The 1,153,433-nt window shown below is 39.0% G+C and overlaps 7 protein-coding genes across 22 annotated transcripts; 3 read left to right on the top strand and 4 right to left on the bottom strand.

Moving 5' to 3' along the window:
- Positions 1-3,960: 3,960 nt before the first annotated feature.
- Positions 3,961-137,406, bottom strand: LOC120535937 (endothelial cell-selective adhesion molecule-like). Its single transcript, XM_039764147.1, has 7 exons — positions 136,949-137,406; positions 25,224-25,357; positions 20,945-21,155; positions 17,966-18,121; positions 11,942-12,064; positions 9,567-9,696; positions 3,961-5,789 (listed from the first exon to the last, which is right to left on the bottom strand). Exons 1-7 carry the CDS (start codon positions 137,013-137,015, stop codon positions 5,351-5,353), a joined length of 1,260 nt encoding a protein of 419 aa, XP_039620081.1. The 5' UTR covers positions 137,016-137,406; the 3' UTR covers positions 3,961-5,350.
- A 17,654-nt stretch (positions 137,407-155,060) lies between these two features.
- LOC120535936 (myb/SANT-like DNA-binding domain-containing protein 2) lies at positions 155,061-176,340 on the bottom strand. Of its 3 annotated transcripts, XM_039764144.1 has the most exons (5): positions 175,313-175,892; positions 163,096-163,233; positions 162,499-162,751; positions 158,495-158,558; positions 155,061-156,384 (listed from the first exon to the last, which is right to left on the bottom strand). In XM_039764144.1, exons 1-5 carry the CDS (start codon positions 175,751-175,753, stop codon positions 155,538-155,540), a joined length of 1,743 nt encoding a protein of 580 aa, XP_039620078.1. In that variant the 5' UTR covers positions 175,754-175,892; the 3' UTR covers positions 155,061-155,537. The 3 variants fall into 3 exon arrangements, with proteins under 3 accessions (XP_039620078.1, XP_039620080.1, XP_039620079.1); XM_039764146.1 differs by lacking the exons at positions 163,096-163,233; positions 175,313-175,892 and adding an exon at positions 176,136-176,340; XM_039764145.1 differs by lacking the exon at positions 163,096-163,233 and having other exon boundaries at positions 175,313-175,886.
- Positions 176,341-242,463: 66,123 nt separating this feature from the next.
- Positions 242,464-630,519, top strand: robo3 (roundabout, axon guidance receptor, homolog 3 (Drosophila)). Of its 5 annotated transcripts, none has more exons than XM_039764139.1 (29): positions 242,464-243,004; positions 497,180-497,506; positions 558,413-558,570; positions 561,889-562,009; positions 562,515-562,653; positions 564,316-564,443; positions 565,130-565,141; positions 572,508-572,632; positions 573,294-573,465; positions 578,087-578,292; positions 583,653-583,734; positions 584,237-584,405; positions 588,155-588,321; positions 590,375-590,496; positions 595,942-596,158; positions 596,264-596,388; positions 597,209-597,380; positions 601,859-602,053; positions 604,495-604,518; positions 604,608-604,650; positions 604,860-604,999; positions 605,321-605,596; positions 606,682-606,841; positions 610,625-610,849; positions 610,951-611,135; positions 611,958-612,071; positions 612,431-612,616; positions 614,783-614,937; positions 629,677-630,519. In XM_039764139.1, exons 1-29 carry the CDS (start codon positions 242,842-242,844, stop codon positions 629,686-629,688), a joined length of 4,320 nt encoding a protein of 1,439 aa, XP_039620073.1. In that variant the 5' UTR covers positions 242,464-242,841; the 3' UTR covers positions 629,689-630,519. The 5 variants fall into 5 exon arrangements, with proteins under 5 accessions (XP_039620073.1, XP_039620075.1, XP_039620072.1 ...); XM_039764138.1 differs by having other exon boundaries at positions 242,465-243,004; positions 610,622-610,849; XM_039764142.1 differs by lacking the exon at positions 242,464-243,004 and adding an exon at positions 452,514-453,210 and having other exon boundaries at positions 610,622-610,849.
- A 15,003-nt stretch (positions 630,520-645,522) lies between these two features.
- Positions 645,523-734,635, bottom strand: robo4 (roundabout, axon guidance receptor, homolog 4 (Drosophila)). 3 transcript variants are annotated; one of them, XM_039764136.1, is made up of 19 exons: positions 734,219-734,635; positions 705,552-705,872; positions 683,109-683,266; positions 682,408-682,528; positions 679,768-679,906; positions 675,127-675,254; positions 674,697-674,812; positions 671,848-672,067; positions 668,528-668,649; positions 668,258-668,429; positions 666,389-666,574; positions 666,259-666,301; positions 666,048-666,163; positions 664,618-664,911; positions 662,966-663,073; positions 659,673-659,817; positions 656,663-656,896; positions 655,819-656,177; positions 645,523-646,263 (listed from the first exon to the last, which is right to left on the bottom strand). In XM_039764136.1, the coding sequence occupies exons 1-19, from the start codon at positions 734,412-734,414 to the stop codon at positions 645,977-645,979; spliced, it is 3,465 nt and encodes a 1,154-aa protein (XP_039620070.1). In that variant the 5' UTR covers positions 734,415-734,635; the 3' UTR covers positions 645,523-645,976. The 3 variants fall into 3 exon arrangements, with proteins under 3 accessions (XP_039620070.1, XP_039620069.1, XP_039620071.1); XM_039764135.1 differs by having other exon boundaries at positions 655,819-656,180; positions 734,219-734,633; XM_039764137.1 differs by lacking the exon at positions 734,219-734,635 and adding an exon at positions 710,886-711,135 and having other exon boundaries at positions 655,819-656,180.
- Positions 734,636-763,108: 28,473 nt separating this feature from the next.
- Positions 763,109-777,306, bottom strand: tmem218 (transmembrane protein 218). The gene is made up of 4 exons (XM_039764134.1): positions 776,937-777,306; positions 775,529-775,641; positions 773,054-773,156; positions 763,109-764,696 (listed from the first exon to the last, which is right to left on the bottom strand). Exons 2-4 carry the CDS (start codon positions 775,636-775,638, stop codon positions 764,562-764,564), a joined length of 348 nt encoding a protein of 115 aa, XP_039620068.1. The 5' UTR covers positions 775,639-775,641; positions 776,937-777,306; the 3' UTR covers positions 763,109-764,561.
- Positions 777,307-782,333: 5,027 nt separating this feature from the next.
- pknox2 (pbx/knotted 1 homeobox 2) lies at positions 782,334-1,061,299 on the top strand. 7 transcript variants are annotated; one of them, XM_039764127.1, is made up of 14 exons: positions 782,334-782,414; positions 860,594-860,679; positions 889,394-889,461; positions 948,697-948,778; positions 973,365-973,473; positions 990,053-990,189; positions 1,015,095-1,015,266; positions 1,019,294-1,019,479; positions 1,037,865-1,038,000; positions 1,038,699-1,038,796; positions 1,045,585-1,045,704; positions 1,046,564-1,046,640; positions 1,048,728-1,048,906; positions 1,060,341-1,061,299. In XM_039764127.1, exons 5-14 carry the CDS (start codon positions 973,387-973,389, stop codon positions 1,060,580-1,060,582), a joined length of 1,434 nt encoding a protein of 477 aa, XP_039620061.1. In that variant the 5' UTR covers positions 782,334-782,414; positions 860,594-860,679; positions 889,394-889,461; positions 948,697-948,778; positions 973,365-973,386; the 3' UTR covers positions 1,060,583-1,061,299. The 7 variants fall into 7 exon arrangements, with proteins under 7 accessions (XP_039620061.1, XP_039620063.1, XP_039620065.1 ...); XM_039764128.1 differs by lacking the exon at positions 782,334-782,414 and adding an exon at positions 783,175-783,338; XM_039764129.1 differs by lacking the exon at positions 889,394-889,461.
- Positions 1,061,300-1,072,580: 11,281 nt separating this feature from the next.
- Positions 1,072,581-1,088,151, top strand: panx3 (pannexin 3). Of its 2 annotated transcripts, none has more exons than XM_039764125.1 (6): positions 1,072,581-1,072,659; positions 1,077,219-1,077,410; positions 1,081,130-1,081,272; positions 1,082,040-1,082,254; positions 1,082,411-1,083,138; positions 1,086,669-1,088,151. In XM_039764125.1, exons 1-6 carry the CDS (start codon positions 1,072,593-1,072,595, stop codon positions 1,086,728-1,086,730), a joined length of 1,407 nt encoding a protein of 468 aa, XP_039620059.1. In that variant the 5' UTR covers positions 1,072,581-1,072,592; the 3' UTR covers positions 1,086,731-1,088,151. The 2 variants fall into 2 exon arrangements, with proteins under 2 accessions (XP_039620059.1, XP_039620060.1); XM_039764126.1 differs by lacking the exon at positions 1,072,581-1,072,659 and adding an exon at positions 1,076,237-1,076,500.
- The last annotated feature ends 65,282 nt before the right edge of the window (positions 1,088,152-1,153,433 follow it).

Raw genomic sequence — 1,153,433 nt, 5'->3', positions numbered from 1 at the left:
ACCTGTTGGAAGGATGACGGCTCACCTTTAAGTACAACAATAACCTGAAGCATTCAGCCAACACCACAATGGAGTGGCTTTGGGACAAGTCATGACTGTCCTAGTGTGGCCCAACCACAGCGCAAACACAAACCCCTTAGAACATGTGTGCGGAGACTTGAAGACGTCAGTTTATTGATGCTTCTAATTCAGTCTAGCAGAGATGGAGATGGTCTTCTAGGAAGAATGGGTAACCTGCCCAATTCCAGATGTGCAAAGCTTGTACAGACTTACCAAGAAGACCCGAAGCTGGAATTGCTGCCAAAGGGGCTTCTACAAAGTCCTGAATTAAAGGTCTGAATGCTTCCACAAAGTATTGAATTAAAGTTCTTAATACTTACAATACTGAATATGAATGAGAAATGTCAGTGTTTGATTTGTAATAAATTTTAAAATATTTCAGAAAACCTGTTTTCACTTTGTCATTTTTGGGTATTGAGTATAGATTAAATTTCCCTAATGTAAATTAAATTTACAACAAAATAAAGTGTGCAGAAAGTGAAGTGGAATACTTTGTGGATCTACTGTACACACACACACACACACACACACACACACATATATATATATATATATATATATATATATATATATATATATATATATATATATATATATATATATATTTATATATATATATATGGCTAATTCAATGATAAGTATTAAAGAAACCCACAGCCAGGACCACCCATCTCAAAAAGCAAAGCAGCACTTTATCCTATTCAGTACATTTTCAAATAAGTATTCAGTCATTATGTAGTTACAAATTTCATTTTCATTATCTTATTAACAAATGCATATATAACATTTACAGTAGAAGAGAGAGTGCAAAAGAAGACAAAGCAGAAGCTTTCCTCATCAAAGTGTCCGCACCAGTGCCTAAGCTAGAGCTCAGAATAATCCTGCATCAAGCTTTGCCCTTCTACACCCTCAGAAGTGACCAACAATACCCAAAATAATCCGAACCTCCAAAACATACATGTATTTTCTTACCAGTTGTCAAATCATGATGAGTTGCTGTTTCTTTCTGAATCTGACTGACACTGGGTACAAAGTAGGAAAGCCCCCATCCCGAAAGCCAACTTATCAAATTGTTAGAGTGTACAATCATCTCATGTACTTTACATATGATACTTCCAATATTTCTAAAATAAGCCCCTGCAGTCTGAAGGAAGCACAAGTGCATCCTTGGCAATGTGATGGTTTGGCTCTCATTTGTAATGTTGTGGATTCTCATGCAGAGAGTGCTCCTCTCATTTGTAGTAATATGGATTTTACAAATAAGGATTCCCTCAAATGCACTGAACTCATTTTAAAACAATTTTAATTCTCTACTTATTGCTCCTTTGGTGGACAATTCGTACATTTGTATTGTAAAAACTGCTGAATATAAATCACGGGATGTTATGCCTAGACTATATAATGCACTAGTGAGACCACATCTGGAGTCCTGTGTGCAGTTCTAGTCACTACACTACAAGAAAGACAAAGCAGCCATTGAAACTGTGCAGAGGAGAGCAACCAGGAGCATCTCAGGACTTATGGACTTGTCCTACTGTGACAGAGTCAGAGGATTAAACCTGTTTAGTCTTGAGCAGAGGCCGCTGCGTGGGGACCTAATCCAGGTCTTTGAAATCCTCAAACTAATTGATACAGGAGTTCAAGCAGAATTCTTTTGATTAAATGATGAGTGGATGCCATTGGAAATTAAGGGGAAGTGCATTGACGCCAGAAAGCACTTCTTTACTCAAAACGTCAGGTAGTTGAATCAGAAACCAAAGAATCTGGATTGCACTGTATACTGGGACATCTTAGCTGTTAACTCAACCTGTGTTTCTCAACCACTGGGTCCCAGCCCACTTTTTGGTCACAGACTGTCACTGGTGGGTCACAAGTGGGTCACCTGAGTGATTGACATGGCTGGGTGATATTTAGACCCCATATTCATTGCCACTTGTGGGTTGTGAATACACTTAAAAGGGAAAAAAGTGGGTGGGCTGCAGCACCAAAAAGGTGGAGAAACACCAAGCTAATCAAATCAAAGCTTGACAGACTGAAAGGCCTTCTCTCTGTAGTCAAATTTTTATGTTATATCTTTGACATCTTGGATTGTCAACCTGTAGCCTCCTTAAGGGGACATTTTTTCCCATCATGTGCATTTCCCAGCTACAACCTTCTGCCCAGCATGCTAGCTGTGGCCTCCTGGGAAGGAAAGTATTCAAGTCTGCAGTAATCAGAGTGCTCAACATGTGGCTGACTGCTCTCATTTATAAAAATCTGGATTCTGTACATCTCGCCTCATGCAATGGATGCTGCCCTTATCTTGTAGTAACACAATATGCACCTTCTTGTTTTCATTTCATTGATCTGAACTCATCAGATATGGGGTCCTGCAGATAGTGCCATGCTCACTTATTACATTTTGCATTTTCCACACATGGCTTCTTGCACCGAATGCGGCTCTCATCTATATATATAAAGGAGAGTTGGGATCCGAGAGACTGTGTTTGTGTGTTTGTGGAGGGATTGTGAGTTAAGGCGGGTGGGGGAGTCACGTGATCAACTCCCTTCCCATTCACGTCATTTCATTCCTTCAATTCGCTCCGAGCTGAGCTCCGGTGCTGACGCGGTGTTGTCGCACTTTTTCCTTAGTGTTTAGTCCTTTCACCTTTACTAATTTACTGTTTGGTACACGTGGTACTTACACAGTCACTCATAAAAGGGGAGAAGACTCCGTGCAAGAAATGGGTATTGAAACTACCTTGGAAGACATGCAATCAACGAGGCCATTAAACTGATCTCAAGAGAGGTCTTCTAGGATAGAAAAAAAGCGCTTGGCTGCCAAAACCAGGCGATTAAACGAATCTCAACAAGAAACGACTTCTACGTTAGAAAAAAAAGATTCGCTGCCAAAATCAGGCGGTTAAACGAATCTAAAGAAGACAGGATTTCTAGATTGGGAAAAGGACGATTGGCTGCCGAAACCAGGCGGTTAAAAGAATCTGAAAAAGACAGGATGTCTAGATTGGAAAAACCACGATCCGGTTAAACTTGCAGCGAAGCGCGTCGGGTCTGCTAGTTTGTAATAAATCGAAGTCTCCATCTCTGACCTCCTGCAGAACGTGTTGAATCACGTAGGTATTGTCTCGTGTAGAAGGTGCTATTCTCATTTGTTCAAGTCGATATCCTTCACAGGTGACTTCCTACACAGGGCTTTACTCTCATTCGTTATTTTTTTGAATTCTTTATCTGCTGTCAAGCTGTAGGGGGCGCTGTGCTCATGTATTACATTTTGTGTTATTAAAACAGGGGTTCTTAATGTCGGTCCTGGGGACCCCCTGACGCTGCAGGTTTTTGTTCCAACCAGCTTCTGTTTTTAATTGAACTCCTGGGCTAATCAAGTGAACTGATATTTCCCAAGTTCTGTGTTTAAGGAAAAATATATTAATTAGAAAACTAAGTTTGCTAAAAAAAATATATATATATTAAAATGTACCAAGCAGTTATATAGGAATAATGTATATATTTTTTGTTTTTAACAGTATTTTCATCTTGATTTTCATTTTACTTTTCTAGGTGTTCTAATTGTTTAATTAATCCATTTTTACTAATTAGTGGGTCTGACTCTAAAGTAGCTGCAGCCTTTGATTATTCAGTGTTGTTTGCCCGGGTGTCTGCTCTGCTCGTCATTATTGTTGTCAGTATTAAGATAAAATGAAGGGGGAAAACTGCACAGAGAAAGGGCAAAGTATAATGAAATCAACAAAAGAGAGTTAAGCATTTAAATCTACAGCAAAAGCAGAAATATTTATAAATGTCTTATAAAAGTAAAAATCATGCTGCTATGCTTTTCTGAATGTCGAATAAAAGAAAAAAAAAATACCAGCTAATTAAATGAGATCAGTGCTATAAAGTGTTGTCACTGATTAGGAATCTGGTTGGAACAAAAACCTGCAGCCACAGGGGGTCCCCAGGGCCGACGTTGAGAACCCCTGTATTAAAACATGGCTTCCTGCAGAGGATGCTGTTTTTCTTTTATAATATCTTGGATTCGCTACTTATGGCTTCATGAGAGGGGTTGCTATTTTAATGTATAATATTTTAAATGATCTACTTATGGTATCCAGTATTTATCCACTCATTTATTACAGTTTGAATGATCCAATTATTGTTCTTAAACAAGATGCTGCGCTCATTTATTAAAAAATACTTTCTTCATGTAATGCCTTCTGCAGAGGAAGCTGCCCTCATTTATATTGTTTTCAATTCTCTGCCTGAAGACTCCTGCATCGGGCAGTCTTTGAATTTATTGCGTTTTGGATTCACACATGGCCAGAGGTTGTTGGTCTCATTTATGTTTTGGATTTTCTACTTGTAACCTCCTACAGAGGGCACCATTTTTTACTGCTTATCTGGGTCCAGGTCATGGGGGCAGCATTTTGAGCAAAGATGTCCAGATGCCCCTTTTCCCCACCATCTCTTACTCCAGGGGGATAATGAGGCATTCCCAGGCCAACTTGGGAGATATCATCTTTCCAGCGTGCCCCAGGTCTGCCCTGAGGTGTGGTTTGGACAGCAAGTGCCTCAGCGAACCGAACCCCACTGACTCTAGAAATATGGAATTTGACCTCTCTAAGGGCAAAAAGCTGGGAGGTAGAGAGGTACCATCAAGAAATAGTTTCGTATGGAACCAAATTCCTGGAGAAAGAGCGGATTGAACCCCACAGTGGGCGGATGTAGGTGCAAATATCATTGATAATATAATGAACTCTCCACCTATGACCTCTTTTATGGAGTGCTGCTCTCATTTACTACATTTTGAATGATCTACCTATTGGTGGCTGTAGGAGGTGTCAGTTTCTTTTATTCCGAATTTTGCATATATAGTGCTAGTATTAGTAGTGCACAGAGTGTAGTAAGATTCCTATTTGCATACTCAACTGACAGGCACCACATCCCCATTTTGTGGTGCCATGATAAAGAATAATGAAGTAAAATGCATAACCTTATATAAATTAGTACATGTGATAGATCTGCTACCAATGATCTCCTATACTGTAGAGGATGCCCCTCTCTTATTTAAAATATTCCGGTTTCTCTGAACTCAGTGCTTAAAGAAACCCACCATTGGTCTTCTTTCTGCCCACGTGGGTCCCTGAGAGGCCAACAAGCTTGCCAGTTGCACAAACATCAAAACGCTAGCGTAAAGCAGGAGTGTCGATCAGTTTTTCTCTCCCAGAAGAGTTTTGTTCAGTGACTCAACTGTACAATAATTTACAAGGCAAAGCAGAGCCTGTCCATCAGCCGAGGTCTACACTAGGGACCCTGCCTGGCTCTGAGCTGGCACCATCACTGGGATCCCACCCATGCGCATGATATTAGAAGACGTGACAGTAGAAGTGAGGACTGGTGCCCGTGGTGTCTGTGGCTGGGCACCGTCAGTTCTGGGCACAGTGTTTCCATTGGCAGTAGGAATAGTGGATGAATATTCACTTGTTTGCTGAAGGGTGTTATGGTGGTATCCTGGTAAGCCATGCATGCTCACTGCGACACCCGGCGGTAGATGGGAGGGCCTGTATCCCATTGTGCTGCCCGTTGCAGTGATGATAGAGGCTGTGTCTGAGAGTGGCTTCTGTGGGTACTGGTGAGAGGTTGTGGTAATGGATGACAGGGTGCCATTCTTAGAAACAATGTCCGAGCCTGGGCCGTTCTTGGACCATGAGGCCCGCTTGGGTGCTTGGGCGTCCTCCCTATAAGTAGAAAAATGACAAAATGGCATTAGGGAAATTCACCTTAGCATATGAGTCAAGAATGTTCTTATCTTTTTCTGTTACTAAGTATGAATAATAGAAACTATCACTATGACACACGTTACGTATCCCAATCAATGGTATATATTAAAAATAGCAGCAGCCCTAGCACTGCCCCCTGCTGGTCACCACTCTTAACATCGGCCAGTTCTGATGAGGGTCCTCACACCATCACCCTCTGCTTCCTGTGTCTGAGCCAATTCTGCACCTTTCTGCACACCACACCCTGAACTGCCACTTCTTTTAGTTTGATGCCCAACCTCTCATGTGGCACCTTATTATCAAATGCTTTCTGAAACTCCAGATAAATAATATCATATGCACCACTCTGATTATATCCTTTTGTTGCTTCCTCATGGAATTTCAGCATATTAATGAAACGCGACCTTGTTACTTGGATCTGCTCAATCACTCTTTTTATATTACATCACAACATGCTAGCTTATAAAGCTCAACATGCTGAGGGCATCAAAGTTGTTTGCAGATCTGCGTGAGTCGTTGATGAAGAAATGTATTATTTAGTAAACAAAGTTATTTATCTATATCTATAATCGAAAAAAAATCTGAAAGTAAGGCAAACAGTCATACACAAAACAGACAAATCCAAAAAAGGCAAAAATGGTCTAAAAATGAGCAAAGGTTCTTTCACAGGAAACCTCTTGTGATTTTAAACTGCAAACCTCAAGAATGGTGTGACCACTACAAAGAGACCCTGAGGCGAACAGTCACTAAAGGCCTGTTGTCCACAAAATCACATAAAGTGGGAGAAGAAACCAACAAAACCTCTGGCCCAAATAAATAAAACCTCACTTAATCAATTGAAGAACAAATCCAATAAAGCAAATGAATCCAAAAATAACATTAGACACACAAAGATCTCCAAAAATGCAAAAGTAATCACATATCACAATTCTGAAGTAATCAAAGAATTTAAAATATTAAAATTAAATACTCTCCAAACAAAAGGGTATCCAAAAATGACCAAAACAAGCCCACAAAGGCAAAAAAAAAAAAAACTAAACAAACAAAATGAAAAGGATCAAAATAATCAGAATGAAAAAAAATCACAATATTTGGGAAAAGCAAGGCCAGGCAATAAGAGCAAGGAGAAGCTGGCTAATGTCGCAGCAAAGAGCCGGTGGCATATACTGATTGGGCTTCTTGAGATGCCACCTGAAGGCTCTCACTGTCATGTAGTTGTTATGAGACACAAGCTGCTGAGTGTACTGACTCGAGGCAGTCAGTTAAAGTGTTTTTAGAATAAAAGACTGAGAGGAAAGACAGAGTTCAAGAAACAAGGTGTAGGTCAAAACTGAAGTCAGACGCGCGATTGGCAAAGCCCAAGATGCTAACCAAAAAAGTCAAAAATGAACACACAAGAAGTCAAGTACCAAAAGTAGCATGAAGATTGCATACACAAATTAGTAGCTTTTATCAAATCTTGGATATCAAGGAACAGCTTGGGTGACCTTTATACTGGCACAAAGTCATCATTGCACTGTCCCAATGTATTGATTTCCAAGGAAATGGGTGACAACATAATGTGCATCGTCAAAACAAAATGATGTCTTGGCTAATGTTAAAAAGTGAGAAACTTTTCAGCAGTGTTTTAAATCAAGAAATCAATGCCAGACAAAGTTTCTCTGTGTATTAAAACCCCCAAAAAGGTGTATAATGTAATTTAAAAACACAGAGAATCCAGGAAAAATGATAGAAAATGTAAATCAAGAGACCAAGGATCATTGTGAGCAAAAAAACAAGAAGGTGACATGAAAAGCTAAGAGTTGTAGTCAAAAAGGGAAAGCGAGGGTCAAAAAATACTGGGAAGCAAAACAAACCCGAGCAACAATAACCAAAGTACAAGGCACAGACTGAAAGTGGAAGTTCAAAACCAGACTGTCCAAACCTGACATTGAGGTCTATTTGATAAGAAGCCAAATATCACTAAAAATGAGAGGCTTTTGTATCCACCGTAGAATAACCTGAAGTGACAATGCCATAATGTTTCTTTGTAGCAATGTGAGACATCAAGCAAGATGAGACGAATAACATAATGGCACGTAATTAATGAAAAACAAGATGGTAAATATTATCCATCCATCCATTTTCCAACCCACTGAATCCAAACACAGGGTCACAGGGGTCTGCTGGAGCCAATCCCAGCCAACACAAGGCACAAGGCAGGAAACAATCCCGGGCAGGGTTCCAGCCCACCGCAGGACACACACAAACACACCCACACAGCAAAGTCAATTTAGAATCGCCAATCCACCTAACCGGCATGTCTTTGGACTGTGGGAGGAAACCAGAGCACCTGCAGGAAACCCACACAGACACAGGGAGAACATGCAAACTCCACACAGGGAGGTAAATATCCATCCATCCATTTTCTAACCCGCTGAATCCGAATACAGGGTCACGGGGGTCTGCTGGAGCCAATCCCAGCCAACACAGGGCACAAGGCAGGAACCAATCCTGGGCAGGGTGCCAACCCACCGCAGGACACACACAAACACACCCACACACCAAGCACACACTAGGGCCAATTTAGAATCGCCAATCCACCTAACCTGCATGTCTTTGGATTGTGAAAGGAAACCGGAGCGCCCGGAGGAAACCCACACAGACACAGGGAGAACATGCAAACTCCACACAGGGAGGACCGGGGAAGCGAACCCGGCTCTCCTAACTGCGAGGCAGCAGTGCTCCCACTGCGCCACCGTGCTGCCCATATGGTAAATATTATGAATTTATTAATTTCAATTCAAACCATTAAACAAACAAAACAATTTGATTTTACACTTGATAAAACCTTAGCAATGCAAAAACACAAAAACAGAAAGGTATAATACAATAGTGAGGAAAGAGGCTGGGACAAAATTACTTGCAAAATTTACAAACAACACTTAAAAAAAGATACAATTCTACGAATACCTACATGAGATGCAAAACTCAGTGATTCCAGGAACAGAGGCAAAGGTCTAAAAACCCTAAGTTGTAGAAAGGGAAAAAGACTCTAAAACTACTCAGCAAAAGGGAGCTGTAGATATTCTGCTGCAAAGGTAATTGAACACACAGCATCTGAACAAAGTGCCATCTGAACTTCACCAGTTTATGTTCCCTCCCACTCTGTCATGTGACTGCTGCATAGTAAGTATTGCATAGCAACAGGAAGAGATAAGAGCCAATCCCAGACATGACATTATGGCTAGGGGCGGTCCCAGCCGTATGCCAACATAGACATTTATGCTCGTGTCTATTATACAAGTAGTAAGAACCTTAACTATCACCTCTGCTGCTACTCACATACTGTAACTAGGACAGCATATACATGCCTTAATGGAACCTTAAGGGTATCATTGTACCCTGAAGTCAGCAGGAAATGATATCACACTGGTTAGATTTACTCTACTAAATGAGCTGGATTGTATTGGCCTCTTAATCCCCATATCAACTTGGATTTTGGGGTCTTAGTCCCCAGAAAGGACAGGCTTGGATATGATTCACCAAGCCTGGGCCATGAAACCTTGATGAAACATGGCTAGGTGATTCAAGCAGACCATCTCAAGGTATAGCACAAAAATCACTCCTTGGACTGGGGCACTGGCAATCACCGAGTGCTACTTGGATTCCAAAGTCCTTACATTCAAGATCTCTCACTAAACACTCAAACAAGCATCAACAACAATGAGTGATATCCTCACAATCTCCACTTACTTAATATCATTGGCCATTTCCTCTTCTGCATCCCGGCGGCGCTTCAAATATAAGCCAAGGAAGATGAGTGCAGCCAGCAGAAGAAGCAAGACACTAACTACAGCACCAGCGATCACTCCGGAGCTCACCGCTGTTGAGACAATGAAAAAAAAAAACAAAGACAAAGGATTGTTTAGGCTACATTGGATAAAACTGGACATCACTGACCCCAGCTTTGGCAGGAATAGGCCATTTTACTGTTCATGTGTTCCTCATACTCCAAACCAAAAACCATAAGGAGTACTCAACTGGTGCTCCTGTGAGTTCTGTGTACCACCTGGTGGTCATCCATGAAATGCAACATAGGCACCTCTTACTACCCTAAGTAAAAAAAACAGAAACACCCTATGTCCTTGTCTGGTCGTCTAATTCTGGGGTTCTGTAGTCTAATCCAAACTAACACACGAGTATACAACTACTGTACAGAGCTGCACAACAGTTAGAGAGGTGAGAGACAGACAGAGACATGCTGATGGTGACACAGTGTGACAGATAAGATACAAAGGCAGTGACCAAAAAAGAGAGAAATCCAGAAAGTCAGTATGGAAACGGAGAGGACATCTAAGGGACAGACGGATATACAGTGGATTCAGAAAGTGTTCAGACCCCTTCAGTATTTTACAGTTCGTCATGTTGCAACCTTATGCTAAGGTTATTTAAATTTGTTTTTCTCTGTTTCAAGCAACACCGAATACCCCAGAATGGCAAACCAAAATGAGTACTCTAGACATTTTGACAAATGTATTAAAAATAAAAAACATGAAATCTCACTTGACATAAGTATTCAAACAGTTTACTCAATTTTAGTTGAAGCTTCTTTATTCGTGATTCCAGCCTGGAGTGGGTTTGATTCTTCTCAGGTCTGATGTGACTAGCTTCACACACCTGGATTTGAGGATATTGCTGCCATTCTTCTCTGCAGATTTTCTGAGGCTCTGGCAAGTTGCATGAAGATTGTGAGTGGACAGCCATTTTCTGGTCTCTTCAGAGATGATTGATTTAGATCAAGTCCTGTCTCTGGCTGAACAACTCTAGGACATTTCCAGAGTTGTTCCTAAGATACTCCTGTGCTGTCTTCTCTTTAGGCTCAGACCCAATGTTCTGTTGGATGGTGAATCTTCAGCCCAGTCTCAGGTCCAGAACTCTCCTTCCAGAAATGTGCATTATGGATACCTCTGAACATTTCTCTACTCAGCTTTCCCTCAACCATGTTAAGTCTTTCAGTCCCTGCTGGTGAAAAACAAATCCTCGGCATGATGCTGCCTCCACAATGCTATATTGCTGTAATAGTATTATACAGATGCTGAGTGGTGCCTGATTTCATACAGACATGACACTCATCTTGGTTTCTTCGGACCATAGAACCTTGTTTCTCAAAGTACGAGAAGTTCATTTGTTGCCTTTTCGAGAACTCCAAGTGGGCTGCCTGGCCACTCTGTCATAAAGCCCAGATCGGTGGTGTGTTGCAGTGATGGTTGTCCTTCTGGATGTTTCTTCCATCTCCGGTTTGCTGGAGCTAATCCAGAGTGACCTTTGTCTTCTTTGTCACATCTCTTACCATGGTCCTACTCCCATGACTGATGTGTCTAGCCAGGTGGAGTCATGGCTGTTTCAAACTTTTACCAGCTAAGAGTTATGAAGGCCACTGTACTCTTGGCTGACCCTCAGTGCTGCAGGAATTCTTTTGTAGCATTTCCCAGATCTGTGCCTCGGCACAATTGTGTCTCTAAGCTTTGCATATAATTCCTTTGACCGCATGGCTTGGTTTTTGCTTAGCTGTGTGATTTTCTATAGACAGGTGTCACGTCCTAATCCTAATCACGTCCATTCAGTTGAATAGATGGAGCAACATCTCAGCGATGATCCTCAAAATCAAACACATCTGAGACATATTACAAGTGGGGAAGCAAAGGGTCTGATGCTTTTGTCAATATTATATTTAAGGTTTTCTTTTTAAATACATTTGCAATAATTTCTAAAATCTTGTTTTTGCTTTGTCATTCTTGGGTATTTATTGAATGTTGCTTGAAAAGGAGAAAATGTAATTAAATGATTTTAGAAAAAGACTGAAAAAAAGCAAAATGTGAACAAAAGGGTCTGAATACTTTCTGAAGGCACAATATAAATTAAATACTGATGCATATACAGCATGGGTACTAAGAATTCTGTACATAGAGAGAGAATGAGAAGCACCATATTATAGATAGATAGATAGATAGATAGATAGATAGATAGATAGATAGATAGATAGATAGATAGATAGATAGACAATTGACAGGCGTTCATGCAGATGCTATTGATCTGCAGTCATGCAAAGATAAAGATTGAATACGTACGTGCAGAAACCTCCAGATTGATATAGCAGGACTCAGTGCCAGCTGTGTTTGAAGCATCACATACATACTTTCCCGACATTTCTTTCGTCAGATTGGTCAGCAGCAGAGTCCCTTTCACAGAGTCTACAAGTGTACAAAGAGAATTAGATGTTAATTATGATCTGGACACCCCAATAGGTATTGATGAAGGTGGGCAACTATTGAGAAGCAAGCTGCTTGACCTTTGACACTCTTTTTTGTGTCACTTTGACCAGTGTTCTTTACCCTCCCTCTAAGCGGTCCTCACTTCATGCAGGTGACAAGCTGAAACTCAACCATCTACAGCTCTCCAGAAATATAATGACTTGAATATTTTTTTTTCAAATCTCTCTATTGTATTAAAAAAAGTTTTTCGCCATATCCACGATATTCAGCCTTGACCAATCCCCCCCACTCCGCTTGCCCAATCATTACTCCTACTTCGCACATCTTCTCTCTGTACCACCCTGCGACTCTCTCAGTGCTAACTCACCCTTTAACTCAGTCGGTTATTATAATGGCAGGGCGGAAAAGCAAATTATCTATCCAAGAGCGTTGAATTTTAGCGTTTTTCAAGAGCTAATAAAGAATGTCAAAAAATGGAAAATGAACAAACAAGAGCTGCATCTAATAAAAATCAAGAACAAGAGAATCGTCCAATAAACGAAAAAGAGAAAAAATATCCCGAACAATATGTGAACTGAAATGCAAAAAGGAAACGTTTATAGAATGAAAGTTAGAGGGTAAAGTAATTCATAATAATGTTTTTGACGATGCGTTCATTTAATTTTTTTTTTTTTACTTTTTATTGCTATGTTTTACTTTTTTTACTTCTACTTTTTTTCTTTTTACTACGTTGTATTATTCATAGGTATTTAACATAGACAGTTGTAGTGAAATACGCAAGTAACTGTTTTCCTATCTATAATAACTAAGCACCAAACCGTCTTCCTCCCGAGCCCCGCATACTCTTCTCTATACCACCTCTTTAAATACAATCGCTTTCTCTCACGGAGGAGCGCCCCGACGCCCTTCGAGAGGCTCAGCAGCGAAACAGCAGACACCCGGCGCCCGCCCCCGGGATTGATGAGTTTATCGAGTAGTGGGCGGAGCCTCCTAGGATTTTATGAAATAAAGATTATTGCATCAGTATAAAGGTATTGATGACTTTGTCGCAACGTTTATTATGAAAATACTACTGTTCTCTAAGTAACTCAACAAGCCTTACTTTAACCGTGCTTGCTGCTAAAGTTGCTAAATAACTGCAATGAATCTTTAATATACAGTATTTTGTTATAGGACTTGATGTATATATACAATTTAGAAAACATTTGTAGGAAGCTTTAAATGATGCTTGTTTTAATAGATGTTATATTCCATTAATATTATATGACTAATATTATTTTTAAAAGTAGTTTGCAACAGCACTGCATATAAAAGGCTCCATAGCAGGGGTCCTCAATGTTTATTCCCCTGTTTACCCCACGGAAGTGTTTCTCAACCTTTAAGTATTTGCGACCCGAGTTTTCATAACAGTTTTAATCGCGCCCCCCTAACGTTTTTTTGAAAGGAGCCCACTAATACCAATTTGTTCTTTTTTAATTAATGATATATCATAGATGCATATTTTATTATACCTACTTAACTTTTATCAACATTTATCTAACTCTATATTTATTTTTCTAGTATCAGAATGTAGTTTAAGTTAATTTGTTTTGGTTTCAATAGATGTATTTTTCATATTTTCGATTCTTGTTTTTTTTTTTCACATCTTCGCGCCCCTTTTTTGTTACTTTGAGCCCCCCCATGGGGCCCGCCCCACAGTTTGAGAACCACTGCCCCATGGCAATTTTTGAAAGCTATTCAACCCCTACCTTGTTTTATTCAGCAATTTGAGTTTATATTTCTACCATAATAATGGGATCAACAAAGGAGAAATTTAAGATACTGTTTTTCACATTTTTATTTTATGTTCAAAGAACAATAACAATAGCACATAGTAATGCTATTTCACAAAACAGGTCTACTTCAGATTTTTCTCTCAATTTTTGAGCAAATTTACACCCAGTTGGAACACCTGCTCTGTATTATGTAAAATAAATATTATTTGACATTAACTTGAAAAATGCTTTTTTGCAGTGGTCATTATGAATCTTACAATATAACAGAATTCTTACTTAACTGATACAAATCACAGTGTGAGTAATGCTCATGGTAGATAAAGACCACTAACTGCACGTTGGCACAGCAGAGCTCTAAAGCACTGGAGATTGGATTCAAAAGTCAGTCTGTTTGCTTCTTGTATGCTTCTTCTTGTCCATGCAGACTCTCCTTTGGGCTCTCCTGGTGTCCTCCAACATCCCCTAACACAGCAGCTTAGGTTAACAAACTGACCTGGTAAGAGCAACTGTGGGCGTGTGCCATCTCACCTGTGGTTGGCTGCAGCATTGAGCCAGATTAGCTGGGAGAAGTACCCACTCGTATGTCGATGTAATGGAAGAAGCATGTTTCAAAAAATGGATGGTTGTCATTTATGTAATTATTGAACTGTTTTGCAATAGGGTGTAATAAGAATGGCACCACGCAAAAAAAATATTGAATGGTTTGTTTGTAAAGTGCTTCATGAATATAACCACTATGAATGAGATATATCAAATAAAGATACATTTCTGATAGAGCTCATTTTGATAGACAGTATAATAGTTTTATTATTGGCTTGGTCAGTGTCCCCGTGGAGTCTGCATGTTCTCCATAGGTTTCTGTCAGCTTTTTCTTACTGCACTCCCATTTCTCTCCTATGCATGTTAGGTTAGCTGGTGTCTCTAAACTGGCCTGGTCTGAGTGAGTCTGAGAGTCTGATTATGCCATGTTATGGACTGGCACCTGTTCCAAGGTTAGTTCATGGATTATTAACAATGCTGCTGGGAGGCTCTGGCTTCTCAAAGCCCCATAAATGAAGTGAATTGGTTTCCAAATAGACAGATGGATGATTGATACAAATTTGTAAAGGACATTATATCATAAAGATCACTGCAGAATATAAATTGATACAACTTTGTATAGTGTTTACTGATAATAGTCATCAAGGACAGCATTACATAATACAATGATTATTTTATCAACAGTAATTTTCAAGTTAAAATGTGGTAAGAAATCATGAATGGAAGTTCATAATACAAAGAATCTTTGTGAGATAACAAGCTATGAAATGCTGTGTTTAAAGGTTTTTAGTACCTTTAGTGCAGATTGTGCCATTTAAAACAAGAAACAAATGATTATACCTACCAATACAGTTACAATATCTTTCAAAATGTGTTTACAGCTCTAAATCTAAAGTCTGTTAAAAAAAACATTTTATAAAAATATAAAACAGTTAATCTGGCCACAAGAGTGTGGATTTTAGGTGATTGGCATGTAGGAGGAGGTTTGGGTGGGCAAAACGAGGATTAAATTCTAGAAGAAAATAAATTCTAGAAACATTACAATTTAGATTATTCTCCCCTTTAAAATCCTTCTCACATATCCGTATGGCTGAAAAATTCAAGGCCAACAGCTGACTGCATTGTCAACAGTGCCACCTGCTGGATGTGAGAAGAAACTGTAAAGGGGAAGCTGCGCAGGGGACACACGTCACAACTGCAAAGGGGAATCGGGAGACTTCCTCCAAAACAAAGCCAGAAACAGGTGAACTAATCACATCTAACCTTACCCAAGTACCCCAGGATTAGCTGGGGCTGGGGACAGGTCCTCCAGGCTGCGAGCAGAAGTGGGGGAAAGCAAGAAAAAATTAAAAAAGCGTAAGAAACGCATGACATGCTGGCAAGTGGGCTCAGCATGGAAGGTGGAAGAACCCAGAGAAATTAACAAGAAACAGCAGTGAAAATTTATACTTATTTATTTTTTACTCATAACTACTCTCACCACCATTTACTGCATTATTTGTGTACTGGGTGTTTGGTGGATGCCTTTATTCTTTGGAGATATATAAGAGTAGGAGATGTTACAAATGCTTGCAGATGTTCCTTTACAGACAGAGCACAGGTAGGTCAAGTGAGACTGAGATGGAAAATTAACTGGCAGCGAAACAAGACCCCTAAAGAAAAAGACAAAAAGAGCACTATAATATGGATACTGCAGATGGATAGATCGGTGTGAAAGGCGCTATATAATAGGTACATCTACATTAATCAGTCCTGCGGGTATCACAATGCAGGAGGGAGCATGGAAACTCTTTGGATCATCTGGGATTAGAACTGAGGGCTTCAGATCCTTTTTGCCTTCTGAATACCAAGACCTTCTGACCTTATCTCAGGCTCTGAGAATGTGGCAGTCAGGCCAAAGAACAACATGGGAAATGGCTATCACCTGATCTGAGTTGTGGAAAGTTGAGCTCTTTTGCATGACATTCTTGATACAGTTTGCCTAAGGGATCCTGCCCAGTGCATCCACCTTTTTCTGCTGGGGCAAGGTTGCCTTTCTAGCATGCTCCTTGTTCCAGAGAAATGGGACCCTCAAGTACATCCTAAGCAGTTGCCTGAAAGCACTGAGTGAGGGGCACTATCGATACTGTCATGACCTGGTACTTAAGGTAATTGCACAAACCATCCGTCGTACCAAGGACCAAACCGAGTGCTTCAGACCAGTGAGGCAGGGGATTGCCTTTGTCGGAGCTGGGGAGAAGCCCAAACATCAGCTATGGGCAGTGGTGGGGCTATTGGGAAACAGTGCCTGATTAGCATTTAATGGGGAAGCAGTTTTGATTCCCAGACAACATTGCAGAGACCACCTTGAGGCCTGACATGGTCTTGTTGTCTGAAACTTCTGGGCAGGTGGTAGTTCTGGAACTTACAGTTCCTTGGGAGGACTGGATGGAAGAGAGCCAAGTACTTAGGGCTGGAACAGGAATTACACAGACAGGGGTAGCAAACATGGTGTGTGCCAGCAGAGGTGGGCTGCAGAGGCTTTGAATCTTTATGTCTATGTAAGACCTAAAGTCTTCTGGGTATAATAGGTGTGTGAAAGAGTAAAACCATCAGAACCATCTCAGAGGCAGCAAAAAAAAAAAGCCTCCTGAAGACTGTGGATTAAGAGGAAAGTACCATAGTCACTTGCTACCTGGGTACGTGCCAGGGACTGGTCACTTCTAATTGTGTCACCTGGGGGAAGGTGTCTGATGTTAAATGATCCCATCACTGATGAGATGTCCAAGTGCATCAATAGATGTAAAACCTGTCATTTTCTCATTGTCATAATCTCACACCGGTCACTTTGAAAGGCACTATATAAAAAGTGACACTACTGCTGTGTTTGTCAGGATGAGATGGGCACAATGGCAACTTATATCTGTCTTCAAGAAGGCCAGTTTCAGTCTTTGCATTTAAGTCCAAGTTATTGTCATGTGTATAATGTACGATTCAAAATCGTACTTTATTATTGGTTTAAAGGTTATCTTAAAATTTGATCATTCCTTAATGGCATTATATATAAAAAGGAATAACCGATGTCTACTGGTAGGAAGTGATTTCATGCTTAGTTCTGATGTTGAGACTAAATGTGAGGCTGAAAAAACCTCATCTTTGTTTCATATCCCATCTCTATCTAAAGTTATGCTGATAATGTAAAGACTGGGTGTCCGTAATAAAAGGCACTATATTAAGTGAAGGTTGATTGACTGCAAAATGTGTGAGCTTGTGTTGTCTTTTATGTAGATGATAGCCAGTTCTTTGAATTGTGATATACAGGGCGCACCTGAGAAGTGTGGGTAGGTGAGATTGATGGTAGTGTTAGGATTATCAATGGACACTATCACCTGCTTGAAGCTAAGAAATAAATATGGCTGACATATTATGAGGTGGAGGGTGCTGCGTTGTATGACTAGAAGATTAATTCTGTCAGAGAAGTTTCTGTGGGGTTGTAGATGAAGGTGTAGCCCATCTGTGAGTTGACTGTAGATCAAAAAGTGCACCAGGACTTGAAAACCTGACTATAAAAAAATTAGATACTCACCCTCCATTGTGGGAATGAAAATCTGAGAGGTCGGTGATGTCTTCTGCCAATGGTAGATCGGGACTGGCTTTCCAGAATTCGAGCGGCAATTCAGGGTCACAAAGCCACCCAGCACTGGCTCACCTGATGCAGTGCAGTCAGGGATGGACGGAGGGACTGTAGAAGAATCAGAGAAGCCAAATCAGTCTAGAACATTCCTGTCTTAATGTAGTGCTTTCTGGTCTGATTGCAAACCACTTGGCCTGAAGGTTTACTAGATGGAGATGGGCAACAAATGGAGCACAGTTATACTAGAGTGGGATCAAATATGGAACCTTAATGCACACAAAGTATCTGGAAGAGCTGAGAATCTAACCCATCAAGATCAGGCACACAATCTGAGTGGTGACCTAATGATTAAGGAGGTGAGCTAAAAATCAGACAGTCAGTCACCCTAATGGTCATATTGGCATGAAAATATCAACGTACATGACTAACTGCATGACTATTACAATGAATCACCTCATAAATTAACAAGCAAAACCAAAGTGGAGCGGCACTTGGCACACATCTTCACAAGACTGGGTCTGAATCCTGGCCTGGTCACTGTCTAAGTAGAGTTGCATGTGGCACATGTTTGCCTGGGTATTTCTCTGAATTCTCTGGTCTTCATCCAAAAGACATGCATGGTACTGGTACCTAAAAACTGGCTGCATATGAGTGTGTGAAGATTGACTGTTGGGATAGCCTTCAGCTCGAGGCCACCCTCAGCTGTGTTAAGGGGGTTTGATAACAGATAAAAGAGATAAAGAACCATCAACAACATATCAAATCCAGCCATCCATCCATTATCCAACCCGCTATATCCTAACTACAGGGTCGCGGGGGTCTGCTGGAGCCAATCCCAGCCAACACAGGGCGCAAAGCAGGAAACAAACCCCCGGGCAGGGTGCCAGCCCACCGCAGGGCACACACACACACACACACACATCAAGCACACACTAGGGACAATTTAGGATTGCCAATGCACCTTTGGACTGTGGGAGGAACCCGCAGGAAACCCATGCAGACACGGGGAGAACATGCAAACTCCACGCAGGGAGGACCCGGGCAGCGAACCTGGTCTCCGAACTGCAAGGCAGTTAATAATATATCGAACAATTATTATAAAAGTGAAGTTGAATAGATTGGACTCTGCAGCTGCATGAATAAAAGAAAAACTCAGGGAGGTCTAAAACGCTGAGATTAATCAAAATCTTGAAATGGAATTTAGGGACCTTCACAATACTTTACCTATACTTTGTGTATGAGAAAGTAAAAAAAGGGAAATGTAAGCACTTAGTCAAGTTAATAATGCTAATTAATAAATAAATTAGCTAATCAAATTGTCACTCAAGGAAACACTGAATTATAAACATAACACAAAGAAGAAGATTAACACTACTTTATAAATATGATATCTAACTACTGAAACAGTAAGAAAGTAAAAAGATAGATACATATGAATATACTGTATTATATATAATAGTGCCATTAATAATAATGAATTATATACAGGGCGGCATGGTGCCACAGTGGGTAGCGCTGCTGCCACGCAGTAAGGAGACCTGGGTTCGCTTCCCGGGTCCTCCCTGCGTGGAGTTTTCATGTTCTCCCCGTGTCTGCGTGGGTTTCCTCCCACAGTTCAAAGACATGCAGGTTAGGTGAATTGGCGATCCTAAATTGTCCTTGGTGTGTGTGTGTGTGTGTGCCCTGCGGTGGGCTGGCATCCTGCCCGGGGTTTGTTTCCTGCCGTGCGCCCTGTGTTGGTTGGGATTGGCTCCAGCAGACCCCCGTGTCTCTGTAGTTAGGATATAGCGGGTTGGATTATGGATGTAATTATATACTGTATTATGTATATTATTATTAATAATAGTATTATTATTTAAAGTATCCCAGGGCAAGACAGTTTTATGTGGCATGTCTATATATTATGTGCATATGTTTTAGGGGACTGTGTTTGTCATGTCATATTATTTTCTAACTCACTTAATCCTGAGCCGGGTTATGTGGGGCTAGAGCCAATCCCAGCAAGCATCAGGCACTAGGCAGGATAAATCCCATAACAGGGTGCCTGTCTATTACAGGGTGAACGCACTCAAACACACATCACACACACACACGCACACACACGCACATACACACACAGACTATGCTTGTATTAAGGAATTTCTGCACTATGTGATGTGTTTAAAGTGTCTACTTTCTGTAGTTTTATGTATGTCTATTGGCTTATATGTAATGTCTGTAGATTTCGTATAGGGTATGTGGGATGACAGCAGTGGTTGATACAACAATGGGTACAATGATCACCCCTGAAAAAAGCCATAGCTGTTTGAGTCTGATGATGTGGTCCACCACTCTGTAGAACAGCTGTTGCAGTGGCCATAATGCTGCTGCTCTCATCAGCCACTTTTTGAATGTGGGCCTGTACCACAAAAATGTCACCCTTTTTGCCCTGGGTGAAAGCCTAGTCAATATGAATTTCATTTCTTGATATAACCCTCTTTCACTTAATATTTAATATTTCTGCTGGAGTGGGCAGTGGTCCAACTTTAGTTTGGACCCTTCCCCACGACCTTACTGGCATGGGTGGCCCTACAAGGAATAGATAGATAGATAGATAGATAGATAGATAGATAGATAGATAGATAGATAGATAGATAGATAGATAGATGTGAAAAGCACTATATAATAGATAGATAGATAGATAGATAGATAGATAGATAGATAGATAGATAGATAGATAGATAGATAGATAGATAGATAGATAGATAGATAGATAGATAGAGTTGAGGGACACCACATAATGACTAAATGCTCCTTCCTCATGCTCCAGTCCTCTTTTGTTCTCGGCTCCAAGCAACATCAGATATATTTGGACATGTCCTCTTAATCCTAGAGTATCTCATTGATTGAAAGCTCAACAAACTCTTGGCACAGAAGGCAGGATGAACATACCTACAACATTAAGGCCAACTGAAAGTACATCAGTTTTCATTCCAGGGACTATAATATTGCAAGTGTACCGGCCAGAATCTTCCTCCATTGTTTTATTGATGAAGATGGAGACATTGGCGCTAGGCATCTTATGTACAAACCCTACTCGACTGCTGAACTGTGGGTCGCCATCGCTCTGCTGACCAATGGTGTATGACATCACTGAATTCACCTAAAAAAGAAAGAACAGAAAAAGTGATGCCAACAACAGACATCTTGAAGGCTGTGATCAGAGACAAGACTTGTAAGATGGATTGCTCATAAACAGTTGGATTCTGCAACTAATACAAAATCCTGGTGTGGTCTTCAAGCAGATTTTTAGGTAGACACTGTTACAGAATTCAAGAAATCTTTTACTAGCATTAATAAGAAGATGTTACACCACTTAATTAGATTAATATGTCACCTTTTAAAGAAACTTTGTATAACAAATGACAAAGCAATGTTACAATTCTTATTGACATAATTTCTAAAACTATCATCCAGTGCAGTTTTCACGTTCCCCAAAACACCACACACGTCTTTGTAATTTACTCAGCATCTCTATGGTTCTCTTTCTCAATAAAAACTTCTTATCATTTGTGTGAAATTTACCCATAAGCAGCTTGTATCTGTGCTCCTGTGTTGCTGAAGAATTGATTTTAAAATAACAGCTGGGATCCACTGTACCAGTTCCTTTCATAACTTGTAACACTTCAATCTTGTCTCCTTGTGCCCTCTATCTAACAGGTTCAGCTCTTTCCATCTCTCTCGACAGCCAATACCTCTCAGGTCCAGAATTGGCCCAGGTGCTCTTCTGTGGAGTGTTTCTAGTCCTGCTATGTCTCTTTTCATAATATGGAGACCAAAATTGGACTAAGTACTTGAAATGAGACCTCACTACTGCACTGCACAGTATAAGAATTACTTACACTCAATACATTGGATTGCGTAACCAGACATTTTATTGGCTTTCTTTATGACTTCTGGGGGTGAACATTAACCAGTCCTTCTCATAAAGTCTACTCCAGAATAGGACTAGGCATTGTATTTGCTACAGCAATGGAAAGCAGTATGTGGTGGGCACGGTGCTAACTGACTGTGGGGTGCATTTAAGTTAGATTCACATGGAACACCTTCAAGTGGACTCCATTCATCCCATTATGTTACTTCTGAAGACAGCTTGATCTTCCAGAACCTGTTTAGGGTGTCATGACCCATTAGCTGAATATAAGTTTTAGACATTTTATTCCATTTTTGTAATTAAACTTATCTTTAAAGTTGTGTTTTCACTTTATGTTATACAGTTATTTGTGTTGAAAAACTGCATCTAAATACTCTAAGGTTCTGTCTTTATTGTAACACACGAACAACACATGGCAAGAACAGGAGTGTTAGTGAACAGTCAGCATGGGATCAGATGAGGGGGTTGTGTTTTACTAAAATGCTGGAATTTTAAAGGAACAAAGCGATACAATCAGAGTGGAGCATGTGATATTATTTATCTTGACTTTCAGAAAACATTTGATAAAGTGTCTCATGAGGGGTTGGCCATCAGAATAAAAAAATGGGAGTGTGTAGGTGGGTGCAGAATTGGTTGAAACACAGGATGCAGAGGGTGATGGCGCCAGGAATTAGAATTGGCTGATTTTAAGACTGGTGTCCCCCATATTTTTAATATATAAATAATTTGGATATGAAACTTATATGTAGGGCGGCACGGTGGCGTAGTGGTAGCGCTGCTGCCTCGCAGTTAGGAGACCCGGGTTTGATTCCTGGGTCCTCCCTGCGTGGAGTTTGCATGTTCTCCCCGTGTCTGTGTGGGTTTCCTCCGGGCACTCCGGTTTCCTCCCACAATCCAAAGGCATGCAGGTTAGGTGGATTGGCGATTCTAAATTGGCCCTGGTGTGTGCTTGGTGTGTTTGTGTGTGTCCTGTGGTGGGTTGGCACCCTGCCCAGGATTGGTTCCTGCCTTGTGCCCTGTGTTGGCTGGGATTGGCTCCAGCAGAACCCCATGACCCTGTGTTCGGATTCAGCGGGTTGGAAAATGGATGGATGGATGGAACTTATATGTAAACATCTACGATTGGAAGTGTGTGGGTCTGTCTGTCCAACCCAGAAGTCCAAGGCGGCCCAGAAGTGCGAGGCTACAGCATGAAGCTCAAAGAGCTGGCAAGGCGGCCCCAAGTTAACGAGTCTGAAAGAAGAACGAAGTATGAGGCTACAGCATGAAGCTGAAAGAAAGTGACTCTGTCACCAAAGTGAAAGTGCCGGAGAAAAACAAATGAAGAGAAACTTGCTTAGCTGCTGATAGACATGGGGGGCGAGCACATCAGCAAAATGGAACCATCTACTCTGCATTTAATTTTTCTGACGATTTCAATAGTTTTTAGAAACCTGGCCTTTTTACAGCACAGGCCTACACAGCCAGTATAAAACAACAAGATTCCAAGAATGGTGGATTGGCATATAATCTTGAATCAGTTGAATCACTACAGAGGGACTTGGACATCATACAGTCTTGAGCAGGTCTGAGGCAGATGAAGTTTAATGTTAATAAATGTAAAGTATTACATGTAGGAAGTAAAAATGTTAGTTTTGAATACACAATGGGTGGTCTGAAAATCGAAAATACACCTTATGAGAAGGATTTAGGAGTCATAGTGGACTCTAAGCTATCGACTTCCAGACAGTGTTCAGAAGCCATCAAGAGTGACTTGGACAGCATACAGGCTTGGGCAGATTTGTGGCAGATCAAATTTGATGTCACTAAATGTAAAGAATTACATGTGGGAAGTAAATATAGTACATTTGAAAACACAATGGAAAGTCTGAAAATTGAAAGTCCACCTTATGAGAATGATGTGGGAGTCGCAGTGGACTGGACAATTGCCAGACCGTGTTCAGAAGCCATTAAGAAGGCTAACAGAATGTCAGGTTATATAGCGCCTTGATGTATGGAGTACAAGTCACAGGAGGTGACGCTCAAGGTTTATAACGCACTGCTGAGGCCTCATCTGGAGTACTGGGTGCAGTTCTGGTCTTCAGGCTACAAAAAGGACATAGTAGCGCTGTAAAAAAGTCTGAAGAAGAGAGACTTGGCCGATTCTGCAGTTTCAGGGCTACAGGGGATGAGTTGTGTGAAACAATTAAAAGAGCTGAGCCTTCTCAGGTTAAGCAAAAGGGCATTAAGAGGAGACGTGAGTAAAGTGTTTCACATTATTTCTTCACACAGAGAACCACAGACCCGATGAATGAGTGGCCAGGTGGTGTGGCAGACAGTTGGACTTTAACTCGACTTGATGTTATTTTGGAAGAATTAAATGGACTTGGTGAGCTTTGTTGGGCTGAATGGCCTGTTCCCATCCAAATCTTTCTTACGTAAAACAATAAAAGTTCAAGGAGATACATACAGTGTTTTAACAAATCTTCACTCCTTGGAAGACCTCACATTTTATTTTTATACTTATAATTTTCCGTCTCAGTGGATTAGATTGGGCTTTTTTGACACTGATCAACAGGAAAAGACTCTTTAATGTCAAAGTAAAGACAGAAAGAAATGTAATCATTTCCAAGGGTTGAATATTTTTTTTTTTTTACGCACTCTACTTGCCTGACTCATTTATCCAAGGTGATTTACACATTTTTACCAATGGAGTGCAGACAGATTCAGTGACCATGTGTCACAAGTGCAAACTGAAATCGCAGCCTTGGAGTTTAAAGTCCCCTGCCTTAGCCATCAGATTATATCACCTGCCTACATTCTACAGAGACAACCAATTTGCAGAGAATTATTTAACTGACTGCTTTGGGTGAGAAAGTGTGGCAGCGGTGGGATCTCAAACCCCATCCTTGGGAACTCAAGGCCAATTCATTCAGCTTACGAGAAAAATGTCTTGCTGTAAGTTGCTCTGCTCCTGAGCCCTCTTGGAACTCTTCAGGACGCTGATCACTGTACGAGGTGTGAACTTCTTTGAACGTGTGAACTGTACTTTTACTATTTCCAAAAGAGCCACAGCCAGTCTTCCAGGGTCCTCTTTTTGAGTGGGCTGAAATGTATTCTTTGCTATGCAGCTTTGCTCTCTGGTATTTCATGGCATTAATAAAAGCAGAATCCCTTAGCTTTTGGCTAAAGGGTAATCATTAAGAAAACAGAAAAATGTTATTCAGAAATCTTTTTTATTTGTTTTTTTAATCTTTTTGGGAACGTCATTCATTCAATGCCCACTATACCCGGAAAACAGGTGCTAAACAGACTAACCTGACTGGTCGTTGAAGACAAGAAGTTCCAGGTCACAGTCATTTTGCTGAGGTCAGAGATGAACTTGGATGAGACCGGCAGGATTGCTGTCCGTCCCTTTACTACAATAATGGTTTCTTCGGCTTTCATCTTACCTGTAATAAAACAACATGGAGAGACTTGAATGAGAGGTGTGCACCATAAACAAGAAGTAAGCTTAGTCACCATCAGAAATGGGAGTTCAGATGGTCGCCTTAGTCCAGGACATATTGAAGTGGATGGTCCCTCAAGGACTTAACATTTATCCATTATCCAACCCGGTATATCCTAACTACAGGGACACGGGGGTCTGCTGGAGCCAATCCCAGCCAACACAGGGCGCAAGGCAGGAAACAAACCCCGGGTAAGGCGCCAGCCCACCACAGGGCACGCACACACACACACCAAGCACACACTAGGGACAATTTAGGATCACCAATGCACCTAACCTGCATGAGGAAACCGGAGCACCCGTGGAAACCACGAGACATGGGGAGAACATGCAAACTCCACGCAGGGAGGACCCAGGAAGTGAACCCGGGTCTCCTAAATGCGAGGCTACAGCGCTACCCACTACGCCACCGTGCTGCCTCAAGTCAAATGAGTTCACTCCAGGATGCTGCACAGTGGCACAGTGGTAGTGCTGCTGCCTCACAATTAGGAGACCAGGTTCACTTCCCAGGTCCTCCCTGCGTGGATTTTGCATGTTCTTCCCGTGTCTGCGTGGGTTTCCTCCCACAGTCGAAAGACATGCAGGTTAGGTGCATTGGCAATCCTAAATTGTCCCTAGTGTATGCTTGGTGTGTGTGTGTGTGTCCTGCAGTGGTTTGGTGCCCTGCCTTGTGCCCTGTGGATTGGCTCCAGCAGACCCCCATGACCCTGTGTTAGGATATAGTGGGATTCTGGGAATCTGTGGCCAACTCTAGCATCAAAAGGGGGTGTTTGCATGGGAAGCCTCCAACCCCTACTCCACTGACTCTTCACACCAGGTGCATTCTTGATAGTTACTGCCACTGTCAGACCCCCAGTTTGATTACTGGAGCACTACTGGCCCTGGGTGGTGAATGTCATTTTCTTGCAGTTGATTACAACTTTACCTTGGCCTCATACAAGAATCAGACTTCACTTGGCTTTGCACGTTCTTGCACAAATTGCTGTTGCAAGTTATGTAAACCGATTACTCCATCTAATTCAGGGCTGCTGGGAACTGATGCCTATTCTGGAATCACTGGGCACAAGTTGGGAATCTTCCCTTGCCAGGGTACAAGTCCAGAAGGAATAAATCGACATTGCTCCTTTGTTAGGAGTTCAAAAAGCAGACTTTAAAGACAGAGAGAGGCATCAGGGTCATCTACAAGATTGGTCTGACCACATGCTTGACTAACCCTACTCGTCTCAAGGAACTTTCTGCAAACAGCTGTGAGCATTGCAAGTTAAGACCATTCTTGTAATCCGGCATTATGCCAAGGAGGCAGCAGCAGTATTATGTAAGAAGCTCCTCTCATCTGCACTGCTTCCCACTAGGATTAGGAAGGCATTGGAGGGTTTGCATGTCTGCGCCCAAACCTATGAATGTTAATTTAACGTCAATATGACTCAAATAGAAGGCAGAGCAAATAGGCAAACAGTGCTGCCATGTACTGGAATGCTGTAAGTAGGTTTTGGATTTAGGTAGATGGAGGAGTTTCAATGTACAGTATTTATTTGAATCCTATATTTAAAAGTAATATGTAATACTGGTCCTGCAGTTTTCAGGTTGTCTGGCAAGTGTCACCAATCTATCCAGTTGTCTGCTTTTCCAATTACAGGATTACAGAAAGCTGAAGCGCAAAGCATTTCTCTGTCCTCCAGAGGGCGCACACACGCCAAGACACGTTATCTCTGTGATTAGTTGTACAGTATTTCTATTAAATTGAACCCACCACGAAGCCACACATTAAGGAAGAAGAAGGAGATGGGAAGGAATATGTGAGGGCAACCTGCCCAGTATAAATTTTAACTGCTGAATTTAGATTCTAAACTCCATTTTTCGCTGATGCCTATAATCATTATCGGACAGATAATTCGAGACAAGATTATTCAACAATAGCTAGAAACTGATTGATCTGCTTATTATTAACCTACATTGTTAATACATTTTCATGCTGGAAGAAATGCTGCCAGTAAAAATAGATGTTAGATATATAATGGAAGTACTTCATTCTGGATTTACACAACACAATTGAAATATATCGTGTTGCGTGGTGTACCTGTACTTAAAGACACCCGGACCAAATGCTTAAGAGTAAAACGTCTTCCAAATCAATTGTTCAATGCCTTGGCAACCTTTAAACGTTTTTACTTGAACGTATACGAAGTATAGGGAAAGTATTGGAAACGTCCAAAAATTCGATTGCGAGATTTAGATGAATCTTGGCGTTTTAGTCCTCCCGAGTACAAAAATACAATTTTTAAAAATTATATCTGTGTGTCGGGGCGCAGTGGGTAGCGCTGCTGCCTCGCAGTTAGGAGACCTGGGTGCGCTTCCCGGGTCCTCCTTGCGTGTGCCCCCAGTCCAAAGACATGCAGGTTGGGTGCATTGGCGATCCTAAATTGTCCCGTGTGTGTGCCTTGCGGTGGGCTGGCGCCCTGCCTGGAGTTTGTTTCCTGCCTTGCGCCCTGTGTTGGCTGGGATTGGCTCCAGCAGACCCCCGTGACCCTGTAGTTAGGATTTAGCGGGTTGAATAATTGATGTGTCTGTGCAAACACGATACCTTGAGTACGCTTTCATTTAGGTCAACCAAATTTTACTTACAAGTATTAGGTACAAAACCTAGATTTCTATCAGCTTTTGAGCTGTTTCCACTAACCAGAAGTAGTACTTTACATGAACACATACTCGATTTTTTATTTACTCATGCAGCTGCAGAGTCCGATTTATTAAACTTTACTTTTATACTAATTGTTCAATGTATTATTATTTTAATTTCATTTGTTGATGATGAATATAAAAATATAATCATTGTCTTGCAGTTTACTCCTCAAATAGCCTTCCCCATTTCATTTGCCGGGGTTTTGAGTATGAATATAAACCAAGCAGCGCCACTTAAGCGTAATTAATGTACATTCTTCATATAGCCACACGGTGGCAGCACAGACAAACAGCTGTCAGGTCTTATGTACCACAGATTGCTCCTAACGGTCATATGCGTAATTTATTTTTTAAAATTGGTTTATTTGACAGCTCTGAATGCAAAGCAGGGACCAACCAATTAATTGCAGGGCACAATTCTTCAGCAAGTTATAGAATCAGGGTGGCACAGTGCACTCTTAAAAATATGGGTTCCTTATTGGCACATTATGGCTCCTTACTGGGTTGTGTGGTTCCTTGTAGAACCATTGCTTGACAAAACACCATTTCATTCTGGGAGGGGTTCTTTGTATACAAAGTTAGGTCTCCCTGCTTAAAATAACTTCCTAAGATGTAGGAAGAAAATGTTTAATGTATGGTAGGCTACCTAGCAAAACACGAACAGATTAGTAAAACCTATACTTAGCTTGCGTGATTATATGCAGCAAAAGTCCTTTTAAAAGTATGACCCATTGGTATTTCACAAATCTGCTACCATCTAGTCATGGTTATTTACTGTATGGAGCCTGTTACAGATCTAAATACGTAAAGGTTCTTTCTGGAACCTTCTTCTGGATGGGTCTTTTGTGAGCTGAAAATGGTTCTCCTATGGCATATTATTTTGAAAAGTGTGGATAACGCTGTTGTCTCAGTATTCTGGGAGGGGATCTGTGTGGGGTGCCCACATTCCTGCCGGAGCAATAAAGCAGATAATGAGTCAGAACAAATCAGTAAATATTCTGGGCAGACCTTATCTACCTGTTCCAGTGCAAAAATTATAGCTCCTATTTCTGTGGTGAATATTAACAGATTACTGCGGTGGGCTGGCGCCCTGCCTGGGGTTTGTTTCCTGCCTTGCGCCCCCCGTGACCCTGTAGTTAGGATATAGCGGGTTGGATAATGGATGAATGGATGGATATTAACAGATTATCCAACAGTCTTTTCTTAATGATAAATTTGAAAAACAGGAGGGTACATTGAAGCCCCTGTCACACGATCATTCAAGACTTCTGTAGTATCCTGCCACTTGGCCTACCATATATTAAAGATGTCAGTTTTGTCCACATATTAGGAACCTTTTCAAAGCTCATATGTAAGAGGATGCTGCACAGAATGAAATGGTTCTTTGTCTACAAGAAACCACACAACCCAATAAAGTGCAATTACGAGAGCTGTTGTTTTTAAGAGTGTACCAGGAGAAACCCAAAAGTACAGAAAGTGTTTGGTCAATCGATTCTTTGGAAACTGAGGCTTGAATGACTTTTGGCGATCAGTTAAATTTTAACACTTAACTCTTTAGAAATGAAAGATTTGAGAACTCAACTGAGCTTTTGAATTGTAGACCCTCTTCTCCCCTGATTTATTGCTCAAGAGTCCTGTCTTCAATTCAAAAGCATGACCTGTATAAAGGATCCTCCTATTTGTTGACTGCTTTTATTTTCCAGAATTATCAAGTGAACAACATTGCATGCGTGTTGCCAGTTGTGAGCATACACCTGGACGGCTTGACATGTGCATTACACAACAAGAGAAGTGTGAGATCTTTGGTTTGTTCAGTGTTGGTCACCATATTGCTCCCCTTTTATCAGCATCTCCATGAAAACACAACATTTTTTTTTTTCTCAGCTATCACTACAAACCCCATGAGGTAAGCAGCACGTAAAAAAAAAAACTTTTGGAGGGGCACACATACTGTATACCTTTAATCTCCATTTTAAGGCCCCACCGCACTCTGGTGCTCTATGCTGCCACCTAATGACCAACACTGGTGTAAGAACCATTTTCCTAGTCTAGTTCTATAAGATTCATAAATATCTTACTAGATGACAATGCATAAACACGGGAGGTTCCTATATCCCCCCATAAGTACAATTGTATTGATATATTCTTGCCATTTCTAACAGCTTTGGGTAAACATTATTATTCAGTTAGTTAGTGACAGTCTTACCATGTACAATGTGGCATACGGTTTTTAACCGTGCTCGTGCTTGTGATCGTGCTCGTGCTTGTGATCGTGCTCGTGCTTGATGGCGTACGGGCTCTTTGAATGTGTGAAGTAACACGCAAAGAAAACGTGTTTATATAACTGATGTACCGTACAATTATGGCGTATAGAAGAAGAAATTAAGAACTTTTAATTATAGAAATAGCTAAAGTTTCTCAAGAAAGATTAAGTTTATAGAAGAAACATTTTTCCTTTTTTTTTGCCTTTTATTCTACGTGTGTAACTATTTTTTCTTGTATTCTTGTGTGGATTATTTGCTTTTAACTTTCACTAAATATTTGAAAACGAACTTTTGGACAGTGAGATTTCTTTCGACACGCGTTTTACCCGTCCTTGACAACGCCTTACGCCTCGGCGGCTACAACAGGTAGACATCATCTAACAGCGCTGCAAAGTATTCTTGTAAATCAAATTAACTGTGCATTTTGTACAGTAAAAACTTATAATACATTTAACAAGTAAATGTTTTAAAACAGAAAAATGTGTGGCTATTTACATTTAGGTAGTGTTTTAGCTGACAATATTAATTCATTGTTTCAATGTGCAAGAATATTTTATAGATAATTGTTGTATTGCTGTAGACGTAAAATGATGCTGTTTTTAAACCCTGAATGTTTGTAAAAATATTGTAATGTGAAAATATTTTAGCATTCATGTTTTGTATACATTTTAAAAATTTTAATTATTTACTACATTCATTTTTGTGGTGTAATCAGAACAGTGGTCTGTGCTTCTAACATGTTTATGACAGTTACAGTTACTGCCCAGAAGGAAGGATGGGCATCCCAGCAATGACCGAGGAGAATTTCTTGCCCAGCTGGGAAGCCAAAATGGAGGGATGGACAAATTGCGGGCACTACCTGGCCAGGATGCTTTAGAATTCCCATCCTGACTGGGATACTAGAAGAAAGAATAGACTGGTGAGAGCTGGAACCCAGAAGCAGTTCAACCCCCAGATTAATAGGTGGCAGTCTGGACACCATCAGGGCTTCATGGGGTTCAAAAGCATAGTCCTGTGGGGGTCCTTGGGTGATGATAGAGGGCGCTACCTCCCTGCCTGGCCCGGAAGTGCTTCTGACATGCCATGATGTGCCACAGGAGGTGCTCTCGGGTTCAGCTTTAAAGGAGCCCACCACCATAACTTTGGAGAGGCAGAGCTGGGAGGTAATGGGTGAAACTCACTGGAGGAGAGAATAGAAATGGAGAGAGAGAGAGAGAGAGATAGTATTTAAATCTGTTTTTTGGTTGCATTCATTGTTATATTTAATCTGTGTGGATTACAAATCCTTTATTTGAACCTGAAGTGGTGCTGGGCCTTGTGTGTCTGGGGTTTTGGGACTCGGTGGTGCCCCCTACTGGTGACACAGTAAATGATTAGGAGTTCAGCTGCCAGTCAATTAACTGCTAAATTATAATAGCTCCTTTACTGTGTGTAGCAATAATAATAATAATAGTTCATTGGCTGATTCCTTTACCAAGGCGACTTACTGTGCAATATCTGAGATACATGAGGTTGTATTACTTTTGTTTTTCCAAATGGAGCAGAGGCGGGTGAAGTGGTCACACAGTGTCACATTTGAACTCACAGCCTCAGTGTTTGCAGTCCAAAGCCTTCACCACTACACCACCCTGGCTGCCATAATTGTACTGTAATATGCTTCACTTATATACAGTAGTACCTTTCTCATGCTCAACATGCATCACAAATATTTAAAGGATTGCAACAGGAATACATGTGAAGGTGACATTATAGCACAACATACAAACTAATATCAAACATTGAACACCAAATTATAGATAAATACATAAGGAACAAAGTTCTGAATGAGATTAAGAAACAATAAACTAGAGAAAAAAGAAGAAAGCCATGAAGCCAATCTGTGCACAATTACATGTCAGCCTGTTACAATCACCCACAACGTTAAGGAACGACAAATAGGATAAGAGCGGATTTCATCGTCGGTCTTAGGGCCAAATGCTGGGAGGACGTCGGCCGTTCAATGGCTGCTCATTTGATGTCCCGTTTAGGTCTAGCAATTCCAGGCAGACTGCCACCCTCACCTGAGCCATGTGCCACTGCATGGACTGGCCACCTGTGCCCAGAACTGCCAGGTTGAGCTCCAGCTGAATGCAGCTCTCAAATGACTTGATTGGGATTGAGAAAGAACAAATGATTTATCACTTTTAACTGTTCTGTAATATTGTAACATTTGGTTTTAGATATTTCAAGTCCATGCCTTCAATAAGTCAATTACATTTATTAGAGATATCCACCTGTTAAATAAATAATTTATTGTACTGAAACCATCTGCTTCACCAGTCTCACAGAGGAATTAGGACGTGTTACTACACACATGCCAATCTGGTGGCTGCAGTGTAAAACCCACACACCCACACACAGCCATTCACATATTGACGCTGGTTAATTTCAAGAAGCCAAGGCTGCAGGATTTTGAGGTTTTAAACCAAGCAAACGTCTGATGACTCTGAGTGCAGAAGTGTTGAGAGTCCTGAGGTCCAGAGTGACGGTGATTTTAGGGGCCAGTGGGGCTTGATGGGTGACTTTGGTTTTCTACGTTCCCACACTTCCTTTGACAATACTCGAAGACTTGGGGTCCCTGCCATGTATGATGGCTTCCTACTGTCCTCGACTGCAGTGAGGTGAGCTGTGAATTTGTTAAGGGTCCATCTTTAAGACTGATGTTTCAGATGATGAATACATTCAAGAAGGCTCCTTTAAATTGGATTACATTAGCGTAATTTCCAAAGATATTTTAAGCAATTTTGAGAGTGCTATCTCATCAGACAAGCCTGAAATCCCTCTTAAGTTTTTGACTGCGTTCAAATTAATTTTTTCATGAGAAATCCTTGGCAGGGACTTCAGACATGGCCTCACTCACCAAGGCATTCATGGGGAAAATCAAAAGTAGCCTCATCAAGCTGAGCAATGAAGAGAAATCATTTTGGAGACAAGGGTATTTAGTGCCTGCCTTCCTTTTAGGGTGAACCCGTAAGATGCCAATGGTGACACCAGTCTGTTATGAGCGCTGTGGGAGCCAAGTGGGGTCATGGTCATGGTGGGTTATGTTGGTTTCATTTAGAAATCAGACACAACAGTAACAATCCTCTTTCTGAAGTTTGTCTAGAGGAGCAGAACCCAAAGTCTGTCTGCGTAGCTCCGTTAGCCATAACATGAAAAACTCAGAATGAAGAGCTGCATCTCTCACATGGCATTGTTAGATTATTGTGGGGATTTTTGTTGTGCTTTTGTTTAAGTCTCATCCTTCTGATATTGCTTAACTGACTTTACTGAGCTCCTTACGAGTCCTCTTAAGCACCAGTCACACCTTCTTTGATGGCCTCATCTGAAGTCAGATGTTGACTGATGGGTGACTAGTGCTTATTGGCCAAGGTGCCTCATAAACTATTGATTGACTTGTAATTGTACTCCTGATTCTTAATGCACTGCCTCTATGAAGAGTACCACACAAATATTGAAATACGTCTTATGATGACCAAGCTGCGTTTTGTGATGGCGACCACATGCAAACACGGTGTTCAATGTCAAATAAGAACCGAATGTTCCGAATATGCTTTAGACTTTGCATCAAACATTTTTTAATGCTAAATATGAAAAACACTACACACAAAATACAGATAATGTTGCACTTCATTTTCTTGTCTTGTCTTTTCAAATACACTACAAACATCTGACAGAAATATTTGTATTCATTATTTTATAATGTGTTTGTTTGCAAGCATCATGAAAAGAATTTTATAAAACAGTGATCGCACATAAAGTGACTTGATTCTCAGTATTGCCTTTTGACATTACAAAGAATGATGATATATATCGAGGAATAGTCAGTCAGTCAGTCATTGTCCAACCCGCTATATCCTAACACAGGGACATGGGGGTCTGCTGGAGCCAATCACAGGCAGAACAGGGTGCAAGGCAGGAACAAATCACTGGGCAGGGTGCCAGCCCACTGCAGGGCACACACACCCACACACCAGGGACAATTTAGGATCGCCAATGCACCAAACCTACATGTATTTGGACTGTGGGAGGAAATCAGAGCACCAGGAGGAAACCCACACAGACACGGGGACAACATGCAAACTCCACGCAGGGAGGACCTGGGAAGCGCCACCGTGCCGCCCTATTGAGGAATATTTGTGAGAAAATCAAACAAACACATATATTGTGAAATCTGCTGCCTCTTAGTAAAGAGGGAAGGTTTTTGCATCCTGAGTCCTCCCTGTGTGGAGTTTGAATGTTCTCCTCATGTCTGGATGAGTTTCTTCCCACAGTCCAAACACATTGCCGATTAAGTGGATGGGCGATGCTAAATTGGCCTAATGTGGTGTCTGTGTGTGTGTCTGTGTGTTCACCCTATGAAAGACTGGCGCCTTTTCCAGGTTCTGTTCCTGCATTGTGCCTTATGCTTGCCCCTCCTGACCCTCCTCCAGATTAAGCAGTTTTAGAAAATGGTACATTATGCAAATATAAGTAAATAAATGTCTCATGAAATAAATGATTTTGTTTCTCGTTTCTTTCTGGATTTATTAATTTCTTCATGTCTTTATTTCCATGATGTTGCATGCATCATGAAATACACCTTGAAATAAAACTGTCATTTTCACCCATCAAAGTGGTGGGCCCTAGTGAATGCTGTTTTGTGATTGGCGAATCATGGGTACAGAGGAAGCTCATGCTCACAACTTTGTACATGTCATTTGGCCCTAGGATTCCCAAAGTCAGGGCTATGCACAACAGTGGCAGTCGGAGTTCATTTTGGGCACTAAGGGGGTTGACATCCTTCATTGTTCAATAGCAGGTAGTCGGTATTATTAGACGTCAATGACTTGTGTTACAGGTCCTCCTCAGTGTTCTGTGCATTGTAATGCTCTGGTTTTTGAAAATAAAATAAAATGCATACTATCACACACATATGCTATGGAGATAACTTGATGGCTTATCAAATGATAATTCCACCCCAAGTTGAGGTTGTTGCCCAATGCTTCTCCTCCTCTCTCCCCTACCGATCAGATGACCGGCAGCATCAGTGACACCACGTCTGGCTTTTTCTTAAGGGGTCGTTGTAAGCCAGTCTACCTGTTGACTCCAGTCTGAAAAGACGTCTCGTTATCCTTCAACCTTTTGTTATTTTTCCATTAGCTAAATGGAGTTTGCCTACAAGGTGTCCCCAACTCTTCATCTTGTTTCTGTGTTTTGTTTTACAATACATGAATAAAAAGAAAACAAGAAAATGTGCTAGAGAAATAAATGTTGTACTGAAGGGGGTAGACAGGTTAATTACAAAAAAACTTTTATATGGTACCTTTCTATAGTGTACCATCCCATAGTACTAAACTCTATAACCGTACATTACAAAATATTTGAAGGATTCTCTCCTTTAGTGAGCCTGATAAATATACTCCTTGTTTGTCTCTGGGTCTGAACTTGGCAACTTGTGTTACAGAAAGTTCTCCAGCTTTAAGCAAACACATTTTTTTAAAAATAAGAGACAAGAGGGTGCCAACAAAAGCAAATGCCAATACTATGATGAAGTTCTGCCATCAGGCTTAAAAATTCACCCTGGCTTCCACGATGATTTGTGAGGCCGTGCTTCCTCCCTATTGACTGAGCATGCAGGTCCAATCCCATGGCTCCCACCTTTATGCTGAACTACAGCAGTCTGCCTTTTCTTCTTTTCAATCCTGCTCCTTGTTTTGAGTAAAGTAGAAGACAATAAACAGCACCTCCTGATGGTATTGCCATTTGCAGCAAAGTTCTTCTTGAACATAGCATTCCCATTTAATCTTTTATCCATCCACTTTCTTAAATCAGTTGGGGCAAATCCCACTGATATGAAATGGAAGGAAGAAACCATCATTGGCAAAGGCGCCAGTCGATCACAGGGTAGGCGCACCCACTGACAGACACAAAGGGCTAAGTTAGAAACACCAAATGACCTAACACACACATGTCTCTGGGATGTGTCTGAGACGCTCCTCAAATGATAAAATTTAATGAATTTCGAGGGTGGAAAAAATATCAGCATTTGTTATCTAACTCCAGCTTTCCAATTTCCACTTTGAAAATGTTCAGAAATGATTATTTTAATTACAGGGCAAAGGGTGCTCTTTTCATCTTCTGCATCTGTTTCATTTTCCTGGGTTAAGGAAGCTGCTATCTGATTTGCAGACTGATAGGCCCCGAGTGAGCGCGGGCTGCGAGTGGGGGGACGGAGGTTAATTGAAGCTCTAATTACACGGCAAGGGCTCCATGATCTGATTCACCGCATTCATCATATTACTAAATTAAAGCTGTTAGAATTAAAGGAGTTAAGAAAAAAATAATAATGTTTGGATATGATAGGAACAAATGAACAAAGCAGGAGGGGACAAGTGCAGAGCTGCAGTATAGTGCATGTTGGGAGTCACTGGAAAAAAATGACCAAAATAATGTCAGAGTGGCTTATCTTCCATGTCGGATGCCCGCCTTACCAGTGGATTGCTTGTATACTTAGCAGATCCTGAGCAGCATTCATTTATCCATTCAGTTTTGCAAATCAAGAATGTTTTGGGGTGGGATGTCAATCCATGGCAGGGCACACTGACACACTTGAGTAGTTAACATTCAGTAAGCTCATCTTCCAGATGTGGGAAGGAAGCAAAACAGGGAGAACATGCAAACGCCCCACAGAAAGTATCTAAGGTGAAATTTGAACTCAAGGGAACTGTTATCGGATCATACATTCTCAGTTGAAGAGTTTGCAATAGTGAGAGGCAGACCCCCGCTAAAGTCGCTTTGCTTTGAGTTCAGCAAAATCATGGCAATGATGGGGAACTTTGCTGCACTCAGTGAAATGCATTGCAGTCAATAGGGTAGGAGGAACTGAACTAGTCTACAAATAACCCAATTGTGCTCCACTCACTTAGAATCTGGAACCAATGTAGAAAGCATTTTAAGACGGAGAAGCTTCTATCTGTGGCACCTCTGCAAGAGAACCATTTCTTTCAACCGTCACAAACATATGCAGTTTTTAATATCTGGAAAAAATTTGGAATTAACTTGCTTAGAGATCTTTATATAGACAACGTCTTTGCTTCCTATGACCAATTACATTCCAAATTTAACATTCCAGCTACACATTTCTTTCACTATCTTCAAATCAGGAACTTTGTTAAACAGAACCTTCCAGATTTTCCTCATCTTGCACCCTCATCCATGCTGGAAAAAATATTGCTCAATCTCAAGGACTTAGACTCCATCTTTACAATATATAAAATCATTTTACAATCCCTCCCTTTCAAAGATCCAAGAGGACACTGGGAAAAAGATCTCTCAATTAATATATCAGAAGAGGAGTGGAAAGTAGCAATGCAGAGAATTCACTCGAGCTCCATATGCGCAAAGCATACAATTATACAACTTAAAATTATTTATCGAGCACATCTGTCTCGACTAAAACTCTCCAAAATGTATCCAGGGCATGATCCAACCTGCGAACGCTGCAAATTAGTTCCAGCCTCACTAGGTCACATGTTCTGGGCCTGCACCAAATTAACATTATTCTGGACAAAATTTTTAATTACCTTTCAGACAGCCTTGGATTCACAATCCCTCCTAACCCATTAACAGCCGTGTTTGGGGTTCTTCCAGAGGGGTTTAAAGTGGAGAAAGACAAACTAATTGTGATTGCATTTACTACACTGTTGGCACGCAGACTGATTCTGATAAACTGGAAGAACCCAAACTCTCCTCTTTTAAGTCAGTGGGAAACCGATGTGTTATATTATTTGAAATTGGAAAAATCAAATACTCAGTTAGAGGATCCGTACAGACGTTTTTCAAAACATGGCAGGATCTAATCAGTAATATTTTAAAATAAGTTCATGAAGCATAGAGAATTTATTAATTTAGGTATGTTTAAAAGCTGTAAAATTTTTATGCCGTTTGGCTTGCTCTCTCTCTCAAGGGTGGGGATCGATCTGCTCTTAACTCTATTTTTCTTTTTGTAAACGCTTGATTGCTTTGCATGGAGTGCAATAAAATTAATAAAAAAAAAAAAAAAAAATAGTGATAGGCAGACCCCCGCTAAAGTCGCTTTGCTTTGAGTTCAGCAAAATCATGGCAATGATGGGGAACTTTGCTGCACTCAGTGAAATGCATTGCAGTCAATAGGGTAGGAGGAACTGAACTAGTTTTGTGTGGATTATAATGGTGCAGTGGTCTTCTAAGTGTCCCTGAGTGCTAGAAAACAACTGCCAACCATCCTGGACCAAATATTGTGGCCAAAAATATCACCTGAGCTGTGAGGCAGTAGTGCTAGCCATGGCGCCACTGTGCTTCAAACAATAAAAGATGCAGACAAAGCATAAACCAAAAACAAAAAATGGTCAAAAGTAAAAAATATATTTATATCATTGTGCAAATGGAATTCCAATCTTTGGTGCACGTGATCTTGATTGGCCACACGCAAACAGCATTTTCTTCAAGTCATGTTTTGGCCAGTATGCGCAACTAACCACATGGGTTGGCACTTTATGAACTGCACTTATTTATTACATCAGGAACATAGAAATGCCTTGTAAAAGTGTAATCCCCCAAGTAAATCAGAAACGTTCAGGGGAATACTTGGGGAGCTAACTGGCTACCACGTTTAATCTTGCAACAAAAACAAAATAAGTGCACGATGGCACCACCTAAACAAAACATAAAGCGGTCTCTAACCGGCGTCTTGAATTTAAAGTGGATCAGATTGGGAACTCTGTCCTGTAGTAGGCTCTGGTCCAAATGCGACATCTTCTTCCAGGGATGTCCGTTTTTATTAAATCTCCAACCAGAACGGGGTAGCGCCTTCTCTGGGCATGTCATATGCCCTCATTGGACGTATTCTCAAAGCTGCAGAAGGAAGAGATGAGCTAGCTAGTGGCAGGGCCTTATCTTGTCCTGGAGTAATATTAAAGCCATGAAGGTGATCCTCAGGCACCCATACATGACAATAACAATACGTCTTCAGTTAATATTATTATTTCACAGTGTCTCAACTGTTTTCTGACTAGGTGGGGGGTGCTAATTTAAGGTTTGTTTTGACTTGTCACTGTGTCACATGGCTAATTATGCATGCATTTGGGTATCCTAGTGGGTGCAGGTTGAAGTGACTGGGAGGGAAACCAATTCAAGGAGGACCTGATGGGTGAGCGAGGGAGACAAAAGAGAGAGCATAATGCTCGTGGGACAATAGGCAGAAAGAAAACCCAATTTGATCTCTATGGCTTTTATTTATGAATTTTGACATTCCTTTGCATTATTTATTGACTGATTTTTTAACTCCCTTCAAAAGCGCTTGTTTTATAGATAATTTATTGGAGGATTTATTTACAGCACTGCACAAGTCCATCTCTATAAAATGACTATCAATGTCCCAGGTGATTGATAATGCCAAAGCAGTGGGCACATGGGGCATCACAAGTAGCCAAAGGAAGCCCAAATAAAGACACAGGCAAACTCATCACAAGATTTGAACCCATGCCCAGGAAGCTATGAGGCTGCACTACTTAAGCATTAATCCATCCATTTTTTATAAAGTCTTACATTTTCTATTACAGGTCTGTGAAAGGCTGAAAGACTTTCTGAATAAAACAGTGACCAGCCATTTACAGGACACTGGTAGGGCACACTCACACTCACTCATACTGGGATTCCACTCAGTCATCTTTACATATCTTGTTAGAGGAAAGTGGAATAGTCCAAAGAAACCAATTGGACATGGGGGAATATGTGTAAACGCAACATAAGCATTGACTGGGCCAGGATCTGAACCCAGGTCAAAGGAGCTATAAAGCTGCATGTTTAATCTGTGTGCCACCCAGCATGAATCTTGTCTTGTCTTACATTTCCTATTATAGGGTTGTGAAAGACTGAAGGACTTTGGGAAGAAGGCAATGACCAGCCATTAATCAGATTCAATATCGTGGTAGGTCGCACTCACACTCACTCAGATTAGTGTTGCCACTCAGTTATATTCACAGATCTTGTTGGAGTAAAGAGGAGTAGCCCAAGGAAACCACTTAGACGTGGGGAGAACATGTAAATGCAGCATAAGCAGTGACTGGGCCAGGATTTGAACTCTAGTTATTCAAGCTATGACGCAGCAGTTCTGGTCACTACACCAACAAGGCCATTATTTAATACAAAAGTCTGTATTGTTTATGAACTGAATCTTTATTACTCCAAAAATTCACTCAGGCTTTCTTTTACACTTTTATCATTTTTAAACCGCACCTCCACTTAGAAAGGATGAACATTGTCACACATGTGAGCTTTGGAGGCAGACAAAGGGCGCAAATCGGGGCACTGAGACACAAGACAAACAGTTGGTGTCAAGTATTAACACCTTTTCTCCTCCCTCTACAGAATTCTGGAAGAAAAGACCACATGAACCAATCACTTCCGCCTGACCCTGACCTGACCTCACTTCCGGCCCTGCTGATGACGTCACTACTGGCATCCTCAGATGACCTCACACCACTTCCTTCCTATAAACACGCCCTTCCTCCTCCTCCACTCTAAAAGTCTGCTGTGTTCACTTGCCATCAGTCCCAGTTTTGGAACTCCCAGAGATCAGTCCTTAAAGATTACTCATTAATACTGCACAATATCTCCAAATCTTTTTGATTTGTTGTGTGCTTTATGACAACATTTTCTATACAAGATTTTATTTCGTCCTGTGCATGATTCAAGACAAGGGTGCAAACAGGAGTGTGCACTACAAGATCTGCCAATCCCTTTCAATGCATGCTGATACTGGGACCAACTTCCAGGCCCCCATGACACAAAGACATGATGGTACCCTATACCAGAAATTGAGTTGGAGTCTAACAGCTATAAGGCAGCTGAACTGCTTGCTGTGCCACCGCTCTCTGTTTGTTACCAACTCTTTACTAGAACATGTATAAGAACATAAGAAATTTGACAAACAAGAGGAAACCATTCATTTCATCAACCTTGTTTGTTTAGTTAACAGCTAAGTCGTCCAAAGATCTCATCCAGATTCTTCTTAAAGGTTGTCAAGGTTTGTACTTCAACTGCATGTCTTTGTAGTTTGTTCGAGATTTACACAAATCTTTCCACAAACAAGTGCTTCCTGACTTCAGTCTTAAAGAGATTTCCTCTTAATTTCCACTGATGTACTCGACTATATGTGATTCTCCATTAAGCTGAAGGAGTTCTGCTGGGTCAGCTTTATCGATGGCTTTGAGGATTTGGAAGGTCCACATGTAGTCTCCTCTGCTTGAGACTGAAGAGGTTTAACTCTCTGAGTCTGTCACAGTAGGACATGTCATTAACTCCTGAGATGATCCTGGTTGTTTTCCTCTGCACAGTATCAAGTGTTGCTTTCTCTTTCTTGAGGCGTGGCAACCAGAACTGCACTCAGGACACCAGATGTGGTCTCACTATTACATTATATAGGCTGAGCATAATGTCCCTTGATTTTTATTTAGCAGTTTTAACAATGTATCCTATAATTTTATTTGCCTTACTTTTTCATTTCTTCTGCACATTTCTTAGATGATGAAAATGTTGTGTCAACATAAACAGTGGCTCCCATCTTGCAATTATAACTGACGTTCCTTCCATCCATGTGTAGTACTTTGCACTTTTCTACATTCAACTGCATTTTCCAAGTGTTTGCCCTGTTCTGAGGCTTTTCCAGATCTTCCTGAATTGTTTCTGCAGCCTCTTCAGTGTCTGTCAACCCTCCAGTTTTAGCGTCATCAACTACACCAAAATCTATGCTATTAATATAAAAAGACAAAATCAATGGTCCAAAGACAGACCCCCTTAGGAACTCCACTGATGACCTTACACCACTTGATGTGCTCCACTCTAACCCTAACCCTAATCCTCTTATCTGTACTCTTTGCCTCCTGTTGGTTACTAAACCCATTCAATAAATTTTAGGTTTGCAGAGAGATGAAGGATCATAGGACACAAACCAAGAGCCATTCCTAGACAGGATGCCAGGCACTAACACTCAGCAAATTTACAGTCACCATTTGTCCTACTCTGTGTGTCTTGAGGATGTGGTAAATACACCATGTACACAAAGAAAAAAGAGAAGAAAAAAATGAGCATTCCTGAGACTAAACTTTGCCTTCTGAAGCTAACCACTGTGCCATCATAAGCTCCCACTGCTTGGATTACACGCTAATACTCTACTTACCAGCATTTATAAAAGAAAGAAAGAAGCCATTGTGTGCCCACAATTAAAGCATTCAATTGATATTAAATTACAAGGTTTGCAATTCTTCCAGGCAAATATGATACAGGTGTAGGAACAGTGGCACTCTGTCTGTAAGGAAAGGGGCACACCATTGTGTCTGGACAGGGACGACTGATGTGCTTTTGAGAGGAACATTTAAGAATAAAGAAGGAGCTTCTTCATCTCAAATTTGAATCATTGCAGGTGGACTGATAAAATAAAGTGGAGGGGTTGGAGCTTTTTAGTATTGACTAGGGTTAGTCATTGAAGCCTCCATCTCCAAGAACAGACTTGTCTCATAATCACAGAGTGATGAAAAATACTGACACTCTCTGATCGTGGCCGAACTCAAGCTGAATGCCTCACAGAACAGAATTCAAAATGAGTGAAACAATACAGAAACATCTACCATGGTCTTCTTTGTATTAATATGGCGACTGCCTGAATGGTGCAGTTAAAGGGAGGGGGAAGTCTGGCAATCTGCAACAATATGGACAGAAGTCAAACAACCCCATGATGACCTACACTCTTAAAAATAAAAGGTGCCAGATTGGTTCTTCTGCGGTGGGCTGGCACCCTGCCCGGGGCTTGTTTCCTGCCTTGCGCCCTGTGTTAGCTGGGATTGGCTCCAGCAGACCCCCATGACCTTGTAGTTAGGATATAATGGGTTGGATAATGGATGGATGGATGGATTGATTCTTCAGAGTGAAGCCGTAGGGGAACAAAAAAGATCCATCTATATAAAGGTTCTAGAAAGAGCCTTCTATGTATTTACATCTATCTATCCATCCATCCATCCATCCTCTTCCGCTTATCCGGGGTTGGGTCGCAAGGGCAGCAGCTTAAGCAGAGATGCCCAGACTTCCCTCTCCCCGGCCACTTCTTCCAGCTCTTCTGGGGGAATCCCAAGGCGTTCCCAGGGCAGCCGGGAGACATAGTCCCTCCAGCGTGTCCTGGGTCTTCCCCGGGGCCTCCTCCTGGTTGGACGTGCCCGGAACACCTCACCAGGGAGGTGTCCAGGAGGCATCCTGATCAGATGCCCGAGCCACCTCATCTGACTCCTCTCGATGCGGAGGAGCAACAGCTCTACTCTGAGCCCATCCCGGATGACTGAGCTTCTCACCCTATCTTTAAGGGAAAGCCCAGACACCCTGCGGAGGAAACTCATTTCAGCTGCTTGTATTTGCGATCTCGTTCTTTCGGTCACTACTCATAGCTCATGACCATAGGTGAGGGTAGGAGCGTAGATCGACTGGTAAATTGAGAGCTTTGCCTTACGGCTCAGCTCCTTTTTCACCACGACAGACCGATGCAGAGCCCGCATCACTGCGGACGCCGCACTGATCCACCTGTCGATTTCACACTCCATTCTTCCCTCACTCCTGAACAAGACCCCAAGATACTTGAACTCCTCCACTTGGGGCAGGATCTCTCCCCCAACCCTGAGAGGGCACTCCACCCTTTTCCGGCTGAGGACCATGGTCTCGGATTTGGAGGTGCTGATTCTCATCCCAGCCGCTTCACACTCAGCTGCTAACCGATCCAGAGAGAGCTGAAGATCACAGCTTGATGAAGCAAACAGGACAACATCATCTGCAACAAGCAGTGACCCAATCCTGAGTCCACCAAACCGGACCCCTTCAACACCCTGGCTGCGCTAGAAATTCTGTCCATAAAAGTTATGAACAGAATCGGTGACAAAGGGCAGCCCTGGCGGAGTCCAACTCTCACTGGAAACGGGCTCGACTTACTGCCGGCAACGCGGACCAAGCTCTGACACTGGTTGTACTGGACCGAACAGCTCTTATCAGGGGTCCGTACCCCATACTCCTGGAGCACCCCACAGGATTTCCCGAGGGACACGGTTGAATGCCTTTCCAAGTCCACAAACACATGTAGACTGGTTGGGCAAACTCCCATGCACCCTCCAGGATCCTGATAAGGGTGTAGCGCTGGTCCACTGTTCCGCGACCAGGACAAAAACCACACTGTTCCTCCTGAATCCGAGGTTCGACTATCCGACGGACCCTCCTCTCCAGAACCCCTGAATAGACTTTTCCAGGGAGGCTGAGGAGTGTGATCCCTCTATAGTTGGAACACACCCTCCGGTCCCCCTTTTTAAAGAGGGGGACCACCACCCCGGTCTGCCAATCCAGAGGCACTGTCCCGATGTCCATGCGATGTTGCAGAGACGTGTCAACCAAGACAGTCCTACAACATCCAGAGCTTTGAGGAACTCCGGCGATCTCATCCACCCCCGGGCCCTGCCACCAAGGAGTTTTTTGACCACCTCGGTGACTTCAGTCCCAGAGATGGGAGAGCCCACCTCAGAGTCCCCAGGCTCTGCTTCCTCATTGAAAGGCATGTTAGTGGGATTGAGGAGGTCTTCGAAGTACTCCCCCCACCGACCCACAACGTCCCAAGTCGAGGTCAGCAGCGCACCATCCCCACCATATACGGTGTTGACACTGCACTGCTTCCCCCTCCTGAGACGCCGGACGGAGTACCAGAATCACATTGAAGCCGTCCGAATGTCGTTCTCCATGGCCTCCATGGTACCTATCAGCTGCCTCCAGAGACCCACAGGACAAAAAGGTCCTATAGGACTCCTTCTTCAGCTTGAAAGCATCCCTGACTGCCGTTGTCCACCAACAGGTTTGGGGATTGCCACCACGACAGGCACCGACCACCTTGCGGCATTTAATAGCGACAGTTTAATAACTATGACTTGATGGTAAAAGATTTGTGAAACACCAATTTGCAGTATGCAAAGAACCATTCCCAGAATGAAATGGGGCTTTGTGAAGTAATGGTTCTACAAGGAACCACACAACCCAGTAGAAGTGCTATTAAAAATTATTTTTAAGAATTTTACTTCCCTACCAGTTTATTTTATATAACATTTAAAGATGAAATGGCATGTACAGCAGCAGCAGCTCAGTGACTTTCAGTATTAAAGTATCTATCTATTGAAGGTGTAGTGTATAAGCGATCCAGCTTGGGGTCAACACCTTTCAGAAAGAAAGAAAGAAAGAAAGAAAGAAAGAAAGAAAGAAAGAAAGCCTGGACACCTCTACACGGGAGGATCGGGGAAGTGTGGCCAGATCATTTACCTCCCCAGGGACGCTACATGGCAAAACCCCTGGGTTTCAGGGGTACCTTGGACTAACGCAGGGCTTCATGGGAGTCGGAGTTTGGCGCAGCCTGTTGGTGGCTGAGCCCTTATGGACACCCGAAAGTGCTGCCGGAAATCAAGCACCTGGAGCACTTCAGGGTGCCTTATAAAAGGAGCCAGCAGCTGAGCCAGTCAGGAGCAGGAAGACTAAGCTTGACCAAAGGAGAAGGAGAAGATATTGTCTGAGCATTGTGATGTGCTTGGACTGTGTTGCTGAGCTTGTGGGAGACGGGGAAGATGTTTCCCACAACGGAAAAGAAAAAATAAAAACCAGTGTGTGCTTTTAACTTGAGTCCCACGCTTATCTGTGTCGGGTTCAGGTGGCGGTGCCAGCATGGTGGTCCACACTGTTCAACACAATACACAACTGTTCAGCCCTTCAAGCAAATACCACATGGAAGACTTCCTTTTCTGTGCATTACGGTCCTCGTGGATTTTCAACGGCAGAACAGCTGCGAGAGGCAGGTAGCCGGATAAAATCGGGATAAAAATGAGACAAATCTGTAACACACACCTCAGAGAGTTATTTGGCGGTGCTAAAATGGTGTATAAATGCATGTTGTGTCCAAAGCAGCGCTTATAAAATCCATCGCACGCATTGCCACGTCGATCCAACAAACTTTCCCTACACCTCTAGGGTTGTAGCAAACCTCAGTAACAGAACAAAAATCCTCATGGTGTACGTATAAGAGTGTTCAGAAAGGGAATGGACGGACGCATCAGTGAATCCCAGCATTTCAGCGGTACCCCATGCACTTAAATGCAGTTTTAGTGTCATACCGGAAATTAAAAACGGAGAGGAGCTCCTCGTCAAAGAAAAAGGTTGTGCTTAAAAAAAAATCACAGCTTGAAAAACCAGTATTTCTGGGAAAAAAACACCTCAGTGTTAACTCTGATAAATTGCTCAGCTGCTAAGAAGCAATTTATCTAATCTCGAAGGCTAGTGTGTTTAGAAACTGTAAGCGCATTTGATAAAAGGTTTTATATGATCTAGCGTGGCTCGTCAAAGCCAATAAGAGAAAGCGGCATGATTAAAATGAAGCGGTATCTCTGCAGGCAGGTGGTCACCCCGCTACGAGGGTTAAAGAATTTAGCAGGTGAATCTGAGCTGCAGTGCGAATGAGATTAGGGCTTGGGAAGGACTCAGCGGTGGAGGTCTGGGTGGCTAGTCGAGCTGAAGAGTGACGGCAAAAGCCTGATCCGACGTTATGGGGTCATGGCTGATCTTTACATTTAATCATTTATTTACCTCAACTTTATTTTTTAGAACACCTTTAACAATAGAGGTCGTGATTGTTTTTTTTTTGTTTGTTTTTAACTATAGCGGACCTCCAAAAAGGAGGTTGGCATTCCGTTCCCGTCATAACTATGACATTATCCCTCATAGTATTAGAAACATATTGTATGTGGTTTTCAAAGTAGTGTAAAGCCGAAGGTATTGTAGGCCACAGTACAATTTTCCCGAGATCGCTATCCCAATCAGGCACCGATGTAAATATAAGTACTGTAATTAAGGTTGTATAAATATAAAACAATAAATGCCATCCTGCAGTAGTAGTGCTAAACCTAAAGTATATATAAAGCTTTGGAAATGTTAAAGGGTATACCGAAAATTATACCATTACATCACATTCACATTCTCAAACCTGTTCAAGATAACGTGTTTGCCAGAGTCTTTCACAAGGTAGGAAACAGTCCTGCACAGATCGACAGCTCTTCACACGCGAACATTAGGTCAACCTAGAATCACTGATTAAATAACCGAAAAGTTCTTAGACAATGGGAGAAATATACCGTACAGACGCGGAGAACACGCAAACATTACACAGGAAAAGAAGTGACGCACCTCACCTGACTGGAACCGAGGATGGTGCATTCAGTGTTTGCTGAAGGGTACATGGCGCTAATAGGTGGCAGGATGATCCCTCTATTCGTTAAATATATCGTATTATATGGATGGTACCCCTTCCACCACACCCCCCTTGGAAATCGGTGCGCGTTCATATACTCGTATGCATGCTATACGCTCGACGCGACATAATGACATCCGATAGCAGAGCTGGATAGAAACGTTTTCTTTGTTATAAATGAAATCGAGGTTTTGTTTCCTGGTCCCGCGGTCCCCGTCCCCCCGGACGTCGGTTAGGGTACAAATGTATGTTCGTGATTCCGTTAGAATAGCGGGTTTGGGTTGGGTGGGAGTGAACGGGAGTTGCGAAAGTGGGTCGCATGTATAAGCCTTCTCACCACTCAAGCCATTGCTCTGCAAGCGTCGATCGATTACATATCCCTTTTCTGCTGTGTAATGTTACTATTAATACCCAGAAAAAGAAAAAAAAGTAACATTTGCGAAGAAGGGCCTACGAGTTAGGCGATATGAAATATATATGGTCTATCATACATACACGGCAATGAGTGGCTAAAGCACTGCATTTTAAACTACACATATGCAGGCAAAATCCATACCGTTGTCTCACACTGTGACCCTGCGCTCCAGCTATAACACAATATCTGTAAATAGATTTGATACGTCTTGTAAGCCGCTTTAGTTAAAAAAAGGCTTGTTTAATGTATTGTGGTTATAGAAACTGAATCTGCGTCGCCACAAGGAGTCAGATAAACGCCAAACGAAGTTTTCAGGCACGTCATGCTAAAATCCTCATGTTGGGTGTTTCATCAGATAAGTGAATGCAGTGGTCCATAGGTGGCCTTCCCTATTCGAAACGGATTGAACGATTTGGGGGAAGAATGCAAAGATTTATATTTTTTTAATTGTTCGAGTCTTAGAGGTCCAAGTACTGTAGTCTCTCATTGCAACTTCATTATGATCTGATACCTTCGCAGGTGTGTTTCAGGATTATTGTGGCGCCAGCGTTTGATGAGAGCGCAGATCGGGGATTATTTATGCACTTCCATAAGAACAGTTTCTAGATGAACAAATATTCGTAGACGCTTATTGACTGCTTCAAAGCTCCAGCGACTCGATTTCAATTCAAATGCCAGTGTCTTCCTTTGTAGAGTGAGCACATTCTTCCAAAAGTGACAAAAGTGGTTCTTTACAACGATGCCATTGTGGAAACAACCACGAGAAGGTTCCAGAAAGAACCTTTATTTATGTAGATCTCTAACTTGTTCCATAAAAATCTATAAACTTTACCAAACTATTAAATTGTCCAATCCGGCTTTATCTTGAGCAGTGCCATAGGACGCATACGGGAACAATCCCTGGACGGGGCGTCAATCTATCACAGGGTGAACACACTCACACTCACACATATTAGGGGGCAATTTAGAATCGCCAATCTACCTAACCCACTTATTTTTTGAATGTGGAAGGAAACAAATGGTCATATAGATTGTGAAGTAACAATATTTAATGATTTTATGGATCCTTGTATATAATAACACAGGCTTCTTCTTATTATTCATCTTTTCCTGCATCTGCTATAATCCTGTCAGGTAGCCTACTGTACATTAAAGCCTTCTGTCTGATGCTCATATTAGGCATATTTTCAAAACCCAAAGAACCAATGTCATATGAAAACAAAAATCTCAAAATGACATGACTGTTAAGCAAAAATCAAACGAGAAACCATACAACCCTGTAGCAAAGTGATACAACCAGCATTTTTAAGAATGTGCCACGGCGGGTTCTCCTCGGGTACTTGCTTTCTACCCAAGTTCAGAAGACGTCCTTATCAGGCTCTTTGCCATCTGCAAACACGCCCCCTACCTGGTTTTCGCCCTGCTTTGCATTTATTGTTCCTGTGAAGACATTTCGCTCTACTCTTCCTCTATGAGAATAAGTTCAAACACCGGGTGAATGAGTGGTCCACAGTTCTGTACGTTTTGTCTTTCATGACGTGACTTAGCGCATAAATCAACTGGGCACCTTGAATTTGACAAGACTACCACAGTTGAAAAGGCGACCCAACACGGTGAGAGTAAGTCATGCCTGCGAACAATGGTGTAAAGATGTGCGCTCTCTTTCAAAATAAGAGTATCGATACGTTCCTGATATATCGTTTTTTTAGTTTCCCCCTTTACCTGGCTGTGTCTTTGTCTTGAAAATATTTCAAACTTTGTATTTTGCCGCATTCATTATTTTTCATAGGCTCCGCCCCATTGCTTTGTGCGCGTTCCAGAATGGCGCATGTGCAATGAGTGAGCTTTTGAACCCGTTTGCTCTCCGTCTGTTATTAGCTGTTCGTTACGTAATGCAAATAACATTGACACATTTTCAAGGGACTTCACTAGATAAATACAACAGGCATCATGAAGCTAAGATAACATCAAATGAATAGAATATCCAGGACCTCATCCATCAACAGTCTATCAAAAAGAAGCTTGATACTATTTTGAAGTTCAATTTCCTTATTAGAAAATGAAGAAGAAAAATCCATATACCCCAAACATCCATCTATTGTTCTTTTAATGAAGTCTCTTTTTTTATCGGCTCTTCTTGCGATCTTCTATCTGTAATTAAAGTCAGCCTATATTAGGTGACCTCGAACCAAATTACTTTAAGCCGCAAAGTAAATTAGCCAGAGAGATGTACAAATCTCCGATAGTTCAAGGGGAAAGGAGATTGTGAAGTTCATTATTTGTATTTTTTTTTTTAACTTCGAATTTAAACAGAACTCATAGTTTCATTTTTTAGCTCACACACGAGCCACTTGCCGAATAAATTGCAGGTTAATTCCGTCTCGTTAGTGTTTCTTCAGATAAAAGTGGTGAGTAACAAATGTTAGATTTGAGTTGAGTAATCCTGCAAGGATCAGCAGGTATGTGCAAAAACATAAATGAGCAGCAGCAATTACTGGGTGACGGCTGGAACAAGTGCAAAGACAATGAGTCCTTTATGTTTAAGGTTTTCTTCGCATTTCTATGGTGTCATTTTTAGTCAAAATTAGGGGTTGTTGTCTTCGGGTTTTAAACGAGTAGACCTAACAACGTGAATGCTAAAATCAGATGTCATACTGGGAAATGATGTGTTCTGTCTTTTAATAACTATAAAGAACAGTCAAGGAGAAGGTGAAGCACTTTAGAAATGCTAACAGCAAGCTAAATACACAGACATTAAACAACACATGTCCTAAACCTTTATTTTCTTAAAGGAATGCTTTACCCCCAAAATGCTATTTCTTTTATGTTATTTATGTTGTAGTTGGTTTAGAACATTCTTAATCTCATGTTTTCATTCAGAATGGCCTTTAAAAGGTTTCTGATAAATACTGTATATTAATATATACATCAATGGTGATTTTACAATAGCAAGTGTAACGCATGGCATGGGCTGGCATCCCAGTTGGGATTGAATAGAGACCCTTACCCATCTGGGAGGCCATTGCAATGGAAGGACTGGGGGAAATGATGATGCTAGATATATTAGATGGCAGCACCCCTGGGTTAGGATTCCGGCTCTGGCATGCTGGGACCTATAGTCCTATTGGGTTCCATGAGAGCGCCCAGGGGGAGCTGACAGGATTCAAAATCCCTACTTTTAGGAACTTCAGTTTGACCCAGAAGTACTTCCAGTGGGCTATACCTTAGCACCAGAAGTGCTTCTGGTTCATAGATAAAAGAAGCCACTCAATCTTGTCCAGGTGAGTCAGAGTCAGGAGAGGAGTTGGACACCAGTCACCTTGGATGAGTCAAGGAGGGAGAAGAGAGTTTGCTTTGCTGGGCTGTGCTGTACTTTGAACAGAATAAATCTCTTAAAGGTACTTTATTAAATAAAAAGAGTGTATTTGAGCCTGGGATGGTGTCTGTGAGGATGTGTTCAGGGTTTTAGGGATGCGGCTATGGTCCCTACTGGTCAGTGAAGCAAAATAACATGTCCATGAATAAATCTCTCTACTGTATGCTCGCAACATCCCAAACACATTTTTACTAGAATATTGTTGAATCAGTCACTCCTGGAAAAGACTCTTATGAACTGAAACTGCTATTTTCAACAGTTGGTCATTTTAGATTTTTTTTAATCTCCATTCTCCATGATAACCATAGAGAACAGAAAACCTAAGGTTACATTTTCTTTTTTTGGCCATCACTACAAACAAGGGGTAAGTAACATAGAACAAGAATTTTTGGGAGGAATATTCTTACAAGACTTTCAATGTGTTATATACTGTATGTATGTATATACTGCTCAAAAGAATTAATGGAACACTTTTTAATCAGAGTATAGCATAAAGTCAATGAAACTTATGGGATATTAATCTGGTCAGTTAAGTAGCAGAGGGGGTTGTTAATCAGTTTCAGCTGCTGTGGTGTTAATGAAATTAACAACAGATGCACTAGAGGGGCAACAATGAGATGACCCCCAAAACAGGAATGGTTTAACAGGTGGAGGCCACTGACATTTTTCCCTCCTCATCTTTTCTGACTGTTTCTTCACTAGTTTTGCATTTGGCTACAGTCAGTGTCACTACTGGTAGCATGAGGCGATACCTGGACCCTACAGAGGTTGCACAGGTAGTCCAACTTCTCCAGGATGGCACATCAATACGTGTCATTGCCAGAAGGTTTGCTGTGTCTCCCTGCACAGTCTCAAGGGCATGGAGGAGATTCTAGGAGACAAGCAGTTACTCTAGGAGAGCTGGAGAGGGCCATAGAAGGTCCATAACCCATCAGCAGGACCAGTATCTGCTCCTTTGGGCAAGGAGGAACAGGATGAGCACTGCCAGAGCCCTACAAAATGACCTCCAGCAGGCCACTGGTGTGAATGTCTCTGACCAAACAACCAGAAAGACTTCATGAGGGTGACCCAAGGGCCCCATGTCCTCTAATGGGCCCTGAGCTCACTGCCCAGCAGCATGCAGCTCGATTGGCATTCGCCATAGAATACCAGAATTGGCAGATGCACCACTGGTGCCCTGTGCTTTTTACAGATGAGAGCAGGTTCACCCTGAGCACGTGACAGAAGTGAAAGGGTCTGGAGAAGCCATGGAGAACATTATGCTGCCTGTAACATCATTCAGCATGAGCAGTTTGGTGGTGGGTTAATGATTGTCTGGGGAGGCATATCCATGGAGGGTCACACAGACCGCTACAGGCTTGACAAAGGCACCTTGGCTGCCATTAGGTATCAGGATGAAATCCTTGGACCCATTGTCAGACCCTATGCTGGTACAGTGGCTCCTGGTGCACGACAATTCCTGGCCTCATGTGGTGAGAGTATGCAGGCAGTTCCTGGAGGATGAAGGAATTGATACCATTGACTGGCCACCACACTTTCCTGACCTAAATCCAATAGAACACCTCTGGGACATTATGTTTTGGTCCATCCAATGCCACCAGGTTGCACCTCAGACTGTCCAGGAGCTCAGTGATGCCCTGGTCCAGATCTGGGAGGAGATCCCCACAACACCATCTGTCATCTCATTAGAAGCATGCACCGATGTTGTCAGGCATGTATACAAGAACACAGGGGCCATACAAAGTGCTGCGTATAATTTTGAGTTGCTGCAATTAAATTTTGGCAAAATGGACTAGCCTGCCACATAATTTTTTCACTCTGATTTTTGGGGCATCTTTGAATTCAGGGCTCTGTAGGTTGATCATTTTCATTTCCATCAAACGATGTGGCATCCTTTCATTCCTAACACATTACCCAGTCTATATCAGTATAGATATCCAGGAGGATTTCTTTTTCCCATTGAGATCTGATGTGTTTTCAAAGTGTTCCTTTAATTTTTTGATCTGTTTATATATATATATATGTAAATATATATATATAAAATAAACTTGAAATTTCTCCCAAACATAGAAAGAAATGGTGGGACTACAGAGTTCCACACCTTTACATTTTGTAATGTTCATATTTTTGCCTGTTAGCTACCTGTTTGACATTTACACATCCTCTTGATGTCCTCAAGAGTTTTCTATGATTAATTCCTTTGGCATCTCAAGGTTGTGTATAATGGCTGCATGGTAGCTGCAAATTGGTCTGTACATACAAGAAAAACACCAAATTCCTTTAAGTTTACATTTTTAAAGAAATCAGTGATGTCCTAAGAATAACAGGGACTGCTAAGGAGGCACTCACTAATTTGGAAATTCCATAGAGAGAGAAGCGCTACTTAGCTTAAATAGGCTGAACTCTAATAAATTGCCAGGGCCTGATAAACGTTTATCGTAGGGTACTTAAAGAGGTTTTAGAGACCATTGATTCTTAATTTTAAAAAAATAAATAAATAAAAAGAAAAGTGCACAATGGGGAAATTTCATAAGTACTAGAAGCTAGAAAAAAGTAGCCCATTGTATGAAAAGGGTGGCCGGGCAGACCCAAGTAACGACAGGCCAATCAGCATAACAGGCATCACAGGTAAGTGAATGATAGAAACTGTTAAGAAAAAGATGAGCATCACATGGAAAAAATAGGTATATTAACAAATAGTCAGAAAGGGGTCCATGATTAATATGCTGGAATTCTATTAGAAAACAACAAAAGCATATGATAAGAGAGGTGAGTATAATATTATTTACTGTATCTTGTGTTTCAGAAAGCTTTTGATAAGATCTAATATGAGAAGCTAGTGATAAACTAAAGGAGGTGGCAATTAAGGGTGTTATGTATAGGTGGGAACAAAATTGGCTTAAAAACAATGGAGAAAGGGTTGTGGTAAGAGGAACCTTATCAGAATTAGGTGATGTGGTTGTCCCTTAGGGTTAATCCCGAGCCCACTGCTCTTCGTAATATACATAAATGATCAGGATAAAAATATAAATAAAGAACTAATTAAGTTTGCAGATGATACCATACTAGGAGGAAGGGCAGATAAGGCAATTCAGATAAATGGTTGCAGAGGAACCTGGACAACATTGAGGCTTGAGCAGATTTTGTGGCAGATGAAATTTCATATAAGTAAATGTAGGAAGTGAAAATGTTAGATTTGAATACACAACGGAGGGGCTGAAACTGGAAAAGTACAACTTATGAGAAGGACCTCAGAGAAACAGTGGACTAGTGACTATCTACATCCAACGTACTGAAGCGATCAAAAGGGCTGAAAGGATGGTAAGTTGTAGTCCACGCATCAGGCTAGAGAAATCAAGGGAGGTTCTGCTTTAGTTATATAACACACCAGTGAGGCTTCATCTACAGTTCTGTGTATTGGTTGGGTCTCCATATAACAAAAAAAAAATGTTACAACACTAGAGAAAGTCCAGATTAGAGCAATTCCAGGACTCAGAGGTTTGACCTATGAGGAGAGATTAAAGGAGTTGAACCTTTTCAGTTTAACCAAACAGAGATTAAGAGGTGACATGAGTGAAGTGCTTAATATAATGAAGGGGGTTAGTATGGTGGATCCCAGCTGTTATTTTGAAATGAGTTCCTCCCCAAGAACATGAGGACACAAATACAAACAAGGTAAGGGCAAATTTCACACTCATGTTACATTTTTTTTCATCCAAGATAAAACTACCGACACATGGAATAAATGACCAAGTAGTATAGTGGACAGTAATTTTGGAGAAATTAGGTGAGTAGGATTGGCAGGCATTCTTGGGCTAAATGGCCTGTTCTCATCATATTCTTCTAATGTTTTAATATTCTATTGAAATCTTTAAGAAACCGAGACAGAATTGGGAGGGAACCACAACCTAACACAACAAAGCACAACTGGGGTGTGGACTGAAGGACTTGTGTTTAGTACGTAAAGAAGATATGGCACTGAATAGATAGAAGGTATGACTTGTTTTTCATACAAAGTGGCATTCATTGTTTACTGTCAAACAAAATGATTTGTTTTAATACCATATTGGAAATAATGTCTCATTTCGGAGATGAGGAGTTCTGGGACAAGACAAAGGAAATAAAGTCAGACACTCATCATGTGGATCATTTATTTAGTTAAGACAATTAGGAGCAAAGTGTTTGAACTGTCAAAACCTGAAGACTTCTATTACTCAGAGAGTGGGAATTGGGACTCAATAGGGAGATTACAAGTGCTGTGATGAGTGCACAATAGAAGACAGTGGTCCAAATGGGAGATGAGGGCTTCTGGGAATGGAACTCACAACTCACATGGGAACAGTTTCCAAAATCCAAAAGAGGGACAACTGGATTAAAGATACTAAGGGGGTAAAATGTCTAATCCAAGATAATCAAATATTGAACTTGTCTTAGAGAGAGAGAGAGACAGTGGGAGTCAATGGTTCAACTGAGAGATGAGGGCTTTTGGGGCAAAAGATCACAGAACAGCAGAGTCAGGAGTGAACAGAAAAGAGAACTTGGTGGAGGTCAGTCAAATGTTTTAGTGTACTGCTCACTACCAAAAAGCACATAATGGTGCTGAATAAGGAGATGATGGTATCTGTGTGTGATAGATATACCCTGGTAATCAGCGGCCCTATGGCATTTGTGTTCATTACGCACTGGGAGACAGTGCCAGTTAGATAATGTTAGGAGCTGCATTAGGTACACAATGGAAGACATTGGTTCAACTGAGAGATGAGGAGTCCTGGAAAAAGAAGCGACAAAGAAATAAAGTCAGACGTGAAGCATAAGAATAACTCAATAAAGCACACCTAGGTGGAAAGTGAAAGGACTGGGAAATGAGAAGATTTGTGTTAGGTCCTCAAGGGCAATTATGGAGTTGAATGAGGAAGTCTTAGTATTTCTGTTAGTTACATACCAGGAGCCTAACTGGGAGATGGCAGGATCTGTGGTGATTAAAAACTAGGAGTCAATATCTATATCGGGAGATGGCGGACTTGTGTTATGTTCTCAAATAATTTAATGGGCCTGAATGGAGATATAACGAGACCTGAGTCAGATACACAGTGGTAGTCAGTGGTTCAACTGGAAGAAGGATGTGAGTTAGTTAAGAATATGGTGCCAGCACTGGCCGATGAGAGGACTTGTGTTGGGCTTGTTCCCTTGCTTATGTTTATTTTCCTTTTTTGTGCCTTTTTTGTTTATTTTTAAGTATACGTTTTATGTGCCTATGGTAATTATGTGTTTGCTTTAAATATTATTCTCTTTATTTATTATTTTGCACCTATGAATTGTGCTTGTATGCTCTTTTATGTTCCTTGTGCTTTGTGGGTGGCACCCCAAGAAGACCGGCCACCGTGATGTCACTGTTGAAGGACCGCCCCCTGGACTTTATACTCTGAAGCTAAGAGTGAATCCTTCAGTAGTCCACTGACATTTAGAGAGTTCTACTCAATTGTGAGTACCATTTTCTGGATTCTGGAGTTTTGCTTCTGTTTGGTGGTTTCAGTTTAGGATTTTGTAGTTGGACTTGTTTTCCTTGGAGTGCCTATTTGGACAAATCCTTTTGCCTTTTTGACAATTTATGCTCTTCTTTTGTTCATTATAAATAGATTCTTCTTTTACAAATATTCTTTGTGGATATGTTTTTCATGTCAAAGTCTTTTTCTGACTGCCCATGCCCTTGCAAGGATTTTGATAAATTTTGGGACAATTAAATTTATTTGAAATATAAACGCCTGCTCCCCATTTTCTGTGTCCATTTCAGGCTTGAAGCCTGCCTGCGGAGTTAGAAGTTCAGGAAGCCTAGGGTGAGGCCTGTTCTAGGAAGTCTAGTTAAGGACCTCATATGGTTTTATGATTCTTTTAGTGGTCTCAGTCATCTTTTCTATTTTGTGCACTGCTCCATTACAACAGTTGCACGCACAAAGGAAAGTATGAGGCTTAATGGGGAGATGACAAAACTTGAGATACTGTAGGTTAATCACTGGGAGTCAAGGGTTGAACCAGGAGACAAAACAAACTGGATTAATGATACACTGGGAGTAAACAGCTGAACTGGAAGATGGCTGAACTTGAAGGAGAGAGGATGTGATGAAGGGGACATGGCCACCATTTAGTAACATGGGATTTGCAGTCCTTTAACCTGTTCTAAATTAAGAAAATGGTGTTTTCAAGCTGGAGGTAGAGCCAAAAATGAATCCTAACTCTGAGGAAGTACAACAGAGGGATTTAGAGGATCAAGGACAGCCACATAAATTCCCAGCTATAAATAATTTTTCCTTATCTAAATGACACAGTGCTGCAATCCATACTGAATCCCACTCTTTCTGGAATCTGACGATTGAGAGGTCATGGACCTCGACAAGGCATTTACACAGTACAGGAAATCATTTAAAAATCAAGTAAAATTTAAGAGCTGTAAGTGGAAGATGGAATGAGTTATTGCTCAAGCAACATCAGTAATTTACCACCTACAATAAACAAAAGCTGCCTGAGCATCACAAAAGGCAATTTAACTTAATAGCTTGTAAACTAAAATAAATGTGTTTGAGGAGCAACAGCAGAAGCACTCTTGTTTGGAGATGGCTGGAGGACTAAAGATCAACTAAATTGTGGAACAGCACAGGAGGGAATCATTACATCAATTCATCCATCAACATTACACACTGAAGCTGTAACAAGGCTAGAAAATAAAAACAATAAATGCTCCAATGTTTATCCTGACGACATGGGGTACACAGTATTAATCCACCTTGAATGGGGTGCTATGATACGCACAATCATCCACTGGTCCATTTACCGAATCCTCATAAGCATATCCAGAAGAATCAGTTGTACGGCAGGAACAAGCCCTTGCTGGGATGCCACTAGTGTATCACTGGGTGGACAGACCTGCATTCTCATGTGAGACCAATTTAGAGCTGCCAGGCAACCATAAAACTAATAATAATAATAATAATACAGGGCTTGTCTCAAAATGCTTTACATAGACAGAGTGGGACGTATAATATCTAGAAACCATCCGGATGATGAGATGGTAGCCATTATTGTGCCAATACCATCATCACACATTACAACAACAACAACAACATTTATTTATATAGCACATTTTCATACAAACAGTAGCTCAAAGTGCTTTACATAATGAAGAATAGAAAAATAAAAGACACAGTAAGAAAATAAAATAAGTCAACATTAATTAACATAGAATAAGAGTAAGGTCCAATAGCCAGGGTGGACAGAAAAAACAAAAAAGAAAACTCCAGACGGCTGGAGAAAAAAATAAAATCTGTAGGGATTCCAGACCATGAGACTGCCCAGTCCCCTCTGGGCACATTAGCTATTATGTGGTGAAGGGGTGAGAGAGACAACCAATTAGTGACATGGGATGATTAGGGGGTCAGAATAGATGAGGCTGTGATGGGTAATTTAGCAAGGACCTTGGGGTCCTGGGTAAATTCCCCCTGTGGGCCTCACCAACACCTCTTCCAGTAGCAACCCAAGCTTTTCGTAAATGGTCTCCCATCCAAGTACTGGCCAGACCATAACATGCACTGTTTCAAGTAGATCGCCTGTTCTGAAGCACAAGGGGTTTGGCTGCAGAAACATCTTTTGAATGCAGAAGTAATCAACCTTAGAAAACCATTGAGGGCATAAAGAGGATATGAAAATGTCAAACAGACAGTAACTCGGCCGGAACTTGAAAATTACAAAATTTAAAGGTGTATAACTCTTCCAAAAGTAAAGAGCAACAGATTTATGAAATCTTTTAGTCCTAGAGTTATAAGCATTTTAAATTCTGTTACTTGTAGGGATGCTACTAAATGTTAAATTCTGCATTATTATTTGTGTATTGTTGAAAGTAATTGTTCTTCTTTGTATTGATCTTGAGTGTGTGCTTATGCAATAACATTGGTTGTCAAATGTCGTGTCTTTGGTTAACTTTTAGACTTTTAGCAATGCCTTCTGTTTTAGTTCCTGCATTCCTGTTCCTGTTACAAACAAATTTCCCTCTGGGATAATAAAGTCTACCTAAACCTAAACTCTGTGTTCCCACCACTTCTTTTTACCATTGGGAGATATATAACACAATGAAAGTCCTACTTGTAGGAACACTCCATTCAAAATTTAAATATTTTATATTAAATTCTCATATTTTTATGGAAAATGGAGATAACAACATTTCTGACAGAATAGGCCTCTATGAAGACCAATACTGGAGTACAGCAAACAATGTAAAAACATCTCTGAAAAAATCTTGTGTGACTCATGTTGCATAATTCACATCAAGTCATCAAGTTGTATGCTCCTAATGTCTCAAACACATGTTTTTTTGTTTTTTTTACTAAAATATGATTAAATAAACCATTTTTGGAAACACTCTCATAAACAAAAATGGAATGGACTCATATGTGAACATACATTTGAATTGTACCCTCTTAAAACTACTTCTTTTATGGCATTTTGTGGTTCTTCACTGCATTTTGTGGTTCCTCAAAGAATAATTGCTTGACAAAACACCATTTCATGGGAAGGGTCTTTGTGCTTTGAAGAAAGTCCTAATATGTACGTAGAAAGAAAGCTGAAATCTTCAACATATGGTAGGTTACCTAGCAGGATACTAACAGATTAAGAAATCCCGGACTTGGCCTGTGCTATTGTATGCAGAGAGAGTCCTTTTAAAATCAGGAACCCATTATAATTTCAAAAATCTGTTACCCTCTAGTCATAGTTATTAACTTTATGGAGCTTGATACAGATCTAAATAAAAAAAATGGATCTTTCAAGAACCTTCATGTGAATGGGTCTTTTGGGAACCAAAAACGGTTCTCCTATGGCATCATTCTGAAGGACCTCAGTGGCACATTTATTTTTAGGAGTGCAGAGTTGCCTCCCTTTGTTACATTTCAAGATTCAAGATTAAAGAGTATTTATTGTCATTTAATCCATATACAGTAGTACAGCATACAGTGAAACAAAACAATGTTCCTCCAGGACCATGGTGCTACATAGAACACAGGACAACAAAAAATCCATGACACATAACATAAAGACACATAATATATAACAAGGTGCATGTGAGTCAAATGTGCAAACATGTGCAACATTGCAGAGCAGAACACATATATCAGATATCAGATCGGTCCATGAGTGTTCGGGAATCTGACTGCTTTGGGAAAAAAACTGTTACACATTCCAGTGGTAAGGGCCCGAATGCTTTGATACCTTTTTCCCAATGGCAGAAGTTTAAACAGTGAGTGTGAAGGATGTGTTGGGTCATTCACAATGCTGGTGGCTTTGCGGATGCAGCATGTGGTGTAAATGTCCATGATGGAAGGAAGAGAGACACCGATGATCTTCTCAGCTGTCTTCACTATCTGTTGTAGGGCTTTACAATCCCTGACCGTGCAATTTCCAAACCAGACAGTGATGCAGTCGCTCAGGATGCTCTCTATGGTTCCTCTGTAGAATTTTGTTACAACAGGTGACGGAAGATGGGCTTTTCTCAGCCTACGCAGGAAGCAGAGCTGCTGCTGAGCTTACTTGGCTAAACAGCTGGCGTTGTAGAACCAGGTGAGGTTCTCTGCCAGCTGGACACCCAGGAATTTGGTACTATTGACGACCTCCACAGTTGAGCCATCAATGCTCAGTGGCAGATGGTCAGTCTTAGTCTTTCTAAAGTCAACAATCATCTCCTTTGTTTTGTCAACATTCAGAGACTGATTCACTATTGATATTGATATTCACTATTGGAGTACCTCAGAAGTACTGTATTTAGTGGCAGGCTGTGAAACTGCACAGCTGAATCCCTCTTCTGCTTGTTGAAGCTTCATGGATTTGCACAAATCCATGATGATAATGTTTTCCCCTTAAGGTTTTCTTTACATTCACTCTTTAGTTGTATGTGTCTCTGTGAACTTTGCACTGTCGATATCACAAGTGCAATGTTAGCCAATGAAACCACTGTTACTGGGCTGGACTCCTGACAAATGAGGAGGGGAGGCAGGTCTTCAATTCAAATGCTTGGTTGCATTTCAGTGCTTTTCTTTTTAAGTTCATGGGAGTGTTGTCCATAAATTATTTATTTAACAATATTATAGGGAAATTACAAGTATTTGGGGCACTGTAAGTATTCAACTGAAAAATCTATCACGTCCATTATGTGACACAAGTATTGTGACATTTCTTCATGGATGTTTTAACATTAGTTGCTGTGACCTAGAGCTGGTCACAATGGACTCCTATTCTACCAGATGTTTTTCTTTACAAAATCATGAGATTAAAAATCTTTCTCAGTCATCTCTACAAATTACATGGTTTAGTAAAATATGTTAAAAAATAAATCTTAAATGGAGTATTCATTTAAGTTTAATCTAAAATGTGAAATTCCATATTTCAATTAACTAATTAAGAGAGTCATGCTACCAGAATAGTCTCTGGGCTTCTGCAGCCTTGTATTGGATTATGTGGGTTTGTAAATGTTATGCCATGTTATGTTACATAGGCACAGATTTCATGGTTTCTGACATCTCAGTTATTCCTGTGAATGGTCATGAAATCAGCTTTGAAGAAAATGTGAAAAAAAATATATACATATTGTCAGAGACGGCTGGGGAGGCGACCCGGCCGGTGCACCCAGGAGGACCGGAGGAGGGCTTGCACCTTCCCCAGACCATGTGGGGACGACTGCCCTGGTTGCTTTGGGGACCACAGGTAGGGAGCTTGGAAGTTCAACCCTGTAGGAGCCCGTGGTCACCGGCAGGGGGCACACCGCTGCCTTCAGAGCCCTGGACCTCAGCACTTCCGCCAAACCCGGAAGTGCTGGTGGGAAAAGGAAAGGGGACACCCGGAGTGTTTCCGGGTACACAGCCGGTGCTTCCGCCATACAAGGGCGTGTCGGCAAGGGTCACTGGAAGACACCTGGAGCACATCCGGGTGGATATAAAAGGGACCATCTCCCTCCATATGATGGCTGGAGTCGGGTGGAAGAGGACAGAGCTCAGAGGAGAGGAGTGGAGGCAGACCAGAGACAGGAAAGGCATTGTGTGAAGGCCTGGACTTAAGGGGTGATTGGTGCTGCGGCACTGGGTTGGTGCACTGTATTATATTGTAAATAAACGTGTGTGGCGATCAACATCATGTCTACCTGTCTGTGTCCGGGCTGTACCCCACAATATATATATACATATATACACATATACACATACATACATATACATATACACACATACATATATACATACATACTGTGGTACATGGCCGGTCGTTCATCCCGGCCAATACCCCCAGGCCACCAGATGGAGCCCTCCTTGCAGCATGGAGATGCCCACGAATGCCAGCAGGGAATTATGGACAGTGGACCTTTAATGCACAGCCCTGCTGGATACCATGGGGGCCACCAGGAGTCGCTGCAGGGAGGCCCAGGGACTATTTTCCCTACACCCCGGAAGTACGTCCCAGTGACATGGACAGAAGAAATGACGTGCTTCCGGGATAAAGAAAAGGAGTTTTTACCTGACCCGGAAGTGAAAGAAAGTCACATGGACTGAGGGACAAACACTTTCGGGTCAAGGACTATAAAGGACTCTGGGAAATCCCAGACGGACGAGCTGAGTTGGGAGGCAGGGTGGCTAAGCGTCTGGGAGTGGAGGATTGGATTATTGGTTATTGTTATTGGAGTATTGTGGAGAGGAGGGTGCTTTGTGCACATTATTATTATAATAAATCAATTATTTGGACTTTTATCTGGTGTCTGACGTGTGGTCTGAGGGTACAAGTGGTTGAGAAAGCCCTAATCTGTCACAATACATACATACATACATACATATATTCACTACTATACAGCCACTATATAGGTAATGGAACTGTATGTCTGGTGAAGACAGGATTCCTTAAATAACTTGTTGATTGTCAAATAGACGTTTTTCCCAACTGGTAGGCCTTTTGCACTGAACTTGCATAACATAGTGTTCTCCGGTCTAGCTCAATTCAGGGCAGGGAGAATGGAGACAATTTCATCTCCACCAGGGGCAAAGTAGGAACCAACCCTGAGTTAGTTCCATTGAAATATAATGAATGCAGAGAATACAAATAAATGAAGAATTTGCTCTATTTTAAAAGCAAACAAAAATAAACAGATGAAGAAGAGACACAATTCTCACCACAATCATCTTTCATTGTATGTTACAAAGCTCTGTACAGGTCTTCAAAAGCTCTGCATTACCCAGCAGGTGACTGCATGAGGTGGAACGAAGCTCTGAACCCTGGCGCCTCACAACTCTGTGGCTGTGGATTGCATAATACAAAACACAGTCTAGCAAGTCAGGCAAAAATCTTGCTTGCAGAGACATGGACATATTTAAGATATCAGAGTTTAACAGTTACATCAGCAGCAAGCGCCTCAGCAGGAATCCAAGAGACACTTCCTGGCACCAACTGCACTCTTCAGAAAAATGAACTCTCTCAAGTGATTCTCTCAACCCGCCATGTTTGGATACAAAACTGCCTCCTTGAAAGACTTTTTAAAGTAGCAAGGGTCCTCCTCTACATTTGGTCAGTGTGCCTCAATACATAAAAATGCGAGTCTCGTTAATAAACATTTAGCATTAAATGTTCCAGCATAACTCAGATTACTGACTCCAAGTTACAGACATCTTCACTTGTACTATTTATAACATCTGATGTCCTGTTTTCTGAGAAATGTTGCTACAGTGTCATCTCACAGCTCCAGGGGCTTCCGTTCAATACCGATCCTAGACAGTGTTCGTGTGGAGCTTGCATGTTCTCCCCACACATTGACTTTGGGTTCACAGAAGCCTGGAAAATCTGAGTTCAGAAATCAGATGCCATCTCTTTCTACAGTTAAATCACTGCACATTCAAATCCAGCTCATGGAAGATCACGGGTATTAAACATCAGGGTGTTTGTGAGCATTCAAGTCTCTTACAAGCTGGAAAAATTACTAAAGTATGGATTTAGAAGTTACACCATCGAGAAAAAGTTGAGATCAGTAAGACTAACTTTTGGCACAAAGTCTCATCTCACAGGATGTGAATTCTTGATAATTTTTAGTTTATAATTTAAAAACAGAATAAGAATCTGAAAATCCAGTAAAATCACATTAAAGTTTGATAAATTCTGAAAGAATGATACCAAACATATATATGTAGGATTCAAAATAAGCCTGATTTAAAGCATGAAAAAAGTGACATAAAAACGTCCCCATTGCACTTTTAGGCTTAGGATTTTATATATAGAGAGTATATTTATATAGATCTTATTCAACTAGCTATGCCTCAGCTATGTCTAAGTGACAACAGCGCTCTAAATTAATGGTAACACTTTATGTGCCTCAAAAATGCATCTATTACTCATTTATTGTTATGTAATAAGACCTTAACAAAAGCTTCATTTGGTGTTCATGACATGGCTAGTCATCTCTAGACAGCATCACATTTGATATTCTGCTAAGATAACTTATACATATGAAGGACTCACAGGTTTGATACTGAAGTATCAAGAGATACATGTCTTATTTAAGGCACCTCTGACCACTCCAAAGTGAAGTTATTTTAGTAGGACCCATTGCACAGATGAATAAACACTCTGAACATTAACAAGCCAAATTAAATCCAGTGTGACTCAATGCCGTATAATACGATGTGGAAACATCCAAATGTTATAGATGCTGCTTATTTGCTCAGGTTGTACCATTCAGAATGTAATAGGTGTGTATGGAGGGGGGCACAATCTGACAACCCAAACTCTTTGCAGGCTCTCCTTCTCGCAGATTGGACAATATTCCCTTTGCTGGGTCACTAAGCTGTTTCTAAAGTGTAATCCTATTAGTAGCCCAAGCTGTCTTTGCAGCAAAGGATCTGAGGCCAGGAGGATTGCAATGCATAAGCAGGACCTTATCTGTAATCTGATGACTCTTTGAATAATTTTACAGAACAGTTAAATTAAAGAAGGGCAGGGGGCTAATTAACTCTTAAAGGCAGAGCACCCCTCCATCTGCAGACATTTGGATTGGTGGTATGGTTACCTGCCATGAAGGAAGAGACACTTTGGAGGAAAACTGTCACTTATATGTGCCCAGCCATTCAGACTCTGTATGCTCTTCCACATTGTTAAACAGCCAATTTTCAAAAAGTTTTCAGTGTATTTATGGCACATTATGAAGAGATGGAGCTAAGCACTGACGTGTTGGTAGGAGAGGTCTGTGGTCTACGACAGGAGATCTGACTAAGTCTTCCAGACCATTAGATGGCAGCTTTAGTGAATGTACTGATATTAGGGAGCTGCTATGCTAATAAAGGAGTCAGGCAACCCAAGAGAATGCCTGGGTGTACGGCTATTTTAAAAAGAAACCAGCGCTTAGGGTACGGCTGAGTCCCAGCAAGCTATACAGCACAATTGCTTAGTGACTCCAGGGTTTAATTGGACCACCTTGGCTCTGGAGGCAATCTCAGAGATACCCTGGAAGTAAATCCTGATTTTGTGTGAAATGAGCCACAAAATTGGGTCAGAATGCACATTTTAAATTGTAACATAGAATATTGAGATTCTGAGTTACAGGCGGGAGGCACGGTGGCACAGTGGGTAGCGCTGCTGCCTCGCAGTTAGGAGGCCCGGATTCGCTTCCTGGGTCCTCCCTGCGTGGAGTTTGCATGTTCTCCCCGAGTCTGCGTGTGTTTCCTCCGGGTGTATTGGCGATCCTAAATTGTCCCTAGTGTGTGCTTGGTGTCTGGGTGTGTGTGTGTGTGTGCCCTGTGGTGGGCTGGTGCCCTGCCCGGAGTTTGTTTCCTGCCTTGCGCCCTGTGTTGGCTGGGATTGGCTCCAGGAGACTCCCGTGACTCTGTAGTTAGGATATAGCGAGTTGGATAATGGAAGGATGTGTTATAGGCTGTCACACATGTATATCTTAGGACCTCCTCGCAAGCTCAGTTGGGGTATGTATTAACTCGATGAGACTACTGGGGGCATTGCTGCTAACGCTATCATCTCCTTCTTTTACCACAGTGCTGAAAAACTGCCCAGTGAAGGCATGTAACTCCGCCCCTTCTGGGCCATCCACCATAAATTCCCAGGAATCTTGGAAGGAGGCGTCACTACTGGCCAAAGCAACCTACCAGATTTAGTTCCGCTAGAGCAACTGCAGCCTTTGTTCTTTTTGTGAACCCAGCTTACGGGATGCACGCTTACAAGAGTTATTTTTGCCTGCATTGGTTTGATTTTACTATCCCCGGACAATAAATGAGATGACCCAGTTGGCACCACAAAATTTCCTCAGTGCAACTAGACCTGTCATTCTCGCACCCAGCCACAGCGCTCGGTTTTAAGAGATGTAAGCATTGCGTCATAGCAGCTAAATAACTGGATTGTAGGGTTCAATCCTTGTCACTAAATGCTGTGTGAGCCTGAGGGAGTTGCTTAATCTTTATAGTCATTCTGCTACTGAAATATGGAAACTGTTGTACACCATAGTTGCGATTTGCAAGGCAGTTTGCACGCCTCTTTGGATAGAAGTGTCAGCTAAATAAATAATCAGCATAACATTCTCAAACATCCTTAATCCGATTTATTGTTGCAGGGATAAATAAAAAAATAAATATAAAAGACTGACTTTTAAATATAATCTGAAGACTTTGACTGTAGGGCAGCACCCACCATCCATTGAATACAGTAATGCAGTTTAAGGACTGTGAGGAGCCAGACGCATCAGGCAGGTGCCAGCACTGGATGGGACAGCACCTTTACACCTGTTAAGTTTTGAGGTTTCAGTATGTGGATACTTTATATTCTTAAATGTTTTAGGTACATTTATATATAATGTGAAAAGCATCTGCTGGGATATCCATGTCTGCCTGCCTGTCTGTCCACCTGTTCACAAGAAAAACCTTGGCTCCCACTTGAGCGATTTGCTTGAAACTTGGCACATTTATTTTGAAGAACATTTGTCATAGCAATTCATTTTTTGAAGATATCTAAAGTACAGCTCGCTGTACAAATTTGAGAAATTTCAAAGTCAGTTGAAGAAGGGGCATGAGATGCCTCAAAAGCTTGCATATTGTAATCTTTTTAGTTAGCCAATAAAAGGTGCCATTTTGCTTGACTTCTCACTACATTCATAATGGCTAACATGGTACAACACCCTAGTATTACAAAATCTTCTATCGAAAAGCATTTTGGAAAATACTTTCTTAAATAAGAGAAACCATTCAGTGCGACTTCCAAATACAAACTAGTTTACTATTTCAATTTTACCTTGAGATCAGTTACTTCAGCTTACAAATATTTACATTTTATTTTTACGTTACTTTTTACTCGTTGAAGAGCTGCTCCTGGCAGCAAAACAGTTAAACACCTACAGTCGTACGTGCTGAAGCAGGACATGGGATGGGGCGGGGTCAGATGTGGGCAGGCTCAGATGTAGGTGGGGTTAGATGACAGAGTGTTACCATATAAGGAAGGTATGACATTTGATGTGTATTTATTCAGTCAGTTCACTAATAATGATAGATATGTATTTATATATTTAATTTGCTAATCACAATATTCTTTATTTATTCAACACAGTAGTAATGATTTTACTTATTTATTCATCATGATATTACATAAGTAACATCTCTTATGATATCAGAATGCAGCAGAAGGTCTTGTTAAGAGTCCAATTTCTACCTGTGCCCCATTCCAGGCTCATTTCTACATCTGCATGGCATCTTGTGCAACCCTCAGCCACAGCTGCTCATTTCTCCTTCTGCTTGAAATCGAAGTGTGTAAGGTGACAAGACATAAAATTAACGTAAACGTAAATTAGGAAACACTCAGACCTCCAGTCCTCAAAGAATGGAGGTTCATGCATTTATCTTTTGTGTTTATTATCACAGAGTTCTCCTGAAAGCTGCTGTTTAAATTCATGCCATGCACTCTGTCCCGTGATGGCTGTCTGGCTAGGTGATGGGCCAAGGTGTTAGCAAGCTGCTCTGTGGCTCTACATTCAGGCTGACATCTCACTTGGGTTTGCGTGGCAGTGTCCTGTTGTCTTATTGCTTGTTGTTTGTCATGATTAGTGAGAAGGTTCCTCCTTTTGGATTGGCAGATTTTGATGTTTTTCATGGCATAACAGTGTGGATGACTTTCAGTCGGAGCATTTAACTTTTGATTGCGATAAGATCGACCAGTCTGCTGTAAAGACTAGAGCAGACATCAGTTTGTGTAGGCCTGCGTAAAGTGTTTCACTCTCAGCAGATGTTGCTGTCATTCTTTTCATGTCAGCTTGTTACATTTCAGGCACATTTCTACCCCAATCTGGGGCTGAGATATCTCACGTGTGTATAATTTGTTCATTCTTTATGTTAACACAGCTGATTATTTAGTTTCTTTATGTTTACGTATCTTGCCTTTGTCCATGTGTTTTGTGGGTGGTTCCCCAAGAGGTGGGGCCAGGCCACAATGGACTGCCCCCGGCCCTATAAAGGTGGGGGCAACCCACAGTCCCTTGTAGTTGATTCAAATGCACTTGGAAGTTAATGAGCTGTTCTGCTGTGATTGTCTATGCTCTTGATGTTTTGTGATTTAGTGAATTATTTGAACCCGTACTCTGATTTCGTTATATTGTTTTCTGTATTCTCTTTTTTGACTGTGTTTTCTTGCATCACCTTCTGTTCTCAGGCAACTGGCTTTTGCCTTTTGTGCTTGACAGAACTTACTTTTATTCAAGAGAATTTCTGAATAATACATATTTTCTTATATATAAACGTCTACACGTGGAAGTGTGTGACTATCTGTCTGTCCAACAAGGAAGTGAGAGGTGGAGTCGGGGTAAGGGCTCCACCTCTGAGGAAACAGAAAACTCACTTAGCCGTTAATAACACAAGCGGGGCCAGCACGTCAGAAAAACGAAACCTCAGAAGAAAGACAAAGTCGCTTAGCTGCTAACATCAACAAAACGGTATTCCTTTTACTTTTCCTCTCGCCACTGATGCACAAGTGATGCAAGCACGTCGGCAAAACTAATCCTCCTAGGAGAGAGATGCCCAGAGTAGTTCCTTTCAAATGCCTGACATCTTTACATTTCAGATGATTTCAATAGTTTTTAGGACCCCAGGCTTTTTACAGCATGGGCTTACACAGCTAGTATTTTATAACAGAGCTGTGCTGCATGGCCATGCTGCCACTTGCCATGAGAAGGACCCAGACACCTGTTACCTGCCAGAGGTTGCCTGCACGTTCTTTTAGTTGTCTATGACTTCCTTTTTCACTTGGTGTCTTAGTAGTTAAGGTTAAGGCATTGGACTTCAAAGCCTGTGGTTTTGGGTTTAAATCCTGCAACTAACACTTTATGACCATCAGCAAGTCACTTCACCTTCCTGTGCTCCAATTGGAAAAACAAAATTCATGTAACCAGTTGTATCTTTTAAAAATTGTAAGTCACCTTGGGTAAAAGCATCAGCTGAATAATAAATAGAAGTAATGACCTTTGTTTTCAATAAAAATGATCAGTCGGCATAAGCGATGTGTTTCACTGTCAATTGACGTAGCTGTGGTGCCTTTCCTGTCAGACATGCCTCATGGCCGCGCCACCCTCCTATTCCTGCCAGACACGGTGCCCAGCTGTGCCATTCGTGAGAACAATCCAAAGCTCATTGAGGTAGCCTGCACCTCCAATACTTGGGTTGCGTTATGTGCATCATGTCATAAGTTCTCGATTAAAACCAAGATCAAAGTTTAAGGCCCAGGGGTTTGCTGTTTTTGTATGACAGATGGACAACTCTTAGAATTTTATATATACACTCAGCAAAAAAAAAGGACTGTGTATTTCAACAATCCAAATAACTTTACAGATCTTAATTGTAAAGGGTTTAAACAATGTTTTCCATGCATGTTCAATTAACCATAATCAATTAATTAACATGCACCTGTGGAATGGTCGTTAAGACCTTAACAGCTTACAGAAAGTAGGCATTTAAGGTCACAGTTCTAAAAACGCAGGACACTAAAGAGACTTGTCTACCGACTGTGAAAAACACCCAAAGAAAGATGCCCAGGGTCCCTGCTCATCTGCGTGAACGTGCATTAGGCATGCTGCAGGGAGGCATGAGGACTGCTGATGTGGCTAGGGCAATAAATTGCCATGTCCGCACTGTGAGACGCCTAAGACAGCACTACAGGGAGACAGGAAGGACAGCTGATCATCCTCGCAGTGGAAGAGCCCGGATCTCAATCCCATTGAGCACATCTGGGACCTGTTGGATCGCAGGGTGAGGGCTAGGGCCATTCCCCCAGAAATGTCCAGGAACTTGCAGGTGCCTTGGTGGAAGAGTGGGGTAACATCTCACAGCAAGAACTGACAAATCTGGTCCAGTCCATGAGGAGGAGATGCACTGCAGTACTTCAAGCAGCTGGCGGCCACACCAGATACTGACTGGTACTTTTGATTTTGAGCCTCCCTTCATTCAGGGACACATTGTGAAACATTTTTAGTTTATGTCTTATGGTGTTGACTCTTTTAGTGTTCATACAAATATTTACACATTAAGTTTACTGAAAGTAAAAACTGTTGAAAGTCAGAGGACGTTTCTTTTTTTGCTGAATATATATATATATGAATAACTTTCATAATGACACAGCAATAATTCAAAACACAATAAAACACATATTATGAATCTACATGTTAAATAATACAGGAAACATCCCAGAATAACATACAGAAAAAGACATTTTTCAGTAAACAAATGGACTTTCTCTGTCAGTTTCTAGTCGTTTTCACTTTTGATTTTGCTTTTTATTTCGTTTGTCTGTAAGCTTATCTTGTCCCATTCTTCTGAGTGCCATTTTCTCACACTTGCTCCTGCTCTGCCCCGTTGGTCCTTCCTGGTTTTCCTACATCACTCGTATTTGAAAACTGATCTGTCCTTTATGGGAAATTTAAAATAGTTACGATATGTTTGATATGCTGTGAATAAGACTGAAGAACTACCCACATGGGCACAAGTAGAACATGCCAACTCGACTCCATAAAGACTGTGCAGGTTTTAAACCCACTCTCCTGTGGTTTTGCAATATATTCAGGAGCGCAGGACCTGCCCAGACTCTTATCACTACCATCTACCATGTGTGATGACGATGTGTACTTTAAACTGACGTGAGTGTGTTATGCGCGGTGATAAAAAAGAACTGTTTCAAACGCAGTCTCATTCACTGTTGTGACTACAGAGCATTAGGAAACAGCAGCCCCCCTGGCAGGTTAAGTGCCACTGTGTAGGAAGAAGATATGGCTTTGCCCCACCCACTCTGTTCTCAGTAAAGCACAAAGGGACAGGGAACCTGAGGCGCCATAATGGCTGAAAGGGGCCTTCATCGAGTTCTAACTGAAGAAAGGATAGGTGAATTTTTTTGGTAATCTTTGAAGCTGAAAGATTTTGTTTCCTTTGTTATGGTGTGTCGTACGTAGTCGGGCAACTTTCAGAATAATTGTAACAACATGAGAGGACTGTTAGCACAGACTTCGATCACACCCAAAATTATAAATAGGAAATATTTTTTTAACTGTTTAGAGGATTAACAAGGAAATGGAAATACAAAAACAAGCACAAGCACTAACAGTACACTTGCCACCATAGGCCACCTCCCCGCTTTTACATCTCTGGCTTAGGGAAGTCTTATAAAGCCCATCATGGAGTCAATTGACTTGATTTCATTTGGACCATAATATAAAAACTACTGAGATTATTGCACACACTGAATTTCTTTTTAAGAGCTCCAATAGTTCCTGCTTTGATGCTAGGACAGACTCTTTCTCCTATGACTAAGAATTTGGTTAATTTGGGTTCAGCAAATGTATAGATGGTTTAAAATGCCAGCCTTTCAGGTTCAAGTGTGGGCAAACTATTGGGTACCATCTGTCTAGGTGATGACTGTAATACTTTGGGAAATGTCTTATAGCTCCTAGCGCTTCTTTGTGTGAACATTAGAACATTAGAAAAAGGTTGACGAGAACAGGACATTCAGCCCAGCAAAGTTTACCAATCCTATCGACTTATTTCTTCTAAAATAGCATCAAGTTGAGTTCAAGTTGAGGTCACTAAAGTCCTACTGTCTTCCAAACTAATTATTCAGTGTGCCTATAGTTCTCTGTGTGAAGAACACTTCCTAACGTTTGTGGGAAATTCACCTGTGTCCCTGTTTTTGTTGAACTGATTTTAAAGTACTTGTCTCGATCCACTGGACTAATTCCCTTCATAATGTTTAACACTTCAATTAGGTCACCTCCTAATCTCCATTTACTTAAACTGAGAAGGCTCAGAACTTTAAATTTTCCTCATAACTCATCCACTATAGCCCTGGAATGAGCCTAGTTACTCTTCTCTGGACTTTCTCTAGCGATGTTATGTCCTTTTTTTTGGACTGGAGACCAAAAACTGCACACTGTACTTGAGGTAAGAGTTCACTAGCATGTTAGGTACCTTTTGTATAACCTCCTTGGTCTTGTACACTACACATCAGGGTGATATATAACCTAACATTCTGTTATCTATTGTAATGGCTTCTGAACACTTCCTTTTTTACTAGGATTCCTAATTCCTTGTCATCTGCAGTTCTTTCAAGTTTCAGACCTTCCATTGTGTATTCAAATGTAACATTTCTACTTCCTACATTTAATACTTTACATTTACTCACATTCATTTTATCAAGCCTGTATGCTGTCCAAGTTCCTCTGTAATGATTCAACAGATTCTAAATGATCTTACAGTCCATCTAGCTGCACACCTATCTATATGGTTGTTTATATTCCTATACACGTTATTTATGTGTATTAAAAATAGCAGCAGCTCCAGCACTGACCCCTGTCGGTCACCACTCTTAACTTCAGGTAGTTCTGATAAGGTTCCTCACACCATTACCCTCTGCTCCTTGTGTTTCAGCCAATTCTGCACCCACCTACACACAACACCCTGAACTCCCACTTCTTTTAGTTTGATGACCAACCTCTCAAATGCCTTCTGAAATTAAGAAAAATAACATCATATGCAGCACTCTGCTCATATCCTTTAATTATTTTCTCATAGAATTCCAGTGTGTATGCTAACGTGTGGGCTGATAGGTCCAAAACCTAATGTTTGATAAATTATAGGTACCTGTTTGTGTATGAATTACGTGGTATGTGCATTTCATAGAATTTTGAGCAGATGGTATTCTGTGTGTTTGAAAACGTCCGTCCATTATTTTCTAAGTCTGCTTATTCCAATACAGAGCTTAAAAACTGGAGCTTATCCTGAAGAAACCCGCTGCGAACAGGATACCATCGCACAGCCATACCGGGTCAATTTAGTGTTGATATACAAACCCAAAACACACATCTTCAGACTTTGAGGATGAAAATGGAGTCCCTGGGACAAACCCACAAGAGCACAGGAAGAATGTACAAAGTATATACCATAGGTGTTTGAATGATCAGTTTTAATTGGATGTTCAAGAGCTGGAAGGATATATTGTATTTATATCCTGACTCTTAAAATATCACTCAGCCAATCTGTCTTTTAATTTATATAGTGTCCTTCCACTTAGTGCTGAGGTTAAGAGTGGTGTGCCACAGGTGTCAGTGCTGGGGCCACGGCCATTTTTAATATAAATAAATGAGTTGGATGGAACAGAAATAACAAGCTGGTTAAATCTGCAGTTGATACGAAGCTGGAAGGATTGACAGATAATCTTGAATCTGCTGAATCATTACACAGGAACTTGGACAGCATACATAACTGGGCAGATTTGTGGCTGATAAAATTTAATGTAAGTAAATGTAAAGTATTACATGTAGGAAGTAAAAATGTTAGTTTTGAATACACATTGAAACGTCTGGAACTGGAAAGTACCCTTGATGAGAAGGACTTAAGAAGAAGGTTCCACTAGACGTCATGGAGGAGAACTACACTGTTTATGCCATACTGTGGATAGATAGATAGATAGATAGATAGATAGATAGATAGATAGATAGATAGATAGATAGATAGATAGATAGATAGATAGATACTTTGTTGTCCCCATGGGTAAACGAAAACTTCACAGAAAGAGAAAGAGAAAGAGAAAGGAAAACAAATTTTTCATTTTGAGTTATTAGTTTTATGTTCTTTTTATCATTTTTATTTTGAGTTCTATAATCATGTTCTGTCTCTTTAAATGTTTTCTCAGTCATTGCTCTTGGTGGGTGGAGCCACAGGAGGTGGAGCCACACTGACATCACTTCTTCTGTGCCCTTACCCTGGCTATGTAAGTAAGCTGAGAAGGGTCAGGAGCAGATCACATGTTCATTGTGGAGTCCAGAGAGTGTTGCTTTTTCTGTCTGGATTTGCTGTTTTGTTGATTTTTCTTCTGCTCTGTTCTTGGATTATTCTTTTAGCTTTAACTAATACTGATACTAATACACTCCCATGGCATAAACCACCCATAAAACCTGTACTGCCTCCTTACTGGACTGTCGCACTTCCATGCTCACATATTCAATGCTTTTTCTACTGTAAGCACCTCTCTCTGTTTTTTCTTGTCCAGGTCGTATCCTTTGGGACCTAGATTTGTGCTTGAAGAGTATCATGCCCTCAGACTTGTAGGTGCTGATCGTCATCCTGATCACTTCACACTCAGCTGCAAACTACCCCAGTGTGCCTCTGAGGTCACCACCCAATGAACTTAGGAGGACGATAACATCTGCAAAAAGCAGAGATGTGATCCCTGGGTTTCTGAAATGACAAATCACTACCAACCTCCTGCTAGCTTCTCATAATACATCCATCCATCCATTATCCAACCCGCTATATCCTAACTACAGGGTCACGGGGGTCTGCTGGAGCCAATTGCAGCCAACACAGGGTGCAAGGTAGGAAACAAACCCCAGGCAGGGTGCACACACAAACACACACTCACACCAAGCACACACTAGGGACAATTTAGGATCGCCAATGCACTTAAACTGCATGTCTTTGGAATGTGGGAGGAAACCGGAGAACCCGGAGGAAACCCATGCAGACATGGGGAGAACATGCAAACTCCATGCAGGGAGGACCCGGGAAATGAACCCAGGTAGCTGCGCTACCCACTGTGCCACCGTGCCGCCCTCTCATAATACATCACCTTTTATTTTGCAACTATTTTGCAAATCAATAATATAGTGAGAGGGAGGGCATGGCACAAAAAACTCCCTAAACCAAGGGTCCCCAACTCTGGTCCTGGAGGCACCCAGTGTTTGTAAGTTTTCATTCTAACCGTTTTCTTAATTAGTAACTTGTTTTTGCTCCTAATTAACTTCTTTTGAATTCATTTTATTGACTTGCTCTTGAAGACTCAGACCCTTTAATTGTTTAATTTTCCTTAATTAGCAGGCAAACAATAATAAGATATTAAATGAGCCAAAACATGATCAGCAAAACATGACCAACATTGTCAATCATACAATATCTGAAAATAAAGAAAGGTGAAGGTCTCAAGAATGCTGATCTGCTCAGTTCTCCAAAACATTTCACCAGCGCTCTTAGAAAAGAGAAAATCAACAATTTCAGAAATTTCTGCTATTGCACAATGAGAGCCACAACAAGGCATGGAATTAAAGAACGGGTTTAATTAACAACAAGAATCAGCACCTAATTAAGCAACTGGTTGGGGTTTCAGGCTTCACATTTCATTTCTATTTGGGTGCCACTTAAGGAAATAAATGAAGAAATTCAGAAGAACGATGAATACATTCAGGAGAACAAATCTTACAAAAACAAGTCAATTAAAATGAATTCAAAAGAAGTTAATTAGCAGCAAAAACAGGTCACTAATTAAGAAAAGGGTTAGAATGAAAACCTGCAGCCACTGGTTCTCTCCAGGACTGGAGTGGGGGACCCCTGCCCTAAACTGTACAGTTCACTGTCTGTTTAAACATTAATTCAGTGATTCCTTTTACTAGAACTGTTTTTTTCCACTATGGGATTCCTGGGTCTCAAACACTGTACTGCACCAGCTTTGGACGGGTCATCAGTCCACCCTAAGGCCCACTTACAGATCTACTAATCACTCTAACATACACAAACATGAAGAAAACATGCAAATTCGACACAAAAGGTGCTCCAGATTAGAATTAAACCAAGGTCCAAATCAAAGTCCTAAGCTTTCAAAGCAGCAGCAGCACCCCACCATGAAACCTTTAATTTAATTCCAATTCAATACTATTCTCATATAATAAGGGGCAACTCTACGGTAAAAGCGAGATCTCCTCTGAAATGTGACGGAACATCTCACACTCCGAAAGGTCACCAGCAAATGCTGAAAATGAGCACAAAAAGCACTTTAAATGAAGCTTTTCCAAGGGACTGCAGCAGATTGTGTTTTACTCCCCACTCACAGATTTCTGCTTTTGTTATTGCATAAATATTTTAAAAACTTTGAAGAGTATGAAAATTAAATTCCTGTGCCCCCACCCCCAACTTAATTGCATAAAGTTAAACACTCTTGTTAAAATAATTTCCATGTTGACATGATTATAACAGAATGTGAGGAGTTATCTCTCCACACCAGGCCACTACAAACAGGAAATGGGATCTGAATGCAGGAAGGGGACACAATCGGCCACTTCCCAGCAAATTGATTCATTGGGCGGTGTGTGTGTGTGTGCATCTGTGTGCTGGAGGGGAGTTCAAGATAGGAAAGGAAATAAGTAAACGTTCGAAAAGAATAGCAGGAAAACAACTGACGGGAACTGCTTATTGGGAAAGAATCCTTTTAGAGGGGACGCAAACAGAAGCAGTTGGATGTGTGTGGGATTGCTGTCATGTTGAATCGACGCAGTATTTTGTCTCTCTGTGACTTGTTATACAGCGTAAATATCTTGTATTTCACCTTTTTTTTTGCACATTGCCTTGTAATGGCATACACATTGAAAGGCAGCCTATAAAATGAAAGCTGATTACTTCTGAATTCTCCACACAGAATGCACTTAAGTTTATGGAAATTGTACTTTGAATGAAGCTTTGTATCACTGCTGTGCTATTTCAAGATAAGAAGAGTTTTTCTCATTTACCACAGAGGATGTCTCTATGATAGAAATCATAATTACATTTGGAAGAGTTTTCCATTTGCCACCCATTTTAATTCATGTTACAGTTATTGGGTGGTCTGAAAAAGAGAAATTAACTGCACTAGGATACAGGGATAGGCCATAGCACTTTGTGACAATTTGCTAGAAATGGTGTGTCTGGAAAATGGATGGATGTATGGCTAGGTAGTGAATGAATAGGGTACAAAAATATGTGTGTTATGTGTGAATGGATGGTTGAATTAATAGTTGGTCAATGACTGGGTATATTCACAGTATTTATATGTGGATGGATGGATGGGTGGAAGGTATGGATACACATTTAAATGGATGAATGGATCAATGGCTGGTCAATAAACGGGTATTTTTACAGTATTTATGTGTGGATGGATGGTTGAATGCATGGGTAAGGAGTGGTGAATATATGCGCACACAGTGTACAGAAGAATGAGTACAAAGTAGAAGATTAACTTAAATCACCTTATGATTGGATATGACTGACTTAGTATGAAGGTGAAAGTAATAAAATGAACGCCTGCATGCATCATACAGAATTGCATGGGTCCAAACAGCATGTAGGCAAATACATAAATTGAAACCATTACAAAAAACGTAAATGATTTGTATATATCCTGATTTGAGCTGAAGTATTGCATGGTAGAGAGTCAGTCTTAATTACAGCACCTATAAAAGTATTTACCCTTTTGGAAGTTTTCACATTTTACTCTTATGCTGCAAAGGATTAAATTTTGGCTTTCTTCACAATGATTACGAGGAAAAGTGGGAACAGATCTCTGAAATGTGATCTCAATGAATTACAAATATAGAACACACAATAATCAATCTCATAAGTATTCACCCTCTTCAAGTCAGTATTTGGTAGATGCAGCTTTGGTGGCCATTCTAGCCTTGAGTCTGTGTGCACAGGTTTCTTTCTCGATTATCTCTGCACATCTGCACTCTGCCATTTTTCTGCATTCTTCTTCTCAAAAGTGCTCAAGCTCTGTGAGAGAGCATGTTGGTGGTGAGTGATCAGCCCTCATCAAGCCCAGCCACAAACTCACGGTTGGATTGTGATGTGGACACTGATTCAGTCATTCAAATTTCTACTTTGAAGCCATTCTTGTGTAGCATTGGCTTTATGTTTGGGGTTGCTGCCTTACTGGAAAACAAATCTTCTTCCAAGGCAGAATGTTTTGCTACATTCATTTTACCCTCACAAGCCTTCAAAGACCCACAAAGAAGCATCAACCACAGCCTGATGCTGCCACCACTTTGGTTCATGGTGGGGATGGTGTATTTCTAGTCATGTGCTTTTAGTCTGATAACCAAAAAGCTCAATTCTGGGTTCTTCAGACCTTAGAACCTCCTTTAAGCTGTCGTCAGAATCTCCCCTCTGCCTTCTGGCTAAGACAAGTTGAAATGTTGTGCGTGTTTTTTGTCTTTACCAGTGACCAGTGAAACACCAGGGCAACAGTTGCTGTCTCTCCAGTCTCATCCACTGTAGCTTGTAACTCATTCAGAGTTTTCAGAGGTCTCTTGATGTCCTCCCTCGCACATCTTCTTCTTGCACAATCACTCAGTTTCTGTAGACAGCCTGCTCTGGCAGATTTGCAGCTGTGTCATACTCTTTATAGGTCTTCATTATTGATTTAACTGGAAATTCAGTTATTTACATATTTTCTTGTCACATTCCTCTGAGTTTTTCCAATTCCCAGAGTTCCTTGGAGTGTTCTTTTATCTTCATTATGTAAGTTAGTCCACCATACTGATCCACCATAACATGGACCTTCCACATACAGGAGGATTTAGACAACAAGTTAAATCCCAGACAGGTGACCTCCATTTAAATAATTCTGGGACCAGAGATGATTTAGGGTTGTCCTATTAAAGGGGAAGACTACTTGTGACATCAATTACTTTGTGTTTTATATTTGAAATTAGTTTAGACCACTTGGCAGAGATATGTTGTCAATTTCACATGAAAGTCTTTATCTGTTGATTAATGTCAACAAAGCCAAATTAAATCCACTGTGTTAATAATGTGTAGCAACAAAATGTGAAAGCTTCTAAGGGGATCAATTCTTTTTATAGACATCGTATACAGTGCATCCGGAAAGTATTCACAGCGCATCACTTTTTCCACATTTTGTTATGTTACAGCCTTATTCCAAAATGGATTAAATTCATTTTTTTCCTCAGAATTCTACACACAACACCCCATAATGACAATGTGAAAAAAGTTTACTTGAGGTTTTTGCAAATTTATTAAAAATAAAAAAACTGAGAAATCACATGTACATAAGTATTCACAGCCTTTGCTCAATACTTTGTCGATATACCTTTGGCAGCAATTACAGCCTCAAGTCTTTTTGAATATGATGCCACAAGCTTGGCACACCTATCCTTGGCCAGTTTTGCCCATTCTTCTTTGCAGCACCTCTCAAGCTCCATCAGGTTGGATGGGAAGCGTCGGTGCACAGCCATTTTAAGATCTCTCCAGAGATGTTCAATCGAATTCAAGTCTGGGCTCTGGCTGGGCCACTCAAGGACATTCACAGAGTTGTCCAGAAGTCACTCCTTTGATCTCTTGGCTTTGTGCTTAGGGTCGTTGTCCTGCTGAAAGATGAACCGTCGCCCCAGTCTGAGGTCAAGAGCGCTCTGCAGCAGGTTTTCATCCAGGATGTCTCTGTACATTGCTGCAGTCATCTTTCCCTTTATCCTGACTAGTCTCCCAGTTCCTGCCGCTGAAAAACATCCCCACAGCATGATGCTGCCATCACCATACTTCACTGTAGGGATGATATCGGCCTGGTGATGAGCGGTGCCTAGTTTCCTCCAAACGTGACACCTGGCATTCACACCAAAGAGTTCAATCTTTGTCTCATCAGACCAGAGAATTTTGTTTCTCATGGTCTGAGAGTCCTTCAGGTGCCTTTTGGCAAACTCCAGGCGGGCTGCCATGTGCCTTTTACTAAGGAGTGGCTTCCATCTGGCCACTCTACCATATAGGCCTGATTGGTGGATTGCTGCAGAGATGGTTGTCCTTCTGGAAGGTTCTCCTCTCTCCACAGAGGACCTCTGGAGCTCTGACAGAGTGACCATCGGGTTCTTGGTCACCTCCCTGACTAAGGCCCTTCTCCCCCGATCGCTCAGTTTAGATGGCCGGCCAGCTCTAGGAAGAGTCCTGGTGGTTTTGAACTTCTTCCACTTATGGATGATGGAGGCCACTGTGCTCATTGGGACCATCAAAGCAGCAGAAATGTTTCTGTAAGCTTCCCCAGATTTGTGCTTCGAGACAATCCTGTCTCAGAGGTCTACAGACAACTCCTTTGACTTCATGCTTGGTTTGTGCTCTGACATGAACTGTCAACTGTGGGACCTTATATGGACAGGTGTGTGCCTTTCCAAACCATGTCCAATCAAATGAATTTACCACAGGTGGACTCCAATGAAGCTGCAGAAACATCTCAAGGATGATCAGGGGAAACAGGATGCACCTGAGCGCAAAGGCTGTGAATACTTATGTACATGTGCTTTCTCAATGTTTTTATTTATAATAAATTTGCAAAAACCTCAAGTAAACATTTTTCACGTTGTCATTATGGGGTGTTGTGTGTAGAATTCTGAGGAAGAAAATAAATTTAATCCATTTTGGAATAAGGCTGTAACATCGCAAAATGTGGAAAAAGTGATGCGCTGTGAATACTTTCCGGATACACTGTATATTTATGTATCAGTAGCATAGCCAAAGGTGAGTGTGGATTGGCAGTCGCCCACCCAATCAGAGCTTCCGTCCACCCAATCAATTTCCAATTTGCCTTTGTTTGGCCACTAATGGTCAAGTTCTATAAACCATCTACTCTGGGTGACATTTTATTCATCCACCTAGTTTTTATATTTGCACACTCACCAACAAATGTTTGGCTCTGCTATTGGTATTTTTTGACAGATGGAAGGATGAATGAGTGACTGAATCCGAGACATTTGCATTTTAATTAAGAATGAAGCCCTGTTTAATTTCTCTGAAGGTAAATCAAATCATTTAGGTGTAAGTAAAAGAACTATATGACATAGCATTCTATTCTCAAACCGGCTTAATACACTTCTGGTTCACAGGTGGGCTTTAGACTATTCCGGTAGAAGGGGCCAGATTTGGGCAGGGAAACCAGTCTGCTTCCCTTTACACACCCACACTCACACAGCCGTCCACAGGCACACATGGAGAACATGGAGTTATATAAATATTACATCCAAATAAAGAATCCATTCATCAGGGGAACATAAAAAAGTTAGGTGACAATGGGGCATGCAAAGGAAGGCACCAAGCCTTCTGCTCAAGTCTCCACCCTGTACAGTTTCTTTTGTGGAAAACAAAGGTCACAGGCATTTATAGACTGGGTAGGAGGCAGAAACAGTGAAAGCATGGCAGGATTCTTCAGACACTGAACGTGTGTGCTGAGTTTCACACTGCTTCACTCTCCCTTCAGTAAGACTCGTCACGTGAACGTCCGCCCTGTTTGCGCCTTCAAATGTTCTGGAATGTTGTGAGTTTTAGAGTCATTTATTAAAGAGGCAAGTGAAGGGCGTAACACCAAAGTCCATAAGGTAAGTCAACAGCCATAACTTTATAAGCATGGCTGAGCAGAAACAGTCAGGCTATTGAGTCAGGCTATTGGGACAATCAGAGAAATATGAAACAACCAGCTTTTTCAAAAGGTTGAAAAACAGAAATCTACTATGGGGCAGAGTAGCATAGCAAGAAAAGGTAGTGCGGCAAGTCGAAATAAGATTGCCAGGCTTGGAAGTGGGACAAGAAAGTCAAAGGGACTGGTAGGAGCTCAGTATAAGATGGGTCCTACTAGAGGAGCAGCAGACCCCAGTTTCTGAATGAACACAAACTGTCTTAAAAAGAGGGCTGCCCTTTGTCACCAATTCTGCTCATAATTTCTATGGACAGAAATTCTAGGTGCAGCCAAATGCTGGAAGGGGTCAATTTTCGGGGACTTCAGGATCACATCTCTGCTGTTTGCAGCCGATATGGTCCTATTGCCTTCATTAGTTGCTGGCCACAGGTGTGCACTGGAGCGGAGTGTGGCCGAGTATGGAGAAGTCGGGATGAGGATCCTCACCATCAAATCTGAGGTCATGATTCTCATCTGGAAATGAGGAAAAAAAGAAGCAAAAGGTCAACAGAAAGATTGGAGTGGCATCCACAATTATGCAGATGTTCTACTGATCAGTCATGGTGAAGAGAGAGCTGAGTCAAAAGGTACAGCTCTCAATTTACTGTTTGATTTATGCTTCTACCCTCACCGGTGGTTACAAGCTTTGGAGAGTAACCAAAAGAACTAGGTTATGGATACAACCAGCAGAAATGAGCTTCCATTGCAGGGTGTCTGGGCTCAGCCTTAGAGACAGTGAGGGTGAGGATCGCAGGGATTTGGTAGACACTCAGCTCCTCCACATCGAAACGAGCCAGGACATTCCTAGAGAGATTATATCTTACAGCAGCCCTGGGAATGTCTTGGTACGGCATCCCCCTGGGAGGAGTTGGAGAAGGTGGCCTGGTAAAGGGACATCTGGATATCTTTGCTTAGACCGTTGCTACTGGATAACAGGTAGAAAATATATGGAGAGATAGCACAAGAAAGAAAGAAAGAAAGTGTGGAGGATTGGTTACAGGGGTCTAGGCTAGAGGCTGCTCTGTTTGATGGCTTTAAAGGTGGTCACTCTTTATTTAGGAACAGACAAGCTCGCAGTGCAGGCCCTCTGCACCAGGATTCCCACAGAAAAAGCCAGGCTATTTGACAGATTGTGACCATAATCTAAATGAAAGTAGACTGGTGACATGGTGGCCTAGTGGTTGTCACTACTGCCTCACAGATTTTGGAGGCTGCATTTGAGATGTTGGCTGGTCACTGTTGGTGTATAGTTTGCAAGTTCTTCATGTGTCCAATTTCTTCCCATACCCCAAACACATGCTAAACTAACCCTTTGTCAGTGAGTATGCCCTGTAAAGACCTGCCAGGCATCCCATTCAGGGCTGGCATGTGCCTGCTGCCATATTGCTTAGACAAAATCAGGCTCTTGTAACAGTGAATTGGATAAAAAGCGACAGACATATAGAGCTTCAGATGAAGGTCTGTTACATAAGTCAAATGTCTGCCAAGCACAGAATGATAAAGATAAACAATTAGCCATCAACTAAGGTAAAAGAGGAGAAACACTCAATACTTGGACAAAATAAAAAAGAAAAAATGTGAAGGTAATCATCCGAAATGCAAAAAAAGTAAATGAAGATGACTGGCCACTTCAATAGCAAAACAGGATGTGTCTAAGAATGACTGGCTACTCCACAAGACAAAGGAGGACAAACTTCCTGCTAGTCATCAACTAAGAAAAACAAATCATTTATTTGAATTAAAAGCCACTACAGGTAGGAAAGGAAGCAAAATATGATAAGTCAGAATTAATGGCAACTTCAGAAACAGCTGGCAACTAGCAAAATGAAACAGCAAAAACAAACTGGTCAGTACGGAGAAAAACTGACCCCAGCTACGGTGGAAGCACAACCTCTGAAATCCAAAGGAAAAGAAAACTCCTGACATGATGAGTAATTAGTAGTACTCAGCTGGCTACTTCCTTTACTCCACTGCTCAGGCGCATATGACTGGAGGTGACATGTCCAGCTGCGAACATAAACGGCCTCCATTACATACATTGAATAACACTTAAAGGACTGGCTTGGGTTCATTAACAAAGAGAAGATGAAATGCTTGTGAAGAAAAAAACATTAGGCACCCCATGGTCAACTTGACAGACATGTCTAGTGTAGAAATGAGGAACTTAAATTAACTAGATGAGGAGTTTGCAGATTGTCATTGATTTAAACACTTCAGCATACAGTATTTTATGCAAGAGAGTAAATGTAATTCTTTCTTTCTTTCTTTCTTTCTTTCTTTCTTTTTCTCTTTTAAAAATCTTGCCTAATTCCAAGAGGTTTCAGCAGCAGTAGATCACACGTTATTTCAATCTCTAGAGAACATCCTCCTCTAATCCACGTTTGTCTCATCCTGGTGATTTTAAATATATTTAAATCTAATCTTTATTCAGATAGCTTGCTGGTGCTCAGCCTCCTCCTCCTCCTCCTCCTCCTGCTGATGATTTTTTTTTATCATGTTTTTTGATGAGAAGTGAATGCATCTGCTGGGGCAAGCGCACTCACTCCTGTGGTCAGAGCCATGACTTCCTAGTGTTTATTTCTTACGGATGAACTTGTATTCAGGTGATTCCCACTGGGCTCTTCAGCTCCACATTGTCTGGTTATGTGTACTTTCAGGTGGCCCTGAAGAAAATTAATAGTACACAGATGTGCAGGTGTGCTAATGAAGGAGACACCTGTGGGAAGAAGGGGCCATCTTTAATCACCCACTTTTTGGTAGTGATCCTTACCTAAACTGTGTTGGCAATTATGATCTTTTGCATATCTACTAGTAAGGTGTTAACATCCATCCAGGACCAGGAATTAGATTAAACATGTTGGAAAATATTCATTTATACTAGATTGTGGTTGGCAGAAAGAGGCTGAAGATGCATTAAAGTTGTTTTCTATTATATATAGCCACCTGTTTAAAAGTATGTGTACACGCTCACACTAGAGCTCATGATTATTGTTATGTTTCAGCCAGGGTGTATTACCTATTTTATGTTTATCTTCCTTTGCTGTGTCTGTTTTGTTAATCCTAAAGTATTATTTTTCAAGTGTTTCTTGTAATTATGTTTTTTTGTTACCATTGTTTTGTTAATGTATTATTATTGCCTATGTTCTCCTGTGTTCCTTTGGTTTTGTGGGTGGAGCAGTCCCAAGAGGCGGGACCAAGCTGACATCACAGTTGAAGGCCCGCCTTCAGTCTATATATTATGAAGTTAAGAAGTGGATCCTTTAGTAATCCTTTGTTGTTTTGAAAAGTGTACTTATTGTGAGTACTGCTTTTTTGCTTTAAGATTTATGGCTTTTATTTTTGTCTCTTTGATTGTTGGATTATGTTTAGATTGCTTTTCCTTGTTAAGGAAATAAATATTTCTTCATTAATGCAGATTAAAATTCGGACTAGGGTGGCATGGGAAGCAGTAGTAGTGCTGTTGTCTCTCAATAAGGAGACCTGGTGCTACCTGAGTGAAATCTGCATGTTCTCCATGTGTCCATGTGGGCATCCCCTGGGTTTTCCAGTTTCCTCTTACAGTCCAATGGTATGTGGGTTAGGTGAACTGGCGATGCTAAATTGGCCCCTGTGAATGTGTGTTCACTCTGCGATGGACTGGTGCACTGTCCAGCAATTGTTCCTGTACTAATTGGCGACAGACAGTAAAGGAAAAATGACCAGGCTAAACATAATCAGAGAATAGGATAATCATCAAAAACAGAATATAACCTCAACAAGCATCAACACTAAAATGAGAACCAGAAATCAAAGTCAAAATCAAGAACTGGTATTCAATTAACCTGAAGGACAAAAATAAAGTTTTTTTAGCACAGAAAAACAGGTTTTTCCACCAAATTTGAATAACCTGGAACCACTGATGATCATCTTTAAACTGTTGCTCTGATAATGTCACGTTTGAGTGCACCATAGAGCATACCGGAAACCATTGCCACAGAGAAGGCTTTAAAATAGCAGCATTTATAGAAAAAACAAAATGGCCACACAACCAAATGTAAGCAAAAGATGAGCTTTCTACATATGCAAGATACTGTACACCATTCCTGAGCAAATATTCAGAATTCCTAAGTGTGAAAACCCCTGATTTCATATACTGTACAGATTATTTGGATTACAGTCAGTAAGGGCATAAATAATTTATGAAAATCAGAGATTGTAACAGTTCCTGCCATGATCTCAGTGTTTCAGCTTCCCTAAGATCCTACTCAGGATATGCAGGTTTAAAAATGGATATATGGACATATGGATTGTATTTAAACTTGTCTTTCAAGCCAGAGGATTTTATAGTTTCTCTCCCATGTGGGTCATTTATGTGTATTCCTGATATATTTGGGACATTTAAATAATTTAGTATTTTTAAGTCAAATACCGTCTTTGGGCCCATGTAGGCCAGACCCTGCCTGTGGTGTTTGGGGTCAAGCTGCCTGGTGTGAGGCCTATTCTAGGCACGCTAAGGAAAGCCCTGGTCTAGATTGGAGTGTTTAAGAAATCTCACACCTTTTTGGTTTTTTGAATGTACTGAATCATAACAATTAAACACACAAATGTCCACAAATGTAAAAAAATAAATCCAACACACAAGGCTAATCCACACACTAAAGTAGATTTTTACACAAAAACACATACATCCCCAGCAACTATATAGAAACTTGTCTACATGCAAGCATGCAAAACAGACACACAAAATGTGCACCCCAAGCAGATGCCAAGGCGCATGCTTACCCATGTATGTGACATCATATATTGTCACCCACAAGTGCTACAGGAATGTTTTGAGGGCTCCACTCAGACACTGGTTAAAGGAGAAAGGTACAGCACAGTTACTAATGCATTTCCCCCTTTGCCTTTAGACTGGAGGAAGCCACCACTGACAATGTCTGATGTCTCTTCTGCTTTATACCTGGAAGCCCCACCCCCTCCATCTATAACACTCTTTAGAAGTAAACTGACATTCATTCTCAGACCCACATCTATAGGAGCCATTACTATGCCCTCATTACTTTCACATACACCACAAATTTCTACATTAAATGGGGATTCTGACTCAGACCCCAACTCTTTTCCTTGTCCTCTTTGAGTCTGTTACAATATGCAGAAACATATACAATCATGCACACACGCTATCTATCAGGAGACACATACATGTTCATCCTGCAAACGCAGACACATAAAGGCACATATATATATATATTTTCTCAGTGGCCACATAGCCACACAGACAGGTTTCCCAAGATGACAGGTGCCGATTCCACTTTTTCATATACTCTTCTGCTCTCAAACGTGCCTCCTCTGGTTGTTTCTTTGCACTCGGCCCAGGTGGAGCCTTAAAGATGGTACCTCCAGTCCTTCCTCACCCCTTTGCACCCTCCACCCCTTCACTGCCCTTTATCACATTTTACTTTTTCTCTTTCCCTGTGGCAGACATCTGACTTTTTATTTTGACTCCAAAGCGTTCATTCTCACTCAGTCAGGTCACCTCACAATGACCAGATTCTTGCTAAATGAACCGTGAAACACAAGGCTCACCTTTTTCTCAGCTGGAGACCACTTAGCAAGCCAAGTGCATCTCTCCCACAATTCCTCAGGTTGGAATGAGTGGCAGTGCCTCGTTCAGTGCCGCTGTCCCAATGTCACAGCATGAAGCTCTTTCTATCTACTCTTTTTCCTTGTTCTTTTCTGTCAGCATGTGACATCTAATTTTCTTTTCAGGTCTCATCCTGGCTGACCAGTTCATCTCCTGCTATGCAGTTATAAAATATGAATTCAGCAGATATTTAGCAAAAGCAGTGTACTCTGAAATGTGCTGTGTAAAATAAAGTTTGAAGAACAATTCTTGCTTGCATCCAAACAATTTACTAGGGTAGAACATCTATCCTGAACATATGGAGGATGAATGCACTTTAGATACTTGCAGTGCCTCCTATTTGCAATATGCAGTCATTCCTCTATTACTCCCAAGTTAGCTTCACCACTTCACTGCAACCCATCCCCACCTCTAATTGTAATACAGAGATCATATTTTACAATATTCTTTAGGTTCTATCTGAAAACATTTGGTCCTGCAAGACTCAGGTGACTTGATTTTCTACACTGACCCCAAGGTACTTGTCACCATTTTTAATAATTATGGCCACAAAGAAACAAGGCCCTCCACTCCAGCTCCAGCTCTTCTGAGCCGCTTTATGGGACTGCTGGAGTTTTAAATAAAGTCTTTAATCTGTGCAGTACAGCAGCTGCTCTCAAGGGCCGTCCTCTCTGTCTCTCCGGATGCCAGGCATGCTTGAATTAGCCTCAGCTGACCAGCCTTGCAGCTTCCCAAGCTGTTTCATCCCCTCTGTCCTGCCAGTTGGTTAAGTGGGAAGGAGGTGTGTGCTGCAAATAACCTGCAAGACGGCTCTATCAGGTGGACAGCACACAAATCCTGATTTAGGAGTGAAGTTTGAGTTTTCTATTCTCTGCTGATGGGTGGCAGTTCCTCTGCCAACACACAACATCAGGGGGAAGAAAAGGAAAAAGGAATTTCTAGTTAAAGTAATATTCTATTTCGTGAGGCAGATCATTTTAAACATGTGCTTCCCTCAAACCAGCTTTTCTTTTTTTCTCTTTCCTAATCCCATGGCAACAGCCGTGGCTGGCAGTATCGTGTAAGGTTTCAAACTGAAGGGGATTAGCATACTGTGAGTGGCGCTCCTCCACCAAGAAGACAGCAGCCGGTGCCGAGTTGTTTAATCAAATCCCCTCCAGGCTCACGAAATTCAGCTTGAAGAAAACTGCCATCCAACATCACCCATTTCATATCTTCTGCACCACACATAGGATTTGGTAGACTATAAGTGTTTATGGAATCTCAGATAAAGCAACAATAGACCAAGTGAGTCACCCAGTCACTCACTCGTAGTGTGTCTCCACACCATGGGCTTGATGGCAGGTTGTCCTTGAGTTCCACTTTCTGTTTAGAAAGTGTCCCATAATGCTTTTTTCGGCCAAGTTTCTTAGCTTACACTCATTAAACATGGTGACCTCAACTCTTAGGATTCTTGGTTGATGTGCCCAGAGAAGATATCCTCACCAACCAGGTTAGAAGCTGATCCCCTTGTTTCCCAGTTGAGCTAGCTATACCTAGTGTGTCCTTAAATCAAATGTACTTCTTACTTGATGAGCCATGTGTGTCCCTGAACATGGTGGCCTTAACTTTAATTTCAGAGTGTGACTACCACTGTACCCAAAGCAAATTCAGCTTCAACTCCCACTTCTAAATTGGACAATCATTGACTCATTGAGTTGAGTGCCCCTATCTCCCAATTTAGCCATTTACACCTAATATGCTCTTAAATCTGGTTAACTTCAACCATGGCCTCCCAGTGTGTTCCTGAGAAACAACACCTCACCTTTAAGATCTGAAGATGATTCAAACTGTGCCCATGGACCATGTGCACTCCACCAGAGTCCATTTGTGTATGATACCTCACCTCCAGGTTCACCAAATGACTTCCAGTGTTCTCCTAAATTGAATTCACTCTTTTTCACTTGGGCGACAGAGTCTTAATGTATCCCTCACCTCCCAGTTCAGCCAAAAGAACCTTAAAGCCATTGAAGCTGCTGGAATCCAGGGTGTCCTTCATGTCTGAGTTGTAGAGCTTAAAGGAATACTTCACCCAAAAATGATTTTTTTTTTTTATATGTTAGTCGCCCTGTGTAGCTTGTAGTGACGGCAGAGAAGAAAATTTAATCTTACATTTTAATGCAGAATGGACAGAAAAGTTTTATAGCATAATATAAGTCAATAGAGACTAATGCTGTGTTTGAAAATTGTCCATGGAAGAAAGAAGAAATTATCTCTTATTACTTGTGTCACAAAATCCACATTAATCATAACAGTTATCCAGTTGTATGCCCAAGACACATCAATGCACAGCACAAACAGAAAACCAAAGCTTCATGGGATAGCTTGTTGAATTGAAGACCAGTCTCTCTCCCTCATTCATTTGTCAAGAGTCCTATTTTCATGTAAAAAAGGTGACTCTCATGAGGCTTTACTTTCCTGTTTATGATGTACGCTGATTATTCCGGAAGTATGTATTTAACAATAAACTAAGTATGTATTTAACAGAATGTATTTAATGCAATGTGTTTAAACAATAAGTTTAGCAAAAAAAAAAAGTGTTTTGCACATTTTGTGAGTATGACTGGTAACAACAATGCAATACAATACAAATATAAAATATAGAAATGTACACCCCACTCCATCATAAGACACATTTATATGGGCCAATTTAGAGTCACCAACTAGCATGTTATGCACATTTTTGGAATATAGAAAGAAATCAAGCAGTGAACCAAAGGTGGCAAAGTTAAACCAGTGCGTTATCTGTGAAGGGTAATCGAAGTAGACCTCAGCATTTACGTTTGCAGTGTACCTTGTAATCTGTATGTTTCTGTTATGTGCCATTTGGTATGGGATTCATAAAAGCAGTGTTAATGTTTGTGATATGTCATATATCTATCTATCTATACAGTATGCTGCTGCTGGAGTATGTGAATTTCCCCTTGGGATTAATAAAGTATCTATCTATCTATCTATCTATCTATCTATTCAGAGAATCCGTGCAACACTGCTGGGTTATGCACATCAAAACCATAGTGAATAATGAGGGTCCGGGCAATAGAGCTTGTGACAAATGAGGAAAGGCTTATGAAGAATGGTGAAGGCACACATAGGGCATGAGATACTAAACACTTTTACATTTATTCCATTACCTGTCTTTGACTGATAACATGACCAATATATATATATCATTTTTGATGGAGTATTCCTTTAAGCATTATAATGGACTAGTGAGACCTCATTGCAGTACTGTGTACAATTTTGGTCTCCAGGCTACACAAAAGACAGAAGCATTAAAAAAAGTCCAAAGAATGATGAACAAGACTGATTCCAGGAATACAGGGAGTGAATTATGATAAAAGATTAAAAGAGCTGAGCCTTTTCAGTTTACACAAAAGAAGATTAAGAGGAGACCTGAGTGAAGTGTTTCAAATTATGAAGAGAATTAGTCTAGTGGATTGAGATGGTTACTTTAAACTGTCAAAATGAGTTCATCAAGAACACAGGGAAACTACTAGATTAAATTTCAACAGACATTACGTTTTTCTTCACACAGAGAACTGCAGAAACATGGAAAAAGTGACTAAGAAGTGTGGTAGAACTTTGAGACCTTCAAATCTCAGCTTGATGTTATTTTGAAGAAATTAGGTGTACAGGATTGGCAAGCGTATTGGGATGAATGGCCTGTCCTTGTTAATTTTATCTAATGTTCTAATGAGTCATTCTCCCTCACTGTTCTCCACTTACCTACTAGTCCAGTCACCATCCTCCAGTATCTCACCAGTTCAAGTTATTGTAGGTATCCTGTTGAATGATTATGAGTCTCTGTTAAGAAGGGCATTGTAGGTACCATTCATCCTCCATCCATTTTCTATACCTGCCTTATCCTGAGCAGGGTCACAGTGATTATTATTATTATTATTATTAGCCTTAGAGCAGTCTTAGCTAAAGTAATGAACTATAACAGGGTCCATTCAAACAAAAAGGTTTACTATTTTCGCATATCCATGATCAGTGAGAAGCAGAATAGAAAAGGTGTCACAGTGTTTAGCATTACTCCATTATGGATCCAATGTCATGGGCTTGAAAGGAGATCCTGGTAATTGTTTAGGTGGAGTTTACACTTTTTCCTGTGTCTATTTGGATTCTCCTCCAGGTACTTTCATGTTCTATTATACAGTGCCTTTCCTTTCTAGCTGTTTTCATTTAATATCTATCTGTCTACATCATCATTATTATTATTAATTACAGACATCACTTCTCAGCACTCTGCTTGCATCTTTCATTTCTCCACATATTTGACGATGCTGGCTCAGTCTTTGGAGATCATCGTGTTGGCCCACTTAAATATACTGTAAGCAACCTAATCCTGGCAGGGCAGGTAGTCAATGTTGAGTGGCAGCGCCTGCAGCACCCATCCCATCATCCTGTGCAGCGACCTAAGTGCAGGTGTTTGTGACTAATGTGCAGGGACGGCCGTACTTTGTCCCTTATGCGGCTCATAAATCATGCCCCATTACTCTTGGAGTGAAATAATGGCAAATTAGCAGCCCATGAAAGCAACAAAGTGAATACAAGCTGCTGTGTGGGGTATTGTCAATGCCTGGCACTGCCAGCTTCTCAGCTCCAATCACTGACAATAAGTGCTAATAGAACAAGAGCTATTAAAGCATTTTAGTGGCCAAATCAATATCTCTCGCAAACAATCGTCCCTAATTAAAGTGAGTGAGGTCGGGCACGACCCTTAGGCAGGGACAATAATGATAAAAACAGTCATTTTTTTAGTACTTTTCAGTGACATATCAATTAGTTTTTGGCTGATCTGGGAGGCGAGGTCACCTTGCTCAGTGGCTCAAATAAGAAAGAATGTGCTTAACTTAGGAGGACAGTTTTATATTGGCGTCCTCTTTTGGCAGACTGGGGCAAATGAGCAAATGATGTTCCTTTTTATGTTATGGCTGTTTTAAATGAATGTCATGTTTCCCCAGGAGCATTTGGTCCCGTTACAAAATGTCAGGTATTCCAAAAGGTTAAATAGGAAATGGCTGCATCACCACACACCACACTCACTGCGTTTAACTGGCCCTCTTGATGCTGTCAGGCAGAGCTGGTCAGTCTATTAGTGACAAATTTGGCCGCCTAGAGTGCCATCATTTGAGGGGCACCATTTATGAAAGTTAAGGGGTGTGCACTCCAGACACCAATGGGGGGGGCAGTCATTGAACTTTGATGATACTGAGTGAGTGCCGTTACCTGCCTGGAGACATTTATGAAAGAAAAAGTCCATGATATAAAGGGGCACACACTCTAGACACCTAGAGGGAATACCCACAGGTCTTTGAAGTCTAATTATACCAGCTACCTGCTATGGACAATGAGGGGTGACTTAGGCTACATCCACACTACTATGTTTTTATTTAAAAACAGGATTTTTAAACAAAAATGATCTTCACCTATACTAGTGTTTTCATGTAATTTACAAAAGTATCTCCATCCACACTAAAATGACTGACAAAGCTTATGACATAGACATTTGCCTACACTGGGCACAAGTACATCGGTGGAAAAATTCTTGAAGGGATGGTAACACTGCCGGCCACAAGATTTATTACGGAAATGTACCAACTGTTAAATTATTACCTTTTGTACTTGTAAGCAGCGCTCAAACTGTACAAAATGCAACTTAGATGTATACAGGTAAGTAACCCAACAAGCACCTTGAAAAGCAACTCCACTGTGCCTGATATGTGGGAAAAATACTTTCTTTCATGAAGGCAACCAATCAGGTAGTGTAGTGAGACATTGCAATGTGTGGGATCCAATCAGGGAAGGGCTTTGTAGTAAAACATGAACCAATCAGAGCATGGTTAGAGTCTGCTTTTTCAAACCTCTCCAGTTTCACCCATCCACTCTACAATGCTGAGTTGAAAATCAAGCAGCATGGACATAGCCTTAGTGCTTTGCAACTGTGGCCACACCGCCAGCCAAGCCCTTATTTTTTATAATACTGTCAGCATATTTAGTAGTTACAACTGACAAGTACCAATTCTTCAGTTCAATTCCCTTTACTGAATTACAATATATATGGTGTAAGACACTAGGGGTCACGATCACCCCTTAACCCCAACAGACAGATACACTGGGCACAGGTTAAAAGCACCAACATGATTTTAATGCCTTTCTTCTTAATAAACCGTTCCCTCCAAGCACTACAAGCACAAGAACAGGCAATAAACACAATAATATTAACAATACACAATTCTTCTCTCCTCCACACATCCCAGCAAGCTCTGTCCTACTCCCTCCCAACTCTGGCCCACTTTCTGGGTCTCCAGCAGTCCGTTATATAGTCCTTGACCCGGAAATGCTTCTATTCTTCCTCCCACGTGACTTGCCAGCACTTCCGGGTCAGATGGAGAATCCCAATTCTTTAATCAGCCCGGAAGTACTTCAGGGCTTCCATCCTCATGACTTCCTACGACTTCTGGGTTGCAAGGGAAGCATGACTCCCCAAGTCATTTCACAGCTCCCCCTGGCTGCACCCATGGTACCCAAAAGGGCTGAGTAACCGAACTCCAAGAGCCAGGATGCCCTGCGGGAATCTGGGGCACCACTACACTCCAGGGGAGCTACCATCTAGCGTTTTGGGGTAGGCAGCGTCCACAATCACAAAGGATTTATATATATTTATTTAATGTAACTGTATTTATTTATATATAAATTATTTGTGTACCTTCTTAAGGTGCCCAGGTTCTTCACCCTGGCAGCATTTGTTGCTCCTGCTCTCATTTTCCATTTCCAACTGCCATGCAACTCACACTGCAGCACAGATTTGCCTTTGCACCTTTCCACACAATTCTAAATGCAAAATGAATCACCGTCACACTGCTTTACATTCAAATCTTGTTTTTGTTTTATTCTTAGTTTGCCTTTCATTATTTGTGCCACACCCTGTGTGTTCCAACACACAATCACTTTTCTGTTGATTTATTCTCAGTAGTTGAACACAAAAGTCCTCACAATGGGTGCTGAGGCAAACTTCTCTGTGGGAATGATTGATTAGATGTGGGCTCATCTTACTTTGTGGTCCAATGTTTGTACAAGTAAATACCAGATGTCAGCTTATTGGTAAGAATGACCTGACTCAGGCCCTGTATAGATTATCTTTTGGACAACTCTGTCTGTCTTGCCAGTCCTGAAAGAAGAACCACTTCAACCAAGCAAGCCCTTCTTCCAGATCAGTGGTATAGAGTCAGGTTTTCTATAAACCACATCACCCAAACTGATTTGTGAAAAACTGAACTTAGGGCACCTCATGGTTACAGGCAGCATTAAGTCTGAATCACAAGCTTACCTCAATCAAGCACAGCTGATAGATAGATAGATAGATAGATAGATAGATAGATAGATAGATAGATAGATAGATAGATAGATAGATAGATAGATAGATAGATAGATAGATAGATAGATAGATAGATAGATAGTCTGTCAGTGGAGCAGGATGGTGACAGCAGTCTGTCGCTGAAGCTGCTCATCTGTCTGGAGATGATCCTGTTCAGTGGATGCAGTGGATTCTCCATGATTGACAGGAGCCTGCTCAGCGCCCGTCGCTCTGCCACGGATGTCAAACTGTCCAACTCCTCACCAGTTTGTCCAGAAGTGAGGTGTCCCTCTTCTTTATGCTGCCTCCCCAGCACACCACCGCATAGAAGAGGGCGCTCACCACAACAATCTGATAGAACATCTGCAGCATCTTATTGCAGATGTTAAAGGACACCAGCCTTCTAAGGAAGTATAATCGGCTCTGTCCTCTCTTACACAGAGCATCAGTATTGGCAGTCCAGTCCAATTTATCATCCAGTGCACTCCCAGGTATTTATAGGTCTGCACTCTCTGCACACAGTCACCTCTGATGATCACAGGGTCCATGAGGGGCCTCCTAAAATCCACCACCAACTCCTTGGTTTTGCTGGTGTTCAGTTGTAGGTGGTTTGAGTCACACCATTCAACAAAGTCCTTGATTAGGTTCCTATAATCAATTATTAATCAATGTTCATTTTGTATAGCACCTTTCAGAGTGAGAATCCGCAGGACATAGTAGGGCTGCCTAAGATTTTCTACAGTTATAACACTAATGAACTAAATGACTCATTCAGGGTCTCATAGTGAGTCAACGATGGACAATAATATAATCACCTTTGTGATTTACAGTTTATTCCAACAGGGGATCACACTGCATGGTAAAGTAAATTATAAATCCTGAGCAAAAGAAATCAATTACATCTTTTGTAATAAGAGGGGTATTGTGAGATTTACAAGTATTGGAAATTAACATATACTTTATGTTTTCCGCATCTGTATATGATTACTTTGTTTAATTCACTGCTCCTTTCCAAAACAGTAGCTGCTCCTTTCAGGGCCATTTGTACTGAAGTCTGTTTAGCTCATTGTTAATTGCCTATATTTAGATACAATTAAGAAAGTAAACTCCACAAAAAACAGTAAATTAAAAAAAAAACCAAAGTAATAATATAAAGATATAGAAAACATACACATATGTCTTGATTTCCTATAAGTGTACACCTGACAGTACTGCACTTTTATAAATGCAAGATAAAAGGAAAAAAAAAATTTCACTTTAGGTGAAAATGACTGACTGATTGAGAAGTTGGTAGGAAAGCAAAACCTGTAGCTGCAGAGGACCACCAGAGCTAAATGTTAAGACCACCAGGCTAGAAAACACATAACTATCTAAGAAACACAGAAGGAGTTATAACTATAATAAGTCTTTCCCAAAGGCCATTAAGTTTCATGGGCTCATTAAATTTATTTTCCTTTTTTGGTTATTTTTTCTGTTCTTGAATTATTTTTAATATGTCATTTGATTTTATGTAATACTGTTATGTTTAAAAATGATGTAATATTTACATAATGCGTGTATCTAAGTTGTTTTCTTCAGTTCCTTCTATTTTGGGTCTGTAACCAGTGTTACATATTAGTATAAAGTTATGTGTATTTTATGTTAGATAGATAGGTAGAGCCCTGCGGTGGGCTGGCGCCCTGCCTGGGGTTTGTTTCCTTCCTTGTGCACTGTGTTGGCTCCAGCAGACCCCCGTGACCCTGTAGTTAGGATATAGCGGGTTGGATAATAGATAGATAGATAGATAGATAGATAGAGGAAAACAAATTTTTAATTTTGAGTTATCATTTTTATGTTCTTTTTATTATTTTTATTTGGCGTTCTATAATCATGTTCTGTCTCTTTAAATGTTTTCCCAGTCATTGCTCTTGGTGGGTGGAGCCACAGGAGGCGGAGCCACACTGGCATCACTGCTCCTGTGCCCTTACCCTGGCTATATAAGTGAACTGAGAAGGCTCAGGAGCAGAGAGTGTTGCTTTTTCTGTCTAGATTTGCTGCTTTGTTGATTGTTTTTCTGCTCTATTCTTTCTTTTAGCTTTTTTAACTGGGATTACCTCTTGCCAGCTCCCCATATTTGGGCCTCCTCCAGTTGAACCTAGCAAGTTGTATTCAGAGCCTAGCCGAGTTCAGATAAGCCTTTGCTGGGCCGACCAGTGAAGATCTTGCCCCTACTTTGACAGCTTCTCTTTGGAAGCCTCACAAATATATTGCCTTGGTGAAAACTCCATATCATAACACTAAAGGCTTGGTTGACTCTGACGTCACTGCTGATAATTGGAATACAATTTGGACTTGTTAGCTTTAGATTGACTTTACAGGCAAATCCTTTTTCGGTTATTTTTGCCTTATTTTGATTTGCTTTGCCATTTTTGATCTTCTTTTCTTTATATACATAAATCATTTATTTATAAAGATTCTTTGTTAGCCTTATATTCTTAAGCCAGAGGTTTTAGAGTTTATTGTTTGTCTTGTAGGTAATTTTTGTTAATTGCATTTTAAATATCTTTTGAAATTTTAAAGCCTGTGCCCCATTTTGGGCTTGGTCTGCCTGTTGAGTTAGTGGTCAGGCTACCTGGGGTGATGCCTATTTTGGGGCTGACTAGTCAAGGCTTATTTAGGGCTTTTGTGTATATTGCAGCCTGCGTCCTCTTTTGCAGCCTTGTGTGCTGACGTTCATAACACACGGTGCTAGAATCTGTCCCCATCACTCTTTAATTTCTTTTAACCCTCCCATCATATAACTTCCACCCCATTAATGTTATACAACAATAGGGAGTGTATGGAGGAGTAAAGAGCCAAGTGAAGGCAAAAGGAGTGGCTAGGGTCGAGCCACAGACAAATGCCGACATTGGAAGGGAACTGAAACTCTTGTGATTTGTAACTTAACTTCTTATCCACTAGGGGGCTGCACTGCATGCTAAGGTAAATTATAAACCACAAATGTACAACAAAGATTAATTGTTTCTATAGTTCTTTAATGTAAGTCATAAAGGGTCAAGCTGACACTGTCAGGGTGGGGACAAAACTGGCAATTGCGAAATTTATTATCTATCTCATTGAAACAGGAGTCTTGCAAGTGTAACTGACTCACTTAGGGAGTCAAAGAAGTTTGTGCTATCTTGTGGAAACTTGAGCCCAAGCCAAGGAACCCAGCCAAACCCCCACTAAATTGAAGTCAAAGGCAATTTACTCTCACTCATTTCCCTCTTTGTTCTTCGTGTGAGTTCTGAGCAGCTCTTGGCCAGACGGGTACTGCCTTAATTATATTTTTTGTTAGTTTATACCCTTGACAGTCTGTGCAGTGCTCCAACTCTCTGAATAGTGATATTTACAAATAAACTGACAATCTATCAATTGGCATCTGATGTCGGCCAAGGCATTAGATCAGCATAGGCAAACTCTAATTAGTCTTCCTTCTTTATGAACCCATGTAGTCATTCTCTTCGGAGCCGCATGTAGGAACCAGCTTAAAGTGTGACCAAGCTGTCTTAACTTAACCACCTCATCAACTAAACCTGTATACAGTAGACCATTTCAAATAATAGCCACAGCCTGTTAAGTCATTTGACAGCCACATTTATTTACAGGCCAAGTGTGGTTAATTCTGCCTACACCAGTGTGATACTCATCAAATAGCTATACATCATCTAGAATAATTCCTGAGTCACCTTTGGCCACCCCAGACCTTTATAACCACAACGATTAGAGCAGGCTTGTTTATTTGCTGATTAGATAGGTCTGTCCAACCAACCACGACTGGCCAGACCTAACACTATAAACCACAGCATCAGTGTATGCCTGTTCATTTTTTAATAAGCAGGTCATTCTGTTGACCATAACTGGTCACAATTAATCCTTCCACCCACAATTGTCTGATTAATACTGTTCACTCATTCATTAAGCACTGATAGGGGTGGTCACAGACAGCCATTCCACTAAGTTTTTGGAATATTCCTGTTCACTTACTCTTCAAAAAGTTCAATCCGTTGACCAAAACATGTTAGTTCTGAACTGTGCACTACATAAGAATATATTGAATTGAATTGTAAATCATATCCATTGGAGGTAGGGAGGTATCCCTCATGAATACATTGAGAACATTAAAACTCAAGCCAGAAGGCAGGAAACCACAGGTGAAAAAGCTGCTGTACCTCTGTGTGGGACTGTGCAATAGATTAATGCAGACAGGCTGCTAAGTGTGGCTTGACGGATAAGGGAATGGACTCTAAATCACAAGGTTGCCCAGTTCTATTCTAGCTAATTCGTGTTGAGCGCACTGTTGCTAAATGGCTGCTGTCACTTCCTCCAAGTGGGTGGTACACATTGGTGGTGGTTGAAGTATCTCCTCGCTCTCTATGTAAAATGCTTTGAGTAGTGAGAAAAGAATTATTATATTATTATACTCGTACATATATAACTGCCAACAGACTCCTACCAGAGTGCAATGGCTGACAGATCCGGATATGTCTCAGCCAAGATTCAGCTCTGTCATGCCTGCTGTACTGGAAGCCATAAATGACTGAACGTGGCACTAAATCCAGTTTCCATATGCTGAGGGTGTACAGGCCAACATAAAATGGCAATCTTCAGCAGTATCCAGTATCCTTATCTAAGGTAATTAGGGCAATTGATGCCACTCATCCTCTTCAATAAAACCCCTGTGTGCGTCCAGGTGTCCGTGTGTGTGTGTCTTTTGGTGAAGTGCGCATGCGTGAGGCTTGGTGCGACACGCACGACCGGCATTGTGGACGCACACACACTGGAAGCTGGGCACACAGTGAATGGCGTACCTGCAGCCGCGCATGATAACCAAATAAAGGACAGCATTGCTAGGAAGAGTGCTGATTGGGTAGTCGCGGCCGCGCACATAAAATCCATTGCTGGGGAGACGCCACACATACTGCCCCGTGCATGTTTACTAACTAACTATCTACTAACAACATGCCAACCAAAAAAAAAGACACGTCAAGTAGGACAAAAGACAGACAGACACTCAAATCGTATATAAGCAACATCTCCTGGAAGAACGGTCAGCTCAGCAAGTAAATATCAACAAAAGAAAGGCTGAAAGACAGAGAAAAATACGAGCAAATAGATTGATTGTAAAAAAGAAAATGAGCCTCAGAATATTCCCCGTATTGATTTGGCTCTATCCTCTACTAATTTACCCTTTACCATAAGAAGGTGACAATTTCCAGTTACATTATCCTTTGCCATAACAATTAATAAAGCTCAAGGGCAAACCTTAGAAAAAGTTGCCATTTACTTGCCAGAACCAGTATTCAGCCACGGTCAGTTATATGTTGCATTATCAAGAGTTAGAAGTTTTACAAATGTTGTTGTCAGCATTGTAGATGGTCCTGAACAAGAGTGTTTACAAAAAATGTTGTCTATAATGAAATTTTACTGAAAAATTTCCTGAGGTAAAAAAATAAAAACATTTTCCTAAATATCTTCTTCAGATATTGTGTATTACAGATTGTTATAAAGTTTTACACTAAGGCAATATTAATTATACTTACTGTATTGGCATATAAGTTTCTATTTTATTTTTAATATTATTTTACTTTAGGCATCTTGCAAAAATATTTTTAACAATAAAATTAAGACAACAAACAGAATGAGGTCAAGGTCCCTTGCCATTTAATATAGACTGTTCCTAATAATATTTATGCAATACTGTTCTAGCGCCCGTTATTGTAACGGGCTTAATGTCTAGTATTGCAATAACAGCTTTTGTTAACTGTAAGCAGTGACATTCAGTTACAGCACAAGTCATCTGTGATGCCAAGATGACACTGACAAACATTGTGGCTCGGTGGCCTGAGTCAACCTGTGATTCATTTATTTTGAGGCTTTGGCAGATGACTTGCTGATAATGTTGTACATGATGGCAGCCAATGAAGGTCTGCAGCATCATGATTGCATGTGTACAAAGGTTAATTAGCAAAGTCCATATATGGTTATTTTATGACGACAACCAGGCTGGTTCACGTGTTCATATTTACAAGATGAATATGACTAATAAAGGGTAAATGGCACACAAATGTGCATACGCCAAGATTTATGAATACATTTTTTTAGTGTATGCATTTTGCTATTTTTTGGTGTACCGATACCTTCACAGTCTTCTTTTTCTTCTTTCGGCTACGCCCGTTAGGGGTCGTCACAGCAGATCATCTTCCTCCATATCTTACCCATACCTTCACAGTCTAATCCACAGAAAGTTTTTATAAATGAGACCCCAGGCCTATACTGCACTGGATTAAGACACCTTCTAGACAAAATTGAAAGCTGATTGAACCCAAACAATATCTAAAAATAGACTTTCAAAATATAAAGTGAGAAAAGTCAGACTGGTGGAAATGACAGTAATGGAATGATGATGCCATTGTACATTTGACAAGATGAGGCCCTGGAGGCCTCCTCCCCCTCGGGCATTTTCCTGTTCCTGAGGAGAAACTTGGTGAAACAGCAATTAGAGAGGTGCTCTACCAGTGAGAAGTGACAGCATCACTTTACCCTAATTAAAACCAGGAGGCTGGTCGTGATTTATCAAGTTAAACTTGTCTCATGTTTTTGACATTCCAGGCCAGTGGATCCAGCCTGCCATCACAAGCAGCCCTGGCAATTTCGACAGACATGCACATTCTGCAGTTCTCAGAGTTTCAGGTACCCATTTTTATGCACATGTTTCATGTTTCTGTAATCCATGTGTCGTTTCTATTTACTCTTCAGTGTCGGAGCTGAAAAACCACTGATGTGCCATCTTTGCTGTCGAGAGGAGAGAGTGAGCAGATGGATGGAACTGCCTGCTCTCTGTTTTTGCTCTTCAATACTAAGACAGTTTGTGTCAAATGTAAGTGTGGTAGCTAGTGTTTCTGTCTCACCTAGATTCATCTCCCAGCCCAGGTACTGCCTATTTGTAACTTACATGAGTTCTCACTAAATACTCCTGCAGGTAATCCAGTTTTATCCCACATCCCAAAGATGTGTGTGTCAGGACTCTAATTTGACTCCATACAAATGAGTCTGGTTGTGGTCCATAATAGATGGACACCCCCCACTTTTGCCCGATGCTACTGAGCTGAAAATCTGACACCCAATGAACCTGAAGCAGGTTTCATAATGGATGGATGGATGAACAGACTGTACAAGGAAGTGAGACCTTTCAGGGAAAGGCACCCTGTCCAGGTTGGGTTCTTACCTTCCAACCACTGCCTACTGGAAAAGACATTAGCTCCTACAAACTTAAACTGAGTAAGTGACTCAGAAAGTGAATGGAAGAAGGAATCATAACTAAACGTTTAGATGACTGCAATTAAAGGGGGTGCAGTAGAATACCGATTATCCATGCCCTGAGGCTCCACATTATCTAAGGCAAACCTCTAAGTATAATACACTACTTTTCTTATAATTCAATTAAAAAATGTAATAGGTAAAGAGTGAGCAAAGAATATACTTTTAACCTCAACTGCACAGAGCGACTTTGTGAATGTGGGAATGTGGCTGTGACTCGCTCACCCCACCTGAACTTCACCCTTTGGCGGTTGTCAGTGTGACGCCAGCACTGACCGTTTAAAGGTGCTCTACCAGTTCGTTCACTTGGGATTTTTGGATTTATACAATGATGAGGACTGTACAGAAAATCCACATAAGATTTCTCACACAGGTGGTCTAAATGCCACCTCTACTGCACTTTTGTGTATTGAACAGCAGGGAGACACTAACACCTTAGCATCAAAATGTTAGTAGGTGAACATTTTTGCGGCAAAGGAGAAAGGAACATTAAATTCACTATGCTATGAAAAGAGGCTTTAAAGTGACGCAGTGCCATATAAATTGGTAACATTTTTTATATCCATAGTTTTGAATCCAAAAATGGCAGCAGCTGACCGAGATAGCATCGGTCCACATTACCTCAGATAATCGGTGCTCTACTGTATATAAGAATCGTTCAAAAAAAACAGGAGACTCTTCATTCGTTTCGGAAAGCTATAATGACCTCCTCCATATGGGCAGGATCTTTCCTTCAAATTCATGAGATTATAGATTGTATCTTATGATCCTTTTTATAAAGTAGTATATTGTGGTCTCCACTTTGTATGCACTTTTACTTCATACCCCCAGTGTTCTCAAGTACTAATTAGTCATTTACTATTAATTACTAATTCTGTGTTTACTGCTTTGGTGACAGAATTCTGATGGGATGATTTAGGAGTCTAGAATTTAGCAGATCTGCTCATATATAAAGTAGGAGTAGAAACAGAATTAGTGATGGCCCCATGTGTCCTCAACATTGATTGTGCCTTCCCTTTCATTTTATACTTTCAGATTCTTTTCTACTGATCTATTTGCGTCATTCGCTACCGATTTCATGGGCTCCTGGAGTTATGATTGTTGGTATTACAGGAAGATTTTCTTCCAGGACTTAATTCTGGACTCATTTTAATGGATGTAAATGTGATTCAACTGGAACAGTGAAATGTGGCTTACCAGAGTGGGCAGACCCACAAAGTATACACCCAGTTGTGTCACATCTTCTCTATGCCCTTCCTCTTCACCTGTCTTCTGTCTTATTTCCATGGTCTGCTTTTCATCCATCTGTGTTTCATCACTTCCACAACATACTCATTCATTGGTCAAGAGCTCTGTCTTCAATTGAAAGAGTCATTCCCATGGGGCTATAGTGTCCTGTTTATGATGTGCACCGATTAATCTAGAGGTGTATATTAGCGATGTTTTAGCAGAAAAGCATATGTTTTGAGCATATGACTGTATAACTGACATGAGGATATGTATAATGAGAGTTTCTTTTTTCAATGAATGTTTTTCACATCATTTGCCTTTGTACAGCATTGGTAATTCTTGGCTTCTTTTACATCACAAAGTTTTTTCTCTCCATTCTGCATGAAAACATGACATTGAAATTCAGACTTCGTAAAAGAGAGAAATGGCCATTGTCCACTAGCTGTTAAGAACTTCCGCCTTATTAAATGAAGGCTGTCCAGTGTCAGTAAACAATAAAAAATTCCAGACTCAGTAAAAGCAGACACTGACGTATATTCCTCTGTGAAAAAAGTACTTCAGTCTTAGAAAAGCAAAACCAGCCAATGTCAATCAGCTTTTACGAACTTAAGCTCTTAGAACTTAGTTACTAAAAGAAGAAACTGACCAAAGAAAAACAATGATAAAGAACTTTAGTCTCAGTAAGGCACATGGTGGCTAATGTCTACCGTCAATTAAGTACTCAGTGCTACTAAATGCAGAAACTGGCCAATGTCCATCATGGATGTAGAATTTAGCTCTTGTTAAATGAAGAAATATTTGCCATCAAATAAGGCTTTAGTCTTTGATAGCAAAACATGGAATGACCAGTAGCCACACATTAATGAGCATCAGTGAAAGCAATGAGCCTTTTCTTTTGCCAAATGAAGCTTGAAAGTGCCCACCAGAAGTGAAAATGTCTTCTAGCTTCGTGAATATCTGTCGGCATTTAATATGTACAGCAATATAACAAGTTTCATTTTATACAGCACCTTTCCTGCTGAGGCTTCACTTTTTCAAATGCACATTTATTTTCCATAAATACAAAGCAGGCCCCTGATGTGTCCATTAAGCTATCTGTAGTATTCACTCCAGTGACCTGATGGTCTCCAGTGCAGAAATCAAACACTGCTGGCCACAATGCATCTCAAAGAAACCGCAGGCAAAGACAATCCGATGAGAGTCTGTGGAGATTTTTTTTCCTCACATTAAGTCAGCACAACTCCTAAAATGAAATGGACTGCCACTCTCTAGTACCTGCTACCATCACCCTGGAACTCCTACCTTTATCAAGCAGCATTTTTTTTCTGCAACAGAAAATCTCCAATAAAAGCATCTGTGTCTGCTCTCCCAGAAGTAGGCCCCACATCAGTCAGGGAGCGCTAATCCCCTAAACTGCAGCCTTTAATCAGAGGAGACGCCCCGGCACTGACAGGCCATTCTAAGACGATGTGGCATTAAATGATGGGGGTTGGTGGTGGTGGTGGTCGCAGTTTCATCCTTCGCTGCTTCTATAAGATTTTAGTCAAATTCTTTTAAAGACCTAAGATAGCCACAGTCAGGTGAAAGCAACACCTTTAACAGGCTGGGTCGCAGGAACCTCTTAGGAGCAAGCACTGTAATCTAAATAAAAAAGCTAGGGCAGGTAAAAAGCAGGGTGAAGTGCCAGGCCGAGTGTGCTCACCAGTGAGCTAAGCTGCCACAACCTTGAGCGGGTCATGAGCAAGTAACTTTGAAGGGATTATCATCCCTTACTGCAGACCCTGCCATTAAGGCAATTAGAGAAGTGCAGCTCTTATTTCCGTGCCTTTCAAAACAATCAGAATGAAACAGGCATGCAAGCTTCACATGGTCCAGATCAGAAGCCATTCCTTATTTTGTTTAACATATTTTTGAGGTTTATAGTTTATATCTGAGGTGCCGGAATCCATTTACACAAATTCAGTGCTGCAGGGGTCATTGCCTATTCCAGCTACACTAAGTTCTTGGACAAGGCATAAGTTCATCTGAAAGCCCATGTCACACACACCCACAGTCACAATGGGATAATTTACATTTGCTTATTTGGCTTCCATTTGCATTTCTTTAGTTGGAATTGGAACACAGGCAGGTGAAGGGCCTTGCTCAGGGTTACAGTGCGAGATTTGAACCCACAACCACAGGTTTGAAGTCCAAAGTCTTAACCACTACACCATGCTGCCTGCATTTGGAATGGCCTATTGATCTAAAATCTGTACGTCACTGGGGATAGACGTAGGCAGAACAGTCAAGGGATTTCAAACCATGAAGCGGGAGCACTGTCCACTGCAGCATGTTTTTTTAATATGACCTGATTTACTTATCTACCATCTACTATTAATGGATGATTTATGATAATATATTCTCTGTAGTGTCAGCAGCTCTAAAGGTAAGGTTGTTTAAACAGCCAATCACAGTGCTGTGCTTTTCTATCTCTCACTATTACTCTTATAGCTGATTCTGCTCTCAGAGTCACAGCAACCTAAATCATTACTACGGTACTTACAAGTAGGCAATTTTGATTAAGCCCATTTTAAAGTTGTATATTATCAAATAATATAAAAAGGGTGATCAAGCTAATCCAAGTATCTTTAGGCCAGTAAGCTTAAAGTCCATCATATTGATTAAAGGAGTTGTTAAGAAAAACATTGAGATCAGTCAGCATGGGTTCAGAGGAGGGAGGTTATATTTTATCAAAATTCTGGAATTCTATGAGGAAGCAACAAAAGGATATGAACAAAGTGGAGCATATGATATTATTTATCTTGACTTTCAGAAAGCACTTGATAAGGTGCCACATGAGAGGATGGTCATCCAACTAAAAGAAGTGGGAGGTCAGGCTGTTGTGTGTAGGAGGGAGCAGAATTGATTGAAACACAAGAAGCAGAGGGTGATGGCACCATGAACCCTATAAGAATTGGCTGATGTTAAGAGTAGTGTCCCTCACAGGTCTGTGCTAGGGCTCCTGCTATTTTTAATATATATTTAAATGATCTAGAGTAGAATGTAAATATCAAACTGGTTAAACTTGCAGATGATACCAAACTGGGAGGAAGGGCAGATAATCTAGAATCAGCTCAATTGGTACAGAAGGACGTGGACAGCACATGGCACAGATAGTGTCCTTCCACAAAACACATCCTCTCTTGATGTGATGTTAAGAGTGGTGATAGGAATTAGGCAAACTGAAACCTGGATCGACTCAGTTTGTTTAGACAATTCGGCTACTTCTGATATGGCTTCAGTCTCTCCAGGTCCCACTGTAGTCAGTACACGACCAAAGTCAGCAGCACCGATTCAGCCACAGGGCGAGTGGGTAACAGTAGGACAGGGGTCTAAGAAGCCAAAATTTAGTCCCTCGGCACCCAGGTCGCCAATTCAGACCCAGAACAGATTCTCAGCACTCTGCAGCACACCTGTGGAAACTGAGAATAAGAAAGTGCTCCTAACTGGTGATTCCACAGAGCAGAATGTTAAAATTCCAAACTATGTTAAACCAGCACTTAATGTTAATGCCTCGCAGAGGCCAAGATTTCTGACATAGAGGCTGCATTGAACAGTGTTGCCGACGAAGTATCAACCTTATTGCTGCATGTTGGCACTAATGATATTTATTTACAGCAATCTGAGGTATTAAAGAGGAACTTCATCTCTCTATGAACCAAAGCTAAAAGAAAATGTCAGGATTTAGTAGTATCTGGCCCATTACCAAGATTATATAGAGGGAATGTGATTTACAGCAGATTGCATTCCCTTCACTGCTGGCTAGAAACCTGGTGTGCAAATAAAAGCATAGCGTTTGTGAACAATTGGGATGATTTTTGGGAAAGACCTGGATTTTTCAAAAGAGATGATCTTCATCCTAACTGGAGGGGATCTTATGTATTATCCCAAAATTTGGTAGCAAAACTGCCTGGTTGACTGATTAGAGCACCATCCAGGCCGCAGTCATGCGATCTTAAATCACAGGCCGTTGTTTATCCCACCTGTTACTATCCTGAAGCTGTTACCCATAATCCCTGTTGTGGGGCATCCAGTAAATTTAGTCTTGATGCAAACCTTAAATTACTTGACAAACAAAAAATAAGGTGTATAATTAGACCAGACCCTTCATCAGAGGCATCTGTAATAGAAATTTACTTCAAATTAAAACAAAAAATATATCACCAGTTCAGAAAGAAGCATACAGTTTTAAATGCTGCTTATTGAACATTCACTCTCTTGGCAGTAAAGCTGTTTTGTTAAATGATATTATATTAAGTACAAAATCTGATCTGTGTCTTCTCACTCAAACCTGGCTTAGTAAATGTGACACTGTTCCCCTAGTTGAGGTGTCACCAGATGGATACTCGTTCCTTCATAAGTCTAGAGATTCTGGTTGAGGAGGAGGCCTTGGAATAATTCACTGTAACAAAATGCAAATCACATCTAAAAATTTAGGCGACTTTACATCCTTTGAGGCATTCATTTTAAATATTAAAACAGATTCCAACACAATTATAGTGGTAGTCTACAGACCACCAGGGCCATATTCATTGTTCATGACTGAATTTAGCAACCTTTTATCTGATTTGGCTATAATTTATGATCATGTAGTACTAATGGGGGATTTTAATGTACACATTGATGTGGAAACTGACACTTTTAGCAAATGTTTTACTTATTTGTTAAATTCAGTAGGATTTTGTCAGATTGTCAAAGGTCCAACTCATAATCAAAACAACACATTAGATTTATTTATATATCTAAAATATTAAAAAGTAGAAGCCAATCAGCTTCAGTCACACCTTACGCATTACAATTTATTTGAGAAATTCCAGTCTGGTTTCCATCCATCCATCCATCCATCCTCTTCCACTTATCCGAGGTCAGGTCGCGGGGGCAGCAGCTTAAGCAGAGGCCCAGACTTCCCTCTCCCGGCCACTTCTTCCAGCTCTTCCGGGAGAATCCCAAAGGCGTTCCCAGGCCAGCCGGGAGACATAGTCCCTCCAGCGTGTCCTGGGTCTTCCCCGGGCCTCCTCCCGGTTGGGCGTGCCGGAACACCTCACCAGGGAGGCGTCCAGGAGGCATCCTGATCAGATGCCCGAGCCACCTCATCTGACTCCTCTCGATGCGGAGGAGCAGCGGCTCTACTCTGAGCCCCTCCCGGATGACTGAGCTTCTCACCCTATCTTTAAGGGAAAGCCCAGACACCCTGCGGAGGAAACTCATTTCAGCCGCTTGTATTCGCAATCTCGTTCTTTCGGTCACTACCCATAGCTCATGACCATAGGTGAGGGTAGGAGCGTAGATCGACTGGTAAATTGAGAGCTTTGCCTTACGGCTCAGCTCCTTTTCACCACGACAGACCGATGCAGAGCCGCATCACTGCGGATGCCGCACCGATCCGCCTGTCGATCTCACGCTCTATTCTTTCCCTCACTCGTGAACAAGACCCCGAGATACTTGAACTCCTCCACTTGGGGCAGGATCTCTCCTCCAACTCTGAGAGGGCACTCCACCCTTTTCCGGCTAAGGACCATGCTCTCGGATTTGGAGGTGCTGATTCTCATCCCAGCCGCTTCACACTCAGCTGCGAACCGATCCAGAGAGCTGAAGATCACGGCCTGATGAAGCAAACAGGACAACATCATCTGCAAAAGCAGTGACCCAATCCTGAGTCCACCAAACCGACCCCTTCAACACCCTGGCTGCGCCTAGAAATTCTGTCCATAAAAGTTATGAACAGAATCGGTGACAAAGGGCAGCCCTGGCGGAGTCCAACTCTCACTGGAAGCGGGCTCGACTTACTGCGGCAATGCGGACCAAGCTCTGACACGGTTGTACAGAGACCGAACAGCTCTTATCAGGGGTCCGGTACCCCATACTCCCGAGCACCCCCACAGGATTCCCGAGGGACACGGTCGAATGCCTTTTCCAAGTCCACAAAACACATGTAGACCGGTCGGGCAAACTCCCATGCACCCTCCAGGACTCTGCTAAGGGTGAAGAGCTGGTCCACTGTTCCGCGACCAGGGCGAAAACCACACTGTTCCTCCTGAATCCGAGGTTCACTATCCGGCGGACCCTCCTCTCCAGAACCCCGAATAGACTTTTCCAGGGAGGCTGAGGAGTGTGATCCCTCTATAGTTGGAACACACCCTCCGGTCCCCTTTTAAAGAGGGGACCACCACCCCGGTCTGCCAATCCAGAGGCACTGTCCCGATGTCCATGCGATGTTGCAGAGGCGTGTCAACCAAGACAGTCCTACAACATCCAGAGCCTTAAGGAACTCGGTATCTCATCCACCCGGGGCCCTGCCACCAAGGAGTTTTTGACCACCTCGGTGACTTCAGTCCCAGAGATGGGAGAGCCCACCTCAGAGTCCCCAGGCTCTGCTTCCTCGTGGAAGGCATGTTAGTGGGATTGAGGAGGTCTTGAAGTACTCCTCCCACCGACCCACAACGTCCGAGTCGAGGTCAGCAGCGCACCATCCCCACCATATACGGTGTTGACACTGCACTGCTTCCCCCTCCTGAGACGCGGACAGGTGGACCAGAATCTCCTCGAAGCCGTCCGAAGTCGTTCTCCATGGCCTCTCCAAACTCCTCCCATGCCCGAGTTTTGCCTCAGCAACAACCGGCCGCGTTCGCTTGGCCTGCGGTACCTATCAGCTGCCTCCAGAGACCCACAGGACAAAAAGTCCTATAGGACTCCTTCTTCAGCTTGACGGCATCCCTCACGCGGTGTCCACCAACGGGTTCGGGGATTGCCGCCACGACAGGCACCGACCACCTTGCGGCCACAGCTCCGGTCAGCCGCCTCAACAATAGAGGCACGGAACATTGCCCACTTGGACTCAATGTCCCCACCTCCCTCGGGGCGTGGTTGAAGTTCTGCGGAGGTGGGAGTTGAAGCTACTTCTGACAGGGGACTCTGCCAGCCGTTCCCAGCAGACCCTCACAACACGTTTGGGCCTACCAGGTCTGACCGGCATCTTCCCCACCATCGAAGCCAACTCACCTCCAGGTGGTGATCAGTTGACAGCTCCGCCCCTCTCTTCACCCGAGTGTCCAAGACATATGGCGCAAGTCCAACGACACGACCACAAAGTCGATCATCGACCTGAGGCCTAGGGTGTCCTGGTGCCAAGTGCACATATGAACACCCTTATGCTTGAACATGGTGTTCGTTATGGACAATCCATGACGAGCACAGAAGTCCAATAACAAAACACCGCTCGGGTTCAGATCGGGGGGGCCATTCCTCCCAATCACGCCCTTCCAGGTCTCACTGTCATTGCCCACGTGAGCATTGAAGTCTCCCAGCAAAACGAGGGAATCCCCAGAAGGTATGCCCTCTAGCAACCCCTCCAGAGACTCCAAAAGGGTGGATACTCCAAACTGCTGTTGGCGCATATGCACAAACAACAGTCAGGACCCTTTCCCCACCCGAAGGCGGAGGGAGGCCACCCTCTCGTCCACCGGGGTAAACCCCAATGCACAGGCTCCGAGTCGGGGGGCAATAAGTATGCCCACACCTGCTCGGCGCCTCTCACCGGGGGCAACTCCAGAGTGGTAGAGAGTCCAGCCCCTCTCAAGAAGATTGGTTCCAGAGTCCAAGCTGTGCGTTGAGGTGAGTCCGACTATATCTAGCCGGAGCCTCTCAACCTCGCGCACTAGCTCAGGCTCCTTCCCATTCAGAGAGGTGACATTCCACGTCCCAAGAGCCAGTTTCTGTAGCCGAGGATCAGACCGCCAAGGTCCCCCGCCACCACCCAACTCACACTGCACCCAACCTCCTTGGCCCCTCCCATAGGTGGTGAGCCCATGGGGAGGAGGACCCACGTTACCTCTTCGGGCTGTGCCCGGCAGAGCCCCATGGGTGCAGGCCCGGCCACCAGGCGCTCGCCATCGAGCCCCACCTCCAGGCCTGGCTCCAGAGGGGGGCCCCGGTGACCCGCGTCTGGGCAAGGGAAAACGTCGTCCAAAGGTTTCGCCCATCATTGGAGGTTTGTTGCACTGGTCATAGTACAGAAACAGCATTAATGTGGGTTGTAAATGACATTCTGATATCCTCTGATGAAGGAAACTCCACTGTAATTATGTTGTTAGACTTAAGTGCAGCATTTGACACCATTGACCATTCTATTGGACAGGAACAATATATTCATGCTAATCTGAAACAGAGGGTGCGGGAAGAGGAGAAGAGGAGGTGTGACGCCAGGAGTGGGCAGCCGGGAAGAGCCCTCTCTACTGTCCTGTTTCACTACTACGCGGGTGGAGCCGCGGGGAGGGCTAGTTTAATATATAAATGATCTAGATAGGAATATAAGGAACATTAAGTTTGTAGATGATACTAAAATTGGAAGAACAGATTATGTATAATTAAGCAGATTGTTACAGAGAGATTTGGATATCATGTAGGCTTGGATAGATTGTGGCAGATGAAGTTTCATGTAAGTAAATGTAAAGTATTACATGTAGGAAGTAAGAGTGTTAGATTTGAATACACAATGGGTGGTCTGAAACTTTAAACTACATCTTAGGGGAAGGACCTTGGAATCATAGTGGACGCATCCCTATCTGCATCCAAACAGTGGACAGAAGCCATTAGACATTGTTAAGTTTTATGGCTTCCGTGATGTGTAGAGTACAATTCAAAGGAAGTCAAGTGAGACCTCTTCAACAGAACTGTGTACAGATTTGGTCTCCATCTTACAAAATGACGCAGCAGCGCTATAGAAAGTCCAGAGAAGGGCAATTAAGCTGATCAGAGGGGACATAAGCTGTTAGGAAAAATGGAAGGACTGAACCTTTTCAGTTTAAACAAAAAGCAGATTGAGAGGTGGCATGACTATAGAGTTAAAATTATGGAAGAATCAGTATAGTGGATCGCTGTTGCTACTTTACAATGAGTTCTTCAACATGAACATAGGGACACTGGTGGAAGCTTGCAAAGGGAAACATCCATCCATCCATTTTCTAACCCGCTGAATCCGAACACAGGGTCACGGGGGTCTGCTGGAGCCAATCCCAGCCAACACAGGGCACAAGGCAGGAACCAATCCTGGGCAGGGTGCCAACCCACCGCAGGACACACACAAACACACCCACAAACCAAGCACACACTAGGGCCAATTTAGAATCGCCAATCCACCTAACCGGCATGTCTTTGGACTGTGGGAGGAAACCAGAGCGCCTGGAGGAAACCCACGCAGACACGGGGAGAACATGCAAACTCCACGCAGGGAGGACACGGGAAGCGAACCCGGGTCTCCTAACTGCGAGGCAGCAGCGCTACCACTGCACCACCATGCCGCCCAAAGGGAAACATTCACACCAATAATACAATGTTATTCTTCACACAGAGAACCAAAGGGAATTAATGACCAGGTAGAGTGGTAGAGAGCAGGACTTTAGGGACCTTCAGATCTTGACTTGATGTTATTATGAAGAAATAAGGTGGATAGGATTGGTAAGGTTTGTTGGGTTAGATTGCCTGTTCTCATGAAAACCTTTCTAATGTTTAATGTTCTTCAAAGAAAGAAAAAACACTTTTATCAGCAACAAGACAAAATGTAATAATAACAACCCTCCTGTCTCCATGGAGGTCAGTTGTTTAATTTGCATAAGAGAGAGGTGAAAGGCATATAAGATGGGGGTATCAGGGTCTGTATTTACGCAGGCTTGGATCAGCGCAGCACATAATGTGTTTACATGGTGGTCCAGTCATGAACAATTGGAGAACCTGACAACCTATAGAAATGTAAATTGTAAGAAGTTAATGGAATGTTTGAGAGGAGCTGCATAACATTTTGGAAGACTGGCCAAAGAAGTGTTGGACATGTTGGAGAATCTCAATGAATACAAAGGATAAATTTGTTAGGGTGAAGAGCCAGTTCTCATCATAATTGTCCTAATGTTCTATTAATGTCTAGTATACGGATGGCCAACTCTGATCCTGGAGAGCCGCAGTGACTGCAGGTTTTTGTTCCAACCCAGTTGCTTATTTAGAAGCCAATCCTCACCAATAACAGATCTTGATTAATTTCAAAGTTTGTCGGTGTTTTACTCTACTATGTCAGTTCATTCTTAAATATTTTTTTTTCCTTTCTAATGATACATATATCATCCAAGTGATTTGAAGCCGAAAGTGGATGAGCAATTTTCAGTTCTTCAATTTCCTTCTCAGTACTTAATTAAACCAAACACTGAATGATGAATACACACAGTAGGAAATGGAGACAAGCAAGATGGAGAACGGCTGGTTCCTTTGTCATCTGCATCTTATTACTAATAAGGAGCAGTTAAATCAATGAATACAGCTATTTAAGACTAAAATAAGCAATTAATGGTTCAAAATCTTAACAAGTGAGACCACTAAAATGAAACAGAAATATGTCACTTGAGCCATAAGTGCTTCATCAGAAATGAATGATTTCTCATGAAGCAATTGGGTTGGAACAAAAACCTGAAGCTACTGTCATCCTCCATTACCGACATTGCTCAGCCCTGATTTAAAGGGTCTGAGCCTTAAACAGCAAATAAATTAAATGGAATCAATTAGTAACAAAACTAATCACTAATTAATAAAATAATTAGAATGAAAACATGTAGCCACTGTGGCTCTCTAGGATTGGAGCCAGCCACCCCAGTCCAGTGTCTAGCATGTTTCCCAAGGTGCCAGGCAAAGACATCTATTGACTAGGAGAGAACCAACATGGTGACGCACACACTTATAACTACTGTGGACAAAATAAATAAGAAACTAACTGGCACAGTGTGGGAAAAAAAATCATACACCACTCAAAAGGAAAGGGCGTTCGTGTTGATTCAGAGGCAGTCCATTTTTAAATGTAGTACCTTTCTCTGCAAACAACATGATGATTAGCATTATACTCTTTGTAAGAGGCCGACGCTTCTCGATGAAAATTTAATAGAAATGCATTGGGGCTTTTTGAATAAGGATTATCTGCTAGGAATGTGAAGAGCTTGGGGACATGGTTTGAAAAAAAAAACAGAAAGAAACAAGGAAAGAATGGATGAGCAATGGGTGAATAGAACAAGAAAGAAAGAAAGAAAGAAAGAAAGAAAGAAAGAAAGAAATATAAAGCTGACAACATGAGAAATGGCTCTCAGATTAAACAGACACACACAAAAACCAAGGAACAGGACAGATGTGGGGGGAATAAACAGAATGATACAGACTGTTGCCCAATGATTTAGCCCTGCAATCAAAAGAAATACAAGGAACAGTTTGAGAGCTGGTAGTTTGGCCAGAGATGACAGATGGGCAGGCAGGCAGGCAGACAGACAGGCAATGTGAAGGACATAAGCAGATGCCCTGTCTGATTGGTAGTGTGATAGGTCACCAGCCTGTTACTATTTACTTCTTCTTTCTAATGCTTGGAAACCAAAATGTCAGAAATTATCATCTAAATGACATTTTGCTTAAGTAGCAGGAAAAATAATCCTCCAAAAAATGTTTGGCTGAAATCAACAAAAAGCCACACTAAACAGCTATCTAGGCAGCACAGACCGAGCACCATGATCTGTCACAATGCAGCTGACATGGCCAAGTGTCACAGTCCTCTCCTGTATAAGACACAGAGGGACACTTGACAAAAGCAGACTGTATCTTTAAATCAAACGCTACTCCCTACTGTTTTTTATACAGCACCCTTCAGTGAGTCCTTTGTCTTGTGATTCATTAAAACATACTGCAAGTATACTTAAAAAAAACAAAAAAAGAAAGAAATGGGAATTTAGGGGGACTTGCTTCCACGTGGGTGTAACCGGGCTGTTGGTTCAAATCGCACTTCTCACTCAGTAAAGACAGTTGGCACTCTAAAAAAGAATAATTAAGCTTTTTGGGGTGGAGATCATTGAGAAAGGTACAAAATAGCAGAAGGGCTTGTTGAGCACATCTAATGTGACAATATGACTAATATGTGCCGGTCTGCTAGAAAACATCAAATCAGATGCTGCACTGTCATGTACCTTGTTCAGCTCTTGACTGCAGCTCCTTTCATTTGCTTACTTTAACTCCCACTGTCCTCCCATAATTTCCCCTTATCTTGTATGTTTTGACCTCCAAAGCCCCGCCCATCACAGCAGACTACAACTTGTGCTGCTTAAAATATACTTGGCCTCTGTCAGTGTACAAGATTTAAAAATGGAGCAGCAAGTTGCAATTTGGCAAGTAAAGTTGGGTCAAAGACAATGAGTCAAATTCCTCCTACTAGCTGGGTAATGTGTTAGGAGTAAAAGTTGTGCTCACAACTTTAAGCAGAAGACTGAAAACATGCACACACACACACATACACAGAGGCCGTTCTCCGAGCATTTCCTTTTTAAGAGATTGGGATGTTTTTCTATAAGAAAGTCCCCACGCCAGACTTGGTGTTGGGAATGTCGACCACTGCTTTTCTCACGACCCAGGGGCAGCAGGGAAACTGGCTCCCCCAGGGCTCTAGGAGTCATCTGAATATGTGACATCTGCAGAGGGACTGACGGCAGCCTTGGGGATAAAGAGGATTGCTTACTAATGCCTATGCAGTGACCCCCAGAAGGTGACAGACAAGTCGTGAAGTGTGGCAGGATGCCACATGGTAAGGAAATGTGCTCAGGAAACTTTGAAAAGTCCCTACCCAAAACCAAGATTCAGAAGCAGGCAATTAAACAGTGCAGCCACCTTAAATTTACGCTGGTCAAGGACAAATAAGGAGTGGGAGAAGAAGGTAAGGAAACAGAAGCCACCATTAAGTCCATCCAGCTCACATATGTGCACAAAAGTCTTGCCAGAGACCCCAGTAAATGGGGACACATCTGAGATGACTCAGTGGCCATTCAGTGGTTGTCCAAGAGCCATACAGAATATATTGGCAACTAAGCAACCATGATGTTTACTTTATATAGCTACTTTCTGTAGAGAACTTCATCATAGGGCACTTTATTATTACAGAATTAAAATTTTATACTTGCAGTATAAATGAGTATAAGTGACTTTGTCACATAGTAAATTAGAAGTGGGTATAGAAACTTGGAATTTACTTCATAAAGCTCCTTTCTATAAAAACAATACAATTTGTTCCATATTTTACACACATACATATATATATATATATATATATATATATATATATATATATATATAGTATATATATATACACACATACATATATATATATATATACTCGTGGATAAGTCTGGATTTTACTGTATAATTTCTGGTATTTTATAACGTTGTCGTATACGTCGATTGTGGAAAACCCACGCTATTAGTACAAGGGATTATGATATGGTAACGCCTACCTGAGAGAGTAACCATGGAGCACACTGCCTTTTATTTTATGTGGGTGCAGAAAATACGCTGTATCAGTGGGTGCTCCTAACCTCTCTCTCTCTCTCTATTGTGCCCACGTGGTAATCCCGAACCATTCTGAAGTGACGTTTGCACTATTTTATGGTTTTTTGTATCTCACACCCTCATACACCTTTATCATAAGAGCATCCCTTATCTACAATGGAGTGTTTGACCAGAAGAAAATATGAAGCTGGTTTTAAATTATAAGTTGTTGAAGTGGCAAAAGAAATTGGCAACTGCACTGCTGCAACAAAATTTGATGCGTTTGAGAAACTGATGTGAGATTGGAGGAGGCAAGAAGATGTGAAAAAAAAGAAAGTGTTGCTCTTTTGAACGGGCGTACAAGTCAGGGTCTGATTTTATGATCGATCGTTCGGGTTTCAAGACCCGACTTATACATTAGTATATAACTTCAAGGCTCTGAAAAGGCTAGCGTTTCCTCCCCGAGCTCAAAGGGGGCACCAACAATAACACACTCTTCTTTGTACGCAGATCAGAAGCTCAATGACTGGCAGAGCCCTGATATATCATATACTGTTCTAGGACCACAGTATAAAAGAACCAGTCTGACCGGATTGAACCAGGAGATCAGACTCTTCACTAATCTTTCTCTCTTTTGTTACTTATCTTTGTGCCAGCTTGGTGGAACTTTTTACACCCTTGTATTATTTTCTGTATTTATTTTCTCAAAATTATACAGGATTGTTAATTTACTCCCTAGTTAAATTAGTCTTCTTGCTTAGTGTCATATCATGAAAATTTGAGCATGGAACACCAAACCTGAGGTTTAATGGATCACTTTGTTTTATATAACATCTTTTAATTCAGTTATTATTATTATTAAAAATACTACATTTTGTCTGTCTGTCACATGATTACACCCAAACTACTTGACCTAGAACCTTGATCTTGGTCTTAATTGAAAGCTTATGATCTGACATTTCCTGGAAATGCTAAAAATGTTAGGCAGCAGCAACCACAGAAAAGTGACCAGAAGTGTGTGTTTCTAGCAAAGTGATCGCACAACCACCATTGATTTTTATTGGATATCTGGCTTGGATTGTGTATTGAGACTTGTTTCTTTTGGATTGCCATTTCGGCAAATTTTTTTTTCTTTTGAGCATTTATTGTTTTATTTTTAACTTTCTATAACAGTCCACCATTTTTGTGGCCTGTTTATGCCAAAGCCTGGGGACTGGCTGTCTTGTTATGAGCCTCTTTTTGATGAGTTAGTGAAGTTCCTGGCCTGCTTTGTGGTTCTTTTTGAAGCCTCAAGTCACTTTTCACCATATTTTAGACACTCATATTCAGCAACATTAAGAGACAATGTGCCTGAATGTTCGTGCCTTGTTCATTCAGTTGCACAACACAATGCATAGAGAATCACAATGCAAAAGCTATAGATGATAAATGGAGTCAAAGCCAGAGCACAGCAGTACAACACAGGTAGTGAACACCGGTTAGATTGTACTTTGTTTCTAGATGCAGACTCAGCTGTGAATATATGTATTGAGAGTTCAGTTGTGCTCCACAAGTTGTGTAGTCAAGGTGCTCTGCTTTATTTGTGCCCCATGTGTCTATCTCTTCTGAAAGTTCAGTTGAGTTCTGCTTGATTTGCAATCCATATGGTGCAGTGTCGTCCCCTTTTCAACATACAGATGTGAGATTTATGGCCAAGACGCAGTTACGCTTCATAAACGTTTGGTTGTGCTTTACAAAGAATGTGCTCCACTTCTGCTCCAATTCTAAGTCTACTGAAAGTTTAGTTGAGGTCTTCTAAATGTGTGGCACCACATCTACCTCTTGTGAAAGTCTGCTCTCAATTCCATTTAAGGTTCAAACTGAACATGGAGGATATGGGGAGGCACAAGGGAAATGTGTATGAAATCCTTAAAATTATTAAATTTTTTTTGGCTCCAGAAAAGTTACTCAGAAGCAGGTGTCCCACCATGCATGTCACAGGGCCATTTTTGATGGCTTCTTCTCACATTTTAAGTTTTCTATTTTTCTCCAGAGTTTTCCTTTGTTTTTACTTACCATAAAAGTTCATTTTCTGAAGGACTGCTTCCTGAGGAGATGTGGCCATTCTTTATCAATTTCCTTCCTTCCTGAGGTCTCCAGGCGGTGTAGCTGGATAAACCTGGGCCAGCCTGCCGTTGTGAAGAACAGCTAGAGAGGCTGCTTGGCCCTGACATCCCCTTCCTGTTAACATCTTGGACTCATTCATTGTTCTCATAATATCTGTTCCTTTGCCAGAGGATGTAAGTGTCCACCTGGTGACCTGTGTGGCCAGATGGAATCCTGACTCTTTAGGTACATTTATTTTCGTAATATCAATTACTTTCCCAAAATTATGCAAAACAATTGTTCCAAATGAGATAAATAAGAACTGTAAAAGGGTGTCCAGTCAGTCACCAGGACTTGACATCTGCAGCTATGGCAGAGGAGAGGAACTCCTCTTTAGTACCCGACATCCATCCATCCCTTTATGAGTCTATTATGTCGTTTGCATATTCAGTTCAGGATCACGAGGAGCCTATGTCTATCCCAGCAGGAAGGTGGAGAGACAAATCTCCATCACCGGGCATGTTCATGCACACTCCCACTTACTCACATTGGGTAGGTTTAGAAACTCTAAACAACCTAACATATACTGAAGGTCTTTGTAAAGTGTGCATAAAACCAAAGAACCCTGAAGAAAAGAAGTGAACTCAAGGGAAACATACAATTCAGGCAAGCTACAGACTTGATCAAAGGCACCAGGCTCACTCGTGTCATGCTAGACACTTCATTACCTTAACACATACCAAATTCCAGCAATTAAAGAATGTGTCTGGAGTGAGCAACAGCCCTTCAAGTAGAAGGCCAAGTGGTCAGATAGTGCCTGCCATTTGCAAAGCCTAACAAGAGTCACAATGACTTGGAGGGTGTGGACCTTAGGGTGAAGAAATGGCACAAGTATCTATGAAGAAATGAGCCATCAACAGTCTGCAAATAAAAGAGACCTGATCTATTAACATGTCAGCACCTTTCTTAGACCGGGTCTTCTTTCAGAAACCATACATCTTGCTTGAAGATGGGGTCCAAGTTGTCTTGAAAGCTTGCATATTGTAATATTTTTAGTTAGCCAATAAAAGGTGTCATTTTGCTTGACTTCTCATTACAGAAACCATAAAGAAACCTCCAGAAGTCACTTCCTCTGACCAACGATCTTAAATACATAAGGAAGGGACAGGTCGCTGCTACCATCCAAGAAATAGCAAAGCATAAAGAAATGAAAAAATTAATATTCACTTAAGTGAACTGAAAACATAAGTACACCGCATAAAATGTTGTTTTTTTAACATATGTGGGCATATCCTGATTTGATCTTCATTTAAACTGTGTCTATAGATAAAGGTGGTATAATATAACAAATTAAATAAAGAAAAATGCAAAAATGTTGCTTATGGAAAAAGTATGCACACCTTCCATTTATCACTACCCCAAACACCTCACATTAGAATCAGGCGCAAATAATCAGAATGTCTGTAGGAAGGATTTTGTGTGACACGGTCCAGTTTAAACCTCAGACATTTAGTATGGTGTGCTCTCTGTGGTTGAGTTGTGTGTTATCACCATGACTCGGACAAATAAGCTCAATGAGGAATTCAGAAAAGTAGATTATAGATGCCTATGGGTATGGAGAGGAATTTAGAAAGATCTCCAAACAACTGGAAATGAACCATTCCAAAATTCATTATCTACTAAATGGAGAAGATTTCAAATAACTGTCAACTTGTCCAGGTCAGGCTTCCCCAGCAAGTTCAGCCTGAGAGCAGTATGCACAATGCATAAAGAAGTCTCTAAGAACCCCAGAATTTCATTATGAGACCTACAGCTAGCTCTCTCCACTGGTGATGTCCGAGTGCATGAGTCTACCATTAGAAAGAGACTATACAAATTAGATCCACATGGGTTAGGTGAACCAGAAGGAAAGCTCTACTGTTCAGAAAGAACATCAGGGCCAGTACTTTTGGAACAATCTGCTCTGGGCAGACAATGCAAAGATATTTGAGTTATTTGGACACAGTACCAGAAGACATGTTTTGCAAAAACCAAAGACACCATTTGATCAGAAGAGCCTGGTACCAGCTGTAAAGCATGGTGCTGTATATACTTTGGTCTGCTTTGCTGCCTCAGTGACTGGGTATCTCACCCAGTCATTGTAGCAGAAGGTACTTAACTATGATGTGAGATCATCTTCCAGAATATTAAAGCTCAACTCAAAAGTGAACTCTAGAAAATGACAATGACCTTAAACATCCCAGTAAATCCATCATGGAATGGCTGAAAAGAAAGAACTGGAGGGTCCTGGAATGGTCGATTCAAAGTCTGGGTCTGAATCCCATTGAAATGCTTCGGGAAAATTTGAAAGGGGCTGTGCGTGCATGATACTCTCAAATGTGGCACAGATGAAAGAACTCTTCATGGAGGAGTGGGAAAAAAACTTTCTCCTTGATGTCAGAGACAAGTAGGCAGTTATAGGAAATGTAGACTTGAGGGGGCAATACCAGCTATTAGAACCAAGGGCGGACACACCTTTTCCACAGACAGAAATGGCATGTTTGTTTTTATTAAACTAATTATTACAAAGTCAATTTTTCACTCTTTTTTTCCAATTACATCATCTTTATCTAAAGATAATATTTAAATAAAGATCAAATCTTGATATGTCCACATACTGCATGCTAAAAAAAGAAAAAAACACTTCATGGGGTGGATTTAATGAATATCAGCACAAAAAAACAACTCAACTGCCAGCCCATCTGACGTCTGGAGGACAAAGCAAATTATTACCTGATAACAATAATATCACATATCAGTTTTAAACCTACTGAGCCTGACTGAGTGTTGCAGGTGGGGTGGGCAATGTCTATCCCTGAAGCGCTGGACACAAGGCAAAAAATCCACCCTAAACAAGACAATGGTCTGGCTATACACCTCACACTTGGTCCAGTTCATCACTTCTCCTACCTTCCATGTTTTGGGGAGTGCGGGAGAAAATCCAAAGCACTTGGAGTACAAGCAGCACAGACACAGGGAGAACGTGCAGACTCTACACAGAAAACAGTAATGGAATTTGAATCTCATATGCAAGATCTTTAAGGTGGCAGTACGAAGCTCTGTATCACCCAGCTAGCCTCTTGATAATAGTGCCTCTGCACTTCAACACTTACTGTAGATAGGCTGCTCTGTAGACGTAATTGATGCTTTCTTTCTGCTATTTTTCCTAGTTAGGCATGTGAAATGCAGAATACGGTGAATTGAAAAAGTCCTTTCCCCAGAATACCAGTAACCTTTGACTCACAGACAAACATCTCACTAAGATGGCTTTTCACAAAACCACCTCAGTATGACATCTGACCTTCAGCAGAAATGGACTCCCTTTTATGAGACGTGCACAGTGTTTGCCATCCATGCATTTCCAAGTGCAGAACTTTCATCTCCTGCATAGTGTAATTGAGTCCATGAGATAGAGAGCAATGGACGAATGATTACAGGGTAAGAGCGAAAATCGGGAGGAAATCGGTCCAGTCTGCCTCGGAAATGTCATTCTGAGCAGTCATTTAGGGGCCCAGGCTTCCTCTTGTTATTTAGCTTCAATGCAGCCTGGTGAAAATCATTTCAAAGTGTTGGAACTAAAAGCAGGAAATCAGACAACATTCATTAAAGCACCTTTCATGTTGAGCATCACAAAGAGTTCATCACCCTGTGTTTTAAGATGTTATCACAAAATGCACAAATAATCAGACTGACGCTTTCCACCTTGTTGTTTTTTTTACTACACATGTAAGAATTTCAGCATTGCAAAGTGCTTAACATAAGGAGGCAATCGGCACGTGTCTTAAACTACAGTAAAGTGCAGGCTCTCACTCATACTGATTACTCACTCGCCTGCTCATGAACTTTCCCCTCATCTTGAGAAGCTCACTCACACACACACACACACACACGCACACACACACACAGAGTCACATCGCCACTAACTCACTCACTCTCTCCTCTCACGCTGGCTCACGTAGGCACATTAACTTAGTCTGTTACTGAGTATAAGTGTAACTCACCCCACAGGATCAGTTCTGTACACACACTCTCACCTTCATTTCCAATTACATGCTCATTCTATCCCAAACTGACTCAAGGGGTTACATGTGCACTTCTTTAGGTACTCAATTACATGGGTGCCAGCAAAGCTAATTCTTCTCCTTTTGTCATTCATTTCATGTTTACATACACACACGCTGGTTCACACAAATATTCACTATCTCATTCACTTACTCAGTCCCTAACCTGCTCCCACACACACTTATGTGATAAATTAATAGTAGTAATAATAGCAACAATAATAATAATAGCAATAATAGTTTTGATTTATATATCACCATTCCCTCACTCAAAGCACTTCACAGATATTTCAGATGAGCAACAGGGAATCTATAAAATTGCATACAAATATGACATTGTGTTGTGTAACACCAGAAATTAGGAAGTGGAGGGGAAGATGGAAGAATGGAGAAGGGCTTTGGAAGATAGAGGACTGAAGATGCATAGGAAGATGACAGAATATGTGAGGTTTAATGGTGATCATGATACAGGAATTAATCTGCAGGAAGAGCTAATGAAAAGAGAGGATATGTTTAAATATTTAACAACAACAACAACAATAATAATAATAATAATAATAATAATAATAATAATTAGTGCTTTGCTCGCTAATTAAAGTGCAATACATAGTGAATGGAGAGACACTTCAACCACCACTAATGTGCAGCAACCACATGGATGATGCAACAGCAGCCATTTTTTAGCCAATTAGAGACAGGAAATGATTAGGTGGCCAGAATGACCAGGCCATGGTGGACAATTTAGTCAGGACATTTGGGTACACACTTCTCTTTTCAAAGGATGCCCAAAAATTTTTTATGACCACATAGAGTCAGGACCTCAGTTCTATTTCTTATCTTAAAGCACAGTGTCCCCCATCACTACACTGGGGCATTGGGCTCAACATGCAGACCGCTGGGTGTGCCCCCTGCTGGCCTCTCCAAAACCTTTTCCAGCAACAACTCAAGCTTTTCCTTGTTGGCCTTTTATTCAAGTACTGGCTTCGCCTGAACATGCTAAGCTTCAGGTGGATTACCTGTTCTGAAGTGAATGTGGTATGGCTGATCTAGGATCAGTGGTGGCCCAAGATGGAGAATTCGACAATTTGCAGAGATAACCACAGAGTGTACTTTGAAAAATTGGAAGACGTTATCAGTTGTATTGTTTGATCGAAGGATTAAGGTGAAGGGTAAAGTTTTTAAGGCAGTAGTAAGACCAGAAATGATGTATGGAAATGAGCAGTAAAGGGAGGATAGGAGAAGAAATAAGATATGGCAAAAGTGAAAATGTTGAGATGGATGTGTGGAGTTATAAAGAAGGACAAAATTGGAAATGAGGAAATCAGAGATACAACAAAACTGTAAGAGACATCTAAGAAAGTATATCAAAATAGGGTATTTGAAGAGGAGAGACAACAAATATGTGAGTAAAAGAGTGATGGAAATGGATGTACAGTGAAAGAGAAAGCAACTGAGACAAAAGCAGAGGTGGATAGATGAAGTTAAACAAGATTTGTATGAATTGATTTGATTGGGGAGGAAGTGCAGGACCGAGCTGTATGGAGAAGGTTGATTAGTGTGATTAACCCCACGCAAAAGTGGGAAGAGATGAAATGAATGAGAAGAGGAAGAAGAAGATGAAGGAGGAGGACACGATAATATCCACATAAAACACTAAATAAAGATAAATACAGGAAGCACAAAGCTTTGAACAGAATAAAAGATCATAATAAATCATAATAAAAATACAAATGACAGCTCTGAACAAATAACATACTTTATGATACAACACAAACCATCTAGAGCAAATAGACAGAGAAGGTAAACTGAAAGAGGAGTCAGAATGTCAGAGTAAGTTATGTGCCATCCAGAACAGATTGGTTTTAAGTTGTTTCTGGAAAGAATGAATTGAGTTGGCTGATCTAACTAATTCAGGGAGGTCATTCTGAAGTCTGGCAGCAGTAGAGGTGAAGGCTCTGTCATCCATGGAGCGCAGGTTATTTTGGGGCACAGTGAGATCGATGGACCTTAGTGGGAGGACAAGAGCATAGTGATGGAGGAAGTTAATGATGCAGTTCAAAGTAAGGCCCATTAAAGCTTTATAGGTTACTAATAGAATGTTATAATCAATCCTGTAAGACCCAGGGAGCCAGTGAACGTAGAGCAGGATGGCTTTTGGTTGCTCGCTGTTGTGCGTCTGTATAAGGACGCTTACAGCAGAGTCCTAAACCAGCTGGAGCTGTGATAAAAGATTAGAAGGGACACCTGCCAGTAGGGATCTCCAGTAGTGGATGTGGGATGTAATAAAAGCGTTGAAAACTTTCACAGCATTCAAAAAAGTAGATGAATGAGCAAAACTGGGATATGTTTTAGAGGTGCAAGTATGAAAGTGATTTATGTGGGTAGAATAAGGATAAATATGGAGGAAATTTGTTGGTAGAATTCTGGGGAATCAAAAATGACACCAATCCTTTCTGGCAGAAGAAGGACTGACATTATTAAAGTGGCTGAAAAGGAGCTCATTTTCTTAGGCTGAGCAGTCACTCTCATGTTTGCACTCTTATTTGCTTAGAGGCTTGTGTTTTCACACACCGGCTCCAGGGATGTCTTAACAGCAATATAGGCTCTCTGGGCAAAGCAGTGCACTGGTGTCCCTACATACACAATCATTCAGGAAGTCACAACATACATAGATTAGCATGGGGCCACTATGCTCGTGGGGCCCCCGGGAAACTGCCCAGCATGCCCATAACTTAAGATGACCCTGACTGGATCACTCTCTCATGTGCATACTTGCTCACTTCTCGTAATAGCTCAATCACTCACACACTGGCTTGTATACAGTACCTCCAACCTCAGTACTAATACATATAGTCACTGGTATTCTCTCACTCCTCATCTTACTGGTTCACTCGCTGACACTCTCACACTCACTTGCTTACACAGTCCTTCAACATGTCAATATCTGCTGACAGTATGGCCCAGTGGCTAAATGGACACTAAGATCAACCCAGTCATCACAAAGAAGAAACCCAGAACTAAATGAAATGGCAGAGACCCTACTTCACTGAGATGAACTTTGACTCTCATCTGTGGTATGACACAAAGCACCTGGATTATCTTCAGCACTTTTGTACTATGGACAGTTCTGCACGGACTCCATGGGTATATCAAACAAAAAACACTGTGCTTCATAATTATGAGGGTAATTATCCATACATTTGTGATCATTTTGCTTGGGTGGCTGTACAGCATTCTCCAAACACTTGTGGAAATATAGTGTGTCTGTGGTCATAGTAGTAAAGTTCAATCTTGATCAGTCAGTTTTCTAGGAGTAAACATGGTCACGTTCTCCATTTGAAGGAAATGTGAGCAGTGATCAAAATTGTACAGGCTGAAGGTTTAAGTTTATAGTTAAAATATTCATTTGAATCCTTGTGATTGCCTCAATATATTTAATAGAGGCTTATTTCATTCTTTCGGTATGGATGATATTGCTTCCACAACAAAGCCACAGAATTTGCTAATTCAATGACACATGATGCAGACCCTTGGAATCCAAAGCAGTGTGAGTAAAAATGTGAAAAACACTGACATTTTTCACCTGAACTGCAAGCTTTCCCCCGGGGCCCCCCACACACATCTCAACCCAAGTTCTATTTTTTTTCCCTTAATCTCAGCTCTTAACAGGATTACATGTGACCTGCCATCACCGCTGTGCTTTTCAAGCCTTGTGCACGATTGCTGGAGGCAACCAAGAATTCAAGTGGCTATCTACTGGGAAGGAAGAAAAGCTAGGACAGATTGCAAAGCATAAAAATTAGTGATGTTGGGAAAAAAAAAAATACTCCAAGTGATCCAACAGGAAGATACTGGATTGAATTTGTAAGCTTGACCTTAGAATGATGGAAGTGATCCCACACTCTTATAAATAAAAGTGCCAGAGTGTTTCTTCAGACCAAGGTCCAAAATAACTATCCACATGAAGGTTCCAGGAAAAAAAAGGAATGTAAAAAGTTCCATAAATGATCATGAACAGATGGTGACAGATTTGTGAAATACTGGTGGATTCATAATTTAAAAATAACAATAACAGGCTAAGTTCAGGATTTCCTGTTCTGTTACTATTCTGCTAGGTAGTCCACTATAAATAAAAAAAAATCTTTTTTGGCACTGGCATTACACTCACTGACCACTTTATTAGGTACATCTGTCCAACTGCTTGTTAACACAAATATCTATACAACCAGTCACATGGCAGCAATTCAATACATTTAGGTATATAGACTTTACAAGATGACTTGCTGAAGTTCAAATCAAGCATTAGAAGGGGGAAGAAAGGTGGTTGAAGTGACTTTAAATGTGGCATGGTTGTCGGTGCCAGATGGGCTGGTCTGAGTATTTCAGAAACTGATGATTTTTACACACAATCATCTCTAGAGTTTACAGAGAATGGTCAGAAAAGGATAAAATATCCAATGAGCAGCAATGCCTGGGTGAAAATGGCTTGTTGATGCCAGAGGTCAGAGGAGAATGGCCAGACTGGTTCAAGCTGAGAGAAAGGCAACAGTAACTCGAATAACCACTTGTTAAAAATGAGGTATGCAGAAGTGCATATCTGAATGTACAACACATCGAACCTTGAAGCAGATGAGCTACAGCAGCAGGAGAGCATGGCAGGTGCCACTTCTGCCAAGTAAGAACAGGCAACTCAGGCTACAATTTGCACTGACTCATCAAATTTGGACAATGGAAGTTTTGAAAAATGTTACCTGGTGTGATGAATCTTGATTTCTGCTGCAGCATTCGAATGGTAGGGTCAGATTTTGGAGTCAACAAAATGAAAGCATGGATCCATCCAGCCTTGTATGAATGGTTCGGGCTTCTGGTAATGGTGTAATGGTGAGGGGGATATTTTCTTGGCACACTTTGGGCCCCTTAATACCAAATGAGCATCATTTAAATGTCAAAGCCTACTGGAGTATTGTTGCTGACCATGTCTGTCCCTTTATGACCACAGTGTACCCATTTTCTGATGGCTACTTCCGGTAGGATAATACACCATGTCACAAAGTTCAGATCATCTCAAACTGGTTTCTTGAACTTGACAATGAGTTCACTGGACTCAAGTGGCATCCACAGTCACCAGATGTTAATCTAATAGAGCACATTTGGGATGTGGTGGAACAGGAGATACACATCATAAATGTGCAGCCAAACAAATATACAGCAACTGTGTGATGCTATTATGTCAATATGGACCAAAATCCATGAGGAATGTTTCTAGCACCCTGTTGAATTCATGCAATGAGTAATTATGGCAGTTCTAAAGGTAAAAGGGGGTCCAACCGGGTACTAGCAAGGTGTACCTAATAAAGTGGCCAATGAGTCCAAATCCACAGTTGATTCCCACCCATGCCTGATATCGACAGGATAAATTCCATCCTTTTACAAGTTTGTATTGAATTAAATGAATGAATGAATACCTTAAACATATGTTTCAATTCTTAGATATTTGTAGATCACTGGAATTCTCTTTCTAGCTTCATTTCTCACCATATTTATACTGTATTGTAGTTTCCCAGTGATTAGCACTTAAATGAGTTCAGCTTGATAGCTAGCTATTCCTTTCTTTTAGACTAAATAATGTTTCTCCAATGATAACCCAGCCTCCAATTTGAAACCGGTCCTAAACACTGGTAAATGAGGAGGGTCTGTGTTAGGAAAGGCATCAGGCCATACAAATCATGGCAAAACCTCTATTGGAGGAGTCTAGTAAAAAAAAAATAGTGAAACCATATAAAAATGGGAATAGCTAAAGCAGAAGAAGAAGAAAAAGAAGAAGAAGAGATCTAATGAAATGAGCCACCATCACAGTCAGTAGGCCAGTTAGTCTTTTGAACTGTCAGATTTCTTCTCCTGCTCAATGGGAATTTTATCAAGAACCAAAGATTTTTTTAAAAACTCAGGAACATTTGTAACACTCCCACCTCAGGAACCTGGGTGACTTGTAGTTCCAAGTAGGTGGTTCCCAATTCTTATTTTAGCTCCTACTCCAGTGTACGTACTTTATGTTCTACTGGGAACTATCATTAGGGGGTCAGGTGATGAATTGTGCCGATTGGTTGACCACAAACAATGGCACCATCTGACAAATCTGTTAGTACATTGGACTTCAGAAAGTTATCTGTGAGGATAGGGTACCACAAATTCAACCGTTTTAGTCTTCATAGCCGCCTCCCCAGTGTGCAGCACAATATATGACAACAAAGCAATAATCCTCTCCTTGTGAAGTTGCAATCACTTTGAGGCAATACTGTGGAGGGACCCCACATAAACGGCCAATCAAGCTGCACCTCTCACTTAATCACTCTTCATATCCACCTCCCTGATGTGCCACTCTATGTACCAGTGGCGGTGTTACCATGTGATCTCTTGAGTCATGTCACTTTGCACCATATCACTCTTCTTTGCACGTCACATATTTTGCATAAAGATTACAGATCCTGTTGTACGGTAACAATGGAAAGCATGAAAGTGGACAGGGTCTACAAGTGGCCCAGTGTATACATCATACAGGAACTCATCGGTTCCTGAAAACAAAGTTCATGAGTTGGTAAAATGACTATAGCTGCTTAGCACCCACCAGGGAGCTAGAATGCCCCAAGCAAAGTGAACTTCATTAGCTTTTCATGTTATATCCTGAAGGTCCTAGTTTCAAGGCTATTTCCCCCAAACATGCAGAATTCCTCTCACAGCCCAATGACATGCCATTAAGTGTGCCACTAACTCAAATTTTGACCTAATGCGGATGTGTTTGTTATGGTAGACTGACATTTCATGTACCCTCATAAAAATAATGGTTCTAATATGGCACTTAACTGGGTTGTGTGGTTCATCCAAGAACCATTGATGAAGAACTATTTCATTCTGGGAAGAGTTTTTTGCATACATTGTTTGCATGAAATTTTTGCAAAATTGGTTCTTTCGGCTTTGAAAAAGGTTTCTCGTATAGAGATGAAATATAAATTGTTAATGTCTAGTAAGCTACTGCAGATCAAGAAAACCTGAAGTTAGCCTAAGCTGTATGCTGCAAGACTCATTTTAAAATCAGGAGTTCACTGGTATTATACAAATCTGTTATAATCTATTCATGGAGCCTGTTATGAGTCTTAATAAATAAAAGGTTTTTTTGGAACCTTCATGTGGATGTAGTTAGGGATCCATAAGTGATTCCCATCCAGCAGTGTTCTGAAAAACCACTTTGGCACCTTTACTTTTAAGAGTGTAGTGGTGCTCCCTATTTTGTCCTGCAACACAAGTTCTTATGTTAGAGTAAAGTGAACTTGGAAAATGAAAGCATCACCTTATTCCATTTTCTGTTTGACTAGGCGGGCACAGTGGAGTGTGTGTGTGTGTGTGTGGGGGTTTTGGTGCCATTGGGACGTTGAGAGCACAGTTACTGGTGCAGACATGCCTGACGCATTACCACACATTTCGGCCATAATGTTCAATATTCTTTTCAGCAATGCGAGTTAATGCCTTCATAAATACTGGCTGGGCGACAACTAAAAGGATGAACTCTTATTGTTTCTATCTTATTCAATGTTACCAATATTTTAGAAAGTCCATAAATGGGATCAGCAAAGGCTTGAACGACAAAATTAGATTTGCTCGCAATCTTTGTATGTATGAGAGGGAGACAGAGACTGAGATTCATTTACTGTCTGCAATACACTCAGCCACACAGAGGTGTCTCTAACTAGCATTTATAAAAACTCACACACGCACACATAGACAAGCTAATGGAATTTCTACAGTCTTCCTCATTAAGAGAAATCTTTAAAGCGTCCATACTTTGAATTCACAAACCAGCAACAATGTGACCGAGGCATTGTTTAAAAATATGCACAATTGCTCTCAAGGGTACATTTTACAAAGAGTTCAAGTTCAACTTTATCATCAAGTACACTCTTAAAAATAAAGGTTCCAGAGAGCTTCTTTAGAACAGTACCATAATGAAACCATTTTTGATTCTCAAAGAAATCACCAATATAAATGTATTAAAAAATAACGTTGTTTATTTAGAACCATAACAGGCAATATAAATAACAGGAATAAAAGATAACACATTTGTAAAAAGACTATCGCTGCGTAGAATCACATGGGCTAGTATTCAACATACTATACTTTAAAGATTTCTGCATTGTCCAGATATTAGGAACCTTTTCTACATCTAAATAACTCTTTCAGTAGTTTATTTATTTTTTTGTCAAGTAATAGCATAGGAAACCACAAAACCCAGTCAAGTGCCATTTCAGAGCCAGCATTTAAAGAGAGTACGTAATACAATGGCATCTTTACTTGAATGTCTCCAATATGAATCCTGGTGTGCAACTTTAAAACTAAAAATGTACAAAAGGACAGTATTCAAGTTGCTACAGGTAAACACACAATAAAATATCAAACAAAAACTCTATGGCTTATCTAAAACAAATTGAGCAGGTTTACTTTTATTTACTGTATATATTTTTCTCTTTTTTTTGAAAAGCAATGAAGGCTCTGTTGATAAAACTACAAGTCAACAGTGCACTGACCTTTACAAGGAAAGTAGATTTGGTTGTGGTGTGTCTGTGAGAGGTGTTACCTAGAAGGCTGTTTACCTGAGGTCTGATGATACGTTTAGAAATGTACTCACTACATTCTTAAACATACTGGTTCTTTAATGGCACTTTATGCTATTGCGTCATGTGGTTCCTTGTAGAACTATTGCTTGACAAAGACCCATTTCATTCTGGGAAGTGTTCTTTGCATCTGATGTTGGTTCTTTATGCTTTGGAAAACTTATTAATATGTAGAAGAAGCCTGAAATCTTAAATGTGGAGTGTTGTGTAAGTTTGCATACAAGCTGATAAATATTTTGTGTGTCTTTATTTGTAAGTTAGACAAAGCAATGTAATATTAGTGTGAAATTATTGATAATAACAGCAATGGTTTGATGGTTTAAGAACCCCTTTCAGGAATGAGTCTCTTTGTAACTTTACGACAGGGTTGGGGAAGTGCCTAAAAACAAGTTTGACCAATATTTCTCTGCTAAAGTCTCTCAGTCAACCCCCACAGGAAAGCCAGGCTGACTAACTGCCAAGCTTTACTTTAACACTTGGTTTGGAGGGCAGGTTTGAAGGTTTTCTGTCCCCCTCCCATTGGTCTAAAGTATGGCTGTTTGGAACTGTCTTGTATCAAAAGACTCTAAGTACCACGGCACCTTATTGGCTCTAGAGGTTGGACAGAAAACCTATAAATTTGCTTGCTTTAGCTCATCCTCTCTCTCTTACCAAACTGATAAAAGAACATCACACATCATGAACTGAAAAGCAACAGACAATGAAGAGCACAGCTTGGCAGCCATATTGAGACAGGCATGCAGCCTGTTCTGAAGAAAGCTTACCACAAAATGATGCCTTAACTAGAGACATTTTAAGTAACTAACAGGTTGTATGGTTGCCAATATTCAAATGTACTTTGGAAAATTTTATTACTTATGAATATTATCAATAATACATTGTTTAAAGTGTAACTTCACTCCTGCTGGTCTTTTACTACACCTAATTGCCTGAGGTTATAAATGTAGAAGGGAAGGTGGGGAGAAGTTATATGGCACAATACCTTATAAACAGTGATAAGTCTGTGAGATCGAAGGCATTCTGGCAAAGGCTAATTATTAATAACACAAAAGTGGAAAGTAGAGTAATATATACTCAAGACAAAACATGGAGTAAGGCTATCTAGCAGGGCATAATAGATTAAGAAAACATTGACATAGAAATTTCAAGAGTCCTTTTAAAGTCAGGACCCATTGGTATTTTGCAACTCTGTTACAATCTATTTGTGGTTACTGTATAGAGCCTGTTAAAGATCTAAATAAATAAAGGTTCTTTCTGGAATCTTCATGTGGATGGATTTTTTATGGAATCAAAAATGGTTCCCCTGTGGCACTGGTACTCTGGCACCTTTATTTTTAAGAGTGATACTAACTGGCTAACTGGCACAAGCAAAAAAGTAAGCACTATTTGCATGAAAATGCAAAAAAGTAACATGATTGTCACAATCAGATCCTCTAGAAAATATCAGGCCAAAGAAATTGGGCCAAATATAAGCCATTTTTTGGGGGCATTGCATTAATCCAGTCCACAGCCAAACGTGCCAGGCAGGTTAATGGGTAACTGAGTAGGCCCTTTTGAGTGAATGTATCTGGATATGACCTGCAATGGGCTGATGGACAGGTGTCCCATCCAGGGAAGCCCCCCTTTTTGGGTATATGCTCACCCTGTACTGCATAAGGTTAGAAATTTGATGAATTCATTGTTAGGAACTAGAATCCATGAAGTAATTCTCTATAAAAGGTGACATGTAAAATCCATAGGTGCTAACACTGTAGATGCCGACTATAACTTAAGTTCTTATGAGACCAAGAAAGAAAAAACCTGACAGGATGCAGCGCTGCGAAATTAAATAAGCACAACATTTCTTTGTTATTGAAGAGACAGCGATTTTCCAATGATGCCATCAGACACACCGAGAAGAATCATTATTTCCCGTTGTAAAAAAAAAACCAAAACACTCACTCCCACCCCCGTCTCAAAACAACACACAGCTTAAAACTAATAGTTCTTTTAAGGAGCATGTAAGGAGAAAATGAAAAAAATACCACATGCGAATAACCCCGAGGCGAACTCCTCTTTTATGATGATAATAAGGCATCCGTCTAGTGTGCATTGCGTTTTCTTGGGATTATAAACCCAGGTGACATGCATTTAGGTAAAAACAAGTCGCCCTTAGCGTAATAGTAGCCTGTGCCAAAGAGATAAGGAGACGGGGAAACGGCTTAGCTCTGGGAAACTCATCCCGGTAGAGAAAGACGCACACGGCTGCCACTTTCTGGCGTCTCTTAAATGGCACATTTACCGACCACAATCAGAAAGATGCCGAGGCAGGTGATGGTATCATAGCGCCTTTTCATCCTTTATTCCGACAGAAAGAACACGTTCAACGATAACTTTGTGACTGCTCTAATAATAATAACAATAAAAAGAGGAAGAAGAACGGCACCCGTGATGGTTAATTGGACTAAACCGGTTCACTATAGTTGATGGATGACAAAATGAAAACTACCTATCCATTTCTTCATTTTCTTGACCCCGCTTTTTTTCATCAAAGATTCTTGTAGACGATTGAAGCCGTCCTGCTGGGCAGGTAGTTAATGACTGCACCCTTCTTCCATCCATCCATTATCCAACCCGCTATATCCTAACTACAGGGTCACGGGGGTCTGCTGGAGCCAGTCCCAGCCAACACAGGGCACAAGACAGGTAAGAAACCCCGGGTAGGGTGCCGACCCACCGCCACTGCACCCTTCTTTCACAGAAAAATTAGAATTAAATATTGCTATGCTTTTTTCTCTGTAACCCAACAACTCCCATCCCCAGTAAAACGTCTTCCACATCCAAATACATTAAGCTCTTATCTTCGCCATTCAGTCTTTTGTTAACTCAGTGTCAAGCTAAGGCAGGAACCACACAAGAGACACTGGGCACTTCGAGAACGTCCACGCCCTTTCCCTACAGCCGCCAGTTAAAGGAACTATAGAAAATAATTACACTTTTCGGAGGAAAACTACTGAAACATGAAGAGAAGGCATAGATATATAGAATGATCAGCAACTAAAAAATCGAACTGTAGTCCAAAAGATCCGAGGCAATAACGAGATGCACTGTAGCGGGTCCTGCCAAATATCAGAAATAATACGTTATGGCACGGACCTTGACAATCTTATAAATAAAGTTCCCAAACGGTTTTTCAGAGTGATGCCATAGGGGAACCGTTTTTGGCTCCCATTATCCATATGAAGGCCCAGACAGAACCTTTCAAATTTGTAATAGATTCCATAATCATGAATATATATGATAATCAAAGACTTCATAATTTAAAAGGACTCATAATGCATAGAATTGTTTAGGCTAGATTCAAGTCTTCTTGGTCTGTTTTATTCTTCTCTAGGTAGCCTACTATACATTAAATCTGTCCCTTTTGTCACATAGGAACCTTTCCAATATTCATATTCAAAGAACCCTACACAGAATGATTTTTTTTTTTTTTAACAAGGAACCACACAACCCAGTAAAGTGCATTTAAAGAACCGTTATCTTTGATAGTATGCGTACTTGATAAATTAAATCCATTGTACAATATAAACAGCAAAAACTAGTTATAATGTAGAATGGCTTATGCTTTGCACCTGACCATGAAATTGGAAAAGCTTCACGACTTGAAATAAAAGGTCACAGTTGCGCAAACAACCCGTCCATCAGTACTGTACTTTAAAAACACAGAAGGGATTTCCGGGAAGTCGGGGTGTATCCCGCAAAAATCAAAGCAAAATCATTACAAATCAGGGATGGTACTAGGATGGTACATTTTGACATTCTATCAAAAGGAAACAATTTAGAGTTTAAATAAACGGGCAATACACAAACACCAAGAAGTAATCAATCTGGTAATGAAACTGGTGTACAGTGACGATGAGGCGACAATTGCGTACAACTGATAATGTAATTGTGAAAAAAAACCCTCAAATGAACAAGTATAGTTCTTTTTGTTAATGCAAAACACTTTTGCATGATGGCGCAGCAGTTAGTACTGCGGTGTCACAGCAAATGTGTAAAACTATGTTCATAAAATATATAGTGAACTGGAAAACAGTAATACTGATTAAAGCAAAAAGACCTATAGTCATGAGAAAAGTGGAGTAGTATGATGTCTTCTTGGTGTTTTAACTAGAACCCACGTTAATAATATTTCACATTTTTGTAAGGTGATGTATTGTGCTGTAAAAACATTACTTTGAATAAAGTTATTCACATTGCATGTGGGTCACGTTAATATTAATACACTTATCCTCTCATTGGATTCTTGGGTTAAAAAAACACTCTTCGTTACTGCTAATAACAGGGACAGCCAGAATTATTATATTTGCTGTTGCTTCCAGAAATAAGCATTCTTTGAAATGGTTGACAAAAATAACGACCGAATTACTAACAAGCAACCATACTAAAAGTAATATTACAAAAGGCACATCGTGTTACATTCCTTTTAACAGACATTTTTCATTTCATGTCTTCCACACACCGGTGACTTCCTATATTGCAATCAGAAAGTTATTAATGGTCGGAGATTCCATGGAAGGTGCCTATAGCAGCGATATAAGCATTGCTCTTATTTTATATTTGCTGTTTTTATCCGGCTGTTAAAAGTCACTGCCATTTAGTTTAATTTTGATACAGAAGTGTAAAAATCTGTTAATGAAAGATAGATAAATCTGATTGTTGTCACACCTTTGATCCTTTGAGGTTCCCGTTAAATTTAAAAGAAGTAGGTTGATTCACCGCGTCACGCTTTCCAGATTATAACGCTGAGCGCGATTGTGAGTCTTGGTAAAGTGGTTTAATGAAAAAAAGAGGACAAAAATATTATCACTTACCCGCAAACATCCACAGCAACGCCATCAGCAGCAAAGTGTCAAGTTTGCTGGGTGTCCTGATCTCCATAGCTCTCCGGACTGATGAGTGAACCGCAGCTATCACCGCTTTCAAGAACAGCAATTCTTTAGTAAGCTCGTCCCCGCGCGGCGCGCTCACTTCACTTCTCTTCTCTTCTCTTCTCTCTCTCTCTCTGTGTCTCCCCCAGTCACTGTCAAAGGACGAAAAATCGAGGAAGCGTCCCGTTTTCTTATTTCCTCTTACCAAGGGGATTTCTCCAAGGACCTATAAGTCACTCGTATTTTTTCCTCTCAATTTCTAGCAGGTTGTTACACGACAGAAGACGGTGACTTTAGAGATGCCAGTGCGGCTCAGGTTAGGCGATGAGCCGCTCTGTTGCTCTCTCTCGCTCTCTTTGCGCGCTCTCTCTCTTGATCCTTGGAGCTGACAGGAGAACACACGTTGCCTCCGCCCCCTGTCCTTCTTCTTCACCTGTTTGTCTGATATAACTTACGGCGTCATGGCTGCCAAGAGACGCCAGCTCCGCCCCGCCCAACACCTGAAGTTAAATACGCCCCTTTCTGATGACCATACCCATTCACAGTCCAGCCCCCTTCTTCTGACTTCGAAATCACCTGTGAACTCAGGTAACGGGGACTAATTCTGTACAGGCAAAGAACCATCCACCAACTTATTTAGTTTAGGGTCAGGGAAGCAGTAAACAGATAAAACGAGAAATCATAAACACATTACTAGAAGTCATGCCTGTATATTAGAGCAAATGGTACTGGTGGAGTAAATATGACTATTATTCTGTTGTTCATCAAAATAAGGATTGTTTCAAATCAAGAAATTCTGATTTCATCCCACATGGCGCTCATGTACTCTGACCCAATACTCAATGAAGCACGCTTTACAAAATTAAATAGACTTGACAAAGCATTTTCCCAGAAGGTCCATCATTGTCATCCTTTTTAAAATACAGTTTGAAGACAAGCTTTATTTTATAGAGCTACGCTATATTAATGAAAACTATATATATATATGTGTGTGTGTGTGTGTGTGTGTGTGTGTGTTATCAGTCAAAGACTGGTAATAGAATAAATGTAAAAGTAGTGTGTATCTCATGCCCTATGTGTACCTTCTCCATTCTTCCTAAGCCTTTCCTCATTTGTCACAAGCTCTATTGCCTGGGCCCACATTATTCACTATGGTTTTGATGTGCATAACCCAGCAGTGTTGCATGGATTCTCTAAATGCATGCATGTGCAACTATAAATATATGATATATCACAAACATTAACACTGCTTTTATGAATCCCATACCAAATGGCACATAACAGAAACATACAGATTACATACTGCAAACTTAAAGGTTGAGATCTACTTTGATTACCCAACACAGATAACACACTGGATTAATTTTGCCACCTTTGGTTCACTGCTTCATTTATTTCTATATTCCAAAAATGTGCATATCATGCTAGTTGGTCCATATAAATATGTCTTATGATGGAGTGGAGTGCACATTCTGGGCCCATCCCTTGTGTCTAATGTAGCCAACATAGTTCCACCTTTTTTATGTTCGTTTTTTTTTTTTTTTCATTTTTGTCTTTGTTAAGAAAACTCTTTCTTATACCTTCTTAATTCAGTTCAAGATCAGAACACTGGGTGTAAGTCGATTGAAGAGTCCATATAAGCACACATCCACACCGCTAAATTGGGAGTTGCTGCACCAAATAACCTACACGTTACGTTGGGGAGGAGAAAGAAAGACCTGAATACTCAGAGGAAAACCCACGCACACACGAGAAAAATGTAGACTCTAAGAACACCCCCATTCTGGAGCAGTGCCGCACAGTGCGTCTCACTGCGCCACTGTGCATTCTAAAGAAAAAAAAAAAACAGCGTTTACACACTCACATACTACTTTGGTTCAAGATTTGGTTGGCTTCTGCGCGAGGATATCGGATAATGTGTAAGCAGTAGTTAGAGCAAAAAATCATTTTTTTTTAAATTATTTAAAAAGGAAATAGGAGCAACTAGTAATGAGAGGTCTAGGGGTGGAGGGTGGAGGAGGAAAAAAGAAGCAGTTGATGTAGCTCAGCGTTATATATACACTGTTGTCTTATTAAAAGAATCGACAAGTATAGTCCACAAACTTTGGTAAATATGTCTCTGTGGTTTTCTACATATCGAGGACTCACCTGCTACGCTACCGAGGTTACACCAAGAAAGAACTAAACCCGGACCCTGGTAAGGTACAAATAGCGGACACCCTTCACTCTCCCGAACAGCAAGCTTTTCAGAAGTTACAGATTTTACAATGGAATTTGATTTAGGCTCCTACACGTGTAGTAACCTGCAGCCCTGACTTAGGCGGCTTGATATCCCCGCAAGTCCTTGATGAATATTTTACAACGGCAATGAAAGCATAAAGATGATGTGTGGAATTAATGAAAGGTAAAACAAACAAAAAAAAAAAAATCTCCCGGGGCTCGTCCTGTGAATTTTGTTTTCTCCAAGTGAATTTCCGAAGTCAGTTCCATCCATGTACGGGGCACTAGGAGCGCACTGGTAAAGCATGTAATTAGAACAGTTAAATTGTACAGTAAGTGCAGGGTGTCGTACGTGTTTTATTTTCATAATTACCTCCTTAATGTCTTTCAAATTATTGTTTATTACGGTGATTCAGGTAACGATAGGTTCTTTACTGTGTTATTAAAGCTGCCTGGAAGCGAATGGCTTTTATTTTTTGATTATATAATTATCGCGTCTCGCTTGCTGTGAAACGTTACGGTTATGGCGATGCGGCGTAGAAAGTTCTCGATCAGCGGGTTTTATGCCAGGGATCATCCTGGGTTCCAGGGAGTGGGGGAAATAACCACCTGCAAGGCTCTCTCTTCACCAGGCACATAACATTTTCCATTGCGAGTACCAAGAAAGAGGGAAGCGAGGTTCAAAGAAATGGACCAATATGATGTTATTTAATCAATGTCATGAAGGTTGACAAGTATTTGTGATTAGTTTATTAAAGACGTTTTAATGTAACATAGACAATATAATAATAATAATAATAATAATAATAATAATATTCATCATCATCATCATCATCAACATCATCATCATCATCATCATTATCATCATCCCGTAATGTCTGTAAAATCTCAAGCAACAGGGACAATACTCATCTCTCTAACATTTCCAGCAGATTGAGGAACATAATTGTTTACAGAATTATTAGCCTTGCCCATTCTAATCTCTTTGCAAACACTTTTAACTTTAGCAATCCTAGAATTTAAGTGTCTTCACATGACTTTAGTCAGCGTTTGACCAAATGCGCTGAGGTCCAAAAGTCTTGCAATAATAATAATAATAATAATAATAATAATAATAATAATAATAATAATAATAATAAAGCATCTTTTCTTCCCACACCTGTAAAGCAATGAAAACATCACTGAAAGCCATAAGCTCCCCATGGCAGGCATGTGCCATCTTTATAATTCTGGGTACTTTACTGTATCATTGCGGGTGATGACATACACACTACATGTAACTGTGAAGACGTCTTATAGAGAAATACCATAAAGTGGGTGGCACATCATCACTATTAAAAATAAAGCTGCAAGAGTGGTTATTCAGGGTGATGCCATAGAGGAACCCTTTTTGCTTCCCAAAAGAACCTTCCACATGAAATTTCCAGGGTAAGCTTTTATTTATTTAAATCCATAACAGGCTCGACAAATTACCATGAATAAAGCACAACAGAGGATTCTTGCTGAGACAGACTGTGCCCTGTCCTGGATAAGCTGGTTATGGAAACAGATTGTTGGATGACTAGAGGGTTACAGATTTGTGAAACACCAATGGGATTCAGATTTTAAAAGGTCTCTCGCTGCATGCAATAACATCAAGTTCAGGTTTCTTGATCTGACAGTATCCTCCTAGATGGCCAATGCACTATACACTCTTAAAAACAAAGGTGCCAGAGTGGTTCTTCAAAGAGATGCCACTGAAGAACCATTTTTAGTTTCCAAAAGACGCATCCACATGAAGGTTCCAGAAAGAACCATTATTTATTTAGATCTGTAACATGTTCTATACAATAAATACTCATGATTGTAACAGATTTGTGAAATATTAACAGGTCATAATTCTAAAAGGACTCTTGCTGTAGACAATAATGCAGGCTAAGTCAATTTTTAAAAAATCTGTTAGTATCCTCTTAGGTAGCCTCCCATAAGATTTCAGATTTTTTCTAAATATTAGAACTTTTTCAAAGCACAAAAAACCAACTTCATATACAAAGAACCCTTCCCAGAATTAAATGGTGCTTTGTCTAACAACGGCTCTGTGAGGAACCACACAACCCACTAAAGAACCATAAAGTGCCATTAAAGAACACTTGTTTTCACTTAAAGATTTCTGTGTTGTCCTCTTCTTAGGAACCCTATCAAAACCCAAAGAACCAACTTCATAAGCAAAGAGCCTTGCAATGAATGAAATAGTGCTTTGTCAGGCAATGAACCACACAATTTGGTGAAGGGACATTCAAGAACCAGTATTTTAAAGAGTGTGCTAGCCACACTGGGGACCAGGTGTTTCAAGCTGGTGTAGTAAATGTCACACGTATGTTAAGGAGATGTGCCCAAGTACATATCATACTTGAAACTATGTTTAGCAGGTGCTGTTGAGTGTTGGGATACATCTCACATACAACTCTATGGACATCTAAAGAAGGGAAACAATGCTCCCTCTGCTTAGCTGAAACATGACATTTTTATGACTAAGGTGAACAGATGTTACTGGTTGGAGGCATAAGCAAATTATGAATCTGGTGAGGTGATATTGGTTGTTGGCACATTGTGTTTTGTCACTCTGTGAACCAGGTGGAATACATGCCATATGTGATCCTGAGAACATTTATTGATAACATGTTGGATGCCGCCAACTCGCCTGGCACACATCATGCTTGCCACTCTATGTGCCAGGTGTTCCCAGTTAGTGAGATAAATGCCACAAGTAACCCTATGGGTGCCTGGTATCAAGATATCATATGTGAACTGGTCAACTGGCAAATTGCATATTTGTCACTTTTAATGCCAGTCACTGCTGAGTGGAGGAGTGCACGTCACTACTTACACACAGTAATTCTACATGGAAGACATTGGATGCTCCCAGCTCACCTGGCAGATGCCATGTATGTCATTCTCTGTTGCAGGTGTTCCCGAATGCTTATTATTCTCAGCCAGTCTGAGGTGCTGGATGCCCTCTGCTCAGCTGGCACATTCCATTTTTTGTTAGTCTGGGGACCAGGTGTTTCCAGGACAGCAGTGGCAGGGTTCATGTATTATATATATTGTTCAGGGTGCCAGGTGATGCTGCAAGCTCCCAGTGGCTGGCTCACTCAGAGTGTGAATGTAAAAAGCTGACAGCCCCCGTTTTCCAACTGAAGCATTTAAAAGCAGTGGACTGAACGCAGTGGCCTTAAGGTAAATCTCTTCTTATTATTTGTTGGTTGATTTTGTTTTTTTTTTTCTTGGCGTATTTTCAATAGAATGCAGTCAAATCAAATTCGCCTCAAGGTTTTTCTTCTCCTTCAGTGGTGAGCTTCAGACCACATGCAGACCAACCTCCTGGCATTAGAAGCGGGTACAGGAGATGTCAGGGCCACTCACCCAACACCACTAAGAGAGTACGCTAAACTGCCATTGGTGCTGACAGAGTCTCAGCCTGGAACAAAGTGCCTCTGAACTTCAGTCTGTCAGAGGGAGAAATCGGCGGCCATCTATGGCAACCGAGAGTCATCAAGCTGAGGCAGGCTAGCCTGCAGAGGTGAAATACCTTTCAACGTGTTTCTGGGGGTCTGGGCAGGTTGTCATAGAAACCAGGCTGAAGTTAATGCACCAAGACTACTCCATTATTATAGGAGGATGAGCTCCATTCCCTGATTTGATCTAAGTTTCTAATCCGAGTTTCAGAATTTACAGTGAAATCAAGAGAGAGAGAACAACAAAGGCGGAGAGAGGAGGAGGAAGAAGAAGAAGAAAACGTTGTGAAGTGGTGGAGGGAGTGTAAAGGAAGGAAAGGAGTGAAATGAGGCAAAGGTTAACGTATGTATCAGGGGTGGTGTGCTCTTTAAAAGGCTCCAAAAGGAAGACTTCCTGTAAGTGCATAAAAAGCCGCAGGTGGCATGACAGAAGTCTGGACTCAGAGATCTCTCTGAGCATTGAAGAAGGCAAAGAAACCACAAGCATGAGGTGGATCTGCAAGGAACAAATATAGTGAAGAGCAAGAAAATGTTAGGAGAAAGAGGAGGAGAGAAGGTTGCAGTCTGAATGAGACATTTGCACTGTTGCTAGAAGGAAACCCTGCAATGTGTGCCAGAGTGACAAAGGGGTACAGATGTTGGTGGTCTGGTCAGCAATGCACAATGTTGACTTTAGGGCAGTTTCTCTATAATTTGTGTTGCATCAGAACTGGATAGATATAACGTCATCACAGTAATATCTGAAACCACCAGATGAAAAACTGTGTGAAGAGAAGTGATTCATGGTGACAAAATTAATTGCTTTGTGTCATTCTGGATTTATGTTCCTGAGAATAATTTCCATCCATCCATCCATCCATCCATTTGGCTCTTTATATATATTTCTGTTTGTAATCCTTCCATCGATCTTTTATCCATCCATTTTCCAACCTGCTGAATCCGAACACAGAGTCACGGGGGTCTGCTGGAGCCAATCCTAGCCAACACAGGGCACAAGGCAGGAACCAATCCCGGGCAGGGTGCCAACCCACCACAGGACACACACAAACACACCAGCACACCAAGCACACACTAGGGCCAATTTAGAATCACCAATCCACCTAACCTGCATGTCTTTGGACTGTAGGAGGAAACTGGAGCGCCCAGAGGAAACCCACGCAGACACGGGGAGAACATGCATTGACATAAATCTTTGTTCTGTTTTATTCACTCAACCATTCCTGAGACTACATTTCCACATTTTCTAAGTGTTTCCCACACATACATATATACAGTATATTGTTCCTGCACCTTATGCTAGCTGGATTAGGCTCTAGTACCCCCCACGATCTAGTTCAGGAATAAGCATGTTAGGAAAATGAAAAAAAAAAAAAAAAATATATATATATATATATATATATATATATATATATATATATATATATATATATATATAACTTGCTGCTTCTTTAATTATTGTTCCATCAGAGCTCCAATCCTCATGTTTTAAAATTATTTCTTTCTTTAGGTAATTCATATTAATGAAGGCCTCTTTAGTGGGTCACCCTTCCGATGCTTATTATTGTATGAATGGGGTTATTGCCATCTACTGGGGAGAAAGGATTAGTACACCTGTACCAGAATGTTTGGACCAATAAAACGTATAATTATGCTAATGTCCGGTATATATATATATATATATATATATATATATATATATATATATATATATAAACATTTGCTGCCTTATAGATCCAGTGTTCTGCATTTGAATCCTGCACTCGGTCAGTGTCTGCACTTTTACAAATCAACCCACCAAACTGATTCGGCTCTAACAAGACCCACTGGTTGTTGTGAGCGATACAAAAGTGGAGTCAATTTTGTTTCCCAAAAGAACAACCCATATGAGAGTTACAGAAATATACTTTATTTATATAGACCTGTATTTATATATGATCTGATAGATCATAATGAACAGGGGTAAGAGATTTGAGAAATACCAGTGGGTTCCTGATCTTTAAAAAGGACACTCGGTACATACAATGATATTCGGGGTTTCTTTATCTGTTATTATTCTTAAAAAGACTATTATTCATTCAACCTTTGCAAAGCCTGAAGAACCAATTTCATATACACAGAACGCTGTAAAGAATGAAATGGTTCTTTCCAGCAATGGCTTAACGAGAAACTACACAACCCAGGAAAAAAAAATCACGAACTCATTGATACTTTACAAATCTGTTATTCTGTTCGTTGTAATTTATAGGGGCTGTTACTGATCTGAAAAAATGTTACTGTTGAAAACTTCACGTGGATGCTTCTCTTGGGAACCAAAAAAGTTCCCCAATTGCATCGTTCTGAAGACCCACTTTAATTTTTAAGAGTGTGGTCTCGCCCCCTAGTGGCTCCTCATGTTTTCGTAAGAAAATGCATAGACCTAAAGCGCCGTTTGACGCGCTGTCTGTCCAGGCTGTCCGCTGGATTTTGTTCAGTCCTCTGGTTTAAAAGGAGATTTTCTCATATTTACCATAAAATTAATAATTTAGTTTAAATTGCATAAACGTTCAAGGTTTCTTTCCCTGAAAACTATCGACTTTGAGTTGGGAACGGAGACAATTAGCGCATATAGTTTTCAATGTATGTAAAAGAAAATATATTATTTACTTTAATCACTAAATGAACAACTCTTATTTTGAGTTTACAAGCCGTATATATGTGGCTATTATATACATACATACAGATAGATAGATAGATAGATAGATAGATAGATAGATAGATAGATAGATAGATAGAGCACACAAGCAAGCTTCAGAATAAAGCAGCAAGTGCATCATGCCTAAAGGGCTTAAATTGAGATGGAAGTAGATAAAGATTTGTAGACAAAAGGAGAGTAATTCAGTTCGATGCAATTAATTTGTGCATAGCACTCCTGACTCTTAATTGGCTCAGAGTGCTGCACAGTTATTAAAAGTTCTATACGGCACAAACTGAAATATGATGAAATGAAGAGCAGTACAAGATTATTTTAAATATAAAAATAAACGACTTGCACAAAACATGAAAACAACTGAGATATTAAATGAAACTATTGATGAACAAAAAAAAAAAAAATTTGAAAGCTTTACCCGTACAATATGTAATTACAATAATTATGAGAAGCCAGGTCTCATTCTCGCCTCGTGTACAGAGCGGGGGCCTTGAATGCCCCGCTTCAATTATTACAAGGCACCAAATACACATCCGATTTTTAATTATTTCCTGAATTAAACAAAAACGTTTCATTGCTAATAGATGCATGATGTCATTTCTATGAAAGGATATGATTACAGGGTTTTCTTCTTTCTATAAAATACGGAAATACACGAAAAAACAGACTTGGTCACGTGTATTTATTTATCTATTACGATTTCTTTCATATTTCTACTGGCACTCAAAAATAATTCTTAATGCCAATCGTAAAGCCTGATTAGAGTTAATAGTTTTCAGCCCTGACCTAAGATTTGGGCCTAATATTTGAATTTTTCCAGTCTACGTCTACAATTGCGCCACACACGTAGGGTCGTTTTTTACTCTAACTGAACTCAAAATGAGACACTGATCTACGTGCTAATTTAGAGTAAATTCAGATTTTTTCGTCATTCTTCACTTAAGTAATAAATGGCAGAATAATTAATTGTGAGGTGAAGTAAAAACAGTGACGCTCCTGCGTTGCAAATGGCAGCAACACATTTAGTCGGCGTACAGTAGAGCCGTTCATCCTTTCATACTCATTTGTACACTAACTCTTTGAGCTACTGGGTAAAGGGTGCAAATGTAAAGTTAACTAAAACGATTTTAAGATACGCAATAAACATTAGTAAATCTCCGTGTAAATTAATATTCATGATCAATGACTGCCGGGTTGCCTTTCTAAATTACTATAAAAGCACCGGAGAAGGGCGATTAGGCTGATTCCTAGGACTTGAACCTTTTCAATTTAAGCAAACAGACATTAAGAGGGGACATATTTGGTGTGCTTAAAATTACGAAAGGAATCAGTACAGTAGATTCCAGTTAGTAGTAAAATAAATTCTGCAACAAGAACCCGGGGACACAGTTCGTTGGAATCTTAAGTAAGGTGACCATCCGTCCCCGTTTTCGGACAACTGTCCCCACTCAGAAACATGGCCCCGTTTTGTCCCCGGTTTATGATTTCGTCCCCGGTTTCAGCTGGTTCACTTTTTTGAATGTATCTCATCACCAGGATAATTTGAACTCGGCGCGCATGCGCGGTGTTTTGACGGAGGTTATGTTTTACCTCATCCTGCAACTTTGGCGACAAATCACGTGATAAGCTTTCGCTTTGTATATAGACTACGCTCCTCTAAGTCACCCCCCTCCCCCCCGCCATGTCCCTGGATTGGCCCAAAAAAATCTGGTCACCTTATCTTAAGGGTAGATTTCACACAATTGTACGACAGTTTTCCTTCACGCAAAAACACACATTTTGAATAAATGAACAAGCATTGCGGTGGAGAACTGGACGTCGGGGAACGTCAAACCCTGACATAGTATTTTGGACAATCCAAGTGAATAGGATGGAAGAGGATGTTGCACTGAATGGACTGTTTTCGTCATATTTTTTCTGTTGTAATGTTCTATAAATACTGGTTCTACAACAGCACTATACTGTGTTGTGCAGCTCCACGTGGAACGATTGCAAAGCACCATTTAATTTTTTGGATGGTTGTTTGAATATAAAACTGGTTCTTTGGGCTTCGAAAATGTATCATAATATGGGCAAACCCCAAAATCTTTAATGTCCACCTTTCAGGTTACTAACAGATCAAGAAAACCCGAAGTGAGCGTGTTTTATTACATTTACAGAAGCCCTGTTAAAAGTTGGAGCGCCAAAGATCCGAGGCTTAAGCCTCTGAAAACAATGCCAAGCTCAAACCCAAGCCCCCCACCCAAAACAAAAAATCTCCGGAGTAAACGAGAAAACTGAATACGGTTCTCACGATCGACAAAGAGTTCATGCAAATGACACTGGCAGAAACTAAGTGCACGTAAACAGGACGCGCATGCCGCTTAGATTTTTGACCAATGAATGAAAGGGAGAGGCGGGTCTTTAATTCAAATGCCCAATCCCGTGTGAAGGGGCTTTCTTTTTGTGGAGTTCTTCTTTTAACAATATTTTAGCAAAAAATACATGAATTTTGCAAGTTGTTAGGATACGACTGGATGACCTAACGCATGGATTATGTGATACGAGCAAGGCTAAGATTTTTTTCATGGACATTTTTTGATTTTGTTTGCCATTATACCTGGTCACCATTGGGTCCCATTCTATCAGAAACTACGTACTTCTCCTGAAAAACGTGATTAAATATTTGCCAGCCGTCTATACAAACTATTTAAGGTAAGTAACATTTAAATTATAATATTTTGGGGTAAGAAATAAAACCAGAACAACTTAGGAAATGGGGCGAAGTGATGCATATTACGTTTTCAACTTTAACGTTGTTTTGCAAACATATCCGACTAAGCCTTATGATAAACCAGTTGCATTTCGGAAAAATAAACAGTTGCGTCAGTTTAATATTTGTATCCAAGGTTCAAAATACACATCGAAACCATGATCATATTCGGGATCTGTATTCGAAAAAAGCGTGCGAGGCAGCGTTTAAATTGCCGTCCAGTGCGAAGAACGCCAGACTTACGAAGAGAGCGCTAAAAGCTTTCGTGCCTGAGCTGTTGGTAGGGCTGCCTTCCGCGTTCTTGCTGCTGAAGTGTCGTGTCTTTGATTTTCCACAATTATTTTTGCCCTTTAATTAAAAGAAACATGTTTACAGAAAAAAAATGGATAAGAAAAGTGTAACCGTCAACCTTCGTCCTCTCGCCACCCAAACCAGGTCAATTTTTTAACTGGTAAGTAACCTTTTTTTTTACATTGCTTTATTTTATTTTGCGAAGCGTTATATCCATTCATTATTTTCAATTATTTATATTACTCATCTCCATTTCAGTATAGAATGAAATGTTTGGTATTCTATACCAAAATCCAAAATGGATGGTATGGTGGTTACTTTTGTACTGCTACTAAACATACATTTATTGAGACTATTACGTGTTAAAAAGTTTGTAATTGGTGTTTTAAATGCTTTATATAAGAAGAAATTATCTTCTTATATTCTTCCTCTTCTGATACTTTGGAAAACTATTTACTTACCGAATTCCGCAGTTTTTGACAGAATCGCTCACATTTTATTGTGTGACATTACATTAAACCTTGAACTATTCATAAGAATCCATCCATTTCCTAACCCGCTGAATCCGAACATAGGGTCACGGGGGTCTGCAGGAGCCAATCCCTGCCAACACAGGGCACAAGGCAGGAATCCAATCCTGGGCAGGGTGCCAACCCACCGCAGATTCATAAGAATGATCTTGATTAAAAAAAAAACCAAAACAAGTGATTGACGTTCCAACCCGTGCCTGAGAAGGTCACTTGATTGACTGTCGGTTTAGATGACACTTGTCCGAAGTTCCAAATGAAATAACATAAGTCACCAAGGCCGCAGGTTAAATTAATCAATCAACAGAAAAGTAACATCAATATAAAACAGCTTTCGTAAAACGGGGCTAAGATGATGGCAGAAATAAGCTGGATTCATGTAAGTCTTCTCTTGATTTTTTTCCACTGTTGTAATTTGTGCATAGCACTCCTGACTCTTAATTGGCTCAGAGTGCTGCACAGTTATTAAAAGGTCTATACGGCACAAACTGAAATATGATGAAATGAAGCGCAGTTCAAAATTATTTTAAATATAAAAATAAACGACTTGCACAAAACATGAAAACAACTGAGATATTAAATGAAAACTATTGATGAAGAAAAAAAATTATATAAAACAGCTTTCGTAAAACGGGGCTAAGATGATGGCAGAAATAAGCTGGATTCATGTAAGTCTTCTCTTGATTTTTTTCCACTGTTGTAATTTGTGCATAGCACTCCTGACTCTTAATTGGCTCAGAGTGCTGCACAGTTATTAAAAGGTCTATACGGCACAAACTGAAATATGATGAAATGAAGCGCAGTTCAAAATTATTTTAAATATAAAAATAAACGACTTGCACAAAACATGAAAACAACTGAGATATTAAATGAAAACTATTGATGAAGAAAAAAAATTATATAAAACAGCTTTCGTAAAACGGGGCTAAGATAATGGCAAAAATAAGCTGGATTCATGTAAGTCTTCTCTTGATTTTTTTCCAATGTTGTAATTTTACAAAAACATTCTTATTTTTCTGAAAAAAAGAGATCTAAACTAGACTTTAAATTAGTTACATACAAATTTCAATTAACAAAATCAAAGAAATAATCTGTAGGATTAGTGTATTATGGCAAAACCACATTATTCAAAAATATTAATAACCTTGAAAATTATAAATGTTCAACTGAATTTGTAAAGCATTCAAAAAGTCTAACCTCACCCCTGACGAAGTTGGAAATGCTGAGTTTCTATATACCTAGCCTTTTATTTTTAAAAACAGAACATTCTAACTTTACTCTATTGTCTTCTTATACAAAACATCTCTGAGTGATTGTATGTTCCCCCAATGTCAATGGTAACTTTTTATGACTGACAAGCTCACCACAGTGTCCCAAAATTGAGGAAAGCTCACAGATAGTTGAACTTGACAGAGGTCAGTGTGCTCTCTTGGTTAATGAAGTCTCTTGTTCAAGCCATGTCTGTCACCATGTGACTGACACAATTCTGGTTATCTGCTCTCAGTTATAATACAATATGTACCACTTGAAGTTGGATTTGAGCAGCACTTTAGAATTAGTACAGAAATTAAGGTTACTACGTGATATTGCTTTAGCATAGTTGCTAGCAAACACACAGCCCTTGCTATGCATTTGCATAACTTGCTTAGCCTGATACGTCAAAGGATTGGGCATAAGGCTGGAACCAATCATGAATGAAACACCAGGCATACATTCAAACTCGAGTATTTTAAATATGCCAAATACTGATATATACATCTTTGGGATGTAGGAATAAACCAAAGTACCCAGCGGAAAACACACACACACACACACACAGAGTGAATGTACACATCTCACACAAACAGGGAGCCACCCTTACTATAGTTGCAAGGAAGCGGTGACAAACACCATGTCACCTGGTGACAGGCACAGTTAAAATGTGAACATACATTATCTCGGGTGATGCCCTTTAATGTGCCTTTAATCCCCATTCTTAGTAGTCTAGTGACTAATGTCCATGGTGAACATTGGTATAAAGTACCACTAGGTACTAGGTGGAATCTTTATCTGTCTGTTCCCAACTACAAAATGTTAGTATCCAGAACCTTGTACTATTTCATTTTGAAGAACAGATTGCATAAGAGGAGGCTGTTCATTTTTAAGGGATCCATAGTAAATTGACAGCCTTCCACCTGGTAAAGGCTGCAGTCATTGTGGCACAAAAGTCAATAGCTGACAAATCCAAAGAACATAAAAACGTTAAAAACAGACCATGGAAACCATTTTCTTGCTCATTTATGAATTCATTTTTAATAGACCACTCACCCTAGTTTCACATTTTCAGTGAAGAAACAGTTTAAAACTGTTGATCATTTTGTTTCATGAGGTAAATGAACATTAAGTAAAAAAATAATAATTCACATCTACATGATTGGCACCAAAGACATGTAGTTATATTTTTTAAGCTGTCCAATTTCAGATTCCACCCAGCATTTGAAAATATTTTAACTTTTGAGGTATCATTTAATCAAATTCTTAAGAAATAAAAACACTTCTGCCTGCTCACAAATCCCATGGCCTGCCAATTTCTCACTTTATTGTTCATAATTTCTAGGTTAAGGTTAAAAATAGATGTGCAATGAAATATCGGTTACAGTCTTCCAAAAAACAAAGTGACTTAAATTGGACAGTTATGTGAAGACCATGTAAGCCCACAGTAGCAACACTATTACCATCTCCAATCTAAGATGTATGCCATACAATTCTGGTAGAGACCTCACCCTTACAAACTTGAAGCAGCAAGCACTGCTGTTTAGATTATGAAGGGCCAGGTGATAATTTTGACAATAGACTTCAATTTTTCATTTTGCTGTCTGATTGGAGAGCATCACAGTGCAGAAAACTGGGAGCTGACCAAAGAGTTTTCTAATTACAAGTGGACTTCAGAAATTATTCACAAAAAACCTCAAAACTGGATAAACTTACCACTAGCAAAACATGGACTTCCAACAAGACGAAGAGTTCACCATTACAGGCTAGCAGCTCTTGATGGTTTATACAAACTGAATATTTTAGTGTCCTTGAAGGGTTACACTAACTAAGCCTAATTTAGAGGAATGAGATTTGGAGGAAGTTCATCTCCCAGTGATTCTGAATATGGATGGGTTTGAACTCATCTGAACACCATTAATGTCTTGCAATTATAGGATCCACATCAATCTTGCACATCAGAGCACCATACAGGAATGTGTACGGTCTTCCTGTTAGGAAACCTTTCAACTGTGATTTCAGGAAGCAGTACCCTCAAACTGTATGTGCTAGTACTCTAGAAGATAAGATTGTTTGATGAAAAAAGACCACTTATATAAACTTTTTATTAAAAAAATACAGATTTCTGATTTTCAGCAAATATCCTTTTGTTTTAAATATGTCACTATTTAAATGGTTTTACAATGAGAGATGGGTTAAGGTTAGTCAATCAATGTATATTTTTTTTCATATAAAAATTACACAGTCATTGTTTAATTTACTAAAGCCCTAACATACCAATATACAATTAAGTGTTCTGCAACTGTTTTAAATTTAAGCCATATATGTAGCATTGGGTTGGCCATGGTGCTTCACTGTTTAATGGTCCTGCCTCAGCAAATCCTATATTTGGTTGTTGTCTGTGAGACATGGATTTCTTTTTAATAGAGTTGTAAAATTGGCCCTGTGTGAATGTCAGTGTTGGTTCCCACCTTGTCCCTAATGTTGTCAGGTTAAAGTCTGTCTCCTTGTGACAATGAATTGGATTAGGCACAACATTCTCTACCTCAATATGTTGTCTTAAGTTTATAGAAATACTTGGCTTTAAATTAAACTGAAACAAACAAAAAACAAAGCCCATCAGGAACCAAGTTTGACATCTTTGCATTAAATGTATGGTGGCATCGATGATTAAAATTATCTATTTGACAGCAGTTAAAAAGAGGAAGATCAGCATGACAGGTAGAACAAATCTGTAGCTATTCAACGGAGTATGAGGTCACTGTGTTTTCAGTACTAACATTTGCTCTGAACATCACTTGAAAATTATAACAATCTGCAGGATACATATGTTTGGGTGACAAGTAGATTATTAATCTTGCTGCTTCTGCAAAGTTTAACTAAAAAGAGAAGACCAAACATCTTGTAACATTTTATCACACAGTTCAAACAAAAGCAAATACATCTTGAAACTTCCACACCCTTTTGTCACTCAATCCAGATTAAGAAAGGGGCACAAGTGACTGGATAAGGTCAGAATTTCTCTCCAACTCTTTGAAAATCATGGGTTGTGGGGCATAACCCCACAATCCCAGCAGGAACATCCTATTTGTAAATATGATGCACAAAATTTAAAATCACAGTACATGACAGACTCTTGCAGCCCACTAAGCATTAGTTCTTGGGCAGTGTTTCACTGAATTTTAAATCAGATTGGTTTCCGTTGATTATGCAAGCGCAAGAACAGGCAGGAATGTAAGCATTAATCCAGTTATCACTTTTGCTCGTTGTTCTGAACAAGACAGTACAGTAGTGGGGCTTGAAACAAACATGTGTTAGAAACAATTCACACCTCCTAATGAACCATCCAGTTCTTACAATGCTACTTCTCTTTGTGTCTGTTTTACTAGAAAAGGCTTGCTTAATAAATGCTTCCATATACCAGTACACTTAAAGAGCCTTAAGATGGAAATCCCCTTAAAAGGCACTATATAAAATTAAGATTCATTGTCGTAAATGTACACTATAGGGGTTACAAGTAAAGAGTGTTTTGATGGTGATTTATAGGAAAGGTGCCATTTAAAATTCAGAGTGAATATACAGTACCTGGGCCCTGAAGTCTACCACAGTAGTGACCATGTCAGAATTTGTGCTTGCTTGCCGCTTTTGAAATTACATGCCTTTGACCACATTAGTCAATAAAATCTGGCAGACTATTTAAGGTCACATAAACATTGTATTCTTGCCATGCAATTCACAATGTAAGGTCTCCCTCAAAATCTAAACTTGAAGGTTTAGGGGTTGATTTATTGCTTTTTATAGCCATTCACTTTCATCACTGCAATCTTCAGCCTACTTCATTAAAGGCAGTACAGGTTTTGCAAGAAATCCCCTTTATCTATTCATCTCTTCAATGTCATTTCTCAAGATTTACAGTAAATTCCACAAGATGAGAAACTTAGCAGACTGAACAACGGGCTCAGTGCTGAAGAGTTAACCTTCTCCCCCTCAAAAATACTCAATGATGGCATTTCATACAAAACAGATTAAACAATAACAAATGGCTACCAAATGCAAATGTCTCATCCTGCACCTCCAAACTTTCATCGACAGACATGTGGCTAGCCAGACCCTGGAAAACCTTCTGATTGTCATCAAATAGGAACAAAGTTACCTTATTCTCTCCTTATATACCTATACCCCACAATCTCAAACTGGTAGGCAGTGAAAATTATGGGGAGTTGACTTCAATATCTGGAAAAAGTAAAAAAAAAGGATTGTGGCATTCTGTATTAATCTGTGATACCCAACAGCATTAAAGAATTATCCAGATGACAAAATGGCATGACCTGGAAATACGAGTTGCATAAAAAATGATCATGAGATTAATTTTCCCTCAATATGCACCCTGCAAAGTGTTTAACAAACAGGACTGCAGCTATAACCAGCCCAATCCCATCCAAGTCTCCAATAAGCTGTGAAAGTTATTTTGAATGACAAAATATGCCTCACCTGCAGATAGGTAAAGCCATCTTTTGAAAGGCTGACAATGCAACAAGAAACATGGGGAACCTCTGCTCATGGGAGCATTTACAATTCCAGCAGGATCAAGGCAAGGACAAAAACAGCAGAGCGCTTCTCTATTAAAAGCAGGCAAGAGCTGCTCTGACAACACACTACTCTCAACAGTCTGCTTCTTATTTATACTATAGACTTTAATAAGAGCCTGCCGCTGTCTGAGCCTAATTTAGAATTTAATAAGAACATAAAGTGTGTGACTGGGAGGGGGGTGGGATGTATAAAGAATTAAAAAAGGATAAAAAAAAAAATACTGTGCTTACAAATATAAAATACATTAATAGTAGATAATATTTTATTACAGCAATTCTTTATATGAAATGTCTGGAAATGCTGGAATGTTCACATTAATATATCAAAGCAATAGACACTCATTATTTTGTCATGGTATGCTATCTAAAACTCCAGCACAGCCTGTTCATAATTTGCTTTTCAGTTTTTTTTCCAGTTTCTGTTGTTGCTGGCACTCTGGTTGAAGTATTAGATTGAATTTAAAAAAATAAAAAGAAGACTGTTGGGTCCAAAAGGCAGCGTTGCAGCAAGAGGCTCCCATGAAGGGAACTCTGTGGGTTGAGTTAAGTCAGTTCCTCTCCCCCCCATCCCTAGTACTCATTGGGTGGGACTGCCCTTCTTTTATAAAGAAAAAAAAAACTCTCAAGGAGAGTCAGTGTAGCTGCAACCAGACAGGTGACACAAGTTGCCTTCCTGCAAGGCTTTGTCGCTCTCCTGAAGCTAATATTCCACACCTCAGGCCCTATTTGTTGAACTTTAAGGAGTATCCAATTGCTATTTCCAAACACTCCACTAAGGATCCTGCAGACAGAAAATCCAGTTCCACCTCAATGAACTTAATGTAGATGTTTTTCGGTGGTGCTGCCCCTTCCTCCAGCTGTGCATTGCAGTTCCCTGTGAGGAACTTGGTGACGGCTGATGGCTCTCCTCTGCCATAGTACTTACCACCGTTCTGAAAGTGTTGAAACAGGCACTGCTGGAGTGTCCGATCCTCAGCAATGCCAAGGAAACAGTAAGTCACTTTGGGAACAGAGGATTCAGCATGCTCTCTGCTTTCCCCTTTCTCAGGGGATCTGCCCGTTTCCCCTTCATTGTCCCCACACTCCGAGGCAGATGGGGTGGATGCCTGCTCATAGCCTATTGCATACAGGCCATGAGTCTTGGGGATACCTCCAGGAAGGAGATATTGCACATTATTGGTGCTCCCTGTTGCTCGTGAGTGGGCAATAGGAATCCAGTCTACTTCCATGTGTAGCTCCAGGCAGCGTGCTTCACTGATAGTGATGTCCAGGAATTTGTAATAGACATTCTTCCAGTTCATTTTCTGCACCTTGGTCATAATGACACGGCCTTCACTTTTCTCTGGATTAAAGTACTCACGTAAGCGCTTTCCCAGAGGCACCTGGGAGCTGATTTCAGCATAGTGGTAACGAATCTCCTCTCGCCAGCGAGTATTGTAGCCCACCCCAAAGATGGCTAACTTGTTGGAGAGATGTAACCGAGAAAAATCAGTCCACGTCTGGAAATGTTCCCATTTGAGCTGCACCGACTCTAAGATACGCACCACGTTCTGCATGATGTCATGCCTCCTAGAAAAAAAGAAAAAAAAAAAAATTAGTAAAACAAAAAAGGAAATGACAGTCTGTCTTCCTATGAATACTTAAGTTAATTTCAACACCCTCAGCCATGGCCGCATAGAAGCCCCCCTTTGTGATAAGATGTTCTGCTTAGATATGATGCATTTGAAGCAGAGTTCCCTCAGTCCAAGAATAAGAATATTTACTTCCAAAATGCCAAACTCATAAATCTTTTATGGAGAATGTCACTGGAGGCTACTTATTCTAATCATTTAGATCTTTGCCAATTGAAATCATTCTAATTGCAACCGGCCCAGCTCATATAGTTCAAAATATTCAGCATGTCTCCTGCATGTACTCTCCCTCCCTTGAAAAGGGAAGCTATGAAAAAAGAAAAAAAAAAACCAACAATACAGCAGATGAAAGGAAAGGCTGCTCAAAGACATCATGAGAGCAGTTTTCCCTGATCAGTAATATCAGGTCTCTTTTGTAAACAGAACAAGGATTTAAGTGAAGGAAGCGGGGACAGAGATACATTAAAGATAAACTTTGGAAATTAGTCACAGGGCAGGGAAGTGTAGTAATTCTTACAGAAATACACTGGAAATCTGGCAAAGATGGGAGCTTGATTTGGCTCATTTCACTGGAAGAACAGAGGCCACACTTGGAACGGACATATCACCATGTCTGGGAGTGAATTATTAAATTGCAAGTTACTGTGAATAAACCTAGATATATGCAGGCGGTCCCTATTGAGAGTGAATATGACACATCTTGGTTTGAGAACATATCAAAAATGAGTTGTGGAATAGGGTGAACACTTTGCTGAATGAGAAACAATTGGAGATACTCACCGTTAGCAAGTATTCATTTAAAACTTGAATTGGTCAATTCGATTTACTGTCAAAATAATATACAGCAAGCTAAAAGCATTTATTCCTTGGCCATCTGGTAAACACTATTGACCAGTCCCTCTGGTATTTATAAGTCAGTAAATTTCTGGAATGGGTTGCATGGCTGTTTCTTAAGCAGTAAATAAGCTCCTGGTTAGAGCTGTGTGACTCTATTCATGTTGGATAAAGTGACATACATTAGCCAGGATGAAGATGAACTTGAACATGAAAACAGAGGTGAAAAACCTTGGCACAACTAACAATGTGGACTTCTAAGGGGTAGAATAGTGAGACACTTTTATAGAATATCTGGCCATGTTTTGGAATAGATTGATCTCATCAAACAGGACAGCCGGCATTATAAATTAAAAACACTAGGAAGTCAAGGTTTCAGCGATCACATAAAATTTAAGTATATAAATAAATCATTTAGAAAAACAAAATATGTTGAAAAAGCCAACATTAGAATTGATAAAAGTCTAAAAATTACTTGTAATGCTAGTGGAGTTGCATATTGCAGCACATAAATTACATTAGAGTAACAACATAAACATGTCCAAATTGATGGAGAGGAGTACAGTTTAATGGGAGGCACTCATCATTGGATTAGTGGCCATTTTCCAAGATTACTCAGGTTAGCTGGTTGCCACCCAAATAGTTTTCCTTTACTTTCTATGATCCTGAGCATCCTTTGGAGACTCATTCTTTTTGTATTATCCAATGTCACCTATCTCATCTCCTCCTTGGGCCTCATACCACCCATAACCACCATGATACACATTTTCCTCAGTTACCCTCTGTCTTTCAATTTACATGCCCAAACCACCTTATTCTGATGCTCCTCAGTACAACACTTATTGCCTCTACAAAAAAAAAAAAAACTTTCTTCTGAAAATTCACACATCCACCTTATCATTCACATCTAAAATCTTTTCAGCTTTGTTTCCTAATGGGATATACTAATTTAAATAAATACCCACTCAAAAGCAAAATTGAACAGAGGTCAGATATCAAAAGGAATTTAAAACAAGGCTCTTTAAAGGAAGATGTAAAAGAGAACTAAACTGGTTGCTCAAAATCCTAAGGCCTGCCTGGAGCACAGCTTAGAGCCACTGTACACAAGGTGTTAAGTGAACAGCTTAAAAGAGAAATCTGGTCGCTCAATAGCTCGCCAGCATAAATAAAGACAAACACTGAGGTAACAAATGCATTTCTCAAACAGTACTTACTGGAGTTCCTCTGTAGATTCTTGCCGAAGCTGCACTGACCTTTTTTTTGAAAAGCTCAAATCCTCTAGAAATATACAAAGAGTTTAATTATAAAATGACCATTACACCAGAAAATAGACAAAATGTTGAAGAACAGAAGTTAAATAAGTAATGGATTGTCTCCTATTAGGCCAAGATACATCCTTAGCCCAAATTCAGTGGATTTACTATCCATTCAGGCATACAGTTAGATCAAAATGTATTTGGACAGTGACATAATTTTCATAATTTTGGCACTGAACACCACCACAATGGATTTGAAATTAAGCAATTATGTGGTTGAAGTTTAAAGGTCCAGCTTTAATATAAGCAAGTGGTTTACCAAAACCGTTTGCTGAAATTCAGCCAAATGCTGTAAAACTGATAGGATGACGCTTCACAGTACAAATGGGCAATGAAACCAAACATACTGTGAAAGGAAACTAAGTGCTTTTCAATGCAAAGTAGTGGAAGGCCAAGTCAATCAACTGACCTCAACCCAATTGGACATGCATTTCACTTGTTAAAGACAATACTGATGGTAGAGAGTTAAATGAACAAGAAGCAAATGAAGAGAGCACCAGTAAAGGCCTGGAACATATCACTAGGGTGGAAACCTAGCACTTGGAGATGGCCATGGGTTCCAGACACAAGGCAGTCATTGACTGAAAAAGATTTTAAACCATATATTGAAAATGATCATTATATTTATGATTATGTTGGTCCAAATACTATTTGAGCCCCTGGAATTGTGAGAGATATGCAGAAAAATGGCTGTCATACCTCAACGGCTCATATGACATTTTTGGTAGACACTTTAAATTAAAGCTGAAAGCCCACACTTCAATCATAAAATGATTATTTAATTTCAAATATATTTTGGTGGTATATTGAGCCAGTATTAAGAAAATTGTCACAGTACAAATAATTATGGACCTAACTGAATGTTTCACTTTAAAATTTAGAATACTTTATTACCCATTTATGCACTCCCACTAAATACAATTCCTTTGTGCTTCTATAATTCATATTGAGGTAAAAATGTAACTATCTACAGATGTTACAACAGAAGCTAGGACCATTTTGGTTTCTTTTATCTAAAAATCTAGGTTAAAGATGATGATTGTGTAGAGACACTTTTGAAATGCAAGAAGCTATCCTTTTATTATAACACAGTTGATTTTATTTTTTATAGTGCAATTGAGAGCAGACAGCCATGAAGAGACTTAAAGCACACACAGTTCAAAGCAGCAAGATAACAAGTATAGCAGTTCTAGAAATTATGCGTTTACGGGAATATATGCCAACTCTCTGGATAATTAGACTATATTTGAAAAAATAAGACAACAAGTATGCCAACTGTGAAAACGTAGCAAGGAATTCCGACTGATGCTGCATGGGAAAATAACTCAAAACAAATACAAAATAAGTTAAATGAGAAAAGCCCATGCCCATTTTTCTAAAAACGCCATAGTTACAGATTATGCTATCTTTTTCTAAATGGACAAGATCAGTGCTTTTACTAGATGATAAAGTTCTAACATTGATTTTTGAAATGATCATTCATATGTTTCAAAAGATAGAGAAAAGCCAAGCAAAATGACACCATTGGCTAACTAAAAAGATTACAATATGCAAGCTTTCGAGGCAACTCATCTTGCCTGAAGAAGGAGCCTGAGTTGCCTTGAAAGCTTGCATATTGTAATCTTTTTAGTTAGCCAATAAAAGGTGTCATTTTGCTTGGCTTTATTCTACATTAATAATGGCTAACACGGTACAACACCCTAGTATTTCAAAAGATAGAAATACAGTACCTATTAAAACTAGTTATCCCTTTAGAAGCTTTCACAGTTTTTCTTGTACAACACTGAATCACAAAAAACCTAATTTTGCTTTTTTGCAATGGATCAACAGAAAAAGACTCTCTAATGTCAAAGTGAAAACAGATCTCTGCAAAGTGGTTTAAATTAAATACAAATATAAAACACACAAAAAAAACGCATAAGCATCCATCCCCTTAAATCTATCAGCTACTTATATCTGGACACAACTTTCCCCCATTCTTTGCAACACTGCCTAAGCTGTGTCAGATTTGTTTGGAGATCGTGAGTGAGCAGCCTTTTCTAAGTCCAGCCACATACTGTATTCTCCTTTTGACTGAGACTTGGATTCGGCCACTCCAGGACATAAACATTGCTTTTAAACCATTCCTGTGTATCTTTGACTTAATGCTGGGGGTTGTTATCTTGTTTGATAACAATATTTTCTCTCAAGGCACAGGTTTCTCGAAGATTCTTTCAGGTTTTCCTCAAGGATTTCTCCTGTATCTTTGGTACATGCATTTTGCCCTCTACACTCACGTACCTTTCAGGGCTTGCTGCACAGAAGCATCCCCAAAGCATAGAACCTTCTTTCAGCAGACTTCACAGTCTGCCATGTACCTTTTTCATACCCTTCTCAATATGTAGTGAACATTTTTTCTCTTTGTCACTCTCTCAAAAAGCTGCAACTGCTGAAATAGCAATTCCTTCATATTAATCATTGGTCTCTTGAAGGCCTCCCCCTGCTTGTCTTCTTTTTACACAATCATTCAGTTTTTGTGGTCTGCCTGATCTAAGTAGATTTACAGCTGTGCCATACTTTTTCCATTACCTATTGACTGATTTAACTAGACTTCAGGTGACATTGTGACAGATATTTTTTGTCTCAATTCCCAAACTTCTGCCTTTCAATATCCTTTCTATAGAGTTGGTTGCAGTGTTCATTTGTTTTTATCGTGTAGGCTAGGCCATAACATGGACACACCACAAGCTGAATCTTCCAGATACAGTGGCACTTATATTGCAATCAATTGAAACCCTTTGACTTCACACAGGTGCTCTCCACTGAACTAACTGAACTGGGACTTCTAAAACAAACTGGCTGTACCAGTAAGAATTTAGGTGTGTCACTTTAAAGGTACTGAGATAAATTCAATTTAGATCGGTTAGAAGAGATTTGTCTTCACTTTTGGTATGAAAGACTTTTTTTTTCTGTTGCCCATTGTCAAAAAATCAAAATTAAAAATCTACATTAAAATCCAAATTAAATCTACTGTGATTCAGTGTTGCATAACAATTAAATGTGAAAACTTCCAAGAAGATAATACTTCTCATATGCAGTGTATAATGGTGTTGCTCAAATTCCTCTTACACAACTCAAGATAAAAAGATGGCAAATCTTTTACATTTGTTTGTTTTGCCTTTATTCTGCAAACCATTCTGCTTACTTATCAAACATGGCCCTGGTTCCAAGAGTTCTACATATTTCTACATATGCTCTCTAATAAATCCTTAAAATTTAAATTTTTGAAGACAAAAAAACTGCAGTCAGTCAAAATATCTTACTGTAAGGCTGCCTGCAGTCCTATTGCTGACATAAAAACAAACTTGTGAAATGCAAGGAAAAGTGACACACCTTTTGTCCAGCAACTTATATCAACTTCAGATAAAGAGGCGAGTGTTACTAATCAATAAAATGTTAAGCAAAAATTTACATTTTACTATGAAGCTGATTTTTAAACATACAGGATCAGTTCTGATCCTCTTAAAAAACAATTACTTTAACAATTGTGATTAATGTCCCATGAATCTGCACTGTTATGCAAAGATTCTTTGCTGGTGGACACTTTTCAGCTATCTATGAATTGGATGTTTTTTATTTAAAGAGTAAAACTACAAGAAGACTGACAGCTGATTACAGTCTGAAGGCAGTCATAACAGCAAAGAACAAAATGAGAAATGAAAATAACCTAACATTACATTTCTGAATATTCTTGAAATATTCATCACTGCATGCTCCCAAGCATCTTCCAGAGGTGTTCCAGTAGCATCCTAACTACATACCCAAACCATCTCAACTCCATCACAGGACCTGAATCATTATGCCGTCACTCAAGCAGAAAACAATTACTTAGAAAGATAGATGCTTTGAGAGAGTTTTCTCACCTGTGTCCAGCTCTTTCTCCTGGAAGGATGGTAGCTCTTGGTTTACCCAATCCTCTTGGGAGTAATCCTCCATTGTACTCCCATCAGACTCCATCTCCTGGTACAGACCACTGCTGTTTATTAATACAGGTTGACAGGTTTGTGAGTCCCAACCTCCCTGCCCAAACACCTTTTCCAGCTGCTCTATTGAGTAACTGCTTTTCCGTTTGCCAATACCATGTTCTTTGACACGACTGTAACATCGTCTTAAGGTCTGGAAAAATATTGAGAGGAGAGAAGAAAAAAAAAAAGAGAGACACTGTAACCATATAAAGGGGAAGCACAGGGACAGTTTTTGACGGTAGTGTTTTACAGAAAGGAGGTGAAGGACACTAGAGCAAGTGCTAATGACTACTGATCTACAGCTTTGCCAATTATTTGCATGGTTCAAGATTTTGTGATTTGCATCTCTTACCATCTCTTCTGAGTTCAAGTCTAAAGTTGATGTCATTTACACAAGTTCTAGTCATTGGGTGTCCAAACTACTATAATACAAACACCAATTACAATTATATTTATGTTTTAACAATTGTTACAAATACAGATTAAGATACTCACGAAGGGTCTTTCAACAAGTACATAGCAGGAAACAAAGCTGTTTCTTTTTTCTTTTTTTTTTTGACATCTAGTCCAACATGTTAGCTGCAGAGAAGCCACTATGTCCACATATCTTGGCACAATGTACTGCATATGAACCTGTTCAAATTAAATCAGACTGATTATGTTTTTTTTTTTATCAATAATTAGAAGAGGCCTCTCAAACTCTTTTCCAGTGACTGCCTCTCTGATTGAATAAAGTAGTACCCAAATATTTTGGCTTAAAATAGGCTTTTTGATTTAGCAAATGAATGTGTGTGGTTGACTTACTTTAGTAAATGGTATGATTCATATTTTTTGATTTATACTTTTAATATCCAGTGCAATCCCTTAAAGCTGCAAATTAACACTGGTGGTAAAAATAAATGCATACATACATACATAAATTTAAAAGTGTAATTGAGCAAGATCAGGATTTCATTTGCAAACATCCTCTATAAGGTCCTTGCAAAGGCAATGCAATTCTCTGATATTTGTATATTAACTCTTTGTTTTGGTATTCTTTTTGTTAAACTGACTTCAGGTGAGTGCTGCTGTCTCACAGTTTGGAGACCCGGATTTGCTTCCTGGGTCCTCACTGCGTGGAGTTTGCATGTTCTCCCTGTGTCTGCGTTAGTTTCCTCCGGATGCTCCGGTTTTCTCCCACAGTCCAAACACATGCAGGTTAGGTGCACTGACGATTCTAAATTGTCCCTACTGTGTGCCTGGTGTGTGTGTGTGTGTGTGCGTGCCCTGCGATGAGATGGCGCCCTGTCCAGGGTTTGTTTCCTGCCTTGCGCCCTGTGTTGGCTGGGATTGGCTCCAGCAGACACCTGTGATCCTGTAGTTAGGATATAGCAGGCTGGATAATGGATGGATGGATGGATGACTTCAGGGGAAGTAGGAGACTATTCTCTATTGTCATTTTCCTTTGTGGACCGTCTTTTCTATGTAAGCTGGGTCTGCAACAGGTTAACAATACTATACCAAGAATAATGAAGACCACAAGTCCGGGCTTTTGTTTGAAGTTAATCCTTTATCTTTCATTTCTTAAGAGAGTCTTTTGTAGGTTATATTGAACCCTCAAAAGAATGCTTCCTTTTCAGATGCAGCCATACTCTGCTCTGGAGAAAGTTTTCATCATTACTGATGTTGAATTGTGAAAAGTGCATTTGCCGTCATCATCATTACCATCACCATGACAGGTTTAATAGCCACTTTCCAGGTTTACCAAGGTAGGCTATTTAAATATTTTTCCCTACACTCTCTGTGGTCCTGAGTATCCTTTGGGGTGAGATGCATTTTGCTCATGTCTTGCATATTGTAAATTCAGAATAGCGTCATTTTTCTTGGTTGAAAAAATGTACATGCAATATCTGTGTATATCTGCACCTAATTCACAGCAAGACTGCATCAGTTTGGATGAAACAATAAATTTCTCTTCCATGACAGCTTCATCACTGCTTGAATATTAATTTTATAAATATAATCGCAGGGACAAACTATTCAAATTTCAGACTGTTAGAAACTAAGTAGTGATCAGAAAAATAAGAAGTAGGAGGTGTAATTGTGACTTCTGAGTTGTTGTTTCCTTGCCTTGATTATGTCAAAAAATGAGCAATACATAAATTAAGGGGTGAATTTACAAAATTCTGCTTTGCACAAGTAAATAATACGCTCACTAAGTTCAAAATGTAATAAGTCAAAGGTACTGCATCTGTCCCAGATTATTTCAGATATACCATAAATACAGTAAGTTACACGACAATATGCTTCTTAGCAAGCAGTCTAAGTTAAACCACTGAATATCTGGATGATTCGGGAAACCTCAGTAAAACAAACATGTGTCTCAGCTTGCCCTCCAAGATGGTTTATTTAGACCTACAGATGCCTTTTATTATACTACTGCTACATTTCATCCTTTATGTGGTTTTTTATTAATAAAAACAAATATAATACAGCCATCAATGCTGTTCATAGAAACTTAAGTATAGTAATGCCTTTGAATGCCCCTTTCCCAGTAAAACAAAAATCCATCATCCCTCCAAAAATTCTTTGTATCAGTACTAACCCACATTAAACTGCATCTATCCGTGCTCTGTATTTTCATTGTCCTCAGCCATGTAAGTGGAAACGAAAGCAAAACAGAAAGCGAGACATAAAACCAAGCCTCCAGCATTTTTGGGATTTAAATTACTTCAATAAAAAATGCCAGCATAGCATTCACTTAATGCAAAACAAAACAATAACTGATATACAGCTGCATTTTTATCAACACTGGGAACAGATCAGAACAAGGTTACACCTGGCTCCAATTTTATTTCCATTGCCTCTTTTTACCCCCAATAGACTCCCAGACTCCCTTCAAAGCATGGTTAGTTCCAGCTCAGTATGTGCAACTTGTGCTGGACTCATAACAACTTCAGGTATGTTTCTATGTAGTTGTGAATACGCTTTCAAATCTGTTCATGTCCTGTTTATAAACTCTTGCTTGGTTGTATGGATTAATTTTGTGCAAAACCAAGTAACACGGGCACAGGGCCTGCAGACAAAATGGCAAGGACTTACTGAGAATACTCAAAAGTGACTTGGACAGATTGATCCATAATAAAGCGACGGGTATGTTGAAAATCAATCGATAAGATAGAAGACAGGAGAATACTTGACAGTTTATAAAGATAGAAAAAATACATAAAATAGCAACAAAAGGAACAATTAGATTTAGGGAGGTCACAAGAACCAATATTTATGTGCCAAGTCAATTCCAAAGTTCCAAAAATGTAATGGTACCAGCTTTTTTTCTGTATCGGTAATACAGAGTGAAAGTTAGCACTGTACTTGTTTGTGATTGCAAATAGATGAATTACTCGGGAAAGCACAAGACTATGTTAGTTAGAAAAACTTGACTCAGAACTACATATAAAAATGACTCACAGTGGTGAGGATACAGTACCACATAAACAAATATCAACATGAATAACAGAAGAGGTCTTGTCTAGAAATGGTTTGTGTTCAAAGCAGGAGAACTGCATGGCTGTGCAAAAAATTGTGAATGTTTAAAGAGTGAAATGATGTGACTGAACTAGTGTGAGTTCAACTTGTAGTGTCACAATGTTGTAAGAAGAGACAAAATGATGGGATGATGAATCACTTTTTAATGCCGTGTCCTACACAGTATCTAATATTGAATGTCACCTTCACATTAATTATGGAATTGCACTGAACTTCTTCACAGATGTCCATTTAATCATCCATCCATTTTAACCAGTTTAAACAGTTCAGTGTTGTGGACCAGAACTCATACACCGACTGTTATGCATATAGGACACTCTTAAAACTGCACACTGGCAGCACTAACATCATCTGTAGCAAATAAAAAAAATCGAATCACGTTTCAGACAAATTAGCCATTTGGCTTGACGGCACAGGTGACAAAATTTGCTGCTCTGTTTGTTAATACCAAAATAAAACTGGTTTAGTGGTGCGATTATGCCAGTTAGCGGGAAAGGCAAAATAGCATACGTCATTAATAATTATTAATACACAAATGCCAAATTTGTGATATTTGTTTGGATTTTGAAGTTTGGAGTCATACTATTGCTCTTTAATATAACACCTAAAATGTGATTGACTGACTGACTGTCAAACTCACTAATCGACAAAAACACTATTTCTCATTTGGCAGGTATCCACTAAGAAAGGAAATTTCAAAATATCAATATTTAGGGGTTAAGAAAAAAAAAATGAGAAAAACAAAATACCCAAAAAACTCAAAAGTGCCTTGGCTGATTTGACTGAAATTTGGTGATTTTTTTTGTAGATATTCGTTAATAGTACTTTAGCGAGTGGTACAGCCTAATGTACTGCACCTCGTGTTTTGCCACAGTGCTGGCGGCCACTTGGGATCTCACTGAGAAATGGGGTGTGTCAGTTTATGCAAATGAAGGATTGCCCAACCGATCCAGTAAGAGTGGTATTAAACATATACTATCGCTCCCTTCTTCATCTTATCTGCAACATTTGTGCAAATGCTGATTTGATGACTACAATTCCCATCAGCGCTGTTCCAGGCAATATTATCAGCGCTTACAATGTTTAAATAAAAGCAACCCATCAAGAAAACCTGTAACTTCCTTTTTTCCCCCCTTCCATAAACCACATTTGGATAACAATTTCATTGTCTCGGTGGATTACAACTATCTTTTTAAGTTTCCTGACAACGAACTGACAGCATCTGAAGAGTGGGTTTCATTCCTCCTTTCGTGAATAAAGTGCTATTTGGGTCCTGTTGGTGATCAGTTAGAAATGGGTAAAAATATCATGCAGTGCTCTTGATTGCTTTGGCGAACTGGGGGTATGTAACATGTAACAATTATTCTGAGATAAACTAATTACAGTACTTTTTTTTAGCAGTGCATGGCATTGTTTTTGAAAAAGCCAACACTGCTGTTCACCAGCAAATCACAATGACGTTTGCAATACCAATCTTCCAATCAATACCAATATCAATCTTCAGTGTTAGGAACTTTGTGAAGAAAAAAGTAAAAAAATAAAAATGTAAATGTAAAAAATGCAAATCAACTGACAGTGCAAGCTATAATTGAACAGAATGAAACAATGGAGATGTTGTTTTCAAAATGTAATAAACAAAGAAGAGAAAGTTGCTTTCAAGTGAGTAAACAGTAATTAATAACTTGTTTTATTTGTTGGTACACATTTATTCAAACACAGCGTATACAAAAGCAGTACTAATTTTAGGCTTTGATGCTAATAGAGAGTCAAGATTCTGACCAGATTTTAACTTTGAATGAATCAACTTTAAATTATCTTTGTAACATTACTGAATACCAGTATTGGTGATATCCTTTAATACAGAGTTCTGCTGCATCCCCAAAAACTGTATGCAGCATGTTCAGCAAGTCAAGTGAGCTAATATTAGCCCTTGAGGAGGAAAAAAACTATTGTATAGATAAAAGTACTTTGTTAATTACATAGTATTTCTGATACATTTAATTAACCAGTGGCACTATAACTGAGGCCCACTGACTGGGCAAAGTCAGGTAACATAGCTAGTGTGTCATATATTTGAATGGTACGTTGACAAATGTAATGCTGTGCACCAGTGACACTGCAGGTTCAGTTAACATTGTAATTCTCAATTTGCAAAGAGCCCAAACAATAAAGTCTTATCACTTGTATGAGATAATTTGAAAACAACACAACAAAGGGTGTTTTACAGGAGTTCTAAAACAATGAATGAATGTAAAACTAATCAGCTTGGTTTCACACAGAAATAAAAATTTGGACAAATATAAAATTAAAAAAAAGACAGATTTGGAAAATTAAAGCACCAGGATTTTGTGACATTTAAAAATTGAATCAATTTGCCTCATCCATCAAGCATTAGTCTTTACAATTACATTACACTGGAATTCACTATTTCGGCAGTACAGATCTAATAATGTTTGAATTGTTATTTTTAGTACTGATTTTACACACTATTTCAATTAATGAAGAGAACATATCAGAAATAATTTGGAATGTGCACTTGTTAAGATAAATAGGGCAGTCTGTGACAATTTTATTCTTTATAAATACTATGGTGAAATCCTCCCAGTTGTTGCATTGGGGGAATCCCCATGTCTACCATCAATCCATTTTATTCAGGGGACTGCAGGGGAAGCAGTGCCCAGACCTCCTTTCTCCCTGCCATCTGCTCCAAATTCTCTGGGGGATTCAGAGGCATTCCCAGGCCAGCTGACAGACATAATGTCTCCAGTGTGTCTTGTGTCTGCCCCGAAATCCTCTCCCAGTTGGACATACCCGAAACACTTCCTAGGGAGGCTTGCAGGAGGCATCCTAATGCAGAGGAGCAGCAGCTCTACTTTAAGCGCCTCCCAAATGTCTATGTTCCTTACTCTAAGGCTGAGCATAGAGACATCCCTGTGAAGGAAACTCAGTTCTGCTGCTTGTATCTGCAATCTGATTGTTTCTACCGTAGCTCGTGACCATAGGCAGGGTTAAAAACACAGATCAACTGGTAAATCAAGATTTTCAACTTTCAGCTCGACTCGCTCTTCACCTTAACTGACCAGTACAATGTCCACATAACGGCATATACTTCTTCAATCTGTCTGTTGATCTCCCATTCCCTTCTTCCCTCACTTGTGAACAGGATCCCCAGATACTTAAATTCCTCTACTTAAAGCAGCACTCTTCCCAACCGGGAGGGGGACCCCACTCTTTTCTGGCTGAGAATCATGACCTCGGACTTAGAGGTGCTGATCCTTATCCTGGACACTTTATACCTGGCTGCAAACTGCCCCAGTATCTAAGGTCACAGTCCAATTAATCCAGTAGGACCACATCATCCACAAAAAGTAGAGATGCGGTCCTGAGGTCAACAAACCAGACACCCTCCACTCTTTGGCTGTGTCTAGATCCATGGGGAATGAGCGCAATGTGAACCAAGATTCTGGTGGTACAGTGACGGAATAGCTTGCAAAAGCAGGCTGGGTATCCCACACTCTTGAAGCACTCTATGGCAGACGGCCAGCTGCTTAACCTGGCTGGGATGCCCAAAGAAGAGAAGGTTGGGGGAAGGCAGCTACTGAGGGGCACTGCATCCCTCAAGACGCCAGATGGCGAGTTACCTTCAGCATAGCGGTGCCCTGGATTCCCGCAGAGCATGATGGGATCTGTAGTTTGGCATCACAGCCCTGCTGGGTACAGTTCTGACAAGTCACGAGGTTGGAAGCCCAAAGAATCTCCGGGCTGAAGAAAACCTCAAGTCCTCCATCTGACCCGGAAGTGCTGGCAAGTCACGAGGACGGCCGAATAGAAGCACTTCCGGGTCAAGGACTATATAAAGGACTACTGAAGACACAGTAAGTCAGCCGGAGTTGGGAGGTAGAGGACAGAGCTTGCTGGGAGGTGTGGAGGAGAGATTTCGAGAACTAAATATTATTGTGTTTGTTTATTGTGGTAGGTTTGCGTTGGGCACTATTTACTGGAAAAAGAAGAAATTAAACTGCTTCTTGGTGTTTTCGTGTATCAGTTTCTGTGTGTCGGGTTAAGCACTGGTATAGCGTCATCTAGTGCTACACACTCCAAAAGAATACCCTGAGGGATGTGGTCGCATGCCTTTTTCCAGAGTGCAAAACACATGTAGACTACAGTAGTTGAGCATATTCCCATGAACATTCCAGAATCCTTGTGAGGATAAGCTTATCCAATGTTCCATAGGCAGAAAGAAATTGTTACTTCTGAACAATTCCTTCTGCATCTGATCTGAATCCTCCTTTCTAGAACCCTGGCATAGACCTTCTCAGGGGGGCTGGGAAATGTGATTCCCCTAAAGTCAGAATACACTCTCCAGTCCCCTTTCTTAAAGATGGAAAACACAACCCCAGTTTACCAATTCAATGGCAATGTCTCCCGTCCCCGCACAATGTTAAAGAGGCATGTCAGCCAAAACAGCCCAACACGAACATCACCTACCCCCCAGAGCCTTGTCACTGAGGTGTATTTTAGCTTACCTCAGCTCCATTGATGGATGAAGTGTATTAGAAGGATTTAAGAGATCCTTGAACTGCTCCTTTCCTCAGCCAACTATATACTCAGGCGAGGTCAGCAGCACTCCATCCACATGTCTTTTACACATTAAAATTCAAGCCCTGTATTGCATTGTGATATTTATGAATGCCAATACTAGTTTACTTAAAAGATAGTTGGGCAACTACGTAATGGATATAACAGCATTTCAAATTTCCTGTTACTATTAGTATTGATATTTATTTATTTTTTACAGAAAAAGGCACAATATTGTTAACTTGAATAATGGACCTATTTTTAATAAAAAGCCATTGAATGGGATTTCTGTGTTTTGCCTTGGTATCAAATATTGTGAAATTTCATTGGTAATGGCATTGAATGCAGCAATTCTGGTTTTGTGGCCTACCTAATCAGCAGTACAATAATTATTTTAGTATCTTCCACAGGGATATGTATTCCAGTGTTTATTACTTAACCCTTTCATATTGCAATTGAAAAATATTTGGAAACAGACAACATATCAGTGTGGTCACTAGCATCCCACACCTGGACAAACTTGTTAAGAAGGCAGGCTCTATTGTAGGAGTAAAGTTGGACAGTTTAACATCTGTGGCAGAGCGACGGGCATTAAGCAAACTCCTGTCAATCATGAAGAATCCACTGCATCCACTGAACAGTGTCATTTCCAAGGCAGAGGAGTAGCTTCAGTGACAGACTTTTGTCACTGTCCTGCTCCACTGACAGACTGAGGAGATCGTTCCTCCCCCACACTATGCGACTCTTCAATTCCATCCAGGGGAGTAAATGCTAACATTACTCAAAGTTATTGTCTGCTTTTACATGCATTTTTATTACTATTTAATATTCTTTTTTGTATCAGTATACTGCTGCTGGACTATGTGAATTTCCCCTTGGGATTAATAAAGTATCTATCTATCTATCTATCTATCTATCTATCTAAAATGGCTGTTAAAATTCATATGAGAACTTGAAATATATCTGGATGTTTATTTAAGTTCAAAATTCAAAAGTGAAATAAAGTCCCCAATCACTATCCTGTAATAGCTGACATCATTGTACAACATTGTAGGATTTTCTAGATCATCTCATTATTAGTAAATCACATTTCAAAAAACGGCATATTATTTTTTTTTTTTTTTAGGTGGACGGCTGCTAATGCCAGAAATGGAATTGACAACTTTCGGTCAAATAAAAAACGTCTCCCTTTCCACTTCAAACGTAGGGTGGTCCACAGCGTCTCTCTTTCAGTGTACAACTGGCTGTTGTGACAACCTCAGTATCCAAACTTCTGCTGATAGGCACACTTAAATTTCAATTTGTAGTGAGAACACATTTTTAGCGAGTTTAGTAAATCATTTATTGTGGAAAATGCATTAACAGTTTCATCACTAACAATATGTACTTAATAAAGCGGTGTACATGTAGCTCCCTGAATGTTTAACTTATTTTTTTATTTATTTAATATAATGCATATTTTTAATATTAATAATTCAATTGTGCTATTCAATCAAGTAGCAGCCTAGTTTCTGGTGTGTGTAGTAGAGTAGAAATATTACTAGATACAAGGTATTTTAATCAGCAGGCTATTTAGATATTCTACATCAATTCATACTGACAACTGTGGTTCTTATATCTGTATTTAATGAATGATGTTGCATTCACTGTCTGTTGATATTGTACTACTGTCATTTGTCTGTGGGAGACATGCAAGTACTCTGTACACATGATAATCAATGTGAACTTTAAATATTTGTTTTCCTATGTGCTCTGCATGTATGATGTCACACACACACACACAATCCCTATGTCATTTTGCAAAAAAAAACAAAAAAAAACAGTCTTAGACGTTCAGTTGGTGGGCTAAGTTAGTTGCAGTGCACCAATTTCACAATGGACATACGTTCACTCGGTAGTGGTTGCCATACAGCATAATTACATACATAATAAAAACTAGCGTATCCCATAATGCTAAACATGTGCTTCTTTTTGAGAAAATACCCAAGTAAAATAAAGAAAAATTATACTAGTGGTATAAAATTGAATTTGGCAACCCTGTTTCATGTCACTGCTGGCATTTTCTGACCTTTCTGACCATTAGATTTACTACAAGCTACCTTTTGCCTTAGCACAATTTTGTGTGCCAGTGCTGTGAATAATATATTTCAGGTAGATGGTTAGTGCATTCATGGAACAAACATGGAATGAAGAGAATTTTGGCAACTTTTTAAAGTGCATTACTTTCATCTTTATAGGCACAGATATTATTTTACAGCATTAATTAAATGTAAAAGAATGTCATGCAAAGTTCAAAGATTTAAAAAACTTGAAACCTCTGATAAACTAGCAAAATTATAATGGCAGATCTGACAGCGAAAAAATGTATTAGTAGTGTCATATGCAAGCTTCTATAGGTTGTGCAGAAAACCCTTGTTGCAAACTGTCTTTCTTCTTCATTTCCATAATGTAACTACACTGAAGAGTTGTTAATGTCAGTCACAGCCACAACTGAACATGTGCAGAATTATAATAAAAATGTCTTATCTGGAATACTACCATTCTAGCTACAGCAGGCAAATACGATAAGAGCTGACAAATAGTGGCTGAGGACACAGTCTCTTTTTGATATACTTAACACATGTATAACACCATCTCTTGATTAATCTGGGTATCTATCTATACAGTACCATTCTTGATGGTGTTGTTAATTGAATTTAACACAATTTAAGATTTTCACAGCTACTTAACCTAATTGGGGGTCACAAGGGTTAGAGCCTTTCCTGGCAGGAATGGACACAAGACTGGAACTCACTATGAATGAGGCATCAGTCCAATCACACAAATACACCCAACCAAAATAATTTTGACCTGACAAGCAACCTAAAGTGCACGTCCTTGACGTGTGCAAAGAAACCCTGAGTATGGAGAGGAAAACCCACATAAATGCAAAAGAAAATGCAAATGCCTCACGGATAATCATTCTGTAATCAGTCTTCTAGCAAATAAGTAATATTTGTACATACCATCTTTCATTGAAATCACTGTTTCAAAAGCACCTTATTTGAGTAATAGAGTACAGCTTGAATATTTTATACATGGGCGTAGAATGGCTAAGAAAGGATTCAGTTTAACTAAAGCAAGACTTACACATCAGAACTACTAAGTATCATTAAGACTCTAAACCACAACATCAACACTCTGCATATAAGAATTTTGAAATTATACTTAGTGGGGCGCAAAATTAAAAAAACCAATACATTTTAGCCATACCACCTTGAATGATGAGAGTCAGTATGTTGGCAGAAGACAGCAAAGATACACCGGTCAAAGTAAATAATTCTGTTATAATTTATATACTGTAGCACTTTACCTACCCCTTTGAAAACAAGGTGCATAAGTAACTAAACACAATTTATATGAAACCCTAACTATTACTGTGATAACAGGATTGGTGACGTAAGGGTTCAGAGTGAGACAATTCTGCATTGTGAACATTTTTGAGTATATGCTTTTAAATCAAGATCACTAATGACTCGCCTATCCAAGGTCATCACTTCTTTCAAAAAAAGCTTTATATCATTAAAACTAAAAGCAATAGAGGGTTGTTTATTTCCCTGAGACACAGCCCTCACAAACCAGTAATTTAGCTTGTCCTTTCATATACAGTATATAGGTATGGGAGGTGTGTGCGTGTGTATGCACATGAATTATATTCGTGTACATGTACTTTATACACGCACGTTTCATTTGCACGTCTCCTTTATAATGGCACTATTCTGCAACATGTGATAATGCATGTTGCTTACCTTATATTATTTGTATGTGATGTTGGTTTCAGTTATATGCAACTCCAAAGCTACCAAGATAAATTCCCATACATTAAGTACTGACGAATAAAAGTATACTGGTCGCCTCAGATCAAAGCACGAATGCGCAAATTTTTAAAAACAATGACATTTTTTCAGAAGACTTTTTCAAAACAATAACCGAAAATATATATGGACACCCAACTGACAAATCACGAGGAGACCTAATTCAAAACTGACACATAAAACAAACCAGTTACTTGCGAGAGATCAGTCAGTTGGCGTGCTTTCTTATCGTGGCTGTCATAATCTGCGGGACAGATTAGTACTGACAGACAAGCCTGACTTTATACAAAGAAACGTTCCTTCAGCCCTTTGTCGCTCTCTCACTCGATCACTGACAACCGTGAAGACGTTTCTGCACCTACTGGTCACTGATCCTTTATCCCCCTAAAGCAGATTTGGCGTTTTCTGCATCAGTGCTAACCTTCATGAAATTGAAGCGCAGCACCTCCTTTGTTTAACTCTTTGTTTCGTCCTGCACCTTTGCTTCTCGCATTGCATTTCTTCCCATTCGATTTGCTTCCTCGGTGTTGGCAGTTTTTGTCTTTGAATTAAGGCATCTTTGAGCACTGTCTCGTTCCCTTTGTGTCGTATAACAGCTGTTTAATTTTACCTTCAGCTTGGATCTCCTGATATGGACCTGTCTTCACATCTCAAACTAGCCCTCCCACGACTGCCTTTCTATGGTTATTAACTTGTCTTTTTTAATTTCGCAATGTACATCCAAGAAGCGGCTATCTTCTATGGAATCCACATACCTTAATTCGTTCTCGACACTGGGAAGGCGTTCTCTCGTATCCAAGCTCACCCAGGGCGCGGGAGACCCGTTCATACATGGCAGGCCCCGGCGCCTTGCCGGAAAACACCGTGCCAGCCCCTTCAAGCTGCTGCATGCGCGCCTCAGCCAGTCGCTCGTTGCCCCAAACGGCGATCAGCGCGTTCGTTTCCGACGGTGTCCAAGACATCCCTCTGCAGGCGGGAAAGCTGTTGGAGGCGGAGGCCGAGCTACCGCGGCCTGCGATCGCAGAGCTTGGGGTACCCAAGTTCAAAGGGGAAAAGCGGGTAGGAGTCGACGGGTTGGAATGGTACGGATTTCCATCGCTCAGATCAGGTGATTCCGGTGACGGGGCCTCGGTCTTCGGGATCTTTAACTGCATTGATATCCCGGGCGAACGATCCGCGTTACTGGGCGCCGCCATCTTGGTTGTGTTGCTAGGGGGAGGGGGAGGGGAGAGCGGATACTGGGCGGGCCAGAGGGTGTTGCATGCCGGGATATTGCAGGGCAAAGAATAACGCTGTCTCGCTTAGCGGACATTACCCGCAAAAATATGGCGGAAGGCGTGCGTCGATTAAGTTTGGATTAAAGTAAATACAATACAGTTAAATCATGGCGTTAATTCGATAGTAATATAAGTACCAAACGGTTGTACAAAGTAAATGCATGGCATTACCATTTCATTGTACGAAATGTGAATGCTTGTTTAATTAATCGATTGAAACCTAATATTATTAAACATAAAATATGATTTCATAGAAACTGTGTGACACAAAGATTTTTTGTAATTTATCAGAGTTACCTACATCAGTGTCACAGGCTGTCGCATCTACCACAGCATTGGATTGATGACTGAAATAATCCCCTGGTCGCCAGTCCATCGCAGAAAGCGCACACACACATCCACACTGCCAATGTAAAGTCGTCAATCAGGCTAACACGTCCGACCTAAACCGGATTACCCGTAGAAACGGACAAGTGCCACATAGACTGCAATCCGACTGGGAATGAAGACAGCAGCACAAAACAGTGCGAAAGGGTGTCATTTGCCACTTTTGTTTGCGCTGAATTACCCTGTTTATACGTCCATAAATGAGACATGACATAGGGCTGCACGATAAGAATAGCCAGAGGCGGGTGGGCGTATTGAAAGCTTCACTTATGGGGTCTCTTAACAGAGTATGGCGGGGTAGGATTTGTGGGGGGGCGTATTTCTACTTGAAGAATCGGTCCCGCTGAAATACCCCACGTTGTATCAAGAACTTAGTAACATGGGCCCTCCTTGGAGTTTCTATTTCGTGTACGCCCAAACTCAAGAGCGGAGAATTGGGGTCCCGCTCCTTGGAATTTACCCACATTGTTTTGAAAAATATTGCACCCCAGTTAACGTATTAGTGGTGAAGTTGAACATCACAAATACTTTAATTAAACACATGCTTATAATTAAAACCGTTAAAAGCTGAAAAATGGTGATTGGTGTTCAGTCATTCTGACTTTTGTAAGTAATTACAGGAAATCCAATTACAAAGCTAATTAGAGCAAGGGTTTATATATATATATATATATATATATATATATATATATATTCATAGTGATTTTCCGTGAAAATGAGATGTGGGTAACATCCATTTTCCTAAGCCACTTTTAATGAAAGGATCGCGGTAACAGTCAAATATAATGCAAAGATTACCATGATTGCTGGTCATAAATCATATTTATATCAGTTTAAATAGGCGAGGTTAGTTATGCCGATTGATACCAAAGGTAAATTATTTAACCCAACCTTTTCTAAAGCAAGTTAAAAGTTTAATTTCCGTTATGTCGAGATATTCCCTATTCTACCACTAGATGACAGTGTATGCAATTTTATCTATATGAGGCGCATGAATCAAGATTGAGTTTACAGCAATCACTTCTATAAAGGAACGGCACAGTGACGCTGCGGTTAGTGCTAATTTACGCCCCATGAGATTAAACATTATAGCCTTATTTTGATTATGCAGCTCCTGATCCAAACCAAAACGGTAAGGGTTCACATCAAATATTAGGAAGAAATGGTGTGATAAATTCCTAAAAATCCAACAAGTAACAGTATATTCGACTGCAGGGTTGGTGAATACGAATAGAGAGAGAGGGAGAGAGAGAGATTTTGGAAAAAATGTTAAGCAGTAAAAATTATTATACAGTATTTAAAACAGTAAACGTAAGAGACTTTTAACACGCATTGCGAATGACACCTTAGTTCCCAGAAATTAAGAATATTTTAGAAAATGGAATAATCAGTATGTAAAAAATGCAATGTGCATAGATGCCGACCGAACATTAGTATTATTAAATATTTATTTAGCCGACGCATTTATCCATGACGACTTACAAAGCAAATTATGATATATACAAGAATAACTTGAAGGTGCAAACATCAAAAGCAACAAAGAGCAAGGTGAAAGCCGAACAATATGGAGTCGTAATGCTACTAACTACATAATTACACGGCAACTAAAAATCAAGATCCCAAACTCTTTCACAGTACAACTCAGCTATCCTGTAGATATTGGGAGCAAAAAAGGATACATTGGGTTACAACATACAGTAGATAAGTCGTAAAGCTACTACTTTCATGATTACACGGTAACTAAAATTCAAGATCTCAAACTCTCAGTATAAAAGCTACTCTTTAGATATTGGGATCAAAAAAGTATACAGTGGGTTACAACATCGATAATAATCCGGTAACATTATCAACATTATTAACAAATAATAGTAATAATAATAGACATGACAACATAAAATAAACAATCAACAATGCAACAGGACTGCAGAAGCAGACTTTGAATACATTAGTAAAGATTTAGTTCAGTACAAGCAGGTCTCAAATGATCTTACATTAAAAATTGCATTAAAAGCCCACAAATATTGTTCGGAGTTGTTCATCATCATCAACAACTTGATGATTATACTCTTCACATACATTATAGTTGCATTTTTACCATTTTTGAGTTTTTTTAACACTGCTCTAATATTTCTCACAATTTTTAAAATGTGTAAATAAAATGAATATTAAATATTGTCATAGAGGAGTTGGGTTGGCTGGCATCCTGGTCAGGTTGGATGGTTCCTGACCCAGCTGAGAAGCTTTTATAATGGATGGATGGAGGGACCATGTGCTCTTCCAATATAGTATATGGCAGCATCTGTCTGGAGGGTTTTCAATATCCACACCTGCTGGGCTGCAGGGGAATTGTTGTTGTAGTCCAAATAGGGGGCAATTCTGAGTTTCTTGGAAGCTGCCTGGGAGAGCTTCAGGGAGGTGCCTGCCTAGTTTTATGGCAATAGACTGTAGTTGTGGGCTCCCAACGCTCCACTCCATTGTCTCCATTGACTCAAGTCAAATAAACCAAGTGACAAAAATGTGCAATCCAATTGGCTGTCCAGCAAAGGTGCTGAATCGTGAAACTGCTGAGGTCTGTAGCTGGTCCCTTCTTTTTTAAGGAGGCTCTGCTAGACCTGGAAGTGTTTTCAATGCACAATATGGTGACACCTGAAGTACTCCTGGGTCTGATATAAAGGAGGCCGCTTCACCTCACACAAGAAAGTTGGAGCCAGGGAAGGTGTTGAGGACAAAATAAGGAAAAAAGTGGTGCTTGTGCTTAATTAATGAAAAAATATGTAAGGAGGTATTTGATTTTAATTTGATTTAATAAAATATTGTTTATTTGAACCTGGGACTGTCTTTGGTCTAGTTGTGTATGGGGTTTGGAGGCACTGCTACACAACACAATCTGTAAAATAATACAAGTATAAATATTCTTATTTCTAACACACTAAATATGTATTTCAATTTAATTTTGACTCATAAAGAAGTCATACAGATATCTTCAGTATTACGTTTTAATATCTTTTAACAGTCTCAAAACTGCTTAATTCAAGTTAGGGTTGTGTTGGGCCAGTAGTATATGGAGCAAGACAGTACTCAAACATGGACTGAATATAAGTCTGTCATAAAGCCCATTCACACAAACCACAATTTAAAGTCTTTAGTAAATCCAACACACATCTTTGGAGATGTGGGAGGAAAATATTAGTACCTAGAGAAAAAAAAACAAAACATGGGGAAAATATGTCAACTACATACAAACATTGACCAGGATGGAATGTGAACCCAGGCCTGGCTCCATGAGTGAGCAGTGCTAACTATTGCACTACCATATCAAATATTTTTTTTTGCTAATCAAAAAGCAGTTAATTATATCTCCAATTGGAATTATGATCATTCCAAATTTAGAAATGTATTTCTAAAATATAAATTAACGTGATCTGAGGCAGCTTGACATACTGGGTTTGAATCATGGCTGTGTCACTCTCTTTCTAGATATTTTACATTCTGCCCATGTCCATGTGGGTTTTTCTTTAAACGCTTTGGTTGTCTTCCCATATCCAAAAGACTGAAAGGCTAGGCTATTAGGTGAATAAATTGTACCTGTCCTAATGAATGTAGATGCAAAGGACTTTGACTCATTTAGTTTTAGTTCCAGTTTTGCACCTAAGCTGCTGGGATAGCCTTTAACATCCTAGAAACATATGATGTTTGACTAAGTGATGAATGATATATATAAACAGCTAAAGAGAAATGTTCAGAGCTGGGAAGAACTGCATTTTAATCACAATAGTATCTTACAGAGGAAACAAAATTACAATACAGAATCAAGAATTTTTACAGAGAATCTTGTTTAATAGCGCCCTGCAGTGGGCTGGTGCCCCGCCCGGGGTTTGTTTCCTGCCTTGCACCCTGTGTTGGCTGGGATTGGCTCCAGCAGACCCCCGTGACCCTGTAGTTAGGATCTAGCGAGTTGGATAATGGATGGATGGATCTTGTTTAATATTTTTCACTAAGACCCTAATAAAATCACCTTGTTTCAAGTAAACAGAAATTGGCAAGTCATTAGCAGAATAAAGCGTAAGAGCAGTTATTGTTCAAGCTTACATTTATTGCTTCTAATAAGTCAAAGCAGATTGGCACCATAAGAAGGTTTGTTTTCTGCTTTGTGCCCAGTGTTGATATGATGAGCTCAGGATCCTTGGATACCTGAAAATGATAAAGGAGTTTCTGTAAATGGATAGATGGAAAACAAGGCCATAGGAATGATTAAAAATATATCACTGTGGGTAACAGTACCACCTCACAGCTCTAGAAAGCATGTTTGACTAATGGCTGTGGTGACTTCTGTGTGGAGTTTACATGATTTCCTGGAGTTTACGTAGGCTACTATCAAGGAGACTTGATTATTCTGAAGACGTGAATTTAGACTGATTGGTGTCATAGAGATGCTATGATGTGCATCATATACCATGTTCCATTCAAAGATTGTTCATGTTTGTGGCCATTGCTTTGGCTCCCCCGAAATTGTATAGGAAAAAAATGGTTCGGCAATAAATGAACAGGCTAACTGAAAACATTTTATTTCACAAAAGAATGTTCCAGAAGCAAGGATAACATGTACAAGAATGTAAACTGTTAAGAGATTCAGGGGATGCTGAGAGAAAGTCAGCTGAGCTTATGTACTTCAAACCATTAAGAAACATGAAATATGAGAAATGGAAAAAAAACATTTAATTTTTGCTTGCTTCAGTTTAGCATTTTATTTAGTAAAATAGTTATAACCTTTACACATTTATTCTCTATTACATTTTAAAATAGAAATTTTGGTTTTCATTTTGATCTGTTGTTATGGTTTTTACTCCTCTTAAAGTTTTGTCTTGCTCACTTTTCTGTTTTGTTTATATCCATTCTTATATATGTTTAAATATGTGCTGTATATCATCATTGCATAAGGAGCTCCTTGAAGCTCTGTCCTTGGCCCACTGTATCTACGTGTGCCCCCTAGGCCACATTATTTGTAGCTTTGGACCAAATTATTAGATTAGATTAACATTATTAATCCCTAGGGCAAATTTAAATGTATATACTGTAGTGGAAGGAACATTAAAAAAAAAACAAAAATTAAGACTCACAGGATGAATAACACAATTAATCAGTAGATAGATGGACAATCTACAAACAGTAAAATGAGCTTAAAGAGTTTAAGCATTTAGTTTGGGACGTCAGAAGGAAGCACTGAATTTCCTGATAGCAGCTGGCAGAACAAATCCTTAGAGGTGCTTTTTAGCACACTGTGGATGAATGAGCCTGTAACTAAAAGTACTCCAAGGAGCACCTCCTTGAGGGGATAGAGGATATTTGTTCAGGCATTGTGTGACTTTTGAACTCAGGATGCTTCTCCAGTGGACCATAATGTAGAACAATACACTGGCTGCTATGGACTGGTAAAACATTTTCAGCAGTTTGCTTCATACATTAAAACACCTGAGTCTCCTCAGGAAGTAGAGTCTGCTCTGGCTCTTCTTGTACAGCATTACCGTGTTGTCAGATCAGTCCAATTTGATGTTCATGTGAACCCCAAGGTACTTGGGGTACACTACAAGGTGAAGTCCTCCACAATCCTCCTATACTCTGACCCGTCTCCATTATTAATATAGCCTTTGATGAAGGAGTCATCTGAGAATTTCTGTAGATGGCAAGTTCTGGTATTGTAGTGAATTCCATTGTGTAGAATGTAAACAGGAAGGGAAAGAGGACAGTTTCCTGAGGTGATCCAGTTTTGAACACCACCATTTCAGACACATGGTCCCTCAGCCTCACAAACTGCTGTCTGTTGGTTAGGTATTCCTTGTACAAAGTACTGAATTAAGAGTCTCAATACTTATATGTAAGAGTGATTTCAATCTTGGATTTTTAATATTTTTGCAAACCTTTCTGAAATCATGTTTTCAGTTTTTTCACTTTTGTTCTGTAAGTAACTGATATGATCTGTAAATCATATTATGGAATGATTAATAAAATAGTAAACGTTTTATTAGTTAAAAAATGCAATAAGGAAATAAAGTTCCATCAAGTTGGATCCTAGAATTCCAGTGTCAATACTGAACAGTCCAGCATTTTGGAAGCAGACTGTGCATGGATTAACAGCTGCATGATTATAAGGTGCCACTTAAAGCAAATAACAAGGGTCCTGATACCATTAGAAGAACATCTTTTTAAGCCTTACATTAGACAAACTGTGCATGATTCCAGCCTCAGGTATAGTTTCCAGTTTCACCATGGGATATTAAACTAGATATTAACATTATCTGTTATTCAAAAACCATGCCCTCCCATCTACGAATGTTGTGCACTGTCAAATGTGCTATGGATTTTAAAGTTATAGCACACAGATAAAGAAGCACCAATCTGTTGTATAGAATACATGCATCTGCTCACTTCTGTTGGATGAAGTGAAGTTGTGTATTTTTGTGTATTCTTGTGTATTATGGTGCCTGAGAGTGGTGGTATGTTGGTTAGACATGAAGGAAAAGCTCATCTGTACTCTGTACATGTGACAGTATTACTCCTGCTATTGCTGCCTAGTAAAATACCTACAGAAGAGGGTGTGGATCTTCAGATAGCTTGTGTTATGTGAAGCAAAGCAATCCTGGCAACCTGGCAGCAGATGTTGCATTTTTAAGGAACATGCATCAGAAGGCACACAGTGTATGTGGAGACCTCTGAAGGTGTTGTGACAGTTTTTAGATAGGTAAGTTTTACCTCACATTGTATTAAGTCAAATATTAAGTTATTTAGATTGGTTACTTCATAAGATTCAGATTCAACTTATCAACATCAGATTCTTAAATCACCAAGCTGGAATGCTTTAAGCACCTATGTTAACATACTAATTTTTGTAATTCACAAAAAGTGATTCTTTGAAGAAAGATGAAGCTTTCCCACCATTCTTAAAAGTCTGTTAGCTGCAATTTCCATAAAGTCACCAGTTTCTCAATGTGGATAAACAATGAAGAATATTAATATTCAGTGTGTCACTGTGGTCTGTGTATTTATTAATAAGCAGTAAATGATGTGTATGTATGAGTTTGGTATTATAGTTTGTTTTCATCATATTTATTTTATTTATTTTTGAAGCTTAATGCTTTCCCTTGGGTACAAGTAAAGTATTATCTATCTATCTATCTATCTATCTATCTATCTATCTATCTATCTATCTATCTGTCTGTCTGTCTGTCTGTCTGTCTGTCTGTCTGTCTGTCTGTCTGTCTGTCTTCTATCAGTCCTTGGGCTCTGCTGAAAGAGAAGCTGAGAAAGTTATTTGTTTTACAGAGGCTTCTAGAACAGAAGGAGCCATACTCCTAGTTAGACATCAACTGGGTTATCGTATTAAAACAATACTATTTTAAAGTTATAAAAAGTGCTACCACATTCTGGGATATTGAGCACCACAGCTGCTACACTACTTAACCCCTTGGACTTTTGAATTACAGCTGTCCATAACCTACCAGCTCCAAATTTCTCCATACTTTGCAACTTCTGGAGAGGACAACAGATGGAGCACCAAGGAAACCTTGTCTGACTGTTGCTTTCATCTTTTTTGGTCATAATCTCAGGTCTCCTGTCAGAGCCTATCTGAATATTTATATGCTGAAAGATTGTTTAATACTAGCTAAGTTTAAACTTACTATATGTATTGTGGTTGATTTGTGTTGTTTTTGTTGTTGTTATTTTGTTACCGCTGTGGGTAGGTAGCACTGTAAACTGAGCAACCTTTCCATAATGTGATTCCTAGTATTCAACTTATTCTATCTGAGGAGCTAGCGCTCCCTGCTGAGCATAGTCTATTACAGTAGGTGATTGGTGGAGGATTATGAGTGCTTTGAGATTTTGCACCCAAGTGTTTGTGGCAGTGGAAATTTAATTGGGAGTCACAACTTCTTCATGACCATGGTAATATTTTTTAGATGGGATTAAACTATTTATCTGTTTTTAAAAAGTCAGTGACATGTTTCTTGCAGAAGTTCTGCCTCCTCATAATATTAATGCTGTCAAAAGCTTGTGTTTATTTTACTGTATATCTTTGCATACATATTTATAAAAGCATATTATTTGTATCTTTGGACCAAATTATTAGATTAGATTAACATTATTAATCCATAGGGCAAATTTAAAGACATATAGTAGAAGAAACATAAAAAAACAAAGATTCAGACTCACAGGATGAATAACACAATTAATCAGTAGATAGATGGGCAATATACAAATAGTAAAATGAACTTAAAGAGTTTAAGCATTTAGTTTGGGACGTCAGAAGGAAGCACTGAATTTCCTGATAGCAGCTGGCAGAACAAATCCCTAGAGGTGCTTTTTAGCACACTGTGGATGAATGAGCCTGTAACTAAAAGTACTTCAAGGAGCACCTCCTTGAGGGGATAGAGGATATTTGTTCAGGCATTGTGTGACTTTTGAACTCAGGATGCTTCTCCAGTGGACCATAATGTAGAACAATACACTGGCTACTATGGACTGGTAAAACATTTTCAGCAGTTTGCTTCATACATTAAAACACCTGAGTCTCCTCAAGAAGGCAAGAAAAAAATGATGAAATTTGTGTTCTTCTCCATCTTTAACACTTACCACAATGTCTTAATGTCTCAAGTTTTAAATGTAGGCTGGAGATTCACTACTTCAGTTTAGAGTGTACTTATGTTTGTTAGTTGTTTTGTGTTACATCAAGTGTCAATTATTTAGCTATTAATATTACTGTCCGCTCTGTTTATCTTGCTGGTATCCTGCTATGGTACCCTGTTCCAATGCTACCCTGACAAAGCAATTGCTCCTGGCCTTGGAGTGGGATATTAGGGTGTTTGGGAAATTTAGATATCAACAGCTATTGTCACAGGCCAATTTTTTTTAACTATAAGTATGAACTTCAGCATGTGATGTTTGAAATCGAAGTACGCCTAGAAGGAGGTGGCAGACCAGTTGGACCAAGTGATGCAAACTCTGCCTTTTTTCAAAGGACTTTGAATACCTTGGAGTTTTTTTTTCTTTAGGAGTATTTATTTTTCAGTCCTACATATTCAACTGGCCCTATCTTTTGTTAGCTAGATCTTCTGTTACCATGATTCAATTGTGTTCTAGGCAAAGGTTATGGATTTCTCTTATATATGCAAATGTTGTATGGTTATATACTTTTCTGCTGCTGTATTATAGTATAAATCCATATAAGCAGTCATCCGTGTCGAGTACTGTACAGTATAAGAATAAACATTCAGTCCATGCTTTCTTAGACTCTTTTATAAGGTGCCCCCTGGCCACTGTAGTTAAAAATGTAATGCTCAAATATTACAGTGTGAGGTACAGCTAAACACACACACACATAAATTATTCACCAATTACACTTAGTGAAGGTGTTGTAATGACTTGTATATTTTCTCAGGATGATTTTAGAAAGTGGAAAATTACCAACAAAAACTATTTAGACCAAAATGAGCCACGTTTAAATCCTATCTCATATACCTTCCTAAGCAGCTGATAACATTTCTATAAAAGTGCACTGTACTCATCATAGAAACTACTCCCAAGATAATGCTCTTCACTGAAGATGATAATACCAACTAAATCCAATATATTTTCAATAACTGACACCAGAAAATAGTGGAGTGAATTCATGATCAATTTTATATTGATATCTGTATATCCTAACTACTGTTTGTTTATTTTCCATAGTCTCAAGCTGTCAGGATTATGGTTAAGGTAAAATCAAAAATGAATACATTTTAATAATATTGAACTTGTCAAGAATCATTTACCTTATAGCTGTTTGGCATACACCTCAGTGATACAGCAAAGAACTTCAGGAGCTAAAGAAGCTCTTGTTGTTCTGCACACCTTAGGTGGATTTCGTTTCATGCCCATATCCCAATCATATTCTTCTGGTCTCCAGGCTTCACACACTGCCACCTCCCAGTGTTCATTTGGCACAGAGCCGTGCATTTCATGCTGTCAATTTGCAATTCATGTCCGGGATCTCCTAGCAATTTCCACTGTGCAAGGAAAGGGTTGCCATTTTTTTTTTTCTTTTTTCTTTTTTGTCTGAATCCCTGAGGTGCTGCAGAAATTTGCAGGAAGAGTTGATTCAGACTCTTATCAGGAGACATTAACACTTGAAGTGCTGCTTTTAAATTATGTTTTGTTGTCATATAGTATTTAAGACTTAGGATACTGTCTTGACCTATCATTTTGATGGCAGGATTGTTTTTAAATAACATAACAAGTAAGATCTTGATATCGTAATTGGTGGGGTGTTCGGCAAACTTTTGACCCAACACTATCTAGTAAAGGTTTAAACTCCTTCATACTGGAAGCATTTTTTCATGCAGTTGCATTATTCAGAATCAGTTCCCTTTTCCCAATTTTTAGAGTGAGGCCTATTAGAGACATTAATTGTCTAACTGGCAAGAAAACGATATAATTTCAATCCTCATTCAGCAGAGAGGAGTCCTCTTCACTGTGCATATTTGGCTTCTCTGATCCTTTCTGTTGTGATTATCAAACTGTCCTTCCTCTTTTCTGGCTCTCATTTAGAGCTCTTTTGGGTTTCATATCATTTAATGTGTCTTCTTGCTAACTCATTAAGTAATTAGTAATTTTTTTTTTGAAGTTTTATTAATTTTATTGCAATCATTCCATACAAATCAATCAATCAATTTTTATAAAAGGTAAAATTGAGTTAAGAACAAGTCGACCCCCACCCCTGAGAGAGAGAGAGCAAGGCAAACGGCGTAAAATTTAAGGCTTGTAAACATACCTAAATTAATAAGTTTGATAAGTCAATAGAGATGAATGCAGAAGACAAAGAAATACAGAAATAATTGCTTTCTCTGTGCTTTAAGAGCTTATTTTAAAATATTACTGATTAGATCCTGCCATGTTTTGAAAAAAGTCTGTACAGATCCTCTAACTGAGTATTTTATTTTTTCCAATTTCAAATAGTATAAAACATCGGTTTCCCACTGACTTAAAAGAGGAGAGTTTGGCTTCTTCCAGTTTAGCAGAATAAGTCTGCGTGCCAAAAGTGTAATGAATGCAATCACAATTTGTTTGTCCTTCTCCACTTTAAGCCCATCTGGAAGAACCCCAAACAGCTGTTAATGGGTTAGGAGGGATTGTGAGTCCAAGGCTATCTGAAAGGTAATTCAAAATTTTAGTCCAGAATGATGTTAATTTGGTGCAGGACCAAAACATGTGACCAAGTGAGGCTGGGACTTGATTGCAGCGTTCGCAGGTTGGATCATGCCCTGGAAACATTTTGGAGAGTTTTAGATGAGACAAATGTGCTTGATATGTAATTTTGAGTTGTATAATTGTATGCTTTGCGCATATGGAGCTCGAGTGAATTCTCTGCATTGCTACTTTCCACTCCTTTTCTGATATATTAATTGAGAAATCTTTTTCCCAGTGTCCTCTTGGATCTTTGAAAGGGAGGGACTGTAAAATGATTTTATATATTGCAGAGATGGTGTCTGAGTCCTTGAGATTGAGCAATATTTTTCCAGCATGGATGAGGGTGCAAGATGAGGAAAATCTGGAAGGTTCTGTTTAACAAAGTTCCTAATTTGAAGATAGTAAAAGAAATGTGTAGCTGGAATTTTAAATTTGGAATGTAATTGTTCATAGGATGCAAAGACATTGTCTATATAAAGATCTCTAAGCAAGTTAATCCCAAATTTTTTCCAGATATTAAAAACTGCATATGTTCGCGAAGGTTGAAAGAGGTGGTTCTCTTGCAGAGGTGCCACAGATAGAAGCTTCTCTGTCTTAAAATGCTTTCTACATTGGTTCCATATTCTAAGTGAGTGAAGCACAATTGGGTTATTGGGGCACAGAACAGGGAATATAAAGAAGTACTGCATGAATTTACTTCTATTGCAGACCAAGCCTGTGTATGTTCTTCTATTTGTGTCCAGGTTTTTATCGCTTGTATATTTGCTGCCCAGTAATAAAACTGGAAGTTAGGTAGAGCCATGCCACCTTCTACCTTTTGTCTTTGTAGGGTCGCTCTTTGGATACGTGGATGTTTTGAGTTCCAAATAAATGAGGTTATTGTTGAATCTAATTGCTTAAAAAATGATTTATTGATGTATATTGGGATGTTTTGAAATAAAAAAGGAGCTTAGGAGGAATATTCATCTTAAAAATGTTAATTCTTCCAGCTAGAGTGAGATGAAGGGTTGACCATCTATGCAAGTCTTGCTTAATTTTTTCCATGCAGATGGCGAAATTTTCTTGATAAAGAGCTTTATGTTTACTTGTGATGTTTACCCCTAGGTATTTAAACTGTTCTGCAATGATAAAAGGTAGGGTGTCTATTCTAATATTATATGCTTGAGAATTCACTGGAAAGAGTACACTTTTATTCAGATTAATTATGAGACCAGAGATCTATTGAAATTAAATTAAATTGTAATTAGTAATTTGTAAAGTTTGTATTTGTATCAACCTGTGAAATCGACACAACAGTTTGCACCGAGTGAAGAGCACTATACTAAAATAAATGGAACTGAATTTCCTCTGACCTTCTTTGGTTGGATCTTCTCTGTGGGACATCCGATCATCCCTATGGGTTGTGTGCTTCCTTTCTGCAAAGACATAAGAATAGATTTTGAAGCTTCATTCTCAACCTTTACTTCCTAATGGCTTCTTCTGTCTTCTTAGCTCCATTTACCCAGAGATATAGACCAAAATATAACAGTATGCACGACCAAATATATGGCAAACTAGTCCACTGACCTCAACAGTTTCATCTAATAAAAGTGTGGTTAATCATAATAAGTTGATGTATATCTAGACACCTGGCCCTGATACAGGCTATAAAGAAACAGACTAAAACTTTCAGCAAGAACAGTCGAAGAAAGCTCAGACATCAAGCCTTGCCAAAGTGTTGTACACTAGTGTCCACCCTAGAAAGGCAGGCCCTTACTGGTCTGGAAAACAATCTATTGTCAAAAAACCAGAACTTAATTGATGCTATAAAAATCTAACAATGACAGCAAAGTTGACTCTTTTCCAACCACAACCTGCCCAGAAACAATCAGTGTTAAAACAATCACCTTTATCAATGACCTGTGAAGATAATAAGGATAAAACACATTTTCCAAAAATAAACTGTCCCACAGGATATGCACTTGTGACAGAATAAGCAAGTTAAACTTCCATACTCTGATAACAATTCTAGGTAGATTGTGAAGATATTCTTTTAGGGGCTTTTATTAGAATAACAATGGCATTTTTAAGCCTTGTAGGTTTTAAAGACAGTTTCCTACTTACTGTCTCTGCTAGTGTTTGTTTTCAATGTTATCATGGATTTGAAGATAGAATTGTCAACCTTTCATTTATAATATTTATAAATGGGTTTATACAGTTATTAAAACAGTTTAGATTTTTTTTTTTTTGCATATACATATTGATAATAACAAACATTAATGATAATTTACAGTGAACATATGCATAATACTTTGTTTTTACAATCACATTTGATTCAACTCATTCTAGTGCTAAAATTCCTCCCTGGTGCCTCTACTTACTTTCAGTTACCCCCATTCTTATTCTATATCATTCCAGTGACCTCATCATATTGAAAACAGTGGGTCCAGAAAGTATTCAGACAACTTCACTTTCTGTACATTTCAATGTGTTATAGTTCCAGTTTTAAATGGATGAATATTTGCCCATCATACTGCATTCAATACCCTAACATGTTTTCAGAAAGCTTTACAAATGTATTAAATATCAAAAATTGAAATCACTCATCCATCCATCCATTTTCCAACCCGCTGAATCCTAACTACAGGGTCACGGGAGCCAATCCCAGGGCAGGAACCAATCCTGGGCAGGGTGCCAACCCACCACAGGACACGCACAAACACACACTAGGGCCAATTTAGAATCGCCAATCCACCTAACCTGCATGTCTTTGGACTGTGGGAGGAAATCAGAGCGCCCGGAGGAAACCCACGCAGACAACATGCAGACTCCACCCGGGAAGCGAACCCAGGCCTCCTAACTGCGAGGCAGCAGCGCTACCCACTGTGACACCATGCCACCCACGAAATCACTCATTCATTAAAGTATTTAGACCCTTAATTCAGTACTTTGTAGAAACCCCTTTGGCAGTGATTCAACCTTTGAGTCGCCTTGGTAAATCTCTACAAGCTTTGCACACAGGGGTTTGACCAGTTTATCCCATTCTTCCTGGCAATCCGTTGGATTGGAAGGGAAGTGTCTGTAAAGTGCCATTTTCCGACCTCTCCACACATGTTCTTTTGGGTTTTAGACTGAGCTTTGACTGTTTCATTCAAGGACAGTTAGAGACTTGTCCCAAAGGCACTCCAGGGTTATCTTGGCTGTATGCTTTGAGTCATTGTCATGCTGAAAGATGAACTGTCAGCCCAGCTTGAGGCTGTGTGCACTCTGGAGAAGTTTTCATCAAACCCTTTTTGTATTTGGCTGTATTTATCCTTCCTTCAATTCTGACCAGTGTTCTTGTACTTGTCACTGAGAAGTACCCCCAAACAATAGCATAATGCTGCCACCACCATACTGCACTGTAGCAATGGTATTAGGATGATGATGAGCGGTACCTGGTCTTCAGCAGACATAGTGCTGGGTGTTCAATGTTTTGTTTTCATCAGACCACAGAGTAATTTTCCTTATGCTCTCAGTGTCCTTTAAACAAACACTCCTTTTTCTACAAAACATTAAATTTATTCTCAGTATAGTATAACCTTAATTATAGGCTAATAAAATAGTACATTTTCTTTTGTATAAATATCTAGAAAAAAATAAACACTGAGACAGCCTCACAAAAGTTGCCATTTTCGCAGCATATTTGTGCCTTTAATCTCAATATCTCCAGAACACAATGTGATATCCATGTGACTGTTACTTCAGAAGAATTCTAACTGATTGTGTAATGAAACAACTCCAGTCTAAGGTGTTTATGTTTACCACAAAAAATACTGAAAAGTTTCAAATATTTGAAAAAGAATGAGATTTGTATGTTTTCCACACAATAATTCTTTACTCTTGATCATATCAGAAATCTGTTACCTGTTTTCTGAACAATTGATTTTATGACAAACAAAAAAAGTCATATTTAGTTTGGTGTGAAGAATAAGTGAGCAAATCTTGAAAATTGAATTGAAAAAATCTTTTGAGATGGCGCAAGTGAGAGGGAAAGGACACTTAAAGGGTCCTCTCAGGAGCTCTGTTCAGGGAGTGTTATGATTGGAGCAACAACAAAACAAGGTAAGGTTAAATAGTCGGGAGGACAGGAAAAAAAACAAGAACAAAAAAATAAAAAGAACTCCAGTTAGGCTGGAGATAAAAACAAAATCTGCAGAGGTTCCAATGCCAAAAGACCACCCATCCCCCGGACTAGGCATTGTACCTAACATAAATGTTACTAAATCAGCCCTCTTTGTTTTCATGCTTCACATGATAGGATTCTGATGAAGTTGGTCTCGAGGACAGATGAGAAACCCACTTTCATTCCATTGTCAGTGTGCTACATGGTGCTTTGATCAAGAGGTGTTGGCACAGATCGCCACCACAGAAGAACCAGAAAAGACAGCAGTTATAATGGAGCAGTGGAGTGGTGCGCAGTGAATGGTGATAGTGTGACTGCTAGGTAGGGAGAATTTAAGTGTCTTTACCAGTTAGGACATCATGATCGTGCCCTGTCGTCTCATGCTATAACATCATGGGTGTGTAATTTCAACAAAATGGGTTCAGCCTTAAAGGAGAAATCCCCAGGTGAAGCCACTTTGCATACTGGAAGCTATTCGACGATTGTTTGGAAGGCGCATCATTTCATGCACTGGTGATATGCCATGGCCTCCGAGATCCGAAGACATGGTAAATAACTATAAATATCACAAAAATAAAGTGAAGGACTCACAAAGAGATGTGTCACCATAAACCATCGGCTTGATCACAAAAAGGGGTAACAAGGAATCTTAACATAAAATATTTATTACAATAGAAGTAAATCAAGTACAAAAGCTCAAAAAGAGCACAAAGGAGTTGTTTAAAAAGGCAATTCACATTCACGAGTCCCAAACAGATCCCAAAAAATGTCAAATAGCTAGAAAATCCAGAGAAAGAGTATTCATAAAGAGAACTCAACAGCACCAAGTGTATACAATGCACCACAGAAACTGCAGTTCCCATGAGCCTTTTTAGGACTGGGAATAGCCCCTCAACAGAGACTGACAAGTGGCTCCACCACTCGGGGAACCAGCCACTAAACACAAGTGGAATGGCAGAACAAGCATCCCTACATAAAAACCAAACGAAGAAATTTTATAAAATATATATGGCACCCTGCCCGGGATTGGTTCCTGCCTTGTGCCCTGTGTTGGCTGGGATTGGCTCCAGCAGACCCCCGTGACCCTGTTTTCGGATTCAGCGGGTTGGAAAATGGATGGATGGATATTTTAATGCAAATAATGAACATAAATAAAAATACATTTAAATGATAATGTTTAAAGGAAAAAATATGATTAAAAAAAAACCCAAAAACACAGACCAGTGGACGACACATGGCTAAAACATAACAGGTAGGAGGAGAAGTAAATGTGTGCTGATTGACCCACAGTTGTCTCTCAGCATTTAAGTTGTAAGTGGTGTGGTCGATTGTACTCGCTTAAGTACACTTCAATATTATCACTGAATTTTTGAGATAATTACTATTACTGTTTTACGAATTGTTCTTTGCTGCAAAATTACCTCTATTTCTTTAAATCTTACACTTAATTTCACAGTAAAACTGCACAAAGGCTTAATGTTTAGTTAGAAACACTAGATGCTAGATACACCTGAAAAAAGAAATATAAAAACAAAGAGGACATAAGCGTCAGATCTGCATTTTTTTTATATTTTACATGTAACATATATTTCATCACTCTTCCAGGTGAAGCCGGGTAGAACAGCTATTGTTATAATATAATATAATATAACATAGGATTATTTTGGCTTTTTCACAACATGGCTACATTATGCTGTATTTGGTACTGCATTATACATTGGGCAGCAATTTGTACTTATTATTCTCTCAGGTATATAATAAAGTTCTGAAATGTCTCCTTAAGTATTAAATTGACTATGTGAATTTGGTTAAAACAACAAAACAAGTGTTTTCTTTACATAAAAACCTGGGGAGAGTCAAGGAGTGAAATGTTTACTAGGGTTTATCAGTTTTTCTAGTACAGTTACTAGATAGTAATTGTGAAAGTAACCTGCTTAGTGAAGAAGCACAGCTTTTGAATTTTTTCCCTTCTGTCTTCATCTACTCACCCCAGAGGTAGTAACAGCAGGCCTACTGCTCTATTGAATGAATGTTATTTTATGGACTGAATCCAAGACATCCATTGGTATCTGTTTACAGTTTTTGTAACTTTGGATTTACAAAGAGTAATTAACAAGGATTGAGATTTCAATTAGTAGACAAGTGAATGCAGGGTGGCTGCTTATTTGGAATCAGTCCAAGAGTTTTTTAGTCAAAGATGGAGTCAGTCTTTGGTTTGCAGATGGATGTGGAAGAAGTGTAATACAATCCTGATGGAATATCATTTCTTATACAGTCTGGCAGTCTTTAATTAGACATCCAGCTGAGATCCCTGTGTCGTCTACCTAAACCTAGCCTTGCCAGCTGTCCACTGTATCGGTCAACTAACCTTTACTTGGTCTGGAGGGTCATGGTCTGGCTGCAAAGCACATGAATATCTTGACCTCAGGATCTGAAAAGTTTTTGAAGTCCATAAGGTAGTTGTCATCTAGAAGGTCAGGATGAGACATGAGAAATGTGTGGTCTCTTCTTAATTAGGAAGGCTGTCATCTTTTATGCTGTAGATGCTAATCAAGCGTTCTGGTGGATATAGCACAGAGGCCAGGAAGAGGTCATTAACGCCTTTCCAGAGGTTATTTTTTTTATTCAGTAGAGGGAATTACTAGATACTACTATATCAGAAAAGCAATAATAAAAAAGCAAAGTGAAATTTAGAAACAGGTGTTATATGTAGCCTGGTGGTTAATGAAGTGAAGTTAATTGTGATCCCCACACACTGTTTTCATTTTTGCGCAGGTAGTGTGGTAGTGGTTAAGGCTTTGGACTTCATACTGGGTTCAAATCCTGCTGCTGACACAGTGTGGCCATGTGAGTCACTTCACCTACCTGTGTTCTAATAAAGAAAAAAAGAGAAAAGTAACCAATTGTATCTTTCAAGTATTATATGTTACCTTTGATAAGTGTATCAGTGAAATAATAATGACATGCAATGCAGAGTGATGGTCTTCTCTGGTTCTCTGCTTCTCAGTTAACTCATTCCTTAAGGGACAATGCAACTGAAGCACAGGTTAATATTCCAACTGTGCAATATAAGGCAGGGGAATTATGTATATACAAAGTGTGAAAATACACAAAAACTGCTCAGGGATGACCTTTTTTTTTTTTTTTTACAATACTTCACTTTTCATTTCAAAACCAATCATTTCACATATAATGTATACAAAAACTATTACTGTATATAACAAACAATTCAAAAACATTTAGTATTTTCCTTCTCCTTTCTTTAGGTTTTGCATAAGATTCATGTACTATATACACTATGATGAAACAATGTTTGATTATCCATCCATTTTCCAACCCGCTGAATCCGAATACAGGGTCACAGGGGTCTACTGGAGCCAATCCCAGCCAACACAGGGCACAAGGCAGGAACCAATCCTGAGCAGGGTGCCAACCCACCGCAGGACACACACAAACACACCCACACACCAAGCCCAATTTAGAATCGCCAATCCACCTAACCTGCATGTCTTTGGATGGTGGGAGGAAACCGGAGCGCCCGGAGGAAACCCACGCAGACACGGGAGAACATGCAAACTCCACGCAGGAGGACCCGGGAAGCAAACCCAGGTCTCCTAAATGCGAGGCAGCAGCGCTACCACTGCGCCACCGTGCTACCCCTGTTTGATTATCATGTTTGGTATTTTAATGCTTGAAATAACAGTAAATCTTCATACAAAAAGAAATGAATGACTGTTACTACTAAAAAAGATTGATAGTGGAAATGATAATAGACAAAAATTAGGAAACATTGAGTTTGATGTAATGTAGATTGAACTCTAAATTACAAGAAACCTAAAAAATAGAAAATTGATCCATTCTTTTTATATATACAGTACATATGATTTGATTTCTGTCAGACATTCAGTTGACCTTCCTCCTAAATATTATAAGTTTTAAACTGTTACTTCATTTTTGTTAAAAACAGTAATATTTAAGTTGCTCACAATGTGGCTGTTAAAGCTGACTTTATATTGCTATGTTGTTCCATAACTGCACACTTTCAAAATGACATAACATAACATTCATAAACCTGCAAAATCCACCTCAGAGTGGACTTCAGAGTAACATCATGCACAGATGAAAAAAGATGACCTCTTGGCAGGACACCAAGGCATCGCAGGGTGCACATACGCAAAGCCCATTCACTCAAAGCCAATTTAGACTAATCAATGTGTGAGGAAAATCTGAATATCAAGAAAGAAAACAACACAAACACAGAGAAAATCTGCAAACTCCATGTATACAATTACCAGCTGTGCTAACCGCTGTGCCAAGCCCTAAAAAATGAGAACATGTTAATAATATGGGATATTCACAATACATTTTCTGTGAGAACTGAAGTTCCCACAGGTTTATTTTTTTGAAATACTTAATGCAAGTGTGGGTGTGTATTAGTCTGTTAGGAGGCAGTTTTCACCATATTCAGTCAGGAAAGACAGACGCAGCTGTGGAACATTAAGTATAATTTGGAGTTTTTTGTGAGTATTGCATTTATTGTTATTTTCCTTCTGGTTTCTGGATTTTAGATTTGATAATTGCTTCTGGGTTACATACTGGATCATGTTTGCTGTGGGTTGCCTGTTTAAGCAGGTCCTTTTGCTTTTTTTGCTCTGTTGAGATGTTTGCTTTATTTTCTCTTTTGTTAATACGAGGGGGAGTCAAGCTAAACTTAGAAAATGGGATTTATCACAAAATGGACTGAACCTTAACAAAACTGGTAATATCATTTCTCAATGTAGTCTCCATCCTTCTCAAAGCACTTGTGCCACCTGCCTGGATGTTCCTGGATTCTAGCAGAATAAAAGGTTTTGCCTTGTCCTTGCAACCACTCGTGCACTGCTTTCTTCATGTGATCATCTGTCTTGAGTTGATAACCACCCAGATGTTTTTTTAGCCATTCAAAAAGGTGGAAATCACACAGTGCCATATCTAGCGAATAAGGAGGATGTGTCAATACCTCAGACTTCAGTTTCTCCAGACAAGCCTTGGTATTCTTAGTAGTGTGTGGGCAGGTAGCAAAAGGACTCCTTGAGATAGCAGTCCCTGCCTATTGGATCGAATAGCATGCTTTACATTGGTCTCCAACAAGTCACAGTAACTTGCACTAGTGACTGTAGTACCCTTCAACATGTAGTGTTTGACAATAACTTGGGTGCATGAGTGGTTGCGAGGACAAGACAAAACCTTTTATTCTGCTGGACTCCAGGCACTTCTAGGCAGGTGGCACAAGTGTGTTGAGAAGGGTGGAGACTAAATTGAGAAATAACATTATAAGTTTTGTTAAGATTCATTCCATTTTTGAATAAATTCCATTTTCTGACTTTAGCTTGACTCCAACTCATAAATCTTTGTTAATAAGGATTTTTTTAATGAGAAGTCAAGCAAAATGACACCTTTTATTGGCTAACTAAAAAGATTACAATGTGCAAGCTTTTGAGGCATCAGGGGCCTGAGTTGCCTCGAAACCTTGCATATTGTAATCTTTTTAGTTAGCCAATAAAAGGTGTCATTTTGCTTGACTTCTCATTAAACCCATAATGGCTAACATGGCACAACATCCTAGTACTAAAGATTCTTTTGAAACTCAACTCTGTGCAAGCCAGAATTTAAAGTTTTTTCTTTCTCTTGTGAGGTATTTTTACACTGCTCGCAAAAATTAAAGGAACACTTTAAAGAAACACATTAGATACATCAGATCTCAATATGAAGTTGGATATCTATACAAATAACGACAGGGAAATGTCTTAGGAACAAAAGGATGCCAAGTCTTTTAATGGAAATAAAAGTTTTCTGCCTACAGAGGGCTCAATTGTGCAGACACCCTAAAATCAGAGTGAAATGAAGATGTGGCAGGCTAGTTCATTTTTTCAAAAACTTAATTTCTGCTACTCAAAATGCTTTTCAGTATCTTGTGTGGCCCCCACGAGCTTGTATGCATGCTTGACAATGTCGGGGCATGCTCCTAATGAGACGACGGATGGTGTCTTGTGGCATTTCCTCCCAGATCTGTATGAGGGCATCCCTGAGCTGTTGTACACTCTAAGGAGCAACCTGGCGGCGCCTAATGGACCGAAACATAATGTCCCACAGATGTTCTATTGGGTTTAAGTCAGGGGATCGTGAAGGCCATTCAATTGTTTCAATTCCTTCATCCTCCAGGTACTGCCTGCATACTCTTGCCACATGAGGCCGGGCATTGTCGTGCATTAGGAGGAAACCAGGACCTACTGCACCAGCGTAGGGTCTGACAATGGGTTCAAGGATTTCATCTCGATACCTTATGGCAGCCAGAGCACCATTTCCTACGCAGTAGATGTCTGTGCATCCCTCCATGGATATGCCTCCCCAGACCATCACTGACCCACCACCAAACCTCTCATGTTGAACGACGTTGCAGGCAGCATATCGTTCTCCTTGTCTTCTCCAGACTCTTTCACGTCTATCACAGCTGCTCAGGGTGAACCTGCTCTCGTCTGTAAAAAGTACAGGGCGCCAGTGGCGGACTTGCCAATTCTGGTGTTCTTGAGCAAATGCCAGTCGAGCTCCACGGTGCTGGGCAGTGAGCACAGGGCCCACTACAGGACGTCGGGCCCTCAGGCCATCTTCATGAAGTCTGTTCCTGATTGTTTGGGTAGAGACATTCACACCAGTGGCCCTCTGGAGGTCATTCTGTAGGGCACGAGCAGTGCTCAGCCTGTTCCGCCTTGCACAAAGGAGCAGGTATCGATCCTGCTGATGGGTTGAGGACCTTCTACGGCCCTGTCCAGCTCTCCGAGAATAACAGCCAGTCTCCTGAAATCTCCTCCATGTTCTGGAGATTGTGCTGGGAGACACATTAAACCTTCTTGCTGCAGCACGTGTGGATGTGCCATCCTGGAGAAGTTGGACAACCTGTGCAACTTCTGTAGGGTTAAGGAATCGCCTCATACTGCCAGTAGAGATGATTACTCAAGCCAAAACTAGCACGAGTGGAAAACCAGCCAAAAAAGATCAAGAGGGATAAACTTGAAATGACCTCCACATGTAAAACCAGTCCTGTTTTGAGGGTTTTCTAATTTTTGCCACTTTAGTGCACCTGTCGTTAAGTCCATGAACACCAATACAGCTGAAAGTGATTAACAATGACCTCAGCTGCTTAACCAACCAGAAAATTATCAGACAGGTTTAATTGATTTCATGCCAGGCCCAATAAAAAAAGTGTTCCTTTAATTTTTGTGAGCAGTGTATATATCATGGGAACTTCTTGTACACTGAACTTTAAAAGCCAGCAAATAGTATTTGGAGCCTGGTTGAATTTAGGTGAGCCTGTACCGGGTAGGCCAGTGGAGGTCCTGGCCAGCTTTATGGGTCTTTTGGAGGCCCACAACGTCCATTTGCCATCTTTGTGATTCCAATACACATATACAGTACACACATACACATACAAATATACTGTATGTATATATGTATGTTTTTGCCACCTAGCAATGGGCTTGACAAGTCAAGCCTTTCACTTTATCAATATTTAAAAATAGCATCTGTTAAATTTTGAATAAGGTTTCCACTTACCGTCTGTATGGAGGTGCACCTTTTACCGAAATAGAATAGTGGAATCACTATTCATACATATCACATACAAATATGTCATTAAATGACCTGACAACAAAGTATAATGGAGAATTTGACATTCATCATAAAGTGCTTTAGAAAGTTTTAGAGGGAATCACATAATGTAAAGAAAACATACATGTAACACAAAACAAAACAAGTAAAATAAATTTGTTTAACAGTAACAAGGGCATGCATCTCAGTCAACAATGTAATGTTGAGAGTTAAAAAAATAACATTGGAGACATCAAACATATGAAGAGTGTCTCTAACACCAGGAAATACAGGCAGAATCATGACTGCATTTTTAACAAACCTCTGAGTAATACACTTTGCATAGTTTAGAAAAACCTGTGATGTTAAGCAATTCACGTTCTCAAAGCCTTTGAAACGTGCAGATGAATACACTTCACGGTTATCTGCCCTTTAAATAATGCATGAAAACAGAACTATATTAATACAGGGTATTGCAAAAACTTAGTTTATTCCTGGGTTTTAAGATCACATTGCTTGCCCTAAAATAATGAATGCAAATACATATTTCTCTTAATCCTATGAAAAAATTAAACTACAGTTAAAGAAAAAAAAGAAACAGTTGTAAGAGATAACATCCAGGGACTTGCATCCAGGCAAGGAGTATACAAAGATCCTTACCCAACCAGGATACCATACGCTATGAGAATCTGTGGTCCCGCAACAGTTAAAGTAATGACAAGTTTAATTTCAAAGAATTCAAAATTCGGTCAGGTGTATATTTATGATCACAGAGAAGCGATGCAAATTTTAACAGGCGAAAAATGAAACAATTCCAAATGAAAAAAAGCTTTTAAAATTGTATATCCAATTAACCAAACACAGGGATTGGTGAGCAAAGCGAGCAGGGGGCAGAGCCCTCTAGTCAATTATAAGAAAGTCTTAGACCAGCATGTAGAGGGGATTTTTGTTGCATTCGACTTTAAATTTCAATTGCTTAAGTGTCCAGATAGGTATACCTGACACAATAAAAATGAAAATTTTATGATGATATCACAAATAGCTATGCATCCTTGCTTTGTAGAGACTGCATATGTATCCTGTGGTCAAGTGGGATTCCTCCAGTTGCTCAGGTTTTCTGCCACAGTCCAAAGACATGCAGTAGTGTTAAATTGGCTTGTCTGTTTCTTTGTGTTTGCTCTGTAATGGATTAGCACACTGTCCAAGGATTATTCTGCCTTGTGCCCTGTGCTTGCTGGGATAGGCTTCTGCCTCCCAATGACCCTCAGGATAAAGCGAGATGGATAGATGGATGACAAATAGTACTTTATTTGAGAAAACCAATTTTGTTTCCTTTGTATTGGTTCTGCTTTTAATTTTTCATTATCCTGTAATGTAGGCTTCTTTAAAAGTCATCAAGTGTGTTTTATTTCACTGATTACTTGCAATGGCAAATACTCACTTTACTAGAGTATCATCACGGGATGACATAACACAGTGATATAGTGGTGATTACTGCTTTTTTACAGTTTCTCTTTCTTGGATTCAAATCTTACACCCTGTTTTTATCTGTGTGAAGTTTGCATGATCTCCTTTTAAAGTTTGTGTTGGGTAAATTGGCCAGTGTAAGTTAGGCCTAGTGTGGGTGTGATTTTCCAGTTTTTGTATACAAGTCAAAAGGTTTAGTACACCCACATTTGTTCAGCAGTTATTGAAATGTAATCAGTTCAAGTCCAGTTTACAAAGGGAAGTGATAAACTTCCAAAACGTTAAAAATAATAGTTTAGGTTACCAAAATTTAAAAAAATATATAATTTTAGTCACACAAAAATACCTTTTTCAGCAAACAAGTAATGGGTTAATTACTGCAGCTTTTCTGCAGTAACAAAAGTTAATCAAAAGCAGCGTTGGATCAAAGTGTGTTGCTACACCCTGTACGGTATTATTTGGACAACATTGCACTGTATATTGCTATCATAATAGTGAGAAAAGGCAAATAGCAACGGAAGACATTCTGATCTTTACAACAGTAACCTTTAAAAGTGTGGATCTTACTTTTACAGTAAGCCAAGGTATCAGTGAATACAGTGTCCTACACCATCAAAAGGAACTTGGAAAATTGAGGAAAACTTGAGGAAACTCTTGAGAGGAGTAGGTATGGCAGACCCAATGCCTCAACAGAACCATAAGACAAGTTCCTGAAAGTTAGCAGATTGTGTGATAGATGCTTCACAGGACAATAGGTTTAAACATAGTTTAACAACTGTGCAATATCCATATCTCCTATTATTTATTTGTTCAATTCTTTCATTTCAGAGTCCAGTTCCTGTTCCAGGCAAGCCTCTTTTTCTAATTTTGCAATTTTAGCATGGCTTTCTTATCAACTTGTTCAACCACACAGTTGAAAATTTTTTGTTTTTTTTTCACAGTTGAAAGTGACAGTTGCTTCTTCAACCTCTATGAAGCTGTTGTAAACCCATTACTTGCTTCCTGAAAAAGACCTTTTTGTATAACTCCAAAAATTTATTTGTCAATGCTTCAAAGATAGTCCTCAGGCTGCGCTGCCCCAGATTGAATTAAGTGAGTTTAAGAACTGTATGTTGTATTTTTAAAAGCATACTTTATTAGAGTATTTTGTTTTCACACATAACATAGAAAGGAACTCATATTATATACACAAGCAATATTTGGCTAATTAAAAAAATCTTATAAAAATATTAAAAAAAAAAATGTGAACTCATTAAAATTGCACAATGCATTATTTTCATGCCATACATTCTTAAAATCCTTAGCGTTTATAAAACTCAAAAATCATAGTTTTCCTTAATATATTAAGACCATTTTGTACATATGAACAGTAAAGTCATGAGTCTTATTTTAGGCCATTATCCATGCATCAAGTTTATTTAGACCAGAAATAAATGTTGCAAGTTAAAATGTTATGTTTCTTTCATCACAGTAAGACAAACCTAATGTTTCACCTCTGACATAGACAAACACACTGACTGATGACCAGATTTGTCATTGACAAGTTTAGATAAATAATTAGAAGTCCATATTTAAATTATGTTTAATATAAATGGTTCAAGTAAAGTTATTTCAACATAATGTTTAACAAATTTCACTTAAAACTGTTTAAAGCTGTAATGTATATATTACTTTAATAACTTAATAATTGGTACAGACTAAGAAATTATGAAGTATTACTGAGCAGAAAAATAAATATACATTATATTTATATGAAAAATTGATCTTTTTTTTACATAGTAAAAATAAAGAAGTGCTAATTATTTTTTACTATACAGCTTACATGTATAAACTTAGGGCAGAATGTATATAAGTCTAAAATAAAAAAATGTGTAGTACAGTTTAACAGAGCTGAGAAAGACTAAGTTAACCTATTAACTATTCAACAAAAATATGTCACATTTTTCTGGTATGTTCTAAGCATAATAAACTCTTTTTAATTGCATACATTCATAGCGTTTATAATTGCAGATCCTGCTACATTATTTCCCTGACAGCAAATGATCATTTTTCACTATTACTCTTTGTTCAAAGGGGCATAAATATTACAAACTATGCCGACACTCACAGCAGTGCATTAATAAATGTGCACAAATTGCACAACACGCCTGCAAAGTTCATTTACATCTAGCTGTCAATTAAATGTTGAGGATCGGATCTCTTTGTTTCAAATTCTCCTGCATCCTTCTTCGGATGTCATGGATGAGCCTCGATGCTTCACTACCTTAAGCAGCGGATACCCTTTCGCTTCCCCAGCTGGGCCAATTCCCTTCCCTGGGGAGCACTGACAGCCCTCATGTCTTTTCCCCCAAGCGAGAGAGGACCAGGTGCTGTCCAGCATCCAGACGGGAAAGTAATTCGCCACCACTGCTGCTAACACACGCATTTTACTAGAGGTGTTTACATCAAACATCCTCATTAATTTGATGTGGACGTGGGGCAGGCTAATGAGAGATGGTGTAATGACTGCAAACATCTGATCTCAAGGCTAATAACAAAACAGTCTGGATCCCAGGGTCAAATCCTTGCTTATATTGTGTCTTTCCATTGCAGATCAAACGGAATTTCACTTGCGACTTTGTAAAAGCCCACTTTATTGACTAAGTCCAAGGCTTTGTTTTTAAAGTCCCTAATGTATTACAGCAGACCTTAAGTGACTTCTTCATGCTAAAAAGTCAGAAAAGTGTCTCTCTGTAAGTGTTTTTCCCTTTCATCCAAAAAAATCTTCTAATTATAATACTGATTGTAAAATGCATCACATTAGAATTTATAGCTATTGCATTGCTGCACAAATCAAGTTGCTAAAAACTAGGCAAAGGAATGAATTCCTATATTTTTGTCTTAGAAATGTTGCTTTTATAGTAGAAGCCAGAACAAAGCGCTGTATTGCTTATTAAAAAGACATTGCTTGTTGAGAGATAACTGAAAAGTTTATCATCTGTTAAGTTAGTGCCACATTAAAAGTTACACTGACTCCCCTAGCATTCACTACTGGGGGTAATTTATTTAAGGTATTAATAAAGTGACGTTGCTTAAGCCCTAGTTATTAGTAAATTGGTTAAATTAATGCTATTCCCTAATTATAGTGTGAACTAAAATTAAGAAAGTAGATTCAAGAATAATGTAACCAAATTATTAGGAAAGCCTCAAAGAATCTACAAATAAGTACTGTACACATCAAAACACGGCATCAAAGTATACTCTTGTTGTTAATAAAGAGGGATCAAGAATGATGTGCCCTCATACAAAGTGTTATTCCAGAAGAGCTAAGATTATGTTTTGCTCATTAATAAAGTGGGGTTAAAATGGTGTTCCCTACTTATTAATACATTAGCACCAGGAATAGTTTGCCTAAACTAGTACTAGACTAACATTTGTTAAGAACTAATAGTGATGTGCCCATTTGTTAATAAAGTTTTAACAAAAAAGTACCCTACTTATTAATGGGTAATGTCACTGGCAAATTGAGAAATTTAAAGATAATAGTACTTGATAAATAAAAAAGGTTGACTTTAGTTTCAATAATATACCAGTGCCAAAGATTGGATATAAGTATAAGTTTCAGATAAAGTGGCCTTGGTGAACGTCTGTGAATAGCGTCCTCTAGCATTTATCATGGTGATAGGTTTGAATGAGGATAATTGAGGTATTTTTTATCACAATGTCAAATTTTGAGGGCGGAGAATGTTGCATACTAGTCATTAATAAAGTGTCATAAAAAGAAGAACTGAGCCGGGAGAGCTAGAATTGGAGAACAGATAACGGTTTGTAAATGAAGTATACTTAATGGAAATCTAAGAATGGTAAGCTGTAATGTTTATTAAGGCAGTTTAGTACAGAATGTATTAATTTGCCAGTGGAAATCTAATAAATCTATAGCCTGTTCATTAGTAAAGTGACATAAGTGAAGAGATTTGAATGGTGTGTCCTAGAATTTATTAAGGTAAAAGAACTTGAGAAGTACTTTAGTATTTATTCAGATGCCCAATGATAGCTGCACTAGTGTGCTATAGTTATTCGTAAAGTAACACCACAAAAGACATCAGAATGGTGTACCATAGCCTTTAATTCGATGCTTCAGGGCTTATTAGTGTACTAAGAATTCTGTAGCTTGGTTATTGTTAGAAATGTAATCCCTTGAGAACTGACAATGACACGCTTTAACATGTATAATGGTTGAATTAATCGGGATATGGCACTAGCGTACCCCACTTTTATATATGAGAACAGTACACCTAAATATGCCTTGAAGTGGCATAAGTAGAAACTGGTAATGGAATATTAAAACATTAGTCCTTTTATTTCTAGAACAAAGAATGTATAGTGTTAAATCAGCAGATGTTAAATAAACCATCAAACTCAGTACACATGCCATTGAAGAGGCCCAGGACTCTGCTGGATACTGCAAGGTTTCTACTCAAGGCCTGAAATATAATTATGCACCAATTAATAGAACCTGATTTTGTAATTAAGTTGTAGTTCCAGACCCATTAATTTAGATCAGTAATTATTGTATGGGAGATTTTTATTCATCATTTGAAAAAGACTCAAGACAGTCATTCCACTGAGGCATTTGCACAGGACAATTGATTATGTTGACAGAAATCCTTTAAAATTATCTCTTGGTTTTTAAAAATGGCTCTGTAATCTTATAATCACTTTAAAAGACTGTAGCATTCTATATTAATGAGAGAATCTTTATTTTTAATTGAAATACATTAGTTAATACCTGCATTTTCAGTCAAGGAATGGACTCAGATCCTGACAGACCTGATAATGGAACAGAACATGACAGCGCAGGTCACTGACAAAGACAATGTCACAAGATTCTTCTACAATATGGGATTTGAAGAAAGTGGAATATAAAGGCAGAGATTCATGTCATAGACATACATACAAAGTCAGGGACATAGGTATGGGCAAAGAAGAAGAGATATTTGCAAAAGATGTTCTGAGTGATCATCACTGATAGTAGTAACACATGTACAAGAGATGTTAAAATCAGATTCACCCATTGTTAGGCAACAACACAAAGACACTTTAGCACAAAGACAATCATGAAGAAGAAAATCATTTTAGGCAAAGTTAGATTGGAGCATGGGGAAATATATCTCAGGATAAAGGCAATATGGAGTCATGGGCAAACTAAAACAAAATCATGGAGACAAATCTGCGATTTGGGCAAAAACAAAGACAGTTAAATAATGAGGGGTTTTGTACTCAGACTGACATACTGTACATGTGGTCAACAATGGAATGCCATTAATAAGGATATGCAGCTAAAGACAGACAGATTTTCCATAATGGAGTCAATAAACTGATAAAACAGAATTGTAAAGTACAGGCAATCCAATATGGCCTGAAACAAAGAGAGACATAGGTAGTCAGAAAAGGTTTGAGTAGAACCACTGGCATGCAGTAGCCGTAAGCACAGAGAGTTTGGTGGGCACTGACATTCAACTACTGACTTAATTCAGTCCTGAAATACCCTTTGTGAAGTGAATTTTCATAATGGGAAAATATAATTTAAATGGAAAACAATGTCAATGTGGTTAAAAATATGTCTTTGTTCAAATAGCACCAAAACACATGAACATTGACAACATTATGTTAATAATGCCATTATTTATCAAAACATACCTTAATGAGACATTTTCCCTTTATTAACTACTGTTTTATAAGGCTCTTTAGCCTTCACTTCAAGTTTCGCCTTCAAAGTACTGGCCTTTAGATCTTTTTTGGGCTTTTCCATCTCTTTCACGATACTTGTGTAGCCATAATCCTCAAAATAATGTGAAAAGGCACCTGAATGACACATCTGACAAATTGAGTTAATAACTGTGATTACACATCACCATCATCCAAATCTAGTTCAGATATCCAAATAGACTCTAAACATCCAACCAAACTCTGGTCACAAGGCTACTTTAAGGTAGACTTTTAATGAGAACAAAAATGATTAAGTGTTAGCACTACAGGTGCATGTTTGAGAATTGTCTCATACTGGGTCTTTGCAACCATGAACATTCAGTTTTATTGTTGTTCCCAAGTCTATAAAAGCTATCAAATAACTCTTTGTGTACCAGAACTTTCATGAGGTGGTTATTCATAATCTGGGGCAAGCATGTATTGTCTGATAGACATGGGCACTTTTTTTTTGTTCTTTATGTCACTTTATACAATTTCTTGTATTAGGAATTTGTTAGTTTTTGCCTACCCCTTGGGGTCAGAGTGCAGGGTCAGCCACTGTACAGTGCCCCTGGAGCAATTACAGGTTAAGGGTCTTGCTCAAGGGCCCAGCAGAGTAGGATCACTTTTGGCAGTGACAGGGATTCGAACCGGCAACCTTCTGGATACTAGCACAGATCCTTAGGCTCAGAGCCACCACTTCAAAAACATGAAGAAAAGATATATATAAAAAAAATCGATAAAGAAATTACTGTACTGGTCATATCTATTCAAATAAGAGGCATTGGCATTCAACAAAAAGATTAGAGAAAAACATGGTAGTATTGTAAGCATAAATAGGAACAAATATTAGCAGTCTTTGGGAAAGAGGGAAACACAGGCACTTAACACAAATTCAGGCAATGGCAGAAAAGGATGCTCTTATATCTAATTCCTCTGCCATACCCAGGAAATTAGAAGTAGCAGTACTGATATGTTTTAAAAAAACAAAGTACAGTAGGCATGAATGTATAGAAAGAGGGAACACAAATTACAAATAAACAACTCTGCTGCTGGTGCCACTGTACAGGTTTTAATACCTAGACTATCAGAATGGTTGTCTCATCCATTCACCAACTATTTCTTTCTCTCTTTTTTCTCTCTCTCCTCTGTCTTTTTCTTGACTCTGGCCTGTTCATCCTGTCGGTATCCTTCATCCCAACTCACTACTTGACTCTAGATTCAACAATACCTGAGACTTTATGCCAGTTTATACCTCCTACCAAAGTCAATTCTGGTCTAGCCCCTTGGGCACGTTTGGCAAGGCAGACTATAAGATAGACCTTACACTTGTGGAATCTGGGAGATCCTGACTACCTCAGTGTTCCCAAAACTGTTAAAATAGACAACACAACCAGTTTCCATTTGTGCACAATACATATATTTCCATTTGAACCATAAGTTCTATAGCAGTCATGGTGACTTCTCACTCATGCCAAACCTGTTGCACCTGGCTGGTGACCTCTATTTAGTGTTTAGTACATATACAGTATAGGATGTACCCTTTTGTAATCAATCCTTCTCTTACCCACTGGCATGTGTGGGAGCCTGTTTACTTGCAATGTGATTCTCTCTCCTACTCTCATCAAGGTCTGGTCCAGGCCTTTTCCTTTTCATTCAGAGACTTATGAACATTACATACTACAGTCAAGACAGAAACTGATATGAGTGTCTGATACATGTTTGCATTGGGACAAAAGTTTAGACGTAAAGGAAATGCCATATGCTGGCCTTAAAATGTAACATGACAAAGAGATAGCGAGAGAGAGATTTGCCCGATGCACAGATATACTGTAGACATATTGAAACAGATAATGTCAAATGCATCTTGTAAGGTAATTGTGGTAACAGAGAGACAGACATGGACACTTGAAACAGATGTGAGCAGATATATAGACAGTCACTCAGTCATTGTCCAACCTGCTATATCCTAGCACAGGGTCACAGGGGTCTGCTGCAGCCAATCCCAGCCAGCACAGGGTACAAGGCAGGAAAAAATCCCGGGCAGGGCGCTAGGGCACCACAGGACACACACACACACCCACACACGCCAGTGCACCTAATATGCATGCCTTCGGATTGTGGGAGGAAACCGGAGCACCCGGAGGAAACCCACACAGACACGGGGAGAACATGCAAACTCCACGCAGGGAAGATCCTCTTACTGCGAGGCAGAAGCGCTGATATATAGATAGTGAGAGAAATTATCAGGTGCTGTAGTTAAAATACTGTGTGAAAAAAAAATAATAGACTGGACAACCTGGGAACATTTTTGGGCATAATTACATAGTAGAATTAGAGATGCAGAAAAAAATTGGCAGGTGTAGCTAGTCAAGCAGCATCTGAAAAAAGAAGGGGCTGATCACCTGGCATAGGAATTAGAAGAAATGTAGACATGTGATTAAGAGAAAAACATTATTAGACAGGAATCTCTTCTGAGACAGAGAGACAGAGAGAGAGACTTGTGCACCTCACACTGAATTAGGCCAAAGCATAGGCTTACAGTAGGATACGTATTATCAGAAAACCGAGGGATACATGAGCACTTCTTACTAGCATAATCTGAGAGATGTACAGTAGGCATAGGCACAGAGGAAACCCTTGATAAGTGTACACGTTTAAGCATTGTCTGAGACAAGCCACGTTTGCATTACCAGGGATCAATGCCCAAATCAAAATTGGTGAAGAAATTTACATTACATGGTCTAAATGTACCTAGAGTATTTACATACACATTCAGCTTCTGTAGAATGTATGCACTTTGTATGTGTTATGACACAGGTAAGGTATAAACAAGGATCCCTGCATGATTGTGCTGCCAATACTGTTATACTTCTGTGTTTTAGAAGCAGAGCTAATTTGGCAAATGGTGATTCAGCACAGAAGCATTATATCATTATGTACTGTACCTAAGCATTTTCTGCTGCGATTTGCCCCATGTCCATTTAAAAAATAATTTATTTATATAACAGGAGTCAAGATTGGTCGGAATTGTATTGTTAACTGCTTTGATGAATGTATAAAATTTTGACCGAAAATCTGATTGTTTAAACACAGATCGGATATGGGGGAACAGAATTGAAATTGAATTCCGTATCACATATGAAAGTGGCCTCTGTTTTTTTTTTAATAAAAATTGATCATTTGTGGTTTTGGCCGTTTTATTGTTTTATGAAAAAATTAGAATTAGCTAACACCAGAGTTGTAGTGTTGAAAAATGTGACTAGAGACATAAGTATGTTTTTGAAACGGGCAAGTTTTTTTTTTTTCTTTTCTCTCCGAGGAAGTGGTGTGCTGAGATTAATACTGCACACCTTAACTTTTACACTTTCTGTACAAATGCTAAATCAATTAATGTCCCCTCACTGAGCAAGGTGCTGTAGAGATAAAACAACAAAAAAGTAATGTATGCACTCTGCCATCCTTGTAAGAAGGCATCTTATGCATCACTGCAGAGCACAGGAATAGTAAAGAGAGAAACTCCAGCAAGCCCAGCACCTTGGACAGTATTTGGACTTGCTGCCACAGAAGCAGGATATACGGAACAAGAGCGCATCTTCCTTTTAACATGATTCTTGTTTACAGGCATCATGAAAGTGAGACAATTGCCATCGATTCTTAGTGGTCGTCACTCTGATGTATAGCCCCACTTAAAAAAATTCAGGGACAATCATGAAAAACTACTTGAGCGATGAACTGTCCATTATTTCATTGTCTGGGTAATCCAGAGACAGTTCATTATATATCCCTGATGTGGGCTGCTTTTGGTCTAAGTGACCCAGCTGGACAGCAGCTGGACACAGTTGTATCACCTCCTCTGACAGTGTATTCCTTTTCATGGAGGAGCCAAACAGTCAATATTTCATTATTGCCATACACCTGCACCGGCAGCTCTGCTGAAGTCTACTACAACTACACCATAGGCTGAGGATGGCTAGTCACTGGACAGAGCTGATCAGTTTCAAGTATCTTAAAATAAATTTGATGACTCATCTTTGACACATTTTTGTTTTATTTTAGGGAAATTTCACAACAAAGCAGAACACAAAATCTTTCTATAGTCAAGTGGTGTAAGTGTCTTCAACATGGCAGATTTGTGTTGGCCTTAATCCCAGTAAGGAGAGCCTAGAGAAAATGCAGGAACATAGAAAAACTCATCATCTTTTAAGTGCTGGCCATTAAAGTCTGAAATTTTCTCCTTTAAATGCCCTCTTGACTTTTGTGCTGACAACTGATTATTGTAACAAAGGATGTAACACTTTCATATAGCACTTACATTTGCTATAAATACTAACTGATGTTCAGAAGTCCTCAGTCTGATACTTTCAGTTGCTGCATATTTTAGATGGGTGAAAAAAGATACCTAGGATTGTGTTAAACTTTTTTGATAGGAATGTTGCCAAAATGGGAAAGATTCTTTTTCTTTCTTTCTTTCTTTCTTTCTTTCTTTCTTTCTTTCTTTCTTTCTTTCTTTTGTTAAAATACAGTTTAGTGAACAAAAAAAAACAACCTAAAATAATTAGTCACAACAAGCCTAATCAAAACCATAAACATATTTGTGTTACTGACTTCAATCATTGCTATGAAGCCTATACTGTAGATCTGTTCTGAGTATTCCTCAAATCTGTATAACTAATAATATGATACTATTTTAGGGATGCAAATAAATAGGCTTTTTGTTTAAAAACAATATACTATGGAATGAGTATCCTTTCATCTGTCTATTCTATGATGCCAGCATAGCCCACTAAAACATTACCCAGTTGTTTTTTTAAACAAAATGATCTCCTATTGATGAAATGACAAAATAAAATGACTTATGTGAGTTAAGGTAGAAATAAAGGGACAAAGAAAGAAAGAATATATTTGACAGTCCCATTTGTCAGAACAAAAGCTTTTATTGTATGTAACATTTTCATATACTGTAGAAAATCACAGTCTATACTGTATCATTTTAGTATTTAGAGCTATGCATAAAGTGAAATCATTTAGTTTTTTAAAGTTGAAGTATTCATTAGAAAGGTGAAATGTTTTATTCTGAAACCCACTGTAAGTTTGAGGCCAAAACAGGACTAGTAGTGTTACATTTTAAATCATAAGGCCACTCTCAGTTTACATATATGGTTAAAAAATGAAGTAGGTCATTTATGCTACCAAGGGTGAGGTCAATGAGCTTAGTTAACTTTTGCACATACTTTTAGGTGCAGAATGGTACATGAAATGCAGTTATGTGAGGCCAACTATGCCAAATAGATTCACTTTCCAGGTGTGAATGAAGAAAAGAGAACGAGGCGTTGCTGCAGGCAAACGTTGTGTTAGGACAAAGTCAGTTTGGTTTCACAACTTGTTTTTGTATTTACAATAAAAGTGTAAAAGACCTATAAGAAAGAATACAGCAGACTGAGAAACTTTTGTCAAAGAATGATGCTTAATTTCTATTTCTAATGTCATTATATGAAAGATGTGAACTGCATAGATTACCTGTAGGTGAACGGCATGGGATGCTCTAAATGTTCAAATAAAAAAATCATGCGTAATTTATTAACTTCGATCAAACATATTTCAGCACACTATCACAAATCACTTTACAAAGCAAAGTACAATGTAAAGTGGCAAGATAAAATACCATATCTTTCAATACAGGATACATTTCACGAAAACAAAGAAAAACTGGTGAGAATCTATTGATGGTAGTAATTGACAGTAAAAAGGAGACATCCTTGCAGTATTTCTGATTGATACCATGAAATTGTTGACATATTAATGTGAACTTCTTTACCTTTTTTCTTGTTTTTCATTAATACTTATATGTTGACATGATAAATTAATAAGGAATATCAAAGGTGTGTTCAGCCTTTAAGTGTGACATACCATTGTATTGTATGGGGTGCACAGGAGTTAGCATGCTACATCACAGCTATAGAGCCCTGAGTTAAAATCCAGGCCAGTAGATTGTTTATTCGGATTTTAAATATACTTTCCATATACACAAACATTTTCTCAGAATACTCAGTTAAGCTAGTTAAGTTAATTGCTGACTTGAACAAGAATAATTCCCATATTGGATTGGTTTTATGCTCAGACCTAGTCCATACCTTATGCCTGGTTTCTCATGAACTGATCGGGATGAATGGGCTCAGAAAATTAATATATTATAACATGTAGCACAGTGGGTTACCTAATGGTGTTGCAAGGTTTGAACTCCAGATTTATTCCAGACATTGGGCTCTGCATTGTGTAAAACAGTTTGGGAACAGTGTTACCTCGGCTTGTTCAAATAATGATGCTGTAACCCTAAAATGGATTTAAAAGTGAAGACAAATGAATAACATACAGTACTACTGTATATAATGAGTATATCTGAAGCAGACAGGAACAGACAGATTAGAAAATACAATCCTGATGGACATTTCTGACCATGCAATTTTACCCAGCAGTAGTAACTAACTGTCAGTAGGAAGATCCCTACTGACAGTTCATTTAGTTGCTGTTCAGATAAACAAAAGGCTACACAGCTCTCTGAAAAACTCTTGTGGTCTCAGTTACCAGGTTAAACAATAAAAAAAGGAAAGTGACACTTTACTGGACCAAATCCTAAAACACTGACATCCCATTTAAGAATGATTTTCGCTAAAGAGTAAGTTTTAACCAGCCTTAAGCTTAACATCTGGTTGTAATTGTCATCTTAAAAAATCATTGAGAAGCACATGGACTGTTTTTCTGACCACTGAACATTCGACTGGCCGAAGAAAAAGTGTTTGGACATCTCTTTTGTTTAAGGCCAGGTCACGACCCCTTATACTACTGGACAGTCACTCGTATCCTTTGGGAGTGTGGGCATAAGTTACTTTGTGGCTGGGATGGTGCAGTGGGAGGTAGCACGTCAACTGGGGAGAAAGGAGCGTGTGCTTAGGAAGCCTTCCTGCTGTGAGTCTAATTAAAAGAGACTGGAAGCAGAGGTGATAGCTTTGCATGCTGCGAGGCAAGGACCACCCCCGCCTTTGATTAATGATGTGCTTGAAGACCTCAGAATGCAGACCCACGTGTGTCCTGAGTGTCTGTCAATGGGTGTGCTTGCTTGTCTGTGTGTATATGTACACGAGGAGCACAAGGTCAGGCTTTCCTTTCTCTGCATCTTCAGTAAGTTGTTGTCTCTTAGCTGAACACTTCAGAAAGAATTGGAAACAGGGAAGCTGGCAGGAAGCACAACAGAAATCAGCACCCATGTTTACAAAATGTACAGAAAGAGAGAAAGTTCATTGCTTTGCACTTTCATGGAGCTTCTACAACTGCTAATGAGATTGCAGGGAGAGAGAGAGAGAGAGAGTGGGAGATGAGAATGAGAAGATCGTTCAGAGTTTAGTTTGGAAATAAGGAATCATTCTGTCCCAGAGATATGTTAGAGACTTATTGTAGCAGGCTGTCATTTTTGTTGGAAGTAACGCTCTTAATTTCTTTATATTTTGTGTATATTAGAAGTAATTTAACTTTGCTGGCAATGAATGAACTAGTCCGTTTTTACTTTAAAAAGGATTGTTTCATAGCTGGTTACCTAACATGGGTTTATGTAAATTAATTTTACAATAAATGTATACCTGACAATCAGAAATATTTACAATATACTAAAATAAACATGATGTAGACACTTTGTTCAGTGCATTCAGTTTTGGCCCGCTATGAGGCTATACTAAAAATGCAGCTTCAGAATAGGAATGGATGGTTTGGCAAATGTTACAGAAAAGTAGAGTTAAACAAACTCAAAGGCAAGACAAATTGAAGTCAACAACCAGTCAGAATTGTAATGCATGTGAACATTTTTTAATTTATCTTTGTTTCATTTCTTCTATTTGGTAGTTATGTATGAAGTAGTTGTACTGTTTTTAAATATTTGTAAAGATTTTCTTTCTTTCTTTCTTGGTGGAAATAAAAATAATCGAGGTGAATGTCAGATTGGTAATTTCCTCATCAGGCTGGCCAATTATAAAATGAAGTCAAGTAAACAACATGGCATGATAAGAATATTTCATGAACTTGTAAAAGCCAGGGTGTATATGATTTCAAATGTAATATTTTTGAGGATAAATGGAGTGTTCATGAGGCAGGTTGTAAACTTGAAAATAAGTACTCGATTCTTCTTATTTACATATGAAATAAGTATTGTTTTCTTTTTGTAAAGAGTTGGGGTTCTCTTTGTTTGCTTTACTTTCAAAACTGTAAATGATTTGTTGAGTATTAATTAATAAAGTTCAATTCAAAATGTAAAAAAATCTTTCTTTCTTTTCTTAAGTAGAGTGCCTATTTTCATGTTTGCTCAAGCTCATCATTAAATTCTGTTAAAGCGTCTGCTTTAAGTAAGAGGTGGGTGGAAACGACCCACAGTTAGGTGGTGGCCCAGATGATTTTGGACAGGATCGTCCATCACCCAGCGCTCAAAGCTATTTGGGTCTGGCACACACTGTATAATCACTGGGTCTCTAAATCAGAATAAATGTGTCTCAGGTAATAAAATGACTTCTCCCTCCTTTGTTATTCTGAACGATATATTAGAATTTGTTAATAAAGATGTTCCATGGGGATGTTTCCCAGGAGAAATTATAAATGAACCATGCTAATGTTGCATTTGGAACAATGAAGCAGGAGTATCTGTCTGTCTGTCTGTCTGTTTTGGCAACAAAATGCTGTTTGTGTCTCGCTGGCACTTAACTTTCTTCTTCAAATGAAGGTGAATAAAATAATTATGAAAATGTAAATGGAGTTCTGTTTGAGGTGAACAAAGTCTTTTAATTCTCACCTGAGTGTTTACTGATGTAAAATATGAGGACTGAACACCACTAGATAACAACTTTATGAAAAGCTTTTTATGGTAGTGTTCACTGTGAAAGGTGCTAAATCAATAAAGACTTAACTTTGTGAAGAACACAGCTAGGAGCACACAATGTGAAATGAAAACCGATTGATTTTTCTATTGGCTTCTCTATTGTGCCTTTATTGTAAAGTTTTATATCAAATAATGTGTCATTGATTAATTTTGTAAAGGACTATAGGACAGTAGTAATTATGAAAGGTACTTTACAAAATGAAGACGGAAAGTTTAATGTAATTTTTACAAGATAGATCACTATATAAAATAAAGATTGACCGACTTTTTCATTGAGTGTTATTTTTAGTAATATTTAATTTATTTATTAATTGATTAATGTTTTTAAGATGTGTATGATAGCATTCGTTATGAAAGATGCTCTATAAAATAACTTTGTTGTGGCTTTGTGAGTATGAACTTTGTAAAGTTTTAGGTCAAACAATATGTGACTGATTGATTAATGTATTGGTTGAATGATTGATTGATTTTGCTAGGTTCTTTATGGTAATATTCACTGTGAAAGCTGCAATATAAAATCCGGATTCACTTTTTAGAAAACTATGTTTTTAATGTTTTAGTGCAAGGCACTGTGTAAAATAAAGGTTAGTTCTGCTGCTAGCTTTGGAATTGTGTTTTTATTGTAAGGTGGTATACCAGACATGCTAGATTGATTGAAATGGTTTTAACTTTGTAACTGTACTCATGTAGAAAGGTGCTATATAAAGTAAATTCATTTTGTGAAGTGTTTTGTAGTATCAGTGTCTTTGAAATGAGTTCTGTAAAATAGCAGGTTTAAGTTAACCGTTCAATCAGTCCTTTAATCATGTTTGCTGACAAGATGTTATATCTGCTCCATTTTCTTATTGGCTTCACTGGTGACTCCAAATCACGATACTAGATGAAGCAGACTTAAAAGGTCTCATAATTGGGCTAAATTGGATTTCACCACTTACGATTACGCTGGTTTCATTTCTTCCGCTGTTCTTAGCTGTACTCAGTGAAGGGCATGATGGGATTTGAGAGACACACATGCCCTGTCCACTTGAGAATGTAATGTTCAACCAAAGATCTTCTTCAAAGCAAATTCTCTGTTAGCTTTCCACTGAACTGGGGTCAAGTGGACTTGTGTTTGTCAGGGAGCCTTTTTCTATACACTTCTTGTTTTTTTTCAAGCACTGAATGCTTTTCTCAAAATGTCACTACGTCATGACTGTCACTAATGAATCTGATATGGCACTTAGTCAGTTTGCAATCCATAAGATATTTTTCAGAAGACTACTTCTAATTCAGATCGGCAGCTAACTAAGACTTGGAGAGTTACAGAATGCTTGGTTGACATAGCCCCAGCTCCAGATATATTTTGGGCTGCTTTATACCCCTTATCCCTCTCTTTTATCATTTGTATCAAACGTCTTCTATGTACACAGTGCACTCTCTGGAACTGTGAATCCATTTTTCCACCCCTCTTTTTACAAATCTAATCCCAGTTTAAGAAATCTGTTGCATAATATGAGGTTATCTGGTTATCACATTAACTTAATAAGGAACAGCAGGCAGTACTTGTTAACAATGCAGCATTTCATTTATGAATGTAATATAGTGACTGTTTTAACTGCCTAAAGAGCATGATTTCTCTGGCAGCTGGTGTTGGGGGCAGGGATATTTGTTTAATTTAAAGTCTTTGTAAAGTTTGTATCTTTTGTTTGGACCGCTCAGCCAATGGTCATTGGAAGAAGTTGAGTCAGAACCAGCACTGGATGTTTCAAGATTCAGAATTGTAATTTTTTAAAGGGCAGTTAGAGGAATTTTTTTTTAAATGTATGCAGTTTAATGTATTAAAGTACTCTGTAATTAAAGCATTGAAAGGGAGACTTGCTTACTTCGACCACTGTTAAGATGTGTGTGAAGCTGTTGTCATGTGTGGCACCTATCATACAAAGCTGATGAATTTCACAAACTTGTCTTCTGATTCTGTTGTGGCTGTGCCAGATCTGTTCCTGTCAGAGTTTCTTCCAGTTTCCAAATTCCTTTTGAAGGTGTAAGAAATTGTACTCACTGACATCTTGGCTTTCTTTGTAATTTCTCTAAAGGAAAGATGTTTACTTTTAAGGGTTATAATGGCCTGCTTTCCTTTGTTATCTGCCCTTTTCTCACCATTATGAGAGCAATCTACTACTTTCAGGAGTGCGAAATTGTCCAAATAATTCTTCAGAGGATATAGCAAAACAGTTTGCTCCAAAACTGGTTTTATACAGGCAGAGAATTTTTTAGAACATTAGAACTTTAGAATAATTTAGATGAGAACAGGTCATTCAGCCCAACAAAGCTCACCAGTCCTATCCACTTATTTCTTCTAAAAAAACATCAAGTCGAGTTTTGAAAGTCCCTAAAGTCTTAGTGTCTACCACACTCCTTGGTAGCTTATTCCAAGTGTCTATGGTTCTCTGTGTAAAGAAAAACTTCCCAATGGCTGTGTGAAATTTACCCTTAACAAGTTTCCAACTGTGTCCCCGTGTTCTTGATGAACTAATTTTAAAATATCGGTCTCAATCCACTGTACTAATTCCCTTCATAATTTTAAACGCTTCGGTCATGTCACCTCTTAGTTTTCTTTTGCTTAAATTTGTAAGTAATCAACAACATTTGGGGTACCGGTAGGACTTGTTTGCATCAACTTTAAAGGATTAATTAAGTTTCATTGTTGCAGAAAAGCAATAAACTCTTAACCCATTACCTCTTCTCTAAAAAAAGATCATTTTGTAAAATATCTAAAAATTATATTATTTTTCATCATTTGATAACCTAATGTTTTATAACCTCTGGCAGTTTACTGCTTATCTTTGGTTATATATTTGCTTATATATGTATGTGATGTGGTAAAAAAACTAGAGTACCTGTAGACAAACCCACTAGACACAGACATTATATGCAAAGTTCACATATCACTCTGGAGGTTGTGAGACAACAAGACACAAGATGAGACTCAAATATGTTGTAAAAAAAAAAAAATTTGCAGCTCTGGGTCTCATTCCCATTTACATTTACCTTAAAATTCTGCTTGTTTTTTTCTTGTTAAAGTTTAAGATCTCTTCAAATTAAGCAATATTCAATGTGAATGTTTTCAGGCACATTTTATTACAAAGCTTTATTAAATTATTAAAAACCTTTGATTGTATCATTTTTCTCTGCTGTTATTTATAATATTTATTTTCAGCAAAAGACAGAAAAATAGATTTAGGGAATTCTATATATGTATATTGCTTTCCGTTATGAAAGCATTAATGATAAACAGTTCCTAAAACTTTTACAAAACCATTATGCAAATATGGACAGCAATTTAAGTCATGAAGTAATTTCCAAAGCTCCCAATCAGCAAGCTTGCTAGGTCAGGGATGCATGACAGAGGGGTTTCTTTTATTTATTTTTTGTTTTCCATGCTTCCCAATTGCTTGGGACGTGGCTAACTAAGCATTAAGTTATTTGCAATGCAAAGTAAAGTGAGACTAAATAGCAAAATAAAAAAAACCTTTAGATAATGAAAGAGTCTCTTTAGAGATCTCACTTGCACGAGGTTAATTATCCTTTCTGCCCCTCTGGCTTCAATGACAAAATATAAAAGAATACAAAAGAACAATTTTGGATGGCCCAGCTGTGAATACCCAACCCATCATGCAGACAATAGTTGAGGGACGGCTCCAATAATTCAGCGTGTGATAACTAACACGCCTCCCTCACTGCTCGTCTTTGTCCCTCCGGCTCGATGTCGCTCCAGCGATTGCACTTCCAGATGGGTTAATCCATAATGCAAAGGCACAATCAGAGCCCCAAACACACACACATATGCAGCGGCCGGACAGCCCTCTCTCCCATTCCCCCATTAGAGGCCAATCACAGCTCCCTTTCCACTAATTAAGCACAGCTTTCTAGCCCTCCTGTACGATGAGTTCCTGACCCCTGAGCATCCTTCCACACCTGGGGACAGATGCTACCTGTCCCCTAACTAACACCCCTCGATGCAATTTTGTTCACAAAATTAAGCCCACGCTACTTAGAGCATCTGCTCCCACTTAACTAACAAGTTTAAATCAGTAATACTGCAAGTTGGTAAAGACAGAAAGGAGAAGAACTTTATTGCTTGTTACTTCCCATCTTGTGGCAACAATAAATCAATCCTTTTTTCTTTGTGATCTTTACATGGCACTTTCAAAAACAAGCAAGACTACAACTCAAAGTAACAAGATTGCTGGAAATTATTATTTGGCATGGTCCATGAGGAGCAAAAGAAGAACTGACTGGGAAGAAAAGAGTATGACATACTACAGGATTGGGGTGAGGGGATGATACAGAATTCTGCCAAACACACAAATTCATTAGGGAGAAAGGGTACCGAATGAGTGTTTTCAGTGTATCAGTGAGATGCGTAAGAAATCTGAGGAGTCTGCTAGTGGAATACACACTGATTGAGGGCTGAAGAGCGTATATACATGGACAAATGAGAGGGAGTACTAAAATTATCAACTGGATCTCAGAGTTGGCAGTCTGTAGGTGAGAGGGGAACTGAGCTGATGACTGAGACTCTTACATAAAACAAATGAGACTTAGCAGGACGTTCAAGTAAAACGGCTATTATTGAAACACCACACAACCTAAGAAGTGAGGACATCCATTTCAGATATATTTAAAATGGCTGAGACTTATGATGACTGATTAGAGTGTTCAGGTAAAGCAGGGATAAGATTGGAGTGTTTCTTACTGAAACAACACACAGCCTAAGTGGTGAGAGTGTCCCATTTCAGACAGAACTAAAACTGAGAAATAGCACTGAAACATTGAAATTTGGCACAGATTGAGAAATCCATTCATAAGGTAAATCACAAATGTTTTAAGGTACTGGTTACAAAATTCCTTAACTGTTTTTCCACAAGCACGCAGAACTAGGCAGAATGAGGTTAAGTCTTGTTTCTGTCCTATTTCCATTACCTTTTCCCCTAAGGTCCTGTTCATTACGTGGAGCCTTTGCTGACCTGTAAATTACTTAACTAGCCTGTTAGAACACTCTGGTCAGTGATTGGTTTCACCATCTGTTATCTTGCAGATGACTGCATTTTATTAAAGCCTTGTTGTTATGTTTTTAACATTTGCTTTAGTTCTCTGAAGACTTTTTATTTTGTTCAATAGTCACTTTTTTGTGCAAAGTGTCTCTAGAGAATTTCAAGTACACTGGATTATAAACAAACTGCAAGCAGTTTGAACTATACACAGTGTTTACCAAGATTTGGAAACTTTTTTTCATTATGTAGCATGACTTGTAAGCGAAATGCAAGCAACCAGGAAGACACCACAAACTAGGGCTGAGAAAATATCAAAATTAACATAGGTTTCTGAAAAAGCAGCAAAATGAACAATTTGCTCCTCTGTAATTTCTTCCCCAGAGGTTATTTTGCAACTGTTGAGAACTGATGTTTGATGTACAAACATAAATTTTATTTTATAGTCATTGCTTATAATGAAAAAAATCTAAAACCCACACCATATCACTCATTTCAGCTTTTCAGTTTAGCAGCAGGCATCACTTGCCACCTATAAGGCATGACATTGAATAAAATATGTGCCCAATACAATAAACGGGGATTAGATATTTGGAGGTCTGCTAGTAAAATGAAAAACTAAAGGACTAGTTATGATGTCTAGCTAAGGTGGGGCAGAGACTGAGGAATCGATTAGGCAAATGAGACATTAATCACATAGTTAGTGTTTATAATAAAGATGGGTCTGAAATTACGGAGTTAGTCAAGTACGCGTTGGAACAAATTATACATTTTTGCAAGTATATTAAGTCACTCACCCTTCTTCAAAACACGCTTGCCAGGATGATCAAAGAAGAAAAGTACTGTATTGAATATTGTTTTTGGTTTTTGCTTATTTGTTCCTATCAAATTGCAAACGATACATTAGACAGAAGATACAAAGACTACGAACTCATTGAGACCAAGCACAGAATGAGGGACAGTAACTGTGGAACAATTATTGTGGAGCCTGCTAATGAAATGCACCACAGATTGAGTCATTAAGGTGTATATCTGTGATGAAACAAAGATTAAGTGGAGATTGAGAGGTTATCGTGTATATGTGAGACTGGACAGAGATAAAGATGGTTTGTCATTGAGACCACAAATACGGTGCCCCGAGAAGGAACAACATTTGAGTTTTCTGTTGTTTCATCTTAAATCGGCAGAGATTGGGATGTTATTTAGTTCCACAGAGTTCAGACAAAGAGATAAAGTATTCTTAGGCATTCACTGACTGGACTGCTAAGAGAAGCTAAAAACATAGGGAAAATTTTAGAAATATCAGAGTGCCACAAAGCAGTGAGTGCCAAGGCCTGTAAATCTCTTGATTTGTCCAGGAGAAATGCTGCAAGGACTAAGTAAATAATGACTGTCAATTATGTAGACAAGAGTTTCCAAATTAAGATGGTAGCTGACCATGCATATAAAAATGATCTTTTGCATGTTTGCAAATTACCCTTTGTCTTCTAAAAATATGGGCCAAAAATCCATAAAAATGCAAATGTCCTAAGGGTTTTAATGACAGAGTCTGTTTTCCCAGCTAATATCCTAGAGATAGTGGCTAATTGTCCCTTTGTTACAGGGGGGACTTTGTGTGCTCAAGGTTTAAGAAGACAGCGGCAGCGGCTGCAGTAAGAGTTTATTTAAGTCACTTCTAATGTTTTGGATGATAATGCAAATAATCCCTGGCTGAGCCTGGCAGGTCTAAGTGTGCTTAAACAAATCATATCTTTCCAGAGTATAGAAGCATATGTAATTGTGACCTCTCTGCAAAGATCATACTTTTAAAAAGCTTAAAGTGACAAGAATAGGTGAGGCCAGTCAATGGCACATTCAGGGCAGACACCAGAAGTGGAAGTCATGTTCTGGCAAATGCAATGCTAATAATGAAAAACTCTATATTTGGCCATTCAGAATTTAAGAGCATCAAAGCTATAAAGTTCTTACTACACACTTTCATTCATTGGTAACATGACTGTAGAAGTGGGCATGGGTTTGTGAATGTGTGCCAGTTTCTGCTTTGCATCCTACCCTTATTAAGAGGTTCTGAATATGGATGGATGAATAGATAGATGCTTGTTTCCCACTGCTATCTATTGTCTAAAAGGATGTGTTGTATTTTCCTGGGTCTTTCAGGAGACATTTTCTTCCAAATGAGGATGTCTGTATGTGTATGGTGATGTGTGGTTACCAATTATATTAGCAAGCATATGGGGTTCATACCTCAGGTATACCTAATGACAGGATGCCAAATGCTTCCAAGCTAAAGGTCGTCCCGCTTGAGGGAGGCAGCCCGCTCCTGGTAAAGGCTAATGCCACTGCTTGGAGCTGGCAGAATGTCCCAATTATGGGATACTCCCTGGGTGGTGTGGCTTTCCAGCTGTGGACTTTGAAAGCATGCATCCATTGTGGGGGAGGCTGGTACCCCTGGCACCACCTGCCCCCATAAGGAGTGCCAAGATGCCAAAAAATTGGCTATGCACTAGAGAATTGCAAATCCTGCCTCTGCCCTCCAGGAGAAAAGATACAGTAGCAAAGCTGCTTATTGTGCCACCAGTGTGTACCACAGGGAGCTTGAGTTACTTCACCAGCAGCTGTGCTCGAGGCTCTGAGTGCCAAATGGGCACCTCCTGCTTTACAGACTGCATGTTAGTAATAGGGTTTCATTGGTTTGCTCATTGGGAGGATTACACTTAGCTCAGAACAAAACAAGTCAACAAAAATTAAAATAAACTGTAAGTGAGGGGCTGGGATCACTAAAGTCAATATGTTGCAAACAATTAAAGATACAAATATACTAACAGCTATATAAATATTGTGTCATTCATGGGGTTTATAAATGTAATAAAATGAATGAGGTTTATAATTCCTAGCCGTAAAAGCTTCTGGGAACAGAGGAATGATGATTAAGCTCTGCATGTTAGATTTTTCATTTTTAGCTTGAGTTTTCAGTCTTAAAGTGTATCCAATGTGAACCAATAATGTTCTTCAAAACAGGTACATTGTGAAACAAGTTTCTATTCATTATATCACAGTTTTTCTTAATAAGTAGTGTAGCATGAACTTTATGGCTTATGTAAGACAGTTTAAACAGGTGAGGTGTATGGATTTTATACTAGAGAAGATGCTTATACACAGTGTAACAACCACACATGGTTGTACACAAGTAAGGCATATACATCAAACACAAAGGACAGGTTTATGAATTGAATATTACAAATGAGATGTATGAAGTGTATGACACTGATGAAAGTTAGTGTCAGTTGGCTGGGGGGGCAACCTGACCGGGACGCCCGGAGGAGGGTTTACGCCTTCCCCAGACCATGTAGGGGCGGCCGCCCTGGTACCTTTGGGGGCCACGGGTACAGAGCCTTGAAGCTCAACCCTGTAGGGGCCCATGGTTACCGCCGTGGGGGCACTCCTATGTCTTTGGTGCCCTGGACCTCAGCACTTCCGTCACACCTGGAAGTGCTGGGGGGAAGAGGAGCAGGGACACCCGGAGTGCTTCCGGGGATGTAGCCGGCACTTCCGCCACACTGGGGCGTTTCGGTGGCAGATTGTCGGGAAACACCTGAAACACGTCCAGGTGATTATAAAAGGGGCCGCCTCCCTTCATATGATGGCTAGTGTCGGGAGGTCGAGAGACAAGGTCTTGGTGGAGAGGCAAAGAGGCGGCCTGAAGAAGGAAAGGCATTGTGTTTTGGCCAGGACTTTGGGGACTTTGGGGTTGTGTGGCACTGTAAATATGAGCAATAAACGTGTGTTGGGTGACATTGATGTGTCTGCCTGTCTGTGTCCGGGCCAGTCTCCACACAGTATAACATATGTTCTATTTGTATGTGAGATGTATAAGTTACATAGCATAAAATGTCTTGGCATTATATACAAGAGAGATTTATAAATTACTGTATATATTGTACATCAAGGGATTTTTATACACAGTATATAAATAGGTGTGAAAACAAGTATTGTCTTACACACAAGACCTTCCCTGTAAAGTATAAATACCAAGATAGTTCAAATGCCAGTGTAATATTCATCCCATCCATCCATTATCCATCCCGCTGAATCCAAACACAGGGTCATGGGGGGTCTGCTGGAGCCAATCCCGGCCAACACAGGGCACAATGCAGGATCCAATCCCGGGCAGGGTGCCAACCCACCGCAGGACACACACAAACACGGGCCAATTTAGAATCGCCAATGCACCTAACCTGCATGTCTTTGGACTGTGGGAGGAAACTCATGCAGACACGGGGAGAACATGCAAACTCCACGGAGGGAGGACCCGGGAAGCGAACCCAGGTGTCCTAACTGGGAGGCAGCAGCCCTACCACTGCGCCACTGTGCCGCCCGTGTAATATTCAAAAATGATTAATTGTTCAAGTGTATTGTCACATGTACAGAGTACAGTGAAATGAAATACTGTACACTGTAGAAAGTTCCAAGGTACCATACATTTAGGGTAGGGCTTATGGGTTGTATGAAACGTTATATTCATATGCAGCATTCATAGACGATCTTTGCAGACTGCTTGGATGAGAGTTATTGTATGTATAATCTATGCAGATGAACTTTATGACTTTAATAAAAAATGTGACTTAGACACAAAATACCCTTCCAGGGTTTATAAATTGTACCACATAGGTGAGATTTACTTACACCATACAGTACTGGGAACTGTAAATTGTAAAGCTCAAAAGATATTTGAACAGTACACGAGGGTTAACATACTGTTTTCAAAGGCAAAATTTTATGGATTGTATAAAATAGGTGATATTTATAAATTTACATTGACTTCAACTGGAGACGGTTGTATGTGAGGAGCTCCTAAACTGGTGATATAGCTTTATCTTCAGAGGCAGTGCCATTAACATCGGTTGGGTTTGGATCAATCACTGTGGCTAAGAAGCTGCTGAGTGGCAAGGCCACAGGCAGGGGTGTAATGCAAGGGGTGACACCAAACCAGAAATACTCAATGCAGTGGGTAGTGTGAGGGTATTTTGACTAACTTGCCACTCCAGTGTTTTTTGAAAACTAAAGACTGTGACATGTGAATGGAAAACTGAGGTAGGTAGCAGTCATCAGTTTTACAAAGTGAGGCAAGAATGTGCTTGAATTACTTAAGTCCTCAACATCTCTGGAAAAGCCTGTGTTAGTGTGCTGAAACAGAGTTCACCTGATTTTCAGATTCAGGTTAGAGCAGTTTCTTTACTGTCCTGGCCATGGTATAGTGGACAAATGACTTATCCTTGCACAGGTTCTTGAGGTGTCATGGGAGTTTGATAATCCTGTCAAGTTGAGCTTTTTAGACTTAGGGAAAAAGGCCATACCCTGTATGTATTTAAATAATATGTTGTTTAGTTACCCAAAGAAATTAAACACTGTTCCTTCTAAATCTATAATCCATATCTCCTCTTGCCTATTCAGATTTACTCAGAGCAAGAGCCCATCATGCTGCACAAAGAGGTGCAATCCTAGATGTGAAGTCATTCCACGGCAGGGCACTGCCACTGTCTGAACAAACTAGTCTTATGCTGTTACTGTGTACCTCATAAACAGAATTCCCTGACAGCAGGTCTTGCAACAATACATGGAATGTGCATCATTAACTTACAAAGCAAGAGTGTTTTTTTTTTTTTTGCACGCTCAGTGATAAGTTGAAACATTCAGTGTGAATGTTGGACTCTGCCAATTAAGAGTCTTACTTTCACTCTTGTTCTTAATTTTCATGGACAGTTTATCAATGAGCAGCTGAGGTTTGGTGAATAGTCAATCAGAGTATCTAACAGTTCTCATTCCCTATTTTTCTGAATGATACTGGACTTTCGGCCTCATCAGACTGATCTTTCAGTGGACTGTTTGTAATGATGTTAAAATGGGAATTACCATCTCCAAATATGAGGTAATCTCATTTTCTAGAAATGTGAACCTTGTTCACTGCCTAAAATGAGTCTGCAATTGCCCAAAGTTGATGACTTCAAGCACCTTGAGATCTTATTTACAGTATGAGTAATTGTAGAAGTGATCATAAGAATGACAAAGGAACCAGTGCTGTAGCAGCAGTTTTGCAGATGTTGTACCGAACAATGGTGGTACAGTGGGAGCGAGGCCCTGAAATAGAGCTTGGAATTTACTGTAGTAGTCAGTATATATTATATTATGACTTATGGTTACAAGCCCAGGGTAGTGACAAGGGTTGATTGGCGAAATTGGCGAAAGTGTTTTTACAGCGTATTTCTGGGTGACCTTGCTCACCATTTTTCCCTAAAAAAATTTGCCCTGTTGGTGGCTTAGACAAACCTTTTTTCTCAATGCCCCATGATGCTTTGTAAGGCCAATGTAATACAGTGTCACAGAACTCTTGCAGCCATGTTGGACAGGGATGAACTACCCAATCTATGCCACCTGCCCAATTTGCGTTGCACATGGGGAGAACTTTCATGCATACACACTGTAAGCATACTTCACCTTACACTTCCCAATTCAACCTAAATTCATGCATGCATAAATAATTTACAGTATACCGTATAAACCAATACATGATGTCACTATCCTATCGGTATTCCAGCTGGATTTGCACCTTGCATTTGTTAAAAAAAATATAAATATATAAATAAATAAATAAACAAACAAACTTGCAGTATTTACACTTCAGAGGTACATTAACTGATCAGAATGAGAATATTATGAAAAGTACTTAATTCTTCTGCATAAATATATTGTACGTTTTGCTTTCACTGTAAGCATGTTATGCAGCTCATTATGTATCGCAGATTGAGTAATGACAGGGACAGTTCCCCTCAAGTACGTAATGCTAATACCAGCTCTCTGGGTGTTAGGTTAATCATAGTGATAGGAGTGCGGTACACAAAGAGAGAGATGCAATCCATTCAAAACTAATTCAGTTTCTCCTTCCTAATTGACTTCAATGCATTTTGTAGAGATCACCGAAATTCCTGAACGTTTCTGATCACTTACCAAACACAAATTCAGCAGGGTTCAATTATCACTTATGGGCAATGAAAAAGCAAGATTGGGAGTGCAAGTGACCAAGGTCCTTGTCCAGTGTTTTTGGACACACTTTACTATATCTGACAGAGTATAGAGTTCAGAAATATGCCAAGACCAGGGACTAGAACTACTGCTCCTCCAGATTAATTGGAGCTAGATGGGAGAGTTAAGACATATCGTTAACATGTCCCTTTGGGGGCTGTGCTAGCACAACCCACTGAAAGAAGGCATGCAGGAGTTATTTTAACATTCAGCTGATGTTGGAATTCCCCAGGAGGAGCTGAAAGATGTTACAGAGAACATTAAGGCCTGAACGGCTCACCTTATCATGTTGCCGATGTGACTTTCACCAAGTTTTATAAAATGAAGGTGAAGAGAAAAAGCCCACACAGGTGTTATTTGTATCTGTATGGTATACAAAATAGAGACATTTGAGCAGTATGCACAGATGAGGATAATGGATAAAATAACGCAGGTTACTTTTTGCAAATTGTGCTGTACGTGTAAACAGTGGAATTTTACTGATTGGATAAACACAGTATGCCCAGTGGAGGTTTACGGTTTACCAGCGGTGTGCCTGGCACTGCCTGGGGTGGTTGTAGCAGCAACTAAATTTCAGAATGAAGCATAGCCTTTGATGTTCCCCTATACAAATGGAGAACCTGTGCAGACTGTGGAGGAGATTGGTTCATCAATTTAGATTTGCATACTGGACAAATACAGACGCAAAAACACTTTTGGTTTTAAATTTTAGATTTAACAGTGGTGAGATTTAAGGATTATAAAATACAGTTCAGATTTATAGAGCTTATAGTCACAGGAGGCACATGAAAAATGTAAAGATTGTATAGCATACCCATATTTATGACTTGTATCATGACTGTGTGCAGGATATGACTTTTTTGGACTGCATAACAGTATAGTTTGTACATTTGATACCTAAACGCAGTATAATGTTGGCAAATAAAGTAATTTCTTGGTTGTATAATGCATGAGAGGTGTAAGGAGGGTAAGATTTACTATTAGCATGTCAGTTAACACTAAGCTGCTTCATAAACTGTGGGAGGCCAGTGATGTTTACTACTGATAAAGGGCACACTGAGAAGCCCCTGGGTTCCTGTATATCAGTAGTCTCATGGCTGCCATGTGACACTTGCAGAAAATGTCTCAGAACGTGCCCGCCAACAGGAGCTTACACATGTGCATCTCAAACATACCGAGTACTCCATTTATCTACCATCTACGTTTTTTTTTTGATTTATCAACAGGGTTCCTTATAAGACATTTTTCAAATGTATTATAGTTAATTGCTCAAGAAGATAATTGTGATGTAATGAATTGTTCTCCCAGACTTCATGAGAGCTCAGCTGTGTTAAACCTGTCAGCCCATCTTGTGACTTGCCAGTCTCAGAGTGACTTGATTTCTCTCAATGAACTGTTGCCTATTTTGCATTGTTTTGCCAGGTAAATCATGTGTCTGTGGAGGCATTTTCCAGACAAAAGCCTAACACCAGTCAGATTTGAACATGAAGCTGTCCACTTTTTGGGCTCTGTTTTATAGAAAAGACAACTTTTTTTATGCAACCCTACACTCAAACTCCTTACATTCAATGAAGATAAATTTGGCAAGTAATACTAGTGGACAAAATTTATCAGAGCAGGGTGGTTCAGTTCAGAATGTTTCCAATTTCTAGTTATACCAGTCAGCATACCCTGGGAAGAAGAAATGAGCTGGTTGATTAATAAAACATTTTTACAGCTCTTTAACCACTTATCCCCTAAAGTCTTTGCTTGAAAACAATATTACCGCAACAGGCATCTCAGGGCCTCCTCCGTCCTTATGACTGATGCTGATGAAATAGGTTCAACTGTCTGCAACACTTGACTAGATTGAGGGAATTTAAAAATACACATAAACAATTTATTATTTTCATATAATTATAATTTATTGTTTTCAGATTCAGAAGTTAGCAGAGTGAAATCTTAGCCATCCCACTTAAGTGTGACCCTAATCACACCATCCAAAGCAGGTGAACTTTAATAGCATTTTGACAAAATAACCATTAATGGATTGATGTAATACTCTGATATTGATCCTAAAACTAGATTCAGTGGGTTTTGCATATAAATGATGGGCGTATTGCTTTGCTTGAGACTGTCTAATACAACTTTCTTTCATTATCTGGATTTACTAATACAGAAAATATTTCACACATCCATCCATCCATTCATTTACCCATCGATCCATCCAACTATTTTCTGTTCATATTTTACCTTAACAATTAAATGAAGAGATGGAACCTACAAAGACAACATAAACTGCAGGATGACAGTTTATCAGAGAACACAGTCATACACCACCCATATAGGGTCCGTTTAGTGTTACTGTATAAGCTAATATGCACATCTATGAGATATCAGAATTAGGCAGAATAGCTTTAAAAAGCAAAAGCTTCAGAAGATTTAGTAAACTATACACCTAGTGACCAAGCTAAGAAATGAAGCCAGGTCTTTATAGATGTGGGGAAGCAGAGACAGCCACTATGTCACTCTTCAATGAATCATTCAAGCACCCATTTTGTAATGTAATGTTTTCCATTTCAGTGCAGTAGACTGCCTGCCAGAGGAATAGGCACAAGGCATGCTCAAAACCTTGGTGAGATGCTAGTCTGACTCAGGGTACATTCATGCTCACTCATACAGGACAAATTTGGACATGGCTGTTAAACCTAAAACATATCCTCTGAAGTGTGAGCGTATAATGGACAGCACACAGTAGTTCACATAGAATTGAGGAGAACGTGTAAACTGCACACAGACAGTGACCAAGATGGAAATCAATGCAATGTCCTTGGAGTTGTAAGAAATGTTGTCTATTGTGTCACTCCTAAAAGAATCAGCATGTTCATTTTATTTTACAATACAGAAAGGAATAAATTACATTGAAACCAATGCATTTGCAGCAGGCACTGCCTATAACATTTTCATGAAGTTTACCGTACAAACCAAAAAAGACTTGATTGGGTGCCCTCTGCTGGAGCCTAAAATGATATGACTTGTAAAGAGAGGGCCTTTCTGCTTGTCCAAGGTTTTCTAATCTAAAGAATCACTTCCCTAGTCTTCTCAGGGTTTTACATCTTGCTCAATGAGATGGTCACTCCTAAATATTTTAAAACGTCAGTCTTTAAGAAGACTGAGGTTGCTATTAAATTATACATCCAAAGATTCAAGTAACACAGAAAGAAATGGTAGGTGTTGAGCGGCTTACTTCTGTATTTTTATGAGCTATTTTCCAATAACTGGTATATTATTTGATTGTTATAAATATTGCAGCTTTGCTTTTATCTAGAAATTTTAAAATTGAACAGTGGAATTTCTCTCTAATGTGTGTGGTCACCTTTATAAGTGGCTGATTTATAATAATTTGAAAAATGTAACCATAGGTGATGCTGTTTCAGATATTATATCAGATAAAAATCCCTGTGCTTTGTGATAATTTTCATAATACAAAGACACTATATTACAAAGACTAATTCCTAATTAATCTGCTAGTTTCAGATTATAATTATAGTCTTGATTGTTTATGATGTATTTTATGACAGATTATCAGCATTGCTGAAATGGTGGACAAATTAGCACAAAAGATAATTACAAGGTAAAAAAAAACATTAAGACATTAAGTTGCCCATGTTCATATAGAGGGTTTTTCTGTTAGACATAGGCTAAGCATAAGAATGGCTAATTTATACGCAGCCCCTTCAAATTGAATGGTGTGAATGAGGAAGCACTCGCAGGTGAAGGGAGTTAGCTCAGGGGTATGGAGGGAGGCAAAGGGCGAGTCATCTGGGCCCTAGCCCTTCTCACAGTCCAGCTCACGAACTACTCCAGTGAGATGATTTGGCTGAAGGGTATAAGAAAATAGTGGCAGAACTTGGAGGTTATGTAGCTTGGAGCCAGTTTGATATAGTGAGATTTATCAATGACTCACTAGGAGACACTGGCTGGGCTTGGGATTTTAATTAAAATTATTCTCTCATTGGGCTTCATTTAAACCAAATAAGGAGAAGAGAACATGTGGCACAGAAAGCAAGTGGAAATTATTGTCTGCAGATGAATTTGCATTACAATTGCTGAGTGCAGTTGTTCAGTTGCCTTGCATTTATCTATCATAGAATTTTATCTGAAGATAATTCTCAATTATTAATACATAAATACAGAGCATATGCGAGGGGAAAACACAGGCACTAAACCACAGGTGCTATGTTAAATTATTCCAAAAGTGTTAGAAGACAAAGTTTATCCTAATTTAGCCATTTATTCTAAGCTTTCTAATGTATATTTAGGAAAGCATTAAATGCATGGTTGAAAAATATAGTGCAGATGATTACAAAAATGAGATTATTAAATACTATAATAGCTAAAGGAGAACAAACGTTAACAACAATCTGGAGTAATCTTTCTTGCTGGGTATGCTAGCCTCTCAATATTAGAAAGATCACTTCTACAATAAACATCAGGACATCTAAGATACATCAGAGAGTCATGGGTCAGAGGCTAAATAGTTATATACTGTATTAGAAATAGGTGGATTTTTCACACTGTCCTATTTGAAAACTAAAGAAACGCAGTGGATTCACAAATTATTCAGACTCCTTCACCCGCTGCACAACTTGTTGTGTTGTAAAATTAAATTTAAACCAATAAATTATATATTCTCAAAATTCCAAAATGACAACGTGAAAACATGTTTTCAGACTTTTTTGCAAATTCATTAAAAATCATCAACTGAAATATCTCCTTCATGTAAATATTCAGACTCTTTGCCTTAACACTCCAGATTGGGATCAGGCACGTTCAGTTTGCTTAAATTCACCTTGAGATATATCTAGAACTTGATTGAAGTCCACTTGTGGCAAACTGAATTGATTGGGCATAGTTAGAAAGGCACACACCTGTGTATATAAGGTCCCACAATTCACACTTCACGTCAGCACAAAAACCAAGCTATAAAAGTCCAAGGAATTCTTTTTAGGTGTTTGTGATAATAACGGGATTAGGTATAGATGAAGGTAAGAAGATAAAACCAGTTCTAAAGCTTTGAATATTCAGGAAGCAGAGTGGCCTCAATATTTTTGAAATGCAAGAAATTTGGAATCACTAGGACCTTTCCTAGAGTTGGACATCTGGCCAAAATGTGTAACCGGGCAAGAACGACCGTGTCAAGGAGATGACCAATAACCCACTTGTCACTCTGACAGAGCTTCAAATGCCATCTGCTGAGATGAGAGAATTTTTTGGAAGCACTGCCGTCTCAGTAGAATTCCGTAAATTTATATCAGAGTGGCAAACTCCTCCTTTGAGTTTGCCAAACAGCATTTAAAGGACTCTGAAAGTATAAGGAAAAAGATTCTATGGTTTGGTGAGACAAAAATAGAACTCTTTGGGCAGACCACCAAGTAGTATGCCTGTCAGTGGCGACCAATAGCAAGACATGAAATCACACTAGGCAAGACAGCTATGAAAAGCTTGAACTAAGTTTTTAAGGGCAGAAATGCGTCCTTGCAAATAAAAACTGGACTAGTTCAAGCTATGGCATTTCCACTTACATCATATGGGTGTAAGTGTTGGACAGTTTTGAAGCAAGAGAAGAGATGCTTTTGATCTGTGGTGTTGACAAGGAGTATTACGCATACCATAGATTGCCCAAAGAAAGAATCAATTGGTTTTAGTGGAGACACAACAAAAAATATCCTTGTAAACTCAAATATCCAGAATTAACTCTCTTACTATGGACATGTTATATGAAAGGAAAGATCATTAGAGAAGAACATCATGCTTGGGAAGATTGTGTCAGTGCAAAAGAGTAAGACAGATATTGAGGTGGATTGATACAATAAATGCATATCTATGGCCAACCGTTTGATGGAAGATTGAATATTGTTCAGAAGAGCTATCCAGGAGGTCATTATGAGGCAACATCAACCTGAAGGCACTCAACTAACTATGACAATAGGTCCTGTTTATTAAATAATTCACTTATTGGATTATATTTTAGTCAAGTATATCTGAAACAAAATCATCCTCTGCACTGTCTAGTGAATAAAAGAAATTAAGCTAATAGATGATGTATTTTGAACAAATTCTTACTTGGCTCATATGGCTCTGTAACACATAGTAAAAAAAGAACACCTTACAGAAACTACATTTTTCAACCCTGTGACTTTTCCACATCTTGTCCTTAGCCAGCCAGAATGTAGCCACTGCCACTTCTATTGCCAAGTAGCTTTAACTTTGGATTCAATTGGTCTCAACTACATTCAGTGTAAATCTGACACAAACAGATACAGTATCTTCAAATTCTTCTCTCACTGAAACATATACATTAGCTACAATTAAAGGTCACAATGTGACAAAATGAAGTTTTCTCAATGGCTGAAGATGTGTAAAGGCGCAGTTAGAGTCAGTGACAGAGCTTACCAGGCAAATAGGTATTCCTAGAATTGGAGTCCTTACCTACTTCGCCATATTGTCTTTGATCGTCTCAGAGATGCATAGTGTTTTTGATCAGAGAAAGGTTCAGCTGGGAGACGAGGAGATGTGTGTTCAGAGGTGTCACAGGATGACTGAGAGGAAGTCATCCATCTCTCTCTCTGTGTCTCATTTTTTACTCTTTAAACTCTATTTAGCATTTAATGGACCAGCATGCAAAATGAAATTGTAGAAAAATGTGCAGAACCCCCCACCCCCTTTTCTCCAATCAAGCTCATCAGTGTTATTGTAATGCTGAGAACACGGCTGATTATACTGCATGAGAAACAGTTATATCAATATAGCTGCCACCCACTTACATACAGTACATGATTATATGATCATTGCTCATACACAGAGAATAATAATTGTGTGTAATTTGTAGAGCCCGGCTGTAAAAATGCCTTTTTTTATATTGTGTGTTAATTACCCCAGTCTATCCTGTAGAACTTTATAGTGCAGCACCTTTGTAGATCTCTTTTTATGAGATGAGATAAAATTAGTATGATAAAAAATGCAGTCATCCTATAAAGGTTTTCCTACAGCACAGGGTGGGAATCTGCACCATACGGATGTAAAGCTGCTTGTGAGAAGCACTATGCCATAACCAGCAAGGATTGTAGTCTAGAAAATTAAATTATTTAGAATGCAGTAAATTTGTTCTCAATGGTCAAGTAGCAAGCATAATGAATAGTAGAATGCGTGCCACAAACATGTTGAATTTCTGTTAATGTGATGTGAATTAATAGGCAATAAATTCTATGTGAGATATTTTGATTTGGGTCTTTACACCATCTTCATACACTACATTGTGCAAAAGGGCAAAAAAAGGCATAAATAAAAATGCTTTTCTGTAGCAACTGGAAATGTTAAATGGATGCCAACTGCACAGTGCAGAATGCATATAGACAAACATTTATTTTCAAAGAGGCATACCCATATCCATGAGTCCTACTGAATGACCAACAGTATGCACAATGTACTCACACAGTATCCATCCATCCATTATCCAACCTGCTATATCCTAACTACAGGGTAACGGCGGTCTGCTGGAGCCAATCCCAGCCAACACAGGGCGCAAGGCAGGAAACAAACCCCGGGCAGGGTGCCAGCCCACCGCAGTATAAAGTAAAATGTTAGATATAATTTCATTATTGTAAGGTGCCCACCACAGGGCACACACACCCACATACAAAGCACACACTAGGGACAATTTAGGATCGCCAATGCACCTAACCTGCATGTCTTTGGACTGTGGGAGAAAACTGGAGCACCCAGAGGAAACCCATGCAGAGAACATGCAGACTCCACGCAGAGAGGACCTGGGAAGCAAACCCAGGACTCCTTATTGTGAGGCATCCGCGCTACCACTGTGCCACCGACTCACACAGTATGCACAACAAATTTACCTGTACATAGCTGCAGATACATACACACTCTTCAACCCATGCAAATAAAACCAAACCATAAGCAGGCATGCAGTATATGTACGAGTGTGGTTACATTACAGTGCTAAGACACACAAACACTTGAATAATGCACATGGATATACATTACATAGACCAAGATGCAAGTGTAAAGGGATATGCTAATGCACATTTTTATGTGCTGCTAGATATGCATATACAAATTAATACACTCAGCATATACAAATTTCTAATCAACCCATACTACATCTATACACACACTCAAGAACACATGTTGAATCAGATCATCTGAAACAACTGCTGATATGTACGCATACATTCACATACAGGTACATCATGAATGTGCAGTTTTAATTGTATTCACATATACCTGTATATCCATGTGTGTATTTGCATTTATATATACAGCATATGTATATAAATTACTGGTCAAAAGATCAAAAAAAGTTTTAAAATACTTCAGTTTTTCTAGTTTTAATGGAAATGCACACAGTTTAATGTCAATGTTTAATTAAATCAAGGCATAGAACAAATAAACAATGGCAAATAAAAAATATTTTAAGGTATCATTATCAGCAAATAGGTATCAGCAAATTTTTATTTAAATTTTGATTCATCAGAGTAGACACCTTTTGCTGATATAACAACCAAACACATGTGGTCTTCTTTCTATAAGGGAAATCAAATATTGGTAAGAAAGATCTCCCCAACAACGTGTTGCACTTGTAAGTTGCTTTCCTTTCACCTTTCTATCCATTTCATCCCAAACTAACTCAATGGGTTTTAAGTCTGGAGACTGTGCTGGCCATTCCATGATTTGTGTACCTTGTCTTTTAATGTAGTTCTGACATAGCATGGGGGTTTGTTTTAGGTCATTGTCTTGCTGTAGCATGAACCCCTGACCTACTAGACGCAGACCAGAAGGTACTGCGTAGCACTGCAAAATGCAATGGTAACCCTTTTGATTCAGAATGCCAGTCACTCTGTTCAAATTACCAACCCTGCCTCAAACAAAATAACCCCAGAGCATCACACTTACTCCTCCATGTTTGACAGTGACAACTGAGAGGACATGGTGGATGTTTGCTGACTGTCTGGCCAACCACCAGCGTTATCTGGTAGATAACCACCTAAATAATCAGATTGCGATTCAGAACTGAGAAAGTAATACTGTACTCCAATCTACACCCTGTCAAATAAGCAAACCAGCTGCAGTGGCACAATTTCAGTGGCTTCACCTCAGGTGCTGATGTACACCTGATTAACATCATTAAGGGTGAAACACGTGTACTCTTTGTATTATTTGGCAGATACTGTATGATATATTTATACTTTAATATGTACGCATAGCTAGTACTCGGTTGCACCCTCTTTTGCCCCCAGAACTACCGTAATACTGTGCTAGTGCTGGAAATATTCCTCAGGGATTCTGGTCCTTATTGACATGATAGCATCATGCAGTTGCTGCAGATTTGTTGGCTGCATATCTATGATGCAATTCTCCCATTCCACTATATCCCAAGGGTGTTCTATTGGATTAAGATCTGGTGACTGTGGAGACCATTTGAATACAGTGAACTCATTGTCATGTTCATGAAACCAGTTTGAGAAGATTTGAGCTTTGTGATATGGCATGTTATCATCCTGGAAGTAGCCTTTAGAATATTGGTGCACTGCTGTCATAAAGGGATGGACATCATCAGCAACAATACTCAGGTAGGCTGTGGCATTTAAACATTGCTCAATTGGTGATAAAGGGCCAAAAGTGTTCCAAGAAAATATTTCCCATACCATTACAACACCACTACCAGCCTAAAACGTTGATACAAGGCAGGATGGATCCATGCTTACATGTGGTTGACACCAAATTCAGATCCTACCATTTGAATGTTGCAGCAGTAATCAAGGCTCATTAGACCAGGCAATGTTTTTCCAAATTTTTGTTGTTCAATTTTGGTGATCCAGTGTGAATTGTAACCTTAGTTGCCTGTTCTTAGCTGACAGAGGTGCCACCCAATGGGGTTTCCTGCTGCTGTAGCCCATCTGCTCCAGGGTTTGACGTGTTGTGCATTCAGTGATGCCCTTCTGCATACCTCCATTGTGACAAGTGGTTATTTGAGTTACTGATGTCTTTCTGTCCACTTGAACCAGTCTGGCCATTCTCCTCCAACCCCTGGCATCAACCAAACATTTTCGCCCAGAGAACTACCACTTACTGGATATTTTCCTCTTTCCAGACCATTCTCTATAAACAGTAGAGATTGTTGTGTGAAAATCGCAGTAGATCAGCAGTTTCTGAAATTCTCAGACTAGCCTGTTTGGCACCAACAACAATGCCACATTCAAAGTCACTTCAGTCACCTCTCTTCCCCATTCTGATGCTCAGTTTGAACTTCAGCAGGTTATCTCAACAATGTCTATATGCCTAAATTCATTGAGTTTCTGCCATGTGATTGGCTGATTAGACAAGCAGCTGAATAGGTGTACCTAATACAGTGGCTGGTAAGTGTATATACCAGGGTGGCGCAGGGAAACAGGACATTTTGGAACTAGGTTTTGGCGACCCTGAGGAGTCGGCAGTTGTTTGGGACCAATGTGAGCTTGTTTAGAACCCATTGCCATTAGTCATAATGGAGCAGTAAAGTGGTGCACAACAACCATTAGCTGTGAACGCCTTTTATAGGAACGGTGATAGTGTGACTGCTGCGCAAAGGGAATTAGGGCATCATTATCAGTTAGGACATCAAGATTGCGTCATGTCTGCTCATGCGATTACAACATGTTTGCGTAATTTCAAAGAAACAGTTCAGCCTTAAAAAAAGTAGTTCCCAGGTGGAGCCACTTTGCATATTGCCCGACAATCGATGGCAGCTATTCGACGATTGTCTGAAAGGCATGTCATTTTACGTAACGTGACATTCCATGGCCTTCAAGATCCCCTGATCTCACTGTTTGTGATTTTTTTCTGTGGGGACATCTTAAAAGCCAAGTGTACCACACACGTCCTGCAACAATTACTGAACTAAAAAGGAAGATTGAAGAGGAAATCGCTGACATTCCTCTTGACATGTTAAATCAACCAATGCAGAATTTCCACAGTAGGCTGACAGAAAGTGTACAGAGAAATAAACAACACCTTAATGATGTTTTCTTCAAAACATAAAATGAATATTGAGGGCCATCATTAATTGCATATCCTTTACAATACATTTCATTATTAAATGTATTTTGTAATGTGTTTATTCATGCATTGAACGTCAATTGAAAATTTCCTGTTTCACTGCGCCACCCTGTGTGTGTGTGTATATATATATATATACAGCTGTGCATTTATTGCATGAACATAAAGGGTAATATGTACACACAAAGACACAAGTGACACACATAAATAAGTATGTATACTCAAGTACATAGTCACATTTTCAAGCATAGTCCCCACCTTACACAAAATGTCACCATGAGCATTAAGCAACTTGTAGTAAATTATATTCATGTTAGTTTTAAAATCATATTTACACCATAGATGGTTTGCCTTTTCTGCCCTTTTGCAAGAGAGTTGGCGTGGAAGTTAATGTGCTCTGTAATGAACTGACCTGCCATCTAGGGTTGTTTCCTGTCTTTGACCTCAAAGTACCAGGATACTTTTCAGGACCTTGCCACCTTGGAATGGAACAACTAACTCTATGTATATTAGTATGTTCTTATTGTATGGTGTTTATTTATTGTTGTTGAGTCCTATTTTGTATTTTATATGCAAGTGCACATATGTATGACACAGTCAAAAGTGTGCTAAATAACAATATACAGCCCTTAGACAGCCCTTTAAACCAATTGAATATGGGTTTGGGTACATTTCTTATACCAGGCTGTATGCCAGCCCTTTTGTTCTAATGATTTTAGCGGCAGCACTTTTGAAAAACAAATGTAAGTGGAATATGCACAATGAAGTTCATCTATGCTAAGGTTTGAAAACACTTTTGCTCTGAAATTTTGTAATATATATGGGCATAGTATGCCAATTTCTTGTAGCAACACATTATGCATGTGACATGTTATTGTGGTCTTTTTCTGAAAGCTAAGAAAGTTTGGCCGGAGTTGATCTTGCATGCCCCATAGTGCATAATGGGATAACTTATTTTGTTTGTAAATGTTTAGGTGCTCTATTGAGTCTTCCTACTACTCTGTTAACCCAGCTCGTTTATTTAAATCAAATACATAAAGGCACAAGTGTGACAAAAGAGAAGTTTATAGTATTATCAAGTGACCTTTGTGCATTTTCTATCATTTCACACCAGCCTAATCCACATCCAGAAACATAAAAAAATATTGCTCACTCCAGTGCCCACATACAAGTTTTCTTTACTTGATCCTCTAACTCGATTTATGACCGTGGCCTTCCCATGAATGCAAAGCCCCTGCCAATGAAGCAAGATGTGGATAATTTCCAGGGTGCTGAGTAAGGGGTCGTCATGGTGGCTTCTTCACGGTAACTATTCTCATTGAGAGCGATGTCCAAACAGAACATGTTAATTGGGAGCGTGACTAAATGGGCTGTCCCCTTTTCTCAATTTTGATAAACTGGCTATTTGGTAAAGAAAGATTTGCCTATGAGCCCCATCTTGCTCCATGGCTGGTCACAATCTCATTTTTGAACTGTTACATCTCTGCATTCTTTAAAATTGTACCCAGCTGTTGTTTATGTATGAAAGGAAAAAAAAATAAACTAACCATGCTGTGAGATGTCTTCGGTTTTCTCTGTAAATAAATACCTCTCCCTGAAGGACTTTCATAGCTTGATTTTCTAACTTGAATGGTGTGCATTGTCTTCTCAGCAAAGATACTCTTTTAGGGTTGAGGAAATGACCAGCACAGACCAATGCCTATGTTATAAACTTTCCATTTTGCTTTTCTGACAGGTAAATTCTGGAAGAAAATGAGTTAAGAATCAAAGTGCACATCAATTTTTCTTCAGTTTTGTTTGGTTAAATGAAAGCTGCATTCTCTTTATCAGACAAGGTAGCACAGGCATCTTTGAAGAAGTTGAACTAAAAATCATGAAGACAGTGTTTATATGCTTATTACAAAATCATTTGATAAATTCATTAAACAAATTGTATTATTTTAGAGTAAGTCTCCTAGAACTCCCAAAAGCTTGGAAGAGCCATTGCTAAAGACTGAATGCCTTTAGGGCATTGAGTAAATCTATCTTTTCTATTAACAGGTTGAGAAATCCTTACAATAGGTGTGCTGGCAAATACTGCATTTATTTTCAAAGATCTGTTATGTAACATGTTTCACACTAAACATTAACCCATGGCTGTAACCCTATCATTTACTATATTTGTAGCTAGTTGAATGTGGTGAAACAACTTTCAGAAGAATTGTGCCCTTGTGTTTCTTGATTGTATTATACACAGATGAATTGGTGAGAGCAACAGAGAGTGGATTGTGGAGCTCTTTTGTGGACAGCAGTTGTTTTGAAATTATCTGAGACCTTATGACAGTTTTCCATTTCTTGCAATTTTCAGGAATTTAGCAATATTTAAGAAAATGCATGACCTAAACAAGAAAGAAAGATTTGCTTATATCCAGTATGGGTAAGTACAATCAAACATAAAGGCTCATTAGGTGCTGTAAACTACTAACATCTTCAGATTAAATTTTAAAACTTTTGTTATTTCAAGCCAAATTCACTTTCTAAACCTGCTTTATCCTGAGCAGGGTTGTGGGGAAACTGGAGGCTTTCCTAGCAAGCATAGGACACAAAGCAAAAACGATCCCTGGACATGGTGCCAGTCCATTGTAGCGTGAACACACAGATATAGTCATTTTAACAATGCCAAGTCTTCTAACTTGCATGTCTTTGGAGTGTAGGAGGAAAATGGAGCAAGCTCACTTAGACACAGGAAGAACATTCAAATTCCATTCAGGGAGGACCAAGGAGATGAACCCCAGGCCTCCCTTTTGCAAGGCAACAGCACAACCACTGTTCCACCATAACACCCATTATTCTAAACCATCCATCAGTACATTTTCTGTCCCACCAATCCAGTTCAGGATTATAAGGAGCTGGGATACTTATCTCGTCAGATTTTGAAGCACACTGAGAATTTCTCTGGTCAGGGTTCCAGTCTATTGCAGTGCACACTCATGTACACACATCACTCGCTCATACAGGCCAATATGGGACTTGTAAATTCACTAAACTTGCACACATTTCGAAGGTAGTTAGAAAACCTGATGGGAAACCTACAAGCACATGAGAAGAACTTACAAGCTCCATATGGATAATGCCATTCATTGCGTTTGTTGCAAAAAGAAGTGGAAATCACTGCAAGCATGTTTAGATTCAGTAATTAAATTAACCATATACCCTGCCATTCATTTTCAAAATCCATGTTTGTGGACAGCCAGAGATGAGATTATAGTTCATTGTAGAGTCATATGCACAAACTTAAAAAACTATAAGCAAATTTTGAGCCCGTACCTAACTCTGGCAGTGACCAGAGTGTAGTCAGAGTAAATCTCATACAGACATCAAGAAATATGGAACTAGACCGCAAAACCCACACTGCCACCATGCAGAGGTTAGGCCAAGAAACAAAATCTGGTCCCTGAAGCTATGTGCAGCAACACTAATCTCTTCCTTCTTATTCGTGCTGCCTTTTGGCTTGCATAAATAGAAATACAATTGATATTTCTTATGGAAACAATTTTATTTGTGTCCAATTGAAAGAAAGAAAGAGAAACTTGTGCACGCCTGCATAATCTGGTTCCTACTCGCCTATATTTCTGATCAGCTTGTATAGATGAGATAGACAGAAAGTGACAGTATATTGCCTTCCAACTCGTTCCTCTAGGGATGATTATTAATCCAATAATTAAACATTTATTGCCGCCAGCACCTGCTCTCTCACTCCACGGAGACCCCTCGGGAGCCCATCACACGCTTGCAGGAAACTATGCAGCGGGGAGTGAAGCGAAGAGAGAGAGAGAGAGAGAGAGAGAGAGAGAGAGAGAACGTGTAATGCTTGTGGAAGTAAGGAGTGGAAGGGGGAGGGAGGAAGAAAAAAAGAGCATCCCTTCTGAAGGGTCATCAGATTGTCGGATTCTTTCACACCGGCGAGATGTTTTTCCAAGGCATAGTGTGAAGTTATGTGACAGAACGTGAAGACAGACTGACAGACGAGAACATAGGAAGAGCGACAATGAGGACGTGTTGAAAACAAAATCTGCAGTCCCCGATGAGCAAATCTTAACTTTACCGAAAGTGACAAGAGAAAAAGTTGACATTAAATTTGGACTCTATTTGAGCGCCGTCAGTTTTATACGCCCACGTTAGCCATTGTGTTTAATATGTCTATTCATTGTGTTACTTTCAGGTCCTCAATCTGACTTTAGAGTATACTAATTCTAGTTGAGATTTTTTGTGGACGCATTTTATTGGTTTCAAGACACATAAAATCAGCAAAGAAGTCAAATCAGCATTTCTCTTCTTTACCAAGATGCTGCGCTACCTGCTCAAGACACTGCTGCAGATGAATCTCTTTGCAGAATCGGTGAGCGGAGACCCGTCCAATAACACTGACCTGCTCCTCAACCTTACGGCGGCGCTGCCTACTCTGGACGGGACACTGCTGGAGTTCGGAAACCTCACAAGCCTTAACGGTAAGACGGACTTATAGTACACACACGCATTCATCACCGTAGTCCTTTATGCCGCGCAGAATCATCGTTTAAATGAACTCTTATTGTTTTAAACTAACCCTGAAAGTTGTATAGGTGTGCTTCCATAAATAAAGTCTAAAATAGCACTAATTATGTTTTCTTTGTGAGAGATTCATCTTGCAATGTCATTCTTTTTATGCTCCAATTGAACTTTTTATTTATTTTAATATTGCTACTTCTAGTACTCATCATTATAATGTCAGTGCTCCATTAAGTCGAGAGGTAAGATTATTGTCCTTATTGCTTACTTGAAAAGTTCTCTTAAGAACAAACGAATGGAAGCAAAACTGGAGAATGGTGGGTATGAATGACCTCATTTTACAACCTACCCATCAAAAAGTGGGTATCCAAGAAATAATGTACCTCTCAGTGTAAACTGCTTGTAGACTGACATTTGGTTCAAAATAATAATAATTAATGGCTTAATTAAATCAATCAAGTTCCTCAGATATTCAGACACATGCAGCATGACAGAACATTGCAATTCTTACGGCTATGACGTACTACTCTGCCATTACGATTACAAGAAATCGTGTTAATAATTGAAGCCCATATATATGTGACATTCTTTAGTTAAAAGATAAAACTTTTGGTGCTTTCCTTTCTGCATTTTCAAGGAAATCCACACTAAGGTAAGATTTATAGTATATTACGGTCTTAACGTCATTTTCGAGGTGAGGTGTAAGGTGTCATTTTTATGTGCACATATCCGTTAGTCTGTAATTTCATTTTATTTTTTCCATTTTCTTTAACTTATTTTCTGGACTGTATACCATTAATATGGAATTTGTTGAACTTTCACTGAAAGATTCGTGAGGTACAGTATTTGCTCCAGTCCCGCGAATTCGTACCTTACGGTTGTAAATGTCAGCGCTGATTTAATGTCACCTTAAGCAGCAGTGCAAAAACTATATATTGGTTTTATTATAGTTTGAGGTTTTATGTGTGAGTGTATAATGGTATTTTTAAGTGCCATATAAAATTTCTCAGAACTGCTGGTTTGTTTTCCAGCGACAGGTCGTCCCCGGTTGTTGAGTACAATATTTGGTATTGATCAGCAATATCCCGAGAGGTGGTAAGTCGTTGAACCGGCAAGCTGTTCGGACTTTAAGTATTATGGGATAAACAAGGTTTTGTAATGGCTTATAAAATATCCTCCAGGGAAAACAACAATAATTATATATTTAATTTACGTTCTGTGTGTTTATTTTGGGTCTTTTTGTAAATACAAAGTGCGTGATTTATTCATAAACCTTAACCGTAGCAATTATAAAGCGGTGGTATATGAATGTGTCTGTGTGTGACTGGGGGTCGTTTTTCCGGATTTCAATTTTATATATGCGTAGTATAGTTTAGTGGAAATCTATGAGGTTATCCTGTTAAACCCGAGTAATGAACAACTCGCGATTCAGCAATATTGGACTCTTTGGTGCGGAGATGACAGTCACCTTAATGTGATTGTAATTGTATTTACGGTAATAGACATGGTCATTGATTTCAGGTAAAGTTTTTCCTCCTCCAGCACAAGCGAAATCAATAACCCTAACGTTGTTTTTTCATCCGGTGTTCAAACTTTAGTGTCTAAAGAGGAGTCACAGATCTTGTTGGAAATACTGTTACTCAAATCTAGATTAATGTTCGAGAGTAAACTCACAATGAAAACGGTTGCAAAATAGTTCGTTAAATAAATAATATCCGCATTTAGATGCATCTGGACACGCTGTTTTGGTTGAATGGAGTCTAGGTATCATGGACATCAGTTTCTTAAGTCTTCCCAGCTGTGCTAAACTGCAGACAAAGTCTCGTTGATTTCGCCAACCTCTAATCAAGAATACAAAGACAAGACTGCTTGGCGTGTGGTACAACGTAATTGGGTAATCACGGAATTGTCTGCGCGCGTTTTTATATCTGGAGACACGTGCACGCGCACTGTTATGAGCAAATCGAAAAAAGTTAGGAGGGGACCCAGGGCTTTCTTTCTTTCTTTCTTTCTTTCTTTCTTTCTTTCTTTCTTTCTTTCACTGTTGTTTACTGAAATCTCGATTGTTTCGGAGTATTTGTTAATCATTACCGAAAAGGCAACGATGAATGAAGTCGTATTGAAAATGTTAAGAATAAGGAGTTTGAGGTCAAATTTCACAGCCTTTATTGTTTATTTATTTATTTTTATTAATTTAAATTTTTGATATATAGACTATTCATTCTATAGAAAGAATGGGATAATAATCAGCAAAATGTATGGGGTTGAACGATTTTGAGGTACCCTTACTATGAATTGTATTCAGCTCTGCGTAATGATGACATAGATTAATGAATGTTTGTAGAGATATGAGGTTCCTGTAATTTTTCTTTCTTTTTGTAAAGCATGTAACTCTTTTGCTCCACCCACTAATAGTGGGTGGCCATAGTGGCCATAATGATTGACTGGCCATAATGATTTTTATTACATGTAATATGCTTAATTTTAGTTTATATTTGTGAAAGAAAGAAACTTCAAATAATAAATAAATAAACTATGATTTAATGGAACTGCAAAACAATTAACCTGTTTGTATTTGTTTAGGCTCAAGTGCAACATCTAATAATGGTGAAGTGTTTTTTTTTTTCATTTTCAGAACAGTATCTCTTTAATAGGATCTGGGAATTTTGTTTTATTACTTGTTTTTTTTATATTCATCACTTATTCTAGACCAACTACCTGCCTGATATATTTTAATTACAATAGACTGTTAATTATACATTTTACACCTTCTGATCCAAAGCATGTGTTCTTTCCACTTCTAGGAAACACAAAAGAGTTGTATAGCGACACACATCCTAAGAAGGAGTTCTCATTTCATGTGGTGTTGGGGTGGTTAGGTTTTTTTCATGTTTAGGCAATGGAAGGTTTTTGTAATGAATATTTCAAAAGACTGTTCATTAAGGGAATTGTCATATACAGACAAATTAGTGACAAATATATGGTGTAAGGTAGCATGTAAAGTTGACAAAGTGATTGCATATCATAACTTGCAGTTTATTTACTAATGAAAGAACAGAATTATTTGTCAAAACAGAAAAGTTAAATCACAATGAGACATACAACATGGGTAACTCCTGGACAAAGCAATGAGGTGACCCACCTGGAGTCTCTTTCTTTCTTTCTTTCTTGCTAATGTCTGTCTGTGGTTTAAAGCTTAGCTGCTTAGGATAGACTACAGAGGTTTCTTTCAGGATATTTGTAAATCATCAATTAGCAACTACAGTATATATAGCAAAGAAGGTTTTGGTAGTGAACATTTCAAATTACTGTACAATCATTAGAGAAATAATACAGACAAATTAGTGATGACCTGAATATATGTAAGGTAAAGGGTATCATGCATTTACTAAAGGTTGACAAAATGAGTACATAGTATAGCCTGTAGTTTAAACACATAATGTTTTAAACAACATAATTATTTGGCAAAACAGAAAAGTTGCCTAACACTGAAATATGTGTAGTTATTTTGAAGGGCATTCTTAATAGCGAGCTCAGGTGAATCTTTTCAGGAATGCTTTTCACAACACTTAATCAAGAAACTCTGAGCTGCTATTTTAACCAGATACAAATACAAACTCCATAACCAAAGTGTGTAAAATTAACTAGTATCTCTAGTTAAACCAATTTGATTTCAATTAACCATTTTATGCCACAATGGTTAAAAACAACACTAAAGAAAACCTAAATGATTCCAAATACTCTTTTCAATAAATATATATTCATAGCTCATGTTTTATGGTAAGGTTTGCACATTTGTTATCACTTCTGCCCCAGAAATCCAGCATTCTGTATTTGAATCTTGTTCCTGTTGCTGTCAGTTTTCCTCCTTGAACTTTACTTTTTTACTATAGGTTAGATTAGTTTGTGACTCTACCTGATTGTGGGTGTAATCATGGGTGCTCCAGTCCATAGTTGCTGCCTGCTTTATGTCTACTGCTGCCAGAATTCATCCTGCAGCCCATGCCCCTGATTTGGATTTATCTGTTTTGTATATCGCTGTGTACATAAAATGTGATGAACTGTGTCATTATAAAAACCCTTTTAAGTCTAGAAAAAAACATACACAACTATAAATGTGGTGAACAGCTTTCAAAGCAAGTGAATGGAAGGGATGGAAGGGTGGATGGATGGATGCCTTAGAGTAAGACACATGGGAGCTGCCTGTGCATGCCACATGGAATGAGGAAAATAATCAAACATATTCATAGAAAGAACAAAGTTACCCCTGGGAATCAAGATGAAAACAGTTTGGGTTTAGAGCAAGAGTGTGCTCCGTTTCTTTGTACTCTTGGGAGTAATAGTTAAGGTGGTATAGCAGCGGGCCAGGAATAAGCATGTAAAAAGTAATTGACTTTCTATTTGGGGGTGAACATTAGGACTAGGTGACAATGAATGACCTTCCAAGAGGAGATGTATAAGCTAATGTTGCTTAGCATAAGAGGACTGATCTTCTAAACAGCACTTGTAATAAGTGTTGCACTGATAATAATGCAAAAAGTCAACATCTATTGTCCAAATCTGCTATATCTTAAGCAGAATTGTGGGGAAGCTAAAGCCCCAACGTGAACATATTTTATTAAACTATCAGATGCAAAGAAGGCATTCAAGTGAGGGAAACAGTTTGTTAAAGGGAAAGCCAAATAGCCAAATGGGATGCCATATCATAAGTTTTTTTTCTCTCTCTCTCTCTTAAGGAGATAGATAAGTTGAATGAGTAAAAACTCATGACTTTTTCAGAACTTAAAACGAGGAACTCAATTTTCAGCAACGAATAAGGGGCCAAGAAAGTCTCAGTAGTACAAAGAAAAAAGGGGAAAAATCAATGAAACCTTGACAAGTCATTTAGAAAATAATAGGGAATTTACTGAGGTGTGTTCACAGTTGCTCGGCAGTGCTTTACAATAAGCAACTGCATTATTCTCTGTAACAACTCTTTCGAAGTCCCGCGTATCTCATTTAGTAAAGGGAAGATGCTGTGCGGATGAATTAATATTCCCGGTTAGAAGGGAGCAAAAGAAAAAAGACACGGCAGCAGGAAAATAAAGGGCAAGAAAGGTGTGCTGGAGGATCAACTCTTTCCCAAAATGGAGAGTTTGTATTTTACGTATCAATCACTAAAACTTTAATTGTACAGTATGAAACAACTAATTGGGTGCAAAGGCAGTATCGTTAGAAATCAGGAGCTCGCATTACCTTTATATCTGCAAATAGACTTTCTTTACTTCTTCAAGTAAAATATGTAACTGTTCTAATAAAAAAATTAGGACAGTGAAACGCTAAATCAAGCCGTTGCTATCCTGTATTCTGAAACCGATATTCCATGTGACGGTCCCGGTAAGCAGGAGGAGATCGTGATCTTCACCAGCAGACGAAGAGGACACGCACACATTCACTTGCCCATTTTAGAATTGTTTTTGGATTTAAGACATGACCGGAGTGCTGTGGGAAAAACACAATTCTCCACCAAGAAACTGACCAGCCCCTCTGCTTTGATGAGTTTTCAGTTCTTTCAAAGCCCGTTTTCCATGCAGAATGTCTCAAGGAACGAAATTGTATTCCGTGAAAACTAGACACAAGAACCAGCCAAGAAGTGAATGTCAGCTAATCGCACTGTTTTCATAACGCATTTCCTTTTTGTATGTATTTGTCTATTGTAATGAAGTCCGAGTCAAGCAATATTTCATTGATGTCAAGTTGTTTGATTGTTCATTTCATATAACAATCTATTTGTTGAGCCCGGCTAATTAAGTGTTAGCGGAGGGCATAAGCCACATTTACGCATTCATTCAGTCTCAATTCCACTTAAATTAAAAATATTTTTAGAAAAATGTTAAACATGGTATATACATGTTAAAAGTCTTCTTAAATTCGGCTGAATCCTTATCTGGTCTTTAATAAAACATAACACAACGGGGCGACTGTAAAAAGCAAAAATTCATTCCAAAATAAATTTAAAAGATATCAGCTTATAATTATGTTGTACCTATAGGTTAAAGGGTGAAGAGCAAACTGAACAGAGCGACAGATTATATTGAAGAATCGGGATTAGTACAGCTATTAGAACAGGGTATTATAGGAGTTCATTTACTAAGAAGAGGTAATTATTGAAGCGACATTATACAAGAATTCACCTACGGACCTTCCTAATAGACCTGGGGAGACACTTCCAGAAAGCAGGGGCCACAAAGATGAATGAGGACCCAGCCCGTGCTGGCGGAGAGTGAGGTCGAGTCAGATGAAGGGGCGTGTGCTAATTGCGTTTGGTGATTGATGTTTCCAGCAGGTAGACCTTTTAAAGGAGAACTACAGTAATTTGAGCGGGAGGCGATGAAGCCAAAAAGGGATAGGGTGGGTCTGACCCTCATGGGAGTGTTCTGTAAGCGGTACAAAAATATTTTTTGACATTACAGCAAAGGGTAGGCGCAAGACTGTCCACGTTTTTTTTTTTTATTTAATTTTCACAAATGCAGACATTTACTGGGCCCAAAGTCCAGTAAGATATTAGCAAGCCTTTCATGATGAAAATAAGCAAAAAAAGTTACGTTTTGCGTGTATTTGGAAAGCAGCAAATGGCTATCACGGAGTTTGTAAAATAATATTTTAAAACTACAGAAATGAAAACTTAACAAATATCTCCTCCTGTTTGACAATATTTAATAGATAATCATAATACCTTTCATGTTACAAGACAATCGAATTTCTGCATACACCTTAAGTGGGGCGGGATGGACCTATATCTTTGTAGGGAATGGGGATTGATGTGTTTTATGGCACTCCAGCCTATCACATCTGGGTTCTTATCCTTGTCCGGACTGCGTGAAATTTACACATTTTCTCCTGGTTTCCATGATTTTGCATTATGCATTCTTCAGAAGGCTTAAATCTCTTTTAGGGGTCTGGATACTGTCCAGCTGTTTTTGACTCACAGCTATTTTGAACCATCTTGGAAAGACAGAAAGACAACAGATGGCACTATATAATAGGTAGATAAGAACAGAACAGGAAACATTAGATAGACATGACTGACTCTAAGATGTACACAGTAGATATAGATGGACAGATTGAAAGCATTATGTAATAGACTGATAGATATGAATGTCACTAAATATGATAGGTGTATATGAATGATATTCTATAAATAAATAGAAAATGAAAGCCACTATATAATAGATAGATATTAAACTACATACAACACAGATGTAAATGACAGTATGATGAAAGGATAGACAGGCAGACAAAGAGTTTGGAAAATCAGTATATAAAATAATTATAGTTGTGTCAAACATACTTTTAATAGATAAAGACTGCTTGCCAAATATTTATAAGTACATCTAAAGAAGTATGCTTGTTCAATGCCACTGCACATCCCTCAGCCTTTTTTGTTTTTTTTTCTCATATTCAATACTTTTCCAGTACAAGCCTTTGAGGATTCAGAGCACATTTATACCATCTCAGGTGTTTTAATTCTGTCCTGCAGGATGTGGAATCGAATGGCGACATTCACCCCCACCTCATGTTCCCGTATTAATAATGCACATCATAGCATGTGAAGTGACTTTCTGGATGTTTGGGCTCATTAGCTGAGCCCTTCATCAGCTGTCAGGCAGGAATCAGAGACTGTGATCATTTTAGAAGATGCTCTTTGCTTATTCCTGGCACTGCAGGAGCTTAATCCCTTGTTCCCTAATTGGCAGTATGGTTGTCAGGGGCAATGAGTTCATTGTAAAACGTACACGGCATGGGCTTAATCCCTCTGTGCTAATGTCTCGATTTGTTGCCTTATTGGGGTCAAGTGAGTCCCTAATACTCACAGGGCTTTCTTCTTGTTTCTTGGACTGTCCCATTACATTATTTTCTCATTCATATTAAGTTCAGATATTTTGTCAAAGACCTGTAATGGCTGAATGGCTATCAGAATCTTTACACTCTGCCATGGGTCCTTTGCTTCACTGAAGATCTCCATATCAGTGCCTTTAAATTTCCCTTGTTCATTCAGTGAGAAGGGATGACACCTATTTTTCTATTTGTATTCATGATTAAGCAACAAGTTCAACATCATACTACATCAACCCATTATCTGTACAAATACTGGAGTTCTGGGATTGGTGTGAATAATCCCAAAAATTAAAAAAGTAACAGTATACCCAACAGTGTTTATGGGGAGGTTGAGCATGTTTGGAGGATGGGGGATAGCCAGGACTGGTCTGTATCTGCCTATCCAGTTGAGGGTCCATCCCACCAATATTAGGCATCAGGTAGGACGGATCTGTATAAGGTGTGTGTACTTGGCATGGCACATTCACAAGTACACCCTCACTCATAGCTGACTCACTCAGAGTCGGTAACTAACTTAAACATGCATATCTTTGTAAATGTGGAGGAAACTGGTTAACCCAAGAAGAATATTCAAATTTCACAGGAAATGACCGTGTCAGGTTTTGATACCACATTTAGCATTTTATATCCATTTAGCAAGCCTCAGTGTCTATAAGGCTTAGGAAATAGCAGATGAATTAGTTTAGACAATGAATTAGTATAAAAATTAATATGCTACTTACACAGTAGTTTAATTTGAAACAGTATTCACAGCAGTGTTACAGGAGACTTAAATAGCTGAATGAGCCATTACTGTTTGAGTAGATTTTAAAGTCTTAAGTTGCTGGGATGCTTATTTTCTTCTGCCAACAGCAGTAAAAAGTCACAGTCTGAGTTGAGTAGCCATATGATTAAATAAGGTTGATATAATGGGATAAAGAAATAATCAGGAGGTCAATATACCACAAAAAAGCTAACACTAAAGCAGAATCACAGTTAAAAACCAGTGCAAAAGGATCTTAACCATGAACACTTAAGAATGGAACAGACATACTGATGTTTGCAGAAAATCTGCAATCTTGGACAATCAGGAAGTGTGTGGCACTGACTTTTTAAACTTTCTCAATAGTGACATCATATGCTGTGCACTTCTGGTTGTTCTAGCCTAATAACATTGTAGCAATAGCACTTCAGAATGGTGATGTTGTGAAACTGCAACACAAACATGGTGAAAATGATAAACAGACCCCCGAATACTACCAACCAGACCAGCACTTCACTAAGTTTGAATTCAAAGTACGCCTCAACACAGGCAGCCTAGCCCCAAACTGAAAAGGCAGGCTTCAAGCCCTTCAAAGGCCAAGGAATGGGGCTCAGCCTTTTAAAGTAAAGAAACATACTCCAAATACACAAAAATGTTATTTGAGGGAGATGACAATTGCATATCTATGGCTTGAGAAGATGAACAAAGAATGTCTATAAATAAATAATTTATTTATACAGTGTAAGCTAAAAGAAGCATAAAATGGCAACAACGGGAAAATAGCAAAATAATGCAAAAAGGATTTGCCTAAGAATGCAATCCAAAGCTAACATGACCAAATCTACAATACAGTACTCAGAATCCAAGATGAAAGCAAAAAAATAACAAAAAACCTTAAAAATCCAAGAAAATACTATGATCATCTTCAACACACAACTCCATGACTGTCTGTCGAACTTAGCCCTCAACCAGAGTATAAGGCTGAGGACAGTCCTAAGCAATGAAGTCACAGTGTGCCCACCTCTTTGGGATCTACCCACAAAGTGCATGGGACACAGACAAACAACATAAATTCACCATACACAAACTACTAAATAATAAATGAACTTAACAATATTAACAGAAATGAATAGCAACACATTAATAATAACAATTCAAAACAACAGAAATGACCATAAACACACACAAAAAAAAACATATGCCAGGTTAGAAACCTTGGCCAAAACATAACAAGTAAGCACCCTTGGAAAAATATAATAGCACTAGAAAAAATGTAAAATATTTTCAAAAGCTTTAAAATTAAATAAAAACTAAATTTCAATGTGAATTCTATTCAAGTAGACTTTACAGGTATCATGTACACCAGTGCCTTTTAAATTCGTTAATAAGAGACTGATAAGTTAATTGACTCAAAGAAGGTGCCAGAGCCCATGAATTGTAAGGTCTCAACCCATAACCATTCTATGTTGCAATACAACTCTTTTGCCACAAGGAGACCATACAGCCTACTGCAGATGTGGATGAATCCACTTTTAGAAGAGCTGGATTGTCTTCTGGTTAACAGCTTTACTAGAAACTGATGGGAAGCTCTTACCAATCTTCTGTACTGGTTAAGCCACTTTTCAGAAATATATGACCATTTCAACCTGCTGGTGACACTAAGGAGAACTCCTATTTCAGAATACATTGCTTGAGCTGGGGCAGCTTTTTAAAGAGTGGGCTACTCATTGGCGCTCCCCTGCAGGGAAAGTGTGCAGCTTTTTAAACATCCAGCATTAAAGATACATTGTACCAAATGAGCCACTCACATTTCAAGAAGTGAAAGGAGGTAGGAGTGTGGTGGGGGGTTAAGAGGAATTAATGCTTCGGTCTGAACTCAGAGCCACTGCTGTGTTTATCTGTATTGACTAAGCCACCGAGGAGTGTCTTGGCTTATTCTGAATATAATCGACAATATTTGGCCTCTTTCCTTCTGAAGAAATATGAACACCCTTGGCTGCACTTGTTTTATTGTTTTTCCATGCCTTTATTTCTGCAACATTTTGCAGGCTTTGTGTTTTTTAAATTTAATGATCATTGAAGAGACAGAAACTCAATGAGCATTAAGAAAACAGTATGCTCAGCTAGCAGAGTGCGACTGGCAGATCATCTGAATACTTTACAAACTGCTGTGCCTCAGCATACTTGATCACTAACAGCAGATTGGCTCATTTAATTGAGTACACATCTTACAAAAACTGTATCTTTAAAAAGAAGTATCTACTGCATGTCGGTTTATACATAACAAAAACATACAGTATGTTTGACCTTTATTATGATTTATGTAATGCCTTTAATCTATAAACTTCGGAAAAATGTTCAGAGAGTGAATTTTACAATTTTTCACATCTCACAGAAAGTCAAGCATACATAATAATAATTCTTTGCATTTATATAGCGCTTTTCTCACTAGTCAAAGCGCTCAGCAATTGCAGGTGAAGGGCCTTGCTCAAGGGCCCAACAGAGCAGAGTCCCTTTTGTCATTTGCAGGATTCGAACTGGCAACCTTCCAAGTGCCATTGCAGATCCCTAGCCTCAGAGTTACCACTCCGCCCATGCAGGTTTGTACTCTGTGACACACACTGTAGAATTCAAAAAGTCTGAATTGCAAAGTGAGGGAACCTTAATGAAGTTATTGTATGTTAATAGTTTAGCCCAGAGGTGACAGTGGTAAACGTAGGGACATAATGGAGACCACTCACTCAGCTCAAAAGTAATGGTGGCAAAACTCAGGGATAAAGTGAAAACCAGTTTATGAGCTGAAGGGGTACTGTAAGAAGAACTGTATGGTGGTAAAAAATAAGGAGACCTACACACAATAATGACTGGAAAGCATTTAGAATAAGAGTAAGAGCAGTAATAATTATGGTAGTAAAGAGGATGAGTAGAGAGGACAGTGAAATTCTTACTTGCAGGCCCAACCAGCACACAACACATCTCCACTCTCGGTTAAATGACGAAAGTGTTTTCATTCAGGATGCCTGAGGTGGGTGCTGGTGGGTGGGTGGTCCAAAACTGAACTGGTGCGCATGCCACTCAGGTACACAGTGCCCAAATTAGGAGCACTTTGGTTTTCTTCAGTGCAAACATGTTTTTATTTATTTCTAGTAAACGGTTGTCCACTCTCTCATTCTTAATGCACCATTCCTTTCGTGGATTCAAAAGTATGTCTCTTTGCTCTTTTGGGACTTTGGGACTTACTGTAGATGGCTCCTGTTCCACACCACCAATATTCCTTTATGTTTGTGTAATGCTGCTTTTATCAGTCTTCAGGCATAGGTGGTTTTTTGTACCATTATTAAATGTGATATTTCTTTTTTTAAGTTCTTGCCACTTTATTCTGAGTTTTAAGGGTCCTCTTTGTTTAAAAAAAGAAGCTGACAATACAGACCTGATATTTTTCAAGTCCATTGCTCCAGCTGGCTTTTCAATACTGTGTCCCAAAGCCTCTTCTGTTATTAAATGTTTCTTATATGGGAAAATAAACAAGATGTTTTATTATTACAAGACTGTTTTAGTTTTAATTTTTTTAAAAAATACCCTTTTGCCTTTCCTGGAATAATTCATACAAATGTTGACCTGTCTGCTTTTTGGTTTTGTTGGATAGGATCCTGTCTCGTGCCCGCTGCCAGGCTGAATGCCTTCACGCCAGCTTTTGATGATTGATGGCATTTAGCTCTTTATTTTCTAAATAAATAAAATGCTAATATGTGTCCACCTGTTGTGCAATTACTCACAAAATAATGGGACTAGAACCTTGAGTTTGGTCTCAAGCGAAAGCTTATGACATGATAAGTTCTGGAAATTCAAAAGATTTTAGGTAATGTAATGCCAATTATTTTATTACCATAGGTTCCTGTGTTTGACTAGTGTTAATGATTTTCCTATACATGTACAGTATGGATTGGCATTTGTTCATGTAAAACATATGTGTGGTTGTGTTAACAGTATGTATTTTGAATGTTTTTGTTTGACTGGCAAGAAGGTGCTTAGGGTTTCACAGAAAAGACTGAACACCCACTGGAAACGTCAAAGAGAAAGAAAGAGAAACTCATCATGCCCACTGGAGGGCAGCTAGGTCCAATAGTCAGGGACACTTATATAAGAAAGAAAATGGTGGATTGGATGAAGCGTGCTGTGTTAGACATGGATGATAGTGGGCAGGCAAACAAGCAGTTGATAGTGTCCATCCCTTGCACTTTTCAGTTAGAAGAAGTACACTGCAATAAAACTTGCAGCATGATGTGTTCAATGGGTATTTACGAATGCGATCTATAAAGCCTAGACACAGTGACTAAGGCACTGACACCATACCAGTCTCCAGTTCAGTTCTTAACTGTATCCTACTGTGCAACCCTGATCAGGTCACTTAGTCTCTGTGCCTTAACTGTAAAAAACAGCTTTAAATAGAGGTAATGCAGAACGGTATTGTAAGTCCTCTTAGATAATGTCATCAGGTAAATACGTAATATCCACAAAATGTGCAAAGGTAGAATAAACAAAGTAAACAGAACTCAGGTAGAATTATTTGTTCAGTTGTGTGTTAAGAAGTGTCTGATTTCATTCGCACATGTGTATGCACTGATTTCTTATGCTGATCAGATTATAAAATAAGGTTGGCAGCACAATACATGAGTTAAACTCAAGGAGCATGTCTAACTTAATCACCAATGGTGTTGAATCTCATTGATTTGAGGATGTCAGATTGCATGACTAGAAATTAAAGGGGATGACAAATTACTTGATTCCCTCATAACTTCTCAGACTTCTTTATCAATAATGTTTTCCAGGTATAATAATATTAATAATTATAATACCTTTTGTTTTTATAGCGCCTTTTCAGCCACAAATTCTGCTTGTTTGTTTTTTTCAATTTTGTAATTGGAGAAGAGCACCCTTTGGTTGTCAAGAATTGCACACACACAGGAGCCTGCTCCTATGGCTTGGGCCATTGCAGACTGCTATGAGTAAGTCACTAGGAATGTCACAGTAAAGACTGCAGCTGTGTAAATGAAAGCTATGACTGAAAATCACTGAAAAAGTTATGTAGTATGATAGGGGCTTAAGTGAGGTGCATGCACACTGATCAGGCATATCCATTACCAGTCTAAATCCTTTTGGCTAAACTCTCAATCTCTTGTTTCAGTTCAGGAAATTAGAAATATTATACAAATGGCATCAGGTACACTGGCATTTATGAAGAGAGGATTATAAAGCTATACAGACACCTAGTGAAAACCTGATTATTGGTGTTATTTGAGTGAAAGGGCAGTAACTGCCGAAGATATGATTGGTTTCATAGTTTTAGTATGTTAGGACTACTGTACCTTCAACATTCATATAACTTGTTTAAAGCTAAATTCATCCTTCTTCAATTGAGTACTTTAATATAAGGAGACAATCTGGTCATAAATGTAATGAAAGGACAGAAACATTCACCACATCCAGACTCATTTTCCTGCCCTCACTGAATGTATTTGTACTGTGCTGTCTAGAAATTAAATTCAAACTATCTATCTATCTATCTATCTATCTATCTATCTATCTATCTATCTATCTATCTATCTATCTATCTATCTATCTATCTATCTATCTATCTATCTGGATTATTATATTGCAATATTATTCTCATCAAGGTTTACAGGTCAGTATTGAGTTGGTTGCTTTTGTGGCGGCTGCTTCAGCCATTCAAAACTGAGGCAGGACAGACAGTGAATTGAAGGAGCTCCACAATGCTGCAAGCCCTACAATCAAAAGGGGCAAAATAGCACCAGCTCACTAAGGCCAACTCACTAAGGCTTTTGCATATCATCATACTTGCAGTCACTATCTGTCATCTACTCATAAATTCCTGTCATTTCTGTTCCAGGCTTTAATCAGTCAGATTGTTTCATTTGGAGCTCAGCCGCTAATCCCATGTATTAATATCTGATTCCTTTGTGATGAGGCGCTGAATGGTTTTTATAATACAAACTTACACAAGAAGCTCATTTCAGATCCATCTTCCCCGAAGGCGCAAGAGGAATTAAACATTTACTGTAGCTGCCAAAAGCCTTTCCTGCTGAATTGGAAGCTTATTTTTCTTTGTTTTATTTGTGGTTTTGAAAATTTCATTCTTTTCAAGGTGAATTGCCGCACTTGTTTGAGCACAGTGCTTCTGACTGGTATGCCAACCTGTGCACACAACACCTTACTTGAAATAAAACAAAAAAAGAGTGTTTGACTGCCTATTTCTAATGACAGATAAATCAGTTGTATACATTTATTCAGATGTGTCTTATTGGGTCCTGAAGGAAACTGTCTTAATTTCAGTATAGTTTTTGCTAGTTCGCATACAAATTGAAAACAAATTGCATCAAATATAGTGGGGAAGAGCAAGTCATTGGTTGACAGAAGAATGTTACACAACCTTTAAGAGGGTTTTTCAAGACTGTACCATAATATTAAGTTGCACATAACTCTCACAGCACATAGAGTTTGATTTATCATTTTATCATTTCCTGCGTAGATTGTGCATGCTCATCCTGGCTCCTTGCTCTCATTTATGGCTACTCTCATTTCCACCCACAATTTAACAAAATACATATGCAAGTCAGCATAATTCAAAACTCTAAATTGTCCTAGTGTAAGTTAGTGTGTGTATATGTGTTAGTGTGCTCTTTAATAGTTTGACATCCTGTCCAGGATGGATTCCACCTTTCCATATGATGAACAGTGGGTACAGAAAATAGTTGAATAGATAGATTATTGACATCTTAATTTTAAGGTATTAATATTCTGCTCCATATCTATTGAATGCTGTAAATTATTATTGACTTGCATTTTTATTTTTGTCTAGTGTTACACAGCTTCACTTTTCAAGCTGCTTTACATTTTTTTTATAAAGTGTCAAATTTGAATGTGAAAGGTGCTATATAAATGAATATAAATTGCTTAACTGAGAATATATGTATCTACTCAAGTACTTGAACTGGAAAAACACATATTTAACATGAATGAAGGGATGTATAGATACAGTAAGTGCACACCTTGGTGGAACTGTGTAACTATTGTCACCTTCAGTGACATGTAGGTTGATTGACTCTGCTTTATCTGGGAAGTCATTTATTCTTGAATCTGTAAAACAATACATTAAATAAAAACAGGTTATGAGCAGTCTTTTGCATTTGGGCTCGAATGCCTAAAGATAATGTCATGACTAAAGCTCTTTACAATCTGCAGATGACTGTAAAATATGACTAAAAAGTGAATGTTGTTACAAATAAAGGTTTGACTAGGTGCTTGACTGGAATGAAACCTAAAAATGACATTTAATCAGAACATCAAATATTGTGTATAAAAATAAATTTAATATGCCTTGAAAAATCAGCTAAGCACAGTTCCTAATGAGCAAGTCTCATTTTTCAGTATCTTTCCTAAACAATACTGAAACCACTAAATCCTGTGTTTCTGCATTTAATTGACACAACTAATTATATCAGGAATCTCTGCAGGGTGTCAGGAAATTCTTTGTGCAGGTCCTGTTTGACAGAAGAAAATCTTTTTAAATGTTGTATATGTAACAATTATGTTTTTATTCAATTCCCAGCCATCCCCTGACTTCATATTGATCAAACCCCAGCTTTGTCACGAAGGCACTGATTTTCCAGGTCCATATTTACTTTCCTGCTGTTTCCTGTTAAAAGCATGCTTTGTTTGAGCAGAGACCAGAGAGGAGCTGCCTTTGTAACACAGCAGCCAGGTGATAGAGTATATCCAAGACACCAGGGTTACCAAAGCAGGGCCATGACCCTTGACCCTTTCTTTATTCTTGTTTTATTGGTTAAGAGGGTCATTAGCTGAGCTTTACTTGACACAAGTCAATGGGCTCCAAACCCCACAACACACGCTCCGAAGTATTTTTGCCTCGCTTAATAGAGTGGATCAGTGTTTTTTAAATGAGTAAACCATTTGTTCATGACATCTGCTTCCCGTATTGTTATTGTAATGAAATAGGCCCTCCTACTGTCCACCATCCATGCCATCTCATCATTCCCTTGTCGTCACGTTAGAGCCACAAATTAGCCCTCCAGTCACACTGTGCTTGATTGCTTCCTCCAGGCAATACCATGCTTGCTGTTATTATTATACGGTTACTACAGTACCTTTTCATAAATGCACTATCACTCTTAGCATGTCATGTTAATTATGGAAGGCTGATAGAGCTTTCTATCAGTCTCATTCTCCAGCCTAGTGGCAAACTTGTGGTATATGAAGACAATGTCATGCTGGCTCCCTAGCTGAAGAAGGTAGTGGTGACAGCTCCATTTCTCTCATCAATATAATAAAAAGGGAAAAAGAAGGAGGCATTTATTCCAGCTAACACCTTACCTGTGTTGCCCTAAATTCACTCCTTTGAAGTTGCTTAAATTTTACCTGCCAAGACTCCTGCTGTTTAGGTAGTGGTTAAGACTTTGGACAACACCCTGATGTTATGAGTTTGAATCCTTCTAATGATGTTGTGTGACCATGAGCAAGGCACTTCACTTGCCTGTGCTCAAATTGAAAAAAAAACCAAAAGAAATATGACCAATTTTATCTCAAACATTGTAAGTCCTCTTGGATAAAGTCAGTTTTTCAAATAAGTAAATGTGATGTAAAGTACACAACGCTTGTCTGATGAACTACATGCTCCACCATCATATTTTTAAAAATATGTCTGAATTGGATTATATTTTTCTATCACTGCTAAGAATAAAATAATGATCTGCAGCATGGAAGCATATATACTGTAAATACTCAGGTTTATCCATCTTTTTGTCATTAACACTTGAGAGCCTCTAGAAGGAGTGTGTGAGAAGGTACTTCAGCAGGTTTCAGCCTCAACTTGGAGACATGCGATGGAATTGCAGTAACTGCTTATCATGACATTAATAGTGGCCCAGTTCTCTTGGTGTCTCTTGCCTTATGTCTTTAAACAGTGTATTGACCTAACAGACAAAGGAACACTGGATTCTCACTTCAAATAGACAGGCTCCTACTGCCCATTACAGAGAAGGGGGCAAACAAGAGGGCTGTATAGGGGTGTAATTCCAGACCAGCCATATCCTGAAAAGTGTAGCTATTAAAAAGATGCACCTATCACAAATTCAGAACATAAGTTGAGGAAAGATTCACTGGTGAGTGAAAGGGCCAGATAAGCAGCAGCAGAGAACAGACGGTGGGTGGAAGAACTGTGTTGCATTTTGAGTATTAACCCACCAGTTATTTAGCAGTATGTTTTCTAGTTTAAATAGGACTGTTTGAGCAATATGATTTCCTTTATCTTTGTAATATTATGATTTCTTAGGTTCTCCCTTTAATCATCCCTGTCATTTTAGTTTTATGGTTTTAAATGTGATGTGTTTTTAGCATGACAAAAAAACTACCTCTGTCACAATATGTAGAAGCACGTGACACTTGTGTGTACCACCATGTGATAAAAGCACCAGAACATAAATGCAAAATTGCATAATAAACAGATTTTATAAATGCAGTGAAGGAAAAAGTTATTAAGAAAGAAGAAGGTTAGAACAATAAAACACAACAAAACAGCTAGCAGCTGCTTATGGCTCTCAATGAGAACAGAAACACTAACATTATAGCAGCTTGCTTAATTTCCATGCATGTTTATTGTTTTACTCTCACCCTTTTCTTTTATACAGTTTCACCATTAAACTCTTGCCTTATCCTCTGTCGCTCTCAGATAGTTTAAGGTGCTAAAGTCTCTTTCAGGGCCTTGGGCTTCACCGCACAGGGGCTTAGGCCACCATGCTACAGTGCCATCTGGTGGCTCTTGCTAGCTGTACACACTAATAAAAATGTAGAGAGTCGAACACCGCACTGATTTTTAGCTGCCTCCCCTTTCTATTAGGCAGCACAACTGAATTAGCTGGAGTATGCAATCTGGACTTTTTGACATTCCTTGTGTTCTCCTAAATTGCAACACTTCCTCAAATGTGTAAGCTATAAAATAGGTTTATGTAGTTCGCGAAGCACCTTTTAACAGTCCAATGTCACCAGTTTTCTTTTTTACCCTGGCTTTGTATGAATTATATTGTGTTTGCAAAGCAGTAATATATTAACTTAATATAATACATTTTGGTGCCAGTTAATGAAGATTTTTACTTTGTAGTGGTAACAGAGCCACTGTTCAAATGTGTTACTTACCCTTTTTCACCTATCATGATGTACTTAAGGCTGATTCCTTATTTCTTGATAATAACAATGTTAACGCTACTATTAGGAACATGCTTATTCTCATACATCTATTTTCTAAATCTAAATCTTGCATTTAAAGAACTACTTTAAGCCGACTATACCAGTCACAAGGCAGGAAGGGACCAATCCTAGACGAAGCTCATCACAAAGGAAATGACAGTGAGCCAATATTAAGTTGTTAATACACAATGCAGCGTTTTAATGTGGGAGGATACTGCAATGCAAGAAGAATATCCACATGGAGAGGCAGAATATGCATACCTCCATTCAGGCAGTGAGCAGGATTCAAAACGGAGGTAGTTTTTACTATGTTTAACCATGCATCTGTTTTCTAGAAAATATCTGTCCATCCATCTTCTTAACCTGTTTATAAATGAAGTACTAACAAACATCCATGTTATGTTATATTATATTATATTGACAGATACCTGGTATAGGGCCATTTCCTGGCTTATGTGTAAGTGCTGCCAGAACAGGTTTTGTTTCACATTGAGTATGAAGTGATTTAAGGAGGTTTGAGAATATAATGTTCTCTTGCATTCTCAAAATCACTTAATCCAGATCAGGGTCATGGAGGGCTGGAGGCCATCTCAGCAGCTATGCCTTCAAAACAGTAATGGGTAACATTAATAAATATTGTTTATGCAAAAAATGTGAAACAAATTAAAAGAATTAGCTTAAAATCTATAAAACACATAAAATACACAACCAATATATATAAAATCAGTTGTGCAAAAATGAACACAAAAATAAGTTACTGGCATGCACTATTTTGTTTCTGGGAAGCTGGCAGTGCAGTGAAGTGGTGAAAATTACAGTTCTAAGATATCTCAGACATTTTAAATGGTGCTGTTTCTTAATAATTTAAAAGGCCATATATAAATTAGGAACTTGAAATGTATGTAACTCTTACAGTTCATAATTATCTCATAATTTTTGTAATAATATTTCGTAATCTGAAAAATGAATGCCAAATACCAAAATACTGCCTGAGGTGCTTGCCTTTTCACCTCACCCCAGACCACAGCCCTGCCTGTAAGCACTGGACTCAAGACAAGAAACGGTTTAGGATAGTGTGTCAGTCCATTACATGTTCTACTCATGCTCACACTGAGACTGACTCTCGCCAATGTGGATATCCCAATTCACTCAACATGCCTTTCTTTGTGGAAAAAAACTGTACCTGGAGGAAAATCCATCCAGAGCCAGGGAGCACAAACAAAGCCTGACGCAACCAACAATGAAAAGCCACCATGCTGCCTATATTATATTATATTATATTATATTATATTATATTATATTATATTATATTATATTATATTATTATGTAACATTCTCTTATACACTTCAGAATAATGGAGGGCTGAAGCATACAATATAATATTAGAATAGATTAGATTATAATATAATAGACTGGATTATAAATTCATTACTTTTGGTAACTCACATTATTAGGATCATGTGGAGTTGGAGCCTAGTAAAATCAGTCAGTAAGTATAAATCAACTCTATAAGGATGCCAGTAGTTGACAACTTATATTGGCAGAATTTTGAATCATGAGTCAGCAAAATTCTGGAAGGAAAGTCACTAAATTCCACACAGACCAAGTCAGGAGTCAAATTCAGGTGCCTAGAGCTTTGACATATTATTAAATATTTAACAATGGGTTGCCTATTATTAAGAAAAATAGTAACATCTTCTAAACATGTTAGAAGATGGATGAAATTCACAATGGTAACAGCAATGAACAAATCACCACAATGATTATTATTTGCTATTAAATACTTAGTAATAACAGTCTCACTGTCTATAAAAATGCTACAAGTTTTAAAATTAATTATTGAAATTTTTATTAGATTAATAATCTTTCAAACAGTGAAGCTGAAAAAAATGGCTGGACTTCGACTTAAATTGGTGAGCCCTTCATCAGTCATATGCATTTCTGATCTCACACATGCATCCCCAATTATGGATTATTCAAACAGCATCCTAAACGTTAAACTATGGGATTCGGTCACCTTCTCTCATGTCCAAAATATGCTTCTTTACCCATAAAGCAATTCATGACACATCAAGGTCGTAACTTTATTTTCCAAAATCACTAATCTTTGCTGGTGAACTCTGTGGCTTAACTCATAAATGACATAAACAAAAGCAAATTAAAAAGGTAAATACTGAGTGTCAAAAGCTATGCTCAATAATTCAAACATTCAAAATTCGCACAGCAATGAAACACAAGTGGCATTGTCTTTCAGAGTAAGGAGTATAAGCAAAAAAAAAAGAAGAAAAATCCAATCCATGAACAAGGAATTCAGTTAAATAAGCCTCTGATTATGAAAACCATCAGTTCCAGTGCTCCCCCAGGACTGAGTGTGAGAACAATTGGCCAAACGCTATTTAACTTGTCAGTAAATGTTTTGGGATGAGACTGTGATGATGTGGTTAGTGCTGGTGCCTCATATTTATAGGGACCTTCGTTTATCACCTAGCTTAGTCTTGAAAGAGTCTACATATTTTCCGTGTGTCACTCTGAGATTTCACATAGTACTACAGTTTCCTCTCACATCGTGTAGCTGCATGTTAGGTTCATTGATCACTGACTTATTATTAAAATTGACATTTCATTGAAACTGACTTACCATTGAAATTGACTTATCAGGAATAAATACAGACATCTTTGTATCCAGCACTGCTAGAAGTATACTTCAGCTTATTGTGACCTGCTAATAAAAAAAAATGGTTGGATGCACTAACTGCTTGTTAGCACTGCTACTAATCTGTGAACAGATTGCACCTTATAAATATTTCATAAAGCTCATTTGCAGACAATCAATTAAACATTTTGTGAATTGCTTTGACTTAATGCAACATGGTTCAGGTTGATTACTAACACATTATTAACCTTGTTATTAATCTTTTAATATAATCAATTTTGTAAACAACAGGTAGAAGTAATTTTCATATAAGAGGGAGCCTCAGAATGCTTTCCCTGTTACTGAGGGTGAAGCACTTGGCAGTCTGGGAGGAGATTTGGAGTAGGGCCATTGTTTATCTAGCTTGAAAGAAGCCAGTTGGCATGTATGCTGCAGGAAGCATGAAGCAGTGACTAAGATTCTGTGGAACCTCATCTGCCTGACCTCTGAGTATACCAAAGAAGTTGTTGGGGTTTAAGCAGGTTATCTGGCCCCCTTGTGGTCAGGTACTGTAAAGCGTAGGATTGACATGTTAATTCCAACCACACACGCCCTATGAGACCCTTAGATAGTTCCTTCAACTGCTTGTGTTCTAAATTTTATCTAAGCACAATTTATTTTGATTATTTTTGTGTCCCACTTATGGCCGAGTCTGGAAAGTACAAGGTTGTCTGTTCAGTTCCCAACAAAGATAAAGCTTGTAATCATCAAAGCATCATCTTACCTGCTTGGGCTCTAGCTGTATACAGGTAGAATCTGATTTTTGATAGCTGTTTTTGTGAATTCCAAGTGACTAGGAACAATCACACATGCTGTCATTCAATCCTTAAAATTCACTCATATGTCCTCTTTCCATGACACTTTATGAATATTTTATAATTATTTTTGTATTTCAACATCTGAAACCTTGGAAGGTAAGGGCATTTTTCACTCAGGGATACACATGGAGTCTATTGTAGGGATAGGATAAGACTCCTATTCTATTTCTGCAATGGGTTCACTGGCAGGTATGAGGACTCACTCAGGGAACCAAAACATTGAAGGCTACAAGGCAGAGCATTTGTTGCTAGGCCAGATAGTTATTTTTTTAAATGCCATTTACATGGTAACTACTTCAAATACCTTTACACGTTCTGTTCCTTTTCTTAAATTATTTCTATAGTCTCTTCAGTGGCAGATAAGGGGAACACAGAAACTGACATTCTTGTTTGTTTCAAGGCAGTACCTTTGTTGCTAGACTAAGCTGGACAAGTAAACTCTGTTTTATATAGTGCTTATTCTATGGAGACCACCCTCCAAAGAGCTTTACAAATACTGTTTCTTTTTTGCTTTTCATAGGACTTCTACTCCATTCTATTCATTTATATGTGAAAGGACTCACTCAGGATCATTCAGAAACCGAAAACATGTGTGTTACAATGCAGTACATTTTTTAACTAGCCATACAAATTAACTTTTAATACATGGGGTAAATACGAGAAGTGTCAGCAAGCATTTGCTAAAGAAAAACAAAAAGCAAAGTTTTTTGTAAGTTAAAAAATAATTGCAAACACTATTGTTAGAACTTCAACTAGGTTCTCCTTGTTCAGCTAGTATTCCCTGCAAAACACAACTTTATTAGGCACCCAGGACACAAAACCAAGTTGACAACCTGTTCTGAGTACAGAAAATAACCATCCTAGCCAAATGAGCCAAAGGAGAGCTCCATTGGCTTAAGAGGCTAATTAGATTCTGAGCAGGAGGGTGTCTGTTCTCTCTACAGAAGGCTCGTTCCATTTAAGCTCCACTACAAAGGCACAATGTTTTCACTAAATTGGAGGCTATACAGCCATAGTGTTGAACCTGTAATCTTTTACCTTTTTTTTTTTTTTAATGTAATGCATTTTGCATGACATTTCAAGATATTGTGTGTGTGTGTGCATCAGATGAGTACGTTTCTATATTATTAATGGACCTTGTACTGTCCGGCTTTGTTTGTGTATAATTGAAATTACTCTCTTTTATTCTATGTTTAAAGTAATTTTTGAGTTTATATACATAAATGTGTGCTTTGCACTTTACTGTTAATACATTATAGCTGTAAACCTGTGATTGTGTAGCATCCTATCCAAGGTTGTCTTCTGTCTTGGGCCCAGTGCTGTTTTTATAGTAGCCTATGTTGCTCTGAATTGGTTTAAGCAAGTTTGAAAATGGAAGAAAAAGTACAGTTATAAGTTGAATAATATTAAGCAAAAAATCAATGGATTGACTGATTGATCCTACACAAGTCAAGCACGTTTAGTTGAAGCTACTCTGTCAGAGTCATACAGTGAGTCTACTGAAAGGAATACAACAGCCACTCTTTCCTTTACTGTCCACATCCATGGACACTAAGCATCAGACAATCATTTTATTTTATATAGTATATTTTACATAGTGGACATTATCCTAAACACAGTTGTCTTCATATTTATACAATATTAATGTTCAGAAGCTGAAGTGGCTCACTAGTAGGAACTGACCTAACAGCCTTATATTTTGAAGTCCACAGGTTAACTAGGTAAGCTTCAAATTGTTGCCATCTTAACTTTACATGCTGATTTAAGTGTCTTTATGTAAAAGGTCATCCATTTTGTTTGAACTTCTTAAGAAGTAGTATGAATTAAAGCCACAAGGTGGTGTCACCTTTTGAGTCCCTGTGACAGTTCAAATAAATTAGTGACCTGTTAATAAGTGCTTTTCCAGAGGAAGCTGCTAAATAGTCAATGTTTGGAGATGGACTTTATTATTACAACCATGCATTCACACATTAATCATAACAATCCATTCATTAAAGTGCAATTAGGCTAATATCCAGCTTAGGATTCTTGTGTGCATTAGTAAGTACATTCCTTCATTCTTTGCTCATTTGTCCTTTGTGTTTGTTTTCAGGAGAAGAGAGGAGCATGCTGAATTATCCATGGCAGCGTAAATGTTAATCTGTGAAAACGGCCGGAGTGTTTGTGAGAGTGATGAATCGCTTTTGCCCTCTGTGTAATCAGAACCTGCAGAGAGGCACAACCCGCCCAATCAATAGGCATTTTACTGTTAAACACTAATTAAGACATTACAGGGGAGCACTGGCAGTCTGCTCTGGCTCAGTCACCAGGGAGCTCGCAGCAGGAACGCTCACAAGACTGTCAAATCAGCCGGCCCTTGGCTCCCAGAGAGAGACTCTGTAATGATGATTACACTGTCAGACACACTGAAACAGTAGAAATAAAAACAGGAGTAATAATGTAGCCATTACGATGACTGTTGTATGCAGGCAGAATGCACTGTAGTGTTAAATATGTCAGCTCCGAGCCCAAATCTCTAGGTACACAGCCTTTGACTGATAACTGAGAAACAGCTAGCAAATATATAACTCTGAAAGTGTTTTAAATGGCACATTTGCTGTCATGATTAATTGCAATAATAAAATGACTCACAATATTAATAAAAAGCATAAAATATGTGGACCACCGCAGCATGTACACTGCCCTAACCTGACAGGCAGACACAAGTCACAGTCCAGCACACATGTTTATTTACAGCTGGGGAGCACTTTTCTCTGCTCCCCACAGCACAGTACACAAAACACACCAAACACTTCTTTTCTTCTTTGACTTTCACTCTCTTTCTGTGTCCTTCCCCTCCACTCCTCCAGGCAAGCTTTGTCCACCTCCTCCTGACTCTGGCTCCTCCCTCGAATGGAGTGAGGCGGCTGCTTTTATTCAGCTCCTGGGAGTGCTCCAGCTGCCTCATCAGTGTTACCTGGAATCACTCCCAGGTGTGATGGAAGTCTGCTATAGGGTTCTGCAGCTCCCATTGGTGGCCCAACACTCCCAGCATACCATCTAGCCCTGCCGATGTTCTCTCCCCTGATCCTTCAAGGCAGTTGGCATCCCGGCCAGTTAATGGCCATGGCCGCCCGTCACAAGTATTATGTTGAAAATATTATTATTATTACAGTATTATTAAATTACAGAAATGATGTAAATGTAGTATCAATTTGGGTTAAACTAGACGAAGAAATCTGATAGGGACCATGTAATTCAAAATAACATTAGTCATTGATATACATAAAATACAGCACAGTGTAAAAAATTAGCTGGGTACTACAGGAAGTCATTGTTTTATTGATTATGTTTTATACTGCATATACTGTAAAATATTATCAATGAAAATAGTGCAATCAAGAACAAATATGGTACCTTTCAAAGCAAGAAGTAGGCAAAGGAAAAAGTCTTTATTTTTTATAACTTTTATTTTTAACTATATGTATTTGTTGTATAAGAACTGTGCTAAAAATCCTTATCTGTCTATTTGTGTCTAATACAGAGCTGTAGGCAGCCAAAGTATTGTGGTAGTAGGTAGGTAGGTAGGTAGGTAGGTACAAGTGGGTCATGCAAAAAACCCAGAGGGCCACCAAAGTCTGTACAAGTTGCAACAACTGCACGTTTTGCTGGTAATTGATGATCACTAAAACTTGACAGCATTCAGAAGCCAACCCTGTCTCTGTGATTATTGTCCTAAATGCTTGGGCCTGTAGAATGTGGAAGGGAAACCAAATTTGAAAAAACCAACATGTACACAAGAATAATATACAAAGTTTACAGAGTGAAAGGCTTGTCTTGATTAGAAGATCATAATGAATTCATAGGCTTTTGAACTTAATTAATTCTGTTCATCCATAGGTTTTATTTAAGAATCTATGCCTTACTGTTTCTCTGGATAAATTTGTGGTGTTTTAATTTAACTGATGTTTTTATTCTAAGGTGTGGGTAGGTACAATTCAGGTAAAACTTAAGCCAGAGAAAGCCATACTTCCTTCTAGTGTTCACTTCATAGAAAATTGGAAAAATTGCTCTGCTGTACTAAAGCACTTTGGAATTTTCTTCAATTCAAATGAATTTATCTCTATAAAATACACTTATAAGCTCAAAGCATGTTTCATTATTAAAAATATAGTATACCTAAAACACTTGCATCTGTGAATTTGATTAAATGGATGTGAAAATAAGTGAGTGGAGTATTGTTAAAATAAAACACAAAATTGGATGCAACAATAATACAAAAGCAAAATGCTGGACCCAAAAATACCAAGCAAGATATACTGCTCAGAAAAACTAAAGGAACACTTTTTAATCAGAGTATAGCATCAAGACAGAGAAACTTCTGGGCTGTTGATCTGGTCAGTTAAGTAGCAGAGGGGGTTGTTAATCAGTTTCAGCTGCTTTGGTGTTAATAAAATTAACAACCTGTGCACTAGGGGGGAAACAATGAGACGACCCCCAAAACAGGAATGAATGGTGTAACAGGTGGAGGAGGCCACTGACATTTTCCCTCCTCATCTGTTTTTTCACTAGTTTTGCATTTGGCTATGGTCAGTGTCACTACTGGTAGCATGAGGTGATACCTGGACCCTACAGAGGATGCAGAGGTAGTCCAACTCCTCTAGGAGGGCATATCAATATGTGCCATTTCCAGAAGGTTTACTCTGTCTCCCAGCACAGTCTCAAGGGTATGGAGGGGATTCCAGAAGACAGGAAGCTACTCTTGGAGAGGTGGTTAGGGACATAGAAGGTCCTTAACCCATCATCAGGACCGGTATATGCTCCTTTTGGCAATGAGGAACAGAGTGAGCACTGCCAGAGCCTACAAAATGACCTTCAGCAGGCCACTGGTGTGAATGTGTCTGACCAAACCATCAGAAACAGACTTCATGAGGGTGGCCTGAGGGCCCGACGTCCTCCTGTGGGCCCTGTGCTCACTGCCCGGAACCGTAGAGATTGATACCAAGTATACCAAAATTGGCTTTTCACAGCTGAGAGCAGGTTCACCCTGAGCACATGTTACAGATGTGAAAGGGTCTGGAGAAGCCATGGAGAACGTTATGCTGTCTGTAACATCGTGACTGGTTTGGTGGTGGGTCAGTGATGGTCTGGGGAAGCATATCCATGGAGGAACGCACAGACCTCTACAGATTAGACAGCGGCACTTTGACTGCCATTAGGTATCAGGATGAAATCTTTGGACCCATTGTCAGACCCTATACTGGTGCAGTGGGTCCTGGGTTCCTCTTGGTGCACGACAATGCCTGGCCTCATGTGGCGAAAGAATGCAGGCAGTTCCTGGAGGATGATGGAATTGATACCATTGACTGCCCCCAATGCTTGCCTGACCTAAATCCAATAGAACAACTCTGGGACATTATGTTTCAGTCCATCCAACACAACAGGTTCCACCTCAGACTGTCCAGGAGCTCAGTGATGCCCTGGTCCAGATCTGGGAGGAGATCCCCGAGGACACCCATCTGTCGTCTCATTAAGAGCATGCCCCGACGTTGTCAGGCATGCATACAAGCACATGGGAGCCATACAAACTACTGAGTATGATTTTGAGTTGCTGCAGTGAAATTTCGGCAAAATGCACTAGCCTGATTTTTGGGGTGTCTTTGAATTCAGCCCTCTGTAGGTTGATCATTTTCATTTCCGTCAAACGATGTTGCATCCTTTCATTCCTAACATATTACCCAGTCCATATCAGAATAGATATCCAGCATGATTTTTTCCCAAAGAGATCTAATGTGTTTTCAAAGTGTTCCATTAATTTTTTTTGAGCAGTTTATATACAATCCAAATTGATTTGTTTTCAGGAATACACATTTTATCAATGAAAAATGTGGCCCTATAGTGGTTAAAACATAAGAAGGAACATGCTCATCAGGTGGCAGAGGACTGTCTGAGGGGGCGGGAATACATAAAGAAGCCAGCTATAAAGCAACCGTGAGCAACAAGGAAAGGGGAGTATGCAAACCACAGTTAGAAGCACACTTTAATTAAGTGCGTCTCCTGGATGCTGATCCGAATTGGCTAGGATGTGTCGCTTCCACAGTGCCATGGATTAGACCCTGGTCTGAGCTGAGGGCATAGTGCGGCACACAGGTTGCTTTTGACCCCAGGTGAGGTGGAGCTGGGTGGTATGCATGCAGGGACAAAGGGACAAGCAGATGGAAGCACATGGAGCTGTTGAAGACCTGAGTGGTAGGTGGAAACAGTGCTGAAAATGCCAATGATTTTTTATAGGGCCACTCACCATCAATCAACATTTAGAGGCTAATTCCATTCCTCTGCCCCTCACACCCCTGAGTCATCTTATGTATAAACATCTACGTGTGAAAGTGTGTGTCTGTCCAGCCTGGAAGTGAGAGGTGGCGTCGGGGTAAGGAGGAAACAGAAAACTCGCTTAGTCGCTAATAACACAATCGGGACCAGCACATCAGCAAAACGAAACCTCAGAAGAAAGAGAAAGTCACTTAGCCACTAACATCGGCAAAGCTGTATCCCTTTTACTTTTTCCCCCACCGCTAATGCACAAGCAGGGCTGGATTAAGACGAAATTGGGCCTGATGCTGCAGCGCAAAAAAGGTCTATTTTCTCTCGGCATTGGTGCATGTGCATTCAAAACTTACCGTATATGCGCACTCAGACCGACCAAGGAGCCTTAATTGCTTGCGACGCAACCAGCCAGCCTTTATTGAACATAAATAATAATAATGACGTAGTATCGTAACAACTCGAAATTAACATCAAAGTATGTAACATCAACATTCAATAGCAATTGACTGAAAAGTGCACGTAATGCAGAAAACCTAACAATGAAATACACAAAATTTTGCAATTCTCTTATGAAACAGAGTAAGAAAAAATGAATTTGCAGAGACATTGGGTCAAAGTAACCCAGTTCAGGCTCTTGAGGGTAAAAATTTGTCCACGATTTAAATTTTATAATAGACCAGAATCCTGTCGAGGATTTAAAAAATTCTAAACATCCATGTAGGACCCTAGGCCCGGCTTTTAGTTTTACCTTTACAGATAACCATTTAAATAGCCATCGATTTTTACTGTACAACTAACTTTCAAGGTGAAAAATTTATTACGAGGCACTTACCGAACAATAATAAAGTGGCAAGAATACCCAAGATATTGCAAGAAACGCAGCTAAATTACTAAGTAAACTATTTAACGTAAAACTGATAGCATTAACTTGAAATCTTCCGTTAACAATAAACCTAACGACGTTATAGTTACGGCACAACACAAAGAACAATAGTAACTGTATAATAAGTAACGCTGTGTCTAGGCGTCCAAAAGTCGGATTCCAAATTTCATTCTAAGAATTATTTTGAGGTTAATATAGCAAAGGAAAACTGTTCAGCTGCTGGAAAATTCTCATCTGTTTTCATCTGGGCCTATTTCAGGAATGGGCCTAATGCTGCAGCATCAATAGCACCCACCTCAATCTGGCCCTGTGCACAAGTGATGCGAGCACGTCAGAAAAATGCCCAGAGTAGTTCCTTTCAATTACCTGACATCTCTACATTTCAGTTTTTTTTCTAACAATTTCAATAGTTTTTAGGACCCCAGGCTTTTTATAGCATGGGCTTACACAGCTAGCTGCAATATAAACAACTAGGCTACTGGTCCAATCCCTACTACTGATATGTTGAGTGACTTATTCAACTACTAGTATTATTACTTTAGAAATATGGGAATAATTCATATTTAAAGGTCACTCAGGAAGACTGGAGTCTTTTTGAAAAGCAAAGTTTGTTTTTTGTTTGCTGGTGGTGGCCGGAAGGATTGGTGGCGCCAGTGTTCGGCAGCCTCACTTCTGTCAGTGTGCCCCAGGGCAGCTGTGGCTACATAGTAGCTTATCATCACCAGTGTGTGAATGGGTGAATGACTGTTGTGTTGTAAAGCGCCTAGGGGGGTTCTTGAACTCTAGTTAGGCGCTATATCAAATACAGGCCATTTACCATTTACCACACCATCGTAGTCCAGTTCAGTATCCAGTTTATCCTTGTAGCACTGGGCAAAAGGCAAAGACTAATCTTATACAAGACACCATTCCTATTACATTTGAATCAGTGTTTTGGGGATGTAGGGGGAAAACCAGATAACACTGATAATAATAATAATAATAATAATAATTACAACATTAATGTATGTTATTTATGAGGCGCCAGAAATCCACACAGACGCAGGTAAAATATGCAGATTGTGTCTTGGTGCAAGATTTGGACACAGATCACTGGGACTGTGATGCAGCAGCTAACCTTTACATATCTGTACTTTCATTGTTTGTTAGTATTATTATTATTATTAATGATGTTCTAATTAAACAGTAAAAGTGCTATCAGTGAAGCTCCACTTTTAAAAATACCTCCTGCCGTTGCAAATGACAATAATGTTGGACTGCTGCACAATATGCCAATTGTTCTCTTTTGATCATCTGAAACACTTCATGCTAAATGGTTTATCTGACCTCCTCTTCCATTTTGACCAAGCCTGTGTGTGACACTGAGTGTAAGCCAGTTTCTGCAGCCTTAATGAAGGTGCTTCTTATGAAGTCAAAGGCAACTTTTAGCAAGCCATACTTGCTGAGCATGATTCATATAGTGCAGTATACTTGGAAGTGGATGAAATATGTTAGTTGAGTTGTATATATAATATTGAACTAAGCAAGGACACTGTTTATACTTGCCTACCAGTTAGAATCTGGCTGTTTATATGAAATTACTGTAAATGACTACATGATCAAGCATCCATGAAAGAAAAAATAGGTAAAGGTTATTTTCATCATGAAAAAACGAAAGGTTTGACACAATGATTTGGCGATATGTCCAACATCACAGATGTGACTGAAAGTAAAAAATTTGGGTTACAAAAAGATTATAAAGATGACACTGATATCTATGTAGAATAACAGACATCACTGAAATGACTAATAGTGACTGCTACTGTGGTGCAGTGATATCAGTGCTGCCTTGCAAGGAGACAGGTTTACATGTTTACATGTTTTCCCTGTGTCTGTAAAGGTTTCCTCCCAGATTCGAAAATCATGCAGATTAGTTGAACTGGCATTGCTAAATTGGCTTTAGTGTATGTTTGTGTATTAAATCCAAAGATTGTTCCTGCCTTGTGTCCAATACTTGCTGGGATAGGCTTCAGCTTCCACATTAGCCTGCTAAGGATAAAGCAGGTTTGAAAATCTGATGGATGACTAAAAACCTATTGCATTTCTGCAATTATGTGTATCCATAAGTGAAGTTCATGAGTTTGTTAAAGCTCTTAAAATAAAACTGTAAAAAAAAAAATAATAATAATAACAAATCAGCCTGAAGCTTGTCTCAATATCTACAGAAGGCAGGCTTTTGTGCAGTGGGAATGTGACCGTTAGCATGTGGTCAAATAGAAAAAAAAGCATTGCATGGCAGATGACAAAATATAAAAGACAACAGAATACCAAAGGGTCACTGGGGTGCTACCGCAACCTTTGAAATGTGACACCTTGAATCAGCACCGGTTCAATGAAATGCAAGTCGTGAGGTGGAACTGCTCTGCTGCTTTGCAAAATTGAATTTTAGCTGAATTTAGATATACATTCTCCTGTGGAAATGTGATCTAAAGCTGCCAAATTGGCCAAGCTATACTGTGGGTCTGGCAGGCAGACCAGCAAGGTCTGTGAGAGGCCCCTGCACCTCTCCTTTCTGATGGATCTTTAATAAGAGTATTAGGATTGGCATCTACACCCTGCGCTCAGAGGCACTATTAGCATAAAGCTATTTATTAGGTTGATTTCCGAGGCTTAGAGATCCACGTCTGTGTAGATGAGCTGCTCGAGTTGCCATGACACCACTGAGCAAAGGTGACAGGAAGCTAAATGTGAGCTGGAATGTGCAGGCGCCATTTCTTTCTTTTTTTAAGAGTACAGAGCAAATAAATAATGTACAATCAAGTTTTCATTACTTCATATAGTGCCTTTCATGGTTCTTAATATGTATAGAGTTTTTTATGTATATTATCTTTTCTTCACTACACTGGGGCCCTCAGAATGGTTTTGGGCCGGACCTTCTTCTGTAGTCCATTATTCATTACATTGTGAGTTTAAGATCTTAGGAAAACTAATCAAATGAGTGGCTGAATTGTCACTGACGGTCTGTCAGAATTCTTATGTTCTTAAGTGTTCGTACAACTTAAACTCTAAGTAATCAATGTATACCTCATAATTTTTTATTTGATACATGGGGTGTTCATTTGGTGTGTTATACTAATATACACCAGATTCCTTCTCCTTCCGGTGAGCTTTTCTTCTTTGGATAAAGCTACCTGACATTGCTGCTTCATCTCGGTGTCACTCGTTAAACTGACCACTCTTATACACACATTGTTTTCCTGAGAAAATACGGTGGTGGGTGCTACAATATTGGCATGGTTTAGCAGTTCTAGCCTAGTCATGTTAAGGCCTTAGATTCCAGACATGCATGTTGATATATCATTGCTTTCACTCATCAATTGTCCATCATGCAGACTCATTAGTCAATAACATTACATCTATAAATGCCATTCATGTGGCCTGAACACTCTGCAGTCGTTGGTGTTTAACATCGGACAATAGAATAAGACGATAAGACTGATTTTCTTATTTTTATATTTATGTTTAGACACTTATTTGGTATTTTTATTATAATTATTGATTTTTTTACCCTGGTTCTTTGTATTTTGCCTATTTTAATTATTTCTTCCTAGCCCTAGCAACTGGACAAACACATAGATCCACAAACACACAAACAGACACTTGTCCCTGTTATTAATGTGGATGTACTGTATATACTGTTGACTTAACTTGACTTTATATATAGGCACATACACACAGTATGTAGGAAGCAGGCATGAAAATCAAAATAAACAGAACTCTTTCTACTGTGTAGTAAAAATTACATCTTTAACCATGTGTTTGTATGTAATTGTTCAACATACTGTATGGCACTTTCTAGAATCTACTACAGACAAACAGATGCTGCCCTTTAGTAGAGGTTACTCAAATTCACAGAGAGGAAGTGGGGAGGACTCATCCTACATTTTCTACTTAATAAACATTCTTCAAAACAATACAGTTTAGCCTAGAAATCTGTAAACCTAGAAGGAGGCCACACAGGTGACACTGGGAATGGGGATAAAGTCATCTTGAGCCAGAAAGTCACTAAGTCTCTATAGAGGGGAGTTGATGACCATTATGACTGGCAGAGGAACAGCGACAGACAAAGTGAGTGAGAGGCACAAATGTTTTGTGTTAGTTTGTGTTGGGCAACAGGGCATGCCACCTATAACACCTCTAAAGGCCGACAGGCAATTGGTTATTTTCCTTTTGTTGAATTTTTTAGATGGCTTTGCTTTATTTTATGACTTCCTCTGTGTATAGCTGGGTGTGCAGGGACAGTTAAAGAGTGCCTCCATACAGTACAGTACAGTTTTTGTTTAGTCTTTTTTCTTATCTGCTGAAGGTGTTGCTTTTTCTTTCTGATTTGCCAGCTAACACTGATTATCAGTCCACCCTTCCATTTACTGAACTCTCTTAATCCAATGTTAAGTTCACAGGGAGTAATAGTTAACTGCCTTCAAAATAAAGATTATAGTAGCGTCACTACAACAGCATCCACTGTCTTGGATTAGATTACTCCAAATCCAAAGAATGGAAGATTCTTAACAGGACCAAAAGTGAAGCAATTGAGAGACAAGACAAAACATAGTCTGAGAACAAGCTGATGTCAAAATAGAATAATCTTCCAAGAGCAGAAATGCAGTGGGTTTTATGAATAAGGAACCAGAAGATGTAAAATGGGCCAAAGTTCATTACCAGGAAATAAATAAATTAAAATATCAAAACCTAAGCGCAAAACTAAATCAGTATCAGTAATTTGAAATGAAGAGATAAAAAAGCCAGGGATGCTAAATCATAACAAAGCACATTAACAAGGTTTTGGATCATATCCACAAACCTTTATATCGTTGCAACAAAAACATCAGGAACTGTGCATGTCCAGGCATAATTACTGGTGGTAACCATATATACAGTATGAAACGCCCAAAAACTGGCAATACCTATGCAGAAGTATAATTCATCCATGCCTCTCCGTTATACTATCTCAGATGAAGAGACACTAAAGTTTTTATGAAAATGAATGCAGTTGGAGAGCAAGCCAAGGTCATAGCCGAAAGTCAAGCCTCTCTTTCATAGAAGCTTAGGTCATAAATCAAAAAATCAAAATTCAGGAACGAGAGAGAAGGTTCATTAATCAAGAAGTCACCAGAATTTTTTAGAAAGCATAAACGTCAGAATCTACCCACACACTTGGATACACCAGAAATGTCTGGGGTGAACTTTAAACCAGAAGCAGCACATGTCCCAAAGAATTCTGGAAAAATTACTATGGCAGTGAACAATGTAAAAGACTCAAAATGGTGTAGTAACATAACGTTAAAAATATTCAACTTTATCTGAACACTCTAAAGTCAAAAACTAATGTGAAATTTATAGTCCTTGAGCCCCAACACCCCAGGATTGTTGCATAGATTGTAAAAATCCATTCAAGATTTCCCACAGAAAATTAATAAAAGTTGCTAATCATAACATTCTCACCATTCCTCATTCTCTTGCTCTCTACTCCAGGGCCCAATTCCATAGCCCTTATTCTGCATTCAGGATAACTACGAAGCTTCCTGGTCCCTGACAGACCCTTCTACCTGAACTAATGGACCTTGATCCTTTCCCTGAACTATTCCCTCCTGCAACCTTGAACACCATTACTATGTACTTACATACATATACGTATCTTTATACAAAAGACAGACACCTAAATGAAGGTCAGACATACTGGATTTTAGCAAGATAACACTGTGGAAGTTTTATCATACCTTCTACTAGGATCCACAGGACATGTCACAAAAGCAACAAATCTGTAATATCCTCTCAGTCTTTTCCCCTAAATTCATTACCTGTCCCTGTACTTTCTACCTCTGTTCTCTTTGGTTTCCATCCCATGGAGCTTTCTGATTTCCTTTCATTTACTCTGTGACCAAGACTTCACAACATATGCCTAGTTAAACTGTGACATCGTGCTTAGTCACTTCAATGTACTTGACCGTCATGCTCTTCAGTATACAGTATATGTATTATAGTGTTGTTTCACTGGTGAGATTCTGCTATAAACTAATATTTACTCAAAATGAGCCATAGTCAAATTACCTTCTTCAGCCTTCACAGCTGTACCATTTCTTCTCTTGTTCCACAAGGGGGCCTCGGTGCCTCTTAATTAAAGGATTAATTCACAGTACCGTACATGCTGGCTCTCAGTGGGAGATGTGGGGGTCATGTTCAATAGACACAAATACACCCCTGAAGGGGTGCACAAAGAACTCTCTGGGCTTGGGCACTTACTAGTACACATCTAAGAATGACTGCAGAAGCATCCAGAATTCATATAGCTTCCTCTTTAGTACTGAGAGACCCAACAACTTGAGGGGCCTTGTAGGGCTGAAGTGCTGTGACATTTAATGGCCTCATCACTCCATGCTGCCCCTAAGAGTGCTTGACAGTCTGGCAGACAGGGCTGTTCATGTCTGTGCACTTATTGCTGTTACTTGGTTTTCATTTAATTTGTGCTTCCTTTTTCTGTATACTTTGGACAAGAAGGCTACTTCTTGTGTAGGTCTGATTTATGACAGATGTCATGTTATTGTGTACTTCTCTCTAGTTCAAGTGAGACATATTGCAGTGTTTGAAATTCGGTTCTTCATATTTTCAAACTGGTACATCATAGGGTAAGAGCGTATGTTTCCTCTGCTCTCTATCCGACACCCTTGTCAGTTTCTGTGATGTTTCTTATATCCTTGATCAGACATATCCATTTGTGTGAATGTGTTTCTCATGTTTTCCATTGAATGTCTCTCATTACCTTTTTGCAGGTATCTGAAGATCATGATTCTTACCGTCTACTTTCAGTTAGCTGTATTCTCTATTGCTTCAAATGGGTTTCTTATATTCTCTGTCCTGTATGTGTCATTGTCTTAATTTCTATTCTCTTTAGTCTCAATGTAATACTTTTGCTGAAGTTTTTACTTTACACAGCATCTTCTTTTCTGTAACCCTTATTCTTGCTGTCTGAGATTCAATTTCCTGATCAGGCTTTCTACATGCTGGGTTTCTGTTTTGTGTGCACAGTATGACATCTCATGGAGCCTCAGATTCTTTTTCCTTTATTTTTATTTTGTTGAGTTTAATCAAATACCATGTTCCGTCTAAACAATCGATCCCATATTCTCCATCTGCCTTTGTGTATGTATACTGTACTGTATATACTTTTACAAAAGAGTGCACAAAACAGAAGCAATATGGGTCATTGTACCTAATGTTTTATTTGTTCTGTTAAGCATATTCTTCCTATTGATTCATTAATTTTCTTTATTGGAGCTGTTTTTTCCATTACTTGATCAAATGGAGTTGCATTACTACATCACTGGATAAAAAGCAGGAACCAGACCTGGAGGGAATTCCTGTCCCTCACATAATGCGCTCAAATGCACACAGTCTGAGCAAATTTAGGGTCTCTGATTATCCTAAAATGCACATCTTTAGGTCATGGAAGGAAATTAGAGCAATGGCAGAAAACTTGGGGAAAACACGCAAAGTCTTAACTCACTAGGAATTGAACCCAGTTGAGTTAGGTGGCCATGCTAACTACATTGCTAGAGTGCTGACATATTTTCTTAAATATTTCTGAACCTTCTTTTACATCATTATCATTAAGTTGAGTAACTGTATATTTGTTGTAAATGTGTTTTTTTGCTTGTAAGCCCTTTTAGCGTGAGAAAGAAGATATATTAATAAAATTATGATAATGCCTAAAGAAGGGTTTTCCCTGGGGAATCCAAGAAATGTTCATCTGCTAATTTCATTAGTAGTACTTTAGGGTAGCGTTTTTCAACCTTTAAGTATTTGTGACCCGAGTTTTCATAACAGTTTTAATCGTGCCCCCCCCCCCAACATTTTTTTGAAATGTAGATGCATATTTTATTATACCTACTTTACTTTTATCAACATTTATCTAAATCTATATTTATTGTTCTAGTATCAGAATGTAGTTTAAGTTAATTTGTTTTAGTTTCAACAGATGTTTTTTTCATATTTTTGATTCTTGTTTTCTTTTTTTCACATCTTCGTGCCCCCCTTTTTGTTACTTCGCGCCTCCCTAGTGGGGAACGCCCCACAGGTTGAGAACCACTGCTTTAGGGGGACAGCTAATGGGAATAGCATGGGAGGGACTGGCAATATCCTGGGGCCTCATGTATAAATGGTGCGTACGCACAGAAACGTTGCGTAAGAACTTTTCCACGTTCAAATCGCGATGTATAAAACCTACACTTGGCGTAAAGCCATGCACTTTTCCACAGTACCTCATACCTTGTCTTACGCAAGTTCTCCGCCCGGTTTTGCAGACTGCCGGCACCCAGCGCCAAAGCAATGCTACTGTTCCTGTGTGGTTACAACTTATTTTCCTGACGCGGCTTTATAAATACACTGAAACTAACCGCATATTGTTTATTAGTGTAATGCATCTGATTGTAATTAACTTGTAACAATGTAATGGTTCAGGAAACAGCCATAGTATTCCAAATACCATAACTGCTTTAGCGTTGTTACTCTCACTGCACCTTCTTCTTCTTTCAGCTCCTCACGTTAGGAGTTGCCACAGCGGATCATCTTTTTTTATATTACTCTCACTGCACCACTCAGAGTATTTCTATCTCTGTATCTGAGTGTGAATCACAGCAGCAGCTGATCGGAAAGAGAATTATTGGTATACAGCTTCAAGGACACGCTGCCTCAGCCACGGCAAAACGTTTCAAAGCCTTTCCTGACCTCACGGTTCAGAAACAGTTTCATCCCAAGAACTTTAAATGCACTCAATCAATTGTACCTTGTAGAACTGTTTGTACTTAAAAGTACAATCACCTCACTGCAAACTTACACTACAGTTATAATATCGCACAACCTGAGCCACTTTATAAAGCACGTATTTACATATGATGACGATATCATTTTTAAGGTGGAATGCAGCAAAATATGTTTATTATATTATACAGATAAAACTTTAACTTCATTTAAATAATCTATATTCTTCACTGGGAGTGTCGTGACGGATAGAATAATTAAACATGTACTACGAAGATATATCAATGTTTCTTAAACGTTTTGAAGAATCGGCGCTAAGCTTACAGATGGCTTAACTTCTATTACAGAGCTGATTGTGTGGTGATTGGGTATTTGGAGAAAGAAAAGCAAGGACTGCAGTGGCGGCTATCCCAATATATATTGAATATAAAACAGAAAGAGAAAATAACACAGCTAAAAACGCAGCGACAAATTTAGGCAAAAGTTAAATGCTTGTGTCATGAGCACAAGGCGGCTATGCAGTGTCTGCAACGGACGTGGCCATCCCCCGTGCATAAGCTACCTTACTGACATTGGCAGGCGAAGGAGCCACCGATTCTTCCTCTGCCCAGTGCCACCACAAGCCTAGAGCCGCCCCTGAGTACTGCTGCAATAAATTATTTCATCGAAGGTCGCACACAATCACTGCGCCGTGAAACTCATGTTTAATAACATACTTTAACTCCTATCATCATGAAAATGATATCACGTATACATCTCAGTATTTTAGTTATTCAGAGAGCTGTAATATCACAAATGTAATGGACTCTGTGTCCAGTTGGAGGAAGAGAGCCGGTTTAAGAAGCAAGTAGTGATTCACACACATATAGCACATAGAAGATCAAATACAAAACAAAGCATTTAACGTGCTACTTTAATTACGATGTGATTTAATCAATCAATCAACATTTATTTATATAGCACATTTTCATACAAAAAAAATGTAGCTCAAAGTGCTTTACAAAATGAATAGAAAAATAGAAGACACAATAAAAAATAAACATAAGTCAACATTAATTAACATAGAATAAGTAAGGTCCGATGGCCAGGGTGGACAGAAGATTTGATTGAATGATTTGAGAAACTGGCTAATTAAAGATTTTAAGATGAAGTTTATGATGTTCTACTTTAATGACAAAATAAACTATGTGATTAAAGTGGAAATGTCGAGACTGAAGTTGACATTTCGTGCTTTTTCCCCACTGCGTGCCTTTTTTTCTCTGTACCCTAGTAAGCTTTTATATGACACTCAGACAATGGGCTACAACTCGGCTTTTCAAGGCGTCTTTGATATGTGACTTCTTTTTTATTTCCGGCACTGTGCGATTTTGTGAACGTGAGCTTTCAATATTCTCCAACACGCTATGTCACTTGATCAACTTCCTTTTGTTGATTATACCACGGTTTATTTGAACAAATAGTATGTTTTTCCTTTGCCTCCACTTGGTATTCTATGAAATTCTTATATTTTCACCCGTGCTTTTTCCATTGTCTTTTCACAGAAAGCTAAGCTTATGGGCGATTTATATTCATTTGCATATTCAAAGAGGCGTAATTCTGGGAGGAGTTGGGGCGTTACATAAAGTGCGTGCACGAGCGTTACGTTTCACGCTGATCGGGATTTATGTAGCGGAAGAACGTGGAAGTTGCAGTACGCACAGATTCCTGCATCTGGATTTTTCTGTGCGTAAGCACATTTCGGCTTTTGTGCTTACGCCATGTTATAGTGCGAGTTCTACACACGGTGTTATACATGAGGCCCCTGGTCTTAGTTCCTAAGAATATCCAATATATGCCAGGACTTATGACGCACATTGATTCTGGCCCACTGCAGCCAGTACATTCTATCATATTCAGAACTTATAGGGTCATAAAAGGGTGCAGCATGTTAGCTCCCCATTAGCAGACTAACGCTGTTTAATTAGTGTGGACTCAGCGACAACTTATGCAATGGCATCCATTTTTGCGCCAGTACTCTCAACACACTTTAGCTATATGGTTGTGAAGGGGTAAGAGAGAAAGTTAGCCAGTAAGGGACAAGGGATGATTGGGGGGCCAGAATGACTAGGCAATTTAGACAATTTAGCTAGGACATCTTTTCAAAAGATGCACAGGGATATTTTATGACCACAGAGAGTCACAACCTTAGTTTTATGTTTCATCCGAGAGATGGTACAAATCTTTACCGCACATCATCCCTGTCACTGCACTGGGCATTGGGATCCACTCACATACCACAGAGTAAGTGCCCCCTGCTGGCCTCAGCAAAATTTCTTCCAGCAATAAGCCATGTTTTTTTTTTTACATCGTCTCCCATCCAAGAGTATTGGCTAGGCCCAAACACCCAAACATATGCTTAGCTTCAGGTGGATTACCTGTTCTGAAGTGCATGTGATATGCTTGCTGGTAAAAAGGTACCCAAATCCCCTGTGTGAAGAAAAAGAAAAATTAAATGTCATTCATGATTCATGAAAATGTACAGGTATGTAAAATCATGTGAGCTTAGAAGAAAATGTCTGCAATCATTTAAATATTTAAGGAAAGCAGATTTTTTTTAAGTACTGTACTTATTAAAGGATGAGATTAGATGATGTGCCTTTGTGTATTCAGCACCTGCTTTATGATGAGTGGGTATCTTTTCACACATTGATTGAATGTAAATTACAGCCAAGATTTGCTCCCTGGCTCATGTTTATTTTCCTTTTTATGTCTTCTTTGTTTATTTTAAATTATTTTAAATTCTTATTTTTCATATGTCCATTTTAATTATATATGCTTTGGTAATATTGCTGTGTATATTTATTATTTAGTATTTATGTGTTATGCTTGTATTTTTCTCTTGCGTTTTGTGGGTGGAACTGCAAGTGAATTGAGCTCAGTCTATACAGTCAATATAATGACTAGAAGCAGGTCCCTCATTGGTTCATTTGGTTCTGAAGGGCAGCACACAAAACAAGAAAATGGTGCGTGGTCTGCCCAGAAATATGCCTCACCCTAGGTAGCTTGATCAACATTCTACTGGCTAACTTAAGCCTACATGGGTCTAAAAGGGACCTAAAGTTCAAGATATACTTTATGACCCAAATAATGAAGGTAAAATATGATTTGCCTAAAATGACAATCCAAAGCAAACAAGAAGCAAAAAAATCCAGAAACCAACAAACAAAAAATTGCTTACACACTCCGCTAACAATCAATGAATTGCTAAAGGACCTGCTCAACTCTCAAATATATAGAGTTTGGTTCAGGCTGCCTATGTTGAGGTCTATTTCTGGGCAGGCTAGGGAAGGGTCTGGCCTGTTTTGTTTTTGGGTCTCTTAGAGGCCTCACACAATTTTGCCATTTTATGTGATGCTCATCTAAACAAATTGAATCATTTGCCTGAACTATATAGAGGTTGTTCCAATCATTGGTAACATCAGGATGGCTCCACCACTTAGAGGGTCCGACTCACAAAACACAAGGAACACAAAGAATACAAAAGCAGAATACATAGACATTAAATAATAAATAAACCAGATATTTAAAATATTCATAATTGCCATTGGCCTTACTGTGTGTGATTGCATGTGTATGTACACCCTACTATGGAGCGGTTACTTGTCCAGGAGTTGAACCTGCCTTGCACCCTGTGCTTACTGGGATAGGCTCCAGCCTCTGTGTGGCTCTGTTTGGGATAAGCAAATTTGAAAAGGGATGGATGGATAATTACAATAAACATGAAAATAATAATATAAATTAGGCAAAGAAGGCACATAAACGAAGATATACATAAGGCAGGGAACAACCCTGGCTTTAACATATCACTATCCTTAACAACAGCTTTGATGGAATAATAAAAATGTGATGAAATCAGATCGACCCCAACAAGTGTTAAAAGGCCATGTACAAGCATACTGTGTGACAGACTCCATCTCTTTGTTGCAAGGGAAACAAAATCAGTGCACTATTTGTGTTTTATTGTAAGGACACTGTATTTATAATAGTGCATCCTACAATGATGCATTGTTTAGCACTGCTACCTTTAAGCAGATTTCTGAGTCTAAATATTAGTCTGTTTACTGTCAGTGTGAAATGTGAATGTGCTAATGATGTCTGGGTAACGTTTTATTCTGCAAGCTCTGTTTTTTCTCCTACATTCCAAATGTAAAGTGACTCTGAGTTGACCAGGTATGAGTGACAATCTAAGTGTGATGGACTGGAACCATGTGCAAAGCTAATTCTGCCTTGTTGTTGATCCTGCCAGGCTAGGCATCAGCCCCCAACGACTCTGAATTGGATAATACATTAACATGTGTGTTTTCAGTCCAAAGATTTTTTTGCAAATGAAACTGATGTCATGGGGATTAATCCATCATTATTTTATATAGCACCTTGCTAGAAATGTTTGTGAGCACCCTCTCAGTTGCAGACACACAGCTAAAAGTATCCATCATTCTGATGATGCAGTCAGCACTGCTGCTATCTGCAAATTAAGATGTTCAACAATGGGCTTTCAGGACTGGGCTCTCAAAAATCTATTTACCTATGGGATATTTTCCACCCCAAACAGTGTCAGCTTAACAGTGGCTAAATAAATGATACAAAAATTCACATTTATCTTGTTGCTTACAATGTAGATGGCCACTATTTAAGCTATCACATTCTAATATAAATTGCAGTTATTTCATATTTCATATTGTTGCATGTCAACTTTTTGAATCAAAAATAGTTAATTAAAAAGTGTAAATTTAAAATGAGAACTGATGCCAGCCCGCGATCACAGCTCAAATTGCAGGTGGCCCCACTGCCCAGGAGCCGAGTAACTGCACCGAGCTGATGCCCGCTGGTTTGCAAAGGCTGAGGGAGAGGATCCGTCAGGAGTATGCAGTTTATCTTCAAAAATTCACTGGCAAAGGTAAAGTCAACTTTTTCTATACTCTACATTCTCAACTTTCCTTTTCAGTCCTTAACCAGTAAATTCTCTTCATGTACTACCCAAGGGCCATATCATTTTGCATGTAAGCATCATATTGATTTAGGGATCTAAATAGAAACCCCTTTTCATTGCAATGTAGACATCCACCATTTGGCCTTTTCTCTTAATGTACATGAAATGGAAATTTAGACCACCTAAACTTAAATGCTGTTTTACCTGTTGTAGATCATTGTCAGACATGAAATTTAGTACTCACCTCTAGCTAACATTAATCAAAATTCATTACATTTTAACACATTTCATAAATTACATTTACTCTGTACTTTGAATTGAGGAATGGACATGTGAGGCTGCATCTTAGTCATGGACTGCCAAGACACTACATTCCAGTTGAGCTCTAAATAAGTAGGGAATTTCAAATTATCAAAGGACTGGAGTGGCAGTTGGGTTCAGCATAGTGACACCGAAAAACTGCAAACACATGCATACAATAATAATATAATGATAATGTTTTGCAGCATGATTATGCAGTAGTTAGCAGCATCTGCCTCATAATCCACAATCCTGGATTTGAATCCCACAATGTGTGGCATTTGCATGTTTTTCTCTGTTTTAACTCTAGTTATCTTTCCACGTCACCAAAGATAAGCAGGTTAGACTCACTGAAAAATCTAATTTAGTGTGGGTGAATATATATGCCTGTGCCATGGGATGGACTGACACCCTATCTAAGGTTATTTCCTGTTCTGCACCCAGCACTCCCAAGCAGGATCAGGTTAATGAAATGGTGATTTCAAACTGTCCCTGTGTGAGTGAGTTACTGAGCTCGAAGAACTGAAAGCTGATCCATTGTTGATTCCTACTTTGTTTCTAATGCTGCCAGGATAGACTCCAACCTGCATGAACCTAAAGAGGAGTAATCTGATTTCAAACTATATTTATAATAAAAGCACCATTCAAGTGCACAGGTTTTTATAAGGTCCTGTTGGAAAGACTTCAAAAACCTGAATGGTCCAATAAACCTCAGCAAAATATAAAACTAATCAGATGATTATGATAATAATAGCAGGTGGTGCCAAACATTTTATTGAAGTCTTGAATCACTTGTTGTTTCCTCTGTGTGAGCTACCTTCCAAGATTCTGTTTGCTCACCACAATCCAAATGTGCCATGCCATTAAGAAGGTGCATGACATTTATGTGGTAAAGCACTAAACTACATCTTTTGTATGGAAATGTGCTATAGAAATATATGTTGTTATTCCAAAATGGCCCAAGTGTGTGTATTTGTGTGTTTGTTTGTGTGTGAAGGCCTTTGTGTATTTACTATTGCCAGTTAATGACTTTTGCTTGAACGTCGGCTGACTCCAGCTATACAAGAATGACAATGAAAAATGTATATACTGTATTATAAAAAAATATCTATGTTCACTTTTCCTTTGGGGTATCAATAGTAAATATATTGACTTCAGTACAGTAGACATTTGTTCGTCTTGTCTCATTAGAACTCACATAAGCTACGTAAGTCCTCTTTTCAGACAGTATACTGTATGCTGGAGTACTCAGCTGCTTCGATTTATTTAAGTTTTTTATCAAACAGACTGTTATACTGAAAGAAGCTGCATGATATATAGATTCTGAATGATGTAAACATCTTTAGGGTGGCACTGTGACAGCAATGAGACCTGGGTTTGTGTCCCAGGTGTTTCCACTGTGGAGTTTGCATGTTCTCCCTGTGTCTGCCTGGGTTTTCCAGACTGGCTCGTGTGGCTGCCTCCTATGTCAATAGTCCTGGGTTCAAATTCCGGGCCAGCCACTGTCCAGGTGGAGTCTGTGTGCTTTCCCTTTGTTGGTGTGGGTTTTGTCTGGTTAGTTAATTTTTCTCCCTCATTACCAAGATTATCTGGAGACACTAAATTGCCATTTTTTGCAGGAATTTGCCATGTGATGTCATGGAGAGTTGTACAGGGATGGTTCTAGCTATGTGTTCATTACTGTGCTTGCTCCGCTTACTCTGTAAAGTGCAGTACGATGGTTCCTACTAAATCATATTATGCTAAAACCCATATAATTCACCTTAGGGTTGTGATGGACCAGAGTCTTTCCTGAAAGCAATGGTTACAAGGCATGACACAGCTCTGAACTGGGTTCCAGTCCAATGCAGGGCTAAATCACTGTCATACAGACCAGATTGTAATGACCAGTTGAATTAACCTAACCTACATAGTTCTGGTGATGGTGGAGGAAAACCTATTCAGACGCAGAGAGAACAAGCAGACTCCACACAGAATGACCTGGCGCAGCGACACCACTTAGTACTGATTCACCAAGCCATCCATGATAATTCATCCTGTTTCCTATTTTAATAAATGATGATGAGTTGACTTTGGACAGTATTACATAAGTCAGAGGTTGTTTAGATAGCTAGATCTTCTTCTTTGAAAGATAATACCCACTGCTTGATAGAAAGCAATATGATGACATGTAATGAGATCTATGGGCTCATAATTTTGTACATAAACCCATAAAGTTATGCATTCAAATGCATGCTGTTCTGTCCGCAATTTAAAATGTATTTCTGCAAAATGTAGTGCCTCGCAAATAAAGAAGTGCTCATCAGAAAGGGTGCTATTTAAAATAAAGATTAGCTGGTTTGAATGGTGAAGTAGTATACAGTACCTTAAAACATGCCTCCTTCTGGTGTATGGCGTAAATAGTTCTATTACATTCAATAAGAGCTGCACATGTACATTTTAGGCCTTCTTGATCCATTGTCCTGAATTGGTTATCTCCATGTCTCTATGACATTTTTTCTGGGTCATCTGGTTTAATTCCAACATATCAGAGATTTGTATGTTAGGTTAATTGGTCCACTGTGAGTTATGTGTGTATGTGTGATGGAATGGCGCCCCACCCAGAACTGGTTCCTCCCTTATATCCAGTACTGCCAGGATGGACCCCATACCACTATCGTCCTGAATTGGATTAAACAGGTTTGAAAAAGTTATATGTTACATGTTCATTTAAATAGCAGAAACAGTGCCACCTAGCGACCACAGTACTGTATTAAAGGAACAGTTTGCCAAGAGGATTGGATGACAAAAACAAACTTCACTGGTACTCTGCAAACAGTCCCTTTAGTCATTCATCTAACTATCAAGGTAAGGCTAATTGGCCGATTAACCTCTCTGCTTTAATTAGAAATGCTGTTATTCACTTAAGCGTATTTGTTTTATGAATCATTAGTAGGATTAGTAGCCTTTGTCTCCCTGTGCTTACTTATCCCCTTTGTTATATCAGGGTACTAGGCTCATCTTGTCCGCTGCTAGACAAGAAGTGTGGCTCACTGCACATTTATGGGAGAGTGTGATTTTCAAATGGACTGTATCTTCTGCCCATATTGCTGCATGAAAGTCAAATGAGTAATCATAAAATTTATCAAGAGAGCAAGTAACTTAGAGCAAAGGGCTTCAGGGCTTAAATGTTGTCATTAAAGTGAATATTTATTACATAACAAATTTAAAGAATGTTCAAAAGGGCAATTAGCCACCTCACAAAAAAGACCTCTGAATGTTCAAGAGAATTCTTTGCGCAGAAAACTGGTGATGATGTTAGTCATGGTGGGTAGAGAATAACTTTGAATGTTTGGGATTGAGATCCTCTACTACTACTATAATATGTACCGCTTGGTCCATTTCAGTTTCTTATATTATACAGTTCTATTAATTTTATTTACTTCTATCACCATGGGAAATTGCTAGTAATGATATTGCCTGGCAATACATTTTGAAAGTTCTTAGTTAACACCTACACTTTGCTGGGGCACAATGTAGGCAAAAAGTATACATTGTCTTTACTCTTTGTTAAAAAATGTAAGATTCTATTTAAGAGCCCCCATAGGGTCCTGGCTGGACCATTGCTCCTTCTGTCCAGCTGAGGAATATAGATTATTAGGAATTCAAAAAATACCATGCCATAAGAGGCATTTGTAAAAACATAATTTAGTATTTAGGATATTGAGTTAGTCATCTATAATGTCTTTTGTACTTTTGTACCTGTCAGTCATGTCTCATTTTTAAACTGACATTACAGATTCAGGAAGGGGTTAATCATGAAAGGAGGAGAAGATTGGTGGCATAGGAAATTGCTTGTTGTATTGGAGAATCTACTCTTTTCACAGTAAGCTCTGAGCTGAAAAAAGATAATTTCATTTATTCACATAAGCTGCATATTTCTGATATTCAAAAAGCACAAACAGGGTAAATAGGGCAGACACAGACATTGTTTTTATTACCTTTATTGTATGTGCTAATAAATCAGGGTGTCCTCTGCTTCTATAGTTTCAAAAATCCCACAAAAATCCCCATAACCAGCAATTAACTGTCCATTTATTGAATTTATTCAGTCAAAAGAGACATCAAATTACAGCATCTTATATACTTTCAAGGTTAGGGACTAGGCCCATTCCAGCCCTTACATCACTACTATCCCACAGGAACCTTTGAACATCCATTTCCTCCTATGATATCACCGATTGCTGAATGGAGTTTGTCCTAATATTCATACCAGTCCAGAGTTAAACCCTTAAGTGAATTAATGTAGTTCACACCTGTACTGATGAAATTTCTCTCTTTTAGTTAAACAACATCAGTTCCTTCAGTTGACATGTTGTTTCTGATACTTACTTCTACCATTACATCTTCTCCCTGTGGCATTCTGGTGTAGTCAATTGGATGTACACCACACTCAACCTTATTTCTTGTTGTACCACCACCAATATTTTAAGTATTGAACTCTCATTAAGTAATATAATAAGATGAAATTACTTTTTTCACTTTAACCTCCCCCTCAAAATATTGTATTCGGGGGTTTTAATAACGGTATTACAGAAAACTCTTGCATGTGTGTCCTTTAATTTTTCTTATGTACACCTAATATTTTTAAAATGAATAATTCCTTTTGATGTAGAAATGATAGTGTTGTTTAATATGGTGTAAAAATTTAAAAGACTCAAATTTCCTAACCCTAACCCCACAGGAGGGGGTTCATTGGCTTTGGAGGATTTCACTGGAAGGTTTATAAATTATTATATGATCATTAAGGACTGCCAGATTTGTCTTACCTTTTGCATGTACTAAGTTTATTCACTTGCAATATCTGTCTCTTAACTAAAATATTCAGATGTGAGTGTCAGTAGGCTTTGTGCCCTGGGAGCCAAGTTACCTGAACTATTCTATAACTATTCTATAACATTTCAGTAATAATTTACCATCCTGATTCTGATTTTTCTGATCATAAAATGTCATTATGATAACAATTGATGAGAAGAATTCATAATTAATTGCAGAATTACAGTATTTTAGGGTTCCTCTAGAGTGTTGCCTGTTTCTCTTGCAGATTTGGCTCAAAAACTAATCAGCACATTGTCCACACACCTATTATCAAGATATTAATGTTTTCGACATCTGGGGACCATAAAACGTCGAGCTCCGTCGAAAACCGGAGATCAAAATTTTGGATGAATCTGAAGCTTTCAGTAAACGATGGGTTACGGTGGGGGAGAGTGCAAAGCAAAAATGACCTCTGCTTAAGTCCAATACAAAATGTCAACATTATTAAATTATTTACGTGTAACTTAGTGTATACCAAGATAATTTAGGATATTTTTATTTATAAAACTCATTAAAGCTGCTTTTAGAACACCTTTCAAATTAGGTTTGTCAGAAAATCAGTGTCAAATTTGTGACAAATGCTATTGCATCAATGTGTGGAGAAGATATTAGCTGGTTAATAAGAATAATATTTAATGGATAAGCCAAATTTTCCAAATGTTTCCCTTTTTTGATTGGTTAGAACTTTATGGCTACCTTTGTGAGTAAAATATATTGTTATTATTATTAAATTGAACTTTGAGAGCTAAGATAACTACTATTTCAGAATTCCTACAAAGAGTCTTTGATCTCTTGTTTTCTTGTTGCCTCACATAATTAATCAGACTTTGTTGTTACTTATTGCCTATGTTCTAATACAGAATTTGCCACTGAACTGGACAATAATAATTACTCATAACTGGAAGCTGTGTCCCATTCACATACATAGAGTTTGTGATTTCACCAAATTTTTTGTTGTTGTAGTAAAGAAAATTAGTTTGAATTCAAAACACTATGAATGAAACAAATGTAGTGGTTGGTGGTTCAGTTCCAACTATTTTGTTTTAGGAGTCTCACTAATTGCACATCCCTGGGCTCATGTGCTTCCATTAATGCATTATACATCAATCTAAACTGGATTAACTGGTTATAAAATGGATATGTGATTGAACACAAAACTGTAGCCATATTCATTACAATCAGAAGATAAAGGAGAAGCCTCCTTCAGTTTACCACAGTTTTGTATGGTGCTAAATTAAAAGGTGATTAATTTGGCCATCATTTAAAACTCCCAGATTGAAATGGGTGACACTGCAAGTTAAAACTAGTGCTGAACTGACAGCTGATTGGTCACAAATTCAGCAGAAATCAGATTTTTTTTCTGAAACAATTCCATAAACAGATAAATTGTTAATAATGAAAGATCTTTGTCTTGAAAAAAGCAGCATGATTCTATGCTTCTTGAGGTGTAACTACGACTGGTTACCTCTCTTTTTCTCCCTCTCTTTGCTTGTTTGTGTTGCCTTATGTATAATGGTGTAACTCTTCACCATACCACACTTTGAGAACCACTGGCTTATACAACAGAAGGCAGCCCCTTGCAAATTCTTATGCCAATTCTGACATTATTAATGGGATACCACTAGTGATACCAGTCACCAGTTAAAATATAGAAAGGACCTGTGCGTTCCTTAGGTCAGTGAATGAGCTTCACTTCTCATCTGATATAAATTATGTTCCTTACTGAAGTCCAAGTAACACTGCGTGCTCACATTTCTTGGGACTGAGATCTCTGCTCTTTTATTGAAGAACCTTACAATACCCATTCTGTGCTTCAGGGTCAGTTTTGTTGAAACTATTACATTTGATGCCAAATTCTAGTGTATACTGGGGTGGTTTTCAAGGTACTGAATATAAGACTACTGACCCACAAACCCCAATTAAACCTCAGAAACCCCAAGTTGTACATTAATGATTGGGGCAAATATTGAATGACATCATTTCTTTTGTCATCATCAAAACCAACTAACTCCCTCTTTTGCATTTAGACCAGGGGTGGGCAAAGTCATTCCTGGAGGGCCGCAGTGGCTGCAGGTTTTTGTTCCAACCCAATTGCTTAATAAGAAGCACTTATTGCTCTAGAAACACTTCTGCTTCATTTTAGTTGTCTCCCTCATTAGGATTTTTAACCCTTATTGCTTATTTAAGTCTTAAACAGCTGCATTCTTGGTTTTTAATTGCTCCTTATTAACAGTAAGATGCAAATAACAAAAGAAACCAGCAGTTCTCCATTTTGCTTGTTCCCCTTTACACCTGTATGTATTTATCGTGCACTATTTGGTTTAATTAAATACTTGGAAGGAAAGAGAAGAGAAAAAAGTGAAGGATTGAGAATTACCATCCGTTTTACACTTCAAAGTATTTGGATGATATCCTTACAATGAAAAAAAAATCTAGGATATGAGAATGATTTGACATAGCAGAGTTAAAGCACTAATAATCCATGAAATGTAATTATTGGCAAGGATTGTTTTCTTATTAAGCAACTGGGTTGTAACAAAAACCTGCAGCCACTGCGGCCCTCCAGGAATGACTTTGCCCACCCCTGATTTAGACTTTAGACAGCAGGATCAATATCTCTGCTTGCACCACTTCTACCCCAGCAAAACCTCAACATTCAACTCTCAGGTTTGATGAATGAGGTTATTAACACTTTTCACATAGACTCCTGCATCAAACCCTTATAAAATGTTTATACTGTTCTTTATACTAAATGATTACACTAAGGAACATGAGTGCAATGGTTAAAATTGCTGCTTTACAATTCCACAGTCCATAGTTCAAATCACAGACTGGTCACCATATAGGTATCTATATAGATATAGAGTTACTCCAGTTTCCTTCTACATCTCAGAGATTTGAAGGACATGCTGGCTGTTACATAGAACCTTATTTGTCCCCAGGGGAAATTTGGATTTTTACTGAAGTTTCTTAAATAAATAAATTAATTCATAAATATATACACACACTATTGTCTGACCACATACCAGCACAACTTAAAAGGAAGAAAATTAATAAGAAAAAACATCTCACATGGCAATTTCAGTCACTGTGATGCATTATACAGGTGTACTGCTTTTGGCATAATGGAGCATTTCCTGATACACTTCTGCTTAAAAATGCATTAGCTTAAAAAGCCAAGTTTTAAACGTGTTGACTCTGAATTGTAATGAAATGTGTCCCACCCAAGGATGGCCTTGCATTTGATATTTCCAGTATATGCTCAGGTTACCGCAAATGTTATAAAATGAAGGTTGGAAAATGAGTGGTTGAATGCTACTGATAACACTCTACTCTGTAATTAAATCTTTTTATACTAATGAGTGGAGATGGTATGAGTGTTGAAGTTAAATTCTTTTGAAAATTCATCATTCTGTGTGGCTTTCAAGAGTTACATTAGGAAGTGGGGTCCAATATTGTATGTTCAGATCCTTGTGAAGCTCTCTAGTTTATTGAATACCATCATCCCCATTAAACTCCCAAACAGTCCTCATTTGACTAGCAAATAAGATACAGTATACAGTACTTCATTCCCAGGTAAGTCCTTTCAATTACCTGCGTGGCTTTCTAGGTCCAATGCTTCATTGATGCATTTATTTGTGGTGGAATTCACTCATTCAGGTGCCATTTAAAATAAAACTTGATTAAAACTGGTGCCATTCCTTTGCCCAAGTCTAACTCTGTACAGCTCCATGTGGGTGGTCAGTTTTAAGAATTAAGTCGATACATTCACCTTTCCCCAGGTTAGGCTAGGAAATATGGTTGATTCCGCAATTGGCTCTATGCTTTATAATGCTGGGGTACTGTGCCTCTAATGTGTGAACAGTTCTGATCAAAGAGACTGAGACGTTATGCTAATTTAAGATGACCATCCGTCCCCATTTTCTGGGGACAGTCCCCGTTTTCGGACAACTGTCCCCACTCAGAAACATGTCCCCGTTTTGCCCCGGTTTAAGATTTCATCCCCTCTTTCAGCTGGTTCACTTTTTTGAATGTATCTCATCATCAGGATAATTTGAACTCGGCGCGCATGCGCGGTGTTTTGACAGAGGTTATGCTTTACCTCATCCTGCAACTTTGGCGAGAAATCACGTGATAAGCTTCCGCTTTGTATGTAGACTACGCTCCTCTAACCCCCACCCCCATATCCCTGGATTGGCCCAAAAAATTCTGATCACCTTAGCTAATTACACTACTGATCAGCTGTATACAAGTCTTTTAAATAGAAGAGGACTGCAGAACCACATCACTTACCTACAGAACTGTGGTATTCCATTTTTTGTCTTTGGAAATAACTAGTATCTCAAAGGTTTTGATCCTGAGAACACCACAGTGGACCTAACCTTTGCATTTTGCTGTTCCACTCTCAGTCTCTGCTCGTTAACATCTGAGACAATTAGAAGGGCAACAAAGCATTCATCTTGCCAATTAGTGCTGGGTAGGAGGGCTGTCTCCCCCCTCCAACTTTTGCCCCATTCCACAGATTGACTCCACTACTTTGCATCTGAAAGCCAAGCAATGGCCATCAGGCTCTTGAAAAGAAATGTCAGGGTCAAAGGTTGCATTTGATGGCTGCTCATCAAAAGAATCACTATGCCAGCTGGCATTTGAAAAATGCTGCTCCCCCCATCTGCCAGGCAAGCCTCTGAAAATGGGGTTAACGCTTTCCCTGTTGCTAACAGCAACCCATTTCATCCCTTCCCCTTGTTAGAACTGAGAGACATGAGAATGGAACTGAGATGGAGAGAAAGAGGAGGCTAAACAAACTGCATGGAGGGAGTCTGTGGTGAGATACTGAAAACCACACCTTAGAACCTGAAAAGCGAAAGGATTAAGAACTGGACCAGTTTTTAAGGCTAGAAGACTGGGATGAAGTATTAGAAGTCTGGGCAGGATTTGGAAGACAAGGATAATGAGACTTCTATATCTGGTGATTAGAAATGAAATGTAATGGACTGGAAGCCACTCATATGGGAGTTACTGAATACCAGTAATAAGGGCGCTGGTGGCAAGGTATAAGAATCTGGCATTTAGGTAGCACTGAATGATTATTGGTGAGCAGCATGTGACTGGGATCTCTGGACGAGGAAGTGGGTTTTGGTCTGGAATAGGATGTTCTGATTGACTCCAAGTGTCTGCTATATGGCAACATGGCTAAAGGATAGAGAGAATAGCCTGTGTACTATAGGCACTATGTGTGGTCCTGATGAAGACTGTCATTTAATTTCATGGAAGAGGCAGAATTTTTCAAATATGACCACTAGAGGCCACTGAAATCCTTTTAAAGACTTTTGGCCAAGTTTCTGTGCATCCCTTGAATGCCCAGCATATTCAAAAAAGAAGCTGCTCAGTCAATCTTAACTTCCAACTGGGTTTCACCTAGTGATCGTTTATTACACAGTATCATTGTACAGTATATATATGTATATAATAAGAAACTTTATATATAAGAAACTTCATATATATAAAATATATAAAATGTAAATCTTCACATAGAGATAAAATATGTACAGTATATACAGTATGTACAGGATATATATATATATATATATAAATGGTAAGCCAGCCCTGGACACAGACAGACAGACACTGAATGTTCCAACACACATGTTTTAATGAATTCAGTTTGGTACACAATACAGTGCTCTTGCACCAAACACCTTTTGTTCAATCCTTTCTCTCCTCTCCGGACTTCTCCTTCTACCTTTCCACCTCTCCTCCCAAGCTTCACCTTCTTCCTCCCGACTCGACTCTCAAATGGCTCGATGTGCTTCAGGTGCCCTCTACGATCTTCCTGTGGCACTTCCTGGTTTGGCGGAAGTGTTGCATGAGCACCCGGAAGCACTCCAGGTGTCCCTGGTATTCCTTTCGGCAGCACTTTCGGGTGTGGCAGAAGTGCTGCCATCCAGGGCTCCTCAATCCTACAGGTGCCCCCTTGTAGTGGCCACAGGCTCCAGCAGTGTTGAGCTTCCATGCTCGGTTCCCGTGGCCCCCATACAGACGAGGGCAGCTGTTCTCTCGGTGCCCAGGGGAGGTATAATCCCTCTCCCGGTCCTTCCAGGCATCCTGGCTGGCATAAGCCCCCACCCGACCGCCACTATACTGTATATACTATACACACACAGTACAGAGACACAAGTGGTTTAAATATTGCGTAGTAGTTAGTGTTGTTGTATACTGAGTCTGCATTTATGCCTGTTTAATCTCATATCCCAAAGTCTTGATTGTTGACTGCTGACCTCAAATTAGCCATGTTTATGTGCTCGATGGTGGACTGGTGTCATATCCATGTGTTGATTCCTGCCTGACAATCTGCTTCACTATAATAACTGTATGCTTAGAAAGTGAATAAAAGGTTCATTACTAATGTTTATTAATTTAGTGTGAAGCCCAGGGTGCGTATAGCCGCCCTAACCCCGACACAAACAGGTAAGACACCAATGGCACACAGTACAGCACATAACATTTTTATATTACTTGTGCATGTATTGTTCTTTACCTGATTTCTTGACTTCTACACAATGTACCCCAGTTATTGCTTTATCCACATTTAACTGGACAAAAAATTCTATTGTATAAAAATATGATAGTAGTTTATATAGTGAAGTTCTGTGAAAATGAAAAGCAAAAACCTCAATATCTTAGATTTGTTCAGATCAGTTTCCTTCATAGCAGGACCATTACAAACTATAGTGATTTATGTAAAATGTAAAATTGTATTCAAATAGCATTGAAACAGTGTTGCAATCTCCACACCTGAATGTTACCATGTCTAAATGAAGGTTTTTTATTCACAATTGAAAAACAACTAAATTAAGTCAAAACACATAGGACAAAGTAAAAAAGAAGACAAAAAAAAAAACTCCAACCATTCTGGGCCTTCCTTGACCCCAAGTCTACTTGAGGGACATTTTGTCCACTTGCCTACCAAGCACTCCCTCTTTCACTTCATTTCACTCTCTCTCTCAATCTATTCCTCTGAAGTCTTCACCAAAGTCTCTTCTTGACTCTTCAGTCAAAGGTGATGCAGGTCATGAAGTGGCTTTAGATCCCCAGTTTGTATTTCTTTCAGTCCTTGAAATCACTTACAGGTAAAATGATGGTCCTGAAGGACAGGTTTTGTGCTTTTCAAGTCAAAGTCTCTTGTTAACAATTACGGCACATGGTTTACTTACAGAGTATTGCCTTCCACAGCATACAAGGCTCACAGAGCACAACACAGTCCCTTTTGCCGCCAGTCGTTCCACCTCCACTCCTTTTCAAGAGCTTTGTCCACTTCCTCCCAGCCCTTGAGTGGTGGTAACTGGCTCCTTTTACAGGGCATCCAGGAGTCCAGGTGCCCAACGAGCTTCTTCTGCCAGCACTTCAGAGTGTGATCGAAGTGCTACCAAATAGAGCCTTGTGAAAGTCCAGGTGCCCCCTGGCAGTGGCCACGAGCCCCAACAGGATTGGGCTTCTATGCTTATGACCCATGGCCCTGCTAGAACCCTAGAGGGCTGCCCTCTATCAGGCCAGGGGAGAAACTGTCCTGGAAGCACTCTCTCCCCCGGTCCTTCCATACCCAGGGCATTCAGACTGGGTAAGGGATCTCCGGCCGTCTGCCATATTAGTTACACTATATAGTGCCTTTCATATTTATCTATGTGTACACATGGCTCCAATAAATACCGAAAGAATAAAATGATACAAGGGAACATGCAGAAATTCTTCTTCTTAGCATAGGCTGTCTAACGTCTGTACTTAGCATATGTGGTGGCTTACCATATGCCAACCTCTAAAGACCAGAAAAATAAGTCTCCATTTCACCTCCCATAACTTTGTATCTGTACTCACTATTGATCAGCCCCTCAGCTTCTGTTCACCTCCTGACTAAAGATGTTACTCTTTAGATGTCCCTCCAATATTTGCAGGCAACACATCACTTCATTTTGGCTAGCTTTGATGTTTTAGAGCTTGAAGACAGTACATGAATCAATGCTGGCTATATGAGAAGTGTGTTATGAGTGGAAATGACTGATATACAAGAAATGGCAGGAGCTATAAAAAAGCTGAAGTCATGAGTCAGAAATATAGGTGACAAATAAAGATTATTATTATTTTGTCGTAAACATTGACCCAATATCAGCAACAGGCAGAAGATTAAAAATCACAGGCAGATATAACATACATTCTATACAGATAGAGAAGAAAAATTATGGTAATAATTTATCTGGACATAAATAAGGACGTGAACACATACCTGTTTTACTTATATTGGCTTTTTGGAAGAAAATAAAAAAGACTCCAATCTATAACTTAATTTCTCTTGAAAGGATAAGATCAGATTATTAAAGTTAATAGTAGTTAACAGTATAAGTTAGGGATAATGGAAAATCTAGTGCGTTCAAATAGATAATACTTTGGAAAAGAGAGAAAGTCGTATTCAGCCTTTTTAGTGTAAATAGACTAGTTTGTTACTCTGGAAACTTCTGACTTGGTCTTTTAAGACTATTTAAACAGCATAAATTATTCAGGTAAGATAGCAAAGATAAACAAGTCATCATCCAGTGTCAGCTTAATAGTTGTATATGAGAAAGTGAGAATGTTTTGTTGATTTGTATGTTTCTGTATCATCAAAATAATGATTATTTTACATAGCGCATTTCATATCACAAGACACTTTTGATTTTTATTGATAGTTTTTCACCTGGCTGTTTCTTTAGTGTTATACATTACAGAATTTCTTACCAAGTGCACTCATTTACTATGCTTACCCCACTTTTATTTTTATATTACTTGTGCATGTATTGTTCTTTACCTGATTTCTTGACAACTACACAATGTACCCCAGTTATTGTTTTATCTACATTTAACTGGACAAAAAATTCTATTGTATAAAAATATTATAGTATTTTATATAGTGAAGTTCTGTCAAAATGAAAAGCAAAAACCTCAATATCTTAGAACTGTTCAGATCAGTTTCCTTCATAGCAGGACCAATAAAATAAAATGTAAAATTGTATTTAAATAGCATTGAAACAAGAGTGTTGCAATCTCCACACCTGCATGTTACCATGTCTAAATTAAGGTTTTTTATTCACAATTGAAAAACAACTAAATTAAGTCAAAACACATAGGACAAAGTAAAAAAGAGGACAAAAAAAAAAAACCTCCAACCATTCTGGGCCTTCCTTGACCCCAAGTCTACTTGAGGGACATTTTGCCCACTTGCCTACCAAGCACTCCCTTTTTCACTTCCTGTCTCTCTCTCTCTCTCTCTCTCTCTCTCTCTCTTTCTCTCTCTCTTGATCTATTCCTCTGAAGTCTTCACCAAAGTCTCTTCTTGACTCTTCTGTCAAAGATGACGTGGGTCATGAAGTGGCTTTAGATCCCCAGTTGGTATTTCTCTCAAGCATTGAATCACTTACAGGTAAAATGATGGTCCTGAAGGACAGGTTTTGTGCTTTTCAAGTCAAAGTCTCTTGTTAACAATTATGGCATATATTAATTTGGCACTTGAAATCATGCTCTAAAGTTAAACATTTTTATACATTTTTTAAAAAATCATGTCAGTTCTTATGATTTAAAATGTGTTTCAAGTGGCACAAGTCCAACTGTAAGAACAAAATCCCTAAAATTTGCCATGTATGTCCATTTTTCCAAGTCAAGATATATTACTAAGTATTAAACTGCACTTTGAGATTGTATACATATTGTAAAACTTTGTCCATACTGCTTTAGGAAGAAAAAAAAGGAAAAAGAAAAACAAGAAGGAGATTGAGCCATTTTGAAAGGAGACCAGCTATGCTCTTCAACTCACTGTTAGTCCCACTCCGCAGCAAATTTTCATTGCTAGGGATGTGGTGTCACCTTCCCTGCCGCTGTTATAATTTAGAGTATTGAATGTTGCTACCCAGAGGTGAATTGCTGTCTCTGTTCTGTAGACAACTAGAAAACTAGAAAATAACATGTCACACTTACAATCACGGACAGCCTTTCACAAAATGTGATTAAGAAGATCATAGAAAAGCTGAAAAACTCTCCACCCTCCTGTTATTTTAGTCATGGACCGCAGCAAAATTATAAACTTGAGTGAATGTCTCCTGACAGGAAACCATGAAAGTTATTAATTATTCACTCAAAAATGTTTTCCAGAGTCTTTTTATTATCATATCCTCAGCAAGAGCAACTCAGCATGTACTAAAAATTCAACAATTCTTTTGTGGTGCTTGAATCTGTTTTATCATGGTTTAGTTCTATCACATAATCTGCCTTTTTCATTTCCCTTGTATTCCCTAGAAAGTACTTTACAAACTGCTGAATGTTGATTGGCACTGTGAACTTAGCATCAACAGCCAGGTGACCTTGGCTTTTGAAAAATGTAAGGGTTTGAAAAAATGTAATGTAGTGTAGCCGGTTAAGATCAGATATATTGTTATGTGCACAAAGTACAATAGAACTCTTATGTATGACCAACACGCACCATGCTGCAACTCGGTGTGACTCTCACTCCACAGGCTATGTAAACTATAAAAACACAGAATGAAATAGGCAAAAAGTAACCCATCACCCCAACCTAAAGGTTCTGCAGTTAATGATTTCAGTTAGGTAAAGATAAGAGAATACAATGATTGGAGACTGGACAGCAAGAAAGGTAATCATATGATTTGAGTGCACATCTTCTGTTAAGCCACTTTGTCTGAATGTGATGCAGTATGTGTTCCAACAGTGCATATACAAAATAAAAGTAGGTATAACATAAAAAACATAATATTATTTGAGCTACTGGTGCTTTCGTACATGTTGAATCACATACAGTTACAACAGTTTGGCGGCAGTTGCACACTCAGATCTGATGATTTCATGATATACTGTACTGACAGCTTTGATGTTACTGTATATCAAACATATGACACACTGTTGTACAGAGAATTAGTTACAACGCTGTGGAAGAACATAACAGTTGATGAAACAGAGGTAGAGAGACAAAAGGAGGAAAACATACAGTTTGATACCATGGTGAACCAACAGACAATTGTGTGCCAGTGCAAAATATGAAAACTACACCAACACTCAGACAAGAGAACAGGAAACAAATACATCCATACTTCAAGAAAACAGAAGTGAAAAAGGCACGTTTTCTAAATCAGAGCCATTTTACACTTCAGAATGGATGTTTTTGAATACACGTCTGAACTCTTGCCCTTTGAAATCCTTTTTAAAATGCAAAAACAAATATTTATAAAAATGTATAAAAAAAGTTTCAGCTTCAACTTTAATTATTCTGCAGAAACAGTAGTTAATGACTTTTAGCATCCCTCCACCTGTAAGCCTTCATTTGTCACCTATGCTGCCTGACATAAACATGGTCTCAGTCCTTCTAGGATTTCCAGCTGACAGGCTGAAGGAAGCCATTCGACTTTCTGCAAATTCTTTTCTTTAATAGGGAAAAATATTCTCACAACGTACTACCATGGACCAAGTGGCACCCGTATTTGTCAGGGGATTTTTCAACTTACTTCCAACCACTACATAACCTTCATTTCTCAAGTCAAGCATTGCTGTCACCTGCTGAGTTACCAGTCCTCAAGCATCCTGACAGAACAGAACATTATGTAATCCCCCATAGGTCACACACCATGTACACACACACACACATAGATAGATAGATAGATAGACATGTAAATATATAAGCATCCTTTATAGGGATGGCAGCTGTAGAACAGAAACATCTTTAGCCAAAATGTTCCTTTTTATGAACAAGTATAGAGGTATGATGAAATTAGAATGCTTCATTTTAACTTTAAGAGAGATAAAACAACTCATTAAAATTCTACACAATTTAAATTCTAATATTATAATGAGAGCTCTTGCTGCTCTGCTTGTTTAAACTGTAATTTTTTTATTTTAGAGGATGTTTGTTATTACTGGTTTCTTTGCGCAAGAACTGCGGCCACTAGATGTCTCCTAATCCTACATACGGCATAAACAGAGAAACTCCTGCTGAAGAAGCTTTAAAATAGTTACAATTATCTACAGTAACATTACAGATATATGCGGGGTAGGAAAACATTCCCGAAACTTTAAAAAAAATATTTTAGCACATAACTTATAGCAATTCCCTTTAGTCTCTATCAAAATAGTCAAAACAAATCCCTTGAGATGTAATATATTTGTTCCTGCGCATCTTCCATTCCTTTAAACATTTCCTCGTGTTTTCTTACCATGTCTAGAGTCTCCTGTTATTTTTTTCCCCTGGATTTTTTTCCACAGTTACAAATATTCTACCCTTCATTCTCAATTTTAATTTAGGGACGAAAAAGAAATGACAGGGAGCGAAATCTGACAAATACGAGAGGTGTGAAGTAACAACCACATTGTTTTTGGTGAAAAACAGTAACTCACCACGCGGTGTATACACCTGAGCTGGTGCAAAATGCAACTTTACATGCGCCGCTTCTCCAACCCCGAATAGTTTCTCTTTCCAACACGATGCCTCAGCCATTCTGTATAATATTGATTTTTAACAGACCAGTTTGTCCATGGAATGTCGAAAAACGCAATCAGGTTGTAGAATAAATGTCAGAAATACGCATCTCGATCGTCTTAAGACACATGGCAGGTTGATTAACAAGTCTGTACCCATAAGATATCTAGTCAATAACTATCCCACCCTCGTGCTATTGACCGTTTCCGAGAATTTTTTGGGTCCTCCTTCGTATAATATCTACTGACATTAACATGTGTAACAAACACATACTGTGTATGTCAGTATTTTTAAAACATTGTTCATGAAGGGTGCTGTTCTATAATTAAAGAAAACATTTAAAAAAACTGACTGTATTAAAACCAAATTAATACTTAATCAATATGAATAGCCTAATATTAATTTAAATTCAAGTAGCATAACGACGACGAACAGTAATCTATTTCACAGCACAACTTTCAAACTGTGTTGAAACTTTGTTATTGTCGCCTATTACCACTAGATGGCGACAATAACAGAAATCATGTAAAATCAGGTTTTGCCACAAGAGGGCGCCCTTACTCTTTATTGTGTCTGTTTGGATTTGGAGGACTCATTTACGAAAGTATTTTCATCCCCGAAGGAAATTTGTTTTTCCCCCAGATTCTGCACTGAAGGTATATAAATAAGACAATAGTAATAATTTATAAATAAATCTGCAAATGGTTACCGGGGTGCTTGGAAAAAATCCTTTTCACATAGACTGTCAGTACAAAATATCATCTTTGAAAGAGATGTAATCCATCCGTCAAGCATGTTTGTTTAGCCATTAGATATGCTGTCCCAATATCCCATCCGGAAAGTCCTTTAAGGGTGATACGTGATGGGAGCATGGTGGTTCAGCATCTCACAGATAGCTGCCCTCCTGGGCTTCTAAATCACTACAATTTCCAGAGTTTACAGAGAATGGTGCAATAAGCAAAAAAAAGATACACTAGGGGCCAAGAGTTCTAAAGCTGACAAAAAATACAGTGTGTGTAGACTTGCTTGCTTGTGTCTGTATACAATGTGCTGTATATGTAAACAACAACCCCCTAAGCATACATAAGAACTTCTAGCTTTGATTCTGGAGAACTGCTGCAATCAATATGAGGGTCTATAGGAGTCAGTAAAATGGTCAGACCTTTACACATCTATCTATCTATCTATCTATCTATCTATCTATCTATCTATCTATCTATCTATCTATCTATCTATCTATCTATGTCTATCTGTCTGATAATATGTGCATGTTATATGAAAACTATTAAGTTAACAAATATTTGAATACAACAGTTCAATAAAGTAAATCCTTTAAGACATTTTGTAATCATTATAGTTCTCCAGTGCTCTCTTTTTGTTTAATTTGTTCTCCTCTCTTAAATTCTTGCTAACTTGATATGTGCATTCACTGTGTAGTCGTGACTTTTGAATGGTTTTGTATGTTACAGTTCCCACTTTATAGTGGTCAATTTGCAGAATCACTCTGGGTTTAGCATAGTGCCACTGTCACCTCATAGATCCAGCCTTCTGGGTTCAAAACTTGTACCCAGATATGTTCCATGTGGGGTCTGCACTTTCTCTTAGTGTCTGTGTGGGTTTCCTGTGGATACTCTGGTTTTCCTCTCACATATCTAGAGACATACCAGTTAGCTTATTTGGATACTGACATTTGTGGTTGCAAGAGGACAGATATGATACTCTGTCCAGGACTGTTCACTCCATAGTGCGCAGTTCAGCTAGGATGCATTCCCTGGCGTCTTGAATTGGATTATGTGGGGTTGAGAATGCATGGAAACATCTTTGGTCTATAATGCATGAGGAGGCACTATACTAGTATAACCTGAGTTGTGAACTGAATGTCTCATTGCAGACACTGTTGTCATTTATCCTGCTTTGATTCCTGATGTGAGTGAGATTAGATCTTCAGTTTGTGATGAAACTGTGTGTCATAAGTATATTACATCTGAGTTGAGTAGATAGATATCCCAGGGTTCTACAACAATATATTATACATGATATATAAAGAAGCATTTAAACAAACATAGAACACCACAGTCCATTGTAATTCCCCTTTCAAGACTCTGACACCAGGAGGATGTTACACATCATGTCCTTTTTGCATCCTGAGATGACATGTATGCATTTCCTTTGCAAATTCACTCTTGTCTCAACTTTTGTATGCAATGCTGACTTCAGGGTCAAGGTGCTTAGGCAGAACAAGGAAAAGCTCCAGTGACAGCACTGACAAATCAGTATACAGGCTTATGGAAGGTCATCCCTTGTTGTCTGCCTCTGGGGAAAGTGTTGCTTCACAAATAATACCCGATGTGTGACCTGCTGTCAAGACGCCCTGACTGGCCTTCTCTTATGTATTATTCCATGGCAGAGACCTGAGAGAGTGCAAAAAGGAAACCATATGGGCCGAAAGCATTTTAGCAATGGAAATCCCCCTGCAGAGAGGCGAGTGGCTGATGGCTGGAGGCTGCCAGCTGTATTCCAGATTCAACTGACAAGATTCTGGGGGAGGGTTTTGGTTTGCACACAGCAATGTTGCTAAATTGTTCAGTTGCACTTGCAAAAGTTGCAAAAAACTGATAGAAAAATGTCCATCCAAGCAGGTAGACATCTAATCGATCAATACATCCATCAATCTTTGCTGCACATATTGCCTTAAAATGTCTGTAGTTTCACAGAGTTGTTTAAAAATCATTCAAGAACAAAGAACAAATGTTGTTTACTTACAGTATATCCTTGAAATTCATTGTTTATGAAGTGCATAATGCACCCTATGTGTCCATTTTTTAGGTTCACAGATCCTTCCTTTGTAACCAACTGCATAGTGGTTGCACCTTATGTGTGAACCATGCTATTAGTCTGTCAGGCACCAGTGGATGGAATGAGTGAAAATGGGCAAGCCTAAAGGTTTTAGTGGCTTTAAACACAGTGGACATGAATGCATCAGGGTCAGAAACTTTGCTGCGGTTTTCACACAATGGTAATATCAAGAATAGCCTACCAAGCAACAAATATCTGTATAACAACAGTTCTATGGAATGAAAAAGGACTTTTAACGTTAACTGGACTATCAGCTCCAGACAAACAAGAAGGTGCATGTGCTGAGGGTACAGTGGACACTAAAGGGCTAAAAGAACATCATATGGTCTGATGAATCCAATTTCCTTCTGATTCACACCAATATCACAACCACTATTTAGTGAAAACCTCATGAGTCCATGGATCTATACAGCTTGACTTCAACAGTCAAAGTTTGTGGCAGAGTGTAATGGTGTGTGATGTGTTATTATGTCTCAGGCTAGGTTCATTTTTATTATAACTGTTTCAGTCTTTTCACAATGACCATGTTTGAAAGATTAAGAGAACAACAGTGAGCCAAAGGTACTTTAGATCAAAAACAAGGAGACAATTCTGGACAGAGCAGAGGTTAAAACACTGGAGGACAAAAGCTTGTCAACCAAATCAAAAGCAGCAAACATGCAAAATGTCAGAGAAACAATGGTCAAGGAGAAAGGTAAAAAACAAAACCTTGAAAAGGTGTTGCCTCAAAAGATGACCTTTACTGCATAAGGTCTTGCCTTTGTTGAAACAAAGTGCATTTTGCAAAACTACCTCATTATGATCTGGTTTTTGGTTTTAATTTTTGTTAATAGTCATTCCTTAGCCTCTAAAGATATATAAGATAGTAATTTTTATATTAGAGGATTTTAGGGTTTTAGGAATATAGATTTTACATTTATTTTTGGATTTGAAGTGAGTCCACTTTTTTTAAAAACATATTACTTTCTCCAAAGGCAACATTCTGTTTTTGCTATGGGTGCCACCATTTTGTGCTCTTTGTTGTCTCTGTTGCTGGGCAGTGGCTTGGCAGGTTTAGCCAGAAGTGTGCAATGAGAGGGCATAACTGTAAAGGTTGGCATTAGACACCATGCCTTCAAGAAGTGGATTTCCACTTCCTCTTTCTGTCGATATGGGCATGGTTATTATGTCATTTGCGTTTTTTGGTTGTTTTAGTGTGGGTGGAGATACTTTTCTAAATGATATGAAAACAGTGGACAGAGATTGCTTTCATTTAAAAGCTGTCTTTTTTAAATGAACATGTAGTAGTGTGGAAGCAGCCAAAGTCAAAGGTCTTGTTGGCAAGGCTACATCAGACTATGTAGTAGTGAATCTTTTGAAAGCACTGACATAGCATGGCTGTAACTATACCATATAGATCTTTATTACAACTAAAAAAATATATTTTCTATAATACACAGTGTTGCAAGGTTATTAAAGATGGCAAAGCTTCTTTAAGCAAAGTGTCTCTTGTGTGCATTTAGTAAAAGAACTGCATTTTAATGAAAGATTATACTTGAGTCATATATGATGCATTTTATTAGAAAACTCTTTAACTTAAAATACTGCAGGACTGACACTATTATTTTAAAATGTTCTTTGCATGCGAGTACCATGTCCACCACAGGGTTAAATACCAGTTAAATACACATCCATAACTGGGCTAGTTTGGAATCTCCAATTACCCTGATGTGCATGTCTTCTGGGGATGAGGGATGAAAATGTAAGCACCTAGAGGAAAACCCCTACTGACATTGGCAAAAGATTCAAACTCAGTATAAACAAAGAACAGAGTTTAAGCCCAAAATGCTGGGTATGGAGCAACAACACTAACCAATGTGCCACCCTACATTATATTGTAATTTATTCTGTATTAATACAGCAGCCAATCAGGCAGGTTAAATGACTAACTTAAAGTAGGTAAGTCAGTTAGCAGTGGAAACTAAAATGGCAACCTTGTGTTTTACAACCCAATCCATTAATTGGTAGAGAGCTGCACTGCTTTATTTTACTCCATTTCTTTCTGGTGTTTGTTCATACCCACAGAGCTCTGTTAGGGCAACATCTGTGTTGACTACAAAGTCCTATTGCCATAACTGGTTTAGGTAGAATGTTTGTTTTGGCATAGGCTGCTACATTATATAATATGGCACGAGTGCCTCTTAAACCAGCTCAAGGGATCTTGTTCCCTTTGTATGCATATTTTTTTATCTTTTATTGAATTTATTAAAACATGTAACATTCCATACAATAATAATAATAATTCTTTGTATGTATACAATCAAATCAAACCTATCAAAACTAAATTCAATTCAACCCCCACACATGAGAAATAGAGGAAGGCCAACAGCCAAAGTAAAACATTGAGAGCAGTAAAGATGGAAAGGAGTCCTTCTCCCCAATATAAAAGCTTATTCTAAAATGTTATTAATTAGATCCTGCCAGTTTTTTAAAAAGTTTTGAACAGATCCTATAAGTGAGAATTTGATTTTTTCCAGTTTCAAGTAGTATATAACATTAGTTACCCACTGACTTAAAAGCTGTGCACTAGGATTCTTCCATTTGAGCAAGATAAGTCTACGTGCTAGCAGTGAAGTAAGGGCAATTACAGTTTGTTTCTCCTTCTCCATTTTAAGGCCATACGGGAGTACACCAAACACAGCTATTAATGGATTAGGAGGGATTGTGACACCAAGGCTGTCTGATAGGAATTTTAAATTTTTTGTCCAGAATAATGTTAATATGGTATCCACATTTAAAAGCTAATCAAAGCAATGTGAAAATCCCAAACCCAGGTATGTGTTATAATGCCTGATTCTTTGCTACTCACAATTATAAAGGAGCTTTTCTACCATTCCCATATTGGTTTTAACCAGTCTACTTTGTTTAGTGCATTCTTATACACAAGCAGTGTGTCAGAATGACTAATGCATTTACCTTTAAACCATAAGGCTTCCCGGTCAGTCCTCAATTTGGATTCCCTTTGTTGCTTTCAGTAGCCTTAAATGTGCCCATACTTAAAGTGTATAGTGTGTTGAATTGGGGTTTATCACAGAAAGGCAAAAATGTTTAGTTATTTATCATGTTTTAGTGAATAATTAGATTTATATCTTGTGCTTTTAATTATTTATTTATTTACTGGTGGTGCAGTGGTTACCACAGCTGCCTGACAGATTTAGGAGACTGGATTTGAATTGGTTTGAATTCTAGCCTGGTCAATGTCTGAATGACATGTTCACTGTGTCTCTGGATTTTTCTTTATGCAGCCTGGTCATCCTCCCACATCCACAAACACATACATTCTAGACTAACTGCCAACTAGAGTGTTGAGGTGACCATCGATGTGGTTCCTAATGTACACCCATTGATCATAGGATAGCCTCTGGCTCCCTTTGTCAATGAACTGAAATCAGAGTCCTTAGATCATATCCTGGGACTAACTGCTGTCTTTACAATATGGAATCTGAATTTTCACCAAATGTCTGCAATTAGCAGCCTTTTTTTTTACACCTCTGGTTGTGATTTATAGATGAAAGTGCGTTTGACATTCCCAGATATGTGACAAGTGTTTAAAGGCCCTACCTATCCCAGAATTTACCATATAACACCATGACATTTTTGATGGCTAGAAACAGTTTATCATTCTCAATCACAAGATTGGATTAACTTGGGAGATCCTTTTACTTTAAACAATTCTGGTTGGAAAACAGTTGGAATTGACATTTTCATTGTCTTGAATCAGCCCCAAGGTTTGCAGTACTAATTGGTTTGGTAGTTTTAAGTCATTTGAAGCCATTATAGGATGGATAAACAGCTCGCTAAATGTATTTTACAGATGTTTTCTGTTTCTTTCCATGTATACCTGTACATTCTCATTGACCTTGGTCTCAATACAAATCACTGTGTAAATGAGAAATAAAGAAATAATAAAACCATTCATAAATCTTTTAGTGACGCAGGTTCATGGGTAGTCTTATTACATTTTTCCCTCTTCTGTGTTTTAAAGACCTTCTATCAAACTCACCTTATTTCTTCTCTTAAGACTTACTGCATTTCCTTCTTTTCATTTACTTTTCATAAGAAAGGATAATTACATACAGTGTAATTCATTAACTAGAATGCAGGAATACACACAGAAACCTGAATAAACAAATAATTTGTCTGTTGTTCTTAAACATTCTACCCAGTCTTGTGATGGGGGGGTCATCCAGTCACCAGTTTTTCAGATTTGGAACTTTTGTCCATCTATCCATCCATTTTCATTAAACCACTTGTTTCATTATCAAGTGTCAGAGATCTGTCTCAGTAAAACTGTGCCCAAGGCAGTAACTAACCTGGATGAGACATCAGGCCATTACAGGGTACATTTGTATTTTCAAATATTCCGGCACCAATGGGCACAAAGTAGGGACCAACTCTGCCCCAAGTCACTTCCCATACACATACAGAAGCTATCTTACTCATTCTGGACCATCTTGCACTTGGCACCTGAAGTTAAATTTATTTCTTCATAATCATTTTGTGTATTAATTTACCATTTGAAAATGGGTTCTAAGGTGAAGCATTATTATACATTTTGAAAAGTACCTACTGTAAATAGCCTGCTGTTTTGCTTTATAATGGATGTGAAAGACTTTGGAGTTCTACATGAAAATAAAAACCTTTTAAAATTACCAAATACATCTACTTTGAAGCAGCAAAAGTTTCAGTTTAATACAACATTCCTTCTATGTACTTATGGTATCAAAAGTAAACTGGAAATAACAAATTTTATCACAGATTCGTAATACTGTTTTTTAAGGTGAAGATACATTTTTGCTGACTTATCTACTTGTGTTGTGGGTGGAGTACCACCCATGGTATATCTGCAACATTGCGGAAGCTGTAGGCTTTATATTGAGTTAGTTGTGTCTCTGCAATTCTATTTGTTCAAGGGTTACAGTATGTTCTTCCAGGGGCTACACAAACAAATATGTAATCAAATCATGTTTTTTTTTTTTTTCCTAAACAGCACCAATTACATTTTGTGTTGTTATTTTGCTTAGCTTGCAGAGCAAGAGTCATACTGAAAGACAGAGTGGTGGTGAAGAGCACACATAAGAGTTTTACAGTAATCCCTCCTCGATCGCGGGGGTTGCGTTCCAGACCCCCCCGGGATAGGTGAAAATCCGCGAAGTAGAAACCATATGTTTGTATGATTATTTTTATATATTTTAAGCCCTTAGAAACTCTCCCACACTGTTTATAAATATTCTCCGCACAGTTATACAGTAAACCCTTGTTTATCGCGGTTAATCCGCTCCAGACAGATAAATGAATTTCCACGAAGTAGGATTCTTTATTTATAAATCTAATATTTTCGCAGTTAGAGCATAGAAAACCTGTTTACGACCTTCTAGATACGTTTTTTAACATTATTAGAGCCCTCTAGACATGAAGTAACACCCTTTAGTCAAAAGTTTAAACTGTGCTCCATGACAAGACAGAGATGACAGTTCTTTCTCACAATTAAAAGAATGCAAACATATCTTCCTCTTCAAAGTGCGCGTAAGGAGCGGAGAATGTCAGAGAGAGAGTAAAGTAAACAATGAAAAATCAATAGGGCTGTTGCGCTTTTAAGTATGCAAGCACCGCGATAAAGCAGCGGCAATGAAGGGATCAATGCGAAGGTGGCCTTTCAGCATTTTTTACAGGAGCGTCCCTATCTTCTAAGCAAACAGCCTCTGTGCAAAAGCCCTCTGCTCACATCTCCTCCGTCAAGCGCAGAGAACGTCAGAGAGAGAGAGAGAGAGCGGGAGATTAAAGCAAACAATCAAAAAATCAGTAAGTGTGCTTTTGGACGCACCTCGATAAAGCGGCATTTCTTAGAGGTGCGTCGGTATCCACTAGGCAAACAGCTTCTGTGCAAACAGCACCTCTGCTCACACCCCCTCCGTCAGGCGCAGAGAATGTCAGAGAGGGTGAGATAGAGGCAGAGACAAGCAAACAATCGAGGACCGCGAGGAGGCATATCTTATAGCATTGAGGAGTTTTAGTTAATATGTAATACGTGCTCTGATTGGGTAGCTTTTAAGCCATCCGCCAATAGCGTCCCTTGTATGAAATCAACTGGGCAAACAAACTGAGGAAGCATGTACCATAAATTAAAAGACCCATTGTCCGCAGAAATCCGCGAATCAGCAAAAAATCCGCAATATACATTTACATATGCTTACATATAAAATCCGCGATAGAGCAAAACCGCGAAAGTCAAAGCGCGATACAGCAAGGGATCACTGTATTCTGCTTTATACACATAATAATAAATCTGAACTGAACTGTTTACATTACATCATCTCCCTATTATAAAAAAAATCTTGGAAGGGAGAGTAGGGAGACGAGACATGATCTTCTCGGAAGACAATTTGACATCCTGCGAGAGACACTTTAATGTCACGTGAGACAACACAGTGAGACAACATTTAAATTTAAATCTAACCAAGCAGCATATGATCCGACTGCTACTCCTTAGCATGCGAAAAGCCAGTCTCCCCGCACCTCCCCTTCACAACACAAGCGGCACAGACACAAAGTGGCAAAAGGACAGCTGCTGTACAGACTTTTAAATGATCGACTCACAATGTGACAAGCAGAATATGCAGCTCACCAGCAGCAGCAACAATCCAGCAAATGATCCAACCGCTTCTCCTTAGCATGAGTTCAGCCACCCCCCCTTCACAACACGAGCAGCATTATATGTCCTGCGAGAAAGAGATTTAACCACACTCGGGGCCGGAAATAAAGGAGATATACAGGCAGTCCCCAGGTTACGTACGAGATAAGAACTGTAGGTTTGTACTTAAGTTGAATTTGTACGTAAGTTGGAACAGGTACATTATTTTAATAAATGCTGTTGTTAACTGACTGTAACCAAGTGCTCTGCCAATGAATGATGGAGTTTAACCCTTCTCCTTGACCTTTTTATTATTTCTACTTTATTTTCAGTGGTGATGGTTTTTCTCTTCTTTACTATATCATCAGCACTTGCATCAGATTTATGTTTAAGAGACGTTCTTGAAGGGTGAAGACAAAAGGTTAAGATGAGCTCTTCTGCACAGCACTGTCCACGCTATCACAGCAGGAAGGCACCCGTCAACACGTCTGATGTACTGACAAGAGACAACTTCCTGCTATGTTCCTAACAGTACAAGCAGGCTTGCTATTGAGAATGACTGGGGGCAGTGAGGGGGGTTCATCACTCGCCCACCACACAGTCACCTCCACTACAGTATGGTGCCTGCAGTGTCTGCCCACTGAGAATGAACCGAACACTGTGCGGTCAAAGGCGGGTAGTGAATCGCCCAACCCCAATTCAACAAGCAGCTATCCAAGGCACACTACAATACTACCCAGTCCAGTCAGGAGCAATAGCTGCGGCGTAGTGGGCGGGCAGCAAACCATCGTCCTGCACACGAGCGATAGCTGTGGCCCCGATGACTATGGACCACAGGTCACCGCTTCTTGCCAGGAGCTGCCCGAGGGACACTACACTGCGAGAGCAGTGAAATCGCCACCCTCCAGCCACTGCTTGCAGCATCCCCAGGCCAAAGATGATAGAGCGGCAGTTACTGAGGCTCATGCATCGCAGCTGTGGCTTTGTTCATAAGTCTTAGATCTGATATCCGTAACCTGGGGACTACCTGTACAGTATTTTTTTTACAAAAGTTTTAAAGTAAAAGTGAAAATAATGTATATGTAATCTCTTTAAATTGTACATTTGGTAAACCAAACCCGGGGTTGGGCAAGCAAAGCGATTTTTAAAAGGCATACATTTTTGAAAGACCCATGTCACCTGCATGTCATCTCAGTGTACGTTCCCAGGACCAATCAACAGTCAGCGTTACTTCCTGTGGCATGTCAAGCACACACACAATGAAAAAATAAGTGGGAAAATGGAAACAGCAGAGTGTGCAATACTCAAACCATAATGAAACAAGCAGAGGCAGCACAAATCAATTATTGAATTTTATAGCACATGCTGAGTCACTCTTCCTGAGGATGTGGTAATAGAAGAGCTGAGGACAAGTTTTTTGAGTAAGCAAACTCCCTGACATTCATTTTTTTGCAATCAATCAATAAACAGATTGGGAGAACATGCAAAATCCATGCAGATCTGAGCACTCTGAGACAGGAATAACAGCTCTGCCCTACCTCTCTGCCTATGCTAAAGCATCTGTATCAATCTTACTGAACTTCAGCCTGATTAAAACTAAATGTATCCTTATCAGCTGTTAACACTTCATTGCACACTATGCAAACCTTTCCGTCACTAGACCACTGAAGCACACAAATGCATGATAATAATAGCAGCAGTAGGAAATATGTTTGTGAAATTACACAATCAAAATATTTTTGAATGGCGGGAACAAGCTTCTGTAAAGTTAAACAATTTAAGTCAAGGTAGTGGTGACTTTTTTCAGTGTTTACTGTTTATCCTCTAGTTCTCTATAGTATAGAAACAGAAGTTTACATCTAAGCATCAGCATTCAATAATGTCAATAAGCAGTGCTTAGAGATTACTCTTCGAGGTGAAAACACGTACCTGGTCCTAAAGAAAGACAAAGCTGCAAAGTGAAGCACACAGCCAGTCTCCTTTTAAAGTACCTGAATTTCACAAAAAAAAGTTTTTTTTTTCCTTCTTAAAATTTCATCGATACACTGTTTTGAAAAAAGTGTGCAATCTTAAGATGCAGATCAATACTCAATAACACTCTTGTTTTAAAAATGAAAATATTCCATAAGGTTAAAGGCTTCTGTTTTCAAGTTGGATACTGGTGTCCATTATATCTATACTAATAAAAGTTAAAGTCCTCACTCACTCACTCACTCACTCACTCACTCACTCACTCACTCATCACTAATTCTCCAACTTCCCGTGTAGGTAGAAGGCTGAAATTTGACAGGCTCGTTCCTTACAGCTTACTTACAAAAGTTGGGCAGGTTTCATTTCAAAATTCTACGCGTAATGGTCATAACTAGAAGCTATTTTTCTCCATTTACTGTAATGGAGTTGAGCTCCAAAGTCGTGGGGGGGCGGAGTTTCGTGTGACATCATCACACCTCCCACGTAATCACGCAGTATGTAGAAAACCAGGAAGAGCTACAAAAACCGCTGAAGAAAACATACATTATATAATTAAGAAGGCAGCGAAACAATTAGAAGCGAGCGAGTGACATATTAAACCATATTCAGCGGCTCACGTGAACTGACACAGTGCGCAGACAAAAAGCAACAGTTCCAAAGAGTGCTGAACAAAAACTGAATTATACTGCTACACTCAAATAGACAAACCACACGCCATGGCGCAATAGTAGAGGTAGCGGCGGCTTCCGAGGTTCGATTCCCGGGAGGGGATGCACTGAGTATGTACGCGCGCTTCCCGATACATTTTAGCCTCGCATCCCCTTGGTTTGAGACATATGAAAAAATATGCGGTTAACACAGAAAGACAGATCACCAATTGAAGCTTTATGAATAATGGATACTTTATTCGCGATCAATGATTGTTTTGGTAAAGCCATACTCAGTGTATTCATTAGATGAACGGTAAAAAAGTAAGAGCGAGGGGAAGGTGACTTATTGAGGCATGCAGGAAAACCCCCAATAGCACGCGGGTTCGATGTACTGTAGTGCGCGTCAACTCGATCTGAATTGCGCGATCACATTTGAAAAAATATATCTTTTCAAGTTCTATTTAGTCCATATGTGTCAAACTCAAGGCCTGCAGGCCACATCCGGCCCGGCGTGTAATTATATCCGGCCCACGAGATCATTTTATATACTGTATTATTGTTATTAATGGCCCGGGATATGAAGTGCTAGTAACACAATAAACTACAGATCCCATAATGCAGCGCTTCAGCTGCCTTGCCAAACACTTACCGCGTTAATCAAGTCTAGCTTATAATGCTGCAAGTTATTGCGAAGATAGACCGCACGTTGCCGAAGAGAAAAGGTGATTCTGAACATAGAGCCTTTAAAACCGATGAGTATATGTTTACTGACATTGCCGGTAAACCCGTGGGTCTCATTTGTGGAGCTAATGTGGCTGTAATTACAGAATTTAATCTAAGATGGCACTATGAGACAAAAAATCAAGATAACCTGATTTTTACCCGTGCAAAATCACAAAGTGATTTCAAGTGAAGCTACTTTTATGGGAGACACAAATGCACCAGTGCAACATGCCCCACTTTCCCTGTTGCCAAGTAATGTTGAACCAAGTCGCCACAATGGTGTTCCCAAATACGCACTTTGCTGATAAACTGAGCGCACTGCGCACTGAGTTCGCACGGCGCTTTGGTGACTTTGAAGAACAAAAAAAGAATTTTGAGTTGTTTCGCAACCCATTTGCCATCGATGTGGAAACTGCACCTGTGCAGATTCAGATGGAGGTGATTGAGCTGCAGTGTAATGGCACACTGAAGGCAAAGTACGATACTGCATGGCCCGCACAGTTTATTCACTCCATTCCCGCAAAAATGCTCCAGCTTCGTCTACATGCGGCTCGAACCTTGTGCATGTTTGGTAGCACATATCTGTGTGAGAAGCTCTTCTCAGTCATGAAGACTAACAAAACAGCACACAGGAGTCGCCTCACTGATGAGCACCTGCAGTCCATCCTGAGAATCTCCACAACACAGAACCTCACACCAAACATAAACGAACTTGTTGCCAAAAAAGATGCCACGCGTCCAGCTCTAAAATGACATATGAGCAAAGACAACTGAATGATTTGATTTGTTATTGATGAAAGGAACAGATGTTATTTATATTTCTAGGTTTTGTTATGCAGCATGTTCATATTTGAATTTGTATAATTTTGACAGGATATATTTTTATGGAGAGCAAAATCTTTTGGGATATTTAAAATTTAAGTTTATTTTTATATAAAATTACATAAGAGTAAAGAAATTTGAATGTTTGTTCTTTTAACGCTTACTTTATTTCTAACTTGTATAATTTAGACAGGATATATTTTTATGGAGAGCAAAATATTATAACTTATTTAAGGTTTGAGTTGATTTATTCCGGAATAATATTCTGTCGACTAAATAAAAATTCCTTCTATTTAAAATTTAAATAGAACTTAAACATATACGATAGTTGTGTGTGTGTGTGTGTGTATGTATATATGTAGATATGTATGTATATATATGTTTATATATATATATGTGTGTATCTATATATATATGTATGTATGTGTATATATGTGTGTGTGTGTATATATATATGTGTATATGTATATATGTATAGATATGTATATATATATGTTTATATGTGTGTGTGTGTTATATATATACATATGTATATATATATATGTATATATATATATATATATATCACAGCAACACTCACAACAGTGACAAAACAATTACATTGACAATCATGTTACGTTATTTTCAGAATGTTTCCCTTTCTTTTTCATAACTTCTTTAACACACTACTTCTCCGCTGTGAAGCGCGGGTATTCTGCTGGTCCATTATAAAGTACAAGAGCAGGCTAAGTATTTTTTTTTAATTTATAAAAAATGCCTCGATTTAGAATTTATTATATGCCGTTATTATAAAAAAATTAAAAAGCAAACTTATCTTTTAATGTAATACACACAGTTTGTGTTCCTTAGTGAGAAACCCACACATTCATAGGACTGAAAACTTGAAATGAACAGAGAAAGAATCAAAATACAAACCCAATATGTTTTTGCTGTGAGTCGCAAGAAGTAGTCATCCATCCATCCATCCATCCATGCGCCAGCCCACCGCAGAGAAGTAGTCATTGTGGCAGTATAAAAGATTTGATAAAAAATATATAATCTAGGAAAATGTATGCTATACTGAAATAGCATTAACATTGTGAAAAGGTAACAGGGAGACAGAAAAGGATTTGGGGTAGTCACCCCATATACTTGAAACAAAAATGCAAAAAATCAGCAATCAAAAGTCTTTACAGACTGAGTTCAAGACAGAACTGAGTTAATGTTAACAAGATGGCATTTTTATAGACGGTTTGGAGGATATCATTGGGGACAGAACCAGAAGCAACATTATTGGGGTCGCAACCGGAAGTGATGTTGACAGGCTCACTCTAGATTTCCATCATTTAGTTTGCAGGGGAAAGAGAGAATGGGTTAGTGAACACTGCCACCCACTGGTCCGGCATGTAATTGCTATCTTTCAGGCCTATTGGCTAACTCCTATTCATATGCCACATTATGCAATGGAGAAATTGCTTTAAAAAGTGTGTGATGAGGAAAAACAGGGTCAAGAGTCAAATGTCAGATGTCTGCATCTCTTTGCAGAGATGAGGTTTGGAATGAGAGGTGCTATAGAATTTCGATTTTTTTAGCTTTCCAATGCTTTTCACTTATGTCCCTTTTTCTTATCTGTCAATAATTTTTAAAAAACGCTTGAATTTTCATATTTTTTTAGAGAAAACCACATTGTGAAAATCAAATAAATTTCCCCTAGAGAGTGAAATATATAAGGAAGAAGATTGATGTTGATCACCAGTTTTTGTGGAATCAGCCTCAATCTATTGGCTTAGGAAATAATGGCCACACTACAACTGTTCATGTCTGTTATAATGTTAATGGACATTATATTGCTGCATTTATTTATGTTAAATGTTTGACTGTGCATTTAGCGTGATTTGTGTGTTTACGCATTTAAATGTTGCATTCTTTAATAATTTATATTAGTGCATTATAATTGTAAATATCTGTCAGCACTTTAAGCTATGTATTCTGTGAAAAGTGATGTAAAAAATTTTTAAAAACATAATGATTGGATTCGATATCATTACTGCCTTGAAAGAGCCCTACTAAAAATGCTTAATTAAAATTTATTTTGGAAGGTTTTCCGGTTTTAGGAAACAGACTCTAATTAAGTATGAATGCAGCATGAAAAAAGTAAAAGTGCATATAAACGTGGAGGCTTTTAGGAATCTGACCTGCTGCTACCTCCCAAAATACAGCAGGCAAGATATTGCTTCCTTCTTTCAATTTGTACCTCTTAAAAAATATAAAAGCTTTGTAAGCATTCTGAGTGCGAAACAACAGCCTTCCCTCAGTGAAAGCCAGGGGTTAGAAAAGTGTTTTCAGTGTAAGCTGCTTTTGTTCAGAGTCAATGTGATATCAAAACACTGAATCTGGAGGATGCCTCGGACTGAAGATGAGTCAGCCAAGGCTGTAAATATTTTCTTTTCTCTCTTCTTCCATTTTTCGGTATTGTTGACAATGGGTGCAAAGAATCGAATCCCCTTTTTGAATTCCTTCTGACTTATCTTGTCCTATCTCCGGTATCTATATCTTTTGCTGAATTTGAGTAAAGTTTGCTATAGTAACATAACAATCTCAAACCTGCTCACTTGAGTTCAGTGTCACAGTCTAGGGCCAAAGTCTTTCAGAGGAACATGAAATGTAATGCAGGAAACAGCCACACTGAGCCAATTTGAAATCACCAAAAGCCTAATCTGCGTGTCTTTGTGGATGAGAGGAAAAACAGGAAAACCCAATAGAAAATCTGGGCACATATGGGGAGAATGTGCAAGCTCTACGCAGACAGCAATCAAGCTCAGGTTTTAAACCAAAGATGCTGGATCCATGAATTGGCAACACTAACAACTGCACCACCCAGGTGCTAAAGTAAACTGTTACCATAGTGTGTTTTAAATGGCTTTGCAAATGTATAGGGCTCATTATCACAGAGGATGCTACCTGCACTTTGGCTTTGCCTTACATTTCACTAGTATTTCTTTTTGTCACCTGATGTGTGGATCATTTTGTCTTCAGGTAGAGTTAGGCACTATGAAGTTAGTCTGCAAGTCATATTACTTGGCATATCAAACAGAACAATAACAAGCTAAAATATCTATTGAGCGTAATTGTGGCACTGCTCATTGCTTATTCAGGATTATTGGGTAACTGAGCACTAGCTTTAAATCTGAAGAATAAAATAAAAAGTGTTACATGGGACAGTCTATGCTGACAGCATCTTCTTGATGGAGAAGGAAAGTGTCTTAATGTCATTCAGCCAATCAATATTTGTATAACAGCTTTTACTGCATCTTAAGGTGTCATAGAGAGAGAAAGGTGCTATATAAATGAATTAAATATTAGCCTTTCATTCAGAAGCAGCTATTGATTTTTTTAACAATGATCAGCTCTCATCTCAGCTGTTTGAAACTTTCAGTTTTTGTATAATTGTCTGGTAAATGGGAAAGAGACCACTGAATTTCTGTCAGCCAGTAAAACTAGTAAGCAAATGTCATACCAGTGGGGCACTGTTGTTTCATTTCTCCGGCTTCCATAATCACAGTCAGTGTTCAGGGTCACAATGAGCTGAGCAATAGGACAAGTCAAGTCAAGTTGGGGAAGCATGCACTGGTACAGTGCGTTGCCGCACCCACTACACGTCGAAGCAGCTCGGGATCCCAGTTGGCAACCCCCCAGGCAGACATGCAGTCTAGTCCTACCCTCCGGAAATGACCCTCTATCTGCTGCAGCCAGGTGTTACATGGGTGACCCCTTGGCCTGATCCATCCACTTGGGTCCCCAACAATGAGGATCTTACGAGCCGGATAACCCTCTGGGAAAGGCGCGTAGTGCCATAACTGACGCTCCCTCATGTGCCTCAATCGGGACTCCATGATCATTCGACACAAAGTCAAACCAATGGTACCCAAGGATTTTCCGGAGTGAAACAGAACCTCCTGGTGGATACAAAATAAAACATGTAATATTTATAGTGGAGCGGATCTCCCCGTGCTTCTAATCCAGCTTTACAAATAAATATGTTTCCTAAGCTGTGAGATGGTGGCAACAGTGACAGGTGCTATACAAAATAAAATGTAGTTATCAGAAGCCATTCCCACCCAGATAAACCCTTAAAATGATGTCACAGTGCTGTAGTTTTCTGTTTTACCCATGCACAACAAACACAATTTAACATTGTTAGCCAACGAAAGATAATCACAGTGAGGAAAAGCAGCAGAGCTGAAAAGAGAAAAGACAAGAAATAGCTCTGACACTTCACACACTGTGTTACAAGCAAACATAATAGTAACCACAGTGGTGTTGAGGCTGGTGATGTTGTACCGCATCGCAAGACGCCCTGCTCAGATCTGAATCTGACAAATGCTGAGTATACTTTTTTTTAAAACTCAGAGCAATACTGAAATGCCCCACTGAAATGCCCCACTGTGCCCAGTTAAGAGAACACCCTGCCATTCACTGGCATTGGTTATAAGTCAAAATAACCCCAGGTAGAAGGATGCAATCCATCCAACCATCAATCCCAAATATGATCTTGCTTTTTAAACAACGGGGTCACAGGGAGGCAGAGATCACCTACATATGGCTAGGCCAATTTAGACCCCAATTAAACCAACATGGATGTGTTTAGTTCTGTATGGGGTATCTCGAGAAAACTGATTATTTTTATAGCAGCCAACTCTCACCACTTACTTGTGGTCAGTACGTCTGTTAGTTTTGACTATTATGTACACAAGCAGTTTCAGCCATTTGTTTTTCATCTTGCTGAGCTTTTGTTGTACTTTTGTCAGTCATACTAGCAGCCCAAAGCCACAAGCTCATGTGACTGAAAGAGATGCCACAGACCCATATGCTGACATCTTGACCATATTTAGGAAAGAAGAAGTAAATGTGAGAAGCTGGGATGTAGTGCGTCAAGGTTCCCTTGTTGAGCTAAAATGTGTGGCCTTCCAGTGCCAAGCTTGAGTAGTGCTGAGCCATGAGTCTGAGCCTGCCTCTCACAAACAATGGCTATGATTCAAAAGGGCAGCAGTCCATCGATAAAATATCCGTGCCTCCATATATGGACATGCGCAAGTCAGGAAGCAAGAGGAGGAACAGGCCCTGATAAATGGGCTTCCTGCCTTTCCTACTCCAGCTCCACTCAGTTGACACAAAATAATTGCATTCTAATCAAAAAATCAAATCTTGGCGCTCTGGGCCTTCTTGAAATGAATTGTGGTTTCACAGGGGCAATTTAAGAGATTGGGTTGGGGGGGGGGGGTTTGGGTTGTTGTAGACGGGAATGTTTTGCCCTAGCAGACCCTCCCCACTGTCCAGTGTATCCATATTATCCTCATTAAATGGTTTACCTCAAATTACAGCATTTGGGTGTGAGTTCAGATTTGTGATGCTAAATTGGCCCTGATGTGTGTATTTCACTATGTTATGGGCTGGTACCATGCCCAGGGATTGTTCCTGTTGTGCGCCAGTTTCTTTCTGGGATAGGCTCCAGCTTACCCACAATCCTGCTATAGAAAAACAGGTTTAGAAGATAAATGGATAGATGGATGTGTCTGTGTTCATTGGAGTCATTACCCGGATGTGCCAAAGAGTCAATGAAAGTAAGGGTAAATCCTGGCTATACAAAACTTGCCAAGGTCGCCTCCAGGACCCAAATTCCTCCCTGCATAAGATGATTTAGTTTCCTGAACAATTTTATGAATTCAGGTTTCCGAAAGAAAACAGATAAGCTTTCAAACAGAAATAGACGTCTACTTTTTTGGTAAGAAAGGAAAAAAAAGAACACCTACAAAGCTAAAGGGGAGACAGCAGCTTTGGGTATGATGTGTCAGTGACTACACCCAGCCTTTACTAATGCCACCCTTTTTTGGCGCGTGCAGTTATTTTTATTCAGATATTTAAAACAACTGTTATATAAATTACATGTTTACAACTTTTTTGATAATTGTACAGAACTGACTATGCACATAATATGTGTGATGTTAAAAAGAATTTTTAAAATTCACATTTAAGAACTGCTACTTTAAAAACTGTCCATCTGTGAAGACCTGGACATGTACACAAACATAGAGTTCCATGGAAAGAAAGACCTTAGTGTATGGTTATAATCTAAGAAGTTTCCCCAATCCATCCATTCATTCGTCCTTCCGATTTCTGTATCTACCCACATTTTATAACCCTCACTAGATACTGAATGTAAAAGGTATTCTGTCAGTTCTTCCATCCATCCACTTTCTGTGTCAGCCTAAACTGTGCAGGGCAACCTGGTCACTAAATATTGATATTTAACAGCGGCTATATAATCCATCCTCTCATCCATCTAATTCTAATGGTTTCTTTGATAATAAAACTAGCATTGTGCTTTCTTATTTACTAAATATAGAGCCTAAAAACAATATAAATTATTAATTGCTTAGCCGACACCTTTATTTAAGGCAACTTATAACACTTTAGAGATACAATTAGTTACATTTCTTTTGTTTCCAGTTGAGATACAGATAGGTAAAGTGACTTGCTCATGGTCACACTGTACTAATAGCAGAATTTGACACCACAGCCTCAGGGTATAAAGCCCAAAGTCTTAACCACTACACTAAACCAAACACAAGCATTTCTATGTCAACTCAAATTGCATAATGCATGTAATAGTTGAAATTAGGGCGGCACGGTGGCGCAGTGGTAGCGCTGCTGCCTCGCAGTTAGGAGACCCGGGTTCGCTTCCTGGGTCCTCCCTGCGTGGAGTTTGCATGTTCTCCCCGTGTCTGCGTGGGTTTCCTCCGGGCACTCTGGTTTTCTCCCACAATCCAAAGACATGCAGGTTAGGTGGATTGGCGATTCTAAATTGGCCCTAGTATGTGCTTGGTGTGTTTGTGTGTGTCCTGCGGTGGGTTGGCACCCTGCCCAGGATTGGTTCCTGCCTTGTGCCCTGTGTTGGCTGGGATTGGCTCCAGCAGACCCTCGTGACCCTGTATTCGGATTCAGCGGGTTAGAAAATGGATGGATGGATGGATAGTTTAAATTATAATACATTTTATAAATTCTTTTATCCTTCTAACTGTCCATGCATTTGTCAGATTTCTTTGTCATGCTAAGTTGCATTATGCTTTTTAGTCATTGGATATTCTGGCTTAATCGAAAAGAAACTGTGCAGCACTAGTTCAGTGTTTTAAGGGGCATGTCCAGTGAGTTTCACAGATGGAAGTTGCTTTATTGCATATAATTATTTAATACAATGTATATGTAAACCTTTGTTCTCCTTATTTTTAAATGTAGTGCCATAGAGATTAGATATTGAGCTTCCCACTTGCGGAACAGTGGTCTTCAATATCCTTTATATGGTCAGCATATCTGATTTTAAAATGCCATGCATTGAACACTTCTTAAATTATTTTCCCATGAAAAATCTGTAAGTTGAAAATGACTTCTTGTAAACAAAACTGTGGAACAACAGAAAAAGGAGTGGGATGCCAACAGGAATTTTCCCACTTAATACAGAGAAAAATCGAAAGAAAACAGAAACTTCTTAGTGCACTTTAAAAGAAAACAAATAAATCTCACAATTTCACCCAGGGGAGTCTGTCCCTTCTGGCTCCAGGGTGTCTAACTGATTTATGATGGTTCAAGTGAATCTTTCAATAGAGTCTGCAGTCTAAATCATTTGACATAAACATGCTATCTGATGGACTGCTCAGTGCAGCTCCCAAATTGTGAAGCTCTGGAGGTCTGCAGCTGGAGTCTTCTTAAATCTTTTGTAGTTGGTCAGATACAGTATGTAGTCCTCTGCATCATTCTACTTCTCGAGGTGCTAATTCTGCATCTCTCATATAAGAGTGTGCATATAGTATGTGTAACCTTCCTGTACAGACACTCTGTGCTCTTTCTGGAGTTCCTTTTAAAAAAGTATCCCTTTAAGAGTCCATTTTGACATTTATGACACTACCAAAAAATCCTTATGATCAAAATATCCTGCTTCAAACAGAGTCAGCCATTGTAAAGAATCTCAAAGTTCCTGAAAATTTAGTAAATTATGACTAGAAGATGTGAAGCTGAGTCTGAAAATGCTTGGCATGCTGGAGGTGGGAGTGAGAAACAGTAAAATCAGAGCAGCAAAACCGCAATCAGCAGGACACAACTAGATTTACATAAAGATAATGAAAATTTAAAAAGAGAATAATGGACGGGGCGGCACGGTGGCGCAGTGGTAGCGCTGCTGCCTCGCAGTTAGGAGACCCAGGTTCGCTTCCCGGGTCCTCCCTGCGTGGAGTTTGCATGTTCTCCCCGTGTCTGCGTGGGTTTCCTCCCACAATCCAAAGACATGCAGGTTAGGTGGATTGGCGATTCTAAATTGGCCATAGTGTGTGCTTGGTGTGTTTGTGTGTGTCCTGTGGTGGGTTGGCACCCTGCCCAGGATTGGTTCCTGCCTTGTGCCCTGTGTTGGCTGGGATTGGCTCCAGCAGACCCCCGTGACCCTGTATTTGGATTCAGCGGGTTAGAAAATGGATGGATAATGGACAGATTAAAGAGCATGACTAAGAAACTTACAGTATTTAGTTTGGATTCAAATGTGAGGCAAGAAAGAGCTTCACAAAGCAACATCAGTGACTCGCGCATGATAGGTAAGCAATGTACAATATTAACTTTAAAGGAATTAAAATCAATTTATATATATGGCAAAGAATATTTATAAAATTCTGACTATCTAGATGGTTGTGGTCAATGTAACTTTTTTTGGCTCAGCCAGATTAAAAAAAATAATAATAATGAACAAAATTGCAGCCGATCCTAAAAGCAATTTTACATTAATAGAAATACATTTTAACTTTTCAAAGATTTGAAAATGTAGTGCAATGCTCATATTTTACCAGATGAAGAAATGGCTTAGCAGTAGTATGTGCTTTTTGATGCTTTGTGTCGGATTCATGTCCATGAGGCAGATGAAAAGTTGGTTAGGTTAACTGGGTATTGTAAACTGATCCAGTATTGATGAGTATATGTGCATAGAGAGATCACATTCCAGTTTTCACAATCAATTCCAAAGTTGCTTGTTATTATATGAAACTGTATATAGTAAAAGTCCAAAATGATTTGTTCTTTCAGACAAAAAAAATACTTTGTGTACTTTTGAATTTTCTCACTTAGTGATGCAATATATTGTGGACAGAAGGTTTTTGATTCTTTCTTTCCAATTTGCTTTTACATTTTATAGTTGACTCTCACAGCGTTCGTGAGGTTTGTTTAGCTTAATGAAGAAAAAGCATGTACTCAGCCAACAACCACATTAAACTTGTAAACGTAAGAACGCTGGCCACTGTTGTGTGGCCTTTTTCATGGGAGACCACATCTGGTGCACCCAAATTATGACAATTAACAATAATTTAATAGCATAGGAATAAATTACATGAAAAATGTGAAAATGGATTGGCAATAAAGAAGTACAATTGCACAATAAATCAACCCATTATATGCACTGTCACAAAAGACACTCCCAATAAATCAATAGCAGAAGAACAAATCTCCTAGTGCCAGTGTCCTGCCTTTCTGTCTTCCCCCCAAGCTGGCCTGACACCTGCTGTGCTGGGAGCCCATTTTATACAGAAATGGACCAAAGAGCGGAAGGAGCCAGGCTTCTTTTTGGCCCATCAGGACACCACTCTCTGTCAGGAATGACTAATACTCTACCTATTTAACAATGTTCAAAACTCTTCTCTATCCTGTAATCACATGCGTAAACATTCATTTTTGAACCCAGCAGAACATCTATTTGCTGGGGTTTGAAAATATGGAAATTGCTTCAGTTAATAATCCACTCAGTATAATTCCAGCCTCATTTGCAATTATTTATTAGCATTTTGGAAACACTTTAAATCAACAGCTGAAATAAAATACGACTTCTGCCAAATCACTGCTACTCTTACAGCCTTTCTGTGAATCTCTTTATGGAATTACGCGTGCAATTGCAACGCTCCCTGTATAGCTAGAGTACATTTGCATATTAATGACATATCTGCAATTTGGATGTTATTTTTACAGTGGATTTGTGACCACTTTGAATTTCTTTTCTTTTAAGCGTATAAAATTGCATGTCAAACTTCGGGGTAATTTTGAATGCCACCTTTTATACCATGCTCATTTGCAAAGTCTTTGTAATATTACATGTCTGATGACATTTCTAAACAATAAGATCAGTGATGCCAGAACTTTTGTAAAGGGGGAAGGACAAATCCTTACAGAGGATCATCCTATTGCCCGTCATCCTATGAGACATCTCATGTTACAATCATCTAGCTGTTTATTTTCTTAATTCCACTTAACCATTATAGGGTCACAAAGTGCCAGTGGCTATGTCAGAAGCAGTGAGTGCAAGGCAGCATAACCACCCTCATACCCACACATGCTCAGAAATGAGTTGAGGAAAGAGAAAATAAACAACTTTTTTATGTGTGTTAGGTATATATGAATGTAAGCATGCTTGGCCCCTGGCTTGTGCCAAGATTTATTACCCTTAATGGATTAGGTGGAGTTAAGAATATTTGTATGTACCTTACTCAAGTAAAAATCATCTTGCCTGTTGATAGTGAAAATCATTCCAGGATATTTTATAAAGGCTATAATAGAGCTGATTATACACTCTCACAAACGTACACAGATGCACACAAACATACACACACAAACACATATCTATACTAATAAACTGCAAAGCCCTCACTGACTCACTCACTGACTGACTGACTGACTCATCACAAATTCTCCAACTTCCCATGTAGGTAGAAGGCTGAAATTTGGTAGGGTTATTCCTTACAGCTTCCTTACAAAAGTTGGGCAGGTTTCATTTCGAAATTCTACGCGTAATGGTCATAACTGGAAGCTGTTTTTCTCCATTTACTGTAATGTAGATGAGCTTGAAACCTGTGGGGGCGGAGTTTCGTGTGACATCATCACGCCTTCCACGTAATCACGCAGTACGTAGAAAACCAGGAAGAGGCCCAAAAAGCGCTGAAGAAAACATGCATTATATAATTGAGAAGGCAGCGAAACAATAAGAAGCGAGCGAGTGACATATACAACCATATTCATGAGTTCTGCTACTTCGGAAACAAAGCACGATGTAAACCTACACTTTAAATTAAGTTCATAGACAGGCTGCCGCTGGCGTTTGTAATTTAGTGCCTACCCATATAAGGCCGTCCGTCAGCGGCAATCCAATAGCAAACTGCCACGGGTAAATATTCATGAGTGAAGGACTGTGCTTATGCAGAGGAAGATAAGATGGTCAGGGTGGTGTTTGGCACAAACTCAGCGAAACTGCGAGAGAAAGTTTTAAGTGCCGGGACTTCGGTAACATTAGATACAGCTATGGACATAGCACGACATGGCACCAGCACAGCTGGGAAACTTCGATGCATGTACACCGAGCGGCTCACATGAACTGACGCAGTGCACAGACAAAAAGCAACAGTTCCAAAGAGCGCTGAACAAAAAACTAATTACACAATTGAAAAGGCAGCAAAAAAATATGAAGCGTCTGATACATACAAGCATATTCATAAATGCAGCTACTGTGGAAACAAAGCACACGGTGGAAAAGTCAATGTCCCGCTAAAGGAAGACAGTGTAAAAAACCTGTGCATGCAGTGTGTCAGGTCTCAGATAAAGAAGAAGACGAGCTGTTTATTGATGCAGTAAGAAACGAATCGATGAATGAAACCTGTCATCTTTACAACGATTGACAAACACGGAATGTAACTTGAACACAACACATCCTACAAATATGAACCTGATTGAAAGAAATAATGATAATCAAATCCTTGATGACAGCAACACTCAGTAACACTCACAAAACAAATACTGTATATTGACAGTCATGTTACGTTATTTTTAAAATGTTCCCTTTTCTTTTTCATAGCTTCTTTAACACACTACGTTTCCGCTGCGATACGCGGGTATATATATACCCCGATATGTATATATATACCCCAATCTACATACTTGAATAATGGATACTTTATTCGCCATCAATGATTGTTTTGGTAAAGCCATACTCAGTGTATTCATTAGATGAACGGTAAAAAAGTAAGAGCGAGGGGAGGATGACTTATTGAGGCATGCAGGCAAAACCACAATAGCACGCGGGCTCGATGTACGAAAAAATATATCTTTTCAAGTTCTATTTAGTCCATATGTGTCAAACTCAAGGCCCGCAGGCCACATCCGGCCCGGCGTGTAATTATATCCTCCCGAGATCATTTTATATACTGTATTATTGTTATTAATGGCCCGGGGATATGAAGCGCTGGTAACACAATAAACTACAGATCCCATAATGCAGCGCTTCAGCTGCCTTGCCAAACACTTACCGCGTCCCTGCGGTCTCTTCAGTCGTTTCCTTACTTTGTGAAGGAAGCAGCTTTCTCACAGCTTCTGCACTGTTTTATAAACGAATGATATATAAGAAAGTCCTTTTTCCTTGCTTCGCCAACGAAGCAGCCTTTTTATTTAATCCACAGGTTCTCCGCTGTTTCATTGTTCATTTATTACGATTTTTATAGTTATTGTGTAGGTTTTATTTAATCCACGGGTTCTCTTCTGTGTTCACTGTGGTGTCTTCTTTCGTTTACGAGCTTCGCCAAGGAAGCAGCTTTCTCACAGCTTCTGCACTGTTTTAAAAACGAACGACATATAAGAAAGTCCTTTTTCCTTGCTTCAACAACGAAGCAACCTTTTTATTTAATTCACGGGTTCTCCGCTGTTTCATTGTTCATTTATTACGATTTTTATAGTTATTGTGTAGGTTTTATTTAATCCACGGGTATTTCACCGCTGCGAAGCGCGGGTATTTTGCTATATATACAGTATATATATATATATATATATATATATATAGTGGCAGACAACCAGCGACCTTACCCTACCAGGATGCCTGGAGAGAGGAAGGACCGGGAGAGAGGCAATACCTTCCCTGGGACACGAGAGGGCAGCCGCCCTGGTTTGCATCTGGGCCACAGGACTGGAGCTTGGAATCACAGTCCTGTTGGAGACCGTGGCCACCACCAGTGGCCACTTGGGCAATCCCCTAGCCTTGGACTGCAGCACTTCCGCCACACCATGAAGTGCTGCCGGAAGAGAACCCGGGCACACCGAAAATGCTCCCGGGTGCCAATGCAGCACTTCCGCTACACCAGGAAGTGCTGCAGGAAGAGCGTTAGGGAGCACCTGGAACACATCCGGGTGCATTATTAAAGGGGCCGCCTCACTCCATTCGAGGGGCCAGAGTTGGGAGGAAGAGGACAAAACCTGAGGAGAAGTGGAGGGAGAAGTACTGATGGCAAGAAGGGACTGTGTATTGGTGTGTTGGTACTGGTGATTGTACATTTAAAACTGTAAATAAACCGGGTGTTGTGTTGAACCTGTGTCCTGCCTGTGTGTTGGTGGCTGTATGCACCCTGGTGGCTCATGTAGCTGGAAATCCACAAGGGTAGCACATGAATCATGTATCCTAAAATTGTTTTTTATTCCCAAATATTCATCAGAAGAAAATGATTAGACTTACAGGAACCCAAGGCAATGGATAGCCACGATTTGCACACATACAAGTTCTAACGGACAAAGATTTAAATAGAAAGCAGTGCAAGTAAAATTCAAGGCTGCTACTAAAAGTGCCACAGAACTGACTGAAATGTGGCTATCCAATGAAACACCATTAACAGACATTTGGACATGAACCCTGCAAGAAGAATAGGGAAATAGTAATAAATTTGACTTTATGACCAACAACCTCTAAACCCCACCTCATCGATCCATCCCTTCATATCCATCTATCTTCCCTACTTATTAGCTATATATTGCCTTGGATTCCTGTAAGTCCAATCATTTTCTTCTGATGATGATTCCTGGTAGGAATTAAAAGCTTAGGAATAAAAAACAATTTTAAGATACATGATTTATTTGCTTCCTTTGTGGATTTCCATCTACATATATCCAAACTGTGCCACAGACCTTTACCTCAATATATATAAAATATACACAGGTTGACTGGCACCCCAGCTGGGATGAATGGTTCCTTACAAGTCTGGGAAGCCTTTATAATGGATGGATGGTGAGAAACAGCCTCCCAAGGCCATATGCTCTCCCAGTGTTTTAGGTGGCAGCATCCCTTTGGTAACACTCTCATGTTCACACCTGCAGAGCTACATGGGAGTTGTAGTCCCAGTGTGCTGTCCTGCTTGGTATCTTGGGAGCTGCCACGGAGAGATGTGGGAAGGAGCAGCTCTACTTTTAGACAGATTCCATCTGACCAGGAAGTGCTCCCTAAGTGCAATGTGGTGGCACTGGAACTACTCCCGAGTCTGGTATATTAGGAAGCCATGCAGCCTCATCCAGGGATTTGGAGTTGAATGTAGAGGAAGGACAAAGCTCAACTGGGAGGTGAGAAGAAAACAGAAAGAAAATTTTGTTTGTGCTTGTGTGATCTGTCTATTAAGGCCCATTGGAAGGTATTTCTTTAAAGTTAAATATTAATTTGTATCTGGGACTTGTTTGTATGGTTAGGTCTGGGATTTGGGCTCTGATATACCCCCTAGAGGTCGCTATATATCCTGGAATCATCTTTTCACTATTTTAACTAGCATTTGGCATTTATTTAGGGAAGAAGCAAATGAAGACCTGCAAGGCGTTTGACACCTTTATATAAAATCTTCAGTTTCTTGGCAATCAGTCATAAATGGCAAAATAAAAATCAGTCATTTCAAGCAGTAATAACCATTAACATCACTAGCAGTGTCTTGGGTATATTTTAAATCAATTTAATAAAAAAGTTATCAATTTATTTAAAACCCTGAAGTACTAGGTTGTTGTACCGTGTTAGCCATTATGAATGTAGAGAAAAGCCAAGCAAAATGACACCTTTTATTGGCTAACTAAAAAGATTACAATATGCAAGCTTTCGAGGCAACTCAGGCCCCTTCTTCAGGCAAAGATGTAATACAGAAACTGAAGTTTCCTGTGTTTATATCCACACACTAGGACAAGAAACAACAATGGTAAATTTTTGAATGAAAACTCTTAAATGTAAAAAATTAATAGGTTCATTCAGGCTAAGATTAATTTAACAGGAGATAGAAGAACAATGTATGGTCAAGATCTTTAGATAAGATAACTGTCCAATAAAGTCCTTTGAAGTTTATGAAGTTTTTCAAAACAATGCAGATCTGTAGTCAGGTTGTCTGTGTCAGTCTGAGAGATGCAAACAGTCTTCATATCTGGCTATAAAACTCTTGTCTCTGTTCAAGCCAGAAAAAACCCTGAAAAATTCTGGATGTATTCAGACTTTTGATTGGCAGTGTGTACAGTCTGTACAGTGTGTATACATTATCTCCATGTTTGCTTGAATACTGTTTTTTAGCACCCCTCTTGCCAAACATCATGTCTGTATAGTTGATTGGTGATTCACTGCATGAGTGTTGGTGCCATTAAATAACCTGGCACCCCATCTAGTTTTGGTTTCTGTCTTGTGCCCAATACTTCAACATCAACTGCAGGCAACCTTGGCCCTAGATTGGATTCAGTTGATTTAAGATATTATTTGGAACACAGGCTGGTCAAGTGACCTGATGAGGGTCACAGATTGAGTCAAAGGTGGGGACTGAAAAAACGAACCTTGTGGTGTAATGTCCACTGTCTTAATCAATAATTTTCTTCTCAAAAATCCATAAACATGACTATAACTGTTTATCTTTTGTGTTTACTTTTCTCTGTACTGTCTTCTGGTATATACAGTAAGTGGAATAATCTCCAAATGAACACGAGGTCCATAATTACTATTTCACTATAACCTCCATTATGCTTTGTACTACTTTATAATGTTTACACCTGGCCTGATTACACCCATGTCTGAACATTTACTACTTTTTCATTCCTTGTAAGTCACCTGTAAAAAATGTGATTTATTACCACTTCTACAAGTTGCACAGATGCTGCCAGGATAGCATCCATAAACTGGATTGTCTTTTTGTGGTGTGCCTCATTATTATCTTCAACTTGTTACATCAACATCTATGCCTCTTCTTCATATTATCCATTTTCTGTGGTTGTTATAGTTTTATCCATAAGACCAATAACTTATCTGTTAATGCTCCTCTTTCGGCAATAGCTTAACAAAACAAGTGTCTTCTTTCTTTCACCCTGATGTCTATTAACTTCACAGTTGGAAAGATTATTCATCCATAGATTTGTAACACACTTGAGTATTTCAAGAATGGAAGGAGCAAGTGCCTATCTGGGCAAAAGTGGGTACATGTCAGAAACCAACTCTGCACAGGGAACTTAAGCAAACACCAATATTTATCCAATTTGGAGTCTCCACTCAGCCTAATCTGTAAGGAAAATGTGAGTACCCCATGTACACATAGGTAGTATATGCAAACTCACCTCCTGCTTTTGCACCCAGACAGATACATGCTGCCAGAAATTAGAGCCTAGCCAGGGTTATTGTATTTTACAGATGCCTCGCACTTTCCTGAAAAAATATGTTCTTTTATCTCTCAAAATATTTCTTGCACTAAAACACCAACAAACACCTAAGATGTGATAGCAAAGTGCAAACTATTTAGATACTTGAGACAAAATTGGTTAGGTTGACTTTTAATACTGATTAAACCTCTTGAAGCAAAAAGCTGTGAAGGTAGCCAATGGACATACTCCAAGTCTCACAACAGGAAAAGGGAAAGTTGTGTCTGTAGCTCTCCACCTGTGCCTGGATGACTTGGTTTGTAGAAAAAGTCTGAAGGCTGGATGGCTTGGTGAATTCCAACAAGACAACACTTGTTTTTTAAAAAATGTGATAGACATCCATTTATCTACAAATATTTTCAAACAAAAATATATCAAACATTATCTATAAAAATGGGCCCAATAAAAGATACCTTTCCATATATTTCCCTTCTTCCTACTTTTTCTCTGTGTAACAATAATATTCCATTGTGTGTGTGACCTACAGCTGTATCTTGTTTCCTTATTTATTTTTAGTATATACATTTCAAAAGGTGTTTTGTTTCACATCTCATACAGCACTGAATCAGCAAAAACAGTTTTATGAGTTGTAAAAGATGCTTGATCAGCAGGAAAAACTGTAAGGAATTCAGCATCTTAGATAGGATGCCTAATGGAACACTCCACATGGGAGGCTTAAACAAAAAATGAACAGCTGACGTAGCATTACAGTTTAGTCTTCCAGTCTAACAGAGCGACAGGCATACTAATATGTGCCCACCTTGCAGAGGTGTCTGGTACCTGTACTCCCCATAGGCAGCTCCAATGGCAGCAATATTTAGAGCCACTGGAGGGCACTCCAAGGAATTAACCTTATTGTTTTTAAGGAGTTCCAGGTTACCCAGAAGGGCATCTTGTTACACAGGTTTGGAAACAGAAATACTCTCAGGTCAAATCTTAAAAGAGTTTCCAGGCCCTCACAAAGAGATCATAGAGATGGAAGGAAGTTAAAGACAAGGGCGTTCCTGGTGTGGTGGAGGCAGAGGAGACCAAAGTGAGAAAAGGAAAGAGAATTATTAGTGCCACTTTAGGATGACCATGACATGTAGTTAGACCCAAGTGGCATAATCTTTATTGTTTTCAGTTTTGTATCCTGTCAGCTAATAACCTGTTGTGTAACCTTTCATGTTTGTTTAATAAAATTCTCCTGTACTTTGGGACATTAGTCACACTGTTGTTGTTCTTGGTATGGAATATGTTACAGAGATCTCCAGTCAGCCACAGAATGTATGTGTGAATAAATTCAAGCTAAATTTATAAATAAATATACCAGTTAAATATTACAGATGTATGATAGGCACCTCACTGAACAACAGCTTCAAGCACAGCTTAACAGCTGTGCAGTATCCACATGTACAGTTGATTATTTGTTCTGTGTTTTAATTTCAAAGTACGTTGAGACTGGCGGTGGGTCCAAACCCAGACAAACCTCTTTTCCTTTTTTTTTTGCAATTTCCGCAATGGCTTTCTTACTACCACTCGACTTGTGAAACCTGCAGCTTGAAGTCTTCTCTTCGCAGTTGAAAGTGCCACCTGCTTATCTAAACCACTGCAGTATGAGGTGCCTTTCACACAAGCTGTGGACTCTTATAAACACCTTTTCTGATTCTGTTATGGCATGTGGTCTGCCAGACCTTTTCCTGTCTGAGTTTTCTCCAGATTCCAAATTACTTTTGACAGAAACTGTCATCTTACATACATCTTGCTTTTTTTGCAATTTATCTAATGGAAAGCCCTACACTTTTAAGAGTTTGTAATGGTCAGTCGGTTTTACCTTGTTATTCGTCTTTTACTCACCATTGTGATAGCAATATACAGTGAAGTATTGTCCAAATGATGCTTCAGAGGGTATTGAAGCACAGTTTGCTCCAAAGCTTCTTTTATATAGATAGAGGCTTTGTAAGCAGTCAGCAAAAGTTGGGGCATCTGGAGGAATTGTTCACATCAGCTTTCAAAGATAAATGAACTTTGTTTGCATTAGAAAAGCTCATTACTTGGTCCCTGAGTTTTGTATGACTCTGAAAATTGCATCATTTTTAATTTTTGTTAGCTAAACTTTTTTTTTTTGGAACTTCTAGAAGTTTGGTGCTTATCAATTGAACTACTTAAATTTCAATACAAACTTGAAAAAATGGGTGTTCTAAAACATAGTGTTTTTATACGTATACAAAAAGCTTATCTTTAGCAAACATAATTAGATGAATGTAATTAAATGCACCAAATAACTGATAAAGATGCAGCAAGAAAGTAGTGCAGAGAGAACTCGCACATTACAATTAAATATTAGCTGATGCCATGATGTCAGAGGTTTGGGCTGCTAAGAATAAAATAATAACTCTTTCAGATGTGCCTTTATTCCATTTTATATTCTTTCTGTATGAGGAAAGACACTGCTGATAATAACAAATGTGTTGTTATTGCAAATTTGAAAGAATTTTCAGAATGTGGAGGTGGTTAGCTATGCTGGACCACTCTGTTCTTCAGCTATAGTCCATCATGTGCCAGGCCTTAACAATCCCGTAAGCTCTTGTACAGCCCATGCTAGCAAAGGATGAAGTACACCAGAGATATGTAACAACAGAGACATTTTCCTGCCATCAGAGATCCTGAAGTTAATTGTTTAATTTCTTTCTTTGTTATTGTAAGCCTAAAACTTTATGAATCATTTCATTAAGAAGTACTTAACTCATGCTCCAGGTGCTTCATTTTCTTTGAAATTATGTTGAGCTTGATTGACCCTACTGACTTTACAAGTTAACATATTTTATAACATTTTCAATAGTGGCCTCATTTTCAATAGGCTGCTAATTTATTTATTGGGTTGAAAATATTTCCACAAGTCTTAATGCCATTTAGAACTAATTCTTCACTATATCTGTTGTGTTTTCTCCTCTGTTTAGTGCTTTATATTTTACATTAACATATGGAAACTGAAAAGTTCTTTCCTTTCTTTCCGTTGCTCTTTCATTGTTATGCTTCACTTTCTTTTTTGACACACTTATGCTAGATTTTGATGGAAATGGCCCACTTCTCTTAATGCATTTTCTGGGAGGGCTACCTTTGCTATTCCAGTGCTTAATTTGGTCCCAAACACCTCCATCCTCCACATATAAAGAAAACCATTTCTGCCCCCGACATTTTGCTCCTTTGGCACTCCCAGGGGGTAATTTCCCAAGTACAAAAAAAGAAACAGTAGCCAATAAAATATAAGCCTCCCAGTTTTCTCTGAGACTATTCACCATATACATTTGCATGTTCTCCTCCCTAGCAGCTGTTGCTCTTACGTCTTTGCTTTAGTTACCAGTTACGCCTCCACAGCTGCCCATTGGTCTCAGGCTGAGGAGTCAGACAGCTTTGTCCACATGGCTACCCATTGGTCAATCTGTATAAACAACAGGCCGGACATTTTTAACCAGTGTCACAGCTGGCAAAATGATTTTAGTACATCCAAGACCATTTCTCTGAAAATGACACACCAAAGATGTTAATACTACACACTAATGGAAAAATGTAGCCGATGCAACAAGACTTTGTGGCTGTTTTTTTGGCAGAAATACTCTTCATTATAGCTAAAAGTTGAGTTTCATGGCACATACAGACTGTATGGCATGGTGCACTGGTCCAAATTGCATCCTGGTCACTATCCTTGTGGAATCTACTTATTTTTTCCAGGTTTCTCCTGATACTCTGGTTTCACCCTAAAATTGTGCATGTTAGTAACTCTCACCTGCCTTAGTGTAAATGAGGGTGGGCATGCTCAGGAGCATGCCCTGTGACAGCTTACCATCCCAACCAAATTTCTTGCTTGCATCTGTTCAGGGCTTTCAGGATAGGCCGCGATTCCTTGTGATGACTGTATTGGAGTAAGCAAAACGAAGAAATGAATGGTATCTGAATAGTGTGGTCCATACACTGTGCTGTTAACGTAACATATTCTTTTAAAAAGACACATGAAAGAACATACTGCATGTGCTCACTGGTTACATTATAAGATGGTTTCTTTAGAAAATGGCCTAACGAAATTAAAGGGGTACAAGTACAATAAAAGTGGAGCACATCAGTCCACCTGTTATTGGAGATTTTTTAGTAGTTGGATAGGTCTAACCCGGAGTAAGCACTTCTTATTTCCTTTGGAAGAGCTGGCTAGTCATCTTAAACAGTGGTGTCAACATATAGCAAGGCTTGTGCAGTATAACATAACATTCACAAACCTGCTTAATCCAGTGCAGGATAATGAGGTGGTGTTTGGGGATTGAGGGGTGTAGAGGACACCAGCTTATCCAAACAGCCGAGTACATGGAATCAGTCTATTCCATTGCACATTCACATCCACATCCATATCAACACTCATAGAGTTTACCTAACCAGTATCTCTTCAGAAAACTGGAGTATCCTGAGGAAAACCCATGAAAGTCATGGGAAGAATATGCAGAATCCATCATAATAACTGGCGGCATGAGTATTGCACACTACATCACTTTTCCACTGATTGCTTTGGGATTCCTTTCCTTATGTTTTGTTTACACAAAGTTTGATTTAAACATGATAAAATGTGTGCAAATTACGTACTATCCTATAATTTTTGAAGATATTCCAAGGTACATATTTAATAGATTGGTATCTTTTCTGAGGTTGAACCCTGACTTCAGTTCTGCCAGGATAAACCTAGGATTTCCATATGCCTGAACTGAAAATAATGGATGAATTACTATACACACGCACACATACACACACACACACATACATATATATATATATATATATATATATATATATATATATATACACATAAATTATATGAGTTAAATTGTTTATGCAATAGTAGTATACCCACACTCTGCCTGTTTTGTTGCACTCCGCTCAGTTCATTTGCTTTCTCTTAATTTTTGTTGTTTTAGGGCAGAAGCAAAGAGTCATTGCACAGGTCTCCTTTGCGGGTGAAAAGATAATTGATCCTTCAAGACTTAGTAATGGAGATTGATTTACGAAGCCACACTGACAGCTCTTAATTTTACGGCAGTTTACAATGAAGACTGCCTGCTTTTTCCTTATTAAATCAATCATTCCCTTTCTTCCTCCCCCTGCTATTCTTTTCTTTATTCACTTTTTTTTTTTGCTAATGTCTCGGGTGAAAAGATTAATTAAAATCTAACAAATTACACCTGAGCTCTTTGACAAGGTCACTCTAGACTGAACAATAGTGACTCTTCGTTAGACAATGTCCGAATTTCTTTGTGCACTTCACTTTAGTAGGGTGACCCAAAGGGACCCAGGGCAACACAAGTATGCAGGAGGAAGGTGAAAATAAAAGTAAGAAAGTGTCACTGGTATTATGCAGAGACAATGATATTTTGCATGATGTTTATTAGATTAGTCTCATTAAAAACTAGAGAAGAAAGAAAAGAATCGGAGGCTAATAGGTTAAAAGTAGCAGTAAACGGAAAAAAGGGAAGGAAAACATGAAAATGTCTGATAAACAATAGCCTAGAGATGAAGATGTGGTCTTCGATGGACTAGTGAAGTCTAAAACAATGAATATTTGAGCCAGAGATTTGTGGATCAACAATGAATAGATGAGTAGGAGACCTGTGACATAATAGTAATACAAATCATTAAAGAAATAAGCAGGAGGCCTGAAACACATTGATGATATATGGTATACAACGCTAATAGCATACGCTAACAACCTGTGGTACTGCATGGAAAAGATGAGCAGGTGATTTGCAAAACACACATCATGCTAGAAATTAGCAGGAGCCCTTGACAGTCTAGTTATACAGTAAGTAGTACTGCCGTGCAGATATGAAAGTGGCATATAAAACACTTATGTCCCGTGGTATGACACTGAATTGACATGTGAGCAACCTGTGATATGCGCATTGACCTACAGATTAGCAGGAGGACTTATACCACTGTTGTGATTTTTACAACACTAGAAGGACACACATGCAGCATGTGGTACTGCACTGAAATAATCAACGAGAGAACTGGGATCTGTACGTCATTCTAGAGTTTAGAATTTAGCACAACATGCTAGTGATTAGTGGTAAGTGAACCCCACTGAATTTGCTTCTCCTCGAGACTGGAGAAAATGCAGAAATGTGCAGAAATTTTGGCAAACTCGGCAAAATGCATTGAAGTCAATTGGGGAAAGAAAAAAATTACTAGTTTTGAGTGGATTATAATGGCTCTGTAGTTTTTAAGCATCCCTTAGAGCTAGGGAAGCATCTACTAACTTTGCAGCAACAATTATTATGCTCAGTCATGTGATCTGAGCTGTGAGGCAGCAGTACTAACCACTGCACCACCATGCCTCTCTGAAGTGAAATTATACTATGAGTCCACAATATTCCGAGCCTTTTATCTCTCACTGTGTCTCCGGAGTTCCTACCACTATGATTAAGTAACACCCACAGAGCCTGTGGAGCAAGGAATCAGGAGTTTAAACTACCTATCAGTACCTGATCTGCACTACATAGTGAGAACCACAACATGTTTAATCTAGCAGTGAAGACACAACGTACAATGAAGATATGCAGAACAACAAAGTGTAGTGTTTTCATAATATTCTCATTACAGTCATATACTCCTTTTTTTAATGCATGCACAGTGCAAATCCAGCTGGAGTATCGATCGAGTAGTAATACCAAACATGCTTGTATACACCTTAAATTATTAATGCATGCGTGAAGCAGATTGGGCTGTGGTGTAAAGTGTGAGGTTAAGTTCACTTACAACATGCATGTGTTAAAGTTTGTAGCAGGTAGTGCAGAACAGGTGTTCTATGATGTGTTGCTGGCCTCACAAACTATCATAAGGGCGATAGGAAAAAAATGATTTTTTCACATTACAACCACACTTACATGGGACAGTTTAGAACTGCAAGTCAACTTAATCAGCATGTCTTTGGTGATGTAGGAAGAAAATTCATGTGGACTCAGGAAGATCACCAACCTTAAACCAGAGAGAACTATATATATATATATATATATATATATATATATCTTGTGATGTGTAGGCTTGCAAAAGAGAGATGGGGGTGGATCCAATTTTCCGGAAAAAATCACCTTATTGTTATAAAGACAGGAACATTCTTGTAGCATTTATTCAAACGGGAGCTTTCACTCAAACACATGCAGCAAGCAATCAGTGACAATGATGTTGTCTTGCATTTGCTCCCTTATCATATCAAAAGAAAAAATAGCCTTTGTGTACAAGCAAGGAAACAGAAATTGAGTACAAAGCCAGGTCAACGGCCAGTTTTAAATGATCCTTGCATCAACCATCAGGTGACAGACATAGAGCCTGGGAACTTGCAGTTGCTCTGGCGGTGGACAACCAATCCTTGCCTGCTTTAACAAATTTTTGGCACACAGCACAGTTAGGGGGTTGTTGAGGTCTCAGAAATCTTACTATATATATATATATATATATATATATATATATATATATATATATATATATATATAGTGTGTGAGAGAGAGAGAAACAGAGAGAGAGATTAGAAGAAGGTCCAACATACACTAGCGATATGCAGTCCAGCACTGTAGAGATGGAAAGGCATCCTGTTTCGCTTTATGTGATACGTAAAACAATAGTGACCTTTGCTACAGTACTGGAAAAACAAATGTTTGACCCAATATGCTGCATCCACATATCTGTAGAGACTAATAATATGACTTTAACATGGTTGTGATTTATTCACTACTAGATTGATATGCAAGCAGCCTGTAGTACTTCATTGATGAGAAGAATTGTAGACCTTAGAAATTCACAGCACTCTTGAGATTAAGAGGAGATCAACAAAATACTTGGGATATGCCATACAGCAATGTAGTATGTATCACACTTGTGATATATTCACCACAAAAAAGTGCTGATGAGGATTCTACATATTAGACTATAACCAGTAACACATATTGAATAAATGTGTGGGAGTTCATGACACATGCCTGAAATCACTGTAGAGGTGATCAGGAGACCTCTGACATGCTATAGTATTGATATTCAACACTATGAAAATGAACAATACTAACAATTAGTTCACACAAAGGAATGAAAGACTTATTGCATACCACTGATAGGAAGGGTTAAGATCGGGGGATTGAATGTGTTTCTTTCTTCATCATGTAAAGCACTTTGAGCGACATTATTTGTGCTATATAAATAAGTGTTATTGTTGTTGTTTAAAAAGGGTGTGGTTACATTGTTCACATGCTATATCTTAAAACAAAGACCTTCAAATGATAATCATACAAATCCCTGTGTTTCTCATTTTGGCTTTAAGACACATGTGATATTGTGCTTGTGAACTAATTAAGACACACACACTTAACAGGACAATTCACCAAGAGTAAATACATTTTCTATTTGCTACTTTCAACAGTATAACAGGTGTTCAGGATATACATGTTGTAAACTATATCAACAAAGTAACTGTCAAGAGAAAATTGCCAACCCAAAAACTAGGGTTACACAATTATTTCCATCATTCATGGGACCTACTTCAACCACTTTACAGTTATGCAGGCTAAAGGCTGTGGCACCAGAAGAGCAGGAGCCATGTGACACACAAGTGACGTATGGGCTTTAGGATATGGACAGGAGATATTCTGCTTCAATAGGATATGCTTGTGACAAACAGCACTAGAATGAACAGAAGAATACAGTAGGTATCTAGAAAATGAGAAGAGCAAGACACTCTAGTGATATTTAGCACAAGAGATAATGCTAGAGGACGTTCTGGTGATATCTGGTAAGAAGCAGGAGGCCTTTAACACACTAGTAGCACAACATGATATTATTATTCCAGTTCAGGGGGTTGCAGTGAGCTTTAATGGCAGCATCAAGAGGAAGATAAGAACCAATTATAGGATGCCATAACCAGCACAAATACACACAGCCGTGCTCTGGAATTGCTACTTAACCAAACAAATACATATTTTGAGGAAGTTGGAGTAAGACTAAAATACCTAGGAAAAAAAAGCAGGGATTTACAGGGAGACTGTGCAGACTCCACATAGACAACAACTGGGTGTTAAATTCAAATCTGGGACACTGGGAAAATGATGTGGCAATGCTAACTACTAAGCCATCCTGCAACTTTGTAACACGCTGGTGATGTGCAGAAATGGGAAGCACTGAAAGCCTGTGACACAATATTGATGTACAGCAGTGCACAAATGGGCAAAAAACCTCTGATGTGCAAGTGATAAAATGTACAGGATTAGAGAGATATAAGCAAGAGGTCCATCCAACATTAGTGTTTCATACAATACTGTGTTCTTTCCTGCAATATGGACAAAGGTATTAATATTACAAAACACAGGTTGATGGTTATCTGCAAAGGCAATCTAGAGCATAAAATCTCCCAAACAAATGCACATGTTAGTTTTAATCGTGAGACAAAAATAAAAACACAGGGGATAACTTGGTCCAAAAAATAGACATGTCTGAGTGTTACTGGAGGGGCCTACGACAGAATAGTGATGCACACCACTGGACAGATCTGAAGGGGGCATGTGAAGAATTAGTGACACACAACAATGAAGAGATGACAAAGGGTGAATGACAAATTAGTAATACGCAGCACAAGAGACACAGAAATGGTTTCTTTATCATACTGGTGATATACAGCACTAGAGAAATGAGAAGGGAGATTTTTAATATATTAGTGATAAATAGCATGGGAGAAGTGGGAACTGTGCATTTGATAGACTTATAATATTAATGGCACCGGAAGGATGAGACGAGAGTGTGCGACAGTGATTATTGATATATCACATGAGAGAGATGTGAAAAGGTATTTGATATATAGCAGGGTGAGGTACAGAACAGAGGATGAGAATAACTTAAGTTTGGTTCTTCTCTTCTCTCATCACCTCACAGCTCAATAGGAAATCCCCCTATTGTGCAAAAAGCCTCATGAAAAACTATTGCTCTTCTAAAGGTTAATAAAGGAGACCTTCAGCCAGGTTTGAAGGTGCTTCATCACAGAGTCGCAAGCATACGGGGTAACGTCTTCTGTAACCTGCGTCTTGAAGAAGAGCAGCCATTTCTCTTTCTTGACAGATAATCATTGAGTTGCAAATGAAGATGTCTTCGCATTCCTACACGAGATCATTAAATGACAATTAACTAAAGTGGAACAGGGAAAGTGCGTGGCCCCTGGATGACGAGCACATTTATTGAAGTTGTTCGACCTGCTATTTCAGGATTCAGTCAAGCATTGCTTTAAAGCCAGGCCTATTTTTCAGGTTGCATCCTACCTTCCTGGTTTCAAACCTTTTTTATAAGTCATGCTACTGTAGAATCACTTGTCCTTTAGTATAGGTTAATCTATACACTGTTAAAAAATGACATTAATCAATACTATCATTTTGTGTGTGTGTGTGTATAAAACCAGTAAAATATATATTTTTGTTACAACAATCTTTTTAAAAAGAGAAATGCAATATTAGTGCAGTTAGGCTCGGCATTGTTAAGACTAAAAAGTAAAAGAAATAGTTGGAATTTACCTTGACCCTTTGTTGTATAGTGTACCTGCATAGTATAAGATACCCTAAAGTGCCACAGGTAAATGGTTATTGGAAAGAGAACTTCAAAAGCATTTGGAAGATGAAAAACACAATCAGAAGGCACTTTAAAGGACAAAATATGTGGGCACATCAGAGTCCTGACAGCAGCACAATAGTGTCACTGGTATATACAGTACAATCCAAAACAAAGCATAAGCCTCTCACATTTAGCCAACATTTCAGAAATCCTTTAACAGACTACTGAGTTTTCCAATTCAAACTAACAGTCTACCTCGTCTGGCTCACTTATTGAGCATATACTATTCTGTAGTGTTTCAAATCTAACAGTAAGGAAGCAGGAAACAAACCATATCAGTACATTTTATTTTAGTTGACAATTTTTATTACTATGAGCAAAAGACAGAAGGTTGATTTTGTTTACCAAGGAGAGAGCTCATGTTATAGCTTGCTTCCTTACAGTAGCTGCTTTTCAGTTCTACAGCATAACAGTTTCAAAAGAAATATTAGGATAAATGTTAATTAAATGCTTGGTCAGTTATCTGACATTCAGGATATGTTTTACTTAACAAGTAGATGTTTAATCCCAATTTATTAAACTGGATAGCTTGTTGAATATTTGAATGTTGTAAGCTCAGCATAACTATGGCTTTTTGTGTTGTTCCCTCTTTTGAATCCCTATCCATAACTTTGAGCTTTTGAAACTCCATAAACTCTATATCTTAGGTTGTGTTAACTCTAATATACAGTACATAAAAAATGTAATGGTTTTTGTGGTGTTGGCCCTCCCCAATGAAATTTTTGAAACTCCCTGAATCCTGTGTTTTCAGTTTCATGAAGAATAATGTAAATGCAAACACGGCCTGTTTTGAGTCACGTGTGATTATTGTGCTGGTCCCCCATCACACCACAAAGCCTCCAGTCAATTCCACTGCATCAATGAAATAGAATGTAGCTTTTACAATAAAAAGGGACAAATAATATACCAAATTCATTACCACTGCCTAAACAGTTTTGCTTTGATACTACAGTTTTGGTTCTGTGTCCCCTAGCCCCATTACAACCCAATTTCTCTAAATTAAACCTTTGGAAGGCTTTAAAGTCAAGATTTTAAGTTGTACCAACAGCAACAAGCATAGAAAATTTCACAAACAGCCAACGGAGCAATGCATTTTTAGCTCCCCTCTTCTTCCCATTCATTACAGCCACCCTTGAAATACCATATTTTGAAATACTATGTAGCCTTAGATTTTAAGATGTTTCATCTTTATTGTACATGCAGAATTTCATTTGGAACAATGTGCAATTATTGGATTGCCCCCTATGCATTACAATCCCACCCCCAATTATTTTTTATAACACTATCGCTTGTATTATAAATTGGAGCAATGGAAATCTACCTTTAAAATTTCATTATAATCAGTTCAGGAATTTTTTTGTGACTGGCGAACAAATAAACAAGCACACAAACAAGCAGATAGGGTGCAATCTGAAAGTCCTTATTGTGTAAAATGGATAATTAACATCAAACGAAGCTAAAAAATTCAAAAGACAGACAGAGGGTATTACAATTTTATTTATATAGAGTGGTTTTGCTACCTGTCTAACATAGGTTGAAATGTATGTAATCAACGTAGACCTCGGGATTTTTAACATGATACAATTTGGTTTGGTGTAATAATACACATCCGGTCCTTTTTCCTCATGCCAACCTTTTCTTGTTTGAATACAGATGCTGCTTTTTGCTGATTCCTCTTGGAATTGTTTGTCAAAGTGACCACTCTTAAAATCAAAGTGTTTTGCTGAAAATATTTAGTTGTGGATGGTACCATATTGACCTTGTTTAGTGAATCTAGCTTAGTTGTGTTGATGCCAATTTAATTTTTATTTTCACTTTTCACTTCAATTGGATAGACACACACACACACAGAGGACTTGTCCTTTTATTAAGGTGAATAAGTTGATTTTGCAGTTACTCTCTGTTGGATGTATCCACCATTATTTTTTGCAGTGCACCATCTATTGGAATGCATTTTGTAACACATGTAGTAATGAAATGCATTGAATTTTTCATTCCAACAGACGTTAACACTGCTTTTTACAAATCTGAAACCAAAGGGCATACAACAGAGATATAAAAGACAGGCAGTTTAGGTGGATAATGCACATTTTTGTTTATGAATTGTTGGAAAAGGTTTATATTGTGTTTTATTGAACTGTTTCACATTTGCTGTTTTTAGTATTTAGATCTCAAGGGAAGTGTACTTACTGTAGAGGTTCACAGCAGTTTTGAAAGGAAATGGAATCAGAAGAAAAGCAAAAATCGATTGAAATATAAGTGTATAAATATATAAGTGTCTAAAGTCAAATACAGGGAGACTGAGAAACTAGAAAAACAGCCCATTGTGCAAAAACAAAATCGTGATAAGGGAATTTAGCATTAGAGTTTGCACCAAAACTGAGGCAAAATATAAAGCCAAAAAGACGGTCCAAAAGACAGAAAAAAAATTGTATGCACGAAAATAATACAAGAGACTTTTTATGTTGAATCCAAGCAAACCTGGACAAACTATCAAGTGCATGATATCGACCTGGTAATGATATCACGCAACATACACTTTTGGCTGTCCTGCCTAACAATGACAAGCAACTATAAAACCAACTGATTCAAAACGGCATCGGTGAAAACCATAATTTAAATATAACAACATTAAAAATGCATTCAGCCAAAAGACAATACATGATGTGTATACATGATTCCTTGACCTTTAAAACCTCCATAACATAATCTGAATTATTTTGTGAGGGCAAGAAAAATGTATAAAAAAAAGTGAAGAATGAAAATTCAAACTGTGACACGAAAGAAACTGCTAATTAAACCTTACTATCATTGGCAATAAGCATCCAAATTAAAGTCAAAATTAAATAGGTTGGTTAACAATTAGGCAGTTTTCAGTAAAATGATCTCTTCTCACTTTCATATCTTCAGAAATACATTACAAAGGCTTGAAAACGATAATAATAAAAAACCCAAAAAATCCAAATGCTTCTTCATCTCCATCCTGACATGAATTTCTGTGGCATATAGAAGTGAACCTGATGAAAAATCCATATGAAAACAGGAAGACCATGGACGTCTCACACAGTCAGTGACCAGGTAGCTATGAGGTAGGACACTCACTTTATTTCCATGTTTTTTCTCCATTGACATACAATTTGATTTGAGAATGAACATCCAAACACAGCACTTGCAGCAGCTTGATCCCAAAGGGGAGAAATATCTGTGTGGAGTTTACATGCTCTCTGTGTCTGTTCTCTCTGGAAAACCCTTCTTCCCACAGCCCAAGCAATCATTGTTAGATTGAGTGATGACTGTAAATTACCCAGTGGTAGGGAAAATGGGAAGTAATTTATTATTTAATTACTGTATTTATCAGCTTTGTTTCTGGTAATGCCAATAATAAATCAGACTTTGGGCATGGCTCATCCTATATCTTTCTTTACCTTACTCCATGGAATGAGCTTCCAGACTATTAGAAATCAAGGCAACTGAACCCTACTCATTTTATAAACAGGACAGTACAATTTTTTGATAGCAGAGGCATTATAGAAATAAGATAATTACTTAAATGGAAACAGAAAAGGCTGAACACAAGATAGATAGATAGATAGATAGATAGATAGATAGATAGATAGATAGATAGATAGATAGATAGATAGATAGATAGATAGATTTTAACAAAACCTGTTTAAATAAATAAATATATAAATGGGTAGATAAGTAAGTAAATAAATATGCACACTCATTTTGGTCTGAGCACACACCAGAATGACTATAAAGCAAGAAAATTCAAAAGAAACAAAACATCTGACCTGGTTGCCACAGTTCCAGTGAGGCATTATGCAGATGTATTGCTGTTGGTATAAAGGAGCCCCCTGGTGTTTCTTGAAAAACCTGTGCTGAATAATTCATTGGTTGTAAGTCCTCAGCGCTAGTGTGTCACAGAGAGGATGTACAACGTTGTTCATAATGGCACTTGTTTTAATTCTCTCCTTTGCTATGACCTCCAGGGGCTCCAGAGTGTGTCCTATAGCTTTCCTTCAGGATTTCCTAATTTCTCTGCAGGAGCAGGGGTTTAGTTGCTTGATTTTGAATGTTTTTTCTGTATGACTTCTGTGGCTGGCTGTTAGTAATGCTTCTGGTCTTTATACACAGCTCCGAGACAATGGTGTAAAGTGTTACACAAAGCGAACCAATCTCTGACTTTCACTCAGGCTGTTTCAACTCAGGTATCTTGTAATAGCTATATCTTTACTGGTACAGTTATTATCAATTATTTGTTACACAGTAGGAGTTTAACAGGAAAAAACAATTTACCTCTTTCTCAGCTATAAAAGTTAAATTTTTACCTTTCCACAAAAAAACGTTAACAAATTTCAAGTTTTCCATTTCACTGTGGCTATAAAAAGTATTCATCTTCCTTGGACATTTTCACATTTTATTATTATAAAATCTTGAACCACAGAGGATTTCATTTGGCTTTTTTGAATGTGATCAACAACAAAAAATCTCTTTCATGTCAAAGTAAAAACACATTTCCGTAATGTGGTCTAACATAACTAAAACATAAAATGCTAAATAATTGATTGTGTAAGTGTTCAGCCACATCAAGTCAGTTTTTACATGGCAGCTTCATCTTTGCTTATCTCCTCATTGCTAATTTTCTCCATTCTTCTTCTTTGTAAAACTGCTCAAGCTGTGTCAGGTGGTGTCATGATGGTTGTGAGTGAACAGCCTTTTTAATTCCAGCCACAAATTCTCAGTTGTACTGAGATAAGACTCTGACTTGGCCACTCCAGGACATTTGCATTGTTGTATTTATGTCATTTCTGCATAGCTTTGGCTTTGTGTGTGAGGTTGTCTTGCTGGAAAACCAGTCTTGTTCCAAGGTGCAGGTGTCTGGCAGACTGCATCAGGTTTTCCTTCAGATTTCCCTGAATTTTGCTGCATTGATTTTACCCTTTATGGGCCTGCTTCAGAGAAGCTGCCCAACTGCATGATGCTTTCACCAAACATGCTATTTAATCTGATTGCCAAAAAAGCTCAATTTTGGTCTCATCAGATCCAGCTGACCTTTCAGCTGACTTTAGAGTCTCTTTTGTGCCTTTTGGCAAATTCTTGCTGATATGAGTATTTCTCCTTTTTACCACTGACCCATAAAAAAAACACAACTGGTGATGCACCTCAACACAATCGTTATCTGCACACTCTCTTCAGTCTTATCCACGGTAGTTTGTAACTCCTTCAGAGTTCTCAGTGGTCTCTTGGTGGCCTCACTCACTCATCTTCTTCTTGTATGATCACTCCTTTTTTTGTGGAGAGTCTGCTATAGCAGATTTTCATCTGTGCCCATACTCTATCCATTTCTTAATGACTGATTTAACTGGATATTCACTGATTTGGATCTTTTCTTGTGTCCTTGCCATGACTTGTGCTTTTCAATTCCCTTTTCACAGAGTTGCTTGGACTGTTTTTTTTTTGTCTTCATTGTATAGGTTAGGACACCATACTGACTCACCACAAGTTGGTTCTTCCAGGTTCAGGAGCATTTATAGTACAATCAGTTAAACCCCCTTTACTACATACAGTTGATCTCCATTGAACTAATTTTGCGACTTATGAAACCATCAGGCTGCAACACTGGTGATTTAGGGGTGTCATATAAAATGGGCTTGAATACTTATACAATCAATTAATTGGGGTGTTATTTATAATTAATTTCGACAACTTTGCAGATATGTTTTCACTTTACATTAAAGAATATTTTTCTGTTGATAAGTATCTAAAAGGTCAAATTAAATCCACCGTAATTTGATATTGTATAAAAATAAAGTGTGAAAACTTCCAAGGCAGTAAATACATTTTATAGGCACAGCATGTCTGACACGCTGTTGATTGGCATTGTCTTTGATCTAGTTTCCACTGAAGAATTCTGACTGTTGTGTAGTGCATATTTCTAACATGAACATGCCTAAAGTCTGTAAAAGGATAAAAGGTAAGTTATTCACATGGTGAAAAACAAGAAAATAACAAAGCTTGGGGCACATCACTTCACCTACACCATTCTTTAAATCTCCTGGGAGGTACAGTTTGTCATTTGTCCTCAGCTTGTCTTAACTGATGGGTCTTGTGTGAAGAAGTCATTACTTGTTCTGCCGTACACGCCTAATGTGTGAAATACCTGCATCTGCAATGAGATTTGAAGCACTGGGCTCCCCCTTTAGTTGCATGTATAGAATAAAGAGTGGCAGACATGAATATACAGAGGGAGAGCATAAGCACAGCATTTAACTGCACAGTATCTAAGGTAAAAGTGTACTTTCTGAAGACTGAATTGCAGTTCACTTTTAGGTGACGGGTTAGGTTGCCACAAGAACAGCTACAGGTTATACTAGATTTAGGATTCATAGCTGCTTCAAACTGGTTGTTTTTATAGTCACCCTTTTGCCTGGCAGAGTCTATAGAGATGCCATTTTATCTCATAATGTTGAGGATGGATTCTTACCTTATTGAGGCTGGCAGTAACTGTTCTTTTTTTTACTATTGTCAAAGTCAAAAAACACACTGAAGTCTTAAACAGTGTTTACTGACAAAACACAAATGTAGTTTAGTTAGCTATATAAAAGTACCTTATGATGGTGTATTCTGTTAATAATGCTCTATAAAGTAAAGATTGATAGACTGATTGATTGAAACCTTTAGTATTAATACTTTATTATGAACCTGGGAATTGTATTTTCTGCTAAAAACAGAAGCTGTGTGGTGTTTTCTTGAATAGAAAGCCTGCAAGATTTCTGTTCAAGTGTGCAATGTGAAGTTAATCTGAGTGTCATACAGATTCTGTTATTTCCAGTACTCTCTTAATGTTTGTTCCACTGTGTATCACAGTGTCACTGTAGATAAGCCTACAAGATGTGAGCTGATCTTGGCAATATAATGTATGTACATGGTTTTTTGAGAAAGATGTTGAAGTAAGGGTTGTTGAGCTCACCAAATCCTAGATTTTCACTTGCATTACATTTTTAATAATAGATTTAAAAGTTGCAAAGCTGTACTTTTCTTCATTTGAAAATGTCAAGAAAATAAGGTGACACATTGGGTGGCAGTGCTGTTTTATGAATCTGTAGTACCTGATTTGAATGTGTGCCTTTGTAGCTTCTTTTTTGGGTTTGGGTCATTCTGTAAATGTGTGTGTTATTTAGGTTAATGGGACTCTCTCAAGTGGCCAGTCTTTGAGAGTGGATAGGTGTGTGAATGTGCCCTGCAATGGGCTGATGCTCCAATCCAGAACTGTTTCCTTCTTCTCTCTAGTGCTGCCAAAAAAAAACAAACAAACATAAATTTGATTAAGTAGGAATGGACATCTTATATGAAGAAAATACAGCTTTTTAACCCATTATGACTAGTGTAAATTTCACTTGTTTTGTTTTTCTGATGCACACTGGCACCACTCATCTTTTCTTCAGCATTATACATTTGTTTGATGAAAACATCAATGTGCCTCACAGCCAAATATAGCATATGGAGGAGTACTGCATACCAGCACATCCATCCACCTTCCAAACCATTCAGAACAGGGTTATGGGGATGCTGGAGCCTATCCCAGCAAGTACTGGATGTAAGGCAGGAACACTTCCTGGATAGGGTGGCAGCCCACACACATCGTTTTGGGTGGTGATGAAATGAAAAGAACTCCCACAGAAAAACAAACTTATGGCTGCAGAGCCTAACAAGGAATTGAAATTGCATTGCAGTCACATTAGAGTAACTAATGTCTTTTTTTGGACCCAGCCACCTTTAAATTCATCCATTTGGCTTGACACACTTACTTTTTATGCTATCAGACACTTTTGGTTCACCTTGTCAAGAACTTCTTGTCAAGAACTACATCCTAGCCAGTGTAGAATTAGATCTAAGTGCCTCATTGGAGTGATGATTGCATGTAGGCTGTGGCAAGAAAACAGTTACTGGATATTTTTGATCTAAACTATGTTGTATTTTTTATTTTTTTTAGCTATTATATTAACATTAATATTAAATGAATAAGATGCTCACCATTTTATTAGTAGATCAAATTAATTCTGCATTGTGAATTGCTAAAGATCTACATCACATAACCCCTTTTTACTAACTGTCAAGCCACCAGCATTCAGTTTTCTGTTCATTTTTCTTTTTTTTTTTTTGTTTATGAAATCTGCATACTCTGCATTTATTCAGGCTAAACACTGACAGGAAGCAGGAGTAGGAAGCTGTCCTTGGGCCAGGGGACTTCCTTTACATACTATGCCACTCAATATTTATCATACCTAAAACGTACCCAGCAAGACAGATATGTAAAGATATACAATATATATTTGTTTTGATTGTTTTCAGCTTCTAATTGTAAAAAAAATGACTGCAAGTTTTAGATGTGGCTGAAAACCTCTAAAAATAGAATTCATGGAAGCATCTATCTTGTCCACTTTAACTTGTATTCCTATAAGTCTGTCTTTGTGTATTTAAGTTAAATGAAAGTAACTGAAATTCAAAGAAATGCTGATTTTTTTTTCCATTCATTTACAGTTTAGTTGGCATCAATGTGCAATATTTATTATGGGTAATAAAGTCTTAACATTTGAGATCTTGGTGCGGTTGGGACAGAAAGAACACATTCAAAGGATCAACGAAAAGTCATCAACATTTATCTGCTGAATCTTTGATCATTCTACAAGTGGCAGCACTTTTAAGGGAATTTAAAGTGTACATTTTGAGCTTATTTATAGAATCAGGCACAAAGAAACTGAGAGAACTGAATAAAGCAAACACAGAAGAAACAAAACTAGATTCAAGGGAATAGTTTTTTGGTTATTTTAAATGAACTGTACATGTTCATAGACATTTTTAGACATTCTTATTGTTAAGACACATAAATGATATGTTCCAAAGAAGTCCCATTCAAACTTATACTGTATGTTTCTGATCAGCAGTGTGTTAGAAACATTACATACAGGAATTGATGTACTCTGAATGGCCTGCACTCAGCCATACTGCCCCAAATACATGCCCTCTGCCATGATGCTGCTATGATGTTAATATTGTATCTCTCCATGTTTCGCAATACTGTATGAAGTGTGAGAAAGAGACCTACACATGGCAAAAATGGGTGTGAAACCCACAGAACAAAACGTAAAGGCAGACCATGACCGTCACTGGCCAGCTGAGAAGAGGCTCACACCATTCCAATTAGTTTCGTTTCTCGCTAAGTTTAGTCATAGTAGTTATATTACGTGTAGAATAGTCAGAAAACTGTATTCCAATATTCTATTTGCAAAGATATCTTACATACTAGCAGTGGGACTATTTCCATCTATCTGCTGGCTTCCAGCTTAGCAAACACCAACAATTGGAAACTAGCTTTTAAAATTCAATATAATTCTTTTTAGTCCCATGACTCACAAGCATGAGAAACCATTAAAAAATCTGCCATGTGGCTAAAAGGCAATGTGTATTCGTTGTTAATAGAAAGTATTTCATTAAAGAACAGAAATAATCAAAAAAGGTGCTCAAAAGAGCAAACAGGAATTCCCTCAAAGGCAATCCTCAAGCAGACAAGTCCCGTCTTTTGAAAGGTGCTGTACTTGTAATGACCGGCCAGAAAATTGTCTTCCTCTGTGTTAAAGTTTTCTTTCTTTAAAATTGTCTGTCCTTTCCTATTCTCTGCTGTGAGTTAACTCTCATTCAAACAGTGTTACAGGGAAGTAAACACATTCAGAATGTTCATTCTTATATTTATTATTTGGACTGTTAAAAGTAATTATTCTTCTTTGTACTAATCTTGAGTGTTGGAGTGTCTTTCCTTATTTTTTTGTATTTGTGTAACATCTAACATAACAGAATCCAATAAAGAGAACAAAATGATTTAAAAGCCAGCAAAATCCAAATGCAGAAAAAAATATGTTTTTGAACAACTCGTTGAACAACTGCTTGAGCTCCTATTTGTCTCGCTTAAATAGTCCAAGTGATGGCTCAGGAGTGGTGACATTTGAGAGGCCCTACCTCTGGGGGAACCACTCACAAAGAACATGGTACATAGGCAAGATTAAAAGAACAGTACACAATTAACCAATGATAAGCATCAGAAATCAAAAGAAAATACATAAAATATTCATAAAACAATAGTTCACAAACAAAAACAACATTATATATTAAATACACATTAATTTAGATTCTTACATAACACCAAGTATCTGCAATCATACAGCCATAACCTGAGACTAGTTTGGGCCATGTTTTGACTGCTTGTAACAACCACGCTTATGCTTGGATGGTGGCAAGTTACACACTCTGGCTGTGCTGGAGCAAAGTTTGGACCCAGTTATACCAAACCATACTTACCCTTCAGTTTCTTACCTGCCCTACACTCTAGCTCTCCAGTTGATAGTCAAAAATAGATAAATTACTCAAAGATAAAGGTTCAGTAGCTGTAAAATGAATATATTAGAACAGCTGAAATATAACACACATACCCTGAATCCCCTGATCCCCATTCAGATGCAAATATTTACAGTGACAGAAAAAAAATATGAAATGTACCCAACCTCCCTTTGTCTTATCTATGAAGCATATATAAATTACAAAATGAAAAGGTAACATCCATATACACACAAAGTCCAATGGGAAAACACAGTAACTGCAGAGACTGAGAAATGGATGGATGCTGGCCAAGTCCCACATGATGAAATGACACCCAAACACAGTTCAGATATGGCCATTCCGAAATATAAGCCACAGTAGTCTCACCGGTGAATCCATATAGCAGTCCAACAGCTGTGGATGGTGGATGATGAAAAGTCCAAAACTCCTTACTGCCATGTGTAACTGGATGAAAAGAGATGATCTGCTGTTGTTTACAGTGAAATAATGGCAGTGTTTGTTATGACAGATTTCATTTTTCCGATGCTTTCTTTTCTCCCCTTTCTCTTGAAATGCCCAGTCCTGTGTTTTAATATCTGCCACCTGGAACTAATTGGAAACCCCCACCTCCAAAAAGGTCAAGTGCTGTAATTGGTGACATCTTTGCAGATGCAGAGGGGAAACTCTTCAGGTATATATACTGTAAATTGTGAAACCTAGGGCATATACAGCCGCCCTAACCCAACACAGACAGGCAGGACACAAGTTTCTCCACACATCCCTCCATCCATCCATTTTCCAACCCGCTGAATCCAAACACAGGGTCATGGGGGTCTGCTGGAGCCAATCCCAGCCAACACAGGGCACAAGGCAGGAACCAATCCCGGGCAGGGTGCCAACCCACCACAGGACACACACAAACACACCCACACACCAAGCACACACTAGGGCCAATTTAGAATCGCCAATCCACCTAATCGGCATGTCCACCTCCTCCTGACTCTGGCTTTCCAAATGGAGTGAGGCGGCTCCATTTATTCAGCTCCTTGGGGTGTTCCAGGTGGCTCATCAGCGTTACCTGTAATCACTCCTAGTTGTGGTGGAAGTTCACAGTAGGCCTCTGCAGCTCCCCCTGGTGGTCCTCACAGAGCTGTACCAAACTTAAACTCCCAGCATGCCCTGCAGAAATCCATGGTGCCAGAGCTGCCCAGGAGAACTTCCCTCTAGCGTCACAGAGGAGGTAGTGCCTAGCAGATGCTCTCTCCCCTAGTCCTTTCATCCAGCTGGTTAATGGCTGTGACCGCCCATCATAATATATATTTTAAACAAGAAAAAGGTGAGACAAACACACTTATAAACATTGAACAAATACAATTGACATTTTATGTGGCTCTGCTACATGCTTTTTTACAAGGGGCTTCTAAATCTCCATTGTGGAGTCAAAACTTTGAGTCTCTCATACTTTATATTGTATTCTATATCTCATATACTGTTTGATTTTTTGGACAGAAGGCTTTCTCTTAATCCATTGACTCCTATCTGCTTCTTACCATACCTTGACTAAATGTTATTGTTTTGATTAAATTAGTCTACTGATGTTTTCCCAGTGGATAATTGTATATTAGTTGTACTTGTCATTTTATCCCTCCCAACCTGTGGGGAAGTATAGACTCTTGACTTAAGGAAGGTCCAATGCAAGCTGATTATGTGAAGATGATTCAGTATGATGTAATGAGGGAGTCCTACTGACAAGAGTCTGGTGAGTCAGACTGGTTGCTTTTGACCCTCAGGGGCTACAGCTTACTCCCTGACTCATATCAAACTTCTTTACCTAATTTCATGTAGTCAGTGAAATACACACTGCTTCCAAGTGAGAACTAAGTGTGGGAGTTTGCATTTATAATGAAAACAGTAATAAATACCCAGGAAGGGGTTGATTTGCAGGGAAAAGGGATGCTGTTGCATACTGTTGGACAAAGGAGTCTGACGAGGAATCTTCAAGCCCTCAGTCTCTTTCCTGCATGACGTTTACACCTCTGCATACCTTCTGCTTGTTGTAACCAGGTGAAAGTATTTTTTCATTTGACACCTGAAGCTCAGTTTTCTGATTCATCTAGCCAGGAGCTTGTGACTCTTCCGCTAATTCAAAACCTTTGATCTAGTCCCCTGAGTTTTGCTCTATATACAGTACATACTCTCCTGTATATTATCTTTTTGAAAATGTGTCTTTGCTTAGTCTGTTAACTTCTGCTTCATATCTGATCTGTGTTTTGATTTCCTATTCATTTTTTGACTGTTTTACTTGTTCCCTTGTTCCTGTTTAGATTAGTCAGGGTTCATAAATGTGCCCAGTCACTGTCTGTATGGAGTTTGCAAGTTGTGGGGTTAGGATGATTGGTAACTTCATAATGATCCCAGTGTTAGAGAGTGTGGGAGTGCACATTAACTGTGGCCTTTGATGGCACTTTGTTGTGTCCATGATTGTTTCCTGCCTTGCAACACCTGCTTCAGATATAGGTTTTGGCCCCATGTAACCCAGGCTTGGATTAAGCATACAGTATTTGAGAATATGTGTAGGCACATATTTTTTTCTGTTTTCAGGCTTGGACTTGTTTCATCTTATATTCCAACTAGCCAACATAATCAGGCCGGTTAAAATTAACATTTGAAAAATCGGTAATGTAATAAATCAGCAAGAAAAGCAACATTGTAACAATGCACGGAACGAACCAATACACAATCGTCCGTGACTGAAAACTGGCGGACCGCAATCGCACCTTCTCTTGCCAGACAGAGGGATGGGGGTGCACGGTGCGGAGTGTGGAACGGGAGGAGAGGAGAAGGACGTCCATTCAGCTCCCTCCGTCATGCTAGTCTGCTGAATTCTCGGTCAGTATGTACTGCCCGCTCATGTGCCCACCTCCAACTCGTCACTTGAGTCGTTGGCTGCTTTTCTATATATAATCCACCAAGACACCTGACCACAGTAGTAGCGAGGTGGGAGGGGGGTGTGCACAAAGGGTAGGGACGCAACCAGTGGGAGCGTATGAGTCGCACTTAGTGGGAATTCCACGGTTTGCAGCCCGAATGGGGTTCAACGGCTTACCCACGCCTCTCTGCGCCAGGTAAACACACGCTCAATCTCATGCATAATTTTTTATTGAATGCTAAACACTTCTGGAAAGACACAGTTGTCTAAAACGGGTTGGTGTGAGAACACAACAGTAAGTGAATGAAAAGATTGAACTCTGGAGAGAGCAAAATACAACACAATAGTGAACCCGCGGCATAACAAACGGCGCATAATTATTTATTGATGGTTGAACACTTCTGGAAAGACACAGTTGTCTAAAAAGGGAGGGTTTGAGGATACAACAGAAAGTGAATGAAAAGATGGAACTCTGGTGAGAGCAACATATAATTGTCTGTGAGTGAAGAAGACGCATGTTTGTCGCGGATGCGAATTGCTGTATGTACCGTGTAAATCAGTTTGCTATGGTGCACGCGGTCATACGTCGTAACCGAAAACTCGGTTTTTAAAGACTGCTTACTTCATTGTGTTTTAACCTCAGGTGTAAAGGATTGTTTTAAGGATCCCATGGGATACCCCTCGCAAACTGTTTTACACGCTGCATATGGCGATTCACCTCCGCGAGAAACATGCCTCTATGAACAGTCAAGGTGGCTCAGAGGTACATGAGGCCTCTACGACAAAGGAATATAAATGACGCCGTTCTTTCTGTGTCATCGCACCTGAGTTGGTGGGCGTGGTTCTGCGAGTTGTCGTCATATCCAATGGTCTTGGAGTTGGTGGGCGTGGCTCCTCTCTGCGTGCGCAATAGGTATCTTACTTGTCGGCGGCTTAGTGAATCCACGCCGCTTTCCATGAGTGTCTTGCCTTTCCATGGGTGTCTTGCCTTAGTGAATTATATATATAGAAATTTAAGAGCATCACTAGCTGTTCTGTCTCAACAAGATAGGAATGGGATCAGCAAAAGGGCCAGGTAATAGAGATTTGGTCAAAATAACAGGCTGTGTTCAAAATATCAAAAAGTCTAGCTAATTTTTCATCAGTTCAAATCACTAACCAAAATGAAAAGGTTAAAAACGTGAAGCCAGTCGGTACAGAAACAAAAATAATAGCATGAAAAAGAGTTTAATTTATCCAGTCTTGGAGAAAGTGAGTTCATATATAGCAATTAGTATACTATCGCAAATTATGACATCATATGTTGCACTCTCTCAGAAGTCGCTCATGGGAAAATCACCCTAGTGATAGGAAAAGTTGAATTCAGAAAATGGCGGAATCTGTTCTAAAACAAAAGAGTATTATGAAATAGTAATAAAAAATGAAGCTTTAATCAAAGGGGTTAAAAAAACTCAGAAATGAATTCTACCAGGTAACAAAAACCCTGGAAAAAATGTAAATTATATCTCTAAAGACTCCAGGAAGGGAATAATAAATTAATAAAAGTCAAAAATAATGACACTGGCTTTCTCATTTATCCCAAAAGATTAAACATGTGGAAAAGAATACGCACTTCAGCCAGTACCGGGTATGCTACTTCATGACATACTCATGAAATATTTTTTTGATTACTGAGTGCTCTACAGTCCTTTGTGCATGTAGAACATACTGTATTTCTGATACTATTTTCTCTGCATTGTCTTGGGGAATATTTGAGTGTGTTTTTATATTTTTTTTCTTATATAGTGTCTTCTATTTTACTTTTCATTGTTAACATTTTGGTGCTCGCAGTGCTACACTTTGATGACATTTTCAGACACACCAGGACTCATATATTGCCATATAACACATGAGCAAATGTGTACCAGTTCATGATGTCGCAAGCTTCATTTTATATATTACCAGAAAGAAAGTATAATCTGTTCTCAAATTTTGTTATAAAGATATAAGCAAAACACAAGAAGAAAAGAATTTTAGAGGTATTATAGGCAGAACAAAAATCAGGCAAAAGCTCATAAGAAAAGGAAGATACCATTAAAAATCAAATGCTGTTTCTTTGGGGAGAACCTTGCATGAGTTTAAGGATGGGTGCTTCATATGTTTTGGTTTTTGTGCTTTACTGATGTTGAGTTTGTTTTTATCTCTGTTACAAAAAACAAAAAAAAAACGTGATAGAAATTTCTGACAGTTTTGATTAATGAGTTTCTTTAGAGTATGGGATACCTAGCTTCTGCCAGTAAAAAACACTTTTTATTTTTATTTTGTTCTGGTCTGCTAGATTGTGACATGTTGTTATCAGTACATGCATTTTTCACGTAATGATATAAAATGCCATGAGATAATTGCAGATATAAGCTTTTTGTGCCGGGTAAAGACAAACCTGCTTGTTTGCAGCTCTTATTGGTCAGATGGACAATACCTTTTCAGGATTTTCTACTACAAACAAAGCACTTCAGTTCAAAGACATACATTTTAGTACAATCCATGGTAGTATCAATCCATCTTGTGTCATATCTCTGCTTTTTATCGTTGACTTTCCAAGCATCATTACCTTCCCATGGAGGCCTTCTTTTCTTATGATGTGACAGAAATACTTTACCTTCAGCCTGGCTATAGATGATTCTTCTTTGCAGATGACTTGGACTTGATCTAAAACTGACAAATTTGTTCAATTTGCAGCCCATGTCAAAGAGAGAAATCATTCTCAGCTTGAAAAGCTATTACTTTAATTACTTAAGAGTTTTATTGTCAATAAAACATCCCTTAAATTTTTTAACCTGTTTAGGTCTGTTGTGGACTTACCTAGTTAGATGTTTCTTTCTAGTTCATGACTACAATCTCTGTCAATGGGAATATTCAAGAATCTCTACTTCTTTATTAATTCCGTTTACTTGGTTGATGAAGTCAGTGGACATGACATTAGTTTTCTCAGGTAAGTACAGCATTGTGACTTTGAGGTCAATGCTGCTACCTTAGAAATCCCAGAATTTTGGGCTCAAAGTGCAGCATTCTTGTTTATTATGTGGAGTTTCCCCTTTGCTCTTTGTTTTGATCTGTAAGAGATCAAATGCAAGCAAACAAAAGGTTACAACTAGAAAATGAAATAGAAATATTAGGCAAAAATATAAAGTTTATTAATGGGCTTGGGTCAGATATTAAACGAAACAAGCAAAAATTAAATTAACAAAACCAGAGATGCAAAAATAAAAATTAAGTCAAAATCATTGCTAAAAACTCTTAAAAACACCTTTTTTAAACTAGCCTGGCTAATGTGGACATAAAATATTGATTTTAAAGTGACTCCAATAAACAAATACTTGAGGTTATACAGCACCTTTTTATATAGATGAATCTTGATGACAGAACATTCAAGGGAACAAGGAAACACTCTGACCAGCAGTCCTCAAAGAAACTTGTTTCATGCACTTCTCATGAAAAACAATACCCCAGGTCATTTTGCATAGGGTGCCGCCACCTTGATAGTGCCTTAATGTTGTGAATGTGTTATATTTCATCCAGAATCCTCACCTGGTTGAGGTTCAGATATTTCTTTTATGTCTACTTTGTTCATTGTCTGTATTTACCTTTCTGATCATTTAGTTTCTTTATGTTTAAACATCTTTTATTATGTGCCATGTGTTTTGTGGGTCATTCCTCAAAAGGTAGAACCATCCACCCATCACCATCAACAGACTACCCATAGCACTATAAGAATTATGGATATCCCACAGTCTCTTGCGGTTCATTGTGAATGAACTTGTGGTGGAAAGTTCTCTTGAGTTTATGCTGGGCTTTATGAGATTTCTGGAAGTTTAAAATCCTTGCCCTGTTATCTGACTTCTCTTTGGACTTCACATTGGAACTTTGAACACTTTGATGTTTTGTTATTTTTTTTTTAAAGTAAATCTATTTATAAAGATTCTTTGTTGCCCTTTTCTGTTGTACAGGATTTAATGGTAATTCCCCCTTGAGTGGGTATTTTGAGTACTTTCATAACTTTATGCTTTGGTACTTCATAAGAATATGAGCCATCTTTTGCATTTGAAGTCTGTGCCTTGCATTTGCAATGAAAACAGTCTGGCAACCTGGGTGATATGATTCGCTGTTATCAGATGTTACTGTGGCTCTTTTCCTGCACCACTGCTGTGAGAAGGACCAGAAGCTTATTTATGCTGGTGAGGTAGCCTACACCTCCAAGTCGTAGGTTGTGTTAGGTGTATCACATAATCTCTCGATTAAGACCAATATCATAATTGAAGGCACAGTGGTCTGTGAGTTTTTGAATGACAGATGAACAATCCTTATTCATTCAGTCATTTTCTAACCCGCTTGGTCCTGAACAGGGTTGCAGGTGGTGCTGGAGCCTACTCGAACTAGCAAGGGGTATAAGGCAGGAATAAACGCTGGACAGGGTGCCAGTCCATCGCAAGGTGAACACACACCCCACACTTACACTAGGGTCAATTTGGTATATCCAATCCACCCAGTCTTTGGACTGTGGAAAGGGAAGCTGGAGCACCCAGAAGAAACCTACATAGACATGGGGAAAACATTCATGCCCCATGCAGGGAGGACCCAAGATATAAACCCTAGTCTCCTTACTGCGAGGCAGCAGAGATACAGAGACAGGAACAAGAAAAGAGAAGAATCCAGAGGGAGACAAGAGAAGGAGAAAGACAGATGTAAATACACAGGTCTTAATCTCGAAAGTCTCTAGTTTAGATTGAGAAGAAAGCACATTACTGGAACTCGACTCCCCAAACCATCTTCATCCCCTGACACATTGTTTTTATAGAGCTGTGTTTTCAAAAGAGGGTGTGTATAGTCTATTTGCTTACCTATTTATTGCCTACTATATGTATATATACTATATATATCTATATAGTATATATATATATATATATATATATATATATATATATATATATATATATATATATATATATATATATATATATATATATATATATATATATATATATACACACTGTATGTAGCTTCAGTGTCAAACTAGTGGCCATGAGCATAGAGATGGTAAAATAAATATGGCTGTCCATGGAAACACTGTCACAAAATGGTTTTGAGCATTCAGAAAACATAGTATAAAAGTGTATTACTGGAATAGCAATAAAACTAATAATTGCAAAAAAACAAAGAAACAATGGTTCAGACATAAAACAGGATAAAGATACAAGCAGATGCTAGAAAAAAGCTAGTTTCATCAAATTCTGTTTTGTCCGTGGTGATCTTTTCCCACCCATATCCTAAAAACAAACTGATAGGGTTGGTTGGTGTCTCTAGATTCCCCAGGTGTAGGTAAGGGTGAATGTGCCCTGTGGTGAAGTGGCATAGCATTTTTTCTTGCCTTGCTAGAGGAAAGACTTTGATCCATTAAAAAACCCTTTTGGAATAAGAGAGTTTGAAAAATTAATGAATGAGCATTTGACTCCAAATGCTATCAGTTTAAAATCCATAGTGAAGTTCACAAAGTACTTTATGGAGAGTGCATCATAAAGCAGAGCCTGAAGTTTGAATGTCTTACCTAATAAAGAAATGCAGTTGTTGTTGTTTATATGTACACAAGTCATAAACACAGAATTTAGTTTTTCTTTTGTTTACTTAGATTCCCTGCTTCATCAGAACTATTTGAACTATATAATATAAAGATATTTTAAATGAATGTTTTTATTTTTTGCACGTTTATGCTTTCCACGTTCATTTCCATATGGGTTCCTGCGTTGTATCAGTAGTTGCTCCGAACATCATGCATCAACAAGAGCGATTTGTAGTTTCCTTTTTGAATATGTGTGCCAACTGAATGCTGATGGTTGGAATTTTTTTAGAGACATAAAAAAAGTAAAGGAACAAAGAGCAACTCTACAATGATGTTTATTTTCCTGTCATGACAGGCAGATAGAAATGTGCACCTTCATATGGAAAAGCAGGATCTCATTTTCATTCTCTGTCATCTCTTTCCAATTCTAAATGAAGACCTGACAGAGTTAGATGGAGTAGAGGATTATGGGAAGAAGGAGTAAAAACATCTTGCAGACAACTAGGAAAAAACACATACACATTTCTGCTGCAGTTGCTTGAATCCTTCACAAATGCACAAAACCCTCAGACGATCAAAAGTGGAAGTATGTGCTTAAGGCACATTTGTAAAGTAAGTTCAAGAGGAAGCACAACTCATAGTTCATTGAGCCTTAATTATCTGGAGCAGGAAATAAAGCTTCACCACAACCATCTGTATTTCCCTGTGATCTCCAGCTCAGCCCCATCATTGCTTTTTAATGAGAAAGGTAGCACCACTATTAAACAACTTATTTATAGTTCTCAATGTATGTAGGTAATATTCTGTCTTGTAGAAAGGATAGGTAGGATTGCAAACAAGCTCTCACTGGGCTTGGAAAAGAAGCCACAAAAACCCTATTAATTAACATTAAGAGGTCTAATATTAAAGAGAAAAAATAACCGTTAATTACTAAAACCAAAACTCATAGTCATGAAAAACAAGCAACAAATCCATATACCCTAATGTGTTTCAACAAAATTACTGCACACATTGCCCAGAATTGTTTTGTTAGCCAGAAAGTTGAATGTGGTTTGCATCAAGCTGCCATCTTTAATAGTGAAATGATTGTGATGACACGGGTTACTGATTCCAGCAGTGTAGCAACAGTGCAGTATGGCCAACAACTAACTACTACAGTCATCAAGAATAAGACAGTAAAAGGGAGCACAGAAAAGTCAAAGCATTGATAAAATCATTTATAAACAGCTGTAAAATTAATTATTTTTTAAATCTGAAAATCATAACCAATGTGTATCTTTCATGCGTGCTTATATTTGTGAATTTGACAGGGAGTTTGTATGAGACTTTGGCTGTGTTTGTGAACAAATATATTCTCATAGCTGTTTCATTGATCATTCATCAAATGTTTTGTGCAAGATTGTGAGCTGCTTTTTGTTAATGTACTGTATGTATGTGTGTTTCTGATTGTCATTTCTAAGTTTTATGTTAATGAAAATGAAAGTGTATACAATTTTGGTTTGTCTTTAGTTTTCAAGTAAAGTGAAGCAGTTATGTTTATGTTGATTTGTAAACTAGGAGCAACAGTGAGCTTTCCCCAAAACTAAAGGACAACAAATAAGTGTGTGCCAAGTTCATGCAGTTGGAAGTTTACCAAAGCACAGGGTACATTTGCATCTGTGATATACACAGGTATTGAATCACCACCTCCACTCTACCTGCTGCTGCATCACTTCTCTGCGTCAGCCTTTCATTCTTCACTGATGTGCTTTGTCTGAATAGATAGTTTGTACATTTAACACGTGTCCTGGGGCTGATTTTATAGCTCTAAGCGACTCCCACGGCTATGATTCAAAGCCCAGGTCTGGGCACAATTGCAGATGCTCACTGTGGACAAGAAAGAAAGGACTCTTGGCTAATTGCAGTCTTTAAAAATCGATGTGAGTTCCTGTTCAGAGCAAGTCCATTAGACATCAAAAAGCAAAAATTGCTCCAAATTGGGTGTGTTTGTTCAAAGGTGTAGTCTGGGACTTTGGGGATGGCCTTTGATGTCATGTGATGAGGATAATGGCACAAGTGGGGACAATCTCCAAATTCCCAGCAGTCACAAAAACCTTTTGTTCTCAAATCTCCATTTTTTCTGCGCTGTTTTTTGGCAGTTCAGTCTGTAGATTCACACAAATTAGCCTGTCAGATCTATCTATCTATCTATCTATCTATCTATCTATCTATCTATCTATCTATCTATCTATCTATCTATCTATCTATCTATCTATCTATCTATCTATCTAAGTTTTTAGAGTAAGCTGCAGAAATACATATGCATGTCCACTTATACCAGATTGTGAAAATGATGTGGATCTATTGTTATAATATTAGAATTACAAGCCTGTTGCAGTGAAAGCACCATTTTATTGTACAATAGAAATTAGAGCCTCTGGAGATAACAAAATTGTTTTGCACTAGTGAAACAAACGTAACAGTTATTCAAGCTCCATATTTTTTTGACTTTATATAACATTAATACACTGTATCATTTGATAAATCAATGTGCATTATATATATCACTTTTTATTATACACACATAAAGCAAATACAGCTTACATCAACAGAGGTTATCAAGATAAAATATATGCAAATTAAGTCATGCTTAAATCAAGCCAGAAATGTCCTAGCATCCGTTACATAGTTTACTTTATTACATTTATGATCTAGTTTTATTTTCTTTCTTTCTTTTTCTTTCTTTCTACCAGAATCACAGATTCCTTTTTTGTCCATTTCATGTGTTGGGCGGCTCTTTCAGTTCAACCCCCCATTCTGTGTGCAGACAGACTTGTGATTGCCGCTGGGTGTCTTTTTTGTGCTTCCTCAGTCTGATAGCTCAGATGTGATGCTGCTTGACAGCCAACCAAGTCATATTTTAGGGCTGTAATCACCAGCGTGGCATTTTGAAGTCGCAATCAGAGACAGCAAACTTGCTAGTGCAAGGGCTCCTGCGACGCAGCTGGTGTGTTTGTCTTGGCTCCAAGTGCACAGCTGGGCTATATGTTTCATCTTCATTTTATCTTGCAAAATAGGGTGACCAGCCTTGACAGACGCGTGACTTGAAAAATGCTACACTGGTTTTTCTGGGTTAAATAGAGAACAAATGTCACAGCCTCTGTGGATTAGCTCATTTGTTTTAGGAGAACAGCTGCACTACACACAGCAATCAAACTCTCTTTTTTCTATGTTGCCTTCAATTCAATAATATTTTGGTGCATTTCAGTTATTCTTGTCATCCACACAATTCATTTTTGATACACGCTATCCAACATGGTTAACAAATGAGTTTGAAGAAATGTTGGAAATACATTATAGAGCACTAACGTGAGACGCTGAACCTGCAGTGTCCATCTGGTTATTGTGTAAGGGTCCTACACTTTTATAAAAAATGTCAACATTTTACAACCTTTATAGAACATGGAGGTATTATTTCATTTTTATTTTGGCTATTCACAATGTTTACCTGTTTACATCATTAAGATTTTAAATATGTATTCATATAGTAAATAATATATAATCATAAAAAAATTCATCATTACTAAAAATAGTGTCCACTCAGGTTACTTTACTTTCCCTATTTCAATACTGAGATGAATTTTATTGATTTGCATCCATGTTATTATATGCACATGACTTTCATTGTTATTTTTTAAATCACTATTTTGTAGTCTGGTTATTTTACACCAGCTTTTTCATTATTATGTTGGATTATACTGATGTGAGCTCTTCATATTAAATGCCTGTAGCATTTCATTATTCATTTTGATATCAAAGATGTGCAGTCTGGTTAGTGGACAGAGGTGATGTTTCATTATTGTGCAGAATATTAGTGATGTGAGTTCACTGTTAATACCACATTTGATATTTCATTACTGTGGGCAGTCTATGTATTGTGCCATTTTCTTATTATGTCTTATGTCCGTGATGAACATAACTTATATTTTATGTATGTAATATTTTATCCTTATATTGGAAATCGTGCAATGCAGTAACCTTTATATCCGGCAAAAACGTTACAATTTATTATTTTTGATATCAGATGTTCATCCAAGTTATTGCGCACAGGTGGTATTTCATTATATTTATAGCATCACTATGCTTGCAGTATAGATTAACCAGTACCTATATTTGCACATTTTGGAGAAGGAATGAGCTTCAGTTCACTGATAAGAACATAAGGGAGCAAGCTGTCTGGGGAGATAAAGTGAGCTGTAGTTGACCTTCCCTTTGATATAAGTGATAGTCGTACACTCCACTTCATCTCAATCCGTCTTCCTGTCTGCAACAGCACACATTTACCTTCTGCATGCCACATTTTGGAAGGGTGCTCTGGATTATGCTCTGAGTGGGTACAAAATGATTCTGTCTTTTGGTTTCATTTAATTTTTGAATAATTCCAATGCATTACATACTGAATAGAGGGATTGATACATTGGGGTAAAGCAGAAACCGTGTAATCTTCTATTAGTAAATCTAGGCTATGTTTTTCCATTGGTGAATTCATTGTATATCAAGTACTTAAGACAAGCCTAGACACCTCGTACTTCCGTAAATGTAATTGCCTCAACGGTGCCTTTAACTGTTTATCATATTGAATCTAAGAAATCAATTAGTGGTGATTGCTAAAAGAAATGAGAGTGAAGGTAAAGCATATTTATTTGCACAAGAGGAAGAGGACTGACACTTCAAATTAGACAATACAATCAATAGATCAATCTCAATATTACAAAGTGAATTCTGTTGAAAAGGTGCATGCTTAATTCAGAGTTATTATACTCATTAACAAAAAGAAGTCCACCATGTATAGATAATTGGTATGCAGTACTTAGGGAAGTGATTCCGTTCATATTAGGCAAGAGTCAGTTTGCAGTGACTGGTATTGTAAAGTAATGAATTTAATTTAAGGTTGCAGTCTTCTGTGAGACACAAGATCCATACCTTTCAGGACAGAAAAATACTGTCATCCAATTAAAGAACATCCCTAACTACAGGGTCACAGGGGGTCTGCTGGAGCCAATCCCAGCCAACACAGGGCTCAAGGCAGGAAACAAACCCCGGGCAGGGCACCAGCCCACAGCAGGGCATGTGCACACACACACACACACCAAGCACACACTAGGGACAATTTAGAATCGCCAATGCACCTAACCTGCATGTCTTTAGACTGTGAGAGGAAACCGGAGCACCCGAAGGAAACCCATGCAGACGGGAGAACATGCAAACTCCATGCAGGGAGGAACCGGGAAGTGAACCCAGGTCTCCTTACTGCGAGGCAGCAGTGCTACCACTGTGCCACTGTGCCGCCCTCAATTAAAGAACAGGGACCACATTAAGAAAAAAAGATGTGAAGTGCACAGAAATGAAGATTATATTCTACATGTATCAAGAATGATTTAACCGAAAAGGATATTGTTGAGGACTCAGATGTAGGATGTTGGTTCTCATTACTATACAGAGGGATTAACAGTGTACATAAAGCAGTGAAAGAATTTCATTTATATTGATGAAATAATGAAACAAATAAGAAAGTGTACACATTTCATAACATTCAGGTGTGTTCTGAGACTTGTTTAATTTGTTCGAAAGTCTCAACATTTTTGCATTTTCTGGTCACTTAATCAAAGAGTTTGTTATTACAGTTTTGTTTATTTCATATTTTTGTAACAGTGAGTCATATTCAAAACTAAGAATGATAATAAAATTTAATTACATTAAATGTTGTCAATACCATTTTAAAATATCATGTGGATAAAAGTGCTTTCATAGTCAACAGATTGCAGCTCAAGTGGTTGAAATCATGTTAGTTGTTGGATGTAGTGGGACTATGGCTAAGGGTAGTTCACATTTCTTAAACATTTAATTTTTCAGAGAAGTACCTAACGGCAGTTTAAAATCTATGATGAAGTCTTAATCTAAAATTGTTGACTACATCTGAACATAACAGATAGCAGACAATTGTGGCACTTTGCCAACTAATTACAGTGTCAGAGAAATAAGTAATCATTGTAATCTTTAGATAATGCAGCCATAAGGTTGTTCTTAGTGTAACAGAAACACTGAGTACATAATTTGTCAATGTAGCATTGGGTGACACCAAGCCATCCTTCATATGTTTCTACATGAGTTAAGTTGTTTTAACTTTTTCATTTTGATGTGGTATCATTTATCCGTTTTGATCTGAAGATGCAGTAGAAGAGAGCTGCTGTGATTTTTGTTCACCCAAGTCACAGAATAACTGTTGGATGGGGCAGAGGCAGAAGCCACATTGTTACCTTATAATTAGACCCAGCCCTGCATTCTGGCATGATAAGGGATGGTATTGAATGTACCTTGTATGACATTGAATGAATAAATAATACCATTGCTACCATATTGAATAAAAATAGAATATCTTTATTAGCGAATTGCATTAACAAATACACATCTAAAATCTTAACCAGCCTTATATAGTAATACTTGACTATCCAACTCCACCTACATCTGTCCCAGCCCCATCCCATGCTGAGCAGCGAAGTGTACTTGTTTCAGCCTTTTTGACTGCAAGGGTTTCACTGTTTCGCATCAGGAGCGGGTATCGAACAGACAGGCTGAAGTAGCTGGTCTCAAGGTAAAACTGAAACAGTAAACCAATTTTGTGGTTGAAGTCACACTGAATGTTTTATTGAACTGTCCCAACACATTTCCTTGAAGAATAACTGTGTCAAGTTTCAACAAAATTGGTCCACTGGGGACCGAGCTGTTTCATGCCAACAGGCAGGTGGACAGACGGACGGATGGACAGACATACAGACTGACAGACAAACTGACATAGATATCTCAGTGGGGGTTTTTTGGATTCTATGCAAATCCACCCAAAATGAAAAGTTCATTGGGAATACCACCACTGCACATATTGCTGGATCACAATATTTATTAATTTTGGGTAGTGCATAAAATACAGAATAAAGCAGCACTATACCTAATAAAGTAATTAAAAAGTAGTACTTAATGAACAACATTGAGGAGTAGTGCACTGCAAGAGGTTAATAAGGGAACACTTTGCACTTTAGAGTGATAATTTACCAGTAGAATACTAGATGTAATGATAAATAGGAAGCAATGGTGTACATAATGAAAGGGGGGCTTTCATTATTTAAATGATGCATTCTATAATCATACAAAAATAATTCAGGCTGAATGGCATTGTGAGTCACTTTATTTGTTGCAGCAGGGTCACAGCTCTCCTTAAAATAGTGCTAATATGTTGCAGGGTCATGATACACAGAAGGGGGTTTGTGTTTCACAAAATCAAGAAGTACCTAGTTAAAGGTCACAGGATGGACTTCAGTATTGTACAGTATAGGGGTCTACTGTGTAGAAAATGTAGGAACACTGTAAATACAATAGTGACATGCTGCCCTCCATATAAATGGAAAAAAGTTCATAACAAACTGAATTATGTAGCATTGTACTTATTTGTGGATCATGACTTTCATTAGTACTGAACATATAAATGAGGAGGACAGTATTTATAGGTTATAATTTTAAAAACAACAGCACACCTTAGTGGAATGATATTTTGCCTAAGTTACCCCATGAATGCATTGTGCCTGAAGGATTATTGGCTTTATTAACAAAGAAAAATACTATGCTGAAAAATCTTAAAAGAGTATAAAGAGGTAGTAGTTCAAATTTTAAAATGTGATTTGCTCTGTGGAACAGTGTGGTTTTTGTAGTTGGGCCACGGTCTTCACTTAGCAGTGTAGGGAAAAGGGGGTATTGCATATTACATAATACTGAGTCTTAGGATAGGCTGCTGTAAATAAAAGGGACCCATCACATACGTAATCAAGCAGTGATCCTGATAATGATAAGGCGCAGCCCACGTTAATAACACTCGGAGTTCATAGTGAATGTGCAGGACAAAGTGAGTATTGCCCATTTTTGTAGGCTTTTTAATGGCATACAAGGTCTGTTAAGACAACCGATTTAACAGGTATGCAGAAATACAGCTTCATCCCAACCTGCATTCCTGAGAAAATGTCTTAAGTGCAACTCTAACATTCTAAGTCAGCCCTGTACTTCAACTGATAACCAAGATGTAGATCAGAGTTGAAGTGACATCTCTGCAGACTCCTTGAGTCATGGAGGCACCAAATGGACCCACAAATTTAAACAAATAACTGTAATTAAACAAGTGACATCTCTGATGGACAAAATAACACACCTATGAGCAGACAGTGGTTTTGTAAATGGAAGTAACCTTGATCAAATCGCCAGAAGCTACACCTTCCTTTAAAAGTAACTGCATTCATCTCTTCATGCACTCTCTTAGAGTGAGAAGTCACCCACTCTTCTCTTGAAAACCTAAACACTGATTAGCCACTCTGTTCTTGGGGAGATGAAAGCTGACAATGTCTTCTCTTGGTGGACATACCGAATAGCTGAGATTCACCCTGCCAAGCTAAGCTCTGTGCCAGTGACTGAGCCCAGTCTGAGAAGACTGGGAAGCAGCTATTACTTCAAAAAGGGAACTTCAGAGCTAAACTTTTGTGTCAAAGAGAGTAAAGTGTTTTTCTCTGAAGCTGCAAAGGGCACAGCAAACAGCCTAACTGAGAAAAGCACATCACACCACAAACAAAGGACCACATCACAAAGAGAAAGAGTGCACTGCAACACAAGAGAAATCCTCCACTTAAACTCAGAGCAACAACAATCTCACACAACATCAGATATCATGCTTAAGGAATTGGTATCTTTATTTGTGCCAACATAAATTAGAACTCTAAAATAGAAAGTAAACAGCTATCCTCCTCTGTGTTATATTTTTGTCTGTCTTGTCTACCTTAGGTCCTTTGCTGTATGTCAATATATAGTTAAGATTATGTTTATTAATAAATTATATCATTCTGTTTTTTAAAACAGCTACCTTGATATAAGTCTAATGGCCAGAGGCCACCTCCTGCAGAGAAATGTAAGGAAAATAAGTGGAAGCCTTACCAAAGTAATTAATTAGTTACCAGAATTGCCAAAGGCAGAACTAATAATTAATTAACCGAGTTAAAATTCTCTACTCTTCCTAGAAATTTTTATAGCATTGTTCCTATTATAGCAGGTTATGATCTCTCTTAAAATAGCATATAGAAACAAATGGGTCAGTTCTGTATGGTCATGGTCAATGCAAAACACACCATAAAGGACAAAAACAAGGAAAGATGTACCTATTAAAAAGTAATTGTGTGCACTGATGAAAAGTGATTTCTTCATAAGATACATTGTGGAGCAGTGTACCTAATAAAGGGACATAGGTGTCAATCAACGAGTCTGTTTATAGCACCACTAATAGTATAAACAAGGTGCTTAACTACACAAAAAGATTATAAAATAGTCTGACACCCACACTTAAGGTTGTGATAAAAATGAAAGAGTAGAAATGAAAATGTAGCATAAATAATTCAGAAAAAAGAAGTATGAAAATAGGTAAATCAACTGAAACAAGATGACCTTTAACATATTTAGGGCATGCTAGATTCATATTCAGGCTTAATACAGGAGGTTTGTAGCCTTAATTAGAATGTGACACCCCATGAACAGACCTAAGGATACAGCATTACACCGAAGAAGTCACAAATGTAATAGATATTCTATGAAAGCTTTAGCTTTGAAAAAGGTAGAACATGTTATCAGTTGTTTCACAGGGTTTGTGTGGGATAAACAACATAGACATCAGAAGCTTTTATGATAATGCAACAGAAATTAGTTTTTTTTCTGATGACCTCTACCATAAAAAGGAGCAACTGTGCTGTATGTAGAGTGTTGAATACAGATATTAATACAACACTGCAGGTCATAGATTTTCATAATTAAGGGGTTTGTGTGGAAGGCCAGCCAAGAACACTGTCGACTTGCCACATCTCACTTGTAACACTAATAGACATTATATAGTCATGCTTTCTTTTAATGTTTATTGCTGTATACAAATGATGAATGGATTGAGCAAATTACTGTTAATGTGTTGTAGATGTGGGTTTGTCTGTTGATGTGGTCCTAAGCCTATACTTAGTGAAAAGTGTCCTGCAATAATATCATGAACAATGTATTTTACAATAGATAGGCCCACTAAAGGGACTGGAACACTTGACTATAGAAGCCAACCTATTGTTGTCTGTTTGTTGAGTAAACTACCTTCAATTTATTTAATTTACATTTGGAGAACAACAAATTTGAAGGATAGCTTCCATGACTTTAAACGTACAGTATTCAATTTAATTGGGATACATTTTACATTTTTTGCCCTTTCTGTAACCGTCTGAGATTCAAAGCCCAGTGTTGAGCTTTTCATTGACCTGAGGCACTGATTTTTATTCAAGCTTAAAGGAAAAAGAAATAAAAGAAGAAGAAAGAGCCTTTTGAATATAATTTTAATTCCCAATTGAGACAGCAACCTCACAAGGTCATGAATGTCCCCGTTGCTGCTGAATATGAACAGTAAGCAACCACAACCATATACACCATTAAAAGTTAGTACTTTTAAATATTTTAGCTTCTATTTCTTTGCATCAGTGGTATCTCTTGTGAAATTTACGAAATCATCTGTTGCAAAAAATTAAAAAGATGAAGAAGAAAAAGTAGCTTGAATTGGACTCATATTTATTCCATTCAAACTGTTTGGCAGTTCCTCTGACAGGCTGTCCACAAAAGAAGTGCGTGTTTGCATGAGGAAAGAAGAGAACACAATTTAAGATATGCCCAGTCAATAGGCCCAGTTAAATATGCATGAGGAGGCTTTATGTTGATGAGAGAAGACTCAGTGGGCCCAGTGCTTTCCACCTCCTGCACTTCGTCTTGTGAGCTTCACCAACCTTTCCTCACAGGATCCTCAGTTATAAAATTTATCTACCCAAACTGCTGAGTGCCAGTGACAAACACATATAGCATACTGAGACACTAGGAGCAAGGTGTTCATTTGTCATGAAATAGAGGATGACACTTTGTAATAAGTGTCCATTATTCAAATGTAATTACACATAAAATAACAGCACTACTGCTGGAGTCATGCATTATTATGCGCTAATTCACATCAGACAGTCCATGATGGATTAACGTGAAAGTAGAATTTTATTAAGAATTTTTGTGGTGAAAATGACTCCTTGGCATAAATTCCAAATGAAATATTGTTTTACTTTTATAGGCACATCTATCTTGAATCATGAGAGCTCATTACAAAGTCTGATGCCTTAATATGAATCCTTGGACCGAAAGTTTATTTATTATGAGTTAATTCAGTTTAGCAAGAAGTCTCTACCACAAAAACACTCACAATATATTGTGCTAACCATCGGGGGACTTCACTAAAAGTATTGTTACATTTTAAGACTTCAGAAGAGGCAAGTATTTGTGGGCTTCAGTAAATTAGGTATCAATGTTTTAAATAAGAAATTTCTAGTATGGACATCAGCATGTCTAGCACCTCATCAGTACTAACAGCTGGACCTTCTCCCCAATAACCTCAAACACTTTAAAGACCATGCTTCTCTCAAGACAATCCCAGTTTAGTGATGTTTTAATTACAAATGACTTATTAATCTTCCTATTTTCTGAAAGTCTTTTTCCATTATACAGGTGCAAGACAGGAACCAAGTCTGTATGTGATGTCAGTCCATCAATTGGCCCCTTTTCACACACTTGCATACCACTCTCCTACACTCACACTCACAATCATTCATTAATAGGGTCAGTTTATGATCCCCAGTGTGCCTAATACAAATATCCTTGACATTGTACCTAGATGGAAAACCATACACAAATGGGGCAAATGCACAAGCTCCACAATAGCTATTTCATTTAGCTTATCAACTAATCATTCATATTATCAATTAACAGGTCACAAGCAATTAAATGCTACCATGGAATTACTAATAAAACTGTATAAACCAACCCTGGAAAAGAAAGTTTATCTAATTACACACTCAACAACATTCACACTCACAGCACACAAATTTACATATACAAAACTGCCAAACACACCTTTTGGGATTTTTCAGAATAATGGAGTAACCTGGAAAAAACCATTTGAACATGAGAAAAATGTGCACACTCAGTAAGGACAGGCTGGGAAATTGTACATGGGTCCTTAAAGAAATATTTTATATAAAATAAATATCATTATATTTTAATCCCAAATGAATGAACTGATTTTACTTTTGTATACCACATTCTATACTGGCCAGTACTGAGTGTCATATACTGTAGTTATACACATATAATTTATTTAAATTACAAAACTACATTTGATTAAAAATAAACACCATCAAATGAAATGTTGTGCAGTATTAAAATACATATTAGACACACAGACACACGTACAGTAAATATTGAACATATATATATATATCAACCTATAAATTATTTCTTCTTCAGTGACAGCTGTAGTGGAGCCTATTAAAAGGGCAAGACTGCCATAGCCATGCTATCACCATTCTAGTGTAGGTAAACTGATGGGTCTTTCTAGGGATAGTAAGTACTTAAAAGAGCAATGAAATCAATATCAGTGATAAAATATAATATAATATCTATGCATTTATCAGTTATCAATCCTGCTTAGTCAAGTACAAGGTTTATGGGGCCAAAGCAGAATAATTCCTGGATTAGGTATCATAACACACACAACTTTATGAAATACATATACAGTATATAGTATGTATATTATTTTTAGATATAAACATATATAGTACAATATACTACTGTATATATGGTGGCCAGTGGTTAGTGCTGTGCCTAATGGACCCAACATCCCAGATTTAAACTCCTTGCCTGTACATTGTCCATGTGGCATTTACACTTTTCCCCTGTGTTTCTGTGGGTTTTCCTCTCATGTGCTGATCAAGAGAATTGTTGATTCCAAAGTGCCCCATTCGACTGTGTGCCTGAGTGGATTAGTCCCCCTTCTAGCGCTTTCTGTCAGTGGTACCAGGATGGATTCAGAGCCCATGCACCCTTGAATTGGAGTAAGTGATCTAATAATGTAATATTTAGCATGTACAGTATTATATTATACAGTACATGTTTTTCTTTAATTAGCCAATGTAAAATGCCTAAGCTTAGAATAGATAGAAATGGAGGAGAGAAATGCAATACTAATCCTACAGAAAAGGAACTTCTGAAGGTAAAAATATTCAGAAGTCATTCCAAAGTTTATTTGTCCTGTTCCAGCTAGGTGCTCATCTCATCCCCAAGCATTTTACAATCAGGAAAACACTGCAGGAAAATCCAAGCAGTACACAAAGAGGAAACATGTTCACACAGGATTGAGCTTTTGGTCAAAAGTCCTGTCTTCATTTTGAAAGTTCAATCCTTTGTGAACATTTTTCAGGTGCATTCACTACTCTTATGTTCTGAAATTATTTAACAATATTTTAGGAAAATAAGTGTGTGCATTTTGCACATTGAGAGCTTACAACTCCATGATTTGACATGTGGATTATGTGCATGAGTAATATCAGATTGTTTTGATGGACATTTTTTGCTATTGTTTTCCAATGCCAGCACTGGTTTCCTTTCATGCCCATTCTATTAGAAACTTTGTTTTCTCCATCCTTCAGGAAAACATGAGATTAAATTTTTTTCCTGGTCATCACTTCAAACTACTGTAGTTTTTGGATGTAGTATTCCTTTAAATCTACAATGATGATAAAAACAGAAGATAGCAATTAGAGAGCAATAAATCTCTTAACTCTTTCTTGATTAATTTTACACCTCTACCTAGTGACATTTTGTGATGAGCATTGAGTACAAGGCTATAACTAAATGGCCAGTCCATCTCAAGGAACACAGACGCACAAAAAAAAACACACACTCAGTTTACAGTCATAAATTAACCTATGATTTGCACTTCTTTGAGATTTGTGAAGAAACTCTACCACCAAGAGGGCACATACACAGACAAAGGCGAAATGTGCAAAATCCAAATAGAAAGTGCCTGAAGCAAAATTTGTAGCCCCATGACCCACTCACTGTATTCTCATGCTGTCCATGCATGCAACACTTAAAACTACTGTAAGAAGCAAAAGAGAAGACTGCTTAACAGTATATGAAAAGAATATTCTGGATGAAAGCCAGCACGGATGTTGAAAGGGGATCCTGTCAGTCAAACTGATTACACCTTGTTGTATTAGAAATTACAGCAGTAGATAAAAGCAAGAAATATGAGAGTTTACTTAGACTTTCAAAAAGAATAATCCTGAAGCAACATGGCACAGCATCACAGTGAGTCTATAAAACAGTTCATAAATTGGTCAATATGCAGGAAGCAGCGTACAAATAAGAGGAGTATGTTAGACCTGGGGTGATATTACAGTATGAAACCTCATCAACAAGGACCAGTAACTTGCATTCATGATAAAGATTCTGATAAAGAAAGCACATCTGTCACATTTTTATGCAACCCAAATCTGGATGTATAGTAAATTTTGATATGGCAGCAAAAGCAATCAAAACCTACACAATTTTTAAAACTGTGCAAAAAACTGCAGGAAAAAGCAATTTAATATTGAGAAGTGCAGCATAGGTAACGTTGACCAATAACAAACAAATCTTAAAAGGCAAGTAGGAGGTTATGTTAGTATAACATTCTTACTCTCTAGGTAATGTGCAACATCAATTAAAAATGTTTATAAAAGTGAGACTGCATCTAGAGGGCACAATTCTGGATATCATCCTACAAAAACAAACCTGGGAATTAAAAGCTGAGCAAAGAGCAGAAACAAAGGGCAGACATGGGCTTACTAGCATGACAAATGAAAATGTTTAGTCTTGAACATAAAAGCCATACAGGAATCAAATTCGGGTCCTTAAAATTCTTAGAGGCATTGAGAAACGTTAATCCAGAAGAATTCTTACAGTGAACTAATGGCACTCAGATTATTTTTTTTTATTCTGGTTTTAGTTAGCTGATAAGAGAGTTTTAAAAACAGTGTTACTCTGAAGTTTGTTAAATGTCATTTTAAATGTTTAAGTTTATTTGGCTGTTATAGAAAAGGTCCAGAGGTCCTCAAGGAGTAGATTTTTAATTAGTTTTATTTATGCTAATACCCAGGCCTGATTATAAATATTACCCTATAATAATAAAGTTTTGGTCTCTTTAGGATTCAGAATACTATTCTAACTTAAAATTACACATCAGTAAATGCACATAATCATTTTTGACAGCTATGTGTATTAAATGATACAGAAAAATACATGATGATATTTCACAGCCCTACCCTGATGACTTAATTGTGCACCCAGTTTAAAAACATTAAAGGATTTTAAAACATTTTCAAATAAATTTGTCTAACATATTTAAGACTTTTAATTGGCTCAAGGAGCTGTAAAAGTTGGCCAAGCTTGTAAAAAGATAGTTTAATGTTGATTGTTTCAAAATCATAACATAACAATTAAAATTATCCTGACTCGTTTTCTTAAATATATCTAAACTTACGTATATCCATATATTCTGTATATTAGGTTTCTGAACTAAGAACAAAAACAATGAAATCAGTTACACAGAAATGTTTTTTAGGGTTAAAAACTCTAAATACTAAATTCTGTATTTCCCTTACAATATGTCATTTTTCTAAACTTGAATAACCATGAAACAATGAAAACCGTAAATTATCAACATATACCAATATTAACTTTAGGTGCACATGTAACATTAAAACAAGCCTCACAAATATCTACACTTTCAAGTGCACCATCTTTTGATGTTCAATCACCAAATGCCAATTATAAAATATTAACATTAAATATATCTTCTTAACAAACCTACTTAAACAATACAAATATGAAAATAAACATATTATAAAACTCCTAATTCTTAAATAATCTAAATGAAAAGTCTTACCACAAGAAATGTATCACATGCATTTTTTTTATTACAATGACGTGTTCAACATCATTACTAATCTCAGTTCAAGAGATTAATAAACTTTCGTGCAAGTATTTTGAAATACAGTACTCTTTCAGTTTGCCACAAAGAAGCAGCTGCCTACAGAGGTACACATGACAGCGTATAATATTAAATTTGCCACGTAAATAACACTTCCTATAACAGAGTTAGAAACAAGTGAATTACACTGTCCTCCAAGTTGGTAGCTGATGTTAAAATATTGCAACAATGTGGTCTTCTCTGGAGTCAAACTTAACATTCACTCTCCTTGTACTAAGACAGGGGTGTTAGACTGCAGGGTTCTGTTTCCTCCACTTTCTGAATTAGTAGTTAGTTGTGAATGCTAATGGAACCTTCTTCCTTTCTCTTAATTTTAAATTTGAATTTTAAGATTCAAAACCTTGAATTGTCCCTTTCTTAAAGAAAAAAAAAACTTAATATCGGACAAGCATGGGACTGTTCTGGTCCACAAAACATTTTGATGTTGTTCACAGAAAAAATATGTCTTTTGTACTAGCAGGAACTAGTCATTGATTAAGAAAGTGGCTTGAACGAAAACCTGCAGCCAGGATGGCCCTCCAAGATCTGAGTTTGACATCCCTGCACTAAGTTAACAAGAAACGCTGAATTTTATTGAAATGTTTATCGTTTTAAGTACAATCAGCCTCAGTCTCAACCTCAGCAATTCATTTTAAGTTTACCCAAACATTTGTGATATAATTTGGAAAAGCACCAAATAAAACGTTACTATAAATAGCATAGCCCAAAAAAGTTAAAACAATTTAGTTAATTAAGTTTCTGCAACTTTTTACACTTGAAATGTTTACAGAGCCATTGTGATAGCCCAACTACCAGCTTTTTACACAAGTTTAAGAATGGAGTGATCTCTTTTCCTGTTCATTCATCCATAATTAAAACTGGTCAATACAGATAGGAGTCATGGGGTTCAAAGCTTGTCCTAGCAGCATGGGGTACAGGACAAGAGCCTACCCCGAACAAGCCCCCAGTCTATTGTAAGATAAAGCTCTTTTTTGACTGCAAAATTTCATTGTTGTTATTTTTAGTCAGGCAGTTCAGTTTGTCTATATTGCTCTTGTACATGAAAACCCCCTTCAGGTTATACCTTAATTCATGAACAACAGAGGTGGAAATTCGAATAATAAAAAGAATGTAAAACCATTCTCATATACTTTGAGGACATATGTTGCAAATTTGTACGATGATTTAGACACAATTAAAATATAAGAATGCAGAACTAACACTTGGTGATTTACCTTTCCCACAAGCACATCTTCTAGTGCTATGCATTCCTTTAATTTCCCTAAGGAGCTGCTGACCTCATAGCACAGGGGAGGCAAACCTAATAACAGAGGAAGTGCCTGACAAAGCTGTCATAAAGCCACCCGTAGAATTCAACTAACTGCAAGGCAGAATTGGAGACAGGATGCCCAAGGTTCACAGCAAATAGCCTTCCTGTATGCTGTAATGTGGTAAGCTGCTGGTGGGCTAGTCATCCATTAAATGAAGAGTAGTAAACACACTTGAAGCCTGTGTCTGTGTGTATATAGGAGTTCCGAGTGCTGCTTGAGAAACTTGTTCCAGTCAGTTTGACCCAACTGCAAACCTGCAAGGTATTATTAACTCTCTCTGTTTTCATCTGCAGCAACATGAAGGGCATGCATATATTTCAGATGATTTTATTCATGTATTGTACTATAGCCAACATATTTGGATATGTTGCTGATCCCTTCCCTGAATACTTTATTACAGATAATAATACATCATCTAAAACGAACTCCTAGGCTAGTATAGATATGAAAATCAACAATGAACCAATTATTTGATAGTTTCTGTACTATTTTTCATTGCATGTACTTAAGGCAATATATTAATATCAATTAACATACTAAAATGTAATTTACTCTGCCAGAGGGAAGTGTTGTTCTCTGTCAGATACTTAGTATATATGAGTAATCCATACATGCAGTATAATAACTGATATCAGGATTTGAAAGTACAATATACTCAAATCAGTATATACATTTATATGTACGAGGATAAATCAAAATGTAATGGTGGATAGAACCTTTCACAGTACAACACATTCATCACGGCTTATGGGTAGTTCAAACACACGCAGTGCAGTGCTCCATTGTTACTCTTCTTGAAGCCAAGGTCAAATGAACATGGACGCTCCGCTGCGGGATTACACCATTGTTTAACAACGCTCTGTAGTGAGATTTCTTTGGGCAGAGGGAGTGAAACCTGCTGAAATTCACTAAAGGGTCTTAGCTCAGTACCGAGGTGAAAACATCAGGACTCAATGAAAAGTTTATAAATGCATAGAATGATTTTGGGAAGAACAAGGGTGAGTGACGAAGCTCGATCTGGTTAACTGTCAACATTGTTCATACAAGCCTACATTTATATGGTGAATGCCTTTGTCAGAGAAGACTTACAGATCCCATTTTCTGCTGTTGCCACACATTTTAGCTGTGATATCAGCTGTGGAACTGCACATGTTAAAGTGCAGCATGACTTGGGATACTGTAAAGTTTGTGCAAGATAAGTACCCATATAGCTTATTAATAGGCACAAGCCAACATCCTTTGGTAAATTTACTCCCTCTGCCCAAATGAATCTTACTACAGCATATTGTTCAGATATTTGACCATGCTGCAATCCCACAGTTGGCTTCAACTAGACCAACAGCAGAGCACTGTACTGCACAGTCCTTCCCAAACTACCCATAAACCATTGTGAATATATTGCATTGTGCAACACTATTGCAGCACAACTCTTGTAACTCAACCTACACCAGTCACCTGTATATACTGTATATTGTATAAATGTTTTTCATTGAACAATTAAATTTTTCAGCCATAAACCCTGCACACAAGACAGGGTTGCCAATCTATCACAGGCCACACTAATACACAGTATAGACACGTTCAGTCACACTGGGCCAATGTCTTCCTATACAATACGATTGTAGTAATGTACATCACAAACAGTCCTAAATATTTCTTTAGAAATGTTATCAAAATATTTCACTTAACAACATAATTCATTGTAGCCTTAAAAATATAAAATACCTAAATAATTTAATCACTAAGTTAAAGGGTCTGTGTGTCCTGTTTTAGCAAAAAAAAACTGAATCCTGCCCCTGACTGATTTTTGATATGCCAGTATGTAGTATAAAGCACAATTGCGTGGTCATACTTACCCAGCTTAATTGTTAAGGCCCACTTAAACTATTTGCATGTGGTATGGAAGGCTATGTTCAAGTTCAAGTTTAATGTCACGTATAGTGAGTACAGTGGAATTCTTATTTTTATTTGTGATCCAGCACTCAACATACCACCACTCTCTAGAGGAATGATCAGCAAGTATTGCTAGTTAAACTAGTCCAGAGCTTTCATATCATTAAATCTCTGGAGTCCTTCTTTCCCATAATTGATTTCTTCAAATAGTAACACTAGAAATCTCAGAGATACTGCGTAATGATTATAATAAATACAAGCACAACACCCTTATAGTTTATGAATATATTTAATGTGATTTTCAAGGATTAATGTACTCCCATGGGAGAGTGCTTTCTTTTTCATTACATGTGAGCTAGTCTGTTTCACATACTTAATGTTATTATGCACCATGACAGAAGTAATGAACACTTTTAAAATTATTTTAAAGGTACTTTAATAAATTCATGCTCTCATTTTCTAGCTTTTTTTATTCGAATCATTAGAAATCAGGGGCCATCCCCATCAAAACGTATTCAGACAACAGCTAAAAGTACCACAATTTCTGTCTTTCCCCTCATATTTCATCATTAAATCATTAAAAATATGCATAATCTCATCTTTCAGTTTTGATTTTGACCAAAAAGGTATGCAATATTAATTAAGATATTAGCCCATGGGACTTGCTTGTAACATATGGGCATGTATATCAAAATTTTTCCTTAATTTAATTAACCTAAGTAATTTTACTTCATGTAAATCATATAAAGAAATATAGTTTTAACAGTAAGGGTAAATAAACCTCCACAAAAAAAAATTGTTAATCACTTTGTTTTTTAGTGGGCTCAAGGACAGTAATTTAGCACTCATCAGTGGTACCATTTTTTTCTAGGAATTGCCATGTCCCTGTTTTCTTTAAGAAAATTGGATGTACTTAACCACCACAAAGGTTTTTGCACAGATCACAGACAATAAAGCTGACTGACGATGGTTTGTCATGTGTAGGCAAACATATTTAAAATGTCATCCTCAACATTTTCAAATATTTGACAAACGGTGTTAGATGAGACTTACAGGTCTCACTGTGGAAAGATAGCAGCAACAACTGCATAATATGCAAAAACTATGAACGTAGTTGTTTTTATTTTGTCATTGACCTTGTAATCATCAGAAGCACAAACTCTGGGCCAATTACTGCTGAACATTGAACCATTTTGAATATAAACAGAAAGACCATGATAGAAGTTTTCATTATGAGCCGATGTACCTCTTCCAAATCTGTATGTCATCATTTATTGTTGGTCATTTATGAATGTGGCTTGTTTAAGTAGGTGAAATATTGGATATGGCACTTCAAAAATAAACATTATAGGTCAGGTTTGATTTTAGTAGCAATTTAGAATTTAGCAATAAGACCTAAAGAGAGAGTGAAATCAGCCAAAGAGATATAGAAATTGGAAAGTATGTAACCAAAAGAAAACAAAATTCTCTGGATGCTCCAATTTACCACACACCCATTGACATTTATATGAGACTTGTTCTCAGCTTATTCCCGATAAGGTTGTGTGGTGACATCAAGACATGGACAAAAAAATAACAGTCCACAGATGATTGTACACATTCAGGTAATGTGGGGCGATTTGATGATGCTATTCAAGATGGATTAAGTAAATGAAGAAAAGTTAGAAATTTTAACATCATGCTTTTCCTGATGTTGCCAGTAGTTTGAATACTTAGTAAATGCTAAATCTGGTCTCATCTGAAACACTTCATTTCAGCTGTAATGAAATCTAAAAGTGTAAGAATCCACAAATGCAAAAAATGCTTCCACCACCCTTTTCTTAAATCAATGACGTGGCTCCTACGCAGCCATTATATTTTCACACACTGATTATTTTCAGCCGGTTGTATTTTTGAATCACCCACAGATATCTTGACATTTTAATATGAGGAATCATCTAAAATTAGCTGCCGTAAGCCTGTGAGGTGTGAATATCTACATTTTTAAATCCAATTTAAAAAGCCAGAGAGTATCTCCCTGATATACCATTCCAATTAGGACTCTGTCTTTTATTAGACTGCTTTAAACTCTGCACAGAAAGCAACCAGGTGGTCACACAAAGACAAATTTAATTGTTATTGATGATCCTAAAGGATTTATCCAATGCAACCCCCTCCTGCTCCTTCCTACAATAACACCTTACTCTGTCAGCCGTCTTATCCAGTGCCTTCATTAACGCCTAGAGGTTGTTTTTCATTCTCATTTCGGTGCAGAGCAGAGTGAACAGAAGCAACATTTATTTAGATCCATGGAGGATGTGTTAATTGAATCTAAACAAATAGGCTTACACATTTGCTCCCTTAATTGCATCCACGTGTGTACAGCTTCAGTTGCTTCCATCAACCCCCCTAATCAATAGTGCAAATGCCTCAATCGGGAATGCACTTGCGCCATGAAAATGGTAGAATATTAAAATAAATGAAACACCATTGTGTGCCACAGAATTCAAATGTCTGCTTGTCAAAGTTGCTTCTTAAACTCGAACCTAATTCCCATCATCCTGTGTCTCACCAATATTCCCATGATAGTAAATACAGCCTGCACGGAGCCAATTGAACTGCAAGGCAATTTCTGTCACTATTGAAGCAACAAAGGGTAAAATAATTAGTTACCCTATACAAAAATAATCATTGAGTCTATGTGTTCTATTTATTCCCTCTTTTTTTTACTTAACTGTGAAAGTATTGTAAGTAAACCAAAATTAATATAAATACCTTCATTTTTAAATATTCCAATTGCAGTATACAAGAAACGCTACTGGGGCTTCTTCATACCAACAGCAATATGCCTTTGTCATGCCTCTTTTAACTTTAGGCACGCCAAATGTTTTCTGTCTTTTTAGTAGTTCTGGTATGTTTTCAAGGGGGTATCTATCTATCTATCTATCTATCTATCTATTTATTCTTTATCTTATCTTAATCTTCAGAGCATCAAATTAAAATTTCTTTCAAAATGTTAGTAATTATTTTTTTCTTAAGAGATATGGATTGAAGGTGTCAAAGTTGGTGCCTGCTGGTTCATAGGAGAAGCATCTTTTTCTTTTAATCAATTCTTTAATCACGGGCAAATTCTGCCTGCTTAATGCAATTTTCTCTTATGTAAGCTTCATGTTTCTCTGCTTCCAGGCATAGTTTAGAGGTTGTGATATAGCCTGCAGTGTCTTGCTTAGTCAAGACATCTTCACAAGTTTAATTTTAGCACAAAGGGTCATATTCTATCTTGTCAAGTCTCTTGCTAAATGATAGTTTTATTGTTTCAGTTTAAATTCTCTGTCTCCCTATCATGCAACCAGTTATCAGTATCTTGATGTAGGTGCATGATGTAGGGAGATGATTTTCAGTAACTAATATGACAGCAATGTATGCCTGTCTCTGTTCCTCATTACCTTTCTAGAACTTTTTCAGCATAATTAATAAAACGACATCTAATCAAGGAGTCTGTCGACACAGAATCAAGCACACTGAGTTGGAGTATTCATGATCTCTGGACACTAAGTAGAAATGCACTTGTGACACGTGTTTTTGCACTCTCTGACTTGAGGCAATAAGGACATAGCAGGACTAATGAGAAAAGCATTTTAATTTATAGTGTAAAATAGTTCCCTTGTTAAAGATTATAGCCCAAATGAAATCCTGCAGATGCCATATCCCTAGAGAATTTTTTGACATTATTTTGTTAAAACCAAGTACTGTACAGAGACACAAGAAGATTAATTAGAAAAAAATAGGCTCTGATCACAAGTTCAGCTGGACTTTAAACACTCAGCAACAGCAGCCCTCCAAGAATGGCATTTCTTGCCATATATAATAAATTCAAATTATTATGCACTTATTTATGTTCATATCAATGTAAGGTTTTGGTCATGGATGGTACTGTGCCACAGTGGTCAATGCTTTTTCTATCACACCTATTAAAGGTCATGGGTGTGTGTGAGTGTGACTTGTGCTGAACTAGTAAATGGTCTAAAGCTATTTCAGGTCTCGTGACTGATATTGCCAGGGTAAGCACCACCAAATGCTGGAATGTATAAAGAGTGTTCAGAAAATAATAGAGGAAGAAGTTGAAACTAACAAACTTAACATATTGGATTCTTTTCTAATGTTAGTAATGAAATCACTCTTACTGCCCTGGACAATTAGTAGAAATCCTTTTAATATCTCTTTTACAATCCCTTTAACATAAATGTGTTTACTATCTTTGCCCATCTAGATTACTCAGTGTTTACTTGTTCTTCTTTCTTGATTAGCTTAAATACTGAAACCAATTATGTCAGTCAGTCATCGTCCAACCAGCTATATCCTAACACAGGGTCACGGGGGTCTGCTGGGGCTAATCCCAGCCAGCACAGGGCCAAGGCAGGAACAAACCCCACCACAGGGCACACACACACACACACACACCAAGCACAATTTAGGATCACCAATGCACCTAATCTGCATGTCTTTGGACTGTGGGAGGAAACCGGAGCACCCGGAGGAAACCCTTGCAGACACATGGAGAACATGCAAACTCCATGCAGGGAGGACCTGGGAAGTTGACCCAGGTCTCCTTACTGCGAGGCAGCAACGCTACCACTGCACCACCATGCCGCTTTGGCCACACAAATACATTAGTAGTAGTTGACTTTACTGCAGCATTGCTATGTAAGTCTAATATCATATTTTTTACATAATAATATAATACCCATGATGACATTGAATGTTAACTACATTTCAAAGTAACTGCTGAAATGGTAAGAGGTGTATGGAAAAATGAATGAAGGGGATTCAGGGGTCTTACTATCATGATAATGAAGGTATTTTAAAGCATAAAGGTATGGTAGAAATAGTGCCAACTAGAGGGGAGAAGCTGAAAAATTGACTGCACCGTGTAACGGTGATCAAGAGTTATTTTATTACTGATCATATTAGTGATAAGTTGAAAATAGAGTCTACTAATGAGAGGACTGGATCACTTATCTGTGAGATGTAGTGACATGTTGCTCTTATGTGAATGACTTTCCTTTAATTCAGTCACAGAGAATAGTACAGTATATGAGGTGACAAGGCTGAACAAAATGACCAAGAGATCCTATTTCAAGCTGTATTACTTTATGTAGCATATATTAGGAAATATTATCTTTGGGTGCTTTGTGTAGGCCTTGGGAAAATCTTCAGTCTTTCTGCCAAGCTACTCAATCGGTGAATTTGTTTTTAATTTTATGATTATTGCCCTGTCACCTGTATACGAGAACTATATACATCATTGTGATCTAATCGCCCTTAATAAAAGGACAAGTGTCTGTGTGTCTGTCTATGTTCATCATGTTGCTATGTCTCTTACATGTTAAAAGATGGCACATCACAAACATTTCCAGTACTAAAAACTGCATTGCATTTTTCATTCCAATAGACTGCACTTCACAAGCATTAACACTGCTTTTACTTATCACATACCAAATGGCATATAACAGAGACATACACAGTTCATGGTTGCACTGCAAACGTTAATGCTGTGGTTTATGTTACTCTGTGTTGATTTTAACCCATCGTAGATGGGTAGCACAGCTAGTTAGTCAATAAAGCCTGTCACATATGTGTCATTTTCCTGAAGTGTTTCTTTGCAAACATATGTGGCTCATCAGTTTTCTTGAGCACTTACCACACTCCTGTATGAGTCATAATTTTGAATTTGTAAAATAGTCCACATTTTTAGCACTCTCAGATGGATAATGTTTCAGTTTATTTCCAGTCATTCTGTGCCTCACAGTGAAATGTTCAGCAGCTTCCTTAACCAACGAGCTACTGAATATAAAGGAATGGCCTGACTAAGGCATTATATTTGGTAGTACTGAAATCTTTCCAGTGTTTCAGTGATTGAAATGGCAGTATATTCAGAAATATAGTATTTTCTTCTAACCCTTTGTTTGATGTTTTATCAGCTTTATTCCGCAGTTCTTTTACATAGTTCTTTGTTTTGAGTTATATGACATTGCTTCAAATTCACTTCCAGCAAGACAAATAGATTAATTCTACAGGAAGGAATATTACAATCAGCTAGACAGACACAAGTGAGTTAGATTTAACTGAATATGTGCTGTTTTAAGGAATGTTGAGGTGCTTGTGCTAATGTCAGTGTGCCCTAGAAATAAAATTGTGAACCGATGCTTTGTTTTATTCAATGGTGGACAGGGTATTTGGAAATGTTATGAGCAAAATTTATGATTTACGTTTGCTTCACAATTTAGTATAGAGTGGCAATAGTGGTGCAATGGTTACTGCTACTGCTTCATGTATCCAGAATCCTGGTTGTAGTCTGTGTGGAGTGTACATGTTTTTTCACTATGTCTGTATGGGCTTTTCTCCTGCATGAACAAAGATATGCATGTTAGCTGTTGATTGTAAATTGGACTCTGGGTGTAGGAGTGGGGAGTAGGCCTTACAACAGTTTGATATTATGTGACCATAGAGCTGGGTATGACTTCTGCTGAGGGTGACAGAAATTATATCATCGTTGCTTATCTTCTGTCATTATTGTGTATCATTTATTTTATTTTTCTTTATTTTAATATTTTTAGAGTTATATTATTTTCATGATGTATTGTGTTGCCGGCATTTTGAGTTTTTCCATTTTGCCGTGAGGCTTTAGATAGATAGATAGATAGATAGATAGATAGATAGATAGATAGATAGATAGATATGAAAGGCAATATAAGATAGATAGATAGATAGATAGATAGATAGATAGATAGATAGATAGATAGATAGATAGATAGATAGATAGATAGATAGATAGATAGATAGATAGATAGATACTTTATTAATCCCAAGGGGAAATTCACATAATCCAGCAGCAGTATACTGATACAAAAAAACAATTGTTGGCAATGACACCTTGTTGCCATCATGTGATCATGGAACATTCATTGCCATCCCCATATGTATGATGGCAATATAGTAATGTCTTTATTCAAATAAAATCTACTACAAACACATGTTATTTAGGGAAAGAATTAAAAGGCAGATAGAAATCTTTGGCTTTGAATTGATTTTGGTTAATCCATTTTTTTTCTTTGCCTTCTGATTATTGTCTGTTTCACCTGCCCTTTGCTCAAATAAAATTTTATGAAAACATCACAGTCCTGTAGACGGCTTTGTGTTGTTATATACAGTAACACTTTGTTAAGTGCTGAACTTTTTTATTCTTTCATCTATATCTTATGATTAAGATCTTGACGTTATTGGATAATTTCATAATGTATACCCTCATCACATTACAATCCAATATACACAGTATTCTCTGTTGTGACAACATGTTTTAATGCATTTGTCTCGCCAAAATTATATTCTACAACCAGCGGCCTTTCTCAGATAGTAGCACATGGCTGTTGATTTACATTGGCCAGAAAGTTCATGTATGGCTCAGCTATTTTAAAACTCACAATTATCCACCTATTTTAGAAAGATGATATGTTTAAGTGGGGTGCTGAATATCTGGAAAAAGTCTTCACACTTTTCCACAATGTTAAGTTTGTTAATACTTGTTATAATTTGTTTCTATTGAAAAAGAAATTGGTGTGTTCTTAAAAGGCATTACAATCATTGCTCATTTAGAAATCATGGAAGATGAATGATCACACTGAAGATCATTCGAAGTTAAACAAGCTATTTGCTTCTAAAGGCTACTGGTTTTTGCCACAAGCCATGTTAGTTCACCAGTGTTGAGCTGTCGGCAGTGAATGATGAGAGTGATTGGGAAGATGGCAGGAGGTTTGACTGAGTGCCAAGGATGAGAGATTAATGAAATGATCAGCAGGAGCAATGCAAGGAAACTGGGCTTTCCATGGCTGTGTTTGCAAAAGATGGAAGTCATTCTCTTGAAAGTGTCCCTTACCTGGAGGGGGCACTGCATTATTTCTTGGAAGGATGTTTTACCTAAATGGACAAGGTCCCCCTTTTTCCTATTTTCCCTCACTGTCTTTGCTTTTACTTGACTCCCTCTTATTTCTTTTATTTCTTCTTGTCAGTTTTGTTTGTCTGTTGTCTTTATTTCATTATTTTCCTTTTTGATTTTCTCTTATCTGTGCCCCTTAATATGATTCCAGTCATTCATTATATTTTTAGAACTCTTTTGTTACATATACAGGGTTAACGTAAGTTTACCCCAGTAGCAACAGTAACAAGGAAGGAGTCAACCTTGGACACTCATGCCTGCCAGCCCATGTTTTTGATTGTGGAAATAAACTGGAGAACTCAATGAAAGAACAAACAGCCACAGGGACAATATGCAAACTCCACACTTACAAGGACAGACACCTCATCACTGTGCCATTGTATTTTCAATCATTGGCTTACAGTTTGTGAGTTATCTTCTCTCATATGCTCCTCGATTGTAGAAAAAGATCTTTTCATACTTATCTTTTATTTTACGTTATCCGATGTCTTTTTCTGTTTCTTTACATTTCCCTCACTGTTTACTGTATTTTATTCTTATCTGTTACTCTCAACTTCTCCTCTTGCAGTCTCTTCTACCCAGACGGCATTCAATATTTTTATTTCTCTTGTTCCTCCTCTGTAGTATTCATTTTTGACTTGCCCATTATAGTTTTTCCTGTAACTGTATTGTTCTGCATTTCTTCTCTTTTTATTACATCTTTTTGCATGGAACAACTATGAAAACTTTGGTTTGAATATCAGCCCAGCGACTGTATGAATTCTGTATGTTCTTCCTGTGTCTGCAAGCATTTATCCCAGGTACTTCCAACAATCCAAAGACTTGTATGTTTAGTTAACTGGTGGCTCTAATTTAGCCAGATATGAATAAGCATGATGAACAGAATGATTGATGGAAAGATGAGTGAGCAAGCGTGTTCTGTGATAATTGGATGTAGCCTCACATCTTATGCTACATATGTTTATAAATGTTGTGAAAAGATTGCACAGACACAGGAAGAGGTTTGGGAGCACCTGCCCCATATACTTGAATTAGCATGACAAATTTGAAAAGTTGGTTCCACAGAACAGGTCTCAACAGACTTCAGTCCAACAATAGAACAATCGTAACAGGCAAAGATGGTGGTTTTAAAGCTGAGGGAAGTGATGTCATCAGGGCAGGAACCGGAAGTGAGGTCCTCCAGGCACTTCTTATGGTTGGTCTGCCGATGTAAAAAGGGCAGGATTAGTGCTCCCTGCCAACCCCTGGTCTGGTGTGGAATTATCCCTTTGTGAACCTTTCGGCTGCCTCCCATGTGCATGTGTGTAACAGTATGTTTGTAAAATGAATAGGTACGCAGACTAGTCAATGAAATGATCACATTGCTTTACATTTTTACAAATATAACGGAGCTAAAACAAATAATGTTCATTTCATATATTGTTAAACAAGAGTAATTCAAATTATTTAGTCGTATTATACTGTATTTTTATGCAAACATGCATTCGATATATTTTGTTAACTCATTCTTTTCCTCTTTCTTTGTCCTGCCATTTTTTTTTTACTTTCTTCTTGCAATACTGTCTCCTTCTCCTCCTTGATCAATACCTATCATTGCTACGATTGCTCCCAGGGCTCTCTGGGGGAGGTCTACTACTTCACTCAGTTTTAAATTGGAAAATCTTTGATTTAGAGCCTCTTCTTAATAAAAATGAGTTACAGGGTGATCACTGCATGCTTTTCTGAGTTTCCACATTTCATGACAAAAAATATTTATGCTGCTTTACGGTGGATGAAGCTTAATGATGGAAAATCAAACAGACAATTGCTTTCGATCTTGTCATTTTGCTCATAGCATTGCAGGGCTTCTGCGGAGCCGATGCCTTTCTTTCTTCATTGATAAAATGCAAGTCGTTTATTACAACACAACTGAGACAGTGAGCTTTCCAGCTTGTTGTATTAAGCTGTCCTTGTAAGTGACATCACTGCTCTCTCAGATGCTTTATAGATTTTATGCAGCATACTTTGACAGTGTGATAAAGCAGCTGGTCTCGTGCACAACTAGAGAGCATATAGTTCCTAGGGATGAAAATGTGCCATTTTTACATTTTTGTGTTTGTGTACTTTATAAGAATGTTGGTGTTTTTCAGGTTGGCTTCTCATTCAAGTTCTTGGCTAATGACATTAATTCTTTGTCATCGCACTGACTAACTAATAAAGCCATGGGATTTCCCCATGCTTATGACACATTACAATTTTCTAAATGCACTTAATCCTGATCATGGCCCACGGGGTCTGAAGCCTGTCTCAGCAAGCAAAGGGCACAAGGCAGGAACAATCCCTTGGACAGGATTGCAGAGCAAACACATACAAACACACACCACACTAGTGCCAATTTAGTATTGCCAATCCACCTAAACTACATGTATTTGGTCTGTGGTTAGGAGCAGCGAAGAACTCAGTACATGAACTCTGGTCTGCTTAATACAAGGCAGTAGTGCTACCACTGCACCACCATGTCGGCTTGCCCCTTACTTAAATGACTAATTGCCTTGGCTGAGTTATGTGATCTTTTTATTAAATGGCTTAGTGTACTGAGCCTTCTTCTAAACAAGATTCTGGTACTTCTGGTCACTACCAGCCTTCTTTGAGTCTCTTTATTGGTGATTGCTCTCGGTTGCAAGCTAATAATTTACTCTTCAGATATTTGGAGTATGAGTGAAAATGTGGTAGTTTTACTAAGCAGCTGGCAGCTTTGCATTGAAGGCTCTCATTCTACAATTACACTTAAAATAGTAAAGCATTTTTAATCTACATTGACTGAGCTCTGAGAGCAAAGGATGACACTGTGTACTCCCAGCTACAGATCATATGGGCAGATATAGACCTGCATGAAGCCTAAGGTGGGAGGTCTTACTCATCTGTGCAAGGTGAAAGAGCAAATTCACCAGTCTGTGACCAAGATGGAATTCACATTGTCTCTCCTAGATCTGAGATTCAAGTACCAGATGAAGACTCTTTTCCAGTACCACAGCATTGGTTTTTTTTCCTAGGCAAACTTTTGTGTTTTGATTCCTCTATTTTAAGAGCGCATAAGTTATTAAACTAGAATTACAGACTTGGAGTCTTTCAACTTTACTCATACATAAAGACAAATATTACAAGCAAAAACAAAAAGCTTTCATAGTTTTTCACTTTTTGTCTTGCACTCATTTGCATTGTTTTGCTGTGCTGTGATGTGCCATTGCCTGGACGCTACACGGTTATCATCTTAGGTGTAGGCTACTTTTTCTGTTCAAGACACAGGTCTAGAATCAAATCCTAGCCTTGTATATTTATGATCCCAGCTTTGACTGTGTGTGTTCTGCTTTGAATCTTACGTGTTTTTTTTTTTCTGTTTTTATTGCTATGTCTTGACTAGCCATCTTGTTACCGTTTGAGTTATGTCATAATCAATTTTATAACCAGCTCATTTCTACAATGCTAGTACAAGATACCCATTCCCACTTAGTCTTAAGTCTGACTTTTATGGAAGATTATTAAGAAAGAAATTACCACAGCATTGTAATTTGAAAGTGGCATGATGAAGCCAAGATTAGCACTCCTATCTCCTTGTTAAAATTCCATATTAGTCTGAGGCTATGTACAGTTCATAGTATGAGTTTGTGCTTGTGGGGTTCCCTGTCCATCCTAAAGAAATGTGTATAAATATAGATTGATAGGTTACTCCAAATTGATCATCAGGATAAAGTTGTGCCATTTCATTATCCATTGTAAATAAAATAATAGGACTACTGTATGTGACTAGATTAAAATACCATTTGAGTGGTATTTTTAAAATCAGTTAGTGTGTTTACATGAACAAATAAAACCAGGATAAGGTGAGTCAGAAACCTGACTTCATAAAAGCATGTGTTTCCATGAACAAGTCCATTTATGGAGTTCTCCCTTGGCAAAACGCTATAATAATAATAATAATAATAATAATAATACTTTTTTACTATTTATATTGTCCTTTTCTCACTACTCAAAACATTCAATGAGAGGGGAGCCACTTGAACCACCACTAATGTGTAACATCCACCTCGATGGCAGCCATTTTTACTCTACAGTAGTACACTCACCACACATTAGCAGTTATGTGGTGAAGTGGTGAGAGAGATAACCAATTAGAGACAAGGGAAAATTAGGTGGCCAGAATGATCTAATAGTGGGCAGTTTAGCCATTACATCGGGATACACCCTACTCTTTACAAAGGATGTCCAGGGTTCTTTTATGACCACAGAGAGTCAGGTTTTACGGTTCAACCAAAGGAAGTTGCCATTTTTACAGCACAATGTCCCCATCACTGCAATGGGGCATTGGGGTCCACATTCAAGGGTCAGTACCCCTGCTGGCCTCACCATCTCTTCTACTAGCCACAACTAAGCTTTCCTAGGTTGTCTTCCATCCACCTACTGGCCAGGTCTGAACATGCTTAGCTTCAGATGGATGACCTGTTCTGAAGCACATTTGGTAAGACTTGTGGTACAATGTCATATAAAAACGCAAATAAAAATTGAACATCATTAATGGCCTCCATTCATTCTTTTAATCATTCACTAATGATGTTGTATCTCAGTCTGTCTGCACGTTTGTATAGATTGTTACTTTAGCCCTACAAGTGCTGTATGCACTTTGCAATAAATATTTCTTTTTATTCAGTCCAACCAAAGCCTATTTTTCTTCTAGCTCTACCTTAAACTCCAGACTTTGATGTCCTGTTTCGATTTGTCTTCTTTAAATTACCCTTCTTAAAATGGGGTGATACCTCCACAACAGTCCTAAAGCAGGTAGGTTATTTTGGGCATCTTCTTATAGTCATAAAGGTACTTGTGTATGGGTGTGGGGTTTTATTTAATTTACACAGAAACAGATGTCCAAGTTTCGGTACAGGCGTCTCAGTATGTCACATTGCATTATTTTTACTCACGTCAGAACTTGTTAAAACTTTTTTTTTTGGTGTCGTTCAAAGCTGAAACTCAATAGGATGATTCACGGGGTCTTTTTTAGAGGTCACACGTATATGTGAGGTTTAAGAAGTGTGTCAACGGAATGAAAAAAAATGTCAACGTAATGGAAACCTCAGACCAGTCAATCTCAGCCGAATGATTACCAGAGCTCAGCAGAGCCAGATTGATCATTTTAGGCAGCTTGCAATTTGTAAAAACAGACTCTCTACACTATTTTACTCCTGACACGTTGCGTGTCTTTTGTGATATTTCTGGGGATATACTGAAGGAACTATAAACAAAGGGCTTTTGTGGGATTAAGGGCTTGATTATTTATTTATGTATTTATTAGGTGTAAATGTTGTCATAGCTGTAAATCTAATTGCAGCCCACACCTTTCTCTATCAACAGAGGCAATAAATAGGTAAGCAAATAGACTACACACATCCCCTTCCAACGCACAAACACGGCTCTCTAAAACAGCGTGCCAGGGGATAGAGATGGTTTGGGGGGTGGAGTTCCAGTAATGTGCCTTATTCTCAATCTAAACTAGAGACTTTCGAGATTAAGACCTAAGTCTTTACATCTGTCTCACTCCATCTCTTTTCTCCCTCTGGATTCTTCTCTTTTCCTGTTCCTGTCTCTCTATCAAATTCCTTTTTTTAATTGTCACACAGTCAGAGCTCTGCTGCCTCCTTCATATCCAGAGTTCATATCCTGGGTCCTCCCTGCATGGAGTTTGCATGTTCTCCCCGTGTCTTTGTGGGTTTCCTCCAGGTGTTTCCTACCACAGTCCAAACACATGGAGGTTGACTGAATTGGTGATCCTAAATTGACCCTATTGTGTGTTTGTGGAGTGTGTGTGTGTGTGTTTGCCATGAACTGGACTGGTGCCCTGTTCAGGCATTGTTTCTGCCTTGCAGCCTATGCTAGCTGGGATAGGCTCTAGCAGACCCTCGTGACCCTGTTCAGGACTAAGCGGGTTAGAAAATGACTGACTGACCTCCTTCAGTAGAGTTTGTTTTATTTCAGCTATTTTGTAACTGGCAGATCAAACGTGCTCCATTTGCACTGAACTTTACTAAAATATTCTAACTTGCATTTGCAGAAACCACATATTCACATTTAGAATTTACTTACCATATTTGTTACTGAAACTACACTTTACTGTAATTATAACTTCCACAAACCGAAATGTCTACATGATTTGAGTTTTGGTACAACAAACATAGCTATGCTACTGTATATGGCTATACTATTATTTATTTTTAAAAGCCTTTTGAAACATTGGCATTAGACTTATTCACAGAAAATGTTGAGTTACAGGGACTTTGACGTTTTTATGGCAAACTGCAACATTAGGTGTAAACATTTCATTTGTATTAGTGACGGCAGCAATACATGGTGGATAATGTTATTTCACTGTCACAGCCTCTCAGCAGAATTTCCGAACACACAGATACATAGCTTTAAGTAGTTTTACTGCTATTTAAAATGATTCCTTGGATCACTCTGCTACACCACTGTATTGCCGGACAACATCAAGGACAAATAAATCAATATTCTAAAAGGTAATCTTCTAAAAGAGGTAATCGATGAATATGAGTTGAAGTAAGGATTTCCTTGATGTGCTGTGCCGCTGATGTAAGCTACAACCTTAACCATTCCCCCTGCATAACTGCTTTAGCAGGAATATCGTGATTAGAAATGCTGCCTCGAAGCTAAAAGTATCTGGGTTTAGTCCCAGCCTGTCACTGTTCATGTGGAGTTTTAATGTTCTGTGTTCATGTTGCTTTATTTATTTACTCCAGAGTACCCTGCTATGCATAATAGCTCTCTGTCATGAGCTCTTGTCCAATCTGGTGTTGTTTCCTGCCTTGTTTGGCCTAAATTCTAACTTCTAATGACCCTAAACTCAGCTGATAACTACAAAAAACTGAATGGATGAATACTTAAATAGTAAGAGAGACTTTTCTGTTATTCTCCAAGGCCTGCTCGGCATTTTATATCAGAGCTAAATTACTTTCTGTATGCAATTACTTTATCTTATACACCTTATAACAGCAGAACCATGCTGCTCAAAACATTTTGAGGTTTTCATACATACAGTAACCTATAATAGTTCAAGTAACACTGTGCTCATTCTCTTGAAGGTATTTAGCCGTGATCATCATGTAAAATGTTACTTGTGCTCACCATTTACTCTGAAAGATGCTTTCTTAACGATCTTTGTGGAGAACTGAACTGTATAACTGTTTGATATGTCATCACTGGGTAAAGTTGAGTTTAATTCATTATGATTAGCCTTTAAATCACAGCCTCAATGTTGAATGATTTAATGGCTAAGATTACATTGAATTATTCTGGTCCAATTTGTTTCAGTTTCACTTTGGGAAATATATTAACAAGCATGTACTATGTAACGCTCCAGAGCATTTACAGTATTGAACTGACCTACAAACATGCTTCGACCAGTCAAGCTGTATGTAAAATTAAAAAGGGCTGTCTTTCTCTCTCTCTGATTATCCCTTCCTAGTTTTTTTTTTCTGTTAAAACCTACATGATTAACTTAATTTCATGCCCTTGTTTTTCAAATTAGATGGTGGGATTTAATTTCCTTTCCTCATTATTTTCTTGATTTTGGTATTTACATGAGTGAAGCATCCAGTGGCGTGATGCCATGGTAATTTTGAGACAAAATCAATACTGGTTTGCTCCAGCAGAGGTCCTTACTGCAGCTTAGTTGTATTTTTTTTACTTAAGAGATAGCTAGAAAGACAAGGTAAATGTCCAAAAGAAACATCACACTCAAGAAATAATTGTCACGTGTTTTGTAAACCATCTCAAGGTCTTCTGCCCTGTAAAACTGGACACAAACAAACACACGTTCACACACACATAAATGATTCACACAATGATTCAAGGTACGTTATGCGCTACTGTTTCCAAGTCAGCATACCCAGATTTACTGGTGAAGGGCCAATGGCCACTTTAAATTAGCTATGAAATGCTAACATGACGCCTGGAATTTTACCAATTTTATTATGAATTTTAGGAAGCTGTCTAGAAAAATTGGCTAATATAATGAATGACACAAATTCTTACCTTGAAGATAGGTATTTTAAAAAACACCTTTATTTGTGTAGTCCGTTCCTCATTAAAGTGTGTTTGAAAGAAGGACCATAGCATGACAAGCTTGTTTTCACATTCAAGTACAGTGACAACACTTTGAACGTAATTTGTGTCACTGCAGTCCTTACCAGAATATGTTGACAGAAGCTGTAATTGGATGATGCCACAGTGTGAAGAGATATAAAAAGCAGCACGTTGAGTGTTGACTCAAAATAATCTGCAAAAAATTTAAAACATATATAATGTAAACAACTAAGACCTCAATTAAAAAACAGCATTGCCAATAGTGTCTTTACTGCTTGGAAGTGTTTAAATTAGTACATTGAGTTCAAATGAGTTCTTTAACAAGAAAACACGTACGCCGATGGAAACTTTCTAGGGATAAATATTGCACAAATATTAGAAAGTTTTTCTTCACACAGAGAACTAAACGCAGATCTCATAAATTACCAAGTTGTGTGATACAGAGTAGAACTTTGGGGCTTTCAAATCTCAACTTCATGTTATTTAGGAGGAATTTGATGGATAGGACTAGCAAGATTTGATGGGCTAAATGTCCCGTTCTTGTCAAATCATGCTGTAATGTTCTAATTGATATTACATAATATTATTGAACTCACTCAAGTCAAATCATTGTTATATAGTTTCAGATTAAAGCTTCTTAACATTTAAATTTGAACCATTCTGATTTTTAAATGGAAAATCAGTTCAAGTCATTAAAGCATCCTTTTGTTGGCCAAGTTAGAGGGAGAAAGCTGAGATAAAATGACCATAAAACACAAAGATTTCTAAAGGATACTGTTTTTGTCCACAATTTTGTGAATATTTAAATACTGGTATGTGTGTACATCTTGACTAATGTAATATTTTTAATCTTTAGTGCCTGTACAATGACTTTATGTCAAAATGCTAGTTCTATTTATAACACACCTCCTTTTGTCTTGGAGTATCTTGTATAGGTTAGCAAGAGCTTGTGGTTTTTCCAGCTGAAACTCAGTCATTTATTTATTTTTAGATTCCAATTCCCTCAAGTCGACACCTCACTTTTTCATGTTGAGTCAATCTAAAGATATTAATCTCCTCAACTTGCACGTCTCTCGAATGTGGGCAAAAACACTTAAATGTCCAAAGGAAACCTGCAGAGGCACAAGAAGGACATGCAGACTTCATAAAAATAATGTCTGAGCCAGCTTTAGATTGAACAGCCATGGAGCTGTGTCGCTACTCTAAGAGCCGTTTAGCCTTATTCAAAGAAGCCTCTAGTCGATTATCCGTCTGTCTTCTTTTTCAGTCTTTTAGCATGTCTTGTTTTAGTTGTCCTTTAATTAAATTACTAAATTATTGTTTACAATTGTTGTCTATTTACTTAATACCTTAGGCTAAACTGACTGTGAATGGCTGTTAACCATGACTGACACCTTCAAGAGTGTGCCGGAGGAGAAGGAAAGGACCAGGAAATGAAACATAGCCCAGAACTAAGCATACTGTAGGTCAAAAACAAAATTAACAAGCCTCTCTATTGTCTTTGCTAAAATGGGTAATCAAAAAATCAAAGTAATGGCATAAAAAATAAAGTCAAAGCCAGGTAAAGTTGTAAGAAGGTTTACAGAGGGTAGCTACAAAATTCACAAACTTAGAGAAGGCTCTTTGGAGTCAGCTTTTGTATCGCTGCCGTGATAAAGTCACTGAGCAACAAAGTCTCGTAGCAACGGGACCTCAAAATGGTAAACAAATTTTTGGGAAAACTATCAAAGCAATAAGGTACAAAATCCTAATATGAAGAAAACAACTTTCAGTCAGGGAAATAGCACTGCCCAAGGTTTCTCACAGATTCACACCAAGGGATTTGTACACATAAATATATAAAGCACAGGAAAAATGAAATGTCACCAATCTCACAACTGTTGGTGATAGTGTTCCAAAATTTTCCATTTGGTGTTATTGTGTTTAGCTGTGCATCACAGAGAAAAGATGCTTACAGCCATGCTTTAAATCAACCATGTGTCAAATTGAAAGGTTTTATAAGCTCCACTATACTGTCACCTGTTCTACATTAAACAAATCAACCTGGACTGATGGAAGGGATGGGCCAGTTAGTGGCACAGGCTACAACCTAATATCAAACGTGTTAGATAGATTAAATCTGAACCACAGAAGTATAGAAATAAAGGAATCTTCATCTGACTTGGACGTGGACTTACAGTTTAAGCAATCAAGCCACAGTAAGGTTCCTCTCTCGTGGGTTTCACAAAAGACGGAGCCTCTGCACAACTAACATTAGACATTAGATTATTATGTCTTGGGAAGAATAAAGGCAAAATTTTGAAGCAAGGTGACCAAAACAGGAAAAAACTTACAGTAGTTAAAATGTCAATTATCAAAAGTCTGTAGTATTTTTCACCAAACCCAAAAACAGAAAACCAAAATTGTAATTGTAATTACAAGCTCTTAAGCCATGAATCAAAACCACACTCACAAGACTTGTTTTTGTTTTACCTATAATCTCAAATCTGTAATCTCAAATGACTAGAAAGTCCAGTTAATATTTCTTAGCAACTCTGTAGTAACTGACTCAGAAAGTGAATGTATCTACTTATCTTTAAATTTGCTATAATGTCCTCCCTTCCCTACCCACCCCAAAAAAGATGCCACAGTAATTAGTAGTTAACACTGTTGACTTCCACTGCTGGAATTTTTTTCTAGCCAGTAAACATTAAACAGGTGTGTTGCTGGGCAGAGATTTACTGGACATAAGTGCAGAATTTAGTAAAATTTAATCCAGAGAATTATTTACCCCGATACTGATCTGCCTGGATCTCCTAATATTCATATATGAAAAATGATGGTATTTGGCCTCATGATCACTAGTCCCTACTATGTAAACATGTTACTTTATAAGTAAAACACATTGTCATATAAAATTTCTTTCTAAAATATGTAACTTCTTCAGATAAATTTAAACATACTTATACATATTCACCATATGTCTACTCTTTACAAAGTCTCCATTAAAACTGTAATCCAACACCAAACTATTACTAACTTAAACTCTTGTGTTAAAGTAAAACAACAAGCTGTCTTATCCTGTATTTAGACCTTCCCTGGTGAGATGGAAAAGAGATTGCCAAGCACCTTAAAACCCTAATTAAGATGGCAAATCAGGGAGTAATCTTCTCCAGCTGTAAAAGCATACACAAGAACACCCATCATGCAGCAGGCAATCAAGGATCCCCTCTGTGAAGAAGGGGAGGGGATACAAATCCAACCTCTGACCCATGGCCCCATGTAGGAAAGCTGCTTCCGGAATTTTAAAAGGAAGCCAAGGTAATTGTCCGGAAAATAAACCCAACTGATTATCATTTTGTAAGCAGCTAATTTCCCATGATCCCCTACAAACAACATCCAAACACAGTCAAGGCAACAGCAGCTCTGCTTTGAATGTGTCTGATTCACTGCAGATGTATGGTGCTTCATCACTGCGGAGTGGACAACACTTCTGCAGAGTTCCTGTGCTGACAGATTTGCAGTTCATAGTCCATAAACCTCAGCCACTTGTCCGTTAAGCTATTAAAATGTGTAACTTATCTGTAAAAAGCACTTTGTATGTCCCAGACTACAGTTTAAGATGTTAAAACTTTAAATGACTTCTTTAATTTTATTCTTTTTCTTAACAACTTCATATATTACATTCATTTGATTCCTTTCTTGCAAAAAAGTTTGTTTCTGAATTGCAAGCATAGTGAGGTCAATTTTCCTAAAAGGGAAAAGTTTAAAAATACACTTTAATTAAGAATGAAATAGAAAAAGACAACACAGATGTGATGTGTGCGACACAAAAAGAATTACAAAAATAATAAGAAATGAATATTTCATTCGCCTTTCCTATGCTTGAGGAGAATTACAAACATAAACTTTAAAACAGTACGACAATTAATGAACAATTGGACCCATTAATCCATTTGCAAACATACTTAATGCAGTAAGGTGAGCCAGTGCAGAACTGGGCACAAGACAGAAGGCAGCTCTCAATGAGATTGATGTCCATTATAGGGCAGCACAATATGATATTACTCAAATACATTGACAAGTGTGACATTAAAAAAAACAAACAAGCAGACAATAAAGTAACTAGAACAGGTTTAATGTTTAAAATTAATTTTGAAAACTGTCTTCAGTACTGTACAGTCATAGTGGAGCATTAAACTCAAAGCACACAAGCATACTGTCTACCTGACTAAGAAAAAGTCTTATCCTAAATGTCAAATACAGTATAAGTACACTTCCAAACTGTACAACTGAGCATTCCAAATATGAAACTCAAGTCTGAGCAATTGTCAGAATTTCCTCAAGTGTCCATCCAAAGAAAATGTTTTATTTATTTTACATCATCAAATTATATATCACAGCAAAAATGCATGCTAGTAATCTAAATGCTATGTACAGTAAAACAAAATTATAAATTAACTTTAAAAAAATCCAAAGTTAATAACAGCATTGTCATGGAAAGGAAATGTGATTTCTAATATGAAAGGATATGCATTTCAAAATTAACCATGTCCAGATAATTACAAACTATAACACAGTCAATACGCAGCACCACAAGCAGATATCAAGGAAAATCACCTTACGGGCTACAACAAAGCTCAAAATACAATTAGCATGACAGGTTAGTAGTCACCCTTACTTGGCCTTTCTATTCAGGTGTAGGTATAAGTCCAGGCTTCAGTCTTTCCAGTTAATTCATGTTTGGGATCTTGGCAGAATTGGATGAAACGCATGGAAACAACCCTGGACTGAGCACCAGTCCATGTTTAATTTTTTTAGTCATAAACTATATTCTACATATTCACTTATCAAGGTGCCCGAGAATGGCACCGTATTGCAGGTTGATTAGCACATGTGAGTAAGAATTACGCTGTACTCTGTACACATGACAATAATGGCCCTATAAATATCATTTTAATCCAGTTAATTTTATTATAATTCTCCTCACTGAGTAAGTGTGTCTTTTATATAACATACACAAATATCCAGTTAATAATGTAAGAGTGGGTGACAAACTAAACATGTATTTCCTACATCATTATAACTTTTTTACTTTGAATGACTCAGACAGTTCGGAAACTACAGTTGTATGGTTTGATATGGAATGGAGATCTTTTGTGCTTTACTAGTTTATAAAAAGAAAGTTATAATAATGATAAAGTCAACTGACAACTTATTTTATTTGTAAGTAGCATGCCCAGAATGGACAGTACAAATGAAAACTGGTTAGGTGGAATGGAAATTCTACTTATATAGTACAGAAGAGCTGATGAAGCAGGAAGCCTTATAGGTCCTCTGTATCAAAACTGAGGACAGCACTCCATTGATCTATTGTTTCTTGGGCTCTGTGTCCATTTTAATCTAACTCAAATAACCACTCTGTCACATTTGTGGTAAACGGAGTCTTATTGCTGCAAGGCCCCATACCAAAAGATACTCAGGGGCATAAATTCTAAAGGGTGCTTTGGTAGGTGCTGTCATGCTCACAAACTGAAAAGGCAGGGCACCCCCAAGGTAGAGCTTCAGTCACATTCTATTTATTTCCATTTATGTTTTGTGTTCTTTGTGCTTAAGGTTAATGAACAGATTATGATCCGCACCTTTGAATGTCTGCTGTCAAGGGTTGTGCACCCCATCATACACTGCAAACATGACAAGAGCAACTGTGCAGATGGGATTTTGTTGAGAGGAAGGCACTGATCTATGAAACATGCATTATGACACCATCACAAAAAATGTGACATCAAATATGAAGTCAAATATCACTTCCTTTGTTGGTCCACATTAAATCCACATACTCACTGATTTTGACAGTCACTGGTTATAAGAGTTGATGTAAGCGCAGTTTTTCAGAGCTCCATGTTTTTTGTGAAATGCCACTACTGCCACTCCAGTTTATGCTGATGATTCTCACAAGAGCAATTTTCAGTTTAATTTGCGATTCCAGCTCTTCTCACACTAATGCATCTTACTTTTCAAATAGCATATATTTTAAAGTCTAAAGATACAGCTTTTTCAGCTCCTAACACACATAAGTTTAAGTAGAATTAAGATTTTACGGAAAAAATACTCTTCTCTGCCTGAATATAACAATGGTGGAATCTGCTGGTGCAAAACCATCAGAAACCTCATTAAACAACACCAAATTTTTATTTCTTCTCAAATGTTATTTTATTTATAAATTATAAATACACAAATACTAGTTTAAGCTTAAAAATTAGCATTTTGTCCATGATGCAGTCCTCCCATGTACTTAGGCATGAACCATTAATAATGATACATTTTAATATATTATTACAATAATATAGTATTATTATTATTAATATAGTATTACAGTACTATGATTTTGAATATCCACACATTTTTAACTTTCATGCTGTAGTACAAGGTCATGTCGAGATGAAGCCTATTCTTACAACATCAGGAATAAAGCATCCAAATCAGAAGTTGATTTCTTCTAGTTCACTGTAGGGTGTTCACTCATATACATCCATCCGTTATCCAACACAGGGGTTTGCTGGAGCCAATCCCAGCAAACACAGGGCACTAGGCAGGAACAAATCCCAGGCAGGGAGCCAACCCACCGCAGGGCACACACACCCACACACCAAGCACACACTAGGGACAATTTAGGATCGCCACTGCACCTAACTTGCATGTCTTTGGACTGTGGGAGGAAACGGGAGCACCGGAGGAAACCCACACAGACACAGGGTGAACATGCAAACTCCTTGCAGGAAGGACCCGGGAAGCAAACCCAGGTCTCCTTACTGCGAGGCAGCAGCGCTACCACTGCGCCACTGTGCCGCCCTCATATACATCCACACTAACTCTTTCTGAACAAATCTACACAACCTAACAAGTGTGTTTCTGAGATGTGGAATGAACCTTTAGTATCAGTAAAAATAAAAAAATTTAATAAATTAATAACATACCACAAGGGAAAAGTGAGTAGTTTCCACACATTGACCAGACAAGGAATTGAACGTGCTTGAAAGTACGAGGCAGTAGTGCTCATTATTATGCCACCTACACTCTTAAAAACTAAGAAATCAGAAGCTGTCTCTATGCCACCGATCTACTGGATCTGGCATGTATAGTCGTCAGCATTCCCAACTGAAAAACTGAAAGATGACTGTGTGTTCCATTAGCTTCTCTCCGGCCTGGACACGTATGTATAAATACATTGTAATTTGGGGGTGGAAGCTACTTTTTAAAGCAATTTAAATATGGATGTTATTATTTCCCCCATTGTTACTAAAGGGATGGGTATAAGGGGTGAGTCTGCTCTACATCAATGAAGAACACAATCCCAGGCACCAAGCACCCCCTGCTGGAGACAGGTACCAGAGTAGTTCTTCAGGACAAAGCCATATGGGAGCCATTTTTGGCTCCCAAAAGACCCATCTGTATGAAGGTTCCAGAAGACCCTTCATTTATTTAGATCTGTAACAGGCCCCATACAGTAAATAGCCATGAAGAGATGGTAATGGAATTGTGAAATACTAAAAGGTCATGATTTTAAATTGAGTTATGATGCATTACATACATTAACATAAGCTGAGTCCAGGTTTTCCTAACCTATTAGTGTCCTACATTTTAGGTATTGTGCTTTTTTTTTCTATATATTAGGCAGTTTTGCAAAGCACAAAGAACCAACTCCATATGCAAAGAACCATTTCCACAGTAAAATGGTGCTTTATCCAGCAATAGTTCTATAAGGATCCACACAACCCAGTAAGGAACCGCAAAATTAAAGAACCATTATTTTTAAGCATGTACATTTAAAATATCAATGATATTACTGATCTTCTTTGTACCTATTACACTGACACATTTTTTCAAAGTGATTACACATTACATTTTTGTAGTTCGGCTGGTCCGTATTTCTACAGTTCCAAAGCTGTAAATTTTAGGAACACATTCAGAGATGCACAGTAGGTTGTGATGGGCTGAAGTGGCAAGCTTTCGTTTCCCACTTCAGTGCCTTTCTTAATACATACTGTATATGGTAGACTCTTGCATTAATTTGAAAATGATAACCACATCCAAATCTTAAATTGTACCGTTAATAAAAAAAGGCCATTAGCTTCACAAGAAAGTAGTCTTACTGGTCCTGTGATCAGACTGTCCATTCAGCGGCTTTCAGTGTGCATGGCATGCTAACCACACAGCTCAAAAATACCTTATAAGAACCTCTCTGGCTAACTGAGTTTGTTACCTCTGACCCTGACTTCAGCCAGAAAGCTGTTATGTTGCCAGTGACAATTTAATCAGCGATGAACCAAAGTAGAAATGGCGGGGAGGTCACAAATGATTTGAAAATTAGACAAAAGGCAGGGATGTAGTCCACTGAGTTGGTGTCGTTTTCAATTTGCTTTGACTCATGTAATGAAGAATATCTGCAGCTGTAAAATTGTAGTGTAACAGAGAAAAAGAAATATGTAATTAACATTGAATGCAGAAAGTTTTATCAACTAAATATGATCTTTTTTCAATTATATGGACATATTACTTTTATTTCATTACATAAAACATAAACAGCATCTTTTTATTTCAATAAATAAATAAATTCAAAACAAATGGTTAGTCTCATGTCCAATTTCAAGGAGAGCCACATTATGGACTCACATTGGCTGAAAGACTTGTTCTGTTAGCCAAAAGGAAGTATGACAGTGTCAGAGGACAGGCTTTGTATGTGACCACTCCATCTTCTTTGTGCTTTCTTCCCTCTGGGGCTTTCTGTGCATTTTTGGTGTTGCTACTCTGATTTCATCCTTTAAGCTGCTGAAGATTCACCTCTTCTTTAGAAGATTGCAAAAATCTAATGTAATAAACTGATTACTACGGTATGCACTTTGTTTGCAATTAGGCATGGCTGCCTCTCTGACCAAAGACAGGGAGTCCTGCACAGTATGTCAAGCCCAGTGTCTGGCAGTAGACTTTTAAAGCTGGATTGGTCTTTGTTCGAGTGGGTGCAAAAACTACACATGCAAAGCCTAAAAATTTTAAAACCAGTACATCTTTAGATGTCAGTTAGAGGAAAATGACCTACTTTACAGGAAGGTAAAATATTAAGACAAACTTGTGAGGCAAAAAATAAAAGGAAATAAAATGGTTGTAGGACTTTTTTAAAAAGGTGGCACATTAATATAGCAGGTATTGCTTACAGCTTACAAATACTGAAACACCAGGTCAGCAGCTGGAATGCCTTGCTAAGTGGCATTGAATAAAAAGAAAACAAGAAAGGGCCATATAAAAACATAACATACGTAATCCCCAGTACAACGTACAATACGGAATAACAACATAACATAAGCAACAGAATAATGGAAGGCAAGTTATTCATTATCTGTTAGTGATGACTTAGTGGTGTGCTCCCAAATTACTGACATTCTGTAATTTATTAGGGAAATCAAAGATTCAAGCCCTCTCCAATGACAGAATGACTCTTGGACATCCAAAGCAGTCTGACATCTTCATTAATGTTGATTGGGATTTATCTCCCTTCTAAATTCCTATGACTATGGTAAAGACAGGCATATTTAGCAAAGGCATTTTGCAGTCTGATGGTTGAAGTTGAAAATAGAGAAGGGTGAGAGCCTCTCAACAGATTACTTTCAATTATTGTAACTTTCTGGAGCAGGCTCTTTTCATGAACAAGCAAGCAAGCAAACAGCATCTGGGGTATGATTTCCATAGATCGTAGAGCATCTCACCATTTCTGATTGCATTCTTCAGCAAGACGCTTTTAATCATCTTACATAAGTGATCATCTCAAGAGTTCAAGAGTACAAAGAATAATATCTTTCACAGAAAATGAATTGTCTTTCACCACAGCAAGGAGCCAGGACAGAGACTCAATAGATATTGAGAAGCTGATCTTTTTTTTTTTTTTCATTTTGCAATAAACATAAGACAATTATGAAGTGAAGATACATGGGAACAAGTGTGTAAGTTGTAACAAAATACTGGTGCTGTGTTTTAAATAGTATTGTTTTCATTTGATTTCCCCCTAGTTAGCTGGGTTTAGGGCCACATTCCAAACACATACAAATATGTAAAATAATAACTTTAAAATGGTGCACCATCCAAGTTGGTTTACTATATCACAACCAATGTTGCAAAGAATGCAAATCAAATCCAAAGCCAAATTGATTTATATATATATATATATATATATATATATATATATATATATATATATATATATATATATATATATTCCTTACAGCTTACTTACAACAGTTAAGCATGTTTCATTTCGAAATTCTACACGTAACACTCATAACGGTCGATAACGTCCACTATGTTGAACTTTCTTATTTATGGCCCCATCTGCACGAAATTTGGTAGGCAGCTTCCCTGCGCTAACTGAAACTGATGTACGTACTTATTTTGGTGGTATGATGCCACTGTCGGCCGCCATATTGAACTTTCCAACGTCACTAATTCTCCAACTTCCCATGTAGGTAGAAGGCTGAAATTTGGCAGGATCATTCCTTACAGTTTACTTACAAAAGTTAAGCAGGTCTCATTTCGAAATTCTACGTGTAACGGTCATAACGGTCGACAACGCCCGCCATGTTGAACTTTCTTATTTATGACCCCATCTTCACGAAATTTGGTAGGCGGCTTCCCTGCACTAACTGAAACCAATGTACATACTTATTTCGGTGGTAAGATGCCACTGTCGGCCGCCATATTGAACATTTCAACGGTCTTTGTTACTTATGGGCCCATCTTCAAGAACTTTGGTACGCGGGTTCCCAATGCTAACTGAATCCTACTTACGTACATATATACGTCCATAGCCTGCAGCTCAGTCACAGTGTGAGGTGGCGTTGGGTCCCCCATCCCAACGCCTTCCACGTTGTTGGCTGCTTGCCTATATAAGGCCGTCTGTCGCTCCGGTCTCTACATTCCCTTCCTTGCTTCGCCACGGGATTCACGTCTCCCTGCTGATAACTACAGCCTTTTTATTTGATCCACAGCTTCTCCGCTGTTTTATTGTTCGTTTATTACGATTATAGTTATTGTGTAGGTATTTAAGACTTACTTTACATTATTCAGGTACCCATTTCCTTTATCATTTCAAACGTACCCCCATTAACATGTCTATCGAGGTGATCACCATCGATCAAAGAACTGTCACTTACCGAGTGGTTTCCATGCCCAGAGATGGCACCTGCCTTTTCCATTCTCTTTGTTACATATTGCAGGCTCACTCTTGATATCCGGAGGAACATTGTGTCTTATGTATTGAATGACTGGGACAGGTTCAAGGTGTGGACTGATGACGGTACAGGAGATAATTATACTACACAGGAGCACTAGAAGAGCGAAATGCTTAAGCCCTTCACCTATGGTTCTGCATGTGAGTTGATGGCTGCCGCTGAATTGTTCGGTAGTCGCTTTAAGTGTACCGAAATGGCCAAATATTTTACACCTTTCGACAACCGCCAATGCCTCTTAAACATCTTAGATTCACAGGTGACGATTTGAGTAGTGGACACTTTGATGTTTATGAATGTTTAAACTCTCAAAAGCTTGATGTGAAGTTATCGATGAAACCAGTTGTATACTTACAACGCTTGACAGATCCCGAATGTCACTTCAACACAAGTCCTACAAATACTGTTGTAATTGAAACAAACCATGAAACTCAAACCGATTATGACAGCAGCAATCCAAGCTGTGAGATTTGAAACAAGATTACTGTTCACATGGCCAACTGTAAGTTGCATGCTCAAGAGTAAGCTCAGCGCACAGCTTGGTCATATTACAACCGGAGGGCCGAACTAACAATGTGGTATACAAAGAGATCCTTAACAAATAATTATTGGTATATTTTCCCTCCGTTTTAAAAGGTTAAATTTTCTTCTTAATAAAAATTTTAAGGCAGTTAGCGTGTGTATTTTGCTAGTATATATATATATATATATATATATATATATATATATATATAGTGGGGATCTTCTTTAGCCACTCCAAAAGGGTATATACTGTATATACCTGCCTCATTCTCCTGAACTACATTTCCATAATAATGTCTATAGCCTTTATAGAAAGACATGTTATATATACAAAAGTGGAGCATGAACCAAAATATCATCAAGGAACCTTGTCCTTACTATTGTAGAAATGATACAGGGCAGCCACAAAAGAAGACGAGGCACCACTCCAATATTGTACTTTTTATTTTTTCATACTGCAAATATACAACTCAAAAATCTGCAATTGAAACCAATAATGAAACAGTTAAACTGTAAGTTGTTTGTAAAGAAGGAACATACATCTTACTAAGAACAATATACAACATCACAATGTTCATCCCTTTATTTTTGTGACCCCACCAATTCCTATGAGATGTTAATGGAGGCAAAGTCTATTCTGGCAGCATCACAATGAAGACCCTTTCAGGACATATTCACTCATACAAGGACAAGAATCATATGCAGCTGTTCCATATATTAGGATTCAGGTCTGCAAGAAATCTCTTCATGTGTGCATGAGTTTCCTTCCTCATCTCAAATTATGTGCATGTTAGGTAAATTTGTGACACTAAATTAGGTCTACGTGATTGAATGCATGCTTGTGCATGTGGATGAGTGTACCCAGTAATGGACTGGCATCCCAAAATTGGATTGGCTGTTGCCTTTTTGCTGCGACTGACACTAGCAACCTGAATTATGACAATGTATACAGAAAGTGCAGAAAATGGACAGGTGCTTAGATATTGCTTATCATATATTGGTAAAATACAGGGTAAAGTACTCTTTTAATGTCCACTACAACAGCCTTTAGATTAATAAAATGGGTTTGAGAAGGACAGATAGATAGATAGATAGATAGATAGATAGATAGATAGATAGATAGATAGAAAAGACACTATATAATAGATAGATAGATAGATAGATAGATAGATAGATAGATAGATAGATAGATAGATAGATAGATAGATAGATAGAAAAGACACTATATAATAGATAGATAGATAGATAGATAGATAGATAGATAGATAGATAGATAGAAACATTGTTATTTAAAAAATTCAGGATTACAGCAACAGACATAAAAAGACATAAGTGTACGTATAACAAGAATGATCATAATCTTAAGTATGTTAACAAGGTTCACATACACATATAGTAAGTATCTATAAGTATGTTGTAAATGAAGAAAGGGTATGTATTTGCTAAGTGTAAAAAGATTACATTTGCATATCCTTATCAGTTAAATTTCACAGTACATGATGTCAATCATTGGCACAATATATTGTAAATATACGGAATACTGAATATACTGAACGGGCTCGGTACCATTCAGCATTCAGGGAACAAGTCCACCTTGTCTGTGGGGGAACGCATTATAGAGCCTGGCTATTGAGTTGTGTCACTGTTACTGATTGTGCTTTTCTGTATTGCCAAGACCTCATACAGAGGATGAGAGTCACTGTCCTGGATAGTAAGCAACTTTCTGAGTAACCTCTTGTTGTACCACTTTCTCCAGTAAGTCCAGCCTGATTCCCAAGATTGATCCTGCCTTTTTAAACCATATGTTTAAGTTTATTGGCATCATCTGCACTAATGCTATTTCCCCAGCACTCTACCACACAGAAAATTACACTGGCCCCTACAGATTGGTAGAAGAAATATGTAAGACAGGCTTACATACAACAAATGACCAGAAACCTCCTCAGATAATAGAAGAGATTCTGACCCTTGTTCAATACAGCCTCTATGTTGTCATGCCAGTCAAGCCTGTTATTCAGATGCACCCCAAGGTACTTTGTACTTATATGGCCATACATCCATACCTTCATCATCAATGAGAAATGAGGGAAGATTTATTTACATAATTTGGTATGGGTGAAACTGATTCAAATTTTAATCATCTTTCTGGTTTGAGGAACCTATACTGAATGAAGTGCTTGACTAACCACAGGCATTATGCCAGTCTGTCGCAGGACACATTAACAGACACACAGATTCACTCACAAGCCAACACAGAGCCACACGTCTGTGGGATGTCAGAGGTAAATTAAGTATCCACAGAACCTCACAAAGACAAAGCAGGGGAATATTTACTGCAGTCACCATACACAGCTGAATTCTGCTGTCTGGAGCTGTAAGATTACTAAACACACTACACTATGCGGCCCCAAAAAACAGTATCTAATAATAAAAATAAATAAATACAATTTACAAAAGTGAGGCAGTATAAAAAATAATGCAAAATAAGGATGAAATTATTCAACAGTCTCAGGGTTTCCACCAATATGAGTAAAGTAATGCTGAAAATGTTTACTACTAATATTTTTACTATTACTTAGCGATATTTAATAACATGCCAGACTATTTTAATCCTGAAACGCGACTGTGGGCAGTTTTGGAGGAAGAACATATCCAACACTAAAAGCAAGTCGTAAGTTAAAAATAAAAGGTTTGGAGAGCCAGAAAGAAACAAGTTAATGAATGAATCAATGAATGAGCCTCATATGTGTGAGTCGCCTGCCAAGCCAAGGCCGCGACACCCGGCTTTATTTATTTTGCTCTTTCTTTCTTCAGCAAATAAGAACAGATGTGCTGTGAGCCATTTGCAGACTGGCGACGAAAAGCCATCGACGCGAGTATCGGGAGCCTTGTCTTTTGTTTCTGTGAGCGCGCGTGTGTCCTTCTCCCCAGACAGTGACAACGACGGAGCAGCTGTAACCCGCCCTCTCCTTTACCCCCGACGACGAAAAGCCTGCCAAACTGTGCTTAGGGGGGACGAGGGGGTCACGACCCGGCGCTCGCTTACACCTGAGCTGAGTGTCTCAGAGACGACAACGAATTTACACAGGAGCCCCAGGCACGCGCGATGGGGAAATAGGGAGAGCTTCTGGAGCTCGTAAGTCCACAGGGTGCTGTGTTTCAGCTTCAGTCAGCTTAGACTCGTAGTTCGGTCAACACAACAGCATAGCGCGATTGCAAAAGTAACTTTCTGCCTAACTCATAATGGAAAAAAAATAATAACACACCATACTGGCTAAAGCATAAACATGCTATTTTACGATATACAGTAAAACGATCATTTGACCATTTCAGGGGGCAAGTTCTTTTACAGAAATTACATAAGCATTTTATCATACATTATACACCATCATGTTTTTACCAAAAAATTTGAAAATACAAGTTATAAAAATAATACATTAAATCAAATCTGGCAGATCGAAGTGCTTTAGATGCTGCCGGTTTTCTTTTTTGCTTTTTCTTACTCCAGACATCTTATTAAGGGTAAATAGTGAACTGTAATCACGTAATACCTAAAGAACAAGTTGTAGTAAAATTTTCGCAAAGTGTGGAGTGTCCTTTTCTTCGAACTATTTCATATTGACAGCGCTACTTTACGACTCGACTAAACTGGACTAGAGATCCTACGCATGCGCAAATGGGTCCTGCAAAAAAGACCCAGTTTGGAACTGATTTGGATCAGATCTAGAAAGCTCGGGATTCATGCTGACATTTTTAAGTTATTTTAGCATGATTAGCATATGTATGGTAGCTTAATGTGTGCAGCTAGGTTAGGTCACACTTTCCCTGAGCATGAAGCTTGGAAGTCTTTGGCAGGTTTCTTCAACCTCATCAGTTACTCATTTCAATTTAACTGAGTTTTTTTTTTTTCCCAGTCATTTAAACTTAGATGATTCCTCAGCTCTCTAAATCGCACTAAAAGTTACACTGAAATTTATTGTTAGTCAAAGTGTTGTGCTTGTGTGTGTACATACCTGTGTGTTGATTTGTGTTAAAGAGTATGTGATACAGGAGACAAGGTAAATGAAATCACTCAGTTTAAATGAAGTTATTAACATTGCAAAATGTTGTGTATATATATATATATATATATATATACTATATATATTATATATACAGTATATATATACTGTATGTGTATATATATACTGTATGTATATATGTATGTGTATATATATATATAAACAGAGAGAGACAGGGAGGGAGAAAGAAAGATAGAGATTTGGGGTGTCTCCAGGACAATCCCTGTTTGATAGATGAAAGAATCAAAAAGAATTGATGAAATAGAAAATAAGTAAACCTGTTAGGGTTCACTAATGAATTTTGGCACTTCTGTCTAGAAACTATGTCTCTAATCTCAAATGAAGTTTGGCTTCTGGGTTGTCTCATATTTACACATCAGTGGAGGAGAAGAGGTGGGGCTTCTAGGCCTTAGCAGGAATTGACATCAGTGAAGATGCCAGAAAAGCCTGAGAAAAGTTAAATGATGATGCTAACAATAAAAGTTTTTAAATATTTACTGTATCAAAGAGTTAATTTGTATTTTTTTTTCCTGGACAGCCACAGTTTTGAAAAAGCTACTTAATATAAAATATTAATATTTTTGGGATGTGATTTTTATTTATTTTTTTACCAATAAAAATTATATAAAAACATAGAACTACTGTAATTAAATATACATATAATTCCAAACAACTAAATCCCCAAACCCATACCATCATGAAATTCATTCAAGAAAACAGAATATAACATACAACCCTTCTTACTCAGACTCTCAACTGCAAATGGGTAAGACCACCAAAGAGGCTGACAGCAATAGAAAGACGCTAAAAACAAACTTAAAACAATAACAAGGGGAAATGTACACTATATATAGGATTTTAGTGCATCAGCCACTGCCTAATTCAAGCCATGGACTTTTTTAAATGGATTAAATTGAAAAAAGTGAAACAACTCACTGTTCAGCAGTCATGAATTCTGGAACTTTCCATTTAGATGGAACAGTGTACCTAATTACAGGTACATTGCAGAACCTAATAATGAATTAGAAATACTTTGATACCAGCTTATTTTGGTTTAACATTGCTCTTTATTTATTTATTTATTTAATTTTCAGTGAATTCACTGACACCACAAGGTCTACTTAATATTGTAGTGTTTGAATAATAAGTAGACAGCATATTGTTTCTATCATTATGGAATCAACTATGTTCAAAATTTTCTCCATGTTTTTGTACTAGATTCCAAATATTTAATACTTCAATATATTGGATTAAGGATTTGTACAGTCAACTTTGTCTGAAATGAATTTTGATGATGCTTTATATTCATTATTGCTAAAGCATATCATAATGTAAGATCAACATGTTTATATGCAAGTTATATTTTCATAATGTACAAAATTTAAGCTTAAAACATAATCACACATCACTTTTTGGGCAAGTAGTCATACATATATTACTTTTCTTATATTTTTTTTCTTTCTGTAACGACTGTGAAGGCCTTTCAAGTGTATTACAACAATACATAAAATGGCTTTATATCATATTTCATGTTTTATTTATTAATATACTCTGCTACATTTTGATTGCCATTCCTTCTCATTTGCCAGTAGAACACACTTAACAATCAATATGCTGTATATGTATGTCCAGCTAAAAAAATGAACTTTAAACGTCAAGGTTGCTGGTTCAGTCCTACCTTTGAGTAAGTGTGTCATCCTGTGTATGTTTTCACTTGCCGGGCATTACATGTATATTGTATGTAAATGATTATACCTTTCTATTTTTATTGAATTTTGGGATTATGTTCACCATAACAAAATAAAGGTCTATACAAAATATTTTTGTATATATGTGTATGTTTGTATTTACAGTATAGACACACAACTTCATTTCCTTCTGCTAGTCTATCTGCACATATAACTTTAAATAGTCAACAGTTTAAACACAACTTTCTGGACATCCTGATGCCTGTTTTTCCTCTTCCTCTTCCTATATTGTTGTGTGCTGACATTATTCAGTAGACTGTTCACAAGTAAATCCTGAGTGACTGCATTAAGTTGAGAAATACTGACTACATTTGTGAAGCGTTCCGAGTGTTTGTGTGATTGTAAGCTCTGAGCCCAAGCAACACATTTTATGACACCCAAGCAAACACACAGTTAATCATCCAGTCGAAACAGCTGCCAGTCTATATAAAGAGTGTGTCAGCAGGGAAAATAACAAAGACCATGCAGCAGCTCATGTGGACTGAGGGAAAACACTAGGCTCCACACTACCTTTCCTCATAAAACAGAAGTAGTTTGGCTTTTCTTCAACTCAGTTTCCAGACTTGGCCCCACCTTGTTGAGATAGTTAAGTTTTAGAGCCTTTCCCAGCAGAGATGAGCATAAAGCAGGATTTTGAATGGGAGACATATATACAACTATCCACGTTTACAACTTTTATAATAAAGCACATAGTGCTCAATATCCCACACATGGCTAGTAAGGGGAAAGCAGAACTAGTGATGCCTCTTTCTTAACATTATCTGGCTTTGTCTATTTTTCTGGCATTCTGCCTTACAGAGCATCTTTGCACTGGCTCACAGGTCAGACAGGCACCAGAGGGCCCAGCTCCCTTGCATCTGAGCCTCCCTCTCCCTTTCTGTCTTAACCTCATGCAGCCAGGCCCAATGCCAATTAGTTGTCTCCGCCCATCTTAATTGGAAGCATGTTCCCATGTGGGGTTCTGTTTTCTAAATTAGGCCTCAGGTGCTGCTTCTGTGCAAACCACACACCTGATCCAGACCAGTACTGCTGGTGCGCACAGAATAACCTCAAAAAGCAACTCAAAAAGCCACATCCAAACTGAAAGCGCTCAAGCTGGATGTGCTTGCCTGAATATTTTTTTAAGACAAAGAAAATTTTATTTGTATGAAAATTGAAAGTCATAAATTATAATTTTTGAAAAGGGCGTAAAGCCATAAATTATCATTTTTGAAAAGAGCGTCTCCTGATGCAGGACAGGCTCATATTTGTTTATGTAAGTCTACTTTCATTCAAAGTGTTTGCCAAAATAAACAATATTTTATAGACACAGACAAACAGAAAGAAAATATATAAATATATGTAGTCCAAGTTAAGACATTTGGTAGAGCAGATATACTTAGAGCCGAGACAGATTGGGGTGAAAACACATTCTTAAATTGACATATGAGACATGTTGCCAAGACGGTGTGCTTGTCTTACTTCCATATACACCATCAGCGTTAAAACTTTATGGCCTTGTTCTTTCAGCTGTCTTTTATGGCTGCTCTGAAAGTGAATTGCTGCACATCCTATAAACAGATAAGGTCAACCACGTGTTACTTGAAGAGAAAGCTGTTATTGGCTTATCTGTCATGAATGAGAGCAAAAGAGATGAAGGGAGAGAACTAGAGATCTTAAATTTTTAATATACTTCACACACACTCTCTCGCTGCTTCTAAGAGAGTTTAATCTTTGACTTGCTTTTTGTGCAGTTTCTCTTGTATGTGTCAGTTCTTTCTGTCTTTGAAAGTCAGCTAGAATTAATTATAAGTTTTGGCAGCAGTGAAATAACAAAATGCATATGTCTGTTTGTCCTTTTTAAGTTTGAATCGTACTTTATATTAACAGTGCACTGGAACAGTGGCTACCAGTACTGCACTAGAGAAGAGGTTGCCAGTACTGCCTAAGGTGCCATGGTTCACTTTCTGGCTTGGTCTCTGATTTTGTGGAGTTTCCACATTTACTCAATGTATTCGTGAGATTCCTTTCAATACTCCTGTTTCCTTCCATCTTAAAGATGTATATGTTAGATTAATTTGCAAGTCTAAATTGAACCCGGTGTTGGTTTGTGCACAAGTGTGGCCTCAAATGGCCCAGTGTCCGGTTTAGTGCTGATTCCTGTCTTACATGAAATGCTGTAGAGACAGACTCTGGTTCCCCATGACTGTACAGGTGTCTGAGCCAGCATAAGTTTCTGCCTTTCATTCTGTGCTACCAGGATGTGCCATGGATCCCAGTAATGAACAAGGCAGATACAGAAACTGTATCATTGTTGCAGTGGCCAAATCCTATTTCAGCAATGTTAGACAGGAATCAATGTTTGAAGAAACAATTTTCTATTACAGAAAACTCCCAAGCACCCACCCATACCAGCAGCCATACCACTTATGCTTCAGGAACGGTCATCCACCTGAAGCTAAGCATGTTTAAGCCCATTTTAGATTCTAATAAAAGCTTGTGTTGCTGCTGGAAGAGATGTTGGTGAGGCCCTCAGGGGGTGCATACCCTGTGGTGTAACTGTTAAGCCCAATACCCCAGTTCAGTGATGGGAACACTGTGCTGTAAAAATGGTGCAGTCCTTCAGATCAGACGTAAAACCAAGGTCCTGACTCTCTGTGGTCTTAAAAGATTCCTGGGCATCCTTCGTAAAGAGTAGGGTGTTTCCCAATGTCCAGGATAAATTGCCCACCATGGCCTAGTCATTCAGGCCTCATAATCGTCCCCTGTCTCCATTTGGCTATCTCTTTGACAACTTCACCACCTAACAGCTAATCTGCTGCCGTCACATCATCCCAGTGGATGCTACACATTAGTGGTGGTTAAAGTGGCTCCCCACTCACTATGTAAAATACTTTGAGTAGTGAGAAAAACATTATTTAAATGTTAATAATAATGATAAAAACAACAATAATAATCTTCTTCTTTCGGCTGCTCCCCTTAGGGATCACCACAGCAGATCATCTTCTTCCATATTTTTCTGTCTACTTCATCTTGTTCTGTTACACCCATCACCTGCATGTCCACTCTCACCACATCCATAAACCTTCGCTTAGGCCTTCCTCTTTTCCTCTTCCCTGGCAGCTCTATCCTTCCACTCTCTTTACTTTCCTCCTCTCCTCCTGCCTCCGGACTCGTCTCCCCCCCTTCTTCTCCTTCTTCTTCTTCGGCCAACAGTAGTCCAATTTCCGCCAGCACCCTGTTGGCTAACACTACAGGTGGCGGTCATTGTTAACCCGGGGCTCGACTGATCCGGTATGGAAATTTGTATTGTTGTCCAATAAGTATTATTATTATTATTATTATTATTATTATTATTATTATACTCTTTAATACCCCACCAATATGAAGTGATCAGCCTAATCTCTAAGCTTTTGGGAGGTGGGGTGAAAGCTGGTCTATCCAGATAAAAACCCCCACTCTCATCTGTCTTTGTGCTTTTTGTTTTTTTTTTTGCTTTTGTTGTTACCCTGCTTTTCTCACATATCCTAAAGATGTGAATTTTAGGTGAACTGGCAACTCTAAATAGTGTTTCAGTAATTAAGTCCTGTAATGGACTAACATCCTAACCAGGGTCTGTTCTATAACTACTGGTACTTGTCAGCCATTTAGTGAAATGTTTGGATTCCAGAAATATACGGATACACATTACCATAGCACAACTGACATTCGTTAAGATCTTTAACATTATAATGATTGTCCCATAGGGATGATCTATGGAGTTTTTACACTGGGTATACTGAGAATTAGGATGTGAAGCACTGAGTGGCAGCTCACCTATTTCATACTTGACATAAGTAATTTGTTGTACATTATATTTACTTTTTACAGCCATAAACATATTTCACAGCTAAGGATCACAAAGATGTTCAATGTCGCAAAGTGTCCCTTAAGGATACTCTGTTAGGTTTTATTTTAGTCCAAATGTGTGATATGATGCTGTTTTCGCACTCCAGTGGCAATGGATCCAGGCTGATAGGGCATATATTTAAACAAATTAAATATGTGACAGTGAGCATAAGTACATTAGTAAACAATTGGTGATCAAAAACTGAAAGATCTCTGAGATCTTCCTGGTTTTCCAATCTGAATAATTTACAAAGTTTTATGATTTCAGTCCAATGGCATGCAAGAGAGAAACTTTAGTGACCCTCCCATATTTTTTAAAATTCAGAATTCGTTTCGAATTAATTAATTAATTAATTTATTTCCAGAACCTGTCGTAATGCTAAATGATATAGGGTCTTTTCCAGCAAAACTGAAATCAAGAGACATATATTAAAAAACATACTCACTCATACACACACTCACTCAACAACCAAACTCACACAATGGCAAAAAATCTACACGTATGTATAGACCACACACCGTCGCTGCTCAGACTAGGATCTGAATCCTGGACTTTATGGCTCTGAGGCTAAACTCTACACCACAATGTCTTCAGTACGGTAATAGCAGTAGAGTGTTTTACCATGTTAGCCATAGATTGATATAGGAGAAACTAGGGTGAAATGACACCTTTTATTGGCTAACTAAATAGATTACAAATGAAAGCTTTCGAGGCAGCTAATGCCCCTTCATCAGGCAAGGTGTAAGGACAAAAAGCAGTTGCTCTTTGTTAGAATGGTTTAAGAAGTGCTTCATTCAAGTAGTTACTCTGTAGGTTTTAATAGTTTTAAGACATTATAAGAAAAAAAAGTTTCTGAACCTGTGGGAGATCTATAGTCAAGTCAAGATTGAATATTAAAATAGTAAGAAGTCCTCTCCGCTACCTTCAGAGCAGTAAATGAATGACAAACATATGATCCTTAGCTCAGTAGGGTTGTTACATTGCATATTTACTGAGGTGCTGTAAATCAAGGGTAACCTGAGCCAGGCTAAGAGTAACTCAAACCAAGATTAAAGTGGGAACTGGGATCTGGAGCTTTAGATGATGTAATGATTAGAAAGACAGAGACACTCGAAAGAGTGTGGGAAATGCAAGATGGAATTGACAGTGTTGAAATGGAGGAAGGTATAGACAAACTGGGCCAGAAATTGACCTCCTGGAATTGTTTGATTGTCTGGTCTTGAACATCAGCTGTAGGCTAATATCTGCTTAGAAACTTTTGACAAACCCTGCCCTTTCACATTGTTTAATTCTTATATCCAGCTTTAGTTCAGATCTTGAAATAGTGACCAAGCAATATTGTCTGTTTGTAACTGGTTCAAGTTGATCATATCATCCAGTCGTAGTCACATGTATGATGTTCTCAGCAGTCCACATGAAATAATGTTTTAAGACCTGGACAAAAATTTGCTTCTTTTTTGTTCAGTCATTGTTCACATGGCTGACACAGAATATGCCTACAGAAAAATAATTCTGTCTGAAATATGTCAGCTGCATTCGCCATGCTGCATCTTTTCAATTTTAAAAAAAAAATGCAAAAATAAATAAATAAATAAACAAAGGTCCTCTAAGGTCGATATTGGATTCACTTCTTTTCTCTGACAGCCTTGAAGCAACGAGTTTGAAAAACAATAATATTGCTTTACTGTCACAAGGGTATTATGAGCCAGGGTGGGTGGGATAAAGCATTCGAAAAAAAGACTTTTTTTAACCCATTGTGGTAAATCTCTATCCATACAATGTTACAGGGACCAAACAAAATGAATGTAAATACTGAAAAAGAAAAAAACAGTCACTAGCTAGCTGGTCCAAGGACAGATGTCTTCCTCTCCATCATAAGCAAACTCGTAAGGCAGTGTTATAATAATGAATTCTGTTAATCAATAGATCAAATTATAAGTGTTAAATTGAAAAATCTGCTGTTCTTACTACCATTTTAAACACAGTGTATTTTGAAATGTGCTAATTATTTTTTCATCATCCTCAATGTTTGCACCAAGTTGATATAATCAGATATTACAGGTAGGAGTGATGTTCATTTTATTGATGTGCTGACTGAGGATGGCATCATCCCTCTGACATACAAAACAGACATATCAGATTCTCATTTATTTTAGGGTAACCACATCTGAATGTTATTTTAAATCCGTTCAGCTCTTGTGTCATTGGTACTAACCTGGTCTCAACCTCCAATTGCACACTCAAAGTTCAGCTTCTTCTTCATAGGCAGTGGGCTGCCTTTTTACATTTACATTCCATGTATTTGCTTAGTAGATGCTTTTACCCAAAGCAATTTACAAATAGGAGATAAGAATTATATTTTTACAATAAGGAAATATTCTGTCCACCCACAAAGGTACTTAGAGGTGTTTATTTCCAGAATTATTAAATTGGCTTCCTTCTTCCACTGCAAATTCATGCTTCTTAGTTCACACAGCAGCATAATGTAATCAGGCCTCAGACAGAATATGAGTCAAACCTGCATGAGCAACTACGTTGTGTGAAAGTTAGCTAGCATTGCTTTCTGCATCCCTTGCAGTTTAGTGGGACAGACCTCTAGGTTAAAGGAGGTCTCCTTGTGATCACAAAGTGCCTTGAAACAGGCGCTTACCCCAGCTGCCAAAGATGATAAAATGAATGGTTATTGTATTAAAGTATGATACTGTTTCAAGCAAAGGCAAAGTCTGTCTTGTTGCCTAAAATGTTGTTCTGAAGTTAACAAGCAATATTTTAGGCAACGACCTACTCTGTATTCCACAGATACTGAATTTCCTGAAGCAAAGTCAGCAGTATGTGGATGTGGATAGAATGCACTACCAATATCTAGAGGTGAATGAAATCAGCAACTTGTAAATGCTTCATCCATTTTATATACTTTACATATATATCCATTTACTGATCCCATTTAACTCACAAGGAGCCTTAGATAAGTAGAGTTGATCCGTTACAGTGCACACTTAATTACTCATACTATGCAAATTTAGCACCTTCAAATAATCCAAAAAGTTCATCTTTGGGATATGGGGTGCAAACTGCAATGCAAAAGGAAAATCTCCTTCCGTTCCCATCTACTCTTAAACATTTCCAGTATGTTACATCCCAATGAATTTTATGCAGCTCCCACTGGCTTTTCTAAATCATATGTGTGTGTGTTTATTTGGATTCATCTCTTTTGCCAGACCTTCTATCATTATTGCTGTATCGCCCCATTTAATGTTAAAAGTAATTACAGAATATTTTCTCTTGCTTCCAGTCACATGATGTGTCATAAACTGTTTGTTAAAAAGTTATGTCAAGGTATTCATTGTGTTGCCCTCCCTTTTATGAAACACGGTGTAGTGAGTCAAACTGTACCAGTGAGGTCTTGTCTGCCAGCACCACATTCTCTGAATTATACTCTGCTGCTCAAGGTACAGATATGCATTTTCTTTACCAACTTTATAAGACCTGGGCAACCTCAGGTCCATACCAAATGCCAGTAAAAGGTCTATTCATACTGTAAGGTTGGGTTCCTCTTAGATTGCATCTTTAGACTGCACTTTCACATTAGAAGTTGACTTTGCACACTTCAGTCCCTTATGCATTGCCTTACATTTACTGACATTGAACACCATCTGTCACTTCTTCACCCAATGCACACAGGGTGTTGGGATCCTTCTGGATAGCTGCAGCTGCCTTTCAACTGTCGACAGCTTTGTGTCATCAGCAAACTTGATTAATTTGGATTTAATTCCCCTCTCCAAATCATTTGTGTGATATCTGCCCCTGGGGAGTCACACAGAGTATACAGTAAATGCCACCCCAGGTGGAGGTTGTGCCACTACCTATGACACACAATTACTTCCCCATTTAGACATTTAATGTTCCGCCTGAAAATATTTTAGTTTCTCATCTGGCAGTGTGTTCAAATCTTTTTCAGATGTCTGGGTCAGTGACTTCATATGTTTTACATATTTCCTCAGTACTAGCTAGCTACTTTTAAAAAATGTGGAGTAATCTTTCTTAAAGTTAGAAAACATTCTTTATTTATCTTGCTGTTTCTGAGCCACAGACTGTTTGATGTGTTTCTATTTGTACTGGTGTTAGCTTCCCTTCCTATTCCAAAAATGTGGCCTGTGGCTAAGAAGTTGGATTTGAAGCAACAAGGTTGTGGATTTAAGAACTACCTCTGCATATTTCTAGCTACCAATGTAATACTCAAGGTGCCTAGACACCTCCCATGCTAAATATACGTCTCAGTAAAAGTTGTACTGTTTTTTGTGGACCATAAAATAGAATTTACCATAACAGACACTGTAAAAGAAAGGAGGAAAAACAGAGGTTATCCATTTTCATTCCTGTATAAATATGTGTGCTATATTTTATCTCTATTTGCTTATTCTAACATTTTTCTACTATTATAGATGATACTAGTTGGTTAGAGTAGCTCCATTGTGCCCGGATTAACGCTGCTGCATCACAGTTCCACTGTCCCTAGTCACTGTTTGCATTGAGGGTATACATGCTCCCTGTACCTGTGTGGGTACTTTTATCTATGTGCAGTAGGTGTTCATTTATTTGGTACCTTTAAGCTGGCACCATATGAATGACTGTGGGAGTGTAAATGAGTGTGCTTTTCAATGGATTGGCATCCCATCCAATCTCATTTCCTGCCTTGTGTCATTTATTTCCCAAATGGGGTTCAGAACTCACAGTCCTAGCCGTTATTAAGCAGATTAGATATCACAGATCTGTCAAATTAAACAAAAATTGTTTTAATTAGAAATTATTTTATTTGTATTCATGAACGCAATAAACATATAATTAGAAGGTTTCCATCATTTCACATAAAGTAAAAAATGGAAACAAATTTTCATTCATATTTCACAATTCAGTCTTGTATGCTGCATTTATCAAAATCAATCAAAATGAAAATATTTAATCAAATTATTATTTTCAAATATATATGTTAAGAAAACAACAATGCATATTTATTGACTTACTTCCCCAATTTTTCCCACGTCTTAATATTTTTTTTAATCCAAAATGGATATGGGTGCTTGAGTACAATTGTGGGCAGTACGTTCTCCTACTGTAGAAGTTGCAGTGACAAGTACTGTAGCTCTTTCCTGCAACTGTAAGTGATGTTTCTGAAGTGATTATGTCACATTATGTATTTATTTACTTTATTTTTCAAATTTTAAAACTGTTAATAATAAAGCCCAATGGATTATATTCAGATTTGCTTTCTGCCATGTGTTAGTTTGGATAAAAATACCATAGGACATGCTGTTATTTTGTACTGGAAATTATGAGCTAAGAAAATGAATGCTGTGTTGATCCACATGTGTGAAGTGTAACTCCTGACATTTTAACTCTGGCCATATCCAAAGTAAAATTGACCTGGACAGAATTCAGACTTTGATAGATTTGTGGAAAATATAAAGTGTTACAAATATTAATAATAATAGTACATTGTATTTATATAGCGCCTTTCCCATGCAGAAGGCACTTATTATGCAACATCTGAAACATCAAAGCAATAGCACAGAAGCAATTCAGAATGACAAATAGTCTAATGAGTGGAGTATACAGTACTGTATGTAAAGGGAGGTTATCATAGGTAGAGGCACAACTTCCACCCTGGGTGGCAATAGAACACACCAGTGAGGCCTCATGCAGAATACTGTGTGCAGTTTTGGTCTCCGGATTTAAAAGAAGATATAGAAGCACCAGAGAAAGACTAGGACTAGCAAATCGAGTGAGAGCAACTACACTGATTCTAAAACTATAAGGTGTGAAATACGAGGGAAGATTGAAGGAGTTAAATCTTTTCAGTTTAAGCAATCAAAGATTAAAAGGTGACATGAAGTGTTCAGGGTTATGAAATGAAGAAGTAGTATGGTCAATTCAAGCTCTAATTTTTAGTCTTCCAATAAGAACATAGAGACACAGTAGGAAACTTGTTAAGGCAAATTTCGCAAAAATATTTTATACGTTTTTCTTCAAACAGAGAAATATAGACACACAAAATACGTAATCGAAGAGTGTGGTGGACAGTAGGATTTTAAAAACTTTGAAAATTCAAGTTGATGTTGTTTCAAATAAGGTGAGGAAAATTAATGAGCTTTGTTAGGCTAAGTGGCCCACTTTTGTCAAATTTTTGTAATGTTCTAATTTTTGTAATTACCAGTTTATCCTCCATTGTAGATCAACTAGAATTATGGTACAATACCTTATAGTTAAAATGATTCATTTTTTAAATGTATTACGCTATTTATAATTATAAAAATTAAAAATGTTAAAATTTTAGACACGCTTATGTTTATAAACATATTTTTCTCTCAAAATATTAATTTCCTGGCATATTCTATCAGAAACAATATTCACCAGGACATACAGTATGTAGTGCATGATTGGTTGTAAAAGTAAATTCCCTTCAGTATGAGCTGATTATTTTGGGCTTGGGTGCACTTTGAGATATTTTATGTTTATGGGTTTTTAGTCTGTCCCTCTTCAAAACAGGTTACAGTGGTGAAGAGGCATACTGAACTTTTTGTAAACCTCTTTGAATACAAATATCTTGTTAAACTCCTTTGCACTTTGTAAAGTAAATTATGTAGTATTCAGAGTCCCATGTGTAAGAAAGCTTTTTTCTTTATTTATAATATACTGTAGTAAGCCTTTCCATCTTTCTTAACTTCTCTCAACTGTACATAAACATCAACCCAGCTACTTTGCTTGGGTGATGAGATGTGAGTACACTACAAAATATATGTAAAAATCTAAGTTAATATTTTCACTGGCCAACATATGGGTGTGTATTGGCTATGTTTAGAGATTTAGGTGGCATTTTGACATTTGTCATTACAGAATTGAATTTAATTCAGATCATGTTTATTTTGTCCTTTATTCTTTGTTACTTAGTATTGCCTAATATTATTTTTATATTTTTTAGAACCTTTTCTTTTTTCATCTTGTAAAGCACTTTGAACTACATTATTTGTGTGAAAACATGTTATATGAATAAATGTTGTTGTTGTGAATTTCCTTTGCACACTTACAAAACAAAACAGAGCTAAATTACCATAACTCTTGTATTGTTAAACTAATGTTCCTTTACATACAGTACATTGCATACTGGCAATTTGCCTGTGCATAGAACTGTACACATTTTGCAGTATAAGAGTTATAATTCATTAATTTGTTTTCAGGACATACTTATTCCAATATGAGGATGCGGGGATAATAGTTATTCAGTTCTTATATTATCACATTTAGTTTACATTATTACTAGACTACAATACAGCAACACATGTTAAATACAATAAAAACAACCAATACGCACTCCAACAGCAATCTAGAAGTGGACCTGAAAGATTTTAATCAGCAAGTGTCCAAACTGTACAAATCAAGCAATGCTACAGTGGGAGGCTACAGAGCATGGCAGATTTCAATAGTGACAGATACTGTAATAGAGAAAACAAAACACAAAATAAAAAATCAGTTAAAAGAAAAGTCCATGCAGCATATACACTCAACATTACAGTATGTACAGTATATCTACAAGCTTTATTTTTAAATTGGACTCCTGATATCAGAATCCAAATCAGAAATCACAGTATTGGCCAAATGCCCTAAATGTGTACTAGGAATTTGTCTTGGTACAACATAGTGAATAAAAAAGATAACATATAAAATATGACGCAGCATACAAAGGCAACACAGAATATAAAGAAATACAATAGAATTAAAAAAGTCTAGGTTGTTCAGTGTGTAGAACTGAACAAAAGCTCAGACCTGATTAATCAGGTTACATGCTGTGTTAGCTTCCACTGAATTTGGCAGAAATAAGAGACAAGGCAAGATAATACAAGATAAGATAAGATAATACTTTATTAATCCCCAACGGGAAATGTGGGTCCTTGGAATAGATGGTGCCCAGGATAAGTCAAATCAGCAATGATCTTTGCAGCATGCTTTCTTACTCCACACTCATAGAAGGCCAGAATGTGCAGGAAGTTACGGCCCATGATCCTTTCACAGGCTTTGATGATGAGCTACAAATTGGCTTTAGCCTGAGCAGAAGCAGCAGCAAACCAGACAGTCAGAGATGAGGTCAGAATGGACTTGATGATGGCAGTGTAGAACTGGACCAATATTACTTGGGGGAGATTACATTTCCTCTTTGAGGGACTTTCTTTATAATACATATTATGTTATTGTTCCATGTACGGTTTATTTCACAGATATTACTAAATATTAACAGTATAAAATTATAGCATCACCTCAGTAGCCAACTAGCTAGCATTGACAGTCTACAGTGAATTCTTTTGCAGTCTGATGGCCACAGTGTCCTTGGGCTAAGATTCTCTTTTCCTGCCATCCCTCCATGTACACAAAACAGATACTGCTATTAGGAATCTGATTAGTAATATAAAATGTTTGGATTTCCATTTAGCCACACATTTGTGGGTTTTCCATTGTTCTAATAGACAAAAACACTGACATGGTTTTATCGAAGACAAGGTAATCATGTTTTAATTCACATAAAGTGGACTTAGAATGTGATCAATTTTAATGATGCATGGCGGGGAGCGGGTAGTCGAATTTCTGTCAATATTTTTGCTTACAAAAGAACATTAAGTACAGTCATCTATTCCCTTTATTTTCTGAATAGGCTTTATCCAGCAAAGGATTACAGAGAATCAGAGGCAATCCAAGCAGCACCAGTCGCACATACACAGCAGAAAGCAATAGCAGGCTCCAGGATAAAAAGGAATAAATAGCTTTATTTAGCCTAATTCCTGGTGTTGGTAAAAAAAAGCATTGTAGTTTTCAAATAGTCTAACTTCATGTATTACACCCAAAAGAACCCTATATGCAAACTACACTTTTCAACTGGAATACAAATAAAGAGTTCGGTGGTCATTTTATATTTACTCACTCCGATATACTGGAATAAATCAGACCACTTTATTCATCATTTTTTTATGAGAGATGAAGGAAGGAAAATGAAGACACGTTACTCCAAAATGGGAGAGCCATTTTTAGAGCTGAGCTATTCCCCCTAGAAAACCAAAACAGCTATTGACCACAATGGCCCTGTATAAAAAGGTGCCTCAGAGAAGTCAGCGTGGACACAAGGCTCAGTTCCTTAAGGAGCATCATAGCAAGAAAACTGTCCTAAAGATTTTGTTCACAGGGCGGAAATCATCCAGGTGAGTGGCACACAGAAATGATTGGAGATAAGCACTGGTGATTTTTTGTTACAAAATCATCATCACACATGGATCAGAATGTGCAGGATTAATAGCAAGACAATACACCATAAAAATGGGTATTTAATGCAGTCTTAGTAAAGTCTCCTTCCTAGAACGATGTGGTTGCTGCAAAAAAATGTCTTGATTATTAAGATAATGCTTGTTGTTAATGAAACAAACAAGAATATTGGCAGAGTTTCTTTGTAGCCTTTGTTGATTTTCATAAAACGTTCAACTGTTGATTGAGCTGCCCTGTGGGACATCCTGAGACTTAGCGGGATCCCCTCAAGGCTGCTGGATATTATGGCCGGCCTGTATACTGGTACTGTGAGTGTTGTGCAGGGTGGAGGCAGAACCTCTGTGTTTTTCCCAGGTGATTCTGGGGCTCATCAGTGGTGTGTTCTGTTCCTACTCTGTTCAGTGCTTGAATGGACTGGGTGGTGGGCAGGGTCGTGGGGTTCAGCGGCAGTGGTGCATCTGATGGTGAAGAAAGATTCACTGATTTTGAATTTACTGATGATGCTGTGATCTTTGTGGAGTCAATGGAGGATCTAATTGGGGCTCTTGAGAGACTGAGCGAGGAGTCTGAGTGTCTGGGCTTGCAAGTGTCCTGGATAAAAACCAGGGTCTAGGCACAGCCATCAGCAGTGTGTCTGTCTGCGGAGAAAGTGTCAGCCTCGTCGAGAGTTTTACTTACCTTGGTAGTGACATTCATGTCTCTGGTGACTCATCATATGAAGTCAGTAGATGGACTGGGAGAGCATCCTTGGTACTTCCTGTCTTGCTAAATGGTTGAGAGACATGGAAGCTATTCAAAGACCTGAACAAAGACTGGACACCTTTGGTACTGTGACTCTTCAGAGACTCTTTGGGTACCACTGGTTTGACTTTGTGTTGAATCAGCGGTTGCTTATGGAGTCCTGAATGAGGCTCATTACCTGCATTGTGAGAGAGTATCGGTTATGGCACTACGGCCATGTGGTGCAATTCCCTGATGGTGACCTGGCTCGCAGGATCCTCATTGCTGAGGACCCAAATGATTGGAGCAGGTCAAGGGGATACCCACATAATACCTGGCTGTGGCAGATAAGTGGCTATTTCCAGAGGTCGGGACTGGACTGCATCACTACCGGGAAAATTGTGAACCAGGATCCCAAGCTATTTCATTGTGTGGTGGGTGTGGCAACTGCAGTACCAGTGCATATTCCCCAACCTGACCTGACCTGTTAATGAAACATTTACATGTTGCTGTCATTACTACATTTCAGACATTTCTAATGTTGCAGATTTTCCTTTTTTAAAAACATTATTTGAATGTGGTCGATGACTAGTACTTCTCTGACCCTTTATTTTGCCTCACCTTTTTCATGTTTCATTCAAGCAGTTATTTTTTAACGAATACAGATTGGAATAAGTTAGCTGGTTTTTCTGTTGGTTGTCTTGTTACAGTATCTCAGGTAATTATTAATATACAAGTAGTTAAGAAAAAGTAGCAATTAAATACTTCCTCATTCAACTCTTCTTTTTCTTAACATTAGGCTTAATGTTTTTAAAAAGCATAATGTTAAAAAGCAACCTGCGTCTGCTACAGCCCCATACAACCAAGACTGTGGAGCTCTGCTTTATTGCATTCTTAGACATTTCTTAAATGTGCTCTTTTTGAAATATGCTCTATAAATAGTGATTGATTCAGACACTAAAAACTGAGAAGATGATTTATCTAAAGACATATCATGCTAGGTGTATCATACATGAAGTTAATACTGATTCAGAATGGGAAGATGTTAGACTGGTCATGAGCTGAAGTAGATGTTACTTTGAATAAAATTCTCTTGTTTGCAGGCAGAGGGCACTGTTCAATGCATTTCAGAATGCTGTATACAGTAGTGCAGTTGCTCTACTCCGACTAACAATTTCCTTCCAGCCCCTGGCTTGTAAAAATTCTGCTTATGAAATAGCATTTTCAGGATACACCAACAGAAAACAATTAACTGCTCCTTTCAAACACACATGGGCTGCACATTTTGCTAAGAGGCTATGCCAGCAACTGCTTTTGTTTCTTAACTGTACGAGAGTACTTCTCAATTACACTATCCACTAATAATAGGAATGGGTTGTTACCTCTGAATTGTATCTACCTAAGTGGAGTGCAGAATAGCCGTCACTTTTCTACCCCCACAATGTTACAACACTGGCCCACAGAGACATGAGAGAGCTCCAAGTGGCCTTCTTAATTCTGTAAAAAGCTTCCTCTGCTCCTCAACCCATGTTATTTTGGCTGACCTTGATTAGTGTCTGTATGAAGCTTGCTTGTAATTAAATAATTGTGTCTGGTTGGTGGGGGTAGGGGGAGGAGGGTCCATACACAGGCATGAATGAGGCAATGCATCATCTGGCAGATTTCTGGCTAATCGGAGTCTCTGTAGGATGCATTTACTGGTAAAAGCAAATGCCTTTCAGTTTTTTTTCATGAGGTTGGGGTACTTGTGTTTATTGTAATTTGCTACTGTAAAAGTTAGATTGCATCAGTTTAGAAGCTGCTCACATTTGGGCTGCATGTGAAAGGAAAAAAGTAGCAGAGTTGGAATCAAAAGCTTGAGTTAGTATTGACAAAGGAACAGTAGTTAGGTTTTGCTGGGAAAGGCATCAGGTCCTACTTTTGTCCAATGTGTAACTTTTGCATGAGTCTCTGGTGTTGAAAACAACAAAGACCTCTTTACAGATAGAAGCTTCCACGCATGAAGTAATGGGGGTGGGGGTGAATGCTCTGTGTGAGGTTACCTTCCCACTTTTATTAACCACTCAATTCAGAGGTGGAAAAAAAAGTAAGAATTAAGGTCTATTCACTTATTTGCAGCCTGGGGCCAGTGACCAATTAACCACCCACTCTAACAACCCTCAACTACCCCACCCACCCCTCTGAAAAAAGAGAAATTGAAACAAATTGGTTGAGAAACAGGAAATTGACCATTCCCTGTTGAAACCCGTGCTTCCCCACGGGAGTTAGGGGGCAGTGAATCTCATTGAGAGGCAGATCAATGAGGAGATAGATTGTGGTGTTGGAGCAGCACCTTCCAAATCAATTAATCTATAATGAAATCTATGCGCCTTCTTAAAGGGCCAGGCCCTCCAGATCAGGGGATAATCAGCTGCAGCAACTTGTCAGGACGAGCTGGGGTGTAGGGTTCAAGGGGCATTGCTGTTACTGATGGTAATTAAATTTGAGATGGGGGACGAGAGAGAGTGGCAAGTGGATAAGCCATCTATTAGACTTGCAATTTATGATATCAAGAATGTGTTCGTCATTTCAAGAACACTTAAATTAGAATTTTTTTTTCATCTATAGTATGTGTTTAGCACTATCTTGTTTAGCCAATATGTTTTTCCTTTTCTTTTCCCAAACAGTGGTCATCACAATTCATTATCCCTCCACCCCATTCGGAAAGAGCAAAGGTCTCTTCAGTTTCCTCACAGCCATATAAAATCTTCTTTACAGATATGTGTTATGCCTGAAATAATCAGAAAAGGTTTTATTGGCTGAATTATTTAGGAGCCCAGTTAAGAGATCCTTATTACCCATCTTGTACTGGCATCCTATATTAGCAACAATTCAGATTATATGTTTTTTCATTTTCTGCACTACTGTATCCCAGTTGTAATTTCTAGGGAACCAAATCTAATTGCATTAACAGTCGGTAGTAAAGTAAAAGCCAGTCCATCGTGTAGAGCATGATATATTAAGGTGATCTAAGCTGGCCTTGTGTGGGTGTATGGCTCAGTGTACCATGAAGTGGACTTGTGATCTTTCCATGCTTGTTTTTTGTACCATCTGCTGGATGACATTACAGTAGGCTTTGGCTTTCTATGACCATAAATTGGACTAATTCTGTTCAGAGAATAGACACATTTCAGTCATATAAAAAGGTTTGGGAACCCCTCTCAGCCTGCATAATAAGTTACTCTGCTTTCAACAAAAAAGATAATAGTGGTATGTCTTTCATTCCCTAGGAACATCTGAGTACTGGGGTGTTTTCTGAACAAAGATTTTTAGTGAAGCATTATTTAGTTGTATGAAATTAAATCAAATGTAAAAAACTGGCTGTGCAAAAATTTGGGTACCCTTATAATTTTGCTGAGTTGAATGCATGTAATTGCTTAATACTGATTACTTGCAACACCAAAAGGGAGAAGTACAATGTTCTGGAATGGCCATCACAGTCCCCTGACTTGAATATCTTTGAAAATCTATGGGTTGATTTGAAGCAGGCTGTCCATGCTTGGCAGCCATCAAATTTAACTGAACTGGAGAGATTTTGTATGGAAGAAGGGTCAGAAATACCTCCATCCAGAATCCAGACACTCATCAAAGGCTATAGGAGGCGTCTAGAGGCTCAAAGGAGCAAAAGGAGGCTCAACTAAGTATTGATGTAATATCTCTGTTGGGGTGCCCAAATTTATGCACCTGTCTAATTTTGTTATGATGCTTATTGCATATTTTCTGTTAATGCAATAAACTTAATGTCACTGCTGAAATGCTACTGTTTCCAGAAAGGATGTCATCTATTAAAAGGAAGTTGCTACTCTGAAAGCTCAGCCAGTGATAAACAAAAATCCAAAGAATTAAGAGGGGTTCCCAAACCTTTTCATATGACTGTATATTATATTATATTATATTATATTATATTATATTATATTATATTATATTATATTATATTATATTATATTATATTAGTTAATTTTCTGAACCTGCTTGCAGAAGGCTTTAGCTTGTCCTAACAGCATCAGCTACCAGGCTGAAACTACCTCATCAAAGATTGGCTGTTGAAAAGATAGATAGATAGATAGATAGATAGATAGATAGATAGATAGATAGATAGATAGATAGATACTTTATTAATCCCCAAGGGGAAATTCACATACTCCAGCAGCAGCATACTGATAAAAACAATATTAATTAAAGAGCAATAAAAGTGCAGTGGAAGTTAAAAAATGCAAGGTGAAGAGTGCAAGGCAGGTATAACAGTCTATAATCTTGTGTAGTGTTAACATTTACCCACCCGGGTGGAACTGAAGAGTCGCCTAGTGTGGGGGAAGAACGATCTCCTCAGTCCATCAGTGGAGCAGGACAGTGACAGCAATCTGTCGCTAAAGCTGCTCCTCTGTCTGGAGATGATCCTGTTCAGTGGATGCAGTGGATTCTCCATGATTGACAGGAGCCTGCTCAGTGCCCATTGCTCTGCTACAGATGTCAAACTGTCCAGCTTCGTGCCTACAATAGAGCCTGCCTTCCTCACCAGTTTATCCAGGTGTGAGGTGTCCCTCTTTTTTATGCTGCCTCCCCAGCTCACCACCGCGTAGAAGAGGGCCCTTGCCACAACCGTGTGATAGAACATCTGCAGCATCTTACTGCAGATGTTGAAGGACGCCAGCCATCTAAGGAAGTATAGTCAGCTCTGTCCCCTCTTGCACAGAGCATCAGTATTGGCAGTCCAGTCCAATTTATCATCCAGCTGCACTCCCAGGTATTTATAGGTCTGTACCCTCTGCAAACTGTCACCTCTGATGATCACAGAGGTCCATGAGGGGCCTGGGCCTCCTAAAATCCACCACCAGCTCCTTGGTTTTGCTGGTGTTCAGGTGTAGGTGGTTTGAGTCGCACCATTTAACAAAGTCCTTGATTAGGTTCCTATACTCCTCCTCCTTCCTACTCCTGATGCACCCTACGATAGCAGTGTCATCAGTGAGCTTTTGCACGTGGCAGGACTCCGAGTTGTATTGGAAGTCTGATGTATATAGGCAGAACAGGACCGGAGAAAGCACAGTCCCCTGTGGCGCTTCTGTGCTGCTCACCACAATGTCAGACCTTCAGTTCCCTAGATGCACATACTGAGGTCTGTCTGTAAGATAGTCCACGATCCACGCCACCAGGTATGAATCTACTCCCATCTCTGTCAGCTTGTCCCTAAGGAGCAGAGGTTGGATGGTGTTGAAGGCACTAGAGAAGTCCAGAAACATAATTCTTACAGCACCACTGCCTCTGTCCTAGTGGGAGAGGGATCAGTGTAACATATGGATGATGGCATCCTCCACTCCCACCTTCTCCTGGTATGCGAACTGCAGAGGGTCAAGAGCGTGGCGGACCTGTGGCCTTAGGTGGTGAAGCAGCAGCCGCTCCATGGTCTTCATCACATGTGATGTCAGAGCGACAGGCCGGAAGTCATCCAGCTCACCAGGACGTGATACCTCTGGGACTGGGTTGATGCAAGATGTTTTCCAAAGCCTCGGGACTCTCCCCTGTTCCAGGCTCAGGTTGAAGATGATTAAGTAATGATTAAGAAAAGGATTAAGTAGTCCAATGATGGACGGATGAATGGATTATATTGTTTTATATGTCAAATAAAAATAAAGTTTAGCATTAGTAATTTTTATTTTTTTATATTATTTCTTGCTAGATTAATTTCCATTTGATTTTAGACTTCCTGTTTGCTTCTCCTATAGGCTTATTATTCTGCTTTGGTTCCAACCACAATTTAAACACAAAAAAATGTTAACTATTGTTGTAAATTGCCCTTAAGGGTTATTATTGCTGTGTAATTGACTGACATTTCATCCATCATGTAGTTCTTGCCCAGTGCCTTTTGCCTACTGTAATAAGTATTAGTTCACTGCAATGCTGCTAAAGGTGACTTCATTCTACAGATGTATCAATTGATGAGTTGTACTTCTCTTGTTGCTTTTGTCTTGACTTGAGCTGTAGTGTGCCTGGGGTTATCCTGGCAGCTACAGTTGAGCAGTAGAGCACTTAATATTTAGCTAGTTGCCATTTGGGTATTAGATCAAATTTTGTAAAGTTTGTAACCTTGGGTTAAAAAATCCATTCAGTAGTACTATGCGGACACAGACATTCACTGTATTCTTAACAGAATAAAAATTCTAATGCAACAACCAATAGTACCTACGTGGGTTTTAGTCAGGGGATATGTCAGACATGCCGACTGCACATTTACACAGCTTTAAATCACTGTGCATGTCACATTTAACAGCTGAGCACTGTGCTTCCTGCATAGTTGTGCTCACCCTTTTCTGTGACAGCTAATAGCATGTAGTCTGACGGAGCCAGCTCTGTATGAATGTTTAACAGATAGAGCAAGTGAAGCTACAAACTTGGCTATTTTGTTTATTTTTACGATTCTGTTGGGGTATATAAAGCGCAAGACATCAGACAGATACGTTTCTCTTTTGTTTGGGAGGTCCAAAACATGTACCTTCCTTATTCCTCATCACCGCGTTATATGCGTTGTACTGCAGGATGTGCATTCACTGTTTGTCAGCTCTAAAGCCCCTATAACAAAAGACAAAATGAAACATGCTTAATAAGGTCAGGACGAGCCGAGAACTAGCTAGAGTGAATCGCCTGGTATGTCACATTGCGTGGACTGGAGATTACGTAAATGAAGGCTATGACTGAAAATCACTAGAAAGCCACATAATGTAAAGTGGACTCTAGGGGTAAGTTAGAAATGTAAGTTAACCAAGCATGCTCGGAGTATCATTCTTACCTAGCCGGTACAACTCTAAACTTAACCCAGCTTTTTGTCTTAAATATGAGAAATATGTAGCAGCCTTTTCTTTTAAATCTTTATTTCATTTTACTTTAGTAAACAGTTTAAGATGGTTAAGCATTTTAGTTAAATGGTAATTTTTACTTGCACCCATATTCATATCTTTGGGTTACTTCAAGCTGCAGGAGGCTGTTTCTTGAATTCTGGCCTATTCATAGCCCATGGTCCAAAGTGTATTTTTCTCCAGGGATTCATTTTTTTTTTTACTCAGCCCAAAAATTGCAATGTTAGTTTAATTAGCATCTCTAAATTAACCCAGTCTAGATGTGTACCTGAGTTTTTCTTGCTCATGATGCTGCTGGGATAGGCTACATTTCTCCAGTACCCTAAAATTGGATTAAATGGGTTCATTAAATGAATGGATTGGATATATTAAGTCATAGATAAGGCTTAAGAATGTTTTTTTTTTCTGAAAATGTGTTCATCCAGGCAAGTGCAGCACGCTTACTCATGAGCAGGTCAGATTTGACTGTAACATGTAATTATGCATGTGCTGCTGACATTTCTGATAAAGCACCGCTGTCTCACCTAGAGATATTGTTGCATTGTGATGAGCTGGGGAGCAATCTACATGTGAGCTTATGTCAGATTGTGTCATCAAGCTGCCTTCCTTTCATACAAATTCAATGAGACGTTATGTGACAGAATTGGAAAAAGCCATGTTTCACATCTGCTATGTTCAGCAATATACACTGATTTGATGCAAATTCTTTTGGAACAGCTCTAACAATACTGGGCAGCTCATTGGTGTAGCAGTTAACACTTCTGGCTAGGGAGTTAAGTTTGATTCCTGGCCTGGTCAAAATATAATTATATTAATTGAGGATCATTGAGTATCTATCGCAATACAAAGCTGGAAATAGTCCTGGACAGGTCACCAGTACATCAAAGGAACATGTGCACAACCCAATTCTTGTACACATTCTGGTGCCAATTTAGAGTTGCCAATCCACCAAGCCACCACTTCTTTGGGTATGTGAATAAGTACAAACAGTTAAACATATATGGAACTCTCTGATTCAATACAGACAAAAGATTTGAAGTGAATTTGAGGAGCAGCAGCACCAACAATAGCCCTACCATGCCACTGTTCATTTACTTTGTTATTTTAAAATTCCCAGGCACAAGTGAGTTTGCAATGTACTGGTAGCCAGTCTCCATTTGGTTCGTTACTCAGGAAGGATATTGTTTCCCCTCAATCTTGCAGTGGAAAAAGTGTGTTTAGAAATGGATGAATGGTTGGTTTACTAATGTGAAGGGTGACTACATCAATGCAGATAATAACCAGGATTTGCTGATTATGGACTCAGTGGAAGAATTCATAACCTAAAATCATGAATATTAAATGGGTAAGGGGTCAAAATGTTCAAAAGAACTTTGGTAAACAGGACCACTCAAAACTCAAAGCTGAGAATTAGCAAGGTCAGAAACCTGATAGTCTTCATTTGAATCAAATATTTCTTTTAGGAAATGAAAGGAGCATTTTCTTTATTGGTCATAAAGTTCTGAAGGATGCTAAAGGCAACCTGTCATTCTTCAATAGCCTGGCATCTAGTACACCAGAAATTGGTGCACATGAATAAGTGTTTCCTCATTCAGAAGGCATTCCTAGAAATCAGGATGAAACAGGCACTGATTTACATCATTAGTAACATGATGAAAAGAACATGAAAAACAAATACAAATTCTGTTAAAAAAAGAAAATGTTCAAAAGGCAACAAAATAAATGTAAACAGTTGCAGATTCTGATGACTAATGTATTTTGTTTTTTATGAAAATAGAAAGCAACAATTCATTCATTTCTATATTTTTTATGATTTGGGTGGTGAGCAGTTACACAATCATATTGACTCTTCATTGATTTGTATCATTAGCCTCTTTGTAATATAAAATATTCAAGCTATGGCTTTCCAGTTTGAATTAGTGTAGACAACAATTAAATGCATTTTGAAAAACATTAGTAGTTGATTTACTCCCAGTACTCCCAGTGTCCTCTTATACAAAATATGGGTTCAGAAAACAACATCAATTTATTTTTGTATAGCACACAATCACACAAGGAATGCCTCAATCAGCTGTTTTTTGACAGCCTACCAGACTTGACTCCGTAAGAAAACAAAAACAAACAAAAAAAGCTCCAAAAACAAGGCTCCCAGACTTCACTCCCAAAAAAGATTTAAAAAAACATTTAGGGAAAAAAAATGGAAGAAATCTTGGGACAGGGGATTCAGAGAGGGAACCCATCCAAGTGGGTTGAGCATGCAGTGGATATCAAAAAATGGGGTAAATGCAACACGCAAAACATAATGCAAGTTATCCTCTTCACAGTGCTAGATGGCCAATCTATCATTGCCACTTAGGAAAAATACAATAGTACAAAATACTTTGTTCATCCACAGTACTCTTCACCAAGCACAGGCACAACACGCTGCACAGCTCTCAATGCAAAATGCAAGAACAGATTATACCATGCACTAAATACAGAACTATCACAAATAAGGGTTCAGATTTGTTAAAACACACCAAAAACAAAGTACAAACTAATTAACATAAGAATGCAGTTCAACTGTTAATAAACAATTAACAATTTGGGCAGTAAAACAGGAACACAGGGCTTCATATTGTATTTCTGAAATTCAGTGGGTACATTATGCACCCCAGTGGCTATGTTTTCCTTAATGGCCAAGTCAGCATACATATAGGCTTTAAATCCCTAATCACTCAATGCATTATTGTTCCTAGAATGTTTCAATTTTAGCACTTTAAGCCAAGCTATTTTATGTAGCTCAAAAATGATGTTGACCATCAATTTAAGTGTTACACACACCCCACACTTCAGAACAGATAATCCACCTGAAGTTAAGCATGTTTTTTTACTTTACTTGGGCAAGTGACCATTGCTGGTTAACTGCTGGAAGAATTGTTGGTAACATAAAAAAATTATGCTGTACAAATTGGTGTCAACCTTTAGATGAGACATAAAACAGAGGTCTTGACTCTCTATGGTCATAAAAGATTCTTTGAACATCTTTAGAAAAGAGGAAGGTGTATCCCAGTGTCCTGACTAAATTGTTTACCACAGCCTGGTTATTCTGGGCCCCTAAAAATCCCCTGCCCCTAACTGTCTCTCTCTCTCACTCCTTCACTGCCAATAACTAATGTGTGGCGAGCATTCTGGTGCAAAAATAGCTGCTTTCTCATCATCTAGGTGGATGCTACACATTGTTGGTGGTTGAAGTGGCTGTCCGCTGTCTATGTAAAGTGCTTTGAGTGTCTAGGAAAGAACCATCAATCCAGAATTTATTATTCAATAAAATTAGAGGACTGGTCAAGGGTCTGCATTGGTCTGTAAGACATTATAAATATCTGTGTACATACTGTATATCACAATCAGTATCATTACAAAACTCTTTACAAATCAAGCAAGAATAAATCAAGAAGTGGCTGCTGATGACATTGTGATCTGTAGTGATGATAGGGAGCAGGTTGAGGAGACCCTGGAGAGGTGGAGATATGCTCTAGAGAGGAGAAGAATGAAGGTCAGTAGGAACAAGACAGAATACATGTGTGTAAATGAGAGGGAGGTCAGTGGAATGGTGAGGATGCAGGGAGTAGAGCTGGTGAAGGTGGATGAGTTTAAATACTTGGGATCAACAGTACAGAGTAATGGGGATTGTGGAAGAGAGGTGAAGAAAAGAGTGCAGGCAGAGTGGAATAGGTGGAGAAGGACAGGAGTAATTTGTGACAGACGGGTATCAGCAAGAGTGAAAGGGAAGGTCTTCAGGATGGTAGTGAGCAGGAGACAGAGCTGGAGATAGCAGAGTTAAAGATGTTAAGGTTTGCATTGGGTGTGACGAGGATGGTAGGATTAGAAATGAGTACATTAGAGGGTCAGCTCAACCTGGACGGTTGGGAGAAAAAGTCAGAGAAGCGAGATTGCGTTGGTTTAGACATGTACAGAGGAGAGATGCTGGGTATATTGAGAGAAGGATGCTAAGGATAGAGCTGCCAGGGAAGAGATAAAGAGGAAGGCCTAAGAGAGGGTTGATGGATATGGTGAGAGAGGACATGCTGGCATGCAGGTGATGGGTGTAACAGAACAAGATGCACAGGACAGAAAGATATGGAAGAAGATGATCTGCTGTGACAACCCCGAACAGGAGCAGCCGAAAGAAGAAGAAGAAGAAGAAAATGCTATATAAATGTAATTAATAAGTACACAGTATAAAGAGGGGTGGCACGATGGTGCAGTGGTAGTGCTGCTGCCTCGCAGTAAGGAGACCTTGGTTTACTTCCCGGGTCCTACCTGCGTGAAGTTTGCATGTTTTTCCCGTGTCTGTGTGGGTTTCCTCTGGGTGCTCCAGTTTCCTCCCACAGTCCAAAGATATTTAGGTTAGGTGCATTGGAAATCCTGAATTGTCCCTAGTGTGTGGGTGTGTGTGTGTGTGTCCTGCAGTGGGCTGGCGCCCTGCCCAGGATTTGTTCCTGCCTTGTGCCCTGTGTTGGCTGGAATTGGCTCCAGCACACCCAAGTGACCCTGTGTTAGGATATAGCGGGTTGGAAAATAACTGACAGTATAAAGGCTGTACCAGAAGATTAAGTGACTTACTGTGAACGATGCAGACTGTCACTAGTCACAATTGATCCAGCAGTCTTGTTGTTTATAATCTTAACCAGTAAGATGCATCACTGCCATGTCAAGCTGATAATAACAATACAACCATAACACATAACTCCAACAAATTACAAATGCATAGAACAGTTATATCCATGTTTGTAAATTATGAACACTGCCATGTTAAGCAACCTACTCAGGGTCAGATATCAGTGGTAACTGATCAATAGCACCCCACCTTTGCCATATAGTCTATAGACACTAGCAGGCTACACATCCTGCAGAGTGAATGACAAATTGCAATGACATACTGTATAGTCTCCATATTTATTTTGATACTTGAGTACAGGTAGAATGAGTGACTCACTCAGGATCACACAGTGAGTCAGTGGTGGAGATTAACCTCACCAGGTTTGCTTAACAGTTCGATTCCTATACCACTGAGGGGTCATGCTGCCTGCTAAAGCTACTCATAAATCACAGGTGAATTTTTTCCTTATTTTTATTTTGTGAGCAGTAGCACATTAAATGACTGGCTGAGCACCATGCAGTGAGTCACTTGTGGTGACTGAACCTGAAACCTTGCACTTTTCAATCGAAAGACTTAGCCGCTAGGGGGGACACACTTCCTGTAGATATTGGATTATAGTAAGACACACAGAGGTAGGCGCTAGAGTGATGAAGCAACAACTCACCAGGTTTAGGTATGCATTCATTACACTATTCTGCAGAGACAGACTCCTCTTCCTGTATTCTCTGGACGGAGCAATCCTGCTTACATTGTTTTTCAAGCATGCATTCACAGACAGCAACATAAAGCTTCAGGTTTACTTGTGAGGATAAAAAGTCAATCCATCCATCTCCTAACCTGCTTATCTGACGTAGGGTGGCAAGGAAGCAGGAGCTAATCCCAGAATGCATTGAGTGTAAGGCTCATGTTTTGGATATTAAAACACCTAACAAACCTTAAAATGTCATGCATTGTCATGCAGTGCATATGAGTCTAACCTCTTGTATTCATACACATGTTTCTGCACAAACATTTCTTCTGTTCTCGTTTAAACTAAGTGTGTTCAATACATTTTATTTTTTTCTGGTCACTTCCACATCAAGATTTAAACATATAATTTTAAAAGATTCAAATGTGGCTTATGTGACCTTTCAGGGCTTTGCAGCAAAGGTCATGATTGGCAGGTGACCTTTCTGTACAGTTAATTTGATGGATAGCTAAATGCTCAAATCCTCATTCTGTCTCTGGACAAGATAGATATAGGACGCATTCCGGCAGACGTCTCTGACCAGCAGTTAGCTTTAGAGGTTTCACCTTCAGGTTGATGTCCTCCACATGCACCTTCAGATGAGCAGATGTTACAATTTTTAATACCATCTGTAACAACAAGTCATGTGTATCATTTCAATCGCTTTTGAAAGATTTAAATGTACATTATGCCTTTAGTGGATATTTGGTTAACGATTTTTATTTTATTTATAGCTATTCATGTGGGGCAGAATAGTGGTGCTGCCTCATGGATCCAGTATCCTGGGTTCAGTCGCTAACCCAGGTCATTACGCCTGCGGAGTCTGCATATTCTGCCAGTGTTTATATAATTTACCTCTTAGTATTCCAGTTTTCTTATAACATCCCCAAAGACATACTGGTTAGGTTGATTTGACATTCTAAATTGGTCCTCTGTGAGCCTGAGCTCTATCAAGGTCTCCATCCTGCACTGTACATAATATTGCCAGTTTAGACTCAAGACCCCTGCAACCTTGAATCGGATTACATTGGTTTGGGAATATTATGTTATTCATGTGTTTATTTTAATTTGTTATATTTAGCTAAGAGTCACTGAAAATCACTGAAACCCCTTATAAGCAAAGTTTTGCAGGAGGAAACACTACTCCAGAATGAAATTGCCTTTTTGCCGTGGCTTGTATCCCATTGCCTTGTTCTTGTTTTTTGTAATATTTTATATTGCTTTGAATCCTATCACATTACATTATATCATCTTGCACTATATTGCATTACATTGTGTCACATCTCATTGCATCTCATTGAATATATAATGCTTTGAATCACATTACATTGTGTTCTCATATTAGATCATTCTTGCCTATGATTTGTGGGGCAAAATCACATTGCATTAGTTCTGCCCTGGCATGACTGTCTATGCGTTTCCACATCTTTGAGGTACGAGGTCCATTGCTCTCAGCTCAGCATGCTGTATATTTGGCTGATTATTTGTTTTCTTTAATTAAATATATAATTTATGAAAAGGAATACAATAACTGTTACACTTTGTATGCACATAATATGATGGAAGCACACAGTTAGCTCAGTTACAGAAATGCAATAAGCCTAATGTAATAAATACTTCAGACAGCACTAGTGGGAATGGAGAATAACAGAAAAAAAAATCAATTCTGGATGAATCTTTCAATACTGGATAAATCTTTTCATTTTAAGTGCACAAGCAGTTTCCCCAAATAATTTCCCCCAATTTCTTAAAGGTTCTTATGAAGCTTTTAGTTTTAGTGCATCTTCCCAATTGAAGCATGAAACACAAATTGAAATTTGACTTCTGCTGTTACAATTCAGTTACTTCAAACGAAAATTTCTGTCAATTAAAATACAAAACCAAACATCCGTGGCTAAGCTGATTTAAAACAGTATCTATTTACCTAAAGCTGAAAGCATAGAACAGTAATCAACAAGAATTCCTTAGAAACAGAAAACTGGCAGCTGCAGCAAATCAATGTAATATTAACTTATGAAAAGTGAAATGATAATTTGAGGCAAGCAGAAGAACCTGGCACAGCAATGAAAGATGGTTGGAAGTAGCCAGATGAATATACCATGCACGTTAGTCTCTTGTTTCGAGGCTGCAAACCAGTTTGGCATTTTGAAACTAAAGCTTTTCACTATATAATAATGTACAGTTTAGACTGGTTGTCTAAGGGTGGTATAGTATCTTTCTTGGTTAGGATACCACAGCACAGTTTAGACATACCATTAATAAAGCCATTCAATCATGTTAAGCTATTTGTCTAAGCTAATATTTAGAAGAAGAGTGTGGAATTTAAATCTTACATTTTGTATTTAGTACCTTCTCTGTTGGACCACAATGCAGCCTACTGAAGCCTGTGTTTAGCTGTTACTATTTGTATTCCTGTCCATTTTTATTTCATTCTATCTCTCCTTCAATTTTCATTACAAGCCTTTTCACTACAGAGATATGAATCTTGAGTATCGGCAACAAGACAGGAATGGCTCTGGGTGGGACAGTAGTCAGTCGCAGGGCAGCTAATTGTACTCCTATTTTACTGTTACTCTGTTAATGTACAACTTGTATGTTTCTCCAGACATTTATGTAACTCTGTGCCTATCTATACACATTAGTTTAAGGCTAGTATTCATTCTTCTTACATTTAGCCCTGCTGTCAACATGGCAGGTTTTTTTTTTCAGTATCAGATGTAATTAAAATCATTTCCAATTCTGTCTTAATTTGTTTGGTTGGGAACAGTGATAATTGAGAGTAAGTGTGCTAAAGCATTTTATTTAATGCTTTCTTCAGACCTAATAGGGCACAATTAAGTCTATCATTAAAATAATAACCTGCACACTCCAGTAGTGTAGTTGAGCTGAGTGGTGGGCACACTGTTGATAATTTGTGCGGCATATTTGTAAAGGTGTATGGTAGGCGTGGGTTGACTGAGGTGGGTGACAGGGGCTGGGGGAGGGGGTCGTGATGCATTTACAAATTGTGCCATAATTACATTAGTAAATAGCCTGCACTTGAAGTTTTCAAATGCGCATTAATTACACCTTTATACCAAGTACATTTTCGAAACTGCTCTTTGCATTTAAATGGTCACCTCGAACTGATGGACACCTCTTGTTTGAAATGAAGCCCATGTTTGAGGCTTTGCCTGTTACTCCGTTAATTATTTGCCATGCATATTATTAACGCCCCCCTGATTTCTGACAATGTAAACCTGATGTTCTATGGTAATTACTGATTTGCAAGGTTTTCCTTTCTCCTTGAATGTTGCAGAAACTTTTTTTTTATATTCTGATTAAGTTGATTACTCTGATTAAGATTGGATTCTTGTATTTTATGCCAACAAATGGTGTTTAAAAATTGCATAACCATTGCTGTCTTGCTGCTTGCAATTTTAAAAAAGTAGTGTGTACACAACCCATCTAATCCAGTTCTGGGTCGCAGAGGCCCGGAGTCTATCCTGGCAGCATGGGGTGCCACTTAGGAACCAGTCTAGGACAGGGTGCTTGTCCAATAATAATTCTTTAAATTTATATAGCGCTTTTCTCACTACTCAAAGTGCTCAGCAATTGCAGGTTAAAGGCCTTGCTCAAGGGCCCAACAGAGAAGAGTCCCTATTGGCATTTGCAACCTTCCAAATGCCAGTGCAGATCCCTAGCCTCACAGCCACCACTCCACTTATGCAGAACCTACTTATTCACCCATCCACACAGAGTTCACTTATAATATCTAGTTAACCAGGTAAACAGTAAACGGATTTCTGATTTGAGAGATAAAGTGTACAATACAGAAAACAATACACCCATAAAAATAGCAGTGCCAAAGTGTTTTTTCGGATTGATGCCATAGGGGAACCACTTTTGGTTTCCAAAAGAATCATCCATGAAAAAGATACAGAAAAAAACTCTTATTTAGATCCATGACAGCTTCATAAACAGCCATAAATACAAAGTAGATGACAACCATGGTTTTCCACCAGATGTCCCGGTTTCTTCCCACAGTCCAAAGACATGCAGGTTAAGTGAATCGGTGTTGCTAATGGGTCCCTAGTGAGTGTGTGTGTGTGTTTGTGTATCTGTGTGTTCACTCCGTGATGGACTCGTGCCCAGTCTACTAGGCATGAGACTAAATTTTGTTGTATGATATTTCACAATACAAAATGCTGCCAATACGAACTGTGGTCCTGCATCATGTATTGTATAACATTACCACATAACTCAAATGAAACACAATAGCAAATTAAAACATTTTTTGTTGAAAGCAGGAAATGTAAAAATCTGATTAAAAGCTAGAATTAACATGATAATCTCAGTGCAGTTTCATTTTTTAGACCTGTACACTAAATATACAATATATTTTTCAATGAATTTTTTGTATCATGGGAATATTGTTTAATGAAACCTGAATCCCAACATGAATGATATTGTGGGACAAGTGTATTGTCTTATACTGACTGTCTGGGTTTTATTACTCCAATGCTTGCTGGGACAGGTACCATCTTCCCCATGACGCTGTTCAGTATAAGCAGGTTCTAAAATGGAATGAATGATAACAGATTTATTAAGTACCAATGAAATCATGATTTTGGATGGGCACTTTCTGGGTACCACAGGCTAAATTCAGATTTTCGTAATCTATCAGTAGCTTTTCAGGTAGCCTAATATACATTAAAGATTTTTGTTTTGTGCACATATTAGGGACTTTTTCAAAGCACAAATAAAAATAAAAATAAAAAAAACTGCCCAAAATATGTCTCTGTAGTAAGCAATAGTTCATCGAGGAGCCACGCAACACAATAAACCAGCATTTTAGTGACAGGAACATTTATTTGTACAACGCCTTTCCTCTTCACAAATATTCAGAACGGTACAATAGAAATAAAAGTAAAGTATATAATAACAGTCAAATAGACAGCAGTTGGAGAAAGTGAGAAAGGTGAAGTGTAAAGAAATAAGAAGGGCGAGACGCCCTATGAAAATTTGAAACCAAGGCCAATGACTGAAACCAGCGAGAACCTATAAACTCCAGATAGAGAAGATGTCCTGTCATGGAATCGATTCCGTGCTAAAAAAAAAAAAAAGACTAAACTGCATACCTAAAGGGTTGCGGACGCAAGTCTCTAATCTGTCGGTTATACCCTGCTGATGGATTGGGTGTTGACTCTTAAAGAATAATGAAAAGAAAAAGCAATCGGTAGCTGCACATTACCCGTGTTAATGGATATAAACACCGCCAGTGTTGCCGTGATGAATGCATATTTGGTAGGTATAAGATTCTTGCCCTGTCAGCGGGCGGGTATATGTATCATACTGTAATGTAATAAGAACATTTAAGTAACTACATTTTTCATTAATTACCGAGAATATTGACGTGGATTAGTGTCCATATTAGTTTCGCCATATATAAATATGTCAATAATTGCTATTATTAATAGCGGTCGGTGAGTATTGAATGGGTATTACTGTCAAGGTAAACGTTGCTATAAATAAAAAATGCCAATACACGCTATTCCAGCGATGCATATTTGTTTCTTTTCAGTAATTAGTAACAAGATAAACATGACCATAACTACAGACTACATTACAGTGCACAAGCGACTCTGAATAAGATAAGCAGGCACCGAAATGGATAGGTGGGTGAAAAGGCATTTACCATAAATTCAAGCCGTCTGTACTTTACTTAACTTCACTTGATGCCGCCCAGCGATGCTGTGTAAAGCTGTGTTTAGCAGGGGAAATTAGACACCATGTCTAATCCACTGCTTAGTGCCAGTGCTTACTGTGTTGGGCTTACTTATTTGCACGTATTTTGGAGGACAATTTACCTCGCCATCCAACGACATCCTTGGTTTGATTAAAGACTGAACTTTCGGGCTGCGTGCAGAGTGAATTTCGCTTTTTGTACATCTGCGACTTTTTCGCGTCTTTTGCCCACTCCTGCAGTTGATGGGTTTTGGTCTGTCGAGGAATGTAACGGGAAACCTGGAGTCAGAAAAGAATGGCTGCACTAGGCGGATACAAAAATACTGTAAACGTAAACTCTGTCATAAAGAAAGAGTGCGTGAGTTGATAATAGTTTCCTAACAAACTAAGCACTGTTTAAACCATACAGGATACATGCTGAAGAAAAAGCACGTGTGAAATACTAAAAAGTTTCTTTTTAGGTTTTCATAGCCATTTTATCCTATTTAATGATCCTAGCTGCATAAGCTCTCCAAAATTAAGTTCGTCACAAGTTACTGGGTTGTGTGGATCCTCATAGAATATTGTTTGATAGAGAACCAATAGGAAACTGGTGCTTTGGACTTAGAAAATATTCTTAAAAATCTTTAATGTATAGTAAGGTACTGAAGATCAGGAAAACCTGAACTTAGCCTGTGATACTTGGAGAGTGAAGTTTATAGCTGTTTTCTAGACACTTGTAGTGCTATACTTCAACCACCACAGATGTGCAGCATCCACATGAATAATGCATTTGCAGCCATTCACCATACGTTAGCGATTAGGTAGTGAAGGGAAGAGAGAGATAACCAGTTAGAGACAGGGGATGATTAGGAGGTTAGAATGGATGAGACCATGAAAGACAATTTAGCAAGGATATTGGGGTACACTCTGCTCTTTTTGAAGGATGTTGAGGGATCTCTTATGAGAGTCAGGACCACGGTTTTATGTCTCATCAGAAGAATGGCAGCATTTTTTATAGCACCCATCTCTACGCCAAAGCATTGGGACCCACACACAGACCACAAAGTAAGCGCCCCCTGCTGGCCTCACCAGCATCTCTTCCAGTAGCAACCCAAGCTTTTTGTGGTTGGTTTCCCATCCAAGCATAGGTCGGATCTAAAAATACTTAGCTTCAGGTGAATTACTTGTTCGGCAGAGGGCACCAGTCCATAACAAGATGAGTAAACACAATCTCACTAGGACCAAACACCAATTCACCTGATTTGCATGTTTTTGAACTAATGGAGGAAATCCATGGTTATCATCTATTCATACCTATTTATGGAATCTGTTATGGATTTAAAAAAAAGGGTTGTTCTGGAAACCTCTTATATAGTTCTTTTAAAAAACAAAAATGATTCTCCTATGGCATCGCTCAGAAGATCCACTTTGGAGCCTTAACAATGTAGGTCACAAGGTAAAAGCCAGTTTTGAAAGTGGCACCAGCTTGTTTCAGGGCATACGTTCACAATGGGCAAATCTAGGGTCTCCTACCCAGCAAGTTTTTAAGGTGTGTAAGAAAACTGAATTATTCAGAACACGGGTAACCACAACCTTCTGGTGTGACCGACATAGCATTAAACTCATGTCACTGCATCGGTGATGATAAAAGTCTGTTCTTTACATTTATGTGAAAAATAATGCAAAACATGACATGCCTTGTAAAAGTTAATCAGTAGCAAGAAATACACTCAAATGTCAAAGCACAGAGCTTTTAAAGTGCTTGTACGTGGGCCATGCACATTTGTTGATATTGCTGAACTGACAAAATAACCCCCTTCTGTCTAAAACTAAGAAAACAGAGTGCACTACTTCAGTTGATCCACATTAACAAATATTGTTTTCTTCTTGTCTGACGGTAGTTCACCCCAGCATTAAAACATACAGTATACTATTAGTGAATTATAGGAAAACTGTTATACCCATAATCCCTCAGTTTCCAGTTGATAGTCTCAAAATACAAGGCCTTCAGAAAGTATTCAGACCTCTTCACTTTTTCACATTTTGTTAAGTTGAAGTTTTGTGTTAAAATCATTTAAATTAGTTTTTACTAACAAAAAAAACAAGATTTCAGAATGTCTTGCTAATTTAATGAAATAATAAAACAGACATTTCACATTGACACAAGTATTCAGACTCTTTACTCGGTATTTCTTTGGAGCACTTTTGGCAGTGATTCCAGCCTGGAGTCTTCTTGGGTTTGACACTAGAAGCTTCACACATCTAGTTTTGGTGATTTTCTGCCATTCTTCTCTGCAAATCCTCTCAAGGTCAGTTAGGTTGGATGGTTACCATCTGTGAACAGCTGTTTTCCAGTCACTCCGGAGATATTTTATTAAGTTCAAGTCTGGGCTCTGGCTAGGTCACTCAAGAACATTTTTGGAGTTGACCCTCAGCCACTCCTGTGTTGTCTTTGCTTTTTGCTTATTGGAAGGTGAGGTCCAGAGCCCTCTAGAGAAGGTTTTCAATAAGGGTGTCATGCTCTTTGCACCATTCTGCATTCCCTCAACCCTGACTAATCTCCAAGTCTCCCACAACACTATGCTGCCATCTCCATGCTTCACCATTGGAATTGTATGTGCAGATATGAATAGTGCCATGTTTCCTCCAGATTCTTAGGACTGAGGCCAAACAGTTTCAGACCAGGGAATCTTGTTTCTCATAGTCTGAGAGTCTTTTGGGTACCTTTTCACAAACTCTAACTGGGCTTTCATATGTCATCCAGCCACTCTACCATAAAGCCTGGATTATTAAAGTGTTGCAGTGGTGGTTGCCCCTGTGGATGTTTCTTCCATCTCCACACAGGATCTCTGGAGCTCAACCAGCATGACCATTGAGTTGTTGGTCACCTCTCTTACCATGGCCCTTCACCCCTGATTGCTCAGTTTGGCCAGGCAGCCAGCTATAGGAATAATTGTAGTTGTTCCAGACTTATTCCATTTAAAAATTATGGAGGCCACTGCACCCTCAAAAATCTTCCATGTTGCAGAATTTTTTTGGAGCCTTCTCTATATTTCTGCCTCTACATCCTATCCTATCTTTAAACTCAACAGGCAATTTCTTCAACCTCATGGTCGACAGAATGGGATGCACCAGAACCAAATTTCAAGTGTCATAGCAAAGGGTCTGAATACCATGTCAACGTGATATTTCGGGGGTAGGTTTGTAATAAATTTTCAAAAATTCCTAAAATCTGTTTTCACTTTGCCATTCTGGGGTATTGAGTATAATGTATGAGTATATTGTTTGATGGTGGAAAAAATGTTTTTGTATCACAGGATGCAACATAACAAGTGAAAAAGTGAAGGGGTCTCAATTCATTCTGAAGGCACTATAAAGTAACTGATTGAAGTATGTTTTTTACTTGTTTCTCAATCTATCACTTTTTAACTGCCTCTTCCAAATGAGAATCGCTGAGATGTGGCACTTATCTAAATAGCAATAGATGTAGGAAAACACTGATAACATTGTACCTGATACACCTAACCATAGTAATTATAAGTGCAGTAATTAAGTCTAAAATCAACCTAAACGGCACATGTCCGGAGTGTGAAACTGAAATATCCGGAGAAAATCTTCCCAAATACTGCGAGAAGACAAAAACTTCACATACACAGTAGTGTTGTAGGCAGGTCATTAGAAATGTAAAATGTAAAATACCAGCCCTAACTGGGTAACCGTATTTTCTTTGTGTGTGTGCGTATGTGTGTGTGTGTATATATATATATATATATATATATATATATATATATATATGTGTGTGTGTGTGTGTGTGTGTGTGCGTGTGTGTGTGTGCGTGCGTGCGTGTGTCTGTGAATTCATGACATGAAGAACGCTGTCGCTTTAAGAGAAAATGCCCTTTTTTGGCCGAGGCGTGCGGGTGGGCGTCAGCAATGACAGCGCTCAGGAGAGTAGAGGGGAGCGACTTGTAATCTGGTAATGCTCATTCAAATCAGGGATAAAGCAAAGGGAGAGAGAGAGAGAGAAAAGGGGGAGAGGGGATGAGGATCATCTCTGGGAATTAACCACGCACTTCCACAGCTGCCGAAATGAGGGACAACTAGCAGCTACGCTCTGCCTTCATTGCAGGATATACATGTTCAAAAAGTAAAGCTTACAAGAAGAAGAAAAAAACTTTTCGCTAGAGGATTGCAATTATTTTGATTAGGCATACATCTCATACATCTCAGCGTGGTCTTGGAGGATCTTTTTTGGTTTACGAGGGAACATATGGAAATCAGTTCGAAGAGGTTGTCTGTGTTTCTGCAGAGGATTTATCCAGTACTGTGAGATGCTGCCGTGGGCGATCTTGACTTGTGGAAGTCGGTGGTGGAGTGGGCGCCTAGGCGTCGCAGATTTCTCTTAGGTGAGATACGGATGCGCTTGGGGTCCCACTTTGAGAAAAGAAAACTTTGGATCTGCCATTGTTTTGCACTGGAAATCAGGAGAAAAGTTGGAGAACATTACACCCACCAAGAAGAACGAGTGAAAATATTTGTGGACACGCTTATATTTCCTTTTTTTTTTCTTTTTTAAAATACGAAGACGTCGATTTAAAGGAACACGAGATGGGGTTTTATCATTCTTGGATTGGCCCGCATTTGGCATTCGCTTTCTTCTGCACGGCTTTAGGTAAGAGCAGACCCACTTCGACTTTGTCTGTGGAGTGGAGGAGACGATGTGAACGTATTGAAAGCATATAAATATTAAGACTGACGGATCTGTCGTCGGATGGTTATTCGAAATGATCTTATTTATATGGCTGCATGCTTGTAAGATTGATCTCAGAACAAGTATATGTAAAATAGGTTGATTTTGTCCCAGCAGTTAACAGTGGATTCTTAGACTGAAGTCATACTGGCAATCGTGAATATAATATACTAGCGATGCACTTGAATGCTTCTGTGTATTTACACTAATGTATGTCATATATGTATGTATAGTATGCCGTATTTTTTTTTTTTAGAATGACACGTCCTTTAAGTGTGCGATCAGTGTGATATCTGCCAAGTAAACACGTGTGTTATGAGCGAGGGGTAAGGGCTGGCATTTTCGGACATACCGTCTCTTCTTATGCCTTATCATCTTAAAACAATATTCATACGAGATAAGCGGATACCAACTCGATTATTTTCACACTTGCGAAGTTTGTTAATTAGTTCTATTGGAATATGATGCATTTAATTTAAACGTGTCGTTCATTTTTTGTGAATTTCTCTGGTCATTTCCCCTGATGTTGGGCAGGTGTTTCAAATGCAACATCTTCGTAATTTCTCCATAAAATGATGAATGACAAAAATCTGTGTAAAAAGTAAGAAACGGACAGTTCGGTGTCTCTTTTAACTGTTTTAAAAGGGAACAGTCTTCCGACCTCCAAAACTTCAAAGGATGTATTTCGATTCAGATTTCCATCTGTAAGTGTCGCTCCAGGGTCTCAGTTGTTTTATGACCGTGTAACTCCTCTCCTTACGGCCTCGGGGACCGTGCTGCTATCAATCAATTGCAGTTCATTGGCGAAGCGCATTTTATATAGCGGAACTTTGATAAATTCAACAAGCATACTCCGGCCCTTTGTAAAATTGTTTACGGTTATGTTCAGAGATATAGCCATGTTATTCAAATTCGCGTTCTTCTTTTACGATTCCTTAATTATAACATTATGTCACTCTATACAGATGTCTCACTAGTCGCGACATTTGCCGTTTCTTTCCGCTTGAGACATTCTGCCCTGTAATTATACTGTCTAAATGCAACAATGGAACAATTATCATAAGGTGACAATCACCTACTTGATGTCCCAACACAAGCCATCGAGTCAGCTATTTGCCGTTCATTTAATAATGAAGAACACAACGATTGTAAAATTGTAGCCGTCCCGCAAAGGAACCGTGCCCGGATACCCACTAGTTATTTTTTTTTATCTCGTATGTGGCAGACACTCATTGCAAGAAAGTATTCAAAATTTTATATATATATATATATATATATATATATATATATATATATATATATATATATATATATATATATGAAATGTGTTAATACATTAAAAGCCTAACGGATTTTATCTTAAATGTATAAATCCGTAATGGAAATGTATTCATGGGATCCCATTTTTTTTTAAAGTGTTTTCTGTTCTTTAGTTGTGTTCAGTTCATACATACCTATTGATTGAGTTTTCTGTATTATAGTGAATTTAATTGTGCTTTTCTTACTTTAAAGATCAATTTATAATAATAATAACAATAATAATAATAATAACAACAATAATAATACTTTTTCCCCCTTAGTATTCAGTCTTCGTAGTTACACCCTATGTGGTTTATACAGGGAAAATTGCAAACAAATTTTAGGTAGTTTGCTTTCCTAGTATCTATCTATCTATCTATCTATCTATCTATCTATCTATCTATCTATCTATCTATCTATCTATCTATCTATTGTATAGCACCTTTTCTATCTATCTATCTATCTATTGTATAGCACCTTTTCTATCTATCTATCTATCTATTGTATACAACCTTTTCTATCTATCTATCTATCTAATGTATAGCACCTTTTCTATCTATCTATCTATCTATCTATCTATCTATTGTATAGCACTTTTTCTATCTATCTATCTATCTATCTATCTATCTATCTATCTATCTATCTATCTATCTATCTATCTATCTATCTATCTATAAAATACAACTTCAACTGTTATTACCTTAGATTGTTAACGTGAATAGTAGAAAATTGAATAGCTGTCTGTTTTTTATCTTTTGCTATTACACATTTTTTGGTTTTGCCTCCTTATAAATCTCTTAAAACTGTCAAAAAAGTTTCTGTTGCGAGAAAAAGAACCTTTTAAACCTTTAATGCTTTGTTTTTCTTAGGGAATAAGCAGCTTTTGAATCTATTTTGAAACCTTTCATAGAAGAACGCTCTATTTTGTTCAAAGAGATTTTCTGTTGTAAAAGTGCTATGGCAGTTCTTTTTTTTTGTTGTTGCAAAAATTAGCTTTGGCTTGGATTGTTACCTTTGTAAGTTCTGGCTTTTTAATTCTTTGCTGCTTTTATTGGAAAGTTAATTGCCTTTAGATCAAATATATATGCATAGATTAATTTACCTTCTATGGATTATTTAAGATATTTTATATTTGCCCTTTGTCTGTAATGCTAACTGCCACCTTTAAACAAAGCTGATATGTGTGATCTTAGCATTACTTTTTGAATTTCGGTGCCTTCAAACTATTGTTTGTGGACTGATTTGTTGCTTGTCAATATATCTGTTGCAGTCACACTGAACAATTGCTTAGAATAGAGTTTGCCTCTAAATCACACTGTTATCTTTAAATTCGACTACAGCATTGCCTTTCAATCAATCACATTGCCACCAACGTTTGGTTTTCAATGTTTTCTTTATTCAAGCTATTGTCTTATTTATCACATTATTGTCTTCACATTGGGTTGTTATAGTTAAGGCTATTGTTTTCTGAGTGCACTCTATTTTAGAACATATACTACTTTCTTTTATGCTTTTCAGACTTTCATGTTCCTTTAGATGGGGACTGTTTCTTAAAACATGCCTAAGGATGTTAGTCTGCCACTATGAGTTCTAGAGCTTCTTTCTTATCAGAAATATGATGTATTTTTCAATAAATTCAGAGTATGTTCCAAGGAAAAACATTTTTAATAAGTTAGCTGAAGTCTTTATAGCTCTATGGAAATTCTCATCGCTGTAACTGTAACTTGTGGCCATATGGCCAGGTAATGTAGAGTTGCAGTGTCTTGGGTTCACTTCCATGTCTGTCACATCTATGGGGCTTGGTTACACTATGCTTATCCATCTGGATTTTTCCCAGGTATTCATCCTATGTATGTGCTAATTAGGCTTAAAAATCCTGATTATTTAATGGCATTTTATAGTTCTTTCTTGGGTTGTGTTGCTTCTTGTAGAAGTATTGCTTGACAAACCACTATCTCATTCTGGGGAGGTTTCTTTGCATTTGAAGTTGGTTGTTGGTTCTTTGAAAATCATCCTAATATGTACGTGAAAAGTGAACTCTTTAATGTTTAGCAGGCTACCTAGAAGGACACTAACAAATAAAGAAAACCTAAACTCAGCCTGGAGTTTGCGTGTTCTCCCCATGTCTGCTTGGGTTTCCTCCCACCGTTCAAAGACATGCAGGTTAGGTGCATTGGCGATCCTAAATTGTCCCTAGTGTGTGCTTGGTATGTGGTTGTGCCCTGCGGTGGGCTGGCGCCCTACCCGAGATTTGTTCCTACCTTGCGCCCTGTGCTGGCTGGGACTGGCTCCAGCAGACCCCCCGTGACCCTGTGTTAGGATATAGCGGGTTGGACAATGACTGACTGAACTCAGCTTGTGTTATTGTATGCAGCACGAATCCTTTTAAAATCAGGACCCACTGGGATTTCACTAGTCTATTATCATCGCTTCATGGTTATTTACTGTATGGTGACTGTTACAGATCTAAAATAAATAAAGTTTCTTTCTGAAATCTTCATTTAGATGCGTCTTTTGGGAGCCAAATGTGGTTTGCCTATGGCATCACCCTGAAGAACTACACTGGCACGTTGAATTTTAAGAGTGTGGCAACTGTAAATCTGCCTTAGATGAATTACTGTGGGTGTGTAAGAGGGTGTGCTCTGTGATGGATGGGCACCTATTAGGGCATGCAAAATGAGTGAATGAGATGTAGTGTTTAAAATTAACTAATGAATGGGTAATATTATATGTTATATGTATTTTATACACATACACAACCATGCCTATAGAACAGTTCCAGATTTTGCTTGATTACAAATGATCCTTGCACATTTTTATTTTTATTTAAAAAGTAACACACACAAGAAGAAAGAGAAAAGGTGATGTGTAAGTAGCAATCAAAAACTAAACATGCTGTTTGCACAAATATTCATACCTCAAATGTCAATATTAGTTTTAGTCACTTTAAATTTTGGGGGCTATGTGTCAACCCATTTTGCATGTCAATCAGGGGTGATTTTTGCCCATTAGATAATATAAGTTTCAGTTTTATTTCAGTACTTTCTGATATCAAAGATTGCCAATGTAATTTGTATTCCTTAACTTCATCTCCTTTGAGTTGTGTAGCTCATACTGTGTGTGTTTTTCTGTTTTTTGTTCTTTTCTAATAACTGTAGAACTTTGAGATTTCACCTTTTTAAAATCAACAGGAAACTGACATAAGGGCTAACCGGTTACTCTATAAAAATAAAGTTTTAGACTCAAAACTTTGTTCTAGTTTTTCAAAATAAGTGTCAGTTTTGAGTCACCACCACTCATAACTGCCTATATTCATCTTCTTTTTATTTTCAAGAGGGATATTAAAAACTGGTCTTGTCCAATTGTGGAAAATTGTTTTTTTTCTATTCTATAAACTGCCTTCTAGGGTTGTCATGATGGACTACTTTTAGAAAACGATTAAGAAGCACAACAAGTGATTTATGTGTATGGCTGATGTGTGTCCATCCTGCCTTTTACGTCATGTCAGCCTGCCTTTTGAAGTCAAATTTACACCTGCTTGCTTAAATTTTAGTTTAACTTTAGTTGTGTCCAGGCATTGAGAGCTTTATTACAACCACACATTTTCAGTATGGTTTCTAAATATACAAGAGAAAGAATAAGCATACACCAATATAGTTTATGTCTTAGGTATAATGGATCAAACAGTCGTCTTTTCCGAGTGAGAATTAAAGTGTATAAAATCCTTCTGGCTTCAATTTCAGATGTTGGGCATTGCTGCTAGGGTTTTGGTTAGCTGATAACTCCCCCAGAGTAAAGCTTCTTTACTGCAGGAAAGGATGATGTAAAATACGCATTATTATTTTTTAACAGAATGTGTGGATTACATACACTGCATTATTGGTAGGTTTTCATCATCGTTCTTTCAGAAATCAATAATTCCTAATAACATTAGAGCCGATTTGAGTGCCACAGGCATTTTTAGTGCAGTATTAGGATAAACATATTTGTTTGTATTATTGGCACTTCACTTATTGAAATGAGTGGCGTAGTGAGGCACAGACCCAGCCATTAACCTAGTATGGCAGTCATCTATAAGAGGCTCTCCACACTGATAAGGAGATATTTTGCTTTTTTTTTTTTGGTTGTTTGTTTTTTTTTTTCCAACACTTGACCTCGACAGACACATCACAAAGCGGTTTGCCGAATGATGTACTTATTTTGCTTGTGGGGCATAAGGTGAGGTGAGTGATACTTGCTTGTTTAGTGAGTTATTGTAAGTCTGGAGTGATGCATTATTTTTGCATTAAAAAATCAAATCTGATCAAATCTTAAACAGAGAGTTTCTTACTTATGGCTTATGAAAGCTGAAGCACAGACTCAAAGGGTGCAGAGGTGTTAGTCATCTTATTATAAAACTATATTACCAATTAGATAGATTTTCATTGCATAAACATCAATGTGTATTTGTACAAACCCCGTATGTATCCCAGTGTCAGGTGTGAAGTGCTAATAGGAGCCAGATAGATTGATCTGAAGCTTCCCGGTTACTTGGTTGGCATCCAGCTGAGATTTTGAGTGGCACAGCTTACTTTCTATTACTGCTTCACACCTGATAAGAGGCTTGTCAGTGCTTCACTGTTGTTTGCTTTATTTCTGCCCTCATTATTGTGTTAAGTTTTTCATTTCGATAGTGTGATGTGGGACTAACGTCAAGCAGGCCCCCAAAGGTTTGTGTAGATTTGTTTTGTTTTGATGGAGAATTTTTCAAGATGAAAAGTTCACATTGGGGAGTTTGCCCTGTGTGTTTAAACATGAGAGAGCCGAATAGCCACGAAATTGTATTCATATGTTCCGACTGCTGGCCTGCCTCTGAATAAATTTACTATGATAGACTTTGTGGAATTCACGTGGACATCTAGTGACCTTAATACCACCTCTTATGACAGATTGTAAAGAGATCAGTCATCTATATCGAAATGTATTTTTGCATGGACTATAAAAAGCAGTCCACCTACCTTTATCTTTGCGTAGTGTATTTAATTGAGGTACTTTCTAATTGACCAATGCAAACAATTTCTTGTTACACCAAAATAAAGACATTATTCTAGTAATTTGTCCTGTAGACACTAAATATTATTATTAATTTAACTCAAGTACTGTTGATTTGATGTAAGAGGTTTTCCTGGCAACATTTAAAACACAGTAGCTATTTAGAAACATGGACAGTTGGCCCACTTATAGCTCTGTAATGCAGCATTATAAGATACGTAAAATGAAGAAGAGAAATAGAAATAAAGGTTTGGGACACCAAGGCGAAGTCCATTTAATGTTCAGTGGTGAGAATGAGAAAACAAACAGGAAATGAATGCTCACAGATGTTTGAGGTTGACATCCTTCTGGAAGTCTGGTCCAGTTTCAGTTTGGCCTGAAAGCAGAACAGGAAAAGCTAACATGCCGAGAGAGGAAGTGACATCAGTAGTCTTCCAGAAAGACATTCTAGATCAAACAGAAATTATGTTAGAGGTTGTGTGACACACATATCGTTCCCTGTATGTACACCAAGAGAACCTAAAAGAGTGGAATATGCCCGATGCTCACATGCTTGACTGGTGCAACATGAAAACACAAGAGAGCATGATACCTACTTGATATATTCATATCTGCTCTGCATCAGTTGCAAATTATTTTCCCCCAGATTTGTACCTCCAGTTATTTTTCACATCCTATTCCTGTGTAGAGTGGTAAAATGACCAATTGATATCTGCATAGCAGGTTTTCAGAGCACAGCATTTTAGTTCCAGTATCTTTGATAGCGATGACCAGACATATTGCTAGCTTTAGTGGTTATTAGGGTTACTTTTATGGAGTTTTTGCCAAGTCAAAGAATGGCTTGTGGGTGTGGAGGTTCCCCCCGTGGAGTTTTTCCAGCAGTTGTCCATGCATGTCAGAACATAAAATGGAAGGCAGGGGTACTGGGCTCTTGAAGATCAGGAGATGGAACCCTATGTCCATTAGATGGTTGGAGGGGCTCATAAATGATCAGAGGATGGACACCTGAGATCAAGGAAGGCCTAAAGCCCATTAATCCCCCCCAAAGCACCAACAACACCATTGGCGTTGGCTGATTCCTGGATACAGTTTGCACACAAAACATGTCCAAGTATGTTTTCTGAAAGTATAGCCTGCATATCTACTGTATGAAATATTATCAGTGTGTGATTTTGACTGACAGTAGTACTCCTTAGCTGGTATAGCTCAAGTAAAGTTTGGTATGGCCACTGGTTGTTTTCATTCTCCATGTCTTCTTATAACAGTCATTAATAGGACAGCTACATTTCTAATGTATTGCATGACTGCCAATAAATGTTTAGTTGACACAAAAAAGTGAAGGTGAAGATATCAGAAGTATAGATGATAACCTGTGAGGCAATGCATGATTGTTTTAACATTACTATGTTCAAAAAAAAAAAAAACATTTGGAGGAAAGTCCAAGTGTATTGTCAATCTTGTGTTCATTCTGTAGCCAGTAATCGCAGGGGCACCACGGTGCAAGCCACCAGCCAACTCCTATAGGCAGAAAATCATTGTGGGAGGTGACGATCATTGGCATCATGGTGAAGGTGTGAAATGGCAATGTGAGCACAGCAGCTAGCAATCATGACTGTTACAGCGGTGCATTGCTGATTATGACATACTTGAGAAGATTTTAGAAAAGTATTTATTTTCAGCATGTGGTATTAATGCTGGCTACTCCAAGGAAGAAGATTAGTCAGCGCAGAAGTGGTGGTTAGGAGTGGGCAATCATACAACAAAAAATATTGAAATATTATTTAGTAGTATCCCAAAATAAAGAAATTGCGCAGTGAAGGTACAATGGAAGACTGTTTTTATTATTCAAAATACTAAAATGTTATGCAGGGATGGGGCTTAATGTATTGGATTTTCTATTTAAAAACATTGTGTTCTGTATTTAAATAAATAGTGCAATTTTTTAAACGGCACAAATCACTTTAGTCCTAAGCCTAACAATAGTCTAACATACTTCTTCCCATTTAAACAAATGTGTTTTAAAAATGAATTCTAACACCTAAAGTCAAACATTTTACAAAATCTTATGGTGCATGGATGTGTATGGTAATGCCGACAACACAAAAGCAGAGGGCATCAACTGAGCAAAATCAAAGGGTGAAAATGTTTTACAGTATGTGCGTCTGTAAATTGCTTGTATTTTACAGTTCAACTTTGTTGAAGCAGTTCTGGTGAAGTCTTAGTTTGCTCTAAGACTTTAATATTATAGTACATATGAAGCTAAACAAAAACAATTAGTAAATATCCATGCCAACTTTGTCAAGTTCAGTGTCATCTGGCATGAGGCATATCCTGGCAGCAGTGGGTGTAACACAGGGACAAACCTTGGATAAGGTTCAAATTTGGTTGAATGTCTAATGCAAAAAAAAAAATCACTGAATTCATGCCTACTCAGGTACACATGTACGCCTAACACGAGACGGCCTGACAGCATGTTGGTCCTTGGAATAACAGCATGGACTCAGCAAGGTGTTTTAATTGCAGAATAGGAATACCGGCCAAGGCAACTAAATTAGCTGTAGGTCAATCCCTGCTTCAAATGGTTTGCTTCATTTTATCCCATAGATGCTTAATTATTTGATTGATAACTTCTTCAATTTGAATTCGCACCCATGTTCAAGAAACTATTCCAGAAATTTCTTCAGCTTGTGGCATAGAACATTATTCTGCTGAGAATGTTCATTTTTAAATACTGTACATATACTGCTGCCATGAAATAATGTTTTGCTATAGCAACAGCCTCCAGATAGCTTGTGTTGTTAAAATGTTGCTATAATCATATAATGGAATCCAGCCTGCATTATTGAACAGGTGCCCATGAACTAGTGGAGCTCTCATCATATCTTGGTCCTCCCATCAGGGTGAAATAAGGGATTAATCAAACCTGGCATTTTTTCTTCAAAAGTTAAATTCTGTGCGACTGTCAGTTGCTATTTGCAATCTATGACAAGATAAGACGAGTTATGTATTCTGTGTTTTCATTGGCATCTTTTTCACATCACAAAAGTAGAATCAGCCACTGTTGGCTCTCTTTTGAGTGTATTTTCATATCAGGACATTTGGAACTGCTGTTTGAGATCATGCGCTACCCTGCTATAGTTTAAATAGAATAGAAAGAACTTTATTTGTCCCCAGGGGGAAATTTGGCTTTTTACAAAAGCTCTTAAATAAATAAATAAATAAATAGATACTGCCCCCAGTTTAGTGCCTTAATGTTTCATGAAATCAGTGGATAGAACAAATAAACAATGACAAATAAAAAATAAGTCAGGGAATCATTAAGTATACAAACTTGTATTCAGGTTTTTGTTTCGTCAAAGTAGCCTGCACCTTTGCTGATATAACAGCCAAACAGTGGTAACACTTTTGATTCAGAATGCCAGTCACTCTGTGCAAGTCACCAACTTTTCCTCCAGCAGAAGAATCCCAGACCATCACACTTCCTCCTCCATTTTTGACAGTCGGTGTCACACACTGAGAAACCATCTTTTCACCAACTCGACGGCATACAAACAACCCGCTTGATGAACCAAAGATTTCAAATTTGGATTCATCGGTCCGTGAGACATTCTTCCAGTCTGCAGGAGTCAACAGCTGGTATTTCAAGGCCCTATTTTGTCTGTGGCTTTCCTACTGCCACTTGCCCTGTCAAACCTGCAGCATTTGTAATAGTCTGAAATTTCCTTTTTTTCAGTTCTTTTTAACCTAAACTTAAAATGTAAACCTATGGCAGTTTACTGCTTACCTTTTCACCATTTTTTGTCATTCATTGCATTTCAACTGATTAAATCTGAGGAAAAACTGAAAACAATGAGATGTTCTAAAACTTTTGACTGGTAGTGTATATGCAGCACACACATACTATGGTATAAACATACACCAGAATGGCTAAAAAGGAAGAAAATTTAAAAAGGAAGAAAACGTCTGACTTGATGGTGTTGAAATCTTCAGCCTTGACCATTCTCCATCTTAACTGCATATGTACAATACATGATTGGGTGGTCCCAGTGTACCTACTTATTTCCAGGTCTCCACATAAGATGCTGTGACATTTAACAGGAAAAAGGACAGTAAACCTATGGATCTGTGGATGTTTGTATCTGTATGTGTCCTTAGATATAATAAAATCAAAAACAGTGAGAGATTAAGGATAAGAACAAACATAAAAAATGTAATAATGGTTTTTTTTGTTGTTAATATATCATTATGATCGATCACATTTCAAATGTTATACAGTGTGGGAATAAAAATGCAAATTTGAATTGTACTGTAAACATTTTCAAAGGCATCAGCTAGAACACATTCTAGTAGACTTGGCGGAAGTCAGGATAACAGCCCTGGAGAAGGTTCTGGTAGATCACTGGGCACACTATCACACACAATCACATTCACTTTAGGCCATTTTAGAATTTCTAATTCATCTAACATTCACATCACTGAAGATGGATGGAAAAATGATACAGACATGGGGAGAATATGCAAAATCCTTACGGACACAAAGCAGTTCTGGTATTCAAACTTAGATTGGTGGATCGATGAGGTAGCAGCAGCTCTAACCACTGCAACTACTGTGCCATTTCAGCCAGACTTTATTGTACAATTTAGAGTTTGTAGTCTTCTGCTATGCTCTGCATTTCTCGGTAAGTGGAGGCACAGGGCTGCTTGAGGGGAGACTTACTTCTGCTTCCCCATGAAACGTTAAACCCTTTCTTGTCTGAAAATGAAGCACCAAGAATTCTGAATTTAGTCATTTTGAAGAGAGAGAAGTTCAAAGAAACGTTGCACTGTACAAGTCACTTCAATCATAGCTGAGGTTATCTTTTTTCTGCTGATGGGGTAACCATTTTGTCTTTCTGACAAATTATTTATAAGCATCTGTCCAGCCATGATAGGCAGTCTCTGAGCTGTTCAGTATTGGCAGTGACTAGATAGCCAAAAGTCCCGCAGTATTAAAGAGGCAGTGAGTGGACTGGGCAGAAGATGCTGAATTGAAATGGGAGTGCAGAATCATGCCAAGCAGAAGCATAAGCAGAAATGAGTCATAACATCACACTAATATGAACCCGGGGAAGGTTGGAAATATCACTGCACTAAAAGCAAAAAATATAAATCCCATGTCACGAACATACTGTTTGTTCCAGGAGATTCTTTTGGAAAGCCACGCGTAAACTAAACTGTTACTTTCTCCATACGTTAGGTGAAAGTACATCAGTGAAGTTAAAATTCTGTCTGCATATGTTTTTACTAATTGATGTCACATTCAACTCGTAAGTAGATTAACCAATTATTGTTAAACTTAACATTCAAGTTACAGTCCTCAGTAGGCTAGAACCATTTTCATTTTGAACAAATCAGTTCAGGGGAGCGTCAGTGTTACTGATACCAAATCATAAGCAGCACAATAAGTTAGGCAGAATAGACTGTTCTCATCAAAACTGTTCTTCTACCCATAAGCAAAGAGAGACAGATTATTCTGTCATATATTAAATGATTGATTGCATAAAGACCAGACTGTGCAGATCAATCTGTCTACTGTATTGCGGACAGAATCTGTACATCACATACCATCACATACAGGCTCATTGACTGCCTCTCTGCTATAGTGGCTAATGGTGTTCCCAACTCGAAGTCCAGTCCAGAATTCTTGCAAACAGAATGTGCTAGATCAGAGCGATTTTCTTGGTCAGTACTTCATCTCCCAAACTCTAGTCATCTGTCCATCCAATTTCCAAACCTGTAATTTGCAATTCAGGTTTAAAGAGAGCCAGAGTCTGTCCTGGCAGCATCAGCTGCAAGGCAGGAATTAATTGTGCAATGGATAACCAGATCACAATCACTTGACACTTACTCTCACCACCACAATTTAGAGTCAATACTTCAGCTAAGAACATGTCGTTAGAAGATAGCAAGAATTGTAATTCCCTGGAGAAAAAAAAAATACAATTGGATAAATTCAGAATGTCTCAACTTCACAGAGAATGTGCTCAGGCTTGTAACTGAACCCAGGTCACTGGAGATATGAGGCTGAAGCTTTAGCCACTTTGCTATCAAAGTTCATATTTATTATTATTAATTATTATTCATTAAATTATTATTGTTGTAGCTCCTTCTGACCAGTCTCTTTTTTACTCTTGGTGTTTAAGCACCCTTGGTCACCTAATACATCACCATTTATGGTTTTGATTTCCAGACCTCAAAAATCCCCGTCCTTGAGGTACTTTAGAAAAGTGGAATATTGTGTACCAGCAGGGGTAGATACAGAATTAGAGGTTCTGTGTGTCTCATCATAATTACAGAATATGAAAGACCTCAGACTTTAAAGAGAAGAGAATGTAGGCCACCTTGTTGTAAGCGGTCACGCATACCTATATACATACATTATTAGCAAGGCAAATCATCACCTGGGTTTCAGCTTTCCAGCTGAGAGTTTGTCAAAGGGATTCAGATGGAAATGCACATTTTCTGCTGTTGCGTTGACATGTCTCTCCTTGCCTGAATGTTTTTTCTTTTTTTTTTCTGCATATTTTTTTTTTTTTTGGTTTCATTACTGTGCTGACACAGCAACGGATGCCTCATTCTCTGCGAGCTCTGAGGGTGTGCGGTCCAATTAAACCCAATGCTCTGAAACATTTTGTAGCCGAGTGCCATTGAAATTCAAATTGGAGCCACATTTACAGTTTGGGTTTTGATTCATCTGCTTTGAGAAAAGAAAGTATGGGGGTGCGGGGATAGCAAAAGGCTTTCTTTAGATTTGGTTTAGTCTACATGTCTGAGGGGTACTTTCTGTTTCTCTAAAGCAAAAGCAGAGCAAAGCTGTTAGATGAGAATGAGACAACAGTTTCCTTTGCATTTGGGGCAGGGACTACAAGGAGGAAAGGCTGAAAATAAAAGGAGGAGAACTGGGTGTCTTCTCCATATAAATAAACTTAACAATATCACTTTCTTACTGAAAATGAATTCTCGTCTATACTGTCACTAAAGAGCTCTCAAATGTGTGTGCAGAATAAAAAGCAACCCCCTCCAAATTCTGATCAAAGCATCCATTTGTCGAATTAATGTATGGTTGTGGAGAGGCAGCATGATGGTGCTTTGGCTACTGTTGCTGCTCAAGAGCTTCCACAGTCTGAGCACAAATCCTGACCATTCCATTGTCTTTATGGAAAGTGCACATTCTCCTTATGTTTAATTGAGAATAGTAATTGAATTGTGAATGAAATAGTCTGGAATTATGCAGCTGTGCCTGAGGAAATACTAATTAACCTGGCCAGAGTTTGTTAAATCGGGATGAAAGCTTGTCTTCATTTAGAAAACATACAGATCTTAGGTGAAGAACAACTTGGCATAGGATTCAAACCCCGGCTGCTGCATTTATGAGACAGCAACAATGACCCCTGAACTGCAGCGCTATTCACACTCTTAAAAATAAAGGTGCTGAAGTGGTTCTTCAGACCAATGCCGCAGGAGAAACATTTTTGGTTCCCAAAACAATGGGCCACATAAAGGATCTGGAAAGAATCTTTAGTTATATAGATCTGTAAAAGACTCAATAAAGTGCCATGTATAGACTATAACAGATTTGTGAAATACTGATGAGTTCACTCTTTTAAAAGGTGTCTCACTGCATACCCTTACACAGGCCAAGTTCTGGTCTCCTTCATCTGTAGTATCTTGCTAGGTAGCTTACCATACATTAACAATTTCTGTTTTGTCACCATATTAGGAACCTGTCAAAGTTCAAAGAACCAACATCATTAGCAAAAAAGCTTTGAAAGAATGAAAATGGCTCCTTATCAACGAGTGGTTCTGTTATAAACCACACAACTTAATAAAGTGGCAGTAAAGAACTAGTGTTCTTAACAGTGCACATGCAAAAGCAGAGCATACACAATTAAAATTGATAAGCAGTTTTCATTTATAAATGTGAATATATAATAGCCCCTTCAAGTTCCAAATTTAATTTATAATAGTTGGATTAATAAATTTTATACCATAAAAAAGAGCTTGTTGTGGTTATTGAATCAGAGTAAATGGTATGTTTATATGCCATCATATTTGTAATTATTTTATTTCATATATTAAATAAAAAACAGCATGTTTAATGGTGTAATACAAATCATATAAAAAATAGCAACAATCGTTTTTTATGTGTAGCAGTTTCAGAACCCAAAAACATGAAATGAAATTTTTTTTATGATTTATGATATTGCTATACAATACAATACAATTTATTTCTGTTTAGCCCAAAATCACACAGGGAGTGCAGCAATGGGCTTTAACAGGCCCTGTCTTTTCCCCGACCCCCGAGCATCGACTCTCTAAGAAAACAAGGAAAAACTCCCAAAAACCACCCTTGGATAAAAGGATAAAAAATGGAAGAAATCTCAGGAAAAGCAATTCGAAGAGAGACCCCTTTCCAGGTAGGCTGGGTGTGCAGTGGGTCAAAAACCAGGAGGCAAATACAATGCCATACACAGAACAGAACACAGAGTAATCCTCAATACAATACAATAGTACAACAGTAATATTACAAGTACAGAACAAAATGCAACAGTAGATCCATCCATCCATTATCCAACCCGTTATATCCTAACTACAGGGTCACAGGGATCTGCTGGAGCCAATCCCAGCCAACACAGGGCGCAAGGCAGGAAACAAACCCCGGGCAGGGTGCCAGCCCACCACAGGCAACAGTAGATGATATCACATAATGAGATTCAGATATATAAACATAAAATATATATAAATATGGAATTGTATTTTGGGATTATAGATGGAATAAAGCATAAAGTCAATTGCCTCTGTGAAAGCGAAGAATAATGAATTATATTTTGGATATCACGTTGTATTATGGTGTAACAGTGCTCCATATTCAAGTCAAAGATGAAGCAGTAACTCCATAGCCACTCATAAAAAACAATCGTTCATAAGTAACTTGTATCGTCAGGTCATTAGACTGTGTCGCCTATGGAGGTCCTGAAATTCCTTGAGTATTTTAAACAGTCTGGAGAATCCGGGTAGTTTTTTGGTAATTGACTGAGTTGTTTTCTCTCTGCATTTAACAATATGTTAAAAATGGCATCATTCCAGACATTATTGAGTAAATATCAGTCTGGGGTACTGTTTAGAACAAGTGATACAGGACAAGCTTACAAAATTGATCACTGCAAGTAAAGAACTCAGGACAAGACACAAGTGAGTTACAATTCCTAGGGTATAAAGACCTAACTGCTGCCAGTTAGACAGAAATGTATGAAACAAGAATGTCTTCAAATGCTTCTTAAACACATTAAGGGAGTCAGGGCCGGATTAAGACCTTTAGAGGCCCTAAGCACTGAAAATATGTTGGTTCCCCCATATAAATCTATTTCAAAATATAAACAAACAGGACAGCCAACATAACTAAGACAAGAACGATCACATAAGTCTCAGTGGACCATGTGGTAGTTGCCAGATTCTAATTGTGTTGAATACATTAACATCTATTATTAATATTTTAATTATTGTACATACAGAACATGTATGCAATTTTATCATTTAATGTTGAAGCCCCTTTTTGTGGAACCTGGTTCACCTGCACCATTTGCAGTTGTGCATTTCCAGTTTGCAGTTGTGGTCCTTGGTAAATCCAGCAATGGAAAATTTTTGTGGTAGCCCCCTTCCCTTGATGCCCTAAGCACGTACTCGTTTTGCCTAATGGTTAATCTAGCCCTGATGTGAGTCAGAATTTCAGATTGAGGTGGGCAGCTCATTCCACCAGCTAGAAGGTACACATGAAAGGAGTCTGGTTGATATTTGATGCCATACAAAGTAGACATTACCAGATGCCATTCATCTGAAAACCTGAGTGGGCGAGAGGGAGCGCAGCACCTCACAAGTATCTACATAGGTCCTGACCCATTGATTACACCGGTAGGCAAGCATCTAACATTTAAGAAAAATATAAGTAAAACAAATGTAATCCTTTTTAAACATTTTCATTTTCTAGTAGTGTCATAAAGAATCAGAATGCCTTCCGGCATCTTTTGATGTAAGCATAGCAACCAATTGAACGGGTTGGGGGGTCCATCAAAGTTCACACTGGGCCCATTTAACACTGTTACTTAACTCATCATAGTTCTCTGGATGAAGACAGAGACCAGTCCACTTGCCTGGACATTACGTGTAAACTGCACACATATAATGACTGTACTGTTACGTGAGTCGTCCCACCACCTGTTTCAGCCTCCAGTGCCTTCAAGCATGGCACGCGGACAGTTAAGTTCTGCTTGCCCGAGTGCAAGGGCTTGCAAGCTGCTTGAATCCTATCAGCAATGCAGAAGTGCGGAGATAGGAGCACTATGAGTGTTAGATTCTCAGAGGACTGTATTCATTTGCAAGGTTATATCACATTTGTAGTTCATTTTCTATCATGTGTATGTGTGCGTGTCCAAGGGAGACTTTTTCCCACAAATGCATGTGTGAGTTGACTCTCTGCAAGTTATCAGTAAAGTGTGTGTGCAGTAATAACGCGTGTGTGCCGCAAGCTCCATCTGGGGCGAGGCTTTAGGTTTATAAATAGAAAGCATCCCTTGACAGCGACAGTTAAGAAGAGATGCGGCTTGCTCTAATATTGTCGACCAATGGTTAGGAATGGGCAGTGAAAATTGTGGTATTGAAACGAGCCGCAGTGTCTTGGAGAGGTGGGCAAGCAATGCAGTTGTCTGCTGTCAGCAAAGAGCGGGGTGCATCGTGGAGCAGTTAAGAGTTAGGAAAACCGGATGGGTCACTGAGATTTAACAAAAAATCAGTAAAAACATGAAATTTATAGCCAAGAGACATCTGTAGTTACCCAGGTAAACACAGGCAATAGGGGTTGCAGGGTCTTCTTCTCTTTCTTTCTTTCTTTCTTTCTTTCTTTCTTTTCAGCTGACTTCCTACAAAACAAAAGCAAGGTGAACTTATCAAACAGGCCTCTAGTTCTTTCAAGTTGTGCCTTTAAAGTACGTAATCCATCTGAACTGTCAACTTGCTTTTTAAGTCACTTAACTGCATAACAATAAAGCTTTGCAGATGTTTAAGTCCTGACAGAGCTTTAAAAGTAACTCAGCTCTGCACCTTTTTTTGGATTGTTTTCAGAATAAATGAATAATTGGATTATCATCAGTCTTTTTGTAATTAATTTTGTGCTTTTATTATTTGAAAATAAAAGAAATCATCATGTACTTATGTTCCATGCATCATTGCTTTTGGGTCTGTCACTACACTTAAATGTTAGCAGCCTGGCATATATACTTTAAAATGAATGGGTGAAACGATATCCAAGGAATTTCGTTTAGAAGTTAAAGACACACTAGACATTTATCATTCTGAATTTTGTCAGTCTTGTAACTTTTTTGTAAACTGTATTTATTGTTGGTTCATTTTTTTTAAAACACAAGTATACCTTTGGATGGTGGCTAACACTGCAGCCTCACTTATCCAGCGTCCTTTGTTAGAACCCCGCATGAGGCAGTTGTCTTTGCTGACCATGCGCGTTCTTCTATCCACATTCTCTGAGATCAGTTTGTCAGGTTGATTGGGTGATTTGCAGCTGGCCACTGCATTTGACTGGTGTCCTGCCCAGGGCTGCTTCCTGCTTACACTTGGTGTTACTGTGATATAGGCTTCAGTAGCCTATGATCCCGAAGTGCATTAAGTGGGTTTAAAAATGTTATTTATATTTATATGTCTATTAAATTTTTTTTTTATAAAATTATGTTTACAAAAGAAATTATTAAAGTTGTGTTCTTTTTTTACATTTACATGCACAAGAACAAAAAGCACATACAGACAACAGATTAAAATTTCTCAAAAGGCAGGCACCTTCACGTATTTTAAAAACTATTCTTTGTTAAGTTTTTATAATCTGGAAGTTTTTTAGAAGCTCACATAGATTTTCCTTAAAATCTATTCAACAAATTCGATACAACATGGCTTATTTTAACTGGTGCCCCATCCAGAACAAATTCCTGCCTTGAGGCTGAGAGCCAAGGATTTGCACATTGGTTCAGACTGACTGATAATCTGGAGTCTATCAATACATCTGATTTAACTACTTTACAACCAAACCCAATAGAAATGTATTTATCAAATCAATCAGTAAACCAATCATCTAACTTAGGAACATTTGCTTTATTTGTCTGGGAAGCATCGAATATAAGGCTGGACCCTGCACAGATTCAAGGAAAAGGATGTTAAAGTCGGTGAGTGCCTTAGAAAAGTGTTCAGACCACTAGACCAGTTCACTAATTTAACTAAATAAGATTTTTCTTCTAACATAAAAAACTCACATTAAAAAAGGTAATACTATTTTTGAATATCTCTGCTTTGAAATACAAACTTCAATCAATCAATCAACATTTATTTATATAGCACATATTCATACAAAAAAATGTAGCTCAAAGTGCTTAAAAAATGTAGCTCAAAGTGCTTCACAGAGAACAACATTTTAGTTTGCAATGTATACCACCTGGACGATCCATCTGAAGCTAAGCATGTTCGGGTCCAGCCAGTACTTGGATGGGAGACCTTCTGGGAGAAGGCCTGGGTTACTGCTGGAAAAAGTGTTGGTGAGGCCAGCAAGGGGTACTTACTGTTTGGATCCCTGTGTAGTGGTGCCTTCTTTTGGATGAGATTCTGACTTTCTGTGCTCATAAAAAATCCCTGAGCATCTTTCAACAAAGGTATGATGTACCCTGATGTCCTATCTAAATTGTCCATCATGACCTTGTCCACTTTGGCCCCCTAATTATCCCCTGTCTCTAGTTGGCTATCACCCCTTCACCACCTAATAGCTAATGTGTGGTTAGCGCTCTGGTGCAAAAAAAAAATAGCTGCTGTTACAACTTCCAGGTGGATGCTAAACATTTGTAGTGGCTGAAGTGGCTCCCCACTGTCCATGTAAAGGGCTTTGTGTGTCTAGAAAACAGATCTATAAATGTAACTAGGTGACTATCAATCTAGACTTTGTTATTCAATTAAAGTAGAGGAGTGGTCACGGGTCTGCATAGTTCTGCAAGGCACGTTAAATATCTGTGTACATATATCACAATCAGAATCATTATAAGACTCCTTACAAATCAAGAAAGAAGATAGCAAATATGGAATAGCAAAGTAAATTAGAAAAGCAGATTAAAGGGCAGCTAATTTTTAGGAGTGATTCTTGCAGTTCAATATCCTTGATGTGATTTTTTTTATTATTGTTTAGATGACTGTCTTTATTTTTATGGAGTAATCTTCGAAATGAATCTGTTTTCTTTCATTTTGTATTTTGTATAATGTCCCGGCAAACCTAATGATAATGTGCCACTCAATGAGGGTGACACTCAATGAGTGCCCCCATATACCAACATCAGCCCAAACTGACCCCCCCACCAACTTCCTTGTAAGGAAGATCTGGGTCCACCATGATGTACTTCACAGGATTATTCCAGCTGCAGGTTCATTGTTCCTTTGATTTTATTGTGTAATGGAATGGCCTGCAAAGCATGGTTTCACATCACTCACAAACTACTTCAGATGCTTTCGAGAAGGCTTTGTGTTGGAAAACCTCAGGCACTTTTATTATCGGAGATAAGAGTTCTTATCTGAAGCCTCCCAGGTGTTCCTCCAGCTCAGCTTTAGTGAAGAATGAGGGAAGTGTGATTTGAAGAGGACTCTGAGTGAAGTAGAGAGCAGGGTGTTATGGCTGCTTGAAAGCTGTAAAGCATGTCATTTATAGACAAGGTACACCTGTAGCTCTCCAGACAAACACACACAGGCATTGGAGTAGAAAGTTCTCTTCTTTCTTTCTTTCTTTCTTTCTTTCTTTCTTTCTTTCTTTCTTTCTTTCTTTCTTTCACTTACCTGACTGCTTCCCTGTCTTTCCAACCTTCTTCACAAATTGGCTGACAGGACAGACATTCACGTCTGCCATTCCTTCTTCCCCCAGATGCCGGAATTTTCCAGTTAAACAATGACCCAAGGAGAGGTCTCCTCTTGTGACCCTATCTGCGAATAGCTGACAGAAAGGAGATCTCTAGTGTATTTTCCAAACAAATTAGAATAATTAGTCACAGACAGGAAATGCTGTCAGCAAGTTGCACTCTCTGCGTTTTAGTGAAAATGATAACCCTAGTGACGGAGATTTAGGCGCAGCACAGTAGTGGGTTGGAGAAAAGGCGAAAAACGCAGGCTCCACTGGGTGTCCCTGTCATTTAATTTATTCAACTGACTTGTGCCTAAATATTTTCACTACAGTCTCTCTGCCAAAACATTCCTTCTTTTAATCTTGCAACAACTTCTCCTCAGGTTGTTGAATCTCTGTGGTATCTGAGAGTAAGAGAGCTGCCGTTATGTGAACATTATGGTTAGGATTTCTTTGCAGTCAATCATGCTTTATTTCTCACAGGATCATTCAGAATGTAAATTATGAAAGGTGCTTTATAATACCAAGCTAAAACGTCTCAAGTTCAATTGCACACTCAAACTTGTTTAATCCAGTTCAGGATCATGGTGAGCTTGTGTCTATCCCAAGAGCACCATGTGCAAGGCAGGAACCAGTTCTTAATGGTGTCCAAGTCCATCATAGGGCCCTCATGCATACACTTCATTCACTCACAGGTGGGCAATTTTGAGTCACCAATTATTTGAAAATCTGTGGGGATGTGGGAAGAAAACCAGAGCATTTAGTGCAGGGAAGTCACAGGGTTGCATTGGGTGCAGGTTTTCAGTCTAACCATTTTCTCAATAAGTGACCAGTTTTTACTGCTAATTAATGTTTCTGGCCTTCAGTTTAATTGACTTTCTGTTTAGCCCTCAGGCCTCTTAATTTTTTTCTTTTTTCTGTATTAATAAAATAGTAATACTAATTAACCAGAATAAAATGCAAAAATATGAATACTGCCAGACATCACAGAACAACAATAATGAGATAAATAAAATGAGCCAAAACATGACCAGCTAACTTGTCTCTATCATGCAAAATCTGAAAATAAAGAAAGATTAAACTCTCTGTAACGTTGATCTCCTCAGGTCAGCAAAACATTTTGACGGTGCTTTTAAAAAAAAAATTAACAGTTATAGAAATGTCTGCTGTGGCAAAATGAGAGCAGCATCAAGCCATGGAAGTGAAATAAATGGATCCATTCAACAAGAATCTACTTCTAATTAAGAAATTGGTTGTAGTAAAATTGGTTGGAGTTAGAGGCCCCAACTTAGCTGGTCAGCTGTTGGCTTGCTTCACATCTCGTTTTTGTTTGGCTGCCATTTAAGGAAAAAAATAAGTAATTCAGAGACTGAGTCTTACAAAACAAGGCAATTAAAATGAAAGAAAAATAAGTCAATTAGCAGCAGAAATTGGTCACTGATTAGGCAGGAAGGAAAACCTGTCAGCCTCCTGGATCAGAGTTGGACAACCCAACCATAAAAAAGAAAACCCTTGCAGATGTAATGAGCTCAAGTGAAACAAGTCCATTACAAAGAAGAGAAACTCGCAAAGTCAAAGGGTGTAAACCTGAGTTTATGTCCTGAAAGATAACTGGGGACATTGTGTATACACAATATATAGACAAGGGAGAAGATGGAAACGCCACACAAACAATAGCCAGGGGTACAAGACACCATATCTGTTATATAACATTGCTATCCCCCTGTGTCATACTGCCTGCTGTCATCAGTACAATTCAGAACGTGACATTCTGGAGCCCATTTAGTCTGATTTGAGAGAGTATGATACTTAAATGAAACTAAAAGTAAAGAAATGCTGTCACAATATTTTACTAATCTCTCCATTTAAAAAATTTTTGTGATCCAAGTTTAGTGTCACTGAGTGCTGCAGACTTTTGTAGTACTGTCTGATTTGAAGACATAACCAGCTGTGGACACTACTGTACTGTGGAAACAGGAATCGGTTAAACATAGCTGTATATTTAAGGCAACACCAGTTTTAGACAGTTAATAGCAGTTAAACAGAAGATTAAGAATGTACTGTATGTCTTCAATCTTGATTATATTGTTACATGAACAGAGCTCCAGTTAGTAGGAACACAGAACTAAATGAACATACACTGAACATTGGAGGGTTGTTGGAAACAGAGGTGGCCAGGGTCTGAAGTTCTTGGCTGATTTATCGTTTTTTTATGAGTTGTGGCACTTACGCCAATGTCACAATATGTAAGACTTGCCAACTGCAGTTTGTTGCACAGTTCTCTTGTTGCTGGACCATGTCAGTTTACATGACTGAAATTTCACTGGAATTCATTGATTCAGCGATGACCGTCCAACACAGGCTCACAGACAATAATGTGCTGCCTGATAGAGCCAGCGCTTTAAGAAGGTTTAATAGGTATGGCAAGTTCAGCCGTGATCTTGGCACTTTTTTTCTTTTTCCATTTTGCCTTTGTGTATAACACACAAGACATCAGACAGACACGCTTCTGTTCAGTTTATGAAATCTAAAACACTGGCGTTCCCTATTAATCATCACTGCATTTAATGCATTCTAATTCCGGATGAGCATTCATTGTTTGTCAGCTGTCATGCCCTCAAAGCCCACTCCTACAACTAAAGACAAAGTCAAACCTGTTTGATTGGACATGTCACATGACATAACTGACTTCATGGGAGTGCGCCATTGATTGCCTCAGACACACTTAAGATTATGTAAATGTAGGCTTTTACTGAAAATCGATGGAAAAGTTTATGTAAAATTATGTAAATGAAGGCTACGCCTGAAAATTACTGGGAAAGTCGTGTAATGTGACATAGCCTTTAGATAGGCCTTATCAGGTTTTAATGTTTATAATTACCAGCAGAGTTATATGGTTGGTCAAATTAGGTGGGTACCGGGGCTTAGAGCTAATCCATGCGGTATATTCTGATGGCTCTGCCCTACTTTCTTGAGTGACATCTGCTCTGGTATAGGAGATGGAGGTGAAGGCATGTGCTCTTGGCTCACCGGGTCTGAAGGCACACATTCTTCCCCTTCTTGCAGACAGGATGTGGGGATTTTAGTGCGCTGAGCTGTGGTTAATGTGCAGGAATGTGCCCAGAGTTCTCCACACTGCGGCTGATCCCAGCTGCGTCCTGTCTCAGACCCTGCAAGCAAATACTTTATTTCCAAGTACTTTGGCATTTTATTACATCTTTAAATTGCCTTCATTTCCTACTGCAAGTGGAGTGAAAAAATAGTGATTTTCTTTCATTTTCTTCTTTCTGTAATCCAGCTAATGAAGCACTCATTCAGCATATAGCACCTTTATCCAAACTTCTTAAGGTGCTTTAAATGAAAATGTGTGTAAAACGTTTATGAAAAGCAAAAAAACAAAAAAAATCTTCAGCAGAAGCAGTTCGCCCAATGCTATTTGGAAGTTAATTGCAATCTTCATTGCCTAAACAGAAGATGAGTTATCACCATGGTTTCTAAGCCTTCATTAGGAATTAGAATGAAAGGCCATGTTGGGTAGCTGACCTGGTGGTAAGCCATTTGAAAATGTTTTCCCAGTTTTACCACCAACCACATCATTTTAGTGTACATATCTAGTGGTCATAAGCTTCAGATCTGATGCTGACTGTCATCTATAGATGATATTTTCCTACTCCACATCATTTTGTGCTGTTCAAGGCCAATGCCGATCTCAGTGTAACAGATGCCATGTACTTCAATGAACCATACTATGATTCAGTGTTGTTTATAAGAACCTGCATTTATATCTGATTATAAGAAGTGACATACGAGCAAATGTTGCATGATCCATTGGTTCTCACTGTGTTGATCTTCCTTTGAAAATTCCTGATAAGCATGAAAGTCTTTCTGCAAGCATTGTCATCAGAATCATTCCACTGTCACATCAAACACCAGGCTGAGCAGCTGGCCTCTTGAAGACCAACAATTTGGCCTCATCACACTGACTTGTGTTGTTTAGATGCCTGACAAACCACTAGTAGAGGCTTTCTTTGTGTCTTGTAATGGTAGTGCAGGTTAGGTTCAAGGTAAGAGGTGGTTCTGAGTGCAACAGATATACAAGCCTAGCTACTTAGATACTTGACCAAACTGATCTCGGAACTGTAAACCCACAATACCATCTATATAAATAAAATCACAATCTGTTTGTTTGTTCACTAATCACACAAAAATGGCTAAAACATTTTTCACAAAATTTTGCATGTGCCTTGCCATTTGTAGCAGTTAAAATAAAGGATACTAGCGGTGTGCCCCCTGGCTGCCTACGGTGGCTCAACCCAAGTCCCACCACCCCTCCCCCCAACACGTCACTAGCTTGCTTCGCTCACTATTGATGCATGGTGGAATTTTTTGTTAAATGAAAAAAAAAAAAACCTTTTTGCAATATTTCACACAAGGAGGTCCTGGGACGCAAATTCACAATCACCTTACTGCGAGACAGCCGTGCGACCATTGCACCACTTCCGTGGCTTGTCGACTGGTAACACACAACTGAACCACTCCTGTTCTTAGTGAAGTACATGCATATAATGTATTGTTTTGACATATTCACGTTAAATTGATTGTATTGACATTGAGAGTATCATTGTTGTATTCTCCAAATGAAGACAAAAATAATGATATATAGATGTACAGTATTCTATATGGAGCACAGTTTTGAAGAAAAATGAGCATTACATGAAAACGTTACACGATTTAGCTAATCTTTATATATATATATATATATATATATATATATATATATATAAAGATATATACTTAATAAATATAAAGAGTAGATGTAATTGGATGTAACTGGAGGGGCAATCCAAAAACCATCACAGACTACAATTCCCATCAGGAAGCAGGAGTGTGCTATGGTTAATGGAAGACATCATCATCAGAACCCACAAAGTTTTCTACCAGGCAAAGTATCTTATCTTAAAGACCACAGGTACACACAGCATTTTCTTAACCACTAATCTCGATAACACTTTCATTGTCTCGCTGGCTCACCATTTTTGTCTAGGAGTACATCTTTTGTCTTATCGTGAGTTGTGTTTAGCCACGTTGAACTTTCAAAAGAAACTTTTTTCCCCATTTATTTATACTGGATATGCCAGGTACATCAGCTAGTTCAACATAAAATTAAGACAAGTTATCAAGTTTGAACTGTTATTTTTATACATATATTGCTTTTCATTTTTCACCTCTTGCTATGCCGACTGCAGTGACGTAGTGGTTGGTACTGTCGCCTGAAAGCTTCAGTGTCCCAGGTTCAAATCCCGATCTAGACACTGCCTGTCAACAGTTTGCACATTCTCCCAAGTCTCTGTAGGTTTTTCTTCCATCAAATCTGAATTTCCACCCACATCCCCACTGACTTACAAGGTAATGAATTGCTACACTGTGAATGCATGTGTGATTGTATTCTAGAATTGAGTGGCGCCCCACCCAGGGGTAGCTGCCACCTTGTGCTCAGTGCTGTGAACCCTAAACCGTCTAAGCAGAGTAGAAAGTAGAAGGAGAGAGATACACAGCTGTCATGTTGGAATGGTAATTTCTGCATTTTGCCTTTTCTTTTTTCAATGACACTATCACTACTTTTTTCTATATATTTTTTCAAAGCAAATCTTCTTCCTGATCATAAACAAGTGACTTAGTTTGGCACTCAAGTTACATGACTGTTGGTCAATCTCATTCACAATGAAAGAGGTCATATAAAGTTAAGATTCCATTATAAAATGTGCCCTGTTACTTTTATACATGCATTTCTTTTAATTGTGCATAATTGTATTCACATATGTCACTGCTAAACAAACACAGATTTATTAATTTCAAATGTTGCTCTCTCTTTTTTAAACATGCAGTCACTTCCTGATTTATGTGGTGACTTTCATGTTGAAACTGCTTCACCATGAAGTTCTTTACTTCAGCTACCTGATTCATAAGTCTTTGACATTAAGCAAATCACTTGGTTTGTCAGCACACAAACTACATGAATGTGAATTTAAACATAAACATTTGGAGAAGTCTATCATCATTGAAAAGGAACTATATACATGTAAGACTGATCAGAATAATGCATGGCGGTTTAACAAAAAAGAAATGCATTTTTTACTTCATATTCAGTTAGTCATGTCATCAGACTATTCAGAAGCTGCCAAGTCAATAAAAGTCTGAGAGATACTTCCCAATTTTTAATGTCATACTGTATTTTGATTTTTCAATGAATGGGAATGTCTTATTGTGCTTCTTTTCTTTGGCAGATTCTTCCAAAACATTCTGTTTGTGCACTAATTGCTTTAATTTGGAAAAGCTCATGAAAGTAGACTACATCTCATGATCTGAGGGTGCCATTTCAAAAAATGGCCGTAACTGAAACCATTTCTAAGGAATGTGATCCAGCTTTGGAGCAGGTCTTCAGACCTCCTTTGATTTTGAGCTTAAAACTGAGATGATAAACATGTGTTTAAAAGCTACTACTGCCAGTTAAGGGAGAGATGGGAAAGCAGAAATGACAGAATAAAGGACAAATTGTTTGCCATTGGAAGCAACGACACCCTTGGCCACGGTGCAGTCTGGAGAATTCCGCAGATAGCTCTCTCAGTTAAACTCCTTTATGTTTCCGTAGTCCAGCACAATAGCCCTGCAATGAAAAGAAAAGCCCTAACGAGATATCTGACCCCCTAATGGCTCTGCGTAGAGGCCTAATCCAGCTGCTTGGAATTTTTGCGGAGAGCCATATTTCCCAGAGTTTCCTTTATATTGACTTAGGAATGCCGCTGCCTGACAAGCAGAGCAAATATGAAACCCCGCGTTTCAATGTACAGACCCAGTTCAGGTCATTGCTTGGTAACTTTGTAAATCAGAATGAATCTCTTCATGACCCTGGGTCACAGCCCTGAGAGTCAGCATGCCCAATTTGAGTCTCTTTGCTAGGTAGATGGATTATGGCCGTGAAGTGCAGTGTGTGGCTTTCACAAAACTATTTTCATTTATCAGAACACTTGTCTCCAATTATAGAAACCCCTGTTCCTTCAGGGAGAGGAGTGTATCCGGCAAACCTTTAATTAACTGTAACTTTTCATTATGACTGCTAGCTAAAAATTAAGGAGAAAAATAGTCATGCCAACTTTTTTCTTAAGAATGCTTATCATCTTGTAGGAAGCAAAAGAATCAGAATGTGTGTAATGAAAATGAATTATTTACCAGTTCATAAGGTTTTTGTAGACACTGTCTGTGTAACTTCCAGGTTACTCATCTCACAGTAAGCCATAGAAGAAACAATATTGTACTTTATAGTTTCTAACTAAGGTGCCACATTACCTGATTCTCAGAATCAAACTAAATTCTGGTTTAGTGTAATCAAAGATCAAGTAAATTAGACAACTTAGTTGCCTTACGGTTCCCAGCACACTTTGCCTGTTCTACTAAATCAGACTTAATGCTACTTTGATGCAGTCAAAGCTTAAAAGGAAAAAGTATTTTGGTTAGTGTCACACAGTACATCAGTGGCATGGATTGAACTGGCAACGTTGTGTGTAACAGCCTGTAGCCACCAGAGGAGCACGTCACCCAAAATCAGTCTGCTTTGATAAAAATCAGAACTCAGGCAGATGAAGTGAGGCTCTGTCCACACTATACTACATTCTCTTAGTTTAAACGATAAGCATCTATATCCACATTAGTGTTTTCACTTCATTTTACAAAAGTATCTCTGCCCACATGAAAACAACCAAAAATATATGACATATATAAAACATATGACATAACTGTTTGTCTACATTGGGCATTGACATATCAGTGGAAACAGGAAAAGGAAGTGTCCTCTAAACTAGACCTTCACAATTCACATAAAGGGCCGCAATGTTAGATAAAAAAGCATTGCTTTGTTTGGACTGACAATGAGATGGAATTGTTATTAAGAGTATAAGGATAGCAAAGTAGCTAAGAAAATGGAACAGACAGGATTAAACCAGGGAAGCGCCACACAATAAGCATGAAATAATAAGAGTGTGATTAGAGTATGCATTTTCAAGACTGTTTATTTTCATCCATCATCATTTTCAAATTTTTTTCTCCATTCTTTGATGGTTAAAAACACTGGGATACTTTGGACCAAATGCAAGAGACTAATGTCTGAGTTTTTAAATAAAAATGTAGAGTGGATGTAGCCTTAATCTGTTGGGATAAGACAAAATATCAATGATGGGGATCAAACCATTGTGGTCTACACTACATAGCCATATGTCTCACAACCGCAAGCATCTTTAAATTACTGGTTTGAGTACATCATATGAGGAAAATACTATAAAGTTTAAACTACTACATTTGTCGACATTTTTGATATTGCAACCCACTTTTTCACATGAATAATACATTGTGTGGCAATGGGAATTGCTTGGGTGACTCATTGGGTGACCCCCTGCAGCCCACTTCCATTATAAAGAATAGGAGCTCGCAACCCACCAGCGGTGGAGACTGAGAAACACTACTACAGGGGGAATGTTTTGCAGAAAACTATTTTATGCTGAAATAAATAGATAAACAACAAGTACATGTTTAAAATATAAAAAATAAATGACAAAAAAAAATTACTAGTATAAAACCAGCTCTTTTGTAATTAACAGATAACAGATATCAGTTTGAAAACAAATTTAGGGATAAATTAAAGAAAATGATGCTTTGATTGGAGTAGGTGCAGCATTATTGCTGTTACTTGGCTCAAATTCTATTCCAGTTACTTTACGTGTGTAGCTTACATGTTCTCTGTGGAGTTGTGTTGGATTTTGTTTGTGCATTCAGAAATTCCTCACACAGTACATGCATGTTGCCTTCATCAGCAGCTCTGCATTTGCTAAGTATGAGTGAGTATGAATGTGTGTCTGTTGCGTCCTACTGAGAGACAACACTTGCTTTGCTCACAGTGTAAGTGGCATGGGTACTACCCACCTAAGCAACCCCTTCTTACCTGGATAGTCAGGTTCAGTAAATGGATGAAATGCCATTTTTCAGCCTTCTTTGATCTGATGGTTAGATAGGGTCTGAGTACTAGCAAACCAGACTTGAATAAGAGGATATTGAAACTGGATGGAACAAACAAGCACTGCAATACATAGAAATGGTAACATCAATGCCCCTATTTAATTTACTTATTATTCAATTGGTAGAAAAACAGAATACTTTTAAAGAATCTTCCTAAAATAACTTTTTACTGCCTTCTATCTATCTATCTATCTATCTATCTATCTATCTATCTATCTATCTATCTGTCTGTCTGTCTGTCTGTCTGTCTGTCTGTCTGTCTGTCTGTCTAATGCCGCCTAAGATGGCTAAAGGACTTTCTGCCTCTCTGCAGGAACATTCCTCCATACAGAATTATTAAATTTCTAAGACATTTGTAAGTATTTCATGCAGCCGTGCATGAAGTCCTAATATCACATATAAAAATGTATGTAAACCTATTTCTAAAATAATCCCTTCTTACGCAGCCTTTGAAACCTTTCCCTATTCCTGTTCTATTTTTACATTTCACAGTCACCCTGCATGTCCCCTATGAGTGGCTTGAAATATCCTCAGGGGCTAGCTTTGCCTCACAATTTTTAATGGACTTTTTTTTTTTTTTTTAATATAGGGCGGTGGGGGGGGGGTAGTCAATGTCTAGAGTCTGTAACTCCTTTCCTGCACTGTTGGTGGGGGTAGGTGGTTTGCAAAATTCCCCGGGTGATGTTGATTCTATACTCTATTTTGCTTTTCTGTCACTCTACTGTGTTTGGATTGTGGGAGAATCGCAAACGAGGACCACAGGCGGCGTGTTTGCCTTTCCATTAAATCCAGTGACTGCGCATTCCCCTCGCTTCATTACTGCTGACACTTAGGGTGTGTTTACATCTTCCACGGGCGGCTCGCTCTGTGCCATTATTTTTAGGCGGCCGGTGAGCGTGGCAATGAGATTGTGAGCAAGACTTGGCAGTTCATAATAAATAAGAAAGCAGTAAGAGGTACAAAGCTAGGTACTAGCTTTTTCTTATTCTATCTCACTATGCTATACTGTATACTGTTGGCTCCAGAGCTCACTTCACCATGACTATTGACCAGTGATGGTGCTCTGCATCACTAATTGGACTTTTAAACTGGCCTTCTGGGTAAGCTGCTTGCCCCTGTGGTTAAGCTTGACAGGGACCTTTCATTCGTTCATCTGGAGGCCCTGAAGGAGGCTCAATATGAAGTAAACCTATAGGTCCTGCAGCTCTTCATGGCAAGGCAACTCAGCTAAACAGCTCTGGTGGTGTGCAGGTGGGAATAGTCCAAAAACTGACTGTGCTCAGAGTAATTTGAATAATAAGAAATTTTCCATGTTTCTAAACTCTCAGCCCCATTCCTATGAGCTGTTAGACACACACATAGGAGCATATGAGTGAAGATCTGCCTTTGCTTCTTACATGTCCCACTCTTGGCTATATCATTTGAGAAGACCATCTTTCTTGTAAATATAGCAGACTGTCAGTATCTTCTTTATTTGTATTCTTTTTTTTTGCTGTAACTTGTGGCACATGCCATGTGCCTATAGATCGGGCCTTTGGCTACTTCGTGAAAAGGGCTTCATTTATTTCTTTTACTCCTCCACTGCCTCCTCTCCTTTCTTTTCTCTCCAAGACCCCCAGCAAAGACATCAACATAAAATCAGATAATACCCCTTTTTTGTTTTCTTTTTTCAATTCATTCGTCCTTTTTTTCCCTGAGCAGCAGCAAGCTAATTATAAAGGCCATGGCTTTATGGTCCACATGGTTTATTCTTCTCATTCTCATGCAAGTACCCCTTTGTTTTGATTTTATCAGTTTTTTCTTTAGAAAGTGGGGTTGGGGGGTCATGTTTCCCTACTGCTGTACTAGACTGACATTTGCAAATCAATTCACTGGCCCTTCTTTTTTTAATGACTGGAGGCCAGTGGATATAAAACAACAGGAGGGAGGAAGAGTGATTTGGAAACGCCTAACGATCGACACAAGCTCCTACTCTGCCTCTCTCATATGAGAACTCTGTCTGTAGTGGTTGCTATTACAGTTTGAAAAGCATACTTCAACAAGGTGATGCTGAGATATTTACTTTGTAGCCCGACATGATTTGATATTGTGGCAGAGGCATTCATCTGATGGCAGATGTCTGGCTCCTTCATTTAGTCCAGAGGAATGCCAAGTGGCCACTCTCAGAGGGGATGGATTGAGAAAGATAGTGAAAGAAAGAAAGAGTCACAACTGTTAAGGAAGAAAATAGAAAGAAATAGTCACAACTGTTAGGGAAGAAAATTAAAAGTTCAAAAATGTATCTGAAGAGAGAGCAGCAGATCAAAGAGAGAGTGTTGAGGGAGAAGGATGAGGGAACACAGGAGAAGAAGAGTAAAAATAAGAAACAAGACTGAAAGGACAAGAAGAAAGGTCAAAGACAAGATATACAGACTAAGCAAGACTCACACAGTGAGAAGAGAAAGGGAAGGATAGCAATCAAAAAAGGAAGAATGTAGAAAAGAAAGAAAAAACAAAACTGCAGAAATTGATAGAAAAGCTGACAGGATGACAACGGAGATTAAAGGAAGAAATATAGGAAATGAAGGTGAGAAGAAACTTAAAGCTGCTTTTCATTTGTAAATATATTAATCAATGGGAAGCTAAGTCAATTTAATTTTCTTTTATATTTAAATAAATATATACTTATTCATCTGAAATGTGTAGAAGTCAAAGGAGGAAATTGAGAATGTTGATGGCAAGGCTAGGTAAAGGAAAATGGAACATAAAGTTTAATAGATATGCTTTGCCATCTTAATCTAGCTTAAATGGGTAGGTTTCTGTAGCTGCGTAATAAGTATTAATACACAATTTCACGTGTCTTTTTGTATTCACCTTTTAATGAAAGGATAGATTTATGTAAGTGCCACTACTCATCACTAATTGACAGAAAAAATCCTTCCGTCTCTAATCAGATTTTGCAAACACATTTCTGCAGCAATGAATCGCCAGCATTAACAAAGATTTAGTGTACTGTATGTTTGTGAAGTGTGAAAAAAAAAACAGAAACAAAAAGAATGAGGGCTGGAGTCCTGGAGGATGTCTTGTTAATTTGGTGGTCCAAAAGACAAGGAAGATCTAGCACAGATATGCTGGACAAAAGGTTTGGTGGGTTTTATTTGACGGTACAATAAACTTCAGTAGTTTGGATTGTCATTCTCCTTGAAAGCCGACTTCCAGTGAGGGCTGAGACTGTAAGGGTTGTGGCTTTATGGGTGAGGCCAGTGACTTCATTGGTCTCTCTGTGTTTTCTGCTCCTCCATTCTATGGAACCAAACAGAACTAAAGTTTGTGGTGGTATCTCACTGGTTTTCCTCCTTGTATTCATCCAGCTCAAACTCGTAAAACAATTCCCATGCCCACATACCTGACAGCAGGCATCTCTAAACAGTCTTATAGCCATATAGAGATATATATTCTTGTAGTGTGTCTCCAGCTGGCTTCAATAAAGATATTGATATAGTAATTCTTAACCAGTTTTAGTATAAAATGTATAGTATCCTTTGGGGGTGGTGATGGCGTCTTACTTTGATAGGGTCATTTAGGTTTTGGCATCTTTCATGTAAATGTAAAAATAAAGATCAGGGCACATTGAAAGAAAGTTGAGTAAGACAGGGAGTTTGGAAAGAATACTAAGTAGAGCTGGTTGAAAAATTTCAAATCCCTGGTCAGCTTAGTGGCTAGAAAGATGTGGTAGATGTGAATGAATTATTTTAGGTGTATGTTTGCACCCAACCAAAAAAAAAAAACTTTGGCTTACATAAGAAAGCCTGGCCAGGATCAGCAGAACCATTCCTCCTCCTCTGCCTCAGATGCACACGCAGCAGACATGCCCTTAACAAATTAGCAATGATTAATCTGACCTCTGACCTCTCCTAAGGCAACTCTGAGCCTGTTGCCTTGGAGATGGAATGGAACCCTGACCTCTTAGATCAGCTGATGAGGCATCTGGAATGGACACTCTGAGTGACAGATGCTGGCAGTCAGCAGGTTTTATTTTTTATGGCTTTTCATATTGGTCTGTAGAAAAAGGTATTAGAAGTTTGTGGTGTTATGTAAGTGCCACAGCATAACTGTCTGTTTTAAGTGGATCATTTTGTTGGAATGTACTATCAGTAGATGCACCAGTCACACTGCAAATGGATAATTACTTTAATAATGCAACTTCCTAAATACTGCTATGTGAAAGCATCCACACCCATTTCCTTAACTGGCTTTGTTACCACAGGACCATTGGGGTGGGAGCCCATGGTGGCAGCATTCAGAACAAGGTAGGGGCCATTACTGGATCAGACAGCAATCCATCTCAGGGATCCTCATATAATCCTAACGTCTGCATCATCCTGCTGGCTTTGTTAAACTTTATTGTTGCATGTTTTATAGTTTATGAGTGACTTTCATCATGTGAAACCTAGCACAGGGCCACAAACTGTAGATGTTAGAGCAAAACGTATAACATAAGCAGAAAAACAGACTTTGGAGAAGAGGCGGATGTGGCAAAAATCTTGCATTACTAAAGCGGCATATCTTGAGCTTTCAGTACAAATTCTGTACTGGTAGCTGCCTTTGACCCGCTGCAGTGCCATTGAACAAGGTTACCTCTTGAATCTAATAATGAAAATAAGCTGAAATGCACACTCAGCAGATTCTCTCCTAACACCATGCTGCAGTCTCCATTTTGGGACTAATTGATGTTGGCTGCTGCTCATGGCTTGACCCATCTTGCCCTGTCTTCCAACACCCTCTGCATGTCCTTTCCTGTGTCCCTTTGCAGCAGGACCTGACATTGCTTGTGATTCCACTGACAAATAAATATGTGTGCTGCTGGAGGCAAGATGTTGATTTATTTATGCATTAGCTGGCAGTAGAGATGATGGCAATATGTGATGTGGAGTGCCATAGATTCATGTGACCCAGACTTGACTGGCACTAACGGTGCTTCTGGGCACATTCACTGTTATCAGACTGACTCTGACTACCTTACTGAGCACATTTGGAAATATTGCATAACAGAGTACCAGTGTTTATTAAAATCTACTCAAAGCAGTATTATTATTACTTTGATAGACAGAGTGGTGAAGTGTCTTAAGTCATTGGACTTTTAACATTAAGGCTGTAGAAAGGTTGTTGGTTTGGTTCCCTACTGTGTGACCCACTTTGTGACCCTGATCTACTCACTTAACATGCCTGGCCTCCAGCTATTTAAAAAAAACTCCAAAGCGTTATAAAAGATGTTATAAGCTACTTTGGATAAACATGTCATATGACATAATTTGTAATAGTTAATATGTAATAGGTTTGGTTTGAGGGCAAAGGTTTTCTGGGTCTAAGTTAGCCCTGGGTGTCTATGGGTTTATGCATGAATGTGAACTGTGATGGTCCGGCATCTTGTCCAGAGCTGGTTCCTGGTACTTGGTGAAGCCCCCATACAGTCTTGAATTAGATTAAGTGGGTGACAATATTATCAGTATTATTAGCCTCCATCCATTTTCCTAGTTGATTATTCCATTATAAGTACAGTACAGAATCTGTCCTGGAAGCATTGTGCATAAGGCAGGAATCGGCACCTTTACAGAGCACCCTCACACTCGCACCCGCTAATATGGAGCTATAATTAAATTCACCAACGCAAAAATAGGAGTACATGAACTACACAGTGCATGGGTCAGGAATCAAACAAAGGCTCCTGAAGGGGTGAGGTACATGCTTAAACATAATGGGTCTAAAGTGGCACTTTACTGGGTTGTCTGGTTCCTCATAGAACCATTTCTTGACAAAAAATAACATTTAGTTCTATAAAGGGTTCTTTGCATATGAAATAGTTTTTTGGCTACCTAGCAGGCTACTGACAGATCAAGAAAACCTGACCTTAGCCTGTGTTATTGAATGTAACATGACTTATTTTAAAATCAACAGCTATTATGTATTCATGGAATATGTATGGAATCTGTTATGGATCTAAATCAGATTTTCTTTTTGGAACTTTCATGTGGATGATTCTTTTAAGAACTGACAAACAGGGGCGGCACGGTGGCAGCGCTGCTGCCTTGCAGTAAGGAGACCTGGGTTCAATTCCTGGGCTCTCCCTGCGTGGAGTTTGCATGTTCCGAGGCGGGTTTCCTCCGGGTGCTCCGGTTTCCTCCCACAGTCCAAAGACATGCAGGTTAGGTGCATTGGCGATTGTGCTTGGTGTGTGTGTGTGTGTGTGTGTGTGTGGTTGTCAGCCACACCGGGATTTGTTCCTGCCTTACGCCCTGTGCTGGCTGGGATTGGCTCCAGCAGAACCCCTTGACCCTGTGTTAGGATATAGTGGGTTAGATAATGACTGACTGACAAACAGCTTTGGCACTTCTAAGTTTAAGAGTGTAGCAGCATTAGTCACTGCCCCACCATGATGCCCAGTTCTAATTAACTCTTCTACTTCTTCTTGTGCCTCTTCTTATTGTGATTATTACATAATAGTACTTTTCTGCTTTTTGTAAGTGATTTAAGGAGTAACTGTGACTCAGCTTGAGCCCAAAATATTGTGTCCGAAGTCCAGAAATCTCTTAAGGATGTGTGCAGTACTATTGTTGTTCTTTGGTGCCGTTTTCTAGTTGTGGCCTTCCTGAGAAAGATTGTCACTTGACCTGCACATTTTTCCAGCTATCTTCATCAAGACCTTGGCATCACTTGCAGTTGCTACATCAGTCAAGTGGCCTTTCTTAATTTTTTAATGATGTTTTTTGCATTATTAGTATGGTTAGCATGCATGGCACTCTCTGTTTGAAAAACAGCATCACACTTGATGCTAATGTCAGTGATTGGCATTTGCAAGCTTTTCTGGAGTGTGTGCTCATACCATTTTTTCATGTATTTGAAGGGATCTCTCATCTTGGTGCTAACAATGCTGCCTTTTTTTTTTTTTTTGCATATTCAGCAAGTATCAACCCTGTCGTTACTGCTGAAGAATTTGTGTGTGTTTAAATTAACTTCTTCAGAGCTGTCAGATTCGGGGGAGAAACATCACTTTTCGAGTAGAGTCAGCCTGCCATATCATTAATAACTGAGCCTTTATTACCTAACTTTGCTAGCTGGTTGGTCTTAGACCTATGATGTCTGCATACTTACTGTAATTACATTGTATTTAGTATTGTAGCCTAGACACTGCCTGTGTGGAGTCTGCTTTGTCTCGTTGTACCTCCATGGGGCTTTTTCTCCAGGAATTCTTGCTTATATCTGAAAGATATGTACTCAGCTCATTTGGCAACTCTAAATTCACCCATATTGATTAATTGATCAATGGGTGCATTCACAGTAATATTTAATAAGTAATATAGTACTTCATGCAGTTATTATTATTATTATTATTATTATTATTATTATTATTATTATTGACTTTTGGACTAAAGTTCAGTTCCTTGTCTAGCCAGTGTATTGTGTGGGGTTTGCATGGTCTCCCTGTATTCACGTGGGTTTTCTTCAGGTAGTCCCATTTACTTCTCCATCCCAAGATGTGCAGGCAAATTGATTGTCATTTTTGTATTAATTCACCGTTTGGATAAGTGTGAGTTTGTGGGTGACAAAGATCCTTCTTTTCATGAAGTCGATCAATCAATCAAAAGCCAAATGCTTGGGATACCAACCCAATTCCGACAAAATTGTATAATTCCAACAGAAAAAGAGAAAATCTAATGAAAATACTCACTCATTGGCTCTGTTTGCTTGGGACAATTCCCTTGAATCAGTGCTCTTTCAGGGACACACTTTCTGTGCCTATCTCTCTCATTATGGTGGTCAGATCAAAAATTAGACGCCACCTTAGGGAAACGACCCCTTTTTATACCAAGCAGACCAGAGGGGCTGTGGCTTGCTTGGCTTTGTTGCTATCAAGGGGTAGTTCCTTGAGGTTGTGAGGGAAAAAGAAGACAAACCTGTTAGCAACAGCACCCCTTCTCATCCTGGTGTTGTACTACACATCATGATGAACCTGGAAAGCAACACCCTGGCAAACATGCATGACAATAGACAGATGAATTACTATTCTTATTATTGTCTCACAATTATCTGACCTAAATTGTTTTGGATTATAATTCTTGGTTTGAAAACCTCAAAATCATGAACTGGAAGAAGAATAATGGATGGACAGTTTTATGCTGAATGGATGTCAGAAGTAAATGTCAACCAACAGACTGAGGAGATACCCAGTGAGCAGGTTGTACAGCATTGTACTGCATGTGTTTCTACAGCTGTGTCTCTACTAAGACTAAGCTGCTGATATATGGAGCCACGTTTACAATGTCGTGCAGGAGTAGGTGCAAAATCAAAACTTACAAAACACCCAAAAGAGAAAAGCTCTTCCAGGATTTACCTTTTGTCTGTAATGCATTAAAACTGCAAAACTGAGTCCCAAGTATTAGAACCTCAAAGCCAAAGTTGCTCAGTGGATGAAGTTACGTGCCTGAGTGGCAGAAAGTCAAGTGCCAGTGGAGTTTTAATGCAGTTTCCCAGGTTTACTGTATATCGGACATGACTACAATATACTGTTAAAGAGCAGTAGAGATTTGTGAAATGAACAGGTAGTAAGTGTTGTGAAACCAGCGGAAGGGTCATTTGAACTGGTAATGCAATTGTGATGTAAGTGTAGACCTAGTAGCTAAAGTTCAGGCCACTTCTAAGAATGAGGGTGCAAGAGGTAGTTCACACAACATGAAATTCAAGGTGAAAAGATCAGGCTGATTTGGCAGGATAGTCTAATGGTTAAGTTCCAGACCTTGAGCCCTTAAGGTCAAAGGTTCAAATGCCACAATAAAGTTAAAAATAGGTGAAAGTTAATTCCATTAACAAACAGAATCAAAGTTAGGTAAACAGAATGTTTTTTCTTTTTATATTTTAGTATGTAATTAACTTTCAGCACTTTTTACTTCACAGTACTATAGGGAGCACATATACAGTGAATTCAGGGAGTATTCAGTCCTGTTCACTTTCTGCACAGTTTTTTGTGTTTTAGATTTAATTTTAAGTGGATAAATTTGCCATTTTTCCCATCAATTTGTACTCAATAACTCAAAATGACAAAGTGAAAACAGAAAGGTTTACAAATTTCTTAAAATCAAAAACTGAAATCTTTCATATAAATATTAATATTTGCTGCGGTGCAGTCATAAAGTTCAAAGAACACAATTTGTGATGCAGGGTAGATCAGGGCAAAGGTATGAAACCATTTCTAAACCTTTGAATGTTCCCACAGTGGTCTCAACAAATATGACTTGGGTTTGCGTCCACCTAAACTAACTTGGTTAAAAAGAGCCTTGCAATTGGAAATGACTAAGAATTCAATGTCCAGTCTAACAGAGCAGCACTGCATCAACCAGGTGTTTATGGTAGGGAAAAGAAATCACTCTTGTGCAAAAGGCATGTGACAGTACAACAACAAGAAGGACAAGGACAGTCACGGATTCTCCTTATGTGGCCCAGCCAAAGCCTAGCCTTAAACCACATAGAGCATCTGTGGAGAGACCTGAAGATTGCAGTGTAGAGACGTTTCCCATCCAGTATAACGGAACTTGAGATGATCTGCCAAGAAGAATGAAATAAACTGCCCCAATCCTTGTGTGCTAAACTTGTAGACACATAACAAGAAGACTTAAAACTGTAATTGCTGCTAAAGGGGCTTCTACAAAGTAGTGGATTAAGCATCTGAATGTGAAGGAGAGATTTCAGCTTTTGATCTTTAGAAAATTTCCAAACCTTTCTGAAACATATTTTCCCTTTGTCATTATAGGTTTTTGAAATGGCAAATGTATCCATTTAAATTTAAATCCACAATACAATAAAGGGTGCAGAAAGTAAAGTGGTCCAAATAGTTTCTGAATTACTGTGTCTGGAAACCTGAGATAAATCAATCTATCCATCAGTGCATTTTCAACGCCATCTTAATTCAACCTATAATGAATTGGTGGCTGGAGATTATCTGTGCAGTTTTGCGTTCAAGAAAGGAGTCAGCCCTGAACAAGGTGCCAGTCCATTGTAAAATATATTTATGTACTGTATATTTGCACACTCTGCTATACTGGGTCAGCTTGGAGTCACTTGTTAATCCAACATGCACTTCTTTTAAAGTAGGAGACACTTGAGAAAATCTACACAGACACAAGGAAAATGTGCAACTTGCTCACAAACAGTGACTAGAGCAGATTTGAACCTAGGACTCTAAGGTTTTAAGGCAATAGACTGGACTAATAATAATATTTTTTTTACATTTATATAGCACTTTTTCTCATTACTCAAAGAGCTGCACCCAGGGAGGACCCAGGGTGTGAACCCATGATCTCCTTACTGCGACTATGACACCACCATGTCACCCATGAAATAATCAGTGAAATTAATTTAACAATAAAGTACTTTTTGATTAGCAACAGATAGACAAGACAGTTTTAAGGTAAAGAATGCGCAATGACCTTTTCCACAATCTGTATACTGTAAATGTCATTGTTTTGCCTGCCATCCTGCCCACGCTGTCAGAGCTAGAATCCTAAATGACTATGCAGCCCCCATCCCCTGATCAGACCCCAAGCAGAAGAAGGTCCTCCAGAGAAGAGCATCTTACTACTTTTAAGGAGTGTGTTTAGTGTTGCATGTTTAATGACTGGCCCCAGCTGTCAGAGAACCAGACGCTAAGTGATATTTCGTTTAGTTTAAATGAAGCAATTGAATGTCTGTGTCTGTGCCCACCCAGCAGAAGGCCCCTGTAAGCAGTGAGGAGTTTGTAGGTTTAGAAGCTAGGAATGATAGTAGGTTTAGAATTCAAACCAGCAGAGGGAACACCCAAGTACTCAGAGTTGCCCCACTAGTGGTAGCTTAGCCCTTTAAAAACCTCTGGGTAACTTTTCCACTCGGGTGAACTTTGCCATGCCTCCTTGCAATATTTATAAAGCTGCTTTCAGCTCTTTGCTGTCCTGGGGCTTCAGCAATCACCCCCTGCTTCTCAAAGTCTGTTCCACTTTCTGTAAATGTCACATAAAAAGCTATTAGCTAAATGCTGCTGGATTTAACCTCTTCCTGGCAGACCTAAAAGAAGCAGGATTTTCATTTATTATTTTTTTTACCCCAAGCTTCAACGCTGACCAAATATTGCAAATCAGAAGCAATTGATCTCTTTAGAGCCCTGGCTTTTTCCTGTAATGAAACTGAACTCTTTATTAGATTTTTTTTACAGATGTGGTGGGAAAGAATTAAATTGGAAATTCTGAACTATTGCTACGCACTACCATGAATAAATGTCATGTGGACTTGTTTATTGCTGCTTATGGCATCTGCTGTGGCTACATATTTCTTCATAGTGAAAAATGTGTGCTCTCTTCTGTCTTCCCTGTGTAGTCTCTCTAAAGTTTGAATCACACGCTTAGACTGGTCTTGATTCTTTTACCCACCATGCAACTTTGCAAGTCTAGAAAACATCCAATTTTCTCACTGTGTTTGATAGTGTGAAGAAACTGGATAGCCTACAAAACTGAGAAAAAGTTTGATATCGAGGATGGTGAATTTCTACATATTGAATTTGAAAGGATTGCACTTGATAAAAATCAAACATTTACACTTGTCACTGTTCAAGGTTAACACATAAGACATGATCTCATACTCATGACTACCTTGCAACATACATTGTACTTTTTCTTGTTTTTTACCTTACCACAAATAAACTTTGGCTAAAGTGTGAGTTCCAGTGCCCAATTCCATGAGTAGGTTTAAATGGCATCATTCTGGTATCTGCTCAGGAGTCAGACAATGTGCCGCCATCTGACACAATAATCCCCAGAGCCTTATACTTCTGAAAACACTAGCTGTAATGTAGATGGGTAAAAACGTAGATTTAAAAAAAAAAAATACAGACTCTAATTGCTCTCTGATTGGTTTGTATTATTAATTTTCCCTTCCCTGATTGGATCCTGCATATTACAATACCTCGTTCCCTGACTGGTCACCCTACACGGTACATAGAGGACTCAAAGGAGTTGCTTTCCATGACGCTTGTTATGTTGTTTAACTGTATGCATGTAACTTACATTTTGCATAATTTGAATGCTGCATACATGCACAAAAGATTAAATGAAATACCAGCTGCTACAGTTTTCAGGTTACAGTAAATCCTTGAAAAGATTGTAATGTCATCGACCGTGGGATTTTTTTGCCATTACAATTGATTGTGATAAATTTTGTTGTTTGTTTTAGTGTGGATGGAGATACTTTAATAAGCAATGTGAAAATGCTAGTGTGGACAGAGATCGCTTTTTAAAAATAAAATAATAAAAAAGAGTGTGGATGTACAGTGTTTTTTAGTATGCACATGTGTTTGTGTTTACAGGATTTATCTTAACCTAACTTAAGAAACTAAGGTGGAAGATATTTAAAATAAAATATTCCGCCTGTCGACCTCACGCTCCATTCTTCCTTCACTCGTGAACAAGACCCCGAGATACTTGAACTCCTCCACTTGGGGCAGGATCTCTCCCCCAACTCTGAGAGGGCACTCCACCCTTTTCTGGCTGAGGACCATGGTCTCGGATTTGGAGGTGCTGATTCTCATCCCAGCCGCTTCACACTCAGCTGTGAACCGATCCAGAGATTGTTTTTTGCTGATGAAGCAAACAGGGCAACATCATCTGCAAAAAGCAGTGACCCAATCCTGAGTCCACCAAACCGGACCCCTTCAACACCCTGGCTGCGCCTAGAAATTCTGTCCATAAAAGTTATGAACAGAATTGGTGACAAAGGGCAGCCCTGGCGGAGTCCAACTCTCACTGAAAACGGGCTCGATTTACTGCCGGCAATGCGGACCAAGCTCTGACACCGGTTGTACAGGAACCGAACAGCTCTTATGAGGGGGTCCGATACCCCATACTCCCGGAGCACCGCCCACAGGGTTCCCCGGGGGACACGGTCAAATGCCTTTTCCAAGTCCACAAAACACATGTAGACTGGTTGGGCAAACTCCCATGCACCCTCCAGGATCCTGCTAAGGGTATAGAGCTGGTCCACTGTTCCGCAACCAGGATGAAAACCACACTGTTCCTCCTGAATCTGAGGTTCGACTACCCGACGGACCCTCCTCTCCAGAACCCGCAAATAGACTTTTCCAGGGAGGCTGAGGAGTGTGATCCCTCTGTAGTTGGAACACAACCTCCGGTCCCCCTTTTTAAAGAGGGGGACCACCACCCCGGTCTGCCAATCCAGAGACACTGTCCCCGATGTCCATGCGATGTTGCAGAGATGTGTCAACCAAGACACGTTGTTGTAAAGATAGATCAGTCGGTTAATTTACAGTAAAATGCATTGTCTCCTCAGCAGCCCCCATCATCACAATGTTGCATGTTTTCTATTCTTAATCTAGTATTTTTTTTTTCATTTAACAAGCTGCTTTTAGGAAAAAAATAAATCAGTATTTCTTTCATCAAAATGGCGAAAGTCATTTGATATACCAGTGATCCGAACAGTAAAAATGTATGTAAATATTTGTATAATGTACCTATACTTGCCACTAATAACAGAAAAGGCCTTTGTGTATTGCCTGTCTCATGGTGGAATTTATGGAATAGCTTTACATTTGTTAAACATGGTGTTGGTATTCTAATGCAGACAGGCTGGATCTTCTCCAAGACAGCTGTATGGTCCCTAAGCTCTTCTAAAGTTCTCTTTGCATTTGCTATACTTTTTTTCTCTGAACAGCAATACTTGAAACTGATATTGGGTTAGTTTCTAGTTATAGTCCACTGTTGTGCCATAGCCACATGCCTTTTAACTCGATTGGCTATTTCACTTCTGTATTCTTTCCTTCAGCTTACGGCACATTGTCAAGTTAAACCACAGATGTTTCTATATTTAATAACATTTTGCAAATATATTTTTATTTCTATTTCTGTAAAATCATTAGGTCATTCAATACCGTGAAACTTGAACTTCTTGGTCTTTGCTGCTTTCTCAATATTTGGAATGACCGGTTTTCTATGTCAGTTAAAAGGGAGAAGGCAAGTGCACAAAAGATCTTTTGAATTTAAAAAAAAAAATCCAGCGGCAGACGTCTCTGTAGCTGCTGCAGCCACAGGACCCTGTGATGTCATTCACGGTCCTCTGGCGCGAGGTGTGAAGCGGAGAGTCTTGGCACATGGTGATGTGCGCATGTAAAGGTGGATTTGGATGCTGAGCATTAATAAAGACATAAATGTAGCTACATTTCAAAAAAAAAAGTGTAATGTAAATTACTGAGTGTACAACTTCAGTAACGAAGGAAAGTTTACTATTTCTACATTTGTTCTCATTGTGGAAATCTTAAAACTCAGTGACATTGCATGCAGGCCTTTTGAGCAGCTGGGTTGTTTCACGATGTTGTTCCTATAAAGAGTTTCCCAAGAGAGAAGATGTGCAAGCTGAATACCTTCCCATATCCTCATGTTAACCTGCCTTTACTTACTTTTTTTTTTTTAGTTTTCTTCACCTCTTCTTGCCTTCTCTCACCACTCTGTACTGCCTTTATATTTGTAGGTTCCCGACCTCGCCTAGATGACTTCCCCCCACGGATTATCGAACATCCATCTGACCTGATTGTCTCAAAAGGAGAGCCAGCCACCTTGAACTGTAAAGCTGAGGGTCGGCCCCTTCCCATGGTAGAGTGGTACAAGGATGGAGAGCGAGTTGAAACAGATCGCGAAGACCCCCGTTCACACCGCATGCTGCTTCCCAGTGGATCACTGTTCTTCCTGCGCATCGTCCATGGCCGTCGCAGCAAACCGGATGAAGGTGTCTACGTCTGTGTGGCCCGCAACTATCTTGGGGAGGCTGTCAGCCGCAATGCATCCCTTGAAGTAGCTAGTAGGTTCCTTGATTTCTTCTTTTCCGTCTTTTGAAATGTGAATCAGTCTAATTTTTAGTTCACTACTTTTTAATAGTTTACTGAATTTTATGGGTTTTTTTGCCCACCATTTTATCAGCTTTATAGTAGATAAGTATTTCTTTAAACACCTTGAGCAAGATTAATGTCTGCTCCAGAAGAACATCAATTCCCTTGAATCAGTGCTTTTTCAGGGACGCACATTCTCACTACAATGGTCAGGTCCAAAATTAGATGGCACCTTATAGAAGTGTCTCCCTTTTATACCGAGCGGACCAGAGGGGATGGGGCTTGCTTGGCTTTGTTACTATCAAGGGACAATTCCTTGAAGCTGTGAGGGACAAAGAAGACAAAACTGTTAGCAACAGCACCCCTCTCATCCCAGTGTGGTACTACATACCTTAGGTGAACCTGGATGGGGACTCTATGGCTCACACGCGTGACTATAGACAAATGGATTACCATTGTCATTATCATCTCACAATTATTTGACCTAATTTTTTTTTGGATTTGATCACCAATTCAGAATTTAATTCTGTTTTAATGGATAGTAAAGTGTACCTTTTTGCTTATATAAAATTTTAGTTATCAACTGGAAATAATAAAACAGTACTTGTTTTCCTGGAATTGTAAAGAATTCAGGAAAAATCAGGGAGCAACTACCATAATCTCTAGCACTAACAAAGCAAGGCATTTGAAGAATCCCAAAATACTTTGGTTGAAATTTCACACTAGTGATGGCAGAACAATACAGTATTACATTATATTCCTAAATGACACATCAAAATCCCAAATTATTTAGGAATTAGTTAGGAATTTCCCTACATTAAAATACCTTAGGCATGTGGCCAAAAGATGAAGTTTTGCATTTGCTGTAACTCAAATTCTTGGAGCAAAGCAAAGCTCTTTTTGTATTGGTGTTTCTGAGACCTTGAGGCAGTTTTAATCTAAGGCTGCATGTTTTATCTCTTCCTTGTGTCCTTTGTTAATTTAAAAATACATTTTTTTCCTGAATGAAAATAGTCTCAGAAGGAAATGTTAACATTTCTGCTGTTGTTGTTTCAAATAAATGATGCATTACCCACATCTGACGCTGTTTGTGCTGTTCTTTCTTTTAACATGTTTTGCCTTGGTGGAAGACAAACATGTTTTACGTCACCCATTTATCCATTTTCTTAACTCATTCTTATCCTGCTGGCCACAGAAGCTAACCTAATCCATTGTATTCACACTCATGCTCTATCAGACTGATCCACTTTTAGAGTTCCTAATTAGCCTGTCTTTGAAGTTTGGGAGGAAATGAAAATATCTGTAGAAAAGCTTCACATCCATATGGTCACCGGCTTCGTCACAATTAGAAGAGCATTGCTTGGAGTAGCAGCGCTAAGTACTGCCCATTATGCTGCCCCATCTTTTGCAGCTTATATTCTTATACTATTTTGTTATTTATGTGTTTACTGTAGTCTATTTCTGTAGTCTCTATGTAAGTGTTGTATGTGTTAGTCTTTGCCTTTAGCATTCCATTTACTTGACCAATTAAAATATACAAAAACAATAAGAGGTTCAGGGCTAACAGGAGGAGTGTATAATGCTGTTGCCTCACATTTCCCGTGTCTTTGGTTATAATAGTCTGGGCAGTTTCATCATGGAATTCGTACATGTCTTCCCATGTCTGTATGGATTTCTCTCCAAGTACCCCGGTGTTCCTCTAATGTCCTAAACATATGCCTAAATGGATTGAGCAAATTTAGTAACAGAAATGGATTAGTGGATGATCTAATATGAGAATACTGCATTTGAAATTGTTAGCTATTGCTTAGGTATTGTCAGGTGTTGCCTCTCCTTTCGAATTATGTTTCTGATCACACCCATACGGAAATGTTGCTAGGGAACACCATCCATGAAGCAGTTACATGATGGATGGTGGAGGAAGGGCACAGAATAAAAGGAAGCATAATCTCTTAGTAACTCATATCAGGTATTGTTCATAACTCATCGCGTAGATCTTTCCTTTACATGTTACATGCTTCTAACCACACCCATCTGACTGTGTTGCTAAGCAACTCCAACTTTGTGCCAACGACACGATGAAAGGCCTGTGTCGAAGGTCCAGGGCAATAGATGACAAACCCACAACTGAATTGTCTGCCTATTGGTTGGTTTTTCCACTAGTAACAGGGCCAAATGGGCAGTGTCACTAGCAAGGCACGCTTGAAGAATAAAAGACATCCTCATAATCCTGGGCATATCTGACAATTTCAGATACTCTTTTCAATCTTGGCAATGTGTTTCTTGTGGATACAGGTTTATAGTGGCATACAAGATTTCAAATCTCCCTCCCTATTTTGGGTTCCATCCTAACACAGACTGGTGGTTATACCAGTGGGCTTTTGTGGTACTTCATGCTGACAGAAATGGCTAGAGAGTTAAAAGTATTCTACAATCGGAACTATTCTACTGTATATATTGTATATCAGCTATACTGATTAAAGACATGAGGTGAGCTGTAAAACAAACAGTATTATCAGTATCTTTCCTAAAATACTACTTTCAATTTTTAATTCTTTGTGATTATTATCAGTCTGTTATATACAATATAGCGTATATATAATAATATTATGGTGAGTCCCCAGGAAGTAATTTCCTTTATCATAGCCACACTTAATTAAGCCCCTTATGTCTAAAATTTGTGGGAATGACCCAGATAGATTTTCAAAAATCCTCAGTAGAAACCCTAGCAAAAACATTTCTGCATTCTGTAAAAGTCACATCCTACTACTGAGAAATCCTTCGTGTGTCCAGGAGTGACATCTTTAAATTCCTAAAAGGTATCTAGAAGGATGTCTTTGCAATTCTTGGCATGACCCTAGATCCACTGCCTTCTCTTAAGTGAGACCATCTGTCTGATGATTTTAAAAGCTTTGTACCAACACAGTAATTTTTTCTTGTATGAGGCAGAAGTAGAAGTGTTTTGGCATTTTTCATGAGTGAGTTTTGATGAGTGTCTTTCTTTGTCTCTTAATAAGCATGAGTAAGAATTATGACAGAAGAGTTACGTACTGTACAATATATGATGAGAGTTAAGGAAAGTATTGTGGCTGCATTGACCATCATGACATAGACCTGTTTCTAAAGTTAACAGTGCAGTACTTGTCTTTTCCGGGATTAAACCCATCAGACGTCGGCTGCTGAGGAACAGTGACTCGGATTTCACTGAAATGTCTCTGCCCTGCACTTAGACCTCAGCTTTGCCGCCCCATCGATCGTTTCACTCTGTCAACGACGCCAGTTTTATTTATTCTCAGGGCTGTTGTCTCATCTCTCTCTTAACCTGAACTATCCCCCATGTGGCCCTGCAAGTGACGGATGTCCTGCTCAAGTGTTTATATGAAACCGGCATGGGATGTGATATGGCCCAGAGGTATCGAGGCCTCTTCTATTATCACGTCTGCTAACCTTCAGAGTCCTTTTATGCAGAGGGCCTCCATTGTGTGCAAACACCGAACAAAAGCCTTATCTTAGGTAATAGATAGAAATCACCTGTGCCTAAAGTCACTGGCCTTTGGGAAAAGAGGAGGGGTGGTAGGGCAGCTGTAGGATGTGAGTGTGTTTCTCTCTGGAGCCCACGTAGATCCCTCTTTAATTAAAATTCAGCTATCCTAAATTTGATAGCTAAGACATTAAATTGGGGAAGTTCCACTATAACTTATTTTCATTGAACCTAAAATGTGTTCCTCCCTTCCTTACTTTTTAAATCTACTGCATGTTCTGATGCACTTGTGCTTGGCTCTGGCACCTATCCATTCATGTCAGTCCAATTTACTAATATCACAGTTATACAACAAAAAAAATATTGATTTAATGTTGTACACAAAAGTCTGCCATTGCTAAAACATACATTTATTTAGATTTTACAGAGCTAATTAAACCTAGGCTTTGTAAAATCTGGTAGTGGCAAAGAAATGACATTGAGTGGGCGATAGATAGATAGATAGATAGATAGATAGATAGATAGATAGATAGATAGATAGATAGATAGATAGATAGATGTGAAAGGCACTATATGATAGATAGATAGATAGATAGATAGATAGATAGATAGATAGATAGATAGATAGATAGATAGATAGATAGATAGATAGATAGATAGATAGATAGATAGATAGAGCCACTACCAATCACAGGTGAATAATTCTAGCTAGTTGCGTGTCTTCTGTTTATGTGAAGATGGCTCTTGCAAACAAAAGGAAAAGAGATAAAGATCATAGGTTACTAGCAAATGAGAAAGAGATAGGGTGCAGAATACAGTCGTGACCTCAGTAGTCTCGACACTGACTTAGCTCTACCCAGGAAGTACAGAAAAGATCTGAGGCAGAATACTACAATGTCTGAGAGTGGGGCTGATTACGTTGGTCTGTCTCTCTGCTGCCCTTGCTTTGCTCCAGTAAACAACACTTAGTGTCTGCACATGGTGAGAGGTTAACACTGGGTCATCTCTCAGGCCCTCACCCAGGACTGATAGGGAGGGGAAAGATACAAAGGGTTTACTGAACCTAAGTTCAGAGAGAGGTTACCAAGGTACACCCCTTCTGTAACCTGCTGAATGACCTACCACCCAGCTCTGTGTGATGGCAGCTAACTGCAGGTTTTTTTCAGTCCTGTGTGATCGGAGCTAAAACCCGGCCATTGTTTTTTCCCTGTTATTGGCTAAACCTTGAGCAGTTCAGCTTTCTGTGGCAATGGCTAACACCACCTTTTAATATTCATTCATTTTATTGGTTGATGTAGTAGTCCAGCATGGTACTAGCTAACACCAGAGCATCACAGTCCTTCATCTTACATGTTAACTCTGGCCTGGCTCATTCCTTTGTGGTGGTGACTAAATCCTGCAAATCAGTCCTCTGTAGTAAAGGTTATTGTCTGATTTGTGCAGCCCTTCATTGTATTGGCTAATCCCTGAAATATCATGTCTAGCATTGTAGCTGGTAAACACTCAGCATCTCATTCCTGTACGCCACTGGGTAAAATAAAACAACTGTGCTCATGCTTGGTAGTGGCTAATGCCAAAGCATCATAACTCTTTGCCTGAGTGTTAGATGCTCACAGTAGTGGCTGTTTCCAAGAGTACAGTAAGGTAGTAACTATACTGAGGGCATGCAAGTCATTCTTGGTAATGGCTAACTCTAAACCACTGTGTCCATCACTGTTGTTCCTATACCCTTATCATCTTATTCCAGTATAATCCCATTACATCACAGCCTAAAGTGATAGTTGGTAAACCTTGAGTATGATAATTGTTCTTTATAGTAACTTATCTGAGAGAATTCCTGTCCTTTGTGGAAGTGACTAAATTCTCAATGTCTCAGTCATTCTTGGTGATGCTAATTCTAAAATATTGCCACCCTAAGCACTTTATTCTAGTAAAATGGTGTTGTAGTCCTTCCTCTTGGTATCTAAACCTTGAGAATTTTAGCATTGTGGCAGATCATAGATAGCCTCACAGTTGTGCCTAGTAACTGTGCAACCCTGAAGGTCTCAATCATTCTAGTTAACAGCAAAGTCCCATGCGGAAATGGCTAAACCCAGATCATCACAGCCTTTTAGTGTAGTGAGTAACTGTTGTTAGTGGTTAACTCTGAAAAGCCCAGTATTGTAGTAATTATACACGTAGCATCTCATTCCTCGTATACTAGAGTCAAAATCAAGAGTGTCACTCTCCATTTTGATAGGGGCTTATACAAAAGCATCACAGATCTTTCTAGAAGTAGGTAAAGATATCACTACCATTATGCCTTGTTCCTAATCACAGACTGTCACAGCAGTTGTGATTAAACCTTGAAATGATAGCATTTGGGTTAGGGTGCTGTGTAACCCAGAGTGGTATCGCCATTTGTATTTGTGACTAATAACAGAGTAACACAGCCTTTAATGGCGCGGTATTGACTAAAATCTCAACAATTTGTCATTCAGTTCATTGCAGGTACTGTAGCTGCAAAACCTTCAATCATCTTTGTCAGTCTAGGTAATATTTAAGTCTAGAGTCTCGCAGTCCAGCCTGGTAGTGGCTAAATTCCTATATCTCTTGATTTTCAGCTAAACCCTTGAGTTCAAAATAGTTATCTGTGACTCTACAGCCCAGTCCCATGTTTTACTAGCACAGCATTCCTGCTTGCATGTGAGTTTTTTCAATTTAATAAGCGTTTTGTCTAACTGTGCATTGTACAAAAGCAGACTGACTTTCTTCACGTGAAATAACCTTTTACCGACTCTTCAATAAATGTAAACTAGGAGAATACAGTATAAGCAGAATGTGCTTCATAAATTAGTAGCCATTAAGGTGTAAATTGCTGCAAATTTGTTTTCAAAAGTCCATTGCCCTTTGTGTTATCAGTAACCGTATTTAGATTTATTTTTGTTCAAGAAAGTCCAGCAGTGTACAGAGGTTAGAAGTATTTAGTAAGGCTCTGTGCATAAAGTGATCACATCTGCGCACACCTGCACTTCATTTTGTATCATTGGCATTGGTTAACTTGCATCCTGAAGTAATCTGAATACAACAGTGACTGTCCCTCATCCTCTTCACATTATCCAAAGGATCGACCTGAGTTACAGTGCTAGTGTGAAAGGGGCTTTAAGTTATTTAGCTTTCTCAAATTTTGCTTGGCAAACTCAAGAGGTCCTAAGAGATATTTTGCTGCAGTTGAGCTTTGGCTGACATTTATTCCATTGTTGAGATCCAAGGATTATGGTCACCCTCTCCAAAACCACAAAAACAAATCCTGCTGACGAAGCTGCAGCCTGGAGAATCGTGGCATATCCCTCTGGGAAACCTCTGACAGCCTTAATTCACTCTGCATGTTCAGAAGGGGCTTATTGAAAAGAGCACGGGCTCAGATTGGCCATGTGCTCAGATTTCTTTCATTGAAACTCTCACTGTTATGGGTGTAAGGGGTTGACCATATGCCCCTTTGTGTCAAGGGACAAGCATCATATCCTTGGCCAAATGTTCATAAATATAAATATGCAAAAGGTGCAGAAGCAACAAGAATGTCTTCTTTTATAATGCAGGTGATAGGTTCAATGAACTAAACCAGAAACACTTCCATGCTGGACAGTTTAGATTGACATGGCTTTTTTTTGTATCGGATAGCTGAAAGTGGAACATTAATCTAACAAATCATCCTGAAAGTGTCAAGATGTTCTCTAACTTCCAGTGAAATGCTTTGTCTAAAAGGCAATAGGGAGAGCGTAGGTAGTGTTTCCAAAATGTCTGAAATCAAACAGCTCATAGCAGGACGGAAAATGCTGGGAAAGCATTTTATTTTGTCTTTAGCATCCTTACTCATTCACTCACTCACACTTATTCACACATTCACACGCACACTGGTATTTGTATGCCATATAACCAGAAGAAAACAAACAAATCATTAATCTATATGACATTAAATGTGGAAAGGCACTGTAATTCAAAAGCACATTTATGAATAATGCTGTCTGCCGCTGTGATCCTCCTGCTTAGTCATTGTCAATATTTATTTTGAACTAAAAGCTTTACTGGGCAATGTGGTGGTGCCAAAATCTCACTATCTATGTGGAATTTCCACCTTCTCCCTCTGTATACTCGAGTTTTCTTTAAGTACTTAGATATCCTCCCACATCATAGAAATACAGTTTGCATGTCTGATTTATTGGCAACTCTAAACTGTCCTGGTGTAAGTGTGGGTGTGTGTTTCTGAATTAGCCCCACTTCACTAAGAAAGTGTTTTGAAAAAATAAATGGATGAATAAAAGTGAAAAAATGGGTGTTTCTGTGTGTAAGTTTGCCAAGTGTTGGACTAACATCCTGTCCATGGATGCTTTCGGCCTTGTGCCCTGTACTAGCCCCTCTGGCCTTGCATTGGAGTTAACAGATTTAGGAAGGTAATGAATTCATGGTTGTTTTGTGGCCTTTTTAGTTTATAGGACAGTTATTTTCAGGTTTGGGGAAAACAAAATTCAGTCAATGTTTTGCATTTTTAGTTAGAAAGTATTTTATTGATAGAGGTGCTGACATGGTGAGCCTCAGCACAGCAGCTTACAGAGACATCAGTGACTTTTATTCCATCAGAACAATGAATATGCACATTAGGTATTCAAAAACTTTCACCAATTGGCAGGCTTCCTAATGACATGATAACTATGTCTGACAGTCCTTAATTATCGGAGTAATTTGTATTTTAATCACGTCCTTTGTTCTGATAGAAAATAAGGATATTAAGGTATATCATTTTAGTGAAGACTTCCTGCAAAGTTTTATCTGTAAATGCATAATCCTGATAAATATCTCTTACACTTGCAAGCAAGTCTCTTTTTTCAGTGTGGTGAATCAAGTATAGTGCCTTGTATAACAGTACAGTAATTATTGGTAAAACAATCAATATATTTTAGGAGACATGCATGTGCACATTGTGTTTTGTGTGATTAAAGAGTGATTGATTGGTAAGCATAGCTGTTAGAAAAGGTTTAGGATGCTTTGTTAAGTTGGTGTCTAGAACTCGATCAGCACAGAATGAACAAAAATCATTTTAGTTACACTGTATGAAACATTTTTCAGTGATAGAGGACAAGTATTAGTTATGCTTTAGTTTCAAGGAATGTGATGAGTCTGAAAAATAGTGGTGCCAAGAAATATAAATGATCATTCTTATACCATTTTTCCAACCCGCTATATCCTAACACAGGGTCACGGTGGTCTGCTGGAGCCAATCTCAGCCAGCACAGGGCGCAAGGCAGGAACAAACCCCAGGCATGGCGCCAGCCCACTGCAGATATACAGTACTATAATTTGGTAATGGGCATTCTGATAAGCATTATAGTTTGTTAGTGGATAATATATGTTGTGTCTGTGCCATTTTGAGTAATGTATTATTATTATAAGTGTTTTATGAAGTCTAGGCTTCTGGGTAATTAGAAGGCCTGTCTGTAATACAAACAGAAAAGCATTAGACACATTGCATTATAGTTTAATTTTCATTTTAAGAATTCTTAACAGTTTCTCCTTCCTGCCCATCTTCAAGGTCACTTTGTACTGAATATCCAGACTTGCCTACCAGACGAGACTGTTTTTACTTATATTGAAGGTTACAATAGACTTCTTATCATGTGCACAGCCTTCACCCTGGTGTCTTATCTTTTGCTGCTGTTATTTAATGTTTTGTGAGAACTCTTTCATGGGACTACACATTTTGGTGCTCTCCACGTGTATTTTACATGTGTTTTGTTTCTGTTTAACAAATAGCTCATCAAATTGCTGATCCTCTGGTATTTATCACATGACATCCAACAGTATTAGAGAGGTGGAGATATCATGTAGCCAATACAGGCAATTAATATTGTCACTTCCACCCATCCATTCATCCATCCATCTGTTTTGTAATCCTCTTTTTCATTCCAGTGTCATATTTAGCTCAGGTCTACCTCATTAGTAATGGGTACAAGAGAGTACCCATTTGACTATCCCCTTGGGATTAATAAAGTATTTATTTATCTATCTACCTATCTATCTCAGGTAAGATGCCAGTCTGTCACAGGCTCTAGTTATATACTTAGCCAAACTTACACTAAGCGACATGCATAATATATTACAATGCAACCATTATACTCTTAGTAACTGTGTCTAGTATAAATTATGCTCTACAAAATAACCTGTGTCCATATTGTAGTTACATTTGTTAAGGGTTTCCAGAGTAGTTCCAAATGTAGCAACTGGAAATTATCAAGCATTAAGTTTAGTGCATACATAAAAACTTCACAGTCCAAGTGTCTTTGTTTTAAATGCGTTAGTGAAATTCAAAGCAAACATTTCACACAAAATAAAGAAAAAAAAATGTAATGGACAAATAAAAGGAAATGGTTGTGCTGTTTCTGTTTAAGGTACTGTAAGTATCAGAATTAACATTTCTTTAGGTTTCTATATGTTATCACATACACCGTGACATACGTTTTGACATATGATCAGAAAACTACTGTATATGTCTCTATACTATTCAATATAATCTGGCAGTTTCTTGATTCTGTCTAACAGTCTGTCTAACAATCTAACATTATTCTCTTGTAACATTAGAAAAATTTCAGATGATTGAGAGAATTCCTATGTAGCTATGCTAAATGTACACAGGCAAACGTGTATGTGAAATTAACTTTAATATTAACTTTCTAAGACTGGATCTTACAATTGTAATATTGAATTGGCTACTTTTAGTCTACATTTTGCATAAGATAACATAGTATCTTTTTTTTTGTTGTTGTTTCTTATACCACTTTATGAAATCACTTTAAAGGACTCTAGTAGTGCTTAATGAGCATTCTTTTCAGGTCAATGAGGCACAAAAAATGAAAGTTCACATTGCTGATTTACTCGGTTGAGATAGCTGCTCTCTGTGACACAATTACACTCTTTACAACCCTCTTTAATTGACTTGACTCCCCCTTGTCATTTACTTTAAGTGACGTTACATTTCTAGGCTGAACACACTCATTTGGAGATGGGGGCGGTTGCTGGAGTAGTGATTCAGATGGTGTGGATAGCAGCTTACATTAGGTTTAGGGAATGACTCTTGCCTGTTAATTCTTTCAGGTCATTTATGGTGGGCTAGAGTTCAGGGCTGCTGCCGCCCAATTCCTTGAACCTGTATCTACTTCCAAGGCTTAGTCAGTGTGTGTTTGCTTGTTCTTCCTTTGTCAACCAGGTACGCTGGGTTTTCCTCCCACATTGCAATAATGTGTGTGTTAGATTCAATGGAGAATCAAAACTGACATTCTGCCCAGTGGTCCTTGATAGGCTTTAATATTCCCATGACCCAGTACTTGGGTAAGTGGGTTCAGAAGATGAATGGATGGATGAATTTATTGTGGCTTAAGCCTTAGATTACACGTTCTCCTGTTAACGATATGACTTTCCTAACATGTTTTTACAAACAGGTTGGGGGCTGCGTAGTAGGGATTGGGCATTGTTTTACACGAATAACAAGTAATAACAGAAATATATTGTGCTTTGAATTTGCTTCCCTGACATATTGGTGAAGCAATTAAATCAACATTTAAAATTAATCTGAGATCTAAGTGCAGGCATGGAAGAAAGGCACATGCAAGTTTGAGTATTTCAGGTGTTATCTGAGCCTTTTGGCGTTATGGATGACTGTCTATAACTGTATATTTAGTATCACTGTGTGTGTGTGTGTGTGTGTGTGTGTGTGTACATTATTTCACTCAGTGATACCAAGCCTTTCAATGGATTTAGTTTTCACCTTGGGGGTGTGATGTACTGCTTTTCAATGCAGACAGAACTCCTTGATGGATTGACTCTCAGCAGCAGCTCCTGGAGAAACTCAAGTTGCTGTAAAGCGGAGGTTGTTTGGAGGTCAGCTTCAATCCCCCCAACCCCCCACCCACCCCCCTTTGAGGAGACAGGTGATGCAAGGGGCAGCAGCTGTCCCCCAGGAATGCTGGGAATGAACAGGTGAAAGGAAGATCTGACGCTGTTGTCCCATGAAGTGCAGCAAGGGCTTGAGTCAGCTTTCTCAACCACTCAGTTGGGGGCTTGGCGGGTGTCTGTCTCTTACTTCTGCCTCCATTCTAGATTAGAATTAGAATAATCATGTGTTTACTATATTCCACTGTTTATCTGATCTAAATGGGATGCATTAAATAGTATGGACTGGGGAGGATTAATATTTCAAACATGACCCATCCACTTGAATTTCTATTAATGTTTGGATCTATTTGGTTCAGCTCTTAGTTTTAAAATTAGATGGGTTGTTAGAATCTCTGTGAGCCGTACCCAACGTACACTGCATTGGAAATCTACTTCCCACATCCTCTTTTCTTTTTTTTCCTCTCAAGCTGTTTTTCAACTCTAAACATCACACCGTTATTCTTAGTAGAGGAAAGAAGATGCTCAGTAACCAGCACTCCACTTATCTGTTGTGACAGCACCTCCTACACCGTGTTCAAATCATTTTAAAATTTGTGAAAAATCACATTTATTTATGTATCTGCCATTTTTATCCAGAGAGCCTTATAAATCAGAAGCATACAATTCTAATGTTTCTTTTTTTGTTTACTGCAGCTCACTCAGGGTTACTCAGTAAAACATGGGGGAAAGCTGAAAATCTTAACTATAATTCACAATAAAATGTCTTGATGGGACACTACCCGATTAACACAATACACTAAACTGACCCTGCATCTGTCTGGAAACCCATAATTAAGGTTAACTAAATAACGCCCCACTTTTGGCTTGCATTACTCAACACCTCTACACTCTGGAGTTGTAATCTGATGGATACTTTGGTCTTTCATTGGGCTTTTACCACATTCTTCTTCCGGATAGACACACTTCTACTGAGCAGTTTAACTCTTCATGTTATCAGCTTTCAAGTGGAAGGAAAGCATTGGCTGGTATATCAACATATCCATTCAGTCATCAAATCTTGAGCTTGAAAGCCAACAGGGTTCAAAAAAAAGAATTAAATTATTCTGTCCAAAATTCATTTGAATAATTCATTAGACAACAAAGATATTGTTTTCTGAACACATTGTGTTGTATCTTATGGGTTTTCCTGCTGGTTGCAAACCATTTTATTGCAATCACCTTTTCTATTCCCTCTTATATTATAAGTATACAAGTACAGTACAACATCTACAACTGGAACATCTGTGATGATCTAAAAGTAGCGCCACTGCTACTTGGAATGCAGCTTGGATATCACAAGTACTGTTATTTCATTTGCTAATCAGATAGCCATGCTGAAGAGTCTCATTACGTTAAAAAGAACTGGCTGTTCCATAAACGTTTGGTTCCAGGGCAGAAAAGTGTATCGCAAAGGCCACTTGTCAACCCAACAAAGAGACTTTTGCCTCCTCTTCACAAAAAACTTGGACTGAAGAAAGCAATGAACAAAGAAGGTAAAGAATTTCAATATTTGAGACAGATGTTTGCAGAAATAATTGATGCCAAGAGTTAAGAAGGCTATTATTTTTTGGTCCACAAATCAAACCTGTCAACAATGATAAGTGGTTCAAAAGATCTACTAGTAATATGGAAATTCCATGGAAGGCATTCAAAGATGTTGCTGAAAATTATCTTTGCAGAGGACCAAACTATATCTCACTTGTTGACACCATGCTTCGGGCATACAAAGCCATAAAGTGCAATGCGTTGCTAAATATTAACTTTCTGCTTTCACATTTGGACTTCTACAGTGCTAATCTTGGTGCAGTCAGTGACAAATAAGATGAAAGATTTCACCAGGACATTGCAACCATTGAAAAGTGAAATTAGGGTAAGTGGAATCCATAAGTGCTGGCAGACTATTGCTGGGCACTAAACCGAGAGGCATCAGAAGTGGAGTACAAATGAAAATCAGAAGCAAAACATCATTATCTTAAGTGAACAAATGCAAAGCTTCAGCATCATTAAACAAAATATGCCAATTTAATACAAGTAAATATCATATTTTTCAAAATTTTTATGTGATGTAGTCAAACTCAGATCATATTGTGGTTCAGGTTAAGGATGTCATAATCAAAAAAAAAAATTAAGAAAGAAAAACTTTTGAAAAAATTAGTTGTCCAGTATAATTTAATCAGATCTAGCATGATAATCTATCAGATAGTGCCTGGTTATTATTGTGAATATTTGGTGGGAGGCAAAAATCTGGGGATTGTGTCCGGGCAATGGGGGTAGTGGACTTTGCTTTGTTGACAACAGGTGGTGGAAGGAAGAGCTTTAAGGCTGCCTCCGGGTTAATAAATGGATTTTGCATCTGTGTGGCTTTTGAACAGCCAAAATTACAGCATGACTGACTGTGTGGGAAAACAATGGTGTGCTGATCTGATGGTGTCAGCTATTCATATTATGTTATTTCAAAAAAAAGTTTTTTCGTAAATCGTTTATTGTCCAGTTTTGTCAAGTAATTACATCTATCTATCTATCTATCTATCTATCTATCTATCTATCTATCTATCTATTATATAGTGCCTTTCACATCTATCTATCTATCTATCTATCTATCTATCTATCTATTCTTATATAGTGCCTTTCACATCTATCTATCTATCTATCTATCTATCTATCTATCTATCTATCTATCTATTCATATATAGTGCCTTTCACATCTATCTATCTATCTATCTATCTATCTATCTATCTATCTATCTATTCATGTATAGTGCCTTTCATATCTATCTATCTATCTATCTATCTATCTATCTATCTATCTATCTATCTATCTATCTATTCATATATAATGCCTTTCACATCTATCTATCTATCTATCTATCTATCTATCTATCTATCTATCTATCTATTATATAGTGCCTTTCACATCTATCTATCTATCTATCTATCTATCTATCTATCTATCTATCTATCTATCTATCTATCTATTCATGTATAGTGCCTTTCACATCTATCTATCTATCTATCTATCTATCTATCTATCTATTATATAGTGCCTTTCACATCTATCTATCTATCTATCTATCTATCTATCTATCTATCTATCTATCTCTTATATAGTGCCTTTCACATCTATCTATCTATCTATCTATCTATCTATATATAGTGCCTTTCACATCTATCTATCTATCTATCTATCTATCTATCTATCTATCTATCTATCTATCATATAGTGCTTTCATCTATCTATCTATCTATCTATCTATCTATCTATCTATCTATCTATCTATCTATCTATCTATCTATCTATGTCCCTGCTAGAGTAATTGATTGGAAAGTGTTCTTCATTTGTTCAAGCCAGCTGCATTAATTCATTTGTCTTTTTTTCATTGTTTATCTGGCTTCATTAAAACACAGAGTTTAAAAAATGTAATATTAACTGAAAGAATTTGCTGTATTGTCATCTTTTTAATTTATTTGCTTAAAGTTATGAAAATCTTTTGTAACCTTCTGCTGAAGTTAATTATTTTGTTTTATGTAGTGCCCAAAATAGCAAATAGTGCTATTGGATGTTTTTTCCTTTCTTTTTTCTTTTCTTTTCCTCTCCTCAGAGTGTTCAAAATTTTCTTGCAACTCAGGGTTGACCTTCTCCGTGTAGCCTACTCGCATTGTAATCATGGTAGGTAACTTAGTAATGGCTAGTTGAGAGCAAATTCACTGTTGTGTATCTTCCTGTTGCATGTGCAGAGTTGACCTTTAATGTCATCAGCATCTCGCTCTTATGGCTGTGAGACAATTGCCTCTGGATTGTGTGAAACTGGAAGGTCTTCTACTATTAAACCACAGACCCTGGCTCCTTGTTCATTATTTGCAGGCTGCATACTCTGCTGTCTCATTTTTTAAGTGTAGTCACTGTCAGCCTTTTTCCAGTGACCCATTCCCTTGAGCTGCTGTCATATTCTGATTTCAATAAGGTTAATCAGCTGCTGGCAGCTTCTTTTTCTTTTTTGGCTTGCCATTCAGGGACGTCTGTCTGGCTGAAGGAGCTGGAATTTATTTTGTTGAAATGCTGGTATGCATGGTAGGACAATTGATTTGTAGAGTCACATGTGTGGGTGGTGAAGGGGGTGGTGCTGCTAGGGGAAGCCTTGCAAGAAGCATTAGACTGGCACATGTGGGACCCAGCCATTTTTTTTTCTTTGGGCGGTATGCCAAGCCTGCGTGCATACCAACAGATGGATTGGCTCTGGGGTAGGTCTTGCTGCTGATCGAGGTCGTCAACACTGTGCTCCAGGCGACTCTTTGCTGTAAGCATCAGTGGCTGCTTTTGTGCAGCTGAGGCACTTGCTTGTGTCTCAGTAATCCTTGCACCCACACCTCCGCCCAAACCTAATCACTGTTTGCTTTGGCGCTGGCCTGGATTGCCTCAAAGTGCTCCTGGAGAGCAGACAGCTAGGCTTCCTTTGCCATCAGGCCAAGCTGTTCTGTCAGCATGGCTTTGACTGGTATGTAAAACTGCAATCTCACGGCTGTGTCTTTTATTCTACAGATGTGCCTATCTAGTTTTAATGAACTATGGTTGGAATAACCACTGCTGTAAGAGTTTTTGTGTATTTGTGTGGGCAGGTGGTGCTTGTAGATCCACACTCCCAGTAATGAATGCAGAGCAGAGTCAGGCCTACGCAAAGCCTTATAGGATTACTAAAGTGCAGGGCACTACAAAGCACAGTTCCCTGAGTTAGTTACACTCTTAAAGTACTGCTTCGGACATGGCGCTTTACTGGGTTGTGTAGTTCCTCATGGAAGCTTTGCTTGACAAAACACCCTTTCATTCTAGAAAGTTTTATTTTCATATAAAATTGGCTCCTTGTGCTCTAGAAAGGTTCCAAATATGTGGACAAAATAGAAATCTTTAATCTATTATAGGCTACCCAGTAGAATTCTGAATGATCTGAACTTATCCTATGTACGTACATGCAGCAAGAGTTGTTTTCTAGAACGATGAACCCATTGGTATTTCACAAATATGTTATGATCTACATATACTGTAGATGCAGTATGTATGGAGCCTATGACAGAACCAAATAAATGAAGCTTATTTTTTTCTTTCTTTCTTGATCCTTCATTTGGATGGCTCTTTAGGGAATTAAAAAATGGTTCCCCTATGGCATTGCTATAAAGAACCACTCTGGCACCTTTTTTCTTTATAGTGTAGTCCAGATGTTCCGGAAGTCAGTCAGATAAAAGAAAATTATAAAAGAGACTATAAGAATTTAATTTTTAGAAACATTTGGAATTTAAAAGTGTGATGCGGTTCTGAAAGGAAATACTATGAGAGCAGAGCGTCTGTCTACTATTAAAGTACACACTACTTGGTAAACACAGTCTGGCAAACACACAAAAAAGAAGCTCATGGGTTTCTACTACGGGAACAAAGCGGAGCTAAAGACAGGGGTGCTCATCCAGTCACCGTTCTTAAAAGATTATTGAAGGACAGAGCTTTCTGATCAGAGCCCTCATTTATCAAAGCTGTTTATTTTGATATTTGTCAATGGGCATGTTTCCTGTTAAAATGTGAATCTACACATCCACCTACCACCCTGTATACACACTTTACCTAGAAGTGCATATTTGACTAGTGGGCAGATGACACTGAAAGGGATGCTTTCGAAGAAAAGACTCTTACTCGGGTACTGTAACAGTGGGAACCCAATTAGAGGACCAAGAATAGTGCTGGACCGGAGACATGTTACCTTAGTTTATCTCAATATTTAATTTATTCTTTAAACCTGATTTCTGGTACTGGGTTATGTTAAGACTATATCAGTCCCAGCAGTTATGAACAGCAGGGACATGTTTTAGACAGTATTTTTAAATTGTAGCAAGAATCCAGTTTAAATGGGACTAACTCTAGATAGACAGTGAATGGGCTGGAAAATGGACCTAAATTCCTGTAGTGTTAGCACCGGTTTTTAGTTATAAGACATTAAGAACCAATTATAAAGCGGATGATGGTCCAATGCAGGGTATACTCATATACTGTATCCCTCTGCAATTTTTATTAAAAATAGAAAATCAAAGTTTAATTACTTGGTGGCTTGCTAACTTGATCCAGTGTGCATAAGTGTGTGGTGTGTGTGAATGTACCCAGTAATGTGTCGATGCCTTACAAAGGTTTGTTTTTTGTGTTGAACTTGTCACTGACAAGATGCACTCTGACCCTCTGCACCTCTGTAATGCAGTGTGTGCTAAACTGAATCAACAAAGATATATAAGTGTTATTTCACATTGCTAATAGTGCATTGAGCTTCCACGTGTTACCATACAGTAACAACAACAACAACATTTATTGATATGCACATTTTCATACAAACAGTAGCTCAAAGTGCTTTACATATTAAAGAATAGAAAAATGAAAGACACAATTATAAAACAAAATAAATCAACATTAATTAACATCGAATAAGAGTAAGGTTCAATGGCCAGGGGGGACAGAAAAACAAAAAAACTCCAGACGGCTGGAGAAAAATAAAATCTGTAGGGATTCCAGACCATGAGACCGCCCAGTCCCCTCTGGGCATTCTACCTAACATAAATGAAAGAGTCCTCTTTGGATTTAGGATTCTCATGGAAGGGCTTGATGATGATGATGGTCACGTAGACTTCTGCCTTTTAATCCATCCATCATTGTTGGAGCATCATGAAGCTTTGAGTAGGTGGAGGTGGCGCAGGCCACCACCACAAAGAAACCGGAAAAAGAAACAGAAAAGAGAGTAGGGGTCAGTACCGATTTTAGAGCCACCATGAATAGTTATTATGATGAATTGAACATATAGAGTATCAGGATTAAGTTAAATTAAGTTAAATTGAAGTTATAGAAAGGCCATGTTAAAGTAATGTTTTCAGCAGTGTTTTAAACTGCTCCACCGTATCAGCCTGGCGAATTCCCATTGGCAGGCTATTCCAGATTTTAGGTGCATAACAGCAGAAGGCCGCCCGCCTCACCACTTCTTTTAAGTTTTGTTCTTGGAATTCTAAGGAGACACTCATTTGAGGATCTGAGGTTACGATTTGGAATATAAGGTGTCAGACATTCCGATATATAAGATGGGGCGAGATTATTTAAGGCTTTATAAACCATAAGCAGAATTTTAAAGTCAATTCTGAATGACGCAGGTAACCAGTGTAGTGACATTAAAACTGGAGAAATGTGTTCAGATTTTCTTTTCCTAGTTAGGATTCTAGCAGCTGCATTCTGCACTCGTTGCAAGTGATTTATGTCTTTTTTGGGTAGTCCTGAGAGGAGTGCGTTACAGTAATCTAGTCGACTGAAAACAAACGCGTGAACTAATTTCTCAGCAACAGTACAGTATGTGGTTAATAATCTCAAGCTCTTGCGCACAAATTACAGCTGCATAGTAATATAGCAGGAAATTGTGAATTCTCTCAATACGTTCTACCCTTGGAATTGCATTTTTGAGTTATAGCTTTCCATAATCTTGATCAAGAAGAATGAGTCTGGAATACTGATGAATTAATGAAAAGAAGGGAAAGTGTAAACATACAGAAATTATACAAAACATGTAAATCTACCTGATTTTGAATAGTTAATATCAAAAATGAACCAAATTCATCATTACAGAAGTGGCAGCAAAATGTTCAATAAACTACACAGTGTAAAGTACTACAAAAGGTAAAAGTACAAAATCCGGTCACCATAAAGGTTCACCTTTTAGGAGTTGGGAAGCCAAGCTTCTGAAATAAAATCATGATCCAGTACCATTTTATTGTTGGAGCTGCAGTTGGTTATATGTGCTGAAAACCAGAGATGGAGATGGCAGGGCGAATTGTGTTAGAGAGGGGCAAGCCTGGCAAATGGGATGCAGCCAGTTTACCAGTTGTCCAGCATAGGGCCGACCCCATTTGAAGACACCTGGTCAGTGCGTCCATGTGTTAGTATTTCTTTCAACCATCCACATGCAGATCCTACAGGTATTTGCTTAATCAGAATCTTCACAGTCACATACAGTACATATATCCACCAATCACATGGCGTTCTTGATATATATCATATCGTATTACAATATTCTCAGATTCTTTTCCAGTATGACTGTATGGAAAGTGTAAAAAAGAGCTGGGAAGGGCAGCGGTCCATTATAGGGCCCACAAATACTCATAAAAGGGTCAATTTGTAATTGGTAATTAGCCTAACTAGATCATTTTTTTTTTACTTCGAAGTACAGCTACACATACATACATGCATGGAGAGGACATGCAGACTCTACATGGACAATCTTCAGGTGCACTAGATTCAGGAAGCAGCATTATTAACTGCACTACTGTGTCACCAATTTCTTGATATGTTTTGAATGTTTAAATTATTTTTATTATCCATGTCACCTTAAAAAATAATGATGCTTTACAATTATTTTACTGCTGAAGCAGAAATTTAAGCAATTTGCTTAAGGGCTAGAGATAAAACTGCATTTGGCAATTAAATTAAATTGTGTGGTTTAAAGCGTGATACATTAATAACTACATCACACTGCCTAACTAATTTAATATTGTTTAAATAAATATTTTAATAAAGTTAACATTTCTTGTGTATGTATCAATAAATCTCCATTATTCGCACCTTATTCATGAACTGTGAAAGCCCAAAACAAGTCTTTCCCACAACACCCTGTTACAGAGCATCAAGTGTGAGCCTTTGGTTGAGTGTGATGTCTGTAGCCATAAATTATGCCGATTAGTAGATTAAAGTAATCCTCTTTCCATGCAGACAATTAGAGTGTAGCCTGGACACACGTGCCTTCTAAGTAATGATCAGTTGTGCTCCATGCACAAAAGAACAATAGCTAAAGCCACTTGTTCTTTGTAGCAAATATTACAGGCCAGCCTGTCTTTGTGTTCTTTTGTTGCTGGCTATTGTTGTTAATCCTTTTGTACTAATTTGTAAAACATTAGTAATGGGGAGCCTGCAGGACCCCAACTGCCCAAACAGCTGAGTTCCATTCTGATCCTATCTAATTGTGGCTTAGGTGCCAGTAAAGGTAAACTGGGCAGTCAGAGTTTAGATTAAGAATCCAGTCCACACTGAGAACCTTTGGTGGTAGAAGGGAGCTGATCATGTGACTGCAAAGTGGGCACTATAGGTTAAAGGGAGCTCGACTTTCTGGAAGAGCACGTAAACCTTGTGGAAAGTGAAGGCAGGGGAATGGGACACTTACAGGTATCATACACTCATTCGACTCATGAGTGAACTAATTTAGTGCAGCTGGTTTCTTTGGAGATCATGTGGCTACTCTGTTCGAGGAAGGGAACTGAGAATAAAGAATACCTTAAAACTGCATTAAAGAATAAAGAAGAGCAGAAATCTCTGAACATAATGGGACCACTTAATAGACATTAGAGGTAGACAGAAGTTCAGCTTTACACAAGAACATAAGAAATCTGACAAATGAGAGGAGAACATTTTGTTCATCAAGCCCATTTTTTTAGCTAATAGCTACGCTGTCCCAATATCCCATCCAGATTCTTCTTAAAGGTTGTCAAGATTTCTGCTTCAACTTCTCGTGTTGGGAGTTTCTTCCAGATTTCCACAACTCTCTGTGTAAAGAAGTGCTTCCTGGCTTCAGTTTTAAATACACTCACCATTCAGTGATAAATGGAGATAAAGGGAAGCTCAAATGTATGATGGTAAAAGTCAAAAGTAGAAATACATTGAAACTGGATTCTCAGAAGGTCATATTTTGACCAATGATTAGACTGATGATCAAGAAATGGCAGCAACTCTGAAAGTCATTCCACTACAAATGCATACACCAGCAGTAAAATGGGTGCTGGACTATGTTGGTGAGGTGTTCTCCTGTAGAGAGTGGAGGTTTTGGGAAACTGTTTGCTGATTCAAGTCATCCCAATACTGGAAACTGAAAAGGGTGAAGTTGTGTGAACCAGATATGGAAAAAGCAGCCTTATGAACTTGAATGTAGCATCTTATTCACAAGTGACAACATCTTGCTTGTCCTTGTGGAAATTGATGCTTAAACTGGCCAGTTTTATTAAAACATTATTTTTGCAAGTAGGAGAAGAATAGGAGCATTTTCATTAACATTAAGGCAGATTTATTTCCTGCAGGCAGTTCCCAGTCCTTCCTTAATCCAATGACCTTAACTGCTTACTTTTTCATAAAAGTTTCCCCTGGGTTTTATCACATAAACCAGAGGAATGATCTGCATGCTTGTCAACACTTGTGTTTGCTTGTCTAGTCTATGCAAGGCATTTTCGTGTTTTTTCTCATTTATGATGCAACCTTGGTGGGGAAATTTTCAAATGTGTCATGCCCTTCTCGAAATTCACCTTGCACTCTCAGTAGGTATGACTACAAAGCCTGCTGTTTCCCTGTCTCACCAGCAGGGGCAGTGTCACAGCTCTCTTTCCGTTTGTGTTGGGAGGGGTTGGATTTATAGTGGGGCTGTGAAGTTTTGTTATTTGATAGTTTGCAGCTGTAAGGATTTATGGTGCAGATTGTCTGGCCACAGGTTCTTACAATTTTGAAATAAAGACCCAGTAATGAAAGTTGTCCAGATTGCCTGTGGCCCTTTGAAGATTAGACGGCAGTCACATGTCATCTGTTATCCACATTTTCAGAAATGATTTCGATGATGGGCTTTGAAGAGGTGTGGTTACATGTATACTTCCTATGGCTCGAGGATGATGGTGAAGCCTCGTAGAACTTTTTCCCACTTTTTTTGATTTAGCAGTTTGTTTTACACCAGTCGCCAGTCATCCACCAGTCATTATCACACAATCTTTACAATTATTTTACCTAATAGAGTTATGATTATTACATTAACTTTTTAATTTCTATAATGTCCTTTTGGGAACCAGTGTTGCCTACATGGAGATTATCATGTTATTGTAAAGTCATTTTTGTTTAGCTTTAGTTTTATTTTGGCTGGAAGATGGCAAGTTGTATTTTTTTTAATGAAGCTGATTGGCAACCAATAAAAGAGCACATCATGACATCCAAATGACAAGAAATTTGAAGACACTTAAAAGGGCAGGCAAAAGCATTCCAGTTTTTAAAATGAATCTGAGTGCTAATACAGATTTCAGCAGAGAGAACCTTTATGGTAAAGGCCATGTCACATTAGACACATTTTCCAGTGATCTTCTGTTGAAGCCTTCATCTACGTAACCTTAATGAGTTGGAGGCTGTCGTTTGTACAGTCCCATAAAGTCCATCACATAATATGACATGCCTAGTGACTCACTCCAACTAGTCCAACAATTAGGGACGGGCGCTATATGCAAGAGAGCTGACAAACAATGAATGCTTATCTGAAAGTACAATTGATATAATGCAGCAACAAGGAATATGGACCGCGGGTGTTTAGGTCCTTAGAAACAGAAGAGCAGCTCTTTTGTCTGATGTCTTGCATTTTATGTAACAAGTAACATGAAAGAATGGAAAATAATGGAAAACAGAGGCAGAGATTGGAAAAGAAGGAGCAGTACCTGTTAACCCTTTCTACAGCACCATCTCCATCAGGCAGCATGTTATTGGCTGTCCAGAAAAGGCACAAAGACAACTGTATTGGAAGGTCAACTCTCAGTCATTAATGTGACATGCCCAGCAATTCTCAATTGTGTAAACTGACATGGTCCGTCAACGAGACCAGCAATGACGGTTGGCAAGGTTGACATACCCAATAACTAGAAGTTGCATAATGTAAAATCAGCTTAAGATGGACTTCACAAGGTGACCCAGAATTGAGTTGGTTTTTATTGCCTCAGAATTAATGATTGTGTCTTTTACTTGAAATCTAACATATGTCAGGTTTCAGTAGACAGGAACTGATACCTGGGAGTCACTTACTTAGGTCAGAAGAGGTGGTTAATGTTAATGTCTTTATGGACAAACTTTGGGCCAGCAGCATCCATTTTCTGCAACGTGGCTTAAACTTGCGTTGCATTCTGTGTCATACTCACTGCAATTCTTCCTAAGAGTAGGAGAAAGATGTGATGAACAGTCCATGAACAGAGTAAGCATTGGTAGTATAGAAAGAGGGACCGCAAAGCCCAAACTGTTCATTTTCAGATTGCTAAATACATGATCTCTTGTATTCTTTTAAAATAATGTGATCGTTTCTATGAGGTGTTATAGACCCTTTGTGAAAACATGTGTTAGGCTTGCCCGTCATCACCTACAGGCCAGGATGAATCTGCTGTGCCAGCTGCCTTCTTTATATGTGGAATAATGAAGTTTTCGATCTGGGCCTGGAGCTGCTTCTTTGGCAGGGACTCTATTTTTATAGATTGAGCCTCCAGGAGTTTGAGGAAGCTAAATATCTTTGAGGCAGACCCACGTTCATCCTAAATAAAAAGCGTTTGGCGATTAAGCACCACACAGCGTGGAGAAAGCCGTTGCTATTATGGAGAACTGCACCCTAGTGGTTAGGGAGCAAAACTTCAAAATAAATAATGTGACAGGCAAGACTTCTACTTGGTTTCTGAGCAGCAGGCGGCCTCACGCTAGATTTCAACAGCCTGTGTTTCAATTTACTGATGATGAGCCCGAGTCAGGCTGAGACGGAGGGGGCTGGTAGGGGTATACTTGGGTATTATTAACTCGCATGTTTGTCGCCAGTCTTAGATTAAAGGGGAAATGGGCAAAACCATCTGTTAGGCAAGAGTTTTTTTACCACTGAAAATGACGCAGTCTCTGGACTGGTCTTCACCACTGAAACTGTTCAAGTCCACACCTCGAGCCACAGAGCGGCACCCAGGCAGTGTAGGTGACACATAAAATTAATTATTCAGCAGAGTGGGGCACATGTCTCCGTGCCAGGGTGGGGGATTAGCCCACCACATAGGGAGGCACTTTAAACACAGTCTGGAGCGGCTTAATGAGGACATCTGGATAATTAGTCTGGATAGAACATTTCTCGGCTGTGTTTTCTTTGGCTGGTTTGGCATAGAGGAAGCTGTCTGGATGTGTATTTTAACACTGGTGTGCCCCATATCTTTACACAAGGTCAATGGATATTGATTTGGAGCGGTGACATGGTGCTTTTGTTTTTGCCTCACAACCCCAGGATGTTGGTGAAGGTGGTGTGTGTGTGTGTGTGTACACTGAAATCAGATATAGAGATTATATACTCTTGATTGTCAAGCTGAAGGGGAGTCTAATATAATTATATTAGCTTTATGATAGCAAATGGCAATATTGGTGTTCATTAACTTTGTGTTTGTTTTTTGAAAGTGAGAGCTTAGTTAGTTTGGCACAGGAATAATCACCTCTTTCCAGAATTTACCGTAGGTAGAGGCAAAGAAGAAGAAGAAATGGGGGTAAATCAAAGTAAGAAGTAAGGAGAGTGCCATAAAACATGTATTATATCATACATACCAGTTTGTAGAAAACCAGAGCCTATCTTGTGATGAAATGAAGCAACTGTTCTTGAGATGTCGGTCCATCACTCCCACTTAAGACAAAGTCACAAGTGACTTCTAGCCGTTAGGTAAGTCTGACTTACCAACAGTAATTGCTGATCTTGTCGTCACACCATGTCAATTCACAGTACATGATTAAAAGTTCACTGGGCATGTCATATTTAGTAGCTGCATGCCAACCTTCTAACATAGTCATGCTAGCCCCCTTTTTTGACAGCCAATAAGGTGCTGCCTAACAGAGCCAGCATTGCATAATGGGTTAACATATGTACTGTATGTTGAGTTCAGCCTCAGTATTGTTCTTTTTTTGTTTTTTTCCATTCTGTTGTGGTACATAAAGCACTAGACATCAGACGGATGAGCTCCTCTTCTGTTTGTGATGTTCAAAAAACCCTATGTTCCTTATTCCCGCTGCAGCATTATTTGAATTGTATTTCTCGAGGAAAATTCATTGGTTGTTAGCTCTCGTACACACAGAAGCCACCAAAACAACTAAAGATGAAATCAAATCTGTATGACTTTGTCACGAGTAGTTGTAGGCTAGTTAGAGTGTGTCACATTAGGTGACTGCCTTCATGAGAGCATAAGGCTGATTGCCTCTGACTCACTAAGATTATGTAAATTAAGGCTACAACTAAAAATTGCTTGAAAAATTGCATAATATGATATAGCCTTAATCCATCCATCCATCCATTTTCCAACCCGCTGAATCCGAACACAGGGTCACGGGGGTCTGCTGGAGCCAATCCCAGCCAACACAGGGCACAAGGCAGGAACCAATCCCAGGCAGGGTGCCAACCCACCGCAGGACACACACAAACACACCCACACACCAAGCACACACTAGGGCCAATTTAGAATCACCAATCCACCTAACCTGCATGTCTTTGGACTGTGGGAGGAAACCAGAGCGCCCGGAAGAAACCCACGCAGAACATGCTTTATATATTGCAAAAACTCAAAGTAGGCCAATTTAGCAATTCTAGGACTTAAAGGTTGAACAGGAGTGTTAAAAAATGAGCACAGTGAGAAACTCCCCTTAGATAGTGTCAGCCTATGAATTCAGTTTTAAAATATTATGTAAATACAAATGTCATGGTGGCACCGTGCTGCTTCCTAGCTCTAGGGCTCAAGTCCCATTGTTATCCTAGTCACTGCCACTCAGCAGTTTACACATTTTCTAGGGTTTTCTCCAGGTATACCAGCTTTCACCCACATCGAAAGTTACTCATATTAGACAGTCTATGTGTGTTCTGTGGCCGTGCCATACTCCATTGTTCAGGGTTTTCAATGGGGTGCCAGTGTTCTGCTTAAAGCTGCTAACACAGGCTTCAACTCCCTATGGACCTGTAATCAAATAAGTCAATTCAAAAAATTAATGAATTGGTGGATGAAAGTTGTGTGAATGAGTGGGTTTATGCATGTATCCCATGAACAAGTGACATCCCATTAATGGTTTGCCTCCATGTTGCTCTGCTACTTTCAGAATAGTCTTTGACCTCCCACAGCCTTTAATGTATAAAGCTTACATTGCTAGATACATGCTGTAAATAAAAAAGTAATAAAATAAGAATATATAATGAGCACAACATAGGAGGGTTAGAGAAAACATCATTGCAAAATGTACAACCCTGAGTGCACAAAGCCTTGGAATTGTTCTTTTTTAATATGCTGTTGTTTCCATTACACATAGAATGCGTTTTCATGATTTTAAAATAGATTTTAGTTCCAGTCCAGTGGAGATAGCCTCATTCACCAACTTTTGTTATTTGCATTCCTTTGATTTCTTATTTTGCACAACATTTTATGCATGAGTCTGGAATTTAAATAAGACAATTGAAAAAAAGAGACGGAGGGCTGTTAGCTGCTAGGTCGATATGAAAGACTTGGTATAAAGAATTAGGCTGAATTCATCCTGCTGTCTCATTCTGAAAGTAGCAATAGGCAGAAGATCTCCTATTGCAATTACCATCAGTCGTTGTATTGTATTGACAGCAGGTTGGCACAATTTCATTTAACTAGCCTTTATTCTAAGCTGCACTACCCAGGAGATTTATGAAAGACTCTTAAAACTTTATGGCTTATATTTTACTGTAGTTACATTTGTAGAAACTTATAAATGCTCATATACCGATGATCCATTAATTGAATTATCTCCAAGTAGCTGATATTTTTGGATTTGGGAAATGCTACATCACTGTGCATTGTGTGTGTGTGTGTGTTTATGTGTATTTTCCCTGTGATAGGACTGGTACCCTGTTATGTTATGCCTTGTGCCCTTTGCCAGCTCATATAGTTTCCAGCACCCCGTGTTTCCCTGTTCAGGGCTGAGTGGGTTAGAAAATGCATCACTGTGCAGGTTATGTTGATCAATAAGTCTGAATTGGCCCATATTAAAGGACTGGAATCCCAACTAGGACTGGTTTCTGATGCTATTGAATTAGGTTCAGGTCCTCTGTGATGTTATAATGGACTAAAGAATTCCAGAAAATGCATTGATGGGCTCAGGGCAGTTCGGCCCAAATGGCTAAGTGTGTTTAGTATACTCTGTATTGAACTATGGTCCCATTCAGGCCTGATTCTTAACATGTGCCCATTTCTTTTGTAATAGAAATGGACACTTTTTAGATAGGTTCATTTATTTCACTCATTGAATAAATTCTTAGGGACAACTGTACACCTGCTTATCCATACCATATTCGGCCAATTATGTGGCAGTAGTGTAATGTATAAAATCATGGAGATGTAGGTCAGGAGCATCAGTTAATGTTCATATCAAACATCCGAATTGGAATAAAATGTGATCACAGTGATTTGGATGGGCTGGTTTAATTAATTCTGTAACTGTCCATCTCTTGGCATTTTCATGTACAACCGAATGGTATGAAAAACAAAAAGCATCCCTCAAGTGCCAGTTCTGTGGACAGAAACAATTTGTTGGTGAGAGAGGTCAGAGAGGAAGATGGCCAGACAGATTTGAGCTGACAGAAAGGCTACAGTAACTTCGATTACCAGTCTGCACAACTAGGGTGAGCAGAAACACATCTCAGAATGCACAACACAATGAACCATGTGGCAGATGGGCTACAACAGCAACAAGCCACATCGGGTTCTACTTCTGTTAGCCAAAGAAAGAAAATTGAGACCACAGTGGGCATGGGCTCACTAAAACTGGATGGTTCAAGACTGGAAAAATAGTCTGACAAATCTCAATTTCTTCTGACATCCAGCAGCATGCACCTAACCTGCCTTGTGTCTTCTGTCCAGGCTGGTGGTGGTGTAATGGTGTGGAGAATATGTTCTTGGCACACATGGAGCCCATTAATGCCGATCAATCATTGCTAAAGCCTATTTGAGTACTATTGTTTACTATGTGCATCCCTTATTGACCACAATTTACCCATCTTCTAATGGCTACTTCCAGCATAATAATGAAGCATGTCACAAACTAAAAGTAATCTCAAACTGGTTTCAAGAACAGTGAGTCCAGTGTTCTTCATTGACCTTTCCAGTCGCTGGATCTGAATCCAATAGAACACCATTAGCAGTATGGATGTGCAGATGACAAATCTACAAAAGCTGTGTGATGTCATTATGTCAACATGGACCAGAATATCAGGGGAATTTCACCAACATCTTGTGAAATTCATTCCGCAAAGAAATGAGAGCAAAAGGAGTCCCTACCTAGTATTGGTATAGCATTCCTAAGAAATTGCTCTTTTTTTGCAATTATAGTTTATTGGTAGATTTTCTCATACATCTGTATTAAATTCTTGCTTCACAATAGAATTCATTCCTCGGTTTGTCTGTAACTGGTCTTCACTTTTTGATGCAGAATCAGTTTTTGTAGCTATCTCTTACTGTCTTTTCCATTTACAAACAGAATAAATTATAGCTGTTTTCTGAAATCTATATTTGCCTTTAGCAGTGTAGTTTATGAATGTTACCTGTCTCTAACAAGCACTTCTCTGCATACACAAAGTGGATTTCTGTAGCTGTCTACAGTAAGCCATTCATTGTTAGACATACAGTATACTAGATTTCATGCCTTACTTGCATTTTTTATTTAAAAGTAAAATACATTTCTGTTGTTGCTATTGTCTCTTTTTGTCTTTTGATGGAGAATAGACTTCTGTAGCCTTTACCTGAAAACTGAATATTATGGCAAGAGGTATCAGAAAACTAGTTTTTCAATATGTTGATTAAATGTATTTGTAATTAGCAGTATTTGTTATACTTATTATCTTTTCCCTTTCAAATGTTAAAGTGTGTATTCAGCCATCTTACACAATTTCAAAAAGTTATGAATTTGCGTAACAATGTTTTTAGTGGGCGGCACAGTGGTGCAGTGGGTAGCACTGCTGCCTCGCAGTAAGGAGATCCCAGGTCGCTTCCCAGGTCCTCCCTGCCTGGAGTTTGCATGTTCTCCCTGTGTCTGTGTGGGTTTCCTCCCACAGTCCAAAGACATGCAGGTTAGGTGCATTGGCAATCCTAAATTGTTCCTGATGTGTGCTTGGTGTGTGTGTGTGTGTGCCCTGCGGTGGGCTGGCACCCTGCCCAGGGTTTGTTTCCTGCCTTGTGCCCTGTGTTGGCAGGGATTGGCTACAGCAGACCCCCATCACCCTGTAGTAGGATATAGTGGGTTGGATAGTGGATGGATGGATGTTTTTAGCAGTCACTAACTACAGTAGTTATTCTGTGTTTCCATATACTGTATTTAAAATATATTTCTGTAGCTGTCTAGGAAAACCTGTTGTTCTTGGAAGCTGAACAAGTTTTTCCAACACACTTGTGTTTTCTATCCCTTTACAAATTTCAGTTTCTAAGTCATGCTTACTTGTAAAGGATTTTGAATGACACTACATTGAAATTCACTGTATAACAACTGAAACTTGTGATGCAGATAAAGTGAAAGAGGAAAATCCTTTGTGAGCAGTTATCTTTCTTTTCATTTTATTTTAAAACACCAGTAGTTGTTATTGGGTGACTGCATCAGGAGAAGATCCCATTAGTTCTAGAGAGGCAGAGACAGCAGAGGAAGTGGGGAAGAGCTGTGAGGCATCTACAGGCTCCAAGCTGAATGTGAAAGAGACCACTGGGGGTGGGAGAAGGAGTCCTGGCTCTGATTAAAAAGCCCACTCAGCGGAGCTCCTCCATTAGTGCTAAATAATGATCTGTGGTGGCGACACTCTACATGTGGTGCATTGGTTGGTCAGTCCTTGAGTAATTTATAGGTTTCAATTTGCAAAATTGCCGCCTTGAAGTTGTAAAGGATATGCATGCGGGAGCATTATGGGCAGCTGGACGAATAGATTGTCCACTGCATTACAGCTTGCTGGATTGTACACTAGAGGATCATCCTCTCACCATCTTCAGACTTATTCTTTCAACCTTTGAAAGTGATACAAGAGCCCAGGCATAACCCTGTGAATATTCCACATGCATTTGTTTTATATAAATTCCAATAAATACTTGATTCTTCAAAAATGAAGAAGCTATGAGTGTGCCCAGTTCAAAAAGTGATGCATGACACGACTTCCAATCAGAGGGAATGTCAGACGGGATGACTGAGTGGCTGATCTCGTTGCCAATTTACATAATTCCTATTTGTGACTGCATGAGAACTTTCCAGCCCAGTTTCACATTTCCAAATTATTATATTATTATTATTATTTCTGATGCCCAATAACATGCTGCCTGACAATGCTGGTGCATGTACAAAAGGTTTACAGGTTCTGCGAGTTGAGCCCCAGTCTCAAACTGTTCTTTGTTCTCTCCAGTCATGGTGTGTTAAACGTCCTACATCAGACAGACCAGCCTTCTTTTCTTTTTGTGGTCTAAAACCCTATTCCCTTTTCCCAATTTCACGCAGATGCAGTATATGCATTTGTACTTTCAGGGGAGTGATTGTTGGTTGCCAGCTCTCATGCAAACAGAGTCTGTCTGTATGATTTAAGATGAAAATAAACTGAGTCACTGGGTATGTCAGATTACACGACCGATGGTCACAGGAGGATGCCTTGACTGCCCGTGACTCTCTAAGATTTTATAAACGGAGGCTATGTCTGAAATCATAGGAAAAGTCATGTAATATGATTTAATCTTTACACTTATAGACACAGACACACCCATACTGGTCTTTTATTGTACTTGTTTGTGGCATCTCTATCCATATATACAGTATATAGTATATATAATAAGAATTAGTGTGTGCATGAGTTTTCCCTGCTTTTGCATTTGCACTCTCCAGATTGGATTTCGATCCTAAATTTTAAGGCAAAATCCGACCAGTGGTGTAAATGCCAAATTATAGAATAGAGTGTCAGAATAAACAAAATGAGGTAGAGAGAGACATACTAGGGGTTAGGGGGGCATACTAGGGGTTAGGAGCAGTAGATATGAGAGATACGAGAAAGTGGAGGAGTAGGGATGATTTCAAGTCCTACTCATATTAGAACACTAGGACAACTTAGATAAGAACAGGCCATTCAGCCCAACAAGCTCATCCATACTATTCACCTATATTGTCTAAAATATCAAGTCAGCATTTGAAGTCTTCTAAAGCCCCACTGTTCACTACACTACTTTGTACTTGTCATTTATTACAGGTTCTTCACATGAGTTAGTTCTTCAGAACTAATAATTTTAAAAACTTTGATCATGTCAATTCTTAGTCTCCCTGTTCTTAAATTAGAAAGGTTAATCACCTTCAATCTCATCTAGTGGTTTATATCTAACTAGCCGACGCCTGCCGTAGCATACAGCGGTGTAAGAACAGGAACAGAAAATGGTGAGAAGGGAATTCAGAAATCAAGAAGAAAGAAATACTTCTTTAAAGACGCAGTTGTGAATAGGTGTTCTGCTGGAGACGACAGATAATGAGTCGAAAGATCTAACCCTAGAAAAGCCACGTACAACTGACCGTTGCTGAAGATTGGGTGTTGTAGATTAACGCAAATCTTTGCAAACGTAATGCAAGGCGGGATGTTGGGGTCGTGTTTGAAGTAAATGACAATGGTAGCATGGAGAATCTCAGAAAGAGCTTAAATTTCAGCTTCACCACCATAAACTCCAGATGTTGCCATGTATTGATAGTACTCATGACTTGTTATTACTCGACTTGCGTTGGAAAGAACAACAGGAAGAACGTCTCCAAATCTGTCCTAATGTAATGCAATGAAATGTACTGCCCTATGTCGTAGTAAGAGTGCATTGCCTTCGTCAACCGTTTGTGTCAAGAAATAACCCACTGATAGGAACAGGCAGTTGCTGGATCCCGGAATAGAGATGACGTTGTACAAAAACACGTCAACAGAGAAGATACTGTCATTCATTTTATAACAAAGGCTTAGGAAACAACCGTCACAGTATAACCAAAATAGCAAGGAGCGAAACCAATGCCAATGGTCGAAAGAATACCTTCCTGTAGCAGGCTACGGAAAAGACTCCCAGGCGTACACATGGCCGAAGTGAAAGGTCACGTGGTCAGGCTAGATATAGGGTGGTGACATGACACCAATGGGGTCATGAGAGGGTAACGGGGAACGCGGTAGTCCGAAGGAGGAATCGGAATCGAGAAAAGTGGCGTGGGGGTGTATGGGAGGCTACAGGCAGTGTGGGGAAGGGTTTGGAAGAGGAGGAGGATTAGGAATCGAGAAATGCAGTGTGGGCTGTGTGTGGGGGGACCAGTTTTGAAGAGGAAGCAGGACGAACCAGAAGAGAAATATATATAAGAGATAGTCAATTTGTTTTTGATGTATACAAATAATACATGAAAAAAATCACTTTTTCTGGCAGAAATTTTATATGGTCATTTAGGTTTGGAGTCAACATTCTGCAGCAATAAGCATTTCCATCACCATTCAAAAGACACTACCTGGCAGCTAAGACAACATTTTACTAACCAGACTACATTCTTTGATCAAATATTTCTATCCATTGTCTATAATTCTAAATTATCATTACACCAGGTCAGGAAAGAAAGAGTATCAGCCTGGCACCAACAAAAAGAGGTTCCTCCAAGATTCAAGAGATCAGGTGTTCAAGCATATGCCAGAGGCTCCTGACCCCGTCACAACAGTGAGAGGGAGGCCGCAGATGGCTGTCAAGAGGCCACAAGGCTCCAGGCCACTACGAGGCTGCACATAGTCCATAGCCAGTGAAGATCGGAACATATGGTCTATTGCAGTGTGAATGTAGGAGATCTGTTAGCTAGAACTTGCCATATCTAACATTAGGGGGCAGTATTTGGAACCATAGATTGTGTTACATCTAGTAGGTAAGTGGACTGCTCTGAGGATACTGTGTGATCCTTAAATGACAAATCAAAGTTGCAGAGATACCAAAAGCCACTTAATGGAGCCCTAGAATAATGTCTCTATTTAAAAGAGTAAATTCAAATGAAGGCAAAAATAATACCTGCTGACTTACTTGTTTAATGCACTTGGCAGTGTACTGCTATCATTAACATATACTTCTTGAAGCATTGGTTTTACAAAGGCTTTTCCACAGAACATATCTCCACGATCCTCTACAGTGTTCTTCCTGCATAATATGTTTAATTTGCTCAATATTACCTTTTGGGATCCCCTCAGCATCTTTTTTTATATGATATTGTCAGCTCCACTAAGCTGCTAAGTTCTTTTAGATGTCACTACTAACACCCTAGGATCGTTTACTCAGAGGTCTTGACTTTGTATTGTAGTATGCAATATTTTTTTGCTTGGACACTTTATAACATGTATTATATGTAAGTGTAGGCTGTAATGTATATTATTTTACATACATACAGTACACTCCTAAAGCTACTTGTTCCACCCAGGGTACCCAGAGGCAAACCAACAAAGCCATGGGTAGAATGTGTAATATTCACACTGACAATAACTGGGTGTGGGACTGAAACACAGGAGATTAACAACTGCACCACCATGCAAACCCATATTTAGCATTTTAGAAACACAAAAACATCTGTTTTGTGGAAGAAATTACTCTGTCATTCTGCATTATTTACTTACGCTTCTTATTTTATACCAGTTATTTTACAGCCAACAATTACAAATGCTGAGCATCCAAAATTAAGTGCATAAATCAGATCCATCTCCATTGAAGATGATTTCTCTTATTTTGTTACATGTGTAGTTTTGCAAACACCATAATGTCACATAAAGGACAGTTAGGTATTGTGACTTTATACTCTGGCTCTTAGTCTGAGCAGACTTAATTCTGCTTTTAATGTGAAATGTATTAAAAGCATATGTGATATAGTTGATCTAATCTGTAATTACATGCTGTGTATTTTATGCATCTGTCTAAAAGCCTAATTCAACCATGTGGCCTCAAGACAGTTTCTGTGGGTGTTCGTGTTTCAGTTTGATTGAAAAGTACCACATTTTGGAGAAACCCTTTAATTTCAAAAGTTAGGCTTAGTCATTTGTGTTGCACTCGACCCTCTTGGATCATCCTTTAATTGAAATCAATTTTAATGGCCTTATGACCTCCGGACAGAGGGAACTGTTATAATTAAATAGAGCAAGCTTATTATGATGAACGTGCAGTGTAAATGGACCTTCTCACTGGGATGCTAAATTTGAAACCTGACCTTTACTCTCCCGACGACTGGAATGATCAGTGAGAATGAAGTGCTGGTGCACATCAAGAAACCTTAGAATCATTTAACATTACAAGTCCTGACTAGGCCATATGGAGAGAATCAACATAAAGTCAGGTTTGTCTAGAAAGGCTTCATTTTGGTCTTTCTGGGCAGTAGACGGTCAGAAGGGGAAGAGATGGGTTTGTGCCTAAGTTGGGGCCTTGGTGTTGATTTCCTCGAAAGCCCCCGGGGCAGACATCAGCTAGCCAGTGCAGGTCTGGGGCCCTCATTACTAAGTCAGGCCAGCTTTGATCCTGTTTGGAAGGAGGCTGACAGCACAATGTTGAATGGGTAGAAGAAGTTCAGGAGAGGAAATGTGCACAGGGAACACTTGTTTTCAAAGCCCCCCTTGAAATCTGAGGCGTCCCTGAGTCCTGGACGACAGCTGTGCTTGCTGACACAAGGCTGAGGGGCAGCATCCCACTTGCGCCTGTCTATGTAGCTCACCCAGCCTAATCACATCTCATTATCAATGCTGCCTTCCAGTCACCACAACCCTGGATAAAATATAGATCATTCAATTCCAGTAACAGTAGTCCTTTACGCCACGTTAGAGCCACTGAATGGTCTATCATGGGCTATAATCATTTAAAACCACAGGGAGGTAGAAATCAGCTGCTTGAAATGTCTGCAATTTCATCTGCATGTGCAAAAATAATACAAAGAGAAATATTCAGAGCACAAAGTGAAATAAAATGTGTGTAGGCTGATTTCATTGCACAAAAGAAGAAGAATATTAGTTCTACTTTCCAGGGATTGTTTTACTTTTTATATAATATATTGAACATATGGACAGGGAACAGAGTTTTATTTGGAATAGTGAGAATGCTGGCTTTAAGAGATTTCATTTGTCAGCTTTCTGCATGGTATAAGAGGCATAGCAAGGTATTCTGTTCAAGGTGATTCAATTTCATGGATTTGTAAGTGAGTAACTGTGTCATGAAGATTATTATAAAAGCCAGCATATTCAGGTCAGCTGAGGGATTACTTGGTCGTGACATTTGGTATATAAGAGTAGGGTGGCACCAGCATTTTCATTCCATTCAAGTCTGTTATTATGCTTTTTGCAGGGCTACAACTGAGAAGAGAATTGCTGTAATCAAGTATGAGATAGTGAAATCATAGCAAAGCAGTTATGTATTGGAGATGAGGTGGGAAAAGTGGACTCCCTAGACAATCAAATGAAACTTTAATTGTGACTGAAACATCCGAGCCAAAGCTCAGGCTTGTGTGAAGAATAACAGATCAGTGAAGAGGCTTAGAGCAGTCAGAAGAATCTCAGAATCGTAGAGAATATGAGAAGCTTTCACTGAGGTCAAAGTTTTCCATCCCCTCCTTCTTTTTCTTCTATTTTCCACTCGGGTCAATCCTCAAGGCAAATGGAGTTCCACTATCCCCTCTGCTCTGCTTTCTGTTCGTCTTCTCTTTCATTTTTTGTTTGCTGTCTCCAAACATGAAACTGATAGTGGCCTGGAATGCTGCTCTGCATAAGGCATCTTCTAGAGCACTGATTGTCAAGCTTCTTTGGCCTCGGGACCCGGTTTTATCTATTTTAGTTCAGCGGAGACCCTTTATTAGATTGTAATTTTAATATAAACTAGCCAACACTGCCCCTTCAATAGCAGGCTTAACAATAAATAACAGTATATACATTGTGAACGCTGGCCCCGGCACAGACAGAGGGACAACATTTTTGCACCCAACACACTTTTATTCACTATTTACAATTCCACAAAAGTCACGTGCACTCACGAACCCCAGTGCTGCTGGCACTGAATCCCCCAAAGTCCAGGGCCCACAGTTTCTGTGCCTTGCTTCCTGGCCGCCTCCTGTCCTCTCTCAAGCTTCGCCAACACTGCCTCCCGACATCCACCACCAACTGGAGGGAGGCGGCCCCTTTTATGGGAACCCGGACGGGTTCCAGCTGCTTCCCGGCACTTAGCGGTGGCCACACCCCTGTGTGGCGGAAGTGCCGGCTGTACACTCGGAAGCCGTCCGTGTCTCCCCGGTCGTCTTCCCCCCGGCACTTCCTGGTGTGGCGGAAGTGCCGGGCTCCCGGGATAAACAGGCACTGGGGCGCCGCCTGGCGGTGGCCACGGGTCCCTACAGGGCTGGGCTTCAAAGCCCCCTACCCGAGGCCCCCTGCATAACTAGGACGGACTCTCCCACTCGGTCTGGAGGAGGCACACGCCCTCCTCTGGTCCTCCAAGGCGTCCCGGCCGGGCTCCATCCCCGGCCAAAGACCACACGGGGTAAACCGGCATCAGGGCGCCGCCTGGCGGTGGCCACGGGCCCCTACAGGGTAGGGCTTCCATGCCCTCGACCCGTGGCTCCCAACAGAACCAGGACGGACTCCCCCTCACGGTCTGGAGGAGGCACAAGCCCTCCTCACGTCCTCCTGGGCGTCCCGGCAACATATTCAGCATTTATGTAGAGTGTACAAATACATAATGATTGAAATACACACCATCCTCAACCAAAAATAACTTGACACATGAACGTTTAATATTGAGTCAAATTTAGTGTTCGTTTGTCTTTTTAATAGTTCTCCTGGGATTGTGTCACTTTCACAAGTTTGTCGAAATCAGGGGTTAAGTGAAGGTAGTGCAGATAGAAATATGTTTTAGTTTGCTGGTGGCTGACTTGTGCACAGTTTTTATTGTACGCATCTATAAAACAAGACGAGATGATTTGTTCTGCCGTACTGTGATCTTTCTTGTATTGGGCTATTTGGTGTGCAATGAGACAATGCCCGAGTGCCTGCTGGCTTATTGTACAAATACACTAGAATGTTTTTTGTGAAGCCTCAATAGATTCATTTTTTCATTTAAACAAGTTGAATGGTTTAGCTCTGTAGGTAGCTCGCTTTTTTTCCAAATGTCTTTATAGATGAAGGATTCGTGCATTCATTTGGTAGATCGTTGTTCACCACACTTAATGGAAATATATGCCTCAGAAAATATGGGTTCTTTCAACCTTCCTGTTTGGTTCAGGTTTTTTAGGATGAATCTTGTGAGACTGATATGGAATTGGAAGAGTTCAGAATAGGAGATGTTGTGGGGTATTTGACGAACTTGTCCATGTTTGCTGGCTTTCTTAATGAAGTGCGCCGTGTATAGCAGGTTGTCATCTGCTCGAAATTGGAACTGTTTCAAGTTCCAAGTATGCAGCAACAAAATGTCCCTTTGACTGGGCGCAGAACTAAAATCTACCATCAGTACCCTATTAAAAGAAATGAAGAAGAATTAAAGTGATGGCTGACTTATATATGTATTTTTTAACTTAAGCAAATGACCCATCATGGGTGTCCAGTGACCCACATATGTGCCGTGACCTACGTGTTTGGAACCACCAGTCTAGAGCTTTAATGGTATTTTAATGGTATACCAACAGCATGGCCTCCTTTCATCTCCAGCTATTTATTCAAAATTCATTTTTATAAACATCTCTTTCTCCACTCAAAGCCTCAGCTATTAGCGTATTCTGTTTAAATGTGTACATCACCAATACCTCACTCCTGTGAGCGAGATATTAAGTTCTGGCTGCTGATCACACATGTCATCTCTATATCTTAAATGCCCCTTTTTCACATGTTCTTGGACTGTCCACCATATTTTTGTTTTTAGTCTACCTGCAGTCTTCATTTCTCTGTATTCATATTTGCTTCTTGCTTCATATATTCTTTCTCCATGACCTTTCTACTCTTTGCCTCACTATTCTCTCTTAGCATGATTGCTTCCAAATAATCTCAGGCAATCAATCCAGTCTCTCCATTTCATCTTCTGGAAAACTCTTTTCTTTAATCTGCTGTTTTTGAACTTTTTGTGGTGCAAACCAATGAGTCATCCAGTACCGTTATCAAGAAATAGTAATCTGGGGCTCGATTGGTCCTCCGCTGGATGGCCATTGATCAGCGTTGTAATTTTCTGTCTTAATTTCTCGTCTCCTCTTCCTTTGTGTGTGTTGTTGTTTGAGCTGGCCATGTGTGCTGCACCTCTCTCCAGCACTGTATGAGTATCTTTGTTCTTGGATTTTCTAAGGAGCACTTTTTAGATGGATGGGGGAAGTGTGATGTGAGGAGGTTGACTTTATTACCTATTTTTTATCCTTTAATTTGACAAAAATGGTTTGTTATTGATCTTGTTTCCGTGTCACAAACATCATAGGTTTCCAGGGATTCGGCTGTAGAAAATGATCCTGTTATTAAGTCAGGCGGTCATCTCTTCCACGGCTGGGGTGCATCCAAGTGGTAGAAATCATTAGAACATATGTGTGTGATCTGGAAGAGACTTGCAAATGAAAAGCATTGTGTATACCACCGGGACTTGAGTGACACGCAGGAGAGTAGATGTAGAACACAGGCATAATATCAGGATCTGCGGATGTTTCAGATTATTTTGACAGATTTTCTTTTTTTTTATTGAACTTTATTTTTATTTTTATGTGCTCTTTTTGTCACCTCTTTGATAACATCAAACAGCACTTGCATCATGCTGGTTTCTAGGAACATTCTTTTTGCAGCACTGAAATTGCACGTGCATCAATAAATTGCATGTTAGACCTCATTTTACTTGGAGTACGTGGTCATGGTGTTTTCATATGTCTTTCTTACTAAAAAGATTTTTTCTTGTTTTAGCCAATAATGAAGTTGCATCCAGTCAATCAACCCCCACTTGTCTGTGTGTTTAATTTTACAGTTAGCCTGTGCCACTCAAAAAAATGCTGTCAACTGTATGATGTTTTCATAAAAAAGTAAACTCATTGGTCACACAAAGGGGCATCTAAGGGTAGTAGAACCTAGACAGCTCAAAATAATCAAGTTTTTTATACTGTATATATATATATGTAGAAGTCTAGGGAATTTGTCTTCTCTGTTTAAATTTTGAAAAGTTCCAATGACGTAACAAATGCTGAAAACATTCTTGTTCCATTGCTTACATGGACTTAAAATCCTTTCAGTCTTTCTTTGATTTGTTACCTGTAGTCAGTCAGTTGACTTGATAACTAATTTGCCAGGAGAAACAGTAAAGACAGAAATCTCATTCACACAACGTATTGTCTTTTGTGAGGAATTTATAGTTTCACTCCCACAAGATACTTATGGTAGTTAATCGCAACAGATTTTGTAGTCATGGCCACATGAAATGAAATTGTAACACTGATGTAATAAATCATGTAATCTGGCTGAGGAAGGTAGAAAGGAATCAGTGCACTTGAAATAGTTTGTTCATTCCATGAAACTTATTTTGCTATTTGTTATTTAGTAAAAGGATTAGTGTCTGTGTGTCAGTCTGTATGTTCGTTCAGTTACTGTGGCTATGCCATTCCCATAGATGGTGCATCACTAACACTTTTAGTAAAGAATTTTATTACTTCAAATGATTGTGATACAATACCATCTCTTGGAATGATAAGTGCAATGCTTTTACTGCTACAAACATTACAAGTTTACATTCCACTAGACAATGCAATGCATATGTTAAGCTGAGATCCACCTTAAATATTTACATTTCAACCTGCCTTAGATGGGTAGAACAGGTTGTAATAATCTTTATTATTAGTAACTAGCCAACCCTCAACGTACCATACGCCGCATAATCAGGCCGGTTTTTTAATGATTTTTAAGCACAGGGAGAAAATTAACATTTGAAAAATCGGTAATGTAATAAATCAGCAAGAAAAGCAACATTGTAACAATGCACAGGACGAACCAACACACAATCGTACGTGACTGAAAACTGGCGTACCGCCATCGCGCCCTGCCTGCTCATGTGCCCACCTCCAACTCGTCACTTGAGTCGTTGTCATCTTTGCACAGTCCACATGCACCTGTGACTCACGTAGACTTTTCATTGCTCTGTGCGGTTTTGGCTGCTTTTCTATATATAATCCACCAAGACACCCGACCACGGTAGTAGCGAGAATTGCTGTATGTAGCGTGTAAAACAGTTTGTTATGGTGCACGCGGTCATGCGTCGTAACTGAAAACTCGGTTTTTAAAGACTGCTTACTTCATTGTGTTTTAACCTCAGTTGTAAAGGATTGTTTTAAGGATCCCATGGGATGCCCCTCGCAAACTGTTTTACACGCTGCATATGGCGATTCACCTCCGCGAGAAACATGCCTCTATGAACAGTCAAGTTGTCGTCGTATCCAATGGTCTTGGATTTGGTGGGCGTGGCTCCTTCCAGTGTGCGCCATAGGTGTCTTACTTGTCGGCGGCTTAGTGAATCCACGCCCCTTCCGGCGTGCTTTCCATGGGTGTCTTGCCTTAGTGAATTATATATATATATATATACAGTAGATTTTTGTTGTTGTTGTTATAGCAAACTTAGTTTTAAATCTTCTTTCAAGTAAGAGTGATGGCATATTTTGCAAATTATTCCTCCTTAATTATGTTATTTTTGTTGTTACTTCCCCCTCCAGTGCATTATAGATGCTTTAGTTTCTTTAGCATCACATGTAAAGGAAAGTTGTATTACCAAATGATCAGCATGAATTCTGAAGGGACAGATCATATTTTACTATTATGCTGGAATATTCTAAAGATGCAGCATAATCATGTCAACATATGACACGAAGATGTAATCATTCAAGCATAGCCTATTTTTCTTTAATGCACATTTCATTGTGAATCTAAAGGAGAAAAAAGTTCTACAGAAAAACAATCAACCAAGGCAGAATGTGCAAACTCCATATAGACATCAACTGAATTTATCTTCTCAGTGCTGTGCAATTTGAGTGTGATCCACAGCATGAACAGTACCTTCTACTATGGGGCATCGAAAAAAAATGTTAATTACCAGCAATAATAAAATATTATTACAAGCAACCACAGTAGAGCTTCAGATTCCTTGTAAACAGGTCTATGAAACACTTAATGTATCAAGACTTTGCGATGAGTCTTTTTCACACCCAAGATGGAAAATGACATTAAGGTTGCGCTGCCTTATAACTATAGCCACTACAGATACTTTGGTGTACAGTCCTGACTATCAAATCCAAAAATGGCAAAACACATTAAACAGAATACTTGATTGGAGCTTCAAAATTAAAAAGTTGTAGGATTCATTCAACAAACTTTTAAAATGGTGGGATGAGTACAAGGACAATGACACAGTAGTATATTATCTTAATCAAACCAAAAATATCATTACTTACATTCTTTGCAACATTTGAACTTTTAAAATGTGAGCAGTTCCTGGGGTTACCTGAACCGTTAGCTGCATATTAACTGGGAGTAAAAAGAAAAAAAAATATGTAGAGGGAAAACAAAGAGCAAAAAATAAAGCCTCAGCAGTAGTAAATTCTTGTCAGTTGTAATAGGGACATGTCAGGTGGCCAATAGGAGTCGAAAATTCATGGAGCTTAATAAACAAGGAAATACACGTTCTGTTCACTAAAGCTGAAAGGGATGGATGAACACAGGGACAAAACGCACACACACATCATTAGCAATGACAACTTCTTACACCTTACCAATCATATGTGACAGGGCTTCTCTATGTCATCCTGAACAGGACTTAAAGACTTCACTGGTTTATTTAACAAAGGCAATAAGGAAGGTATAAGAACAGGAACAAATGGACAAAAATGTTGTTTTTCCTTATACAGTTAGGTGATGTTAAAAAATGTTGTCACTCAGGTGTCAGTGCTGGAGCCACTGCTCCTTTTAATATGTATAAGAATATAAACTACATGTTATGTCAGGTTGGTAGATGACGATAAACTAGGTGGAAGGGCATAAAATGTAGAATTAGACAAATTACGGAGGGACATCGACGGGGGCAGTTTTGTGAATGATGGAATTTAATATAAGTAAATGTAAAGTATTACAAGTTTGAAAAAATAAATGTTAAATTTGAGCACACAGAGATGTGAACTTTGAAAGTCCAGTATACCTTTTTAGAATGAACTAGGAGGTACAGTGGACTGGTCACCATCTACATCCAGAAATTGAATAGAAGTGACCAAGAAGGCTTATGGGAAGTTAGGTTACACAGCATGATGTGTGGAGCCCAACTCAATAAGTTATGCTTAAGCTATATACTGTTACGATCTAGTGAGACCTTATCTGGAGTACTCTGTGCAGTTTTGAGCTACAAAAAGAAAAACAGAGCAGCACTTAAATAAGTCCAAAGAAGAGCAACTCTGCAGATTCCAGGACTGAGAGATATGAGCTACAAGAAAAGATTAATGGAGTTAAACCGCTGTTAGTTTAAGTTAGCAGAGATTACACAGTGACATGATTGAGTTACTACAATGCATTAATGGGTTTCTTCAAAGTAAATTCTTCAACAAGATTATGGGGACATGGTTGGAAGCTTGTTAAGGGCAAATTTCACGTAAATGTTAGAAAGTTAGTGTTCAGATGAATAAACTACCTAGGAGTGTGGTGGAGAGCAGGACTGTAGCCACCTTCAAAATCTTAACTCGGTATTACTTTGGAATATCTCATTGAACATGATTGGTGAAAAAAATGGCCTATTCTTGTCGAAACTGTTTTATTTGTTTTTTTTTTTTTTTGTAATCTATTTCAGAAAATGCATGCAACATTTTGTAGTCATACTTGCTAGAGAGTTAATGCTGTTTAGTTTAGTTGTAGAAATTGAGTGTCAGGTTTTGTGATCATTTTTATAAGCCTGAACATATTAATGATAATGCTTATCAGTTTTACAATGCTAATGTATCTTTTTGTCAAATTCAATTTTGAATAAAACTTTTTTGATGTTTATATACATCTATCTCCCATCCTGGGTTAGCAAAGTTCAGACTCCCAAGGAATCTATTCCAGCAGTCCTGGGTGCAAGGCAGGAATCAGCCTTGACTGGGACACCCTCTTACGTCTGTCACAGGACACTTACCCACTCTCACTCACACAGGGCCACAGTAACCTGATTTACACACTGTTGGGAAGTAGAAGGGAATCCACATTACTGGCAGTAAAACCCCATGCAGATGCAAGGAGAAATTCATATACAATAGACTGTGAAAGGGCTAGGATTCACACCCAGACATGTGAGGCTACAGTGTTAACTATTGAGCAACCATACTGGCCAAGATCATGATTTACCTATATAAACATATAATTTTTATATAGTAACTTTCTCACGTTTTCTTTTTCATCTTCTTCTTATTTATTATAAAGAAATTAGATTGCAGATATATTTTCATGTTTCTGTATGCCATCATGACACCCTTTGTTTAAAATCCTCTTTTTATCAAAAATCTCTACTAGGGGCTGAGCCACTTATTGCTGGCGAGGAGTGTACAGAGAAACAGACAATTGTAATGTCTGATTAATAAAATAGAGATCTGTCTTGACAGCGAAACAGAGGTGCTTTTATCACACCTTGGACCAAGTGACACACGTGTTCATTATAGATGAAGCTGATGTGCTTCCTCTGTGGAAGAGTGCCAGTGTCCAGGGGATCCGGCAGCTTTATGTTTATAAGAGACCTGATGCAGGATTACTTATTAGGGCTTGTTTGTGTCCTGTCTAAAGATTGATCATCCCCACAAAGCAAACTGAGCTTGATATATGGCCTGCTGTTATAACGACAGGTTTCCCCTTCAGCTTGGAGTCTAAACAGAGACTGATGGCTGTAGTTATTGAACCGGAAGGGTCCTTTTCACTTTAAAATGTGTGGCACATTCCCTTGCTGGTAAAAGGAGAGAGATGTAGTGATACACAAGTCTCTCCATTGGAATGCTCCTAGTCAGAGAAGAGGGGGTGGTGGTCGGGTCAACTGTTCCAAAACTAATGGTGTATGTCTCCATTTGACCCTAAGAGAGTGATCCATCTGCTGCTATCAATCCTCTTGGCAATAAATACTATTGATTATTGATTGGGGTGAGGGGAGAGCATGCCACAGCATATTGTTTAGGGCTAAACTGGAAGAGCTGTAAAGATATCTTTGAGTATGAAATGAGAGGGTTGGGAGGTACATATGGCCTGAGGTTTTATCTTTCTTTGAAACTGCCCTTTTGCTGCCATTGAGTCCTGCAGCTACTCTTTAGCAGTGTTGCCTTCTGTAAATTGTTTGCAAATTTAAGCAGAAACTGTAAAAAAAAAAGTGAGGTTTCATTCTCCTCCTATAGGATCTCTCTAGACAAGAAGACAAGGCACTTTTGTTTAGCATGAGGCTGTTCATACTGGTTGGGTAGGTTAAAAATGTTCAGTAATTTAGAAAAACCTCTAAATAATTGGGTGGCACAGTAGTTCAGTGAATGGCATTGCTGCCTCATAGATTCAATGTCAAAGGTTTAACTCCTGTACCCAGTCATTGTCTGCGTGGAGTTTGCACTTTCTGACTGTATACTATTGAGTTACATGTCAGCTTATTTGGCCCTGTTTATGTGGGGGTGAAAAGGCCATACTCTGGACAGGCTTGGGTCTTAACTTGTGTCTAAAGCCTCTTAGATAGACCCCAGCTCCCCACATCCCTGAACTGGACTAAATGGGTTTGAGAATCATATCTAAATACTGTACAGTAGTTTCTGGATCTTTGGTCTGTAAATAGCTCTCTGCAAGATCGTGGTTTCTTTTGTGACACCCTGTTTCACTATTTGTAGAGTAACTGAAAATATTAATCATGCTTTATGCTGACCCCCAAGAAAGTGTCACAGCCTCAACATTTCTTCTTATCCCTTAAGTATATTGCTTATCTACATTAAAAAATAGCTAATATGCTGTGATATAATGAGTGAGTGGGAAATAATCCCTTTCACTGCCGTTGCACATGAAAGTCAATCTAGGCATCTTTATCCCACAATTGAGGCTTAGGAGACAGTGGCAAGCTTAACTACATGAAAAGCTACTAAAGCCCTCTATGGCTGTGTTCAGCTTGAATTTCACAATAGTTAGTTTAGATTTCAGTACACTTTCAATGTCGGGTGACAAATTTCATCATTGCTAAAATGGGAGACCAAGTGCTGTGCCAGTGTCAAATGAAATTATTAGATTTCCATTTCGGACTTGCGTGCTATGATGCTTTGAAACTAGAATGAACTGTGGGGCCTTTGACCAGGTTAGCAGTGGTTCCTTCTGTGAGAATACGGTAAGTATTATGATTAAACAAATAGATACTGCACTTTCAAGCTTGGCCCAGTAGTGGTTCTACATTATCTATTAAAATGATGTTAACTTTCAACCTCCAATTATTTTTTTCTTGTAACTATAATATTATTTGTGAAATGAATGGCAGATGCTTTCTCCAGGGCTGAATTTTGCTCTGCGGACAAGTGCTCAGAGCCCATTGTGAACCACATAGGCAATGATTTCCCATGTAGATATACAGTGAAAGGGCAGTGCAGTGGTGCGGTGTTAGAATTGTTGTCTCGCTGTGAGGAGACCAGGGTTCACATTCCAAGTTCTCCCTGCATGTAGTTTGTGCGTTCTCCCCGTGTCTGTGTTGGTTTCCTCTGTGTGCTCTGGGTTTCATCACACTGTCCAAAGTGCCTGTGTGTGGGTGGGTATGTGTGTGTTCACCATGTGATGAAGTGGTGCCCTGTCCAGGGTTTATTCCTTCCTTGCACCCTATTCTGGCTGGGATAGACTCCAAGACCCACACCCCCTGGTCTGGACTAGAGGGTTAGAAAATGACATGAACAGTGAATCCCTTCTGCAGCCATTGTCACAAATCAGACATAAAAGGCTGCATGTGACTGTCCATGTGATAGCATGAGATCTTAACTTTCTCTGGCATTTTAACTGTTGCTGATATGCAGCATTGTTGACAAACAAGCAGGTAAAGCTTCACTTTCAAAATGTGATTAGCATTTTAAAAGTCATTAGCCTTCTTCTATTTTCACTACTGTTTTATCGTGCTTAACCTAAAGCATCGGTACAGTACATGGTACTTCAAGACGTTCAGAAAGTGCATGTTGTGCAAAGGAAGATCTTCTGCAGTATACTCCTGGAAAATAAGTCTCAAATATAATATAATAATGTTAATTTACCAAAATATAAGGCGAGATAAACCCGTACAAAGTTCAGAAGTGGAAAGTTGTAAGCAGTTTGAATGGGGGCCATGTGACGTAAAGAATGCAAAAGTGGCTTATTATCTATGCATCCATTTTCTAAACCCACCGTTCCGAAGCCTGGTTATGTGGAAACTGAAGGATATCCCAGCAAGCATCAGGCACATTGTAGGAACAATCCCAGGGCAGGATGCCAGTCTCTCACTGATGGCTTATTATAGGTTCACTGTGCAAAACTATACCATGTACCGACAATGTGTGACAGAGTATAACCTTCCCTTAAATAATACAGTCTGACATTTAAAACAATAGAAATTTATAAAGCAATAGAAATTTAAATCAATTATTAAGAAGTCTTTATAGAAACATTAGAGACTTATGAAGTACTGCTTTATTTTAATAAACTCAACAGCTCTAAAACATTTTGCAGATATTTTAGTTTTATTACTCAAATAAACTATTAATAAATCATTAAAAATGTAACATTTTTTACAGTATTATTAAACAATAAATTATATTTTTACTTTCCAGTATTATGTGTTAAATTTTATTTTATCTTGGCTGTTTAAAAAATGATATGAGGCCCTTAGCTCTCACTTTGTATTTAACAAATCTAATTTTAAAAGTCAGGTGAAGAAGTAATTAGCTGCCTATAATCAACGTTGTATTTAATTATCGAGAAGGATTAACATGTGTCATATTATTTTCTTTAGTCAGAGTCACTTTATAAGTACCACACAGTGACAGGTGAGCAATGCCGCTGCCTCACAACAACAGTGACCCAAGTTTGCGTCTTAATCCAGCATGTGTGTGGAATTTGCATCTTCCCCCTGTGTCTGTGTCATGGGAGTACTTGCTCATATTCTGGTAACATTTACTTTGTTTAAACTGTTACAGGAGATTGGACGGAGTTCAAAACAGCTGGTATCTAGTTTCACTGATCATTAAATAACTTCACCACTTATTCAATAAATAGTATATTACATTTCTATAATTATAGTGTACCTGCAGATTAAAAACATGGATGAATGAATGAAATACAAACAAGCACACAGATATACACATACAGTACATGGACTTTTTCCATTGGCTCACATCCCAAGTACCTTAGAATTTTGTATTCTCCCTGTTTTCACACATTTTTCCATGCGTTGTGATTTCCTATTACATTCCATAGTCATACATAATATGTTGCTTCACCTCTGTAAATTGTTTTTGTGTGAGGATGTATGTATGTGTGTCTCACAATGAGTCCTATCCAGACTGGCTCCTGCATTGGGCTGCACTCAAACATAATGGACTGATATGTCTTTTATCATAATGATGTCTTATAATACACATGCACACAGATAACCTGCTTACTTTTTCAGTTGAAATTATTATTCATGTTGTGTTATAGTTTTGTTGTACTTAATATGCCATCTAAATGAAATATAGCAACTTTAATTCAAACATCTACTTCTATTGAACAATCTGAGACAGACCCATTTGAAGCATGATACACTGAAGATGAAACATTATAAAGACATATTACAATGAAATAATTGTAGTATTGCAGAGAAGGGTGATGCATTATGGGTAGGAAGCACAAAAACCTGCGATCTGGGTCGAATTACCAAGGATTCCCAGAGTTGTTACAATTATCTGCACTTAAAATCTATTTACACTTTAGCATCTATATATATATATATAATTCACTAAGGCAAGACACCCATGGAAAGCACGGCAGAAGGGGCGTGGATTCACTAAGCCGCCGACAAGTAAGACACCTATGGCGCACGCAGGAAGGAGCTACGCCCGAGGTAAATCGTCATATGCAGCGTGTAAAACGGTTTGCGAGGGGTATCCCATGGGAACCTTAAAACAATCCTTTACAACTGAGGTTAAAACACAATGAAGTAAGCAGTCTTTAAAAACCGAGTTTTTGGTTACGACACATGACCACGTGCACCATAACAAACTGATTTACACGCTACATACAGCAATTCGCATCCGCAACAAACATGCGTCGTCTTAGATGCTCCTGCAGGAACACGGAAAGTCTACGTGAGTTACACGTGCATCTGGACTATGCAAAGATGACAACGACTCAAGTGACGAGTTGGAGGTGGGCACATGAGCAATGGCTGTCCGCCAGTTTTCAGTCACGGACGATTGTGTGTTGGTTCGTTCCGTGCATTGTTACAATGTTGCTTTTCTTGCTGATTTATTACATTACCGATTTTTCAAATGTTAATTTTCTCCCTGTGCTTAAAAATCATTAAAAAAACGGCCTGATTATGCGATGTATGGTACGCCGAGGGTTGGCTAGTTAATAATAATAAAGATTTATTTTTAAATAAACAACAAAAGAGACACACATTCACTCTAATTTGTATTAGTTTCACATAAAAAAGGAAATATACCATGAAATTTGGAATATTGTGTAGAAAACAATAATATTTTCAGCCAAACTTGTACAAGCCTATAGTGTATAATTGCAGCATTGCTAGTGATGCATTATGGGTAGGTAACGCAAAAAGACCTGCAAACTAGGTCAAATTACCAAGAGTTGTCACAATTTCTATAAATGGATAAATATCTCTAAACACTACTTATAAGGATTCTGGACTCATAGTAGTTGTTCTTTAGCCTTTTCTGGGTGCTTGTAGATGTATGTTTCGGACATTCATCCTGCTGGAGAATTCAGCATCTTTGACGAAGATCCCATTTTGAAAACTCTAACATGGATAATGTACTTTAGTTTCAAATGACTTGGTTGGATATTGTGATTCAAAGTCCCTTGATAAACTTTATGATAATGTATATCTTCATCCAACCAGCCATTTGCTGGGTCTGTTCATTCCAAACCTTTGTATCACTGGGAGCTGGGATCCTGTCCTATAACAATAAGATTTAAAGCAGAAAGCCTTCCTGGATGTCTTGCTAGACTATTACAGGAGACACTCATGCACATAGTCACCCTCATTCAGTCTGGGGCAATGCAGAGTCATCTGTAATCAAATATGTTTGAAGTATTTAAGAAAATAAAAGTACCACATACTGTTACATGGGGATGATATGCAGACTCCGCACAGTGACAGACTGAGCTAGGAGATGTTAACTTCCTGAGGCTGTGTGGCTGCAACAATAATTTCTGCACATCAATGATCTCATATCTTAGAAACTGTAATAACATTTTTCTGACACGACACTGCTCACAAAATAAATCTGCTCAGAACTTTATAGTTTATGCACGCTTAAAATCTAAACTCAACTAATATTAGCTCTTTATTTATTTTAATTTATTTACTTTGTAAAAACGATCAGTATTGCAGTATACTAATATTCACAGACACATCTGTGAATAACACATCTTCCCTTCTCTGTTCTCAGTGTCCATCGACAGTCCAGTTTATTGGGTTCTGACGTCCAGCCACAGGACAAAACACATGATGTATGTTAGCATTAATGGAGTCGACAGATTCCTACTTGATCTCCATTTCCATCTTCTGCTAGTTTCTGAGTTTCGTGTTTTTAGCTATTTTGGGTTTAAACCCAGAGTGACAGGTGGGGAAGGAGGCGCACATCTAGATGGATGTTTTATCTGATTGTTTACTTTGTAAAAGACCTTCTTAAAATATTAAAGGGCAGCTGAATGAGGAATTGATTTTTTTTTTTTTTTGGTAACTGAGTTGGGGGAAAAGAGAAGAGCTTAAGTGTCCAGGGATTCGTTAGAGAAGCCCCAAGAACTCACCAATCCGGTGCAAGCCCAGCCTTAATTGAAGTGGATTGGTGGTCTGATGGGGATTATGCCGGCTTTGTTCTAGTCAGCACAGAAAGTCTCTAAGGACCTCAGCTCGAGGGTCAAAGGGCATGTGCTTAATCTGCCAGTCACCCCTGGGGCTTTGTGGGTAATTGCCAGTGCCTAATTGAGCCCCCACCCTTCACACACACACTTTTCTGCCTAATACATTTTCAAATTGGGAGGTGGATGGGGGCTGCTGGGCTGGACTCAACATATGGCACTGAAGTTGCTGAAAGCAGGCCTCCAGCATTGCCAGTTCAGGTGGGAGAGGCAGAGTGTTCGCAATACCTCCGGACTCTGCCAAAATGATCTTTGTGCCCAGCCTTTGATCTCTGTTAAAGCAGCTCAAATGGACAGGCTCCAAGCATTTGGCTAGGATTTTTACTTCTGCTGAGCCCAGCTGCTTTATGATGGAAATGAAGATGTCCTCTTCTCCTGCTCCATCTCTGACAGAATAAATATCAATCCCTCCTGAAATATTTGAGGTCAGGCTGATGTTTTCTTAGTCATTTTTTTCTCTTTACTGGGGGACTGTGGTTATTTCATCTATGGTCTTTTGAGGGGCAGTGGCATTCCATGGATATGTGTCCACTACTTCTTACTGATACCATTAAAAAATAAGTCAGATACCCCAGCATTCACTTTGCTATTTTTAGTTAGTTTAGTTTAGTTAGTGTGTTTTAATTTTTAATGCACTGATATATGTGTTTGAGATACACTCCAGGGAGTTTCCTGAAGGTCAATCGAGACTTGCTGCTTCCCTTAGAAAAATATGGCTGGGCTGGCTAATAATGGATTTCCTAGTGTTGTTCCATAGAACAAGCCTGACTGGATTTGGTGACACCTCCTGGTTGTACTTTTATTGAGACTTGTGAGGAAGTCTCTGGAGTCATGAGCTGGTACAAAGATAAAGCAGTAACGTTCAGTTGTTTTTATTTTTACTGTCTCTCTAAGTAATTCTTATGCACAGTTAATACAAGTGTTAAGATTCAACTTCAAAGTATTTGCTGTATGCTGGGGAAGTGGGGGAGTGAATAGACGAGAGGGTGGAGGCTGGAGAGATGCTAAGAAGAAGAATATGTGGTTCTTCCTCAGGGCTCTTCTTTTTATAGTTTGCTTTACTGTCATTTCCAACTGGTTTTCTTTGAGTCTGAGTAGATTGCATTTCCTTCTTGTCTACAGTAGCTGAAGGGAAAACTGAGGTCCTTCTCTTCAGATAATCTTTATTCCAGTGGAAAAGTAAAACAGGCATTTGAAGGCTGGTCGCTTTGGATCATTTTCACAACTAACAGAGATGTTACTTTAATGTTCATCTCTGCAGTACATTCTTTGTTTCTCTAGGGAAATGTTCAGGTTAAACCCTAATGTAGCAGTGATCATTGAGGATTGTATTTTTTCCAACTAAAAGAGGAAGTGATATAGGTGGACATCCACATCATGTACCCTCTGACCATCTATATCTACATGAAAAAGAGAATTTACATATAGTATCTTGGGAGCATACACTCTCTGAAAAGTAGTTGTTTTATCTGTTAGATTAATGTTAGCCCAGAAATACAGCCATACACATCTCAGAGTTCAAAAAAGAAAGCCAAGCACTAGAACATTAGAGAAAAAATAGCATTTGAATAACTTTTAATGCTGAGAAAACCTGCACACAAATAGACAACAGCAGCAGGTGCAGTAACTTCCTTTTTGTCATCTTAGTTAAATATTGTTACTCCAATAAATGATACATTTCCACATATTCTACTTCTTTCCATCCTTTCTATTTATAAACCAGTGTGATGAACGGCGAGGACGCACTGGTCTCCTGGCAGAAATGAAGCTCATCCTCTCACCTGGCAGGGACGCTGGGATTGTGGATGGACGGAGGGAGACAACCTCCCAAGACTGCATGCTTTCCCAACACGCTGGGTGATGGCATTATAAGGCTATTGTGCCAATTCCTGCATCCTCAGGAGATGCTGGAAGTCACAATCTGAGGGGGGAAGCCCTGCTGCCTTCCGTGGGTGCCGCTGGGGGCACCTGTAAGAGAGGGTTGCCCCTATTTTTCGAGTATCCTGCCTGACCCATGAGCTCTTCCTGCTTGTACTGTCCTGACACAGGAAGTGCTCCTGGGTCCAGCATAAAACGGGCCACCTCCATTTATTCAGAGAGTCAGAGCAGAAACGAAGGAGACAACATTCGCCTGGAGGAGTAAAAAAAAGAGTTGTTAAAAGGAAGAAAGGAAGGAAAGAATGATTGTATTGTTGGGACTGGGGAAACAAGAACCATGTAAAGGTACTTTGTTTAATGAAAATACCTTCACTTGAACCCGGACTGTCTGTGTATAGATGTGTCTGGGCATTCTGGGGCTTGGCAACACAGATTATTACAGAATGTTCTTGGCTGTATAACAGATTGTGAGCCTGTAATTTTGTTTTATAGTTTGCCTCTGGATGTTAACATTTCAGAAGGGCCATGCTTAACAGCTAAAATTCTTTTGTATTTCTACTATATATGTGTTAGGCAAACCTGTGTAAATATGAACACATAGCAAAAACATTTTTCTGCATAATTAAGACTTCTGTGGCCCTGGGGGTTATAATAAGCTTACTAAAGAAAGCTAATAACAAGAAGGGTAATTAACATTTCTGTCCCATTTCTTACATTGAGGGTAATTGAGACAGTTGTCTTGTTAAACTGATAAAGAGATTACTGCCTAACCATTTCTAACAAAAAATACAGTTACATGCTGACTCTTGATTGCATTTCCTGCAGACAACACATATGATTTCTTAGGATTTCTCCAGAGTGTTTGACTAGAGGTTCTGAAGTGTTTTTACAAATCATCTTTGCTTTTACCAACAAGAAGTCCATTTCTTATGGTAGCATCAGGTCTCATGGAGTATTGTTATGTTGAGATGAAGCTTCAGGAGTCTGCATTGTTTTAATTTCTGTACATCAAGAGAAGATGTCCACATTGAATTTTGTTTTAATACTGAACCTTTTTCAACCACTAAAAATAAAAAACTAAAACTAAAGAAAAAAATTGTCTGGTGTAGAAATCTGAACATAGATCATTGTGTCTACTCATGCTTTTCCCCATCTTTATTTAAAAATAAAAAAATAAATAAATAAATCCAAACAGATATAGAATTTCAAAGATCCAAGAAAGCCAAGATAGTCAGAAAAAACAGAACATTTTAGATGGCTTTTCACACAGACTAAAAGATACAATGCTAGAGCACTGATTAAATGGTGCTTAATTTTTTATTTCCCTTCCTCCCCTGTGGCATGGTTGTTGAATGATTAGTGTTGACAGGCAACACAACTAGGTACATGAAAACAGGTCCAGTTCTGAGCCTAAAGCCTAGCTTGACATCAAATGGAGGAATGGTCAGGTAAAAAAAGAAGTACAGTGGTTATTCATTATTAAATACAGAAAATACATTTCTCAAAATGGAAGCATCCAGGAACCAATGTTGTTAAAAATCAGGAATATGTCTAAGAAATGTGAAGTTTTATTTCAGTCAGTAGATGTGTTATAGAGATACTGTACGTGTACCACAGAAACTCAAACACACACAGACGTCAAGCTGGAAATGATCAAGTCGAGTTCAGAAATACCTAAAGTTTGTAAGTCCTTTGAAAACTCAATGTCAAATTTCCACTTCATTAGATACTTTATTAATCCCAAGGGGAAATTCACAATAAAACAGCAATCACGTGTCCAAACTCTCTGGGCAAGTAATAGGGGCGCAGACTTACGGCCAACAGTTCGATGTCCCTGCAGCAAGTGGAGATTTTAACGTTTACATGTCCTGAGTTGCACCACTTTGTATTGACATAGAGAGCGAGTCCTCCTCCTTTCTTCTTTCCACAGGTACTTGCGTCTCTGTCCGCTCTAACTGTGCTAAACCCGGGTAGCTCCACGTTAGCATCTGGGATGATAGACGTTAGCCACGTTTCACTAAATCACAGCAAGCTGCATTCTCTGTAGGTTCTGACATTTTTCACCAGCACAGCCAGTTCGTCGATCTTATTCAGTAGTGAGTTTACATTTCCCAGGATCACAGAAGGCACCGACGGTTTATAACTCCATTTTCTCTCAAGTTGCCTCGATTTAATCTTATTTTTTATCTTTGCGCCGGCTCGGCTGCCCCGATATCGTCTTCTTACCTCGTCAGGTAAATAAGGAACCACACCGGCATAAGCATTTCTTCTCAGTGCTTTAAGCTGACTACTTGAATAGGCGATTCTCGGAGTGTAAAAATCCATGTCAAATAGTAAAATAGTAAAAATGTGTTAAAAGTGTCCAGGGAGCAATTCCATATAAAAGAAAGTGGTAGAAGTGATCAGTGAAATAGAGAAAAATAGAGATAAAAAGGTAAAAAGATAAAGTTGTATACGGAGCTGCTGGAAAGGCTGCCACTCGGATGCAGCACCGGAAATAATCTGATTACATTACAATAATTTGTCTTATACTAAACACAAAGCCAGATCCATATTGGCATTGCTCTTCATGGATTGTCTTGTAAGTTCAGTAATTCTTTTATAAAGCAACTACTCAGATAATATTTTTCTTGAAGAAGTGAAATGGTGAAAGTCAGACATAGAGTAAATGTTTGTTCTGCACCTGACATTTTCTCCTCATGGACTACATACACAAAGTTAAACTAGGCATCTTGTTGTGTTACCAGGTGGCACTACTTTTGAAGCAGACATGTCATGGGGTCGTACAGCACATCCCTACACCACTGCGCCTCTTTGGCCTTTGTAAAAGCCTTCTAGAACTATGGATTTCTATATTATTGTGTTTTTAAGTTTGGCCTATCTTTAGATGTTTGGTAATTCATTTCACTTGTTTAACTTTCTCTGCCTTTTATTCTGTCTTTGCATTTGTTTGTGCATTTCTGACCTTCTGTTTGCACTACCTTCCTCTCATTTCAAGATGACTTATGCCACTCTCAAGGTGTGACAGTGCATACATAACCTTGCTGTTTGACATTTGTGCTTAGTTACTAACATACATGAGTCAAATTCACAGTTCTTCTACATGTGGGCGATTTCTCTCTTCCTTGAATAGTCAGTCTGGGCAAGCATTGCTTTTGGGAAGTGTCACAATTGGCATGATGTGAAATGAGTGACAGAGATCAGAAAAGATGTCACGATTGCAAGAGATTACAAAAGAACTGTCAACCACTTTCAAACATATTAGTATATTAGGTGCCTTCAGGGACTTACAGTAGCTAATTGTTTGACAGTTGCAACATTTTTAATTTTGGAGTATTTAATCAATGAGTCAGTTATGACATTTTGTTTATTTTTTATAATAATGAGTCATATTCAAAAATAACACTGATAATATAATTATGTGCATCAGTACAATACTTTATGCATCTTTAAAAGCATTTTACAATATTCTGTATATTATGAGCTCAAATAGACATGTGGTAGCTAAAATACCTTTCATGAAGAGCAGATTCCAAGTCAAGAAATGTTTTCTCTACATTTGTAGTTTGTAGTTCTGGAGGGCTTATGGCTAACTGCAGCTCACATTTATAACACAACAAGGTTTTGAAAGAACCATCTAATGGAAAGTAAAAATCAATGTTGAAATCTCTAACTGAAATTGTTCACTGCAAGCAACCATGATGGATACTAAGTTATGATCATCATACTGCCAGTAAATTATAGTGTCCAAGAAATATTGAAACATTATAATCTGCCATGATGTTGCTTTAAGTATGGTGTAAATTCTAAACACATATTTATTCATGCTTTATACATTTCTAGATAAGCAATTTTTGCTTTTCTTACTTTTGTGGCTAACTTACCTCAAGCAGCCACGGAAGTGAGCTGGTGTGACAAAGATCTGTTCAAGCGACTATCGTGGCATATGCTGGAAGTTGGTGTTCCACTAACATGTATTGGGGTTCTGCTTTCCATCAGGAGAGGCTATCCAACATACTGTTTCCAAGATATCTCAAGACAAATTGACAATTTTCCTTGCAGAATATACAAGTACCATTTATCAACAAAATCTGCCCACTGGGAGCTGACTTGTTTCACATAGACAGAAAGACAGATGTAATGGTGAATCTGTTGTTTTCACATTATATGTAAATGAACCTAAAAATGAGAGCGAGATAGAGGTTTGGGAGCATTTGCTAATCGCAAAGGTAATTTTACATGAAAAGCTAAAGCAAACATCTGAGTACAAAGGACTAGGCACGAGCCTTATTCCTTTCCATATTCTTCATATTACTCAAAACAAGTCTTTACTGAAGTCTTGCCTTTAAAGTTTTTGATTTTAAAATTTGGATACATCTTGATGCATGTAGTAATCTTCTGTAATGCAAATGTGACAGCATGCATAGCAATGCAGAGTACCCTTAACACCAAAGCAATGGCTCCCCTGAAAAACTGATTCACAAGACAGCAACAATATTAACAATAAATGAAAGTGGATATACCATAAACACAAAGGCAAATAAAATTAACAAATTAGGAATGGGCTCTTTTCACCTATTGCTTTGCATTTCTTCCTCATTCCCATTTGAGTCTGTGAGGAGTATGAATTCTTTGTTCTGTGCTGGTGAGGCTCATTGAGAAATCTGAAACCTGAAGGGGATGCTGGTGAAAAGAGGGGATGGGTCTAAAAGCTCGGCTGCATTTTTGATGTTTGGGGGCAGATTGGAGATTGCTATAGAAACCTAAATCCAGGATTCTTCTTGTCACTGGTCTCTCATTGATCACCTTTATGTAATGGGTGTAGGATAAGTCTACAGATTCTTAAGATGTCGAAATTGGAGACCGTAGGCTGGTAATTTTTGGGTGCAAAACAAATCTTAATGACTCATTTTTTCTTCTTCACCACCAGAGGAAGTGACTGTGAATCATAGTATATTATGCTACTCCTGTTTGTTTTGTTCTATTTATCTTGCGTTTTTGGAGAAACCATAGACCTGATAACTTTTGTTCGCATTCCTGGATATCATTTTTAAATAAAGAAAGTTGTCATATTTAATTTTTACTCTCCTTTTAGGAGAAAAGGCAATTTGTTTCCTACAAGAAAATAAGAACCCACAAAGACTTGCTTGGTTAGCTTGCTGATAAGTTGTTCTAATGTCACATCTAGTAAATGCAAGATGGCATGTTAAGTTTATTTCAGACTAGCTGTGCTGCCCGTCTAAGATGGGTTGAAGTCTTCTGTTTGAAATGTAAATAATCACCATAGACTTCAGTGTTAATATTTGCAGTGCAACATCTTTAGGAATGCATTTTGTAATTCTGTAGCATTTAGGACTATAAATATTTGTGATATGCCATCGGTTGGAATGACAAATGTACCTTATATGCCATTTGGTACAGGATTTGTAAAAGCAGTGTTAATGTTTGTGGTGAGCCATCTGTTGGATTGACAGACACATAGTACCCGGATGGACACACAGACAGATTCATAGACACTTATCCTTTTATTAAGGTGGATTGTTATTTCAGTGTTTAGGAAGATGTTCTTCCTAGACTAATGTCTTGAAATCATTTCTGCGATTGATCTACTTCATAATGCCTTCTCCATGCAGTAGGCCTATTATTGTCAGAGTTAAAAAAAGAATTGTATTTTGTATTTCTTTATTTTTCATTTTGTTGTATTTAGTTAGTGGTTAATAATATCATACATAGGCTTCTCCATCTGTGTACAGCAGTTGCTATGGTGCTGCAAAGTACATTATGTAAAGTCAGGAAAACCATCTTATTTAAGATGTTGAATTAAAAAAAATAGTTTTTTGGTTTTGACCCATTTAGTTAATTTAAATTTGAACCACCACATTTATTTGATTTCCTGCCTCCTGGCTTTATTTTTTCGTCCCTAGCTTGTCTGACTATTCTTTTTGGTTTACTCCGAAAAATCTCTGTCTCATGCTTTGCTTTTCTTTATTGAGCTTTGTAAGCAAAGTTCAAAATAGTCAAGACAGGTGTGATATCTTCATTAATCGTTTGCCTTGGCTGCTTGTAGTTCCCATTTGCAGTAATGTGGTACTGCCATTTTAGCCCTTTAACCCAACCAACTCGATATGAGCATCAGTGAACCTTGATGTTTAATTTCTAAAGTTGTCAGGATTTACCTACACAAGCAACCCAAAAATGTTATTCGCATGGAAGCACATTATTGAGCTCATGAGTTCAGTCTGAACAGTGCACACAAATCCTCTCCAGCAATAGTTAGACCTCTTGAAGTTTAATGCATGGATGCAGCATTAGTTCATACCAATCTGCAGGTATAAGCACCTATAGGCAGGGAAACATAAAGTGAGTTAACCAGATAGAAAAAGTAAAGGTTGCACTAAAAAGGTTAGCATCAGAGCACTGGACAGCACTGGTGAATTATTCATCTACCTGGTGTCGGCCTGTGCAGTTTTAATCATTCATGGGTCCTGATGATGGAAGCATCAGGCATGGAGATAATTGAGACCTAAGGGAGGGCCGCAGGCTGCAAAACCTATGCTCTTCTGAAGCGCTCCACTAGCTACTTTAGTCCAGTCCAAACATGGACTGTCCCAGGAGTTAAATCTCTTAGATGCCCGATCCTTGATCACTTCAATGCCTCACAACATAGTTCTCTGTGTTCAGATGGCACACTGTGTCGCCACCTTCAGTAAAACTGTACAACAGGTGTGAAGTTGCTGTTCTTTAAGAAATATCCATATTTAAAGTGGACTGTGAGTGAGAATTTACTATATAGATTCAACGTTGATCATCTTGAAGATTGTGCACGTTATGCTGGGTAAATAAATGAGAGCAAGAGACTCAAAAAGGTTTGGGGTGTTGGCCACCCCATATACTGAAAAGCAGCAAAGCAAACCCGGTTTTACAAGCAAGCTCAAAAACAGAACTGAATACAGCAGGTAGACAGAGGCTTTTATATGGCAGTGACAGGAAGGGGGTGGTCCAGGGTGGCCGGAAGAGGAAATGACGTCTGTGGTAGTGACATCATCAGAGGCTGGGTTTATGGTGACATAACTGCTTGATTGGTTCTTCAGCAGGTCTGCAAAGGGACAACAGGAGAGCTGGTTAAGTGACTGCGCCAACCCTTGGCCTGGCTGACTAAGCACATTATTTGAGCCTACCAACCTTCTTCCAAGCACACATGTGTGACAACTGATAATCAGAGAAGTAGTTTACATGACTGCAAAACCAATCCAAAATCCATCCATCCATCCATTTTCTAACCCGCTGAATCCAAATACAGGGTCACGGGGGTCTGCTGGAGCCAATCCCAGCCAACACAGGGCACAAGGCAGGAACCAATCCTGGGCAGGGTGCCAACCCACTGCAGTACACACACCAAGCACACACTAGGGCCAATTTAGAATCGCCAATCCACCTAACCTGCATGTCTTTGGATTGTGGGAGGAAACCAGAGCGCCCGGAGGAAACCCACGCAGACACGGAGAGAACATGCAAACTCCACGCAGGGAGGACCCGGGAAGCGAACCCGGGTCTCCTAACTGCGAGGCAGCAGCGCTACCACTGCGCCACCATGCCGCCCCCAATCCAAAATCATTTATTAAATCTATCATTTCATGTGTTCGCCCTCCGATGAACTGGTGCCCTGTACAGTGTTTGTTTCTACTTTTCACCCTGTGCTAGCTGGCATAGGCTTCAGCACCCCCACGATCCTGTTTAGGACTAAGTGAGTTAGAAATGACTGACATTTGCCTAATGACGTCTTTCCAGTGTTCCTGTTCATAACTAATAATTCTGGCAAGTTCTAAGCCTTCAGTTGGATTCTTGTTTTCTTTTCATTTGAAAAGGATATTGTTCTGCAGCTCATATTATCAGTACAACCTAAATACGTATGTGGATGTATATATAACACTATGTTATGTAATATATAATATTATTCTATACATATATTTTTTTGAGTAATCATTTAAAACACAAGTCACAGTCACACTACAGTACTAATTATTGAGTTTCTTTGCTATATGCCACACTGCTGATTTCCTCTTGATTTCTAAAGCTGATAACATAACAAAAGGGTAGCACAGTACATGTTCCCAATTTAAAATGGCACTGACTTTAAAAATCTTCTTGGGTTCATCATTTTCCTGTTTTTTTATGTAGAGGAATCGTTCTTTGTATTTTGTGCAGTTCTTTTTAAAATTCCTAATAGAGAACATATTGTGCTTTATGGGCCTAACTTCTTTCTCTATTAAGTGGGATCAGCTAATGATATAAAGTACAGTATTTCTATGACAGGGTGGGTGGATCATTAAAACAAATTTAGCATGAAAGCAGTGTTTAACGTGGCCAGCTCCTCTGCAATTCTAATGACATAAATGCCTTCCTAAACCAGCAGAGCTTCTCTGAGTACTTGTACCCTTTTATCCAACACACTGGTCTCATTAATAATTAATAGTTATGGTGCATGGCTACCAGTGGTCCTTCTAAACAGGGTGCAGATATAGACACCTCTGTCTATCCATCTTACTTTTCTTTGGCTCAATATCTATTAAAGGCTATTTAGAACAGATATGGATCATTTTTTATCTATTTATTAACAGTATTTTTTTTTTTTTAAGTTCTCCGTGACGACTTCCGGCAACCCCCCAGTGATGTGGTGGTAGCGGCAGGAGAGCCAGCGGTGATGGAGTGCATCCCTCCAAGAGGTCACCCTGAGCCCACCATCTCTTGGAAGAAAAATAATGTCCGAGTCAATGACAAAGACGAGAGAATAACGGTAAGCAAATGGACATGAATTGCCCTTTACACTGCTAAAGTGTTCAAATAGTGTTCTTGTTGTGTGAAAAGCTGTATAATTTAAAATGCAGTGAGTTCATCAACTATACTAGTATTTACATAACAGTTAAACTGTTTGATACAAATGTTAAACATTTTCTTTTTGCAAGGATGTCTATGTTTCCCCTAATCTTTTGCAGTTGTGTTTTTTCTGACTTGAACAACAAGTGTCACATCCTTTTAACCTTCTTGGAGGATAAATGTTGTAAAAGGATTAAATGAGCTCAGATGTATGGTTGTTACTTACATTTTGGCATGTAGCTGCTCTGTAATAAACTCTATGAATCTATGTAATGAGAAAAACTGTTGGCAATATTCCACACAATAGTCAAAGAAGGCAAGATATATGTAGGTGCTGAGTAGTCCATGGCAACTGATCGTGTGAGCAAACTCTAGCTTTCAAACATCCAATAGAGAGTTGCAGTGAAGACTGTAGTGATAACTGAGAATTGCAGCATGATTCTAGTAAATTCTCAAATAACATTTTCAAACAGTATGGTTATGAGAAGCACTCACACCGCAGGCAAAAGTGAAACCCTAGATCCGTATACAGTACTACATCCAGTATCTACATATGAGAGACCAATCATTCAGACTGGATAGGGGAACTAGTGCTGCATGTTTGAATTAGGCGCTAGTTTGTGTAGCCTTGGAATGTTAAGTAGCAATCTCTGTGTAAAATTAGAATTACTGACTTGTTTCTGCAGCCTTTGAATTTTGGCTGCTATCTTTAATGTCCAGTTATAATTACTGTCTTGACCCTGTAGCTTCAGAAAGTTTCTACTGGCTTATTCGCCCTGTTATAATTTGTTGTTGCTTTCTGTAGACTCGAAATATTATTTACTGCTTTGCCCAGTAAGTCCAGTTCAAAATAGTCTCTGGTTTCCCGATTTCTCAATTTTACCTTTTTTGGTGTCTGCTTACAGTTTTTAATTGGCTATAATAGTAGTACTAGTAGTATTAACTTCTACTGTAGTTTGTGTGCCTATGCATTTGAGAAAATTATGTTTGTGAGTCCAGATAAAAGTATTCTTTGAGTATTCAGTTCTTGTGAATTTGTCTAGTTATTATTGACTGATTCTCCTAATCAAACAGTATTACTTACTGGTATTGGATGTTCACTTTCAGTTTGTCACTGGTCTTTGTGGTATGTCAATATTAGGTATATCTTTGTGTGTCCAATTCGGGTAGGTCACTGATTTCCTAGGCTCTTAATGTTCTGGCTGTTTTGTGTGTCACATAACATTTTGTCACTGTCTTCTATAGTCTCTAAACATCTGGCATTTGTGTGTGTGTGTGTGTTTTGTCACAATTTATCATTGATTATCTAATATTGTTAGTAAAGATTAATTATTACTTTGTTATTTTGATTTTGTAATCCATTTTTAATAGAATCAAAATTAAGATTTTGAGCTGAATAGGGTAAAAGTATATACCCTATAAGGTGCTCAGTATTAAACAAATCCCTAGAAGCAGATCCAAAACCATCCATAGATGAAGGGGAACAAATAATTAGACAAGAAAAGCATCCAGCACACTGCTTAATGAACCCGGATGTGCTATAATTGTGATATCAATGGTCCCTAAATAACAGAATTTTCATTGTCAAGAACAGGGTGGACCAATTCTCAAAAGATTCAAAAGACACCCTGTTAATTTTAATGAAGAAAATGATGATTGACAGTCAAAACAAAGAAATTCATCAGGTTTACATTAAGAAGTAAGAAGTAATTTACCCACTAGAGTGCCAAGACAGAAACAAACAGGTCTTGGAGGTCAAGACTGATGTTTTTAGACAGAAACAAACAGAGAAACGAGCTAATCAGTAGCCGTAAATACAAAACAGGAGGGCTGTGCCAGAACATATGAGGGAAGGCACCACATAAACTAACTGGACATAGATAACAAACTAAATCAGCAGAGAGACCCAAAAGAAAGCATTTATGAGGAGCAAGGTAAAGTCTATGGCTACATCTACACTACAGTACTGTGTTTTCATTTGAAACAGCATGTTGAAATGAAAATGATTTCTGTCCACACTAGTGTTTTCATATCATTTATGATAATATTTCTGCTCACACTAAAACAAATGAAAATGCATATGACGTACACTTTCACCTATGCTGGGCATGTGCACATTGATGAAAAACTCCTTGAAGGGATGGTAATGCTGCCGGCCACAGAACTTATTGTATGACTGTAATGACTGGTGGATTATTTTCCTTTTGCGGATGTATACCACATTCAAACTGATCAAAATGGGCAGTAGCTCCTCTAAGTCTGTTATGATGGATTTTTTTTTTTCTCTGAAAAGTGACCAATCAGAAAATGAGGCATTATAATAGGCAGGATCAGGGAAGAGTTACACAATAAGCACAAACAAATGAGAGCGTGATTAGATTCTGCATTTCACCTATCCACATTACAACAGCAAGCTGGCATTTTCAGAAGTATATGGCTCTGGAGAGCATTTTCAAAAGTCTCCGTTTTCAGGGATTGAAAATACAGGCGACAAAAGATGAAAATGAGGAATAATATCAACATTTCTAATAGTAGTGGATGTAGCCTATGAATTATTTTGAGTTGGGTGAGCTGGTAGTTAGGGTTTCTGCAACAAAATCTGACATCTTTGAAAATATTTTGCCAAGAGAGAGGAAAAGCCAGTGGAGTAAGATCACAGGGCCATTTGTGAGATTGAAAGATGAGGTTATCCAGTTGATTTATAGAGCAAAGAGCAGAGATGTTTGGTACTGAATTGTGTTGTTTTGGAAAAGCAGAATAATATTGTAGTCAAATTAAGATGCCCAGATGATGCATTCAGATAAATAGTCAATGGTTATTGTAGTTTTTTAAATATTAATTAGACCTTTGCATTCAGTTAGAAGTAGTTTTTAAGCATCTGATACATATGAGCTTGTCCAGTTGACATCAATTACAAATTTCCTCTAATTTACAGTTTTAGGTATTCACTTGCAGTTGATGACTGGTTTGTGTAGGCTCTTACATGTTACATGCTGGTGCTTGTCCAGTTCAGTTTTTATTTTGAACGAGTTTTCCCCCAGTTCAGGTTCAGTGACTTGTTGGTATTAATATCAGATCCCTATGTCTGTTATATGTGTACCATTTTCTATGGCCATTGTGCATTAAACAATGGACTTCTACTTATTCCACGTCAACTCATCTTATTAAACAGAAATCAGATTATTAGCATTATAAATCTGTGGGTAAGCAAGCCTGTGATTTCTTGTTTCTCTTTCAGATCCGTGGTGGGAAGCTGATGATCTCGAACACTCGGAAGACTGATGCTGGGATGTATGTGTGTGTGGGTACCAACATGGTTGGGGAAAGAGACAGTGACCCCGCTGAGCTGGTGGTGCTTGGTGAGTGCTGGTGTACATTTACCTATGGACATTTTTAGGCAGCTCAATTTGGAGATCCTCTTCCATTGTTTTGCTTGCCTTAGTGGGTGGACCACTTAAGGCTAGCTACACTAAATGCTCCATCTAAATGCAAAAGGCATCCATTTCCTCCTAAAACACATAGAAGGGCATCTATTTAACTATTTTGCTGGATGTAACCATCATGACACAGTAGGAAAGTAAATCAACATTGCAGTCAAATTATGATGCTCAGAGAGGGTAAAACACTCAGGACTGCCTAACAGATGTTTATAAACTTGGCTGCCATATTACAGAGTAATGTCATAGAAGGTGAAAGGTGCTGTGTAGTAAGAGTTGATGGCTAGAACAGACTTGCACAAATGAATAAAGATTGTGAATATACTTTATGTACAGCAGTAGCACTTTTGTCTCGCTTTTCTTTTTTGTAGTCTTTTTCTTTTCTTTTTTTTTATGAATTTTTCATGTTATGATTCCACCCACACAGAGAGACCAGTGTTCACCAAACGCCCAATAAACCAGGTTGTACTAGCAGATGAGACAGTGGATTTCATTTGTGATGTGCATGGAGACCCAACTCCTACACCTCGTTGGCGTAAAGAGGAAGGAGAGTTGCCCCGGGGCAGGTAAGTAAGAGTTACAACCTTTTATGCAAGGTGAAGGCATTCAAGAGCACATAGTAACAAGATGGTGCATTAGCACACAAAACTATAATCTCAACTGTAAAAAGTGCCAGTGGTAGAGAGGAGTGTTAGTTCCAGTTGTAGTAAAACCCACAAAGCTTAATGCTTGTGTGCATCTCAAAGTCCAGACTTTCAGAAACTCTCCTCAAGGAGCCCTTTAAAACCAAGGAATGCCTTTCCTCTTGTTTTCTTCTTCATCATATCTTTCTCTTTATTTATCATTTTCTCTCTGTCTCTTTCTCTATCAGTCTGTCTGGCAGGGCCCCACTGGAGCACAGAGCTGTTCTTTTATTTTCTTCAAACCCTCTTCATCAGGGTTTCATTGGAGCATGCAATTGTCTTCTGTGTCACCTTCATCCTCATTCTCACCCTCATTTTCTCAGTAGTGCCACTTGCTCATTGACCCTTCTTCTTCTCCTATATGAGAAAATCAAAGATTTCCCTTTATCCTGATTTCTACCTAATCCTATCCCTTAGGGTATCAGTGCAGCACAGAGTAGCCACCGTCTTATCCCCAATCCTCTCGGTCAGAGTCTAATTGAAACCTCATTTCCATCCTCATAATCAGCTTCTCTGTATAGGGCAAACTGCCATTCATCCCATTTTCTCATTCTTCCTGTTATTATTCATTCATTTTATTTATTTTAGTTCTCATATCATCCTCGGGGTCTTATTTGAAAACTCAGTTGGTCTCTTCCTCATCTCAGTCCTCAACCTCAGGATGAAAGTCAAAGACTGTTCTTCAATGATTTCTCTTCTCCACTCTTACGAACATCTCTGTGTTATTTAGATTTCTCTTCTGTCTCACATTCTTCTTTATGCCCTTCCTCAGAACCGTATATGATTTCAGATTTGCAGGTATGAGAGTAAAGACCTGCTTTTTTCCTTTACTCATCATCTACCTCAGAGTTTCAGAGGAGTATTGTTCTCATTCCTCATTTTCATCTTCATTCTTTGCCTCTCCTCTTATGTAAAGTTCATATTGCTCTTAGTCTCAACATCTTCAAGGAGAAATCAAGTATCCACCTCCTTTCACTTCTCTTTTTCCTCCTTTTCCTTTGGGGTGTCAGTGGTACACATTTCTATACTCCGTATCATTTTCTACCTCAGGGTTCCAATAGAGCACACATATGCTTCTAATCTAATCATTTCATTTGTCTTCTTTATAGTCAAAAAAGAAAAGTGCTGAGCTACCCATTCTTCAGTTTTCTTTATTCTACAGGATCTCCCCAGTATACCTACAGTAGCTATTCATGCATGTGTTCTGTAGGTTTATCATTATTCTAGTCTGTTCTTCATGTTGGTATCAAAGTGACATGAAGATTCCTTGTTTTCTTACATATAATACCATTCCCTCTGTACATTTATGCTGCTTTAGCTCTGGTGGTTTTTTTGAGGTTTTTTTTCCTCCGTCTTGCCCCAAATGTTCTGAGCATTAGAGCAGAAACAGATCATAGAAAAACAGATCAAATAATCCATTATGGGTGCATCAATTGTAGAGCAGGTAGCTACATTTGGGAACCTCAGCTTAAAGTTATGCTTTGTTTGATTGACAACAGTTTTCTCCTTCTTGTTCTCTTTACTTGTCTCTAATTTGCTGAACAGGTATGAAATAAAAAATGACAATACTCTTCGGATAAACCGTGTGAGTCCTGAGGATGAGGGCACCTACACCTGCATGGCAGAGAACAAAGTGGGCAAAGCTGAAGCCTCAGGCTCTCTCCAAGTTCACGGTAAGATTCTCCTATTATATCCTTGTTACAAATGGGGTGTTGTTATGGGGGCATTCATTGAAGTTTTACTTGTACCTTTTGACCCCAATCCAAGATCAACACCTACACCTTTTACCTAGAATAAGCATGCAAGATTAGCATTTTATTGATTGCACAAAAGATTTTTGTCGCACAGAGCAAGTCAATTGAAACCAACAGTTATCTGAACTATGCTGCTGCTGCTGCTGCTGCTGCTGGAATTTGTCTCATACTTGGCACTTTTTGCCCTGACCTTTCTGCAGTGCTTCTTCCTGTGATGAAAATCCATCTCAGATATCTTTAGCACCACTTTCAAAGTAACACAAGCCACTTTCTATGATCAGCAATAGCTAGAATGCTTTGTGCAGTCGTGGTGTTCTATCTTACCTCAAACTCTTAAAGCGTGACTTATCATCTTCCACTCTTTCTGGAAAAGTCACCAGACTTGAGTTGCATTTTCTCTTCCCATGATCCTGATTTTCCTAGGATTTACAGATAATTCGTTTACAGTCTCGAATGTTTATTTCTTTTGAGTTGCCCTCATATTCATCTTCCAGTCACTAATTTAGCATTGCTGATTTTTTTATAATTTTGATTTTGTTTTTCTCTTACTGTGTCCATCTCATTTTTTTCTTTTGTTTTCTCTTCTCATTTTCTCTTCATTCCAGTTGGGCCATTTTGTAAGTACCCATCTCATCTCATGCTTGCTGTGTTGCATGCTGGGGGAGGGAGGTGGGTTTGGGGGAACATTGTACTGCTTGTGGGTGAAGAGCAAGTGTGTCTCTGTATGTCCTCACAGTGATCACGGTGGTGTGGCTGTAAGCGTTATTGATATTTACTGGAAACTACATTCTTTTCAGGAGCTGTTGTCCAACATTTAATCTCACCTCATGAAACACCCCCCACCCTAATTGACCTAAAAGAACTAATATTAACCTTCTTCAAGTTGGAAGTGTTTTTCCATGCTCACAGAATTGATTAAGAGCTTTACTAAAACATATCACATATAGCATACTATCTTAGATAAGCAGGAGACATGTCAACATGCTTTCCATTGAGTTTACACTACCTGTAATATCAGACATAATGGATTTCACAAATTATAGTCCTTTGCCCACTTGGATTACACTGCTAAATAGGATTCAACTCAAATTCTGTCCATTAATAAAACACTAGACCACCGCAAAAATGTACCAACTAATGCTGGCAATATTATACTCTTGGAGTTATTCTAGTCAGCTCCTAATTCACATAATGTGGTGTGCCCATAATTTCTATAATACAGTTTGTAACGTTCCGTGGGCTGTCAAAGAGAAACTCCGTGAACAGGCTTTTTTCCAGAATCAACCACATGCAGCCCGCTCATTTGCCTTTAAGGCTTGCTTTTTGCTTCCTTTTCTTCTATTGGCTTCAGCCGCTTGTTAGGGTCACCCTTCCCACAGAGGAGTTTCTATTTTCAGCATTCTGGATAGCAAACATCTAATTGACAAAAAACAAAGGGCTTCAAACGCTCAAGTTTTTGGTGCTAAAAGCGGCTTGCTAAAGACTGACAGACCGTGCCAGAGTGAAGGCTGTATTTTGCGGAGATATTTGGGTTTTGGTGTTCATTCAAGATGCTGAATGTAAGAATTCCAAGAAGGGCCATAGAAGGCACAGTGTCTAGCAAGCTTATATCAATAATGCTACTAATAACATGTTGTTTATAATGCACCTTTCAAAATCTAATAATGTGGTACAGAAAGAACAAAGTAAATTAAAGTGAATTAAAACAAATGAAAAATAATTTATACCTGGAATAAAGTAAACACATAAGTTTCAAGTCTGCTTTAAACACCTGGCAGTGAGTATTTCATAATGTTGGATCACAGACATGGAAGTCTTCTTTGCTCAAAGTGCTCTACTTAGTCTTAGGAACACAAGCCCAGAGCCAGCTTCAGAAGACTGAAGTCAGCAGGCATGAATATACAGCTGTAGAAGGTCAAAAAGACGGACTGCTGCTTAATTATGGAAGGCTTTATAAGTCAGTAGGAGCATTAAGGATTCAATGCATTACTTATTTGGCAGCCAGTGTAGTTTATTCACAGTTGAAATGATGTGCTCTCAAAACTCGGGGTGAGTCCAAACATTAGAAGCAGGACAAATTTTATAATCTTCAGATTCAGCCCATTGTGGACAAGTTAGCTTTGTCATTGCAGGCTATCCAGTGTTGCCTGATGAAATAAAAATTAAATTAAATGATTCAAGATAAAGCTGCAATTTATCAAAATGTGACCAAAGTAAAGGGGTCTGAATACTGTCTGAATCCACTTTATGAATATAAAGAGGGAGAGAGAGGAAGTGTTACGAAGGGGTTCAATTTCTATATTTATACAGTGCCTATAAAAACTATTCACTCCTTGAAAGTTGTCATATTTTATTATTATACAATAGTGTGTTTAATTAGGTATTTCATTTAGACAATTTTGCAGAGACATGTTTTCAATTTGACATTAAAGGGTCTTTTTCTGTGGAGGATTGTCAATAAAATAAATTAAATTCTCTTTCATTTAATGTTGAATAACAATAAAATGAGAACACTTCCAATCCTTTTTATAGGCACTGTATAAAGTAAGCCTCATATATACTGTACATACTTGTGGTTACCTATGTAGAGTAAGTGCTGCTGGAGCAAATGAATCTGAATTAAACTCAGCACAGTTATTAGTGCTGAAAGTACTAGGAGTGTACTGATTTGAGCAAAATCTCTCCAGTAGACTTTGTTTTTTGGTAAAATGATTTTGCATTTTTTTGTGTAAATATTTGCCCCAACTACAGCAGAATTTCAAAAGGAGATTGTGATTTCTTTAAAGTTATTCTTCCATTTGACTCCATCTAATAAAATATATTTTATTACTATAATCACAACATCTTAGGGAAAGTCATTGGTTGGAGAAACATTGCATTTTTTTTTTTTAACCATAACATTTCATTGACGAAATTTATGTGATCATAAGCTAACAAGTAGTGACTAGTGGTCAATAGTAGGTATAGAATTTTACTTTAAATAAGTGTCATGGGCAGCATCCACATTTTGACATCGCGACCATTTCCTAACAAAATTTCTTAACAAAAGTAGTACCCAATGCCATGACATCTCAACCACTTTTTAACAAAATGTGATAGAACAGCCATATGCGTGGAGCAGAACTACACCTTTAAAATATAGTGGCGACAGTTTGTCAGTCATAATTCACACCTATTGTATGTCTATGAGCACAGGATTGTTTTCAGATAGCAGAGAACGACTTCAGGATGCACACTATCAAAGAGCAAAGCCCTACCTTCACATTGATGATTGTCCTTACAGATCTTATTTCTCCATTCAGGGAAATATGAAACAACTGTGGTCTACATTGAGACAAACAAAGGTTGACATATCAGCTGTGGCTTCTAGTAGATGTTGGAAGTTCAGGGTCCTATATTCATTCTGGGCTTTCAGATCTCACTTCTGATATAAGGTTGATTTGTCCAGTTAAGAAGCAGATAGGTGTTTCAGATCTCAAAGACATAAATGAAAAGAATTCTAAAGATTTAATGACTACTTTCTGGCATATATTTTTCTGGTCCCACCACTGTAATCACCCTAATGTTTGAAGTCCTATGATCTATTTTGAAAGAGATGTGTGAGGTTTTAGGGTCTTTAGTCAAGCAGATGTATGAAATACTGGGGTCTGGGGAATGCAGGCAGATGTTTCAGGCCTCACTTTTATATTTAGGCATACTGCATTTGTGATATTCTATAATCTGCTATGTGTGTAGAATTTTTGGAATCTATATTTAGAGCATCAGCTTTCATAAAAATCATTGTTGAAGATGCCACTATACCTTATTTACAAAGTGATTGTACATCCATATTTGTCTTTCATTGTTCATTTTGGCTTTCATCAATAGGAACATATGCATATGTGCTCAGCCCAGAACAACGCTGTGCTCTTTTTGCTTTCACTGTTAATTCAGCTTTGGGAGTGAGATCATTTGTCATCATTGGAATTATTTTTATTAAACATGGGAGCTTTAAGGAGGCCGGGAACACAATAAAAGAAGGATTCAGATCAGTAAGATTTTTGACAGTTGTACAGCGAAGCAAACTAAAGAAAGCACTGTCCTATGTGCAAAGCCTCTGCTTCTGTCTAACACTCTAGTGGAGTACCCCTGGCATCTTTCCATGACTTCTGTTTCAGTTTCACTTTGGTGCCCTCAGAATAATAACTTTCATAGTGCTAAGTATCTTATAATACAACCTGGCGGCTCTTTACCCAAAATAGCCATTGGAAGGTTCCCCATTTATGAGTTTTTGCTTCTCATTCAGAATACAATCTTCCCTGGGTTTATGCATTTTCTGCCTTTAACAGCCTCTTTCCAGCCTGGTAATCTGTCACTGTATCTAAATAAAAATCAGATGTATATACAGTATTTAAATTTATTTAGGTTTGTGTTCCCCTCATGTTGACATTTTTATGAATGTGCTAACAGGACAATGTCCTCTATACGTATTTCATGCCTTAGGAGTGTTTTTATGCTGTGTGAACAGAAGCATGTAAGCTCACGCCTCCTGTCTTCAGATTAGTCCAGGACACGTCATATTTGAAAATCGAATGACTTAGTGTATTATCTGATTTACATTAACATCAGCATTCATATTTATGAATGAGGCACCTAGTACCTTCATATCGTTGTGCCAGTCTGCATTTAGGCAGATGCTTCAGGTGTTAATTTCACATTTGTGAAGCTCTCAGATCTCCACATCAACAGATTTCAGAGCTCTAATTTTTGTGTCGAGGCACATGTTAACCCAATGGCAGATTCAAATGTCACAGATTTGTTGTCTCAATTAATGACTTCTTTTAATGTTGTGTTTTTCACATTATACAGTATGCCTTTTTTGGGTTTCCACTGAAGCAGTTTTTAAAATTGTAGATTCCTTGTGAAGACAGGCGTCAAAGTTCTTAGGTGTGTATTGAGACAGATGTTAATTCCGGATATGGTTTTTAAACTCAGTACCTCTTGTTGCTTTTTCTTTATCTGTTTTGGAATTATAAGACAACTAGTATATGAAAAAAATGTGACCTTGCCCTGCATTGCCATGTACTTTCAGGTTGAGTTTAACTTCTAGCTCTTTTGGTGATGGCCCTCAGGAATTTTCTGAGTGCTCATATTATCTCACAATTTTCATAGATCCTCATCTCTGAAATACGTGTGGCACTCCATATTTTATGGCCTGAAGCAGACATTTGTATAGTATAAATTCTCCATAGGTCTGCTGCCTGTCAGAGCCCCACTGTGATCTCCAATGATAGCATACTGGGTTAAATGGTCTTAGAAGAGGGATTGTGGGTAATGATATAGGCAGCAGCAGTGAGGCAGCCGATGAGATGAGATGCAGAATTCAGTCATGGCTACTGTGCCCTTCAGCTGAATGTCATCTATCCTCAGTCCATCCGCACATTGCTGTCCTCATCTGCCTGGAGACCAAAGTAGTGGGGCGGAGGCAGGGGGGGCTCTCTGCTAAAGAAGATTAAGTTTAATCGCTCTGGGGCTTTGTGTGTTTGTATCATAACATTACAGCCAACAAACAAACAGTGGTGATTACAACATCAGTGACAAGATGGACAGTAGAGCTTGGCAGTTTGACTCATGAATATTGGACGGGTGTAGATGCTTTCTTGAAGCTGACTCTTTTGGGTAGGTCCCAGGTGACTTTCACGTTTGAACAGACAGTGGTTTCACTGGTTAGGAAAGCTAAGAGTTGGACACACTGTTGCCCACTTATGATGCTTATTTGGATGCGTCACTTGGAATCTGATCTCTGACCCTTGTGCTCCAGGCTCCTCATTTCTGTAAGTCTTGGTCACAGCAGTAGTCTTCTGCCCACTGGGCTCTCAGCAGTGTCATTTCCTTTTTATCACAAAGCGAGGTTATTATGGATTTTTTTTTTTATTATTTTTGCACTTACTTTCAAAGCTTCTACACCTTAGTGTGTAATACATATGTATAACTGTGTGCAGAGGGCAGAGTGGGGGGACTTCAAAATGTATTTTTAATGATGAGAGAAAAGAGAAATGAGGCAAGTCCAGGAGGAGGTGTGTGTGGGGGGGTGGATGGGTTGGAAATCAATTTGCAGTTAAAGGTTAAAGGTGAGGGAAATTATGCATTCATATCCCCGTGAAATGAACAATTGCTCAAAAGCTGATCAATAACAATCAGCTCACTTGGGGGCTGTAGGGGTTGGGGGTGAAGCATGAAGAAAAACTCTCCTGTACAGTGTGTGTAGTGAAGATGTGAGACACAAGAGTTGCCTGGAGCAGTGAGTACACTGGGAGCTTGTCCTTCATACTATGGATGCAATCTAAAACAGACAGAAGCTAACTTGCTTACATGGGTAAGGTGAGGCAGTTATAGAAGCAGTGACAGATAAACACACACAAATATGCACAGAGAGAAGGTCTGTGACCAAAGGGAAGCACATGCATACATAAAAACATATGCCAAAGGACACCACATGCACATACACACTAAGAGAACAGCACACACACATATGTGTATATAGACACAAACGTTTAAAAGCACAGCCCAAAGTACACACATTGAAATTTGGCATGAACATGTATACAGATATACAAGTGTACGCAGAAACATACATATAAACATACATAAATATTTACACATCCATTCATTAACTGCAGAGTCAAATACCCAGAACATATTTAGCTAGGGACATGAACACACAACGAAGCACACACTCCTGTTTTCTAATGCCTTGGGTGCGACCTAACAAAACGTGACTAAAATGAAGGGTTCTAAATAGTTCTGAATCCACTGTATCTCTTTGTAGATGTATTGGTAAGTGTATAGATTAGGGTGAATACTAAGTGTGCTGTCTCACCTATTTATCTGTACACATTGTGGTCATATTATATGTCTTCTTACAGTATTTTAGTGAGTCTTGACATAAGAAAACTGGAGTGTGTGCTTCTTTGTGTGTTCACGTCCCTAGTTAGATATGTTGTGAGTATTTGTCTCTGAAGTTACTGAATATATGTGTATGTTTCTGCATATCCTATGTTGTTGCACATCTGTTTTTCTGTACACATTGTGCTCATATATGTCATATTTTATTGAGTCTCGGTCTTAGAACATATATACGTAAATATATACATTTTCAAACTTGCTTAATTCAATTCAAGGATAACACACAAAAAATGGAGCCCTCGGACACTGCAGCATACACACACATCCACACCCACACTACTCACTGAGGGCCAATTTTGAGTCACCCTTTAACCTAACCAGGGATGAAAACACAAGTGGACATTGGGTGAAAGTGCAGGCTTTACACAGAAAATGACCCAAGTGATGGAGACAAACCCAGAATGTTTTTTTTTGTGTAAGACAACAGTGCTAACCACAGTGCTAGAGTGTCGCCTGTCATAATATGAAAAATATTAGTACGTATGCCTTTTACATAATCTATGCATGAACAAATGCAGTAAGCACAGAGACAAAAAACTTACATATAAACACATGGTACACACATATTCATTAAACAGAAAGGAGAACAGGCACACACATTCACAAACGTGCAAGAGCACACAGAGAGGCATGGAATGAACTTTGACACCCTTTCACACATTCGCACAAATCTGCACAGACACTGAGATGCAGTGAAGCATATGCTATATATACAGGTGTGTACACACTAAGACATACAGACACATACTATAAGTAAGAATAAACACACAAGTACTCAAATGTGCCCAAACACTTATTTGCAGAAAAATGTAAATAATACTGCTGCTCAACAGTGCACAGAGCACCGTGGACCTAACTAAATGAGGCATGTTCCCTCACCTTCAAACAAATCAGTCCTCACAACCTTAACAAGCATGGATAAAAGATGGGTGACATCGGCAGTGCTGATGGTTCTGGTGGTTGTGGTGGTGGTGATGGTGGTGGTAGTGGTTGGTTACGTTTTTGGTTGATGATCATGAATCTTTTTCCTATTTTCAGTACCTCCTCAGATCGTAGTCCGTCCCAGGGACCAGATTGCCTCTCAGGGCCGCACAGTGACTTTCCTTTGTGGCACCAAAGGAAACCCTCCACCAGCAGTTTTTTGGCAGAAGGAAGGCAGCCAGGTAAGGCCTTTAGGGAGTTGCGTCAGGCGGCATCCTTTATAACTGCAGTTCCAGGAGTGCTCTGTCTTTGTAAACTCTGTGGATTCCATGCTTTTTAGTGAAGTGACAATGTACTGGTGAAGAAGGTGATATTTATTGTTGGATGCTGTGGTGCTCATTATGCACTCCTAATATCATTTGTGAATGGCATTGTTGCATTTGTGCCGAGCAGCACTGTGTATAGATTCACAACTCTTTACATGGCTCTTTGAGGTGGCTCACCATCCTTAAAAGGACTACTCACCTTTTGCTGCACTAGTTGGAAAAGCATACGACTTTGCAGGCTTGCCATTTATGCCAGCTCATACCTGGGCAACTGTTTCCTGGCTGATGTGACTCAGCGCCGTTACAATATATTTGGCCGGGACACCACATTCTACCTCGTGTCACAGACAGAAAATGTCTGCTTCTAAGGCAAAACATAAGAGCCCATTGCTGATTTTAACAATACCTTTCCAGTGGTCCTTACTCACCTCGTCACCTTGTGTTTTGGATTGACAGATTGGTGGTTTTCCTGCATGGGAGTTCATCTTAAATGGGGGCATGTTTACTGGCTTTCTCTAAAAAGTGTTTGATAATATAAAAACTAACTGATTCCTTCTTTTCTTTCTTTGGCCTACAGATACTGTGGTTTCCCAGCCAGCCTCCAGAACAGTCTGGGCGCTTCTCTGTATCCCTTAGTGGAGAGCTGACAATCACTGATGTCCAGACAGCAGACTCAGGCTACTACATGTGTCAGGCCATCAGTGTAGCAGGCAGCATTCTCACAAAGGCCCTCTTGGAAGTTGAAAATGGTGAGCAGCCATCAAGACTCAACCGAAATTGAGTAGGCACTTCATTACCATGCTGTTGGACTCTAGTGTGACTTATAAATTATGCACCCTTCAGCACTTTATTATAATTTCGCAATTTTTGCAAAGTCCATTGTACAGAGACACTGCCTGTAGTGGAAAGACAGAAACTTCTTTGACCCACTTTACATATTGGCTCCATACAGACTCTTGTGGCACAACTTAGACTTAAATTGTACCAGGCAGACAAGGTGGGGAACACTCTGAACAACATTAGGAAGTGTAAATACAAGAAAACAAAGACATAAAAGGTTTGGAGATCCACCCCGTAGATTGTAGCATGAAGAGAATAGTCTCAAAAGCCTGTGTTCAAAACGGGACTGAAATAAGAGGATAGAGGTTGGGTTTTTATAGGTGGTGGGAAGGAAGAGGCGGGTCCAGGAGGGAAGAGGCAGAAGTGAGGTCAGCAGGAGGGCGTGGTCTGTAGAGAAATGAGGACGCTGGTTAGGGCTTAGTTCGTCTTTCCTTCTGGTGATCTGCAGAGGAAGGAGAGAAGGCGTTATTGCACAGTGCCCAGTTAACCCTCAAGCACACGTGTGTGACAGAAGATACCACAAGGTTTTTGATAAGTGTGGTGGAATGGGATATTGCCAACAGACATACTCAGAAACAAAACTGTAGTCAGGTAAATCCCATTGTGACCTACTGCACTGTGGTATGAAGTCTGTCTCTTGTTGCATTTGCTTTTGCTTGTAGGCAGCTTGTTCACAACTTGAAGAATATCATGATTTCAAGCCAGTACCGTTAAATTTAAATTCTTTCGTTTTATTCCTGGCCACAGACTCACACAATGAACAAAAACTTCCAGTGTACACGCTATTCAACTTATTTGACTGATCTGCTCATAATTTTGTTGGTCTCCATACATGAAATTTCCTCAGATTCACAGTGTATTCTCATGAATACACAGAGTCTTGGTAACCTAATTTTTGTAATGTTTCTCTCAAGTGTAGATTTTAAGTTTAATTTACATTCGTATTGCCCAACTAACAGAAGTACCCAGTCAGTCAGTAATCAGTTAAGATAAAGAAACAAATATTTAAGTTGTTTTTTTTTATTTTTATTTATATTGACCCTTTTGTTATTGCTGGGTGAAGTTCCAGTGTCCCGTCTATCATCTACACTCCCTCTCTATCAATTTCTCTGTACTCATGAGTCAAGAATTTGTTTGTTTTGTGTATGGTTGGATTGCACAGTTATGGCAACTCCTTGCTGGATTGGAACCATGATGCTACTTCTATGTATTTCCTTCTTTATTGTGGCTTCACAAATAGATTTCGATCCTGCATTAATAACCTGTATAGCTGGTAAAATAAATGAATCCATGGGTTACAAAAAGCATATACAGTTAGGGTGGCAAGAGGAATTGGCACAAGCCTTCATAGTTTTGCAGGAGATAACACCAGTGGTGGTATCTGATAATGTTATAAGGAAGATTCAAAGTTGATACATTCAACATTGGTTTAAAATTGCCACAAATCATGACAATGTACTCACAAAGCCTAACTGTCTTATCGTAAAATGTACTTGAATAAAATATCTCCCATCAAGAAACAGTAAAAGTTACTAACACAGCCCTTAGTCGTTCTTTTTGTCATATTCTGAACAGTGACTTGGCATCTGCTAAAAAACTGTTTCATTTTGTTTCATACTGGCTTATCTCTATCGCACTGGGTAGTGATATAGTATGTAGATGTACAAGAGTGTTGGCTTTTCATTCACATTTAAGGTTTTGCTGTTATAAAAAGTAGTTTCATGAGTTAATTTCAGAGTTATTGTCACGTGTACACAGTGTAATGAAGTTTCTATCTGGGTACTTGACCAACACATATAAAGCTGGGATTGTCTGTCCAGCAGCACAAATCTTCTGTTGTACGATATGTAAAATATAACATCACAAAATAATAAGTTGTGGTGAGCAAAACTGTTAACTTTCCTTTATCATATCTGTTCATTAATGCTAAGCTTTGTTTGGCATGCAGTTTCACAACCACAAAATTCACTAAAATAGTGGAGTTTTTTGGGGATTAAAAAGAAATGAACTTGTACCTTAAAAGTTTGGCAATATCACACATCCCATTTGGACCCATACATTTCTCAGAAGAGAGCCCAAATATAAAGAAAATGGGAAAATATTCATTATGGCTAAAAACAACCCATGATGACATTTATTACACTGATTGCATGAAAATAAATGTTGTTGTTGATGAACAAAAACATACTTTTAGAAAAAAGCTTTAATCTAGGTGTCCTACCCTAGTTAGCATAGGGTGCAAGGCAGGAACAAACCCTGGACAGGCTGCCAATCCATCGGAAGTCAAAAACACACACACACACACACACTAATCACACTAAGGCCAATTGAATGTCACCAGTCCACCTAACCTGTATGTCTTTGGTCTGTGGGAGGAAACCCATGCGGACATGGGGAGAAGATGCAAACCCTGGTCCCCATACTGCGAGACAGCAACACTATTACTACACCATCATGCCGCCCCAGCAAACAAACAAAAACAGATTATAATTTTATTTATACAGATTAAAACACCTACACTCATGCCAAACTGGGTGACTTTTGTGATTTCCTTTCATTTGCCGGAGTCAAGCCTTGCTCTTAGAGAGCACTGTATTCACACATTTGATCAAAACAGTAAGCTCTACTTTACTGCTATGAGTACATGCACCTCAACCTTGGTGTATGGAGCTGGTTGCTTTTCTCACATGTTTATGCTGACTTTACCCCAAGGACTCCCGTCTTCCAGGTACAGGTAATTAGATTCTGTGATAATCTACTGTGCATACATGAGTACACTACGATGGGCTGGCAACAATTATGGTTTAGTTTCTGCTATCTACGGACTTTTATGTCCTATGAATCTGAATCAAGTCAGTAACTAGAGGAAATGCCTAGACAGGTGACAAAGTAATTGAAGTGACTGAAAGAATGAGCCAGCAGTGAAATTTAAAAATGTGACCTTGGTATTTCCACTAGGGGGCACACTGCTAAAGTGATGATTATGATAAGGCATCTCCTTAATATTCTGTACTAAGAGAATATTAAAAATCTAGTGAAGGTTACCATTTGAGAGGGTATCTTTTGGAGGTCACTAGCAAAGTACTCAAAGGTACATTTGTTTTAATAATCATATATGAAAAACGGTGGATGAGACTTGAGTCTACATGCGTTGAGATGATATGTTAATTTGGAAACCCTGAGCACTGATGAAGCCCTGCAAAGTTATCAGTATAAAGGGCTCCTAAGATTAATAGCTCATTAAAAAGGCTCTTCTTAGAATGAGACGGAACGGGTTGCAGGGCTAATTAAAGGCAGTCTCTCCTTGACACTTGTTAGGGTCATCGCCAGTGCAGATACATCTTGGCGCAATCGCTTAATGCCTGCTTTAATTGGCTTGTTACTTACGGCTAATAGCCTGGCGCTCTGCTTTAAATTGGTCCGTGCCGGCGGACAGCCATATGTCTGTTGTAGGATCGATTTAAAGATGGGCTAAGGCCCAGGGTAGGAGAAACGGGATTAAGCCGTTTGCTGAGATGTGCATTTATTTGAAATGACAGCTGCGGCAACTGCTGACGCCTTTGGCGACTACTGGCGAGGTCCTAAAAAAGAAAAAGGACAAACAAGCAAGTGACTGGGAGAATGGGCCCTGGCAACATATTACATAGAGTCATTTGGTTTATCATTTGCAGCGCTGAAAAAATAGACCACCAACTGGGGACTGCCTGCCCATGAAGTGCTCAGGTTTATAAATGCCATGCACTTTACAGTAGGGTGGGGTGCATGGGTTGCATGGACCTCCATCAGGAAGCCTATCTTATTATTGGGGGATTCAAATTTAAAATTATTTAAAAAATCATTGTTTGGATTGAGGTGCCTGTATGGAGTGGATCAATCTTCATACAGCTACAATACTGGATTTTTAAAATGGTGTAGTGAGGAGTGCTGGACCAGCACATGTTGCTCTGTTTGGTCATTGTTGGCAAGGATTCATAATTCACCGTTTCCAACACTGATTGAAAAAATAATGGAAAGTACTCTGGGTTGGACCTTGGGTATTTGAGGAGTTGAATAGTTTGGGAAATCACATTTCGATTTACTGGAGGTTCATACTTTACAACACGGATATTAAGGGCTGAGGGAAGTTACAAGGATCTTTTTATTTTATCACTGATGAATCTGTCTGATTATTAAGAAGCTCTGATTTTACTGCTACCAATATGGATCCCACATGACGAAATGTGACTAACAGGTGACTCTGACATGAATGGCAAGCGTATTTCAGTGATTTGGTAGATCCTAAAATTCAGGTGTATTTTTTGGGGTAGACTGGAACTGTTTGTTGTAATTCATTTGATTGTTAATGCTTCCACACATTGCAGTTCTGATGTTTCAGGAGTGAATATCAATCAGGTACATTTGAACTACATGCATTTGATTATTGGGTAAATATTAATTTTATAATTTTTGCACATTTCTTCAGGGCAGATTTATGTCAGTGTGCTTTACTTTTACTATTCCAGAAGGTGAAAGTTTTCTTTTGTCTTTTAGCTCCATCAGACCGGATTCCACCAATCATTCGCCAGGGACCACTCAATCAGAGTCTGTCCCTAGGAGGCACAGCACAGTTACAGTGCCATGTGATGGGTAACCCACTCCCCAGCATTCAGTGGGAGAAGGATGGAAGGAGGATTTTGGGGAATGACCCTCGTTTCAGTCTACTGGATAATGGGACACTTCAAATCACTCTCCTCAAAGTGAGTTAGATCACAGCTTGCCTACCATGTGTTATATTTCAAGTATATGATGCGGACAGGGTAGACAGACTGTATGTATATTTGGATCTATGCATTGAACAAGAAAATTTACAAAATGGAGGGTGTCCCATTTCTTCAATAAATGATTCACAATCCAGAAATCTCATTAAACATTTTTACACAATACTTGAAAAAGTTTGAGAACCTCTCTTAATTTTTTTGATTTTTGTTTATCATTGGCTGAGCTTTCAAAGTAGCAGCTTCCTTTTAATATATGACATGCCTTATGGAAACAGTAGAATTTCAGCAGTGACATTAAGTTTATTGGATTAACAGAAAATATGCAATATGCATCATAACAAAATTAGACAAGTGCATAAATGTGGGCACCCCAACAGAGATATTACATCAATACTTAGTTGAGCCTCCTTTTGCAAATATAACAGCCTCTAGACGCCTCCTATAGCCTTTGATGAATGTCTTGATTCTGGATGGAGGTATTTTTGACCATTCTTCCATACAAAATCTCTCCAGTTCAGTTAAATTTGATGGCTGGACAGCCTGCTTCGAATCACCCTATAGATTTTCAATGATATTCAAGTCAGGGGACTGTGACGGCCATTCCAGAACATTGTACTTCTCCCTCTGCATGAATGCCATTGTAGATTTCTCAAAACTCTGTTTTGGGTTATTGTCTTGTTGGAATATCCAACCCCTGCGTAACTTCAGCTTTGTGACTGATGCTTGAACATTATCTTGAAGAATTTATTGAATTTGGATTGAATTCATCCGACTCTCAACTTTAACAAGGGCCCCAGTCCCTGAACTATCCGCACAGCCCCACAGCATGATGGAACCTCCACCAAATGTGACAGCAGGTAGCAGGTATTTTTCTTGGAATGCGGTGTTCTTCTTCCACCATGCAAAGTGCTTTTTGTTGACCAAATAACTCGATTTTTGTCTCATCAGTCCAAAGCACTTTGTTCCAAAATGAATCTGGCTTGTCTAAATGAGCATTTGCATACAATAAGCGACTCTGTTTGTAACGTGAGTACAGAAAGGGCTTCTTTCTCATCACCCTGCCATACAGATGTTCTTTGTACAAATTGCACTGAATTGTAGAATGATGTACAGATACAGATGCAAGATGTACTTGTAGGTCTTTGGAGGTGATCTGTGGGTTGTCTGTAACCATTCTCACAATCCTGTGCATATGCCGCTCTTGTATTTTTCTTGGCCTGCCAGACCTATTGGGTTTAACAGCAACTGTGCCTGTGGCCTTCCATTTCCTGATTACATTCCTTTCAATTGAAACTGACAGTTTAAACCTCTGAGATACAGTAGCGTTTTTTAGCCTTCCCCTAAACCATGATACTGAACAATCTTTGTTTTCAGATCTTTTGAGAGTTGCTTTGAGGATCCCATACTCTCACTCTTCAGAGGAGAGTCAAAGGGAAGCACAATTTGCAATTGACCACCTTAAATACCTTTTCTCATGAAGTTTAAGGTTTAACAAGCTAATCCAACTAATTTGGTGTTGCAAGTAATCAGTAGGGCGGCACGGTGGTGCAGTGGTAGCGCTGCTGCCTCGCAGTTAGGAGACCCGGGTAAGCTTCCCAGGTCCTCCCTACGTGGAGTTTGCATGTTCTCCCCGTGTCTGCGTGGGTTTCCTCTGGGCGCTCCGGTTTCCTCCCACAATCCAAAGACATGCAGGTTAGGTGGATTGGCGTTACTAAATTGGCCTTGGTGTGTGGGTGTGTTTGTGTGTGTCCTGCAGTGGGTTGGTACCCTGCCCAGGATTGGTTCCTGTGTTGGCTGGGATTGGCTCCAGCAGACCCCTGTGACCCTGTATTCGGATTCAGCGGGTTAGAAAATGGATGGATGGAAGTAATCAGTATTGAGCAGTTACATGCATTCAAATCAGCAAAATTACAAGGGGACCCACATTTGTGCACAGCCAGTTTTTCACATTTGATTTAATTTCATACATCTAAATACTGCTTCACTAAAAATCTTTGTTCGGAAAACACCCCAGAACTCAGATGTTCCTAGGAAATGAAAGACATACCACTGTTATCTTTTTTGTTGAAAGTAGAGTCAATTATTATCCAGGCTGAGAGGGGTTCCCAAACTTTTTCATATGACTGTATATTTTCAAGCTACACCACACAACCATGCAACATTTGCACTCTTACTCCATGTGTCCCTAAGTGGTAGAAAGGGCAGTTTTGCCAGGATCATCATAACACTGTGACTGACCTGTGTATGAGTGTGTGTTTTGCACATACATGTGCCTCTATGAATTGTTTCTGCATGTTTAACTACATCTTTGTGTATGTTTTTGCTCATGTTTGTTGTCAATAGGTCTGCATGTAAGTGTTTCAGGTATTGAGATGTGTGTGAGTTTGTATTACAAGGGTGTGTATTTCTATACTGTATATCATTGTGTGCATGTAAATGTGTGTTTCTTACATTGTTATGCACCAGGCAGCTTTTGTGTGTGTGTATATCTGTAGGTGTATATTCATGGATGTGTGGTTAAATATATTTTTCATTTATTTGTGCTATTATCACATATTGTACTTTTTACTTTTAGTGGGTGTTTATCAACGTGTAGGTGTGTGTGAATGAATATATGGTTACTCTGTGTATGCATTATATGTACAAATATATATCCATGTGTGAGAGTTTTTCTATGTTCAAAATAATCTGCACAAATAAAACATTTATGAATATAGAGCATATGCATAAAAGAGAATGTGTACGTGTGTAAATATATTGATACTGTTACTATGTGAGTGTGTGTGTATGTCTTTGGTATCGTCCCAAGTACAAGTTAATGTATCTTGCATACATGTATACAATTGAGGGTTAATGTGTGTTTGAATGTGTGTTGTTTATCCTGGGCCTGCTACTCCTTCTATAAATGCTAGAATATCTTTATCTTCCTTCCCAGTGACCTGATGATGCCTTCTCTGTCTCTCTGTCTCAGTGGGCCATTAGCTCCACTACAGTGTTTGGAGTAGGGGGTTGTTGTTCTTGTGTACTGAACCTGACACAATGCATTCTTCACTCATAGCGTTCCAACAGAGTTGAGTGATCTTTTGATGTCTCTGGGGTGTCAGAGCAGCAGTAACCTTGTGTTCCAACCAAAAGATCAACTAAGGTAGTGGAAATGGGAAAAAAAGAAAGAATAAATAACCCGAATACCATCTCAAGTTCATAGAGATTTCCACGTTCGCACACTATGCTCCCCAACCAGCATGCATTTTTAATGCACTCTGCCATGCCGTCCTGAGCAACCAGCTATGAGTAATAAGACTGATGTCTGCCAGATTACCTTGCTGCCTTAGGCCAACTGGTGACAGAGGAAGAGAAGAGATGCAGTATACAGTATGTAGTAGACGGACACCTGAATACTAAAATGGGGTCAGAAACGAGAGAGGGTGACTAAACCTTGGCAAAAGGTGGGGCTTATCCCATAATTAGCACTGCACAGAGATGCCATGAGTAACAGGGAGGAATGCATGACCGCCTATTACAAAACAGAAGAAAGCAGCTCACAGCATCATTTATACTTAGCAGTCAGATTCAGCGGGTTAGAAAACGGATGGATGGATATGTTACCAAGTGTGTTTATGGTGTGACCATGTGCTTCCTAAGCATTAGCATTAACAAAAAATATGCATGCCTGAGAGCAGAAATGACAAACCATTTTATCAAATTGCAGTTTATGACATTAGGCATGAGTTGAGAACTAGAGACGGTACTGTGTTCAACAACAGCCACATATAAGCTGATAAAGCAAGAACGCAGTAAATAAGCACCAACTTAGTGTCAAATTGTATGAAATTTCACAAAGAAATACACCCACTGTTTTCTCGCCTCAAGCCCACACCACCTCCTTATGCTACTGAAGTATTAGACACTGCGTTATGTCAAACAGCAACACCACCTACCTCCATGTCTCAGTCCTGAACCATCACTTCTCCCAGCATTTTCATATTTTGTAATAGTGATTTATGACACAATATGATGTGGCATAGAAATACAGTGCTAGTGTGCAAGTCTAGAATCTGTGCCTTTACTTCCAGAGAACCATAGTTTTGTCAGCTTAATCACAAGGATCATTTAACTTAGTTCTCCATTTTACTCCTAACCAGCACTTAATTCTACTATTGTACCGATATGAATGAGGTAGCCACCACCTAGCTCCAACTCTAGCTCTAAATTTAGCTAATGGTCTTACTGCTCACCATCTGTATTGTATAAAGTGTTACATAACTATCCAAACCTGAAAGCCTTAGTTCTGTTTATCAGCATCCAGTTTCTCTGCAGCTCTTCCTTCACAGGATCTTAAAAGTGGTTAGCATACTGGCAACTCTGGTGAGAGACCTAGAAGAGTAATAACCATACTATCATCCCCAAGCCTGCTATTTGAGGTACCGCAGGAAGCAAATGTTGCATCAGATCTCATTCATACTAAGGCTTTTGTTGCACAGAACAATTCAGCAAAACCTAGCAGGAGTAGCTGAATGATTATTAAGGTCATTTCCATAGGTTGCCTCATTTTCTGATTCTCTATCTTCATGCTACCAAGCTTTAATGAGTATTTTACACCCGCTAAATTAAAGCTCTAGCGGTCAGACTATACAGAAAATGCCTGCCTCTGTTGGCCCTTCCTAATCACCTGAATACACAGAAGATGGGCATATTTCACAAAGCAGTCTATGGGAAGTTCAGGGTGCAAATAACATCAAAGTTCATGTGATGAGGACCTTGCTTCATTCAACCCATGACTACTTTAACTAAATGTTAAAGCACATAATGAACCCAAAAGGCATTTTGGTCCCAGCTGGAGTGAAGCCAGGAGCAACATCTTGCTCACATACTAGTCCCTGGGAGCCAAATTAATTCCTTTTCCTGCTCTTGTATCCCAGACATTACCTGTGAGGCTTTTTGGAGACTTGTAAATTAAAAGTATTACAGCGCTAGCTTCCACCAGTAGGATATATCTGAAAGCTAATCTTGGGAGGTCATCTGTACCACCAGGAAAGGTTCAAACAGGATGTAGTCTGATTAAAATGCAGCAGGCAGAATGGTAGATCCTCCTGTATATTAAAATCAAATGAGAACTTTCAAAGTAGTGGTTTCCAAGGCAGGGGGATAGCAGTTGAAGCAAGAACAACGTGATGCCCTCTTTGAAAAACAAGATGGCTTTTTCCATGTCCCTACCATCTTTCATCATGTGAGACTGTCAACGGTGATTAACGGACATAAAGGTTTTGACTTGCTTTGAGTCCGTCTCATTTATGTAAATATCTTAAGCAGTGCAAGATGAGCCTTTTTGTGTTTTTCAGGAAATGGACAGTGGGACATATACATGCCTTGCTTCAAGCACCAGTGGGGAAACAAGCTGGAGTGGGATGCTGACTGTGAGAGGTGAGTTTACACTCTGGAAATGCTACTATCCTAGGGAACTGATGCCAGTAAGTGGTTCAAGGCACTATATAAACTTGAGTAATGCATCAGCTCCCTAGACTAGTAATAGGAGCAGGAAACAGTGTTCCTTTTTCGTGAGAGTTCATGACAGCGTTTTACTAGCACTATGGCTCTTTGAGGCAGAGAAAAAATAATGCCTAAATAATACTGCTTCCTCATGGTGTCATCCTGGGTTACAAGGTAACATAAATAACTTGTTACTTTTGACTTTACATTGGGTAATAAGAATATTATGTAAGATGCTTTATAAAATGCACACTGCTGGGCAGATGAATTCAAACCAAATTTCAGGAACAGTGAAAGAAAAGAAAAAACAAAAACTTATCAGATTGGTGTGCACCCTTAGTGGTTCTCATTTACTGCCTCAGTTGACGTCTGGCAGCTTTCAACAGATTCCCTCAAGACAAACAGTGCTTGACTGTTGCCCCTTTTTCTTTTTCAGAAAAGGGGATGGCGGCTGCCCCTGAGCCCTCCCAACCCAATTTGCTTCCTGGTCCACCCCAGAAACCTGTAGTCACTGACGTGACACGAAACAGTGTGACACTGACATGGAAACCCAATAGCCATGAGGGAGGGACATCTGTGACTTCTTACATTATTGAAGCTTTCAGGTAAGTGGGAAAGTGTTAGCTGGTGTGAGAAAATGTGTGAGAAGCCAGTGAGTAAAAGACAAAAAGCCATCTCCAGAAGCAAAAATTACAACATTTTATCAGTGTCTGTGTACCCTCTAAGGTAGTCTATTGCTGTAATTTGTATGAAACATAGTGGCTTTTAGCGTAATATCTGCATTTTGAATGCACTGTGGTACTTTGCATTTAAAATCCAAATAATTTTTCTTTGTTTAACTTTAAATATTTTACATTAACATAGAAAAAGCTGTCTCTCTATCAGTACCTCATCATGTTGTTTCAGACATTATCCTATTGTTCTGTCTGCATTCTTAAACCGCTCTAAAAGCCAAATAAACTTTAATTAAAAAATATAATTCAGCTTTCCAGAGCAGAGACGACAGTGTCATTTAACATCTGAAAGGACTTGCAGCCAGACAGGCACAACATGCATGCACAATACATAAATGAAAGTACAGGCAGTGATTTTCCAGGAAGAAAGTAAATCAATCAATTATTCAAACGTTGACAGCATTATTCGAAAAGGATTTCAAATAATGGCTTTGCAGTCTGATTTAGAGCTGTAAATCACCACCAGTGCACAGTTTTATATAATGTAGTTCAACAAAGCAAACAACACAAATAAAGACTTTCTTTTAGAATTTTTGATTTGAGACCTCAACAGAGAGCTTTGCATGCAAACAAAAGCAAATCTGGCAGTTTTAGAGAAGTCCTCGTAAAGCAGCCTGCGGGTACTGATTGTAGCAGAGCTGTTTTTGATAGGGTGTTTCAACTCAGCTCTATTCATAAAATTATTAACCTCAATAGTTCAGTTGTTCAGCTGCCAAAGTTGGAGTTATCTTGAAATTACTGGGTACAAGATGAACCTACCCAAGATGGGGTGTCAGACCTTTATATAAAACACTCTCATACAGGCTTACTTGTTTTCAGGGTCACAGGGGACATAAGACAAAAGTCTAGTCTATTCCAAAGCCCACTCATTCACAGGACCAATTTAAAGTCACCAGTTAATCTGTCTGTATCACATCTTCCTTTGGGTACCCCAGTTTTCCTTCCACAGCCCCAAAGATGTACAAGTTATGTTTAATTGGTAATTTCAAATGGCACTATGTGTGAGTGAGTGTAGGTGTACATAAGTAGGCATAAGCAATTTACTGTGATGGACTGGTGCAGTGCTTAGGAACTTTCCTGCTTTGGGGCCAAAGCCTAGCGCACTAGCACTGAACACAAGGCAGGAAAAATCTCTGAGCATTACACTACTCCTTGGCAGGAAATTACTTTATGTCCACTCATGTGCATGCCTACACTCATTCATAGTGCCAGCAGGATTGGCTTTGGTCACTGTGACCCAAAATTAGATTTTCTGGCTTAGTTATAATATAATATAATATCTGCGGTGGGCTAGCACCCTGTCCGGGGTTTGTTTCCTACCTGGTGCCCGGTGTTGGCTGGGATTGGCTCCAGCAGACCCCCGTGACCCTGTAGTTAGGCTATAACGGGTTGGATAATGGATGGATGGATAATATAATATCGGTGGCGCAGTAGTTAAGTGTAACTATATCAGGGGTCCAGTGTCATGTGTTCAAATCATACACTTATTCATTGACCATGTTAAGTTTATATGTTCTTCACATGTCTTTGTGGCTATTCCTCAAACAATGTGAAGGACATGCATGGTAGGGGCATTGATAATTCTATTATTGACCCAGAGCGAGCAAGTGTTGTTGTGCATGAAGTTTCTCTGCCCAAGGACTGGTGCACCACCTTGGGTGTTTTGTACCTTGCACCCTGAGCTGACAAGATAGGGTTTGCCTGCTGAAATCTTGAATCCGATTAAGGGGAATCAAGAATACAGTATGTGTCTATATAATATACAGTAGCAAAGAGATGGCTTTATAATACTGTTTTTGTTCTAAATTTTCATTCTGGCTAGGTTACATGGTTTCCCAGTGTTTATGTGGATTTTCGACAATATTCCTAGTATATTTGTGTGTCATCAGCAGTGGGCTAGCATCTCTTCTAGGTTGTCTTCTTTCAAGAGCTGGAAAACTCTTAAGGGATCCACACTCCACTGATCAAGTGTGTATTACACAGATATTAACTTGATTCACTCCAACATGGAAGCATACTGAATTATTTCTCAAGTAAGGAGTCAGCATGCTAATAATGAAACACACCATTTCTTGAAAAAAAAAGACAGTAACCTCTGCTGATTAGGAGTTGGACTGCAAGTGTCTATAATGAAGTTATATGTGGCTTCTTACAGTGGATATTTTTTATAAGCTGTAAGAGTATAAATACAACAGCCATGCTAATGCAAATTTAGTTGCAGAAAAATTCAGAAACCTATGACATATGAATGGTGAAAGAATACCCAGAAAATGCATCATAAACATATCTTATGCCTGCTTATTGGCTACACAGATACATCTTTACTGCTGCTATTTACAGTAAGTATCATTTGGAGATCCATCACACAACTTATTTTTGCATGATACAGGCAAAAGACTCCTAGTCACAGTTAACAGGGTGCAGTATAAGCCAAACAGCATTCTGAATTTGACAGGATGCCATAGAGATCTTTAAAAGTGGTGTAATATAAAATTGAACTAATATTTATTTGGCGGGATTACTGAAAAGTGTTTGCGGGTGTGGGATTAAGTGATATTGCTTTCATTTATAGGCTATCATATTGTGAAGAATTGTCTTGGTGTTACAGTTTCTGATCTTATTCTCACACACCATTCCAGTAAGCTATGGTCAGCCTGAAATTGAAACTTTAGAGGGTGCCGTAGTCTTAATATGTTTTTTTGCTCTAATGTTTCTTTACAGACATTGGGAAGTGAGAAAGCATGGGATACTGAAGTAATTACTTAGCAACTCATAGCCATCGGTGACACCTTGTTAGAGGAATGGTCCGATTTATTGAGCCTTTGTCACAGCTGGAGGGGGGGGTTAGTGTTTCCATGAGGCTGATTGAGAAAGTGACCTTGGATTTATAACCTAGGCACAGGGCGACATATTTATTGTACGAATGGAATTATTCGCTCAAGTCTAATTGCTCTGGCTGCATTATAAAACACTCGGTCATTCCATGCAGCTATGGCTAGAGAAGTCAAATAAATAAATAAAATGTTTTCGTCCTCGACAGTGCAATAAAACTACGTACCAGACGGCCTCCCCTCCACTGCGGAATGGTGCTCTTTGTTTTTCTTCACATTTTTATTTCAAATTACTCCATCTGGGGGCCCTCCTTACTTATCCCCAAAGGCGTCTGCCTTCTACCTGATGGCCTTTAAACATCTCAGTGCAGGGTTTCCATCAAAAAATTGTTCTGATTTTTTTAATGCGTTTTACCCACAACTTGGCAGGTGAGTGTTTTTTCCACTGCTGCAATGAAACATGTGTGAATGATTTAGAGCACAAGTGAACGGCCATCTCGTGATCGCCTGTTGTCACTAAGTGTTCTGCCAATTTTCACAAATCCCCTGACTCTGCACGCTGCAGTGTAGTGCTTTGCTGTCCAATTACACTGCTTGGTTTTTTTACTGTCATTCTCAACCAATTACATGTTAGGGAGGAATCTGTTATTCCTCCCCTTAGGGTGCCCATAGCCACCCTATTCCATTTGTTGGGTCTTAGAAGCCTTTTAAAATAGCATCCAGGTGCAGAGCAAGCCTGTTATCTTTTATTTTCAAAACATGTGGTCATCTTTTTGTCGTTCATATCAGTCAATCAGCTGGCAGCACCTGGCAGACAGTGGCCGACTTGGTGAAGCAAGAGAAGCACACAGTCAGTAGCCTGAACCCCGATACTGTGTATCTGTTCATCGTGCGAGCTGTTAATAGCTATGGCCTGAGTGACCCCAGCCCTATCTCTGAACCTGTGCGTACCCAAGGTAAGATGACTTCTTTATTATATAAGGCATTTTGTACCAGGACTTGGTGGGTGACATACTCCTTTCTAATTTATTTCATTAAGTTTCCATTTCATTCTTCTGTATTGTGTTACCTTTCTTGAGTGTAGTTCCTTTTTGTCAAATTTTATTCGCATTGGATCAGTTCAAAGTGATTTGCCCACTTTACTATGTTAGGGACACTTTGATTTAATTTCAGTATAAACACCTTAGCTAAATTTGAGTTGTTATTTCAATATAATTTAATTTTCCTGTATTTTTATTTTCATTTGCTTGATGTAACTTTCATGCATTTCATTGTGCTGTATATTGATTTACAGTGCATCCAGAAAGTATTCATACTTTTTCCACATTTTGTTATGTTACAGCCTTATTCCAAAATTGATTAAATTCATTTTTTTCCTCAGAATTCTACACACAACACCACATAATGACAATGTGAAAAAGTTTACTTGAGGTTTTTGCAAATTTATTAAAAATAAAAAAACTGAGAAATCACATGTACATAAGTATTCACAGCCTTTGCTCAAAACTTTGTCGGTGCACCTTTGGCAGCAATTCCAGCCTCAAGTCTTTTTGAATATGATGCCACAAGCTTGGCACACCTATCCTTGGCCAGTTTCACCGATTCCTCTTTGCAGCACCTCTCAAGCTCCATCAGGTTGGATGGGAAGCGTCGGTGCACAGCCATTTTAAGATCAGAGATGTTCAATCAGATTCAAGTCTGGGCTCTGGCTGGGCCACTCAAGGACATTCACAGAGTTGTCCTGAAGCCACTCCTTTGATATCTTGGCTGTGTGCTTAGGGTCATTGTCCTGCTGAAAGATGAACCGTCGCCCCAGTCTGAGGTCAAGACCACTCTGGAGCAGGTTTTCATCCAGGATGTCTCTGTACATTGCTGCAGTCATCTTTCCCTTTATCCTGACTAGTCTCCCAGTTCCTGCCACTGAAAAACATCCCCACAGCATGATGCTGCCACCACCATGCTTCACTGTAGGGATAGTATTGGCCTGGTGATGAGCGGTGCCTGGTTTCCTCCAAACGTGACGCCTGGCATTCACACCAAAGAGTTCAATCTTTGTCTCATCAGACCAGAGAATTTTGTTTCTCATGGTCTGAGAGTCCTTCAGGTGCCTTTTGGCAAACTCCAGGCAGGCTGCCATGTGCCTTTTACTAAGAAGTGGCTTCCATCTGGCCACTCTACCATACAGGCCACTTATATTCAGTTCATTTTGATTCAGTTTTTTCCATTTGTTTTGTTTGGATTTCCCCGGAGAACCAGGTGTAATCTTGTGTAATTCAAGTCATCTACATTAACATTAGTGTGACTGTCTGTTCAACTCATTTCAGTTTGGTTTTCATTTTGCATTCAATTCATTTTATTTCAGTGTAATGCACTACAGTTTTTTTTCCAGTTAATTCTCATCATGGGACATTTAGATCTATTCAGGGGAGTCCACTTAATGTCACTTCAATTTGATTCATTCTGTTTGCTTATGCTCAGAGCAGTTTGATTCATTTTAGTTCCCTTTAATTAAATGTCGATAAGTTCATTTGAATGCACTTCAACTAAATTTGATTCCCTTTGGATCAATAAATTCAAATTGCCATGCTGACACATGAGCAATCAGACCAGGAAAGTAACAAACATGCTGCACTCGACACTTTTCATACTTATGCATATTTTATCTAAATGTGTCACTCTTCCAACCACAGGTTATGGCAATACCCTATGAAGCAAATTTTTAATTTACTCTAAAGGAATGCTGTTCAGAGCAAATTATCTAATAAAATTAGGTCTTTAAAGTCTGAAAGGTTCTGTCAGGTTAGACCTTTTCAACCTCATCTTAAAAATGTTAGCTCTTTGTTTCAGGAGCGGGTTGAGCTGTCACAAACACCAATGCTAGATGGACGTGATTGTATTTTATTGCTGGCCTTGTTCTTTTACTGTGCTGTTAGTCAAATGCACCACTTATGAAATCCCGGAGGTCTTTAGGAACAAAATCACCTTACGCCAGCTCTTTTCTCCCTCCAGATGTAAGTCCAACTGGCCAAGGTGTTGATCATCGTCAGCTTCAGCGAGAACTGGGTGAAGTAGTAGTTCAACTGCAGGAGCCTGTCCTCTTGACATCCACCTCGGCCCAGCTTACATGGACAGTGAGTACTTTTCAACAAATCTCTTGGGGTTAAACGAATATGGGTGGGTGCTTCTTTGCATATTTATAAGTGTATCTGACTCATCTCTTTTGCTTCAATGTGCAGTATAGATGTAGCTTTACATATGTTATTGAACCAGGCATTGAAGGGGCAGCTAACAAAGCAATCATTATACTTGTATGGTATCTTTCATTAATGAACATCATCCTTAGGTACAAACACATAGTAAAATTGCTTATATATTTTTCATATTTGAAGCCAAAGCTGGTGAATTGACTCACAAGTTAGGCATTTGGTCTGTGCTGAGTATCATGCCCAGATGCTTTATAGTACATTTGCATTCAAATGTTTTTCACAATTGGAGTAGTAGTGGATTAAGTGGCTCACTCTGTTTCAATCATGGAGTCAGCAGCAGGCATTTTACTTAGAAACCGTGGGGTTTATCTTCAATGCCACCACTAGGCAAAACAATCAAAGTAGATTTTATACGGTGGTTGTTCCTATCAAAATCCTTAACCTACTATAAAATAGTGCTGCTAATTCCATAATTTACTGCAAGCACACACAATTGAAGTTGCTTGCCCATGTCCTCAACATGAATCAAATCTGGGGACAATGTGTACTACAATATGAAAAGTCGTAGGCCACATTGTCTATATTAGAGGCTTGAGCAGCACCAAATACTAAAATTACATTTCATTACAGGAACCTTGAACTTTCATACAGTGTCTGACAGACAGCGTCTGGGAGTGGGTGTTGTAACCTGTTTTTATAAAAGTGTACATCTTTATTATATTGCTGAGATAAGACTAAATCAGAAAGAAGTGAAATGTTTTTCCTTATCAGAATTTGTATTCCTGAATAGACACATTCATATTCTTCTTATATATTAATGTACCAGCACCACTACTCTCTTCCCCAGCTTTCCGGAATGCAGCTTTGTAGTAGCCATTTTAGCTATAAAATGTAAAAGGGAACCCCACTAGATCTTTGGCTGGCTGCTTTGTTGTGCTTAATGAAGCCACTGTCTCCTGTCAATTACACTGATTTTCAGTCATAGATTTCATTTACATAATCTTAGCAAGATGGAAGTCATCATTTTGTTTGACATTCCCAGCAGTTCCGTCCAACCAGTCTACAATTCACCATTGATCAAGTCATAGGGGTCTGTGTATTGTGGAGGTTACTTGATTCACTCGTTGGCTTTTATTCTGAATGGCTGGAATTTCACCACAAATTCTGTTGGCCTTCCGTACATTCATCAGACGTTATCAAGGGAGGCATTAAGTTCATACAACTGGACTCACAGATCATATGAGCTCAGTGTTTGAATCTCTTAAACCACGCCAAGAGTGGGGGTGGACAACAAGGAGCAATAATGAAAAAACACTGGGGCTGCACAGGCAGATCTGCAGTGAGAATAAACTTCAGTCCCTCAGCTTATACTGGACTTGGTAACTCAGGCTGGATAGAGAGCACACGGTTCCAAGACAACACACAAGCTGCTCACAATCAGATTGTTTCTTAAGTATAGGAAAGGTCTGATCAACACTTTAGATTAAAAAAAAATCCAGGAACTGTTGCTTTTAAAAGACCATGTCACATTGCAGCAATTTTCAGTCTTAGACTGTGTTTACAGAATCTTAGTGAGTCAGGGCAGTTGTGTTGTGGTCCTTTGACCACTGGTTGTGTAGTCTGAAATGCCCAGAGACTCAAACATGTTTGATTTTGTCTTAACTTGTAGGGACTGGCTCTGTGTTTAAGAGAGCTGACAATCAATAAGCATCCACCTGGAAATACAATGTGAATAATGCAGTTACAAGGAATAATGAACAAATTGCTCGTGAACAGAAAAGAGGCTCGCCTGTCTAATGTCTCATATTTTATGTTCTATGAATGAATGAAAAAAAGGAACAAGAAAGGGCTAGGATTTGCTTGTGATCGTGCTGTACCTGTAAAGCATTCATAGAGCACCAGCTCTGTCAGGCAACACATTTTTGGTTGTCAGAAAAAGAGGTGTGTTTGTGATATTTTGGAAATGTAAAACAGTTCAGGACAGTCATCACGCAGTCATGTAATTTGTGTCATGTCCTGGGATTGGAGTCTGACGTGCTCAAATGCTGAGATAGCAACTACAATCATAAAGTCTGACATTACCTCCAACTATAAGGCATGAAATGCAATGCCATCTTTAGGTGCATCTGCTGTCAGTTGATGTGTAATGAGACCTTACCAAATGCTTTGTCTGGTCTTTGTAAGACTTGCAGAGCACCAGTGACACTTCCGAAAAGGGACTACTTATAGTGCATCTATTATTCATGTACTACTATGTTGAAAGACCTTAGTAATGGCTTTGTTTATGTGACATAAAAATAAGTGACCCAAAGATGCACTATATGAGCCATTAAAGCCCCTTCCTCATTTTTAGCACAGGGGCATCTTTTATCCCAATTCACAAAGGCAGCTTATGTGTTGCTGGTTCATGTAGCTTCCTCTTTACCTGAAGGATAATTTGGATATACAGTAGGGTCTTGCTTATCCTACCTTCGCTTATCCAACATTCCGTATTATCCAATGTCCCACCGCAAAAAAAAAATGCATCAATCGGCAACAAGAAGTGCAAGTTGCAAGCGTGAGCGTAGTCTATTTTTTGTTGCTCCCGACTACACCGCAGCTAATTACAGTGGAACCTCGGTTTGCGAGCATAATTTGTTCTGGAAATGTGCACGCAGTCCAAAGCACTCATATATCAATGCGAATTTCCCCATAAAAAATAATGGAAACTCAGATGATTCGTTCCACAACCCAAAACTATTCATATAAAAATGATTATTACATAATATAAAGTAAAAATAAATAAAGCAAATTAACCTGCACTTTACCTTTGAAAAGAATCATGGCTGGTGTGAGTGAGTTTCTAAACTCTTGTGGGATCCCACCCAACGGGACGACGTGTGGAAGAGCATCCCAAAGCAATCGCAGTCACCCAGCGCTGTAGCAGTTCTCCATAAATACCAATCCGAAAAGATCACAGACATGCTATAAGCTCCTGCCATCGATGGGTAATACAAGGAACAAGGAACATTATAAATGCGCAGGGCACAGTGTTACTTTCCCCCCGACCCTGCCTGACTGCTGTGTCTGTGTATAGGAGAATGGCAGATAAAATAAATAAAAAATAAATAACCGCGCTGTTGCTGTTTCAAGCTGAATAAAGCTGGTGTTGCTAAAAGTACTGAGACTCAGCTTCGAGTTTTCGGGTGCAAGACGGGGACTCGCACTTCCCAGCACAAACACACACACACACAGTCACAATGCTGTAGTAAACAGTATGCACTCGTATGTTGTTGACTATATGAGTGACGGAGTTAAGGCTCTAAAAACTGCAATTAATTACATTGAGCAACAAGAAGAAGCTACAGGAATCGATAAAATTATTCTGCAAAGATGGTGAGACTTGACAGCGAAGACACGGCACTCGTCAGGAAAGCAGACTATGATCAAAAATGTCTTTAAATCAACACAGGACTAAACGTTTTAAGTACAGTACATACTATATTTAAACTCCAGACAATTCTGTACCTGAAAGTTCATTTTTTCAGTTAATTTATTCTGTTGTTTTGTTGTAAAACATGATTATTAGGTTCATAATGTCTAAAATTATAACATAGTTTGACGTTTAATAGGCCTTTTCTTAACACCTGCCATTATCCAACATTTCCGCAAATCCGATGTTCTGCAGGCCCGTTTATGTCGGATAAGCGAGACTCTACTGTATAACTCTTTTGTGTATGTGCACATGAATAAATACATTTCTACAGTTTGTCCTTAGGTGTGTATTGAATTAGCGTATGAGCATTGGATGTGAACTACTGAACTCCAATATTTCGCACCTTGTTTGAATAGCAGCCACTTCTTGAAAAAAGCACATTAAAAATGGGTGAAAATGTGTATATACATATATATATATATATATATATATATATATATATATATATATATATATATATATATATATATATATATATATATATATATATATATATATATATATATATATATATATATATATATATATACTAGCCATCCCCCATGGCTCTGCCCATGTAGCAGTGAAACAGGACAGTGAGGAGGGCCTTGGCTCCACACTCCTGACGTCACGCTTCCCCCTCCCCTCAGCCTGCATTCTCTGTCTCGGATTAGCGCAGATATATGGCTTCTGCAAGCAAACTATGATTTTTAGCATGATGAGATAAGTCACAAAAATCACAAAATCTAAGTAGAGAAAAAATCTGATCTAAATCCATTAAGTAGTTCACTCATGAAAAGCGGACAGACATACAGACAGACAGATGTTGGATTTTATATATATATATATATAGAGAGATGTATCAATCCGTAACTCTTGGTATGCTGATTATGTGTGTGTTCTCATGGGTGTCTTTGGTCTTTTTGGGGTCTGCAACTACCAAGCTGCAATAATGTTTAAAATTATGTTAATTGGACTGATTCATTGCCTCCTGCTTGAGGCACTGGCTAATTAAGGTCAAAGCTTGTGCTCAAATAGGCAAAAGCTGCCCTTTAATACAGTGTCCATGAGTTCATGAGAAGATGTGCTTGGTAGCAGAAGCCGGAGGTAAAATCATGAGTGAAGCTGTGGGTGGGGGCTCATTTTGCTGTCATAAGGGCACCCATAAAAATATGATTAATGTAAGGGCAAAACAAGCAAAATAGAAGAAAGACAAAAGCCAGGCATTAATGTTAGTGTTTTATGTGCTACTGATATACAAAGCCGTTGAAGATATATAACATCGTTTGCCTTTCCTCGGGTCTGTATGCTTGTTATTCCTCAGGGCAGAGAGTTTTCATACTATAGAATATCTTTATTTCTGCTTGGATGTCTGAATTTATATCTCTCAGTTCAGTAAAGTGTAAATGACCTTGACTGTCCATTCTCCCAGCTTCAGTCTCTCCAATACACTGGAGTTTAATAATGTCAACCACCTAGGGGTTTAAATTTATTTATTTCACTGATGCTTTTATCAGGAGTGCTTAGTATAATTGCTTCCATATTTCTGAAACAGAACATCAACAGCTGAAATGACTTGCTGAGGGTCACACAGTAAGTCAGTAGTGAGGACTGAAGTAGCGATTATATGAATTATAGTCAAACCCCTTTCCCTCTACAGGCCAAAGTGTCTCCTGAATTGACCTTCAAACTACAATGATTCAATTATTTACATATTTCTCCAGAATGAGCCCTGGCAGGTCAAGTGATTCAGTTGGGGTCATATAGTGACACAGTTGAGGAGATTAAACCAACAACCTTCAACTTAACAGTCCAAAACCTTGACCATCAATGAACCACACTGCCTGCTACTATTTACATATTTGAGCATACTGCGTATATGTGCATTACCAGGTGCTGGCATTGTTTTCCTGCAGGTTGATCGCCAGTCACAATACATCCAGGGATACCGGCTACTCTATCGCATCAAAGGTGGCACGTGGCTGTCGCAGGAGGTGAAGGCAGCATCTGAGCACAGCACCGTGCTGACAGATCTGAGAAAGGGCTCAGAGTACGAGGTGAAGATCCGGCCCTATTTTGATGAGTTCCAGGGTATGGACAGTGAAGTATTATTCATTCGTACAGCTGAGGAAGGTGAGCACGTCTGAAAAAGCTAAATTACATGTAGAGGGCATAATTATTTTCTGTAATTTTTAGGTGTAACAGTTTTATTTATTTATTAATGTATCTCTTTTGCAGCTCCAAGTTCACCACCTCAGGCTGTTTCTGTGGTAACTGTCAAGCTGAACAATAGCACCAGTATTAGTGTGTCTTGGGAGCCGCCCCCAGTGGAGTCTCAGAATGGAGTCATCCAAGAATATAAGGTGAGTGTGGTCTGTCTACTGTGCAGGGAAAGACAAGAATAGTTAATCTCACGTCATAATCATTTGATATGATCGGGAGAGAAACTGCAAAACCCCGAATGAGCCTGTATGGGATTGAAGTCTTTCTTTCACCTAAATGACTCTTTTAAAGGCAGATACCTGTAAACTTGTGGACATTAATGTGCCCCAATCACGAGCTTTTAGAAACAGAAGTGAAAGTCTCAAATATGAATCATGCAGTTTATTCCTAAAGATACAGTTAGCTAGCTGTACTCATCTCATGTGCCTTCCTTCATTTTGACTGATTTGATCTTTTCACCAGATTATGCTTTTCATGTTAAAGAACTGGGGAGACCAAGACAGTCGGCTCTTTATCATTTTCCCTCACTGCATTTTTCCAGAGATTTAATCTGTGAGAAAATAAATATGCCCAAATGAAAGAAGATGATTTGGTCCATCTAATTTTTCTTAATAGGTCATTTCACACAACATCTCATCCAGTTAGTTGTTTATTGACGGTAGTACATTTTCATTAAGTTCATGACTAGGCAGTCTGTTGCACACATTTATTTCTTTGGCTCCATGTTCGCAGGAATACAGAAAAGCATAAATCTTTAAATCTGAGTTGAACAGATGGAAATATTCTGAATGCTTCCAAAGCAGAAGCAATCCTGCTTAACCCTTTTAGCAAATCAGAAATATTGGAGACCTACAAGGATAAACTTGGAGTGTTTTGTCAGCAGCACTATACAAATTGCAATGCACTCACTGAAAAAGAAAGTAAAGATTTGTTGAGCTGATCTGATTTTCTTTTTTGCAGATTTGGTGCCTGGCCAATGACTCTCAGTTCCACATCAATAAAACTGTCGAAAGCACTGCGCTGTCCACTGTCGTCCGAGGCCTGATGCCAGGAGTAATGTACCAGGTGGAGGTGGCTGCGGTCACGAGTGGAGGAGTTGGTCCCAGGAGCCAGCCCAAGTCTGTCTTAATCAGTGAGTTTTGATTTTGATTTGTGCTTCCTTGAGGCGTTCATTACCTCAAAAATTACAGATCCCTCAGACTTAGATGTCTTAGAGTGTATGATCCTGGAAGCTACTTGTATATCTCATATTTATATATTGAAATGGCTCAGTTGTGTCAACATGCAATATATGAAATTTATGACTGCTACTCTTTATCAGTTCATTTTCCTGTAATTGATAGTACTGCCACTGTCACAGCAGCCATCACTCGATTCAGCAAACTTTGCATTTTGAGTGGATCATTCGTGTCAGTCACTCTGCAGGTAAAGGTCTTGCAAATTGCATAAGGTTTGTTCATATTTGTGGAAATGGGTGACATTTACAACATAATAAAATGTATTATTAAAGATCCAAAATATTACATATTGCCATAACCTGTAAAAAATATTTCTGGGACAAAAAAATGTAAATAAATGTCTGTATTGCAGGCTTACACAATATGCAGATAAGCATATATATGAAAAGAGTGTATTTTTGTTTCTGTTTGGAGAGATGTCATTAAGTCATATTTTGTTAATATCATTATATTAATACATGAATAACATATTAGGTGTGCTGACACAATATGCATTTCCCCCACTTTGTAAACCTTTTTTTTTTGCCTTATTGAGAATAAGGTGGGCTGAAACCTGTACTGAAGGCTGCATTTCAGTAGACAGGACAATGCAGGATTTAATGCCAGGCCATCACCGCGCACATTTGCACACGCCAACAGGCACATGTCCAGCTAGGAATTTTACTTCAGTTTTATATATTACTAATTTTAGGAGTGTCTGGCCATTTTGTCTAATTACACAGCACTACATGTACAAATAGGTTAACAATTTTAGACATATGGTAAATTTGAAAACTATATTAAAAGATAAAATTATAAATAAAGTTATAAATAAATTAGGTAAACATCAGAGCAAATCTAGGATAACATTAAAAGTAAGATTAGTAAAGCACAATTCTTTAAATTTAAGGAGCAGGGCTCAAAATAACATTTAAAAAAAGGGAAGCATTAGTTAGTTAATATGTATTATATCATCACCGTCTTTAATATGGAAGCATGTTATGGTCTATCAAGACTGAGAGATTATTGGCTGTTCTAGTGGGTTACCTTTCAGCGAGGAAGGCTAATTTCAGTATGGTGGATTGTAGTGGTGTTTGTACTACATGCATGGGTTAGGAAAATTGTCATTTTGCTCAGCTGATTATAAAGCATCTTTGTTTGGTCTGAATGGTCATGAGATTCATCCACAGATGAAGTGTAACTCAAGATGAACCTGATCTCATTTATAGTTTTTTGAGTAGTGTGGTAACCTTTATTTGATGATTGTGAAGTTAAAGTTGGTGCGTTTAATAGTGTTAATCATGCAAGCTTCTGGCTTTGCCCTTGCAGGTAATATAATGATGCTAGTTCGTCCTGTTCTCTTCAATTCAGTTCAATTTTGTTTAACTTTATATAGAATTCATCACCAAGTTTAAGTTTAGAGGATTTGCACAATGTTCCAACTATAAAGAAATGAAAAAAGAATTAAACTGTATGTATGCACACACAGATGCACAAATTAGATTGAATACATCATAGAACAGAATAGTAGTGGTACTAACCATAGAAGAGTAGCAAATTAACATTAGAACTGAGATATGGTCAGTTGACAGTGGGGGAGAGGAGAAGATAAAAAAACAGTAAACAGCATTCCAGGACAAAATGAAGCCCTGGGCAATCAACGGTTGGTTTTAACAGACAAAGTCACAGTCAAAGTCAGACAGAATCATAGTTCTTGGGATTTACGCCAACTGGCCTCACGCCTTCCTAGGCATTGTAAAGTATAAGTACATGTTCTGGCTGGTCTACTACACAGAATAAATCCTTATATTCTTTGATTGCAAATCTGCCAGTTTCTCTATATCACTTCCCATGGGCAGCAATAGCAGCTTGGCAATGTAACATTAGCACCAACTTCCACAGCAGGATATCTGAAAGAGGAACAGAACAGAGAAGGATCAGTAAGAGTCTTTATTGATTTTCATTCTTGTATTTTTGTGCAAATGACTTACAAAAAAATATTTTGTAATCTCAGCCTGTCATCATAAATATGACTGATGCTATGAATGAACCCAACCATAGTAACAATCAAATATCCTTCATTAAAGGAAGTGTATTTAAATAGAAGTTAGTACAGCATAGTTCAGAATGTGGTAGATGACTTGACCAAAGACATATAGTAAATAAGTTGCCATTTTTGATTCCAGTTATTAATATTTTATCATGAACAGTGTATCCTTTTTAGGGAGTTTCAAATTAGAATCTAAACATAAATTAATAATGTTGGACATTCTAACTAAAATATGAAATAAATTCATCACTTTGGTGGCAGCGTAATAGGTTATGTATGTGAATTATACAAAATCCAACCTTCCCAAACCAACTTAATTCACTTTAGATGTGCAGAGAAGCCGGAGACTATCCTGGAAGCTGTAAGTTGGGCATGGATCCATCACAGGGTCTACTCAGACACACACACCCGCACTCCTACACCAGTCGCCAATCAGCCTTAATACAATGTCACATTACACTACTTTTCCAGCAATTTTAAGTCGTAGCCTTTTTTTACATGATCTTGGTGAGTCAGAGGCAGTCTGTTGTGACCTTCAGCTGTGTATGTCTGACTTACTCCAAAAAAATGTCTTTAGTTGTAAAGGTGGGCTCTGTGTGAGTAAGAGAGCTGATAACTCATAAATGCTCATCCAAAAGCACAATTCATAGTGCATGCGAGGAGGAATAAGGATTACAGATGTTTTGGACCTTACAAACAGAAGAGAAGCTTGTCTGTCTGATGCTTCATGTTTCACATATTGCAACAGAATGGGGAGGGAAAAAAAGGAACAAGGTTGTGGCTGAACTTGTCCTATTTGTTAACCCTATTTACAGCCCCTGCTCTATCGGCTGTCAGGGATGTGAGAGATAAGTTGGAGTACATGGAGTGAAAGCCCATTTACAGTAGACACAGGAAAAAAAGCATGCAAAGCCGACTTAAAGACAGCATTCAGAATTTGAAACCAGGACACTGGATCTTTATGAAGGCTGCACTCCCCACTGCACTATGCCACCCATATTACCAGTCATGTATTATTTTTGTTTCTATGACTTTAGTAGAAAAATTATCTTTTCCAAGAATATAACATTTTTAATTTGATGCACTTATGCTATTGTTGAACAACTCAAGCCAACAAAATGACAAAAAAAATCAGTGTTCTATATTGGGTTAAACCAGAGATGCCTGAAAGCTTCAAAGTGTTTTCTTATAAGAGATAATTCAAATCATTAAAAATGAGTTGAGCTAGGTAGGCAGTTAATCAAATTTCAAATATAAGTAATTACAAAGAGTAAAACCCAAAATCCAATTATGGGTATCAAATGATACAATAATCAAAACTACACTAAAATTGTAATTATAATGAACATTCATATGTGCATTACTTTTATTTAAATGAAAGTAAAATTTATGTATGAATGCTAGCATTAAATATTGATTCAGTGTTCAAAACAATCCATTCAATACAAACAAATCGCAAATCTGTTTTCCAAATGTTCTTATTCCAAAGTAGAATTGCTGAGGATGGAGCTGGGAGCAAAGTAAGAAAAACCTGTGTATGAGAAGCCATTCCATTTAAAGGGCACACTTACTCACACACAACTTTAGGTCACTGCAGAAAAAGTAGAGGACCTGCACAAATCTCCAAACTCTAGACATACAGTGACTGGCTAAGATTTAAAACTAGTCTTCTGGGGCCATCAGAGAATAGCACTAACCATTGCATTACCACAGAGAAAACAATTATCCTTAATAACAGGAACCATCCAATACAAAGCAAAAGTTCAGTTTAAAAGAGAGTCCAGGTAGAATCTGTAAATAATTTAGTCTAAAAATGTAGTAAATTCTCCACTTTTACGCAGTTCTCTGCATCCTACTCAATAATAGTATAGAGTAGAGCAGAATATGAGTTATTATTTTAAGAAGTGCTATTGAAAAATATGTAAATGACTGAATAATTAATGCAGGAAATGATTGAAAGGTCAAGTAAATGTGTCACCTTAGATTACAATCGTGCAGGTGGAATAAATCTGTGTCATTGTGAGATCTGCAACAAATAATATAATAATAATAATTAATTTGTTACATTTATATAGCACATTTCTCTCTACTCAAAGCCTTAAATGTGTTTTACAATTGAGAACAGTCAGACAAGATGTTGTTGAACAGTCAGTGTATGCATACTGTCCTTTCCGTGAGACTGACTAAATACACTGCATCTCGTATACACAAATAAGTTGCAGACAACATGACACTTAACAGTGAGTTGTAACCTAGTGGTGTAACTGAAGAAACTGTCATGCCACGTAGCATACAATGTGCTGCTGTTAATCTGCCTGCCTCTTTTTTTTTTTTTTAATACAGAACTCCCCTCAGATCAGCCAACGGCGCCAGCAGAGACCAGTGAGAATGTCAGCCTGGCAGAGCAGATTACGGATGTGGTGAAGCAGCCAGCATTCATAGCAGGCATTGGCGGGGCATGCTGGGTCATTCTCATGGGCTTCAGTGTGTGGATTTATTGCCGCCGCAAAAAGAGAAAGGAGCTGAGCCACTATACAGGTGGGAAGACCTACTACTGTATGTTCTACCATATTGTATAATGTTGTAGTTAATTTTGACAAATGTGACTGAGAGCATCCTCAAACCTGCCTAATGCAATTCAGGGTCAGGATGTTAACCAAAACCACAAAATCTTCTCCATACACAATATAAAATTGAACTATTTAATAAATTAATTAAATAAAGAATTCTGTTTTCAATGTTCAGCATATTTACAAAAATAATAGCAACAGTTTGATAAATTAAAAAGAACAAGTGACAAAAAAAATAAAAAACTAATACAGTAAGTAACTAAAATATCTAAACAACAAAACATAAACAGAACATCACTACTCAGTACCAAATTTAAATAAGAAATCAATAAACAAAGAAGGAGACCCAAAAGGAGAGACCAGACAGAAAGAAGTAAATCAAAGCAGAGATGTAATTCACAAAACAAGAAGAGAAATTGTAATTCTTCAGCCAAATCCGATAATCCAAAACTCGCTTAAGAGCCAAAATTGTTTAACAAAAGCTAACAGTCTAAAATTAGTTTCAAAACTGTCAGTCTTTAAGGAAAAGGTATTGAAAAGAACCAAGGAAATACAGCAGCTGACACTATGTAATGCCATGGCGTGTGCTGCAAGTGGGTGAGGGCCTTATATAACCCACCCATATAACTGCAGCCATTAATGACTCAACACCTGAGAATCCTACCAACAATGGACACAATTTTGGGTAATGAACTGGGAAGAAACAAGAACAGGGCAACATTAATGGAATAGAGGGAAGTTAAAAATACAGTCTTGGCAAAGGATGATCAAAGCCTATCCTGGCAGCATCTAGCAAAGACAGGAATTAGGCCTGGACAGGTTGCCAGCCCATCACCGGATTCACGTGCGGACACAGTCACATTCACACAAGGCCAGTTTGAATACTGTCAGTTATCCTAATCTACACATCTTTGTGGATGTAGAAAGAATACCACACAATACAAGGAGAAATACCTGTGTAGACATAAGAAGTACATACAAACTCCAGAAAGGTAAATGCCAGTCACATAATTCAAACCCAGGATACATGAGTAAGAAGCGCTAACTACTGTGTCACAGTGCCGACCTTGAACATGAGTGATTTATAAGTATACTCACTTTGCTCTCCAACCCCCAGGTTTGGTTATCCGGATATACAGTTTAAAGAGATTGTTATTTTCATTTCATTCATTTTTTATTTCTTGATATTTGCCAGTATTAAAGCTGCAGTGAATGAGTTATTTCCCCCAAACCCACCCCCCCCATCCCCCAGGGCTGCCAGTGCCGTGCTGCATGATCTGCATATCGCGCTGTGCGTCGATCATTTAAAAGCCTATATAGCTGCTGTCCTTTTGTCTCACTGCCTTGTCTCGCGTGACGTCAAAGTGTCTTCTGAGAAGATCATGTCTCGTCTCCCTCCCAAGATTTTTTTTTATAATAGAGAGATATGTTTACTAGTGAAGATCAGATCACATCTGATACACAGAGTGTCCAACGCAGCCCTGGTTCAGGCAAGCTTCATTTCACTCCCTCCCAACGACCATTCAAAATTCTGAATCCCTCAATGTGTTTAAGTGGCATTTGAAGACTGTCTTGTTAGGTCAGTTTCTGTCTAACTGATATTGACTTTGTTAGGTTTTTGTAACCAAGGAATGTAACTGTATTCAGTTTTGTTCTGAACTCTTCACTTGTGATAATCATCTTTTTAACCTTGTCCTTTAACACTTGCTTCTAAACAGTACCCCAGACTAATTTGATTATATTGACGTTTTTGGAAATTCACTTTGGATAAAAGCATCTGCTAAGCTAATAAATGTAAATTTAGTCATAACATAGGAAGCAAACTTCAGGTTCCTACATTCATCCATATCTTAGGCTGCTTATTTCATTACAGGATCATGGAGCGCTATGGCTTCTCTTGGGAGCTTATGGTGCAAGGCAATAACATACGCTAGTATCAATTGCATTGCATCATACCTACCATGCACATGAACTCACTCAAAGTGCGTGTCTTTAAAATCACTAGTCCACCTAACAACAACCTTTGTAGAAAGTGGTTAAAAACGCTATATAAATACTTATTTATTATTAAAGTGAGAGGAAGCTAGAGTACTATTAGAAACCCAAAAAGACACAGGGGTAATTTTATATAGATAGTGGCTGGACTGGCATTTGAACATTGGTCTATAGAACTGTGGGACAGTAGCATTAACAATTATACCACCATGTTACCCACATCTACATTATACATTCCCAATTAATGAGGGGTATAAGGAAATAGAGACCACTCACAAAGCATCATGTAAGCAATCCTCCAGCACCACTCCCTGCTCACTTTTATTCTTTCCTGTATTATGGAAGTTTGTTGTGCTGCAGTTTTGTCTTCCTTCGAAGTCACTCATTTTATTCTGTCTTTTCTTTTCCTCACAGCGTCCTTTGCCTACACCCCAGCAGGTAATATTATCTTTTATAATGAAACATTAGGGGCCGGGGGATTGTTTTGTTCCTGTATACTGAGATGCCTCCTGTTCTTTTCTTTGTAGTTGGCTTCCCACATGGAGAAGGATCAGGTCTGATTAACAGCAGGTAGGATTTCCATCGGCTAGCTTAAGTACTTGAAAAAGGTTAAACGAAATGAGTACTGACATTCTGGTAGAAGCTGTTTGTTTTTGGATACTAACTCCTGTGAGAGAGAAATATTTGTATAAGTTAAAGCTATGACCACTGTCAGTCAGGGTTGTGGATTAATTTACCATTACTGTGTATTAACCTTATTTCTTTTATCTCATCTTTAGGCCAGGCATGCTTGGAACCAATATGGCCAACTACCCTTGGCTGGCAGATTCTTGGCCAACAACAAATCTTATGCATAGCAGCAAGGATCCAGTGAATTGCTGTCCAACCAAGCTTGATTCTTCAGACCGATACTACAATGGTAATGCCTTTTCCATTTATCAATACTATCCAGTAGCAATGCCTGCCATTGGTCAGAACAGCAAGAAAGGAGGATGATGATAATGTCTTCGTCACACAAGTTTAATAGCCTTTTACCCAGTAGGATTAATTTCTAATTTAATGTCACCCACACAAGTCTTGGCAAATAGCAAAATGCCACATTATACAGCTTTTACATCTCTGTGTTTCTGTGCATTTTTATTTCTATGTATAATACCTTTATGCAGAATACACATAAAGAATGTATTCTTTATTTAAATCAATTTTGAATGCATATCAAACCATCTTCTTTTCATTCTAGATGCTGGCATCACCAATTACTTGAGTCAAACAGAAAAGTTTGGCCCTGGCTCTAGTGAAGGCCCCATATATAGCACCATCGACCCAGCCAGCGATGACATGCGTACCTTCAATTCACCTTATTCCCAGCACACCACGCCTTATGCCAGCACCCCTGTCATGCCATTTGGTGCACAAGGAGTCTACACTCCCGAACAAGAAGGATGCCACTGGATAGTCCAGCCTGGTCCCTCAGGAGCCCAGTATGCACAGCCAGACCGCAACCGACCTGAGAATGGTAAGAACATTTTCATTTTTTTTTCTCTTCTTGTTTGAAAACAGCAGATTCTAATTTTACATTCCAGTTTAGCCACTCAATTCCCCCCCAGTCATCTTACATTTCAGTCACTATAGCAGTTGCACCTCTGAAATACCTCATAGTTCTGTCAAAAACCTTTCACCTCTCAACTGACCTACTAACTTTTTACATACTCCACTGCCACTGTCCGCTGTGATTTCCAATTTGCATCTGAGTGAACTCCTAGTTTGGCTAGTCACTTCCATCATAGCATTTTTGTCCCTTCTTACTGCAGCCACTAAATTCCCTTATACTACACAGTTTCCTGTCGTTTCAGTCACCACCTCTGACATTATCAGTGGATCTCCCAGGTCAGCTATTGACTTCCACATTTCCAATGAGTTAGTTTCCAACTGTGACAACTACCAGCTTTGACATTGTGCATGAGTCCCCTTATAAATTAGAGTAGCTGTAGATAACAATGCTCAATTAGATACCAATATATCTTTAAAGTACTATATGTCTCCGCTGCTAACATCCAGGATGTCTGGTTCACCTGATATTTTGAGTTCAAATGGGTTAAACATCTAGTTATATTTGACAATAATAATACAAATTTCATATATTTAATTAATCTCAATGTGCTTTTACCAGTAACGTTTAAAAATAAATTAAAAGATACAAGTAAGATATTACTGAAATAATGAAAAGAATAGTAAAATCATTTTTAAAAAGTACATAACATGTATGGATTAACCAAAAATGCAGTAATATCTTCTTCACCTGTATAAGATACAAATAATGATATGATAGATTAACAAGTTTAATTTTTTTTAACATTCGCTATGGCCAGATAGCAATAGAGGAGAGGAAAACAAAAATTTCAGTAAGTCACATCCTGAAGAAAATAAACTTTTTCTTGGAGCCTATAATGTTCTCCAGGCCAATTATACAAAGTTTTGTTAGCATACAGCAAATAGTCACTGAGCACCCCTTTTGCATTTCATACTTACATTATCCAAGTTGCTATATTTCATGAAATCACAGAGATCTGGTGATGCTTATTTAGTTGTAATTCTCTGCAGCTCCAGCACCGAAGACTGGCAAACAAAAATCAGTTGGGAAGCCAGTAAAGACACCCTCACTTAACTGGGCAGAAGCCCTACCTCCGCCACCTACTGCAGGAGAACTTGAGCAGTACACAGAAGAGGAAGAAGATGATGAAGATGACGATGTGGAGATCGGGTAAGATGGTCAGACAGGTTCAAACCAAAGAATCTGAACTTGCTGTTGAGTGCAGATAACCCTTATCTAACTAAATGATAATCCAGATAGTTAATTCCAAACTAAATTCAGATATTAGATGTAAATGTTTGCTTGATCACTCGCAGTAATTGGGCACAGGATAGATTTTTGGTAGATGAACTGCTCTGCTAGGTCTAATGTTGTTGATGTAAACATTTAATAATAATGGTCACATTTCAGGCAGGCTGAGGTCATTACTGAGGCAAGGTCAGGCAGAATTCAATTAATGTTAAAATATCATAAGGTTTTTTGGGGTCTGCCATCTTGCTTTATGTGCTATGGCAGACAGGGTGAGCTCTTTTTTGGTCTGAGTTCAGCTGTGAGTTTCTAAACTTAATGATGGGTTTTCACTTTTAGCTAACAACTCTGGGACAAAGAATAACACCATTGTACAGTCTAGGTCTGGCTGTGTCCACCTGATGGGAGTTCATGTTTAGCATCTGCTTATGGACACATACACATAACAGTAACCAAGTGCTTCATTGGGCACAAAAAGGGCACTGATAAGATATCAGAATCCATCCACACGTACTTTTGAAAATAATGAGATGAGACTGCTCTGGCAGATGGGGGTGCCGTTCTGTGTTCAAGTACCACAGGCTTACATGAAATGATGCATATGCAGAAATGACAGATCACAAAAGCATTTTGGTGTCTGAGTCTAGCTTCATATACTTAATGACAAGACTGTGCTTCTCCTGTAGAAAGGAGAACTCCATGCGTCATGAAAGTCATGTGCTCATCCTACTCTAGCACATAGGAGCCTGACACAGGAGGTAAAAGTGCCAAAAGCTGAGCATTTGTGTTGGGAGTTTAGTATGCATGTCTTTAACTGGTAATTCTAGATGAGCAAATCTCAATTTATCTATCATTAGTGGCTGAAACAGGTCTACTTACCTGAACTTTTCTTCTAAGTAGGTGTGCGCATGACAAGCTGTCATTTCATAACAGCAACAGCTCATAATGCTACACTTACAGCTGGATCTCAAATAACATGCCAAAGATTGTGGCTTAAAGCCGACGGGCCTATTCTGTGAGGAGATAAGGTTATCAGTTTCAATAGGGAATGCTGCCCCAGTGCCGCAGGCAGGTGATTACTGGGATTCATATTGCTGAATGCGACCTTTGACATTTCCGTGACAGCTCAAGACTATTGTTAGAACATTAGAAACCCAATGCACCAGTTTCAGCGCACCTGTAAAAGGCACACCCCTTGCACTTCGGGATATGATCTGAAGAAGCTGAGACACGTTCTTTGGAAATTTATTCTCAGGCATGCCCTTCAAGCAGATGGTGCCGATTACATAAGAGAGATGAAAGCATGCACCCATGCCCACGCAGAGCTGCCACCATCATTTGCTTTTTTGCTCTTTTCAGATGGGCTGCTTCCGGTGCAGATTTCTAAATCCATCTACATGCTGGAAAAATGGAAGAAAAAAAATATCAAAAACAAAGATAATCCCTATGTGTAGGAGATTTAGGAATTTAGATACGCTGTCAGCCTGGTGACATCTGCTTCTCAGAGCTGCCTATTCCTGCCAGGCTTGGCTGCTTACTCAGGGTTATGCCAGGGCATCAAGGAAATACCAGCCCACCTGCCAATGAACTAACTCCATGTGATACCCTTTAGGGTTAATGTGGCTAACGAGGAATAAAGGGACAGTATAGCTGACCTAACTGTTTTGACAATTAGACATTTCAGTCATAGTGTAACCGGGAGTCAGTGTTCCAGTTTTCCTGAGATTATTGATTTATGAACACAAGCTAGCATCCACCTGGCCACCAATCTCAGGTACTGTTTTTAATCATGCAAAAAAGGTACCCATGAAGTAAAGATTGACTATTACACAGTAAATTATCTGAAGCATTATTAAAATTACAAATTAATTTATGAATAATTTAACATGCTGCTAATAGTAAATCACATATGGTGTTTTTAAAAATAGTTCATTTTATTCTGTATAAGATATGTTCATCTATCTGAGCTATCTCCAAACTCCATTGCTTTGGGTAACACATGCTCTAGTGTACTCATTTTAATTCTGTAAACTGTTAATTGAAATCAATTATTAGTGAAAAAATACTTGAAACTGTAGAAAGTGTGACTGAAACTAAGCTGGACATCTGTGACTGTTAAATGTGACACACCATCACACTTTTCTCCAATTCTTTTTACAATTAATGAGTCTGCTTTTTCTGGGCCACAAGGTCATGAATTTGATCCATTAGTAAAAAATATTTTCCCTCAGATTCTCTGTCAGCCAGTCAAATTGGGTACATATTGCTTTATACATATTGACATTGTAATTTTAAGACTTTTTTTCTTGTTTTACAAAGGTAGTCTAGTAAGGATAGTAACACATTTTTTTTTTATTGCTAGTAATTTAAACTCACTGAGCAAATTCTTAGAAACACTATACTAATACCGGGTAGGGCCTCCTTAAGGTCTCAGATCTTTGTGACATGGGTTCCACAAGGTGTTGGAAATTCTTGTCCATATTAATATGATTACATCACCAAATTGTAAGCTTCAATACTCAAATTGGCTTTGGCATTTAACAACGATTGATTGGTATTAACAGGCCCAAAATGTGCCAAGAAAACATTCCCCATATCATTACACCACCAACACCAACTTGAATTGTTGACAGAAGGGGGCATGGATTCATGCTGTTGTTGCCAAATTCTGAACCTGCCATCTTTATGCCTCAGCAGAAATTGAGATTCATTAGACCAGGCTATGCTTTTCTAGTCTTTAAATCTCCAGTTTTGGCAACCCTGTGTCCGTTGCAGCCTCAGATTCCTGTTCTTGATTGACAGCAGTAGAACCCAACATTGCCATCTGCTGTTGTAGCCCATCCATCTCAAGGTTCAATGTGTTGTTCATTCCAAAATGCTTTTCTGTTCACCATAATTGAATGGTTGAGATGCCATAGGTTTTCCATCATCTTGAACCTGTATAGCCAATCTGCACTGACCACTCTCATCAACAAGGCTTTTATGTCTGCAGAACTGCTGCACACTGGATGTTTTTTGCTTTTTGTACCATTTTAAGTAAACTGTAGAGACTCTTGTCCAAAAATGTCATGGGAGGTAAGCAGTTACAGAAATACTCAAACCAACCCATCTGACAACAACTATCACGTCACTATGGAAAATACTGAAATCACCAATATTTCCCCGTTGTCTTGTTTGAAGGTGGGTCCTGACCTGTGTCTACATGAATTTATGCTCTGTATCGCTGCCACGTGAGAAGGAAGACCAGTCTTTCTAAGCATTTAAATGCCTCTTGCATTTTAGGCATCTGCCATGTTTGAGGAAATTTTAGTAAAACTTTTGTTATGTCAAAGTCTCATTAGACACTATGGTAACTTCTTTAGAATTTGAATGTGTATATCTGAGTCATCTATGCCAGTGTTACTGGTATTAGAGAGAGAATCATTTCTATTTTGCATTAAAGTTTTACCGACTGGATAACTTGAGGGTTTTGCTCCCTTTTCTTGGTAGATGTAAGACTATTCTTACTGTTGTAAGTTAATGATGGACTTGCATGAGACTTAGTTATTAACTTGGAGACTTGCTCTCTACCAGCACAAATATGATTTAACTGGAGTGAAATCTTTGTTTGTAGTGTCTATTTCTTGGAAGCTAGGGCTTTTCTTGCCAGTTCATCTTCTAAGCTATGCTACTTGATAGCTAACATACTGAGTTTTCATACAGCAGCTCAGATGGAGAGGACTGGTGTCCCCCACTGCCAGAAAGGACCTACCTGACAGAGAGTGCTTCTGATGATGTGCCAGCCCCACCTCCCCGTGGTGAAGCATCCTCTCCAGCTGCCTCGTATGGACATCAATCCACTGCCACACTAACTCCATCACCACGGGAGGAGAGCCGGCCTTCTGAGGACATTCCCCGTCTTCACCACTTTGACATGCCTCAATTGCCCAGGTATGTGAGTTCAGACCAGGCACTAACAGACCTAGGAGAAAGCCATGATGTTCATTTAGCATGTTATGTAAACTTAACTCTTGCCTTGTGTTTGGGTTTAGGAGGATACCATGTGGTCCAGTTGCAGTTCCTAGAGCTCCGAGTCCACCCTTAACACAGTCTAACCCCAACCTTTCATCAGTGGAGGATACTGCAGATGTAAGCTTAGTGCAGAAACTCGGCCACCGGCGAGATCTCAGCCAGGGGGCGGCATTGAGTGCAGAGAACATCAGTTCACCAATACAAGGTGAGTCACAGTGTCCCAAAAATGTTGCATTTTTAAGCAATGGCCCACCTGGCCTTCCCTGAGGACAGTGAAATGGAGATCATTATAGGAAATACAATGGGGATGATGGCCTAGTATGACAGATAAGAATAAGAGCATCAGTTAATAAATTGAAGGTAAAATAAATTGGAGATAATTTATAAGAGAGAAATGAAACTGAGAAAATGCCTGGCATGTGAAAAATTAACTAAGAGAGAATATAACTAAAGGACATCCTAGGAGACAGTAACTGAACAGAGAGGTACAGTGACACCAGGACATGCTTTGGTGTAGTGCCTGTGCTGTGAGGACAGGTGAAGAAACTTAACTTTGATACTTTTGATATCACTATTTGAAAAGCAAGAAAGTAAACAGGATAAAACACTAGGGTAACTCAAGAACACACTGAGTTTTACTGACTGTGTTGGGAGATGTGATTTCCTCACTCGGACAATGGCTGATCTGCAGTGAAACTGCCTGAGACACATTGACTGCAGGTATATAAATTGGTGGGAAGGGACTTCAGGATTACTAGGATCTTAGGAGAAATACTGGGTGTACTAGGTGCACTGGGTGGGAGATAACTTGGACATCCTCAGAGCTGGAGCTGAACTGGGATGGGGTGGTGACAGAAACACACTGAAGTTGTTTTTCCATTATTAGGACTCTTTCATCAGCTTCTTATGGGAGAACAATAGTCAAGGTGGATTATTCTTCAATTCCATCCACCCCCCCACTTCCCTGTCAAGTTGCCTGTAAGAATAGAATAGCTAAGTTAAGAGACAATTCTTTGTTGATCAACAGGTCGGATACGACAAATGCTTCCTGAAGGGAGTCACACGCCCCCTACACAGAAGTCACGGACCAAGAAGAAATCATCCAAGGCAGGCCAATACCGGCGAGACCTGAACCAGGGAGGTGAGTCGAGTTATTCTTGGAGTATGGTAAACAATGCCTCACTAACAATAAGTCCACTTTTGTGAATGGGAAACCACAAAGCTTCCAAACCATAGAACACTCTCTTACATACGCCAGTTTTCCTATTTCAGGAAATCTATGGGTTTTTCTGAGTTCCATCATTTCTGAACCCTCAGCAGATCTTGATGGTACAGAGTGATTTTCTTGGATGACTGCTGTACTACTGATAGCCACCAAACTGTTTTTGGGATGATGTGAAGTTTTCAAATATCCTTGACTACAATGTTTGTATGTTAAGGCCTACAGTGAACTTTCCTTATTAGCTTGCGCTTAGTTCCTTCTTCTTCATCTCTTCATAGACCTCCCACCACCTCCTGAGCCTCCACCTAATGATGAGCAACCACAAGGCCCGCTGGAGTACAACGCTGGCCTGGACTGCAGCCGGACATCCCTGGAGAGAGATGTTAGCGCTCCGTCTTCTGTGGAACGCAGGCCAGAACACGTGAATTATCAAAGAAAGACATCTCAGCAGCGGCACAGAGAAGGTTAGGGTGTAGATGGTGTATGGAGGGAATGGGGGGTGTGTAACCAAGCAGGCTTACATAGTATTCTTGGAGTACAAGCTTGCACTGTCTTGGACTAAATATCTGTTGGGTAATAAAAAGCATTTTTAGCAAGGAGATAGTGTGTGCCAGTCATATACAGTGGTGTGAAAAACTATTTGCCCCCTTCCTGATTTCTTATTCTTTTGCATGTTTGTCACACAAAATGTTTCTGATCATCAAACACATTTAACCATTAGTCAAATATAACACAAGTAAACACAAAATGCAGTTTTAAATGATGGTTTTTATTATTTAGGGAGAAAAAAAATCCAAACCTACCTGGCCCTGTGTGAAAAAGTAATTGCCCCTTGTTAAAAATAACCTAACTGTGGTGTATCACACCTGAGTTCAATTTCCGTAGCCACCCCCAGGCCTGATTACTGCCACACCTGTTTCAATCAAGAAATCACTTAAATAGGAGCTGCCTGACACAGAGAAGCAGACCAAAGGCACCTCAAAAGCTAGACATCATGCCAAGATCCAAAGAAATTCAGGAACAAATGAGAACAGAAGTAATTGAGATCTATCAGTCTGGTAAAGGTTATAAAGCCATTTCTAAAGCTTTGGGACTCCAGCGAACCACAGTGAGAGCCATTATCCACAAATGGCAAAAACATGGAACAGTGGTGAACCTTCCCAGGAGTGGCCGGCCGACCAAAATTACCCCAAGAGCGCAGAGACGACTCATCCGAGAGGTCACAAAAGACCCCAGGACAACGTCTAAAGAACTGCAGGCCTCACTTGCCTCAATTCAGGTCAGTGTTCACGACTCCACCATAAGAAAGAGACTGGGCAAAAACAGCCTGCATGGCAGATTTCCAAGACGCAAACCACTGTTAAGCAAAAGAACATTAGGGCTCGTCTCAATTTTGCTAAGAAACATCTCAATGATTGCCAAGACTTTTGGGAAAATACCTTGTGGACTGATGAGACAAAAGTTGAACTTTTTGGAAGGCAAATGTCCCGTTACATCTGGCGTAAAAGGAACACAGCATTTCAGAAAAGAACATCATACCAACAGTAAAATATGGTGGTGGTAGTGTGATGGTCTGGGGTTGTTTTGCTGCTTCAGGACCTGGAAGGCTTGCTGTGATAGATGGAACCATGAATTCTACTGTCTACCAAAAATCCTGAAGGAGAATGTCCGGCCATCTGTTCATTAACTCAAGCTGAAGCGATCTTGGGTGCTGCAACAGGACAATGACCCAAAACACACCAGCAAATCCACCTCTGAATGGCTGAAGAAAAACAAAATGAAGACTTTGGAGTGGCCTAGTCAAAGTCCTGACCTGAATCCAATTGAGATGCTATGGCATGACCTTAAAAAGGCGGTTCATGCTAGAAAACCCTCAAATAAAGCTGAATTACAACAATTCTGCAAAGATGAGTGGGCCAAAATTCCTCCAGAGCGCTGTAAAAGACTCATTGCAAGTTATCGCAAACGCTTGATTGCAGTTATTGCTGCTAAGGGTGGCCCAACCAGTTATTAGGTTCAGGGGGCAATTACTTTTTCACACAGGGCCATGTAGGTTTGGATTTTTTTTTCTCCCTAAATAATAAAAACCATTGTTTAAAAACTGCATTTTGTGTTTACTGTGTTATATTTGACTAATGGTTAAATGTGTTTGATGATCAGAAACATTTTGTGTGACAAACATGCAAAAGAATAAGAAATCAGGAAGGGGGCAAATAGTTTTTCACACCACTGTACTTGTGGGAACAGTTAAATTTTCATCCATACCAGTTTTGTCCCATTTCTATTCTAAGACAAAAAAATCCCAGTTTCACTATGCATTTATGAAAGCTATCTCTCCAGAAACTTGCTCCCCATCTAAGTAATTTTCAACTCTTGATCTTTTTGATGAACAAACAGCTTTAAGAATTTCCCAAGTCCTACAATTCCAAAAGAAGCATTTCAGCTTCTTCAATATACATTCTCACTCTTCAGGCTTTACTTTTCTAGTTAAAGCTTTCCATCTGCTTCCAGTAATTAATTAATAATTAATGTTGCCATAATATGATTTACCAGAAACTTCTAGGTTGTTTTACTCTTCTACAGAGCCTTTGGAAAGGTGATGTCAATTGAAAATATATCTTATTTTTCAGAAGAGGATATCATCCCATACAGCAAACCTAACTTTATGTCTAGAGGTCAGATATCCAGCAATTGTTGCACAACAGGAAGTTCTTCATCCAGGGGTTCAACGGGGTCACGGGGTCAAGCATCTGGAAGGAGCAGGGGAGTCGCAGAAAGAAGTGAGGTGAGTTGAAACATGTTTCACTAAACTATAATAATGCCATTTTCCTGTGCACTTTTTTGCTCCACAAATACTCACATGGATTAAAACATGCAGACGCCAGTCCCAGGATGGTACAGTCACAGCAAAGATACACATTTCCACTAAGTGACAAAAAGAAAATAAAAATAATGTTTGATAAATAGTATTGTAGAGGGTAAAGTAGAAATAAACAACGTGGAAGAGAGTAGAGCTATCAATGTGGAATACAAGAAAACTGGATTAGTGTTTGCTGCCATCTGTCCTTATCATATTCCAGTGCACATCAAAAAACATCATTTTCAAAATTTTGTATGCCTTTTGAAATATTTCCTCATCAAAATAAATATTAAACACTCAATAAAAACAATAATAACCAGATTTTTCAAACACCCATAAAAAAGAGAACCTTTTGTTATGAACTTGAAATGTTTTGTGTTATATTCGTGCTTGATTCTTAACACGCCTTATTGTGATACTTGCAGGAGAAACTGAACAAGACATTGTGTAGTGTTGGGGTATCCCTGAGACTCCCATTTATTAATGACAACACTAATAATAAAGTAAATAGGAAAGGCAAGAAAAAGATAAATCAAAATGATGGCTGTGATTCGATCAAGTATGTAGTGCTTCTGTTAGCTGTTCTGGCTCTCTCTGACCATCACATGGCTTACAGAAGCCTAACACGGGAAGGGCAGTATCTTTGGACGCCACCAGCAGTAATGTCACATATCTTCTGAAGACTCCTCCTCCACTCTTGAGCCTGAAGTGGAAGCGCTTTGTGTGATCCTGATCTGAGCACCCAACATACTCCCACATCACACATGTGTGACATACTCACTGATACAATACTCTTTCCATTAGTGAATGGCCATTTGATTACCCTGCACTAGTATGAGTTTTCTGTATTTACTTCAAAGACGTTGCCAGAGAACACCTTTTACTGCACATTCTTCCCTACAAATAAGCCAAAGCAATAGTGGGCTATGTCCTTTGGGTTTTTATTTACAGTACATATAAAACTTTTTCACCTCATTAACCGTTTTCACATTTTTTTATTATACAATATTGAATCCCAATGGATTTAATTTGGATTTTTTTTTAAAGCGATCAACAAAAAAAGGCTATTTAATGTCAAACTGAAAACAGATCTCTGTCAAGTGCTCAAAATTCACTATAAATTAACAACACAAACTCGTAATTCAACACATAAGTATTCACCCTTTTCAAATCAGGATTCAGTCGATGCACCTTTGATAGCCGTGACAGTCTGGAGTCTGTGTGTTTAGGTCTCTGTCTGTCTCTCTCTCTCTCAGCTTGGCACCTCTGCACACTCCTTTTTCCCCTGTACTTCTTGTTTGCAAAACTGCTCAAGCTCTGTCAGGTTGCATGGAGGTCCTGAGTGAACAGCCTTTTTCAAGTACAGCCAAAAATTCTCAATTGGATTGAGATCTGGAATCTGACTTGGCCACTTCAGAATATTAACATTGTTTCTAAGCTATTCCTCTGTAGCTTTGGCTTTCCACTTTTATTCAGCGCTGAACAACAATAAAATGTGCAAACCTCTAAGGGTGTGAATGCTTTTAATAGTGACTGTAATATCCAGAAACTGTGTCGTTAGCAATGGAGGTGGTTGACTATATTTCCCTTTGTCAAAGAAAATAATGGAGATTCCTTTAGAGAAGAGAAGTATTCTCCTCCACATTGCCCAGGCACTTATATGACCATTTAATATCTTCTTCTTGTTCCATCTGAAAACCTTTGCATATCTTTGTCAGGGAGGGAGCAGACAACCTTGTTAAAAACATCACACACTATGTGTAAGTGGTGCAGGGTTTCTATTTCTCCTTTGAAGTTGAGACTTTTGATAGCTTAATGAGAACACACTTAATGTGAAATATAGTGTAAGACCTATGTGGAGCTTACACACCAGTAGTACAAGAGGCAGATTTTTCTCTCTCCTTTGATATTCAATATTAGTCCCCTTTGAAGTCCTCTAAACAAGACAGGGACATCACAGTTTGTGTAAGATGCATTGGAGACTTGTCAGGTTTGTGAGAGCACATTGTCTTTATGGTTTAGTGAAGACCCATCTGAATATCACACGCTATATATATATATATATATATATATATATATATATATATATATATATATATTGTTGTGTTGCAGTTTGTGCTAAAATCATTTCAAATAATTTTTTCCCTCATCAAGTAACACGTAATTATCCAGAAGCACAAAAAAAAAAACAAGAAATTGTTGAAAATCTCTTAACAATAAAATACTGAAATTTCACATTGACACAACTATTCAGACCCTTTACTTAGTTCTTCGCTAAAGCCCCTTTGGCGGTGGTTCCAGTCTGGACTCACCTTGAGTATGACATGGCAAGCTTCACACACCTGGATTTAGGGTTTTTCTGCCATTCATCTCTGCAGATCATCTGAGGCTCTTACAGGTTTGATGAAGGTCATTGATGGATAGCTATTTACAGATCTGGTTCTGGCTGACACTCTGAAGAATATTCATAGAGTTGTCCCTAGCCTTTTCCAAGATCTGTGCTTCTACACAATCCGTTCTCTAAGCTCTGCTGGCAATTCTTTTGATCTCATGGTTTGAAGGTTGCTCTGATACACATTGGCAACTGTGGGGCCTTCTATAGAGAGGTATGGGCCTTTTCTAATCAGGTCCAGTTAATTGAATTGACCACAGATGGACTCCAAACACAGTGTAGAAACATCTCAACAACGACCAATAGAATGGGTTTCACTTGAGCCAGATTTCAAGTGTCACAGTAAAGAATCTGAATACTTATGTCAATGTGATATTTCAGTTCTTTTACCTTTAATAAAATTGCAAAACTTTTAAAAATCCTGTTTTCGATTTGTCATTATGGAGTTTTAAATGTTGGTTTATGAGAGGAATAAATTAATTTATGTGATTTTTGCACAAAGCTGGTCTGAATACTCCCTGAATACAGTATAGATCAGGGGTCCCCAACTCCAGTCCTGGAGGTCCCAGTGACTGCAGGTTTTCATTCTAACCTTTTTCTTAATTAGTGCACTGTTTTTGCTGCTAATTAACTTCTTTTGTATTCATTTTAATTAACTTGTTTTTTAAAGATGTATTCCTCTAAATTGCTTCATTTGTTTCCTTAAATGGCACCCAAGCAGAAATGAAATGTGAAGTGAGTGAGCCAACAGAAGACCATTTAAGCCAGGGCCTCAAACTCCAACCAATTTCACTCCAACCATTTGCTTAATTAGACTCTGATTCTTGTTGTTAATTAAACCCACTTTTTAATTCCATGGCTTGTTGCTGCTCTCATTGTGCAATAGCATACATTTCCGAAATTGTTGATTTTCTCTTTTCTAAGAGCACTGTAAAAACGTATTGGTGACCTGAGCAGATCAGCATCCCTGAGACCTTCCCCTTTATTTTCAGATATTGTATGATCGACACAGTTTGCTAGTCATGTTTTGGTTCATTTTATATCTCATTATTGTTTGGCTGCTAATTAAGGAAAAAGAAACAATTAAAGGTTTCTGAGTCTTCAAGAGCAAGTCAAATAAAATTAATTCAATAGAAGTTAATTAGCAGTTAAACAGGTCACTAATTAAGAAAATGGTTAGAATGAAAACCTGCAGCCACTGGGGCCCTCCAGGACTGGAGTTAGGGACCCCTGGTATAGATGCTTTTCATACATTAGAGACTGGGACATGTCCTCTCAGCTAAAGGTCTGCTTATTATTTCATAATACCAGAGAACAAGGGTAGGGTTGCAAGTGGGAGAATACTTGTCCGAAGATCACAGACACAATGACTTCTGGTATAAAGGCATATAATTTTTTTTCTCCTTTGAACATCTCCACATTTGAGATGGTGACTTCATAGTCACTGTATGATATATAGAGAGGGAGGCTGTTTAAAGACTCAGACTTCTACCATAACTTGCAGGATTTGTTCATTTCTGAAATTACCACACTGACAACATGACTAGGAGAATTATTTTAGATTAAATTCCATGTATTCTGTGCTAGTTATATCATATATTCACCCAAACACGCAGACTATAAAAAATAAATAAACTATACACTGTGGTGTTTCTTCATCTTTAATTTTCCACACTAACATTTAAGTAGGATGATTCTCTCAGCAGAAAAAGAGCACATTGTCTACATGATATCTGAAGAAAGAGCTATCTGGAAACACTAACCAGCACCTGAGTGATGTACAGGATGTATCATTCTCCTCCAAATTGTACCACATAAGTAAATATGCTGGTGACCTCTCTTAACAGAAGATGCCCAGAAGTACTTTAGAATGGAGGCTTATCATAAGACCACTATCTGTCTGTATATGCCATAACATTTCCTTGTGGTTGGAAATTTTCCATACTGGCTTTATAAAATTGTGATTTCCTGTATTTGGAAGAGCACAACTAATGAGTCAGAGAGTTTTCTCAATGCTTTCTATTAATTTAAGTCCAGGATTGTACTCTTATTATGACTCTGAAGACCCTCTCTGCAAGCTCTATCCTATATGAGGTGTTCTGTAGGGTTTCTATGGCACTTGAAGAGAGCACAATGCCTGCACGGTACAGGAGTGTGGAGGCGATTTAAGGACAGCAAAAAAGCTGCACTGGTTGTATAAGCTGAAGTCTTTCTTTAGGTTTTAGACCAGCATAGCATGTGTATTTTATATAGTGTATATAAGACCCATCCTCCCCAACATACACAATATATGTATGGGTTGTACATCTGTATGGATACATCTGATTGCACTTAAGGACGGTGCAGTGCCTGTGGGTGGCTATTTGAAGACCTCACACACTCTCTATATGAAGTTCAAGGTTTCTATCTTCTTAGGTGGCCACATCATTTCCTTTTTAACCACACATTTAAAATGTTCTCGCTTTCGGCAGTAGCTTTCCTCACAAGGCCCATATACTGAAATATCCATATGAAACTGTAAATATTTCTCTCCTTTGTAAGCCTCTGTCTTTTTTTAGAATTTTTTTCTCCCTCTGAATGTACTTCCTTTGCTGTGGCTCTCTGTGGTCAGACTTAACCCTGATAGGCAGAAGGAGGGCAAAATGTCAGGTTTTCGCCTACTTAACGTCAATTTAGCACAGGCCCCAGGCCTTGGGGCAGAGAGGATTAAAAGCTCAGTGTCAGGTTGTTAGCAGACGGGCTAGGTCAGGGACACTCATTCCCAGAGCCTGAAAGACAAAAAGAAAAAAGCTCTACGCTGATTGCTACCTGCCTTTCAGTTCCTGCTACCTGCCGGAGGTGCCTCTGTTAAATCACTGTATTTTCTGTGTCCTAATCCTTAAATGCAGCTGCTCCTTTATTCTGGATTTGTCTGACAGCATCTGATTTAAAGGTGTACCTTAGGGCTGTGGATGTCCTTAAAGCTCAGCAATGTTAAATATGTAGAGAAAAATGCATTAGGCGTTACTTTAAATCTTTCCACCTAACCTCTTTTGGAAAAGTCCCCAGAACCCAGACTAAAGGAAGTAATCTTCTTTTACTGCATTAGAACGCCTCACTCAGCAGATCTGTGGTGAGTTTGTGGTTTTCATCACTAGCACTTATTCATTCATTTTCAAAATCTGCTTATCTTGATCCTAATAAGTTAACTTTAACAAAGAAAGATTGGATTAAGAAGGTTCAGTAAATGAATTGACTGATCTGTGTTATATTACACCTTGGGTATAGTGCACTGTCCCGAAGCACTTTAAAGATATAATTATTTTAATTGGGCTTCAAGCAGTATAGGTGCACAAAACCGCAAGGCAAGTTTAATGTGCGATGTTGTGATTTACAGACGATCCCCTAGACATTAGGACACACATCCTATTTGTTGATGTTATTGTCTTGCTTACTGAAGAGACATCTTTAGAGCAGACGTAGGGTGAATTAAAAAAGAAAAACTTATAAAAAGTTTATCTTTTCCAGCCCATGTTGATTCTGTATAGTTAAGTGAATTAAGCTGAAACAATCCATTACCTTATTAGTTTTAATCCACAAATAAGCTTCCAGGGTAGTAGGTTTATGTATCAGTTACTGTGATACTTATTTATCTGTTTTTATGATACATATTACCTTTCTTCGTGCACAATGTTGCTAAGTGTATTAAAAGCCAGTCCATTACTCAGAATAGTTTTATTACATACACCACATTTCATTATAGCTCTGCTGTTGCACTGCAAAACAATTCATCAGTCTGTCAATATATACTGCTTATTAAAAAGGCTTTTCATAGTATGCAGTATCACTAAGAGTTGGTTCATGAACATTTTTATAGTCATCTTTCATATTTCAGTAATCCATCCGTCAATCTTCACATTTCTGAACCTGATTATAACATTACAGAACTACTGGGACTGCAGCAAGTTCTGGCTGCCTATTGTGCCAGGATGAGATGGCAGTTCGTCACAGGACACTCACTCCACAGACATTGACAGTCATCCTTTAATCTAACATGCATATCTTTGGGATGTACCCAGAGTAAGACAACACATAAACATGGGTAGAATTCTCAAGCCACGCGGGCAGTAGCCAGGGCAAGAATCAATTTGTGGTGCCTGTTCATATATGCCTCAGTCAATTATTTCATATTTAGGGTCTTGCATAGTGAGTACATAGCATGATTGCCAGTGTTAGCTTAACAGTTAAAGTGTGTGCACGAAAATACTTGTTCCATATACAGTATTTAGTTTTTATGGTACAAGTGTTCTTCTTAAAAACATTTGGACAGTTTTTTTGGCGTATATATGTTAAGCATTTTATTACAAGCAATTTATTGGTTAGTATGTACTTTTAATCTATAATGGTAGGCATTGCCATTACATATTTTGCAACACTGTCTGAATATTAAGAAGTCATTTTTTTATCATGCTACTGTTGTAGTCAGCATCACAAAGCATTTTAAAAACTTTTATCTATAACTCAGTAACTGCCATTTACAGGATTCAATTTTAAAACATGAGGCTTCCACTTCTGACTCGCGTTATGACCCTGAGAAACTCCTTGAATTGTTGATCTCATCTCTGGACTGTGTTGACTTATTTGACTGGACATTGCTGGCAAGTCATATTTAGTGATTGCATGAGGACTTTCCTGCACTGCCATACGTGTCCCTTTATGTGGCAGCCAATAATGTTGTGTATGAAGAGATAACAGGTAGAACAAGTTCAACGACAATAATTTCCCTTTTCACTTTTTACCATTCTGTCGTGGTATGTAAAACATGAAACATCTGAGCTTCTCTTCGCTTTGTGAGGTTCACTTTCCTTATTCTTCGTCACTGCATTCTAAGCGTTGTACTTCTGGATGAGCATTCATTGGTTGTCTGCTCTCATGCACACAGAGCCCACCCATACGACTAAAGACAAAATTAGACCTGTTTGAGTTGGTTGGGGTAAGTCACAAAATAGTTAAACTTAACTAATAGGTATGTAACATTAGGTGGTGGGCCTTCACAGGAGTGCACTGGAAAAGTCATGTAATGTAACATGGCCTTAAGTGTAATCCATGATCATCCAATCATCATCCTTATTGTATACTTTCTGTAAAGGCATACTCATGTACACAGTGTGAATATGGAATTGACAGTCTTGGAATCCTCTAATAGACATGGCACATTGAATAAGAACCTTAAGACAAAGCATATGCTCAGAGCTTTGAGGTTATCATGCTCTCAGGTTCATCCACTATAATCCCTAGTTTTGATTCACTTAGATGGTCCACAAATCTGTACAAGTCTGTTGCTTCTTATGTCTCTCAAAAGCAGTCTCAAATTATTTCTTATTTTAAGTTACAAATATGAAGCACTTTGCCCTTGAATGAGAAGGACAGTATGCTTATTGACTTCAGGAAGGTAACTCTTCTAAATGCACTGTTCCCTCCTTTGTCATTCAGTTACACTTTCACAGATATTAACTTGCTTTTCATGCACCCAGAGTTGCCATTCTCATGATACCCTCTCCTGTATTTATGGATTAATTCAACTTTAGCTGTGAATGTATAAAGTTTTTTGCGAAATGGAAGCATTTGTACAATAGTGACCTGCACTTGTTGGTAAAGTACTGAAAGTGACAGAAATAAGAAAGAGAGCAAGGAAGAAGTTGCGATAACGTGAGAATTATGGCCATCAGCTGTGGATCACAAAACTGTTAATGAAATCATCTGATAATTAGAGTTTCTGCATTATAGACAGGCTTTTAAATCATTTTGATGGGGTCACAGGCACACAAGATGCTGTCATCCAGCTCACCACAGCCTCCTGTTACTTTATGCATTGGATCTGGTCAAATGTGCTCAATGTGGCGATATAGTCAGTGCTCTAGAGTCACTGCCACTCTAGCCTAGAAAGACACCAGACCCCTGCTCCCTATCCCCTCAACCTTGATTACCCCTAGGCCTCTCAGATATCCAAAGTGGAAAGATGAAAGCTCAGGCAGACAAAAGGTAGCAGCATTTCCCCTTGGGATGGTGCATTAGGTTACAGAAGTTCCTTACAGGCAAAGAAGGTCAGCAACCCCTCACTTAGCTGATTTCTTTTGTTCAGATGGCTCACTTTAATTTCTACTAAAGACTTCTCTTTTTCTGCTTCTCTCCCATTTAGCATGTAATCCCAGTGGGATTTATGTTGCAATTTAGCTCCTCACAGGGTCCGGCCCACACCTTCTGGCATTCAGGTTCCTCAGATCTCAAAGCAGCGTAACGTTAGCTGGCAGGCCTGTTTGATACTCTTTTTGTGCTGGGAATACATTGGGATTTTGTTGGAAGAGCTGAGTCAATAATAGAAGATAGCTGCTATCATTTTGGAAGCCATTGTTTTTCAAGAACATGCCTTAGCATGCATTTAGGTTCATTAAGCCATATTGGAGCAGAGGCAACTCCAAGTGACAGCAATTGCCCAACTTCATAAACCAGAAGCTGATTAGTAACTCTTCTAAGCATGCAAAACATGTAGGCCCATGGTGGAATGTATCTGACAACAAGGACAATTATGGTTACCACTGTGCAATATAAACCAGTAATGCTGGGCTGTAAAAACTATGCTGAAAATGCAGCAGTTTCTAAGGCTACATCCACACTACTTTTAGATTTTCATTTAAAAACGCAGACATTCATCTCCGTTTTTACCTTTCGTCCTCACTGCCTTGGTATTTTTAATACCTGGAAAAGGATACTTTTGAAAATGCTCCCCAACAGTGTATATTTCTGGAAATGCTGACTCAGCATTGCAGTGCAGATAGGCGAAAATGGAGAATTGTGCTCTGATTGGTTTGTGCTTATTACGTAGCCCTTCCCTGATTGGATCCTGGCTGCAAAATGAATGCTGCATACCTGTGCAAAAGACAAATAATTTATCAGTTGACACAGTTTTGTGATAAATCCTGTGGCTGGCAATGTAACCATCTGTTCATGGAGGACTCTTTCTCTTCCTGTTTCCGCTGATGAGCGTATGCCCACTGTAGGCAAATGTCCCCATCATATGCATTTTTTTTGTTTTAGTGTGTCTGGAGATACCTTTGAAAATGATGTGAAAATGGTAGTGTGGATGGAGACTGTTTTCATTTAAAGTCTCAATTTTTAAACAAAACGTAGTAGTGTGTGGGTGCAGACTAAACCCAACGCTGACTCATCTCAGGTTAAGGGCTTGCTCATCTCCTAGCCTGGACCAACTGATTTAAAAAAATCTCTCTTGACAGCTGGCATAGATCAATTGGCTCAGTACAATAAAAGAAACTTTACAACAGCCCATCGTTACTTACGCACTGGCCTCAGACCGATGGAAACAAAAAGAAACACGACAGACCTCAGTCTGTGAAGAATCAAAGTGTTTTATAACTCCCTGCGTGGAACATCTTCCATGCCACAACAACATAAGGCAAAAATGTATCACCTTCATATATACCAGAGCCCAGTTTCACAAAAACACTTTATAGTGCCCAGTGTGAGCTTTCATGTGAAACATAGCTTAATGAGAATAAAATTAATTTACAGCACGCACTCTTAATCTCGTAAACCAAAGCCTAATTATAGTAATCATAATTAAAATGTATTATAGCTATCACTGTGAGTACTCATTTGAGACTTAGCTGGATGTGAATAAAAATACTTTATAGCTCCATGCCTGAACTTTCTTATTTGACACAGCACAATAACAACAACAACAATAATAATTATAATTAGACTAAAAGTCTTACTTGTCAAAAAAACAAGCTATTTATGGTATACATTGTGAATCTTTTTATAAGCTGCATCCTGATAACAATAAAACCACTTTATAGCATCAAGTCCAAGTCCTCACACAAATCATAGCTTGATTACAATCAAAATGCATCATACAGTAGTTACTCAACTGAGTCTTCTTAAAAACTAATTTTCTGATGAGGATAAAAATGTTTTATAGTTCCTTGTCAGAACCATCTTACATGCCAGTGTTGGCTGATTATAATAAAAGCACTTTACAGTGCCCATCCTCTGAATTTTCTGATGATCTATAACCTGCTAATAAGAAAAACGGAGAACAGCCTCTGCTCCGAATCTTTTTACCGACGATAGTGAAATAATATTGAAGAGCACATTACTGGGCCCTGTCTGAGCCTTTGTAAAAACTTTAGCTGGACTGTAATGCATGTATTATGTAGCAGACTAATTAACAATATTAAAGCTCTCAGTCAGAGCTCCTATATGGCCAGAAAGTAATTCTAAAAAATGTAATAAAAGTTCCTGGTCTGAGCTTTCATTCAAATGATAACCTGTTGACAATACAAGGTCTCTGCGGTGGGCTGGTGCCCTACCCAGGTTGGTTCCTGCCTTGCGCCCTGTGTTGCCTGGGATTGGCTCCAGCAAACCCCTCTGACCCTGTGTTAGGATATAGTGGGTTGGAAAATGACTGACTGAAATACAAGGTCTAATAGAGAGCCTATCCTGAATTTTGTTATACTCATTGCCAATTTAAAATACAAACACATTATAGAATCCAGTCTGGGCTTTTATACAAACCTTAACAGGAAAAAACTGTCACTTTATTGTTCCAAATCTTCATCTTCTTATCTACTATTTGCTAATCATAATATAAATGCTTCATGAAGCCCTTTACACAGTGCGTAACCTTATTTTATACAAACCACGGCATGAAGCAGACTAACAGTGTGACACGGAGGTTAAGGCTTTGGACTTCCAATCCTGCGACTGACACAGTTTGACCATGAGCAAGCCAGAAAAACAGATGTAACCAACTTTATCTCGAATGTTGCAAGGCACCTTGGATAAAGCCAAATAAGTAAATGTAAATGCAGATAGTCAGATATTCCATGGATCAATCCAGAAATAAATCACTGATATTGCAGTGGCAAATGTGGGCAAAAGTAGGTTTACAGTTGTGAGTTCACAGGCTGGCAGTTTGAGCAAAAAATTATAAACCTACTTTTGCCCACCCCTCACAGAACACTATGAGCAAAAATAATGTTCAGAGCTTTATAAACTGCAAGCAATAGTTCATCACATTGTGGAGAATAAAACTGGGTCTTTATTATTCTTACTGTAAGCCTGATGACAATACAAGAATGCCACAGTGCTAGCACTTACATTTCTTATAAACCATTCTCTAAATGTAGTAAAATGCATTACACCCAATATGGTTCTTTCTGAAATCCTCTTGGGCCCATTTGGAGTCTTCTTACAAATCATAGCCAAATGCTTTATAATCTGACCTACAGTATAATACACACTGAAATCTGAAGTAAATGCAGGTGGTGCTCAATAGCTTTCTGTGCACAAACCACAGATGTGCCTCAGCACCCATCATCTTCCCTTTGTAGAGAATCTCACATTAAGATATTCAGTGTAGCGTCACAGCTAGAAAGCACAAGAGCGGCTGACAAACACTTTAAAGTTGTGCATTCTTACTGCTGCTGGACAAAGAGCCATGATCTCAAATGTAGAAAAAAACAAAAAAAAAACTGGGTGTTATTTTAATATACCAATTAAGTGCATTTCACAGTAAAAATTAATTTTCTCTAAAAAATCTGTTTTAAGTTACCTCTTAGCTGGCGCATGGAACAGGAAATACTTTCTTCATGCCAGCTGTGCGATAGCTCGACTTGGGACCAACAACTTAGGTTTTGCTCAGTTCGTTGCAACTGAATGTCACAGTTTCCATTTGAGCTCCATAGTGGTGAGATGCTAATCATTGACAATTTCAGATGTATGTAAATTAATTTGTGAAAAATAAATGTTAATTCGGGCGACACGGTGGCGCAGTGGTAGCGCTGCTACCTCGCAGTTAGGAGACCTGGCTTCGCTTCCCGGGTCCTCCCTGCATGGAGTTGGCATGTTCTCCCTGTGTCTGCATGGGTTTTCTCCAGGTGATCCGGTTTCCTCCCATAGTCCATAGACATGCAGGTTAGGTGCATTGGCGATCCTAAATTGTCCCTAGTATGTGTGCCCGGGATTTGTTCTTGCCTTGTGCCCTGTGCTGGCTGGGACTGGCTCCAGCAGACCCCCATGACCCTGTAGTTAGTATATAGAGAGCTGTAGAATGACTGACTGACTGACTAAATGTTAATTCAAAATATGGCAAATAAAAAAAACTAACGGAAAGTGGAATATTCTGTTGTGTAACGGCACACTGACTCTAATTTCAGACGCCTGCTATCCTCTGTTTACATGTGTTACCCATGAATCTGCTCATATTTGGCACTGCAGCCCTGAAGTTGGTTTACAAGGTCGTAAACTCGATCCTTAGATTGCCTACTACAAGTTAGCTCATATGTATCAGTCAATGAATTGCTAAAAGCAGATAACATGTGGAAGTCAAATAAGAGAATTCGGAACATCATGTGACATCAAGTGCTTTACCGCTCCCTCTAATTGTTTTGTAGATTTTGTGATTTTAAGAATTAAAGTGCATTAGAATTCTTACCCTTGTAAATCTGAGCTTAATTTAATGAAACTAATTATTTTTGCTTTATAATACAAGTCTTTACTCAGGAGGATTTTCATCAGAGCTTTCTCAGCTCACAACCTGCATTAGTGAAATTAAAACCTGGATGGAGAAGAACTCTTTAAAATTAAATTGTAACAAAACTGAACTCCTGCAAATTGGGACTAAAATGCAACTTAATAAAATGAGCTCCTTCCCAATCCATCTTGGCGGTGATCTCATTTCTACTGCAAAGAATCTTGGTTTCATTTTTGATTCCTCCCTTTAATTATTCTTATTCACGTAAATCACATTAAGAAACTTTCTTACTTTCACCTCCGTAACATATCATGTTCGCTCCTTCCTCTCCTTTTCTAACTTGTCCGTGCTTTGATCACATCCTGCATCGATTGTTGTAATTCCCTACTGGCAGGTGCCCCTTCTAATCTTATATCACAGCTCCAGCGTATTCAAAACTCTGCTGCAAGAATCCTTACTCGAACCAGCAACAGTGAGCACATCACACCAATCCTGCTTCGCCTTCACTGGCTCCCTGTGTCTTACAGAATTGAATACAGTATAAAATTCTACTAATCTACAAAGCCTTAAATGACCTTGCGCCAAACTACATCAGTGACCTCCTCCATCACTATGTGCCGCCCGCCCACTAAGGTCCTCTGATTGTGGCAATCTTGTTGTACCCCACATTAATCTACACTCCATGGGTGACAGCAGGGCCTTCACTGTATAGCACCCAGACTGTGGAATGACCTACCGAAATTAATCAGATCAGGTGACTCCATGAATTCTTTTAAAAAACAACTCATCTGTTCACGAAGGCTTTTAGCTCTACCTGACTTTATTACCCTTCTTTCAGTTTATGTCAATATGCTTATGTAACCTGTATGTGTGTGTGCTAGACCATCAATAATGTTGTCTGTCAGGCTATTTTCTCTGAATTTACTATCTTACTCTATTTATTTATCTGGTTTAGTACAATGCTATATACTGTATACCCTGCCATTCTTTCTTGAACTCTGTGAAGTGCCTTGAGCATGGGAAAGGCACTATATAAATAAAATATATTATTATTATTATTATTAAAGAATTCCATGGTAACAAAGTTGCCCACAACAACAGAAGAAGCCTAGAAACATCAGAACTGCACACATGAAACAGTCCAGTCAACAACTTTCCTGAAAGGGTCTGAACCCATAATGGCTGCGTTTCTCACTAGCAGCATGTTATGTGAGCCTTCATACTCCTGCTTGTAGCTCTTTATACAGTTCACTCTGAATCTTCTTCAAATTTATAACATAATTATATTTAAATGCATTATAGCTCCCCATCTGAGTCTACATTGAAAGCACATCTTAATGAAAATAAATGCATCAGCTCCGGAACTTCTTAGGAGCTGTAATATGATGATGATAAAAAATCACTTTATAGACCTCATGCATATTATGGCCGGATTATAGTAGAATCAATTTATAGTGCCCATTAATCAATATTAAGTGATATAAAAGAAAGGAAGTCATATGAGCATCAAGCAAAGAGTTGTGGACAGAGAAGCCCAGGAAAGGTAAACAGCTTGAACCCGCCATTGGACAGAATGCCATTAACAAGGATGAACATCATACAGAACCTACCCTGAGCTTGACAAACAGTGTGATGGAGAAGACCACCTGATGATTGGGTCTAAAATTGGTGGGTTAAACCTACCCAAGGTCACCTGCTCTGTGTTTAAACCAGATTTGTATTCCTTTTATTTCCTTCCTAGGACATGAGATAAGCTGAAGATGAAGACAAGAAAAAATACAACAAAAAGAAAACGAAATAGCATGATGTCATGGCCCAAGAATCCAGAAAATCCATCAGTCTGTTCGGACGTATTGGCTTCCTCAGCATGATGAAGAAAACTTAGGCATTTCTCTTCTGTGTTGCTTAAAGAAACAAAGGAAGAAAAATAAATGGACTATCACCTTTTTTATTTATGCATACTAGGATTGCGTTTATCACATCCACTTGTATATACGGCATCAGGTCTCTCTGTTCTCCATGTAGTGTTTGGATGTGGACTGCGAGAGTGAATGAGTGGGAGTGCATATGTGTGCGTGCGTGCGAGAATGAGTATGTGTTGTATTTATAAGAGAAATTCACGTGTCCAATATTTTAAACGTTCATGTCTGAATGTGCCAATTTTTGTAGAAAGCATACCTTGAAAAACAGGAAGAAAATTGCACACTTTTTTGCTAACAGCATAAAGTCCCGTTAGAAACGAAAAGCACAAGGCGAGCTCCAGTCCTGTCTGGTTTTACACGTTGCGGGACACGCCAGTAATGCCCGACTGTGTGTCTGCCTGCTGTTATGTTATGTTATGGGGTTTTATTTTTATTTTAATTTTATTTTTTGAGCTAAGACTTGTCAGGGTTTCAAACTCTACAGAAGATGTGAAAGGCTTCACTGGCTTGGTAAAGTTCAAAGATGTTATCCTGTTAAAGAAAGGAAAAAAAAGAAGGTCAAGCAAAACAAAATAATGTGTACTGTTGACTAACTTTTTGGTAGTCAAACTGTTTTGTAAAAATATAAAAATATATAAAAATAAATAAATTTGGAAAAAAAATGACTGGATGTGTTTGTACTCTGAAAAATCATGTTGCCATTCCTTTTTCAGATTTCCAGTTAGAGCGTCAGAGCTTTTCCATGCAGCAGCGGGTGCAAGGCAGGAGGCTCACTGGCTGGGATGAATACAATGCAGAGCACATTCACACGGCTCAAGATGATTTGTCTCCAGGGGGACATTTAGCCTGTTTCAGGAGCTTAGTAAATTATAACAAACAACAACCTCCTTCAAATACACACCAGAATAACTACAAAGATAGACAATTTCTGACTTGACTAGTATAAATAAATATAAATAAAAGTAAAATGGTATGAGAACATAAATAATTAAATATGTCATGAAATATGTTTTCTGTTGCTTACTTCTTATTATTATTACTAATTATTTCTTCATTTATTAATTTTAGAGACAGTATACGCACCATGAAACATGCCTTGTACTGTCAGAGTAGAGAGGGTGGGCTCGAGCGAGTACTGTGCTCTGATTGGTGAATCACACGTAAAGGAATCACTCGCACTCACAACTCTGCCTCTGCCTGATAGCCACAGCCAAGTGCGGCTCAAAGAGGTGATCGTGTGTATCCGTGGAGGATATGAGAGCAAGAAAAACTCGGACAGAATTACTCCATGAAGCGCAATTTTAATTCAAGAAGCTCTGCATTCACCATCAGGATTCTGCATCTGAAGTGTCTGCTTATAAATGTGGCCCTAAGTGGCCAAAGAGTCACCGACGATTCACCAATCCAAACACAGGATTTGCTAGAGCCCGCCCTCTCGACCTTGACCAGTGAAAGTGACATTTTTAATTTCAAGGCTTATTTCATGTAGCATGCAGCAACACTGAAGTAAATGAATTAAATAATTAAATACATTAACAAAAAGCAACTATATATATATATATACACTATATATATATATATATATATATATATATATATATATATATATATTGTGAACGCACCGGGCACAGACAGGCGGACATGTTGTTTCTCAAACCACCACACGTTTATTTACTACAATATTTACAACTAATTGGTCACAAAGACCCAGTCCAATGGTCACACAGACCCAGTTTAGTGCACAAACAAACCCCAAACAGTCCTGGCCACAATGCCTTGTCTTCGGGCCGCCTCCACTCTCCTCCTGAGCTTCGTCCTGCTTCCACCCGACTCCAGCCTCGAATGAAGGGAGACGGCCCCTTTTATAGAGGACCCGGATGAGCCCCAGGTGTTCCCGGCAATCCTCTTCTGGCCACGCCCAAGTGTGGCGGAAGTGCCGGCTGTCCTCCCGGCTGCTCTCCGGGCGCCGTCATAAATCTTCCCCCCAGCACTTCCTGGTGTGGCAGGAGTGCTGGGGAAACAAGTCCCCAAGGCATTGGGGCGCTCCTGGCGGTGACCACGGGCCCCTACAGGGAAGGGCTTCCATGCCCTGACCCGTGGCCCCAAAGCAACCCGGAAGGCGAACCCCACGTGATCCAGGCAGGGCTCTGCCCCTTTCCCGGTCCCTCCTGGCGCCCCGGCCGGGTCATGGCCCCTGGCATCCCTGACAGTGCCCCACAGCCAGCGAAGACCTCTCGTGGGTAAGAGCGACCCGTCCCGCGAGGGCAGCAGAACCCCGAAACGGGTCCCACTCGAGGATAGCCGGGGTCCGGCCCCGCACTCCTAGCAGGGACAGGGGCGGAGACACAATCTGAGCACCAACCCATGGTGCATCCCTGTGCCTCGCACAGGTTGTGCTCCCCCCTTTTACCGCACCCGGGGCCTCCTCGATCGGCACCCTCCGAGACCTCCACGCCTTTGTTCCGAGCCACTCGCTCCCGTAGGCTCCTCCAGCTGTGAGCGCACCTGCGCACCAGCAGAGATCATTCCGCAGACGGCCCGACATCAGAGGGCTGTTCCACCACGAAGAGGTTCCTTCAGCTCGCCCGGGGTCCGTCCCTACAAAAGAGAATACAGGGGCAGAACGCTGCCAAAGCACCCAGCTCGTGCCATGCACGGGCAGCGCTTCCCTCCAAACACCCGCACTTGCCTGATCGGCATCCTCTCCGCGCCTCCATGTCCCTCTCGATGATGGAGCCGCCGGCACCGCCTGCGCCTCTCCGCCGCCTCAGGGATTCCCTCTGCCGCTCCAGAGGGTGGCCAGCCGTCGCTGCACCCAGCAACGCTGTCTCACCGTGTTGGAGGAGGCAGCACCCAGCCGCTTAATCCTCCCTTCACTCTGGGACGCCTTGACGGTACGCGACTTTGTATTAACAAACACAAGCCCCTTTCCCGTCTGCGTCCCTTTCATATCGGAGGAATCGGCACCCAGCCCTTTATTCCTCCGTTCACTCTGGGACGCCATGACGGTTTGAGACTCCTTATGGAATAAAAGGCGCCTCTGTCCCGTCTGCGTCCCTATAGTGCGGCGCAAGACCGCAGCCAACTCGGGGCGGAGGGCGCTAGGACCCGGGCACTTAGCAGCCCGTGTCCATTCAGCGCCCTCGACTCCCCTCGCCCGCGATACAGCCCGCGGCGCCGCACTCCTGTCGGAGGGCTGCTTACTCGAACTGATCGTTAACATCACAGCCTTTTTCAACAGACCCTCCTGCATGCTGTACGGAGTCGGCTGTACTCACCGTCTCCGCTGTACCTCTCCGGCTGGAGATTCCAGCGTCGCGCCCGTCCGCTGTTGATTGAAACGTTCTCAGCGCCGCGAGCGCCTTCCTCTCCAGTTCCAGCACCTCAGCCCGGAGGGCACATAGCATCTGTAACACACGCTGCTCTGTGGGCTGAAGGGACAACCCCAGCTCCGCCAAAGCAGCCGGCAAAGACAGGAAGTTAACCGACGCGGAGCCTACCTGTCTGTCAGCCTCCGACGCCGCCACTTCCTGTGGGCCTTTTCCTCCGGCCCAATCAGGTCTTCCCCCTGCCCGTGATGGACATTCGTTGGTCCCGCCTCTGCAGTCATCGGCGGGTACACAAGACACACCGCCCAATCGCGTGCCTGTCAGGGGAGGGACTTCTGGTCCGCCCATCTTGGCTCCCCTTCTGCGGCGGCGTGCGTTGCCGGCAGCCTTGTTGTTGCCGGCCCCTTTGGAGCTGCAGCGTCTCCTCCTCCGCAGCCCTCGCGGCTGCCGCTGTGCTGCCGGAGCCCCGCAGACCGGCATGCGCCTGCCACTGACGTGGATCCGGGAAGCCCCTGTCTGCAACAAAGAAAACACGCCCGGCCCCCATGGGCCGGCTGCCGCTAGGCAGGGAACTCACCTCCCGGACTCGCCAAACCGAGGACACCTCCTCGGCGTGGCCTTTCTTGACGCCATGCCGCCCCGGCGCCTCCAGCAACGGCGCGCTGCTGGAGACCGCTGCACTCATTGTAGGCACGCCGCCTCCCGCATCAGGGAATAACGGCCCTCCTGCGGACCCCTGGCGGTCCGTGGGTTCTTTACCCCGCGGGGCTGTGTGCACGCAGCACCCGCGGTACGTGGGTGGGGTCCCCTGCTGCACCGGGCCGTCCACAACAATATTTTGTTGATCAGGTCTCCGCCTTGAAACAGGCGGAGCATCCTGCCGACTACGCCAGATGTGAACGGCACCCGGGCACAGACAGGCGGACATGTTGTTTCTCAAACCACCACACGCTTATTTACTACAATATTTACAACTAATTGGTCACAAAGACCCAGTCCAATGGTCACACAGACCCAGTTTAGTGCACAAACAAACCCCAAACAGTCCTGGCCACAATGCCTTGTCTTCGGCCCGCCTCCACTCTCCTCCTGAGCTTCGTCCTGCTTCCACCCGACTCCAGCCTCGAATGAAGGGAGACGGCCCCTTTTATAGAGGACCCGGATGAGCCCCAGGTGTTCCCGGCAATCCTCTTCTGGCCACGCCCAAGTGTGGCGGAAGTGCCGGCTGTCCTCCCGGCTGCTCTCCGGGCGCCGTCATAAATCTTCCCCCCAGCACTTCCTGGTGTGGCAGGAGTGCTGGGGAAACAAGTCCCCAAGGCATTGGGGCGCCTCCTGGCGGTGACCACGGGCCCCTACAGGGAAGGGCTTCCATGCCCTTGACCCGTGGCCCCAAAGCAACCCGAAGGCGAACCCCACGTGATCCAGGCAGGGCTCTGACCCTTTCCGTCCCTCCTGGCGTCCGGCGGGTCATGGCCCCTGGCATCCCTGACAATATATATATATATATATATATATATATATATATATATATATAGTATATATATATAAACTGCTCAAAAAACTTAAAGGAACACTTTGAAAATGGAAAAAAAAATCCTGCTGTCTCTCTCTACTGATATGGACTGCTATAGTAATGTGTTAGGAACGAAAGGATGCCACATCATTTGATGAAAATGAAAATCATCAACCTACAGAGGGCTGAATTCAAGGAAACCACAAAAATTAAAGTGAAAAAATGATGCGGCAGGCAGGCGAGTCCATTTGGCCGAAATTTCATTGCAGCAACCCCAAATCGTACTCAGTAGTTTGTATGCCCCCCCTGTGCTTGTGTGCATACCTGACAACGTCCTAATGAGACAACAGATGGTGTCCTGGGGGATCTCCTCCCAGATCTCCTGGACAGTCTGAGGCGTCGGATGGACGGAAACATAATGTCCCACCCAGAGGTGTTCTATTGGATTGAGGTCATGCGAGTGAGTGTGGAGGCCAGTCAATGGTATCAATTCCTTCATCCTCCAGGAACTGCCTGCATACTCTCACCACATGAGGCCAGGCATTGTCATGCACCAGAAGGAACCCAGGACCAACTGCACCAGCATAGGGTCTGTCTGACAATGGGTCCAAGGATTTCATCCCGATACCTAATGGCAGTCAAAGTGCCATTGTCTAGTCTATAGAGGTCTGTGTGTCCCTCCATGGATATGCCTCCCCAGACCATCACTGACCCACCACCAAACCGGTCATGCTGAACGATGTTACAGGCAGCATAACGTTCTCAACGGCTTCTCCAGACCCCTTCACGTCTGTCACATGTGCCCAGGGTGAACCTGCTCTCATCTGTGAAAAGCACAGGGCGCCAGTGGTGGACCTGCCAATTCTGGTATTCTATGGCAAATGCCAATCGAGCTCCATGGTACCAGGAAGTGAGCACAGGGCCCACTAGAGGACGTCGGGCCTTCAGGCCACCCTCATGAAGTCTGTTTCTGATTGTTTGGTCAGAGACATTCATACCAGTGGCCTGCCTGCTGGAGGTCATTCTGTAGGGCTCTGGCAGTGCTCATCCTGTTCCTCCTTTCCCAAAAGAGCAGATACCAGTCCTGCTGATGGGTTAAGGACCTTCTATGGCCCTGTCCAGCTCTCCTAGAGTAACTGACTGTCTGTCTCCTGGAATCTCCTCCATGCCCTTGAGACTGTGCTGGGAGACACAGCAAACCTTCTGGCAATGCCACATATTGATGTGCCATCCTGGAGAAGCTGGGGTTAAGGTCAGGGCTGTGTACGGGCCAGTCAAGTTCTTCCACATCAAACTCATCCAGCCATGCCTTTATGGACCTTGCTTTGTGCACTGGGGCTCAGTCATGCTGGAACAGAAAAGAGCCTTCTCCAAACTGTTTATAAAGTTGGAAACATATAATTGCCCAAAATGTCTCGTTATTCGGAAGCATTAAGATTACCCTTCACCTGAAGTAAGGAGTCTAGCCCAAACCCTGAAAAACAGCCCTACACCATCATCCCTCCTCCACCAATCTTCACAGTTGGCACAGTGCAGTCAGGCAGGTAACATTCTCCCAGCATCCGCCAAACCCAGACTTACCCATGTGACTGCCAAACAGAGAAGCATGATTCATCACTCCATTGAAGACGTTTCCACCACTCCATCCAACACTTGGCATTGCACTTGTTGAGGTGAGGCTTGCATTCAGTTGCTCAGCCATGGAAACCCATTCCATGAACCTTTCACCACACAGTGTTTGTGCTTACTTTGGACGTTTACATCTCTTTAGCCATGGAATCAGCAGAGCATTGGCGACTTCTACACACCTCAGAAGTCGTTGATCCCATTCTGTGACTTTACATGATCTTCCAATTCGTGGCCGAGCTGCTGTTGTTCCTTAACGCTTCCACTTTCCAATAATAACACTTAAAGTTGACCGTGGAATATCCAACAGGGATGAAATTTCACAAACTGTCTGATTTCAATGGTGGCGTCCTATCACAGTAGCACACTTGAAGTCACTGAGCTCTTCAGATCGACTCGTTTTGTTTCACAAATGTCTATTAATGGAGACTGCAAGGTGAGGTGCTTGATTTTATACATCGGTGGCAATGCATTTGATTGAAATGCCTGAAGTCAATAATTAAGAAGTGTGTCCCAATATTTTTGTCCATAAAGTGTGTGTTATATATATATATATATATATATATATATATATATATATATATATATATAGTATATATATATATATATATATATATATATATATATACACGAGGACATCCAAAAAGTTTACGCACTATATATATATTGTGGCAGACAGCCGGGGTCCATGACCAGCCAGGACACCCCTTCATTATATGCTCAGGGGGAGCAGCCATGGACTGTGCAATACCTCCCCCTGGTCGCTAGATGGTCACCCCCCTGGGTTGGAGTGGTGCGTCGGTTTCCCGCAGGGCTGCATGGAAATTGGAGTTGGGGGCAGCCCTGTTGGGTCCCGCAGGTGCCGCCAAGGGGGCTTCATCTGGAACTCCTGATCCCTTGTGGGTAGTGTTTTCACCACACCTGGAAGTGCAGCCGGAACTTGGCAATCATGCATCTGGAGCACTTCCAGGTGGACAATAAAAGGGGCCAGCAGCCACCACTCGAGGAGCCAGAATCGGGAGGAAGAGGACGAGGTTGCCTGGGAGGAGTGGTGGAGGAAGAAAAGAGTGCTTTGGCTTTGTGTTTTATTTGGTATATTTGTGCTTGGGTCTGTGTTGTGCCTGTGGGGATTACGGGGAAGACATGCCCCACAGGTGTAGAAAAGTAGTTTATTTATTTTACGTGTGCCTCCGTGTCCATTCTGTGTCTGGTCGGGTGCCTTTATAGCGTTTTCACTATATATATATATATATATATATATATATATATACAGTGAACCCTCGTTTATCACGGTTAGTCCATTCCAGACTCTACCGTGATAAATGCATTTTCGCGAAGTAGGATTCTTTATTTATTAATCGAATATTTTCGCAGAGTATAGAAAACCTGTTTACGACCTTCTAAATATGTTTTTGAACATTATTAGAGCCCTCTTGACATGAAATAACACCCTTTAGTCACCATTACACTCATATTACCCAATATATTAGACAAAATAAGAGAAAATAAGACATATTAGATGTTACAAATATCATATTATTTCTAGGCTCACCCGCCTTTTAAGGTGACTGACTTTTATCCTCAATTTGTGTGCGCTCCATGTTTAAATCAGGCATGTAAGTGTAGGGAATGAGAACATCAAAGTGTCCATTCATAACATCTCAAGTTTTTTTATCCCCTCGAGTGCCTGTCCAAATGTACAATGTCAGCCCGAATCTGTACCGCTAAAGACGGAGTTTCATGCACTAAATAAGCTATAGATGAGAATAAGCAAGCACCATCTCCCCTGATATTTACTACGCGGTGAGGCATTTGTACTCCATCAACATTAATTATTTCCAGAGACATAATTTTGTCTATTTTTCAGGCGCATCGCGCACAAAAAGCAAGGGAACGATGGGAGGACCAGTAGTAAGTCTGTGATAAGTGGAATACCGCTACGCTTTGCACTCATGGGACAGAAGGACAATCCCGACCGCTTTTATATAGTAGATTATTGTACTGTACATTTAATTACACACACACACAGTTCTTAAGCACAACCACTAACCTATGAAGGCACGACCTCAGTAGGAGAGTCTTCAGGTAGTGCAGTATCTTCAGCAGGTGTGTCGTTGTCTTCTTCCGCTGAAGGAGTACTAGGAGTAGGCAGTGGGTGTCTGGGTACGCGGCTGAAGAACATCTTGATAGGCAGTTGCTGGTGCTGTCTTTTCTTATGTGTGAGGAGGCTTTTGTTGGGTATTGCCATCTTTGATCATATCCAAGAGTTTCACCTTCTCCTGGATAGTAAGCATCTTCCTCCAGCGCTTAGTTTTATTGTCAGAAGGCTTAGAAAAAGCAGTTTAGGAGCCATCATGGGGCTTAGATAAAAATTCTCAGAAAGCACATGCGTAGTGACGTAAGCGTGTATGAGAAAAAATCGTGATAGAGTGAAGCCGCGAAAGTCAAAGCGTGATATAGCGAGGGATCACTGTATATATATACATCTCTCTATTTATACTCACATTTCATTGTGCATAGAAATCTAGCTCATAATATCAATCTGAAATTCAGTTTCTGTCTTTACATTAATTTGGAACTGTAGTTATTCTGAGTTCCACTTGCTGTCCTGTGTGTCCAAAACTGTCAGGCTGAATGTGCATTTGGGCTCAACTTGCTGCTCATTACATCAGCATAGAGGTTAACCAAGTAAGTCCATCTCATTGTCCTTTATATAAGTGTCAAAACACCACATTGTAATGTTAAATTGGGTACAATCAGATATTGATTGATATTAAAGAAAAGTAACCGTCTGGTAGAAAGCAAGTACATTAGCATCTTATGTAATGTTGCACTTTGTGCTCATCTGAGGCTCTCTTGCTTTCATTTACATCAACATGCAATTTCAGTGCAGTTACGAGTTCTTCTTGCTTTCCTTGGTGTCCAAGTCTGAAATACACCTCTGAGCATTTATCTGAGCTTGCCTCAGTGTCCTTTACCACAACCCAGATATCAAGCCCTAGATTATTAATCTAAACTCATGTTATGGATGATGACATCCATATAACTGAAGTACCACACATAGTTTTACACTGAACTCAATTTATCGTCCTGTACTTCATTATGGAAATTCAGAAGATAATGTTAGCCAGTCACTCACTTCAGTTTTTTACAGTACATCCACTTGGATGTATGGTGTCCATATCTAAAATGCAACCCTGGATTTGAGTTTGAGATCTATTTGCTGTCTTTTATATCTATTTTACTAGAAGGTAAAGGCAGAAAAAATTCTCAAAATGGAAGAAGAAAACCTTAGCAGCTAAGCTGGGTGGCAGCATTGGCAAGTCCATCTGCTTTTTTAAACTCAGACTTCCATGTGACTAGAAACTGGCAAAAAAAAAAAGGTTTGAAACTAGAACAAGAATTGAATTCAGGAGAGCAAAACACAAATGTCAAAAGCAGAAACAAAATCAGACACTACAGCCAAAAAGTCACTTACCAAGGGATTGAGAACGTGCATGAAGTCTTAAGGAGCTAGCCAGGATATTGGAGGACTAGGAAATGTCTGTTACTGACCGATTATCTCATCACCACAATGATGTCACAGGTCACACAGTTCCAGGCTATTTCCTTAGCAAAATTATGGCAGCCGTTATTAAAATGACGGCACCCATGAAAAACAAAATGGCATTAAAACAAGAAGTGAAAAAATTTAAACTAATATATATACATTTTAAATTAAAAACTCATGCAATTATGAAGTACAAGATTCTTCACAACTAATAACAAGAATGCAGAAGACCAAAAAAAGCATGTCATTACAGCAAAAAAAAGTCACGACAAAGTCATTCATAACCGATTCCAAATCTCAGCTACTAACGTTTACACCTTGCTGTTCTTAACATAATGTGTGACTGTTCATCTGAGCTCATCTCGTTGGCCTTTACATCGGGCCACTCGTGATATCTGAGCTCAACTAGCTGACCTTTATATTAACACTGAAATGTATGATAGCACTTCATGGTATTTACATCCTCGAGGAAACATAGAATCTCGTATTATTCTGAATTATTATTCTCATCATCTTTTGATTCTTAGATCTGAAAAACACCCGGGATTTGTGCTTGTGAGCCAACAGCGTCGTCGAAATGCAGCCCATAATGTTACTCCATATCCAAGGCGATGCTTCAGGATGTTGTCTGAATGTTTCTTATTTACTTGTTTACGGATTATGGCTACTCACAGTCACAACGATAGGGGTGGTAGGACCCCCACTTCCTTGCTCTGTGCCGACACAGGACTCTTTTTATTTTATTTTAATTTTTTCTCATTGAGTGCTACTTTCCATAAATCACTGGCCACTTCATTTCGGCGATGTCAGCGCGTAAAGCCCCATTAAACTATAGATAGGCATATCAATCTGTGAGGAGCTGCTCTTAATAGGAACGGAAATTCATTAACCCTTCAAAGAGACACTAAAGGCCAGGCCAGCTGGTGTGGACTGTCATTTCACTTTTAAATTTAACTTCAATGCTCATCCTCTCTGTTTACCTCCCCTGTCATAAATCACAGTGAAAGGTACAGAAGTCAGGGACTTTTATTGTAGCGCCCTTCACCAGAATGTTGGAAATTTGATATTCATGAGCTTTACTGAAAGATTGATGGGAAGGAAAGGCCGTCACGTTTCCCAAGCAGAGGTCACCGACATTGAGGTGAGGCTTGAATCTTGTAAGGTAGACTTCGGAAACGTCTGATAAGCAGTGAGTACTCGGACTAAATAAAAAGCCGCAGTTCATCCCGGGACAGTCCTGGAAGTAAATTTGCAGCTTATTCTTCACAGCTCTTTATTTGTCCAGTCACAAACACCTCGGGCAGAAAGTAACCTGGATATTAGCGTGTCTCCTGCTGTCACACGTGTGCTGTACGTCGTTGCATGGCGTTTAGTGAACAATCACACGTGTTTAATTGAAATCTGACCACACCAATGCCCTGAGGTCACTGTCTGTGTTTTTGTGTATGTTAGCAGCTCACACCAGTCCAAGAAAGGCAGCCGTCTGGTAGAAAAGGAGCAGCATGACCCCGTCACACTACTTGATATTCCAGTAACTTCATTCCCATAACCTTAGCAGTCGGACTGTTGTGGTGTTCTTTCATGACTAACAGTCATGTAGCTTGACATCCTCAGTGACTCACTCAGACCGGTCTGCTACTTGCCCAAGTCATGGGAGGTGAACGCTTTTGTGTGTCTGACCAACTAACGCTCTCCCTGAAGTTCAATGCTAATGACGTGGTCCCCAGGAAAGAAAGAACGTGGGTGTTTAAGACCACCCAAGCAGAGGATAACTGCGTCTGTCTGTCACTGAACTGGTCATTTCTGTCACCTCCTGGGGACACTAGACTAAAGGACATCAGCCCCCAGAGGGTTTTTATGGTTTGGCCACTGCAGTCTCCCTTGACCATATGTGTTAAAGAACAACACAAGGGGCCACCATGACAGGCGATTTGGAAAAGGCAGCCATATGTGAAAATAGGTCAACGGATTAAGAACGTCAAGGCCTAGCAAATCGTTTATTTATTTATTTATTTATTTATTTATTTTATCGAATCCTGTTTGGTGAAATGGAGTGTGCGCATGCAGAAGGAAGGGCTTTCAGAGCACAGCATATGGCCACAGATGGGATCATATGGAAATCCCCCCGGGGATTACCAGGGCATGAGGAGGTGGTGGAACACGACTTTTCATCATCTCTACGCTGCATTCTGAGTTCTGACGGCTCCCCTTTACACATCTATTGGCAGGATGAGAGATAAGGAAGGGGGAGCTCCATGTCCAGGGGCTGCGCTGTTAAGAAGCAGACAGGTGACCGCAGCCCTCCAAGTCAAAATGGGTGCCTTAGTGCGCTTCAGGCAGTTGTGACACTGCGGCAGCTCACATCAACAAAAATGCAAAGAGCAGTCCGTGTCAAAAAGCGGTGAGCTAAATTGAAAATGAGAGAAGAGCTCAGAGAAATATTCCCTCAGAAAAACACTACCACATGGCACCACTCCAGGTGAGCAGGCTTGGCAAATGGCATAGAAAAATTAGACTAACTTCATTGCAGCCATTTAGAGCTTGGACAGGGCAGTGCTGTGCACAGTTGAATGGGTCCAGTTTGCATGCTCTCCTTATGCCCACATGGCTACTCCACTCTTGCCCTGAACCCCTGAGATGTGTGTAAGTCAGGGGGAGTGCAGACACTAAAGCGGACTGCTGATGATGGGTTGCTGTCCCAACCAGGGTGGGCTCCTAGTGCAATACGAAGCTGAGGCCAGGAGAGCCCCCATAATGGAATAAGAGAGACTGAAAGCTGGATGGTGGCTGGACACCGGGAAGGGGAGTCTTATGCCTGGCTGTTGTCACCCACATGTGAACAGGAGGCATTCTAAGGGCATGCATATTGATTGTAATGACCACCTGGGTCAAGAGAGGGCACTGTTGTTCACATCCTGTTCTCCTTCCTCTGTAAACCAGAAGCCCAGAATGTCAGGGACCAGTAACATCATTTCTATTTCCTCCTGTTAAACCCATCTCTTCCGGTTCAGAAGTTATTTAAATCCTGACGTAAATCCCGGCTTCAGTCAGCACATAGACTCGCGTCTTAAGAAGTCAGCTCTACCATTTTGCTAATAGTAAGTACACATTTTTTGTTTTGTTGCTAAAATATCCAGGGATTACCAAGTGGTGCCCCAAACTTACTTTCTATTTCCCTGCATTTATTTTGCCACTGTCTTACAATGTTGTGTAGTGAGACAGTGCTGGACACGATAAAGAGTGACCAGGATGTAAGGGTTAAAGAAGATGAATGTCTACAAGTGGTTCTCAAAGTGTTTAAACTTACTGTTAAAAATAGGATATTAAACACATTACTATTTCATTTTTTTTCTTCTCTAATTTATTTGTATATTTTAATTTGTGGTTGATATTTTTTTCTTTAACTTCTTCTAAACACTTTGTGCTACACATTTTGCATGAAAATGTTGTAATGAGTATACCGGTGTCCCGGCAGGGATGGATGGACTCCGTCCCCTTCCCAGAAGGCCACTATGACGAGTGATCAGTAAGAGACGTGTGACATTCCCTGTCCGGGCCAGGAGGCTGACATGATGACAGCTGCTACACTAGGATTGGCTGCTAAGTAACAATGGATGGGAATGGAAATCCTTTCTCTGACTAGCAGGCCAGAATAATGGATGAATGACTGGAAAGGAGAGGCATCCTTACTAGGATGGTTAACTGTCCTTTTTCCTTTCTGGGGGTCAGAAGAAATGTGGGACAGTGGAATCTTGCCTTCCATGCTCAGGTCATCCCCTTGAATGCTGGCCCCTGTATGGCTGCACATGTGGTAAGCATGAGAGTTGTGGTTCCATTGGGCTGGCCTGTTGGGTTCTGTGGGGATGGCCAGGAGGTCGGTGTTGGAAGAGAGACCCCCAAATTCCAGGGTGGTTCCGCCTGACCTGAAAGTGCTCCTGAGTTGGGTTTAAAATGGAGTCCTTCATGTTCCCTGGAGACAACTTGCTGAAGATTCCTCCCTGCTTCCATTGACCTCTCACAGAACAGTAAGGACTGCAAAAGTAGACGGTGATATTTTTGGTGAAAGAGCTTAATTAATGGTGATTGCATCACACACTCTAATTTGTCCGTTCCTAGCTCTTATTGGCAATGTATCTGTTCTTTGGAGGGTTTGTGTTGTTTGTAAAGTGCTGGACTGGGATTTGTGATGAGTGGGATAAACAGGAATGAGTGTTGGTCACCGAACCCCGAATAGATTTTATAAAGTATTGCTGCCACCCTGCCTGGGGTTTGTTTCCTGCCTTGTGCCCTGTGTTGGCTAGGATTGGCTCCAGCAGACCCCTGTGACCCTGTGGTTAGGATATAGCGGGTTGGATAATGGATGGATGGATGGATGGGATAAACAGGAATGAGTGTTGGTCACCGAACCCCGAATAGATTTTATAAAGTATTGCTGCCTGCGGTGGGCTGGCACCCTGCCTGGGGTTTGTTTCCTGCCTTGTGCCCTGTGTTGGCTGGGACTGGCGGGTGGTTAGGATATAGCGGGTTGGATAATGGATGGATGGATGGAAGTATTACTGCTGCCTAGACAGTGGTAATTTGATCATGCGGCTAACTCCCGAGGTAACAATGCAACCCAAAAGGCTTGGGCCTGTTACTAGAAATGTAAGTCCTGTGAATGGGGCGGCCATGTTCAAGAGTCTCATTACTTTAAAAAGAACTGCCTACTCGGTGAGTGTTTTGGTCCAATATGGCACATAAACTACTTCTAGAATCAACAAAGAGGTTTTTGCCTCCTTTTCATATAAAACTTTGAATGATAAAAAAATATCAAGGCAGTGAAGACCAAGGAAGGTGAAGGATTGTAATATTGAAGACCGATGTTTCTATTAATAACTGATTCAAAGATTAGGATATTTTTGTTGGTCCGCAAATCAGGCACATCATCAATGACAAACGGTTCAAAGATTTGCTACTGGGGCTGGAGTAGATCACATTGAAGGTATTCATGGATATTTTCGAAAATTTTCTTGGCAACCTCAGAGCACAAAATGATGTCTAGCTGGTTGACGACAGGCTTCAAACCTACAAAACCATGAAGTGCAATATGTCACTAAACATTCATTTTCTGCATTCACACTTGGAAGTCCTCCCCCTGCTAATCAGTGATGAACATGGGGTAAGGTTTCACCAGGACATTGCAGCAATGAATTGGAGTAAATGGAATCCATCATTGCTGGCCAACTATTGTTAAGAAGGATGAGAGGATGAGCAGCAGAACATTTTCAGCTCATTTGAACTAATTGAATGTGTCAGCACCATGAAACGATGCTAAATGCAATCAAAGTTCATTTCATGTTTTTCCAAATTCCTTTGTGTTACTTACATACATGTTGAGGGTTTATCTATCATAATCACCAAAAACATTTCAGAAAGCAAAACTTTAAAAAATATTTGTAAACCATTGGATGCTTGGAGGAGGTGGTTGATGGACAGGGGGGCAGGGGATGGGGTCCCTTGCCAGCTGTAACATTAGATTGGCCTCACTCTTATCTCCATTACAATCCTGGTGGCCCCTGAAAGCCACATTCAGCCAAATGAGCCACTAGGGGACGCTCAGTTAAAAAAATGAAGAGAATCTCAGTGCAGGAGAGCGGAGACACCCAAGTGAAAACCTGAAACTAGAGATGTCTTTAATTTACAAGTGTCAGAACACAAGAGTACAAGATAAGTTAGTCCACAGCTCCACAAACAGAAATTTAGTAAGAATAACAAAAGTCCGAACTAAAGATGTGTGCAGCAACACCGCTAGTGCACAAAGCCAACACAGAAATCCTGCTTTAATCATTTTTTCTAATGGCGCTCCCATCTCAGGCTGAGGAAAGTCAGGAGGGAGGCACCAAATCCAAATGCCAGTCTTTTATTACTGCAGCCTGCACTGGCAGGTTCAGACTAAACAGGCGCCAGGGTGCAAGGGCTCAGGGGCGGGGGGGTCCATACAGTCACTGGGAAACAAGTGGTCAGGCAGTGGTGAGAGAAACCTGCTGAGCAACCTTCGCTGTTCCTCTCCACAGGAATGCCCTTCGTACACTTCAAGAACTTCTCACTCCACATGGCCTTCATCATCTCTGGTCAGCCAGAGGAGATGCACGTGGCTGGCTGAGTTCATAGTGGAACGGCTGACTGGATGTAGCGGGCTGTGGCTGACGGGGCTTCAGGAAGCCCAGCCCCGGTGCACCAGCTTTACCCCAGCCGAGGTCACTTTCGGTCCAAGAGGTGGCATAACTGGCCTCCATCTCTTCCACCCATGCAGTGCTCCAGTCCCACACGGGGAGAGACCCCATCTTCCCAAATCGAGGCTCCTGAGGCAGAGACAGGCTACTCAGAGGGGAGGCTGGTGGAGAGAAGTCTGAAGAAAGACAAAAAAAAAAAATATATATATATATATAAAAATGAAGACAAAGAGCCGTCATTAGTCAGAGTCAGCATCCAGGCGAGCAATGCAAAGAAATGGTAGACATCACCGGCACGCATTCGGCCTGTCATGTTATCAGGGCACTGCTGCCATATGCCGCTGCCACTGTCGCCAGTGTTACTGTATGGCACGTTGCTGATTTCCTCTCATTTCCAGTTAGGCTGCGGTGGGCTGGCACCCTGCCCGGGGTTTGTTTCCTGCCTTGCGCCCTGTGTTGGCTGGGATTGGCTCCGGCAGACCCCCCTGACCCTGTAGTTAGGATATAGCGGGTTGGATAATGGATGGATGGATGGATTTCCAGTTAGGCTTTTGTCCCATTTATACATTCTTCTTTGATCCACCTGAACAAGCTCTTTAGTCTTTTAGCATATGGACATCTTCAGCCCTCTAATTTTTACATAATTAATATTTTATATTTTGGGCTGCCAAAGATTCCATATTAGCAACAAAGTATAAAAGTCCCTCTGGAACCCCTTAGGTAGTTTACATTATGGCTCTGCCCTTCTTTGGATGCTTATGGATAATTTATTGATGTTCTGTAAGAATCAGTGATCATGTTATGGTAAGCAAATTAGAATATTTAATTTCTCTGGGAATTTTTCATTGTCATTCTTCTTCCCTTACATACCAACAGGTATGTCTCCATGGATCCCCTCACATTTTACACTGACCCCTCTTAGATCCCTTTCAGGTCGCTTTGGTGTTTCACATTGTCACTGTGCTCCTTAGATATTTTACTGTATATTGACCTTCAGGTCTCTTTTAGAGCCCCCTTGATGGTCTGTAATGTGGAGGCAGGCCCTTCATGGCCCCACTGGTGTCTCCTGTTGTCACTTTAGTCTTCTTCATTTCCCCATGAATATTTTATATTACTGCTCTGCCTTCCAAGATGTTTCATTACCTTAAATCTCTCGTCCATATTCGACTCCCCTTTTGAAAGGACTAGTCCCCTCACTCCCCCTTAGATGTTTTATATTGACCCTCTGGTCCCCCTCAGATACCCCCTTGCAGTGCAGAAGCAGTCCCCTTACAACCCCATAGGTGTGTTACATTCTCACTTTGGTCTTCTCCGTTCCCCTTTAGGTATTTTACATTGGCCCTTCACATCCTTTAGATATTTTGCATTCTTGTTTTGGCTCCCTTCATATTTTACCTTAAATGTCTGATCCCGGGTGGCACGGTGGCGCAATGGGTAGTGCTGCTGCCTTGCAGTAAGGAGACCTGGGTTTGCTTCCCGGGTCCTCCCTGCGTGGTGTTTGCATGTTCTCTCTGTATCTGCGTGGGTTTCCTCCCACAGTCCAAAGACATGCTGGTTAGGTGCCTTGGTGATCCTTAATTGTCCTTAGTATGTGTGTGCCCTGTGGTGGGCTGGCGCCCTGCCTGGGGTTTGTTTCCTGCCTTGTGCCCTGTGTTGGCTGGGATTGGCTCCAGCAGACCCCCGTGACCCTGTAGTTAGGATATAGCGGGATGGATGTCTGAATCCCCTTATTTTACACTGACCCTCTACTGCCATACTAAGATACCCTCAGGTAGTCTTTAGGAGTGCAGCACCAACTGCCGCAGACTTGCTAAGATTATGTGAATGAAGGCTACGACTGAAAATCTCTGGAAAAGTCATCCGATGTGACATGGCCTTTAGGTATCTCTAAATGACAGATGGGACTTGTCCTCTCACATCCTTTACTTATTTTAATTCTTAATGTTGGTTTGCCCTGCGGTGGGCTGGCGCCCTGCCCGGGGTTTTTTTCCTGCCTTGCGCCCTGTGCTGGCTGAGATTGGCTCCAGCAGACCCCCGTGACCCTGTAGTTAGGATATAGCGGGTTGGATGATGGATGGATGGATGGATGTTGGTCTGCCTTACAGCTCCCTTAGATATTTTATGTTTGTTCCTGTGATCCCCCCAGACATCTCTCATCCCTGTGGTCTTGCTTATACACCTGTAGAAATTGTACAGTTTAGGACCCCCCCACCTAATTTCTTTAGGCATTTTGTCCCTCTGAAGCCCCTCAGACATGGCCAGATGTTCTCTAGTGTGGAGCGGACCCCCTAGCTCCCCTTTCTATTCCCATTTCTAACACTTTAGACACCCCCAGACAGCACAAAGCGTTGGACAGATTGTTCTTATTCCCCTTGTAGACACTCAGTATGACTCTGGATACCCTCAGCAGCCCCCAAACACCCCAAATACACAGCTGCCCCCCTAAGATGTTTTCTTTTGTTCCTTAAGCCCTGCCTTGATTTTCCATAAATGAATGTCAGCTGTTTTTGATCTCCATATTTGACGGCGTGCCTCCCGTCACCTTTGTCTCGAGCCTCATTTCCCTTTCGGTATTTTATAGTGAAGCACTGGGCCACCTCATTGCATATTTTACAGTTTTGGGCCGTTTCCCTCAGAACTCCCATAAACTCAGTCAATTATGGCTCCAAGGCGTCCCTGATATACTTGGCAGTGTGAGGTCATTGCTGTTACGCTGGTCTTCTCCACTCTGCCTGTTTCAGCCATGTTTACAGCTTTTTGACTTCTTCTCGCTAGTTTAAAATTCATCCCAACATGCTGCCCACCACTGGCTGAAAGTATTTTGTATTTACTTACATGTGTGCCGAAGGCACAGTAAAGGTGTCTGACCTGTGACCACCACACAGCAGATGGCAGTTCTCTTTGGTGATTGGTGTCAGTTGTCAGAATCGATGATGTATGGCACTTTCACAGCCTTCAATTGCCAGGGGACGACTGGGGCGCCACCCCACAGTGACCCCAGTCCCACGACACGGGGCAGAAGAGTTTAACTCTCTAATTAATGGGAGCTGGAGAGCTATAAGTGACAGAACCAAATATCCACTCGGGGATTTCTCTCCGCATCACGTCCTAAGATGTTTCTTTTCTTTCTTTTTTTTTTTTAAGAGTCTAAATGGGGAAAAAATAGCGTTGGAGGCAGCAGTGGTGGCAACATAGAGCTGGATATGGAAGAAAATGCCATACACTGCTGTGAAAGATGAAGCCCTGCGGCAAGCGCAGTCAAAGTCTTTAAGCGTCGTATCAAATAACTTCAGGGGGTTTTCTCTTAATGTCCTCCTATTGCATTTTATACAAACTGGATTACTGAGACCCCCAGGATACCACTCACAAGGACCACATCCCTATGAGAGAGCGTGAGGTCTCACGTGGCACAAGACACTAAGGTCTTTCCAGTTGGCACGGAAGGAACAACACAGACCAGTACGTGTGCAAAAGTATTCACCCCTTGGGAATTTCCATCCATCCATTACCCAACCCGCTATATCCTAACTATAGGGTCGTGGGGGTCTGCTGGAGCCAATCCCAGCCAACACAGGGTACAAGGCAGGAAACAAACCCCGGGCAGGGCGCCAGCCCACCGCAGGGCACACACACACACTAGGGACAATGTAGGATCACCAATGCACCTAACCTGCATGTCTTTGGACTGTGGGAGGAAACCCACGCAGACACGGGGAGAACATGCAAACTCCACGCAGGGAGGACCCGCCTTGGGAATTTTTAATGTTAAATTTAAACATCCATCACAGCAGATTAGGGGAATATGGCTGAACTCATAACACCACACCAAAAAGGGTGACGTGTGGGACAACCTGGTCTTTCACTAGTCCGCGGTGGCCAGTGTACTGTTGAATGCTGGGGTCTGTCAGAGAAGATAAGCCAGTGGAGGAACCCGACTGGATTACAGGACAGGTTACAGCAGCAGAGAAGAGGAGGATTGCAGAATTAGAGGCCATCGGGGCTAAAGCTGATCGGGGGGTGTCTTGGAGCACCTTTAGAGACGACTCATTTGACTGTTAACAAGCACTACTGGGCTCTTCATCACCTGCAGCCATCCGACTTTATCATTTCTCCTCTTCTTCTGCCCGGCTTCATCTGACTCAGTAATGACATACACACTGGCAGAGGGACACAAACATCAATTCACGTCAGGGTCATTGGGGGTCTGGAGACAATATATGTGCTGACTGCACAGGGCGGCGGCAGTTTAACGTAACATGGAATCACAAGATGGATTGAAATGGTAATATAAAGCCAAGGCCGAAACCGAAGAACCGGAAACACATAAAAAAAGATCTCTGACTGAGACGGATGGTGAAGATTTCACCCTTTCATGATCCATCACAGTCAGGAATCTTTACGTGATTCGGGACTCCATGTCTGTTCATTCATCAAATATATTCCATCAATTCTGTCGTATTTTCTTTCTTCATAATGTTCAGAGGACTCGACCCTTCCTCACTAATTATGCCACGCAACTCCTTGGACTTCCATCACCTGCTATCAGACCTGCCAGAATGCAGCTGCTCACCTGGTGTTCTCTGTTCCTCCCTTCACTCCTACTTCTCCATTGCAGTGAGGATCCAGCTAAAAACTGAATGGTTCTGCTCTTCAACATCTCCAGTCTTTGGTGCCCCATGGATGTCTCTGTTCTGCCTCTGCCTGTCTGAGGGCCATCCCTCTCTTCTTCATCTCTTCGACCTGCACCCTAATTGACTCCTGTATCCATGTCTTCTGAAAACGCGCCTTCCATTAAACATTTCGGATGTGCTTTGTGTCTCCTCTACAGGAGAGCTGCTGCTCTTGTACCATGAGGATTTTTTATCTTAGTCATTAGTATGTAGTAGCAGCACTACGACTTGCTCCGTTTTTATCTTGTTCTTTATTGCATTTGAAGGTGGCACCTTCTAATCATTCTTGTGTGTATTATAACTCGCTTTGTAAGTCACTTTGGATATAGGCGTCTGCGTGGGAAAGAGGGGTCCTTTCATTGGATTAGCGCTATTTCAGCTGTGAAATGGCCACTAGGGGGAGGCAGCTTGATGGCCGAGGTCTCCAGGACTCTAAACAAATCCTAATCAGATTATGTGATCTCATCTACTGTTAAATTCTGCTCCGTACTTCTAAAAGTTTTATTTTTATACTGTATTGAGGATTTGTTCTGTGTATTGTATTGTATTACAGTGGTGTGAAAAACTATTTGCCCCCTTCCTGATTTCTTATTCTTTTGCATGTTTGTCACACAAAATGTTTCTGATCATCAAACACATTTAACCATTAGTCAAATATAACACAAGTAAACACAAAATGCAGTTTTTAAATGATGGTTTTTATTATTTAGGGAGAAAAAAATCCAAACCTACATGGCCCTGTGTGAAAAAGTAATTGCCCCCTGGGCCTAATAACTGGTTGGGCCACCCTTAGCAGCAATAACTGCAATCAAGCATTTGCGATAACTTGCAATGAGTCTTTTACAGCGCTCTGGAGGAATTTTGGCCCACTCATCTTTGCAGAATTGTTGTAATTCAGCTTTATTTGAGGGTTTTCTAGCATGAACCGCCTTTTTAAGGTCATGCCATAGCATCTCAATTGGATTCAGGTCAGGACTTTGACTAGGCCACTCCAAAGTCTTCATTTTGTTTTTCTTCAGCCATTCAGAGGTGGATTTGCTGGTGTGTTTTGGGTCATTGTCCTGTTGCAGCACCCAAGATCGCTTCAGCTTGAGTTAATGAACAGATGGCGGACATTCTCCTTCAGGATTTTTGGTAGACAGTAGAATTCATGGTTCCATCTATCACAGCAAGCCTTCCAGGTCCTGAAGCAGCAAAACAACCCCAGACCATCACACTACCACCACCATATTTTACTGTTGGTATGATGTTCTTTTTCTGAAATGCTGTGTTCCTTTTACGCCAGATGTAACGGGACATTTGCCTTCCAAAAGTTCAACTTTTGTCTCATCAGTCCACAAGGTATTTTCCCAAAAGTCTTGGCAATCATTGAGATGTTTCTTAGCAAAATTGAGACAAGCCCTAATGTTCTTTTTGCTTAACAGTGGTTTACGTCTTGGAAATCTGCCATGCAGGCCGTTTTTGCCCAGTCTCTTTCTTATGGTGGAGTCGTGAACACTGACCTTAATTGAGGCAAGTGAGGCCTGCAGTTCTTTAGACGTTGTCCTGGGGTCTTTTGTGACCTCTCGGATGAGTCGTCTCTGTGCTCTTGGGGTAATTTTGGTCGGCCGGCCACTCCTGAGAAGGTTCACCACTGTTCCATGTTTTGCCATTTGTGGATAATGGCTCTCACTGTGGTTCGCTGGAGTCCCAAAGCTTTAGAAATGGCTTTATAACCTTTACCAGACTGATAGATCTCAATTACTTCTGTTCTCATTTGTTCCTGAATTTCTTTGGATCTTGGCATGATGTCTAGCTTTTGAGGTGCTTTTGGTCTGCTTCTCTGTGTCAGGCAGCTCCTATTTAAGTGATTTCTTGATTGAAACAGGTGTGGCAGTAATCAGGCCTGGGGGTGGCTACGGAAATTGAACTCCGGTGTGATACACCACAGTTAGGTTATTTTTAACAAGGGGCAATTACTTTTTCACACAGGGCCATGTAGGTTTGGACTTTTTTCTCCCTAAACAATAAAATCCATCATTTAAAAACTGCATTTTGTGTTTACTTGTGTTATATTTGACTAATGGTTAAATGTGTTTGATGATCAGAAACATTTTGTGTGACAAACATGCAAAAGAATAAGAAATCAGGAAGGGGGCAAATAGTTTTTCACACCACTGTATATTTTATTGACCCCCCTTCTTTTTGATAGCCACTGCACTCCCAACCTACCTGTAGGGGGTCTCTTTTTGAATTGCCTTTCCTGAGGTTTCTTCCATTTTTTCCCTACAAGGGTTTTTTTGGGAGTTTTTTCTGGTCTTCTTAGAGAGTCAAGGCTGGGGGGCTGTCAAGAGGCAGGGCCTGTTAAAGCCCATTGCTGCACTTCTTGTGTGATTTTGGGCTTTACAATAATAAATCGTATTGTATTGTATTGTATATTAATAGCAAGAATAATAATAAACAATGGCCGGGATCTAAGACAAAAATCATAGATCAAGAGAGATGGTGAGCGAGTCAATAACTGGAATATTTCCTGTAACCGAAGCCAAATCACGAGATGTAAATCAAAGTCAAATATGAGAAAAGGCTTAGAGGAGAGCTGTTTAATAATAAGAGTGAACGTTTGGTTTTGTTTCTTTTTAATCTTCATTTACCACAAGCTTGTACAGTCTGAGTGTTTACGACGCTGACCTTTACACAGCTAATGACGTCACGCGTCGCTCACTCTCAGCCTGGCTTCCCAAACGACAACAAATGGTGGCACCTAAAATAAAAAACAAAACGGTGCTCTGATAAAGATGCATTTTAAAAATGACATCTTCAAAAATGTCCTAAATGAAGAGGACAGTCGGGTGACTTCCGTCAAGCGTTTCACATGGCATCTCAAAAACCAAACGTCAAATGAGCGTTGCTGTTCTTCTCGGCAAGTCAGATCTTCTCTTGGCCGCAGCTTCATGTTTTTATGATTTTTTAAAAATGTTTTTGTGAACGCTGACTGTAGTCAAGGTGAAGTCTGGGCCCCCCCCTCCCCCCAAACAGCACATCGTGAAATTTTATTAATCAAATTGCAGCTGAAGCAGCGACTGGCTTGGCTCCATTTAAAAGTTTCTCACCTAATAAAACAAAGGCATTTTTTTCTTATTTTTCCATTGGATCCATGCTGGTATCTGGAAATGTTTACACTGACTGAGACAAATACTGGCCTGTGGAGACAAAGTTTGAGAAAAAGGGCTGCTGCACTGTTCTCATGGGGGGTTTGATACAAACATGCCTACGACTATCCAAGACCTTCATTAATTTATGAACTTCCCAATGCAGAATAAGTACGCGAAAAGAAAAGAAAAAGCACCGCATCTCTTGCTGGGCCTGGCGTCATGTGAAATAATTCAGTTCGCCCACCGCAGATCTGTGGCTTTATGCCCGTGCGCTTTCTTCACTGATTTGGAGCTGGTGACTCTCCAGCCTGCTTCTGGCAAATGAGGCAAATGTTTGTGATTCGCATTTTCTAGAAACAGGGAGTGCAGAGGCTGAGTTTGTAAAAAGGTTTCAGGTGCTTTTGTTAAGGCAAAGGTATAAATCAGAATCGGAAAAGTCAAAGCCACACGACATCTGTTTACATGGCGCACATGGCACTGATGGATCAGCATCTAAAAATGAACACAGATGAATTCACAAAGGAGTAGGCGTCAGGAGTCAGGAATGCAAATAGCTGCGTGTGCTTTATTAAGATCCCCATTTAGATGTGTTGATTAGATCGCTAAAACTGCTACTTGGTGGCCTTGGGATTCTTGTTATGGCGCTCCTCCTGGTGGCCTTTACTAGTACTACAACAATCATCACTTCTGTTCAGTGCCTTGAATAACATTCACATTTATTTTACATCGGTAACTGTGTCAGGGGCAGCACTGGTGGTCCACATGCATCCAGCCTCCTAGTGTCTGCTTCATTGGTGCTTCTAAACTGGCCCTGTGAGTGTGTCAATAGTCCCCATGATGGATCCAATGATGCTAGGAAAAGCTCTGAACCCCCCAAAGCCCTGCGTCAAATTAAAAGGGCTGGAGAACGCTGTGTTACATATACAGAAGAAAAGGAAAATGTTGTATGGATCTTGTTTCTTAACGTATCACATTACAATACAATTCAGTTTCTTTTTGTATAGCCCAAAATCATCCAGGAAGTGCCGCAATGTGCTTTAACAGACCTTGCCACTTGACAGCCCCCCAGTCTTGACTCTCTAAGAAGACAAGGAAAAACTCCCAATAAAAACCTTGTAGGGAAAAATGGAAGAAACCTTGGGAAAGGCAGTTCGAAGAGAGACCCCTTTTCAGGTAGGTTGGGCATGCAGTGGGTGTCAAAAGAAGGGGGTCAATACGATACAATACACAGAACAGAATAAATCCTCAATACAGCATAAAAATAAAAATTTTAGAAGTACAGAGCAAAATTTAATGATATTAACATTAACAACATTATATTTCTGAGTCTTGTCCTGGATGAAATGAATGAAGATGTCACATACAGTATTATGAAGGGCGGCACGGTGGCGCAGTGGATAGCGCTGCTGCCTCGCAGTAAGGAGGTCTGAGTTCGTTTCCCGGGACCCCCCTGAGTGCACTTTGCATGTTCTCCCCGGTTTCCTCCCACAGTCCAAAGACATGCAGGTTAGGTGCATTGGCGGTCCTAAATTGTGCTTGGTGTGTGTGTGTGCCCTGCAGTGGGCTGGCACCCTGCCCGGGTTTGTTCCTGCCTTGCACCCTGTGCTGGCCGGGATTGGCTCCAAAAGACCCCTGGGTTAGGATATAGCGGGTTGGACTGACATATTATGAACATGATGCGTCCTCTTATGATTTTATATCTGTTGGGTGTTTTTGTGTTCCTGGGATTCTTGTTTTTAGAATACCATAATGCAAGCAAATCAACTATCATTCGATTTTGAGAGAAATCTTACAAAGACCGGGAAAACAAAACTTGATATCCTCAGGCCTCCACCCGGTCATCAATTATTTTTATTTATTCATTTCACAAATCTTGACTAAAACAGAAGTGTTGCCGTGCTTTCAGGCCCTCCCCGGTCACCCTTACCTGGAAATGCTCCTTCTCCAAACGTCTCAGCAGCAACTGCAAGTGCACGGGCAAAACTGGCGTCGTTCATGAAGGAGCCATCCGAAGAACTGAGAAGGCTGGCGCGAGCACTAAGGGCGTTGCCATCAGAAATGGACCCCCATCCATTCCACAGAGACCCCTCCCATTCGCTGTCACAGGACGTGGGGGTATAACAGCGGCGTGAGCCACCTTCTGCTGGGAAATGGTGGCGCAACCTAGGCAGGTCCTCAGACGCTTCCTCAGCTTCGTTATCGTGGGGTAGGGGGCCACAGATGTACCCAAATGTGGGCGTCGGGGAGAATGGCCTTGGAATGGAAGCTGGGCCCTGATCCGGTGGGCTGCTAGGGAGAAAATGGATTGAAGTCAGTAAGTTGCTTTTGACAGCACCTGTATAAAAGAGTTCATTGGTGACATTTTCTGACCACATCAGCAGTGAGACTTTCATTAATTGGGACTGAGATACTCTAAGCATACCAGCATGGTGGTGCAGTGGTCAGGCCTGCTGCTCCACCACTCCACGCCCATGGATTTGGCCCGGTTGCTGTCCAGTTTTCCTCCCTCGTCCCAAAGCCATGTGCATGTGTCTCAGATTAACCGGTGATATTAAACAGGGTGTAAGGGTGCGTACACGTGTGGCCTGTCATGGAGTGCCACCCCACCCCGTCCATCAGGCTCCTGCCCAGTCACCCTGAACTGCATTAGGAAACATTGCTAATGGACAAATGGAAGGTCATCGAAAAAATATTTAAGATTGCTGTCACCACACAGAATTCGAAATTAGACAGAACACAACCAAGGATCCCACAAATGGACACATACATACCTGTTGCTGGCCGCCTCTGGACTCAGCTCCACAAAGCGTTCGATGTCCTGAGATGCCAGGGCACTTTCATTGTCTTCATCCAGGGACAAGCAAAAGGAGGCAGTGGACAGACGGCTATAAGACAGAGTTAGGTAGGAGGGATCCTCCATTGCTGGAGGGGACCGGGGGCCCAGGACAGATCTTCCTGAAAGTAAAGAGCCTCCATCTACAGTCAGTTTTGTTGATTTGCTGGAGCTGTTGGGAGAACAAAGTTATACTCTCTTTAAGGAGCTGGTCAGCCATAACTTAACTCATCTAACTGTTATAGATAGATAGATAGATAGATAATATGAAAGGCACTATATAATAGATAGATAGGCATGAAAGGCACTATATAATAGATAGATAGATAGATATGAAAGGCACTATATAATAGATAGATAGATAGATAGATAGATAGATAGACTATATAATAGATAGATAGATAGATAGATAGATAGATAGATAGATAGATAGATAGATAGATAGATAGATAGATAGATAGATACTTTATTAATCCCAAGGGGAAATTCACATACTCCAGCAGCAGCATATTGATAAAAAAACAATTTAAAATTAAAGAGTGGTAACAATGCAGGTATAACAGACAATAACTTTGTATAATGTTAACGTTTATTCCCTGGGGTGGAATTGAAGAGTCGCATAGTGTGGGGTCTCCTCAGTCTGTCAGTGGAGCAGGACGGTAACAGCAGTCTGTCGCTGACGCTGCTCCTCTGTCTGGAGATGATCCTGTTCAGTGGATGCAGTGGATTCTCCATGATTGACAGGAGCCTGATCAGCGCCCGTCGCTCTGCCACGGATGTCAAACTGTCCAGCTCTGTGCCTACAATAGAGCCTGCCTTCCTCACCAGTTTGTCCAGGCGTGTGGCGTCCCTCTTCTTTATGCTGCCTTTCCAGCACACCACTGCGTAGAAGAGGGCACTCGCCACAACCATCTGGTAGAACATCTGCACCATCTTATTGCAGATGTTGAAGGATGCCAACCTTCTAAGGAAGTATAGTTGGCTCTATCCTTTCTTACACAGAGCATCAGTATTGAGTTGGGTCAAGGCTGAGAGTGCATTCCTAGGGCACCTAAAATAAAATAAATATATATAGTGGGAGATGGCCGGGGCCCTTTCCCAGCCGGGACAACCCTATACTGGACGGACTCGGGGAAGAGAACCTATTCAGAGCATTGCCTCCCCTGGAGAGACAGATGGCAGCCCCAGTGGGTTGCAGCAAAGGCTCAGACTCCCGCAGGGCTCCACAGGAGTTGGAGTTTGGTGCAGCCCTGTTGGTTTCCCTGAGTGCCACCAGGGGGTGCTGCAGGTACTCTTGAGCCCTGTGCTGCTGGAAGAAGGTTATTGGACACTTGGCACACTTCCTGGGTGCCATATAAATTGAGCCAGACTGAGAGCCAGAGTCAGGAGGAGGTGGACAAAGCTAGCTGGAGGAAGGCTGGAGGCAAAGAGAGAAAGAGAAGAGAAAGGAAAAAAAAGAAAGAAGAAAAGAGTGTTTTAAGCAGCGTGTGTACTGTGCTGAACGGGTTTCCCAAGAGCAAGAAGAAAAAACAAATGAAAGCGCGCGTGTTGAACTTGAGGCCTGTGTCTGTCTGTGTTGGGTTTGGGCGGCAGGAGTGCCCTCTGCAGACCACTATATATATGTATCCTTTTTTTTCTCTCAGGGAAACACTATACTATTGATTGTCAGACTTTCAGGGGGTCCAATGGGATTGCAGGAGTTACCGGACCCTCCTGGGTTCCCCAGCATTTTGTATCTTGCTTGCACATAATTAATAAAATCTTACTAGCAGCCAGTGTAGAGAGGCAGGCACAGGTGTAATAAGGGCGGCAGATTTTGGGCAGTCATTTTATTACAAGTTGAGGCAAAGTTCAAATTTTTAGATGAGAAAACAAAGCATTTCCACAGTTTCGGCCTGATGGCATAAACACACACGTGAGCTTTCTGGACCCCGAAAAGACGGCACAGAGTTATCTTTAGCTGAGTCTGTAAGTTGATAAAAACAAGACGAGATTCTCATTGGCTGTGCCGTATATTGCTTATCTCTGATTGGTCCTGGCTGTGTCCCATCTCTCTTTTTGTAAATTGGGCTAAGGAAAGCAACATTTGAATTATGGTGACTGTTACATGTGGATCCGGGGTCAATGTGGAGAGCTCCTTGGTCCACAGCACTGTGCCATGTTTTTTATTTGTTTCTTAATTAGCTCTAAAGATGCTTGTGTTTGGGATTCATGCTGCAAACAAAGGTTTCGTAAGTAGATTCGTAGCTTTCAAACGATTTGTTTCTTTGAATAAGCTGAGGGAGGAGATTCAGGGCTTTCAGATGTCGACCTTCAGAAGCTCTTATTTAAATTTGGTGGCTCTTCTTCTACTGGAAATTTGGGTTCAGGTAGCTGTTGATGCAGAGGCTTTTAGAGCCCATTGATTTTAGATGTGGAGTCAGCAGATGGAGCTCAGTGCACAAGGCAATAAGCAAATTCAAGGTCAGACACTTTGAGACGCTAGGCTGGACCTTCTGATTCCACCCAAATGGAGTTTTAGGGGGCTGCTTTGGGTTTAGTGAGAGTTTTTTTAGAGCTTGAATATTTTTCATGTTACTCTTTAGGCTTAAAGATGTTTCTGAAGTTTGGTGGTTCATCTTTGTAGGAGTTGGGCTAAAGGATCAAGTGTTCAGGTTGAGCCATAGTGGTCTCTCTTGGCCAGTTTTGTATTCGACAGAAGAGTCCTCTACTAGGGCAAGAAGGTTTTCTCTAAATCATCTTCAAGAAGTCAACGTGAGGGGTTTGCTTCTTCCCTTTGGGATTCAGTTGAATGTTTAGGGTAGAACCAGGTCTGGGGATGTTGGCCAAACATACAACTAAGAATTTCTCTGTAATTGTAACAATAAACCTGAACCTGATCATGAATTCATACCGAGATTTCAGCACTGATGCTTCTCAGTTGTGGCTCTTTGCAGATTAGCACTTACCCCTCTTCAGAGCTCAGGCTCTGCCCATCCTCGGCTATTTGTGGGAAAGAAGGGTGGGCTGGCAACATGTCGATCAGCTGCAGGGAGGCAGAGTAGTGCAGGATTTTGGGAGAGCTGATGAGATTAGGGCTCACTGGAATTCCTCCTGTTAGAGACAAGAAATCGTCAGTCAGTCAGTCCTTATTTTATATAAAGACATTCACAGTAAGCAGAATTGCTGTTAGGGGTCTCAACCTGAGCTTGTGGTGTTATGGGTCCACAGCTCGTTGAGAAAAGGCCATTCATTTTAAATAAATAATCACCGCACCCGAGGCGGCTTCGTGAGGGGCGATGTTGTAGCGAGCCGCGGGGCAGTCGTCGATGTGGGCGTTTCTCACCGTGTGCACAGGTGAGGAACTGCCCACATTCGTGATTGCTCCCGTGGCTAATGCTACAGCTGTGATGGCCCCTCACGGTTTTAAAAAGAAGCGCGAGTCGGTTGTGTGGGAGGTGTAAGAAACGATCGGAGAGAAAAAGCGACGGGCCGCAGAAGGCCACGGAAAGGCAGCGGAAGTCGGGAGGCTTGGTGGTGGAGTCCCCAATGTGTGCGTCCTGGTCATTGGTGGACATCAAGTCTCGGGGACTGGGATGAGTGCCATACCGGAGCCAGGGATCGGGAGGTCTCCAGTCTCGCGAAAGTGTAGAGGAGGGCAGCTGCAGAGAGCGTCTTGCCTGCTGCTAAGCCCATACGGGATAAGCAGGTGAGACGCTAATAAATGATGCACCGGATTTGTTGTTTTTAAGACTGCTTCCTAGAGAAGATTTTAACCTCTGGTTTTAAAGGATTGTTTTTTCTTATTGTTGTTTTAACCTCCACGTTTTCACTTTATGGATTATTTAAAGAACTTTTGAACTGCACTATTTGAACACCTGTTTTGTTGACTGTTTTTAATAAAAGAACTTTTGCACTTTTTACCTTCCCCTTGCTGGAATTATTTGCCTCCATTGACTAGCTCACTCGGTAACATTATCGACGGGGTTGGGTTCAAGGGTTCCCAAAATCAGATGGGAGCGTGGAGCCAGAACCCACATCGTCACAGAGCTCCTTGCAGGTTTTTATTCCAGCCACTTTCTTAATCACGACCAATTATTGCTGTCCATGTAAAGCAGCAATACAAAATGGTGAAAAAGGTGAAAGACCTCAGAAAAGGAACAAAACAAGACCAGGACCTTCACCAGTCCACCTAGGGAGAGGTCTATTTCGGCCCAAAAATGGGGCAAAGGCTTTAAACTGTTCAAAAATATGTTTAATTGACCCAGATATGTGAAAAGGCCGCTGTAGTTAGGATATAGCGGGTTGGATAATGGATGGATGGATGTGAAAAGGCCCTCCATTAGAGAGGAAACCATAGAAACCTCTGGCTTAAAGGATAAGGCCATGATGACTCTTTATAAATAGAGAGTTTATTCAAAAATATTCATAAACGACTGCGGTGGGTTGGCACCCTGCCCGGGGTTTGTTTCCTGCCTTGTGCCCTGTGTTGGCTGGGATTGGCTCCAGCAGACCCCTGTGACCCTGTAGTTAGGGTATAGCGGGTTAGATAATGGATGGATGGACGGATATTCATAAATGAACGAAACACAAAAGCAAAATTAAGCAAAACAGATTTACCAAAAAAGGCAATCCAAAGCCATACAAAACAGAATCCGCTATGCAATACTCAGAATCAAAAAACAGAAGCAAGAAATCCACATAAACCAAACAGAGTGCTCACCACAGCTGAGAACTTCCAATGACACACTCATGGGACCACCTCCTAAACCTCAATACAATGGCAGAGGGCGGTCCAAAAGTAGTGATGTCATGGTGGCCCCGCCTCTTGGGGTTTCAATCACAAAATGCAGGGAACTGATTCAAACACTATTCTATTAACTATTAATGCACCGTAATGAACGGACAGGTGTCTGTGTGTACATCCGGTTGTTGTGTTTCCAGCTGTCCAACAGATGGCGCATCACAAACATTAGCACTGCTTTTATGAATCCTGAACCAAATGGAGACACAGCAACTGGACAGACGTACTACTAAAAAATAATCAAAAAGAACAATAACAACAACAATGATATAATCACAAAAATACGGGACAAATAGTAAGTCAAAAACAACAAACATAACAATAAATCATGAAATAAACATAAGAGAGGGAACCAACCCTGGCTATAACAAGATGGATGCCCTCATTTTCTCCAAACCTAAGCTGTTTATTTTCTCTTTGAAAAGCCAGTTAACAATACGAGTGGAGCTGCTTAGGTTAAAAACATTTGGATTATGAAAAAGAACATAAAGTACTCTAGGAATGTCTGATGTGTCCAAATGAGAGCACAGCCAGACCATATAATGAAATTCTGTAAATGGACAAGTTGACTGCTAACTGTTAAACAGTGAAAATCTGCAGCCTTCTAGTTTGAGACCCCTGATCTAAGCTGAATATCCTGAAACTGAACACGTTATAAAGTAACATCCATCCATCCATCCCTCCATCATCCAACCCGCTATATCCTAACTACAGGGTCATGGGGGTCTGCTGGAGCCAATCCCAGCCAACACAGGGCGCAAGGCAGGAAACAAACCCCAGGCGGGGCGCCAGCCCACCACAGTATAAAGTAAAATGTTTGATATAATTTCATTTTTGTAAGGTTTTGCAACAGAAAATGCTAAAACAGCTGACAATACAACCTGTACTTTACAGACAGAACTCACAGTCCACACAAAGGGAAGCCCACTCTCACATCAAAAAAGACACAAAATACAGAAGTCATTTTGCACATGCATTTGATTCAAATGATTGCTTTGTACTTGAATATAAAAAAATGTCAAATGATTTCTTTTGCGCAGAGTCAGTTGAACTTTTACGGGGACATAAATGGGAAAGTCCTTCACACGGCCAAAAGCGGAGATCAGGAAAAGGCAAATAAGTTAAAATGTATGCCATGGAATTGAAATATACATTTTTCCTTCACTTTTTTTGTTGAAAGTGAATATTTAATCACAGAGACATCTGTAAAGTTAAGTATCTATCTATCTATCTATCTATCTATCTATCTATCTATCTATCTATCTATCTATCTATCTATCTATCTAATATTTAATAAATAAAAACAGACAAAATCCCAGACCACTGTAAGCAAAAGGCAAACTAAAGATCCTTTATCTCCCCCTTGTGGCCATTTTTTAAAAGTGCAGCTACACTTCAAACAGTTGGACTGAGTTCATTAAAAAGCACTTTGATTCAAAAGAAGCAGCGCGGGCCTACCTGCGGTGTTCTGGCACAGCCTCATTACCCTCGTGGCAGGTGCGCTCTTCCGCATCTCAGCCGCGTGGTACGTGGGTGCTAGTGGCGCACTGTTCACTGCATGAAGTTCTGGGAAGTGTGAAAAAAATCTTTTCAACATTTGCACATCTTATGTTAAAAATAATAATGCTTATCCCAGACACCTTCCTCTGACTATTTCTGAAATCCACCACTGTTCACATTTACGCTCTAACTCGGCTGGCAATATAAGCTGCAAATGTCTTGTACCTTTAGTAAAGTGAGCGAGATTTCCTTAAAATGGTTTGCCACTCCAAACCCTTACAACGATGTTACCATATTACACAAGTCTGTCCACGGATGGATGGACATACTCTGCATGTATGAATACATCTCCTTCATTTATTATTTCACTTTAGGCAGATGAAATCTCCCTGAACTGAGATTAGAGCCATGGTGCCGGGGAGTAAACGTCCTGCTCAGATATTCACGGTTAGCCTTGGTTTCCCAGTGACAGCAATAAACAATCTGGATGGTGGAAAAAGCGACTTCTGAGGTGGGTCATTCCACTGTTGTGGAAAAGAAAATGAGCAGAACTACTTCACAGTCACCTGCACACTTCTGGTAGCTAGAAGGAAGAATGCAGTCCTAAGCCCAGACTTTTACAAGCCTTATTCCCACATTTCAGGAATCCACCTATTAACTTCCACACTTCATGTGAACTGGAGGCCACCTTAGCAGCATGGGGCACAGGGCACAGGGCACAAACCAACTCTGGATGGGACCGCAGTGTATGACACAGCCGTACATACAGGGCCATTTTAGAGTTCCCAATTAGCCAGACTTACATGTGTTTGTGAGTTGGAAGAAACCCTTGAGAACTTGGAGAACATCCGCGCTCATATGTAGAAAATGGGCAAAAAATACAAAGGCCAAAAACTGTGAATGGGATAGAAACACAGAATGAGGCTGCAGCTCCAGCACTAGCAGTTTGTCCAATCACATTCTGAACCAGATTTATTCTCATGGGGAGGCGGAGCCTATCCTGTTTCCAAGGAAGGCATTGGTTCAAGGTCACGTGTGACTCAAAACCAGAATTGATGACAATGAACACTTGACATAACAGGTGAGAATCTAGCAGGGCTGCTGGTGATCTGAACAAATCTGTCACTTTACCAGAGTGAACATTCAACATGCCATCAAAGATCTCCATTACGTTAATATAAGCTACCCAGACATACTTTATGCTATGAAAGTTTTCAACATGTTAGAGAGTTTTCACAAACAAGCGCAGATCTTAAAATTGACTTGCTTTGCTTTACAAGATTAGCTGTTTGAAACCTGAGCACAAACTGGATAGAAGACGAAAGAAGCTGATGAGGGACCACATCATGGCAGGGTGGAGTAATGAGAGAAGAGGTGGGCGTTTCAGTCAAAGTTTTGGCAAAGCTTTCATTCAGTTAGCACAGGTTTTCAATCTGGGAGCATCATGAGTTAATGGCACCAAAGAGGCAAATGAATGAGCTGCCATTAAAGGTCTAAACAAATTTGTGGGATACTCCACCCAAGTTGAATGCGTTAGAGCCCCTCCTAACACCCAATGGACGCCCCAACCTCAAGGATAAAAACAACAACCCCATTTGGTTGACTCTTACGTCTTTTCTGTCTTTTCTCCCACGATTCCTTGAGTATGCCCATATTTGGCTGGGCAGGAACTGCCTGTTTCCACGGTAAGCATTGCCCTTCCTTGCAGGTGGCACCTTTGAGAAGCGGCTGAGAGAAGCTGGGAGGGTCATGCAGGACCTTGGGTTGTCTTGAGGGGCTGTTAAAGGTTTTTAGGCCCGTTCCAGAGAAGTCCACATAAAACGTGCCATACAAGCCGCAGCTGTCGGGCACAATTGGAACGGCTATGTCCAGAGGGCATGGCTCTTTCTCTGTGAGAGGCAGGGCTGTGGAGAAGAAAGAACAGGAATTAGTAGAGTACCATGAGACAGGTCAGGGATCAAAGTGCACATAGGTGGAGGGTCAGGCGTGAGCAATCTGAGCATTTATTGTATTGGACTGGCAGGATCGATATAAACGCTTCCCGGGTCCTCCCTGCGTGGAGTTTGCATGTTCTCCCTTGTGTGTGCGCCAGTGTCTTCTCTGACAGACCCCAGCATTCAACAGTCCACTGGCCACTGTGGACTAGTGAAAGACCAGGTTGTCCCACGTGTTACCCTTTTTGGTGTGGTGTTATGAGTTCAGCCATATTCCCCTTATCTGCTATGATGGATATTTAAATTTAACATTAAAAATTCCCAAGGCGGGTCCTCTCTGCGTGGAGTTTGCATGTTCTCCCCGTGTCTGTTTGGGTTTCCTCCCACAGTCCAAAGACATGCAGGTTAGGTGTTGTCCCTAGTGTGTGCTTGGTGTGTTCTTGGTGTGTGTGTGTGCCCTGCGGTGGGTGGGCTGGTGCCCAACCCGGGGTTTGTTCCCTGCCTTGTGCCCTGTGCTGGCTGGGATTGGCTCCAGCAAACCCCCGTGACCCTGTAGTTAGGATATAGCGGGTTGGATAATGGATGGATGATCGGTTACACCTCGGTGGGGTCTGAACTACACATTTCATGGCTGGGGGCTTACATTGTAAACTTCAGGATTACACATTTCTGATTGGCTGGGGGTTTATATTATATAAGTCTGATTGGCTGCACTCTGTGACAGGTCCATTGCATCATTTCTTATTAGTTGTGCATTCCAGAGTTTACACTATGCTTCTGATAGGCTGTGCAATCAGGAATGTAAATTTTGTGGCTCCTAATTGGCAGTTCAGAATGTATATTTATGGTTTATATTGATAGTTTGTTGTACAGTCCATTTGGCTGTGCCTTCTGTTGTATATGCCACATAATTCTCATTGGCAGTATAGCTGTAATGCAATGGCTGTGAGCTGCATTCATTTCTTTGGCTTTGAGATGAATGCATCTGAATGGCTGTGACATAAACGATTCACAGTTCTGATTGGCTGCTCAGTCCCCACTCCGATTGCACACTTCGATTTGTCCACAAAGCAGAGAGTACAAAGTGCACAATGGGTGCCACTCACTGGCTTTCCTGAAGCCTGGATTCTCTTTACTCTGGGCCCACAGGCTTGGGTAACGTTCACCACAAGGAGCTGACTTCCAGGCACTGGAGATCCAAGGAGAGTCTGGAGCAGCCATCCTGGAAAAGAGCAGAAGCCCTGCATTTCTTCTGTCTTGTCTTCACAAGAGGGAAACAAAATGAGGCAGAGTAAAGACTATCCGTGAACCATTTACCTGTGCTTAATGATGAGGTCCTCACTTGCCAGTCTGTACAGCCCTGTGATGAAGAACAAGTGCCCGTTAGCCAGCCTTGTGGATTTTTCCACAACAAAATAAGGTAGCGTTACAAGAAATTGCATCTCACCTGTTGCCTTGCAGTGGCCATGCTTGAACTGGCCATGACGGCTATACCGCCGATACAAGCAAATCACAGCCACCATAAGCATCAGCCAGAGGACGCCACCGACGCTGCCAATGAAAACAGGGTCCTGTACCACCCTGAGAATCTGGTCCAGATGATCAAAAGGAGGGTTATGGGGTACTGGAAGTCCTAAAGAAAAGTCAAAATAAGCCACCCATCAATCTACTGCCTGATCCTGGGAAGGTTAGATAGACGGAGAGATTCAAATGGAAACTAAATTTATTTTGACACACACAGAAATGAATTGACATCTGTCACTAAACCAAATGACAGCACAATACCAAGAGTATAACTCAAAAATGGAAATAAAAATGTATTTTCTTTAAGGAATATGAATCAATGACACAGGTGAAAAATATCAAGATGTGGACGTCACTTATATTACTTTTGTGGAGTTTGCATTGATTTGCACAAATGTGATACTTAGAAACTTTCTATTGTTGTTTCCATTCTCTTATCTGGCATCACACGCTGATCATGTCACCTTCATCTACATGTGGTGTGGCCCTTGCTGTAAGGCCACAATGCCTCTAGACGTGTGTGTGTGTGTGTTTGCATGTCACAGCATGTGACGTCACTGTCACCATCTTCTTTAAGAGTGATCATGCATTGGTCAGCCAAATTAAATAAAAATAAAAGAACTTCAGGTTTTGTTCTCACCTGTTAGGCTTCAGGCAGGGTCTGATGTACAGTATATTACGTATGCTTTAACATTTGTGCTCATTCTTGCTGTTTTTGAATGTTTATATGACGTGTTTTCCTGTCATTTTTATATTTAATATTGTTTGGTTTACATATTATTTAGTATTTATATAGTGTGTATATATGTTTACTGGGGGCGGCATGGTGGCGCAGTGGGTAGCATTTCTGCCTCGCAGTTAGGAGACCCAGGTTCGCTTCCCAGGTGCTCCCTGTTTGGAGTTTGGCTGTTCTCCCCGTGTCTGCGAGGGTGTCCTCCCACAGTCCAAAGACATGCAGGTTAGGTGCATTGGCGATCCTAAAATGTCCCTAGTGTGTGTGCCCAGTGGTGGGTATAGCGGGTTGGATAATGGATGGATGTTTACTGGTGATATTTCTTGCATTCTGGCAAAGGAACCCCAATAGTTGGGTCCACCATGACATCGTTGTTGAAGGTGCCTATTTATTCTGGTAGAGGGAGAAGGTCCTTCAGAGTATTGTTTGGATTTTGGGTTTCTGGACGCTTTGCACCATTTCTGGTTTTTCTTTTACGGAGTGGATTTGTTTGCTTTGATACTTAGGAAAATCCATTTAGATTTTTTGTATCTCCTCTTGTCCTGCCTTGACTATTTGTTCTTCCTGTTCTGTATTTTAAAAAATGACTGAAATATAAAAGATCATTTTTTCACTTTTTTCTGGCTGAAAGAACACAATTAACTATTTTGAAATTTCTAAAGTTTAAAAGCCTGAGCCCTGTTTTTGGCCTTTGAGGGCCAGAAAGCCTGCCATTAGAGTTCAGGGCTAGGCTGCATGGCCTGAGGCCTGCTTCTGAAGTCTGCTCACTTTACCATTAGCATTAAAGTGCCTTTCATTTTTGATTTGGCTCTTTTAACAAAGATTCTTATGTTTGCTTGTTCAGTCTATCAAAGTACACTCTTGTTGGTTCTTGCCCTATCATTTCTTCATAAGGAGAATATCTGCCAATCCCAAAAACACCTAACCTCGCCAGATTCATTCACTTAAATAGAAAGATCTGAACAGTTAATCCTAAATTTCAAAAAGTCAAAGGACCAAGTGAGCTGTCCAGAGCAGTCATCAGATAAGTGCCACCCAGTGTGCAGTATGAGACCTGACCTGTGAAGAGAGGCTGAGGTTCACTTTGAACTCCAATCCCCGCACCATTGACAGCAGCGACCTGGATCCAGTACTGTGTCTCGGGGTCTGGCACCGGGATCTCCAGGCTGTGAGCCCCGCCGTCCACCGTCCAGTTGTATAACAGCTGCCCTGTGGCATGCATGAATAGCACCTGAAATAAAGGATTGGGACACCAGTCATTAACAAACTGAGTGGAGGTCTACAACCGTGGTCATCTGGATGTGGTCCACATTGAGGGAGAGAAGTCACCTGGTAACTCTGGATAATTCCATTGTGAGCTTCATGGGGTGGAGGCTCCCATGTCACCAGGGCAGTATCGTTCCTCTCAGCCAGCACCATCACTATAACTCTCTGAGGAGATGCACTCGGAACTGGAAAAGCAGAACAATCAAAAGATGAATTGGCACCCACTCTCTTTAGCACTTCCATGTAGGGAGCCTGGTGTTGTCCAGGTGGTTCTCTTTGCACAGGTCCAGTTTACCCCGGCCTGGTCACTTCTTTTTTATGCTGTGTGTGTTCATTTAATGGAATAAATGTCCACTGTGAGTGCCTCCATAATTATCGGGCTCAAAGTTATTATGTTGCTAAGTTTCCTTGCCGTAATTTCTACTTGATGTACTAACATGCCAATAATAACTTGACAAGTTATCCGTTACTTCTTTTATTTTTTTGTTCTCTTAGCCACTAGTTTATGTTTTACTCACTCGGTGCCTTATTTACAATTTCTTATACTGTATACAGCGGTGGGCAAAAGCAGGTTTACAGTTGTGAGTACACAAAACAGAGCTTATTCTTGTATTAATGTTTATTTAATTATTGTATTATTCATTTGTGCCATTGTAAATGTTTTTAATGAAGTTATTGAGTTCATAAAGCTATTGTAATAATCATAACCTGCATGTCTTTTTCTATACAAACAGCTGTAGTACTAGGGTGTTGTACCGTGTTAGCCATTATGAATGTAGTGAGAAGTCAAGCAAAAATGACCCCTTTTATTGGCTAACTAAAAAGATTACGATATGAAAGCTTTCCAGGCAACTCAGGCCCCTTCTTCAGGCAAGATGTAAACCTACTTTTGCCTAACCCTACATACGGTATATATGCTGTGATGGGTGACATGGGCAGGAGACCCGGCTGGGAAGGAGTAGGTTCCTTAAGTAGATGAGAGGCTAGCCCTATGCCACCACAAGAAACAGGGTGAAGATTATCCTGTCTCACCCAGAAGACAGGCAGAAGAAGCCAATGCCAGAGTGAGTACACTGGCGTCCCAGCCTGGTTGGACTCAGGAACAATACCCGGCCAGGAGGATAGTATAATGGAAGGACAAGGGCAGACAACCTGGCAGGGCTATGGGCTCTCCTGAGGCAATAAGAGACAGCTTCCTTGGGTGATGTTACCTCTACAGACAACCAGAAGGCACTCTGGATATTTCAGTTTGCCAGAACAGCCTTGTTGGGTTCTGTGGGGGCCGCTTTATGGGATTTCTGTTCGACCCAGAAGTGCTTCCACTGGGCCATGCCGTAGCACCGGAAGTAGTCCCAGGTCCAGGATAAAAGAAGCCGCTCGACCTCATCCAGGCAAGTCAGAATCGGGTGGAAGTGGACAAAGCTCGGCTGTGAGGTGGAGAGGAGGAGAAGGGAAGGAGACAGTGTGGTAGGATTTGTGTTGGTCACAAGTCTGGAGCCTCTGAAGAAGGTACTTGTGTAAATAAACCAGCTTTATCTAAACAGGACTTGTGCCTGTGAGGTTGTGTCTGGGGTTGGCCAACCTCTGGTGCCCTCTACTCTCCACTACATATATACGCCATATACTGTACTGTATACTATACTGGACACTGTATATTATGTTTGAGTTTCTTAGTATTGTTATATTGTCATATGTTCTGAAGAATTTCCTTGTACTGAGTGTGCATAACAATCGACTTAACTTTGCTTAGATTTCTGTCTTTTCATTTATTTCATGTGGTTTCATAAGTTGAGAAAAATAAAATCATTACATTTACTAAATGCAGATTCTCATTTCACCTTTCTTCCTTATGACCTAGTTTTACCAGGGTACTTCATTTCATAAAGCTTTTCTGGAAATCTGGAATTTTTCTTCACTACTTTTCTTATTTTTTTATTCTTTTTTTGTAGTTCATGATTTTCAGTTTCCTAATTGTATTGCTTGCCCTTCCATTCAAGATCACTTTTTATGATTGACTACTTTTCATTTCTTGCATTTATCCAGTCGGCTTTCACAAGTTTCTTCTTATCACCCTGATCTTTCCTTGAGGAATTCCTCTTCACTCTCACTTGTTTTTCCTGTTTTGTTCCTTTTTTCATTTCCTGCTCTCCCCACGTACTCTTGTACAGTTTTCTGTTTACGCAGTTCCACATCATGCTTTACTGGTCACTTGTTTCCTTTATTTATGCAGATAACGGTCACAATTCTCTGCTCAGGCTTTTTCCCTAATAATTAAACATTTGCCCATTTTCTATTTATTGTTCTTTTTCTTCCTGAATTCCTTTTCATTCCTATTTCTTTCTCCCCTACTTTCATCCTTGTGATTTATTTAGTCTGTTTATAGTCCTTATTATCACTTGTATGGAGGACACTTACAACACACTGCCGTTAGTGCAGAACCCCCTTATTTCCAAAGGTTTCTCTTTTTACCTGAACAAACTCTGAACTCCGTTTACGCCTTTCTCCTTCTGGATTTATCAGTCACTCCATTTCCTTTATTTACCCACTTTGCTGAAACTCCCTACTCGCTCAACTTCTGTTTCATAATTTCGAAAAAAATTTTTTTTAAGATTCAACATCTTCAGCTTATTCTTTCCTTTTCATTACACTCATTACTTAAAATTTCTTTTTCCATCCATTTGTCTGAATGATACACTGAAATCCCAGTTTTATCTTTTTATTTAATCCCTATCACCATTTTAAGGCTAACTTTTGATTCTTCTTCATGATTTTTTTTTACTCTTTCATATTCACCATTTGGGCGGCACGGTGGCGCAGTGGTAGCGCTGCTGCCTCGCAGTTAAGAGACCTGGGTTCGCTTCTGCATGGAGTTTGCATGTTCTCTGCGTGGGTTTCCTCCCACAGTCCAAAGACATGCAGGTTAGGTGGATTGGCGATTCTAAATTGGCCCTAGTGTGTGCTGTGGTGGGCTGGCACCCTGCCCAGGATTGGTTCCTGTGTTGGCTGGGATTGGCTCCAGCAGACCCCAGTGTTTGGATTCAGCGGGTTGGAAAATGGATGGATGGATATTCACCATTTTAATCCTTCACTACTTCTTGCTGTTTGTATCTCCAGACTGAACCATTCACGTTTTCTCATTGGTGAATTTTTTATTTGCTCAAATTTTCATTCTCTTGTCTTTGACACTTACGGCAGCAAAAACATGGCTGACCGCTGGCTTGGTGACATGACCTTTGTTAATTACCTTTGCCAGGGCTTGGTCATGATTTAGTTAAATTGTCTGACGTTTAATTCCTTTTTCACGTTTCCAAATAGTCTGCCAAGATTATGCTAGCTACCTGTGTAATGCCCTGAATGTTGTCCAACAGGTCCAGGTGGCTCACCTTGCTCAGGGACACGGAGGTGTTTGGAGTTGCTTTCACGACCGTACAAGTCTCCAATAAATGGCCGCACTTTGAATTCATACTTGTAGCCCCTCTTCAGAGAGTCAATCATTGTGGTTCTCTCCACATGTGTCTTCTTCACCATCCAGTCAGAACTGGCCGGCATCAGTGAGCGATAAAGCACCTCAAAGCCATCTAAAGAATGGGGCTCAGGCTGCACCTGTGGGTGGTGGTAAAGAGAAACAGTGTATCTATCTTTTGTTGTAATTGGCATTTCTAGAATTATCTTCATTTTATACTAACATGAGATGCTCCACACCAATCAGACCTCTTATCATAATTTTGTTCCTCATCAAGGTGGCCAACTACCATCAAAGCAGTCTTGTCAAGGTGCCCAGATCTTCAGAGCAGTGTCATCCATCCTAACTGTCATCTCTTCTTAACCCTCAATCTCAACACAACTTGACATCAGTCCTCATTAAAGATTTTGGCACTCATATCAGTCCTCCATTGACTCACAACCAAAGGACTTGTGTCACTGAAACCAACTTTCATCAATGACCCGCTAATTAAAGAAAGTAACTTCTTATGAAGCCTCATTGATAACATCAACTCTTATCAGAACAGTCCTTTCACATTTCTCATCCAAATATCATTCCATGAGATTGCATTGCATTTCATCAGTGGAGTCTCATCACCGATGTCTTATCACAGACTACATCTTGTCATCAGAGCTAACGTATGACTGAAACTGACTCTGAAAGTATCATGCAATATAGAAATGTGTCAGCAAATTCTCACTGCTGAAACCAGCTCTTCAAAAAATGCTATTTCAACAGAAACTTTCATCACAAGAGTTTCATGCAGAAACCATCTCTCAACTGTCTCTCATTCCAGCATCAGTTTTCACCATGGAAAACTGGTGCTAAAACTGATACCCATCACAAACGTCTTATCACTGGTTGCATCTGTCATCAGTAAAGCCTCAGCATTGAAACCAAAGGGTTGTCCTTTCGTTAGCAGATTTTAATTCCTGAAGTGTCACACTGTTATAGATTTTCTTCATTGAATCTCGACTCAAACAGGATATTGGTTTGCATTAGTGAAGTCTAATAAGGGAAAATTCATTTCTTCATAGAAATGTATTGGCCGACTCTGACTGTCATCAGCAGAGTCTCATCACTGAGACCAACTGCCCCTCGACTGTAATTCAGATTTTAACTTTCATCAGCCTACTACCACCACTGAAACCGACTCTCAGAAAAGTGTTGTTCTGATTTAAACCTTCATTGTAAGAGTCTGATTGTCAGAACTGACTCTCAAATGTCAACAGTCTCGTTAGTGAAACTGAATTGCTTCACAGAAGTCTTGTCACATTCTCTTTTCCGAAGACTCTCATCAATAAACCCAACTCTCATTACGCTGTCATTCTGATATGTGCTTACATTGGAAGATTCATTCTCTATTTACTGAAATTGATTCTCAAAGGACCACTCTGATAGTGACTTGCATCAACCAAGTCTTATCAATACAATACAATACAATTTATTTTTTGCATAGCCCAAAATCACACAAGAAGTGCCACAATGGGCTTTAACAGGCCCTGCCTTATGACAGCCCCCCAGCCTTGACTCTCTAAGAAGACATGGAAAAACTCCTAAAAAAACCCTAGTAGGGAAAAAATGGAAGAAACCTTGGGAAAGGCAGTTCAAAGAGAGACCCCTTTCCAGGTAGTTTGGGAGTGCAGTGGGTGTCAATATAATACAATACACAGATCAGAACAAATCCTCAATACAGTATACAAATAAAAATTTTAGAAGTATGGAATAGAATTTAACAGTAGATGATTATCAATGAAACTAACTCTAACACCACCTCATTAACTATCCCCATTTTCACACGTGGAATCTCATGGCCATCCTCACACTTCACGTGAGGACATCACTAAAAATGACGTTTATCAAAGGAGTGTTCCAGCTGACTCAGACTCTCATTGTAATATCAATTGTCATCATGCCTTCCATATGGAAATTATTTTTATCACACAAATTTTATTACCAACATCTACTCTCATCACGACCTCGATTCTCACCATATAAATGTTATTCCTGAAATTGGTACTTGTTCTAAGAGGACACATTATCTCCCAATTATTGCTAAAGTTTCATTATAGCATCTGATCTCATTGGAGGAATTGCATTCACTGAAACCAAGTGTAATCATTGAGGCCTCATCACTGACTCTGACCCTGCTTTGAAGAATCTCATTACCAATGTAAGAATCTGATAATTGAAACTGACACTAGCACCATTCTTGATTCAAGATCTGATCACACCCATGACTATCACAAGAGTCTCCACACCAAACTTGATTCTTATCACAGGAGTCTAATTCCTGTTCTCACTTCTTGTCACATAAGACTCATCAACATCCTTGACTTTTCCAACATCAGCTTTCATCAAAGAAGTTTGGTCCCTTAAGTAGTCTCATCTATCATCAAAGACGTTTTATCAGTAACCCTGACTCACACAGCAGCAGTCTCATCATGAATGTTTGTTCAGTTGTCTTCTCAAGCCCTAGCTCACATTTTAGAAGGCTCATTCTCATCATTAACTTACTTATAAGGTGTCTTATCACTCACCTTATCTTATACTACAGAAGATATATCATAGTTATTAACAAGAACAGCCAAATTAGGTAGAACTGAGGCAAAGAAGCTGCAAAATGCACCAACAAATACACTTATAATGTGACAAAGAGACTTTCAGGAAGTGACACCTGGTAGTCCATATTGCCATTTGAAGAGACAGGTAAATGTAAGAGCGAGCACAAACAATGACTGTTCTCACCTCCCACATGAGCCTCACTGTGGTGGACAGAAGAGGCTGGCTGGTTACATTCTCCAGATGGATGTGCAGGCTGGACAGCTCTTTGTGTTGCTCTCTTTGTCCCGTGTCCAGGTTCTCTACAAGGGTTAAACAACACTTACTGAAGTCACCTCAATAGGCACCCAGAATGAGATTAAGTGAGATCATTTGAAGCTCAAGAGACTGGAATGAATGAAGTGACGCTGCATCTCAAGTGTGACATGTGAAGCAGGAATTTGACAGACTAGATAGATAGATAGATAGATAGATAGATAGATAGATAGATAGATAGATAGATAGATAGATAGATAGATAGATAGATAGATAGATAGATAGATATGTTATTTGTCCCCAGGCTAAAATTTGGCTTTTTCCTGAAGCACTTTAAAGGACCCAGACTACACTCTCTTACCCTGAACTATTAGGTGGGCACTCACGGAGGCAGACCCAACTTGATTGGCTGCGGTGCATGTGTATTTGCCAGTGTCCTGGGCCCTGACATAGTAAATCTTGAGGGTGTGGTTTGAAAACACTTCATACCTATGAAAAAGAAGAATCACAGAGAAGATTAACAAACAAAGCGTACAAGAAATATTCACCTTCACATATACACTCAGTGGCAAATTTACTAGACTTGTTAACAAAAATGGCCCAGTCCTCTAAACAGCCAATCAGGTGGCTAAACCCCGATGAATAAAGCACGTAGACAGGCTGTACAGTTGCTGTTCATCCAAACACTAGAACTGGTAAGACACACAAGCTAAGTGACTTTGACTGTTGTACAACTGGCAGTTTAAAATTTGGTAGGCCTGGAATGACAAACACAGCTGCTCTTCTGGGATGTCCACACACTACAGCTCCTAAAGTTTACAGGAATGGTGTAATAAACCAAAATATCTAATGAGTGGCAGTTCTGAGAGGTCAGAGGAGAATGACCAAACTCTTTCAACAATGGCCAGTAAATATCAACAGCACTTTATAACAGTGGTGTGCAGAAGAACATCTCAGAGCTCACAACATGTTTAACCATGACGTTGTTGGTCTCCAGCAGCTGACGACCACTCACAACTCCTCTGCTGTCACCTACAACCAAACCGATGAGGCTGCAAGAAGCACATGATCACCAAAACTGGGCAACTAAAGTGATTAAAAAAAGAGTTGTCTTATCGGATGAATCTCAGTTTCTGCTGTGATATCCAGATAGTGTGGTCAGAATCTGGTGTCAAACATGTGATAGTTGTAATTAATTTAGACCAAAGTTCTCTTTTCACTGACATTAAAGAGTCTTTTTCTGATGATCAATATCAAAACAGCCCAATTAAATCCACTTTTGAATAACAATAAAATGTGAAAGCTTCCAGAGGGATGAATACATTTTATAGGCACTATAGAGCCCAGAACTGATTACAAACATTTGATTTAAATAAAGTGTCTAAATTATTAGGAAACATTCGGTAAAGGTGTATAATTTCAGAGCATAACACTGTGATCCATACAGACTTTTTTCAAAACATGGCAGGATCTAATCAGTAATATTTTAAAATAAGCTCATAAAGCACAGATAATTTATTCATTTAGGTATGTTCACAAGCCTTAAATTTTACGCCGTTTGGCTTGCTCTCTCTCTCAAGGGTGGGGATCGATCTGTTCTTAAGTCAATTTTTCTTTTTGTAAAAACTTGACTGCTTTGTATGGATTGCAATAAAATTAATAAAAAGAAAAAAAAAACAAAAAAACACTGTGATGCACTTATGGCAGCCATCCATATGCAGAATAACGCCAAATGGGTTATAAAAAAGAGATTAGTTGGTTAATAAAATAAACATAACAGAGGGATTGTCATCAGATACACAAAGCATAAAGCAACAGATCTGTCTGACTATGGTGGCCTTAAACTCTTGTCTTCCATGTGAGGGTAACTCTAAGGCTATGGGGGTGGACTAAAACCCTTCTTTTTCCACCTCTCCCCTTCCTGCTAAAAGAGATTTGTCCTAACTCTCCTCCAAATTTAGAATCAAATATCTTTGACTATAAGATAGTTTCAAACTCATTGCTGGGGGTCACTTCTGGTGAAGTTCATTTTCAAGGACGTCTTAACTTTTCTGCATGAGCATCAGGTTAGAATATCCTTTAATGGACTTTGAACCCTTGCACTCTTCTTACCCTTAAAGGTTTTAGTCACATACATCACCTTGAAGCTTCCCATTCCCTATAGAAGAAGCCACATGTGGCTATTGTAATTTGTCCCTGTTGTGATGTGCCAACACCTTTTGGCTATTGTTATATTCTTCTGCTTAAATAAAGCAAAAATGGGTGTAGGACAACAAAAATATACAGAAATGACCAGGCCCTCCCTAAATACCAATCTGTGTGCCTATATTAGGCCTCACCCCCGTAGCCTAACCCCAACTCAAAATGCAGGCTTCATCTTATACAGGCCCAAAAAGGGGCTTACATTTGTTAAAAATACCAGAAAGTCACAAAAAATGGAGGAGAGAAAAATCTTTAAACCACCCTTTCAAAAACGAACCAAAGTACCTACTAATCAAAGAGTTCATTATTCAGAAAAGAACAAACAAGATGGGAAAACGAAGCATGAAAGACATAAAAAGTGATTTACCGATTAGGTCAAGCTAAAAGCAAAAAGAGAATCACAACCATAAATGAAAATGATGGGGTTCAAATCCAGAAAATGCACAACAAAACTGCAAGAGAAATTAAGGGAATCAAACAAAACAATCCTGAAACCAAACAGAGAATTCCAGAATCTGATTAAATGCCTGCTGGGGCAGCTACATCATTAGGTGGCCCTCCCTCCTTGGGTCCAACATAAAGGAGACAGGACAGATAACAAAATACATTACACAAACACTTAACACAATACAAAAATATTCCATCAAAAAACACATATAGAATTGAGCAACAAACATTTTAATATAACATTTCAAATTATCCTCTTTAATAAAACCCCTGTGTGCGTCCAGGTGTTTGTGTGTATGTGTCTTCTGGTGAAGTGCGCATACGCGGGGCCACACGGCACGTGTTCAGTCTCTTCATGTGCATTCCCTGTGCAGAGGGAGAGACACACACAGGTGCGTGTGTGCGAGAGACAGACACACACACAAGCGCGCGCGAGACAGACACACACACACACACACAGGCGCACGCGAGACAGACACACACACAGGCGCATGCGAGACAGACAGACAGACACACATACACAGGCGTGCACCAGACAGACAGACACAGACACAAAGGCGCGCGCAAGACAGACACACACACACAGGCGCGAGAGAGAGACAGACAGACACACACACACAGGCGAGAGAGACACACAAACACAGACACAGAGGCGCACAACAACAACAACAACAACATTTATTTATATAGCACATTTTCATACAATAAAATGTAGCTCAAAGTGCTTTACAAAATGAAGAATACAAAAATAAAAGACACAGTTATAAAATAAATCAACATTAATTAACATAGAATAAGTAAGGTCCAATGGCCAGGGTGGACAGAAAAAAAAAAATCAAAAAATCCAGACGGCTGGAGAAAAAAAATAAACAGCACGCTTAACAGAGAGACACACATACACACGAGAGACAGACAGACACACACACGCAGGCCCGGAGAGAGAGACAGACAGACACACACACACAGGCGAGAGAGAGACAGACACACAGACACAGAGGTGCACGCTTAACAGAGAGACACACATACACACGAGAGACAGACACACACACACAGAGGTGCAGAGAGACAGACTTAACAGAGAGACAGACACACATACACAGAGGTGCGAGAGACAGACACACACACACACACGCAGGCCCGCGAGAGAGAGACACACACACACTGGCGCGTGTGTGTGTTGTTGCAATGTTACTTTTCTTGGTTGGTTATTAGGTCGTAAGGCTATAGCGCGAACTCTTGCAGTGTTAGTTTTCTCTGTTGTTCAAGGTTTTCTTAGTGTTATTCAGTGTTTTTACATTTAGTTTACTATTTCCCTGTGTATTCAATGGTATAATTAACTATATTTGTGCTTAAAAACTTAAAAAAATATATATTTACTGTACATACAGATCATATGGTCTGGAACGGATTAATTGTATTTACATACAATCCTATGGGGGAAATTACTTCGGTTCATGACCAAATCGGGTTAGAACCAGAGTTTTGGAACGAATTATGGTCGTGAACCGAGGTTCCACTGTATTACTGTCAGACAAAATTACAGGCATTTCACGGAAATGAGAGAGAGAGAGAGAAAATGAAAGGCACACAATACTGTGACGCATATTACAGCCACATACAAGGTCCCTTGTCATTTAATATAGACTGTTCCTACTAATGTTTATGCACTACTGTTCTAGCGCCCGTTATTGTAACGGGCTTAATGTCTAGTATTTAGACAAAAACAAAAAGACCAAATAAACAAACAATAAACTTAAGCCCGAACAACAATTCTGGTTGAACCCTAAGGGCTCACTATTTCTATCCTTGCTTGACTACCTCTGTCCTTAGTGTGTCAGGCATTCCTAATGCCTAAAGGGTCACCAACTCTCTGGCATCCTGGAGCACCACAGGATGCTTCCACTGAGGTCACTTTCTTCATCCCACTTATTTGAGCACCTCTGCCAATCGTTGTTCCAGAGTAACCAGCACACGTACAGGACTTACTGCTCCCTAGTGGCCTCTGTGTTTCCACACTGTCATGTACATGATCTTTCATTGCAGAGTGTGGTGCTCTCCTGCTCTTGGAAGTTTATCTTCTGTCCCATGCCATCCTGAGCATATTCATGTTCACATTCACACTCACTGACACTTGGCCAATTAACCTAAAATACTCAAGTATAGGGCTGGGGCGAAAAACTCACATAGATACAGGATATAGACCTAGGAGCTGTGAGGTGGCACTACTGAGCACTCTGCCACTATGTTGCCCTAAAATTACAAAGCCAAAAAACTGGCCCACATTTCTCCACAATTACAGAAACAAGAAAGTATCTGAAGTGAAAGCAAGTGAGTTATAAGTCTTTGCCCATACCTGCCAGTGGGCAGCTGCCCCAGCTCTTTTTGCCAACGTACCACTGGCATAGGATCCCCTTCCACTTGACACCAAAAGTATGCTGTGCTGCCAGCTTTCAGTGTGTTGTTGCTTGGCCTCTGGACAAATGTTGGCTTCTCTGTGGACAAAAAAAAAAAATAACCAGCAATGGTCTTCAGATTCTGTATTCTATTATACACATTTAGTTACTGCTGCCACGCTGCAAAACCAAGCACACTCTGACTTTCTTTTATTTCTGATAGTAAGTTCTTGAAAAGGCCAAAAGAAATAATATGTAAAAATACACTCATATGCCCAGACAGACCAACCTCTTCAGTCCCCTCTAGTTGAGTCTTCACCATGAGCTTCCATCCAACTGCATTTTATTTTCTCGTATACAAAGTATAGGAAAACTATTAGAATCCTCCAGAAATTCAATTTTGAGATTTTAGACTTCTTCAAATCCAAAAATACTATTTTTGGAACTATGTCTGCATGTCTGTGTGTGTGTGTGTGTGTGTAAACATAATAACTGAGCACACTTTCATTTAGATCAACCAAATTTTGCATACAAGTATTAGGTACAAAAAGTAGATTTCTATTAACTTTTGGGCTATTTCCACTAACCGGGAGTGGTACTTTACCTTTAATTTATGCAGCTGCAGGGTCTAATTTATTCAACTTTACTTTTATAATAATTGTTCAATATATAATTAATTTGATTTGAATTGTTGTTGATGGTTCTTTAATGTACATAAAATAAAAATATAATCATCGTCTTGGTTTGATGGTTTACTCCTCAAATATCCATCCCCATATCGGAGTATACGAGAATGTCTAGGGGAGACCACTCCTGATTTTTCTATTAGTAGTACACAACTAAGACAATCCATTCATTCTCTGAAAGCTTTAGAAGTATGCACGGAGCTGGCACCTATCCTAACAGCACTGATGTAAGGCAGGAACCAACCCTGGATAGAGTGTGTAGCAGGGTACATTCATTCAGTCATACCAGGCTTGTTAACCTTAAAGTGCACATCACTGGGATGTGACAGAAAGTCTAAAGTCCCCAGAAAAAAAGCCATAATGACAAAAGGAGAACATAGGATTTGATCCTTGGCCTCTGGAGCTGAGAAAGATTACGGATCTTCTGGGACTGAGAGGGGTATCACTGAATGACCATGTGTTTCTCCAAGGTAGATGCAGGGTATCTTCATTGCCCCATGTTACCACTCACAATAGAAAAAGATATGTTTGTAGTGTTTTAGAACAGCAGCTACCTACAGTATCATGAATCTATGAACCATTTAGTGCTGTGCAATGAGAGCTTAACAGAGGATTTGTTTGGCTTTTTTTTGTAAAACTTACAGCAGGTGGATAAAATAATGAAGACACCTAACAATATAATATTATCAAGGCCCTAAGAAGGAGCTGGGTCTACTCATTGCCTTCAGAATGGCTTCAGTCCTTCCATCATGCAAGTTCTGAATGGTGTGCAACAGATATCACATCATTCTTCAAGAAGAAAAAGCTCCAATTCTTTAGTGGAAGGAGGAGGCAGAAATCTCCTTTACAGTCAAGGCTCCAGAACATCCCATAAAGGTCCAATAGCATTTAGGTCTTGTAACTGGAGAGATCATGGATGGTATTAGAGTTCATGAAACTACCCTTCAATTCATTTGGCAGTGTGAATGGAGAAAGTGGCCTCACATTCCTTGGGCAATGCAGAGTAAATATCTGACTTAACAACCACCACCAGATAGCTGCCCTTACCATCACAAATTCCTCTTCAACTTGCTCTAAGATATGGTAGGTTGAAGGCATCTGATGGTTTTCTCTGAATTTAGGAAAGATGACTTATCCAGATTTCTCTTTTTAATGCTTTTGTGTGTTAGCCTGGGATACAATCAGTCATCAACTGTCAGCCATTTCCATACATTCTGGCGTTGTAAAACTCCTAACTTACATTTTTTGTTGAGACTGGGTCATGCAGGTGCCGTGGTTCTTTTTGAGGCTGTTCTTTATCAGTATTAATGAAGTGTCCATCTATCCCTGTCATCGAGCTTCGACTTGTGACCACTGTTCCTTTCAGCAGATGCAGTTGGTCCATGTTTGCCAGTTGACACCATTATTTTGGACACTGTTCCCTTTCATAGCCTAAACAATCTCTGAGCTTTTCCACCTGATACACCTGCAGGTCTCCCTTTGGATCTCAGTTATTTGTCTCCTGTTGCCTTGAAACCTCCTACATCAAGGTGCTAGATGTCAGGCATCTTCAATAGCTGTGAACTGGATGTCATCCTAACAGACTTCACCTTTTTAACTGTGATTCAGTCACTTCAGTTAAACTCCATTGTCATGTGCTGCTCCTGTTATTGTGTCCACTAGCATGTGGAGCACCAATGACAACAGTTTAAATGTATCATGTGCGTGAGTGAGTGCATCTGTTAGTCAAGGATGTCAACGCTGACCACTAAGTGACTAATAAAAGTGTTTAGCAAGCCCTTACATGGCACTGAAATGGACGCGCACTGACCAGTGGTCCTCAACCACTCAGTTTAAAAGGAAACCTACTTCTCCCCCAGCCCCAGTAAACCAGAAGAATGATGCGCACCAATACTTCCTTGGTGTCCCACTTACCAAGCACGGACAGACGTGCCACTCGGCTCTCCCGCAGTCCCACGGTGTTTGATGCGATGCAGACGTAAGCCCCCGAGTCGTTTTTTTGGGTGTGGCTTATCAGGAGCCTCCCGTTGAGGATCTGAAAGCAAATAACACAGTCCTGTCACTCGGTGTGGCAGCTCACATTCAGCCACTTACACTCTGCATCTGGTGGTCCGACAGGTAAGGGGCTCTTACAGAAGGAGATGCCTGACTGACCAAAAGGAAGCAGATTCACCTTACAGCGGTCGTCCCGTTAGACAAAGTCAAATTGATAGTGATTGTGTTTGTGGCTGCCATTCTTTTATTACAAGTCTAGGACATGATTGTTTATGTGTATATGGCAAACAGATAGGCTAAGTGACTATCTCAAGGAAAAGCCGGAGATGCACTATGGTGTAAAACCCATCCTCTTGGCCACTGCTTTACAGTTCCTGTGTACACTTAAAGGGGATGCATCCATATTACACAATTACGGTAGGGGGCTGCCTCAGACACGGCAGTGCGTTTATGACACCTGCTCTGAAAAAACCTTTAATAGCTAACAAATGACAGCCAGAAATCTCAGTTCCAAGGAGACGGTATGGTACCCTGACGGAGACGACAAGGTTCTTCCTACAGTCTTTCTGTCTAGAAAAATCTTAGTGGCATTTTGATGATATCCAAACACACACACTCACAGAGTATTGGCCACTGCTCCGGTTCAGTGGTACACCATCTTTCTTCCAGGTGACATTAGGCTCAGGGTGTCCCTTGGGGGCAGTGCAGTTCAGGATTGCAGGGTCACCTGCGGCCACCTCCAGATCACTGGGCTGAGCACGAAACTCGTCCCGCAGAGCTACAAAAAGAGGGGGAGAGAGAGAGAGATTCATGAGACAGACCAGCAGACACTGCCATCAAGTGCCACCCTCTGCAGCACTGGGGACATTAGAGCAGCCTTGAGAAGAACAAAGCATTCAGCCCAACAAGCTGGTCTATCTTATTCACCTAATTTCGCAAAAGTAACATAAAGTTGAGTTTTGAAGATCACTCAAGTCCTATTTTCCATCACAATACCTGGTCATTGAGTCTATGGTTCTTTGTGTGAAGAAAATGTCAACATCTACATTCATCACACTTGTTCTTGTTGACGGACTCATTTTAAAGTAAGAGCAGGGATCCACTGTACCAATAACTTTCATAACTTTAAAACACTTCAGTCATGTCACCTCTTATTGTCTGTCTGCTTAAACTGAAAAGGGTCACTTGCTTCAATCCCCTCTCATAGTTTAGGGCATCAAAGTCAGCACCTGGGAGACAGCAGTGGCATTTTGGTCCATATGGCCTGTTTAAGAGATCCCAGGTCTCCATAAGTTTATTGTCCTGTAATGTACTGTTTTCAAAATATTCCTTAAATATCTGAATTCCATCCATTTTCCAACCCACTGAATCCAAACACAGGGGTCTGCTGGAGCCAATCCCAGCCAACACAGGGCACAAGGCAGGAACCAATCCCAGGCAGGGTGCCAACCCACCGCAGGACACACACAAACACACCAAGCACACACTAGGGCCAATTTAGAATCGCCAATCCACCTAACCTGCATGTCTTTGGACTGTGGGAGGAAACCAGAGCACCCGGAGGAAACCCACGCAGACACGGGGAGAACATGCAAACTCCACGCAGGGAGGAACCGGGAAGCAAACCTAGGTCTCCTAACTGCGAGGCAGCAGCGCTACCACTGCGCCACCCTACCTGTATTCCTTCAGGATACAAAATAGGATATTTGGGCGGACAATCTGCTTGGGTATCATCCTGACTTTATCTCATTTACATTCACTTATTTGGCTGACACCTTAATCCAAGGCGACTTACATAAAAACAAAACTGATTTAGAAAAGATAACTTGCTGCTGCTCAGAAGGTGGCTGTTGTAATTTTATGATCGTGGCTCTGGACTCCGAGGGTAACTTGCTTTTCTAGAATACACTAGATAAAACGTTAATACCCTGGCAGCGGCAAATAACTTTGGTTTAATATTTTATTTGATTACATTAATGTTGAAGTTGAGATTTACAATAAATATTTTAACTGCTACTATGTAAAGGGAATACTGCAAAAGCATCTCATTTGTTTAAACAGTCTGCAAACCAAATACACACAATACACTACTTTTGCATTCATTATTGAATTTTGCGCATAGCAATGGGATTGTCTGCGATTAATCACCATCAAAAATTTTAATCGTTGCCCAGCACTAATATATATATACACAGTGGTGTGAAAAACTATTTGCCCCCTTCCTGATTTCTTATTCTTTTGCATGTTTGTCACACAAAATGTTTCTGATCATCAAACACATTTAACCATTAGTCAAATATAACACAAGTAAACACAAAATGCAGTTTTTAAATGATAGTTTTTATTATTTAGGGAGAAAAAAAAATCCAAACCTACATGGCCCTGTGTGAAAAAGTAATTGCCCCCTGGGCCTAATAACTGGTTGGGCCACCCTTAGCAGCAATAACTGCAATCAAGCATTTGCGATAACTTGCAATGAGTCTTTTACAGTGCTCTGGAGGAATTTTGGCCCACTCATCTTTGCAGAATTGTTGTAATTCAGCTTTATTTGAGGGTTTTCTAGCATGAACCGCCTTTTTAAGGTCATGCCATAGCATCTCAATTGGATTCAGGTCAGGACTTTGACTAGGCCACTCCAAAGTCTTCATTTTGTTTTTCTTCAGCCATTCAGAGGTGGATTTGCTGGTGTGTTTTGGGTCATTGTCCTGTTGCAGCACCCAAGATCGCTTCAGCTTGAGTTAAAACAGATGGCGGACATTCTCCTTCAGGATTTTTGGTAGACAGTAGAATTCATGGTTCCATCTATCACAGCAAGCCTTCCAGGTCCTGAAGCAGCAAAACAACCCCAGACCATCACACTACCACCACCATATTTTACTGTTGGTATGATGTTCTTTTTCTGAAATGCTGTGTTCCTTTTACGCCAGATGTAACGGGACATTTGCCTTCCAAAAGTTCAACTTTTGTCTCATCAGTCCACAAGGTATTTTCCCAAAAGTCTTGGCAATCATTGAGATGTTTCTTAGCAAAATTGAGACGAGCCCTAATGTTCTTTTTGCTTAACAGTGGTTTGCGTCTTGGAAATCTGCCATGCAGGCCGTTTTGCCCAGTCTCTTTCTTATGGTGGAGTCGTGAACACTGACCTTAATTGAGGCAAGTGAGGCCTGCAGTTCTTTAGACGTTGTCCTGGGGTCTTTGTGACCTCTCGGATGAGTCGTCTCTGCCCTCTTGGGGTAATTTTGGTCGGCCGGCCACTCCTGGGAAGGTTCACCACTGTTCCATGTTTTTGCCATTTGTGGATAATGGCTCTCACTGTGGTTCTCTGGAGTCCCAAAGCTTTAGAAATGGCTTTATAACCTTTACCAGACTGATAGATCTCAATTACTTCTGTTCTCATTTGTTCCTGAATTTCTTTGGATCTTGGCATGATGTCTAGCTTTTGAGGTGCTTTTGGTCTACTTCTCTGTGTCAGGCAGCTCCTATTTAAGTGATTTCTTGATTGAAACAGGTGTGGCAGTAATCAGGCCTGGGGTGGCTACGGAAATTGAACTCAGGTGTGATACACCACAGTTAGGTTATTTTTAACAAGGGGGCAATTACTTTTTCACACAGGGCCATGTAGGTTTGGATTTTTTTTTCTCCCTAAATAATAAAAACCATCATTTAAAAACTGCATTTTGTGTTTACTTGTGTTATATTTGACTAATGGTTAAATGTGTTTGATGATCAGAAACATTTTGTGTGACAAACATGCAAAAGAATAAGAAATCAGGAAAGGGGCAAATAGTTTTTCACACCACTGTATATATATACTTATAGTATATAAAGTATATATATATATATATATATATATATATATATATATATATATATATATATATAAGTTTGAAAAATGATAATAGCTAAAAAGGGTTGGAAGAAGATTTAAGTAACCCAGAATAGAATATGAGTAGCACACATCTTCACTCCTACTCCTTGTGCGACGGGCTAGGTAGGAAACTCCATTGACAGCACCATCTCATAAACATATATTTATTTCTTTACTGCGGATGCCTTTAATCAATGACTACATGGCACCCAATTTGCATAATGTGCTTTGCGCACTCCGAGGCGTGTAACAACGGACAGCTGCTCGCCGCATTTGCCTCACGTAATGATAGCCCATTTGTAACTGCCTCTCTAATTTAAATTTGGAGATTAGCATCAAAGAGAGCATTCCAAAGCAGATGTAACTGTTACGTTAATTGATTCATTTGACATAAACAACTTTTCATGTCAGTCTAATTTTCCTCAAACAGAGAGATTTTCCGAATTTGTTTGCATAATTGAATAAATGGAATAATTAGAAACGTTGCTGAACTTAGCAGACATCTACTGAAAAATGCTAGATTTTGTCTATTTTATTCTAGTAGAGGGTTGTCTGACTTAACAGAACTGGACACAAGGTAGCAAACAACACTGGGTCGGGCAGCAGTTTTCTCCATTCTTGGCTGATGGGAATTCAGACCCTAGACGGGAAACAGTCACCCAACTCTGGACAGGTTACTATTTCATGAAGGACACCAATCAACCCAAATTCTTTGAGATCTGGCAAAAAAAGTGCCAAAATCCAAAATAATCAACAGAAGCACACATAGAAAATAAAGACTCAACAAACACAATGGCAAAATCCAAGGCTCATCTAATCACTATAGAATGACATTCATCTGTGATATTAATTATAAGTTCCATATTCAGGTTCATTGCCATGTGCATGTTGTACAATAAAAATCTGACTTGCACTACAGACTAGTGAGACTAAGAGTGAATACGACACGGGACACAACATCAGGCGACAGGTACAAGAATACACTAAACGCCGCGTCAGGGCTCGTTTCAGTTTCTTCTGATGCCTGACGAAAGAGTGACACGAGTGACATCTAGTGGGGAAATACGTACTGAAATTTGAAACGATCCGCAAGACCGAAGAACGTTTAACCACAACATGGCAAAAATCGCGTAAAAACGTGCTTAATGGGCTGCTGTCAAAAGACGGCATTGTACTTTATTGTATTATGATACTTTCTTTTGTTTAACTGAGTTGTGCTCGGTTATAATTTCTTTCGAAACAACAGAAAAAGTGGCATCCAACAAACGCGTTTTACTAAACCGTTCTACTGTATGCCGGCTGCCAGCGACATAAAGAATATTCAAGGTGTGTGTGTTTCTTTCCAAATTAAATCTTTCAAATTATGTAATATAATTGCTTTTAAAATACCACGAAAGGCGTGATATGACAGCAAGTTAAATTGTATAAAATGCAAATTCATAGAAAAAAATAAAACGTTACAATTACAATACAGAACGTTCGTTCGTTCGTTCACACCGTATGTTACCGGTCTTTTGTGACGAGGGCTACATAAGAATCCACCGAATCGCGGGGTTCTTTCCTGAGTCGCAGTGAACCTAGCCGTTAATTTCACTTTTCAGTTACATATAACGGACACAAACAACAAACAACACTCTACTGCTATGGACATAACGCCTTTGTAATTTGAGTCTGTCCATGATGGTTATGTGAATTTACATAAAGGTGTTTCTTAACGGGAATGCTGATTCTTTATTTTAATCTCTTTAATTTTTAGCACAGCTTCTGGACGAAGTTGTTTTTAACAGACCTTTGTTGTAAACGGGATCTGCATATTGGAGCAACTTTGTTAATATTAACTCTTGGGAAAAAGTCTGATTATTGCCTCATAAATATTTTATTACAAACAAAGTAAGGGAAATTTCTTTAAAGATTCCACATAAGATTTACCCTGTAAAGCATTTGAAAAAAAGATGTGGATGCTAAATTTTGTGTAATGCAGCCAGAAACGGCGCAGTGTATCTTTTAGCGCTGATGGTATACTGAAAAGCTGAGGCGAGAATCACGAAAATGATTATTAATGAAAAATTGTATAGTGTCTTTAATATGCTTTATGGATATGAAGTGTTAGAATTTCCGAAATTCAAAAATAAAACATTGTCCAATCAAAACACCTTTACTGTATTCTTTTTTTTGTCGGGAATGTAAAATGTATAAGAAAACGATTAGATTCTCTACAAACAAAAAAGCCACAAAACGAGGCTTTTGTATGATGTTTTAGCAATTTGAAGTTGGAGCATCGGAAGCTGCGATGATTGGCCAGGGGCGACGGAGGTCCATCGTGTGGGACGCTGACACACACATAGTGGGTTCTGTCTCTTTTTTGGTACCCATCAAATAATTTAAACATTTCGGTTACACCCAATTTGACCTGGGAAACGGGGCCAATTACTGTGATTGCTCCTCACATTCACGCATATTCATGGATCAGACTACTGTATAAACGTGGTTACAAAACAGGCGTTTAGGGATTATTTTTTATAAAATGTTTCGTTAAAGCAACAATAAACACCAAGGCGAATATCGGTAAGAAAATATGACAAGCAAATCTGACACACGTCCAGTCTTGCCATACTCAAAGAGAAGATATTTAAGTATGGCTCACAAATGTCATCTTTGAAATGTCTTTAATATTAATACTTCTGTTTCACATAAACACTTCCAACTGTTTATTCCTTATTTTTTTTTTACATTTTAACACTACCCCTACTAATGTTTAAGTTTCTCTCAGGGAATTTAGCACAGTCTGAGGGGAAGTGTATACTCTGTCAATGTTGTCTAATCACATTTTGCTTTACTTCTGACATCCACGGAAGCAAAATGTGATAAAAACAGCAATAAAACCGAGCTTACGCAAGATCGTATATCATTTTCTAACTTAGACCCTATTCTGCAAATCTATGCACGCACACACACACAATTTTCCATTATGCTATTATTAATATTTCTAATATTCTTTTTATTTAATAACTTTCTACCTAGTGTACTCCACTAAAGTTAGTATTTAAGTATAAAACATTAAACTGCAAACCTTTACAACAAAGCACCGAACACAAATAGATCATTAAAAAAAACTGAATAAAATGCGAAAGATATCAAAATAAGTGAGGGAGCGTCTGCGAACAGAAAATATTCTATTTGGATACAAACTGAAATTGTCCAGCAGATGGCAGTAGAAGGGCACGCAAACCAGACCGACTCAGATAGATCATTCACCGTCAATTTTTTGGAAAGGAAGCAAAATGTGACAGATCTAGGTGATGCAAGGAATCAGTATTTAAAAATTAAGGCTAAACTGAAACATAATGACGGTATAAGGCAATTTTAAAAACAACTGTTAATAAGTTTGATGGAAGTTTATTCTTTCTGAATGAAATATAACAAAAGTGACAGATTTGATGTACATCCAATTCACCTATCTGATTTGTCAACTTAAAGTTAATACATTTGTTAGTTGACTCATTAAATAACTCATTAAATACAGATTTGTTTTAAAGTTTGTTTTTTTCTATTCTGTTGAAAAAAACAGAATCCGTAAGAAAATCTAATGAGCATATGAGTCATCTGTCATTCTTTTTAAAATACAAAGTTCATTTTCAACTCCGAAACCATAAAATGTTTAATTAGGAATTAAATTCATTAAGCAGGGTTCTTGCTATTAAGAGAAATAAAAGTGAATGTTTCTCTGCAGGAAGAGTACTTCTGTCATTGACTGCAGTTGCTGTTGAACATGCTCGTGTCATCCACTGCACATACTTATAGACATTTATTAGATTTGAGAAACAAGGGCACTGGAAACAACTAAAAAGTACAAAACAATTTTCACTTACACAGTCCACCAGCTGGAAACCAGTGCCAGCCTTATACACAACGCTTTGGGTACTCAATCACACCAAGTCAGTTTAGCACCGAGATCTTATCTCCACTCCTTCTATGTTAAGGAATTTAGTTTTTAGAAATGTCTCCTTGGTATCAAGAAATCAAAATTACAAACACACCCAACTCAAGTTCATTCACTGTTTATATTCTACCCAACATAAGAGATATCAGTCCTCTGACCCTAACTAACTAACCGAGAGCCTTCAATACCATCCATCCATCCCTCTTAAGGGGTAAACTCAGAGATATGCAGGTGGATGAGCCTCTGGTATCCTGGATAATGGACTGTGTGTCAGACAGACCACCGTTTGTGAGACTCGTGGACTGTGTGAGCAGCACTGGAGCACCACAAGGAGCAGTCCGGTCTCCGTTACTCTTCACTCTGTGACACCTCAGACTACAAAAATAACACCAGGTCATATCACTTGCAGACATTCTCAGATGATTCTGCACTTATCGGGTGTATTGATGAGGGGGAGGAAACAGAGGAGAGGAGTCAGGAGGTGAACTTTGTTTCATGATGTAAAGAGAATCGTCTGCAAATTAACATCAGCAAAACCAAGGAACTGGTTATTGACTTTCACAGCACCAAAAAGCCTCAATGTCCGGTCACTATTCATGAAGTGGAAGTGGAGGTGGTCCAGTCCTACAAATACTTGGAGGGTATACATTATTGAGAGACTGGACTGGTCTCAGAACACAAAGAAACTAGAGAAGAAAGGGCAAATCAGGCTGTTTCTCCTAAGGAAACTACGTTCATTTAATGTGGGTAGTGACATCCTTCATATCTTCAATAACTCTGTGATGATCAGTGTGATTTTCTACACTGTGGTGTGCAGGGCTTGTAACATCACTACAAGAGAGGACCACCAAATCAACAAGTTAATTAAAAGTGATGGACACACTCTGGAGCCCCTGGAGGTCATAGCAAATTAGAGAATTAAAACAAAACCGAGTGCCATTATGAACAATGCTGCACATGCTCTCTCTGACACACTTACACTGATGACTTTCAGCCAACAAATTATTCAGCAGAAGTGTCTCAAAAAACACCACAGGGGCTCTTTTATACTAGCGGCACACCTGAATGTCTGTATAGTGCCTCACTATATAAATGAATTTATTTACTGTTCTATCTATTTATTTATTTAAAAGCTTCTGTAAAAAGACAGAAAAGATATCTATCTAGCTATCTATCTATTATATAGTGCCTTTCATATCTATCTATCTATCTATCTATCTATCTATCCTTTCATGTCTATCTATCTATCTATCTATCTATCTATCTATCTATCTATCTATCATCATATCTGCCTTCATCTATCTATCTATCTATCTATCTATCTATCTATCTATCTATCTATCTATCTATCTATCTATCTATCTATCTATCTATCTATCTATATTTCTATCTATAGTGCCTTTCAATCTATCTATCTATCTATCTATCTATCTATCTATCTATCTATCTATCTATCTATCTATCTATCTATCTATCTATCTATCTATTATATAGTGCCTTTCATATCTATCTATCTATCTATCTATCTATCTATCTATCTATCTATCTTCCTGTCAGCTCTCTTCCTTGAACACACCAGGCAAGCTTATGCATATATTTTGGGGCTGCCATTCCATGTTCAGTTTTTGGTCTGGTGTGTCTGATTTTCTTATATTGATTTTCTCAACTAACATCGCTTTGCTTTCTGACTTCATTTCATTTATCTGCTATCCAGCAGAAGTTATTTGTATTTGGGACAACTGCAACAGATGTTGAAATCCCGATTCCATCTCTTTCTAGTTGGAAATCTCTTTTTTGACCATTTGGTATTTTGTATGGCTAGCATACAAGTACATTTATTAGACTGATGATAAACAGTCTGATATGAACCAGCTAGTCTGGGTACAGATGTCCCCTGGCACTGGCCACAACCCTAACTGTTAGTCTTTCTTCTGTTTAATGGAGATCTTGCTGGTCCATGTGGGCTTCTCTGCTTCTTTGCTTTCTATATCGTTGTTTTTCATTTTGAATGTGGCAGGGTTTTTAAGTGGTGGGCACAGGCTTATTATCTTAAAACATATTTAAATGTTACTTTTCTGTTTAAAATGTTAGCTCCAGCATTTCAAAATAATTTGAGTAAAAAAAATAAATCTTGTATAGAAGAGAAACCAGAGCTTGAAAAGCCTGCCACAATATACTTAACAAGAGAACACAGAATGCAACTGCCATGAGCCTGAATTGGGGTCTGTGAGTTTGACAATATAGCAGTGGCAGTAGTGGTGGGATTGTCACAGGTCAAGTTATGTTATTTGAAGATTACATTTAAGAAAAATGCAAAATAGCAACTCACTAGAAAGTCTGGTAAATCCAAAGAGCAGAAACAACTGCAAGTTCAAAAAGGTGAAAACAGACATAAAGTGCATTTTGAACATGATGCGCATGTGATCTACTGTATATAATGTAACTAAAAGAAATATCTGTCCCAGGTTAAGGTCCAAAATCCATTTGAAAATACAGTTACAAGGAAAAATAAAACAGATAATTGAAAAACAAACCATTTAAACTTGTAAATGAAATATAAAAATAGTGGGAAATGGCTGACACCACGAGCACACTCCCTGTTGCTCACCCTGGCACCACCCGCGCCCTTCATATAATTAAATGAATGTGGTCCACCTGCATCCACCCATGATCTCAGGAAGAACAGCACAAACCCTCCTCAGGAAATTGCACAGCATTGCTTAGTATGTCTGCTAAAAACTACTCCATGAGAACAAGCAGACTATCACAAGAAGTCAGAGGCATGCCTATTACAAGCCAGCAATTAGATCAGGGATCTGTAAAGTCGGCCACAGTGGCTCTTAGTTTTTTTCCAACCCAATTTGTTAGTGAGAAGTTGATTATTGCTGTTAAAGTTTTTAGTGCTTAAGCAACATTTTTAAGCTTCATTTTAGTTTTTAAGACTCCCCACTCTGAATTGCTTCTTTCAGTCTTATACAGTTGCATTCTCTGCTTTTAATGTCTGCTTATTAGCAATAAGAGTTAAATGACAAAGGAACCAGCAGTTCTCCATCTCACTTGTTTCCTTCAACACCTGTGTGTGTTCATCTGGTTTAATAAAACATTTGGAAGGAAACTAAAGAGAAAAAAGCGAAGGACTGAGAATTACTCATCTGCTTCCGGCTACAAATCCTTTGGATGTATCCTTGGAAATTAGAAATAATCGACAATATAAGAATGAGCTGACATGGCAGAATGAAAACACTAACAAGCCATCAAAGTCAGTAAGATCTTTAAGTGGCAAGGATTGGTTTGTAATCCAGCGATCAAGTTGGAACAAAAGCCTACAGCCACTACGGTCCTCCAGATCCAACGTCGAAGCTCCTGAATTAGAGGATGAGCAGAAAAAATAAACTCTGGGGTGGTCCTGTAGTTGGCATTGCTACCTTACAGTTCTACAGATTGAGGTTTGTGTGTGGAGTTTGCATCTACTTCCAGAGTTTGTGTGTGTATTCCCAGACTACTTCTGTTTCCTCCCAAATTCCAATGAGGTGCATTTTTGGTAACACTAAATTGTCCCAGTATAGGTGTGTGTGTGTGACTGTGCACTTCATTAGACAGACTTGGTTCCTGCCTTGTTCTTGATAGGCTCTTTGCAACTATTTAAAGGACTAAAAAAGTTTTGAAAATCAGACATATGGATAGATAAAAATCCATCAAATCACAGAAATATTCCCCCAAAAAACAATAAACAAATAAACTGATTAAATGTTTCACAAGAACGGAGCTTGAATGAAGAATGCGCCTTAAACTCTATATGGAGGAAACAAAGAAAACCACCAAAAAGGCCACCAAGAGGCCAACAGGCAACTAGAAATTACTCTTTCATGGCCAAGAGAAGAAATGCAGCAACAATTTCTTATGAGCTGCAGGGTAGAAGGGCAAACTGAGAGGCATCGGTCTTCAAATGACATATTTGGTGCCATTTTACTTTATTTTTGAGGCAGCTTTATAGGATTTTATGTGGTAGTCTTCAGATAGCACAATCTTGGTCCAGAACACTCATTGTGCCACTGCTTGTTGACGATCACACGGTATGATGTTGGCAAGTGATACATGCGAGGTCATCTAACAATATTTCAGTCTTCAAATGATATGGTGTCAGTGCTCACTATATTGGGCGCCATCTCACAGTAAATGGATGTCAGTTTGAGATAATATGACACCACCTGGCCATCTACCGGCACATCAAATGCTACTGTTCAGATGATAATGATGCCACGCCATAGCACACTGGGCATCAATCCAATAGCACATATGGAATCTTTTAATGGTACATGAACTGTCAACCTTCAAACAGTATGATGTTGAACTAGGACACCTTTGGGTCGTTCTCTAACTTATTCATGGCCACATTGTAGCATGTTAGTCTTCAGGTACAACCATTCCAGTCCATTACACACTTGGCAACATTTAATCAATAGATAACAGGTGTGAGGGTTGGCTGGCAGCATTACCCAGCCGAGATGCCCTTGGAATAGAAGCACCAATGGAGAGAACATGCATGGGACATAATCTTCCCTGAAACATTAGATGGCAGCGAGCTCAGGCTCAGATCCCCACAAGGGTTGCCCACAAGGCATGCCAGGTATTGTAGTCCCGCAAAACAGCCTTGCTGGGTCCCCTGGGGGCTGCCATGGGGAGCTGCAGGATTTGGGAGTCCCTATTCTATGGTGCGCCATCCTGACACGGAAGTTATTTAGAGCTGCAGCATCAAATCACCTGAAACAGTCCTGGGGGATTAGGTGAAAGGAGCTGCCTGCCAAGTGAGACAGAGGGAACAAGTGATTTATTGTGCGACTCTTCAGTTCCACCAGGGGGAGTAAATGCTAACATTATTCAAAGTTATTGTCTGCTTTTACATGCATTTTTATTACTCTTTAATTTAATATTGTTTTTTGCATCAGTATACTGCTGCTGGATTATGTGAATTTCCCCTTGGGATTAATAAAGTATCTATCTATCTATCTATCAATCTATCTATCTATCATATAGCGCCTTTCATATCTATCTATCTATCTATCTATCTATCTATCATATAGTGCCTTTCATATCTATCTATCTATCTATCTATCTATCTAGCTATCTATCTATCATATAGGGCCTTTCATATCTATCTATCTATCTATCTATCTATCTATCTATCTATCTATAGCACCTTTCATATCTATCTATCTATCTATCTATCTATCTATCTATCTATCTATCTATCGTGTTTATTGTGTGGATTGCATGTACTTGTGCCTCTGGTGGTGGGAAATTCTTGGTTCAAAGAGTTTCCCATGCAATAAAGACTCTGTACTTTGAACTTGTGTCCTGAGCCTGCTTGTGTTGGGTGTTTGGGGAGCTGGAGCACCCTCTACTGTCCACACATGACAACAATCCGCAGCATATATGGTGCCAGTAAATAACATATTCAGTGCCATCCAACATCATATTAAATGCCAGTCCATATTGTACCAAACTTGGTGTGTTCCAATAGCTCATTTAGTGCCATCCAACAGCAAATGTAATGCCAGTCTTCACACTAGGCATATAACAGAAGATGTAGGGGCACTTTACAGTGTCAGGATCTGTCTGGCTGTACCCCAAGTCATTCATTTTGCCAACAAGTTGCACTTGTGACTTTCAATCGTAGCATTCGTTTATATCATCTTAACCAGTCAGAGGCAGTTGGCAGCACAATCCTGTGAAGATGATTGCCTAACAACTGAGACCAACTAGTCTCCGACTGGCTACAATAAAATCAAACCCGTTTGATTTTCTCATTAATCAGGGGGACAGGTTGTGTATTCAGGAGAGCTGACAACCAATGAATGCCCATCCGGAAGTACAATGCGTAGACGTAGTGACGAGGAATAAGGAACACACATGTTTTGAACCTCACAAACAGAAGAGAAGCTCGTCTGTCTGATGTCTTGTGTATTATGTAGCATAAGAGAACGGAAAAAAGAATTAAAGGGCACAGATTGCTGCCGAACTTACTGCAACTGCTAACCCTTCAAATAGCTCTGGCTCCCTTAGGTTGCATGTCATAAAATTGGGTGAGCACGACTGTGTTGGCAGATCGGAGCTCAGTTGGAAAATGTGACATGCGCTCTGATTTTTAGTGGTGTAATTTGACATGGTGCAGTGACAAGATCAGCAACTGCAATCAGCAAATCTGACATACCCTACGACAAAATCATCTTGAGTAAGGTGACATCACTTTAAGGAGCAAACTCTGCAGAACAGACTAAATTAAAAGAAAAGCTTCAAAAGAAATGTAACTGACTAAAGCTACAGCAAAGAATGCAAACATGTTTAACTTTAAGTAAGAATAATTTGTTGGCCACAAAACTAAACAATAAGATCAATTCAAAGTAAGAATGGTGCACTGACTGAGAAATGGACTGTTATTATAAACCTGCAACCATTTAGGACCCCCAGAACTGAACATGAAAATCACTGGTCTTGAGGCTTGTGTGTGCAGCAGTCAGAAAATATGCAACAAACACTAAAGTATTGTAGAAACGCTATTAAAATTGACTACAACTCCCAGCAGCCCAAGTAGTATTATACCATTGGACAGCTGCAGAATGGCACAGGGGTTGCTGGGAAGAAGGAAAATTAAATGCTCTCTTTAAAGATGAGCCAAAAAGATACCAAGGGGATTGCGATCATCTGTATTGGTCCGTTTCTACACATCTGATTGTACCTCTCGAATATAACCACTGTTGAATTACACTTTCATTCTGGATTTATGTGAGATTTCATCTGGGCTGATAAACGTGTACGTCCGGGGAGGACTTCCAGCTTTTACAGATCTTCACACCACATCTTGAACATGGTAGGACAAAACTTTCATAGCCTTCAGGAAAATGTTCACTTGGCATCTCAATTCATTGTCACTAACATCTGCACTTGCTGTACTGGTCATAAGTGTTGATTGTTTATCGATTGGTATCATTTGCACAGTCTTTGTAAACTGTTATCACCGTCAGAGAGCTGGGAAGGTCTTTTGCATATGCATTGTTTGTCTGTTTTGATGTCTTTATTTTAATATATACTTTATTATCAATTAATTGAGCCTCTTTATAAGTGTATCTGTATGTGAATATGTGCATGCTGAGGGGTATTCCTGAGGTCCTATAATAAAATAAACAAATCACTGTTTTGGGACTGAGTGAAGCTTAGCAGCCTCGTGACTGCTGCAAGATAAAAATGCTAAAAAAATAAAGACAAGCTTTCGGAGATGGACCAAAGAGCAGAAAACATACAATAAATCTGGGAATGGAAGAAGGCTGAGCTTCGATGTGATATTTAAGTGAAGCACATACAGTATGTGAGTCAGTGGTATGGTGGTCACATCTCCAGGAAACTGGGTTTGCCTCCAGGCCAGGTCAATACCTGTGTAGATGTTCTCCCTATGTCTGCATGGAGTTTTCATTCGGTACTCTAATTCAAACATTCCACAGATAGTGAGATTAACTGGTGACTGTAAACTGGGAAGTATGAGTAAGTATTAGTGTGTGTGTGTGTGAGTGGGCCCTGGCATCCATCTAGGTCTTCAATGCTGCGAGGATAGGATGTGACCATCAGGGCAATGCACTTGATTGAATGACTTTGAAAACTGATGGATGGGGTTTACTAAGTCCATGTTAACAGACGTATGGAACAATCTGTGAGACAGAATACCACTTTAAAGGCTGAGTGCTATTGGTGTTGTATTATTTGAAGTGTTTGATCTGTGTGTGGAGTTGGCATCACATAGCTACACGTTCACAACTAACACTAATTTAACAGGTGTCTAAAATACTATTTCTAGTTATTTGGAGCTTCACCAAGTCCTGATATTAGTCATTACGTTGTTTGTTTTCCTGTTGTGTTCTTATTGTATTCCCATTCTCTGTTTCCTGTGTTATGTTACGTCATCAATTTCAGCCTCTCCCAGTGCTCGTCATGTTAACTGCCAGAGAAGGTAAGCACTCTGTTATTCTCTGTACAGTAGAATGAAGTAAATTATTTGTATTTGCTTGAGTTACATTTTTTTGTATGTGACTGTAATTGTAATATGACCTTCTCAATGTGCAGTTGTTGTTTTGAATGATTTTATATTAACTTTAGTTAGGTGTTAATGTGAGCGTTCACTTGTGTTTTCTTAATAGGAATTGTATCAGCAGAGCTTGAGCACTCATATTATGTGTTTTCTGTTTTAACATTTCAGGCATGTTCCTATTTTTTTGTATTTGCATACTAAGCGGCACATGAATATGTACGCTGTTGTAAATTAGCTTCGCACTCAGTGATCATTGTGTTAACTGTGAGAGGAGGAATTGTATCGGCAGAGCTTCAGCACTCAGCACACTTTTTCTGTTTTAACATTTCAGCCTGGTAGTAATAAACATTAACAGATAAAGGAGTTCAGTGTGGTTACACTACTCCTTCATGGCGGATTGTACAACACCGCATATTGCCAATCACAACGCAGAAGCTTCAGAGGTTAACCAGATTCAAGGCCAAGGCCCAGCAGTATGGCACGTGCAGTGAACACCGGTTACACTTTCATTCATTCATGTTTTCATTTATTTTCCTAAAAACAGAGCAGTGCAGAGACGGGTGTTATCCGGGCAACACCGGGACCAAAGCAGAATCCAACCCTGGGCATGAAGCCAGTTCATCCCAGCTTACCACAGTCACTACTGTTTTTCCAAGGGTCTAAATGGCAGAATGTTAAACAAAAGGTCGCCCATAATAGACTGTCTCAAGTGACTGAATGTCAGTACGAATGAACAGCAAATCATGGCTTGCAGCAGCAGTCCTGTTTAATTAGAATTATGTGAATTGGAGTGGGAGCTGGGGTACTTCTATAAAGACGCCTCCACAATACTCAAGAGGCGTGCTGCCTGCAGCAGCCGGGCCGTGAATCTGAATGCAGTTACAACCATAAATAGCAACGGAAGTGGATCAAAGTGGACATGGCCATTGTCAATTGTTTAGCGCAAAGCCTGTCATTTTGTTTTGCAGTGCTTCTCAAAGAGTGGAGTCAATTTCAGTCTTGGCACTGCAGTACAATTTATCGAAGGTGACATCATGGCCGCCTATATGTTGTTAACTGGTTGAAGTGAAGCTCAAGAAATAACGCATGTGCTTACAGAATACATAAAGCCTGTAAGCTAAGTGAATGATTTTTTTTTGGGTTGTAATTGTAGCCATATTTGGTGTTGTTACAAAAACATAGTTTAGTAGCAGGAAAATGCAAAGGTATAATTTAAAAATTGTAATAGTTTGTAATATGCATATACTGTATGTGAATATTTGCAGCTTAAAAATACAACACTAATAACTATAAATCAGGTGTTGTAGGTTAATAGATAGATAGATAGATAGATAGATAGATAGATAGATAGATAGATAGATAGATGTGAAAGGCATTATATAATAGATAGATAGATAGATAGATAGATAGATAGATAGATAGATAGATAGATAGATGTGAAATGCACTATATGATCGATAGATAGATAGATAGATAGATAGATAGATAGATAGATAGATAGAAAGGCAATATAATAGATAGATAGATAGATAGATAGATAGATAGATATATGATAGATAGATAGATAGATAGATAGATAGATAGATAGATAGATAGATAGATAGAAGAAAGGCATTATATAATAGATAGATAGAGAAATTCACATACTCCAGCAGCAGCATACTGATAAAGAACAATATTAAATTAAAGAGTGATAAAAATGCAGGTATAACAGACAATTACTTTGTATAATGTTAACGTTTACCCATACCCATGTGGTGGAGGAACGATCTCCACAGTCTGTCAGTGGCGCAATACACAAATAAACAAAACTAGAATCATCTCTCAGTTCTAACAGGAACGTTCCAATGACAAAAATGTACCGTTTTCCACTTGTACCTTTGCTCTTCATTATTGTCACAAAGTATCTTATGAAATGTGAAAAAAAGACAAAATACCCGAAGGGGAGTATGTGGATATCATCACTTAGCCAGGGAAATCAAGTTCATTCCCTACAATATCAATCTTTCATCTTTGTTTCTTGACAGTGTAGATCTACTTGAAGGAACCTTCAATCCCAAATGATGGCAACGGCAAAACTAATCAGACAGGTTGGCTTTGAAGTGAACACCAGAAAGACCAAAGGAAAATATTGTCTACCTCAGGCTAGAAGGATGGAAGACACAGTCAATCAATCACTTCAAATACTCATGATTGACAGGATCAGACTTCATATACAAATCCAACCTTGGGCCACTTTCTGGCAAACAAAGGGCAAACCACCAAGAAACTGATCATCAAAGAACCATATGTTCCTCAGTTGTACTCTATAGCTGTGAGATACGAATCATCGTGCACAAAGCTCACTAAAAGCCTTAATATGTCCGACACCTACTGTTATAGAGTCAGGCTCAGCATCAAACGCTTGAACAAGATGTGGAGCAGTGTTAATAAAAATCTTGGTTCTTTAATGGCATTTTATGGTTCTTTACTGGTTTGTGTGGTTCATCATAGAACTGTTGCTTGATAAAGAACCATTTCATTTTGGCATGGGTTCCTTGCATAAGAAGTTGGTATTTTGTGGTTTGAGCAACTTCTTAATATTGGAAAAAAACTGAAATCTTTAATGTATGGTAGGCTGCAGGACACTGACAGATTAACAAAACCTGAACATAGCCTGTGCTATTGTATGCAACAAGAGTCCTTTTAAAATCGTTATCCACTGATATTTCATACATTTGTGACTAGAATTAGAATCTATATATGGTTATTTATTGTATGCAGCCTGTTATAGATTTAAATAAATAAAAGTCCTCTCTGGAACTTTCATGTGGATTGGTATTTTGGGAACTAACAATGGTTCCCCTATGGCATCGCTCTAAAGAACCACTCTGGCGCCTTTATTTTTAAGAGTGTACACAATATACTGGAGGATGAAAGCCAAGCCACTAGTCCAGTATATCCAATGAAAGCCACTTTAACAATTGCCAGAGAAAAGAAACAAATCAGCTAATTAAACAACATGAACATCCAGAAAGCCATAACCCTAGGCCTTCTGCTGCATGCTGCCAGTGGTCAAAGAGATAAGATGAGGTAAAATGGGAACAGTGGGCAAAGGTTGAGAGTATCTGTAAGCTATGTTTTCAGTCAACTGGTGATGATGATGAGGTTTCTTTGATTCATTTCAATTTTCTGATTCATTCTGGGTTATGTCATGAATAATTTTGACTAAAAATTGTCAGAAGATGATCTGGTACATGTGCAACACGCATCCTCTCCTTGATGAATAAAGTGTTCATGCAAGTCCTTCAAGTGCCACTGACTTGTAGTATTTCTTCCAGAATAATCAAACTATGCCCCGAGCAAAGAAACCCAGCCAGACATGCCAAACATTAGGACAATTTTGGGTGAAAAGAGCGTAGTGTCTGCCAGGCCCTAGATGCACACCACAGAAGAGGCTGATATTGTGCTGCTGAGAAAACTTGGAGATCAGAGACCATTTGACATTGTGATGGACAGCCAGGTCCCATGCCCAGCCAGGACGCCTCTGCTCTGCATATGTTCCGGGGGAGCCACGATGGGCAGCTCAATACCTCCTCCGGGACGCTTGGTGGCAGCCTCCCTGGCCGATGTTCATTCCCCAGTCTCCCGCATGGCTCCATGGGACATGGAGTCCTCCACAACCTGGGTGGGAGCTGGGTTGGCCGCTAGGCGGTGCTGCAGAGACTCAAGAACCCGGCTGGATGAGTCATCAGCCCCACCTGGAGGTGCAATTGGGACCAGGTGGTCAAGCACCTGGATCACTTCCGGGTGGGCTATAAAACGGGCCAGCCTCCACCACTGAAGGGCCAGAGTCGGGTGGAGGAGGACAAGGTTGCCTGAGAGGAGTGGTGGTACAAGGTGGAGAGTTGCTTTGAGTTATTAAAGTGCTTTTGGGACTGTGTATCGCCTGTGGGTGAAGAAAAATAAAAAGCCTGTGTGACTTTTACACGTGCCTCTGCGTAGTCAGTGCCGGGTCGGGCGCTATATAGCGTCTTTCACAACATACACAGATTACAGAGCAAAAATCATGATGATATAATAACTTTCATATCATCTGCAATAGAACACACTGATCTATCCTCACAAAAATTTTGAACTAATTTGGAAATATCAGAAAGGAATCAGCACAACATAGTCAAGCCACTGCTTGCTACGAGGAGTCAATTTCATTGTAATCCTAAAAGTTGGTCAAGCAGTAAAAGATGGCAAATTCTCTTCAACTGTTATCCAACTGACTTTTTGGAGCTGAATGATGCTAATGTTAACTAGGAATAATAAAAAAACATTCATACACAATAAATCCAAATTATGGTATTGGGTATTCATAGTTATGAATCTAATTAAATTAATATGTACCTGATATGCATTTTGTAGAAAAGTCAGTATTTTTTTTTTAATTCTGCAATAAGACCAGGCATATTTTGTCCATTCTCCTTCCTAAGACATCCTGATTTACAACCTCCTCACATAATCGTAGTGGGACTGGGATGTTGCAGACACCAATTGGAAAAAGAACAGTATGTAAAGCAAATATAGTTCAAATGGCCCTCTGCAAGTGGCCTCCAAAATCTAGATTTTACTCAACAATGTGTTGATTTTGTTATGACATTTCCCAATGTGTTCACAATTTCTAAAAGGAAACATGAAGAAAGTGATTGGACATTCTGGTTAACAATTCATGGATGGTTCAGCTGTCTCACTGTGAGGGTCACCACTAGTGAGTTAACACCTTGCTGAATTTACTTTGCCTCAAGTCTGGCAAAAAATGTGGATAGGTTTGCGAACTTCAACAAACTTGGTGAAATAAATTGAAATCAGAGGAGAAAAAGAAATTGAACTACTTTTGAGTGGATTATAATGGTGCCATGTTTTTTTAGGAGTTCCAGCCAACAAGGATGGCATCAATCAACTATGTTGGATTGAATAATGTGGCCAAAATTGTGACCTGAGCTGTGAGACAGAAGTGCTAACCATTGCCCCATCTGGCCTTCCTGAGATAAAATGATGTCCACTGTATTCTGAGTGTTTTTGCTGCATTCCATTTGAATTGGGAAGTTGGAATTTCAGAGTTCCTAGTTGGAATATTCAAGTTGAATGCCCCTTTAAGTCGGATTTCCAACTCGTAAACTCAGATGGTCTGTCACGCCTGAGCTTGTCCGACTTCAGGTCCTAATGTCGATCCAAAATGGCAATGTACACCGCAAACTTTATTAAAAGTGGTAGTAATATACTGTTTTTTAGGACCTCTGTCTATCTGTGTCTCATTAAATTAGTTATACTCACAGTACTGTCCAACTTCTGTCTGTGGATATGTTGCTACAGTGTTGGATACACAAAATACAGTACGTTTATTCAGATGGAGCAATCACAAAAAAAGATTTTCCTGGATGCGTCCATATTGCTTTTTCAAATGATTTACTGGAACATAACTCAGGTGTGATGTCATTCCCACCTCCAACATCCAACTTTCGAGGTAAATGGAATTCAGCATTTATCTTTCTCTCTCTCTCTCTCTTTGTGTCTCCTGAGCTCTTGTCGCTACAACTAACTAACACCCTCAGAGCCAGAGATGGAAGGGATCAGCGATATACACTCGGGGGTCTGTCCCTGTCACTACCTGATCTGTGCTGCATAGCAAGGATCACAACATGAATAATCCATCGGTGAAGACACCGTGTACAATAAATCTATGCAGAACAATGCGAGTTGTGTATCTGCGTGTGCAGTTCAGATTGGGCCATGCTGTAAAGTGAAATGTTGATGGAAGTTTTCTGTTTTTTTTTAATGCATGTGGAGTACATATCCGGCTGGAGTACCGATCAGGTAGTGTCATCAAGCATGAAATTATTCACTCATTTGCAAAGGGAATCCAGCAATGTCGTAAAGTCTGAGATGGAATATGCTTATGGTATGCATGTGTGAAAGTTCTGCACGTGTGTGACGCAAATCAGGAAGGTAGCGCAGATCATAGGGTGACATCCCCATTCAACATTGGCTGCTACAGCTCAGTAATGTCATTCTGGGCTTGCAAAGCATCATGGGACACTAGGAAAAATTTGACGAAGAAGGTCATCAGTGAAGCCAGCAAAAATGTTTTGGTGAATTTTGCCAATTACCACTAGTCATCACATTGTGCAAACTGTGCCAAAATGTTAGCTGATATGATTGTTTATTCCCAGACTGGTTATTGACAGAAGCTCGTCGATCAGTTTCATAAAGATAGTGTGGACGGACCAAAGACTTTATCCATCCTACAGTTTGACGATGAGTTGTTGGACATGCTTTATACTGCTGAGCATAGAAAAGAAAACCACCCACCCTGACCCACTATCAAAATTTCAGACTAAAAACTGTTTGGAGTGGACCAATGACGCTCAAGATCTTCAAAGTCAAACTCAATATACAAATCTATGATAGGAAAATGAAATAACTGCTGGTGCTAGAGCTGCTGCCACGTACTAAGTAGACCAGAGTTTGCGTCTAGAGTCCCTCCTGTGTGGAGTTTGCTTCTTCTCCCAGTGTCTGTGTGGGTTTCCTTCAACTGTCTTAAGACAGGCAGGTTAGGTGAACTGGCGATGCTACGTTGGTACCATTTTGTGTGTTAGGTGTGTGTGTTTGCCATGTGATGGGCTGGTGCACTGTCCTGGGTTGGTTCCTGCCTTGTGCCCTGTGCTGGTTTGAATAGGCTCCAGCTCCCTATGATCCTGGTCTGGATTAGAACATGACATATTATACAGTTAAACCTTTGGTAGAAAGTTAGATGTTTGTTATATTTTGAGTTACTCTTGTACTTGTTATTGTGTTAATAAAAAACAATAGTTTTAAAATCTGAATTTGGCCTAGATTTTTGCATTTTTCTGATCTCAGTTCATGTGGGCAGGAATGTCAACCTGGGGGTGTCATTGAAGGCTTAAGCAGGTTAATGATGTGAACCACAGGACAACAGGGGCTTCTAGCATACAAACCAAACTTGTTAAAGCCTCTTCACCAGGTGCTAGGACCAGAGTTCTGGAACCTTAAGGGCCTTAGCCATTGCCTCTGCATCTCTCACTCCTTAGCACTTCCCTTAGCCAGAAAATTTTGGATATCATCACTGTGGGTAAGCGGCCCATGACGTTTAGCTTTTTTAGCAGCTCACCCCACCCCAGCCAACTTACCTGCAACATACAGAGTAGCATTGCGGCTTAAGGCCTTCCCGTGTTTGTTCTGGGCAACGCAGGTGTAGCTTCCCTCATCAGAATTGCCTCTCCTTCCAGGCACCACTTGGAGAAAGAAGAGATTGCCATCTGGAAGCAAAATAGGCTGTGACTGGCTACCAGGCCTTTCAGTTTTCAGTGGTGCCCCATTGTGCAGCCATTCAATCACGGGTTGAGGATTTCCTTCTGAGTGGCAGTTCAGCAAGGCTGGACTTTGAGGCTGAACAACCAGATCAGTGGGGTGATTTACAATTCGAGGGGCAAATTCTTTTATCAAGTTGCCTGAAAGGAGAGAGAGAGAGAAAGAGATAGAGAGAATAAATTTCAAAGGCTGAAGATTGCTCTTCACGAATATAAAATGAGGTCAGACAAGGCATTACACTCGGCCCAGCTGCCCAGTTGGGATAGGTGGCTCCCCCTTCTACTTTTTATTCTTATTTTAAGCTCCTGAACTGTCACAGAGTGTGGTTATCAGCATTCTGTCGTCAGAGTTGAATCAGGGTTAATTTCCTTGGACTAAACATTACCAAGACAAAGCAGTTACTGGTGGAGGTCCTGTGTGCCAAAAAGCCTCTGAGAAGAAGGAAGAAGAGGACACGGTGCCTATTTATAAATGGTTTGGTATTGATCTCAACAGTAGACTCAACTGGTGGAACACATAGGCTTGTCATAAACAAAAACTTGCAGGGTAGGCCTGCCTTTCTCGAGACACTCGGGTCCTTTACTGCATCCAACAAGTTGATGGAGATATCAGGGGTACAAGGGTACAATTGTAATGGTAGCTCAGGGGATACCAAGTGAATGAATAAGCAGTTCTAGAAGGCCAGCTACATTACAGAAATGGCAGAATGTTGCTCTTTCCCTTGATGATGTGCTAACTTAACCAATGGTCCACACTGACACATTGAGCTAACAGGTGCTATTGGGGCTCAGTCTTTCTTGCAGACATTAAACCTTGTAAAGCCACCTCCCATCATGGCTGTTTCCACCCTTATTAGTCATAATAGGTGGGGGCACAGTGGACATATTTCATTTCGAGCTGTCCTTACCTAGAAATAATGATATGTTGACTAATAAAATGAATATCATCTATAAAAGCATAATAATTAAGCCTGTGAAGGAAAACAAAATTATAGATAAGAGGAGCCACTTATGGGATACCCCAATACTTGTGATCCTTTCTGTTCTTCCTGCTTTCATTCCATGGCAGGAAAAGGGTGATGGGAAGAACCTTTTAGGACTTCTGTACTGTTAGTATTTTGTGTAAATTTATAATCTGGGGGAAAGTCTTGTGACCTACCACTAACCATATAAAGTATATACATGTTCATAATTAAAATATAAGAACAAAGGAAAAACTGACAGAAAAAGCCAGAATCTCCTGAGGTGTTTGTTTCATTTGGTACCCAATGCATTGCCATTATGTTGCTGGGGGAGATTTTTTGAAATGGATAAATAATGCTTCACATAACAAGGCACAATCCCAAGGTAAATGAATGCCTGGTACAGTTGTACAAGTTTGGCCTCAAAAATACAGACCTTATTTTTGTACATTCCACTAGACATCTTCTTACCTTCTTGGACACAGAGGGTCTCTGCAAGGTTCACAATAAGATAATGAGGCTGAACTCAGGGGGACCCACAGTGTCATCACGTAGCACAAAGCTCTTCTGATTTCTGACTCTTAACACACTTTCTAATGCTTTCTGGGAGTCAAGAAACAATTATAAATGGATAGGAAAGTAAAACTGGGACTGTCCCTTCCAGCTGCTGATGCACAGGATCTTACTCTCCAGTATGCTTTGCATTGTTTGCATCAAACTAAGACACAAACTGTTTTTCACCTTTGCATAAAATTGGTTCCACATGTGTTCTGAATGTTGGGAACAATTGTTTTCCATCTCTTGCTTTATTAAGAAGAGTGCAGTTTCCTCAGTGTGCCGGATGACAGCCGTGAAATTGTTCCCACTACTGTGAGGAAAAATAAATGCCCTGTTCTGCTCAAGCACAATTGGAGAGCAACAGGAAATCCGTCACCTGCTCTCTCGGCCACGAGGGAGTGATCCTGCAATTGCCAGTGGCCCTACAATACCACCATTGTTGGCCTCTCTCAAAACATGCCAGTCATACATAACAATGTCCCCGACAGAGCACAACGCAAGGCGCGCCAACACCTCCCAAAATGGCCAAAGACTTGCCATGAAGTGCCAGTAATTGAGATGCCTATTGTGATTATTATTAGCTGACTTTGCTGGGGAAGCAATAGCTAATAACTCTGGGCCATGGGAATCACAACATTTTTCAACAGATGAACAATCCAATGGACAAATAAATAAATAAATAAATCAATCAATCAATCCATAAATAAATAAAGATAGGCAGGAAGGCAGGCAGGCAGACAGGCAGATAGATAGATAGATAGATAGATAGATAGATAGATAGATAGATAGATAGATAGATAGATAGATAGATAGATAGATATAAAAGGCACTATACAATAGACATAGATAGATAGATAGATAGATAGATAGATAGATAGATAGATAGATAGATAGATAGATAGATATGAAAGGCACTATACAATAGATAGATAGATAGATAGATAGATAGATAGATAGATAGATAGATAGATAGATAGATAGATAGATAGATAGATAGATATGAAAGGCACTATACAATAGACAGACAGTTATTACACACCAATCACAGCCAAAAGGGCAGTACATAGCATCAGATTTCTGAGTTTTAAATTCTGGCTTAGCCACTATCTGCATACAGTTAACAAACTTTCAACATGTCCACATTTTGGTTTTCTCCATGTACTCCTCCCATATCCTATAGATGTTCATATTAAGCTGACTGGTAACTCTGAATTCATACAACCTTGGCATGTACATGAGTGTGCCCTGTAATGATGTGGTATTCATCCAGTTTTGGGTCCTGCCTCAAGAACAATGCTGCCAAGATGGACCCTGGCTCCCTGTGGTCCATAATTTGAGAAAAGGAATAGAAAGGTATTTATTATTACTAATTATTACTATTTTTATTAGAAGCAGTAGTAGGTAATAATAGTAGGAGTAGTATTAGCAAGAGCAGTAAGAGTATTTAATGTTTGTGTAGTAGACTAGCAGGAGTTGTAGCTGTAATAAAATTAATATTAAGAGTAGTATGAGTAGTAATAGTAGTAAGATGAGGAGGAGTAATAGTGGTTTTGTTGTTGTTAGTAGTAGTAGTAGTAGTAGTAGTTGGTGTTGTTGCTGTTTAGTAGCTCTGCGTAGAGGGAGTTGTAGCTGTGGTAATGTAAATATTAGGAGTAATTGGAATTTTGTTGTCAGCAGTAGTAGTAGAAGAAGTAGCAGTTGTTGTAGTTGGAGTCGTGGGAGCTGTAGCTGTGGTAATATTAATAGTAGTAGTAGCAGTAGTAGTAATAGAAGTAGGCAGAGGCAGAGGAGGACTTATAGTAGCAAGGACAGAGTAGTAGATATCTTAGCCACAACAATAGTTTCCGAAGCAGTAGTAGGAGTTGTGATTGTAGTAGAATTAGTAGAAAGCGAAGTAGTAGTAATAATATTACTATCAGGAATAGTAGGAATTATTATTCTAATAGCAGTGTAGTAATTGGAGTTGTAATGTTAATTGTAACAATGGGAGTTGTAGTAGTTGAAATAGGAGAAGTAGAGACAGTGGTAAGATATGTGTTATTGAAGTACTAGCAGGATTTAATGGTAATAGTAGTATCAGTTGGAGTGTTAGTAGCAGTAGGTAAATGCAGCATTTCAATTGCTATTATCACTACTAATAACAACAGTGTCTTATAAATCAAATAACAGTATTTCCTGTACATGACACGTACATTCTGATCCATGGCCATCCTACAAATATTTTATTAGAATACTTTTCACAACTCTGATAAACACATTTCCCAAGCACACTTACAAAACAAAAGCCGTCCCAGTAAGGCAGGATACTGTCTGCTATTTTCAGAACAATGTAAGCAGGAAAAAAAACGTGACGAGAAGAGATTTCAGTGCCGCCTTACTGTCAACAGCAACTTGTTCCTGTGCTTTTTGAGGCATTCAGTGTGTTTACTGAAAACTAGCGGAAAGAGCTTCTCAGCCTGATTACCAGCAGATGAAAAAAGGGAGACTGTGACTAGTGGCTGCCTGAAATGCACTGTTTATATCACTTGAACAAGCAAAAGTGTCAGTTTTAAAGAAATCTTCCCAATTCACACGGACAGTGTCAGTAAATGCAGATCACAAGGTTATCCTTGAAGAAGACATTAGTCAGATACTTAGTGAGGATGAATATTTGTATAATTTCAGTTTATTGATATGAACACTGGGAGGTAAATGATAAGCATAGATAGTTGAAGTGTCCATATTTGACTTGTGTCTATTAAAGTTTTCTTTACATTTTTCTCCCACACCTTGAAGATGTGCAGGTTTAATTTATTGGCAGATCTAAACTGGGCTAATATTACTGCATGTTTGAGAGGGCCTCAAGATCAAACTGCATCTGTCGGGTCTCTCAGCAGGGCTGGGACAAGCCTCGGCCCCCTGTGTCCCTGTAGTGAAATATTCAAGTTCAGAAAATGAAGGAATAAAGAAATGAATGACTTCAAATCAGACTGGCACTATGTAAGTGTCTGCTGCCTCACTGCTCCAGACTCCTGTTTTGAGTTTACTGCTGCTGAAATAGAAGCCAAATACCTGTAACTTAATAAAAGATGAATAAATGGTCTTATTCCATAGTAAATTTCAAATTCTCTAAAAGATGGTTTAATAATGATCAAAGGTCTCTGCATGTAACACTGTTTGCTGAACATCTAATGTTTAGTTTGATAAAACTTAAAACTGTATGTATAGGTTTAATGGACTAAAAGGGGTCCAGATGATTTCCATGGTGTAGGTCACCAAGTCTTTAACTGTTGTGATGTATAAAATGATGAACCTTGGATTGTGTCACCTTTCGGCCAGCTACCTTTATCTTCCATGGTCTGCCACTCACATCTACACCTGTACAGTCTGTCTTCAACGAGTTACTGTGAACCACAACAGTCCATAAGGAATAAAGAATTATTACACAAGTATTTCAAGTACGTACTTTGTACACTTAAATATGAGGCTCTTAAAGAAGTACATAAGGCAGCCACCTGCTTGGTTTAGGTACATTTAGAATAAGATGCAATCCCCAAAACATGCAGATATCACCTCTGATCTCGGCGGCCACTAGCACAATTACTTACTTAAAGACAAGAATTTTACTTATATATGAAGCAAAAATTCCGCTTACCAGTCACAGGCAGAAGAACATTCCATATGAGAAGGAGCGGCTTGAACAGCGCACAATCCGGAGACATGCTGTATACTCTACAAAAAAGTGTGAACGGCAGGAATGGCAGACCTCTCTTCTTCTGAAGTCGATCTGCTGTCCTCGGCCTCCGTGTTTCTCTCTCTTTTTGTCAGTCTTCCTAATTGTGCGTCAGACCGGACACCATGCCATTGTGCAGGAGCGCAGGAATTCAGAGCTGCGCTAAGTCAGCCAGTTAGTCACTGCTAGCGCTTTTCCTGTGTACTGTGACTATGCGCGCGTGCGCGCTCGTGAGACCTGCGCAACTAGCCGTTCTGCGGGCGCGGCGGCCAGTATGCGCATCTGCTTTACACTTGGATCACCTGAGACAGATGTCGATGTTTGAAGCTCAGACTTCAAATTCTGTATACTTATTACTAGTTTTCAGGGTAAGACTTCTTTTAAAGTAACAGCTGGCATCCACCTTACTTACCGGTTTAATCGTTCTAAACACTCCATGTGTGAGCTTACTTAAGGCTGAACAGCCTAAACTTCTTCAGTCTTTCCTCACAACTTATACTTCAAATAGCCTGAATTTGATTAGCTTGTGATCTTTGAACTTTAACTGATAGTGGTAGACCATTCTTGTAATATACAGTGACCAAAACTGCACACAGCATGCCAGATGTGGTCTTATGGATGAATTAAACAATTTAAGATACACCTTCCTTGAAATAATAATGTAATGGTGCTAACAACTTACATCAGCCAGGAGATGTCACCAGTCATGAGTCAACAACATTATGAGCTGCAATCCATCATTTCATGGAGCAGCTTCAGCGCATGCTACAGGGGAGTCTGCCACAGTCGTACAATCTGCATTCTAGTGTGGCTAAAGTGAGCTGTTCTTATAATGCTACTATTACTACTACTAATAATAATGACCTTCATTATTATTATTATTATTATTATTATTATTATCCATCCATCCATCCATTATCCAACCCACTATATCCTAACTACAGGGTCACAGGGGTCTGCTGGAGCCAATCCCAGCCAACACAGGGCGCAAGACAGGAAACAAACCCCAGGCAGGGCGCCAGCCCACCGCATATTATTATTATTATTATTATTTACTAGTCCAATTCAATTTTATTGTCCCATATGAGAAATCTACTTTTTCAGCATGTTTTACAGAGATACCTCAACATAACATTAAAAACACATCACAGAGTACACGGCCATCAAAAATAAACTTTATTTATATAAGTATAATATAGCAGTGAGCACTCATGGTGTAGAGTACACCATTAGTGTGCACCATTAGTGTAGAGAATGTATAAAGGAGGTGAAAGAACACACCCCGGTGGTGACCCCTAGGACGAAGAAAGCGCATCAGACTGACAATCATTGACTTTCATGCTTTGAGTCCTGTCTGTTAAGCAGTCAGTCACCCACCCTGCCAAACTGAAGTCCAAATTAAAATCTTTTCTAATTCTCTCTGCAAGAAGGTGGGACAGGATAGTCTACAAACAAGAACCTCACGGTAGTCTTCATGCCATACAACGTTACATAATAGATGAAGCTAAGTGACGATGACGTCCTCTATACTTCTATTAGACTGGCAAGCCGTCAGAATCTAAAACTCTACATCAGCCTCCTCTTTAATTTTCTCAAATGATTTCATAACCGGTCATGGCAGAGGCACTGGTCAGAAGTCATCTAAGATTTTAAGGTTCTTGTTTTTTAGCTACTGACATTTCATGGCTTTGGAACATTTTGCTGTTTTAATAAAAATCTAAAAATAAAGTGGAAAATGGAGCTGAGCTGTTCTGCCCAAGGCTTTAAGAGCCTGTCACTAAGCTGGCCTGGCCAGGGACGTTTATCATGGATGGAAAAGCTTGGGAGGGAAGACAAACCATAAAAAAAATAAGTCACAACCAAACTGCTACATATTTAGATCATATTCCAAATCACAACTCATCAATTGTTCATAATACAAAGTTACAGTGTGACCTAAATCTCATTTTCAATAACACATTGAGAACTGTCAAAGTTTAAAAAGTACACAACTTCTGTTAATAATATTGAAATGACAAAAATGTTTTTTCTTTTGTTTTTTTTTTTTTTTTACTTATTTTCTGCTTATTGTACTTCTGGCAGAATAAATACTTTGTTATTGTTAAACTAGTTACAGTAAAACACGCAAGCATGGTGTACTCTTCAGGCCACCTGGGACTGGATTTTGAAAGAAGTTCAGGTCTGATAGACTGCTGAGTCAAATTGGTTGGTGTGTGTGTGTGTGAGTGCGAGTATGCGTGAGTGTGTGTGTTTGTGCATGTGTCTGCCCGTGTGTGTGTGTGTGTGCATGTGCATGTGCATGTGTGTGTGTGTGTGTGTATGCATGTGGTTATCCTGTGTTGTGCTGGTGTTCAGTCTCTGCTAGGTTAGGCTCCAGCTTCCTGGCGTCCCTGTTCTCTAGATACGGATGGATTAATGGAAAGTTGAAGCATTTCAAAATTTGTATTGACCTCATCAAAGAGACATTTTTGTTTATGAAATATTTTGTCATGGAGGTTTGCTCAAACTGCTGTCCAGGCGGCAGGCACATTTAAGCACAAGACTCAGACACACAAGTGACTTTGCGGTTATTTAAATAGCTGGTTGGGGTTCTGTTTTACCGGCATGAGTGCCTCTCTGATATCTAAAAGAGGAGAACTGTACTGTGCACAAAATATACAAGTGACCCCTCTCAAGCAAAATTTGAAACAGTAAACTAGTTTTAAGGGGAGGTGGCATGCAGGGAAGACTAGGAGGGGTGAACTAAATGATCACGTTTGATGATTAGTAACATAATTACATCGACTGTCACCTTAAAAAAACAACTTTGGACAAAGAAAACTGCCCTTTATTGGAGATTAATCTTAGTGGCAGTACATACAGTGCACATACCCACCTGCCCCGCTTAAACTCTTTGTATTTGTTTTTTTTTTAATTTTCTGAAAATGTTCTCCAAGTGGACCTACTGAAGGTCTTCAAAATTCTCAAAGACATTGATAAAGCAGATCCAGCAGAATTCTCTGGACTAAATGGTGAATCACATACTTTAAACTAAATGGAAGTGCATTTAGGACTGAGCCCAAGTAAGAACGTCTTTACTCAAAGAGTTGTGAGAATCTGCAACAAACAACGATGCATCTCGATGATATTTTGGGAGAGCTTAGCTATGAGCTAAACAAATGAACGATGCATGAAGTGATAGGTCTCCTCTCGTTTGTTACATTCCTTATGTTCTTATGTAATAAAAATAATAATAATAATAATTCCAACAGTTCACTGTATATATTACCTTCCCATTATGTCTTTGTATGTAAAAGGAAATTCAGTAGTAATATAACATAACATAGCATAACATAACGTAATGTAATGTAAAGTAACTTAACATGTGTCACACACGTGCGAGTAGGAGGCAGCTAAAGGGCCTAAGTAATTGTAATTCCACACCAGACCAGGGGGAGGCGGGTTACAGTCTCAGGAAATCCCCCCAGGTTCCGACACCTCAAAAGACATCACTTCCGGCCCCAACAACATCACTTCCGGTTCCGACCCAAATGATGATGTAACTCTGGTCCTGATGACATAACTTCCGGTTCCGGCCTCTAAAGCCGCCATCTTGCCTCCATACAATCAGTTCTGTTTTAGACTCAGATCAGTGAACATCTCTGTATATCTTTACCTATTTTCCTGCCGTGGAACAATATACGGGTGGCTACACCAAACCTTTACAATGTCTTTGCCTCATCCTTATCACACATAACATAATATACTGTAACATAAAGTCACGTAACGTAATGTGATGTATGTAATGGAATGTAACATAACAAAACATTTTCAAACCCAAATCAAGTTTCTGGGAGGCTGGAGTTTATCCTGGCAAAAATCAGCCTTGGCTAGGGTTTCAGTCCAACAATGACGACCACAAAGGTGCAGCAACTACATAGACAGTTTGGATAAAACATAGTTAAATTGAAATATGTTATTTAGTTATGGCTTCACAGCATAAATAAGTCATTCACATAAAGGGAATGTGCCATCTCCAGACAGTAATTACCTGGAATGAGATTTGAATCATTGAAGCAGCACTACTGCATCAACATGACAAAGATAAATTACCATCCATCCATTTTCTTAACCTGCTTATCCAGGGCATGGTCACAGGGCAGCTGGAGTCCATCCCAGAAATCACTGGGTGCAAAGTAGGAACAATACCATACCTGGACTGGGCTCCAGTCCATCACAGCATGAACACACACACACACACACATGCACACACACACACACAGAGACACATATCAGGGGGCAATTTAGCAACATCAATACATTAAATCTGCATATCTTTCGATTGTAGGAGGAAACGCTTATGGACATGGAGAGAACTGAGCACTGGCCTTGTTGTAGCGAGGCACCAGAGATACCCCTGTACCACCGTGCCACTCATCACTCTTAAACAATGTAAGCAGCTATCACACATGTACGTCAGTGGATCACTCCCTGGGCTTATCTAAGGTAAGTGAGGTCGAGAGGGGGCACTGGCACTAACCACGTCTTCTTCTATTCCGTCCAGAGTGCTGAGAAGACCCCCAGTGAGGGCATTTGACTCCGTCCCTTCTAATGCCCCAGCTGCATATGCTGTGGTTGCCAGAAGGAGGCGTCACTTTGAATGAGACCCCACCGGAACACCTGGCTAAGTGACTGCACAGGCATCCCAAACCAAAAAGGTATTCTAGACCTTAAAGGAGCTTTTCTGTTCTTTTCCAGTGCCATTAAGTGTATGTTTTGTTTATTATTATTTTTTACTGAATTAAACAGGGACGAAAGGGTTGGCGCCCCAACATTTCTTCTTATGGACCTGCAATTCTTCATTTGATCACACAGTACAGACAGCACCTACTTAAGAAAATAACAGCATCAGCGGCTCAGTTACCAGGTCGTGTATTGAGTAAGTCCCAACTTAGTTAAGTTCTGCTGATGTGTTTTGGCAGTCAGGAAATGTGCATGAAGTCCACCAGCCGGAACAATTAATTTTACTTCATGAAATACAACAACGTCTCTACTGGGATTTTCACTTCTAGCATATTAATTTTGGAAAAAAGCGAGTTTCTTATTGTCAGATTGTTTGCTTAAATGAAAAGTGACTGCCTAATCCTTCAGTGGCAGTGCATAGTACTGCTGTCTCAAAGTTCCAAAGACATGCATTTGATTTTTGGCCTGGTGGGCTTTGTGGGGTTTGCAGTTTCCATATGTGTTATTTTCAAGTATTTGAGATTTCTTCCCCATATAGAAGATTAGGTGAACTGGTGACTCTAAACTCTAAACTCTAAACTCACCATCCAAGGTAACTGTGGCTCTGCACCCAGTGCTGGTGGACCAGTAAAGAAAATTGTCACTTTAGATAATGGGTGATATCTCAGCTTAAAGTACAATAGCATCAGTCATGAAACTCTGGTTGTTAGCGTGTGCCTAAAGCTAACGGACTTCTTTACTTCTAGTGGGAACTTTCATATAGTCATGGATCCAGTTTCAAGAGTGCATTCTAAGTGCTTCATTCAACTTTGCCATAACACCATTACAGCATATTTCACTTGACCGTTTACTTCGAAGGTAGGAACAGATTTGTTTATTGATTGTAAAGGCAAACGTAGCACAGTACAGTATACTTGGATATCCCAGTGTTTGACACCACTTAGTGCCCTCCCTGCACGTTTAGTGGACAGGATGGCAACGGTCTTTAATATCATTGAATGACCATCCCTGCCCAGAAAGCACATCAGTGCTACAACAGGCATTCAAGTGACTGGCAGATCAACTGTTGACTCTTAGTTTTACGTGTGTACAAGTGGCTGGGCCCTGCTATGGACTGGTACCCTCTCTAGGGTTATTTCCTGCCTTGTGTCAGAAGTTGCAAAGATAGACTCCAACCCAAACATGAATTTGATCCTGTCAGGATAACTTGTGAATCTTAAATTGAATTATGTGAATTAACAATTTAAGGAACAGATGGAAATATAACACTTAATAAGGATCTGGGGCCCTGCAAGCTTGAGATGAACTAAGCAGTTGTGAAAATGGATGGATCTCAACCAGGGTGGATTCTGACTGCTTCATACAGAGATCTTGACCAGCCTTTCAAGAACAAATGTGTCACCACAAAGATAAGTGGATTGCTAGCTCAATGTACATATGGCATGATGCATCTCCTTAAATCCCAGATGACTTGTGTGTGAATTCCTCATGTGCACCCAAATGTTTATGTAAGGTTTCTCTGGGACTGCCATATTCCAGGTCACTTGTTGACATTAAGTTTCCTGTGTGGCCATGTGGACTCTACAGTGGACTGTTTTTTACTCCAGTTTCCATCGCATGCCCACTGCTGCCAGCATAAAATATGACAGCACAGACACACAATGTAATTGTTCTGATATGAGAATTGAAGGTGAAGTCTCTGATTTTCTATGCAGCATGCTTCTGCATGAGTGAAGTGTATGGGATTTATATATTCTATTCATAAATATGACAAATACAATGGAGCTAGAAGTGGCATCTATACACAAAAGAGCAGTCCTCCAGAAGAAAACAGAGCACCGAATGGAAGGCTTGTGTGCCAATCAGGGCTGAAGCAGTAAATACCTCTTTGATCCGAAGTTTATTTTGAATGAGAAGAGGTTTGGAAAGCCTGTAAAGCTCTGGGAGTTCTGCGCTTTGTGCTGTAGAATATGAAGATTCCCCACATCATTGTATGTCTAATAATTGGCGCAAAATTGTTTCTGTCTCAGTCACAGTTCATAAGTTCATCAACTTTCATTAAACCCCCCCAAAAAAACAAAAAAAACAAAATTACTTTGTTAATGAAAACCCACTGAGTGGGCAGCCCCCCAAGGATAGTGTCACCCTTGCTATAAGATGAGAGATGATCACTGGACATATGGAAGCTTCCTATAAAGGATCTTTTCATATATGACTGATGAGTTCTTCATTAACCTAAACCTAAAGCTTCAACACAGAGAGGCAACTGCCTAGGGGTCCGGTGACCTGTCTATCACCTCCTAGCCTTAGGTCATGTGCCAGCTCCGCTCTGATCTGCCAGGCTATTAATCTGACCAGTAAAGTGAACTTTGCACTCGGTTTTATTCAATCCTGCATGAAGGGGCTGCTTTAGCGTGAGAATGAGGGGTCAGCTGAGTTAATCTGAGCAAAGAATAGCTGACTCTGTGAAAATGAGACTACTTGGTGGGCTCCAATTAATCTTTCACATCTATCTATCTATCTATCTATCTATCTATCTATCTATCTATCTATCTATCTATCTATCTATCTATCTATCTATCTATCTATCTATCTATTATATAGTGCCTTTCACATCTATCTATCTATCTATCTATCTATCTATCTATCTATCTATCTATCTATCTATCTATCTATCTATCTATCTATCTATCTATCTATCTATTATATAGTGTCTTTCATATCTATCTATCTATCTATCTATCTATCTATCTATCTATCTATCTATCTATCTATCTATCTATCTATCTATCTATCTATTATAGTCTATAGTGGAGGAAATAAGTAATATAAAAGTAATACAAAATAATATAAAAATAAGTAACATAAATTATATAAATATAATTTTTGTCATTAAACATGCTTCTAATGCAGCTATGAAATTTAGATCAGTGGCAAATTTTAGCAGAACACATGACTTTCTATTTGCATTCACACACAGATGTACTGTATATCATAATAAACTGGTGTTTTATAAGGTTTTCACTGTACTAAAAGACATTATGGTAATAAAGCTCCTTTAAACAAATAAACATTTAGTACATTGCAGGCAGTAGAGGTCGCGAGTGATTGCCCCCCTTTATCAAAGAACAAACAGAAATTTGAGAACACATGCTGCTTTCCATCTGCTTATAAAGGAAATGACCGCTGTAATGTCATTTTGGCATCTACTGGGCATACGTGTGTGAGAAAATATAAGACAAATACATCATATCAATGCATAACCTGCTGCACATTAGATTAAATCTTCACTGCATGAGGCCAAAAACCTCAAAGCTCCAAAAAATACCAAAATAAATGGAAAAAACAGAGTAATGAAGTGCTGAAACACCCCATGACTCTGACACTAAAGCAAATCCGTTACAAAGAAATCATAGCCAATAGGTGTCACAGACGTACAAGCTAAATGATGCCTCTAAGCGTAACCTACTCTTATTTCTTTGTGTAAATTGGATAATCGACACTGATGAGCATTTCATTTTCAAAATTAACAAAAGGAAATGCACAGAGGTGCATAAATGTAAATGCTCTACGTCACTGGACTGCAGTTGCAGGCATCATGGACAAAGAACCTCATTGTAGGATCTCAGGTAAGGCAGGAAAGCTTTCTCATAGCTTAATATTCAGGGTCTATTGCTTCTTAAAATCCACCATGATTAAGACATTCTGGGTGGCCCAGGTCAGCTACAATAAGTGCAACTCTCTGTGGCAAAGAACAAAAAGGCAACAGTAAGTGTCCTTGATCATGGGACTGGATCTCTCAACATACATTCAAAAAACATTTAATGACTACACTAAGTTTAGAACATGCTGTAAAGGCCATGTCACATTAGATGATTTGTCCAATGATTTTTAGGTGTAGCCCACGTTCATAATCTTCGTTAACAGGAGGTGGTTGGCGACGTGCTCACGTGAAGTTTAGTCATCTAGTCTAACATACCCAGCGACTCAGCCCAACAAAATCGAACAGGTCTGAGTTTTTCAAGCAATGAATGCTCACCTAGCAGTACAATGTGTGTAATGCAGTGACGAGGTATAAGGAATGCAAGTGTTTTTCATCTCACAAAGTGAAGAGAAACTCATCTGCCTGATGTCTCATGTTTGATGTACAGTACCATGACAGAATGGAAAAAGAACACAGGGAACAAAGTCTCAGAAGATCACCAAACAAGAGGAAAGAGTGCAACGACGAGCACAAGAACACAACAGATAATGCTTGCAAACCAACAGCCGTGCTCTATGGCAAATGAGAGTCTTATATAGGAGTCTCAGGTAAGTGCGGGCCGAAGCACTGCAACACCTAAGCGTCCAAATCTCAAACAAAGACCCATTCCTGCAGACATTAAACACAGCTGAGGGTAAGGAACCAGAAAAAAGGACAGGAAAAATATAAAACTACAGTCAAGATGTAAAAAATGTCATTTCTGAAGACTAGAAAATAAAAAGAACATGGAGATGTTGAGAATTTTCAGGGATTATCAACAGGGTAGGCACATACCGATCACAGAGTCATTACCAAAGAGCCAGCAAGCATCTTCATCAAGTCAATTCACAAACTGAGAGGTAGAATTAGCAAACGAAAGCAGAATTCTAAATGCAACTAAAAATAAAACTAAATTTGCGTGAAAATTCATAATAGATTTTATTATTTAATCCAAAGACTCGATTATCATGGGACGTATGCCTCTATCTTAAATACTGTGTGCGTGTGTTACAACGTCACTTGTCATGTAAATATCCTGTCATATTTTAAGCACTTTGAGCTACATTATTTGTATGAAAATGTGCTATATAAATTAAATGTTGTTGTTGTTGTTGTTTTACAACCACGATAGCAACTGCTAAACAAGATGGCTGCAATTATCAAAAATTCATATAAAATGTTGTTATGGATAAAAAACAATAAACAAAATAACACAATAATGAATATCATAATCTTCGTAATAAATTATTAAAGCGACTGTTATTACTAATAATCAGAGAACACTCATGATAAGAACAAAACAAGGGTAAGTGTAATGATCGACAACATTTATACATTTTCTGTGTAAATTCCTGTGTATTTCCTAAAAATGTAGATTTGTATTATGGCATTTTGACACTCAAGGAATACAACACTGGTCTTTAATTTTGTGTATTTCCTATTCTGAAAACAGCACTATTTAATCATGCTTTATCACAACACCATTTTGTTTTCCGTTTGGGCATCAGCCATGTTAGATATCAGTTTCTGCCATCTGCATGGAGATCCTTTCCAGAATTTTTTGGGGTCCACTTGCTTGTGACGTAAGTTTAGTAACGATATAAAAGTCACCCCTGGATGTTTTTAGGGTATCTGAGCTTGACGGATAACCTTATTTTGTGGTGTTAAAAATTCAATATATAGCCCTTCCTATTTTTTTCTTTGCAGTTGTTTTTTGACTTTGAATTTTTGATCATGGATTGGCTTAGACAAAAGATCTCCATGACTGTGTGTTATGACCTTTGGTCCATTCTTTGATATTTGATTCTCACAATCATCCTTATTTTCTTTTTAGTGTCTCTTGTGAATCAATACAGTAAGGAAGTAGGGGGGAAATGACACATAAAAAATACATAAATAGGGGCAAAACCTCGGGATCTTCCCTTATGATCTCTCCATATGTAGATTATCATTATCTTATCTACACTCTGTCTCCTAATCTTTGAGCTTCAGGAATAACTTACATTTCAGTTCTAGGACAGTGTTAATGTAATTAGCAATTACTGACATTAGTCAAAAGTAAAATATTAAATACAATAATTCAATAGAGATAGCAATTGGAAATTAATCAATGTCAATCAAATCTACATTTTTTGATAGAAATTAAATAAATCAGATTAAACAGATCAGATTTGTTTTTTCCTAGCAATGCTGATGTCTTTCAGGCCTCAAAGTGCTCAGATCCTCTCTCCACTGTTACTTCTTGAATTGTCACATGTCAGTTCTGTCTAATGATGTCATCTCTCTTTTTTGCTTTTAGGTTACTACTAGGGGTCTGACTGGTGATGCCTGTGGTCCAGTCTTTAAAATATTTCACCCATCATATGTGCTGTAATCTCATGCATAAATGTCACCTGCTGTAACATACTCCTTCAAAACAAATGTAATCATTGAACATCGTTGAAAGGAGCTGTCAAATTCAACTTTTTGGTCTCCCTGAAATGTGAACATGCAAATGAGGGAGTTGACATAAGTTTTCATTTAATCGTGAGGTAACAGATAGAGCTGCTAGTTTCCGTATGGTACACTTCAATACCATCAGACATTTCTTGACAATTCCAATTTGTACACTACCTGCCTTCTTAGGTATTAAATCTGGTAAGCTGGTATTGGTAAATCTATATTTGATACCTATTACAAAATGTTTCCTCTCAATTATTTTCCATTTGATTTTTACTAGCTTGGTACACTATATGTCCAAAAGTATGTGAACACCCCTCCATATTACTAAGTTCAGGTGTTTTGTTATCAACAGGTGCATAAACTCAAGCACAGAGCTATGCAATCTCCACTGACAAACATAGGCAGTAGAAGAGCCCAGCAGTTCTGACGCCACCATTAAAGCAAATTAGGCATTCGCCTTGGGCCGGGGTGGGCAACGTCGGTCCTGGAGAGTCACAGTGGCTGCAGGTTTTTGTTCCAACCCAGTTTCTTAATGAGAAGTCAATTATTGCTGATGAAGCACTTATTGCTCAAGTGATATTTTGATGCTTCATTTTAGTGGTCTCGATTGCTAAGGTTCCCCACCCTTAATTGCTTATTTTAGTCATAAACCGCTGCATTCAGTGTTTTAATGACTCCATATTAGCAATATGATGTACATGACAAAGCAGCCACCACTTCTCCATCTAGCTTTTTTCTATTTACATCTGTGTGTGTTCATCATGCAATGTTTGATTTAATAAAACACTTAATAGAAAAATGTGACGGACAGATAATGGTCTGTTTTAGGCTTCAAATCATTTGGATGATATCCTTTGAAAGGAAAAAATCTACGATATAAGAACCTTACATTGCAGACTAACAAGCTATAAAATTAAATAAGGTCTGAGACTGGCAAGGATTGGTTTCTAATTAAACAATTGGATTGGACATTTCCCACCCCTGACCTAGGGCAAAATTCATAAGGGGGGGATAAACCCAGCACCACGGGTTAGCTACCGAATTGTGGGTTAGTGCACTAATACGCTTAACAACCTTGCACTGGCACTGGCTCAGTGACTTTACTGTCATAGGATGCCACTTTTACCACAAGTCAGTTTGTGACTTTTCTCCTCTGCTAGATCTTAGCCCTGGTCAACTGTAAGAGCCATTATTTTGATATGGAAGCATCAAGGGGCCATAGCAGCTCAGGCCTGAAGTGGAAGACCACTCAGACTCTCAGCATTGGACCATTGAGTGTTGAAACACACAGGATTCTAAAATCACCCATATTAATCTGCAGCATTACTGACAACTGCCTTTGGAAACAACATCAACAGTAGAACTGTGCTTCAGGAGCTTCATGAAATGAGTTCCCAATGATGTGTAGTAGCACACAAGCCTAAGATCACCATGTGCGATGTCAAGAATCAGCTGGAGTGGTGAAAAGCACATTGTCATTGGATACTGGAGCAGTGGAAATATGTTCTCTGGAGTGGTGAATCATGCTTCAGTGGCAGTCTGAAGGATGAATCTGGGTTTGGTGAATGCCAGGAGGACACTACCTTCTGGACTACTTGTTGCTCAATGTAAATTATGGTAAACAAGTGATAATGTGTCTCGGGCTGTTTTTCAGATTCTGAGTTAACCTCCTTGGTTCCAATGAAGGTAACTGTTAATGCAACAGCGTACAAAGAAATTTCAGACAACTGTGCCTTCCAACTTTGTGGACCCACAGTTTGGGGAAGGCCCTTTTCTGTTCCAGTATGACTTTGCTCCTGTGCGTCAAGTCAGGTCCATAAAGACATGGCGGAACTCGAATGGCCTGCACAGAGCCCTGACCTCAACCCTATTGAACACCTTTGTTATGAATTGAAACGCTGATTATGAGCCAGGCCTTCTCATGTAACATCCATAGATGACCTCATGAATCTACATTATAAAAGTGATTTGATGTAGGAGAATACAAATAATAACAAGTCATAAAATTAGGTAATACGTCCTGCTATCTGCAAGCATAGACATTTGGTTTGGAAACCAAAAAACCTGTCATAGGATGCCACTTTTACCACAAGTCAGTTTGTGACTTTTCTCCTCTGCTAGATCTTAGCCCTGGTCAACTGTAAGAGCCATTATTTTGATATGGAAGCATCAAGGGGCCATATGACTCGGAGTCCTGCCACGTGCAAAAGTTCGCTGATGACACTGCTATTGTGGGCTGCATCAGGAGTGGGCAGGAGGAGGAGAAAGTTAATCAAAGACTTTGTTAAATGGTGCGACTCAAACCACTTACACCTTAACACCAGCAAGACCAAGGAGCTGGTGGTGGATTTTAGGAGGCCCAGGCCCCTCATGGACCCTGTGATCATCAGAGGTGACTGTGTGCAGAGGGAGCATACCTATAAATATCTGGGAGTGCAGCTGGATGACAAATTGGACTGGACTGCCAATACTGATGCTCTATGTAAGAAAGCTCAGAGCAGAATATACTTTCTGAGAAGGTTGGCATCCTTCAACATCTGCAGTAAGATGCTGCAGATGTTCTACCAGACAGTTGTGGCGAGTGCCCTCTTCTACACGGTGGTGTGCTGGGGTGGCAGCATAAAGATGAAAGACGCCTCACGCCTGGACAAACTTGTTAAGAAGGCAGGCTCCATTGTAGGATTAAAGTTGGACAGTTTGACATCTGTGGCAGAGCGACGGGCACTAAGCAAACTCCTGTCAATCATGAAGAATCCACTGCATCCACTTAACAGTGTCATCTCCAGACAGAGGAGTAGCTTCAGTGACAGACTTTTGTCACCGTCCTGTTCCACTGACAGACTAAAGAGATCGTTCCTCCCCCACACTATGCGACTCTTCAATTCCACCCGGGGGAGTAAATGCGAACATTAATTTTATTTTAAATCTTTTCATTTTTATTACTATTTAATTTAATATTGTTTTTTTGTATCAGTATACTGCTGCTGGATTATGTGAATTTCCCCTTGGGATTAATAAAGTATCTATCTATCTGAAACCGCTGTGACTCTTCAGGACTGAATTCGAGAAGCCCTCTTATACACTTTCCTTTCCCATTATAGACTTTTATTTAATAAACAGGGTACATGCCTTTTTTGGTAACTTTTTGCATGGTGTAGTAAACACAATGCCCCTTTCTTTGTACTCAACCCACTCATCTGATGTCTTACACAGAGAACCATTTTTAAAGACGATTCAATCGGATTCTCCAGAGAGCCAGAGCTTCCATCCTGTGGGCCATCTGGACTTTACTAATTCTGATGTAGTTTACATAGATGGGAGGGCACCCAAGAGGGCATCTAATAGAGGACCCCAAGGACACAAATCCCTGAAACAAGAACTTCATGTTTGTCTTTTGGGTAACAAACTGCACAATTGAAGCAAGATGCCGGTACAAAAAGCAAAACAAGACAAAAGATCTCCATCATCATTGTTACAGAGACGTCTACTAGATTGGCGTCAGCACCTTTCAGTCGGATGCGACACGTGCACACCAGAAGGAAAGACCTGCCTGCTCTAAACTCTGCACAGCTGCTGTACTCTTCTCTTCTTTTCTTAAGGAACCTGTAATGTCAGGCTGGATCCACTTGGTCAACTATAGGAATCTTTTCTTACTTCTATCAATATTTTCTATGCCAGGTTTATTACTTATTCTATTTACTCATAATGTTATCTTGTGTAAGACATCAGCTGAAAGAAAGTGGAGCAAGTGGCCTGAGACCACAAGAGAAAACAATGGCAGGAGGCCAAATCATTCCCTCTGGGACAGGCTACCTTTCCCAAATCATTTTCTGCCCTATTAGTTTGTACTGGCTACAGAACATTCCAGAAAGAGAGAGAGAATTCCCTGTTCAGTCCTGCTGTGCCTTAGGTCGATCTTCACAAAAGTCAGGAGGTCGAGTCTGGAAGTGAAAGATACACTATCTAGCCAATGCAACTGGCTCAAAGAACAAGACAAGTGAAAGAGATTGTGATGCAAAAGACACGTCTGCAGGAGCTGGCGGCCTGCATGTCAATGAGAAAAAATGTGAAAGTAAAGTCCCCGTCCTGTGCCAGGAGTTCATCGTCTTAAAAAGGACACATAAATAAAGTGTTGTTTAGTGAACTGCTCATTGTATCTGTAAGAATGCCCGGCTCAGATGACGGAGGCTAATATTGATTCAACAACGTTGGGCAGAGCGCATTTACAAAAGACACAGAGAAGCACTGCGGGGACTTTTTTTGGGGTGGAGTGGGAATCATAATTGAAAATCAGCCATCAGGACTGGGGATGTGGATGAAGGGCAGCAGTTATGATTTTTAAGCCCTCTTTGAAGACAGAAGAAGGACGGTGAGACTAACAGTTATTACATCTTCAGTGTGGTGGGGGTTAGTCATGCTATGGTCATTTTTTTAGGTTTTAAGTTTTAGTAAAGCACAAACTGTGAATTTAAAGAATCATCATTACATTTTTAGGGTGTTTGGTATAAAAAATCATTTTACAAGTGCCACAGAAAAAGACCCATCATATTATTACAAATTCAACATAATTCTTGTATGAAAGGTGTTAGGCATTATAAGAACTTATTATATCATTAATCTTGCCTGCCATTATAGCAAAATAAAAACACAGCATAACAAAAGACACATAATAACATTGCCCTTGATTTCTCTTTAAGAATTTTCCAAAAGTGATTCCTTTCACGGGTGCCGTATAAAAGAAACGTTTCATCACATTATGCCTTTGAAGGTTTTTACAAGGTGGCCTGTTGTTAAAGGAGAATTAAAAGTGAAGATTCTCTGTACTGTTTATTTAATCGTCCGCCAATGTCGTCACTGTGAATGGTGCTGTGCAAAACCGATTTGTTGTAAAGTTGGCCTTTACTGATCCTAAGATGATGCTTATTGTAAAAGAAAAAATTTTTGAAAAATAAAAATTATAATTATACTTTTAGTTATTGTTTTAAGGGTGTAAAAGATAGCGGGCGCTATCGCTCCCTTGAACCCTCAGACTATACGCCAGATACCAGATAAAAGTCCAAAATAATGACTTTTTATTAATCAACAGTGCACAAAGCACCCTCCTCTCCACAATACTCATAAATACACACAATAATCAATACAATAACCAATCCTCCTCTTCCAGACGCATTGCCACCCTTCCACCCAGCTCAGTTCCTCGTCTGAGGATTTCCCACAGTCTTTTCTAGTCCTCGGTCAGATAAAAAGTCCTTCTTCTTCATCCCAGAAGTACGTCACTTCCGCTGTCGCTTTGCCTATGACGCACTTCTGGGTTATAGGGAACAAACGACTCTCTGGGCCTCCCTGCAGCGTCCTCTGTTTGCCCCTGTGGTATCCAGCAGGGCTGTAGAGGAAAACACCATTGTCCATAATTCCCTGCTGGTATCCGGGGCACATCCATGCTGCAGGGAGAGCTCCATCTGGTGGCCTGGGGGTATTGGCTGGGATGAAGGGCCAGCCATATTCCACAGGGTTAATTTGTTAACTAGATCACTGTAAAATTTTAAACACATAGTAACATATTGTTCTCCATATTCTGTATGACAAGGCACAGTGCAAATTTGATATTCTTTAAAGGAATACTCCACCCAAAAATTATATATTTTTATACATTCACATAGTTTGTAGTGATGGCTGAGAAAAATTTTTAATTTCCTGTTTTCATGCAGAATGAAAATAAAAAAAGTTTATGATTAAACAGAATCTAGTGGTGGCCAATTCTGTAAAAACAGAAAATGATGAGAAAAACAACCACGGAAAAAAGAAAAGAAAAAACCTCCCATTACGTCCTATCAGGTTGTGTGATGAAAATGTGAAAGACATGCACATTTTTTTGCTAAACTTTTGTTAAATAGTTAATTTTGGAAATGTCAGTACACAGCATAAACAAAGCAACGCGTTACCACAATGCTGTGCTTTTCAATGAAGACCCATCTCTGCCCCTTCATTTGGTGGATAAGAGTCCTGTCTTCAATTCAGATTATTATGGGAATGTGTTTCCTGTGTATGATGCGTGTTGATTTTTTCAGAAGTATCTTCTTATATAGTACACTACTGTGGCTGTCCGTTTGTCTGTCCAGGATTATACAAGAATTACCTGTAGCTCACAAACCGTTTGACCTGTTGACCTGAAATTTGGTACACATATGCTATATGAAATTTACTGTCCGCTTTCAGGGTGATGATTGACCTCCAAGGGTATTCCACTTTTTATTTTATTGTAGAATCAACTCTCGGCACTAGCTAGCATGGCAGTCGTGCGGCGCATGCATACGGGCGCCGTTCTCATCCCTACCACCTTCGCCGTCACTTCCCCTACCTCTTCATATCTTAAATCATTCTTGATGCAGATTTAAGACTTAAGTGCCAGCTTAAGTGAAAAATGAAAGAAAAGTAAGTAATTGCAATACAAATACTGACTTAATCAGTTTTAACGTGAAAAGATGCCGACGAAAGAAGAGAAGAATTGGGCCGCTAGGGTGGAGAAAAGAAGATCTGCTCAGGAAGCAGCAAGCGCATCAACCTCTAAGCAAATGAATGCTAAAAAGAGACAGAGAAAGAGGATGAAAACTAGGAATGATCAAGTCAAGTGGTAACATGCAGTGCGCTGTTACTGGTTTAGCAATATTTTAGAAAAAAATCCAATTAATTTACACATTTTGAGCATACGACTGGATAACTGACATACGATTTAGGCCACATGGGAAATGGGAGATTTTTTTAATCTTTTTTTCTATGGATATTTTTCATAAGTACATTTGTACAGCATTGGTCAGTTTTTGCTTGTATTTTACCATAAATATTTTTCTTTCCATTCTTTCTGGCATGAAAACATTAGATTCAATTTTTTTTGGCCATCACAACAAACTGCATCGGGTAAGGAACATAAAACAATATGTTTTTGATTGGAGTATTCCTTTTTTATATTGCCGCTAGCCCTGGTTTTGAATCCCGCTATCCAGAGCTGGCATGCTCTTCTCATGTGCAGTGATGGCTTTTACAGGAGCTGGGATCACCGCATAAACACAAATAAGGAATGCTGGAGATAATAACACATTCAAAAGTGTAGAGCTTTTCATATGTATCGTGCAACTACTTTTAGGTACTCACTATCAAATTGCTGGAAGTAGTTTACTGATAATCTGTTTTTCTAATGATGTAAATTTGTTTGAATTTCTGTTTGTTTTTTCACTTGTTTTGATGTTGTTTGTTTGTTTTTTTTCTTTGTCTGTTATTGGAGCAACTGAGAAGGGAAATTTCATGCTTTTTTTGGGGGGTAAACATGGCTAAATTAAAACCTTGAACCCTAAAACACAGATTATTCTGTTGGCTGCTTGATATAAATTTTCAATTAAATTAAATTTATTCTTGTTAAATTATTCATTCCTTATAAACAGATTATAATTAAAACATGTGGATAGCACTTTTACTTTACAGATCTACCATCTTGGGTTCACACCCTCTCCCTTTTCGCTGCCTGTGATGAGCTAACATGTTCTCCAATTTCTGTGTGTTTTACCAAAAAATATGTGCAGGTTAGGCTAACTGGTGACTTCAAATTGGCACCAGTATGTCATGTACATGAATGGGCCCCACAATGAGCTCACGACCTGTGGCGTGTTGTTTTACTGTTATACTAGCCACGTTACCTTGAACCATGAAGAATAAGAAATGAGACAATCAGAGGTGCAACATAAGTGGGAGACATGTCTAAGAAAGTGCAGGAAAGTAGGGTGGAGTGGTAGGAACATTTGAAGAGGACAGACAATGAATATGTGGGCAAAAGAGGGCTGGGAATGGAAATCCAGGGGAAGAGAAAGAGAGAGAGGCCAAAGTCAAGGCGGATGGATAAATCAAAAGAAGATCTGAAGGAAAGGGTCTGACAGGGGAGAAGGTGCAAGACTGAGCTGTTTGGAGAAGTTGATCAAGCACATTAACCCCAAGTAGAAGTGGGAAAAGAAGAAAAAGAAGAAGAAAAAGACTAGCCATGTTACCTGTCAAAGTCAGGTAATAAAATAAAAGCGAAAATATTTCATACCTCTTGACCCACATATACCTTGGTATCCGCGTGTCTGAACCTCCCATGTTGAGCGTTCCTGTAAAGCCTGCTTCTTAGGCTCTGACGTTACAGTGATCCCTCGCTATATTGTGCTTCGACTTTCGTGGCTTCACTCCATCGCAGGTGTTAAATGTAAGCATATCTAAATATATATCACGTTTTTTTCGCTGGTTCGCGGATTTCTGCGGACAATGGGTCTTTTAATTTATGGTACATGCTTCCTCAGTTTGTTTGCCCAGTTGATTTCATACAAGGGACGTTATTGGTGGATGGTTGAGAAGCTACCCAATCAGAGCACGTACGGACGTTCTTCTAAAAAATGCTGAAAGACTACCTTCACATTGATCCCTTCATTGCAGCGCTTTATTGCATACTTACAAGCCCAACAGCTCGTATTGATTTTTTGATTGTTTGCTTTTCTCTCTCTCTCTGACATTCTCTGCTCCTGACAGCACTCCTTTGAAGAGGAAGATATGTTTATATTAAATAAAACTCCTCCTTAAAAAAACTTATTTAGAAGGTCGTAAACAGGTTTTCAATGCTCTAACTGCGAAAATATTAGATTTATAAATAAAGAATCCTACTTCGTGGAAATTCATTTATCTGTCTGGTGCGGATTAACCTCGATAAACGAGGGTTTACTGTATAACTGTGCAGAGAAAATTTATAAACAGTGTGGGAGAGTTTCTAAGGGCTTAAAATATATAAAAATAACCATATAAACATATGGTTTCTACTTCGCGGATTTTCACCTATCGCGGGGGGTTCTGGAATGCAACCCCCATGATCAAGGAGGGATTACTGTATTTTTAAGATGCCTTTGTCACTTCCTGTCTGCTTTTGCATTTCCAGTCTTTGAAAACAACTCTCAGTGTGGCTCCTACGGTTTACTCATCTTGTGTGACTCACACTCACACTTCCTCTTTTGATTGCATCACCAAAGCCAAACTGACCAATGACACCAAAGGCAAACTGACCAATGACACCAAAGGCAAACTGACCAATGAGGTGGGACTGTACACACACGCACACACACACACACACGCATAGCCCTTAGGCTTTAATTATATAGTATATTTTAAAACATGTTACTTTAGATATTTTATTTTTTATCATGTCTTGTATTTTTATTATTGTATTTATTAATCTATACAATCTATGGAAAGCACTTTCAGCTGCATTTTTACAAATGAAGGGTGCTATAATGCAAATAAAAAGAATAAGAATAATAGTATTTTTTCTTCTTCTTATTATTATTAATAATAATAATAATGCTATTATTATCATTTACTGCTTTATGTTCAGTGCTACTAGAATAGGCTCCAATCTCAAGTGACCTTGAATTGTTTTAAATGGGTCTGTTTTTGTAAAAAATACAACAAAAAATAGCATAAACCCTAATACTGAAACACCCTTCAGAAACAGGTATCAATACAAGTAAAGAAATACTGTAAAGAAACAAGCATGTTCATATTATCCACTGCATGCAGCTACTCCAATTTAAAGCAGTTCAGATATGATTCTTTTGTACCGGATTCCCCTGTCCTAGGTCAGCCACTCTTTGCAGTGGATCGCTGTGCAGGACGAGGATTATAAGAATTTTACATTCACTCTAAGGCTCCCCCGGACTTGAGATGCCTAATAACTCAGGTTTATGTGTTTGGTGTGTCCTGCAATGGCCTAACATGCTGATTCAGGGTCAGGTCCTGCCTTGTGTCAGATATTGCTGGAAGGGGCTCAGGTGCTCCATGAGCCTGATGTGAAAGATGGACATTTAAAAAGGAATCAGTGGATAATAATGAACTTAATTGCTTTGAAAGCATTCTTAGAACTGTGCTATATGAAATAGTGAATTTTCCTAATTCTTTCCTTTTTAAAGCATTTTAAGAAAGTGCCTCCTGTGAAAGAGTACACATACTATTAAACAAATATTCATCACACTATTGTTGTCTGCTACTTACTTAGGAAAAGAATCCATAGGAAAGACATGCACGAGTTCTCTCATCTGCTTATCTAATTCAGGACTGTGGGGTTACATTGGCATCACTCTATGCACAATCCCTCCTTTATTTATTCGTGATAAATGGCCAATATGAAAATTCACTTGATTCCCTTCCAAAGATTTTATATCCTTTAAGGCAGTGAGATGTGCTATAGCAGTATAGATTCTTCTAGATATCACTTGATTGCTTTCTGAAGTGTGAAATATTAAATAGATTAATTTTAGCACTGCACTTGATCTTTTGTAAAGGACACTCGGGAGAGAGCTAATGTAAAATGAAAGTTCATCATAATGTTCATCTTGGAAAAGGGTCTATAAAAGATAAAGACTGATGGATAAAGGAATACGTGATTAAGCTTCCTCATTTCTGTCTTTAAGTATAAACAGGATGTTGAACTCTCAGATACCAAGAGATTCCACTTTTAGGTTGTTGACCAGGGTTAATGGCATCTGCATCTAACTACAGATACGTAGTTGTGTACCTGAAGTGGCAAAAAACAATCAATTATCTTTACAGCACTCTTGCATGTTTAGGGATGACCCTATCTATGGTAATATATATTACTATATAACACTTCCACCATCTCTTCTGTTATTTTCCAGTTTACACAGATGGTTCTCAAGTAACTGCAATGGTGCCAAGGTGGTGTAGCGTTTAGTGCAGGCTGAGCGCTCCAGAACACTGGGGTTGAATTCTCAGCCAGTCACCCTCTGCACGGAGGTTAGATATTTGTCCCTTATCTATGTGGGTTTTTTATCTGGGTACTCTAGTTGTCACCCCACTTTGCAAAGACATGAATGTTAGTTTGGTTGTTGACTTCAAACTGGCCTACTGTTAATGTATTTATAAGTATATCCTGCAGTTGACTGGTATCCTGTACAGGGTGTGTTATTACATTGCTGAGATAGCTTCAAGACCGCCCAAACTCCAACTTTGGATTGTTTTGACTGAGGATTTTAGACAATGAAGGCCCAAGTGAACATTTTACCTTATTTTCCCCCAAGTCTGAAATACATGCATGGCATTTCAAGACAGACAAAGAGGAAAAAAACATGCAAATGTGGAGAAAGACAAAGATCTGTCCCTGTCCCTAACCCTCAACCTATCACTAAATTACAGAGTCACTCATTCATCTGTGCCAAAGCAGCATGCGAAATAGTTTTACCAGAGGAATCAAACTAGAAGTTGATTGGTGTATTGATCAGGACACTGTGGAAACCTGCTATCCACCTCTAACAAATCCCACCACTCATCTCTTTTTAGTCAGTATAAAATGTCACAGTACGCCCACCTGTTTCTGTTGACTATGAAAAGGAAATAAGACTTATTGTTACAAAGCTACACACAATTTCTGGTGAAATAAAATGCCGTGAGCAATTCCTTTAAATGTTCTAATGAGACCGCCTGGATTTGACTTAGAGAGAAGTCTCCTTCAGAGTGACTAACCAGCATGGACTTGCAGCAAATTAACCTTAATGGGGATAATGGTGCTGTAAAGTGAATGAACCTCAGTCACAGCAAGATCTCCAAGGCCCCATATGAGACTCAGAGGAGACTTCAATGATGTACCTACAGTTCACATTGGGACTCAAAGGCACCAGAAAGCTACTTCTTTAAAGGAGAGACATGGACACCCATGTGGACACTGCATAAAAAGTACATTTCACACAAAAATCAAAAACCATGGAAATATATGGAATTTATTAATCTGGCTCCATGCAGCACCTAGAGGACCTATGAAATCCCCCCTTCTCTGACATTGGCTGACAATTGACAAGCCAAATTGGGTTCACAGACCTGTTCTTCTCAAAATTTCTAATGTTCTTAAAAGTCTTTCTGAAACCTAGGAGCTCACCTTGGTGCTTAATTCCAGCCAAGAACGTGTGAATGCACCTGACACCAGTGACCTAAATGTGTGACAAAGTAAGAAAGAGTTCCCATCTACTATCATTTGGGGACATTCAGATCTTTGTTTAGCTCCTGATCTCTTTTTCTTTAGATCTCGGCACATGTTATGATTTAGTAGGAGAAACAAGATCCCCCAATAATCCACCAATTTCATATTATGAAGAGGCTGTTCAACTTCATTTCAATAAAATCTTCCCAATGACCCTCCATCAGAGCTCTTAAACGCAAAGACCCTCCACCATGGTGTTACCTGAGACGTATTACATGTTACAAGTATATGCAAATTATGCCACCTTCATTCCCCGGGGACTGCCCTGCCAAGCCCTTAGACCAGACTTACCCCGTCTCCGGTGTGGACGTTGCAGCTTTCTGTGTGGAGAATAGTGCTGGCGATGTCTCCTCTGTTGATTCCCAGCACCTACCGGTGCCAGTGCTGGTGGACAAGTACAGCGACACTGGCACTGCTCCGGTATCTCCGCCCAGGTGTGGATGCCCAGAGCACAATGAAGCAGCAGAATCAGGACACCAAGAAGCATTGTAGTGTGAGGGTGACTCTAACAACAGGTGGACGTCGACACAGGAGGCAGGCGGTCATACCTTCCAGTCCCTGGATTGGGCGCGTCGAAAGCAGTGAGGCAGACATGCACTCTGTCTCCCTCCTGGTGCTAAATAATTTGGAGATTGTTATAGAGCATGTTTTTTTCTTTTCGTTTTGGCCAGTTCTTTGACAGCTTTGTACTCCACCTCACAATCTCGCCCTCATTCCCTCACTCCCTTGCTCGCTCACTCGCTCGCTCTCTCTCGTGCTTTCACACCCACCCTGTCCCTCCCTCCTCTTGCGCTCTCACACTCTCTCACTTTTTTTTTTCTTTTCAAACTTTGGAACACAATGATTGAAAAACAAGTTTCGGCACCATGCTGTGAGAGCAGCACAGTGGAAGAGACCAAGGGGCTTCGTCGTCTTCCAAAAAACATCTGTGTCATTCATTCTGCATGGTGGCCAAAGAAAAAGAAAAACGAGGATGTCAGCCCAAGTGTGGCGCACAGACAAAACAGATTATCTCTGTATTTACGGGACTTGTCTATTTTTGTAACACATTGCTGATGCGATTTGGTGCAAAAATTACTCAATAGCCAAGCCAAAGATTTTTTTTCTAAAAATCTTTTCTATTTTTGACTTGAAATAAAAAAAAATCTCCTTCCATAGCCTTTTTGCACCCCCCGCCACCTCCCACCACCCAGTACAAAAGGACATCAGAGCTTTAGAAAACGCATGTTTTCAAACAAAATTGACCGTCCCTGACAGATTTAACTGCTTGTCGGCTGAGCTGTGGATGGGCCCCAGCTTTTTCTTTTTCTTTTTTTTTTTTACAATGGAAAAAACTAAAAACAAGTAAAAAGAAAATAAAAGAGTGAAAGAGAGAAAGAAAGAAGTCCAAAAGAGATGTGAAAAGGGAACAGTGAAAAAAGAAATTAAATGAAAAAAAAAAGAGAAGCCAGGCGGCAGAAACGTTTTCATTTGCCATCCCACAGACAATAAATTTTAATGGCAACTGTTACATTTATTAGACCCCCATGTTTCAATTATATGACCGCAAAAAACCACAGCTTACTTTGATGGGTAAAAAAAAGTTGTAATAGCATCTACAAAAAACTTTTCGTGGTCGAGCCTTGTCTCTTCTTCTGCCACGCCTGGCGGGCCCATCACAAAAAAATGCAATTAGCTGGGAGAAATTTGTAGCCTCTTGCTTTGCACAGTATGGGACTCATCCATCATCTTGCCCTGTTGATTAAAAAAAAAAACAAGAAAACAAAAAACACGAACGAATACTTGTCTTGTATTTCCCTTCTCGGTGTTTAAAGTCTTGTGTGTTTAAGACGAACATCCATTATGGTTGCTGCATGCATGCTGAGCTGTTGCAGGCACAACCTGGCAGGCACTTTATCCTCAACAAGGGCTCCATGAAAGCAAGTGACAAATTTGGCCACTTAGTCGAGGGCTTTCTATGGAGCCAATTCCACAAGGGGCATCTCCTCAACAAAAGTGGGAGCAAACCGATAAGTGTTTCAATGTGGGAGTTCATGTATTGGCAAGGACTAACCTGATGCCAGGCTAGTGCAAGAATGAAACCATTCGCCTCTTTCTGTTTGCTAAATTCTTCACAAATTCTCTTGGTTGATGCATTCAGTGGTGATTCTACAATAGAACCATTGGATTGACTTTCAAGGCCTGTGAGGTCCAAGTGGCTTGGGCATTGGACTTTAAAGCACTTCATTGTCAGCTCAGTCATGCCAAAATTGCCTTAAGGCCAGTGTCGCACTACATGACACCACATGAAAGTTGTGTGAGTTTGGCAGTCAATCTTTTTTCATATTGACTAAAACTGAAATCTCTTATTCATGTAAGTATTCAAACTCCTTGTTGTGGGCCTCTAAATTATGGTCAGGTGTATCCTGTTTACTTTAATTCTCATTCAGATTTGTCCAGAACTTGAATGGAGACCATCTGTGGCAAACTGAATCGACTGAATGTCGTTAAAAAGGCACACACACGTGTATAGAAGGTCAAAGATTTACGCTGCATGTCAGGACAAGAAACAAGCCATGAAGTCCAAGGAACTCTCTGTAGACCTGCATCGTCAAATTGTGGTGAGACATAGATCAGGGTGATTGTCATTCACGGGCACACACTGTAACTACCAATGACTCAATATGATTATGCAATTCTACCTGCTAGGGTGGCAGGGCAGGAGTCACCATGGATTAATAAACCCTGACCTACTGTTGGTCACATGTGGAAGGGACAGACTGGCAACTTGTGAGGGATCTAAGGCGATTTCCTCCAAGGCTGGATCTAGAGGGGTGCTGGGAGGGGCTACCCCCATTTTGTTGCTTTACCTCCCCAACCATGATGCCACTTGAAACATTGAATTACAGCCCTCCTGCTCTTCAGTCGTACAGCTCAAAGAGCCAAGGGTAATGATTCCACCTTACTTTGATCGAGTAGCTCATCCCCCCGCACTTTGATCGCAATTCTGTAAACACCAACGAGGAGTCCCAACCATGATCTATATTTCTAACTGCACCACCGTCCTAAGCATTCTAAGACCAGCCCAGGTTACCTTGGGACCCTGTAGGGCAGGTGGCCAAGGAGAAAGGGTTCTTGACCCACACTTCTGAGAGAGGAAAGTCACAGTGTTTTTTGATCCGTTCTAAGACCTCCTGGATGACAGGTGGCAGCACAGAGTTTCAAGCTGAAGAGGCTGTGATGCAGTTTTACTTGTGGCAGCTGGACTTTCAGAAGATTAGCCAGTGAGGGAGAGTCAGGAGGTGAGAGGTTAGAGTGGTAGTGCATGGCATTGGAAAGTTGGCAAGTGGGTGGGTAACCCACATAGCAAACAAGGACAAACCCTGTAGAGGGAGGTTTCATGGACTATTGGCTTCCACTGCACTTTATTTTCTTCATATTTATCTTGACCCTGTGTGTTTTTGGTAGTTTGGGTGGGATGTGGAGTTGTCCGCTTACAACAAATTCAGGCTTTTCAGTTTCTTACAGTAATGCTGTCCTTGTGTCTGATGCAGCACTACAACAGAAAATCACTTTGATGCCATCATTAGTTCAGCATGGACTGTAACTAAATCACCCTCTTTGAGGGACGGCCATATGATGATACTGATGAACCACAAACTGTACACTAACTTGCACAAAGACATCAGTAGGGGCTTGATTTGGGCCAATGCTCTCTATGATTAAGTGGGTTTCAAATAAACGAATAACTGACTTTAATTTAACGAATCGGTCACGTATTGTAACACTTCGTATGCTCCTTTACTTTTTAGGGTGTTTGTACTCCCTTTTTCTTATGTCAGTAGCTGCTTCTTCCTGACTGATTCAATCTAAAGGAGCAATCACTTCACATCAAGGCTCATTCACATTGCTAAGCTTATCATCTCATGACAGGCTATAACTCCAAAGAAACCGCTTTGATTTGTTTCTTTATTTTTTGGTTGTATACAAAATCATATTCTTCTTGCACACTACAGAGAACTCGAGACCAGTGGAAAGGATGAGATAAGGGCAAAATTCTACCTTCACCAACATGGACAGGTTCCGAACCAACTTTTTTGAGAAAGAGCTAACATAGCATAGAGTGGCTAAACGTTAACAGAAATGTAAAGGGTTGATAATTTAAGTGAACATGCTGTTGCTGGGCCTTGTGACATATGTGTGAGTAGGAGGCAGCTAAAATGCTTAAGTAACAGTAATACCACATCCGACCAGGGGGCGGCGAGATGCACAGACTGTCTTTCTCAGTTCCCTGCAGACCTTCCCAGAGAAATCCTGCCAGGTTCTGGTGCCTCAGAAGACGTCACTTCCAGTTCAGGCCCCTTCGATGACATCACTTTCGGTGCAGAAGATGTCACTTCTGGGGCCTTCAAAGATGTCACTTCCGGGTGCGGCCCCTTCGATGATGCCACTTCCCATACAGAAGACGGCACTTCCGGTTCCTGCCCCTTTGATGATGTCACTTCCAGTACGGGGCCTTTAAAGCCGCCATCTTAACATCAATGAGTCAGTTCTGTCTTGGACCCAGTCAAAGGAATAACTCTGTTCTACTCTAAAAGCCTTTTGCAGCAAGGGTCTGGTCTCAGTTATTATCACAACCTTTAAGGACACCAGTTTACCCACCAGTATAAAACGGACAAGACAGGGCCAGGAGCCATGTGAGCGGGGAGAGTGTTAAGACACTCTGGTGTCTGATGTCAGATCAGTTAGGAACTAAAAATCCACCTGCCTTAAATATGAATGAATTTTTATTGTAGGTTTTATTTTTTAATTTTTAAATTGTATTTTTATATACAGAGCCCTCCATAATGTTTGGTATAAAGACACATTTTTCCTTGATGGCCCTCTTTGCTTCACAGTTTAAAGTTACAAATCAAACAATTCAGATGTGATTAAAAGACACATTGCAGACTTTCATTTCAGGATAGTTGCAGACATGTAGAAATGACAGCACTTTTTCTGCACAGGCCCCATAATGTTTCATGAAAGGGATGGTCGGGGTCCACTCAGGCACTTCTTTGATGATTTTTCCTGATGTCCCCAGGGTTGGTTTGGAGTTAGGGGGTAGGCAATAGGTATAGGATTTTTCTTTTTTTATTATCTGTTGTGAAGAACTGGGGGCACACAGCACACCTGACACAACAGTCATAGGCACCAATCTCTGCAACGCAGACATTGATTCCGTCAGGAAGCACTTTCCCTTGCTCCCCACTGCAGCCCAATAAAAACAGTTCAGAAGAATAAGGCACCAATATGCAGTTCGTTTCTTCTCCTTGTCCCTCTCCCTCAGGTCACTTCCTCCTCTACTCCTCCTCGCAAGCGTTGTCATCCGACTCCGACTTCATTCTGTGAGGTAGCTGGCTCCTTCTAAGCTGCACCCGGTAGAATTCCAGGTGGCTCTCTAGGGAGGTCTGGAATTACTCCCAGTTGTGGCGGAAGCCCATAGTAGGGCTCTGCAACTTCTGCAGCCCCCCCGGCCACATCTTTGGAAGCCAACAGGGCTATGCCAACCAAATACCAAGTACCATATAGCCCTGAAGGACTCCGAGGGGCTATTACACCCCAAAGGGGGCTGCCAAATAGCAGTTCAGGGGAGATAGCACCCTTCATAATTCATCTCCCTCTGTTCTTCCATTACAGAGGTGTCCCATTTGGATAATGGCGCCGGTCGCCATCCATCACACTATATAATTGTTGGTCTTTTTGTGTTTTTTAATAGACTTGATAAGTTAAAAAAAATTAAAGAACAAACAATAAAAATCTAAGATGGCGGTTTTAGCAAAACATGCAAATCACACACAGGTACAGGTAACAAAAGTGGAACGCCTGACCTGCGAGGCAACTGAACTAGACAGTGTGCTAACATATTAAATTGAATAACTGAACATACATACAATGACACATGACCCTTTTAAGAAAATGAGTATTTTTGACTTTTTTCTTCTTTATACCTACTTACTCCAGTATTATTAATTCATGAAATTGCAATGTGACCATTGGAATGTTGACATTTTTATTTAGTTATTTATTTTGATGGCAAACTGAATCCCATCTTAGCAACAAAAGATGCAAAACGCAAACCAGCCCAAAATGGCACACTCTGCCATCCAGTCCCACCCTGCTCATGTTCACCCTCGGTTATACTGGAATGAATCACATCCAGACCCCAGAACAACATGCCTTTGAACAGTCAGAGGTAACAAGATAGTAAAATCAATTCAAAAACGCAGAAGACACCTCAGGAAAACAAACCTGTCTGAAGTGGCAAGAATGGGCAGCCCGGCCTCATGTACTTTATTATTTTAAGTAATAGAAAGGAGCGCAGTTGAGTTTGTGAGTCCTCCTCCATGCAGTAGGAATGCTCTGTAACAAAGACAAGCAGGTCAGTGGCAAAATATTTGAGAAAAAGGACAAGAACGTTTTTGGAAACTATTCACTTCACCAACTGACATCCTAGGCGCATTTCAGTTCTTCACAAGTATAAAATATGGGTTCTTTTTATAATTTACCACATTTCAGTGAATTCTCTCCTTCTAAAAGATGCTGGTTACTTGGAACCATCAAGCAGGTTTTAATGAGATGGCGATGTCTGGGTGAGGACCTACACCACCATTAGATGAGCAGATGTAATGCATGACTAACCCAACACATTCCTTCATTTCTATGTAAATGATCTGCTTTAACAAGATGTGGCATTGTATAACTTGCTAATACTGTATATGTCAGTCATCTTTAACTCGCTTAGTCCTGACCAGGGTTGTTTTGGGGGCTGGAGCCTAACCAAGCTAGCATTGGGTGCAAGGAAGGAACAAAGCACAGATGGCACCAGTCCATCGCAGGGCAAACACACACACACACACCACACTCACCCCATCCACACACCAGGGCCAGTTTAGCGTCGTCAATCCACCTCACCTGCATGTCTTTGCACTGTGGAAGGAAACCAGACCTCACAGAGGAAACCCACTCAGAAACAGGAAGAACATGCAAACACCAGACAGGGAGGACCTGAGACGCAATTCCTGGTCTCCTTACTGCGAGGAAGCAGTGTTAGTTACCACTGTGTCACCGTGCTGCATACTAATATACAGGGTGCCCACACAAAAACTCCTTGATTTTAAATGGTTACAAAATCAAAAATTATTAGAAAATGTTTATAAATAAGATGACAGCAAATACATTAACTCAAAACATTTCTTTTCCCCGCAGATTCTTCTGTGCACTCCTTATACCACTAGCAGACTGTGAAATTCAAGATGGTGCTCACCTGACAGCAACACAGCTGGTGTGTGTTGGAAACTCATACAACAAAAAGTGTTGTGACTGTGCAGCGTGCTTTCAGATGCAAATTTCATGTGAATCCACCTACTAACAAGTCCATTTTGAAGTGGTATAACAATTTTGTAGAGGAAGGTTGCATCTGTGACCAGAGAAAGGGACATTCAGGCCAACCACAAGTCTCACAGGAAGTTGTTAATTGTGTCAGAGAAACCTTTTTGCGGAGCCTGAAAAAGTCAACGTGCAGAGCTAGCTGGGAGTTACAAGTTCCAAAAAGCACAGTTAGCAAGATCTTACACAATCGCTTGCACTTTCACCCTTATAAGCTGCAATTGGTGCAGAAATTAAAACCTTCAGACAATGCAACATGACTTCAATTCTGCACAGATCTGCAGGCGTTAATTGAAAATGATGAAAACCTGCTGTCAAAGATCATTTTTAGTGATGAGGTGACCTTCCACTTAAATGGAAATTATATGAAACTTTATGAGTTGATGAAACTATAGCCTCAAAGGTGAAAGAATATTCCAATAATTTTGATTTTGTAACCATTTAAAATCAAGGAGTGTTTTGTGGGCACTCTGAATGTAATATACATACTTGAATGTACTATTTAAAAGCAGTAAGTCCTGGGGTCATCAATCAGATGATATCTGCGTCTGATTTGGTTGAAATGTTCAATATTTAAAATAGAGGACATTTTAAGGGTTTCAAATCATTCATTTTACTATCTTCCAGTTTTAAGTAGGATCTACTTATAACTGAATGAAGCTGTTTTGGAATGAATCCAGAATCTTGGACAACCATGAAGTAAGTGACTCTGATCTTTATCACACTGCAAGGGTTACATCATGTGCTACGACTAGTGATGAGCGAAACGATTCATGAGAAACTGACTTTTTTGCTTTGCAAATAACATTTTAGAAGTAAATTGTGTTTTACTTTTTGCAAACAGGAAGAAATGTGCTTACAGTATATCCTGACTGGAGGAGTTTACAATCAATAATTCTGTATGTATCCAATTCTTTCAAGTGAAAAAATAATCACCTAAAGTTTGCATATCCTCAGGTAGGATGTAACCACAATAAAGGTTTTAATCCACTTTTAACTAAACAAAAATGTTTTACCAGCACTTGTTGGGTAACAGGGCAAGGCTTTGGTAGCAGCAGCAGCTTCCCATTTAGTGAGATTTACTTTTTAAATAAACACACAGAAATGTATATGATGGTGTGTTTAAGGGCATCCTTGTATGGCAAATATGCAGTGTGTCACATTTTTAAAGAAACCCACTGCACTCCTCCATGTTGATGTGAAGAAGAAGCCCACATAGAATTAATTTTACTGGTGTTGATCAGATTTTCAGACTTTCACGATTGTAAAATCACCTACAAAACTAATATTAGTATCGGTTTTCTTAAACTGTTTGTAAATCCAGGCGTGCTTGTTTCGTTCATCACTAGTCACAACCCCCTGTTGTCCAAGGCAAGCAACTAGCTAGCAAAGGTACACAAAACATGGCCAAAATGACGACTCCCATGGAAAACCAAGATGGTGTCCACCTCAAGACGTGAAATAATTGCAACCACGTCATGTCAGAATATTTCAGAATCATTACAGAAACAGATTCCTCACCATTCAAAACCCCAACTGGGAAGAAAACAACTAAGACAACACATTTAGCAATGCCTGAGAACATTTTAAAAAGATGCAAAATAACGACAACAGTAAGGCATCACTGACTTGACTTCATCTTGCATTAGACAATCACAAAGTTTTAATTTTTCACCAGATGAGTGCATCATTTTTAATGCTTTCATTTAACATGTTAATCCTTATAGGTTAGAAATGGTTCGGTTTCATTTTTTAAAGGAGTTGGCGAATTTAAAAAGATGAGGATACTTTGACAGAGACGCCTTCCGACCTCCGTTTTTACATGCAATCAACAATTCTGCTTTCACAAGCCTTCCCTTCCATCCAAAATATCTAAAACCGTGCAACAGATCCCACTAACTTCTAAAAGTTGACATCTAACACTTCAGACATCCTAACCTGACTGCACAAATTCTTTGAAAGACTGAATGTGTAAAATGTTTACATGTACTCTTTACATGCACGGGCCTTGACTATGGGCGAGCAAATCGTCTACTACTTCATGCAGAGATTAGGCCATTATGACTTTAAGTAAAATACTGACAAGTGACCTTTTTATTAAGCCATGTACTGATTTAATGTCATCTTTGTCACCAAGGCCCAATGGGCTGTGTGTTTGTGAATATGTTTTATACTTATATTTTTAATTCTGGGATTGCTTACCTTCTTTCAATTGCTGCCCACTGACCCTAAACCAATAGAACACAAATACTTTCTCAGTCATTGTAGCCCAAGTCTTTGTGAGTAGCCATGTACCCCCCACCATTGTATGGACAGGACTCGGACACATATTCCTTCTGCTCTGTGGGACCACAGTGGGGTATTGGATAGCCACGCTTCCTTCCCAGATGGGGCAACAGGTCCAAGCAGCAAGGGACTATTGGAGACAGGTCTGACCTCTAAATTGGGCCTTAATCTTCCCCACAGGGGGACAGCCTTTCTCCTAATCCCCTCCTGGGAGCAGGCTAAAGGCTGCCACCACTGACTGCCTGGGATTTGTTACTGGGTAACTGAGGCTCTGACAGCCCCCTCCGGCCTGATACAAAAGGGGTAATGGAGCGGGACAAGGCTGTAGTGAGAAAATCCACACTTCGCTTCTCCAAATAGAAGAGCTATCGTCCTGGCAACCCTCAGAGGTCTGCCGAACACTTCGGCTTTCATACCCATAATAGTTCAAAGTAGCAAAGAGCAGGACGGCAGAGTTTTTATATACTGTGTTTTTTTTTTTAGAGATTTTGATTGTGATTCTCAAGAAAGGGGCCTGGGGAAGACTTCTACAAGGACTCTCTAAGTTTGTTTAACTAAAACAAATCAAACCCTTTTCCCTAGGAGCAATGGCAGCAATTGTCTGCACTCTCTGATCTTTTCGTGATGAATGGGATTGACAAGCTCAGTATAATGTGGAATGGGGAAGGAGAAAATGAAAAGGATAGAGTAGCAATCTTCACTAATCCCTAGCTAAAAATTCCGTAGATCCATTACTGATATCCATAATTTTGCCCATTGAAGTCCTGGCTGATCTTCAAGGGAAGTTTAATATTATAACTAGAAGGTAACTTGGGTGCATCCACTTCACAGAACCTTCAGTAAAGACAAAACATCCACTGACTCCATACTTACCTCTTTTCACGTTGCTTTCCTTCTTTAATTGGTTGCTGTGGGGAGCTCCGGAATCCAACAAATTGAATTCTATCACTGCTTGAAAATGTTTCACAATTTTTTTTATTTTGGGTTGTTGTATTCCAGTGCAGTAGAGGCCCACATGATAACATACTGGCCAATATGGATATGCTCTTGGACTGAATTGTGAAATGTGAAGTTCTGTTTTTTACTCCAACTTTGTGACTAAAGAAGGTCATTGGTGGGTAGATAACGTTTCCAAGTGACGCCTGTTAATTTAAATTTTTGGCTGTGGTAGTGTGGCAGATTGGCTGACATGAAGCATACAGAAGATGAGCTCACCAAAAAAGGGGTGTGCCATTCTCCTGTGATGGGGATAGGAGTAGAGGCAGGGGGTGTGGACAGTGCAAAAACCAGGAAAAAAGAAACAAAATAAAGGGGGCTGTAGTAAAGAGTGGGCGGAGGACTGGAATTCTGCTTGAGTGATCATTAATGGCAGGTCTACTGGTTTAAGGAACTGTATAAAAGGGATGGGGACACAGAAAGGAGCCCAGACTCCAAAACAACTGCACACCTCTCCCTGCCCCCCTGCCTTTGTACACCCAGCTGGCAGCCCCACAAAGCGGACCACTTTGGATTACCAATGAGCCTCTATCTCTAGAAAAGCTTTGTTCTGCCAATTTTCCCATTCCAGAGTGAGTGTGAGAGCAGAAGGAGGAGGAGGAGGACGAAGAGGAGGAGGAGTGGTACTGCTTCAGGAATGGCAGGATCTTCCCGTGAATGGAGCCAGAAATCAAAAGTCGGCATTAGTCTCTTATCCAAAATTAAAGAGTGTATATGAGGAACTTGAAGGAGTCTGTCATTTTTATCAAGTGTTTAAGTCTGACTGGTATTGAATAAACAGACACTTTATGCAGTCCACTTTTGACTGCATATGTTTTGGACTGGGTTTTGTTTTGTACTTGTTCAAAGATCGGTTTGATACTTTGGTTATCAAACTTTGCACTTCATTGAGCTTCCATAGAGCCCACTAAGGAACATCACCCCCAACCATACTATCACAAGTACAAGCAGAGATACATTGAATTTAATATTTGAGATCCAAAAATGTCCACCCTGCCCAGTCAGCTTCAGGCTTGTGGAACTTGAAGTCTATCCTGACGGCACAGAGTATAAAAAAAAAATTCAACTACTACTATTTTTATTTTTTGAATTATGCAGAATTAAAATTTGTTAACAGTTTTTGATTTTGATATTTTATATTTTTCACCATTTTTGATGCCATATTTGTTTCTCCAATGCAGATGGAGATTTTCTTGTAGCATCGTTGGGGTGGTGAACCAAAATGTAAGCTGCGTGATGTCAGCTGTGTGACTGTATAAAAAGTAAACCCTGACATCTCATCAATATCTGAGGTTCTGGATCAGTCCTTCAAAAACTTGGTGTGTTTTTTTGTTTTCATTCTCTCTGATTGGGTTTTTGTTTTGCACTTGTTCAAAGATCGGCCTTTAGAGAGTTTATTAAACTTCATAGCTTGATTATTGTCTGGACATACAGAGTGAATTGTGGGACCTTAAATACACTGTGTGTGTGTGCCTTTCTAAATGATGTCCAGTCATTTCAGTTTTCCAACGGTGGACTCAAACAAGTTCTAGACACATCTCAAGGACGTGCAGAGCAAGCAAGATGTAACTGAGCACAACATGAAGGAAAGATTTCAGTTTTTGATATTCTGTAAATTTATAAACCTTTTACCTGCATTTTTATCACTCTTTAATTTAATATTGGTTTTTATCAGTATGCTGCTGCTGGTGTATATGAATTTCCCCTTGGAATTAATAAATTATCTATCTATCTATCTATCTATTGTGATATGAAGAAGTCTCAGACAACGTTAAAGAGTTGGGGATTTAGCCCCGTATATTGTTTGATGATCATATTTGGTCAAATTGAGTATAAATTCATTCAATAATCAACATTGTATTGGCATTCTGCAATGGCTTTTATATTCTGAGAAAATGGCGGCAGGAAATGAGTTGTCACGGAAATGACGTCATCAGGAAGACCCGGAAGTGACGTCGTCTGGATGGGACCGAAGGTGACGTCATCATGAAGAGCCGGAAATTATATTGTGGAGGAAGTTGATGAGTCGCCATTTTCATAATTCCGAACTGGTGCAGGTATTGTAGAGTTATTTATCGTCTTTAGTTCTGTAAGGCCAGAGAGAGAGAGGCATCATTACCACAGTACAACCCCTCATCTTTCCGTTCTACACTCACCTGATTACCTGTTGATTACCTCCTAAGCGCAGGCGTGTGACACTATCTATCTATCTATCTATCTATCTATCTATCTATCTATCTATCTATCTATCTATCTATCTATCTATCTATCTATCTATCTATCTATCTATCATATAGTGCCTTTCACATCTATCTATCTATCCGAAAACATGCTTTCACTTTGTTCTTATGGGTTATTGAGTGAAGACTGAGGGGCAAATTTGGCAATTTCATCTATTTAAAACAAAATAAAGTGTGCAGGTAGTGAAGAGGTCTGAATACTTTCTGAATCCACTGTATACTGTTGAGGCAGAATACAAATCATGAAAGGGGCTCAGTTCATCACATGACACACTCTAGCACATGCTTATACTGGGTCATTTTACAGGTACTAATCAGCTTAACACGCAAGCCTGGGAGATGAAAAGACCACACAGACTCTGCACTAACAGTGACCAGGCACTCTGAATTTGGTTGATTTGCTTGTCTTTTAAACAGAAATGCCTGCTGAAATTTCCTGGTTTTCTTGTAATTGTATTGTACCATTTTTGGGATCAGCAAAATTTCTCTTTATGAACCGAGGATGCAAGTTATTTTCTTTTTCTGGGCTCCTTGAGAGCAATCTGGGTGTTGAACAACATCAGCATCAATACACATGAACAGCTGTCACCGCTCCAATCTGTTGATCTCACATTCCTTTTTCTCCATCGCTTTTGAACAAGAACTCTAGATACTTGAGCACGTCCACGAAGACCGGTTGTTTCCCCTTCACCTGGACTGAGCCGCCGAAGGCAGTGAAACACTTGTGTGTCCTGAAGGTCACTGTCACATGAGACAAAGAGGACAACACCATCAACATAAAGAAACCATGCTACTCCTCGCCTCCCCAACTAGACTCCTTACATCCTTGGCTGCACCTCTATGTCCTGTCCATGAAAGCACAAACAGGAATGGTGTCAAGACACAGCCTTGATAGAGTCTGACACTCACAGTGAAAAAAACTGATTTAACGCCAAGAATTCGGACACAAATCACGGAATTCCCCATACTCCTTCAGCACCATCCACAACACATGCCACGAGACACAGTTCAATGCTTTTCCTAACCTACAGAACACATGTAGACTGAGTTTAGTTGGAAAATATTTTAGCACCAGGAAAGTCTGCCATGAATGGCTGCAGTATGGGTGAAAGGACTGGGCACTTTTACTAACAGAGGTGATGGCACCTCATATTAAAACAAATGCAGTTCTAGCAATATGTCAGTAAAAATGTTACCCAGAGTGCAACATTGTCTTTTGCAAACCAGGTGATCATCAGGGGGACTTATCTCTCAAGACAATCTGACAGCTAACCAAGCTGTCCGCACTTGGTTAAAGGCCAGGCCATCATCATGAGTGAAGCCCTGCACTGAACCAAAGTACCTTCACTTTAATGGAAGTTGACACGTCTTTTTAGATGCTGCATAGGCACTATGACAACATGCCATGCAAGGTACTTATTCTCTTATAGGAATGCCCTCCTACTTCCTAACTTGTGTATCAGTCTTCTTGCAGCCATTATTGCCAGTACCATCCTACTGCCACATCTTTATAGAATACAACATGCTACAGAGAACAACATCATATCAATTGTGAAGAATGGTGGTGTAAATGTTATGGAGCCCCAAGCCCTGAGAAGCTTGCAGTTATTGAATCAACAATGAATTCTGCGTCATATTAAAGTGTGCTTGAGAAGAACGTGAGGCCATCTGCCCAAAAGTTGAAGTTGAAGTAGAAAATGACCTTTTGATATGATAATGATCTGAAGAGCACTATTAAATCCACCAAAGAAATGGCTCAAAAAGATGGGATATGGACTGGCCTACGGAAAAGCCCTAATTTGAATCCCATTATTTGAAATCTGCAGAACTTTTAATAAAACTAAAATTTTGAATGGAGGAGTTGTCGGAAATTTCAGAGACTGAGGACAGTTAAGAAAAAAAGCCTATAAGAAGTCTTTTTTGCTAAAGGGCACTACCAGCTTCAGAGGCTAAAGATGGTCTTACTTGGTCACTAGTAGACCATGACATTTATTCATATTTTTCATGAAGTAAATGATATGAAAAGGCAGATTTTCCTTATGTTTTTATTCGGGTAGATCACCTTTATCTCTGGGCATTGTTTCCTTGAAAATCTACTGTTTGCCTGTTCATGGGGTGGACCTACTTTTTCACATGACGTACTCACCATTGAAAGTATCCTGACAGGAAATATTACCACTTTGGAAATGGCAAAGAGCAGGACCACAAGGATTTGAAAAGGCAGGAACGATCAACTAAACGCATAACTAGGTGTGCACTCCCTAACTTTGAGGACATCAAATTATATGAAATCAATTATTCTACTGTAAGCGAAATCATCTACAAGTGACATAGATTTCAAGTAACTGTTAATCTGTCCAGGACTCATTGGTCCACCAAGCGATGACGGACAGAGCAACGAATATTATCAGCGATACCAACCATGCCTGAGGACTAATGCAGAGAGAGTGAGGAGGAGCTCCTGAACATAGCCCGGAGCCTTAGGGCACATGATGCCCTATTGTTAACACTCATATTAAGTTATTTATTATTTCTGGTTTATTTATGCAGTTATTGTACATACCGATATTGATATTATTGTTTATTGACTTTTATATTCTTGAGTTTATCATCTAATTCTTTCACTTCATATTATGCTTTGCGTATAATTGTGTGTGACAAATAAAATTAAATTTGAATTTTTTTTATTTGGCCCTTAAGTCATGGCCCTCTAGTTGTTGCCATAAGCATAACATATATGCGTGCCCAGCTGCTGTCCTAGGCTGCCATACATAATGTATCTTGGCCAGTTTCTGGTCACAGAGTGCAGACTGATGTGCCTACTCCAATGTCATTTCTCATGTTGTACACACCTAGTAGGCCAGTGATGGACTGGCACCCCCTAAAGGGCTCATTCTTACCTTGCTCATGTTACTGGGGCAGGAGTTTGATAATGGTGGGATGGATGTTACAGATGCTCTTTCGAATCAGATGAAAGAAGAATTTCCCATTCATCATTGACATTTCACATAATAGGGTAACAGTTCTTTCTCTGCCATCTCTTCCCAACACTACAACAGATTTTGGAACCATTTTGCAAGATAGCACCCAAGTCCCAGCAGGCCACCCTTTCTCATCTTTGACACCCTGTCTCTATTCACTCACACTGCGTGGCCTTTTAGAATCTCGTCTCATAAGTGCTGGGCTGTGCTGGCCGTTCCCAAGCTCTGTTTACCGGGCACCATAACTACATGCTCTTTCTTTCTGGTGGTATGCACGTTGCAGAAGGGCCTAGCAAAGCTTCCCGGACCCCCCATCCCTGCTGTCTTCTTTCAGCCCCCGTGAAATCTGAAGTGGATTGCACTGCACAAGGGTTTCTGTACGGGGATGTGGGCTGGAACTAATAGGATTGGATTTGATTCATTAGTTGTCTTTTATTCTGCCTGGTTGGAATTTCACCACACGTCCTGTCGGCCTTCCCTACATTCATCAGAGGCTCCGAAGGGAGGCATTGAGCTCATACAACTGGGCTCGCAGATCATGGGAGCTCAGTGTTTGCTTCTCATAAGTGATTCATCAATCTGCGCTGTAGACACCTCCCTGTTACATGAGGACCCCCATCAAACCATGCCAAGGGAGGGGGGTGGACAACAAGGAGAAATGAGGAAAGAACACTGGGACTGGAAAGGCAAATCTGCAATGAGAAATGAGTCTGATCACAGCTGGGTGGACTTCAGTCCATCGGCTTAAACTGGAGAGCACACTGCCCAGGGTCTGCAAGCATTGTGGCATTTAAAGGCCATGGCACATTACATGTCTTTTCCAGCGATCTTCATAACATAACATAACATAACATAACATAACATAACATAACATAACATAACATAACATAACATAATATAATTTTAGTGAGTCAGGGACAGTCACAGTGAACACACTGTGATTTCCAGTTACGTAGTGTGACGTACCCAGAGTGTCATGTCCCAAGTCAAAGATGTGTGAGGTTGTCTCAAGTCATAGGGGCTACTCTATGTGTAAGAGAGCTGGCGGTCAATAAACACTTAGCAAGATGTACAATGAATATTATGCAGCTACGAGGAGTAAGAAACCTCACAAACAGAAGAGAAGCTTGTGTGGCAGATGAGTTGTATTTTATGTTACCACAACAAAATGGGAAAAAGAACAAAAAAATAGGGGGCTGAGATTGGCGCTGCTTGCCATACAACAACAACAACATTTATTTATATAGCACATTTTCATACAAATGATGTAGCTCAAAGTGCTTTACAGGATGATGAAAGAGAAAAAAAGACAAAATATATAAGAAATAAAATTAGGGAACACTAATTAAAATAAAAAAAATTAAGGCCAGGGAGGACAGAAAAAACAAAAACAAAAACTCCAGATGGCTGGAGAAAAAAAAAAAATCTAATGGGGTTCGAGGCCACAAGACCAACCGTCCCCCTCTAGGAATTCAACCTAACATAAACGACCTCAATCAGTCCTCATGGTGTTAAGGGTTCTCATGGAAGGACTTGATGATGACGGTCATGTGGACTACTGGCCTTTAATCCATCAATGTAGGGACTGCACGGTGCTTTGATCGGGGGGTGGTGATGCAGATTGAGAAAGAGAACAGCAGAGAAAGTAGGGGTTGGTACAGATTTCAGAGCCACCATGAATGATAACGATAATTAATTGAATATACAGAGTATCAGGATTAAACTAAAATGAAGCTATGAGAAAGCCACGTTAAAGTAATGTGTTTTTAGCAGTTTTTTAAAGCGCTCCTCTGTATTAACTTGGTGAATTCCTATCTGCAAGCTATTCCAGATTTTAGGTGCATAACAGCAGATGGTCGCCTCACCATTTCTTTTAAGTTTTGCTCTTGGAATTCTAAGCAGACACTCATTTGAAGATCTAAGGTTACGATTTGGAGTGTAAGGTGAAAGATATTCTAAGATATAAGATGGAGTGAGATTATTTAAGGCTTTGTAAACCATAAGCAGTATTTTAAAGTCAATTCTAAATGACACAGGTAACCAATTTACTGACATCAAAAGTGGAGGGATGTGCTCGGATTTTCTTTTCTTAGCAGCTGCTTTCTGCACTAGTTGGCCGTGAAGCACCCATACAACATCATCAAGTTCTTCCATGTGAACCCTGAATACAATGAAGACGGAAGGTCATTTATGTTAGGTAGAATGCCTAGAAGGGGCTGGGAGGTCTCATGGCCTGGAACCCATGCAGAATTTATTTTTTTTCTCCAGCTGTCTGGAGTTTTTTTTTGTTTTTTTTTTCTGTCCTCCCTGGCCATCAGACCTTACTCCTATTCTATGTTAATTAGTGTTCCCTGATTTTAATTATTTATTTTGTCTTTTTTCTCTTTCTTCATCATGTAAAGCACTTTGAGCTCCATCATTTGTATGAAAATGTGCTACAGAAATAAATGTTGTTGCTATTGGCTGTCAGAAGAATGGGCTGGAAAGTCAGGTAATTTGACATCCCAAGAGATTTCTAGTTGTATACATGGATATTCTCAGGTAACAAGATCAGCAACTGGAGTTTTCAGGTTTGACATCTCCACTGACTAGAGGTCATGTAAAGTGACATTGGCTTAACAGGTTGCTGTGACTTTTGAAGCAGCAAGCTCAACACTGCGCATTTAGAAAGTATTCACACTCCATCACTCTTTTCATATTTTCCTGTGTTGCAAGCCTTGTGCTAAAATCCTTTGCATTCATGTTTTTCCTCATCAAACAACACACAATACCCCAGAGTGAAAAACAGGATTTAAGAAATTTTTGCTAATTTATTAAACATATCAGTTGAATTATTGCATTGACACAAGTTCTTCGCACCTTTACTGATTACTTAGTTAGTGGAGGTTGCACACTTCTGGGTCATTTTCTTAGTGATGCTATGGCAGTGCCCATGAAAAACAAAATGATCCCAGTACAATACAATATTTTAACCAATTTAAATGATTTTAAATCAAAAAGCTGTATCCCAATTGGCTTCAGGATGCCTCAAAATCCATAGTAAGATTGAAAAAGACCAGAAACACACAATTAAAGTGTTTACATGAACTTCAACAGCCTGATTACTTTAGAAACCTGATTTCTAAAATGCCATGTAAAGCCTGACTCTGATTAGAGAAACTGGTCATTGGCCTTGAAGAAACTGCGTTAACAGTGTGTGACAGATTACATTCATGACATTACATTGCTGTGTAGATGACAACACAGGTAAACACAGAGCAATATTCCTTGTTTAACACTTTTTAGTATTTTTCACATTTCTCAATTGTCATTTTCTTGAGACTATATGCCCATTTGGCTTGTCATTGCTCACCACACACTTGTGCCACAGTACCCATCCTCACAGAGGCATCACAAGGAGATGCTGTGGGAAACAAAAGCTTTTATAGCGTCTGCCTTGAATCACAGAAAAGGGATTATAATGGAGAACAAAAATAGTTAGTATCTGGTATGAAAATTATTTTTGTAGATTATCTTTAGTAAATATGTTTGAGCCATACTTTTTTCGTTTAATTTTAAAATGTTTAACCTGGCAGAGAAGTTAATGTCAAACAAGATTTAACTTTAAAGATGCAGGGAAGCTGATAAGCCAGTTGTTGCTTGGACACATTTATGACCTTACTACATCAGATAAGACCCTTTGTTAAGTGCTGGACTGGGGCCTTGCAACTGAAGGCTTTGCATCAAGCTGGCCAGCTAGCCTGGGGGAATACAGTTGGCTGAGATGAAAGGACATGAACAGACCGAACCTGAACTGGAGTGGAATGAGGGCTGAATCTGCCTGAGTAGAGTCATTGAAACTACACACTCTCACCCGTGCAAGAGTCCTGCCAAGGACCACTAGACTTGGATAAATGAGACCTGCAAAGGCATGCTGGTCTGTTTGCCATTTTCAATCTTAAAGTGACCATCTCTCCATCTGCTGCCATATTCAAACTGGCTATGCTATCTGTTTCTTCCACCCCATTCCAAGGCAATGCAGATCAAAGACGATGACCAGAGACTAATCAAAATAATACAGAAAGCAATCAGGTAACTTACTCTCAGGTTATACTATTTTACCAACACTATTTAGCAAGGTTACATAACATGTCAAGCGGGTTGGCTTTCTGGATTGGCCGTCACTGTAATATGTGGCCGGGAGGGTGTCTAAGGAAGATCTCTTCAGGCACTACTGTGGACGACCAAGTGCTGAGAGGACCCCACCCGGTAAGGATTCCAGCTGCCAGTTGCCGGCATCATGTTGCTATGACATCTAAGCAGGGAAAGGATGTTTGGTGGGTCGATGAGGACGAGAAAAAAGCAAAAGGCAAGGAGCGCAGCTATCTACACTTAAAACAATATTTCATGATCAGACTTCACTCAGAGACCTCTGCTATTTGTGGGTGGCACCCCGAAGTTGAAACATTGCAGCGACTCCCCGAGAAGAGGCCAGGGACTATGATATATAGACCTGAGTTTCTGCGGGTGCTCCCATTTGGTGAGTCGGACTGGCGTCTTAAGTTTCTTCAGGATAGCTAGCCGTCTGATGACTGTTTTTTTTCCCACTCCATCATGCAGTAAGAACTGTACTACAGGATTCCTTGTCGTTTCATGGACTACATCAAATCTTTCTCTTTTTGAGATAATTTTTTTTTATGTGTGTTTCAAACCGGGGATTAAGATTTGGCCACTTTGGGTAGGGAGGCTGGGCAGGATGTCTGGGGAAAAGGGATCACTAATGAGCATGTAAATGTATCAACATTGGATTACAATATACTTAACCAGTCCAGCTTCCATCTGATTTTCTTTCAAGTATTGGGGGGCATGTAGAGGGGAGAAGAGGGGCAGTAGACCAAATATTTGAATGCTATTATATCCTTCAAATATCGTCCACTTCCCTTTCAGGTGTTGAAGTGTAATAATCCCCCCCAACCCCATAACTTATTGTACTATATTAATTTGGTCAAATTATCTGTAAATGCACAAATAAATGTGTAACTTACTCTCCTGTCTTTTCTGGTTCTCTTTCTAATTGTTTGGGGTTACAGATGTAAAATAAAGTGGATAGTGCTGAACTATAACAGCAATGCAATAAAGAGTACAGAGGAGAACTGGGTCACTTTAGGACCCTACCTTGAGAAAACACTAAAAACTTTGTCAATATGTGCATTAAACATCCAAAAATAAGCCATCAAGTGAATCCACAGGACTACAGATGCAAAACAATAAAGAACAATGCTGTCGTGATCAGGGCTGAATTTCAGAGTCCTACTGTTTTTTTCTGTATTAGGCACAATTTTGGCTAACTGGCGTTAGGGTTGTGTCCCACATTTCTAGGAGTGTAACCTAAGGAGTCATGATCTTGAGATTATCGGCATGATGGGATAAAAGGTCAGCAATGGCACCAAGCTTTATCTGGTCTGCAGACAAATCCCTAAGACACATAAACTCTCTTTGCTAAATGATCTTTGTCTCTTGTCTGGTTTTGACATATTACCTGATTTTTGACTTGATTATTGACTATCATCTCATCTCTCATCATCACTTTTGTTATTTGTTTTTTTTGTCTTTTGCATGCGTCTTCCAGTTCATCTCAAAAAATTAGTTATCATTTTCCTGCTGAGCCAGGATAAATACAAATTGTACAAAGGGAAAAGGCAATTTAGGTGACTCTCTGCAGAATACAAGGGGTCATAGTAATGTAATCTATATGGAAGTTGTGCTTTGCTCAAATCCTTTTTTCACAATTGATCTGAGGCATACTGCACCATATATAATTCAAGCAAATGGAGGATTTGGGTGGTTTCAAATATTTGTAAAACTTTTGCACTATTTATAATGCTGAAACCAGACAGCAGCTGTTCACACACACTGCATTGAGTTTGCTTGTTCTCCTTGTGATTCCAAGAGTTTTCCTCCCACATCCTAAAGACGTACAAACTCTGAACTGGCCCAGTGTGAGTTAAAGTGTCCTGTGATGAATGAGTCTGCCCCGCAGAGTTGGTCTCTGCTTTGCACTTGATGCTGTTGCCCTCCATGACCCTGAAATGGATTAAGCAGATTAGAAAATAAAAGGATAAACTTCCACTTTTAGTAAAGTTACAAGCTGGCTGGCCACAGGGACACTGCTGTCAGATTCCAGAACTTCCAAAACCTCCTATTCTTCCCATTCTTCTAACACTGCGGGTTTCGAGTTGTAAATATGGGCTTTATGGAATGTTTGATAGTTCAAAGAATCAGGATATTTTTTTTAAACTGTGATACAGAATTCAAGTATTTTGAAAATGGCACTGATTATTTGTGCCCAATACTTTACCAAAAGGTACAAGTAGTACTTAATTATGTTGGGCAAAAATCAATCCTTGTTTATTAAAAGAACAAAACAATTCAATTAAAAACTCAAATTCAATAATATATCCTGGAGAAAATCTATTAAACTCAACACTAATTCTCCACATCACTGAGAGAGCCAAGCCATACAATAAGAGAGCTGCACATAAAAAACAACAAATAAAATAAAAGAGCTTCAACGCATGCTTGGCATGCAGGGATGGATCTACCATCAAGGCTTTCTGGATTTGTGACAGCAAAGGGCCTTTTCACCAATCCCCCACCCCCAGACATCGAATGGAAAGATTGAGAATCAACAAGTCGAAATGACCAAGGGGGACCCCGACTCCTCTACTCAATGAAATAATTTTATATCCATGCACTGAAATGAGCTAGGGGGTATCAACTCAGTCAAGATGAACATCCTTTCCAAGCTTCTTTTTCTATTTCACAGCATCCCCATATACATTAACAAATCGTTCTATAAGAAATTAAACTCAATTATAATGTCATTTATTTGGAATTTGAGACATCCACACATTCAAAGGGCAACTCAACAGAGACCTAAAGCAGAAGGTGGCATGGCACTACCTTTTAATTTTATTACTGGGTGACAAATATATAAGCTATAAAGACCTGAAAATTGACACCAATTGATGAATATTCACAAGCCTGGTCTGCAATAGAAAAACAATCCTGCTGTTTGTGCCCCAGTAAATACAAATAATCATCAATATACTAATAATCCAGGTGTCCATCAGTCACTCAAAATATGGAACCAATGCAGGAAACACTTTAAGGCAGAGAAGCTTTTATCTGTGGCACCACTACATGATAATCACCCTCTCAAATCTACACAGTATTTAATGCTTGGAAAAACATCTGGCATTAAAACACTTAAGAGAATTGTATATTGATAATTTACTTGCATCTTATGAACAATTACACTTCAAATTTAACTTTCCATCAACACAATTTTTCCACTACTTTCAAATCAGAAACTTTGCTAAAAGGAACCTACCCAATTTCCTACATCTCCTACTCATTTCTATTCCAGAAGAAATACTAATAAATCTTGAAGACTCAGGTAGAATCTTAATAATGTATAAAATATATTAAAATCACTTCCTTTCAAAGATCCTAGTGTATGGTGGGGAAAAGATCTTTCACTTAACATCTCAGAAAAGGAGAGGGAGGCAGCCATGCATAGAATACACTCCAGCTCCATAGGCACAAAGCATTCAACCATTCAGCTTAAAATCATTGATCGATCACATTTATCTCATTTAATATATGTCATAATGTATCCAGGGCAAGGTTCAACCTGTAAACGTTGTATTTAACTCCAGCCTCACTGGACCACATATTTTGGAAGTGCACCGGATTAACATTGTTCTGGACAAAAATCTTTGAATGCCTATGAGAAAGCCTTGGTGTCCCAATCACTCTTAACCCATTAACAGCTGTGTGTGGTGGACTCCCAGGTGGGCTTAAAGTGGAGAAGGACAAATTGAGTGTAATTTCCTTTACCACATTAGCACATACACTTAATTGGAAGACTCCCAGCCCACCTCTTATAAGTCAGTGGGTAACTGATATTTTATACTATTTAAAATTAGAAAAAATGAAATTCTCGCTTGGAGGAGCTTTTCAAATTTTTTTTAAAATACGTCAAGATCTACTTAACAGTTTAGCATAAGCATTTATATTGATGAAAAGGACATTCTCCCTTCTTTAATGTTTTTAAAGATTTGCTCATGCTGTTCGCTCTCCTCTCTTTTTCTTAGTTAGGGGTCGAATTCTGGTTTAAGTTTGACTTGATTGCAAGTAATGTTATTATCTTCGTTATATAATTGAAACTTGATTGTTTGGAATGTTATTTTCTTTGAAAATTGTTTAAAAAAAATCAGCCTGGGGGTCACACCCACTCAATGAAATGACTGAGTATATGCTCGCCAAAATGACCGAGGGGACAACAATGGGGGAAATATTATATGACCAGTAATGGCGCACTGCATGCTTGACTTTCTTTCTCTGTACATTTAGCATTCATTTGATCAGAGGTTGATGTGTTTGCTGCTTCCTGAGCAGCTCTTCTGTTCTCCACCCTAGCAGCCCACTTCTGCTCTTCTATCGATGGCATTTTTTCACTTTAAAACTGATTAAGTCAGTCTTTGTATTGCAATTACTTAGTACGGTTTCTTTCATTTTTCACTTAAGCTGGCCTTCAATCTGCCTCAAGAATGATTTAAGATATGAAGAGGTAGAGGAAGTGACAGCGAAGGTGGTAGGGATGAGAACAGCGCCCGTATGCAAGAGCCGCATGGCCACCCTGCTGGCCACTGCCGAGAGTTGATTCTACAATAAAATAAAATAAAAATCAAAAGAGGAATAATTCCAAAATTATTTGCTTTTAATATAAAGCTGTAGTGCAGAGTTTCAGCATAGTATATATGTACCAAATTTCAGGCTGATTGATTTGATTTTTAACCTTGACCTTCCTGGGTTGACCTTTAGAGGTCTTGACTTGGAGGTCAATCATCACCCCAGAAGCAGAAAGCAGACATTGCATAGTATATGTGTACCAAATTTCCGGTCAACAGGTCAAACAGTTTGTGAGTTACAGGTGATTTAAAATCCTGGACAGACAAATGGACAGCCATGGTAGCGTATAATATAAGAAGATTAAATTATATGAGAAGATTAAGTCTCATGTCAAAATCGAAAGTGAGAAATACCACAATGCATTAAACAACCCAATGTGCACGTGCTGCATTGTTAAAAGTATGATCAACTCTCAGTTAAGGAGATGACTTACCCAGGGGCCTGCAGGGGTCTTAATCCAGTTTTGTTGTTATGCCTATTTTATAACTGCATTAACAAATTCTTGCCAAATTCTGAAAAAATCTTTGAACCGATCCTTGCAAAAAGAATCTGATTTTTGTTTTTCAATTTGAGGTAAATTACACTTTCCTGCCAAGTTATAGAAGTATAATGGGGCTAAAAATATACTCAGGAATGGGAAGAAATGAACTGAGCTGAAGGCTGAACAGAATGCATTTATTTTCTAAAGTGTTTTTTTGTTAATTTCCTTTTGTGTTTTGCTTTGTTGCTGTGTATTTGTAATATCTTGCATTTTTAATAACTGTCTGTAAAATGTCTTTAAAGGACAAGTTTGAATTGGTTGCTTAACACAAAGAAGCAGCCTTCTGACTGCATGCATACTCTCTTTAAGTTTATAATCTTAAATTACTGTAGAATGAGCAGGACAGTTTACAACAACCAGTAAAGGGAACTGGAGAACCTGAAGTGCTTACCACTCACTAGCTCAGAGACATCACATTCTGTTAAGTTAATACAGGTAGATCTTGAGTGGGACATGTTCACTCAGATATGTGTGTGTGCTCTGCTTATGGAATGCCAGATCAGAACTAGTATAAAGTATGTCTGCAGGGACATTATCTATTATCTATTATTTATTTTATTTACTTATTGTATAGTACTGTTCTTTACTTGTCTTCCACTTATCCTGTGTTTATGTACAGTATATTTTGCATGGCAGTCCCAGGGAATGTTATTTCATGCCACTGTATGCTGCAATACTGTGTTTGGACAGTATGACAATAAAGCCACTTGACTTGACAACAACATCAGTGGCATGGAGTTTGATTCCACAAAATTCACACAAACCAAACATCATTACAAGCATAACAGTATTCAGACTCCCTCAGACAGCAAAATGAACTCTGGTTCACTCTGATGGACGAAATCGTACACCTATAAGCATAAACTGAATGTGTAACTGGACGAGGACCCGGATCACTTGGCAGAGGGTACAACTTCCCCTAAACACTACCTGCATGTATCTCCTCTGTCACTTTGGAGCAGCAGGGTGACCCTCTCTCTGCTATAATTACACATAATTGTTCCTTTATTTCACCCTTCCCTTTGCTTATTTTTGAAATTTTTTGTCCTGTTTTGGTGTTGTTTTTCTTGTTGAGAGTTTTGTTCTTTTATAAAATTTTACTTTGGGTTTCATTTGTTTTGCATAATTATGTAACACTATTTCATTTTCTATGAGTGCTGCTGTTTCGTGACCATTTGTTTATGGTTATTAAGTACATTGCTGTGCTCAGACAACTGGAAGCGCGTGACACGTGATATCATCATAACACACTCCAAGGTTGTCCAAGATGGTGGATATCAACTTTAACTTTTGCTGTGTTCCAACTGAAGTCAGTCAGTCAGTCATCATCCAACTTGCTATATCCTAACAGGGTCACTGGGTTCTGCTGGAGCCAATCCCAGCCAACACAGGGCGCAAGGCAGGAACAAACCCTGGGCAGGGTGCCAGCCCTCCGCAGGGCACACCCACACCCCAAGCACACACTAGGGACAATTTAGGATCACCAATGCACCGAACCTGCATGTCTTTGGACTGTGGGAGGAAACCCACACAGACACGGGGAGCACATGCAAACTCCACACAGGGAGGACCCGGGAAGTGAGCCCGGGTCTCCTAACTGCGAGACAGCAGCGCTACCACTGTGCCACCGTGCCGCCCGGAATTTAGTCCTTGAGTTTGGTCAGTGTTTTGGGCTTTGATTGCAGATTTTGATTACTCAGTATTGACCTTAGTCTGTCCTTTGAGAATGTTCTCGTCTCCTGGTCCACTGATAACATCGGCCTGCTTTCCTTTATTCTGCTCTTGTGCAACAACTCTCTTGTGAGAAGGAGCACATTTTCTTTAGGTCTACAAGCTACTTTCCATTGAGTCTTAGTGTAGGACTTCCTGATCTAGCTCTAAGATCCACTTCTCCAAGTTTATGCTCTGTGATAGGGACTGAGATCAGTCTGGGAAGACTGAGAAGACAACACACAGCATCATCTCAAGATGGAAACTTAATCACCTATGGTGTTATTCTAGGAACAGTAACGCTGAAGTTATAGAAGACACCGGAAAGAGTTTAACAATCAGCAGTGGACAACAATACAACACACAAGAAACCATGTGGCAAAGACAAAGAGTGTGATCAAAACTCTGGACTGGAACACAAAGCCACAGCTGACAATGACAATGTCACAATGTCAAATGTAAAACCAAAAAAAAAAAAAAAGTAAAGCCCAAACAAGCAAAAAGAAACAGACAAATATCACTTCCCAAGTTTCAAAAACATTAAAACTGTGACAAGTAGAAGTAGCAGTAGTAGTAATAGTAGTTCTGTCAGGTTTATGGAGTACAGTGGATTTCTTACTTGCATGTCCCACCAATATGCAAGTAGACCAGGACTGACAAGAAAATATTAAAATAAGGAACTTAATTTTACTTCAGATCTGATGCTAACATGATGTACACCTCACCTAGATATACTACAACAAAATAAATAAGTGAATAGCTTTTTGGAACATATCAAACTTTCACATTCATTATTGGCACTGTTAAAGTAAAAAAATAACAGCAATTACGTGATTAAGTAACATAGGTTGATTCCTACCACCCATGCTTTCCTGTCCTGAGTATCTCCGCAAATTGTGATGGAGGAGGTCAAAACACTTTCAATAACAGACCTATGGAAAAACGTCATTGCAGAGATTATCTTACAGAGATTGCTATTGAACTCGCTACAGCACTTAACCATTCACAAAGCAGCGCTCCTTCAGGCTACACGCTATTGGCTGTCAGAACAGGGGGCGAGCAGCACCATCTGAAAAGATGACATGGGCTGCAATTTTCAGTTGTGCAATTTGACTTGGTGACTGTGATCATCAAATCTGTCATACCCCATGACAAAAAAAAGTGACATTAGCTTTAGTTTCTGAATGACATCAAACTGAACACTGTAAGTTTAGTTTGGTGCCCTTATGTTTCCCTTAAGTTTGTGTTCATTCATCTGTCAGCACCTTTTAATAAAACATGTCTACTAATGAAATATCATGGCACAGCAGAGTTCAACGTGCAAGGCTTTGTTGTGTTGCTCTTCCATTTAGGAGAGCTTCTGCAGAGAGATGGCTTCAGACTTTGCTCACACATGCCATCAGTTAATACTGGTTTGGTATTCTAAGTTCAAGCAGATAAGAAAAGCATAGTGAAAAAAAACAAACAAAAAACTTTGAAACCGCATGTCAGTCGAACGGGATTAGTCTACAGCCAATATAAAAAAGAAAATGTGCATTTTATTCTAAGTTACTTTGGTAAATAACCTTCTGATCATGTGAAAAAACTATAAAACAAGGACAGCCTGAGAGTAGTAGTAATTTAATAATGGTAGGTTTGTTATTCTAAACTTCAGTTGACGTATACAAAAAGACAGCAAAACCAACATGAATGCTGAGAACACAACTGTGTAAATGTGGGTATTATGAGATTAGCCCATTGCAGAGAGATGGGACTAAAGGAAGACTTGGTTGCAGCCTCATTCTTCAGGAAGATAAAGACCCCAATGCCTTCACCTCAGCTGAATAAAAGCTGCACAAATTAGGGAAATAATTAGGAAAGGATTGGTCCTCTCAAAGTCCTAACTTCAAAACTAATTAGACAATTATAGGATGTAGTTTCAATATGAAACAGTTGCTGAATGGCAGTCTACAATATCTGACATACCATGTAAGGCATCTTCTGTCCCAGCTAGCTATCTGTGAAAGGATGTGTATACAAAAGAAGACCAGATAGAGAAAACAGCACTAAGGAAAGCCAGTGTGAGTAAGGAAGGCTACTCTATAGAGTACTAGGCCACTAAAGCATCGTCTTCTTCTTTTGTTTAAATTGCTACCATCACTCGGCCAGGAACTGTGATGTTTTCCTTTGCTACTTATGCTGGGACTTGTAAATACACTTTAATACTTCTCTAAACTGTTCTAAGGTAAGGATATATCAAAACTGTGAGGTCACTGGATAATGATCAAAAATTACTAACATTAAACAAAATTCAAAACTTTTTAATTATGCCTTTTAGTGTTGAAAGGTACAAAGATTAGTACTGAGCATGAACAATGTTAAGTATCTTAAAACAAAGCAAAATACGACCAATCATAAAAGCCTTACAGGAAATCATTAATTTTTTAAAATAAAATGCATATTAATTGGAAAATTCAGAAAGAGGTGATTTGAGGTGTATTTTTTATCATCTCTACTCTGAAAATAACAAATGATAGGTTCTATTGAAAGGAATTCACATAGGATAAATTTAAACGTTCTGTGTACATTTTGACTGTATGAACAGATAAACCAGAAGATGCTGCATTTTATTTGGATGGGAATGCTCCATGAGATCTCTTTGTGAGGACATACTTTAGACTATACTTATATTATTTCAAATGCAAACAGCACAAGTGGCAGGTCTCTTACCAACCAGCAAACTCGAAAAATAAAAGCATATAGATATGGAAGCATACACATGCCACACAAAATATATATTTATAGTAGTTTGTGTGGAGTAACAAGTTCTGGTGGGAATATTTCTCCTCTTGGGGTAAACTATAAAGTCATATGGTCTAGATTCAGGATAATTCTTTTTTGTTCTGCAATAGGGCTGGGGTTTACATTGTCTTTATAAGAGATGTGTAAAAGGCACCAGAGAGCAAGTGTTTAAAATAATCAAAACGCGCACAAGTGTGAGTAAAGGTCAAGTTTCTTTAAGGTAAACTGCAGAGCACCCAATGCTGTGCTGAAAACAATTTGGGAAAGTCAAGGTCGCCTCCTTGTGGTGATGCAGAATGATCTTTGCAAAATTGTTCATGAAAATCGCTTTCTCTTTGTTTTAGCAGAAAGTTGTTTATTTGATCTGGGATATATTTTTACATTGATAAGAAGGAAACCATAAAAAAGAGTTTATAAAAATACTGACTGAATTATTCTGAAGTACATAGTGCATTTTGTGGTAAAGAAATATTACCTATAGCTGGCACTAGAATGACATTAATCTGTGCAGATGAAAATAAATTTAACACAGAAACAGAGGTACATGTCACCATGATGCATTCTGCAAACCATACCAGAACCAGACAAAGTATTACTACCAGGGCAGAATCATAAATGAAGGACTGCAGAAAATTAACTTGGCAGAAAGTGCCAATTTATATGTTTGACTGAATGCTGCACCAAAGAACTTTAAAAAGGAAACCTTATGAAAAACTACTGAACTTCACGGGCCATATATATGAAGTATGCTGTTTTCTTCTGTAATTCTAGTCATCCACCTTGAGCAGTAATGGAATGCATGCCTTACAATTACTTAAATTTGTAAAATCAACTGAGAAAAAGGCATTCCTAAATTGTGCCAACAGTCAAAATCAAGCAGAAAAAAAGGACTCCATTGAGGTTTTTTAACATCATCAGCTTTTCCTGCTTTGTTTCCCCATCCAGATTTAGTTCTTTTAAAAGGTTCTTAAAGGCTTGGCATATATTGGTTCCAGTATGTAGAATGGTAACACCAGAAACAGGCTTGCGAGGAAGATCAGAGCTAGTATTGACAGCAGCACATACCGCCCAATGAAGAAGGTATCCACAATCTGGAAAAAAAGGGGAGCATTGGAATTTAGATTCAAATTCATTTATTGATTTATTTTGCAATATTGAGATGCGTTGGTCATAAACAACACTACAAGCTTTTATAAATTCCTATACTATATTTCATCACCACTTGTAGAGAAGAGTATAACTGAACAGGTCTGAGCGTCAGACATAGTTATGTCTAAAGAGTAGTCTGCTTCCAGGAAACTTTACAAAGCAGTTACCTTTACTAAGAGGCATAAGTCTTAGAGGTTTAGTAACAGAAATCACTCCACAAGCAATATTGAAAGGTATTTATTGGACAACACCTGAATATCTACAAGAATCTAAACATTTTTTCAAATACATTTTCATATAAAAAAAAATCTTAATCTTCTGCAGTGCAATAAATGTACATAAAACTGCTTCTATTTGATGACTGCACTAAGGTAGTGTTTTAGTTTCTGTTTATTTCAGGGGAAAAAAAACAAAGCTCAAACAAACGGTTTTACATAACATTGATTAAAATATAAAATAATTAGGCAGCCTCAGTAGATAGTAGCACTGTTTAGCCCACTATTTTATAATTACTTTTTAATTAACTGAATTACACACAATGGGAAGCGTTAAGACAATGCAACATAAAGTTTGACAGATTAATTCAGGGCTGCTTGGGAGGTACCAAAGAACAATGTGCTTGAACCACATTGGCTTTATATAAGACTGTAGTAAACTATATCTTTACACTGTAATGGCAGTGGAATGGGTGGTAGTGGTATTGAACATTTACAAAATCATCTGCTCCTGATGCTGGTGTAACCGTGTCTTAAACACACATTGGTCAAACAATCATTTTTTTAGCATTTATTCACCATGGAAAGGCAGGTATTGCAGAATGTTTTGTGGTGTAATTGCTTTTATTATTAATAACCCATAAAAATGAGCATGTACATGTGATAAACATCCAGAGTTCTAAAATTCGAATATGACCATATAACTGACTTACTTAGCTAGAATAGCTCCATTTTCAGTATCTTTACCCTTAGTCACTTAATTGTGTCATTTTTCGTATTTATGCCTCCATTGGAACATGGCAGACAATCCAGTGTTCCTGTGTGGTAAGAGAAGGACTTTGGAGCATGTACACAGCTACTGCCCTACTGCACTAAGGGAATAGCGCTACTGCTAACACCATGACCAGGTGCTGAAGGAAATACCTAGTACCATCTCAACCACTATCTTTCAAAACAAGTTACACCACCTAGTGTGACCATATAAGCTTTATCAAGGCTGGGAGAAAGTCAGCACCAAAGTTAAAAGCAACAGCAGGACTACATGGGACAGAACCAGACTGACAACTAAGAGCTGAACTTGGAAAGCAACTTAAATTCCCAGATAATATCACCAATATCACACTCAGGTCAGCCATGGTCCTGATGTAAGAAGCAATTAGGGTAGGTGTTTTTTTAATGTCCATGGTATCCTTGGAAAAAAACAGATGCAGAAAGCATTTGGGAAAAAATTAGCAAAGGAGCAGAAAGTGGTAGAAGAATGCCACAGGAAGGAGTAGTGTGCACAGTTCCTACCCATTGAAGTGGCATGCAGGGGGTTTGTTGATAGATCCTCTGTAAGGCATTCAGGGGGTTTGTTGATAGATCCTCTGTAAGGCATTCAATCTCCTATTTATCACAGGTTCACACAAAAAAAATAATTTAGAACTATCCAGAACTATCACTGAGGCAGCAGAGAGGGCCACTAGGTAGCTGTGGTTTAAGGATACCAACCTGTGGACAATTGCTACTTAGACACAAACTTTGGCTTGATCAACCCAGGATGCTTACCTATACATTGAAATAATATGAAATACCTAAATCACCCTATGACCCCAGGTTCTTTACTGATGAGATGTCTAAGCGCAACAGCAGATATATTTTGCAAATCTGTAATTAGCAACCTTTGCTCATGTCATGGAATTTTTTTGTGGTTGACTAGCATTAGCTATCCATACAGTGCATGCATAAAGAAATCAGGCAATCCAAAAAGTTTATTAACTTTCTGTGAAATCAAATGTTAAAAACCTTGGCCTTCACATTTTAAATACTGAACTTATTATCCTTGTACAGCACCACGACTCAAACCTCTAGTTCTGTAAAGCACTTAGCCATTTGTGTGTCAGTACTCACATCCTCACTCACCTTACAGTATCTGCTGACAGTCTGTCATTAGGCAAAAACTTCTCTCCACTTGTTTATCTCAAATATTAACTTTCAGTGTATTAGTAGTATTAGGCAGGTGGCACACTACACAATCTTCAGATATCCTCAAGAAGAGAAGATCCAGCAAATGAGGTTGCTAAATCTGAAGTGCTATCCAACTGACAGTCGTGTATTGTGAGTCGGCAAGATTCATTGGATGGAAAACATTAGGCACACATGTTTGATAATTTTTTAAATAAATTAACTAGGACGTCAATATCAGCTGAGGCATACAAATGGGGGAAGAAAGGAAAATGGAGAGTGAGTGATTTTGAGAAGAGTTAGTGCTCCAGTGACAAGTTACAAAGACATTGCATTCTTGTATTCAATTTATTTTATTTACTGTCTAGTCTGCAATCGCTCTGCCTTAGATTACATTTTGATGTTTAAAATGGATAGTTTTAAACATTCCATCAATATGCATTTTAATATATTTTGCCTCTTTTAATGCTCACTTTACACGTTATTTCTTCACCTGATGATGTCTATGCTTGAACACCAATGCTGTTTTCTAAAACTCAGTTCATAAAGGGTACACATTTTTCTTTCACTTTATGAGAAAAGTTTAGCATTCGAAATTTTGCTTTTATGGTTGGCTGCAGGGGAGAAAGACTACTGTAGAATTCAATAAATGTAAATCCAAAAAAAAAAAACAGGCATGTAACTGCTTAGACAACCTTTAATTTATTAGGAAAGTATTTTCTAAAGACATTAACATTATTTTTTCATGACATAATTAATAATATACATCACTTCTACATCTCCTTAAATGAACACTGTGCTATAACAAAAATAACCAGATGTTTATGGTAGAGGCAGCATGACTTACTCAGGTTTACAGTTTGTGTGCCATTGGTATACTTCAAGCCCAATAATCTGCAGCCCACATTGCTGGCTACATCAAAGTGGACACCCATTACAAATTCTGTATAGCTTCTCCTTTCAATAAAAAAAAAATTCTCTTTCTTACCCCAGCACAGCTTGTAGTTTGTGACTTGCATTGTCCCTTATCACTTAAACAACAACATCCTTGGAAAATCACAGCAGAGCTCCAATTAGCAGTTACTCCAGTAACAGCAGATGACAACATTTACCACTAGATGTCACCATGTTTTAACAATTGCTCTTTCCAATTAGGGACAAGCAATACAAAGTGATTGTAATTTGCCTTACTTTGGCCTCAGGAAAGGTTCCTAGCAGTGGTATAGTTCCCTTCTTTTTTGTGCTATAGTGCATTCTTTCCATGACATCATCACATCCCTTCAGCCAATAAATACCGAAAAGTAGTTTTTCAATTCAATTCAGTTTATTTTTGTATAGTACTGCTCACTGATTGCCAGTGCAGAAAATACATTTTGGACAAAATAACTGGTAGCTTCGTATAAAGCATTCAAACAGTAATTTAATTTACTTATCTATCTATATATTTATTTAGTTAAAGTACTCTTGTTAAAAGCGACATTTCCTCCTGGGGATGAATAAAGTTCTTTCTTTCTTTCTTTCTTCAATATTAAGTTGTAATTATTTTTATGGTGATACTCTTCAGAATTGTAAGAAGTATCACTTATTCTTATGCCGCTTACTGTACAATGATAACTTAACCAGATGACCACTGAATATCTTATTTGTGGTTGCTCTCTGAACTTCTCTGTCCCTGAGTTTGTCTGCCAGGTTTAGTTCAAGTTGTCTCTTTTGGATTTTGAATCAAATATGACATCAATTTACTCTTTTGATTAGCTTTTCCATTCCCACCACACAGTTACCATGTCTTCTTAACAATTCAACAACTTTTATTGTTAGTTCTACCTCCTTTAAAATTTTCTGCTCCATGCCACAAAGGTTTATTAGATTCATTTATATATTTTTGAATTTTGTTGCAATGCAGTAACTGCTGATTAAGTATTGACTTTCAAGTGCATGCAGATGTTAAAACAGTTTAAAAGATGTCAGAACACATTTGACAAAAAAAAACACGATTTGTCAGTGAAATGCATTCTTTTACAGGAACTTTACTGATGGAGATATATCAAATAATTTCTAAAGACCTTTTTTTAAAGTCTAACATTAAGCATGCTGTATAGCAAAAAATGATGTGCTATTATCAAGTCATGGCAGGTACTGGAGCAATACGACGAGAATGTATAATGACAGCTACAGGCACAATACAACTGAAGAACAAAATTTATTAAAAAGTTAAATAATTTCCCCATATCAAGGGATCTGAGTAACACTCCAGAAGCACTACACTTCCAGTCCTGGGGACAAAAAGGAATCCACTGACTGCATGATCAGTTACTGCTAATGAAGAAACTCTTTGCAGTATTGAATGCTGCCAGTTTTACAAATATGAGTGTCAATTTACTTTAGCTCACTGCTAACATAATTTCCCAGAATGCCAACACCATCTGTGATTACTAACATCCAAATGTCTTACCTTAGTCTAACTGACATAAAGGGCAGCAGGATGAACTGGGCATTACCCAGTCTAGACTGAAAATGAACATTGATGGACACAAACAAGATACTCTCATGTTTGGGTGAAAAAATTATACCCATTAAAGGGAAATACGTCCAGATTCATGTCAGCCAAATGACCAAATCTACAGAGGTACATATGCACAGTCACACACCAACTATATTCAGTCAGATCAGATATTCAAGTTGCACTAAGTCTTAAGCACGGAGTACATCCTGCCTAATTAGGACAAAAGGGAAAACCAGTCTGATGAATGCAAAACCCAAACAAAACATGAAATAGTTTGCATCATGCACTCCAACTCCCAATTCCCTTTTGCACCCCCAATGATGCAAACAATGCAAATGTCACCTGACGCAAAAGCAAAGTAGACAGGATTAGTGGCGGGCAGCAGACAGCTGCACATGCAGAATTCTAGGGGGGCCAGCACAAGCATAACACTTTAAAAATTAAACATAAAGGCAAGAGGGCAGAGGTTAAATTTGAAAACTTGTTGTCTCATCCTTGCTGTCGGTAAGGAGTGTAGGGAAAATATTAAAACTTAAACCTGGCTCCCAGTGGCACCCCCAATCCCCTCTCGACATGATATGGATGTGTGAAGTGCAGGTTGGCTAAAACATTTCACCAGACACCAGAGAACCAGGGAGAAAGGAAAAAAAATCTCTCTTGTGGACGCAATGTTCTCTCGTTTAACGCATCTCACTTTTTAATTAGCCAATTAGCCAGGCAGCGAAGCACAGAGCTCAAACCATGCAATATTAATGCTGTATCGAGCGCCCTACCCAGAGCCCCTGTCTAGGGCCTGACTAATTGGCACTCTGATACTTTGCTTGTGTTTAACAGGAAGAGGTTAGCCTCTGTTAGATGCCGAGAGCCGTCATTACAGCTTTAGCACTGAATTTTTTTGAGTCTTCTGTTATGCATTTCAGTTTTGCTTTAATGAGGATGCGCGTGCTTAAATAACAAATACTGCTTAAATATTTCAGGCACCACAAAACATTCCTGCTCAGTTTCACATGCTTCATCTTAAGTCTTCAAATCATTTCACTTTTATTTTCTTAAAAATTCAACCAATTCAATGTGAAACTAATAATTTAACCTTGGAAAGATTAGCCCCAGCACAAGAATGGGTCATCTGTCATCAAACAGATGAGGACTCTTCATGGAAGTTCAAAATAAAAAACACAATTCCTGTTGTTTAAAATATGCACCATGAGGTCGCACAACCTGCTGTTCAGCACATATGAATGCAATGAGAGAATAGTGTTTATCTTATTTCAGTGGAAGTGAGAAATTGCAGGTGTACATCTAATATTTCACCTAGAACAGATGACATTGTCAGACTTAATTATAAGCACTACAATTTTTATTGGATTACCTTCTATACTGGCATCACTTGTTTATTTTAACAGTGACTGAAGCAGGAGTTTGCACTACAGAGTACAATTTGCAATACCAAAAATACAAAAAACTTGTGAAAGAATTTAATCTATTCAGCATTCCTGCAAAAAAAGGTCTAGTAAGGTCAAAGGTTTTTTTTTATTTTGGACTTTGCCTAAAGGTTGCTGAGAGATGCTATATCAGATGTTGGACTCCACCATTTCAGCTGGTATTGCTGGTGATGACTCCACCTCTGACCATCCATAACTGATGACCAACTGAGGAGACAACTGAAGAGGCTGCAAACAGGAAAAGCTGTAGGACCAGACTGTGTTAGTCCTTGAGTACCTAAGACCTGTGCTGGCCAAATTTGTGGTATACTCTGTTACCTGTTCAGTTTCCCTTTGAGCAAATAAAATACTATTTATCTTTCTAAGTACATTGTGGCTACATCAATATTATTTACATTTGTTAAGTAGGCAGCGTACTGTGCAGTTTACAGCATTCAATTCTAAACCTAAAGAAATCACAAACTTTTTAAGCAACAATAGCTAAAACACATAAAAATCACTATATGCATACAGTATGTAAAAAAAATGTAATTTTCCTCAACTCATAAGCTCTGTTTCATATAGATTTTTGCCTTGCCTGTACAACATTAAAAAAATCATGCATTTGGTACAGCATCCACTGCTCAACCATTGACTATTTGGAAATTTGCACAGCCTCCCTGTGTCTATATGGGAGCCTGTGTGTTAAGTAAAGGAGATTCTAAATTACCTTTGGTAAGGGATTAAGTCCGACAACTGAGGGAGTCAAGGCCCAAGCCTTGCACCTAATGTTGCTGAAATAGGCTCTGGCTGCTCTCAAACCTCAATTGGATACACAATACATCTACAAAAATTAACAAAAGCCGCCAGAGAGAAAACACTGACTTAGACTAATATTCTTATCACACTATTTTGATTAAGACAGCAAGGTGAATGATGCAGGCATACACAGACAAAGACAAGGGGCAGAGATCTGCAAAATGTGAAGATAACAGGTGCAATTCACTTTCAAACTGGAGGGAATCGAGTGGTACTTGTTCTGTATGGTCAGTATGCACTTAGTGAACGAAAGGAGAAATGGAATTATTAGCAATTTAATATTATGCTTCCGCCACTTTATGAGCCTTATATTCTTTCATTTAAGAAACTGCATCTTGCCACAAACTGAATCTATGACTGTTAGAACAGGCTCCCAAAATCACGTGTTCCATATATGCATACAACAGAGAAACTTTCGCCACAATTTTTGTTTTTTTAATTTTTGCTGACTTCACATGCACAAAATACTCCTCTCAGCAAACTCTTTGGATCATACTATCTGTACATATCTCTCCAGTTTTTACCCTGCTCCACAAATTACCTTTTGTTCACCTAATTTGAAGTTTTACACTTGAGACCCTCTTAGTGAATAAACTTAAATTTGCCCACTATATCCACAAGAGTTGCTGTCATCTCTCCAAGCATGAATTTTACATTTTATTTCCATGTGCCTCTGTGACTATGTGGTCTTTCCTCTATCATTTTTGGGAAGTTATCTTTTTTTGTCCTGGTGATATTTTTCCCACTTGCACTGCACCTCTGGACTGTTAAAGATGCTGCTAAATATCCCAAAGCTCTGGTGGCAGTGCTTATTTCCATATATGTGATTTCTAAATGCACTGCATTGAATAATTTACATAGTTATTAAGATTCTGTAGGAGGCAGCAAAATGATCTCACAGGACAATTTGTATTTTTACAGGCACATTTCAATCTTTGAGGCTGTCCTGGTGTCAACATCTATTGTCACTACTCCTATTAGATTAGACAAGAAAGGATAACATTTAATTGGAATACTGTGGCGTGTTCACAAATGCATAAAACAAACATTGGATTGCAATCAGAGTAACATTAATTTCTCTGTGCCCCTGTATGTTCTATGAGTTCTTTTATTTTTATTTTCCATTGCATACCTCAACATTTGAACCCATCTCAATTATCACTTTATATAGTGTCTTTTATAGGAAGGTAATACCACAAAATTCTTTACAGAGCAAATAAAATACAAGATGAAATAAGCTGTACAGTAAATATACCACAGACTGTAGTCAACTACATCCTAAAACTACAAACAGTGTAAACACCAGAGCAATGGGAAGCCATTATCTATTTAAAAGCACCATAACATAAATCTTAAAACTAATTAAGGACTACAATATAAATAAAAATGACACTTACAGTAACATCTTTCACTAAAGATGGACTTTCAGGTGTACGTGGGAAGAAAATGAGGGTTACAGTGACTATGACGGCCAACAAAAACACAGGAATGACCAGTAATCTGTTAGGAGAAAAAAAAAATAAAACAGAGGAGTAAAAACAATGCTGTTGAAATAAACAGTGTCTCATCTGAAGATGCACAAAATCAGGAACATAAGCATTATCTTGATGTTTTACCTGGGTATTTTTATGTCGAAAATCAGTTAAAATGTAATTTTTCATTCTAACAAACAATATGCATGTTAGTAGGCAATAAACTAATATCAACAGAACTGTGTATACAAAAAGCAAGCATATTTAAAGCTAGATTATTTTTCTTGACTAAACGATGATGATTGTTGCCAAGCTTTAATTTGGTAGTCTTCTCCAAGGTTTCTATGGGGCAATGCGCTGTTCCACGATCATATGGTAAATGACAAGGACACACTACAAGTCAGGTGTAATCAGAAAACTGATGGACAGAAAAAGGCATTGGTGTAAAGGAGGTAACACTACACCCATCATTTAATTTATGATTTATAATTAGTTATTTTGAAAAAGTAGCAGCGATTTCCAGTGCTTCTTCTGGAGAATCCCAGGTGCCAGATGTTTTTGATCCAGACAGTTTTGCAGTGAGTGAGTCACTTTCCCCTAATTGATTGCTTTGTTGAATTGGCTGTTATTTTTTTTCTTGTATTCTGTATTTAGAAAAGAGTAGTAGTGTGAGATTTACAGTCTTCAGAATTTTAGAAATATTTGTATTTTTGCAACAGCTATAAGTTCATAACTTTGCTTTTAGTCATTTTCCTATTAATTCACCTTTTAATATTTCCCTTTTAAATTTCACCTTTTAAATATATTTTATATTTCCCAGTTGGGGTCCCTTAGGATGGGGACTGGGAACCACTGAAATGGTGCATTACTTGTAATTGGCTTCAATAATTGTGTTATAGACAAGAAAGCCTTTCATAGTGTAGTAAGTACTCTTGATTTAAGAGTCAGGCCTGCAGATTTAATACAATGTGTATATAAGCTGTACACCTGAAGTACACAAACATTTGAAGGGCAATTAAGTGGATTTTAATAAAATGTTTGAATTTCTCCTGCACAGTGGCAGCAACTGTAAATAATCAAGGCTTTTACTGCTACCATTAGCAGCATGTTTGTAAACCTGGAAAATTTAAAATTTAATGGTTACATAATATGCTTTGTGCATAATAAACAAAAATATTCAATACTTTTTCCTGAAATTGTCAATATTGTTGACCTGCTTCAAAGGAAGATTTCAAAGATTGCCCCAGCAGGCAAAATAATGTCTATAAAATGTCTGAAGTAGGATATTGTATGAAGAAAATGCCACGTCCAATCTGTCCTAGACCAATACTGTGTACTCTGCTGCAGGCACATTGATCAAATTCTACTGATTTTTGTGTCACAGCTTATAAACAGGATTTCAAAGGTCTTCATTATTGCATGGTATTAATAAGTATGTGAAGTATCGAGGACTGATTAAGATTTCAAGGTCCTATAAGTAAAAAATAGCGTGCTATTCTATAACCAATCTAAAAGTCATTATGTGGGATGTTAATTATTTTGGCAGATAACAACTACCACATATTAAGACAAGAATATATACCCAATACTTTTTCCATTATAAACATTTTTAATACTCTTTTAGCACTCTAAGTATAGAAGGGGAGGTTTCTCCTTTTGCTCCATCCACTATTACCTCCGCCACCCCCATACTTAAATATAAGCAGGCACCATATGTTCCTTTCTAAGCCAGCAGTATACAGAACATCTGAATGTACAGATTGTGTCCTTAAAGGCAGGTAGTATAGCATAGTAGAAGAGACAACATTCTTAAAACTGAGATATTGTGAGTTCAAATCTCATCTCCTGCTCATTCCAAGACCATTAGCTGTTCTACTCAGATTAATTAAAACATACTTACCGGTACATAACCAATAATGTGCACTTATACATTTGAATAGCTTGCAATTACAAAATGCTACACAATGCTTCTTTGCTGAATGTTATCACAGCTCTTGTCATTCTCAAATCCACCTAATTCAAGTCACAGTCAAGGACAGCCAGATCCTACATTGACAGGGAGGGATTCAAGGCAGCAGACAACCTTGGGCAGGGTGCCAGTCCATTGCAGGGGCCACCCATGCACATATCCATACCCACACTCACACACAACAGAGTAATTTGGAATCGTAAATGAACTTAATCTGTACTTCTTTAGGAGATGAATGAGGAAAACCCACTCACACACCAGGAGAATATGCAAACACTACACAGACATTATCTGGCATAGGATTTGAACTCAGGATGTTGGATCTGTGAGGTGATGTTGCTAATCACTGTGCCACCATATCAAACTGAAGAATGTTAAGTTATCATTAATTAATCACAACCAAATGATCTGGCATTTTAACTCCCACTCACCTGGCTGCTCCAGATGCCCGAGATAAGACAAGGAAGAGAAAAAAAGAAACAATCCAGATCAAGGCAATCAGGAAAACACCGATCCCCACACCTAAGATTGTTACTGCCATCACCTGTAAAGACACAGCCAAGTTAACTTTTATGAAATGCCACACCCTCATAAAGAAAAGTATGTTTCTTAAACAGTACCACAGGAAAAATACACTTTTGAACATTCTTTAGAAAATCTCTTGCACTAAGTGGATAAATATAATTAATTACATTTATATAGCGCTTTTCTAACCCACTGAAAGCACTTTACATAGGCAGTGGGGAACCACTTCAGCCACCACCAACATGCAGCACTACATGAAGAAAATATACAGAGCTTTTTAAAAAGTACAAATGGAGGAATCCTAATGTTTCCAATAAGGAGGTTAAGAAAGAACATATCACTAATTTAACAGAAATAAGACAATTAATTTCCATATAAAAAGTGTTATTATTTTTTGTTGTTTATTTGCTATGTATGTACTTCATTGAAGCTATAATTTATCCATTCACTCATTAACTTTCTAAACTCAGTGTTTCTGTTGGATGGACAGAGTGAGCAGAAATGATGTTAGACAGGAACAATGCCTGATTAAAATACCAAAAACCAACTTTACTACTAAATACAAAAGAAAAATGTCCCACAAAGATAAACGTCTAATATAGTGAAATGCTGCATCAATTTACATATCAATTACAAAAATGAAACTTTTGCGACAGCTGATTAATAAGTTATAATCAGTCTAGTCAAAGACTAGCTGAAAAAAATTTATTTTAAATTACGAACAACATGATAGTTTTACTGTTATTAAATATAAAAATAAATTTCATAGTATTTTACCCTTTAATTTTTAACCCGAATTTCTAATTTAGACTGCAGCATTACAAAGAAGAACTTATTATTTGTTTACTTCAAATGATAAAACTAGTTTAGATCAGTGTGCAATATTACTCTTAAATAAAGTCTAACGAAAATATGCTATTATTTCAATAAATTATTAATCTGATGTTTATCTTTGCACAAATACCTGATCATTTTGATTTATGGAGCACCGTTATATTGATAAGTGTGCGTTCATCCCGATTTATTGTTAGCTTTTCCTGAATGTCCATCACTGTGGTACATTATTATTTCCATAATATTACCTCCCTTTTGCTTTTTGTTATAACACTTAAATTCGACTTTAATTAAAGATAATAATCAAAATAAACTCGACATTTATCATTATACTCTACTGCTTCATCATTTAAACCGAGCTTGAGGTCATACTCTCTCCAACAGCGACACCATTTAGAAGTGGTCACTGACGAATCAGAACCGAGCCCGCCAACTGGGTCATAACCCAATCAGAACCGAGCCGCGTATTGGTCGACTCACCCACCAATCAGTGCCGGACAAGCACTCGAGCAGACTGTAGACTTGAAGCCTAACAAGGTGGCGGCAGCTTATTAGTTCGGCGTCCACAATGTGAATTTTCCGTGCTTGTTGCTTTTCTGTCCGACATCAAGGCCGCAAAATCTAGCGAATCCGTAGTGCAAGTCTGCTTTGCACAGCCATTGTCGCCTTCGTGCGGGCCACTCTCTTGGAACGATCAAAATCCTCGTAAAATCAGTTTTGCAAAAATATTTTTTCTGTAAATACCACTGATAACAAAAACAAAACTATTTCGTTTTTCTATGTCTGGTATTACTGCGCTCCAAACGTTACCCTAGTAACGCAAACTGAAGGCTTTTGGGTGGAGTCGCAAAATCTTGACGCGTTGCAGAGGCTACTGGGAAATGCAGTTAAAAGGCAAGCGCACAAAAGGCTGTTAAGGCAAAAGGTCAATACAGTACGCTGTGTATATTGTCTGCTGCCTTTGTAACTTACCTCGTAAATAATAACCTCATTTTAGTAACGCTGTTTTTAAGAAATTAACTGCTATCCATCCAACAACTTTCATATCCGCAGCTGTTTAAAAATAGGTTGCATTATTTTAGGACTTCTTCTATAATACAGTTATTCTTGGCGTTCTTTGCAGCATATCAAGTTTTATTACTGGGCCGATGTTAACTACAATGATTTATATTTAATCCTAAAGAAAAAAAAAAGATTGACTAAACACTTGTTTGATCCTCAGTTTCAAATACATGCATGCTGTAAGATATTATATTTATATATTTGTATGATTACTTTATCCTGAACAAATTACAAGTGCTTATGAGATTTATATATATATATATATATATATATATATATATATATATATTAATAATATATTACTTATTACTTAATATATTATTAATAACCAGTAACAGCACACTGCACTAAAACGTGCAGGGAATACACTTGACTTGAGCATTCCTAGTTTTCCTCCTCTTTCACTGTACGTTTAGCATTTGTTTGCTCAGAGGTTGATGCACTTGCTTCTTCCTGAGCAGCTCTTCTTTTCTCCAACGTAGCAGCCCGCTTCTTCTCTTTTTTCTGTCTGCATCTTTTCGCGTTAGAACTGATTAAGTCAGTGTTTATGTTGCAATTAGTTAGTATGTGTTTTTAATTTTTCACTTAAGCTGGCACTTAAGTCTTCAATCTTCCTCAAGAATGATTTAAGATATGAAGAAGTAGGGGAAGTGACAGCGAAGGTGGTAGGTATGGGAATGGCGCCCATACACATGCACCACGCAGCCTCCCTGCTGGCCACTGCCGAGAGTTGATTCTAAATTAAAATAAAATAAAAATAAAAAGAGGAATAACCTTGGAGGTCAATCATCACCCCGAAAGAGGACAGTAGAAGTCACGTAGTATATGTGTACCAAATTCCAGGTCAATAGTCCAAACAGTTTGCGAGTTACAGGTGATTTAAAATTCTGGACAGCCACGGTAGCGTATTATATAAGAAAGACAGATATATATATCGGTCAGAAGTTTCAGACCACTTCATTTTTGTCAATTTTTTTGGAAATGCATGCAGTTTTAATGTCTTAATATTTCATGAAAACAAGACATAGAACAAATAAACAATGGCAAATAAAAAATAAGTCAAGGAATCAGTATGTTTACAAAATTGTATTCAAATTTTTGATTAATCAAAGTAGCCACCTTTTGCTGATATAACAGCCAAATTGTGGTAACCCCTTTAATTCTGTGCAAGTCACCAACTCTGCCTCCATTTAAAAAACCCCAGACCTTCACACTTCCTCCTCCATGTTCGAAAGCTGGTGTTACACACTGAGGAACCTTCCTTTCACCAACTAGACGGCGTACAACCATCCTGCATGATGAACCATAAATTTCAAATTTGATTCATTGGTCCATAAGACTTTCTTCTAGTCTGCAGTAGTCCACAACCGGTATTTCAAGGCCCTATTTTGTCCTTTAAGGAACGGCTTTGTTACTGCCACTTCTCCTGTCAAACCTGCAGCACAAAGTTTCCTCTTCACAGTAGAAACTGAGACTTGATTTTTTTGACTACTGTTACAGTAAGCTGTGGTGCTGTGAGGTGCCTATTATGCAAGCTGGTGACCCACAGAAACTTATCTTCTGATTGGGTTGTGACTTTGGGTCTGTCAGATCTCTTCCTATCAGAGTTTCTTCCAGTTTCCAATTGCCATTGGATTGTGTAGTTCACCATTGTACATACTGACACTTTGATTATTTTTCCAATTTTTCTCAATGAAAGGCTTACACTTCCCAGAGTAATAATGCTCTGTCTCATTTCTTTTGTTAATTGCTATTTTCTTGCTATTATCAATGGAATTTACAACTTTCTACAGTGTAATGTTGTCCAAGTACTAATTCAGAGGGTGTAGTAGCACAGTCTGTTCCAACTGTGCTTTAAGACAGAGGGTCTTTTAAGTACTCAACATACATTGGGACACCTGTGAAATTTGTCGCCTACAACTTGCAATACTTAACTTACTTTAATTGCTCCAGAACATTTGTAGGTTGTAACTTATTAGTTGTTCTCTGAAGAAGGCCCATTTCTAATATTCTGAAATGTTGTTTTTTTCTGTTTTTGTCCACCTAAAATTTTAATTTAACTCTCTACTACTGCTTACCTTTTCACTATCTTAGGTCATTCATTGCATTTCAACTGATCATGATTGAAGAAAAACTGGAAAAATGTTTGACTGGTATTGTATATATATTGTTTTAAGTTGGAGCAGTTTAAATGATAGGAGAACATTCATTTATTTATCTGTCTTTTTATGACTGTATGATGTGCCCTATGACAAATTGTTACTACACCATACTATCTATTGAAAAGAACTGGAGAAGGACAGCTAATCTGTGGATTTCTTTGGTATACTGATGAATACAAAAACAAACATTTCACTTTTAGAGACTCCAGAATTTGAACCAAGTTAGAGAATCGTAGAATTGAAGTTGGAGACCCTAATAGTTTAAAATGAAAAATAAATAAATTAAAAAAATAATAATAAAAGTATTTAGATGGTATTGTGGATCAACCAAGCTTTTAGCTTACCAAACAAATGAATGAACCAAATGGTCTTTTTGTGCTTGTAAAATGATGTATTGTACATTTAATATCAAATATGTTTTTTTTGTAGAAATGTATGTAGCTTTCAAAATATAATGGTGTGATTGTTGTTCCTGTTTCGTTTTGTTCTCTTTTTTCTATCCCTCTCCTCTATGTACAGCAACTGAATCATCCATCCATTATCCAACCCACTATATCCCAACTAGAGGGTCATGGGGGTCCACTGAACCCAATCCCAGCCAACACACGGCACAAGGCAGGAAACAAACCCCGGGCAGGGCGCCAGCCCACTGCAGGCAACTGAATCAAGCATTATAAAATTTTATTAAATTTCTTTTTGTTGATTTTGTTTTTAATTGTTCAGTCTGTGTCTAAGATTTTATTTATTGAAAGACTAATTAAACTATACAGGCAGTAACTTTTTTGTTATCCTGTAATTTAACTACTGCAACTTTCACAACTAGCACAGTCATTCTCTCAATTTAATACAAAGTACTGAAAGATTATTGTGGGTCTTCAGTCTGCCTTCCATATTCCACATTCATTTATTTAATTTTCAAAATGTTAGCAATACACTCTTAGAAAAACCTTTCATAATTTTGTGTTGTGGGTTCAATGTTAATTTAGCTCTAGACTGGAGAATAAAAACATTAAGTTCAGTGCATATTTAAACTGCAGTGCATTATTAATATTATTACTAGTAATTATGGAATTAACTAATGAATTAATTAACTAATCCAGTCCATTAAACTGATTTAAGCAAACCACCTTTCTTTGTCTTTTCAAATTTGCTTTTAGTTGCCTAATACTTATTTTTAAAAGACATCCCTTTACTTCCTAAAACAAACAAAACCCAAATCCTTGCATAGATTACCCAAGTAAATAAGTATAAAATAGTGAAAGGTGTGTGGAGGCTCAGTGGTGCACTGGTAGGACTGTAACAATAAGGAGACTGGAGCTCATGTTCTGGGTGCCTCCTGTGGAGTTTGCATGGTCTCCTCATGTCCATCTGAGGTCCTCCCCGTGCAAAGACATGCAGATTAGGTGAATTGGTGATGCTAAATTGGGTCTCGATTATGCGTGTGTGGGTTTGTGTTCACCCTGTGATGGACTGGTGCGCTCCCCAGGGATTGTTTCTGCGTTGTGCCCTATGTTTGCTTATGACCCTGCCCTGGATGAGTAGGTTAAGAAAATGGATGGTGAAAAGTGCAAAAATATCACACTGCGTTTGTCTGTTAGGTTTTTTAACCTTAACCAGGCTAGTAACAGTAGCAAGAGTTTAATGTTACTGTTATTATTAGACTTTCAATATAAAAAGAAGAAATACTGTTAAGAACAGAATATTCTGATCTTTTTCTTTTATTAAATTTTATTTAGTAGAATAACTGTCTTCCCGCAATTAACTCTATTTGTGTTAATTTGATGTTCATATGTGTAACCTCTCTCTTTTGAAATTTTAAATAAATAATAATTGATATGTGAATATTTCAACAGTGATCATTAAAGTAGTTATTTTGTATGAAATCAAAACAGAATGAAAGAAATGTATTGGTGATTATATTTGGTGTGATATGAATATTAATAAGTCTTTTGCTTGTGGAAATGGTGAATATTCCTATTGTACTAGTTATTATATGATGATGATAATCACTGATGATAATCATCATCATAACCATGGTAATAAGAACATCAAGACCATCATCATCATAGTTATAAAAAAAAAAATTATGAGAATCCCAACGTTAAAAGTACATCCAAACTGCTATTTAGCTGGGTGTAATAAATGACCTATTAATGTACAAATAAGATGCACATAATTATAACCACAATAACAGCAATGATTATTATAATCCTATCCACAGAATAATATTAATTATCATCAAATCTATGATTATAAGGAAACACATTACCATTACCATAATCATATTCCAAACCATTACTAGCATAAGACTAGGGGTATTCCTCACTACTGCAATTAAGCAAAAATTAATTAGGTTCATCAGTATAAAAGTATAAGCAACCCTAATAGAAAATGCATTCTGGCGACAATGAACATTTTCCCTGGTATGGAAGTCTTGCTGAACTTGATAGCATTACAACACGGTTAGTTGTCTAGGAGAGTTGTGCTGCAGTAACTAGCAATACATGATTCTGGCCACCAGAGGGCTTCCGGACTCCGCTGCTGTGTTTAGACTTCGCTTGTGCTTTCACAAGAGGAGGGTACAATTATTAGTGGTGGTGGGGGTGTTGTTGGTGAGGAGGGGGTGTCTGAGCCTGGTAGGAGGGGTTTCGGACGGCAGACGTCACAGGCAGTGCTGGGGAAGTATAGGCTGTGCTGTCAGCCCAGTGTCAGTCTGATGAAGATTGGCATGCAGGTAAGCTGTCATTCATTTTCAATGTCAGAGCACAGACTCGCCTAACACCGCGGCAGGGCTTTTTTCCTCCGCTCTCATTACAAAAGGCAGGACATTATTCATGGAGACAGGGCCAGGGAGGGAGAGAGAGAGAGAGAGAGAGAGAGAGAGAGAGAGAGAGAGAGAGTGAGTGAGTGAGAGTGGGGAGAGAGAGTGTGACAGTGAGAGAGAGAGAGAGAGAGAGAGAGAGAGAGAGAGGAGGGAGAAAAGGAAAGAGAAAGAGAGAAGAGCCAGTGGGGAGATGCATTTTTACACTGGATGAGCTAAAATACAATCAAGATCCGTGTCTTGTACTTTGATCAACTACCGTTGGATTATAATCATTTTTATGCATATTGTTATGTCTCGATTTTTAATTATATGGAAATGTTAGCTTCATTGATGGGTTTTATTTTTGTATTTGACTACTCAAAAGGATTTTCTTTTTCAACGAGCTTTGCTATGTATTTGTAAACACGATGACTTATATTCCCCGCCCCCACACAAAATAATTAATTCTGATGAATATTTTCCACTTGTTTCCTTTAGTACGGATGGATGTGCGCGTTCGTAATGTAAAGACTTAACTGCCTGTGTGCATTAATTTTTTATCAAGCCGTGTAGCGCGGGGCTTTACATGTTTGCGTTTTCCTTGTATTTGCGCAGAGAGGACATTCGGACGAGCCTAACGCGGGCGTCTCTGATGTATATCCCCCATTCAACGACACTGCCATTCAGCTAACGGCGCATCTCCACGCGCTGTTTGCGCTTCTCACGTGCGCCCGGATTTCCTTATCTGTTTATTTACAACACCGCGGCTTGTTCGACAACATCTCTTCGCTACTTTAAGGAGAATAAAGTTCGTAATAAATAATGCATACAAAGTTAAGCGAGCACTTCGCTATGGTGAGTTTTGAATTACTTTGAAGACCGTTTTTAAAATATAACGGATTTCTTTAATTTGGTTTGTTAGGCGAACTTAACTAGATTGCGCCTGTTTTGCTACTTTTTAACTTTGTTTAACGCATTTTCTGATAAACTCTTTTGCTCCCGCTTATGCTACAAACAGAGGTAATTATTCATCGATTATGATTTTGTGTAAAGTTACTTTGTCGGGTTACAGGCATGTAAATTCTTTTGATTTGAATTTACTGCACAGCCGAAATGAAAGCATTAATCTGGAGGTGCCCGTCGGAAAATTTAGGGTCCCTTTTCTTCCAGTCTGTCCGGAGACTCCCGAGCACGTAAAGTAAAATACAGCCGAACGAAAACCGAAAGAAAACTACTGTAAGACAATTTGCGTTTTTTTTTAAAGAAAATAACTTCTCGCTGATGTTAGCCCGAGGTTCATATCGACAGAACGACGCGGTGCAACTCGTTTTATTTGCATTGCGTTTGTCTTGAGGGTCCCAGAGTAAAAGAGGCTGCGCATCCCCTGCCTTTGCGTGTTCAAACTTCTCGGATCCGCGTACGCGCTAAAATCTGTCGGGTGCAAGTTCAGAACGCAGAAAGACATTTTGGATTATGTGAATATATAAGCATTTGTGGACTTTTGTTTGTAGTAGTTGAGTTACGAGTTATCTATCTATCTATCTATCTATCTATCTATCTATCTATCTATCTATCTATCTATCTATCTATCTATCTATCTAAATTTTAAGTATGTGTCTCAGGTTATAATGAGTGTTTTCCCAGTTTTACACTTTTTCGGTGTTACACCAGTCCTTTTTACTGGCATAAGGAGCCTAAGTACGTTTTTGTAATGATTTCAGAAACCTCACTTTTTCTCAGTGTGCCTTTTTCAGGACACGTCAGGTATACGACAGGTCTAACTCATTTTTTTACTCGGTTTTGTAGTCAAGTCGTGGTATTAATTCAGGTAAAATACAGAATGCCTATGGAGTGTGTTTGGTTTTGTATGAGATTGTAATGGCAAGCCGCCCGCTGAAAAGCCGGCGATCCCAGATTAACTGCACCCCTTCTATTTAAGGTAACTGGAGTTGAGCTTCAGTTCTTTTGTGGCGCACTAATTGTTTTAATAACAGCAAAGTAAATAGCCGATTTAGGCAAAAGATTTAATGAGATTTTCATTGTTTTGTTCTTAAACTGAGCTGGATGTGAGCCAACTAAATAAGTATTCATTAGAATCATTATTGGCGTTGATACAACGAAACTGATAAACGGGAAAGTAGAATTACTACGAAAAAAAAACGGATTTGTACATTATTTTCGAAATGCTTGCATTTTTTAAAAACGCCTAGAAACTGTTACGAGTCTGGTCATGTAAAATACAGGCATACTTAGAGAAAACAATGTAGTTAAACGTTCAGCAGCGTGCGTGGCTGTTTTAACAGGTTCGATTCTGTTATGTTTAAAAGATTTTTACATTTGGTATCTGATAAGTAGCAAACATCACTGTAAACTCTGAAAATAAGGAGCCGAAAATGAAGAGTGAAAGCAATATTTTGCGTGTTGAGCACTGGTTCACTAAACTTTCACTTGACCATATATGCGTTTATTGATACATTATGTATAAAGTAGTATTTCAGATTTTATTATACCAACGTACAGACAAGTTACTTTACAAATCTGTAAGATGTTATTTATTTCCTTGTATAAATTATTAAAACAATGTGATTATCGCCATCCATAGCAATATTTTATTGGTTAAATTGTACTGCACAATGGCAAGATTGCTTTTGGTAAATGTTCAAAAATGCTGATTTATTACTAATTTTTAAATGGATTTTGAGTTTCCTCCAGAGAGAGCTACCATACTGTTGAACATGGTGTCTTGGTGTTTCAATATAAATCACATTTATTTACTGTGCATACATCCATTTTTGATCTGCTTATTCCATTTGATTGTGAAGAGCCTGTGTTGGTAGCATTAGGCACCAATTAGAAAGTTATATAAATGCAGGCAATACACATATTTTACAGATATACACTTTATATACCCTGTATATTTTAAAAGAGTCAATCTCTAAGTATCATATATTTAAATACAGGTAACGCAAAAGGAAAAAAAAACTATATATAAATTTACTCTAAGAAACACTACTAATGGTTACATGTAACCTAACATTTTTAAAAATACTTGGTCTATGTTTGTGGAGTGTTTAGGGTAGCAGTATGTGATAGTGTGTGTGTAATGTATGTTTCTGGTGGTCTTTTGCACTGTTTAGCTTTTGTTCCTTCTTTGCATCCAATCTTGATTTTTTGTTCTGATTTGGATCAAGTGCATCTGAGTGTAACATAATTTTATATATTTATATATATATATATATATATATATATATATATATATATATATATATATATACACGTATAGGTCTAACTTAGTTAACTTTTACATATGTAAATGGAACATTTGCCTTTCACATCTATCTATCTATCTATCTATCTATCTATCTATCTATCTATCTATCTATCTATCTATCTATCTATCTATCTTTCACATCCATCTATCTATCTATCATATAGTGCCTTTCATCTATCTATCTATCTATCTATCTATCTATCTATCTATCTATCTATCTATCTATCTATCTATCTATCTATCTATCATATAGTGCCTTTCACTATCTATCTATCTATCTATCTATCTATCTATCTATCTATCTATCTATATAGTGCCTTTCACATCTATCTATCTATCTATCTATCTATCTATCTATCTATCTATCTATCTATCTATCTATCTACCTATCTATCTATCTATCTATCTATCTATCTATCTATCTATCTATATCTATCTATCTATCTATCTATCTATCTATCATCTATCTATCTATCTATCTATCTATCTATCTATCTATCAATCTATCTATCAATCATATAGTGCCTTTCACATCTATCTATCTATCATCTATCTATCTATCTATCATATAGTGCTATCTATCTATCTATCTATCTATCTATCTATCTATCTATATAGTGCCTTTCACGTCTATCTATCTATCTATCTATCTATCTATCTATCTATCTATCCTATCTATCTATCTATCTATCTATCTATCTATCTATCTATCTATCTATCTATCTATCTATCTATCTATCTGTGTATTTGCTCAAATTCTTTTGAGTTACTGACATACAGGATCTTTAATGCCACTGTACTGGGTTGCATGATTCCTTGTAGTACCATTTTTTGACAAAGAGCCATTTTATTTTGAGAAGAGTTTCTCTGGAGTTTGAAAAGGTTCTTATGTGCACAAAACAGACATCTTTAATGTACAGTATAATAGACTGCCTACCAGGATGCTGACAGTTCAGGAAAACCTGAATGTAGCCATTGCTATTGTATGCAGTGAGAGTTGTTTTAAAACCAGGAACCAACTGTTATTTTACAAATCTGTCGTTTTCTATTCATGGTTATATATGAAGCCTCTTGCAGGTGTAAATAAATATAAATAAATATAAATTCTTTCTGGAACCTTCACGTGGTGGTCATTTTGGGAATCAAATATGGCTCCCCTATTTCATTGATTGTGAAGACCCACTTTGGCACCTTTACTTTTAAGAGTGTATAAGCCAGATGTTTAGTGTCAGCATTTTATCAGAGCATCAGCATGGAACACTTCTGATTGAGACTGGAGCTGGTTGGCTGTGGCAGCGTCTCCATCTGAATGAGGTTTCTGTGATTGTGAGTTGCAACTTGAGGAGTTATTCTACATTTGTCACTTGAACTGAGCCAAAAGGTAACTCCATACCAGGACCCTCATGAATAAAGGAAAGGGGTACTCAATGCCAGTTCTGGAGTGTATCAGTAGTTGCAGGTTTTTCTTCCATCCAATTTCTGTTCTTAACTGTGCCGTCTGTAACAGCTGTTACTTTAAAATGAATTCAAGAAGAACACGGGGACACTGATGGAAAGTTGTTAGCAGTTACAAGCATTACAAAGTTTTATTTTCACACATAGAACCACTGTCACTTGGAATAAACGATCAATAGTGTGGTAGACATTAGGACTTTAGGGACCTGTAACACTTGACTTGATATAATTTTGAAGAAATTGGGTTGATAGGATTTGCAGTGGGCTGGCGCCCTGCCCGGGGTTTGTTTCGTACCTTGCGCCGTGCACTGTCTGGGATTGGCTCCAGCAGACCCCCGTGACCCTGGAGTTAGGATGTAGCGGGTTGGATAATGGATGGATGGATGGGTTGATAGGACTGGAAAGCTTTGTTGGCCTGTTCTTGTCATCATTGTTCTAATGTTCTGCTCGTTTACTGCTTCTTTTGCTGTGGCAATTCAAAAATTCCCAACTTGTTTTGTTTACTTTTTATAGAAATTTAACAAGTAGGACTAAGTTTTTCTGATCTTGCTTGTTTATTTTGATTACTTATTTTAAAATGTCTTAGTTATTTAAGGAGTGCTTGCTAATGATCACACCATTGAAAGTGACACCAAAGTAGCTGCTCCTGTTTATCATGCATTGTCATTTGCACCTGTGTCTGCTCTTTGTTAATTGCTGCTATTTGAATGCAATTATGTGAGTGAGCTCACAAGCAGAAAACAGAGTTGAAATGAAACAGAAAACACAGTCAAAAGAGAACAAAATATGTTGTTGTATTAATGTTTCAATAAAAAAATGCTATATTTTTATATAGTCTACTTTTATTATGAGTATTCTGTGTCCACGAAAAAGCTGACTAATTTAATAAAATATTAAGATTGAACTAGTATTCTTTATTTGACTGTCAAAGTTGTGACAGTTAGTTAAGAGTGGATTGAGGTTTAAAAAACAATGAATGTCAAAGCGGAGCAGCTACACTACTTTAGTGTTATTTCCAGTTCAATTTCCATTTCATAATGTCATATTATTGGTAAGGAAGCCTTTCAATTCAATACAGTGTTCAACTCTATTCATTTTTGTATGGCACTCTTCACTGTGCTGCGACAAGTGCTCAGGTAAAATGCAAGTACAACTTTACAAATGGTTAATTGCATATTTAGTACATATAAAGACACATATTTGTTTAAACACACAGTAAAACAAAGCAGTTCTAATCTGATTAATGTTAAAAATAAACTTAACATTATCCATTAATTATTTGTTGAACTATGACCAGTTGACAACTGAGGAGATGAATATCTGTAAAAATTCAACACATACATCTTTGGTACAGATCAGGTTGAGGAGTATGCACTGGTACAGCTCGTTGTCGCACCGACCACAAAACAAACAGCTCAGGATCCTGGTTGGTAACCCTCAAGGCAGACATGCGGTCCACTCCCACCCTCCAGAAATAACCATCTATCTGTCGCAGCCAGGTTTTACATGGGCTTACCCTTGGCCTGGTCCAGCCCGTCAGGTCCACAACCATGAGGATCCCGTGAGCTAAATCACCCCACATGTCTGTAGTGCCGTAACTGATGCTCCCTTACAATTCAGGTAATGTACCTCATTTGGGACTCTGTGAGTAACTGCTCGTTCAACACAGAGTCAAACCAGCAGTACCCAAGGATTCTCTGAAGAGACACGGTACCAAAGGACTCCAGTCTTTATCTCAGCTCACTGGGTAGGTAGAGTCCATATGTCATAACCATATAGCAAAACAGGAAGGACCGGGACTCGTCCTTTTGCAGAGATATCAGGAGTGCCACACACCCCTTCCCAGCGACCTTATGACCTCCCCCCCCCAATGCTCCTCTCCCACTCAGTCTACTGACTTCATAGGAAGAGTCACCAGACACATGAATGTCACTGCTGAGGTAAGGAAACCTCTCGATGAGCTCAACATTCTCTCTGCAGACGGACATACGATCGATGGCTGTCCTCAAGAGGTCATTAAAGGCCTGGATCCTGGTTTTTCATCCAGGACACTCGCAAGCCCAGACACTCAGACCCCTCACTCAGTCTCTCAAAGAGCTCCAATCACCCTGCAAAGATCACAGTATCGTCGGGAAAGTCAAGATCACTGAATCTTTCTTCACCAACAGATGCCTACAACCCTGGGCAACACCCAGTCCATGCAAGCATTCAACAGAGTAGAAGTAGAACACACCCCTGACGAACTCCAGAATCAACTGGGAAAAACAAAGAGATTCTGCACAGAACTGACAGTACCAGTATTCAGGCCAACCATGATATCCAGCAACTTTGGGGGGATCCTGCAAAGTCTTGGGATGTCCCACAGGGCAGCTCGATCACCTGAGTCAAACGAAAATTGCGAAAATTGACAAAGGCTGCAGAGAAACTCTGCAAATATTTGTGTTTGTGCTCAATCAGAACCCTCAGTGCAAAAATGTACTTGATTGTAGATTTCTTAGATGTAAAACCAGACTGTTCCGGTCACTGAAGAGTGAACAAGTGATCCTATTGAGGATGACCCTAGCAAGAACCTTACCTGGAACTGAGAGCAGTGTTATCTCCCTGTAGTTGCCGCAATCCAAGCGATCACCCTTCCCTTCCCTTCCCAGAAAGGGATGACAAGTCCCATTTTCCAGTCAGTTAGGATTATGCCCGTCTCCCAAATTGAAGTAAAGATTGCTAGCAATGCCAGGAGGACAGCCTTACCACCAGCCTGGATAAATTCACCCTAGACAGCCACGGATCCCTGCAGCCTTCCTTACCTTCACCTGTGTAATCTCAGTGAGATTTGGTGGTTCTAAGCTAATTGGAAGATCAGCCTCAAGGACTGTGAACCCAGAGAAGTCCAGCATCCTAGCTGGGGGATCACCTTTAAACAGCTGCTCAAAGTAGCCGGGTCACCTGCAGCGTCATCTGTAAGAACTGTTCCATCACTCACCATGACTGCCATATTTGAGGAACAGATTCGGAGTTGCATAATGCTTTAATTCCTCTGGAATCCAGGACGTGGGTCAGTAGACTATAGATGGTGTGTCACTTGCTCACAGATTCCTCTAACAAATGCCTCCTTATCTGCCCTCAGTGCTCTTGTAGCAGTTTGTCTAAGTTCCTGGTGTAGACCAGAGTTGCCATCAAGCCGTGCGCTGCAGCTCCTCTCAATGATATCCATGGTGCCCTTTGAGATGAAACACCTTCTTTTAGAAACACTTGCAATATCAGTTCGCCTGGAGAAAATCCAACAAAAACACTGGAGAACAAACTTTCCTGGGTCAGTGTCTGAGCCAGATCTCAAACTCAGGATTGTGGAGCAATGAGTTCACAGTGTTAACCAATACACCAGCAGCAGTCCGTCACAGGTTACAGTAACACATGCCACATCCACACTACTGCGTTTAGTGTACAACACAGTTTTTAAATGAAATCGATCTCTGCTTATACTTGTGTTTTCACATAATTTACAAAAGTATGTTAATCCGCATGAAAACATTCAAAATAGCACATACACTGGACACATGCACATCAGTGAATGATGCCACCACCACCGTTCACGGGATTTATCACAAACCTATAGCGACCCGTAAAGTATTTCCTTTTCACACATGTATGCAGCATTCAAACTGTTCAAAGCATAATTTAAATGCATACAGGTAAGCAACACAACAAATGCCATGGAAAGCAACTCTTCTCTGCCCACCATGTAGAAATATAGGTTTTGTATGTTAAGAGTGACCAATTAGTGAAAGAAACATTGTAGACATCGTAATGAGCAGAATCCAATCATGGAAGGGTCATGTAATAAGCATGAACCAATCCAAGCAACATTAAACTCTACATTTTCAAAAGTCTGTCTTTTCACTCATCCAGACTACAGTACTGAGCTGGCATTCTCAAAAGTCTCCACGTTCAGGGAAAGGGGACAAAAGATGGAAATGTAATAGAATAATGTCTGCACTTTTAAATAAAAACATTTTATTGTGGACATAACAAATGTTCGACAGACAAACTGCAGTGGATGCAAGGACATTCTCAATATGTCTGTATTTTCAAAAGGCTGCGTTTTCAACCATCAATTCCAACAGCGTTTCTCAACCTTTAAGTATTTGCGACCCGAGTTTACATAACAGTTTTTTTTGAAAGGAGCCCACTAATACCAATTAGTTCTTTTTAAGTTAATGATATATCATAGATGCATATTTAATTATGCCTACTTAACTTTTATCGACATTTATCTATCTCTATATTTATTGTTCTAGTATCAGAATGTAGTTTAAGTTAATTTGTTTTGGTTTCAATAGATGTTTGACAGTTCCACAGTTTGAGAACCACTGAATTACATGAAGTATACTGTATGGCTCTGGTAAGCATTTTCAAAAGTCTGCTTTTTGGGGGCTTAAATAAAGCCAGGATAATATGGATGAAAGATGAAAGTGGAGACTAATGTCTGAGTTTTTCACTGAAAACATCGTAGTGTAAACACAGCCACAGACAAACTCACTCACAAAGAGTTAAATTAGAATCGCTAATAACATAACATGCATGTTATACTGTACTAGCCAACCCGCGGCGTAGCATACGCCGCATAATCAGGCAGCTTTTTAAATGATTTTTAAGCACAGAGGAAAAAATAAACATTTGAAAAATCCGTAATTTAATAAACCACCAAGAAAAGTAACATTGCAAGAATGCATGCTACGAACCAACATACAATTGTCCGTGACAGAACACCGGAGGAGCGCCGTCGCGCTTTCTCCTTCCAAAGCGAAGGACGGGGTTGAACTGCGCTCGTTCAGTACGCACTGCCTGCTTATTTGCCCGCCCCCATCTCCCTACCTGAGTCGCTTTCGTCTGTGTACAGTCCACACGCACCTGTGAGTCACGTTGACTGTTAATTTTCCAAACACCGCCTCAGTCGGTTTCCACGTTGATTTTTCATTGTTCTTTGCGGTTCCGGCTGCTTTTTTATATATAATCCACCAAGTCACCCGACCATGGGGGGCTTTACAAAGGGCAGGGACGTAATCAGTGCGAGCGTATGACCCGCACATACTGGGAATTTCTCGTTCGTGGGGAACAATTGGAAGCCACGGTCTCCATCACGAATGGGGTTCAACGGCTTACCCACGCCTCCCCGCGCCGGGTAGACACACGTTGATCCATTCAGTGTAGCGCGCATGCAGTACCGGACATACAAGTGCATCACAGACCTGTTAATGCTCAATCTCACGTGGATGAAAGCCACTTGTCCCTCTAAGTATTTGGACGGCGACCGCTGTTGGGTCGTGTAACTATTTAGCAGGCGGAGTCTCGTTTTTGGAAATAACCAGCCAAATCGCTCCACCAACTAAGAACTGCCATGCACCACCACCCACAGAATCGAGAAAGAGCTATCAATCTGTCAATCCTGTCCGTGTCCGGGCCGGGTGAGGTTTTCTGTGTTGAGTCAAATAAAGCGAAAGGCTCCACACCTGGTGGTGCCCTTCCGTCAATTCCTTTAAGTTTCAGCTTTGTAACCATACTCCCCCCTGAACCCAAAGACTTTGGTTACCCGGTTGGCTGCCGGGGTCATGGGAATGACACCGCCGGATCGCCTTTTGCGGGGCCTGCATTGGTGAAGCAGGTGAGACGGTAATGAAACAGAGGCACAGGGCTTATTGGTTTTTAAAGACTGCTTCCTTCATTGGGTTTTAACCAATGCACGGAACGAACCAACACACAATCGTCCGTGCGGCGCTCACGGTGGAACGGGAGGAGAGGAGAAGGACGTCCACTCGCTCCCTCCGTCATGCTAATCTGCTGATTTCTCGATCAGTATGCACTGCCTGCTCATGTGCCCACCTCCAACTCCTCACTCGAGTTGTTGTCGTCTTTGTACTGTCCAGATGCACCTGTGACTCACGTAGACTTTTCATTGCTCTGTGCGGTTTTGGCTGCCGTTCTATATATAATCCACCAAGACACCCGACCACGGTGGGAGGGGGGTGTGTACAAAGTGCAGGAGCATCTAAGAAGACGCATGTTTGTCGCTGATGTGAATTGCTGTATGGAGCGTGTAGAACAGTTTGCTATGGTGCACGTGGTCGTGCGTCATAACCGAAAACATGTTTTTTAAAAGACTGCTCACTTCATTGTGTTTTAACCTCAGTTGTAAAGGAACGTTTTAAGGATCCCATGGGATACCCCTCGCAAACAGTTTTACACGCTGCATATGCCACGAGAAACATGCCTCTATTAACAGTCAGCGTGGGTCGGAGCTGCATGTGACCTCTACGACAGACGAGTATAAATGACGCTGGTTTTTCTGTGTCGTCGCGTCCGAGTTGGTGGGCGTGCCTCTGTGAGTTGTCGTTGTATCCAATGGTCTTGGAGTTGGTGGGCGTGGCTCCTTCCTGCGTGCACCATAGGTGTCTCACTTGTCGGCGGCTTAGTGAATCCACGCCCCTTCCGGCGTGCTTTCCATGGTTGTCTTGCCTTAGTGAATTATATATATAGATTGGAAAGGGATGTGAATCCTAGAGAAAACACCCTGTGCCACTCTCGAAAAGAAGTAAGAAAATCTTAATCAACAAGACCTAGGAAATTTTGCCACACTTTCTAAGTTCCTAATTACTGGATTGACACTTTGTAGGTAGAAACTTGGGAATAACAAAGCAATTAGATTTATTCTTGTAAAGTTCAGCACTGTGTTTGCTAATTATAAACACAGAATACCGGACAAAATTATATAAAGCATAAACACAAAGGCGATGTTAGGTTGCTAAACTAAGCGATAGCAGGCATAATTGATGGATGACGCAGCAGTGCAGCCGCTAGGGCTACCATCTTCCTTGGTTTGAATCTTTCTATGTGGAACTGGCATGTTCCACATCTGTGTCACTTGTCTCTGGATCCTTTATTTCCATCCAGCATCCCAAAGACGTACATGTTAGGGTATCTTCCAGTTCTAAAATTACTCCCTTATGAGTGTGAGTGTGAATGTGGGTACTGAATGTGTGCAATGGTTTGGAATCCCATCCAGGGCAGATTCCTGCCTGCCATTTACTGCAGATAGCATAGGCCCTAGATCACAGTGTCCCTGTGTTCAATTAAGAGGTTTTGAGAATGTTCTGGATAATTCAGATAGTAGAAACAATTGAAGCTAGAAAACCAGGAGCTGACATGATCGTAGTGGATGAGGACTGAGCAAGCTATAGGTATGGGCTATTGAAAACAGATGCTTTAAATTGTGGATGAACACTTGCAGCAAAGTGACATTTATAGGAAAAATGACTGTTAGTTATACAGGCAAACTGAAACCAATCATGAAATAAAAGTGTGTGTGTGTGCGCATTAGAAAGAGAGCAGCTTTGCCTAGTGCCCCCTCTACTTGAGTGGGAGGTTGAGTGCTAGTTGGCTACATGTTGTTGTGGAGGTGAGAGTTTGGCCTATTTTTCCATTCTCTCTGGCAGTAGGCACCTTTGTGGATGTAAATTTGTATCTCACTAGATATGTGACTAATTTGTCAAAATCAGGATTTTTGGTAGACTTCCCGGGTTGAACCAGGTGTTTACTTGCTGTGATATTTTTGGAAGTTTGTGCTTCTTCTGGGGTTTTGTTTGAATTTTACACTAACGTATACTGCACCTTTGGCCTGAAAACTCTTCAGATTTTAAAAGACCTTGCTGGTTTATTGATAGAATATATAGATCTGTTACTCTTCATTTTTTCTCAACTGCAGTTGGTTTCAATCAAAATTGGGAAAATCAAAATTATTAGTTGGCTCACCATTCAGTCATTATTAGGAGCATTATCAGTGTGTCATTCAGGTGCCTCGAGAGGAGCTGTGGTATTGTATGAGGAAGTCGGGAGTGGCAGAGAAGTACGTAAGAGTTGTACAGGATATGTACGAGGGAAGTGTGACAGTGGTGAGGTCTGCAGTAGGAGTGATGGATTCATTCAAGGTGTAGGTAGGATTACATCAGGGATTGGCTCTGAGCCCTTTCTTATTTGCAGCGATGATGGACAGGTTGACAGACGAGATTATACAGGAGTCCATGTGGACTATGATGTTTGCTGATGACATTGTGATCTGTAGTGATAGTAGGGAGCAGGTTGAGGAGACCCTGGAGATGTGGAGATAAGCTCTAGAGAGGAGAAGAATGAAGGTCAGTAGGAACAATACAGAATACATGTGTGTAAATGAGAGGGAGGTCAGTGAAATGGTGAGGATGCAGGGAGTAGAGCTGGTGAAGGTGGATGAGTTTAAATACTTGGGACCAACAGTACAGAGTAATGGGGATTGTGGAAAAGAGGTGAAGAAGAGAGTGCAGGCAGAGTGGAATAGGTGGAGAAGGACAGGAGTAATTTGTGACAGACGGGTATCAGCAAGAGTGAAAGGGAAGGTCTACAGGACGGTAGTGAGACCAGCTATGTCATATGGGCTGGAGACGATGGCACTGACCAGAAAGCAGGAAGACAGAGCTGGAGGTGGCAGAGTTAAAGATGCTAAGATTTGCATTTGGCGTGACGAGGATGAACAGGATTAGAAATGAGGACATTAGAGGGTCAGCTCAGGTGGGACAGCTGGGAGACAAAATCAGAGAGGCGAGATTGCATTGGTTTGGACATGTGCAGAGGAGAGATGCTGGGTATTTTGGGAGAAGGATGCTAAGGATAGAGCTGCCAGGGAAGAGGAAAACAGGAAGGCCTAGGAGAAGGTTTATGGATGTGGTGAGAGAGGACATGCAGGTGATGGGTGTAACAGAACAAGATGTAGAGGACAAGACAATATGGAAAAAGATGTGACAACTCCTAACAGGAGCAGCCGAAAGAAGAAGAAGAAGGGTCAGTCATATTTGGAGCTTGGATAATTAGCCAGCCTGTCAATCAATGATTATTAGGGGTTGGGTTATGGGTCAGCCTGCCAATCAGTCATTATTTGGGATTATGTACAACAGTCAGCCTGTCAATCAGTTATCATTAGGGGTTGTGTCATCAGCCATCCTGTCAGTCAGTCATTTTTGGAAGATGGGTTATCTGTCTACCTGACAATCAATTATTATTAAGAAATAGATAATCAGCCAGCCTGTCAGGCAATCATTATTAGGGCTGGGTTATCGTCCAGCCAGTCAAGTTGGGTAATTATCCAGCCTGTCAATCAATCATTAATGGGAGTGGTTTATCAAGTCTATATAACAATCAATCATTATTAAGAAACGGATAATCAGCCAGCTTGTCAATCATTAGTAGGTGTTTGGATATCAACCAGCCCGCCAGTCGGTCATTAGTAGGTGTTCTTTAAACAGCCAGCCTGTCAATCAGTCATTTTTAGGAGCTGGGTAATCAGACAGTCTATCAGGGAATCATTTTTGGGAGTTAGGTTATCAGTCAATATGATTTGTCAGTCAATAATTATTGGGGCTTGTGTAATCGTTTACCCTGAACTAACAACTCAGCCTTTATGTTTTTGTAACACCCTTCATAATGAATGCTCTAGGCCAGGATAATGGCCCTTCCATTCAAAACATGGTGATCTTGTATTAAATCTGAAAAAATTGAAAGGTTACATAAAGGACTGTGGACCCCTATAGACCTTGATGCCAGGAAAACCTATCAGCACTTACTCTCTTTAACTGTTGCCATGACATGAATGTTTGACCAGAATTAAAATAATTTATATAATAAGTTATATTTATATTTTAAAAGTTCAAGTTCTTATTAATCAGTAAGTTATTTGAGATGATTTGCTTTGCCTGGATAGAACTTCGTTTCAGTGCCTTAGCTGAAGATGAGAAAATAAAAAATGACACTTACTGAGAGGTTAGAAAAAAAATTGTGAAAATCGTGATGAGAACTGGTGTTGCTCACATGCTTTGTTCCATCATGACTTCATCATTTTTGGGTTCTCAAGCACCCCGTCTTCTTCTTCTTCCCTGCTTCTTTGGATCTTTCCCTTACTCTGCATGAGGTGACAGCCCAGCATCGTGCAATGAGACCACCAGTAACCCTGCTGTGCGCTCCTGCATGTTTTGTTTGTGGTGAGACATAAGCAGGACCTTAGCCCACAAATAAACTGTTTATTTCAATAGTAAGAATCAGCCCATGGCTTTTACAGGTACTTTATCAAACACGCATTATTTACAATCATCCTCCATACCTTGCCATGGAGGCTGGAGCCTAGCCCAGCGGCATCAGTTGCAGCACAGGACCCAACCACAGTCCATCACAGGGTCACACTCACAATCTCTCCCTATTCACCCCAGGCCTGTCAGAGTATTGTGATCACGAGGTTGCATGCCATAACCAGCTGCCTTTTGCTTTCCAGTCAGACATCTTAGCCGTATTGTCACACACCTTCTCATGGGGGCAGCCATTAAGTTGAACATGGGACTCAACTCAACAGAGATGTGAAGGAGACAGCTGTCCTGCACAGAATTCTGAAAATTGAGTTTCAGAAACCTAAAGGCCATGACTATACCACAGAAAAAAATCTTCAGAAATAATATCCATGAAGTCCTTGTTAAATGTAAGAAAACACTTGAAAGTAAAAAACCTGAACAATGAAGGCACAGCTAGCTGAGGAAAGGAGTTTTGGCCAGTCCACTTCACCACACTGGGGATCCACTGTGGCAATGTTCTCATCCAGTTAGACTCCCATGAGTCGTGGTGGTCCCTTTTATTTTTAGTAAAAGTAACTCTAATCGATTCCACACGTTTAAGAGAAGGCAGGTGGTTGCTCAAACAATTTGAAGATGACGTCTTCACAAGTAACTCTTGAGAAATCAAGATGATGGTGCCATGCCTGATTTCCAAACCATTTTTTGCAGGGTCCTAGAAGAGAAATGTTGGGTTGGTGTGTTGATGATTTTTCCATTTTTCCTTCTTGCTTCTGTCCTGGCTGTGCTCTTAAACTGGGACTCCTCATTCAGCCATTCTTTCATGCTGTTCTCTGTGTGACTCTTGTTCTTTATCCTGTGACCAGTATTCAGTGGGATGGTATTAAGATGGCTAAAGAAGTTTGATCTGAAAGGCCTGTGTGACTCTGAAAGTGTCACTTCTTTTGCCTGTATCTAGCATCTTCTAATTAAGCTATTTTGGGAGTGAGCAAAAGGCACTTTATAAAGTTAGAGATTAATAGATTGTGCCAAATCCACTGGTTTTGCATTCTTTAATTTTAGAAGAACGCTGCCTTTGTTCTGTGAATCTGAACCTGGGATCGGATGACTACAGTACGTCACCAGTAGCTCTGTACTAGTGTTGGCTTTGAGCGCCAGGCTCCTGTTGGTAATTGCAGATGTCTGCCAGCAGTGAGAATATCAGACCTTGTCACATAAGCTAAAAAAGCCTTGAAATGTCTGCACATGTTGTCCAGTTTAAGAGACAGATCTGGGGTCCATCGATACCCATCTTTCTCATTTAGTAGCATAAAACAAAACGAAAATATGTATTGTAATAAATACAGCTGAAAAAAAGAATCCCCGTTTAGTAAATGTGTCTTTAGCGGGTGGGAATAACAGGCGAATTCAAATTGTGGGAAGACAGCCATCTGCTTGACTGGAGAGCTTCTGGCTCATTGAATATATTCACATGTTGGATTTATAAATGGGCATATTTAATGTTTAAAAGTGTTGGGGAGAAATTGTAGGGGCTACAAAGACAGCCAATTTGGTTTGTGGGTGGACTGTACCCATTCCTGGTGGGGCTCACAAAGGAGGGGGATCTGAATGCCAAGGATGAAGACAAAGACAGCATCGGGTTGAGGGGCACTTATGGAATTAAAGAGCTCAACAGGAGCTCATCTTACAGTGAAGTGGTGACAGGGAGCAGAAGTCTTGAGGAAGCCTTCATCAACCGATCAAAACATTCACTCTGGATCTGATAGAACATGAGGATTAAGATGTTTTCCTCACAAGCTACCATAATTAACAATGAACAGTGCATACACATGATGATGAGGTGGTTTTCAAATGATGCCATGAACAGAACATATGATAAATGGGCATGTAAATAAGAGCAAGATCACGAGGTGGCCTTCCTCAGGACCCTCCAGTAAATGAGCTGAAAAGATCTGATTTAGACTGAATTAGATGAGAAGACACACGCTTATGACAGAGTCTAATGAAAAGGACCTGCTTAATGGTTATTCATCAGCAGCTTGTCAGAGACAGCCATAGGTGTCTTTCAGTCTACAAGGGCTTGATAAAGATGGACATGGGAAACTATCTACTCATTTATTATACAGAGCCCATCACTTCTCTTTCATTAGGCCCTATGCCGCACTCATGGGGCCCTCGGCTCGTTCTTGGCTACTCAGGTCTGTTAGTGATATCAGTTCTGTGCGGCATCAAATCTCAACCCAGACTCTTTTCATGTGTAACTTATAGCTGATGGAATGAGCTACCCACAACCATCTGAACTGCTGACTCCTTCAGTGTGTTTTTGAAGGCTTTTGAAGACTCGTTCTGGGAATGCAGTATCTGTGTTAACTGATAATGGCTTCGATGTGAGGTTCTTAGTGGCTAAGAAAGAGTCACTGTCTTCTGTTGTTCTGTTTGGTTCAGCGCTCCTCCCTTGTGAGGGTCAATGTTATAACCTTGTGCTACACAGTCCACTAGAGTGATATTTACTTGATTATGTTGACTTTTTTTGTAAATTGCTCTGGACAAAACTGTCTTTTAAATGAAAAAATGTAAATGAAAGAATGGCTGTGTGTCTGTCTTATCTGTTATAATGAACACATTGATCTTTACCAACGTGTTGGGTATTCTAAATTTAACAGCTTGTTAGAGGTGGCCACCGGCAACCCTCTATGACAATTTGTTACAAAGAGCTGCAGAAACCGTTCTACTATTAAAAGCGATCACAGATTTTGATCTCAGAACAAAGGACTGTACATAGGATTGACCTCCAGAGTAAACTGTGTCTCATGATTTAATGGCGGTACCTAAACACAACAAAGCCAGGACAAAATCCCTTTATCTGTGGCCTTTAAACCCTAGATGGTCATGGGATCTCTAAACGGAATTCCAAAAGCCAAATGCTCTGAAAATGTGTATACATTTTATAACATTACTTTATGTAAATTACATTAAGTTATATGTTTTATTGAATTAATTAATCAATGAATTGTTTATTCAATAGATTATATTAATTACTTTGTATAAATCCAATGGCCCATAGGTTTCTGAGCATGTGAGTGGGGACAGTGAGGATGATAAGAGGTTATCCTTACGAGGTCCCAACTTTACCACGTAAGAAGGTCTCCAGGAGGACTTATTCAATAAACCACAAATGACAAGGAGGGCCTCGTCAAAAGGCACTGCTGTATACTGTATGTGGCAAAACATTCATTGAGGGGCAAAAATGGCACTGAGGAAGATGAGGCAGGCTTTCATAGAAGATAACAATTAGCATTGTGGTTTTTTGAAAGTAGACTGTCCTGAAGGTGCATTTGAGTGAGTACTGTGAAGACGATGAGGAAAGCTTTAACTGCTCAGTTTTGCCATTGACAGAGCTCACCAATGGAACTGTCAAGTCAAGTCAAGTCAAGTTCACAGGGTGAGTCAAAATTCTGTTAACACTAATGGATTATTTTTAATCTTGGCCACACCAAGGTGGATGGATAGGTTGTGGTGGACCATTGCCTTGGCCTCCACTCTCCCCTGATTTGACACCCTATGATTTCTGGTTATGGGGTACAGAGAAGGAGTGTGTATATAGCAGGAGAGTCTGTGATTTCAGTGACCTGAAGGATAAGACTGTGGTATCATCCATTCTCCACGAAATGTGTGTCCAGGCTTTAAATGGTACTGTAGCTTGTTGGTTTTTGTGTGTTGAACATGATGGCGTACAGGTTGAGATGTTCCTGTAAATCATCTTGCGCGTATGAAGTATGTTTTGTGAATAAGTTGTTTCCACCATTTAAATGTTAACATAATTTTGACTCACCCTTTATTGACCTGTGTACACAGTATGCATAGTACAATGTCTCTATGCATAACAGTTGACAATAGTACAAAACCAGCAAGAGACACAAAAGGATACATGGCATGTAACATATATATATATATATATATATATATATATATATACAATAGACACAATATAAATTGCCAAGTATTTTATCTGTCTATCGATCAATCTATTATACTGTATAGTGCCTGTTATATCTATCTATCTATCTATCTATCTATCTATTATATAGTACCTTTCACATCTATCTATCTATCTATCTATCTATCTATCTATCTATCTATCTATCTATCTATCTATCTATCTATCTATCTATCTATCTATCTATCTATCTATCTATCTATCTATCTATCTATCTATCTATCTATCTATCTATCTATCTATCTATCTATCTATCTATCTATCTATCTATCTATCTATCTATCTATCTATCTATCTATCACAATACTTGTCCTTACTGTTCAGCAGCCTGCGTGTAGAAAGCTCCCTGAATTTCATGGTGCGAGTGCTAGTGGTCCTGTATACTGCAGATGTTTAGGGATGCTAGTGATGGTTGGGGCTGGCTAGTACTCAGTACTGAGGATGATGGGGCAGGAGGATATCATAAGATGAAGACGATGAGGATGCCTCCCTCTTGCCATGTCAGCTTGCATCTGAGGCTTTTCAGATTTGAGGTTCTCCCTCTCCGCAGCAGTGCCAGGAGGGTCTCAGTAGTACATACGATTAATTTTTTGTGCCAGGTGTTCAGCCAGATTGGATGTCAGTTTCATGTGCCTGAATCCACAAATAATTGTCGTTTTGTTTGTTTGTTGTTTCTCTTTTTTTTGGTCTCTTTGTGTTGTTTTGTTTTCTCCTGTTTTATTTTTTTTCTCCATCTTTTTATGAGCTGAATTGTGAGCCTTTAACTGTGTTGTTTTCCTGTTTCAGATAAGGGATAATGCCGATTTAAATGTGAGTCCTGCTGGGATCTTAATTGATGATTTGTATCAGGGGACGAGTCAGCCCCGGGCCAAAACAGCAAATACAAAATACCCAGACTTCATTTGCATATTCCCATTTCCATTGCTTTGCTTTTGTTTCTATTATTTTTGCACAGTTCTGCAATTTCTACTGCTTTCACGCTAATTAGGAAGGGAATGATTACGTCTCCCTGAAACGGGAGGGAGGAGAAGCAGGTTATGAGGATAGAAATTTGCTGGAGTGCAGGGCAGTGAAACAGGAGTGAAGAGCTTCTCTTTTTAGACACACCATAATGACTCACCATACCTGTGCAATGCCAAAGCCAGGAATTGCTGAGATGCTTGAGAGTTGGGCTGTGCTCACATTTTTATGTGGGAATATCAACTTGAAATCTTGACTTGGACAGAGTGACATTATTTTAAGGAAATGGATGTCTTGCTGGCTTCCATACTGTGAGATGGAGGTGGGATTCCAAATTGCAATCCATGCTCTAATCTCGAAGTGCATGTGATGAGGGCATCCAGCTGTTTTGTGATGTCCTGGGGCATATTATTGGTGCTAGGTAGCTTAGCGACATTTGCTGTTAGGTAACGCTAACAAGGAGGAGATGGCGGGCATGGTGGGCTTCATCTAGGGAGCAGTAACCTTGGTGGCTGTGACTGGGATCTCAAGGGAAATCTGAGATAGGGAAGGTAGACTGGGGGGCACTAGAAGAATGATGAGGACGTCTTGATCCCTAATCCCTTCTCAATATGTATCATATACTAAGATAGTGTGAAGGGGTTACAATGAGAGAGAAGTGCATTATTAGCTTTGACCAGCATCACCAGTCCTCGATGGGATTTCTGTCTTCATTTTGGAAGTGCGTGTAACTGGTTATACTGATGAATGGATTTTTTTGTTGGGGGAGTGACAGCTCAGTGACAAGAATTTGGGTGGACATCTAGGCTGAATATCTGAAAGCAAATCTGCTAAATTGTGAATAATGGTGATGGAGTATTTTAGAGTTTTTCTAGTGAGCAAAATCATCAGATAAGTTGGAACAAAATCATTGAGGCCATGACCTCTGATAGTACAAGGAGCCGTAGCCTTTATTTTTGACACTTGATTTCCTATGTTCATTCATCCACCCATTTGAAAGCAACTTCGGGGTCACAAGTGACTGGAGATACACCTTAAATGGAGGCCAATGACGAGCATACTTTCACAGCCACACTGTGGGCTCATTTTAGAGATGGGGTTGTGCAGACACTGATGGGCTGGGAGTTGAACCCAAGTCCCTGGAGCTGTGCTAAAACCCCTGTGCCCACCACACTGGCAGAGTGTATATAACACAACATTGTCAAAGCCATTTAATCCAGTTCAAGCTTTTGGGGGGCCAGAGCCAATCCTACCATCACTGGGCATGAGGAAGATTAAGTCCATCCATTATTAAAAAACAATTACACTGACGCAGAACCATGTTAAAATCCACAGTTAACCCAACTTGCATATCTGTGGAAACAGGAGAGGAAAACCAGGCAGACATAAGGAGCGTATGCAGAATCCACGTGGGTCACGACCAGGGGTAGGATTTGAACCCATGATCCTGGTGATGCACCAGTGCTAACTACCCAAGATTAATCAGTGTTCACATTTTTTCCACAGAAATGTGGTTGGCACTATTGTTCTGGTTTAGATTGGTGGCAGATTTGCTTATTTGAACAAGGGTAATTTTATTTTCTTATCATTTAAATAAATGTGATGGATTTCTGAAATGTTGTTTTTGTGTCTGTACGTGCATGAAGCGAATGGAGTATTAATTTGCAGACGCTACAGAACAGTAGAGTAAAAATAGCTGAATGATTGCAGACAAGTCTCTTAAGTTCCTCATCAGAGGAAACGTGCTAAAGAGCTGTAAAGATGATATAATTGCATGTAAATGATTCATTAGCACACGTTCTGAGTCCTCAGGAGGAGATGTGGAAGCTGAGGTCCTACCGGCAGTTGTGCTGCTGTGCTGACCCTCCACTTCAGTCTGTATGTTGTGTTTCACATTGAGGGCGCTGGCGATTGTGAGGGGATTTCAGTTTGGAGGTGGGCTCAGGCGTGTGCACTATCTCTCCCGCTTGGTATAGGCGTTGGAGCAGAATGATTTATGGCCAGATGCCTGACGCCTGTAGTCACCTTTTAGGGCCCACAAGAGGGACACTGACCGTATTCTAACCCCAGGTAAGAGCAGATTAAGCATATGTATATAGTATAGTGGAAACAAATGGGTGTTTATACACATACTAGAAGGCTTGCTGTCCCATTCAATACACCGGAGTACAGTGCCATTAAAAAATCTTCACTCCCTTAGACGTTTTCATGTTTTTACAACATTGAATCTCAGTGGATTAAATGTGGCTTTTATGACACTGATCAACAGATAAAGATTCTTTAAAGTGAAAGTGAAAACAGATCTCTACAAAGTGGTCTAAATGAATTATAAATTATAAAACACAAAATACCGTTCACGTACGTATTCACGTCCTTCATGTCAGTATTTAGTAAACGTACCTTTGGTAGTCAGTGTGCCCAGGTGTTTCAGTTTTGCACATCTGCACACTTCCATTTTCACCCATTGTTCTTCTTAAAGCTGCTCAGGCTCTGTCAGGTCACATGGGGATCCTGAGTGATCAGCCTTTTTTCAAGTCCGGCCACAAATTCTCCATTGAATTGAGAGGTGGACTCTGACTCAGCCACTCCTGGACATTCACGTGTTGTTTTTGAAGCCATTGCTGTGTATCTTTGGCTTTAGCCTTATATAGCACTCCTGTCAAACAGGATGACAATGCAACCCCCAAATTAATCCACGGCTGGGGGATAGTGACATCCATACAAATAGGCAACTTCTTCACTGCCACAATTTGGAGACTATTTAAAATAATATCTTCTCATATAATATGCTACTGTGGCTGTTCATTTGTCTGGGCAAGATTTTAAATCACCTGTAACTCGTAACCCGTTTGAACTATTGACCTGAAATTTGGTACACTTTTGGCGCTTTTCCACTGCATAGTACGGCGCAACACGGTTCAGTTCAGCTCACTTTTGGGGGGTTTTCCACTGGGAACAACAACAACAACATTTATTTATATAGCACATTTTCATACAAACAGTAGCTCAAAGTGCTTTACATATTAAAGAATAGAAAAATGAAAGACACAATTATAAAGCAAAATAAATTAATATTAATTAACATCGAATAAGAGTAAGGTTCAATGGCCAGGGGGGACAGAAAAAACAAAAAAACTCCAGACGGCTGGAGAAAAAATAAAATCTGTAGGGATTCCAGACCAGGGGACCGCCCAGTCCCCCCTGGTACCTGGTCCTTTTTTTAGTACCACCTCAGCCGAGGTTCCAAGCACGCCAAACCGTTACCAAAACGTGACGTGTAAACTCTGCTGGTCACTGATTGGCCGGAGAAAATCGTCATTACTGCGTCACTGGCTATTCTTTTCTTTAAAGGTACACACACGCGGAAGTTTGTGTCCCGTCTCTCCATCGCTGGACGCAGTTTGTTGCATAAGTGGATGAATGTTTCTTCAGACATTAAAGTTCTCCAGCCACTGAGTGTTTGTAAAACCGGGAACAATCACATCCCACCACTCTGAAGCACGGTTAAATGTCCAAACAGATGGTGTGTTGCGGCGACTTTTTTGCAAAATGTGGAAGATCTGTAATATACAGAATCAGCATTTTAATGTTACACTGGCAGTTAAGTTCATTTTATGCTTTGCAACAGTGATAAAAGTTAGCTAGTGATGTGCTTTTTTTAGATGTTTACCCTTACGCGTCGTCGAGCTAAAGTGTTGTCGTTGTCTGCGTGTTGTTGTAAAAGTTCCACGGTGTCACGGCAGTAGAGGCGGCGCAACTATAACGACACGTGAATAATCCCGCCCACCCTAAAGCGGTACTAAACTGCAGTCGAAACGCAAACCGAGCCGAACAGAGCCGAACCAAGGTGAGCTGTACTGAACCGTGCTGTGCCGTACTATGCAGTGGAAAAGCGCCTATATACTACGTGATGTCTATTATCCGCTTTCGGGGTGATGATTGACCTCCAGGGGTATTCCTCTTTTTATTTAATTGTAGAATCAACTCTCGGCAGTGGCCAGGAAGGCCATGCTGCGCATGCGTACAGATGCCATTCTCATCACTACCACCAACGCCATCACTTCCCCTACCTCTTCATATCCTAAATCAGGGGTGCCCACACTTTTTCGGCTTGCGAGCTACTTTTAAAATGACCAGGTCGAAATGATCTACATACATTAAAAATGCTATATATATACATATTGTGAGACATGCCCAGACACCATCAGACAGACACTGCATCTTTATAAAAAGTTCTTTTATTTTCTCCTCCATTATTACACAACTCAGTCCCGCACAGTCCACTGGGCCTTCTTGCCCCATTCACCTTGATACCAGGCCTCTCTCACTCTTGTCTCTTGGACCACCTTTCCTCTGTCTCTCCGTGGGAGCCTTGTCCTGCTCCCACTCCCGACTCTAGCTCCCAGACTGTAGGAAGGCGGACCCTTTTATTCTCCCCCGGATGTGTTCCAGGTGCTCCCTCTGACGTCACTTCCTGGTGTGGCGGAAGAGCACTCGGAATATATATGGTTGAAATAGTTTTACTGTCAAATAATGCAAAGAGTACGCGACACTTGTTTCGCCCTAATTCTGGGCTCATCAGGCGTACACACTCACTGCACTGCCTCTCGGGAATCGAACCTTGGGCGTCAGAGGCGAAGCCTCTTATGTTGCGCCATGGCGTGTGGTTCGTTTATTTGACAGTATGTAGATCGGGGTAATTACATTCAAGGCATTCATAGTGTGAATCACAATCTGATTGTATGGGTGGTTAAGAGGGCACCGTGGCGGATGTTAGCCAACTTGCTGACCAACCACTGATAGGTAACCACCCATACAGTCAGGTTGTGATTCAGACTACGAATGCCTTGAATATATATATATATATATATATATATATATATATATATATATATATATATATATATATATATATATATATATATACTGAGTATACTTTATACATAAAATATATGTTGTCGTACCTTGCATAACTGAATAACCTTTATGGCACAATAACAATTCAATACATTTATGGTCACTACAGTATTTGGATTTAATAATCTTCATTTGGGAAAAGACTGACTCGCATAAATAAGTAGAGCCGAATAATGCAGTCAAGGAGGCAGCTCTTGGAAGAACTTCTTATGCTTAAAGATCGAGTGACTCACCCGGAACGATGCTTCAGTGTGTCTGCCTTTGCTTTTGAATTCAGCCGATTGAAAAATGACGGCTGTCCGATTAACTGCTATTTTAGTTCCCTCTCCTTTCTCTTTCTCAGATCGCTTTTCGGAAGAAAGTCAGTTTCGTACTTTTTAAGTTCAAAAGTGCCTTTCCACATTTTCCTTCTTTGGAATAGCAATGATAGACTGACAGATCAGACAAACGCACTTCGATTGTGACACTGTGAGAAAAAAAAATCCTCTTCCAATTCCACATCCAGCCCATACCCTCCCCAACAATTTTTTTTTAAATCCCTTCTTTAGTCGATATGAATTGGAAGGCTTACTAGATAACGTGATGCGTCTGATCGTGCATGTGGGATGTGCAGTGTGTTAGAAGAAAAGAGATCTCAGACTGGCCGCCCTGTATGTCAATCAAGTGGCAAATGCCATAGGGAGGACATATGATAGACTAACGTTTAAAAAAAAATTTTTTTTTGAATGCAACACGATCTATTTGCACTACCTTTCCAATCTACCGGTCGATTGCGATCGATGTCTTGGGCATCCCTGTCCTAAGTCATTCTTAAGGCAGGTTGAACACTTAAGTGCCAGCTTAAGCAAAAAATTAAGGAAAATGTACTAACTAATTGCAACATAAACACTGACTTAATCAGTTTTAATGTGAAAAGATGCCGAGAAAAGAAGAAAAGAAGCGGGCCGCTAGGGTGGAGAAAAGAGGAGCTGCTCAGGAAGCAGCAAGCGCATCAACCTCTTAGCAAACGAATGCTAAACGTACAGAGAAAGAGGATGAAAACTAGGAATGCTCAAAAAGTCAAGTGTATTCACTGCATGGCGCCGTTACTGGTGTTATAATAATAAACAACCTACAAAAACATACCACACTTTACTTTAATGGCTGCAACTGAACCTCAGCCTGCCCCAAATTACTCCAAAGCCAATTGCGGATCTCGTTTAACTACAGGTTTCATGAAATCACCAATGAAGGCAGCACTAGATTCCACAAAGGGCTAATAACACAAAAAGAAAATGCACATGCAATTCAAAATTCACCCAATGAATAACTCAACAAAGAATAAACAAATTAGCAGATCCTTTGTGATGGGAAGTTCAAAAAGACACCATTTACAGCTGGTGGCTTTATCCACGGCAGTTTACAACATTTAAGGTACAATTGGTTCCATTTTTTTATTTTTCCAATTGGAGCAGACAGGCAGGTGAAGTGTTTTCATGTCTCATGTCGCACAGTGTCAGTAGCAGGATTTGATCCCAAAGCTCTAGGGTTTATAGTCCAAAGCCTTAACCATTGCACCACAATTCCTGCCTACAGGGTACTCATTTAAGATGCCTTCAACATCAGTAGACCAGGAAAGATCAGTACGTGTCTCACCTGCTGCAAATCGATGAGCTTTGCTAACAAGGAAAAAGACTAAGATGGCAACTTAACTGCTCAGAAAGACCCAAATTAAGGTAAAGAAGGACTGAACAGCTGAATCCACAGACTGATATGTTCTTGGTTCTGAAGGTAGTTCTTGAAGTAAAATGTGAAAGCGACAACCAAACAATGCAGCCATCAACTCACATGCAGAACCATAGATGAAGGGCTTAAGCATTTCAGTCTTCTAGTGCTCCTGTGTAGTATAATTATCTCCTGTACCATCATCAGTCCACACCTTGAACCTGTCCCAGTCATTCAATACACAATGTTCCTCCGGATATCAAGAGTGAGCCTGATATGGCCGTGCGATATGTACCAAAGAGAATGGAAAAGGCAGGCAGCATCTCCGGGCATTGAAACCACTCGGTAAGTGACAGTTCTTTGATCGATAGTGATCACCTCGATAGACATGGTAATGGGGGTACGGTGGGAATGATAAAGGAAATGGGTACCTGAACAATGTAAAGTAAGTCTAAAATACCTACACAATAACTATAATCGTAATAAATGAACAATAAAACAGTGGAGAAGCCGTGGATTAAATAAAAAGGCTGTAGTTATCAGCAGGGAGAGATGAATCCCGTGGCGAAGCAAGGAAGGGAATGAAGAGACTGGAGCGACGGATTGCCTTATATAGGCAGGCAGCCAACAACGTGGGAGGCGATGGGATGGGGGACCCAACGCTGCCTCACATGGTGACTGAGCTGCAGGCTATGGACGTATACTGTATATGTATGTAAGTAGGTTCCAGTTATGACCATTACGTGTAGAATTTCGAAATGAAACCTGCCTAACTTTTGTAAGTAAGCTGTAAGGAATGAGCCTGCCAAATTTCAGCCTTCTACCTACACGGGAAGTTGGAGAATTAGTGATGAGTTAGTGAGTGAGTGAGTGAGTGAGTGAGTCAGTGAGGGCTTTGCCTTTTATTAGTATAGATAGCATCATTTAATGACCTTATAATAATAATGTGCTTTGCTATGACAGCTAAGATGAATAACAGGCATAACTGTAACCATCTCTGCTAACGCATAGTGGGAAATTACATGGAGAAGTGCCACAGCAAAATGACCTCCACACATCCATCTTACTGTATATACAGTAAGCAGGAGAACGTCCCAGAAATGGCAGAGCTGTCCGTTACTCTAAGCTAGTGCTCCACACTTAAACCCCAAGACTGTACACAATTAAATGTTAATAATAAGGTTTCACTTTCTGTTCAATCCCTGCATATTACGTCCCACTGACCTGCGGCAAGAGTGCACAGTAATCAAAATAAATACAAACGAACTCCACTCAGATATCCACTAAACCAAGAGCACTGCTTATCTTTAGGTTCTGGTCCAAGCACGGCCTCTCTGTTTTCGAACACAACACACCACAGAAAAGGACAACGTAGCTTGAAGCTCCCAACAACATACTGAATCGCACTCCACATTCCCCATTTAAGCAACCTACAAAAACATACCTCACTTTACTTTAATGGCTGCAGTGGAACCTCAGCCTGCACCGAATTACTCCAAAGCCAATTGCGGATCTCATTGAACTACCTCGGGCTATTTGCAGGGTCGTTGGTCTTGCTGGAAACACAAATCTTCTACCAAGGTGCAGGTTTCTTGCAGACTGCATCAGGTTTTATTTCAGGATTTTCCCATATTTTGATGCATTCATTTTACCCTCATAAACCTTTCAGACCCTGTTACAGAGAAACATCCCCACAGCCTGATGCTGCCACCACCCTGCTTCACGGTGAGGATGGTGTGTTCAATAATGCAGTTTTGTCTGTTGGCCAAAAAGCTCAATTTTAGTGATATCAGACCATAGAACCTTCATCCAGCTGACTTCAGAGACTCCCAAGTGCCTTCTGGCAAACTCCAAGATGCCATGTGTCATTCTTCTCTCTTCCACAAAGCTAAGGCTGATGACACACAGCTCTCTCCAGGCTTCCTCACTGTAGCTTGTAACTTCTTCAGAGTTCTCAGAAGTTTCTCAGTGGCCATTCTCGGTTGTCTTCTTCTTGCATGTTCACTCAGATTTTGTGGGCCGTGTGCTGTAGGCAGATCTCCAGCTGTGCCATACTGTTTCCATTTCTTCATGACTCATTTAACTGGATATTCATTGATTTGGATATTATCTTGTCTCCCAACTTGTTCTTTGCAGTCACCTTTTCACTGATTTGCTTGCAGTGTTACTTTATCGTCGTTGTGTAGGTTAAGCCACCATATTGGCTCTCCATGAGTTGGCCTTTCCACATTCCGGAGAATTTAGATGACAATCAAATGAGACCCCCTGGACAGGAGATCTCCATTAAACTAATGACACGACTTCTAAAACCTATTGGCTTCACCACTGATGATTTAAGGAAGGGGTGCCCAGTACGTCGATCGCAATCGACCGGTAGATTGGAAAGGTAGTGCAGGTAGATCGCGTTGCATTCAAAAAAAAATTTTTAAACGTTAGTCTATCATATGTCCTCCCTATGGCATTTGCCACTTGATTGACATACATGGCGGCCAGTCTGAGATCTCTTTTCTTCTAACACACTGGTCATCCCACATGCACGATCAAACACGCGAGGTACTGCAAAACTCCGGCTATCTAAGTGATCTAAGTTAGCCGTCCAATTTATATCGACTAAAGAAGGGATTTAAATAAAAATGTGTTGTTTATGGGCTGGATGTGGAATTGGAAGAGGATTTTTTTCTCTCACAATGTCACAATTGAAGTGCGTTTGTCTGATCTGTCAGTCTATCATTGCTATTCCAAAGAAGGAAAATGTGGAAAGGCACTTTCGAACTGTTCATAAAAACTACAAAACAAACTTCCTTCCGAAAAGCGATCTGAGAAAGAGAAAGGAGAGGGAACTAAAATTGCAGTAAATCGGACAGCCGTCATTTTTCACTCGGCTGAATTCAAAAGCAAAGGCAGACACACCGAAGCATCGTTCCGGGTGAGTCACTCGATCAATAAGCATAAGAAGTCCTTCCAAGATGGAGAGATGATAAAAGATGCCTTCATTGAGGCAGATGGCTAGGGAGAAATTCCTGCTGAGATTTCAAGACCCCTGGCCAGAGAAAAAGGAGTTTCTCCTTGTCATTAAATACGCAGAATACAAACAACTTAATAACGATCAATGGCTGCTAGACTTGGCATTTTTTTTCCGATCTGACCAACGTGTTGAATGAGTTTAATTTACAGCTGCAAGGAAAATAGAAAATAATATGGTCAATAAGATTAGCTCAGTTAATGCTTTCAAACAAAAAATGCAACATCTGTCCTCAAAGCTGCAGCGCCTTGATTTGAGGAACATCGAAAACCTCACGTCAGAGCTGGAGACGCAATGGAAGACGTGTGCACAACTTGAGAGCATACACTACACAGAGCAGATTGAAAATTGTCTGTCAGAATTTATCTAATGGAAAAAAAGTAACGAGTCGAGTGTTGCCTAATGTAGCGGAGTAAGAGTAGCGTTTCTTCTTCACAAATGTACTCAAGTAAAAGTAAAAAGTATGGTGCAGTAAAACACTCTTAGAAGTACAATTTTTTAAAAAAGTTACTCAAGTAAATGTAATGTAATGAATGTAACTCGTTAACTACCCACCTCTGATACTCAGTGTATATATATATATACTTTTATATTTTTATATATATTTTGTTCTGACGCGAATGTACCACGCCGTGTGCCCCATTTGCCAGCGATGGTGACGGTGGGTGTTGGCTTCACAACGCAACGGAGCTCGGAGCGGTAGGATCGGCCTTGACGGGAACCCCTGTGTGGTAGTGCGTTACACGGCGGAATGGAAAGTTCGTTAGAGCAACGGTACGCGATCAAGTTCTTCGGAGTGAAGGGGATCATCCACTACGAGTTTGTCCCGCAAGGACAGACCGTGACTGCTGCTTACTACTTGGAAGTCCTGAAAAGGCTGAAAAGAAGCGTCGCGCGCAAGCGAAGGGACATCAAGGACAGCTGGAGGCTTCACCACGATAACGCGCCCAGCCATACCACCTTCATCGTGAGCGCCTACCTGGCCCGGGAGAACGTTCCGGTGGTCTTCCAGCCTCCCTACAGTCTGGACGTGTCGCCTTCTGACTTCTTCTTGTTTCCGCGCTTAAAATCAGCGCTGAAAGGAAAACGCTTCGACTCAATCGAGGACATCCAAGCAAATCTCAAGGCAGCCCTTGCAACCATCCGGGAACAGGCCTACGTGGACGCCTTTGAGCCATGGAAAAGCTGCCTACAAAAGTGTATTGAAGCAGGAGGTGCCTATTTTGAAGACTATTAATTAGTTGTACCAATTTGCTCAATAAATTTGTCTTTTTGAACAAAGGCTTATTACTTTTGAATCCTACCCTATATATATATATATATATATATATATATATATATATATATATATATATATATATATAGCTTCGTCCTATATATATATATATATATATATACCGCATTTTTAATGTAGGTAGATCATTTTGACCTGGTCATTTTAAAAGTAGCTCTGACCCTCTTCCGGTCCCTCCTGGCGTCCCGGCCGGGTCATAGCCCCTGGCAAAAAGTGTGGGCACCCCTGATTTAAGGGATGTCATACTAAAGAAGATGAATAAAAGTGAGATCAATTGTGTTGTGTTTTATATTTATAATGAATTTAGACCACTCTGCAGAGATCTATTTTCACTTTAATATTTTCTTTTGATCAGTGTCAGAAAATCCAAATTCAATCCCCCATGATTCAATGTTGTATAACAAGAAAATGTGAAAATGTCCAAGGGAGGAATAATACATTTTATACCAGCTGTACTGTGCCTTTCTTGATAAACACCATACTGAAAGATCTCATATCTACACTTGAAGATACAATCCGTAGTATCTATCTATCTATCTATCTATCTATCTATCTATCTATCTATCTATCTATCTATCTATCTATCTATCTATCTATCTATCTATCTATCTATCTATCTATCTATCTATCTATCTATCTATCTATCTATCTATCTATTCCTACTCACGGACACACTGTGATTCAATGTTGTATACCAATACGATGTGAACACTTCCAGTTGAGACTATACTTCTTCTAGGCATTGTGTACAGAATGTAGTAAAACCTGCACATGTATATTCTATAACAACCTGTGGGGCGGACCCCCCTAGGGAGGCACAAAGTAACAAAAAGGGGGGCATGTAGATGTGAAAAAAAAGTATCAAAAATATGAAAAAAACATCTGCTGAAACCAAAACTAATTAACTTAAACTACATTCTGATACTACAACAATAAATATAGAGTTAGATAAATGTCAATAAAAGTTAAATAGGTAGAATAAAATATGCATCTACATTTCAAAAAAATGTTGGTGGGGGGCACGATTAAAACTGTTATGAAAACTCGGGTCACAGATTCTTAAAGGTTGAGAAATACTGTTCAATACACAGTCAATACACTGCAGCATAACTTATTTTTTGTATGTCGCTCTTCACTGAGTGCAGACGAAGAGCTAAACACAGAACTGGCACACATAAACAACAAGAGAACAAGGTAGAAACTGATTAAATAAAACTCTGGCACAGTGTAGAGCAGAACACTTGCTGTCACACACCCATTTATATAAACGTGTAAACACACACACACACACACACACAGTGTAAGCATATGCATGTTACCACATTTAACCTAAACACATACTGCACAACTGAACCCCCAGACACACAACACACAAACGCACTTCCTTACTTTTTCCCCATCAGCACCAAAGGTGTTGGAAACCGATGAGTAGAACAAACATGGAGACAAGCAGCAGTTCTCCTTTACTCAGATAAGGAATGGGACCAAGCAGTCTGCGTACTGAACAAACCGTGACAAGCTGTTGCAGAGCAATTATCCAGCAGAACTTGCTGTAGAAAAATGAAAACCAGCAGGAATTCAATGAAGTCGTTTTCTTTTTTGGGTTAGGCAGTTTCAACAGAAATGTAGATGTTGTTTATTTTATGCCCCCCAATATGGGCCCTTCTCAAATGGCTATATTAGGCAATGATTTTAGCAACTGATTTGCATGAAAGCTCGGTGGCAGAGATGTCTCAGTGCTTTACTGTAGTCACGTGTTACGACTATGTGGACCTTCACATGGGTGTGAATTGCAGTCACTGAGTGACCTTATGAAAAAGTGCAGGTAGCATTACCCATTGTCCAAAAGAACGTCATCCTGAGCAGGATCTCTGCATACTACATGTTGGGTAATGGTTCTGACTCTCGCTCCCAAACACAGTGACACAACAATGTCAAAAAGCCACTTTATTTGACAGAAATCGCAAGACCATTATGGCTGGGGAGACTGCCAGCACAAGATAAGGGAACTTTGGGCATATTAGATGGTCAGAAGTAGTCTGGTGCCCCCTCTGTCTGGGTGGAGAGGGGACTGCTTGGGAGTCCACTTTATTCCTAGATGGGAAATTTAAAATACCACCAAAACAGTCGTCCTTTATGGAACCTACATATTTCATTTTGGAATTGCCGGAGGCTGGAGCCTTCAGCCTTCTATCTACAGCAGACTATACTACATAGTAAACCAGAGAAAGAAATTGCAAAGTAAGGACTCTTCTGGTTTGAGTTCTGTTTGCCTTATTATATTTTACCAGCAAGTTTAAATCGGTGATCATCGTCCCAGTCTGAATTCTCCACCCCGGCGCAGATGAGAGATGGTCGACAGGCAGCAATCAGAAGCAATCTGGGATAATTGTGTGCTGTTCTTCTCTCGGACGCGGCTCATTTAAGCACCTGACTGACGCTGCCGTGACAGTAAAGATAATCTACAGAAATTATGGGATCGAGCTCCATGTGGGTTCTCAGACAAATGGGGTGGTCGCTAATGGCGGGTATTCGCGCGTGCGTACGGTCCACTTGCACGGGCCGACAGTGGTTTACGTCCGCGATGTGTGAGCCAGACAGCTGGAGCGGCGCTTTGGGTTGGGGTTTGCGATCTGCCAGTTGTACGTGTCAAATGAAACTGACAGCAAGTAGGAAGGTGTGAAGTTTCTACCACAGACGCCGTGCTGTCAAACATTGAGCTCCGCTGCGGACGAGTGCCTTATTGATTTTGACCCAATCACAAGCCTATCTCGCGTCGCCGGATCATGCGAGTCACACCATGTCAACTCTTCGTTTTGTTAAAACATTTTTAGTATCTCAGCATGTTAGTTTAACCTACGGGCCGTCTCCCAGCGGGGATGCGTGTGTCTGTCTTAGCTGAGATTTTCCAGCAGGTTGTCTGAAATCTGCTCCACCAGAGCGAGGTCGCCACCTTAGCGCTTCCGTCAGCGCTGCTGGCACAACGGGCTTTAATGTTTTACCTGCAGTTTATAGGTCGTTATCCAACATACAAGTGGAATTCAGGTTAGGAAGATGGGAAGCTTCAAACTGGCAAAGGAATAGGGTTGCACTCGGCATAAAGCCTGCCCTGCACCAATGCTATCGGGTGCCAACTCCACAAGCCCAGTTAGGAAATTCGAAAATGACTGCAATAATACATTACATCAGTTACCTGCATCGGCCTGTTATATTGGGATTATCAGTAAGTAATGCCAATATACAGTACATCGCCACATTTTTGTATTATTAATAATTACTTTAATAATAACGGCGTACTTGTCTTGTGGCCATCATATTTTACTTTCCTCCTAATCACCGTTATTAATTTTATTACCTCTAACATCTTGCAGGGTTCCTTCGACATTTAATCTTGTCATTATTTTTATAGTCTTTTTTATTATTAATGCAGTTAGCTAAACGTTGTTAGATATGCGATATTAATATTAATTAATTAATATTAGGATATGTATAAATAATGCGGTAAGCCACTCTTTATCTCTTAACTTCTGTCATCATTATTAGAAATAATGTCTATGTGCATGTACATCATCATTAAATGCTTAGTCTGTTTAATTGTTAGGCTGAACTTGAGCGTCTCCTATGAGAAACGTACAGCAGTGATAATAGTAATTATAATAGTATTAGATATTTCATTTCTGTTATCATTTATACAGCCTATAATTTATCAGATATGTTTTTCATGTTATTTGGCATCTTGTCCAGCTTTGCCCCAGCCTTGTGCCCAATGCTGCCAGGAGAGCTACAGGCTGCCTGTGCCACTGAACTGGATAAACACTTTAGAAAATGGATTTTTTTTAAAATTATGAATTCTTACTGTATTGTAATACTTAAATAATGAATGTTTATGATTAAACACACCCTGTAATAATAATAATAATAGCAGTAACTATTGTCAACAAACTTTTTTTGTTGTCCTAAGGGTGAAAATTCCTGAATCTTACAATATTTTAGCTTCTGAATCCAAATATGTTTTAAGAATTTCTCTATCAGGATGTTATTAATAATAATATTAGCAGTCATCAACAAACATTTTATAGTCCCAAGGGTTAAAATACCCATAGAAAACCAAAGTAGACATGAGGGGAACAAGCAAGCTTCCCACAAGGACCAGCTGAGACATGAACCCCATGTTGTGAGGCAGCAGTGCTACCACTGGGCCATCCCTATATTATTATTGTTGTTATTATTATTATTCCAGAAATGCATTATCGGAATATAAAAAAGTATAAAAGTACTGATGATGGTGATGTGAGGACTCTTTACCATCTTTGTAATTAATATTGCTCATATTTAATCAACTACAGTACATCTTGTTACTGGTATTCACATTTCTAATATACAATACAATACAATACAGTTTATTTTTGTATACTGTAGCCCAAAATCATACAGGTAGTGCCGCAATGGGCTTTAACAGGCCCTGCCTCTTGACAGCCCCCCAGCCTTGACTCTCTTGAGAAGACAAGGAAAAACTCCCAATAAAACCTTGTAGGAAAATGGAAGAAACCTCGGGAAAGGCAGTTCAAAGAGAGACCCCTTTCCAGGAAGGTTGGGCGTGCAGTGGGTGTCAAAAGTAGGGGGTCAATACAATACAATACACAGAACAGAACAATTCCTTAAGACAGCATAATAATAAAAATTTTAGAAGTACGGTTTAACAGTAGATGATATGACATAATTAGGTTTGGATATTTTTAGAGTCCTGGAGACCTCATCCATCTAGCTGCCTCCCCATTTGGCCATGCCACGGCTGAAACGTTGCTCCGATGAAAGGACCCCTCTTTCCCATGATTCCTGTGATCCTCCATCCATAATATCTCTTTATTATTTCTGTACAATATGATAAATATACAGCATATCAAATAATATGAACTGAAGCTATTAGGCGTTATTGGTGAATTACAGATGTGAACTGATCTGATTGGTGTGCTGCTGTGGCACAGCTCTGGGTGGCGTGGTGGTCCACATGAAAGGCGCTGTATAAAACAAAGCCCTGCCAGATGGACAATCTTTGTTCCATGTGGACATTGCGTGACAGAGTCTGGTAAGGATTTTACAGAGAAGAAAAAAGTTCTTTTAATTTGAAGAAATGATAGATGTGGCCTTGTCTGCTTTGAGCTGTGGGTCTGGTATTTCATTTTTATTAGGAGGTAAAAAAAAAAAGTGTGCTAGTTAACCTACCTGAAGTTTATTAAAAAAATTAGGAGACAAAAGCAGACGGTAGACTGAGACTGAAATGTTTGAGTCATGTCCTTCTCATTTCCTGCACTGACAGACTTCACTTGAGTCTTTTTTGTACCCTGAAGTTTTTTTCCCTGATGTTGCTGTGCTTTATTCTGCTTTGACCCAAGTCCCAATGGCCAGAGGAAAACCAACAACAAGGAGCAAATGCAGAACAACAAGAAACAAGCTGGGCTTTGAAGCTGCGCACGTTAATAGAAGCCAGACACGCCAGGCTGTGGGGCTAAAAAGAGTAACCGCGTTCTAAATCTGTGCTGACAAGCGGTTTACCCTACAGAACGAAGATTACAGGCCGCCAACAACACTCCATTCATAATGTTTGCACAGACGGCCAGTGTGTCGCTAGACTTGCTCTCTGCCCGCCAGACCAGCACCTCCCAGGGAGCTTCCCACAAGTACATCTCCCAGCACAGTAGCTGCTCCCTTGTTCTGGCCTCAAGGTGCCTGAGGTTCCACAGACACGGGACGTCCCTGTGTGGGACCAGAAACATCAAGATGGCGAGTAGTGAATTTTCCATAGCCATGCATTCATTTCACCAGATGATAGAAAGAGATACTCAGGCTGAATAAATAACATACAAATTGAAACTTTTGTTTGTCTTCAGTCAAAGACATCCTGGACAGTGTGCACCATGTTGTAGCAGATACCGCGGCAAAAAAAAAAATTCTCTCCCAAAAGTGAATTGCCCCATTTTTTCAATTTTGCCAAAGACCACCTGGTTGGAGGAATCTGTTGAGGACAAGTAAGGCAAAAAGTGAAACGTTTGGTCATGATTAAGAAATAGAGCAGAAACTTGCACCTTTAGGATCTCGGCACAAGCAAATTCTGAAGAAGGACCACAAGGTGACCATGTGTGAGCCCAGTCTTAACAGACTGACCCTAATCTCACATGGGATCCTACAACGAATGGTCTAGGCAGAAGACTGAAGTCTTGTATAATGAGACCAGTACCGAGTTTTAAACTTTACCTAACTGAATGTTCTGGCATGGCCTGAGGTGAGCATTTTACACATTGCTGTTGTTGTTTCAATGAGGTCAAGCAATTCTATAAAGAGTTCCACACTAGGTACCATCTTTCCAAGAGAGATGAGCTAAGAGCCACTAGAGTACAGAATATCGAAATAAAGTAATTTATTGCAAATTGAGTTTTTACCAATGAGTAATCGCTCAGGAAGCAATCCTTCTCCATTTAATGCCCTCACACAGAAAGGCTGCATGTGAACCCTGGGCCTGTGGGTCATCCTGATTACTGACTTGAAGTCCCAAGTTAAGTTTGCAGACAGCCTCTCTGTGTGACATTTGGGGGCCCATTCAGGAATAAATGTAATAAGAGGGCAGCATGACTAAAGAACTGAGAGAAAGAGCCTATTGCTGCGTCACATGATGGCCTTACAGTTGCTTTAGAAGTCAGTGCCATGTTAATCGAGCATCTCTGAATTATTCCTAGGAATTGCACGAAAAGTCTGAATAGGCTGAGAATTTGGAGGACATGAGAAGAAGTTATGAAGTGTCCTAGCCACACTCCCAGCAAGGAGTAGGAGTTCCTGCTTGAAAATGTGAATGATGTCACGATTTTACAGCATTCCAAGCCACAAAATGGCATTCATGATGATGTTTTGTAGTTTTCTGATACTAACACAAAGACATCACCACCACAATAATAATAATTAAAGTAGTTGGTGAAGAAGGAAAATATAATAATGTCAGATATTGCACTAAGTTGCATGTAATTGTTTCTACTTTTTGATAACATCAAGAATAATACTGTAACGAACACTGAGATGGTAAGATCGAGACACACACACACTGAATGAGAGTAAAGGCTGATAACAGGCACGTTTCTTTAACGATGAAAGATCCACTGCTGTACTTTCAGAAGAATCACCTTCCCACCATTATGGCCTTGGGAAATAAAATAACAGTTACTGAAACTAGCCATGGCTACCCTCAAGTCGTGTTCACACTAACAGTGGTTCCGATCATCTTCCAGACCCATGTTGTTTTATCTTGGTAGAGTAATACATTTATATTGCTCTACTTTCCCCTATCGTATTATTATATGTAGCCTTAGAATGCCTAATCTCACAGACTTACCACTGTTTATAACTTAACCCCACCTTCCCTTCTATATCTGTAACCTCAGGCAATTAGATGTAGTAAAAAGACAAGCAGGAGTTAAGTTACACATAAAATAATGTATTACTGATAATATTCAAGGAGTTAAGTTACACATAAAATAATGTATTACTGATAATATTCATAAATAATAACAAAATGCAAAGTACATTTGAATATTGGCAACCATACAACCTGATTAAATGGTGATGTGTAACTCAGGTGGCACACAGACTTGTAGTTACTTAAAATGTCTCTAGTTAAGGCATCATTGGTGCTCAGCTTTCAGCCACATGTCTGTTCAATATGTCTGCTGAGCTGTGCTCTTCATTGTGTTATCTTCATCAGTTCATGGTGTGATGGTCTTCATCAATTGTTAGCAAGAGAAAGATACTTCTGCATCATCACAGGTTAGCAAGAGAGAGAGAATGTGGTTAAGCAAGCAAATTTATAGGTTTTCTGTCCAACCCCTACAGCCAATAGGACATCATGGTACTTAAAGGCATTTGAGACAAGCCAATTCCAAACAGCCATATCTCAAACCAATGGGGGGAAACAGTACATCTTAACACCTGCAACCCCCCCAAACCAAATGTTCAACATCCTGGCTTCCTTGCGGTTGGGGGTTGAATGACTTTAGCAGAGACATACTTGCCAACTCTCCCAACTCTGTCGTAAAATGCAAAGAGACTTAGTCGTAAAAGGGGGCAAACACGAATGCTCACCAAAGTAACTCTAAATTACATTGCTTTGCCTAAATTATAAATAAAGACATACAAATCATTTATGAAGTTATATGCAAAATCTTACATCACAACACAAGTGCCATGCCCCACTTCTTTTTCTCACTTTATCTTTTGTGATGCTCTATGTATCTAATGCCATGGGAGGCTCCCACCTGCCTTCTTGAACCGTCTCAGGCTTGTAAAGAGTAAAGTGAAAGGTTCATGACATGCAGATCTCATAGTGTCTGTGTGACATTTTGCTGTCAATCACCCATCCAGCCCTGCCTGTGTTCAGGGTGATATGCCGTCTATTACAATATACTGTAGTTTGCACCCATGACCACCTGTGTGTGGATACTGTGATAGTGGATGCTCATCCATACTTGGGAGTATAATGTTTATGTGTGCCACCAATCACAGCAACAATTCCAGGAAAAGCAGTCAGGGGTGGCCTTGGGTATGTGCAAATTGTGCACCTGCACAGGGCCGCCACGCCAATATATATTGAATATAAAACAGAAACAGAAAATAACGACACAGCTAAAAACGCAGCAGCAAATTTCGGCAAAAGTTAAATGCTTGTGTCATAAGCATGAGGCGGCTATGCAGTGCCCGCAACGGACGTGGCCATCTGCCATGCATAAGATACCATATTGACATTGGTGGGCGAAGGGGCCACCGATTCTTTCTCTGCCCAGGGCCGCCGCGAGCCTAGAGCCACCCCTGAAGCAGTGATTAGTATGAATGCATCTTGCTTTTACATTACCTCACGTGACATGGTAGAGAAATGCATAAATGTGGATATTACCTAATGCGTTTGTAAGGGCATTTAAAGTTTGGTGTACTTTAGAAAAATGGCTGGTTGTGACATACCCCAATCATTACCATTGCAAAGCTGCCTTTTCCTCTTTATCAAAAAACATAACGTTACCTACACTTTCATTTCAGATGACACCACCTGGCTTCTATGCATGAATTGATCATGTGTTGTACAAGATTTCTTACGGATATTATTCCATCACTGTCAAATCAATATCTATTTACAAGTTCATTGTTGCCCTGTGTTTCCAAAATATTCTACCTTAATTTCCCAGATCTCTGCCCGAACGCCATCTTCTGGCAGCTCCTAGCAAGTTAGGACACTTCATAAGCTGTCCTAAGTCCTGGTGATGTTCAAAGTAGTTTCCCAGATTAGGATCACATTGAGATTTTAGAACCAGTTAGGACTGTTTTCCTACTTTGAGATGTTTGATAAATATGGACACTGAAGCCCACTTACTCACTTGAGCTAAGTGCTTCCTACTGACTTGGAGGCTCCTGGTTCTTGGAAAGCTTTGCATCTGAGGATCTGACACAGAGAGTAGCTGGTACCCTGACAGATTCATCACCAGTGACACAAAGTGTGAAGTGTGGGTTGATAATAGAGAGAATAAAGAGTATCAATTGGAAAACAAACAGAAAACAAAGCTTCACTGAGTGTAACTGAATGGAGCTCTTTATCCTTGTTTCAGGACAATGTTGCTCCTGTCTGTTCCCATTTTCCCAGTACCATACTAGCCCCCTCCATCTTTCTTTACATGCTTCTCTCACTTTTTCTTCCATCTTTTATTCCTTACTGTCAGTAAGCTTTTGCCCAACTCACCTTTGGACTATAGGCTCAATTGGCAAATATTCAGCAGATATCTTTAAGCCCCATTCCTAATCCAACAGTTCAATGTTCAAAGGTAATTCTTAGCATCCTCTTGATCCACATCTAGACAGGCCAGGCTTGTGAGGCAACAGCTACTGAGATCTCTGCTCTTTGTTTCAAGGAGTTGGATGACACCTTTCTTTTGTTGGCACTCTTTCTTGGTAGTTGTCAGTCAGGAAGAGGTCTACTGGCTTTATATCAGTTCTTCCTAGCCGTTTATTTGTCACTTAGAGGGTTGAGATACTCTGCGTATTCTGAGCCACCTACACTCTAACAACTTGAGAGAATGTAGGAGGATTCATCCCATTCTCTGTCTCTTGTTGGAATATTCCTAGAGAGCCCCCTTATGTTGCATAAACTTCAGAATGTTCTTCCTTCTGTTGGTCCCAATCTGTGGATTTTTAATTTCCATTCCTGTCGTATGCCATCATGGTGCAATCTGGTGCACTGTTAACTGATGGAAACTCCTAATAAAAAGGCTGACCAAAACTGTCTTAAGCTGATGTAATGGCTCGATCAACAGGTGTAAGATACATTGCCAATGAAGATGCTGGCGGATACTAAAATAAGAAGGACACATACACTATATAGCCAGATGGATGTGGACCCTACCCCCAAATTATTGAGCTCAAGAGTTTCATGGGTAACAGGTGCATAAAGTCAAATAAATAGCCATGCAGTTTTCATTGACAAACAGAATGACAAACTGAAGAGCCCAGTGAATTAAAAAGTGGCAGTGATATAGGATGCCGCCTTTGTCACAAGTCAGTACAAAAGAATTCTACTCTGTTAGACCTGCCCTGGTCAACTACAAGTGTTATCGTGAAGTGGAAGCATTGAGATGATACCACACAACTTGGCCACAAAGTGGTAGACCACACAACCTCATAGAGCACCACCACCAAGTTCTGTAGTGCATAGCGTGTAAAAATGCAAATTCAAAACTACCACTGGAAGTAATATCAACACAAGAACTGTTCATCAGGATCTTCATGGCCAAGCAGCTGCACACCAGCCAAAGATCACCATGCATAATGTCAAGCGTCAGCTGGAGTGGTATAAAGCAGGCTGCCATTAGATTCTGGAAAAATGTAACATATCCTCTGGAGTGATTAATCACACTTCATCATCCGGGAATCTGATGGAAGAATCTGTGTTTGATGGATGCCAGGGCAACACTACCTGCTGGACTGCATAGTCCCTACAATAAAGTTTTGTGGAGGGGGGATAATGGTGTGGGGTTGTTATTCTGGGTTTGGTCTTGGCAACTTTGTTCCAGTGAAGGGTACTTGTATTGCTACACCATACAAAGACAATTTAGATCTCCTAAAATAGTTTTTGGAAGGCCTTTTCTTCTTCCAGCATGACTGTGCCTCTCCAGACGTCGGTCCATAAAGACAACCGGCGAACTCAAGTGGTCTGCACAGAGTCCTGAACCTCAACCTTACTGAACACCTCTGGAAAGAATTGGAATGCTGATTGTGAACCAGGTCTTTTTGCCCAACCTCAGTGCCCTACCTCACTAATGCTGTCTTAGTTGAATGGACACAAATCCCCACATATCTACAGTTAAATCTTCTGGAAAGCCTTCTCAGAGGAACAGAGGCAGTTATAGCTTCAAGTTGAGGTTAAGGCAACTTCATATTATTGGTCATGGTTTTGGAGTGGAAGGTCCAGCATTCCTATATACGTATGATGGTCCAGTGTCACAAACATTCTGCCATATAGTGTATATTTCCTATCAAAGACTGAGTACATCTTAATATTTATTAGGGTTTCAAAGATTATCTGATGATATTGACAATCCAACAATACTGGACTTAATATGTGGTGTCTAAAATGAGTCAAAGGATAACTTTAGGTTAAATTACTCACCATAGCCCTTATTCTAAAGAGTTCCCAAACCTGTTCTTAGCATACATCCAAACAGTCTGACCATCCTCCTGACTAAGCTGTAGCCTTGCAGGCCACTGGTTATCCCAAGACAGACTGTGTGGAAAAGATAAAATGGGAGTAACCACCGACCTTCAGGGTGGTCTGTCAGACCCACCATCCAGCATTGATAAGGAGGCACACTGATAGTGTTTTACCCATACAATAAAATACTGGTCACTTTGGCTGCAGTGATGGCTGTCCAGTGGAAGGGATATAGAGAGGCATTTCTCTATTGGGTAGTGAAAGGGAGTTATAAAGAGAAGTCAATTCTACGTATAGAAACAAAGAGTTCAGTTTGGCCTCAGAGCTCCTTGTCCATCAGAAATAAGAGGCTGCAGAATCAAAGTGATCTCCATATCTACTAGCGGATAGGCCACTTTGGCCGTCAGACCTGGCTGTACATAATGAGGGAATTCTTCATTTGCATTAATATCCTTCAACCCCGCTGGTCATTTTATCAACAATGAAGAACCTCACTGACATGATTTCTCTCTGTGATGTGATAGGAAGATCATTTGACTTCTTACAGGGACAGATTTTTGACTGTTGTAATAAATGTTCACCTTGCCCTTAGGGTTGCCTGCCCAGTAGTGGTCAAAGGCTATGCAATCTGTCTAATGAATAACACTTGGAATTGACTGTTGGGTATTCATCAGTAACAAGAGGGGCACACTGACATCATTCTCCATATGTACAGTAGTAACAGACAGCTCACTTTGCCCTAATGGCTTGTTTTCCACCAGTTATGCAATCAGTGGCATCTTCTTATATTAAAAGAGAAAGGTCACCTGGACATGTTGGCTGTCTCTGTGGAGATGAGGATTTCCCAGTGTAGTAAGGTCATATGGGCTTATTAAGAGGATAGAAATACAGAGAGAGGATCTCCTGTGAATATTGTATCTCTAAAGTTGTCTCCTGGGCTTTAGGATCGGGAGTTCTTCTCTTTACGTCTTTAGTAAAATCACTCCAGTCATTGTGCCAGGTTCTTTAGCAGAGATTAGAGGCTGCATTGCCAGTGGATCTCCTTGTGTTGCAAAAGACCAGTCACTCAGACCTTGAGGGTGGTCATTCAGTGAACATAAAGAAAATGAGTCTTCCTGGGTATTAATAGAGACATTGCCAGTGCTGGCTATCAATCAGCCAGTGGAGAGGCAGGGTTTTAGGAAATGCGCACATTAAACTGTCTGTGTGGGAAGAAAACAACTCAGTAAAGCCGGTGGCACATTACACAACTTCTAGTCAAAGGGGATGTCAAACTTGATAACTGAAGTTGCTGACCATGTGGCCTGACAATGTCAGATTACACAGGTGGACATCAAAAGGCTGCGGTGGGTTGGCACCCTGACCAGGATTGGTTCCTGCCTTGTGCCCTGTGTTGGCTGGGATTGGCTCCAGCAGACCCCTGTGACCCAGTGTTTGGATTCAGCGGGTTGGAAAATGGATGAATGGATGGACATCAAAAGGGATAACTATTTTAGATAAGTTCAGGATGTTTTTTCCAGCAGAGTTTTGCATTCCTAAATATTGCTGCATTTTGACAGCCAATAATGTGCTGCCGGTACTTTTCTAATGCTTTCCAGGTAATGTGAATTCAGTTGCAAGCTCAATCATTTTTATTCTTGCATTCTATCATGACCCGAGGCATCAGACAGCTGGGCCTGTCTTCAGTTTGCAATGTTCTAAACTCCCATGTCCATGTTCCTTATTCCTCATATCTGCGTTATATACATTGTACTCCTGTCTGAGCATTCATGCATACATAGTCTGAATCTGCTGCTTAAGACAAAGCCAAACCCTTCTGGGTTTTTTGGGCCAAGTCGCAGCCGACTGGTTGGAATGAGTCGCTGGGTAAGTCTAGACAGTCTGCCCCAGACTATATAACTTCTACTGGACAGCCATCACTGCGAACCAAAGTGACCAGTATTTTTCTGCATAGGGAAACCACTATCAGTGTGGCTCCTTATCTCTTCTGGATGGTCAGGTCTGAGAGATCACCCTGATGGTCAGTGGTTACTCCCAATTTATCTTTGCCACACAGACTTTCTTTGGATAACCAGTGGCCTACAGGGCTACAGTTTAGACAGGAGGATGGTGAGGATGTTTGGATGCTAAGAACCCTTTAAAATAAAGACTGCAATGCATAATTTGACCTAAAATTAGGACTGCACCCACTTGCAAAGATTGCATAAATAATGTCTGTGACCTGAAATCATTGGGAGAGTTTTAACATTATGTGAATGAAGTCTGCAAATTGAAATGGCTGAAAGAGTCGTGTAATGTGGCATGCCCTTAAATGAGTGAACAGCAGAGGAACAATATTCAAATGAGAGTCAAGGGACTGGATGGAGCAACGTGGTGGGGGCGGAGCTTTGTCAGCCCTGCCTTCCTTCCGATTGCCCTTTATGTGTAAGTTCCAGTTTCACCTTCAATGACGAGGCTGCTAGACAGGTACTTGATCCTTCCATGCCTACATTTTGTAATTCACAAATGCAAATTAATACTGGCTTATCACTGAAAAAGTGTAATTCAAGTATTTTTAACTTAATTTAATCCTCAACATGTTGAGGAGTTAGGAATCCGATGTTAGAATTAAATCAGTGCATTTATCTTGTGTGTTCATTTTGCTAGTTTTTCGTTTACAGGTGTGTTGTTTGTAGTTTGTACAGAAATACTTGGTTTGAATGTACATCATATGTGCATTTTGAGTGTGAGAGTTCATCTTTAAGTTTGGTTTGTGTATAAGTTGTATATCCTCCTGGGGCTGAATGCTGCGTTATCTGTTGTCCGTGCGGAGTTGGCCTGCTCTCTTGTGGGATTGTCGGTTTTCCTCTGTGTATTCTGCTTTCCTTCCATGTACCAAGAGGCATACAGTACATGTCTGGTATACAGTACATGAATGGGTGGCAACTCCAAATTGACCTTTTGTGGGTGTGCTCATGAATGATCCCATTAAGGACAACTGGCCCCTGAAGTGCACCGCATACCGCCAGACTGGGCTCTTTTGTGCCCTGATTTGTTTTTTCAATTTGTTCTTTTTTATTCACAATATTTCACACTATACTGTATATTTGTGTCTCTTCTGTATTTGCATTGATTACTTTGAATCACTGTATTCCTACTCACAGTCAGACCCCAATGAAATGCATAGCTTAATAGACCCTGAGTTTATTGAAAGACAATCTGAAGCGGGACTGTGACTAACATTCTAAAACATCTACACCATTTTCTTCTGGATATTGACTTCCTTCTGGTTAGCCATTAGCTGTCAATGCTGGACAACTGTGCTGTAATAGTCATACTTAGGAAATGGATGGATGAATGAAATGATTTATGTATATTGTGTGCGGATGATGTCTTGAATTGTTATTTGTTTATGTTGTATTATATTAGAGCACAAATGAGAATTAAACCCCAAGGTTTCCATGTATGCCTAACTGCTTTACTTAACTTGCAGTGCTGTACTGTAGGAGAAAGCCTGTAGGCAGTTGTAATGTATCCTGGCCTTGTAAGCGATTTTGGATAAAGGTGTTAGCCAAAAATGTAAAATTAATAATAATAATAATAATAATAATAATAATAATAATAATAATAATATTCAGCGAATGAAGTGCAGAAGATTGCACTTATGGGCACAGTACATATTCTTTATTTAGGTGCTTGGTAAATAGCTTTGACCAGCAAACTGTCAAAGGCAAGAAGAAACAAAACTTAAAACATAATAATAATAATAATAATAATAATAATAATAATAATAATAATAATAATAACTTCCCAAGTCTTCTGCAGGCATTTTTCTGTTATTACGTTGTGTATGTCGAGTTTTCTCTCTGCACTGCATTTGAGTTTCACAGTACAAAGAGGTACAGTTAGGTTGAGTGGCCATCCTCCATTAATTCACAGAGATGTGTACGTGTGTGGTCAACGGACAGGAATTCCATTCAGTGGCGGCCCCTGAGTTGAAGCAGCAAGACGTTATGGCTCCCCAGCAACTACATAACGGAGAAAAACAAAACTTATAAATTAGGTAGAGAGATGGTTGTAATAATAACAATGATAACAAAAGCAACAACAACAACAATAATAATAATAGTAATAAATAATAATACTCATAATAATAACAGTAACAATATACTACTACTAATACTAATAATAATAAGCAACAATGACAACAACACTAATTATAACAATTATGACAATAGCAATGACAACAATAATGTAAACAACAATGACAGCAACAATAACAATAATAATAACAAAATGTCAACAACAAGAACAATGACAACAGCAACAATAATAATGATGATGACAATAGCAACAATGACAGCAACAACAACAATGATAATGACGATAATAATAATTAATAGTAGTGTAAGTGCATCTGCTATGGTTACCCATGTTCTGGTGGCACACTTGCTCTGTGACCATTTTGTTTATGGGCTTTGAGCCGCAGTGCCTGTGTTGTTTCTTTTCCATTGAAAGTAGAAGCTGCTGGTTTTGTTTGATAAATGATACGAAAGTGACCTAAAGTGTTCACTCGCACCTGCCATGTGATTTTTATTTTAGTGCCGAGCAGTTTTAACAACTCGGCTCGTGTCTCTCTCTCTGCGGATGGCCCGCTGTGAAGGTATTTATAATCTGTTATAGAAATTTAATACTGTCAAGCCTGGGATCACAGCCCCTCTCAGCTTGCAGGCTCCCTTAAAGACGCCACGTCCTGGGAAAGTGACCAGCGGCGCCAAGAGTTAACCCTCTCCTCAGCTGCTAGTTACATAAAATGGGAAGTGCCATGAAAAATGCACAGAAGGGATGTGTGAGCCACCCTGCCCTTTCTGGGGACTGCACTACAAGCAGCATCTTTGCTCTCCCTTTTACCACCATCTTCTTGTGCTTAACTGTTAGGGCAAGTGACTCGTCTCAAGGATGTTATTTAGGAGCTGAATGGATCTGAATGACAGGATGGTGATTTAGGGACACCCATGATTGCTAGTGACTGGTCTGAAAGTTAGTAGCTGAGGATTGAGGAAGCTTGGAAAGTCACAGATGATGTAGGCAGAGCCAGTCCATCAGGGTTTGGACTGGAAGTCGCCCACTTTAAAGCCTCTGAGCCAACGTGCAAATTCAGTTCTCTCTTGTTGTAATTTAGATGGCCGGACACCATGTCAGCCCTTCCAAGGCACACACATTCCACAGCTTGATACATTGAACTATTTTCAGCGTTTTGTTTTCTGCTGCTGAACTCCTTCATTGCAACATGTCTGTACCTATAAAGAGACCTTTAGCAAAGCCCCCCACACCACCACCACCACCACCACACACACACAGCTTTTTTTTTTTGGAGGGGGTCTCCCAGACACTGTAAAGTGCTGGCTTCTGTCCAGTTTACACAGCTGTAAGTGAACAGCGAGGCCATGAAAGCGGAGGTTAGGAGATGAGGGAAGCATGCCCTGAGGTACATCATCACTCTTGTGGGGGCAGCGGGCCTTCAATAATTTGGATGTAGGGTCTTTTCCACTTTAGGAAGGATAGCTTGATGTGAAGTTCCTCTGACAGAGCAGTAGGTTGATAGTTCTGTGCTGTAATTGGAACAGACATTGACTAAGGATGACTCCTAGTCGGGCTCATCTCATATTCTGTATTCAGAGTTTAACAAGGTGGACACAATGTCACTTATAAGGGTCTTATATGGTGCTCCACAGGGCTTCACCTTAAAAAGCTAATAAAAATCAGTTCTGTTTAACATCTGTTCCAGTATTTTGGGAATATTGTTGTGTTGTCAAACTCTTGTTGGCATCAGTCTGACTAGATGGTGTTGAATGTCCTCACTTGACAAGTTAGGGTTTCAATTTCCGTGTTTTTTTCCGAGCATGGTAATCCTGGAATATTGTGTGAACCCACTGCTGTGGCTGAAGCCTGTCACCCAGTCTCCGTGTGCCCATGTTGGCCAACGTGGGGCCAGATGGGGGTGTGAAATTCCACAGGGTTTGCTGCACACAGAACATCCCAGTAAGATGCATAGTGAAGGCTGATAGGGACCCAAACATGCACCTTGTATCGACACATTTTTGGATGCCAGTCCGTCTGTAGCTTTTTTGATTATCGCTTCCTCAATTTTCCCTTGTCAACAGTTGTTTCTTGGATTCTATGCTGAGTTCTCTGTAGTAGTTAGAAAACAGAAAAGAAGCAACATGCCAAAGTCACCAGTCACTTTTAAGTAAAAGCCATTTGCAGCTTTAGCAAGTCTATTGGTCAGTGGTCGGCCATTAGACATGTTAACCCCGGAGTAGGAACTGGATAAAACCCCCCTGGATATGTTTATTTCTATTTAATACAGGGTGGCACAGGACTGCAGGATCACAGATTCATCACCCAGGTGTTTGCAAGTCCTCCCTTCGTCTTTGTGGATTTTCCTCCAGGTACTCTGGTTTTCTTCCACAACTCCAAAGATGGGCTTCATAATTTGGTTGTTGTGCGAGTGAGTGGGCCCAGTAATGGACTGTCAGCTTGTCCAGGACTGTCTCCTGCTTTGCCCCCAATGCTGCTGTAATGGCTACGCAGGGCCCTAAATTTGATGAAGTGGATCTGAGAGTTATATGTCAGTTCATTTCACTGCACTTGAGAATGGCTTTGCGTCTTTGTTCAATTTTCTGTTCCTAAAGTGGCCATTATCTGTTGTGATGATTTTTCCATATTTTTTTAGTAAATGGGCTTCCATTTTGTTTGTTTTGCATCTTCTCTGAAGTGTTATAGGAAAGCACATTAAGGTTGTGTGCTCCATGAATGGTGCTGTTTAAAAGAAAGATTTGTAAAAATAAAAGCAGCTAAGGAAGTCTTTCAGTGTTTTACATCTTTCCAAGCACTGGCTTATTGCAATGGACAATCGGTCATTTCTGTGCCCATCTCCTACTTACTGTACATAAGATGACAAAACATTCTGGATGTGACGAGGTCACTGTGCTGTGGCAGTTCTCCATTAAATTTCCAATTTCTGGTTACAGCAAAGATGGTTACAATTTTCCCTGTTCTTCATCTTAGTTTTTGTCATAGTAAAGCAAACTATATGATTGTGATGTCAGTTAATTATGCTGTATTAGATGAAGACAGAGTCATTTCTTTGCACTTCAAGGGGGCTTTCAGCCCTTCTTTACCTTAATTTGGGATTTTTTGAGCAGTTACATTGTCATCTTACTCTTTTACCCTTGATGGAAAAGCTCATCCATTTCCAGCAGGTGAGACATATCCTGCCTGATCTTTCATTGCCCATTGATGTTGAAGACATCTTACATTTAAACTATGCGGGCAGGCTTTGTGGTATAGTGGGTAAGGCTCTGGACTTAAAATAAAGCTACTGATACTGTGTAATGCTGAGCAAGTCACTTCACCTACCTGTGCTTCAACTGGAAAAAAATTCCCAATGCTCTCCACCAGACTCTCCACGGTTTCACCCCTTTCAATACATCCCATTAGTGCAAGCGGCATGACTTGGTGTTATATTTATTAAATTTAGTTATGCCATGTTTCCTTAAATAGCACAATACACTCTATTATATGAATATATAAAATACTGTATATCTTCACATACAATAAAGTATGATATATCTATGAATATACACTATATTCAGTATCTCATACTTCACATACAATACAACACACTTTTGTTATGTGAATATGTAACATGCATTTAATAATAGCAACATTTATTTCTGTAGCACATTTTCATACAAAGAATGTACCTCAAAGTGCTTTACAAGATGTCAAAGAAATAGCTGCAAGAAAAGAAAAACAAATTAGAAACAGCCAAGAATACCAATGAATAAAAGACTTACCAAAAATAGCAAATGAGAATAAATAAATACTCACGTAACACAGATATCCAAGCAGTAGATTAAGTCCTTCTTTATAGATTCATTTTCAAGTCAATAAGGTAAGTCTGATGCTAGTGTCAGATGGCCAGGGACGACAGGACAAATAATGATTACAGATTTAAAACACTGCAGGTGGTGAGAGGCTGGGGTCCTAAAACAAAATCTGCAGGGGTTCCCAGGCCAAAAGACCACTGAGCTCCTGCTGGGCATTCTACCTAACATATAATTTGTTGAAGTTGCTGCTCGTTGTTCTTCAAACTTTGTCCCAGAAGATGGTAGGCAGCACCATACAATTGCATTGCATACGATACAGTACTACACAAGACAACACACTCTGTTTGTGATATTACGGTATACTGTGTATTCAGTTTGTGAAATCTCCTGATATAATACCTTTTATACATGAATTGGACGGTCGAGTGGGAGTAAGGATCGGGTCCAAAAGAAATATTGTGACACTAGCCAATCCATCCTGTTTAATTCATCAAACAAATTGAAAAACAAATGTATGGCGGCATTAAACAACAGAAAAACAGACCTAGTCTGCAAATACTGCTCAGTTGAGCAGTTCTGGTTTTTGAGAAGCTCTGCTTGAACCAAATGAGATGCCTTCTCCCAGGGATGACCAGCTTTATAGGTCTCTAATGGGGTGGGGTCAGTTGCCATTACTGGGTGCCTTTGTGGAGCTGTGGAGGAAGATGGAGGTGATAATGTTAGTGACAGCACACCCTCTTGTCCTGGAGTGGTATTACATACCTTTTGTGAGCCTGGAAGGTGATCCTCCGACACGTGCATGACAATAGATAATATATATTTGGTTTGGAATATTTAATCTAAATCAGTACAACAAAAACCTTTGTATACAGTAAGTGAAATTACAAATAATGTGCAATTTGTAAAAAATATTCATATGCAATTCAATTCATGGTGTTTATGGATATCCATACATGAATATATTGTGACAGTAGAGGATGCTGTCGCTCCTCCAAACCCGCAGATGGAACCTCCAAGATTACAGGTAAAAGCACCAAAAATTATTTAATTATTTTCTTCAATAAAGTGCCCCAAAACACCTCCACCACCATCAACAATAAATCAATAACAATACAATAACAATAAATCAATCCTCCTCTCCACCCAGCAGCTCCGTCACACTTCCTCCCAACTCCGGCTCAGCTTGCTGGGTTTCCCACAATCCTTTATATAGTCCTGGACCCGGAAGTGCTCCTGTCCTCCAGTCCATGTGATTCACTAGCACTTCCGGGTCGGTTGAAGACTCATATTTTTCTTCAGCCCGGAAGTACTTCAGTTCTTCTGTCCCTGTGACTTGGGAGTACTTCCGGGCTTTAGGGAAAATAAAAATCTCGGTATCTAACTGTAGCGTCCTCTGATGGCACCCACGGCACCCAGAAAGGTTATGAAGTCGCACTCCATCTCCCACGATGCCCTGCGGGAATCCAGGGCACCTCCATGCTGCAGGGAGGACTCCATCTAGTGGCCTGGATGTATTGACCTGGATAAGCTGCCGGCCATCTCTCACAATATGTTCATATACAGTATATGTTTTCATGTGCAGCGCAATATATAATAAAAAAAACTGTACATATGAATTTAAAATGTACTGTATATTTAATGTGCAGTGTTTATTCTACATCATCATACTATAATACTCCACATAAACATATTTAGTATGTAGGATTTGTAAAATATTCATTCAGTACTCAGTATATACCATCACCCAAATCCGTGCATATATGAGTATACCTCAGGAATGAGGACACTCAGTATGCCATATGCAGTGTAATACATACAGTAGCCGTAAATGGTGCCCTGTGTGTGAATACTTTTGACTGAATTTCTTGTGCTCTTGGGCTCAGCCTATGGAGGTCTACACTCATTGTAGACGTTCGCTTTGCTCTTTTCTTTTAGCTTGAGGTCAGTTCTGACTGTCAATCACACTTCTTGTTTATTCAGACGGATTCCTCCGGCCCTCTGTGTGCCCTTTCAGAAGTGACCAGCAGCGAGACTTTCCTCATCTGTGACGTCCTTAATGACGTGCTCATTCAGCTTCATGTTTCTTCATTTTCACAGACCTTTACCTCACTTTGTCGTTTAAACGCGTAGGCCTTATACATTTGTTTGTTTCTAACCAGATGTTTATCTAATGGTTTCTTATAACTAATAAGGTGGACACTTTCTAACCACCTAACTTTTCACCAAACAATTTGCATCAACGCTTTTATCATAAAGTGGATGTTGCAGTAAATTATCCAGAAAGAATTATTGCAAATGAAAATAGAAGGGCCGGGTTTCTGCAGGTATTAACTGGTGTGGAAAGTCTGAGCCGGAGTGTGCTGCGGAGGTCGTACCTGGTCCCAGATGGCACAATACTTTTGCCTGTAGCAGCTGTTTGTACTGTGTATCCAAAAGCAGAAGGATTAGCTGAAGTGATGGCAGTTGGTAGATGGGACATTACAATGTTCTCCTGTGTTCCTGGATGCCTCACAGCTTAACAAGATCTGCATCCTGCAGATTTTTCTGAGGCTTCACTGCTGTGCCAGACATGCGGCAAATGGGTGAAGCACTTCATGCCAGAGGACGTTTTGCTCTGCCCCGATCCTATCGGCTTCCTTCATTTGTCTGTGTTTCCCTCGGCCATTGTTTAACTTTCTATGAAGTGATGTCTCTTTGTTTTCTCACCCATGACAGCCTTTGTAGGTTGAGGTTTACCTTGCCTGGTGCAGCAGCAGGCGGGTGGGAGTAAGAGGCATGTCTGACGTCACCCTGCCACTTTATCTCTTAAGATCAGGGAAAGCTTCAGTTGGTCCCTCTTGAAGTATGTTCACAGGAAGTCGAGAGCAGTCTGTCGACACACAGTGACGGAGTGACTGATATTATTGGCTTCAGCTCACACATAGAGCGGCAGCTGTTTGTTCACAGGGGTACGTCCTTCTCTGCAGTCTGCAGGGCATGTGCTGAGGAAGTGTCTGTCAGGAGTAAAGGGCGAAGGTTCCTTGTGTGTCTGTGATGTGACAAAGACAGTGGTCAGACAGATACAGGGGTCAGTGCATAGATGTCAGTCCACTGTACTTCTCACTTCTCACACTGATCCTGACAATTTCTCCATCGGACAGTCATGGAGCTGCATAGTGCATGGGACACTGAGGTGATATTCCACCACTGGACATTTATAGTAACCACTTGCTGTGTGGTCAGTTTATTCAATAACATTTGTTTTGACTCCCCAACCTTCAACCTTCTAACAGATCTGTTTCAATAGCTGAGTGGTGTGTATGCTGAGATAATAGGGTACATGTTCTGGGCACTCACAGTGTATTCAAACTAGTCACCTCCTTCCCCCAGTCTCTACTAACATGGTCTTCACTCGACTGTGTAGGAGTGAATGACTGTGGTTAGAGTATAATATTCCTATATAACCAGGTCTCCTATCATAGAGGTCAACATCTGCATGGTTAGCGTACAGATGAAAGCCTGCCAGTCTCAATTCTTTATTGTCAGGTGTGCAAGTACAAGTACTGTGTACAATGAAATGCTTACTTGCATGTGCCTCCGCAGATAAGAAACAAACACCAAAGACAAAATAAATATAAAAAGTGACAGCAAGTGCATGTGGAAGGTAACAGTAGTGGTAGCAGTGGAGGTGACTGATTGTTCATGTATCTAATTGCAGTTGGGTAGGAACTGTGCCTGAACCTGGAGATGCACGTTCGGATGGACTTTAGACGCTTCCCTGATGGGAGGAGGGTGAAAAGTGGCAGTGCAGGATGATTGGAGTCCCGCCTGATATGGTTTACCATCTTAAGACAGCGTGTGATGTGGATGTCTTGGATCACAGGGTGCTGAGTGCCAGTGATCTGCTGTACTGTTTTCACTGCATGCTGTAGAGTAGGCATGTCAAACACGCGGGCCCGGGGCCGCAACAGAAATGTGTGCAGCCTGCATGACAGATCCTAGTTAGCACTAAACTTGTACAAAATGATTACTATTGTTTGTGATTGAATCATTCTGCATCTTCAGCGTTACTTACTGACTTTTCTTACTTCCACCTTCTGACAAAAGCGTGGCATGGCATTACGGTACCGGAAACGTCATCTGCTAGTATAGTTGCAGCTGCGGCGTCAGCTCCTTGATACCCTAGGCATGACACTGAGCCTTGACCAAAGTTAGTGAGCCGAGACGTCGCAACTGAAGTGCTAGGCTGCTGCACTACTGGATGGGCAGCTGAGACTGGCCACTGGGCAGAACTGACCATCATGAGTAGTAATAGCCCACATATTTTCATATTTTTTTCTCTAGTTTTATGTAATTTTGCGCTAGTATTATAAAAAGCAGTTAGTGCAGACTACAGCTGAAGATCTGAAGTGGACGTGAGAAGTTGGTGAGTTGTTTATTAACATATTTTTGTGATTTAGAGTTTGTAAAATTAGTGTAAGTCGGGGGCTTTTTGCATATCCGCTTATTTTACAATATAAACTTTGAAGTAAACTTAGTAAAGTAAAATTCGATTTTTGGAGGATTTGTTTTCCAACTTGAATTAATGAGCAATGAATTCAGTGAGCGTTTTCGTGATTTCAGTTCACACGAACAGGACTTTGCGCTGTTCTCTTACAGCGTTGGGAATGCGCCTGAGAATATCCAAATGGAACTGAATGAACTGCAGTCAGATTCTATTCTGAAGGCAAAATACAACAAAGTTGGGGTGCCAGGCTTGTATGCTTACCTGCCACCCTCGTATGTGCAGATCCGTAAGTTGGCATCGAGAGTACTGTCTATGTTCGGAAGCACTTAACTTTGTCAGCAATTGTTTTCGTTAATGAAAGCTACCAAAACCCCACATCGCTCAAGACTGACTGTCAAGCACCTTTCATCCCTCATAAAAGTTGCAGCTGCACAAGATTTCAAGCCTGATATTGACGAACTGGTTACTAACAAGAGATGCCAAGTGTCGGGACAAAAGAAATAGATCTCACACTGTAAGACCCCTATATAAGGGCCTAGCTAAGAGGCCAAGACTCTAATTGTACACTGTTTTATGGAGATTATATGGAAATAAATTGCTTTTCTTTAAACTTTAAGTGTTACATTTTTTAAAGTTTTCAGTATTGGAAAGAAAGCTACAGTAACTTTGTATAATAGTATAATAGTATTTGTTACAGTGCCGCCTGCTGACGCACATATGGCAGTCACCAATGATAGTGAGTTTGACATGCCTGCTGTAGAGCTCTGCGATCCTGAACTGAGCAGCTGCTCATCCTGTGAGGATGGATTCACCAGAACACCTGTAGAATCTGCAAAGGATTGTGGGTGACATCCAAGCCTTCCTCAGTTTCCTGAGGAAGTAAAGGCATTGTTGGGCTTTCTTAACTACTGCTGCAGTGTGACTTGATCATTTAAGGTCATCATTGAGGTTCAACCCCAAGGAACCTGAAGCTGTTTACCTGCTCCACAGCCTCCCTTCCAGTGTAAATGAGATGATGCTCTTTCACCTACTTGTGGAAATCCACCATCAGTTTCTTAGTTTTGCTAACATTGTGGATGAGGTTATTGTCCTGGCACCATTCTGCCAGGAATCTAACCTCCTCTCAGTAAGCCGTCTCATCGTCCTCAATGATCAGATCGATGACTGTAGTTTCGTCTGGAAACTTTAAGGATGGTATCAGAGCTGTGCTTAGCCATGCAGTCATAGGTAAAGAGAGAGCAAAGCAGTGTAGCATGCCGTCCTGTGTGGTGCCATTGTTGTTGATGATGGTGGATGACATGCTGAGGTCTGCCAGTGAGTAAGTCAAGGACCCAGTTACACAGTGAAGAGCTAAGCCCCTGATCCAGGGGTTTAGCAATGAGCTGAGATGGGATGACAATGTTAAATTTGTGCCCTAAGGTCAAAATTCTTTGTTCAGATTCTCTAGTGGGTGCTCAGGAGATCAACAGTTATCTGGTGAGTCCATAGAGGTTCACTGCAAATATCCATATTAACTTACTCACAATCCACCACAATCTGTGCATCTTTGGAACCAGGAAGGAAAACTTATATAGCCTGAGAAAAAGCCCACGTAGTTTTCATAGAAAAATATAGATATAACAACATTTCTGATTGAATGATAGTCTATGGTAACCAATGCTGAACAATAGCTAACAATATTTAAAATAGTCCATGAAAAAAAAAGATGTTACCCATACTGCATAAGCCATCCAGTTGCACGCTCACAAAGTACAAAGTGCATTTTTTTTTTGCAAATTACTGTTAAATAAATACCTTTGGAAAATGAAAGTAGTCTACAAACAGGAAGCCAGTTCACACAGGTCCATCCCTAGCCCTCTCTCATTGGTCAGGAGTCTTGTTTTCAATTCAAAAGCTTTCCTGTCTTTTCAGGGAACTCTAGATTGTGGACCAGATAGCCACTGAAAGGGCCACCGTGACTTAAAAAATGTGCGAAAAAGATGAGATAATTCAGTCCAAAGAGCTTGTCAGAATGTGTAGGCTCCAATGTCTCCTCCTAATGGGTCTTGATAGCTGTAAGGCTCTCACCTCGTAGTTTCTTCTGGAAAGAATCTAGAACTGTTTTCACTTTACCTTAGATGTCCTTGAGCATGTAATTCACTGTTGAACTGGAAGAACTGTTCTAGATCAACTATAGGGGTGCCTTTGAATGTGCTAAGCTGACAGCACATTAACCTGTTGCTGTTATGATTGGCATGTTTTATGAATTTTTGTGCCTTTTCTGGGGAATTATTTGGACATCTCTGTGGCTAAAATGGACTTTTTAACTCAAAAAATGTATTTTTCTTCATTACCCTTCCTGTGAAACTTTCAATCTTTGAGCATCATCCCGTGATGTCATTTTGTATTGGTTTTGGATGCTATTGCTTAGGAAATTTCTCCCAGAATTCCCCAGGAAAGTGCAACATGTGACATCATCAGAGCAACCTTATAAAGGTCATCACATACATTTCCAGTTTGTCCAAGTTTGGATGAATTGAGCATTTGGTGTCCAGTTTTCTATGTAATTATTGCCATGGTTTTCTGACTTTGTTTCCGGCTTATGGTTTTCGATTTTTGTTTAACATTTCTGTCTTGTCAAAAGGCTGGTTGGTTAGTCTTTCTGGATATTTCAAGTAGCGTCCACTTGCAGAGCCACAGCACCATACGTCACTGCAGTTATAGACCCGCAGTTACAGACCTAGAGGTGACGTCTCTTATCGTTTCAGGACCAGCAACAGCGAGCACATCACAGCTATCCTGCTGTACCTTCACTGCTCCCTGCGTCTTACAGGACTGAATATCAAATTCTGTTATTGACCTGCCCACTAAGGTCCTCTGATTCGGTGCCCCACCCTAACCTGCCCTCTGTGGGTGACAGCAGGGCCTCCAGCTGTAAATAGCGCCCAGACTGTGGACTGACCTCCCAAAATTCATTAAATCCGCTGACTCACTTCATTTGTTTTTAACTCATTCGTTTAGGAAGACATTAAACAGACCTGACATTCGGCCCCTTCTTTCAGTTTACCCCGTCTGTCTGTCCAGGTACTCAGGGTTTGCATTTTTTTAATCACAATTTATGCTATTTCTTCAAGATTTTTTTGTAGTATTATATGTTGTATTTTAGTCTGAATTATTGCCTTTTATTCTGTTTGAATGTTTTGTATATCCTGTGTTTATCTTTATTTAGTAAAGATATTATTTGTAGCCAATGTTATATAGGTCCTGTTGTTCTTTCTGAATTTTGGTCATAGGAAGGGTGCTATATAAATAAATTGTGCTCTTATTAGTATTTTTCTTTTGAGGGCTCATTGTTTATAATAATAAGTGACAAAAACTAGAGTAGTTCTATATACAGTAAGGCAATTAAAATCTAGCATAATTCAGTGTAGAATATGTATTGCCGTTTTCTTCACATACATATTTAAAAATGTTCGATTCGCTTAAATGTTAATTCTAAATTGGTTTAGAACAATATTGCACACATGCATAGTACATTTTAAAAAACATAATCACTTTTATTATTAACGTTTTACTAAACTCTAACATGGTGTAAACTTCGTTTCACGAACGTAAATGAAAAACTATTTTCAATTAACACAGATCTTGATGATTTTAATTTTGTCGACATGTTAACAGACCCGAACACAACGTAAATGTTAATATTAATATTTCACAGAAACGATCTGTATTGTTTAGTTTGATGTATGACACGACGTGATGGCAGAAACCCTCTGAACTTCACAATGATATTATTTGGGTTGATGTACTTTTTTCTCTTCTCATTTTTATCGTTTAATTTCTGAACGGGTCCTTCACCTGACGTTACTTTCTGGGCTTTGCCGAGACCTGCCGAAACCTTCCACAAGTAATTTTACGAAGTCAGTCGTGAAACGACAGAGACGTCACTTCCGGGTCTGTAACTGCGGGTCTACAACTGCAGTGACGAATGGTGCTGTGGCTCTGCAAGTGGATAGTTTTGGATATTTCTTCACCTCTTGATTATATAATTAAAATTTTTCGTCTTCTGCCGAGGTAGAACAGTTGTCTCTAGATGTCATGATTTGAAAACGAACTTTTCTGATGGAATTTTTTTTTTCAAACAGGATAAATGTTTTTCAATATAGAGAACCTGCTGGTAAACAAATGATCTTTTTCACAAAGCCTTTATCAAAAGTACATTTTGTTTATACCATTTTGTGGCTTATGTGCCATGGATAACTCAATGGCAATTTTGTCTTTGAGGGCACAAAATTAAAATCCACCATTGTGGTTATTTTACCGTCCATCTTGGTGGATTCCTATGAGACTGCATGTTATTTCACGGTTTTTTTTTTTTATGTTTTCTCGACGATGATTTTTTCTTAGTCCTTTTTGCTTAGACACTTGTCATGTTGTTTAGTTTCATGTCTGCTTTTTCAAGCACAATCTCAGGTACTCACTTCCTTGTTCTCACTGCCTCAGTCTGCACATCCTAGCGTTGTCACAGGAGAGGGTGTCAAATTGCATGGCTAGAAATTGCAGGAGATGACAAACTACTTGACTCTGTGAAGATCTTCCAGCACAGTTTCACATTTCCAAAGTATCACAAGTTCATCCCTTTTTCTAACCTCCAGCAATGTGCTGGCAGACTATGTCGCTGTTGTATGAATGCTTTCCAGGTATAGTGAGAATGGGCAGTCCTGGCCCCTTTTTCTTTTTTTTATTTTGTTATAGTATGTAAAATGTGAGATACCAGACAGACAGGCCTCTTTTCTGTTTGTGAGCTTCAAAAAATGCACTGTCATCATTCCTTTGTGGCTTCATTTCATGCATTGTACTTCCAAGTGAGCGTTCATTGGCTGGTTTTCTCTGGGTGAGTCTCAGATTGGTCAGAATTAGTCACTGGCAATATCAACTTACCGGACTGGGGGCTGATTTTGCATAATAAATGTGAGTATGGGTGGTACGGTGGCACAGTGGGTAGCACTGCTGCCTCGCAGCTGGTTCACTTCCCGGATCCCCTCTGCGTGGAGTTTGCATGTTCTCCCCGTGTCTGCGTGGGTTTCTTCCCACAGTCCAAAGACATGTAGGTTAGGTGAACTGGCGATCCTAAATTGTCCCTAGTGTGTGCTTGGTGTGTGCTTGGTGTGTGCTTGGTGTGTGTGTGTGTGCCCTGTGGTGGGCTGGCGCTCTGCCCGATGTTTGTTTCCTGTGTTAGCTGGGATTGGCTCCAGCAGACCCCCGTGACCCTGTAGTTAGGATATAGCGTGTTAGATAATGGATGGATGGAAATTTGTGACTGAAAATCACTGGAGAAACTGTGTGTGTAACAGAGCCTGTGAATTTAGGGCCTGTCCCTTAGTCTAGGAATGTAACTTGGTAGATGTTCCCTTTACAGCCTCAGTGTGTTGACCAGAATGGCACCTAATCAGAACAAACCATGAATTGTCTCCTATTGCTTTTAAAACATCAGCGTTGTAGTACTGGTCTTCTAATTCATTGTGGACTTTGCCTGGAGGCTGAAACTGGTCTATCAACATTTCTGAGTGTTGTTTCTGGATTTTATCTGTCTTGGTATTGATAATTAAGTAGCTACAATATCTGTTGACTGGTAATTGAATACATTTAAAAACATTTAATATTTGATAGATATCCCTTGCCTTAGGAGTATACGCAGCGTTTGTCCTGCACCTTAGTCCACTACCCTTGTATATCTTAACTTGTCTTGCCTGGAACTTCTTGGAGTCACATTTGCAACTTTCTAGTTCAGCAGTACTTCTCTTTTCTGACGTGACTATTCAAATGTGTGTAATTAAAGGTTTATAAATGACTTTTTCCATGTCTTCCCATATAGCCGGTAAAACTCCCATCAGGTCAGAGTGTTTGATTAGTCTTTAACATATTTGGAACTTGAAGAACACCTGACTCTGTAAACTCTGAACTTGTTTTTCTTTCTGCATGAGACATTCCATGTGTTTCAGTAACAAATACTCAAGCAAAGTATTTATTCAATTCATTTTCTTTTTTGTTTCTTCATTTACAAATCCATCCATCCATTATCCAACCCGCTATATCCTAACAACAGGGTCACGGGGGTCTGCTGGAGTCAATCCCAGCCAATACAGGGAACAAGGCAGGAAACAAACCCTGGGAGGGGTGCCAGCCTACCACAGGGCGCACACACACACACACCCGCACACCAAGCACACACTAGGAACAATTTAGGATCGCCAGTTCACCTAACCTGCATGTCTTTGGACTGTGGGAGGAAACCCACGCAGACACGGGGAGAACATGCAAACTTCACGCAGGGAGGACCCGGGAAGCAAACCAACTGCGAGGCAGCAGTGCTACCACAGTGCCACCCTCATTTACAAATACTTAAGTAAAATATTTATGTAGTTCATATGCTATTTTCTTTTCATTTCCAATGCTTTCTTTCTCATTTCTGAGGTTCCTTAAATTCATTTTACTCTTTCTTCACTGGAGTAGTATGCACAGAACTGCTTGCTGATTGTTTGACCTTCACTAGCAATTGTGTTTTTCAGTTTCTGTTTTGATCTTCCAAATGCTTTTTAGATCTGTTGCTGTAGTGTCTGGTATTCCTTGATGTCAGAATTATGTGGCTGTTTTAATTTACTATTTTCTATTTCCATTCTAATGTATGGGTACTAATGTATGAGTAAATAAGAGGTTAGCCTCATTGTATTTTCTGTAGGCTTTATAGATTGATTGTCTGTTTGTAGGGGGAGAAAATTTGCTTTAATGAGCAGGTGGACATAATGATTTCCTCCGTGTGTAAGACTAAGTATTCTTCCAGCAGAACTACTTAGTCATTTTCAGGGACACAACTGCAGTAGCCCAGCGATGCAGCATCAGGTTCAAGCACCAGTTTCGAGCTGCAAATTAAAGACCCAAGGAAGAGAACACTGGGCTACTTGAGAAAATAAGAACTTTGGGAGGACAAACAAACTCCACGCTCTCCTGGGCTAGGACTTGAACCAGTGACTCCAGAACTTTTGGGGCTTTAGTGCTTCTCACAGCTCACTGAGTCAATGTTGTTGTCACAGTGGGTTGAAAAAGTTTTCAGACCTCTTCACTTTCTTCACACTTCATTGTGTTTTAGATTGAATCTGAAATGGATATTTGCTATTTATGCCAATCGGTCTACACTCAATAACCCATAATGGCAAAGTGGAAACATGTTTTCAGAAATGTTTGCAAATTTATTCAAAATCAAAGACTGATATCTCTCATTCATTAAGTATTCAGACCCTTTGCTGTGGCCCTCCAAGTTGTGGTCAGGTTCATCCAGTTTGCTTTAATTCTCCATAAGATTTGTCTAGAATGTGATTGGAGTCCACCTGCGGCAAACGGAATAGACTGGACATCATTTAAAAAGGCACATATGTACCTGTGTATATAAGTCCACAATTCACACTACATGTCAGGACAAAACCCAAACCATGAAGTCCAAGAAACTCTTTGTAGACCTCTCCAATCCAATTGTGGTGAGACATGGATCAGGGAAGAGGGGTTAAAGCATTTCTAAAGCTTAGAATATTCACAGGAGCACAGTGACATCAATAATATTGCAGGGAAAGAATTTTGGAACCACCAAAACTCTTCCTAAACTTGGCCATCTGGTTAAACTTTGTAACTAGTCATGATGGTGAGGGAGTTGACCAAGACCCCAGTGTTCACTCTAACAGAGCTACAGATGTCTTTTGCTGAGGTTGGAGAACATGTTGGATGGATGACCATCTCAGCAGCACCTCATCAGGCAAATGTTTATGGTAGAGTGACTGGATAGAAGCCAATCTTGAGTAAAAGAAATATAATGGAATTTAAAGGTCTCTGAGAGAATAAGGAAAAAATACTCCGGGCTGATAAGACAAAAAATAACTTTTTGGGGAGAACTTCACGTTCCAACCCTGCCAAAGACTAGACACTCCTCATCACCTGCATAATATCATCCCTACAGTGAATCACGGCTGTGACAGTATCATGCTATGGCGGTGCAGGGACAGGGAGACTGGTCAGAATTGAGGCAAGGATGAACGTAGTCAAGTACAGAAAGAGCCTTGAAGAAAATCTGCTCCACAACCTGAGACTGGGGAGGCGGTTCACCTTTCAGCACCACCATGACCTGAAGTATACAGCCAAGACAATGCTGGAATTGCTTCAGGACAAGCCTGCAAGTGTCCTTGAGGAGCCCAGTCAAAGTCCAAACTTAAACCCCGTAGAACATGGAGAGGCCTGAAGGTGGCAGTTAATGAAGCTCAGGAGGATATGCCAGGTAAGGGGATCTGCCAGGAAAAATTAAGTAAACTGTCCAAACCCAGGTATGGAACGCTTGTAGAGACTTAATAAGAAGACTCAAAGCTGGAATTGCTACCAAAGCCTCTTCTAAAAGAAACTGAATTCAGGGTCTGAGTACTTCTTTAAATGAGAGATTTCAGTTTTTGATTTCTATTAAATTTGCATACTTTTCTGAAAACAAGTTTTCACTTTGTCATTATGGGATAAGGAGTGTAGATAGATGGGCAAAAATAGCAAATGTATCCAATGAGTAGAAAGTGAAGACGTCACTCTGGAACAAGCTACCGAACTTGTAGCTGAAGCAGAAATCTTGACAGCCTCTAAGAAGTATCTGGATGCAATATTGAGACATCTTATCTATTATCTTTAGAAATGGACTGAATGACCTCCTCTTGTTTGTCAGATTTCTTATGTTCTTATGAGTCTGAATACTTTCTGAATCCACTGTAAATTCGATAAAGTTGGTGCCAGATCAGATCCTTGATGGTTCACTCCAGGTCAAGCATTCTCCTTGTAACCTGTCTTCCATTTTTTCCTGTATATATTCTAGGATGCCAATGGCTTACAGTCTCAGGAAAAAATAGCCATGGGGAACCATGGGACAATTTTTGAAAATCTATGTAATCTTTTGTTTGTTTTCCTTTCTTCCAGTTAAATTGCTTGTTCAGTCTCATTTATTTTTTATGATTTTCCCCAGTACCACTTTACGGGTTTGCTCTCATGTGAGAAATCGTTTCGCTTATTTCTGACTGTAGTTTCTTTCCTTTTTTATGGGTCAGATATAACACCCCCTGGTTGTCATTCCTCTCCCTTCCTTGCTACACCCAATGTCAAGTCTGCAATCACATTCAGCCTTTCACGGACTTTCATGGACTTTCACGTACATGTACACTGGGCCCTGGGCACCTTAAAGATGCAGCAGATTGTCATGTATCAGAGAAAAGTCCAAGAAACTTAGATCAGGTGCCCATTATTCCCCCAAGCCAGAATCTAGATGGCATTAAAGAGAGACTAAGTGGCAACTGTTTACCTCTAATAGCAAATTAATTCCTTTTCAGCTGAGCTAAAGCAGTTTGACTCTGATGCATGTCCCCACTTACTACTGCTTTATGGAAATTAAATTATGTCATAATGTCACTTTATTAGAACAGAACGACTGTCAGTCTACTTAAGCCTGTCAGTCGCCATGGCAACCCGAGACCTGAAACCGCGTTGCGGCTGCCTTAATGGCTGAAATTGGGCAGAAGTGGGGAATCTTTATTGCAGAGTTGTGTCAAGTGAGACCCTGTGCTCCAATTTTCCATCCCCAAGTAGCGCATCAGCAGAAGAGAAGTAGAGCTGGCTTCGGATTGGTTGTCAGTTGTGCGTGAGGCTTTCCCCTAGTGGGTGCTTGGGTCTGTGTTTTTTTTTTTTTATTTTCTTTACCGCTTTATTGATCTCATTTGATTTTCACAAGCAGGAAAAAACAGAAATCCCAATTAGCGTTGCCATGTTAGCATATCTGCCGTCTACAGCAAATAAAAAAAAAAGTGGATATTTGGGTTGCACCAATGTATATGATAACAATGAAAACATTTGTTGTTGTGCATAGCCAGTCATTGGAGATGTTTTGTCACTGGGTACACAGGCCTGTCTCCCTGGCCAACTAGAGACACAAACTGCACCATGAAACAATCATGAAGAACTTATTTGGATTGTAAATAACTATGTTCGGCCATTTTCATTTTTGAAGAGTTCCATGGTTTTTGACAAAGGAAGTACAGCATTGTACATAGAAACAAAGCTGACATGTCATCCACTAGCGCAAGTCAGTCTCGTCTATTTTGTGGGTGAAACACTGAGAGAGGACTCAACATGAGGGCGCTTTACTGAAGTAGTTTATTATTCTCAAACCTGCTTAATCCAGTTCAAGGTTGTAGGAGGCTGTACCCTATACTGGCAGCACTGGGCACTAGGCAGGAAGAAGGTCAGTACTTCACTGGGTTCATTCTTGTGGACCAATTTGGTTTTGCAGATTAACCTTACACCATCTCCAGCTCAGCTTGGCAAAGATGGACCTTTTTGTTTTCTCATCTCGGCAGTACATCTCTGTTTAGCTTGGCTCATTATCTCTAGCCTTGGGGTTGTGGTCAATGGCCAGCTGTCCTACACTGACCATGTTGCAACAGTTTTCACAAGATCAGACCATATCTGACAGAGTATGCAGCACGACCTTTGGTCTGGTTATGTCTGGACTACTGCAACTCTGTTCTGGCACAAGAAACGGCATGTGTCACCAAGAGTCTACAGGTGATTGAAAATGTAGCGGCACATATCATTGCCTCATCAGATCACTACATTGGCTCCTTGTAGTGGCACAAGCAAAGTCTGAATCCTTGATGCTTGTCTACAGATTAGTCAGTGGGTCAGCACCCATATAAAATGAGACATTTGTGAGGTCCTATGCTCCTTCTTGACCACTCACGTCTGCTGATGAACGGTGTCTGGCGATGTTACCTCTGTGTGGCATCAAATGTCAATCCACACTCCTAGCTGGTGAAGTAAGCAGCCCACCTCCCTCAGTTTAAGCATTGTCTTGTTTGGTGAATTCCTGTCTAACAGATATTAGCTATTAGGTTTTTGTAACCAAACACTTTTAACAGCATTTTGTTCTTGAGTTCTTCAGTTGATGATGAATTTCTAACCTTGTTGCAAGCATTTCCCAAGTTTGATGTTTACCTGAGGATGACCTCTTTTGTAAGTCACTTTGGATAAAGCATCTAAGCAAATAAATGTAAATCTACCCAGTGTGAAGGCTAGGGGGTTCCACTGAGTCCAAACACAAATGCACAGCACAGTCCTGGGTTCAAATAAAAAGGGGTTTACTATAAAAATACCTTTTTGTACAATACTTCAACCAGTGGTCTCTTCTTCTTTCTCTCTTTCTTCTCTCTGCAATGCTACTCCTACCAGCAAATAATGCCTGTCACTGCTCCTGGCTCGGTCTCTTTTATTGAGGACCCAGGAATACATCCAGTGTCTGGGCTTCACCCATTGGAAGAACTTTTGGACCATATGGAAGTCCCATGAAGTAGGCCTCTCCAGTCTCTTTGGCTCCCCCTGGTGGCACCCTCAGGACCCAAATGGGTTGACCCAAAGAGCTACGAGTCCCATGATGTCCTGTGGGTAACCTAAGGGGTATCATGGCTCAGCGATATTACCACATAGAATGTGGGGGAAGACAATAAGCTGAACACACTGCCTTCACATGTCCTTGCACAATATTGGCAAAACCTGAATAACTGGAGGTAACCCAAGGCATGGCCACAATATTTGAAAGCAGGTTGCTGGAACTGTAAGGTAGCATCACTGAGCATTGTGCCAGCATTCCTCCCAGGTCTGAATTCTAAATTAATTAAAGAGGAATTAACTAGAAATATTCATAGTGCTGCTGCTAACAGAGCTGTATGTGAAGCTACTGTATGCCACCCTTTCTTCATGGTCCACTTTTCTATAACTCTGGTAACACTTGAGGTTCCTCTTTTTCAGAGTCTCAGATCCCAGGCCATATCCTCCACTCTGAAATGCATTCCTAGCATTAACCTAGCACACCCATAAGTGCTCAGCCAGTCATTGGATAAGTTGCAAATTAACCCCAAATTTCCTATTTGACACATATTTCCACTGGAGCAGCATGTCACCAATTCTGGGCATAATTAAAGAAAGCCAACGGAAGTTCAGATTTGGGAATAACAGAGTTGGGACGCAAACAAATTAAGGAAAAATATTCCCTAGTGCTAACTTGGAGGTCTGCAGGCAACAAACTCTGTGGTGGGTAGCTGTCCAAAGAATGCTAATGCTTCCTCTGTGGTTTGATAGGAACACAGCGATTAGACCTCCCGTCCCCCTGGGGGAGCTGCTCTGAGTGATCCCACCGTAATTTATTTTGACGTCAACAGGAAGAGCTGGCCAGTCCCAAGGGAGGCCACTCAAAAGACGTGGCTGTTTGCAGAGACCAGAGAGGCGGCCTGGCGGAAAGAAGGGTTAGAGGGCAGAATGTTTTCTGTATTCACAGGCACTTGAAACAATCGCGTCAGCAGTCAGCACTCTTATTATTTGTTTGTGTCTTTCAGTTTTCATTGCACTGGAATCTAAATGTCATAAGTTGCATTTTTAATAAACGTGTGTGTATCCAACCATATATAAAAACTTTTGTATTGGTTGACATGGTGGTGTGACAGATAGTATTACTTGTTACGAAATGAAGTCTTTCACGTGGCATAAAGGGTGTGAGGCTTGTTTGCTTTCCTGCAATAGGCCTAGGCCCAGTGGGCTTAATCCTATCTTGTGATGCCCTGTGCAGCTCTACCCTGGCACAAGTCCATCCTGGGTATCTTGTAATCATACCCTAGCAGAGAGGCACAGTTCAGAGTCAGAGCCAGTCAGTTCATTAGGGCGACATAGATGGCTGCCATCATTGAGGGGCGCCATTTATGGAAGTGAAAGAGTGCATGTTCTGAACACCAAGGGACAACCCAGGTGTTAGAAGTATGATAATAATGTCCGCACTATGTACGTATATATGTTTCTGAGGGTGCATACCCTGTGGGCTCATAGAAGTTTGATAATAAATGCTGTGGTCTGTACACAAAGGGTTGAAGGTTGTTACTGCCTGTAAAACCACTAGTGACCACCAGTGCTGATCAAAGTACATTTGAAGCCTTAGGCAAGGGGAGGTGGGCAGTGTCCATAGTAGATAGTCAGTATTAGTATTAATATTGGAATGGGTAAGATGCCACCTTTAATGGCTGCCCATGTCCACCACTACTGGCCACAAATCAGCTCAACAAGTGGATGGTTATTATTTCACTATGTAAACCTTTCAGCTTGATTTGTTTCAGCTCCTCTGCTTTTTTGTTTAAGAGATATTTATGTGAATCATTTAGATTTCCTCTCTGATGGACTTTACCTGGTGGGCATCTTATTTATGTATCAACCATTAGAAGAATTTTGTAGATCTTCACTTATATGTCACCCGTTAGAAGAATCCATGTCCTTTTATATCAGCACAGTTACATGTGTCTTTCTTTGACTGATATTATTTGAGAAGCATTGAGAGATTAAACAATTGCATGGCAGGTTGTACAGAATGAGTCCAGGTGTTATGTGGCAAATGTATTGGAATTCATAAATGAGCTCAGGTGTTACATTATGAACGTACTGAAATCGACAAATGAGCCCAAATGCTGTCCTTTTGAATAGAGCTGTGTTCAGATTTAAGGCCAGAAGCTGCATTCAGAAATCAATCTGCATTTCTGTATGAGTCCTGAATGTGCTCCATCTCAAGAATGCTCCATTTTTAATGCTCAGAATGAGCCCAGATGTTGTATTCTAAATGCACTGGAATTCACAGAAGAGCCCACGTGTTTCACTTCAGGTGCACTGGCGTTTTGAAATATCTCAGATGTGTCATTTTAAGTTTATACGTTTTAAGGAATTAGACCAAATGTTCTACTGTGAGTCCACTGGCTTTTGGGAATGAGGCCAGATGTTGCATTGCACATGTTGGCAATTGGAAGACAGCACAGATGTTTCACACTCAATGCACTGGCATTTAGCAGCAATGCTAAGCTGCTGGCATTGCATTTTAAATGCATTGCTGTTCATAAATGAGCTCACGTTTTGCATCACAAGCACACTGTCATTCAGACAGGAATCCAGATGTTGAACTTCAAATGTTTCAGCATTTGGAAATGACCTAGGAAGCTGCCTTTTAAATGTGTCATATTCAGAACAAAGAACAGATGTTGTAAATTATGCATGTTCATAACTCTGATGATGCATTCTAAATGTTCAGAAATAAATACAGACGTAGCACTTTAAATGTTCATGAATGAGCCCAGATGCTGCATTTTAAATACCTTGCAACTCTTTTCTGGGCCCAGATGTTTTATTTTAAGTGCTCACCTTTGAGGCCATATGTTGCATTCTAAGTGCAGTGACATTTGGAAAGAAGTTGAATTTTATAGCGCACTTCAACCATGAATGCATCCAGGTTTAATTGTATTGCTGTTCTTCTCCAGGATCATGGGTTGCTTTTTAAAAAGTCCACAAACGGCATTTTAAATGCACTTACATATAGAATTAAATCCAGATGTTATGTTAATGATCACTACCACATTGTCATCATGTGCTGCAATTCCAGTGCAGTTTTATAAAGAAACAAGCCCAGATGTTGCATTTTTAATTCATTGGCCTTCAGACATGCATCCAGATGTTGCACTGGCATTTGAGAATGACACCAGATGTTGCCCTTCACATATATCATTTCAAGAACAAGAACACCTGCTATATGTTACACATCTCCAGGACTGTGATCAGAAGTGGCATTGTAAATGCACAAGAATAGATCAATACACTGCAGTTTGTGGACCGTTGGGACACTAGAGGGTCATCCCTGAACTCTGAATAAAGCTAGAACTACAAGGCTGTTATTTCAAACCACAGTAAAACAAGGAAGAACAATAGCCAAGGATAAAACACAGTACCAAATACAGTAAACATAAATTCTTACTGAGTAGATTTGAATCCTTGGTCTTCCTGATGGGATGTCTATTGCATTTCCCCACCAGACATTACCACAAAAACTTCCTTGCTCATCCTTTGTGTTTGATCTGTGAAATTTTTGGATTGAATTTACTGGGTGCGCTTAATTTTTCCCTGAAAATTTCCTGAGCAGCTAACTTAGAGAAGCTTTTTTCCCCAATAACCCATGATGCTTTGCAGGGCCACCATGACATCACAGAGCTGTAGCAGCTGTGATGGATGGGCGGGTATCACTACCTGATCTGTACTATATGCCCACTTTGCATCATCCCTGCACAGAACTTTCACGCATGCTTAGCTTAAGCGAACTCCACCTCACACTGTACAGCATTTTCTGATCTGCTCTGTGCATTCTTGAATAATTTATGCAGTATACACACATGTGAGATATTACTACCCAATCAGTACTCCCTGAAGAAAAAAAATGAACTTGCAACATTTTCATTTGAGGACTGCATTAGCTGACTATAAAGAGAATTTTATTAGAATACTTTGTTGTTGAACTTCACAGTGCTTTGCATGAATAATTTATAACATACACACACTTGCGGGATGCCAAAACCTGAACAGTGCTCCAGCTGTATTTGCACCCTACACGTGTTAAAAAAAAATAAACTCACCAAATTCTCACTTTAGGGGTATACAGTATATCAGCTGACTATAATGAGAATATTATGAAAATACTTTGTTGTTCTGCATTGTGAGTTGTGTCTTCACTGCTGGATTAAGCATGTTATGCTCACAGTGACAGACCTCGGAGTTGATAACGCTGATTCCTTGAATCACAGGTTCTCTGGATGTTAGGTGTAGTGATAGGAACTCTGGAGATGCACAGTTGGATAATGAATTCAGAACATTGTGGATTTGGAGTACAATTGTTTTTTCACTGACACACAATGGTGCAGTGGTTAGCAGCATGCAGCATTTTTACCCACAATAATCACTTTAACTAGTTAGCAGATGGTTCATTTGCCTTTGGGGACACTTAAAAGATTATTGTAACATTGTAACCACTTAGAACTAGTTCAGTTTCTCCTTCCCCATTGACTTGAGTGCATTTTGCCAAATTTACTAAAATTCCTGAACACTAATATGTTTTTGCCAAGCTTGAGATGGAGTGAAGTGGGCAGGGTTCACTCAACGCTCCTTCACAGAGTGTTGGCCTCACTTGTTTCCGTCAGTTGTATTGTTGCCTGTTGTTCATTCAGCTTGACTTCATGCTGTATTGGAGACATAAGATAAATAGGATTGATGAGCCTTGTTGGGCTGAATGGCCTGCTCTTGTCACAATTGTTATAAAATTCAGTTCACTGTTAGCTCAACACTCAAGTCCAAATTGTTTATGGCTGGAAGGAGATCTTCAGCTCTGCCCTGAAATTAACAATTTCTGGGGCATGAGCTTTAGAACCGTTGGGGCTCTCCCAGATGTCAATGCAAAACTGGATTCCAGAGGGTCAAGAAGCAAGTCACATGCCCTTCATAATAGATAGATAGATAGATAGATAGATAGATAGATAGATAGATAGATAGATAGATAGATAGATAGATAGATAGATAGATAGATAGATAGATAGATAGATAGATAGATAGATAGATAGATAGATAGATAGATAGATAGATAGATAGATAGATAGATACTTTATTAATCCCAAGGGGAAATTCACATAACTTAATGTGCATCAGTCTACTATATATTACATACTGGACCACCTTGCTGCTGCCTACTGTCCTGTTCTTCTGTTAACTTAGTGACTACATTGGCAAGGCTATACAACACATCTCTGCCAATCTTTTGGGGGGTCCAGTTACTTAAGCTCTATAGCAAATACCCTTAAACCCAACTTTGATTGCGTTTAGGTTCAGACTCAGATGCTGCACTTTACATGTTTAGGGATGAGCCCAGATACTACATTTTAAAAGCCTTGCCACTGAGAACCGTGATATTATATTTTAAATGTTCGGGGTCATATGTTTCATGTGCAGTGCAGTGCCATTCAAGATCCAGAGAAAACGTTTGGTTTGAGATACATGAGAGAACCAGACAGTGACCCCTGATATTAAACAAACTGGAGATGAACACCAGGATTGTACACTGCATTGTAAACTGGCAGTTAAAAACCCAGATGTTGCAGTTTAAATGTACAAAGATGCACTCAGATGCTACATTTGAAGTGCATTGGCATTCAGAACTCATGATGATGTTATTTTGTAGGCACTGAGAGGCAGATGTGCCTTTTCAGTGAGCCCAGATGTTGTATCTTCAATGTTTTGCCATTCAAAATCACATCCAGGTGTTACATTTGGAATGTTCAGTGTTTCCTGCTTTTGAAAAGCACTGATATTCAGAACCAATACAGATGCTACATTTGGACTAATCAAAGTGAGCCAGATGATACACTTTCTGAATGTTCAGTATGGGTTATTGGTGCATTGACATTGACCCAAGGGCACCAGCCATGCGTTTTAAATCCACAGATGTTTAGAAATGGAATTGTATATCTGTGGAGACCAAGGACTTTGTTGTTATTATTTTGTACTAATGATTGTGGCTATGTGGGGCTGTGCGTGAGTGAGGCCTGCGAAGGACTTGCATCGTACCCAGGGCGACCTCCTTCCTTGCACCCAGCCCTTCTGGGATAGGCCACAGTTCCCATAAACCTGAACTGGATTAGGCAGGCATTGTGTATTTCAATATGCTGGTCCTGGACTACATGAGTCCTCTTGTGAAAGACCCCACTGTAATATGTCTATGGGACCAAGGCTACAATCATGTTTTCGTTTAAAAGTGCAGACATTAGTTTTCGTTTTTGCCTTTCGTCTACAGTACCCCTGCATTTTAGTCCCTGAAAATGAAGACTTTTGAAAAGGCTCTCTAGAGTCATATATTTCTAAAAATACCAGCTCAGTGTTGCAGTTTGGATGAGTGGAAAGAGAGGCTTTTGAAAATGCAGATTTTAATCGCACTTGGATTGGTTTGTGCTTATTACATGGCCCTCCCCTGACTGAAACCTGCTCATTACATCATGTCATTCCCTGACTGGTAACCCTTAACAGATGAAAACCATCTTCTAACTCTGAGAACACAGAAGAGCTTCTTTCCATGGTGCTTTTTGTGTTACTTACCTGTATGCATGTAAATATTCATATGTACAGTTTGAATTCTGCATATATGCACAAAAGGCAAATAATGTACCAGTTACTACAGTTTTGCAATAAAACTTGTGGCAAATGGTATTACCCTTCATGAAGGACAGTTCTCCTTTCTGCCAATGCATGTATACCCAGTGCTGGTGAGTGACTATGTGTTTTTGGTCATTTTAGTATGGATGGAAATTTTCTGATGGTTTTGAGACAGATGAGAGGAGTCAGGTGGAGAACTGTGTTTCTTGGTGCAAAGAATTGTCTATAACTATTAGCAATGACTAAAATTATAATGACTACAATTACTACAATATCAGAAAAACCAAGGAGTCAAGCAGCCTCTATGCCTGGTCAGTATTCAGGTCGTGGATGTGGCGGTGGTGCAGTGCTATAGGTACTTAGTGGTCCTCATCAATGGCAGGCTGGCCTGACTTAAGTAACACATAGGAACTATATAACTCTCTTCTTCTTAGGAGACTGCATTCCTTCAATGCAGGTGGTGGCGTCATTTATGTGTTTATAACTCTGTGATGGCCAGTATGGTCAGTGACATCGTGGTAACACTTTTGTTTAGGTACTGCATAAATACATCTATTACTTATTTACTATTATGTAACAGACCTTAACATACATTTCTTTGGGACTTCATAACACTTACAAAGCATCAGTAAAGTATTTATTCATCTCTTCAATGTGACCTACTAACAATACTTCACTTTGGAATGAATTGAGGGTGCTTTACTGAGACATGTTTCTTGATATTACATATTTAGTATAAGACCTGTGAATACTTCATATTAACAAGTAGTTTGCCATCCTGTCAATTTGCCATACTGCACAGAGATGAGTAACTCATCTTCTGATGTTTTATAATTGTTATGAAGACCAAAGAAGCTTTTGTTAATGCATTTTTATTTAATATTAAATAAGTAATAGATTCATTTTTGCACTACCTAAACTAAAATTCATTGGATGTTCAAACTGTTCTTTATACAGCCTCCAGTTAATCCAAAATGCTGCTGCAAGAATTATTACAAGAACAAGAAAGTATTAACTTATAACTCCAGTTCTTAAATCCTTATACTGGCTCCTGGTTAAGTTTAGGGCAGATTTCGAAATCCTTCTTTTAACATATAAAACATTAACTAGCTAAGGTCCGGCTTACGTGTCTGAACTTATCATGACTTACAAACCTGAGCGCACATTAAGATCTCAAGATGCCGGTCTGCTTCTGATTCCAAGGATTAATAAAATAAAAGTGGGAGGTCGAGCTTTTAGTTACAGGGCCCCTAAACTGTGGAATGGTCCACCTGCTACTATAAGAGATGCCCCTTTGGTCTCACCTTTTAAATCCCGGCTGAAGACTCACTACTTCAGATTAGTACACCCTAACTAGAGCTGCTGATTAACTGTACAGACTGCATCTCTGTTGTTAGTCATTAGCGCTAAAACATAAGTAACATGATAGTTATAATTTGTTACTAACCCTCACTTTTTCTGTTTCTCTTCTCGATGCTCAAATGTGGCACTCGGTGCCACGGCCCACCTGCCAAGGTGTTTTGCCTGCCTAAAGTAAACTCATCTCTGATGGAGGATCACAGGAAGCGTGGGGTAGAGGGGTCCTTTCATCGGTTTGGCTGGCCAAGCAATGTTTCAGCCGTGGAATGGCCAAATGGGGGAGGCAGCTTGATGGCTGAGATTTTCAGGCCTCTAAACAAATCCAAATCATATTATGTGATATCATCATCTACTGTTGAATTCTGGTCCGCACTTGTACATTTTTTATTTTTATACTGTATTGAGGATTTGTTCTGATCTGTGTATTGTATTGTTTTTTATTAACCCCCTTCTTTTTGACACCCACTGCATGCCCAACCTACCTGGAAAGGGGTCTCTCTTTGAACTGCCTTTCCCGAGGTTTCTTCCATTTTTTCCATACAAGGATTTTTTTGGGAGTTTTTCCTTGTCTTCTTAGAGAGTCAAGGCTGGGGGGCTGTCAAGAGACAGGTCCTGTTAAAGCCCATTGCTGCACTTCTTGTGTGATTTTGGGCTATACAAAAATAAATTGTATTGTAGTGTAAAGCATTACTGAAATCACTTATTAAGAAGGCAGGCTCAGTTGCAGGATTCACTCTTGACATTGAAGTAAGAGAGGAGGAAAGAATGAAGACCAAACTGAAGGGCATAATGAACAATGCTGCACTACCTCTCTTATGACACACCAGCTTTCAGCCAACTAAGTGTAACAGGCTTCTTCATACTTACGATATTATGAATGTATAATGCTTCACTGCAACTGCTCTCTTATCCTTTAGCCAAGTCAGAAGTTTTCTTCTTTTCTGTTGTTCTAGCGGGTATTTGTGTGTTGTTTTTGATTTTTAAATGATTTCTTGAACTTTTTCATTGTGTATCTTACATGTTGTATAACTCTGTGATGGTTAGTGTCATGTGCTGGGCCAGTGACATCACTTTAAGAAAGGCCTGCCAAATCAACATCTGATTAAGATGGCATGCTCAGTTAATGGATGTAATCTCAACATGTCAGTAGTAGGGGAGGAGAGAATGAAGGCCAAAATGAAGGTCATAATGAACAATCTATGACACACTAGCATTAAGGACTTTGAGCCAATGAATCATTCAGCAAAAATGTATAAAGAAATGGTATAGGGGCTCCTTTATACTTATATCAATGTGCCTATATGATGCCTTACTGTGACTGCTTCTTTATCTTCATTCATGTCATAAGTTTTATCTATCTATCTATCTATCTATCTATCTATCTATCTATCTATCTATCTATCTATCTATCTATCTATCTATCTATCTATCTATCTATCTATCTATCTATCTATCTGTACAATACAGTAATGAAATAGATTTCATAGTTAAATTCGCTCAGCTTCAGTAGTGCTCTCAGTCAGTGTTGGTATTTTCCTTCAGATTACAAAAGTCACTCAATCGGGGTGTCCTAATTTTCAATATCCGGGAAGACAGAAGCTGTGATGATGTACTGAGGGTGCAGTTCCAGCTAATCGTGCATTCACTCAGTGTGTGTATGTAAGACTATTAATTTGTTCAGTGGTGGTCTGGTGGGGTGGGGGTTACTTTGTTGGTGGGTCTGTAAGTCTGAGCCTAAGTGCAGTGGGATAAGCACTCAGTATAAATGATGGTGCTGAAGATCACTTCTCTTCCTGCAGTGACAGTGAGACTCACACAGGGTCTCAAACGCTGTCCGGTTCTCTGATTGAGGGAAATGGGTAGTTGTCGCTGTCTGAGTGAGGGAGAAGCAGCTGGGTTTTCATTGCTGGTGTGACAGTCTCAATAGATTGTCTGGTTTAATCGCTCACACCTCCTGCCTTCCCCAGAGTCCTGTGGAGTATTGTTTTACGGATAATTTCGTTAGCCCTGATGAGATTTTACTAATTAAATCTCCTCTCCGCTGGAGACTCCCTCTCCTGTTGATTGTAGTGATTGTTTGTAGATCTTTTAAGACAAATAAACATTTGCATTCTGTCGCCTCGGGGAGGGTAGATTGATGTGGGGGCATCACTAAGTCTCAAAGTCTGCTTCTGTTTCTTGTTATTAGGAGGAATGAAGGCGGCCCCTCTGACAGGGGTGTCCATGTATTCATTCTCAAAGGACTTAACTGAATGGTACATTGGTGAGGGTCTTTGAGCTGAGGTGGCTGATCTGCCACAAGTGTGTGAAAGAGGGCAGTAGCATGGGTCATTTGTGTGAGAGTGGTGGACAGTTAGCTCAGACTGAGCTGCTCTGACTCAAGTGAGTAAAGGAGGACATGCTGAAGCATTACTGTTTATATGTATGGCTTAGGCCCAAGGTGATCCAGGCAGTTAAATGACTTGCTCAGGGTCAAACATAGAGGCCAGCCAAGAACTGAAATGGCAACCTTTAGGTTCAAAGTCCAGCAGTTTATCCACTACACCATACTGTCTGGATACATGAAGCCTGTGAGCATGATTAGGATCGAGTCTATGAGTATGGTGGACATTCTGGTTCAGCTGGGTCAGTGAGAAGGCCACTCTAGCCCTAGTGAATCATGGGGGCAGTCTGAATATTGTGGTGCAGAAAGGGTGGTGCTTAGGTGTCACCCGTAGCACCCGGGTCCCAATCCAGGTGGTTTGGCATGGGGTGGGTGTGGTAACGTGCTGTCAGCGCATCTCCTCCTAAGTGAGCTGTATACAGTGTGTGAAGTTGAGGTGACTGGTTTGAATCAAATGTATAAAGCTGATTGGCTATATTGGGTTATATGAATGTGCTGAACAGGTTTGCTCACTCTGGCATTTTAATAATGTACAGTAAATCTTCTAATTTTTGTATGTGAGCTTGAGAGTCTTTATTTAGGTTTGATGGAAGTATAAGAAAGGGGTATGCAGTGTGGATAAAGCCAATGTCATATTACACAAATTCTAGTTGGATGGGATGTCAAACTTGATGTCTATATTTGCTGATCTCATCACCTGAGTAAGTTTAATTGCATGACTAGACATTGCAAGGTATGTTGAATTAGACAATCACACAATTTCACATTTCGAAAGTATTGCAAGCCCACCTCTGCAACTGACAAGCTGTGTAATTGAAAGGAATCTTAATGTGTGTAACAGAAGGGGGGTAGGTTTGGCTTGGGTGTGCAAGTCTTTTGAGCAGTCTGAGAATCTGCTGAGCTGTCTGAGAGAGGTGAACCTTTGAATGATGAGTGTGAGCACTCTGACTTACAGTAGGCGTGGGAGTGAGACTGGCAGCTTAGCTTGGCCGATTCATGCATTAGTGTGGAATAATTTTGCATCAGAAGTCCAGAGGAGGTGACCAGTCTGGATAGATATGGCCAAGTTATGCATTTCGACACATTTTCATAAAGAGTGAATTAGATGAGATGTGGACAATTTACGTTGGGTGAGTAAATGAGATACGTAGTGTGCTACAGGAGTGTGAGTGAAGTGTGGAGTCTTCTTCAGGACTACAAAGAAAGTTAATACAGTGAATAGTCTCCTGAAGGGTGAGTAGGGTGTGCATGCGTTATCTGAGGTAAGGTCAGCAGTCTGGTTAGGTGTGAGTGAGGTGTGTAATGAGTGAAAGATACAGTGTGATGGGGTGCAGAGTGGGCATGTATTGTTATTGTACATTTGACTAAGACCTTTATCCATGGGGACTTACAGGTTAAAAGTATAGAATGATTGTCTACATGTCTTTTTTCCACCTGTAGGGACCCAGCCCTATCAAGGCTGATGGGAAATGCAGTCTCTCACAGCTCATTTGAAGGCGCTCTGGCGAAGGTGGTGATCATTAGCTGTAAGTATTGTGCTTGTCTTTGTTCTGTTTCTCCTCAATTGATTTGTTTATTTGGGACTTTGTTACTTAGGACTGCCTTGTCGGAAAATTATGTTTTCAATATTTTAAATATTTTGCTTTTTTTTCTTACAAGTTTTGGAAATAAGCCAGGGGTTGACAGTTACCACTTCCTTTGTAGGGCATTTTGAACTTCAGAAGCTAAAGCTCTACAATGACCCCTAGTAGGCACCAGGCAGCCCTTAAAAGTACATCATCTTCGAGTTTCTTGTCTGCTACGTGGTTCATTTTTGAGGTCTCACACCATTTTAGCAATATCATGTGCTGCCCTCTCAGCGGTAATGTCATTAGGGTGGACCTCCTGTTTGGACTTCAGCTACAAAACATAAGGAATATGTTCAAACATCCTAAATACACCAAGCATAAATACTAAGCAATAAATTAACATAAATATATTAACAAAAAATAATTAAAATGCATGAAAAATAATGATAAAATAATGGCAAAAATAACAATACAATGAAATGTCTGAATTAACATAAGCCACCCAAATTTTGGGTGTTTATAAGACATGTAATGATTTACTTCATGAGATACTTAATAAAACAAGAATAGTTATGTCAGATATTTGGAATATTAAAATGTGTGCTTCATAACAGCGGTTCTCAGTTTACATGTTTAAAATCAAAATATTCTCAGTTGTAATAGAAATTTGTCACTTTACACCCTGTGATAGAGGTAGGCTAGATCCCTAGTGAAGGCTTAGAAATCATTAATAACATCATATTCATAATCAATGACCTTGAAATAGTCTAAAACAATACCCCATATGTTTATATTTATTTATTTTTCCTTTTTAACCTGTTGGGAGTGGCTCTTAGAGGGCCAGGGCCACCAGTAAAAATCAGCAGCCTGAAAATAACCTAAACCAACACTCTACATGCCTTTATTATTATTGGCCAAGTCAGGAGGCATCGGAAGTGAACTGAAGTGATTTCAAAAGATTTATAAGTAATTCTTATGAACAAAATCAATACAAGCCGAGGAACAAACCCTAGTTGTAATGTAGCAGGTAACTGTATGAAGGGGGTATACAGTCCAGCTGGCATACAGTGTGTGTGAGATCTGGAGACTCATGCTGATACGGATGAGCGAAACAGATAGTGAATCTAATGTGTCGGGCTCAGGAATGACTGAGGTGGACCTTATGGCTTAGATATCTAAGAGAGATGTGTAGTGTGAGTCAACATGCTTAGATCACTGACTGAGACTAGCAGTGAGATGGACATGTAGAAATGAAGGAGATGGTGCAGGTGTGGTTTAGAAGTGAGTTAGGTAATAAGTATAAACATTGTATTTTATGCAACATTATCTACATACATACATACATACATACATAGATAGATAGATAGATAGATAGATAGATAGATAGATAGATAGATAGATAGATAGATAGATAGATAGATAGATAGATAGATAGATAGATAGATAGATAGATAGATAGATAGATAGATAGATAGATAGATAGAAGGGAAAGGACGCTCTCACTCTGAATTTTGAGTGAGATGTTTAGGTAGAGAATTTGGCTCTGGGTTTGCATCTGTCTTATTCACAATTAAAGTGAATAAAGTGGTCAGGTGGGAAACAGTAATGGTGTGTGTATGTATGAGTGAGGCTGTCATGGTGTGCCTGGTATACAAGCAAGGTGGATGTGGTTTTAAGGACCACTCTTGTCTCTGTCATTTCACTAAGACTCGTCATTCGTTCAGCTCTATTTCACAACACCTGTGTAATTCATGGCTGGCTGTCCAGGGGGAGATTTCTTTCCACAGGAGACAATGCCTTTACTTGTTTGCACTGACGACGGCAATGGCCTTTTAGTTTGTGAAGACAAATGAAGTGCAGTTTGCCAACACGCCAGCTAGCCAGTGGTTTTCACGTTCACATAGTCTGGGGTCGTTTCTATTACAGGCATCTCAGGGGACTGAGGTCAGCGTGAGGCCATGCCCCCTCGCCTTCTATTCTGAGAATAATCTCTCACTGCCAGACTGACAGAGAAAACATGCCCTTGCACAGCTCCCACGAGTCCCTCCACAGGCTTTTTCTGTTTTTTTTTTCTTGATGCCCCCTTTTCTTGTCTTGCAGAGGGACTTTCTATAGTCCATTTTTTTGCGTGGATGCTAGCAATCATAGCTGACAAACAAGTATTTACTGTCATAACCGATTTCTTTTCTTCTGCTTGGTAAAAATAGTTTTTGAAGTGTGCTGTCCATTTTTAAGCATAAATATTAATGGGACCTCCACCCTGGAGTCCTGTGTGCACAGGGGTCCATATCCTTGGTCTTATTGTAGACTGGCGACTAAAGGATTTTAAAGAAGCAAATCTGACAATTTTGAGACAGTGATGGAGCCTCTTACTACATCCTGTTATATAATCTTGAATTTTACTTGAAAAAAGTGAAAAAGATTTGGAATGTATTATGAGTTCATGGGAATTTAGTGGCTCTGCTTAGCACCAGCTAAAAGTTGCCTATTGTGCTGAGCAGACACAGTATAAATACTGTAAATATCTTAGAGGTACTAATGAACACTTAATCCTTCACACTAGGATCATCTATTCAGAAATTCACTGCTGTATGGGGACCGTATGGGATCAGGTGGTCTGACTAAAAATAAAGTGATGACACCAGCAATTAGACAAACCTGGGTGATTAATTCTTATTAGAGACAGACAAAATCACACAAAAGATTGAGTGTGGTTAATTTAGGGATTCAGTTACAGGTGTAATCTGACATCTGACAGGGGTCAGTGCTAGGGCCGCTGCTATTTTTAATATATATAAATGATCAAAACTTAACTGGTTTTAAGTGGATTATAATGTTGCAATGGTTTTATACGTGTCCCTGTGGGCTTAGGAAGTGTCTGTTGACTATACTGGACAAATTAAAATGCAACCTGTGTTGAGGCAGCAGTGCTAACCACTGCATCACTGTGCCTTCCTGAGATAAAATTATACTTTGTGTTCTTTATCCATCTCTGTGCCTCCTGCTTCTCCAAACACCCAAAGGGTCAGAGTTTTATACTTGGAGGTCTGTCTCTGTCACTACCTGATCTGTGCTACACAGCAATAGCATAAAATGCTTAATCCTGCAGTGAAGCCAAACATACAATGACTCTATGCAGAACAACAAAGTATTTTCAAAATATGCTCATTACTGTGAGTGGCTGTACCCCTCAAATGTGGGGTGCTAATCCAGATAGAGTTCGGATCAGGTTTTGACATCCCACATGCATAAATTACACTGGTCAACAAGCATTTTGCTACTGGGAGTCTTTCATCTTTACTTTATCAGGTTTCACTTGCTGACTCCAAATCTGAAAACCGTTCACGTCCAGCACGTCCCATTTTTTAGTTATGATGTTCCAGGTCTTAGACAACTAGGGTGACTGGCCAGTAAAGGCGGATAACCATTTTGAAAAATACTGGTAATTCCACTAGGGATGCCATTGAGATAAAAGAATTCGCCACACGTTACTAACAGCTGTGAGATTTTTACCTTGTTATTATTAATTTTATTTAAAAATTACTAATAAAATATTTGTTACTGATTACCAGGTGTTATATGACTCTAAAGCATAATGACACAACTCAGACATGACAGTGCAGTAGGTAGAGGTTTTACGGTTAAACGTAACATTGCATTTCAGGACATTTTGTTCGCTAGATTCACCATTACTTTGAAAATTTTGTCAAGGCGATGCTTTTCAGCATTTAAGAAATAAGTTTGGTCTTGAGAAAAGTGAAGCCAAAATTAAGGAAGGTGTTTTTGTTGTTCCTGAAATCCGTGAACTGATGCATGACAATGAGTTCAAAAGGAAACTGAAGCCCACTGAATCAGCAGTATGGGAAGCATTCGTACGGGTTGTCCAGAATTGTCTTGCATTCACAGAGCAGAGAATAATGCTGAGCTTGTGGAGAACCTGCTGAAAGTGTATGAGCTTATGGGAGCCAGAATGTCACTGAAGATGCATTTGTTTACATTCTAATCTCGACTTTTTGCCACCAATTCTTGGCGATGTCAGTGATGAGTATAGGGAAAGATTTCATCAAGATATTAAGGTGATGGAAAACTGATATCGGGGAAAATTCACTCAGAGCATGATGAGTGACTACTGTTGGTTCTTGCAAAGAGAGACGGATGTGGAGTACTAGCACAAAAGCGAGTGCCTCCAACATTTTTGGGCACGCTGACCTCACTTTTATATCGAGGTAAATTGACATAAATATGCTTTATCGTGTCTCTGGTATCGTCTTCTGGTTTGCTTTCAGAGTAAACACATCAAAACAATTTTGGTGGGACATAGTCCAAACTCCAGATATCGTGTTGATATTATATATTGATATTCAAAAGTGTCAAAAAGTCAGTGATGTGTAAAAACCTTAATTCTGATTTCATATATGAAATCAGTGTAAAAATCTTAATAAAGTGAAGTTCCCAGTAGAAAACAAAAAAATATATTTTTGTAGACCAGTGTAATTCAGGCACTGTGAAGTATGAGGTTGAGTACACTTACAGTATACATGTATGAACGTTTTGTGCATTTGTGACACAAATCAGGTAAATGGTGAAGATCAGGTAGTAACATCCAATATGGCTGCTACAGCTCGATGATGTCACGTTGACTTTGCAAAGCATCATGAGGTGCTACATTTTTGTAAATCTTTACTGTTTTTGAGAAGGGTGTTGATATAGTTTGCAATAAGACTTCTTGATCTTCTGTAATAAGCCACATTTCTTTTTTGGGACCAATAAAGAACAATATCTATCTATCTATCTATCTATCTATCTATCTATCTATCTATCTATCTATCTATCTATCTATCTATCATATAGTGCCTTTCATATTATCTATCTATCTATCTATCTATCTATCTATCTATCTATCTATCTATCTATCTATCTATCTATCTATCTATCTATCTATCTATCTATCTATCTATCTATCTATCTATCTATCTATCTAAAGTCAGTACCACAAGCTGTCCATGTATTTGATGAGCATCTGTCTGTGCCATTATAACAGAGCTAAATTCATTTCTTTTCAAAAATATTTTCTGAACAGTTTGTCAGTGTTAGAACATGCGAGCAATGCTCTCTGATAAGTGACATCGTATCCTGTTCTTGTTTGACTCATTGGTTAGTGGCTGTCCAAATCAAACAATTGTAATTAACTCTTATGCAGTTTACTTTGTTGACATTTAATGGTAAGAGTTTATTGAGAAATGTGCCTTCAGTTTTACTCCCAAGTGGAATGATTCAGCCTGAAAAGCAATTCCTCTGGCTTTTATTTAACCAGTGAGTACTTCAGACTGTGTGTAAGGTTACATGTACACTGCATGAATCACAACACTATTCCAGTTTTTCTCTTTCGTTTTACATTATTAAGTGACCTCCTGCATATCTAGCCTCTGTGTTTTCACGGGCAGAGCCTTGACATGACCACTATGGGCAAGTGAACTTGAGCCCGGACTTTGTTTATTTTCAAACCCATTCAATCCAATTCAGTGTCATCATCAGAGTCGATCCTGGCAGCACTGATTACAAGGCAGGACTCAATCCAGAATGGGCTAGCAGTTTCTCACAGGATCAACTCTCTAAGATCAAGCCAATCTAGAAAAACAGAGTTACTCAGAGTAGAAACCCATGCAGTTGTTTGGACTTCTGGACTCCACCCAGGCCACTACTTTTGGATGCGGTTTTCCATGTCTGTACCCTTCTTTGTTTGCTGCTACACCACACAGTTCTCCCTTGTACACTGGTATTTCTGCCAGAGCTCACAGTCACTTTGGTCACTTCTGTTTCAGCTGTTTAGTGTTTTAACCTTTTCTCCATCCTTTTGGATTCTGCCTTAGTCTAATGTTTTCGCTAGATTTGCCGGACTGGACTTTGACCTCCAGTCTGTTTTCTTTTTCTTTTACTTTATAGATTTCTGACTGTAAATTAGTGTCTTGAAATTTGTTTGAACTGCTCACTTGTCTCTTGCCTCACTGTTCGTCAAGCACAATGAGGCCTGGGTTCACCACCAGTTCCTCAGGGTCCATGTCAGGGAGGCTAGACCTGAGAAGGTTGAGCTATGTGAGCCACCAATGCTTGAGGTGCTGTTGGGTGATGTGTTACTAATAGACATGACCCAAGTGTTTCTTTATTTATTATTTATTATGTATTTACTGTACATATTCTGTACAGGGACGCTGGGACCAATGTTTGGCATGTATTGCCCAATATGTGTCACAATTGGCTGTTGTTTTACCACATTGTTTCTGAGATTTTATTTAATCATTTCTGATGCTTCTTATATTTTGTGGTTGTTTTAAAGTGTACATTATTTATTTGCATTTTCCTGTGACTCTAGTTTGTTTTAATTGGGAGGCAGCATTCTGAGTTGTTTCTCGGTGGCAAAGTCAGGGGTCACAAATGAGGGGTTTGAGGGGTCACAAGATATAAAGGTCGATCCCATGGGTTGATTTCTTAGCCTAGTTTGTAGATATCTAAAAAGACAATAGTAAAGTTTGTCTGCAGTTTTCTCCTCGATTCTTTTTGTGATTTTTTCGACTTTGCATTAGGGTTACATTTGGGCTTTGATTCTGGGAATTTTGATATTTCAGTTTTGACCTTCTTTTCATTATTCAACTCCTGTTTATCTCATGTGTCATGTCAGAAAGAATAAAGGAATTGTTAGATAAACAGAAGGTAAATACCAAAGGCAAAATCTAAAAAAATGAGGAGATCAAAAAGGGAATCTAGGGAGAAAACCTTACTGTGAAGTAAAACCCATAGCTGAAAAATCAGAAATGGATCAGAATATTCTTCAGCTTAAACAAAAAAGAATGTACATTAACTTTGTTTTACTTTGAGAAATTTGCAAAATCGGACAAGGAATGTAACACCCCATCCCCCCCAGTGACCCCTTATATTGCTTGATTCATGTCTGACCTTTGACCTTGATGTTAGTAACTGCATAGCAACCATCAGGCAAAGCACTCAAAATAGCATCTTGAAAAGAAAACAAATAATCAAAATAACAAAGTAATCATCCAAATTTATATTTCTTGAAGTATAGGTAGCAAAAGTACCTTACACCATGACATCCAGGCCTTTTTATTGCCTTTTGGCACAACATAATATGCTGTAAGTTAGCCTCCTTAATGTAATGTAACACAGACATATTGCGGTGTTAGTAGCTGTAACTGGGAGACAACCAGGAAGGTTAGGGTACAGCCTGGTAACTACCTTTAATGACAAAGTACCAAAAAGACAGACAAAAATAGTGCTCTATTTCTCTCTCTAAGGTAACAACAAATGCCAAGCAAAATGACACCTTTTATTGGCTAACTAAAAAGATTACAATATGCAAGCTTTCGAGGCAACTCAGGCCCCTTCTTCAGGCAAGATGTAAAGGTAGCAACAGAGTAATAGTAGCTTTGTCCTTGTCAAGTGTCATTTGGACATCTGATGCCACCTTCCGTGAGGGCTGGTACTGGGCTATCTCTAGTTATTGGGGCAGAGTTAGGCATTCTTGTTGGGAGTCTTTTCTTGACTGCAGAAGAGGAAGGAGAAGACAAAGTTAACAATAGCACCCCCTCTCATTGTCAGGTGGAAGTGTTTGCCATTTCAGAGCCATGTATGTATGACCCAGTACTGCTAAGCTAGAAGATTGAATGTCTTTTTATTTTAAGTGGATAGCTGAGTTTTGTGTTTTTTGAGGTCCTGAATCTTATTCTGTAATTAGTTTGACTGGATTCAGTCATTTTAATAGACCTAAACATATGTTACATTTTGCCACTGTCCCATTTTGTTTTGCAAGGTTTTGTCTAAGGAATGAGGTGTCACAGAGATAACTTGAGAGGCAGCATAAAAAATGAAAGTAAAGGCAGTTAGAATGGAGGGTCTAACAGCACCAGGGAGGTTCCTTAGATGGGACAACAACTTGGAGAATCCAAGAGAAAAAAAAAATCCGATCCGAGAGAAAAAAAAACAAAAATGATGGCACCCTAGGTTAAGCCTACACAGGGAATGGTCACTTCCAGCTGATGGATACCTAAAGCCAATGTCACATTTCTTAACTTTTTGTTGTGGACTATGTCAGATTTGCTGATCGCAATTGCTGATCTCTTGTTGCACCATGCCAAATTACATGACTAAAGTCACGTTTACTGACGGAGCGCCAATCTTCCAGCATAGTCCTTTTTGCCCCTTATTCTGAGAGTCAATAGCTTGTTGCCTGATGGAGCCAGCACTTTATGAAGTGTTAACAGCTGTAGTCTCAGCCCTTTTCTCTTTATTCCATTCTGTTTTAGTACATAAAATACGAGACATCAGATAGACAAGCCTCTCTTCTGTTTGTGAGGTTCAAAACATGCTTTTCCTTATTCTTTGTCACTACAGTCTATGCACTGTACTATCGACTGAATGCTCATTGGTTGTCAGCTCTCCTGCCTACACAACCCGTCCTCTGATCAATGTGAAAATCAAAACAAGTTTGATTTTTATCATAGCCAGTCCCAGACTAGTTGGTCTCAGTCATTGGGCATTTCACATTAGACGATTGTCTTCAAGGGCCTATGCCACTGACTGCATCTTACTTGCTAAGATTATGTAAATGAAGGCTACAACTTAAAATTGTGGGAAAAGTTGTATAATGTTACACAGGCTTAATTTGCTTTTTTTCCCTCTAACAGAGAAAGACTGAGACTAAGAAGAACTTGCAGGAGGCTAGCACAAGTCCTCTAGTTGACAACAGGATTACGAAGTAGAATGAGCTGAGATCCTGATATCTAGTTTAGTTAGTATTCAGCCTAATTGCTGCCATATAGATGTGGCTTTTCAAGGAGAGGCTGGAGCTGTGGTGCAATGGACTAATGGTCTTCCAAAAGGTAAGAGTTTGGAAACCCACAATTGACCCCATTGGTGATTTTATGAGAAGAAATTTAAAAAGTCCAGAAACTGTCGAAATTGGGAACATTTTGTCAGACATACAGTAGTTTGGAGGGGCTGGTGTTCCTTCTGGAGTTTCAGTTTGAAGTCTGGTGTGTATGGAGCTAACGTATACACAGTATAGCAGCCTCCATAAATAGGGTAACATACTGATAGACGTTTGTTAATTCCAAAGTTTGCCTGGTTGAATTCACTAGCATTTTAGTTCCAGAATGATTCATCATTAGAGTGTTGGTAACTGAGTGCCTGATCAGTGCCTGAACATGCCATGACTTGCCATCAGATGTGATGGGTCATCAAACTTATTTAATAAGTTAACATTTCTCATTAATGGATGTAGGCAATATCTGAAACGTTTCCATCTTACTTTTATCCTCACTCCAGATTTTAGCCCTTTCCATCCTTGGATGAGGTGCTCCTCCGATAAGGTGCAACAGAGCTCCTTAAGAGGTAGGGATCACAGTGCTACCTGCTGAGTATGGGGCACTTAATATATTCCACTTTACATTCTTCAAGTCTCTTATATTCTCAAATGATGTAAATGTAAGATGCCTTCAGTTCCTCTATTGTCACCCTGCAACATCTCTCGAGTACACAGCTTGTCCAAAAAGCGTGAGTTTTAGCGGCACTACAGAGTTGTGATACACTATAAATTAGAACTGGAATGAATAATATGAAATAATCCTAAAAGAAAAACTGAGAGAAAAAGAGAACCATCTTTGTGTCACTTTTTTTCCCTTTTTGCAGTTTCCATCTTGTTACACTGAGTGAGAGAGAAAGAGAGAGATTGAGGTGAGGAGAAATGGAGCTCGGCTTAGTGCTTACTGACATCAGTTTATTATTCACTTTAATGCAATTATTTTATAGTGTAAATTAAAAGAAGAGCATGTGATTGGCATCACAGACGCTAACCCAGATAAAAAAGATGAAGAAATGAGATAGCCGGTGAATCTGCACGTGATCCACGCTATAGGACTGAGTCACAATGATTATGCATCCCATGCACTTGCGCTGTGGCCTACGGTGAAGTATGAGTTTTTACGTCAGTTTATTTTTACATAGCATCCTTAAATGTATCTAAAATGTGTTAACAGCAAGTCCTTAAACTATACCATATTTACATACAGTACATATAATACTTATAATACAAACTGTAGCAAGCACATTGTAATCCAGCATAACATAAAGACCATTATTATTTTAATTGAAATATGATATGTATGCAATAAGAAACAAAGATAAATAGGGGCACAAGTTTATAGGGTCAGTATTGTCACAGAGTGCAGTGAAATTACTACTTGCACATGCTAATCAACAGATGGATGTATATTAGAAAATAAGTGCATTAGCCACACTGTAAGTACACATTAGTGTTTAATCATTTAATATGGGAATACCAGCTATGAAAAAAATACTTGTTTAGAAATGACACTTCAACAGTCTCTCTTCTTCAAAGATGTACACACGGAGAAATAAGGAAGTTGCATTACTTGCTTATTTCCAGGTCTGTTTCTGTAACATTAAACTCAGTTTAGTTATTGTGTTTGTGGAGTTTCTATGTTCTCCACACCTCTGCCTGGATTTTTCTCCAGATAACTCTGGTTTTATACCCACATCATCTTGATGTGCAGGTTAATTATTGATGTGAAGTATTCCTACTGTGTGTAACTATATTGAACAGTAAAATGGCTGCCCATCCAAATATGGTTCCTCACTTGTGCTCATTGCTGTAAAGATAGGTGACCGCAAGCCTGGACTTTACAGATCCTAGTAAATGAGTAAATCAGGGGTGCCCACACTTTTTCGGCTTGTGAACTACTTTTAAAATGAGCAGGTCAAAATGATCTACCTACATTAAAAATGATGAATATATATATATATATATATATAGTGGAAAGCATACCCCCGGACACCGACAGACAGACAGCAGAATGTCCAAAACACACTCCTTTATTTCTTTTGAGCACCACAATGCCTTTCTCCAACAAGTCTCTTTCTTTCTCTTTCTCTTTGTCTTTCTCGTCTTCTTCTTCTTCTGACCTCCACTCCCCTCCTTACAAGCTCCGTCTCCTTCTTCCCAACTCCGGCTTGTCTACTGGAGGGAGGTGGCCCCTTTTATCATGACCCGGATGAGCCCCAAGTGCTCCACCTGACGACACTTCCTGGTATGGCGGAAGTGTCAGGAGAGCACCCGGAAGCACTCCCGGTGCCCGGGGATTACTTCCAGCAGCACTTCCTGTTGTGGCGGAAGTGCTGCCATACAGGATTCCCTAACCGTCCCGGCGCCCCCTGGTGGTGGCCACGTCCTCCCATAGGGGTGAGCATCCCAGCTCCGTTCCCGTGGCCCCCAAGCATACCCAGGCGGCTGCCCTCTTGTGGACCAGGGAAGGTATAGTCCATCTCGGGAACCATCCAGGTGTCCCGGCTAGGTAGGGTCCCCAGTCATCTGGGACTATATATATATATATATATATATATATATATAGTGTGTGTGTGTATATATATATATATATATATATATATATAGTGTGTGTGTATATATATATATATATATATATATATATATATATACTATCAGAGGTGGGTAGTAACAAGTTATATTTATTACATTACATTACGTTTACTTGAGTAACTTTTTAAAAAAAATTGTACTTCTAAGAGTAGTTTTACTACACCATACTTTTTACTTTTATTTGAGTACATTTGTGAAGAAGAAACGCTACTCTTACTCCGCTACATTGGGCAACACTCGACTCGTTACTTTTTTTCCATTAGATAAATTCTGACAGACAATTTTCAATCTGCTCTGTGTAGTGTATGCTCTCAAGTTGTGCACACGTCTTCCATTGCGTCTCCAGCTCTGACGTGAGGTTTTCAATGTTCCCCAATTCAAGGCGCTGCAGCTTTGAGGACAGATGTTACATTTTTCGTTTGAAAGCATTAACTGAGCTAATCTTATTGACCAGGGTTTTCTCTTTTCCTTGCAGCTGTAAATTAAACTCATTCAACATGTTGGTTGTAAAAAAAAATGCCGTCTAGCGGCCATTGATCGTCATTAAATTGCTTGTATTCTGCATATTTAATGACAAGGAGAAACTCCCTTTTTCTCTTGAAAGGGGTCTTGATATCTCAGCAGGAATTTCTCCCTAGCCATCTGCCTCAATGAAGGCATCTTTTATCATCTCTCCATCTTGGAAGGATTTCTTATGCTTAAAGATCGAGTGACTCACCAGGAACGATGCTACGGTGTGTCTGCCTTTGCTTTTGAATTCATCCGAGTGAAAAATGACGGCTGTCCAATTTACTGCAATTTTAGTTCCCTCTCCTTTCTCTTTCTCAGATCGCTTTTTGGAAGGAAGTTTGTTTTGTAGTTTTTATGAACAGTTCGAAAGTGCCTTTCCACATTTTCCTTCTTTGGAATAGCAATGATAGACTGACAGATCAGACAAATGCACTTCGATTGTGACATTGTGAGAGAAAAAAATCCTCTTCCAATTCCACATCCAGCCCTTAAACAACACATTTTTATTTAAATCCCTTCTTTAGTCGATATAAATTGGAAGACTAACTTAGATCACTTAGGTAGCCGGAGTTTTGCAGTACCTCGCGTGTTTGATTGTGCATGCGGGATGACCAGTGTGTTAGAAGAAAAGAGATCTCAGACTGGCCGCCATGTATGTCAATCAAGTGGCAAATGCCATAGGGAGAACATATGATAGACTAATGTTTAAAAAAAATGTTTTTGAATGCAACGCGATCTACCTGCACTACCTTTCCAATCTACCGGTCGATCGCAATCGATGCTTTGGCCACCCCTGGAGTAAATGAATAGATGTCAAGTATTCAGAAAGCAAAAAACAAACCAAACAAAAAAAAATTGTAAAAATGTCAAAAACACCATTTCATTCATCTCTCCAAACCATGTGTAGGCCCTCCATAAGCGTAGAAAACAAATGTTAAAATAGGTTTATTGAAACATGCAAAATGAAAAATATACCGTAATTTATGGAGCATAAGTTAAAATTAGTTTGTCTGATAAGAGACATTATTGTGAAAAAAATTACTTTGATGTGTTTAGGAGCCCACTGTTGACTCAAAACTGTAAATCTAGAAACACAGGTTGAGTCATCTTAATAAAATGAATATTAAAAACTGTTGAGAAAAGGCCAAAATTGAACAATTAGGGATAGACGTTTCCCATTATTATCATCATAAGAACAAGAAAAAGAAGAAATTTTAATTCACACTCGGTCACCAATCCACACTGAAGCTATAAATATCATATTGTTATTCATTCCTCATAGACTCTAGTCTTACATTTACGATTTAAAGTATTGTAATTATTTCCCTATAATTTACAGATTGAAGTTTTATAATAAGAATATTTAGGCTTGTTAGAGGCAACCATAGGAATCAACCTTTAAGCATTTAAGACACCTGAGAGAACCGACCCTCTGTTGTGTCTAGATTTAAGACAGCTATGGGAATTGACCTGCCTTTTAAAGACATCTTTGTAGCACTTACATAAGCCAACATAACTATCCTGAAATGCTAGAAACAACTGTAAAGATTAAGAAACTTTTAAAAACAAATACTGCAAAGACATCATTCAGTACATTCAGACTTGCTAGAGACAGTCACTGTCAGTTTAGCTGTGTAGACTTGCTTTGAAACAGCTGATTGATCTGTCTGTGTATCTGGACTGATTAGAAACAGCTTTGGGAATGAACTTGTCTTTGAAGACTTCTTAAATACAACTACAGACAAGAATCTATCTATCTATCTATCTATCTATCTATCTATCTATCTATCTATCTATCTATCTATCTATCTATCTATCTATCTATCTATCTATCTATCTATCTATCGAGACTTGCTAAAGATAACTTTGTTATGAGATGCTTTTATCTAGGCTTGTTAAAGATAGCTATGGGAATCGATCTGTCTTTAAATAATTCTTTAAATTAGCTACAAACATCAGTCATTCTGTCTAGACTAGTAGAGACAGTTTCTAAACTGATTTAAAGTGGTAGTCCAGACATCTAACATCTATCTATTGTGAACACTAGGGGGCGCCCAGAGCCCCAGACTGCAGGCAAAACTACAGACACACAGTCAAGAGCTTCAATAAAGTGATGTTTGTATAACCAGGATACCTTATACAGGTCACAATCCTCCAAAACACAGACTTCTTTCCACAATAAATCCTCCATCTCTCCTCCAGGCAAGTTTTGTCGCGTTCCTCCCACCTCAACAAACCTGGGTTAAGCGAGGTGGCTTCTTTTATGCCAGACCCAAGAGTACTTCTGGTGTCAAATGAAGCTGGAATCATTTCCAGGTCTGGCAGAAACCTTTTTCCAGGTATGCACCTCTCTTACTGCCCCCTCTGGTGGGACCCATACATCATGACAGGGCTGTTCAACAAGACTACATTTCCCAAGGTGCCCTGCAGGAGTATGAATGGGAGCTGTGCCTGACAGAAGCTGCCACCTGGTACAGTGAGAAATTAAATAGCCCCGACAGACAGGACCAGCCAGGACACATGTCCATCCACCTGGGACCTCCTGGCTGGGCAAGAATTCCTTCTCGATCCTGGCCAGGATGGCCATTCCCATCATCCTGGGCACTTACACTCAGATCTCTATCTATCTATCTATCTATCTATCTATCTATCTATCTATCTATCTATCTATCTATCTATCTATCTATCTATCTATCTATCTATCTATCTATCTATCTATCTATCTATCTATCTCAAATGTTGTCAGTTGTCAGTTTTAAAAATACTACTTTAAAAATTCTGGCATGTGGATGCTATTTAATGCCAATATATAGGAAAATAAAAAAAGATATGTATGAATGGTGACGGAAAGTGTATAATTTTATTATTTTAAAGTAGATGTCACATACTTTCTGGATGGGTTTACATGACACAACATCTCCAACATGGAGTACTTTGTATAAGCCTCCAGTAAAAAAAATTAATAGTCCACTGTAGAGAATTTACATGTGACAATAGCTATTAATTCTTTTTTGAAAACTATTAGCTCTAACATTATTGATCAGTGTCCATTTTGTCATGAAAAGAAACATTTTATCACTTATTTCTGTATTGTAGATTAACACTGCTACTATATGTTATTTCTTTATTACCTGAGAAATTATTGGAATTCTGTTGTGAACTCATTTATATGTTTGGAATTCCTGTACCAGAACAAACAAAGAAACAAATAAATAAATAAAGGAATGTCAACTTAGCAACTTTTTGTTGAGTCAAGCCAAGATGGCCATTTTAAAAACAAGAAGAAATACAGATGAAAAATGGACTAACCATTGATACTTCATTAGTGTTTAAGGCACTCCTTCAAACTAAACAGAAAGTTAAATTTGCATACTATAAACTAACTAATCAACTGCTCTGGGAAATCGGGTGTAAATGTAATTTTATACTCTACAGAAAATAAATGTCTAGCGGTAAAGAATGAGGAAAAAAAGCTTGAAAATTGTAAATATTTTACAGAAGCTATGGAACTGTGCCTGTTCATGTTACTATCAATATAAAGATTATTTAAAATAAAATACTGCATCAAACTATCTTGTACAGTGACTTTGCTATCTATCTAATTGTGCTTTTTATCTTATTCTATCCGTTAAATATTATCAATCTATTATATAGTTCTTTTCATATCTATCTATCTATCTATCTATCTATCTATCTATCTATCTATCTATCTATCTATCTATCTATCTCAGAGGGGTTCCAAAACTAATATTATTTAGTGTATAAGGGACGCTCACAGCAGCACCTCCCCTGATTGTCGGCCATTTGTTGACGACGAGGGCTTTGAGTTCCAGTAATAAGTCGGTGTGAAGTGACGGTTCCAAATTCAGACGTTCCCTTTGAGATAAAGCTTCAAAGCGCTGAGTTGTGTTCCCAACTTGGCTACCGTTTCAGATACCTGCTGACTCGTTTCTTCCCCCATTTTTCTAGCTTATTAATATTTCTGAGAGATATCTACTTTTTTCCTTTCTAGTTCTTCTACCGAGAACATTTCTAATTATGTTGATTTTCCTCGCTGAACCCCCAGCAGACCCCCAGCTTATTAGTTTGAATATTTTTATTTATTCCCATTTCTTGGAGCCCCTGCCGGCGTTTCCAATTACTCTCGCCGCTCGGCAGTAATTGCCTCCTTGCTAATGGCCGCCAGACAATCGTGTTAAATGAGCTGAGGCCAAGAGACTGGGAGACTGCCTTCATTAAGATCTAATGGGATTTTATTGGGGGAACCACACTTTCGGCCCATTTTCGGAACGAGGGTGGCACAAAGACAGTGGATAGTCGCTCCGACTGCATCTGCCTTTGTAGAGAGCTTTGGGTCGGTGGCATTTTCTTTTAACAGAATATTATATTTGCCAGGACAACACTCTGGCACGGATGCCTTTTTCCAAAGTGAGTCTGGCGAAGGAGGTGTCCAATTTCAATCAATAAAAGTTGAAAAAGGTGTTTATTTATGAGATTGTTGAAATGTACAAACTGAGCTTGATCGTCAGTATCTTTCAACCCCCAGCCCCCACCTCACGACAGTAAACAGCCCATTAGTGAAGAGCATCATTACTGATAACTGTTTTATTAAAATGAGAGCCTCGCGTCCTGCGGCTGCAGCCTCATGCTGTGCACCCCGCGAGACTAGAAAACCGCGCAGCCCTGCGGGGAGACGAGAGATGTGGTATCGGTGCCGCTGGGGGCGGGTAATTGGGCTCACATCTGATTGGAAGATTAGACCAGACTCGATGGAAAAAAGGGTATCAATTTCTATTCACAAGACATCTAAATATGAACGTGTACTCCATCTGTTTATTTGTAAGCTGCGCACCGCGGATTGCCGCTGGATGATAATTGAAGAGACTTGAAGAATCTCTCCAGGCCGCGACTGGATGCTCTAGTCTCCGGTGGAAGCCTTTTACATTTCTTTTCCTCCTCGAACGCCCGGTGATTTCTCTATCCATTCGAGAGTGCTATAGTTTCACGCCCCGATCTCCCATCTTTTATCCTTTTTTCTGCAAAACGCTGCCTTTCGCTCGTCTTGGTTTTTCACTGCCTTCCAGTTCTTCCCCGACCCTCTGCAGCATCTCGCCATCTCAGTCTCCATTGTGAAATTTTTCACTTAATCGTTTTTTCCTAGAATTCCATATTTTCTATTCAATTACATGTCTCTTTTCATTCTTTCCATTACACCGTTAGGTTTTCATTTGAATGGCTTTCACCGAAAGTATTTTCTCTGACTGAGTTCTTAGGTGTAACAAGTACACAGCGAACCTTCCTCTTGGTGAGTTTGCTCTTGTTTGCAGGGCTCTATGTACATGCCGGTCTAGCAGTCGAGTATTCATGAAGCATTTGGAAGTCGCATTTAATCCTCTTAACCTCCAAGATAACACAGCGCCCGCTTTCACTCGGGGAGAGACCGGTGTGTGTGTGTGTGCTGTTGTGCTTTTCGCAGGGTAGTGTGCTGCTTCTACGGAGTATGCATTCGCTTTAGAACTTTTATATTTTCTGTTTTGTAGCAAGTATTTCTTAATAGCGATGGCAGTGAACAAGCTTGTTGACGTGGGCTAACATTAAAATCAGCCTTTTTTATTGAGTCCCCCCACCAACACCTTTTGCTTTAGTGTTCAGTTTCTTCTATTTAGCTTGTCCTGCACATTATTTCTCAATATAATTTGTTCTCCGTTCTTCCCTGTATTTCTTTTAAGGTTTTTCATTTTCATGTCCCGCCATGGCCACATCGTGTGCCATTTCTTTAAAACAATCTTCTTGTTGTCACCCCTTGACATCTTTTTCTCCACAGTTTGGCGCCGTTCATTACACATTTTTTCTCTGACTCTGTCCCATTCTCTGCCTCCTTTTCTTGTATCCGTCTCACTCATTAGTAATCATCATGATTTAAAGATTTATTAGACTACGCAAAGACTGATTTCTGCCATAAACTTTATATTTTTGTGCTTGTAAAGTTACGAAATGTGTCCGGCTTGGTGGTGCAGCCGTTCGTGCTGCAGCCTCTTAGATTCGATTTACTCCGTTTGAAATGCGCGAGTTTGTATTTGTAATCTTAATGTTCACCCTTTGCCAGTCTTGGGTCTCTACCGGAATATTCTTAAAATATAATTGTTCTTTAGCCCTGCCCGGGATTTGTTTCCTGTCTTGCGCCCTGTGTTGGCTGGGATTGGCTCCGGCAGACCCCGTGACCCTCTAGTTAGGATATAGCGGGTTGGATAATGGATGGACGGATAATTGTTCTTTAATGACACTCTACTCGTTCAGAAGCGATTTAATAATTTTTTCAACTTTTATATGAAAACATTTTATGGAACTCAAAATGTTAATGTCAGTACTACGTTTGGAAATTTCTTAGAAAGAAAGAAAGAAAGAAAGAAAGAAAGAAAAAAGAAAGAAAGAAAGAAAGAAAGAAAGCGTTCGTTCTTGGCAGGTACGGGCTTTCTCTGTAGCAGCCTCCCCCTGTGGTGTATATCTGTAATTTAATGAATCGAGGGATTCTGACTTAATGGAGAAGACACTGTGCAGTCTTTATCCCAACCTTACTTGTTGACCCTGAAGTCAATTCTGAGTTATCTCTGAAACAAATTTGTTTCCTAACGCGTTTGTGGATAGTGGAGATGCACTCTGCAAAATAATGCTGCAGTTAGCAGAGCGGTGTGTCTTCTCTTACTGAGGTGGGACATTGTTTATCCCTAGCTACATCAGTCTTTTACATAAATGGTGTGTCCCACTTTCCGATTACAAAATATATTAACGCTTGCGGTTCTAAACAGAGGGAGACGTGTTGCTTGTTGGTTTAATATGCAAAAGTATGAATGTCACTTTACTCAAGAATTTAACCGTACTCGTTATATTGCACTCTTAACTGTTTCTGCTACATTTCTATCAACGAGCCCAATGATCTTTCTCGGCAGCTCGGCCCCTCTATTTCTCTCACGTAATCTTTCCATCAATGTGTCTCCCCACTCTCATCCTTTTGTTATATCCCTCCGGCTTCTGTTCGTTTCCCTTTTGTGTTCATCTTATTCCATCATCATTCGATTTCTGTTGCTCTGCCTTCTTTCTTTCTATGAAGATCTTAATAAATACCAAGTAGGCCTGTTGTGCCTGAATCCTTCCCTCCATTCCGCTCCTTTTCTCACTCTGTCTCACACCTCTCAAGGCGGGTTGACGGCCTGTTAGCCACCTGTTTTTTTCACTGTTAGCTGAGTATGGTGTCCATATTGAAAGACGCTATATACATTTTGGAAGGATCCTCCTGCCCTAGAGTGAGTGGGTGGTAATTGAGGTGTGTGACCTCACACGCCCGTGACACCTTATATTTCTTTGGGCTCAGCAGGATGCTTTCTTTCTGTCTTATTTCCTTTCCTATATTTCGTGGTCTTAGTTGCAAGAAAACCGTCTGACCACGAAGTAGGCGTGTGGAGCAGCCCATCTATGACTCACACGATCGCTTTTGGAATGTGCGGAAGAGAAAGAACAGCGGTGTATTTCTCAAAGACGGCAGTAGTGACCAATAAACGGACATTGCCGTTGGTGTGGCGATAAGTTAGAACACTTGATTTCATCAATACGAGCGCTCACAAGAGTATTTTCCTCAGCAGCTCACCTGCAGCCGGACAGGAGCCAGGCGGAGTAATTGCGCTGAAATATTTCCTGCTGACAGACACCGCATTGCACATCCGGGATGGGGTTGGTAAAATAGGGGAATGAAAGTTAATAAAACCAGCGCTTCTACTGGAAGTCTGCCATAGCCAGTTGTGTATCTCTGCGCACATAACCCTCATTTTCTTCCATCAAGCATCTACGCTGATCACGAACCCGTCTGCCAGTCTCGGTTTCCTCCAGCTTTATTAGCACAACGTCGTGGCCGTACTGGTCACGGAGCGCCGCCTTCTGTCAACTATCAGATAAATACAGCAGATGTACAGAGTTGGACACACATGGGCTTTCGAGGGGGGAGGTGGCGCTCTGTTATGTCGACACGCACTTAAGTTGTCTTTCTTTCTTTCTTTCTTTCTTTCTTTCTTATTGTACCATTCAGACAAAACCGACAAGTCATTGTGTTTTCCCTGCACACTTTGCTAGGAACTGCCTTGAGTAACACATCCACGTTCAAACTTCTTGGGTTGAGTACACGACGAAGAAATCAACTTATATTTGTAACGTACGTGTCCCAGCTGCAGAGCCTTTATTAAACTGATAAGGCTTTGCTTTGACTGGGATTTCATAATAATGATTATAACAAGCAACGATTAAAAATATCAACCGCGAGATATACAGTACAGTGTAGTCCAAACACAAAGAAATCGAAGCGGTTCACTACATAGGCAGCTGTCCTGCCTAACTGCTTCAGTTTCGACGTGCGGATCCCGCGGCTGCCTATTTTAGGCGAGGAGTTTGAGCGTCGCCCGGTGTGACGGGTTTTTACCCCATGAAAGTGGCGCTTTGCCTATATACCTTGTGATGCCCAGTCAAGGACTGAATACTTATTATGCTTCTATACTGTAAAGGATTAAAAGAGTCGATATACTGTATGCATATACTACATTAAAACAAGTATTCAGACCCTTTGCTCAGTACATACTTTAAGCCTCTTTGGCAGCGACTACAGCATGGAGTCTCCTTGGGTATGACCATCTTTACCTACTTGGATTTGGTGATTTTCTGCGATTCTTCTCTCCAGAACTTTTCAAGCTTTGTCAGGTTGGATGGAGATCTCTCGAGAGATACTCGTCTTGGTTCAAACCAGGGCCGTGTCTGGGCAAGAACATTACCAGAGTTGTCCCTAAGCCACTCCTGTGTTGTCTTTGGTTTGTGCATAGGATCACTGTCCTGAGGAAACCTGAACCTTTACCTCAGCCTGAGGTTCAGAGTGCTCTTGAGCAGGTTCTCATTAAGGATATCTCTCTACTTTCCTCAGTGCAGCTTTCCTTCAACCCAGTCTAGTCTCCAAGGCTTTGCTGTTGAAAAAAAACCCCACAGCATGATGCTACCACCACTATGCTTCACTGTTGGAATAGTACTCTGGGAAGAGCTGTAGTTGTTCCATAATTTTTCCATTTTAAAAACTTCGCCCCTGGCTTGCTTCACTCGCCAACCCCTCTGCCTGCACTATGCGCTAGCCTCTTTGCGGTTCTTCCGCTTGCATAATGGGATGTGAATATACAATTTAAACATTTTTATTTTCATGGGAATTGTGACATATGCATCAACACAAAGTATATTGAATTTTGTTTCTTTTTCTCTATTAAATAAAATGGCTTTTTTCAATGTTTGGCTCCAAGATTTGTTAATTGTCTTTGCAAAAGCTATTCTAACCAGAAACTGTTAACATTTTAATACGAATGGCATATCAAGATCTCCTTTGTTGGCTAATGTTGTCTACAGTCTTGGATACATCCTTCCTTCTACAGTAATTCATGCATTGTAAGACCGGATGTTGTTAACTGTTGTAGATATTCTTTGGGATATTGTAAGTTTTTGTTTTCATCTTCCGCATCATCACCACCAACTGTTTCAGCCTAGTTTATTAATATCCATTTAACCAATTTGCTGTGTAACTGTTCAACATTTTTGGATGCATTTAACCAATTTGATGTGTAACCAATCAACATTTTTGGCGTTAATTCGTATGACCTCCTCGTTTCTCGGTGCTAGGATTGCCCGTGTTCTCATTTTTTATGTTGATAACCCTTCTTGATGAAATTCTTTAACAGGATTTGGACGTAATGCTTCTTCATTAATCGGGAACTTAAACTGAGAAAAATTTTAAAATGTATAAGAGCTGAGAACATAGGAAGTGTGTCTGACAAAAACATTCACACGAATGAGAGTTGAGATGACTGTGGTCTTGTTTGAAAATATTTGAGAGAAGGGCATGACTTGAAAAAATCTCAAAGCAAAAGTCTTGTCTCTTGGGACCTGAAAAAAATCTCTCTTTCGAAAAGTCTTGTTGCGTTGAAGGATTTTTTTTTATATAATAGAGATATAAGGCCAATGCACTCTTGTGAGCCTTCAGTGCTGCAGATTTTTTTTTTAGCCTTCCTCAGATCTATGCCTCGATACAAACCTGTGTTTAAGCTCTACAGATGACTCCTTCAACCTCATGGCTTGGTTTTTGCTGTGATACAAATTGTGAACTACTAGACCTTCTGTAGAAAGGTGTGAGCCATTCTTAATCATATTCTATCAGTTGAATTGAACCAAAGAATAGCATCATATGCAAAGAACCCTTCCCAGAATTAAATGGTGTTTTGTCAAGCAATGCCTTTATAAAGACAACCCAGTAAAAACCATAAAATACCATTAAAGAACTATAAAATGGCAATAAAGAAGCATCATTTTTAAGTGCGTAGGGCAACATCATAATTTTGAGTTTAAGTGTGGAGGCATATGTGAATGTACATTGTTTGAATAAACCCACACTTGTTTCTATTAGTTAGCTTTGATTCCAGTATGTTAATTCCGAATGAGAAATAAGTGAGGATCTATTCAACTAGTCAGCAACTTTCCAAAGCATCTTATGTAAAATGTGAAAACTGAAAGACACTTCTAACTTAATTATTGAAAAAACTAACAATTCCAAAATGTAAAAGGAAAACAGAAATAACAAACAGGTTAACATTTAATCCATTTTAATTTTACAGTAGACCAGAATCCGATGTTTATTGCTCTTGAGGGTTCAAAAAGCCCAGTTAAATGAAGTAGAAAATGTTATGACTAAAAGTTACTTTATAAAACCTTCATGCAGACAACAAATATTAACTCCAAATCATAGTCCTCAACATGTGAATTTTCTTTTGTTTTCATTTTTATACACTGGTAGTTTTGACTGAGTGTGGAGAATATGAGGAGTCTGTCTATCTTTGATTTAGTTATTTTAATTTTCCTTTATTAACATGGACTCATTCTCGATCAGTTATTTTTAATTTAAAAAGTTGCTTTTTAAACCAAGATAATAATTTTCTCATTTACCTTGTTCGTTTCTTGGTAGATGGGTCAAGGCACACACCGTAATTTGATTTTGAAGTAAATTATTCTTTTGAATTGCACATTGCTTTGTATTTATGCAATCCATCAACTCCCCTATCTATTCTCCTAAGCCACATTTAGATTATCCCCATATAGGTGGGTGTGCCCTACATTGGACTGGTTCCGTGCCCACCAGTGGTTCTTTTCTGTCCTTTAAGTCATTATGACAGGCTCCTCCTCTCCACCTTTAAATTAGATTAAGCAGGTGTCACAGCATACCCTAACATTATCAGGCCTGGTTCACTGTAGGACCCCTTAATAGACTCACATTGATCCAATCACTTAATTAATCCTTTTGTTTAGTGTGATTCCCATAGCACTCCGTCACAAGGCAAAACCTATTAGAGCACATTTCAAAGTCAAAAGATAAATGTTCAATAAAGGATTATTTAGTCTTAATCAGCGACAAATGAAAACACGTCAATATCAGGTCATGTGCGTTAAATGTGCACATCATTGGAATGTGAGAAAAATTCACTTGGACGTGGGGAGAACATGCAAACTGAAGTGGCTGCTCTAAGAATTGAAGTTAGGTTTTTGGAGGCAGCAGTGGCAATCAGTGTGCCACATGAGGAAAAAAAATACATTATGCAAATACAGTTTAGTGTATATGATGCAAATTGAATATATAAAATTATTGTATATACAGTATATGTTAGATATGAAATTTAGATGACAAGGAAAGAAACAATAAAGAAATAATCCATTTTTGAGACAATGCCATCGGCAGGCAGGCTTGGCCATTCACCACTGTTATCCCACACTGCCATGCCCTGCCGATCCACCACCCCCACTCCTACACCCACGTGGAGAGTTAAAGTTGAAGCCCTGCTTTGCACACAGAGACGATCAAAGGCAGGATATATCGCTGTTCACGGTGGAGGCCCAAGCCAAGGCCTGGTCCCGCAGTAACAGCTGTACTGCAGCTGCCAGTGGCTCCTACTGGGAGAGAATGGCAGAACCCTCCAGGGTCAGAGCTATGGTATGTCGGTCTCCTTGGCAACCGGCTGATGGCCTGCACTCCGAGAACAATCCTGCTTCTCAGGCAGGACTCTGCGTGCTGAGCTCAGCACCGGGGAATGCGGCACTTGGTGAGAGAGGCTGAGCCAAGCCTAACAAAACAGCGCTTGTCATGCTGGCCCCCACGCGCACCAGGGTCACGTGCCAACACTTGCACAAGGGCAAGAGCCCGCATGGCAGCAGCTCTAGTGCAGCTTGGATGTAGTAGTGATGTGATGATACGTGGTGAAAAATGAAGTACAAGTCTTTGAGACACCGGCGTAGCAAAGCAACATAACACACAAATGACAATAGAGGTTGGGATCTTACTGAATGAAGTCCTGATAAAATCCAGTGCTTAGGACATAAAATCCAGTGCTTAGGACAACCAGTTGCTTCAGCTTATGTCCCTTAATGTCCTTCATTTCCAAGGTTATAAATAACACTAAAGTGTAAATTAATTAATTACCTGCCCAGAGAAGTGTGGAATATGGGAAATCTACCATGCATAGCATCTCACACATACAGAAAATAGTTTTTGAAAAGTCCAATGACATAAATAAATGTAAGGCATTCTGTTGAGGCTGCTGCCACCACCAGTTACATATTCACTTTCAAAAGTTTGAATAAACCTATGAAGTGCAGATTGAACTTCTCTGAACCTTGAAAAGAGTATTAGAAAGTTTAGTTTGGTATACACCCGCTTGGTAAACCAAAGGCAGACATTACAGAAATGCAACCGTTCTAGTCTAAGGGAGCTGTTTGTGCAAATCGTTTGAACAGGCTGAATGAGAGAGTGCAGAAAGATGCAAATGAAAGTGGGGAGGGAGCCACAGGGATTGAATAGACAAGGCTTAATTAACTGATTGGGACTCGTCTGCCTCTTGAAATGTCTGCTGAATAAGCCAGCAAAGAGAGCAGCTCCTCAGAAAACAAAAGGTGCAAACAGATCATTGCCATGTGAAGCACTTTGCCTAAGAACCGTACATACATACATACATACATACATACATACAGACATACATACATACATACATACATACTGTATATGCATGCAGTATACAATATATAGTACATTCTCCAATCTGCTTAATTCAGTGCAGGATTACAGTGAAATGGAGCTTATCCCAACAGCACTATGGGCAAGGCAGGAAATAGACAGGATGAGGCATCAGTCCAGTGGGTTTAAAAACTACAGTTTTCTTTTATTTATTCATTCAGCCCATTTAATTAATTCCTGTATCACAGAATCTATTTATTGTAAAATGTACATTGAAATAATACCAAGAAACAATGAAAGATATCAATAGATCTATCTGTCTAGTCCACACCATGTTAACAGGTACGTAAACTCAGGCGCATAGCCATGCAATCTCCATGGACAAACATTTGCAATAAAATGGGTTATACTGAAGAGCTTGGTGACTTTATTTAAATGTGGCACTGTTATATGATGCCACTGTTTCTGCATGTAAGTATGCGATTTTCTTTTTTGTCTAAGGTCTGTCCTAGTCAAATTATTAGTGCTATTATTGTGAAGTGGAAGCATTGAGAAGCAACAACAGCTCATCCATGAAGTGGCAGACCATAAAAACTCCCAGAGTTTGAAACACACTTGCTGAAGCAGATAGCATGTAAAAATCCTGTATACTCTAAAGCATTGCTCACAACATAGTTCTAAACTGCCACTGGAAGCAATATCGGCACGAGGACTATGCATCAGGATCTTCATGAAATGGATTGTCATGGCCAAGTAGCTGCATGCAAACATAAGATTACTATGTGCAATTCCAAGCATTGTCTGGAGTGGTGTAAAGCAAATCATCATTGGACACTAGAGTAGAGGAAATGTGTTCTCTGGAGTGATGAATCATGCTTCTCTATCTGACAGTCTTACAGACCAACCTGACTTTGGTGGATGCCAGAAGAATGCCACCTTGTGGACTGTATATTGTCTACTGTAGTTTAGTGAAGGTGGAATAATGGCAGGGTATGGGCTAGGCCCCTTGATTCCAGTGAAGAGTACTGTTGGTAACACAGCACACAAGGACATTTTATTAATTATTTTTGCTACAGCCTCACCTCAACCCTATTGAACATCGTAGGGATGACTAGGACCACCAAATGAAAGCCATGTATTCTCATCCAACATCAATATTTGACCTCACAGATGAATTCTTTGGCTGAATGGGAACAAATTCCCACACATTCACTCTACATCATGTGGGAAGCCAGCCTTCATAAAAGAGTGAAGGCTATTACAGACGCAAAGGAGGAGGATAACTCCTTTACCGCCATGTTGTATTGGTAGATGGTCAGGTGCCCACAAACGTTTGCCCATTTAGTGTGTCTATCTGTCTGTCTGTTTTGTTCCTGGTATAATGTATCTTCTTAAGTTTTGCTCATAAATAATGTAAAGATTCATAATTACTGATTAAAACCTCTGTGCGACAGAATGTGAATATCTATCTATCTATCTATCTATCTATCTATCTATCTATCTATCTATCTATCTATCTATCTATCTATCCTATCAGGAGGTCAGTCCATGAACCCCAAAATTCATATGAATCATATGCAGAAAAGATTGTGACCTTTGTATACCAATTTACTATAAATGTTTGTGGATAGCAAAAAATTTTATAAAGTTTAAACTCAAGTCTTGTACCCGTCTTCACCGGCACAACTAAAATTGTTATAATAATATTTTGCCTGAATTTGTTTCCTATTTATATTTATTGTAAATGGCCTTTTATGTTTATTCAAAGTGCACTGGACTTCTGCAACCTAACTACTGTTTGAAATTGAAACATAATAAATTAAGGTAAAATGAATTAAATGAATAATTCAAACCACTAAAACAAAGGACCAAAGAACAAATAAACATGATCTGATCCTAAAAGAGATAACAAAACAACTTGACACAAACAGTTGACACACCTCGTATATTACATTTGTTCAAATAGTGGTCACTGGAAATGAATGATGTTAATTATTGTCAATCACAGATGAAAACAAAGAAAAACTTAATGAAGATGCAAGGCTAATACAACAACAATACTAACATTAAACAGCAGACAGTTCTGTAGTGGCCAAGGTGGTGGACCTTCAGCCTCAAGGATGATGGCTCAGTTTCCACCTCTACGTTACTGTGTGACCCTGAGCAGGTCTTTAAACCTGCCTGTGCTCCTGCTGTAAACAATACCTGTAAGCAGTTGTAACACAGGTGGGTATTTCAAGTCCTTTTAGTGAAGCAGTTCAACCCATAAACGATAACAATAAAAAACATTTAGTACTAAAGAGGATGGCATGGTGACACAATAGTGACTGCTGTGCCTCACAGATTGAGTGTCTTGGGTTTGTTGTTTACTCCATCCAAAATCATGTGTATGTGTGTAAGCTTAATTATTTTCTCTAAATTGAATATTTGCATGAGTTGGTTCCACCTGGCTGCCAGGATAGGCTGTAGTTGCCCAACACCATGAATTGGATTAAGCAGGTTAATATTGTAATATTGTACATTTCTAAGTGCTAAAATTGTAACATTATCTGCACAGCATAATTTTATAGTTAAAGAAAATGATTTTCTTAGACTTACTATCTAGACCCAGGTCTTCTTTTTTTCTTGATGTTCTCCTTCTTCATCATGTAAATAGAGTAGATGAGTAGTCCATTAAAAAAAAAATAAAGACAGATGTATTAAAACATTCTGACGCAATACAAACTGAGCCAAGAACAGCTAATGATCAATTAAGTTTAAAATAAGTATCGATCAACATTACTTTGCAAACAAAACTAGGAATAAATTGGAGAAACTAGAATTAAAAAAGATAAAAGGGCAGATAATATTATGTAACATCCATCGCTGTAGACCATCAGTCATCTTGTTCAAGAGAGAAAGAAAGGAGAAAAGATATAAAAGACTCGAATTAGAGAGTTCCACTCTCTAGCCATGTCTTTCCATAACTATGAAAAGAAGAAGGAAGAGAAAGAAGATTTTGTAGTCAATCATATCACTTTGTATATACTTCAACACAGAATGTTTAATGGAAATTTTATTAACAGAATATAACTATCCATGCAGCCATTTCTAACTTGCTTATCATTTCAAAGTCATGGGTAAATTAAGTGAAAAATATATTAATGTGCTTTTAAAAAGTAGTGCAAAATAATAACAGTTGTAATAAAACTGAAGGTCCCAACAAAGATATAAATAAATGATTAAAATGCAATGGAAAGTTCCTTATTGTTATACAGTTTACTTCAAAATTGTACTTTAAAGAAATAAAAGGGTATTGGCGGCCTTTAAGTAGGTAATGTGTTGTACTGACACAGAAAAAAGTTCAGTTATATTGTACACTAGAAAGAAAGAGAAAGAAATAAAGAAAGAAAGAAAAAGAAAGAAAGAAAGAAAGAAAGAAAAAAAGAAAGAAAGAAAGAAAAAAGAATTTTGCATTCAGGTATTTCTTTCAAAGCGGCGACTAGGAAAGGGGAGCCTCGCCGCCGTTTCTATGGAAACAGGCTTCCTGTGAAAAGGTCAGCATCAGAAACGGAGCTTCAGGAAGGCACAAGAGGATTATTGGGGATTTGGAAGCCAGGAAAATCATTTTTTTTTATTCTCTCTTTATATAGGATGGGGTGGTGGCTAAAGAAGAAAACATTTGAATCATCTGAATAGAGCAGTGGTGCCAAAGTGAACGGTGAGGGCTTTTTTTCAATATTATTTTTAGCTGTTTGAAGTCAAATTGACAGAGAGAAAAAGTTGGGCTTTGTGCTCATCACTGATACGCACTTGTCTGCCCTTCAATCACTTGTGTTTCCGCTTCTCGCTCCTTCTCTCTCCCCCTCTCTCTCTTTCTAAAGTCAGTTTAATTATGTCAGCTTTGTCAGCATGGCTGACAGAGATAATTAAAGTGCATTTTGGATGCCACTCTCGCCTTAAATGTCGCCTATTTTTTCAATCCTCTTTTTTTAAATTAAAGCACAAACAAAGTCTGCTGATTATCCTCCTGGCTCTCTGTAACCTCAAGCACCACACAGCCGTGCACAAGAATACTCAAAAAAGTCTGAATGAAATCTGAAAAATGAGAAGCGGCAAGTTTTGATGTGTTTTCAGAACAATTATGGTGGAAATTGTCTGACGGGCTGTGTCATTTGTGTCTTTAATTGCAAATTCTATCTCCAGTTAGCATGACTGCAGATAGCCAGAGAATAAAGGCTACAACAGCAATAAAGGGATGGGAGAGAGATATAATAGACTACTGCAAGCCGAGAACACCTTGGCCCTCTCGCCACTGCTTACCTGATTAAAGGAGTTCTCTGACAGGCTCCCGGCTGGCAGCATTTCACTTGCAAAAAGATGTTTGCATCTCCTTCACCAACTTATTGTGAACATTTAAAAAATATCAGTCATAACCACAACAGTACTGACTTAACAGTCTGTAATCACTTGTGACTGAAAGCAGCTTTTGGTCATATTCTCTTTAATCATTTTTTACTCATTGATCCCATTAACCTTTAATTCTATCCTGTAATAATCTCATTCAGCAAAATGCTAATTTGTCAGATTGTGTTTATAATCGCTGAAGCATGTGATCAATCATATTGTACTGATTGGTTTAATTGCATGGCATTACTCCAGTGAGCAAGCAGTACTTAGACTGTACGGATTGGCCAGACTGCATTGAAAATACTCCAGTTGACTAGTTGTACTGTACTTAGTCAGAATGTAACCATTGACGTGATTGGTAACATTTGACTTCCATCTGTTACTGACCCATAGTCTGATTGTATTAATCCTATTGTACTAATTCATCAGATTGTATGTAGTTAGTGTATTCAGTTGATATACTGATTTTTCATTTTTTGAGAAAATGAAGCAACCAGTCAGTTGTACTTAGTCAAACTTCTATTTGTTGTAGCTGCCTATTTGTATTAATTCAAACTGTAGTGTGGCCATTGTCATGATTGGTGACATTTTATTTTCATTAATTACAGTTCCATGATTTGGCTGCATTCAGTGACAATATAAGGATTGCTCATATTGTGTGAAAGTATTCCAATTTATTAGTTGTACTTTGACAGACTGTAGTTATTACAAGTGATGGGTCACTTTTGACTTTCACCTGTTACTGGAACATAAGAACATAAGAAATCTGACAAAAAAGAGGAAACCATTCAGCTCATCAAGCTTGTTTGTTTAGCTTATAACTGAGCTGTTCCAATATGTCATCCAGATACTTCTTAAAGGTTGTCAATGTTTCTGCTTCAACTTACATGCATTTGTGGTTTGTTCCAGATTCCCACAAATATTTGCATAAATAAGTAGTTCCTGGCTTCAGTCTTAAATTCACTTCCTCTGCCCCATGGTCTCATTGTATTTAATCACATTGTACTGACTGGTCAAATTGTGTGCAGAAGTGCACCAGTCAGTAATTTGTACTTGTTCAAACTGTAGAAATTGTAACGATTTGTTCACATTTTATTTTCAGGAGTTACAGTCCCATAGCCTGACGGTACTGAATCACAATGAACTGATAGTCCATTTAGTGTGAAACTACTCTGGTTAGTTGATTTGTATTTATTTAAACTGTAGCCATTGTGATAAATGTTCAGACTTTATTGCTATTAGTTTTCAACCCCATAATCTGACAGTATTTAGTCATATCATACTATACTGATTAACCACACTGTATTTAGTTATATTGCATATTATTCATATTGCATCAAAGTACTCAGAGAGAGTTAGTTATACTTACTCAGACTGAAGCCACTGTAGAGACAGGCAACATTTTACTTGCATTTTTCAAAGCTCCTTGGCTTTACTGTATTTACAGTCACATTGTGACTGTAAATGTGCTGATTGGTCAGATTGCTTTAATTTTCTCTATTAATGTAATTTTATTTAGTCAAAATAATGATTAATCAGATATTATTTATTTTAAACAAAGCTTCATGGCTTAAAGCTGATGTCACATTATAAAAACCCTAGTCATCAGGTATGTAAGATTTGCCAACAGCAGTTGTTGATCTTGTTGCACAATGTACCAATTTACAACTAAAAATCATTGGGCATGTCAAATTTAGTAACTGTTTGCCAATCTTCCAGCATAGCTGTGCTCGACCCTTTTTGTGACGGGCAAAAAATGTACCGCCTGACAGAGCCGGTGGTGTAAGAAGGGTTAACGGGTTTGGAGTGTTCAGCTGCAATCTCTGCCCTTTTTTCTTTTTCTCATTCTGTCATTGTACTTTAAACACAAAACATTTACATAGATGAGCCTCACTTCTGTTTATGAAGTCCAAAGAACAGGTGAGGTCAGGTCAGACCAGGTTGGGGAGTATGTACTGGTACAGCATGTAGCTGCACCCACCACACAATTAAACAGCTCAGGATCCTGGTGGGCAACCCCCCAGGCAAACACAGAAATTACCCTCTATCTGCCAGGTGTTACATGGGAGTCCCCTTGGCCTGGTCAAGCCCCTCGGGTACTCAACAATGAGGATCCTGTGTGCCGGATCACCCTCGGGGAATCACGCCACATGGCTGTAGTGCTGTAACTGATACTCCCTCACAATGTGCCTCATTCGGGACTCCATAAGCAAGCGCTCGTTCGACACAAAGTCGAACCAGCAGGATCTAAGGATTCTCCGAAGAGACACAGTACCGAAGGAGTCCAGTCTTCGTCTCAGATCACTGGATAGTGTCTGTGTCTTGCAACCATATAGCAAGACATGAAGCACCAGGACTCTAAAGACTTGGACCTTCATTCTTTTGCAAAGATATCAGGAGCGCCACACACCCCTTTCTAGTGACCTCATGACCCCCCAAACTCTCCCAATCCGTCTACTGACTTCATAGGAAGAGTCACCAGAGACATGAATGTCACTATCAAGATAAGTAAACCTCTCAACGAGGTCGACATTCACCCTGCAGACAGACACACTGCTGATGGCTGTGCCCAAGAGGTCATTATATGGTTTTTATCCAGGACTCTCGCAAGACTAGCCCCACACAAGTTCTGATCAGAGCCTCCATTGACTGTGCAAAGATCACAGCATCGTTAGCAAAGTCAAGATCAGTGAATCTCTCTTCACCAACAGATGCCCGACAGCCGCTGGACCCCACAAGCCTGCCCAACACCCAGTCCATGCAAGCATTGAACAGAGTTGGAGCAAGGACACACCCCAATAAACCCCAAAATCAACTGAGAACTGGGAGTTTCTGCCTCCACTCTGCACAGCACCACACTGTACCAGTGTACAGGTCAGCCATGATATCCAGCAACCTTGGGGGGATCCTGCAAAGTCTCAGGATGTCCCACAGTTCAACTGAATCAAACGCTTTACGAAAATTGACAAAGGCTGCAAAAAACTCTGCTGATATTCATGTTTGCACTCCTTGAGAACCCTCAGTGGCAGAATGCGACAAGTCCCATTTTACAATTAGTTGGGATGATGCCCGTCTGTCAAATGGAATACAATACAATTTATTTTTGTATAGCCCAAAATCACACAAGGAGTGCCGCAATGGGCTTTAACAGGCTGCCTTTTGACAGTCCCCCAGGCTTGGCTCTCTAAGATGACGTGGAAAAAAATGGAGGAAACCTTGGGAAAGGCAGTTCAAAAAGAGACCCTTTTCCAGGTAGGTTGGGCATGCATCAAGCTGCCTCCCCCTATTGGCCATTACAAGCTGAGTCAGCTCTGAGCCAGCCAATCCAATGAAAGGACCCTTCTACCCGATGATTCCTGCGATCCTCCATCAAAGATGACTTTACCTTAGGCAGGCAAAATAACTTGGCAGTAGGGCAGTGGCACCAAGTGCCACCTTTGAGTACCAAAGAGAGAAACAGAATAAGTGAGGGTTAGTAACAAATTATAATTATCATATCACTTATATTTTAATACTAATAACTAACAACAGAGCAAAGATTACCAGTAGCCTTTAGAAGTTCACAGCCTTCCATGCCCTCAGCTAGTTCACTTACCTGTGCAGTCTCACAGCTTAATTGGAGGATCAGCATTAAGAACTGTGGACCCAGAGATGTCTAATGTCCTAGCCAGAGGATCAGCTTTAAACACCTGGACAAAGTAACCAGCCACAGTGGGTCACAACTGCAGTGTCACCCATAAGGATCATTCCACCACCCGCCCTGACTGCGACTCTCCGAGGAGCAGATTCGGATGTGCGTAATGCTTTGATTTCTCTGTAAGCAGGACCTAGGTTACTAGACCATAGATGGTGTGTCACTTGCTTACAGATTCCTCTATCAAGCGACTCCTTATCTGCCCTAATTCCCCTCGCAGCTGTCCTTCTCAGTTCCTGGTACAGACCAAATTTGCCATCAAGCTGTGTGCTGTGACTTTTCTCAGTGATATCCAGGGTGCACTGCGAGAAGAAACACCTCCTTCTGGGAACACCAGCAACACCAACACAACCCTCAGCAACCTTCATGGTCTATCATAGAAGGTTTCCCACATCACATTAGGATCAGCAGTTGCACCTAAGTCCGTAAGTTCCTAACACAAACTGTGTGCACATCCTGATCTTGGAGTCTGGCTACATCCAGCCTCATTCTCCTAATAGTTGGTAGCCTACTGGACATAAGCTGGATCTTAAGAGTAGCAACAACAAATATGTGGTTAGAATTCACAAACTGTACACTCCTCTAGTCCCTGCAGTTTTGAAAGAGCCTCCAGCATCTGCCCACAAGGATGTGATTGATCTCCTTCACTGCACCACTAGTATCGGAATACAAAGTCCAACAATGCAGCTCAGGGTGCTAGAACCAGGATCCGATGATCTGCAGACTCTGACTTTTTGCAAAGTCATGGAACATTGGGCCATTTTCACCAGACACATGGAGACTGACACAATCCTCATAGCTAGTGCCCTGTCAGTGCCAGTGGTCGCTTTGAAATTGCCTTTGACCAGAGGAATGTCACCACGTAGGAACCCATCAACCACCGAGTGAAGTTGTGAATAAAATGTGTCACTCACCGTGGTCAGAACATGCAAACCGTATATACTCACATATAAGTCCAGTCTTGAAACCTGAAAAATCGATCATAAAATCAACGATGTTTAATTTAAAACCAGCTTTATATTTTCTTCAGATCGAACGCTCCATCGTAGATAAGGGATGATCTTACGATAAAGGTGTATGAGGATGTGAGATACAAAAAACACAAATCAGTGCTACGGAATAGTTCAGGTATTACCGCGTGGTCACGTAGGCACAATAGAGGGAGAGAGAGGTTAGGAGCATGTGTTGATACAGCACATTGTCACACCCACATAGAAAAACTGGCAGTGTGCTCCACGGTTACTCTCTCAGGTGGGCGTTAGCATATCACAATCCCTTGTACCAATAGCGTAAGTTTTCTGCATTCGACTTATACGACCGACATTATAAAGCACCAGAAATTATATTGTAAAATCAAGTCCCGACTTATCCGTGAGTATATATGGTACAACTGAGACAACAGACAAGGCACCTATAGAGTGCCATAATCTGAGTCTAACAGTACGCACGTTGAGTAGTAACATTGGACACCATTGAAAGGAGCCGATCCACCACAGCAATAGCTACTCCCCGAGTATGACAACCATCAGAGCGACCAGACCAATAAAAGGTGTACACACTTACAGAGATCAGGCCAGTCCCAGGTCTGCCCACCTCAGAGAGTGCTGCCACTGAAATGTGGAGTTTACAAAGCTCCTCCGATAGCAAAGGAAGATGATCATCATGCTGAAGAGACAAGTTGTTCCACATACCTACCCAGATGATCTGCCCCAAACCTGGACCCAAGTGCTGCTGTGCACAGGGCGACGCTGCAGCTCCACACCAGTTCTGATCCCCAACAAGCCTGACCTCACTGGTTCTCCCGTGGTTTAGACTCTTCCACGAATAAGGCTCCTAAGGATTTTCCCCCATCCTCTTCATAATCCGAACAGCTTTTCAATGGGTGGCTACAGCAGAGCTACTCCTGCGGAGAGCAGAAAGGAGTCCTGTCTGCCATTTTAGAGCTGCGTTAACTTTTTACGGTGGCTAGAATGCCAATCCTGCCACCAACCCCCAAGTTTTCCCTGCAAGTTGGGGGACTGCTTGCAGGGCGGATGCAGTTTTAACGTCATACCCAGGACTACCAACCCACATATGTTATTCTTCATTGCTGCATAATATGCATTGTATATACTTGATGAGCAATCATTGGTTGCCAGCTCTTATGCACGCAGAACCCATCTCTATGACTAAAGCCAGAATCAAACCTGTTTGATTTTGTCAGAGCATGTTGTACACTAGTTGGAGTGAGTCGCTAGGAATGTCACGCTAGGTGACTGGTTTCACAGGAGTGCACTGCTGACTGCTCCTGACTTGCTAAGATTATGTAAATGAAGGCTATGACTGAAAGGCTCTGGTTATTCAGTCACATTGTAATGATTTGTCAGATTATTGAAAGTATTTTATTTATGGATTTGTGAAGTCCAGTAAAACTGATTGATCAGATTTTACTGATAGATGTGCAAATTTGAAATTACATTCAACATTTAACTTATTATAATCTAGCTGTATTTCCTCAAACTGTACTGACTGGTCTCATTGTATTTAATTACAGAACCTGATCTAATTAAATTTAGTCACATTGTACTAAATGACTAGAATATGCACTTTTATTCTAGAGAGGGCGCTGTATTTATTCACATTGTACTGAAGTGTCAGATTACATTTACGGTAGTATAGACCCTGAATGGAGGGGTCACACATGGATGTAGACACATTATGCTGATTGTGAAAACTGCAGTTTTTCTAACCACTAAAGTGGCTCAACATTGCCATTTGCATTGCTGCCACTGCACTGGTCCATCCTCCTGGGTTTACCTCCTTCACGTGGATACTGTCCCTGTAGAATGTCTGCATGGGTTTTCCTCCAGGTACTCCTGCATTCCTCCTTCATCCTCAAAGACAAGCTGGTTACGTCAAATTAACCACTGAGTAAGAGGACCATGTGTTGACAGGCAACCTATTTTTTACTTTGTGCTCAGTAATGTTGGGATAAGCTTCAGCCCCCTGTGACTTTAGACTGAGTGGATTTCAGAATGTATAATTCAGTTGTATTCTGTCATATTTCAAAAATTAAAAGAATTTGTGCATTTCATTCCCCAAATAAGGAACAGTATGTTTTATTAAACTGTAATAAATGTTTACATTGTGTTTATAGTTGTTACAGGCACTGATGACTGCCTTCAGTCACATTGTACTGACTCTTCACACTGTTGGTGTGGTGGTATTCAATGACATGGCACTACATTTTTGGAATGTGTACCTTTATTCCAAGAAGCTGTATTCAGTTAAACTGTACCAAGTTTTCACAATTGAATTTGCTTTAAGACTGTGTATGACCATACTCGGTAATGCTATAGTAAATAGTCTGTATTTAGTTATAATCCTATTCTGATTGTATTTAAGAAAACTATACTACAAATATACTAAATTGTTAAAATCTGCAAACTTATTTCAGTTAGAGAGTTATATTTAATTACATTTTACTAAAAGGGAAGACTTTTATTATTCATTGTTACCAGAAATATGCAGGTGAGGCAAACTGGTGCCTCCAGATTTGCTCTGTGTGAGTACAAGTATGGGTATATGGCTGAGTGGGCCCAGCACTGGATGTCTGAGAGAACTGTACTTATTCAAATTACATTGGCCAGTGAAACTGTTTTCAGTAGCTCAGTCATACTGTGATCAGATTGACATTAGTGTAAAAATTTAAATGAGCAGGTGAGGTCCAGTCATACACAAGTTCAGATTGTTCTGTATCACAGTGTACCAATTGATCAATCACATTGAATTACTCCACAAAAAGAAACATGTCAAATGTATAGCAGCAATTTCTAAGATTGTTGTTAGGTAAAAATAATTTGTGTAATAGTTTGGCTAATAGGTCGGTGTCACATGATAGTATACTTGTCAAATTAGGTCTGATGGAATTATATTGGACCATATTGTACTGATTGACCATGTTGTATTCAGTTGCTTTTGTATTAAGGATTAAAGTTTTGTTAAGTCACACTGTATCTATTTTTGATCAGATTTACACACTGATGGATCTGATGACAGTCACGTATAGCCGAGGTTGGATTACATAACACTACAGTGCACTAACAGATCAGTTTGTGTTTGATTACATGACAGAAGGAACTTTGTTAAGTTGCATTGCACTGATCAATCAGGTGTTACTCAGTCCAGTTCCTAAACCGATTGTCTCATATTTGACTAATCGGATTGTATCAAACTGAATTATACTGGTCAATATAATGGCATTTAATGATATTAATGAATTGAATATATTAGGTTGCATTCATTTACTTTATCTTAAAATTGCCAGCAGCATTTTGTCACAGCCCTGATCATATTAAAGTTAGTCTGCTGTTCTCAGTGATCAGATGGCATTAGGTTCACCAGAGATCAGATTGTAAGAAATAATTTTGTACCAACAGATGAGACTGTGTTTGATTACACCACTGACAGAACTGTGTTTAGATGCATTATCACTACTAAATTGTATTCAGTCCAATCCCTGATCAGAATAAAATAAATCCCATTTTGTTTCTAACAATATACAGTATAGTCACAGGTTAGATTATGTTGCATTAAGCCTGTGATAGAATTGCCATCCTTCAATCCATCCTTCAGTTGGCAAGCCCTCTTAATCTAGTCCAGGTTTGTGGGTTCAATTGCCTGTCCCAGTGGCATCAGGCACAGTGCAGCAATCTATCCAGGGGGACCCCCACTCACTCAGCCATACTGTCTTTACTAGATAAACTGTACTTGTGGAAATCTCTGGCCAGATTTCTCATACATTCATCCTGATCAGACTGCATGAAATCACATCTTAAAATATGATCACATTGTTTTCAATTGCTTTTCTGTTTGGGTAGTTTTTATGTATTTACTGCTGTGATCATATCATATTTTTATCCTCTTACTGATGTTTCAGATTCTAATCATTTACAGCCTCGACCAAGTAAGATTATGTTGTAGTTTACTGACTAATTCAAATTCCTACAATTAATTACAACCATTACAACCATCATTATATTTATATTCTAACCCACTTATTCAATTTAGTGCTGTAAAAAACTGTTGTCTATCTTGGTGGCACTGGGGGTAAGGTTGGAGGTGAAAGTCCATCATATGTCTCATTTAAACTCCACAAAATGTCAATTTACAGTTGCCAATCAGCCTAATGCATGTCTTGGTATTGTTGTATCTGTATAACTTTGTATGTATTGTATCCATTACACCACTAAACAAATTGTATTCAGTCATAATTTACTGATGGGTCAGTTTTGTCTGCATAGAGTTGTTTTTTGGTTCTGCTCAGATTACAATCTGTCCCATACACTAACTAATCAGACTGATCAAAATTAGACAGTCAGACTGAGTATGAGTGGGGCGACTGTGTACAGTCACAACTCTAGTGACAAGTCATCATTACACCATGCTCAGTCTCATCTTGCTAACTGAATACACTATACTCAGTGCAATCACTAAATGGCTGCCTGCATAATTGTATAAAAATGAAATCTGCCTCAGTTTATTCAGCTCCATATATACGTATGTACTGAGAAATCAGAAAGATATTTAGACAAACAAAACCACTAAAGCTTGCCACTCATTGATCAGATTCTGTTGACCTGTTGCTCACAGACACACAGTGTGTACAGTTCCGTCAAGGGTGAACGATCATGTTAGAGTCCTGCAGCAAATGCTTCTTTATTTGATCCTGTTTCCCTTACTTATCATCATACTGCATCCAGACACATTGTGCTAGGTTTCATATAATAATAATAATAATAATAATAATAATAATAATAATAATAATAATAATAATAATAAAATTATCATTTGGTTTATAGGATTGTTTGAGTGGATGCCATGTGACCAGTAGGGGCACCACTAAGCCCCAAACTCTCTAACATGCCAACACCAACACAAGTCACAATTTCAAATGATGATCTATTTTTGCAAATACCTTCAACAGCGATTTCTTCGTATAGCATACAGAAGCAAACAAACACAATTCTGTTGTCTCCCTCTCTTTCTTCCTCTCCTCCATCTCTTGACTCTGAAGTCTGACTCATTTCTTGCCAATCCTGGGAGTAACTTTGGTGTTACGGTGCCGTACATTGGAAGCACTTCCAGGTCAGGCGGAAGTTCCTTAGAGTAGGGGCCATCTGTTCCTACAGTTCCCCCTAGGAGGCACTAATGAAATCCAGCAGGGCTGTCCTACAGGACTGCAATTCACAGCCTGCCCTGCGGGTATCCATGCTGGCACCATAGCCCAAGCAGTCTGCCACCTATTGAGTTAGGGGCGCAAATAGTCCATATGGGCGGACCCCTCCTGTCCCTGTATTATACCGGTCTCCCGACCAAGTAAGGAACTATAAACCATCTTGGCCAGAATGCCAACCCCATGCATGGTATTCATGACAGCTGTCTCATGGATCTAGCCTCCTGGCTTTGAATCATGCACCCGATTGTTTTATGCATGTTACTCCCACATCCCTATGATTTGGTATTCTGGTTTTCCTCATACATCCTCAGAGATTGGCTTGGCTGCAGTGTGAATGAGTATGGGTATATATTGGTTTCCTGCGATGGACTGTTTCCCTATCCAGTATTGGTACCTGTTGTGTGCCATTGGATTTGAGAATGTATGTACGCATGCATATAATTTGGTGAAATCTGTGTGGACACATGTGTAACTGAGCCCTGTAACCTACTGGCGTCCTTTCTAAAACTGTTTACTGTCTTGCTCCTAATAAAGCTAGAATATGCTCAAGCCCCTTGGGTGTTGAATTGAATTAATTCTCGGAAATGTTTTTGCTATGTTATGTTATCATCCATCCATTTATGAAATATCATAGCAGTAGAAAGTACATGACAGAAACCATCACAGAGTCGTTTACAGTAACCTGTCAACCAGTCAGCCTAACCTGCATTTCATTGTGACAGAAAACTGGAGTATTTCAACAAAGTACATTCATACACATATAGGACACACAAAGTCCACATAGATAGTGAAAGGATCAAGAAATGAATCTGGGCTCCTGGATCTGTAAAGAAGGGAAGCTAGCCACCGGCACAAAATAGCAATAGTAACAATAAACGACAATAACAAAATCTGTAAATAATCTATTTTGTGCAAAACTGTCCTATGATAAGATGATTTAAGTTACATTGTACACATATATCCTGCTGATCAGCATGTCCTTAGTCACAGTTCTGTCTGGATCTCATTTTTCTTCCTACTTTTAAGCACAGTGTACAGCTCTGTTGGTAGCAGAAACTGAGCAGCCAAGGGTCAAGTCCAGTGAGTGATAGGATTTTTGTTGTTATGCTCATTCAGCCACAAAGGCAGCAGAAGAGGTCGCACCTAAACAGTTAAATTGTTTCAAACTAAACCAACCCCCACCCCCGCCTTCTGGAAAGTGAAAGCTGAGCTGTTGCATAGTTGGGATTGCTCACCCCTGGCACACGCTTGCCGCCCGCTGTTCTGCTGCTTTCCGCTGCTGTAACTCAGGATGCTGAGTGTCTCATTCACTCCTCTGGCCTCTCTGATGGCAGCTTGAGGGGAGTGCAGTGGTACTGGGGTTAGATAGCATGGACACAGACGCAGGGGTGCACATGATAAAAGGGCTTCTGAGAAGACATAGTGCACAGTGGTCTTTCAAAGCATAATGCTGTCCAGTCAAATCTAAAATTCAATTATCCACATGAGGCTTTCATAATGCTGAAAGTCTGCTTGTTGTGCTCTAGACTTAATGTTGGAGTACTGAAGTCAAGTCCAATTTGTGTTGTGTGTTGACACTTCAGAAAGTTTCTCATCCTTTCCCGTACTGTATTTTATACAAGAAACCTTGGAACAGCAATAATAAAAAAGATGTCACTGTCCCAAGCTATCGGTAATTTAGAGAAACGTATGCCATACGATGGACTATTACACCGTCCAAGTTTGTGTTCTGCCTTGCACCCGATGCATAGATTCTCATTCCTCATGATTTTGAACAGGATTAATCAGATCTGGTAAATGAAAGGAAGGATGGGACAATTTCACACAATCAACTATTTGCATACATTCCAAGGAAATGTTTCTTAAATGCCTAAATGTCAGTACAACAAGCCCACAGTGATTTGGCCCATGCTGTACAAGATAGATAGACAGACAGACAGGCAGACGTGGTCTTAATCACAGATAAATGCATAAAGATATGTTCTCTCCCTTATAATTTAACATTGTGCTACTGGAAGAGATGGTGCGGAGGTTGATATGTGTACTAATCTATTTTTATTTCTGTTTTTAAAGTTTAACTAATATATTTTTTCTTTATATTGGACACATACTAAAAGAATTCAGCTCCATTTTCAATTATTTTCTTAAGTCTTTGCTTGACTAATACAGCTCACAAGGGTAGCAAAGTGCAGAGCACACATGGAGTTTGAACTATTTTTAGAAAAAACAAATAGTAGCTGGAAAAAAATTAAGTGCAAGTGGGAATTTATATTTCATTTTTATTAGTTTATAATGAAAACAATATATTGAATGATTACAAGATCTGCAGTCAATTATAGGCATAAGGCCTAATGTTGAAGATAGGGAATACGGAAACTTTTTACAAGGCTCATCCATCCCTGACACAATTTTTTAATTTAATTAATGTCATTTATAGGAGGAACATCCCGGTGGCATAGTGACTACCAATGTTACTCTATAGTTTCAGAGACTAGGTTCAAATCCCTGCTGTATACTGTATATTGTATGTTTCATGTTCTTGATTGATTCACATGGGTTTTTGCTACTGGTCTGCTGGTTTCCCTTGTTATATTCCTATAATGTCTAGGTTAGATTGACTGGTATCTCTAAATTAGCCCTGTATGAGTGAGTTTGGTGGTGTGTATGAGCACACCATACAGTGGATTAGTACCCACAACCCTAAGCCAAAAATCAAAAATAATATCATAGCCCTATGTTGAAAATAACAAGTTTGGAAAATGGAAAGATGGGAGGAACAGAGTGATTCATAAAAGGCTCATGTGAAGGAATGATTTACACCAGTCATTTTTTGTAAACATATTCCCCTTGAAGACATTGAAGCAAAGAGATTCATGTCTATATCTGAAGTCAAATTGGACTGAGACCATTGTAGATGAGATAATCAAGAGGCAGAGAGAGAGCAATTTATGGTAATTAAATGGTAATTAGCAAAAGAATTAGGCTGCAAATGTGCACTAAACAGAACATAAAGAAGGGACCAATGGTCCAACCATGTAATTCTCCATTGAGTCTTGCTTCTTATAGCTGATGTCCTCATTGAGTGCTGGGTTGGGAGTAATGATGGGCTTCTGGTTGCATTGTCTCTTAAATTGTTTCTAGGGTGGAAGGGGCTAGGATCATTATGTCGGAAGAGTCGTCATTGTTTGTCACGGTATGGACAATGCAACCCTGTCTTCCTTCCTTATCAAATACCAAAATATACTTGTCCTTCCAGACCGAAGCAGACGCTCATATTTCTGTTTGTGTTGCACCGTCTACATTTATTTTCTGAAACTACAGTTTCTATTATAAGGTCAACAGAACCTATAGCCTTTTCTGGCAACAGGACAATTTCTTAGCCATACACATATCTTTAGAACCTCACACCCTTTCATCCCTAATCTCTGTATGGATTGGGGGCCCCAAGTTGCTTCTTAGCTTGCCTATGACAGGAGTCATCCAAGTTGGTTAGCCAGTATTTTTAGAGCAAAAATACTGAACAAGTTAATCACTTATTTGAAATATTAGAAGAGTAGATAAAAAATAGTCTTACTCTTAACATTAACTCTAATAAATATGTTAGACCATCAATGACCACAGAGTGACCTTTTGTCAACCAAAAGAGAAAGAGGGTTTTCTTTTCTTGTCCTTTATTGCTAAATGGAAAAGTTTTCTGTTAAACTCATTTCTTTTAAATTTTAGCAGATGTTTATGAATAACCTCAAAATCAGATTAATATAACTTAAGGTCATGTAGCGCCAGAGCCAGGCCAGCAGCATTATGTGCATGACAGGAACTAGCCCTGATTAGGGAGCCAGCCCATTGCAATGCTCGCTCACACACAAACCTACATTGGCACATTTAACCTAACATTCACATGTTTGGAAATCTAGTAGAAAATTTGAAATACCCAGAGAAAATAACAGCAACTAAGTTTAGGAGTTCAACCTAGAATGGTGGACTAGCCACTGTGCAACCCTCTTCCTGTATAGTACTGTTAACTTATATTGATGTGTGTGATTATGTATGTAAATGTTGTTGGTTATCTATCTGTTTTGTAATAATAAATCTATGTATGTGCTTTGATACTGTCTTCAGTGGATAGCATTATATTAGAATTAAGTAATTTTATCTGAAGTAAATATAGACTGCTGTCTTTGCTCACTCTTGGAAGCTGAGGAAATTGAATGTGGCATCATCTGGCTGATTCATCTTGCCCTGTATAACCATGCTAGTGATGTCATGCATCCATTAATCAATCAATGTTATATAGCACCATACATTGTGACATTGTTATTTTCAGGGCAGGTAATACCCAAACAATAATTTATTTCAGTCTAGCATTGTGTATAGTGCCTTTCATGAGAAATGTAATCTCAGTGTTCTTTATGTGATTATTACAAAGGAATTTACAGAGACACCTTGGCATGTCAAGTAGTTTGCACAAGGCCTCTCGGAAGACACATAATATCACAACCAGCACATTTCTGGTTCAAATGTCATCTCCCTTGATATAGACTTCTGCATGAGATGGAGAAAGTTTTTCCCTTGTATTAAATGAAACTCATATGACAGAGCATACAGACTAAAGGATTTGTCTCTTAGTGGCCCGAGTCTGATCACAACATTTATTTGTTAGCTCATCCAGTCATTGTTCCCCTTAGTAGACTTCATAGATATTCAAATCAATTAAATCTTTACCTTACGAATTTTAATGACATACCCATCTATCTATCTAAGCACTTTGAGCTACATTCTTTTGTATGAAAATGTGCTATATAAATAAATGTTGTTGTTGTATCTATCTATCTATCTATCTATCTATCTATCTATCTATCTATCTATCTATCTATCTATCTATCTATCTATCTATCTATCTATCTATAATATAGTGCCTTTCTATCTATCTATCTATCTATCTATCTATCTATCTATCTATCTATCTATCTATCTATCTATCTATCTATCTATCCTATCTTTCGTAATATCAGTATTTAGTAGTTTTTAGTTGTTTGTGGGTAAAAACATAAAAGCTTATGTTCCTTCATTGTTCCGCATGGTTTTTAAAATTCTTCGCAGAACTGACAGCCTCTTATTAGCTCTTGGTCATCTTCCCCTGTTGCTGAATATTGTCGCTTTAATCTTTCGGAGGATTAAACTTTCTCATTTGTGAAGCAGGCTGGAAAACGAAAGCCTTCCTTTCCTGTGTGCGCGTCTGCGAAATGCTTGTTGGCTCCGCGGGCACCGAGAGGAATACAGAAGAGGGTGGTGTTGGAATCAGGTGTAGCTCGCGCGCTGTCTTCGCGGTGGCGATGTACGCATCTTAAAAAGAGGTTAAAATATTTTCAATTTGTACTGAAATAAATACCATTAATTTTCAGATTATATATATAATAATTTGTTTATTTAGTCTGGCGCCATTTCGCACGAGAGATGTTCGTTATCTGACGGGATAGTATTCGGCAATCTTGCCCTGCACTACAAGCGCTTATCCAGTCGCGTTACTATTTTAGTTCTGCCGGTGAGCGCGTTAAGTGCAATGGGACTCGGCCAAAGCGCTTTGCTATCAATCACTACATTTCATCACTCTGGCTTGCCCACCCATGCAGTGGACCGCTGAGGAGAGATCCAGTGTCACTAGAGCCTAATGCCGTCCAGATGCGGAGCTGCTTCCTGCCCGCCGGCACTTAGAGCCGAGGGATAGCCAGTTTAATTATTCTGAGACCTGGGTTCAAGTGGTGCTTTTCATCCGACAGATTTCCCAGAAAACTTTCGGTCTGGATTTAGAGGATCTGTTAAAAATTATTTTATACAGCATCATTCATATGGACGCTGAAACCGTTTTTTTTCCAAATGGTTGGAGTCATGGTACTTTTAAGTAGCTTGTTCCAGACAGAGCACACATAAAGTAAAAACAAGTCATTGTGGTGGCTATTTTAGACTGTCGACGATCAGGCTGAGCTTTCAAAACAGGTCCTATGTTTGTAATTGCAGGTCTTTTACAGAATATATATTGGTCGTTTAGAAAACGTTTTTGCAATGAACAGGTATTTTTTTTCTTATGAAAATCCATCCATTTGACCATAACCTAACATAACACAACATTTCTGAAACCCACAAGAGTTGGGGATAAATTATCTAGGCAGTATCAGTTGCAAGGCAGTAACCATCCCCAGCACCTGTCCATTGCATAAGATCCACTCATAACAAAAAGCTAATTTACAATTACTAGGAATATCTTTGGGATGTGGAAGGAAAATTGCTGTACCTGGTGAAAAGTCCATGAAGACTAAGAGAGAGCATACAAAAATAATATAGAGAGCAATCAGCCATGGAATTGGAATCATCTTGGTTGTTTGTGGTAGCAGTGCTAACCACTGCACCACCTAAACATACAACTTGTAGTAGTTTTCTTAAAATATGCCACATTCTCAAAAAAGGTTCAGGTCAAAGCTGATAAAGTTGTAATCTTTAATTATGTATCACAGACACTTATGTCTCATTTTCTTAAATGCTCTATAGTGTATATCTTCTTGGCACATATAACGTACATTACAGTTGCAGGGTGTTGAAAAAACTACATCATCTGCAGCAAAATCATCTGTCACATTGAATGGATCAAGTAGAGTTTCAGAAGTTTACGCTCAGCCTTCCTCTCTGTAAGTGCCAGAGTCATCCCTAACTCTTTCAAACCCACACAGTGTCTTCTGTGACTCTTAGTGTCCAAACTGCTCAGTCTGGCTATGCTGCTTTGTCATGGAGCTGTGATCATTTTTCCTTCTGACATGTCACTATAATTGTAAGCTACAATACAGAACTTCAACAGTAGACATTTCCATAAAAGTTATTTAGATTTAATAATAATAATAATAATAATAATAATAATAATAATAATAATAATAATAATAATAATAATAATACTTATTATTATTATTATTATTAGAGGGCATGGTGGTATAGTGTGTAGTTATGCTGCCCCACAGATCTGGCATCCTGGATTGAATTCTGTGTCCATGTGGAGTCAGCATGTTTCCCTGTGTTTGTGTGGGTTTTCCTCAAGGTACTTTGTGTTTCCTTCCATATGCCCAGTGATATGCAGGTAAGGTTACCTGGTGATTCCAAAGTGGCCTACTGTGAATGGGTCCTGTTATTGCCTGGTGCTTGGTGCCTGGTGTGGGATTGCTCCTGCCTTTTTCCTAGCACCACTGGGAAATGTACTGACCCAATGTCTCCAAGAAATGGATTAAGTATCTTTAAGAATGAGATGCAATGAAATTATTACTATTATTATTATTAGTCATTGTCATCGTAGTAGTAGTAGTAATTATTGTTGTTGTTATTGATGAGTTTAATGATATACTTGGCAAATGACAATATATTTGAATTTGTTTTTATGTTATTTATTTATTTTTTGCTTTTATATACTTGGTAAATGGCAATATAGTTGAATTTGTTTTGTTTTATTTTATTTATTTATTTTTTGCTGTTATGTAAGGCACTTTTAGTTTAGTTCAATTAAAACCAAAGTAATTTAGGTGGTTTTAATAATTACAGGATATTGGTTAGTCTTACCTTAAGTCCAAATGAAAGTTTGCATGTTCTCCCAATCTCCACATGAGTTTTTCCCTGGCACTCTTATCTATTCTTCCTATACCTCTGTGTTGGAGTAATTCAAGAGTCTTAATTTATTTCAGTTTGAATGAGTGTGCTGTATAAAAGATTGTTTATGCACTCAGGATGTATTCCTGCCTTGCATCCAATGTTGCTGAGACATGCACGATTATCCTGAAGACTATAAAGTTGGATTGACTGGCTTCAGAAAGAGACTGAATATATTTTTATTACATTAAGACCACAGGTTGGTTGCATGAATTGCTCAGGGTCATAGAGAACGTTGGATATGAAAACTAAACAAATGGCCTTACCATTTAAAGTCCAGCAGTGCCTCACTAAGTGCCTTCCCAGAAGTGCCCACAAGCTCTGACTGATGTAGCTGTACTCCAGATGTTTCCGTCTGAGTTTTATTTGTAGAGCTGCCCTATTCCACTAATTCTCTTCCCTAATATTATTTGTCTGCCCTGGTGCCCTGGGATGGCTGAGACACAGATGTCTGCAAGATTCACAGAAGAGCTCATCAAAGTCATAGAGAAAGCCACACAGATGTTGAGAGGCCCACCCCAAGATGATGAAGGGAAGTTCGAAAAAGAATTAGTGTTCACCTGACATACAGAGCCGAGTGCACTGAGTACGGATTGGGAGAGACTAGCAATGCTTTTTAATTTTTAAAAATAACAGAAAAAGGAGAGCAGGAATTAGGCCAAACAAGTCCATGAAAAGCATTGAGAAAGTCTTGGCAGCCAAGGTAACAAACAAATGCTTCAGGAGGAAGACGGGTGCTAATAGCATCAGCATGTGAGTGAGTGTGAATGAAAGTGTGCTTCTGAGAGTGAAATTCAGCGCTAGCGTTTGGCACTCTAGATAGAAGACTCTCCTGAGAGCCATCTCACAGGGCACCAACATCTTTCTACAAAAGACTGTAGAAACAAAGCTGTAAAATCACAGGAGCAAAGAAGAATGTGTTGGGTGAATGGTGCCATGAAGTGACTTGCTGGTAGTCTGAATCTTGTCACAGGAATAGCTCAAGTGTTGGGAACAGATTTAAAATGATATCCTTCCAAAAAGGTTTTTGCAAGTGAGGGAGAATTTGCCTTCACTCTAGTGAGATGACATGCTGCTTGAGAAATATTTTTAATCCCGTAACTGACTCTCTGAGTTGAATGCAACTAGGACATTACCTGCTGCATGAAAATTCGTTTGTCCATTTAACAGTGTGTTTAGTGAGATGCCATACTGCCATTGCCAGAGAGCATTCCCAATAGTGCCTTTTGAAATGTTAAGTTGTGACATCTGTAAAGATATTGTCCTATTACTCTTATCATCTCACTTCATCCACTCATCTAACCACCATGTTCCAATTCTATAGGTAAGGATTTCAAGGAGTTAGTGCCTATCCTAAAGCACTGAATGCATGGCAGCAGCCAATCATAGGTAGGCCCATCTCTTGGGTTGGGCAAGTGCTGCTCTTTACTCCTAACTCCATTTTTGTCATCAAAGGCATGAAAGGCTTTTCATCACCAGCATTTCAGGTTGATAAGTAGGGCTGCCACCCCATGCATCTGGTCTCTGTACTTTAACAATGAGAGCACTGCTGTCAGCTGACGTTTTTTTCTGTTCTCTTCTTCATTATCAACTGGGCATATGTTTTGTTAGGTTGATTTCTGTCAATGCTGAAATTCCAGGTCTGTGATAACATGAAGAGCAGACCCCGGTGACCCTGTGTTCGGATTCAGCGGGTTGGAGAATAGATGGTTGGATGGATGGATAACATGAAGATCCAATATAGTTAAAGGTGTACCCTGATGAATGTTGTTAAACCACCTCAATATCTAAAAGGAGAACATTACATACTGTTTTTACTCGAGTACCACACGCCCTCGTGTAAGACATGCACCCTAATTTTTACAAAGAAAATGGCGAAAATCATTTTGCCCTGTGTACGACATGCGTTATGATTATATAGGAGGCGTTTAGGACACGTTTTCCGCGAAATGCCCTTCTGTTTTGTTGCATGAGGAAAGTTTTTCTTTCTTCTGTTGCTAATCTTGAACACATGACTCTGGAACACCGTACTTGCGACCTGCTGCCCGATTTCCTATCTTCTCTGCTTCCAAAATCATTTTTAGTTTCTCTCCTGTTGTGAAGGAGCATAACCGCATGCTACCATCCATGCTGAATGACGACGCCAAACTGATTCAAAAACAAGATCGTGAGAGACAGCGAGAGCGTGAGCCCAACCAGAAGAAGTAAACATTACAGAATTACATTTCCTCGTGTATGATGTACATCTGATTTTCTAATGCTAATTTTCGGGAAAAAATGTGCACATGGTGCACACGTAAATACGGTATTTTAGTTTATTTTGACCTTCACTAGACCAAATGCAGAAACACTTACTACATCCACTTGCAGACTTGCACCAGACGGGATAAACTGTGATTCTGAATAAGCTTGTTAATGGTTAAATCACATTGGGCTACTTTTGTTTTAATAGAAAATTCTGAGTTTCAATTTTTTAACCTATGTTGTCATGACTGATTGAATGGATTAACTGTGATGTCCTTTTGAAATGATGCTAACCGAAAGTTTGGGTCATGATGACTTAATAAGAGAGTTGTAGTAGTGAAAGTTGGGAAAGTTAGCAGCCTCCATAATAAGTTAGATTTTTCCCAGACTCTGATGGCTCTGATCTCAGGCCACACTCATGCAACTGTGCATATTCATACTAGGAGAGTCACTAATTAACATACACATCACATCTTTTAAGCCTTGGAGTTGTGTGAGGAAACAAACACAGACTCAAGGTTAAAATGCAGTGCTTAGGCCAACATTTGGACCCAAGACTCTGGAGCTGAGAGCACCACATCACCATGCCACTCCTTGTTTCAGGACAGTGTATTCCTTTTAATGCTATAATAGTATGTTGTTCCTCTTTTGTAGTTTTGCTTTCAGGCAGTGAGCTTATGAGTTAACTTGCTATTCACGTAAAACAAGTTAGGAAGTGTTATACCATCACCTTCATGGAGGTGGGGCTCTTTTTGGAATTTACTGTGTACAATCTTTCTATGGTGATCTTGGTGTCTGATAGAGGTGCTTTTCTGGTATCTTTCAATTATATTAATTAATTGGTAATATTTTACTTTTTGAATGGCTGAATTGGATAGTGCTGTTGTAATGCTTTAAAGTGTTTCATGATATCAACAACAACAACATTTATTTATATAGCACATTTTCATACAAAAAATGTAGCTCAAAGTGCTTTACAAAATGAAGAATAGAAAAATAAAAGACACAGTAAGAAAATAAAATAAGTCAACATTTATAATAAGTAAGGTCCGATGGCCAGGGTGGACAGAAAAAACAAAAAAAAAAAACTCCAGACGGCTGGAGAAAAAAATAAAATCTGCAGGGATTCCAGACCATGAGACCACCCAGTCCCCTCTGGGCAATCTACCTAACATAAATGAAACAGTCCTCTTTGTATTTAGGGTTCTCACGGAAGGATTTGATGATGATGGTCACGTAGACTTCTGGCTTTTAGTTCATCATTGTTGGAGCATCATGATGCTTTAAGTAGGTGGTGGTGGCACAGGCTGCCACCACAAAGAAACCGGAAAAAGAAACAGAAGAGAGAGTAGGGGTTAGTACAGATTTTAGTGCCACTATGAATAGTGGAATATGTCAGTGGAATTATAGAAAATAATGCTAGACTAATTAATTGATTGACTAAAAATCTGCCCTCAGATGGGACAATCACCAGTTCTGTTCAAGCAAATTGACATGCAGTATACTGGCTGAGATTGTCTCTAATGCTCTCTAATACTAAGAGATGCATTAAAGAAATATTCCATTCAAAAACAACATATGTATATTGCGGCACACGGCTGGGGGTGGTACCCAGCCGGGATGCCCAAGAGAACCGGAGGAGGGCTCATGCCTCCTCCAGACCACGAGGGGGCGGCTGCCCTGGTTGCTGTGGGGACCACGGGTACAGAGCTTTAAAGCTCAACCCTGTAGGGGCCCGTGGTCACTGCCAGGGGGTTCCCCAATGCCTGGAGAGCCCAGGACCTCAGCACTTCCATCACACCAGGAAGTGCTGGGGGGAAGAGGAGCAGGGACACCCGGAGTGCTTCCGTGGATGGAGCCAGCACTTCTGCCACACTGGGGCGTGTCGGTGGAAGATTGCCAGAACACACCTGGAGCACATCTGGGGGACAATAAAAGGGGCCGCCTCCCTTCATTCAGGGCTGGAGTCGGGTGGAAGAGGACGAGGTCTGGGAGAGGAAAGAGGCGGCTTGAAGAGCGGAAAGGCATTGTGGAAAGAGGCCTGGACTTTGGGGTGATTGGTGCTGCGGCACTGGGTTGTGCACTTTAATATTTGTAAATACTTGTAAAATAAACGTGTATTAGGTGACATAACGATGTCCGTCTGTCTGTGAGCGGGCTGATTCCAACAATATAATTTTTAAATGTTATTTACCCCATGTAATTTGTAGTAATGGCATAGAAAAATGTTAAATCTTATGAAAATTATGATATAATAGAAGCCAATAGTGACCAATACTGTATAACATCGAATGATTTGAAAAACATGTAAAAAAGAAATAAAAAATCTTACAGTACTTATGACACATAATCCAGACGTCAGTTATTCAGTAATATACTCAAAACAAGCAAAATACATGTACAGGTGTGAGCAAAAGTAGGTTTACAATTGTGAGTATGCAAAACACAGTTTATTCTGGTAATATAATTTATTTATTAATTATTGTATTATTTGTCTTTTTATTATATAAAAGCATTATTAATTATTGTATTAATTATTTGTATTCTTTGTCTTCTTATTTGTTTTCATATTATTATTTAAATGTGCCTGAGTATAGCAGTCATAACCCGCATGTCATTTTCCATACAAACAACTGTAAACATACTTTTGCCCATCCGTGTATTGTTAAAATAGATACTTCTGGAGTTATCAGCACACATCCTAAACAGGAAACCTGAAGTTTCATGGAATTGACTTACAATAAGTGCTGATAATTCCAGAAGTGTATTTTTAATAGTGTTTTAGCAAAAATACACATGTTTTGCATGTTTTGAGCAAATGACTGGATAACTGACACGTGGATCATGTGACATGAGTAATGTGAGATTAATTTTCCCATGGACATTTTTCATATTGTTTGCCATTGTACAGCATTGGCTACTATTGGCTTCAATAATAAAGTTTTTTATCTCCATTCTGCATATAAAGATGAGGTTAACATTTTTTCTTGGCCATCATACAAACTACATGGGGTAAATACCATATAAAAAAGTACAAGTTTTGGATGGAGTATTTGTTTAAACCTATGTATTGTTTGCTTTTCCATCCAACCATTCATTAATTTATTCATTCATTCATTCATACATCCGCCTATTTAGACATTAAACTTCCTGATATAGCAGATCGAGGGGTGTATGATTTAATGTGGGCAGAGCACAAACACACAACATCTTTAAAGTTAGTGAAAACTAGTAAAGTTAGTCAAAACTAAAGAATATACATAATGGAAGGTTACGCTTAGGAGTGGAACAGTATCTAACACTGCTGCCTCATAGCTCTAAACTCTCTAATTTGAAGCCTGGTCACAAAAGGAGTTAAGGTACATTTAATTCATACTCAACAACCCACTCCTGCCCACCGAAATGTTACTGTGGTACTATGAAAAACACAATAAATGAGCTACATAGAATACGGTCAGTTAGAATGTGAATAAATTAAGTAGATAGATAGATAGATAGATAGATAGATAGATAGATAGATAGATAGATAGATAGATAGATAGATAGATAGATAGATAGATAGATAGATAGATAGATAGATAGATAGATAGATAGATAGATAGATAGATACTTTATTAATCCCAAATGGAAATTCACATAATCCAGCAGCAGCATACTGATAAAAAACAATATTAAATTAAAGAGTGATCAAAATGTATGTAAAAACAGACAATAACTTTGAATAATGTTAGCATTTACTCCCCCGGGTGGGATTGAAGAGTCGAATAGTGTGGAGGAGGAACGATCTCCTCAGTCTGTCAGTGGAGCAGGACAGTGACAAAAGTCTGTCACTGAAGCTACTCCTCTGCCTGGAGATGACACTGTTAAGTGGATGCAGTGGATTCTCCATGATTGACAGGAGTTTGCTTAGTGCCTGTCGCTCTGCCACAGATGTTAAACTGTCCAGCTTTATTCCTACAATAGAGCCTGCCTTCCTAACAAGTTTGTCCAGGCATGAGACGTCCTTCTTCTTTATGCTGTCTCCCTAGCACACCACCACGTAGAAGAGGGGACTCGCCACAACTGTCTGGTAGAACATCTGCAGCATCTTATTGCAGATGTTGAAGGACGCCAACCTTCTAAGGAAGTATTGTCGGCTCTGACCTTTCTTGCACAGAGCATCAGTATTGGCAGACTAGTCCAATTTGTCATCCAGCTGCACTCCCAGGTATTTATAGGTCTGTACTCTCTGCACACAGTCACCTCTGATGATCACGGGCTCCATGGGGGGCCTGGGCCTCCTAAAATGATGTTCAGGTGTAAGTGGTTTGAGTTGCACCATTTAACTAAGTCTTTGATTAGGTTCCTATACTCCTCCTCCTGCCCACTCCTGATGCAGCCCACGATAGCAGTGTCATCAGAGAATTTTTACACGTGGCAGGACTCCAAGTCGTATTGGAAGTCTGATGTATATTGGCTGAACAGGACTGGAGAAAGTACAGTCCCCTGCGGCGCTCCTGTGTTGCTGACCACAATGTCAGACCTGCAGTTCCCGAGACGCACATACTGAGGTCTGTCTGTAAGATAGTCCACGATCCATGGCACCAGGTATGAGTCTACTCCCATCTCAGTCAGCTTGTCCCGAAGGAGCAGAGGTTGGATGGTGTTGAAGGCGCTAGAGAAGTCCAAAAACATAATTTTTACAGCACCACTACCTCTGTCCAGGTGGGAGAGGGATCACAGTTTGGATCATACATGAAAATGCAATCTGCAAACAAAATCTATGCCAGCTTGTATTTCTGACCAGCATCAAGCAAAGCATTCGTGTTTCATAAGACATGCACACATTTAAACACTGAATGTACAATGCTAAAATGGTTATTTCACATTGATCTTAGGAGTTATATACTGTGAAGTAATTTACAATCCTTCAGAGACCAGCACTGCATCTCTAGTTAGTCTACAGAATTTAGAAGCATATTATTTTGAAGGTAAATATAAACACTATTAGTACCACAATATCAGTAACCTCTGTCAATTTCTATACCTTATTACACTCTTCAGTATCACTGAGACCAAACCAAGTAGTGACAGCTTTAGGTGTTCCTGCTAATTATTTTCCTATGAAAGTCTACACTCTCTTTTAACAATCCTACAAAGGCTTGTCATAGGGTACAGCCTCTCTCCCTGCCAGACAGACTGCTGCCGCACAAGCATCTTAACTCCATCTCCACTGAAGAGCTGTCGGTCAGCTGCTATAACAAATGACCCTGATTAATTTATAACACCATAAGATGTCTTTAAATGTTATTTTGGTTTCCCGGGATTTCTGGATGTTTGAAGGATTAATTATGATGTACCAACTCCAACCGATCTTTCGTACCTATACACAATTAGGACTTTACCCATTAAGCAAAGTAATTCAACACCATTATGAATTTAGGCATCAAACATGCAAGAGAACACTAAATACTACAAGAAGGACCTGAGGGGGATGGGAACCGCAAAAACTCTTGACTAAAATGTACAAGACATATTTAATTTTATTTATGAATATAATTATTTAATTATTTTTTAAATAAGTAAATACATTTTCAAACAACTCTAAAATATTCAAAATCAAAGGAAAAACTTTAGACTAAAAGAATGAAATCCCAAAATGCTAAGCTAAGTGTCAAAATGAAATACTAAATAAACACAGAAAATCAAAATATCAAAGAAATCAACAAACGTATTTGATTAAAAATCCAAATATCATCAAAACCAAGTACACAAAACAAAAGCAAATACAAATTAGCTTAATCAAAACCCCAATTTTAAAGCCCAAAAGGTGATCCAAGCAACAATGCAAAGGAGAAGGTAGCTAATGGCTCAACAAAGAGCTGAGAATATCACACGATATGTATACGTTTTCTTTCTGTCACACCTTAGTTCCTAATTGCCAATTACTGGAAAATGGAGCCAGGGCAAAAACTAAAACATTACGATAAATGTAAACCAAGCGCAAACAAAGGTATTGGAGTTACTCTAAACAATGCCATTAACGGATTAGAATTAATCCTAACACTGTTTGACAAATAAGTGAATATTTTCACCATCAATATTTTTATTTTACGACAAAATATTTGCAGTGTGAGTAAGACTGCATGTGGAGTATTGAGTCCAGTTGTGATGGCTATGCTCCAAATTAGGCATTGCTGGTTTAGAATCTGCACAAAGAAGGGCAAGTACATCTCTATGCTAACAGAGATGACTAAGGGGGCTGAATTCTAAAGAGGGGAACAGATAAGGTGGCATTGATAGCTAAACCAGATCTTAAAAGATCTCAAAGGATGTTGCAGAAGAAGTTGTGAATCAGTTAAATATTGAATTTCAAATTAGGATGATGAGCATTCAAGACAGAAGGTAGGAAGCACTTCCTTGCACAAAGAGTCATGGGAAACAATTGCATACTAATGGGGGTGGCTTTAGGCCAGCCTTGTTGCAATGGTTAGGCTCATTCTGTAGCTTGGTCTTTACTTACTCCATTTGGCCCTTGGGGTCTTGACAGAAAGACTCAGGGATACATGGAGGAAGAGGGTTACAGTGTGAAGTGTGCTACCAAGAGGTGGAAGGAGGTAACCACAAGTCAAACCTAATCATTCAAGCCAATATTTTGTCAAAACCAGAATATTAATCAAAGTCTTAGTTAGTGATACAGCTGGAAATGTATTTGTCATAACCTGTGAACTACAACCCACTAAACTGTTGAGAATGAATTCACAATCTTGGATAAAATATCCTAATGCAGAGTTGACCAATATATGTTTTATTTAGTATTTTATTAATTTTATTAAAATTAAATAATATTCCATACAAGTAAGTCAAGTTTAACAAAACTAGGTTATAAGCAAATCAACCCATGAGAAAGAGAGCTAGGCCAGCAGAGTAAAACTTTAATAACAGTAAAAAGTATGTAAATAAATAAATTAATCAATCAAAATAAATAGAATGAAAAGAGGGGAGATAATCTGCTTCCTCAATTTAAATGCTTATTCTAAAATGTTACTGATTAGATCCTGCCAAGTCTTGAAAATGGTTTGTACAGATCCTCTAAGTTAGAATTTGTTTTCTTCAAATTTTAGATAATATATAACATCAGTGACCCACTGACTTAAAACAGGTGAGTTAGTATTCTTCCAATTGAGCAAGATAAGTCTACATGCCAACATGGCCCAATGAGGCTGGAACTTGATTGCAACGTTTGCAGGTTGGATCTTGCCCTGGAAACATTTTGGACAATTTTAAATGAGACAGATGTGCTCGATATATAATTTTCAGTTGAATAATTGTATGCTTTGTGTATATGGAGCTCGAGTGAATTCTGTGCTGTGCTACCTTTCACTCCTTTTCTGAGATGTTTAGTGAGAGATCCTTTTCCACTGTACTCTGGGGTCCTTGAAAGAGAGAGACTTTAAAATGTTTTTTATATATTACAGAAATGCTGAGTTCTTAAGACTGATCAATATTTTTTCTGGAATAGAGGTAGATGGGAGGTGAGGGAAATTGGGCAGGTTTTGTTTAACAAAGTTTCTAATTTGAAGATAGTGAAAGAAATGTGTTGCTGGAAAGTTAAATTTGTAGTGTAACTGTTTGTAGGATGCGAAGATCTTGTCTATGTACAGATCTCTAAGTGGTTTAATCCTGAATGTTTTCCAGACATTAAAAACTGCATACATTTGAGAAGGTGAAAAAAGATGGTTCTCGTGTAGAGGTATCACAGATTAAAGGTTCTCCTATCCTGAAGTACTTCCTTTATTAGTTCTATACTCTGAGCGAGTGAAGCACAATTGGGTTGTTAGTATTTTGGTGATGACTTGTACTTATTGGGGTACAAAGCAAGGAATATAAAAGAAGTACTGCAGGATTTTATTTCTATTGTGGACCAAGCCTATGTCTTTTCAACTATTTGTGTCAATGTCCAGGTTTTTATAGCTTGTGTATTTGCCACCCAGTAATAAAACTGAAAGTTAGGTAGAGCCATACTTTCAATTGATTTATGATTTATTGATGTATATTGGAATGTTTTGAAATAGAGAAAGAAGCTTAGGAAGATATTCATCTTGACAATGTTAATTCTTCCAGCTAAAGTGAGAAGGGTAGACCATCTATGCAAGTCTTGCTTAATTTTTCCATGCAGATAGAGCTTTATGTTTATTTGTGATGTTTACCCCTATGTATTTAAACTGATCTGATAAAAGGGAAAATAGCCAATCTAATATTGTGTGCTTGAGAATTCACTGTAAAGAACACACTTTTGTTCAAATTCTGAGACCAAAAATCTTTTGAAATTCTCTTAGTGGAGTTAGGACTGCAGCCACAGTATTTTGTGGATCGGATATACTGTATAAAGTACCATATCATCTGCATATAGAGAAATTGTCTGTTGAAGTCTCTGATAATCCCCTTTATCTCAGAAGCATTTCGACATTGAGCTGCCAGTGGCACAATGGTGATTGCAAAAAGCAGTAGTGACACGGGACATCCTTGTCTGGTACCACATTCTAGTTTGAAGTAGCCTGAATTAATGGTGTTAATACAAACGGAAGCTTCTGGACTGGTATACAGTAGTTTGATCCATGCACAAATGTTCGGGCCAAACTCAGATTTCTCCAGTATGGTGAAAAGGTAGTTCCATTCAACCATATCAAATGCTTTTTCTGCATCCAGCGATAATAATATTTCTTTTAGAGTTTGTGGGTGAATACGTTAAATTAAACAGGTGTGGAAGATTGGAAGATATGTATCTTCCTTTTAATAAATCCAGTTTGGTCTTGTGATATTACCGAAGGAAGCATTTTCTCAGTCCCTCTAGCATCAAACAATTCTGATAGTGCCAGAGGTTAATCCAATCCCTCTGCACTGAGAGTATTCAGTTGTGATATCTGTCATGCATCCAGAAATGTATTAGGTTGTGTCTTGTCTTCTTTAAACTCAGTAAAATATAAGGACTTATAGTAGTCTCCAAATGTGTGCATTATATTTTTATGGTCAATGATTTTGTCTCCGTCTGTGTTGGTAATTGCTGGAGTTGCACTGCGAACTTCCTGCCTATGGATTGTTGAGCTAAGATCTTATTACCTTTCCCTCTGTGTTCATAGTAATGATGTCTTGGTGTAAAAATGAGTTGTTCTGTTTCTTTAGTTGTTCGAGAGGTTAAGTTCTGAATGCAAAGCCTGTCATTTCCTATGAAACACTTCATTTGGACACCTGGCATGTTTTTGATCTATTCTGGTAATTTCACGGATTAGCTCTGATACCTTCTTGGTTTCCTATTTATTTTTGTGGGTGGGATATGAGATAATCTGTCCTCTTAAGAAAGCCAAGAGTGTTACTGCAGAAACCTCCGAGGATGTATTTGTCTCTAAAAACAAATCGATTTGCTTGGATATAAATTCTGTACAATTCTTGTCTGTTAATAAAAGTGGGTTAAGACATCAATATATGGTCTTGTTGATGACACACCCTGAAAACAATCTGTCACACCATGGGAATGGGTCCAGACAATGGCAGCGCCCATAAGAAAAATAACACGGTATCACCACAAATAGTCTTGTAGAGAAGGAGGAAGAGAGGAAGGTTTATAACAAGGAGTTAAATAAATGTCTTTCAATCAAGAATTGTAAAAAACAGGTAGAATTTTAAAAGCAGTTGGAAGGACCAACTTATACGTGACCGGACCTACTTTCTCAAGCATTTAATATGTACCTATAAATCATGAAGCTAATTTACATGATGGAACCTTCAGGTGAATGTCTTGCATAATAAGCCGAACCCTCTGCCCATCTTGAAACTCTGGAACTGTATAAAATGTGTTCTCCACAAATAGTTTGGGCAGAAATCTCCACTGTCTACAGGCTACTAGTTGACACATCACTTAGCCAAACTAGGTACAGATGATGAAACTGAGCACAATTGTAATAAAAGTGTTTTTGTAACCTTGAAAGCATTAAAATAGTAATATTTGATGGTGGAATGATACAGGGCATTATGTGTAAACTCTACCAAGGGTAGCATAGAGTTCCAGTTATGCTGAAAAGCATCAATAGTGAACTTCTCTACATCTCTGTTAACCCTTTGGTTTTGTCCATTTGATTCTGGGTGAGATCCAAAGGTTATCGTGGTGCAGAAAAATCACTAAAAACAGATATTAACTGAGGACCCTTATCAGAAATTATTGTATAAATAATATAAATATTTTTGTCATAAAGATATCTGTCAGTTCCTTACCTGTAGGAAGCTTCTTGAAAGGAATGAAGAGTGGAGAGTTTGAAAATATGAATGACAACTGCAAAAATTGTGGTGGGAGTGTGGGAAATCTGTTATAAAAAACCCACATTCTTAGATTCTCATGGTCTTTTAGAAGACAGAATAGGTTGCAACAAACCTATTTGAAAAATGTGAGCAGATTTTTCTCTAGGTGATACATCTCAAACCACCACATCACTGCTAATGTTTTGATACATACTTTACGCTTTAAAGGATTTCTAGGATTTGTGTTATACTGGAGTACTACAAGAATGTGGATTCATGTTTCTAAACCATCCTTCCCACTGAATCCTGAAGACACAAATAGTTTTCTAGTTGGTATGTCATCATCGCCAATCATGTTTTCTGATTCTTCTGTATTTTGTTATCCAAATTTTGACTTTCAGAATAGCAGAAGATAAAACATTTTCCCCAATGCACCAGGTGACAAATCTATGGCACAATTGTACGGCATGCTTGATGAGGGTTAGCCTCAGTCAATTTCTGTTTATCAAAGACACGCATAAAGTACTCCACTCTTTCATCTCCTTTAACTGTCAATCTATTATGGGGTCATGGTTATTAACCGTTATTATTTATAAAATAACTCAAAACCTTTCACTGGGACTGTCAAGAAAAGTTATGTGTTGTTGTTAAAATGTGCTTGATTGGTGATTGTAGACATCACTTCCCATTCACAGAAAGTATACATGGTTTATATATTAAAGGGAGAGGTCGGTTGATAATTTGTTGGTAATGAAATTTTCTGCTGCTTGAATGTCAAATGTTCCAGATTTAACTGGAACTATTAATGCAATTGTTAACAGATCTAAATTAGGTCACCAGTCATGACACAGCAAACTTGTAACTCATTCCCCTGTGTAACTCCCAATGGAGGGTATGGTGGAATGAAAATGCTCCAGTTGTACACAATAAAAGTAGCACCCCTTCCTTCGGTTTCTGTTATTCTTCTCCAAGCTTACATTTTGTGACTTGACTTTTTATAATTTTTGTTCTAATTCTACCTATAACAGTGTGATTGACTTAGTTAATTTTCTATATTAAATAAAATTCAGGAATTCAAATTGTTATATTATACTTTAACTCGTAAAGTTCTAAGCACAGGGGTTCAATTGTTTCACTAATAATTTTCATCTTGGGTCCTGTAGTTGAATTGAACAAAGAATTTGTATGACCAAGAGGTGGAAAGAGGCAGCCACAAAGGCAGAGAAATTTTGGAAACATATTTAAGTCAAAACCAACAAATCAAATCAATATTTCATCAAAACCAAAATGTAAGCCAAACGTCTATTCATACAATCTGATATTTATTTGCCATATATTGTTAGTGTCCATTCAACCATCCATCTCCCAAACCCACTTAACTGAACCCCAACCCAGCAAGCAACAGGCACAGGAAGGAACAATCACTGGACAGATCACCTTCCCATTACCAGGGTTAACACAGGCCAGCATGTCTTTGGGCTGTGGTTGGAAACCCACATGGGCACACAGAGAATGTGCAAACTTCATGCAGGGAGTGCCTGGAACACAACCACTGGCATCCTTACTGTGAGACAGCAGCACTACCATGCCAGCCATTGTTAATTATAACACAATAAACTCTTTACAATGAATTCACAATCTTGGACGAAGTGTCCTGAGACAGAGCAGGCTTATTATATATGGTTGTACTGATGATGATGATAACTCCTGACAACAAGCCCTCGTGACATTTTAATGGAACTAAAAGATAGCAGCAAATCTGTGTGACAATGCGGGGTTCTGCTTCATGCTCCTATCTTACTTCTGGGAGCTGTTGAACCTGGCACCGTCGGTAATGTCACCGATGATGTAGGCAGTGAAGACATCAACCATGAAGCAAGGGGATGGTGCAAAATGTGTGAAGTGCTTTTATTAAAAATCAACAAAATCAAAACTTGTTCAAATAAATAACTGCAGTGTATCTCAAATAAGTCATTAAATAAATAATCCAGAAAAACAAGTGAACTGTGAAAGTTAAAAACACAATAGAAAAAATCCGAGGTTAAAATAACGTCTGGAAGCAGTCTCTTTAAAACTAAAGCCAGGTGCGTTCTTCTACTGGCGGCTCCCCTGCTTCTCCCAATCGGGCCCCGCAACAGGGGAATCGTCCTACCAGCAAAAACAGCTCCCTTCAATACTGGTCTGGTAACCCTCCGATCCCTGGTTACGTTGGGTCCAGCCGGACCGAGACTTTGGTTCCTTCCCCAGCAGCCAGGGTGCTCACGCTGGGGCTCAACACACCCAAAGCCTCCTTGACTTCGCTTCCTTCAATGGCAACGAGCCAACCTTCTCCCGGTCACTGCTGCTCTAAACAAGCGCTCAGCAGGAGCGACCACTACTGTCGGCCCTCAGGTGCTGGCCAAACACCTCACTTGAGGCTCTCCTACCAGCTGCATTAAACTCTCACGAGCCTGCTCTCGTTCTCGCTCTCCCACACCGGCTTTCTCCTTCCTGCTTCCTTCTCCATTAACCTCCCGTTCTTTTTCTCTCTTTTCTTCTCCTCTTTTTTCTCTCTCTCCCCTCATCCCCCTTGCGCTTCTATTATATGATCCGGGGACGTGGATCAGGTGTGGCAATCAGCAGCTCCCGGCAATAATTATGGATGCGGATGACTCCTCACCTGTGCACTTGAGCGAGGACCGTCCGCATCACGAATCACCCCTGAACCGCTTCGGCCAAACTACCACACCCCCTCCCTAAGACGCGAGTGCGGCGACTATTTATTTAAAAAGTGGCCTTTTTGACTTGAGGTGTGGACCCGCTACACCACAATCCGAAACAAATAATTTCAGTATAGCTAAAATAATTTGTAAAAATGTAACCACATATTTAAAACCATCATATTCAAAAATGTAGAAAGCAGGCCTGAATGTCAATAAGAATATTTCAAAGTGTCAAAAATGTTAACAGTGAAACAGCCCCCCTTAGGATAATCCAGCATACAGGAGAGTTTGGGATGCTTTGACTTCCTGTGCCACCAGGCCTCATTGCCCAATAATGAGGCTCTCGACTGATGCACTTACAATATGTGTTTCCCGACACTCGAGCCCATTCAGAAGAAACAGGCTGCAGGGATTATACAGCTACTTGGTACATAGCCACAGTGATAGGATGACAACTCCATACCAAAATTCTGGCATTGTTTAGGGAAGGGAGAGAAGTTTTTAGAGGCTCTGAGGGAAGGAAATGATCACCTCCCCTCTCTCTTGTTCTCTCATTATGTCTTTCTTTCATTCTGACTCTCCCCTCTGTCTCTCTCTCTCTCTTTTCTGCTTATCTCATACTCATTCCCCACGGCATTTCGGAGGAAATTTAATATTGGATTGTTTGGTGTTTCCAAGGATTTCATTTGGCTTGAGTCTCTTCTTAACACAAAGACAAACATCAGCAGCGGGAGCCAAGAACAGCAAACACCACTGCAGCCTTCATTATTTCCTTTTAATTTCTGGTCCCTGCATTATTTTTTTTTTTGTTTGTTTGTGGAATTTTTTTTTGTTCCTGCTTTTTTCTTGTTATAAACAGCTTGTTGGCACCTGCCTTCAATTATTGCTGGTAATACTGTACATTTGAACAAAATAATAGAGCTGTAATTCAGAGTTTGGTATGGGGAGGGTGTGCTGTAACAATGATGTTGTAATTAAAAGCTTGTTGTTAAATAATGGCATGCACCATAGGGAGATGAGCTTTACACCATTTATTGATGCTATTGTGATACAAAATACAAGCAACTGATGAATGACAAAAAAGAAAAGTGGACAGAATAAAGCGAACATGGTTTGGAGTAAGGATAATTCCCTCATATGAAGAACTGCATTAAAGTTCATAAACAAAGAGAAACGAAATCCCAAAGAGCTTCGGCAAATATCAGAAGCACTATGGTGTCTTAATGACTTGGGATTATGGGATGAAGACGAAATATGGGGAGCAGCTGCTAGTGACGTCATTCATCTTGTAACCCAATGATTAGAGATATTTTGAGCTGTGTGCCAAAAGAAGTCAGCCTCTGAAATGGTGGTGTGAAGGAAAGGCAACAAAAAAGCATACATTCACAGTGTACTATTTGAAGACCCTTAAATTATTTTGGAATTAATATATACTATATCTATCCATTTTCAAATTTCTGGCTGTAAATCAGGTAGTAACATGGTCGGGACTGTTACACTGGGCTTAGGCATCTTTGGGATGTGGGGGGAGAACTAAAGTACCTACGGGAAAACTACAAGGATATAGGCAGAATGTGCAAACTCCACACTGACTGTGACATCGCTAGGAATCTAATCCAAGTCTTTGAAGCTGTGGGGTAGCAGCTAAAACCACTCTGTCACCCTAATGATGTATTCATCTTTACAAAACACATCTTTTCTGGCATCATTACAGTAATGTACTATATAAATATTTAGTAGAGTTAAACACAACATTGAGGTCAACACTCTGCACTATAGATCAGTAACTTCCCTAGATAGTATTTTTTCTAATTGCCAGCTATTTTCAGAAATTCTGGCTTGTAGGTTACAGTCCAGAGGGGGGATAATGTAATGAAGATACTGAAAAATTAACTACTGTTACACTGTACAAGTTTATACACTGTATATACATACCAGTATGTATACCCAATAGCTAGTTTATCATATACTCTTATCCAGTACCATGCTGGGCTCCTTTTGCCTTCTTCTGAATTCTTCCACACATTCATTTAACAAAATACTGGGGCATTCCTTATGGGTTTTAATCTATCCTGAGCTGATTATATCCAATATTTTTTTTTGCTGTGATCTCATCCAAAATATACTCAACTAGGAACTGTGAAAGCCATTGGGACAAACTAAAGTTACTTTAATGGCTAAGGAGCTAGCAAGACATGATGTGTGCTTAGTGACGCATTATTCAGGGTACAATATACGCTTGAAGGGAGGCACATGTTTAGTAACAATGCTTAAAGATGCTCTGACATTCAACAAATGGTCAGTTTGTATTAAAACAAGGAACCATTCCCCCCAACATTACATTAACATCAGCCTTTACCATTGACACAGAGCAAGATTTATCCATCTATCTATGTTACTTCTTCCAAATTTAGACTCTACCCTTTATAGGTCACAGCAGATAACTAGATTTGTTAGGCCAAGTGATATTTTTGTATTCTTCAGTCAACCACATAAACATAATGAAAAAATACAAACATCATAAAGTGAATGACCAGGCTAACATTCAGACCCAGCACCGTGGAGTCAATAGAAAGCACCATAATGTACAGTATGCATGTGTAAGTCCATACTTGTGTGTGTGTTTGTGTATATACAGTATGTATACATACAACATATGTATATGTGTGCGTTTATTTATCTAAATAAATATGTGAGTGTACATACATGTTTGTATTTGTGTATTCGTATGCACTGCATGTATGTGTGTGTAAGGTGGGAATGCGTGCATATGTGTATACTCATGAACCACATTCAATTCAATCTTTGCCTGGGAAACTTGGAAAAAAATAGAAGCCATAACTTAATACATGTGACTAAATTCAACTTTGATTTTTGAATTATTTTTTGGAAAAAGCACTGATCACCAGTTTATAACTAAATATTACTTAGTAATTTAGCTATTGTATTTTCAGATGTTTTTCTTTTTTGCAGTCCCAAATGTGCAGCGGCTAGATGTGTTGTCAGCAGCTTGACCCCATGTGATGTTACTCATTCTGCTTTAAGTTATTCTTGTTGTTGCATTACTGCTGACTTGTGGGACATTGCAACATTGTACAGATTTCTGAGTTAATGCTTTTGTTTTGCTTCAGTGAATGCCAATGCTGCCCTTGTTTAAAATGTAAAGATATCATTTTACTGAAGTCTGATTTTCCATATATACACATAAAAATTCATGTTGAGCACCTGTTTGTCTCAAAGAGGTCATTTGGGTGAAGACCTGCTTGTTTTTTCGTACACCTTTTGCGGCAGAGTTCACCCTGTTCCTCAAGCCCACCCGTCACGTTTTGTAGCCCTGTCTCACAGCTAAGACAGACCCCCCTCCCGCTCTTCATTAGAAATCTGCTGACAATCAGCAGGCACTTTCATCTCTGAATTGCTAATCCCTCTTCTCATTAGCCCCCTGCCGAGATCCTCAAATATTCACTTTGCTGTTTGCCAAGACAAACCCAAACAGCATCTTTACCCTCAGACTTCTATTTTGTCATAGTTTAGTGGGCAGCACTTATAAGCCAGACCAGCACCTGAAGCAATGACCCAATGACACCTATGCTTCGACGATCCAGTTAACCCCTGGATCAGTAAATCAGTGGCACCCAGTTCAAATTCCTATTGAGACACTACCTTAAAGTATGCTGTTGAGTATTTTTCTTTAACTGTCACTTCCAATACCAAGTCCTTTTCTTTGTATTTCATCTCCCCACATCCCAGGTAGGTACTGACTCACAATTTGTCACAAGCTTATCTCCATGTTCAGACAATAGACTCTGACTCTCACTTTTGTCACTAAGTGTCTTCCTGAATAACCTCACCATGTGTCACATTTCAGATACAATCCACCAGTATGTTATGTTATGCAGTCCTTTCAGCTGTCTTCAGTTTTAGGTCTCCTTCCCTTATCTGCTAGTTTAAATGCTAACTCCGAGTATGATGCTACATTTCCTTAATATGCAACTTGGTTTAGTTACTGATGTTTCTGGAATCTGAAAAAAAAATTGCTGAACTTCCTAGCCTTGTTAGATCATTATTCCTGGAATATTTCTGAGCACCACTGATTTCCAGTATGATATCCAGTGTTCTCCCTTTGTTTGCCAATTAAGATGTCTTCCACTATCACATTAAGTCTTCTCACTTGGTCAGCCTACTGACTTCCATTACTATGGAATATGTCCTCAATTTGTTGCCCACTCTAGAGATTTGTTTCCAGTTTGTGTTTCTGAAAATCCCTCCTATTAAATAATAATTTTCGGTGTTCATTACCAATATGCTGTTGCACAGTTTTGTTTTTTTTTGCTTTGTTGAGTTGAGGTATTGAGTCTGGTTTAGATGCTGAGTCCTAGTATGCAGTATAATAAGTTTGGCTTGTCTCCCAGCTCAGACAGGACACCCATTAAGTTACTGGGGGTCCTTATCCAATCTCTTATTTCAGATGATTCCCAGTGTATAATTTGGTCATCTCACTTTATCCCATAGTTCAGGTCTTCATTTTGCCAGTTTAGATACTGTCTCCCAGAATGTCATTGATTATATGTACCTCATCTCTTATTTCTAATTTATTGCTTGAGTATTTATTTTCAATTTGCTTGAGTATTCCTTCCCAGTAGCCTCATGTTGTCTTCCAGCTCAAAATGTGAGTAACTGGTAGCTTACAACATGTAACTGGTCCAGCCTGAGCTTATTTAGAAACTGATTCCCAGTATGTTTCTGAATCTCCTCATCTTGTCTTAACATTTTAGAAAGTGACTCAATAACTGGTGTTCAAGTTTAGAGTCTGCCTCTTATTATATCACTTATGTTCCTCAACGTGTCTTCAAGTTCAGATATTGGTTCTTAATATGCTGAGGAGTGTCATCTTGTCTCACAGTTAATACACTAACTCCCATTTGTCACTGAGTCCCTTCTCATTCTCTTTAACATTTCAGATATTGACTCGTAGAGTAGTCTTGGCTTCTTTTTCAGTTTAAACCTTTAACTTCTGGTATGTAAGTTTTGTTTCTTAGCTTGTCTTCAAGTTCAGAAACTGTTTCCAGTATTTCAATGAGCATTATGTTTTCTCCCAGTGCATATGCTAACTCACAGTGCGTTTCTGACTCTCCTCACCTTGCCTTAACATTTTGGTTGCCATTAATGATGTTTTAGCTTAAACTCTGCCTTCCAATATTTTACATACTGTCAAACTGTCTTCAGTTTCTGATACTGATTCCCAGTCTGCTGATAAACATCACATTTTCTCCCAGTTTGTGTATTGATTCCCATTGTATTAAAGAGACTGCTCACCCTGTCTTAACATTTTAATATCAATTCCTAGTGTGGTTTGGCTAATTTTTCTGATTCAAATCTGACTTCCAGTATATTACTTCCAGTATACTGTTTGTCTTCAGGCTTAGATGTTACTTTATGGTGTGCTGATGAGTATTACCTTTCTGCAGGTTTATGTGCTGATCATGTTTTGTTGCTTAATCTCCTCTCATCATTTTAACATTTTAGATATTGTCTCCTGGGGTTACCATGACTGATGTTCCTGATTAGACTTGGACTCCAACTATATAATTTAAAGTTCGTCAGCTGTCTTAAGTTCCCATACTGACTTGCCAATTTCCTCCCCATTAATACAGTATATTGATGCCTAATTTGTCACTGAGTCTGCACCTTTCAGATATTAACTCCTGGAGTTGTTTTTTTCATTATTCCCAGTTTAGACTCTGAATCTCAGTAAGTCATCTTGTCTTCAAGCTCATACTGTATATTAGCTGCCAATATCCCAAAGGCCTTGTCTTTATGCTCCACCTCTGACACTTCACATGTTACCACTCTCACTTGGATTCTTCCAGTTCATTCACAAGCTTTTTGTATAGATTGCCAAGTAGCGAATGTGTAAAATTGAATTTGCAATGAAACACCGAGCTTCATTTTGCAAAAAAATCATGAAATAATGGGGCTATGCTTTGCTTTTGTGTTATTTTGTTATTTCTGCATGTGTTTGCTTGTCATTACATTTTTTATGCTCTGTACTAAAAAAAAAAAATCACCAAACTTACTTTGCCATGGTTGTTGTAGTAAGTACTATACCCACTTTACCAATTAAAATGACAATCTTGTGCTCACAGTCTTAAACCTTTGCTGGTGATATAAACAATACTCCAAAGATTCACAGAACTTGCAGCATTGATAACATCTACAGGAATTAAAAAGCAGAAAAGGGTAATGCTGCGGTGGGCTGGCGCCCTGCCCGGGGTTTGTTTCCTGCCTTGTGCCCTGTGTTGGCTGCGATTGGCTCCAGCAGACCCCCGTGACCCTGTAGTTAGGATATAGCGGGTTGGATAATGGCTGGATGGAAAAGGGTAATGGCAATGGAGTGAGGACTTGTGTGCACTCTGTTTTCTTTTTTGGAAAAAACACATCACTGTGTATGATGGTGTATTTTAGTGTGTCTTCAGGTGGAAATTATTCAGCATATAACATTTTAAAAATGCACACTGTGCTCTGGTGGCGCAGTGGGTAGCACTGTTGACTCACAGTTAGGAGACCCGGGTTCACTTCCCGGGTTGTCCCTGCGTGGAGTTTGCATGTTCTTCCTGTGTCTGTGTGGGTTTCCTCCCACAGTCCAAAGACATGCAGGTTAGGTGCATTGGCAATCCTAAATCGACCCTGTTGTGTGTGTGTGCCCTATGGTGGGCTGGCGCCCTGCCTGGGGTTTTTTTTCTGCCTTGCACCCTGTGTTGGTTGGGATTGGCTCCAGTAGACCCCCGTGACCCTGTAGTTAGGATATAGCGGGTTGGATAATGGATGGATGGACACTGTGCTCCCTCATTATGATGTGAATGTGAGTGATAAAACAGAATTGATTTAAGTGGTTTGCTGTGGATTGTCTGTGTTGTGCAGCTGCTGAAAAAATGCAAGTGAACCAAAAAGTGTGAATGAGGATTTAGAGAGTAATGCTGTATTCCTAAAATCTTCCACCTCCCCTAAAAACTTAAACCATACAAAAATTCTTTTATGTGACTTTTTCATTTCTCAGTTGAAAAATATCACAAGAAATTCGTTGTGTTTCACAGTTGTGAAACTGTATATGAAAATAAGCTTGGCTTCATTACTTCTGAGTGTCTCACTTTTCTTCAGTCCAGATGTCCTCTTTTTGTCACGTTTTTTTAATGCCGACTCCAAGTACACACCATCTGTATAACTTAACTTGACTCCCAAGTTAGATTAGCAATACCTACTGTATATGTTTCCTATGTCTTCCTAATGTATCAGTTTCAGATTGTACTCCCTGTATCCAATTTTTGTCCTATTTCACCTTCTTGACTCCCACTTTGTCACTAAGCCTCTTTACATTGTTTGAGATTCTTTAGATGCTGAGTTGCCTCACTGACAGTGTTTTTTCCTGATATTGTCTTAGTTAAATTACTGTCATATTTTGCAGCAATTGACAGCAGAACGAAAGACACCATATCATTTTAATTGTAAGGTACAGTATTCATCTTGTTGGACATTACTTGATATGCAGAGTCGCTTTTAGTGTTTTAGTGGCTTGCTTCTCCAGCTTTAGTATGAATGATGAGAGCTTGGCTCACATTTCTCGAAAGGCCTTTGAAGCATCACTTGTGTTCCTTTCCAAATTACATTCAGATACAACCCGGCCAGCCTCATGCTGAAGTTGCCACAGGTGCATCCACTTCAGCTTCAATTATCCTGTAGAAAGAAGTGACAAATTGGACTATATCACCAGCATTGTGTGGCACTGCTTTACAAACTGCTCCAGCTGGTCTTACTGATCATGGGAATGCAATCTTAATGGTCATTTGCGCTGGACCTCCAAGTTACTGGACCTTGTTTGTAATCTGCTCACCAATCACAGCCCCAACATGTTATCAATTTGCTTGTAATGGTCATTTTAACTTTCACTTTATATTTTCCTTTTTGAGGCTGCAGTGCACCCTCCTACATCTGTCATCACAACATGTGTGTATTGCTGTTTCTGTTCCAGATCAATCTCCTTATATTTTACATCATTAGGTGAAGTATCCTTTCACCTTCTTCCTAATTTCTCTTTTTGGTACTCTGTATTATTGCCATTACCTGTATGATTAGTTGTTCAATCAAGAAAGCCTCCCTCTCCAGCAAAGTTCTTCCTTTCATGTTTTTGCGCCATCATGATCATCAGCACAATATATTCTATGCACAATGAACAATTTTGACTTCATCAAAATTTCTTTTTTCTGACCTTATTGAGCATCTATATCAAGATATATTCTTCTTCAGCTGCACTCTTCAATTAACTGTGTATCATCATCATCATTTCTTTATACTTTCTGTTGAAATAGGCATTGGCACGAACATCACCCTAATCATCTTCATTAAAAACATCATCCATCCATCTGTTATCCAACCCGCTATATCCTAACTACAGGGTCACGGGGGTCTACTGGAGCCAATCTCAGTCAAAACAGGGCGCAAGGCAGGAAACAAACCCTGGGCAGGGCGCCAGCCCACCGCAGGGCACAAAAAAACATCATCACTAGTCTAATTTCTACTTTTTTCCTCTACTAAGGAGGCATTCCTATTTTTCAGCAATGTTTCCTTGTCCTCATCCTCAACCTCTTCCTCATCATCATCATCACAAACTTTATCATCATTGTTTTTATTCTGTTCTGAACAAGACATTCTTTTTCTTTTTCTTGAACAGCAGTCTTTAATGGCTAACATGTCATCTGCATTATTGTTATCATCAACATTATTATCCTCTTCATGCAAACTTTTTTCATCATCCTCTGTTGAATAAGATATTAGCAGCATTTATTTAATAGTTTGTGCACCATCATCATTACCATCACCAATATTTATTTTCAGTATCTTCTAAATTCTTCTTTATCAGCAAACATTAATGACTTGTGAATCACCATCATGATAACCTTTATCACCATCATGTCACCATCCATCCTCATTGCCATCTTCATCTGCTGAAGATGTGTTCTGCTTCTTAAATAGTATTCATTTAGTGTCTTGTGCATCATTGTCATCATCATCCACATTAGCATTATGATATATGTTCTCATCATTTTTACTGTGTGCCTAAGCAAGCATCATTCTTTGAGAAGCACTCTTGAGTAGTTTGAACAACATCATCATCCTTGTAATCATTCTCATAACCTCCTCTTCACCATCAATACCATCATCATTATCATGATCATTATCATTATAATTTCTTTTTATGAACTCCAAAAAAATACTTTTTTTTCCCCAAGGGTACTGTTTCATTCCTCATCATCGCTGTTACCTTAAACATGAAGAAGACCTTCTTTTTCCTTACCAGTTGTCTTGAGTATGATATTTTTGAGAACCCTTCTTTTGCTGCATTGCAGACATTTACAACTAAAGAAAGCAGATGAACTGTTATAAAATGTGTATCATTATCATCATCTTCTTCATATTTGGTCTAGAACAAGACATAATAATGATTTTGCACCTTTTGCTTCAGCAGTGAACCACATTGGCTGGTTGCAGATTTATGCCACAGTTTTATATAGTATGGTAAAATAGGATGGAGAGTTTGGCCAATTGACGCTTAGTCATATTTTAACCGCTTGATATATCTTTTACCAATTAATTGTAAGGTATATAATTCCCGTATCGTCATAATTGTTAGATGCTATTGACTCGTTGCTAAATAAGGCATTATTACTTCATGACGTCCTCCTACTTCTCTCAGATCCATATATTTATGAATAACTCATCATATTTTGATTCTTTGGATGTTTTTGGGCTGTGCCATTGCCCTCAAGTCAAGTAACATCTTTTTTCTGATGGTGTGTTGGAAGTGAATACTGGTTTGCCTTGAATTCTTTCTCATTTAGGACAAGCTGCTTGTTTCCACCCATTCAATATTAAACTCACATAATCCAATTCAGAGCCTATCCAGGTAAAATCAAATGCAAGGCAGGGACAAACCTCATTCCATGCCTGTCTTAATTCTCTAAATCTCAAATGTGAAGCCTCCCAGCTTTCTTTAATTTGACGTTTGGGTTGCCACCTTCATTTTTCAACCATTCTATAGCTCATTTTCTGACCACTGAACCACAACTGACAACCATTTATACAAAAAACAAATTTTACATAAAATATATTTACAAGGCTTTAGTCAGTCTCAGGAGTTGAGTTGCAAGCTAGATAAATAACTTTTCAATTTAGTTTTGAACTGAATCAGTTTGATTAGGTATTGAGAGATGGAATCATCCCATTTTCCCTTGTCAAGAAATGTCTTTTACATTCCTTTATTCACCAGGGGCAGCTGAAGAATTCAGATTTACTGCCCAACTAGTAAAGCTAGCACATTAAGCATGTGCCTGTGGACAGAAATTGGCTAGCTGGTATGTAAGCGCATGTATACATCATTTTGAAAAAATAAACATCATTATATAGCACTCAACCTCCTCAAAAGATGGGAAAAAAGCTGAAGTAGTTTCAAACACATGCAATTTAAAGGAAAACTTAAGTAAAGAATGTGCTTGTGCCCAGGGCATCAGAGAAGATTCATTTGTACAGATAGTTTGTAACATGACACAACTCATAATATAATAGTAGTAGCCGTGGTAGCGCTGCTGCCTTGCAACAGAGAAGCCAGGGTTCAAGTCTCAGGTACTCTGTGCATGAAGTTTGCATGTTCTTCCCATGTCCACACGCTTTGGCTTTCTCCGACAGTCCAAAGACATGGAGTTTAGGTGGACTTGCAATAGCGCTGATGTTTGCATGTTCACTCTACAATGGATGAATGGATGGATAATAATCGTAGTGTAAGTGTCTTGAAACGTCTCTGATATGAAGCAGAATTCATAGCCTTCGAAGATGCCAAGTCAACCATGTCCTGATGTAGTAAAGCATCATCAAGCTGTAACATTACCACCACCATGACTGACCATTGGTAGTGTTATATAAGAGGAAACTCATGAATCCATTAACCTATATAATAGAGTATACTATAATCCAGAACACCGGGCACAGGGGTGTCACAGGGCAGTTTATTAACATACCCTGAATGATTCTAGAAAAAAAATACCTGATACTTTATGAAGAGAATGTGCAAACCCACACATTGCCCGTGCTGAGACTCAATCAAATGACTTTGAGGCTATATGGCAGCAGGCTGTGCCAATAAAACTGTTTAATGTAATATGACAATCTCAGATCCTCTTAATTAAATTCCAAGTTGAATATGACCAGAGCCTATCCCAAGAGCACCTGGTAAGAGACAGGAAATTGGCCCTTTAAGAGGAGGGGTCTTTGTGTGTCTTGAACTGGCACCTCAACTAGGGGCTGCTTCCTTCATCATACCCAATACTCCAGTAACAGGTGATGACCTCTAAATAACCTGAATTGGACTGAATGGGTTTAAGAATAGCTGGATAGATTTATAGAGCAGATGGATCAATGAATGAATTGTCTTTGGAGAAAAGTGTCATTAATTAAATAAATGTTAGTACTACTAAAGTTACCTTGTCATTCATGTGAATTTCATTAAATATAAGCAATTTCACCAACTTTCTAACTCCTTGAAACTCTCCAATAAATGCCACAACATATTCACTGCTTGTTTTGTATTTTCTATATTTAGAATATAATGCAAGGTATATGTTTCTTCTCTCAGTAAAATATTTTTTAATCTAAAATTAAAATTTTCTCCAGTTTATTCACTTGTGAGTCATTGAGTTCAAGTAAATAGCATTTAAGATTAGTCTGAATGATGTGAATAATTTTCTCTTTTTTTGTAAAATTTTAAATTTTCTCATGTGGTATTTTTCTTTCTAGAAACACAACAACAACCACAAGAAACAGCTCCCATAAAAAAGAACAGTGGCACCCATAAAAAAAGAAAATAATTTAAACAGTTCAATCTGAAATTAACTATAGATTAGTGACAGAATTGAATTTTGTGCTAAACAAAATCCTTAACTGAGAACAAAACAAATAAAAAAGTGCAATGAAGAGCGTAAGAAGAAAAAATAAAACAAAGCTCAGTCATACTAAAGGGTGTTACAATGGCACAGTGGTCAATATTACTGCTTCACAAATCAAAAACATCCACACTAATGCTTTTGTTTAAAAATGCAGACATTATTCTCCTTTTTCACCTTTCATCGACACTACCCCAGCATTTTTTAATCCCAGAAAATTGAGACTTTTGAAAACACTCTTGAGAGCTGTGTACAACTGAAAATGCTGGCTCAGCGTTGCAAAATGAACATACTGTACACAAAAAAACAAATAATTTATCAGTCACTACAGTGCAATAAATTCCATGGCCAGTGGTGTCACCATCCCTTCAAGAATTTTACTGCTGAAGTGTATATGCCTAGTGCAGGCAAATCTCTATATCATATGTTGTTTCAATCATTTTAGTGTGGATGCAATATTATATAAGTAATATGAAAACACTAGTATGGATGGAGATCATTTTCATTTAAATGAAAATGTTATAATGTGGACATAGGTCTAATTTGTCACCCTAGAGCTAGACTAGGCTACTCTAGGTTATTACATGGTTCTTACAAACCTTCCTAATGCCTGAAAGAGAGAAATATTGGAAATATAGGAAGCAATTTGAAAGGTTAGTAAACTTAATATAATGTTCCAAAAAACTACACAGTAAAATTTAGTTGTGCTTTTACTAAATGTTAAGATTATTTTGAACCAAATAATTTGTTTGTTCTTCCCTAAGGTTTATTTAATGTTTGAAAGATCAGGCAGCGCTTTATAAAGAAAGGGGGAACCATAAAACTAAGTAGTTTGTCATTCATAAATCTAAATATTTATTCTACATGAACATTAAAACAAAAACAAGAGACCAAAAATCATATTCAAAAAGGTAAAACAAGAGACCTAACCAGAGAGTAAGGTCCTGCTAGTATTTACTAAATTCAAAGATTTCATCACATGGCCTAGAAATGACATGATGACATCAGAGATCTCACCCAAGTGACCAGGAAGAGGTGTCATTATTGTAAACAATATGGAAGCACTCAGGCCTAAACATTGCAAAATGTCTTGATCCATTAAAACATAATAGCAGTGTGATAAATCAACAGAATAATAATTATATTTGAAAATGTTCCTAAATTAACAAGTAATAACAAAAATTGATTGTAAATCAGGGGCAACACGGTGGCTCAACGGTAGCACTTCTGCATCGCAGTAAGGAGACCTATGGTTGGAGTTTGCATGTTCTCTCTGTGTCTGCATGGGTTTCCTCCCACAGTCCAAAGAAATGCAGGTTAGGTGCATTGGTGATCCTAAATTGTCACTAGTGTGTGCTTGGTGTGTGGGTGTGTGTGTGTGTGTCCTGCGGTGGGCTGGCGCCCTGCCTGGGATTTGTTCCTGCCTTGTGCCCTGTGTTGACAGGGATTGACTCCAGCAGACCCCCGTGACCCTGTGTTAGAATATAGCAGGTTGGAAAATGACTGAATTATTGTAAATCTAGGCATGCATTCTTGACACTACACATTTGGGATACCGAAAAGGGTTGTGACAGAGAAATATTGTATTCTGATTTCAACATAGACATTGTACTTGGCAATAAATTGAAGACTTACTAAGTTTAACTTGCCGGTCCAAAGACAGGAGTAAAGTCAGCTTATACTGCAGAGACTGAAGGAAAACAGAGACCAAAATTTTGGGTGTGTACTGCATGGATGAAAACTCATTACAGTATGTACTGCCTCTGCTCTTTGGGGACATGTGGGAAAATGTTGTCGCCATCCTCCCATCCTCCGATACAGAGGTTTTTTGCTTTTAGATTCCTTAATCTCTGTAATGCATCAGTCGCTGCAGTCTCTAAATTATTTAATTGAAGCTTTCAGCGGTGATGGCTTTATCTGTGAGCCCTGGCATATCTGTGATCTTTCGACTGGCAAAAATGTAAGAAAAATGTATAATTAGTGGACTTGTCATTTTCCTTTCATGATATTTGAGTTCCCTTCCTATGTTTCTTCATGATATTTGTATCTGCCTCTCAATAGACCATATTGTCTTCCTGATGTTTGGAATATGCACTACCTATTTTTCACATACATGCCTTACTATTATATCATTATTGTTTCTTTTCCTTTCTTTTCTTTTTTTATGCAATAGTCCTTTACAAATATTGTAGATAGGAGTTACAGATACAAGAAAAAGTGAAGATTGATGTAAAGAAATCATTAGCATAGCCACAATAATCTACTGCATGTGTGTATATTGCTGTCTGCATTACTGCGAGAAATTACAAGAATGCTGATGTCATTTCTCAATCAGTCAATCTTTAAGTTATACAGTGCAGTTAACAGCAAGTAACATCAAATTCATTGATTTTGTAACATGCTCGTCCAGTTCAGAGTCATATGCAGTCAGTGCCCTCTCTGACAGCAATACTTGGAGGGTAGAAATTAACTCTGAGTAGGGTGATAATCTGTCAGTGGAGTTATTAGCCTGGTCCATTTAGGCATACACCCCCATTCACACATCCTGGGCCAATTTGTAGTTACCAGTTAACCTAAAATGCCCATTTTTGGAATGTGAGAGCAAAAATGGAGTTCCAACAGGATAACCCCAAGGAGGTAATGAAGATATTCCACACACAGAGCAACTAGGTTGGAAGCTATGAAGAAAGAGTACTAACCACAGTTCTATCCAAAATTATTTCCCAATAAACCACTAAAAAGTACAAACTAACTTTATTTCAAACCCGAAACAGAACCCTGTGTTATATATTCTGTGCCACACTCTTTTTGTCAGTACTTGAGAAAACTATTTTTTGAAGTTGTTGTGTTATTTGAGAGCATTATTTTAGATGTATAACTTTTTAAAAAGTATATTATAATGCAGTTTTTGTCTTTTTGAAAATATTATGAAATCATCACAATGAAATAAGTAAAATTTTTACACTTGCAATTTTGGTGTTATATTTATAATGGAGGAAGTAAGAGAATAACAATGTAGGGCACCCAGTTCAGTCTTCCTAGATTCTCTTTACATGAAGTGTTTAAAGTGCACATTTAGTTGATCATTCCTAGCAGCAGCAACTGAAATGCAGGAGTCAAACCTGTAGAAAGTCACAGGTACATGCTGTCATACAAGTTTAAATTAATTCATTACTCTAAGACCTTCATCTTTGTTAAGCTTACTGGTCTCATGTTTTGTTTACTGGTCTTAACTTACTATGATTGGCACAGCCACCTTTCTATATAATGGGACAACATTAGCCAGTTTCCTATCTTTAATAATATCCCAAGCCAGGGGTCTCCAGCTTTGGTCCAGTAGCTCTATTGTGGCTGGAGGTTTTCTTTCTAACATTTTTCTTAATTAGTGATCAGTTTTTGCAGCTTATTAACTTCTTTTCCCTTCATTTAAATTTGTTTTTTTAAGATCAACTTAATTGCTTCATTTTTTCATTAAACAGCACCAAAACAAAAATGAGACATGAAGTGAACCAACAGATGACCAGCTAGATTGGGGCATCAAACTCAATTTCACTCTAAACCAGTTTATTAATTACAAGCCAATTCTTGATGTTGATTAAACCCTTTATTTAATTCCATGGCTTGTTGGTGCTCTCATTCTGTCACAACAAACATTTCCAGAACTGTTGAATTTGTTTTCTTTGTGGACCTGTGCTGCTCAGCATTACTGAGACTTTCACCTTTTTTTTATTTTCAGATATTGTACAATGAACTCTGGTTGCTGCTCATGTGTTGCCCTCTTTTGAGTCTTATTATTGTTTGGCTGATAATCAAGGAAACAAAGAAATAATTAAGAGGCCTGAGTCTTAAATTAGAAGTTAATTAAAATTAAGGAAAAAGAGTTAATTACTAGTAAAAAGTGATCACTAATTGAGGAAAAAGAATGAAAACCTGTACCCACAATAGCATTTTAGGGCTGGAGTTTGAGACCCCTGTCCTGAGTGAGTTCTGAAAAATGTGCATTAAGGTTTTATATGGTGTGTTGCAATATCAGCCACTGCATCATTGTGCAATTATTAAGGCAACCTTTTTGGTTATAAATGAGACAGAACTTTGAAATCAACTAAACTGAGATTTAAAAACATGACCAGAACACCTTCTGCTGGGAGATAACCACTTTTGCTTATAAACTTTCTCAGAAAAGAATTATAAAAACTATGGGTAGGTGCAATAGCAGAAACCTATACAGGATCACTGTTCAGTTTTCCAACTAATTCCATTCATTAACGAATCCACCAAATTCAAAATAATAATAATAAAATAAAACAAAACAAAACATTTACTCTATAACAACATGTGCTCTAAAAATCTATGCAGAGTTTGCATTGTTTTAAAAATAACTAGGGGGCTTTGCTCCCTGCTCGCTTCGCTTGCCCACCCCCGTGTTTGGTTTACCGGATATTCAATTTAAAGAGATTGTTATTTTCATGAGAATTGTTACATATGCAAAATTTTCACTTTTACTTTAAAAACTTTTGTAAAAACAATACTTGTCCTTTATTTCCGGTGGTTACATCTCTTTCTCACAAGATGTATAATGCTGGTCGCTTTGTGAATTGGCGGCTGAACGCAAACTAAGGAGATGCCATCGGATCATCTGCTGTTTTTCTGCTGCTGGCGAGCTGCCTGTTCTGCTTGTTGCATGTCGTTGTTTTAAGAGCTGGGAGCACATGATACGTGTCTGCCAAAAGCAATCCAGCAACTGCTAGGTTAGATATCCATGGACTTGTTTTAAATGATGGCTCACTGCCTTGTCTCATGTGACGTTGTAAAAACAATACTTGTACTTTATTTCTGGCCCCAGGTGTGGTTAAATCTCTTTCTCGCAGTACGTATAATGCTGCTCGCGTTGATGACGCGCTGTCCGTCGATCGTTTTAAAGCCTTTACAGCTGCTGTCCTTTTTGCCACTTTGTGTCTCTGCTGCTCGCGTTGTGAAAGAGGGGGGAAAGGGTGGCTGAACACACGCAAGGAGAAGTGGCCGGATCATCTGCTGCGAGCTGCATGTTTTGCTTGTCACTTGTCATTGTTTTAAGAGCTGGGAGCAAGTTAAAGTGTCTCTTGCTGAACTTCAGGTTGTCTTCTGAGAAGATCACGTCTCATCTCCCTAGTCTGCCTCCCCAAGATTTTTTTTTATAATAGAGAGATAACACCCCACCCCTTGCACCCCATCATTATCTTTCCCACAGACGTAATTTTTGAGCACTCCATAAAGCAGTAAATCTGAGGAAAAGAATTTGGTCTGTATGCTGTGACAAATAATTGTCCTGAGTTTATGATTATTTTCTCACTTGTTTGTGGTTGTTGTTAAGAAAGCTTCAGTAACACTTTTTTGAGGCCCTTAAATGCTACTGCAGTGTTTGAAGAGTTTGGTTGTAGAGATCTAAGCTAATGGTTTGACCACATGACTCACAGACTACCTCTACATGCTTTAGCAATGACTCAGTATTCCCCTTAAAAAGAATACATGGACAAAGGCCTACATTGGGCTAAGTTAGCAATGAAGTTAGCGGGCCAAGCTAAAAAAAAAAAAAAATCTCATAAATTGTGTGGATGCTGCAAGAATGCCAAAAGAAATATAAGGAAACTCATGCAGAGAGTCAAGTCTTTATTCTTTAGTGAGGAATTATCCCATTAATTCCAATGAAAATGGCCAACTGGCATTAATCGTTCACATTGAAGCCCTTTATTTTTACGGCCAAGTGTGAGCTTGAATTAACCAGGAAACCTGAAGTCCTCAACTCCACAACTTTAATTGGAAATAGTAGTGAAAGTGAATGGAAGAAAAATACTCTCATGGCCCTATAAGTAAGAAACACTGTAAATAAGAGGAACAAGAATCAGGATTTGAATCAAATCTTTTGTCACTGCTTGAATTCAAGTTTATCTGATTGATCCATGTTCTATCTCATTTAGTCAGAGTCGCAGGGGGCAACATAGCTTATGATGAAAACAACATTTGATTATTTTCTTTGATACATTACTATTGAATATTTCCTCATATATATAGTCAACCTGGGTGGCGCAGTGGTAGCGCTGTTGCCTCTCAGTTAGGAGACCCGGGTGCTCCCTGCATGGAGTTTGGATATTCTCCCCGTTTGCTCTGGGTGCTCCAGTTTCCTTCCACACTCCAAAGACATGCTGGTTAGGTGGATTGGTGATTCTAAATTGTCCCGTTTGTGTGTTGGCTAGGATTGGCTCCTGTGACCCTGTGTTTGGATTCAGCGGGTTGGAAAATGGATGGATATTTGACCTTTTTAATTAATGTAGTGATACTAATTTTCTGGTACTTGTAAATGTTCTATATTTAATATAATGAGTGTCCCACAGTAGCACACTAATGTCTGTGTTTATGTGGTAATTTTAAAGTTTAGTAGAAGTCCAAGGTTGGGACTGTGGACAATGTTAATGCCTCATGGAACCAGTATAGTGTGTTTGAATTTCATGTCAGGTCAGTGTTTGTGCAGACTTTGCATGCCCTCTCCATATTTGCTTGAATTTTCCTCCTGATACCCCAAATATCCTCCCACTACATATAACACTGATGTAATATGTAAGGCTGGCTAACCACTCCAAATGACCTGAGTATGAATGAGTGGGCCAATGAATCCTATTCAGAGTTCCTTGTGCCTGATATTACTAGGACTCAACTCAACCTCCCACCTATTACTCTGAAGTGGATTAGGTGGGTTGGAGATTATTATGTCTGATATGAGCAATCTGCAACCACGGAGAGTTTACTAAGCAGTTATTATTAAGACTTGACCAAGATATTAACATTGTTTTAGGGAGCAGGCTAGTCATTGCCTTAAAGCAAATAAATATTAGAAAAGACTAAGAGGAACCAAATAGCAATGTTCAAAATGAAGTTCAAAAGTCAGTGGTCAAAACGTAAAGGTCGAAACCAAGTAAATACCCACATAGATTCCTTAGCCTAAACAGAACTGTCATGAATATTTTCTGGCTGTTAGAAATATAATACTGTTGATTATTGTATTAGATTTACTTAATATTATTATTATTATTATTATTATGCTTTGTTAATTTTTCTCATTTTATCTTTAACATCATTTCGATATCATTATGTGGTTGCTTCTCATAGTAGCATCTATCGTAAATCATGTTTTTTGTACCTCCTAAAATCAATTTTATTGTTAATTTGAACACATACTTTTTAATGTTTATATGTTTTAACATTATCTTCTGGATATTATTGTGCCACCCTTTTGTTTTCTCACAAGACTTAATTACCAAGAATGGGATTTGCAGTGATGTCATTATTATCATCTCTATTTAAGATGGAGGTGCAGATACAAGTGCCTGGATTAAATCTGAAAGTTTCAAAAGGCAGTTAGATGTTTTTGGCTTTGTTTTTCTGACCTCTTATTTTTGGTAAACATTTTTGGGCTTTGACATTTGTGCTATTTATGTTCCTTTGTTTTGCCCCTTTCAGTTTATTCATTTCCAGGTCCATAATTGATTTTCTCAACGACAGCAAACATATTTTTATAGTTATGATTCCCATTGCCAGTCACATGTGCATGACATGTGACATCACTTGCCTTTTGATGACACCATGTCACCATTATAAAACATACAAGCTTGGGGATATAGTAAAAAAAAAAAAAGTGTTTTACTTATTTTATTAGGGAAAGAGTTTGTAGTTGTCTAAAGACTTCATCTTCTGTAATTCTGATCTATGAATTTTATGTTCATTTTTTTATTTTATATGGTGATTGTAAAAAAAACTTTCCTGTTTCTGCCTTTCACTGACTTTCTTTTATCCAAAGGTCTTTTGCTTATTCCCTCTGGCTCTTTAATTTCTGTTTGCTTAAACTGTCTACCCATTTATGAAGTATGTATTTTCTATTCGTTGGCTGTAACAAAAGCAAGAGCACATTCATGATTTTTTATTTTATCTAAACAATTGGATATCAATCTTATTGCATCCCCATCCTAAAAAGTGATAATACAAAGATGTTAAACATTATGATGCCAGTGATCATGTCATTAACAAAGGCACTGTGGGCATGCAAAACAAATGTCAAAGCAATAGCATCCACAGAGTAAAATTATCCTCAAATAGTGGCAGATTATGTCATCATCACAACAGTTAATTTAAACAATATCTCCAAAATTGAAATTAAGCAGTACAACAATAGACAAAAAACAAACCCCAGGATGTTAAAATCTGGAATAATTATCATCAATATTAATTAGCTATCAATTCAAGTCTTCTAAACTTCAAAATACACTAATAAGAATAAAAATTTACTTCATATTGTGTAATAAATTTTACTGAGCAAAGTATCTAAACATACCTTGTAAAGCACATAATTCACAAAACGTAGAATTTAGAAAAGGTTGAAGGTGCAGTGGATTTAAAAGTCAGTGCTCAATGCTTTAAAAGATATGAAGAAATAACCGCTAATAAAATATCACCTGCAAATATCTTATTAAAAAGAATACTAGTTGGCTCACCTAAATACTTTATAAAAATGCAACAAATTAAACCCACTGCTTTCCATGTTCCCTCAAACACCCACATTTAAATATGCTTTTTTCCATTGCATTATCATGGTGAGCCGGAGCAAATATCTGGCACACAGTGGCATTATACCAAGCATGGTTTTATAAAATAGCCTTGAACTTCTGTGTCTCATCATTTATATTCTTATTTTTTAATGAAAAACAAGATTCCAAATTGAGAATTCATAGCGAAATAGGGGATCAGTGCATAATTAATGCTTTTACACCACACAAACTGTAGCTGTAACTATAATTATGAGCTGTTTTATTAAAGTAAGATTACAGAATCCTGATCTCAGCTGACACTGTTTGTTGTAAAATGATGACATTTTCAACTGGGGGAATGTTAGTATTCTTTATTGTCATTTTCGTTTGTTTTTCTGTGATATATTGACTTTTGGTTTGACCACTACTAAACTGAAGTATTCTGAATTTCCTTGCTACTACAGGATTATGACTTTTTATACCATGTTAAATTCTCACAGATTGTAAATAAATAAATAGTCCTCGAGCACAAAGCAATAAAATTGCCCACGCTGAAATTAAATAGGACCTCCAGCTCAAAAACCAGACAAATGTAGCCAAATATGAAAAAAAACACCAACATGACTAATGTGCCAGTGCTCAATTTATTGTTCTCTCTTCAGTCCTCAGTGTACTTTAATTTTAATGTCATTAGATGTGTGTGCTGAACGAGGCAGAAGCAATTGTGATCTGTATCTTTAGTGTATGGTCTCCAGTAGAAGACTAAAGTCATAGTGATAAAGTGAAATATTATTTAGAGTGAAAACCCAAGACTCCAAGGCCAAGAGTCAGTATGTCTGCCCTGCCATATTGCTATCTGTGTTTCTTCAGATTACATGTGCCGGTGGAGCATCATTAGTGTACTGTTATTTGGGTGCATAGTTAAACACAGTTATAGTATATGTACGGATATGTACCCAATTATGAAGTAGGTATTTTCTATCCATTGGCTACAATAAAAGCAAGAGCACATTCTTGCTTTGAGAGAAAAATGTGTATATAGACACCCAGTGATTGCCAAATTCGGCAGCAATCTTTTGACTGGTAGGCCAAGACTTATGGCTTACATTAGTCTCCAGCTATTCAAAATAGTTATTGACCATCTTTGACTTTCGGTTATATGGAAAGATTCTACTACTATCAAGGCATAGATGCTTGACCACAGAATGAAAGTTTTAATCAGTAAACTAAATCGTGCCAGGCCAATCTACCTCACATCAACAAAAACATAGCTGTCCTTGACTGTGGGGTGTAAGCCTCTGTGCCTGTACACTGATTTTGGTGTACTTGTCGACTTGTTCAGAGCAAGAATTTATCTGACTAACAGACTTTTTGCTTCTGTTCAGTAGACCATCTTACCCTAAAAAAATAATTTTAGTTGCATTCAAAATTTTAGTAACCCTCTGTATGTAGTTCTCAAAGGACATTTAAAGTTAAATGGTCCAGAGTTTTTGTCCCCTTTTCTTTGCTCTTTCTCTGAATACACAGATAGTTATAAGGTTTTCCTTTTTATTTAAAGTTCCTCCTTGCTGATAGTGACTTTCACTTAGTTTTCCATGCCAGTATAACCTCTATCACTTTTTTTGAGCAGAGATTTTTACTTAAGCACCCATTAAGTACATTCTAGCAATCAACCCTCTATTAAATTGTTAGCTTCAGGTCATTGTAGTCAACATAGTCAAGCAGGCATGTTTATCATTTTTACATATGACTTTGTGTATGATGTGATGTGAATGATCTACAGTAAGTGGTCATATCTACAGTACAATATCTACATTTTGTCGGTAATGAATATATAAAGTGTATGTCGGTTTGTTGTTGTCTTTGTGTAGTTGTGTTCAGATGTCATCCTGTAACTCAGATAGCTTCTTTATTAATGTATTTATAAGATAAAATCTGGCCCAACCACTTCCAAGAGTGACAGAAAGTCATTTGGCACTTTGTGCTGAATGATCCATTTAATACCTTTGTTAATGTTATAAACCGTTGTGCAACACATTCTGGGATACTCACATCCTGATGTAAACAAGTTGAGACATCTGTATTAAGCAGCATGGAGGATTCTGAGGCTGACAGGGGGCTCACGGGCCTTGAGGAGATGATTCTGAGGCTGACAGGGGGCTTACGGGCCTTGAGGAGATGAGTCTGAGGCTGACAGGGGGCCCACGGGCCTTGAGGAAATGATTTTTGCCTCCCCATATGTGTTTGAACAGCCCCAACACCCACCCCCAGAACAGCAGACCTCGTTTTTTTTTTCTTTCTGATTCACACAATGTCACATCTTAAAATGTGATTGTCACTTGTTTCGCTTTATTCCGCAAACACAATTAATTCATCACTAACAGACAGATTTAAAGTGTGACCTTTTTTTAGCAAGACAGAGAACATAAAATCAGCAGCAGTCCCATTTTCGCAGTGAAATATTAGAAAAGGTGTTTTCTCTTCATTTTAATCCCTGAAGCTCTTTATTGAATACAAAAAAGAAAAAAACAGTTAAAGTGGAAAGTTTTTGAGCAGCCATTTGGCACAGAGTGCTGAGGCTCCATACCAACACAAAGCTTGACTCTCCTGTTCCATAAGCATCACTATGGCCTGGCCCCTGTCCCACTCTGCTCATACCGCTTTAATTTTGCACATTTTACAAAATTGTTATGGTTTCTTTTATTACCCATGAATGAGCCGGTTTACCATTTGAAGTCAAGGGTTTCCCACTTGGCATTTAGCAATTCCAACTTCTCCTTCCAATAAAGAAGCTAGCATAGTCACCTCAAAAGCTTAAGCAAATACCTCTAAAAATGCTCAAGAAAACATTGAAATGCTAACTTACTATCCTCAAGAATGAGTAACGGTACCCCACATAGCCCATGTGGTTCTCATCATGCTCCCTCAACCCCACCATGGATGGAATGTCACATTGGAATGCTTTAGGCGCTACCCCCATAACGGGACCTTGCCATGCCCATATACGGCACATCCCAGATGTTGAAACACAGATTAGATCAAGAAAAAGGTTCTGAAAAATCTTTTTGGGACAAATTGTTGAAAATGTATCACACAGGTCCTCATCGTTTGAATCCCCTTAGCAGTAAACCAAATGCAATATGGCTTTGGGCTTCTTCATCTGTTAGTGTCTATCTGATTCAGACAGACAGACAGACAGACAGACAGACAGATAGATAGATATTACACTATAAATGATTAATATCATAGACTTTGACATACATTTGGATGCAAAATACTGACCTTATGTTTATATGTGTATATTTAGAAATTCTTATGTTTGGATGTAGGATGTCAGTAAGCAAAATATACTCTGGGTATCTAACAGACCATGGGTGCCCATGTTTCATCTCTTATGTTTGGAGTCTGCATGCTTTTCTATGGTTTTTGAAGGGGAACTTTAGATTATTCCATTTTTCCTCTCACAGTTGACAAGTTAATTGTGCTGATATGATAGTTGCAGTGTTTGTGAATTATATTCAGTAGGTTGGCATCCATCCCATTTCTGTTTAGGCTCAAGCTTCCCAGAGTGTCGATCTGGATGAGTGGGTATGGTGAGGGTTTGGACCCTGTTGTATTAACAAGGTACAGATGTATTGCAGAAATGGTTTAGGGTTAAGGGCACACCTTGATTGCCACCTAAGCCCATGCTGCTAGGTTCTTGTATTCTCCTTGACAACTTTTTCCTGCTGTCTCCATTGTACCACCTCTCCACACTTTTCAATATAAATTTAGTATATTGCCTTAACATCTCCAACTGAACGTTTATCTTTGAGTGCCAGAAAAATTTAAAAGAGATTGACACTATAGTAGTATCTATATTCAATAAAACGGCCTTTCTCAGGGGACACAGAGGAGGTCCTTCTTCTTTACTGGATTAACTCACAGTATGCACTACCAAGTTAACCAGCACACATAATGTATAGTGGTCTAATGAACAAATTAATTGCATGCACAGAACACTGAATACGCTACACTATGGTATGAAATTAAATTTGGTGATACTCATACAATAAATGAAAAGATCCAACACACTACCTGAGGTGTTTGACCCTGCTTTCTCCTGCCTTGTTTTTTGTCTCATACTGGATTATTTGTCGACAGTGTATAAGGTTCCTTTTTGTACTTCTTTTAGACTTCTCATTCAAGATGGGGCAACTCTTTTTGCAACATCAGTGGGTACCATATCATTGTGGTGGAACCACTCCCACTCAATAAATCATAAATCACGTCAAATTTATATATAGAATTATGTATATATATATTATAAATATATGTGTGTGTATATATATTAGTGTGTGTATGTGTATATATATATGTGGCATGATGGTGCAGTGGTAGTACTGCTGCCTCGCAGTAAGGAGACCTGTGTTCGCTTCCCGGATCCTCCCTGCGTGGAGTTTACATGTTCTCCCCGTGCCTGCGTGGGTCTCCTCTGGGTGCTCCACTTTCCTCCCTCAGTCCAAAGACATGCAGGTTAGATGCATTGGTGATGCTAAATTGTCCCTAGTGTGTGTGCTTGGTGTGTGTGTCCTGCAGTGGGCTGGTGCCCTTCCCAGGGATTTGTTCCTGCCTTACGCCCTATGTTGGCTGGGATTGGCTCCAGCAGACCCCCATGACCCTGTGTTAGGATAATGCAGGTTGGATAATTAATGGATGGATATATATATACCGTGAATGTGGATGTGTGTTCAGAAAATTCTGGGATATTTAATACCTTTTATATATTTAGACATGCATTCACTGTTTTTGATTTTGTAGGAATAAGTACTAAGGTATCAACACAGACTGGTTATTTCAGCTAAATGATTTTATAGTATAGTGGAACTTAATAAATGATTGTGTATTTTATAAAGTTACGGAGATAACTTTTTTATAGCCTAGTGAGGTGTTATCTTTATGAAAAATGTATTATGATATATGATGAAATATGCTGTTGCCAGAATGCACATTTTAGTAGAATCCTGGCTTGTAAAACAATATGTTGTGAATTCTGCTGACCTTCATGATATGTAATAAGAGAAGCTGGAACACTCTGCTACTGTGCACTTTTTAAAATATATTTGTTGACATTCACTGCACTTTATGACTTTTCCTTCTGTGAAGTGAGGATTTTGACTCATTCTGGGTCTTCTTGGAATATTTTTTTTCACTTCCAGGAGACTTCTGACTGCCTTCACTCTAAAAGCAAAGCCTGTCGGGAAGCCTACAGCCAGTGAAAAAGAAGCAGCAACATACAAAGTAAGAGTGAATTGGGAATGATGGCTAATGAGTGTGTGGGACTGAGCATGTGCATGGCATTACCATCACAGGAGCTGTCAGTGTTCAGAAATTGTTACAGCTGATATAAACAGGGCATCCCTTTCTGTCAAGGTGTATTTAATGGCGTGTTATTTTATATAGTGACCTTCAGAGTATGAGGTAACTTATCCAGCATGCTTTTAGATTTGTAATATTCGGTTGTGAAAATACATTTAGATTCCTAAAACCCTCACAATGGTGTCTAGCACTGGAATTTTTGTTGATGAAGAGTCTGCCAGAATTCAGAAACTCTAGACGGAGCCCTTTGCATCGGGACCATGTGATGTTTTCACTTCTTTCACAAGAAGCAGTCAGCTGCTGCTCGCCTTACAAAATACAAAGGAAGTACCCCATCCTTCTACTAAAGGTCATTCTTTTCCAACCAAACTTTTATGCAACTCCCATGTTGACCCTTCTTGTGATCAATGTTCCCTCTAAGGAGTAGCCAGGTGTGTGGAAATTATTTTTCGTACGAGCAACAAGTACTAAATTTTTGAGCACCAGTATTACCAATGCATTTTGGTGTATATCCCAAAAAATCATCACATATATGAATATTTACTGTATTAAATATTTAATGTGAAATATAAAAAAATGTAACTGAACTGATCAAACAAGTTTATTTCTACTCAAAATTTCACAGAATATTTAAACAGTTTCTCTTCTGACCTTTTCTGTCTTCCATAAATGATAAATTCTGACCATTAATAGTCTGTCCAGAATTTGAAAACAGTTTTACTTTCATCAAGTTTACCAAGTATTTGCCATTTAAACCAGTGGTTCTCAACCTGTGGGGCGGACCCCCCTAAGGAGGCACAAAGTAACAAAAAGGGGGGGGGCGCGAAGATGTGAAAAAAAGAAAACAAGAATAAAAAATATGAAAAAAACATCTGTTGAAACCAAAACAAATTAACTTAAACTACATTCTGATACTAGAACAATAAATATAGAATTAGATAAATGTCGATAAAAATTAAGTAGGTATAATAAAATATGCATCTACATTTCAAAAAAAGGGGGACGCGATTAAAACGGTTATGAAAACTCGGGTCGCAAATACTTAATGGTTGAGAAACGCTGATTTAAACGATTTCGAGTTTTTGTGTTTACATTGTTCATTAGACTAAATCCTCTTCCACATTTGGCACACAATACCTGGAATGTGCCACAAATGTTCAAAAATGAAAATAATTTCTTAAAGTTATCCTATTTTTTAGTAAATGTAACCATATCTGAAAATGTTGTTAAACAGTTTCACTTTCTGTTTTTTCCTTAATAAGTATCTTGATCCTTGTTCAGTGGTTTAAACGCAAGTCACATTTGACTCTATAGCTTTGACAAGTCCTATATTTTTTCCTCTTAATTGGTGACCTGAAAAAATTGTGTAAATAAACTTAGCTAAGTCTCAATGTCATTCATCAGAGGAGTGTTTTTCAAGCATCATCTATATGCAGGTCCTCACGATGTGCCACACAATGTCGCTCTGATGAGTGTGGAATGGACTGCCATGAAAGAGCAGCTTCTGTTCTTCATTTGCCCTGCGTAACTGTTGTGCCACCTGAGGTAAACATCACCATATTTTAAAAATTTTACTTGTTTTCCATATAAAACTGTTGAACAGTGCCAATACTAGATAAACTTTCACATGCTGTTAATGTTATTACGCCAGCGAGCACAGTTTTATGAAGGGATTCACTTTCATTCCTAAATTTAATATAAAAAATTTACATTTTTGAAACTGTTAGATCAGTTGATTCATTAACTATCAAAGTGTCGTAGGCACGTTGGGTTCAAATGTTGAATTTATGCACTTGATGAACTCAAAGGCATTATTCTTACTTCACCAACTATCTGGTATTTGGCAGCAAGATCATGAATATCCTGGACTGCAAACACAAAACCTTTTATTTTCACAGCCAGCAAAATCTTATCTATTAAAGGTTTTACCCTGTAAGGTGTCACTTCTGTTCTGTCTTCATATTTTTGCTTAGATTCTGTTTTTTTTTTTTGTTTTTTTTTTACAACAAACATTTTAATTGATTTTTAAGTTTTGTGACTGAACTGATGTGAGAGTTCTGGTTCAAAATTGTATGGTCCAACTTCTTGTCACTCCATGCTTTCTTTTAGGTCCATTCATTAAAAGATCCTACTTTCAAACATATTTTGCAAATGACACCATCTGTCTCTGAGTACTTAAAAGTTTCTTCCAAAAGCATGTGCTGTCTGGCGCTATGTGGTAAGTTCATTTTAAGAAAACATTCCGGCGTCAGCCATTCTGTTTTAAATCCCAAACACTGTTACTTCGAAGTACTACTTGAACTCTCTTCAGCTTTTTGTTTAAACATTTTGAAAGTAAGAAAGAAAAAACAACAAAAATTACAAAGAAGAAACAGCATGGACTGTTTTATATAGCACACATTTGCTTAAAACTTGTTTAAATCAACTCAATAACTGATCTAGTTTATTTAATTTTTTTTTTTGTTTTAGTTTAATTTTGTTCGAAAGATGGGTCTTTTTGTGAGGGAGCACGTAAAATCTGAACAATGCTTCTAAAATGTATGATATCACTCACGCTCACAACTTAGAGGGAACATTTCTTGTGATGTACTGTTTAACTGATGCTTGCTCATGAGTTCATTGGGACTATAGAGTTCTCACTTGTGACATTAGCAACTAACGTGAAGACAGAACTAAAGAGCTTTGGATATTGAGAGTTTTAAAAAATAGTCACAAAGATGCAATATATTTTATGCATGACAGTAACAAGAAAGTAAATCTGCGAGAGAGAAATCAGTGATGTATTATCACAACTGAGAGACTTGGATAACTTATAATTCCAACTTGAGGCTCACATTTTCAATAATTTTGATATTCCATGATGATGATGTGAGTGTTCCACCGTTATTTTTGTCCAGAGCAGATCTAACCTCTCTCACCTGACTCTCACAATCTAGAACCCCGACTCTGTTTCAAGTGTTAGCCCCAGAAGATCTCCCACGTTTTACTCTGAAACTACCAACCCTTTTATTGACTCAGCATGTCCTGTTCATTTTTGATGATAGAGGCCACATGTACATTTTTACAGCCCTTCTGCAGCATTCAAATTTATGGACTTTATGTTCTTTAATTTGACAGTGGCAAAAGGAATCTTTTGAAAACACTGATCCTGTTCTATCAGTCAGACTCCCGCAAGTCCTAGCTAGCACTTGGTAGCAATGTGATGCTTGTAGAAATGATCTAGCATTGCACATTAGAGTTGGGGTTTTGTGGAGAATTATTGGTGTTCAGTGAACAAAGCAGAAACCACCTACATGTTCTTCTTAACTTGATTTTGTTCCTATAATTTTAAAAGAGTAATGAATAGGGTGTGTATAAATTTGTATCAAGCCTTTTATTTTGAGAATCAAACCTCAGGACTTTATACCTTCCTTACACAGAAAGTTGAAGATGTTCAAATTTCATCCATTTTTTCTGCCCCTACTTCCCTATCAAGACACAAGCCACAGTAGGTCCCATTACTTTTTACCACTGACCAGTGGGATCATGGCCTCAATGAATATTGGCCATCTAATTTATTCATATTCTCAAACTCTTGAACTTTTTAGTTTCCTTTAGAATGGAGATACACTTATATTTGCTTTTAAAACTGTCATCCTTACTCCTGTACAACAGAACAGAACAGAATCTACAGTAGGTCTTAATTTCTTAAGTGCTTGTGTTGGGTCTCTAACAAGACAATGCCCTGATCCTCCTTTTAACACTCAGACTACAGGACCCTCTGTTTTCTTAGCTGGAATGTATTCATTGTCCATATCTGACACACATTCTTCTACTTTCACACATCAGGTCTGTTTATATTCTGTTGATAGTCTGTGGGCAAGATCTCTGATTACACCTCTGTCCATCTTCAGACAATCAACCTTCGGGACCCAGCAGTTTCCTACATCTGACATCTCAATTCTGTATATGGTGCAGCCAATATGACGATTGCTTAAAGTCGTTGTAAACAACTACTTCTTGCTTGCCGGATATGAATGTGAAGATATATCAATTTGCAAATTACAGGCACTCTTGGCTCTGGCTGATGCAGCCGACAAAGATTTACATGTAAGTGCAGTAAAATGCTTTTTAAATGATTGCATATTCCATTATGCAAATGAGACCAGCACTCTGGTGTATGTTAGGAATATTTCAGTGTTATTTTAAACCGTTTTCATTGTTTTTCTTCTCAGTTTTTACTGTGTCTCTGTAATCCCTTTTTTAGTATATGCAAATGAGGAGTGCTACTGTGGTGCAAATGCTTGATACGTGAGCCCCACGCTCCCCCTCAATTTGATCACTATCACTTATCCCCCATGACATTTGTGTAACTCGCCCCTAGTTATCTGATTGAAGCCTGCATAGAGCACAAAAGGTCAAAGGTCCTGTCATCACATATTCCCAGTGAGTGATTATAATCTTCCCAGTGGGACCCAGCAGAGAGGGTATGTAGGTCAGGAATGAAAAGGGGAAATTGAATCATTTTTTAATTACCTAAAGTTGCATATTTCAGGGCAATAGTCGGCTATTGTGGTAACTCAAACTAATGGGAATTAAGATTTACTCTGGATTGCATAAAGGGAATGTGGAGGGTTATGTAATGCATAGAATTATAATACAGAGTGAATAACAAAAATGTGAGGCCATCATGTGCAGCCTCTACAGCTCTTGCACGCATTGTGCAAAATTAAGATCTGTCTGCAATGGTCTGACATATCTTTCAGGGTGGATTTCTGCTTGGCCCCACAATATAATTAAACATCACATTTATATTCCATGATGATGTGGATACAGCATGCAAAAGAGCATTCTTCTGAGACTCATCTGTCATTAGCGATAATGTTTACAAGTTGGCCTTGACCATTACTTCACATTCAGTTTTTGAGTTACCTTTATGAATTCAAATCTCTGCCAAGTTATTTTGATTTTTCTTTTGGTTTTTGATTACTTTCTTGCTTTATCATTTATTTCATTTTTGCCTTTGTTATGTTATGTTATGTACTTTCTGTTGATTTATAACCTGTTTTTACCCAGATATTGTGTACATTTATCTCACTGATTTATCTATCTCTATATGTTTGGACCGCTTCTAGTGCCTGATCTGATTGTAAACAAGTTAAAAAACAGAACATATCACAGTGCAACAATTGTCATTGTTCATGCACCTGTGCATCCAAGTATTGTTGAAAGTTTCAATGAATAAAATGTAGGGAAGAAAAGGTGAAGACCAGCTATGGTCAACATCATGTCCAATTAAGGTATTTCATCTTCCATCTGGCACAAAAAACAAGGACTATAGAAAATGAGTGGAGGAATAGATAGATAGATAGATAGATAGATAGATAGATAGATAGATAGATAGATAGATAGATAGATAGATAGATAGATAGATAGATAGATAGACAGGCTAATGAGGGGTGGAGAAAATTATGTATGAGCGAATGAAATGACAGAGGAGTAGATGGACAGACGGGTTCATGAATGAATGATGTTAAACTGAATGATTGATAAGTAGATAAAATGAAGAATAAATGGAATATTGGATGTTGGAGGAGCAGATGGATAGATAGGTAAAAGAGTAAAATGATGTCTTTGTGGATGATATATGGAAGAGGGAGAAGATGAGCTGAAGGATGGATAGAAAGTTAAATGAGAAGAAGAAAAGATGGATGAATAAATGGGGTGAATTATACATAAATGGTTGAGGGAAAGTATGGCAGAATGGATAGATTATGGACAGAATGTGGACAGAATATAGAGTGAATCTTTCTATATAATACGCTACCGTGGCTGTTCGTTTGTCTGTCCAGGATTTTAAATCACATGTAGCTTGCAAACCGTTTGGACTATTGACCTGAAATTTGATACACATATACTATGTGACCACTACAATCTGCCTTCTGAGTTATGATTGACCTCCAAGGTTATTCCTCTTTTTATTTTTATTTTATTGTAGAATCAACTTTCAGCAGCAGCCAGCAGGGCGGCCGTGCGGTGCATGTGTACGGGCGCCGTTGTCATCCCTTTGCCTTCAGTTCCCCTACCTCTTTTTTATATCAAATCATTCTTGAGGCAGGTTGAAGACTTAAGTGCCAGCTTAAGTGAAAACATTAAACAATACGTACTAAGTAATTGCAACACAAACACTACCTTAATCAGTTTTAATGTGAAGAGATGCCGAGAAAAGAAAAAAAGAAGCGGGTTGCTAAGGTGGAGAAAATAAGAGCTGCTCAGGAAGCAGCAAGCACATCAACCTCTGAGCAAACGAATGCTAAACGTACAGAGAAATAGGGTGAAAACTAGGAATGCTCAAGTCAAATGTATTCACTGCTCGTCATCATGCAGTGCGCCATTACTGGTATACAGTATAATGCTTGTAACTAACCAGAGAGAATTAATCTTGAGGTAGTAGGAATGACTGCAGACTACTTTGAAATTAGCAGTACAAGAGTACAGCTCCACTTTGCCAAATCTCTAATGTCTAGGGTCTATTATACTATTCACCTATTTTAAATCAGTCACACATAGATAGGGAGAGAAATACTTCTTGTCCATTAAGGGAAACCACATATAACAGAAGCATGGTTTTCTCATGAGACACCATTAAAACATGAAGCAGGGGACACTGTACACTGTCATTATATAGCAATATAGAAAAAAATGTAGCAGCCTTAAACTATACATACTATTAAATCTAACCTCTTTTTATATACTATTATGTATTGTATATTAGGTGTGTATATTTGAAACTGTCAGTCTCAGCTACCATTTCTTTTACTTAACCTGCTAAGTCCAGTTCATAGGTTTGGAGTCTTTCTCAGCAGCATGTAACGGTGCAGGTAGGCTCCTTGCTTCCTCTTCTTTAATGGAAGAGTCTTGAACCTGACACCATCAGTACCGTAATTCAGATGAACGTGGCAGATGAGGACAAAACATACCAAGTAAGGGTTTGACCCGACATTTGTGCGATAGACATATGAGTGCCGACAAAATAGCGCCGATTAAAACGCGGCGTCAAAATCGTGGCGACAAAATCGCGCAGACAAAATCACGCCAACACAATCGCGAAAGTTTCATTAAATATGAATTACTAGTTTAAAGCATATATAATAATGTTTATTTTAGAAGTCAATATTATGAGATGCGGCATGCCATCAGCACGGCACGCAGATAGTCCTTAAGATCACGCCCTGCATATGTAGGAAGAATTGCAGCAAGACGTTTTAATAGTTGAGCGTATTTAGATTAGCTGGCTGCCTGACTGCTGGTAATTCCGCTTTGTATACGATGCGTTATGCCAACCCTCGACTGAGTTATTTGTTCGCGGCATGCCATCAGCAGTTATAACAGTTATAACCTAGCACATAATGTGTACATAATGCGCACGTACGTGTCCCACTCTCTTGGCCTCTCTCACGATTTTGTTGGCGCGCATTTGTTGAAAACCATTTAGCGGGTTTGTCGGCGCTCATTTGTCCGTCGCGGTTTTGTCGGGGCTTATATGTCTATCACACTTTTGTCGGTGAACCAAGTATGGGGATGGTGAAAAGTGGAAGTGCTTTTAGTAAGTTTTAGTATTCAACAAGTGCAGTGCTGAAAAAGTTAAATAAATGATCCATACAAAGGTGGATATGGAGATTAAATAATCAAAAAGTAAAGCCAATAAAAACAAGATTAAAACAATGCAGGAGTCTTCTTTAAAATTCTCAGTCCCCAGTGCTTCCCTTCAAAAACCGACATCTCTCCAGGCTGCGAGGTCTGAATAGGATGCGCTGGAGAGGCATCAGTTTTAAAGGAAGGCACCAGGGCCAACAAAGCTCGCCAGTCCTATCCACTTATTTCTTCCAAAAAAACATCAAGTCAAGTTTTGAAAGTCCCTAAAGTCTTACTGTCTACCACACAACTTGGTAGCTTATTCCAAGTTTCTATTGTTCTTTGTGTAAAGAAAAACTTTTTAATGTTTGTGTGAAATTTACCCTTAACAAGTTTCCAACTGTGTCCCCGTGTTCTTGATGAGCTCATTTTAAAATACAAGTCTCGATCCACTGTACTAATTCCCTTCATAATTTTAAACAGTTCAATCAGGTCACCTCTTAATCTTCTTTTGCTTAAACTGTAAAGGCTCAGCTCTTTTAATCTTTCCTCATAATTCAACCCCTGTAGACCTGGAATCAGCCTAGTCGCTCTTCTCTGGACCTTTTCTAGTGCTGCTATGTCCTTTTTGTAGCCTGGAGACCAAAACTGCACACAGTACTCCAGATAAGGCCTTACCAGTGCATTATAAAGCTTGAGTAGAACCTCCTGTGACTTTTACTCCACACATCAAGGTGCTATATAACCTAACATTCTGTTAGCCTTCTTAATGGCTTCTGAACACTGTCGGGAAGTCGATAGCTTAGAGTCCACTATGACTCCTAAATCCTTCTCATAAGGTGGACTCTCGATTTTCTGACCACCCATTGTGTATTCAAACCTCCCATTTTTACTTCCTATGTGTAATTCTTTACATTTACTGACATTAAATTTCATCTGCCACAAATCTGCCCAAGCCTGTATGTTATCCAAGTCCTTCTGTAATGACGTAACAGAGTCCAAATTATCTGCTAATCCACCTATCTTTGTATCATCTGCAAACTTAACCAGCTTGTTACTTATATTCCTGTCTAAATCATTTCTATATATTAAAAACAGCAGTGGCCCTGGCACTGACCCTTGTGGATCACCACTCTTAACATCGGCCAGTTCTGATGAGGTTCCTCACACTCTGCTTCCTGTGTCTGAGCCAATTCTGCACCCATCTACGAACATCATCCTGAACTCCCACTTCTTTTAGTTTGATGTCCAAACTCTCATGTGGCACCTTATCAAATGCCTTCTGAAAGTCAAGATAAATAATATCATATGCTCCACTTTAATCATTTCCTTTTGTTGCCACCTCATAGAATTATAGAGTTAGTAAAACACGACCTCCCTCTTCTGAACCCATGCTGACTGTTTAGAATAACTTCTGTCCTTGCCAGGTGTTGCTTAATCTTATCCTTAATAATTCTTTCCATTATTTTTCCTGTGATTCCATTAATTTTCCTGTGATCTGACTAGAGTCAGAACTGGATAGGATGCCATTTTTTGATGCAGACACACTTCTCTGCTCTGCCCCATTAATACACATTTAGCCAATTTTGAGTGACTGTGCCACAATTTGAATGCTGCCTGTAGGGGTATTGTGACACAACAGGACTAACTACTGTTCTATTGTATTATTTGAACTTATACAACACAAATAAATATAACCTACTTGTATTTGGGATGAGGGCAGAAACCAGAGTACCTAAATGTTAATCAAATACACATAGGGAGAGTTTGCAACCAACCCCCCACATTGGTCAAAAACTGAAATGATGATTGAACCCAGTCAACTAGTAGGGCACAATGCCATCCCAGTTAATTAGAATGTCTATAAGCCTTTTTCACTTTATTTGTTTTTCATTATTGCTATGTTTTGCAAATCAATGCCATTTTCTTGACTTTTCTGAATCTTATACTCATACACGGTGAATGAGGAAGAGAACACAGTATAATGCACAGTAACTATTTATCTGTGTGCATATAGGATCTGACAGCATGGTGATTCAGTGGTTAGTGCTGCTAACCTGCTGTTCCAGTAGTCCAGACCTGGCTCATTCACAATCTGTTTTGAGATAGCACATTCCCCCCATGATCATATTGATATTCTATAGTTCTCTTCTCACGTTCCAAAGTTGTATGGGCACAGACTGGCATCCAATTCATAGCTGATTCAGGCTCTCTATTGAAGTTCATACTATCAAACAGACAGCCTTTAGTTTCTAGGATACAACAACTTTCTAAAGTGAACGCTATCCCAAAGTACATTACAAATACAGATTTAATATATGACTACTCACATACAGTTTTTGCAGTAGGCAGACTGAGGAACTTCCTCAGAGTCTTCCTTTAATTTCAAAGCAGACATTAAACTGGCAGCATATTAATAAAAGAAAAAAAGGTTTAATCAACAAAGCAAGTTAATCGTAAAATCAAGAAAAGGAGCATACTGTACATAAAATGAGGCAGAAAAAACTAGACCTTCTGACCTCCTTAAACACACATAGGATATCTGACTGCCCATGGGGAGGCTGCCCCCTTACTCTGTTCACCACACAGTTTCACCTCTCTCACACACCTCTGGCCTTCCTTCCTTTCTCCAACCCAATGAGTCTTCAACACCAACCACCTTCAACCTCCAAAGCTCCCGTGTACTTGATGAATGGGATTTAAAACTTGGATCCAGGAACACATTCACCAGCCACAATTCAGAAACCTGTGTGTCCTCTTGAGAAGCTCCCCCAGTGCCACCAAGTTATCCCTGAAGGCTTTTTATACCACAAAGTTTTCCTGGGGAATGCAAGATTGTTGTTGTTCCCCCAACTACTCTTGTTAATCTAATCCACAGTTTTCTGTAAAGGCCTAGGAGACATTTTCAAGAATAACAAATCTCTAGTCAGGTTCTGTGTTTGCAGATGTTTGTCACCTTTGAATTAGAAGATTCTCTTATTTTACCCACTTTCAGCTGTATTTGGTTATTAAGATTACATTTGAAGGGAAGAATGCTCAAGTCTGGAATGACAGGGATAGGTGCATACATTAGCAGCCCAACACTCAGGACCTCCCCACCCCCCAGTCCTCGACCCCCCACTCTTATTACTAGTTTTTGATTCCATCAGCATTTAATCATCTACCGTGCAGCAAATCTCTTGGGAGAGAGACTTTAGCAGCCTTGTACAAAATACGACGCAATAATTGGTAGCACTTTATTTTTAGTTCTATTAATTAATATGTAATTTTGCATTTAATTAGCGGGAGGCAACTTTATTTCTCGGAGTCGAATGCACTGCAGAAGAGGGATTAGCTTCTTACACCAATTTGTAATGAGCAGGTATTTTTTTAATAATATTACTCATGTTCATATGCTTTTTTTAAATGTTCTCGCTTGGCACAGCATAAAACAAATATTTTTTCATTACTTTGCCTGAAGTTTTGTGGTTGTTTTGGGAAGGTGAATGACTTAGTAAGGAGAAAATGGAGAAATACAAAGAGCTATCCAGGTGTGTTAAGAGCTGTGCCTCCTGCCTAGCTGGCAGCTATGGCATGTGTTTAATGCTTTTGTGCCAAGCCAAAGTGACCCACTGCAGCACACATGAAGCTGAAGAAGGCTGATTGAAGTGTCTGAGTAGACTGGCATGCAGGGGTTTGGAATGGTGCCAGTTCAAAGGAGGTCTTTTTCAAGTAGAGCTTTAAAATGGGCACAGTGGCTTAAGGACAAGTGTGAGCACATGTAGGTTGAAAGGCAATAGTCGTAGATGACACTTATTCTTTAGTTTTTAATTTTTCATTTATGGGGGGACTGTTCCCATATTTTATCAGCAGGGTTAAGATAAGGATAGGCATGTGCAGTTCTGCTATTAGGTTGTGGATTTAGTTCCTCTGGTTGGCTGAAACTTCAGAATAATTGGAATGGCTTTATATCCCTTTTACATTTGTTCTTAGAGATGATATAACTTGGGCATACGAAAAGATGGGTATGACGACTTAAAAAAAGTGAGATGTAGTTGGGCTGGACCAGAGTTCTGCATTTATTTCTATTTCAGTGAAATTAATGCAAATGATTTAATGGTTGACTGCCCTTTGGTGTGTAACATAAAATGGGCACAATGGCATAAGGACAAATGTTGGTGAATGGCCTGGATGGCACAGACCTGCTAGGCTCTACTTGTATATGTGGAAGTGTTGTTTCTCTTTACTACTTGTTGGTTGACATTACAAAGTGAGGGAATTATCTCAGATACAAGTGTAGTCTTTTACAGAATGTCTGTTTTATTGGCAATGAATTATGTGGTCAGACTCCCTAGTGTACAGGTGTGGACTCATCAAGGCTGAGTATACGGACATGTTTTTTCACTTAACTAGAGATCCGCTCGGTCTTGGCAATTTATAGCATGTGTAAAGGCTGAAGCATCAAGGAACACTGGAAAGCCATAACTTATTGATCTTAACTGGCACATGTGTAAATAATTTTTTTTTGCTTGAAGGCAGAATTGTAATTTGCCATTAATAGTAAAGACACTGAAGTTTAGGTATGTGTAAAAAGTCTGGTCAGATGACACGTATTACTCATTGGCTACTAGTTCACGGGAAACCTGAATGAACAGTTGTGATACCAAGTTACCAAGAGGTAACTTTAGAAAAGTTGGTAAATAGGATTGACAAGTTTGTTGCGCTGAATGGCCTATTCTTGTAAAAATTGTTCTAATGTTAATGACACATGTGTAGAACTGGACTAGACGGGATGTCCATGTTTTAAAGAGTTCTGTTTTGACTGGAATTTATTAATGTCTTTTTTATACATTAATATTGGTGTGGAAAGTAGTGACAGATTGCATACAAAGATGGTTATTGGGGGAATTGACTCTCTAGTAACGTGTTATAGACTGTCATTTTAACTGAAATGTATGGATTTATCTTTTTTTATACTTGTAGAGGCCTGAACTATGGCTGTAAATAGCATTTTAAGATGGCTAGGGACTAGCTACACCTTCACCTCTGCTCAATTCCAGTTTAGATGTTTACTAAATATTTTGCTTTCTTAATGTTTCTTGGAGTTTTCTTTCTTTTGCAGCCTAATAAGATGCACACATGCCAAAGTGCCTCATTGTGTGATCTGGAGCACAAAATAAATTAGCCAGGTTCCTGCTGGCTGTGCTGTCACGCTTGCTGAAAGAAAGAAAGATTCCGATGTGAAGTGTGGTGTGGCTCTTCTGCATCACAAGTGCACCTTGGTACTGATCGCTGTGTGAATGCGCCGTTACTAATTAGCATTGTCACGCCAGGGGGCTCCAGTGCTTTTGGGTTATGGCTGAGTGCTCTAGAGGTCTTCTGCCAGCTGGACTTCTAACGCTTTGAGAGCTGGAATGCATGTTAATGATGGGTGGGGGTGGTGGACAGCTGTTAGCAGCTGTCTTGTTGGTGAGGTCAGAGATTAAAGGTTGGGTTTTGGGGATTAGAATCAGATTGCAGTTTAAGTGAAGCTGCATACCCAAGTCTGGAACGCAGTAAAATGCCACTTACATCTGAAGGAGTTCTGTCCAGTTATGCTTCCTACCTTCCATACATAATATAGTATATATTATATATATATATATATATATGTGTATATATATATATATACATATATATATATATATATATATATACTGTATATACTAGCAAAATACCCGCGCTTCGCAGTGGCTAAGTACTGCCTTAAAATTTTTATTAAGAAGAAAATTAAACCTTTTTAAACTGAGGAAAATATACCAATAATTATTTGTTAAGGATCTCTTTGTATACCACATTGTTAGTTCGGCCCTCCGGTTGTAATATGACCAAGCTGTGCGCTGAGCTTACTCTTGAGCATGCAAGTACAGTTGGCCATGTGAACAGTAATCTTGTTTCAAATCTCACAGCTTGGATTGCTGCTGTCATAATCGGTTTAAGTTTCATGGTTTGTTTCAATTGCGACAGTATTTGTAGGACTTGTGTTGAAGAGACATTCAGCATCTGTCAAGCATTGTAAGTATACAATCAGTTTCATCGATAACGTCACATTCAACTTTTGAGAGTTTAAATATTCATAAACATCAAAGTGTCCACTACTGAAATCATCACCTGAGAATCTAAGATGTTTAAGAGGCATTGGCGGTTGTCCAAAGGTGTAAAATATTTGGCCATTTCGGTACACTTGAAAGCGACATCCGAAGAAATTCAGCAGCAGCCATCAACTTACATGCAGAACCATAGGTGAAGGGCTTAAGCATTTCACTCTTCTAGTGCTCCTGTGTAGTATAATTATCTCCTGTACCATCATCAGTCCACACCTTGAACCTGTCCCAGTATTTCAATACATAAGACACAATGTTCCTCCGGATATCAAGAGTGAGCCTGCAATATGTAACAAAGAGAATGGAAAAGGCAGATGCCATCTCTGTGCATGGAAACCACTCGGTAAGTGACAGTTCTATGTACATTGGTTTCGGTTAGCGCAGGGAAGCCGCCTACCAAATTTCGTGAAGATGGGGCCATAAATAAGAAAGTTCAACATGGCGAACGTTGTCGACTGTTATGACTGTTACGCGTAGAATTTCAAAAATGAAACCTGCTTAACTTTTGTAAGTAAGCTGTAAGGAGCCTGCCAAATTTCAGCCTTCCACCTACACGGGAAGTTGAAGAATTAGTGACGTTGGAAAGTTCAATATGGCAGCTGACAGTGGCGTCATACCACCAAAATAAGTACGTACATCGGTTTCAGTTAGCGCAGGGAAGCCGCCTATCAAATTTCGTGAAGATGGGGCCATAAATAAGAAAGTTCAACATGGCGGACGTTGTCGACCGTTATGACCGTTACGCTTAGTATTTCGAAATGAAACCTGCTTAACTATTGTAAGTAAGCTGTAAGGAATAAGCCTTCCAAATTTCAGCCTTCTACCTACACGGGAAGTTGGAGAATTAGTGATGAGTGAGTGAGTGAGTGAGTGAGTGAGTGAGTGAGTGAGGGAGTGAGTGAGTGAATGAGTGAGTGAGTGAGGGCTTTGCCTTTTATTAGTATAGATATATATATATATATATATATATATTTATATATATATTATATATATACAGTATATATATTAGCCTATTCAGACTACAGGCAGAGCAACACAATGTGTTCACAGTTAGTGTTGCTGAATCACAGCTCCTCCTAAAACACTATATCTCTGTTGAGTTTGCGTCTCAGTGTTTTCCTCTAAACTGCTTTCAAAACATAAACAACTTAGGATGTTTTGCAACTCTGAATTGACCCTAGTTTGAGGGGGAGCAGCCTGCTGTAGGCTGGTGTCCTAACCTTAACTGTTTCCTGCTTTCCCTAACTATCTATTTAATTTAGCGTCCTGAAAGAATGAATGTATGAGTGAACACAATATATGTATTTAATAGACTATGCACACATAGCCTGTAATTAATAACATTCTCACATCCATTTAATCCAATTCACTGTCACATGGAGCAGAAGCCTACCTTAGCAGCGTTGAGTGCAAGGCAGGAGCAGACCAAAGAACATGGTCAATAGACTGCAGAGAAATAAAGACTTGGAATAATGTCCAATGAATCATACTTCATTCTGATTGCCCAAAACAGACAGAGTTCTAGGAAATGTATTGAAAGCCAGAGAATTATTGTGAGAATGTGAAAAAGGGAAAATTAAGATAAAGGGAAAAACCAAAAGAATAGCCAGGTGCATGTGAAGGTCAAAACTAATAAAAAAGGCAATAAGTTTTAAGGGAATTAGAAGAAAAAAAAAGTCAAAACTGTAAATACTAATTTACTAGAAATCACTTCTTTTCCACTAACTGCAATAATGCAATTATTGAAAGTTTTCAGTCCAACACAGGGATCCCTGTTATTGCCAAGCGCCATTATTTAATAAGAATAATCAATGGAGTCATCCCTTTACTGCAATTTGAGTGCCTTAACAACTATTATTTAAAATTGAGGATGATCGAATGGCAATGCTGTAAAACCAAAGCATGACATTAAAATAAAACAACCATCTCAGAACCAAATGAAGGTGCAAAATGAAAGCAAAAGTAAACAGTTCATGATTCAAAATTCCGTGACAAAATTATGAAGTTACAAACAGAAATGTATTAAATACACAGAAGATAAAAAACAAAATTATACAAAATCGTTATTAAAGAAGTCTACTGCAATGGACAGTAAATAAAGACAAAGTGTCCAGCAAATGTGACTAGGAGATGCACAAATAGCAAAATATCATCACCAAATCTTGAATCTTGAATACTGCCTCTTCTGTCTTAAATAGTGATGGAAAAGTGACATGAAGCCACACTCACATTTCGTGACACACCATACCCACATGACTGGCAACAGGTATCATGCTGCATTTCATTTATTTTAGATGTCAGAGTTGAGAATGACATTACACCTGATCTGACCACATTCCAGTAAAATATTCGGAAAACCAATATGGACGCCTCCAGGAGAATATTTTTCGTGCTTGCTCTTTCATAATACAAGACAACTACTGAACAATGCATTATGCAGTTTTTTTCTCATACAAAAAATGAAGCAACATGTTCACACATAGAAGTTGGACAGTACTTTGTGTACAACTGATTTAATGAGACACAAATAGACAAAAGTGCTCATGCATAGTATCACACTACAGCTTTCACCTCCTGTTGATTGTACAGTGCACCCATCTTGGATTTTGAGGTTAGGGTTGGTGAGGCTCTCTGATTTGCCAATTAGGAAATCTGACTTGTGGGAGTGTTTGAAGCTATCTACTGGGACCGTGGAAATTCCAACTCATATTGTGCAAGCTAGAGGGTAAACTTTAAGTCTGGCATCTATAACTACAGTATAGTCATGCTGCTTTGATATACAGTTAGAGCAAGCAACTGAAACATATGCAGCTCATAGACCTGTCTTGCACACCTTTGTGTGCCAAACTGCCCACTGCAAGGCAATGTCAAGGTCAGTGGCAAAGTCTACAAATGAAATTATTTTTATATTTATTGCAGAGGAGGATTAGTTGTATCTATTCAATTTATTATTTCAATTTACTGTATCTATCCCATAGAAAATGGACACAGTAATGTGTCTTCAAGGCAGTTCTGAAGATAAAACTGATTCTCAGAGTGTGGACAGCAACATTTTTGATTAATGCCCTTGATACCAAGTATTTTCCCAGAATTCAATGATAAGCAGAAACCACATAAAATTCTGACTGGCCTGGACAGAACTCTGATTTGAGTAGAAAAAAGTATATACTCTGAGAAGTTTAATGTGAAGATTTACACATAGAAATGAACAATGAAGGTAAATATTATAAATTATTGCAAGTTTTAAAAATGGTTAATATGTGGTTAGGCTATATGGAGCCTGCTGTGTGTGAAGTGCAAATCAAGAAAAGCATCTACTTAAAGTGTATAACACATAAGAAAGGCCAAATACAGCTTTCTGTGTACAGGTCAGGTCTCCATATTTGAAAGAGAACATCACAGGGCTTGTTCTCCAGGGCAACTGGGAAGGAGCGATGACAAAATGAAGAAGGAGCCGAGTCTTTTCAAAGTAACTACAGAAATGCAGATCAAGTATTGAAATGAAACAAGTGTTTAACATTATGAACCTAATAAGCATGGTGAATGCCAGATGTTAGTTTAAAATAAGGTCAGGAAGGTGTGGAGACATTAATGGAAAGTTTATTTTATAAGAAGTGCATTTCGTCACATGAAAAACTGTATATTCTTAGAACAAGTCACATAGTGTTGTAGTTAAGGATAGCACCCTGGGGACCTCCAACTATTGATCTCTGGGACACATTTAGATTGGAAGACCCTTCCATGCTCTTTATTGATCGATAGCCTAAAATGTTAAACTCTGCTTTCTTTAAGGGCTTTTCCAATTGAAATATTTCAGTTATTGACAAATAGATTCAGTATGAAATGTTTAAGAAGTGTGAAATAAGTGTTTTCAGTGGCTGAAAATACTGAACTATGTTTTCTGCAAATTGTTTTAAAATGTAGACATGTCAGTGCTCGTTAGATTATTCCTATCTGAAATAGTAAAATCAGTTGTAAAGTGTTTTAAAATGTGTATTTTACTAACTGATTGATCTATACTGAACTATTGACTTTTGCTTTTTCACTCATGTTTTTCAATGTAGATGTTTCTTATTAACTGATTACTTGATTTAGTTAGTTGAACTTATATCCGTCTCTCTAAATTGTATTGCTTTGGGTTTGATCCACATGGGCTCTATAATTTCAGAGAATAACAGAGAATAGCACTGCCACCTTACAGATCCACTGTCTAGGAGATTAATCCTAAATACCGTCATGGTCATCCTTGTAGAGTCTGCACATTCTCAGTATGCCTGCATGGATTTTCCTATGTGTACTCTAGTTTTCCTCCCGAAATGCATGTTAGTGTGACTGGCACATGAATTTCCCCATGATGTTTTGGTACTTTGTTCAAGGCTATTCCTGGCATTGCTCTTAATACTGTCACGATGAGCTTGGCACCCCTAGTCACCCTGAATTGGACTATGTGATTTTGACAATGTTAAGCTATACTTGAAAAGTTGATTGATTTTCATAACTAACTAAGCTCTTGCTCTTAGAAACATCTAGAAATAGTGATCTGGACTCTCTCTGCAACAAGTGCTATAAATTGTAATTAGAAAGCTGCTGGGTAAAAGTCAGCATTGCCTCATTGATTTAGGTTGCTTGCTGCTACTGCGTTGTTAAAATGAGTGTATTTGTTGTAATTCTCTAGGGTCTTCATAAAAGTCTCTATTTAACATTAAGCTGAACTATTTAAAGTGTCTGCTGTGCCTTAAATACTAATGCATATTGTACTGCTGTGTCTGAATAGGCTGGACCACATCGGGTAATCCCAATCACCCAAACTAGTAACAATACTAGTAACTAACAGTGTGTTTTTTTGTCTCTCTATAACAAGAGCAAATTCTGAAATGGTTATGTCCACCATTCTCCATGAGTGGTACTGATCAGCTCAGTTGTACATCTTTCCCCAGGAGTTAGTGTGTCTCTGAATCTCTTTAACTTGGAGTACTTTGGTATAGGGCAGTTTCCGATTCCTTCTAAACAATACTGATCATCTAACCCTGAATCCTACAACTATGTATCAGTGTAATAGCTCGGTGTAGCTTGGCCTGCTTTTGATACAGTTAAGTCTGTCATCCAGAATGGGTTGTAAGGATTATCTCAATCCTAATCCTAGTGTTTCTATAAAAGTATCTACAGTATATCTCTATTTCTTGGGCAGAGTGAAAAAATCAGGCACAAAGAGCCTGCTTTTGTTTTCAACATAGACATTTGGAAAATATTCTATCAGTTTTGATTAATTTTACATGCTATTCTTTTATTTTTCTGATAATTGGTTTATTTTATTGTTATAAGGAAATATACTATATAATGGGTAAGTAAAGAGATAGAAAGAAGCTGGAAACCAGTTTTGTTAAACTTGACTTACATGTAAAGAATGTTGTTTGATTTTAATAAAATAAAATATAAAAAAAATGAAAAAAATACAAATAAAAAAGAAGCTGCAAAGAAAAAACAAACAACTGTATAAGATGTGTAAGACTAATAACTCCAATGTGAATCATAAGGCATATGAGAACATAGGAGCAACCATTAAGGAGGATATTAGAGAAACTAAAAGGCAGTTAGAAAGAAATATTGCAGATAAGGTAGAAGATGACCCAAAGAGATTTTTTCAGTATTTTTGTGGTAACAGAACAGTCAAGGATGAAGTGAAGTGTGTCAGGAATATTAAAGAGGAATTAAAATATACAGATGGTGAAACAGTAAATGCTTCACATATGAGGAATTTCATAACCTCCCAGTGGTAACAAGGACTACTAAGGACGTACTGAGGGATTTGGAAATTGTAGAGGAAGAAGTACTGCTCAGATAAGCTGAAATCAAATCACCTGGACCAGGTCATATTTATCCTTGAGTACTTAAGAAAATTAGTGAATACATATGTAAACCATTTACACATATTTTTAGGAAGTCACTGTGCACTGGGAAAATCCCTAATGAGTAGAAAACGGCAAATATAATACAATTGTTTAAAAAGGGTGATCTAAGTAACTATAGGCCAGAAAGCCTAACATGCATCACAGGTAAATGTATGACAAGAGTTATTAAGAATAAGATTGAGGAATACATGTCAAAAACAGAGTTTTACTGAACAGTCAGCCTGAGTCCAGACACAAGAGATTGTGTTTACTAACATACTGTAATTTTATTAGGAAGCATCAAGAGGATATGACCAAAGTGGAACATAAAATATTATGTACAGTGGTGTGAAAAACTATTTGCCCCCTTCCTGATTTCTTATTCTTTTGCATGTTTGTCACACAAAATGTTTCTGATCATCAAACACATTTAACCATTAGTCAAATATAACACAAGTAAACACAAAATGCAGTTTTTAAATGATGGTTTTATTATTTAGGGAGAAAAAAAAAATCCAAAGCTACATGGCCCTGTGTGAAAAGTAATTGCCCCTTGTTAAAAATAACCTAACTGTGGTGTATCACACCTGAGTTCAATTTCCGTAGCCACCCCCAGGCCTGATTACTGCCACACCTGTTTCAATCAAGAAATCACTTAAATAGGAGCTGCCTGACACAGAGAAGTAGACCAAAAGCACCTCAAAAGCTAGACATCATGCCAAGATCCAAAGAAATTCAGGAACAAATGAGAACAGAAGTCATTGAGATCTATCAGTCTGGTAAAGGTTATAAAGCCATTTCTAAAGCTTTGGGACTCCAGCGAACCACAGTGAGAGCCATCATCCACAAATGGTAAAAACATGGAACAGTGGTGAACCTTCCCAGGAGTGGCCGGCCGACCAAAATTACCCCAAGAGCGCAGACACGACTCATCCGAGAGGTCACAAAAGACCCCAGGACAACGTCTAAAGAACTGCAGGCCTCACTTGCCTCAATTAAGGCCAGTGTTCACGACTCCACCATAAGGAAGAGACTGGGCAAAAACAGCCTGCATGGCAGATTTCCAAAACGCAAAACCACTGTTAAGCAAAAGAACATTAGGGCTCATCTCAATTTTGCTAAGAAACATCTCAATGATTGCCAAGACTTTTGGGAAAATACCTTGTGGACTGATGAGACAAAAGTTGAACTTTTGGAAGGCAAATGTCCCTACATCTGGCGAAAAGGAACACAGCATTTCAGAAAAGAACATCATACCAACAGTAAAATATGGTGGTGGTAGTGTGATGGTCTGGGGTTGTTTTGCTGCTTCAGGACCTGGAAGGCTTGCTGTGATAGATGGAACCATGAATTCTACTGTCTACCAAAAAATCCTGAAGGAGAATGTCCGGCCATCTGTTCGTCAACTCAAGCTGAAGCGATCTTGGGTGCTGCACCAGGACAATGACCCAAAACACACCAGCAAATCCACCTCTGAATGGATGAAGAAAAACAAAATGAAGACTTTGGAGTGGCCTAGTCAAAGTCCTGACCTGAATCCAATTGAGATGCTATGGCATGACCTTAAAAAGGAGGTTCATGCTAGAAAACCCTCAAATGAAGCTGAATTACAACAATTCTGCAAAGATGAGTGGGTCAAAATTCCTCCAGGGAGCTGTAAAAGACTCATTGCAAGTTATCGCAAACGCTTGATTGCAGTTATTGCTGCTAAGGTTGGCCCAACCAGTTATTAGGTTCAGGGGGCAATTACTTTTTCACACAGGGCCATGTAGGTTTGGATTTTTTTCTCCCTAAATAATAAAAACCATCATTTAAAAACTGCATTTTGTGTTTACTTGTGTTATATTTGATTAATGGTTAAATGTGTTTGATGATCAGAAACATTTTGTGTGACAAACATGCAAAAGAATAAGAAATCAGGAAGGGGGCAAATAGTTTTTCACACCACTGTATCTTGATTTTCTGAAAACATATGATAAGGTACCACATGAGAGGTTAGTGATCAGACTAAAAGAAATGCAAATTCAGGGTGTAGTGTATAGATGGGTGTAGAATTGGGTAAGACATTGGAAGCACAAGTTGATGAACCTTATCAAAATTGGGTGAAGTTAAAGAGTAATGTCCCTCAGGTGTCAGTACTGGGGCTGCTGCTTTTTTAATATATATAAATCATTTGGCTAAGAATATAAATAAAAGCTGTTTTAAGTTTGCAGATGATACCAAGCTAGATGGATTGGCAGGTATCTAGAATCCATTGACTTATCACAGAGGGACTTGGACAGCATACAGACGTGGGCAGATTTGTGGTAAAGAAAATTTATTTGAAGTAAATGTAAAGTATTACACATAGTATGTAAAAAAGTTAGATTTGAATACACAATGTTACGACTGAAAGTTTAAAGTACACCTTATGAGAAGGGTTTAGGACTTGTCACTATCAACGTCCAGTGTTTAGAAGCAATTGAAAAGAATGTTAGATTATATACAATGATGTGTAGAGTACAAGTCCAAGGAGTTTTATAATGCACTGGTGATGCCTCATGTGGAATGCTGCGTACAGAGTTGGTCTTCTGGCTACAAAAAAGACATAGCAGCACTAAAAAAGTCAAGAGAAGAGCAACTAGACTTATTCTAGAACTGCAGGGTATGACTTATGAGGAAAGATTAAAAAAGCTGATGACATGAGTGAAGTGTTTAAAAATATGAACGGAATTAGTCCAGTAAATCAAGACTGTTACTTTAAAATGAGCTTAACAAGAACATGGAGACACACTTAGAGACATGAAATAAGTGACCAAGTAGTATGGTTGACAATAAGACTTTAGGGAATTTCAAAACTAGACTTGATGTTATTTTGGGGGATTTACTGTAAGTGGATAGGACTGATGAGCTGTTACTGGTGCTGAATTTCCTGTTCTTTTCTAATATTTTAATATTCTAATGAGGGTGATGTCATTGCATAACCAGGTCACTTGAGGTTTCCTGACTGTGGCCATGTTGTGTATAGCAATGACATCTGTTTGTGGTATGCTCAGTGTCCATGTTTAGGATTATTTCCTTAATAATTGATTGCTCGTCGGATGGCAGTTTCTTTTTTAACTAACACCAGATTTTTGACCTTTTGCCTGTTTTAAAGACTATTCTTTTGCTTATCCCTTTTGATTACCTCCCATTTTGAGGACCATTATTAAACTAGTAAAAATAAGTCATCCAGTCAGTCAGTCATTTTCCAACCTGCTATATCCTAACACAAGGTCATGGGGGTCTAAATTAACAAATGAATAAAAATAAATAGAATAAAAAAGAGGGGAGGGAATCTGCTTCCTCAATTTAAAAGCTTATTCTAAAATGTTATTGATTAGACCCTTCCAGGTTTTGAAAAAGTTATGTGCAGATCCTCTAAGTGAGAATTGGATTTTTTTCCAATTTCAAATAGTATATAACTTTCCTTACTTTTCTTCAGCTGCAATGCTTGTTACATAGAGAGGGTATGGTTTAGTTTCCAAAATCTGACCTACACTGGAAGTGTGACGTTCCTTATTCTCAATAAGGAGTGCAGATTTCCTCAAACCTAATCCTCAATGGGGTGGCAAGGTCTGCCATTCTCATCGGAAGATGCCAATTAATTCATACAAAAGTAACACTAAAAAAACACTAATCTTTCTGTCTCCATAATCTGGGGTGCTTTGGGATGGTGAGGTTCTCCACACTCGTAAAGCAGTGCTGAACAACTCAGCCATAAATCACAGAACCTTTATAATGCACACATTACAGTGTTGCATCAGTTCACTCACATGAGTTAGCACCGTCCTAGAAAATCTGACTCATAAAGAATTTACTAAGTCTAAAAATATATTCTCCTGTAAAATGCTGTGAATCTGATCAGGTGCAGATGACAGCACTGTGGTATTCCTAACTATGTCTTTGTGCCCTGCAGGAAGTAGGATGGATGCGGCCTTGATGGTAGCATTTTTGTCCTCACTTGTTAAACAACCAAATTATTGTGGATGCCCTATCCATCTGCTTGATTAAAGCATAATGAAGACTAGAGCCTTTTATTATTAAAACTCTACAAGAGCTGACTTGATCTTTCTTAATTTAAATATTTCAGCAGTGTGGATTGATTTAAGGGGATTATGCCCCTTTATTAAATTACTAAAGGCCAAAGCAGAGTACCTTGGGTGCTACTGTGTGACCCAGCCTGATTCAGAGGATGACTGTGATTTCAGTGGGACATACTCCCACATTTGTTTTATATGCTCTCAATGATTCCACTCTCCTGAAAAAATAAAGCATTTAGGATGAAGATAATCCTACTTAACGTTAGCCTGGTTATCTAATACTGGGCTATTAAACAAAGCAATTGAGCTCCCAGTCTCCCCACTCTTGCAGCCCTGGTCCTATTAAAGCCCAAAGTACTTCATTCCAAGTGAAGAATAGAAGAGGGATGTGATAAGCAACGTGAATGATCCCAGAAACAAGTGAAATGTGAAACAGGTATCAGTGTTCACAGAGAAGAACTCCTGTAGGTAAGCAGTAGAATGAACCTGTGACATCAGCAAAATCTCACCTGATTTGTCCCCAGATAGCAGCCACTGGGCCAATTATTTCTGTGGTAGATTTCAGCAGCAGACATTCTACTGGGAAGCCCCTTAGTCTCATTAAATGTCAATTAGCAAAAGACAACTGCTATAATTAGCTGCAAACTTTGCACTCCACCTGTGTATCTGTCTGGGGTATGGGGAAGACAAACCTTGAGACAGGTGAAGCCCATAAAGGATGACATGGTCTTTTACTAATTTGTAGTTTGTCTTGCTAAAATAATGCCATAAACGTGATATAACAGGACTCACCTGCTTACTCTGCCTGTCATGTTTTCTGCAGGATCTAAATGTGAAGCACTCCCATGATGCAACATGTGTCCCCAGCCCCAGCACTGACAATGATGGCTGCACAGAGTGTTCCGCCCCCTTCGTACCAAGAGAGCCAACAGGTGAGTGGGCAGAGTCTGTGGGTGGAACCCAATAGCCATCCAGCTTTTCCCATCTTGTTTCCATAAGAATAAAAAAAAGAGCAGTGAAAGTAATGAACATCACAGCCTCTCCAACCTTGGCCAACATGGCCATGGCAGGAAAAGACTACAGCTAGAGCTGGCATCTATAGCAAAACAAGCTGATTCCTGCCAAGGAGAAGATTAGTGCCGGCTATAGTGCTGAGGCCCTCCAGGCTTGGAAGAACATAAAGAAATGCAGATGAGGAGTAGCTGAGTGTGAAGAACTTAATTTAGAAATGGGATTAAGCCCACAAGAGTAGAGAAGTGATGGTGGGGTGTTAGATGGGGGGAGAGGCGTGTGTGTGTGTGTGAGGTATATTTCTAAGAATTTGTAAGAAAGGCCTTTGCAGTTTTAAATCCTCTTTCTTAGTGTGGGGCCAAATGAGCTCTAGAAGTGACCCTCAAATGCCAAAATTGAAAGATCCAGGCTGCCTTACTGACATCGGTTTGGTACTCAGTGATTTGCCACAGCACCAGGATAACGCAGTTTATCAGCACAAGAGGCTGAACAAACATATCCATATAGGTTGGACATATTACCCTGACATAACAAAATAGGTACTATATTCCATAAAGCTGAGTCAAACATAGAAGCCGGTAACTGAGTACAATTTGTTCAAATGAGAAGTCAACTGTAAGAGTGGAGTGTGTGCCTAAGACCAACAAAGTAGCCACATTGGGAACAGCTGGATGAATTTAAGAAAAGGCAAGAACACAATGAAAAAATGGAAGAAGCAATTTACATCTGGGAAAATCTCAGTTATGTCAGAAGCTGTTAGACTGGAGGTTTGGTTTCCAAACTAAGGGAACATGTGATGCTCACCTTTGACATTGAGAATGTTCTTTTCTCCATTTTAATGCAAAATGGGGCTTGGTTGGTCTGACTGGCAGTGTTTCCCAGAGAAGTTCATAAATCTTTTCCACCATCCCTATGATGATGTCAGTTCTGATGTGCAAAGACTTATTTTCTAACACTTTGTCTAACACATTTAGTGTTGTTTATTTTACCACAGTAATGGGAACTTTTAAGGTTAACTATATAAATACCTTATAATCTGCCTACTCTGATTCTGAGGATGTTTCTGTTTGCTCTATTTGTCCATGCATCTGCTCATTTTCTAAATGTCTAATCTGGTCCAGGTGTTCAGTGTACTCAATCAGAAATATGAAATTTCCAATATAAAGTTTAAGAAGCAGAGTTTACCTTTCCAAAACATTTTAAAATCTTATTTTTTAATTCAGCAAAATGGCTGCCCCATTATTAAGGCAGTCATTTCAGTTTTAGAAGGATAATTTCAGTTTAAGTCCTGGTTGCTGTCTATGCAAAGCTTGCATGCTGTTTCTGTGTATGCAGATTGGATCACTGACAAAACTAAATTGGCCTTGTGTACATGGATGTGTCTTGTAATAGACATTTGTCCTGAAAAGGGCTACTTCCTAGTCAGCAGTGGTTCTTCCTGGCATAAACTTTAGCTGCCTGTGATCATGTAATGGCATCAGATAATTTAGAAAATGGACTGTTGGATAATTTATATACTTACTTAATAAATGCCATATCTATCAATCCATCCATCGGTTTTCTAACTTGTTTATCCACTCATTCTTCCCTTCAGTGTAAGTAATGAAACTGATTATATGTTTAAAACATGACACCCATCTGAGAAACACATCAATCAGCAGTTGTGGAAAGATCGGTTGTGTTTCCAAGCTCCTTTAAATTATTGGGTCAGGCAGTTTTATTTAAATTCTCTGTAGTTCTCTCCGCTCCGCCATCTTCTAAGCTTGTTTTAACGGTTCTGTGTTATGGGGCGCTGAACTCTATGCTGTTAACAATAGGTGCAAGGCTGGAACTATACCTAATCATGATGTCAATCTATCATACTGTATATATCTATCATACACACCGGCCCAGATTAGGGTGGCCTATCTATAGGTACTGTAAATGGAAACCATGTGATCAAATAGAGAAATCAAACCAACAATTGAAATTTGGTGACAGGTACTAATCAGCAATATGCCATTGTGCCGTGCACCACTCTCATGTTTGTGTTATTTGTTCACCGTCATGGACAGCATGATAGCACCATGGGAAAAGATGCTGTGTAATTGGTAATTGGTGATTGAATGTTGGGATGTGTGAATAAGTGGACCCTGTAATAGATTGATGCCCATTCAGTGTTTGTCCCTACCTTTTACCTAAAGCTGCTGTTATGTGAGAAGAAACTGGTGGACAGTAAAGTGAAGTGAAATTGGAAGCTCATCCTCATTAGAGGTTATGATGTCAAAGTGCAAAAGCAAGCAAGCATGCACCTCTGTGTCTGTCCTCCTGTTCCTAACAGTCGGGATGGCTCTACTATGAGCCTAATTAGTCGTTTTAATTAGGCAGACCACAAAGGTCACAAGCACAGATGTACCTAATTAAGCCTTTAAATTGGGGACATAAAGAATGAAGATTATGAAACTGAACTGGATGGTTGTGTTTTCTTAAATTAAGAAAAACTATATGATCAGAAAAAAAACAAAAAAAAAAAAACAAGGTGTGCTGGTGCAAAAAAAAACAAAAACACAAAAGCTACAGGTGAAGAAGATAAACATAGTTAGAATGATCAAAGCATGGTGTGTATCTCAAACACCCTAAGTCTTGACAGGATAGTTTAGAGTATTGAAATTTTTTTCTCATCCAGGCAGTTTTCTTCGACTCAGCATGCTCAAGGATTACTGAACCTTCAAGTAGGAGCGAGTCGCTCAGTCAGCCCATCAGCTCTCTGACAGATTAAATAGATCTGCTTCTAATTAAAGTGTAATAAATAACAATCAGTCTTGGAGACGGCTCCCTTTACTCATTAAGGAGAGCTTTCTGCAGTGAATGAGGCTGTGTATGTCCCAGGGCTTCATGTCTTCTGGGCTGCTTTAATATAATGGAGCGTCAATTTTTCTTATCCGCATCATAAACTTTGCAAGCAGGGGCAGGGAGATGTCATTGAAGCCAGAATTAGCCCTCTAGGACCTTCTATCAAAGATTCCTTGATGGAACTTTAACCCAGGTTGGTCCAAATTAAAGTATGAATCTGGCTACCTGAGTAAAGCAGTGGATTCACAACTGAATTATAAAAATAAAAACTGACACATAAAGCTGTCCAAAATAAAAAAGGAACTCAAATGCTAAATCTACCCTTTATTTACAGTTTTTTGTTCAGCTTTCCAATTAGGATTGTAGCTGTGTTTACCCAAAATTACCAAAGTTCTGCAGCTTTAGTTTGCTTCATGGGATTCTGGCAATAACCTGACATACTGAAATGATTCCACAGACAAAATATCTCTGTTTTTAAAAGCTTCATTAAAAATTCAAAGTAAAACAGTTCACACCAAAATAGAGAAAAGTTGGTATTGCAAAGTAAAGTTCTTAGCTTTTATATCTTGTTTCTCATTTTTTCTAGTACAATTGAACCATATCTAAATGGTCAGCAAACTGTATGCCTATCAGTCCTTCCCAGCAATGTGACTTATTCCTAACACACTGACTTAATTAACACACTGCTAAATTGTTCTATCTCGTATTAACTTACAGGGGGGGTAGGTTATACCATAATCTATAGCAATGAGAGAAAATTATATTCTGTTCAAATTAAGCAAATATTAATATGACATTAACTTAAAGCATTAACTTTCTAAGATTGTCTCTTACAAGGATAAAACAGTAGTTTATCACACAAAAATCTGTTCACAAAAAATCTGTTAAAGTTCAACTTTACACTTGTTGACTTTTATTCATGAAGTCTGTAATAAATACAAATCTGTTTTTTCTTTATCCCAGTTGACTGACATTTATGAGCAGTTTCTGAACAGCTTATTTAAAAAAAAAAATTCAGCATGAATATCTTATGAAAGTGCATAAACAAAAATCGCTGAGTGTTTTAAAATTCAGATTATTTTCAAGAAATACTAGGGGGCTTTGCCCCCTGCTTGCTTCACTTGCCCAAAACTGGGGCGAGCTATGCTTCAGTCACTTCGTGTCTCTGCTGCTAGCGCTGTGAGGGGGGTGGGGCTGAATGTACGCCAAGGAGATGCGGTCTGATCAGCTGCTGTCTTTCTGCTGCTGCTGCCGAGCTGCATGTTCTGCTTGTCGCGCTGCACATCGATCATTTACAAGCCTGTACAGCAGCTGTCCTTTTGTCTCACTGCCTTGTCTCGCATGACGTTAAAGTGTCTCTCGCAGGACGTCAAATTGACTTCCGAGAAGATCACATTTCATCTCCTTCCAAGATTTTTTTTTTATAATAGAGAGATATCATTAATATGCTGTATTCTTCTCAATGGGCATGTTTTGGAGCTTGCACATGTGTTGTTATTGCTGCTTAAGAAAAGTGTGCTAAAATTATAATGCAGAGTTTTTTCATGCAGCTTCCTTACAAATAAACAAATAAAGACTTCTGTTTGCACAAGTTGAAAAAAAGTGGCAAGTTTTTTTTTAAATGATACTTATTTGTGAAGTGCATCATGAACATGTTCTCATGTTGAGAAGTCATTTGGAACCTGCACATGTGTTTGTTATGCCTATTAATGAAACTCATCCAGCTTTCACGATTAGTTTATTGTAACGTCCTTTCTTAAGTAGATATTACCATTCACACATCTTAAGAAAGTGTTAACAGTAATCAGTGGAGCTTTGATTTTACATCCATTGATTATTGATTTGTTTCAGTGAGTTGAAAGATATGGAACTCAAAGCACATCAAATATCAAATAAAATTTAACTCTTTCAGTACATTTAACAAACTCATCAAGAAAATGCTATGCCTTTTTGAAACCTGAGCATGAATTCTTATCATTGTGTAAAAAATCAACCTACTTTTGCAAACAGCTTACTTTCTAAAGAATCAACCAACAATTCCTGTTTGCACATCTTAAAAATGTGTTAATGCTAATCAATGATGGTTTGATTTTACATCTATTGATCTTTCATTTATTAAGCTTGTCATGGATCTATGTGCTCTGCCCTTTGGAAACTGCACGTGTTCTTATTGGCGATTGAAAATATGAAACAAATTTCTCGAGGAGCTTCTCCTTTCCAAACAATCAATCAATAACTCTTTCTTGCACATCTTGAAAATGTGTTGAGGGTAATCAGTGAGGGTTCAATTTTGCACCTACTGTATGCATTACTGCTTTAGTTTTTCATGAATGCACTCTGCCTTTTGGAATCATTGCATGTAAAAGACAACCAGCTTTCATGAACAGTTTATTATTCAACTTCCTTGTGTAACACACCACAGAGGTTTCATCTTGAATCGTGTCTTCATATTACAACATAGATATATCATCACTACAAAAAAAGAAAAATAATGATTTCTGCTCTCGCCTCTTCAAAATATATTGATACAAATCTATCTATGTTATTACTACATAATGAGTACATTCTGCACTTAGTTAATAAGAGTTTTTGGAAAATATCCTCAGAAACAAAACATCTAACTTCATTGAAAACAGGACCTTCTACGTGAATTGGAGTGGTAGAGTCGCTCCCTAAACTTATACAAGCTATGGCTGAAAATTGCCTATAAATTACCATTATCCAGAGTATGTTCTATGGAATACCAGAACTGATATCCCAAGAACCTGAACCTGAAGAATCTACCATTTTGACTTATGCATGAACAAAGCATTAAGTTATTGCATCAGGCACACAATTTTTCATAACAAGTGCAAATATAAAAAAGGACAATTCTAAAAATGATGTATTACAGGATGAAACAGTAGAATAAATTCTTAAAAAAAGACTGACCAACACGCTTCAAGAACAAGTGTACTATTGGACAGTCAGCATTGGTTTAGACAAGAAGATTGTGTTTCGCTAATATGCTGGAATTTTATAAAAAGGCTATGATGACACAGTGCATATGGTATTATTTATCTTGACTTTGGGAAGGTTGTTTGATAAGGCCTGAAATGAGATTTTACTTATCGAACTAAAAGATGTGGGAGTTCAAGACGTAACGTGTAGAGTGGTGAAAAATTGGGTTTTAAACACAAAAGCAAACAGTTATGGTTAGAGTTACTTTCTCACTTTTTAATTTATATAAATGATCTTGATAAGAATATAATTAATAAGCCTGCTGTGTTTGCTGATGACACTAAACTAGGTGAAATCAGTAATACCCTGGGGTGAACAGATTCATTACAAATAAAAGTTGTTGTATAAAGGGAGTGGAAATTAGATTTGAGTACACAATGAGAAGATTGGAACTTGAAAGTTTACCTTATGAAAAGGACATAGGAGTCATAGCAGAGTAATAACTGGCCAGACAATGTTTAATAGGATGTTATATGACATAGCATAATGTATCAGAACAAGTTAATAAGGCTATTACTTGGCTGTGCAACACACCACTGAGGTTTCATCTTGAATTATGTCTTCATATTACAACAAAGACATAACAGAACTACAGCAAGTCAAGAGAAAAGCAACTAAACTGATTTAGGGACTATGTGGCATAGACTTTAAGAAAAGATTGAAGGACCTCACAAGTTTAGTTTAAGCAAAAAGTAGCTAAGAGGAAACACAACTGAAGTGTTCAAAATCATGAAGGGTATTAGAATATTAGAAAAATGTAGATGAGCACAGACCATTCAGCCCAACATAGTTAACCAGTTCTATCCAATTAATTCTCCAAAATAACTTCAAGTCTAGCTTTGAAGGTCCCTAAAATCTTACTGTCTACCACACTACTTGGTAACTAATTCCAGATGGGTATGGTTCTTTGTGTGAAGAAAAACTTTCTAATGTTTGTGTGAAATATACCCTTAATAAGTTTACAACTGTGTTCTCCGTGTTTTTGTTGAATTTATTTTAAAGTAACAGTCTCATTTCACAGGATATTAGAGCAGTGGATTCTGGCTGCTATTTTAACATGAGTTCTTCGACAACTACATTTGAACACTGACAGAAACTTGTTATGGGTGAATTTTCAAGTTCAACAACATTGTCACATGTACAGAGTGTGTCTGATCAACAGGTAACATGTTAGCACTTCCATGTGATATGATCAACAGGTATTAGTGGTCTTAAAAAATGCAGTTAATAGAAATAACTCTGTTGTACAAAATTCTCATAATTTCAGCAACAGGAGAGGAGAATATTTTTTATCAATCAAAGTTTTTTAGCAGACTAGGGGGCTTTGCTCCCTGCTTGCTTCGCTCGCCAAATGGCCTGCGTCATGCATCAGCCACTTCGCATCTCTGACGCTCGTGTTGTGAAGAGGGGGGCTGAATGCACCCCAAGTAGACGTGGTCGCTCCTCTGACACCCCCTCTTAAACGGTGATACAATGGGAAACAAACACAGTTTTTTTTTTTTTTTTTACCTCATCTTTGCTCGATCAGCTGCTGGCTTGCTGCTGCAGTGCTGCATGATCTCCATCTCGTGTGGCGCAGTTCTGTCATATCACCTATGTCTATATATTTGATCTCTTTTCACTTTTACCTTTTCATCAGTATCGCATTGAATTTTGATTTCACAGCATATAACTGCCCGTGAGTGAATATTGTTTCTTTCTCTACAAGAAATGTGTCCAACAATAGCATTCACACAAATGAGAAATGATTTCTCTCGTGGGATTTCACTTTCACCAAACAACAAATCTTTTAATTCTTGTGGATACGCCTCTTCATTGGGAAGAAACACTACTTTTTTTTCCCCTGATGGCAACACGTATTATACGATATACAAGTCTCCGACTTAAAGTTTAAATCCGAACAATATATTCAATCAATTTTCTCTGTGCCGTTATTTCACCGAATAATAATTTCCATTTGTTTGCGCTAATGCGACCTTTGCTATCCTTTTTTTTAAGACTTTAGAATTTTCGTAATTCCATTATCTCTAACCTGCTCTGCATGTGTACCACGCAAACATTTTTGAATTCTTTATGACGTTCTACTTTGTCATCTACTCTTTGTCTTTTATTTCCCTGGGCGTGGTTAAATCACTTGGCACAAAGACTCATCTCGCGGGATGTGAAAGTGTCTCTGAGAAAACCACGTCTTGTCTCTTTCTAACCTTCCAAAATTTTTTTTATTATAGAGAGACACATTGCTTTTTTCCAGTTTTGTTGTATTTTTCATTCCTTTCAAAATGCCCCCCTTTTATTTATCCCAGTAGTACTCCACTCAGGCAAGTGGCCCTTACCCTGCTATCCCAAAAGCATTTATACAGTAATACTTAAATAGGAAAGACTGCAGCACAAGGACAGATGTTAAAGAGTACATTAAGTGCATAGTATTACCAGAACACACGCAAATGTTACAAATCTTTTCATCACATACCAAAGAACATAGATTATGAAGTAATGTGGAGGACAGTAGTACTTTGGTGACATTCAAATCTTAATTGGAACACATTTTGAAAATGTTAAGTAGATTGACAAGGTACACTAGCTATTTCTGTATTAAGTTCATTTGGAATGGTGACTGATCTAAATGGACTTAAAAGGTAATAACAAAGATGGAGAAATGTATTATTTAGAGTAAAATTCATAATGGTAGTTAGAATACAGGGTTAAGATCATCACCATAGTTTATAATGGCAACATCATGTTGATACCAGCAATGGCACTCAAAAAGTTTTTGAGTCAACTGTTTTATTTTATGCAAGCTTTCCTTATGGTTTTAGTGCAATTGCTTTTTATTTGCACGCACGCACCCATATCCTGACAGTGTGCAATTTTGGTTGACTAGGTGATGTGTGGTCCTTACTTTATTCACCCTGTGGGATAGTCCTGCTGTCAGGGGATTGCTCTTGTCTTGTTCTCAGTGCTCCTGGGATAGGCTGTGTTTCTCCATAACATCTAAACTAGTATAAGAAGGTTCAGGTAATGGAGTAATGGATAGCATTTCCTTGTTAATCTGTGAGAAATGTACAGTAGGAATAAAATATTTATATTTATATAACATTGATTTGCTTCTACTGTTAATGGAGATGTCTTTAGCATTATTTCAAACATACATCTGGTGATGTATGGAAGGCATTTGGTGTCTTTCAATATTGTACACCCCTTCCCAAGCAATGAGTCGGGATAGATCAAACCCTAGCTTGTGTTCAAGCATCATGTACAGTCCACACATTTTTCTTTCTATCTCATGCCAACTTCATGCACCTCTCCAGGTACTCATTAATCTTCTTGACAGTTTTACCCTTTCATGTTACTGCAATACCAAGAAGGGGCTTTACAGAGAAAGAGACAGAGACAGACCTGCAAAACCATATTATCCCTCCTGAACAGTCAGACCCCATGCATGCCACTCCAACCTGTGACTCTTACATTTAGGCTTTTCCCCTCTCATTGTCCTCCTCCTCTCTTCCTTGCCAAGGGACAGTCAGTACCACACCTGCAATTTAATTCAGCATCATATTTTAAACCAGTTAAGTTCAAATCCTTACCACATACTGCAGAAAAAGTCAACCCTCCATCAAATTAAAAAATATGTTTACTTACAGTTTAAAGCACATTTGCTTTTCCTGGACTAAAATCCAATATCATACTTAAGGAAAGCCACCTAAACAGTGGGCTGCATCACTGGGCTGCATTACAAAACATGGGTGTCAGGTGCTGTACTTAAGTGCTTTATTTTGGATATTTCTACTGCATATTGTGGCCTTCTCACAACAATGTGCTTTTTTTAAATCCCAACAAATAGGTTTAGCTGTTGTTGCTCAACTTTGCTTTTAAGTATAGTGTAATGCATTTTCTGAATTTATGCATCCTAAAAAATGAGTTTATGACAGGTGTAGATGAATATATCATACATTTTTTTGAAAGAATAAAAGTCATAGTAACTGCAACCCATAATTAGAAAGCAACTAGTTGATGCTGAATTTTATTGACATATCCAAGGGCTAAAACTATAGCAGTTGCTTCTGATCATATTTCAAAATGTCATCTGGATAGTTTGAGTCCCTTTTTTATTTGCAGGCACCCTGCATAAAACAGCAAAAGGCCTTGTTCTTACAAGTACTGACTGGAAGGGGCTTTATAGGAGGTTCCTGTTTCATTTGGGCATGACCTGGTGACTCAAATGCACAATTCAGCTTCAGTAACATCACCCAAAATTAACAGATGTTAGCTTTCTAAGTTAGCTTTTCCCTATAGTCTAGAATCTCGGAGGTTAAGTCAGTCTCAACCACACAAAATAAAAGTTTCAATGTATGAGTCAGTATTGTCATATAAATTAAAGGACCTAAATCTACTCAGGAAGCTAAGCCTAATCTGGCCCTTTTTGTACAGAAGGCTTGTCTTTTCTGCCCAGATGAGTCAAATGAACACCCATGTATTTATAAGTAGGCATCCCCCATTACATTATTCTCATAAGGGGCTCTCTAATGTCCTGGAAGTCCACCACAAACTCCATTGTCTTGGTCATATGCATTTTCAGGTGGTTCATTCGGCAGCACAAAACAAACTCCTCCATTGCTTTTTTATACTTCATCTTTTTTCTATTGCTGATGCATTCTGCAATGCAGGAGTCATCTGAGATCTTTCCACAACAGACATAAATTGGAGTTAAACCTAAAATCAGAGGATGAAGAGAAAGGGAAGCATAACTGTTTACTGGAGTGCCTGTGTTTTATTGGCCTCCATCTTCAAAATGCTGTCTATGCTCTTCTTTGTGATTGTATCACTTAATCTATCCAGTACTCTTGATCTCAAAGAACAAATGATCAGACAATGTATGCTGTATAAACAGATTTGTGTTTTCTTCTACATATTTTACACACAGAAAAGTTGTCTGCACACAAACCTCAAAGCCCCCATTTTAAGCACACACATTAAATGTTTATATTTGTGTCCTGTACGTGAGCATCAAAGTCATTTTCCACATTGCCACAGATCAGAATGATAATTCTGCTTAGCCTTCCATCTTGCATTTTTTCCTGCACTCTAACTTCAAATCTGCACAGCTTCTCCTACAATTGTTTTACCAGATGAAACTCACACTCTCTGAGTACTTCTATCTGTAATAATTGGTGCACTTTGGATGAAAAGCAGAGTAAATTAGTTCAGTTATGATTGGATAAAGGAATATGTACATTTTGTTAAAAATAATGGACAGGTTTAAAATATGTGACATTTATATAAATAGTAGTTTTGCATGTACTACTAGATTCCGTAATTTTTTGTCAAGCTTACAGTAGTAAATGCAGTTCCTGACTACTTTTGGACCATATGAATGGTGTGTTCTCTAAAAATAGCCTATTTTAGAATGGGTTAATTTGTGTAAAACTGAATTTGTAACAGAAGTTTGCAAAAATTTTGCAAAACAGGTTTTGTTTTGCCACAGGCGAAATGTGCACCAATAGCCCTTATGTTTTCATCTCATCTGTAACCTTTTTCTCCATGTGCAGAACAGTATGGCCAAATTCATTCTGATGCAAAGAATAGAAAGAGGACGCAGCTAGAGAGTGCTTAACCTACAGATACTTAGGAAGCACTGTCCAATTCATTGGTTTGGGTATGTGACCGCTGACAAGCTCCAGGAGGATCCTGGTGTTATCTCTGACTCGCATGAGTGGGACAATGTGGAACCAGCAGCGTGTACAGTATATGAAGGCAAGCAGTATGCAAAACAGATGAGATCATATACAGCTGTATGGAAGGAGCTGTAGAAGACTGAGGCAGTTTTGGGTACAAATTAACCCTTAGACAGCAAGACCTAATTTTAGTAAGACTGTATATTGCATAATTGTGAAATAGCATACAAAATGAGTATCAGTGGTGATTTTGCAAAAACTGCATGCAAAATGAAGCCCTGCTGTTTTGTTCATGATTTGTACTTTTACAATATCATTGTGGGAAGCCTCTTTAAATAGTACATTTTAAACATTTGCACAAATAACTCAAAGTTGAAAATGTAGTGTGTTTACTCACACAATGTCTGTTAAAGTCTGTAACGCAACTAATCATTCATGTTTACTTTAACTGGATCTTACATTCTCAGATAAGTTTAATCCAGTTAAGGGACCATGAGGGGCTAGAGACTGGCCCTAAACAGGGCCCCAATCCATCACAGGACCATTCATATCCACATACACATATTCACACTCTGTCAATTTGCAGGCTCCAATTATTCTAACCTGCATGTCTCTGGAAATGACGGGAAAATTCATTGTTGATGGCGGGAGTGATTCAGAGGAAAACACTTGCACACATAGAGAAAATATTCAAACTGCACTGAGACCATGATGGCATAACACTGAAAATCAGGACAGTGGATTATCAGTCAACAATGTTTATCACGGTGCCATCTTTTCACTGAATTAGCTTAATCTAACACATGGTCAGAATAGCTTATCCAATGGGACAGGACATAAAAGAGGATCAAACTCTGAGAAGGACATCAGTACATCACAGTGCACACTCACTCACTCACTCACTCACTGACTCACCTATTCACTGACTCATTCACTCACTCACTCACATTGGGTCTAATTCAAGATGACAGTTATCCAAATCTGTGTATTTTCAGGGATAAAGAGAGAATGTAATATTATCACAGGTGGCGATTTTCTGAAATTTGAACATGGTTTCTCTTGAAGTGGTGCGGTATATAGGTCTTACTTCAATAGTTTATTGTAAATTATTGGCCTTAAGAGTTAAATTAAAATTTTGATTTTTGAAGAGTCATATTTTATTTGTCAGTATAAGTGAATATGTATATGTGTGCCTTTCAGTGAAACAGTAGCCTACATTAATGTTGGTTTCTGTCTTGTCATAGCATTGTCTAATCTACTTAAGTCTAGTCTGAGGTCAGATGAGAGGCAGCATATAGCCCAAATCCATTGAGGAGCAGACACCCAAAAGGACAAATTTAGAGTTGCCAATTATCCTAACACATACAGTACATCTATACCCACTCAACGTACACACTTCACAGAGATGGTGATTTTTTTTAGGATTTGAGTAACATTCTGGTGCTTAAGCTGGCAGTTTTCTGTAAACTGCCATAATGCAGCTCACTTTTATTTTATTTAAATTTTTTACACAATACATTTTTTTATTTATGAACATTTTTTACACATTTTTATGGTCCATAGTCAAAGTGCTACCAGCTTTCTGATTTCAATTTTTTAATATTTTCCAATCGGGAGACTGAACAATAAAATTACTAATTAATTAGAACCCATGATAGGCTATTAAAATCATACAAATCATCCTGCTTTGTCCTTACAGTAACTTGGTATTCCTAGAAAAATTTCCATTTGAAAAGCCAGCAGTTTAGTCTATTTCAATAATTTAGCAAATGCTTTATTTGTTCCCAGGTATTCTTTATTGTGTACTAGGAAATTAAGTCCTTTTGTTTAAAACAGCTGCTTTCAAACACAGGACAATATCATTCCTACTGACACACTTCTTTAAAGAGAAGCCAATCCTTGGTAGACAGTGAGGGAGACAAAAGTGCATGTTTATTTTGGCACTGGCCGCTCTCCAAATGCGTTTGCGGTCACACACAAGTGTCTGTCCAAGGCACATGACTTCAAAGGAGTTATCTGACTGGTAGAGTCATTATACAATAATGGACGACACACCAAAGCTATAGTTTTAAAAACCCTGGGTAGAATAGGAAGTGTGGAATAAAGCGGAATGTTCTTTGTCTTCCTCTGCTGTAATAAGAAAGTATTCCACTATTGTCTCTGTGAAATCTTTTATTATAATTATATGATGAAATATCCTGTATTGTGCAGTAAAATATGTATAGTTAAAAAGCAGACACGAAAAAGGTTTCTTTCACTACTGCTGCAGTTTGAAGGGTGCAGACAAAATTTAAGCCTTGTCTAAATGGCTTGAGTATAAATAAAAACCTTTTCTTACTATTTGTCATACATTTTTCAAGCAATTAACATAATATTGGTGTCTATTTCTTCCTTTGATCTCTCCTCATAATACAACTTCAACCTGTGTACAAACTTGACCACTTACACTGGCATTAATATATAAAGGAAACCAGGCAGGGGCACACATGTTTTCACAACCCAGTGTCCAAATAAACAGATTCATGTATTTAATAACACAGACTCTCTCTGTGTGTTACCCAGATTATGGTCTGTCTTAATGAGTAGCTATAATGGATTATGTTCCTAATTATCAAACTCCTTATCTGTCAGGATGTGTATTTATGAGCAGATGTCATAGATTCATTTGCCAGTTAGAGTGATCATTGCTCAGGACATATCAAAGCCAGCAATTAGACAGCTTTATCAATCAGGACTTACCCTAATGTGTGAATGTGATGAAAAATATCCAAATTATAGAACTCATTACATATCATGAGGTGTCCATTTGAGCAAATGTAACAGATTAATATCTCAGTTAATATGTGCACACATCAGTACAAGATACATATTTCAGTTAGAGATGTCTGCACTCATTCTGGACAGACTAGAAAAGATGAATTAGTGCCCTTGTTACAAACCACCTTACCTGTCAGGATGTGTGGAGAATAGAATAGAATACAATAGAATATAATCATATTCCAATTAAGCATCTCAACATTCAAACTGAGGTGACAAAAGTGAATGGACAGACAGTTATCACATCTTCAAAGGTCTCCATTGTATTTTCCAAAAAAGCAGCAGCTGATTGTTTGTAGTTGTCCTGGAAGAATTGAAAACCGTAAAATAATGGAAATTAAGTCAGTTTGGGGGAGAGAATTAATCAATGGAAGGTGTGAGCTTTAATGAGATATTTTATGGACTGAGATAGACAGACAGACAGACAGACCTTTATTTGTCTCCTGGGGGAAATTTGGCTTGTTCCTGACCAAGTGTCTGTATAGATGGTATGTTAACTTGATTAAGAAAATGTGGCAATAACAAGTTTACCAGCTATTTTGAAAAATGGATATTATTAGTATAATTCAAATATGCTGCTCATATGGAATACTTTGTAACAGCACATAAAATACTCAGATCTACAATTGTTGCCCATATAGGCCATCATCAACTGCCTGAATGTGTGTTATCCTTTGGTGAAGTGAGTCTGCACTGACCTTGTCACAATGAATCAACAGCATTGCTAAATTAATTTGATTGTGTGTCCTAATGATGATAAAAATTGTAAGAGATAAAGTAGTCCAGATACAGATCTACATTATTTCTCATCATATCCAGAGCCGTGCTGTATATGGAATGGATGGTCTAGCTATCTAGTTTATTATTAAATGACTGATGCCTTTATCAAAAGCAGCTAACAACATTTGAGATACAATTGTATACATTTATGTCTTTTTTGTATAATTGGAGCTCAAGCACCTGAAGTAATTTACTCATAGTCAGTAGTAAAATGTGAACTCACAATCTCAGTTTTTAAAGTCCAATGCCATAACCACTATGCCTATCTATCTATCTATCTATCTATCTATCTATCTATCTATCTATCTATCTATCTATCTATCTATCTATCTATCTATCTATCTATCTATCTATCTATCTATCTGTCTGTCTGTCTGTCTGTCTATCATAAAGGTCTTTACCATTTAAATATGATACAAGCAACATACTGTTTCCAAGGTCTGTGTTCTTTTCATTTTAATTTCCACTTTGATCCATGTTGTTAATTATCCTTCATGCTCACCTCGACCACTAAATCACAGCCATCTGATTACTTCCGTCATGTTTAAATCCAGTCCTGCAGTAACTGTTGATAACTTTAATCCCTACTGAGACCTCAGGACAGGGGCTGGATGAGTAAATGGCACCTTTTTCTTGTGGAAGGTGAGCAGATAGCAAGCCTCAGCCCTGCCTAGTACAAGGGAAATAATAACGTGAGCCGAGAAAAGCTGTCAGTCAATTCATAAATGACTTGGAGGGCATCAAAAGGACTGATGTTCAAAATGCCCTTGCCCTGAAAAGCTGTAAAGGCTTCACTGATTGGTAGGTAGATATTTTGTACATTCTGCAGTTTGAGACATGCAGGTTCCTTACGCCAACCCATCAAAGGGTACACTCTATCATACACCTACTGAGTCAAATTAGAAAATTATTCTATATAGCTGAAAACAAGGAAGACAGGACAAGACTGGAAGTAGTTCCAGGGAGACTGTGTCTAGTAAAATCCTTATGGCTCAAATGACTGATTCCACCTACACACACATGAATTGCCATTACCTGTTGTGTCAAGCTATACTTCCATTTTTCCATATTGAATGCAGTTCTCCTTGTGCCCTTGAAATGCTACTATTTTGCTGCAGGGAATTTTATGTTTTTGTGTACTTTGAAAAAACTGGACTTCAGTGACAAAACAAAGTTCCCATTTCTCTTGTACATCAGTTCTTTTTTTCAGTGCATTATAGAATGAAGACTCTCCACTAGCCACAGTGCACCTATTTACTTATCCAACTAATGAAGGGCCTGGTTCTAATCCTACTGTATATACTACTGTATACTATACCCTTTTAATTGGTGTCCAGAAATGGAATGATCTTATCCTTAAAACGGACAATTGATTTTATTATTTCTCCTTCTTTTTCAGATGACGGGTACAACTCAGCAGACACCCAAGGCACAGCCAGTCCACATCCCAGCATCTTCAACATCAGGGGCTACACCGGTAAGTGTGGCCCTTGACCCACAGGCTCAGCTGGAATCCGACAAGCGAGCAGTTTATAGGTAAGATGGACACTAAACTCATTTGGAGTCATCGGTTATTTAAGGTGATATTTTGCGTTTTGCCCACCAATACTTTTACTCAGCACCTCTCAATACAATCCAGACAAGCATGAGAATAAGAAGTCATAGAAGAAAATGGATTTGCATTTTATACTTAACCCGTGAGGTTTATCAATCACTGTATTTTACTCATGATGTAATTTCTATAGAAAATGCATAAGTAACACAGAAAGCTCACATTTGTACAAAGTATTAATAGTAGTAATAGTCATACTAGTAGTAGTATTGTCACATGAATAGAGTATAGTAAAATTCTTTCTTGCACATCTAACTCACATGCAACATGTTGCAACTCTCTAGTGGTTTCCATTATTATACTAACAATGTTCATGTCATATAGCTTTAACTTTGTCAGCAGGTGTCAAAAATGATACATGTCAAAGTAATATATGAGTCCTTACATGGCTGAAGAGTCGAGGCCATAACCCAAGGGGCAGTTGGTGCAGGAGGTTTCTGTTAGGGAGTCACTTCCTCAAATTTTGGTTCTTCTTCTTGTCATTCCATTACTGTATTTTTTCAATCACTGCAGTCATGGAGCTGAACTTGGATGACATATTGGCTGTATTGTTTCACTGAGTAACCTAAATAAGACCATGACAAATTCATGGCACGGATTTGAGACCTTCGGAGTTACTACATTTTTGACCATTTTTGTTATACTGTATATCCTAAAAAGTATCATCTTATTGATTGAAATGGTGGTGTTTATTTATCGTGCCACATAATGAACTCCACAGGTAATTGACACGTTGGAGACATTTCTTAGTGGCATTGTCCGATCATGTTAAATAAATAAGTCTTCAGATATTTTTTTACATAAATCTAAGCAGGAGTTTTGTTCCGGCCCAACCTTAGCTAACAAATAACTGACAATGGTTTGTGGTGTCACATAGGAAACACCCTTCTTTTCCCAAGACAATTACATATCTAAGTCCATAGTAATTTTTATTATATAACTTCCAAAGAGGACCTATATTCCCTGCACATTACTATTGGTTCATCATCCCATAAAGCAAATACCATTTTCAACCCATACTTCACTTATTTCTGAGATGGGTGGTGTTTTGTCTTGGTAGAGTAATATTTTACTCTACTTTCCCCTATTGTATTATTAATATGTAGCCTTTGTCAGAACGCCTCAAATCTCACTGACTTACCACTGTTTATAAGGTACTAGCAAAATACCCGAGCTTCGCAGCGGCAAAGTACTGCATTAAAATTTTTATTAAGAAGAAAATTAAACCTTTTTTTTTTTTTTTTTTATTTTATTAATTTTATTACAATCAATACATAGCAATCACATTTTTACAAAAAAAAAAAAGAAAAAAGAATTATGCTAAGAACAGATCGATCCCCACCCTTGAGAGAGAGAGCAAGCCAAACGTGTAAAATTTAAGGCTTTAAAAATCCCTAAATCAACAAATTCTCTGTGCTTTATAAACTTATTTCAAAATATTACTGATTAGATCCTGCCATGTTTTGAAAAAAGTCTGCACAGATCCTCTAACTGAGTATTTGATTTTTTCCAATTTTAAATAATATAACACATCAGTTTCCCACTGACTTAAAAGAGGAGAGTTTGGGTTCTTCCAGTTTATCAGAATAAGTCTGCGTGCCAACAGTGTAGTGAATGCAATCACAATTTGTTTGTCTTTCTCCACTTTAAGACCCTCTGGAAGAACCCCAAACACAGCTGTTAATGGGTTAGAAGGGATTGTGAGTCCAAGACTGTCTGAGAGGTAATTAAAAATTTTTGTCCAGAATAATGTTAATTTGGTGCAGGCCCAGAACATGTGACCTAGTGAGGCTGGAGCTAATTTGCAGCGTTCACAGGTTGGATCATGTCCTGGAAACATTTTGAGAGTTTTAGTCGAGACAGATGTGCTCGATATATAATTTTGAGCTGTATAATTGTATGCTTTGCACATATGGAGCTCGAGTGAATTCTCTGCATTGCTACTTTCCACTCCTTTTCTGATATATTAATTGAGAGATCATTTTCCCAGTGTCCTCTTGGATCTTTGAAAGGAAGGGATTGTAAAAGGATTTTATATATTGTAGAGATGGAGTCTAACTCCTTTAAATTGAGCAATACATTTTCCAGCGTGGATGAGGGTGCCAGATGAGGAAAATCTGGAAGGTTCTGTTTAACAAAGTTCCTGATTTGAAGATAGTGAAAGAAATTTGTAGCTGGAATGTTAAATTTGGAAAGTAATTGTTCATAGGATGCAAAGACGTTGTCTATATAAAGATCCCTAAGCAAGTTAATTCCAAAATTTTTCCAGATATTAAAAACTGCACATGTTTGTGAGGGTTGAAAGAGGTGGTTCTTTTGCAGGGGTGCCACAGATATTAAACCTTTTTAAACTGAGGGAAAATATGCCAATAATTATTTGTTAAGGATCTCTTTGTATACCATGTTGTCAGTTCGGCCCTCCAGTTGTAACAAGACCAAGCTGTGCGCTGAGCTTACTCTTTAATGGTTTCAGTTTTATGGTTTGTTTCAATTACGACGGTATTTTCAGGATTTGTTGTGTTGAAGTGACATTCGGCATCTGTCAAGCGTTGTAAGCACACAACCGGTTTCATCCATAAAATTACATCCAGCTTTTGAGAGTTTAAACATTCATAAACATCAAAGTGTCCACTACTGAAATCGTCACCTGTGAATATAAGATGTTTAAGAGGCATTGGTGGTTGTTGAAAGGTGTAAAATATTTGGCCATTTCGGTACACTTGAAAGCGACAACTGAACAATTCAGCTTCAGCCATCAACTCACATGCAGAACCATAGGTGAAGGGCTTAAACATTTCACTCTTCTAGTGCTCCTGTGTAGCATAATTATCTTCTGTACCGTCATCAGTCCACACCTTGAACCTGTCCCAGTCATTCAATACATAAGACACAATTTTCCTCCGGATATCAAGAGTGAGCCTGATATGGCCGTGCACTATGTAACAAAGAGAATGGAAAAGGTAGGTGCCATCTCCGGGCATGGAAACCACTCGGTAAGTGACAGTTCTTTGATCGATAGTGATCACCTCGATAGACATGGTAATGGGGGTTGGAATGATAAAGGAAATGGGTACCTGAACAATGTAAAGTAAGTCTAAAATACCTATACAATAACTATAATTGTAATTAACAAACAATAAAACAGCGGAGAAGCCGTGGATTAAACAAAAAGGCTGTAGTTATCAGTAGGGAGACGTTAATCCCGTGGCGAAGCAAGGAGGGGAATGTAGAGACCGGAGCGACGGACGGTCTTATATAGGCAGGCAGCCAACAATGTGGGAGGCGTTGGGATGGGGAACCCAACACCACCTCACACGGTGGCCGAGCTGCAGGCTATGGACGTATATATGTACGTAAGTAAGATTCAGTTAGCGTTGGGAACCCGTGTACCAAATTTCTTGAAGATGGGCCCATAAGTAACAAAGACTGTTGAAAAGTTGACCATTACGCATAGAATTTCGAAATGAAACCTGCTTAACATTTGTAAGCTGTGAGAAATGAGTCTGCCAAATTTTATCCTTCTACCTACACGGGAAGTTGGAGAATTTGTGACGTTGGAAAGTTCAATATGGCGGCTGACAGTGGCGTCATACCACCGAAATACGTACATTGGTTTCGGTTAGCTCAGGGAAGCTACCTACCAAATTTCGTGAAGATGGGGCCGTAAATAAGAAAGTTCAACATGGCGGACGTTGTTGACTGTTATGACCGTTACGCGTAGAATTTCGAAATGGAACCATGGGAAGTTGTCGAATTAGTGACGTTGAAAAGTTCAATATGGCGGCCGACAGTGGTGTCATACCAACGAAATAAGTACGTACATCGGTTTCCGTTAAATGTTCAATGTGGCGGCCGACAGTGGCATCATACCACCGAAATAAGTACCAAATTTAAGCCTTCTACCTACACGGGAAGTTGGAAAATTGGTGACGTTAGAAAGTTCAATATGGCGGCCGACAGTGGCGTCATACCATCAAAATAAGTAAGTACATCGGTTTCGGTTAGCGCAGGGAAGCTGCCTACCAAATTTCGTGAAGATGGGGCCATAAATAAGAATGTTCAACATGGCGGACGTAAGCTGTAAGGAATAAGCCAGCTTTCTACCAACATGGGAAGTTGGAGAATTAGTGATGAGTCAGTGAGTGAGTGAGTGAGTGAGTCAGTCAGTGAGGGCTTTGCCTTTTATTAGTATAGATTATAGTGTACTAGCAAAATACCTGCGCTTCGCAGCGGAGAAGTAGTGTGTTAAAGAAGCAATGAAAAAGAAAAGGAAACATTTTGAAAATAACGTAACATGATTGTCAATGTAATTGTTTTGTCACTGTTGTGAGTGATGAGTGTTGCTGTCATATATATATATATATATATATAAATATATATATATATTTACACACACACATAAACATATATATATATACATATCTATACATATACACATATATATACACACACACATATATACATACATATATATATCTACATATATACACATACATACACACATACATACATACACACACATATATACACACAAATACATATATATATATACATACACACACATATATAAACATATATATACATATACATACATATCTACATATATACACACACAGCTATTTCGTATCAGTGCAATACGCTGCTTGTTAAAACGGATAACTCCCGCTCTTACGTGCAAGTCTGCGTGGATATTATGAACTATCGATTTGTTCAAGTTCTATTTAAATTTTAAATAGAAGGAATTTTTATTTAGTCGACAGAAATATCTTTGGTAGGAATGGTAAAAACAGACAGGAATATTATTCCTGAATAAATCAACTCAAACCTTAAACAACTTATAATATTTTGCTCTCCATAAAAATATATCCTGTCTAAATTATACAAGTTAGAAATAAAGTAAACGTTAAAAGAACAAACATTCAAATTTCTTTACTCTTATGTAATTTTATATAAAAAATAAACTTTTTTAAATATCCCAAAAGATTTTGCTCTCCATAAAAATATATCCTGTCAAAATTATACAAATTCAAATATGAACATGCTGCATAACAAAACCTGGAAATATAAATAAAATGTGTTCCTTTCAGCAATAACAAATCAAATCATTCAGTTGTCTTTGCTCATATGTCATTTTAGAGCTGGACGCCTGGCATCTTTTTGGCACAAGTTCGTTTCTGTTTGGTGTGAGGTTCTGTGTTGTGGAGATTCTCAGGATGGATTGCAGGTGCTCATCAGTGAGGCGACTCCTGTGTGCTGTTTTGTTAGTCTTTATCACTGAGAAGAGCTTCTCACACAGATATGTGCTACCAAACATGCACAAGGTTCGAGCCGCATGTAGACGGACTTTTTGTTCTTCAAAGTCACCAAAGCGCGTGCAAACTCAGTGCGCCAGTTTATCAGCAAAGTGCGATTTGGGAACACCGTAGTGACGACTTGGTTTAACATTACTTGGCAACAGGGAAAGTGGGGCAAGTTGCACTGGTGCATTTGTGTCTCCCATAAAAGCAGCTTCACTTGAAATCACTTTGTGATTGTGCACGGTAAAACGTCCGCTGAAGTGTCAGATTCTTATTTAATTCTTCTGCTTTCTGTATCTTCTGCATTGCATTCAGGTCTTTCAGGTTACCCTGATGTTTTGTCTCATAGTGCCGCCTTAGATTAAATTCTGTAATTACAGCCACATTAGCTCCACAAATGAGACACACGGGTTCAGTAAACATATACTCAGCCTCCCATCGGTTTTAAAGGCTCTATTTTCAGAATCAACTTTTCTCTTCAGCATCGTGTGAGCTAGCTTCGCAATAACTTGCAGCATCATAAGCTAGACTTGATTAACGCGTAAGTGTTCGCAAGGCAGCTGAAGCGCTGCATTATGGGATCTGTAGTTTATTGTGTTACCAGCGCTTCATATACCCGGCCATTAATAACAATAATACAGTATATAAAATGATCTCGGGCGGATATAATTACACGCCGGGCGGATGTGGCCCGCGCCCTTGAGTTTGACACATATGGACTAAATAGAACTTGAAAAGATATATTTTTCAAATGTGATCGCGCAATTCAGATAGAGTTGACGCACTACAGCCTGCATGCCTCAATAAGTCATCCTCCCTCGCTCTTACTTTTTACCGCTCATCTAATGAATACACTGAGTATGGCTTTACCAAAACAATCATTGATGGCTAATAAAGTATCCATTATTCGAGTATGTAGATCGGGTATATATATATATATATATATATACCCGCGATCGCAGCGGAGAGTAGTGTGTTAAAAAGCTAGAAAAGAAAAGGGAACATTTTAAAAATAACGTAACATGACTGTCAATATACAGTATTTGTTTTGTGAGTGTTACTGAGTGTTGCTGTCATCAAGGATTTGATTATCATTATTTCTTTCAATCAGGTTCGTATTTGTAGGATGTGTTGTGTTCAAGTTACATTCCGTGTTTGTCAATCGCTGTAAAGATGACAGGTTTCATTCATCGATTCGCTTCTTACTGCATCAATAAACAGCTCGTCTTCTTCTTTATCTGAGACCTGACACACTGCATGCACGGGTTTTTTTACACTGTCTTCCTTTAGCGGACATTGACTTTTTCCACCGTGTGCTTTGTTTCCACAGTAGCTGGATTTATGAATATGCTTGTATGTATCAGACGCTTCATATTTTTGCTGCCTTTTCAATTGTGTAATTCGTTTTGTTCAGCTCTTTGGAACTGTTGCTTTTTCTGTGCACTGCGCCAGTTCACGTGAGCCGCTCGGTGTACATGCATCGAAGGTTCCCAGCTGTGCTGGTGCCATCTGTGCTATGTCCATGGCTGTATTTAATGTTACCTTAGTCCCGGCACTTAAAACTTTCTCTCAGTTTCGCTGAGTTTGTGCCAAACACCACCCTGACCATCTCATCTTCCTCTGCATAAGCACAGTCCTTCACCCGTGAATATTTACCCGTGGCAGTTTGCTATTGGATTGCCGCTGACGGACGGCCTTATATGGGCAGGCACTAAATTACAAACGCCAGCGGCAGCCTGTCTATGAACTTAATTTAAAGTTTAGGTTTACATCGTGCTTTGTTTCCAGTAGCAGAACTCATGAATATGGTTGTATATGTCACTCGCTCGCTTCTTATTGTTTCGCTGCCTTCTCAATTATATAATGCATGTTTTCTTCAGCGCTTTTGGGTCTTCCTGGTTTTCTATGTACTGCGTGATTACATGGAAGGCGTGATGATGTCATACGAAACTCCGCCCCCACGGGTTTCAAGCTCATCTCCATTACAGTAAATGGAGAAAAACAGCTTCCAGTTATGACCATTACGCGTAGAATTTTCTATATGAAACCTGCCCAACTTTTGCAAGGAAGCTGTAAGGAATAACCCTACCAAATTTCAGCTTTCTACCTACACAGGAAGTTGGAGAATTAGTGATGAGTCAGTCAGTCAGTCAGTGAGTGAGTGAGTGAGTGAGTGAGTCAGTGAGGGCTTTGCCTTTTATTAGTATAGATTACTTCTCCCCAACTTCCCTTCTAGATCTATAACCTCAGACAATTAGGTGTAGTAAAAGACATGCAGGAGTTAAGTTACAATTTAAACAATGTATTATTGATAATATTCATAAATAATAACAGTATGCAAAGTACATTTGAATATTGGCAACCATACAACCTGATAAATGGTGATCTGTAGTTTCAGGCAGCACACAGACTTGTAGTTATTTAAAATGTCTCTAGTTAAGACATCATTTGTGGTCAACTTTCTTCAGAACAGACCGCATGCCTGTTTCAATATGGCATACTTCAGACCATTGCGGAAATAGAACATCTTAACACCTGCCATCCCCCAAAACCATTTGTTGAGGTAAAGCTTGGCAGTTAGGCAACCTGGCTTTGTGTGGGGGATAAGAGAGAGACTCTAGCAGGGAAACATTTGTTTCAAGCACTTCCCCCAACTCTGTCATAAAGTTGACTTTCCAGACTTAGTTTTGCCTAAATTACAAATAAAGACATACAAAATATTTATCAACTTATATGCAAAATCTCACATCACAACAGATGGAGATATCGAATGTATGATGATGCTGTCCTATCTATACTAATAAAAGGCAAAGCCCTCACTGACTGACTCACTGACTGACTCACTCACTGACTCATCACTAATTCTCCAAGTTCCCGTGTAGGTAGAAGGCTGAAATTTGGCAGACTCATTCCTTACAGCTTACTTACAAAAGTTGGACAGGTTTCATTTCGAAATTCTACGAGTAATGGTCATAACTGGAAGCTATTTTTCTCCATATACTGTAATGGAGTTGAGCTGGATGGCCATGGGGGGCGGAGTTTCGTGTGACATCATCACGCCTTCCACGTAATCACGTGAACTGACTATCAACCCAGTACGTAGAAAACCAGGAAGAGCTCCAAAAAGCGCTGAAGAAAACATGCATTATATAATTGAGAAGGCAGCGAAACAATAAGAAGCGAGCGACTGACATTTACAACCATATTCATGAGTGCTGCTACTTCGGAAACAAAGCACGGTGTAAACTTAAAGTTTAAATTAAGTTCATAGACAGGCTGTCGCTGGTGTTTGTCATGCCCACGGGTAATGCGGGATACAAGTTTAATGAGAAGATGCAGGATATAAATGAGAGTTTTGATCACTTTGTAACTAAGTTAAAATTGCAGGTGAAGGGCTGTGCTTATTCAAATTCCGAGAGACTGTGTTTGTGGGGGATTGACAGTTAAGGCGGGTGGGGGAGTCACGTCATCATCTCCCCTCCCATTTACCTCATTTCACTCTGAGCTGAGCTCCATGGCTAACGCCGTCTTCCGAAGGAACTTCGTCACACTGCCACCAAATACTCACAGAAAAATCCACAAGTTAATACACATCCTGTCTCTAGAGTTTCTCCACACTCAATGTATTCCTCGCATCCCCTTTATACCCTCTGATCTCCCATTTCAATTCAGATGCCTCCAATTTCCAGTAAGGCTCTGCTGCGCGATGACAAGTAATAAGTCTCAGGGACAGACCCTACAAAACGATGCCATTGATTTCAGGCAAGATTGCTTTTCTCCGGGACAACTATACTTGTATTCTCAAAAGTGACCTCGTGCAGCTTCGTCATATTACAACTGGAGTGCAGCCAGAAACTTTTAAGTGCCGGGTCTTACTTAACATTAAATTAAGCCGTGGACATCGTGACATCACACAAGAGAGCAGCTCACCTGAACTTACTGAACGCAGTACGAGTGATCACTTCCATGCATCAAACCTGTTCAAAAAACGCATTACACAACTGACAAGGTGATTGCTTTATATGACGTTCGTTTATAAAGCAGCGGAGAGGCTGTGTGAAGGCAACTACACAAAAAAACAGCAGAGCGCCACACTCTGAATGTATTCCTGGCATCACCGTTATATACCCCCTGATCTCCCATTTCAATTGAAATGCCTCAAATTTCCAGTAAGGCTCTGCTTCGCGATGACAATTAATAAGTCTCAGGGACACACCCTACAAAAGGTTGCCATTGATTTGAGGCAACATTGCTTTCCTCCTGGACAAAATTATACGTTGCATTCTCAAAAGTAATATATATATAAATATATACACACCCCGATCTACATACTGTCAAATAAACGAACCACACACCCTAGCGCAACATGAGAGGCTTCGCCTTTAGCGCTGACGTCTGAGGTTCGATTCGCGAGAGTGGGTGCAGTGAGTGTGTACTGCCTGATGAACCCATCAGGCAGTTGGATTTAGTCTTTAAATTTCTATGGTGAAGAAAAATTTATGCAATGATGATTACATTTAACTTTCATTCCTACTAAACATATTTCTGTCGACCAAATGAAAATTACTTATATTTAAAATTTAAATAGAACTTGAACAAATACGATAGTTCATAATACCCACGCAGCACTAAGTGCACGTAAGATTAGGAGTCATCCGTTTTAACAAGCAGCGTATTGCACTGATACGAAATAGCCTGCCCATTTAATTATTTAGGAATGGATAGATAAATTAAGGTTTTGTACAAATAATGTTTTTTAATTTTTCTTCCTCAATGGATTCTGGCACCCCCAGCAACAGCTGCTCGCACCCCAAAGGAGATATATATATATCCTTTGTATATATCCTATTTATATATAGATATATATAGATATACATATATAGATAGATGTATATATACATATACAGATATAGATATACATATATAGATAGATAGATATATAGATAGATACAGTATATAGATATATAGATATATATATATATATATAGATAGCTAGATATATATAAGTGTATGTAAATGTGCGTCTGTATATATATATGTATATGTATGTATATATATATATATATATATATATATATATATATATATATATATATATATGCCAGCAACACTCATGACAATGACAAAACAATTACATTGTCAATCATGTTATGTTATTATTAAAATATTTCCTTTTCTTTTTAATTACTTCTTTAACACACTACTTCTCCGCTGCGAAGCGCGGGTATTTGGCTAGTCTTACATAAATTTCAAGGAGGACTTCTGCTCCCACATGAAAACATTCATAGCTGTTGAATTGGTGAAACAGGCTCATCTTCCCCATAGCAAACACCATAGCCAGAACACACATGGCTTATTCCTGAGACAACTGCAGATACTTATTAGTACAAAGCCAATACCCTACATTTAAATTGAGATATTGACATAGTCAGATTAGACATAATGGCTAATCATGCCATGTAATTAACACTTCTGTCATTTTTGGTTGCAAAAAAGTAAAAAGGAATGTGCAGCTCACTTTACTCATTTCAGTCACAGCCTTAGTCATTGGACTGGAAACCTAATTTGGTCTATTATTTCTTACACTGTAACAACACTATTCCAAATGTCTATCTCTCTGTAGTAAAGTTCTGTGCTACAAAATTGTTGGTGTTGATCTATTACATCATATGATGAGCCCATTTGACAACAGTTTAACTATAGTCTGAACTTACATTTTGGCATGGATAGTTTGAACAGTCTCCTCATAGTACCAGAGTCTTTGTTTTAAATTATAGCCTGATCAAATACTTTCTTGGGTTTGGGGTTCTTCTTGTGGATGTGTTGGATTTTCTTTAGACACTTCAATCTTTCTCCAATATGATGCTTGTTAGATTATTTTGTGAGACAAAATTAATCAAGTATGAGTGGACACTTACTGTATGTGCCCTGCAATTTCTTGTCAGCCTGTTCATTTGTCTTGTGCCCTGTGCTGCCTAGATTGATACTAACTCCCCAGAACCCAAGAAGGATGGATGATTGGTTTACTGAGAGCCTTGTTTGAGACCAGTCCAAATCTGTTTTCCTAGTGAAACAATAATAGACAGTCACAGGCAGTGCTATAGCCAAGTAATAGCTATAGGTGTCTAACTTACAAGTGTCTAGAGTACATTATACACAGTAGCCACTAGGTAGCAGTGTTGAATGCTTGTTTGAACAGCTTTTAGCATAACCCTTGACCTTTGAAGTACAGTACTGTATATATGAATAGACAGGTAATGGGGGTTGATTGCGCTATGAGTAAAGGAGTTCAAGTTAACCCTGAAACAGATTGTGACTGCTTGTTAAACTCTACTCTATGCAAAATGTGGGTATTTATTTGTTTTTGTTTTGTGTTCATCCCTTCTTTAATTTTAAGACTGCATCTATAGGAGAAAACAAGCATTTTGATATTTTGTAATAGGGTGTGTGGTAATTTTTTCACAATTCTGATTTACACATATCAAGTTGTTAATATTCAATGCAATAATGCTTTATTTGCACTAATGTAAAAATTCTCCTTACTTGTGACCAGACTTTTAAATGCTAAACTGGTCTGCTTGCATTTTCCACCAGAACTGAAAAGTCTGAAGGAAAAAAATATAATTTTCTTCTAAAAACTGAGGTCTAAGCATAGGTTTGAACTGCTGAGGATATTAGAATCTCCAAGACATGTTTGGGTAAAAGGTGACTGTTGACAGAATGGAACGGAACAACTTTCAAATAGTGCACTTGGTACTCTAATAACAGCTTCAGTATCTAAAGTGCTTTCTTTTAAGTATTTTACATTTTAAATAAAAAAAAGAAACATGTTAAGGCCCACCTGTGCCTAACTCTGTAACCATGTTGTGTAGCTTTCAAACATCATAGTTCCTACTGACTACTCATTCCTGCTGCTTTAGTGCAGTTTAGCTTGAACCCCTGCTGTCACTCCTCATGTCTATCCAGAGCAGGGCTGCTGCTGATTGGCCCTGGTCTCCAGTGCTGCCAGAATTTCAGGCTCTTCCCTTTTTCTCCTGGTTCTGCCCTGGAGGAGAGCATTGTGAAGGCCTCGCCAGGCCTGAGGCTGAATTTCTAAACTCCTGCGAGAGATGTTCCATGCTTTGATGTGAGCTGCTAGCCTGAGGGTGGCTGGAGGGAGTAAAAAACACAGACTCAGCTGCAATGCCTTTGTCTAATCCCGCCCATTCTTGTTCTACCTTCTCTTCTCAGTTGAATATAGAGGACACAGCAGAAGTTGCTCAATGCTTTGTTTTAATTGATTTTTATTTTTCTCTGCATGTTTATGACTAATTTAGCCCTGAAAGCCCTGTGGTCCTAAGATGTTTGGTGTTACTGCTCAGCAGGCCATGTCGGCAAGAGGCCAAGTGCCGCAGTGCTAATCTGGTCTGTAGCCAACGAGCTCACCTCCCCTTCCTGGTTTATCAAAGAGAAACCAATAACAGAATGAAGTTGAGATGCCAATAAGTTCTTATCATGCAGGACCTCTCCAATTCCGAAACAATGTGATGGCTCCCTAAACTGCTGTTATTAAATACAACTATACAATCCAGTCTAAATGAGTCACTTCAACAACAGTGCCAGGCTAAAGCACACCAGTAACTCCAGTCAAGACACATCACTACACCTTGATATTCTTCTGTTTCTGTCTTCCGAACCCTCTGTGCATCAGTGCACCATCATATTTACATGTGCATTTGTGTACATTTGAAAGTTCATGTGTAGATGTTTATTTACACGTTTATGTGCAGGGTATGTACATGTTGATATGAAGTGACTTTTTTGTCCCATTTCCACATGTTTGTATTCAACATTTTATGCAATATCAAACCCACTTCATCCAATCATTGGCACGATTGCTACCTCTTCTGTCCTGCAGCCCCAACAGGCTGCGTTTCCTGCTTGTTGTATGTGTGGGCACAATATGTTTTCCTAGTATCTGCTCCTAATATTCATGTTTATTTTTTGTAGAGTTTTTTGATGACCCTAAAACTACCCCATAGTGATTGTACATGAATATGTCATGCAATGGACTGATATCTCATTCAGAATGGGTTTCTGACTTGAGTGTGATGCTGATAGGCTTCAGCTCTTCAGAACTCTAAAATTTGGTAAAACAGATCCAAAATTTGAATATTGACAGAAGGATGGGTTGTTTCTCTCTGTTGATAAATTCTTTTCTATAATTGTGCTGGTGTGCCTGTAGAAGGGAGATGGGTCTGCTGTGGTTTACCCTATAAACTAGAATAAATAACTGGCACACACTTCATCTTTCCTTTTTATCCTTTCACAGAAATTTGCATATACAGCCCTTACCAATGTACACAAACATGTTCAAGCATGGACAGATGCACTAAAATACACATGCGGAAATACAAACATACACATAGAAATGTCAAGCAAGCTGCTGGAATTGTTCTACCAGCGCATAGTATCCAGTGTGGTGTTCTACGCTGCAGTCTCCTTGGGATGCAACCTGAGCTCAAAACAAGCACAGTGCCTGTACAAACTTAACAGGAAAGCCTACTCCATCACAAGGCTAACCTTGGACACAATGGAAGCTGTTGTGGAAAAGAGGATGATGGCAAAATTGGATGCCATCATGAGAAAAAGACCTCCATCCTCCATCTTCTTTAGAAAACCTTTTTCTGATAAGACTGGAGGTTTGTTTTGCACTTTAATGGTTAAATTTTGCTTAACAATAACTGGTTGATTTTGTATTTAGTATACTTACATTTATTAGAAATTATTATAGTATTAATTGATGACAACAATCCAAGTAAATGTGGTATATCTTTATTTTTGTTGTTTAATCTGTGGAAAGCACCTTAAGTTGCATGTAAATCTATGATAAGGTGCTATTATATAAATAAAGTTATTATTATTATCGCCTCCAAGAGGTGCTTTCTTGGAGCACTTTTAACCACAGGCTCATTTCTGCATGTTGTGCTAAGAAGTCCCCCTAAGGGTCTTAACTTCCCATTGCTGTCAGGCATTTGAATGTATTTGTTAAGATTATTTTTATTTATTTACTTATTAATTGATTGGCTTTATTATCTGTCCTCTGAGTTTGCATCCTTATTTTTATGTTTATGCTGCTGTATGCATCTGAATTTCCCCAAGGGATTAATAAAATGTATCTAATCTAATCTAATCTAATCTAATCTAATCTAATCTAATCTAATCTAATATAATATAATATAATATAATATAATATAATATAATATAATATAATATGCAGGGGGACTGGGGCCTATCCCAGCTAGCACAGGGAGCAAGGCCTGAATAATCCCTAGACAGGGTGAAAGTAAGCATATATTGTAGGTGTTTATACAAATGTATAAGCACACAGAGATACATCTGTTGGGCTACTCTGTTGTTTCCTCTGCATCTGAAAGATTTGCATGTTAGGTTAACTGGCCATTCACATATATGAGCAGTGTGGCTGTGTGCATAAATGAACCCTGCCAGGGCTAACTCCCATCTGGTAAAATAGACTCCAGCTCCCACAACTTTGAAATGAGTTATGTGGATTTGGTAATGAATGGATAGATAAATACATATACAGACGCACATAGATAAATATATTCATATCACACACGAGGAGACAAATCTGAACAAAATACAAATACAAAAATAAGCAAAACTCTGTGTACACATAATTTCTGATCTGCACCCTGCATACATGTGAATATGCAAATACTATATGTTCATGCACATAAACTGCTGACTGGACACAGTTATACACATGAAATTAATGCACAGACCCACAAATAACCATTCATGCCCATGTAATCACACATGCCAATAAGTACCTGTGAAGAGTACACACGTGCACACACAACTAGCGTTCACAGTCAATAATTAAAAATCAGGACAGTTGCACTGATCAGCACTTTAGAGAGCTCAGAGCCTTGTCAGCGAGAGTGACTCCCAGTTGAGTATTCCAGGATGCTGTCCCGTATGTCCCTGCAGCTCACGGTTGGCAGCATCTGTATAGCCTAGGGGTGAATATGTCACAGATGGCCCAGTGGGGACTCACTGCATCTTTGTAGTAATAAAGGGAACATGACAGGATAGCATTCAATTAAGAGCAAGCCAACACAAGGCCTGCTTATGCTACTGTTTACCAGCACTACTGGAGAAGACGTCAGCAGGAGAGTGCAGAACAGCTCATACTGGAAAATTTGAAATAAGTATTCCTCTTGTTAGACAACAGAATGTGGAGATGACTGTGGTCTTGAATGAGACCATTCTTCAATTCATCCATCTACTGTATCTATTTTCTAACCTGCTTATCCAATTCATGGTTATAGTACCTATCCCAGCAATATTGGGCATTAGGTAGAAATTAATCCTGATTGGTACAAGTCTATCATAATGTACACTCCCAACTGCACCCACATTTGGCCAATTTAAGATGTTCTCAGTCAATCTAACCTCAGCATCTTTCGGAAGAAGGAAAAATTAGAGCACACAGAGAAAACACAAACACAGAGAGAACACACAAACTCCATAGGGATGTTTCCTTGGATTCAAACCCAGGGCTTTCTAAGTGTAAGGCTGAAGTTCTCACCACTGCATGAGATTGGTATGTGTTTATTTTGTGTATACCACTGCTGGTGCTCCTTAAGTAAATCATCAAACATTAGTCTTTCTAACTGACATCATTCAATGGCTATGAGAAAGTGGAAACAGGATATTTACTAGTGATTTAATTCTTCTTAAGATGTTATATCATGCTTCTGTGTCACCAGTATAACAGGCATCTCAGTACATTTTTTAATCACACCCCAGTCTATCACTGCCAGTGACCCTACCACGCCTTTCCTGGATTCTTCAGATATAACACTTGACTGGTGGGAAAATAGAAATTCTGACCCCTGCAATCTTCCAGTTCATATCTTGGTTAACTTACCTGTAATTTCCATTGTGTCTGAGGTGTAAGCCAGCCTTACTGTCTTACTCATATTGACTTTCAGCCATTCCTATTTCTTCTCAGTTCCCGCCTTCCCAACTGACATTTGTTTCATGAGTTGTTTCACTTTCTTGACTTCCTTGACTGTGACCCTTAATTCATTAGCACTTCCGGGTTTAGTTTTTCTTCTTTGCTGCAGCACACCTGAGTTAGCATTTTTATTTCTCCCATTATTTCATAGTGTATCCTTAAAACACATTGATTTCAACTACCAGTTCATCTACTCTCTAGAAGATAGTGGACCCTCTGAACTAGTCTCTGAATAATACTATGAAGGTCAACATAATAAAAAGAAACGTAATTAGAACACATGGAGTGTTCTTTAATCCCCACTCCAGAGACGCTTCCAACCAATCTCTTGAATCACTTCCAGAGTCAGGAGTAGTCCTATAATTGCTTCTGGGAAACCAGGCCGTGTCTCACTCTAGTGAGCACTGGAGTTCTCATAGTACTGAGCTTTCATAAAACCTTAAAGGTCTACCAATCACTTTCTAATATTTAATGTGTGAAGTTGCATTCATTGCCTGGTGCTTGTATTATACTGTAATACTGTCACTAGTCTAATCTAATTGTGCTGTGCATGTACTGTATGACAATAAAGTTTAAACTTATTTAGCAGAATTAACTTGAGGGTTAGGAAATCATGTCCAAGTTTGAGTGCCTGCCCTCTTGCATTTGGGGTAATGTTATATTATTCCACTTTGGATGTGCTTCTTATAATTCAATGAAGTTCTCTCAGCCTGTAGCCCTTGTGGAGCACAGCCTCACACTCACAAGCCCTACAAGTTGCATTCAGAAAATGATGTTTCCAGTGCCATTATTTACAGTCATGCAAGACACTGTTCCTATCCTAGATGATTACAAAATACCTGCAACCCTGGCTCTGAATAGGCTCCACATTACACACTAATATCTACATGGTTTATGACTTGCACTAACCACAATGATTATTCTCTTGATTCAGAATTATTCACAGTTAGCATTCTTTTTGAGTTCTAGTACTCTTGAGTCATGTACATTGTTATTTACCTCCCTCTATTCCAGGTTGTTTCCTTGCTGACGTCCATTTGGTTCATGAATTACCTTATTTCCTAGACACCCATTTGTCTTGATTCGCGCATTCTCATAACTGAGTGCCTAATGGTTATGGATCAACTTCTTTGTCTAACCACTAATTCATTTTCAATGTTTCTTTGATACATGCCTGGCTAACATTCAGCTCACTCTTTCTATCTTTGTCATTTTTTTCACACATAGAAAACACCCTCCCATTTGCTTCATTACTTGGACTACAGAATCACCTGACCTGTTTTACTTCCAATTGTGCCATTGTTTTCCTGATCATTCCCAGTTATGTTTCATATTTCCCATAATCCTGTGTAACTTCCACTGTCATTTCACCATTTAATTCTTCATAGATAATTGATGATAGCTCCAGCTTCATCCCTTGTTTCCCAATCAGCCCACCAGTCACCTCACTCTCCAAATATCAACTTTATTCTAAGTGGGTGAAGTTTGCCTCATTGTGTCCTGCACTTTTTCCTAACATTCACCATTTGTCTGACCATGGACTATGTATTGACTAGATCAGAGTTGTGACTCTTTTGTGAAAGGCACTATAAAGCCAATCAGTTTGTTATGCCACTTAGTGCATTAAATGATATGCCCTGTTATTTTTGGATAGCCTGTAAACTCTTTTATCTCAAGTGCTGTTTGCTGACGGATGCTGAATCTGACTTGCAAATCTTTTCACCTGCTCGAAGCACAGCCTCACCGATTTTCCACTTTATTGCTTATCGAGTTGGCCAATGACAGATGGCAGAGAAGCTCTGCAAAGCTAGATAGCTGTAAAAACAGAACTGTAAAATGCAAATCCCTGTCTCTGGTTCCTCAATCCTGCAATTTTCCTGGGCATTAAATTCAGTTCAATATTTTATTAGAAATAATGGGCCTGGGCACACATGCAGGGGGAGGGTTTCACTGGTTGTTTTTTTATTCAATTGTTTTAGGTGTGAGATTTTCTTCTTGTGAATTTTCTCTCTCTCCCTCCCTCTCTCTCTCTCTCCGTCTGTCTCCATCATTGTCCGCTGCTGTCTATTCCCTCTCTTCTTGCTCTTCTTTATTTTTATTGCCGCTTCTAACTACCCACTTGTCAGCCTCAACTGCCAGACTTTTTACTCTCTCTTTCTCTCCCTGTCTCCTCTGCAGTGCAGTCAATCCACATTTTTTCTTCTGTTTTTCTCTGCAATGTGTCTGGCGCACTTTAAAAAACTGAAAGGATTAGTCTCCTTCAGCCACCTTCTTCACAGACTGATAACTTTTCAGTGACAGAATCAATTTCTATGTCATTCTTGGCATTATTCTAATAATTCGCCTTTCTTTCTTTATTTTGACCACAAATCTGCCCTGGGGGGTTGCCAATCGGGATCCCAAGCTTTTTGATTGTGTGGTGGGTGCAGCAACGTGCTGTACCAGTGCATGCTCCCCAACCTGACCTGACCCGACCTCCTTTGTAACTCCACACATCTATCTCAATATTCTCATTTCTGCCACATCTACCTTGTTCTCCTTTGGTCCCTTTACTGCCTATGTCTCAATTCCATACATTATTGCAAGTTTTAATACTGTCTTAAAAATCTTACCTTTTATTTAACCTTTGCCTTAATATTCCTGATTCTTTCTTCCAACTGTTCCAGCCACGCAACACTATGTAGCTTATCTCTGCATCCAGTACTTTGTCTTATCTACTCCAACTTCTTCACTCTTTTTTGATGGTTCTCCCAGCAGACTAATTTCCAAATCCTAATTTTAACTAAACCTCAAATAGTCTGCCTTTTTCCTGTTAATTCATTTATTTTCTTTCCTATTTGCTTTATTTATTTAAACATTCATCAGTAAGTAGACAGACAGACAGACAAGTGCTTTATTTGTCCCAAGGTGGAAATTTAGTTTTTTACAGATCCCCCAGCTTACTACCTAGATAGATAGACAGACAGATAGATAGATGTGAAAGGCACTATCAGATAGATAGACAGACAGACAGACAAGTGCTTTATTTGTCCCAAGGTGGAAATTTAGTTTTTAACAGATCCCTCAGCTTACTAAAGTTGTTAATAGTCTTCTTAAATTTGGCTTGTCACCTAGTAAGATGGTTATTCTGCCCTTCTCACTCAAATATAAATAATAGTACATAGTCCCTTAAATGAATATTCTCATTTTTCTTTAATGCACTTTAAACACTCTGTGACTGGGTGAAAATCTTGGAAATATCTAAGGACCTTGGAGTAGAATCACTATTTTTCCTGGTTGAGAAAAGCCAGTTTTGATGTTTTTGGTATGTGGTGCCCCCAGAAGTCTCTCTCTCTCTGGGGGTGTTGAAAGTGCAGCCTACAGGAAGAAGACAGAGGGTCAGATGGAGGGATTATGTGTTTAAAAAGATGACAATGAAGACTGAACAATAAGCGCTCTCATTGATCTGTAAATATTTGAGAGTTAGCCTGATTTGAAACCGCAAATATGCTTTGTGTCCAAGATTCCACACGTTGCTTTACATTTTTTAATCCATTTGCTTTATTCTTCTTTTTTATCTCTTGAGCCATTCCCAAATGTATAATGAATGCCAAAGAGTAAACTTATATAAAAAAGATTTGTTTATAACAAATAAAGAGCAGAAGGGAGAGAAATTACACAAATTGTAGCATAATGTGCAAATAAAGACACTGAAAACACTCTTTTAAATGACCTATTTTATACACAAACAGTTCCTCTGTTGACATAGTGATTGCGTGGTCCACTTCCCACTAAAGTAGCCCTATTATACACTGCATAAATGCCCCCACCGACCTTTCTTCATACTCTGGCCTCTTCTCCTGCTTCCTCTTGAACCTGTTCAATTCCAGACTCAAAGATGAAAGTCAAAGGTGGCTTTAATTTTTCCTTCCAGAGTTACTTCTAGCTGCACCCAGAGTGGCTTCTCTTTGTCCCAGCAAACCTATAACTGCTATTGACCTAAATGCAGACACCCAGGCTTTACTGGCACCCTTTAAGAGGGTGGGTAATGACAACACAATTTCTATGAAATACAAATTTAAGGGATTCTGAAAGAGATTAATAGCACTGATAGATAAAAGAGGTAAATGTAAGCTGTATGTTAAACTCATAATAATATGAAATTTCTTGATTGCAAAATTTCAAATTTTATTTACAATAAGCTTGTCAGTTAGTGACATATACCAAAAAAGTTATAAAGTCTAAGAATGAAATAGAATACTATAGTATGTAAGATAACTCGCTGTTGCTACTTGAAAAACATTTGTAGTTGTCACTCAACTTGTCTGAACTTGTTAATAACTTTGTCACTTAGGTTATTGTCTTCCCTACAAATCTCAGTTTACTGAACGCTTGTCATGCAGAGTTCAGATAAAAAAGCATATGACTTACTTTACGACACTCAAGTTTTCACCCTGCAGTTACTTCTCATTTTTTAAGAACAAATTGGGGAAATGTCAGGACTTTCTGGATTCCTACATTGAGCTGACCAATAAAGAGTCTGCACACACGCACACATGCACACACACTCACACTTGGAGATCAAGGAACCCGGTGTGTGGCTTGTTATTTAAGCTCCTTCCAGATATAAACATCAGAACTTTGCCAATTTAACTTTCTAGCAGTGCTGGCAGATTTCCCCTTTCACATTTGCAGCCCATTGCAACATCAGATTAACTTTTCCTGGCATTACGATTTGTGTTTACTCATAGCCTTTCCTGGTTAACTAAAGCTCTATGCTCTTACAACATTTACAACTTAACATAAGCTTACTATTGTTACAGCTTGGATCTGTTTAATGTAGAAGGCTTCTCCACTAATGTGACCACGATGATGATTTAATCGTGGTCAAATTTAGGCAAAGTTTGGTGTTTAAGAGAACTTCGAGATACGCTGCTATAATGTGAAGCTATGGGCGCCAATGATGATGTTGTGATACACTGCTCCAAAGTAAACATACAGCTAGCAACTCTATCATGATAAACATCTATTTCAAACTCTGCTGAAAAGTTATTAGGGAGTTGTGCAATCTGTCATCACCTGTGATTTCATCTCTTACAATCAGCAAGTGACATGATCTCAGACTCAACGTCATGCAATGTGATGCCAGCTTAAAAGAGCTAAGTTGTAAAAGCCAGCTATATACAGAGCTTGACATGTTTGCAAAACAACAGGTAAGTTTAATTAGTTGTTTTGCCATGCTGATTACACCCCAAATCCATTAACGTACAAGCAAAAGATTTCCTTTGAACAATGTTGAAAGAATTGATGAACAACAAAAGTCATACTGTATATGCTGCTTAATGATTTAACCATTTTGTAAATCATCACCTTGTTACACCAATGCAAATTTAATCTTTAGTCTTCACACTTATTCTCCTGCCCTTTTTCCAGTAGACCTTTAACCTTAGCTTCATTTCTGCCTTTACATTTTCACAATCTCATTCCATTCTTCACTCTACTGTTACATCCTTTATGAGTGACTTGTTAAATATATACTCTTATATTGAGTAAGACAATTTAAATAGAAGTGAGCATGACATTTTTCAGTGCTTTGAAGAGGAAGTGGTTAGACAGCACATGTACATATTTATTTTCTTTTACTTTATTCCTTACCCATAGTGGAGTAGGCATTGCTGGAAATAGGAATCAAGTATACCTGTAAAAGGGAATGCCTGCTGGCCTTTAGATCCTTCTTCCTACTAGAACATTGTGCTTCCTTTTATTAAACGTAACAAGCACTTTCCCTATGCACCCCTCATCTACCAACAAAAAAAAGCAGTCTGTTTTTGCCATGAAATCTAATTGATGAAGAAAAGATAAGAAGCAAGATTTCTGTTAGTGGAGATGACTATGAGTGACTGACACAAATAAAAAGTAACAGGCTGAATAAGAAAGTTGAAGTTATGAGCTCAAGTGGAAGAGGTGGGTAATGGAAAGACTGACCAAAATTAGTGTAAAAGCTGAGCCAGGCAGAGGGCTTTCTGTAGGGTCAGGTTAAAGAAAATGAGGTGAGAAGAGAAAACTAAGACCACTGGAGACTCAACAAAAAGGGCAAAGTGTGGCAAAGGGTAAAAGCCATGCAAGTGCTTTGTGCCAGGCTATTGCACTGGTGGGTGAAGAGCAGAGCATAGGTTATAGGTTCAGTAACATTAAATGAAGTGAAATTAGAATGAGTGTGATAAACAGAAGATAAAAGCTGCAGTGAGGGCTGAAGAGATGGAGAAGGGGATGCAAGATAATTTTTAAGTGTGGAGCAATAGGTGTTATTTTGGATCATGTTTTTTTTTTGCTTTTATAAGTGTTGATGAGGGAAATAAGGCTGAGAGTGATGAAAAAATGTGAAATAGAAGGCAGAGATGCAGTTTAATGACTCTTTGATCAAGAGATGAATCATTAAGACAGACACAAAGTATGAGGAGCAGAGTATTAAGGACAAACAGAAAAGAATAGGCAGGTTAAAAGAGGTGTCAAAATGTTGAAGTCTGACTTTGGTAAACTTATTCAGGGTAAAACTAAAGTAATTTTGTAGAATTTTTAAAAATTATTTTTAAACTGAATTCCAAAGCAATGACTTACCTTTATTAAATCAAAGTTCAGACACCCTTTAAAATATGCATACCATGATGTCAAACTTCACACCAAGCACAGCTTATGTGCCCAACAGCATGTAGTGTCATATCAGCCCCAACACAAAGTGGCACCAACTGTGACATCAATACTAAAAAAATGTGAAATAAAAAAAATCACTAAAAATGTTTTTTATTTCTTGGACAAAGCAGTTGAGAAGAGGTGAACTTAAGAATAGTGCAAAGCAAGAGAATGTGAGAGGGAAAGTAAAGTTATTTAGAAAGAAAGAGAAAAGTTGTGAACGTGACAGAAAGAGAGAGCTAATGAAGGAAGGCGCAAAGTCCACTTTGGCTTAACCAAAATCAGTAAGACTAGCTCAAGTGGCCCATAACCACTGTATGAAGGGCTCATCTTCACCTTGCAGGCATCATTGCATCGTCTTTTTGTTCTCTCTACTTCTGTTGCTCTGTTTTGGTAGAGAGACAGCAGAAGTTTACCCCAGTCACTGAGTTCCATCCAGGTGCTGCTCAGCATTTCAAAGACCCTGATTGAATATATAAGATTCTGTTCTGCAGTGCCCCAAATTAACCAGTCTGGGCATTTAGCCACTGAGGTGCTTCTCGTCTATTCCCACTGAAATGCCATGTAACACAATTACTAAAGATTAATTAAGGCGGAAATGTGCAATTTAAAATATGGCCTGTAAGAGTGCCTGTGTGATGAATTTCATCTTTGCACTTGATTGGCCTGGTTTTGTACCCAGTGAATGTTGTTATTTAAATTTTGCCAGAAACTCTCGGAGAGAAGTCAAGGGGAAGCTTTTACTTTGAGGAGATGGGATGGAGTGGGGGTAGGAGGCACTTTCGTGCTGTTCAAGACAAGAGTTGTCTGGAACGGCAGGCAGAACCGATCCCCCCAGAGAGTACGTGGGTTCATATATCCTAATCTCCGTGCCGCTGGAGTGGAATTTGCCTTCCTCAGCCTTGGACTGGCCCCTGCGGGACTGCAGAGTGCTGTGCACAGGAGCCCAGCTGCTTGCTATTCAGATCACGGCCTCTAAAGAGAGCTGCATTAAATTGGGATCAGGCAGATTAGAGTCTAATATACCCGACTATTAAAGACTGCAAATGAGCAGGATGGGTGAGGCCGGGGGCCGCGACTGCCAGAGCATGAGTGTGTATGTATGAGTGTGTGTGCGAGTATGAAGCACTAGACAGGATGGGTTGGGGGAAGGGGACTGCTTAAAAGACAAACGGAACCTTGTATGTTTTGGAAGGAGTGGAATGGTGTTTGATGGGTCTTTAGGTGCCTGGTGTGGTGCTTCTACACTTCAGCAGTGAACTCCATTATTACATATGAGTTGTTCATGATCACCTGAGTTTAAGAGACAGTTAAGAGCTTAAGACGACATTGCCTTTGCACGTGATATAATGTTATTTTAGGGGCACACTCAGATTTACTGTTCATTTTGCTCTTCAATACTGATGTCATTCTATTCAGGTCCTTGTGATTTCTATTCTGACCATTAACCATAATCATTTTCATCCCATTCTAGATCAAAAATAAATAAACATAGACACAGTATACAAAACCACATGGAAAAAAATCATGTGCATAATGCACTAAGACAGACTAAAAAAATGTTTTCATAATTTTACAGAAATGGAATAAATCGACACAGTGAACTGGCTGTTACAAATATATATTTTGCAAGCCTGAAACATGGTTGTTCTTGATGTATACAACTCTTGTTCTAGGAAAATGTTATATGGAGATTGGAATGGTGGTCTGCTGTCCTGACACATTTCAGAAGCCACGAATTCCATTTCAAAAGTCAACTTAAACTGCAGATCTTCTACATTTTCAATTTTACTTACTCTGCACTTCTACCTTCAGCTTTTGTCACTCTTTTCCACAGGCACCCACTCTTCCCACTACTGGCTCTGCTCTTTGAGAAGTGTGAACAGGCTACACAAGGTTCGGAGTGCATCACCTCAGCAAGCTTTGATGTAGACATTGAAAACTTTGTCCACCAACAAGAGCAGGACCACAAGCCCTTTTTCAGTGAGGACCCTGAACTTGACAACCTGGTTAGTTTTATGACTGCTGGGAATGGGGGTGGAGGGCAAAATTTCAGTTTGAGCAAGTAGTGGATTTCACGTCCCACTGCTGAAGTTTACAGTAAGCTGTAATTTCCACCACTTTTTCTTTCCTTTTTCTTGAGTTCTCCTGTTTCATTTCACTTTATATTTGTTGCCTAGCTATTTTGTTGTTTTCTTTGAGTTCATATGTCCTATACTTTCCTTCTTTCATTTTCTGATGGTAGAATCCAAACCTACATTTATGGTTCATCTTGCATGAGAAACCAAAAAGTTACTTCAGAAGTCGAACTCAAAATACCTTCTCTTTATTCTTGTGATATAATTTCCAGCTCCTCTTATTCTTTACATATTGTCACTATACTACATGCATCTAAAACAAAGTTCTTATTATGCATGGTGTTATGCAATTGTTTCCACTCATATTTGTACACATTTAAGGTCAAAGGATCTAGCTTTAGTTTTTTGTTGTATGCCCTGTCTCAGTGTCATTTGTGGTAGTAAGGTTCACATTCTTCCTGAGGTCTTTAGTCCCTTTGAATAGATGGCATATACTTGTAAGATTCATGTCAGATTTACATGTCGAACCTTTATTGTTTTGGGTGTGAACATTGAAAACACTGTGCCCATAAATTTTGAAAGTGAATCTCAACATTAAATCTTTATTCCTGTACTCTACTAGACCAGTTTTGGGTAATAGAACTAGGTTACACCAATTTTGTTTACTTTGCTTTTCTCCAGAAATTCATTTCAAACAATAAGACCCCATCAAATGCCTAAATATTTGTTGCTTTCATGCAATTTTATTTGTTGGGAAAAAGTTCTTTTTGCTGTTACCACAATGTCAATTGCTCATTTTCATTTTGAGAATGGATGTTTTAGTGAATGGTTTTAAAAAATCCACCTTGCTGTGATGCCTTTACCACCTGATGGTCCTGTCCGCATGTTGTTGTGAGGCTGGGCTATCACTTTTACACAGAATTGTGCACTGTTTCCTTAGTGTTATGGGTACAACAGAACGTCAACGTAATGTATACTTTATCATTGTGCTTCACATGCCACATGAACAGCAAATGATTTCATTAAGACGTAAATCATGAATGCATTGCGCCCCCATGTTACACGACAGTTAAAATTAATTTTTGAGTTTCAGTGATATTTTCATTGAAAAAAATCCCCACTTACTGTTTACTTTGTCCTTGTGCCCTCTGATTGCCCACGTAATGACAGATGCTACCCATAAGATGGACATCACATTTTCATTGTCTAGTTATGTGATGTGAGAGGTGGAGTCTCATTGATGTTTAAATGCTACTGCTCCCTCAATGTTGTTTGGGTGGTTTTCCTTGTTGCCTTAATGCCACATTTAATAGCACTTTATCCTTAACACTACAATGACAATTTCATATTCATTTCATCGTTTTGTTACATCTTTATCACTAATGTTGCACTGAATATCTAGTGTCATCCTTAAGAAAGATATCAAGAGAGATGTAACCCCATTAATTTTTAAAATAGCTATTGCCATCTACGTTTAGTTCTAGGCAGCAGACCCCCATTTGATGTTTATTCTGTTCTTGTATCCCTAATACCCCATTGAACAGCAGTTGCCCCTAATGACACATTAGAATCCATATTACATTTGCAACCCATCCCCATATTGAATGAGAGCTTCATCTTACTGATGGTTAAATGTTTGGCTTGCTCCTCATTGTTGTAAATTAGAGCACTATACTTTGGCTTTGTGTCCATAAGGCTGTTCTGAGCAGCCAACTCCAGGATTAACATCACATCAACTTGGTGTTACCTGTGAAGGTCAGTGGTGGAAAACACCTTAATGGTTAACTTTGACCTGCTGACCACAGAGGTCAGTCTTATTCACTAGATTAATACTGTGTTCCAATTTGCAAAAAAAACCCCAAAAAGCTTTAGCATCTCATGAACAAATCATATTATTAGGCCATTTTAAATTCCCTCTGTATTTAATGTCTACCCTGTCTCTACAGTGCCACCTACTTGTAGGACACAGTGGGTGGCTGTGACAGGTGAATGCACTCAAATGCATCTGTGCACCAAGCTATTCTAAAGCAGCAGTGTGATTGATCTCAGGCTCTTCTAATCCTAGCTAATATCATCAGCAGTGCACTTTGACATGAAAGAAGAATAAAAGGCTAGATGTATTAGTAGCCATTAAGGACCCATCCTTCCCCCCCCTCTCACTCTTTCTCTCTTTCTGTGTCAGCCCCTCTGCCTTGTTTCTTGCCTGACAGTCAGCTGTAATTAGAAATTAGGGAGAGAGAAAAAAAAAAAGGTCAGAGCTCATCATTATGGACCCGCTCGACCGGCTAGTGCCGCGCAGTCAATTAATTCTGCATCTGTGTGTTTTACGAGGCTGTGGTCGCAAGCAGCCCTCGCCCGCCGTAACTCTTTGCTTGGGACAGTTATACTGCGCGGCCGGGCGCCGAGAGAGATGGCACTGGGCCGCGAGTAAATGAGCTGAGATAATTGGCAGATTTATCCCCTACTTGGCGCAGTGCTTTTCTGCCCATCCCAGTGCCCTTGAGTGCTGACTTTCAAGAGAGTTGTGGTAGGGAAAGGGGAACAGACAGCGGCTTGCTAGGTAGGGTGAAAGGAGTTGAATTTTGGAAAAGCATAGGGAATATCACATAGGGAAGGGTTCTTAAATTTTGGGGTTCAATATGATTTTGTGATTATCTGATTGTGCCAATTATCCTCTGTGATCTACACGTATGCAGAATACTCACATGCCATACCATTTGGCTCTAGACTGAAATACAACGAGGAAACCAAGCTTGGCACATCAGTATAATGAGCAGGAAAGGAATCCATTAGTATGATGTCAGCTACTTACGTTTGCTTAGTGGAACTCTAGACTGACCTTAACACAGCCAGTTTAGTAACACTCAGCTGCATAGTGACACAATGAATAATTTGTAATCACATAAAATTAAAATAGTCAATCTCATTTGCATATGCAGGATACAGTGCTACACATTTTTAAACACAATATACGTTGGAATTATACATATGTTTCATGTGACCTTGACCTGATGCAACATTTCTCAAAATGTATTTGCGTGATATATGCATACAGTATGTGGTTAACGGTGTACTCTCACAGATAGAGGAGACTGAGTTTAAATGCCTACTTCAGAACTGTATGTAGTTTTATGTTCGCCATGTCTTTGAGAGTTTTTTCCAAAGACAAGCATATTATGTTTATTGACAACTCCTAATTTGCTCAAAATCAAGAAGTGTGGCTATCTGTGTGCCCTGATATGGACTGGCATCTCATTCAGGGCTACCTTCTGTCTTGTGCCTTATTTTGCCAGAGTCAGTGGATGATTTTAACTAAACTAAGTTAAAAATGATTTTCAAGTCATTCTAATTTTCTTTTTTTATTTCTGATTTCTTTGAAATTTTGTGACTTGTATTCCTAAACTAAAGCCATACTATATTTCTAAGTAATTGCATGTTTTGGGGGCACATTGACATGGTTCCAGGGATCCTGGCTTCTAGCCACTGCGTGTCAGAACTTCAACTATTTACCAGTAAATGAACATATTAGACTGAGTAGTGTTCCTAAATTTCCTAGCGTGAATTAGTGCAGGTGAGTTAATGGACGCATGTCCCCTTCTGAGCTTCTCCTTGTCTTGCTGCGGCCAGAATAGGCTTCTGACCCCCAGAAAACTTTAATGGATTGGGACAAATACATATATAAAAATATGCCTCACCAACATGATCCAATAATGGTAATAATAAAATCCCATTGAAAATAAAATAAGGATGCTCCTTTCTGATCAGATAAAGCACCCCCTATGTATTTGCAGTTACTGTGGCATTCCTTTTGACATTTTCTTGAGCTCTTTCAGTGTGGTTATTAAGCTAACCAAGTAAGCCATACCATGTCGTCATTGTTGTCATTTGCCTTGTGCCTAAGTGTGAGGTCTGAAGAGACAGGCAACTCCCAGTATAACAATCTATTAATCCCTTCCAGATGGTGAAGGCAATCCAGGTGTTGCGGATCCACCTGCTGGAACTGGAGAAAGTCAATGAGCTCTGCAAGGACTTCTGCAACCGCTACATCACTTGCCTTAAGACCAAGATGCATAGTGACAACCTTCTTCGTAATGACTTGGGTGGGCCATACTCCCCCACACATAATTCCCTCAGCGCTCAGCAGGTGAGCAAAACAAATCTAGTTAGTGAGCAGGTAACATGTTTGAACAGACTACTTGGTCCCTGAAAGGCTCAGTGTAGATTTAAAATGGCAAAGAGGCAGCTGCCAAAACCTCCCACACAAACTTATAAATGGCTGACTGACACATATGAGGGCATATGTGTGAAAAAATGCCTCACAGTTTGATAATGGTGGCCTTCTCAGTAAGAACAGGACTTCTCAGAATGCGTAAAACTATCTGTTTTTGTTTCAATTAAATAATAAATTCCAAAAAAATGTATAGAGCTGTAACTGGACTTAAGCATGCTGCTGTGTTCTTATTTTAACATTTAATATATAATTGCAAAAAATTGAATCAAAGTGTGTTTCATTGTCTGATAAATTTAATGGAAGTTTAAAGTGTTAATTTCACTGGAAAAGAATGTGTAATTTATGTACTGTACTTCCTTGAATATCCTGTTTGTATGTCTGTCATATACTGTTTGTCATATTTTGGCTATATATCTATCTTTTATGTAGTTGTTTCCATTTTAGGCTGCCTTTCATCTATCTATCTATCTATCTATCTATCTATCTATCTATCTATCTATCTATCTATCTATCTATCTATCTATCTATCTATCTATCTATGTTTCCAGTTTTTCTTAAAATGTTTTTTCTTAAAATGTAATCAGTTTAAATGCAGTAAATGACCAAAAATGATGAAAAGGTAAGCAGTAAACCTCCTGTTTAAATATGGGATAAAAGAGCTCAATCAGCCATCTTTTTTAGGGAGAAGTAAATAGTGGGAGAAATATAAAGTGACAAATTAAACGGGTGGCAGTTTCATGAGTGTACTGACCAAAACATACTGCATAATCAAAAAACAATCTCTCACTTTCCTCCAGGGTATATATTTATGGCAGCACTTCCTTTCTTCCTTCATGAAGTTACAGTGGCCAGGGTGTTGGAAGGGTAAGGAACAACACCTAGAAAGCCCTGTGGTCCACCCTCCAAGGTTTCTCGTGAGGAGGCCCAGGTCTCTCTGAATCTTAAAAAGAATTATTGCCAAAAGGAAAACTACTTCTAGACAACAATACTTTCAGATATGCTTTCACCTTTACAAACCGGTAGCAACCAGGGTGGCATAAATTAAGAAAGAGTTTCATTTTTAGAAAAAGTGTTTTATACCTATTGTATATGCTTTTTGGATGCTTTCTCAGATCTACGATTGCTATCCAGGAGGTTGCCTCACAACAGGGGTTATCTCCTTCCATGTCAGACAACAAATTGTGGAAGAATCAAACACTTAACTCTTGGTTTAGATAAGAAAATTGCCAGACCTTTACTTAAAAAAATGTGGGGAGGCTTAAATTCTATGAGTAGTTTAATCTCATTTATAGAGTGTTGTGGGTGGTCATTTATAGTTCAATCTATACTAGCCTACAACAGCTTCTGCACATATAGAATACTCAGCAGGAAAATTGGTAATATTACACTTTGATTCTTTTAATTAGAGAACATGATCCACTAACGTAAAAGCTAAGCTTATATGGTGTGTCTTGAGAAGGACAGTAAATAATTTATCAATAAAAGTTGATAAAATAAAACAAGCAAGAAGATAATAGCAAAAGCCTACACAAAATAGGCAAAGTATTGCCCAAAGCAATCAAATGTTTTACATGTTCTTCCACAATAGAAACATGAGGAGTATGACCTCTTAACAGCTGTTGACCCCCAATATGAGTCTTTCCAATAAAAGATAGACCACACTGGTTGTATTATTTATTGCCTCACATCAACACAGTGACTTGAGTGAAAAGATTTGTTTCTGGTAATGGAAAGGCATCCCATGATGGTCCACTCCCCACAGTTTTGTAATGAAAAAAAAAATACATTCATACGACAGACAAATAATTCATTATATCTGAAAGCAATTGTCCATTTTAGCAATTACTTCCCTTTTTGGTATGCCTTTTTTGGGTGGATCACTTTTCATTCAAAATATTGTGCTCTCACTATATAAAATACCCATAAATAGAGTCTTTCTGTTTCTGTTCATCTCAGAAGTTCTCCAGTTCTTAAGATGTTTTAGCTTTTTCTTGACAAGATATTGTAGGAGTCTGTCCTCAGTTTATTTTAATCACTTTCTATCACTATTTTTTCGCTGACCAGGAGTTCACATTTTCTTTTGTTTTTGTGTGGTTTGAAATGTCTTTCTTCTTTTAGCCAAATGTGTTTTATTTGAGATTTCTCCTTTTATTAATAGACTTTTTCTTCCTGCAGTGTTACATGATTGCAAAGTTGGTGGCCCACTGCATTGGAGTTCTTGTATGTGTTTACATGGCTTTCCTGTATCTACTCCAGTTTCTAACCAAGACAGACTGTTTGATCATATCGTGATGGAGTTGTGTTTGTGGTTGTGTCCTACAGACTAAAGACATACAGTTCTCAATAACAATGATAAAATTGTCTTGTGTCAATGTAGAAGTGTATTCTGTTAGAAAATGGCCTCCTGACCAAGGTTTGTTTTTGCCTTGTGCCTCTTAGCACATTAGATGGTTTCTGCTTTATTTGGTTGAAACAGGTTCTGGCTCATCAGTAGAGCACACTGAATAAAATGACTTCAGGGAGTGAATACATGTTAGTTTTATCATTTAATCATATAATTACTTTAAAATTCCCCCTCATTTCTTGATGTAGTTGGTTAACTGGTGGTTTCATAGCACAGCTGTGTGTGCTGACAGCTCATCAGACCTTGGTTCAAAGCCTACCTTTTTGCACAGTGTCACTGTGGCCATGTGGATTTCATTCCCACATCCCCAGAGATGTGCATGTTGATGAATTGGTGTTTTCAATCTTGCCCTGGGGTTGTGTGCATAACTGGATGTTGCCAATGGGCTGGTCTCATTTCTGCCCTGCACTCAGATTAACTTCTAGTCCTCATGACACTGAAATTAATTAAGTAGAATGTTATGTATGAAAGGCACTAGTTAACAAGATTTTTAACAGGTTAAATGTATTATTTCTCTTTTTGTTTAATTATTCTATTTTTATTTCTTTAAAAGTATATTATTTTAGCTATTCTGTTTTTTGGCTAACATGTCTATATAGAGTCAGTCTGAAGTTTTCATTGGATTTTGAATCCAAGGATGGTTTCCTGTTGCTTTTGTTGGTTTCAGCTTGTTTAAGAGATAGGGTTTGCATTAAAGGGTCTGTCTTTTATATAAACAAATGGAGGACCTTGTTCAAAATTTGATTTAAAAAAAAAAGCTTTATTATAAGGTCAGGTTAATGATTAAGCTTTCAGGACTGAAATTTTTGGTTGTGATTTCTGCTTAGTGTATTCTGTCACCAGAACAGTATTTAAAAGCTGATTTACTCTTTGCAAGGAAAGTTAGTTTTAATGGTCACATTGGTCTGACTTTGTTGCCTGTTGTTCAGACATGAAATTAAGCAGTTCACTGTAATCTGTATAGTCACTTGAACTTCAAAAGTGCCTACTGGCTGAACAAGAATGCACATAAATAGATTAACCTGATATGTGTCATCCCTATAAATATTTGCCAACAATTTAATTGATCTATTTGTTCTGTAACATTATACAGGATGACATACTGGTTAGTGCTGGTTCCTGCTATCTACAGAATCATGGATTTAGACCCTGACCTAGTCTCCATCTATGTGAAGTTTAAATTCTCCCTGTGTATAAGTACTCCAATTTTACCCCAGATTCTAAAGACGTGTGTTGAGTTGAGCAGAACCCTAAGCTGGCTCTGTTTGAATGAGTGTGCCTTGTGAAAAACCACTGACCCATCTAGATTTGTTTAGTGCCTTGATTTTTCTGGGGTAAACTCTGGTCCTCCTGATTACGAAATTGATTAAGTCCATTTGAAAATGGTTTTATAGATGGAGGTTAATTTCTTGACTGATGATTGAATCTTTCATAGAAAATAACACACCAATACCTTTAGAAACAATACAAGACCAGAATTCAAGGCTACTAAATTTATGTTTCCTTATTTATGTATTTGTAAATCATCTGGAATATTGAGAGCTGGAGCCCTCTTACTGAGTCATCACTTTGTAAGTTAAGGAATAAGAAGTAATTTGCAAGGTTTCTGAGACTGACATTGTCACAACTCAAGTGTCATACATCTGCTTTGAGTAAAACCATTAAATCTTGCTGTTTCTTGATATCACAGTGTAAGAAGCGGTCCAGACTGAACCATAGACATTTTGTCAATCAATAGCTGCAGCAGGCAATATAAACAAAACAATGTCCAAGTGATCAAATAATTAGGTAGCTTAGGTAAGGTTAATGAAACGTTAAGGGCTCTCAACAATCTGGCAAGTGCCATTGCACTGGAGCACTTGTGTCCCGTCCCACCTTTCAGCTATGGCATCTCAGCTCTACTATTTTAACTGAACTGTGAACATTTTATTTTTTTCCTGCTGATACCTGAGGTGCTTAATTAATCCTTTGAGGAACGACTACATAATGCTCATAAATCTAATGATATATCAGTGGCCATTGAAACCTGTGTGTGTACATAAAAGTTGTACTCATCCTGCTGTAACACAAATCATGCTTCCAGTACCTGTGACAGCAAACTGCTGAAGTTCAGTGTCATGTGGTTGACTTGAGCAGCTGGCATTCCTATACCCAAATTTCTTAACATCAACTGAAAAACTGACTTGAGCCAGCCTGCCCTGGAATGTGGTCAACCAAGGACTGGCATGGAAGGCTACCCTCCCTGTGGTGTTTGTTCAGTCCCAGCACTAGCATGAGTCTATGGAGGACACAGTAAGAAACGCCAGCATTTGTAATTTATTAATTCCTCTTTCTGTGTGTTTCCACGGTAACCAGGCACGTCCAGAGCGATTAGAGAGAAAGAGCGAATGAGCGATAAAAAGAAGGAAAAGGGAGACTGGATGGTAAGAGAGATAAAAGAGACACACTAAAAGCCACAGACGTCACAGTCCTAGAAAGGGAGAGAGAGAGAGAGATGGAGAAACAGAGGATGGGGTTTGGTGCCGGACGTGGGGTGAGCAGAAGTGTGCTGATGAGTTTCAGTGCCCTGGCAAATTGAGATGCACATTTTATTTTTAATCCGTAATTTTCCAGAAAATAACGAGGAGAAAGTTAATGAGATGGAAATCCAGCCTGCTGCCTGCCTGCCGCAAGATTTTTTTTTTATCTTTCTTTAGGCTGAGATAATTAGAATGCAAAACGATAATGAGGATGGGCTAATTGTTGAGACGTGGAGGTCGCAGAAAGAGGAGAAAGAAAAAAATCTTGTTCTTTCTTTCTTTCTTTTTTACTGTTGAGCCAGACTGACTTGCCCATACCTCATAAGCAGAAGTTAAGTTTTCCAATAACTTGATGTTAATATTTTAATTTTATACTGTTATATACATATTATATTCTTCTTCGTCTTCTTTTGGCTGCTGTGTCCACAACTTCACAAATGAAAGTGAATAATTAATAAATACACAGTAAATGATAAAGCAAATGGCAACTAAACAGTAAAGACCACCTAGGAAATCTTCCAGGCAGCTGACCTCATTTTTTAAAAGTGGTTCTACAATGGCATAATGTTCATATCTTTAGAGGTTGTTTTTGCTATTTAAATATTTTATTAAGGGCAATCTTGTCCTTAGGAAAGTAATGGACTATGCAAACAAAATACTTGTAACATTTATCAGATTCTTTATCGATGATTATATGATATGAAGAGGTCAGATAATGTGAGCATAAATATATATATATTTATCCAATGAAAATCTACAGGAACGTTAACGTTAAAAAAAATGATGAAACTTTTGAGTTTTTAGCTAATATCCGTGTATTTTTCAGGTTACAATTAACTTTTTTCCTATTTCAATATATTGTAATGTATAATATTCATCTTACATGGCCTTTCCTACATAATTTACATATCTAATTCTGGCAGGGCAGAGAGATGTAATTGTTGTCCTTCCAAAATAATCCACACCATACATGGAACACTGCAATTGATTTCACAAGATGACACCAAACTGAAAACAGAAGTGAAATTCTCCTGCTGTAATAATAATAGTAATAATACACCAGTGGATATTCAGTGATTGTGGCATGATGGCCTGGTTTTGAATCTCATGCTTTGTGTGTCTCTCAGTGTGGAGTTTGCACATTCTCCCAGCGCTATGGTTATTTTCTGACAGCTACAAAATCATGCACCATACGCTAGGTGGTCTTTTAAAGTATGGCCTTGCTCAAACCTCACTTGGGGTCAGAGCTGGTGACAAGATATGCTACACTGCTCTCTATCAACAAAGAAACAATGCTGTGTATAGTGTGACAGTTAACATGCTTGCCTTTCTTATTTCAAGGCATTCTGTTTTTTTGGAAAAATGATAACACAGCGCAAACAATCAAATGAAAATATTGACAAATGAAAATATTATGGCTAGTTCAATAGTATGTTCCAAAGAGAATCCATGAAACTCAACTCCTATCCAACACTCATTTGCCAAAGAAATCTGAGTTTTATTCTTACCCATTACATTTAACTTTTTCTTTAATCAAGTATCTCCCTCATTAACTTTGTCATGGAAACTCCAAGGAAAATACAAGAAAATTGCATACCAGTAACGGCACACTGCATATCATGCAGTGAATACACTTGACTTGAGCATTCCTAGTTTTCATCCTCTTTCTCTGTACGTTTAGCATTCATTTGCTCAGAGGTTGATGTGCTTGCTGCTTCCTGAGCAGCTCCTCTTTTCTCCACTCAATTGGCCCACTTGTTCTCTTCTTTTGTCCGCATCTTTTCGCGTTAAAACTGATTAAGTCAGTATTTGTATTGCAATTACTTAGCACATTTTCTTTAATTTTTCACTTAAGCTGGCACTTAAGTCTTCAATCTGCCTCAAGAATGATTTAAGATATGAAGAGGTAGGGAAAGTGATGGCGAAGGTGGTAGGAATGAGAACTGCGCCCGTACGCATACACCACATGGCTGGCCTGCTGCCGAGAGTTGATTCTACAATAAAATAAAAATAAAAAGAATAACCTTGGAGGTGAATCATCACCCCGAAAGCGGATAGTAGACGTCACGTAGTATAGGTATACCAAATTTTAGGTCAATAGGTCAAACGGTTTGCGAGCTACAGGTGATTTAAAATCCTGGACAGACAAATGAACAGTCACGGTAGCGTGTTATATAATTTATAAACATTCAAAGACACTTTCCAAAACTAAAAGTAGTTTTGCACCTAAATGCTGTGTATTCTATACTGTATTGTATAATGTATCCCTTTGGAATTTTAGGCTTTATATTGCTATATCCAATATTAGTTTAACCTTAGACTGTCTGATGAAGTACTTACCTATGGTTAATAGTGCATTTTTGTTATAAATACATCTTTTTTTTAAAATGTAAGGCATAGTGTGAAATCTACAGTAGGACCTGGAGTCTATATGCGGTTCCAAATCAAACTGACTGTCAAATATTTAAAGATGAGAAATCAATGAGAGTTTTTAGTAGTATTCAGTCTTCATCATTATATTTTTAAACCGATAATCCCTCCATCTGACCCTCGGAGAGAGGGCACATCATACCAAAACCATCAAAACTGGCTTTTCTCAACCAGGAAAAATAGTGGTCCTACTAAAAGGTCCTCCTTTATTTCCAAGCTTCTCACCCAGTCACAGAGTGTTTACAGTGCATTAAAGAATAATGAGGTAATGATTTAAGGGACTATGTATTTATATTTGAGTGAGAAGGGTAGCATTACCATTTGATTAGGTGACAGGCCAAATTTAAGAAGACTATTAACAACTTTATTAAGCTGGGGAATCTGTAAAAAACAAAATTTCCACTTTGGGATAAATAAAGTACAGTACTATCTATCTATCTATCTATCTATCTATCTATCTATCTATCTATCTATCTATCTATCTATCTATCTATCTATCTATCTATCAAAATTAGTTGGAGATGGCTCAAAGGAGTCTTTAAAATTTAAATGTCTATCTGCCAAATGTTTGATTTATCTATGATTATTAAGGACATATTCAAACATTTGTTTATCCATACACTTTCTTTTGCCATATCAACAAACAAAATAAGTCACTTATTTTTCCAAACTTTTTTATCTCTAATACAAAGTTACAGAATGTCAAAATTGATTGTTTTATCTTGTTTCTGTTGTTTTTTTAATATAGAGGAAATATTCTAAGGACTTACAGTGAAAGAAATGATATTAGACAACTAGAAATCCAGAGATTTGGCTTTATGTGTTTGCCAAGTATATTAGAAATCTGCCAGTAAGGGAAACAGGCCTTTTCTCTTGAGACGGTCAGCCTTGTGTTGATTTTAAGCCTGCTGGAGACCATAAACATACAAGTAGATGCTGGAAGAAGGTGATCCGGGGTGTTGTTTGTTACTGAGGCTTTGGCTCCCAGCCTCTATGGCCAAGAAAACTTTCTGACAGAGTTTGCTGCCCTCTGTTGGAGTGGAGAGGTCATTAAATCTGTATTCTGCTTAGACTGAGTGCACAGAATATCAAGCTTGAAGAAGTTAAATTATATTTAGACTACAATACGGGGTGTCATGATCTTAAGGCTTCATTTTAAAAATTTTCTAGCTGCCTCTTAAAATCCACTAGCAGCTTTTACAACTTACATAGCCTATCAATGTGCTTGAGTAATGCACTAGAGTAAGAGAGAAATGATTCTTCTAAAATTGAAAGATGCACCTGCAAATGTTTACAGTTTTGTGGGTAACCAGTGATTTTACCTGAAGCACTGGGTGCAACATAGGGAAATATCCCTGGATGGAATGTCAATCAATTGCAGAATCAATTGATGTGCATACCCACACCTTCTTAAATAAGGCCAATTAAGTGTTACCAATTATCACAAAAGTTTTATGTTAATCGATATTGGAGGAAACCACAATGCCTTAAGTATATCTCAAACAGACATAAGCAGAACACCAGACTCCACACATATCGAGACCAGGTGCAGGATCTAAACCCAAGCTGCCAGATCTATAGGTGCCAACAATTTTGTCACAGTGAGACCCACCATTAGTATTTGTCCAGAATGGCTTACAAAAATAAATATATGAGGGGTAAATGAAAAAAATATGAACTTGACAAAATAAGAAATGTGTTGCTCAATGTAATTATCTTGAACATTAAAACAACTGTTATATATTTAAAATCCCATGCTATGTCAAACAGATAAAATGCTTCTTTTTGCAACTGCTTCTATGTAGCTGACATGATTCTTTCATCGTTAGTATAAGACATCCCATTGAGGTGGCCTTTGTGATTAGGAAAACACATGCTAGTCACATTGGGGAGTCTCCAGAATGGATGGGAATGAACTCTTTGAACAATTAGTTTTGCAGTGCAATCTTAGTAATTCACCTTTGTAGCCTGTTCAGTCTGAACAGGAACATTCTTGTCAAGTAGAACAGCTTTGGTCAACAGTTTTCCTTGCTACTGTCCCTAACTGCCGCAACACCAAAGCAAATCCTCATAATAGAGCAGCTATTTGGCCTTTTGAGGCATGTTAATCAAAAAGGAATACACCATCAACATTATTAAAATTTTGTCCACAGGTGTGTTTTGTCTTATACTATCACTCTTCAAATCTTTATTATGACTCACTCCATGGTAGCAAAGTCTTTATTTGTTTGTGATATTGATGTCCAGTTAGACCTTCAAGAGGTGTCCAGCCATTCTGCAACCCATCTCTTTAATGTGGCATTTAAAGGAGACTGCTCCTGGTAAATGTTGACTTTGCAAGAATGAACCTTTAAAGTCATATTTTAGGCTGGTTTGTTGACAGCAGACAAAGTTTTATAGGTAGCTGAAACTATATACATAATTCTTGGAGAGACTGTTATGTTAATTGAGGACTAGATCATAAGTAGATATAAGTCAACAGAAAAAGTCAGGTAGAGGATTGTGAGTTAGTGTCGAACTATATGGGCAGCAGTAGCATTCATTAAGGGTGAGATTATCTGAAATGCGAATGTTGATGTAATTATCTGTTTGTTTCATTTTCATATACAGATACTGTATGTACACCTCTATTGGCTGTAATTTATTTTAGCAATACCTAGTATTTCCTCCCAGTATTATTAAATGTGCTGCAAACGCTTGGGAAAAGCAAAAAAAAAAAAAGAAAACAAAAATCAGTTGGCTCACTTTAGTGTCATAAATTACAGCTGGACTTTGTCCAGGTCATGATGCAATATTAGGATAGCATTATCATAATGTCATAAGGTGGCAGATGCATATATTTTTAAAATGTTTTTTCTTCCCTACTGAATATTCTGTTTTCAAGATGTGTGATATTTGATGCAGCACACACTTGGATTAATATACTGAATGCTGGGGATAAAAAGTGAAATGTCTTCACCAGTAGTGTGTGGACAGTTTAATAGCACCTACTGTACTTTATCCTATGCAAATGACTGAACATTTCATAGTGGAGCACTTCTTACAGCGAATGAAACATTTCAGAGGGACATGGTACACAGTGTGTAGTTAAGCCAACTGGCAGTCTGTTTTGCTGTACAGGCACGTGCTTATGTGACAAAGCAGCTCTGAACTACATGTCAGTGTAAATTTAATTTCATTGTTCAGTGCTATTTTGAAATCTTAACTATGTGTCTGAGCATCACCAGCAGACTTTTGAGCATGACTGAAGGTTAATGTTACATGTACGTGCTTCAATAGAGTTTAAAATTGGGGGCTGCCCTAGCTTGTTATTCACAAGCATGCCATATCTGCTGCTGAATGTTTGATCAATTTAGTAAGATACCACACTAGAATGTCAACTCACATGTGATCTACTGATATCTATCATGAACTCAGATTTACCAGTGATACTAAGTGGATGTGGTGACCATGTATGCAAGCTTTGTATAGCAATCTCTAACAAACACAAGAGACAAATCTATCATAGTAGTTTTCTTTGTCGAGTTTAGATAGATATATTGGTAGTACCAAGAGACATAACACAAATGTTAGAACCTTGTATTTTACAAAATTTGGAACATGTAGATAAGACACTGTGTCTAACAACTACAGAGAAATGAGTAGCTGCAGTTTATCTATCTGTCTATCTATTTATGTAAAATATCAAAGGCTCTCAGGTAACTGTGTCTGGCTGAAGAGCAGGCTGGAGAGAGCAAAGAAAAAACAAAATGATTTAAAAAGACAAGTAGATAAAAACAGTTTACATACAAGAAAGCTATTAGCTCAGAAAGTAATGAAATATAAAATCTCTGTCACTAAGCATCATTTTGTCAACGGTCTTTTACAATTACCATTTTAAAGAGATAGGCACTGCTTATGTGTAGCATTCAATGGCAAAGAATGTTGTAATCTTAAATTTGTGAAGACTATTCCAGAAGTTTGCATTTAAAAGGCAAATGACACAAATATTACCGGTAAATTATTTTGAAATGGTTAACTGAAGGACTCTCACATTTGCAGATTGAATGACTGCAATTATCCAAGCCTTCCAGATGCAAAGTGGCTGATAAGAATTTATACACATTTAATCTGAGAATCGCATGATGACATGGCGTCTTACATTTTCAAATTATATTATGATAAAATGGTGTGCCCTATTAAACTGTAATCGACATAATAATATTGGATAAGTAGAATTTTTTTATTTGTCAAAGGATTGATGTGTTTTCTGAAATTTTAACATTTTAAAAGTCAATAATAAATGGTTATAAAAGTATAAAATCATAAAGTTGACAAACAACTACAGTTATTTATAAAATACTACATTTTAAATAGCTTTCTGAAATATTATTTATGCTGTGACTGACATTAATGTTGGACAGAGCAATAGTGCAGTAGGTGAGGCTGGCATCTCACAAACACTGGTCTGGTATTGACTTGGAGTGCCTGCATTAATTAGTATGTGCGTTGGTCACCATGCCAAGAACGGCTCCTATCATGTGTCCATTACTGCAGGACTTGATGCCACTCCAGTGATCATATAACATGCAATGCTGACACATGGAGATACGTTTTGCTTCTATGTTTTATGTTTGTCTATTTTGATACCAATTAAGAAGACAAATGTCATTTTTTGTAAATATGACTTTAAATCTTAAGTTAATGATCAGTTAAAAATACTACAAATCTTAAATACAAAGGAGGCAGCAGCTCTGGATGTGTCCATATTCACACTTATATAGTGTCATTTGAAAAGTGTCAGCAGTTAATTTTATTGAGGAGTCCTCTTGATATGATGGTAAAGTTTCAATTATGCAGGAGGAAGATGCATCACTAAAGCCAATTGATGATAAAATGTTGAGAGGCAGTCTAGTATTCTGAAGTTAAATGAAAAGCCATGTTAGGTAAATCAATTAGGGCTACTGATTCATAAACCAGACTATAAACCAAGATTAACAGTACTGACAGTGAAAAGTCCTCAAAAAGTCTGACATTGTGATGCACAATATGCTGTTTGAAACTTTAGAATGACGCCAATAGGGTAAGAAAGTTAAATACAATAAGGTCAGTAGACTTGGAGAAAATGTAGGGTAAACTAATGATAACCACAGCCAATGTGCAATTGGTCAAGGGAAAAGATTATTAATGATGAAATGCAGAAGGAGGTTTTTGATGAGAATTTGAGTATGTGACTGATATTTCAGGGAAATTTATAGAAATAATGTGAATGTTAAAAATGTAACAAAAGTTGACCTCATTTTGGGTAAATGGAGAGTATACAATTGGGTACTGCCCCTGTTACTAATTCTCCCTTTAAATTTCCTAATGATGTCAGAGAATTAAGTTTCAAAACAAAGTTTAAAAATGTATATTTGTAGCTTAGTTTAAAAATACAAAATAAAAATGAGAAGAAAGTACATAGATCAAAATGTGAGTTTCTAAAAATGTGCAGTAGTGAAATATGTAGCCTATTGTATGTATTTACAGTATTTAGAAAATGTTTTTGCTCAAGGCCACTTACAAAATCAGCATACACAGAATGCATTGAAGTGACTTGTAAGGTGCACAATATAAAAATAATTAAAAGTTTCATCTTTTTCAAATCATGAAGTCCATCCATCTATTTTTTTAAACCAACTTATTTTAATACAGATTCACAAGGAGCCACAGTGTATACCAGCTGCGTGAAGAGAAGGTAGGAAACAAACTATGTTGGGATTTCAGTCCTTCTCAGTGCTAAACTGGGCCAGTTCAGAGTTAGCTTACTGAACACATACATCATTGGGATATGGGAGGAACCCGGGGTACCTATTACAAATTACAAGTGGATACACAGGACAACACACAAATAGTGGTTAGGTCAAGTTTTCAATCCAAGGTTCAGAAAATATTGACCAGTGGTCCCAAGAACCGTGCTGCCTATATTGAATTATATATCATAAAACCGATTCCTAATATAATACTACAATGAAATTGTATGGCACAAAATACTTAACATGCAAAACTACATTTTTAAACAGGATTATAATAAATTTACTGCCAAATTATAAGTCCAAAAATATAAATGAGAGAGAATTTTACAATCAGTTCATTAATAAAATAAATAAATGAAGACATGAATTGCTACTAATAAATCAAATATAAGAAAAACATGGAATTAAGGGCAGTGTAAGGTCTAAGGGTGCCATAGTGAAGTAGTGGTTAACACTACTGCCTCACAGCTCCTGGAATCAAATCCTGGCCTTGTCCCTCTCTGTGTGCATATACAGTAGTTTGTTCTATCAATGCCTCATGGGGTTTTCTTCAAAGTACTCTGCTTTTTCCCCACAACCCAAATTGCTGATTCTAAATTGACCTGGTATAAGTTAGTGTAAATGTGTTTGTATGAATGTGCCCTTGCACAGGAATTGTTTCCCATCTTATATTGCTTTCTGTCCTGCACTTGTTGCTGCTAGAATAGGTTCTGGAGCTCAACTGAAATAACCAGGTTTGACGATTTATGGATCAATAAATTCAGTAAAAGTTAAAAGAAAATTAAACAGGTGACAGTAGCAGTGACCAGAGTTTATATAAAGGTTACAGGAAATATTTGTAAAGTCAGAATGAAGGCTATGAATTTGATAAGGGCCACAAATTGTAGCCAGAGGATGTCATTCCAGAATGGCAAAATTCATTCATTCACTATCTGGAAGTTTGTAGCCAGCCACAGAGGCCTCAAAGGATGAGACAAAGCCACATCTGACTGGGACACCAGTGTACATGCACTGACACCAGACTGGTTTAAAATGATCTGTTATTTTAATACAATGTTGTCTGGTGTGTGAGAGAAACATACAGAGCTAGATAACACTTGCACAGACCCAGAGAACATGTAAACTGCACAAAGAAAGGAATCCATCATGGAAATAAACCAGACTCCCAAGAGCTGCAATCTGCAAACAGCTTCCAGAGTGACAACTTGCCACCCTAAAATCCCTAAAAAGATGAAAAAAAATGAAACACTGATAAATGAGCTAGAAAATGTTTAAGACCATCAAAATGTAAAGGGTGGCATAGCAGGACAGCTGCTGCCTTATAGCTTTAGAGTTATTGCCCTTAATCCTAGGTAGTCTGTGTTGCTTGAGTTTGCTTATTCCCACTGTGTCCACACAGATTTCCTCTAAGAATCTCTATCATACTTCCACAGTCTTTGATAGGCTGACTAGTTACTCTGTACTGACTCAGAAAGATTTAGTGGTGGATGAGCACTGTACATCATTTCATTATTTCTGAAACGACTGTAACAATTTATTAAACCATATATTTGTAAATCAAAATAGAATACTAGATTCAGGCTGCATACTTCTGCTTCTGCTACTGCTACTGCTTAGGGCTGTATGGTGGATTGTCATTTGGTTCAGGTACAGAGACCATGAAACTTAATTGGTTCAAATCAAAATTTGTAATTTCGTGAATGTTCACTGGCTATTAGCATAATACGTTTGGGGATACAGCTTGAAGTTCATTTCCAACATGGCAACCAGAAGAGTCATATTTGCTTGTATAGCAGTCACTTTTTACATATTTAACAGACCATGGGCTTGTTAGGATGTGCGCTGCCAAATAATGAAACTTTTCATCTTTTTAGTGTGTTACATAGATTTGTGTGATTTTAGCGGTCAGATGATTTTCTTTTTTAATATAGAAATGTTCTGTTCAAAAATATTTTGTTAAGGCAAATTACTGTATTTCAGGATATCAGGATGTCTACAGTTCAAGTTCAAGATTTTGTTATTAAGCACTTTATTTTTAAATGCTACAGTTTCAATGGCCACTGACAGGCATTTGAATTATTTTGTACAAATGAAGATCAGAAAGCTCTCCGGAGAAGCTTATCATTTTTCTACCCTGATCACACCAGCAATTCTGTAGAAGGATATTGTTGAATGAACTCAAGGTAGGAGACATTGTTGTTGGAGACCATTAAAAATATGTAAATTCCTATAAGCTCCAAACTGGTAAATGTAAAGATTATATATAATATAATGACTTGTATGTGTTTGACAACATATGCTCAGAACATTTGGAAGTTCTAAAATTAATAATTGAGAACTTTTTATTAACTTTTAAAAACCTAAAAGATTTTGAAACTTCAGTACATTCTCATTGACAAATTAGGTGTTTTATATGTGGCATTAGAGATGGTGATTGTATCGACTTTCCATTTTTTATGAACTGTATGCCAAAAGAAACTGGAGAGCTAGTTGGATGTATTGACAAATGGAAAATAAGACATATGAAATAGGAGGCCATGTTATTTGGGGCATGGTCTCCTAATAATACTAACCAAAACAGCAGCTGAACACATCTTTGGTATATATTAAAAAATATTATAAGGGGATTACACCATTAGTGCATGGTCTCCCAGTTATGACACAGTTCATTAAGGTCCAGCACCTCTGGCAAAAGTCACCCATACATCAACAAAAACAATGGTGAGGTCATATCCTCGATGTATAGTCTCATAATACAGTATTAAGAAAAACTATAATACCCTTCATCTTTGATGCATGCCAAAAAGAACCTCAGGAAATTACATTGCCACTATACAAACCCTTAATAATGCCAACAAGAACAATAGGACATTCACCTTAAGTACAGGCCTCCTTCCACCAATTCAGTAGTATATGTTACAGTGAACAGCAAACTGAAAAGAGCATTACAGATCTAGATTGTGAATATATGGCCTCTTAATAATGTCAAAAAGGAAAACACTTGGTTATACATTGTAGTCAGTCAGTCATTTCCTAACCTGCTTTGTTGTAATCAGGGTTGTAAAAGTCTGCTAAAACCTATCCTAGCAAGGAGAAACAAAGAGAAACAAACTCTGGACAGGGTGCCAATTTATCACAGGCAGGCACACACCAAGCATAAACTAGCATACCAGTTTAGATATTTCCATCCATTCCCTAATAATAAGAAGAGCCACATTAAAACAAACATTCTATGTAGAACACTGAAAGTACTGCTGAGGGTTCCAATGTCAGTGTTGTTTTTCTAATAATGCCAAAAAAAACAACAAAAATAAATAATAAGTACAACAACATTGGGCCTCATCTTTAAAATACACCAACAAAGACAATAGAGAACAACACTGCCATTTGTGGCCCCTGGTAATGCCAATGAGAACAAGTAAACCCCACACTTTTGTGTATGCCCCACAAATGATACAAGCTGGTACAATACAGTCCATCTTATTAGTTTATGGCCCTGTAGTAATACCAACAGTAGAAAATCTTTCTGGCGTGTACTATCTGCAGCATTAATGAAATACATCACCAGTGTATGGCCCCATAACAAATGTGACAAGAATTCAGGGGCCACACATTCAGTGTATGACCTCCATAAAGGTAATGTTAAGAACATCAGTGGGCACAACTTTCATTTACAATAACAATGATTAAAAACAATATAGGATTAATACAGTATATAAAATCAAAAAATAAACAGGATGGCCCTTTAGTAATGGCATTGCACTTTTGGCACGTGACTCAATAATAATAACAAGACAGCAACACTAACAAAAACTTTTGGGAACCACTCTTCCAGTATATGATAATGTATATGATAACGTCAATAAGAAAAGCAGGAGGCTATGCTATCTGCAAGGTCCCAATAATTCAAACCAGAACAATAGGATTTTATACCATTGGTGCACATCCACTAATATTAATATTAATAATAATAATAATTGATTACAATGTTTACTTTAAATTATTAGTGGACCCTATTGTCAGTTCAAGGTCCCCTAAACAAAGCAAGTGGGAACAACAGACATTTGAGCCTTTTTTTACATGTTCTCCTTATAAATATACAGGTGTATTTCTTTTGCAGAAGGCCACATCCCAATAATCATTTATGCTCATGAAATCTTTGGCAGTGTTATGAAATCCTTCCTAATTATAGTAGGTAGGCTTCCCTCAAAAATACAAAACTCCTAAATTAGTTTGCAAACTAATAATGGTGTTGAGTATGAGAATGAAAGAAAAGCAATAAATTGAAAGATATTTTTTATGATATCCCTTTTATATAGGAAATATGTCACTTTATACACTGCCCATGTTTGCCTCATAATCCCTGACGGCTGCTTGAAATTTTTTCACATTTTCAGATGTGGCCTTCTAAGATCTCTGGTGTGGTCCAGTGTTGCAGTGCATTTTGTTGTTTAAATAAAAATCATTTTAATGAAAAATACAGAAAAGCGAGCAGCAGGATGGCACAAAAGCTGATTATGCCATGTTTACATCACTTTGTTCTGGTTCTATTTAAAATTGGAGGTCATCTCTATCCAACTACCTATGTGACATGAAGGTTTCCTCCATGGTTTCTGGCTTTCTCCAATAGTTCAAAGATATGTTATTAGAGTAAGCAATGAATATACATTATTGTTTTTAGAGTGTATTAGTGTGGGACTGTGTGAGAATACCCTAAAATGGACTGGCATCCCATCAGTATATGACCCATGCTTTTTCTGAAGGCATCGTCTTTGAATTCTTTTTTTTACTGTCCTGGAAATAAGACATGGGTGAAAGTATGTTCTGAAGAATCCTGGCTGTGAAGTTAATGCTTTTCCCATTTGTCCATTCCCTTCTTTTTGTGTTTTACAAATGTATTTTTTGTTGATTACTATGTTCCAAATTTTTATTCCGTATATAACTGCACATTTTTCCTTTTCAGGAGTCAATTTATGCTTGTCCAGCATCTGTATATTAATACTTATTTCCTTTTGTCTACCTTTCATCCAGAGTCCTGGTATGGGTTGTTATATTGTAAAAGTCTTTAACTTCTCTTTCTTATTGTCAACTCCTCCACAAATGACTTCTCTTTCTCTCTCTCTCTCCCTCTCTCTCTCTTTCTCTCCCTCTCTGTGTCTCTCGACACCCAGGACCTCCTACAGAGCTCAGCCCCCTCCATGACAACAGTCTCCAGCTCTGTCAACCCCTCCGGGATCGTTGTCCCTGCAAGTGCTCTGCAGCAGGGCAACGTCGCCATGACGACCATCAACTCGCAAGTTGTTTCAGGTGGGGGGTGTGCACAGAAAGCAGCTGCCTATTTATCTCAGGCGGGGCCCTCAGTGACTGCTGGTCTTGTGAAATTGCATCATTTACTACTATGGTGCCAGGTTCCCTTTTCCTCCAAATGTTCCTCATGCCCTCTTTTGCCAAAAACAGACCCCCTAGACTCCCCTGGGGCCATTTTACTTCACATACTTTATTTCTGGTGTGTTTTTTTTTTGTTTTATTTTCACTCTTCCCTGGAGCCTGTGCCCACTAACTCCTTTCTTTTGGCACCAATTGTCCTCTACTTTTTATCTTTGCCTGTAACTTATTAGCACCTTCTGGTTTATTCTTTCTTCTCTGGAAAACTTTTTGTTGCCTTTTATGCCTCAAATCCTAACTTTCCTCACAAATATTTTAATGGCTAAAGCTCTCATTTAATTATATTCCTAATGTGTCTCATAATGCTATATGTATTATATAGACCATTCCCTTTTTTATTTGCTTCTGCTTCTCTGCATCCAATGCCAAACCTAACAATTCACAGAGGGTGCATGTGGCTGAAGGTTGATGTTTGGAGCCTCACAGTCAGCCTCAAAAGTTTAAACAGTTGCATTTATTAGTATGAATGACAATGCTTTACCGCCGCTACAGGTATCTCCCTGGGTTATTGACATTTTGAGTTTATCTCGTCTTTGCTGCCATTCTTTTGTTCCCAACAGGTGGGACCTTGTACCAGCCGGTTACCATGGTTACCTCACAGGGTCAGGTGCTGACCCAAGCCATCCCCCAGGGAACTATCCAGATCCAGAATACACAGGTGAGGTGTCATGGTAGAGAGAAGAAAGTCTAGATGTATAGTATTCAGACCTTACTTGTGCTGAGAAGTGATGGCATTTTGTACACCTCTTGGAGGGATCTCTGTGTCCTGAAGATCCTACTGAATAGGAAATCCCAACAATCAGGGCCTGGGGACATTGCAGACAAATTATTAGGTGAATAAGCAGTAACAGAAGACAGTTTCGTATAATGGGTAAGGATGTAAACTGTAACTCAGTCGACAGTAAATTTTGAGTGTCAATTTACCTACCTATGTTTCCATCTCATGTACAATTTCCATATGAAAAAGGCACTATATAAAGTCATGTCTGATAATCTGGCCTAATGGATAAAAAATTAAATTGTACATAGCAATTTTTCTAATTCATTTCCCATCAATTATAGTATGCATAGCCATAGTAGGTCAATGTACCTGTACAAATACGGAAGCACTTATACACCAAAAGTTTATTGGATGACATAAATTATGGATAGAGCACTATATAAAACTGAATACAATTGAATATAAAATTAAATTTGATTTTCTGACCTACTGGCTTAGTTATTGGGTTATAAAGCACAGGGTTTTCGGTAAAATCCATTTATATAAGAATATATAAAACTTGTCAAAAGAGAGGAGACCATTACGTTCATAAGACTCTTTTGTGTAACCAATAGCTAAGCTGTCCCAATATATAAGGTGTTCAAGGTTTCTACTTTAACTACATGACTTATAGGTTTGTTACAGATTCCCACAACTCTTTCTGTAAAGAAGTGCTCCCTCTACTCAGTCCTAAATACACTATCCTTAATTTCCACTGATGTCCTCAAGGATGTGACTCACCATTAAGTTGAAAGAAATCAGCTGGATCTATTTCATTAATACTGCTGAGAATTTTTAAACTCAGGACTAGGTCCCCAGGGTGCCTCCTCTGCTTGAGACTCATCAGGTGTAATTCTCTGAGCTGGTCACAGTAGGACATATCTTCAAGTCATGGGATGCACTTTTCTTGCTGTTCTCTGCGCAGTTTCCAGTGTTGCTATGTCTTTTTTTGTAGTGTGGTGACCTGAATTGTACACAGTACTCTAGATAAGGTCTCACTAGTGCATTATTCAGTATGACATTAATGTCTCTTTATTTATATTTAGTAGTCTTAATCATTTAACCTAACATGTTACCTTTTTACTAGCTTCTGTACATTTCCTAGATGATGAAGTGACATTATGTGTCACTTCTACTACCTGGCCTCACTTTGTCAAAATAGATAATAATTTTACTTTAGGGAGATGCTTGCTATAGAAAGACACTGTATAAAATATTTTATTGATTCATTGATTGAACCACACTAAATAATCAAAGTGCTTCAGGGCCAATTTATAATCTCCGTATCACTCTTTTTTAACCCAGTGTTGTTGCAAAAGTGCACTCTCACTAACAGCTTTTGGAACCATTAACATCGTTTTGTTCAAAATTTCTCAAAGGTCAATGAAAAAATCTTTAGGTCAAACTTCTTGGCTCAGTCATTTATAGTTTTATTGGGACCTTATTATCATTTGCATAGGACAGAAAGAAATTAATATTTTATGTGCTAATCAACATACACCACATTGGTACTCTCTTACACCATGATTAATGAGTGTAACAAACTTACCTTGAAACTTCAGTTGTCTTAACCTAAGAAATCTCAGAACATAATGTATTTATGATACCATAGCAAAAAGAATATTTCAGTGAAGCAGAACTATGTTGATTCTTTATGGTCAGGGTGCCACTGTAATAAATTCATCAAAAGCAGTACCATGTGCTAGTTTTTAAAAGACTGGATAAAAGCTGCCAGTGAGTAAATGATCTGAGTTTAAGCAGTGTTTCTCTACTGAGCAAAGTACTGACTTTCGGTAAGTTCAGTACCAAAATAACCTGAAATCCCTGTCTAGATGAAACCTATCAATGTGTCTAGTATCTAAGTTGCATACAATGTACTATGGTCTGGTGTATCTAGTGCCAAAATCACCTATCATTCTAATTTACATTTTGGCGTACAGTTTTTCTAGTGCCTAAATCAACTGAGGACACATTGCGTATACTGTCCAATGTCAAAATCACTTCTTTACACGCTGCTAGAGAGTTCAGCTTTAAGCACGCCAAATATAAAAATAACCTGAGATAACAGTTTAAATATCACTTATATCTAGTATGGAAATCACCTGACATTCAATTTAAAATTCTGTCTGTGAGTGTGTAAAGTACCAAAAGCTCTGCAGTTCTAAATTTGGATATTTATTTTCATATTAGTTTCCATTTTTTAGAGCAGACATGTGATCTACTGGATGGAGTTTTGCTATCTCTCAATCACCTGTCATCTCCAGTTACCCCTTCTAATCCATTCCTGATATGCTTCAGATTTTTGTCAGTTTACTCTACAATCACACATGCAGCCCAGTCTAAAGTCACTTCTTAACCACACTTGCTCCCAGTTGCACCACTGCCTTGCTCCGGTCTCTGTAAATGAATTAAACCTGGAGGCTTGCTGTCCAAATCCCAGCCCTGCCAGTAGCTGATCCCTGCTCTTCTCTTTTCGAACATGATAAGAAATGCCTTGAAATGTAAAAATAATTCTGTTCCCCAGGGGACATTAAATAAAAATTAATGCTCACCGCTTGCTATAAGCTTCTCAGCGAGGAGTTGAAGAACACCAAAGGTTAGGAGTATTAAGGCCACCTAGTACAAAATAGGAGCAAGTGAGAAACTCGTTTTATCAGTTGGAGCTGCTGCCAGTGGTCTCCCAGTCTGAGAGAGACTGATGATGGCTATCTGCCGTGTGACAGACAGTGCTCTGTTCAATGAATGCCCCAGGCTTGATAAAGGCTGCAGAATCGGGGGTATGCCTGTAGTAGCTGGTGATGATACCCCACACTGTTGGAGCAATTAAATCACCACAGCATCCTGAAACAAGGCCTCTGCATGAGACAGTGCTGCTAGGGAGAATCATTCACATGTGATGCCTGGCTGCCATGGAGATGCTGAGATGCTGTGCCTAATTTATTTGATTTATTTATTTATTTTAATAAGCTACATGATGCTTTCTTTTAAAGGTACAGGAATTTAGTCTCAAATCAGTACAAGTAAGGATCTGATGCAGCAAGCCCACCTTTCAAAAAACAAAAAAGACTCAAACGTGTGCATCAGCATTTAGTTGAAATGGGCACTGACTGACCAGAAAGAAAGAAAGATATACTTTACTATTCAGTAACTATTATTATGAAATCAGAAACAAATTGGAAACTCCACAAATGTTAAAATAAATGAAAAAAATATCAGAAATATAAACAATTGTACAAACAGCTTTATACACCACTTAGTAATAAAGGTTTGCAGCTTTATTCATTTTACAAACTTTATAATCAAGGAGGAGCTGTACCTTCCACCAAACTGGTAAACATTTTAACTATATCAAACTATTTCTAAATTATCTGCTTTCTTGTCTTGTAGAGTTATTTTTGCTGGTCCCACTGCAAAATTAGTGGTCTGTCTAATTTTTTTATTATTTCATGAGGCAGAAACACTACAAGGAAATAATAATTTACTATAAGAACAAGGAAAATAGTGTTATTATAAAATAAAATGGAAAACAACAAAGCACAGTTTGTATTACAAGACAGTAACAATAGGATTAAACAGAAAAACTAGTTTGCAGCTGTGATTCCACATAATAGCTTCTACTGCAGATCACAAGTCTTTTTTTTTTCTTCTTCAAAAATGTTGTATACAAATGGAGCTGTGTCTCCCACTCATATTCCAACCCTGTCAATCCCTCTGGTGTCTAACCTTGGCACACAGCACAGTGTATAAAGCAAGTGTCCTAATCTAATTCATAGTTTATATATTTAAAAATATTTAAATAATACTCTTAAGCACATGTGGAAAGGCTTAAATAATGAGTCTTGATATTTTAGCTGTGCTACCTCCTCTGCAGTTGTTCATTAACCAGGTGTTGAATATTGTAACATACTGGCATGTGTCTGGTGTTGTTGAACTGAAAAATAGTTAATTGGCATAGCTGAAAACTGGCATTTATATAACCTAGTACCATATAAAGAACTTTTCTCAGGATGGGATGTCAGACTTAAAACATTAAATCTGTTTAAGCTCTAGTATCCCATCCTTAAAATATTGGATTCATTTGTACACTTTGTGACATTCAAAAGTATACTGCTTAGAAAACTGTCAGATCGGTGCCTAAGTGTCCCACTATTATCTCAATCAAGAGAAATGATCAAATCTCTTTTGGTGTGCTGGGAATAGCTCCAGCTACCCTGCAATCCTGTTCTGATTAAGCAGGTTAAGAAAACAGATGGATTGAAAGATGGATGTATATTAAAATGGATATGGATGGATATTAAAATGCCAGTGGGATCTTTTTGACTGCATAGATAGTGTTATTGTAGTACTTATTAATAAAGACTGATGTGAAAGACATGTAAAAATGATAAAATGGAAGTTAAAGAATAAAATGACAACAAAAAGTTTAAAAATTGTCAAGAGAGACTATGTTGCATGTGTGTACTAGTGTACTACCTGTGCTTCTGGTATAGAGCCTTCCACACACTGCGTAAGTCATGCTCCTCTGTGATGAGGCATAAGTCTCTTGCAGATTGGGAATGAGGCTCAGCATGATTTATCTGCAGTTAAAATCACCTTTAAAAACACACAGTCATCCAACTTTTTGCTGTCATACTCCACTTGCCAAACAGTCACAAGATTTCCCGCAGGCTTCTTTTCATTTGGTTTTATGCAAGGGTAAAAATCCCTCACCTGCAGTCTTTTCTCAGGGCAGGCCTGTGAACAACACCATGCCAGTTCATATATCTTGCCAGCTAGACGGTCAACTCCACCCAACTGGGAGGAGAGTTTTGAAAAAGCCCACTCTCTTCTAGCATATTGTGGGAGCGTAAACATGAAAAACTAAATGACACATCTCCAATGATGCCTTTTTCTTACAGAGTAGCTCTTTAACCATTCAGGAGTGTCTATTGCTTGAAGAAGGCAATCACTACTGCAGAGGTCTGTGTTGAACTGTCGCTTAACACAAACATTATTTTCCTCCACTCACTCACTCAGTCACTCACGTGGGTTTCACGGCTGTCTCAGCCACACTGCACATCTTAAATGGGACCTGCACATCAATGTTTCCTTGTCTTTTTTCACTGGTTTGGATAATTCTAAAAACTGTTCTACAGAATGCATTTGTGTGTCACCTCATACACTAGCTACCCTATGTTCACACTCATTGTCCTGTACCTCTGAAGTTACAATTTCATTATTATTTTCTCCTAAAATCTATTTCCACACATTTCTGTTTTCACTCTTACTTCTTTAGCACTCAGAATATTTTCAAATGGAACTTACGCTTCACCTGCCACTCTAAGAGTTTCTGTCTATTATGATTCCAATAGATGGTTCCTGCCTTTCCCCTAATGCTCGCTGGGATTGGCTCCAGCTTCCTTGCAACCCTGCCCTGTATAGGTGGGTTTAGGTGATGGGTAGATGGATGTATGGTTTCCTTCATGTACTTGATCTCATTCCAATTCAGGATCATCTACTCCCACACAACTGCTGCAAAAACACTTCTCAAGAACAAGAGAAAAACAAGAAAAACAGTAAAGAGAGAAAGAAATAGGAAAGGACAATATGTCAAATGTACAGAGTACAGTGAAACTCTTACTTCTATGTGCTTATCAATATAATTCAAAGCACAGGTGAAAAATGTATGAGGTTTCAATTAATATTTTAATTTAACGATATAAAAAATAAGTATGAGCTTATTACATGTCTGATGGCGTAGTTGTTTGCATTATTGCCTCTATGCTCTAGGAACATGAGTTCAAATCCCATTCTGTCTACTGTGTGGTTTTGAATGTACTCCTTGTATGTGTAAAGGCTTTTTTGTGTAATCTTGTTTCTTCCCATATCCCCCAGTAATGCAGTTCATCTGCAGCTATACATTTTCTAGACTGCTTCATGCTTATATTCAACTAGGCAGACACCAGTTGTTTTTGTAAATGTAGCAGAGTTAAACAGATATATAGACTTTATGGGTATAGCAGTAAGGTGAAATACTGTCTCATGGCTCCAAGGACCAAATTTCAGTTCCTAGTTCACCCACTGATTGTGTAGGTTTTGCACATTCCTCCATGCCTGCTTGGGCTTTTTTGGTATATTGCTTTGCTCCTACATTTTACAGAATTCTGTGTTAGATCAATTGGTGAAAAATGCATAATGGTATGAGCGAATGTGGTTGGGAAACTGGCATCTTAAGCATTGACTGATCCCTCTGTTTCTACCAATGTAATTGTTTGTTTTGGAGTTAATCAGGATTTAAAAAAATGAGTTGATGGATTTTGTGGGTGTTGTGATGGCACTTTGGTAAGTGTTATGACCTCACAGGAATCTAGCCTCAATTAGAATTCAAGTGTTTTGCTCAAAATGCTGCCAGATTTATGATGTAGCATACCATGACACTGAAACGAAAAAACTGGCTTCAAAATAATGAATGAACTTCACAAAAATAAGCAGAAAAATTAAATAGAAGTTGTAGCATCTCTAGAATTAATTTAAAATATCATAAAACCGGGTGTTAGTGAAATAAAGAAAAAACAAATCTGTTTTGTTTGGTATCCTGAAGTAGCATGTTGGCAGGGGGCATGAATGCATCTAAAATTTATTTTCAAAATCAAGTTTAGGTGTATTATCATCTTACATTCTATCCTAACTAATTGTGTTTCCTACAGGTCAATCTGGATATCGCCTCTCTTCTGGACAGTGATGACAAGAAATCAAAAAACAAGCGTGGTGTCCTGCCCAAACATGCCACCAACATCATGAGATCCTGGCTCTTCCAACACCTCATGGTAAATGACGGAGAGATTTATTTCAGAGGGGGGACTTATTCAGATTGATTGTCAGGTGCTGCACCAACTGAAATTGACCAATATATCCTTGAGATGACATCTGCAAAGCCTATAGCATTGTGAAGGACCACTCCCACCCCTCCCATAGTCTGTTTGACCCACTTCCATCAGACAGAAGGTACTGTAGCATCTGAACCAGTTCTGCAACAGATCCAGCCACTTGGCTGTCCAAATTCTGGACTCTGTGCTGTTCCCCTGCCCTCAGATCTGCTTATTTATATGGAGTACATTTTTACAATTTTTACTATTGATTTTTATTACTAGTTGGTGTTAATTGTTTAAATATTACTATCTATTCACTTACTTTTTATTGATTTAATTAACTATTTATAGTATAGTTCTTTACCTGTCTTGCACTTATCTTGTGATTATGTATATGCCGCACCACTCTCCTGGGAAATATTATATCAAGCCACCATTTGCTATAATACTGTGTATGGATAGTATGACAATAAAGCCACTTTATTTGATTAGCATGAAATCTGTGGTTTTCAGTAAGGTGTTGAATGTTAGGAATAGTGGTGATGAATCAGTCAGTTGATGAGGCCATATTGACCACATATGTTTAACCCAGATAAGGGCATTTTGAAGATATTGTCACTCAAGGATGTAAACGTTGGTGTTGTTGGACACACTAAAGACTGTCCTCTTGTTTTTCACCATCATTTCAGTATGCAAAACTATTTATTACCAAGGGGAGTTATTCTGGATGAGTTAACTTTTCCATTGGCCTACTAATTAGGATCCTGTTTAGCACACCCAGATCTAAAGCATCACCCCTTATGTTGTTCCTCTTCAGCATCCCTATCCTACGGAGGATGAAAAGCGTCAAATTGCTGCACAGACCAACCTCACTTTACTGCAAGTCAACAACTGGTGAGTTGGGCAGGAGACGCTAAAGGTGGCATGATGTGTAGACGTATTGTGTAATATGCCCATCTAAGGATGTAACAATATGCCTTGTTTTTCAGCCGGGAGCTCCAATGATAAAGCTGACTGAGTCGTTGCTCTTGGAATTACAAGAAAACAACTTCATAATTAAAAAAAAAATGTAAAATTATCAATGTGTAGGATGTGCAGAAGGTGCTAAGAGAAAGGAGCAGCATCTGGCCAGTGACTATATCTGGCAGAGAAAAGCTGTAATGTATGAAACTACTGAAGACATATGTATAAGGCCCACAAACTATAGTATACTGGTGTTTGTGTGTGATTGTCTCCCTCTGCTGGAAAGAAAAGAAATAGAGAAATGAAAACTACGGCCAGGCTTTGTGTGTTTGTTCACACTAGACACTAAAATTAACAATGTTTAAGTATTGACAAAAAAAAATCATTCCCTGTTCAAACAACCTGTCACAGCTCTCCAGCAAGTAGTATTTTAAATATGTCTCTCTCAATTTTGCACAACATGATGGAGCATGATCTGCCAATTCCTCCTTGCAAAATTGCTCAGGCTGTGACAGGTTAGCTAGGGAACAGTGGTAGACAACAAGTTTTAGGTCCCACCACAGATATTTGATGGGGGCTAAGGTCAGGACTCTGACTGACGTGCTCAAGGACATCAGTTTCCTTTATTTTAAGCTACCCTCATCAACAAATCCGATAGTAGTGGAGTAATACATTGTACCTGATCAAAGTTAGCCTTATATTTGTAAAGGGTATGCATACTTTTAAATCTCACAATTTTTATTTATCCTTTTTTTTTTTGCAAACTGTTAAATGTTTTTAGTTTTTTTTTTATTTAAAATGATGTTCACTGCTATGAAGATCAACTGGAAAAATTCTTAATTTAGCACAGTCTACTGTGCTGTGGTCTCAGAACTCCAAGATCCTGTGTTCACATCTTAGCCCAAGTACTGTCAGTGTTGGGTTGTACAGCAGCCCATTCTCTGTCTATGTTGGTCTGAGCTGCTACATCAGAGCTCCAAGAACCTGGGTTTAATCTCATTGCAATTGGTGTCTATGTCACCTTAGGGTGGTGTTGGGATGGGCTTTGGCTCCTCATGGCCAAGTGATGATATACATGGATTTTTGAAGTAAATGACAGTTGTGCAGTCTTATGGGCATTAACAGTGTAAATAGAAAGAAACAAACTGAATTGTATGTGTGACAGCATGAAGTGGGCCTTTTTTCTGGCTATTACTGCTTCTTGGGTTGGTACCTGTTTAGAAACAAATGCTATTTTGATAAACTCCATCCTCCTACAGTTTTATGCTGGCTTAAGCATGCTAAAAATGGATGCATTTTAAACTTACAGTTAACACATTATATATATATGCCAGTATGGTCATAGTTAGTGAAATAGTTTGTCTTAAAAAGCCTATTTTAAATGTATTATACTTTGGACTTTCATTATTTAATGAATGTTTAACAAGTTTATTGAGTTTAGTGCTTTAGATTGAGATAATTTATTCAGAGCATTTAATGAAACATTGTATGAAACTAATTATTTAAATCTTTTTTTCTGTTGAGAAGGACCCTATTCTGTCAGCATTAAAGAGAAGGCAAGAGACAACTCTGGATATGCTGCTGGTCCATTTTTGGGCACAATTACTCAAATTCCCACTGATCCAATTTAGAGTTGCTTCTCAATGTAACCTGCATATATTTATCATGTGGAAGGAAAACTGGAATACTTAAAAAAAAAAGAAAATAGGAGCTCTCCAGTCTAAAGTATAAAGCACTTTGCCACTCTTAAACAGAGTCAGTGGCTTTATATTATATATTAATCCATCACTGATTGCATGGTCTCCTTTGTCTATATGGATTTTCTTTCAGGTAATCCAGTCTTCCCCTCACATTCCAAAAGATGTGCAGGTTAGATGAACCAGCTGCCAGCCCCTGGTGTTTCAGACTAGTATCTCCTTATTAATACACCTCTGTACAGATAAGATTAAATAGTAAAGAAAAAAGTGTATGTATTTTAACATCAATAATATAGTGCCTTGTTTCTCTAATGCCTGCAGGTTCATCAATGCACGGAGACGAATCCTCCAGCCCATGCTGGATGCCAGTAACCCTGATCCAGCACCAAAAGCCAAGAAGATGAAATCTCAGCACAGACCCACCCAACGCTTCTGGCCAGACTCTATTGTCGCTGGAGTCCTTCAGCCTCATGGAATCCGTGCTGGCAGCAATGCTGATGGTCAGTACTTTGCCCATACTGCACCCCACTATGCCCAGCTGTTTAGCTTCTTGTTAAGCTAATAAGTATCTGTTACACTGAATCCTTCACCTTTATCTAATAAAGTTTCTCAAATAAATGATTCCTATCAAGCTTTTGTAGGTTGTCAGGGTTGTCTTGTAGGAAAGTTTACTTTAATTGAATCGATCAAGCTTTACATGGTTGTCACTAACATAATTTGTTAAGAAAATGACTTTTGCCATCTCTACAAATGTAAGTGGATCACATCATCAATGACAACGTGTTAAATTGTACTGATTAACAAGAAAGCAACTTTCATTACTCTGGATGTGATGGCCAAACTGCTATTGCTAACTGCTAAGCTAACTGCTCTCACATATATTGACATTGTGAAGAGAAATATTTTAGGCTGATTGTTGGTTCTTACATTTGCTGAACAACATAATAGTGTGTTGGATGAGAAACATCAAATCTCTTCCAAACCGAGGTTGTTTATTGAAGGTTAAATTGTACTAAATTAAGACTGGGACTTGTGTAATTCCATTGATTAGTTCTGTTGTCTCAGTTGCATTATTATTTCAGCGCAGGCTCTATTTACTTTTGCTGTCTATTCTGTAGGTTTACAATTTTCATTTGACTAAGTACAGCATGATGTTTTCTGAGCTGTAATTGATATTGTCAAATCACATTGGGTCCAGTACGGCACAGTGATGCAGTGGGTAGTGCTGCTGCCTTGCAGTTAGAAGACCCGGGTTCGCTTCCTGGGCCCTCCCTGCGTAGAGTTTGCATGTTCTCCCCATGTCTGCATGCATTTTCTCTGGGTGCTCCGGTTTCCTCCCACAGTCCAAAGACTTGCAGGTTAGGTGCATTGGCGATTCTAAATTGTCCCTGGTGTGTATGTGTGTGCACGCACCCTGCGGTGGGCTGGCACCCTGCCTGGGGTTTGTTTCCTGCCTTGTGCCCTGGGATTGGCTCAAGCAGACACCCGTGACCCTGTAGTTAGGATATAGTGGGTTGGATAATGAATGGATGGATGGACATTGGGTCCATCGCTTACATATTGAACGGCATCATTTATTTTTTGAAAAACTCATTTAACTATTTTCAGTTAATTAAAGACTGATATCAAAAATAAATGACCTTTCATGAACACATTGGGGCGGCACGGTGGCGCAGTGGTAGCGCTGCTGCCTAGCAGTTAGGGGACCTGGGTTCACTTCCCGGGTCTTCCCTGCGTGGAGTTTGCATGTTCTCCCCGTGTCTGTGTGGGTTTCCTCCGGGCGCTCCGGTTTCCTCCCACAGTCCAAAGACATGCCGGTTAGGTGGATTGGCGATTCTAAATTGGCCCGGGTGTGTTTGTGTGTGTCCTGCGGTGGGTTGGCACGCTGCCCAGGATTGGTTCCTGCCTTATGCGCTGGGATTGGCTCCAGTGGGCCCCCGTGACCAGATTCAGCGGGTTAGAAAATGGATGGATGGATGAGCACATTGCATTATAATTCAGTTTCATTGGAAAGCATAAATCAGATTCAAAATGGTTGTAATTTAGAACTTATACAATTCTATAAGACCAATGAGCAGAAATTAAATGGAAAAAAGGTATTCAGTATTTGGACATTGCTTTCTGAACTTTTGCTACTGTGAACTTGACCCCGGACACAGGCAGACAGACATCGTTTTGCTCACCACACACTCGTTTATTTATACTATTTACAGATTTTTCCCGCGCTCAAGTCCCCAGTGCCTCTTGCACCGATGCAACGATTCTAGGCCTTACAACGCCTCTGTCTCTCTTCCCAGGCCTTACAATGCCTCTTTTCTCTCTTTTTCTCTGGCCGCCTCCAGTCCTCCCGCTAGCTCCGTCCTCTTCCACCCGACTTCCGCTCCAGACTGAAGGGAGGCGGCCCCTTATATAGTGCTCCCGGATGAGCACCAGGTGTTTCCGCATCCACTCTTGGCCACGCCCAGCGTGGCGGAAGTGCCGGCTGTCCTCCCGCAGCTCTCCGTCGCCACAATAGTCTTCCCCGGCACTTCCTGGTGTGGCGGAAGTGCCGGGCTCCCGGGATAATTAGGCACCGGGGCGCCGCCTGGCGGTGGCCACGGGTCCCTACAGGGCTGGGCTTCAAAGCCCTGTACCCGAGGCCCCTGTCTAACCAGGACGGACGCCCCCACTCGGTCTGGAGGAGGCACACGCCTCCTCCGGTCCTCTAAGCGCCCGGCCGGGCTCCACCCCCGGCCGAGGGCCACACGGGATGAACCGGCATCGGGGCGCCGCCTGGCGGTAACCACGGGCCCCTACAGGGTAGGGCTTCCATGCCCTCGACCCGTGGCTCCCAATAGAACCAGGACGGACGCCCCCTCGCGGTCTGGAGGAGGCACAAGTCCTCCTCACGTCCTCCTGCGTCCCGGCCGGGCTCCAGCCCCGGCCGGGGGCCACACTACAGACAAGAACTTTCATTTTTGCTGGTTCAAAGCCCTTCCCTCCTCATGTTCCAGCTCTCTCTCTCCATCTCTCTCGACCCTGCTCTGTAGGATCTGGCCTCTATCTGCCACTCCAGTCTCTGACCATGAGCAAGTTTATCAGCAGGTGCTGTACATTTGCTTCATGACCACCACATTAATAAAATTGGACTTGAACCAAACAAAATCATCCAGCCATCACTGGGGTTCCTGCACACATCTTCTACTCTTGAAGTATCAGGTCTCCTTTGGTAGCACCACTGTTGCAATGCTAGACATCCCCCTAGTAGATGTGTGAAAGAATTCTTTCTTCCTCCTTGCCCTTTAATGGACAGCATGACTTCAGCCTCCCAAGCTTTATTTGTTACAGTTTTGGCAGTATTTGATGATGAAATCAGAAGCTTATCGATTTAGATCCTGTTTGCTATAATGCACACTTTGCTAGGAAACTGTCTTTCAGTGAACTCACATGAATTTTGACACTGTGTCTGTCATCTTATTTAAGTGTGAGCTGCATGCAAAGTTATTGTCTGAAATGTATTTCAAGGGAAGCACTACTTATTAGCTTGTCAAACTAGTTTCTGTGGCAATGTGTTTAAGGCAGTTTTGAATTTGTTTTGCTTGTGAATTCAAAATCATCAAGTGCATTTTTGATAGTTATTTTTTAAGCTTCTAGTAATAATACTGACTATTTTTCTGTGCTTTTTATGGGGAAGATGGTAACAGTTATGACATCTCGAGGCAGTGTCAGAACAGAACTGATACAGAACAAATGCAGACCATACAGCAGAGAATACAAAATAAGAAATGAGATAGTTTGCAAAATAGTTAAAACGTAAACAAAGGAACAATCTTATGCCTTACCATGAGGGCAGCAGGATGATTCCTTCCTCACTTAAGTATGCCATTTATCCTCATTCCTCTCAAATGTTTTAATCCCTATGGTTTCTGGTCTGTGTTCACTTCCACAACACTCTCTGAAATCTCATGAAACTTAGTGCCCTCTTGTGGAAATTATATGCAAAGCACAACAGATAATGGCTTGCTTTTAAAGACCCAGTCATACCAGAACTGTTTTGTAGCTGCCTGTCCTCCCTATTAATTCAGCTCTCTACACCCTTGATGTTAAATATAATGCAGTTCTCTGAGCTCCTGTGTGGCTACCTTTGTGAAGAAAAGTATCAAGCATAACTTTGTACCCCTTTTTGAAATGCTGTTCAAGTGTCAAGTGTCTAAACGGTAGATTAATAAAATGTGTTAATTGTTTTCTCAGCTGCTCTTCTAATTATGCTCCTTTCCTTGCAGTTTGAGGTAAGGTGCCAAAAAAGGCCTTTTGTTTTAATGAAGCTTCTAGTGTACTAAATAGGTTTTTGGAGGGGGTGATATGTGCCAGTTTGCCTCTCAAACTGTACCTTTATATTGTAATTATCCCCACTTCAATCTCGTGTCAATTGCTAATAAAAAGTGGCTTGTAAAATAATCAGCCACCTTGGGGTAATGCAGTGGTGTTACAAAACCACTACTTTTCCATTACCAAGATAAGTGTTTCCTCTCCTTCATGCTGGTCACAAGCTAATAGCATTTATTCTCTTTCTTAAATGTGAGATCGGTACACTTTTTCATTCTATTCTAATTTACCATGTGCAATTAATGTCAGTTTCATTTTTCTGTTTTACCTCATGTTTATTTGCTTTCTCTTCATTTTTTATTCCTCAACACATAACCTTGTACTCTAAACATTGCAATATATAACCTTACATTCTGTTGATGGCTTCTGAACACTGTCTGGAAGTTGATAGTGTAGAGACCGCAGCATCTCCTAAATCCTTGTGTACGTTTGATTTTCAAACCTCCTATTGTGTATTCAGATCTAACATATTTACACGTGATATTTTACATTAACTGACATTAAAATTTATCTGTCATAAATCTGCCTAAGACTGTATGCTGTCCAAGTCCCTCTGTAATGATTCAACAGATTTCAGAATATCTACTAGTCCACTTATCTGCCAACTTAACCAGCTTGTTATTTATATTCGTATCCAAATCATTTTATATATATTTTACAGTATATATATATACTAGCAAAATACCCGCGCTTCGCAGCGGAGAAGTAGTGTGTTAAAGAAGTTATGAAAAAGAAAAGCAAACATTTTAAAAATAACGTAAGATGATTGTTAATGTAATTGTTTTGTTATTGATATGAGTGTTGTTGTCATATCTATCTATTTATATATATATATACCTGTATATATATATATATATATATATATCTGTATATATATATATATATATATATGTGTATATATATACACACACAGACACATATATAAACATATATATATAAATATATATATATACACATATATATATACAAATCTACATATATATATATATCTCTACATATATATATATTAGGTGGGACTCGATTAAAAAATTAATCCAATTAATTAGAGGCTGTGTAAGAATTAATCTTGATTAATCGTATGTAATCGCACACGTAAATTTGCCCCAAATCGCAAATGTTTTTTTTTTAATTTAAAAGTGTTTTAGTGGGCGACAGAATCAAATAATAGACATGGACATGAATATTGTAAACTGAAGCTGTTTTAATTTCTGAAAAAAAGCCTTTAAACTGCATTTGAATTCAAAACAGAAACAAAAATATCATCCCTGGTTAAAATTGGGCAGACTTAAAAATAAAGTGGTAGTTTAAGTACTTTAAGTACATTTTCAGAATGGTATTGTCTTTAAATAATAATAACCAAAATTTCAACATAAAGTGCAGTTTTTCTTCTTAAAAAATAAGTCAGAAACATAAAAGGTAATTTGACCAACTTAATCTTTAAACTCTGAGTAACCTTAGCCAAAATTATTTTGTACATTAGGCTAAAACAGTGTGATCATTGAACATTTTGTAATTAGATGTATTTAGAATTACTAACGGTCACGGAAGTCCAATGATCCCCAGTAAGAGCCACAAAGTCCGCTTTCTGTAATGCATCTAATTTTGCTTGCTTTTCAGTGTGCACAAAACCATGCTTTTATCAAGGCTTCGCTCGGAAGTCGAAATGATCAGTCGTAGGAACGCGCTTTATTCCGACTCTAACATTTTTGTAGCTGTGATTTGTGCATCAGTGTAATGGATGTACCAGGAAATCATGCATTGACAAAAGTTCCCGTTTGCTTGGAATTGAAAGTGTGATTAAATGCGTTATTTTTTTAACGCGTTATGGAGTACATGCATCGAAGCTTCTCAGCTGTGCTTGTGCTAATAAAGGGAAACATTTTAAAAATAACGTAACATGATTCTGCGTTAACCTAATATTTTTCATACGCCCCAAACCAAGGAGATGCGAAGGTAAAATGAATCGGTAGCGCTACAGCATATACCTCTCGAATCGAACCTCGAATGTCGGCATTAGAGGCTTAAGACTCTACAATTAGCCACAGCGTGTGGCTTGTCTATGCAGAGTATACTGTAGATCGGGGTATATATATACATTTATATATATACCGTGTACCGCAGTGGAGAAGTAGAAGTTATGAAAAAGGGAACATTTTAAAAATAACGTAACATGATTGTCAATATACAGTAATTGTTTTGTGAGTGTTATTGAATGTTGCTGTCATCAAGGATTTGATTATCATTATTTGTTTCAATCAGGTCGTATTTGTATGATGTGTTGTGTTCAAGTTACATTCCGTGTTTGTCAATCGTTGTAAAGATAAGAGGTTTCATTCATCGATTAGTTTCTTACTGCATCAATAAACAGCTCGCCTTCCTTTTATCTGTGATGTGACAAACTGCATGCACGTGTTTTTTTTACACTGTCTTCCTTTAGCAGGACATTCACTTTTTCCACCGTGTGCTTTGTTTCCGCAGTAGCTGCACTTATGAATATGATTATATGTATCAGACGCTTCATATTTTTTTGCTGCCTTCTCAATTGTGTAATTCGGTTTTTGTTCAGCACTCTTTGGAACTGTTGCTTTTGTCTGTGCACTCGCGCCAGTTCACGTGAGCCGCTTGGTGTTCTTGCATCGAAGGTTCCCAGCTGTGCTGGTGCCATCTCGTAATGTCAGCTAAGACCCGCACTTAAAAGTTTCTCTCGCAGTTTCAATGAGTTTGTGCCAAACACCACCCTGACCATCTCATCTTCCTCTGCATAAGCACAGTCCTTCACACGTGAATATTTACCGGCAGTGTTTGTATTGGATTGCCGCTGATGGACGGCCTTATATGGGCAGGCACTAAATTACAAACGCTAGTGGCAGCCTGTCTATGAACTTAATTTAATATAAACTTACGGTTCACGCCGTGCTTTGTTTCCGCAGTAGCTGTACTTATGAATATGCTTGTATGCATCATTTGCTTCATAATGTTTTTCTGCCTTCTCAATTGTGAAATGGCGTTTTGTGCTCATCGCTGTTTGGAGTTCTTCCTTGTTCTCTACGTACTTACGTAGGAGGCGTGATGATGTCACACGAAACTCCGCCCCCCACGGTCATCTCCAACTCAACTCTATTACATTATATGTAGAAAAATAGGTTCCAGTTATGACCCTTACGTGTAGAATTTCGAAATGAAACCTGCCCAACTTTTGTAAGTAAGCTGTAAGGAATAAGCCTGCCAAATTTCAGCCTTCTACCTACACGGGAAGTTGGAGAATTAGTGATGAGTCAGGGAGTGAGTGAGTCAGTGAGTGAGTGAGTGAGGGCTTTGCCTTTATTAGTATATATATATATATATATATATATATATATATATATATATATATATATATATATATATATATATATATATATATATAAATATTAAAATAGCAGCAGCCCTAGCACTGACCCCATGAAATGACATAACATCAACCAATTCTAACAATGTTCCTCACACCATAAACCCTTTTCTTCCTGTGTCTGAGCCAATTTTGCATCCATTTACAAACATCACCCTGAAGCCCCACTTCTTTTAGTTTAATGCCCAACCTCTCATGTGGCACCTTGTCAAATGCTTTCTGAAAGACAAGTTAAATAATATCATATTCTCCACCTTGATCATATCTTTTTGTTGCTTCCTCATAGAATTCCAGTATGTAAAACATGAACTCCCTCTTCTGAACCCATACTGTGACTATTCACTAAAACTCCTGTTCTTGCCATGTGTTGCTCAATCATATCCTTAATAATTCCCTTCATTAATTTTCATGTAATGCACATTAACCTTACTGGCCTCTAGCTGCTTGGATCTGCCCAGTCACCCTTTATATAAAACAGGATAATATTTGCCATTTTCCAGTTCTTTGGAAATTCTGCAATGTGCAGCAACTTCCTAAAAGTATTTGTCAAGGGTTTATGTATGTACTTGCTAACCTCCTTAAAAACTTGAGGGTAAATATTATCTGGTCCTGGAGATTTGTTTAATTTCAGCCTATATAATTTAAGCAGTACTTCTCCCTCTACAATTTCTAAATCACACAGTACGTCTTTAGTAGTAGTCCCTTTTACTGGCAGGAGGTTATCTACTTCCTCATATGTAAAGACCTCAGATAAGTGCTAGTTTAGAGCATACACTATTTCACTGTCTGTACTTTTTAATTTCTCTTTACTATTCTTGATGTACTTCACCTCCACCTTGACTGTTCTTCTACTACTCAAATACTGAAAGAATTTCTTTGGGTCATCTTTCACCTGCTATACTCCTCTCTAGCTGTCTCTTAGCCTCCCTAATATCCTTCTTAATGGTTGCCCTCATGTTCTCATAATCCCTACAGTTCACATTTGAATTAATTTGTCTTATAACCCTTATACATGTTTTTTTTTTCCTTTGCAGCTTCTTTTTTAATTCTTTCTCAACCACTGCAGACTTTTAAATAATTTCCTACTAATTTCAAATTTAGGTATGTTCCTGTCCAGCATTACATGTAAAACGTTTTTAAACCTGTTCCTTGTTCCTCAACTGTCTCCACACTTAAAAATTTACTCCATTCTATCCTCCTTAGTCACTGCCACATCTGCTCAAAATTTGTCCACATCTGTTCCAAAACACAGAGAACTGTATTATATATGGTCACTTGACCCTAGTGGTTCAATCACCTCTACACCCTCAATTCTCTCCTGATTATTACGAAATACTAAATCTAGGCAGTCTTCCCTAACGTTTGTGATTTAACATACTGTGTCAAAAAACAGTCACCAGTTACTTCTAAAAACTCCTGCTGTTGAGAAGCATTATTTGCAAGGCTATCCCAGGTTAATGTTCAGGTAGTCCCCCTTGACTATAATACAGTATCTTCCTGTAAATTTACCTTTAGTATATTACTAAAAAGATGTGTATTGGAATCGTCAGCCAGTCTGCTTTGAGCAGTTTATAACACATTTCTAAATAAGAGCTCTTTCCTTAAAGCATTCCAGACAAAGACACATGTCATCACGAAGATGGGGCTCATCTTGCATTTAAATTCTGTTTGACATAAACAGCAACCCCACCTCCTTTTCTGTCCTAAAAATGTATATCCCTCTATGTTATACTCATCCCCATCTTTGTTATTTAGCAGGTTTCCATTATTGCTATAATATCATAATTATGCTATGTTACATACTTACTCCAACTGAGTTAATTTTTAGTTTTGATACTCCTAGCATTAAGGCAAGCTATTTTTAATGTGTTACTTGTATGCATTTTTATTTTAACACTATTGTTTGTTCCTCCATTTCAGATCTAAATCTGGCGTGTCCAAAACTCCCTGCCCTCCCCATACCTAGTTTAAACAATCCTCGACTAACCTACTCATCCACCTCCCCAACATATTGGTGCCTCAGCGGCACATTAGGCCTTCAAATCTCCTCAATCTTACCTAAACTCGCACGTGGCACAGACAGAGCTTCGGATAAGACTAACTTATCAGTTTTGCTCCTGAGCCTAGGACCTAACTCCTGACAAACTACCCTTATTTGTGTAATTTGTTCCAACATGGACAATTACAACTGGATCAACCCCTGCTCTGGGCAAGAGTGTATCCACCCTTCCAGGGAGGTCTCTCACCTGTGCACCCAGAAGGCAACACACAGTGCAAGACTCTATGTCTATGGAGCAAACCTGTGCTTCAGTCCTAATGACTGAATCCCTAAATATCACTACCTCATTATTAAAATTTGACTTTGGGTTACTAAAACTGCTGAACTTTTTTTGAATTAAATTTTTGATTTAACTTAAACAATAAAAAAAATTAAGCCCAAAAAATCTGATAAAAGGACTGCTACAGTTATTTTACACTTTCTGACCTCTTAAGCTCCTGTAATTTTCTCCCCCTAGACTGCCTGCTGTTTGTTCTTCTTTTAGGTTAACTTTATTTTTTCTGTTTGCTTTCCTGTTATTCTTTACTTAAAAGCTCTCCACTCACATTGTTTGTATCTCTTCATAATAATGAACCCTTATGCTGTCATTTTCTTAACTGCTGTACTCTCCTGATGAATCTTACTATCTTGTCTACTCCTATAGGTGCTTGTGCGTAATCGGTGTCATAATGCTAGCCACCTGCTTTTTACCTTTTCGAAGTCAGCCACTGCCTTTTTTCCCCACTAAGGAATTGCTGTTTCTGATACTTATACCTATTAATTGCTACAATGCCAGTTATTTACTTACAGAGATGCCAGTGTTAGCTACTGCTGCTTACTGCTGCCGATGCCACGTTGTATACAAATAATGAGAACAAGTACACATAACCAGTAACTTTTCCAAATGCACCCCTAAACATCCAGCTGCTTTTGCTCCTGTGTGGGCAAAAAAAAAAGCAAAAAATCCTTCTAAAGGGAAAAAAAGCTTTATAAATTCCTGCACAACTCCTTAGCAGCAACCAAAACACAGTTTTTAGAAGCAAAATATATAACAACATCTCTCTGCTGCTTCTTTTTCATTTGCATGGATGATGTCAGCATGTCAGTGCATCTCAGCACGTAAACAATATCCACACCATTTGGATACCTTTCCCAGGTAGGGACACAGCACTACACTCCAGATGATCAGGAGGTCTTGATTGTCTCTTGCCAGATCTCAATTTTGCCTTTCTATCTCTTATCTCCCTTTAGGCAGAGAAACAAACATCCCATGTGATGTGCAGGGTTACTTATCCTCTTATGTCCTCATGGCAGGATTTATAACCCAAACAAACCTCTTCTTTTATATACTGTCATATACATGACTTCCTCCTTTGCCAGTATGAAAGAGACGACTGAGAACCAGAGAAAACTGAGCTAGCATTGAGTTTCATTTTTATATATTGTGTAGGTAGTATTTTAGTACAAATCATTGTCAGATATTTCAGGATTCAAAGTCCTACAGTGACTGCTTCCAGAGAGTAGTATTTTGTGTGGTTATCAATATATCTGTAAGGCCAAAGGCCTAACTGTCTACCACACTATGTGGTAAGTTATCCCATATGTCTGTGGTTCTTTGTTTGAAGAAAAATGTACTAACATGTATGTAAAATCTGGAATTATTTGGAATTATATATCCTGAAATTTGCATCCCCATGTTATTGTTGCAGAAGTGATGTTTCATTTGAATAAAAAACAGAGTACAATGATTAGACAGCATAGCTTAAATATTGAGAAACCTGGCATCCTTAACTTGCCGAGAATTTTATGTTAAGATTTTTTCTAAAAGTAAGCTACTGTACATATAAATAAAGTGAATTGACCAGTGTTCCCCATTTCTGTTTCATAACTGATTGTGTAGACCACAAGAGGGCATGGCAGGGCAAACAGTGGCACTGAAAATGAGCTACAGCCTGTGAGTTTAGTTAAATGACATTATTAGGACAGCTGAGTTTTGTGTTTATTTTTTGTCTTACAGGCAAATCAGGATAATCATATTTTATTAATCCATAGTAATGGAGATGGAGAGAAATGTTAGCTTTCAGGAAGAAAAGGACTTTGCTTACATTTTTCATTTGATTTTTGTCTGATTTTACTCATTTAGGTACTTTGACGATGGACAACTTGCAGCCTCTCTCATCTGACTCTGCAACGCTAGCAATGCAGCAAGCCATGTTGGGTGGTGGTGGGGAAGATTCACTCGATGGCACAGAGGAAGAGGATGAGGATGAAGAGGAAGAGGAGATGGAGGAAGAGGATGAGGAGGAGGAAGAAGAGCATCGGCAGCAGTTGCATGCTAGCGCAGTGGGTGACCTGAGCTTGGAGCACAATGAGTCTTTGGAGTAAAGCAGGACTTGGGTTCCAGTGGGGGAGAGGAATGAGGTGTGGTGTCCCAAGCATGGGTTTAGTCTGAACCACAAGGACATGAGGGACATGAAGACTCTCCTCGTCATTCTTTACAAAATCACCATGATCAGAAAAGATTTTGCATATTAAAAAAAATACCTTGACTTTGAGGACGATTCAATTATTGTAATGCAAAATGGCAGTGACAGAAGCCGTGTTTTATTTAGTATAAAAATTAAAAGACTGGACTATTGACTTGCTCTGTCTATCAACAAACAAATCCAGAAAATTGGCCTACTGCCCTTGTCTTGAATTTAATCAAAAATAAAAAAAACACCCTGTCTCACAGATTTGAACTATACTGAGAGTATAGGGTCAAAATGAAAGTGCTTTTTTGTCTTGAATGAAACTCAGTTCTGATAAAAAAGAGCAAAAAATCACAACAAAGTTGTAAGGGCACATGAAAGATGACTGGAACAGTCAGTAAGAGCAACAAGTAACCCAAAACATGCAAAACAAGGTTTCTGCCCTTCATCTCAATCAGACTGGCAATGTAAGTGAAAACAAAGGTTGCAAACTGGATGGATGCAGGGCTTGGGGACTTTAAAAGACACTGAAGATACAGATTCATTTGGAGGCTCCATAGACTGTGAAAGACATTTTTCTGTTTTATTTTATATGTTTCAACTGTAGGAACAAACAAACAAAAATGCAAATGAAGCACCTCTTCTCCAGCGTGTGTGCGTGTGTTGGCGTGAAGAAGCTCTTTTTTTCTGTTTGCACAGATTCACTGAATGTTCTTTGTAAAGTCAGCTGACTGGTTTCTGGTTTTAGTTTTTATTTCTGCATGATATTATTTTTTTCCACTGAAGGCATCACACACACTATGACTGAGCCCTGGACCAATTGGTATTAAAAAAACAGACAACCTCTCTGGCCTAATCCTAGTGGTCAATATTCCCAAATCAGGGCCTTAAAATTTTAACAAGGGAACCAGTGCCAGCCCCCTGGACATAGTCCTAATTACCACATTAGTCGGCCAATGCTGGAAAAGTCAACCATAGTATTACTAACTTACTAGCTACCAGTAGCCCAGCATTATCTTTTTAACCATAACTAGACCAATGAGCCCATTGGACTCCTCATTCACCCAAATCAAACACCTGAATTAGATTGTCATCTAGTCACATTGCTGACTAACCGATAATGTGCTGTCATCTTTTCATCTTTCCATTCCCAACATTTCTAATGAATATCAGTTTATCTTTCTTTTAGGCTGGCATCTGTGGAGGGATATTTCGGACAAAAATAAATAAATGCTTTTTGAAATGTGACAGTAAATACAGTATTTGGGGCATATATAATTAAATGTGCCATGAAATGTTTTTGATTCCTACTGTGTTTTAATCGATCTGTTTTTGACAGAATAGACATAAGTCATCAGCCATTAAGTACCCATTTACAGCAGACACTTCAGATGAAGACTCCCGATGAATTCAGAGCTTCTTGAATTGAAGTAACGGCTTTATCCCACAAGTCTAGGCAACTATTTCTTTACACTCGTATCTGCCACAGACATGCATACTCATGACTTTAAGCATCCACTTTACCAATCAAAAAACAGGCTTAAGCATTAGAGCTTGCCCACTCAACTGTGATGGATGTTAATGACAGTTTTCATTTCAAGGAGTATTCCTTGTTACATGTAGGGTCACTGAAATAAATACACAAAACAATTAAATACATACATAAAGAAAAAAGCAACAGAAACATGTCATGAAATATTTAATTATTTATGCTTATGTATCATTGTGTTTTTATTTATTGTCACATTTCATATTTCTTTTATTTATTTATTAATTTATTTAATTTTGTCTGAAATATTTCTCCATAGACATTGTTACACTTAATGTTTAAAATGATTAAAAACTGAACTGCAGCAACATTGGTCAATCAAGACCTTTCTCCTTCAGATCCTGTCAGTCTCTCATTTGTGAGAGCATTGGATTATGGATTACACATTTGCCTCAGAACTGCCACAGCCACAAAACGTTGGAAGTGCTTTACGTGTTCAGGTCTGCTTTGGACCGCCGCTCACAGTGGATGACAAGCAGATGTTATGGGCCTTATTTCAAGCGGGCAGGGCCCCCTTGGTTGGACACGTTGCCATTATGTTATAGGCTGCAATGAAATTCAAAAGCACAGAAAATAAATGAGACTTGATTGCTGGGAACTTATTTAAAAACGCAAAATTTCCAATAAAGAAATTCTGAATGTTTAAAATATATAAACAGTAATTTATCTTTTTTGTTATGTTTTTACTCCTTTCTTGTTAACTTTAATATTTGTCTTGGTGTGCCAGGAAAACATTCCACGATACAAATGAGACCTTAAAATGTACAACAGTTGGCTTACTGATTTAATCTTTAGATGAATGTCTATTTTCTTTTTCTGTCACTTGTGATTTCTTAAAAAAGGTCCTGCATAGGAGTAAGTGGGAGGATGTCATTAAAATTGCTTGTTAAAACAAGTTCATTTTTATCATAATGATTAATCATTGAAACTAAAATGTGATATACAGTTTATTTTGGTATTTTTTTTGGTTAAAATGAAAAAAAAAACAGCAATTTCTAAACTTTGTGTGGACTGCAGTAGCCAACTGTTGGAATTGTAGTTCACTGTGAGGCTATATTGTATATACAATATAAAGGGGGGGTTTGAGAAAAATAAGACCATTCCTACTATTGTGTGTCTGAAATATTCTAAAGAGTTTTTCAGAAGTGTTCTCATTCATAAGCTGTGTGCACTTTTAACAAACATTGCAAATAAAAAACACAATCTTAAAAAACAGAAGATGACAAAGTTCAACCCAGGAATTCAAACTTTCTAACAAGCACCAATCATGTATGGCAGGTAAAAAACACAAGATAGATGGAGAGTTTCAGTTTAATGGTAGACTACAAAGCTGCCTTTTCCAAAACAGAACTGGCTACACAGATAGAACAGGAACAATGGCTGCTGTTGTTTAGGCAAAGGATTAACAGATTATGCAAATACAATTTAGAAATAAGGCAAGTGGAAACTTGGCTAGGAATTGGCCAGTGGTGCAAACAAACATAGAAGGCAGCATCTGATTGATTAAGAGCCCAGGCATGACAGCATTAAGGCAAAGACAGCAAGACCTGGCCAATTTTTAGATATTAGGCCAGTCCAATTAATTATACAAGATAACCCACAGGAGTTAAGCAGCATTTTGCTTTTTAAATTAGGAGATGTAGTCATGTTGCAAAATACATGGGTGTCATGGGGAGCAAAGTCATCCTGAATGAGGCAATACTTAGAATTATTTCTATAATTTTGTAAGACGGTTTCTGTTTCAATTACAGTAGGAGTGCATTGGTTACCTTTGGAGATGATATTAGCATCTTTCCTACAAACTAGTAAACGTGTGTCATATTTATTTCAAGATTTTCACATGAAAAAATCAAAACTGCACAGCTTTGGCGGATTAGGCCAAGCAGCACTGTAGCGAGTTGAAGAAGCATGACCTGCAACTGTTTGTCAAAAGTTAAAACTTTGCATGAACATTCCGCTGTGATGCAAAGAGCTTTTTTTCTGTCTGGGAAGGGTGCTAATTTATCCATGGAGCAGATTAATATTATGATAGCCATGCAAAGCAAATGGTAAGTGAAAAATATAAATGTATGAGTACTGTTAAAGCTTATCACCCTAAAATGCCATTGAGATAACAGATGTGGAGCATCTTTCAAATCAATAATGTATAAATAGACACTGTTCATAAATCAGGCCATGCCTGTGCCTGTGATTACAGCTCCCAAACCGAAAACTGACAGACAAAGGACATAACTTCAGCACACTTTTTTACATTTTTTCTTGTGGGAAACACTCATTTGGCACTTGCTCAGCACAGTTCACCAGTACAACAAACAGCACACAACACACTGTTTCTTCTTTCTTTTCTTTCCTTCCACTCCTCCCGCCAAAGTTTGCCTCCCTTCTTCCAGTCTCTGGCTTTCGAATGAAGTGAGGCAGCTCCTTTTATAGAACACCTGGAAGTGCTCCAGGTGTACCGTATTCTCTTTCCAGCAGCACTTTCAGGTGTGGCATAAGTGCTACAATAAAGGGCTTCACATTTCCTACAGCACCCCCTGGCGGCACCCATGGGACCCAACGGGGCTCTACCAAACTCCAACTTCCATGAAACCCTGTCGGAGTCTGTGGTGCCACAGCAACCCAAGGGGGCTGCCCTCTAGTGTTCCCAGGGAGATAATGCCCTGAGCTCGCTCTTTCCCCCGGTCTTTGCAATCTGCAGTCATCCCGGCTAGGTAAGGGCCCTGGCCATCCACCACACAGGCTAAATTGCTAAAAAATTGCTCACGCCCTGTCCGGTTGCATAGGCATCATAAGTGAAAACCTGTTTTCAAGTTCAACCACAAATTCTCAATTGAATTGCGATCTGGACTTTGACTAGGCCACTCCAAGATTTTAACGTTGTTTTTGAGCAGTTCCTGTGTAGCTTTGGCTTTATGCTTGGGGCTGTTATAGTATTTTCAAAAATCTTTTCCCAAGACACAGGTGTTTTGTAGACTGCATCAGGTTTTCCTCTACAAATTTCCTCTATTTTGCTGGATTTGTATTACCCGCTCAAGTCTTACAGGGTTTGCTGGATAGAAACATCCCCACAGCACAATGCTGCCACTACAACGATGGGAGAGTGTTTAGCTTACATCAAACATGTCTGATAGTCAAAAAGCTAAATTTTGGTTTTAATCAGTCCATCGAACCTCCATGTAGCTGACTTCAGTCTCCATTATGGCTTTTGTCAAACTCCAGCCAAGATATTGTGATCTGTTTTTTTGTTTTTTTAACAGTGGCCTTCTTTTTGCCACTTTCCCATAATGATGTGACTGGTGAAGTACCAAGGCAACAGTTGTTAAATGTACAATCTCTCCAAACCTTTCTACTGTAGCTTGTAATTCCATCAGAATTGTAGATTTCTTGGTGGCCCACCTCACTAATCATCTTCTTTCATGATTGCACAAATTTACAGCTATGCTATACTCTTTCAGTTTCTTAATGATTGAATTAACTGTATTCCAAGGGAAATTCAATGACTTGGGTATTTTCTTGTCTCCATGCCCTGACTAGTGTTTTTCAATCCCCATTTCACAGAGTTGCTTGGACAGTTCTTTTTGTCTTTTTGTGTAGGTTAGGACATGATACTGACTCACTACAAACTGGGCCTTTCAGATACAGATGCATTTATACTACAATCAACTGAAACCCCATGACTACAGACAGGTGATCTCCATGTAACGAATTCTGTGACTTCTAAAACCAGTTGGCTGCACTAGTAATAATTTAGGCTTGTCATTAAAGGGGTAAACACTCAGGCAAATTATTATTGTGTGTTTTACATTTGTAATTAATTTAGGCCATTTTCAGAAATTGTGTATTGTATTGATCAGTGTCAGAAAAGCCAAATTAAATCCATTGGGAATCAATGTTGTATAACAAAAAACTTCCAAAAGGGGAAATATTTTTTATAGGTACTGTAATTTACACCTAAGGTATAATCTAAATAATGCAAACTGTACACTCTGCACAGCTAAAATAAAGTCTATTACAATATAAATAGTCACAAGATATTGATAGATATTTCAAGTCCTGTTTAAAAAAGGGAAGTTGTTGCATCTGCAACTAATATGGTACTGTGCATTTAGAAGTACACTGTCACTGTGGCTTACAGTTAAAGATATGGTGCATTATCAGCTGCAGATAATGCGATTGATAGCCTACAAATCTTTTTTACTTATTTAAAATAGATCAAAGCTCCTGATATTGAAATTAAACCATTGATGAAAGGTCACTGGTCACTTAAAAAAGATAATTGAGTACAGCTCTTGACATCCTTGCTTCAAATCTCCTTCTCAAATCTCTCAACTTTTTCTTATTAGCATTAGGGGAAGCTAAAAGCACAGTAGCTTCTTAGAAGATGTTAGCGTTGGAACCTTCATTAATCTTTTTTGACCACTAAATTTACTTTGTTTTGTGCTTCAACAAGTGATTCTTGAAAGCTTTTTGTAGATAGATAGATAGATAAATAGATAGATAGATACATAGATAGATAGATACATAGATAGATAGAACTTTATTTGATATTCTACCTCTTTATCCATCCATCCATCCATTATCCAACCCGCTATATCCTAATTACAGGGTCATGGGGGTCTGCTGGAGCCAATCCCAGCCAACACAGGGCGCAAGGCAGGAAACAAACCCCGGGCAGGGCGCCAGCCCACCACAATACCTCTTTATTGTTCTATCAAAATCTTGAAGCATGTGCAATCTTTAGTGTACAAGACTGAAAAGAATCAATCCCCTTTGCCTATCAGCACAGGACAGGACTTTAGTCCAGGAATGTGCTTGATTGCTCTTTTTTCACAGTTTCTATGGGTAGTTTTTTTATGGCATGATGGTCAGAACTGAACATAAGACTACCAATGTCCTGTTCATTAACACATTATGCAGAAGGTGAGCATCAGATTTTGTCATTTATATTCAACAGTCTTTATTCACTATAACTTATGTGGCAATGGCACTATATAGGCGTCGACCCGACACAGTCTGACAATGGGGGCACGTGTAAAATAAACAAAAAGAACTTTTATTTTTCTTCAGCCATGGGGCATGGCTTCCCCATGTCCCACAGGCCCAACACAGTCCCAAAACACCCAAAAGTAAAAACACCCCAAACAACACTCTTCTTCCTCCACTACTCCTCCTCCCAGGCAGCTTCTTCTTCATCGTCGTCGTCGTCCCGACTCTGGCACCTAGAGTAGTGGCTGCAGGCTCCAGGTGCTCGTTGACCTACTTCAGGCAGCACGTCCGGGTGTGGCTGCAGTCCAGCCCACATGGGCTCGTTAAGCCATGCAGCTTCCCCTGATGGTGGCCATGAAGCCCAACAGGAATGAGCTTGGGTGTTCCAAACTATTGGCCCTGATGCAACCCAGGGGGGCTGCCAACAAGTGTTCCGGGGAACGTAGTGTGCATCCCATTACTGCTCCCCCAGATCCAGTGTCAAAGGGGCGTCCTGACTGGGCATGGGTCCCGGCCATCTGCCACACTTAATAACCTGTCATCCCGTGCAGGGTTAGTTCCTGCCTTTTTGCCACAGCTTTTGGGATAGTCCCTAGGTTCACATGTCCTTGAATTTTATAAGCAGATTTGAAAATATTGTGTTAGATTCTATTACTGCTTCTCTGCATTACACTGGATGGTTAAACAAAAAAAATTGTTGTAATTTTGCACTCAGCTACTTTTATAAACTCCCATCAACCCATATTGTGTTGTGCTGGAACCCTTCTTTGTAGTTCTAAGCATAAGGGGCAGAAGCTGAACCTAGGACCTCAGAGCAGTTGGATGACAGTACTAAGCACTATGTTACTATACAAAGAAGGTCATGTTTATTTTCTGAAGTACAAAGTATGCAATAAATGTTAATCCCTGTAATTATTTTTAAGAGTCAGAGATTGTTAAATTATTTTATGAAGTTCAAACATTGCAGTAAATAGTCATTCCAAAACAGCACTCTTCAGTGAGGGAATACGGTAACCATTAGTGTTCACTGAATTTGCCCAAGAAGTTAAAACATTTCCATATCAAGGTGATGGCTGAGTCTGCCAAATGGCACATAGGAAGTCTAAGTTGGATTGCAGTTTCCATAGCTCTACTTCTATTTTCAGTCAATTAATGAATTATTTTTTTAAGGTAGAATGAAGGTAAAGGAACATTACTAATTCCATCTGAAATAACCTTTTGCTATCAATTAATATTGATGAGTTCTAAAATTAAATGTTAAATATGTCTGTTTTATTATGAACTAGCAAAATACCCGCGCTTTGCAGCGGAGAAGTAGTGTGTTAAAGAAGTTATGAAAAAGAAAAGGAAATATTTTAAAAATAATGTAACATGATTGTCAATGTAATTGTTTTGTGACTGTTACGAGTGTTGCTGTCATCAAGGATTTGATTATCATTATTTCTTTCAATAAGGTTCGTATTTGGAGGATGTGTTGTGTTCAAGTTATATTCCGTGTTTGTCAACCGTTGTAAAGATAACAGGTTTCATTCATCGAAGTGTTCACTTCCCAAATCGGTACTCGTGAATCTAAGATGTTTAACAGGCATTCCCGGTATTAAGTTGTGGATTTGCCTGCGAATATTTAGCGGCAGCGTATCTATGAACTTAATTTAAACTTAAGCTTTACACCTTGCTTTCCTATTGATATGTCTACAAAGGCTTGTTCAGCTTCAGAGGGTTGTTCCTTTCTTACTGCATCAATAAACAGCTCGTCTTCCTCTTTATCTGAGACATCACACACTGCATGCACGGGTCTACCTTTCCCAGTCCTGCAAAATTTAGCGAAGTGGTTCAATTTACCACATTTTTAACACTGTCTTCCTTTAGCTGGGCATTGACTTTTTTCACTGTGTGCTTTGTTTCTGCAGTACCTGCACTTATGAATATGCTTGTATGCGTCACTTGCTTCATATTCATTTTGCTGCCTTCTCAATTGTGTAATGCGTTTTTTGTTCAGCGCTCTTTGGAGGTCTTGCTTTTTGTGTGCGTACTGCATTCACAGTCAGCCCATGTGAGCCGCTCGAAGTACATGCATCGAAGGTTCTCAGCTGTGCTTGTGCTATCTTGTGCGATCTTGCGATGTCCATGGCTTTATTTAATGTTAGCTAAGACCCGGCACTTAAAAGTTTCTCTCGCACTTTCGCTGAGTTTGTGCCAAACACTAGTCTATCCCTGACCATCTCATCTTCGTTTGCATAAGCACAGTCCTTCACCTGCCAATATTTAGCGGCAGCTTGTCTATTGGATTGCTGTTGACGGACGGCCATATATGGGCAGACACTCAATTACGTGGGAGGCTTGATGATGAGGGACGCAACTCAGCCTCACACAGCGACCGAGCTGCAGGCTATGGCTGTATATATGTATGTAAGTAGGTTCCAGTTATGAATGTTATGCGGAGAATTTCGAAATGAAACCTGCCTAACTTTTGTAAGTAAGCTGTATGGAATTAGCCTGCCAAATTTCAGCCTTCTACCTACATGGGAAGTTGGAGAATTAGTGATGAGTCAGTCAGTCAGTCAGTGAGGGCTTTGCCTTTTATTAGTATAGAAATGTGTTAACATTAGTTCTTGTTTCAAAGTGTATATATTTTTTGAATAAGATTGCCAGTTTCTAAAATTCTTCTAAAAGTTATGGTAGATCAAATAAGTTTACCAAAACTAAATATTGTAAAATAAAGCAGTAGAGTGCTTATCTTTCCCCCCAAAAATATGTTGGCTTTGTCATGTGCTTCCTGGGGAGTGTTGAGACTCAAGGAGAAACTTTTACTTCAAGCCCCATGTGAGCTTTAGCAGAATTGGAATTGGCACAGGCAGAGAACCTGGAAGAGGAGAGGGGAGCTGTGTAGGTGAGACAGGAGTGGAGTCTCTCAGCAGGATCACTGCAAGTCAGGCTGGTGGAACTGATACAGACCCAATGACTCAATTTATGGGCGATTCTAACCCTAACTGTAACCCACACACCCGTGCATACCACCTGGCACCTGCTCACACACCACCTGTGGTACACATACATCAGGATGAGAACTGCTAATTAATAAAAGTGATAATATATTCTAAAATGAATTGTGTGCTGGCATGTAAAAGGAAAGAGGTTTTCAAATGTGAGAAGACTGTCTAAGAAGTTTTCTATCTCTTTCTTGTCAAGCATGAAGCAAGCACCCTTCAATCTGCTGACTTTAGACCAATTCATTTTCCTCAAGAGTCTAATTTCTTACCAAAATCCATCCATCCATAAGCAAAATCTCTTAATATGTTTAGGGGTCCAAACCTATCTCTGCAGCATTGGGCACAGGGCAGGAGCCAACGCTGTATGGGACACCACTCTATTGCAGAGCCTGCTCACAGAGAATGACATTCATTCATAGAAAGCCAGTATATTGAAAGCTGCCACATTGTTGTGAATGAGTGGCATAATTGATTAATTGATTTGAGAGAGTGTGCATGCATTTGTCTGCATTACACAGCTACAGAAAAGAACACAGGTAAACACAGAAGTGCAAATGAGAATAGAAGTATGCACAGTAAGACAAAAATTATAGTTCATATCCACATCATTTTGACAATTCAATATATTTGGCACACAAACCAATAGCATATAGAATTAAATTAAATAAAATAGTTTATATGTAAGCAAACAGTATGCACAGAGAAACAAACCACATTGTTCCTAAGCAAGCCTATACAACACAGATAATAATTCTATACAGTTCAAATAGCGTCTAATAGTATGCATATTTAAACAAAAATGAAAAGATTCATGCAAAGACCAATCACATATATACTGTAGGTCATTTACTGTAAAACATATTAGCATAAATTAACATAAATAACATGATAGCCCACCAATTTAAATCTTAAACAAACCAATAGGATAAGCAAGTTGATCACTATAGCTCCTATACAAATTGGCAGATATAGCTTAAACAAATCAAAAGTGATAAGAAGCTGTATATACATTAACCAGTGATACACACCTGACACCCAATAGCATAAGCATGTAAGCATGGACATCCATAAACCTGTAAGAAAAACACACAAATTATGATGCGGCTAAACCACTTGTACCTGAATGTTCTGCATTCCTACTCAGCTTTTGAAAACCCATTCAAGTTACAATAACTACAGTAATAGCCGACAAAAATAAAAAAAAATCAGCATGGCAGGCTCTATATTAAGGCAAGGCTGAAACAAAGGGAAATAAGCATGAGGCATTACAGGTTCATTTTGTTCCAAGTTATAGTATGTATTTTTCTTACAACAACCTCTGATATACTGCATGCTGCTAATGGTACTACAATATTTTGTAAAAAAAATAAACATAAGCTCATATGGAGGCAACTTGACAATATGAGTTTGCACTACAGTAAAATGGGCATCAGCATACTTGTTATAGAACACTCAATTAGACAATTAAAGATAAAATGTGTGATCGACATGTGAAATAACGTCATTATTTATATCACATTCTTCTCTTCAGGAAACACAAGTGAAGAGATGCATCATTAGTTTGCATTTGGCTGTGAGGAGTGAGGGCAATTCATGAAAATGGAGAGGTATTAAAACTGAGTGGTACTGCAGCTCTGAATAAGTATTTTGGCTGTTAGTAGTTGGAGTGTCTCTGTAATAACATAGGGTTCCTTCCATATTCTGAAAACTGGCTAGCAGTCTTGAGTATAAATTGGCCAAATGAAGGTGACTGTGGGTGAGCTTGAATGCAAACTGTAATAAATTGGTGTCCCGTCCATAAAAAACTCTTGCCTTACACATTTCAATGCTCTGGTTCTGTAAGAAGAAAAACAAGTGAACTAACTAGTTACAGGTATGAAGTTTATATTTAGAGGAAAACATTACATACCAGTCTCACACAATCCTATTCACCTCTGTCTTGTGTTATCTAATGTGGAATCAAATTATTGTTCGATTAGAGTGGTGGACCAAGCTGGCAGGAGGAGGAGGCCTGGATGGAGGCTTATACTACACTACTGTACAAAAATAGCGACAGCGGTCTGGAATCATTTGTGCTAGCAAAGCTCTACCGTCTGAATTCTCCATGATTGTAGCCACAGGGTATAAATAGTAGCCTAAATTACAGAGTAGAAAAAAGCCATCCCTTTGCCCCACTCCCCCCATCCCGCCCATTGCTCCCTGTTTGAAGTTACAGGGTGTATATAGTAAGCAATGCAGGCAGCTGCAGTCCCTGGGTTAATGGTTTCCGTGTGCCCCCTAGCCCCTGTCAAGGTGCCAGCCCAGCTCTGGAAGGCCAGGTCTCTTTCTAATTATCGCCAGGGCCAGCCTAGTGCAACCTATCATTTAAGCAGGGCTGTCCTGGAGTATTTAAGTCTTCAATGCCAGTTCAATTCTCACATACTGATTGTGCTTACAGTGCATCTGCTGCACCTTGGAAATATTTGGGTGAGTCTCCTTTGCATCATTGCTTTCATTTCACATCCCTCACCTGTCTGGTTCCTGTGAGGTGACTGTAGTGTGCATGGAAACTCTTTCAATGTAATACCGATTGGGAATGTCATTTTTGTGTCAATCACCAAGCTCTTTTTGTTCACTTACTTCACTTTGCCTGGCATATTTAGATTGTTATCTTAGCTTAACCCTTCATACCAATCCTAATTCTTTCCTCTTTGTGTGTTTATGTGTGTGTGTGTGTGTGTGAGCATGCCTGCATGCCTATGTAAAATAAGTTGTTTATGTGTTTTACCAAAGAATTATCAGTAGACATGGAGAGAATGTAACAACTCTTCACATACAATGGCTTTGCATATAAGATTTCATGTTGGGATTGCTGCTGGTTCCAAAAAGCAGTTGTGCTAAAATTGTGCCACCATGTTGCCCTTAAGAATAGATGTAATAATGAAAAACTGTATTAATTGATATTTTAAAATGCAACCCGACTTGTCACTGGACAATTATTGTTCCATCACTATTGTAAGTGAGGTGTTAAATTATAGTGACTACCATATAAATATTAAATTGTGTCAAACACGGACCTGTTATGATAGCTATTGTACTTACAATTGGTGGTTTAGTGGGTTATTATGTTATTTATTTAGTCACTTCTCTCTTGGTGATCTGATGGGCAAAAACTTGCAAGGCTTTCCTGTTGGAACTATGCATTATTAGTGTGGCAACGTTTGAATTTGTTAGTTGTACTGAGGTCTAAAACAACAGGAATTTAACAATTCTAGTGAAATGGGATTTCTTTTTTGGCAGCATTTAGCAAGGATCTATTTGACATGAAGGACCTAGATAAGTAACACTAATATTCATCAGATCTGTTTGAAAAGTTTGAAAGGAAAGTTGTAAGCCATTTGAGGTCAATGACAATTCAATTAACCCTAACTTATACATTTTACTACAAATTTAAATGAAAAATGTACAGATCTTGTCTATATTTTCTTTGTGAACATGGAAATATATTGTTGAGCATCCTGTGGTATCTTGTGGAAGGTGTCAGAAAAGTATTGGGTTCCAGGCAGCGGATTGGAACAATGCGGTCACTGTATTCGCGGATATTCAATGTAAGCACTGCACTCAATATCACAAGGATGACTCTTTTTTTTATCTCCCAATCATGATTTTTCTAGACAAGATATCAGGTCTCAGCCAAATTCTAGACTGAAGAGTGTACCACTTTTGTGACCTGAGGATTTTATTTCTATGTTTGCATATGAGATTGTCCTTTGGTCTCATTACATTGTGGCCTGCAGCTCATACTAGAATATTTTGCAGTGGAGATCATGGTCAGATTCTGGAAAACAATGGATTATTCCCTTTAGAAAGGGTTCCAAGTGGAGGAATTTAAGTACCACCAGGTCTTGTTCAGAAGTGTGGGTAAAAATGATTTACCAATGACATAGTGCAGTGGCAGGAAATTTGTGGGCAGTGTACTGCACTGCGGAGGTGAAATGGGAGTTTTAATTAACCAGTATATCCATCCTTGATCACAATCCCTGAGGAGTCACTGATAAAAGAATGCAAGTGCAAGCAGTCAGAATTGAACCTCTGTGCTGTGTTACTTGGTTTAACTGTGTAATAAGGACTTTGGAGTAAACTGCTGCTTTTTAGGGCAAGTGGGTGCCTCCTGTGTGCTTCACTCAGAGGGCATGGCAGGTTTTGTCCACTGGGAAAGACTATAGCTCACGATTGGCATTTGACAGTTTATGAATTCCCAAGGAGAAGCTGTGGACTGTTTCTAGGATAAAGTTGTTAAACGTCCTGAGTTCAGCTTTTGCCAAAGACGTTTGAATGTGAAGATGTTTGAATGTAAAGTGGTATTGGTTTTTGACATTGGAAAGTGAGTGTTCCAGTGTATGCATTTCCTTATCTAATTTTTTTTGTAGAAAACAGTATGAATAAACAAGCATATGTGAAAATGTCTCATGAAGCCTAACTCAAATTAAAAGCCATCTGTGCAATAACAATTAGTTTATGAGACTGAAAACAGTGATTTAACAGTCACATGTTAGCATGTGCACTATTAGAGCTTTGAACATCCTGCTGCTTCAGGAATGCTCACTAGAATGTTAATGTTAACATGGAAGCTATTGATATTTTTTTAGAATTACAGTGTCTGATATTGTATATTTGTATTGGTCTAGACATAGCAGGTTGATATTATGACTTATGCTTTTTGTTATTCCTTCTGAGTGTAGTTTCATGTTCTCCATGATCTTTGTTGATGTGGAATTCCTCCCACTATCCCATCACATAATGCTCTCTTAAAAGGGAACATTAGGTGCATTTGCACTACAGATATAGATCATATTTTACTGCTATTGTGTAGTCAGATTATTATGCTACTATTTATTGAAGTAAAGCTGTCTTCTCACAAGGGTGTACAGATCAGGACCAGTCTTACGGGGTAACATTTTGTTCAGCAAAAATGACTGTACTGAATCAAAACCTCAGCAGAGGTGTGCACTGTTTTTATGATCCTTAGCTGCTTCACTAAAGTATATATTTTTAATGTTCTTCTACCTGATAAAGAATGTGAGCAAACTTGGGTTGTGGGAAGGGAATGGATGTAGTTCTTGAAAACACAATATGTGTTTCATGTGAGCCTGTTACAAGAGAGCACCTGGAATCAAACCCTGGAACTAAAAATAATTTTTGAGATCCAGTAACCATCGGATGAATAGGAGGTAGGAGTGGGCAACATAGCCAAAAATGCACAGCACAGTATAATTAAAAATTCTTATTGTTTCAGCAGATAGCATTATAATGTATTTGTACTTATACTTTTTAGATGGAAGCATATTTTTTAACAAATAACAAATATACTACTGACTAATTTTGTACACCAGTGTGTTTCTTATTCATTTAGTTGCTCAATAGCACTCTTCTAACATTCTCTCGAACCAATAAATGTGCAGGTTTTTTTCACACGCTTATTTACTCACTCACTCATTCACTCACTCTCATACTATCTTCGCTACCTCTGCCAAGCAAGTACAGCAAAACAGGCATCTTCTTCTTGTCCTACCTTCCTGTTTGCGTCAGCTCACCAATTAGGTTCTATCACTCTGTCTCACTTAATTTGTACAATTCACATACAAGTTCATATACAGTACAAAAGACATTTGCTATAATAAATAAATATACTGACAGAAAACCAAATTTTTTGTTTTCTTTTAAAGGCATGTTTTGCATTTTATATATGTGTTTGCATGTTTTCAACTAATTTCTAGCATACAGATAAAATGATTTTTGTGAAATCTATACTGGAATAAGTATTTCTGGTATTTGTATATTGGATATACTGTATCACCTACTCTTAACAAATGGGTTACAGTTATAATCACAGTTACTGTTAAGATTATAATCACAGTTGGGTCTTGTTATGATTCTTTTACGTTGTCATGTGTTGTTTGACTTCATATAAATTTCTATGAAGAAGTGTATTTTTTTTCTACGTTTTTGGATGATGCTAATTTCAGTTTCAATTTCCATTTCATGTTTTCTTTTAGGTGACACAGTGGTAATGCTGTTGCACCACAACTAGGAGATTGGAATTCATGTCCCAATGTTCCCTGCATGAAGTTTACATGTTCTCACCTTATCTATGTGGGTTTCCTCAGGGAACTCTTGTTTCATCCCACAGTCCAGAAACATGCTGGTTAGGTGAATTGGCATTGTCAAACTGGCCCTAGGACTGACAGCCTTTCAAAGAATAGTTCTTGTCTTGTGCCCTATGCTTGATAGGATATGGTCTACTTCCCCGTGATCCTGTCCTAGATAAGTACGTCGCAAAAATGGTTGGACATTTCCTTTCAGTTCCCGACTTATGGCTGTATATTACTGTTATTTCCCTGTTCTTCGATGTTTATTACTAATGTTGGGCATCTGCTGTTTTATAAACAATGCTGGGTTCACAGACTATAAATTTCTAAAAGATTCTCATAATCTCTAAAAGAATCTGCCAGTGCATTTCAATAGTATTGCTTAGATTAAGTGTACATTAATGCCACTTAGGGTAAAGACTGACTCAGTTTTTGATTTAACATTTTGATGGTGTTATTTGTTTAGCATAGGGTTCCTTCCACCTTCGCTTGTTTTCTGCTTTCTAAATGAGCCTCTTCTTTTGTCCCAAATCTTGTTCTATAATTCTGCTCTATTGTTTTCATCAAAACAGAGCTCCATTTAGGTTTAGGATAATGATTAGAATCAGAGGTAAATTTAGGTTATGATTATACCTGAGGTATGGATTAAGATCACAGCTAGGTCAAGATTTAATAACAGGATTACTATTATAATTATTGTTAGAATTAATATTAAAATTAGGGTTCAGATTAGCTTTAATATACATTTTTATTTAATAAATGTCTCATCTGAGTTATACAGACTGATGTGCTGATGTAATTAAGTCAAACAAAATGTGTCCTTTCTGAATAATTTTTCTCTAGAGTATTTACAGGGGCATTTCGACTAAATTATCTGATTTTACATTTCCTTTTAAGGTGCAAAGATGTCCATCGCAAATTCTGCAGCCCAGTACATGCTGGCAGATGCGCTGCTCCCAGAGGGTGGTAATGACTCACGACTCAAGTCTCTGGTCCTGGAGCTACCAATTGACCGAGTTATCAAGTTTGTGTCAGTGGGGCTGCCCTTGCTTCTTGTGTCCATGGCTTTTGCAAGAGAGATCTCCACCGGTGAGTGTAACTGATTTTCATCAACTTCTTCAGAGAAAGTGTTCTAATTTTTCATGCAGTATGTCATCATATCTTATCACGCCACTGCCATATCCAGGTAAGAGCGGCATCATTAGCATCCTTAAGATCTTCATTGGTACATGTAAATCCTCGGGAACATTCAAGGAGAATGTGGTCCATTGTTTGGGTGGGCTCACCATAGAGACATTCAGCGCTATGCAGTATGTAAAAATAATTTTGTTACATTCATTTAATAAAATTGATACAATAAAAAACACACTTGCAATAATTGGATCAAACTGCTATGAACATGTCAAATCTGCAATGTACTATATACAGTCCATAAAAATAAACCTATACTCTAGGTTGAAATGAAAGTCTGACCAAAATAAATCTAGGAGTTTTAAAGGTTTCTGATGACAAAATGTGAGGTTTAGTTAAAATGGAAAGAGAGAGAGAAAGGGATATGAAAGATGAGGAGTGAGGTACTTAACTTATTTGTGAAAAATATAGCTACATGATTATCTTGACTAAAGAGTTATATATGACATACTACTCATGACAAGTAACTTCTACCCCCAATTCTCAGTGACAAATTTTATGAAATACCAATATTAGAGATGCTATTGCCATCCTTCTACAACACCTGCAAAGAATACAAAGAATGTAAAGTAGCTGGAAATGATGAGGGTGTAAGTTCATTGGAGGATCTTGAGTATCATCGGTTTCTGGCTATGAAACATTTAGCTAGAATTGCAGTAGATGGCCTCACTGAGTGTCCTGCTAATACAGTACATAATGACTTTGCATTTATCAGATACAAGGACAATCAGTTCCTAAAAAGGATTCTCTTAGGTGAATTGGGGACAAGTAATAGTACCTGCTATTTTGTCATATAACATGGACTTATGATGATATACAGAAAAAGTGGAAGAAGGCCAAAGAAAGAGAGGTCAAGGAAAACTCGAGGAAAAGATTTACTGAGAATGCTGCAAACCTGGAAGCCAGAACACAATGGGAAGTATAAGTAAATATTTAATATTCAGGGAACACCAAGAGGGCAGTTTGGGAGACAGGATAACGACCCATTATATACCACCTTTTGGAACTGGGATCTCTTCACTGAAGCTCCATTCCTGAATCATCACTATAGATGATGAGTAAACCACATGTGAATAAAATCCTCATTTTAGCATGGACTGTGTTATAATAATTTGTGCCAAGTGGTGAGAAATGATGACTGTTTTGGGGTAAACCTCTATAATTCTAAATGTTGGACAAGCAAAAATAACGGTATAATAACAGATTATCTCAAGTCAGTAGCCTACAAGTCCTGCGTGGTCTCTCTTTGAGCAAAGCTTTCTGCTAAGGCAGGGTGTGTGTTTATTCTGCTACCAGTGCCGTCTGCCAGCGAGAAGCTTTTTATGGGCTACAGCCTTTATAGCAGAGCAGAGTACATGGTGGTCAAGTGAGTTGGTTTAATGATACTGAATCACTGACAGAGTTAGAATTTTAATTGGTATCCACAGGCTTTCAAAATTTTCATTGACACAATTTCATAGGCACTTCTAAAGTTCCCTGGGATTTAGTAAGATTTCAAAGTGGGGATTTAACCCCTGGAATATCCTTTACTGAATGTGCCACATAGCTGTTTCTGAATGACTCAGTAATGTGTGGTGACTTCCTCAGGCACACACAGGCAGCCTGTGGCTAAATTGAGAGTTTCTTACCATCAGCTTTTTTTTTTTTTTTTCCATAACTCCGTGGCCACACAGCCACTCACAGGCACATATGAATGTGTAAGTAACTCAGTTATGGACATCCAGGGCTATTGTTTCAGATGAGAATTTTCCACTAGACCATGTGGTTATTCTGAATGACATACTGGTGTTGGGTGACTTCTGTCTGGGATACAACAAGGGGGTGAGTGCTTGAAATGCGAGTGATCTTTAATTTTGTTGAGCCACATCTCTAAATGACACTATGGTGCAGAATAACATCTTTCTCGGGTGCAAGGTGAGTTACTGTACTTAGATTTGCAGCATCTAATAAATTATATCTAATGAGTTATACAATTTTCTTTGAATGACACAGTGAGGTATAGTGGCGTCAATCTGGGACACACATACATAGTCAGTTGCCCAATTTGTGTTTACTTTCTTTCAAGCCTTTGTCTTAATGAGGTACATGGATGAGTATCAATGACACTATGTGGAGGTCTGACATCAATCATTGATGTAGGGGAGTCAGTGGATGAATTGGGACTTTAACTTTACAATATCTTTCACAAAATAGGCGACATAGCTGACTCTGATATAGCACGGTAAGGTAACATCAGTCTGCCTTACACAGAGGTACTGGGTAGTATGGAGCCTTTTAGTGACAAATTAGCACTGGTGGGTTTGTTTTCTCATTGGTCAAAATGATAATTTCCTTGTGCTAATACTTAAAAGTGTAATTATTGTCTGATCTAGAATTCTTTTGATTTCAAACCTTTTACTCACATGCAGCTATCTCAGAATGGCACACCCCCCTGGGATGATAGAGAGGGTGTGCCATTGGTTGGTGGTCATGTGGGTATGACATGGGATCCAAAGTAAATGATGGGGTGGCAGCCAAATCATCGCATTTATAAAAGTATTCAAGTTCAGCAAAAATGGCACTCGGTAGCACAAACAAATGAAAGTGCAGTGCAGCAATGCCTTTTAATCAGTATGTCAGGTCTGGAGTAAAGCTCCGTTCTGGGATGAGTTTTCATCCAAATGAGACACCTTGTTCCTCGAGCGCCTCAAATTTATAGTCCTCCAACTGAAAAAGGTGTAAGCAGTTCCCCTCACAGGGCATCTCCTTGGTGCTTTGGGAATGAACAGAAAGAGACAATACCATTAGCAACAGCACCATTATTTTGTCTATGGTGGTACTTTTTACCATAAATTAGCCCAAGCAGTGATCTTCGGGACATGTGTCAGAGGTCAAATGAAGAATGTCCGGGAATTAACTCCTATTAACTACCTATGTTGGCTACACATCTAGGCCTGAATGGCATAATGTTTCAGGGTGATTAACTGATGCTTGAACCCTAGAATAGCATTTACCCAAATGGGCCCACAATGTTTTGTGAGAAGTTAAAATTTACTCAATAGGTTACATAGCCACCTCTACAGAACTATTACAATAATTTCAATCTGTGATTTAGAGATTTTCAATTTATTTTTTTTCTACATAATCTAATTTTGATATCCAGTATCTTTTAACCTAGGTGTGTGTGAGTTTAAATGTTTGAGAATTGTGCAAATATTGTTAAAGCAGTAATATCAATGACCAAGGCTGCAAAGCTGATCTCTTCCTAACTTCATGTCATCAAGTACTACTTACTGTAAATACAAAACAAATTGCAACCAATGTACAATTTCTGCTTCACTTATAAAATTTTAGTCAAGAACATTGGAGGAAATTTCTGTTAATTAACAGTGTCTGCATAACAATAAACCATGAGAACAAATTGGCATTATATATGAAATAGATGAAAAAATGTTCCCTGAAGCTGTATGATTTCATTTTTAGTCCTTTTACATCCCAGGTTAAATGATATAGGATGGATTCACTGTTGTCTAAAAGCTCATTTCTAATATACAAAGGAAAGCAACTAGTTGCCAGGGCATAAATATCCTGAAACAAGTATTAATTTCCATTTTTTCTATTTGGTTCTGTCTTTACAGGTCCACAGATCAGCTGTTTTGCCCCACAGAATTTCACTGCAAAGCAGGCAGCTTACGTGGACACATACTGCTGGGACTCTCTAATGCACCATGAATTTGACACCAAAGGCAACTTTGAAGAACGATCGCTGTGGGTACACAAGGTATGACTTAGAAGCTGCAACTCAATCACCTTCTTATCATTGTTCACTTAGAGACAGTTTCATAGCTGTCTACTCAACTAATGAAGCTTATTGACTGCCGGCCTGAAGTGTGTGTTGGGGGTGTATAACTCACATAGAGTGGATGGTGTTTCAGCAGTTCACCCCAAAGCAGGTGAACTGCTTAGGACCTCGTAGAGTGTTGAAATAGCATTTAACCATCTTTCATGCCTGTGCACATTGTAGTGTCTTTACAAAAACAATATCACATTTTCCAGTGAAGTCCTTATTTCATGTTCTCTTAACCAACATCCATATTATGGCACTTCACATTAACACCTGAATTTACATTTCCTTTCAGATGGTTGGTTCCCTGACTGACTGCTTTTATCTAGAAGTTTCTAGATGGTTTTTTTTTCAAAGCTTTGTAAATAACAGAGTTCTGGTGTTCAGTCTTTTGGAGTTATCAGCTTTAATAGAGAGACTAGCTGTAAAGGACTGGACATGTAGTGCAGCTATCATAAACATAAAATGACTTCATATTACATCTTGGATGTTACTTTAAAAAAATATACAGTTGTAGTGCTCCTACAACTGTATATATTGCTCCTTGTAGGGGTACAAGAAAAGATTTAGATTTACCAATTCTTTGCACAATTTCTGTGCTTCCCAAGTGGAGACAGTCTCACTGTTCTTTTCTGTATTAATTACTCTTCTATTCCTCTGTAGCTAAGAAATTCTCTTGTCTTGCTATCCCTTTTATTCTTCAGATGTTCCCCTACTCACTCCTAGTCATGGCTGTAATGATGTACTTGCCTGCCATGCTCTGGCGCTTCCTTGTGATGCCATGTCTTGGGGCAGACCTACTTTTTGTCATGGATGAGCTTGACAAATCATACAACCGTTCAGTAAGGATGGCTCAGAGCATTGTGGAACTGCAGCAGAACAGTCGTAATTCCAAAACATTTGCAGCAGAATTGGAAAGGTAGGTTTTAAGGACAAAAACAGCCCAAACTTTAACATGCTTGGACTTCTTTGTATTGATCACTATATCTTGATACACAATCTGATATTTCTTTGTCAATGTTTATCCTCCAGTGTCAATAATGCCATTATTGTCTTCATTCTTGTTCCCCTACAGGGCAAAACGTGAACGCTATTTTGAGTTTCCACTGTTGGAGCGCTACCTTCAACTAAAACAGTGTTCCTATTTTCTGGTCTCCATGCTGTTTCTCCGAAGCTTCCTTTTGTTGCTGTTCATTTCAGCTGCCTGCCTCTACCTTGTCTACTTCCACCTCTCTGCCTTCCTGCAGGATGAATTTAGCTGCTTTGTAAAGACGGGTCTGCTACAGGAGGATCCTTGGGTGCCTGAGCTTGTGCAGTGCAAGCTGACAGGTCTGCTGGTCTTCCAGATTATCAGTGTCACCAATGGGGCCATTTATTTGCTTCTTGTGCCCTTGATACTATTTGGCCTACTGCGTCTCTTCTGCTGGGATCGGCGTTTCCTATCAGTCTACGAGGTTCTTCCAGCTCTTGGTCTAATGGGTGGTCAGAAACTCGGCTGCCCCCTCAATGACCTCAATGTCATCTTACTATTCCTGCGGGCTAATGTCTCCCAGATACGATCCTATGGGCGACTTAGAGCTGTATGCTCTGTGAGTGGTTCTCAAGGAATCTCCTTGGCACGGGGTTACAAACTGGAGAATGAGGAGGAAAAAGAGGAAAGAGAAGAGCGTGAGGAAGAAGCAAGAGAGGAAGCAGAGGAAAAGGGCTATACATTGGTGGATATCATGAGAGTGCTGGCTGGGTCAAACAGAGACAAGAAAGCAGAGATCAATCCTGAGGAGATGCCACCTCCTGAAACCCTTGGTACGGGCCTATGCATATTCATTTACATCTTCAAGCGCATCATAGTAATTGGGATTTTCATTTTAATTATCTGGGATGTGCAAAAAATTATCAAATAATGCACATTAGTTGTGGCATCAGGGAAAATTGAAATTCAGTACCATAATGAACCCTAGATCTTCTGATAGGCAGGACAGGTGGACCTTTTTCTTGACCATACTTAAGAGAATCCTGTGTTAGATGGCAACATTCATCAATCATATCTTCTATCATTGGTTTTCTCTTTTCTACCACAAGAATGCCTCTGAGGGATGGAGTTCTTCCTCAGGATCATCATAAATTCTACTAGAATTACTAGCTCCGATTTTGTTGTCGATGACTACCCAGCCCAAACATAACAGAACAAGGCAGCACTTTGGGCTGGGTCTTTAGTGAGGTACAAGCGATTGGATGCTGGTGAGATCTGGTTGTATTAGTATAAAAACTAATTTATTATATTAAAGAGTTTATTATGCCGATGCACAACTATTTGATTTAACATAGCATTAGTTCAACAAAGTGGTCAATTTAGTATATTACATTTCTAGAAAATTGCTTAAATGAACAATTATAGTGCCCTCATTCTTATCTGATAAAGGTCCTTGACATAAAATCAATGGCGATAAAGAGACACGTGGAGTGCTTCAGTCAAGGACTGATGTTACCACACAGTGATGAAGAATTTTGATTCAGTCCTGTTGGAGTGATAAAAACTACTAGCTGATAGTTATTACTCAAGTATGATAATGCACTGCAAGTGTTCACTTAGATTATGTTATAGATAATTAGGCCACTGTGTCCACAAAGCGATAGTCTGGGTAAATGCTAGTAATATATGTACACACATAGATACAGCACATACACACTATGTATACATATTCAAACCCAGAGTCAGTTCAGAGTCATAAGGGGCCAGAGCCTAATCCAGCCACTTTTTCCAGCATAGACAATTATATTGGCTGGCACAATAGTTAATGATTTTTCCTCCAGTTCCAGTGAAGGGAAATTCACACCCCATCTTGGTCACATCCATTACTCTGCCTTGTAATTAACCATCTATCCCTCCACATGTCTATTTTCAAAGTCTCAAAATCCAGTTAGGATCACACAGGGTTGAAGCCTAATAAATCAATCAAATTTACTATACTATAAATATCAAAAATTGCCTAAAACTGAAAACAAACTTTCAGTGAGCTCATTGAGCTGCCAGAAACATACTATACTATATATCACAGCTTCAATTTATTTACCCATTCAGCCATACATTATAAACTTGCTAAGTTTGGCCCGGTCTTTTCAAATTCACCATTCTCTCAAGAATGTATTCCTTAGTTTGTGGCATGTGTATTAAATTCCATTTCCATCAAACCTCTGTGACTGCTGTTTCTTCCAAATTCACTGTTATTCAAAGGCTAATTCTGCCTCCTAACTAAAAGCATTCTTAATTGGATTTCTTGTTTCTCAGTTTCTGAACTCAGTAGGTGGGTTTAAAAATAGCCCAAAGATTCTCACTTAAATCAAGATGTCTTTCCAAGTTTCATTTTAGCACACAGATTTGCATTTTGTTTCTTTAGCACTCCTTCTGAAGAGGGTTTTTCTATTAGTTCTTCTTATAAACAATTCTTCCTAATGATACAGACCATTTCTGACACACATGCATCATATATTTTTGATGGGAAATCTCAGTTACCACCTGCTAATCTGATACAATACCGAACCTCTTGATTAATTGACTGTTTTTGTAGACATGTTTGTACATAATTAATATACGCATTACTAATCACTCAGTAAAAGACATAGAATATTGAGCCTAGTAGTAGCCATCACTAATCACAAAATCAGTAGACACTGAACACAGCACCCATTAAAACTATCTTTAATTACAGAGTCACAAGGTAATAAATACAAGCACCCAAAGAGATCATATTTAATCAATGAGTCAGAAGAAACTGAATATTGTGCCCCAATAGGGTAGGACACAGGTTAATGAAACTGAGTAGTATTGCAAAGGCCGGGAATAAACGTATCTACCCACAGACATGTGGGAAGTGAGAAGCCTAATTAAGTAAGCAGTTCAATTAAAAGCCTACAAGGGTCTGTCATTAAAAGTGTGGGAGGAATGAAACACAGTAGGCACTCTTACAATGGGACAGCTGAAACTGACAATCTTCATTCATATCTGACCTAATAACCTAAGAAATAAAGGGGGTAAAAAAAGAGTTAAATTAGGAGGCAAATCTAAATGCTGATTACAAATGACTACATCTTGCCTGAAGAAGGGGCCTGAGTTGCCTCGAAAGCTTGCATATTGTAATCTTTTTAGTTAGCCAATAAAAGGTGTCATTTTGCTTGCCTTTTCTCTAAATGCAATAGCAAACATTTAGATCAAGACATTATTAGTTTGGGGGTTATGTATAGTAGAAAGTATATTCTTTAGGTTAATAATCACATTTCCCATTTGCTGGAGTAATGTCAGGTTACATTACTTTCGATACTATTGTCCCATCTACGGTTGATTTCTGCCTTGTGTCGTATGCTAACAGGCTCTCCCTCCCCATGAACTTGACTATTTATGTTAGGCAAATGTTCAGTTTTAGGTTCAGTTTGCATTTTTTTCTGCAGGTGTAACATGCATATGGATGTTAATATCCATCTGTTAACCTGGCAAAATTTCCAAAGCTGGCATTTGTGTTCAGATAGTGTTTATGCTTCATGTTACTGTATTAAATGTGTCCTTCATGAAGCCTGGAAGTCATTCTATATCCATATATTCACCCATCCATTTACTTTCTAACCTCCTTAACCTATTCATCGTCAAGGGAGCTGGATCTTTCCTAGCAGCCCAAGACAGGATCCAAGACCCTGGAGGGGATGCCAGTTCACCACAGGGCACACTCATGCAAACACCCACAGGGCTAATTTAGAATCCCCAGTTAGAAAAACACATACGGCTGTAGAATGTATCAGTAGGAGTAACACTAAGATGGGAAGCACATGTGATGTACAAAAACATTGTCTTCTATATGCAGAAATAATTACATATCAAAAAGTTGAAAATTAACTTTTAAAATCTCAAACTATAGGAGAGACAGCTGGGTCATTATAATTAACAGAAGTGAAGCCCTGTAGAACCAACATATTTTTAAGCATATTGCCTCAACAGCATCATCGAAGATCCTCTGGGTGCCTCATCCTTTGTTTTTCCTGTATTTACTTATATACTTTATTATATTCCTTGTTGTTTTATGCTGAGTAGTTCTGCATATGTAAGAAGTTCTATTTTTTACCAAGACCTCATATTACAAAGTAAAACAAATGTTCATCAAATGGAAGTGAATTTTTAATGTAAGCCTGGTGAAGAATGGATAAAAGAAATCCCTAGATGTCTTCTTGCCAAGGAGAATTAATTCAGAAGTAAAGGCTAATTGTGAAAATGATGTCTATGCGGTACAGGTGCTTGTTTAATGGCAGTTTTCCATCCCTTTATAACACCGCTGTCTATTTCTCTGCAGAGTTGTCTAACCGGCAGGGCTACCATGAGTTGAAGGAGACGCCATCATGTAGTTATGCCTAGAGCCACGAGTCACTGGGATTGAACCACCAGAGGCCCCATTGAGAAGCCCAGGGACTGGGCATGGAAGATACCAAGGGGCACGGGTGGGGGAGGGGGCTCTATGCTTTATTTGCCACCTACCCTTTCATTATAAATACAGGAAAGAAGTACTACATGGATATTTACTATGAAACAGTTATTTAAATGCACATATTACAATACTATAGTCAAATGATGAATGAAATAAGGGCAGCATTGTTCCATCAATGGAGGGCTCTGTGCTTTATCAGGAACACCATTTTTTTATTTATTTCAGACTAAAGAGAAGGCTTTGCTGCTGAACACCAGTACTTTTTCTCACTTAATAATTTAAATGCAGTAAGATACAACCAAGTAAAGAAATTAATAGCAGTGCTACAGTTTTGGACTTTAACCCATTGGACTGCTCAATCACCTGTTCCTTTGACTCATTGTGAGATCCAATAACCTACTTGAGCAACAAACAATCGTGGCATTATTTTGTACCATAAAACACCTTGTTCTCTATTGAAAGACACTGCATAAAACGGTTTTTGCTTCTTCATTCACAGTTTTAATTTTGAAGAAAACTACCTTGACTTTATGCAATGTACCCTTGTGGTACGTATTGCTTTTTCGTATTTTCAACTATTCAGTTAAATAAATTTAGAAATAAGATCAGGAGAGCAGTGTAGACTCTTACAAACTCACCTGACATAAGGAAAATAATTCAAGTAACTTGGTGGCAGTCTTCAAATCTGCTTTTACAGTTTCACTTTAAGGCCTTCGTCAACTTTAGGTGTCAATAAGACAGTGACCAAAAGTGACTGCAGTTACTCAGTGAGCAAAAGTCTACTTGGCAGTTGCTGCTTTCCTGCAAGGTAGGCTTCCATCCAGAAGAGGTGCTAATAATTAAACACTGGGTGTAACTGTGAAGTAAAGTCTATTGTCATTTTGGCATTATATGAGCTACGAGGCTCTAACTTGAACCACATTCCTCACATTTATTAGAGGAGTGGACCTTTTCTTATCTGTGTTTCTTTTGTTCATTTTAGTTTTTAACAGTTCACCTCTTTGTTCTATCAATGTTGTAAACTTTGTATCACTATATTAATTTCTGGTTGCCTGCTTTTTACTATTGTTTTCTTTTTTTAATATGTTTACTTGTGGAAGTGGGACCAGATCAGGACTAATTTGTTGTGTAAGTAAACGTACTGTACTCTATATGAATGACTGTAATAAATGTGTTAATTTGCCATGCATTGTATCACATTGTACTTCACTTCTGGATTATAACAGAGGATTGAAGAGAGTTCATGATTGACCTAATTGCTTTGTCTGTCCATTAGTTTCACTTGCCACAGGACTGTTCTTGTCAATTTCTGTACTATGACAGAACATATCAAATAAAGTGTTAATAGGTGGTCATGTATTCCTTTCTCTTAATCTGGAAGTAGTGAAAAGTCAAGCGAAATGACACCTTTTATTGGCTAACTATAAAGATTACAATATGCAAGCTTTTGAGGCAACTCAGACCCCTTCTTCAGGCAAGATGTAATCTGGAAGAATTCATATTATTAAAATGAATATTCTTCCAAAATACATCTCTTTTTAGAGTGTCCCTAAATGTGTTAGCAAATGTTGATTTAAGTTAGATTCAATTAAAATAGATTTACATTAGATTTAATTTAATTTTAGCCCATTTAACATAGACATTTAATTCATGGGAGTTATCTAAATCTTTGGAGACCTATAAACTAACAGTAACTATGCATCTTTTGAACAAATATGTTTCATATACAATCTTCCAGTAGCACACCACTTTTCCTGTTTACAAGTTAGAAACTTTGTTAAAAGGAACACTTGTAAAATTGAATAAAATCATTTAAAACTAATCATCAACATAATTATAACTGCAAACAATACCATCAAGTATGGGTCTCCCTAGGTCTTATGTTTTGGAATGTTCCATACTCGTGCCATTCTTGGGAAAAACATTTTCTTATTGTTTGTTTTATAATTACTCCAAATCCTTTAAAGCCATTTTTTGCAGTAAAACTAACCATGATAAGGTTATATACAACATATCCATCCATCCATTTTCCAACCTGCTGAATCCAAACACTGGGTCACGGGGGTCTGCTGGAGCCAATCCCAGCCAACACAGGGCACAAGGCAGGAACCAATCCTGGGTAGAGTGCCAACCCACCGCAGGACACACACAAACACACCCACACACCATAAGGTCAATTAAATTTATAAATAAAGCATATTAAATATATATACATGTTCTTCGGATGAGAAACTGGAGAACATCTAAGACAACATAAGGAGAATGCATAAATTCCACACAGGACATGACTGGGGTGGATTTTGAATCCAGTCTCTTGAAGTTGTGAGTTAGCAGAAGAAAGCTTTGAGCCACTCTAACATCATAATTGATTCTTAAAGAGCTCATGCCTACTTGTCAACCTACTACACACTATGATAAATAAAGTGTTTGCATAGTTAACACTCAAAATTAGAATTAAATAAAAGAACAGAACAGTCGTAAGACTGTTTATGGGGCAGCAGCTCTAACAACATAGTGTGCAGATATTGTCAACAGATTTACTTTGTTCAAATATTAGAGTTGACATGATGTGTGATCTAACTGACCTTGGTCATTTAATGATTACTGGTGCCAGACATAGCAGATTAAGGAAAATAAGGAAAAATGTAGCACGGCCTGACAAATGTCACAGTAGATCTTGATATGTACAGTACATAGTAAAATAAGAATTTAGTGCAAACAACATGGTTCCAAGGATTCTTCCTGGCTAGTGTAAACAGTTTAGTAGGGTTGCAAGGAATATTTTGTTTGCACATATTAGGCCTCTTAATATCAAGTGGGCATCACTAGAAGGTCACTGTGTATCTAGGCAATCTTACTAACTACGTGCATCCCTTTACAGCCTTAATCTACTCTGATTAAAATGCATACTTCACAGTACTCAGATCTCAATCCAACAGAGCAACTTTGGGATGAGAAGGAATTAGAGGTTCACAGTATGAAAGTTTGGCTCAAAAACCTGCAGAAACTGTTCAGTGGTATTGAGTCAGCATGGCTTAAAATCCCTAAGTATTGGTTTTAGATAGATAGATAGATGATTTCCATTCCAATGGCACTTAGTAGAAAAATATCCATCCTGGCTTTCATCTTATATACCAGTATGCTTACGCTGGTTCCTCCCTCCATTTTGTTAAATTAATTCTGAGAGAGAGAAACACTGTCAATGCCCTTTTGGATTTTTGAAGACCTGGATCAAGTACACACTTACAGTCAAGCAATGCATTCAGATACGTTTTTAAAAACACATAGGGTTAATTGAAGTGCTGCTTGGAAACTCCAAATCTCATATTTATGCAGTATGTGGAAGTGTGCCCTAATATTGACTGGCACCTCATCTAGAATCAACTCCTGCTATGCTCTTGTTGCTACTATGGTTATACTTTGGTCCCTATAACCTTAAACAAAGCAGGCACAAAATGGATGAATGGGAAGACATCAAACACTTTTTTAGGCTTTAGCCCCTCACTTCACATTTATGTGTCTACCATAGCCTCACTTTATCACCTAAGCTGTTTAAAAGTCTCATCTTTACTAGGAGAGGTACAGCTGATATAAGGAGTAGCATATGTACACATTATAGTAAAATCATGGAGAAAAAGACTAAGGCTAAAATATTAAATATGTTATATTTAATTCAAGACACTCTGGCATGTGTATTTTTATCTTAACCCAAACCATGAAGTGCAGTCTAAAATTTGTTAAGGTTGGGCCCGGATTCTTGGCAGGCAATGATGAATGGGTCTTGAATTTAACCTTATAATTCTAGTCTGGCTGCAATGTACAAAAAATAGACACCCACTTGGAAATATGCCAGAAGGGCATTAACTGTACTTTGAAGACATAGGAAAGCCCAGGGTAATGAAAGAAGTAGCTGTGTTGTGGTTGTGTATTCAACTCTGCTCTGAGATGCTGCCACCTAGTTTTTCAGGCTGAAAATCCCATTTTATTGTAAAATAAAAGATTGCAAAATACATAATATCACACATCAAATAAACTTCAGTTCATCAAAAACACATTGACAGAAGCACATAAAAGTAAAATGAAATTGAGAATTTTAAGAAATGGATAGAATGTTTCTTATTTTTTTCTGCATAATAAAGTCCACTAGTTGCATGTACCTTGGATAAATAATGCCCAGTGATCGTCAACATGGTATGCTAGTAATAATAATAATGAGTGCAGTAAATTGTGGCGGTCAGGGATCCTGTGTTTGATGTTGACCTCCTGGGTATGTCTGTATTTGCTTGCAACATCTCTGATTTCTTTCCTGCAGTCCAAACACGGACTAACTGCACTAATTGGCCGCTCTGAAATTGCTATTTATTAACCATGGGATTGACTTATGTTACACCCAGAGTAAAAATGTATTTTGTAATTGCAGGGCAAAACCCACACATAAGAAAGCAGAAAAACTAGAAAAGGAAGAGAGAGAAAATTATATATATATATATATATATATATATATATATATATATATATATATATACATACACACAGTATATAATATATACAGTATATATATATATATATATATGAAAGAAAAGTTTGAATTAAGTCTGACATTTTTTTCAAATACCACCTTTAAACAAATTAAGAGGACCTCGCCAACATTTTGTAAAGACACGCAGAAGAAGGTTTTCAGAGTTTTTTACTGTAGATTAACACTAAAGAAAAGTAACTACTTAAAACATCTCTTCCCTTCCATAATGGCTTAGGACATTGTGAGACCTTAGCTAAAGAAGTTTCTAGAAGGGTTAATGAATAGAATTGGTAGTACTCTCTCAAGGGAGGAATGGTTTTAGTACTTTAAAAACACTTGGTGAGTGTCCTCTTTGAGATCAAAGTGGTGTGTTAAAAGAATTAAAGTAAATAAAACAATGGTACATGGCAAGGATAAACTCTAGGGCTCTCTGTTGGTCATTCAGCTAATACCATCCATGGTCTCAGGTACTCATTGTTTAAACTCAATTTCCCAATTTCAGTTTTGAGACAAGTCAAAGCATATATAGGAGCATAAGAGCCGAAGAAAAAAACCACCCTGAATGGGAAGCCAGTCTACAAACCTGTATTACCTACTGGAACATGGGATACTGCCATGACAATGGCAAGAGGACCAGATGCATTCAAAAGCATGGATAAATACAGAAAAGACATGATTCTGCAAGCTTCTTCTATATACATATATAAAAAAAATTCTATATCAGGGTCTTAAGGTCCTTTGGGAAAATGTGAATAACTGTATGGAGATTTAGGTCCTGTTGGAGAGTATGAAAAACTTGGCTTCCCTACTCAGCTTTTTGTGCTGAGCCTTTCAGAAAATCAAAACAGATGGATGGATGAATGGGTGGGTGGGTGAATGTGTGAGTGGAATGTTGCAAATACTAACATAGACGACATGAAATGCAAAAGATTTCTCCTCTCAGCGAAACCAGTCCACATATATTCCATCATTGTACTTTCTTCTTCAAATGTGGAAATAAAGTAGGCATGCACCTGCTCATTTATCCTCTATTTCATTTTATACTTTCAAATACATTTTTACCTACTAAAAACTTGTCTCTGCTTTCATTGTCCTGTTGTGTAAGTCAGCATATAATCTTTTCCCTTAGTTTAACTTTAGAAACTTTGTTCCTTCCCCTACTAAACTTGCTTTGAATCCTTTTTGTAATGTATAGCAAGGATTCAGAAAATCTAGTTATCATCAAATTCAATTAAAATGTCTTTATAGGTTTCACCTAACTTCCCATGAGCATCATTTGATAGACCTAGAATCCAGTGGTGTTTCTTTCTGGTTTATTGTTAGACATTTAATGTCTCAGGATGAAATGGGGCAAGGTAACTGCTGCTGATGTGTACTGCTGTTCTGTTTATGGTTTAAATTGTAATGTTTGATAGATGTTCAATTAGCAATTTATTACAAAAGAAAATGATAAGCAAAAGATGGCAAAACTAGGGGGGCAAGCCCCCTTGGCGCCTTCAGTGCCTCAACCTTCAGCTAACTAAATCACCTAAATACAAACATTGGTGTTATGAGTAGATATATTTTTTTTAATAGTTTCTTCCTGTGAAAGAAAGTTTACTCAATCAAAAATAAACCATGACTTTCTTGATATTTTAGTTTATAATTTAATAATGGAATAAGGATCTGAAAATCTAACAACATCACATTAAAGTTCAATAAATTCTGAAAACAATAATACCAAATATATACATGTAGGTTTTAAAATAAACCCAATTTTAAGTGTGAAAAAAAAAGTGACAAAGAAATGTCGCATAAAATCGTTGCACAAAATTGTTGCACTTTTAGGCTTAGGATAACACAGAAGCCTTATGTACAGAAAGAAATCTTGACATCAATAGAAATGAACCAGCAGTAAATTTTAATTGAGTCTGAAATTAAGGAACACTTTAATTTTTCATTCAAGCTGAGGTGCAAATTAGTTTACAGGTTTTGTGAAGAGTAAAAGAAGTTGTGTTATACAAATACTTTACAAAGGCCATGACTGCCCCCAGCAAAGTGAGGCAACTTGCTCAGCTTGTAAACAAAGTAAAAGATCCTTGGTCATTAATAGTTATAGACAATCAGAAGATGCCAAGCAGAATCCGACTAAATCACAAATGCCAAGTTTATACACTATGGATGACGTGAACAGAGGCAATTCCAAACAAGTTATACTGAACACACACTGAGGGAGCTCCGCACATATATTAATAAATAAATCATTAACCATACTCCAGTCATTATTATGAGCTAAGAAGAAAGTGATTATTTTGCTGCAATTAAAGTGAGCAGGCAAACTACAAAAGCAGTATTTTCAGTACTTTAAATGTTATTAATGATACTTGTGTACCTTTCATAATTATAAAGTTTTAACTGTACTAATATGAGATTTCATTTATATTGCAATTTTACATTACTGACAATTAATGATATTTAACTTGATGTAAATATGACATGGTAGGCATGCAAAGTTGTGACTCGGAAAAAAATGCAATAAATGCAGCCTAAATTTAAAACTCTGCCCATATTCAAGGACCATACAAAACATGATATGAGATATTAATGAGCTATTCAGTATTTCCGGTATTGGCATTTATTTAATTGGTTACAGTTGACATTTTGATTTTGAAGACCTCTAGGGCTTTGCTTGAGAAATAGTGATTTAAAACATTCAACTTTTTAAATACAATATTTCTATTACCAACTTATAGACTATTACGGGCACTGCTTTTTCTCTAATTTACTTCTGACAATTAATCTGTCAAGGCAAATGTGTTGGAATAAGGTAAAAGCTGGAGTATCCAGAGAGAACCTAACAGAGACAATGACCTGTAGTCAGAAATGAACAGAGAGGTCAAGAGCTTTGAGAATGAAAACAAAGTAAATTGGCATCTCCCTACCAGTTTAGATCATACTGTAATTTCAATGAAGAAAGAAAGTCTCTCTCTTTTGTAAAATAAACCTAAAAAGGAAGTCCAAATGGCTTTACTCACTATATTTTTAAAAGTATGTACAAACACACTGGCACACACACAGAGTAGTGTGCAAAAAGTGAAGAATATGTAATTATTGTAGATTTAATTTCAAATAGATACTTTTTCCATTTTTGCCGATCAATCTACACTTAACGAACCATAATGAATAAGTGAAAATGGATATTTAGAAATGACTGAATATTTATTAGAAATCACAAAACGTAACATTCTCATTCATATAACTATTCAGACTATAATTCAGTACTTTGTAGAAGCCTCTTTCACAGCAATTACAGCTTTGAGTCTTTTTAGTAAGTCTGCACAAGATTTGAACACCTGGATTTGGGCAGTTTATGACAGTCTTCCTGGTAGATCCTCTCAAGCTTCATTATACTAGATTAGACGTGTTCTGTAAACTGCCATTTTTAGGTCTCTTCACAGGTGCTATATAAGGTTTAAATCTCGGCTTTGGATGGGCCACTTTAGGACCGAAAGAAACTCAAATCACTCCATTGTTTTCTTGGCTGTATGTTCCAGTAATTGTCATGGTGAAAGATGAACCATCACCCCAGTCTGAATTTGTGCACACTTTAGAGCAGATTTCAACAATGTTACTTCTTTATTTGGCTTCATTCATTCTTGTGTCAATCCTGACAGGTTTCCCTGTCCATGCCACTAAGAAACACCCATACAGCATAATCTTGCCACCACCATGCTTCATCGTGGGGATAAGTATTAGACAGGTGATGAGATCATTTAAAAAAAAAATGTACAAATCTTTTTAAAAATGTGTACAGTATATTGATGAACAAAAATAGCAAATTTATCCATATAACATGAAATCTACAACATAATTAAATGTGCAGAAAGTGAAAGGTTCTAAACACTTTCTGAATCCACTATATTAATGATATATTGGCAACATTGTGAGTATTCTGTAGTGGGAAGGCTGGTACTTGCAGTTATCTATCTATCTGTCTATCTATCAGTCATGTAGCGTGTGATTTTGTTTATTTGATTGAACACGGAGCTTCTCATATGGTTCATTCCATTCAAAGAAAAAGAATTAAATATAGTCTCTGGACTGCTGGTTAAGCTCAGAGACCTGGATGAATTCAGTGTGCACAGATTACATGCTGTACATAATTGGTATGTTTTCCTTAAACAGGATAAACACCTAATTCAGAATTGTATATTCTTACTTTTTCTTCCCCACCCCAAAGATACAGTTTACTAGGTTGATTGGAAAATTAAAAATTTGCCCAGTATGAGTAAGCATGGAAAAGCTTCCCGGTCAGAGCTCATTCCTGTATTTACCCTGTACTGATTATATATGATAAGGTTTGTAGGAATACTGAAATATAATAAGCATGATCAGGAAATATACTATAAGTATTTACCATAATTATAAATCTTCACATTACATAAAGAAAGAAATATTTCTTAACATTGTGAAATTAAGTTTTAGGCTTTGACTTTAATTTGCGACTGCTGTTTAATCTCACTTCAGTACATACGTTGTGAAACATCACATTAAAATTAAACTCTTCCGTGAAACTGAATTCTCTACATCAACAAATGAACTTCATGTGGCTTGTCTGCCATCTAGTGTACAGAACTGATTTGCTTATTATTACGGTGTTCAAAAAGTACTTCTTTGTTCGTGTTTCCATACTACATCAACTAAACATTTTTTAGCTTATTTTTTGGTGGTGTATAATGTCTTATGCTAATGTAATTTTGCTGATGTAATCCATAGATTGTTCTTTTTTTTCACCCAATGCCCAAAGAATATGCTAACTCTTTTTGATTATGTGCTGAGTTTAGAAAACAAATTGCTGAATAGATGTTAATAATAAGTGCTCAAGGCACTTCACAGAGTTCAAGAAAGAATGGCAGGGTATACAGTATATAGCATTGTACTAAACCAGATAAATAAATAGAGTAAGATAGTAAATTCAGAGAAAATAGCCTGACAGACAACATTATTGATGGTCTAGCACACACACATACAGGTTACATAAGCATATTGACATAAACTGAAAGAAGGGTAATAAAGTCAGGTAGAGCTAAAAGCCTTCCTGAACAGATGAGTTTTGAGTTGTTTTTTAAAAGAATTCATGGAGTCAGCTGATCTGATTAATTTCGGTAGGTCATTCCAGAGTCTGGGTGCTATACAGCTGAAGGCCCTGTCACCCATGGAGTGTAGATTAGTGTGGGGTACAACAAGATTGCCAGAATCAGAGGACCTTAGTGGGCGGGCAGGCACATAGTGATGGAGAAGGTCACTGATGTAGTTTGGCGCAAGGTTATTTAAGGCTTTGTAGGTTATTAGTAGAATTTTATATTATTCAATTCTGTAAGACACAGGGAGCCAGTGAAGGCGAAGCAGGATGGGTGTGATGTGCTCACTGCTGCTGGTTCGAGTAAGGACTCTTGCAGCTGAGTTTTGAATAAGCTGGAGCTGTGATATAAGATTAGAAGGGCACCTGCCAGTAGGAATTACAATAATCAATGCAGGATGTGATAAAAGCATGGACAAGTTTCTCAGCATTAGAAAAGGAGAGGAAGGAGCGAACACATGATATGTTACGGAGGTGAAAGTAAGAAAGTTTCTTAATGTGATTTACGTGAATAAGAATAATTAAAGGGAGGAATCAAAAATGACACCAAGATTCTTTGCAGTAGAGGCAGGTCTGATGAGATCACCGCCAAGATGGACTGGGAAGGAGCTCATTTTATTAAGTTGCACTTTAGTCCCAATTTGCAGGAGTTTTGTTGCAATTTAATTTTAAAGAGTTCTGCTCCATCCAGGTTTTAATTTCACTGAGGCAGGTTGTGAGCTGAGAAAGCTCTGATGAAGTTCCACTTTTAACATTGAAGTAGAGTTGAGTATCATCTGCATAAAATGATAGCCCAGTCCAAAGCTACGAATAATATGGCCAAGGGAAGCATATAAATACAGAAAAGCAGAGGACCGAGGACAGAGCCCAGAGGAACTCCTTGTGTGACAGGCGCTGAGCTGGATCTGGTGTTGCCAAGACTAACAAACTCTTGTCTATGAGTCAGATAGGACTTGAACCACTGGAGGACAGTGCCAGAGATACACAGCATGTTCTCCATTCTGGACAATAGAATGTCATGTCTGACAGTGTCAAATGCTGCACTGAGGTCTAACAGAATTAATATGCTGGTTTGTCCAGAGTCTGCTGCCATAAGCAAATCATTGGTTACCGTAGCAGAGCAGTTTCACAGCTGTGCTGCGCCCTGAAACCAGACTGAAAGGGTTCCATCAAATTATTAGAAGTTAAGTAATTGGTGAGTTGGGAAGCTACAACACACTCAAGAACTTTTGACAGAAAAGGTAAGTGTGAAATAGGCCAGAAAATGTTAAGATTGTCAGCATCAAGACCAGACTTTTTAACATTGGGGTTACAGAAGCAATTTTAAAAGTGAGCGCACAGAGCCAGTGTCAAGGGATGAGTTTATTATTGTTGTAATGTCGGGATTATGGCATGAAGGCAGGATTTAAGTAGTGTGCTGGGGATGGGGTCCAGTACACAAGTAGTCGGCCTCATCTTACAAAGCAGGTTCTTTAACAAAGCAGATGTGACTGGTGAGAACTTAGAGAAGGAGCTGGATGGAGTGGGAAAACAGGGAAGATATAAACAGATGATGTATTTATGTTAGTTGAATTATTTAGATCTTTAATTTTGTTACGGAAAAGTTGAGGAATTTCTCATAGACTTCAGTAGAAGAGGTAGTTGGGCCAGATGCAGGTTGGAGTAGTTTATTAACTACAGAGAAAAAAAACCCTTGGGTTATCATGGCCACTTTCTATTATTCTACCATAATGGGTGTTCTTGGCAGTAGTTAGTGCTTCTCTGTAAGCTCTTTGGTCTTTAGAGAAAGCCTGGATGTGCACGGTGAGGCCAGTCTTACGTGACATTCTCTCAAGGCGTCGGCCAGCTGCTTTCATAGATCGCAATTCTGAATTATACCAAGGAGCTGAACGCTTAAAGGAAACCTCCTTATGTTTTAAAGGAGCTGTTTTATCTAATGCTGAATGAAGGGCTGTGTTATAGTGGTCAACAAGACTATCTAGTGTTGATGGAATAGGTGAAGACAGTAAAAGATCAGAAATGGATCCAGAAAGGATAGAGGGACAGATATTTTTAAGGTTTCTGTAAGAAATTTGTTGTTTACAGGTAAGAGGAGGGAGGTAATGAGACAGTGAAAATACTGCTTTATGGTCAGAGAGTCTCAAATCAGTGCTATAAGTGTTGGCAACAGATAGTCCAGATGTACAAATCAGATCCAATATATGACCACCAGAGTGGGTGGGAAAATCAACATGTTGTGTCAAGTCAAAACAGTCTAGTAAGGATAGGAATTCATTTCTCAGTTTAGATGTGGGGATGTCAATATGGATGTTGAAATCACCAAGAAGAATGACTCTCTGGGAAAAGGAACTTAAGTGGGTTAATAGTTCAGTCAGATCAGAAAAGTAGGATGCATTGTATTTTGGAGGATGATAAAGAACAATGAGTAAGCCAGGACCTGATTCTGTTATTAGTTTAAGAGTCAGACACTCAAAAGACAATGGGCAATCAATTGGGATTCTTGTGATGTTTAAATCCACTCTGACAATTACTGCAAGTCCTCCGCCTTCTCTTGAGCTACGAGACTCTGTGAGGAAAGTTTAACCAGGTTGTGTCGCCTCCATGAGAGACGTAAATTCATTTGGTTTTTGCCAAGTCTTCGTTAAACACAGAATATCAAGTTTAGTGTCTATGATGAATTCTGACAGACAGCACCAATGCTTTGCCATTAAGAGATCTCGAATTAAACAATGCAATATTAGTTGATGAGACTTCTTTTTGCGCAGAGCTGTGACCGGAATTTATTTTCACTTACTGTAAATTTGCCACACTGACACTTCTATTTCCAGGGCCATGAGTAGGACGGTGCATTCCTTAGCAAATGCTGCCTGTGATCTTTTCATTCGCAGCCCGGTGGTGATGGCGACCTGACCCGCAAGGTACATATTTCGGGTGCTGCAAAATACTGGTGTCTTTTAGGATATTCCAGTCAGACCATTTGCTCTGGACAAACTGTTTAATAAGGAGTTTGTCACAAGAGTATTTTAGCATGATACTGAGTAATACTTATCTGATAGCAGTGGAGGAGCAGCACAGCACAACGGAGCCGGTGAGATGGGCGGGTACGGAGGCGGCGATAGCAAAGCAGCAGAAAGCATAGCAGTAGGAAGTAGCAGGATTTGGAGGTTCCAACATACAGCTGCAAATAAGTAATGCTGGGTATTACAGGCATGATTACCCCAGAGCCACAAGCCACATGGGTGTGAATATCAGATCAGTTCTTAGTCATAAAGCACAATAAAATCAATCGAGAGCAGACCAGCATAGCAACTATAATCAAGGAGACAGATCATTCCAGGCTCCTAGATCGCCAGGTACAAAGAAATGTTTGTAGTTCTTGTCCCACGATGCACAGATTCAGTTGTTCCCAATTAAGGTAAAGTCCATAAAGTCCGTAAAAATTAATCCAAATCCATACAATTCGAGTCAGCTGCATCCACAAACTATATGTACAATAAAGAAATAAAACAAGTGTAAAAAAGTGCAAGATTAAGGAGAATTTTATGAAAAGTGTTGTTAACATTGGAGGAGCGGCAACAGCATGCGTGCGCCAGCGTCCCTTTCTTGCTACAAGTCATTGAACTCTTTGGAAAACCGATTGCTCAATTTTGTGGTCAGTCTATAAAATGAGAATCACAGGCTCTTTGGATGCTAGCCCATACAATTTTTGACTTATTTATTTTCATAATAGATAATTTTATACTTCATATTTTTCCTCCCACATAGTAGTGAAACGGGACAAATTTTAAAATTAATTAAAAAAAAAAAAAAATTAATTCTGACCAAGTGGAAGGTAGGTATTCTCCAACGTCAAACATTGGCACTGTATATTATCATATTTGGCTCTGATGGGAGAACATCTCCCGTGTGGGGAGAAAAGCTTGTGGCCGTAATACCTCTGCCAATCAGCAGCTACCCTCTAAAACACATGTAGCTCTGACCTCTCACTCTAAAACATCAAACATTACACCTTAAACCATCTGTAGATGAAAATATCTTTTGATCAAACAGGTATCGCTAACTAAGAGGAGGCAAGGTATGCTCCACCATATGGAGAGAGAAAGAGCAACTCGAATGGAAGATGTAGGGTGGCATGTGAGTGAGGAGGGCCCCGCCCTCCTTCCCTTAGTCCGCAAGCTGCTCTCTGGGATTTGCGCAAATAGCGTAATGAGAAAACTCGCAAAATGAACGGGAATGTTCAAGCAAATTATAGAAAAAACAAACAATCTAAATTCATTAAGTAGTTCTCTCATAAAAAGCCGGACAGACATACAGACAGACATTGGACTTATCTCTCTCTCTCTATATGTCACTGACCTGCTCCACTGACAGACTGAGGAGATCGTTCTTCCCCCATACTATGCGACTCTTCAATTCCATCCGGGGGAGTAAATGCTAACATTACTCAAAGTTATTGTCTGCTTTTACATGCATTTTTATTACTATTTAATTTAATATTGTTTTTTGTATCAGTATACTGCTGCTGGATTATGTGATTTCCCCTTGGGATTAATAAAGTATCTCTCTCTCTCTATATTATATATATATATATATAAAATGAAATAAAGAGCCTAGACCCAAAACAAAGGTTTGGAGCAGCCACTCATGTACTTGACCTTGGCTGGAAAATACAGCAAAGTGTTCAGTACAACAGTGTACAGAATGGAGTCCAAAACAGAACTGGTCAAAAGAGGCAGGAAGTGGGGTTTTATAGGGAGGTTTGCGGAAGTGATGTCGTCCTCGGGGCTGGGACAGAAAGTGATGTCATCTTCGGGGCCAGGACAGGAAGTGATGAGATCCTCAGAGCCGAAGCGGATGTGACGTCTTTGTATTCCCCATGGATTTCCCATGTCTGGTCTGTGGGGACAAAATAAGAGGGTTGAATGGACCCTGACATGAAATTTCCTTTTTTTTTGGTGCCTGTGGTTGGCTCCCATGCGCACGTGTGTGACAATATATATATAAAAATTGTTTTCAGTTTCACCTATTTCTCACTCTTCTATTGCTAGACTTTTAATTTATATTTGACTACACAATCCCTTTTTAGAATTTATTTTTCCAAAATGCCTGTTTTGTATGGGCAGTTCAGTTGGTGTAAGAAAAGAAAATGTGTAAAAATAGACACTAAGGAGCATTTTCTTTGAGAGGGTTACACAATTTGTTTCCTCTGGGAACTCCGGGTTTCCTCCCACAGTTCAAAGACATGCAGGTTAGGTGCATTGGCGATTCTAAATTGTGCTTGGTGTGTGTGTGTGTGTGTGTGTGTGTGTGTGTGTGTATGTCCTTTGGTGGGCTGGTGCCCTGCCTGGGGTTTGTTTCCTGCCTTGTGTTGGCTGGGATTAGCTCCAGCAAACCCCCGTGACCCTGTAGTTAGGATATAGCGGGTTGGATAATGGATGGATGGACATTCACTACTATTTTGACATTGCACTACAAGACTGGGGACTTGGGACACTAATCAAGTTTAACAAAATCAACCTGAACAAATGACACTGCATGCGCGACTTTATGCACAACTTTCTGTATTAGTTCAGAGCCGCTACTCATAAAACTCCCCAAGAAGCATTACAAGTGTTTTCAGATGGAGACATTGAAAATCATGGTAATTCTGCTTATCACTGCTCCTCTTTCATTTAAAAGAGTTCAGCTCAGAGACTCCATGTATAATAAGTAATATATTTTATCTTCTCAATGTAAGTAAAATGACTTGGTTTGCTGATATTAATTTGGTGAAAAATATTTATTTCTTAAATGTATTACTTTAATGGAGCAATATACTGTATTTCCTTTCAGTTTTAGAAAAGAAAGTTGTAGTAACACTTGGTCCACCTAAACAATGTTTTTCATTATTTCTACATACAATTTAATTATACATTGTTTAACTTTATTTAGCTTCAGAGCTGTGAATGAATGGGGCTTTGATCTGTTGCAGGGTACATTCATACACATATACACACAGGGGCCATTAAAAACCACCAGTTAAAATAATGTGTATGTCTTATAGATATCTTTGGAAATTTAAGAGGAAACTAGAGAAAAACCTGGAGATAAGTCCTTATAAAATTTGTGCGTGCAGCAGTATGAGGGAGAATGTTACTTTATTATTATTACTCAAAGTCATTTTTAACACATCCTTTCACTTTCTAGGTTTCCATCGACTCTACACACAATTTATAATCTATTAATTGGAAATGTGTTAAGCAACTGTGTAAATTTAGTTCTCAGCATGGCATTTCTGTCAAACTGACTTTTAGTGACACAAATTATTTACACATTGACACTGTTTGCTAAAAAGCTCAAGTTTTGTTTCATCTAATAACTTTCATTATCTATCCTTCCTGAATTACACGTATTTCTCAAATTATGCACCTTTGGCTTCCTCATCTTTTTGATATCTCATTGATAAAGAGTGATAAAAACTAAATACTAAAAACTAAATTAAGAATTACAACATTATTTTCAGAATGTTATTCTGTTGACATATGTGCTAGTTGAAAGTAATGAAACAAATGAACACTGAATCATCAGTTTTTGTCAATAATTATGTTTTTAAGGCAATTAATATTTTTTCTTTAACTACACTTCATGACATTTTCCTGATGACTAGGTGATTTTTTGGGTTTCATCATCATTTATTAATTTACAGATATGTACAAATAAGCAGCTGAAAGTGCTTAAGTTCAGCCTTGCTAGTGATTAGGCAAACGAAATATATGGCCAGTTAACAATGAAAGAGAGAATATAAAAAGCCCTGGTTAACAATGTTCCACCTAAGAACTTCATTTGGATATCTGGCAGACTGAACCAACTGAATCTAGGCATTTAAACATCATACAGTGTCTGCCCCTCCTGAATATGACACCAGACTGTCATGCTGATTCAGCTTGAGGTCAAGGAAAGTACATTTGCACCGAACAAATACAGCTTAAGCATATGAAGTGAGAATCAGAAGCTAGACAGGAGCTAACACTAGAAAGAGTGCCAGTACCTCACAAAGCACACTCTACACAAGTATACCTGACCAGTTTAGAGTCACAATATAATTAATCTTTGGGATGTGGAATAAAAACTGGAGAAAATCCACAGAGACATAAAGAGAACATGCAAACTCCTCAAAAGCAGTGGTCAGACCAGAAGTACAGGCAGCAGGCAAATGATGTGCATAAGCATTCAAGCATAGTCAATTTAGAGTCACCAGTCAACTCAACTCACACACATTTAAGCTGTTGCAGAAAAGAGATGAATACAAAATATCCCACACAGATAGAGCATGTACAAACTCAAAACAGTGAGTAGGCAGGCTATCATTAAAACCCAGTTTCCAGATTATAAGCAGCAAACTATTAATCAAAATTCCACCTTAAGGTTTAACTCAACTTGATTATCCATTCATTTATTCATTTCTCACTTTGTCTAATTCATGGTTTTGAGAGTTAGTACAAATTATCCAGTATAGGACTTAGGCCAGAAATCATCTCTGGAAAGCATACTCACACACATAAGCACACCTTTCAATGTACCACATTTACCTTTGGAATTTGGGATGAAAGTAGAGTACCTGGAGAAAAAGCCAAAGAGGTGCAAACTCCTCAAACATAGTAAGCAGGGCAGGAACTGTACTCAATTTCCTTATTCTTTTTTAGAAAACAGCACTATTCATTGTGCCAGCATGCAACCAATATATCAAACTCTTATAGTTTTCTTGTTTTATTTTAACTGTTATCTTTATTGATTACTAAAAATTAATAATGTTTATGGTATTCATTGTCAGACAGATTTCCTCTTCTCTCCCTTTTGCCCTAGTTAGTAAACATTCTTCATGAAGGCTCACAAACAACCAGTTTTATTTTAAATTTGTCCTGCCAGTTGCTTACTACTGAGACCTCATTTGGGTTGCCCCTAGAAGAAGGGCCAGGAGAATATTCTTTGTATGTAGTCCATGGACTATTCCCTGTCTTCTCAGGATGTTCTGAATGTGTAGCATATTTTTACTCTTCTGTGCATCTTTTATCTCTTCTCAGGTTGTTAATCACATAGCAACCTGTTTTCCTCACCCCATTCATTTAGGTAGCTCTTGGTTAATTTTGGGAGTCTATGAACAATATTCTTTGTCCTTCTTTTTTTAAACTTATTATATAACAGAATACAAAATAAGCACATTTTTATGTCTTTGGTATATAGGGGAAAACTTAGTAAATGTAAAGAAATAAAATAAAAAAGCCTCTACCCAGGGAAAATAAGTTGACTTTATATGTAAATTAAGTGGGCTGGGAATCCAATCCTGGTTCTTCATATTGTGAAGCTGGAGCCACAACCTCTGTCTCTCACCATTTGTTATATCCAGTGCATACTGTTAATGATATTTTAGGCACATTATTTTAAATAATTCTTTATTAATTTTTAAGTTTATAAATAGAGAAACATAATAATAGATTATAATAATAATGTATTTATTTATTTTTTTTTTTTAAACTATTTGGTTAGGTCATCATATTGAGTAATCATCAATGGTAATTGTAAAAGATCTTCCTACTTGACTCAGGACATGTTTAATCTTTTCTTATCTCTTTATTTATATTGATACTGATGGTCTGAAGTGTAAAGAATTGACATTTTAATGATATTAACAGTCTCATTTACATTGTATATATATTTAACATTTTCATGAAAATGTTTTTTTTCCCCCAAGATCTATAACATCATAACTTAGTGAGATACTCTTAACAAGAGCAATACCTTTTGATTTATCTAAATTTAAAGATATTATAAAATTTACAACAAGGTGTAAGGAGGTATTGATAACATGAAAAAGACGTATGGGTATTTTATAGGATATATACTGTAAATTTAAAAATACCATGAGACTGGCATTGTACAATTTGACCAAAATTAATAATGGAATGCTACTGCTCAGTGTGGTGTAGCACACAGTTCTGCTCCTTCACATATCCAGTGTCCTGGGTCTGAATGTCAGATATTGTCTGTATGTAGTTGGCACATTCTCCCTCTGTCTGTATGAGCTTTGCTCCCACAACCTCAAAGACAAGTAGATTAGTTTAATTTGAAATTCCAAATTGACCCTTGTGTGTGTGTGTGTGTGTGTGTGTGTGTGTGTGTGACTGGGCCCTGAGATGGTCTGGCACCCTCTTCAGACCCATGTCCTGCCTTAGTGGTATAAACGTTTGAGGTAATATATTCAAATTCAAACCTCTTTACTTTCTGTTTAGAATTTAAGCAATTTGATTATGATTTAAATGAATCCTCAAGTTTAACAAATACAAATAGGCCCAGGATGCTGACACAAATATAAATAAAACATACTGAAACCTAAATGGGAGTAACAAGTCTAGAGAAGTTGGAAATGAAAGCAAGCTGATGATTATTTTGAACCAAATCAGGGTACAGCACCACTTTTTAACAGTCGGCTTCAAACACCTAAACTTGACTTTGTCTCTCTCCCAGTATAATTCCCGTATTAGGCACATCAGAGCTGATGTCCTATTTACATACAATCATAAATGATACTGAACAGAGATTGGAGGCATTATAAATGATCAGTCTTCTAAACGGAAACGCACAGAAAGGAAATGTTGGGCAGCATTTGAGAAATATAAATAAAAAAGCTTTGTGCCATGTTGCGCTTAACATAAATATAACATTAATCAACTAGCTTAATCCAAAACAAAAAATATAATCGAACAAGCTGTGAATCCAATGCAGAGCCCACACACAGATACTCACACTGAAAGGGTCAATGTAACCAGAATGTTTTGGTCAATTACCAGAAAAATGGGTGTACCCATAATGACATTCTGGAGTTTTTAGAGACTTCTTTCAGCATCTTGCATTCTTGTCTTGGGCTGAAGTTGCTTGGATGGCCTGCCCTAGACAAGTTGGCAGTAGTCTGAAATCTTATCCACTTAATGATAATCTTCCAGACAGTGAAAAGGTTGATTTTCATTTGCCTGGAGATCTTTTTAAGTTCCTTCCCAAACTCATACAGATCTATAACCTTCTCTTTGAAGGCCTCAGAAAGCTCTGTATGTTTAATGTTTAAATAGACAAGATCCTCACAAATGATATCCTAATCATCTACACCTCAACTGATGCTCCTCATTCTAGTTTTAGGTATGTCAGGTGATGATAAATGTAGGGTCTACTTATTATTCCGTATTCATTTGCATTTATGTATATTTATTTTATACAATAGACTACTAAATTTAAATAAAGCATTATGTTTGGTATGTTACATAACCTTTACCTATATATATGAAAATCAAACCTTTATATATCCACATATGTGAAAACAAAAACATTTCATGGGGTGTACTTACTTATTCACTACATTAAAAATATTAAAATATTCATAATTGTGTTATTATCTGCTTAGTAAGAATGTTCACTTTATAAAATGATACTTGCCCAGCAATATACAAATTTAGTTTACAAGTCGGCTGAACAACCTATATTAATAAATCACTGAAAACCAACCATCTGCATCATTGGAAACATTTACTTAAACTGAAGGTGTGAAACTGCACAATGAATGAATAAACAGATATGCAAAACAAATTTCTTAAAACCACAACACACTTTGTATAAAAATGACGATACTGCCAGGATACCAATATACTGTAATTGCATTATAATATTGCATAATATCACTGAAGGGATGTACTCAAACCAAATGTTTGAAACTGCATAATGAATATGCAACAGAAATTTCTTTAAACCTCAACATATTTTGTAAAAAACATGACTGACAACACTGCTGGGATATGAAACAACTAGCATAATAAAGCATTGTATGTAAAAGTATGTATAATCTTTAAACTAATTGCACAATTTCAGTAATATAAATTAACTGCTAAATAAAACAGTAATTATTTAAAAGGTTGTATCAAACACTCATGCTACAAACACAGGTCTGCAATACATTGGTTAACCTGACCGTGTCTATACTGCAGTTCCAAAGTTCAACAGCTTGTCTGCCTTATCTTTTTCTGTCATGCTAGTGACTGCTACAGGTCACAACCTAATTATATGTACCTCTGTCCTTTTTAGTGATGTCACCCCAACCATGACATATCGTGTCACTTTTTTTTCACTTGTTTAACCTAGAACAATGTTGCCAGCCCATCGCAGGGCAAACACATACACACACACATACACACACACATCATACACTAGGGTCAATTTAACATCACCAATTCACTTAATGCACGTCTTTGAACAGCGAAAAGAAAGAGGAGCAAACCCACACAGAAATGGGAGAACATGCAAGCACAACACAAGATGGACCCAGGACATGAATCCTACCACTGTGCCACCAATTTTACAGAAAATCAATCATCTTATTGCAGTGCTTGCATGCAAACTTATAAAGTTTTCTTTTTGATTTCAACGTCGCTTTGTCTTTGAATATTTCTGTTGTGTATCTAAAGTGATCCCGGATATTTTACTTTGAATTTTAATTGCCTCCAGAACGGCTTTCAGATTCATTATAGACTCAAACAATCCATCCATCATCCATCCAGCCATCCATCCTCTTCCGCTTATCCGAGGTCGGGTCGCGGGGGCAGCAGCTTAAGCAGAGAGGCCCAGACTTCCCTCTCCCGGCCACTTCTTCCAGCTCTTCCGGGAGAATCCCAAGGCGTTCCCAGGCCAGCCGGGAGACATAGTCCCTCCAGCGTGTCCTGGGTCTTCCCCGGGGCCTCCTCCCGGTTGGACGTGCCCGGAACACCTCACCAGGGAGGCGTCCAGGAGGCATCCTGATCAGATGCCCGAGCCACCTCATCTGACTCCTCTCGACTAAAACAATCATAAACTCAAAACTGTTGTGCATCAATGGCATTTTTTGTAATACAATAATGTTATTGATATGAATATTCTTAATATATATATACAAGTTTATGATGTTAATGATATACATTATACTTGGGAATATCGTTAAGTCAATTCGTCGTTCTCTTTCTCAACTTTCTTTTGGTGTGTGCCTTTCCATCTCGGAGCTCGTTACTATATATTAAATTATTAATCATTTTTATATTATTTAATGCCTATTTAAATTACATATTGTTTCAGACAGTTGTAGTTTAGCTAATATTGTAACTTTTAAACTTAGTAATCCTTTAACTATTACAGTTCACGGATCGCCTATTTCAGGCTTTTTTAATGTCAGCGCTATAATCATAATGTTATATTTAAGTACCAAGAAGTACTTTGCTCATTGTTATCATTCATTTTTGTGTTCGTTGCAGTTTGCTCTTTATAATATTGTAACAACCGGTGGCTGAGTATTGAAGTTCTCAGAGCCGAACTCTACTGTGCACTTCCACCAAGCTGGTCGGCCAGCGAAATGCCAGCGCCATGCACGCAGCTGTACCTAGCTCATTAAGCAAGCGAACACTCGTGTCCCATACACCGCACGACCCCGCGTGTCTCCGTACATAATTGCATAGATGGAATCTAACAACACACAGCTCTGTCCTTTTGTATCTCTTTATTGTACATAATTGCATAGATGGAATCTAACAACACACAGCTCTGTCCTTTTGTATCTCTTTATTAGAGCAGATAGTCAGAAACAAAGCTCAACATATTGCAAGGCCATTGCCAAGGTCATTCAGAAAGACATCCTTCTCCATGATGGTAACTGTTACACTTACCACTCCTGGGCTGCAAATGACCCAAGCCCACCCAAGCAACTGCAACACAAACACATATAACATTTATAGTACAACAGGAAATCAATTGCCTTGCTTGCCCAGTACAAACAGTAACGTTACAGAAATACCCACAATGCACCATGCCGCCAGCGCTGACTGCCGGGTCATTACAATATTGTCATATACAAGATCGGCGTTTGGGGATGTCAAGTGGGGTGAACGCGCCCAAGGGGGCCCCGCTTTTGACATTGACTGCGCGACCTATTATATACTGTATATATGAAATGCTTCTAAGAGGAACCTTTTTAAATTCCATCTTCAGTGTCAAATTCCGTACATGTACGTCTTTGAAAACACTGCAATAGTCCGAATATTAATGCACAATAACATGTATCACTAATGATAACCGGCTGAAATTAAATCAACGTGAGTTATTACTATGACATCCTGCATATCGAGACTCAAGAGTATACTTTCAATTTGGGTACTTTTCTAGAAGAGGCTCTGCTAATTTCCTCATGACACCGCATCACATTTCGCACTGTCGTGGTACTGTCATGAATTATGAATTAAACTTTTTTAATATCTGCGGTGGACTGGCGTCCTGCCCGGGATTTGTTCCTTTCTTGCGCCCTGTGATGGCTGGGATTGGCTCCAGCAGACCTCCTGACCCTGTATTAGCATATAGCGGGTAGGATAATGACTGACTGACTTTTTAATAGATTATATCGTTATATTTTGATAAAGTCCTCGTGTTATCTTGCAAAAATTTAGCTGTTTACAGTAATGAGAAAATCCGGTGTATGTTAACATTATTTTTATTCAATTCGCGCTTAAGTTTATACAGTCCACACATACCGGTAACAGCGTTTGACGTAACCGGCCCCGCGTGGGGTTGGACAGCCCTTAAGCCCTGCACACCCCTAACGCCGCCTCTGATCGGTACATCGATGTTCTTAGTTATTACATGCATTCCTTGTTTTATTTAATGTCAAATGTTTGCTTTCTTTTCTCCCTGTTTTGGAAACCACACATACTTAGTTAAATGCTTCTATACACGAACACATATAACTGTTATTTTGGTGTATTCTTCTAGTGCCTTGGATGTGTATTGTAGCGACCTCAGCGCCAGGTTCGAAAAGAAGAAAAAAAAAAAAACAGATGGACGAGGTAAAGCTCATAAAACAGTTTATTTGAACAATAAAGAAGAAAAAAAAAAACACAGGGTTGTAACATTGAAAAAAATTAACTATTTACAATCTCCTATATTTCTCTCATAGTTGTGGTCCTGAGAGATGTCGTTAAAGAAAAGCAAAACAGAAAAAGAAAAACGCTGACTTCGTAACCCCACAACACAACCTTCTAGCCCAGGGGTTCTCAACGTCGGTCCTGGGGACCCCCTGTGGCTGCAGGTTTTTGTTCCAACCAGATTCCTAATCAGTGACAACACTTTATAGCACTGATCTCATTTAATTAGCTGGTATTTTTGTTCTTTTATTCGACATTCAGAAAAGCATAGCAGCATAATTTTTACATTTATAAGACATTTATAAATATTTCTGCTTTTGCTGTAGATGTAAATGCTTAACTCTCTTTTGTTGATTTCATTATACTTTGTCCTTTCTCTGTGCAGTTTTCCCCCTTCATTTTATCTTAATAATGACAACAATAATGACGAGCAGAGCAGACACCCGGGCAAACAACACTGAATAATCAAAGGCTGCAGCTACTTTAGAGTCAGACCCACTAATTAGTAAAAATGGATTAATTAAACAATTAGAACACCTGGAAAAGTAGAATGAAAATCAAGATGAAAATACTGTTAAAAAGAAAAAAATACATTATTCCTATATAACTGCTTTGTACATTTTAATATATATATTTTTAGCAAACTTAGTTTTCTAATTAATATATTGTTCCATAAACACAGAACTTGGGAAATATCAGTTCACTTAATTAACCCATGAGTTCAATTAAAAACAGAAGCTGGTTGGAACAAAAACCTGCAGCGACAGGGGGTCCCCAGGACCGACGTTGAGCCCCTTCTCCAACGTACCTCTCAACCCTACTCCCGTCCTGGGTACCGCCCCTCTTTCCGCGTCAATCATACCCCAGCTGTCAGTCCTCCGCGCTGCACTGCCTCAATCGGACCCAACAGTCACTATAAACGGCCTTCAACCTGACGCTGCAGTATATTGTAATAAATAATATTTGTGGATATTATCAGCAATTATTCTAACTTGACAAGCTGTGATGACTGCAAATTCAATAAATAATTGCAACTAAGGTTTCAGTGAGGTCACAAGTTTGACTTTAATTATACATCTCCTGAACAACTGCACTGTAAAATACTTCATACAATTGTTATATGCAACATAAACACTTGTGTTTTTCAAAAAACAGTGTTAAATCAAATATTCATCCCTGTATAAAATCAGTACTTACAGATCATGCCTTCGGAGTAACGGAAGACGGCTGATTACGAAGTGTTAACTTCACGTAGAGCTGCGCGAGTAAATCTTCCCGCCTAAACTTCAAGCGGAAGCAGTCGAATTACCAGCAGGACGCCCGCGCTTTAAATTTGCATTCAGAAAAATGGTCAGCAGAGGTCGCCAAAACACTGAAATATAAACTCCGGCAGGACCGGGATGGCATGTAACACAGAACCTGGAGACTTCTCGGAGTAGTCCAGCTCCTATTCCTGATCTGGATTAAAGGGTCAGGAGGATTTTTGTTATTTTTCTCCAATTTTCATGTTCCCCAAGAATGCTCTTGTTAGGCTGACTGTCCGCCCACTGTGAGGGGAATGTGGGGCATATACTGATGCTTCCAAGATCAGCTTCAACTGCTCCTCAGATTAGATTAGGATCAGAAGATGGAATCCAAACAGATTGACTGTAATTGTTTTATAATTCATTTAAAGATATTGCATGTTGTGATTATGTGATTTTTGGTTGCATTATATACACTGCCTGTAGTGTAGCAGAAAATGCCCCAAATAAAGCACAGTTGTAATATTGTTAAAAGTGGCGTAAAACTTTAAAAAATACATACTATATACGCACTATAGATAAATATCAACTCATATATTAGTGATTTCTTTCTAAATTGCTTAGTAATGGGGGTTGTTATTGCTTATTGCAGGGGTTCCCAAGTTCATTCCTGGAGTACCACTGCAGCTGCATGTTTTCATTCCAACCAGTTAAACGGTTCAGTCTTATTTGTAAATGATCTAATTTTTAAATACAGGGGGTCCTCGGGTTACAACGTCTCAAGTTTACAACGCTCACTCCCATAAAAACTTTAAAAAAATTGAGACATGAGAAGGAATAAAGGTAAGGATTTTTTTTACACTCATTTTTTCTGTTACTACAGTACAGTATATTTATGTCCTTTTCCTTTTTCTGTGGCATAGTTGTGTTTTTATGTTATAGATTATTATTTTACAAATGTATTAAGATGGGTAAGTGACTTAGGCTAGGGTGTGTTTCAGCTTACTCCAAAATTCGGGTTACATCACTGTTGTAGGAATAGAACTGTGTCGTAACCCGAGGACACCTTGTAGTCTTTTTCTTCTCTTATTATGAATTCAGAAATATATGCTAGTATATTCAGATGTAAGTGAAATTCAGATATTTGCATTTTTCCCATATGTTTAAATGCTATCCAAATACTGACAGTTAGTGACGAGCAGTGCAGACATGGGTGCAAATGACAACTTGCATTCATCTGTGTGCTAATGAGTAATGGAAAGTTTAAGTAAGTGGCCCTCGAGTAAGTTCAATCCTGTGGACTACGTTAATTGCAGGTGTTCATGCCAACCACCATCCAGAAAAAACAAAATAGTTTTTCAATATTTTTAGGGAAAGGTAGGAAGCATTCTTTGCATAACATTAATTATTGTTCTTTGTCTTGATTTTTAAAATTTTGCTACTTTTTATGCTCTGTTCATTTAAGCCTTTTTTTATTAATTAGCTAAATGAGTAATATATTGAAGTAGCTGCTTCCCTTTAGTATTACAGTTGTGCTTGAAAGTTTGGGAACCCTTTAGAATTTTCTATATTTCTGCATAAATATGACCTAAAACATCATCAGATTTTCACTCAAGTCCTAAAACTAGATAAAGAGAAACCAGTTAAACAAATGAGAGAAAAATATTATACTTGGTAATTTATTTATTAAGGAAAATTATCAAATATTCCATATTTGTGAGTGGCAAAAGTATGTGAACCTTTGCTCTAAGTATCTGGTGTGACCCCCCTTTGCAGCAATAACTGCAACTAAACGTTTCCGGTAACTTCTGATCATTCCTGCACACCAGCTTGGAGGAGTTTTAGCCCATTCCTCCGTACAGAACAGCTTCAACTCTGGGATGTTGATGGGTTTCCTCACATTAACTGCTCACTTCAGGTCCTTCCACAACATTTCGATTGGATTAAGGTCAGGACTTTGACTTGGCCATTCCAAAACATTAACTTTATTCTTCTTTAACCATTCTTTGGTAGAACGACTTGTGTGCTTAGGGTTGTTGTCTTGCTACATGACCCACCTTCTCTTGAGATTCACTTCATGGACAGATGTCCTGACATTTTCCTTTAGAATTCTCTGATATAATTCAGAATTCATTGTTCCATCAATGAAGGCAAGCCATCCTGGCCCAGATGCAGCAAAACAGGCCCAAACCATGATACTACCACCACCATGTTTCACAGATGGGATAAGGTTCTTATGCTGGAATGCAGTGTTTCCCTTTCTCCAAACATAACGCTTTTCATTTAAACCAAAAAGTTCTATTTTGGTCTCATCCGCCCACAAATCATTCTTCCAATAGCCTTCTGCTTTGTCCACGTGATCTTTAGCAAACTGCAGATGAGCAGCAATTTTTTTTTAGAGAGCAGTGGCTTTCTCCTTGTAACCCTGCCATGCACACCATTGTTGTTCAGTGTTCCCCTGATGGTGGACTCATGAACATGAACATTAGCCAATGTGAGTGAGGCCTTCAGTTGCTTAGAAGTTACCCTGGGGTCCTTTGTGACCTCGCCGACTATTACACGCCTTGCTCTTGGAGTGATCTTTGTTGGTCAACCACTCCTGGGGAGGGTAACAATGGTCTTGAATGTCCTCCATTTGTACACAATCTGTCTGACTGTGGATTGGTGGAATCCAAACTCTTTAGAGATGTTTTTGTAACCTTTTCCAGTCTGATGAGCATCAACAACTCTTTTCTGAGGTCCTCAGAAATCTCCTTTGTTCGTGCCATGATACACTTTCACAAACATGTTGTGAAGAGCAGACTTTGATAGATGCCTGTTCTTTAAATAACACAGGGTGCCCACTCACACCTGATTGTCATCCCATTGATTAAAAACACCGGACTCGAATTTCACCTTCAAACTAACTGCTAATCCTAGAGGTTCACATTCTTTTGCCACTCACAAATATGTAATATTCGATCATTTTCCTCAATAAATAAATGACCAAGTATAACATTTTGTCTCATTTGTTTAACTGGTTTCTCTTTATCTACATTTAGGACTTGAGTGAAAATCTGATGATGTTTTAGGTCATATTTATGCAAAAATATAGAAAATTCTAAAGGGTTCACATACTTTCAAGCACAACTGCAAGTGTCATTTGCACCCATGCCTGAACTCCTCATTACTAATTGTCAGCATATGAATACAATTAAGGCAGTAAACTCAATAGGAAAAGGTGAATTAAAAAGAATGTAAAAGAAAGTTAACATTTAACAACAGGGCAAAATGCAGATTTCTGAATCTTATGATTATGATTAATTTTAAGATGGTATAAGGCGCTTTAGTAAGAGAGCACAAAGTGAAAGGCATCACTTAAAAACTACTACATTGGTAGTTATTGAACTCCTTTTGAAGTCTGCTGGTGAAAATTAAGACTAATTGTAATGAATTAAAAAAAATGTGATTTTAAGCTCAATATAACATAATATTCTCATATCTTCCTAACTTTTTAGCGTCATGGATGGACAAGGTGCTTGTCCAAGTACTCATCAATACAAGATGAACTAAGAATTAAAAGATATGTTAACACACATATCTTACAGAACTTTTTGTGGATGCAGAGGGAAATGGACTACCCAGAGAAACAGTCCTCACATGCATGGACACAAGAAGAACATTAAACTCCAATCACTGTATTCACACCCAGTATACTGGACCCATTAAAGGCAGCAGTGCTAACCACAATGGCACTCATTACTATTTTTATGCATATACATCTAATTCAGGGTCACAGAGGACAGGAATCTGTCTCAGTAGCTGTGGCTACAAGGTAGAAATGAGCCAGGAAATGGGTGCCAGTCCATCACGGGGCCACAATCACACAGTAAATTAACTTGACATATCCATCATCTGGGATGTGGGTGATAATCACAGTACCTGCAGGAAAGATCACAGGTATTGAGTTTAAACCCTAGACACTGGACCCACAAGGCAGTAGCATCATTCTACCACCTGTCATGATGAGAATGATGATAATGCTCAGATTTACTGTAGCATATGTCTGCTTCTCTCTAAGTCCAATGACCAATGCAGAGGTTGGCAATCATGGTCTTCCATCTGGCTTTTTTATGTGCAATCCTAAAAATCTCATTACAATTTAAACTTTTCCTGAACCATCTTACAGCATTTCCACTGATGGTGTTCCTTTTTTCATCCTCTTGCTGTCTTCCCATGGATTTTACCCAACAATGCAACACTATCAATACCTTCAATTCTTGACATTTTGTCATAGATATTTCAATTGCCCACTCTTTCTCTCACTTAATTAATGTCTTTTTACCTGTGCTCTCTTCAACATATCTTCATTTGTTACTTTATCTGTACATGACATTGTTAGCATTCTTCTAAAACAATACATTGAACAGTTCTCTTAAGCTCACAGTTTATTCTTCACAACTGTACATTAAGACAGACTAAACGTAAAACACCTTAGAATGTTCATGTGTTGGTTTATAAGAATGTGCTTTAACTCAAAAAAGCTGGTTTTGCCACAGAAATACTTTTCCTGATCACTTCTTCCATTTTGTGTTAACGTGCCACTTATGTAACAGATCTTACTTTTAACTAAACTTCTGGCACAGCTTTGTGTTTTATAAACAACATACTGACTGTTTTCTTGCAATTTGATGTTAGTCCCCTGTTCTCACTATCTTCTACTCCCACATTTAATGTTTCCTGCAGTTCTTCTTCTCTTTCTGCCATAAATTCAGTGTCATTTGCAAATCTCACATTGGTAACATAATGAGTGTGAATCCCATGCCCCGTTATTTTCTTTTGATTTGTAAATTGGTTCTGTGTTTCTTCCATATATTTCACTCTCATCTCCAAAGACAAACTGGTTAGATTAATTGGCATCACTAAACTGGCCTCTGTGCTATGAGGGGACCCTGTGATTGACTGACTTAATGTCCAAAACTGTTTCTTACTTTGGGTCCAGCACTGTAGGGATAGTCTTTGATCTCCTTGACTCTAATCTGGATTAGAATGGTTTGTGATTGTCATTATTATTGCTTTATTTGGTAAAGAGATTTTTCTCCTCAAGCTGTTCATTTCAAAGCAAACCAGTTCTGATAAAGTGACACATGCAGCATATTCATAACAATGCGGCCTCCTCTCAAGACAAACTGCAATCATGTGTCATTTGCACCTGTCTCTGCTCTTTGTGATTTGTCCCTCTTCTCATAATTATTTAATCAGCATTAATCAGCTCACCCCATGAGGTTCTGTGTGAGAATTCAAGACAGCAAGTTACATTTTTCTGAACATTTTTGAAGGGAGGAAATGATGATGATGTTTTCAGCTACATATGCAGAATAAGGCAAAAATAGCATGTTGAAAGTCAGGAAATCACTTCTCACAACTCCCAGAGAGAGCCTTGAGTACAATCTGTGGATGCAGTCAACACCCGTAGACTTAATACAATGACCAACTCTCCTGAAAAAAACAGGTCTCTGCCAAGTGATATGCTCATGAATGTTTATTATTTAGAGAAGGTGGCACCCGACTTTTTGAAAGAAGGCCTCTGCCATGGGTGGACGTCTGGGCTCAACTAACACTTGCTCCATGCCATCTCTGTTGGAAGATTTCAAGGTTACCAGTTAAGTTACTGTAGACATAAGATGAAAGTCTGACTACACATACCTAAATTACACATCTATATAAAATGAAAGAGCAGCCCATGATGGCCAGTCTTGCTCAGCAGGTTAAAAATGAAAACATAGGATATTAAAATAAAAACAAAGGTGGCTGGACATTTCCACAGGGCTTATCCTTACAGCGCCACCTCACCAAGTACAGATAGTTTGTGTGATGTTTACATACAGAATCCTGATCAAGCAGTCAAACAAGTTGTATTTATGCCAGTCAGATAGGATTTTACACCCTACTCTAATTTGGAGACCCTTAGCACCCAGTGGATAGGTGAGAAGCAGTATAACGTTTAAGCTACTGTATTAAACATTTAAGTCTTGCTTTAGCTATTATAGAAATTAAAAACAGAGGTGTGGAATTCTCACAAATGATAGCAGTGGCTGCAGATGTATGCCCTGAACATCTATATATTGTAATTATAGGCCAGTCCTTGCTTTTAGTGAATAGCATGGATTGTTGTTATTTACCTGAAACTTTTAACCAAGGTGACTTGGTACATTTTAGATACAATTATTTAAATGTCTTTTGATTTTTCCAATTGGAGAACAGGCAGGTGAAGTGACTTGCTCATGGTCACACACTGTCAGTAGTGGAATTAGAACCCAAAGGCTCAGTCGCTATGATAGCCATGTGGCCATGTCAGACATTTCTAAGATTATAGACTTTTCTTCACTGGGATCATCAGTGTACTTTAGCTCACTGGCACTTTGTAGCCCCTTGATTTTTTTCTACCTTGTTCTCTTTCAAATTAAATTTTATGATGACTAAATAAAGAAACAAATGTGACTTGCTCCTTATTTTATTTACAAGTAAAGACTGAAAATAACTGCTTAAGAATAAGTTAAAAAAGGAATCAAATAATATTAAATTTATCAAAACCTAAAATAACAGTAAGCTAAAAAGCATGTTCAATTAGCATCAAAAACTGTTTTTAATTTATTTTAGTTTTGTTTTATATCATATGTTAGGATTGGTGCCTTGAAGAAATATTTGGATTGTTTTGAAATGTCTGTTTCAAGTAAGGAAAGATAGTGACACAATACTTGGGTGTGCTGTCTCACAAATTCACAGACTTGTGCTCAAAATGTTGGTGTATTTCTCTGTTTAATCAAAGCACTGTGATGTCCCTAACTTGATGGATTAAAGGCCAGAAGTCCACATGACCGTCATCATCAAGTTCTTCCATGAGAACCCTGAATACAATGAGGACTGATTGTGAGGTCATTAATGTTAGGTACAATGCTTAGAGGGGGCTGGGCGGTCTCGTGGCCTGGAACCCCTGCAGATTTTATTTTTTATTTTTATTTTTTTTTTCGTCCTCCCTGGCCATCAGAACTTACTTTTATTCTATGTTAATTAGTATTCCCTTATTTTAAATCTTATTTATTTTGTCTTTTTTCTCTTTCTTCATCATGTAAAGCATTTTGAGCTACATTATTTGTATGAAAATGTGCTATGTAAATAAATGTTGTTGTTGCCTTTGTGGAGTTTACATATTCTGCCCATGCTGACTCAAGTTAGGTGAGAGTGCTCTGTGATGGACTGTCACCCTGTTCAAGTTTTGTCCCTATATTGCACTCAATCCTGCCCTGATAAGATAGCCTCTTGATTCTCTTGAATTAAACATATTAATCAATCCAGCTTCTCTGTAACCTTCCTCTGGATAATTTGGTTTGGAAGATTGAAGTATGGATGGATGAATGTCTATTGATATATATATATATATATATATATATATATATATATATATATATATATATATATATATATATACAAGGGGCGACCCAAAAATAACTGAAATTTTGTTGTTGTTAGGTTGGTACTTGTAGTACGTGGTTGGGCGATGTAACTAGGGCTAGGGCGATCTAGTTACACTCCTCACAAGTTAGTCTGCCAAGTGCCATCAGTCTGGAAGGTAGTGCTTGTGTTCAGTAAATTTTGTAAAAGTAGTTTTGTGCAAGCGTCGTTTTTTTACGATGGCCGATTATTGTGAGCAACACGCGGCAGTGAAATTTTGTTCTCTTCTTGAAGAAGAATCACCCACCCTACTCACCAGATTTAGCTCCGTGTGATTTCTTTTTGTTCCCTCGGATGAAAAAAGACTTGAAAGGAAGGCATTTTGCTCACGTCGAAGAGGTAAAACAAGAAACGACCAGTGCATTAATGGGCATTACTTCAGACAAATGTAAAAAATGTTTTGAACAATGGAACAAACGGTTAGATAATTGTATTTACACCAATCGAGAATACTTTAAAGGAGACTAATTGTAGTTTGTACAGAAAATTAAATTAAACACGTTTTAAAAATATTTCCGGTTATTTTTGGGTCCCCCCTCGTGTATATATATATATACAGTCATGGCCGAAATTATCTGCACCACTGGAATTTTCCCAGAAAATTGCTGCAAGTACAAATGTTTTGGTATACACATGTTTATTTCCTTTATGTACATTGGAACAACACAAAAAAATAGAGAAAAAAAGCCAAATCTGACATCATGTCACACAGAATTCCAAAAATGGTCTGGACAAAATTATTGGCACCTTTTTAAAATTATGGGTAAATCATTTTAGTTCAAGCATATGATGCTCGTTTGAACTCACCTGTGGCAAGAAACAGGTGCTGGCAATATAGCAATCACACCTGAAGCCAGTTAAAATGGAGAACAGGTGACTCAACCTTTCTGTTGTGTGACTGAGTGTGCCATACTAAGCATGGACAACAGAAAGAAGAGCAGAGAATTGTCTCAAGACTTGAGAAAAAAAATTGTGGAAAAATATCAACAATCTCAAGGCTACAAGTCCATCTCCAGAGATCTTCATGTTCCTTTGTCCACAGTGTGCAACATAATCAAGAACTTCATAACACATGACACAGTAGCTAATCTCCCTGGACGTGGACGGAAGAGAAAAATTGATAAAAGACTGCAACGAAGAATAGTCCAAATGGTGGATAAATGGCCCCAATCAACTTCAAAACATATTCAAGCTGTTCTGTAGACTCAGGGTGTAACAGTGTCAGCTCGAACTATCCGTCGACATCTGAACGAAATGAAATGCTATGGCAGGAGAGCCAGGAGGACCCCACTGCTGACACAGAAACATTAAAAAGCCAGACTGGAATTTGCCAAAATGTACTTGAGGAAGCCAAAATCCTTCTGGGTGAATGTCTTGTGGACAGATGAGACCAAGGTAGAACTTTTTGGTAAAGCTCATCATTCTACTGTTTACAGAAAACAGAATGAGGCCAACGAAGAAAAGAACACAGTACCTACAGTCAAACATGGTGGAAGTTCTAAGATGTTTTGGGGATGTTTTGCTGCCCCTGGCACTGGATGCCTTGAGTGTGTGGAAGGCATCATGAAATCTGAAGACTACCAAAAGATATTGGGGCGCAAAGTAGGGCCCAGTGTCAGAAAGCTGGGTCTGCGTCAGAGGTCATGGGTGTTCCAGCAGGACAATGACCCCAAGCTTACCTCTAAAAGCACCCAGAAATGGTTGAAGACAAAGCGCTGGAGAGTTCTGAAGTGGCCAACAATGAGTCCTGATCTAAATCCGATTGAACACTTATGGAGATCTCAAAATTGCTGTTGGGTGAAGGCGCCCTTCAAATCTGAGAGACCTTGAGCAGTTTGCAAAAGAAGAGTGGTCAGAAATTCCAGTTGAGAGGTGTAACAAGCTTGTTGATGGTTATAGGAAGCGCTTGATTTCAGTTATTTTTTCCAAAGGGCGTGCAACCAAATATTAAGTTGAGGGTGCCAATAATTTTGTCCAGCCGGTTTTTGAGTTTTGTGTGAAATGATGTCAGATTTGGCTTTTTTTCTGTTGTTCCAATACACATAAAGGAAATAAACATGTATATACCATAACATTTGTAATGAGAAATGGTGCATTTTCTGGGAAAATTCCAGGGGTTCCGATAATTTTGGCCATGACTGTGTGTGTGTATATATATATATATATATATATATATATATATATATATATATATATATATATATATATATATATATATATATATATATATATATGTGGTCCCGGCCGGCGCAGGAGGACGAGAGGAGGGCTTGTGCCTCCTCCAGACCGCAAGGGGGCGATCACCCTGGTTGTATTGGGGGCCACGGGTAGAGGGCTTGGAAGCCCAACCCTGTAGGTGCCCGTGGCCACCGCCAGGCGGCGCCCTGGAGCCTGGGGAACCCTGGACCCCAGCACTTCCGCCACACCAGGAAGTGCTGGGGGGAAGACTTATTGTGGCGCCCGGAGAGCTTCCGCCATGCTGGGGCGTGGCCAAGGAGGGAATGTCGGAAACACCTGGTGCTCATCCGGGAGCAGTATATAAGGGGCCGCCTCCCTTCAGTCTAGAGCGGAAGTCGGGTGGAAGAGGACGGAGCTAGCGGGAGGACTGGAGGCGGCCAGAAGAGAGAGAGGCATTGTAAGGCCTGAGGAGAAAGAGAGGCATTGTAAGGCCTGGACTTGGGGAATCGGTGCAAGAGGCACTGGGGAGTTGAGCGCGGGACTGCTGTAAATAGTGTAAATAAACAAGTGTGTGGTGAATTTAAGATGTCTGTCTGCCTGTGTCCGGGTTCAAGTTCACTATATATATATATATATATATATATATATATATATATATAGTCACACATGGTGAATCTCTTATGAGGGGCTGTTCAATAGGTGAACTGGGGTAATAGTAGATGAGTTAAACTGTTATTCACATAGAATTCATTTTTGACTTCTTTAGAATTAAGAAACGCCATCTGTATGAAGAATGGTGCCATTTCCGTTAGACCTCTGACTGTGCCCCTTCTGGTCAGGAAGGAGAAAAACCCTCTCTCACTGCAGTCCAACATCATTTAACCATAGGACATCAGGAAAAAAGGACCATACTCCGATGACTGTGTTTTCAAGACATGTATAAAATTTGTGGCACACTATAAAATTGTCTCCCATCAGTCTATGTGTAGTGTAATGTAATCACAAACATGACAAAATGGTGTACGCTTGCTATAATTTCAATGAACCAGTCCGGGGCCATCACCAGCCTGCCCTGGTATGGCCTCAGTCCAGACAGACAGCAGGCATTACAGACAGATTTCAGCCAGCACAGGTTTAAAAGGGGGCGCTGGCTTAAAAGATCAAATTCTTGTAACTTGTTCACTTATACTTGTGAGTTTTTCAATATACACCAAAATGCCCCTCTAGGGAAAGGAATTATATGACCTCCAGCAAAATGAGATAAGTACAAACAATTAATCTTTAAAAACTGCGCATTTATTTGAAGAAAAGCAAAAGGAAAAAAAATTGAAAAACTGGGTAAAAAAGGACAAAACAATTTGTGGGAAAAGACAATCCAAACTGACCATATATCAATAATAAAGTAATACTCATATGAACATTCCAGCAACTCTCAGTGAACCACTATCAGGACTATCCAATCTCAATATTAAAGTAGAGGGAGGACTTCAAGTTGGCCCTGCCTCCTAGGGTGCCATCCACAAAACACAAGAAATGGCAGAACATTTAAAGATACAAGGCATTGTATCCCGTAGGGGGCATCTCAAATCTTCAATCCCTAGACACAACTGCACTATACACAGTTTGAGGTTCAAATAAGCCTTATATTTTTACTTTTCCCTCCTTTTGAACAGGTTTATTTATTACAATATAATAAAATATTTTCTTTCTGTTCCTTTCTGTGCATCCTCTTCACATGAGCTTTGTCTCATTCCACCACCAATTGTGACTCACTCGGCTAAGGAGGACAGGTTTCTTTAAAAGTGGGACCCAGAAGTACTTCCAATACATTACCAGCAAACCTTAAAAGCACTTTCTGGTGAAACAGACAAGGGCAGGGAAGCTGTCCCCTAAGACTACCCTCTTGTGGTTCCAGAAGTTCCCTACAGAGCTGCATATTCCAGCTACAATTCCAAAGCCACCCTGAGAGAATTCAGGCTGGACTAGCACCTGAGGACTTCTGCTACCCAGCATAATAAGAAACATACTGTATAACCTCAGCAGGTAGTCCTTTATTGCCTATCCATTGCATCAGTGCTCTGCACGGTAAAGGTACTGTTATGCATGGATGTCAGAAGATCACTTGCTCGGCTCATCTGAGGTATGCAGGGATAGAGAATAAGCACCATTGCTAACGGTCTTGTCTTTTTCTGTTTCCTTCAAAGCTGAGAAGATGCCCAATAAGGGCAATTAAAACAGAGAAGCCTCGCCCCTACCTTACAGTATTAAAAGTAAACGTCACCAAAAGGTGGTATCGCTTTTTGGAACAGAGCAACAGCCTGTGCAAAGCTCCCCAAAACCTGACCTTACCTTTAAAGAGAGCAGTTTCCTGGTTGAGTTTCAGCTGTCTGCCTTTCAGTTGTTGTGCCCTCAACAGCTGATTTCTTTTGTTTAAATCTATTTTTGTTTCTACACGTTAAACAGGGCAGCCTGGTTGTCACCCAAACTTTTCTTCAGAACTGTTGTCAAGTTTGTCTCACGTTTGACAGTACCACCAACCATCCTGGCTGGCCTGGATATCCATCCATGAGTTCCTTTACAACATTAATATTAAATTATAAAAAACATAACAGTATTAGCTTGCAAATATGAAAAGTGCATAAAAACATCAACAACAATAAGAAGGGAAAATAAACACAAGCCAGGGAACTTTAAGCTAAAATTCCAACAAGAACAGATTCAAAATAATAAAGAGAAAATTAACACACATAAAAGACTTTTTCTCTTTGATGTAACAGTCCTAAGCTTTTATGTCTGTTTTACTTTCCGTTATGTTACTGACATGTTTTGCATTACAATCAGAAAATTGCGTCTTTTTACCATGCCATTCATGAGCAAAATTGTTACCGCAAGATAACAGTCTAGAATATTCCATTTTCATGCCAGCTTGGAGATTAACTGTACTGAGCAATCAATAATAACAGTTTTATTTACTTACTAGTTACAGTACCTGTTAAAGACAGGTAACAGAATAATACTATCTCTTTATCTACATGTACATTCAGCGCCTTTCTGCTGAATTTGTATGAGTGTGAACGGCTCTCCCTCACTCGAATGCTTTCCCATAAAGCTTGCTTCCTTTACTACGTCATTATTTTCAGGGCACCATTTTTACCTCCATTCTGGTTTTATACTTATTGTCTTTAAAGGTGACGTTCCCATTGTGCCTCCTACATTTTTACTCCTCCTTATGTGTATCACACTCGCACTTTCTCTTTTGGTTGCATCACCAAAGCCAGACTTAACCAATCACAACAAAGTCAAACTGACCAATCATATTACTCAGATGGACTGGTTACACAGACCTTAGGGGTTTGTTATATAATAGACATTGTGAGACATTAAAAGGTATTTTATTTTGTCCTCCATCATAAATATAACTCCGGCCCGCGCAGTCCACTGGGCATTCTTGCCCCAATCACCTTAATACTGGGCCTTTCTCACTCTGTCCATTGGACCTCTGTCCCTTGGACCGCCTTTCCTCTCTCCACGGGAGCCTTGTCCTGCTCCCACTCCCGACTCTAGCTCCCAGACTGCAGAAAGGCGGGCCCTTTTATTTTCACCCGGATGTGCTCCAGGTGTTCCCTCCGACGTCACTTCCTAGTGTGGCGGAAGAGCACTTAGAAGCACTCCGGTCGTCCCTGGAGGGATTCTTCTCCATCTTCCCGGGTGTGGTGGAAGTAAATCAATCCCGGGCCCGCTTAGACTCAGGGTGCCCCCTGGCGGTGGCCACAGGTTCCAATAGGCGTAAACCTCCATGTTCCTCTCCTGTGGTCCTCCTCTGTTCCAGGGCGGTTGCCCTCTCGTGGTCTGGAGGACATACATGCCACCTTCCTGTCCTTCCAGGCGTCCCGGCCGGGTCATATCCCCAGCAACTCCCCACAACATTAAATATGCATTCTGAAGTCAAATATTCCTATCACGATTAAGCAAACATCTATGTGTACATGGCATGAGTATTAATTAACAAAGACTCTTTTTACTTATACTGTACATATATAAATATTTGAAGCAGATATATTATACTGTACATATATTTATAAACTTGTATGTATATATTTGTATTTCTTTAATGTTAGTATTGTAACTGCTAATGTTTCCACATGCCTGGAATAAAAAAGAACAAATCACAGGAAAAATATTCAGCTGAAGTTCTATTAAAATTAATGGAAATAGAAGATCTTTTCTTTGTCCACCAGATGTCAGGACTGGCTAAGAAATTAAACTGTTAACGTTCAGTACTCTCTTGTCTAATAATCCTGTGTCACTCAGCTTGATTTATTTATGTTTCAAACAAAATGATCCTTTGAACCAACTCGCCTGTCTTCAGCATCCATTTGGACAATTTTACTATTTTGTTCCTTTGGATAGCATAGGTTTTAGGGACAGCAACTGCCTCAAAAGGACAACTGCAACTCAGAAAGCATAGTAATGTTAAAAGCCCTACAATATTTCTGATATAATGAATCCAATATATAAGGATAGGGCCAAGATCATGGTTGCTCACTGAATTGTTTATTATGATTTTCCTTAAAAGTTCCTTACTTTTCCTAAAATTCAAACTGGTAATCAAGTTAAATCTCATAATTTCTTCTTCGAACATGCAGTATCCATTTAACAAAGCTAATCCCTCCAATGTCATTTTACTGGTCAGGCGTGTCAGAGACACTTTGAACATTAAGCGGAAGGATCTTAAATTAAGAACAATATCTGCCATCACTAAACAGGAAGGTGTGCCTATTCCCAAAAATGGCCAATAAAGTCTTGTTCTAATCCATCCACCCATCCATCCTCTTCGCTTATCCGAGATCGGGTTGTGGGGGCAGCAGCTTGAGCAGAGATGCCCAGACCCCTCTCCCTGGTCACTTCTACTAGCTCTTCCGAGGCATTCCCAGGCCAGCCAAGAGACATAGTCCCTCCAGCGTGTCCTAGGTCTTCCCCGGGGCCACCTCCCGGTTAGACATGCTTGGAACACCTCAACAAGGAGGCGTCCAGGAGGCATCCTGATCAGATGCCCGAGCCACCTCATCTGACTCCTATCGATGTGGAGGAGCAGTGGCTCTACTCTGAGCTCCTCCTGGATGACTGAACTTCTCACCCTATCTTTAAGGGAAAGCCCAGAGACCCTGTGGAGGAAACATATTTCAGCCACTTGTATTCACAATCTCGTTCTATCGGTATCTACCCACAGCTCATGATCCATAGGTGAGGGTAAGAATGTAGATTGACTGGTAAATTGAGAGCTTTGCCTTTTGGCTCTGTTCCTTTATCACCATGACAGACCGATGCAGAGCCCACATCATTGCGGACACCACACCGATCCACTTGTCGATCTCCCACTCTTGTTCTAAGCTACTGTTAAATTATAGTTGGCTCACCTAACTTTGTAATACTAAGCAGGTTTTCCGTTCTTATTCCCCATGAAAGTGACTCTTGGTTTGAATGGGATTCACATCCAATGTCTTAAATTCTACATGTGTTATTTTTCTTTGTTTATTTTGCTTAGTGATGATCCACCCAGGTTCAGACACCTAAATTTCAATCATGTCCAGGACGTTGTGTCTGAAGAACCTTCACAAATAATTTTTTCTCTATCCATTCCCCAACATCTCAAAGATAGGCATCTAAGGTTAACTGATAGCTCTAAATTGACCTCATGAGTGTGTCTATAAGGTGATCCTGTGATGGACTGGGACCCAGTCTAGGGTAAGCTCCACACTTGAATCCATGGCTGCCAGGAAAGGCCACAGATCTCAATGATCCTGAAATGGATGGGCAGATTACAAAATAGATGGATGGATGGATGATTTTGATAAGAGAGAGCACAGGGGCACTGCTGACTTACAGCTCCAGGTTAAAATCAATGTCTGCATGCCCTCTGTTTGGATCTTCTTCGAGTACTGCAGTTTTCCTCCAAAGTCCCAGAAATATATGTTAATTTAATGGAAAACTAAATATGACTGAGTAGGGCCTGTGTTAAATTGTGCTCTGTCATAGATTATCATCCCATCATGTCTGTACCTTCACCAACCTGCCCAAGTATGGAGTCAACCCAGACAGCCAGCCAGCCAGCAACCAGCACAACCTGCACAAGCCTAAAATAGAGCTCTGGCTTTAAAGATCAAAAATAGAAATTTAAATGTTCTAAAGTAGAACAAAATGCTCTACAAGGGAAATTAACAGTTGTCACACAAGTGCGCATGGGAGACAGTCAAAGGGCTTCTGTGATTGTACCTTTACGCCGGGCCACGGGATGGCAATGTGTACTAACTCTCTCTCTCTTCCCTCTTCTCCGGACCCTCCAATGATGATCCAGCACAACATCACTTCCAGCACTACAAACACACTTCTTTCTGTCTATCCTCTATAAAAGCCTGCCAATCTCAGCATAGTCTTAGTTTTGTCTGGACTCAGTCCTTAGTGATTACTCTGTGCCTCATTTATAGCATATATGGGGAGGTTACCCAAACCTTTTCCTCTTCCTCTTGTCCTTCTTTTATACTGTATAACCACTGGCTAAATGAGAAAAGTCAAGAGAATGAAAATGTATAAATTTAGAATCGATTGAAGAAAAGCAAAAGAAAGCATAACATTAGAAAAGCCAGGTAAAAAGGGCAATAGGATTTGCCTAATCTAACCTAAAAGGGAAATCCAAAAGTGGACCAGTCCCAATATGATTTAAAAATCAGAAATTTAATAACAGAAGCAAAAAAAAAAAAAAAAATCCACACACACACAGAAAATCAAAGGGAAAACATCAGTCATAAGAACACTCCAAAAGTCTCAATGAAGCACTGCAGGACCTTCTCTCTAACCTCAGTATGATGGCAGATGGAGGATGACAGGGTGGCCCTGTCTCTCACAAAAAATAAGAATTTACAGAACATTTAAAGACACGGCACATTAATAATAAACATTACATAAACATAATATTAACAAAAGTATGAAAATACTTTAAAAAATAACAATAAAAAGAAAAAGGGCACAAGCCAGGGACTTGGGTTTGTTCATGCCTTGTACTCCAGTCTCTTAGGGCTGTCACCCACGACCCATAGCCATGCAGTCCAATTATGTGGGATAAGTATAAGGATGGATGGTTTTGCTAGACTACAAAAAAATCCAGTACTGTCTCAGTTAAGAGCTAATGTATTCCATGATCTACTAGGATGCCTCAATTCAAAATAGATGAAAACCACAGTTTTGCAGTTAGTTTTAATTGAAATAGTTTTAAGGTTATTATAGCATGTGTAGTACAATTGACTACTTGGTTGCTGCAGTTTTCACACACAGCTCTGCTCTGATCCTACCCTTCATGGATCTTGTGATGGAATTAACAGGGTTAAGAAAATGGATTTCTGTATAAAGTGTTTTGGATTAGCAAAATTGTTGAAGGGCTGATGTTCTGGCATCATTACTGAGTTAAAGCACATTTGCAAAAGATGCAGGCATTGAATGGACCTCCCCATTACCACAAGAAATTGCAGCATATCACATTCAGAGTAAAAAAAGACTGTGAAGCATTCCTGCACACATCCTTCAGACAATGTGATGGTCTAATAAAAATGGACAATGTCGCCAGTCCTGAGACTCTCCCTGTGGTTTGACATCAATCACATAAGCTGAGCTGCTTTGGTACCCTTTTGCGGTTAAGGACTATAAGTAAACTATCTGTTGCGTTTTTTTTTTTTTGAAATCCTGATGCTACATTGCAAGCTGTCAGCTAGTTGTATTGGGTAGAGATTTCAGTAAACTGGCCAGATGGCCCTATAACGTGGGTGATGGGGTCTGTCTATGAGACACTACTTCCAAGTCACAGTTCAACAGGGTTCTTACATGAGCAAATGTTATTATGACAGCTCTTTTCCTTTATAATAACCACAGTCATTAAATCATGTCAATTTTACAAAAAAGGAGGATTATATTGAAACTTACTTAGCTTCACATTTGGAAGACACTGATACCGTATATGGTATTTGTTTTTGGGATAAATAAGGGCAAAGAGCAGATCACTGCAGTGTGATCAGTTATTAAACATCAAGTCCTTGCTGCCACTTTCTCAACATCACCCAGTCATTACCTAATGATAAACACAGTGTCTCGGAAAAACATTACCGTCTATGTTGTAATTTTTTAAATACCGCTTAATCCTTATAACCCAAAGAATAAACCAATGTAAGCTGTTCCCATTGTTATTGGTTTGGACAGAGATAGTACAGATTTGCTGTCTCTCACATGGGGCGATTAATGGCTGTATTTTACAGACTCTGCTGTTTTCCTGGGAGACGGCACACTACAAGGCTTTGATACCTCAGGTAAATAAATCCACTTAACACCCAGGGACGCTGCAGCTGACAGTGGCCACATCAGAACAGGATGATGCATTTTAATGATGACATCTGAACTGAATTGACATAAACAAAGATGCTGAAATCAAAGAGGCAGAAAACTGAGGAGCTGTTGTGTAGATAATCCTGTCTGTGTTAATTTTTCCTTTAAGATTTGAGAACACACTTATTATAAATTCCTAGCCTGAGGTGGGGTACAAGTCCAATTCAATTCAATTCAGTTCTTTTTGAATAGCACTCTTCATCAGATTCAGGCTCAAAATGCTTGCGTTTATCTAGAATTATGAAATTACATAGCATTTTTAAACCTGCTTAATCCAATTTAGGGTTGCAGTGGTCTGAAGTCTCTCCCAGCAGAACTTGGTGCAAGACAGTAAGCAGACTTGGACAAATTAACTGTGGTAATGGACCAGAATGTAACATAGCAGTTATTGCTGCTCCTGGATATCAGTTTTGAATTCTAGCCTAGTCACTGTCCATTTGAGTTGCACCTTCTCCTCGTATCTGTGTGGCGTTTTTCACTGGGTATTCCAGTTTCCTCCTACACTCCAGGGGGAAGTGCGTGAATGTGCAATGTGATGAACTAGCACCATATGTGGAGTTGGTTTTTGCTTGCTGTTATAGATTTTGTCTGTCGATGATCCTGAATTGAAAAGAGAGGGGTAACAAAATGGATGGGTGGATGAATGAGTGATTTTCACTTGGTTGCTCTGCTATTAAATGAAAGTATTCCCATGGCTCCAATTTGGAGCTGCCAGTTAAAAGATATTAGAAAAAAATTACAGCTGGAAAGTTGCAAATAATATTTATACATTTTTGTATAGCGGGTTGGATAATGGATGGATGGATGTATATCACAGTGCCGAAAATACTGGCATGTTGCATATTGGTCAGCCACTCAAGAAAGAATTTCACTACACTCTGTATATGTCACAGTACTAATACTACAATTACTGCTACCTTACGCATACATCTTTGGTAAGATGTAGACTTGGGGAAACATGCAAACTCAACATAGTTGAAGGCCGAGTACAGGATTCAAACCCAGTATGCCTTCTTTATGAGGCGACATTATCCGTCCAGGACAGCCACTGATAATATTGTAGAGAACAGAGGTTGGGGCACAAGCTTCAGTAATAAGCTGGTTCTCCCAGGTAATGGGTGACAACAGTCTTTGGATATTGCTGTATTATAAATTCCTGCATTGTTTTCTGGGACTTGTAACCTAGACAGACAACCCTTCCAACAGAAAAACCTGCACAGAGGAATTCTTGAGGGTTGGTCTCAGGGCTTGTTCAGCTTGGGGGCTTCTGGTCATATTAGATTACCATTTCTGGGCCATTTCTAAAAGACAGTGTATGCACTTGGGAGTCAGAGGTCAGGACTTCTCAGTCAGAGGAGAGGTAGGTATCCCTTCTTCATAAAAATGGTGAATCAAGGGAGGGGTACAGAAACGTTATATTAAATATGGAAGAACCAAATATTCAATACTTTGTTAATTATATTTATCATTACTGATTGTTTTGTTAAATAATTTTCTTGTTATCTTTTTGTTATTAATAGACCTACCTTTTTATACTGAAATCAAGAAGAACCAAATATTTAATTCTTTGTTAACAAATATACTTATGTATTATAAGAACAAGACAGAGAAATTCGGTGTGTTGGTGCACCCTTAAGCTAACCCCGTATAATTGAATGGCAAAAAGATTAAAAATAAATACATGAAGTATGCAAATAATGCTTCTTCAAATGCAAGTTCTGAATTGACTGTCCAAGATGGAGAGTCTTCTGGTCATATGGCAAATGGGCAAGAAGAGGCGGGTCCAGGTGGACGAACACTGGAAGTAACATTGGAGGAGGAGCTGTCAGTCTTCCAGCCTGCAGAGGGAGCAAAAGAAAGAATTTTATCACACAGTGCCATCCACTTGAGTGGTGGAGAATTACCCTAGGTCCCCCTAGCCTTTAAAGTGTCTCTTATGAGCACGCACATGATACAGTATATATGAATGGAAGCGAAGGTCTGTGATATGGTTTACATATTTGTAACTAGAGATCCACAAAGGGAGAAAATGAGTCATGTCTCTTAAAATAGCTTTTTATTCCTAAGCTTTTGACAACATATCAGGTGTCAGAGGAAAATGATTAGACATACAGCAATCAATGGCAATGTATAGCAAGTGAGGGGTGGTGGGGGGTAAATAAGGTGAGGTTTGGGAGGTGCTAAGTCATAAAGTCTTTTTTATTAGTTGGATGTACTTCTTTTTAAGTTTACAATTGTCTGTTAATGGCATTTTCATTAGAGAACCACGATTCAGCCAGCTCTCTGGCACTCTTAGTATTGGCCCTGAATGTTACTTTCACAGTGTCCTAGTTAAACGTGTGTCTGGTGGAACTTGTATGTGTGTAAATCAGAGAACATTGGTCTTCCCTTCATACGACATTGTGATGTTCCTGTATACATGTTGCAAGTGTTTTAGATGTCTGTCCCAGGGCTAGCATATGCAGGCTTAAATAGAACAACATCTAAATATGTGACACATGACTCATTTTCTTCCTTTGTATATCTCTACCTATATATATACTAGGGGGCTCCGTTCCTTGCTTGCTTCGCTCGCCAACCCCTGTGTTTGGCTAATCAGATATACAATTTCAAAAGCTTTTTTTTTGTTGTTGGAATTGTTTCAATTTCATCATTTGCACTTTTACTTTAAAGCTTCAGTAAAAACAATATTTGGAATTACCTTTTCTTCATGATCGCATTGAATTTTGATTCCGTTTTTGGAGATACATTGTGACAACGCAACGTATAACTGCCCGTGAGTGAATATCATTTCTTTTTCTCTAAAAAATTATCCAACTTTTTCTAATGTTTGTCCCTGTGATTTGTTAACTGTCATAGCAAAAACTATTCTCGTGGGAAACTGTTAACATTTTAATACGAATGACATATCAAGATCTCTTTGGTGTCTAATTGTTATTTGTGGGATATATACTACATTACCTTTCTTGTCGCCTGTTAAAATTTGCGTCACTTCTCTGTGGCCATAAATATACACCTGACTGAATGGTTTTTTCTTTGAAATTAAACTTGTTGCTTTAACTGTTGCGGGACCACAGATTCTCATAGCGTATGGTCCATTATTGTGTAAATCTACGTTTTGTGCATTGAATGATGCAAAGGCGAAAAGATTATTGTAGACTCATATATTTTGCCTGTAGTGTTTGTGGATTTTGCAGTGGGCTGACACCCTGCCCGGGGTTTGTTCCTGACTTGCGCCCTGTACTGGCAGGTATTGGATCCAGCAGACCCCCGTGACCCTGTTTTTGGATATAGCAGGTTTGGAAATGACTGACTGACTGACTGTTTGTGGATTTCACTTTCCCCAAATGTCAAATCTTTTAATTCTCTTGGATACGCCTCCTAATTTAGTAGAAACACTACTTTTCCCTGATGGCAACATAAATTAGATGATCTAGAAGTCTCTGACTTAAACTTCAAAGCCTTACTATATTTCCATACTTCTGACATATCACCTATGTCCATATATTCGATTCGCCTTTCACAGAGTAATAATTTCTCTTTTTTAGCGCTAATGCGATACTTTTTGATACTTTTGAATTTTTTTGCTTTTATATTCTGTAACTTGCTCTGTGTGTATATCGTGCCTACATTTTTTGTGTCTTTTGAATTCCACTGTTTTCATTATCTCTAACCTGCTCTGCATATGTTTCCATCCATCCATCCATTATCCAACCCGCTATGTCTTAACCACAGGGTCAAGGGGGTCTGCTGGAGCCAATCCCAGCCCACCACAGGGCACACACACACACACACACACACACACACACACACACGCACACACACACACACACACACACACGCACAATTTAGGATCGGCAATTCACCTAACCCGCATGTCTTTGGACTGTGAAACCCACGCAGACATGGGGAGAGCATGCAAACTCCACGCAGGGAGGACCCGGGAAGCGAACCCGGGTCTCTTAACTGCGAGGCAGCAGTGTTACCCACTGCACCACCGTGCCGCCCATGCATATGTTTCGCCCCCTCGTTTTTGAACCTCTTTATGAAGTTTTACTTTGTTTTCTACTCTTTGCCTTTTATTTCTGACCTTGCTTTGTCCTGCTTTTTTTTTCAATTACACTTGTTCCTGATGATTAATTTCCTTTTGTTTGTACTATTGTGATGTTTACTATATTTTTTGATACTGTAGCGCATCCGGCTCGAAAAGAGAAAAAGTAAAAAAAAAACAGACTGATGTAGTCAAGTCTCACAAAAGTTTTACTTGAACAATCGCCAACTTCATAACCCCAAACAGAACCTTCTAGCACCCTCTCCAACCCCTCCTCCCCCGGGTCTCGCCCCCCCACTTACCACATCAATCAATACCCTGCTGTCAGTCTTCCGTGCTGCACTCCACCCTCCCTCAATTGGACCTAACAGTTACTTAAAAAAAAAAAGGCTTCAGCCTGGCTGGGACGCTACAATACTTTCGAATTTTACTGCTTTCATATTCTTTACCTTTCTCTGCATGTGGATCACGCCATTGTGTTTAGAACCCTTTCAAATTCCACTGCTTTCATAATCTCTTATCTGCATTTTTTTCTCTCCAACGCTTTTAATTTAGAACGTAATGTCATTATATGCTTTATATGAGCTAAGAGCACAGGATCTGTGTGTGCTACGTGTCTTTACATGACTGAGTGCTTTGCTGCCCGTGATCTTATTTGATATTGGTTATAAGCAGAACGTGTCTTGCAAGAATCTTATGTTCCACGTCCCCACGAGACGGTCCTGGGACAATCTCCTGGCACCAAGTCTCATTTTTACAGTCCCCGTGAGACGCTCCGTGGCCAATCTCTTTCGTCTCGCGGGTCTTTTAAGTGTCTTCCGAGAACTTCTGAGAAGATCACGTCTCATCTCCCTGGCTTTCCTTTCCAAGATTTTTTTTTTATTATATATATATACTGTATATACATATTATATATATATTATGTATATACTAGGGGGGAAGCTCCCCTTGTACCTCCGGTGCCCAACCCCTAGTTGCAGCCAGAACATTAGCAAAATCTGTAAATGTACAAAAGAAAAATTATTATTTATAATGGGTTCGCTCGCCAACCCCCCTGGTCTGCGCTATGCGCCAGCCACTTTGTGTCTCTGCCACTCGTGTTGTGAAGTGGGGGGCTTGAACGCACCCCAAGGAGAAGTCATTCCTTCTCCGAAACTGCCTATTAAATGGTGATACAATGGGAAACAAATCTTGTGCAGCGTTTCAAACATTTTAAAGCCTGTACAGCAGCTGTCCTACTCTTGGTGTTTTATTAGTTGGGCTGGTTTGAGTATTTGTGTAACTGCTGATCTGCTGGGATTATCAGTCACAAACACATCAAGAGTTTACTTAGAATTTGTCAAAAACAAAACAACATCCAGTGAGCCTCAGTACTACATACAGGAACACCTTGTTGATAAGAGAGGTCAGCGGAGAATGCCCAAACTACTTTGAGCTGACAGAAAGGCTACAGATAAACCACTCTGCACAGAGGTGAGCAGGAGAGCTACACAGAATGTGCAACACATTGAGCCAGGTGGCTACTACCACTTTGGATTCCAATCCTGTCAGCCAAGAACAGAAACCTGAGGCTGCAGTGGGCAATGGCTCACCAACACTGGACAGCTGAAGACTGGAAAAACAGCCTTTTCTGGTGAAATACAAATTCTGCTTAGGGACAGGAGTAGTAGGGTCAGAACTTTATGCCAACAGCATGAAGTCATACACTAAACCTGCCTTGTGTCAACAGTCCAGCATGGTGATGGTGACGTAATTGGAGAATGTTTATTTGGCCTACTTTGGGTCTGTTAATACTATCCATCCATCCATTTTCTAACCCGCTGAATCCGAATACAGGGTCACGGGGGTCTGCTGGAGCCAATCCCAGCCAACACAGGGCACAAGGCAGGAACCAATCCTGGGCAGGGTGCCAACCCACCACAGGACACACACAAACACACCCACACACCAAGCACACACTAGGGCCAATTTAGAATCGCCAATCCACCTAACCTGCATGTCTTTGGACTGTGGGAGGAAACCAGAGCGCCCGATCATTGTTTGTATACTATGGACTATTTGAGTGCTATTGCTGACCATGTGCATTCCATCATGCCCATTTCCTGTTGTCTATGTCCAGCATGATAGTTCACCATTTCATAAAGTAAAAGTCTCCTGAAACTGGTTAAATGAACATGACAATGGATCTGAATCCAATAAAACAACTTGTGATACAATTGTGACAAAATGAACCAGAATCTCAAAGGAATGTTTTCAAGATCTTGTGGAATCCATGCTATGAAGAATTACCGAGCCTGTTATGAGATTAAAAGGAGGTTTTATACAGTATTAGTATAGTGGCCCTAAGTGGGTGTATATTCTGGATTTGAGATGGCTGTGAAGAGTCCTTAGGCCTGTCATGTTTGGAATGACCCTGGCCAGAAAATGTGGAAAATGAAGCAAAGTGAAGTAATATTAGCAAAAATAAAGAACTCTCCCTAAGTGACATTTTAAATAGATTTCACTTTTTATAGATTTCAGAATTTTCCACTTTTTAATGCCTGGTTTAATTTTACAGTTGCAGAAAATGTTTCTCTTTTGCAGCTCTACATATTTATGTTGAACTCTCCTCATCCCCCCATGTTTTTGATGGATTATTTTCAACGGTGTAATGTTGAACTATAAGTGGTCTTCTTTATGTTCAAAGAATGTACCTTTTGTGATTTATGTCACCTTTGTGCTCATGCGTTTGTGTGACTCCTTATGCTGTTTTGGCTCCGTATGTTTCGGAGATAGGGAAACATTGTGATTTTTCATGATAATTTGGCCTTTCTATTAAAGGTCACAATCAGACAGCATGGGTCCCTTCAGTCTTCTATTTTATATTTACATATCAGTTTGGGTAATAGGTCAAAATCTCAATGGTACCCTCCCTGAGTATAGCACCCCCTTCTACATCCCTCTTTCCCTTTGAGAACTTTATGTGTCTTTGGAAAGACATTTAAAAAAAAATTGTGAATGTATCAGCTTCATATTGACTGATAATATCTGCTGCTATTACTAAGATTATAAACCACCTTCCTACATTTAAAGATGGCTAGCACACAAGAATTCATTTGGAGACGTTGTTATCTTGTGCAGAGCCTGGGAAACGCTCAGCCAGCTTTGGAGTTTCTCTCATCTTAGCATTTTAACTACAGACATTTTATTTTATTTTCATTTATACTGGCAAAATGTCAGAAAGTGGAGAAGGTGAGTTGCTGTCATCATAACATTCTTACCAGGGTTTAACAAATTTATGGCTGATCCATCATACCACACGCCTTCGACCCCAAGTTGGAAATATTTGGTCAAGTTCACACTTTTTTCCTGTTTCTGTTTCAATTCACCAGCTTAATTATTTATTAACTCACTTGCTTACTTATTTGTTTATTTATTACTTTCTTCAGACAAAGCAGCTTTTGGGACTGAATTTTCCACACTGAGGTGTTTAATAAATTATATCATTCCAAAGCTGTGATAAATGCTATAAAGTCATTAGTTTTCCCCCATGAGAAGCACTTTTATAGACTTTTTCCAGTGATCAATTACCCAGTGTAATAGGTTATTGTTTAATGAATCAGTACAAAACGCTGGAGCATTAATCTTAATCAATAACCCATCAGCGTTACCTTCTCATACGACCAGCCGATGCTTTAAGAAGAGACGTGGTTCTTTTTTTTTCTAGCCCTGTGTGAGCAGAAGTATTTTCTGAGGCTTTAATTAATATTTCACTTTGGACATGTAAAGTTAACCCACTTTATTAAAAAAAAGTAACACGTTGTTTTGACAGCAAATGAATTCTACTAAAGGCACATTATATTCTGATTTAAAGAAATACAAAATTACAAAGGAAGAGATTAATTATTATTAAAGATTTATCAAACAGAATTTAAACCCTGGGTGCCATGGCAGTGCAGTGGCTAGCGCTACTACTTAGTGCCTTGGGTTCAAATCCTATGTCTGTGTGTCTTTGTGGAGTTTGTTAGTTCTCCCTGGTTTCATATAGGTGTTCCTCTCACCTACCCACCAGAGTTGACTTCAGTGTGAATGAGTCCTGCCCAGGGCTCTTTCCTGCCTTGTGCCCAGTGCTGCAGGGATAGGCTCTAGTAACCACAACCCTGCCTTGGAATAATTAGATTTAGAGTGGGTTTAGCAAACATTTAAAACAGATGTTACAACCCATTCCCTGTACCCTTATGGTGCCCAACCCCACAGACCTTATTCTTATATGCTTGTATGATAGTCAGTCAGCTTCTCCATTCACTGCATTTCTGATATTCTGTTTCCCCCTTATATTTAGCTTCTGTTTTCCTCTAGCTATATAGTCAACCATACCTTGTGTAACTCATACAAGGGGGTACCCAATAAAAGCTGGAATTAAAAAAAAAATTGTTTTAATAATTTTTACTTACTCAAACTTTTGTCTCCTTCAAAGTACTCTCCATCTGAATGAATGCACTCGGCCAAACGGTTTTCTCACTGGTGGAAAAATGCTTTCCTTAGAATTCTTTATTCATATACGGGAACAAGGAAAGTCACACAGAGCAAGATCAAGTGACATTTTCCCCTCGTTTGAAATGCAAAAACCACTTGTAGACCTGTGTTTTATTTAAAGTTTCCTCATTAAAAGCTGTTTCAAACTTCACTACAGTTTCGGCAGCTGCTTTCCCTAAGAGAAAACAAAATTTAACGCAGACTCGCTGTTCTTTATGATCACCCATCACAAAAATCACAAAACACGTTTAATAAGCACAAGAAAAACCGACACAGACATACGAACAATAGACAGCAATGCCACTTGGCAGACTGCCACAGAATACTGTTAAGTATGCTACACCTAGCAGCAAAATTCTGACCTAAGTGTAGATTGTGTGCCAGGTACACCCTCATATAGCTTAATTTAACCTAATTCATATAAAGGCCAAATGGGCCTTCACCAATATCAAACACAAGTTAGGAATCAAGTCTGCTTATTAAAAATCCACCGAAGCACCTTGCACAATGACTTGAAAGGGCACTTGAATTTCATGGGAATTTACAATATATCAGTCAGTCAGGGGCCCTGCCTGGCTGGGATGCCAGTTGGATGGAAGGACCGGGGGATAGAGCGGGTTCAGGGCATTATAACCACCAAGACGCCAGAGTACAGTTCCCCTGGGTTGTTGGGGCACCGCAGATTTCCGCAGGGCACACTGGGAGTTGAAATTTGCTGCAGCCCTGTTGGGTTCCATAGGTGCTGCCATGGCTGTGGAGACTGAAGAGCCCTATAATGTCAGGTTTCCGCCACACCTGGGAGCACTTCCGGAACATGCTAATGGGTCAGTTAGAGTGCTCCCTGGTGTGGCTTAAAGGGAGCTGCCTGCCTTCATTCCAGGAGCCAGAGTCAGGAGGGAGACTACAATGCTACAATGGAGTGGAGGTAAAAGAGAGAGAGAGAGAGAGAGAAGGAGGAGAAAGAAACTACTGTGGTTTTTAGTGCTTTATTGTACTGGGCTGAAAGTGAAAATGAAAGGGAAGGATTCCCGCTGAAATTAAACGTGTGTTGTGCTGCAGTTTCTGCCTGGTGTCTGTCTGCGTCGGATTTGGGCGGCTGGTGCACCCCCTGCAGGCAACAATGTGCTCCAAAACTGCAGGTACACACAAGTGCATGCCAAAAGTAGTAAGATGTGGCGGATGTCCCCTCTCTTTATTATCTGAAATCTGTTTAAGGTTCATCGTCCATCCAACATCCATTATTTTTTTTTAGCCACTTCTGCTGATCAGTATCATGAAGGCTAATTTCCTCACCACACATTAATGCACTTGATGTAAATTTCAACATTCAAGAGTTTATAGTAATTCTTGTATGTTCTCATATGATACCATTTTATTATAAAAACAGAAAGGGAGAGGGAAGATAACAAAATAATAAAAACACCTAAAATAATAAATACAAATTCATCTTGGTGATATCGCAGCAGTTATATTTGCTTTATCATAGCTCATATACTGCCTCTGCTGTAGGTTTTTAGGCTTACCCTGGTTGAGTTGTTGATTTATCTCTCTTTTTATTTGAAATTTGATATAATCATCTTTGCAACAGTGATAATGTTTGGGGTGTGCCATCTGTTGAAATGGTTTTTGTTATGCTGATATGTAATCTGTTCTGTTTGTGGACATAGTTGTATGACATCTGGAACAGTGTGACAGTCTGTTGGCTTCAATCTGGAACTGTCAAAAATGTAACTAAAGGATGAGCCAGGCAAATGAGGACACAAAGAGTCAGTATGGTGAAAAGTGCTTTAGTGCACAACTAGTAGTGTTCCAAACAAAAGTTCAGTGCTCATTAAATAAATAAATAAATAAATAAATAAGCCACAATAAAATCGAGTGTTTGTGGAAGTTAAAATCAGCAATGATTAATTAATTAAAAGCTAAAAGTAAAACTTTGCAGACACTGAGTGCTTTCTTTCCAATCACATGTCGGCTCAGTGCGTCTTTCTCTTCCAGTCTCCCCAGCTCAACCTTCCTAGTTCTTGCTGGTGGTGGAAACACCAACAACTGTGGACAAACTCTCTACTCCTTTTCCGGTGTCTGCAGGATCTTGGAGTACTCGATTGCTTTGCTACTCCAGTGCTGAGTGGGAGTTATCCACATTTGAAACACAATTTTCTTCGCCTTCCTTCCTGGGCCACTGACTGCTCTGCCTCCCTTCCATCATGATAGCTCACATTTCCTGATTCTGCCATTACCTCTTTTATGATATCCCCCTTTTCTCTCTGCTCAGGCTCCTTTTAGGCTTTACGGGATGCAAATGCACTGGAGCGAATTACAGAATTACAAGGGAATGCATACTGAGTTGATCACCCCAATTCACACTCCAGAGCTGCTCTGCCATGTTACCTCACTCACCTCTGCAACACACACACATAAGCCAGAGTGCTCCTTTATGTATTTATTTATATCCAACGCCTTGGAGTACTCTCATGGCATACAGGAATCTCTGCTGCAATTTGCAACATACCATGTGTTGGCATAGGGGAATGTGATTTTATTATCGTTGAATATGTTATGTATCTTGATAATGTGTTAAGAATACTTATAGATGATGTATTAATGGTAAAAATGCTTACAGGTTACTGTAGGTGCACTTTTTTAGTTTTACTTGAATGAATGAGGAGAAGCAGGAAGAAGACAGCCACATAATCATGTATCCTTAAGAGGTTGAATACTGCGCATATTATTATTGTGTGGCGAGCAGCATTGTCTATGGTAGATCTTGAGACAGCCATGTTATATTACTGGAGACTAGCATTGAGAAACACCTGTTTATTAAAATGGATTTAACAGTACAATGGTATTTACAAACCTCTGTTCTCCGGATATGCCTTACATCTTTCTTTGTATGTCTTTTTGCCTTTTTTCATTGGACTTTCTAGCCCTTACATCCCTCCTTCTTTGTGCTTTTTGCTGCCTTTCTTTGTCACACATTCCAGCTCTGTTGTGATGTACTGGCCTCCATTGCACAGTTTACTATTACACTGGCCACTTGCCTTTGTTCATCAGACATTCCTGGCCCCCTGTGGATGCCTGATGACATTATACCCAGGCAGTGGAATGGATGCTGGACAATGGACATCTTATCCCTTTATATGTTGTTGTGAACACTAGAGGGCACTGTTGCTCCTCAAACCCAACACAACCAACAAAGGGCACAAGTTTAAAGCACCAAGAGCTCATTTATTTTTTAGAAAAACTCATCAGCAAGCATTTCCCACCACCACAGCTACAAAAAAACAGGCTTAGCACACAACTTTCTCATTTGGTCCTCCCAGCAAGCTTCATCCCCCTTCCACCTGACTCTGGCTCGTCCCTGTGAGGTTGGTCAAGTCCTCGTATACTGGCCAACCCGGTAGTGCTTCTACTTTTCCACCCACAAAGTCTGCAAGCACTTCCAGGTTAGATGTAAACCTCATGACTCCTCCACTTTCACAGCACCCCCTGGTGGAACCCACGGTACCCAACAAGGCTGAGATATAGAACTCTAAGTCCCATGGTGCCCTTTGGGAATCCAGGTCACCGCTTCAATCCAGGGGAGCTGCCTTCTAGTGTTATGGAGGAGGCCGTGCCCTAAAGAAGCTGCCTTCCCCCATCCTTCCATCTCTAACAATTTATAGAAATTTGACACACTCTTTTAGCTTTACTTTTGTATTTGTTTTGGCATTTTGGCACATTAAGAATATTTAAGAATGCTAAAGACTTTAATTCCCTTGCTTGCATTTAATAATTGCTGACTGTTGTTACCTGGGGCCTAAATGAATAAAATGGAGATGTTCTCTAATAGAAGAAGAGAAGTGAAATAGCAGCCATTTCTGAGTGCAGTCCCAGAGGCTAGTGTGCTAAAGGCCATGCCTCCTTCCAGGCCAGGTTCGTTCAAGGATAAGAAAAGAAGAGCTGGGGTAGAGGACATATGTGTGGGTCTACAAAACAAAAATATGGAAATAAAAATATGTATGTTTTAGGACAGGGTCACCCCAAAACCTTTCCATGATAAAATAGCGGGAATAGGAAATGTAGCAAATTTCATTATTAAAAAGTGTATTCCAACAGATGGCACATCATAAACACAGCTTGAGCTAAAGTATGATGTGTGTCATGGCCATGGTGTCAATACTGAGATAGATCACACCTATTGAACAGACCTTAAGTGTGGGAAGGCTGATTGTCATGACATTGATAATAAATCGATGATGTTTTCGAGTGGGGAACAGTATGGACATATGTACTTCAGCCTAGGGTAGAGAAGAAATGGAACCTGGTCCCACAGAGGTATTATCCCTATTCTAATAACTCATTTTAACTTTAGTAAAATAAACACCCACTTCAGAGCCAATAGATTGCATCCAAGAATTTAAGAATTATTTTTTGAATTTGTTTTGTCTTGATTTAAAGAAAATGATGAAGAGCTTTTAATATGATTTGAAAGAGACAAAAAAGGCAGTGCCTGAATGGACTCTTAGCGAGTGAGAACCGTTAGGAGAATAAAAGCCATGAATTAGTAGAGAGATGCAAGCTTGAACATCTCAGACGGCAGCAGAATGGGAGATTAGTTCATTAATACATTTCATAAATGATCTCCTGTATCTTCAAATCATTCTTAATCTTGTGAAACACGTACCACCGTGCCATTACAATTCATTATTCTGATTGGCTAGGAAGGGAGAAAAGGAGAGTGGAGGTACAAAAAAAAAAGCCATTGGGGAAAAGAAAAGTAGTGTCTCACGAGCACCCCATGTCTACAATGATAGGCAAAGTGATCACTTGGGATTTTGGGCCTGAAATGGAGCTGTCAACTGCTGAGGAGCTTAGTAAAGACATGCCAGTTGGGCACACAAGCTAAACAGATGAGTCAGGCCTTGAAATTGTACTTACGGAGAAATCAGGACAATTATGATATTAAAATGATGACTCCACACTAATGATGTGAACCAAATAACTGAGGTTTCACTTATTAATATCAACCAAGAAAATGAGGCCTCACAAGAGACCCATCTAAATGAGTGTGCTTTCATTTCAGTTGTCGACCCAGGAAAGTGAAGCCTCAGAACAGAGGTGCCACCCTAGTGAATGTGGCCTTCTTATGACATTGTAAGACAAAATAGAAAACAGATTGAACAGGAATCAGAATAAGCAAAAACATAACCAGAACTTTGCTAGTAACCCAGACAGCCTGGCCCCAAACTCCAAAGGAAGATCTGCACAAGACCAAAATGGGGCTCAGGCCTTCAAAGGTGGAAAATACTTTAGATGCACAAAGATGCCCTTTAAGAGAGAGGCTTAAATGGACAAAACAAAACAAAATAAAACAATAATTCTTAATAATTAATTTTTTAAACAACAAAAAGGAGCACAAAAATTGCAGGACACAGGATAAAAGGCAATCTTCAAAAAATAAATCAAAACTGATCATAAGCTCGGAGTTCTAAAACAAAGCTCTTAACTGCACAATCCATAACTCTCAATGACACCCTGAGGGACTCAACCTGAATATAAAAAATATGAGGGCGGTCCATCAGTAGTGATGTCATGGTGGTCCCACCTATCTGGGGATCCATCCATAAAACAAAATGAATATAGCTATGTGGCACAAATGCACAATACACAGCTACTAAATAACATTTAAATTAAAATGAAACAATAACAACAAGATTTATGTAGTTCAGTTAAAAAGTTTTAAAAGGTTTGTTTAGAGTGTTGCTTATCACTATACATTACAGCAGCAAATGTAAAGGAAACCCTGTCATTCTGGTAGCTACTCAATATTTAAAATTTGCATTTAGCCATGCCTTCGGGTGAGCCTGCACAGTGTGCTGCATTATTAGTGGTATGTAGGGAGTAGAAGGAGGAGAAGGAATTTCAATAAGGAGAGAAGGAACAGGCACATGAAAAACTGAGTAGAAGGAGAGGAGAGTGGATGTGAATGGAGTAAGTAGGAGTGAAACAGTGGAAGACAAAGAAGGAAAAGCCATCAGAAGCAGAATGAATCAAGTCAACAAATTGTGGAGTAGGGCATCCAAAAAGGAAAGCGTCATGGAATAAATAGTGGTGTGTTAGAGGCATCCATATAGTGCATGTTGGCAAGCAAACCCACCATGCCAGAAACAAAAGAAAGCCTGATAGTGATGGAAAGTTAGGTGTATAATTATCTTAGTGAGTAAACTTACCTGGTATTCTGTGAAATCAGTCTGAGCATTTGCTGTAAAGCAATTTCTGTGCCTGATCAGTTAGAGAGACCTGCATCCATGTAGTCTGGAGTTGCCTGTGGATGAAGTAGTAGTCAGCTTATCACTGACAGAAAAAGAAAGATGCGTTTAATAGAGTTTACTATTACAGGAAGGATTAAGAACCAGTGCATTTGAGTTATTGTGGTGAAGATGGCAACAAATGGCTTAAGAACTCAGGGCTAGGCCATTTTGAGGTATTAGAAATGAAACACCAAAAAACAAAACACAAAAAAAAATTTAAGTACCACACAGGATGGCCGGGCATCCCAACTAGGAGAGGGGAAGGTTTCTTACCCAGAAAGGAATCCTCAAGTGGACAGATAGACGTCCCAGCCGAGAGAGAAGATACCTTACCCGAACAAGACTCCCCAAGGGTGGATGAATGGACATCCCTGCCAAAGAGAAGGACAAGGAAGGACTGTCTCTTGGGGACGTTTGTTCCCCCAGGATGCTAGATGGCAGCGGCCGTGCATATCGGTACCGTGCTATAAACCAACAGAGAAGGCTGGGACTTGTAGTTCAGAAGCGCAGCCCTGCTGGGGTCACTGGGTGCCACAAAAAGGTGCTGCAAGGAGAATCACTCCCTGTAATTCAGGACTTCTGTATGACATGGAAATACTTTCAATGGGTAAAGCCCTGGCACCAAAAGTACTACCGGGTCCTCAATAAAAGGGACTACACTGCCTTGTCCAAGTGATTCAGAGCTAGGAGGAAGGAAGGCAACACTCGACTGGAGGAGATCAATTTGGTAGAGAGAGGGGAAGAGGAGAAAGAGAATGTCTTGTTTTTGGCTTTGTAAAAGGTACTTTGTGAAATAAATACCAATTATTTGAACCCAGGATTGTGTTTGTATGTTCTTGTTTGGGGTTTAGGACTCACTGGTGCCCCTAGACTCCACAGTAATGATTAAAAAATAACAAAAATAACAATTAAATTGAAACCATACATAAGTTAGAAAACAGACCCTGGCTGAAATGTAACAGATCTCATAACAATTGTGCCACCTAGGGCAAGGAGGACTCACAACAGGAGGGTCAGAAATGAAAGATGGTTTCACAAAACACACATTTGGTCAATCTTGTCTTAGATGTTCCAGTCAAGTCAGTGAGGTTTATTAAGGAAAGAATACAAGAGATGTCCAGGATTTGAGGTAAACAAAGGCAAAACACTGTGTAACTGCCTAGAAAGGCTAAAGATGGCTGCTTTAAATACAACAAAAACTATCATTTATAAATCAGCATGACCTGTCCAGGAGATTCTTTCTTTCTTTCTGCTGGTGATTGAATAAATGAATCTGGCTTCCTGGATAAGGGGCTTTTTGAAGTGGAAGGACCAAAAGGGATGGTGCAGGAGACAGTGTTGTAGTTCTTCTTCTGGATGTTCTTCATTTCCAAGATCAAAAAGGAAGATTGGGTGTCCCTCCAAAACCCTTCTTCTAGTCTACACTAGAAATTCTTCCCTTTAAGAGACGGACTTTGTCAATGTGCTAGACAGCTCCCTCTCATTAGTTGTGCCAGCCAAATAAGTGTGGCCTCACAACAGCAGTGCCAACAAATTGATTAAAATCTCACATCAGTTGTTCCAACTAATTGAAAGATCTGTCACATTAGTGGTGATATCCAAAAAAGAGTGAGGCCACACTTTGAAGCAGTGAGTGCCCTGAGAAATAGTACAGACTGGAAAAAAAGCACAGTGAGAAATAAGTTGTGGGATGTAAAAGGGGCCAAAACACAGGAAGGAAAATAGAGAGCTGGTATGATTTGTTGCATTTTAAAAAATGATTACTATAATCTTTGTGGGGGTATTTAGGTTATGAAGATTCAATTTTCTTTAAAATGTAGTCAGTCAGTCATTTTCCAACCCGCTATATCCTAACACAGGGTCATGGGGGTCTGCTGGAGCCAATATCCCAGCGAACAAGGCTGGAACAAATCCCAGGGCAGGGTGCCAGCCCACATTAGGGACAATTTAGAATAACCAATGCACCTTACCAGCATGTCTTTGGACTGTGAGAGGAAATAGGAGCACCCGGAAGAAACCCACGCAGACACGGAGAGAACATGCAAACTCTACGCAGGGTGGACCTGGGAAATGAACCCAGGTCGTTTCACTGCGAGGCAGCAGCGCTACACCTGCGCCACCATATTTCCCTCTTTAAAATGTGTATTTAACAAAGTTCTTTTTAATATTCTTTGTGTTTTTATTTCCAATATTTTGTAGTGTTGTCAAGATGCAATGGTCTTTTACTAGGGAGGGGAAGCTTCGAAAGTGACGCAGAATGAGGTCACAAATGAAACCTTATAAACGTGGTCGTCAAAAGGCATCATGATATCTCAGAATGTGGATAACCTCTAAAATTTGTATTCAAAGACTCCACTAGGAATTCTTCACTTCCTGGTCTTCTTCTTTTCAAATTTTGCTGAGTGTTTTTGTTAAATTCCCAGGACTTCATGGTTTTGATCCTCACCATCCTTTTTTACTTTAGCGTATACGAAGTATTAGAATCGTCCAAAAATTCTGTGTCGAGATTTTGATGAATCTTGACGTTTTAGACCTCCCTGATTCTGAAAATACCATTTTTGGAATTATGTCTGTGTGTGTGTGTGTATATGAGGGTATGTGTGTGTGTGTGTGTGTATGTAAACACGATACCTTTAGTATGCCTTCACTTAGGTCAACCAAATTTTGCATACAAGTATTAGGTACAAAATGTACATTTCTATCAACTTTTGAGCTAGTTCAGCAAACCGGAAGTGATACTTTACCTTTTATTCATGCAGCTGCACAGTCCGATTTATTCAACTTTACTTTTAGAATAACTGTTCAATATATTATTAATTTGATTTGATTTTGTTATTGATGGTTCTTTGATGTACATAATATAAAAATATAATCATTGTCTTGTGGTTTACTCCTCAAATATCCATCCCATATGTGAGTATATGAGAAAGTCTAGGGGAGACCACTCCCGATTTTTTTAGAACATTAGCACATTAGAACAATCTAGATGAGAACAGGCCATTCAGCCCAACAAAGCTTGCCAGTCGTATCTACTTAATTCTTCTAAAAAAACATCAAGTTTAGCATCGAAAGTCTCTACAACCTTACTGTCTACCATGCTACTTGGTAACTTATTCCAAGTGTCTATGGTTCTCCGTGTTTGATCATCTTCTGGTCATTTTTAATTTTCATGTGCCCTTGTACCTTGGCACTTATTCCAGATGTGGGAGAACAAGAACAAACCGTAACCCAAAATGGAGATCAAAGTCCAGTGAGCACAGCAATGTCCTTCAGACTAAAATCCTCTAGGAAGCACATTTTAGGTTTTTGTGCCACTAGGAAGAGAATGAACGAGACTTATAGCTAAGAGTTCATTGATCCAGAGAAAGGATTTATGAATGTGAATGTCACCATCCTAAATTAAATGATCTGCATCGGAAACTGAAACTGTAAACCATATGGGCGCAGCCATGGAAAACAATATAAAATGGGGACATCAGCAGAACAATTTATAAACAAATGGCTCTGTGATGATCTCACAAATTAAACATAAAAGTGAAATCTCACCTTAGCATTAGCAACCATGTTGGGGAGACTCTAAACCAAGATGTCTTCTGGTCCGCCAATTGGTGTACAAATGCTTTCCAGGGGCATCACATATAAAACTTTGCATGGATTCGAGAGTGAAAATATTCACACACCAAAAAAAAAAAACAAACAGGAAATTGCACATGCCAAAAAGGTCAGATTTATAAAACCTGGTGTACACACATGTAAAAATTTTCAAGTGAGCGCACCACGAATGGCACCCTAAAAACAGCATGCTATTCAAACTCATATTTATGTAATCTCAATGCTGCAGAAATACACTGGCTGGTAGGACAGCCTCCCACCTGATGCACTGAGACCCCACCACCTGCATTGAAGACTATCTGTCTGTGATCTGCCTGCGCTGAGAGTGCAAGATCATGTGCACCACAATAGCACCTCTCTTCTGTGCTCGGGGGGTCCGGGAATGATGTTAGGCACCATCGTCTGAGCGGGTAGCCTTTATCACCTGACACATGTAATGATGTGATTGCTGTTACAATAATTAATGCAGGCCTTATGAAACATTGAGAGTTCAGCCAATTACCTTACCAACAAGCCAGCCACCATGTACAGCACTATCAAGTCTGCCAAAGCTACTATGCCTCAAAATAAATGAATCATGAGTTGACCCAGGAGACCGAGGCACAATATTTACCAGTCATATCTTGGATTATTTGTGCATTAATGGAATGTAATTGCCTACGGTTAACAAAAGAAGCTTCATTCTAGCCAGATGCCATTATTGCAATATGAGTGGAGTAAAATGATCAGTTTATGTTAGGAGAACCGGACATTGCAGCAAATTTAGTTTTCATGTTGACAAAAATGTTTTGTTTTTTTTTGGTTGTACGCCCATAACGTATGAAAATTGGATGTTGCGTCTCACCTTCCAGCACATCAAAAACGATTTGGTGAAGCTTGGCTGAGATATTTTTGACCTGTTGGCCAGTTACCTGAAAAGTTATAACATGTAACCGATATAAACTGAAGAAAATCTAAGAAAGTTCTTCAGAGCAAATATGCAGCAGCTGCCCTCTTAAAAAGGGAACTAAAGTACAGTCTGTACGTCATATTCATCACTTTTGAGGTGTGATATGTTTGTCATGTCTACGCACATTATAATAATGGCTCAGTGATATCATTATGCATGCGAGTTGTCATTTAGCTGCTTTGGCTGCATTTCCCTGCTTGATCAAGAGTGTCGTCATTTCCCAGCATAAATGTATGCTTGTTTCCCCCATCAGGTTTTCCTTTATAAATCCTGACGTTTGCCTGGGAAGTTGCACGCTCACATTTTGATCTGCTTTTTGTGCGTAAGCAAGCTGTATAAATGAAGCCCCAGGCGTGGTGAGCTGACGTCTTTATTCTTTTTTCATTCTGTCATGGTATGACAAGCACAAGACATTGTATTGTACTCAGTTGGAGTCCTGTTTTGTCATGGTCCATTTTTAAGTGTGCTATATGTTTGTATGTTGTATGTACGTGTGGAGAGAGTGATAAAGAAAGATGTGTGAGAGTTGCAGAATGCAAAGGAAGAGGAAGCAAGTAAAAAGAAAGAGAAAGACTCTTGTAGACTTAACAACTGTATACCTTTCAAAACTGCACAATTGTTTGGTTTTGTAAGTTAAAATTCTAAAAACTAACATATATATAATTTTTTTTTTAAAAAAACCCACGCTTATATTAAATTACATTAATTAAATCTCTCATACATCACTCATAAAATAAAAGGTGGGTCCTTTTGCTATGATTTTTGGAAGTGTTTTTTGAATGTTGATTGATGAAAAGCACTTTCAACTTTTTAGTGTTGGGTTTTAGTATAATTTTGTAATCAATATTTTAACACTTCCTTTAATATTTCTGTCTGTTACTAGCACCATCTATTGGAGAAATCTTTAACTATTCTTCATGTGAAAATTTCATTTCTTAATTATCATGGATTAATTGATCAATTAGTGAAATTGATTATTGATTCATGTATTGTCATCAAAAGTGAATAAGTGTGAAAAAGTTCAAGTCATTTGGACAATAGGAAGTGGGTTAAATATCGATTAGAAAATTTGTACCAGACAACAAACAGGTGAAGTTAAATAAGCGTGGTAATAATAATAATAATAATAATAATAATAATAATAATAATAATAATAATAATAATAATAATAATAATAAAGTTAAACTGAACTACAGAGGGGGCGGCACGGTGGCACAGTGGTAGCGCTGCTGCCTCGCAGTTAGGAGACCCGGGTTTGCTTTCGGGGTTCTCCCTGTGTGGAGCTTTCATGTTTTTTACGTGTCTGTGTGGGTTTCCTCCGGCCGCTCCGGTTTCCTCCCACAGTCCAAAGACATGCAGGTTAGGTGGATTGGCGATTCTAAATTGGCCCTGGTGTGTGCTTGGTGTGTGGGTGTGTTTGTGTGTGTCCTGCGGTGGGTTGGCACCCTGCCCAGGATTGGTTCCTGCCTTGTGTCTTGTGTTGGCTGGGATTGGCTCCAGCAGACCCCTGTGTTCGGATTCAGCGGGTTGGAAAATGGATGGATGAACTACGGAGATGTACAGATTATCAGCCAAGCCATTCTTCTGTCCCCCACCTCCTAACAACAAATTTCCTTTTTTTTGTGGCTGCATTATACTTTGGGCTCATTGATGTCAGCTCTTGCACCCCAAACTGCTATGACTGAGTAGCTGGGGATGTCACAGTATGCGACTGGATGTGATGGACAGCACCAGTAGCTTAAATGTAAATGAAGATTACGACTGAAAATTGCTTGAAAAGCCATGTGGTTTAATGGGATTTATTGAGTGAGGTGCTTATTTCAGTTGTGCAAACCAAATGAGTAGGAGCTAATAACCGTAGTGGCAACCAATAAAGTGAGGCTTCACAGCAGTCCTGCCAAATGAAATGAGTGAGGTCTTGGATCCATTTTTCTGCCAAATGAATCAGCCCTCATAGCAGTAGAGCAAGCTAAGTGATAATGATGGAGCCCTTGATAAGAGAAGGGAAAGCAGATTAAGGGGATCTCATAAAACAGATATCTCATTTCAATCAAATGAGCGACATCTCACAACTATTGTTGCCAGTAGATACTGTAAGTGTGGTCCCACCTCAGTTTTTTCCAGTCAATTGAGTGCAGCCTGTCATTAAAACAAGCAAGGTCTCAGAATAGTTCCCCCAACAAACGGAGTGAGGCCTCACATGAAGAGATTCAGACGAATGAATGAAGTCTAATATCAGTTATACAAACCAAATGAGAGAGGCCCCAAAAGTAGTGACAACCAAATAAGTGAGGCCATTCAGTAGTAATACCAGCCAAAGGTTGTTTCACAAAAGTATATGTCTACCAAGTGGAGTCCTTGTATTAATACACTGTAGTGCCAACCAATAATGTAAGACTTCACAATAGTAATGCCAATGAAATGAATGAATTATTGCATCCATTTTTCTGCCAAGTAATTTATTGAATGAATGAAACAATACTCTCAATAGTGTTAATCAAATTAGTGAAGTCTCAGATCAGTAATGCGCCACTTGTGTCAATAATGGCAACAAAATAACTGAGTATCTACATCATTGGAGCCAAGAAAATAAATATTTTTTTTATTAGAGCACAACCTTGAACAAATGATAAAGGTATTACATCAGTGATTCCAGGTGAAAATGTTGCATGTTTGCAATGCCAGTTAATAGACAGCAATGATGCAGGCAGTCACACCATTCTGGAACCAGACTCCAAATCCCTCTAATGGAAGGATGGATGGATTGATAACTATTGAATTACTGTAGTGAGTGCCAACTAGATGCTGACATTTACATTCATATTGCTAGTCAGACTTGTGGTCAACCATGTCCAAAAGTAAAAAAATATATAGTGTCACAGATGGATGGGATTCTTATCCAGCTGGAACGCCTGGAAGGACCAAAAGGTGGCATTTATATCTTCCAGATCATGAGGGGGCAACCACCCTAGGTTAGGAGAGGACCACGGGAGAGGAGCAAGGAGGTTCCAACCTGTTGGGACACATGGCCACTGCCAGGGGCCACCTCCAGCCTTATGGAACCCAAGAAATGTTTACTTCCGCCACAGCCAGGAAGATGCTGCAGGAAGAACGCCATCAGGCACCTGGAGCACATCTGGGTAGAAATAAAAGGGGCCGCCTCACTACAATCGGAGAGCTGGAGTCGGGAGTGGGAGCAGGACGAAGCTCCCATAAGGAGAGGAAAGGCGGCCACGGACACTGAAAAGAAGCCCGGAAGAGGGGTGATTGGTGCTGGGAGCACTGTGTGCTGTGTAAGGGACTGTGTATTTGGTGCTTAATAAACATGTGCTTTTATAAAGATGTGGTTTCCAACTGGTGATGTCTGGGCATGTCTAACAATAGTTTTATTTCAGTATTTTTATTGAATAATGCACATTGTCTGATCACTATATACTATACATATAGCAACTGAATTCAAGATTGGGGGACTGAGTTTGTCTTTGTAGCACTGGGAAGGGCAGGACCCAAGCCGGGAGAAAACACACACACATTATGTTACAGAATGTTAAGTTATGTCACTAAACTCAGCTTACTCATGTAATGTCCTGCCTATCCAGAGCTTACTAGATGCATGCCATTTATTATCATTGCTGCATTAACCTCACTATCACAGGCGTTACACTCCGATCTACACGCAATCAAAGCATTCCAAAGACTTCGGTGGATTAAATACTGCAGTACAGTTTGTAACAACACCTCAGTTTTGTGGCAGGCAGTGTGGTGCAGGGGTTAAGACTTTGGGCCTCACACCTTGAAGATGTGGGTTCAAATCCTGCCTCTGACACTGTGTGGCTCTGAGCAAGGCACGTCACATGCCTGCGCTCCAATTGGACAATAGAAAAGTAATGCAGCCATTTGGACCTCAAATTTTTATGTTGCCTTGGATAAAAGTGTTAGCCAAAGAAGAGTGAGCCAACCACCATGGTGCATTGTCTGAGGCTTTGACTTCAGTGCTAACGTCTGAGGTTCGGTCCCTACAAGGGGAAGCAAAAGTGCTGCGATCTCCAGGGTGTGCACTGCTTCTCAAGCACCCGACACAACAGACAAAAGTGCAGCAACACACACGTTTATTATAGTGGAGAAGCATTTCTCTCTCGCTCCCCACAGCAGCACAGTACAAACAGGCACCAATAAGCACCAAATGCACAGTCTCTTTGTCTCTTATCTCTCTCTCTCTCTCTTCCACCTCCACTCCTCCCTCAAGCTTTGTCCCCTTCCTTCAGACTTTGGCTCTCCGATTG

Source organism: Polypterus senegalus, chromosome 9 (assembly GCF_016835505.1).
Source record: "Polypterus senegalus isolate Bchr_013 chromosome 9, ASM1683550v1, whole genome shotgun sequence".
Taxonomy (NCBI): domain Eukaryota; kingdom Metazoa; phylum Chordata; class Cladistia; order Polypteriformes; family Polypteridae; genus Polypterus; species Polypterus senegalus.
This window is presented reverse-complemented; position numbering and strand designations above follow the sequence as displayed.

What these genes read in the sequence shown, in the direction of transcription:
- robo3 (XM_039764138.1), top strand. Translation starts at nt 242,842, where the DNA reads ATGCTGCGCTACCTGCTCAAGACACTGCTGCAGATGAATCTCTTTGCA. An exon ending in TTCAAATCACTCTCCTCAAA is followed by an intron (nt 578,293 to 583,652) that starts GTGAGTTAGATC and finishes TGTGTTTTTCAG; the next exon opens with GAAATGGACAGTGGGACATA. An exon ending in CGGCCCAGCTTACATGGACA is followed by an intron (nt 590,497 to 595,941) that starts GTGAGTACTTTT and finishes GTTTTCCTGCAG; the next exon opens with GTTGATCGCCAGTCACAATA.
- pknox2 (XM_039764132.1), top strand. Translation starts at nt 973,387, where the DNA reads ATGATGCAACATGTGTCCCCAGCCCCAGCACTGACAATGATGGCTGCA. An exon ending in CGTACCAAGAGAGCCAACAG is followed by an intron (nt 973,474 to 990,052) that starts GTGAGTGGGCAG and finishes CTTCTTTTTCAG; the next exon opens with ATGACGGGTACAACTCAGCA. An exon ending in ATTCCCTCAGCGCTCAGCAG is followed by an intron (nt 1,019,480 to 1,037,864) that starts GTGAGCAAAACA and finishes CTCGACACCCAG; the next exon opens with GACCTCCTACAGAGCTCAGC.
- panx3 (XM_039764125.1), top strand. Translation starts at nt 1,072,593, where the DNA reads ATGCCAGTTCAATTCTCACATACTGATTGTGCTTACAGTGCATCTGCT. An exon ending in TTTGCAGCAGAATTGGAAAG is followed by an intron (nt 1,082,255 to 1,082,410) that starts GTAGGTTTTAAG and finishes GTTCCCCTACAG; the next exon opens with GGCAAAACGTGAACGCTATT. An exon ending in GCCACCTCCTGAAACCCTTG is followed by an intron (nt 1,083,139 to 1,086,668) that starts GTACGGGCCTAT and finishes ATTTCTCTGCAG; the next exon opens with AGTTGTCTAACCGGCAGGGC.
- LOC120535937 (XM_039764147.1), bottom strand. Translation starts at nt 137,015, where the DNA reads ATGGAGATCAGGACACCCAGCAAACTTGACACTTTGCTGCTGATGGCG. An exon ending in GTTGCTGTGGATGTTTGCGG is followed by an intron (nt 25,358 to 136,948) that starts GTAAGTGATAAT and finishes GTTTTATTACAG; the next exon opens with GTAAGATGAAAGCCGAAGAA. An exon ending in TTTCATTCCCACAATGGAGG is followed by an intron (nt 12,065 to 17,965) that starts GTGAGTATCTAA and finishes GTACACTTGTAG; the next exon opens with ACTCTGTGAAAGGGACTCTG.
- robo4 (XM_039764135.1), bottom strand. Translation starts at nt 734,414, where the DNA reads ATGCTTCTTGGTGTCCTGATTCTGCTGCTTCATTGTGCTCTGGGCATC. An exon ending in GGCACGTCTGTCCGTGCTTG is followed by an intron (nt 679,907 to 682,407) that starts GTAAGTGGGACA and finishes TTTTGTCCACAG; the next exon opens with AGAAGCCAACATTTGTCCAG. An exon ending in CCAGAGGCGGCCAGCAACAG is followed by an intron (nt 656,181 to 656,662) that starts GTATGTATGTGT and finishes TTTTCTCCCTAG; the next exon opens with CAGCCCACCGGATCAGGGCC.
- LOC120535936 (XM_039764144.1), bottom strand. Translation starts at nt 175,753, where the DNA reads ATGGCGGCGCCCAGTAACGCGGATCGTTCGCCCGGGATATCAATGCAG. An exon ending in GGAGAAAGAGCTGGACACAG is followed by an intron (nt 158,559 to 162,498) that starts GTGAGAAAACTC and finishes GTATATTTCTAG; the next exon opens with AGGATTTGAGCTTTTCAAAA. An exon ending in GAATCTACAGAGGAACTCCA is followed by an intron (nt 156,385 to 158,494) that starts GTAAGTACTGTT and finishes CTTTTTTTCTAG; the next exon opens with GAGGCATGACATCATGCAGA.
- tmem218 (XM_039764134.1), bottom strand. Translation starts at nt 775,638, where the DNA reads ATGGCAGTAACAATCTTAGGTGTGGGGATCGGTGTTTTCCTGATTGCC. An exon ending in CGGGCATCTGGAGCAGCCAG is followed by an intron (nt 773,157 to 775,528) that starts GTGAGTGGGAGT and finishes TTCTCCTAACAG; the next exon opens with ATTACTGGTCATTCCTGTGT. An exon ending in CTTTAGTGAAAGATGTTACT is followed by an intron (nt 764,697 to 773,053) that starts GTAAGTGTCATT and finishes CTTTTTTTCCAG; the next exon opens with ATTGTGGATACCTTCTTCAT.